This window comes from Catharus ustulatus, chromosome 8 (assembly GCF_009819885.2).
Source record: "Catharus ustulatus isolate bCatUst1 chromosome 8, bCatUst1.pri.v2, whole genome shotgun sequence".
Lineage (NCBI taxonomy): Eukaryota > Metazoa > Chordata > Aves > Passeriformes > Turdidae > Catharus > Catharus ustulatus.
The window spans coordinates 34,821,822-35,975,254 of record NC_046228.1 but is presented as its reverse complement, the minus strand read 5'-3'; the positions used below and the strand labels follow the sequence as shown (position 1 = coordinate 35,975,254).

The 1,153,433-nt window shown below is 42.4% G+C and overlaps 15 protein-coding genes, 2 long non-coding RNA genes and 2 other non-coding genes across 45 annotated transcripts; 10 read left to right on the top strand and 9 right to left on the bottom strand.

The window, feature by feature from the left end:
* Positions 1-39,127: 39,127 nt before the first annotated feature.
* Positions 39,128-43,124, bottom strand: LOC116999776. The gene is made up of 2 exons (XM_033066748.1): positions 42,608-43,124; positions 39,128-40,756 (listed from the first exon to the last, which is right to left on the bottom strand). Exons 1-2 carry the CDS (start codon positions 42,668-42,670, stop codon positions 39,572-39,574), a joined length of 1,248 nt encoding a protein of 415 aa, XP_032922639.1. The 5' UTR covers positions 42,671-43,124; the 3' UTR covers positions 39,128-39,571.
* Positions 43,125-171,026: 127,902 nt separating this feature from the next.
* On the top strand, positions 171,027-202,021 carry LOC116999777. Of its 2 annotated transcripts, XR_004418603.1 has the most exons (3): positions 171,027-171,157; positions 197,013-197,209; positions 201,922-202,021. It is a non-coding gene; the product is annotated as an uncharacterized LOC116999777 (long non-coding RNA). The 2 variants fall into 2 exon arrangements; XR_004418602.1 differs by lacking the exon at positions 201,922-202,021 and having other exon boundaries at positions 197,013-197,308.
* Positions 202,022-357,380: 155,359 nt separating this feature from the next.
* Positions 357,381-770,747, bottom strand: CTNNA3 (catenin alpha 3). Of its 2 annotated transcripts, XM_033066154.1 has the most exons (18): positions 770,620-770,747; positions 767,400-767,506; positions 762,175-762,367; positions 755,358-755,524; positions 745,225-745,344; positions 697,579-697,842; positions 693,378-693,581; positions 536,910-536,990; positions 531,340-531,492; positions 507,053-507,145; positions 488,172-488,328; positions 459,364-459,564; positions 440,010-440,161; positions 417,154-417,246; positions 409,684-409,865; positions 380,273-380,378; positions 374,752-374,886; positions 357,381-362,510 (listed from the first exon to the last, which is right to left on the bottom strand). In XM_033066154.1, exons 1-18 carry the CDS (start codon positions 770,642-770,644, stop codon positions 362,223-362,225), a joined length of 2,721 nt encoding a protein of 906 aa, XP_032922045.1. In that variant the 5' UTR covers positions 770,645-770,747; the 3' UTR covers positions 357,381-362,222. The 2 variants fall into 2 exon arrangements, with proteins under 2 accessions (XP_032922045.1, XP_032922046.1); XM_033066155.2 differs by lacking the exons at positions 357,381-362,510; positions 374,752-374,886; positions 380,273-380,378 and adding an exon at positions 395,373-396,183.
* LOC116999441 lies at positions 362,779-371,431 on the top strand. The gene is made up of 4 exons (XR_004418572.1): positions 362,779-362,873; positions 366,685-366,757; positions 370,463-370,695; positions 371,322-371,431. It is a non-coding gene; the product is annotated as an uncharacterized LOC116999441 (long non-coding RNA).
* Positions 590,142-671,173, top strand: LRRTM3 (leucine rich repeat transmembrane neuronal 3). Of its 3 annotated transcripts, XM_033066158.1 has the most exons (4): positions 590,142-590,734; positions 591,049-592,580; positions 621,817-621,867; positions 669,661-669,742. In XM_033066158.1, the coding sequence occupies exons 1-3, from the start codon at positions 590,731-590,733 to the stop codon at positions 621,820-621,822; spliced, it is 1,542 nt and encodes a 513-aa protein (XP_032922049.1). In that variant the 5' UTR covers positions 590,142-590,730; the 3' UTR covers positions 621,823-621,867; positions 669,661-669,742. The 3 variants fall into 3 exon arrangements, with proteins under 3 accessions (XP_032922049.1, XP_032922048.1, XP_032922047.1); XM_033066157.1 differs by lacking the exon at positions 621,817-621,867 and having other exon boundaries at positions 669,661-671,173; XM_033066156.2 differs by lacking the exons at positions 590,142-590,734; positions 621,817-621,867 and having other exon boundaries at positions 590,785-592,580; positions 669,661-671,173.
* A 15,129-nt stretch (positions 770,748-785,876) lies between the features above and the next one.
* TRNAS-UGA lies at positions 785,877-785,958 on the top strand. The gene has a single exon. It is a non-coding gene; the product is annotated as a tRNA-Ser (tRNA).
* Positions 785,959-789,819: 3,861 nt separating this feature from the next.
* On the bottom strand, positions 789,820-800,620 carry DNAJC12 (DnaJ heat shock protein family (Hsp40) member C12). 2 transcript variants are annotated; one of them, XM_033065623.2, is made up of 5 exons: positions 799,993-800,620; positions 795,805-795,883; positions 794,095-794,183; positions 792,644-792,845; positions 789,820-790,923 (listed from the first exon to the last, which is right to left on the bottom strand). In XM_033065623.2, the coding sequence occupies exons 1-5, from the start codon at positions 800,068-800,070 to the stop codon at positions 790,829-790,831; spliced, it is 543 nt and encodes a 180-aa protein (XP_032921514.1). In that variant the 5' UTR covers positions 800,071-800,620; the 3' UTR covers positions 789,820-790,828. The 2 variants fall into 2 exon arrangements, with proteins under 2 accessions (XP_032921514.1, XP_032921513.1); XM_033065622.2 differs by having other exon boundaries at positions 794,044-794,183; positions 799,993-800,407.
* An 812-nt stretch (positions 800,621-801,432) lies between these two features.
* Positions 801,433-819,672, top strand: SIRT1 (sirtuin 1). Of its 2 annotated transcripts, none has more exons than XM_033065621.2 (9): positions 801,433-803,685; positions 806,782-806,898; positions 807,792-808,033; positions 809,226-809,378; positions 810,430-810,577; positions 812,934-813,013; positions 815,323-815,509; positions 816,241-816,798; positions 817,677-819,672. In XM_033065621.2, the coding sequence occupies exons 2-9, from the start codon at positions 806,808-806,810 to the stop codon at positions 817,997-817,999; spliced, it is 1,782 nt and encodes a 593-aa protein (XP_032921512.1). In that variant the 5' UTR covers positions 801,433-803,685; positions 806,782-806,807; the 3' UTR covers positions 818,000-819,672. The 2 variants fall into 2 exon arrangements, with proteins under 2 accessions (XP_032921512.1, XP_032921511.1); XM_033065620.1 differs by lacking the exon at positions 801,433-803,685 and adding an exon at positions 804,010-804,445.
* A 5,572-nt stretch (positions 819,673-825,244) lies between these two features.
* HERC4 (HECT and RLD domain containing E3 ubiquitin protein ligase 4) lies at positions 825,245-855,354 on the bottom strand. Of its 3 annotated transcripts, none has more exons than XM_033066099.2 (26): positions 855,262-855,354; positions 854,323-854,470; positions 852,850-853,139; positions 850,034-850,193; positions 848,914-848,990; positions 846,662-846,883; positions 845,029-845,120; positions 844,006-844,136; positions 843,192-843,352; positions 842,807-842,883; positions 840,706-840,830; positions 840,127-840,186; positions 839,583-839,694; positions 839,066-839,255; positions 837,893-838,065; positions 836,806-836,922; positions 835,816-835,839; positions 835,199-835,297; positions 833,842-834,009; positions 833,596-833,739; positions 831,797-831,963; positions 830,956-831,022; positions 830,666-830,748; positions 828,093-828,276; positions 827,450-827,552; positions 825,245-826,623 (listed from the first exon to the last, which is right to left on the bottom strand). In XM_033066099.2, the coding sequence occupies exons 3-26, from the start codon at positions 853,073-853,075 to the stop codon at positions 826,415-826,417; spliced, it is 3,171 nt and encodes a 1,056-aa protein (XP_032921990.1). In that variant the 5' UTR covers positions 853,076-853,139; positions 854,323-854,470; positions 855,262-855,354; the 3' UTR covers positions 825,245-826,414. The 3 variants fall into 3 exon arrangements, with proteins under 3 accessions (XP_032921990.1, XP_032921992.1, XP_032921991.1); XM_033066101.2 differs by having other exon boundaries at positions 839,583-839,691; XM_033066100.2 differs by having other exon boundaries at positions 854,373-854,470.
* An 18,609-nt stretch (positions 855,355-873,963) lies between these two features.
* Positions 873,964-925,766, top strand: MYPN (myopalladin). The gene is made up of 20 exons (XM_033066290.2): positions 873,964-874,297; positions 882,237-883,172; positions 890,454-890,629; positions 892,124-892,175; positions 894,151-894,277; positions 895,889-895,960; positions 896,164-896,305; positions 896,876-896,899; positions 899,505-899,621; positions 900,021-900,390; positions 902,439-903,023; positions 905,241-905,385; positions 915,064-915,285; positions 915,625-915,774; positions 917,947-918,026; positions 918,507-918,633; positions 920,080-920,287; positions 921,038-921,203; positions 923,488-923,621; positions 925,572-925,766. The coding sequence occupies exons 2-20, from the start codon at positions 882,238-882,240 to the stop codon at positions 925,739-925,741; spliced, it is 4,002 nt and encodes a 1,333-aa protein (XP_032922181.1). The 5' UTR covers positions 873,964-874,297; position 882,237; the 3' UTR covers positions 925,742-925,766.
* Positions 925,767-935,404: 9,638 nt separating this feature from the next.
* On the bottom strand, positions 935,405-936,119 carry ATOH7 (atonal bHLH transcription factor 7). Its single transcript, XM_033066650.1, has one exon. It carries the CDS (start codon positions 936,018-936,020, stop codon positions 935,565-935,567), a length of 456 nt encoding a protein of 151 aa, XP_032922541.1. The 5' UTR covers positions 936,021-936,119; the 3' UTR covers positions 935,405-935,564.
* A 15,368-nt stretch (positions 936,120-951,487) lies between these two features.
* Positions 951,488-964,025, bottom strand: PBLD (phenazine biosynthesis like protein domain containing). Its single transcript, XM_033066802.1, has 9 exons — positions 963,454-964,025; positions 961,393-961,492; positions 960,125-960,223; positions 959,495-959,604; positions 959,319-959,348; positions 958,728-958,816; positions 957,430-957,602; positions 956,841-956,903; positions 951,488-952,089 (listed from the first exon to the last, which is right to left on the bottom strand). The coding sequence occupies exons 1-9, from the start codon at positions 963,535-963,537 to the stop codon at positions 951,977-951,979; spliced, it is 861 nt and encodes a 286-aa protein (XP_032922693.1). The 5' UTR covers positions 963,538-964,025; the 3' UTR covers positions 951,488-951,976.
* A 280-nt stretch (positions 964,026-964,305) lies between these two features.
* Positions 964,306-971,323, top strand: HNRNPH3 (heterogeneous nuclear ribonucleoprotein H3). Of its 7 annotated transcripts, none has more exons than XM_033066233.2 (10): positions 964,306-964,479; positions 965,470-965,611; positions 966,135-966,273; positions 966,822-966,964; positions 967,418-967,504; positions 967,820-967,947; positions 969,106-969,241; positions 969,463-969,543; positions 969,627-969,713; positions 970,012-971,323. In XM_033066233.2, exons 2-10 carry the CDS (start codon positions 965,494-965,496, stop codon positions 970,086-970,088), a joined length of 996 nt encoding a protein of 331 aa, XP_032922124.1. In that variant the 5' UTR covers positions 964,306-964,479; positions 965,470-965,493; the 3' UTR covers positions 970,089-971,323. The 7 variants fall into 7 exon arrangements, with proteins under 7 accessions (XP_032922124.1, XP_032922121.1, XP_032922120.1 ...); XM_033066230.2 differs by having other exon boundaries at positions 964,308-964,461; positions 966,822-967,009; XM_033066229.2 differs by having other exon boundaries at positions 964,308-964,479; positions 966,822-967,009.
* A 673-nt stretch (positions 971,324-971,996) lies between these two features.
* On the bottom strand, positions 971,997-996,238 carry RUFY2 (RUN and FYVE domain containing 2). 3 transcript variants are annotated; one of them, XM_033065789.2, is made up of 18 exons: positions 996,145-996,238; positions 993,860-994,033; positions 993,289-993,406; positions 992,014-992,115; positions 990,891-991,014; positions 989,332-989,393; positions 988,706-988,771; positions 986,973-987,042; positions 985,691-985,792; positions 985,159-985,275; positions 984,540-984,707; positions 983,313-983,410; positions 979,415-979,534; positions 977,532-977,661; positions 976,888-976,982; positions 975,594-975,642; positions 974,605-974,682; positions 971,997-973,793 (listed from the first exon to the last, which is right to left on the bottom strand). In XM_033065789.2, exons 1-18 carry the CDS (start codon positions 996,146-996,148, stop codon positions 973,650-973,652), a joined length of 1,821 nt encoding a protein of 606 aa, XP_032921680.1. In that variant the 5' UTR covers positions 996,149-996,238; the 3' UTR covers positions 971,997-973,649. The 3 variants fall into 3 exon arrangements, with proteins under 3 accessions (XP_032921680.1, XP_032921681.1, XP_032921682.1); XM_033065790.2 differs by having other exon boundaries at positions 986,973-987,039; XM_033065791.1 differs by lacking the exons at positions 971,997-973,793; positions 974,605-974,682; positions 975,594-975,642; ... (1 more) ...; positions 977,532-977,661; positions 979,415-979,534 and adding an exon at positions 979,743-982,437.
* Positions 996,239-997,787: 1,549 nt separating this feature from the next.
* Positions 997,788-1,016,251, bottom strand: DNA2 (DNA replication helicase/nuclease 2). Its single transcript, XM_033065481.1, has 21 exons — positions 1,016,176-1,016,251; positions 1,015,241-1,015,411; positions 1,014,683-1,014,866; positions 1,013,557-1,013,702; positions 1,012,539-1,012,664; positions 1,011,529-1,011,748; positions 1,010,356-1,010,473; positions 1,009,852-1,010,017; positions 1,008,502-1,008,696; positions 1,008,087-1,008,317; positions 1,007,436-1,007,552; positions 1,007,223-1,007,332; positions 1,006,118-1,006,227; positions 1,004,963-1,005,187; positions 1,003,671-1,003,864; positions 1,003,475-1,003,564; positions 1,003,195-1,003,387; positions 1,000,552-1,000,641; positions 999,767-999,949; positions 999,504-999,650; positions 997,788-999,004 (listed from the first exon to the last, which is right to left on the bottom strand). The coding sequence occupies exons 1-21, from the start codon at positions 1,016,184-1,016,186 to the stop codon at positions 998,948-998,950; spliced, it is 3,084 nt and encodes a 1,027-aa protein (XP_032921372.1). The 5' UTR covers positions 1,016,187-1,016,251; the 3' UTR covers positions 997,788-998,947.
* Positions 1,016,252-1,017,887: 1,636 nt separating this feature from the next.
* Positions 1,017,888-1,035,187, bottom strand: SLC25A16 (solute carrier family 25 member 16). 2 transcript variants are annotated; one of them, XM_033066165.1, is made up of 9 exons: positions 1,035,037-1,035,187; positions 1,034,139-1,034,231; positions 1,031,927-1,032,060; positions 1,030,212-1,030,275; positions 1,024,291-1,024,412; positions 1,023,730-1,023,796; positions 1,022,855-1,023,017; positions 1,021,906-1,021,974; positions 1,017,888-1,019,453 (listed from the first exon to the last, which is right to left on the bottom strand). In XM_033066165.1, exons 1-9 carry the CDS (start codon positions 1,035,128-1,035,130, stop codon positions 1,019,297-1,019,299), a joined length of 963 nt encoding a protein of 320 aa, XP_032922056.1. In that variant the 5' UTR covers positions 1,035,131-1,035,187; the 3' UTR covers positions 1,017,888-1,019,296. The 2 variants fall into 2 exon arrangements, with proteins under 2 accessions (XP_032922056.1, XP_032922057.1); XM_033066166.1 differs by lacking the exons at positions 1,034,139-1,034,231; positions 1,035,037-1,035,187 and adding an exon at positions 1,030,657-1,030,693 and having other exon boundaries at positions 1,031,927-1,032,054.
* A 6,886-nt stretch (positions 1,035,188-1,042,073) lies between these two features.
* Positions 1,042,074-1,117,573, top strand: TET1 (tet methylcytosine dioxygenase 1). Of its 3 annotated transcripts, none has more exons than XM_033065572.2 (12): positions 1,042,074-1,042,290; positions 1,051,268-1,053,319; positions 1,060,283-1,060,333; positions 1,074,165-1,076,694; positions 1,077,452-1,077,542; positions 1,078,158-1,078,251; positions 1,092,095-1,092,303; positions 1,093,106-1,093,256; positions 1,095,108-1,095,197; positions 1,095,584-1,095,721; positions 1,105,125-1,105,464; positions 1,107,504-1,117,573. In XM_033065572.2, the coding sequence occupies exons 2-12, from the start codon at positions 1,051,391-1,051,393 to the stop codon at positions 1,108,643-1,108,645; spliced, it is 6,765 nt and encodes a 2,254-aa protein (XP_032921463.1). In that variant the 5' UTR covers positions 1,042,074-1,042,290; positions 1,051,268-1,051,390; the 3' UTR covers positions 1,108,646-1,117,573. The 3 variants fall into 3 exon arrangements, with proteins under 3 accessions (XP_032921463.1, XP_032921462.1, XP_032921464.1); XM_033065571.2 differs by lacking the exon at positions 1,042,074-1,042,290 and adding an exon at positions 1,042,878-1,042,953; XM_033065573.2 differs by lacking the exons at positions 1,042,074-1,042,290; positions 1,060,283-1,060,333 and adding an exon at positions 1,042,878-1,042,953.
* A 6,090-nt stretch (positions 1,117,574-1,123,663) lies between these two features.
* Positions 1,123,664-1,153,126, top strand: CCAR1 (cell division cycle and apoptosis regulator 1). 8 transcript variants are annotated; one of them, XM_033065875.1, is made up of 25 exons: positions 1,123,664-1,123,703; positions 1,124,501-1,124,619; positions 1,132,160-1,132,332; positions 1,132,872-1,132,916; positions 1,133,586-1,133,612; positions 1,134,585-1,134,778; positions 1,135,324-1,135,438; positions 1,135,518-1,135,707; positions 1,136,814-1,136,946; positions 1,137,248-1,137,409; positions 1,137,860-1,138,085; positions 1,138,977-1,139,090; positions 1,139,885-1,140,051; positions 1,140,795-1,141,005; positions 1,141,812-1,141,895; positions 1,142,544-1,142,729; positions 1,143,945-1,144,136; positions 1,144,467-1,144,700; positions 1,145,007-1,145,118; positions 1,146,777-1,146,859; positions 1,147,327-1,147,473; positions 1,147,872-1,147,992; positions 1,148,454-1,148,639; positions 1,148,895-1,149,100; positions 1,149,668-1,153,126. In XM_033065875.1, the coding sequence occupies exons 2-25, from the start codon at positions 1,124,547-1,124,549 to the stop codon at positions 1,149,725-1,149,727; spliced, it is 3,441 nt and encodes a 1,146-aa protein (XP_032921766.1). In that variant the 5' UTR covers positions 1,123,664-1,123,703; positions 1,124,501-1,124,546; the 3' UTR covers positions 1,149,728-1,153,126. The 8 variants fall into 8 exon arrangements, with proteins under 8 accessions (XP_032921766.1, XP_032921765.1, XP_032921763.1 ...); XM_033065874.1 differs by having other exon boundaries at positions 1,133,580-1,133,612; XM_033065872.1 differs by having other exon boundaries at positions 1,132,160-1,132,410.
* Positions 1,139,669-1,139,733, top strand: LOC116999843. Its single transcript, XR_004418632.1, has one exon. It is a non-coding gene; the product is annotated as a small nucleolar RNA SNORD98 (small nucleolar RNA).
* Positions 1,153,127-1,153,433: the final 307 nt, after the last annotated feature.

Here is a 1,153,433-nt window from a genome sequence, read left to right as displayed (position 1 = left end):
AGTCCCACAGTGGGACTCAACGGCCATTAGCAGAAAATGACTCTCTGGAGAAAGGATGGGTTGTGAAAAGATAAAGAACAATGCCCTGCCTGGTTTCAATGGATGGCCCATTAGCAGAATATCTCACACAGAGATAAGGATCACTGTCCCCACCCTCAACAGATGGTGATAGAACAGATACGTTTTATCACACTCTGTATTGTAACCCAAGACACTTGCTGACACCTGGAAGTGCATGTTATAATCAAGTGCGGCTTATAATCGTGAAATTACTGTACTTATTTTATTTTTTTTTTTATTTTTTTTCCCCATTTTTTGTTTGGTCTTTGTATATAATGTATGGAGGCACTCTCAGGAATGTATAACTGGCAAAAGACCATCTTATTTGCCACTAAACAGTTCTTTACAATTTTGTTGTATCGCAAACTGACTTTTACACAGAAACTGCAGTTCACAAAGAAGTTTTGTTGTATGGAGTCTTGAACTCATTTGTAGTCGGTCTTGGCTTGTGCATTAATGAAGTAACTAGAGCTCCTCCATAACCGAATCTAGGATTTTACTCCTAATTCAACATTTTATTATACTTCTCTGGTCTTTGGAAGAAACAATAGGATCCAGTGAGGTTGTGCCTCAGTTTGTTCACATGGACCTAAAACAAGAATTTCAGTAGATCATACTCTGCCTTTGGCTTTTCTTCTGCTAATAAAATGAGAAGTTGGCTTCTACTAAATTTTACATGAAAATGCCATCTAAGAAGTTGCATCTAAAAAAACTGATTCCTCATCTGTAGATGCTGTTGAAAGTTGAAAAGATTTTTTTTTCCTCAAAGCACTTGGTTCTGTTTTAATACTCTTTTATTGTTTGTTTAAAATGCTGTATATTTCTAAATATGCACAAACATCAGTGTGCAAATGTAAGAAACATTTGGTCTGTTTAAATTGCTGCAAATTTTTGACTGATTTTTATCTATTGTGAAATAGCAAGACAACTGAGATCTGTTGGGCACATCTGTTACTTTTAAAAACACAAGTTCTAGGAGTTGTACCTGACCCCTTGGAATGCTCTGGAAAATGTTGATATGCTTGCACACATTGCCTGTGTTAGTCTTAGAAAAGTAAGCTGGAGTGCAGGGAGATTCAGGTGCCCTTTTCTGTGTCAGAAATCTCTGTGTGCTGCAGGCTATAGCTGAACTTCAGCAGGGGAAAAAGCCAAGTAAGGTTCTCCCATTCCTACCTGATAAAATAATGCACCTGTTCAGATGTGATTCCCTCCACTTCTCCCAGGATGGAGATTTGTGTATTTTTATCTTCCCTTTCTAGAGAAGTTGGGATAATACAATGAATAGGTATCTCATTCTCCCTTTTCACATGGGGGAAAACGCAAGGAGTCCACTGACTTTGCATTGTTTGGCCTTATACAGTTTCTTGCACGGAGCTCTGGGAGTTGGTGTGGAGATAAGGTGGTGCTAGGAATTAACCAAATATCTATTTGTTGAGGGAATATAGTTTGTTTTCCTTTACACTCAAACTCCAAATCCATTTATAATAAATGTGAGTATATATTTAGTTGTGTTTACATGTATTAGCTGCTTTACTCTCAATAGGCATTAAAAAAAATAACATCACAGTTATCATTCTAAAGAGACTTTAGTCTCTCAACAGAGCAAACATCAAACAAAAGGTATATTAACATGAGCTAAAATTTGTGAACCTTCCACAAACATTTAGATTTGAAATATTTATTTGTGGCAAGATGGAGACTTCTGCAGTGACCAGAATGGATGGTTATTTCTTTGACCTCAAATAAGTTATTGTGGTTCTGTATTTCCATTGCCTGCTTTCATGTGAGTATTTTTACTGACTTACTTGTAACTGATGTTTTAGTTTGTGTGCTTTTTAGGGGGCAGGAAATGGTGAGATTTTTGTTTTTTAAAATATCAGTCCTCTGGCATATGCCAATTTATTCCTCATTCATGATGCCAAGGAGAGGAGACTGGAGCAGGAGAGCATTTGTCAGCTGTGCTTTGAAAGGCCATAATATCCTGTGGCATCTCTGGGTAGCAGTGCAATTTCCACAGCTAGAGCCACTGATGGGAGAGCTGCCTGGGGAGCATTGCTACCTTCATGGATCTATGTGTGCAGGGAATGGAGCAGCCAGAAAGCAAAGGTCCCAGCTGGAGCAGCTTTACTGCCAGCCAGTCTGAGCTGCATCTCCTGCATCCGGCCAGAGCAGCACACGCGACAAAGCTGCTGTCACCAGGGCTGTGCTGTCACTGGGGTGTGCGGTCAGTCACCATCAGTGGTGTCCTGTCTCCAGTGGTGTCGCTGCCCAGCAGTGGCTTCTGCCCGTGCCCAGCAGTGTCACCCACCCGGGGTCTGGCTCCAGGCAGCAGTGGCAGCTGCTGGAGCCAAGGAACGGGAGCTGCAGGTCCCTGCCAGGGCAGGAAAGGCCTCTGTGCTTTCCATGGGAAGGGAGTGTGCTGCCCATGCTCTTGGTGCAGTTGGGTTGGATGTGTTTCCCAGCAGCCTTACCCCAGCCAAAGGCTTTGTTGAAGATTTATGCTCAGTTAGTACTGCTCTGCAGATTAGAATTGTTCAGTGCCCAGCTTTGCTGCTTCGTGTTGTTGAAATGGCCAATATGTGTTCAGTGATCAGGCTGACTACTTTTTATGGTAGGAGAAATGCTGGCAGCTCTAGCTTTAGAGGTTGTGGCTCATGCTGGGCATGTGCAGCGTGGCAGTCCAGCCAATTAATGCAGCAACAGTCTGGCCCATGCCCTTCTCCATGTTATTGTCATGCTTTAAGCTGGTTATGATTTGATAGGCTGTCAAAGCAGGATTTGTATTAATCCTGATTGCAAGTACAGTAATTTTACGACTATAAGGCGCACCCTTTTGACTAAAATTTTGATTGAAACCCAGAAGTGCGCCTTATAGTCCGGTGTACCTTATATATATGGACAAAGTTCAGAAATTTGCTACCCCAGAAGTGCGAGTCACGGGCTGAGCTGTGAGAGCTATGTGCTGAACCGCGAGAGCTGGCGCCATTGGTGGGCAGGAGTGCCAGGGCCCGCGGCACGGGGAGGGCGTCTGGGGCTGTGTTTAAAGGCTACGCCAATCTGTGAAAAATGTTTGCAAATTGAGCACCTGCCAGTAAACCCCATGATCGCGCAATTCCGTTACTAATTCGATACTTTGTTGCATGCGTATCCTCGCTGCAAAAAAAAAAAAAAAGTGTGCCTTATAGTCCGGTGCACCTTTTATATGGACAAAGTTCGGAAATTTGCCGACCCCCAGAAGTACGCCTTATAATCCGGTGCACCTTATAGTTGTGAAATTACTGTACTGTTAACAAAGAAACCCCAGATCCCTGGAGAGATTAACGCAGAATTTCACAGCTGCTGTTATTTCTGGATGTTGGTGTGTGTTGTGGGGACTGACCTGGGCTGCTGTAGGTGACACAGCTGGCGTGTACCTTTGCCATGTGTTTGAGAACTCAGCATGGGGTGATTGCAGTACTCTGCTGGCAGCAAGATCTCACACATATCAATAGAGCTGCTTGACTTTTCCATCTTCGTTTGTATCAGTAGGATCACAAACCTGTGATGCTTTGACTTTGGCAAATGATCAACCACTAATTCTGCTCTTTTCTACCCCTTAATACCAATTGTTTTGTTAATCAAACAGGACTGATCTGGAGCAGAATTGTACTAACATGGGTTCCTTCCAGAAACATGACTTAAAATGAAATGCTTTTATAATTAAGAAAATACTTTTGTTCAATCTAAGTGTTGCACATCCCTGGTTTAGAGAAGACAAAGGCAAGGCTGTTTTTGTGCTGGTGGGCTTTTTGTGTTGATTTGCTGGGAGTTGTTTTAGTTTAGAATAGATGGTCAAAGAGGTAGTGGCTTCCTAGGAAAGAGAAAGTGGCAATGCAGCTAAAAGAACTGAATTGAAAAGTGTTTTTGCAGTACAGCTAGAGGCGGAAAAAGGCAGGAGAGCAGCAGCTGTGAAACACTGAGGTCACTGAGAGCTAAATAAGTAAATTCCAGCAGGCTGGGTTTTGAATGCTGACTGAAATTCAGCTGTTTGGGGCAGAGAAGGATCTGTGGGCTCACAGGCAGAGCTGGTGGGGAAGGTTCAGGGGATGGCCTCTGTGTCTACAAAGGGAAGGGCGGGGGCTGAATCCCTTGCAGCTCTGGTACCTTCATTTTAATGGCAATTTCACCACTGGGGCTTGTGAGAGAGAGGATTGCTTGTTCCAATGGGGATGCTACTTTCTTGAGGCTTGGCATAAAATTCTGGGGGTTTATGCTTTGAGGTTTTTTGTGGGTATTTTATTACTCTATTGGTTTTTTACATGGGTTTTTTTGGTATTTGTTAGCTTGTTTTCATCTTTTCCTTGTTATTTTGGGTTCTGCTGGGATGGGATTCTGGTCATGTTTCCTTTTAGCTGCTGTCAAGTGCCTGCTGCAACTCCTTACTCCAGAGCAAGGCCCATATGAGAAGGTCTTCTGCAGTGGTTTTGCCTAAAGAAGCTGAGAAAGCTGAGCTTTTGCTCTCTGCCAGCTGAGACCCTGTGGTGCAGGCAGGACTGCTGGGTGCTGGAGGCCCAGGAGATGAGGGAACAATGGCAACTAACCTGTGGGAAATGGCACCTGAGGAATCCGGGCATCTTCAGTAGCACCTCCTGCTGCAGCAGTGGAATAAGAACTAAAGCATCACTGAAACTTGTTCTGTCTGCAAAGGAAACCTGAAATGGAGAATCTGCAGTTCGGAGTTGACATCAGCGAATGAACAAAACTTTCCAAGGCTTTTGTGTTTAAGGTGGCTGATTGTGAGGTTTGGATTTTTTGAGTGGTGGCTCTTGGGTTTGGTGGTTCTGTTTGTCTTTGTTGTTGTTTTTCTAATTGTCCATCTGAAGTCTGGTGTCTTGCACTAGAGCTGCTAGGAAGGCTGAGGCATGAAGCTCCACATTCTTCATGGTTTCCTGAAGTCCTTGGGCTGCCAGCAGCTCAGACCTTGTCTGTCAGGAGAGATGTACACATTCAGCAAAGAACCCAAAGGGGCTGCAGTCTGGATAAAAGAGTGGACTCGGAATGTATTGTTGAGTGCAATTTTAAATAATGACCAAAAGTGGTCTTGCAGAATCAGTCTTAGATTTTAGAGTATTTGATCCCAATCATCTCAGCAGCACATTGCATGCTGAAAGAATTTCATATTACAGGTGTAAGGAAAATGGAGAGAATCAGTTGCCTGGAGTGGTACTTAGATCCAGAAGGCAGTAAATATATTTTAGAATTGGATTTACACAAATGGAAGCATGGGCTAAATCAGTATGTTAATGTTTGTTATACATGTAAATTAAAAGTCACTCTTCTGCTCAAAAAAAGGTAAAGAAAGTGGATGGATGCTATCTGTTCTGCTAAATGCTGTTCATAGTGTTGAGGTTTCTCTGTTGATGGAAACCCTCATCTGATTTACTGCTTTAAGCAAAATGTGTAGAATAAGCCCTGTATTTTTTAAAGCTTTGTTATCTATTTACCATACCTGTAGTGATTCGTTATACTAATTTGTTGACAGCATAAGTAAGATGAGCAGGAAGAGGCTAGCACCAGAAAAAAAATATTAAAAGTGACTATCTGTAAAGCTAACACTAACTCTGGGTTGCGTGAGCTGTGAGCTCTAAGAGTGGCTGTTAGACACTAACCTGCAGGAACAAAACCAAGGGGAGGATAGGGAAGGAGCAGAAAGGGATAGGAACAAAGAGAGGAACAAGTTAGTAGAACACCCCATAGCCTCCTGTGTCGAGGGATGCCCCGGTGTGCTCCCCTGAGCCCAGGTGATAGAATGGGCTCTGTCCCATAGCTGGGCTGGCAGCCCTGGGGCTTTTCCTGCCCATCCTTTGCACGTCTGTGTTACTAACATCCATGTACAATTCCACATTCTGGAATGGGCTTTGAGCTCATGCCAAAAAAAACATTAAGGGCAGAAGCCCTGTGTGTGTGAAATTCCAGGCCTTGATGCAGCCTTTGACTTGGAGAGCACTGAGCAGAAATGAAGGAAAGCAGCAGAGAACAAGCAGATGGATAACCAGAATTCAGAAAGGCAGACAGTAAAAGCAGGATCGGAAGTTTACAGGAAAGAAAAGACCTTCAAAGATCTCAACACAGACGCGTTAATGTTGCTTTCTGGAAGGCCTGGGGGATGCAGCTGAGTTTCGTGACACAGATTGGAACACGGAAGAAGGATTGTGCTTAACAGGGCTGACTTTCCATAGCACCTGGGAGGATGGAGCTTCCTTTTTAAGTCAGGTCTCACCCCCAAACAAAGCCATGGAGAGTGATTTCTCTGAAGTGGCATGGTCTAAACTGCTTTTGCTGTCCTGCAGTCCCCCAGGGAGGAGAGCTGTCAGGTACTTGGCCAGCTGCCTGTGTCACTGGGTGGTGATCTGCCACTGATGGGAGAGCTCACTGCTGCTCCTGCTCCCTGAGTCTGTCTTTTGCTGTCTCAAGGACATTTTTAGCATTCTTCTGTCTTCTAATTCCTTTAAAATACTTGGCAGTCTCCACATCTAGTCTATGCTCTCAATGCTCTCAATGTTGTCTTCTGACATGACTTTTTTCCCTCTTGTGTATGTTAATGGAAAATTAATTAGGAGCCCAACAATTCCAAATGTTGTACCCAGGGAATTCTTGCAGAGTGGGGTTTTCCCACACCATTTTTATTTTAGGTGCAACTGTTTAATTAAAGATTATGTAACCAATTAGAGTACCAAAGGCTGTACGATTTGTGGCATATTTAGTAAAGTCATTCATTAAAATGTTTCAAATTGAGAAGTTTCCTGGATTTCCTGGATCTTTGTTTCTGCTTTCATTCATGGATTGGTGTTTGGAGAAGTCCTCTAAAGCCTGGAGGGCAGTTAGGACCTAATTAGAACCCCTGTTTTTTTCTTTTTAGTAGGCTGGACCAAGGGAAGTTTTCCTTGCTTTATTTTATATTTTTAATAACTGCAGTGAAGTGATAAGTTAGCATTGAAATGTGATCTATTTTGTGTTTATCTAGATCTAATGTTGTTCAAGGGATTTATTTAAAAGTAAGAACAAACATTCTGCTGTACTGCAAAGAAACTTAGAGAAGTAGTTTTGTTTATATACAGTCTCCAGCTGGAACTGCAAACATAAGCAATAGTTTAATATCTTGCAGGCTATCTGGGAATGGGATTTGTTTAAGGGGAAAGTAAAGCACCATAGATCGCATATTATGTATTTCTCTATGTTTTGGACATCTTTTCCAAATACTCTTCTGGTGTCTTGTCTGTGCCTCCTGCAGGGAGAAACAGCTGCAGTCCTCAAGTGTCCATTTACACACCCTTTTAGAGGCGCCTCTATTCGGTGTTTCTCTTCTTCCTCTCCTGAGAAGCTGGAAGCCTGATGGAGCTTTTGGAAAAGCTGCCAGCCAGCCTCCTGCAGCCCTTCCTGTTGGTGGTTTTGTCATGTCTCCCCTCCACAGCCACAAAGCTGAAAAGTGCCACAGTTCAATTGGGAAGTATCAGCATTGCTGGTGTAGCATTGCATTTATTTCTATCTAGACATGAGAACAGGCATTGCAGTTCATTATTGTATTCCTGAACAGTACCTCAGATGCTCAAATGGCTTCACTTCACTCGCTCCTCTTGGTGTAGTGCAGTGCAGGGAGCTGACATTGGCAGAACTTGTTTGAAAACCTTCCTGGATGTAAATACACTGGGAACTGGGTTAACTACTTCTTCCCTGCATATCTGCTGAGAGGGGAAAGTTCATTTCTGTGGTCTACATCAATTTAGGAATTAAAAATATCAGAGCTTTTGACTTAAAATAGTAAAATGACTTGAACTGAATTGAACAAAGAAGGGCAGCGGGGTGAATGGGGGTGAGAAGGAGAGATCCAGAAAAATACTGATGGACAGCATGCACAGTAATTTCACGACTATAAGGCGCACCCTTTTGACTAAAATTTTTGGCCTGAACCCAGAAGTGTGCCTTATAGCCCGGTGCGCCTTATATAATGTACAAAGTTGTGAAATCTGCCAAACTGGAAGTGTGAGCTGTGAGCCGCGGGGGAAGCCGGCAGGGCCGTGGCTGCCGGGTGGAAGTGGGGCCACGGCTGCCGTGTGCAAGCGAGCCTGGGGGCCCGCGGCGCTGTGGCTGCCACGTGCATGGGAGCCTTGGCCAGCAACCACGTGGGGGGAGCTGGTGGTAGATCCTCGCTGCAAAAAAAAGTGTGCCTTATAGTCCGGTGCGCGTTATATATCGGCAAAAGTTTGGAAATTTGCTGACACCGGGAAGTACGCCTTATAATCCGATGCGCCTTATGGTCATGAAATTACTGTAATTGCCCCCCACCAAGAAACCTTGGGGGAAAAGGGAAAGACAGGCAGGTAAAATCCAAGTCCAGCAGTAAATCTCATAAGAGCATGAGAAATTTGTTATCAAATCCATTTTGTTTTCTCCAATTAAATTAAATCATGCTAACGCCTCTCATATCCTGGTTTAAAATGCAACCGATGGTGGGTGCTCATCAGGTGCTGTATCTGTGAATTTGTGTTTCTTAGTGTTTATGGATTAATGGTGCTTTGTATTTGATAATTTACAGCACAGAGCATTGTGCAATGTTAGTGAAATTCTGTCTTAAGGATACATTTCCTTAGCTTTTCTATTCTACATTTTGAAAGGGAGGCTGTTTGATGCTCATTAGCTTCCAGATAATTAGACAGCTTTCAGCTAAGTCTACTCTAGTTTATTTAAATAAATCCTAAAATCACATTTCAGTGGACTTATTTTCCTCCAGGTAAATATTTTGTGTGTAGCAACAGATGACAATACTTGATATTTATGTTCTAACCCATGGTACTGTTTTGATTCAGTTCAGATTCCTTAAGTTTTGTTTCTAGATAGGATCCTACCACTTAACTGAGTCCACCTGTGATTTATAGCAATTCTTTGTTTATATTGTCAAGTACAAAAATGAAAAGGTAAGATTGCTTTATGTCAGGGAAAGATGTCTTTCCTCCCAGTGGCCTATTTGCGTTTCTGTGACTAGAGAGAGAGAAGAGACAAGGACACTGTTGTGACGAGGCAGGTGGGGATTTGCCCCCATGCAGGGTGTTGTGTAGCAGTCCTCAGGAGAAAATTGCACCCACTCCTTCCCTTGTGTCAAGAGGAGAAACATTGTAAAAAGATTCTACTCATGTACTAATATAGAAAAAAGACAATTTTCTCCTTCTGTATTCCTTCTGTTTTTATTTTTTTAGCTTAAAGGCAATACACTGAATCTCAAAGAGAGACTACTTAACTCAATGGGAAACTTGTTTTCCTTTTGACTAAGAATTTACCTGTGTGACCAGCTGTGGGATGAAAATGAGCCCAGGGTCAGAGTTACTTAAGGGGACATCACTGATGATTGATAACTGTACAGAAATATCAAGAGAATGTGAGTGCACATGGCAAACATCTGGATTTGTTTGTCACTACATTAACTGTTTACAAGGCAATTGTCCCCACAACACGTTCTTGTAGGAGTGGATTCTGTACCTCTGACAGTGGGGTGCACTGAGCCTGCCTGAAGGAATTAATGGTTTTCCTGCCTCACTGAACTTCTTATGTTTGCCAGTGTCTTTTTCATCAGTACACATGATTTACTCATAGGAGCAGATTCATAAATCAGTGTATGTCCTCTGCAATACAGAAGATGAGTATGTTTTGAGATTCTAGTTTGCGAAATAGTTAGTATAGCCTACTATGGAGATCAAGGAGCTATGTGCAAGCTGTTCTTTGCAGTGTAGGCTCATGATCTGTTGTTTTATCTCAAAGATACAAGAATTGGAGACTCCCAAACCATTTAGAAATGGTTATAGACAAAAGAAGCGGAAAAGTAAAATTAACAGGTAGTTTTAATAAAGTAAAAGTAGAATTTAGGGCTGTTATAGCTTTGCATAACAGTAGGATCCAATTCAGTTTCCAAAAATAAAGTGGTCATTACAATTTTTATTGTTTGACATAATTTAAAATAATACCATTATGTATCACTGAGTAAAATTAACGCTTGATTAAAAAGCTCTCCAAGCTGAAATTGTGAACACTTTGTTGTAACTGGAATGATCAAGTCTCTGGATCACTACCGCCTTTTTTCATATTGTGTGGGGAGAATGCTTCTATTTTAAAATGACAGAACTGGGCAAAAGGAAATTTATGATGTGAGCTTGCTGCAAATCATTTGTATTGATCTGTTTTGTTTCCATTCTGCTGAAGCTAATGGAAATAATTTGTCACCTGACTTGTCCCAGTGGATTTGGAAAACCACCATCCCATTTATCAGGCCAGCGGAAGGTGTGAGCCAGTGTGCTGATGTCTGCAATCACAAAGAAGTGTTTCACTTTCGGCAGGGAAAGGCACAGCTGAGAATTATTCTTATTCTAGTGCTGGCTGGAGTGCCCTGGCTGTCATGTGAGCAATTACAAATCTCACACAGGAATGCTCCTGCTGCTGGGTTGCTGCTGTAGAGTCAGCAACAGATCATGGGGTCCTGCCAATCAACAGCTTGCTCCTGCTGTCTGCAGGTTGGTAACCATGAAATGCACCTTGTGCTGGTCTGTACAGAGTGGTGTGAGCTCCTCACCCAGGGTTAGGACAGTCTGTGCGTGTCCCTGTGCATTTCCAGCGTGTGTCCTCACCCTGCTGGCACAGTGTGAGTGTGGGGAAGCTGGGCACTCAGCCTGTGCATTTCTTATTCACATGGATGTGATTGGGATATTCATGTGGGTGTGATTGGCATGGCAGGAGCAGGCCTTCACTCCACTGCAAACTAAACCAAGTCTGCTCTTTACTTCTCGAGATTTTTCTTTCTCAGATGGGAGATCTTTTAGCTCTGGCAACTGCTTGCAATTCCCCTGGACATTTAAAACTGCCTCTATGATTTTCATGTGGAGGAAATGTGAATTTGAAGGACCAAAGGCTTGTCCTCATCAGTACAAATCCCTGTACAACACAGCAGACTTGGAGTTCACAATGTCCCACATGCATATGAGACTTGGGGTGGGTAAGACTGAGGAGCCAGGCCCTAACAGCTGGTTTGTGTGGGGGTTTTTGTATCTGCCAATGCTGCATGGTCTGTGTGACTTGGAAACTGGAAGCCAGGGTTTGTTATTCTCCACCACAGTGCTCCTAAATCCTCCTGCTGTGTTCCCCATTGCAGTCATGAGAAGGGATGTGGCAGCAAGGGGAACATTGTCTGGTTTTTATGGTGTCGGTTAGAACAGTCTGAACATACTGTGATGAAAGAGGATTAATACCTACAAAACAATGATTCACGTTTTGTAATGCAAGTTAAACCAGAGTTCAGTTAATTTTAAAGCTAGGCCTAATCAATTCTGGTTTTAAATCCATCTTTTGCAATTCATAATAAGTAAAAGCCTTAGTTAGCTGTCTGATCTGTGAGGTCAGGAATTGACAGCTTTACACACTGGATGAAGTAAGATTGTAATTAAAAGAGCATCTTAAAACTGTTCTGTAGGTGCCCAGTTGTTTGCCTTGGAAAATGAGAAAAAGACTTCAAATGCCTGATGTTCAGCTTGAAACTTCTATGTATTTCATGTTTTAAAATGTCCTAAACTTCTGTTATTTTAAAACAACAAAACAGTTAAAAGTGTATAAAGTTATTTACTAAAGTGTATAAAGTTATTTACTAAAATCATACAAACTCAGTCTAATGAAGCTTTGTAAAAGTGTTTTTATAAAAAATCCCTGAGTTTTAGGGCTCATCTGCTGTGCAGGCATTCAGCATTGCTGATGTTCAGTGGCAAAGGCAGGAATGGGATGAGAGCTTTAATTCAGCTGTCTGACTACAGGACCTGGCTTAGCAGCCAGGCTCTTCCTCAGGCCTTGCATCTTGTCTTTGCTCATGTTCAGAACTTTTCACAAATCCAGCAACACTGAATCAGTAAAAGGTACCTGCCAAAAAGGAAGGATCTTACAAGACTCAGGAAAAAGTAGAAATCACTTTAAATGTAGGGATTTGTTTTCTCAGTGGAAATAAGTTTGCAACAAGGGGTTCCTTTTAGTAATTTCCATTTACAGTTTCATTGATTGAGATAATTTCTCCTGCAATCCAGTTCTTTCTGGCCCCTGTCCATGCACAGCTTCCATGATTTTCTCCAAATAGATGAAGTTCCTATGTGAGCTTTCAGTATTATTTAATATGCAACTTACAGGTTGATGGATTGTTCCTAATGTTTACTGAGAGCCCAGTTGTTTTTTCCTGACCAACTCTGGCCCTAAAGAGCAGCAAAACCAAGGCATTCTTTTCCATGTGCAAGATGCTCCTTTCTATATCTGAATACTGATCACATCCAGCTACTGAAACCTTTTTCTGTTCTGCTGCTGTAGTACAAGTCAGTCATTCTGCTGTGATTTATCAGCCAGGCTGTCACAGACGGCTTTGTACTGCTTAATTAAGGATGACTTCTCTCCATGGGATTTCATGTGCCTTCTTACTAGTATTTCAAAACCAAACAGTGCAAGCCTTTTATTCTCATGCAGGAGCAGTTCTCCAAAATGCAGTGTTCTGTATTTCCTACCCCATCAGTCCCAAATCTTCCATCCCTTTTAAAATATGTGAGCATGTGTAATTCAAAGCACAGGTGTGAGGTATAGCCACTTTAATGTAAACATGCTCTGCTCCTGAATGATGTCCTTTGCTTCAGTCTCAGCATGTACCCAGACCCTAAATCACAATCCAGAAGCTTCCTCCAGAATCCCTTTCAGGATAAAGATTTTCAAATCAAGTGACTAAATTTAGGCTTGGAAGTCTGTACTTGGGTATTTGAGAAGCTTGGAAGGGACAGATTGCTCTGAAGTCGGTATTGAGCTACAGTTTGTAGAAAACTTGAAATATTCTAGTGAGATGGAAGAGACAAGGCTTAATTAGCATTGTAATGTGTGTAATTTTCACAGCTCTTTGTCTCTCCACCCCCCTTTCTGCAGCCAAATCGTGCAGTCTAGCTCTAGCTATATTTACTTCAGTCTTTTGCATTCTCTGCTTCACTGACTTTAAACAACGTCAGTTTGCAAGCAGTGAAGAGAAAACTCAGATATGGCAAGGCTTATTATGGAATGCTGAAAGCCAGGGAATAACTCTGAGGGATTACAGGGAGCTCTGAGCAGGGAAGTGAAGGCCCAGGGATGTGAACTCTGTGTAACATCAGCAGTGACTGTGCCAGAAGCCAGGGGAGTGTCCCTACCTGGCACTGAGTGCCTCGGGCAGCACAGGGAGCTTTGTTTGGCTTTCCTGGTTGATTGTGGCATGGCGCAGCTGAGCACGTGCTGTGTGCTGGTGCCCAGCTGTGTGCTGGTGTCCAGCTGTGTGCTGGTGTCCTGTGGGGCAGGGACAGGACAGGAGCCTTTCTTTGCTTTGTGCCATCGGGCCCGTGGATGTCCACAAGGACACGGACAGGTTTCCTTGGCTCCTTGTCACCTTCCCATGCCATGTCCTGTGTGTGACAGGGGAAAATCCCTTCCTAGAGCCAAGTCCTGCCCCCTTTCTGCTGGATTGCTGTCAGGAGTCGGCATCGTGCAAGGCTGTGCTTTGAGATGTGCCCTGGCCCTCGCTCCTGCTGCTCTGGGGAGGGCGGGATGTTGGTTCTGATCACTCAGCCCCGCTCTGCCTGCTCAGCTGGCCTGGGCACTACCTGCGCACACTGCAGCAGCTGTGCTGCAGACTATGGAACTGCAAATCCTCAAACTGATTAACACTGCCCAAAGATCTGGCCAGCAGCAAAAACAAAAACACCTGGAAATGCAAATAGCTGCTTCCAAGAGGAAACTGCTGTCAGAAAATGAGCTGAATGTGAATTTCAGTGGTGTTAAGTTAAAATAGAGGATTTTTTTCCACCCCCACTCCCCCATGCCTCCTCTTTTTTAATGGGAATTCATAGAATGAGAACTGGAATTTTGTGTAAGACAGACCCTAAGGTAGAACTGCCTCTTGTTTTCCGTTTTCACAGTGAGTGTGCTGTGCTTTTTCCTGACCTGGTGTGGTATGAAGTGCATGATCCCAATGTGTGATTGGTTTGTCTGCTGCCCTGTAACACCAATTCTGAGAGGAGCAGCCATGTTCCTCGTATTTGATAGACAACCTCTGTTTATGTGCCACTTGGTTCTTCATAGCCATGAAATCCTTGGAATCTCTACAGCCATGGAATGGAACCCACCTCTCCACATCATGCTGGTGTGTGTGTCATGAAGTAATATTCCTGCTTGTCTTTAGGGAGACCAGGCAATTCATGGATCTCTTCTGTGTCAAGCTTTCTAACAGAGAGCTTATCCAAAATTTCACTGCAGTGCGGTGAGTTTTCTCTTGCTGCTGTTTTAGCTGGTAGACTAAACATATTTTGACAGAGTGACATTGCATGAATATTTCAGGTTTAGTACCAGTTTATGTGGTCTGTATATTTTTTTCTACAATGCAGTCTTTTGCTTCTTTGCCTGTGTTGTGCACTGTAAAATAGGAATTAAGGGCACATCAGGACTTTTTCTGTGCCTTGCTAGCTGCAGGCTAGAGTTGTTAGTATTTTATTTAAGGTACCCTGGCTTTCTTTTTACTTCTTGTTGATCCTGTAATTCCTCTTGTCCTTCCTGCCACCTTCTGGGTTTTGTCTCTGTGGCCCTGAGATGCCTTTTAGGATGCTGCTAGGTGTACCTGCCTAATTAGAAGGAAAATAAAAATGAGGATGTGGAGTTGCTTTTCCTTCCCCCAGAGCATTCCCTGGCCTCTTCTGTGGGATTTGCTGGAAATCCTCACACTGCCCAGGCTGGGGCAGAGTGCAAACCAGCAAACCGAGAAACGCAGCAGGGCAGTCCTGCAGAATCCCTGTCATCTGGGAGAGCAAGGGATTTTAAAAGGTGTGCAAACAAATTGTGTGTGCCTATTATATCAGTGTAGGGTGGGCTCCCTTGCACTTAATTCCTGGGTGCTGTATCTCAGGAGGCAGTGGAAGCACATGCAGATCCAAGGAAAAGGCAACTGTCTCCTCTCTCTGCTCCTTGCCACAGGTCCCTGCCACTTCTCTTGTCAGTGCTCATGTTAATCAGTTTATTGAAAAATTAATCCTTTGGAGAAGAAAAGGAAAATAAAAGCCACCTTTGGTACACTTAGTTCCTGAATGATGTAGTCATGTGAAAAAAAAAGAAAAAGAATCTGTAGGTATGTTAAGAAATTTGAATTTCATCATCTGATTCAGGATTTCCCTAGATTTCCCTGTTTGCAGTGCAGCTACAGAAGAGAAGCTTTCTTTCTGCCCTTCCCAAACTTTGTGACCACTATGAGCTATGGGATTCCTGACCAGCAGAAAGAAGGGGGATAATCTGGGTAGTTTTACTCGGACAGCTAATGAGTTATTGTGGGTTTTTTTGTAGTGGTGTTTGTTTGTTTGTTTTCCTCCATGCGTTGTTTTTTGAGTTTATTTTTTTTCAACCCTGAATCACAAATCTTTTCTCACTCAGTAAATATTTGTATTTGTAAGTCTGGTTGGGCTGATCTAGAAGAGTTTGCTGTCCAACTCTACAAGTAAAATTTAATATTCTCCTTACCAGGGGGCTACAGACTAGGGTTGACACTTCTTACTGATGGTGTGAAGTAAGTGTGCAGTGTCCACAGAAATCAGAGTGGCCAGGGAATATTGACAGTGATTGGGCAGTGACTGACCTGCAAGCCAATGTCCCATTTCAGTGTTTTCTGTCCTTCTCTGGAGCAAATTGTCTTCTAAGGCTGAGTCTGAAAAGCAGTGGCTGCTGCAGTCCAGGATGGGACTTGAAATTAAGTGCAGATTAGGATTCAAAACAGAGGGCTATTATTCATTGTGCTTTCATGTTTTGGGCTCAGTGTGGGAGTGTCAAGCATCTATGAATATAAACGTGGAAAAGTAATGTAACATCTGCTACTAATTTGTGCCAGATGAAAGTGGTAATTATGATGAATTTTTTTGTTGATGATGTTGATACATTGGCCTAAATAAATTCACTTGCAGACTCTGAATATCTAATTGAAAATACATGATTTTATCACCAAAATGTTGGCTTAGTTGTCATTTAAATTTTAAATTTGTTTTCATTTGGAGAGTTTATGGCTTACTGTTTCAGCAAAAAATATTGCAATGAAATCAGGCATTTGTAATGCATTAAATGAAAAGAATGGTTAGAGATTCTGTGTTTGTGCAGTCACATTTTAGGATTGGGTAATGTTGTTCAGTGATTTTTAAGTGGTACAATAACCTTGTTAAAATAACCTTGTGTCTTTCAAAGAAACCAGAGTTCAGTGAGGCTTTGACCTTGTCTGCTGTCCCCAGTGCAAACCTCTGCTATTAGTGGTGTTACTCTTCCCTCTGCTCTTCCCTGCACTGTTGTGGATAGCAGGAAAGCTGGAAATCATGGAATGCTTAGTGGTGTTTTCTGTCAGGTAAAGGACTTCTTTGGAGAGAGCACAGCAGAGACACAAAATATAGTAATTTTCTGGATTCTGAGAGTGCACCGCAATTCCAGTTTCATAAGCATGCCTGGAATAAGAGACTAAAGCATTTCAACTATGCATGGAACTATGCTCATCTTTGTGTTACAGACAGATGCTTGTTCTGTCCTTGTTTTCTTGGGTATGGGTAATTTTTTCACAAAGAGCTTCTGCCTTCTCCTGTTTGTGCTCTCGTGGCCCCAGTGGAAATTAGGTTTTGGAAGTTTATAGGGGGATGGACAAGGCTTCGCTGGAGCTGGTATGGTGCTGTATTCACACAAGATTTGTGTTGCTCCTCTTCTGGGTCCTGTGTATGTACTTGTATGAATACTTCAGCAGCACAGGGATTTGGAGCTCCTGAGCACCTGAGATAGTTCCCAAATGCAGAACTCTTAGAGGGGGAACTGACTGAAGTACAGGATCACTGATGGATTGGTCACAAACCTGACATGAAGAGAGGATCAGGTGAGGTTCTCGCTGGGCAGAGCATACTATTGCAAGGCTGGCTGTAAATACCACTGGCTAAGGGATAGTGATATAGGGTCTGTGCTTGTTTTTCATTTTAAAAAAGGAACAAAAGTGCTGAAAATCCAGTAATAAGGGATACAAGGCAATTTAGGTGTCACAGTATGTTCCCTTTTGTTTAAATAGCATGTGAAAGAGGAAATGTAAATATCTTGCAACAGACAGAGTAGTCTCAGAGCCTTTGTGTGACTGCTCATCAAACCTGGATTATTCCAGAGCTGAACATGTAAATTGGCTCCTGTTTTGATGCCATATCTGGGAATCATGCTGTAGATTACTTGGGACATTATCTTGTGCTATTTGTATTGCAGTAGTGTATCTGAATGTGTGAACATTTTGAAGCAGGATGTATGAATTTGCACAGGAACCTGATGAGTCTTGAATCTTTTATGTAACAGAATATATTAAATAACACAGCAATATTGTCTCTTTCTACAAGTACAGCAATTTCATGACTATAAGGCACACCCTTTAGACTAAAATTTTGATCGAAACCCGGAAGTGCGCCTTATAATCTGGCATGCCTTATATATGGACAAAGTTGGGAAATTTGCCAACCTGGAAGAGCGAGCCGCGAGCCGAGCTGCGAGAGGGAGTGGCCCCGCGGGAGCACCGAGCCACAAGACCATGCCTGCGAGAGCCAGTGCCAGGCGGGAGTGCTGGGGCCTGTGGCACAGGGAGGGCGCCTGGGGCTACATTTAAAGGCTACGCCAATCTGTAAAAAATGTTTGCAAATTGAGCACCTACCAGTAAACCCCGCGATTGCGCAATTCCCTTACTGATTCATTACTTTTTTGCATGCAAATCCTTGCTGCGAAAAAGAAAAGTACACCTTGTAGTCCGGCGCACCTTATGGACAAAGTTCAGAAATTTGCCAACACCCACCTTATAATCAAGTGGGCTTATAGTTGTGAAATTACTGCAATTTTAATACTAATAAGAGATACTTCCACATAGTCAGTGTTAATAAAAATGTACATTTTCAGAAGAAAATAAGTTGTACCAGAAGAACAATTGTGTGACATGAAGAAATAGAATTTTTATGTACCAAGTTGTGCACAGCAAAGCTGGTGGGGCAGTTTGTTTCACTTGGAGAATTATGTGCTCAGAGAAGCTAGGTAAGAAAAGAGAGAGGCAAACAGGCCAGGACCTTGGGATAATATTTTGTGTAATGGCTCCCTCATTATATTTTTCAAATGGATGTTAAGCTGGACTCAACATAAAACCTCCCATATGGAGCCTCCTGTCTGTAGAACTGATGAGGTATAAACCAAAGACTGGCCTTTCCCCCACCCCCCTTTAATACCCAAAATAATTGGCAGATTGAGAGGGCTTTCCTTATTTATTTTGATTGAGCTTTGAATAAAATGTCAGTGCATTTTCACTTGCTTGAAATGTCATGCATTTTACTTTCCAATTTTCCCTTGCTATCTAAGGGCTGTTCCTTGGATGATCTCATTTCTTTATTAAAATGTATGAAATAGTTGTTTACATTGAGGACTAAGTGTTTCATACTTCATCTAGTCTAGTTTGCAAATGTAAAATGGGAACGTGGAATCTTTCTTTTTTTTTGTTTTCCTATTTCATTGTTGTTGTAGCATCTCTTGAGTCTCAGGTAAAATACCTTTTTGAAAACACCTGTGAGTTTCTAGCTAGTTATAATTACTTTTAAAAGCAGCTCAGCCAGGTTTGATCTGGATGGGAACAGCAAAAAGCAAAATTATTTAACAAAGGTTCACTGATGTGCTTAGTTTTGAGTGGCATCTAAACCTTCATATTGCAGCCTTTTCACATATTTGTTAATGTTGCTGAGAGATTTCAAAGGAGGATTGCATTTAAAATTAATTATTGCAGTTGAGACCCCCTTAATTCCCAGACTTTTGAGTGCTAAATTCTTATTGCTTAGCAGCATTCTCAGCTGCTCTTTTTCTCATCTATATTTTATCTCATATCTCATCATAGTGTTGAACTAGAGCATGAACTTGTGTTCTCGTTCTTTAGAACTCTAGTTCTAGTTCTTTTACCTGAGGTTTCTTTTGATGAGATCCCAGTGCAGCCCAAACCTTGTAGCTTCCAGGACTGGGAACTGTAGCTGGAAATCTGAAGTTTAAGAGTCAAAAGAATGCTGGACCTCAGTTGATTACATTTCAGGTGCTCAGGTGTTTTGAAATGGTTTATTGTATAATGAATTGCTGTGCCCAGGTGCCATGGAGCACGAGTGGCTCATAATGGTCAGTGTTGTGAGCAAAGCCACTGAACAGTACCCAGTCATGGAAGGAAGAATAAGTGCATCACTGTAAATCCACAAAGCTGAGGTGATTTTGCTGGGGAAAGCTTAGAAGACTTCAGCTCAGCATGTGAAGTATGTTTGGAATTTTTTAAAACTTCTTTCTTAAGAGCCAAATGCTATGTCAGTGCATTTGTAAGGTTGGATTACAATATCCCTAAACAAATCTATTGAGCTTTTCACAGAGTAGTTATAACTTGGTAGCCTTGATGGAGATAAAAACTGAAAAATATCAGATAGAATTTACAGTAATTTCATGATTACAAGTCGCACCTCTGGGTGTCGGCAACGTTTAGGTCTTTGTCCATATATAAGCTGCACCTGATTATAAGCTGCACTTTTGTGTGCAACAAAGTAACAAATTAGTAACAATCGTGCCATTGTGGGTTTTACTGGCAGTTGCTCAATTTGCAAACATTTTTCGCGGATCAGGGTAGCCTTTAAATGCAGCCTAAAAACTAAAAAAAAAAAAACCCAGAGAAAAATCACTCACTTTTATTAAACCTGCTGGCTCTGCTCTCACCCGGGTGAGGAGAGGGTGCAGCCCAGGTGGGGCGAGGGCAGCAGGGCCGGGCGGGCTGGGGACCTGCTGTCCTGGGCTGTCAGAGGCGGTGGGGGCCGTAAGCGGGAAAGTTTCCTGGCAAGTGGTGGAGCTCCCCCAAGTGCCGCGCTGGTCTGCCCCAGGGCTGGGGTGGTCCCAGTGCCGGGCGGGCCCTGCTGCTCGCCGGCTGGGCCAGTGCCCTGCCCTGGGTGCTGCGTGGGAGCGGGGGCAGTGCGGAGCCCAGGCCCGCCAGTGTTGAGGGCTGTGAGCCCAGCGGAGCCACTCAGAAAGGCCCTGCGGGCGGAGGTGCCGCCGCCCAGCTTCTGTCCTGCCGCCGGGGGCCGGGGAAGCAGCCTCGCTGTCCCCCCCTCCCGGGGGCCAGGGAAGCGACCTCGCTGCCCCGCCTCCCCAGGGCCAGGGAATTGACCTTGTTGCCCCCGCCCCTCCAGGGCTGGGGAAGTGCCCCATCATCCATATATTAACTGCTCTGGATTACAAGCCGCACTTGCGGGTTCAGACCAAAATTTTAGTCAAAATGGTGCAGCTTATAATCATGAAATTACTGTAAGTTATCTGAAGCTACTACTGTACGGCTTTCTAGTGGCCATGTGAGAAATAAAGGAGGCATTATCAGCCAGTATAACTCTGAGCCAAAGGCACATAAACTTTCTGAAACTCAGTGTGCCTTCAAGTGTGCACTCTGCTTTTATCAGCTTTATTTTGCATGACAGAAAGCTGCTAATGGTTTGTTTCTCACTTGTAGTTTCTGCCAGCCCACAGAGCAGTGCCTGAGGTATGACATGGAAGCCAAAATGCTCTCAGGTGCTGTGGAGCCATCCCTGGTGCTGCACAGGGCTCTGAAGGGTGCCTGTAAATATGCTCCCTTCAGCAGATGTGGACAGGGAATGATATTGCTGGCACTTGGGGTGACAAACACAGCTCAGGCTGTGTCCTGCCCACACAAGCCATTGCAGTTCAGACTCCATTGCTCTTGCACTGCACGTTTCTTAGAGACTATTTTGGCTGATTTGGTTCCTCTTCTAACTCTTGCCGGCAGGCCCTTTGCTGCCACTAACCCTAAGTTTGTGGAAATAGCACAGCACTGAAAAGAGTTAAAGCTTTATGAGAACAAAAAGGCTTCCCTCTATTTCAGTATGGTGTAAAGGAAAGTCTTCTGTATAATGTCAAAGATTTCAGAACTGGGTATAAAACCAAAAGTTTTTACTAGGAGAAACACTGAAGAAATCTGCAGGATGAGTTTGTGACAGAAGAACATGCAGGTTTTACATTATTTTGACAGTAAAAACTGAAGGCTATGCAACAGGGAACCATTTTTCATCAGTAAGAGTAAGATTAATTTAAAACTGTATTAATAAATGTCATAGTTTCAATCTTAAAGACTGCCTGTCAAAATGCATAGCAAAGTTAATTATAAGGAAATAACTGTGCTACAAATTACAGCTTCTGTTATTAAATTTCTCAATCATTTTGGATTGCATGCAGGTCAGTGAGAACCAACTAGTTTATTATAAAAACTAGTTTATAAAGAAAATACATCAAAGACTGACTTTGAGGACTTTCAAGTGGATGTAAGGTAAAATGCCATAGAAGAACACAGTCAGTGACAATGTGTATATATCATTCTCTAAGGTTGTTGTCATTAGCTTTTTCTGAAGTTTTTTCTTTCTGTCCCATTTTTCCTTCAGTCATGTGCAATAATTTTTTTTTCATTGTCATGACAGTAAGAGTGAGCCTCATTGCATTAATACCATCATCTGAGCTATAAATACACAACAAACCATGGCAGGAATCGGTGTAAAACTGAGCTTTAAGCAAAGTTTATGGGTTTATTGGTAATTTCTGGAGCAATATTAGCGAAGTATCTATAGCAGTTGGTCTTCTGCAGTAAATGTCATAAAATGTTGAGGGAGGGGGAGGCATGTTGTCCTGATCAGTGAGGTGTGATCCACCAGTCTTGTGGTAAAACTCAGGATGTTCGGACCTTCAAGACACTGTGTCATGGGTTAGTATTAAATTGCTTCTGGTAGTAAAAGGTAATGATCTTTCTCAGTGGGTTGATCAGAAGTTTTGAAAATTACAATCTAGGGTTTCCATCTGAAAACTGATAAGCACTTTAGAGTTTAAGTGTGGTTGAAGACAATAGAGTCATGGATTTTCAATGCTTGTTGCTGTTTGGAAAAAGAAACCTTGACCCTGAATTGCTTCTTGTAATTTTTTTTTCTTCTCTCAGCCTTAAATGGCTTTTATTCTTATTTCAGAAACATAATACTTGATGTCTCTAATTGTAAAATTTTTTGTAGGTTATATTCTTTACTGACTTAGAAAAGGAACTTCATGACACCATTCTGAGGCAATTGAGAAGCCTGGGTTTGAGGTGGTACGTGTAGGACGGTGTGTACAGCACCAGTAAGACGTTTGCAGGCACACTTTCAGTCCTTGTGGTGCTACTGTATTGATTACACACAAGTGCAGAGCAGTGAGAAGGGACCAAGGCATGTGAAGTGCTTTGTTCACAGGGCTCTCATACAATGCTCCGAGGCTCCCCAGGCTTGGGAGCCCCTGCTTTCCTGGCATGTGATTTCCAGGTTATGTGAGTTGGCTTCACACCATGCCAACCTGTGCAGGGCAGCTCCCCAGTGCTGGAGGGGGGAAAACAACCCCATGTGACAGCTGGTCTGGTTCTTCTCTGGTTTGGTTGGAGCTGAGTGATGTGGGACAAGGTGGCAGAAATCAGGCCACGGGTCTGGGTGGTTGGCTGTGTTCTGTGTGGGACTTGACCTCCAGAGGCAAATCAGCAGGCTTGAAATAGAGAATTATGAAAAACCTTTGCAAAGGAGAGCTTTCTTCCTGACTCCTGTTAAATTTATGCTGCCTTGCAACCTAGAATGTTAGAAATTCAAATCCTCTACCAATGGAAGAGATTGAATGTTACCTCCTGTTGTAGCTTGGATGTTTCCCTCTTCCCTGTGGAAGATCTGTTTTGTGGAACCTTACAAAAACATGATAGCTTAAGTAACCCAGCTGAATTTTGGAATGGACGTATGAGCACTTTGAGATGGTGTGCTGTGTCTAAACTGAAAGGATAATAAAGGGAAGCAAGGATGGTAAAATATAATTTGTGATGTCTGGTGTTTCCCAATTTGTCCTAGAGAGCTAAAAAAGAAAAAGAATATGTAGTAAAATGTTTGAGAGAAAACATAGTAGTGTTAAACTCTGAGATTGAGAAAGCATTTAAATTAAAATTATAGAGCATAGAAAATGTTCAAGTGTTCATCTTCCAGTAAAGTACTTTTATTACTGAGTTCTCAGCTAGACATAGGATATGCAAAGCTTTGGGAGACAACAGCCTACATGTTGGGCATCCACTGGTTTCAGAACCCTTCAGCATTCCAAAGAAACAGGCCTTGTTGTGGCAGCTTTTCCACAAAATCTTTATTTAATTGGTAGACTCCTGCAAGGGAACAACGTTGGCAGGAAGAAAATGATGGTGTGCCCAAGAGCCATTGAGCAGAAGTGCTTGGTGGTTTCTGGAGACGCTACTGACACAATTCTTCAGTTGCCCTGCTGGCTCCTGGGCTCCAAACAGGACCCGATTAGTGCTGCCAAATGCTTTGTGCTGCTGCTCAGCAGATCTGTCAAAGGCAGCAGAAACTCAAACCATTCTGTTCATCTGTGCTGGATGCTTGCTTTCCTGAGAGATTCTGCACTGCCTTTTGGGGAGGTATTTTAGATCTAAGAACAGCATGAGCTTTGAAAACCTTTGGTATTTGTGCTGCAGGAGTTGGTGTATCACCCTTCCCCTCTGCTGGTGGATTCCCCACGGCCCCTGCTTTAAACAATGAGATCAGGAAAATAACTTCATTTAGTTTAATGTTTTAGGTAACACAGATGCAGGCTGTTTCTGTGATATAATGGGATAACTGAGTCTCCTTCATGCAACTGGAAAGATACTACTTGAATCTAAGATTTAATTTAAGAGTGTTAGAGTTTTGAATAAAGTAGTGCTGGATAGGAGGTATTCTTGAACAAGCAGTCAGATAGGGGATACTGTAGAAATTTATGGAAGACTAAACATTTGTTCCCAGAAAATGGGTCAGAGCTAAACTACAGCAGTGAATATTCGCAAGTTTTAATTCTCCCAGGAGGATTTTTGTCTCGTTCCTAATCTTTGGTTTCTAAAAAGGTCTTTGAAACTTTGTTCGCACTGGTGAGAAATTGCATTGACCCCAAAATAGTTATTCATTTTTGTAGATTTATTCATGTGCTTGAGTCATTGCAGCCAGGGGATCTTAACTAGTTCTGGTTGCATTGAAATTTAATATGAACTTCAAAAGAATTATAGTGACTATTGATTTTTAGCCATTACATTTACAATAAACTGTAACTGTGGGAATCACTGTGCTTGCAAATTGGCTGGCTGAAATGTTTGCTCAAACAAGTAAAAGGCAAATAAAAGAGATGGTGATGACCTGTAGTTTCCTCAGGTAAAACATAAAGGAGTCTCAGGAGGTGTAATTACTAGGCAAGTGCTCAGTTTTGTCTTGTGATCTTCCTGATTTTCACTACTGTTTCATTAAGTGTGATCAGTAGGGGAAGAGGTACAATGGATCTCTCTGTTAGTAGGGGAATTTAAGGCAGGACTTAGTCAGAACATGCTGAAAATCCCTTTGTAATAGTGGTATGAATGTAATAAGTCATGTCTTATGTTACATACTCAGTTTGTTACACACCTTCTTATTAATATCCAGCTTTCATTGCTTCTAAAGATGGAAGATAACAGAGATCTTTAACCCTAAGTCTCAGATAGTATTTGCCAGACAGGGGTGATTTACTGCTCTTTTATTTACTCCCCTCCATCTTCATAGACCAAACAAATATTTTCGCTTGGCTTTTGAAAAATTTCCTATTCAATTCTATATGGCAGCAACATTGGGAGAAGTTCTGTTCCCAATGATATTTACAATTGCCAGTAACAGAGTATAGGCATACTGCCAAATGTGTACTGAGGTTGCTGGCATGGGATTTACCCATTTTAAATAATTAGGGCAAAGAAGTTCACTCAAAAACTTTCTTGTATATTTTTAGGCTGTTATTACTGGTAATATATGCCTTAGAGGGAAAAATCTTATGGGTGAGAAATCTGTTTTCAAAGATGCTGCAATTTTGTTACATACAGTAATTTCACGTCTACAAGGCGCACTGGATTTTAAGGTGCACTTTTTTTTTGCAGCAAGGATCACTACCCGTTCCCCCTGTGTGGCTACCGGCGCAGCCCTGCCTGTCCCTGCCAGCTGTGGCCCCGCCAGCCCTGGCGCCTCGGCCCCGCCGGTCCCTGCCGTCTGCGGCCCTGCTGACTCCCCCTGCAACTCTTGCAGCTCGCACTTCCGTGTGGGCAAATTTCTGAACTTTGTCCATATATAAGGCACACCGGATTATAAGGCGCATTTCCGGGTTTCCATCAAAATTTTAGTCAAAAGGGTGCGCCTTATAGTCATGAAATTGCTGTAATTAAAATTTCTTAAGAGATAAAGCACTTAGTGAGAAACAAAACCTGACAGACAAATACCCTCAAACCCAGGTACAGTGATAGGTAATATACTTCTGGAATACATCAAGTTTGTTGCAACCAGCTTCTTCATGTTCATTAGAGCTGAAGGTATCTCAAAAGGGGTAAAAGCTGCTTTTTGACTCCATCCAGTAGTCCTTACTCCAGTATTAGAAAGCTGACCAGGTAATTTAGACCAGTGTGAAAGGCTTAGTCTTTTGAATGCTGGTGTCTGACCCTGCTGTGTGCGAGGAATGAGGTAAAAATCTCAAGTAGAATGTTTGATTGTGTTTAACTCAAGTGTTGAGTGTCCAGATTGCATTGTTATGCCCCATGTCTTGTTGACAAAAAGGAAACACACTTTATATACAAAATAATTTATTGCTAGTGTAATAGAAGCTTTCACAGTCTAATCAAAGAATCATTATTAGTCCACATCCATTTACTGCAGGAAAGACAGAGGAAATCAATGCTGCATACAGAGCTATATCCCAGTCATGAATAACATAAGTAAAACTGTTACATACACCCAGCACTAAGTAGTTTCAATCCCTTTTTCTGGTGTTATTCTCACCATTCCTTGCTCCTCTGGATACCAAAATAAAGAGCTTCACTCAGGTATTTGAGTGTAGGGATGATGTACCCCTTTGACCTGGAGAATATTAGGTTGATGGTTTGTTGGGTTTTTTTTTTGTTTGTTTGTTTGTTTGTTTGGGTTTTTTTTCTGTTTTTTGCTTTGTTGTCTCTTCATTTACGCTGTGGGAAAACTACACATGGGGTACACAGTAAGAGTGTTTAAAGCAGATCCCTTAATCTGTTACCTTGTCTGCCTGCTGGATTTGCTACCTCCTGTTCAAACAAACATGCTTTATTTTCTGCCCGAGAAATCAGAGACTGTGTAGTGTTGGGATATTTTTCAATTATATTCTTGCTTGGAACAGATTCCCTGTCTGTGTCAGGGGCACAGCTCAGTGACAAGTAGATCAGAAGTCTCCAGGAGCAGAGAGATTTTTGCGCTGTAACTTTCCTGGATACCTAGTCAGGAAAACTTAGGAAGAAAGCTTATGATGAGGCTGTATTTTAATTTTTCTCATGACAATTCCTTTTCTTTGATTGAAAGAGTTATCAGCAGAGCTGTGATCTTTGGGTGCCACCTCTCCATGGTATCTGGAGTTTCTGAAGCACTGGCTGGGCTCAGGTGTCGGGCTGGCTGTTAGAATGGGAATCTCCTGCAACTCTAAGAGAAAAAAAATCATCTCTTAGGGAAGGCAAGAGAGTTTTATTATATGTTTTAATTATTAAAACACATCAGCAGAGGAAAAACCTGAAAAAGAGAATTGCTGTGAAGCTGCAAACCCCTTCCTTTGGTGTACCATGTCTTGTTTGGGAGCTGTATTTCCTAAGGCATGCTGAGCCTTCAGGGCTGAATCAGAACGGAGCTGCTGTTCCTGTGAGGATCGGGGCAGCTGAGCAAGGGATTCCCTGCTCTCCATGTGTCTGAGTGCATGTGTCTGTGTGTGAGGGTGTGTGTCTGTGTGTGAGTGGGTGTGTCTGTGTGTGAGTGTGTCTGTGTGTGAGGGTGTGTCTGTGTGTGAGTGGGTGTGTCTGTGTGTGAATGTGTCTGTGCGTGAGTGTGTCTGTGTGTGAGGGTGCGTGTCTGTGTGTGAGGATGTGTCTGTGTGTCTGGTGCTGTACCCAGCCCACTCCACACATCCGCACCATCGCTGCCTTGTGCCCAGCCCTGTGTGTGTGGTGCTGTACACATCCGCGCCATCGCTGCCCTGTGCCCGGCCCTGAGGCAGGCGCGCAAAGCTTCTGGAAGGCTGTGGGGGCGCCATATCCCGCCTGCAGGGGCAGCGTGAGGAGAGGCTGAGCACGGGCTGGCCGGCAGCAGGCAGCGCTGCTGGGTCCTGCTCGGGGGCCGCAGCGAGGCATTTCTTCGCATGTTTGCTTGTTTGTGGACTTGGGCACTTCCAGCCATAATGTCGGAGTGCCTCAGGTGCTGAAGCGGCCGCTGCCGGCATGGGCAGCAGGCCGCTGTGCAGACAGCTCTGTGGGAAGGCATGGTGGCCTGGCTGAAGTACGGGGCTGAGGGGAAGGGCGGCACCATCGTGTGCCAAGACAGTGAGCGAGGAGAGCAGCACTTTTGGCAGGAGCACCCGGGAGCAGGAAAGGCTGCAACAGGGAAAAGGTGGGTCTGGGCTGTGAGGAGGAGCTGGGAGCCTGCTGCAGGGGTCTGTGTGGAATGGGCCTCTGAGGGGGCATCCCCTTCCTTGAGCTCCCCGTGGGCCAAATTGTACTCTCATGGCAGCAGAAGTGGTTAAAATTTAAATTCTTCGTTTTCTTTGCCCCATCCAAGCAAGATGGATGTCCCGTGGAGATACGTGGGATGGGTAATTTAGGAGTGGCCTCACTTCATGCAACGGAATGGATTTCTTCTCAAGTTGAGCACAGTTTAGCTGTTCTCGGTGTCTGTGTAAAAGCAGATTTTCCCTAAGAATACACATTAACATGTGGTGTAAACTGCCTCTGAATCCAGCAATGTAAAGCATCGAGTTGCATTACAAGAATTAGCAAAAAAGAAACAGATGAACTGGGATAAGCAAGATGTAAAATCGCTTAGGACTCCATGGTGCTGAAATGTTTTACTGTCATTGCTGTAGCAAGATCACTGCTGGCTAATAACCCTGGCATGAGGTATTTTTTTAGCTGCATTTTTATTTACTTAAATAACTTGACGTTAATGAGATTAATTTTTTAACTGCAAGTTGTCTTCTTTCAGATTGAATATATTTTTATATATCTAAAATATGTAATAGCATAACAAACCAGCCCTAATCTGTGTATAAATTAGTTGATGAAGAAAAACTGTATCCAGAATATCTAATTAAGTGTAACAGCATTCATGGTTTTAACTCTGTGCTTTAACTGAAGAAGTAGCTGCCAACTTTTCCTTTAGAAAATCAGATGGTGTAGCAATATTTGGGGGGGGGCAGAAATTGCTGTATCAGAAATAAATTCTATATTTGTGCTTAAATTCCAGCAAATGTAAACCAACAATGATGACTGTAATACAGATGAGGAGCTGCATATGCTTTTACTGCCGTTTAGTTGTGTGGCAATATCAATTGCACTGGCAAATGTCACCAAGTGTCAATTCATTTGTAGTGCACCAGGCTCATTCTAACAGGAATGGAAATTCCCAACAAGGCCAAAATATAGCAGATTTTAGAGGGAATGCAGTTCTGAAGTCAGTCATTCTTGAAATGACCTGATAATCCATCAAGTTAATTTTCTTTGATTCTTGTTATGTATTCTCTTGCCAGTGCATATGACTGTGTCTTGCCTTTAGAGGTGCACAGTATTTTGAATGTCCTGTGTCTTTGCAGAACTTCATTTATTGGTATCAGCAGTGATGGCTGGATATCGTAAACCATTGCCTTAGTTGGAAGAGGTTAAAGTGATTGCACCACTTATTAGAAGTGTACAAGGGATACAGCAGGGTGCCAGAGAGGTTTAGAGCCGTAGGAAGATTCTAAGAGATTGCAATTGTCTCCCAGCTGGCCAGGCTCGGGAGAGTGGGTTTATTGCCCAGAAAAATGGCACTTTTGTTTAGAGTAATTGTGTATGTATCTATTAAATAGCAGCATCATTAAATGTTGCTTTGATTTGGTGATCTTTATGTTGTAAAAATTCTAGAACTGGTACATGGAGCATGATTGACTCCAGCCAACAGATGCAGCGATTCACTTAGGCAGTGTCTGGTTGTTAGGGCTGTTAGTAGCAGCAGCAAGAGGCGTCAAACAGATTGAGGTGTACTAAGTGTGCCTTATGGCATTGAGGGGGTTGTAGCCATAAAGGTCAGATGGTGAGGAACTGTTCTGATTTTTGATGATTTCCACTGCTTTCCATGCATTTGACTATCTGAAGCCTGACTGGAAATAGGCATGTGCACAGGTCCGGGCACTAGAGCTGCTGAGTGGACTGCAGTGCTGCTGTCCTGTGGCCCCTCACTGCTGACTGGCTAAGAGCACTTGTTCTGGTGGCTGGTCCTCTGCTGAGTAATTCTGACTCTTCTTGTTCTCTGCACTCCAGCACATACTCATGCTGTGGCTTCAGCAGTGAGATACTTAGTGCATGTATATTGTGAATGTTCTTCTTCATGTCAGGTGTGGGTGCATTGGAACCATCCCTCAAAACTGTGTAATAGCTACTGGACTAATTTAAAGTTCAACATTTGAAACTAGATAGGCAGTTGTGGGTTATTAAAATAGATACGGGAGACAGTGACTGAGTCTCAACAAAGATACTTTGAAACATCAGCAATTAGAATCTTAATACTGTCTCCTTACAGTGCTAAGGTTGTCTTCTGTCACAGAACTGACATGCCGGTAGCATAAGTTTATAGCCTACAGGAGAGGCAGAAGTCTGCTCAGTGGAGTGGAAGCAAAAACATCTTGTCAACTTACTTTAAAACAATTATTGGAGTTTTTCTCTATTTTTCTCAAACTTTTTGATTCTGGTAACTGAGGATTTTACACTGAACAGTTGTGTGCAATTACACCATGGCACTATCCAATTAACCACCCAAGGTAGCACTGCTCAAAGAGAGATCTAAATGATGTGTCTCAGCAGTGGTCTGTGTTTGTTAACCAGGGGGCTGCAGCAATGTTCCTTTGGAGTGCTGAATCTATTTCTTGGTGCCCGCGTGCTCTTCTAGGAACCACAAATTTCTTTGGTGTCCACGTGTTCATCCTAATGATGTCTAGATCTGTGCCTAATTATTTTAGACTAGGAAGCTTTTCTGTGGTGTCTTTGTTCCTTCTTTCTGCCTGGTGTGTGTACATGGAAGATGTGGATGATGTGATTTCAGTGCCTTTGTCCTGCCCGTTTGAAATTAAGAACTGTGCTTCAGAACTTCTCTTCCAGCAGAACAGCAAATGAGGTAAAGTAAGGCAGAGGGCTTTTGTATGTGTCCACTAGCTCCTGCTTTTGACCTGGGGATGAAATGGAACAGCCCCAGTCTTGCAGCATTTGTTGCCCGGATACTCTACTGCTGTAAAGACGTAGATGACATTTTTTTCTGGGAGGAGCTCTCCTTGTGCTGTTGGAGCTGTTTAGTTAATCCCAATTTTGTTGCCTTCTGAATCACTTGTTTGGGTTTTCTTCTCCTTTTTTTTAACTGAGCTATCTATGCAGAACACAGATGATATGATTAGCTCGGATGAGAATAAAGAAATCAGTAGCAAGTTTCCCATTTACTTTGTCAGCTTTAGGTTGTTACCACCAGCATTTCTAGTATTAGTTTAGAAAAGCAGGCATTCCCTCTTGCTGAATTTTGTCGGCCCCTTTGGAGGTTTGACTGTTACAAGAGTTGTGTAGAAGTCAAATCTGGATATTCTGTTCACATAACTACACTTTAATGAGTTTCAGAAAGTAGTTGTTGACCTTACTGCTTGGTATGCAGTAGAAATATTTTTATTATAAAATAAGGCATCTTATGATGAGAAATAGAGTAAGTAATTTTTTTTGCTTTATTTTGACCTGTGGCAGATGTAGTCAAAAACCCAGTAATTGATGTGATGTATGTCACACGCAATACAGAAAGAAGGCACTGCATAAAATGACATGGTTAATTTATATAAAATCATATATCCACGAGGTACATTTCTTGTGAGTGTCATAATTAGTTTATCTCTAATTAGTTTGGGAAGACTGTAGGAACTGTAATGCTGAGTTAAGTAGTCACATGAATTGAAGTTACAACTGGTAAAAATTCCAGTTTCCTTCTGATGCTGATTATTTTTCCTTGCAAAAACAGAATAAGCTAGATTTGAAGCTCACTTCACTGTGCAAGTAAAACACAGACATATTTAAGTTTCTTAAGATGACAAACTGTCGTAACTGCCTTTGAAAGTGGGTCAGTGTAATGTCAGCTCTACAAAATTATGGTTCTCTTCTTGGTATTCTTGGATACCTGGGCAATCTCTTACAAGAAGGCAAAGCACGAATCACTATGCTATTACTGCTTTTAAATGAGCTCATTAACCAAGCACTTTGTGTAGAAAAATGCTTCTTCCCAAATTGCATCTGTCTGTACTGGCTGTGATCTTGTGCGTGCGTGTGTGTGTGTGTGTGTGCGCGCGCAAACAGTCTTGTTCTTGACTAGTGCTGCAGACTGAAGTGCTGCCTTTTGCTTCAAAAACTAAATCCTTGTCTAGGAAAGGAGATACATCCAGAGTTCCTGCCATGTGTTCAGATCTCTTGCAAAACTGTTGCAGGGATTGAACAGGCCATTTTACAGTGAAGTCTTTCCTGTATCGTGCTGTGTTGTGTTCAGTTATGTACTGACCAGCACTAAATTCTGATTTTGCTCAGCAATTAAGCTTCATGTTGATACCAGTTTTTAATTCCAGTGTTGGTGTAATTCTAAAACTGTTGAGTCCTCCTTTTAGAACCACTTTCCATGTTATTTAATTTTACCTTCTTCATCATATTCACATCAGTAGCATCTTAATTAGTACAATTATTTTAGAGGTGGTTCCTATTGGGTCCTGTGGAAGGTCTTAACAATCAGTCCGGAGAGATGGGTCACAATTCCAGCATCAAAGGGCGTAGTCAAATGCTGATTTTTGAAGTGTGCAGCGTAGTGTGTGTAAAAATGGATCCCTTTTGGTTGTTGGTCAGATTAGACTAAGACCAGACTGCTCAGTTTTCTTTACCTTTTGCTGAGTTTTCTTCTGACATGTGGTTGTAAAATCGTTAGAGGAAAGCACATGTTCATTTGAACAGAAATGTAGCTGCACCTTCTGGTTATAACAGGAGCCTGGCACGGTCTGTGGGGTGAAGGGACAAACTAGATCTCGCCTTTCTTTAAGCATTCTTGAGACACCTTTTTTTATGTGCTTCTTGTCTCTAAGTACACAGATACTTCAGATTCATGCAGCAATAGAATTCCCCTTTTGCTTGGAATGTTTTTACTGTTAGACATTTGCCTGAGTACGTTCTAGGCAGACTTCTGTTGCTTAGCTCATTGTAAACCAAAACACGCTGGTAACAGTCTGAGTGGACTGCCTTGGAGAGACCACTTAAAACAGAGAGAATTGATTTTTCACTTTAACCAAAAAGGTTACTGCAACCTTTCTGACGCAGTGGACTCACTATGTCAACAGACTTCTCTTAGGCTTGCTTTTCTCTGTTAATTTCCAAAACTGAATAACCTTTCTTATGCAGAACTGTGTAAGAAGCAGATGCTAGAGTGATGGAAATTACAGAAATTACTAACTCATCTTTCATTTTAGGATTTTTTAATGCTCTTAGCTCTCCTTCAGTTGCTAGGAGTATGAATGGTTTTCATAAGCAATATTGCTACATTCATAGAATAGGTAAAATGCTGCTTAATCTGAAAGTATTTTCTTAATCTTTCAGGTGAGATTTTTGATGAAGTTGTTGTATCTAAGCCAGTTACCCATAGTTTCAACTGACCTTGTGTCAATTCCAGACTGATTTCTAATTGATTTAAAATTGTATATTAGAAGCATTTGTAGTCTTTGATAGCAGGTTTTTTTTAAAAAAATAGTTAAAATGTACAAAAAGCATAACAAGTCTAAATGAGTTCTCCAGCCAGTCAAGACATCTTTGTAGGACTGCATCAGTATGTACTTCCAGTATTCTGCTGAGATTATTAATTTATTGAAATTCTACTTTAAAATAATTAGATATTTATCTGGAAAGTACTAGGGGCTGGGAACAAGAGCACTTTTGTAAGCTTGGAGTTTTTGTAGCATTCACAGTCTATTAGTTGGAAGATGCATTACTCATTTTTGCAGTGGTGGAAGATTTATATCTTTCATTTAATTGTTCATACTTACAATTTTAAAGCATGTAGAGCATTCACTTGAGAGTATTCCTTTAGATCTATATGAAAAACTCAAATTGCAGAGCCATACAGATACTGCAGTGTGTGTAGTGTGAGGTACAGCTACCATGCTCATGGGGTCTTGGAGCAGGGAGTTCCTCACAAGTCCCTCCACTGTGATGCTGGACTGTCAGGCCTCCCTGTGTGTACTTTGCATCTTGGCCAGCGGGCTGCCAGGTGGAAGGAGCTGATGGGTGACTTTGCTTTTTCCTGCCACAGCAGTTGCTGGGAGCTGCAAGGCACAGAGCCTATGTCTGTGTTGTGCTTGTCAGCATCATAAATCTGCTAATTAAAAAGAAAGTAGGAGTTAAATATGGTCTTAAAACATGCAGGATTTCTTTTCAAAGTATGAAGGAAGAAGAATGGCAGTCTCCTGCAGTGGTGGTAGTTACTACATTGAAGAGACCAAAAGAAGGACTTGCACAAATGCAGGTGATGTTTAGTGACAGTCACTCATGCCTTTTAATGTAGGGCAGCACAGCTGTGTAATGCTTTTAAAGCTTTAAAATGCATGGTAATATGAAATCTGATAAAAACGTATTCTGAGGAGCAATTAGAGCTGGAGTAATTCCTATTTGTGCTTTTGGAAGTTTAAAGACAAAATAAAAAATTCTAAAGAGTTAGTTACTTTGAAAGCAATTATGTAAAATGTGAAGGCATTTCCATTGGTTTGCTTTATTGTCGTTCCCGAGGTAGTTGTAGCTTTTTTTTTCCCCTGGAACTTTGTATTTCTCCTTTATGCAAGTGCAGAATTCGCAAAGCTGTGATGTAGTAACAAGCACTGTGTTTAGAGAGTGGTGACATATGTGGCTCTTGTTAGTCTCCATCAGGGGCTGCCTTGGGCTCTCAAGTCTCTCATCTAGGTTTCACATTTTAGATATTCCAAGAAGGAAATTACCAACTCCTAACTATTGTATGGGAAAAGAAAATTAAAGGGTTTTTCTATAAGCCTAAACCAATAATTTAGAAATAGTTTAGTTCCTCTGTAGCGGTCTAAGTGACACTCTTGTCTGAGTGAAGGCAGTGCTGTGCAGTGGAAATGCAGCTGTGTGTTTCTGTGCAGTGACCCAAGCAGCTGCTCAGTGCTGCACTGAGGGAAAGCTCCTTGGAGCTCATGGCAGTGCTCATTGAGAGGGACCTTCCCACCTCGGCTGTGGCAGAGTTGGTAGCATACGTGTTAAGGAAAGTAGGAAAGTAAAATTCAGTCCTTCTGCAGGGTGATGATAACTTTCCTCATGCCTTCGCCTCTGAAATCATCTGGAAAACATTATTTGGCCAACGTGCCTTTGATAGAATTCATCACCACAAGTGTTCTTGTCTGTCATGAACAAACCTAATAGTTTGTAAATTACAGTCTGGGAGAGGAGATTACTTTTGAAACATCTTTTCAAAGGAAAATTTGTTCCATTAAAAGATCTTTTTCTTATAAAGTAAACCTGCCTACAAAAAACCTAATTTTTTTAATCCCCATATTTGAAATAAAGTCAAAATATTTCAAGATGAGAATCAGCTCACTGCATGACTTCACTGAAAATAGTTTTCATTTCCTCCTATCCTTTTGCTGCATGAGTGAGGGTTTCTCACTTGGTACTGGTAATGTGCTAGAGACAGTCTTGTGTATTACTGTGGGGACTGGGGGGGTTTATTAAAGAAGATCTTGCACAAAGACAAGCCCATTGGCGGGTGTCTCTCCCTTCCAAGGCTTCCCTGCTCACTGGCAATTCTGTAGCAAGGCAAGCCTGGGATGGGTGATGTGAACAGGATAAAAGATACAAAGAGGCTCTTTCTCCCAGGGTTTTCCTTGGTTTATTTCTTCATGGCTTCCAGGGGACAAAGAGGAAGTTCTTCAAAGTCTGGGGTCTTTTCTAGGGTCAGGAAAAGGGGAGGAGAAACTTTGGCTTCTTGCCAATAAGATTGCAGAAGGTCAGTCCATAGGTTTTACAGGGGTTACAGGGACATAGCATTCTTAAAGCCTCTTGGGTACAGGGTTACAACAACTCACTAGTTTTTTGTTTAAAAGATGGAAGAAGTATATTGGATTATTCTGGATTCACATTATGATCTGTCCCACCACTTGGAGTTAGTAGGAGAATTAGATTGTTTCAGGGTTTTCATCTCTATGTGATTAACCACTGAGATAGAAGGAATGAGACCACTAATGGCCTTGAGAACTAAGTGATGAAGGATTCCGAACGCCATTATTACAAGGAAAAGAATAACCAAGAATAACAAAATAGTTTTAACTATAGAAGTCCACCACCCAGTGAATCCCCAGCCTTTGAACAGTTCGTTGAAACAATCTTCAGATTCTTGCTTCACTTGTCCGATCAAGCTGTTCATTTTTCGGAGGGCAGCATGGACGTTAGGAGCTTTTGAGGTCAGGTTCATGCAGCAAAGTCCTTCAAATTCCTGGCACTCATGTCCATGTAGCAGCAGGAGAAAATCTATGGCAGCACGATTTTGGATTGTGGCCTGCCTGGTAATTTGCTCGTCCTCTAGGAGGGAGCTGATGGCAGTGGATGTCAAATTTGCCTGTTTGACTACCCAACACTCTAGGTGGCCCAATTCACCCAGAGCCTTGACAGCTGCTACCCGTGGAAGAAACACGGATACAGCAATTCTTTTTGACTTGGCCCAATGAAAAATTTCAGAGTCACAATCTCTGTCCAAATTGTCTGCACTTCTTTTCTGGATTTTATTCATTGATTTGTTTTTATGAGTCCAATCATTAATTAAGGTTTTGTTGGGTGCCAGCGGGGACAACTGCCCGAAGGTACATGGTCCTCCTAAAAGCTGCGAGGGGACCCCCTGCCCATGCCTGATCTCCACAAATCAAGAACAACCCTTTAGGGAGGCTCTTGGGACTTGTTAGAGAAGCGGTGTCTGCTGCAATATGACTCAGAATATTGCACCACCTTTTGGCCATGAATTCCTGTCCGTATTGTCTTATATTGTGGAATTCTTTGGTGTCAGAAGGTTTTGGAAAGATCGCAAGATGAATGCAGTATTGTGCTGGATAGAAACCTAACAATGCTAATTCCTGGGGTTCCTGAGCTGTTTTTGGCAAACTTGGCAGCAGTTCCTCTATAGGGTTCTTACTCATTACTGTTTGCTGCCTACAAGGTTTGTATAATGAAATGGTGTGTGATTCGGGAAGTTCATTTGGCATCTGTATTTCAAAACTTGCTGAATATTCTCCAGCCTTCAAGGAAACTCCTACCAGGCAGGTGGACATAGGATTTTCTGCTGCTGCCGTGGACAGGCATATGTTTTCCTGTTGGAGTGTCTTTGCCAGGGTCACCCAGACGTTTTGACGCGGCTGAGGGATGATCCATGCAGCTGCCAGACTGTTCAATGTTAACAAGATGACAACTTGGATGGGGTTCAATACAGGGTTGAGTGGAAGGAAGGTATTCTCTAAAAAGAAAGCAAACATTTTTAAAACATGTTAAAAGTCTCTGAATCTGCTGGAAGGTAGTCTTCTAGGTAGGTTCTCTTTCCTCTTTCCAGTGGCGTCTTCTTTTTGAAGCAACTGGGACTTGCTTCTCATCCCCTTCAACTGGAGCTGATTGACTGGGGACAAAAGGCTTCACCCATTTCTGGGTAATCCACCGAGGGCCTGAGGGAGTGGATACGCATGCATAACCACGTCCCCAGGTAACAAGCTCATAGGGACCTTTGGTTTCCCATGTTTCTGGATCCCTAATCAAAACTGGTGGATGCTGAGACAACTTGAACTGTTTACCACTGCTAAAATGACGAACCACAGGAGGATTCATGTTTTCAAATGAACAGTTCAGAAAATTGATGGTGAACAGGGCTTTACAGAGCTTCTGCTGTGGAGACATCCACACAGTTGAATTCCTCTGTCTAGCCAGAACCTGCTTGAGTGTCTGGTGTGCACACTCAATCACAGCTTGGCCTGAGGGGGAATGGGGGATGCCAGTCTTATGTTCTACTCCCCACTGCTGGATAAATTCCAGGAACTCCTTGGACACATACGCTGGGCCATTATATGTTTTGATTTCCTTAGGGATCCCCAATACTGAAAAGGCTTGCACTAAGTGTTGTTTGGCATGCCCAGCTTTTTCTCCTGCATGGGCAGAGGCATAAACCACACCTGAATATGTGTCAATGCTTACATGAACATATTTGAGGTGACCAAAACTGGGCATGTGTGTGATATCTGTCTACCACACCTCACAGCTGCCAAGGCCTCGTGGGTTAACTCCTGTGCCTAGTGATGGCATGACCTGGAGCTGGCAGCTGGGACAGGTGGCCACAATGGCTCAAGCCTGACTCTGTGTTAGTTGGAACTGACGGATCAGACCTGGCACATTCTGATGGTATTGCTGGTGGCTCAGCTTTGCCTGTTGGAAGATGTCTGGGAGGCGTGCTTGTTCAGCTGGGGTGGCAAGGGAGTCTGCCTGATGATTCCCTTCTGCGATCTCACCTGGCAAATCGGTGTGTGACCTCACATGCATCACATAGAACGGATGTTCTCTTTGAGAAATTAGATAGATTAGTTTTGACAGAACCTGAAAAACTTCTCATTGTCGACCTCCTTGAGCACTGCCTGCTCCGCCCTGGACACTACTCCCGCTACGTAAGCTGAGTCTGTTACCAAGTTGATGGGCTCTGAGAACTTCTCAAAGGCTCTTACCATTGCAGCCATTTCAGCTACCTGAGGCGAACCCTCCACAAACTCAACATCAGCTTCCCAATGCTGAGTCTGAGGATTTCTCCAAGTCATCACCGACTTGTGGGAAGCCCCAGAAGCATCTGTGAACACTGTGAGAGCTTTGAGTGGTCTCCGACTCCTCTTCTCACGAGGAATGAGGTGGAATTCCTCATTGAACAGCTTGTGAGACGGGGCATGGACTGATATTTGTCCGCTGTAGCTGTCCAGAGACAACTGGAGACTGGCATTGCTCTGGAGCAAGTGCTCGAACATCTCCTTTGTCAGCCTCCTAGGAGAGTTCCTTCCCTCCTCAGAGAGTTTGACTGGAAGGTGAATACATGTAAAGTCATAACAAGCCAGCTCATACAGTCTCATCCTTGCCTTACGAATCAGCTGAGCTATGAGTTCTTGTGGCTTTGTGATGGTCTTGGATCTTTGGTGGGAGAGGAAGACCCACTCTATGATTAAGAGCGAATCTCTCTGCCCCTTGATCCATTGGAATATCAAACCATGTAAGTGTGGCAGTTTTCCCAGAATTATGAATTTGAAAGGCAGTTCAGGCTTGTAGCGATGAGCCTGCCTCTCTGCTAGAGCTTTCTGTACCTTTTCGATTGCAGCTTTTGCCTCTGGGGTCGGCTTCCTGGGAGAAACCAACTCTCTCTCCCCCTTTAATAAATTGAAAAGGGGCTCTAGGTCCTCATTAGTGAGGCCTATCCAGGGCCTAACCCAATTCAAAGACCCACACAAAGAATGGAGATCTGCTAAGGTCTTTGGATTACAATTAATCTGCAATATCTGAGGAACAATGGTCCTTGCAGTGATTTCCAGGCCCAGGTACTTCCAAGGTGGCATCCTTTGGACTTTATCATCCTGCAATTGAAATCCAGCAGAGGTTAAAACCTTAACCACTAGGTCAAGTGTGTGTTGGAGTATAGAGTCATCGGAGGCACACACAAGCAAATCATCCATATAATGCAAGATGATAGCTTCCTTTCTCTGAGCACACACTGGGGACAGCAATGAAGCCACGTACCACTGGCATATGAAAGGACTACACTTCATCCCTTGCGGGAGCACCTTCCAGTGGTAGCGCTTCATTGGGGCTTCTCTGTTGATAGTAGGAACAGAGAAGGCAAACCGTGGAACATCTTCTGGGTGTAAAGGAATTTGAAAGAAGCAGTCCTTAATATCTAAAACAGCCAATTTCCAATTTTGAGGAAACATCATTGGGGAGGGAATCCCTGGTTGAAGTGATCCCATGTCTGCTATAATTTTATTTCCCAGAGATCATGTAACAACCTCCATTCATCCTTCCCTAGTTTCTTAATTACAAACACTGGGGAATTCCAACGGCTTGTAATTTCTTCTATGTGACCTTTTGCCAATTGCTTTCCTACAAGCTTCTCCAGCACCTTGAGTTTTTCTTTACTCATCGACCACTGAGCTGTCCATCTTGGAGAATCATCTAACCATGTCAATTTGTGGGCAGGGTGCTCCTCAGTGGCCACCTTTAAAAATCCTAGGGAGTTTTGGGGATAACTATTCTCATTCCCCACTGGGAGACGGTATCTCTTCCCCACAGGGGGCACTTATAGTCTGTAACAAACAGACAAACACTAGCCATTTTTCCATCTGGCCCCTCAATTTGCATGATGCTTTTTGATATTTTTGCTGATTTGAATCCTCCTAAACCTTGGATTTTGCCTACCACAGGTTGCAATTCCCAGTGTGACGGCCACATCCTTTCGGGTATGATCGTCACATCTGCCCCTGTGTCCAGCACCCCCTCCACATGGAGATGGTCTGAACCATGGGTCAGGTTGCATGCCAGAGATGGTTTGTTCTCACCCACCACTTCTGCCCAATAGACTTCAGGTGATTTTCCTTCTGCTGTGATTTCCTTTGGAACAGGAATGGCCTGGGCGAGGATTTGCCCCTTGACCAGGTAAAATGGTGGTTGAGAGCAGCATGCTAAGAGAATGAGACAGGAGATGCTTCCCTTCAAGGACATGGGAAGTAACTCTATCTCCAAGGGTGTGTGTGCTGTGTCCTCCATAGCAAAACACTCACAGCGCAGGTCCACTGTAATAACTATCCACTCTGTTGACATAAAATAAAAACCTTTTGTAGTCATAAGGTTGAAACGACCAAGAGGCTTCCAACCCTTGTTAATTGAACATTTAACATTTATGTTATCTTGAATCCCCACACCATTTGTCCCATCCTCCCCCTTTGTTTTGAAGAGAGAGGCTTTTGCCAGTGTGGTACCCGCTATATTTGTGTCTTGGTGCGTTATTGTATTTATGGCGGGTACACCTAGTTTTTTTTGTTTGTTGGTCTTCTTCTGTTTCTGGTTGTGTGGGCAGTCCCTTGCATAGTGTCCTGTCTTCTTGCACTGGAAGCAGGTGATATGCTGCAGCTGTTGTGGTGGTACCAGTTGCTTCCTAGGTCCTGGTGTTACAGCTGCTGCTGACTTTGGTTGTGCTGGTCCTGGATTCCTCTCTGGTGCACTGAACACGTCTGCTTTTCTGGTGCAAGCTTCAATCATCTGTGCTAAACTAGGTGGTGGCTCAAGGGGAAGGCTAAGAATGATGCTGCGGCAGGCTTCATTAGCGTTCCACTGAGCTATCTCCTTTATTAACTCAGCTTGCACGGCTGGATCTGGTACCTGTCTTTCCACCTGAACGCGAAGACGGTCCAGAAACTGCAAGAAATTTTTTGAAGGAAACTGTTTAATATTAACTTAACTACTTTAACTTCAACAGTAGGTAATTGATTGAAGGTTTTTTCTCCTACCAGGCAGATCTTATCCAAAACAAACTTGGTCAATACCCATGTTTGTTTTTCTGGACAATACCAGTCCCCTTCACCACACAAATGTTTGTGTGTAATATCATTATTATTCTCATGTTTTGCACTATTTGGGCTTTGTTGAAGTTCCTGCAAAAGCACTCTTAAAGATCTTTTCCACATGCTTTCCAACAGATCATACTCTGAAGGAGTTAATAGACATCTGAACAAATCCTTAATATCATTGGGTACCATCTCATTTGAACTAAATGTAGTTTTTAAAAACCCTTTAAATATCCCACTGTTTCTGCCAAACTCTCTTTGAACTTTAGAAATTTCCTTTTTATCTTGACAGGATAAAGGTTGGTAGGTTCTCTTGCCATTTCTCCTACTGAGATAAACCACTGGAGCAACTGATAGTATATCATTTCCTTCCAGGTTTAGAGTTTCAGAGCTGGGCAATACCCCCGCTTCGAGCTCTGTGATTTGTTTATCTTTTCCCTCTGCAGAGGCACTGTCCCAAAGGGGCTGTGAGCTCAGCCCTGGCCCTCAGGAAGGTCCTGCAGGGGCCCCTACCTTCCCCTCCCCCCCCCCCCCCCCCAACTCCCGCCACCCTGGTAGCTTGGAGGGCAGGAATGTGTAACCTGAGCCGGGGGGGGGGGGGGGGGGGGGGGGTAGAGGGGTAGCCATGGAAACCAGGGTTGCAGGATGTGGGCAGGAATGGATTTAGAGGTGGACCCAGAGGGAAAAAGGGATTATGGGGTGAAGGAATGAGGGCCATGTGACTGCTATTATCTGTAGACCCCCAGGGACAACCCATGTGGCCGGAGACATTTTGGATCTTCCCCCCAGGCCCCTCAGGATCAGCCATGTGGCCAGTGCCCTGAGGGGAAGGGGAATCTGAACTCTGCTCTGAAGGAAATGCAATAGGGAGAGAAGGATATAGGAAAGAACTGCTGACCATTTTTGAAAAATCATCCCATCCTGGATACTGGGACTAACTCTGGGACCCATGAGTTTCCTCCAGTCCCAGGTTAGTGTATTTTAAAGAAAGGAAAAAGGAATCCGAGGTGCTTTGCTGTTGCTGCCTGTTGTTTTCTATTTGAACTAAAAGTTTCCTAATTTGCAAAAATATTGAGAGGAATGCAAAGACTTTTTAATTTCCGTTTTCCACTTTTAATGTTAATAAATCTCCAATTTCATTCCAAAATAGAACCGAATTAATATCTTCCAAATTAAGATCTGATTTTTCCACAGACAGCCAATTTGCAAAGTGGACTAATCTTTTATTAGAGATTATAACATCTCCAGAATTCAAGATTTCCCTAATCTGGGAAATCACACTCTTTTGAAGATTAGATTGCTGCGTGCCCATTTTTATTTTTTTCCCAAAGCAATCTACTCTAATATCTACCCTTAATCCACAGTTAAAACACAGAAAAATGTGGTGGTTGTTTGTATTTCCCGCACGTTGCAGGGAGGAGGGAGAGAGCTGCCAGCTTCGCTTTTCCCTCCCCCATGGAGACCCCACTGGCTGCAGGGGTGGTGCCACCGTTTCTGAGACCGGTGCTGGCGTGCTGAACTTCCCTACATGGCAGATCGGCCCTGGGCTTCAATACACCCCCGCACGGCATGCCTCACAGCTCTGCACTGCCCCAAGCCCCAGGCAAGCCGATGTGCCATCCGAGCTCCCCCTTCGGCACCCTGCTGTTACACAAACAGCAGTAACCCTCCCCCACAGAGGGACCTGCTTGGAGTTACTTACGGTTCTGTAGCGAGTGCCGGGGCTGTTAAAACTGTGCATTTTCGGTTCCCGTTCAGAAGCCATTCGCCATTTGGGCTAAGGCAAATTCCCAGCTTTGTCCCTGTAAGCTGAAACTGCTGTAAAAGCAGGTTTTTTGCCTTCAGGGTAATTGACTTGTCCGTGGACTTAGTGAATCCTTGTAGGACTCCAGTCACTCCTGTGGGCTCTCTAATGAAAAGCACCACAGTTGGATGCCAACTGTCTCTCCCTGCCAAGGCTTCCCTGCTCACTGGCAATTCTGTAGCAAGGCAAGCCTGGGATGGGTGACGTGAACAGGATAAAAGATACAAAGAGGCTCTTTCTCCCAGGGTTTTCCTTGGTTTATTTCTTCATGGCTTCCAGGGGACAAAGAGGAAGTTCTTCAAAGTCTAGGGTCTTTTCTAGGGTCAGGAAAAGGGGAGGAGAAGCTTTGGCTTCTTGCCAGTAAGATTGCAGAAGGTCAGTCCGTAGGTTTTACAGGGGTTACAGGGACATAGCATTCTTAAAGCATCTTGGGTACAGGGTTACAACAGGCGGGGATGAAGAATCAAGTAGCTACTTGACAGAAGTCTTTATCTGAGCGTTTCAGCTTTTTGAAATGTATTTATTATTTTTTAATAAGAATTTTTTCCTGGATAATTTCCAGTCCAGTTGAAACCTAGCATTTGAAATCCAGGTCTGATACCTTGCTGTTGCTTATCAGCACTTCAGTTCTTTTAGACTTGTTTTGAGGAGTAGAAAGTTGTCTTAGAAATCTGCTGTTTTGTGAAATGTTTTGATTGTCATATAAATCAAAAAAACAATGTATAAAAGCCTGTATGACAAAACACCCACCTTCTTTTTGCAAGTTCCTGAGGATTTCAAAGAGTATAAAGCCCTGAGAGTGCCTTGAGGACTTTCTCTCCTGGAGCTCATTGTTGTTTAAAGTTCATGGATGGTTTGTGCTTGTGAGCTTCCCAGAGAAACTCAGATTTCAATTCTCAATATTTTTCCCATTTTTGTGTGGTACAAGGGCTGGGTAAGTTGTTTAAATTATTGCCTTCTTTAATATTTTACCTTTTAAATGCACAGGCCTGACTGTGTCCTTTGTTGGGAAACTTCCTAATTTGCCTCTTAGTTTTGCAGTACTGGACTGCTAATACCTGTCGTGCATTCTTGGTGATCTGGGGGAGACTTTTCCATTTCAAATTAACTGGCTTCAAAAGCCAGGAATAGAGCCACTAACTGACTGGGCAGCACTAATAATACTCAGTGTCATAAACCTCCGAGATCTTGCCTACTCTGCCAGAATGTTGTCACTCTCTGAGGGGCTGCTGGTGACTCATTGCACTGGTTTTCACAGTTAGCCCAACAGTGATCCCCCAGTCCGACTGCTGGAGCACTTGGGGCTGACCAGAATTTAGAGCATATTGTTTTAAGATGCCATGGGAAAGAACACAAAATCTCTGTGGATTTACAAGGTCTGCAGTCATCATTGCAGTTTGCTGCATTGCTCTTCAGATATTTTAGAGGCTTGCTTTGTATGAAGTACATTTTTACTTTATGTATGGAGCGTATTGATGGATGGCTCAGTGAAACGTCCAGAGTTTGATGGGAGTCTGGTCATGAAAGGTATTGCCAACTGAGCCTGAATTTAGCACAGGAATAAGGAATTGTACTTGACAGAGTGATTAATTACACCTGATAAGATTCAATAATGCATTGTCAGATCTCTCTATGTCGTCTTTGAAATGATGGATCTACAGCATCCACAGTATTTTTCAGTGGTCATTAGATTACGCATAGAAATGGAGAGGGGTACATGTATGTGAATGTTGTGTGAAAAATGTCCTGAAGCAATTGACTGTGTAATTAACAATTGCTTCATCATGCTGGTGAGTGTTAATTGCATCATTTGCCAGAAAAAAAATAGTGTTCCCAAAAGACATTCTTTAAGCTCAGAATTAACTGCAATAATCATCTTTTTGCCTTTTTTTTTGAAGTATGTTATTGATTAAAATTACAATCAATTTCTTTAACTGACTGATAACTGATTAAAACAAGGTATATGTAATGATAACTTGTTTCAAATCTTGGCATCTATAATTCACAATTACTGTTACATCTGTTTCTGTTACATTACAAAATGCAGTTGTTTCTGGGTTTTTTTTTGGAGGGATTTTGGGGGTCAAATGTTTCAGCATTTTATGATTCTAGAAAAATAAGTAAATGAATAATTTTAAATATTGTGCTCTGCATTAAAAAACTCACAAACCACCAAATGGACATTTGCATCATCTGGTCATGCATGCCTTGCTATGTGAATGATGAATGCCCTGAAAGAAATTTTCTCTAGGTGTTTTTAACTAGGTCTCTAATTTGGGTCCTACTGCTGTGACTTTGTGTGTCTTTTTTTCATCCTTGTATTCCCTGAAGTCCAAAATGGAGCATGCTGGAGAGATTAAATGTCTCTGAAATTGGGGTTCAAACTTATTCGTGCACTCATGACCAGAGCACAATATGGCAGGGAGTATATGAAAAGTAAGTTCTTTTTGTAAAAGTCTGTCTCCAGACTGGCAAAAAGATGCCTGATGGATTTCTTTGGCTCTGCCTGATCTCTTCCAGCTCTCTGCCTGGAGCATCATCAGCGTGCTAGAGATTAGCTCTAAAAAGAGAGATTGTTCTGGGAAGTGTGAAATTCCTCTGAAGAGCTCTTAAAGCGTTGGTAGACTGGCAGAATTGTCTTTCTCCTGCACCATTGTAACAAGAAAACATTGTTGGCTTTAAATAGAAAGTTGAATCAAGTCTTCAGTCACGCTTCCTTAGGGTGGAAGCTGCAGGAGATGGTCTGAATTGGTGGAACAGCTTGTGCCAAGTACGAGGTGATACCTCACTCCCTCCTTCCACACTTGTGCCTATGCGTGGCCCTGGGAGCCCTCGGGGAGTGCTGCAGGGAGGTGACACAGTGGAAGGTGTGAGCAGTTTGCTCTGTGTCTCTGGTCGGAGTAGTCGGTGTGGCGGTGGGGCATGGAAAGGGACACCGCTGCAGAGCCAGGCACCGAGCAGGCTGGGGAGAGATGAGCAGGGCAGGAGACGCTCGGTGTGCGGTGATTGCTCAGCATCAGCTTCGGTGTCCTCCCAAGTGTCTTCAGAGCCTGGCTACCAGGATTGCTGTCTCTGCTCTTAGAACTTGTTAGGAGCAAAAGGCAGCTTTTTGTTACAGGAGAGGACATTGCTAAGCAACTGGTAGTGCAGTAGCACTCTGAAACATTTATGTGATGTTAGCTTTATTTTTTGTGTGAGTTTTGTATTTTTTAGCCAGCCTCTCCTAGTCCAAAATCTGTGTCGTTTGTTCTGAATTCCATAGCGGAAGCTGCCTGGCAGTCAGGTCTGTTCGGAAGGTATTCTGCCAAAGCTCTATGTGATGTAAGAGACTTCCGGTTCTTTCCAAGTCCATAGGGCTAATACATACGTTCTGGCATTGGTGGTTCTCATGAGCAGATTGATGCTGTTTTGGGAGATGCAAATGTCCATACTAATATTGTAAGGTAGAGATTGTAACTCTGTCATTGCAAGGGTGCTTTTTCTATTGTTTGTACCATTTTTGTGGTCTAAATGGGTGCTCATGGGCTAAATGAGACAGCTGATTCCCCTCTGTTGAGACCTCATCTCTTCATAAAAGGATCACACAGCTGGCCATAGGTTCTTAGAGTTAATATTCAGAATTTGTGGGGATCCTCACAAGCGTTTTAAATGGGGACATAATGAAAAGAGTGCAGCAGTATGGATTCTGAAATTTACCCTTTGAAATTCATCTATGTGTTTACTGCTGAATGTTGTTCCTGCTTGTCGGAGAATGGATATGTGGCTACTGAATGAAGGACCAGATTTGTTGTCAATTCCGTGTCTTCAGTGGAAGTTGCTTCTGATCTCAACTGGTGTATCTTCAGTGCAAATCAGGTGGTTTTTCTACTCTGGAGTCAGATGTAGCTTACTTCTGACATGGCATTTCAGATTCCTACACAGGCAAGAATTCTGTCTAAATACAGACATATTTGTTTCTCACTGCAGACAATGGTGATTCATATGTGTGTTATGTAACTTTTGGGGTTTTTCTTCTTCCTTTTCATTTAGTAATGCAGTAATTTAAATGCCAGCAATGCCAAAGCATCTAAAATATATGTTATTTTTAACTTTTTTTTACAAAGATTTTTCTCCAGAGTTTTTAATGTTTCATGTGTTTTAGATTTTTTCAGTATTATTTGTTCTTGGTATTAGCTTCCCTTTTTACTACCTAAAGGATATACTTCAACTCTCACACTGCAGAATTTCTAGTGTTACAGACATCTGCTTCTTATAGTACTATGTTTATGTAGCTCCCTAATTTGTGATCATGTTGGCTTGATTCTAGGGGACTGAATAATTCTAACTGTGATCTCCCCCCCGCCCTTTTATGTTTTTAATCCTCTATGGCTTTTAAAGTGTGAATGTCTGTGAGATGCAGGAAAGAACGTGTAGGCAGATGGGTGGTTTAATGACCTCATAGACTTGCAGAACTCAGTATGCAGAGTATGTGAACTGCCTGGTGCTGGCAGGCTGGTGAGCCTCCAGCAGTTGAACTTGAACTGCCAGGCTAGAAAACAAGGAGACCACTTGGATAAAGGTGTCAACAATATTAGATTTTAGGGCTCTCATTTTCAAAAGCTTTCTCACAGAGTTCTCATGGTATTCCATAACAACAGCTTGTGGAAGGTAAGAATTCCACAGCAAATCTATGTAAACAGACATGGATTGAAAGGACTGCTAAAACAAGACAATACCAGACTGGTGTATTTGCACTTCCTTCAGTCTGTTCTTAACTTTCAGGTTCACCAAAATCTCCAGAAAGAATGAGGAAAAAATTGTGCAAAGAGGTGAAACACTCTAAAAAAAAGAGAAAAGAGTGAATTAATTGGACTATTACTTTATCAAAAAGAAAAATACCAGGCAAAGGGAAGCAAAAACTAGTTTGGTTTTGGTGTAAATGTAGTAAGTGTCCAAAGGAAAACTGCAGAACATGAAATATGTTCTGTACATGGAGAGAAATATGATACAGTGGGTGTAAATTAAGCATGGTGAAATAAGGAAGGGAAGTTAAGGTGTTGAAACACTAAGGTGAAGTATGGAGAAAGTAAGAATTTGGAGAATAGGTGGCAGAATAACATTTGGCCAGGTTCTGATACAGCTGCTGAGCTGCAGAGACTGCAGGTACCTTGTGGCTTCTGTGATGTTTCTTCATCACAGGAGGGCAACATTAAACTGAGCTGAAAATTTAATAATGTTATAGGAGTGGCAGGAGGTCAATAATATTTGTAATACGAACATTTGTGACAGATCAATTGTATAATGAAAGCAATTATAACATCATTAGAAGTCTGATAACCCAATAACTTGGTGATAATTACTTCTCAGTTACAGGAAATAATTTACCATAGGAGATGCTGAAATACTAGATATGAACACTAATAGCTGTAGTCACATCTGCCATCTAATAGCAAGTTTGAATCCCATCATTCATTTGAACATTGTAGATTTTTGACAAGTAAGGCCTGTATTTGGAAAGGTAGTTATATGCATATATATGGGTCTTTGGGTCCCTTAATAACTTGAGAAATATTAATTTATTGTGTCCTTGAATAGCAGGATGATGGGAGTTGTTCTGATTTTTGAGTTTGCTTTTTTTGTCAGATCAGCATGTGCACTCGGGCGGGGGGGAGGATTGTGAATAAGTGCTTGAGGGCAGAGGATAAGAGTGAGAGTCTGCTTTTCTGAGAGCAATTAGCAAGGGCACAGGATTAAAGCCAACATGAAAATGTACCACATTTCAGTTCTGAATAGTGATTTACAACTGTAACTAACTAACTTTGGAGATGCACCCTTCCCTTTCATTTGTTGAACCTGTGTAGCTAAACAAACTAATTCCTTGAAGCTGTGCCTGTGAAGCAAATCCTGGGCTATGCTCTGAAACAAATGGAATCGTAGAATGGTTTGGGTTGGAAGGGCTCTGTGAGATCAGACAGTTCCAAGCCCTGCCATGACCAGGGACACCATCTGTTGTTCCAGGCTGTTTCAAGCCCCATCCAGCCGGGCCTGGGACACTTCCACAGCTCCTCTGGATAACCTGTGCTAGTGAGTATGATATGATTTATTATTTTTGAAACTGTCCTGTTTGAATAAAGGACAATCACCACCGTTCAGAACAGTTTTTATTCCAGAGTTTCGATGATCATAAGAAAAATTAATTTTTAGTTCCAAAAATTCATGTTTTTCTTTGCTAGCAAGTGTTTATATTGTATCTATGATGGTATGATGGGGATTTACGTGGATAGGATGCTTGGGAAAAAAGTAAGTGTAGAACAATTTGGCAGCCTTACTTCTGAACCTGATGAGGGCAATCAGTGTAAGTGCAAATGGCTTCTTATCTTATTTACTGCAACTACTCTGCTAGCCCTTGGTCTCAAGATTGCACATAGGTTGTGTTTTTGCAAATGGTTTTTTGGAGATGTTTAAAATGCTGACCACGGCTGCCTTCAAACTAGAGATTTTAAAGAAAAGTTTGATAGTGAAAGAGAAAAGTAATATTGGAGTTACAGTAATAGCTTGAGAAATTGCCAAACTTGGACTCATGGGAGATTTTAGTTATCTTCAGCTGAGTTTCTGTTGTATCTTTTTCTAAATAAATTTCCCAGTCCTTAGGAGCATGTTGGGGAGGAGGAGTTGCTGGTTGCCGCTGATTCTGGCACATTGCTCGGAGTGTAATGACACAGGAAAGTTCAATTTCATCCCTCACCTAAGTGAGGAACTTGTATCCATCAAAAATATATCACAGCTCCATGGCAGCATGTGACTCCTCTTGTGTAAGTAGCATGTGTTGCCCTTCTTTACCCCTGGGAAGAAGGTGCTGTTCTATGCTCCTGCACGTGCATTGAGAGGAGTGCACACACACACACAGAGAGCAGCCCTTTGGAATCAAGGGTGCTAAAGAGCTCAAGTTCCTCTGCAGGGAGAACAAGCCAGACAGAAACACTTTGGAGCTCCTACTGGTATCCTGTAACACAGGGATTCAGAGAGATTCCTTCTCCCACCCTTGAGTGTGCCAAAAGGTTTGCTTGTGTTTATGGTTGGAAGTATTAAAGTGCAAGCTGCTCTGGCTGATATTTGTCCTTGTACATTCATGGCACACCCCATTTCTTGCTTTTTCCTCTCTCATCTCCAGATTTTACTGTTATTTTTTCCCATTGGGTAGCTAATTGTAAAAAATAAATTATTAAAAGTCTGTAGAGCCTGCAGGAACCCATTAAAAACCTTGCTCCTCTGATGAGGATTTTCTGCTACAACTTTCAAGTGAGATTTGCCACTTAATCAGTTTTTAATTTGATTAGCATGTGGTATGTGTTTTTTTTCATTTCAAGTTCTCAGTCAACATTTCAGGAAGTACCAGGTCTAATTTATCTACATAAAATTCTAACTACACCAAGCAATTTTCTTTCTAATATGAACTTTTAATCTCATCAAGTTGGTTGAGATGCTTTTCCCATAAATACATCCTGGTTGGCATTAATTATGTTATCATATTTTAATTCTTTGTTTATGAAGATGTAACTAGATTGTAGTTTATTAGTGTGAACTGTTCCATAGAATGGAAAAGTAATAAAGTTAAGATTTCTGGAAATAATTCCTTTTTCAGTCTGTTTTCAAAATTTTTGAGATAGGGGATATGATAGGCGATATGAGTATTTTGTTGGTTTCTCTTTTTTTTTTTTTGGTTATTTTGGTTGAGGTTTTTTTGTTTGTCTCTTTTGTTTGCTTATTTGATTTCTATTAGGCTTTTTTTTTTCTTTTTTTGCATCTTCTCTCATTGAATCAAATTCCTGTTACTAAAGATGCTTGAACTGTCACACTTGGAATAGAGTAGTTAGTACTATGTGGGATTGGGATTGGCAAAGGGCATGAATGGCACTTCTTTTGTGAGTAGTAAAAATTTTTCTGTTTTTACAGGTAGTGGGAAATTGTTCACAGAAGTTGCAGGCTGCTGCTGGAACTTCAGGCACTTATGAGTGAGGTAAGGGACTTGTCTTGCCCTCTTTTTTGGTACACTAGATGTGATGTGTTTGTTTAGACAAAAATGTATTTGTGGTTTCCTTGTGGTAGTACTAAATGAAGAGATGTTTACTTTTTTCCCCCCAAGTTCTAGGACAGCAGGTTTGAAATAGATAAACTACATTCCCAGATATTTATCCTCACTTAGAGCTCATAGCTTCTGGTTATCCAAAATCTGTGTTGTGTCTGTCCCCATGTCCCCCTGCAACCCCCTCCCCACCGCAGAAATATTTGTTTGAGAGTTTTTGCTTACCTACTGTAAAACTAGTAAGAAATGGTTTTCTGTGTGTCTCTGTGTCCTGGGGTGATGTTATGGTCCTGGATGCAGTACCCTCTTGTCTGCTTGGTGCCCAGACATGAGTCCTGTACCTCTCATCTCGAAGGGGAGAGAAGGCGGTGGAGTTCTTTTGGAGCCCTGAGTTCAAAAACAAGCTGTGATTATAGGCTGTGCAACAAAGAGATATTTTCTTTAGAGAAGACACCCTTTTGGGATCCTTCCTCCTCATTTGTCTCAAAACCAGGACACCCTGATATGACATACTATTTTACATTAATCAGTGCATTAAAACTGTACTGAATTTCTGAGTGTAAAACACTGACTGCTTAGATCAAAAATCAGCTAGAGAACCTTAATGTAAAGCAACGGACAGTGTAAAGCTGTAGCCAGATTTTGAAGGCACTTCAGCCGGTGGAAGATTTGAATCTGCTTGACTGGCATAAATAGTCAGTGGAAAGAAAGCCTGGATGCTCCTTAAAATGCTTTTGGGGATAAACTGTCTTCTGGAGACTCATGAGACAGCTTCACGATTGAACCATTTCACATCGGTTTCCTCCTAACATTCTAAAGGAGCCTAAAGGTGCGGTGCCACTGTGCTTTTGTGTCAACTGAAGGGGAAGGTGAGTCCCGTTTATTTGCCACGTGTGAATAGTACTTTGCAGAAAGTGATGTGAGCACAGAGCTTTCAGTAGGAAATTCAGTGTCAGCTCATGTTCATATAGGCTTTCCTGTGTGTAAAGGCTGCTTCTCATAACTGCTGTGTGTTTCCAACAAGTTAGTTTCCAACAGTGTTGGCTGTAACTGTGGGCACTTAGGCTAATGTCCAGCAGTGGAAGGGAACACTGAGATGTTGGGACGTCTCCTCCTCCCACTCTAGCTGCAGGAGATCTGTTTTGCTTGGGTTGCCTTTGTTAAACTGCACTTACAGCTAAGGATCTGCTCATAACACAGGGTTATGCACATCCTCCTGTGCATCCTGTGGTAACACCGTGCTGGAAACAGTGAGGAACAAGTTAGCATACACTGTGTACCACATGGTTTCTCCCTCTGAGATGATTTTTGCACAGTTTTCTTCCCAGAGATTTAAAGCCACATAGTTCTTTACTATCTAATTTCTGATATTTCTTGGGTTACAGTGCTAATGTGGGCACCTGAGATTCTATAAGCTGAAGCTGGCATTAGCAGTGCAATTACATATGGTATTAGCTCAAATACTTACCACAGAAACATGGTTATGTGTTTTTATTTTATTCCTAGTCCATCTTTCAGCTTGTCTTTTGAATGACTGCAGACTAATTTACTATATGCTCACACTGCTATTGGATTTCAAAAGACACCACAGCAGGAAAAATTAGTGCAAAAAGAAAGCATTGATGTTTTGAATTAAATTAAAATGGCAGAAAATGTGAGGCTTTTAGATTAAGGATGCATAATTAAGGCTGTATGGATTTTTTTTATTCCTTTACATTCTGTGTCCAGTACGTATGTACAGTGTCTAAGTTAACACACGTCCTCTCCCCACTCTCCCCTCACAGGAGCACCCTCTCTCCAGTCCTAATCCTGAGGTCTCAGGCATTTATTTGATTGGAACTGAAGCAGCCACTACTACTTCTGAAATTCTTTTTTGGAAAAAATGACAGGAGGTTTTTGGAAATGGTTCTAAAGCATCAATTCTATTCTATTTCTTTATCCTACTTGAAAATTCACTTCTTTTAAACATGAGTAAGTAGTGAGAGTTTTCTGCCTTCAAAACCCTTTTGCATTCGTTTTCTGTTCAAGAGAAACAGTATGTGGGCCTGAATTAAGGCAGGACAAGCTTTGAAATGAGAGGCCAAATATGCAGCTTAAATAGAACCACAGAATGGTGCGTAGACTCTAAAGCATCTCCAGAAGTCATTGTGTCTAATTCTTCACTCACATGCAAGCCTGTTTACAACATTGCTCAGTGAAGTCACTGTTCAGCTTGAAGATTGATACTTCTTTTGGTTTGTGGCTTCATTGTTTCACTTTTTGACATGGGATCTGTTATAAATAAAATTGTTAGGGGACAAGGATTGTGCTTTAAAAAGGGAAACCTGCCCATTTTTTGGAACCAAATAATTTATCATCCAACTTCTGTCATAATACTCAACCAAAGCCTAAGGGAACTGTGCTATGATATTTGCTGTCATGACCAAGTGTTTGAAGTTCTCCTCCTCTTTCATCACCCATAGAGTATGAAGAGTACTGAGCAATCTTTAGGTTGGTGCATTGTAATCAACCATCAGCATCCAGATTTCTTACCAGGACATCTCATGCATTTTTCTCACTCTCATCTAGTTCACGTGGAGCTATTTCATCCAGTTGCTTTGGCAACCACCTTATGCTCCATTGAATTTTTATTATATAAAGTGTACTATTTAATGCTTGAGATGGTGTATTTCAGGGTCTTAAGTTAGGATGTAATTTATGTAAGTGTTAGAGAATAGTTCTAGATGATTTTTACTCACGCTGTCCTCTGTTCAAACAACACTTTATGACACTTAAGTAAAGGACTCCCAATATCCTGCTGTTTTTACTGGAAGCTGATGGCTGGGTCAGGGGTGACACTGTGAGAGATGTGCACCATCAGTTTGGACAACAGAAAGAAATCTATTAATAGTACTCACCCTCACTGTTTACTGTACACTTCCAGTTTCCATGGTCTCCTTTTTTTTTTCTGGATTTAGAGTTATGTGATAGTTTGTATTGTACTCCTCCCAGGAAATGTAACCAGGAAGGTCCAGAATCTAGGTATGGAGTGCAAGGAGAAAAACAACATCATGTGAGCAGCATTCTGTTCAAAGACACTTTACTTACAGCTGCTTCTGTTGCTGTGCTGTACAGTAATTTCACCATAAGGCGCACCGGACTATAAGGTGCACCGCCCGGGAGTCAACAAAATTCGCAACTTTGCAGATCATATAAGGCGCACTGGACTATAGGGCGCACTATTTTTTTGCCGCGAAGATCCGTGCCACGCTCAACAAAGTAACTAATTAGTAACGGAATCCCACAATCGTGGAGTTTACTGGCATGTGCTCAAATTGGAAACATTTTTCACAGATTGGTGTAGCCTTTAAACACAGTCCCAAACACCCTCCCCGTGTGCGGGCCCCGGCACTCCCGCCCGCCCCTGGTGCCAGCTGGTGAGGCTCGGCTCGGAGCGAGTGCCGCTCGGAGTGGCGGCAGCACAGAGCGGGCAGCGCTCGCCACGCTACGGAACCAGTGCTGCTCTGAGCAGCTGCGTTACGGAGCAGGCGGTGCGCGCCACACTACGGGGTGGGCAGCACTCGCCGCGCTATGGAGTCGGTGGCCCTCGCCGCGCTATGGAGCCGGCACCACTTGGAGTGGCCATACTACGGAGCGGGTGGCACTCGCTGTGCTACAGAGCGGGCACCACTTGGAACAGCCATGGTATGGAGTGGGTGGCGCCCGGCGGCTCTTCACTCCCCCTGCGGCCGGCGGCACTTTGCTCCCCCCACAGCCAGCAGCTCTTCGCTCCCCCCGTGGTTGGTGGCACCCGGCGGCTCTTCATTCTCCCTGCGGCCGGCAGCACCTCGCGGCTCTTCGTTCTCCCCGCGCCCGGGCCGGAGCCAGCAGCAGCTCTCTCCCTCCCCGTGCGGCTCCTGCCAGCTGCAACCGCCCGCTCTCACTCCCTCTTGCGACTTGGCACTCCTGTGGCACCGCCCCCCCTTGCGGCTCACACTTCCGGGATGGCAAATGTTGCAACTTTGTACATCATATAAGGCGCATTGGACTATAAGACACACTTCCGGGTTCAGGGGAAAATTTTCGTCAAAAAGGGTGCACCTTATAGTAGTGAAATTACTGTAATTAATAGAAGATAGCCAGGGGACACTCTCTTAGACAAACTGATTTGGGGTCATTGAACAATGGACAATCTCAGTTTTTAAAATGTCACTTTATTACCACAGTTAGGGTCAGTAGGAGCTGTGTTTAGCACTTCCAAAACCCACATCTGTCAACTTTATTCAGTGTAATAACTTTGTTTGGCTAATGTCAAGACAACAATTTTGTTTATCTAAAGCAGGTTACTAGTTAGAATTTCTTTCTGGCTCCAAGTCATTTGGATGGGTGATCCAGTCATGCATGTTAAAGTGATGAATTTTTATTAGTAGCAGAACTCACAGTTTGCCTTTACGCTACTAAGTTTTGTTACCATATTTGCAGTAAACTCTACAAAACCAAAATACCTATGGGGCAGAAGAAATACTGCAGCTAATCCAAATAAAAATTCGTGGCTAAAATATATGGATCTTGCCAGTGCTTTTAATATGGCAGCATGAGACTTTTTGCTTGGTTAGCATTATCATATGAGAACAGAAATCTTGACCTAAGAGCTGGAGAATGAATTATTCAGAGCTGATGAGAAGCAGCAAAGAAGAAAGTTTAGCTGAAGGTGAGTGAAAACGTGACCTGTTAGGAAGAGAAGTCTAGGCAGGGGTTGTGTTCGTGTCCTGCTCTGTGACCTTGAGGAGGAACTTCATCTCCAGCTTCCTCTATTACTTCTCCTGCCATTTGCTAGTCTTGGCTTTTTAACCTGTGATCTCCGAGGCAAGCATTTGTGTCTTGCCAAGGGAGCCCTAATCTTGGTTGAGGCTTTGGCATATGGCTGCAAAGCAGGGAAGAACTAGCATGGTTCGGAAGCTGAGAGAAATGATTAGAATAGCTGCAGCAGTAGTTTGTCCTTCATCCTGGCAGTAGTAGTATGCATGCCTAACGCTGACATGGGAAAATGAAGTCCAGTTGTACTTGAGACATTAATGTACTTCCTGAAATTGTAATAATTTATAGCTTTTAAAGTCATTTTGGCAGCCTGACAGTTTGATGATGGTTCTGAGCAACAGACTTGCTGATTGCTTCAAGAAGACCGAAGTTGCAGTTGTGTTAGACTAGAATGAATTAGGGAATTGAAGTGCAAAGGGACAGAACAGGGTGCTGAGAGGTCACTTTTTCTGAGCTCCTTGCAGACTTTGGAGATTTGCATCATTCTCTTTCTGCCATGTAGAGCTTTTCTCCCTTCTTTTTCCATGTTGTCTCTGTTGTCCTATTAAAACTCTGAGCTTCTTGTGCACCTTTCTTATTGAATCCTTTGCCCAGCACAACTCTCCCATACTAATTTCTGTCAGTATTCTCCCTATTCCACTGCCTCAGAAGAATGCAGCTGTTAAACACATGTTGAGAATAAACTTTCATATTTACAAATTTAGAGTTTCATTCAGAAAAACAACTAAAAATCTTATGCATGTTACATTCTTACAAAAAGGGGATTGGTTCCATCAAGAGCCTTTCAGAAGCCATTAGCTAAAGCTTATTAAAATCTGTGTCATACGTGAAACCCTGACCAAACAAAGCAGATGCAACTCCTCTGAATATCTGTCTCCTGTGTGGAAGGCTACCTTTTAACTGATGCTTTAACCTTGGCTCTGTATATGTATACTGTGAGCAAGTTAGGGTGTAGATCTCCTGTCCTTTTAGGAGGGTAACAAAGTACACCAACTGTGTTGTGAGCCAAACTCTGTAACTCCTATTATGTTTGTGTTGTAGCTTTAGTTTGTGCAAATGTTTCTACACGTGTGAACTCCTTCAAATGGCTTCTGACCTTCAGTCAAGGGAATAGACAGAAGAATTAGTCATCATTTTAGAATTGATAACACTGTGCATGCAAACACACTTACCAAGAACTGGACTGGGTAACAGAACCACCAAACTGGAAATCTGGTTCGTATGTCTTCCTGGGGAATCCCTGTAATTTTGTGAGAAGGCTAAAATCCTTATTTTCAGTCAAAGCAGTTAGCTTAGCTCTTGATGGAGCAGCTGTGTATGTTTCTGTGGAGATGGGAACACATTGGGGAGAAGGCTGACCACTTTTATCTACAAATCTTATATTTAAATATGTAACATTCAAGTCAGATACAGGAATAAATTCAAGTGTCTACAGTACACTAGTCCAATTCTTTCCATATTCCCCACAGAAACAAGTTCTTCTGCAACAGTTTCCTGCCATTTCTGTAGAACTATTACAGTAATATTTCTCCTGAGTGAAGAAAATTTATGGGTGTAATTTCTTCATCCACACTTAATACCAAAATACCAATTCATATTGCAGAATGAAGTCTTAGTACATTTTTTTTTGTGCATTGCTTCTTGGCAGCTGTGCCAGAAGATAATTTTATCTTAGCTGTCTGTCCATACAGTTAATGTTATTTTCAGTGTTTGGAAAATGCAGCCAGAGAAACAAACAGGTAGAAAAGGGCATTTTATGTCCTTATGAGATACTACTGACTTCAAATTTCATTTGTTTAAGGGTGTTTATTTGAATTAATCTTGGTACTTTAGAAAGATGGGTGTATTGTGTGAGGAAGGAACTAGGACCTGTTAAAAATCTAAAACAGAATATATTTCTGTGTTCAGCCACCTGTTACTATGGAGTGCTGTTTCTAAATTGTTCCTTGTGTCCCTCTCTACTATCTACAGATCTGGTTTTAGATCTTTTTAGTGGAAGGGGAACGTGGTGATTTTCCTTTCAGAAGTTTCTGCTGTGTTGGAGTGCAGGGGATGGGACACTTTGATTTCCATGTTTGGCCATCACTGTAATTGGTATTGTTTGCAAACAGTTGTTTTGGATAGAACTCTGTTTTCATGTCAGGTGGGAGGCAGGCGTGGTGGCCTTACAGAAGCTCTTTAGAATGAAAAAAATGCCCATAGGATACAAGAATTTTGCAAGGTGTGTGCTGTTTCTTCAGGCTTGCCAACCTGCATTGTAGTGCTTGTTTTCAGTTTGTGCCATCTGTCCCAGGATCTATAAACTGAGCTAATGCTGAATAAAACAACAGGAAGTCCTCATGATGCTTACTGCCTTTTAGCTTAAGAAATTAATTTTTCAGTATCAATATTTTTAAATTACAGTAATTTCACGATTATAAGCCGCACCATTTTGACTAAAATTTTGGTCTGAACCCAGAAGTGCGGCTTATAATCAGGTGCAGCTTATATATGGACAAAGAGCAAAAAGTTGCTGTTTTAGTTTGGAGGACAGGTGTTTACTGAGAAAGGCAGGAGCTTCTCTTTGAAATGGAGAATGTAAACCCCCTCCCTCCAAATTTTTATAATTTTGAAATCAAGGGGCTTTCAGGCAAAAATATGGGAATTAGGAATAACAGTTATTTTCTAGGGAAATTAAAATAGAAATACAGTACTACAAAGAAACAAACTCCAAACCCTGACAAAGTCAGAGTACAACCTGACACCCCGTCAGGCAGGGTGTTGGCAGCAGTCCCATTAAATGGTGGCTGCATCCTCCTGCAGTGACAGATGTGGTTCAGTTGAAGCAGTGCTCCTGTAGAAGATGCAGTTTCCCTCCGGAGCTCCAGTGGTGATGTGGAGAAATCCGGTTTTCCTCTGGAGTCCAGTGGAGAAAGGGCTCCCTTAGTGTCCCAAAACCCCTGTTGTATTTTGTAAGAAATGTTGGGCTCTTCCCCCTGGCTGGAGCAACTTCCAATGGGATGCAGTAATTTTATCAGTCACACAGTGGGACTCAATGGGCCATTAGCAGAAAATGACTCTCTGGAGGAAGGATGGGTTGTGAAAAGATAAAGAACAATGGCCTGCCTGCTTTCAATGGATGGCCCATTAGCAGAATATCTCCCATGGAGATAAGGATCACTGCCCCCACCCTCAACAGATGGTGATAGAATAGATACCTTTTATCACATCCTGTATTGTAACGTGTGGCTTATAATCAGGTGCAGCTTATAATCGTGAAATTACTGTACTTTTGGAAACTTTTAATACACTCTAGTTACACTTGCATCATTTAAATTGTCACTGGTTGTTGCCTAGGAAGAACTGTTTCCAGTTATTCTCACAAAGGAATCTGTATTTTGCTTGACTGGAATGTGAAGATTAGGTTTTTGTATCCAAGTGGAAGTAGGAATTTTAAACTAAACTGTCCACTTACATATGAGGAGAATATAGGCAGAGTGGAGATCTGGCTCTGTTCTGCTTAGTGTGTGCTAATGTAGTCTTCTCAGTGTAATCTTTTACCTTGCCTAAATTTTTAAATGCATATTTCTCTCAAGGTGCTCATAGAAGTTTATGTTAGTCTGCAGTGTGCAGCAATTCCCAGAAAAATAATACCAGGAGAAGTCACTGAGAATTGTGTTGTCATAAAAACTGGAATCACTTATTTCCCTTTACAATTTAAAACATTGCACAAGACTCTCCAGGGTAAAAATAACATCTCCAGCTGGCCTGATTTGTGTTACTAAAAGTAACAACACAAAAAAAACCCATTACCTTCTATAATTTAAAATTGAATGTATACCTTATTACCAGAGGAGGAGGAATGCATTTCACTGTAGTTCTCATGGCAGTGTCCATCAGGGAGAAAAGAAAAAGAATAAGAAAACTCTTACCCAGTCAGTATCTTGGGTCATAAATATTTGGTAATGAAAATTAGAAAATTTACTTGAAATGGTTCAATTGAAAGGAGTCATTATGAGGGGCAGCTTTTCAAGTAGTGTTTTAAAATGCTGCCTGTTTTGACATTCTGATCTGAATTTATGGCTTCTTTGTCTCTGTGAACAACTTTATCTCTTGCTAGAAGACATGAAAATATGAATCAGCCAAAGCTTGGATGAATCAAGATTGTGCACCCCACGATGTGTAGGTGGGTGTGTGCTGGTACAGAGGCAGCCGTGCTCCAGGGAAGGGTGTCTGAGGTAGAGTAGGCAGGGTGGGGCTGCGCCCTCGTGCACACCTGAGCAGGAAGGTGAAATGCAGGGAGAAGCAGAGGTGTGAGGGATACACCCTGGAGTGCTCTGGGTACCAGGTCAGGGTGGTACCTCTGACCGCTCACATGAAATCCCAAATGCTCTTACAGGTACAGGGGAACACGTCCATCAGCATTCCAAAGTCACAGTCTCCTTGATGTGAACGGGTTGGCTCGGCTGGGTAAAAGCTGATGGCAGGGAACAGAGAGGAATGGCACTCTGCTGTGTCACAGAGGATGCCAGGCAGGATCCACCTGCCTTGCTTTGTGACCCTCTGCAGCTGTCCAGAGGCAGCCCTGCTGGATCCATGGCTTAAACTGCTACCTGAGCTAAGTGCTGTGCTACTGCACCCTTGTGCACAGCAATGCTGCTCCCCCTGCAGTGCCTGGAGGTGGGAGCTGCCTGAATTCCAGTCTGAATTCCCTCAGGATCTCAGGCCCTACAGCAGTAGCTCAGGCACAAGCACAGGTTTTTCTCAACCAGCACTGCTGTGGGGCTGCAGTTTGGGCACAGAGGTGGAGCAGCAGCAGGTGAAACTTCCACAATAGTTTTATTGTGGTGGTGGTTGTGTTGTGCGAGAGCAACAAACCTTCAATTAATTTACCATCCTAATTGGTCTGAATTAATCCACTGTGCAACTCCATTAGCTTCAGCTGACCCTGTGACATCATTAAAATGATAGAAAGGTATTGATATTTCCCTAATGTAGCTAGGAGTTTGCAAATGGAGTTGTACTAATTCTTATATAATGGAGCTAAAAATCTTCATATACCTTACTTCCTGTTTTGTAGATATATTCTCTTATATAAATCTGAGACTATTTTACCCTGCAGCATTTGGTTTCTATTGTATCAAACTCACTCATTTGCAAAGAGATGTTAAATGCAGTTTATGTAGATCAGGAAAGAAACACAGGCTCTTGAGCAGAGCTCAAGAACCTGTAATGTTTTAATGACAAACTAAAAAATTAGTGCATTGACCTGTTTGGACTAGACAAAAATGTAAATTATGTTTTTCCCAAATTAGAATGAGTTTTCTGTTTACCCATGGCTGCAAAGGTTGTACAAGGGTGAGCTGTTTGTGTAGAATTTGGGAAGAGTTTGGGAAATATTGTTCCTTCCAAAAGGAAAATCTGATGTGCTGCCCACTGAGAACACATTCACTTTTGTCTGTGCTGTTCTGAAAACCAAGATTACCTGATGTGTGCTTGAATCTGAATTCCTTCCTTGTCTGTATTATTTGTCTGTATTATTTTTCTCTTCAAGAAATACTCCTCCAGGAGGGTTGTATTTAAATTCTTAGTAGTGTTAAGTTATATTTGTGCCATGATTTTTTTTTGTTTGTTTTAAATTTTCTTTTCTTAAAAAAGCTGGTTTACTCAATTGATTATGATCTTTGATCAGTGCTGCTCACGTTGTGTACCTTGGAAACCGCTCCATCTTTTCCAGAAATGCTGATTGGGCTAGTGAAAGGTGCTGCTTCTAGGTAAGGCACTTTCCCCATGTTTACTCTATTACAGCTGTTATAAAATACACTGCAGCAAAATATATTGGTGCTGTTGCCACTAGAATTTAGTTTACAAAACAGCCACATTATTTGCCATTTTTTCAATTCATATCTTTTCCAAAAATAATCTGACATATGATAAACCTGTATTCTGTACTAAGATTCTGAATGATGAATCTGCATCTGTTTCAGAGTTTACTGAAGAAATATTGAGTCACCTGGAAGGTGTTTTAAGCCATGTTCATTGCACTGAGCATGCTTTTGGTTTGGTGATCAGGTTCCTGACATCATCCTTCAGGTCTGTCTGTTTTTGTAGGTATCTGCTTGGCACTGTGACTGCTTAGAGACCTGGAGCAAAGTAGACTCTTTTAAAGAGACATAAGAAACAACTTTAGAAATGTGTGCTTCCAGAATAACAGCAGAGTTGGGTATTTATTTTCTTGGCCTTGCAGACCTCAGTGCTAACATAGCTGTGTAGGGTTGAATACAGCAAAAGCAGCAGAAGCAGTAAATGGGATTTTGCCTGAGGCAAGCAGTCTTTTTCCAAGGATCTGAGGGCATGCTCGGTCACTTTAAGTGGTGATATCAGTGGAAACAGAGGTTAGTGGATCTCCACTTACTGCTGTATAGAGGATGTTTCTTTTGAGCTGTCACAGCCTCAGACAGTTCTTGTCCAGAATCTGTGAGTTAGCCATAAAACTCTGCTGGACTAATCCTGTTCTGGGATGGGAATAGTTTTATTTTTCTGCTTTCTCCCTGGATGAGTGGAATACCTGGAACCATAGAATTGAAGGAGAAGTATCAGGGATCAAGGCAGAGTTCCTGCTCTGAGTTTAACTCTGTGCTAACCACCATAGGTGAATCCTGTATGTCCTTATCTGCCAAGAGCAAGAAGGTAAACTCCTGATTTAGGGCTTTGGATGTCAAGGATGTACCATCTCCACTAGCCTGAAATGCAGATTCTTTCTTGCCCCTTCCATCTGGAGGCAGTAGAACCAGCTGTCTTTGCAGTAGCAGAGGGGTGCTTCTAACATAAGACTTACTCCTTACTTATTTTCTTCTTGGCATCTAAAGGAGGGTGTTATGTTGTTTACTGCTCGTCACAGCTCCATGCCTGGCTTTGCTGAAAATGTACTCAGGATGCTTGTGCAGCATAACTTGTCCTGCAGTTTGAGGTTTGTCCGTGCCCTTTCAGGGAATGTGGAGAGCCTTTTATTCTGAGTAAGCAATAGTTTCTTGCTCAATGTGCCCTAAAAATGGCAAGAGCAGCATACCAGTCTGGAGAAAGGCTAGGGTATTGAGGAGGGAAAACAGAAGTCTGCTGGGACGATTGCCCTTCATTAATTCTACTTGCAATTGAGAGGGAGGAAACATTGAGTAAAGACCTGTCTTCCTTTCTTCCCTCTCTTAACTGCTTCTGTCCAAATAATGAAAAAGCAACTATTCCTTTGCTCTCTTTTTCACTTTTACTGTTACTTGCAGAAAAAAATAAAAGACTATGCAGTTCGGTATGAAGCCTACACATGTATTTCTGTGAGATTTATCTGAGATTCTCCTTCTTCCCCCACAACTGGCAATGTAGAAAATACTTTGGTGGAAAATCAAGACTGCTACTCCTTCTGCCAGTCTGTAAATGCTGTGTGACGACTGGGCATAGGTATTTATATTTCAGATATATTTCTCTGAATACACTGCTAGTGCAGGCTGTTTCTTGGTTTCTTCCTGCCTATTGTGACATATTTGTCCCTAAAAGCTATGTTCCAGCCTTCTCTGATTTAATTTTTTTTTTTCTGTGAATGCTTGTTTTATTTCTGGCAACAGAATCAAAGCCTCAGTGGCTATTGCTGAATAAAGTTTTGTTGTACATGTAAAGAGTGGAGAGCAAACTTTTCACAAAGTAAAAAAGAAGGAAATTGTTTTGTTGCATCATAGGGTCATTGGATAAGTAGTTTTGGAAAGGATTTCCAGATGGCTCTAGTCCAACTCCCTGCTGAAAGTGGTATGGAGACCACAGAACCTCCCTGGGTAACATATTGCAGTACCTGAATGGGTGTGTGTGTAACCTCTCTTATCCATCTCCAGTCTACTGTGTGATATAATAAATTACCTCCCTCTTAAACTGGGTGGTTGTTTCTGCAAGTAATCCTGAGGACATAAGCTGGAAGTACGATGCCATGTTTCTTCTGACTATGGGGGCTGGGGATGCTCACAGTACAGGGTGGGCTTGCCTGGTGTTTACAGCTGATTCTCACTGACACAGACTAGGCGGCTGTTAAAACCCATCTGCTGTTGTGAATTGTCTGCTTTGCTTCTGGAAACTTCACATAAATTTATGAGTGTGTCTTAGAAATTATATCAGTGAACTGTTCCGGTTTGGAGGTAGGGGAATGTTTCACTCTCAATCATTTTGTTCTGTGGCTAACAACATGAGGATGCAGGGGAGAAAGAACTCCTCTAAATTGGTTTTGCTAGCAGTATAGGGTTGGAAGGAACTCTTAACTACAGAGTGGAGATGTGTAGACTCCAGAAAAAAACAGTCTTTGAGAGGAGTGTAATGTGCAAGATAAAACTGTGGCTGAGTGCAGAGAATAGCTCAGTCTGGCAGGCCGGCCACTTTTGAGTGATGTCGGTTTTAGGCACAAATGCATCCTTTGAAAGAGGAACTGACTCCAGTGGAGTTTTCATGACTACACTGAGCAGTTTATTTTCTGAGACTGTGGCAGAGACAATACTAACACAAAACTCAGTTTTGTTGGTGGATACCTGTATGCATGGAACAGATTTAATTCCCAGATGAACTTCCATTTATGGATTCTGATGAGAAGGAAGAGCAGGTAAGCTGGAGGTAGTTCTGTGAAGCTGAGTTAGTTATTTCTGTCCCTTCTCAGTATTTCTGTGAGACCCATCAACGTTTAAATCAACGGACTTGTATAAATGAGGCCTAAAGCATGAAAAATTTCAAACCAGGTTCCTTCTGTTAACACTGAGCTGAATTCCTGTAGAAATTCCTGCCTTTGACTAGCAGTGAATTGTTAGTGATAACATCATCTGAGATACAATCTAATCAGTATGTAAAATGAGCAAGACTCTGTTTCTCTCTCTGCTAGGTAGACCTAAGATGGCATGTTACTCCTAGAAATAATTTGCTTTGAAAGTGTGCACAAAGCAATCATTGTCATGGTTGGAATATGTAGCTCATTAAAAAAAGGGATATCTTTCCCCAACAATGAAAGATGCCCTAAGAAACTGGCAAGGTTAGGACAGTGGAGCTGGTGAACACAAAGTCATAGTACAGCCTGGACAGAGGGGCTCTGAATTACTGGGAATACTTAATCTGAGGAAGAAAATTGTCTGCGTGTTGATTCAACACGGGGGACTGCTGCCCTAGGGTCATTCGGGGAGCCTTTGTGCGTTTCTATGGGAGGAACTCTGTGCAGCTGAAAGGGAACAGGAAGAAATCTATGGAGGTAGTTTTACTGGAATAGAATAGCAGATGTATAATTCTAGTATTGTTTTAGCTGGACACTATGGGATAATCTCCCTGTTTCATTTTGCTTTTATTTTGTTTTTCCTTAATTGGTGTCTGACGCCCAAAGTAGTCAAAAACGCTTTCCCATTTTTGACTTTGGAATCAGAATTCTCAGTTATCTACAGCAGCTGTGCTGTTCTCCTGTTAGTTTTGTGAACAAGGAAGCACAGCACGGGAACTGCTTTTCATCACAGTTCTCAAAGACACTGCAGTCTTGTCAAGACTTAAATTAGAATTATCTTCTCAAAAAGCCATGCACTCTGGGCAGGAAATCAGTGCAACATGTGAATTGCTCCATGATGAATTTATAATGACCATTTTTAGTTTATACTTATAATTCCATTAGATAGTGAGAACAATGTACTAGATAGGTATTTAGAAGCCTATCATGTTACTGTTGCTTAATAATGTAAATCTGAAAGATTAAATGTAATGGTCAAAAAGAATAATCTGTTTTTAATGCCTCATGCTGTCAAAATGTGTATTTGTGCTTTAGCTGGCTGTACCATACAAAGGCACTTGCAAACAGAAAGACCAAATGTACCGTGAACCAAAATGTAACTTCTGTAGGGTTATGCTTCTGGTAACATTCATGTAATTCCAAAATGAGTCTGCTGGCCTTGGGAGAGGGTTGAAGACAGAGGCTGCTGTGGCACAAGTAAAGGGACACTGCCTGTGTGCATGGTGAAATGGGGCACTGGTGCACATCCACAGCTCAGCAGCACCCTGAGGAGACAGCACATTTCCCAGCTCCAAGCTGTGCTTCAGCTTCCAGCTGCTGCAGGGCTTCCTGATGGACAGGACTGACAACTGCATCCCCTACACTGTGTTAGGGAATTGTGCAAGTGCTGAGCACACTGGGACATGCAACCTAATGGTGCTCACCCCTGTACCTCCCATGTTCAGTGTGGATCTGCTTTTGGCCTGCTCATATCAGCGGCACTGGCACGATGATTGGACAATTCTGTTTTACAGGTGATGTGCATCTCCCTCAGTGCTTTTCAGCCAGCAGCCTTCTGAGCCCACTGCCAATCCAGAGCAGCTGTGGGACAGCCATCCCTGAGTGTCCCACACATCAGCAGTGTGGCTTCCCAGAGGAGTCTCTGGAGCTGGACATGAAGATGCAGCAAAGGAATAACACTGCAAAGAATGGAATGCAGATGTGTGAATATCTGAATACCATGTGACTGTGTCACACCATGCTGCTAATCATACCACACTAAGTTGGAATGTTCAGATCCTTTACAGAGAACTTCTGTGTTCGGAGGAGCTATAGCCTTACTTCTGACTGCAGGGTAATGTCAATGACACTTATCTGGAGCAATATTTATTGTGATATTTACCAGGTTGTTAGAGATTTGCAACAGGAAATTGAAATGCACTGAAATTCAAGACTCTCTTTTCCTTTTAGCTGGGAACGTGACAGAGCAAAGTCTAAAATTCCATCTTTTGCTGTCCCCTCTACCTTGAACCTGAAGTTAATTTGGTCTCTTCAGAATAGATCTTACAGGAAATGTTAGAGAGGCAGGTTTATAATACAGTTTATGATTCCCTGTGGTTCGGTTCAGGCTGCAGTATCATGATGCTGTATTGCTTGGTTCTCTCCTCAAGTGACTGTAGCATGGAATACACGAGACAGTTTGGTGTCATGAGCATGCTGAGCTGTAACAATCATACTATTGCTAAATAGTGGGAATCAAGGCTCTCATCATTCACAGGGCATTGAAGGATGCAAGGCAACTAAACCTACTGGTCATGTGTTTGTTAGACACAGACGTTATCCTTTTCTGACATCATGACATTGTTGGATATCTGCTTTTATAAATTCTGATGTCAGTGGGGGTGAATTGAACCTAGCATATGTCTTTGTGTAATCATCTGAAGAGAACAAAGATGATTTTTTTCCCTGCTAAATCCCTGGAATGCATTACATTAGAGTATTATCTGCCTCATCAGTAGAGCCTGTAAATTGTGACATACATCATCAAAACATTCTTCCTGTGATGATTCATAATGGCACATGGTGTATTAGAGGTAATACATTTTAAAATGGCCATGAACCACCAGAATAATTTGTACCGCTTTTTTCTGTAGAAAGAAGAGCAAACCTGCATACATTCCCTAGTACAGTAATTTCACGAATACAAGCCACAGCAATTTGACAAAAATTTTGGTGGAAACCCGGAAGTGAGGCTAATAGTCGGGGGCGGCTAATATGTGAATAATTTTCTGACATTTACAACCCCAGACGTGCCAGCCAGGGTGCCGAGCCAAGCACCTGCCAGTAAAAGCCGGCATTTCGCAATTGTTACAGTGTTACCGTGTTGCCCTGGCTCCCTGCAGGCAGCACGGGGGGCGGGGAGAGAGGCGGGAGAGCTCTCTTCTTCCCTCCTCTGCCGCAGCCCAGGGGAGGAGGGGGGGAGGCGCTGCCATTGCCGCTGTTCGGGGAGGACGGGGGGGATGGAGGGCGGGGGGCGCGGCCATTGCCGCGGCCTGGGGAGGGGGGGGGGGGCGCCGCCGTTGCCGCGGCCCGGGGAGCCGATGGGGGGGGGGTGCCGCCGTTGCCGCGGCCCGGGGAGCCGACGGGGGGGGGGCGGAGGCGCCGCCGTTGCCGCGGCTCCGGGAGCCGACGGGAGCCCTGCGCAGCCATTGCCGCGGCCCGGGGGGGGGGGGGCAGTGCGCGCCGCCATTGCCGCAGCCCGGGGAGGAAGGGGGAAGTGCGCGCCGCCATTGCCGCGTCTCGGGGAGCTGACGGGAGCCCCACGCAGCCATTGCTGTGGCCCGGGGAGGCGGGTGGAAGCGCGCGCCGCCATTGCCGCGTCTCAGGGAGCCGACGGGAGCCCCGCGCAGCCATTGCCGCGACCCGGGGAGGAGGCGGGGTGCTTTGTCCGCGCCCGCCGCCGGCGCCATGGGCGCGGGAAAGCTCCGTCCCCGCCCACCGCCGCTGCCGTAGGAGCGGGGGAAGCTCCGTCCCTGCCTGCCACCGCGGGGCAGCGCCGACCCAGGGTGACCGAGCCCAGTGGCAGCGGCGGCCGGCCCCGAGCGGCAGCACCGGGCTGGGCCACCTGGCCCTGTCAGCGACCCCTAGCGGGCCGAGCCTGCACAGCCTTAGCTCAGCCAGTAAACCCCGCCCTCCCGCGGTTCTGTTACTAATTGCACGCAGGTCCTCGCTGCGAACGACAGAGCGGCTTATATTCGGGTGCGGCTTATCTATGGACAAAAACCGAAATATTTGCCAACACCCAGAGATGCGGCTTATACTCAGTGCGGCTTGTATTCGTGAATTTACTGTACATAGAACTTACACCAAAGTTCACAATGATAATGTATATTTTTATATTGTGAAACCTATCCATGTGTTAAGTACACATTTTACCAGAGGTGAGTAGTGTAAAGCTGCCTTTGCTGCAGAATTGTTAAAACCATTTCATCATAGTCATTTAGGCAGATACTGCATGGAAACTAAATCCACTCTGTGTATGATAGAGAGGAAAAGAAACATGCTTTGGTTAACACCATTAGTAATTTGTGCAGCCATGCCATCACAGAACACTTGAAAGAGAAACCAGAGGTTTCCCTCTCCCCTCCTTTATCTTGTGTTTCACTGTGGTGACCCTGTTTGCTGAGAATCCCTGTGCTGTGACCAGTTCACTATCATGCGGGGAAAAAGCTGGGTGAATTCTGCTGACTTGCAGAGAGAGACTTTTCCATGTCTGCCCAGGTGAACAGGCTACTGAGGGAGCTTAGAGCAGAATTGCATCTTCTCTAGCAGTTTCTGTTTAAGCCATGTTCTGGAGAAATAGCACAAAAATGTGGGAAACTTTGCTCAAAACTGTGGGCAAAGGTAGATCTTTCCCACAAACAAAACAAGCTCTTTTGCAAACACCAACTTTGGTGCAGTTACCTTGAAACGTATCTGACCATTAGGCATGTAGGTTTGAGGATTAAGTCTTGGGATATCACAAAAGAATGGCATGGTTGAAAGGAGTTTACTCTGAAGGAATTTGAGGTTTTAGCAAAGAAGATCCACATAGCTACAAAAATGAAAGATAAGAATAAGAATTCTTATAAGTCAAGAAAGATAAGAATTCTGTGTAGAATCACTTGTAAATTGCTAAGTGCATAAGAAAAAAAAGAAACTGAAGATCCTTTTTACTTATTTACCCTGGGTTTTTTACTTACAGCTACTTATAAATGAAAACTAGTTATTTAGTCATGTAGATGCTTCTTTTTGTTCTTCCTTCCAGTTGTGCCAGTTTAATTTCTTGTAGCTACTGTGAAATGTTATGTCAACTGAGTTTATTAACTATGTGGCTACAAGAGAATTCCCACGGGTTGGTGCTGTGTGACAACTGCTACACGATTCATGCTGACCCTTTCCTGATATGTCACAGCCATCTGTGAGCTCACAGATTACTGTTAGAATGGTTTCTGGCATTTCTCCATCTACAGGTGTCACATCTGTTGGTGTGTTCTTGCCTCTCTGTCCTGGAATTGCTTTTCAAAATGGAAACCTTACATGTAACACAAACTTCTTGTATTTGGGCACTTTGAGGCCAGAGGTTTCCCAGCAGAGTTGACAGTGATGTTCTTTCCCCATGGATTTGCCCGAAAGGTCACAGATGACTACCACCTGTGCCAGTGGCTTCTTATTTTCTAGTGTTCAAAGTAAAAGTTCTCATCTCTTATTGCAGTGTCTTTCAGCAGCCCTTGAATTGGAAGGTGGTAAAAAAATGCTATAAAGTGCTTTATGCTGTAAGGGAATCCCTTAAGGATCTACCTGTAAGGATCTACCTCTAAGCAGTGTTATTGTAAAAATTAGTTCAAAATTAACCAAAACCTGTTACTTTTAGATGCAATAACATCGTGTTTCCCAAACACTCCTTTTATACCTTGAATAGTAACTGTTTCTGCAGATTCTTAGGTAGGTATTTTGTTCTTTTTGAAGAAGGATGTGTTACTAGGTTTTATGAGTCTTATAAGCTGATCTTAAAACACTCTGTTCTTTATCTTTGACCACGTTCTGAAATCTAGACTGCCAGTGTGTGTGGTCCTTTTTATTTCCTTTAGACAAACCTTTAGTTTTCCTAGAGATGACTTCTCAATTCTTTAGCCACTGTTTAGACACGTCTATTTTTTGTGTGATGTGTTTAAGGCTGGTTTGGTTTTGAAGGCAAACACGTAGCTTGAGCCTCCAAAGTCTTTATTCATAAAATGATTTGGATTGGAAGGGACTTTAAAGATCATTCAGTGCCACCCCTGCCATGGGCAGGGACACCTCCCACCAGATGAGGTTACTGCAAGCCCCCTCCAGCTTGGCCTTGGACACTGTCAGGGATAGGGAAGCTTCTCTGGGCACTCTGTGCCAGGGCCTTGCCACCCTCACAGGGAGCAATTTCTTGTTAATAGCTAATCTAGATGGTCCCTCCTTCAGTTTAATGCCTGATTCAGTTTAATCCCCCTTGTCCTGTCACTACCAGCCTTTGCCAGCTCTCTTTTACTGGAAAGTACTTTCTGGTTTTGTGTGCATGGTGAGAAATTAATGAAAGTGTGTTAGAATCAAAGCAGAAAGCTTTGATGTTGTGATAAGAGTCTAGTGCATTTTTACAGTATACTAACAGAACAGAGAAGATAAATAAAGAGGATTAAATCCAGACTGGTATTTGCCTCCATAAAGACATTCAAGCCCCACACAATTAATGTACCACTACATTCCATTATAGTTAAAAGAAATGAAGAATGAAACTTCTTGATCCACATCCATTCCTGATTTCCCTAGCTCTCAAGTGAGATAAAATTAATGTTGTGTGGAGCTATTGGTCTTTGGTGTAAAAGCATTAAACATAACAGGACTAGGATACAGTGGCTATGGTGATGGCAAGGTACACCCTTTTTTAAATGTTTTATTAGTCCTGTAATAAGTACTGAAAAAACCCAGAAATTGTGTTTCTGGGATTTTAGTGAAGGATGGGTGGGAAAAATCCCAGATGTAGCCTCTCAGCAGCTCAGCTTGCAGAAGAGTATTGTTGTGTCCAATAAGGTATTGAAGGGTTTAGATCAAAAGCTGTGGTATCTTTGGAGAGAGCATGAAATTTTTTAATGACTTGGGTAGGACAGTGATCTACTACATGTGCTTTACATGAAGGTAATTTTGTAAAGTGCATGTGTGTGTTTAAGTGAAAATTGGATTTTCCTCACACTCTGTAATGGGATGAGTTAAAATTCCAGTGGCTGAAAATTTATGCAGATGCTCTGTTCGTGTAATTTGAATGAATACATGGCAGCATTAATATATGAATTCAGTTCATCATGAATTTCTCTTAATGGTCAGGGCTGGATTTTGGTATGTGAATTACTTCAACTATAAAGAAGCAGTTTTTCCTTGGTTTCCCATGTTCATTAAACTTCTGATTAACTTGGTAGTTGTGTCTTCCTGCTCTGTCTTGGATTCATTCAGGATAATGTTTGTTTGCCTGTCAGCTCTTAAATACATAGTTGAGATTACGGAAAACAAATGTGGTCTTGTCAGTTGGGCACAGATGTCACACCTCAGGATGCTGTTTGCCAGAATGTTTGAGAGGAAAGCCCTCGCTCCAGACCACCTGAAGCTGATGGATGTCAGGAGATTTGTCCTAGAAGAGGCATGTTCATTTGTTTCTTTCTCTGTGCATTAGGATCCTGCTCATTTTGCTTGTCCTGCATAAAAGTTTGGCAAACGAACATTTAAAAGCACAGTACAAAGCTGACCAAGAACACCACAGAATGGTGTTTACTCTTCCACTGTAAATTATCTTTTTTAGGAGCTGTGGCTAATGACAGCACTGTTTTGCATCTTCTTTGGAGCTGTTCAGTATCATGATTTGCAAGTAATCTTATTTTTCATCATTTACAGTAATTTCACGCACCAATTTGACCAAAATTTTGGTGGAAACCCGGAAGTGCGGCTAATATTCGAGGGCGGCTAATACAGGAACAATATTCTAAAAGCTGCCAACACGGAAGTGAGAGCCCGCGGCAGCCCCAAGCCAAGCTGGAGCCCGGCCTGCCCCGGCTGAGGTGGGAAAGCCTGGCAGAGGCGGGGCCAGCAGTGTGGGGGGCGGGCGGCTGAGCCTGAGCCAGCAGGGCAGGGCAGGGGGGGCGGCAGAGCCCGGGCCAGCAGGGCGAGGGAGCCCGGGAGAACTGGGGCTAGCAGTGCAGGGGAGCATGGCAGAAGCAGGAAGCCCGGCGGGTGGGGCTGCCTGGCAGCGGGGGAAGCCCAGCAGAATTCGGGCCAGCAGCGTGGGGAAGCCCGGCGGTGCGGGGGCCTGCAGTGCCGGCCAGGGCGAGCAAACGCGGCGGCAGTGCAGACGGGAGGGGGCGGCCGGCGAGCCTGGCGGCGGCAGCAGCCCTCCGGCCGGGCGAGCAAACGCGGCAGCGGGGCAGCCGGCGTGCCTGGCAGCGGCGGCGGCGGCTGGCCTGCCGGCAGGGCGAGCAAATGCAGCAGCGGGGCAGCCAGCGTGCCTGGCAGCGGCGGCGGCGGCTGGCCTGCCGGCAGGGCGAGCAAACGCGGCAGCGGGGCGGTGCTGACGGGAGAGGGGGGCCAGCGAGCCTGGCGGCGGCGGCAGCCCTCCGGCCAGGCGAGCAAACGCGACAGCGGGGCAGCCGGCGTGCCTGGCAGCGGCGGCAGCGGCTGCCCCGCCGGCAGGGCGAGCAAACGCGGCAGCGAGGCAGTGCTGACGGGAGAGGGGGGCCAGTGAGCGTGGCGGCGGCTGCAGCACCACCCAGCCGGCCCCGTCGGCAACCATGAGCGGGCTGAGCCTTCCTGGCCCCGCCCCGAGCCAGTAAACCCCGCTATGCCGCGATCCTGTTACTAATTGGCCAATTTGTGAAAGCTGCGGACAGATTCTCGCTACGAATGAAAGTGCGGCTAATATTCGGGGTGCGGCCTATCTATTGACAAAGACAGCAACATTGTCGAGGCACCGGAAGTGCGGCTTATACTCCGTGCGGCTTGTATTCGTGAAACTACTGTATTTTTTACTGCTAGAAATAGGTCTAGTTTGGAACACATCCTCAGACTCCCTGGTGCTCTCAAGCAATGTGAAGTGAATGCAGTAGCTTGAGAATTTGTTTTTGAAGTACAAGTACTTCTCCCTCACCTGAATTAGGTGTTCTACCATCATAAAAGATACTTTTAAACCAGTGGTGCTGTTCACCAAATTTGTTATGTCATTTGGCACATACATTTTAAACTTCTATTTAAGCTATTATTGAGTGTGGAAATGGTGTAGAAAATCAGTGTAAAACAAATTTGCAACATTATTTTTTACCTTTATTAGTTTTTATTTTTATGCTTTTTTAATGTTCCTTAGCATTAGATGGCACTGTTTTCTAAGCTTACCTTCCACACAAGCAAGCCTGAGAATTTGAAAGCTGGAATTGAAATGCAATCAAGTAACAGAGGTTTTAGTGTATTTGTTGTAAGATAATTTAATTAAAGTGTGGCATTATGAATTGGAAAGGTATTGACCACGATCAGTTGGAAATACAGAGACTTTTGACAATGATGCTATTAGAGATCTGGATTAATACAGCATGCCCTTGATACACTGGACTTTGTACCACTCTAATACAGCACAGTAATGGGAACTGGGATTTCCCATACTGTACTTAGGGCAGGTGTGACTGATGCTGAGCCAGTGAGTAGTTCATCTGTGCTTTTACCTGACACAACTGGGGGGTCTTTTGTTTGGTTGTGTGTGAGATTATGTATTTTGTTTTTATGGCTTTTGGTGGGGTTTTTTGGTTTGTTTTTGGAGGGTTTTTTTGAGAGGTATTGATTTTCTTCCTTTCGGTCTGTAGGGTTCCTACAGCAGCTGTGCTTCTTTCAAGAGAAGCTCACCTGTGCTGTCTTTAAAATAAGTTGCCTGTCCGCCATTGAGTAGAAGGGAAGTTAGATCAGCATGCTTTTGTTAGTCAGCACAGCAACAAGAGGAAGAAAAATGTCCTGTAGCTCTGCTGAGAAGGAGGTGTTCCTCGACAGCTGCCTGTCCCTGCTTGCCCTTTGTCTCTCCTTCCCTCCTCAGGCAAAGCTGGCATGTTCACCTGAGCTGCAGCAGGAGCTGCAGGTGTGTGCTGCTACCAGGCTGGAGTGCGGCTGCAGGGGGCTGAAAGGGTTGATTCAGGCTGTGCTCAAAGCCAGCCTCATGCTTCAAGGAGCGGACTTGGCAAAATGTTCCTAAGCTTCCCACTGCTGCTCTGGAAGCTGTCTAGATCCAAATTCCGTGTATTGAGTAGAAAGGCAAACCAAACCTGCAGACAGGAGTGTGAGTTGGAGCAGTGCAGCGCTCTGTGGGAGCTGCTAGCATCAGGAATCAGCATTCTGCTGTTCTCAACCAGGACTGGGCCCTCCAGGAATCTCCATCTTGGCTCACCGGTCCTTAGTAAGGTTTGGGTGCATCCTCATGTATGGACCATGCCATCAATATCTTAGAACTCTGGTGAATGTGTGAAATTAACTTTGGGGATAATAATGTCAGTGTGTGGATTAAGTATTTAATACGAATTATTGGATTGCTAATGGAAATTCAAGTATGACTGTTTTAAGACAATTCAGTAAGCATGAAAAAAAATATACATTTTTTCATTTTTTAATCTAAAAGGTTCAAAACCAGAACAGGAAGAATAATTTTTTTTGAACAAAATTCCAGCTTTACCATTCTGATTATTACTTTATATAAATTTTTCTCCTCTTTTGAGATAGCCTTCTGATTTAAGTAATGAGAAAGAGAATACTTGTTTTCTACAGTGGCATGTGTTGCAAATACTAAGAAAAGACTGCAGAATTACTTTGTTGAGACCTGTGTGCTTCAAGAGAAGTGATCTTGCTATGGGAAATGGCTCCTTTACTTCTCAGTTGTCAGCAATGTTTACATGAATCAGTACAGCTCCACAGGAGTGTGGCTGGTCTCTTTTACTGTGAAAGCATTGTGTGCTGGTGTCATGTTCAGGAACTGGCTGGGGATTAGGGGATTTCCTCCTCCTGGGGCTGTAACCTTTATCACTGCTTTCCCACTGCCACTGTCACCTTGGCCCTTTTACAGTCAAGTAATAGCTCTGGAACAGCTGTAGTCAGTGTTTTGGGTTCTGGAGCAATCTGAGGAAAATGCCAAAGTGATGACACTTTTGCCAAGATGTGGTGTTTATTTACAGCAGCCAGCTGTGTGGAACTGATGGTGCTGGGTCAATAAGCAGCTCCCCAGTCCCTGAACAGTCCTGCTGTGTGCACAGCTGTAGGTTGTGCACTACAGACAAACAAGAGCTCATTCCCCACCTGAGCCGAGTGGCAAAAGGATTGTTTCTGTAATGAGCAAGTGTTCCCAGTGCAGGACTGGGTGAGAGACATGGTCCATTGGTCCTGAGGGGGTACTCTCACCCTGCCTTGGGCACACATGGCTTTCTCCTGACCTGGAGCATTGACAAGGTTTGCTCGTAATTGCTTACAAAACACAAAACAAAGACAACCCTGCACACACCAGTCTAGCAGTTTGTCCTTTTTTTTTTGACTCTGTAAGCATCTGCGTCAGGGCTAGTAGCCATTAATTCAGATTGTCTTTTGTGTTTAATTGACTTTCTTTGGTTCAGGATGTCTGTCCCCTTGCAGGGCAAAGAACTCAACAGTCTTGTCACTTGCTTCTGTAATTTATATTAATTAGCTTCTCCTTTCCCCTCAGACTCCAGTTTGCGCAAAGAATTAACTTTGAGCACAAGTACAGATGATTGTAATCCTTGCTGTACTGAATACTTAAAAAATTGATCATTGTCTAGGGTATCAGAGGCCTCTGAGTGTATTTGTCATGTGAATGCTTTTAAGAGTCTGATAGCTCTAATACAACAGCTGTTCAGAGTAACAATGTAGTGTTAAACTTCTCTTTTTTAATAACTGGGTGTTCATTTGCTGGGGTATGTTTCAGGCATATCATATAAACTGGTTTATATCATACACCATTCTTCTTGCAACCTCCTCTGTCTGTGCCTGTGTTCTTTACTCTGTGCCCTGCTCAGGAGAAAATCTCAAAATACACTCAAGTATTAGGAACTGTTCTGTAATTCAAGAAAATCTTGTGCTGCTCTAGTTCACTTCATGAGTTGGTGTTACTAGTTGGCAGTTAGGTGCAAAGTAAGGTGGGAGGAAATAATGTTTAATGTAAGCTGCTGGCTAGTAAGTATCTGCAATAGATAATGCCAATACAAAAAATGCCCAGAGATAGACAACAAACCCAAATGCTTTGGAGAGTTTCTCCTATTTGTAGTAGACTACAGGCATTTTCTGACATACCTGTAATGTCCTGAGGAAATAAAATATCAGCAGTCAATCCTTCACCTCAGAGAAAATAGTCTGTAGTTCTGTCAGAAGGCCTTGCTGGCCCTGAGTTCTGGAAGGTTGCATGGCTGTGCTAGCAGGGACAGGACTGGAGGCCTGAGGTGGCTGCTGCCGAGGAGTCGGGTAAGAGGCTGGCTGGGATTTGCCTTTCAGCCCAAACAGGTGATGCTTTCTCCCACCCATCACAGCTGCTGGGTACAAGAACAGCTGCTGTGGCAGTGGTGCAGGAGGGTACTGGGAGGAGCTGTGTACAACTTGCATGTTTGCTCCTTTTCAAACCTGCTTAAGGTGAGAGTAACTGCAGTTTCTGTTTGTGTCTGTCTGTCTGTCTGTCTTTAAAAAAAATCTGTGGAATTGACTTGAGCTATGGTAGCCAAATGTTGGTCAGTGAGGATGGCCATAGGAAGTCGGAGGGCTTCACTGGGTGTCTTGGTGCACAAATCCTTCATTCATTCAGCTGTGATTAGCATGGAACTTTTAAAATGGCATTGTCTTTGCTGTCCCTGCTGGTTTTTGAAATGGAATTGACTTCACTGTTACATGACACACGACTGCAGGCATTCTGTAATTTGCATATCAAAGTAGAGAATCTTCATTTGGACAGCTTGGAATGCAGCTCATGGAGCAGCAGAAAAACCTGCTAGCATAGAGGAAAACCAAAAGCATGTGAAGATGCTTCTGTTTTTCTCCTATACAGCTGGGTATATTTTATTCATCATGTCAGTGTATGAGAACTAAAGTTGCAGTTTGAAGTTCTGTAACTATATATTTGTACTCCAAATTTTATTAATTTTTTATTAAATTTTTATTAATTTTATTAAATTTCTCTTAAGGCTACATGACTAATCAGAAAACTTGGATATGGATCTCCACTTTCTCAAAATCTGGATGTGTTTGACATTTGGTGGGTGATTCTGTCTCACCTGGGATGTGGAGCCAACTGTAGGGTTTTTGTTAAAAGAGTATTCTGTTCTCATTCATGTTGTGATTTGAGTAACAATGCTGTCATTAATTTTAATAATTAATGCACCCAGAGCTTTATGCTGTTAGTGATACCTTATTTGCATAAGATCACAACATCTCAGTGGAAAAAACCATGTTCTTAATGGTCTTAGGATTTCTCAGCAACATCCAGCTGTACCAAAATTTTCTTTCAGATGAACCAATTAATCTCTCCCCTCAGCCCTTGTTTGTGTTTTATTCTCAGGGCTGTTGCTTGGTTTCTTTCAGGCAAGACCTGTCATTGGGGCAGAGTAAAAATCTTTATAATTTATACATGTATGTGTGCATAATTTGATATATTGGTGCATTCAGGAAGCAGTTTTCATGTGTGCTGGACAAGATTTGATCTTCCCCTCTCTTATGCATGACCCTGAGAATCAGGTTTGTTGGGGTTTTTTTGGTCATGTTTCGGGTGACCAAAACCCAGCATCTGCATTAACAGCCAGTATTATAGTCAACACGGGGTTACAGATTACAAAAAAATAAAGTAAACAGCAGGCTTAGAAAGAAATTGAAGAGATTTCATTCTGTTTGGTTGCTAACAGTCTGAAAATATAAGCATTCTGTGCAGTAAATGAGTGACTCTTACTCAGAAAGTATATGAATGTCATCTGTAAACAGAACTGTTCATGTTTTTCCATGCTTCTGTGATGCTATATTCTCAGACATGGGGTGGAAGGACAACTGGGAGTCTGGTGGGCTTGTTTTGTTATTTTTTTTTTAATTTTTGGTGGAGTTATTTATAGCCTGGGTTGTGCTGCTACAGCAGTATATATGGTAAGGACAACTGCAAGAATATCTGCTCAAATGCTGTGAAATCTCTAATATTCCTATTAGGCATAAATCATCCTTGGGAAAACATAGTAGTACTAGGCATCCTTAGGTCTTGTCCTCTGGATTGTGCATGCCTGTGATAGTGCTGGCTGCATCCTCTCATTTTTGCTAAAAGTAAACTGGAATTGCAGGAATCTGGTGTATCTTGGTTGTCAAAATACTTTAAAAATAGATGATTGAACTAATAAATAGTATAGTTCAGGATAAATATTTGTTATGTAATTGATTATATTATAGTTTTGGTGCTGTTCTGTCTTATGGGGAGCAAATTCAAAGTTTAACTGCTTGACTCACACTTGTTCTTCCCTGTTCCTCCTGTGTGTGAGCTCATCTCTTGAATATCAAGTGCTTAAATTCCCAACTGCTTTTCTGTGCAGAGCATTCCAGCACTGCATTGATGTTTGTGTCCAACAGCTTAATGTGCATCTTGAACACAGCCAGATGGCTCCGTAATGTGCACCAATATTCAGGCGTAAAACTCGGCTCAGTGATGCTCTGGAGCTCAGCACCAGCCCCTCCCAGAGCCAGGTTTTCACAGCAGCCATTATTACTTCAGAGCAAAGCACTCGGATAGAATGTGTTCCATGGAGCTAGTCACACCTCCTTCTTGGATATACGTTACATTGTAAGGCTGTTTTCCTCTGCTTTTTTTGTATGAGAAAACAGTTCAATAACCTCCTTTCTTAACAGAAATGCTGCTCCAAAAGTTCCTTATTTTGCCAGGAGTTGGGCTGTGATGGCTCTGATGCTCTGGCTTCACCGTGTGCTGTAGTGCTAGACCCAGAGGTGTGTTTGGGGGATGACCCTGTGAGCTCAGGACTAAGGTTCCCAGCTGATACTCTTATTGCAGGGACATGGGATGAGGGTACTCTCCATGACTGAGTCAGTGGCTGCTTGGAGGGTTACCTGGTGAGTGTGTACAGTGTTACTCATCATGGGAAATGGGATTTTTCCAGGTGCTCGGCTTCCAGGGCATAGTGGGAACATGGAGTCCTGAAATACTGTTTGTGAGGTGCAGTGTTAAGGCTTTTCTTTATCAAAATTTTCCTTACCATCCTCCTTGCCTTTAAAAAACTGACATTCCTGTGAATCCCTTGTGCCTAAGAAAATTGCAAGATACATCAAAAAAATAAGAAAGGTTATTTAGGAAAATTATCCCATGTATTTTTTGTGAAGTCTGTGGAAAGGTACTTTGTTACTGTATGATCCTTAACTGTAAAGTCTGACAAAAACCTGTCTCTACCTTAGGCTGTGGCCTTGCTGATGTGGTACCAAAGGCTAAGAGATGAAAAGGGTGCGAGTGCTAGGGTTTCCCCTTGCCTGTGGTGTTGCTCATATAATCACTGAACCTCCCCATTATCCTGCTTTCTCTCCCCCACCCCCAAGCATAAATGTGAAAATGTTTCCAAGAATCACTCATCCTTACTGAATGAATGTCTGAAAAGCACTAGTACTTCAGTGATAAAGTGCTCCTGAGAGCTGGTGAATCAATAATGTTAAAATACTTCTTTAAAGGATTATACAACTTTTTAGGGCATTTCAAATATGCTATGCCATTTCTTATCAACAAGGGTAGAATAATGATTCTAAATTAAATAATAAACCACCATGTATTGTTAAACCCTTCTCTGTAGATGTTTTGATCTGATCTTACATTGTCTGGTTTTTTTTGTGCTTGGAACCTTGTGACCATAACTAATGACTTCTGATATGTTACCTGATGGAATAAAGGACCAGAATTCAAGGCATTGTAACTTGAACTTGGAAATGTAAGCCATTTCCAGAGCTTGAATTCTAATCACAAATTGCATCACTTTACATAGTGCATTAGGATTTAGAAGGGAAGAAAATAGGTTTTACAGGGTCAGCTTCTTAGAGTGGGGTTGGGGAAAATTCACCCAAGAAGGGAGTAAAGAGAGTACTTACAGAGCCTGTCCCGTGGTTATATTGTAAAGCAACTAAGGTTGCTTTAGTGAGAAAAAGCACAGAATTTGAAATGCACCTGAAAGGCCCATCCCAAAGAGCCTCTTGAGATACCTCAGACTGGTATTTTGAGAAATAATGAGCACTTGGCAATTGCCACTGACAGCACCCGGTGGCTCTCATTCCAAATTAGTAAATTAGGGAATGTCATGCTCTGAGAGCTGTATGTAGACTTCCCAGCCTAATTTTAGTTGTAACTTAATTTTTAACAGTCTATGTTGAACTAAGAGTTTTACTGTCTGAATTTAGAATTTTAAGGACATCTGTTGACTGTGTGCAAGCTGCCAACTGTGAAATGAATAGGCAATTGAAAGGTTTATTTTTGTGTTTCTGTTGTGGCCCATAACATAGCAGAATAGCAGTGATGTGGAGCAAACAGAACCATAGCATGAGATACTGATACAGTCCCAGGAGCTCTGTTCTTCCCTCAGCCTTGCTCTGCCTGTGCTGTTAGTTCAAGACTTTGCTGATTGCCTTCTTAGCTTGTCTCATATGAGGACTCCCAAAAATTGGTTTCTTAGTGAAATTCAAGTAGTTCTTAGTCTTTGGCAGGTTCTCTTTCCTGAGTCTGAGATACAGACTGTGTTGCCCAGTCTGGTTTCTGTTTTGTCAGCCTTTTAACTTACTGTGACTCCATTGACTGAATACATACCAGGTTCAGCTAATGCTTACAAAGTATGCATTTTTCCTAATATTATTTAGTCCATCCCCATAAAGATAGTACAGTAATTTCACGATTACAAGCCGCACTGACTATAAGCTGCATCTCCAGGTGTTGGCAAACATTTCGTTCTTTGTCCGTACACAAGCCACATCCAATTATAAGCCACTCTGTCGTTCACAGGGAGGACTCGCATACAACAAAGTTGCCAATAGTAACAGAATCGCAGGATGGCGGGGTTTACTGGCTCAGCTCGGACTGTGAGGGCTCGGGGCTGCCAACGGGGCCAGGTGGCCCAGCTCGGCGCTGCCACTTGGCGGGGCCACTCGGGGCCAGCCGCCGCCACCACTGGGCTCGCTCACCCCAGACCGGCACTGCGCCGCGGTGGCAGCGGGACACAGAGCTCTCTGGCACCCACGGCGGTGATGGGAAGCGGGGACAGGAACCCCCCGCCTCTCCCCGGGCCGTGGGGCCAGCAGGAGGGAACTCCCTCGCCTCTCCCCCCACCGTGCTGCCGGCACTGAACCGGCTCCACCCGCCGCAAAATAAAGTAACCAGTTTGTAACAATCGCACAATGCTGGGTTTTACTGTCAGGTGCTCGACTCAGCACCTAGGCTTGCACTACCGGGGTTGGAAATGTCATCAAATTATTCACATATTAGCCGCTCCTGAGTGTAAGCCGCATTTCCGGTGTGGGAGTAAAATTTTAGTCAAAACGGTGCGGCTTGTAATCGTGAAATTACTGTACATGCCTCATTTTTCAGTTTGAGAAATAAGTAGTTAAATTATCCAGATAGTTTTTAAATCAGTTGTTACACGCTTTAGCACACACATCCAGTCTTTTCGTTCTCTGTTCCTTCTTTTTTGTAATGGAAATGTATTGTTAGCTGTATGCAGATGATTTTTATGTGTTGTTTATTAAGTGTGCAATAGAAATTCTGAAAGAAATATAGTGCTAGGCTACATTAACTTGGAGTAATCTAAATTCTCTGTAAGTAGTTTTGGTGAAATAAAATGATGTTTTTATTTAAAGGAAAAGGATTGCTCTGTGGTGTTTAAATGATAGTTATATACTGCTGAAGACTTATTTATGTTAATGTACCTGTGCACCTTTTGTGTTTGTCACAATTTTACTATACTGAAGAATAACTAAAAAGCATAGGTTATGCTGCACTGTAGTATATCTGCAATAGAGTACATGAGTAGGATAGACAATTTTGAAGTATCTTAAGCAGTTATTCTATTCTATCTTGGTATGTTTTAAGAATGGAATAATGGTCCTGGACATCTCATGTAAGCAAAGGGCTGTGATATGGGAAAAAGGACTGCCTCCCTTGGAAGAACCTTCAGATGTGCCCAGATTTCCTTAACTGCTTGGTTTAAAAGAAATTGTTATATTAATTTCCAATCTTAGTCTTTCAAACTTTGCCTAATGAACTTTTCATAGGAGAGTGTTTCTTACTGCTGTTAAATATGTTCTATGAGTTTAAAGTGGAGTGCTAGGCCTGAGATCTACCAGGAGCCATAGGCTGGAATGCAGAGGATGTGGGAAGGTGTTGCCATCTTCTATTGCCAGAGCAGTGCACAGCAGAGTCAGGAAGGAAGGATCTCTTTGCATGTGGCTATGCAGGGTACTGACCTTTTAGAGCTGTATGCTCCAGCTGTGTGCTGAAGGCTGTCTGTGATTTGGGAGAACAGCATGTAAAAGTGGTACAGCAGGGCCAGCACTGTACATTGTTCTGCTGCTCGGCCTCACATGCTGTATAATCAGCAGTGCTTGGGAGGATCAGTTCTTGTTCTCAGAGCAGGCAAGTGTGCTGCACAAACCAAGGCTAAAGCTCCAGCCTTTCCCTTTACAGCATTGTTGCTGCTGATACACTAGTTACCAGCACCTCGTTGCTTAGCCTATTGTCATTTTAGTGATTGTTTAACAAAGGCGACATTTGGTGCATGTCATGAAACTGGAGGGCTTTCATTCCCCTTTCACAGGCCCTGACTTGCAGGAAATGAAGTTGCTACTGCAGCCCTTCAGTTGCCTTGGGGGTGGGAAGCATTTGTACTGCCTTTGATAATGGGAGTTTCTGGACACCTCCGATGATGGCTTCTATCTTGCCATGAGACAGTCAAAGAATATGGCATTTGGTAATACTTTTAATGGCTTATGAATATGGAAATCTGTATGAGCTTCTTGTTAAATGAGGACAAAATTATTTATCGCTTGTGTTCCTAGAACTACCCTTGAGATACCTTTGTATCAGATGCAGATATACGATACTAGCAATATCAGTAATGAAGGATTTAGAGAAAAGCAATTTCCTTGTTACTGTCCTACTGCTGCACAGAAATTTTTGATGACAGCCAGATACAATTTTAGGGATAAAGATGAATGACTTCCTACAAGCAGGCTTGATTTTTCATTAATGCTTAGGTAGGGATAATGATGCTGGGTGAGTGGCAACATAGAATCTTGACATACATTGCAAGAAGCCAAGAGATAAGATTTTGCAGTGTGCAAAAAATATAGCAAAAAATACTCACAGTAACAAAATACAGTAGAGTAACAAAAATATCAATGAAAGGTATAGCAACTGAGGCAAACAGATGTAACTTCGAGGAGGAAGTTGTGTTCATCTTTTGAATTGTTTACAAATACTGAGGAAAAAGTTTGGAAATGGCAAGCCTCTGTTAATTCCTTGGGGGAATTTCTTCAATACTTGAAAGTAGGTAAGGCCTGAATTTGTGGGGAGGGACATATTCATTTTTGCATATTGTTGTAGAACTAAAACTGGTTCTACAGAGTGTTAAGTTGGAAAAATGCCACAGTCAGGCTGTTACTTTAAATATGGATTGTCCAGCTGTTTTGGTGTGCATGTGGGAGGATGTTGTCAGGCTGTCCTGCAGTGCAGGCTGTCCTGCAGTGCGTTTCCTGGCTTTCCTGTATCTCGTGGCCCATTTAGGGCATTGGATCCCTGTGTGGCATACAGGGTTTGAGTAACAAATATATTTAAAGGTGGTGACTTGGGGGAGGGAGCCTGCATTGAGCAGGTGTGGCAGCATGTCAGGCAAAACAGGAGCTGCCTCTGAGCCTGCCATGATCTGCGTAAATGTTACCTTTTCTGTTCAGGGCTATGACCTATCAGCACAGAGACTTGCCCTACTCCCTCTGCTCACTGCTTGGGTTTTCAATGTGGTAACATTCCTTGACTGTTCACAGCTGTGTTTGCATCACTGAAAGGTAATCCACATGTGAAATGGTATATTTTGTCCACTGGTTGAACCCTCAAACCATTTCAGAAGACCATTTATCAGTGACATTTCATAGACTGCTTTATCCAACAGAGGTAAATCCTCCAGTGTTAGACTCTCAGTGAAGCCTCATTTCATGCTCTTTTTCAGCTTTTCCTAAGCATGGAAATAAAAATGTGATTACTGTCTTTATTCTGGTACATCCCGTTTGTTCAAACAAAATATTGTAAAATAGTTCATAAACTGCCTTTTGATATGTAGCTTGTCATGTCTGTGAAGTGCTAATTATTTCTCCTAATGATATGATTTAATGGTTAAATGTTTCAGTATTAATCTTCTGCCATAAAAAGATTCATTGTCTCCACTCAGGGCTCTCAGATGACTTCTACAAATTAAAACAAAGAAATCATTCACATGGGGTATCAACGGAAGCAGCTGTCACTGACTTCTCATTTGCATCTTTTAATAGCAAAGCTGATTTCCTTATCAGACATCATCTTCCACGTATATGAAGTCCTAATATTTCCAGTTCCAAAGTAATTCTGGAGTCACATAACAAGAATTTCAGCAGCTCTGAACTCTTGGAGGGCTGAGACAGTTAATTAAGGTGTCTTGGTTCTGGTGGTCTGAGAACTTCCTCAGGAGCTCAGACTGAGTTGGGCTGAGCAGAGGGGCCAGTGTAGATTTATTTCTTAGTTGTGTAGCATACAGCGGATAAAAATCCACATAAGAGAAGCAATTTCCCCAGCTGTCATTAGTTTCAGCAGGAAAGCTAAAAGCTGAATGAAAATATAGACTATGTTTTTCCTTTGGTTGATTTTTTTAAAATTTATCACTGAGTCACACTGACGAGACAAAGGACAAATAGCAAACATACTGTGGAGCTGCTTGTTTATGAATCTTGCACCTCCCTAAGCACTCAGTATACTGATTGTGTAATGAATAAATGTATGTTTCCAAAGAAATGAAATGAAGTGACCTGGATTAGGTTTTTTTTTCTTTTGGGAGTGTTTCTCTGATAGACCCTGCAAGGAACGCTTGATGCTAAAAGGATTCCTCAGAGTTACTAGGATATGCATATATGTATACATATATATATATATAAAATATTTTTTTTTAGTATACACACACAGTTTCTCTTTCCATTGTGATTTCTCAAGTCTGAATATAGAATTTTGTGAATATGGCAGGAGGTTTATGGAAAATGTTTAAAAAATCAGTGTATGATTGATCATTACGAAAATACTTAGAGCAGCTTGTCTGGTGCTGGAGGTTTTAACATGTTCCTTATTTCAAAATTTTTCATCCTTCAGCATAGAGTCAGTAAACAGGACTATTGTGGGAATACAGCTTGAAAGGATGTTTGAATAAACTCTTAACAATAAGACTGCATGAGGATCCCAATGTACTTAGGTATACAGCTTGAATAGGTTGATTGAAAACACAAGTGTCAATCAGCTTTCAGACTAAAACCTATTTGTGTAAATCCTTATCAAGAAATAAGAAACGATGTCATTATGAAAGGCTGTTGAATTTTGGAGGATTTGGAGAGATTTAGTGCTCTTCCCTTAAGCCTCTCTTATGTGAAACCAAGCTACTAGTTCTGGAGTGCTGCTGCATATCTGATACTTCCTCCCAGGGTAGTTAGGAACATTTCTAATAAGGACAGGTTTGAAACAGGTTTGAAAATGCTGATGAATTTTCTGTGGCCTCATTCAGGTTTTGATCTGAGTATACTTCACACATGACACAGCAGAAGACCAGTGATAAGGACTTTTCTCTGGGAATGTCAGCTGATTTTTGCTCCCTTGGAGGTGTTAGGTTTTCCTCTGCACAGGCAGAACAGAGCACTGTGAAGGGAACAGCCTTAGAGTCTTTTGTTCATTTTAGTAAAAGTACATAGTGGGGATACGTGACAGGGGTGTTTATTTCCAGTGCTCAAACTGGCTTGAGGTGAGAGGATGAGAATAAAGCGTGTTCTCATCTTGTATTTTTTCTGGGCTATGGGCTGGTTTTGGTCAAAGGCTGACTGATGCGTCAGCATGAACTCAGAGAGGCATTTCTCTGGACATTGCTCCCCAGATGACCACATGCTACATTTCCACAGAACTAGTGACACACACACTTGTGTGATTAGCAGGCACAGGTAGGTCTGTCCTGTGGCCTGTAAAGCACAAGCTTGGCACTGTGACCTCTTCACCTGCCCAGATTGTCAGTGCTCCTTTGATACGAGCAGATCAGCTCAAGAGCTCTACAGGCACCAGTCTGGTGTGCCTTTGCTGGCTGTTGGTGCTGCTTCTCAATTCTTGTAAGGAATACCAAACTGTAAAATAAAGACCTGCACTCAGGTTCATAATTGTCAAAACTGTGTACTTTTTGGTATTCCCTAACAGACTGTTAATTCCTAAACCAGACTTGGTGGTGTCTGACAGTTACTTGCTTGTAGTTCTGTTAAACCCTATGGTTAATGGGAATTTCACGTTTGTTTATCATTGATGTGAACATAAGTTTTGATTTTGTTGTTGACTACAATGTTGCTGACTGCAATGAACTCTCCTCAGTAGATCGCATCTGTTCTTCAGATCTTAGTGTTGATAGGCAGTCACCTATATTCTCACAATGCTGGAAGTAAATTTCTGGTTCTTTGATCAGAGGGATTTGAAATTTATTGATAATCATCTTTAAAGAACAGAGAATTAATAGGAATTTTGAATTTTGAAGTCTGTCTTAAAAGAGGTTTTTCTGTAATCTGGGTGACACTGAGAGAAAAAAGCTCTGGGGGCTGGGAATGGGACAACCTTTATGAAGATTTAATAACTTAAAATGATCACCGCGGAAAGCATTTTCTCTTCTGCCACCTTTCACTTTTCATTTGTCTTAATTTTCAGCACTTCTAACTCCTGTTTTTAGTAGCAGCCTGTTGAGTTTGGAAGTTTTTGCTATGCACAGTCAGGGAAGGAATGCTCCATCCAGTCATCCATATTACTGTAAGATACAGAAATCTTCTGTAGTTTCATCACTTCCAGCACCTGCCATTCATAAAAGTCAAGGGGAGATGGATGCCTCACTGGATAGTCTAGTTTGATACCCAAAACTAACCAGGAGAAGTGGGTACTGCCCATCCTTCTCCTTAGAGACATACTCATAGAAGTACTACATTGTCTGCAGTACTTACTCTGTCAAACTACATTGATTTCCAGAATCTGCATTTCATGGCCAGTAAGACTCCATTTTTCTCCATGACTCACATCCTAATGGCATGGAAAAGAAAACTGGTAAGGCAAAGCTTCCAGGAATGCAGTGAGAGCTTTCAGTCAGACTGCAGCAGCAGAAGGGAGGTTAACAAGAGATTGTGTGTTTACAGTTTTGTTGTTCTTGGTGGATCTTGTTTCCAGAGCTGACAAACCCAGAGTTCTGAGCCTTAGAATGGAGCAGCAAGCAGAGCAGATGCTGGATTTCACACTGAAGTAGTTTCAGAAGGAAGTCACTTATCTATAATGCAATTATTTGAAGGTTTCTTACAGTGGCACAGTGGAAGAGAGCTCTGTTAGTAGAAGAGTGGAGGAATCTGTATTCACAGGATCTGCCTCTGACTGTGCTGTGCTGAATTGCAGTGTGGGTGGGCAAAGGAAAGCTTGTAGCTAAATCTGTAACCTTGTGCTTTGAATCCATGCCTTAGTGCCCTCAGAGAGCTGCTGAAACCTGCTGCTGGGTCCGTTAAGAAATTAGGTAGTTACTCAGTGCTTACAGTTTACATATCCAAGATAGAGCAGTTCATTATTATTCAGCTGGTGAAATAACCCATTTTGCTCTCCCATGTGAATTCTGTGTAATTTTCAAATGCAAAGATGATTTGTTGCTGTATATGATTGATTTCTCAGGCTCTTGTGTAAAGAAATATTTCAGTATCTGTTGACTATTAATTAAATACTACCTTTCTGTGTTTCAAAGAGTGTTTAACATGGTATCCTCTGGAGAATGTTTTTATGTGGAAACAACTAGGATTCCTGACCAGAACTGAATTAGAAGATTTAAGGCAAAAGCCGTCAAAATGCTGGGGAGCACTGTGGATCAGGTTTAGTTGGTGGGGCTACAGCTGCTGGTTGTGAAGGGACACAGTGAAAAGGTCACTTGGTTGGGCAGTCCTCACTTCCTTGCATTGCTGGTACACATTATTTTGGGGTTCTTCAGGCTTTCAGTGACACATTTGGCCTCCTGGCTTTCCTTCCAGTCAAAGGCTCCCAAAAAATGTTTGGCATTTGCAGTGGAAACCATATACAGTTTAATTAATTACATTTTTAAAATAATTCCTGTTTCAAAGTGATTTTTGTCTTATTTTGCCGAAGTTTCTGCTGCATCTTCATTTTTGTTTTTTAAAATATTGAAATGAAATTTAATTTCCAAATAACAGTTGGTTGTAAACTTGAGTGGTTGAGCAGGTGTGTGAAAAAAACTCACAGCCCAACAGAAATGTTACTGCTTTCTGTTTCCAGTTAGAAAACCCTATCTGATTACCCAGTTTTGTGGTTGGAAAGTTTCTCAGCTGCCTACATTTCAGTGTTCTGTCCTTGTCTAATGAGTTAGTTCTCTGTTGCAGACAATTTTCTTGTACATTGAAGGTTCCATGTAGTCTTGTCATGCTATTTAAAAACCCCTGAGCAATTAATCCAAAATGCAGCAAAACTTCCTGTACTGTGTATCAGTGCCAGGTAACAGTGCATTAGCTCAGTACTTTAACAGTACTGTGTTTTCACTGCAAAGTGCAAAGCAAGGACTGTGACCTGCTGGAGCCAGTACAGGGGAGGGGTGGAGCAGCTCTCCTGTGAGGGAAAGCTGAGCGAGCTGGGTATGTGCGCCTGGGGAAAAGATGGCTTAGGGGCCTTCCAGTACATGAAGGAAACTGTCCAAAGAGATGGAGAGACCTTTTACAGGGACATGTGGTGACAGGACAAGGGGGAATGGATCTGGTCTGAAACAGAGTAGGTTTAGATTAGGAAGGAATTGTTCCCTGGGAGGGTGGGCAGGCCCATGGTAGTGAGGTGAAACTACATGACCATCTTGAGTCTCTTCGAAGGCCATTCTGTGAATGTCTCTAAGTGCTTGTGCAGTATGGTGGAATGTTAGAAATTGGTTCATGGACTGTTGCTTTTCGGTGATTGTAGCTCTTGGTGTGTCACACAGCCTCCAGATCCCTCATGCACTCCCTGATGTGCTTTACAGCAATGCCTTTGGCTTTACCCTGCACCAGCCACACACAGGTATCATCCTTTGGCACCTTTCTCATTAAACAAAGACTGTGATTGGGCTGAAGGAGTTTGCAAAATCCAAATTATTGGGTTCCATGTCTATTGCTGTTGGAATCAGCAGTATGGAATGTTGGCATAAACTAATATTGAAGTTATCTCTTGATTAAGGCATTGTCAAAGTTTTTACTCATAGCTGGCCCATGGCAACCAGGTAGTATTTATAGACACCAACACCTACCTAAGAATGCCCCTTTCATAAAAGTCTTTTTAAAAGAGGTGTTTAAAAAAATACTTTCATGAACTCTAAGCAGTATTTGTCTTCCATGCAGTAATAATGGTGGTTGACTTTCTGTAAAGTGATAAACCAAGTACCCAAGTAGAGGGAGATAGTTGAGAACAAGAATTTCAGTTTAGTGAAGAGGAAACTGGAAATGCTCTTCTGCTTCTGTCCATCTTCCTCTATAGATAGGTCACTATTCTTTTTCAGCCTGTTGGAATTCAGTTAAAAACCTTCAGTGAAAGTCCATCTTTAGACTTTCAGAGGAGGTGAGCTGATCATCTCCTACTCCTGGGCAATAAATAGAAATAGGTGTTTCCTGAGTGCTGTGTATTTGACCAAAATGAGACAAATCACAGCTCTGAGAGATGTTTTCCTCCTGTCAGATTACTTTGAATAGCTAAAAAGATGACTAAGGGTTGTCATCCTACTTCTGAAATGCTTTAAGTGAGTCTCTGGAAGCCTTATTTCCCTTCAGGACACAGGGGACCTCTGCACATTTTCACATCAAATTTAGCCTGACTTAGTACTGTAGTAGAAATACAGAATCCTAACCTTGTGCTTGGTCTTCCCAGCAATGTGTAGGGACTCAGCAGAGTCAGTGTCAGATCATTTCAGGGGTCAGAGAGCCCAAAAGTTTCTGGCAGTTTATCTGAGTAGCTGGGATTGCCCTGCAGCCCTCAGGTTTGTACTGGATGGCAGCAGGAAGTTGGACAGCCCAGGTGAACATGGTTTTGCTGTGTAGAACTGAGAACAGAGAACTGCTGTGTTGGGCATGCAGATGCAGCTGGATGAACTGATGATGGGAAGAAGCTTCCTTAGGCTCTTGACTTTGGTCCTCAGCATCTCAGCCAAAGTATGTGTACAGCTGATGGCTCAGGCTCGCTGAACTGAATATGAGAGCTGTGTTGTGCATGCTCTGAGTAGGAGATCAACTGGGTGGGCCCCAGAAGGAAAGGCTGCTTTTCACCTTATCTTGGCTCTTGTTTCTGGGCTTTGAAGCATTTGTGTGTGTCTGGGGAGGGGCAGTGTTGAAAAGAAACTTGAAATTTGTCTGGCAGATGCCTGAAAAAAGCCAAGGAGCCTGTGAAAGGTTAATTGGACCAAAATTTAATCCTTGAGAAGTGAAAGGGGTCCTTTCTGGGAGTTGAAGCTGCTGTGACAGGAAGGTGCATCTGGAGAGAGGTGAAGTTTACCTCACCTCATGCTCTGCAGCTTGTGGGTTTTGAAAAGCTGGAAATAGCAACCCTGGATTCAGACGTTGCACTGAATGTGTTTTTGTGCTCAGCTCTGTCTGTCCCCTGAGCCTTGGGGCTTTGTTTACAAATGGGAGCTTTCAGAGGCTTTTGGAGTGCTTAAAACTGAACTTGGGGCTGGTTTGTGGTCACATTCCCAGCTCTGGAAAAGGAAACTTGGATTGTGTTAGTTCTTGGCCTTTAGTGTATTGTACCAAGTGTCCAAAATAACCATGGGTTTTTACCTTTTTGAGAGCAGTAATGAAGAGTAACTGTTTTCCCCTATACATTTCTATAAGCTAACTGCCTTTTTCCTTAAGTGCATGGGGAAAATGAGCTGAAACCCTGTTGTTTGTGATGTACAATTCTCTACTTTCCAGTACTGCAGAATTTACAGATCATTTTATACTTTGTCCTTCTATAGAGTGTTGTTTAAGCTGCGCAAAGTGTGTCATCCATATTAGATAACAATTACTAGCTGCAACAGCTTTGTAAGATTATATTTAAGGATCATTTCAGTAAGTTGAGATCAGTCTGTTGCCATTTCAAATACCGGTCTTAAAGATGAACTTTCCCTGGCAATCTCAAGATGCACTGTTAGAAGTTTTGAAGACAGCAGCCCTCCTGTAAACGCTGAACAGCTGGGAGTCTGTGATCTTGGCACTGAATTTGGGGTTGTATCTATCCAGTTTTTCCAGTTCTTTTGAGGAGAAATGAATCCCTCATTACTGAAAAGAGCAACGTGACACCTGACTCCATTTATATTACAAATCTGGCTACCTGAGTCTTGTAGATGTGATTTCTTGAGGGCACTGAGCAGCGGCATCATTCAAAGTCACCCACAGCTGATGTTTCAGTTCTTCATACAATGGAACTGTCAACTGGAAGTCGTGTAAGTTTGGGAAGAGGGTTAACTGGAATAGTTAAAATAGGCATAGACAGCAATGAACACTTCCATCATCCTAGAAATCCCAGTAGGTTCTTCTCTGGGCAGAAGAATTGCAAATTGTCAGAATCTGTTAACAGCAAAAAAAATCCCTTAAAGGCTTTCACTGACTTCTTAAAATTTTGTTAACAAGTATTTGTTTTAGATACCACGTTTTATACCATTTCTTTTAGGTGCTTGTAAAGGTTGCTGAACCGACCCAAGCGTAAATCAAAGTCTGTTGCATATCTTGCCCCTTGACATCTCTTTGCTATCTTGCCCCTTGACCATCTCTTTGCTTTCTTAGAGAAATCTTATTTTTGATAATGAGAATAATTTGTTTTCTCTTCTCATTCAGAAGTAAGGAATCTGATCAGTAAAGCAGCTTTATTAATAATTGTGTGATGATGCACTTCTTGGTTTGGAGAACTGTAAAAAAATATCAGTATTGGTATTTTTGACCCAGAGTTGAAGAATTTCTGTTGGAGTGGGATTTTTATTTGTTTTTTACCAGTGCTTAAAACCAGAATGTGTCTGAACTTACAGAATCAAAACATGAACTAAATTTGAGGTGTGGGGTGTCTGAGTGTCTGGGGTGTAGGCTGTTCTGAAACTTCTGTAGAATTTAAAAAATAACATTGTTTGAGAGAGTCCTGTGGATGGCATCTGGTGTGGTTCACCACTCAGATTTTCTGCATTTATGAAATGTAAACTATTGTACAGCTGGTACAGATTTACTGATTTCTAGAGTCAGTTTATTTGTATATCCAAGTCATCCCTCCTGTCCTTCATGTGAGCAGCTGCTGTCTCCTTTCTTGGTGGCAGTGGCTGGTAGAAATACCTTGGCTGCTATGCCAGCTATTCCTTGGCTCCCAGCACATCTGGGCTTCAAGCTTGCTCTCTACTGTTCTTTTATTGGAAAACTAGCTATGGGTTTGTTTTGTTGCTTTCTTAATTTGTATTTTTAACCAGATGGGGAGGGGGTGTGAGTGCAATTTTTAAGTTATTTCAAGTATGAAATAGGAAATAATTGAGAAGTTGAAATATTTTTTACTCCTTCTAGTGAAAAGATCCTTTTCATTAGAGAGCTGTCCTTATTTTTAAATTTTTTTTTAAAACAAAAATTATATTGAAAGAAGATACACATACTTGGAAATAAAAAACCCCAGTACATTTTGCCAAAAATCTATTTTTGACACAAATGAAACAGTAGTGTACCATGTCCAGGAAAAAAAAGTTGTTTTTCAGGTTTTATGACCAAACTGAGTTTAACTTCTTATTATTATGTAATAATACAGCAAGAAATGGTTCAGTTAGTAAAAGTATCTTTGATGGGGTGAAGTTCCCACTTGCTGTGGAGGGAATGCAAAAGATTCAAACACTGGTAAGAGGTGGATGAGTAAAGCAAATAAAATGTAGGTCTAAGCCAACATCATTACTGTTTTCTTTCCACTAGGGAAAAAATTCCAGGAAGCATCACAGACTCTTATGGCCAAGGGCACAACATTAACAATTTAAAATAAGTGAAAAAATGGGAAAGACTCACACTAGTCTCCCTGGTACACTTGTAATTTATCACCTGAGATTGTGTTTATTACTTTTAAAACAAACATAATAAGGTACTCTTGAAGTAAATGAAATCAATTAGTTAAAGTACATCCACATTTAGATAGTGATTTATGAAATTCTGTCAGATTTCCAGTATCTGCTATACAGAATCTGGTATGTATTTTTGGACTGTAGTAAAACAAATCTGGTTGGACTCTGGTTTTTAATGAAGATCTCAAACACCTGGAATGATGACGGCAGAGTGTCGTCCATGACTTTGGGTTTAAAGGTACCGCAGTATCCTGGCCTGTTGGGCTGCCATCATTGCTGGCAATGAACACTGGAGATAATCCAGGTCACGTGTCTTCATGGCCAGTAAAGCAAAATTCTGCTGCTCAGTCTCAACCTAAAATGTCTTTACATTAGAGAAATGCCACAGACTATATGCAGAGCTTTTTGAAAACCTGATTAGTTTAACCTTTGTTTGTTCAGCGTTTTTTTCCCGGTTTGGGGGCAATCAGATGCATTTGGACACAAGGGAATTCTGATCTATATACAGAGTGTATGGGAGTGAACTGAGAAAGAAAATAGGGGAGGGGTCAGATTCATGTCTTTAATATATCAGCCTTATCTTTTTGATACAGTAACATGCAATTGAATTCCAAAGCTGTTGGCGTTTCCTTCCAAAGAACAGATGGGGATTGTGACTCTTGTCACCACATTTTATCCTCATGTATGAGGACAAGTCCAGGGAGGTGGAGTAGCTAGCCCGGCCTTATTTGCCAATTCTTGTACATGATATGTTGGAGTTAGAAGCACAGTATGTTCATTCATGTAGTAGTTACTCTGGTTTTGCTCAGTGAAGAAGTCTACTTCTATGTAAGCCTTTTAAAATAGGACTAAGAAACCTCACGGGGAACTTAGATTCTATTTACTTGGATAACTGATAAAATTTTTCTTCTCTAAACTTACAAATGCAAGTCATTAAATTTGAGATCTTAATAGGAAGAAAAAAGTGTTTCTACTTCTGATTACACAAATGCTGTCCCCCACACAAACATTGTAGGCAACGTGGGTTTTCATGAAATTAAGTCCACCCAAACATATGGAGACTGTGAAACAGCAGGCAAAATTTTGACCTCAGAAAGAATGCTAATTAATAATGTTAACTCTACAGAGAAAACTGAAAATCATACATTGGATTACACTTAGTGGTCTGAAGTATTAAAAATTATTACTGGCTGGAAGCATGAGGGTTTTCTCTTTTGTAAACATCTGTTTATTTTTCATGTCTGTAGGCATATTAGAGTTCACTTTAATATGGTTTTATTTTCTGGCCTTTTGAAATGGAAATCTCCCTTCAGTGTCTGTGCTAGCTCAGTATTGATCATAGAATCAATATGATATTCTGATTAAGAGGATCAGAAATCTTAAGAGAAAAATCTGAGGTGTTGGCAATTGTTTAGTTACTGGTAATGCTGAGGTGAGTGATGGTAAAGAATTTAGCATAAATTAGGAGGGAAAACCTTATGTGTGTATGGCTCTTCAGAGAAGTATGTGCTGTTTCTGTAGTTAGACATCATGATATGAAAAGCTCTGTGTTGTGGTAAATTGTAAACAGGATATTGTTCTTCAGTTAATTAAATATTGGTATCTGAACTCTTGATTTAGTGTTTGTTTCTCTGTAGCATCATGTTAGTTATTAAAGGGTGTTAAAATTGGTGGAGGAAATACACTTGTGAAAATTCAGTGTTCCTCCCATGTATGAATGCTACACAGAAGACAAAACCAGAAGTTTCCAGACACAACCTTATCTTTGTCTAACCCTGGTCAGGAACCATTACTGCATGGATACCAGCAGTGGGACCCAGCCCATTGTGCTGGTGCTTTGTTATTTTAAGTGTGCTAAGAACCCCTTTACTGTAGATTCCTGTTTATTCATGAGGTCAGTCTTTAAAGGACAGATCCTGTGGACAGGATCCTATCCTCTGTTGAGAGTTTAGTATCTTCATGTCATTTACGTGTTCACACAAACATCTTGGTTATTTCTTTAGGTTTAGTGTGTTGTTTAATTGATTTACTAAAATATGAGTATTGGTCTAATACCGATACTCAACTGTGATGGACAAAAGACTCTAACAATTTAAAGTTAGAAAGTGTATGTTTATTCAGCGCTGGGCAGCAGCGTGGGGTAGCCCCCTAATACGCACTGTGAAATTACAGGTGGTCAGAGAGTCTATTTATTGACAAAAGGTTCAAACAAATACATATTCATAATACCAGCCCCTCCCATCCCTTGCTTCCTATGGTAATTAGCTTGAAAAGCTATTAAGCATGCGTAGTTGGCTTCTTGAATTAATTCTGGGGTCATTTTTGTGGTGAGGGGTCTTAGAAGGAGGAAGTAAGGCGAGTCTTCCTCGCCCTGACCTTTTCTATTAATGGCAATACAAATGACTTTTGGGGCAACTCTAGTTTTGCAAAGAATGAGTTTCTGGTTGCAATTGTTTGTGTTCTTTGGACCTAACTACTAGTTTCATCCTTTCCCATTGCAAGCACAACTAAGCAAACATAAATCGACAGGCAATAAATTATTTCAGTTTCAGGTAACTATCTCCAGCCCAGTTTCTTCTAACTTTTAACTAAAATCCTAATTTCTTTAAGATTAGTGTTTCAGAATGCTGATCTGAGTAAACTTCCTAACCGGATATTCACGTGTCTTTATAACCCCTTGTGTTTTTTCATATGTTGCATGAATATTTTCAGTGTAGTATACTGACATTTCACAGTCCAAAAGAATTGCTTTGAGAGACAGCTTTCATAAGATTCTTAATCTAATGAAAAGATTGAGCACAAGCAAAGAAATCTATTAAGCTCCTTATTTTAATCCATCCTAAATCATTTAAATGTATGTATATTTGCATGTGAAAGCTGCTGTATTATCATTGCAGTAGAATTGTTGATATTAATAATGCCAGTCACTGTCGCACTTCTATTTTAGTTTTAGCCGGAGAAGCCTCTCTGGAGAAACACCAATTCCTATTTAATTGCCTTAGAATTTTACAGGTGGAAATGAATCCATTAATGAATCATGTGCTGCTGTGAAATGATGGGATTGCTGAGGTGCCATGTAGTCCAAATTTGCCATCTTAGGAAATAAGTTTACTGCTTTCAGAATAGTGGCTGTGTCTATAAATTATAAATAAAGTGGTTCCTTGCTTGTGTTGAGAACATTTATTTGTTGGAGACCAGGATGCCGCTTCCATTCTCCTGTATTTCCACGTGGGGTTATGTGCTGTAGCACAGGTTTTGGCACTGGTCATGGGAAGGCTGGTTCTGTTGTCAGATGTGTTAGGAGGTGGGGGCACAGCTTGGCACTGAGGGGATGAGGATTTGCCCCTCTCCATGGAGAGGGTATCCAGTTGTTCTCAAGGAGAGGCAGTAAAACTGCAGTTTGAACAGAAGAGTGGGAAGCTGCCAATGGTTGGAGGTTTATGAATTGCTCCCAGAGGTGCTGCTGCTGAATGAAGCTTTAGAGGTGGGTCTGAAGGGAGAAAGAAGGGAGGGATGAAGGGCAGCACCTGGCTGGAATGAGAAATTATTATCAAAGAACAATTTAAAGAGGGGAAAAGTGGAAGCTTGAGAGTATTCTAGTTTTAACAGTGCCTTTTCCCAATATGGGAAACCTAGAGAATCCCATGTCACCTTCAGATCTTGCTTTAAATCTGCATTTACAAAATGCAGAGCAGAAAATAAAATCTCCTGCATAATAGTTGTTTAACTGCCTCTTCCTGCTGTAGAGAAGTGCTGTTATTTATTTTGTTCTGTTAGAACTTGCCAAAAATAATTGATGAAGAACTGGTTTAAGTGTCTCATTTTTTGTAATTAATTTCAAGTTCTTGATTTGCCCATGTTAGCAAAGATCTATCTCACCATCTCATGGTTAGATGGAAGCCTGGATTTAGTGGCTTTCCTGTTTTTTCAGGAAAATGTGAGGGAGGGGACAAGGATGTGCCGCTGATGGCACAGTAGAACTCAGGCTTTGGTCAGCATGCTTTCTTCAGATACTAAGGCCTTGTGAGTGCTCTCTGCTGATGCCCTTCAGGACATACAGAGGAGGAAATCAATCAGCCTCTGAGTTTGGAGGAGCTCTTAGAGGGAGATCTTTCCCTAGATTACCAGGTTGCCCCTTGAAAAGCTGGCAGCTCCAGAGCTGAGCAATCCATGAAAGGCCTGACAGTGTGGGGCAGCTGTACAAGTGCTCTACTGAGGACTCCACTCTGACGTAACTTGTTAGAGAGTGAAAAGTCGTGAGGAGGGAGGGAACTCTTTAAAATCATTGTCCCAGAGCAGCTCTCCAAATCATCTTTCTCTTCCTTCCTGAAGATTTTTTTTAATGTAAGCATTGTACTGAACTAAATGAGGAGGTTCTTGGTAAAGCTACTCATCTTTTCCTTTTTCCTTATGTGTATGTGAAAGTCCTAGGAAAAAAGGGTCAAAAATTGCTTTAAAAAGTCTCTGGACTCAAACCAGAACCTAGCATGTAGTAAGGGACAAAAAAAGGGCAGTAAATAAGATGTAAAATGTAAATTCCCTATTTTAATTATATGAAATGATTGTAGGAGAAACTGAGGATGTGGTGGTCAGTGGGCTGCCTGTGGAGAGAAGGCCACCAGCTCCACAGAGACTTCTACCCAGGCACTGCAGTGTGCTCACCCCAGGGATAACACAGCTCTGCAGCTGCTGGGCTGGGGTACTTAGGCTTCATACCTTACTGCCTTTATGGAATATGGTATATAAAACCAGAAAACAAACAGAGAGACAATATTTTATATATATGTAAATATGTGTATGTGTGTGCGTGTGTATGTTTTGGGCTGGACTGCTAAGGCTTCATACCATATGTGGTATGGAATGTGGTATATAAAACCAGAAAACAGAGAGACCGTATTTCATATCTATATATATGTGTGTGTGTTTTGGGCTGGGATGCTAAGGCTTCATACAATATTGCCTTTATCCAATATGGTATAAAAAAACCAGAAAACAAATATAGAGACAAACAGTGCACATTCCTTTCATACTTGATGTATTGTCTTGAAATTTGTCTACTTCACCCAAAATCCATAGTTTCAATGCCGGGGAAGTGCTGATTAAAAAACCTGACCAAAAAAAAAACCTCCAAACAAAACCAGTCCTTAAACTACTGCAAATCAGTTGTAAGAGCAGTTCCCTGTGGAACCTGATTGTGAATTCTGTTCTTCATTCTTTTAGGCTCTCCTGTATTCATCATGAGCAAAGAAATTGAATTAATTACACCCAGGGTTTCTTTTATTTCTGTGGGGGATTGTTTATTTGTTTCTTTTTAACCTTGGTAATACGTTTTTCCTTGGCCACGTCTATCTTTCTAGATTGACTGTTAGAGACCGATCTGCAGAGGGCCTCAGTAGTGTGCTTTATCTGTCTAAATTTCCATCATAAAAATTCATTTTGGTTTGTAGTTGCTGGTATTTATTCCTACTGTGGGAATAAGTATCAGTGCCCACTGCTAAATTGTGCGTATTGGATTTTCCTTTTTTGATGGAGTAAGTGATGCATTTTTGAGAGCAGCCATTCTAGATGGAACTAAATAGCATGGAATTTGAAACATATCTTAACTGTTCATTCTTTAATTAAGCATACCATTTTGCAAATTATGTTTTGTATTTCCAACCTCTGCATGTCCATCATTCCTTTGGTGATGGTTGAATTATTTTAGTAATTACTTCCCTTTCTCTTGAGTAGCTGAGCAATTAGTGAAATAGTCATTCAAGTAGTTACTTCTTTGTTGATTAAGAGCAATCTTGATTGTAAAAATCCTTATTTGTTAACAAATCAAAATGTGAGCGCTTTTCTGGTACAGAACTGGCTCACCACACGAAATGGATTGTATGATGAGATGGATTGGGTCTGTGTCATCAACAGGTGGGTCATTTCTGTATCCCCAAATACATTTTGAAAATAAATTCCAAGTTATATGTTGTATTACTTATTTACATTTAGGCTAGAGGTAAGAAATTAATTATCTGTTTGTTGTTTTTGAAGTAGACACATCAATAAATACAGTAATTTCACAACTATAAGGCGCACCCTTTTGACTAAAATTTTGGCCCGAACCAGGAAGCGCGCCTTATAGTCCGGTGCGCCTTATATATGGACAAAGTTCAGAAATTTGCCAACCCAGAAGTGTGAGCTGCGAGTTGCAGAGGGGCCAGCAGGGCCACAGCTGCCAGGTGGAGGCGGGGCCGCGGGGCTGCAACTGCCAGGTGGAGCCGGGCCCGAGGCCCCGTGGCTGCTGGGCAGGCGGGTCCGGGGGCCCGTGGCTGCTGGGTGCAGGCGAGCCTGGGGGCCCACGGCGCCGCTCCTTCCGGGTACAGGTGCGCCCTGGGCCCTGCGGCTGTCGGGTACAGGCCGGCTCAGGGGCCCGCGACGCTGCTCCTGCTGGGTGCAGGTGGGCCCGGGGCCCCATGGCTGCTGGGTACAGGTGGGCCTGGGGACCCGCGGCGCTGCTCCTGCCGGGTACAGGCGGGCCAGGGGACCTGTGGCTGCTGGGTACAGGCGGGCCTGGGGGCCCACAGCGCTACTCCTGCCGGGTGCAGTGGGGCCCAGGGGCCCACAGCGCCACTCCTGCCGGGTGCAGTGGGGCCCAGGGGCCCATGGCTGCTGGGTTGAGGTGGGGCCTCGGCTAGCAATCATGCAGGGGGAGCTGGGGGCAGATCCTGGCTGCCAAAAAAAAGTGCACCTTATAGTGCAGTGCGCCTTATATATTGGCAAAAGTTTGGAAATTTGCCGACAGCCGGAAGTGCACCTTATAATCCGGTGCGCCTTATGGTCGTGAAATTACTGTACTGCAGTAATTGAACTGCTCTCCACATTTGGTAGCATCTTCCTTACATTTCTTGAGAAGGAAGCACTTGTGAAATTTCAAATTGATAGAAGCACAACAATATTTTGCTATTTGATGTGGGTTTCTATGTGCATCTGTTAAATACCTGGTGTAGTTCATATATGAAGTTTTACATGCTGAAGAAGGCCCCGATTCCTCAGTGCCACAGGCTGCAGGCCAGTATGGAGGCAGAGTACACAGCACCTGGAGTCTGCAGAGCTGTGCCAGCCCTGCTTGTGCACTGAGCGCCACAGAGGTGGATTGTGCTTTCCCTGGGACAGCAGCTGTGGCATGGCTTTTTTTGTGTCTCAGAATGTTGTTACTCAGGTGCGTTCTGAAGAGAAGGCAGATTGCTCCAGCTGGGCAGCCTCGTCATTTCCTGTAATTAGGAACTCTTACACCTCAAGTATTGTGTTATTCTGTAGAGCAGGACTGCTCGAGTGCTGAAGTGCTGAGCTTGTCAGGCTCCTACAGTGCCTCATGCAGACTTAGCCCAAGGGATGTCTGTGAGAGAATTGCTCAGAAATGAGTAGATGAGAATTCCTGGCTTTCAGACCTGTACCCTTGATTGAGTAGAGTCCTTCAGTACCAACTGCACTGATTCAGAGCATGAGGACTTGAGTTCAGAAGGGCAGGGAGTCTGTCACAGTGGTATCTTTCTGTCCATGGGCATGCACTGTGCTTAGAGGAGGATCAAGGCATTATTTCTGCCTTTCAAGTATACTTAAAAAACAGAAAAAAATAACTACTGACATGTGTCACCCTCACGCCCCATGTGCATGATCTGACTGAGGGTATGGACCTCTTTATGATACCATAGACTTAGCTTTGCAAAGCCTTCACTGCCAATGAAGTTTGTCTGCTGTCTCCTAGTCTCCTCATGGCTTCTTTGGAGAAAACTGGTGGTTACTCTGTGATTTTAAGAATCGTCCAACTTCCCTCCTTAGGCATTTTAGGTGTTATGTGTTTAAAAGCTTGCCCATGGGTGGGCTTTGACAACACGGACATGGCTTGTATCACGAATATCACAGGCCATGGTATGAGAATCTCTCAGCACTTACTTCTTGGAAAGAGATTCTGTGACTCTGCCAGTCTTCATGTTGACTGTCTACCTTAGCATATCATCAGCTCTAATGTCCTCCCTATTTACATTTTCTCTTGAAACCTTTAAGGGGTGTGGAATCCCAAATAGCATTCCATTCATGAGCAGAAATGTTCCAGATGTTACACGTGTTTCAAGGGACTCCAGGCTCTGTGATGCCAATTTACGTGGCAAACCTAGGTGCATTACCTCAGTGACTGCCAGCCTGCTGCATGGGATGCAGGAACTCGCCCAGATCATGGTTGCACTGCTGCAGGTGTCAGGATTTGTGTCAAGTATTTGCATTTACAATAAGGCTGATTGATACAATACTGTATTTGTGTGTTGCTGATTAGTTTGGTCTTTATATAAAAACATTTGAACGGGTGCTACAGACAGCATCCAAAACAACTTACTTGGAAATCAGGTTGCTCATTGTTTGCTTTTGACTCGTGTAAACAGAACTTGGCCTTTTCAGTTCTTTCAGATTTCCTGAAACAACTCTGTGTCTTGGGTTTCTTGCAGTATATCCCCTGAGTACTGCACTACACATCCTTCATTTTTACAATTAATTAAGGTGGCTGGAGGTCAGCCAGTCTGGCCCGGCCCTTTTAGAATCCTGAGGTACTTATTGCTGGAGATTCTCTGCAGAGATGATAGTATTGAACTGGAATTGCTCTCCATATATCCAAAGTACATTAAACATTTGTGCTTGAGTGACTGCTAGGGCAGGAAGTGTTTTATCTACATTGAATTAAGATTGTTCCAATTGCCCACCTGGGTTATCAGGCAGAAGCTTGTGAAGCCTGGGGGGATTGAGAGCCAAGTAAAGGAAGTAAAAATCCAGCTGGAGTGTTGCTTTCAAAAGTTCTGGCCCTGCTGCCAGCCTTGAGCTAGGGAGGGGCATGTCTCTGACAGATTTGGGCTGCTGGGAGAAAGCAGTGCCACACTATCACAGCTGTAGTTGGCTGTAGAATTTCACAGTACTGTGGAATATTTGAATAAAAGGCCGACAATTGCACCTTAGCATTCAATTAATAATGAACTTCAGTCATTAACTTGTAGTTCTTTTAGAAAGTGAAGCTGCTAAATACAAGTGTTATTTTTGACTTGGTTTCATTTCTAGAGAATACTTGAAAAAAAATTGAGACTATAGAAAGCATTCTAATCTACAAGGAATCAAAGCATAAAAAACCCATTTCTGGATACAGTGTGTTTTCAGTTCTTTTAAGTTTAAAAATACTCTAGAATTCTGGGTGATATTTGTTCTGTTGTGTATTTTCTCTGGCTTGTTCTACCATCTCTCCACTGATTATTGAAACTTTTAGATCAATGTTTAAAAATACTAGCAACTTAGAAATGGCTTTAAACATGGGTCTCAAGATATCATCTAAATAGGGTAATTAATAGAAACCTATAATCAGGTACTTGGTGATTTTTGTTAGTTTGTGAACAATAGTGATATACAACTGCATCAACTAAGACAGATTTTTTAAGATTATAAAATAATGTTCTATAGAAATTTAACTTTCCATGGCCTGTATGTGTTATTATGATGAAAGGGCCTCACCCAAAATATCAAGTTTCTGCATAAATGAGTACAGTAGTTTTGTCTGAAACCTTGTGTTTTCCCAGCAGAGAACTACAGAATGCCCAGTAATACAAAATGTCCCAGTGAGTTGGGTTGCCTTGTCACAGTGGCAATAAAATGTACTGTAGAAAATCTAATAAATTGGATGATAATGGGAACATAGATCATAAAACGCCCAGTAAAATGTTCTTTTGTTTTAATATGACTTTCAGGGGGCAGGGAAATGGGCTCAAGAAGGGGAGTTTATGACCACGCAGAAGTGTCTTCTCAAGAAACTGTTCTCATCTGGGAAAGGGATTCTGCAGCCCATCAGGCTCTTCTTGCTGCCTTTAAGGTGCTGCTTCTGGTGTTCTTCCAGCTGGGCATTTTTGGAATAAAGCCATATTAGGGCTCTGGAAACCAAACAGAATAATGGAATGGGAACACTTAGGGTGGCAGGGCAAGGGCTTGGCTGAAGTCCTTGGTCCTCGGGGGCACCCTTCTCAGTGTCTGAGCTCGTCATCTTCTCCATGTGCAGCAGGTGGGGCTGGCAGCTGTTTGTTTGTATACCTCAGCTATTTGAGGAGATAATCCACTTTTAAACCATTAATCCAGGAGAATAAGGATGAGTGTGTGTGGGAATCTCCAAGTGAAAAAAGGTATGTTTTTAGAATATTACCAGTGCTTATCATATCTGTATTTCAAATCTGTATTTCCTGCCTCAAATGTATTGAAATTTAAAATATTTGTTATCTTTTGGTTTGCTTGCTTTATGTAAGCTCAGTATTCTGTAGATAAGTTCCTTGTGTTTAATGCACTCTGCCAAATACACGAGACTTGTGGCTGCTGGGGTGGCACTATGGGGTGGTGACTTTCTGACTGAACGTAATGTTTGAAGCCCTTCATTGAACTTGAGATGAATTTTTTTGTGTGGTTTGTTGAAGATGTGTAGACCTGAATTCATTTTTTTCATGGCTTTGTAGAAGCATGACAGTGAGTAGGAGTATGACCTGGCTTGTATCTTCAGCAGCTCACAGAAGTGGCAGGATTGATAGCCTGTGGTTTTCAAGGCACCCATTTTTGTCTGGGGGATTTCTGAAACTTCTCTATCCTTGTCACCTTTGTTAAAAGGAGCAAAATTAGTCTTGTGATGCTGTGTTTGAATTCTGCAGGTGTACATTTCTTCTCCTCACCCTTTCTTGTGTCAGGATGGGCTTTTGCAAGTTCTGATTTGAACCCAGTCTATTTTTCTTGAATACTGGAAAATTAACAGAGTTTTTTAGCATTATTAATCTACTGGAAAGCTTTATAGTGATTTTTTTTTTTTTTGCTAGAGATCATTCAAGTGGGCAATTCAGTCTTCAAATTCAATGAAGCATAAGGCATCAGGCCTCCTAATGTAAATAATGATCTTCATATTCCACTTTTGTCAATATATGCAAAAAAGGAGTAATTTATGCTTCAGTGGGTAGGCAGTGAGAGTCTTCTCTATCAAAACATTTTTGTAGGTTAAATAACTGTCAAAATCAGATTTTTTTGAGGGTTTTATATATTTTTTTATACATCTAATATTTATTACCTAATAAATAGCCTCTGCAATATGTCTATTTACACTTTTCAGTGCCAGTCCTAAATATAGTCTTTTGTCAGAAGTACAGGGAGCTTTCCTGCTCTAAAATCATAGTTAACTCTGAAGGAAGACAACAAGCCTTAGAATAAGAGCACTGCTCTCCTAGGACGTGCTGAAGCTCAGCTGGAGTGGGATAGATGAACCCAGTGTAAAACACTCACTGCTGTTATTGACACTGTGATTGTAGGGTCAGAGAGAGCAAGGGCAGGGGCTGGGCAGAGCACCAAGGACAAAACCACAGAACACAGTAGGTGTACATGTGTGTGTGGTTTGATTTTCCAGTGAGCATTTTCATAGCTGTAACACAGTACTGCACAGTGTGTGCAGAGGGCTTGTGACACCCTCACAGTGTTCAGGAGTTGCACTGTGAGCAGAGCAGATCTCACTTGTGAAATGGTGCCAGTGTTTGTAGGCTGCACTGCAGAGAAGCAGGAACTTGCCTGGCAGGGTTCAGCTGGGATGGCACGGAAATGTCTGTGTGCTCCTGTGCTATTCTTGCGGGCAGTGCAGCAGTCTGTGTGCACTGTGCACATCCCCTGCTGCAGCCGAAGAGTCAGCGCCTGTTGGGGGGTGTGGGCTGGGCCCAGTGACTGCCGAGCAGCAGAGATACTGCTCCCTGCTTGTGGGACAGGGAAAAGATTTAACTCACTTGTGCATACATTGCAGCCTGCTTCCACAGGTGTCACAATTAAACACTTTCAGCAGAGCTAGGCAGTGTCATTAGTATACTCCAGGGGGTGGAAACAGAAAGAACTAAACTCCCTTCACTTAATATATTTCCATATTAGCTGGATTTGTCAGGTGTAGTTTGGCACTGGTTTCATGTTGTACGAGGCATTTGTGCAGAGCTGTGCCTGCCCCAGGACTAGGTCACCTTCTTCTCTGGCTTTTGGAGCTGTGAGCAAGCAGCACCTCTGCCCTCTGAAGGGTCAGGAGTGCAGTGTGCAGGGCAGAGAGCAGCACGTGGAACAGAGCTGAGAGCACTTCTGGAGCTGAGCCACACCTTGGGATGTGCAGTGCTGCTCCCCTGTGCCAGCCTGGGGCCTGCTTCTCCCTCATACTCAGCACACAGATGTTACTCACTGGCTGTCTCCAGAGACATCCTGACCTTTATCTCAAGGCGCTGCCTACTGTCACATGCATAGTCAGTTGTCATTGAGTTAATCTCCAGATGGAGACAGGCTCCCGTTTTAATGACATGCTAACAATTTCAGCATTAAGTCAGGGCCAGCTGTAAATTAACTGACTCCTGTGATGACTTTTGCAAAGATGGCTGTTTCATTAAAGATTGCCGCTTCACCCAAACTTACTTATGTGGGAAAGAGGTGGGATGTGAAATTCTGTCTGATAGGATTTAGGAGCACAAATCTCCTTGAGGGTTTGTCCCAAATGACAAGCCAATTTAGAAAAATCTGTCAGAATAGTCATACAGTGGCATGACACATACGTATGAATTCTTGTGAAAAACAGCTGCTTTGTCATTCTAACCCCGTTACTTGTCACTAGGTAGATTCACAAATTTCTTTATTCTGGGTTGGAAAACTCATAGTAATTGCAGCAACCTACTGCTTCATACATTTTTAAGTGAAACGTGGAGATCTAAATCTAGAGATTTCATGATTTTGGTATCACATGAAGAAATTGATTAATTCATTTAAAAGCAGTGAATTAAAAAAAAGAAAAAAAGGCAACTAGTAAACAACAGAATAAGTTGTTACCTTAATTGAAATAATAAGGGGAAAATAGATTCTTCAGACATATTTCAAGTGTTTCTTCAGTTTATTTGCTCCTTTCCTTGTTCTTTCCTGGCCTTCTTGGCAGGGTTTTAGCTGGTCTGTAAGAGAGAAAAAAATCCCAGCCTCTACACATTCAGACTAAAACGACAAAATATTTTTTAACCTTTCTAATTATTTTTGCCTAAGAGTGCAGAGTCATTTTAATATTTGATGTTATATCCTGTAACTAGGCCTTTGATTTAAGGCACTTTTAATATTTGAAAAGAAGTTTTAAACTTGCTCTGAACTGTTCCCTGTCTGGAACCTGTGTCCTAGGCTGCAGAGTCTGCTCTTGGTAGAGCTTTAGGAAAGGATCAGTCTCCTCACCTTCAGCAGCACTGTGTGGAGGGGCAACTGTGTTTATTATTATTTATTGTATTTTGTTTATATAGTGGACATGTGTGTGCAAAGGATTAAGGAGCAATTGAACAATCAGTGCTGGACAGCACTAAAGTTTATGTGGAGTATCAGACTTTGAGTGCTGGTGAATTGACTGTGAAGGTACAATTAAAATTTCATGCCAGAGGCTGCTTTTTTGTGATTTAGAATGCCCCTAAGAATAATTATTTTGATACTTCTTGTTCATTCAGACATTTCACTGAAAGCTAATAGAGACATTTGATAAAGATAAAATATTCATTTAGCATCTCTTGTACAACAACTTTCTGTATTTGGAAGAGAAGAACTTCAGTTTACTGATACATTTTCAGTTAGCTGCAAACTTTTCTGCTTTTGACAGAGCAGTCGGAAGAACAGGGAGGTTTGGCTGGAGCTTCTGCTGTGAGGCTGCAGTGCAGCTATGCCAGACTTGATGTGTCAGCCAGAGCAAATGTTATTTTGTGAATCACTTTGCTGTTGCTGTGTTCAGGTCTGTCTCCTTTGCCAGCCACTCTTTGAACGGACAAAGCTGAGTGTGCTGTCCATGGCCTCGTTTTTCCTAGAGTCATGGGGGCCAGAAGAGACCTGGATACTTATGTCCCACCACCCTGCTCAAGCAGGGCACTTAGGTTCTGATTATCTCTAAGGGCAGGCCTCCACAGCCATCTCTGGGCACCCTGTTCTAGTGTTCAACCTCCCTTGCAATAAAACAGCTTTGTATGTTTTAAATGAAAATTGAAACAGAAACTGCCTCTTGTCCTAGTCCCTGAGAAGGATCTGCATCCAACTTCTTTCTCCCTCCTCAGGTGTTTGATAAAGTCCCTCTCAAGCTTTTTCTCCCCAGGACTGAACAATGCCAGTTCTCTTTGCATCTTCTGATATGATCAATGTTCCAGATTCTTAAATAATTGTGGCACTTCCATGGACTCTCTCTGTGGTGCCCGTGTTTCTGCACAGCTGCCTTCCAGTCCCTGAGACCCTTGACCTGTGCCTGGCTTGGGTTTATTCCTCCTCAGGTATAGGGAATAGATTGGAACTTCAGCATGTTCCCCTGGGCTCATTTGTGCATCCCTTCAAGGCCTGTCTGGCCATGGGCTGTTCCTCGTCTGCAGGCTCACAGAGGTACTGTGCCATCATCTGCTGCATTGGTGCTGTGCCATCATCTGCTGCATTGGTGCTGTGCCATCATCCCCTGCAGTGGTGCCTATACTCTGGGGTACTCTGCTGCTGTCTGGTGTCCTGCTGCATTTGTACCACTGCTCACAGCCCTTTGAGCCTGGCACTTGAGCCAGAGCAGCACATTCCCTGCTCACCCCTCTGGAGCTTCTCCATTTGTCCATGAGCATGTCAGAGCACTGTGCTGCAAGGCTTGCCCATGTCTCACAACAGCTGCTGGCTCCAGCAGCCACCCTGCTTGTCACAGAAGGCCATCGCACTGTTCCAGTGTAATTCCCCCTCTGTAAACCTGTGCTAACTGCTGCTGATTCCCTTCTTGTCCTTTCTGTTTGGAAGTGATTTTCAGGATCATTTGCTGCAGCAACTTCCCTGTGAGTGAGGTGAGGCAGGTCACTGGAGCTTCTGGCTCTTGCTTCTTGCCCTGGAAAAAAGGAGTGATGTTTATCTTTTCCAGTCCTCACCCAGTGACCATCATCTTTCTCAAAGATAATGCAGACTGGCCTGCAGTGATCTCAGCCAGTTCCCTCGGCACTGTGGAGTAAGGAAGATGGAGGAAACTGGTAAAGTGAATTAACTGGGTTTTCTGACATTGAGATAGCAAATTAATGTTTCATGATTGTTGTTGTTAGTTCTTTCAGTAAAATAAATAGCATTTTATGCATTAAGGTGTTCATAGTAATGCTGGATAAATGACAGGCTAGGTAAGAATTCTTTCTGTCTTCAAACTATATAGGAGAAAGTTTCTATCCATTTCATTATACAAAGAGAAGGGTTGACTATATCCAAGCTGTTGAGAGAGATTATTCTCAAGGTTAATTGAGATGTATCAGTTTGCATGTGCCTTCTCTATCACACTTTTCTGCCTGATTACCGGTTGCAAATGGTCAAATACACTTTTATTCAAAGTAGTTTCTCTAAAGTTAGGCATCCCAAGAAAGATGGATTGAAGAGGCTTGGTTCAAGGCTGACATGATTAATAAAACTGTGGAACACATTATTTATAGGCTCACTGAAACCTAACTGGGAGGGACACTGAGCATGGCTCTCTGGAGTCATGGTGCCACAGCCAGCCTAGGTGTGTAGCTCTTGTGGCATGGGGTTCTCCATCTGCACATACCCAGATTTTCATTGGGAAGGACTCTGGAATTCAGAGGGCAGAGGGATTGGTGTGTGATCTGAATTGTAGATTGCTTCTATCTGTGGCATCATGGTTCGACTTGAGTTAAAGAACTTTCTCTGAGACTCATTCTTGAACTGCTCACTCTGCATACGAGAACTTCTTGTCTGTATTTACTTGGTGCTATTTGCAGGTTATCTAATTTCAAGAATAAGGGCTTGAACTTGATGAACCAAGCATTTTTTTCTATAAAAGTGTGCATTTCCACTTGAAATCAATGGACCTTTCATAGCCACAGCAGCTTCAGACTCAGCTTCTGATGCCCATTGTTGCATATTTGGATAGAAACACTGGAGACCGTTAGAGAAGAGTAATTAAGCACCTTCTGAAAGAAGTGCACAGGAGAAGATATTTAAGAGTATTTAATCAAATACAAACATGTACCAAAAATTAATATTATAGGATCTTTACATGTTTCTCTGGACCAAAGTGGACGTTTTAGATGTGACCATGTGAATGAGTTATGGATTGTTGTTTGTTCAACTAATTCTATCAGTGAAGCAGAATGATGGAAAAACACATGGTAGCCTGGCAAAAGGCAGACTCTACTAGCAAATGAATGCTGAATTGGGCAATTAGGCAGGAAACCAAAACTGAGATTCAGTGTAAGGCAGCACATGACATGTGATCCAGAGCAGGTCAAGAAACAACTGGAGAAACTGGCACAGCATTTTCAGCACCTGGTACTGTTGTCTGCAGCCAGCATCCTGCACTGGGGACTTGAGAATGGTATCAACATTTATCTTGTCTGCTGAAATATTTTGAGAGCACCAGTTTCATCAGAAGTAATTCTTTTAAAAAGAGAAAAAGATATAAGGACCCAGCTGGCTCTGCTGGCTCTGGGGGCTGTAGCTCAGATAGTTCCTGGGCAGGGTGCAGGGCTGAGCCTGGTAAATGTATATGGGGAATTTTCTTAGTGTGAGCTTGAGGGTCTTTGGCCTCAAGTTTCAGTGCTCCTGAGGATTTCTGGTGTTATGTGGAGCCTGAGAGAGGTAAAGCTGGCATTTGGTGAAAAAATAGGACTCCTTGCATAGTATCATCAGCACTACAGAAAAATAAAACTGCTGGAAATCCATAGGAGCTTCATTATAGCCTTTCATATCTCCTTTCATGTACTTTTTCATTCTGGTGCTTCAGTGCTATGAATAGTGATCCGTTCTCTTCAGCAGAGCACTGTCACAGGCTCCTCTAGCTGCGGGGGGTTCAGGATAGGCTGTGAGAGTCACGTGTGTTCTCCCTCTGGGTAGAGATCTATCAGAAAATGAAAAAGTATTTTCATGAAAAGTGAATGGTCAGGTTTTGGATAGTATCTGCCCCCAGAATTGTTGAGTGTGGGATGTTGACCTGGCACAAACTCTCATTTGGCAGTCAGGCACAGATGTGCTGTCTGGTGAGCTGCCATGTGCTGATAAAGGCTGGTTTTGCCCCATGTGCTGCCATAGAATGTGATAACCAGTGCACATGGCTGGAATGTGGGGGGACCTGTGCCACAGGGAACCATTTACATTCAGGAGAAGGAGGCAGTCTTTCCTCCTGCAGCTTCAGCAGAAAGTCCCAGAGAGGATTACAAACCAGTGAGGCTACAACCAGTAAGAAACCCAAATAGAGCTCAGAGCAACATTCAGTGATTCTGCCAACTGGTGCTGTGTGAGCCTCTCTGTTGTGGAATGGAACCTTTTCATGGCATTGAAATCAGTAACTGTACCAAGGCAGGGGCTGCACCTCAACATGTGTTGGAAGCATGTGCTTTGATGATAGAGCACTTCAAGGGCAGGTTAATTGGCATTACCTCACTTTACTCACAAGTGTTAGGGAACTTTTCATGAAAATAATGAAGTCCTAATTATTCAGATCAGCAAGAGCAATTAGGAAATATTACCTGCCTTAATAGAATGTGGGAAAGATCTTACCTAGAGCAAGATTGATTCAGGTTGTCTAAATGGGAAGACTTCCTCATGCATTTTCAGATTGGTCCCTAATTTTTAAGGGAGCTGGTCTCAGCAACACAAAATGGTGCTAAATTTCTTAAAGAACACTCTAGTTTCCTCTTTCAACCCTTTATAATAATACTCTGATATGGTTCCTTCATGCAGCCCCTAAGAAAGGTTCCATGTTTTGGTGTTTCCTAAACATAATTGGGAAGACATTTCTGTAGCCCTCACATGTGCTTTTGGGAGTGCTTCCCCTTCAGGTTCCTTGCTGAGCACCAGGCATGTGCTGCCTTGTGGGGTCTGTGCTGTGGCAAAGAATAAGGCTTTCACAGCTCTGGTCAGGGTCACTTCTGCACAGGCAGCACAGCTCAGTGTCTTTTGGGAGATGCTTTCATACTGGATTGGCTTGGAACTGCATTTTTTTCCTTGATGACAAGTTGCATTTCCTCAGGACACAGCTCGTGTAAGACAATAGTAATGTCACTCTCCCAATGAAAGCAGATGGAACTGCATTATGGATGGGAACTGAGGATACTCAGAGTAGCAGAAGCTAATGGACACTGCATCTGATCAATCATTGCTAAGGGAGGAGCTATACACACTTTGTACAGGAAGAGATCTTCATATGGAAATCTCTTTGGGAGGTTTGGGCTCATTAGGAAGATCAAAGCCCAAGCCAAACAGTTTGTTTGCCCACAAGTGATAGCTCTAAATTGAAAGCTGAAAATCTGACTTTTTGGTGTATTTGATAATGTAATTTCTGACACCTTTGAGACTTACTTCCACAGGTGGTAAGGAAAACTAGAGTGAAATTTTGGTTTTGTTGTTCTCGTGGCCTGTGCCAGACTTTTTATAATATTCTAGGCCCAGTTATTCTGCTGATATTAACAGTATTCACTAGACAACTCTTGACCTTCTCAGTGACATAGGCTTTGCTTTGGTCATTAACCAAAAGAACGTGAAGAGTGTTCAGAGAAAAATGAACTTTATATGCCTGCTCATCTCAGGTAAGGAATAATAAATAAGGATTCACCTGCTCCCAGCAGTTGTAGGCTTTTTTAGGTGTCAGTACAAATTTATTTCAGTGAAAGAGAAGAAATGCCTACAAGGTATTTGTGCAGAGTGCTGAACTTGGTACCTAGATAGAAATTGAGTTGAATGGCATTTTTTCACTGAGTAATGGATACCTGCAGTCACATAACAGATTGGTTTCAAAGGTACAGCTGGGTAAACCTTGTTTAGATTTTCTAGTAAAAATGTCCTGTCCTTCAGCCTTATTTCTGAACACAAAAATACAGTACAGTAATTTCACGACCATAAGGCGCACCGGACTATAAGGCGCACCCCCAGGAGTCAGCGAATTTCGCAACTTTGTAGATCATATAAGGCGCACTGGACTATGAGGCGCACTTTTTTTTTGCAGTGAGGATCCACGCAGCGCGCAGCAAAGTAACGAATTAGTAACAGAATCACGCCATTATAGGTTTACTGGCATGTGCTCAATTTGCAAACATTTTTCACAGATTGGCGTAAACTTTAAATGCAGTCCCAGGTGCCCTCCCCATGCCGTGACCCTCGGCACTCCTGCCTGCCCGCGGCCCCAGCTGGCGAGGCGGGGCTCACGGCGGTCGCAGCTCGCGGCGGTCCGGGATGGCTCGGGGCTGCCCATGGTCTGGGTTGGCTCAGGGTGGCCGCGACTCGCGGCTTCTGTGGCCGCCTACTCCCGCCTTCCTCGCGCTGGGCCAGCAGCGGCGCTTCCCTCTATCCCTGTGCGGTGGTCGGGGCAGGCGCCGCTCCGCTCTCTCCCTGCGTGGCTCGTATGGCACTGGAGCAGCGCTGGTCTCTACCTGCACAGCACGTACAGGGTCGGGAGAGCGCTGCTCTCTCCCCGCGCAACACGCACTGGGCTGGCGGAGCTCTGCTGTCTACCCGCATGGCACACACGAGGCTGGCGCGGCGGCACTCCGATGTCTACCCGCATGGCATGTATGGGACTGGGGTGTGATACAACAACCTGGTCTTGCCCTGCCCCTCAAATACTCTGCAGAGCTGACCTGGGGTGCTATCATGTAGAACAGATGAGATATTAGAGGCTCTTTATCCCAGGAATAATATTCAGTTTAATTCTTGGCTTCCATGAGGGCAGAGCAGAAGAAAAGAGACCGAGATAATGGGGCTCGGGGTTTTTCAAGGGTCAGGAAAGGGGACGGGATATTGACTTCTTGCCAATCCCTTTGCAGAGTGTCAGTCCATAGGTTTTACAGGGGTTACGGGGTTAAAGAGACATACCCTTAAAGCATCAGGGTATAGGGTTACAACAGGGGTTGTGCTGCTCTCTCCCTGCGCGGTACGTACGGGACGGGGTGGCGCCACTCTCTCCCCACTCAGCTCGTGCGGGACCGATGCCCCCTCCCTCTCTCCCCACGCTGCATCCAGGGCCAGTGCCCCCTCCCTCTCTCCCCGCGCGGCAGCCGGGGCTGGTGCTTGCTCCCTCCCTCCCTGCGCAGCTCCTGCTGGCCGTGGCTGCCCGCTCCCGCCCCCCCCTCGCAACTCAGCGCTCCCGCGGCACCGCCCCCCCATTGCAGCTCACACTTCTGGGGTGGCAAATGTCGCAACTTTGTCCATCATATAAGGCGCACCAAACGATAGGGTGCACTTCCGGGTTTGGGGGAAAATTTTAGTCAAAAGGGCGCGCCTTATAGTCATGAAATTACTGTATTTTAATGACCATAAGGCGCACCGGGCTATAAGGCGCAGTGTCAGTTAATGGTAAATTTCCAAACTCTTTCCATATATAAGGCGCACCGGATTATAAGGCACACTTTTTTTTTTGCAATGAGGATCTGCACACAACTTTCGCAAACAAATTACTAACGGAATTGCATGATCGCGGGGTTTACTGGCAGGTGCTCAATTTGCAAACATTTTTCACAGATCGGCATAACCTTTAAACGCAGCCTTAAAAGAATCAAAACACTAAAAAAAAAAAGGAAGGAAAAATCACTTTTATTAAACTTTTAAACAGCTTTATTTTTCAGTTGGCTTTATTCATTATCCATGAAACCTTCGAACTCTTCGTCCTCTGTATCAGAAATCATCAATTGGGTGGTGGCATCATCCAGCAAACTCGAACCCATATCACCCGTATCTTCGTTGTCAGAGTCATCAGTTTCGGTACTCTTGATGCCATCACTGGTCAGTCCAGGAATGATACTGGCCTTTGCAAACCCTCAGATGATGGTTCTGGCAGATACTTTATGCCAGGCATCCACTGGCACACACTGGCATAACTTGCCCGACGTAGCCTCCCGGTCTTTGTGAAGGAGTACTCTCCTTCCACCATCCAGTTTTCCCACGTAATTCACAGTTTCGCCTTGAAGGAATGAATGACACTTATGTCCAGTGGTTGCACTTCTTTGGTCAAACCACCCGGTATTACAGCAAGCTCCAAGTTGGTCTTTTTCACCCGATCTTTCACACTTTATGTTTTGTGGGCACGCATGGAGTCGTAAACCAACAATGCCGGCGACACACAAAAAAATCCATCCGGTCTCCGAATGTAAACTTCTGATAGCCAATTCTTCATTATCTCTTCATCCATCCAGCCTTTCAGATTCACTTCAACAATTATTCCAGCTGGAAATGTTTCTTTAGGCAACGTTTTTCTTTTAAAAATTACCATTGGGAGTAATTTCTGCCCATTTGACAAAACACCCAGTGCTACAGTAAACGATGTCTTTTCGTTTCCTGTGGTGCGAAATGATACTGTGGATGTTCCAGTTCTCTCAACAGTTCAGTTCAGCGGCATATCAAAGGTGAGGGGGACTTCGTCCATGTTGATGATGTGGTCTGGCTGTACATTTTTTTCAGCGATCTTGCTTTTGCAGTAACTCCAGAAGTTGGCCAACTTTTCCTTGTAATCAACCGGCAACTGCTGAGAAACCATCATCCTTGTACCTATAGAGAGCTGCCGTCGTTTCATGGAACAGAAGCACCAAGAAGGCCCTGCTTTAAAGTCATTGATATCCATTTCATTTGCCATCACCTTAGCTTTTATCCAAATGGCGACAGTTGAGAAGTTTCTGCCAGCTACTCTTTGTTCGGAAATCTAACGGTCAAGTCTGTCTTCTAGTTGCAACCATCTCACTTTATTGCCGTGGAAACTTTTCTTCATCGTCTTTGCAAGACATAGGTTATCATCTTGCTTTCTCCACTTGCGCACCATGGACTCATTAATGTTGAATTCTCTAGCTGCAGATCTATTTCCATGTTCATTGGCATGGTTGATTGCTTTAAATTTAAAATCTGCATCGTAAGCAAGTCTCCTTTGTGGAACGATTTCAAAGTCACTCTCCCTGTTAACACACCCCCCTCGGTAATGCCTTCATCCACAGGTAGGCAAGAAGCTTGTCTCTGATTGGTTTATCATGGTCAGAAACACGTGATTCATCTGAATTGCCATGCCCAAACAATCTCCTAGTCTAAACAACGTAGGCGAATTTACTTCAACCCATTTTTGCTTGGGAAAGGTGCGGTGCAGTGTCAGTTAATGGTAAACTTTCAAACTATTTTCATATATAAGGTGCACTGGATTATAAGGCACACTTCCGAGTTTTGATAAAATTTTAGGATTTAAGGTGCACCTTATAGTTGGGAAATTGCTGTATATCTATGGTTTATGAAAAGCATGATTTAGACTGGAATGAAAAGGAAAACATTGCCCAGCCTAAACACTGTTGTTTCATGTGCTGATGGAAGCCCATAAAGGTTAATAAGGCCCTTTCCTTTGAGATGAGTGGAATTAGGTCAGTGTCTTTTTACAGTATATCGGCTTGCAGGCATCAATACCAGCTGTATACAGCTGTATACAGCTCCTCATTTATAGTTAGAAGATAAAAATACAATTGGAAATAGAATGGATCAAAAATCTTTGTATATTCAGTAATTAGAGTTCCTTCTACCCAGCCAAACTGGAAGTTGTACTACCTGGGTAGCTTTGAGGTAGATAAAGAAACTAATTAAAACTAAGCTACAGATCAAAATCTTACAAACCACTCAATCTGCAAACACTGATAAGATGCATTTTGTTCCTGTTCTTCAAACAATATGTGTAATTCTTTCAGGAATTTTATGTTAGCCACCCAGAACAATCAGTAAATCTTTTGTTCCCCATCAAAGCAGCTGAATGCCACGAAAGGCAGTGCAGCTGAGTTCCTTCCCTTGGAAGGGCATGGGCAAGGCAGAGGCAGGTCAGGGACATGGGGCTCATGGCTGAGTAAGGGTGGCAGGTGATTCAGAATCAGTTTGTGTGGTGGCTGTGTGTACCCAAGCACAGCGTGCAGAGGCAGCACAGCTCCATCATGCTCCTGCCAGCCAGGGGCTGCTGGCCCTGCTGCCTCAGCCCTGCTGGAACACAGCATGCTCCTGTTCACGCTACCCACACGAGCAGAGGTTTTACAAGTGCTGCTCACTTGGAAGGAAATAACATAGGAGGGGAAGTAAGATCAGTTCTCATGTCCCAGGCTGTCTTGGCGGGTCACAGAAAGAGAGTTTGTCTTTCTGCCTAAAACTGGAAACAAAAGAAAATTCAGGACTCCAACTCCAAGCTACATCTTAGCAGTGTGAGGCCATTTATAACTATTGAGAGAGTTCCTGAGTAATTTGGTGATTAGAGGCTAGTCTGACCACAGAGCTTTTCATACTTGGCAAGGAGGAGGGCATAGGAAGAAAGGTTGGCACAGAAGGACAAGGTGTACTGAGGAGGAAATAAGGAAGTTAACTTCAAAATGTAAATCTTTGTTTGGATTGTATTTTGTCAAGGTACAAACTAAATCCCATAGTGTTGTGAAGATGATAATCTTTCTCCTACATTTGTATGAGGGTAAATTTGAGAGCTCTTTGTAGCCTGTTAGAAATACTGACATACTAGCAGCTGAGGTGGCACAGGTGACTACAGAAAGAATACTGTTGAGGGGGAGAACTAGAGGACAATATACTGGATAGTTTGAGGAAGGTCTTGTTTTGGATCCCCTGTGATTTTGACAGTCAGACAGCCTAGAGCAGTCAGAGTGCCATTGATGATAGTAATCAATACACTTGTGACCTGTAAAACGCAGGAAGAATCAAGAAACAGATGGTAGAGAGGTTAGTGGGAAAGACTTAAAAGTTCCGTTTTCTGTAACTTGAATAATCTCCTGTATATTTGGAGAAAAGAGCACAAGCAAAGCTGCTTGTGTGGTTTCTATCTCAGTGTTCTGTTTTTTCTTTCCCCAACCTTTTCAATTTTGTGTTTGCGTCAAAGGAGGTTTGCTGTTTCTTCAGTTTGGGTTGTTTCTGCCAGAACCTGAAGGAACCATGCACAAAGATGGTGGCGTTTCTTGGAAGATGTACAGTAATTTCATGACTATAAGGCGCACCCTTTTGACTAGAATTTTGATTGAAACTCGGAAGTGCACCTTATAATCCAGTGTGCCTTATATATGGACAAAGTTCAGAGATTTGCCAACCCGGAAGTGCGAGCTGCAAGCTGAGCCGTGAAGGGGGGCCCCCCGCGGTGGGAGCCCTGAGCCATGAACCGTGGCCGTGCGGTGGGAGCCCCAAGCCATGGCACGGCCGTGGGAGCCCTGAGCCACGCCGGCCCGCACCGAGGGTGGGCGGGAATGCCGGGGCCCATGGCACGGGGAGGGCACCTGGGGCTGCGTTTAAAGGCTACGCCAATCTTTGAAGAATGTTTGCAAATTGAGCACCTGCCAGTAAACCCTGCTATCGTGCGATTCTGTTACTAATTTGTTACTTTGTTGCATGTGGATCCTTGCTGCAAAAAAATATGTTGCACCTTATAGTCTGGTGCACCTTATATATGGACAAAGTTCGGAAATTTGTCGGCACCCAGAAGTGCACCTTATAATCCGGTGTGCCTTATAGTCATAAAATTACTGTACTTAAAACTTGGAGAAAAGAAGTGACAACCTTGGTGCCAAGTGGCAGCAGCTGGGTGATCCATGCTGTTTCTGCAGAGACAGCTGCAGCTTAGGATGGTAAAAACCAGAAAAAGAGATGTGCAAATCAGTGCTGCTTCTGCCATTCTTTTCTCCTGTAGTAGTTTTCTGCATCAATTCCCAGAGCTACTCCACAAGCACTGAGAGTCAGCCAAGGGCTTAGTCTCAGCAGTGAACCGCAACAAGATTCAGTCATTTGGTGTTGTAACTAGGGAACAGAAACACCAAATTTATCTGCAGCTCAGTAGGGTGTGCTGGTTGCCAGTGCCTCCTGTTTGAGCTCTGCTACTCTTCCCAGGAAGGAAATGCTTCTCTTTTCTTGCTGGGCTTTGACAGTCTTATTTTGAAAATGAAGGATTCCAGAAGCACAGAGGGAAGTGCTTAAAGCTTGTCACAGTAAGCTGAGCAGACTGTGCTGTTTCCTAGTGGCTTGTTGGGTCAGTATTGGCTGTGAGAACACAAACACCTCTGATTGTTTTCTCTACTGTTTAACAGAAAGAGCCACAGGGAGAGGAGGAGCTAGTCTTTTCCCTCCATGCTGGTAGAAGCAGTTGCTGTTCTGATAAAGTTGTTGTTTCTCTTATTTTCCTTCAGATAATGAAGGGGACTAGAAATGGATCCAAGTGTGAAATCTGTAGTGAAATTCCTGTTCTACTAGAGAGCTTTACTCTTGGCCTTTACTCTTCCAAGAGTGAGGAGTAACTGTGGAGGAACCTGCCTGTTCCCAGAACTGTAACACATACATAAATGGGATGCAGGGCTTTCCTTTCAGAGTGCCTCTCTAATAAAATCTTCATCATCTTCACAAAGCCTGGTTGCCTTCTCAAGATTCCAGATTTTTCTGAGGATAGGGATTATAAAAATATTACTTTTAACTGGAACATCCCCAGAATATCAATAGCTTATCAAAGCCACAGGATCCGTTGTTCAGCATGTGCACACCCTTAAACCTGTACATTATCAGTCTTCTCTGAGAGCAGCTTTTTCTTATCTGAGCAGGTACTGGCATGTAATCACCGCTGAATTGCTTGAGCAAAGAATCAAAACAGAGCATTTCTCAAAAAGCAGGACTGAAAGACCACGCTGAAACTATTTTAGAATGTGTGGTTAAGGTGGTTCTTGCCAATTCGTTTTTAGCCAAAAGAACAGTGAAACAAAGCAACAGATTTTAGGGATGAATGAGCTTTGGAAAAAAGGCTGTGCCTTGGTATGATTCTGTGTGGGATGAAAAGAACTGGATCAAACAACCCACAGGCTGTCTGCCTATCAGTAAAGACCAAGACTTCCAGTGAGTTTTCTTTTACTTAGCATTTTACTTTTTATTAAATATAGCATGTTCACTGTAGTAGAGAAGCAAGTAATTTGATTATAAGTCACTTTACAATTTAAAAGCTCCTTTTATTTTGTAGAAGCATTGTCATGTTAGGTAAAAGTATAGAGATGTGTATTTATGTAGGACCGTTGCTAAATTTCATTTGCTGTCTCAGACTTATTTCTCATGAACTGCACTTCTAAGAAACTTGGAAGTGACCATGATTCATCTGTTTTGAATGGGATTGGAAAACAGTTTTCTTTCCTTAGTTTTGCAGGTGGAAGAGTTAAGACTTTGCCTGCAGGAGATTTATGAACGTTACTGCAGGCAAAAATTAGCTTAGCAATTTTTGCTAACAACTCCATCCTTTATGTTCTGAACTCCACTTTCATCTAAAGGAACTGCAAATTGTGTCCCAGTAGATTAGGTGAACTGGAGGTTGTAGAGGAGTGTAATGTGCTGAGTCAAATGGCTTCGCTTTCATGGAGGTAGAACAGGTCATAAACTGAAAATTGTGGGGGTCAAAACACTTTAAAAAAATAAATAACTGTTTCCCTGTACCATTTCTATAGTTGGGTATATGGTGGTGTTTTTTTCATTTTTCTTTCATTGTTTTAAAATTTTTGGAAAAGAAGCAAAAGCATACTTTAGTTAACCTTGTGCCTTGCTGCATTTGAATAACTGCTCATGAAAATTGCCAGCATTGTCACCTAGCAAAGGTTTTATCCATGGTATGTAACACTTGTGAAAAACCCCTGTGCCTTTTCTTCTCCTTCAAAGGTGCTCTAAGATCAGGTGCAAGTGCTTTATAATTTCTGTTGTGCTACACAAAGCTCTTTGTTCTTTAACTCTTACATCGAGGCTTAATGGAAGAAAAAATCAGAAAGGAAAAATTAGAATCATAGACTCATAGAAACTCGAATCATAGACTTATTTAGGTTGGAGAAGACCTTTAAGATAGAGTGCAGCCATAAATCTAACACTGCCAAGTGCACCATTGACCCATGTCCCTGGAAGCCAAACCAACATGTCTTACAAAGACCTCCAGGAATGGTGATGCAGCACTTCTCTGGGCAATCCTTTCCACCTAGGAATTTATTTTTTCTAATGTTAAGCTCAACCTCCCCTCATCCAAGATGAGGCTATTTCCTCTTGAGCTCTTGCTTGCTGCTAGGGAGAAGTAAGCAACCTCCCAGCTTACTGCAGCATTGCAGCCTCCTTCAGGAGGCATGCAGGAAACTTCACCATGACTGGCACTGTGTTTCTGCTTCTGCTTTCTGTGATTGTGTTTCTGCTTCTGCAGCCCATGGAGAGGCTGAGAAGGTTGGGGAGTGCAGCACAAGCTGGCCCAGTGCTGAACAGTGGAAATGGGCTCATGTCTTAACTCTTCCCAAGCCCAGAGTTTGAGTACCTCTCTAGAGGGGTCGTTTGTTTTTCAGTGCAGGTGTGGGATGACTGGAGACTTTGGTGACAGATTTGTGTGTCCATCATTGCCATTTGCTCTGTCAGTGGCCAGGAACAGGACAGTCAGTATTTCCCTTGTTTGAAACAGATTGTCTCTGCTTCTAGATTCAGAGCAATTTTTAAAGTTCATTCTTTCTAAGTCTGCTCTTTCCCATATGACATTAAACATAACTTATCTTGTGCCTTCCTTTCCTGTTTGTAGGATTGACCTCCTGTCTTACCCGGTACAGAGGTTATCTCTTCTTCGTGTCTGCTAATCATGACATCTTCTATCCTCCCACTTAGCAGTGCTTTGAAATATCTTTGTACTTCTTCCAGTACAGCTCATACCAGTGGGACCAGGTGGAGTTCCAGAAAGCTTCTCTCCGTGGTTCTGTCCTCTGTGGCAGTACTTCTCTCTCCCATAATGCTGAGGCAACGTTTGAGGGGAGTTACTTACTGGTGTAATGAGTTCAACAGCTTCCACTATGGTCCATAATTTACTCCCTCATCTTTCTCTTCTCAGTAATAGGGCAAAGGCGAATACTTACTTTTTTCTGTTTTTATAGCAGTCACAGAGTCTAGGTAGCCTCTTGGTGTGGATGCTGAATGACTTGTACTCCTGGCAGCAGTGATAAACTTGTGATGTTTTTTCAGATGTTCTGTGCTTTTGCTCTTTGACAAAAGACTCTTAATTTTGTCTGCAGTACAGATATTTGTGTGTTTCTGTTGTCAGTAGTTCTCTGTTCTTGTGCTGGTTTTACTTTATTTTTGCAGCATGAAAAGTTAGGCTGATTTTCACTGGCCTGAATGGAACCTTAGCTTGAGTATGGAAAGTCTAGGTGGCTGATGGTAGCCCTCTCTATGTTCCCTTACTGATGTTTTGCTGTGTTGTCTGAGACTCTAAGTATCAGCACTGCTTTTTGACTAGATTTTTGTTTTTAGTGCCTCAATAAGTTTGATTTTGTGGAAAATGGAGTTTTTAGTTATTATGTCTTTATCTCAGTTGGGCTACTCTGCTGCTAATGCTCAGTGAAATACCATGATTGCTGGCCGATTTGCCCTCTTTTGTCAGGGGGAGTATTTCAGTTGATCTTAGTGAGTTTTGAAAAGGGCACATTATGTACAAATTAAATCCTATTGCTGGCTGCCTGTGAAACAGCTGATTTTTTAAAATATCTTTGTCTTTTAAGGGTCTTAATTCTATTGTCTGTTATTTAAATCCAGTGTTTTCAACCTTGCTTGACTATATCTGAATTTGAATACCAAATTCTGTCAAAAGCCTATCAAAACCAGAGGACTTTTTCTGTCTGTTAAATGCTATTAAAATGCCTTCTATTTGCTCTAGAAAACAAGACTCAGGTTTTGTGTCATACTGTAATACCTCATAGTATTGATAGAAAAACTTGGTATTTCTTGCTCATAGTTTTCTCAACTCAGTCTATGTTTTAAGTAAGACTGTAATGGACTGTATGACTGTTTTTCCTCTTAAAAAATTGTTTATTAATGGAGTTCTTATTGAAATTAAAGATGATTATTTTGCATTTTCCTGCGGGCGTTTTATTTAATTGCCTAAAATTGTAACAACAAAGCTCAGCCTCATTCTGGAGGTTTCAACTAAGTAAACTTATTCTTGGGCATTGCATTCAAGAGAGCTCAAATACTTAGGAGTAATCAATCTAAAATAGAACGAAAGGTTACATGTTTAGATGTCAATTATAAATACTCATGGAAAAAAATTCTTACCCACTTTTGTATCAGTAGTCCCTGAATATGTTCAAAGCAGTCATTAAATATCCATTCACACTCTTTCAAAACAATGCATTGGAATCTCTCCGGGGGCTGCATTTTAGCAGAGGGGTCTGCACACCCGTCAATGTCTCTGGGTGCTGCTCCTCCTGGAGCTATTAGAGGAGCTTTAGAGATCACAGGGGACCCTCAGCTCCTGTAATGATTCACAATTAGGGCAGGTAATGGTGGGTAGCAGCACTGTGCAGCAAATGGACCTTGAAATGGTTTGGACAGGGAAGGTGGCTTCAATTCCTCCATGAGATGCTTTTGCCGAAGTTCGGGAAGGACTAGAGAAACATTACTCAGTCTTGGTTATGTAATCAGCCCCAAACAGGATTTTTGGTAGGGGTGGGGAAGCAGGGGAATGCCCTCTGTTTTGCATTACAAAAATCCAAACACACCACACAACATGACCTCCTCTAATGCTTTGTTTGATCTGTGTTCAAGTTGTGTCATGTGCAGTTGTGTTAATGTATTTTAAAGTATTTGACTGTGTATTTTACTAAGCATTCTGCTGCTTTCTCATAATTTGATGTGTTCCTGAGAGTTAATAATTTCTATACTATTTATGCCCAGTTTAAGGATTATCATAAATATTCCACATGCAATTTTTTTTTCAGTTCAAACACCATTGGATTAAGAAGCTTAGTTATGAGGAATAGTTGTTAGAGTCTAATTTTCACATGGCTGATAATTTTTTGAAATAATAGGATGCTTTGATGGCGAACAAAGGTGCACTCCATTTGCAGGAGCTGCATAATTTGTCAGATTTCTTCAGTGGTGGCTTGCAGGTTTGCCCATAGAAAAGACTAAATTCTAATAGATTACATTGATGTAGTGCATTTCATCTGAAAACCTCATTGCTTTGATAAACATCATTATTATTCTTCATCCATATTCAATAGCATCTAGAATCCCATGCTGAGATCTCTTCGGTGTTAAGTGCTGTCTCCAGCATAACAAATTGTGCGCACACATGCTGCTGTCAGGGAGCACTTCTGTGTGCCCTGTGCCCAGGAGTGACCCTAAGCATGGAACTGCCCTCCTCTGCTGCTGGAGCTCACTGGGCTTCAGAGTCCTGTCCCGGTGGTGTTTTTCCAGGGAGCTGCCACAGGAGAAGGGCATTTCTCAGATACTGTTGCCATAGAGTAGTGTGCTTGGGAAATACATATGGAGAGCTTTTCCCACCTAATTCTGAGTGACCCATTACAGGCAGCCTTACTAAAATGATTTATTCTTATGGGAAATGAAATGGTTAGAAATGGAACATTTAGGATGATTTTTTCCTAACAAGTGAAAGTGTGTAATTGATAGTTCATGGTGTCTCAATGTTGCATCTATACATAAGGCACAACTTAGTAAGTTAAGCTGAGAAAAGGGGAGGATCTGCTTTTTTTCTGCTGGGAATAAGCCTTAATTGTCTTTCAGTGTAACAAAGGGATTAAAATAAGTTAAAATAAACAAAGTAAGTGAATTTCTATGTGCTTTCCTAGAGATGATATTTTAGGTAAAATCATTTAATGTGTGTTGGCTGCTTGAATGAGTACTAAAAATTCAAGGTCCTGCTCTCTTTAGTTTCTGCTGGAGATGGATGGTAGTTTTTAATGTGGATGTGAGTGGATCTATTTTCTACTTTGAAAGTCACGGCAGCCTGTCATTGGAGTGTGCTGCAAACTCTCTGAGTGTGGAGGTGAGAGTAACCCATTCTTCTTTCAAAATGCAGAGAATACAACAGTGAGATAGTGAATATGACACTGAGAACAGGACAAGGTGGAACTGCAGCAGCACAAACTGACTTCCAGCATTGCTCTCCCTGCTTGTGCAGCTCCTTTGGCTATTAGCAGGGAGAAGTGAAAGGATACTGGTTTTTCATTCTTCTGTCAGATGCTTAGGTAATAACTACCTTACTTCATGGTAAACCCCAAAGTCTCTTATGAGCCGTTATGTCCTCAGTTTCTTATTTAGCTTAGATGCTCATAGGATGATTATGGCCAGTTAACCATAGCACACATCTTGACAGAAGAGGTTGGTAAAGAAAACGACTTCTGTATTTCAAGGCCTTTTTTCTTGGGGACTTAATTTTTCTTCACTTACGGTGCTTTGCAGTGTGAGCACTGTTACATAGTGCCTGAGCTTTTCCAGGTATTGTATTCTCAGTTTCTAAAATTCCAGCCTACAAGAAAAAGCAGCTGGCTTGGTTTTAGAGTTTTGCCTCTCTGTGTTGCTGAGGGCATGTGTGTCTGAGACAATTACAGAGGTGGTTAAATAATGAATCTCAGTTGTGTTATCAAAGAGCAGGAGCAGCTGATGTCTGTTAAACAGCTTCCAGGACTGTAGCTCAGTGCTCCTTGTGAAAAGGTCTGAAGTTGAAAAGGGTGGTTTAGAGTGGTTGTCAGACTGTTGGTTACAGATGGGAAGTTTTTCTGGATTTTCTACTGAGGCTCATAATCAAACAGTAATTTCTGGTGGGTTTTTTTTCCTCAGCACTTGTTATTAACCAGTAAACGTTACACGGCACCTAACACTTGACTGACACCATGAGGAGCAATCTGAAGTAGGTACTAAGGGGAATGAAAGGCTCTCCTTTGAGGCATTTACTAATCCAGGCTCTGTGTGATAGCAGTGATTTGGCAACTTGCACACCTGTTGTGAAGTCCTGTGCTTATATCTAGAGAATGTCACAGCAGTGATTTCTCAAACAGCGGTATTTGGGGTATCATTAATGATGTCTAGGTCTGAGATGGGCCAGTACAGTCTGGAGTGGGCTACTGCCAAGAAATGTGGCTTAAGGGATATTCTTGATCTTGCCACATCTTGTGGCCTCTCAGGAAGTGGTTGAAGTATGGCAAAGATGGGCTTTGTGACTCAGTTCCCAGTGTCGTGGCTGGAGCTGTGTGCCCTCCTCCTGCCTGCTGTGGGTGTATTCTGACCTGGCTGTTGGGGCCTGGGGCATCTCTTGTCTTGTCCCACAGGCGCCAGATAGAAAACACTGTCAGCCCTTTGGTTGAGTGCTTCATGGGGATGCTCCTGGAACAATAATCCCGGGATAAATAATCATCAAAGCCTGTCTCATCTGCTGAATCCACTTCTCAGATGTGCTTCTAGAAAACGAAAACCTTAAAAATCATTCACCTCTGAGAACACAATGTTAATCACATCAAAACAATCTGAAATCCAGAGTTGTTTTCATTATCCTAAAGTCAGCAATATGCTCTCCTCATTGTTCCTTTCTATAGTAGAATTTATTGAGGCTATTCATCCTTCACACACACTGCAGAAGTGCACTTTGTAAAGCTGAGAAAGCTGTGCAGTTAATAGTGTAATAATTCAGCAAGAAAAACTGATTTGCAAGTGACCCATGTATCAGGCTGCCAACAGTGCTAGTTCATAAATCCCTGCCAAAGCAAGGTGTGGGCTTAGGGGACCACCCTTTTTTATAACCAAAATGGCCTTGGAAGAGTCGGTCACAGGAGCTTAATGCTGTTACTCTTGCATGTGATTTACATACATACCACCAGAGGAGAGGAGGCAAGGAAAACCATATTTTGTGATCAAGAGCTGACAAAAACCACGACATCTGGAAGGATCAAGCATTTACTTGACCTTAGAGTGTGTCAGAGGTGCTGCAATATTCTTTCCACTCTGTACCAGTTCCTGAGGATCGGTTTTTCAGGGTCACTGTTCTTCAGGTCATACTCAGGCACGTGACTGCCACGTGAATGTGGCATGAGGCTGTATTTTTTTCTGTCTGTGAGGACCATATTAGGTCAGCAGTGCTAAGGACACACCGTCTCTCTACCTGCTAGTAATACCACATTCAATTCAAAATCATCTGGAAGCTAGCATTTGCCAGAATGGAAATTCTCTATAAATGCCTGGGTTGCTGTGCAAGCTCTAGGTACTTAATGTAAAGCAGGTTGTGCTCTGGAAGAGAAATGCAGGAGGAAGGATTTTATTCTTGTCAGCCAACGTTTGAATAGGGAAAGGGTTGTTTTGCTGTCCCTTTCTCTGTCAGGAAGGGTCTGGCAGGTCTCAGGGTGACTCTGCAGTGCCCAGACCAGTGACCATGTCACACAGTGTGCTGGTCACAGCCCACAAACAAATGGACCTTGCTAAAACCTGCTTCTCCTGCAGGGATCAGCAGCAGGGGCTCCCCTAGCTGTGTGTGAGCACCCAGCTCCTAGTGCTTCTGTACAAATTCAGGGTTCAGGTGGGATTCTCACACTGGAGGATTGTGTGACAGAAGCTATTGCCACGAGTTCATAGCCCCCTAGGTACAGAGTGGGTCCAGCAGCTCGGTAACTGCTGAAGGTACTGATTGCTGTAATGAGCCATTAGTCTCCAGTGTCCCATCAAGGCAATCATTATCTCATGTGATTTCAGACAGAAATGCCACTTGAAAGGTTTGCACACATTTTAGCAGTCCTGGAATACAGAGATGGAAGCCTTTCTAATAATTGAAAGGCTGACTTCTATGTAATGAAAACATCTATCAGGGGTTTGCACTCAAACAATATATTCAGATTGCTCACCTGAATTTCTGTGTGGGGCACTGGGTGATTGCAAATACATTTCATAATGCTTCCTACTAGGCTTTTTGTAGAAACATGATGAAGGTACTAAGATATGAATTATACCTCAAAGGCATCTGCAGAAAAAATTATTGAAGGGCCTAGTGGGAGGAATTAGACCATGTGACAGACAGAAAGTCAAATCACATCAGATGTCAGCAGCACCCGTACAGGAGTCTAAGAAATTGATTTTCTTAAAAAGGATTTTTATAATTGCTATTTAGAAAATGGGTATAATGACAGTGTGCATAAAAGATGTGTGTTTAAAAGAAACAGGAGGCAATAGAAGGGCTTTGCTTTATGATGTATTTTTATCGTCTCCTCATCCTCCACAGGGTTGGGAAGTTAAGGTTCAGAAACAACTCCCCAGGACAGTCTTTAGTTGGCAGCACAGAACCAGCTACCAGAACCTCCTTATGGGTGCTTACAAGGATAACAATTAAATATTCTGCCTTATTTAAAAGTTACCGTTTGGGTGCTGGGGCAAGCAGTTACTGCACTCAGTAGCATAACTGGAAGTGGCTGGATGTGACTGATGTGTTTGAGAGGAACCTGAAATTTGTATTACCCCTACTAGAAATGCTGAAATTCTGTTTTACCTTTGTTGTTTACTGGCTGCACTGTTGTCTCTAGGAAGAAAAGCCTGTGTTCTCACTGTTGACATTCAAGATTCACTGAAAGAACTGTTGTGGAACCAGTGAATATTTAAGTTTATTGTATTAAAGAAAAGTCAGAATTGTAGGTCTTGTTCAAGCAAATTGCTGTAAAGCATGGGATTTCTTCTGTCTTCAGCAAAAGCTGAATAAAAATTGAATATAGAGCAAGAAGCTACAGAGCAAGAAGCTACAGAGCAAGGCAGTCATTTGCACTCTGAGTTGAGTGTTACTCTTCAGCTGTCCTCCTTCTATTCATGCCTTCAGTAACTCCAGGAGCCATTTCTTACAGCAGCTAGTGGGGGGAAAACACCATTATCATTCTTGACATTTACACAAGTCAAATTGCAGCACTTCAGGTGGTTGCTCAGGAAAATATTGCTCAGAAACAGAATAAAACAATACTGAAACGCACATAATTTAAAAATTACATCCTGTTTTATCTCCTCCTTTTGGAAACACTGGATCAGACTCTGTACAAAAAAATCATATTCCCTACTCTCATTGAGTTTTTAAAAGCCAGCACCTCTTCCTAACCTCTGAATAAACCCCGTGTCTTTCATGTTCATCTACTAACAATTGTAGGATATATACTAGAAGATGTTTGAGAATCTGTTATTACAGGTGTTGGGGATTTTTAGAAAATATTTGATTATTAGACTAAACGCATTATTGGGAACTTCAAAATAAATTTTTACTCTTTACTTTGTGGGAGAGTTTCTCAAGTCTCCTCCAGTTTGAGAGCTAATTTTGAATATTATGAAAATCTATTAGAAATAATTTAAAAGGCTTAGTACTTTTTAAATAAAGTGAAACAACTTCTTTCAGGGCAAATTATCTATTTTAGATGGTAATATATTCTTAATCCTCATGGTTTGCTGAGAAAATTACAAGGAAATATTTTTTCAGTGAAGATGGAATGCTATTTTGCTGGTGGAGCAGTTTGAATTGGGGAAAAGTAGACATTAAGACAGCCCCAGAAAGGCAGAATGCTGTGGAGAGAGGTTATGCCAGGACTCAGACTGGTGCTGCTGTGTGCTGGAGAGGGGCACAGGCAGGGACAGGCTTCAGTCTGCCCTGACATACTGACCCAATGCCAGATCTCAGGTTTGAGACTGGACTAATCAGACCTACTTGTTAATCTGATGTAAATTCTGTAAGAATTTGGGGGGTTTAAACTCGCTTTTTTTTCTGAGGAAAACAAGGTAGCCCTTCTGAAAGAAATACTTGGGTTTTGAATAAGCAGAATCTGTTCAGTATTTTGTATTTCCCTCCTCCTTTCTGGGGGGATTGAAATATCCACTGAATCAGTGAACAATGTAGGATTTGGAGACTATTTTTTCGAACTGATTCCATTCAGATCTGATTTTGTGCCCATACCAGCCTCATTTTACTACTTAATGTGCTTGGAGCTTCCTGTGGTGGGCCAAGGAGGACTCCCCATACCTTCCTGAGGAAGTCGCTGTGTGTTGGTGCTGTTTCAGAGTAACACTGAAAGGCTTCCCTTAGGGTATGAAGCATACTGAAACACACAGAGGACAATAAGAACAAAGTACATTATGTAATGCTGGGAAATGTTTGCTAAACTGGGACACTGCAGTGAAATGAAAAGTTTGGTTTGCAACCATTATTTAATCTCCAGCTCAAACCATTTAAAAGTGAACATCATTGCTTGCATCAGGGACACCTTTATTATTTAGCTGCCTCTAGAACTACTAAGGGTTTTTCTTTTGATTCCATTGGGAACTGTTAAAAAATGCTTGTAGTGCTGAGTTTACATGAGGAGCAAGTGTACAGATTGTTCATAATGCTCTAGTGTGCAGGAAGCTGTATGACAAAGCCATTTAATACAAGCTGTGAAGTAAACACAGGATGGTACTCTTTCCTTTTGTAGAAAAAGCTTTCTAGAGGGCAGGGTTAACATGGTGTAAGTCCGTGTGCCACCAAGGCAATGACCATGAAACTGAAGTTTTTACACTGCCCTTCATTAAGGGCATTGCCATGGCCCCCCTCACAGGTGTGATACAAACTGACTGAAAAGGCTGCAGCTTCTCATAGAAACTAAACATCAGTATTCTGAACTAGAAGAAGTTTTTCTTGTCCTAGTTTCAAGAATTTAGGTCTCTGTCTGTTGGGGACACCATTGCTTGAAACACAGAAGAAATGCTAAGCTGACCAGAAAATACAGCCATCCTCCAAGAAAAGAGTTAGTTTTTCAGTAACATTGACTTTCGAATTGATTATAAATCCAAAAGCAATTACTTACTTATGAGCTTAAGTTAAAGCAGATTGCAGGGTAGTTTGGATTTAAATAGGTGGCAATACATATCCATTACTCTGTTTAATATGCTAATGGAAAACTACATCAGAATAATGAAGCATACGATGAACAAAAATCTTTGAGAAACAGTACCTGATCTATGTTTACCTTTCTTGATTACAGGATAGCAGTAGTGAAATGCAGCCTTTCATCAGACAGTATTTCATTTAGCAGAAAACTGAGAACCAGCGTGCCTACAGTGCTGGAAACGCAGCCAGGGTTCTGCAGAAGTGAAAAGGCTGTACAAAACAAAGCACTGCATGTGAGACTGGAGGTGGCAGGAATTGTCCATCCTTGTGGTAGCCTGTGGCTCAAAAACTCAGTGCTCAGGTCCCCTGGGATAACCCTGCAGGCTTGCAAGGTTGACTTGCCAAATACACACAGTAATGAAGTACAGTGGTGCTACCACAAGGCAACACCCTGTCCAGGAAAGAGAGATCAGAGGCAGGTGCTGTTCCACCAAGGAAATCCCAGCGATGGCAGCAGTGCCTTGAGGCAGGTGATCTCCTTGGTGTGAGGCTGTCAGAATCTGCTCACACCGTGGCTGTCATGTCTTGTACAGCTCTGGTCCGTGTCTGGGTGCTGTGGCCAGAGCACAGGTCTGCCACCAGTCAAAAAACCCCAGAAAACAATGAAAGTCAGCCTTCCCAAGTGACAGGGTATGTGAGGATGTTAGAGTAACACCAATGTCTGTTGTGGGGAAAAGAGATAGAATCCATAGTAAGAAATAGAATGAATGGACACACAGATGAATATGATGTTTTGGGGAGAAGTCAGGGTAGTTCAGAAGACAAGTCAAACCCCACAAATCCATGGCAGTTCCCTGAAGGAGTAGCTGAGCAGGTAGATAAGATAAAACTTGATGGTATAAAATACATTTAGACTTTAGAAAAGGCATTTGACAAGGTACCTTTCCAGTAATTAAAAAAAAACTTAGCCACACTGTATTTGTTGAAGGACTGAACAGTCAGGCATACAAAGAAACAGTCAGGACATAAAACCAGTGTGATGGCTAAACTTGCATGTGAGAGAAATTTATTTAGGAAGACAGTGAAGTGGACCTGGATGTGAACATGAGATGAAATCTCTCATGATACTGAATGACTGGGTGATAAAATGTCAAATGAAATTGAATCTAAATAAAATGCAAAATAATACACATGAGAAGGAATAATTCCTTATCAATGCTTGGTTCTCATCTGAGCACAAACACTAACAAGGAAGTTTATAAAGGGCAGTTCAGAAAATATCTGGAGAGTTTCTCAGTAATGGTCTCAGTAAAGAGCTGTGTTAAAGATTATTATGGTAGAACAGAAAACAGAAAGATGTCATTGTGTTCCTTATATTTACTTAGGATACATGTCCATAGCCTAAAATGCACAGTTCTGATGAAACTTAGAGTAAAAAAGATGTGATAAAATGAGGCAGTACAGCTGGAAGCAGCAAGTGTGATCAAACATGGAATATACTTCATATGGAAAATTACTAAATTGACTGCTCAGCCTGGAGAAGAGCTTTTGTTTTGTAGCTGATGAGTGGGTTGAGATGTAGTAGGGAAAACCTGTCCCTCAGGTGATTCCTGAACTTGCTGAAGACATTGCACCTACAAATGCAGTCTGAGGGAGTGGGATAGGAGGAAAACTGCCCTGTTCCATGTTGCCTTGGAGTGAGAGCTTTGCCAAGTGCTGGTACAGGCTGAGGGGAGGTAGAGATGGTGTCACAAGTCGAAAGAAGGGAGTAGTGGTCTAAGAGTGACTGAACCAGTGAAAAATGTCTCCAGACTTGCATGAACGACTTTTTTAGTTGTTTGAAATGATCAGCAGGAGGATATATCTATATACCTGGAGCACTTACAAAATGTGCTCATCTTTAGAAAGGAGCAAAAGAGAAAATCAGTGTGCTTTGCGTGCAGTCTTGGGATAAGTCCTTCATCTCCCCAGAAAAGTGCTGTGGGGTGTGAGGTGGCAGTATGGGTTTAAGGAAGTGGCAGCCTGGGGCAGCTGTGCGAGTTCTTTTTAAAAGAAATGGAATTTTATGAATGTTTGAAGGACACTGAAGGTATATTAAATATTATTTGCACAAGCAAAACCTCATCTGCTTCCTGAAGAGTATCCCTGATTACATGCAGTGTTGTTTGGAAGTCCCACAGTGGGAAGTGGCAGGTTTCCCCTCAGAGCACGAGTGTCAGTGTGTCTCTGATTCTGCTGCTTTTCTGTGCAGTGGAAAAAGGGTTCAACCCAGTAACAATAGAGCTTTTATAAAATGGTTTTGTGCTCTGCCTTCCTGTGCTTACTAAAGTTGAAAATGAAGTTTGGGGAGGAAACGTATGAATTTTCCTTTCTTAGCAGGAAGCTTTCGGGTTTTATAACAGAGATGTAAGCCTGACAACAGAGATGCAAACCTGACCTCCCTGTCATTTAAAGCAAGCAGTGACCTTTTGTGCTTGCTTGGGGTGCACAAGTGCCTCTGGTATTGTTTGATTTCTGCTTGAAGAGGGTAGTGAAGAACATGGCTGCAGCTGAGATACTGAATAGGCAAGTTTCTGTTGCCACACTAGGAAGGAAAAGAAGCTGTCACCTGTTGGTGTCATTGTTTGTATGTCCTTGTACCAAAGCATAGTCCTGGTGTGCAGAAATCCCGGCTGTGCAGTGCATACAGACGCAGAGTTTTCACAGATGAATTTCCTGTTAGGCAAAGAATTCTTTGGACTTTCTCTCCAAGGTCTGAACAAATTTGAATGTCTGTCCAGTGCCCATGTAGGATACTACTGCTTAGCTCGTTTTTTCTATCTGCATTGGTGAAACCACTTCACTTGATGGTTTTACTGTGTCAGTTACACTTTTTGCCTCATTAAGTGATGCCATTATCACATACAAAATGATGGTTCTTAGTGGGATAAAGCCTTCCACACCAGGCTCCCACCTAAGTAGTGTGTTTTGAAGATGTGCCTTTGTTCCTTCTGCTCTGCTGCACCTTGCTCTCAGGAGGAGCTGCTCTTCTGTTTTTCTGATTTTCTCCTTGGTGAAAGCCATGAGAACAGCCTGACCATGCTGAGCTGCAGAAGCTCCGGGGGTATTATCTCAGCACTGAGCATCAGTGTCAGAGTGCACTGCCCTGTTGGTCTGTTCCTTCCTGCTGCCCCACACCTGCATCATTCACAGAGCAAAGACTGCCTGTTCCTGGCAGGGTTTAGTCTTGGCACAACTGCTAGGCAGGGTGCTCATCCTAGTAAGGGCCTTAAAAATGATCTCAGCAAACCAGCACAGAGCCAGCAAGTGCAAGGCTGGACTGTGCCTGGTGCAGTCCTGGCCGTGCCTGATGCGGTCCCTGCTGTGCCCAGTGTGGACGGCTCCAGCCAGCAGGTACTGCCCCATGAGGATTCCAGAGTTCAATCCATGACCTGGACTTACAAGTAAGTTTAACAACTGAAACCTGCTTTGCCTAGGTGGCTCTTACATTAATGAATCCGATTTTTACTGTTACTAATCAGCATTTGTATTTCAGAGATATTTAGGATGGGTTTATTTCCCCATTTGTGTATTTCCAACCACTGAATGCTTTTGGCACAGAAGTCTGAATTTATGAGATCTTAATGTCCTCAGTATTCTATAATAACTTGAAGACCAAAGTGTGACTTATATTTTAAATAAACAAGAGGGTTTCTCTGTTGAATATTTCAACACTGTGTGCTGGAGTTTTTTCCACTTCACCAGGTGTTTATGGAGATGTGAATAATACCATCTTTTACAGCAGGTGGTCAGGAGGATTCTCTCCTTTCTTTTGATGATGTCATCTTGCTCTCAGGGTGGTAAAAGTGTTGTTTTAGCGCTCCTGCATTTTTAGAGTTGGAACTACAGTAGTTTCACGAATACAAGCCGCACGGAGTATAAGCCGCACTTCCGGTGCCTCGACAATGTTGCTGTCTTTGTCAATAGATAAGCTGCACCCCGAATATTAGCCGCACTTTCGTTCGTAGCGAGAATCCGTGCGCAGCTTTCACAAATTGGCCAATTAGTAACAGGATCGCGGCATAGCGGGGTTTACTGGCTCGGGGCGGGGCCAGGAAGGCTCGGCCCGCTCATGGTTGCCGACGGGGCTGGCCAGGTGGTGCTGCAGCCGCCGCTACGCTCACTGGCCCCCCTCTCCCGTCAGCACCGCCTCGCTGCCGCGTTTGCTCGTCCTGCCGGCGGGCCAGCCGCCGCCGCCGCTGCGAGGCACGGCGGCCACCCCGCTGCTGCGTTTACTCGCCCTGCCAGCAGGCCGGCCGCTGCCGCCGCTGCGAGGCACGCCGGCCGCCCCGCTGCTGTGTTTACTCGCCCTGCTGGCAGGCCAGCCGCCACCGCCGCTGCGAGGCACGCCGGCCGCCCCGCTGCTGCGTTTACTCGCCCTGCTGGCGGGCCGGCCGCCGCCGCCGCCGCTACCAGGCACACCAGCCGCCCCGCGCCATGTTTGCTCGCCCTGCCGGCAGGGCTGCCGCCGCTGCCAGGCTCTGCCGGCGGGGCAGCCACCGCCAAGCTCGCCGGCCGCCCCCTCCCGTCTGCACCGCCGCCGCGTTTGCTTGCCCTGGCCGGCACTGCAGGCCCCCGCACCACCGGGCTCCCCCACGCTGCTGGCCCCGATTCTGCTGGGCTTCCCCCGCTGCCAGGCAGCCCCACCCGCCGGGCTTCCTGCTTCTGCCATGCTCCCCTGCACTGCTAACCCCAGTTCTCCCGGGCTCCCCCACCCTGCTGGCCCGGGCTCTGCCGCCCCCCCTGCCCCGCCCTGCTGGCTCAGGCTCAGCCGCCCGCCCCCACACTGCAGGCCCCGCCTCTGCCAGGCTTTCCCACCTCAGCCGGGGCCTGCCGGGCTTCAACTTGGCTTGGGGCTGCCGCGGGCTCTCACTTCCATGTTGGCAGCTTTTAGAATATTGTTCATGTATTAGCCGCCCTCGAATATTAGCCGCACTTCCGGGTTTCCACCAAACTTTTGGTCAAATTGGTGCGGCTTGTATTCTTGAAATTACTGTATATCTTGAGGATTTAACAACCGGAATTAATTTTATTGTCCAGAAAGGGCTCTGAATCAGAGCATTTCTCTCAGATTACTCAGATAACTCACTAGTGCAAAGTAAATAGTCATGTCTGAATCAATGAGGTAAGACAAATGCATTCATTCACTGCTGATATTTGGATGAATCCTGAAATGCAAAAGTACAGTAATTTCACGACCATAAGGTGCACCAGATTATAAGGCGCACCTCCAGGAGCCGGCAAATTTCACAACTTTGTACATTATATAAGGCGCACTGGACTATAAGGTGTACTTTTTTTGCAGCGAGGAGCTGCACCACGTGTAACAAAGTAACAAAATAGTAATGGAATCACGCAATCGCAGGGTTTACTGGCAGGTACTCAATTTGCAAATATTCTTCACAGATTGGCGTAGCCTTTAAACGCAGCCCCAGGCGCTCTCGCCGTGCTGCGAGCCTCGGCACTCCCTCCTGACTGCAGCGCTGGCTGGCGAGGCACAGCTCAGGGTGGCTGCGGCTTGCGGCAGTCTAGGGCAACTCAGGGCTGCCCACAGTCCGGGTTGGCTTGGAGTGGCCACGACTCACGGCTTCTTTGGCTGCCCACTCCCTCCCTCCCCGCGTGGCTCGCGTCAGGCCAGCGACGCCTCCTCCCTCTCTCCCTGCGCAGCAGTCGGAGCCGGCACTGCTTCCCTCTCTCTCCGCACGGCGGTAGAGGCCGGCGCCGCTTCCCTGTCTCTCCGCACGGCAGTTGGGGCCGGCACCGCTTCCCTCTCTCTCCACGTGGCAGTCGGGTCCGGCGCCGCTTCCCTCTCTTCCTGCGCGGCAGCCGGGGCTGGCGCTGGCTCCCTCCCTCCCTGCGCGGCTTCTGCCGGCCGTGGCCGCCCGCTTCCAATCCCCCATTGCGACTCGGCGCTCCCACGGCACCACCCCCTCCATTGTGGCTCACACTTCCAGGTTGGCAAATTTCGCAACTTTGTCCATTATATAAGGCACACCGGACTATAAGGTGCACTTCCAGGTTCAGGGGAAAATTTTAGTCAAAAGGGTGCGCCTTATAGTCGTGAAATTACTGTACTGTTGAGCAAGAAAGAAATTTCATTGTGTTAAACAGTTTGATGGTTCCTTAGCCCCAGGTGTTCCTCTGGGTGTGTTACTTTTGCAGTGAGCTGCACCAGGGGGATGTTCCAGTCCGAGATGTAATCAGTATCCTTGCAGACCTTTTTATTGGACACTCCAGTCTTTGGCTGCTGCTGCTAACTTCATGAACTGTGGGATTCAGTCGTCTCTACCCATTCTCTGTCTGTCATTCAGCTGCACTCAGTTTCAGAGAGGCTTCATTTTACCTTCATGTACAGTAATTTCACAATTACAAGCTGCACCATTTTGACTACAGTTTTAGTCCATACCCGGAAGTGCGGCCTGTGGTCCGGAGCGGCTAATATATGAAAAATTTTCTAAAAGTTGCCAACACGGAAGTGAGAGCCCACGGCAGCCCCAAGCCAAGCTGGAGCCCAGCCAGCCCTGGCAGAGGTGGGAAAGCCTGGCAGAGGCAGGGCCAGCGGCACGGGGGGCGGGTGGCAGAACCCAAGTCAGCAGCACAGGGGAACCCAGCAGCGTGGGGAAGCCCAGCAGAACCGGGGCTAGCAGCGCAGGGGAGCCCAGCAGAACCGAGGCTAGCAGTGTGGGGAAGCCCAGCAGCACGGGGGTCGGTAGTGCTGGTCAGGGCGAGCAAATGCGGCAGCGGTGGTGCAAACGGGAGGGGGGGTGAGCGAGCCTGGCAGTGGCAGCGGCAGCACCACCTGGCCGGCCCCGAGTGGCCCCGCCGAGCCGTAGCGCCGAGCTGGGCCAGCTGACCCTGTCGGCAACCATGAGCCAGCCAAGCCTGCCTGGCCCCACCCCGAGCCAGTAAACCCCGCTATGCCGCGATTCTGTTACTAATTGGCAAATTTGTGAAAGTTGCACACGGATCCTCGCTACGAACGAAAGTGTGGCTAATAGTCCGTTGCAGCTTATGTATGGACAAGACCTAAACGTTGCCGACACCCTGGAAATGCATCTTATAATCCGTGCGGCTTGTAGTCGTGAAATTACTGTAATTCTTGTTCTTTATTGAAATTGCTTCAGCAACATAAAGTGTCAAAATGGGAGCTTAACATGGCAAAAATGAATAAGGATTAATTTGTTCTGCTATAAAATAATCAGAATTGTAGAGGGCAAGAGGAATATAATTTTCTTGTTTTTCTTCTAAACCATACAGAGGCAGATTTTTTGGGGAAGGAATAAAGATGATGCTCAGGGTTGATAAAAATCTGTCACTCAGGGTTCAAGAAATTACAGTAAATAGGAATATAATTAAAGCACATTCCATTTCAGATCATACATAAATTATAGACAAATGTTCATAATATAATTAGAAATTTTAAAATGCCTATTTTAAATTTTCTTTATTCAAATATTTATGTTTAAATAAAGGACTGTAAAATACTATAAAGCTCAAAAGTGAATTTTTTGTAAGAAAGCCATATTTCAGTATAAATCTTCTTTCATGTACAGTAATTTCACGAATACAAGCCACACCAATTTGACTAAGATTTTGCTCCTAAACCGGAAATGCGGCTAATACTCAGGAGCAGCTAATATGTGAATAATTTTCTGACATTTACAACCTCAGAAGTGCCAACCAGAGTGCCAAACCGAGCAGCTGCAAAGTTGGCATTTTGCGATTGTTACAAATTGTTACTCTGTTGCACCGCGGGTGGAACCTGGCTGCCTGCAGGCAGCACTGGGGGCGGGAGAGAGGAGGGAGAGCTCTTTCCTTCCCTCCTCTGCCGCAGCCCGGGGGAGAGACGGGGGGGCCCCGCGCCGCCATTGCCGCGACTCGGGGAGGCGGCGGGGGACCCAGGCTGCCACTGCCGCGGCTCTGGGAGGCGGCGGAGGACCCGCACCGCCACTGCCACGGCTCTGGGAGGCAGCGGGGGACCCACACCGCCATTGCTGCGGCTTGGGGAGGGAGGGGGGACCCAGGCCGCCACTGCCGTGGCTCTGGGAGGCGGCGGGGGACCTGGGCCGCCATTGCCGTGGCTCGGGGAGGAGGAGGGGGACCCGGGCCGCCACAACCGTGGCTCTGGGAGGCAGTGGGGGACCCGGGCTGCCACTGCCACGGCTTGGGGAGGTGGCGGGGGGCTCCGTCCCCGCCCGCCGCCGCGGGAGCAGGGGGGGCTCCATCCCTGCCTGCCACCACAGAGCAGCACCGGGCCGTGGTGACCGAGCCCAGTGGCAGCAGTGGCTGGCCCCCAGTGGCCCCGCTGAGTGGCAGTGCCGGGCTGGGCTACCTGGCCCCATCGGCAGCCCCGAGCAGGCCGAGCCTGCACAGCCCGAGCCGAGCCAGTAAACCCCGCCCTGCCGCCGTTCTGTTACTATTTGGCAACTTTGTTGCACGCGGGTCCTCGCTGCGAGCGACAGAGCGGCTTATACTCGGGTACGGCTTATTTATGGACAAAAAACGAAATATTTGCCAACACCCAGAGATGCGGCTTATACTCAGTGCGGCTCGTATTCGTGAATTTACTGTATCCCACTTGGAACTAAATTGTTCCAGTTCTTCCAACTCTGTTCATTTGCCCTTTTCTAGACAGCGTGTGGCACTCAGTTTACTCCCTACTGTGCAGTAATTGCAGTAAGGGAATTGTCAGTGAAGGAGTGCCTGTATGCTTGCACTGGCTGCCCCCTCTGTGCTCCCCAGCTGAGTTTTCCTTGTGAAACAAGTAGGGCATTGCTGTTCAGCACAGTCTTGCCAACCTGCTGAGCACCTGTGCCACACCTGGAGTTTCCTTCTGACACCTGCTGCTTGCTGTTCTCTAGAGGAGCAGAGGTGCTGGTGCTGAGGGTTTCTAACACCGAGCTCAATAGCTGAGCATGTCACTTCAAAACCGACATTCATCTTTTCAGGACAAACTTCCTGGTTTTTATTTAAACTTACTGCATTAGATTCAGTAGTAAATTAAATAGTTGGGGTTTTGAGCTCAAATACGTTCTAAAGTGCTTTGCTGATTTGTGCCATATAAAGGAAGGAGATCCCTGATGAGGTACCACTGGCCACGTTGCTAATGTTAGTTCAAACAAATTTAAAAATCAGTAAAAGTTTACATTTCAGATAGATGAATAGTATTTCAATATTCTAATCCAAAAACCATTCCTGTATTTTAAGGACTTGCTACAATAGTTCCAAGACTTTCTTAAATGTGAGGCATAGAAAATTTCTGTCCTTTTATTCAGCCTCTGAGTAGGCAGGCCTGATTGTAGTACCCAAGAACAAGTGACTGTAATCAGGAAATATTCACTGACCTTCACTGGGGCAGAAGGAAAATTCAGCTTAGGCCTGGATACCACTCGCATACACACAGAGCTCTGGCTGCAGGAGGCTCCATTGCTGTCCTTGGAGTGGAGGGTAGGAGCCCCTGAAGCCATGGTGAGCCTTGAGCAGGAAATGCATTCCCAGCCTGGCAGGGAGGTCTCCAGGTGCAGTGAAGGAGTTCAGTGCAGCGGTGGACTCCAGTCATGGCCAGGCACTGCAAAGGAGCTGCAGTGAGGTGAGTTCAGTCTGTCCCTTCTGCCAGGGTGCTAGTGACAGCATGAGCCAAAATGCACACAGGTTGCACCAGGGAAGCTTTAGAATGGATAGCAGCAAAAAAATCTTTGTGGAAGGGGTTGTCAAGCACTGGAACAGACTGCATAGGGAAGCTGCAGAGTCACCATCCCTGGAAATCCCACCAGAATGTGTCCCTGTGGCACCTGAGGACATGGTTTAGTGGTGAATGTGGTGGGGGTGATGCTGGCTTGGTTCTTGGACTTGATCATCGTACAGGGCTCTTCCAACCTTGGTGTCTCTGTGGTTTTAAATGGGATTTTAGTGAGCTTGGAACTAACCACACAGTTGAGAGCACTGGCTTTATTTCTTCTGAAAAGGGGAACAGGAATCTGCAATACTTGCTTGTCTGCAGTTTGCATTATGTTTTAATGTTGTCCTCATTTTCTCCATTTTAAAATTGCCTAATGTCAATACTCTTCTCAAATGTAAAGGAGCATGATTTTAGGTGGTTTAAAAGCTGTCTAATGACATGTACATGGTTTCAGTTGTTCACTTAATTTATTGTGGATATTTCTATCACAGACCATACATCTGCAGTTGCTTTTCAGCATTTTTCTGATATTATTCAAACTATTATTTAAATTCTAGAACAAGACCCCAAAACGACCAAACAAAACCCAAAAAACTGACTATTTTTCTTTGCTGGCCTGTTTTTACTTGAAATACTGATTTTCCTTTTTGTAACATTTCACCCCAGTCATAAATGCTAGAAAATAGATTTAATTCCTATAAATATTTTGCAAGTTTATATCTCATTTTCATAATTTACCAGAAAATTATTGAAATGCTTCAATTATTTAAAGTTTATTGCTTTATGTCTAAATTTTCAATGACACTTGTTAGATGTGACTGTCAGTTTACTGTCTCCTTTCCCACAAGGATATGTTATGAGCTCTTTTTGCTTGTCAGATGAGAAGGCAAAAGTTTATTCTTCGTAGCACCAAAAAAAAAAAAAAAATTAAAAAGTGAAAAAGTGGGTTTTTTTACCCACCACATATAAGGTATTTGGTTTTTTTCTTATCAGTCTTAGGTAATTCTGATAAATCCAAAGGGACTTGGACCAAACTTTCAAATAACATTTTGCTACACAGGAAATGTCAGTGTGCAGACAGATTTGGCACATTATAGTCACGTGTGTGACATTAAGTGTCTTGGCTCATCATACTCACAGAAAAGGGAAGAAACTTCAGCAGGAATAGGTTTTTTGTATGAATAACAAAAAATTTGAGGAAGAGGAGTGAAATAGGAAATAAAGAGTGGTGAGAGAAGACTGTAAGAGTAGAGGAAGTTTAGGTAAAAGAAAATATTACCATGGAATAAGAGGAGAAAAAAGCATATGCATTTTATATGCTGATTTCTGCTGCGCACTTACATTCTCTGTAAGGAGCCCATTAAATTTAAGCCACAGTGGTAACTGGCAGACAAAGGACATCTGTATGGGGAGAAGAAGGTCATTAGCTGATCTGAGTTTGAAAAGAAGACAGCTTCCTTTTCATACAGCTGTCATTTAATCAGGGGTTTCTAGGGGCTTTCTTTTACCCCCAGAATAAAGCTCTGTTACAATACAAAAAGGGGTACTGGTCTGTACCCCCATGTGCAGGGAAATCAAGTGTTAGTGAATCTGGAATCCTCAGTGTTGTTGCTTGTTCATGGCACACGGTTTCATTTGAGATTTTGTTGCTTTTTTTCTAAAGCAAGACAGAGACTCCAGGGAAGAGTTCTGCTGGGTGCAGACAAATTTGTGGACGTTGGCTAAAGACAAGTGCCTGGTGTGGTTGACTACCAGAGCCATTTATTTCAGTCTTGCCTAAAGCTTTCTCTCCTGTGTATGAAGGCATCTTCTGAAATCCTCTCACCATTTCAGGCTGCAAGAGGCTGCAGGCAGGGATAGGAAGAGACCTTAGGAGGGCTGGAGTGCAAGCCCCTGCTTGAGGCAGCTGGCTCTGGGGTCAGAGCAGGCTGCTCGAGCCCTCATTCAAGTGTCAGCTTGGAAACTGCAGTGAGAGAGGGAGAACCATCTCTCTGGGAAACTTGGTGCACTGCTGGGCTTTCTCCTGGAGAGAAAGGCCTTTTGTCTGCCTGTTCCTCAAGCCTATCCACATTCTGACTGATGGCAGCCCAGCCCTCATGTATTGACAGCTGCTCTCATTTTGGTGTTTGGCAGAGCTGAAAAGTGTGTGTTCTGTCACCTCTCCCGTGGCATCAATGAAGACGTTAAGGAGGAGGAATCTCAGGATTGATCCGTGCGTGCGCAGCTTTGCTTGTCACAGACATCGACACAGAGTGCAGCCTCATTGCCATCACCCTCTGATCCTGATCTTTGCAATCCATCTTTCCAGTCTGTAATGACCTAACGAGAATCCTGAGGGATGGTGTTGAAAGCCTTGTCAAAAGAAGTGATACCTGATGCTCTTTCCTCATCCACAGATGCAGTTGTTTTATCAAAGAAGATCATCAGGTTGCTTGGGTTTGATTTATATCAGTAAATCTATGTTGGCTGTTTCCCAGTCACCTTTTCCAGTATATGCCCAAAAATGTGTTCCAGGAGGGTCGTGCCATTTTCTGGCCACTTGGGTGGTCTGGCCTGTTCCCCACACAGGCCTTTTGACATTTTTGAAGACACTTTCTCTAGTTGTTGTATTTCTTCTGGTCTTCAGTCAAGAGACCAGACTTTATTTTTCTCTACTTTCTAGTTTCATCAGAAACTTAAACCATCTATAATTTGCATGGATATGTGATTTTTCAGAGTTTGATGTTTGGTTTTGAATTTCACTCAATTTCCTGACACTGAATTATTTAGTTTATTAACATCAGCAGTTTTTTGGTGTAGTCTCAGAGATTTAAGAGATTTATGCCAAGGACTGTAAAAGAAAAATTACATTTTCTGTGCTAGATAAATTTTAAGAAGGTTATTTACATGTTTTAAAATTAATTCTGTATGTAATGAAAATAGTGGTTCCTTATAGTTTTCCTCATTTGGAATTACTTTTTTTTAATTCTGTGCAATTATTTCCTAGCATGCTTTAGATAATTGCAGATATTACCTGTATGTAAAAACAGTATTGGGAGCTTTGATTTCATGGCATTACAAAGAAGAGAAAACAGAAGCCCAGCCTTTTGTGTTTGAAGAGGGTCTGAGGCTTGGCACAGGGAGTTGGGGACAATTTCTTATCTTGCATTTCCAATGTCCGTATAAGATCTGTAGGAGAAGCGATGACGGCGATTCCCTGGATAGAAATATTGATTTCCCCCACTGTAAGCATGTTCCAAACTGATGTGGCAAAACACTGGTTTTGAGCTGAGAAAGGAGCAAGGAGAAATGTTTGTGCGTAAAACTTTGAAGTGAATTGTGAGCTGTGTGACTGCAAGTTAAGGTCTTAATTATTAAACAAATCCAGAAAGATAAGCCACTTACACAGGTACTTGCTTCCTGTGTATGTGAACCTGTGTAAAGTCAGTGTGATGCATTATGAACGTCTGAGAGAAGAACCATGAAGTGAAATTGGTATCTCCAGGTACCTGAATGTAGGAAGGACACTGGGAAGCAGCATTGCTTTGTGTAAGGGGACATTTTGCTCTTTGGAATTATTGGTTGTGTATCTGTGATTCTCATTTGAAATTTCCTAAGAGTGAAAAATCTGTTCCCATTCTTTTTAGGGTGTACTGTGAGCAAAGCTTAGCTTTGGGTAACTGGAATTTCAAGAGTGTGTGTAAGAAAGTCACGCATTCTGACTGAAAGTAACTTATCTTATGCATTCACTGTAACAATATGCAATTTTTAATAAAACAGTACAGTATTGAGTGCAGTTGAGGGGAAGTAGAAATTACATTCAGTATATCATGAATTGAGGATAAATGAATAAACAGGGGAAACGATCCGTGTCCTGCTAAATTCTGAACATGCCAACATCATAAAATACAAATTCTGCTCTGTGGTATCATTCCATTACAGCTTTTTTTTCAGCCTCTGGTAACATCAAACATAGAGAAACCAATAATGATGGTGAGTTAGATCTTAGTGAGTCAGTCATGGGTTATTGAGGTTGCCTTTGGAAGGGGAGAAATCCACAAGGAGACAATTATGAGAATTTCTTGTAGCTGAGATAGACAGCACCATGTTGATGAGTATCCTGAAAATCTCCCGGCATCCTTTTCCTGAACCAAGACACAAGTCAGACTAAACTCTGGTTATTGTTTTTGTTCATGATGATCAGATGTCCTGTAATTACAGCAGTTTTCACTCTGAAAGCGTTTCATACAAATACATGTGATAATTTTTGCTTCATAGAATGCCATGAAGCATGCTGGTCCTTTTTTGTAAACTTTCTGTGGCAAAGGAGCCATGCTGTCAATATCTCAGATTCGCAGAGCACATGAAAGAACGTGCCAAAACAATAGGATAAAATCAGTGGGAGAGACATTAGGTGCCTCTCAAGGATTCTAGCCAAATGCTTGGTTTTCCATTTCCTTTTTCAGAAGTGAATTGTTTGGAAAGCAGTGCCAGACAGAGTACAGAGGCATTCTGTAGGGCTGCTGTTCCACTGCCCTGCCAGATGTCCTCTGGGTGCTGAGGATGCTCCAATAGCCCTGCAGTGTGTGCGGTAGGGTGAGAGAGCTCAGAAAGGGAGAGGGGAACACCAGTGCAGCTTGGCCAAGAGCCATTCACATCTACTGGCATTGTACACCTATAAAAACAGACTAGTTAACATTCAAGTGAGAACCACAAATGATAAAATTAAAAAACTGTACACTAAACTTAGAATGTTGCATCTTTCCTCCACACTGAACGTACATTCTTTCCTTTGCCTTTGAAATAAAAATGAGCCCCAGTTCCCAGTCAGTGAAGTATGTGGTTGTAGTTTTATTTCTTAAGTATCTTGCGAGTTAACAAAAACCACTTGGGCCTGTTTAGAGCAGCATATGTGCTTTCTTGACTTTCTGAGACAGACCCAAGCATTTGAAAAATGGATCATGCATTAGCATTTGGTTTAGTGCACGTTAAGTTGAAAACCCTTTGGTTTTCCTAGATATCCTTGTGAGTAAAATCCTTACAAAATACATAACATGAAAGTAGTAAGTGCTGAACAAAAGGTAACCACTTCCTTTTTGTTTTACTTTCAGTACTGTTAGATGGTGTTCCAGTGGTACTTCTGCAGCCTGATTACTGTGGTAACAAATACATGTGATGGCTAATGTAATTAATTAGCTGAATTGTCATCAGTTTACTGGGATAGACATTTTTCAGAGGAGGCCTTAGCAGTATTGTACGTGTGTTTTATATAAGTAGACAATGGATATGTTGTCTTTAGCATGTGTTCTCAGACATGGTTTTTCGTGCTGGGTGAGAAAGGTACTACACCCAGAGCCTTTCTTTCCCTGTACTTTCAGAAAAATGGATTTTCTCCATCATCTTCATGTTTCATTTTTCTTTTCTTTAAAGTATAGCTGTGTCAGACTTCCTGCCCTCCTGCACATTTGTGTAAAGCATTTTTCCTGTGCTTGAGGTAATTGATAGCATACATAAAATTTATGGCATTGAATTCTGAAAAATACTATCCAGTAGGTAAAGGGAAGTTTTCACATTTACCTAGTGAGCTTCAGAACAAGAGTTACGAAGAATATGAACTTCTGTCTTGGTAACACCCTTCTTTTCTTTGAAAACTTGGGAGATCCATGGGGAGTTTTGGAGACCTGCCACTACAGGGTGTAACGGCTCAGAGTTACTTGAGATATCAAGCTGTTTCCTACTGCTGTCCTTTTTTTTCCTGTAAAGGTTCTGCCTTACATACAGGACAGCTCATCATCCTCAGAACACTTGAGTTTAGTGAAAAATAAATGTGAAATCCAGGAGCTCCTTGGCCTGCCTGAGCAGCATGGGCCTGAAGGGTATGTGCACATTTTTAAGGGTTCATTTGCCTCTGTGCTTTATGGCTCTTTGTGGTCACCTGAGAGTGCTGTCTAGGATCACAACAGATGGGATCCAGCAAGGCAAAGGGGTGGGGTTTGTGTTAGGGAAGAGTAAGCCAAGTTCTGGTTAGCGTGAAGTTTCTCTTCAGTAACCTTCTCTGTTCTTCAGTGCATCTGGGAATACTGAGGATTGGAGTCCTGCCTTTGCCTGCCAGTCTCTTTTCCCACCTGACTCCTCTGAGTCATGTTTTGTTCCTGAACTAATACCTTCCTTCTTCCTGAAGTGTCTTCAAGCCACAATGTTTTCCAGAGTATTTATGCCATATTTATGAGTCTCATGTTATAATAAAGTGTGTTTTACTTAGCCATTGAGACATTTGTTCACAGTTTCTCCAGTTAATAGTTCTGATAGATAAGAAATTAGTAATACAGACAGGAGACTTGATATTTATAGTGCTTTTGCAAGGCACTGTCTTTTGAATCTAGCTTCAAATATTTCAGATGCTTGTGCTGTCCTACAAGAAGCTCTCTAGAATACGTGAATGTAACTTGAGGATTGAAATACATCTCCTTTGTGTGTTTTGGTTTCCACATGCCAAATAGCTCAGCACGTATGTTAATAAAGCTGTAGTTCAGTTAAAATCAATGGAATTATGGGTCCCATTAGTTGTACTTTTGGCCCAAAACACAAGGACAGTAAATGCATGTTCCTGTGGTTCAAAAATAGTAAAGCTGTAACTGCAAAAGAACTTTAAGAATTTAATGGATTTTTATTTCCAAAATGGGATTTTTCTCCAGCAATAGGAGAGTTTTGGAAGCCTCATTTAATACTGTCAGTGTAAATACAAGCATTTTTAATAGTATTCCAAGTTCTTACAGCAACCCTTACACATAGCTACAGTCCTAGACTAAGATCATTTTGCAAGGTATTTTGTGTTTGGAAAGACGGGCTTGGCCCCATGGAGCTTCCAAACTGAGGGCTACCCTATAGCTCACTTGAAGCTCAGTGTTACCTGGGACATACAGTAATTTCACGATTATAAGCCGCACCATTTTGACTAAAATTTTGGTCCGAACCCAAAGTGCGGCTTATAATCGGGCGCGGCTTATATATGAACAAAGAATGAAAAGTTGCTGTTTTAGTTTGGAGGACAGGTGTCTGCTAAGAAAGGCAGGAGCTTCTCTTTGAAATGGAGAATGTAAACCTCCTCCCTCCAAATTAATATAATTTTGAAATCAAGGGGCCTTCAGGCAAAGCTATGGGAATTAGGAATAACAGTTCTTTTCTAGGGAAATTAAAATAGAAATACAGTACTACAAAGAAACAAACTCCAAACCCTGACAAAGTCAGAGTACAACCTGACACCCCATCAGGCAGGTGTTGGTAGCAGTCCCATTAAATGGTGGTTGCAGTCCTCTTGTAGTGACAGATATGGTTTAGTTGAAGCAGTGCTCCTGTGGAAGGTGCAGTTTCCCTCTGGAGGTCCAGTGGTGATGTGGAGAAATCCAGCTTCCCTCTGGAGTCCAGTGGAGAAAGGGGCTCCCTTAGTGTCCCAAAACCTATGTTTTTATCTTGGTAAGAAACGTTGGGCTTTTTCCTCTGGCTGGAGCAACTTCCAATGGGATGCACTAATTTTATCAGTCACACAGTGGGACTCAAGGGGCCATTAGCAGAAAATGACTCGCTGGAGGAAGGATGGGTTGTGAAAAGATAAAGAACAATGCTCTGCCTGTTTTCAATGGATGACCCATTAGCAGAGTATCTGCCGTTGAGATAAGGATCACTGCCCCCACCCTCAACAGATGGTGATGGAATAGATACCTTTTATCACACTCTGTATTGTAACATGCGGCTTATAATCAGGTGTGGCTTATATATGGACAAAGAACAAAAAGTTGCCGCCACCCGGAGATGCGGCCTATAGTCAGTGCAGCTTATAATCATGAAATTACTGTAGTTTTAATTGTGGATGTTACACTTTCCAAAGCATGGGAGTTATGTTTCTCTTCCTGCATTCCTCAAACATCTCTTTGCTGCTTGTTCCCCAGGGTGTTTGTGAAAAGCTGCTGTAAGCAGGGTTTTGTGATCCTGGACTGCAGTAGAGCCATAAACATCAGCTGCCCCAGCCAGGTCGCTTTCTCTGAGCCCTTCTCACAGATTGTGCTGAGATGGAACACACTTGGCAAATGGAAACGGCAACTGTGTGTGTAGTGTAGGGGGTTTCAGTGTCTCTGTTTTTCTGTGCTCTAAACAAGTAAACAAGAAGTAAAGGAAGGAAGTAAACAGTAGCATTCATGGAAAGCACAAGTGGTAACCTCGGAGACTGAGAACAAAGGGTGCAGAGCTGTTAATTTGTTCACAAGCTGAAGTGCTCCAACAGTCATATTTCATATTTCCTGTAGAATGCAAACATCCACATTTCAGGAACAATGCAGACAGTAAGTGTACATCTTACCTTGCAGCTTGGAACGTGCCTCCAGGAGAGGAGAGACATGCAACCGTGCAAGCCAGCCAGATTTCTCTACCATTGCCCCCTTCAGGCTGCCATGGAGGCTCTTGGTTCCCCTTTCCTGTTAAAGTGGTGTTAACCTGGGCATGCAGAGCAGTGCCCTGTAGTTGAAGGCATGGTTTGGGTTTGGATATAAAAGAAGCTGTGCTGCTGTGGGGAAGAGAGGTTACCCAGCTGCTTTCTAAGCCCAAGGAGCTACTGCCAGTCGTTCTTGCACGGTGTAACAGATCTATCTCTGGCTGCTAGGATCAGGAAAAGAACAGCTGAGCTGTTCTATGATCATTCCAGAATGAAATGCTAATTGCTTTTAGTTGCTGCTTACAATGCCTGGGATATTTGGAGCTGGAAGTAACATTGCTGATATTTCTGTGATGAAAAAGGATGTTTGGAACTACAGCCAGTTGTGAGTTACTAATGATGGGAGTGCCATAGCTAATCTGTAGTAAGATGAGTTAAAATTCTTGAAATGTGCAACAGAACAAATTCTGTGCAGCTCCATGGCCTCAATGAAATTATTCTCCTCCGTGGTTGTGGTAGGGAAGCACATCCCTGCGGCTTCAGTCCCAAGTTTTTTTCTTGTACATTTAATACATTTGCTCCCACACTTTGAGCTGTGGAGCAGATTTTGGTAAGTGGATGTGAATTGGCAGTGGCAAAGAGAGATTTGATAGCTAGATTGGAAGCTAGGAGATGTCTCATGGTGCCTGCACTCCTCCTGTCAGGGTGGAGAGGCTGTGCTCAAAGAGCTGTGCTCAAGCCTGCAGTCACCATTCAGTCTCAGCAGGGCTAAATTGTCACCAGGGCTAGTGGGAGTTTCACCCAGTTAGCCAGCCTGAGATGCAGCTGGCACTGAGAACATCCCTCAGCTGTCTCATACATCAGATCTCAATGCAGGAGCCTCCTCAGGTGACACCCAGGAAAATCCAGGAGTCATTGGGCTTTTATTTGCCTCCAGATGAGAATCTGAGCCACTTTCTATGGGCCTTCCAGGTGTTGAGAGCTGTCCATATTTCTCCATTTCTTACCACTGTAAGGATCACTATTGTGTTGGCGCACCAAGGCTGGAGCTCAGGGCATTTCCTTGAAGCTGCTGTGGCACCTGGTGCTAATCTGACTTGGCCTATGTAAATGCAGGGTCTTGCAGAGGTAAAGGATCTTCTTCACTTGTTTCTCATAATGATTTCCCATTTAATCCTTCCTTCCAGGAAATCTAGCTTTCTTGCTCGCTTGAATCAGATGTTCTCTTTGTTCTCTTAAAATGTTCAATATATTATTAACAAAAATTACACACACAGAAAAGAGTTCATCTCCCATTCAAAAAAAAGAAAAGAATATGAAAAAACGCAACAAATCTACTGTTTTCCTAATTCTCTCTTTCTGTGATTGTTATGCAAAACTTTCTGGGGTTGACTTGTCCCTTCTTTATCCCACTTCACATTTCCTTTTAGCATTTTTCCTTTGTTGTTCAGTTTTGTCTTACATAAACTAAAAATAAATTGAGTTCTCTTTGACTTATTTAATTCTAGGAATTCAAGTTAATTCTGGAATGGTATCAGTTTTACTGTTTCTCCATCCTTGTAGACAGCAGCATACATTGCTTTTCAGATTTTCAGGCTGTGATCCGATTTGCAAACGCTTCAGTGATTTTCTCTTTATGTACGTGATTAAGAATTACAAGGAACTCTGAGTTAGCTTTAGAAAGAGATTTTTACCATAGATAGAAATTCAGCCTGGCCGTGTAATTTTAATTGATGGTCAAATAGACTGGAAAGAAAACTACCCAAAAGCCTAACAGAGGCAATGCTTTCTTTTCTAAACGCTAACACAGCAATGAAGTTGGCTTGAGTTAAAGAACTAGGCTGCCTCAGTAACAAGTATTTTTTCAATGCATAGAGACGTGTAGTTAAGTAATACTATCACAGAAGATTCTCAGATGTTTTAAGGTAATTCACATCGGGTTTGGATTGGTTGTTGGTTTTTGTTTGGTTTTTTGGGGTTTTTTTGTCTTCTTTTTCTTCATCCTCATTTCCTCCATTATGTGTCAGGCATAGGGTAGAAATATTACAGGCACTGGGATAAATCTTGCTGCATAAGAAGTGGCCCTGAAATAAATGTCATAAGGTTATTTGGTGGCATTGATACATAGAAACAGATGGTTTATCCCAGAAATTGCACTACATGGCAGTTCTTTCAGAAATTAAAGAGTAAGTAATCATCTCCAAAGAGATGATGCAATGGGGAGGATAAATAATGTAATATCTGTGGGAACTTTGCACTGGTCTGTAACCTTCAGGAAGAGACACAGGATAACACTGTAGAATGGTTCAGACACAAGTGATCTGGAATGTGATGGTTCCTGAGAGAGGGAAAGAAGGTGAAATTCAGCTCAGCTGTGTTTTTATCATGGTTGTTCAGAGCTGACACAACATGGCCATTGTGGCTTGTTGGCAAGAGGTGGGCACTGCTGTGGTGAAGCTCTGCTGTTCCTTAGCAATCAGAAACCAGGATCTGCCCTGGCTGTGCAGCAGGAATGTTCCATAGCTGCTCTTCTGGACATGTTTGGGAGGCACACAAGCAAAAACCAGAAAAGGCAGTTCAGATTTTGCTGTGTTTTTAGCGTTCTGTTAGGTTTTCTCTATGGTTATGAGAATTTCTTTTGAGGGACATGGGCAAAAATATCCCAGCCATAGAGAAAGCAGCACACATTTCCAGTCATGATTAACTAGCTGATGTTTTCTAGTTTTTGAGGATGAAAATGTTCACTCCGGTGGCAGTAAAGAGCTTTAAACTGTGAAGCTGGAACTGTTGCTGGAAGTGGGAATTCAGGAGACTTCTGTGCATATTCTAGGAACATACACAGTGGAGACAGTAATTTTAACCATGGCCCTGGGAGTATAATCAGCCTTTCTACTGAAGGGAAAGCACCTCAGAGTGAAACCTGTGCTCTAGGAGCTCATGAGCAGGGATCTTTCTCCCTGGAGCCTCATGTCTCGATGACTGAGGTCACCAGCAATACTGTAGTTAATTACAGAAGTGCAACATCAAATTTATATGGCATTTAACTGAATGTTTAAGTGTTATAAGAATTTATAACAAAAAGGGATAGTTAGAAATCATGAAATACAACCACTCATCATCATGTGTTCCTTCCAAGTAATGACAATGAGTGAGCTGCTAATAAATGTGCATAATAAACTGAAATCTCTTGCCAGTGTGAGACATGCAGTTTCAGTATCAGTAGCACTGATTTTCTTTCTCTGTAGTTGTGCTGGCAGGTAACTAAAAAACAGCAGCACATAGGTTGAGAGTTGCAGTAGGCATAAAGGTACAGGTTAGAAGAACCAACTCTTTCTGCCTGAGAAGGATGCATTGTATGTAAATATCCACTGCATAAAAACACTAAAATTCAGAGGTAGAACAAAATATAATCTATATGATTTGTAAAACTCACAGGTTTTATAGTATTGTAAATTCTTTTCAGAGATAATGGAAATGTTTAAGACATACATATATAAGCACTAATTATCAAATAACTATTGATAGATAGGAGTTTGGTCCTCAAACAAATCTTCTGACACAAAAAGATGAGATAGTAAAACAACAGACAGAGATCATAAAAGGTATAAAACACTTGAACCAGTGATGAAGGTGAAAAACGGTGTAATGTTTGAATTTACAGCATTCGGGGGAGGTAGGGTGAAAAATAGAAGAGGAGCAGAATGTCTGAAGGGGACCCTGAGATAGTGTAGAGCTGAGCAGGTGTCAGTCATTATTACAGTTGAATGCTAAATCTTTGCAAAAAAACCCCACAAAGAATAAAAAACCCACCAAGACCAAACACAACCCCCTCAAAAAAAACCCCAAATGAATGAAACACCCAAAACAACAAACATACAAAAAACCCCAAGCCCCCATATTTGATGGAGGGATGTTTGAGGTCAGAGATAGGCTCAGGAAGAAAACCCCCAGAACTGTAGAAGAATTAATATGCTATTAAAGAGCATTGAAAATTTCAGGGAAATAGTGCTTTGAAAGAGTCTCTATTTCTGCTGTAAGAACATGCTGTGAAAGGTGTTCATAAGCTCAAGTAGCATTTTCAGACAAATGGAAAACCTGCAGCTCTGTCCAGCTTATCAAGTCATATTCAGTTGCCTATGAATCCATGTTTTTTTGAAGACCATTTGGATAGCACTTGGAGGAGAAAAAAAGGAAATTATGAAAGCCCCCAGATTTTTGTAGTAAAGAGGTATTCTAATTTTTTGGATAAAATATGCTTGTTAATTATAAGGCTGTCAGATTGACCTGAGTGTCTCTAGTATTCCAGATAAACTGCACAGAACTTGGCAATGAGCATTCTTGATACAGAGTTTGGAAGAGAGGTTTACTGAAATAACTCTTCCAAATATATGTATTTCTGAATAGCAAAAATGATAGGAAAAAAAGGAACATCTTTCAAGTGACATTCTTGAAGTTATTTGGCATTACAAACTGCAGAGCATCTGGTTTAGTTTAAAGTGCCTTTAGATAGAAGCTCCTTTTATCACCTACCTTTTTTTTTCTATTTTGGAGGTACCAGTCTATGTGGGATTGCACAGAGGTATCAGTGCACTTGTAAGAGTGTCCTGAGCTCTTCCTGTGGCTGGGTGTGAAGCAAAAACCAAAGAGTTAAGAGCTTAGCTGAGGGATAGGAGCTATACATACAATGATCAGAGAAGAAGCTGCCCTGGGGGCACTCCTGCCAGGGATAAAGATGGGTCCCTGCAGCACCACCCAGACTTTAATGGGTACTAAGAGCCTGCTGTAGAAACACCAGTGGGCTGCTTACTTCACTTCATCCTACTATTCTGAAGAGCAAGAATCCTGCTCTCTGGAAAGCTCAGGAACAGCTTCCAGCTGAGCCTTTTAACTGAAATTTTATCACTCACAATGATGAAGAGCAATGTTTATCTGGATTTCCAGCTAGCTCTATTTGTAGAGCATGTTTATCAAAGCACAGGCAAGGGAAGTTTGAGGAATAAAAATCTAGGAAAATCAAAGCAAACTCAAGTTTCATTTTGGTGGTGACCATTAGAAAATCTTCCTGTAATTAGGTCTGAGCTATCTTTTGGTTTTTGCAACGGCTTTTGTTTAAACAAAACTAGGTGATAACAAGCACTGTTACCATGCTCAAGATCTAGCTCCTACTTACAGGTAGCTATTCCAGATAGGGTAGTGATAGCATCCAAGAAATCTTTCTGTAATGTAACGACAAACAAGTAATCAAGCTACAGTAATTTCAAGAATACAAGCCGCACCAATTTGACCAAAAGTTTGGTGGAAACCCGGACGTGCAGCTAATATTCGAGGGTGGCTAATACATGAACAATATTCTAAAAGCTGCCAACACGGAAGTGAGAGCCCGCGGTAGCCCCAAGCCAAGCTGGAGCCCGGCCGTCCCCAGCTGAGGTGGGAAAGCCTGGCAGAGGCAGGGCCAGCAGTGTGGGGTTGGGCGGCAGAGCCTGGGCCAGCAGGGCGGGGCAGGGGGGGCGGCAGAGCCCGGGCCAGCAGGGCGGGGGAGCCTGGGAGAACTGGGGCTAGCAGTGCAGGGGAGCATGGCAGAAGCAGGAAGCCCGGCGGGTGGGGCTGCCTGGCAGCGGGGGAAGCCCAGCAGAATCAGGGCCAGCAGCGTGGGGGAGCCCGGCGGTGTGGGGGCCTGCAGTGCCGGCCAGGGCGAGTAAACGCGGCGGCGGTGCAGACGGGAGGGGGCGGCCGGCGAGCCTGGCAGCGGCGGCGGCGGCTGGCCTGCCGGCAGGGCGAGTAAACGCAGCAGTGGGGCGGCTGGTGTGCCTGGCAGCGGCAGCGGCGGCTGGCCCGCCAGCAGGACGAGCAAACGTGGCAGCGGGGCGGTGCTGACGGGAGAGGGGGGCCAGTGAGCCCGGTGGCGGCGGCAGCCCTCCGGCCAGGCGAGCAAACGCGGCAGCGCGGCAGCCGGCGTGCCTGGCAGCAGCGGCGACAGCTGGCCCGCTGGCAGGGCGAGCAAACGTGGCAGCGAGGCGTTGCTGACGGGAGAGGGGGGGCCAGTGAGCCCAGCGGCGGCTGCAGCACCACCCGGCCAGCCCCGTCGGCAACCATGAGCGGGCCGAGCCTTCCTGGCCCCGCCCCAAGCCAGTAAACCCCGCTATGCCGCGATCCTGTTACTAATTGGCCAATTTGTGAAGACTGCGGACAGATTCTCGCGACAAACGAAAGTGCGGCTAATATTCGGGGTGCGGCTTATCTATTGACAAAGACAGCAACATTGTCGAGGCACCGGAAGTGCGGCTTATACTCCGTGCGGCTTGTATTCGTGAAACTACTGTACTTAAATTGCCAAGGCTACCTGTTCCCTCCAAAGAGAGGCAAAGTAGCCTTTCTTTCCCCGATGGACTACCCCTGAGAAAGTGTCAGGACCCAAGGGAACATCCCTGAAGCAATGTCAGGGAAGCTGAGGCTGGCTAGCAGGAGAAGGTTCTTCCCCCAGAAGGAGGCTGGGCACTGAGCAGGCTACCAAGCCTGGCAGAGCTCAAGGAGCATTGAACAGCGCTCTCAGGCACAGGGTGCCATTTCTGGAGTGTCCTGTGCAGGGCTGCAGGTTGGACTCAAGGATCCTGATGGGTCCCTTCCCATTCAATGTATTCCATGACTGTGGAATGTATATCATATCTCCATCTTCAGTGAATTGCCTTGAAATATGCTTCACTAATTTGGCAATACTGGGATTTTATCTCTTTTTCATTAACTATTTCCCCATCAAATTATTTTGATATGTTTGTTATGATATGGATTATGTCAGAAATCTCTTTGTGGGAGTTTTAGGTTGTTTCAACCCCTGGAGACTCTCTGATCACATAAGGCCATACCAGCAGTTACAGTGCTGATCAAATGCACTTTTTACATCCTCATCTACATCTCAAGTGTGGTATCAGAAGCTGCTCCAAAAAAGCAGGAGGATGAAACTACTTTTAGAAACTTTCTGTTTTAGAAACTCTGCACATCTACCAGACAGAAAAAATCTTTCTAAAACAACATTAGAAATAAAAAACACTAATCTTTGCTATAACTTCTTCATTATTGTCTCCAGTGAAAATTTTCAAGAGATTATTTCACTGATCTCCTTTAGCATCTTATTTCTGCCTAAGAAGCTTATGTATAAGAAAGAAACTTAACTTAATTTTTTACAATTCTTAAGTCAGCACGTTCTGTTCAGTTTCACTGAATGAGAAGGACCTCAAATAAGGTCTCACTCCCCTTTTGGTCATGGTGTTAGACTGGGCCTGAAATCCAGCCAGCTTTCCTCTCTTTAGAGCTACAAGTGAAAATGACGACCCATTGTAGAAACTCACCTTGAAGGCAATGCTCACATCTTTGCTCTCAGAAAATGGAGACTGATACAGTAATTTCATGATTACAAGCTGCATGGATTATAAACCACACTTCCGGAGTGTCGGCAACGTTTCGTTTTTCCTCCATATACAAGCCGCACCGGATTGTAAGCTGCACTTTCGTTCGCAGCGAGGATCCATGTGCAACATTCACAAAGTGGCCAATTAGAAACAGAATCGCGGGAACATGGGGTTTACTGGCTCGGGGTTATGCGGGCTCGGCCTGGCTCCCCCACCGCCACTGCAGAGCTGCCCCAGCCCAGCTCGGTTCCTGCCTCCCCCGCTGGGGAACGGCCCCGGCCCAGCTCGGCTCCTCCTCCCCTGCCGAGGAACGGCCTCGGCCCAGATCGGCTCCCGCCTCCCCCGCCACGGAGCTGCCCCAGCCCGGCTCCTCCTCCCCCACCACAGAACTGCCCTGGCCCAGCATGGCTCCCCCTCCCCCGCCGCGGAGCTCCACCGGCCCAGCTTGGCTTCTGCCTCCCCCGCCGTGGAGCTGCCCCGGCCCGGCTTGGCTTCTGCCTCCCCCGCCGGCCCTGGCCCCACTCCTCTGCGGCCGCCGGAGGTGGCCCTGGCTCTGCTCAGGGCCACGCAGGCTAGGCTCAGCTCGACTTGGGGCTGTTGCGTGCTCGCATTTCTAATTGGCAAATTTCTGAACTTTTTTTCACATATTAACCACTCTGGAATACAAGCAGCACTTCTGGGTACGGAGCAAAACTTTAGTCAAAATGGTGCGGCTTATAATCGTGAAATTATATCACTGTTCAGGCTGCTATTCAGGCTGCTGTTTTAGATGCCATACAGCTTCAGAACTAAAATGAGGCTTCAGCTCCATAGTCTGTGAAGGTTCTCTACAAGTTACAGAGTGTAGTTTGAAACAGAGCGAAGTTCAGGATGTGCAGTGCATTAAGGAAATCCCAAGCCAAACTGCGGCTAGGTAATCCCTGTAGTTTATTAGTACATGTTCTACAGAGACACTGAGTGCCTGTGGAACATATACTGCACAGAGCACAATTTATTCTGGTCCCACCATTGTTCTATAGCAGTAGTACCAGAGGTACAGGAGGGTAGGAGACTCCCAGAAAGCTGGGAACTATTTTAGATCAACGAAGCAGCATTATTTTCCTTCTTCACAAGTGCCATACTAGATGCAAGGCCTCTATTTCTATGTTTTGGTGTTGGATTTGTAGTTTACAAGGACTCCAGTGAACCATCCCATGTGCTTTTGCTTACACTGAGGAATGGCAAAGCTTCTGTAGGAACTTTGAAGCCAGAAGTGTTTGACCATTGCCATCAGCATCCCAGGCCCTTTGCTTTTTCTAGGGGTAGGAAGTGGTGCTAGTTGCTCTCTTCAGCAGACTCACAAAGAATAAAGGAAGAGTGTTTATGGGACTTGTTGAATTGCTGAGCATGTGTCCAGGGAGCAGCTTGTGTCCAAAGCAGAGGGGAATGAATATCCAGCACAAACAGATGACCAATCTTCACTGAGCTCTGTGCTGTAAAGCTCACCCCAGTTCTGTGTCTGTCCTCCTGCCAGTGTCACGTGAGTGACAGGGCAGTGCAGCCTGAGTGCCTGGGCCCTGTGTGCCCATCTTTGCCACAGCTGCCTGGCCTGGTGCTTTACATGCACACATTGCTCCTGCCAGACCACACAAGACACGTTTGTCTCCTGCCAGTGCTGCTCTGGCATTCAGCTTGTGAGGATTCTGCTGAGGAGTAAAGGAAGGAGAACAGACTGTTAGCATACAGCTATTTCCACTTCTGCTGCTGAGGACAGGCTCAGCCTTCCTGATTGCCTTGCAAGACAGCAGGCATGTTTGATCAGGTGCTTTGCACGGGTGTGCGGGGCTCATCTCCAGGTGTGTGTTCAGGAGGAAATGATGGGTGCAGCAGCTTGTGAATGCAGACCTGTGTGCACTGCTGAGCTTTACACACACACACCCACACTGCTCTCCTTTCCTTCCTTCCCCTTCTGGGACCAGCACCGTGGCACAGGTATTCAGGTTTTAGAAGCTGGTTCAGCTGTACCTTGCAGTATTGATGTAGTAGAGTGGACAGAGTCTGTGTGTGTGTACAGTTGAAAGCCCACAGCAGCTGGTTCACCTTACAGCTGGAGGGTTCTCATGGGAAAAGGAGAGGCACAGTCGAGGTTCTGCTGTTCTCTCAGATGTGGTCTTAGTGTCTTGCCAGGACACCCTACGAGCTGTTTCTGATACCAGGTATCTCTTTGTCAAAACAGTTTTCAAATGTTTCTATTCCAAAAAAACCACAAGCAAACCCAAAAACCCAAATTCTTGAAAATGTCGGCCAAGTTACCAAGGAAGGAATATGGTTTAAGCCTAATGTTCCTGTATTTGTTGTAAATAAATCAGATGTTGGCCATGTGAACATCTTCTCTCACTTCTCGTTTACAACCTAAACTGTTTATCTCTTAGAAACTTACAAGTAAAACTCATGTGTAGAAATCTTTCCTTTCAACAGGCTCTGAAAATGTCTCAGTTTCTTGTTTGGTGGTTTTGTTGGTGGGCTTTTTTTCCATAATGTATTATATCCTTCCCTGTGGACTTCAAATTCCTTGGTCATCAAGAAGGAGTTTACATGCCTGTTAAAATAAGTGCACTCAGAGATGCCAACAGAAAAAGATGCATAAGGATATAGTTGATGTACGCAGGTTGCAATCTAATAAAAACTCAATCTGTTCATGTTCCCAGGTTTGTGAATATTTGTCATTATAAGCAAGTAGCAGAGAGAGGCTTGGCTGAGGAAGTCAGTGCCACCAATAGAAAACAAATGTCCCAAGAGAAAGAAGGTTCTTGTGAAGTCCCAGGTAAAAGCTGGTGACAGTTTCCTCAGTGTCTCCTAAGGGCCCTGACCTAAACCAGCCCCATAAATTCAGGTGCTCAAGGACAGTATGTAACAGAACAGACATTGTGCCAGCTCCTGGTGAGCGCCCAGTAAGGATCCCCTCATTTTCTCTGAAAGCAGCTGGGTGAGCTAATTGTGAGGCTGAAGAAGCATCAGCGGGTTGCAAGAAATCATTAGTCACCTCTGCAGTATACCTGCTAAATTCTGAGTGCATTGAAGCAAAGCTGCTGCTCGCAGTCCTGCAGTGCAGAATACAGCTTCAAGGCTCTGTATGTAATCAGCAGATGTGTAACTAAACACACAGCCCTCTCTTCCAGTACCAAACCAACCCAGGAGAGCAGCAGGAGCAGCTGGAAGCAGACTTTGCTTCCATGACTTTCCTAGGCACGTGCAGCTTCACACACAGAGTTGATCTGACACGCAGCACGGGATGCAGTTCTTGGAAACCACCCATGCTGTGCTGGAGCAAGTCTTAAGGGGTTCTGAGTTTTCACATCAAATGTAGAACAGCAACTGATTCTACAGTTTTCAGGCATTGCTTGGGTAAAGTAGTTTGAAAAAGTGCTGCTATTTCAAGTGGAAAGTGTGCTAGATAAATCTTTAACATTATTTACTCTCTTCAGCTCCATAAACAATGGGATGAGTCTGTACAGAGAGAGCAGTAACAGTTTGGTCATATATGGTCACACTGAGCAGTGCTTGAGTCTCCATGGATTTCCCTGGAAATCTCAATCTACTCAAGAGGGTGAGGCAGCGATTTCTGCCAGGCTTGAGCCAGAGGGAAGAAATCTGCTCATTAGTTTTGGTCAGGCAGTAAAGGTATATCTGTACTGTTCTGTTGGTGTTCAGGCTGTGTCTCTGCTGGTTTGGCCTGGGGTGAGATTGGTTTTCTCCACAGTAGGTGGTCTGGGCTGTGCTTTGGATTTGTGCTGGAAGCAGTGCTGGTAACACAGGGGTGTTTTGGTCATGGCTGAGCAGAGCTTACACAGAGCCAAGGCCTCGTCTGGCCCTCAGCCGAGCCCTCAGCGAGAGGCTGGGGGGCATGAGGAGCTGGGAGGGGACACAGCCAGGACAGCTGAGCCCAAGTGACCCAGGGGATGTCCCAGAGCTTGAGGGGCCATGCTCAGCACAGAGCTGGGGAGGAGAAGGTAATGGGGACACTGAGACACCTGCCAGTCCATGGGCAGTAGGGGATGAGCTCCTTGTTCTGTGCTCCTTGCACATGCAGCTGCTGCTTTACCTCCTGAACTGTCTGTGTCTCAGCCCCTGGGCTCCCTCAGGTTGCTCTTATGGTTCTGTCCCCATCCCACCAGGGACAAATGAGTTATTGGCAGTGTGGGACTGAGCTGTTGGCTGGGCTTTAAACCATGACAGTCTCTGAAGGGCAGCCTTGGGATATCTCGCCAGAGTGTTTCAGTCTGGAAAAAAAAATTGGTTGTTTGGCATGTGTAAACAATACTTTTCTCTTGGTTGTGAATTACCAAGACCTGACTGAAGTACAAGTCCCACAATTGCTTAGAGAAGGAAAAGGGGACATGAAATGTATAATGAGAAGGAATGAGGATTATAGTTCTGATTTCCTCCTGATGCACATGATGCAGGAGGAAAGGAGAATTTGCCAGGATGACACACTGGGAGCAGCTGTGCTCAGCAGCACTCCCAGAAAGCATTGTAGCTGTTTTCACAGATACATGCTCTCAAACACTTGGATAGCCAGTCATAGGTCATTTTTTTTACTTGTTTGTATTGTCAGACAAGCATCCAGGAATAGCTGTCTGCTCTCAAAGCACTTTTCAAGGCTTGATGCATCCTATGAAATCTGTCTGGTCCATCAGTCAGACTGTGGACAAGGAAATAGTGTTACAGAAAACAAACAAACATACCTGTTCCTGTCTGCCTCAGTCCAGCTGGTGAAACTCCAATTGTGTAGGAACACTTGGTGCACATAGAGTGTGCTTGGGACAATGTGCTGCTGAAATCGAGAAAATCAGGGTACAGAGTGTGTACTGTTCATTTGACTGCCTGATGAGAACAGAATTTTGCCAGTGACTGGGCTGTGCACATGGCCTCCCTTTGCCAGAGCTCTTTCCATGCTGGAAGTGGGAATGGCACTGTGCCTCTGCAAACCTCCTGTGGCAGCCCCTGCTTGTCAGAGCTCAGCCACAGCCCTCAGGAATTCCAGCAGTCCTCCCTAGAAATGCCATGGCATTCCTGCTGCCGTACAATACTGCTACCAAAGGGGGAAGGTGCAAGCTGAAACCAGCCTGAAACTTGGGGGAATTTTGAAATTGGAATTTTCAAAGCAAAGAAGTTCCCTCAGTACTGAGATGTGTTCTGCCTCTCTTACTAAATGCAAATACTAGAAATGTAGTATTCAAGTCATACAATTTGTTTTTTAATGCTCTTATGAAAATGTTAACAACATTACTAGTTTATTATATAGAGCAGAAATACTGGCTGTATCCTGCACTTGCCACTTAGAATGCAAGTATCATGAGAGAGGTTTTAAAGTATTGCATGTTTTGTTGGCATTTGTGGAAATCAAACATAATTATTGGAATAATATTATTTTTTATTGAACAAAGTTTTCTATAGTTGAATAGTAGTATTATTCAACTATTTCTCTAATTACAGTAATTTCATGACTATAAGGTGCACCCTTTTGACTAAAATTTTCTCCCGAACCCGGAAGTGCGCCTTATAGTCCACTGCACCTTATATATGGGCAAAAGTTCAGAAATTTGCTAACCCGGAAGTGTGAGCTGCGAGCCGTGGGGGAAACTGGCAAGGCCGCGGCTTCCGGGAGGAGGCGGGGCCGTGGGGCCACAGCTGCTAGGTGGAGGCGGGGCCATGGGGCCACGGCTGCTGGGTACAGGCAGGCCCGGGGCCCATGGCTGCCAAGTTGAGGTGCGGCCTCGGCCAGCAACTGCGCGGGGGGAGCTGGGAGCGAATCCTCGCTGCAAAAAAAAAAGTGCGCCTTATAGTCCGGTGCGCCTTATATAAGTTGCGAGATTTGCCAACTCCTGGAGGTGCACCTTATAGTCCGGTGAGCCTTATGTTCATGAAATTACTGTATTCATTATTTCCTCTGCACTCATGCAGCTCTGGTATCACGGCCAGTGAAATAAAATGAATGTTAAAGTTTATATACACATGCACAGTTCAGGTTAGCAAATGAAAAGCATGTGTTGGATATGATGCTACAGAAAGCAGAGTATAATTTTAGTCCCTCAGTTGGTCTCTTAGGCTGAAGCTGGCCCCCCATGTGTTCGTGTTAGTGCTGTGGGTCTCAGCCGCTGCCGGGTGTGCCTCTGCTGGGAGGAGACTCTGGCTCTTGCAGGATGCCAGGTTTTCTCTGGGCAGCATGTTGGAGTTCCATGATAGCCCTCAAGCTGTAGGGTAGCTCCCTGGGGATGGTTCCATGCTCTGAGGAATTGTTTTTGGGAGCAGTCACTCACTGGAGAGCTCAGGGCTGAGCCCTGCCTGTGACTAAGGTCCTGTGTGTAATGGAACTTGAATTTAATTTTACTTCATCAGCTTTGCATACCAAAATGGGCCTATAAAAGAGAGAGCTGGAGAGCATCTTTTACAAGGACATGTAGTGATAGGACAAGGAGTAATGACTTCAAACTGAGAGAGAGAGGTTTAGTTTAGATAACAGAAAGAAATGGTTCCCTGGGAGGGTGGGGAGGGCACCCACAGGGTGCCCAGAGAAGCTGTGGCTGCCCCATCTCTGAAGTGTACAGGGCCAGGCTGGATGGAGCTTGGAGAAACCTGGGATAGTGGAAGGTGTCACTGCCCATGGCAGGGAGTGGAACCAAGTGAGCTTCAAGGTCCTTTGTGAGCAAAGCCAAACCATTCCAGCATTGTGTGATCTTGGGGCTTCAGCAGAAGTACTTTGCCCAGTTTTGCTGAATGCCCTGTTCTATGCAGCCAGCGTGACCTGAAGCATCATCTGCTTGTTTTTGCTGCTTCTGCCTGCAACACCCTGAGTACAACAGTAGTTTGCAATTTACTGTTTTCTGCCTCTGCCATGTCTTTCATTGCAAAGCAGTCAGTGGAGCAGCATCTGTGTGTGTATCCAGTGCAGAAATAGAATTAAGGTTTTTTTCTTCCTTTGCAGAGGCAGTTGTTTATAGAAGGATTAGCATGATTAGCTCACTGGTTGTCATGCACTTGTTTGCTTGTATGAAGGCTTTTTCTGTCAATGGGAGGAATGTTTAGCATCTGCTTTTCTGAACTGAAAAGATTTCCCGTCTGTATAATTAGCCTTATTTATACAATTAGAGCTTAACCACTAATTGCTTGGGTTTTTTTTTTTTAGTTTGCTTCCTTCTATGTAGAATATTTATCAGATAGCTGATATTGAAAAGTCAGAGATTAAACAATATTGTTGTTTTTCATGCTCCTGCAAGGAATGTGTTTGTCACTGAAGCAATGAATTTTTGAATATTATCTAAACACTACTTAATGTCAGCATTTTTTCCTGAGTGACATGATGATGAATTCTAGAGAAAAAAACTGTCTCAGTGAAATTTCAGATAAATAATCCAGTTGTGCCAAGAAATTCCATAATGACCTCAAGGCTTAGCAGCTGCCAAATACACACTTAGCATTAGCTACTCTTCTTGTGATATCTAAGTAATACACAACCAATAATGCCAAATCTTTCTGTAACACTTCATGTATCTTTTTAAAACCTCATTCAGTGTCTGCAAATGGCATTTGCTTTTGTAATAGTAGCATGTGTTCATGCTCTGTGTTGTCCTTCTCTGTCTCTCTAGTGTGGTAGAGGCTTTGGCATATACTGTACATCTTAGAAATTCATAATTCAGTTATCCAGTAAAAATAAAATAGTGTGAATGTGCTGGTGAGTGAGAGCAATCTCACTGAGTTACAGAAAAAGACAGTCCAAACTTGAATGTCATATAATAATAATAATAATAATAATAATAATAATAATTTGCCAGGCTTGAAAGATGTGAGGGTCTGTACAAGCATAGCAGTGGAATTATAAGCAATAGCAGAGTTAGGGTAGTTTGTTCTAAACCCGTAAGCAATCCTGTCAAATAGAAAGCAAGGTATGTGCAGTGGAACCCATTCAGCTGGTGGTTGTTGGTGTTCTCTCAGAGAAAGCATCTGTGCAAGGCTTCAGTTTGTGCTGGCCTGTGCTCCCTGGCGCACAGGAGCTGCCAGGGTAGCAGCAGGGAACAATCAGCTGCCCTCTCAGGGTGTGGCACCTTCTTTGAGTCTGCCTCAGCTGCGTCCCCACCTGCTGCTCGGCTGGGCACTGGCTGCAAGGCTTTTAGGAGCCTGAATTCCGTGTAGCTGATTCCTGGCTTATTAAATAGGAATAGACACATAACTGCTCTGTTCCTCCTGTCTGTGTAATGGAAATCACAGTGTTAAGAACTTTGGATGAGAAAGTTCTACTCTGGGTTGTTATCTGGGATGTTTTAACCCAGCAGTGAAGGCAAGATTAATGGTCAGGCAATTTTAAAAGACTTGCAGAATTTTCCTAACTGAGAGTGATAGAAGTAGTTTAGCTACAGTAACTAAAAACCAGCCATTGATACGTCTGTTATAACTGTCACTACAGAATATATAAATCATGCTGCTCCTGTGTTGTACTTTGGTTTGCATAGCCAGCACCTCCTCCCTTAGTCCTCAGATAACAGCACACCTACTTGTACATGTGCCCCTTTTTTCCTCTGTTAATATCCTGCCTTGTTTTCTGCTTAGGTGAGTATTGTTGCTAGCATCCATTACCAGTTTGTAAACACTTCTAGATTTGGGCTTTCCACTACTTTTTATACCCTCACAAGAAAAAAGGAGTTTCTTCCTATTCAGTGCTTTCATTTGGAAAATCCCAGGTTGCAGTACTATCCCAACTGTCATTATTTCTAGCTAATTCTGTAGAGAAGTTCTTAAGCTTCAGTAAACTCATCCAGTAGGATATGGCTGGCAACAGACAAAAATTCTGGTATTTCAGGCAATCTTGTAAAAACTGTCAGAACTGTCATTAACTCGTAACTCCCTTTGGAGTATCTCTAAAGTCTTTTAGGGCCTCTGAGATCAACCTTTTTGTTTTACCAGGCTGAAACTTTTCTTTCACAGCATACGACTCCCAAATGGTGTATTTAGCTGTAGCTGTGTACTTCCCTTTGTTCATGGCTGTAGTGCTAAAGTATTGGATTAAATTAAACTTTACTAAGGCTGCAGCAGTTAGGATCTTCAAATGCTTTTCTCCAAAGCACTTCTTCCTCATAAGAGAATTGGGAAAAAAAACAAAAGAAGCCTAATGCTTAAGAATTCCCATAAAGAACTTGATTGCTGTCACTGAGTGAACCAGCCACACATACCACACTTATCTGCAAAGTTTAGAGCATTTTTTCCCCCCTCTAAAGTCTTTGAAAGTATGGGTGCCTAAAATGTGTGCTCCGGGTTTGGACAAGGTTGAGACAGAGCGAAAAGTCCTGCATTCAGAACTCAGAGTGAAGTGACATCATGATCAACTTCAATTAATTACCCACTTCAGTCAGACTGGATTGTCATATAAAGCACTTTAAATCAAATGAAGCACAGTATTTTAGTGAGAGGTGGCTGTCCTGACCACTCTGTCCTCCTGGGAGTGCTGTGGATGCATGTTGCAAGGCTTGTTTCCCCGAGGTGGAGCAGCCTGGAGGGGATTGCAGCAGGCAGGCTCCTGGACTGCTGATATGCAGCCTAGAGGCGGGTTGTCTCAGGAGCCTGCTACGGGAATGTGTTGGAGAAAATGCCTTGTGAGGCTGTGTAATTCAGTGCTGCTGGAGCACTTGCTGTCAGTGTAAGCTGCATGTGAATGGAACCTCTGGCCAGTTGTGATTTGTGCTAGCTTCTGCCAGGCTGCAGGAATTCACAGCAGGGCAAACTCTACTCCAGACTCAGGTTTGCAAAGGGGGTGTCACAAAAATAAGGGTTATTTGAAAAGGAAAGCAGTCTGAGTGTGCTGATGTCACAGAAATGAGGGATATTTGAAAAGGAAAGCAGTCTGAAGTGTAGTGAGGAGCCCAAAGGGTGCTGAGGTGAGGCTTTTGAAGAGCACAGTGAGCACAGCTCCTGTGCCGAGCTCCTGGGCACAGCTCCTTTCTGGAACACACTCTCAGCCTCAGGGCTGGAACTGGGGCACCTCTGTTCCAGCTGCTGCACTCAGGTGAGTGAAATCCCACAGGGACCTTGCTTTCATCTCCTTTCCAGCCTGGTGTCTGCTGTCTTTACACTTCTCCATCATTTTCACTCCAAACTGGAGAGCTGGTGTCTTGCTGGCAGCTTCAGGCTGCAGCACTTGTTCCCTCCCTGGCCCGGGATAACGCCCATGGGTGTTACAGGTGCACTGCTCAGGGTGCCCCAATAGCTCATTAAACACAAAGTCCCTGTTCCATCTCCACTGTGTTCAGGATGCCTTGAACCTGCTGCTTTGTGCCTAACAGGCTGCCAGCTTCCTGCTAGGGGCGAGTATTGATTTCCATAGCCAGTAAATATCTGGTAGGCAATTCTCCTTTTTAATCATTGTTCAATGAGCACAGCTGGACACAAATAAATTGACATAATAGTTAAGGCCTCCTAAAAGCTCCACTCCCATCTCCTGAGGCCTTGCTTAGCCTCTAGGGTTTTTATAAACATCTATTTCCCCTAAAAATTATTACATGATAATCTAATTACAGTAATTTCACCAGTATAAGGCACACCGGTGTATAAGGCGCACTTCTGGGTTGCCAGCAAGTTCCTGTACTTTGTCCATATATAAGGTGCACCAGAGTATAAGGCACAATTTTTTTTTTTTTTTGCAGCGAGGATCCGCCGCCGGCTCTCCACGTGCAACTGCTGTGGCTGCTGGCTCCCCCCGCGCAGCGGCTGCCGGCCGGGGCCGCCTACAACCACCCACTCGCGGCCTCTCCGCGCTGCGACTGCCAGCCGAGGCCGTCCGCTTCCCCTGCACCTCTCGCAGCTTGCACTTCCGGGTTGACAAATTTCTGAACTTTATCCATATATAAGGCGCACCAGCTTATAAGGCGCATTTCCAGGTTCGGATCAAAATTTCAACCAAAAAGGTGCACCTTATATGTGTGAAATTGCTGTACTTTGTTACAGATCTTCTCAAAATTAACCTTGCTATGGTTTCAGACTTGAAAAAAGGAGATGACATGCCTATGCTAATGCTAGAATGATAGAACACTATATTAATCTGAAGAGCTTATATTTTTTAAAGTTTCTTCTGGTTTTTTGTATATTTTTTTTCTTGTTCATATGTTCACTAAGCATCTTCCTAGCCACTACCAAATAAAACTAGTATTTATCTGATTTTTACTGTACATCAGTTAAACCATAAGTGGTATGAATAGCAAGAAGGACCAGAAACATGGGTTTAAGCTATTTTAAATGGGAATGTGTTTCATAGAATCTGCTAGTGTGAAAGAAATATTGATATCAGGGCCTGAAGTGTAGAGTGGAAAAAATGCATGCTACAAATTCAGTGTGTTGTCTTAGTGTGTTTGTCAGCTAGGTACTTCCTTATCTATTTCCTTTGCCAATTCAGGAATTCCTGAATTCAGCTGTTTTTTCTTAATTCTGTTGTCATTTCATACAGATACAAAACATCATTAAATCTCCTTGGAATAGGTGTACTTTTATTCATTGTTCATGAGTATCTTCTGCATAGTCCTGGAAAGCAAATTTGCTGGTAGGAGTTGCTGAGCATTTCAGTTTGTGCAGCTTTGTGTTTGACGAGTGGGTTGGAGCCACTGATGGACTTGCAGGAGCAGAGCTTCAGGCAAGCAAATTCCATAAGGTGTGTGAAATGTTGGCTGAGACACATCTGCTTGTAACTCTCAGCATGTTTTCTAAAATTTAGTAACACTTTAAGGATCAAGGAACTTAATAAAAATAGATGCTCTGAGTACCTAGGATACCACTGCAAATAGCGGGAGAGAGACCCCACTCTGCTGGCACTCAGGATGTCAGAAAATATTATCTTTTATTTTGTTTTCACATATAGAGAGTGTTTCAAGCAAAAGTCACAGGGGAATATAGCTCTTTTTTAATGCAAGATCAAAATTCTTTTTGAAAGACAACTGGACTGAGTTAATTTTGCTATCCTATATTTATGGTTTAAAGTCTTTTAGCATTTTTCATATGAACCAGATGTTTTGGGGGCTTTCTCCTATTATATTCATACTAGAAAATATATTGGCCTTTGTGATGAACTCAGCCCGTTATTGTGGGTAATTTTTCAGGAAATTCCAGTGGATAGTAACAGAGCTGTGCCCCAGGTCTGCATTTCTCCAGAGAGGCTCTGTGGGCAGTAGGAGCAGTTAAACCCCAGGTGAGCTGGGGCAGTACCAGCAGTTCCTGCTTGTGCCCAGTGCCACTGGCAAGCGCCACCCTCCTGGTGCTGTCAGGTTTCCCAGCAGGGAGAGCCCCTGGAAGGGCTGCAGCCCTTCTGCGCTGTGTGCCCAGCCTGGTGCAGCCCACAGACAGAAGAAGCCAGAGAGCAGCCAGGGGCTCATCTGTGCCCTCCCTGGCCACTGCTCTGAGCACCTGAGCCACGTCCCTGCAGAAATGCAGCTCTGCTCCATCAGCTCTGCTCCAGCACGTGTTTGAAAAGAAAAATAGGAAAACCTGGTCCAGGCACCACTTCCTGCCAAGCCAAGAGTTGATGCCTCCTCTCTGAGTTTCCTGGCGCTCCATGAAATGCTGGTCCCAGAATTCATGTTCCAGAACATGTCCCAGTATGTTTGCCGCTCTGCACTGACCATAAGTGAAGCTCAGCCATCACTGTGTTGTTGCACAACTGAAACAGGACAGTAATGGTATTTTTCTTCTTCTTGCCCAGAATATCCGTTTCATGGGATCACAGCTTATTAAACTAGATGGCTTGGCCAATTAGTTTTAAACTACTCTTTAACATATGATTCTACTTACTGCTTGGTACAGCTTACTGCACCTTTGATATATTCTTTGATTTTCATGTTCCAGAGGCTCTCATTGTTTTCTTTTCCAATAGGCAATCCTGCATGTTTATTATTTCCATATTTCACATTGTCACCTCAAAGTGTGCAGGGCAGTGAGGCAGGCAGGCGGGTTCCCCATTTTACTGCTTCCATGGCTAAAGAAAAACATGTAGAAGTTATTTTTAGTCTCTGTAGAGCCATTTCTTTTATGTAGAACGGTTGCTTTTCTTTGCTGTTTTTTAGTTGATTATTTCTAGGTTACACTCTATCTTTCATAGAAATTATTTTGACTTCCCAGAGAGCTTTTATGCACCCATCAGCATTCTTCCACTTCTCCGTTTCTGCAGCTTTGCACAGAGCTGGCCCTGTTCCAGGAGGTGAATTACCCAGCACCTCAGGCTGCAATTATAACCAAGGTTCCTGACCCCAGAGTGTGGTTTGCTCTTGAGAGGAGGATTTCTCATGAGCATCATTTCCAGATGGGCTCAGGACCCTCCTTCTACCCAAGGCGGGCTGCTGGCCTGGGACTGCTGGCTGCTGTTCTGGTAGTGCTGGCTACTGGGCACTGTGCTGCTGATGGGCACTGTGCTGCTGCTGGGCACTGTGCTGGCTGCTGCTCTGGGACTGCTGGCTGCTGTTCTGGTAGTGCTGGCTGCTGGGCACTCTGCTGCTGCTGGGCACTCTGCTGACTGCTGCTCTGAGAGTGCTGGCTGCTGTTCTGGAAGTGCTGGCTGCTGGGCACTGGGTTGGTGCTGGGCACTCTGCTGACTGCTGGGCACTGGGGTGGTGCTTTGCACTGTGCTGGCTGCTGAGCACTGGGCTGGTGATGGGCACTGGGCTGGCTGCTGAGCACTGGGTTGGTGATGGGCACTGGGCTGGCTGCTGAGCACTGGGCTGGTGATGGGCACTGGGCTGGCTCCTGGGCACTGGGCTGGTGCTGGCACTGGGCTGGCTGCTGAGCACTTGGCTGGCTACTGGGCACTGGGCTGGTGCTGGCACTGGGCTGGCTGCTGAGCACTGGGCTGGTGCTGGCACTGGGCTGGCTGCTGAGCACTTGGCTGGCTACTGGGCACTGGGCTGGCTGCTGAGCACTTGGCTGGCTACTGGGCACTGGGCTGGTGCTGGCACTGGGCTGGCTGCTGAGCACTTGGCTGGCTACTGGGCACTGGGCTGGTGCTGGCACTGGGCTGGTGCTGGGCACTCTGCTTGCTGCTGGGCACTGGGCTGGTGCTGGACACTCTGCTGGCTGCTGCTCTGAGAGTGCTGGCTGCTGTTCTGGAAGTGCTGGCTGCTGGGCACTGGGTTGGTGCTGGGCACTCTGCTGGCTGCTGGGCACTGGGCTGGCTGCTGAGCAGTGGGCTGGCAGTGTCAACCCCCAGGGAGCTGCTGTTGCTGCAGCTGCTGAGCAGTGCAGGATATTCTTCACACCTCAGAGTGTTTGGTTTCCCTGTTGGATGGGCAGCCTTTCTCAGTTCATCCTGTCAGTTCTGGCTAGTGGGCTGCTGCTCTTTTCCTTACTGGAGCTCGGATTGACCAAGACTGCAAACTTTTCCTCCCTATTTGTAGCAGTTGTTTTGCAGGCTGAAAGCATGTATCTGCTAGATTCACTTTCCACAAAACAACGCTAATTTTTATGGCAGAATCGGGGGTGAAGAGTCCTGGGCAGAACTTCACACACATTGATGTGTTTGGTATGTTCTTGACATTCACAGTGTCTCTGTAATTTGCCTTTTACACAGAAGGGCACCTCAGCAAGTGGTTCTCCTGTGTCTTTCCCTAAGTATGCCATGGTGTTAAAATGGGTTCTTTGTGAAAGCCATCAGATTGCATCAGCCATGTGGTTCTGGGCATGGCTGCCTGATGTGACAGGGCAGTGTTTGGGTGTGCTGAACAGAGGTTACTGCCTGCATTTGGTGTATTTTTACTGAGGGGCACCCTACTGGAAGTAAACCATGGAAGAGGGATTCATTCCAGAGTCCCAAACTCCTTGTCAGTTACAGGTGGTTTGCACTATCAGACAGAAAGCATCAACTTTCTGCTCTCAGAAGAAGTAACTTTGGTCTTGATGAGAACTAATGAAATCCTGCAGAACACAGTTCATTAAAATGCAGTTCAGTCTGGGATCACTGGTGAGGTTTGCCACCTGTGTGCCCTCCTGCTTGCCTGAGTGGCTTGTGGGTCGTACAAGTGCCTCAGCAAACAGCTCCCAGGGACTCGAATTCTCATCTGCAAGGTTGAACATCTGCCTCTCCGAATCAGTCACCGTCCCATTAAAAAAGCATTTCTGGCACTCAGTCAACCAAAAATACCCTGACAGCAGCTCGCTGGTTGGTTCAGTGGGAGTTTGTGAGTGGAAAGAAACTAGTTGGACTCGACACAAAATACCCTTTGGTGGTAAAGCCTCACTTTTGCTGCTGGCTGGAGCAAGTACAGACCTTCTCATGTTCCTCACTCCAGTTTGGCATTAATGAGCTCTTACAAACATGGGATCTGTGTTTATACAGTTGTCTCTTGCTTGTTCCTACCAGTCTGTCTTGGACCACATCTGGAGTTTTGTGTTGGCTTTTTTTTCTTAAGTGTGAAGCAGCTGGCCAGGGCACTACAGTCACATACAACTGTGTATGTATTTCTAAATTAATATCTGCCTGATGAGTGCCAGGAAGGAATCCCTCTGTTCCCCTTGTGTTTCGAGTATTACAGCTTGTTTGGATTTACAAATCAGTCTGATTTCCTACTTCTGTTGTTTTGAATTTAAAATTTTTTTATGCTTTCTTTAGGCATTTCAGAAAAATGTCTGCTCTCACAGAGATTAAAAATTGAAGCTAAGTTATCAATGTAAAATTACTGAGAAATAATGAAAAGTATCAACCATTGTGCACCAAACTGCTGGCACCGAGACCCCATAACATGCCCTGTGAGTATTTCTTGAACTTTAACTTTGCTTTTGACTGTAGTAATTACACATTTGGCAGAGGCAATGCTTGATCTGTTTGAAATGCATGTTAAAAATAGTTGCAGCTTTCAATATTGTAAAAATAGCTTTATAATTTGAGTGGTTGGATTTTTCCTTGTCTGATAGTCACAAATCCTCTAACCTTTTAGAGTCAGATTGCAGGTATTATTTTTGCAAGCTGATGCTGTTGTGTATTGTAAATAAGCAGACTTTGAAGACACAAATAACATTTACAAAGTGTCCTAGTTTGGAGGACAGGTGTGTGCTAAAAAAGGCAGGAGCCTCTCTTTGAAATCAAGAATGTAAACCCCCTCTCTCCAAACTATTGTAGTTTTGAAATCAAGGGGCTCTCAGGCAAAGATATGGGAATTAGGAATAACAGTTCTTTACTAGGGAAATTAAAATAGAAATACGGTAATACAAAGAAACAAACCCCAAACACTGACAAAGTCAGAGTACAACCTGACACCCCATCAGGCAGGGTGTTGGTAGCACTCTGATTAAATGGTGGTTGCAGTCCTCTTGCGGTGACAGATGTGGTTCAGTTGGAGCAGTGCTCCTGTAGAAGGTGCAGTTTCCCTCCGGAGCTCCAGTGGTGATGTGGAGAAATCCAGTTTTCCTCTGGAGTCCAGCGGAAAAAGGGCTCCCTTAGTGTCCCAAAACCTATGTTTTTATCTTGGTAAGAAATGTTGGGCTCTTACTCTTGGCTGGAGCAACTTCCAATGGGATGAAGTAATTTTGTCAGTCACACAGTGGGACTCAGTGGCCATTAGCAGAAAATAACTCCCTGAAGGAAGGATGGGTTGTGAAAAGTTAAAGAACAATGCTTTACTTGGTTTTAATGGATGGTCCATTAGCAGAGTATCTCCCACAGAGATAAGGATCGCTGCCCCCACCCTCAACAGATGGTAATAGAATAGATACCTTTTATCACACTCTGTACTGTAACCCAAGATATTATCCACCCCTAATTCTATTACCATCTGCATAATTACACCTTATACAGAGTTTTTACTTAAGATTAGGTTTCCCTGCAGTACACAATGGGTTTCTTAATCTTTCTGCATTACCTACTAAGTACAACCGGGTTCTTGAGCAAAGACAATCCCACCGATGGATTTATCCTTGCCTGAGATGGGACTAATCCAAACGGTCTTTCTTAAAATACCTTTCATGTGTATTACAGGGACTTTATCTCCATCCACTGTGTGCAAGGGTTCAGACTGGGCAGGACCAGCTCGATTGATGGACCCTTGGGTGTTGACCCTACAGGTGGCTTTTGCTAAGTTTGTTTCTCAGCTCTTGAAGGTTCTCCCACCAAGTGCTTTTAGCATGGTCTTAAGTAGTCCATTGCACCGTTCAACTTTTCCAGCAGCTGGTGGATGGTAAGGGATATGGTATATCCATTCAATGCCATGTTCTCTGACCCAGGTGTTGATAAGGCCGATTTTGAAATGAGTCCTGTTGTCTGACTCAATTCTCTCAGGGGTACCATGCCTCTAAAGAACCTGTTTCTCAAGGCCCAGGAAGGTGTTCCGGGCTGTGGCGTGAGGCACAGGGTAGGTCTCCAACCATCCGGTGGTGGCTTCTACCATGGTCTGCACGTAGCACTTGCTTTGGCGGGTTTGAGGCAGTGTGATGTAGTCAATCTACCAGGTCTCCCTGTATTTATATTTAGACCAACTCCCACCATACAAGAGAGGCTTCACCCGCTTGGCCTGTTTGATGGCAGCACACGTCTCACAGTCATGGATAACTTGAGAGATACTGTCCCTGGTTATATCCACCCCTCGGTCTTGTGCCCACTTATACGTGGCATCTCTGCCCTGATGACCTGAGACATCATGGGCCTATCGAGCCAGGAACAATTCTCCCTTGTGTTGCCAATTCAAGTCTATCTTTGACACCTCTATTTTTAAGTCTTGATTTACCTGCTCATTGTGTCGGTGCTCCTCATTAGCCCGACTCTTGGGGACATGGGCATCCACGTGACGAACTTTCACAGGTAGCTTCTCTACCCGGGTGGCAGTGTCTCTCCACTCATCAGCAGCCCAGATTGGTTTTCCCCTACGTTGCCAGTTTGCCTTTTTCCACCTTTCCAACCAACCCCACAGAGCATTGGCCACCATCCATGAGTCAGTATAAAGGCAGAGCTTTGGCCACTTCTCTCTCTCAGCAATGTCCAGTGCCAGCTGAACAGCTTTGAGTTCAACAAGTTGACTTGATCTACCTTCTTCTTCGGTAGCTTTTGCAACCTATCATGTGGGGCTCCATACGGCTGCTTTCCACTTCCAATTCATCCCCACGATGTGGCAGGAGCCGTCAGTGAAAAGAGCATAGCGTGTTTCATCTGCTGGCAGTTGGTTATACGGTGGGGCTTCCTCAGCCCGGGTCACTTGTTCTTGCTCCTCGTCATCGGCGACACCAAACTTTTCACTTTCTGCCCAGTTTGTAATTACCTCTAAAATTTCAGGGAGATTCAAGTTTCTAATACAGGCACATTGTGTGATGAGGGCAATCCACTTGCTCCATGTGGCGTCGGTGGCGTGGTGGGTAGAGGGAACCTTTCCTTTGAACATCCACCCCAGCACTGGTAGTTGGGGTGCCAGGAGGAGTTGTGCTTCCACGCCAATCACCTCTGAGGCAGCTTGGACTCCCTCACAGGCAGCCAAGATCTCCCTCTCTGTGGGAGTGTAATTGGCTTCAGACCCTCTGTAGCTTTGGCTCCAGAATCCCAGAGGTCGGCGTTGAGTCTTCCCAGGCACCTTCTGCAAAAGGCTCCAGGACAGGCCACGGTTCCCAGCTGCAGAATAAAGCACATTCTTCACCTCTGGCTTCGTCCTGACTGGGCCAAGGGCTACTGCATGAGTGATCTTCTGCTTGATCTGGGCGAAGACTTGCTGCTGCTCAGCACGCCAGTGGAAATTATTTTTCTTGCGGGTATCGGGTAGAGAAGGCTCACAATCTGACTGTATTTAGGAATGTGCATTCTTTAAAAGCTTATGGCACCTAGGAAAACTTGTGTTTCCTTCTTGCTGGTTGGTGGAGACATTGCGGTGATCTTATTGATGACCTCAGTGGGCATCTGGTGCCGTCCGTCTTGCCACTTTTCTCCCAGGAACTGGATCTCTCGGGCAGGTCCTTTGACTTTGCTCTTTTTAATGGCAAAGCCGGCTCCCAGCAGAATCTGGATGATTTTCTTTCCTTTCTCAAATACCTCTACTGCCATGTTCCCCCACACAATGATGTCACTGATGTATTGCAGGTGTGCTGGAGCTTCACTCTTTTCCAGTGCAGCCTCGATCAGTCCATGGCAGATGGTGGGACTGTGTTTCAATCGCTGGGGTAGATGATTTCAGGTGTACTGCATGCCCTTCCAGGTGAAAGCAAACTGAGGTCTGCACTCTGCTGCCAGAGGAATGGAGAAAAATGTGTTAGCAATGTCAACAGTGGCATACCATCTTGCTGCCTTGGACTCCAACTCATACTGGAGCTCCAGCACGTCCGGCACGGCAGCGCTCAGCAGTGGATTCACTTCATTCAATGCACAATAGTCCACAGTCAATCTCCATTCTCCATCAGACTTGCGCACATGCCAGATGGGGCTGTTGAAGGGTGAGTGGGTTTTGCTGACCACCCCTTGGCTCTCCAACTCACGGATCATTTTGTGGATGGGGATCACCGCATCTTGATTTGTCCGGTACTGCCGGCAGTGCACTGTTGAAGTGGCAATTGGACTTGTTGCTCTTCCACTTTCAGGAGTCCCACTGCAGATGGGTTTTCTGACAGCCCAGGCAAGGTGTTCAACTGCTTAATGCCCACTACTGCTACAGCAGCTATTCCGAAAGCCCACCTGAATCCCTTTGGGTCTTTGTAATAGCTGCTCTGGAGGAAGTCTATGCCTAGAATTGATGGAGCCTCTGGGTCAGTTACAATTGGATGTTTCTGCCACTCCTTCCCAGTCAAGCTCACCTCTGCCTCCGGCAAAGTCAATTCCTGTGATCCCCCCATTACCCCAACAATGGAAACAGGTTCTTCCCCCACATGTCCTGATGGTATCAGAGTACACTGTGAACCAGTATCAACTAACGCTCTCTGTTTTTGTGGCTCTGATGTGCCAGGCTATCGGATCCACACCGTTCTATAGACTCTCATATCCCATGCCTCTCCCTGGCTAGAGGCACGGCCCCTCTAGCCCTGGTTATTATTTCTTTTCTGGGCATACATAGTAGAGGTTCCTTTAAGTGGATTTGACAGATTATTCTTCCTTCTGTAATACCCTGTACTTTGATTATGGGAGGTTGAGGCTGCCTTTAATAAAACTCTCTTGGTAAGTGTTTCCCTCCCTGAGCTGACGCACCCATGCTGCCAGAACAGAAGTGGGTTTCTCATTCTGTTTTCCCATGTCTTCTTCATGGTCATGCAAAAAGAACTACAGGTCAGCTCGTACCCTCACTCTCTAGCTGGCGGGTGTTGGGTTCTAATTTTGGGGTCTGTGACTCGCACTGGTACTGCATTGACCTTCCTCACCTCTTCCTTTATCTCTCTCATTTCTTCCTTAAACTCCTCTTTGAGTTCTTTAACTACAGCAGAGACATGAGCCTGCATTGGGCCATTGATCATGCTCTCAAAATTTCTGAGCTTGTTAGCAACAGAACCCACTGTTTCTTGGTTGTTGTCGGCATTAATCATTGCGATGAAGGTGATGTATTGAGATGACACCAGGTTTGCCAGATTCCACAGCATCTGCCCTGTGCACCTGACCTTGTCAGGGTCATTGTCATGCTGTCCACCCCTCCCAAAGGGTACCTTTAGTACTGCCACTTCCTTCAGCTGTTGGATCCCTTCCTCAAGGGTTTTCCAGCACATTTTATGGTGGTGCTCCTGCATTCTTTTTCTGTGGACGAACCTCTCTCTCACACTCATTAAAAGCCGCTCCCAGAGGGAAAGGGGGTCTGTCTCTCTTACAAATACCCGATCTACACCTGAGTCCTGGGTCAAAGGTCCCAAATTCTTTGCCTCAATACCATCCAGTTGCACACCTGTACCCATAAGGTCCCAGACCAAGTTGTAAAAGCCTCACGGCCCCATTGTACAATGTCTTTTCTCAGATTACGGAGACTTTTATACGACAGGGACTCAGTGATGATCTCAACCTCTGGTTCCCCTGCTGGTTGTGAGGGCCCTCCTTTATTATCCTTATTGTCTAGGTGCTTTGTTTTTGTCTTAGACTTTCTAGTTTCCAGAGGGGCAACTGCTGCTGTCTGTGAGTGCCCCGTGGTTTAGATGGAACCTGGACAGATGTAACGTTTGTAGGTTCCACTGCAGTATCATTGGATTCTTCCTTTTTAGGGGAGGGGGAGGGTTTCTTACCAGCTGGGGAAAGGTACTCCTTCAGCATCTGGCCCATCTTCTTCACTAGAACCCCTACCCACTCCGGGTGGTTCCTTTCTGAAGTGAGATGTGGGGCAGGGTCAGGCTCTGGGGCAGCATCCCTAGTTTCTGGGGCAGAGTCAATGTCTGCAGCACCATCTCTATTTCCTGGAGTAGGTATCAGGGTTGTTATCCAGCTCAATCTCCCCTTATCTTTAAATGTTAAATAGGACAAGCCTATCAGTAACACCAGCTACTGTATGATATCGTTAGCATTTAGAGGAGATTTGAACCCTTCAAGAACTGGTGGGGTAGACCCAAAAATCTGGGTGAAGGGTTGGGAGAAAATTTCCCCTGGTGTCATTCCCTTACAGTAGGTGCCATTATTAAAGTACCCCAAAAATATACAGTTAGTGTGTGATAACCCTGAATCCATGTACCTGCCTTCCAGAGGAAGTTAAATATTCATGAATTCCTCACCTTGTTAACCCATAAAGCAAACTGGATAACAGCCACAGTAGCCTTAGTTATAGGGCCCATGTTGAGATAAGAGCCTGCAAATGGGAGAAATACAGCCACAACTATGTGCCACCCAAACCAGGGTAAACTAGACAACATATTGTCACTTAATGAGGTTTCTGTATCAGCAGACAAAAAAAATTAGGTTACCCAAGAACTGTTATTCCTTTTATCTCTCGATGTCCTCATGCCCCATGTTGGGTGCCAAAATCTGTCCTAGTTTGGAGGACAGGTGTGTGCTAAGAAAGGCAGGAGCCTCTCTTTGAAATCAAGAATGTAAACCCCCTCTCTCCAAACTATTGTAGTTTTGAAATCAAGGGGCTCTCAGGCAAAGATATGGGAATTAGGAATAACAGTTCTTTACTAGGGAAATTAAAATAGAAATACGGTAATACAAAGAAACAAACTCCAAACCCTGACAAAGTCAGAGTACAGCCTGACACCCCATCAGGCAGGGTGTTGGTAGCACTCTGATTAAATGGTGGTTGCAGTCCTCTTGCAGTGACAGATGTGGTTCAGTTGGAGCAGTGCTCCTGTAGAAGGTGCAGTTTCCCTCCGGAGCTCCAGTGGTGATGTGGAGAAATCCAGTTTTCTTCTGGAGTCCAGTGGAGAAAGGGGCTCCCTTAGTGTCCCAAAACCTATGTTTTTATCTTGGTAAGAAATGTTGGGCTCTTACTCTTGGCTGGAGCAACTTTCAATGCTATGAAGTAATTTTATCAGTCCCACAGTGGGACTCAATGGGCCATTAGCAGAAAATAACTCCCTGAAGGAAGGATGGATTGTGGAAAGTTAAAGAACAATGCTTTACATGGTTTTAATGGATGGCCCATTAGCAGAATATTTTCCATGGAGATAAGAATCACTGCCCCCACCCTCAACAGATGGTGATAGAATAGATACCTTTTATCACATCCTGTATTGTAACCCAAGACACAAAGTCACGAAGCAAAGCACTCAACAAACTTAAAATACATTTGTTTTCTCCATGTTTGTTTTTCTCTTGCTGCTATTCACAGCCTTACAGGCAACATTCCTCCTGTCAGAGGTTGAGCACAGAAAAAATCCCATCAGAAAATGCTCAGGTCTCAAGATGCATCTAGTGCAAACCCAGCAGGTAACTTAAAACACTGAAGTCCGACTAGATGAGGAGATAGGCAGGGTTCGGGCTTTATTTACCTTCACAGATTTTTGAAGCTAAGTCCTGTGCAGCTGTTGAAAAATGTGTGGAATTAATTTCTAAAGCAAACCACTTGGATGATAGATATAACTGTGATTGCAGTTGTGTCAGTGCCAGGAAAGCCTTTGGTGTTGTACTGTGAACACTCTTTAATCGCAGGTCTTTTGGCTTCTGAAAGCAAATTCCTCCCTCCCTGATGTGCAGCTGATGGTGATGCAACCTCCTGATTGAGCTTTGTGTTTGTAGCCATCCCTGGTGTGCAGGGGTGTCTCTGTGCCTGGCAGTGGCACAGCACAGCTGAAGGGGATGCTCTGATGGCAGCAGTTTCCACAACTGCACCTCTGCTGCCATGCCCAGCACAAGAGCACTTTGGTGTGATTGCCTCTTGTACACAGATGGCCTTTAAAATGTGCTTTAACTCCCGACAGATTTCCAAATATTTCCAATTGACAGCCTCCTTACAAATCCCCATTTTGGAGAATGGGAGCCAGCATTTCCATAATCATGTTTGGTCGTTCACACAGCCATAACATTTGAATATCATGAGGAAAATTGGCTGTGCTAAGGCACGGGCGTTAATTGGAAGGAAATGCCAAAAAGATGTTTTCGTAATGAATGCATCAGTATTTAAGTAGTTTCCCATCACTTTAATATCAAAAATGTGCTGAGATCTGCCAACTCACTTGGTAATCTTGGCTAATAGCAGGGAAGTTGCACATAGTCAGTGGCTTTAAGCAGCACTGTTACTCTGCACACTTATGGATGAGGATCTGGGCATTTAGCAGCAATTGCTTGCTGCCTTTTACAACCCTGGCAGCAAGTGTCAAAATTACTGCAGTTCCCTTGTCTAGGGAAAGCTCTGTCCTGTAATTCCAAGGGACACTCGAGGACACCACTCATTGTAGCTGACTAAGGACCTACACCATTTTACTGGGCCGTGCCTTGGCTCCTCTGCGAGCCCAACTCAGCAAAACCTGCTGCCTGGGGAGTGCGTGGGAAGTGGGATGTGGCATTTACACAGCTAAAGCCAAAGGTGGACTTAATTGCATGGGAATTTCACTGGATGCTTTGCAGTGCCCTGGATACACATTGTGCCGTGGCACAACAGTGTCTGAGGCACAAAGTAAAGCAAAGCAGGGCTGGGAGAGCCACTTCCATCTGCACATTACAGCTCTGAGTGGTTCAGGATGAAACTCAGGCTAGTTACAAAGCAGAACTGCTGAGAAGCTAGCTGTTCAGGATCTGTAATCCCTTCTTATCTCAGGGCAAGTCATGTGCAGTTCCAGCCATCAGTGTTCCCTTTTCCATTACACTGTTGGCATGACAGAGCAGGGACGTGTTGCCAGAGTTCTTATCTGTGTCTGGAAATGGCTCCCCCTGGCCGTGGCAGTGCTTTAGATAGTATTTCCATCCTGTCTTACTGTCCACTCAGGATTCCTTGGCAGACTGCCACATTTTGCTCCTGCAGGTTTTTTGCTTTCTCTGTGCCTATTTCATCTCCCTTGTTTTTAAAATGGAACATACTTTGTTTTTCCAGAGAGTTTGAGGATATTTTTCTCATTTCTGTATTACTGTGTAATTTCCCTTTTTTGTGAAAGAAGGTACTGTCTCAAGACTTCCCAGAAGCTATGGCTACCATTTAATTTCTGTGTTGTCTTTCCTGTTGTGGGAGGTTTTAAAGGGTATTTGTTGTAAAGGAGGGGAAAAAATGAAGGAAAACTGATCCTACTTGAGGGAGGGAGTGTTTTGCTGTGAGCATTCAAGGAAGTAAATTATTTTCTGTTCAAGAATCTCATCAGGTCTTAATTGACATTATAGCTAGATACATGTCACACTAAGGAAGCCTAGTCATGCTCCTCTTTGAAAAAATAAAAGTTGCAACCCCTGACATTATTAAGGTGCACTACAGATTATTTTCCAATAAAAACAGCTGTATTTTCTCTCAAGGTGACCAGGCAAGTAGCTGATTTATTTTCCTGTCTACCTTGCGTAGATCTATTGTATTACAGTGTTGTAATTGATGAAAATTAGGCTTAGTACTTCTTCCTTCCTTAACACTTCCACAGTGTTTTCAACCTGTAGCTTATACATTAGTCTAATGTGCAATTATCTAAGATAAAATCTGGTGCCTAAAGGCACAAAATGTTGGAATATGCCTTAAGGTATGGAGCTGTGTTTGGACTTCCATAAAGTTCAAATGAGGTCTCTTGGCTGAGTGCTTTTACAAGAACAAAAAAGGATACAAAGAGAACCTGCCCTGAAGTCTGATAAAACAACAATAAAGAAGGACTAAATAGTTAATTTTCACTGAGGACAGAGATCACTGACATGTCCCAGGGAGATCTCATCACCTACTTAGAGTCTCAGGCAAGTGTATCAGGAATGAGAAGGTATTTGCTTCATTCATGACATTATTTGTGGTAATAAAGTGGCTGTGAAGAGATGTAGTGGGATCTTGAAATAGCAAGTGACAAGGAATCAAATGGTAAATGAAGCTCAGTGCTAAAACTGAAATGACTGTTGGATGTTGGAGAAGCCAGCCCTGATCTGTACATGTAGCCAAGGGCACTGAAGTGGTGCTGAGCGCTTCCAGGATAATTGTGTGGCTGCATCACTCAGTGTCCACATCTCACACACAGTTCTGCCACCTCTCCCCTCTCAGAAAGACAAATGAGGAGCCCAGCAAGGCTTACTGCATTTTTGAAGCTGTTCCATACAAGGAATGACAAAGTAGACGTAGACAGGTCTTCATCTTGGAGGAGAGAAAACTGAAGTGGTATGAGATAGAGAGCCTGTAAATTATTAAGTAGGAAATAGACAATGAGAAGGGAAGGAGTAGTAAATGTTTTTCCTAGTGGGGATGATACTGGGAATTGGGTTTTAAAACACAAACAGTCTTTTTTTCCCAGACCCATTATTAAATTGTGTGACTTGCTGCTCAGGCAATGCTAGAAAAACTATAGCTGGATTAAGCGCAATATTATAAAGGCAGGTTCATGAAAGGAAATCCTGTAAGAGGCTGTAAAATACGAAGATTCCACATCTGGCTCTGGTAGTTTGAAGAGTTTGCTAAAGGAAAGATGAAATGGTCTTGCAGTGGTTTTATATTCTTCTCCTAAATCATCATTGTCAGAAATGGTGTGCTGAGCTGCAGGACCTTTGGGCTGGCCAAGTCAGCAGAGTTACATTGTCAGTGGTACATGACAGCAGTGGCTGAAGAAAAGCAAACTCTGCTACTGTAAACAGATTGAAATCAGGATGATATTTGTGCTGTAGCCTTTTGCATAACTGGAGAGTTTGCTGTGGAGAGCAGCAGTGCTGTTCTGACTGCCTGACTCGTTTGAGCTGTATCTTTCTCATTTGTAGGTGCAGGACTGTTGCCCTGCCTTCCTTTGGAGCCTGTGAGCTCAGCTACAGGTCAGGCTGCCCTAGAGCCTTGGGTGTGGAAGGCTGGCTGTACAGAGCAGTGTGCTCCCGTCTGGGTGCCATCTGATGAGCTCTGAAAGCAGCAGGACCTGCACTTGGCAGCTACACATGGGGCTGAACAGCTCCTGCCCTCCTTGCAGATCCTGTGCCTCTATAGGAGCTGTGCTGCTCTAGCAGAGACCTTGCTGCTGCAGTGGAAATGAGAACATTCTTCTTCTCCATGGAGCACCTGGAGTTGTGTGGGATGCTGCAGTGAGCTTGTGCCTTTGCTTGTTCCGTTTCCCAAGCACTCAGGCTGGTTGTGGTGCTCTGAGCTCTGAGTGAGGGATGCAAAGGGATGTGTTTCCATGGTCCTGCTAGTGAGCAGATGGATGGGCTGCTGCTTCTCATGCTAATTGCACGACTTCAGTCAACTGTGGCTGCATTCCCAAGTGTTCATCCATCGGCTTGGAGGCTGCAGCTTGCAGAGACGTTTACCATGACCAGTGCTGTAGTAAGTGTGGCTGTTGAGGGGTTGAGTGGATTTTCTGTTTGTGCAGATCTTCCTCTTTGGCCATCCAACAGCCTCCAAGAGTCCAGCTGGAGTCCAGAACTCCAGCTCATCCTAGTCATCTTGCAGTTGTCCTGCCCAGAGGGAGATGGCATGGAAGTGCTTTTGAAGCACCCCTCCCTGTCTGGATACCATAATTTCTGTCTTCTCAATATTGTGCTGCTGGGCTGGGCTCTAGCCAGCACAGCCAACTAGAGGAGTGCTGGAAAAGCCAGGAGAGAGCATACTCTGTAATGAGGAGAGAACCAAGACCTAAGGTTTGAACAAATGTGCCCTGTTTGTCTGGAAGTCTTCTACCTGCCCCTCCCACCCAAAGAGGAAACAAATATCACAGTTTTGTAGCAGAACTTCTAAAGGACAAACATTAATCTGTTGACCATGCATTGCTGCTTCTCAGACCGGAACTACTAGACACTGATCTGTCTTGGAAGGACTGTAAAGAATTCTGTTACACTGTATACAAAATCACCTTCACTCAAATAAAATAAGAGTTTAGTTAGTAGGCAAGGGGCCTAGTTCAGGAATTTTTCCAAATCTATTTTTAGCACAAAAAATACCATTCAGCCTTCTGGAACTTTTTGTTCAAGGTCAAGTATTTCTTCTCAGAGAGTGTGCAGGAGACAAAGCCTCTGACATGGAATTAAAGGGTAATATCAGAGTTGGATGTGGATGATCTTTCCCTGTGCTTCTTAAGGATAGAGAGCTAGCTGGCGTGAGACCATCCTCAGAAAAAAGCCAAGGTCTGAAATCTGTCACCTTAATTAATCAGCAAGATGTCCTTAGTCCTTGTGTCCCATATCCCAGCTGCCCATGGTGCTGTGTATTTGCTCTTTGCTGCCGTGGCTTGTGCTCAGACACTGAAATATGTGATGCAGTTGTGTGTTAATGGAGAGGAGAGAGGGCAATATCCCTGTTCATGCACAAGTGCCAATGCAGTGTAGAACTGCACTAGCAGCTTCTCCTACTCTGGGATAAAATTGCTCAAGAACATCACACAGTTGCAGAATGGAGACCTGGGGATGCTGGGATGGGATCTGCTGCCACGTTCACCCTGTGAACTGCTCAGCCCTCCACAGTTCTGGGGATGCTGCATTTATATGCACCCCTTCATCTTCTTGGCTTCTGGAGGGAGACTCTTTGGCAACCTGTTCACTCTTTACAGGACCGGGCAAATGCTCTAGGAACTATTTTGCTGCACATGTTAAGTTGCAGTTTTACTGAATTCCAGTAGAGAATGCAACCATCAGCCTACGTTTCAAATTCTGGTTCTACCTTATATTGAGCATGGCTATTATAATATCCTTTCTTCCTGCTCTCACACACAGTAGGAGCTCTTTACAGTCCATTTCACTGCAGCATCCTGGAGAAAGCTCACCCCTTGACCTTGTTTCAACTGTGCTCTTCTGTAATCCTCTGCTCATTTCACTGGTAGATGAAATGAGCAGCAAGCTGCACACAGGGCACACATGCTTTAGGGAAGAATTGGGCCATATCTGTGCACTCTCCTGGCAAGCTCAGCTGAGAACTGCACAGTGACAGGACCATTTCAGCAGTGTTTATTTTATACAGCCCCAAAAGGTACTGCAGCCAGAGAAACCTGCTGAGGAATGTGAATAGGACAGGCCCTGGTGTGAATGACTGGGGCACCTCGTGCCTGGTGTCAGATGCAGAGGGAGCTGTGCAAACACCACACTACACTGCTGCAACAACTGCAGTACGGCACTTGGCAGGAAAGGTGTTTGTGACACTCCTCAGTCATTAAATTCCTCTAATGTAAATGTGAGCTCACTCCTAATTACAGATAGATGAATTAAGTGTTTCAGGAAAGTGGGCTCATGGACTTGCAGCTTGCAGGAGCACAGTGACCTTGTTCTGAAAGTTTCTTTCTCTGGGGTCATGAGAAGAAAGGTGGATACTCCAGGGAACAGTCAGATTTTGGTTCACACACACAGATAGTGATGAACACAAACATGGACGCTGCCTTGTGGTTTCAACAGGGTCTGATTTTTCTGTGTTTGATGCTCTAAATGTGTTTAGAAAGATCTTTATCTTTCCCCAGTCTTGGGGAAAAAAGTATATTAGTAAGTGTGCTACTCCTCTCTGGGGTTTTTTTCCTTTTTTTTCTCATTTCTGTTTTGTAATCTTCACTGATATATGATTTGGTTTCCTGCCCAGACAGAAAAATTAGAGTTTCCGTCTAGACAGGAGGTTATTACTCTTTCAGAAGACAGGTTTTAAACCAGAGCGTTAGAATAACATTCATCAATGTTATTTGCACCACACACCCAGTCTAGGTAGAATCAAAACTGCTGTTCCTTACCTGTCACTTAGGAGCAGAGTAAAATACAGTCCCTCCCCATGAGTGTTCACAGTCTGATTTAAACACTGTACAGAGCAATACTGCAGAATGTTGCTGCCACCGTGTAGACCCTTGTCCTGGGTCCTGATTTAAGTTCTCCACAGCATACATGAACTGGGAACTGCTGCCTGGATGTGTGGAAAACCTTGGGAGACAGGGAATGCCATTCTGACTGACCACTCTCTCCTGGTAAACTCCTGCAGTACTTAAAGCACAGCCATTGCAAGGTGATGTTTGGTTTATAGGAGAGGCCTGTCCTTTTGGAACAGCTGCTGTGTATGGATTATTTCATTTGAAGGAAGCCAGGTGAGATGAATGGTAGAGCCAGATGAGGTAGAGCCAGATGAGTCTCTCAGTTGAATTTTTAGTGTTGAATTTTTTGTTTATTTGAAAACGAACAAACTGCTCTTAATTATTGTTTCTTTAATGAGCAAAGTGGCTCAGTGATGACGTACAGTGTATCAAAGTAGCTGTTGTGAAGGCTCTCATGTATAATAGCACAAGCAGGCAGGATGGCAAACAAAGCTGTTAGCTTTCAATGGCATGAAAATTATTGGAAAGATAAGGAGAAAGAAGTTGAGAAGGGCGCTGGGAAACACTGATTTGCAGTATCATTGTTATGAACAAAAGCTTTACTTTCAGAGGAGAATGCTGAGGAGCTAGAGGAACTGAAAGTCTGAAGACTTTTCTCAAAGAAAAAATAAATACTATCAGAAGAGAAGAGGTCAGTTAATGGGGAAAAGCCAGGTTCATTGTTATGTAATGAACATTTGTAGGGTTACACTGTGGGTTGGTTTGCATCCTGTGCACCTCACTGGGATTTCAATGGTGTAAATTGGATAAATGCTGTGTCCTGATGTTCCTGAGACAAGGTGGTTTTGTTGGAGATTTGAAGGCTTTTACTGTCCTTGATGAGAACAGCAGCTGAAAAGGGGTGGTAGCCTGGACCAGGACTAGAGGGATCTGAAGGTGCAGAAAGATGCAGAGTTAATAGGACAGAAACACAGTCCAAAAGCTCTGTGCTGAGAACCTGGTGCAGTGGCTGGATGAAAGCACGTGAGGAATTCCTCAAGTCAGGAGTTCCTAGAGCCAGCAGCAGTAGAGATGGTTGCAGTTTGCTGATGGTTATTTGGAGGGTTCCAGTACCAAGTGATAAACAAGAGAAGACCCCTGCTTTTATTTTTTTTTTATGTCACTGTGTGCTGAAGGCAGGCACAAGGGTTAACTCCTTCGGCACGAATTAGCACCTGCTGCAGATGTAATCCAGATCAGCAGAATGTCACTGCTTCCAAGGATATGGTGCAGGTCTGCAACTGTGGTATTTTTTGTCAAATAAATAGTATATGCTTCTACAACACACTTGGAAAGATAAGTCAGGAAAACAAACCAGGATATTAATGCCCTTGTAAGAATTATTTGTATTTTGCCTCTCAGAGAAATTTGGGAGGAAAATGCAGCAAATGACAAAAATGAAGTTATTACTGTATTATTAAAAAAAAAAAAACAGCAGGCTTCACAAAACCTGGAACTGGATTCCCACCATAAATCAGAGATGTTGTGGAGCTTGATCTGAAGTTCTGAAAATCATTATGCAAACATAAGTGTAAATCTTGAGACTGATGTTGGGTGACAGTTTAGTTAATAAGAGGTGAAAAATCAAAATGAAAGTGCTGCGAACATCTCAGTGAGGCAAAACAATAATAATATACATTTATCTAGCACTAGCATGCAGAGAGTTGCACTGATCTCAGGTGCATGGGAAGAAAGGCCATTCCATGTTTCTAGAGCCTCTGTAACTATTGAGCAAGTTGATGATAGACTGGAGGGCTGTGGCTAAGGAATTAGAGGTAATTTTAAAAAAAGTAAGAGAATGAGTGCTTTCTATCTAGGTTTAATAAAACATAACACAGAAGTTGAGCAGCCCTTGGAAAACAAAGTAATTGGTGTTTGAGACTGCAGTGGCATTGACTGGAATGTTTTAAGAGAATAAACTGGCAAACAAAAGATTATGTCTTTGCGAAGAAAAATGACCTGTGCTATTGAAAATTGTTTTAAAGACATTTAAGGAGCTCCTCTGGTGAAAAGCATCCAACATGCTTAGATGCCCAGTGTGTGTTTTGTGTTTGCCCAGCAGCCCCTTCCTGCCAGGGCCCCCCGTGCCAGTCCAGGGACAGGGCAAGACTTGGCCCCCTCCTCAGCATTGCTGGAAACTGCTCAGAAAGGCCACTGGGTACAGCCTGCACTGGGCCTCATGAACTCAGGTACAGACTTGGTGGGGGGAGAAGAAAAAAAATTCTGAACAAAATGTTGATAATCTGTCCCAGTAGAGGTGTGACCACTCTCCCCGGGGCTAATTTCATGTATAAAGGTAAATACAAGCCTAGAGGGTTTCCTGAATGTGTTCAGAAAGTTCCTTCATCCTCAAGATGGAGATAGAAATCAGGGTAAAATCACAACCATTGACATCTCTTGGCTCTGAGTGACTTTCTGGCCTTGCTGGCTCTTCACTGCAGGAGTGGGGCCTCAGGAAAGGGACCACATGCAGATACTGAGCTCTCTAGGGAATTTGTACTTTTGCAGTCTCAGACAAATTGGGCTGTGTAGTTGCCATATGTGAGGGCTTTTCATAATTGCCATCTGTGGAATGAAAGCCAGTCCAGGCTGAAATGTGCACAGTTGCAAATATTAGAAAATATGGCTATTATAAAAACTTGTAAGAACTTTATGCAAATGTTCCGTCTACAGTGGAAGGGCCAGATTCTAATATCATGCATGATGCACAGTAACAGATTTTTCCTAGGTATGCCGGGATGCCCACACTGTGCCTGAGATAAGAATGTGTTCCAAAAATGGATTATTGGGCTATGAAAGAGCCAGTGATGAGGAAAATCAGATTTTACTGAGCTTTTTTTTTTCTTCACCCTTACTATGTGGGAATTGGCTTTCAGCATAGTTCTTGGTCTTTGTAATTCATTAGGAAAACTGACAATAAAATAATGACAAAATGTGAAAACTAGTTTTCCTCCTTAAGAAATTTACATCATGAAATGAGGACAGAGAAGTGATCTCTGTACACCCAGTTGCTCAGAGCAACAGGCAAATTCTGACTCCAGGAAGCACTACCTGAAGCAAACAGCAGTGACTGCATTCCCAGGAGATTGCCCTAGGTGCTGTCAACAGGCACTGGTGGCAGTGAAGTTTGGGTGGTGTGCAGGTTAATTTACTCTAAAAATCCCAACATCAGCTTATCTTCATTTGTTTAAATCCCCGCCTTTGGGATCTTTATTTCCCCCCCCCATATGCAGATACTGTCTTTTTTCTTGTCTCTTTGGGGAGGAGGTAAATGAGATTTGGATACAAGCCATAATTATTCTGGGAGAATCACCCCGCAGCATTGATTTCTGTGCAAAATCTTGCCCTGCAGCAGCTCGACAGCTACTCAAGACTAGTAAGGCAAAGCTAGCCTTCCTCCGGGGTTTCTCTCCTTCTTAAATTATATCCTGATGGTCCTTGTGTCATGTGCAGCTCTCAGTAAGCCAGCTTCAGGAAGAGAGGTTGGTATGGCTGCTCCGTTCTCATCTCCAGAGAAAGGCAGCAGTGGCCAGGTGAGAAGCTGTTCTTGGGTAGGAATATTGGGTTTTCTGAGACAGGAGAGCAGTGAGCACAGCTTCATGGCCTGAAGCAGCCCTGGCAACACTGCAGTTAGAGAACCCCTTGTGACTTCAGACTTCTTCAGCACTGAGCAGCAGCTGCAGCAGCTTTCCATGGCTTTGGATTCAGGGAGCTTCCTTGGAATGCTGCTCAAAGCGCAGAGGGTGTCTGATGTTCTGAGGTGCAATGTTCCCAATGACTCCCATGGAAATCACAGTATCAGCTGGTTCTGAAAATCAGTTCCCTGGTCTAAAGAGCTGGCTTTGAAGGGAGGCACCAAAGCCCCCCACTAGTTGATCTGTGGATCATTATTATACAGCAGTTTTGCTGTATCCCAGCTGAACAGTGTTTCCTTCAGTACACAGGATTCTTACAAAGCAGGGGCTGCCTGTGCAGACCAATGGCAATGGCAGATCCAGGGGTTTTAGCCAAAAACCAAAACTGGTCTTGGCAAATGTTTTTCTAATCTAAAAAACATCTAAAAATTTCTCAATTGTCCTTGAGAGCAACACCTCTGTGTTAGTGATGCTTCTCAGACCATCCAAGAGATGCTATAAACCTTTATAACTTGCAAGCGAAGCAATCAGATTTTAATGGCAAAATGTTTCTGTCTTTGGGAAAATGTGATAAATATGCCACTGTGAAGGGGCAGAGAACTTTTGCAGGAAATATTCATTAAGGTTGACTATGAATATTTAAGTGTACCCCTGAAAGCTGACATAGTTATTATATTTTAAATCTATTTCAGATGTTCTCAAAACATCCTTCATCATACATCTGTCTAAATGCCAGCCAGATGCTGTTGAACAAGCTGGTTTTTTAGGTATATATATTAAAGTGTTCCTTTTCACAGAAAGTTTTGAGTATAAAAATTATGTATCTGCTCATCTTTACCTAACTGCATAAATTTCAAAATACCTTTTTCTCTAAAACTATAGTAGTTTATATTAGAAATATCATGGAAGTTAGCTGAATAAAAACTACAGTTGTACAATTTTAAGGTGCAGCACCAACAAACAGTTTAAATTATACAGCAGGCTACAGCATCAAATGAAACCTGAATGATCTGCATCAGCAGAATGCTTCACGTCTCAGCACCTCCTCTGCAGTTATGTTCTAGTTGCATACAGACACTAAGATTTGAAAACCCCATGCAGATGTTGTAACAAATACTGAGGACACCAAGGCACCAAGGCATTCTATACTGACACTTGCATTCTCTGCATCTCCAGCTTGCTGAAATGTGACTGCTGACAGGTCTCCAGCTCAGAACCTCCTGCTCTGAGGTTGGAAAGCTGCTGGGGTAGGATTGCAATGAGGGATATTGTTTGTGTGATGTTATGAACAGTTTTGGTGATGGGTATGAGGATCCCCATATATTCTTAGCCTTTTTAATGAATTGTCTCATCCTCATGTTCTCTGCAGTCATGTCATAAAAGAAAATAAGATCACGTCATTGGAAAGTACTGTGTGGTTAATTATGACCCCCTGCTTCATCAGGACAACAGAGTTCAGTTTACACAACTGTAAATAAAAGTAAATTCTATGTTCCACCATCTCTCTTGAAAACATGCCCCAGGAGTGTAATGGTGGAATAGCTGAAGACATGTCTGCTGGTGTAGCCCTAATGTGTGCATGATCAATTCACACCCACTTGTCCTTGGAGTTGTTGTTCTCTGCTCCTGAGGCAGCAGTGCTTTTCCCTCCCTCAGCCCACTGATGTGTGCTTATGGACAGAAATATTCTGTTCTCTTAAGTCTGAGTCTTGCAAAACTGGTGAGAGACAGCAGCTGGACTGATATGAGCTCAGTGGGTCAGAGCATGATGCTGCAAGTGCCACAGTTCAGGTTTCATCTCTCTGTGGACCATCATTTAAGAGCTGGACTGGATCCTTGGGGTCCCTTCCAGCTCAGAGTACAGTAATTTCATGCACCGTTTTGACCAAAATTTTGCTCCCACACCAGAAATGCGGCTTACACTCAGGGCCAGCTAATACGTGAACAATTTTCTGACATTTCCAACCCCGAAAGTGCAAACAGAGGTGCCGAGTCGAGCACCTGACAGTAAAACCCGGCATCTACGTGATTATTACAAATTGGTTACTCTGTTGTGCGGTGGGTGGAGTCTGGCTCCATGCAGGCAGCATGGGGGGGAGGGGGGGGGGGGGGGCGGGAGGTGGGGGAGGCAGGGGAACTCCCTCCTGCTGGCCCTGCGGCCAGGGAGAGGCAGGGGGCTCCCATCCCCACCTGCCACCTCCACGGGAGTGGGGGGGGCTCCATCCCCGCATCCCACCACCGCCGCGGGTGCCGGCGGGCTCCGTGACCCCTGCCACCACGGCACAGCGCCGAGCCAGGTGAGCGAGCCCACTGAGTGGCAGCGCCAAGCTGGGCCACCTGGCCCCGTCGGCAGCCCCAAGCCCTCACGGCCCGAGCCAAGCCACTAAACCCCGCCATCCCGCAATTCTGTTACTATTTGGAAACTTTGTTGCACACAGGTCCTCGCTGCGGACAACAGAGCAGCTTATAATTGGGTGCGGCTTGTGTATGGACAAAGAACGAAATGTTTACCAACACCCGGCGATGCGGCTTATAGTCAGTGTGGCTTGTAATCGTGAAATTACTGTACTCTGATTTCTGGGACAGAATGCCCTGCTGTCAGAGCCTTTCTCTTCCCCAGCTCTCTTCCACTGCACATTCCTGCTTAAATGCACTTACCTCACATGTGAGGATCAAAACTGCATATTCTTATTCATGGAATCATGGAATGCTTTGGGTTGGAAGGGACCTTAGGGACTGAGATCTATGTCATGTCCACTGATGACTGAACTTACTTCTGTGGGCAAGGCCCAGAACTGTCTCTGGATCGAACTCTCTTTTGGAAATCCATGAGGCTTTGTGTGTTCACTGTCCCTGTGTCAGCTAGGAAATTTACCCAGGTGCTTTCTCTGCAACATGTCAAACTGGTGAATGGACACAGAGTTGCCTCTCTAATGTTATAGGTTCACAAGATGTTTTGGACTTGAGAAATTAAAACCAGGCTGATAAAAATGATTCTTTGACTCCCACGCTACTGCTTTTAAGAATAATGCCAATTTATTGAGGAGGTATGTATTAATCTGACCCTAAAATGAAAAAAGTGCTGTTACCAGTAATCACAAAGATGTGTTCAACCATTGTTTAGGAGAAACACAAGACTGGCTAAATTTATACTTGTTCCCTTCCACAGCTCTGTCGGGGATATATTTTCAAAAACTTTCCCATGTGTAGACTGTGGGTTCAGCTGTCGGGTATTGTTGTCTTTCTCTGGCATGCATGGATTTTAGCCTACTTCTCCTAAAAGAAAAAGTTACTCAAAGTGAAATATTCCTTTAGATCCAGTCACATCTATTCTAGTAAGAAAATTTGTACTTAATAGTTCTTGTTATTATCAGTTTTTTCAGCACAATGAGAACCCTTTTTTTACTTTCTTCAGTACTTTTGTTGGTTGAAAATTCTGTTATTCTAAATTACCATTCTGTCAGCTGGGGGAAGGCTTGTCAGTAAAAGAGAGGTGTTCTACGGGTGTTACAAGGTCAGCTGGACAACTCTGAGTGTTTGAACTGATGCTGCTGTGCTTGGTAATAAGGGGAGGTACAAGGCCCTTCTGGGGCCAGGGAAATTTATTGCATTGCTTTTCCAAAAGTTACTGCTTTTGGAAGTGGAGCTTGGGGTATGGTGGAGCCAGCAGCTTGCTTTATTTTTTGATGATAGTATGAAGTTTTTTTAAAAGCCACATCCAAGCATGAAAAAATGCCCCGTGGTCAGTGTATTACATCAGGTCTGGGACAGTGTAACTGGGAGTGGGAGCACAGTGCTGGGACTCCTCCTCTAAAATATCCCCCTGTGACAGGCACAGAAATCCTGTGGCATGAGAAAGTGTCAGACTGCATTTATTTTAATTTTTTTTTCATGCAGTTCATGTGAGTGAGTGGAAGGAGTGAGTGCCCCAGCATCCTCTTCCAGCTGTGGATTTCTGGCTCCCAAAGGCCTCCCTGGAACGTGAGGCAGCAGGAGTTGCTAAAAGCACTAGTTAGAGCTGTAATTAATGGATAAAGACGTGTGAGGAATCCTCTCCTCCCAGGGATTTCAGATCCAGTATTTCAGTTGCAGTTCCTGTCAATGTTAGGTCCCACATTACCCCCTTGGATATGGCCTGCACCGTAACTTTTAACAGTGAAGTGTTTTTCTTGCAGCAGCATGGAAGTGCAGGGGAATGGCTGCTCAGACTCAGCTGTGCCTGTGCAGCTGCCTCTGCCTGTGCCGGGGGAGGGAAGGAAGATTCCAGGATTGCCTGCAGAGCTGTGACATGGTGTTCTAGTTTGGAGGACAGGTGTCTGCTAAAAAAGGCAGGATCCTCTCTTTGAAATCGAGAATGTAAACCCCCTCCCTCCAAATTATTATGATTTTGAAATCAAGGGGCTTCTCAAGGGGCAAAGATATGGGAATTAGGAATAACAGTTCTTTACCAGTGAAATTAAAATAGAAAATACAGTACTACAAAGGAACAAATCCCAAACACTGACAAAGTCAGAGTACAACCTGACACCCCGTCAGGCAGGGAGTTGGTAGCAGTCCCATTAGATGATGGCTGCAGTCCTCTTGCAGTTACAGATGTGATTCAGTTGGAGCAGTGCTCCTGTAGAAGGTGCAGTTTCCCCCCGGAGCTCCAGTGGTGATGTGGAGAAATCCAGTTTTCCTCTAGGATTCAGTGGGAAAAGGGCTCCCTTAGTGTCCCAAAACCTCTGTTTTATCTTGGTAAGAAATGTTGGGCTCTTACTCTTGGCTGGAGCAACTTCCAATGGGATGAAGTAATTTTATCAGTCACACAGTGGGACTCAATGGCCATTAGCAGAAAATGACTGGCTGGAGGAAGGATGGGCTGTGGAAAGTTAAAGAACAATGCTTTACTTGGTTTTAATGGATGACCCATTAGCAGAATATTTTCCATGGAGATAAGAATCACTGCCCCCACCCTCAACAGATGGTGATAGAATAGATACCTTTTATCACATCCTGTATTGTAAACCAAGACACATGGACAGGGCTTTAGAAAGCAACCCCGTTTGCCTTGCAGAGACAGTAATATTTGTAACAGGAGCAGAGCCTGAGTGCACTATCAGGGTTAGAAATTCTGGGTCATTTGACATTACTTAGGGGAGGTAGCTGGTCCTCAGCAGCTCCCATGTCCTTGAACAAATTTTTAAGGGAAGGAAGGTACTTCAGGAGCTGGTAGTAGGAGGTCTGCACACCTTGAGATGTGAGCAATACCTTGCAAGAGGTGCAGCTCCTAGAAAAATGCAATACCTGGATTTGAGTGTAATTCTAGGAGGAGGAGCACATTGAAATTTTTAATTGGATGGTAGACAGTTCACTGACAAATGCAGGTAGGAAAAAATAACAGTCTGGAGGAGTAAAAAATAAAGGAGAATGTATTCTGCATAAGTCCTGGCTAAAGGGAGTCCACTGCTGCAGACTGGGAGTCTGCTGCTTCAGTAACTAAGAAAAGGTATTTCTTAGACTAAAAATACTGTGTTGAACATTAGGAAGTCAAGTTATATCAGCTTAATATTAAATAATTGTTCATTCATATACGTCATTATCTCATACCATAAACTGTGCAGTTGTTCATGAAATCTGCATCCAATGTATAGTTTGTGACATAACTTGACAGCTGCTTTGCCAGAACCCCCACCATGTCTAATCTTGTAGTCATCAATTCAGCCTTTTTCCATGTGCTTGTTAATAAAGGTAAATCTTCCTCTGTGTATGTTCCAGTAGTGCTTGTATGTTCTAACAGTTACCCACGTTTAACACTCCTTTGTGACCTTTGTGAGGAGCACTGAAAATGCACTTGCCACTTGTACATGTCATAGTCAAGTTTAATCTTTCAAGATGGAAAGAAGCTAAGCCTATAAAATAAAAATAGTGCAAATGTTGTTCCTTGCTCTGCAAAACTGTCCATGTTCTGCAGACTGGAAATAATATTTGCTGCTCTAGAGAGGACTGTCTTCAGCCTGTCACTGGGGGGGTTACTGAGGTTCTTCATGACAAGAAGATGACCACAGTCCTAGCGTTGGTAGCAATCCTCCTTGGCTTCCTGTGTGCTTCCGATTTTCCCAACTCATATGCGCACTGTTCCTGTAAAATGAAAATGTTGTCCTTCTGGTAGAGTATTTAATGCAGTAATTGATGGAATTAATTACTCTTGGCTGTAGACTATAGAGAAACCAACCAGTGAAGGTGTGCAAAGTCTTCTAAAAAACCATTAGACATGACTTGAGTCTGCACAGTTGGTTTCGTACTGCAAACAGTCTGATTGCTTAAATGAAGGTTGGATCTATTCAGATATGACATGTGAATATGAGATAACTGCTTTTTTTTAGGGTGCCAAACCCAACAGGTTGAAAATGATACTGCTGTTTGGCTGGAGATTGATTGCTCTAAAAGTTATACTTAATGATATTTGGAATTCTTGCTTGCTGCTGGTGAATCATGGCTGGAAACAACCTCCTGTTGTTAGAGTCCTAGGGGAACAGGAGAGCAACATTCATGTGGAGAAAATGTTTCCCCCCACACCATGAATTAACTTCTGCACTTAGAAATGAGTTTAGAGTTCATGAGTGTCTGGACTCCTCACTTTCCAAAAGCTTTGTTTCTCTGCTCTTTTGGCTTCATTTAGAGTAGAAGAGTGGAATAGAAATGTCACTTTTGGGAATTATACTTCCTTGCTCTCCCTGATCTGTCTTAATTGTGTAGGAATGGAGACAGATTTTCTTCTTTGTATTCTTTGAATGGGATCAGCAGCAATATAACCAATAAAAAATGGCATTCACTCTGGCTCTGGAATAAGAACAATTCTTTCAAGAAGAAATGGTCATTTATTCAGGGATGAGCCAGCACCAGCTGCAATGATGCATTTTTCTACACAGATAAACTGTGAAGGTTTGTTAAGCAAAGAATATTGAGTGTGCAGAAAACTGTAAAAGTTACCAAATCCAGTGTAACAAAAAAAGTTACCAAATCTTTGGATGCAAGAAAAGCATAAAATGGAGCACCTCACATAACCTGCAGTTGAACGCCACGTTTATGCAAAATAACAGAATTTCAGGGTAGGTGGCACTAACTGTCTTCAAATGCATCACATAGTGTCCTAATAAAGGGACTCTTTCCCTAATTCAGATAAATTACAGTAATTTCACAATTATAAGCTGCACCAGATTGTAAGCCGCACTTTCATTCACAGCAAAGTAACCAATTTGTAACAATCACACAATTGCGAGTTTTACTGGCAGGTGCTCAATTCGCGAGCTCCGCTCTGCCCATGGTGCTGGCAGGAGCCCTCGCCTAGCCCCCATGCCATGGGGCTGGTGGGACGGAGCCCCCCACCTTCCCCCTCCGCCGTGGGGCCAGCAGGAGGGAGCCCCTCACCTCCCCCACCCCCCCGTGCTGCTGGCACGGAGCCCGCCTTCCCCTGCCACGCAACAGAGTAACTAATTTGTAACAATAGCACAATCACGGGTTTTACTGGCAGGTGCTCAATTTGCAAGCTCAGCTCAGCCTGCATCTCGCACTTCCAGGTTGGGAAATTTCCAAACTTTGTTCATATATTGGCTGCTCCTGAGTGTAAGCCGCACTTCCGGGTTGGGACCATAATTTTAGTCAAAATGGTGCGGCTTATAATCATGAAATTACTGTAATCTATAATCTTGTTTCTTCTAAGCTAATAAGTGGGACTGCAGTGGATAATTTTTAACTCTGTGGGGTAAAACTTACAGAGAAAACAGCAAATCTGAGAAGAATATTTATAAACTTCCATATGTAAAAAGATCTGTCATATATAAAATCCTCATGTTTTAATAAAATGAAATACCTACTTGGTAAAGTAGTAATTTTTAAAAAGGAGTATAAAACAACCCTCTTAACGTTGTGCCAGGCTTAGGAAATGCTCATGTGTGTCACACAGCTGACGTAGCAGGGCTGTAGTCTGGGTTCTCTGAGCTGCTGAGAGAATGGTACTCATTGAAATGCAGCTTTAAAAAAGCTTAACTCAGTAACACTGAGCTGTCAGCAACTGAGCAACCTTTAAACAAATGTACTGGGCAGGTATGATATGGTCTAAAATCAAATCTGTCCCTGTAATTGTTCTTTCCTGCATCTGTGTGGAAGGGAATTGTTAGATCAGGGGATCCATTTTGCCTCTGCCTGGGTATGTAATTTTATTTCAAATGTGTTCCAGGTCTTTTTTAGTAGCTGTGACCAAAGTCCCACAAGTTACACTAAGCTTCCGAAATGGATGCCAGGGAAGCTTTGGCCCTTGCAGACAGTATATTCTAATGATCATTGAAGAGAAATTCATTTGAATAAGGTAATTAAAATCAAGCTGACTTGATAATGATCAGATTTATATTTTTTTCTGGATAAAACTGAAATTTTTAGCTCTACATGGCTCTAAAAGAATCATGATGTCTTGCATAAAAATGCACCTTATGAAAAGCAGTAGAAAATTATATTAATGGTTTTACTGGAAGATTAAATAACAGGTAGGTACAGCAACACTTTAAAAACTGATGACTTGTGTATAAATAAAAATGGTATTCCCTCCTCCCAGTAGTGCTTTCCATTAAGTTACAAATGAAACCCCAGAATTCCCTTACAGTTCCAGGAAGGCCATTAGAATGGTTGTTCCTTGGTGGTCACTTCTTCTGTTCTTCTCTTTCCTCCAGTGTTTGTGACCTGCTGTGGCACTCCCAGCTGATAGCTCCCTTCAGCAAACCATCCCTCCTCTTCAGCTTTGCCTCTGGAACAAAGAGTCCACTGAAGTTTGTGTGAAATACGAGGTTTGAGCTGGATTGGGCAGCACTCTCCTGGTGTGAAATCCATGACTTTGTGGTGGTCTTTACACTTGCATAACTCGCCACAGGTTCTCATTGCTCTACATTCTGTGTATATGTGTTCTATAAATCACTTCACCTTTTGTAGTCTCTGTACATCCCAAAATAAATTGAAACCTAAACTTGAAGTGCAAAAGTAATTTATTCTTGAAAAATCCAATTAGTATTTGTAATGTTAGCCCTTTTTTTTTCCTAGCACTTACTGTTTACACTGCCATCCTCCTTAGTCTGTTCTTTCAGCTTAACATTTCTGTGCTGTTACTAAAAAGAAGAGTCTGCTTTCAGATGTTTTCTATGGCAGCACCTATGCTCAGAATCCAGAGGAAAACACAATGGAGTATTATGGGTAGTATAACTAACTACTGCTTACTTGGAGTATTTGAAGTATTTTAAGTTGTAGTGACAAATGATTCATTTCTTCACACACAGTCACCACAGGTACTTTGCCATACACATATTGTGGTTGAAGTTTCAGTGGGGTATTTTCACTGTTAAGTATCAGATGGAAAGGTACCCAGTTTAGGCTTTGCAGTACCTGCAGGCCAGGTGAGGACCCTGTCTCCAGCCCTGGTTTTGTGCTCAGCAGCCAAGGGAAGGGGCTGCACTGCCGCTGTACCCACGAATGCTGCTCTGCCTGACTGAGTGGAGCTGCCTGGGGGGAGCTGCTTCTCCTGCTGTGCCTCTGACAGACCTCCCCTGTGCAGAGGAGAGCAGCACAGCTCTGCCAGTGGCTGGCTGGGATTGAGCAGCTGGCTGGGATTGAGCAGCTGGCTCCTCTCCTGGGTCACAGTGTCTTTCACATGGTTCTATTTCTTCACCATCTGCCTCTGACCTGCTTGTGGCAGTTTAGCACAAGCACCTTGTTTCCAAGAGGAGCTGATGGAAGTGATGGCAGACACACAGTGAGGAGCCTGAGTGTTGTGTGTTCTGCAGGAGTTGGCAGCAGGTTCAGATGCTCCAGGCAGTGTGCATGCCAGTGGTGCCCACGGTCCTGGTGGTAGTGCTGTGGTGCCCAGCAGGTGCAGGAGGTGCCTCTGAAGTGCCCCAGCACAGAGCTCTCACTGCAGGACAGGGGCCCTGGGCAGGAGCAGAGTGTTGCGTGACCCTGGCTGGCCCTGATGCTGAGCAGTGCTGCTCTGCAGTTCTCATCAGTTCACTACTGACTGGAATCTCACCTCTTTGCAATCACTGCTTGGAGCTAGCCATGTGCAAAGCCCATCCCTGCCTGATTGTTTCCTGAAATCAGGCCTGTCCTCAGAGACCAGGAGCAGGAGTCATCATAAAACCTTTTTGTCAGCCTTGGAGTTGTCTGTGGTTAGCCTCAGGCACAGGATTTAGTGCAGCATCTCTCTCTTTAAAAAGCAGAATAGAAATGTTCTCCTTCTACCTTCTGAATCTTCCCAAGAAAACAAAATTTTGGCACAGGCAAGGTATTTCTGAAATCCTTGTAGTATCTTTTGGGATATTATCACTAGAATCAACTCCCTTATTTACTGAGGATCTTTACAGATAATCACTGCCTCAGCCATACCTTTATTAATTTGTTCACTATTAGCTGTATTGGGCCCTGCTGATACACCATGAATTTCCATTCTTATTTTCCTTAATATCTATCAAAGGCAGTCTGCCTTTTCCACAAAGACTTCACCATTGTTCATATCCTGTCCAAGCTAGGTTGTAGTTCTCTGGGTTTACATTACTCCTCTGGCTTTTGGTCCAATATCCATCTTTGCCATATTTATTCACTATTCACTATTCCTTCCACAAGAGTCTTCCTCTTTCCTGCAATTATAAAGATGTACTGTTCTTTAAACACAGCCTCTGAGGTAATCTGCTCTCCCCTTGGAATCTAAATGTGTTCCTCAGTTTGGAGATTCCCAGGGATTTGCTGTAGGAGTCTTTTGTCACCTCCTTCATAGCTGCTGGTCCATGTGCATGTGAGTGGCTGAGCGTTCCTCCTTACTCTGACTTCTGCTTGGCACTAATCAGCAGAGTCAGTTTCCTGCTGCCTGTGCTTCCCAGCTGCCTCACTCCCTGAGACCCAGGACAAATGGAACGGCATCTTTTTAAGGCTCATGTCATTTACACTTCAGGAGATCATACTTAACTTTCCCATCATGTTTGTTCTCCTCAGGGTATTCCAGAGCGTGAGTTCTGACTGGACTTCCCAGTGGCTTCAGTGGAATTGCCCAGAGGAAGCCTGACTATTGCAGTACCACACTGGAGGAGGTTGAACCAGAGCTCTGTAGGGGCTCTGACACTGCAATGCCAGAAAGTTTACCTGGACTGTAATCTGTGGTGCGTTTGTGGATATGATCAAGAATTTGAGGGTGTTCCCAGATCTTTTGACTGGGGCTGTAACTTTGTGCTGTGTATATGGAGCATATGGGATCCTGCAAATGCTGCCATTCACGTGTCACAGGGATTTCCAGTGCTGAATTTGTCTAACTTTCAAATCTTTTAGCAACCACTGCACCTCTGAAAATTTTATCAGCTGCTTAGCTCTAGCTGGAGATGAAACACATCTTTTTTTCAGTAATTTCCCCCTATAGCCATGAATGCTAGTCACTAATAGGTGAGGAGAACTGAAACAGATGCCAGAAAATTAAAATTAATTGATTTTATGAATAACATCAACAAGGCATTTTATCTCGGTGACAAACAGTGTGATCTTAAGTAAGTATTCATGTGACCTGGTGGCTTTGATATCAGTTGCTATGAATATCCATGTAGCACCTATTAACAAGTCTGCAGCTTTCAAGGATTTAACAGAATAGTAAAGAAACATAGATGTGAAAATTAACTGATCTGTGATATTTTTGTAGGGAAAAGGGAAAAAAACATAGTATAGTGTGTGGGGGTGGATGTACATATAAAATAGATGCAGTATAGTGTAGTTCAACATAATACAGGGCATTAATAACCATAGGCATTTAATAAATACTGTCTTTTAAACAGAAAATGGATATAAATGGAAACAAGTTACCAAAGAGAAAATTGGTCTCAGGTGAGATCTTTAGATTAAGTTATGGAAGTTATGTTGTGTGGCCATAGGAACAAATCAATGGTTGGCCAGCATAAATGCACAATTAGGGCTGTGTGCCAAAAGGAACTGTACCAAAACAGCTTTCATGTTTCCACAAAACTGAAGGAAACTCTCTAAAAAAACCTTAATTTTTAATAGAGAGCTGATGAAATAATGTTTCTACTATCTTTGAAGGCTGAAAAGATACTTACCAATTTTCCTAAATTACAGGATAGGAATTAAAATAATTTCAATGCCTTCCTTCATTTCACCAGCTGCATTTCTGACCTGACATGAGCCCATAAGGTATCTTTGAACTTCTTCCTCTAAAGGTATTGGAAAACTCACTTGGCAGGTCTCTGTATCAGATTTACAACTGTGTCAGAATTTATTTACACAAGAGGAAGTTCTTTCTTCTTGCAATATCTGTAGGTTAGTGTAGAACTGCATTAAACTGCAATAGCTGGATCAACACCAGTTTATGTCAGGAAAAACTGCAGGTCAACAGGCTTCTCCCTTTTCATTCTGTAGCTTATTATTGTGAGGGTATTAGCTGAGCAAAAGAAGTTTTAATTTCTGATGTTGTGATCTGGTCTGATGCCAGGAAGAGCAAGAGCTGAATTTCTGCCCTTAGTGGTAATCCACAGACAAGTAACTGGGCTGTGAGAGGAAGAGTGTGCCTGAGAGCTCACTGCAGGCAAACACTATCCTTGCTTTCTGTTCCACTTTGTTGGCCGAGTTTGCTTCGGGTTTTTGGGTTTGTTTTGAGGGAACAGCATTAGGGTGGTTGAGATCTAACTATTGATTCACAGCCTAATCCTTTTTGATACATTAACGGCTAATCTGTGGGGATGTGAAATGAAACACAGATGTTTCATTTACCAATACTGCATTAAAGAGAAATGTGGTTGACCTGACACCTATTAATGTTGACAGTGTGATCCCTTCAAAGAAGGTGCCAGACTCCCTTTGGTCTGAACAGGGAAGGATTTTTCCATGGGAGAGAGGAAAATGCTCAGTGCTCTTACAATGAGATTTGATCCAGCTCCATCAAAAGTCAATGTGTTCCAAATTCTGTTGAATCCAGTTTGCATTCTGTAGCCAGAATTACACAGAATGGCCCGTGTTACACAGAACTCCAGTGTTCCTCTAGAGCACAGCATGGTGGACATTGACATCAGCAGCCCCAGATGTCTCCTCTGAGGTTTCTCACCAGGGAGTGGCTCTCTGAAAATACTGTCCTATGAAATATTAAACATCAGGCAGGATTGCTGACAACACTGTAATGTTGAAGACATCTGATTCATAAATACATTATATTTGGCTTCTCAAAAGCAATGGTATGTCAGATCATACAAGAATCAATTTAGATGGGGGACGTTCAGCCCAGGTTTTATTCCAGGGCATCATTCTTTACATCACTCAGTGATACAAACATGTTCTCTTCTCACTGTGCTTTGAAGAAGCTGCATTGGTCTCTTGCTGTTTGCAGAGTAATCTCCAGAGAGATTAACTTAATCCTGAAGAATTTGCTCAAATGATTCATTGTTCTTTATGTTTAGGCTGTAGAAGAGCTCAGGATGTGTGTGGGGTCTGTGCCTCGCAGGTCTCCAGGTATCTGTAGTGGTTGTGTATGTACTTTAGTTAAAGGGGAGGTCTGCCAGTTTCAGACAGTGGAAAAATATCTGTATCTCATTTCATACCTTAATCCGACAGGTGTTCCTGCCTTGCTTCATTTGGAAGGACTAGCACAAGCACAAGACAAATTAGTGTCTGCTGAACTCATTACTGAACTGCTGGGCTTTCTTGCACAAACACCTGGGTAATAAATCCTTCCAGGACCTCATCTTTTGTGAGAGATGCTATTTTCCCCTTCAGTGACTGTCATCATTGAGTTGTACTGCATCTCATCATGCAACTGTCTCAAAGTAACATAAAAATTTCTGTAGTCCTATTGACTGAGGCTAGTTTGGGTACTTGTGAGATAATTTATAGTAGGGTTGTGTACTTTGAAAGCAAATGATTCTGCTGTAAACAGTTCTGGAGCTCATAGACTTCGATGACCAAAGATAGTGAGAGTGCAAACACTTCAAAAACAAAATAAAGGAAATTATAAATTTTTGGGTAATTACAGGTCAGAATATTTCAGAAAGAGACTTTTTGACAATACTGACATCAGATTTGGTCAGGTTTTATCCTCCTTTTCTGTGAACAGTGGTGAAAAGGAAGAAGGCAAAAAGGAAAGCATTCCTATATTCCAGTGCAAATACTTGGGCTCTTAACAGTGTTTTTATGCCAAGCTAACACTTCCACCATAAGAAAAAATACACAGAAGCTACCTTTTAAAAGAGAAATCGAGAAATCGAGGTCTCCTATCTGTGGTTTTGTTATCATTTCAGAGAAAGCTTTTTAAAGCCTCTACTCAGGCTGGAAGAATTTGAAAATTACCATAAAGTGCATCTGTCATCCTTCAATCTGCTTTAGGAGTGATTTTGAGAAAGAGAAGTACTCTGGGACATTTGTTACCTTAAATTTTAACAGATAATTGGAGAAAATCCATCTAATCACTGGAGCTGGGAGAAAGCTTGTACAGCTGATTTGTAGGCTGTTTAAACAGTCCCAGGTGAAACAGTGTCTGGTTTAGAAGGAAGGCTGGTTTTAGTAATCCTTCACTAGGTGTGTAGCCACATTTCTTGCAATTGCTTACTTCCCGCAGCTGAAAGGAGCTTATCTTCCCCAGCAGTTTGTTGTTTAATGAGATATAAATACCCCTCTGAAATGCTTTCATTGTGATAAAATTATTTTAAATTGCATGATTTTTCATGATGTTTTACGTTGGGTTTGTGTGTCCCGCAGAGCACTGGGGATGAATCAATGTCATGTGATAAGAAAGACTGATGTTATCACTCCTCCTGCCTAGACTGCAGCTGAATATGCAGGCTGAAGGTTTCAGGAAGATAAAAAGCACTGTTTCATGTTGAAGGCAGTGGAAAGCTGCCCCAGAGAAATGGAGTCTGGCTATGTATCATTTCAGCCTGTGCCACAGCACTCCTGTACATCCAGGAAAGTCTCAGCTGTCCTCTTGACTGCATGATTTCTCAGGTGGTGCCATTTAAACTTGAGCTACTTCTGGGGAGCAGCACGCAGAGAATGGATCAGACAGACAGTACAGCCCAGACTGTGGGGCCAGCACTGTCATTAATGAAGTGCCTCCATTAATGGCCTGGGCAAGGGCCCACAATGTCCCCATGGCAAGGGTGCAGAAGGTGCAGGGCTGGGAGTGGCTGTGCTGCCACTGGGGGATCACACTGTGATGGACCTCATGAAGCTTCCCAAAAGGAAATACCTTTACAAACAAATGAAGACTTGAGAAGCTGAAGAAATACAGCAATAAAGTACTGAAAACCACTGTCAGCAGTGAGCAGGCTGCTACCATTTCTTTTGGAAGGAAAATTCACTGCAGCACCTTGAGACCTGTGACTCCTTGAGACCTATGTGAAAGTTGCACTGTAGTGTGTATCCTTGGTTTGGATTTCCCAGGGTTTGGATCACTGGTTAGCATCCAATACCTGTGGGCTTTTTGTCCTGTCTTTTCAGGTAAGGCTATGCATAATGATGTTCATTGGATTTCTTTTTACACTTCATTAGTTACTGAACTGGAAATTTTCTCTTTTCAGATTTCCAATACCAATGGCAACAATCCCACATGAAATAGCTGAGAAGTGTATTAGTGTAGGTAGTGATCATAAGAGGCTGTTGTAGCTCCCCTCTCTCATAAGACTCTAGAAATCTCTAATAGGGACATGCAGAAGAAGCAGACTGCAGAGGGTTTGCAAGGACTTCTTTTACTGGATGCTTTCAAAGAACTCAGCAAAAAGACTTCCTGGATGTGGACTCTTTCTAGATGGTTGTCATCTAGAAATGAAGTATTAGTGAGTCAGAGAAAAATCTTCTACATAATCTAAAATCTTTACAGTAATTTTCAAATCTGTTCCTGGGCAAGCAGGCCCACTATACTGGAAGAAAATTAACAGAAAAGGGCCTATTAGTGACTTTGTTTATAGTTCAAGACTGAACAATTCAGTGATTTATATTTTCAATTTAATCACACCAACTGATGTAGGAAATAACTGGAAATGCAGGTTTGACTTTGCTCAAGCAGACTGTGTAAAATTCAATGTAGCAAAGCTTGCTTATTGAATATTTTGCAGTAATAGAATGTTTTTTGCATTGTGCAGATCACCAGCTATGTCAATACAAGATAATGGTCTGGGCAAATTACACAACTAAAGAATTAGAAATGTAACTGGCAAAAGGAAACATCATATTGGGTTTGTGGCAAGAACTCGTTTTACAGGATACAACAAATTTGTAGTTTGATCTTTAAAGCAGGACACAAAAAGAGTACTGAAGTACTCGAAATGCAAGGTCTGTTACAGAATAAAGGAAGTGTGAAGACCAAGAAGTAGTCTGATAGCAGCCTGGACGAGGGCAAAGGAACTCTTGCTGGGCATTGCTAAACATTTTATTCTTGGGGAAATAATTTGGTTATTTAAAATAAGAAGTTGATGGAAATCATGGTAGGGAGAAAATGAAATAGTTTAAGAATACAAAGTTCAGGTTTAAGAATTTGATGTACAGTAATTTCACGATTACAAGCCGCACCATTTTGACCAAAGTTTTGGTGGAAACCCGGAAGTGCGGCTAGTACTCCGGGGCAGTTAATACATTAACAAAAATGTGATATCTGCCGTTACCTGGTACCATGCCAGTCCTGTCCCGAGCAAAAATGGTTTGAAATCCATGGTTTCCCGTTGTTCCGACAATGAACCAATCAGAGAACAGCTTATTGCCTGCCTGTGGATGACGGCTTTACTGAGGGACAGGGGGTGTTATCGGGGGGAGTTCCCTCGGCACGTTCTCTCGGCAGTTTGATAAAAGTGTGTGATATTTCTCTGTACTTTTTAAAGTGTTTTCAGTCTTGTGCGGGTGTGCAGCTGACCATGCTCGCGTGGGTCAGGGGAGGGGATGGACCGGGCTGCGCTCATGTGGATCAGGGGAGAGGAGGGGAGAGGAGGGGCCGGGCCAGGTCAGGCCAGGCTGTGCTTGCGGCTGTTTAAAGGCAATGCGGATCCGTTGGGAATGCTTGCAAAATGACCACACTATTGTTCGTGTCTTTTTCGGCTTGTAAATAAAACTTGCAGGGTATGCTGTCGCAGCTATGGTCTGTGTCTTTTTTCACTTGGAAATAATGTTTCCAAGGTCGGCACCTGCCAGTAAGCCCCAGCAATCCCGCGATTCTGTTACTAAATGATGACTTTGGGAAAGTTTGCTGTGAACGAAAGTGCGGCTAATAATTGGGTGTGGCTTTTTTATTGACAAAGACGTCAATGTTACCGACACACTGGAAATGCGGCTTACACTCCGTGTGGCTTGTAATCATGAAATTACTGTAATTTATTGTAATTTTTATCTTCACTTAGATCTTCCTTAATGCATTCAGGCAAGGGAGGAAAGGCACTGAACTAGTGGAAGGGCAGAAATTCTAAGCTGACTGTTGAGGAGAGGACTTCTGGTGGGACATTAAGCATTTTCCATGAAGTGGTAGAGTAAAACTTGCTCATTCCCTGGAACGTAAGAGGTGTAGAGTCATATTCAAATAACTAACTGGATAGAAATCCTCTGAATAACTGAATGGTTCCACTGATGATGGGTACTCTGTTAGAAAATGACCTTAAGATCAAAGAGAAGTTGATTGCAACCGTTTGTGGTATTTCTTGCTAACAACACTGATTTTTTATGTTAATCTCCTCATTTACACCTCCATGTTGAAAGAAGAGGGTCTAAGCCCTTCAGTGCAAACATCTTTCATACAACGCAGATGTGTTTTTTTCCAAAGGATAATTTCTCTCCTGCTACAGCCGCTCATGAAATTATAAATTCATTAATTTGTTATATTACCCTAGTGGCCTGGCACAAGTGCAAGAGGGTGTGATTATTCCTGAGTTATTAAGGGAAGGATCATTTAGATGCAGAATTTCACACCATTTCATTGAAACACTGTAAAGGAATTGTTGGAATAGGTTTTTAGTCTATTAGACTCCTCAATAATCTTTTGGGGGAGCTCACTAACATGCCTGAATGATAAAAGGCATGAGGATAGCTTTGATCAAGTGAAATTTTTAGTGATGCATATCATGCTTGAGATGCATTATAAGCTGTGTTTATGATGTGAGGAACCTTGTAATACCATCTGATGCACTGCATAAATCATTGCATCCTTGGGACATGATATATGCAGAGAAATTTAATTCTAGGACCATTCTTAAACAAAATAAATGACCAAATTGCATAAAAATTGCTCCTCATACTGCTTTTTGGCCTTTGGCTTATGAAGTATGAATGATGCAGGCCCTCTCTTTTTTCCATCCTGCACAGCTTTAGGTACAGGGAGGAGCATCAAGGCTGGAATGTTTTGGCCTGTGTCCTTAGAGTCAGGTAGAAATAGTTAATCACATGGCAGAAGCAAGCTTTGGGCTATGATTAATCCCACATGTCGAGAATTATCTTTCAAAAAATTGTTTGAGAGAGGGCATGAGCCTTTTTTGAAAGAAAATGAGATCACTTGCTAGAGGAGTATTTTCAACATCCTGTTTGTTTAGTAGATACCTGGTGAGAGAATTCAGCTGAATATGTTTGGAAGAATTATGATTCAACAAATGAAACCCTTTCAGAGGACTGTTATCCCAGTTTGAAATCTGATAATGTATCTTGGAAAGATGAAGAACACTTGGGAGAGTTGAAAGAGGCAGGGAATGAAGGACATCACAGATTCCTGTTCATCATGGATTTTTATGTTTACTGTATTTCAGTTGTGTTTTTATAATGAGCTGCCAGTTTTATCAGCTCTCTGCTTGTCAGTATTTATTTGGAATTTAAATTGCTCAGGAAAAGCTTCTTAATAGCAGAATTGTCAATTTTTTTAATGCAGGAAAATATACCTCCAAACCCAGGCTGTACTCTTACAGCCAGTATGTAGAGTTCCTGTCAAGCTAGCAAGTAATCCATGTGCAGACTCAGCCATGAAATGTCTGTAGAAGATGTGCAGGAAGAGATCTATGCAAACTGCAAAACAAATGTTTTAGTAGATTTAATGAAATACATGAGTTTGATAAAGCAGTATAATGTGCCTGGGCAGAGGTACTGCATGTGTATATTTAGGGACTGCAATTGCTTAAATCTCTTTCATCTCAAAGATAAAAAGGTTAGTGTTTTGTTAGCAGCAGCCCCTGCCATTGGATATTCAACCGATCATTCTCATCTGATCTTCTGTGTTCATTGGTGCGGAGAGGTTGTGTTACATTGTGCATTTACATCGCCAAGCTTCAGAAAGCAAGAGACAACATGGAAATGGAAATGTTGTGCTGCTGCAGTAAGTAGGGAATGCAGGCTTTCTGTGTTAGAGTCTACAGGGAAATTGTGCTTGAATATTGACTTCCCTTATGTTGAGAAGTTACACTTTGTTTTTTTTATAGCGAGAACATATTTGGTGACTCGATAACGCTGTAGTGAAGATTGATGAAGAAAGGCAGGGAGTTACGCTGCATTATCTGTTTGGAGCTGATCTTGTAAACAGGCACAAATGTCTTCATCTCTGCTGGAAAGGCTCTGCTGTGGACAGTCCAGGCAGAAAGAACTGCCAGCAGAGTTTCCAACAGTTTCAGAAGTTCTGAACCTTTTTCTCAGAGGCAGAGCTCACAGAGTAGTTTCTCTGAAAATGTTTGTTATGTCTGTAGATGGTACTATTCTGTCCCACTTCTTCCTCAAGAATGGGATTGTTCTGTTCCTTGTTCCATTCAGTGGAGGGGACAAGGTGTTGCTTAGCTGCTTGTGATGCAGCTAACAGGCATCCTTTGTTCATGTAATGGGTAAAACCGAAGTGAAAGTTCACCATTTTCTCAGTGTGCCAATTGCTCAAATTGTTCTGAGCATGTTTTACAAATGGTGATGGTTTGATTTTTTTTTAATACTTGCAACAATTCTTTTTTTTCTTTGTCCACTCTTCTGGCTCACCAGTGTGTTTGAAAACTGGGGTAAATAAAGTACATGAGTTAGTAATAGAACTTCTGCAGTTTTCAGTACCAATACCATAAAGCTTGCACAGGGGAAACATGAAGCAGATGTTGCTGCCTTTTTAGCAATAGCAAGGTCAAAACTACACTACAGCCTTTGACTCTTGAATCCATCAAACTGTTCATGGCTTTACATCCCCAAAACAGAAAGGAGACAAACAGCAGGAAAATGCGAAGTGACCTGCCATCTTCAAGTCAGCACAAATTTAACTTAGGGTCTCCTTCAACTATTTTAAAAATAGCAAGCCCCATACTTAACTTATGTCAAAACAAAGCCAAGGAGTTGTGGTTCAGAGTTTCACTTTGTAGATGGAAGAAGACAGATACAGAAATACCATATCTGAGAACATGGACTGAAGAGTTTATGCACCTTGTATTGACAGTTATTACCACTTTTAACTTTAGTGCCTGTCTGCTATATAAATTCTTACTTTTTGTTGATTTTCCCCTTATCATGGTACTCTAGAAGCTCTCTATCTTTCAAGAGTTTGAAACAGAAGGAAACATGCTAAATTAAGGGACAATTACAGGTAACTTACTGCACTTCAGAAACAGGAGAGTATTGTCCTTTGGTCTATTTTATTAACATTAGCTCTCAGAAACATCTTAATAGCCAAGGGGACCATGTTTTTTGATTAAAAATTCATAAAGCTCCATTTATTCAAAGAATGGCAAATACAAGGAAGGCTCTAAATGGTCATATGATTGTCACAGAAGGTGAAAAGCAAGTTTAAAACACTATAAAAATAGAGCAAATTGATATGAACATTAAAGGAAATTATAGCTATATTAACACAACACCTGCACTATTAAAATTATTTTCAAAATTGTTAAGGTTGGTCTCTGTTCCATATTGATCACTGGATGTATTCCATTACAACATATAAAACTAGCAAAATCTATATTCATCAGTGTAATAAAGTCTTAACATCTGTATGTAGTGAATAAATGTTTTAATTAAAATGAGTAAGAAGCAAGTCTTTCTTTGCTTTGTTGTACGTTTTATATTGCCAGAGTTTTAGATGTCCTTAAGACACTCAGATATTTGTTCAAAGATTGACAGTCCATACCCAAATAACATATTTGACTAGGTAAGGGAGAAAATAGTGCTTTTGTTGTGTAATGTCACTGGTTTGTCCTAGTTCTGACAGAAGTGCTGCATTTCAGAACCCTGTAGTATTGGATGGGGGTTTTTCATTTAAAATTTACTGTAGCAGCCAGAACAACAAGAAGATTTTGAAACAAAGGACCCAAATGCAAATCAAAGCCAAGTGTGTGTTATTGAAAATGAAGAAGCTGTGGTTGCTGAGGCTGGGTTCAGTTCTGTGGGACAGCTCTTGTATCAATGCCCGAGGAAGGGAGTGGAGCTGAGGGCCGGTGTGCGTTGGTGCACACGGAGAAGCTATGCTTGCTGAGTTTGGGTTCGGTTCAGGTCTGTGGGACAGCTCAGGTATCAGTGCCCGAGGAAGGGAGCGGAGTGGAGCCGGCAGTGGCGGGAAGCCATGGATGGGGCACAGTGCCAGGCACCAGCAAGGCTCCCACATGGCACCCGCTTTTCTGATGGCAGCCTTTTGTATTCTCAGCTAAAAAACTGAAAAACTAAACTAACTAAAAAACTCAGCTAAAAATGCAGAGTACAGTAATTTCATTACTATAAGGCGCACCCTTTTAACTAAAATTTTGATCTGAACCCGAAAGTGCACCTTATAGTCCAGTGCACCTTATATAATGTACTAAGTTGCAAAATTTGCCAACCTGGAGATACGAGCTGTGAGCCGAGCCGCAAGGGGGGGGCGGCGCCACAGGACGGCCGAGCCGCGACATGGGGCAGGAGCGGGCAGCCCCCGGCCAGCAGGAGCCACGTGGGGTGGGCGGGACCGGGAGGCCGCGGGCAGCCCCCAGCCAGCAGGAGCCACACAGGGAGGGAGGGAGAGGGCTGCCCCGCGCCGTGGGCAGCCCCGAGCCGCCCCAAGTCATGGGCAGCCCCACGCCGCCCCGAGCCGTGGGCAGCCCCGAGCCGCCCCGAGCCGCAGACAGCCCCAAGCTGCGGGCAGCCCCAAGCCACCCTGAACTACAGGCAGCCCTGAGCCGCCCCAAACCGCTGCGAGCTGTGGCGGCCCTGAGCCGCCCTGAACCGCAGCAACCCCGAGGTGTGAGCTGTGGCTGCCGCGAGCCACGGCCACCCCGAGCCTCACCTCGCCAGCCGGGGGTGGGCGGGAGTGCTGGGGCCAGCGTATGGGGAGGATGCTTGGGGCTGCATTTAAAGGCTACACCAATCTGTGAAAAATGTTTGCAAATTGAGCACCTGCCAGTAAACTCCACAATCATGGGATTCCGTTACTAATTAGTTACTTTGTTGCACGCGGCACAGATCTTCGCTGCAAAAAAAAGTGTGCCTTATAATCTGGTGCGCCTTATTGTTGTGAAATCACTGTAATCCATAACAATCCTGACTTAAAGAAGGCCAAAAAAGGAGAGGAGAGGAGAGGAGAGGAGAGGAGAGGAGAGGAGAGGAGAGGAGAGGAGAGGAGAGGAGAGGAGAGGAGAGGAGAGGAGAGGAGAGGAGAGGAGAGGAGAGGAGAGGAGAGGAGAGGAGAGGAGAGGAGAGGAGAGGAGAGGAGAGGAGAGGAAAGGAAAGGAAAGAAAAGAAAAGAAAAGAAAAGAAAAGAAAAGAAAAGAAAAGAAAAGAAAAGAAAAGAAAAGAAAAGAAAAGAAAAGAAAAGAAAAGAAAAGAAAAGAAAAGAAAAGAAAAGAAAAGAAAAGAAAAGAAAAGAAGAAAGAAAAGTGTCAGCATTTGCTGGCTGTACCTGAGGGGTTTCTGTCAGGGAGGCTGTATCCTGGTGACCTAATGGCACTTCCAGCAGTGGCGCAAAAAGATTACTGTTTCTGAGGTCATTTTTTTTTTCTTTCTTTAATCTTTTTTCTGTCTGCTCTGTATCTTTTGGGGGAATAAATAGGTTTTTTTCTGATTTTGGACCCCAGTGATCCAGCATTGTGACAGGATCCTGGGGAAAAGCTCTGGTAAAATCAGGTGCCTCAGTGTGAACCCTGACGATGTCCAGAGTCTTTGTTGAAGAGCAGTGTCAGCAAATAGTTCCAGCTAGAGAGAGAAGGAGAGAGAAGGGATAGATCTGTTTACAAAAGGCTGTTTCTAAGAAAAAAGATGTAAACAACACTGGTAGTGGAGCATCAGAAAGCTCAGCTATAGATTTGATAGTCTGCATCATAGCTGGTACCAGCAGTGCCCAGCATTGCCTGGCTGGGCCAGATTGCAAAAAACCCAGAAAGTTTATAGGTTATTACAGGCTAGGAAAATGCAGAATGGTGCAGAATATATCCTCTGTTATAAATTATGCAAGTGAGCTTATGTTTTCTATTGCATATATGATGATGAAATGTGGTATATGTGATTGTTCTGGGAAGGGCCTCTCTCATTAGAGCTGTGCAGTACTGCCGCCATTTTGTTTTCTGCTGCAGCCATTTTGTTTTCTGAGCTTATGAGGTGTTAGTAAGACATCAGTACTTTGTGCTGCATCCCAGTGAACTTGCCTTTATGCTGTTTCCTTTAAATTAAAGAAGCCACTGTAGACTGAAGATGATTTCTCATTGCTTATGACAGTCACAGCTTGAAGGGAAGCTTCTTAATACTCCTGTTAAGATTTCTATTCACAGTCCTGAGTGGGAAAAAGAGCATGTACAAAAAGACCCCCAACTATAATGTTTTCGAAAGGAGGGTTTGATGGGATTTTGAAGGGGTGAGTTCTTTTTGTTTGAGGTCCTTTTTTGTTTGTTTGTTTTTAATTTTACTTTATTTTATCTTTGAACATTCAGGCCACTGTTAGTTGGCTTAGACTTACCTGGCAAGTGTGAGTGGAGTCATGGGAACAATCATCTACCTGTCTGTCTTTCTGTTGGACTGGGTATCAGGCATGAGGCTGGTTGGTAAGAGAGTAAGATTCCTGTATCCTGATGTTAGCTCTTCTTTACCTGTTAGATTGGGAGGATAAAACCAATCAGAAACACTCAGCTGATCTCTGAGAAGCATTTAGAGAAATCCAGGTTTGGTTTAAAAAAGCAGCTTCTAACTTCTGTGTGGAGCTCCATCTGATGAACAGTGGCACTGTACATTTCTTTATTTAAAAAATCCAGTGGGAACAGCATCATTTTGATTGCCTATCTGTCTGACATAGTGTCCTGGGGTGACGTTATGGTGGCCTGTATCCCCAGTCGTGTGTCCTGTTTAAGCAAAAGTTTGTTTAGTCTACTTATCAGTTGGTTCCCCTCCCCCATGTCTGTGCTTGGGAGGCTAACTCTGCTGGCTCGGGCTTGCTGCTTGCTGCTTGCTGCCGCCGCATGCCAGCCACTTCCGCTTGCTTCTGCTAGCTTTAGTTTGTTTTTGCTTATTAGTTAGGCAGTCCAATCTCTTTCTGTGGACTTTTCTTTGTTCTTTTCCCTTTTTCTTTTCTGTATACTCTTTAAACCTGTTTGGACCGGACTTGGATCATCGAAGAACACCGGGACCCTGCAACTGAGATCTGCAGCAGTCATCCAACCCGGAGACTGACACTACCTACAGGAGAGATTTTCCTGAGTTTGTCACCCTCCTCTACACCGGTGAAAAAGTTTTTGTTTGTCATCAGGGGTTGTTAATTTTCCTCTCTTGTGTTGGGAGTGTTTTGTTTAATTAATAAACAGGTTTTTTCCACTTTTATTCCTCTGAGGAAGTTCTTCCCGAACCCAGTGGTGGGGGAGGAGTCTTGGGGGGTTGGTTTGTTTATTTTTTTTTTTTAAATTTGCCCTAAACTAGGACACATAGTTATCTCCCAGGTTTGCCCGGAAGGATATGTATTTCATGACTGACACCACAGTTTCCTCATGTGTTAGCTGCCTGGGGCTGACATGGTGTTATTCTTGGGCAGAGGCCTCCATGCTCAGGTTTGTAGGACTGTTCTCTGGAGTTTGTTGACCTAGTGCCTCACAATTGATTTACCCTGTGGCAGTAGCTGCCTCTCACGGCAGTCAGCTTTGTCTAGAAAAGCAGCAGAGCTGAGGCCCGGGAGCCACAGCGGTAGAAAAGCGCTTTGTTCTGTCACAGGGAGCAATGGGCGGGGCAGGGCCGGGGCCTCAATACTCTCCTACTCGACGGACTGCTGGAAGCAGCTGCATGTAAAGCTCCTGTTACTTTTGCAAATGGAACAAACTAGCCCTGGCCTCCAGAGACTGAGTGTACATCCCTCCTGTCTCTGGGAGCTGGTGAAGACTTGTGAAATAGCAACTATTTGCTGAAACAGCAAACTAAAATGTGTGTGAGGTTTGAGCAGTCACCCAGGAGTGGGATCCAGCAGTTCAAGCTGGCTTTGTGTCAGGATTTGTTCATGTATTCACAGTGGGTACAAGTCAGTCCTTTTCTGACAGCCTGGAGCTGGCAAATCCCTGGCCCATGGCAGCATTCATCTGTCTGAGATCTAACTCATGATCCAGCTGGACAATTTTCCATTTTCACTATTGTACATGCATTTCTCACTATTGTACAGAGCTTATCCTGCAGCCTAAGTAAGTTCTTAACTTGTCGCTGAGCATCATGTTAATGTATGTAAAGAAGTGGGTTTAATTTTTATGTCTGTGCATTTTAGCTGTTTAAAGAAAAATCAATTTTAACTGTTCCCTTTAGTCAGTCTTTAGTGATCTTCTTTGCCCTTCCTCCTGAAAGAGTAATAAGCTAAGCCTAAGTGCTTTGGCAGTGCTGTGTCTAAGAGCAGACACATGGCCGGCTGTTACAGCTCACTTCACGCAGGGTAACTCTTATTTGCAGCCCAGTGTACTGGCCATTTTTTAGAGTTTCCCCTGCCAGTAGGACTATTGCTTACAGGTCAACGAACAGCTCAGAAAAAGAAGGAAAATCCCCATTTGTGTGCAGCAGTGGCTAACTGCTTCCTCAAATATGAGATCACACACTGTGTGAGTGCAGTCACTGAAATGCATTCATTTTCTAATCTCTTTTTTCCTCCAGTGAATTGTCCTGGTTCATTTTATGTTGTGTTAAAACATCCACTTAATCAGTATTAAATGCATTTAAATGCAGCCTTGTGATTTCATTAACTGCCTCTTGTCTGTGTTGTGGGAGAGCACTTGATTTATTCTGCCTATACTCCATTGCTTCTGGCATATCCCAGATTAATTAATGGCTGATGTGAACTGCGTCATTTAATGTTTATTCACATGAGGCTGTGTTTCCCTAACAGTGCTGTCTGTATTCCTCCTAGGCTCCTGCTGCTGTTGCAGTTTGGGAAGAGCACTGGTGGTTCACGGCACCACTGGAATGATGTCTGTATCCTGTAGCACCACCAGCACTGTCTCTGTTCAGGTGGCTTTGCACAGGCCCCATGCCCTGGTACCATTCTGTCATTAGCACAGAGTACAACACCCCTGGCTCCTACATTTAGTCACTTGTCTAGTCCCAAGTTGCCGTAGCCACTTCACCCGTTATTTCATGGACTGGAATGGAAGCTGAACAGAGTCTTTTCATGGAATTATTAGTAAGGATAAACTAGTCCATACAAGCAACCTTGTAAAATTCATATTGTCTTGATTTATGATTAATTGTCTCAGTACAGGCAAAGTGCTGAAAAACAGTTCTCACACTGAAAGAGACTTCTGAAAATAATGCAGCAAGTAATGATTTTTTTGAACTGTTGGGTAAATAATAACAATAGAATCAGTAGAAATTGCAGAAAAGTACCCTGTATTTTGTCTTTGGCCTTTTGCAGGCCAAAATACTACTTTTTAAAAGATAGATTTCAAAAATATCAACCAGATGACATTATAAGTTAATATTATTTGTATTAAAAAATTTCTAAATTCTCAATATATCACAGTTGACGACAGTCCTATGCTAGTATAGTAAAAGACATTAAACAAACACAGTGAAAATTTATCTTATAAGAGGTTCAAGTATGAAGATCTCTCCCACTGTGGTGGGGAGAATTGGGAAAGACAGTATTTTTTTATAATAAGTAAATAAATATGCCGTATGCAAAATTTGTGTGTTTTGTAACCTATTTTTGTCTTTCCCTGACACATACATGCACTATATTTCGGGCAACAATTTTTTTTTTTTTCACGGAAGGGTGCTAACTCTGTTTTTTCTGTTACAGTATTTTTGCACTGTGTTCCGTAGACTCCATCAGCTGAGTCTCTTGGACAGAGAGGGAATATGTTCCTGCAAGCCGTGGGACATGGCCCCGAGCAGCAGAGAGATGCCTGCATCCCATATGGAGCCATGTGGCTTCAGGGGAGAAAGCAGTCACTGGAGCAGAAGAATTTTAGAGGTGAACTGCATTTATGCAGATGTACTAGTGGAAGTTGGTGTTTATATGTCTGGGATCTAAATTACAGAAACAGTGTTTCTTGGTTAAAAATTCATCATAAAGAACCTTACAATACATTAGGAAACAAGAACTGGTAAAATAAATATCACACAACTGTAAAGCAGTTGGAAATATGACACTTTTTTTTCCCCTTTCTATTACTGTTTCTATTTTTAATTATTTATTGATTTCTATTATTAGGGTTTTTATTTTTAGGTGAGTTGTTATTTAGTATCTCCCTCTTTAGTTTTTGCACCAGTTCACCTGAGGTGGTTTTAAAAAAGAGTACCCTAAAACACACGGGATATTGGGTTTTTAATGCAAGGAGTTTCTACTGGATTGGCAGTGGAGGCAGTGACTGACTCTGCTGGCAGAGAGGTTACTTTTCCAGTTCCCTCTTCTGGTCAGACAATTCAGAGTGGAAGTTAAAAGGTAAGATCAATACATCGTTACAGTGATTTATGTGGATTCATAATGAAATAAAGCCTTATTTACACAGTGAATTTAATGATCATGAAACATATCTATCTTTTTTGGAAAAGAAAGAATTTTACATTAATACATCACAGCCAATGTGTTGTGCACATTTTTTAAAAAAGACTTGCCTCTAAAGGAAAGGATGCTTAACTGATAAGTTTCAGTAATGATTCCTGAACTTGCTGGTTTGTTTTGGGATTTTCCATTTTGTTTTTGCTTTATGGCTTTTCTTTTCAGTCATAGAGCTTTATGTTTTGAGTATTGCACTGGTAGTTTCCACAGTGGTTTTGAAAATGTGATTACATTTTCAGCTAATTATATATCAAAATTTCACTTTAGATTTGTTTTTTATCATTGCTGGAGAATTAGAAAAAATATGTAGACAAGTTGAAATATTGTTTTTCTTTATATACTGTAACATTTAGAAATGCTTTTTCACATAGGAAGTGATCAGAATAGTAACAAGAAAATACTAAAAAAAATTCAACAGCTTTTATATTAAAGTTTCGGTCAGCACGTAGTGTACAAATGATGTCATTTCCTTTAAAGTAGTTCCTGTTCTGAGCATCCATGGTGCCCTTCTTCAGAGGTCTCTTCACTGGTTTCTTAGGTTGAGAATCTATCTGCTCCAGTCTCTCCTGGTAGGTGTATGTGTGGGTGTGGGTTCACCACTTCTTTTAAACCTGTACCATTTGGTTTTCACTATCCTCAAATCTGCTTCACAGCCCTGCCCAAAGCCATGACTTCATAGACTCACTGTAGAGTTGTTCCCTGCACATGTGTACAAGACTCCTCAGTACTGAGGAGCTCCCAGCTGATTTGTGGTTAGCAGATATTTTGCAAAATGTGCTTACTTTCTTCAGCTGTTGCCCATGAGTTTTTCTTTGTGATGGCATCATGAAACATGTGAATTTTAGGGCAAAGACAGCACAAGGGAAGTTGTTGACCAACATTCATGTAGGCACTGGAGTGCAGTTCAGTGGTAGGATGTAATTAAATCAAGGAGCATAACATGCACATGTCATCCTTGTAGGTAGCAAACAGGGAGTTGGTTTTGCTCTATTCCACATTCTTATTTAGTTCAAATAGGATGTGGAAGACATGTAGACTGGAACCAAGAAAGCTGGAAATGGATAGAAATAAGAGAGTAAGGACTTGAAAGGATAATAAATTCTTCCTTCAACTCCTCATCTTTTGTCAGTTATAAAGCAGAAAGTACTGAAACTTACCTTGTTACTTTCTACTAAAAGTCCAAGTGGAATAATGAGTTAATTCGTTAAGTATTTACTGCTGACATTCTTTTACAGTAAGTAATGCCCCAAAGTACAGCTTGCTGAAATCAATGAAAATAAGTTCATTAACTGTGAGGTTACACATGTCTCTGGAACAGTTCTAACATGATTTATTACTTCTCAGTTACTCAACAGTTACAAGCTTCTGCATGATTTTTTCCCTCTCAACACAGTAGTGGTTGGTGACAACTGGCACAGTATTTCTAGATCCTCTTTAGAAATTCTTAAAGGAGGTAATGTACTCCCTTAAGAAGCCACCAGTGTTTCAAAACATACTGAAGCCTTTTCTGTACACTTTCCAAGAAAACACAAAATTTAGCAGTAAGTTTATCACTTAGATGTAAGAAAGACTGGTGTGGGCACAATCCCAATAGGTCAAGTAGAAGTATGCAGTAAATGGCATGGAATGGCTTCAGTGGTCACTGAGCTGCTGCCCGGCTCTGCTTCCTGGCCGAATGCATCCTGCTGGTCACAGCCTCATCCTGTGCATTTCAGCTCATTTTAACCCTGCAGCCTGATGACAATTCATGGTTTATCTGCATTATGGGTAATGCAATGAGGACAGCCTCAAAAGGATGTTCTGTGGAGGAACTGGGCATTTTAGAAATGCCAAAATTCAGCGTTGTTATAGGTTAGGATAAAAGCCTTGAAATTCTTCAGTGAAAGAGAGTGAGGCTTCAGTCTTTGCTGCAGCAGTTGAAACTGAAGATAAGGAAAAAGAGGATGAGAGTGCTCAGAACAAATCCCAGCAAGGTGTACTGTAGCTGGAAGATGCTTTGTTACAGAAAATGAGGTTGTTAACTCCATTAAGGTATGGAGCCAGAATACTGAGGGACCTCTAAACAGGGGCAGTTTTTTGTAAAGTCCTGGAGTGCTGTTTTCAGGGGGTACGTTGGTAATTTCGAAACTGTTCCCTAAAGGCAGGGGAAAGGGGTGTGGGGGGTGGCAGAGCTGTTAGAAATCTCTAGAGGCCAAGAAATTGATTTGTTTTTGTTTTGAATGTCAGCTATCAGGGCATTGGGATAATCTTTAAAATTTTGTAAAGCAAAATATCTGAGAGGGAGCAATTTATCAATTTTGACTTTGCTCAGAAAACAACTTTTTAAAAGTTTGTTTACTCCTTGCCTTTACTGAGGACCCTTCCATAGTTTCATTAAGCAGAATCTGATCTCTCTGTAGAAGTAAAACCCACAGAAGGATACTCTGTATTTCCTCCTTGAGCAAATCTTTGTCTATGACTAATGTCTCAATTGCTATAAAAAAATGTAAAGATGGCCATTAACTTTATCACTGAATATCTCATTTAAAACAACAAAATTACCATCCTGAAAGGTGAAGCTCTTCTGTGCTCTTTCATTGATGGCAAATGTGAAAACATAGTGTTCGGTATTTTAAATTAAGTTTTCAGTTACAAAATTCCAGGCAGAAGAGAAAAATATTGAAGCTGGCAGTTGGCATACTAGACTTTGCTGCTCATTATCTACATTATAGTCCACCTACTGCAAAAACTCTTTGTATGGATGTCATTATTCAAAGATTGACAGCAGGTTTAGGACAAAATTTGTATTAAATGTATCTGTGCTCCAGAGCTGAGAGTGGCATTCCAGCGCAGTTTTTCCTGTTGGTGGATGCTGGTGCAGGCTGTGCAGGGAAACAAGCATTGGCAGCGCTGAAGAGGTGCTGGTCAAACACATGAGTTATTTGGTTCTGGAGCAGCTGCACGGAGCACTTTGCACTTTTTCTAGTCTCTCTGTAGCCAAGTTAGTTGCTTCTCATTCCCTGATATATCTGAGTTCTCTGCAATTCATCCTCATTGTTGCAATTTTGAGTTTATCTTGCTGCTGTGTCTTCCTGAATGAGCATTCCTCCTTTGTCACTGCCTTTTAGGGATACCAGCCCAAACCTTGCTCTGCACCAGATGGGTACATTAGACCTGAGCCAACCTCTTCTATTTCCCCTCTTCTCTGTGTTTCACAGAATAATGAAAATGGATGAGTTTTCTACTCTTCACATAAACATCCTGAGTTCTTGTTAAGCATCCTGTGCCTCTTAGTGAAGCTTGCAGATCCACATGGATGTGTGTGCAGTGCATATGCACAGCTCTGGCACAGGGACAAGTGCAGATCCCTCTCTGGAGCCAGCAGTTCTCATTCAGAAGGGATGACCAGCAGTGCTCATGGCTCTTGAAATGGGGCAGAGGATTCTGCTTACTGCATGCAATCTCTGCTCATGCTGTGGGAGTTTGTTTTGCAGGGTTTTGTTTACAGTCTTATTTTCAGGCACAGATTTCAGGTTGGATTTTGTACACATACATAAGTCTCAGCAAAACCTCAACTCTTCTGCTGATCCGTCTGACTCTGGCATAAACAGTGGTGCAAGGGGAGGTCAAATCCTTCAGAGATTTATTGGGGATGTTATGAGCCTCAGAAATAAAATTAAGGAGTTAAATCCCTTAAATTGAGAATTGAGGTTTTATGAAAATACAAAAATTATGGATGTTAGGTTCTTTACACATCTTTTTCTCTGGTTCTGTACACAAGGCTGCATATTAATTTGTTAATAGGATCTAATAGGTAGTTTTGGCAAGTTGATACGTGACGCACAGTTTGCATAAAATCCAGCCAGGCCAACCAGGTGATTACAGGAAGAGCAAGAAATGCTGAGTTTTCCATGTGAATATTCACATAGATATATAAAATACATAGGAGATTAAAATTTTCACTAGATGTAGTCTTGAGCCATTTCACTAAGTCTGCCTTTCTGTATGGTTTGTACAGTGTTTTCCAAGCATTTTATTTCTGCCCTTTTCCTGTATTCCAAGAAATTAGGTTGTCACTCTCAGCAGATGACAGTCCTCAATACCCAGAGGAAAGAAGCATCACACATAACATGAACCTAATAGTATTAAGCTTTGAGATTTTAGAATTGTTGCCTGAAAACAAGCATGCATTACAATCTTTTGAAAGGTCAAGGCCAATGAGAGCATTTACATACTTGCAGATGCCAAAATTGCATATAGATTCAAAACAGTATATGTAAGTTAATGTAAGAAAAATTCACTGAGAGCAGTTATAAAACATAGATTAGCTTATCTCTGAAAGTCTGTACTGAAATTTATTAGTTTTGATTTTCACATTGAACTGGGATTAGCTTTGAACATACTTGAAGGAGAGGTTTCTTCAGTAGTAGTCACTAAAAACATGTCAGCCTCAAAAACATATTGTAATTGCTACCATGAAAATGTATACTAAATTGCTTGTAAATCAAAATTTCATGCAACACTATGATGAAGACCCTATCAATGGATATTAGAAATAAAATGTAATGCAAATGGTAAACAACTGTGTATCTAAAAATCAAAAGTTAATGAAAATTGCCATAGAGGAAGGAGAGTGACTGAGGATGATTACAGAGCTCTGTTTCACATTTTGAAGTAATAACCTTTGGGTAATACATTCCTGCTGTTCATAAGGAAAAGGTACATCATAAATTGTTCACAACCCCCTCCTCACTCAGAAATAAAAAGCCTTATTCAAAATACATTTCAGAAATAGCATGGTCTCTCTCTGGTCAGGTTCCATCAGTGAAGCATGAAATTCTATGCAGTTTGTGCTCATCATCATCCTGCATAAGCAGGATCCTCAGCAATCACCTTCCCTTGGCTAGTGATGGTGGATGCATTTGCTGGGTGTGGGACAGATCCAGCAGCTGTCAGCAACCTTCCAGAGTTCCTCCATGTGTATTAATTTGTACACTTAGTGTTTGAGATGGTGAAGAAAGACAGGGACTGCTTTCCATCCCAAAACAACAAGTGTGAGGTGACAGCAAAGGCAGCAGCATTGTGGGGATGAGTTTAATGAATAAGATGTTGTTATGAATATAAGTACCATGAACAGGTGTCTCATTAAAGGAAGAGTGAATGAGACGGGAAAGGGAAGGAACAATAAACTGAAGTGGTTGTGAAAACTGCATCTCTTCATCCCTTGAAAGGTAAACAAAACTGGGGAAAAATGCTGTGAAAGTCAGGGGGTTTAAATAAGAAGAACTGTGTGTTTTAAAACCATAGTGCCCATAATTTTAGTGATTTTAGTAATTTTTTAGTAATTTTTGTAGCAAAAGAGGCTGGTTTTGCTAATTTCCTGGCAGGGAATCTAGAATTAATGTTCCATTAATATAGTGGATTACAAGAGGCATCAGAACAAAAGGAGTTTTACAGTAAGGCCATATTTCAATAATCTACATTACTATATACTTATTATTAATGTAGCAATATATTGCTGTATGGTGTATCAAAAGGGGACAGCAGGGCTGTTTATTACAGTCCAGTATTTCATATGATGTTCAAGTCATCCAATGCCTGCCATAAAGTTTTGAACACTGTTTTTCCCATCCCCAGTTTCTGGATGAGAGTTGGGGGATAACTGTTGGAAATACTTTATCAATCACCATAGAGAATAGTATCTCTATCCTTGTTTATTTTATTTTTTCAAGGACAGAGGAAATGAGCTGGGAAGCCTGAGCCTGAAAGCGAGCCAAACAAAAAAGCCCAGGTGGAAGGTGTGACTGATGGGGTAGGAGGAGAAAGTTAAGCTGTTAGTTTGATCCTTGAGCTAGGGCTGGGTAATGAACAGGATGGTTAAACATGTTCTAAGCTCTTGAAGAAAGTGAGTGGGAGAAAACCTGTCCCTTGTCCCTTCACTTCTTTCCTCATCTACTTAAAATACCGTGTCTATTAGCCATTACCAAACATTCCATTAGCAAAAGTTTCCTTTAGTAAATCTTAGCAGTGTTTCTGGCTTCTCTTGCAACCGGGCTCAGATCCATTCACCTTTTCCCTGTAATGGTGAGCTGTTCTTCCTTGCCTTGTAAGCAGAGGTCTCCTGAAGGAGCCAGAACATTCAGGTGTTGGATTTCTCCCTTTTACAATTGCACACTTGAGAGCCCAGCTCTCAGCCTGAATGCGTGGCCTGGATTAAAGTAGTTGCTGACAAAAGGAATCAGCTGAGAGTCTCCCTTGGTCTGATCTCTTAGGTTCAGGTTTCTTGCTATTGAGGAGAGGCAAATCCACAGGTGTTCTGAACTAAAAGGAGAGTCCAGCAGCTTCCAGGGATCCTGAGTGAATGCACAGTGAAGCAAATATCAGGGGCTTAATGCAAGTCTGTGAAATTGCCAGCCTTTTACATTGCTAGCAGCAAAACCACTGGCCTTGAAGCCAGCTAGTTGGTAATGTAAAATTCTGGCAGCACTTTCCAGACAATCAGTTGAATCTGTAGATGTTTGCAGCTACAAAAGCCTCAGAAAAATTAATGCTTTGTGTATGGGCACTATTGCATCTCTGTATGCGTATATATATACTGTATGTTTTATTCTGATAGCTCTCAAGTAAAAGACCAATGAAAGTTTTAAGCAGCTGCCCTTTCTGATAGCTGCTACCTTGGGGCTTATTCCAATGCTCGCTGAAAGTCAGTGACAAAGATTCCATTACCTGGGATCCCATACCCATCCCTGATCATGCAGGGTCAGGGCCTTTTATGATGTGGTTAATCCTGCTGAGCATGTTTTCAAAGAATATTCACTTGGATTAGACCATGCACTAGGCTGCACTAACTCATTTCTGCATTACCTCTTACTAAATATTCTGGTTCAGGCCTGTCGGTAACCAGGGATGTCTGTCCATGGAAACACACATAGCTGAGTAAATGTTGGAACAGGGTCTTGGGAACAGGTTTTAAATTTATGACCATTCATACAAAAAATCTGCGGAAATTCTTCTAGCAAATCCTGTGGTTAATGGGATCAGTGGTTGTTGTAACCCAATACCCTACTGCTTTAAGAATGGTACATCCCTTTAACCCTGTAACCCCTACAAGACCAATGGATTGACCCCTGCAAAGGGATTGGCCTGAAGCCAAGGCTGACCCCTCCCCTTTCCTGACCCAGAGAAAAACCCTGAGCCCACGTGTGGACTCTCTCTCTTTATCCCCATCTCTCGCTCTGACCACATGGAAGCCTAAGAATAAAGCAGAATACCAACCCTGGGAGATAGAGCCTCTAATATCCTTCTGTTCTACATGAAACAGCATCCAAGGCCAGCTCTGCAGGTATTTGGGGAGCAGGCCAGGCCCCAATAAGGTGCTGTTTCAAGTGGTAACAGAGAAATATGAGGTTTAAACCCCAGGTGCTTCCTGATAGTGAACCATCATATACAGGCCACAGGCAGGGAATGATTCACCCATCCTGTATGGAGCAAAGTTACTTGTCAGGCAGTTTGCTTACTTGTACTGTCCCACCCTCAACAACAAAAATAATACCTAACCTTCTAAAAGATAACATTTTTACTTCCTAACTGTGAACAAGTGTTTTTGGAGTATAGCATTCCTCCATTCCTCCATGGAGGTGGCAGCTTCTTGCTTTGTCTTAGAGTACTATTTTTAGTGATTTTAATGCTACTCTTCTTAAAACAGCTGAGCTTATTCAGACCAAAACGCCTCTACAAGAATTCTTCGTATGTCATATACATTATGTTATTTCAGGAGGGAATAGAAAAGAAAATCTTCAGCAGAATTTTTTTAGAAACCAATTTTTGTTTTTGGCTTTGTTGTTTTATAGCCTCTGCTTCATTGTGGCAGGAGAACTGAATGCAAATGAGAAAATACAGCCCAATCCCAATCACCAGTTCTGTGGGATTTAATTTAGGAATTGAAACTGCAGCTTGAATTTTTTCTAGGAAATTAGCAAATCATATTATTTGAAAAATCCAGATGGTCTAAATATTTTTTCCTAAGCAGAGGGGAATTTTGGCATTATCTTACCTACGTTTTCTTTTTCAGAGGCTGGTGATTAAAGACCCCTTGCTTTGGGACTCTTTATGGGGACATGACATCATCTCTCTGTGCCACTGTCTCTCTAGGTTCTAGCAAAGTGCTTTAAAAGCCCAGGGATGTCTCCTTCTGAGAACACTGTTTTCTCTTGTTTTCTGACTCTCTTCTCTCCACCTCAGCAGAAGCTGCCATGCAAATAGTGCACAGATGAGTGGTATCTTCTGAAATCTGTGCTGGTATTTTGTGTCTTTTGTAATTAACTTAAGACAATAACGCTCTCTTGTAGGAGTACATTTTTTCCACCCTCCATTGCTAACACTTTACATTTTAATCAGAAACAACAAAACCTTTTGTGTGGAATTACTCTGTAGTAATACAAGTGTTTGATCATTTCTTCAAGGTGATTCTTTATATGAGGATGCATATGCAGCTATTTCAATTGAAGGGCCCATTAAAATCTTTGATCACTTTTTAACTCTGGGACTGGATGGATTTCTATTCAGGTCTGCTGAGCTGGGAAAGGTGGGACAAATGTGTTTGCATTTTAAGCAACTTCCATTGGTAAAGTTGATACAGCACTGAGCTCTGAACGTCTGGAAAGAGATTACAGTAATTTCATGAATACAAGCCGCACCAATTTGACCAAAATTTTGGTGGAAACCCGGAAGTGCGGCCAATATTCCGGGGCGGCTAATACATTAACAAAATTCTAAAAGCTGCCAACACGGAAGTGAGAGCCCGCGGCAGCCCCAAGCCAAGCTGGAGCCCGGCCGGCCCCGGCAGAGGTGGGAAAGCCTGGCAGAGGCGGGGCCAGCAGTGTGGGGGGCAGGCGGCAGAGCCTGAGCCAGCAGAGCGGGGCAGGGGGGCGGCAGAGCCGGGTCAGTAGGGCGGGGGAGCCTGGGGAGAACTGGGGCTAGCAGTGCAGGGGAGCATGGCAGAAGCAGGAAGCCCGGCGGATGGGGCTGCCTGGCAGCGGGGGAAGCCCAGCAGAATCGGGGCCAGCAGCGTGGGGGAGCCCAGCGGTGCGGGGGCCTGCAGTGCCGGCCAGGGCGAGCAAACGCGGCGGCGGTGCAGACGGGAGGGGGCAGCCAGCGAGCCCGGTGGCGGCGGTGGTTGGCCCGCCGGCAGGGCTAGGGAACGCGGCGCGGCTGGTGAGCCGGGCGGCGGCAGCCCGCCGGCAGGGCTAGGGAACGCGGCGCGGCGCGGCCGGCGAGCCGGGCGGCGGCAGCCCGCCGGCAGGGCTAGGGAACGCGGCGCGGCGCGGCCGGCGAGCCGGGCGGCGGCGGCGGCAGGCCGCCGGCAGGGCTAGGGAACACGGCGCGGCGCGGCCGGCGAGCTGGGCGGCGGCGGCGGCAGGCCGCCGGCAGGGCTAGGGAACGCGACGCGGCGCGGCGCGGCCGGCGGCAGGCCGCCGGCAGGGCTAGGGAACGCGACGCGGCGCGGCGCGGCCGGCGGCAGCCCACCGGCAGGGCTAGGGAACACGGCGCGGCGCGGCCGGCGAGCCGGGCGGCGGCGGCGGCAGGCCGCCAGCAGGGCTAGGGAACGCGGCGCGGCCGGCGAGCCGGGCGGCGGCAGCCCGCCGGCAGGGCTAGGGAACGCGGCAGCGGGGCGGTGCTGACGGGAGAGGGGGGCCAGCGAGCCCGGCGGCGGCGGCAGCACCACCCGGCCAACCCCGCCGAGCCGTGGTGCTGAGCTGGGCTACCCGGCCCCGTCGGCAACCATGAGCGGGCCGAGCCTTCCTGGCCCCGCCCCGAGCCAGTAAAGCCCGCTATGCCGCGATCCTGTTACTAATTGGCCAATTTGTGAAAGCTGCGCACGGATTCTCGCGACGAACGAAAGTGCGGCTAATATTCGGGGTGCGGCTTATCTATTGACAAAGACAGCAACATTGTCGAGGCACCGGAAGTGCGGCTTATAATCCGTGCGGCTTGTATTCGTGAAACTACTGTATATGAATTTTGTCTAGGTCATCTCCATCATGCAAGTTGATAGCCACTTTTCCTTGTACTATATCTGTGTATTAGACACCACTTCCTGTGTACTAGACACCAGTTCCTGTCATGTGAAAAGCCAGGTTTTCTCATCTGCTGTTTGAGAGGCCTCTTCCCAATTTCCACAGCCCTGCTCTAAATTCCTCATGCACTCATTTATTTCCCCGTTTTGACCATATCCTTTCCTTCCAGCAACAGTATTGGAACTTCTGCTTGATCCACTGGTTTTGTAATTTTGCTGCAGCATCCTCCAGCCAGTAATTCATGCAAACATGTAATGTGCAAATTGGATTGGTTTTCATGGAGTACCAACCAGTTCTACTCTCCATTATGTGTGAGATGAGGCTGTTGAGCAGGGATAAATGAGCACTGGAGTAATCTGCCTCGAGCTGGCTGGGTCCCGTGGAAGCCTGGAAGAACAGGCGAGTCAAGCCCCTATGAGGAGCAGTTGTTGCTGCCTTTATGCTCAGGGAGGAACTGAATGATCTCTGCAGGTCCCTGGCAGCTCCAGGTTCTGTGTATTTAATGGTGACCATGTTTCAATCATTAAACTTGTGCATTTGTTTCTAGGGAAAAGCAGCAAGCACTGAGGTAGGACAAGCTGAGACTTGAGAACTTCTGCTGTGGAACCAGAGCTAGGAGAGGGGATGAACTTCTTCCCTTTTTACCCTCAAAGGATAACCTTTCTTTTTCCCCATCCATACCTCCTACCTGCACCAGCCTCTTTCCCTGCTTTTTCTGCATTCTTCATGGGCCACTTCCACATGTGAGGGTCTCCAGTTCTTCCCTAAGAGCTAAACAGTTCCCTCTGCACCTGCCCTTCTCCTTTGACCTCCTCAGCTGCTGAGGGTGTTAATCTACCACAGAAGAGGGAGGGATTTATTTCTGGACTGATGTTTCATGTGGTGTGTGCATTCCTCTTAGCTGGCTTACATGTAATTCCCATCTAAGGTTGCTTATTCTAGCCAGAGTGCCCGCAAGAAAACAGTCATCTTAATAAAAAGGTGTCATGAGTAGATTGGCAAGCATCCTAGAAAAGCACAGTGTTATTATTAAAACATTGTCTGCCTTGCTCACTCACCAAATCTTTAAATGTATCTTGGGGATTATTTTATTCTTTCTGAACATGTTTTAGGGTTACACTGTCTGTGATCATCTCTGACTTTGTTTCCCTCTCCAGATGCAGTGTATTAGTATTGGAATGTTGCTACCATAGCAGTGGTATACACAAAGTCTAGAAAATCTCAGCCCAGCTGCTGTAGTGATCCCTTTTGAGGCAAAATACAACTTCAGTCTGCTTATCGAAATTAGACTGTATGTTTAAAATATAAACTTAATTGATAGGCATTGGTATTTATGAATAAGTCTTAAGAAAATGGTCTGAGGAAAGGAAGCCTCCTAAACTGTAAACTCTTTTAGATTCTTCATGACCCTCATTTTTCAAGGCAGTTTAGTGTGCCAGTAGTTTTTGTGTTTAAACTAATCCACTGAGGAAAGCCAGAGCCAAATGGTTAATATAACAAATACTGAAAGCAGATTATTTTACTATTTGAATCTATTCCTACAGTGCTGTGCAAAGACTCCTCTGTTGGTTATTAGGAATTTAGGGCATGGATGAATTTCAGTGGGAGTCTGTGGAAATAATTCCTTTGACTTCAATTGGATTAGTACCAGTTTCTTATGAAATAATTGTAGGAAGTCACTGTGAAGGAACTGTTGCTGAAATTTATAATTAATAGAAATACCAGATCAAAAGGAGTAAATATCAAGACCACTTCCTTGTTCTGAGAGACAGACAAGTGAGATACCTTCCACAGGCTAACTCAGAAAAGCATCTCTTTTCAAACATTCATAAAATGCTTCAGACATGCAGCGTTAATAAAATCAATGTTCATTTGGAGCTTAACTTTACTGAATCAGGGCTTGGTAAATGTCTCTGGATTATGCAGATCTGCTGTCACTCAGAAAACCTGTCTGTTACTGCATTCAAAGTAATAATGTGGAGAAACTTCATAGCATTATGAGGAAAAGAATTTAATGATAGAGTATCAGATAGTTTTTGGATGTATGAGCAAGTATACTTGGTTGAGCCTCTGAGAAAATGGTCTCACATTGATAGCCCATTACTAAGCATCTGTCAAATTACTTAATGCTTAGGTATTCTTTAGGATTTGTCTTCTTTTCAAAGAAAAAGTAATTGATCTAGATTAAAGTAATACTGTCTTTGAAGAGGAAAAAAAAGTTGTATCAGGTGTTGAAGAGCTGGTGTAATGAGCAAATTAAACATGATTGTATTTTTTGTTTTGCAGAGTTCTGTATTTTTAGCAATTGCATTTCTCACTAAAGAATTGAAATACCATTTATTGATCTCAGGTGACACAAACCAGATGCTTATGTCTTATAATTTAATATATACTAGATTGATTTCTTCTAATATTTGATCTTTTCTAGAAATACAACCAGTATTCTGCCACTAAAAGCATTTTTGCATCGTGCTTATTCCGTTCCAGCCCCCACTGAACTTTAAGATAGCCACTAGGCTATTCTCAATTGAGGAAAAAATTTTTCATAGGCAGAAAATATTTTTTATTTACAACTGAAGAATACAGAGATAACTATTTTTGAAGACTTTAACATTTCCATGTAATTGACTTTGAAGACCATTTAAAATATCTCAATTTTGAAACACTATTGGGAGAATAGGAAAACTCATCTAGAAGTTTTTCTAGAAGATTAAATGAAGACTCAGCTGTAGATTTCTTTAGCAGTATATTAACTGTATAAATACATGAAAGCAGAGACTCCTTTTCTACTTGATTCTTGGCAGAAAGGAATCTTCTGTATTGGTGGTAGCATTATGCAAAAGAATATATATCAGAATTCAAACCATATTAGTTTAATGCATATTTTTAAAAATGTTTGTGTTTTTAATGTATTTTCAAAGGTTCTTTGTGCAGTTTCATTTCTGTTTTGCAAGTCATAATGAAGGTGATGATCATTCTTCTTCTATGTGAATGGCAGTAGACAGCTATCAGAAACATTTTGGTATTCTATGTTTAGGGCAAGGCTGGCCACAGAAGGAAAAAAGTGTTTTCAGACAGCTCTTTTCTAATTTTCTCAAGGTAAAATGGAGCTACTCTCATGTTGGCCTAATTCCAGACAGCAGGTCATCAAAATTCCCAGAGGGCAAGTCATCACATTTTTTTCCTGGCATTTGGTGGTGTTTGCAGGGCAGGTTGTTCCATCTCCAGCCTGTTGGAGCAAGCTGTCCAAGCAGAGGCTTTCCTTCCTTCCCCCAGCTTCACAGACCCCATGCCCTCATCCTACAGTGTCTTCCCTGGCTCAGAGCAAATGGTGCCTGTATGCTGGTGCAGCTTTTAGTCAGAATGTTCCTGTCCTTCCACTGTGCTGACCAGTGCAGGCATTGTGCAGAGTTCCTGCGGAGCTGGGGAGTGCTCAGCCTTTTTAGGAGGGTTTGTGTTCTCCAGTGCCTCCAGGCAGCCCTATGTGCACACGGCTTGCTGAACTCCTGGCCCCTCAGACGGCACAGGCAGCCATGGAGGAGCACTGCACAGCTTTTCCTTCCACTGTGGGCTTCAGCAGGGCATGCAGGCACAAGGAGAGGCTGCATTGGTACAGCCTGGGGACTGGTTAAGCAGCGAGGTTGTCTGTGTTCCTCACCTGTGCAGTTCAGCGCTGCTCTATAACAATCAAAATGGAGAGTAAGGGGCATGTTTTGTTACAGGGTGTGCCTAAACTTCGCTGAGAGCTCAGGTTTCTTCAGGCTGAGTTCAATTCTAGAAGCAAGGTTTAATTAGTAATGTAGCTCTGCACAGGTTTGATGGATTGATTGAGCCTTTCATGTACTCCTGAGATGGAGGAATGAAATGCATAATGTTCCCTGGGATAAGGAGTGGATGGTCCTTTCAGGTAAATGGCTGTTCTCTCTCCTTGGGGCAAAGCCCTACAGTGCTTATTCATGTGATTTATTATTCTGCTGCACGCTACATTGTCTCATGATACAGCCTCTCACTTCCCACATAATTCTGGTGATCATTCACTTCATCTGTTCTGGCCTCAGTTCCCCTCTGCTGAATAGGAGACATCTGAATGGCACCTTCTGTTTCTATGGGAGTTTTCCTCTGGGTCATGGGCAGGACCTGTTCTTTACAAACAGAATTTCAGTAAAAAAGACTTTGCAGAGTATCTGCACAGCAAAACTCTGGAAACTCAGGCTGGTGAAGTATCAACCCAGCCCTGGATACTTCCTATACCAGATAGAGTCTTCTGAGATTAACTTGGATTTTTCCACATGGAACTGAGAAGTCTTTTAAGATTAACTTGAATTTTTCCAAGTAAACCTGAATTTAACTATGCTTATGCAACTGATTTATGCTGAAATATATATGTAAACATGGTACAGAGAAAAAGACACTTTTGAATGGCTTCTGAGGATATGTGTAAATTGGTAAGGGCACCCTGAAGATGATACAGACATTATGTAAAGGCAAACTACTAGCCTCCATACATTTGTAAAAAAAAAATTTTGTTAATGGTTCTATGATAATTTATTTATAGTACATTATATAATGCTCTTTGAATTCTGGTGACAAAGACTTCTGTAAGTCCCATATAGGCACTAGGATGCACTTCAGTTTGGTTCATTTACTATTTACTAAGATTTCAGTTCTGCTCTCCTCTGCCAATAGTTAGTTGAAAACTTCTGCATTACTTGGCTACCACTGAAAGAATGCAGCTGGGTGGATGAAAGTTCCATCTCTACAAAAGTTGTGATATTTTTATTCACAATGTTCCCGTGCAGTTTTTCTCCTCCATGTAATATTGCTGCTGATATTTTTATCTCTGTCAGCCTTAAACTCCAGAATTTTGTTTGATAGTTCAAGAATATTGCAAGATTTAAAAAATCCAACTAACCAAGCAAAACCAGCCATGGAAGTGTGACTTATATACAGAATTTAGGATTGGCAAATACAGTTTTATTTTATTCTCATTATTTTTGTTCCTATTACTTTACCTTTCTTTTGGCTATCTTTTTAAAATGTCTTGATATATTAGGTATGTTCAGCAATGCATGCAGCATTTGAGAGGTTTTCTGAGCACTCTGTAAATTTTAATTAGCTGGTTAGCTTTTCTGCCAATGTCAGTATTTTTCTGTGTGCTCTGAGCTAGGTAACCATCTCTGGTGACTAATTCACTAAGAAGATTTTTGTTTATCCTTTAAAATCCAGTTTTTGGAAGTGGCCTTTCAAATAGAAATATGTGTTAGTGAAATTAAATTAATTTTGCATGGTCTACATTAAAAATGTCAACTGCATGAATCTGCTTGATTGGGTTTTATTTCAAATAATAGAGTAATAGTTAAACAAAAAAATCTTAACACCACTGCAGACCATTGGTGGAACACCAGTCCCATTAATGAGAGAGTATTCCCAGAAGCAGGCCAAATCAGAACTAGGTTACCCATGACAAACTGTGTAACTGGGACTAATTTGACTCCTGTTCTCCTGGGTTCCTGCCTTGGATGTACAGAGTTGAGTGTTTTGGGAAGAGGAGGTACAGCTGTCTGCATTTTGTTCAGCTTAACTATAGAAATACCTGATCTTTTTTTCTCCTAAAATGTCCTGATTGTGCTTGTGCCTGGCCTTGCTTGCAGAGCACATAAGTTTTCTGATTTGGCAGCCCTTCTCTGCCAACAGGGAAAATGCAATGCAATTCCCAAGTACCACCAGGCAGTCCTTTATTTCTTTATCTGTCTACACCAAAATAAATCCCAGCTGGTGGCAGCAGGTTGGTGTGGAGCCTTGGGTGGGCCCAGATTCCTCCTAGAAAGGTTATTAATATCCTCAAAGTAAAACATTTATTGAAATGACTTAATGGGGGAGAAAAAACAAGTTTCTCTTGGAAAAGTAAGCTTATCTTCTAAATATTTATTGAGTTAACACTACATAGCAAAGCTGTCTTGCTAATAGACCGAGCTGCATTTGCATGTGTCAGAGGTACCTTGCTACAGCAGAACCTTGAGCAGTGTTCATAATGTCCAAAGGTCTCATCAGGGATGAAAGTCAGCATCTCTGAGTTAAAACATGGCCTTTGTCTCCTTATTCCTGGTTATTCATAGAACATGGTGACTTTTTTTTCATGTGCCGGAGTTAGTCTTTAAAAGATTTCTCCTGTACGAAGCTTCTTTGCTATCTCAAATGTCAGCTACAGATCATCAGATTCATTTCTAAAATGAATTTTAATATATCACAGTTCCTTCTTCTATTTATACTTGACTGTCTCCAGCACAGAGCCTCCAGATACAAGATATTATCAAATCCTACCTTTAATCTGTTTGTGTTTATGTTCATAGTATCAGTTATCATTAAGAAACTTCAGGCTTAAAAATATATTTTACATAATCACTAAATATCACTAAACCTTTTCTTTGTAGAAGCAAATCCCATAACCCTTCCTCCCCCAGAATATACAGAATATTATTTCAAGTTGAAATACAGATGACAGTGTGCATGGTATACATTTATGTATACTTTGACCTGAGGATACGGGATACCAGGGAGGAAGGACAAAACTGGGGGCCAGTGATGTTTAGTGGGAGCACACACGTTGAGCAGCACAGTGAGAGGAAGCTTCACTTGGTGACTAAAGTGTAAACACTAGAGAGGAAAGCTAACAGATCATTGCACACAGGAACCTAGGAGAAAGACTGTGATAAGGACTTGTAAATAAATAATTGTGAGAAGGGGCCAGAGTAGAAGAGATGTGGTTTGCTTTGTGCAGAAGTCAGGAAAGGAGAGTGAGGTCAGGCAGCCTTCCTGATCCTCCACCCTGAGTGCCTCTGGAGCCCACCAGGATAGGAGGACAGCTGCCTGACAGCTCTTCTTTCCCTGGCAGAGCACTTCATTGCCTTTAGCCACTCCTAATGCTGCTGAGAACTCTGGCTTTGGAGGTTGCTTGGTTGGGTTTTTTCCTAAAAATTTTTAAAAATTTTTCTTAACTACAGCTTGAAGTGCTTGAGTTTAATGTTTTTAATATCATATTCTAAAGAACAGTCAAAATCACTCCAAGAAAGAGATTAATCTCTTGAGTAAAAACCAGTGGTAGATATTTAATGTAATAATTTGGATACATCTGGGTAGTAGCAAAAGATGGCCAGTCAGTGCATAATAATTATTTTCCTGTTTGTGTTAGCACACCCTTGTACTGTCACACTTGGAATTAATGTCACCACTGAGGTGGAATTGTGAAAAAGCTATGCCAGCCAATTAAAATGGTAATACAACTTCAGAATCTGTTTGTAATCATATTGATTCCTTCCTATGGAACACTTCTCTGTGACCTTTTCCAAGCACATACTGTACTTTTCACACTTTTGTAGGTTAATCTTGTAGAACATTATTTTAAATTGCCACACAGTAGGCTTGTAGAATTTAAAAAATTGCCAGAAAGATGATAAAAACTACAGTGATTCTGTGATAAAGAGCATTAGAGCACTGCCAGCAGATCATGCAAAATGCCTCCGAATGTCTTCTGGGAATCCGCCATAGCAAAACGAAAATCACAGTAGAGCAATTTAAGAAGAGGAAGGTGTTTTTTATGAAGACATAGGTATTTGTTGTGGTGGGAAACTTGTCCTAAAAATGTGCAACAGTGCTAGCTATCAAAGAAAATTCAGAATAAGAACAATTTATAGTTCATAAAGTTTAGGAATAGGAGTAAAAAGACCTTTTGAGATTTGGAGGAAAGCAGTCACTGCAGTGGAGTCTGTTAAACTATAAAACATTGGACGTGGACTTCATTCCTTAGATACTCAGGTGTGAGAGACAGAACCTAAGGCAAAATTCCACACTGGAGTCCAACTCCTCTGAAGCTTCACAAGTCTGAAGCTTCACAAGTCTGAACCTTCAGACAGAAACCAATGACTTAGGTGTGATGAGAATTGACATTTCTGGAGAGAGAGTAATTTCACGATTATAAGCCGCACTGAGTATAAGCCGCACATCTGGGTTTCAGCAACTTTTTGGTTTTTTGTCCATATATAAGCCGCACCTGATTATAAACCACATGTTACAATACAGAGTGTGATAAAAGGTATCTGTTCTATCACCATCTGTTGAGGGTGGGGACAGTGATCCTTATCTCAATGGCAGATATTCTGATAATGGTCCATCCATTGAAACCAGGCAGGGCATTGTTCTTTATCTTTTCACACCCCATCCTTCCTCCAGGGAGTCATTGTCTGCTAATGGCCCATTGAGTCCCACTGTGTGACTGATAAAATTACTGCATCCCATTGGAAGTTGCTCCAGCCAGGGGAAAGAGCCCAACATTTCTTACCAAGATAAAAACAGAGGTTTTGGGACACTAAGGGAGCCCCTTTCTCCACTGGACTCCAGAGGAAAACCGGATTTCTCCACATCACCACTGGACCTCCAGAGGGAAACTGCACCTTCTGCAGGAGCACTGCTCCAACTGAACCACATCTGTCACTGCAGGAGGATGCAGCCACCATTTAATGGGACTGCTACCAACACCCTGCCTGACAGGGTGTCAGGTTGTACTCTGACTTTGTCAGGGTTTGGAGTTTGTTTCTTTGTAGTACTGTATTTCTATTTTGATTTCCCTAGAAAAGAACTGTTATTCCTAATTCCCATATTTTTGCCTGAGAGGCCCTTGATTTCCAAATTATAATAATTTGGAGAGAGGGGGTTTACATTCTCCATTTCAAAGAGAAGTTCCTGCCTTTCTCAGCAGACACCTGTCCTCCAAACTAAAACAGCAACTTTTTGTTCTTTGTCCATATATAAGCCGCACCTGATTATAAGCCGCACTTTGGGGTCGGACCAAAATTTTAGTCAAAATGGTGCGGCTTATAATCGTGAAATTACTGTACTTGGAGAAAACGTGTTTCCCATGCTGGTGCAGAGAGATGTGTGTGGACATAGAGCAATGTAGGAATTATTTGGATTGTGCTGGGGATTTGTTCAGCATGGCAGGCACAGAGGCTTATCCCTACCAACCTTGCATAAATTCACTGCCCTGTGCATTGTGTCACACAAGGGACCAGAGTCTGGGAGCAAAGAATATGATTGAATTAAGTAATAGAGTAGCACACCCAAGTTTTGAAAGCCTCATAAATATTGTATCAGCCAAATGTAAATATATCCCTTTTACTTGAATATACTCCAGGCTACCTATCTTGCATTTTGTTTAGCTTCAAGTCTGAATTTCTGCTAAGATCAAGATTTCCTTGTTGGATCAGTTTCCCATGACAAATTCTCTGATTTATATAACAGTGCTAGAGCTCTGGTCTTTGCAGCCTTTGTGTGTGTAAATCTTGGATCTGATGACTGTGCCCTATTAAAGGTAGTATGAGTGCTTCCAGATCCACCTCTGAAGACTTTGTGCTTCTGGTGCTTTCCACCCACAGCTGAGTCACAGTCGAACGAACACATAGGTACTGTGCAGTGGCAGCAGGCAGTGCTGCCACACCTTGGCTTTGCAGCCAGAGGAAAGCCTGGGGAAAACTCACGAGTTGCAGCACCTTCTGTAGCAGCTCTCTGCCATCCATTCCCCCTCTCCAGAGTTCTTTTGGCAGCAGTGGGCGTTAGTGATGGACAGTTTGCAGCAGAACAGATTCCCTCTGGGCACCCCGAGTGGACAGCTGGTGCATTTCCCGCAGGAAATGCACTGCAAGGTTTGGCTTGGTGACTCATCATTTCCAGAGGCACCTGCCTGTGCTGGGTTCACCACACCCATTTGAGGTGATCTGGAACCATCTCTCAGCCCACACCACTGTTCTCATGTACATGCAACTCCTTGCTGAAATTTTAGGGTAACTTGGTGTAAAAACTGAAGCATATGCTGGCCAGTCTCCAGTCTAGTGAGCCACTCTGTCAGTCAAGTAGAACTCCATTAAACTATCAGCTTCTGGTTTGAGCATTCCTACATGAAAACAGATTTTCTCTCCAATATTCACAGGTTTGAGAGAGAGCAAAATATTTCCATTTCCCGCAGCAAACAGCTTGTCCTCATGTAATGACAGTTTTCCATCTGCAAGAACTGCCTTTTTGATACCACAAACCACCTGAGGTGAAAATGTAACTGACTTGCTTTGCTGTAAACCTGCCAAAAGTAAAATTATTTTTGCCTGTAGCAAGAACTGTTTCTGTGCCAGTGTATTTTCGAACTTTGCTAAAAGTTACATACTTCTGATTTTATCAGAACAGAAGAATAGCTGTAGTGTATCTCTTGGCAAATTAGCCTATTTTATTGTGAATCAAGGCAGCAGTTTTGTTTGGGACTTCAGGCTTCACATTCACAGAAGAAATCTCTAGTGTGTCAAATTATGCCTTGTAAGTACCTGAATCTGAGATTCTCCTTTTGAAGTCAAAGCATTTTTGTTTTGATTTAGTAATATAGATTTAAGTATGTAATGCATTAATTTTGAAAATATTTGACTTAAAGAATCATATATTAGTTACAAATGCTCCAGTTAGAGAGATTTCCAGAGTACAGAAAAATGAAATGAGATAAAAAGAAAGCAGACTGATTTTTGTCTTTAGAGGCCTGTATTGTAGTGTTTTGTCCAGCATCATGTTCTGACAGACTCTGAGGCCAATCTCAAATATATTTTTTTATTTTAAAATAATACAGTTTCATGATGGACTTAGAATTGACTTCTAACAATGACTTGTTTTTCCTTGCACTGTGGTTTTCCTTATATTAGGAGATACTTAATAAAAAGGCATTACTTGCCCTGACTGTGCCAAGATTCCAAAGGAATTGACAATTCTTAATCCAATGCAGCATTCTAAATTTTGAAGGAGGTATGCCTTGTGTTCCTGTGCAAACTTTGGCCAGCAAGGGGACTCTCAGAACAGAGTGCAAGCTACAGAAGCCAGTGGCACTGCCACACAGTTTTCCTTTCTAAAATCTTGCAGTTTCAGGAATATGTCCATGTTAGGTAAAGCTTCTTCCTTACTATGCTCCCTGTTTTTGCAAAAGTGCTTCTGCCATGGTTCCTTTATCCAAACAAGCTTGCCTTTTCCTTGTGTTAGGCATGGCAGCGTCTCACTATTGCCCAGGAAGGTTCCTGCCCCTCAGAAGGCCGTGAGCAGTGGTTCATCCTTGTGCTGCTGCATGCCCTGTGTGTGCCCTTCTCATGCTCTGGGTCCAACTGTGCTCACAGTGCAGCCCCAGGACACCTCCTGCACTTCTACCTTGGCCTTGCTCACTGGGGCTCTGGCAGGGCAATGGACTCCAGCCAGTATCCTGTCCTAGTGCCTTACTGCTGCAGGGATGGAGAGTTCCTAAATGAGATTTTATGGAGTGTGAAACACAAAGTGAGAAAAATCGCAATATGAGATAGGCAAGTACTCATCACACTTGCTTCCTAGGAGAAAAGTACTGGTCCCACTAACATCAATATCAATATCAACATCTCTGTTGATTTTTGCAGAGCTGAGAAAAATTTCAGCATGGAATAATAAGCCTTGGCTGCCTCTTTTCCTAGCTCTATTTGCATTTCATCAAGTAATGGAGTATCAACTACAGCACATTAGAAAACTCAATCTATATTCTGACTGGGTATGGACTTGGTAATTTGACAGTGCTTTAAGTCAACATTCCTTTAAAGTATTTTTAATCACAACAACATGAAAAATAGCATGGATTACTATTCCACTAGGAAATAAATGTAAAACTGTGCAAAATGGCAGGACAGTTAAAAACCACCAAACCCTCTGCTAGAAGAGACTCTCTTTAACAATATGCAATAAAGCTTAACTCTGTGACAGTGTAAAAATTGACAGTTGAATCATCTTAAAATAATGCAGTGAGAGTTGTCCAAATGTAGTCCATCAACAAGTGCTGGATAGCAAGGGCCTTAGAAAAGGCGTTGCCATCACAAAACAGGCATGCAGAGTTTCAGGGTCTATCAGTGCATGATAAACAAGCAGACCAGTGTTAAATTGTGTTTTGACTTCTATTGAACCAACTAAAATACTCCCCAAATTAAAATATTTAGAACAGAATATCGAGTCACAAGAAATTAATTTAAAGAGACATTCCACGTATTGATGTATATTATTTACATAAATCATCTTGGAAGTATTTGGAGTGTCGCACTGGATAGAAGCGAAGAGACATTGCATTTTCCATGTGAAAGAATTATTAGGCTGCAGCACCACATTGGGGCTGTGGTTGTTTTGATTTTGACAGTAAGTCATTTCAATCGAGATGGAATGCAAAACGTTTCAAGCCAAACCTGTAGGGAAATGTATAGGCACTGTCAGCATATCCTTAAATACTCCAGAAAAGAAAAACAAAATTTTAAAAAATGAGAAGATTCATCATGAGAAGGAGGACAATTTCAATCTAGAATTTTTGCTGCAAATAAAACTACTGTGGCACCAAATTATAAAGATCACAAGGGTTTTTCCTTGGACCTGTAGGTCTAAATGATGGAGTAGTAATGCCACACTTGCCCTGGAAAACAGCAATAATACATAGCAGAAGTTAGACTAAGTAAGTTTAATGTGAGGATCCTTCAGTATTTGATGGTTTTAACCAGGCTGAACTGATGCAGCTCTTGTCTCAATGCACACTAAAATCACTTGGAGCAGTTGCTTTGCTGTTCCTCAGTGTTGCCTCACAAAGCTGTGCTTGTTGTGAATCAGGGTGCAGAGGAAGGTCTGTGGCTCTGGCACAGGGACGGTGTTTCTGGATTTTCATAGTAGCCTGTGAAGACAACACAATAAACGTCTGCTCTTTAAAACAGAATTTTAGTTTGTAGTAAGGGCAATGTCATAGTGGCACCTGTTCAGCAGCACAGTGTCTTACGCTCTCAAGCTGTAGCACATGGTAAAAACAGAGATGTAATGCACTTATCACTGTTCTATTCCAGTCAATTCTTAACAGTAATTTTTTTCACAAATTGTTGCAACACTGTTCCAAATACATGTGGTTGATCTACTGAGTAGCTTTCCAGCAACAGTCAGCTGGTTTGGGGTGTCTTGTAAAGACATCCTGACTTTCAAATCTAACTTGTAAATGTATTTTGTAAACTGCAGTTGTATAGTAAAAGTCTACATGCTCGGTCTGTTTCCATTTCGGGTGAAATCTCCATCCCTCTGGAAGCAGAAGAAACGCCTACCCTTGTGGAGGAGAGTCCCCATATCTACAGGAGATCTGGAGGAAGTTTCTGTGTGGAACCATGGGCATTTTTTGACAATCCTGTTGCTTTCTCCTTTACCATTCTCTATCCATATGTGCTGTGGCAAATTCATAGTTCCTTCAGCCACCGATTACATCAATACCGACTTTGTAATTTTGAGGTCTGCATATAATATCTCAGGATTATATGGCAGTTTTGCTTTGTTATAACTGTTATGGACCAAGAATCACTTTTCTCTTGTTTTTCAGTGGTAGAGGAGAAATGATGAGAACTATGTGTTCCTACATGTAAAGCCAGCCTTTCTTGCAAACAACTTGTGCTCTGCTCTGCAGGCTCCATAGGTGCCATGGCAGTTGTTGCTGTAGCATGCCTAGCAAAAATCAATGTGATCTTCATGATCTGTTGTTCATCGGGGTATCCTGTCAATGTCAGTGACTTGAGAACTGAAGTCTGTTACAGGTACCTAATTTTCTTACAGGCATTTAAAATTAATCTTTCCGTGTTATGTGTAGGGGGTCCTTTTTCCCTTACTCTCATACCCCTGGTAACATCTTGAATGCTGTTTTTTACTGCAGTAAACAAAAAACAAATTGGAACTCAGGGTTTACAATAAAGTGTTGGGAAAATGTCCTAGTTTAGGGCAAATTTAAGGAAAACCTCCAAGAGGCGCCCCCAGAAAAAAAAACAAACCCCCCAAGACTCCTCCCCCACCACCGGGTTCGGGAAGAATTTCCTCAGAGGAAAAAGTGGAAAAAACCTGTTTATTAACCAAACCAAACACTCCCCAACACAAGAGAAGAAAATGAGCAACCCTGGATGACAAAAAAAACTCTTTCACCAGTGTGAGAGGGTGACAAACTCAGAAAAATCTCTCCTGCAGGTGGTATCAGTCTCTGGCTTTGGGAATGATTGCTGCAGATCTCAAATTGCAGGGTCCCAGTGTTCCTCGGTGATCCAGGTCCGGTCCAAACAGGTTCAGAAGGTATACAGAAAGGAAAGGGGGGAAAGAACAAAAAAACAGTCCAGGGAAAGAGATTGGACTGCCTAACTAATAAGCAAAAGTAAAACTAAAGCTAGCAAGTGAAGCAAAGCTAAGCAAAAGCAAAGCTAAGCAAAAGCAAAGCCAGCTAGCAGCCCGAGCCAACCTGAGCCAGCAGAGCTAGCCTCCCAAGCACAGACGATGGGGGAGGGGAGCCAACTGATAGGTAGACAAAACAGACTTTTCACTTAAACAGAACACACAATTGGGGATACAAGCCACCATAACGTCACCCCAGGACAGAAAAAAAGCCCAGAAAATTGCTGTTAGAAATCTCTTCTTCGTGTTTTGCAGACCTCATCCTGCATTATAGTTCTGCCAGTCACAGTTCGTATGTTTGTTCGCAGCTGACGGATTTCAGCATTTGTGTAGAACCATTGCTGTCATAACTAACCATAGCACTAGATGGTTACAAATCCTTGAAAGGATCCTCTCACAGGGAGCATGATCTTGTGCTTCCTTTTCCCAGTACCTGAAACCCAGATCTCTTTGATTCATGTCATCATTTTCTCAGAACATTTCATTCAAATACAATTCTTGTATGTCCTTATATATAAACGTTTTTGGACTTGGTGTTTATAAAGCTGTTCTGGTTCTGTTCTCTGGGGAATAGGTTATTTTTCCCATCGTAAATAACTGTGCTTTGGGGATCCATCTTTATTTTTCATTTTGGACAAAGTCAGGAGAATCTGCCTTCCATCCAGAAGGGAAAGCTGTGATGGCTCGTTCCTGCCATTAGTAGCATTTTATGCTGGTTTCCATTCCTTGTGGTAGCTGCTGCTGACAGTGTCAAGGCAGGACCAGCTGCTTTCTTGACCAGTACCAAGTTGGGGTCTAGTTGTGCTGCTCACCCCTGCAGCAACTGCTGCGGTCACAGATGAGAGCTAATGAGCCTGTCTGCTTGGAAGAGTCTTGGGCTTTGCCTGCTTATTTGTTTTCTGTGGTGCAATTAATGGGGACAGACGTTCATTTGGGCAATATCAATAAGGTCGCTATCATATAATCAGTCTAATAAATTGCCTTGTTAAAAGTTTGGTCTTAGATGCAAATAGAAGATAATTAGCTGCATAGAGCTACAGTGATCACTGCTTAGTGGTAACTGATTGATGAAAAGTGCTAGGAGTCTTCAGAAGCAATTTCCAAGTGTTTAAGTGGTTATTAGTGTGAAAGCCTGTCAGTGGCCTGGGAGGTGCATTAAAGGTTGTCAGATGCCTTTCACTGTCTGGTTCTCGTGTTGATTACAATGGGGGATTTTTGCAGATCGTGGAGAAGTACTTCAATTTTGCTGTTTTTCTTGTAATTAGCAGATTGGTATGGGAAGATGTCAGTGGAACATAAGTGATGTTTCTTGATTCCTCCTGATGCAGGAGGTAATGTTTCTGAGTGTAATCAGCAGCTTCTTAAAATGGGTTTTGCAGCCATGATATGACAAGGTATCAAATTTAAGTACTTCAGTAATTTAATGTAGTTTATTTTGTGTAGCTTTTACTTATTACAGAAGGATTATTCATCCACTGCATAGTCATTTCAAGATTTAAGCCAAAACAAAACTCTGTATGTATTCAACAAATTATGTATTCCTTTTCCTTAGCATTGAAGAGTAGGCAAAGATTTTCCTACATGAGAGTCAGCTTGATAACCTATTAATTAAATAATTTTATCCGTGTGAGTACACACGTCATAGTTTATAAACTGGACAAATTGCAAATGCCTAAGGCTGATTTCTCAACTGCTAAAAAAAGTATGATTTGCAGTGAGTTCACATCTGTGAATTAGTATGGGCCCATTGTCCCAGAAATCTCAGTATCCAGATGGAAATACCATCATTTATATTAATTCATGTATATAGCAAAAGAGTGTCAAAGATGCAAAAGAGCTACCTAAATATTTTAGGGCCAGGTTGAAAAACAATAGTTGAGAATGTGAGTTCTCAGGGACCCTAAATAGGAGAATCTGTTTCCATCCTAATAAAACTTCTGCTCCAGAAAGGGCAATTGGAGAAACATAATTACTAATTTACTATTTAATAAGAACCTGCAGAGATGGAAGACCACCAGCGATGGAGTGGGATTTCACAACTGTATGTCTTCAGGCATTCTGCAAAAAAAGATAAACTGTCTCGTATTGGTGAGGGTCTTTTCACCCTCACTGTAGGCAGTCAGTCAATCCTTGTGTGTCTCTCACTGTGACACTCAGCCATCCCCCAAGCAGTACCCCTTGCATTCGAGGGTAAACGATCTTACCCAACATTCAGAAGTAGATGAAAACAAAGCATACGCTGGAGCACTCGGGCTTTGCTACAAAGAAGAAAAATACATCAGAGAAAAGAAAGGGATGAGGGAAGGACATGCACGGTCAGGGATACCATCATTCCAGAACTTCTCACCTCGCACACTCCAACAAGAAGGTGTCTGGAGGATTTATAAAACATCCAGTGAGCTGCTGAGGAGGACACAGAAGATGCTTTATGATCTGTTATACAAGGAGCTGAACAAGAGGTGAATGAATGTAAAGCCCGAAAAGCTGCTGCTAACAAAAAGACTGGAACAGCAGCCGTCTCAGGAAAGAGAAAGAAGAGGAGGTGTAAGGAGCAGTGCTGATGGGGCAGTGAGCTGGAGGTGTCCTGATCCAGACACTGGTGAGAGCCACGGAGTGTGGACCTGAAGTAAAGCCAGAGTACTGTACCAAAGGAATTCAGTGGAAACGGGACAGAAGTAGTAGCTGTCATCAGGCAGCAAAGGAGAGCTTGATTTGTGGCCTAATTAAATGTTCAGGGAACATGTTCTTTGACTAAAAAACTTCTAAAATGCTGACTGGATCGGAACAGCCTCAGTGGTTCTAAAGGGCATTAAGGGGTATCTATGGGGACAGGAGCCTTCAGTTTTGGGCAGAGACAGCTTGTGTGGAGTTTAACCTTAAACACATGAGTGATGCATCCATGTAGGGCCAGTTCTGCATGTGCTGAAGACACCAAGGCTGTCTGGGTGCTATAGGTAACCTCATCCAGGCTGCCCTTTGCCAGATGGTTGGTCATGGTTCCTTCCAGCTGAGGCTATTATGTGATTCTGAGCTGTGTAGCTGAGGTCCATGTTGGTGGGAAGAGGCAGAGGTGGGATATTCTGTGCTCTCAGAACAGGCAGGGTGCTGCAGGAGGAGCTGCCTGCAAATGGGAGCACCTACCAGAGGAGCCAAACCTGAGTATCCTTGGGGACTGGCAGCAGGAGCGGATGCAGTTATGAAGGCTTGTCTTCACAGAGAAATACGAGAAGCTTTAGGAGAGCTGCCAGACAAGAAGCAGCAGAGGACTGAGAAAAAACTACCTCAAGAACCACAAAGAGAGTCCGTAGGCATGACTAGACATTTAATTTCCTTACTGACCCCTAAGAAAGAGACTGGTTGGTGCTACCCTCAGAGGGGAGATGCTATTAAAAAGCCATCCCCTGTACCATCCCCTGAATACTGTGTATTCAGTAACCAAATCAGACACCATCTAGAAGGCAGATGCTATCTCTTCCTGAATTATGACTGCCTGTATTCATTTTCATATGGTCCAAAGGTGTTTTTCCTTCCATTAACACCTCTGTACCTTTAACGAACAGTAGTACATTAATGGACCTGTGGTTTTGGGCTAGATAACAGACCACAACGCCATAAACTGAGTCAAGCTTGTATCAGTTAAGAATTAAAAGAACAGAGGTTCTTTCTATGTCCTACATCTTACAGGAATTTCTCTTGAATTTTGGCAGTTCACCAAAACAATCAGTATTTTTCAACATTTTAACATGCATCCAGGTATGTGCCCTGCAGAGGAATTGAAGCAGTGGAAAAAAATCACTGTGCTGCAACTCCCACAGGTTTCCAGTGTGCTCTCACCCCCCACCCCCTCTTACTGCAGGAATGAAAGGGACCACAGGAATATTCAGAGCATGATCCCCAGTGCTCTTTTTTGCTTTAAGTGAAAATATTCTTCTACAGTCGTAGGAGTGACATATTTATGATCATAACAGCTCACATTTCATGGTGAACATATTTGGGGTGATGGCAATTCTACTAAATACAGATTTCCTCTGAAAAGGTTTAATGTTGACTCTGTTAAAAAAGAGAAAGCATGTTATGAGAGCAGATGGTGTAGCTTTTTATTCTTGTTGCTCGAGTGGAAGTTCAGAAACTATTACTTTTTTGAAGACCTGTGCCTTCTGTGGGAGCACTTGGTAAGCCTGTGCTCCGTGCTTGGGTTTTAATACTTAACATGGGATTGAAAAGATGGACCTCTTAGGTAAAATACCAAGTCCTTTAGACATCTGCCTTTTTACACTCTTACTACAGCAAGAGTAAGAAACAGCTGCTGAGGATGTTGAGTGACTCCTGAATGTTTCTGTGTAGTACTGTCCCCAGGAGGTGATGACAGCAATGTCCCCAGGTTCAGTGAGCCCACTGGGCTGAGGCACAGGGAGCACACGCAGGGCTCTGGGCAGTGAGCATGTCCCAGGGCTGCTGGGCTGCAGGGCTCACATGGAGCTGCTCCTGGGTCACTTGGCTGCTTACCCAGAACACTGGAGCGTGCTCCAGGCCTTCAGTGTGTGCTTGAATCCAGCCCCCCTTCAGGAGCTCTCAGTTCTGTTCATTTCAGTCACAGTAAAGGGTGCGTTTGGCTGTTCTTAAAGCATACGCTGCAATTACTGGAAATGCTTATTAAGGAGCTTGCATTCCTTATGCTAGCATTATCTTGAGATAAAATATCATTACAGTCATGGAATTACTAGGAGAAATTACTTCAGTAGTACAAGTGAAAGACGTAGTAATGAGGAGGTGGATTAGGTGAAACTATAGGAGGAAAATCATAACTCCAAACAGCAGACTATTTTCATTTTGAAATAAAATTATTTATAACAAAGTGTGTTTGTCTTGTACTTGTTAGCTACCTGCTTCTGGGGAGCAGAATTGTTGCCTTCTCAAGGCGTGGCGACCTGGTTCAGGCCCGGCACGGTGGTCCCAAGCCCAGGGCCACTCGGTCCAAATGCTCCTGACACCAACGTGGTGGACAGCAAATGGCGTTTATTGAGGGGTCACAAGGGTTTTTATAGCTTGGGCAGTTAGTGTCACTTCCTTCTGCTTATGTCCGCCTAGGTGCGACCAGGTACAGGGCAAAGGTCTGACTGCAGGGGGGGGGTGTCCTGACTGACCGTACAGCCTGATATCTTCCGCACGCATATCCCTAACTCTCCACAATTCCCCTCTCCCTCATGATTAGTAAAAATCGTATAAAATTATAAAATGTAGACATTACAAAATTTCATAGGTTAGTAAAATTGTACAGTAATTTCACGACTATAAGGCACACCCTTATCACTAAAATTTTTCCCTAAACCCGGAAGTGCACCTTATAGTCCGGTGCGCCTTATCTGATCTACAAAGTTGCGAAGTTTGCCACCCCGGAAGTGAGAGCCGCGAGGGGGATCGGCGCCGCTGGAGCGCCGAGTAGCCATGGTGGGGCAACCGCGGGCAACCCCAGGCACGGGGAGTAGCGCGGGCTGGAAGGCAGAGGGCGGCCCCGAGCAGCCCCAGGCACAGGGAGCAGTGCGGGCTGGAAGGCGGGGGGCAGCCCCAGGCAGCCCTAGGCACAGGGAGCAGCACGGGCTGGAAGGCGGGGGGCAGCCCCAGGCAACCCTAGGTACAGGGAGCAGCACGGGCTGGAAGGCAGAGGGCGGCCCCGGGCAGCCCCAGGCATGGGGAGCAGCGCGGGCTGGAAGGCGGGGTCGGCCCCGGGCTGCCCCAGGCACGGGGAACAGCGCGGGCTGGAAGGCGGGGGGCGGCCCCAGGCGGCCCTAGGCACAGGGAACAGTGCAGGCTGGAAGGCAGGGGGCGGCCCCAGGCGGCCCTAGGCACGGGAAGCAACGCGGGCTGGAAGGCAGAGGGCGGCCCCGGGCAGCCCCAGGCATGGGGAGCAGGCCGATAGGGGCCGACGGGACCGCAGTGCTGGGGGCAGCGGTGCCACAGCTGATAGGGGCAGGTGCGGCCAGCGGGGCTGCGGTGCTGGAGGCAGCGGGGCCACAACCCGATAGGGGCCGACGGGACCGCAGTGCTGGGGGCAGCGGCGCCACAGCTGATAGGGGCAGGCGCGGCCAGCGGGGCTGCGGTGCTGTAGGCAGCGGGGCCACAGCCCGATAGGGGCCGACGGGACCGCAGTGCTGGGGGCAGCGGTGCCACAGCTGATAGGGGCAGGCGCGACCAGCGGGGCTGCGGTGCTGGAGGCAGCGGGGCCACAGCCCGATAGGGGCCGACGGGGCCGCAGTGCGCCGAGCCGAGCGAGGGATGGGAGGCAGGGCAGTTGGGGCCGGCGAGCCGAGCGAGGGATGGGCGGCAGGGCTGCTCCACAGAGCCGCGAGGGGGAACAGCATGGTGCCACAACGGAACCGCGAGGCGGAACGGCACGGCAGCGGAGCCGATCTGAGCAAGGGACAGGCGGTAGGGCGGCGGTGCCACCGAGCTGAAGCAAGGGATGGGCGGCATGGTGGCCGCGCCGCCGAGACGGGCGGCACGGCAGGAGCGCCAAGCCGAGCGAGGGTCGGGCGGCATGGCGGCGGCGCCGTTGAGCCGAGTGAGGGACAGGCGGCAGGGCGGTCTTGCCACCGAGCCGAGCAAGGGACAGGCGGCACAAGCAGGAGCACCAAGCCAAGCGAGGGACGAGCGGCATGGCAGCAGCGCCGCCGAGCCGAGCGAGGGACGGGCGGCAGGGCGGTCGTGCCACCGAACCGAGCAGGGGACAGGCGGCATGGTGGTGGCGCCGAGCCCAGTGAGGGACAGACGGCATGGCAGGAGTGCCGAGCCAAGCGAGGGAACGGCACGGCAGCTTCGCGGAGCCATGAGGGGGAACAGCACCATGGCAGAACGGAACCGCAAGGGGGAGGCGGCCCCGCCGCTGCGCCGAGCCGTACCAGCCGGCACTGGGGGCGGGCGGGAGCGCCAGGGCCCACTGCATGGGGAGGGCACTTGGGGCTGCCTTTGAAAGCCTACACCGATCTGTGAAAAATGTTTCCAAATTGAGCCCCTGCCAGTAAACTCCACGATCGCGGGTTTTCGTTACTAATTCGTTACTTTGTTGCGCGCGGCACGGACCTTCACGGCAAAAAAAAAGTGCGCCTTATAGTCCGGTGCGCCTTATCTGATCTACAAAGTTGCAAAATATGCCGGCTCCCGGGGGGTGCGCCTTATAGTCCAGTGCGCCTTATAGTCGTGAAATTACTGTATATAAAATTGTAAGTGTGTTAGTAACAGGAACGCCTCAAAGTAGTTGTCAGCGTTCGACAAACATAATGTTAACCGCTTCTAAATGCTTTTTAATGAATAGCACCAATTTGTTTAATATGCAAGGCCTGAAGGTTAGTGTTAGTATGATTATGGTGAGTGGGCCTATTAGGGAAGAAATTAGGGTGGTGAGCCATGGGGACCAGTTGAACCCTGACTCAAACCAGCCTCGTTGAGCTTCTCTGTCCATTTTTCTCCGGTTTAGTCAGTATCTCAGCTTGGCCATGGAGTCTCTAACGACTCCGGTGTGGGCCACATAAAAGCAACATTCCTCTTTCAAGGCAGCACACAGGCCTCCTTGCTGCATAAACAAAAGGCCCGGTCCTCGCCTGTTTTGGAGGACGACCCCTGAGAGTGAGGAAAGGGATTTTTTTAGGGAAGTAATGGATTTCTCGATCCTCTGCAAGTCCGCGTCGACAGTCATCTGCAGTTGGGCCAGTCCTTGATGTTGAGTTGCAAGGGCCGAGATGCCTGTGGCAGCGCCAGTAGCTCCTAAACCGAGGAGCATTGCGATGGTGATGCCCGTTATCACTTCTCGCTTGTGGAGCCGGTCGGGTTCCTCGAAAAAGCGGTACATCTCTTCTTCCTGGCGATACAGGACTCTGGGGACAATTAGAACTTGGACACAAAAGTCAGCAGAATGATTGAATTTATCAAGGAGTACACATGGGCTTACCCCGGATTGTTGACAGACCCACATTCCCGACGCAGCTGGGATCACCCACCGGAACTTCCCCCCTTTAAGTTTGACGAACTCCCGGCAGACATCGCCCATCTGCTTTGCCAAGGTTGCATTGCCAAAGCATTTGCCTTGGCCCGCAACCTGACTTAGGGTGATGCCTCCCCGGGGGGTGTCCCATCTGCATTGGCGTGGATTGTCTGACTTTGAAAAGATGAGTGGGAGATCGAGGGCAACGCCTTCGTAAAAAGGGGGTTGTGCATCATAGCATAACCAGCATGATTCTGTGAGGTTCAGGTTGGATTGGTTCAGCGATAAAAAGGTAGCATTTAACACACTGAAAAATGGATTGGAGAGGGTTGGTTTGGCTAAGAGATCAGATGGGGAAGAGGTGGATTTTAGCATCTGTGTTTTGTGGCTAGAACTACGGTTAACTGCAATCTGCTTCCTGGGTCTACCCATTGCCAGAACCGGGTTGGGTCCGACTGATGGGGATATTGGAGGTGGGAATCTGATAATTTGTATGTTCGCCCAGATGCAGCGAGAGAGATGAATAAACGCTGTCCACGTTTTGCCCGTGGCCCAGCCATCATGGGTCGGCTGCAGGATTGTCATGTAGCCTGTGCAGGTGTGCTGTTTCCTGCCTTGGGGCATGAGCACGTACCCTTCCATATCAAATTTTGGTTCGAGACAGCCGTGGGGAATATACTTAATTTGCAGGAACTTATCAGGCTGTTGTGGTTTCCATCTATTGCCTGTCACAATAGTTTCACACCCCCAATGTCCACAATACCCATACCCTGGGTAGTTACAGTAACTTTTTCCTGGGTTGGAAGCAGGGCACCAATAGGTCTGAAATAATGTCGTCTCCCCACATTTGGGGTGCCCGGTATGCAAGGGGAAAATGTCTTTTGCCTTCAACTCGAAAGATGGGGTGTCGGTTGTAACAATTTCCTTGATGACCCCCTTGTCTGAGAGATGGCATAGAACCCACCTGAAACACTGGTGAGGGTAATGCTTTGTGTCTGCCTGTCCTCCACCTACTAACCCTAGAAACAAGATCACACAGAGATACCGCTGCTGCTTTGATTTTGATGATGCGAGCTTCTCAGGCGATGCCAGGTTGCTTGGTGGTCTCTCTCTCTTTCCTGGTAGTGGGGCGTACGGGTTGCGGGGGCGTCCGATGATCCAGTCCTGCAAACAAAGTCTCACAATTCTCATTATCTCTACTCTGAAGGTCTGGTTTGATAAATTTGAGTGGACACCATTTAATGTCCCCATCTTTTTTAACGGCTGCATACCCCTGCCCCGTGAGCACTAGCCTCCAACCTTGTTCCCAGTCCCCTAGTTCATTTTTGATCACAACGCATGGGCCTTTCTCTAGTGCTCGAGTGGCCCAGTGTCTCTGGGCAGGACTGTCTGTTTCATCCCCCCTAGGGAATTGATTTAACGCTAGCAGCGCGGTTGCTAGTATGCGCGCCTGGTCACTCGGGGGAATGGTATTGGTGAAGCCTTCTGTCTTTGCTAGTACTTCCAGTTTAGTTTTCAGAGTCTAATTTGCTCTTTCAACGATGGCTTGTCCGGTGCTGTTGTATGGGATGCCGTGTACCAAGGCGATGTTCCATTTCGAGACGAATGCTTGGACCGTCTTTGAGATGAAGTTCGTACCATTGTCTGTTTTGATTTGTTTTGGAACTCCAAGCCATGCCATGGCTGTCAGCCAATGTTGGATGGTCGCTTTGGAATCGATCTTGGGATGCTGTGTCGCCATGATTATGCCGCTGTATGTATCCACAGTAACTGCGAACCACGCTCGGGGTTTTAACAGTTGGCATTGTGTAAAGTCTGTCTGCCATATTTCTGAGGCTTTGAGGCCTCTGGGGTTGACGCCGCTTGACCACAGCGGTGATTTCTGACAGTGAGGGCACGTGGCGACGGTGTACTTAGCGTCCGCGGTAGAAATCCCACACTTTTTCGCAAGTGCTTTTGCTCCGATATGAAGGGATTCGTGCAACTGACGGGCTTCTTTCAGTGTCCATACACCTTTTGCAGCGGCGTCTGCCTTGTCGTTGCCAATTTGGTAGAATCCTTTAATCGGGTCATGGCTGTTGACATGGATGACTGATATAGTGCCTTTCCGTGAATAGAGCACTTCTTCCAACATCGTTGCCACTGTGGACACTGACGCACCTGGTCCGGACATGGCTAGGCAGAGCTTGGCAACAAATATGGAGTCAGTCACGATGTTAAGGTGTTCTTCTGGGAACAGTCCGCAAGCTAGCACTACAGCTGCTGCTTCAAGCTGTTGGACTGAAAGCGTGGGGTCGGTTGTCTTGACACATTGCCATTGTTCTCCTGACTGCCATACTGCTGCTGCGGTGGAGGTCAGCGATGACGCGTCCGTGAAGATGGTTGGTCCTGCTTGCGGTAGGGTCGATTACCTTTGGTGGGAGATCGATGTCGATGACTGCGAGCAGCCGAGTCCAAGGGGGTTTTGCCGTGTAGCGAATCTCTCCTCCGAAGCCTGCAAGAGCCATGGCTAGATCTTCGGATATTGTTGTTGACTGTGCGGAGAGCTGTTTGCGGAAGGGCAAGTATATCGTGGTAGGTTCGATGCCCAGGTGTCTTAGGGCGAGTTTCCTGCCTTTCATGATGAGGCTACTGAGGCACTCGACTCCCGGGGAAAAGGCACGTGACGGTTTCCCCAAGACCACCCATTGTATCAGTTGGGCTTTGTCAGGGGGTCCTTGGGCTAAGGCACCCACTCCCCCCTTTTTTGTAAAGTGAACATACAGATCAATCGGTGCACTTGAATCCCATCTGGTAAGCGTGCTCACTGACATCTGGTGTTCGATAAAGTTGAGCAAGCTTATCGCTTCCGGTGTCAGGGTTTTCTGCTCCCATGGGTTCTTTCCTCTCAAGAGGTCGTTTAGAGGGTCCATGACCTCGGGAGGAATCAGGACGATGTTGCAGAGCCACTGTAAGGACCCTACGAGCTGTTGCACATCATGGAGCGTCTTGATGTCTCGGCGGATTTTCGTCTGGGGGGGAGTTATGTAGGAGCTTGTGATTCCCACTCCTAGGAAGGTCACACACGGTCCCTTTTTTATTTTTGCACTCGCTATCTCGAAGCCGTTTATCTTTAAGGTCTCGGAGATGGTTGATACCAGCTGGTTTATTTGTCTTGTTGATGGTGCAGCGATCAGGATGTCATCCATGTACTGCATGATGGTCACAGTCGGATTGCTCTGCCGGACCGGTGCTAGCGCTCGTTCTACTGTGATCTGGCAGATGGTAGGGGAGTTGATCATTCCTTGGGGTAACAGTCTCCACTGGAAGCGTAGGTTGGGCCACTGGCTGTTCGGAAAGACGATGGAAAAGGCGAACCGCTCCTTGTCATCCTCGTGCAGGGGAATAGAAAAGAAACAGTCTTTGATGTCGAGCACTGCACAGGGTTGTCCTTTCGGTATCATCGAGTTCATGGGCAGCAAAGTTTGCACGAGGCCCATAGGCTGGATTCTCTTGTTCAATTCCCGCAGGTCGTGTAAGAGATGAAAGCCTTCACCAGACCGTTTAGGTATTACGAAGATTGGGGCGTTCCATGGGCTTGTGAAGGGTTCTATATGATTCTTGTGCAGCTCACAGCCAACTAGCTCAAGGAGGGCAGTCATTCGAGGCTTGGACAAGGGCCACTGCTCGATCCACACCGGATCGACTGATTTCCAGGTTAGCTTGAGGGGCAATGGTGGGTATGCGACAGTGGCCCTTAGAACAAATTTGTCACCCTAACGTCCAGCAGGGCTAGGGCATCTCTCCCTAACAAGGGTGGGCAATCCGACATAACGTATGTTGTGAGGGTGATAGTTCTTCCTGGTCCTCTCTCGGTGCAGAGTGTTATTGCTATCGGCTGGGTGCTTTTGCGGGCTCGGGACAGTCCTCCAACTCCGCTCACTGTGGGGGCTTCTTCTAGCTTCCATGGTAGAGGTCAGTGTATGTCTGGGATGACAGTGACGTCTGATCCTGTGTCCACCCAAAAGGGAAGGCAGATGGCTGAGTCGTCGGAGCTGTTGTGGAGACGACACACTGCCCACACGATCAGTGGGTGCTTGCCCACCTTCACGGCAAAGGCCACCCATGGGTCTCGTTCCCATGCTTTCATGGCCAAAGCCACCCAGGGGCCTCGCCCCCTAGGAGCTGTTCTTGGTATTCCTGAGGTGCAGATGGGTTTGATTGAGCCATTGGTTGGGCGACGAAGTTGGTCATTTCTTGAGGGGGTGGTGGGCATGGAAGCCCTGTGCCCCATTGAGGGTTGCTGTTGCTGGGCCGCTTCATGTTCCAGGAGGGAGGAGGCTGGGTACGGCCTCCCCTTCCCGTTTCCCTGAGGCTTGGATCTGCATTCCTTAGCTAAATGCCCCTTCTTTCCACATGCCCAGCATGGTCCCCTAAGTTTTCCCTGGCGTGATGGAGCAGCAGCTGGTGGGTGCCCTGACTGGGGGCAATTTACTGCCATGTGGCCCGCCTGGTCACACTTAAAGCATGCCATAACACTGGTTATTGCAGTGCGAACTGCCGCTTGGATGGGAGCTAGGTGTTCTTCCTTTGCGACATGTCTGATCATGGCAGCAACATTGGACCCAGGTGGCAGTGATCTTAAAATGTCCTTGGTGGCTGAATTGCATTGCTGGCGTAGGCAGTCTGCCAGCACAGGACCCTTCGCCTCTGAGGGTAATACTGAGGAATCCAGTGCTGCCTGAAGGCGGTCCACAAACTGAGTGAAGCTCTCACTCTCACTCTGCTTTATAGTGGACCATATCAAAGGGAAGCATATCATTGCCTCCAAAAATGCTATCAATGAGTTTGGAAACCATGGCAGAATTAATCCCCCTGTCCGCAATCGCTTTAACAATTGCCTGCACATCTTTCGGGTTTACCAGCGAGTAGGTTCTTTGGTTTCCATCCGCCCCCCCCACACGGACCGGGAACACCAGCTTGGCAGACGGAGTCCACTCCGCGCAAGCTATTTTTATTTTCCGCCAGTCTGTAAGTGGAGTTCGATCTTTCTCTGATATCGCCTTAACCCATGCAGGAGTGTTGCAGCTAGTGATCTTATATACCGCCGCTCCCTTTTTGTTAGAGCCCAATTCGGTGTCGGACCCGTCCTCCGACCAACTTTCGAGCCCGTCCAAGCTCGAGTCAGAGTCCGAGCCAGAAGTCGACTGGCTGGACATTTCCGGAGAGCTCAGCCATTTTCTCGGGCTCCGACCCCGCCCCTTCTTGCGGGGGTCGGGCCGTTCCCTCCCCCTGGGCTCCCTCCGCCTCCTGCTGGGGGAGGTTCTTGCCCTATAAGGGCCTGATTTAAAATGAGCGCTTTGATTGGTCTTAAGTTCCTTCTCAGGGGCCGTCCCTCTGCCCCGCTCGCCCACACTTGCGTTGTTCAGTGGGCATTCTGCATCTCCGCCCCTCGCGTGATCGGTCAGCCCCCTATCACGCGCTCCAGCGCCATTTTCAAACCCATATGGTGGCGGTTTTTCTTTTAATTCTGCGGCCATTTCGGGCTCCGATACTATGGCCGCAGTCCGCGCCTCCTCCACGAGCCCCTGCCAAAACGTCCGCGCGTGTTCCCCCTGCTCCGATGGTGGTGAGTTCCGCCCTGGGGGTTGCGAAGGGGGTCCCGGAGCCCCGGAGTCCCCGCGCTCGACCGGGTCAAAGTTCTCCGCAGTTTGCGTCGCGACTCCAACCCTCAGCTGCGGCGTGGCTAATAAACAAGTCCGCGCAGCTTTCCAGGTCTCCTGCTCCTGCCGAGTTTTTTGCAGAGCCTGGATAACTCTGCCCCACGATTTCAGGGCTTTCCCTGAACCTGAGGACATGGTTTCCTCAGGGCCCTGGTGCACTTATCCCATATCTCCGGATGGAGAATGTCTACCGGGCTTTCTATAGCTCCCAGCTTAATCAATCTCGGCACTGCAAGAATAAAATCTTTAAGCTGACATTGAATACCGTACTGTGTACGAATTTGACTTACGACCTTCGCGATGGCGTCCATGCTCTTCGCTGGTCCGGGGGTCGTCCCCTCCGCCACACTAGTCCAGCTGCGCGGCCGCCGGTTCCTCGTCCAGGCGAACCCCGAATCCCAAGCATAATTTCTCGCGGGTTTCGGCACCAGATGTTGCCTTCTCAAGGCGTGGCGACCTGGTTCAGGCCCGGCACGGTGGTCCCAAGCCCAGGGCCACTCGGTCCAAATGCTCCTGACACCAACGTGGTGGACAGCAAATGGCGTTTATTGAGGGGTCACAAGGGTTTTTATAGCTTGGGCAGTTAGTGTCACTTCCTTCTGCTTACGTCCGCCTAGGTGCGGCCAGGTACGGGGCAAAGGTCTGACTGCAGGGGGGGTGTCCTGACTGACCGTACAGCCTGATATCTTCCGCACGCATATCCCTAACTCTCCACACTGAATAAAATTTTTAACGGTTTTATAGACACAAGTAGAGTAGGTAATTTTTTCTTACAAGACTAATTAGACAATATTTTAATTAGGAAAACTCAATTTCCATCTCAGTTTTCAAATCTTTCTGTTGAAATGAAAATGCATCAGAATACATTATTATTATTATTATTATTATTATTATAAGCTAAGAAGCAAAAGTTGTTTTTTTTAAACTAGTAACATGTAAAATGGTAAGAAAAAAAATAGGTAATATGTGATAATTTACAAAATGCAACATTCTGTAGTAATTTGGTTTTCTGGAAAAGCATTTGCGCCTGAGAAGTTAGTTTCTGTGGTAGACAGGCAGGAAGAGTATTGTACTGTTTCCTATCACTAACTAAGCAGCAAGGTGTGTTTAAACACACAAAGAATGTCATTTCTTATGTCTAGATAATAAACCCAGTTGAAAATGCTTGCACTGGAAAAGTTTTCTTCTGTATACATGCATCCAGTTGTAGGTTCCACTTCTTTTTTGCTTTTAGTAAGTGCTGTGCCATGAAAGAAATTCCAGGCACATTATTATTGAACTATACATCTTTCTATTCTTAATTATACTCTTTTGATTCCTCTGTGTGAATATCATGCAGAGGTCCAGAATGGTAGTGTTGCTTTATTTTTTCAAACAGTTCCTAGCTTTGTGTGCTAACAGACTGTTAAATTGATGTCCCATAATTACACATACAAAAAGAGGGGAAATTCTTTGTATTTTAATGGTGTTTTGGACATGGAAAGAAAATAAACAGTAGAAGTTTTCACAGCCCATCCATCTTTTGTGCCTATCCTGGTATGCACTGGGGGAAAATCCCTTCTCACATTGCTTCCTATGCAGCAGCCTTTCAGGGCATTTAATGAGGCAGAATTAGGGAGTCATGCAAATGTGTTCACATGCTTGGTTTGGGTCCCTCTGACTTTCCCTGTTGTCGTGAAGTTTCCTCCCATTTGCCCCAGTTCGAGCACAACGCTGAATGAAAGCTTTTCTGCAATGAAGTAGATAGACAAGTCCATTACAGACTAAAAATTTCAAAATGGAAAAAAATAGTTCATTAACATTTTGAGGACCCTTGACCAGTTGTCTTGAAATTTTCCAGGACATTTGTCCATTGTTCCAACACTCTTTAAAGCTGTGCAAGGGCTTTTCAAATACAAAACCAGCCTAAAGTTAATGAAGGGAGGAAAAGCTGGAAATTAAAATGTCAGCTGCACTTAGCAGTATCTCCATAAGAAGTCCATTCTCTGATTAAAGCCTGAGCAGTCAAAGCTTTGTGTGTCCAACATGCTTTTAGGCCAGATTTATGACACTTTGAGAAGTGGACTTGCTTAAAAGCCAAACCTGAGATAGCTTTGTTATCTGTATTTTTATATTTATTTTTTATCTGTTAACTGTATTTTAATTAGTATTTCTTTCTTGAAAGCCCTAAGATACTGCTAAATGCTTGAATATTCTCAACCTACTCTGAGGCACTGAAGAGGGGAACAAAGAGCCTTTAGTGGTCTTCAAAACATGATCAGACTTCCCAGGCTCTTAACTGAGTGTGAAATAATTAGAGAGGTTTGAAGCCTGCTGCTGCTATTTCATGTAACAGAAGTGAGTGGCAGTGGCAGTTTCAGGAGAGCACTGTCTCCAGCCCCTTCACTGCTGTGTGGTGCTGACCTTCCTGCAGGGAAATGGGAAGTTCTCATTTTACCCTCCTTGCTCAGTATTTACAAGCTGCCTTTGGGGTTTCCAGTGATCTTCAGTGGCTGATCCAAGCGCAGGGTGTGGATCAGGATGTGAAATGGCCACAGGTGAATAAAGTCTTCCTTCATAAATAGTGTGGAAATCTTGTTCTGTGTTGGCTCCTCAGGCCCGTTGGAGTGGATACTGGGACACTGGCAGCTCTTGAACATAAGTGTCAGAATATTGTTAAAAATCCTAACAAGGCTTGAATTTGAGGCAATTCAAAAAGAATTTATTTTCCATGTTTGATTTGTAAAAATGGATGGATTGCATTCCTTTGTTTAACATCCATATCATTGTATTGTGATTTCCTTTCGCTAAGTTTTTCTTGTATATGCATTACAGATAAATTCTTTCATTTCTAGTTGCAAGAAGAAAACACAAAACAGGCCTTCTAGTGGGTTTTTTTCCCACCTGTTCAGGAAAAAACTTATTTGTATATATGTATACACCTTTACTGTTTCCTCTCTGCTGTACTTGTAAATAAGTTATGATCTCCAAAAGGGTATTTCTATCACTAATAAGATCAGAAATACCTTTTCTGTGAGATATAAATAATTTATTGTTTTTCATGTTGTCTGTTTGTAGCAGAGAAACTTTTTGTCTTTTTAATTCTTAAAAGAGGTGACAATCCCTATGTATGGACTAACTTCATTTGAAATGTTTTTGTGCACTGTTTAATTTTTCACTTTTTGTATTTAACTGAAGTTATTTTTGAGTTAGATTTTTGGGGGGTTTTTGTGTTTTGTTGTGGAGTTTTTCTGTGGTTACTTTTTTCTTTTAAACATGAGAACTCAATCAATGTTGAGTATTTATGTGATACTTCATAGCATCTGATTTGATACAATCTGTGTATCAAAGAATTAATTTCCCCTATATTTGTCTGCGGCCTGGTGTAGCAAGGCCCAGAGACATCCAGAGGTCACACATAGAGGTCATATGGTATAAAAATATGAATAACTTAGGAAAATAACAGCAGAGCAAACATAAAATTGACATTAAGTCACTAGACTTAAATAATGGTGCCTGTTACTCTAAAATACCACTGAAAGCTTTCTTAAACATCCATTTAATGCAGAAATATGAACAGAAGGCTAGAAAGCAGTTCACCCCTGGAAAGCTGAAAGTGCTGGAATTGCCATAGGCCAGTGGAAGACTGGGTGTCCCAGCTCCAGAGTGGGAGGATCCTGGTGTGCAGAAAGGGAGGGAGGGAAGCTTGGCATGGAGCACACCATGAAACCAATCACAGACACCTCACAGGGATCTACTGCACCTCTGCAGCACTTCCTTTTTACTACTCTTTCCCTATTAAATACCTTGCCTTTTGTTCTCCTTTTTCCACTGAACTGATCTGCAGCATTTTCTACATAATGTAGTTTTTGATTTTCTTAGGGCAGCTTCTCCATACTCCGAAACTTTTCTTAGGCTTGCAAGACTTGAGTTGTATTTAGTTCTGCTTTCTTTTCTTGTGTTTCAGGTAAACACTCCCGTGTTCTGTAAAGGACCTGAGTAGCAGTTTGTCAGTTGCCTCCAGTTTATGGTCATCAGGAAATGAATGGCCACCTACGTAGGTGCAACTGTTGGACAGGTATTTCTTGGAATGGTTTAGATTTAGGCTTTCATTTCTTTAATAAAAACAACAACCAAACAACCACCCATTGATTCCCCTCCCCATCCCCCCCCAAAAAAAATATTTTTGGTGATGTTAAAACCAAAACAGTACAGAGGCTTACTAGCTTGATCCAAGTCTATTAAAATAGAGCATAAATACATTGTATAGCATTCTCCTGTGAATCAGGTGGAACAGACCTTTCGTGGATTGTACAGTAATTTCACGATTATAAGCCGCACCATTTTGACTAAAATTTTGGTCCAAACCCAAAGTGCGGCTTGTAATCAGGTGTGGCTTTTGTACGGACAGAGAACAAAAAGTTGCTGTTTTAGTTTGGAGGACAGGTGTCTGCTGAGAAAGGCAGGAACTTCTCTTTGAAATGGAGAATGTAAACCCCCTCCCTCCAAATTATTAGAATTTTGAAATCAAGAGGCTTTCAGGCAAAAATATGGGAATTAGGAATAACAGTTCTTTTCTAGGGAAATTAAAATAGAAATACGGTACTACAAAGAAACAAACTCCAAACCCTGACAGAGTACAACCTGACACCCTGTCAGGCAGGGTGTTTGGTAGCAGTCCCATTAGATGATGGCTGCATCCTCCTGCAGTGACAGATGTGGTTCAGTTGAAGCAGTGCTCCTGTAGAAGGTGCAGTTTCCCTCTGGAGGTCCAGTGGTGATGTGGAGAAATCTGGTTTTCCTCTGGAGTCCAGTGGAGAAAGGGGCTCCCTTAGTGTCCCAAATCCTCTGTTTTATCTTGGTAAGAAATGTTGGGCTCTTCCCCCTGGCTGGAGCAACTTCCAATGGGATGAAGTAATTTTATCACACAGTGGGACTCAATGGCCATTAGTGGAAAATGACTCTCTGGAGGAAGGATGGGTTGTGAAAAGATAAAGAACAATGGCCTGCCTGGTTTCAATGGATGGCCCATTAGCAGAATATCTGCTGTTGAGATAAGGATCACTGCCCCCATCCTCAACAGATGGTGATAGAATAGATACCTTTTATCACACTCTGTATTTTAACATGCAGCTTATAATCAGGTGCGACTTATGTATGGACAAAGAATGAAAAGTTGCTGTTACCTGGAAGTGCGGCTTATACTCAGTGCGGCTTATAATCATAAGTAAGATTACTCCAAGATTTTGTTCCCTTATCATGGCTGGTGGTCTGAATTATGTCTGCTTCCTTTGTTGAAGCTTATGATTTATTTCTGTTTCAACTTTGTGGAATAATAAAATTTCTCATGGCGCTGTTTGCGTATAAATCTTTCTAACCCAGAAGTGGTAATGGATAGAGTTAGTGTTCACATTCATCCATACTCATTTTTCCAAACAGCAGGACAGTGTCAGGCAGCATGTACTAACCTAGTACAGAGGAGGGGATTAAGGGATTTGCAAAATTGGTCATGTATGGCTTAAAGGATCACTAGTATTTAGAGCAATGTGTTTGACTTCAGAATACTCTTCTTCTGAATCTTCCTGCTGAGCCTCTCATGAAATTTGAACATAGGAGCAATACAGTGAATTGCAATAAAAACACTTCATACTGTACAGTGGATGTGGATCACATTGAGTAGACAATTGTTTGCAGTGGGTAAAAGCTGATCAGGAACGCCCAAGTAAGTGATTCCCAACAGTTGCTCCTTCTGTCTAGTAGTTCCAAACTTGTTTTCAGTCTTACCAGTGTATGCAGCTGCTAATTAATATTCTAAGAATTAAAAGAGAGGAGTTTAGCATGAAGACACCACTGAGAATCCTTGAGGTCAGTTTATTGGAATCTTGAGAGAAGTGAATGTAAAACATGTTGGTGTGAAATACAGCTAAAGCAACACCCTATTGATGGAAACATTGGTCAAATGAGCCCCCTGTGGCTGTGCTTTTGTGACTGGTGCCAGAACTGACAGCCATAGAAAAGATTCTTGGAAGGACTGGGGCTCTGCTGACTTGCAAATTTTTTTTGTCTCCCAGGTACCTTTCCTGTCTCTCCAATAGTCAGAAGCTGGAAACATCCATATTTAGGGTAACAATTTCTGTCCTTCTCAATTTGCAGACTGATCCTGCACTCAGCCCCATCACAGCACATTATTTCTGCAGCGGGCAGGCGCCTTGTCCATTGCTCAGGAAATCAGTGCTGGGGTTGTGTGTGACAGAGCCTGGGACAAGCTGAGATATCCAGCCCTCAATAAATGTGCAGTCTCACACTGGATAGATGAAACACATGTTTTACAGGCAGCCTTGGTCTTAACAGTTCCTACTGCTTTAGCATTCAATGCTCTAGCTGTAATAACTTCTAATAAAATATTTGTGTGGTTTCTTAAAACTTTTTCAGATAAAAGCTGAAAAAACCCACCACACCAGAGGTGAATTTTCCAGACCCCTGTGGAGTCCAGCAGTACCCAAAGACAAAGCTTTGACTCTCCCTTACAGGCCTGTGTTGTCTGCATGCTGAGATGGTGGTGTTGGGGCTCACTCTGTACCTGCTACAGAGCTACTGAGGACACTTGACTCTTAGGTTTCACATATAATTGCTGGTGGGAGTTGGGTCAAATTACAAGCTGAGAAGAAAATTTGTACACTGAATAAAAAATGCTGTGCCTGTATCTTTGAAGCTTTACATTTCTCCTGCACCATCTCCTTCCATCCTGCCTCACAGTGAATCCTTTTTGGCAGACTCCTCACACTATTCCCTGCTTCCTCCTGAGGACTGTGCAAGCCAGCCTCAATGAGGGTTTTTAATGACACTTTTACTCTTCCTGCCCTTTAAACTGCAGCCTGCAGATAGTTTTCTGAGGTTCTTGTCCAGGCTGTATATTTGCTCTTTTTCTGTCCTAACACATTTTGTTGACACTGTCCTATTGAAGAAGATGGGAAAAAGATGTCTGTGACAGAAAGGATAAGCTGCTTTCAGATCTGTCTTCAACAAGGTAAGAATGAGAGAATTTTATATGCAGTCAGCAACTTTTTTAATATTTGAGATGGATGGGTAGAGGCAGCAATTACTTTCCTCAGCTATCTTATAAGACACCTGAGTAATATTGCCTGAGTTTTAAAAAAGACAGTCTGGGACAGATCAATGACTTGGGCTTTATGCAGAATCCTCATAGTTTTGAGAAACATTGATTAGTTCTAAATGGATTCAAAATAAAATGAAATACAGTTTTTTTAATGCTGAGAGGACCACAAGGATACAGTAGTGTCAGTGTGAGGTGTGTTTGTGTGCTGTTTGAAGGTGCTGTGATGTGCAGTTCTGTGTGCAGCATGCCCAGTGCTGCGCATTCCCTGAGGATGGGACACTCATGGTCTGTCCCATGCTGGGGGGGGCAGTGACATGTGTGGAACATGATGGGCACAGCCCCTGCAAGGGATGGCATCCCATTAGAGCATAACTGCTTTTAAAGAATGTATTACAGGCCTCTTCAGACATGTTTCCAGCTCTTACATATAGACTTTAATTTACTATTTACTTTCAGCTTTAGTTTAATGCGCTTTTACTTTAAAACAGCTGTCCTTACACAGAACAAAAAGATTTTTTTTTTCCCTTAGTGCTTAGGAGAATTTTTGAATCTGAAGCTGTACATTGTCATGTTAAAACCAGTGTAAAAACAAGAAGAGTTTAGCTTTGAAGTTACAGGACAAAAAGTTATGACAAAGAGATATGAGCCAAAGAAGAAGGAAGGAACCTGTGGCATAATTTTATATAATTTAGTCTAATTTCTTTGTCCCTGATTAAGTGGTATGTAAAAATAAACTTGAATTTCACTGGGGGTAAACAAAGGGATTTATTATTAACTATTTGTAGCAGAAATCATTAACATAGGTTGCCTGCGAAAGCTGTCCATTGTGTTGGAAATACTTAAGAACATGCTAGACACTGATGTGTCACAATGACTTAAATGGACTGAGATAACTAGTTAGGGAATAGGCTACATAACCCCTGCTCTTTGTTACTGAGAACTGTGAAGACACTGGAAAAGCAAAATAAATAATATGTAATGTTTTTAGTTTCACATACAGAAATACAGGTAGATATTAACACAGCAGATGATTGGGCATTTCTGTGCATTTGCAAGATTTTTACTGATCTGATTCCATTCCTCAGTAATATGACAAGTTTGCAGATTAATTTGGGGTGCTCAGTAATGAATAAGAATAGAGATAAATGGAAAAAAATGGTAATGAAATGTGTGTCTTTTCAAAAATCCAAATCCACTTTTTACTCAACTGCCCTACTCTGTTGAAAATCTCAGTTCCTGGCACTGTTCCATAGTATTCTCGTACAGTTGTGTAAGTTGAAATACACCATGAGCAAGTAGAGCTGGAATTTTCCTTGCTGTACAGGGTCACAGCACAGTTCAGATTCACAGCCTGCCCTCAGTCAAACCTTCTCCTCAGCACCTTCTGATACTTCCTAATGCCTTAAAACCTAAAGATGCTTTCCAGCAGTTCTGAGACACTTAAGTTTATTAAAACACATGTTCATAACTCTACGTGGGAACACAGTTTTCCTTTGGGGGTAGAAAAGAAAGGGAATAAATGTGGATGTGACTTATTAGCCTCATTATAGCAATCCATTTTCTTACCTTGCTGTTTCCCTAGCAACTGTTTGTGGTTGTCCCCAAAATGTGTTCTTCAAATAACTCTAGGAATGTTATTTGTGAAAGACAAAGTGCTGCTGGTGCCAACCTAAAAAAAAAGTAGATTATCTATTGCATATGATTAGAAATAGAAATATACCAGTTATTGACGTGCATGCCTCAGAGCAATTAATATGGAGGCTTTGGCGTGGGTTTCTTGAAAACAAGCTGATATCAACTAGAAGGGATCTGGTGGCTAATTTTTCCCCTCTCAGAACTGGAACATTTTCTATACCAAGCAAAGTGGTAAAGAAAGTGCTGTACAGACTATATGGTGTTTGGAGACTGCTAAATACATTTGCATGGGCTGCAGCAACTTCAGGGGTTGCTATTTTGATGTTCTGCTGAGATTGTCATCAGCGTTTCTGTTCTTTGAATGCAAATTGTTTGATTATACAGCTCAAGTTTGGCAACATGAATGAAAGTGGTGTTATTTCATGCAAATGTACAGGAGGACCGTTGTGCTCATGGGAACTTGAGGGACCTTTGTTACCTGGAAAGGAACTTTCTCTTCCTGTTCTGAGGCTCCCTTTTGCAGCATGTCCTCGAAGGTCCTTGAGAGGCATTGGCACCTAGGTCAGTGTGGTTCTGGGGCAGTTTTGGCCTGTAACTGCATGTTAACTTTGGAACACCATTTTCTTTGTGCAAAGGCTGCAGTAATGACTGCCAAATGAGCCTGCAGTATGCAGTGGCTTTTACTACATGATCGTGGAGCTGGTGGTCACAAAGAGGTGGAATATTTTCATGGAAAGAAAGGGATCGATTCAAAGAAGTCTTTCCCCTGTGTCTGCCCTCCCTCCCATATTTTCATTACACATGAATGAAAGGCAGCTTCTACTTCAATACAAATTAAATTAGTTATTATTGTATTGATTTCAATTGGGTTAGTAGCAAAAAACAATTATAATAAGTAGGAACTTAAAAGGTTTACTACTGACCATTTTAATTCACAAATGGATTTTAATTCACAAATGGCCTGTTTAAGAATGTCTTACATGGGAAAAGCTCCTATTAGGCTTCAGAGGAAAGTGTGCCTGGGTAGCAGCAGTTCAGCATGTAGGCAGAAGTGATGAAGCTTCGCAAATGTATCTGGGTTCTGGAGGTCTGTTACATGGCACACCAATGTAATGTCCATTGAAAACATCATCATCAAACTGATAGAAGAAATTACCAGAAGTGATTTGAGGATTGTAAGTAATAGTAACAGGAAGAAATTAATAAAAATAAAATGTAGTAGACTCCTGAGGCTGGAGAGTAACTCGCAGCCAATAACTGATACACAACGATTGACTTTTCAGCCTGCTGGGTTGTACACTTACCTCATGGTCATAGTGGACATTTCCAGAAGAGGAAAGAGCATGGGCCAAAGGTTCCTGTTGAGTGAATATCGAAACTTCAGTACATCCCATTTCTACCTGTATTCACCTCACTCTTTCCTGGAGACTGAATCTCACACCCTCTGCTGCCAGCTCTCCCAGTTGTTCAGTGCAGCTGCTGTTTCTGCTGCTGCGAGCCTGGATCAAACCAAGAGAGTTGGTTTCAAGAACACTGATGAGGGTTTGGTTTCTGGCTGCAGAGAAGAAGGTGTGAATTGCCAGTCTGGCCACAAGGAAGGCACTGTGCATTTTCACGGCAGGGAGGGATGAGGTGAGAGTTCTACATACATTAATAGCATCTCAGCAGATGTAAATACAGAGGTGGTGTTGGCAAAGGTAAGAGACGTTGGTTTATTCCAGCTAAGGATCAGATCCTGGCTCTGGAGCTGTTTCCTGACCTCAGTGTCTGTGTCATTTTAAGGACTTCATTTCTGGTTTAGACATTAGGACATTCAGAGCTATAAAGCAATAATAAAGGATGAGTAAGAAATGTCTAATACCAATAATTCATAGATATCAAGGGGTTTTTAAGTTGTGTTTGTACAAGTTAGACTTGTGCAATTGCTTCCCTCTGTTGTAGGTTCTGTTTCTGCCTCCTCCCAGAAGAAGACCATATCAGCATACATTCAGATAAAAATACTGCCTTTCTTATTTCTGGTCTCTGGTTTTGGTACTGAAGGACAAGCAAGCTACCTGGCACAGCAGCAAAACAGACTCCCCACATTCAGGGGTTTTGCAGAACTGCTTTGTTTTAAAGGTTTTCTTTTCAGTGTATTGGAAATTTAAATGACAGAAAGTCTGCATAAGTTTTAAATTGTAATGCAGTCTGTTTAGATGTGTCTTGTGATTCATCTCATGTAATCAGAGCTGATGATTCACAATACTTTTAAAATATTCATTCTCACACTCTTTAGGAAGTATCCCAGGAATTTGCAAAGCTGTCATTGTTCAAGTCTACTGTATTGTTTGCACACTGACAGTTTTTGGCACTTCAACACATTATTAATGTGTGGCTTGGTTGTTTACTTAGTATTACAAAATTATTTTTCATTATGTAGACGATACCTGGAAATTATACCCTCTTCCTTCTCCCTGTAATCCATATGAACATCTAAACTTTATGAACAGCAGAGGTTGTTTCTCCAACAAGAGAAAGAGCAGTATATGGTACATGCTTAAGCATTCCAAAGTGATCATCAGCAGTTGGCTATTTCATAATTTTTAAACAATACCTGAAAAAACCTAACAGTTTATATGATATAAAATTTGAAGACAGATCACAGTGGCTCTGAAATATAAACAGCTAGCAAGAAATTACAACTGAAATAAGATTTACAGTAATATCACGATTATTAGCCGCACCATTTTGACTAAAATTTTGGTCCAAACCCAAAGTGCGGCTTAGAACAAAAAGTTGCTGTTTTAATTTGGAGGACAGATGTCTGCTGAGAAAGGCAGGAACTTCTCTTTGAAATGAGAATGTAAACCCCCTCCCTCCAAATTATTATAATTTTGAAATCAAGAGGCTTTCAGGCAAAAATATGGGAATTAGGAATAACAGTTCTTTTCTAGGGAAATTAAAATAGAAATACAGTACTGCAAAGAAACAAAATCCAAACCCTGACAAAGTCAGAGTACAACCTGACACCCCGTCAGGCAGGGTGTTGGTAGCAGTCCCATTAAATGGTGACTGCAGTCCTCCTGCAGTGACAGATGTGATTCATTTGAAGCAGTGCTCCTGCAGAAGGTGCAGTTTCCCTCTGGAGGTCCAGCGGTGATATGGAGAAATCCTGTTTTACTCTGGAGTCCAGTGGACAAAGGGGCTACCTTAGTGTCCCAAAACTTCTGTTTTTATCTTGGTAAATATGTTGGGCTCTTCCCCCTGGCTGGAGCAACTTCCAATGGGATGCAGTAATTTTATCAGTCACACAGTGGGGCTCAATGGGCCATTAGCAGAAAATGGCTCACTGGAGGAAGGATGGGTTGTGAAAAGATAAAGAACAATGGCCTGCCTGGTTTCAATGGATGGCCCATTAGCAGAATATCTGCTGTTGAGATAAGGATCACTGCCCCCATCCTCAACAGATGGTGATAGAATAGATACCTTTTATCACACTCTGTATTTTAACATGCAGCTTATAATCAGGTGCGACTTATGTATGGACAAAGAATGAAAAGTTGCTGTTACCTGGAAGTGCGGCTTATACTCAGTGCGGCTTATAATTGTGAAATTACTGTACTTGTGTTTTGGATTGACTTTTCTTATGGATATAAAATTGTATTATTCTGTTTATGTGGTAGAATTTTTCATAAAGTGCACTGTAAATGTGTGTTCAGAGTTGAAAAAAGATCGTTTGTGCTTGCTTAACCTTTTGTCCTTAAGGAATTGTATCCATGGTTTTGTCCTGTGGTTAGCATGGAAATCCCATGATGTGTGGGGTACATAGCATTTTTTCTTTAAATGAGGAAGCCTCTGAAAAAGTCTGGAGTACTGTGGTGTCCACATTTGGGGCTCCTAGTCCTTGGAGTATAAAGCCCAGGACCTGCAGTGCACATCTCAGTTCCCTGGGCAGGGTACAACCTGCAAGGGCTCAGGAGCTGCACAACAAAATTCCCTTCCTCACACTTCTTAAAGAATAGAACAATGCAGATGATGTAGACTCAGTTGGCATGGAACTCCCTTTTATACAGCTTTGTAAGTCATAGCAGAAAACTGTTATGTATATTTCCTTTCTCTGTGGGAAACTATGTCAAGGTACCTGCTAGGGGAAGCCTGAACCACTGAGGTTTGGAAAACTGGTTTGGAATAGGAAGAAGTCCCTATATACTTTGTGGAAGCCAAAGAAAATATCTGTTTATTTAAAGTTGTGTTTAGCTGGGCTGAAAGCCTGAAACAGTGCAGGATTCCTCCCAGCTTGTTAGAAAAAGAAAACAATGGGATAGTCAGTGCCTTGCTGCAGGATCTGCTAATGCATAAGCCCTCAGACCTCTATCAGTCATCCATAAAATCAGTGCTCAGCACACAGGGTATTGACTCCTGAGCTTGGGAGAGAGCAGAACTGTCCAACGAGCTTTTAATGCACATGCAAAGCCTTTAAAGGGAGTGTCAACATTTTAATTTAGGCATCTTGAAAGCCTAAGGCTACATCTTTGGATTTGAGAGATGGGGGAAGAGACAGTTGATTTCTGCTTTTGATCAGAGAAACTCATAAATTCTTTCTAAATCCTTGAGGGGATCTGGCCCATTATCCTTTAGTTTTATTATGTGCTTGATGGCTGTGAAATATTGGAAGGAAATTGGATGTGATAATGTAATGAAGAGTCCGTATGTAGCATTCCTGTCTTGCTTATGACTCTCTCTGTTGCTGTAATTACCTGTGCTCTGTGTTGGGCATAGCAGGAGTGAGATGGATGAGTTGCTGGCAGAGATGTTCAGGCACAGGGAAAATGCAGTCAGTGCCTACTGAACTGCCATGGAAAGTGAAACAAGTGTATGGGGCATCTGTACGTCATCAGCACAGACACTTAGAGGTGGATTTCCTAAAGCCCATTGTGGAAACGTGCAGGAGTGGTTCTGTAGTAATTATGTCACGATGGACACGACTGGCATCATCACTAGTCCCTTATTAAAAACTTTTCATGCTTTCTCTCAGGCAACTCCACATAGCACTGACTCCTTTCCTCACAGGTAGCTCCCCACAGCACTGACTCCTTCTCTCTGCAAGTTTCCTTCTTCCTTCTGCATGACTGGTTAACCCCAAGCTGTCCCTTACCCAGCCACCTAATCCCGTCTGCCCCTCACACAGCATCTTCTTACCTTGTCTGTCCCTTGCCTGGCCACATGTCCCTTCCTCCTCACAGCACAGCCAGCAGGCTCCATCCCACACTGCAGCACACTCTGGCTCTCAGGCTCCAACTGTGACTTGTGCCCAGCTAGCCCACTCTTTTCTAACCCCCATCCTCACTGGGCAGGCAAGGCTGTCTCCACTTCTGGCAGTCAGTACAACTGTAGTTCATTGGGAAAATTGCCTTCTGCACTGTCCTTACAAACTATTCTCCTGCACGGTTCATTAGTGTTCCACCCTGCAAACAGGGTGAAAATGCTGCTGGAACGTCACAGGAGGAACTGTGTCCTCTGGCAAGTCAGCACATACTGGGCCAGAAAGTTTCAGTGAGGCCAGCATCTCAGCTCTTGGGATTTGTACATCTAGGTTGGCAGGATAGTTTAGGTCTTACATTCTTTGACCATTCTATTCATTCAGTGACTCAAGGATTTATTTTTTCCCAGTGGAAATAATTATAGTAATCTTTTGCAGTCTTTTCCTTTAGCTCTTCTACAGATATTTGTACTTAAAAATTGTAAGTACAGTAATTTCACAAATACAAGCCGCACCAATTTGACTACGATTTTGCTCCTAAACCGGAAATGCGGCTAATACGCAAGAGCGGCTAATATGTGAATAATTTTCTGACATTTACAACCTCAGAAGTGCCAGCCAGAGTGCCGAGCCGAGCTGCTGCAAAGTCGGCATTTTGCGATTGTTACAAATTGCTACTCTGTTGCACCGCGGGTGGAGCCTGGCTGCCTGCAGGCAGCACGGGGGGCGGGGAGAGAGGCGGGAGAGCTCCCTCCTTCCCTTCTCTACCACAGCCCGGGGGAGAGACGGGGGGGGCCCGCGCCGCCATTGCCGCGGCTCTGGGAGGCGGCGGGGGACCCAGGCCACCCCTGCCGTGGCTCGGGGAGGCGGCGGTGGACCCGGGCCGCCCCTGCCGCAGCTCTGGGAGGCGGCGGGGGACCCGGGCCGCCACTGCCGCGGCTCGGGGAGGCGGTGGGGTGCTCTGTCCCCACCCGCCGCTGCTGCCGCAGGAGCGAGGGGGTTTCCGTCCCTGCCTGCCACCACAGGGCAGCGCCGGGCCGTGGTGACCGAGCCCAGTGGCAGCGGCGGCTGGCCCCCAGTGGCCCCGCCAAGCGGCAGCGCCGGGCTGGGCTACCTGGCCCCGTCAGCAGCCCCTAGCGGGCCAAGCCTGCACAACCTTAGTTGAGCCAGTAAACCCCGCCCTGCCACCGTTCTGTTACTATTTGGCAACTTTGTTGCATGCGGGTCCTCGCTGCGAACGACAGAGCGGCTTATATTCAGGTGCGGCTTATTTATGGACAAAAAACGAAATATTTGCCAACACCCAGAGATGTGGCTTATACTCAGTCTGGCTTGTATTCGTGAATTTACTGTAACTAAGAATTCAACATTCCTTTGTGATTATTTAATCTATATTTGGTCAAACATTATCTTAGTTTACCATTTCAGTGTAATTTGATGCTCTACACAGTAAGACAGATGATGGAATTTTTCTGCTTGGTTCTTGTAAGGTCCAGAAGGAGTCCCTGTTGTGAGCTGTGTAGCTCAGCTGGTCATGTGTTCAGTACATTATGTATAATAACATGTAATACCCTATAGCTCTGGCAGGAACCTGAGATTGTGGCAGATGCAGAAAGGGCAAGAGGCACCTGAACAGATCCTAAACTGTTAAAATCCTAAATCCTGTGGGACTTTTTTAGGTTAAAATTTCAAACGGGATAGGTTAGAATTTCAAACAGGAAAGAGTTATATTAGAAAAAGCCTACAGGTAACATTGGAATAGCTGCTCTGTTTTATACCAACACTTAAGAGCATAAATAGGTACAGGTATTTGTGAATTCTCTACAATCGTATTGTAGGTGTTGTAGCTCGACAGGTTTTGAATCTGGAAGGGTAATTAATGTATTTAACCCATACAGTGGTCTTAAAGGAATGATATAACAGCATATTAATGTTAGAGTACTTTTTAATTACATTTCAGCACTAAGTGTGTAGGCAAGGCTCTCTTAGGTACAATGAGAGAAGCAACAGCCAGCAGCTGGAAGTTGTCATTCCTTTCATGTATTAAAACACCTGAACAGGGACTGTGGTTTCTCTCCAGGCCTTGCAGCTCCCAAGGAAATGAAAAACCTGGCTCCTTGCAGTGTTCCCCAGCATTATGTCTGGCTGCCCCAGTCCTGCCTATGCGCCCTCCATTGCAGTATTTAAAATGGCTTGGACTCACATTCTGCTAAATGTATGTGTTGTTATGTGCAAAATGTTGGTTGTGGTTTGCTCAATTTTCTGAAAAAGAAGAAGATCTAAGTAAGTTCTTTGATGAATACAAAACAGTTTAGGAGCTTGATGTTTTCAGCTGAAAATTTTCACGTGTCTGAAGTTCATAGGTAGTGCCTTGTTTTGTTTTGTTTTGAAGCCTATTCATTGTACCATGACACTTTCTTTGTCTCAAAACAGAAATCTGTTGTTTACTGTATACTGTACTTCTTGCTTTTTAGAGGGTCAGTTTGTCAATGATTAAAGCTCTGTACAGCTTTAATACTCCTGCCATTTCCAACAAAAGGAGTAGGCATGCACATGAGGCTTTACAGGATCTGTGTGTAGTGTGCTGGTCTTTACCCTCAGGCAAGTTGGTTGTGAGTGCTGTGCCCTCAGGACTGCTTTGCTGTCCCTACAGGACGTGAAGTGGGCAGAAAGCAGGCCTTCCTTTGGGCCTGCTGGATAAACAAGAAACAGGAGGCAGCCATGACTCCAGATGGCTCCTACACCAGCTGTCTCCTCCAGGACGGTGACACGAGGATTAAAATGGCAGTGTTGGGCCACACTGTGTAAGCTGCCCCACATCACACCTTCTACAGGGAGCCCTGAGCTGATGCCCAGGCAGTTCTGGGAGCACAGGGATGTTCTGCACGTGCCAGGTCCTGTCAGCATTTCTACATCTGCACTGCTGGAAATAGCAAAGAAACCAAAGACGTTGTGACTCCTAAATGCTGCTTCCGAGGGGCTCTTGAAATCATGAGTGTCTTAAGAAGTCTTGAGATGTGAGTCCTTGATAGTCTTAGGAGTGTTGCTAACTCTTTCCTATTCGTTGATGATGTAAAAACTCCCAGCTGCCACAGGCAGTCTAGAAAAGCTGTCACAGACATATGCTGGGTGAGAGCTGCTGTGTAATCTGGATTAGAGTTGTTCCAATGTTCTTATAAACACCAGTAACCTGTTCTCAGCAATCAGTCCTGGCTGGGTAACTACTATGGCTTCCGACACTTCCAGCTTTGTTACACGTGGTCTTTACACTCTTAGAGGGTCCTCTTTCTTGGCAAACAAATCTGTTACTTCTTCAAAACAAAATCTTCCTAATTGTCAAGGCTGCAGATGCTTTATCCCAGAAGCAAAACTGACAACAAACTTCTGTAGACATCATGACACTTTCATTAAAGACCAGGACAAAAGAAGCTCGCTTCACTTTTTTCTCCCATACCTGGCAGTGGCTTGGAGTGCAGTTTGTGCTGAGTGTGCTTTTGGAAAGGGTAAACATGCAAGATTCATCCTCCTCTTCCTAAGAAGGGGTAGCAGTTCTAGGACTTTATCTGGGGGAAGTGGTGTCTGACTCATGGAAAAGATGTGTAAGGGTGTAAAGAACTATTAGGCTCAAAGATGGGGTTTGTGATTATGGTCTGCTCAGCATTTTGTCTCTTGCTGCATGGCTGTATTAAGGGCTTATTAAGTGTTGTAGCCGGATCTCACACACACCATCTTTGTAATATATGTTTGGATTTGGTGTGTTATCTCTGTGGTGAACAGTAAGTACGCATAATCACCTCATCATTTCTATGTTAATGATAAATCACAAGATAAATGGCTTCAACAGTTTAAAGAAAAAGAAAAATACGGAATTTGTAAAGGAAGTTCTTCTACAGGACATTATGGAGAGGCATAATACAAAAAAAACCCTCTTCTTATTTCTGGGTGTGGTGTTTTTAAACAGCCCCTTCTGTGATGACTAGATTTTCATATTGATTCAGGACCCTGTAGCACCTGTGATGGTACCTCACCTGCACTTTAATTTCCCCTCCATATGAGCAAAAGTGAAGGGAGGCATTTTTGAGGAAAGTACGTGGGACCAAAGGATCTTAAAGAGCTGACAGATGTTACCTTTGCCATCACAGACATTTTCTTTAATGCCCAGAATTAGCTGAATGTGAGCTAGCTGCTCAACCTCTGGAGAAACCCAGTGCCTGCAGTAGTACAGTAATTTCACGAATACAAGCCGCACCGTTTTGACCAAAATTTTGTTCCCACACTGGAAATGTGGCTTATACTCAGGAGCGGCCAATATGTGAATAATTTTCTGACATTTTCAACCCCAGGAGTGCAAACCGAGTCAGTGCAAACTGCAAAGTCGAGCACCTGCCAGTAAAACCCGGCATTTATGCGGTTGTTACAAATTGGTTACTCTGTTGCGCGGCGGGTGGAGTGCTCCTTGCAGGCAACACAGGGGTGGGGAAGGCAGGGCAGCTCCCTCCTGCTGGCTCCACAGCTCGAGGGGAGGCAGGGGCTCTCTCCTGCTGGCCCCGCGGCCCGGGGGGAGGCAGGGGCTCTCTCCTGTGTGCCACGCGGCCCGGGAGGAAGGTGGGGGGCTCCATGCTGCTGGCCCCGCGGTTTGGGGGGCTCCCGTCCCTGTGTGCCGCCGCTGCAGGAGCAGAGTGGCTCCATCCCCGCCTCCCACTGCTGCCGTGGGTGCTGGCAGGCTCTGTGCCCCCTTTGCCACCACGGAGCAGCGCCGGGCTGGGGCGAGCGAGCCCAGCAGCAGCGGCGGCCGGCCTCGAGCGGCCCCACCGAGCGGCAGCGCTGAGCAGGGCCACCCAGCCCTGTTGGCAGACCTGAGCCTGGATGGCCGAGACGAGACAGTAAACCCCGCCCTGCCACGATTCTGTTACTATTTGGCAACTTTGTTGCACGCGGGTCCTCCCTGCAAACAACAGAGCGGCTTATACTCAGGTGTGGCTTATTTATGGACAAAGAACGAAAAGTTTGCCAACACCCAGAGATGCGGCTTATACTCAGTGTGGCTTGTATTCGTGAAATTACTGTAATCAGCTTGAGCACAGCAGTATGACCCTATAGCGAATTCTTGAGCACAGTCATGGAAATACCACCAGCCTTACCCCTTTGCTTTGGCTCTACATGCATGATTGTGAGAATGAGAAAAGCCAGATTAAATGAAAGCAATCTGAATAACCACACCAGTAAAATTTTCCTTTATTTAACACACTGTTCTTCCACTGTATTTATAAATTCTGTTTTACTCTTCACCTCTTACTAAACCTAAATTTAAAGATCAGAGATAAAAAAGTGCAAAAGGAGGGAAGGATCAAGTAAGTTTTATCTCACTGAAGGGAATGGCAGAGGTCCCGTTTACTTCAGTGGCTGTATGTGGTTTTGTGCTTTCCTTTGATTCAGAAGTGAGCTTTTGAAGCAGATCATCAGCCCTTACTGTGCCTTGGCTCGCATCCTGAAGTGTTTGTAGAGACAACTGACTTCCTTTTGAATTAGAGTGAGCTAGAGGATGTGGTCCAGAAGTACACCTCAGGCACTCAAAGGAGCAGTCAGACCATGGGTGGAGAGAAGGACTGTCTCAGTGCTCTCAAATGGATGTAACGTTGACATTGAGTTCTGACTGCTGCTGGTTCATTTTGTCAGCCTGCTAGCCACAGGGTTTGCAAATACAACATAAGCAGTGAATCCAGGATTGCTGTGTCTCTGGGGGGTCTTTGTTTTAAAAGGCACTGTACTTCTTGGAGTGGTAATGGCTTCCTTAAAATGTGTGGACTGATGAGATGGCTAACAGAAATGAGGAGTGTTTAGATTGAGATCCAATATGAAATTGAAATTATGAGAGGAAAAGAGATATCTGAAATTAATTCGAGACTGTGATTCATCCCCCGAGTTTAAAAATGGGTTTTCTTATATGGAATTGTGACAAAGGTACTGTCAATGTGCTTGACTGGACTAAAGCATACATATCTTGAAGAAGATGACATTTTTAGGATGTGTATCTGCAGAACCAATTTATCACCATGAATTAAATACTGTGTTTAGAATGAAATAGCTGGGCAAATAGTTTTGCATTCTTTCTAGTATTGTAATAGTACATTGTGAAGCTTCAATGTTTAGTCTTTGATGGGTTTTTTAAAGGAAAATTTGGGAGGAGAAATTGGAAAACTCTTTTGTGGGAGGAAACAGGAGCATATACCCAATATGTGAGTTTGTGCATTATTTTAACTTTGTGTGGTCTCACAGAACATCTTTTTAATTGTGACAACTTAAAAGATATTATTAGTGATCTGAATTAATTAGAGCTAATGTGAAAACCAAGGGCATAAAAAGACATGTCACATAGCATGTGTTTGCTCATTAGATATGACAGTAACTCTGCAGGGGAAATTAATATTGATATGTATATTGAAACAGAAATACACTGGAGAGGAAGAGAGGCTGAGAACTGTTCTTTGCCATCATTAATAGTGGCAAAATAATTAATATTAACTACAACTTCTGATATGCTAAGCGTTTTCTGTCAGTTCCTACCATTTCATTTCCCTGGGACAAAATGGTGATTCCAGTAACACTGCTGCATTTCAGACAAGGACTACTCCATAACTGGGTCAATTTTCCTAGCTACCTTTGTACTAAAATATTTTTGTGAAAACGTGGAGACTGTATTACAGCCTCCACAGGTTCTGGGGTATATGTGAAAGCAGAAGCAGACAGTGTACATATTAAGCTTTACACAAATTTTCCATTTAATTATCTGGCTGTCTGTAGGGTAATTGAATGTGTGTCACTGTTGTAACTGTGTTCTCTCTGGTAGGAAGGCAGCAGCTCTTGTATACTTGGGGTAGGGCAGCAGGTTTTTGTTTGCTTGACTTTTTTTTGGTGGGATTTGGAGCTGTATCAAGATGTATATCTAAGTTGTATTTCAGAAACATTTGCAAATGTTTTGATTAGCAGACATTTGTCTTATGTCACTGCAGTTGGGTAAAGTTCTAGTGTATTTTATTCAGTGAAAAAACGTTCAGTAGTTAAATGGTTCAGAACAGGAAGCACACTGTAAATCAGTGATGTGCTGCTAATCTTGCCTGGTTGCTGCCTATAGGAAGTGCCTCATCTCTGTTGGGATTCACCAGTAGGACAGTACATGGGACACAGTGTGTTGATATGGTTCCCCATCATTCCCATCAGTTTCTTTGCTTTGTTCCTCCTTTGTCTTTTTGAAATATGCATCAGATATAAGGAGCTCCCACTGCCAAAGTTCCCATGGTAACATCCCTGAGGAGCTGGGAACCAGCTGCATGTCAGCAGCAGACGCGTGGTTTCCGTGCAGCTGTGCTGCTGAGTGCCTGTGGTGGCTCAGTGTGTGGCAGCTGGGGATTTCTGTCCCCTGCCAGCTCTCCCAGAACAGCCTTTCCTGTATGGTATCTGGCAGAAGGGCCTATTGCTTCAGCTGTGCTGAAGTCGCTGCTAGGAATTAAAACTTGAGCACTGCATGAAGTGTGCAGGAGCTGAAGTGCCTTGAAGCAAGAATGGCTTTCTTGGTATGTGTGTGCTCATTTTGATAACATCCCTGAGTTCCTCAGGTGACCTGGCTCCTCTGCTCTGCAAAAAGCTACTGATGTAGTAGTGAATTCAGACCTTTCTCCCATGTCAGGTGATGGGCTGGGACCCAAAGGAGCAGGGCAGGTAATCGGAACCACTGCCATTGAAGCACCAGTTTCCTGCGTAGAAATACAAATAGAATAAAATAGAAAGCTAAATAGAAATAGAAAACAGTAGAAACTAAATCAAACAGAATTGTGCACATATCTCTCTGTGTAGGCCAAAATAATGGTTGCCTTTCAGGTTTGTTCCAAAGGGTTTTAGAAAAACTTAAGACTTACTCTGATGTTCAGTCTTGCATTTATCTTGCTTCGGGCTCTTGATTTGTTTTGGTTTTTGGGGGATTTTTGGGGATTTTTTGGGTTTTGTTTTGTTTTGTGATTTTTTTGTTTTTGGTTTTTTTTCTTCTTTATTAAAAGGAAAACCTTGATTGTTTTCCAGTTACTAGCAAGCAGAGAGCCTTATGTATGTTAAGCAAAGAAAATGTATTTTGAATCTTGAAATGAACCCCTGTCTGTGTTAATCTGCTGCTTGAGTCCTGTGACCAGAATGTTTTTTCTTCTGTTGAAGACAAGAAAGTAGGGAATCAGTGGTGGGCTGAAAAGTGCTGTTGTGTATGTGGGATTGCTGAGCAGCATAAGCAGCTCCATTACCTGCCTGCTCTTCTCAGCGGGTTTGCACAGCTGTGCTGACTCTTAATAACTTTGTGTTGTGGCTACACTTCCAACAGGTTTCTTAATTGTCATAACTTATGCCAGGGACATGATAATGGAGTATTTCCTTTGGTATATTCCTTTTTGGTATAGATAGTTGAGCTGCCTCAAAATCCACTTTGTAGAAATAGCAGGAGTGCCAAAAAGGGAGTTCTAATAGAGAAAAACGTGTGCCTATGATCATGCAAGTGAATGTGAACTGTCTGGTTATCTTCCAAAATCTACATGTGGAGTGTCTGAGCTTTGGGAGAGCGGCAAGGATTTCTGTTTCTCATTCTATTGCTTGCAGGTGTAAAGACCTACATAGCGCTGACAAAAGTTACTTCAGAGCAAGTAATGTGCACTCTGCTAAGGTACTAGTGACCACTCCTTTTCTAGTGTTTAAACCTCTCCAAATCAACAGAATAATAGAAAATAATTTTTTGAGACAACTTGAATTTGGAGGCAAGTAGTGGTATGCAGGTACTGACCTGGAAGTCAAGGAAACAGTTTCATTAATGGTGAAAACAGTTGCCATCTTTGTTAATGAATGAATGAATGAAATAAACCTTCCACGCAGAGGATGAGGTATTAATAATTTTGGGTAATGGTCCTCCAATGAACACAGGAGTCTGGAACATTTTATGGAGTTGGTTAAAATCAAGGAGGCATTATGTGATGCATATCAGTCCATCAGCATCTAGCTATGATGTAACTGGGTGCATTTGACATCCACATTTCTGGCTGGATTGAGTGGATCAAGAAAACACAGTGATTAGGAGCCCCACAGCAGAACATATGTCTGTGCTCTGTGAACGTGATACCAGTTATCCAATTTATGCTGGAAATTTAATTGTAGAAAAGACTTCCAGAAAACAATATATATGCAAATATCTTCAGCAAGAGAGAGAAATTTGGTTTGCTTGCTGTGCTGAATTTTTCAGGTGTTGGAAGATGGTAAATGCAAATTGAGCTTTGTTTTTCATTCCAGTGCATGCTTATTAATTAATAGAATTCTCTTTATAGGCATGCAGTATATTTTATTACTGAAATGTGGAGAATATACTTTATTTTGCAGTTCAAGTATCACAGACACTTAATTATAGAATAAGAGTGTAAACCCAGATGTAGATATGGTCATAGTGAGTTTGTTGTACAGCACCTTGACCACTTTCTTAGGCCTGAAAAACAGTTTATGATTTGATAAGTTGGCCTGTGGTAACCAGGGCTGTTAATGTCAAAAGAAATGAGAGCAAATGGAGAGAGAAACTGCCCAGGTGCTGCAGAGCAGTCACCTGTGGTGTGCTCATAGGGGGGGTGCATCAGAGATGCAGAAAAATCAAACTGTGACAAAGCTGATGAGCAGGAGGTGCAAAACAGCCAAAGGATAACATGGAGCAGAAAAAGAATCAGCTGTCCAGGTAAGCAGTGTGTTCTTCAGAACAGCACAGCAGTGAGATAGCAGCTGGGGGCAGGGTTAAGAACATTGATAGGAACTGTAATAATGGGGTTATGAAATTTCCTATTTCAGAGGAACTTTATGTTTAAGCCTTGTGGACCTCATCCAATCATTATGTACAAAGAACCTCTTAGACAGGGAGTGGAGGACCTTACACACAGATCTTAATCTGTTCCTTTGCACCCTGGTGCTCTGGTTCTGCATCCTTGAGGAATGCGGATTTCAAATGGACAAAATCATGGTTGGATCTGGCAGAATTTGGTTAGTTTCAGTAAAATACAAAAGAAAGAGGGTATTATGCATGTGAGCATAAGGACCAGCTATTCTGGTCTAATTTGAAAAATCCTTTTAAAAAAAGAAAGGTAATTAGTGAACTGAGTATTTACAGGGTGTATCCTTCTAGGAAGCAATACTGTCACAGTTCCTAGACTGCTTGGCACAGGTGACCCTTCAGCTGGGAATTATTTATGACATACAAGTAGTTTTGAGTGTGTACAAAGTGTGAATGCCTGCACAGTAGTGTAGTGCTGAAGGACACACTACTTTGGGTGTGCTATATTCTCCCCAAATGTTCTGCTTCCTGGTTACTGCCTGGAGCCCCTTGAATCAGAATGTAGGTCACAGCAACTGAAGGTTGTTTGCAGTTCTCACATGCCCCAAAGAGGCTTTCAGACTGCTCTGTAATGTATGGATCCATGATGGCTTTCAGCTCTGTTTCAGTCAAGCACAGCTCTCAAAAAATAAAGCACCTACAACATAATAACTTGTAATGACATTCTGCTGGGGGATTTACTTGCAGTTACTCAGCTTGAGAAATGAGTACTGGCTGTCTATGTTTATATTACATGCTTTGTAAAAGAAAATCTTTGAAGAGGAATTATCAAAGTGTAAGTAGACTGTTGCTGTGCTGAGAACAGTTCTGGATTCTGCTCTGTACCAGTGGAGGGCCATCATGAGATGTAAACTGGAGCATGTTTTCTCTGAAGGTGTATGGCAAACAGAAGCTGTGCTTTCAGATATGTGCCAAAAGTACCCTGTCAAGCTGGGGTTTTGGAAGTGCCTGACCTCAGCTGTGCTGATGCTCTTCAGATACAGTAATTTCATGACTATAAGGTGCACCCTTTTGACTAAAATTTTGGTCCAAACCCAGAAGTGCGCCCTGTAGTCCGGTGCGCCTTACATAATATACAAAGTTGCGAAATTTGCCAACCCGGAAGTGCGAGCTGTGAGCCGAGCTGTGAGGGGGGGCGGAGCCACGGGAGCGTGGAGCCGTGAGAGGGGGCGGGAGCGGGCAGCCGCGTCCAGCAGGAGCCGCGCGGGGTGGGCGGGAGCGGGCAGCCCCCGGCCAGCAGCAGCTGCACAGGGAGAGAGGGAGCAGGTGGCCCTGCACCGCCCTGAGCCGCAGGCGGTCCCAAACCGCCCCGAGCTGCGGCGGGGGGGCGACGGGACCAATCTGAGCCCACACGGCACCGGTGGGGGGGTGGCGGGGCCGATCCAAGCCCACACAGCCCCAGCGGAGGGGATGGCAGGGCTGATCCGAGCCTGCACGGCCTTGGGAGAGGAAAAGCAGGACCAATCTGAGCCTGCCCGGCCCCGGCAGGGAAAAAGCGGGACCGATCCAAGCCCACCTGGCCCCAGCAGGGGAAAAGCGGGGCCGATCTGAGCCCGCACAGCCCCAGCAGAGGGGGCGGCGGGGCCGATCTGAGCCTGCATGGCCCTGGCAGGGGAAAAGTGGGACCGATCCGAGCTCACCCAGCCCCAGCAGGGGAAAAGCAGGGCCGATCCAAGCCCGCCCGGTCTCGAGCCGCCCTGAGCCAACCACAGTCCAGAGCCACCCCAAGCCGCGGGCGGCCCTGAGCCGCTGCAAGTTGAGGCGGTCCTGAGACACCCTGAACCACAGCAACCCCGAGGTGTGAACCATGGCTGCCCCGAGCCGCGGCAGCGCCAAGCCACCCAAGCCCTGCCTCGCCAGCAGGGGGTGGGTGGGAGTGCCGGGCCCCATGCATGGGGAGGGCGTTTGGGGCTGCCTTTAAAGGCTACACCAATCTGTGAAAAATGTTTGCAAATTGAGCACCTGCCAGTAAACTCCACGATCGCGGGATTCCGTTACTAATTAGTTACTTTGTTGTGCGCAGCACGGATCGTCGCTACAAAAAAGAGTGCGCCTTATAGTCCAGTGCGCCTTATAGTTGTGAAATTACTGCAAATGCTGCTGCTCTTTGAGGTGATGGGACTAGGAGCAGCCCAACGCTGGGCTCTCCTAGAGGTTTCTTGGCCTCCACATCCTCAGATTCCAGCACTGTGCTGTGGGAGTAGACTTCAAGGAGTGTTTGTCAGGTGGGAGTTCTGAGGCAGCCACACCTCTGTGCAGGACTGCAGTCACACACCTGGAGCTCCCCCAGCTCTGTGCAGGACTGCAGTCACACACCTGGAGCTCCCCCAGCTCTGTGCAGGACTGCAGTCACACACACCTGGAACTCCCCCAGCTCTGTGCAGGACTGCAGTCACACACAACTGGAACTCTCCTAGCTGTGTGCAGGACTGCAGTCACACACACCTGGAGCTGTCACAGATCTGGGCAGGACTGCAGTCACACACCTGGAGCTCTCACAGTTCTGTGCAGGACTGCAGCCACACACAACTGGAACTCCCCCAGCTCTGTGCAGGAGTGCAGTCACACACACCTGGAGCTCCTCACAGCTCTGTGCAGGACTGCAGTCACACACACCTGGAGCTCCTCACAGCTCTGTGCAGGACTGCAGTCACACACAACTGGAACTCCCCCAGCTCTGTGCAGGACTGCAGTCACACACACCTGGAGCTCCTCACAGGTCTGTCACACTTTGTTCCTCTGCACTGCTGCACAGCGTCAGTGCTGCAGGAGCTTAGATACCTGAGTGAGAATTTCTTCTCTGTGCCTTTATCTTCAGAGTGAGATTTGCTGGTTTTCTTTTCCCTTTGACCCAGGTGTCATTTAAAAAACATTTTAAAGTTTCCGAGTGAGTTTTATGGAAATTTCCTTCTGTCAGGATTAGTTTATTGCCTTAATCTGTCAGTTGAAATAGATTAGACTTCTCTATTTACAATATTGCCATTTATTTTCAATATGTAAGATACTGTGTTTTGTGAAGGAGAAAACTGCAGCTTTTAGTTTCCAGAATCCCAGAGTATGATGCGTTGGAAGGGATCCACAAGGATCATCTAGTCCAGCTCCTATTGATTAGTATTTGTTTTGGTTCCTGGTAATCACTACAGATAATTCTCATGGATCATGGCATATTTATTCATTTACACTGTTTCCTATGTTTGAGTTAGAAATACATTATTTTGCCTTTTTCACTGCTACTTTGGAGTTCTCAACTGGATTCTCTTGACTAGATTTTTGAGTAGAGAGCATTGTCTCTTAATGAAAATAGATTTGAATTGTGTTCGAAAATGTTACCATCGCTTCCTAGGCAGTAGGTAAAATAATGACATGAACTTAATTTATCTGGCAGTGCCTTATTGCAACACTGATACAAATGTGAACAAATGGGAAATGAGGACCTGCTGTGATCACAGGTTGTGTGAGCTCTGCAAAGGGCAGATCTAGGACCTGGTTGAGAAATTTAGACAGTGAGTGAGTCAGAGTGTGTTTAAAATAATTCCAGTAGGAAGTGTACAACTCTAAAATAAAGCCAACCCACTACCACAACAGCAAACAAACAAACCCCCACACAAACAACAGCAAAAACAAGCAGCCAAACACATGCCAGAAAGTCAGTGAGGGTGTTTCATTATCCACTGCCAGATCTTTCTACAGGAAAGATTTGGAAGCTTTCATGTAGATTGTGTCAGGATAACCTCATTAAAGGTGCTCTGAAGTGTGCTTTTCAGAGGCACCCTCCGATTCCTGTCATCTCACCTGCTTATGGAGTGCGTGGTGTAGTTAGACATTGAGCTCCTGGGAAGCACACTCAAATTGTGACTACTCAAGGTTTTGCAGTCCAGAAAACATCCTAAACATACTCAGCAAGGCTTGCAGGTTCTGTTTCTGCAGTAAATTCAGGAAGAATGCTCTATAATGTTACATACTAGTTGAGAAGCTAACATTCTTCTTGTGAGAAAAAAAAATAATCAAAGAGGTTACTGTGTTCGTAGGGGTAAAAGGTGATAAGGAAGAAAATACTTTAGAAAGCAAAGCAAAATAGGACTGAAGTTTTCAAACTGTGTGATAGTTTGGAAATGATAATCTGACTTTGATGAGGTTTTTTGAATTTACTGGAAGAAGGGAAGTTGTCCTAAGCATGGGGTACTGCCAAAAGAGGTCTTGGGGACCCACAGTCATGTATATTGGGATAAAACAAAAATGTCATAAACCATTAAACATTATTTATTTGGTAATGATGGATTGGAGAAAGTGAATTTTATGTGGAAAGTGGGAAAGCCATTATTGTATCTATTTTATAGTACAATATTATTCTGAAAATTTACAATGCTTGTTTGGTGTCACAGAGTTCATTTTGGGGGTTGGCAAGGCAAAATTGCAGTTTTAAGAATTTCACTTGTAAATAGGGTTTTGAGATACTGCAGCATTGAGGAACAGAGATGCCAAGGTGCCCTTTAATGCTGCTAGGGAAGAAAGGGATGAAGAGCACTTCAGACAGGTGACTTAGGAGGAAATAGCTGTGGCTGATTACTTAGGATTGGAAAGGAATTATGTTAATTTGAAAATACTATTAATGATAATTAAATTACATTCAAGTTTCTGAAATTAAAGATAACTGAGTTGCAGAAATTAAAGTGACTGTAGAAGGAACTTTAGAAGGGCTATATAATTACAGCTTTCCAATGTGTGAAAAAGGAAGGGGACAGCCTTTTTTTTTATTATTATTGTTACACGTTTGCAAAATTATACTTGCAAATTGAGACTGAAACAGGTACCTCCTTTGTTACTACCTAGCCCTAATATTTCTTACTAGGATTAGGTTGGTTTTTAATGAGTGTGACACTCAGATCTTCATAGCTGCCTGTAAAAATTTAACTGAGAAGCAGGAACATGGCCCAAATAACACAATGGTAATTACTGTCCATGCCTGTTCATTTACCAAGAACAATCTACTGCAGATCTGCTTTGTATACCCTGTGTTAACATATCTGTATTTCTGAGGGGGCATGGCATCTTCAAAAAGTGGTTATTTCACTTCATGTTCTAATTTATAAAACTTACTGTAGTCACTTCTGTGGAATGGAAGCTGATTGTGGTGCCAGTGCTGAATGATATAGCAGCTGTTAAAGTAACAAGTGTGGTTAGGGACTGGAGCCACGAATGCTGCCCATTCTGTAGTCCTTGAACTGCAGCTCTGAAGGGATAATGCACAGCAAGTGCCACTGAGTATTTGGGGTGTTGAGACCAGTAGCTATCGTGGTGACAGCTCGGATTTACAGCTTTCAGTTGCCACAGACACTAAGGCTTATCTCAGAAGAGAGAAGGATGATTGAACTGCTGATGTAGTTGTTTCAGTTCCAGATTATTAGATTATTCATGTTAGAATTACTTGTATTAAAAAATGTGGATTGAAATAACTAGTAAATTTTATTATTTACAATAGTGATTAAAAAACTACTTGGATTGAATTTCAGTACACTGAGGTTTACTGGAAGAAAAAGTGAAGTGCTCTGTTGAAGGTTTCTGTGCTGCAAAGTATGAAATCCCTTGGTAGAAGCAGTGCTTTGGCAATCAGCTCTGTGTTCCTTGAGCTAGAGCTGGTTTCAGCTTTGTTTCTCCCTCTTTGAGCTCCCAGGTGTCCCACCCAGCTGCTGTGCCACGGCCCCAACTGTGGGTACTGCAAGTCCCTCCCTCCAGCATTGCTCTGCACTTCGTGCTCACTGGGACACTTGGGGTTGAACCCGAGCCTGGAGTGAGCCATGCAGAACATCGTAGCAGGTTTGAGAAGGAAAAGCTGCAGCCATGGAATTAGTTTACATGGTGACTTAATTATAGTATTGATTATTTATAAGTTACTCCTTTGATCTTTTCTTTCTTAAAAGATATCTTTCTTTCATCTTGTTAGACATGGCTCTGAAATTCATGTGCAATAATACAACTGTCTAATTCTCTGCTGATTTCTTGGAATTAATACCATTTTTTCTTGCATTTTTTGCAAAGAAATAGGCTTCAGGCAACCAACTGCATTGATGGAATGAGCAATTATGCCACACTTAATGAACTCACAAGTTTCATGTCAGTGAGCGGCAGCTCATTTTCAAAGTGCAATTTCATATTAATGTTGAGAGGACGGAGAAAGTGTGGAAGTGTGTTTTTTTCTTTCCTTCTGCTTTCCTAGAGTCCCTCATTTATTCTGTGATTTTAATGCCGTTGTGATACTAGATAGCTAATTACACTGATGATTGATTTTCATAAGGAACACCATCTAAACAGCCAGGTTAAAGGGAGTGTACTATAGAAATTGTGGACAAAGCATTTACAAGATGTATCAATCAGAATAGATATGAAAATCTGGGAATGTCATACAGGATTAAATGGCTTATCTTTATTTAGGAATTGCAGGTTGCTAATTGAGCACAAGGACATGATTATAAATGGTGGGTGCTAACATTAGGAGTATTGAGTCTCCATGTTGATAGCTCAGTCTCCCTGAACTGCTCATGAGAAGAAACCTCCACATGTACTGTCTTGAGTGGCTGGAGAAATAAAGTAGCTTATCCTCTATTAATTAGCCTATTGTTTATTAGAATTAAAAAAATTTCCTATTGTGTAATTCCTCTGAAATTTCAGTGGTTTTGCGGGTTTCTTATGCAAAGACAAAAACAGACCTGCTTGTTATATGCCAGTGCCTTGAGCACTGCCTGTGCAGAGGAGTCTCAGTTCAGAATGTTTGGAGGTATTACATTTATTTGTGGTGTCAAATCCTGCAGTTTTCTGTCACAGTCAGAGGCATGACATTAGTCCAGGGGCTTCAGTCATTAGATAAAAGATTGTAATTAAATGATTGATCATTTATATAATGCATTTAAGCAAGTAGGAATTCGGGATTGGACCACTTACTGACACCAGTAGTTTGAAATGCATCCCAAGCTCTTAGACAGCAACAGTTAAGGTTATCCTTGTCTTCATCCCACTTGGGAGTTCAGCCAGGTTTGATGTTCTGGCCACAGCATGGTTACTGTGTGTGCTTGGGCTGGGCCAGGGTCTGGGACAGTGCTAAGGCGACAGTGCCACATGTGCCAGCAGGGACAGGGGACAGTGCCACGTGTGTCAGCAGGGACAGAGGACAGACCCATGTGTGCCAGCACGGACAGGGACATTGCCACATGTGCCAGCATGGACAGACTGAGGGATAGGACAGTGCCATGTGTGTCAGCAGGGACAGAGGACAGTGCCACGTGTGCCAGCACGGACAGGGGACAGTCCCGTGTGTGTCAGCAGGGACAGAGACAGTGCCACACGTGCCAGCACGGACAGGGGACAGTCCCATGTGTGTCAGCAGGGACAGGACAGTGTCACATGTGCCAGCACGGACAGGGGACAGTCCCATGTGTGTCAGCAGGGACAGGACAGTGCCACATGGGCCAGCATGGACAGGAGACAGTGCTGTGTGTGCCAGCATGGAGAGGGGACAGTCTTACATGTGCCAGCATGGACAGGAGACGGTCCCACGTGTGTCAGCAGGGCCAGGGGACAGTCCCACATGTGTCAGCATGGATAGGGGACAGTCCTACATGTGCCAGCATGGAGAGGGGACAGTCTTACGTGTGCCAGCACGGACAGGGGACAGTCCTATGTGTGTCAGTAGGAACAGACTGAGGGGCAGGACAGTGCCATGTGTGTCAGCAGGGACAGGACAGCCCCACGTGTACCAGCAGGGACAGGCTGAGGGACAGAACAGTGCCACATGTGCCAGAGGAACAGGACATGTCCCCTCGTTTGGTGCAGTGCGCTCAGTCCATATTTGCCCAGTGCGTTCCTCCCTTGCACACCCAGGCTCCTGGATCCCTAGCAATTTCCATCCTCTTTCTCCAGGCACCTGTTACACTCCCTGCCTCCTTGTTCCTCCTAAGTTTTGATCGTTCCGTAAAAATAAAAAAGGAAATATTACAGAACATGAAATCTGGATCCCAGGCAGATTTTTGATGGCATGCTGAGTCTGAATCTTTTTGTATTTAGAGGTTTTTTACCACAGATGTAGGGTTTGCACTTGTTTTTAACTTTGATTTGGTTTCTGAGCTCCTCCCAAACCACAAATCCATGCACATCTCTGGTCTAATGGTTTTTTTTAAACTTTAACTGTGATTTTACCTGAAGTGATCTTTGCTTACTAAAGTGTGATAGTGACTGGGAGGGGTGAGGGGTGAGGGGAGTAAATTACTAGGTACTAGAAACATTCCTGTTCTGTGAAGATTATTACACCATTGCTAATTAAACAAACAAAAGCTTACAGGTTTTTCTCTCACGCTGTCCCTTTAGTCTGTGGCTTTTCTTCATGATACTTACTCTGTAAATATCCAATATGTTTATTGATCACCACTGGCAAACTATTCTAATTAAGAGTGAAACTCATTAAATAAGTACATGGGAAGCAACTCCATCTGGCTGTAGAAAAAGAAATTAATATTTGGTAGTTTGTGAGTTCATGATTGCATTGTAAAATCCACAAGAATAGAAAGTGGGTTTGGAAACCTTAAAAGCTCTTTACCAAAAACTAACACTTCTGTTGAAGTTATTAAAATTTATATTGAGCAAAGTGAGTTTTAAAAGTACTGAGTTTGTAAGGTAGGTTAATTTAGAATTGCACTGTTGTATAATCAGCAAAGAGCAAGTACACTGGATAGTGGGTAGAGGCCTAGAAAAGTGAAGGGACAGGAAGATGGATTAGGATTGAAAAACCTTACAAATACTCTGATCTGTGAAGAATCACATAATGTACAGTGCAGAAATTATACACACGGCAAAGGAGGCTTGTAAAGCACAGAGAAGGGACACATTCTAGGAAGAGGAATATTCAGGGAATGAATGTTGCAGAGAGGAACAAAAATCAGAACAACTACAATGTTAGACAATAAAAAAATACAATGTTAAACAATAAGATTTTGCTTCAAAGTCCTAAAAGTACTTACTTTGAACTCTGGATTTCTGTTTTAAAGTCTTGACACAACCCAAAACCACAAACTTTAAAGGCAATGGTGTATCCATACTTAGTAGAACCTGTGCTAGGTGCACTAATAGGCACAAAAAAGATTTAGATCCAGTGTGGTCAGGGGCTGTTTTTCTGGTGTAAGTTTTTGTGATAGTTCTCATTTTTCTCTGAGTTGAATTTGGTTAGAAAATGGTGTGCCACAATAAGTGAATAAAGCAGAGTGTCAGTGGTTAGTCACTTCAGAATTTCAGTTCTAAGATACCTCATTCTTGCTACAGCACAATCTAATTTTTAGCAGAAGGAAGAGAATTCCTTTGATCTGATACAATGTTCTTCATTCTCACATAAAGAATGCTAACAAAAGATTAAACCAGAAAATAGTGTGATGTTTATAAGAGAAAAGCACTTGCCAAAGAAATCTTTCTACAGTTCTCTAGTGTTTTTCTGTACTGTAAGTGGCTTGGCTATTAGAAAGAGATTGCTAAGGACATCTAGCTGAAATGGAAAATGCTTCTCCTTAAGAACAACAACTAAGAGGTAATTGTAGTTAAAAAGTTCTTGAGGAGTGAGGCAATTCTACATTAGCTTGAGTGTATAGGTTTTGTTCGGGCAGATTTTATATTTCAAAGCTGTGTTAACATTAGTCACTGCGTTAAAGATCTGATTGTAGCATGGCTGAGTCTAATCCAGTGCATTTGATTGTGCCCTTTGATTAGTTCAGTATCCTGGAGGATATTCCTCATTCTGAAACAATGTTTTCACAGACTCACTGTTAATCATTGTTGGGACAGCTTTGTTAATTGACACCAGTGCTACTTTATTCTGTTCTGGAGGTGCTTACAAGGTTTCTCTCATTTAGTATTTCTTTCTTCTTTAAATTGTTAATTCCAATATTAATGTTTTCTTCCTCAGTGTTGACTCATTCCTTTGTTTCAACTTACTGTGTTCTTTCTTCCCTGTGCTCCTCAGAATCATGAGTCATTTTCTTGGAATCCATGAATGGCTCCAAGGGCCAGGCATTTCTAATTGAGGCCGTTTCAGAAGTTCAGTTTAATGATGTATGCATGAGCAGGGGAATGCTGAGTGCAGGTTGCTGCTCCAGCATTTTCTGCTCTGGTGTAATACAGATCTCAAACACACGGGCCCAGTGCTTGCAGCCACATGGTTCATAAGGCCATTCCACTGCTTTAGCCATTTCTGTTTCTGTAAAGTGGCAAAAGCAATATAAGTAATATTATTTTTTTCCATTTATTTTCTTCTTTTTTAACCTTATTATTACTCTATGTCTTAATTGAGATGTCACTGTTTACAAGAGCTCTACTTGCACAGTATCACTAGTAAGTGCCATAAACCTGCAATGAAATACAAGAGCTGCTGGATACAAGGCTTTATTGGAAAAACCAGCACTCAAACTTCAAACAAGTATCTGCTAACTGAGACTGAGAGCAAGGGTGTGTACAGAGATAGTGCAGTTTGTTCTGGGAGCACTGGAGATGTGGTAACGCTGTCACAGCAGTTGTGGATACTTAGAACTAAAGACAAAGGCCTGGGTTTTGGTAATCCTGTGTTAGGGATTCATACTGAAGGCCACACTGAATGACCCTCCCCCTCTCTCCCTTTCTTTATGTTAGGAGAGAAAACAGAGGAACTAACTAAAACATCAGGTGTCCTGTTACATGTGTGTTTTTAAGCAATATTCAGAAGTCACTCTTCTGTGATGCTCACTAGATAAAACAAAGTTCTTACTTTAAAAATTCCTATTTCCTTTTTTTATTTGCCTCTGTCAAAATACAACAGGCAGAGGGCAGTTTCCCATTAGCAGAAACTGAGCTTGTGGCAGGAATACATCAAGGCACAAACCACCATTGCTTTAAATTATCACCGTTTTTAAGGGTAGTTACTCACCTGAAGTTGTAAGCAAGTGCATTAGAAATCCTAGCAAGGCACCTGGATATATTTGAGGCATGTGAAACCTTGAGCTGGTAGAGCTGGCAGACACCTGTCTGTGGAGCGACTGGAAGTGTATGGTAACCAATGCACTGTAACAGTGCCCTGGTGAGACAGAGCCTGCTGCTGCTGGGGCGTGGGTGAGGAGCCAGCACAGAACTGCAAAACTCAGCCAAGTAGTGAAGGGTGTCAATGGAGTACCCTGTGCTTGAATTCTCAGCTTTTTCACTTGGCTTGCTTCTGGGTAAAATTTGATTTAGGGATGTTCTTCTGAGAATTCCCTCTTGAACATCTTCTGTTCTTGCACATCTGTTGTTGTGCCATGGTCAGTGTTCCCAAGAGGTTGGTGACAAAGTCTCGAATCTTAGATTTGGGGAATCTGAAGCTTGGATGTTTTGTCAAGTATAAGAAATTGTGGGTTTAGAAAGGGGGTGAACTGGTCTGGATGCACATATATCTCAAAGAATCTCTTACAACTGAAGTAAGAACCTCTCAATCTCTTTCCTTGTTTTAAATTTCACTTTAAAGGAAAACAATGCTGTATGTTCCTGAAACAGCGTTTCATCTTTTGTAGAGTTCAGAATTGTCCTTGTGATGGTGATGCTTCATGTAACAATGAACTGTTTTGCTACGAAATATACTTCCAATTTTTTGTCGTTGCCTTTTGTTACTCTGTTCTGATGGCAAATATATCCATGTAAAGTAAGGAGGGAGAGAAGAGAGGTCTGCACTGAGTTATGCTTTGGTAAGCTGTTTTTGTAATGACTTGATTCAGGTTCTCACTGTCATCAGTTTTCAAGTCCTTTAGTGGCTGTACCAAATCTAAATCAAAGGTGATGGCCATACTTTCACTTGGTAGGAGTACAAGTCATGGGTCACTGTTGGTTGTGGATGAATGTACACACATATTGAGCCTTGAGCCCTCTAGCAATGGTGAACTGCTTTCCCTTATGGCAGGGAACAGCAGCTTTATTTCCCTCTGCTAGAGACCAGAGAGGTGTCAGCATTAAACTGTTAATCTTTGTTTTGGAATTTTGTGTGCAAAACTACAGCAAGGAAGGGCATTCCGTTTGCACAGGCACACCCCTCCTTCCACATAATAGACAACAAAGATATTTTCAATTACTTTTGTGGCCCTGATTGATCTTTTTCAGAGTTTGCTGATGGTCAGACTTCTCCTTTACTAGTCCCTTCCTACTCCCTCAGTCATTACCCTGAGCCACCTTCTCTTATTTCATTATTTACCTCCTTCCTTATATTGTAACTCCCTCAAGTTACTTTGTCAGCTACTCTAGCTGCTACCCCGCTCCTTAAGTTTTTTACTTACTTTCACACCTTTTGTATCCCTGTCTTCTTTCAGAATCTTTCTCTTTCTTCCCAAATTACTGACTGTAGTCTGTCTTCATTGAGTAGTACTGGCAACATACGCAGTATCATATGTTTACACAGAGGTGTGTGTTTAAATGCTTTGGTGAATTCTGCTGATTACACTTCCAGGAAAAGAGAGATTACAGCACATGGGTCGCTTTGAGCAAATCTCAGAGGAATGCTTTTCAGAAAGCTGCTTGAAGTTTTGACAAAACACAAAAACCCTGACTACCTATCCTCTCCTTCCAAATACAAAATGTTTGAAAGAACAAAGACTGTCCCCAAGTTAACCTGTGTAGAAAAAATTAGGCTGTTTGCTTGTTTTTGGGAAATGTCTTTACAAGAGTTAATGGATTTGTAGGTAGGGTTTATGCAAGGAGAAGACTTTAGATGGCAGTTTCTGATAACATGGATATACAGGATTATGTCAATACTGCACAATTGCTTAGTTTGAAGTTCTTAGGTTGATTTCTGTGCAGTTCAGTAAGCATGTGTTTGCTTTCTTCTGTGGGAGCTCCAAAGTCAGAAGCACAGATGTCCTGTCACCGAGGAAGGGCGTGTGCCCTTTGGAAGCACAAAAAAGGTGTTCAAAGCAAGTTCTGATAGGCAGGGAGAACAAATTGTTACTTTCAAATACTATTCAGAAAAAACTCAAGAAGGACAAAACAGGAAGTTGATTTTGCAAATATTCTGGAAACAGTTTCTTGCAAGCCATTTGCTTCACTGGTTTATCTTTTTATTTTGTTTGCAAACTGTTTTACAGCAGACTTCAAATTTTACAGTTTTGTTCTCCTGAGTTATTTTGCAAATGCTTAATGAGGAAAATCTTCATCTTGTGGGTTGTTTACTAATTGTGTTTTCCAAATGTTTATATGATTAGCTTTTCTGTTGAGGGATTTCATCACTTTCATCACATGCTTAAGGACTGTTTTTCCGGAAATGATTATATGTAGCATAGTGCTGGAAAAGAATATGGAAGCACTAAAATCTTTACTTTCTCTCAGATGGAGTCTGATGCCTTGCATGCTAAAAACTCTACAAAACTTTGTGTCGTACATATTTTCAAGAATACAGTTTTTTGCTGCTCATCACTTTATAACTTACTGATACTGTACCCAGTGTTGTTAGCAGCTTTCACCTGTATTGGGGTTTATTCTGTGTCAGACACAAACACTTCTTTTAAGGAATGAAAGCCACCAGCTGTGGCCACACACCAAGCACTGTCTTAGACATTGAGGGTTTGGAGCAGACTTAAGAGTCTTCAGATTATATATAGATAATCTTTGCCCTTTTACCCCCTGAGTTCAGTTCTTTTCTCTTGCCTTTTTTAATACTCAGCATTTCATACTCATTGCATTTCCACTTCCCAGTGATTTGTATTTCTGATGCCCTCTCAGCTTTTTGTCACCCTTCTTCCAGGTTTCACAGAGCAAGCCTTGGCCTTCCAGGGTTTAAGTGTAGAGTTTTGTCAAGATCTCAGTGTTGAGCTGTTTTTTTAATAAGCTAAATTACCTCACAAACTAGCAAATTTCATCTCCAGTCACTTCCTGGCTTTTGGAAGAGTAATTGGAGTTATTGGAGATGGGTGGACAGTTAGATGATTCAGCATTTCAAGTAGGCAACATGTTGATTAATAAGATTTTTGCTTCTGTTTTGGTTTTGAATATGCCTACAGTATCTTGTAGGAGGCAGGGAAAAGATAGAATTATGCCTGTCATTGAAATTAAATGGGAGATTGAGACTATTAAGGGTTTTGGAAGGATTACAATTTCTGCAGTGATGGAATTCACTATTTCTTTATGAAACCGTCCTAGAGGATCTGCCTAAGCAGTGCGAAGCAGTTCAAAGTGCAGTGCTTGTTGGTTTCAAAGCACAACATGCCATACGTCATCCAACTCCCACTGTGTGTTTATTTCTTTGTAACTGGGGAAAAAGAGGAAGAGAAATAGCAGAACAAGACATGAGTCTGCCAGTCTGTGAATAACATATGAGCTGTTCTTGACCAAGTGAAGTCACAAAAATCCATTTGTTTCCAAGGGAATATAAATCATCTTTTATGGCAAATGGTGTTATGGGGGGATCTGTCTTTAGAGATCTCTTAGAAATAGTACATGTGCATCCCTGAAGGTTGTAGTGTGCTTTGAAATCAGCGTGGCCTGGTTCTCTCTGCCACAGTGAGGCTCAGCCTCTGCCTGGGTTTGATCCATGCAAACTGCAGCGCTCAGCAGAGCTTCCTTAAGGCCCTGCTCGGGCCAGGGACTGACTGGGTGTGTGTTAGTGCCCTCCAGGGGCAAACCTGTGACACAAACACAGCCCCCATCTGACAGGGATGTAGGGACCAGGAATGTAGTTTCCATGCCTATAGCTTGCCTTCACGAGTGCAAGGATTAGCTGTTCATCACTGCTTCTTCATTTCCCTTACACATTGATTTTTTTATTTGTTTGTTTGTTTATTTAACAATCTCCAAACCACACTATTGATGGTATCAGGATTACAGGAACATTACTTTGGCACCAGAGTGCCAAAAGACACAGGCCTACTGTGATTTGGCCACTGGCCTAAGTACAGGAGTTTTTATGAGTTCAACAAAAAAAGCTGTTATCACGTTTTCTGTAAATAGCCTCCTGACTTCAGTGATCGGCATTGTCCTTCAGGTCTCAAGCATTGGTCAAATCAGTTTTCTTCAGCTTGTCAGTGCTTCACACAGCATATACTCAGTGTCTTGTGTTAGTGAGGAATTCAGCCAATGACTCTGGAAACACTGAATCTCTTGGCAATGAGGAAGTAGCAGCATCCTCCTCATTGCCTGTGCACCTTTGCTGGGGTTGATAAACAGTTAAAAAACCCCAGACAAACAAAACCAATAAATATAAAATAGCTTCTTGAAAACTTGACGTGATGGTAATGCATGTCTTGTTCGAAACACTGGGGGTTTTTTGGATCTTGAAGAGACTAAGCCAAACAATAAAAGCAGCCATTTGCTTAGTAAAACATTAATGCAAGTCATAAGATTAGCCTGTTCATCACAGTCATAACCCTTCTAAGAGGAAAGGGCAAAGCCAGTGTTGTGCTCTCTGTACAACTACACCAGACATTAATTTCCCTCTGCCTTCCATTGTGCACTGGACAGGTGATGATGTGCTGATTATAAGCACTTACAGTAAGGGGCTTTTTTTAGGGAAAATATGTCAAGATGGTAAAGCAGCAGATTTACAGCTGGTAAAAACTGAAAACAAGGGCTGTCTAGAGTTTGTTAATAATTTTTCAGGAATTAGATTAAGAGCTATCAAATATGAAGAAATACTGTGAAGAGCTATTAAGACAACGAGCCTTAAAATTGCATCAAATAAAAGCAAACCAAGTAGATAGGACATGTAAACCCATGGAGGATGCACAGACAGCTGCAGGAGAGCATCAGGTGATAAGAGAACCTAAATATGTAAAGATGAGCTTACACTGATAGCAACAGCAGTTTGCTCACTTCATGGGTCACACAATTATACTGCAGCCAAATTACATTAAAAGGGAAGGATAATGAACACAGGAAAGAGGGAAATGTACAGTGAGACCCACTTTGGAGTGTTTTCCCAAACACAGAACCTCAGAATTGTACTTCCATCACTGCTGAGGGATGGCCATGCCAAAGAAGCCAATTTCTGTGGCTGCAGTTTAGATGAGCAAGCAGAGAAAGCAAGGTCTTTGCAATACAGCACAGACTAAGGGATTTTATCTTTAGTGGGAGCTTTATTGTGGCTCAGATGACACAGCTTGATACTGCTAAGGAAAAACAGGCTGTGTCAAGCCATGTGCAGAGGAGCCTTGCAGCTAGCATCCTTTGACTTGTACATGTGAGCAGAACATCTCTGTGAATTATTCTGTACCTACACTTCACAGTCCAATCTAACAATGGCACAAGGTGGGAAGCACAGCAGCTAGCTTAGCTCACAGGCTTCATTTGAGACTGAATGACTAATTGCCAACTTTCACATGAAAGATAATAATGATATTTATCTTCCAAGATGTCATGTAAGAATAAGAAAAGACTTTAATAAATGATCTGCAGAAAGAACAATTTATTAAAATTTGTATAAAATACATGGAGGAAAATACTAGGTGATAACCATGAGGGGAAAAAAACCCCAACATACACACAAGAAAGCAAATCAACAGATGTAGCAGACAGCTGGGGAAATATGGAATAAAGAAAAGCACTACAAAAAGTTGTGTAGACCACTTTTTGCAAAAAAGCAAAAACAAAAAAAAAAAAAAAAACCAAAAAAAACCACCAGAAGATGCTTCCAGTATAATCACCCTGAGATAAAAACATTTACCTTAATATCTATGTTACTTTTGCTGGTGTTACTAATATGTACTAATATGTTTCTTGTCTGTCTGGTGTTAAGTCATAGGTCAGGTTCAGATCTCAAAATCATATGAAGATTAAACCAAGACATTTAATGAAAAATAACTGTGTGTATCATTTAACTTCCCAAAATCTATTATTTTTCCTCATTGTTCCTGGACACAAACACCAAGGTGAAAGAAAGGGGCAACTTCTAGGAGGATCAGTCCAAATATTCAGACTGTGTTCTCAAAACTAAATAACATGATTAGGGTATACTTACAGCTCAGCTTTATTCTTAGTCCATATGGGACAGATAGTTTCATAAAATAAATGTGGTCTTCAAATTCGGTACCTCATTTTTGCTTTGGCAGTGTCATTTTTCTGAAAAATCTACACCACTGGCAACTATCATCAGACAATGTTGTCTTTCATTTGACTGAACTAGAAGGATAATTTCGTGAGCCCATCCAGAAGGAAATGTTCAAATTTATAGAGGTTTTGGGATTAGTTCATTTTTACTGTCTTGGACAAACTGAAGAAAGTGGTCTGAGCACTGAAGTAGATGGAGGAGTTGAAAAGAAGAATTGGATGTGTTCATGGACACATGAACTCATCTCAGGAGTTTTTATATACAGCTTGACAAGAAAGCATTCAGAGATGGAAGATCTGAGAGCTCTCCCAGCAGTGTTGCATAGCATTCTGACATAGCTGCGATCACAGACTCCCAGCTATTCTTCTACATCCAGAAAATAAACTTTAATTACAAGGTAGGGCATATATTCAAATGATGCTTTAATTTCTAAAGGCTTTCTTGCCTTTGAAGAACTTGACCACAGCTGGTAGACTTTATGAAGCCCCACAGCTCTGTTAAGATTAAATAAGCAGAATTGCTCATAAAAACTGTGGTAGATGTGGTAATTATTTTTCTCCGTCAGAGAAAAATGCCAGAGAGCACTTCAAAGAAACAAACGAAAGACAGAGAATGAGCAGGATGAGCAGAGGAAGGGAATTGCACGGAAAGAAGATGTGATACTGAACCCTGTCACAAGTAGTGGCTGACAGGGTTGTACAGCAGGCAGAACCCATGTTCACTGGCTGCAGGTCTGATGGCAGGGTAGCACAGAGGTGTCCCCAGTGTGTGTGACTGAAGCCATCCAGATACTAAAGGGTCAGCAATTAGCAGGGTGGGCTCTGAGTCCCCTCAGTGAGCCCTGGGACTCCTGCGTTGTTCTAGTGCTGCCATCTCCAGAATGCTCAATCCAGAGCTCTTGCAGTGCTGCCCTGTGGCATCTCCCAGGCTGCAGAAGCACCAAGGCACCAAGGTGTGATAGGGTCCAGCTCTTCTGTCACTCAGCAGAGCCAGCCCAGCACGAGCCTGTCCTTCCACAGAGGGCAGTGGTGCTGTTCTGTGCTGGAGACAAGGGAGAGGCAACTGCAGTGCTCCCAAAGCAGTGTGTTCATCTTAATAATTCAGTGATGGCAGGGGTTTCCTAGACAGATGTCTTGGGAGCAGAGACAGAATCACTGCTGGGAGGCTTTTGCAGCCTTGTGTTCTCTCTAGACGCTTTTCTGACTTTGGTTTCATTCTTCTTCCTTTCCATATCTGGGTTTCAGGAAAAGACAGATTGAGCATTTTATCACAACTGCTCTTGCATCAAACAGCAATTGTTTTGGTCTGTGGCTACTTAAGAGCATTGCCCAGTGTATTTAGTTTGCTCTAATTAACAGCTGTAAACATGCAAGGATGTTTAGATTTCATACATTTACATGCAGTATATATAAATTACCAACAGTATATTGTACATTAATAAGGTATTATTATAATATCATGTAATTAGAGTGTTCACATCTGATAAGCATCTCCAAACATCCAGAGAGGTAATAACTGGAAGTTGGAATGTGTGTGCTGAAAGGGAAAAAAAAGTCCATTTGCATTGGCCCTAGCAACAGTGGTTTTCAATCTGTTTGTTCTCTACTTTTATATAGCAATTTCTACTAAAAGTTACTTTTTTTCAGCAGAGAACAGGTTTTCAGTCACTCCTAGCTCCCCCTTACCTGATGATGGGTTCCCTGAGTTGTCTGTCATAGTAAGTTGATTACTTTGCTCAATGATCTACACATTTACCTATTGAAAATAAACTCTCTTACAGTTCCTCCTCAAAACCCTGTATTTTTATAATAATTTATTTAGTGTAAATTAATTAGCTTGTTAAAATAGAATTGGGTAAGGTCTTGCTGAAATGTAGTCTGTAAACATTAAATCATAAACATGTGTCTAGTTTCTGCTTCATTTATTCAAACTCTTGGAAATTGTATTAGGGATCACAAGAAAGGTTGTGCTGGGTGCTTCAGTCCCTAGAGAAATAAAGGCTGTGTGTCAGATCTGGTCATGAATTCTGGTTTAACTGGCTTTATCAGGAATTGTGATTCATTAAACATTAGGCATTGTGTATGAATACAGCTGTTAGAGATTAAATGTTTCTCAGCTGGTAAGGATAGAGGTGGACTCAGAAGTTGTGATTTTGGGGCTCCCCTGATGGCAAACCATTGTTCATATTCTGCTGTAATTACTATTCAAATTACACAGTGGGACAGCTCCAGCAGGAAAAATTGGGATAAGCCTGTCTCAAACTAATTCATAGGCTGGTTGTGTAGCGGCATTTATTAACATTGTGGGAGTTCCAAATTCAAATACCTGTTCTGTCAGTAAATGATTTGACCATGGGATTTTTATGTGTAATTTCATATCAGTTAGCATTTTCCCCCCTGTTCTCAAGAGCCAGGTTTAAGGATTACATTAGAATGTAGTACAAATTGTATGATGTAATTTGCAGAGGCAGAAGAGAAAGAGTCCCAGAGAAGGAGGAGTTAAAAGGCACAGGATGGCCTCTTCTTATCCTCCCTCATGTACTGTCTATAGGAGTTTGCCACTGCTTCAGGCCAAGTCCTGCCTGCTCTGGGAAATTCCTGCTCCACTTGCCTTGTGGTGTCATTGCCATTGTCCTAAAAAACACCTGAGACCTGTACACTTTACATGGCTCAGAGAAGTCAAGGAAATAGTATATTCTATATGTTTTGTTTTCAGTGCTTAGCAATTGGGAGGAATTAGTTTCAAGGTCTGAGAACACTTCATGCCAGCAGTGGGTGGCCTTGGTGTACAGTACAACTGAGGCAATCTTACACTGCAAATAAATGCTCATTTCAGCACTCCATGGCCTCGCCAAATGCATGCTCAGAGGCCAATTAACCACTGTTGTCTTACTTACACAGTGCATTATATAAATAAATAAATAAAATTATATATATGATAGCTGCTTGCTCTCAGCCAAATGCCATCGATGTTCAAATGTTCTTATAGGTGTTCAGAATTGAAAAAGTTGTTTTAAGGAGCTGCAGACAAAGGAATGCTGAGACAACTTTCACACCTTTACTTTCTCATTTAACATAGCTATTCCTTCATTCCACATTTGGAAAAAGATAGCTGTGCTGTCTTTTTGTAATTGAATTGCATAGGAACAGAGAGAAGGAAAGGGCTGTCAAGCAAAGGAGGAAGTGATTCCTGATGGAGCAGTATGGTTTCATAGCATTTAAGGAAGGACATGCATGGGATTAGGCATATCCAGCTTCATTCAGTGTAAACTAAGGATTTGGATACAAATCTGCACAGGGTGTTAGGATAAGTCTAGTAAAGCAGACTGTTGGCATCAGCTTTATTTCAGATTGCCTACTGGTACTACCATGTGTAAGCATTTCTTTTCTGCTGCTTCTGTGCTCTAAACGTGCACACCTGTGTAGGATTGGAATCAATCTGCTATAGTTCCCTCTGAAAGCTTGTGCCAGCGAAAAGTAATTGATGTTGCAGGCTTTCACTGATTTATAAAAGAAAAATTACCCTAAATATTGATTTCAGTCTTCCATTAACTGCTGGAATAAAAGTTTCATTGTAGGGCACTTCAAGTTGTTCTAACAGTTTGAGAAAATCCAAAGACTTGTTTCACTTGATACTATTTTGTGGCTTTTGTGTAAACCTGTGTGAAATTTAATTTATCAGTAAATGGAAAAAAGCTATAGTCAAAGCAATATAAATCAGTCTTGTTTTGTGTTAGAATATATCCCTGGGAAAAATCACAGTGCAAATTAAATAGAAGTTAAGTCAGAGAATCTGTAAAAACAGCATATTCCTAGATACTGCCTTGAAATTGCACTGTACTTTAAATACTTTTCAATTTGGTGAACACCCTAGTCCAGCCACGAAAGTGTGTGCTTTCAAGGGTGTGTTCCTGGCATGCGTCTTAATGTGTAATCCCGTGATCTGCTTGATTCTGGTTATCTTTCTTCATTTTGCATTCTTGTCTGAAAAGAAAAAAAAAAAAAAGGAAAATGCCACAGCTTCTCTGGGCACCCTGTGCCAGGGCCTTCCCTCCCTCCTTTGGTTATGTAAGTAAAAATGAAGAGATAGTTTTCTTCTGATTTAGGTAGACTGATATCAGAAGAACAGTTAGTTCTGACAAGATTATCAATTCTTAAAATGCTGGAAATGCTGTAAAATTACCCAACATTGCATATAATCTAATCTGAACAAAAGAATTTTGGCAATTTTTTTCCTATGAACTCTGTTTGCTTGAGTTTTCACCCAAATTCAACTTTCAAAATTTGTTATGCATTATGTTTTTGAGCCATATGTGAACATCAACACTTGGGCTCCACATGTCTAATGTTAAACCCCTTTGTTAGGGGGAGTAAAGCTGTTTGATATAAAAGGCATTGAGATTTTTAAATTTTAAATTGCTTTTAAAATAGAATTCAGTATCCTAGTCAGATTCATATCTTTGGAAAGCTAACTACTAGACAAACAAAAAGAATCTGAGAAAAGAAAAGCAAAGCTTCTGGAAGTAGGGCATGTAAATTTGCACTTTTAAAGTTTTCTTAACATTTGAAAGAATTGATTTGTGAAAAGAACACTAGTTATGATTTATCGTAAGGAAATAGTGCAAATTGTGTTAAATATAAACTTCCCCAGGCAGTGGAAGGGGGGAAGGTAACGAATCTGCACAGTCTTAGCCCATCTTTTTGGTGTGATTGACTGGGGAGGCTGCTTGCCCTTGCTGAGTACCAGGAATGGATTCTGTGGGGCAGTGAGCAGGAGTAAAGAGCAGCCTGTGCACTTTAGATTGATGTGTTTATTATTTATCATGTTTCTGGATGTCCCAGGCAGCAGGCTATGGCTCCAGGAGTGTTGCAATGCTTCTCACTGCAGGAGTCAAGGTGCTTCCAGCCCAGTGCTTCAAACCATCACCCTCTGCACTTCTGGGGTTCTGCTCAGGCCAGCTGCCCCCTGGGCACTTGCTGTGCTCCACTTACATAGGAGAGGAAGTACAATTCACTGAGGAGATGGAATGTTACTGAGAAGTACAACTTACAGAGGGAAGACCTTGTAAAACCGGGGCTCAGGCCTGTCGCTTGGGTTGTGGGGAAGGGGTAGGAAAACAAGTTCTGTAACCATGGTGTGTGCATAGCATGGTGCATGGTGCTTGGTTGAGTTATGTTTGTTGTGCTTTAAAGCAATGTAACTGATAAAGGCCCAGCTGCCTTCAAAGGCCGGTTTTACAATGAAGCCTCTCTCCTTTGCACCTGCCTGGGGACTCTGTGTCACTAGTAACCCTCACCCACTATAGAAGGCAAGAAACATTTCTGAAGCTAAATTCAGTCTTTAATAGCTTCCTTTGCCTAAACCTTTTGTTTCTCTTGTCCATACATACCAAAGGGTGACGTAGTAAAAGTAAAATGTTACTCTTTTCTTTCCTTCATTCTGATAATTCACTTTCCTCCATAAAGATGCAACTTTTCTTTCCTCCAGGAGCCCACAGGCTGATGTGACAATCTTTGTAGTACCTTTTGCTTTTTAATTTTTTTTAATTGCTTACATGCAGACCATGTTTGCAGAGAGTTTACAGAGATGTCCCTTAGGTAACTACCTTTTCCAAAGCATTGGAAAGCAGGAGTGAGTCTGGCTTTAGGCAGCTATGCCTTTGGTGCTTCACTGCCTTTTGTAGTTTTAATGTGTAAAGGCAGCAGTAGGAGACAGCAAAAGTCATAAAGAGCTATCTAGGAAGGAATTCAGAATTGTTGGCAGTCAACTTGTATATTGAGTAAGAACATCAGGAAGTATAGAAGAATAGAAGAGGCCTAACAGACCAGTGTGATACACTGCAGTCACAACTGTGTACAACTTGCAAAGTAAGTAGTAAATAAGCTTTCCATTTTTCAAGATGGGGAAAAAAACAGACCTCAAATTACTGATAAAATAAATGTAAAATTACATTGCAGGACATGCTGTATAGCATTTGCCTGCCTCAGTGTTGGAGCATACTCTGATTGTGATAGAGCTCACCTAGTGAGATCTGCTTGTGTGCACCCCTGCTTCTCTGAATGTTTTCACATAGAAATTAGTAGAAACAGGACATTCAATAGATTAAAATTCAGTGGGTTACATTACTTTAACTGGGTTTTGAAGAGAAGCATGCATTAAAAAACTCAGCAAGAAAATTGTCTGGAGAAAAGAAAGCAAAAGTAGGAAGGGATGAAGACTGCAGCAATCATTTTTATTTACAAAAATGAATCTAGGAGGGCTTGCTAACATTTGTGAAGTTAGACATAAAGGCTGTAGGAAGTACAGTAGTTAACAGAGAGGCAGATGTTAACAGAGTAAAATGTAATCAAGATGAATACTAAGAGGTTCTCACTCTGTGAAAGCCAACAATGAAAAACATAAAACATGGGAATGCTGACTAAGAAACAGTATTGGAGAAGCAGGATCATGGGAGCTCTAAATTGAACATAAGCAAGCAGTATGGTGTTGCTACAAAAACGCAAATATGGGGATACCACTGAAAGGGGACTTCTCTTTCTTTGGACTAGGAGGAATGAGTTTTCTTGAAGAACATTCTCTGGCTGAGGCAGTACCTGAATTGTTAGAGAAAATGTTCTGCTGGGTCACTTCTTCAAACTGACACTGACCCACTCCAGTAAATCTTTCTGGCTTCAGAACTGACTTTTAAAAGGCTTTGTAGGTGAAATTACGATCATTCCCTCATGGCATTAGAGAAATTGTCCCTTACAGCCTTTCTGTTTTTGTCCTGCCGGCAAAGCACTACTCCTTTTCTGCAGAGAACAATTAGAATTGCTGCTATATTCTGTGTAACCTGTTTATTGTTGCATCTCCCCTCTGAGTTTTCAGCTTCCAGCTGAGGAGCAGCCTAGAACAAGTGCTCCTCCAGCGGCTGCTATTCCAGTACTTCCCTGTGCTTCTGCCTTGTTCAGCTGACCTTTTGTGCATAGTCTTTGCAGCTGGAAACTAATTATGCTACAAGGAATAGAGAACTTCTTTTAAGACAAAGGTTTTTGTGCTCTCCTTAGGTTAATCATCGGCTTTTCCATTACTACTAAATTAAAATAAAGCCAGTTCTGGAGGACTGTGTAAATTGGAAGGCAAAGGAGGAAAAAGCTACATGTTTTCACTTCTATTACAGTTATTTCTACTTCCAACAACTTTCATCTGACTCATGCTTTGTAAATGGTCTCTTGCAGAGATCTTTCAGAGGCTTCTTTGCTTAATTTTCTTTTTAGCATTTTGTTGATTTATTTCCTCTGTAGCCATCAGAATCCTACTTTATATGGCTTTTGACAGCTGCTTCTGGTTTTAACTTGCTGCAAGCTATGGCTGTTAGTTTCACATTGTACATTTGCTCTGCTATTGTGTATTCTGGATTGCACTTTCATATTATTCCCTTTTGGTCTAATAATGCAAAGCCATATGCAATTTTAGCTTCAGAGTTGTGAACTAGACACATAAAATTCTTCACCACACAAACAATTGCTCTGTTTGAAGCAGTTTGAAGCTGTTCTTCCTGTGAAGCTGTCTGATCATGATATGTTGTCCTGAGCACCACATATTTCACTGAACACTCTTATTAGCAGCTCCTAATGCAGGTGCCGCAGGAGTTCTATGGAAGGCTGATGATGTTACTGTTCAAAAGAAACAAAACTATTCTTGTACTTTGAATTACTTTTAAAATTATGTCTGTATGCAATACCTTATTCAATTCTACTTGAACATTATCTAGGCTGTTGGAGGGCGACATTAGTTTAGTTACCTTGCAAAGAACTTGGAAGTTCTTACTTGTTCTGAAGTAATGAAAAATAGGTAGGGTTGTATTTTCTCTGCAAATCCATCAGCCACATGGCAAGCTTCTGGGGTAATAGCTGATGTTAGACAGAACTGCTAAGAAAAAAAGGACAGATAAATCAGAAGTCACTGCCCTTACTGATAATAGCTGTGGTCACGGAAATTAAGAAAGATTTTTCAAAGTTCTGGAATCAGACAAGAGGATGAAGGAGTCTCTCAGAGACAACAGATAGTTCTTGAACAGGTCTTGGCACTCTGCTGCTGCATCCAGAGTTGCCTGTGCTGGTTTGAGCCCTGGTTTTGAGGTGTTCTGTTCACTCTCTGCCCTGTGTTATTGTGTTCTCCAATCTCTGGTTTTTGTGCTGTTCTGCTCTGCAATCTGCCTTAGAAGCTTTCTCCTCTGAAGCCCACCCTTTGATCCATAGAAAGTATCAGATCTCACCAAATCACTGCCTGACTGCTATACCTTTTCTCTTCTAGATCTTTGTGTTTTCTCTCACTAAACTTCATCTCTTCACTTTGATCTCTTCTGGGTTTTTTATTCTTTTCAGTCTAAACAAACTGTCCTAAAGGCAGTTTTTTCTTCTTGGTCTGCACAACACATTTTCTGGCCTCAACACCCCTTTCATTTTTGTTTATTTACAGGTATTGCCCTGTTATCTCTCCTGCCAGTAAATTTTCTTCTCTGCCACAGGTTTAATGTGTTTGAAATCAAATTGTGTATATTATGGTATTCTTGAAAATAGGATGATGCCAGCCCATCTGGAAAGCTTATTTCTCAGCTGTCTCCCCTTGCTCTTATGTTCTGTGTTATTTCTCTGTTCAACTTTCTCTGTTCAACCTTGTGCAGTTGGGGGAAACACAACAACTCCCAGAGCCCTTTTTCTTTTATGGCCTCACTGTGGACTCAGCTGTGACATAATATAACATCAAGCCTGTGAAAGTTACAATGCAAGTTCTGGGCTGTTGATGAGAATTCCCTTCCTGTTAGCAGGGGGAATGGGCATTCCTGTTGGATAATTGAGGACATCTTCAAAAGCACACAGGAGCAGGAGCAGGAGGTTTGAAGGTTTCCCTGCAGGGGTCTGTGACTGCTGACTGGAGAGGGACCCCAGAACTCCATCTCCCCCTGCCATCAACCAGGCACCTCCATCAGCTGCCAGGAGTGGAAAGTCACCTTAGCCCAGGTGTGAGCAGCACAGCTGCCAGCAGCAGCTGGGAGGAAAGGTGCAAGTACAGGCACCAGCGTTTGGAGATGGATTTTCTTTCTTGCCTCCATTACTGGAGGTCTCACGGACTAGTCTGAACTATGAACATGATTGTGATTTGTGCTCTGAAACACTAAACTGGTCTCAGTTGCCCTACAAAAATCCCTCAGAAGTTGCTCCCCTATTTCTTTGCTTGTTTGAAGTTTGAACAAAATATCTCAAGGCATAACACTTGCAAAATAAAGATCTTGGTTATCTTGGAGTCATGATCCAAACACCAAATTTAGGCAGGAATCAGTCTTCATGTGAACAACAGATGTTTCTTAATCCATCTGTTCTTTTTTGAAAGAGGAGTAAAGCAAAACAGTGTTATAGGACATAAATGGCAGTAAATGAAAGACTCTTCTTACTGAAGAAGAACATCTTTTCAAGACAAATGCACAGAAGTAGCCTTTTGGCTGTTTCTATGCTCAAGGTATTGTGCGTGACTAGCAAAATACTGTAACTTTGTAAGGTAAAGCCTCCTGTAATTACCAATACTATGCAATTTGTATTTTTTATAAAAAGGTATTACCATACATCTCATGCATTTATTTCTTAGATTCAGGAAGAATTGGAATTTTTCTTGCCTTGAGGTTACAGAGACCACATCAGGGAGGAGTCTTGTGAAATACATAAGGGCAGTGGAAATTAAATTAATAGGGGTTTTGTTGTTTAATTCATCCAGGTGTTTGCTTATAGAACATGGTTATATCTTCCTAGAAGGAGCTGCTTTTACATAAAGTGCAGAGGTGCTGCAGGAGCTGCCTGCACAATTTGATGGGATAATGGAGATTGCCAGGGGAGAAAGCAGCACTGTGACACTCCTATGGAATTGTGTTTTAAACTTTTCTTTCCTAGATTTAAGTGCATCATTGCAGGGGCCCAAAGCTAGACCTGGGAAGGTGTCAGCTGTGTTCTATGGGAATACTGCATTTATTTCAGAATCTGCAAATGTGATGGATCAGAATCTCTGTTGGGAAGTTACTGACTTTTAAGTTCTCCTTTCAGCCTCCAATTCATGATGCTCACCAGGAGCAGGTTTTGCTTGTTCAGAGCTAAACATGGTGGTGCTTGAGCTGCGTGAGAATGACCTTGGTTTTGAGAAGGAGGAGGGGCTTGAGGTGATATTTTGCCTGTGCAGTGGAGAGATGGTGTTTCAGTGGCTCAGGAGCGGTGTGTGCTGCAGCAGTCCTGGTGCTGATCTCATCTGCTCTCCATGCGGGAGGCAGGTGTGTTCTCACACACACACATTGCTGAAAGCTCCCACCACAGCCCTGCTGCTGCTGCTGGGACTGTGAGGCCGGGGGGATCACTGAGCCCTGGGCTTACAGAGCCAGGGCAGACTCAAAGCAGGACAGCTCGTGTTGGAACATGGTGTGTGCACAGAATCCAGTGGGACCTTGGAAGAGAACCAGGAGCTCTGGCACCAGAGGTCAGGCTTTCTCTCCTCCAGCTGGCAAGGAGCAAATTAAAATTTAGCCAAAAGACTAAAAGAAAATCTTCCAGATTTCCAGGAAAAGCCTCCCTCGTGTATAGTTCATTATTTTTTACTTTATTTTCCTGGCATAACCAGGGCCTCCAGATGAGAGATATGGAAGAGTTTATCCAGCATTAATCTGTTCTTAAAATAAGGGTTGAATCGCATGCAGTAAATACATTGACATATTAGTGTGCATTATAAGGAGCAATAAGAATTAAACAGAATAATACCTGCTGGGTGCTTAATTGACCAGCATTCACTTTGAGCCATTACCGAGGCTGGAGTTCTTTGGGAAAAAGAGTTGTGATTATGTAATTAGAGATGATTATAGCTCAAGCACAAGGGAACAGATTATGTTTGCAGAGATGCCAAATGCCAGAACTAAGATTATTTTTGCACCTGTATCATCTGGTCCTGTGAGAAAGTAAATTAGAATAAATATCCCTCTGTTCTTGTACAATGACTTTCTTACATTCTTACAAAATATTTTTAATCTGCTCTTGTGGAATTCTTCCTCCCACATGAGAGGTAATTTTTACATGGAGCATCTGCCAGTCATTTCTGCATGCAGGCCCACGGAATGCACATGGAAAGAGTGTCTCAGGGAATTGTACTTCTAGGACTGCAGTGAGAGACCTCTGACACATCTCTCAAGACACCATCTCCTCAACATCATGATCATCCAGAAATGTAATGGATCTCTTGCTCAGACAGCAGCAAACATCCCCTGAGTCTCCTACTGTCCAGGCAGAGTTAGCTCAGACTCAGTCAGATCTCCTCTTGTGTGAGGGCCACAGAGATTTGTTTGTCTGCAGTCTGACAGTATGGCACAGGGTGAGGTAGTGTTCTGCAGTTGATTCTCTTGCTCTCAGACCAAAATTCTTTTGGAATGAGAGTTCTTTGGTGTCATCAAGAACTCAGAGTGCTCAGCCCCCTTTGTTCTTGGACTTACTTTCTCATTGCAGGAGAATGTGCAGACCCCTCTTATCCCAGCTCTGCAAGATGATTAGCTGCACTGTAAATAAAGGATTTGTAACCAGGCATTATTTTCTATTCCATTTTAATGGGACTGTGTCCTTAAAGTGCACAATTTAAGTTTTAATTGGTTATTAAGAGTAGTCATTGCAGTTATATAATTCCATAAAGAAAAGGGAAAATTTCACGATTATAAGCCACACCTGATTATAAGCCGCACATCCGGGTGTCGGCAACTGTCTTGGGTTACAATACAGAGTGTGATAAAAGGTATCTATTCTATCACCATCTGTTGAGGGTAAGGGCACTGATCCTTATCTCTGCGGGAGATATTCTGCTAATGGGCCACCCGTTGAAACCAGGCGGGGCATTGTTCTTTATCTTTTCACAACCCTTCCTTCCTCCAGTGAGTTATTTTCTGCTAGTGGCCATTGAGTCCCACTGTGTGACTGATAAAATTACTGCATCCCATTGGAAGTTGCTCCAGCCAGTGGGAAGAGCCCAACATTTCTTACCAAGATAAAAACAGAGGGTTTGGGACACTGGGCTCCAGAGGAAAACTGGATTTCGCCACATCACCACAGGACCTCCAGAGGGAAACTGCACCTTCTACAGGACCACTGCTTCAGCTGAATCACATCTGTCACTGCAGGAGGATGCAACCACCATTTAATGGGACTGCTACCAACACCCTGCCTGACAGGGTGTCAGGTTGTACTCTGACTTTGTCAGGGTTTAGAGTTTGTTTCTTTGCAGTACTGTATTTCTATTTTAATTTCCCTAGTAAAGAACTGTTATTCCCAATTCCCTTATCTTTGCCTGAAGGCCCCTTGATTTCAAAATTATAATAATTTGGAGGGAGGGGGTTTACATTCTCCATTTCAAAGAGAAGTTCCTGCCTTTTTTAGCAGACACCTGTCCTCCAAACTAAAACAGCAACTTTTCGTTCTTTGTCTATATATAAGCCGCATCTGATTATAAGCTGTACTTCCAGGTTCAGACCATAATTTTAGTCAAAATGGTGCGGCTTATTATCGTGAAATTACTGTACTTGCAACTAATCTGTGTTCCAGTTTAGCATCCTGAAAATAGAGTTGCCAGGAGAGTGGGAGGAGGAGGAGGGAGAAACACTGGTTGAACTCACAGCATTCTTTCCCTCCAAATGTCAATAACAACTTTTTCAAGTTTATTTCCTAGATTTTCAGGGCATTAGAAGCTTTTGCACTACATACAGTAGGTTGTTGAATGTGGAAAATTGTAATAGAAAGAGATGGAAGTCTGCAATTATGTAGTGGAAAAACAGTCCAGGACTGTGTTGAAATCTCCTTTTCTCCTAGGAATAATAGCATGGTGAAAGTTCTTTTGTAGCACTGATTTGGCACTGCTGTCTTAGAAAACAGGTTTTAGTAGGTTTTATTCTTAGTACTTTCTTAGAGAAGCCAACTGTGTGGTTCTCCCTATAAAAAGTTAGAGATGTTTTAAAAATTCCTTTTGATAAACAAGGTATGAAAAGTAACCTGAGGAAAACTGGTATTCTAATCATCTGCTAATGATTCCCAGTCAATACCGTCATAAGACTTTGTGATGGAAATTGTCTTTTCACAGTGTTTGCAAAGAAAGGCAGTTAGAAAGTGAACTGGACACCTTTAAGATTTCCAGAGGAAAAGACAGTTGATCTAAAGAGTTGGACTTTGTCAAGGAAGGAGTGCAGAAGGTGTCACTGATCTGATGCTTGGATCTGTTAGGAAATAGTCCTCTGGGTTTGCTATCAGAAGTGTTTTTGCTGCCTCAGGAGCAGCCTACAGAAACAATTGCCTTTGTAAAGCGCTGAGAGCAAAGGGCAGAGGCAGTGGGGCTGTGCTCGTCAGCAGAGCTTGGGACAGGCTGGCAGTGAGATGTGCTGTTCAAAGCATAGTGCAGAGGTGGCACAGGCACAGGGGTGTCCTTTGCACACGGCGAGTCTCTGAGGTTTTGGTAGGCAGGCTCTGCCAGAGCCTGGCCTGGTGGCTGTGCTGGGGTTTACAAGCCATGAGTAAGGTGCAGTAGAAGGAAGGTTTTCTGTAGTTCTCAGTTTGCTGTGTGTGCTGGGGAGCAGGACCTTGCCTCCAGTTCCACCCAGGGAACGATCCCTGAGCTCCAGGCAGTTGGCAGCACTGCTCCCAGCTGAGTAGTTTATTGAGATTTCGTCTTTGAGCATTGTGCTAACACTGTTTGGTGCTGCTCAGCAGGAAGAGCTGCCTGCTGCCTTACTCTGCTTTTCCAGTGCCATGGTTTCATTGTGTTCAATGGAGCTGCATGATTTAAATGAACACTAATAGACATCTGAATTGACTCCTGTGTTTTTCCCTTCACAATGATCCAGGAGACAGGCTTTAAGTGTTAATATTTTAAATCCTTACAGTAGGAGACTTCCTGGAGGACTGGAATGATGATTTGTGTTTCAAGTCTGCTCTGCCAAACAACAGAAGTTCAAAAAGGGAAGCAACTTGTAATATCATGATTTCTTTCAATGCAACTTGCTGGTTTACTTTGAAATTGCTTCTTAAGTTTTAATGTCAGTAATATTTAAGCAGTTTAGGTTATTATTAATAAGTGACCTTAAGTACCTTCAATGAGCTGCTCAATTTCTAATCTGAATTTATGAAATCTTTAGTAATATTGTGCTGGAAAGCAGTGATGAAAAGAAAAAAGCATATGCTTCTGATCTTCTGATACACTTTTTTTTTCTGCAGACAAAAATGGTGGTTTTAGTAAGACTCAGTTCTTACTTAAATGCTAAAATAAAGAAAAGGCATTTTTGGGCATTGCATTTACACAGTTGTCTCACTTTATTGTTTTTACTTAAATTAGCCTTCTATCACCACCCACTTACTAGTTAGAGTGGTATTTTTGAAGGAAGATGTTCTCCGCAGTTTCTTAATTAAAATAAAAGAAAGAAGAATGTGCTTTTTTGGTTTGTTGTTTTGGTTATTTATAATGCATTTAATAAAAGATGTAGCTGCACAAATAGGAAGCACTGGACACAATATTGCATCAATATAGGTGCAGTTTAGATCATGTGAAAATGCAGATGAGGAGTGCATGGTGTGGAGTGATGGTGTGGAGTTATTCACTGGAATGTCTTCAATTATTAATTTCTGATGGCTCATAGTGGTGTTAAAGAAAGAGCCCTGGACTGCACTGCTGATCCATGCCTCAGCTCCCCAGCATTAAAATAAGGGCAGTAACTCCTTCCTTGTGCCCTTTGTTTTCTCTTTGATGTAAAGCCTACCCCTGGGCTCTGAGTGTCTCCCCTGTGTTGGCTTGTTCAACAGTGTGCAATCTTTGGGTGCTGCTGTCACACTGACCATATGAACAAGTTATCTCCCACTTCTGCAGCCCTTGGGTTTGCTGGTCATTGTTAGGAAGGGGATTCTTTTCAGGGTGTTTTATTAAACCCCTTCAGACATTTTTTCATTACTGCTCTGCTCATTGTGAAGAACTCTTTCCCATAGCTACTACACTGGGCTTTTATTTGAGTTGGAGCTTATATTAGCTGACAGGACTTAGGGATTTTGTATGTAAATCAACCTGCCATTGCTCAGCTGAGTTTATTGTCTCCTGAATTATTCCACCTGTTTCCCCTTCCGCAGCCTTTGTGCCCTGGGAAATGGATGGCACATTCTCAGGGGAATATTTAATAGTGTTAATTTTCAGAACCAGAGAAAGGGAAGATGCTTACAGCTCCCCCCATAAAAAGGAAGATGGGTTTGTCTTTAGCATGCAGGCAGTCCTTACACTGTCAGTTATGTATGTTCATAGACAGTGATTTCTGACCTTTCCTCACTCCTCCTTTCTAGCAGGCAGATCATCAGTGAAATATTTAAAGATACGGAAAGAGTACCCTGTGTAAAAAAATAAAATGCATGCTAGTAGCTTGAAATGAAAATGATTTGTTTATGCTCTTTCACAGTAAAATATGTTTTAATTTTTTTCAGTTGCATTGCTGCAGTGATTTGAAAGCCAGATCAGGTTTACCAGGGGCATTATTATAAAACTGGAATTAAAGCTCAGCCTAGTCAATTTATCTGTACCATAAAGAAGTCAAAAATGCTGATGGCAGTTGATCTATTGATAGTTTATCAAGTTTTATGGACTAAAGGAATGTAGATCACTAGTACTTGTGTTAATAATGATTTTACAGCACTGTTTTTAAACAAAGGCAATGATGAAAGAATGTTGGTTAAACAACATGTCCAATAGTTCTCTAGAAAATATTTCTTCTTTCTTTTTCCTTTTTAATTGAATTCAGAATCCCTAAGAGTTGCAGTTTACTTCTTGAAGGAGAGCGTGTCAGTGAGCATGAACTGGAGAGCAGCTAATAAACATGGATACTTTTAATTAATTCTTGATTGCAGTGTCAGAGTAGCGGAATGTGTGTGGTCGCTCGCTTTGCCTCTCGTGGCACTCCTCCGTGTGCCTGCATCTGCCCCAGCTGCAGATTGTACAGTGCAGCATCCACAGTGACTGCTCTACACTGGAAAGCTCTTTGTTTTGCAATTACATGTCATTGGTTTGACAGTTTTTAGAACGTGCAGAGTGTGTCTGAATGTGGCACCCAGATGGATTGATTTGGCTGGTTTCTGTCAGTCATCTGGAAGACGGAAGGTTTCAGTTGTTCAGAAGTGGCTCAGGTGGGAGATGTGTGTTATCCATGTGTCCTGAACAGGAGTGGCCATGTGGTGCTGAGAAGACAGAAGTTCTGCCCTTAGCTGCCCAGGTAAGGTCTCATGTAAGGCAGCTAAACATTCCCAAGTTCTCAGGCAGGCTGTGCAATCCCTTCCCAGGGACACAGGTCCAGCTTCAGGGACTGGATGTGAGCTGGAGCCTGTTCTGCTCATCATGTAACAGCAGCCTCAGGACTGCCAAGCCTTGGGTCCTGGCACAAGGGATCAGAAATACCACATCAAGCACTGGGGTCCACCTGAAACCCACATTCTGTTTATAAAAGCCAGAAACTGGGATTCTCAAAACCCATCAGAATAAAATGAAACATGAGCCTTGTCTTGGTTGCTGTCTTAAACAGGCACAGTAGGCCTGAAGGACTAGAACCCTTTCTTCTTCTGGCTGTCACCTTATATCTGACAGTGCTGAGTACAGCATTGTTTCATTTCTTCTAAGTATGAGCTTGCTAATAGTTGATAAGAGTCAGTTCTTGTCATTTTACTGGCATGAGGGAATTTGTTAGTACCTTCAGACCTCTCAGCTGTGGTTTCTATTATGCCCTTTTTTATTTTTTTTTGCTTGGGAGGAAACACACCTTGGCATTGAGAGAAATTATTTTCATGCAGGAGTAGTTCTTGTAAAATTAATCTGAATTTAATATAAGGATAAGCCTGTACTTCATCAGATAGCATGTTTGTCAGGGGCAAATCTGGCTTGACTTAGGGAATTTTCCCTTATTTATTGGCAACTAACACAAACTTAATTAGTGATCCATATATTGTGAAAAAAAAAAAAGCCAAGCAGTTTATCCCTTAGAGAAATACTGCCCCACCCCTCTCCCCAGGGTCAGGTTGAGCCCACCATGTTTTCAGGCCCCTTCCTCCTGCTGTTTTCCCCTTGCTCTGAGCTGGAAGGGCTACTGGGAGGTGCTGGGAGGCTGAAGGCACCTCTCCTCCCGGGGAACAAACCCAGACAGGACACGTGCTCCAGCCCTGGGGCTGAGATGAGATGAACTCTCTCTCTTTTGAGGTCAGCTGGAATGAGTTGTTGGTAGGGGGAGCTTTGCATTTCATTACTGCTCTAGTTCTTGGTGCTGCAAGGATAGGAGTACAGTGAAAACAGAAAGGTGAGGAAGATGTTTTAAGTGAAATTACCTGCTATAGTACTGACATAGCCTGGTTATGAAACAACCCTGTCTCCTTTGCTCTGCTAGTGTGTGCATCTTTTCTCTGGAACTTCAGCAACTGTGCAGTAGCTTTCTTCCACTATTTTAAATCCGTGAAGAAACTTAATAGAAGGGATTGACTTGTGGCTTTAAATTACTTAAATAACAGGCTGTTAATTTAAAACTACATTAAACAGCAGCATCTAGCAAAGGAAGAGTTCCCTTCTTGTCGTAGCATATGCATTCTGGATGTTTACTTCATTCTGGGTTTGCTTTTTGGTTCCTATCCATCATCTCCTGTATAAATCACAGGTCTGAGAAACTAAACCTGTGAGGCAAGTTTAAAGTTTTTCTTTCTTCTGTGTTGTTCACTGTAGAGGAAAGAGATGAAAAATCAAGTAGAAAACTCAGGCAGCCACAACTAAGCAAAACTCCTGATCCTTCAAAGACAGGGTTTTTTACTGACTTCAAAGCATGCTGTGCCAGAATGATGTTCAGCATGAGACACAAGTCTCACAGTTGTTGATGATCTCCTTAAAGATGACCTTGTGCAAATACCTGAAGATTAAACCTGAGCTAACTTACTGATATTTTGTCATTAGTTTAGCTTTAAATAAGTGAAGGATCAGTCCTGTGTAACTCGTTAAGTACCTAAGCCCATCACTGAGACTTCCAAACACCACATTTAGAAGTCTCCAACTTTTTCATCCCCAGACGGTTTGTTGGCTGCTTCCTGTCAGAAACAGAGGTGCTTAAATCAATGTTCTCAGCTCATCTCAGATACCTGCTGAGATCTCTAAACCTTGACCTTCTTAGATCCAGTGCTAACAATGGGTGTGAGTCCAGGGAGAAGGCTGTAAGGGGGTTGCAGTCAGGCATTTAGAAGACATTTCCCATTTTGTTTCTGTTCTTAATTGGTTTTATTAGGTGAAGAATATGTTCTAAGCCTGTCTGCTGTTGAAACCAGAAAAGATCTCATTTGTTTTGTTATCTGTACAGTCAGAGTGTAAGGATTGGTTGTGGAAAGGGCATTAGAAACCAGGGGATGAATGGATTTTCTCAGGCTGTCCTGGATATCGTTCTTTTGTTAAAGAAAGCTGACTGAAATACTCAGTGAAGTCTTGCAAAACCAGAGTGGTAGATGATTCCTATCCTTTATGAAGTGTCTTCTAGACCTTGCTGGGTTCTTGCAGGCAGGGGGATGCTGCTGTTTGGATTCCAGGTTGCACAGCTCAAGCTGTTAGCCAATAATAACTCTGTAGTGTTCCCTCACCTTTCATTCCCACCTCAAGCCTTCTGTGTTGGTTTATATTATACATCAAACCAGCTGGTTTTTTAGGAGTTTGGGATTTTCGTGCTGTATTGCATTTTTGTGCTTTCCTAAGTTTTTTGCCTTTAATGTGATCTGTGGCCATGAATTGATGAAATATAAACTCAGGATCATATATGACTTCTGAGTTAACAGAAGGTGCTTGTGGTTTATTGATGTTGTTCACGTAAGGTACTGAAGGGCAGTTTCTTGTGGATTTAGTTATGTTGTCTCAGTGTTTGTCCAGCAGTTAATTCCAACAAGTTCAAGTCTCTATTAACACCTGTTTAATGATAGGTACTTGCTAAAAATACTTAGCAATAAATCTCTGCTAAGCTGAGCAATATGGGTTGGGATGTTAAAGGCAGCTTTAAAAAAAGTGAACCAAGGAAATAGGAACAAAGCAGAAAAAGCCCCTAGAAGTGATGGAGGAGTATTTATTGGAATTAATGGCACGAGATTTGTACAATGATGATGGAGTAACCGCTGAATGGATCAGGCACATCTCAGAAGTCGTGTGTCAGTACAGGGGATTTGAGGGATCTTTTTGAAATGCTGAGGAATGAGAGCAGGAAACATTCTGAGAGCAAGGACAAAGTACCTGCAGTTAATGCAAATAGTCTCCTTCTCCTCTTTTTCTTTCTCAGTCTCTTTTTGTCTTGGGTTGTGAAGTTTTATGAAGAACTGAACTACATTTTCTAAAGATTTTGCTAGTGCCATGGGTGCCAAGAGAATTTCTGTGTCATTGCCTCCAACAAGTTGATCAATATAATAGTACAGTAATTTCACGATTATAAGCCACACCATTTTGACTAAAATTTTGGTCCAAACCCAAAGTGTGGCTTGTAATCAGATGCGGCTTATATATAGACAAAGAATGAAAAGTTGCTGTTTTAGTTTGGAGGACAGGTGCCTGCTGAGAAAGGCAGGAACTTCTCTTTGAAATGGAGAATGTAAACCCCCTCCCTCCGAATTATTATAATTTTGAAATCAAAGGGCTTTCAGGCAAAAATATGGGAATTAGGAATAACAATTCTTTTCTAGGGAAATTAAAATAGAAATACAGTACTGCAAAGAAACAAACTCCAAACCCTGACAAAGTCAGAGTACAACCTGACACCCTGTCAGGCAGGGTGTTGGTAGCAGTCCCATTCAATGGTGGCTGCATCCTCCTGCAGTGACAGATGTGGTTTAGTTGGAGCAGTGCTTCTGTAGAAGGTGCAGTTTCCCTCTGGAGGTCCAGTGGTGATGTGGAGAAATCCGGTTTTCCTCTGGAGTTCAGTGGAGAAAGGGGCTCCCTTAGTGTCCCAAAACCTCTGTTTTTATCTTGGTAAGAAATGTTGGGCTCTTCCCCCTGGCTGGAGCAACTTCCAATGGGATGTACTAATTTTATCAGTCACACAGTGGGACTCAATGGCCATTAGCAGAAAATGACTCTCTGGAGGAAGGAAGGGTTGTGAAAAGATAAAGAACAATGCCCCGCCTGGTTTCAGTGGATGGACCATTAGCAGAATATCTACCGTTGAGATAAGGATCACTGCCCCCACCATCAACAGATGGTGATAGAACAGATACCTTTTATCACACTCTGTATTGTAACATGCGGCTTATAATCAGGTGTGGCTTACATATGGACAAAGAACAAAAAGTTGCTGAAACTCAGAAGTGCGGCTTATACTCAAAGCGGCTTATAATCGTGAAATTACTGTACTTTCCAGGGTCTTCCAAATGTATAACTGAAGTGAATTTATTCCACATGCATTTTGATTCATATCGTTCATTCTTGCCTGAGTGATTTGTTTCAAAGGTGAGGATGCAGGTGAAGAAAGGATTGTGGGGTTGCCTTGGTTTTGTATATCCTTAATTTCTACAAAGAAAACATAATTCCATAGCAGAAAAATATTATTGATAATATTTAGAAACTAATTGAAATAAACGTGTTTTCTATTTAGTCACAACTGTTTAAAAATAGGTAGCCAATCAAAAAATGTCTGAATCCTCACAGTTGTCTTCATAAAGTTGTTCAGACTTAGTCTCTGGCAGTAAACCTGTTTGGTGTGATGATTTTATGTGCTTCTCATAGAGCTTCCCTGTGTTCTAAGTGTAATAGCTTCTTATAAATAAATAAAATCACAGCACTGTTTTTACTACTAGATTTTAGAGAGTCTTTTTGCTGGAATGCCTGTGGGGTTTGTGTCTGTGAAGGTGAGAAGGTGCAGAGAGGTGACACAGCCTTTCTCAGTGTCACAGCATGCGTCACCTCCAAGCCTTCAGTCCTGCTGGGTCCTTTTCCCTGACGAGCTGCAACCCAGCAGGGGAGGAAATGTTGCTGTCAGAGCATGGACAGGTCACACTCTGTACTGACACACTGTGCTTTGTCCCAAAGAAAGGAGTTGTGCTTGTAGAGTAGGGGAGTAGGGCTTTGCTCTGTCAAAACAGCACATACCACTTCCTCCACAACCTGGTAAACTCTGGAGCAGTAATTCGGTTGTTAGGTTTGTGCTCACTCGTTCTGTTTTTAGAAAAATGGAAAAACTAGGAAATGGTGAGAGAATTACAGTGGCTGGTTCTGGTCAAAGTCTAATGAAAGCAAGCAGAAAGTCAGACTGTTAAACTTAATTATTCAAGTACTGGCTGAAGGCTTTAAAAATGTATGCCACTCTCAAGGTTTGCCAAATGATTTCAGTACTATGAATCCTTGGAAAACAAGTTCTGTCTCATAAAATCTATGCAGGTCAAGCCAGTTTTGGTTGAGGAAGTGTAATTTATCTCACGGTAGCTGCAGTAGCCCAAACCTCCACGCTAAGAGCACATTCATTCCAGCAGCCACCCAGGATGGTGTCACTGCTGAACCTGGCAGTGTCACCTAAGGAAACAGATGAGGCTGACTTGCTGGGAGCATAATTCTTCCGTATCTTCCCACACTTCCTAAAAGCAAATAAAGCTGGACTTGTGGAAGTGCCTTGCTGGCTGTATAGTATATATGGCCTTTACAGATTGATAGACAGATGGATTCTGTACTGTGTGTTTCCATGGCTGAAATAACAGGGAATTCCCAAACTCAGCATTTTGTTCCATATGCATTCTTTTTTATTCCACACACAGGAAACAGCTCTCCCACTTCTTATTAATTAAGACTTCCAGATTTTAGTTATTATCAGGAATAACTTTATTTTTCCTGTATTTTTTAAATTCAAGCAGTTTGTATGCTGGTGGCCTTCTGCCTCTTCAGAGCATTGTGTTTGCTAAGCGACCGTCAGCAGACATAAAATCAGCGCTGACATTGATAAAATTGCATCAGTAGACAAAATGAAGGATTAATTAGAAAGTTTGGCTTATAGAAAATCATTTTACATACTCTTTCACTGCCTGCATTATCATTCTTAGTGAGAATTGCATAGGGCTGCTAGCAAACACTTCCCATTTGGAGGTGACTTACAGGGAGTGCCATACTCTTTTTCTATGAGTTATCATTTCTGCATGTAAAATTAAATAAATGATATTCCCAAACTGGGGAAGTTGAACCATTTGACCACGGGACAGGAGAGTTGCTGAGCACAGTCCTTGCCTGCTCTGATGTCTCAGTGCCAAGCACAGTTACACTGCTAGAACAAACCAGAAAAGCCAGGAAAGAGGCAAATCACGCTGCAGCTGCAGTGCCCGAGTCCAGCTTGTACCTCCTGGACACATGTGCTGTGCCTTATCTAGCAGCTTGCAGGTGTGGTTTTGAAGCTGTTGTGCAAGGGCTGTGACCTGTGCTGAGTTTAAATAAAGTCGTTGCCCACAAGTTGTTAAAAAAACCCTCAGCTTCAGTCTGAATCTCTCTGAGGAGCACTGAAATTCATGATAATCCAAGGAGGAATGATTGTCTTTAGAAGTGGTGTATGAGGGAAAAGGAAATGAAGGGACTTACTCTTTGTTTATTCTCCTCAAGATCAGAATCTGTAATTTATTAGTCATAATAAAATAAAGGTAGAAAAATTCCATGGAGCTTTCTGACAAGACTTTTACCAGAGAGATTCTCACAACCGTAAAACATAGGAGAGCTATAACTTTAGGGAAAAGAAAGGATTGATCAGAACCAAATCACTGACATTTTGGGGAGGAGTGTCAGTATCAATCAAATTGGGGAAGAGGATGGCAGGTGGTGCCTGCTCCTGCAGCTCACAGTCCTTGGGAAACAGGACTGGCTGTGCTGCAGCTGGGAATTTGTTCATCCACCTCCTGGCTCTGCACGTTCCCTTGGGGTGACATGAGCAGCAGTGGTTTTCATAGTTTAAAAGGTGATGTTTTAGGAGGACAATTCAGATATAGGCTAGTGCTTATTTTATAGTAATTTCATTTTCCTGGGGGTTTGTGAAGTCAGTACAGTACTTTACTGTGCTCCCTACGCAGCACTCATGTTTCAACTTGAAGTGTTCCTGGGGGAATGGAGCTTATTGATGCCAGGCTTGCAGTGGTGCAAACAAATCACACAGAAACATTTGTTCCATGTCCAGGAAATATGGCACAGGCTATTACAGCATCATTTAAAAGCAGATATTAATAACGAAACACTGCCTGTCATAATTTATTCCAGAGCTTAATGTAGGATGAATGCTTTGTATCACAGAAATCTGGCTCCCAGTTTGCTGTCTGTCTGTATATGCAGCAGTTCAGCCTCGGGTGAGAGTGACTGTGGCATGGAGAATGGGACAGTCATTTGAGGTTTTAAAAATACTTTATGTAATTTAAATTCTCTTGTTAGAACAAACTAAGTTCAAATAGATTTACAATCTGAAAATAATGTCTCTCAGTGGGAACCTAATTTCAGTAATATGATAGATAACTTTAATTGTACTCCTTGAGGCAGATTAAACATGTATATGTGTTTAAATATATTTTTAAGTGCATTGGACAGGGTGCTACCACCATTAGTGGCTGTACACAGAGTCTGCCAAGACACATCACAGTCTTTAAACACTTGGGGCAGTGCCAGCACAGGGAGCAGTGGCACAGACTGCCTCTGCCCAGCGTGGCTTCATCCCCAGTGCCAGCTCTGCTACCCAAAGGTGGCCCCTGGGCACGGCTTCCCAGGATTGCTACAGAATAATGTTGTGGATTTTTCTTATCTGGGCAGCAAGGGAAACTTCACTCTGTAACAGGGAGTCCCTCTGCCTCTGGCCCTGCTGCCTGCAGCCAGCTCTCCCCTGCTGCAGCTGACCCTTTTGGCTGCCATGCCAGGCCATTTCTTTGGTCACCCAGACACACTGCTGAGCAGGTTCCATTTCAATTTCCCTCTCAGGTACTTCTGCAGTGGCCTTAGCCTGCACACATATATATACTGTCTCCTGAAGTATCAGAAGTGGAAAAAGAAGTAAAGCGAGTATGTTGAAACCAAAGATAACCATTAGCTCAGCATTTAAGGCTTATACTCATTCTATGCTTTCTGTAATTTATGATGTTGACACCTTTTGTCAATGCTTCATTTGTTACTGTGAGGTTTAAGCTGTATCTGGACACATGCATCCATGGTGTGTCTTGGGGAAGGACAAGATGTATTCAGTTGTACTTTGGATAAGCCTTTCATCAGGCTGCTTTTATTTGAATTGTCTTTGCTCTGTATTTTATGCATATAGCAAGATTACTTAGATACTTGAGAATCTTCATATAAGACCTAGTTTGCTCTGAAACTGTGAATTGTGACCTGGTGTATATGAAAATCCAAAGTCTGTCTGCTGGAGGTCTGTTTGCACAAGTTAGGTGTTACAGAGGTGTCACTCCAAGAATCTATCAGGGATACACAGGGGATCTCCAAAGTCATCGTGGAATACTGATGTCAGTATTCATTTTCATAGAAATTGGGAGAGCAGGGACAGGGGTTAATGAAAAGGAGAGAGAGGGATTGTCACTTGTATGTCTGAAAATATCTCTCTTCCATTTGAATTATCTGCTCAGATCTTGGAAACTAGTTGGGTGTTATTTCCTGCTTTTCTGCTTGTTTACATTATCATGTATTTCGTGCAACTAAGCCATATCATCTTTCTGTGATCAGCTGTGGTAGGTTCAGTCATGGCCTCTGGAGCTGCTCCCAAGTCAGTACAGGGCTGACAGTAACATCTAGAATTTGAGAGGGAAAAATGGCAGCACTAGGGAGACCTCTGCAGCACTAGCCTGTGTCCCCTGTATGTGACACGAGCATTCTCTACCTGTGGTGAGACAATTAGCAATATTCAAAGAGATTGCCAGGGGAGAAGCCTCCCTTCAGTCTTGCTTTCTTGGAAACTTCAGTTTCTCTGCCCTAGCACCTTCATAGCACGTGCTCCAGAGATTGTCACGGAGTAAATAGTGATCTGCTGTCATCAGTCCTCAGCATCAAATACCTCAGCAGTGAGACAGAGCTGCCAGAGAGCTGAAGGCTTTTAATCCTGCACACATATCCACCACCCAGCATTTCAGTCAAATGTCTTTTCAAGGATAGACTGACAGATTTAATTCCTAATGGCAATCTATAAATTCTGCAAGACAGGCTTTTAATATCCTAGTCTATGGCTATACTTTCTAATTCTTGAGAATATTCAATCTATTCCTCCTTCCTCATCCCCTTTCTAAGAAGCTATCACAGGATCTTGAAATCCTAGCATTATTTTATCCAGGTGTTATAAAATGAATCTCTTACACACTTGATGCAAATGAGTTTTTCAGAAACTTCTCCCCATTTAATAGAATGAAGACTAGAAAGTGTTTAGAATGTTTTGATCCAAAACTTGTTATTTGGAATGGTGCCTGTCTGGCAGTACTCTGCTGAGGAAGGTAGCAATTTTCACTTCTCAGGCTGTAGGATACAGACACCCACATGTGCACCAGGCCACTGCATCAGTTCTCAGAAGTAAGAAGCAGTCAGTTCCAGGGCTGCTGCTGATGTTTCCGTAGCCCAGCTGTAAAGGTGGTGCTGCCAGCCAGCAGACACCTGGCTATGGGGTGGGGCAGGACCTTGTTCATTTGCACAAGTGCTGAGAAACACAGCATTGCGTCTGCCTTGGCAGAGAGCTCAGGATAATGTAAGGTAAAGGAAGGCCATTGGCCCTTTGCATGGCACACTAAAATTACACTGTATCTGTAACTTACAGCAGCATGCACTTCCCAGGGTCACTTCCAGGCCTCCCAAGTCCTTCAGGGAATTTTGCCACCAAACACCAGTGAAAGCTGCCTCAAGATCACATATGCAGGCATTGTGTAAGATGGGAACATGACACAGCCTGCCCTCAGCCCAGGCAGGAAGGGACTGACTTTCTGTGCCAGTACACAGATCTTAGTTAGAGTTATGTGTGTGCAGAGTCTTTGGGAACAAAGCATTGAGCAAAGCACTCTGTTTTCTTCTGTGAATATTCATTTGGATTTTTAAACTAATTCATGTGCAGTGCTTTGGAATAATTCTGTATTTACTGTTCATGTGTATCTGGGGAATCATTTTCTCATGTGAATTCTCACAAGTAGCCTGAGCAGGATCTGACTGTGAACTACAAAATATGTGTATCAAAATTCCCACTGCTCTTGTTATCTAAACTATTCAGTGAGGAACAGAAAAACATTTAATTTCACAAGTGATTTTAAGGAATCTCTTTGTGAAGATAATTTCTGAATGTGTTAGGCAAATTAATGTTGATTAGTAAATCTACTCAGTAGTTTTTCACTAGATGTGAATTTTACCACATTTATGAAATTACTGCTTCAATTTCTAACAGTTCCAGTAAGAATTGGGACAATATGAACAAAATTTGCTGCTAAGGTCACAGACTAGAACCTAGAGTTCAGTCTGCCCTGCGTACAGTAAATTCACAAATACAAGCCGCACTGAGTATAAGCCACATCTCTGGGTGTTGGCAAACATTTCGGTTTTTGTCCATAAATAAGCCGCACCTGAATATAAGCCGCTCTGTTATTCGCAGCGAGGACCCGCGTGCAACAAAGTTGCCAAATAGTAACAGAACGGCGGCAGGGCGGGGTTTACTGGCTCAGCTAAGGCTGTGCAGGCTCGGCCCGCTAGGGGCTGCTGACGGGGCCAGGTAGCCCAGCCCGGCGCTGCCGCTCGGCGGGGCCACTGGGGGCCAGCTGCCACTGCCACTGGGCTCGGTCACCACGGCCCGGTGCTGCCCTGTGGTGGCAGGCAGGGACAGAGCCCCCCGCTCCCGCGGCGGTGGCGGCGGGCGGGGACGGAGCCTCCCGCCGCCTCCCCGAGCCGCGGCAGGGGCGGCCCGGGTCCACCGCCGCCTCCCAGAGCCGCGGCAATGGCGGCGCGGGGCCCCCCCCTCTCTCCCCCGGGCTGTGGTAGAGAAGGGAAAGAGGGAACTCTCCCGCCTCTCTCCCCGCCCCCCGTGCTGCCTGCAGGCAGCCAGGCTCCACCCGTGGTGCAACAGAGTAGCAATTTGTAACAATCACAAAATGCCGACTTCGCAGCAGCTTGGCTCGGCACTCTGGCTGGCACTTCTGAGGTTGTAAATGTCAGAAAATTATTCACATATTAGCCGCTCCTGCCTATTAGCCGCATTTCCGGTTTAGGAGCAAAATCTTAGTTAAATTGGTGCGGCTTGTATTCGTGAAATTACTGTAACTTTGACTTCAACACTACAAGCTGTGTTACAGTCTTCAGATCAGGGCCATTCTTTTATTCTGTGGTCATTAAGTGCATAGCACAATACCTCTGTTTCCCAGATCATTCTTGTTATCACATGAGAAAAAAAAAAATTAGACAACATACTAAAGTATGAATAAACTATTTCCCCAGAGCTAATAAAAACAATGTACAGTAATTTCACGAATACAAGCCGCAGCGAGAAGACTAAAATTTTGATGGAAACCCAGAAATGTGGCCAATATTCCGGTGCGGCTAATCTATTTACAAAAATGTGATATCTGCCTTTACCTAGTATCATGCTGGTCCAGTCCCGAGCCAAAACAGTCTGAAATCCATGGTTTCCCGTTGTTCCGACGATTAACCAATCAGAGAACAGCTTATTGTCTGCCTGTGGATGACGGCATTACTGGGGGACGGGGGGGTATTTAGCAGGATGAGTTCCCGCGCCTCGTTCTTTTTCGGCATGCTCTGCCCTCAGCGTGTTCTCTTCTCGGCTCGTTCTCCCCTCGGCGACTTCTTCCCTCGGCATGGCTGCGGAGAAGAGAGTAGCGTACGACGCGGAGTTTAAATTGAAAGCGATTAGCTATGCAAAAGAACATGGGAACAGACCTGCAGCTAGAGCGTTCCACGTTAATGAATGCATGGTACGTAGGTGGAGACAGCAAGAAGACGAACTTCGTCTCGCAAGGAAGACAAAGAAAAGTTTCCGTCGCCGCAGAGCACAATGGCCAGAGCTGGAAGAAAGACTTTATCAGTGGATTTCTGAGCGAAGGGCAGCTGGCCGAAGTGTATCTACTGTTGCCATTCGGATACAAGCCAAAGCAATTGCAAAGCAATTGCATATAGAAGAATTTAAAGCAGGAGCGTCTTGGTGCTTCCGCTTTATGAGGCGACAGAAGCTCTCTGTCCGTACACGGACCATGGTGTGTCAGCGGTTGCCGGCGGACTACAAAGAAAAGGTAGCCAGGTTCCGGAGTTACTGCAAAGACAAGATCTCTGAAAATAGTATACAGCCGCACTGTATTATAAACATGGACGAGGTACCCCTCACATTCGATATGCCGCTGACGAGGACCGTGGAGCACACCGGAACAGCGACGGTGCCGGTAAGAACCACGGGGAATGAAAAGACATCGTTTATGGTTGTCCTCGGCGTTTCGCTAGCTGGGCAGAAATTACACCCCATGGTCATTTTTAAAAGAAAAACCCTCCTTAAAGAGAGATTTCCAAAGGGAATAAAGGTTCATGCTAATTAAAAGGCTGGATGGATGAGGACGCAATGAAGATTTGGCTAAGGGACGTTTACGGTGGCACATTGCATAGGTTCTTTAATCAGTTACCGGGACTGCTAATTTTGGATTCCATGCGTGCCCATACGACGAAAACCGTGACAAAAATCGCGAGAATAAAGAAGACGAAGCTTGCTGTAATACCGGGTGGCTTGACCAAAGAACTGCAGCCGCTGGACATAGGTATTATTCGTTCCTTCAAGTCTAAAGTGCGATCTCTGTGGGAAGAGTGGATGTTGGAAGGCGAACACTCCTATACCAACACCGGGAGGTTGCGCAGGGCAAGTTACGCTACAGTGTGCCAGTGGATACTGGATGCCTGGGGTAAAGTAACTACCCGAACTATCAGCCGAGGGTTCGCCAAAGCCGACATCATTCCTGGACTGACCAGCAATGCCATCGGGAGTACCGAAGGTGATAACTCTGATGGTGAAGGTGCCGGCAAAACCGCCTCATGTTCGCTGGATCCCACCATTGCCCAGCTGCTGGTTTCCGATACGGAGGACGAAGACTTCGACGGTTTCACGGAAGATGAAGCCGCTGATGAAGCGGCTGATGAATGAAAAATGAAACTGTTTAAAAGTTTAATAAAAGTGTGATATTTTTCTGTATTTTTTTAAGTGTTTTCAGTTTTCTGCGGCTGCGCCGTTGGCCGCCCTTGTGCGGCTGCGCGGGTAGCTGGGCTCACGTGGAGGAGGGGGCGGGGTGGCTGAGCGCGCGGGGGCGGGGTGGCTGAGCGTGTGGGGGCGTACGGCTGAGCGCGCGGGGGCGTACGGCTGAGCGCACGGGGGCGGGGTGGCTGAGTGCGTGGGGGCGGGGTGGCTGAGGGGGCAGGGGGGGTGAAGCTGAGCGGGCGGGGGCGGGGCGGCGCTCACTGAGCTCACAGGACAGGCGCATTTGCGCCGATGCGTGTGGCAGGGAAAGAGCTGAGTTCGGGGACCTCAGCCACTCGCCTCAGGGGCTGAGGGGGCGGGTGGCAGGGCGGCACTCGCTGAGCTCACAGGACAGGCGCATTTGCGCCGATGCGTGTGGCAGGGAAAGAGCTGAGTTCGGGGACCTCGGCCGCTCGCCCGCGGGGCTGAGCGGGTGGCCGTGCCAGCGCGGAGATGGGGCTCCACTCGGTGCTTGGCTGCCCGCCCACGCGGCTCAGCGGCTGTTTAAAGGCAACCCAGATCCGTTGGGAATGCTCGCAAAATGACCACACTATTGTTCCTGTCTTTTTCGGCTTGTAAATAAAACTTGCAGGGAACGGTGCCGCAGCTATCGTCTGTGTCTTTTTTCACTTGGAAACAATGTTTCCGAGGTCGGCAGTAAGCCAGTAAACCCCGGCAATACGCGATTGTGTTACTAAATGACGACTTTGTGAAAGTTCGCTGCGAACTAAAGTGCGGCTAATATTCCGGGTGCGGCTTTTCTATTAGCAAAGGCAACAATGTTGCCAACACACCAGCAGTGCGGCTTATATTCCGTGCGGCTTGTATTCGTGAATTTACTGTAGTTTTTAGTAGAGGCTTTCTCAACACATCTTCACATATAAGAATGTTGAACCCTATTAAGAAGTCAGTGGGAATTTAGATTACCAAACCTCTCAAATAATTTTTTAAAGTTGTATGGTTTTCAGTGAAATAATAATTTTATTATTATTATTATGTACTTGAGGAGTGTTAAGCTGTCCCATTAAGTTCATTAGGAAGGACTTTGCTTAGTAACTGATCTGCTCCACTGATATATTCTTTGACTTCTGTCCAAAAGGGAAAACAGTCTGGTACATTACATACAGAATTTCAGTAAGAAATGAGAATTTAATGAGGTGTCATGAGAAATACAGGGGGGGTTATACACCATTACATGAAATAGGATTAATAATTTTAAGGAAATGACCTACCATTATGTAAAAATACAGAAAGTAGGCTCGAGGTGAATTGTTGAAGAAAACAGCCTCAACAAAAGTGGGTTTTTTTATTTTGTTCAGGAAGCTGCTACTTAAAGTAAAACACTTCTAGAATTCCAAATTACATTAATGCTCCCTGCATGTTCACTTAGCAGTAAATTACAAAATTTATTATAATTTGGAGTTAAGAAAACAATTTGCTTTTGAAGTATGGTAGCAAAGAGGCAGTGATAAAGAAAATAATGAGAACATGCAACTATACATACATATAACATAGGGATAAAATTTGAATATGTGTCTGTCAGTGCCGAGCAGGACTTCCAGGTGGTAACAATAGAGTTACCTAGAACTTACAAAGAACTGTTATCTGTGGCACTGGCAGAGTTCTACCCCCAGCAGCAGATCAGCTGCTTCTGCCTTTGAAGCTAAGTTGTGGTTTTTTAATGAACTTTTGACTCTTCTACTGTCTCATGTCACCATAACAGCTCTGGCTGTGCACAGCTTGCTACAGTCACTTACAGAGCAGAGTTTGGTGATGAAGAGAAGTTTCATGGAACTTCTTGGTTTCATCCATAGATGGAGGTTTAGGAACTGTAGCTCAAGCTGTGCTGAAGTCACAGCTGGGCTGCTGGAAATCTTGTGGAATTCAAGAGGAGCAAATGCAGAGACCTGGTGCAAGTTCAGCAGTCCATCAGGACTGACCCAGTGCACCAGCATGTCTGTCAGTCACTGGCTCACAGCTGATACTAAGATAAAAACACTGGGATATTTGCACAGAATATTTACCTAACAGTTCTTCCCTGTTCTTCTTTCTCCTTTTCAATGTCTCATGTTTTATATACAGAAGTATTTATTCCATAGTTCCATAGTATGTGGAGTTTAATCTCTCTTCTACCTCACATCAGCATCTGGAAATACATTTTTTTATTTGCAGAACCTTGGAGGTAGAAAACAAGAACTGCAAAACCTAAATCTGCTCCTTTTGTGACTGGTTAAAAGCACAGCAGTAGGAGTTAGCTGGCTAAGAGCAAACATTAAGGATTGCTTTATAAGGTTTCATGAAGAGCTTTTTTGGATTCATTGTCACTTAGAGAAGTCTGTAATTTCCCTCTTCAACATTCAAAGGGAAATAAATAAACAGTTAAAAATACGCTCTCAGAAACTAATTTTTAGTACTCCTGATTTTGCTGCAGGTACATCTATAAATGGAAAGAAATAGATTCGAAGGAGTGGTGTTTCAATGTAAGTAGTCTTAAGAGGCAGTGTGATAAACAGGCTTGCAGTGTGTGTGTCAGGCTGCCTCATGCTGTGTGCTGGGGGAGCTGCCTCCTCCAGCCTTTCTCTTGGTGCTAGGACAGCTTTGGTTTGTTGTGCTGCTTTGTGGTCTTATTTCTATAGGTGCCAGTGCTTTCCTGTTTATCACAGACTTGCTAGCTGGCTTCAGTTTGATATTGAATATTCCAACAGCTGGTGGGATTTGGGATTATAGATACACTGTTGTACTACTGCTAAGTATTTTTGCTGGAATTCACTGCTTTTACAAAAAGTACAATAATTTCACGACTATGAGGCACACCGGATTATAAGGCGCACCTCCAGGAGTCGGCAAATTTGCCACTTTGTACATTATATAAGGTGCACCGGACTATAAGGAGCACTTTTTTTTTGCAGCAAAGATCCATGCCATGCGCAACAAAGTAACTAATTAGTAATGGAATCCCATGATTGTGGAGTTTACTGGCAGGTGCTCAATTTGCAAACATTTTTCACAGATTGGTGTAGCCTTTAAAGGCAGCCCCAAGCGCCCTCCTTGTGCACGGGCCCTGGCACTCCCGCCCGCCCCTGGCTGGCGAGGCAGGCTCGGCGCTGCCGCGGCTCATGGCTGCTGTGGCTTGGGGTGGCCATGGCTCACACCTCAGGGTTGCTGCGGTTCAGGGCAGCTCAGGGCCGCCACGGCTCGCGGCAGCTTGGAGCCACCCGCGGTTCAGGGAGGCTTGGGGCCGCTGGCGGCTTGGGACTGCTTGGGGCAGCTTGGGGCCACCCGCAGCTCCTGCTGGCCGGGGGCTGCCTGGTCCCGCCCACCCCGCGTGGCTCCTGCTGGCCAGGGGGTGCCCAGTCCCACCTACCACGCGCGGCTCCTGCTGGCCAGGGGCTGCCTGGTCCTGCCCACCCCGCGTGGCTCCTGCTGGCCAGGGGGTGCCCAGTCCCACCTACCACGCGCGGCTCCTGCTGGCCGGGGGCTGCCTGGTCCTGCCCACCGCGCATGGCTCCTGCTGGCTGGGGCTGCCTGTGGCTGCCTGGTCCCACCCATCTCATGCAGCTCCTGCTGGCCGGGGGCTGCCCGGTCCCATCCACTCCATGTGCTCCTGTTGGCCGCGGCCACCCGCTCCCGCCACCCTCGCGGCTCGGCGCTCCCGTGGCACCGCCCCCCCTCGCAGCTCGGCTCACGGCTCACACTTCCGGGTTGGCAAATTTCACAACTTTGTACATTATATAAGGTGCACCGGACTATAAGGCGCACTTCTGGGTTCGGACCAAAATTTTAGTCAAAAGTGTGTGCTTTATAGTCGTGAAATTACTGTATATACCTAATCAACAAACTTTGAAATCTGAGGGTCTCAGCTCAATTTCTTATTAGGAATTGTCACATATCTTACTGCTATTTAACTTATTTCCTGGTGATATTTACTGTTCTCATCCTTTACATTGAGACTGTCCCAGAAAAATTTTAGTAGCCATATGCTCAACATGCTTGTCTACCCAGAAATAGCAATTGCAGCTTGGTTCCATGCAGTTTGAGCTGTTTGTTTGTCCTGTGAGGAAACACTGTATGTGGCATGTTGCACAAACAGGCAGTAGCTCTTGGATGTCTCTGTGGCTCCTGCATATGCATTCTCCAGGCTGGGTGGAACACAGAATGGTTGGAACACAAAGGTATTCTAGGATTCTGCAGTTTTAAAGGGCTGTGGGTTTTGTGGTTTTTTCAAGTCGGTGACTTGGCTCTTAGAATATGCTCTGTAATAGAGTGTTCTACCTGACACTGCTTTTGCTTTTTCCTTTTTAATTCTTTTTTGTCAGACTGACACCAAAAAACACTCTGAGAGAAAACTGTGATGAGAAAATTAACAGGTAAGACATATGCAAAAATGTAGTTTGCATCCAGTGTTAATTACCAATACAGAACTGCACTTTGATTAGGAAGATTTGGTAAATCACTGTGAAGGCTGCATATTGAAGGCTATATTGGTAATTAATTTGATAAGTAGGATGTGTTTCTTGCTCCTTGTTTGCAGTATGTTATCAGTAAGCTTAATAGTCTTTGGTTCTAAACAAACTGAAAATTATTTTCTGGCCATATAACTTCTTAATTTTTGTGATATTAATCTCTCTTCCATGACTTCTGTGGAAGGATGTGTTTCATCATCTAGATGGTAGCCCTAAATAGATTTTCTTTTTTTTTTCTTGAATGAGACTTAGAATTGAAGGGAAGGATTACATAAATAAGGTTTTGACTTCTGGCAAGCTTCCTGTTCTATGTGAACTTACTGCAGCAATACATTTACCCTTCCTTCCTCCAGGATGCAGTAACTCAGTTGTCCAGTTGTAGGGGGTTGACCCAGCCTGGACACCACATGCCCCCAGAACTCCTCTGTCACTGCCCTCACGGCTGGACAGGAGAAGAAAATGCAATCCAAGGCTCCTGCTACCATCCTGTGCAAAAACAGAGTAGGGATAAGAAGTCAAATGAAGTCTTAAAATACCTTTTGTTCACCCCACCCTTCTTCCTAGGCTCAACTTCATTTCTGAATTCTCTACCTGCTTCCCCACAGTGGCACAAGGGGACAGGAATGGTCAGTTCTTCAAATGTTCTGCTGCTCCTTCCTCCTCAGGGGGAGGATTCCTCACATTCTTCCCCTATTCCAGTGTAGGTCCATCCCTTCCATGGGCTGCAGTCCCTCAGGAACACCCTGCTCCAGTGTGGGTCATCCACAGGGTCAGGAGTGCTGCCAGCAGACCTGCTCCATCACGGTTACAATAGCCCCAGCTCCAAGAAATCCTGACTCTGAGGTGAGGTTTTATGGAAGACAGCTGATTGAACATTACTGTTCAGTCTAGTATTGGTGGTGGTCTTGTATCAAGACATGCCATAGAAATATTTCACCTCTAAAATGCTCTGTACAAATATGCAGAACTTGGGGAACTGAAACCAGAGAGGATCATAAGCATTATGAAATTAGTCTAGATAATACTAAAAGTTGTCAATAGTGTGAAAGCCTGGCCTATGTAAGTTTGGCAGAAAAAGTTCTGAGTGTAGCAGTTTGAGAGAAATACCAGCAATATGAGCAGGTAAGATTTCAAAGGTTAGAAATGCATGTGCAGGACATCAGTAAGACACTTCAGGTTTTGGTGATGAAGACAGCTTTCTCAAGCACTCCTTTCAGCCCCCCAGATTACTTGCTCACTAAAGGATATCCAGGGTTTCAGCAGCTAAGGAGAATGGTTATAAACTGTTGTGGAAGCTGGTGTTCTGAAGTGTGGCTGGAAACTGAGAACTCTAGAGCTTGGTCACTGCAATACAACTTCTTACTCATAGTGTGCCATTGTTACTGAGTTACTAGGAACAGCAATGCAAAGCCAGGCTGCTTTACTTGATACACATCATGGAAATGGCTGTAAAATTGAGATGGTTATTACTTATGTGCTGTAGTTGGAGTAGATCACGTTCTGGTGCTTTGCAAACTGCTACACCCAGAATTTTGCAGTGTTCTTCTCACTGAGGACTGTGCCACATGTGACAGTATAGCCTGTAAAAAAACCCAGACAGCTCAGCGTAAGAGCACATCATGTACAGTTCTTTAGATCCCAGCTGATGTATTTCTCTTTTTCCAGGAAAAGTTACTGGATTGAAATTTCTCAGTATTCCATAAGAACACAAGAGCTCATCATATGTAGAAGTGTCTCCCTCAAAGAGCCATCAATAAACAAACTCTGAACAGTGAAAGGCTTCTTCAGAGGATCCAGTGAGTCGTGCCCTCTGCCTGTAGCAATGGACTGGCTTTACTGAAGCTGCTCTGGTTTACCTCAGAATGTGACTGTGCCTCAGCTCTCCCTGGGCTAGAAGAGAAGGGAAGTTGCCGATCCTGGACCTGGTGCTGGCCAGAAGTTCCTCCACTTCATTTACAGATACAAAGTGCTTCTCAGTGGTTTCATATCAAGCTTCTGCTATGAAATGAATAGAAAAATAATACTGAAACAAAACAAAAACATGCCAGCATTATTTAATGTGGCACTGACTTTGAAGGCAAATGGCTGCAAAGTGTTGTTTGAGCTATCAAATATTCAATATCTGCAGACTGCAAAAGCTGCAACTCCTGAAATCCCAGTGTGGAGACCAGCTAATGTGAAACACCTGAGGAGGGGCAGGCACCTCCCTACCCCAAAGCCGGTGTGGCCTTGGCATCCCTGTCAGCTGTGCCTGAGTAGCAAATCAGATGCAGCTGTGGGACAGTACAGCCCACCCAGCCACAGTGGCAGTGTCTCAGAGGAACTGCGCTGAGAACAAAGGAGGAACAAAGCACAAAAGGTACAGAGAGAAGGGGGAAGACAAGGTACAGCTTTGTTTTAGGTGCTGCCTTTGAAAGGCTGCTGTAAAGGAGAAGAGCTGTAAGAACTGTGCTTCAAAGTGCTGTTTGGGCTGCTTGTAGCACTTCCTCACAATGAGGGAGAGGAAGGAGCAATCCCTGTTGTAAATACAGGTGTTCTGGACTGGGATCTGGAAGAGCAGCTGCAGGCCTTGGGAAGACAAGGTAAGATAACCAGAAATAAAATTATGCAAACAGATGGGCACAAGGACATTAAGTAGCACAGCGCTTCCTTGAATTTTGGTGAAGACATGTTGGAAACTTCTAGTGTGTTTTTACAGGTGTAGGTGTAGGATTATCCAGGATTGAAATGAACCTGTAGTAGAAAGAGTTTTGTTACTGTGACTATTCACAGTGGGGATTTTTGCTGCTGCTGCTGCTGTGGCAGGTACATATTGTGCCTCATTGCACATCTGATTGGGCTAGCAAGAATTTTGGAGCTTTAGTAAGTGCTAGTACCTGGCAGAGGGTGACAGAGACCTGCTCCTCCTAGGGTGAGCTCATGGGGAGTCAGGATGTGGGAATGCCTCATTTGTGCTGCACTGAACACATACACGCCACAGGGGAGCTGGGGATGTGATGTGCCTGCTCAGGACACTCGGGCTGTGGACAAAGTGTGTATGGCTGTGGTTAGGTAAGGGTGTTGGTGTTCTGTCCTCTCTAGCTGGGATCGCTCATCCTCTTCGTCTCTGGAAAGACTTTGCCCTGTAAGTGCCTCTAATGTTAGAGCAGCACCAGTGAGCTCTGTGCAGCTCTGCCCTGTGCTCACTCCTGAAATCCATGTTATCTTGGAGAAAGGTGGGAACTCATTGGAAGTTTGGGTAGAGAAGAATGGGTAAAACTATGAAAGCAGATTCCTGGATTGGTGATTAGACTCGGCAAAATGTTTGTGTTGGAATAGTAAGTCAAGGTTGTATTGGAGTAATATGACAGTCAGAAGCATGTCTTTACTTTGAAGAACCCATATTTCTGCTGTAAAAGCTGCTGCTCTGTGTATTTATACGCCCATTTCCCATATATTTTCAAACTTTGAATTTTCTAGTACTTTCTTTGTCTTTTTGATGTTCTAAGTATAGGTGATTTCAAATTTTTATGTGTCTAGAACTGCTAGTTAATGCAGAGCTCAAATGCTAACTGAAACTATCTTAATTATGGGCACAATACAGGAGAAAGCACTTTTCATATAGGTTACCTCAATAAAAGTGCCTCTTGCTCTTTAAAAATAAGGAGCTATTGTGGAATGTGCATTTATTACTGTTAACATTGAGGTGTGTCAGCCAGGTAGGGCAAAGCAAATGCTTTTGGAGACCCAGATTTATCATAGTTTACATGGCCTGGTGGCATATGACAACTGCTCGAATTTCAAGGCTCATAGTTATTAATGAGAAAGAGGAAAGGAAGTTAGCAGGAGAGGTGTTTTCCTGTGTTGAAACCAAGTAAGGTTGGTGAAGAGAGAGGCTACCTCAGGAGGAGTCACTAAAAAACCAGCCAGCATGGAAATGCTTTCATACTTTTCTCAATAAAAATAAAACTTGAAGGTGACAGCTGAGAATTGAAGCATTAGAGTGAAGATAATGCCTTGGCCTGGGAACAACTAGGATTTTGGGGCAGTGGGGGGACGAGGGAGGGGGAATGGGTTTAAAAGTCTTAACAGCTTAGAATCAGTAAGTTAATGTTTCATACAAAGTTGTGTTCATTGCCCCAGTTGCTACTGCAGGACTAAATCAAGACTTCTTTGCAACAGATAAAGTGTTGGGTAATTTAATTTTGGATAAAACCTCAGCCTCTTTTTCATAATCTGTAAGAGATACATTAAAGGATTTACTGGCTTGTGTAAATTTCAGAGACAACAGGACATCATAATTTTATAACTTGTTAATAATGCATGTGGGTGTAGAGTAAAAGATTATTGGTTTATTTTTTTTTTTTTTAAAGAAACCTTTGTTCCGTTAGTAGTGTGTCTTCATAGGCATTGTGTCCACCCAACTCCCTAGAACAGTGTTAGAAAAGTTCTGTTTTAGGCAAGAATTTTAAAATACCAATCATTGCTAGAACATGCTAGATTTCCAGAGAGATTTTGTTCTTCAGTGTAACATACATTGCCTTCAGCTACTTCAGTAGTTAGGGTCAAACACATTAACATTAAATAACAGCAGGAAAGCAGTTTTGCCAGTGTGCCATTTCACAGTTCTTTCTTTGGTACTAGGCAGGACTGCTGCAAAGTATTTAGTTGGAGTGCTGACTCCCCTTCCCTGGCCAGTGTTTGATGAAAGACAGCAAAAGAAACTTTCACCCTAACGGCCAAAAGTATTCAGCCAGTGAATAATAGCACCTGTCACATTTCTACCAATTTTCTAATTAACTCCCCCTCCCCCCCATAATTAATACAAAATTGCAGGCCGGGATCAGAAGGATTCTGTTAGTGCCTTCTAAATTACATCCAACAGAGAAAATACCTGGTGTATTAAAACAGCCTTTACTGTACCTACCACCCTGTCATTTCAGTTTTATTCCCAGTCTTTCCTCTTCTTACCCATTTTCTTGGGTATTCCTAAAATTGGGCAGTCTGAAGCTGAACTTTGAAAGCTTGAAAGTATTCATGGTGTATTTGGTTTAGTTCACAGCTTTAGCCACATGCCAATTCTCATTTCCACTGACAGTGTTGGAGACAAGCAAATGATCATTTGAGTGAACAAGTGCTCTCAGAGTTCTTTCAATTATTTTTGGCCTGTAGGAATCTGGAACTTCCTTGTGGGTCCTGAAACCAAAGAAATTTTTAGATCCTGGCCTGTCAGTATGGTTCCTGCCAAGAAGTCATGAGAAAGTTGAGTTGTAGTAGCTGCAGTGGTGAGCAGACAGTTGAGAAAAGCAGGTAGTGTTGGGGTGAATTGTTCATGGAGTGTTCATTTTTAGTCACCAGAACTTCCCTCTTAATTATAGATAACAATAATTGTATCTGCTGTGGTCATGTTATCATGGAGTTTTATTGCTTAGCAATCAGACAACCAGTGGAACTACAAATGGAAGACAATGAATATCCTCCTCTTGAGAAGTTTAAGGCTGGTTGTTAATCGCGCTATGAACTTAAGGAAGAGACTGTCACTGCAGGGGTAGGTTATTTCTGTGGGTACACAGCCCACTTGGAGATTTTTCTTGCCCTCCATTAACACTAATTGTTAAATTTATACTCCTGTATCATGAAATGTGTTTAACTTGCAAGTGCTGTGGCAGTGGGTGGGCAGGGCTTGTTTTTTCTGAGGAAGCAGTTAAGTGATTTGCAACCATTTGAATGGTATACACGAATAAGAAGAAATAGCTCATGTATTTGCAAGGCAACTAGCAGGCATGTAAAACTTACTTTTGCATCAGCTTCTTCTGAATTTATCAGTTATTTATTGGGGAATTATATAGTAGAACATTTTAAATGGATCTAGAATGCTAATCTTAATTGAATTTTTTTTTAAAATCTGTTTTCGGTTGTGGGATGTGCTTCCCCACAGAACTGGAGAATTTACTATAATCAAAGCAGATATTTTAATGTAGTAATTATGTCGAGACAGACACAACTGGCACCAACACCAGTATTTTATTAAAAACTCCATGCCTTCTTTCAGGCCACTCTATTCCTTTCCTCACAGGCAGCTCCCCACAGCACTGACTCCTTCTCTTCTCTCTGCAAGTTTCCTTTTTCCTTCTGCATGACTGGTTAACCCCAAGCTGTCCCTTACCCAGCCACCTAACCCTGTCAGTCCCTCACACAGCATCTTCTTACCTTGTCTGTCCCTTGCCTGGCCACATGTCCCTTCCTCCTCACAGCACAGCCAGCAGGCTCCATCCCACACTGCAGCACACTCTGGCTCTCAGGCTCCAACTGTGACTTGTGCCCAGCTAGCCCACTCTTTTCTAACCCCCATCCTCACTGGGCAGGCAAGGCTGTCTCCACTTTTGGCAGTCAGTACAGCTGGAACCTATTGGGAAGGCTGCCCTCTGCACTGTCCTTAGAACCTATCTTCCCACATTTTAAACCTGGCTGGGAACAATATCACTGAGTGCTGTGTGTTGGTAAAACACCTCTTAGTGCATAGGCATATCTCTGACACTGGGAATTCCAGGGAGCTGCCCTCGCGGTGAGCCTTTTTCCACATCATCAGCTCAGTCTCTGTGATGCTCTAACAGACAGTGGCTGACACAGGTGAGGGTTTTGCCTTGAGCAGCCTAAAGAGCAGTTTTCTGATCGGTACTTGAGGAACTGGCCAGTATGCTCTTGTCTCGCTTGTGTTGCTGAACTGCACCCAAAGTTCAGTGCAGTTTGGTATTTTGCAGGGAGGGGGTTCCAAGTTTTCCCAGTAAATGATAAAATTCTGAAGGACTTGCATACTTTGTTTAGTGTAAATGCATCCTTAAATCAAAGCTCCCAAGTACACAAAGGAATGCAGATGTGCAGCTTGATCAAATACATGATTAGCAGCTGTCTTGTAATTAGAGAAAGTGCAATTTCTCTTGTAATTAGAGAAATGGTTGATTTCTGTGATTAGCAGCCCAGGTTTATTCATATTTCATTGGTCAGAAAGCATTCTGAAAAGCAAAATCAGAGTAAAGGGTCAGAAGTGGATTGTAAATACATGGAATAATCAGGCCTTCTGGTGAAGGAAGGGTCACTGCCAAGGGCTGTGAAAACAGTTACTGTGCAGGGGTGATGTCCATCCCTGACACAGCAGCTCCTTCCCTCACAGCCCCAGGGGTGATGTCCATCCCTGACACAGCAGCAGCTCCTTCCCTTGGAGCCCCAGGGGTGGTGTCCATCCCTGACACAGCAGCAGGGGTGGTGATGTCCATTCCTGACACAGCAGCAGCTCCTTCCCTAGGAATCCCAGGGCTGAATCAGACATTCCTGTCTTTGGGCTAGGCCATGAACCGAGAGCGCTCCGTGGGGATCTGGTACTGACACATGAAACCAAGAGAAGGAGGAGGCTGGGCTCAGGTGTTGGTGCTCTTAGGGCAGTGAGAGGAGGTGGAGTGAAGGAAGGTGGTGAGGCACTTTCAGCACCTAGGGGTGGTCAGGTCTCCCATCCAGCATCAGTGGTGGAACCCCCATCACAGAAGCTGTGGGTGCTACAGTTTGGATGAATTCAATAAATGAGTTATGGAAGAGATGGCTATGAAGGGATGCTAAATTTGTAGAAATACTATCCAAGTCATGATGTCCCTATGCCAAAAATAATTGGCATAAGAGTTTTACCTTAGAAGTGCTTATTGCCACTCTTAAGGCAGGATGACCTTCAGCTGACAGAGATCTGCTTTTTCTGGTGGTAAAGTTCTATTCTCATTTTGCAGCCTGTACTGTCAGAGGAGTTTGAGCCACTTCTGTAGCCCAGCTTATGTAAGATTTATTACAAAAGCAATTCACTCAGGGGCCCCAGGGCTTGAAATACCAGTCCAAAAAGGAGGGAACTCACTACAATGTTATTTTTAAACAGACGTGTTGTGATTGCTTATTTTCTAACCGTGATTTGTTGGCATCTTGCATCCTTACCCACTCAACTGACCTGTTAAAATACACACTGAGTTTCTGTTGAACTGTAGGAATTTGGAATACCTCGACAGAACTCACCATATTTTTACACAGTTAAGTGGAAATTAGAAATCTGTACTTCTGTACTGAAGAAATTTCTCTGAATTGCAGGACTATATTAAGCCTTTTCTGCAAAGGTCAGGCTGCATCTACGACCCGAACATTCTTCACAGGAATGTACTTCAGAATCTGTAGTTTTTCTTAGGCATTGCTTTAACTACTTTATTTTTGTTCCCTCTGCCCCTTTGTCAAGAAAGTAAAATAATCAATTGATTTTACCAGCAAGTCACCCATAGGTGCTCTGATCTGAGTTTGGTTTGTGTGTAATGAGCAATTCGCTTTAGAAGTTGGGTGGCTTTGGTGGTCTGTGCATGTGTGATTCAGGGGGTGAGCATTCAGCTCAGGGCCCTGTGCATAAACAGATCATGTCCTGCTTTCACCCTGGGGTTGTTCAGGAACATCCTTGGCTCTGTCTCCAGGGTAACAGAGTGCTCCTCTTAAAGCTTTGTGGAAGCCTTCTCACACGACTGAGCTGTATGTTCTGAGCCACAGGACATGCAGGTTAAACAGTCCCACAGCACTTCTGGGGCAGGCCTGGGAGCTTTGGAGCTGGGAGCTGGGAACTGCAGAGTTTTACATTCAGTGCTGAGCATCTTGTACATAAATGTTACAGAATGCAGGTAACTTACCTAAAACTGTTCTGATTAAAAATACTAAATTTCCCAGTTAAATACTCCACATAAGCCAACAGGGACAAGGTTCCTTAATATCCAGAACAAACAAAAAATTGTTGTGTGCCTGTTTCTATTTTAAAATTAATCCTATGAAGGAGAAAGCAGAGATGCTTTCCACCCCTCATATTTACTCTGCCCAAACATTGTAGGTAGGGATGCTGAAGGACATCTTAACAATGCATCATCATTGCCTGTTCTTTTTCTCCTATCCACATATCATTTCTTGAACTCTCACTCAGCAGAAGTAAAAAAAACTCTTCAGTTTACTGTATCCCCAAACCTTGTGCTGTTTGAGTTTCAAAAACTCAGAGAATCCCAGTGTGCTTGGTGGTGCTTTCCATTCCCATCTCTGTAGGACAAAGCCATTTTGGGAAAGGCTCAACTTCTTTGTTTCCAGGGCAGAAAGGCCACCCAGCTGAGCAGGCTCAGAGGCTGCTGCACTGAACTGCACAACCAGATTAAGCATTTCCTGCAAAACAGTATGGAAAATTTCTGCATTCTCAGAAGTAGGGGCTGTTCCAGTAAGCGAGAGGAAGGTGAATTTATTTTAGAAGAATAGGTAAAAAATACAATTCATGCAGTGGGTTACTATCACACATTTATCCCCTCATTCATTCTGAAAATGTAATTAAATCATCCTTCTCTTTGTTCAGTTTTGTTGCTTTTATTTATAAAAGTTTTTCATTCTCTTAATGTTTACTCTTTTGTCTCACACTTGCCTTGTCACACTTGCTCATTTTAATTTTAGGGGTTGAAGATGCTCTTTATCAGATCAGCTTCTCAGATTGTTGCTGCAGGATACTTAAGAAATGAGACTTTATCTGCAATAGCTGGCAGATTGCATCAGTTCATGGTTGAGGGAGAAAGGAAGTGATGCATGTTTATATTACTTGATATTTTGTAGTGCAAAGATGTCTGCTGTACTCTCCCTGTCTTAGATATTTTGTGTTGCAGTTGATACAGCTGTGCTTCCTAGAATGTAGTTGGGATCCACCAGAGCTTCACTCTGCCTCCCTGGCTTGCTCACTTTGCTGAATGGCTTGCATTCAACACATCATCAAAGCATTCTTCAGGTGCTGCAGTTTCATAACCTTCTCTCTGCTGACTTCTTCAGCTCTGCTTGTCACCAGCCCCAAATCAAGAGTAGGTTTCAATGGCCATAAGAGAGGAGGCCCACAGAATGTAATGAGGCTGTGAAGGAACGTGAATCGAGCTAATTGCTTAAATACATTCCTGGATGCATACCTAACAAAATAAAGGACTGTGTTAATAGATCATTAAGAAGCAATTAATTTACTGTTTTTTCTTCTCACCTTGAGGCCTGTGATTGTGACAGCAAGTTATTAATTACTTTATAGCTTCTCTTGGGACTCTTGCTGTACGTGATGTCCTCTTCTGCCTCCATTGTTACACTGGCATGTAAAACAAGGTGTTTAATTTGGCTTCCCTGGAGCTGTGCCAGATCCTGATGGAAATGAGGTTAGAACTTATTTGTCCAGTGTAAGTAAATGGAAAGTCATGCTAAGAATAGCCAAAACTTAGCCAAGTTAGTAGTCTAACAGAAGGTTGTCCATAAACACGAAAAGAAATTCTGTCCATAGCACAGCTGGGACTGTGCTTATTCTAAGCACCTCATATAATTCTGATATGGATGGATGTAATGTATTAAAAACAACCTTGGCCACTAGTAATGAAGGAAATGTGGACTGGTCTGAGGTATCCTTTGGAGTCAGCTGTCCTGCTGTGTCCCCTCCTAACTCCCTGTGTTCCCCGCCCAGGCTCGTCAGAGCTCCTCTGGGAATGTGCACAGGTAGTGCACATTCCATGTTGTGTGTTCATGGGTCCTAGCCCAGCTGGGCACTGGTGTTGATGACTCTGGTTGTGTGAGGTCACAGGCCTCCTCTGGGACCCTCTCCTGCTCTTACCTGTGCTGTCCCCACAGCACAGGGGACAGGGTGTACCAGCTCCCCGTTTCCTGGGTACCTTTCTTGTTGGAGAGCCACTCCGGTTAGTCTCACTTCCAGCATAACAACTTTGATCAAGTTCTAACCACAGCTTGTCTAAGAGTGATAGAAAACCCATTTCAAGCATTGTCAGCCTTAGCCAACCATGAGTCAAAGGCTTTAGTGGAGTCAACAAACAAGAGATGATTACTGAAATACTTGAACATTACTGATGGGACTCTTGAGGGTTGTTCCTTGTGCCTTGTCCAAGTGTATGTCATATCAATCCACGTTGATATTCGGAGTTGTTTTTTTTAATCTTTGCATCCTTTTCAGAATAATGATCTTACTTTCATACAGTATCAATGAGATTGATTTGTAGTTATACGTTTCTTTTAGTACTCTTTCTCAGGCCCTGGAATGTACGTGGATCTTTTCCAGGAACCTGGCTGCCTTCCAGTTTCTCACAACTTCATGACCACAGAACTCAGCTTTGCTCTGTTGCTGTTCAGGAAGCTGTACTGGTGCATCATCCTGTCTTTGAACTCTTCATTCTCACAGCAGCCTGTGCTGTTTTGCAGTGTAACAGTGCTGGTTCTGTGTTACCTGCTCATTTACTTGTTCTTACTCTTCCACAGTCTCTGCCAATGTCCTTCCTGTCTGCCATTGCTTGCCTCTCTTCTCATTCTGTCACTGGGCACCCCTGAAAGAAGCTTTTCAGTGACACTGCAGTGACACTCCAAAATACCTTGAGTCAAAACGTTATGCCAACTTCTCATTATTGGTACATCTTTTGATCTCCTCATTGCAGTTTTTTTCAAAGCTTTACTGAACCAGTATACATTATTCTCTAATTATGTATATTTTGGTATCCTAAATAACACTTAGTAGCCTATCTAAGAGGCAGCCCTGTTTCTTAGCAATGTTCCAGTGTCACATTTTTTAAGAAAATGTAATAATATGTCTTCCTAAAATTGGTTCCAGTACTTTGTTTGGATCTTCCTTTCAGTTTTAACAGTGTTTGAAAACAAGGTTCAGTATTTGCAGTCTGTGTTCTGTTCCATACACAAAGTTGAAACTGAGCTTATCAGGAACTTCTTCTCCCTTCTGCCTTCTGACTGTGGAGTCCAGCTGATGAATCACGACGTGCACCAGGTTTGGCAGTGTCAGGTGTACATGTTTGGCTTGGACAGACTTGCAGTACGGAATTCCACTAGTCACTAACCTTTAGTTTGAGGGTGTTTTTTATTCTTGACTTTTTATCCTTCCCAACTTTGGTATTCATCAAGGTGAAATATTGACAACCTCTCCCTCTGAAAATGCAGGTGTTTGACTTCATTAATTCAGTCATTCCTAATGCAGGAGTAGCCATGTAGGCTATGATTCCCTGCTGTGGTGTGTAAGACCACTGTGTTCTTTGCTAAAGTGTGCAAATTATTTTGATGTGACTCATGGCCAAAATTCCCAGAATATCTGCTGGTTTTAATTGTAATTAATTTACAGGTAATGCAGTTATTGCTGTGCTGGATACATAGAAATTGCACCCACAGAAGTGTTTAAGTGTTGTTGATTTTGATTTTTGCACTCAGTAGCCACTGTATCTGAATTTGGCCAAGTTGCCACATCATAAAAGCGGTTTCTTAGAGTCTAACCCTCATCTTCCATCATAAACCTCCTGATTTCCTACTCTCACGAGAGCAGGAGAGGACTGAGGGGAGTCTCAGTGATTTCTGCACACACTTGAGTTTATCAGATAAAGTAGTTCAGCCTGGCCTAACAGAAAATGAATTGCCCTGACATTGGAAAAGGTGAAGACCTTGCTTGTGTTTCTGTGGAGGAATCAGAAATTATTTTTCCTATTCATAGGTCTGTTTGGTTGACAGGATTTTTCTTCCATTAAGAGTATGTACCCAGCACTGTTGTACTCTAGAATGGATGGAGGTTTTTGGGGTTCTTTTTAAGATTTTAGAAGTAAGGTGTGACTCCATGATGTCATACGTGATGGTGCTGGTGGTCTCACCACAACTTACTGCACGTGTTCAGCATGGTGGGACTTTGATAATCTTCAGGCTCTTTTCACTTTAACACCAGAATACTCTACATGGAGGTTACACAAAGTGAAGTTTTAAGCAGTAGCTTTTCTAGTAGCAACAGTGGAAATAAAATTATGTCCTTAGTGTATGAAAATGGAAAATACATTCTAGAAGTCTCAGATCTCTCTAAACCTGCTGAATTAAATCTCAGGCATTCTGAGAAGAAATATTTTGGTTTGGGGCTGTGTATATGAAAGATTAAGTTTAGGATAAATTATTTTGAGACCAACTTGACACAGAAAAGATGATGGAAAATATTTTAAAGCCATATAGATAGTTTTGCTGGAATTAGTATGTGTATACAAATAGATATATACACATTGACTTCACATTCTTTTCTAGACTTCATTCTGCAGCCTTACAGTCGTGGGTGGTCCTGTGACTCTGAGAGAAAATGTCCTTTAATGAGTATAATTATTTTCTCCTGAAAAATACTCATTTGTCATGTGAGGGATGAAAGGTTTTAAATAGCAGAAATGTGGTTTTATTTCCTGGGCTGTCTTTTTCTGAGCACTGTTGTGCATTCAGATTGAGGCAGTGCTCTGAGCAGCACACCTGTGTGTGCAGCGCAGGGTTTGGCTTTCCTCAGGTGGAAGAACAGAAATGAGAGCTGAAAGAGATGGAAGAGGAGAAGATCCCTCCTCCCTGGTGCTGGCATTCCCAGATTGCAGCAGGTCAGGAGAGAAGGGAGGTGCTGTGTCCTCAGTGAGGAGCTGCCATCTGCCTGCCCTGGCATCCAGATGTCACAGAGTACCACAACTGTTCCAGGCTTCCCTCGAGGGAACACTCGCCTTGCAGGGAGGAGGCAGATGTGAAGTAGACATAAAGATTTTGGCAAGTAATTAGAAAAGATTGGATATTCTGTCTTACACTCTTCAGAGATTTGTTCCACCTGGTTTACTGTTATTACAAATCTTGGGAATATCCTTGAAATGTCAAATACAACAAAAATGTTTACGCCTTATTACTATATGTGCAAAGTGTTTGGGTAAAGGGTTTTGAATGCTTACTTTTTTTAAACATAGCAGTCTTTCCACAGAACTGAAAACTCTGTTGTTACTAAACCACTACTTTGTGTGCTTTAATTTTAGAGAGTATTTGCAACAGAAGTGTTCACTGAATCATTGATGTCAGTATAATAATTATTGTAACCAGAATCTAAGGACCGAAATTGGTATTACTCAGCAAAAAATACTTGTTCTGGCTGAGGAGGAAACTGTGTGCATTATGCAGAATTCATTGTACATCAGAATGTGCTCTGCCTACAACAGAAAAAAAAACAAAGAAACCTCCATATCCAGTTAGAAAGTTGAAAAACTGGCACTTAAATAATTATGTATCACTAACTGGTGCTTTTTATCTACCCCATGATTCTATTTTGTAACAGAAATCAAGCTGGGACAGGATTCACAGCAGCTTTTGAAGTCCAAATGAATTTAATTTCAGCAGTAGAGGGATCATGATGGCAGTTCTGAGGCAGCATTGCAGTCTGGAGGGAGAAGCATGCATTTGCCTTCAGTCAGCCTGGAGCTAAACCTGGAGGCATCCCACCATCACTCTCATTGTCCTCAGAAATCTTCTTTCAAGTTCTTGTTTATATGTGTGTCATGCTTTGAGAGCATCTATGCCAGACCTGTTGATTCCATAATTTTTCACTTCACTGGAATGCCCGACACTGCTGCTGAGCCTCCAGATGTGCAGCATTTGATCCCCAAATGGGCAGCAAACACCCCACACAGCATTGCTGCTGTTTGAGCTGCAACTTGGTGTGTTTGGGACTTTTCTTTCTCGTTGCAGCTGAGTGGAATTGCTGAGTTCTGCATTAGGTTGTACAGGTTTGAGGTTTGCTGGGATTTGTTCTGTGTGAAGGTCCCTGGAGGTGCCCCTGGGCAGCCACAGTGTCTCTGCTGAGGGCAAACATTGCAGCTGGGACACAGATCCCTGCAGCTTCCAGCCCAGCACTAGGATAGAGCCTGGGGAGACTGCAGAGGGCTTTGCAAACATGTGCATTTGTACAAACAGCATGCAAAGTTTTTTTTAATTAGATTTGGCAGCCTGCAGTTTGAAAAAACACATTGGACACTTGCCCCCTGACACTCTAACCTTGTTATTATTAAAAATGCACTGCTCCCAGCCCTTTATTCTGTGGCCTCTGAGTCCTTGCCTGCTCCTGTTTTAGGGAATGCTTTTGTGGGAGTCTCCTATAGGAGGCTCAGCACTAAAATATTCAAGTCCTAAAACTTAAAGGAACTTTTAGAGTTTTTCTGCATTCTAGCAAGAACAGAAAATGGGAAAACATTGGAGACATATTTATGTGGAAAAACTGATGTGTGGGGTAGCAGTTTTCATCCAGAATCCCTGTTTTCAAAAAGGAGATTGGTTTGTCTCTCACAGCCTGTAGGATGTTTACTGCATGGTTTTCATTTCTTGATATCAAAAAAAAAAAGACTGTTACTGACTCAGTCCTGCCTTTTGTCAACTCATTGCTTCAACAAGCTTCAGTTTTTACATGCATAAGATGAGAGGACATGAAGACTCTGCCTGATGTAGCTAAAGCAGCTTTATGAAATAAGAATTCCTGTAACTCCCATGTTAGGGTGGTTACACAGCCAGTCTTATTGGCTCATAAAATAAGTGACATTAGTGAGTTCCAGCTGGGAACTGGTGTGCTGCCTTCTAAGAACTTTGCATGAAAGACAGATTTCTGCTCGGTTTTGGATGCAAAGCCATAAATCTGTTTGTTTGGTGATTCATTCTTGACTTGTTTTATTCTGCAGTTTTCAAAAAACTGATTAGTTTGGCCTGTGACCTTTCCTATCTCAGCAAGTCCTTTGCCTCTGGCTGCATATCTGAAATCTGAAAACCTGGGTTTATTATCCCATGCTGACCAGTGTGAATTTAAAAGTGACTGCAGGATCATTACATGAAATTAGGCACTGCATATGTATTTATAAAGTAACATGTAAAGGAGTCCTTGCAGTGGAGATACATTTAATGATAAATAGAAGCACTGTACTAACTCTGCATTGAGCAGCTTTTGATCTATGGCAGGTGGTGTTACACCAGTGGAGTTGTTTGTTTACCTTCATTTTATGTGAGATGAAGAGACACAAAAAAGTGATTGGGCACACTTGATATACAGAAGGCAGCAGATGTACAAAGGCAGCTTGTTACCATATGGTTCCAGTGTCCTTTGGAGTGTTTCACAAAGTTCAGATCTGGGTCACATTCAAACATCAATCTCAAGTGAATGCTTTCCTACTTCTGAGTACATATCATTGCTTGGATAGAGCAGTCAGTGAAATCCAGATGGATCCAGGGCATCTTTCTGGTCAGAACTGCTAGAAAGGAGGAGACTTGTGTTTAGAATTGCTAATTTTGTGTCCTTATAGCTTTAAGCTGATGTAAACCCTACAGAATTCCAGCCTCCTAGATGTGCTTGACCAGTCACTCCCACTTCACTCTTTACTGCCTTGTATGTACGGTTTTTACTTATCCCTTTGCCATGTGACATTAAAACTGTGGTTTTCAGTTCTGATACTGATGGTGTATTAAGGGCATGGAAATGCATCCCCATGCTTTCACCTTTTCTCTGTAAATGTTTCTCCTCTGGTTTGTGTTCTTTGGAACTTGACAGTCATTGATCTGTAGTGTGGTAATGACACATCTGTCACATCTGTCTGCAGAACATGGGGCTAGGACCACAAATCTCTGCTCTGTCTTGTGAGCTTTGAGGTGCTCTCCTGAACCCCACCAAAATGAGTGAGTTAGAATGTTACACTTCATGTACTCACTTCAGCGAGATACCAGGTGAAACAGAGCTTCTTCCATGGCTTTTATGTAATACTGGGTGTTAGTTCCAAAATTGCCTTTTCTTCTTTTTTTTTTCTCTCCATTCTCACTGATGGTGTATTTTTATAAAAACAGACAAAACCATGGGTTTATACTTTTGACTTGGCTGAGCCTCAGTGATCAGTCTGCTTTTCTGTGAAGCTACTGTGGAAATTGCTGATGTTGAAGCTCCCCCTTTCTCTGGGTAGGCAGGAAGGGAGCTAATTATTCAAATATTAATCCATTATTCATGGTTTTGTTGATATCAAACCTACAAGACGCTGCAAACACTGTCTTAGTGTTACAGAAAGGAGACCAGTGGTGGGTTTTTCTATTCACGCAGCTGCCAACTTCATACCCCTAGTGGAAACTGCTTTAATTAATCGGTATTTCCTTCTTTATTCTATGGGACATAAAGCAGAATACCTCCCATGACATAAATACATGGTTAGAGGATTTTTTAAAATGCTCATTTCGTACCATACCTATTCAGACCTTTCGGGAATCTTGTTGAAAATAGTTTATGGTTTGGAATTTTACTTTAAAATGGCAGTGACAGGAATAGTTTTTATGAATGTCTGTACTAATAGCTAGAGCCATGGAAGGTTGGAAGTTGCTCCTGAGTTTCCATAATTTGACCCACTGGTTGTATTTTCCATGTTATTTTCATTTTAATAGTTTTTTTAACAAATAGTTGAACAGCATGAGCTATCCACTTTGTGCAATGGCCAAAAATGACTGTAAGGAAAAAAGAGACACTGATGAACGTGCTTTAGAGACGCTGAGAAATTCAGTAGCCAGCCTGGCCACTAGTTCAGCTTGGTACCAAGCTCTGTGGTTCCACAGTAGCATTGCACCAGATTTCCCTGAAGCCCTTGGTGTCACTGAGGGTAGGCTGACTTTGGCACCAGACAAATTCCCATTGCCTTCTGTAGCAGTGAAACACCTTAAGGGACAGTAGGAACCTTCATACTCTGAAAACACAGCAGCCTTAGGTGGAAGTAGTGGTGATGTTTGGGTATTTCCTTCTGAGTATTTGACCTGTGTCCCTCATGGGAAGAACACTGATCAGAGAGCTCTCAACCAGGAGGATGTTTTATACCCCTGGTTTGTGCTCCCAGGCAAGCAGCCTAGGAGAGGTCAGTGGCTCAGGAAGAGGTTTTGTGCTGTTCTTATTTCAGTTATTTTGTTTAGCTTTAGAAATCTAAACAGTGAGAGTGAGACCAGCCCTCTTTTGGTTACAGCTTTATGGCAGGAATCCATGGTCATGTGTATGTGAGCATCAGCACTTGAGTGTGGGAGAAACGCAGGAGTCACAAGAGTTTAAAGCTGCCTTCAGACTGATAAGGGAAAACAGGGAAAAGTGTCCATTGGGAATGGATCATGGAAGTTCCCATTAGGGTATGTCCTGCCATTAGAAGTCACAAAGGTTACAACAATTTTCCTTTTTAAGGGTTACTTTTAATACCTTTCAGCTTCTGCTGGGGGAGAAAGACTCTTGGGCCAGAGAGAAAAGTTATGTGAAAGGGACAGCTTTTGATATAATGACTTAGACTTTGCCTTCCATTTTAGGATAAGCTGAGTTATGACCAAGACAAATTAAATTCTTTAGCTGAATATATAACCAGCCAACAGTTGGCATAATGTTACTATTTGTGTTTAAAAGCTTGATTAGTCATGGTATTAATACTTTGATCTAATTAGTTTCATTTAACTCAAACAACATGGGGACAAACTTATTGGTGTACTAATTTGACCATCATTTGATTTGGGTACTGAATTTTCTATTAAGATTTTAAGAACCTCCAGTATAATTAGCATTTCCACATGCATTGCCTAGGAATATTGCAGGTAGTTTGCTGCAGTAAATCCCTCCCTTTCGCCTTCTGTAGGAAAAGCCCCAGCAAGGCATGCTGGGGAGCACAAAGTGTCACTTCCTTGGCTGCTTTGGGAGCAGTGTCCCGGCCTCAGCTCCAGGGACACCTTGGTGCCAGCCAGGGGACAGGGCAGGAGCAGCTGCGCTCCAGTTTGAGGCCAGAGGGTTCTGGGGATGCAGTTCCCAGTGTTTGTGCCCTCTCCCAGCACAGCTCAGCCCGACCATGGCTGTTTCATCCTGAAAACCTCCATGGTTAGCTCTGACTGCAGAGAGGGCTCTCTGGCTCACTGCCTGGGGGTCTGCAGCAGCAGATTCAGAGGCATTTGTGTAGGGGCAGGACTCAGGCAATGGGATTCCTTGCTGGAAAGGTGGGAAGAGAACCCTGACAGATGTTACTTCTGAGTGAGAGATTTGCACACCAATCCTCTAACCTGGGATATTCTCCAGTAGAATTGCTCCTTTTTGACCCACTTACAGTTTCTGTCACCACTACAATTTGAGGCAGTAAACTCCAACATTATATGCTGAAAAAGAATCCTTCACTTTGTTTATTTTGGACCTGTCACTTGGCAAGGTTACAGCAAAATATTTTTCTAAATATTGTATTATGCTATAATAAATGCAAGTAGAACTTTTCAAATAGAGACATCCAAAGTTAGATATCTAATTTAATCTTGAAAATAGCTGAAATTTGTTTCAGAAGTGCCTACATTAATGCTGCAAACTAGTGGGTCAACAGTTTATTTCCGCTTCTAAAATCACATGTAGCAAGATAAATGTAATTTGAGTTTTATTAAGTGGAAAAGTCATTTTCACTCTCTTCCTCACCAACAAGAAATATTATTTCTGACATTTGCTATGCCCATTTCCTATGCATTAATTCTGATGGGAAAAAAAATACAAATCAAGCATTTCATTTAAATGATACTTCAGCTTCCAATGGTATTTCTGCCAATTTTCAATAGTTAATGCCAGTCTTAATGAAACTTGATTTCTGCGCAATTACGCAACGCGTTTTATACTGGCAAAATGATTAATTAGAACCTTTGTTGGGAAGCCAGAGTAACAGCCAGCACAGTGTGTGCATGTGTGGGGGTTGAAAATTCAGGTGAAGTTCTGTATTTGTATGAAATTCTCAGGCTGGACACTAAATGGTAGAACCATAGAAGCATTTAAAGCAAAGGTGGCTGCAGATGAGATGTTTGTTGCCAGCTGAAGGATGAGCGTGGCACAAAGAACATTTCTCCAGAATTGCATCACTTGCTGCCAGTGCTGTTCGGGATGCTGCCTCAGCTGAGCTGCTGTGCTCCGGCCCTGAGATTTCCAGGCTGACATTTAAGATTGGCAGTCTGCTCGGGGTTAGCACTTGAGTAATTGTTCCTTCTCATCCCAGAGAGCAGTGTTTCATTTTACCTTTTCTGTCCCTTCCATCCTTCCTTTGGAAGTGCTGCTTTCCCTGATGGAATGAGAAGAAATGGAATTCTTCTCTTGAGTCAGGTCACTGATGTTCATCATGTGTTACTCACGTTGCTATTTAGGTCTTTGATCAATGGCCCAGAAGTCAATCTGTCTGTCTGCTTTCTGATGCCTGATCTTTTTCCTGCAGCTCCTTTTGACACTCCTCCCTGCAGCTCCGTGACTTTGTGTGTGTTCTGCCTTCCCTGGCAGCTGACCAGCCATTCCCTGCAGAGCCTCCCTCCATTATGATGTGCAGCCCAGCTCCTGAGTTCCTTGTGGTTTGCTGGGGGGAGAAGGGGGTTGTGTTTGGGGCTTTTATTTGTTTTCTTCCTAATGTTTCCTTTGTGAGGATTCACAACACCCAGGCCGCTCTTGGGGATTTATGAGTCATGGTTTTCACCTCGTGCCTTTGATTTCTATTTTTATTTCCTGTGTCTGAGATGCATTGAATGTGCTGTGTTTAGTGGGTGGTGCTTCCACAATCCATTGAACTTCTCAAATGCACATGTAATTATGTGCATTATTTCTGGCTTTCTGCAAATACATCTCTGCTTTGCTCTGTGCTACCAATTATTTAATATACCATTAAATGTTGCAGGAAAACCTGATGCAAGCATTCTGTGACTTCATTGATGATGTATTCATTCTGAGCTATATTAATCTGTTCTACAAGCACTACAAGCTTTCCAAAGTACAGTAATTTCACGAATACAAGCCGCACTGATTATAAGCCGCATCTCCGGGTGTTGGCAAACATTTCGTTCTTTGTCTATAAGCCACTCTGTCGTTCACAGCGAGGACCCACATGCAACAAAGTTGCCAAATAGTAACAGAATCGCGGTATGGCGGGGTTTAGTGACTTGGCTCAGGCTGTGCAGGCTCGGCCCACTCGGGGCTGCTGACAGGGCCAGGTGGCCCAACTCGGTGGGGCCGGCCACTGCTGCCTCTGGGCTCGCTCACCCCGGCTTGGCGCTGCCCCACGGCAGCGGGCGGGGACAGAGCCCGCCGGCACCCACGGAGCGGGCGGGGAAGGAGCCCCCCCCGCTCCCACAGCGGCGAAGGCAGAAGGGGAAGGAGCCTGCCTGCTCCTGCCGTGGCAGGCGGGGCAGGAGCCCCCCGCTTACCCCACGGGCCGCGGGGATGGCAGCACAGAGCCCCCGCCTCCTACCCGAGCTGTGGGAATGTCAGCACAGAGCCCCCTGCCTCTCCCCCACCTGAAGGAGGGAGCTCCCCTGCCTCCGCCCCCCCCCACCCCGCGCTGCCGGCACTGAGCTGGCCCCACCCGCCACACAACACCGTAACCAATTTGTAACAATTGCAAAATCCTGGGTTTTACTGGCAGGTACTCGGCTCGGCACCCTGGCTGGCAGTTCCGGCATTGTAAATGTCAGAAAATTACTCACATATTAGCTACTCCTGAGTGTAAGCCGCGTTTCTGGTGTGGGAGCAAAATTTTAGTCAAAATGGTGTGGCTTGTATTTGTGAAATTGCTTAATTTGGCTTTTAGATTTCTTTAGGTTTAAACATTTAAAAAGGAAGTTTTCCCAGTTGAGCTGATCTGAATAAACAGTAAGAGACTCTTGATTTCTGTGCTGCTTTACTGCCTTGGAAGAAATTTCAGTGACACTTACGGTTATGAAATTCTGTTCTTAACTACAGACTGCAGTAAAAAATTAGCAACACCTTAAATGTCTGTTTTAATTTCTGAAGAACACGAATCTTTCTCAGTTTGATGTAGCTCAGTAGCTGGCCATTCCAGTTTGTAATTCCATAGGGTCACGGTAGAACATCAGTAGTGCTGAAGTATTCCACTGAGTACTGGGGGAAGATGCCTCTGCTAAGACTTGCTTTATGAAGGAAATAAGGAGTGTTTATGTAAGAAGCTGTAGTCATGGATGTATGTAACCAGAGGCAAATTAATTCCATTTCCTTTCTTAAATAAGATCTCAGTAAAAGATTAAACTTGTTATTTGACCTGCTGAGTTTCTTTAAATTGAATTTAAAGGGTAATTGATCAGGAAGATATAAGAAAAATGTTGTTTTCTCTGGAGTGTTTCTGAAGAGATGCTGATGAGTGAGGAGTCACCTCAACAGACAACTCAAACACTCATCCATGGGGACATACAAGGTTAGATTAGGGTTAGGGACACTTAAGTGTTTCATCTTTTCTTTTGCTGTCTGCAGTCACCTGAAATCTGCAGATCACCTCCGATGCTGCCAAATTCTGCTTGTGCCACTATTTCTCTATTCAGTCTTTATTCAATAAATAACATAACAATACTGCCTGTAGGACATGGCTTTTAGTAGAGGGTAGTTACAGACTTGCTGTAGTTAGGTAGTTCTAGAGCTGTACTTCTTTATTCTTATGCAAATCTCCCAAGTATAGTCCATTTACAGGCCTTGCAAGAATCGCTACTTTATAATCCATGCAATAATCTATGCTTTCATTGTCTGAACCTCCCATCTAATATGCTGATCTGTGGAAGCTGCTCCACTTCCCACAGTAAAATATATACATTTACAGGTTCCCAGAGGAAAAGATTGTAAATGGGAGCACACCCCATAGATACCAAGATTAAAAGTCATGCCTCTGCTATGGTGTTTAGTTGTTTTGTTTGTTAGAACTCACTGTGGGACAGCTTTGAGAAAGCAGAGAGTATCAGTGTAAATCAGAGGAGAGCTGTGTCCTGTGTTCTGGAGCAGTCTTTGCACTGGGAAGTCTGGAGGCTGTGAAAGGCCCTGCTATAACAGTGACACCCATGGGCAGGTCCTGGCTGGAAACTGGAAACCAGGTAAAATCAGTCTGCTGTACTTCATACCCATCTTTTCTAGACACATTGAGATAAAGAGAACACTTTGTGATCTTTGCTTTTTTTCGGGCTGGCATGAACAGAATTTGTAGCGTTGGTTCCTATACTTGCTTAGATTATTGGTTTACATTAGATTTCTCATTAAAGTTCTGTGCTTATAAAGACAACTTGGAGTTACTTGTCTTACACTTTCAGTGTGTGAAAGAGCAAGAAAAAAAGGGGTTTTTTTGTTTCATAATAATTTAAAACATTGCAATGGTTTGTTTTTTTAATCATAGCTTTAACATACAAATTGCCTTATTAGATATTTCTTATGGTCAGTCTTAAACTTCTGAGGAAGAGTTCTCAGCTGCAAGTATTGTATCAATGCAGGACAGAATAAATAAATACATAAATATTTCTGCAAAAAGTAAGTCTTTCTGTAGAATTAGAAATCTGCCTTCAGTACTTCCTCCACCTTCTCTTGTATGTAGCACCCAAATTCAGCTTGGTAAGGAGTGCTGCCATGTGAGGGCTTTCCTTTACAAGATTGTGTTTCCCTTCATAGAGAAGATTGGTGTTATCTGGCCTTCTGAACCAGCAATTCTGTTCTCTGAAGCAGAAAATTAAGTCCTATCTTCTTCACTATGAGGAAGCCAGTGTGTGTCTCATATTCACACTAGAGTGTCCTGACATACAGCAGCAGCAAATGTGAAAATAGTGTGTCCAAGCACCTAGGGCAGAACACAATTTTCTAGCAGAATCTCTATCAGATGCAGGTTCTGATTCTCATTCATACCGAGTTACCTTTCAATTGCTCTGGGAGTGCCAGGAGCTGTCTCGATGTGGAAGGGGTCATTTAAACTCTCTCTGAAACCCAGACAACCCAGTCCCTCGCACTGGAATTCCCCCTCCATGGAGGTGCTTCCTCCTCAGAGCCCTGACCACGGGTTTTTCAGGTTCTGCTGCTCTGGATGATCAGCTGAACATCTTGTCTTAGTGCTGCTGTTAGGCTGCTCGGTGTCCTGAATCTCTGTGGGCAGATCAGGACCATTTATTGCAGCAGGGTAAAACACTGGGTCAGTGCACAGTGACGTTTGGGTGGAGCAATTTTTCCTGGGGTACTTCCTAGAGCTGTACTGCCAGCCTGCCCAGGAATGTAATCTGGTTTTCCTGCTGAATGTTATTCAGCTTCCTCTGTAACTTAGGTTGGAATAAGGAGTAGAGAATAGTGCCTTGGACCTGGGATATGGGTTGCCAGGTGTAGTGTGTGTCCCATGAATGACTCAGGTTAGCTGTAAAATTTACTCCAATGCACTGGGTCCTAGCTTGCTTTTTAGGAGGTGGCACAACCCATGGCCTTCCTTGTGTCTTACTTAGCTAAAGGAAATAGAAGTAATTAATTGGAGCGATTGTTTGGAATCTTCAACAAATGCAACATTTGATTGTTAAATACTGAAGAAATTTCAATTTCTTTGTAAACACTAAGTATTTTGTCTTCTGCCATCTCTCTCTACTCTCTCTTCCTCTCTCCAAACCAGGCCAGTTTAATTTTTTTATTGCAGTCTATTCTCCTGTCTTGCTCAGAACTTACTGTTGCCTGTGAGAGCATTTCTCTTTTCTCCAGCCATCAGTGAATCACCAGTGTGCAGCCCTGACACATCACATTAAGCTTGTGTCACCTTATGAGGGATTTTATCCAAGGGTTTGGTTATATGTTGCTGTTCTTCAGCTGAAATAAGTTCTCTGTGGCTTTCTTCCATTGCTTGTGTCCATGTGAAACAGGGTACTAAATAAACTTCATTATGGGGAAAGTCGGAAAAACGAGCATGGTGATGATAGAATTTCCTGGAGCTGGGTTACAGTAGGGAACAGTAAAGTCATCCCAGCAATGGTGGGGTGAATGCAAACTCTCACAAGGAACTATGGAGAGCAAAACAGCTTCCTGTGTAAAGGCAGGAGAAAGGAAACTCACCTTTTAAGGCATATGGAGTAGAATAAAAACTGGTTGCAGTGGCAAAATCAGTTTTGCCTTAGCCTTTACATCAATTTTGAATGGCTTTACAGAAGTGAATTACTACATATTTTAATTACATCACCTGTGTTTCTTTATAAGAAGTCTCAGGCCAAGTGACCTTCCCAAGATCATACATTAAAAAACTGAGAGATGAGTCTTAAATTATACCTCATATCCTGGACAACAAACAAGCTTCAGCACAAAATTTTGGTACAGAATAAAACATTTTTAAAGTATGTACATATTAAGAACCATAAAGTCATACCCTCTTTTAACCATAAAATGTACCATAGATGTGGTTATTCTCTGTACAGTGTAATGAACATGAAGATCAGTGAATGTGGCCAGAACATATGGACACAGCCTCACTTGCTCCATTCATGTCCAGTCCCCCTCCCCCAACAGCAGGAAACACAATAGGGTGAATAAAAGTGGTACTTTTGCTACTGTACTGCAATGTTAGTACCAAAATCAATTTATTTTGTTTTGGAGATGCCAGGTGTCTTGTGAATGTGGTATTTAGTGATCCTGCAGAGATAGTGAAAAAAGTGAAAGGGATGTCAAGAGAAAATCCATCTGTAGAGGAAAAATCAATGTTTTTAATTCATTTCCATTTCTCATTTTACAAACTTCATTACATCCAATTCTATTATAAAAATCCACTCTCTCAATATAGGAAATAATTGGAAGAAAAAAGTTCAGCTGGATTAGATAACTAATTTATCTAAGTCTTAAAATGTTTCTGGGTTTTTTCAGTCAGATATAACAAAATTACAGAAGCTCTTATTATCAATCCAGATACAGTCTTGTGCACAAAAGATTTATCTAAATAAGTAATTCTGGTCTGTACTTGTTATGAATTCATGCTGAAGTGATTCATCACCCCCACAACACAGGGATTTCCATGTGAGCAGGATTTGATAGAGGTGATGTGCTGCCAGGCTGGCAACTCACCTGCTGGAGTAATGCAGGCTGCGCCTGGGCAGCAGGGCACGGCCCAGCCAGACACAAGGGGGGAGTGTTCAGTTGGGATTGAGTGAGTAAACACTGGCTTAGTGCATTTAATACCAGTCCTTGTTAGGTGTTACAAGTGCATGATCTATTTGGCTTTTCACAACTATTGGGATAAATGTAAATGCTGTATGTATAATGTTAAAATTGCTTTTCTGTATGAATATAGTTTTTTTTCTTCTAATAGCAAAAGTTAGAAGTTTTTTACAGATAGTCTGCTTAACTACCCACCTAGTTGAGATAACAGCCCGTGACTGTGTGATGGGGGCCCTGCAGCTGACACGACAATTGTCAACGTTCACCGGCTGCAAAGGGCCGGGACCACCACCCAAATTAAAAGATGGTAAGAAGAGGATTAACACCACAAGCCAAGAAACAGGCATGCTTTTAAAAGGTGGACCCAAGGAGTGGCCATGCTAAATAGTTCCCAGAAATTTTTCACCATGTAAGAAGAACTATGAATACGCAACAGGTTGATGTATTGTAAAGGGTGTTCCCCGAAGCAATGGTGTGCTCTTGGCAGCTTGCCAACCACCCGACCGTTTTAATCCTTTGCTTTATGTGTGTCTCCTATTGTCTTTTTATTAAACCTTTTAAATTTTACCAGGACAGTGAAACGTGTTTTTCACATTAGGGCTGCTCTCCTGCACTGAAATGGCCTCGGCTGTCCCAGGCACATTCAGTGGCTCTGTTGCTGCGAGCAGTACCAGGCTAGGCAGGTGTGTGTGCTGCTGGGAGGGCTGGGGACAGAGCCTGGGCTGCTCCTGCTGCTGGGGAGGCTCGCAGGGGCACCAGCCTGGGCCAGTCCTGGGGCTGCTGTGCACAACAGGCTCCGGGCACAGCCAGATTGGGCTCTCTGACACCTTCCCTGCATGGCAGGTCTCCGGGCATTGCCTGCATCCTGCTGCCATTGTCATGGAGAGCAGTAGACTCTGCTTCCTGCAACTTCCTGCAGGGTTGTGTATCTGTTACCTCCTTACCTACCTGCGAAGAGAGGAATAACATGGCTCCCTCTGAGATTTGGAATTAAAATGCAAGTACAAACCTGATGGTTGTCGTGCTTCGGGGAGAGCCAAGATCAGAGTACTGAAGGTAATGTCTCCAAAACTCAGAGGCAGCAGTATAGAAGTAGCAAGCAGTGACAGAGAGGTGGCTGAGGTCTTTAAAACTCTTCTGATGATCCCATTTATTACTGTAGTTCTCAGGAGAGAGCTGGTTTCCTTGAGGCACCCGTAACAAGAGATTGCACTGCAGTGGCTTCAGGAGTCCAGTGAATGATTCTTGGTTTTAAAGGATAAATCTTGTTTTCTAATCTCTAAAGGTCTCGTTTTCTTTTATGATACATGGTTTGCCATCTGTTCTCAGAGCACACAAGTTTAAGGATGCGAATTTGGAAAAAATAATCATTTTCTAAACAAGGAAATCTATTGCTGTTGCCAAAGCACAGCAATACTCTTCTGTATGTGCAGCTTTAATTCTTTAGTGTTCTGCTACTAACCCCTGTTTTACCCTCCCTTTAGGTATCAGAGTCTTTAGGCATTACAGTGTGCAATTAATCAACACAGCTTGCCAAAACAGCTTGGCACTTGGGTGAAAAGGGTTGGGGTCCTACTGCCAGGGCGGTGGTGTGAGAATGGTAGCAATTAGGCTGAAGTGGTCAGTGGATCTTTTATTCATTGAAGGAGAGCTAACTACAAAGGAAAACCTGTCTACAAGGGAAAAATAGAGGTGTTGAAGAAATATGGGGAGTTAATCTCTCTCTGCATTCTTCAGGTTAGACAAGCAGGAGGGTATGAGCAGGTTGGGATCATACTGATTTCCCAGGACAAAGAAAAATCTTTCACTCCAGAAGCAAGGATGGAATTCAAGTACATGTTGGACCTGTATAAATAATTGCAGCAACATTAAAAGCACTGCAAAGTGATCTGAGTGCTGTTCCAGCTCATCTGCTTCCAGCAGGCTGGCCCATGAGAGTGTTTGTTATCCAGTGGTTGGGGATGTGACAGTCCTAGCACTGCCTTTTTCCTCAGTGACAAGCAAAATGTCCCTGAGTCCGGTGATAATGAAAAGTGGGCTTCATCAGGAAGGGGATGAGTGGGTGTCAAAATCCTTACTGCATGCTGACAATGAATTGGCGGCCTCAAAGTGCTGAGTACAAGGTAGACACGTGTAAGAGGAACTCCACACAAAGAAACACCCCAGAGGCATTTCTGCCCCTTAGTAAATGCTGCCCTAGCAATAGAATTCCAGAGCAAAAGTTTTTCATGTTGTGTAAGTGTCAGCTCCCCTGTGCTCAGAAAGGGGCACACTCGTCCTCTCCTGCAGCAGTGTTCCCACAGCAGGGCAGAACAGGGCCGACATGGGCACTGGCACACCTGCTCTGCCAGCCCAAACTCCACACTCGGGGTGAAGGTCCTAAACAGGGAGTGGGCACAGCTGGGAAGGCCCAGAGCACGGCTGTGAGCAGGACACTGGGAAGGTGCAGCTGTGCCCAGGGGCCCACAGCAGCTGGAATTTTTACAGGTACTGGAACAGGGCAGGAGGAGACTGGCACCTTTGCCTCTGTTCGATACCCAGCTCCAGGGAACTGGAACACAGTTTGGCTTGTGACTGGATTTCCAAAACAGCAAACTTCTGTTTTGGTCACAGACTGAACCCATTATCTGGGAATATCTAGTGCAGGCAGTATCTTGTGTACAAGCTAAAACAGCAAAAGAGAATAGAGAAGGCCTGGGACGAGGGGAGTGAACACAGAATAGTTTGGCAGGTTTGAGTCTTGAATTTAATTCTAGTGACAGGGTTGTCTACACTCAGTTTATTTTTAGCCAAGATTATGGGTTAAATTCACAGTAATTGCTTCAGATGGAATCTCTGAGATGGATACAGTCACCGAAATGTTAGTATATTTGTATATGCTGAATTCATTCCAGAGAACAAGAGGTTCTTCCAGGGAGAGAGATAGGAAAGAGTAGTTGAAGGACAGGATGCTGGGGGAAGTGAAGCATCTTAGTCATTCTACATAGCAACTGCTTCTCTTGAAATTATATTGGCTGGTGTAAAGCTTGCAGCTAGACAAAAATTATTTCAGTGATAATAGAGCTCATCCTAAGCCAAAAAGTTGTCTCATTTCCCTTTCTTTTTCTAGTATAGTAAGTATGAATATCCTATTCAAACTCTTCAAAGGTTTGCAGGTATAATTATTCTGTGCTTACTTTTTTAATTGCTGGAGGCTTAAGTTCCACTTTGCTTTTTGACTGACTAGATGTAGTTGCCGTTCTTTTGCCATAAGATGCAGCCATTCTTTCCCTGTCAGATTAATTCAAAAGCAGAAAATTGAGGTTTAGTATATGAGATGCTGCACCTTTATAAGGTGAAACACTAGTGTAGTTCTGTGTACTTGCTATGAATTCTAACAACTTCAGTTCACTGGTAACTAAATGTTATGGAATTACACAAATATATTTAATTATAAATGTATCTGTATATTTAATTATATTAAAATAACTGCATGATGTTACTCGTATTTTGTGATGCGTTATAATAGTCATTACTAATGTGTGTTGTGATAGATCTAAAAAACAAATAGGTAAATTATATAATTGTATAAACTGCAAAGCCCCAAACCCTCAGTGATGTGAGTGTACTAGACTGGGTGTGCAGAGGAGTGGAAGGCAGAATAGAGCCTGTAGAGCCTTTTGCTGTTTTTTCCTCCTTGGAAAGAGGAAGGGATGGGGTGTTGGTAGCTGCTCCAGTCATGTGCTGCCCTCTATGAAGGTAACAGAACTGCAGCAGAAAAGCCAATGGCTCTGAAATGACCAGCTTGGTAAAAGATTGAGGCTCGAGAGGAAACATCATCCTGCACAGGTCATCTCTGTGCTCTCCAGCCGGCTTTAACATGGTCATTTTCACCATCAGGAAGCAGAATATGAGTATTTCCTATCCTGTAAAAAGCTTCTTAAAATATAAAACTATTAGATCCACTTCGTGCAGGGCAAGCTTTCATCTTAATTATTGCTTTTAGGATGGAGCCAAAAATTAATTCCTCAGCTTCCAGTTCCTTGGACTACAGCAGCATATTGCTCGTGTTGATGAGAGACATCAGGGGCTTTAAAGTATTTTCATGGTTTGTTTGCCATTTCTGCTTTGGATGTATTTTGTTTTTCTTCATGCCAAGAAAGTTTCCAGTGAGTTGTGGTTTGTTATTTGAAAGGTGGCATTTTTCAGTGCAGCACCACTTCCAGTGCACAACACAAAATCTATGGCTTGTTCATTAACACTGCTGATGCATTTTCTTCCCTTGAAGAAGTAGTTGTGCAAAAACCAAACCCACTGATCACCTTGGGGAGAGAGAGAGTGAAGCCAGGTCTAATGATCTCCCAAGGAAAACAAAAGTGTGTAGCATCATCAGCTGGATCTTTAATGATTGAAGTACTCTGCTTATCTGGTAAATTGCCTCTCTGGACAATATCAGGAGTGCTTTGTTCTGTTCTCTCTCTGTTCCCAGCCCCCGGAGCATTAGGGGGTTCTTTACCTGTGGTCTGTTACCAGGCAGAGCCCCCTCAGCGTTCCAGGCTCGGTTCTGTGGGGGAGGACAGGAGGTGGGAGCCTGGCAGAGGGCTGAGCAGGGTCCCTGGGGCCCGGGCCTGGCAAAGGTGCCCTATTCCCATCCTGGCCACACTCCCTCACACCCTACCTGCCTCTTCCAGCACAGGGCATTTGTTCTCTTCTGGCTTTTAATCCAGCCTGAGGCAACAGGGATTTATTTAAGTCCCCAGAGTTCAACCAGGAGCAGCACACAAGGGATTAGTAGTATCTGGAAGCAAAAATAGGTTTTACATAGAATTTTATTACCTACTGCTGATAAAGACTTAATTTTTTTTTTTTCATCAGAAAGTAAAACTTCTAAAGGCTCATGAAAGAACTTGCTATATAAACATACTTTTCTCAAATGCTTCAGTTGTGGACTCACAGAAAATAAAAAACAGAAACCTTTCAAAAAGTGCTGCAGGACTTTGGAAACACCATGCCAGGCCTGACATCAGGCTCTTAGTGGAGATGCAGCTGTAGAGCTTCCCCAGTGATACCAGGCTGTGTTGGGAGAAAAAGTATATTGGTTGTTTATTAAAAGTAAAAATTCAATAGCTGTGGGATTCATGGAAATGACACAGATGTGTCCTTTCAAAACTAATGGGTTTCAGCAGTGGGACTCTCACTTTTTAGTGCTCCAGTGAGAATTTCTAATACCAAATTGCCTCCAATCATCCATCACACTTTGCTCTGTAATGTGGTAATGGGGAGAGGCCAAGGTAGGGTAATGCAATAATGGGAGCTGCTGAGGTGAGAAAGCTGCAGCTTGGCCAGGCTGAAGGCACCATGTGAGGGGCAGACACAAACTGGGGAGAAGTTCTGCTCTGCAAGCTGGGCTGGCAGGGACTGAGGAGATTGCAGGGTGAACAAGGAGCTGCTTGGAATGAAACTTCCTGAGCAGTTTCTCCTCCTTTAGGATTGTCCCTCGTAGCAGGGAGGTGGTGGTTCCCTGCTCCCCGGAGTGGCTGAGGGGTAATGAGCTGGGCTTTTTACAGCTCCAGGACTTGCTACCCTCTGCCTCCTTAGCCAGCAATAAACTTTTTCACTGGGGACTGAATTTGACCCAAGGTAAACTTAGTCTAGGTTTAATTATTGTTCCTTTGGCTCTTCTCGACAATCTGCAGTGGCTTTTAAACTCCTTGTTCATTTAGAGGGTGGTTTTTGTGTAATAAATTGCTGTGTTGAGATCAAAGTGGCTACTGAGCATGGCCAGGGTAAGGGCAGAGACTGGCATTGCAGAAGGAGCACCAAATGAAGCACACAGTGTACTGTAGTGACACTGGTGCTGGAAAGCCTCTCCCGTGGAACAGCTCATGGAGCATACACAGTGTGCTGGAAGGAAGGCTGGTGTCTGGCCTGCAATTTCAGACACACAGGAAAAATCCCACAGCACTGATGGCAGAGTGTCAGGGTGTACATGCTTCTTTATTAACAATGTGGTACCAAGGCACTGGTCACAAGTATCTGACTCCAAGGTGACTGGGATCAAAGGTGTGACCTGGAGACAAGAGAGTTTCAGGGCAGCTCACAAGGTGCTGCCAACTTCCCTCCTGCCTCTGGAGCCCTAGGAGGAGCAGCAAAGCCAGGAGACATGAGTAGCATCTTGATGCAAACATGATGGAGGGAGCTGGAGTTGGAAAAATGGTCTGTAGAATTTTTAGTTAAATTTTAATACATAGCACTTACAGTTTCACAGGATTTCATAACCAACAACCTAGAAATTACCCTGGCCCAGTGTCCTGAGCTTACAGACAGAGCAGCTCCAGAGGAAAAGCAAAGTTCAGGGTTATTCTTGCTCAGTATTCTTGCTGTGCAAACATGGTAATGAATGATCTGGAGCAGCGGCCCAGAGTGTGGAGCCATCCCATAATGGCAGTCAGAAACACACAGCAGCTCTGCTTTTGAGGGAGCCCTTTCACCTTAGCAAATACAGAACTAATGCCAAAGGAGCTACTGAATGGCCAGGCAAAGGCATCTTGAGTAACAAATGGATCCTGGGAAAAATTCATTACATGGCACAAGGCAAGTTAGAACCTTCTAGAAAAATCAGTCCAAGCGGTTTTCAGATTCAGAACTGTTTAGAAAAAACCTGTTTTTCTTAAGTACACTGCAGAGGTCTGGCTAGCAGGATTTACCTTCATTACACAATAGAGTGCAGCCATTCAGCACTCACCAGCACAATCCTGCGTTTAGGACTCATCTGTCAGAAGTAACTTCATTCCCTACAGCTGCTTTGGAAAAGTCTCCACATTCCTAAGAGTCAAGAGAGGTGTATTTCAGACGCTGGGCTCAGGATAATGATTTATTTCAAAGTTCTCCTTTCATATCGCAACTAGGGAAGGTTCTTATTGTTAATGTCTGATTTATCTGAATTGCCAAATGTAAGAGTCAGAAGATTTACTGGGGCTCACAGAAGAGAGCAGGGAGCAGAAGAGAGATTCCTGTTTGTGTTTCCAGAGACCTTCTAAAGAGCTGTCACCCCTGCTGGCTTGCACTCCATGCTTTTTAATTATATTATTACATCCACATTGTTCCAACACTTTGTGTTGTTTCACTGAACATTTTCAAGCTTACATCTCCGAGGCATGGTCCTAGCCAAGGACAGGTATGGATGCTCCGTCTGGACCCAGGTTTAGAGCCCAGACTCTGGGCTCAGCTGAGCTGAGCTGGCCCACCAGCACCAGTGTGAAACCCTGTGTGTCACAGAACAGAGCTACTGCAGTGGGGGCCACTGACCCCTGCTGAGGGAGCTCTAAGGCCTGGGGAATGCAGGATGGCTTTGGGCACTTGGCACATTGCTCCTTCCCAGTGTGCAGACACCTGTTTGTCACTGCAGGAGAAGGAGTATTCTGTTCAACTGTGCACTTCTAATTAATCCAACAGCATTTTCTAATCATTTAGGCAAGTGTTACCTTACAGATTTAGAGCAAAATGTTGACATATAGGATTATTAAATAAGTGTGAGAAAAGATGAAAAATCACTGGAAATTCAAGATAGGAAGACACAGTGGCAAAATATTAGACAACTTCTCTGCCTCTGAATTCACTCATGACTTGCACAGGATGGATTCTCTTCTTTGCAGAACCTTTTCTGACAGCAGCATAGATTTCTTCTGGCTTCTCTCTTTTAACCAGGGGCTTCTTCTCTGGAGCCTTCATTCTCCACATCACAACTGGATGTCGTGGGCCAGTAGGACTCTGAATCTTGATAATCTTTGTGGATGCAATATAGGACATCTTCACTGTCTGCACCACAGAATTCATTAAATTTTTGGCAGCCTGAATTAGTGAAGTGACGCTGTCCAGCTGTAATAGGAAACAGAAACATCAGCCTAAGAAGTCAGCATGCTTTTAATCACAGTAGGCACAGGAGTAAACAAACAACAGTTAAAGATTACCAGTGACTAAACCATAATTTTTACATGTTCTCCCTTTGTGTGTTTGATCACTGTACTCCTAATCTGCTGCTCAAATTTATTATGATGTACAGAAATTTGTGCTGGTGGAATATATATAAATGCTTTGAGAGATAATGCTAATGTTTTGTTTCTTTAACAGAATTCATGATGCTTGTCTGCAGGGTACTACTGCAATTACTACTGATGGGTAATGAAACCAACTTGCAGAAGAGCTGTGAAAATGTGACCCCTTGCTTCCTTTGAGCCCTAGGTAAGGCCTCCAGCTGCTCCTGTCACATTCCAGGTCCCACAGGTGCTCAGGAGCAGTGCGGGGATACTCTGAAGTCTCTGGCTCTGGCAGAGCTGCTGAACCTGTTCTTAGCAGCCAGGATTTGTATGGGATATTAGAACTGGGAAAACCCACAGAAATCCCGGTGACTGTGTGGCCCCTCCAGCTGCCTGGGGAGTGCCACCCAAGGGCAGAATGCAGAACAAAGCCAGTACCTTCCCCAGCAGCGCCACAGCCAGGGATGTCTGCTGTCACACTGCTCATGGACACAAACAGCAACGCTGAGGAAGCTCTCTATGCCTGGGATGGAGAAATAGGAGGATGCCTCTTCCAAACAGGAGAACCTTCACACTTCACCTTCTGAACATCCCCTCTGCTGAAGCATTTGTCTAAAAGCACTGAGGCTGGTTCTCTGAAGGGCTGTCTGTGGGTTTAGTGGCAGAGTGATCCTGTGCTCTGCCATGAAGCCCAACCCCAGAGCCCTGGGCAAGGTACAGATTTACAAATGGGGTTATTAGGAAAGGTTTGAGGACTTCTCCCTTTTCCAGATCAAGCAAATTTATCTCAGGTGAGAGATGTGAGTTATTATTGTCTGTCTTCATTCTGATTGCGTAACACAAATGTAAATAAGGCAGAAACAAACAATGCAGCCAAGAGAGGCTGCATTTAGTTGCCATTTTGAAACACCTCTGAACTGGCAGAAAAATCTTCCAGTTAATACAATACACGCTGCTGCTCTCTAGAAATGCAGAAAGAAAAAATAGTATCTGGTTGAATGCACACATATGTGCAATGGCAAACTGAAATTATCTCCATTCCCCAAGAAAAGGTGTAAAATCTACCAGATGGCCTCTGAAGTTCACTCCCTGCTGCATGATGTGAACTTCCTAGAAAGGGCTGCCAGTCTGTAGCAGCCACGTGGTGTTTGTATTGCACTGCTGCCATTAGTGCGTGAGTTTGGGTCCTGTGGTATGTGACCCCAACCAGCTCTCAGAAGCATTGGCCCTGTAGCACAGCTTGTGTCCCATACTCTGATATGAACTTCAAAGCACGTACTGACCCCCAAATTTCAAACACTTCTTTATACATTCAACACCTTTGAAACAAACCATTTCCCAAAGCTGCAGGATGTGGGGAAGGCTGTGCTCAGAGTTCCTGTCCCACACTCCCAACACCTCTGCTGCACACCCCTTTCCCTTATACCCTGACAGGCTGCAGCACTGTAAATGCTGAAGAGCCAAAGCCCGACTCCAAACCCAGCTGTAGAGCTGTTCCACATGGCAGAATTCCCCTGGCCTTGGCACTCAGAGGAACTGAACCTGTGCCGTAGCATTAGAGCTCCACAAAAGCTGTCCTGAGGCACACACAGCCATGCAGGCAGCTGGCCCCAAGCTGTGAGGAACAGCTCTGTGTGTCCCCTGCTGAAAGGCAGTGACCCAGAGCCCACCATGTGTTTGACCTGGCTGGGCTGAGTCAGGACAGGCACTGAGGGGCAGGGACACTCAGTCAGTGCTGCCTTTTAGGCTGTCTGCCCACAGCACTGGCTGTGTTCCTTCAGCCTTCTGATGCATCTTACATCTGCCTTCTCAAGAGAAAGGCTGTGTTGGGGTGGGATACTAGCTGTCTTCAGAGTTGGGAGAAGCTTTTAGATGTTCTTAGATGTGTACTGCAGATGGCAACAATCAGGCCATACGTTTCATCTCCTTTTTTTGGCTTTAGAGAGCAGTTGTTTTTCTACCTCAGTGCCAGTAACACTGTATGGGTTGGTGGAAATCTGTTGTTCTATAAAACTGATGTACTCAAGAACTTTCTTCACTTGGATGCTTTTATCTCAGATATTCAGCAGGCTCTTCAAGGTCTCATCCAGGAAAACTGAAGAAATGAGACTTGGCATAAATGAAAGACTGATGAAATATTCATTGAGCGTTTAAGTTCATTTCACTTACAGAGATGTAGCTGCAAACTCTTCAATGCACAGCAAGTGGTACATAAAGATTCACTAGCAAAACAAACAAACCAACCAACCCCACAGTAAAAGCTGTTTTATTCTTGCCTAACTTCACTTTTGCTCTTCCAGCATTTTCCATGGATATGCCATGCCCCAGCCTTCAGATTTTACAGGTCTGACTACGTGAGTTAAGACAAGTTAAGTACAGTAAATTCACGAATACAAGCCGCACTGAGTATAAGCCGCATCGCCGGGTGTTGGCAAACATTTTGTTTTTTGTCCATAAATAAGCCGTACCTGAGTATAAGCCGCTCTGTGTTCGCAGCGAGGACCCGCGTGCAATAAAGTTGCCAAATAGTAACAGAATCAAGGCAGGGCAGGGTTTACTGGCTCGGCTCGGGCCGTGAGGGCTCGGGGCTGCCGACAGGGCTAGGAGGCCCAGCTCGGCACTGCCACTCAGCAGGGCTGCTCGGGGCCGGCCGCCACCACCACTGAGCTCGGTCACCCCGGCCCCGCACTGCCCCGCGGCGGCAGGGGGGACACAGAGCCTGCCAGCACCTGCAGCAGCGATAGGACGCGGGGATGTGGCCTGCCTGCTCCTGCGGTGGCGCCACGCAGGGATGGGAGCCCCCCAAGCCACGGGGCCAGCAGGAGAGAGCTGCCCCTGCTTCCCCCGAGCCGCGGGGCCAGCAGGAGAGAGCTGCCCTGCCTCCCCCGAGCTGCGGGGCCAGCAGGAGGGAGCTACCCCGCCTTCCCCACCCTCTGTGCTACCTGCATGGAGCAGCTCCACCCACGGCGCAACAGAGTAACCAATTTGTAACAATCGCGAAATGCCGGCTTTTACTGGCAAGTTGCTCAACTCGGCACCTCGGTTTCCACTTCTGGAGGTGGAAATGTCAGAAAATTATTCACATATTAGCCGCTCCTGAGTATTAGGCGCATTTCCGGTGTGGGAGCCAAATTTTAGTCAAAATGGTGCGGCTTGTATTCGTGAAATAACTGTAATTCATTGAAGGCTTTAGGAAAAACATCCCTTGTCATTTCTTTCCCCACCTGTCCTGTGAGCATTAGTACTTGGCTGCAATTGCAGAAGGAATTCAGAATTATTCTGACCACTGTAGTTTCACATTGGGGTGAAACACAAAAGATACAGAGCAGATGGCAGTACTTTTTAAGGCAAAAAGTACCCCAAATCAGGCTGGCAGCACTCATGCTGAAATCCACTCGCCCATCTCCAGCACTTTTATTCCTCTGTAATAAGTCCTGAGAGCAAGAAAGCAAACTCTCCGTGGAATAACAAAACTGAAGGAAATGTTAAACAAGAAATGAATTTTGAAACCTTTGAAATTTTGAGCCAGGGCCCTGCTCTGTGGTTTGTGTGGCCGTGCAGGTGCTGTCCAGTTCCCTTAGGCAGTGCCAGACCCAGCCTGGAGCTGTGCAGGCCTGAGAACAGCACTCCCAAAGTGTTCTGTGTAACAGGGCAGTGCCTGGAGCCTCAGTTAGAACCCCTGCACTGCTCTGCTGGGAGGCAGTTTGTGCAAGGAACTGGAAGGTTTTGCTGTTGGAGAACAGATGGATTACTTGGCTGTTTACATTATCCCAAGTTGTACTGACAGTTCAGCCAGATTTAGGTTTTCCATACAGGTGGAAGCCGAGAACTGAACATTAAATGCAATTTTTTATCAGTGTTTCAAGTCTGAACTTAAAATTCTTTCGGAAACAAGGTCAGTTATTAAAAATTGATTTTAATTGAAACACAAGGTTCATGAAATACATTCCTAGAATCAGATTTCCTTTGGTACACTATACCAAGAGACTAAGACTGAATTTCTATTTATATGACAGCTACATCTGAAAGTAACATGAGTTCTGCATTTTCATGGAGAGCAGTGAGTGTCTGAGTAGTGCTGTGTTTCAGGTAAGGTGTCCTTACTACATTGTGCTTTTGATTTTAATCTGCTTTTTTACTAGGTCTGGATATTTGTCGTTTTTAATTATTGTATGGTTCTTTCAGTAAGGTTGCCATATAAAACAGCCATTTAATCCCTTAGCATTAACAGTAGCAGAACAATCCAAACACGTTGATTATTAAGTGTAAAGTCTGGACTGTTGAAGGCATTGGAGTTTTTGCTGTGCCTAGGGCAGGATTTTAACACCACTTACTTGCCTGGTTTTCTGAGCCTCCCTTTTTTTCTCCACTCAGAGTAGTGTTAATTTGTTTTTAGTGCAATGGAGATGTTGGTCCAGCAGTGGCAGCAGAAGCTGGGTGTCCAGGAAAGCACAGCAGTTGAAACTGGTTCCCTGGGCTGTGTGCTCATGAGCTGCCAGGTGACACACAGAACCTGAACCCCAGTACAGCCTGGATGGGAACTGAGCCAAAAGGAACCTTTTCCCTGCAACTGTTCCCTCACCTCTGCTTTCCCATGCACAGATTCCATCCCCATGGACACGGCCTCAGGAACTCGCTTCACTGCCTGAGTTTCTTTCCAAGGAACTGAGTTTTCCTGAAACCGTGGCTGTTCCATTGGCTATCAATGTCTGTGTGTCCAGCCAGTGATTGCATTCAACACCTCAGGGGTGTCTGGGGTCTGTTCTATGCGTTAGCCATTTTTCAGGTGGGGAAATTGAATCTAGTGGACTAAAAACTAACCATTGCCCGACTGCTTCAGGCTAAGCAGGATTCAAAGAACTGAAAGCGAGTTCTATAATTAGCTCAGGCCTGTGTCCAAGTTAAATGATAAACAACTTACATTAAGGGCTGTGAAATTGTTCCTGTGCAACATGATAATGGAGCAGATGCATAGGCAGGCAGATAGCTCAGTCCCTCCCTAGTACTGCTACTTTCACTTCCAGGGAGGATTTTAAAAAAAGGAACCTATGCTTTTTACAAACAGGCCCTTTAGAAAAAGAGAACAGTGGCTTAATATAAATCCTTTCCTTGCTATTGAGGAAGAAATAGTTTGTTGCAGTCATCGTTTATATACACTGAGGCTAAGAACTGTAAGATACATCCTGATTTTGCTAATTACCAGAGTAATTATTACTAGGAAAAGTTAGCTATCCTTTAGTGACCAGAAATACTTCCTACTCCTTTAAATTACTTTTTCTCACTAGATGCTGTTTAGAAAGCAATGGTGTGATATATGTTATAAAGTAGTTTGTGTTTGGTGAAAGATAAGTCATGTTTGTATACATAAAGAATTTAATAAAGTAACTTTAGTTACACCGAGCCACAGAGAGGAGAAGGATTGCTTCACCAGATTCCAGCGCTGCAGATGCTGACAAAGCCACAATTAGCAAGTTAATAGAACCAGCCCCAACTGGAGGGAACTCGTTATGGGACAGTCCAGGAAACTCCCCGGCCATGAGGACTTGATGACCACCACTAATCAAGATAACCAGGGTCCTCAGGAAAACCTACATTTCAATACCCAGTTCCAAACCAAAATCTGCACACATCAAAATTCATCCTTGCCCAGAAACTGTTTTTGTCCAGTCCACAGTAGAAAAAGGAAACTACATGAATATGAGAATCCGTGGCAGAAACAAAGGGAGTTTTGCCCCAGACTAGAAAAACTCCATAAAAATGGACTGCCCAGGACAGCATTTGTAAACACAGGGGGATCCGATGAGATAGAGGTCAGATCAGTGTGTGTGTCCACCCAGAACCAAACCCGGGCTCGGTGCTGTCCTTTTTTTGATTGCAGCCATTGAGGATCATATTTTGGTTGCCAAAAAAAAAAAAAAAATTGCTTCTTAAATCTTCTTAATTCGGCTTGATTCATTTATTATCTATAACAATAGTAACTGAGCTCTTTGTAAGGAAAATCTATCCATTGCTTTGCTTCCAAAGGCCAGGATTTCTATATCCACACACCTGCCAGTGTACACTAAGCAAAAGCAAGAAAGGTATAATGTTGCTAGATTTAAAAAACCCAGAGTGAAACATTTCTGTCAACTCTCAGCAGAAGAAAACTTGTGTCAGCTTGAGCAGTTCGGTATTTTCAGAGTCAAATACTGAAATAAATGATTGCATCCATGATGTGAGGCCCTTCAAGTGCTCTCTCCTGTCCATTCAAACAGGATTAAGAGTTCCCAGGAAGTGCCAAGAACAAACACCACCAGGAGCAGCAAATGGCTGAGCACGGAGCAGGAGCTGTGCCCTGATGCTCAGGGGTATGGCTTTGTCAGAGCAGCCCACTGCATGTGAAGCAAGGCAAAAGGGATGCTGAGGCACCAAAGTGCACACAGCAGTGAGAGCAGAGGAACCAAGCAGGTACCTGTAGGGACTCATCTCGGCTGTCAGGGCAGCCCCTGTTCCAGTGTCATTCCCAGCTGGCTGTTCTGCCCATCTCACTCCTCCTGCAGGGGGAAAGTGCAGCCGGACCCTAAAAGGAGCTGAACTGCACTGCTCCCAGCTCCTGCCCTGCCAGAGGGGCAGCTCCTGAAGCCCTTGCAGTGTGGCAAAGGCATGGGGACATTGGCCAGCTGCCACAGCAGCACGCAGTGGCCAAGGCGGCCTTTTCCTGGGGTGTGGGTATTCAGGGATGGGGACTGGGTCAGCCAAAGGCCTGGGAGCAGAGACCCTCCCTTGCATTTTTCTAACTCCTGGCTTGCAGCTTTGCCTCTGTGTTTTCACAAGGGGTTCAGTCTCCAAAGCTGGAACACATTCATTGCAGCATTGTGCTGGAAACTTGTGATTTTAAAGGCCTGAGAACTCAGCAAGTGAAACAGGTATTTCAGTCAAGCCTTGGAGCATGAAGTTAGACACATTAAAGCACCTCCATCTGGCACAAAAGCAGCCTGACGTCAGTGTGTAAGTTACAGTCTGGCTCTTGAGATACTAGGGAAAAGGGCTGAAGATAAATGAGACATCTGCAGAAACAGCAGGGCGAAACAGCCCTCAGTGCACAGGTAAGGCTGGCCAACCTGGGGTGGTGAGGAGGGGAGTGGGGGAGGGCTTCTGTGCTAGTTAGCAAATTCTGGGATACTGGGACTCTTGAAAGTTTGCTTTTCCACACCCTTCCTTTTTAAGGCCAAAAACTTTGTCTTTCTTACCAAGTACAATGTGAAATGAAACACAAGAACACAATGACTGTAAGTAGCACAAAACAGAATTGCCTGACAAAAGTGATGGAGCACAGTATTAATATACGTAAGATGTGTTCACTTTTTGCCCTATGATACAATTCTCTCTAGTTAAAGCCATGATTGCAGAAGGAGCAAACTGGCAAGGCAAGGTGCAAGCCTATGGCTGTGCAGTGGTTGTAAGTGAAAGATCAGCTTATCTGCATAAGTGAATGCAGTTACTGTCAATCTGCATACTGCAAACGTTACCCCATTATTTTGTGCCTGAAGAGGCACCAATTTAATTAATAGAAGGAAATGTCTCATTGCTATTTAATCACTCCTAATGAAGACTTAGCGAATCCTCACCAGTTGGACTTGTGCAGCAGCAGTACTCCAGTATTGCATGGGACTATGAAAGACTAAATAGTGAGCAAGGAATTTTTAATGAATCAAAATATCAAAATATCAAAACTGCAGTGAATGGAGAAGGAGAAGGTGATGATCCACATCTCTTCCACTGCTTTTCTTTTTTTTTTTTTTCCTTTTTTCACAGGACCCCTTCCAAGCTCCATAATATGGGGCTGACTAGAGAGTACTGGAGCTTGGGGACAGACAGTGAGAAGGGCAGACTACAAGAGTGTGGATCCTCAAGTCCAAAAGCCACTTAAACAAGGAGAACAGTGAGAAGAGCTGTCAGCTGAGGGAAGTTCACAATGCATCCCAGCTGCCCCAGGGAACCTGGCCTAATTAAGCTGCACTAATGATACAGCCAGGTGTAAGCACTAGGTAAGACTGCAGCTACAGGTATGAACTGTAGCCCCTTCCAGGGCAGGGGGGCTGAGCACTGCTGCAGGGCAGACAGGGCACACAGATCCACAACAGCTGAAGAGGACTGAGCTGTGTTTATAGATTTCAACATTGTTTTTCATATGCATAATGCTCTTTGTTGACACGGAATAAGTGCCAAACTGAGCTGTGCTGGCAGCCAGCAGCCCCTCCTCCAGTGCAGGTCCCCATGGAGGTGAGAACACACTCTGCTGCTATCAGAGACACAGCTGCTCCTGAGCCATGGCCCTGCCACCCATGCTCCAGACCCTACAGCCTCTGCTCTTCATCCCGCTGTTCCTCTCACTTGGTCTTTAGGCTTCGGGAGAGGCTGATTTGGGTTATTTTTAAATGAACCACTACTCTTGTGAGAAGGAATTTTCCTTGAAGGTGATGGAAATGCAAGATGCTCGTGCACAGTTGTAATGGTTGGAGAAGGAAGGTGTGAGGTGGATGTAAGATGTAAGAGCCTTCTCAAAGCAGAGCTGTAATGTGTGGATTCCACCAGCTGGTACTCAAGAGTGGATTTGTCCCTGTGGAAGTTGGTACTGACCCGTGGGAATGTGGGAATGTCTCATTTTTCACAGGACAGGAGCCTCCCCCTCTCAGCTCCTGAAGGAGGTGGCAGATGAGGGAGGAACTGCAAGGAGCCAATGCCAGCCAGAGGGGATGGGTTGTCCAAGGACCAGGGAGGTCATTCCTGGCACACACCTGCAAGGGTGCAGGAGGGACCTGTGAGTATGATTATTTCCTAATGCTCTCTCTGAAGATTCCTTTTCCCATAGCAGGTCTTCACTAACTTGATGATGGATTGTTTCAGGTATCTGGAGACTGACAAGGTTTTTCTTAATGCACAATAAAACCTTTACTAGCTGTTTTTTGGTTTTTTTTCCTTAATCATCTTGCTGTCTCTTTTTCTGATTCTCATTCAGAATATAACATACAATCCTACTCCAGCTACAGCTCTGACTCTTGTATTTTCTAATGGAGTTCTAATACTTCTGGGGAGGGAGAAGGTGGGAAGGGGGAGAACTCCTCTGCTTTCTCACGCACAACTGTGGTTTGGCACTTTTTCCAAGGCCAGCTAACCTAGGAACGTGATCCATTTTTGAAGCCCCCCACATGCACTTTCAGAGCTGGAACCTGCTCCACCTTTTAAGGACAGCAATTCAGTAATGAGCCATTTGATACCACTAGTGCATTTCTGTCCCTCTCAACTGAGCAATTCTCTGTACAATGTAAATCCTGCTGTTCTTCTTAAACTGAGGCAATTAGAACATAAATAGTTCAATTAATACAGCAGGCCATCACTGGTTGGTTGGGCTGCAGTTTCACATAACCACAGTTTTAACTGCAGTTGAGCACGGTCAGTTATGAATAGCCTCCCCTTCCCAAGGGGGATACCAGGGAGGCTTTTTTCAATTTTCTACAAATTTTTCATAACTGAGACCAACCAACAGTGTGTCCATGTGTGTCTTTAAAAGGCTCGGGGTGACAGCACGAGTCTCTTCTGACACTGGCTGGCAATTTGGCTATTTGCTATGTAGCACCCATATTATTTTAAAAAAACAAAACCACAGAGTCATTGTTGGAGTATTTTCCAGGATTATCTAAGAGAGTAGCAGCCTTGCAGCATCTCACCTTGATTTCATAGATCACTCCCAAAGCCATTCAGGCATCTAAGCATGTTCTTCATTTCCACTGACACCCCAACTAAGCACCTACTTAGCTGTGTTGATTGAACTGGGAGGGAGTTGAGCATTTATCTGAATAAGCAGTTGGCTTTCTCAGGTTTCTGGACAAGTTCTCATCCTCCTCCCTTGAAGCAGGGTTAGGACCTACGGTGATCCCTTCAGGATTATCAATGAATTTACATTTGGGGTTTCATTTTTAGAACTTAACATTTTTGCACTAGGTGGATTAGGCACTGTTGAAAGGAGTGACACAACAAAACAGGTAAAGAAAACAATGAGAATATTCTACAGCAGGAGGCAAAAATAGCAAGAACCAAACTTGGTCCCAACATTTGGTTTTACCATAACCCACACTGGTCACAGAAGTGCTTGTGAAAAAATACAGGTAAGGAAGAGAAACTTTGTAAATGTGCAGCCCAAGTTTGGCTTCAGAAATTATACATTCAATTAAAATTGATTAACTGTATGTTCCAGAGGTTCAAATGTGGTGTCTAAATTACCATTTGATTAGCCAGCACAAGTATCCTGTAGAAAGGAGTATTTCACACCTCACTTCAGCAACAAAGGCTTCATTTCTGGTTAGTTTATAAACCACATGAAATGTAACAGTTTTAGTGAGAGATAAATAGGGAGAGGCCTTGACAGAGGCAGAAATAGATAGGGACAGATATCAAGGGGTAGAGACAGGCCAGACACAGGGAGAGGTGTAGGGATAGGAACAGAGAGGTTGACAGGGAGAGGTTTGGATAGAGACAGATGTACACAGGTGCAGACATGGACAGACAGAGACTGACAGATGTGGACAGAGGTGCTGACAGATTCTGACAAGTAGAGATAGATATTGACAGGTATTGACAGATACAGAGACATTTTTGACAGGGAGAGGTAGTGACAGGTACACACAGACACTGACTGAGACAGCTACAGATAGATCCTAACAGATTCTGTTAGATTTTGACAGATTCTGTAAGATTTTAGCCGATTCTGTTAGATTTTGGCAGATTCTGACAAATACTCCCAGGTTCTGACAGAGATACTGGCAGTGATGGAGACAGAACTTTGACAGATTTTGTCAGATATTGACAGGTACAGAGAGGGACAAATATGGACAAGTGGAGTAAGTGTAGGTGGATAGAGACACATATAGATAACTGGTGATAGCTATAGAGGTAGAGATGTGTGTATATAAAGAGATATGGCTATGTATAGACAGAGATGAGTTTAGACAGGCAGAGCTAAATACTGACAGCTATAGAGAGGTACTGACAGGTATGGACAGGCGCAGGCAGCTGCATACAGGCAGAGGTAGGAATGGTTTGATAGAGACACATAGAGTAAGTATACTAAATACAGATAAATATAGAGAGCTGTAGATAGATCTAGACACGCAGAGCAGGTATATAGCTAGGGAGTGGTAGGTACAGAGAGAACAGACAGGGATAGACAGAGATGGGTAACCCGAGATAGGTACAGGTACACACAGAGACAGGCATAGATTAACACACATAGGTACAGGCAGATGTAGGGACATAAATAGGTACAGATGGAAGCAGACAGGTCCAGATCAGGACACACAAAGACAGATGAACACATAGCCAGTGATGGGTACAGACAGACACAGAGCATTCCAAACATGTGCAAAGGGTAGAATGTGCTCAGTGGGAAGGGTGCCTTTCCTGCTTTTGTGCCATTTAGCAGATTTATACCTTGGAATCATCATCCCACGTGCTCTAGCAATAACACATCACAGAACATGGGGATGTGAAGGCATTTTATGGATGGCTGTGCTGAGGCCAAGTGCATAAAGTCACAAAATGTCTTTTCCCTGGCTAATGATACTTGACTGGAAAAGAGCTAGTAACTCTTAAAGCAAAACCAAGAAATTCACTCAGGAACAACGTCACCTTGCTCTTCCTTTTATTTATTTCTGTAGACCTGTAAGAAAACCCTGCAGCTTTTTTTTCTGGCCTGGAACTCCACCCCTGAAGTGTTTTCATTGTGTTCAGACACACATGAGCATATTCCACATGTAAGCCAATGCACCAGCACTGTCAAATGGGCTACTGTTTTTCAAACCAAAATATTTCACAATAACAGTGGTAACACAATGTGCTGGGAGAATTTAAAAAGAAAAGGTGATTGTTACTCCTTTGAAGCCAGAAGTCTTACACTGCACTGTTGCAGACTCTTGCTGTAAAGTGAGTGTTAGAAAAGAGAACAAGATTTGGAGTGCCAGTGGAACAGGCTGCAAGCACAGAAAGCCCAACTCCAATGTAACACACAGTCTGACTAACAGAGTACTCCATGCCATTTTTCTACTTACTGCAGACATGATGAGCTCTCCACCGAGATTCTGGATTTCTGCTTTCACCTGGCTGCAGATCTTGAGCTGATGGGAGTACAGCTTGATCTGTTCTAGGTAAGCCAGTAAATCCTGTTTGCACGACTGGTCTGGGCACTGAAAAGAACAATAAATAAAGCATTTCAGTAACTACTGATTCCAAAGGATGTCTCAGGAATCACATTAAAACTTCACTGAGGAGCATTCCAGTTGCAGACTGCTGGAGCCTTGCTTTTCACTTAAGTTGTATTGGGCTGCAAAGTTCATTCCTCTTGGGAAGCTTTTTAATGCTTGAGTTGGAAGCTCAGATTAAACCTAAAATTCCCCATCTGCACTCTGTATTTAACATTGCTGTCCTTGCCTAAGCAGTATTTCTGAACACATCCCTCAGTGTATGGAGCAATTACTTCAATTCCTTTCCTAAGATGATCTCTAAGAAAATACCTCCATTAACAGTGATGAGGGCATTCCAAACAGATCTTGTGGGCGATGTAACCATACATGCAGACATGATAACATCTGTATATCATGCTTTATCTTGTAATATGATCTATGGGGTTTTTTTGTGTTCCATCCAGAGTGTATTGAACTCCATCTGCAGATCTTCTCTAACAGGGGCAACAGCAGAATTAGAATGTCTTATGGAAAAACTCACTAATTTCAATATTCTTAACACAGATTTATATTATAGACAAAAAAATATTCTTTTTCTAACCTGATTTGCCCCCCAAATACATGGAGCACTTGGAGCAATGTTGCTCTGTGGGTACCAGGCCAGCCATGAAAGGCTGGGTATGAATTTGTTCTAAGGCTGATTTTTGTTGCTATGGCAGAATAAAGGGATCCTAAGGGGAATGGTGAGCCCGTGTTGTGCAGGTTTGCAGACATGATTTTGGTCCTGGTGTGGTCCTGACTGATAAATACAGCTCCTTCCTTTTGACAGGAAACCCTGCTCAGCACTGCATACTGAAAAAACAAAGATACATCCCCACCAACTGCACACTGGCAACAATCACCTATGGTTTTATTGAACTCTGGTCAGTGCATTTAAACCCAAAACCAGTGCCAGAAAAAGCACCAATTCTACTGAACTCCAAGAAGATTTCAGCTCCTGACTTTGCTGAAGCAACAGTGCCTGTTCAAAAGGCTGGTGTGACAGTGCTGTTCTTCATGGCTGTGCAATGACATTTGCTTATGTGACTTCATGCCTTAGACTTAGCAAAAGGTAACAGCAAACAAGGAAAGTCAGAGTGTACAATTTAAAATTCATTAATATGACTTAACATCAGTCCTTACCTCATGTTCTGCTGCATCCATTATTGTTTCCTGTATCTGGGTACAATTTACAACAAAACCAAACACTTCTTGACATACTCTCTTTCATGGGTGATGTTTTCAAGATGCCAGCACATTATGGAAAACTGCCCTAAAATAAGTCTTTATTTCTTCCTTATTAAGCACTGCTTTAAGGACTGCCCAAATCAGTATTTATGTAATGGACTGTCAGTGTTTAGAAAGCTGGAAAACTCACTGTTTAATTTAATTAATAAAAAGTTATACTTCCAGTAAAATACAATGCAATCCCTTACAGCACTAGAACTCATAATACCAAGGTAGTGTGTATTCCTGGAATGAGATTCTTCCTCCTCCATTTTTTCCTTTCCATATTTACACTGGAATTTTTATCCCTTGGCCTTATCCTTTCATCCTTTTGGCCAGAAAAACTAAAGGGAAAGGTGTACTGGGTATCACTTCAAACAGTGACAACAGCGATTACAGAAGTTCAGAGACAAGAATGGTAATTATATAATACTCTTTTACATAAGAACAGTCTCAGGCTAGTCACAGGTACTGCCTCCCTTACACAGCATTACAGAAACGTGTGTCATTTTAGGAATGATACGCAGCAAAGGTCAGGAGACTGCACTCAAGAACAAGACCTTGAGGTTCACTGGAAACACTTTCAGTGCCAGAAACACTCAAAAAAGCCAGTGCAGGGTATTGATAAGAAACTTCTCCTGCAATGTAATGATGCAACTGTCCAAGCCTGTTCCCAGCTTCACTACCCAAGTGGATGCAGTGCATCTTCCCCTCCATGGGCCACAGCAAGGCCCACACAGAGAGGAAGGCTGGAGTGAGTCCTGCTATTCCTCAATTACAAACACTGGGGCCCCCTAAAAGTGACTCCCAGGAGAGCAAAACAAAGGACAGGCTTTTTAAGACAGGGTTGTTCAATTGCAGAAGTCTTTGTTGCAGAATGGTTACACTGGAATTTTCCATAGATAAAAGAAGTTACTGGACAAAGGAATGGAAAAATATCAAGGCCTGTATCATATGTCAAGTGTATCAGAAATAGGTTTGGTTATGTAAATTCTGGGGTGGCTGCTGGAGGCTGGGAGCACCGTGGCAGTCATAATTCACAATGCACTTGTGATTCCTGTGCACAGGTTGCTGTTGATGCTGTAACTGTGATGATTTTCACCCTTGTAATCTGAGCCATCCTAGAAATGCTTGTGAGTGTGGACTGAAACACTGCTAATTGTACCACACTGTATCCCTTCCCTTCAAACTCAGCAACAGGGAGCTATAAAAATCATTCAAATCCTTTTTTTCCCCTGTAACAGAAATTCCACGTGTCAGTTGTTTATAAAAGGCAACGTGAAATACTCCACTAAAAAGTGTCAGTGCTGCTCAGGAAGGCACTTATTGGCACTCTTGAAGGGCTTATCCAGTTTGGCCCAAATTCAGAGAAAAATTATTTAGTAGCCCAGAGGAATGTAAGTTTATTTTATTTTAAGATCTTGGAGTGCAAGGCTTAGGAAACCTGTCAAAAGTAACAGCTGAGAAAAAAGAATTTGAAAATACCTTTGAGATACAAAAAAAACCCACCACAATGAGAAAAGAGCTTTCTAAGTTAAAGACTAACTTTGCACAGCCAAAAAAGGTTACAGAAGTTAAAAGATCTCTAGCCAAGCAAGGAATGAGAGGATCACACCAAGATGATCTGTAATAGGAGGAATAAAGCAAGATTCTCTTTTTTCTGAGTTTGACACCTATCTAGCAATCCTTGCAGTCATATTCACCAATACTGGAAGGGCTGCCTTAGTTCACCTTTTGATTTGTGTTTGGGTTTTCCTGGTTTTAATGGATATATTGCAATGTAGAAAGTGCATCTAAAAGCCAAGCAGCACCTCTAAGTAAGGAGTGTCCTTCAGATGCACAGAACAAATCCCACGGGTCAGGTGCCTCCTGGGTGTCAGCTGTGTTCAAGCTCTGAGCCAGGACAAAGGCAGAGTTGGTGTGAATTCAGTAAAAGGGTTACAATAACCTGAATGATGTTACATTTCCCAGCAGCTCTGAGGGGACACACGAATTATCACCACTAATGGTTCATTAATACTTGTTCCTTACACTGATTTGTTCATAGTTCTGGGATTGCTGTAGTAATACATCTGAAATCTTTCCTAAAAGCAGTATTTCAATGAGAGTGGATTCCCTGTCCTAACACCAGCAAGTATTTATGGCCCTTACTCATCTTTGGCTTTCTTATCTCATCATTTTCTGCCATGTATCAGTGACAGGTTTGAATTTTAATCTGCAATAGATAAAATCTTGAAAACAGCTGTCCAGTGCTGGAAGAATGTGTGTCAAGATCAGGATTGGGAAATCCAGACATTTCACTGATATTTTTACACAAATCTGATCACAACTGTACAGAGGCAAACCAGAAATTCTTTGTTATCTGGGGTTCAGGGAGACACATGATAACCACTAACAGACTGGTGTCGCTTCCTAGACAGGAGAAAAGCAAGCACTGAGTATGAAAATTAAGAGTGAAGGGAAGAGAGAGAACAGGGGAGGTGTGGAAACAGCGGGTGTCCTGTGCTGCCCTGGACCTGAAAGGCAGGAAGAAGCTTCAGGTGTGACCCTTGCACATTTGTGTTGTAGGGCCCTAGAGTGACCCAGCCAGCCTGGCAGGAAGCTGCAGGTGTGCTCAGGTGTGAGGAGGCTGCAGGTGTGATCAGGTGCCACGCAGCTCCCTCAGGCAGGCTGCTGAGTTACCCTGCTCCTGCTGAGCCATCTGCTGATCTAAAAATCCAACATCAATAAAGCATACCTGATAAATAACTCATAAGAGTTACCTGAAATAACTGTAAATATAAATAAAAATTGAATGCAAAACCGGAAATCACCTTGAAGCTGCACATCTGCAGAGGCCAGAACAGCCAGTGTTAGGGGTGGGGGGCAGAGAAGGACGGTACAGGACAAACATGGATTCAGTAACTCTGCAGAGGGTGGAGAACAAACCATTCTGGACCCAGGCAAGTCTGTCCTTACTAAGCTGGTGCTGACACCAAGCACCTGCCCAGAGCAGCCAAGCTCCGTGCCAGTGGCACTGTGCTGTGTTCCCAGCTCTGCTGGTGCAGCTCCCAGTGCTGCCAGGTAATTTAGCCTGGCCAGGCAGGAGAGGACAAGCCTGCAGCTCTGAGCTGATGCCTGCACATGTGGCCTGCTGTGCTGGCACAGATCTCACAGTGCCCACAGCAGCTGGCCCCGCACTCTGCTGGCTCAGTATGGGAAGGAAGGAGGCACACAAGGACCTCTCAGTGTGCCACCCTCTGCCAGTGAGCAGTGCACAGGCAGCCAGGCCAGCATGCCCAGGGCAGGTGAACCAAACTGGCCAAAGGCTGTTCCATACCAATCCATGGAGTCCTATGAGGGACTCACCTGGAAGGGGCTGATTGCTGCCAGAGACAGGCTGGGCATGGGGCAGCACAGGCTGGGGAGTTGTGCTGGGCATCTTCTTTTTCTCTGCTCTCAGTCCTTTCTTCCCCTCTCTTTCAGTATCGATACTAGTACTACTACTACTATTATATTTTAAATTATTAAACTTTTTATAACAACACATGAGGTTTCCTTCTTTTTTTCCAGTTCCAGGAAATAGGGGACTGAGCAGCTGGACTATACTCAGCTGCCAGCTGGGGTTAAACCAGGACAACAGCTTTATATACAACTATTTATATACCAACATATACCTTAATATGTTGTTGATAATAATTATATGCATGTTCATATTAAACCAAGACAACAGCTTTTTATACAACTATTTATACTAATATATACCTTAATATGTTGTTGCTGATAATTACATAAAGAGCAGCCATGACTGTGTATATATACATGTTCGTATGTACTGTATGTGTAAAATCTTGCGCTCATAGCTTAAGGAGCTCACAAACACACACAAATACACACTGTACAAATGCACGTGCAGATCAGTGTGTGCACCCAGACGTGTGTGATGGATGTACATATCCATTTCAGGATGTACATGAACAGAGCACTGATACAGAGAAGAGAATCTACACAAGGTTCAGACAGGACCTGTGTACCCAGTGGACCAGATGTGCTCTGAGTGTCACAGGCAGGGGTGCAGGCAGCGCCAGGGCTATGTGTGAGTGGCTGAGCAGGGACAGGTCCCTGCAGCACTCTGGTGACTCACCTGGTCAGCGATGAGCCGTGCCAGGACGTCCATGCGCGAGCCCGACTCCGAGATCATCTTGGCAGCATTGATGACATCGCATGTGTGCTTCAGTGGGCCTCTCCCCCTTCACAGAAACACACTCACCATAAACCATAGCCATGCAAACCAGCTGCACAACAACTCCATTAAACAAAGCAAGTGACAGTAATTAAACCCCCAATTGTTCTCATGTCCCACCAATTTGTATTGTTTGGCAGCAGTGGGATGCGGAAGTACCAGAAAGATGTCAGATTCTTCATATTGACAGAACAGCCCACACTAAATCCTGATTTTGAGAAATTTCTTGGGCAGTTTGCTATTCCTAGGGATATATGAAGTTCCTTTCTCTTCCATAAATTTTCCAGTAATATGTCTCAAGGAAGTTCAGCTCAGTGTATTCTGAGAGTCATTATGGCTGTCTGGCTATCAGAAAAATAGTGTGGTTGGTCTGGTTGGGATTTTTAGAATTGAGTTGGTGCACCCAAACACAAACAGAGATGTATGAACAGGGCTGCAAATCAGCTTACACATGCCACTCAGAACACAGATATGCCATATTGGAAAAATACTTCCCAAACAATTACAGAATTTCTTCAGAATTTCAGTCTAGGAAAACAGCCAAATTCTTGTGAACTGTCTTTTTCTGTATGCCCCCCTCCCAAGCCCAACAAGCTGCTTTAATTACAGGAGAATGTTTCTAAGAACTAAGAAGTAAAGTGTGAATACTTAAGACACAAGTAAGACCACCCTTCACATTTGTTTGAGCCTCAGCCTCTTAATACTGAAACACTTCACCTAAACTAAACTCACCTAAACTCACCACCTAATTGTACTTCATGCATGTATGAAGTGAACAATGCTGCTCTACTCAGCTTTGCCTTCCAACATCTTTGACAGGAATACTTCTAGTTTTACTATGTATTTAATTTCCAAAGGACCCAAATCAATTTACAAGTTCTGCACAAGACAGAGGAAGTAGACAACATGAAAAAAATTAATGCAATTCTTTGTTCAAATGAGAAGACCATTTTCCTCAAATGCGGCCAGTGGTGTCTCTGGAACCTGAGCCAACCACCTGTGTATGTTTTAGAGTGTCTGTGTTCCAGCCCGAGCACCGGAGAAAGAGTCAATAGACGTCTTTTGCTGTTTCCAGAGGTGGTTTATTTTATCTAATCTAAAAGGTCTTTCCCTGACTAGCTGAGGTCCTTCCAGCTAGTCAGCCCCAGGCACACTGCCTGCCCCTGGGATGGCATTATCTCTTTATACTAAAAACTACATAAACATTATTTACAATTATCTTCCAATACCTATCACTTATACTGTACAGTCTGGTTCTGCTCTAGACCAATCTAAAAGTGCCAACATCACCTAAAAGATGGATGCTAGGAAGAAGGAGAAAGAAGGACAGAACATGCCCAAGTTCCTCCATCTTGACCCCAGACCCTTATTATAAACAATCTTAAAAACCTACTTTTTCACCTTATAATAATTTAACTTACACTCTACTTATTTTTTGCTACTTGTAATTCTTCATGTAAGGGTGGTACTTTTTCCCAAGGAGAGAAATCCAAGGCACAGGGGTTTTGGGCACTGTACCAAGGCTCCTGAGCCCCCTGCCAGGGTCTCAAGCCACCCAGGGAACCCAAAGGGATGTCCTGGATTCCCACACTTAAAGTTGGTATGGTTTTATGTGTGAAGAGCATTCCAGTAAAAAAAACTCACTTAACCTAAAAATATTTTAGTATGGACCTGCACAAACACTGCAGTCAGGAAATGACAGTGATGGCAACACAACATGGCAGATATGTTTAATCTCTTCTTGATTAATCATACTGTTCAGCAATGAACTATTAGTCCTTGGGGGAAAGCATATTTACTAATTACAGTTCTTATTAACTCTGGAAGCCCACATTTGTAAGAACCTAGAATCCAGTATTTTACACATCACCTGCCCTATAGAAAGGCACCTTCTTGTTACAGCACACCTACTTGGCAGATTGATCAGTTTATAAAAGAATTATAGTATGGGTGGGGAATGAATTTGCAAATGCAATCCCCTGGATCTAGGATTAAGTACTTGAAACCTCACCCATAGCTTTCACTTGCCTTGCCAGGTCTTTCCCTTTGAGTCCTTAGTCCAGCCCAAATATTATGTGTTCCTGCTGACCCTTCCCTCCCTTCTGGGCCATGGGTTCATCGCTATTTGCACTGCAGCAGTTCCAAGGGCCAGCTTTGTCACAGGTCTGTAAGGATCCCATCACATCCTCTAGCTGCCCCCCAAACTACCAGCAGCCCAGCACCCTCCTGGCAAGGTCCAACCCAGGACCAGCCAAACAATACCCAGGATTGAAACAGCCAACAGAGGAGAGATGGCATCAGCAGCTCAAGCCATTTCTGCTTAGGAAATTCTTGTATCTGCAGCAGCTTTGCTGACATTTGAAGCTGGCTGAGTATTTTGAGGATAAAGTTCTCCAGTTAAACCAGAAATTTTCTTGTATCTTCAGAAATCTAGTAAGAATGAAACAGTTCCACCCAAAAGACTTACTTCAGACAAATGAAAATTAAGTATTACTTTTGACACCCTCATGGCCACCCTCAGAGCCACTAGAGGAGCACTCAGCAATGACTGTTCTGGAGACTTCTGCCCCACGTGCATCTACTGTAGTAAGTTCAAGTTCAGTTCAAGTTCTCCACTACAGCCCTTAAGAAACATGGGGTGTGATGCCTCTGAGCTGTCAGCCACAGCTCAGTCCTTAAATAAATGTCAAATATTTAGGAATGCCTCAGCCTTGTGTTAAAAAGTGCCAAAACCCCAGCACATTAATGTACAGGCACAAAGAAAGCTCCTTTGCTACACAGCCAAGAATTGTCTGTGCTCCTTGGTTTTACCTTTATGTAAAATCCAGTGTTGTACACAGGCAGAGATATTTTAAAAGCAAGGCCTTATAAAATGTGGTTTAGGCCCTGTTACACCAGCTGAGCTAGCAGCCAGCTTGTGACTTCCCATGTGAAAATGTCTTAAGAATGAAAGTCAGTGAACACAACAATCTATTCTGATAACAGAACCATTCACACCTGCAAAAACAAGAAATCTGTCCCATGAGAATCAGTGAAGAAATATGCAAAATGCCATTTACCAACCAATGAACTGAGTGGCAGTGCATTGTTATCCAGTTAGATCTAACACAGTGCCTTCTGATATTTCCTATAAATATGAGCTATGGGAATAAAGAATTGGCTTTTTCTGCATGAAGAAACCGAGTCCTGTGTGCTTATTACTGCAACCATCAAGAGCCTCTGACATAAGGCACAGGCTTAGTTGCCTTAGGGGATGGCATAATAAGCCATTAGTGTCAGTTCACGATGTTGGGAAATTTTGAGCACTTTGAAAAGAATACTTGGGAAAGTATACATCAGATCTGCTGAACCACTGGACAGATGGAAGAAACTGAGAGAACAACAAAAGAAACCCAAACAGGATGCTAGTTCAAGTGCAAACACTGAATTTGGACAGAGTCTCTGCAGCATTTCTGTACAGAGCTAGAGGGGCTGTTTGAGCAGACAGTCAGAGCAGCAGTCCCCAAGGCAGAGCTGCTGTGGGAATGGCAGAGCTGCTGTGGGAACAGCAGACAGCACACCAAGGTACACCCACAGGTCATATCCTACACAAAGCCTTCCTGTGCTTCCCCTGTTCTGGTAAGACTGCAGCTGCAGGTCTGTGAGGGGTTCCATGAAGGAAGCTTGGGCACAATGGAAGCTGTGCATGAAGGATGATTTCATGTCATAAACACAAGGAGAGGCAGAAAGGTCTGCAGCCACAACAGTCTGGAAGTCTAGAGCGGGGCACAGGAAGAACTGTGAGCAGGAGATGCTGTGGGACACTCCAGGGCTGTGCTGGCTGGAGAGGAGGTTGGGAGTTCACCTGGAGCAGCAGGCTCAGGGAGGGGTAGAGCAGAGCAGCCCTGCCAATGGACAGACCAGACAAGTGCCTGTGCTGAGCGTGCTCAGGGCTCTTCAGTCCTATTGTCTGAAATTCAGCAAAGGAGTTCCATGGGTTTTGGTGAATAACTACCAGCTTCAATGCATGCTGCCTTCTAATGGAACCAGTGTAGCTGTGCACTTTGTGAATTCCCACTTCTGATTTAGCACAAAACCAGCAGATGCAGAATGCCACTAACTCACATTAACTCCCTGAATCCAGATATTAAAGACACATAAAGTCTATTAAATCACCTAGGCTCTTTTCCCCAACCACTGCACAGCTTCCTACCAGTTTTATATGTACTTGCATTTTTCTCTGGCAAGTTGGAAGTATGAATAAACACTTTGCTTGAAAGGCAATGTTTCCCTGAGCTATCTCACTCTCTGGAATGCTTTTCCGGATATTTAGGTCTTTCTCTGAATCACTGTAAAGGCATCCCTTTCCTCTTACACACCTACTCCCTGATCCTTCTCCAACACATGCTGAAGCATCCCAAATTATGGTGGATAGTGCAGACCTGCATGCTATAGCTCGTGCACCTACCACTCTTCAAGAAACAAAAAAATCCTTTCCACCAAGTACCATATCCTGGTCAACAACATCACAAGACTTCTCCATTGTGGAGCTTCCCACCTTTTCCCCTAAAGAAATTCAGATTTCTCCTATGGAAACTGTGTAATAGTTAATTATTTTTTTTCCATGTCAGCTTTAACATTACTGGTTTTTTCCTGCTTCCAGTCTCCAAGGCCAAACTTCACCTCACACACTCATTTACTGAAGTTCGTCCCCAGTGATTTCACTGAGTTCATAACCTACAACAGTAGACTCTGGATTCATTGCATAGAGGATCTAATACATCTATTTTCCTCATACCTCATTGTTTCCAAGCACAGAACCTTACAGGTTGAACAAGCTGGTATTCAAGGCAATGAAAAACAAAGACAAGACATGAAGTACTTTATTTACAGGCAATTATATCTCCCCAATTGTGTAAGGTACAGCCATTACCTCACTCACAGAAAGATACTCCTACAAATAGTAACTGTCTTTTATAGATGCCTTGTGGTTAGTTAATTCAGGTGTCACCACACTCCAAGGTACCATTTGTACCTCCTGCAGCTCTTCTCCAAACACTCCCTGTGCTTCTCCTTCTTGCTGCCTCCCACTACTGCTCTGCAAAGCACTTTAGTACTGCCACGGTAGAAATCTGGATTCCAGGCTCACATTCTGATCTGAAGTTTGCTTTTTGTCTTATTAACCTGGTGACTGTGTGCAGTCCTGGGAGCAGGGATACATAAGGAAGCAGGATTCACACCTCACTCATTACAAATGCTCTAAACGTACTGAGTGAATCACTTTTTCCTACAGATCACTTTGCCTGTCCCTCCCAGATGAACAAGCAGTTTTAGATTAAATCTGTGAAAAGTTTGGTGTTCAAGGGGGAAGAATAATGTTTTTTAGAATCATAGCTATAAACAAAAATCCCTTTTATTACACCTAGCTACACATTTCTATCAGTTACAGCTACACAGACAGGAGGCAGCAGAGCTTCTCAGGAAATCCACAAGGGAAAAGGTAATTGGAGAATGCACAGGTGGATCCCAGAGCTGACCTCTGCCGGTTTGTTACAGCTGTAGACACAAGAGAAAGAAAGATTTTCATGTCCTGCATTTTCTGTGTACCCATTTGAAAATGACAAGAGAAGAACTCTGAACTGCAAAACTAAGTAACTGAATTAAAGCCAAATCCCTACCTGATATTAACAGGTGCAATGTAACATTATTCCTTAACAAAATTAATGTAAATGAAAAAAGAGAAAAGGCAGAGAAAAATCCATTAAAAGGCATGAAGTAAACAACCATAAACTCATTGTAATAAATAGTATTTTGTAGGCAGACATACCTTTTGTGAGTAAAGGAATTTAAGACTTACAAAAACACCTGGATTCCATGGACCCAAGAATGGGACAGTGGAGTTGTAGGCAATGTGAACAGAGCACATATATGCGTGTGTGTCTATATATATATGTGTGTACATATAGGTATCTGTCTATTGTGTAATTCTGGAAGTGAAAATAGGTTTAATACAGGAGTTTCTCTTCCTTCCCTCCTGCACTGGTACTACATGGGGTCTGCATCTCTCTCCAAGAGGAGTAAGGGAGAGGCAGTCCAAAAGCACCAGTTCTGTACAGCAGGAGTGGGATGACATACACAAACCCAACCTGACGATTTTGTAAAGGAGTGTTTGTAAATCTCTGCTGGGGTGACATCTTTCTTGCAAAAGCCAGCCCCTGACCCTAGTGCCCTTCCAAACCTCTTGGCAGCAAGGTCAGCAAAGCAGCTGCCCCAGCTGTCAGCTCCAAATGGTGTCTGCTGAGGGCAAATCAATCCTATCAATGTGTAATCAAACAAACAAGAAGCAGGCAGAATATAACAGACAGGAGTAACAGCCCACATGATTTTTCAGGCATAAATACTGTCCAACTAATGGAAAACAAGCTTTTTTGACTTCTGGAAAGATGAGAATCTGTAAATCTGATGTCTCTTCAGGCAGGGTTTGAAACCTTCTCCTGTTGTGTTTTCAGGATCTGCCTACACAATACATAGAAAATAGATGAAGTCATTGATAAGGAGATGCCAATCTTGGAAGAGCACACTCCAGGAGGGACTGGACATCAATGGTCACTGCCACAGTGGAGGGCAGAAGAGAAGCAACCTGGTTTCTCTGGGATCTGCCTCAGTGTTGGAGCTGCTAGTTCTTTATTCATGGCTTGAATAAAGAGAATGCTTATGTGGAAGAAGAAGGAACTAGGTTAGGAGGCCAGATTTGGAATTAAGAATTACCCGAGATAAGCAGAAAGAAAAAGTAGAGGCAATGAAAAAAAGGATACGTGCCCTCAGGGAGGAAAATCATACACAGAGATACACCTGGAGTCAGTCCCTACACAACAGGGGAGTGAGAGGCACTGAGTGAGTTTTAGTGGATCACAAATCCATCAGGAGTCAGCACTAGCATGCTGCAGAACAGGAGGCAATGGGAAAGAATACAGGGGAGAAATAAATGCTTCTGGTCTTCGTTACAGTAACAAGGTCGCCAGAAAGGTGCAAGACTTTGTTTGGGAAAGAGAAGACTGAGTGCCAACAGAATGGATTAGGTTTGGGTGTGCTTTTAAGCTTCCGCTTATTCCAGTGGAATAGGCACAGCTGTGGCACTCACACAGAACAAGGCCCAGCACCAGTAATATCCTGCCCGCTGCCAGGTCCTGTCCCACAGGCATCTGTCCTGTCCAAGTAGCCACCCTGCTCCTGGGAGCTGCACTTCCATAGTCTCCCCTTCCCCATGGCACAACTATAATGCCAACTCTGGATACAGAAATAGTTAAAAGTGAAAGCCATGGGATTAGTTAAAGGCTTTACACCTCTGTGGCAGTGAAATGGGAATTGAAAATTACTGCTATTTACAGCAATTCTTTTAGATCAATACAACTTTCCATCAGTCCTATGATTCTTTCTTTTTCTGCTCTACTATCTAGATACTATTTGTTGACCTCATATTGGCAGTTTTCTTATCTGGGTCATCCTTCTCTCTCAAGTCCCCTGTGCTTTCACCAACCCTACAAAATAAAGCCAAGCTCTTATTTAGAAGGCTTTGCTCTAGGAAGGATCCAGTAATTTATTTTTTTTGTTCTTACTTGCTGTATTGTGACCAAAATACAGCTACCTAAAATTTTCTCAGTACTTCACACAGTACAGAAACCGATTTTTCAAAGACTTTCAGTGACTATCAACTTCAATTCTGATGGCCATGTCCAAAATTCCTTGAATCTCATTAAACCCAGGATCACTAGTGGTCTCTGAGGAAAACCCGAGTGCTGTGGTAACTTCACAAAGCACCTGGCAGACCTGTGGTACGTCTGTAGCTCATCTCCAGTGCCACACGCATGTAGCAGGGATCTGTGGGCCCTGCCTCCCCATGCACCCCAGCTGCTTCCAAGAACATGGTCCCTGGTTCTCTGTCTGCTACAGCCCTCCGGTCCATCCTCACCCCTTCTGCTCTGACTTGTCCAAGCTCTTCCCAGAGCCAGCTACCTCTCACCTGGAACAGACAGCAGGACTGCACCATGACAGACAATGCCCTTCACCTGTAGCACGGCTTGGACAATGTATCTGAGGATATAGAAACACAGAAGGGACCTTTTCCTACCAATCCACGAGTTCTCTTCCTCACTGCTCAGATAAATGAAGTCCCAGTCCAGCTACTTGAACATGACAAGGAGAAACTTTGTTAGAGCAATTCAGGCACTGCGGACTTGGCTGCACAGTCAAAAGTGAGCATTGCAAAACAACTATCACTAGGAGTATTTCTGGTCCCCAGTTTTATAGAGCATAAAACCAGAAGGGAATTCCTGCTTCAGAATGTAGCCCCATATAGCAGAGAACTGCTTTACCATCCTGATCCTATCACTTGTGGAACTGAGGAATCCTGATATAGTTCAGAGGGAAAAATGCTGATATTACTTGAGTAGTTGCTGATAATAGCATTACCTATCAGGGATGCTTCACAATTTGGAACTGCCTCTTAAAATAATATGGAGGAGAACACAAAGCAGCAGTCAGGTGGGAACTGAGAAAAGTGTGTCAGGAGAGAAGCTGTACCTGCAGCCCGGCAGGCAGAACAGCAGCTGCAGTTCTGAATGTAAGTTGTTAAATCCCAATTCTGACAAAACTCATTCCAGCAACATCAGAAGGTGGGAAGCAAAGTATCAAAGGGGGATGTTTGTAGAGGTCTGACTCCAATGGACTGAATATTTATGTGTGCAGCAACCACACACAGCAGTGTGATGTTTACATGCGCTATTTATAGACATGGAAATCAAAGAATTGTGGCACCTTCCCACACTTACACTTGTGCATGCACACAGACCATCTTTCCCTTCACTTCTAGACCCGAAAGTCCAAATGTTTACGACATTTGCAGTTCTCTTGCAACCCTGATGAAATGTGTTAATGAAAATGTGCAATTTCTGTTCAATTGAACCCAGCTACAGGAGGTACATATATCAAATAAACAAACAGAACATCATAATTAAATAATTTTACCCATATATAAAGAATAACATTATCAAATTCTCATTGTGATCTAAAGAAGAAAAGCAAAGCTCATTGTTGTTGCTAAACTATTTAATAAGTGAATTTTACACTGAACTACAAAAAAACAATGTCAAAAGCCTGTAGTGATGAAAAAAGTGGAAAAAAAGGAAGCTGCTGTCTTGCAGCAGGTCCCAGCTGGGTATAAACTGGACTTTGATGATGCATCTTACCACAGACTGCAAGAGAATTCCAAACATCCAAGGGTGCCAAGTGTGTGCATAAATCAAAGTGTGGCATGTCTTGGGTTTTCAGCTCTGCAAGCACATATCAACACAGAATTACTTCTATGTTTGGTACTAGTTTGTTAAAAAGAGATTAAATTATAATTAAAGCAGTGGTTTGTACAAGGTAGTGCACCTGGATAAATCTGATTATGCCTTTTGTAGGCAGATGGCATTCATGAAGCTCAAGTTTAGTTCCAGAGGAAATGATTTACAGCTGTAGAAACTGGTTTCCCAAGTTTGCAATTTCCCAGGCACTTTTTCCTGTGCCACCAGAACCATCTCCCCCAGATTTCCTGTGATGTTTCTCACAGCCTTTCACAAACACCATTAGTGCAAAGTCAGGGAACACCACAACATATCAGGTGTTCTGCCATCTCAACTGTGTATGCTTCTCACCTCTTTTTACTCTCATTACCTCTCAGATGCTTCTCCATCTCCTTCTGCTTCCAGATCCAGCCTTTCAAAGGACACTCTCATTTCCAGTCACTGAGGTCAGCAGACCTTACCAGCCATGGACTTTAATTTGGCTGCCTGTCATTTTAATCACTATATTAGATACTCACAGTTAGTGTTTCAGTGACTGCAGGAAAAGTCTCTGCTATTGGCCTCATCAATCGCCTTCTGTTTTTTTCTGTCATGAACAGAAATTATCTGAAGATTTAACCTTTCTTGTACAGGAAACTATCCAGGAGCCTCACAGACTGTGTTTCAGGAATTCCTGGACTCTGTCTGTGAGCAGTAGCACTAAACCTGTATGCATACATTAGGCTGTGAGTGCACTCTGAGCTGGGCTGGCCAGGGAGGGGACAATGCAAGGACACCTCAAGGCTGCTCCTTGCCCAGCAGGCCAGGACTGCCCCGGTAGCCCTCGGTACTGCCAGCCTGGCAGGAGGGGCAGCCCTGGCTGGCACAGCAGGCACCCAGGTGTTTGGCTGTGTGCACGGTGTCTCCACTGACCAAGTGCAGCTGCACACCTGCACCCTCCCCAAGCACACAGGTGAGCTACAGCCAGGCAGCTCTATGGAATCCTTCTGCACAGAGCCCCACCTGCTGCCCACTCCCGTGGGCCACAGGCTGAACTTTCAACAGCAGTTAGAAGCTGCTCTAGAAAAATCATGTCTTAGGGGCCTGGAAGGAGAGGAAGTGTCACAGGAGGGGTACTAATGAAACAAAACAGGGGTGGGAACACTACAGAGCAAAAATAAAGCAATGCCTCTTAAGTAAGTCAATATTGCCTTCTAAAATCCTCTGGCTATGCTGTAACCTTAAAAAACTGAACCATTCTCCTTGCTTTTAAGAAAGTCTGTCTTTTCAGTTCTCCAATAACAACAAGGAATTGATTGTCCTGAAGATCACTATTAATGTCTTTTCTTTAAAAGAATCCAGCCACATCTACACCTAGACTACTTCCTTGTCCTTTCAGAGCATGCTCTGCTCAAAGCAAGGTCTGTTCAGCAACTTAAACTCACTGAATCCCAAAAGGTAGAGATAATGGCTTTATGACTGCTTTTTAGGGTATTTATTCCTCACTTATTTATGTCATTTTAAAAATTACATGAATGGCAGATGTTACCTTTTGAAATTTCCCATCAGAGCACAGACGGAACAGAGAAGCAAAACTGAGTTTCAGGAGTGTGGCCCATGCTGTTGAAGAACTTCTAAAGGATTTTTCTATTGTTCAACAGCTGACAAAGAAGACAGTAAACTGATTATCCAAAAATAAACATTGAAAACCCCAGACTCACAGTTGAGAGAGCTCTTTTTCATGAACTCCAGAGACACAAAAGGAGTGCCATGAACAAGAGCCACAGCAGGAGAGCTCTGGTTAAGTAACACAGGGTCACACTGCCAGCTGTTGGACACACCCAAACAGCTGAAACTGTGCATTTGCATGTGCTCTGTGACCAGGCTGTCTTTGTGCAGTTTACAGTTCTGATCTGTTTTTTCCCCTAATCCAACTAACCACAATCCCACTGATCATCTGACAGGAGAAACTGCAAATGGCGGTAGATGAATTATTTTCATTTTGCTCTCAGATGCCACAGCTCACATCATTAACCACCACATCTGTTTAGTCACAAGAGAATAACAAACCTTGTGGAGCAACTCTTGACACGGAGACCCCCTGCAAGTAAAGATCCTGGATCTACACTTCAGTACCAGCCAAGTAAACCGCAAACTCTGGGAAACCTGGCACAGGCACAGTGCTGGGAATGTGAACACAGCTGCTGACAGGCCTTTTAACACAACTAAGAGCTAAGAGCTGTATCAACAATGCAGTTTTAACTCTGAACCCTTCTTATCTCAAATTTTCTCATTCCCCTCCACCATATCTCTTCAACCATAGTAATTAAAAAAAAAACTCATCCAGATCTCAAAAACCACAAAACTGTCCAAAACGTTGTGCAGGTTGAATTACCTGGGGGGAAGGGGGTATTTCTGAGGCTCAAAGACTGCACACTGGTCATGTCTCCAGGCGTTCAATCACGAAAGCCCAAACCATTTAACCTTCCAATGGAGGTTACTGAACTGCCAGACTGCAGTCACTGGGAACACCTCTGCATGAACTGACAACAAAAAGTGTCTTCCCAAGTGAAGCAGAGGTCTGAGGCTCCTCTACCCGCAGGTGTTCAGAAGCAGCCATTTCAGGGCAAAACAAACTTGTGTTCCTAGATGGGGCAGCAAACTGGGAGAACTGGCCAAAGTGCTGACCAGCAGCAGTGGCACGGGTTGGAGGGAGGCCACGCTATGGCCCCATGTGTCCTGGGCACCTGGAGCTCTGCACTCCTTCCCCACTTCCCTGACATCCCTGGATGCTCAGCACTGACTCCCAGACGCTCCCTTCCCTCTCAGGGCAGCCCCTCCTGGTTGCAATACTGACCTGCAGGGATCCCAGGCCTCTCTTCCCCAGGCTTTTAAGCCATGGACCAGCCCAGGCTGTGGCCACCATGGCCAGCTCCTTCTGCTGTCACCTTGGGCTATTAACAACCCTATTTCCCAACACCGGTGCCCACACACTGCTCATTAACAGCTTCTCAAGGCCACTTGAAAGAACAAGTGCTATCATTATCATTTAACTACCCAGAACAAAGTCACAATAAAGGAAACAGACCTCAGAAAAACCCCCGGAAAAGCACAAGTTAATACTAAAGTGTGATTAAACTGCTACGGTTTTTGCTCAAAAAAGATGTATTTGGCCAAAGGGATATTGCATTATGGCAAAATTGTCTTTCAGAGTGCCCATCACGTATTTGGCAAAGAAAAAAAACCACATTTATAAGAGATCTTGTACCTACGATAAATGCTTTTTAAATTAGATGAAGTTTAGGATGTATAACACAGGAATGGAAGAATTTTTTGGAGTTAGGGAATCAATTTTATGGTAGTTAAACTACTGTACCTTATACTACTGCTTTATCTGCATTTATCTAATTTTCAAGTTTCATCTGCAGGAAACAATGGCAATTTCTGCCAGACTGGGACATTTCCCAAGGGGAGGCATGAAGCTGAGCCCTCTGCACACCTTTCATTATAAAGTCAGCAGCAACTGGAATTAAGGGGACTACTGAACCCAGAGAGGAACCAAACCAGGATCAACAGAACCACAATGCTGTCCCAAACCTGTAATGAATGATAGGCTGAAAGCTGGCAGTGGAAGACAGTAAAATTCACCTTTCAAAATCAGTTCATTCCACTAGCAGAGTCATATTTTGGAATTTCTCAGAAAACTGTCCTCACCTCATTGTTTTTTTTAAAAAACTCACTTTCAGTGTTGCAAACTGAAAATAATGGCATGATATATAATGTAATTAAAACATTTTGTAGTGAAAAAAGAACAAAGTACTCATAAAAAATGTACATTTTATGTTATATATGCACCTAGCACATCTGCTATGCCACTGGGACAGATGTTTATTAATATGGATATTGGATCATATTGCTAGACTGCTAATGGCTCAGTAATCAATCTTCTAAATACCACACAAGTTTCTGATTATATGCAGAACCAATTATCAAAATATTTCCCAAAAAATCCTGCCTTACTGCTCTGCCCATGAAAAGCACCATTTGGTGCAGTTTGGTTTCAGTGACAGGGTACAACAGTTACAGCATGTTGTGTTTATAATAAGTATGTTGTATGAAAGATTCAGAGACACTCCCTCTAATACAGGAACTTCAACAAAACTTCCAACTCTCAGGATTAGAGCTCCCCTCTTCTTGCCACAGTACTACAGATCATGCTCCTTCCTGAATTACTGGCTTGTGGTGAGAGTTTAGTTAGACAGTTAGAGAATTCAGTTAATTAGGGAAATATTGGGCTTCAGCTGAGCATCACTGCTTTAAGGTTTCTCAAACTGTAGAAATAATGATCGTTAATCAAATAATATCCTTTTCATTTATGCCAGCACTTAACTACTGATGCCCACCACACATTTGATCTCACCTTCACTGTGGACATATTCTCCCACCAACTCTTCTCCTAATTTCTAAGCCCCCATGAAGGTACAGATAAAGTTTACTTGATTGCAAGTTCACTAAAGAGGAAAAAGTACCTGCCTGTAAAATGCAAAGAGGCAACTACTTTCAGAATAAAAATTTCTACTTTGCATAATGACAAAGAACAGCCTTAGACTGAAATGCATCTTCTCTGTACTTCATCAATTTGATATGTGCCTTGCACACACTTTGGGAAAAACAGTAAATGCTTGACTTGAGTTAGCAGCAGCCCTGCAGTACCACAGGAAAAGGGTTATGCTGTGCTCATCCTCCCAAATCTCCCCCATTTTTCATGGGGGGCTCTCCTCACTGCTCTGCTTACATAAACAGTGTAACACAGAGAATGTGAATGAAATTTGTATTGTCAGCCCCAAGCATTCAAAAATCATGAGTCAGGCTCCAAAATACCACAGAACTGGAGTAAACACCAGCAGAATTGAAATAATACATCTGCAGTTCTCTGTATTTACGTTCTCTTTTCCAAGCCTTCAGGGCTCCCATTTTCTGCATCTGCTCAGCAGCCATGAAACTTAATTAAAAAATGCTGGGGGTAGGCGAGTTTCTCCTACAATAACGTATCTCCAGCTCCAAGACATGAAATAATACACACAAAGATTTTTAGTAGCATTCTGAGTTAGAAGCACTGACATGTAAGTCTAAAAAAAGTGCAGCTAAAACACGCAATGTCTTAATTTCTGTCTGCTCATCAAATGGCAGTGAGGAAGCTCTCTTGCAGCCACACAGTGGTAAGAGATAAGCAGGAATATGACAGGAGAATATTGGTACAGGCTAGAATCTACCACTGATGCAAAAAAAAAAAAAAAAAAAAAAAAAAAAAACAACCAAAAAAAACCTCAGAGCAAAGACTTAATAAAAATTCTTACCATGGGTACTGTCTGCTAGAATAGCTTTTGGCAGGCAGTCTGCCTGCTATCTCTTAGAGTGCTGCTCAAAGCTTACCTCACTTTGCTCTCCTCTCCACCATTTTAAGAATAAGCAATTTGCTACAGACTGCAAATTAAAGAGCATCCATCATTCCTGCTGCAGAACATGGGGTTGAGGATGGGATTTCCTTCCCCACAGCCATGCAAGAACTCACCTGCTGAAAGGCCTGCTTGAGAGCCTGCAAACTGCAGTCAGGATCTGGGGCTTACAGAGATCATTCCTTACTGGTTTGAACTGCCTGTGCAACTTCCGCAAGACAGGCAAGACAGTCCTGATGAACATTAATTAGGTACTTCCAGGTTTTCTTAATGACAAAGAATGCAGGAAGGGACACACAGTATCTGCAGAAGATTGTATTAACACAACTGACACAATTTAGCCAGGCAAGTTACTTGGCATTAGTATCAGTGTCACCGTCACTTTGTTGTGTTGAGACAAAGCATTTGAAAATATGCTTGGCACAGGCTCTTCAGCGAGTAAAACTTTTTCCTTGTATCATGACAGGTAACATTTCCTAGGATGGAGTATTTAAGCTAAATAAAACATGTCCTAAAAAAAAATGTGATAGTCCTGAACAAAAACACCATTTCATCTTATTTTTCTATCAGTATTAAACCACACTTTTTTCTAAGGCCTAAAATTATGGCAGCAGCTTGTTTCCTTAAGCCTACAGGATTTAAAATTAAAGAGAACTTCTGGACTAAGTTACTGCCTTGGCAAGGAATGCAGTACAACAGCTGCTTGCTCACTGAAATCCTGACAAAATCTTGAGGGTTTCTGCTGCTGAGACAGCAAAAATGTGAAGAATGGCCCTGAGTAACTTAGTGAGGACTTCCCTCTACAATATCACCATCATCATTCCTCTTCCACCCTCCTCCTGTTTGGTTTGCCTACTGTCAGAAGCCAGGGGGAGATGTTAACTGAGTGGTTCTTCCCTCAGGGGATGTGCATTCCCAACACTAACAATGGGCTGTTGCTCAAACACCAGTCAGACAGGACTGGGCAGCTTTGCCATCCTGGCACCTTTGGCATACCATACAGCGGACAGCAACTGCTCCTGCAGAGAGTCTGATGGACAGGCCTGGAAGTGCCCTTTGAAGAAAAAGAAATAAAGTCCCACAGCTAGTTTAAAAGGTATAGGAAATGAAAGAGAACTCGCTGACTCTCCTATTAATCCAGACTGAACTGCTGGTTCCAAAAGCAAAGTTACGGCCTGTGCAGAGGAAGCAGCAACCCTGTGTGGAAAACAGAACACTTTGGACACAGGTAAACTGCAACAATTAATCTGAACAGGAGCTGCCCATGTATAGCCCTGAATGCTTGGAAATGCAAACATGTTTCAGGCATAAACGCAAAATGCAAGGTAACACTGAGTGGATGCTGGCCATGCCCCTTCCAGCAGCAGTAATTCCCTTAGCAGCAACTCGTTCCTGCCATATCCCGTGTTTCCCACACCATGCCAAAGCCTTGGTGTAACACAGCACTGAGCTCTCACACTTCCTGCTGACAGATGTCCAGTATCTGGTGTCTGCAGTTCCTGCCTTCCTGTGCAAGCACTGAGAACCCTTCAAGAAAACCACTTTTAGAATTTTCTTGTTATCTTCATCTGCTACCTCTGACCAGTCCACTTGAAAAGCAGTACCAACAGAGAGCAGGCAGCAATAATGAAGACATTGCAAAGAAAGAAACAGAATCATGCATATTCCAGTACAGAAACCTTGAAACCCTAAATGAATTCATGATCTGTTTATAACCACTTAGTAAAAAAATTTACAGTAATTTCACGATTATAAGCCGCACCATTTTGACTAAAATTTTACTCCCAAACCGGAAGTGCGGCTAACATTCAGGAGCGGCTTATATATGAACAAATTTTGGAAATTTCCCAACCAAGAAGTCCTAGCCAGCAGCAGGCCCGAGCCAAGGCAAAGCCCGCCTGGCCCCAGGCAGCGGGGCAGTGGCGGTGCAGCAGTAGCGCTGCCCGGAGCCGGGGGGCATGGCAGCATCATTGGCCAGGCACACCCCTCTCCCTCCTCCCGGCGGCAGCAGCCAAGGACGCCCCTCTCCTGCTTCCCGGCGGCACTGGCCAGGGATGCCCCTCTCCCTCTTCCCGGCGGTAGTGACCAGGCACGCTGCTCCCCTGCCTCCTGGTGGCAGCAGCGAGCGGGGCCAGGGTCGCTCCCTGGCGGCCGCCCTGAGCAGGGCCGAGCCAGTAAACCCCATGATCCTGTGACTCTGTTACTAATTTGCCACTTTGTGAAAGTTGCACACGGATCCTCGCTGCAAACAAAAGTGCGGCTTACAATCCGGTGCGGCTTATTTATGGAGGAAAAACGAAATGTTGCTGACACCCCAGAAGTGTGGCTTATAATTGTGAAATTACTGTACTTGAGAGAAGAGCATTACCCTATGTCTAGCAATTACCACAGGCCCATATGTACCAAAGAGGCTTCTCGGCCATTACGCACTGAATATGCTGCTTTGTGTAAATGATTTGGCCAACAGGAAAAGGATGTTTAAACCAATGAACAAAATTGAAAATAAACCACTGCTTAATGCTAAAAGTAAGTCAAAGCTCTTAGTGTAAATGGCCAAGTCTTAATTTACACCTAGCTATCACAGTTTGCCTTCAGCTCTAGGGAGAGACAGACTCCCCTCAGGACAGCAATTAGTGATGAAGTCAAGCAGGTGGAAGTGGGAAGCTGATCTGAATGTTGAAAAGCAGGAACTACACTTTTGTTTCCTCCTTCTCTGGCAATGCACTGCTCAGAAGCCCACTTTCTCCACAAGCATACATTCCTGGGGCAGGCCTGCAGGAAGAAGTGTGCTCACAACACCTCTCCTGTCCTCCTTTCCAGCTCTGGTTGCATTTTATTTATTTTCCTTCTTGGTATATTGAGGACCTGTGGCCTTTCCATCAACCTAAAGAAGAACTCAGTAACAGTGTCAGCAACTTATTACAAGGGAACGGTAGAGGTGCCTGTATAGGGGTGATCTCAGTGGTCTATGGTAGAAATATGACTACAGCAGGGATCTTTAAACCAGCTCTTCAATAGGTTTACCATAAGATGAAGTGACCCTACTGAACTCTCAAACTCCTTCCAATAGCTGTCACCCACCCCAGTGTCTTGGGTTACAATATAGGATGTGATCAAAAGTATCTATTCTATCACCATCTGTTTGGACCAGGTGGGGCAGCAATCCTTATCTCCATGGGAGATATTCTGCTAATGGGCCATCCATTGAAACCAAGCAGGGCATTGTTCTGAAGCTTTTCACAACCCATCCTTCCTCCAGAGTGTCATTTTCTGCTAATGGCCATTGAGTCCCACTATATGACTGATAAGATGATTTCATCCCATTGGGAGATGCTTCAGCCAAGGGGAAGAGCCAAGCCTTTTTTACCAAGATAAAAAATGGAGATTTTGGGACACTAAGGTAGCCGTTTTTCCATCTGGACTCCAGAGGAAAACCAGATTTCTCCACATCACCACTGGACCTTCAGAGGGAAACTGCACCTTCTACAGGACCACTGCTTCAACTGAACCACATCTGTCACTGCAGGAGGACTGCAACCACCATTTAATGGGACTGCTACCAACACCCTGACTGACAGGGTGTCAGGTTGTACTCTGACTTTGTCAGGGTTTGGAATTTGTTTCTTTGTAGTACTGTATTTCTATTCTAATTTCCTTAGTAAAGAACTGTTATTCCTAATTCCCATCTCTTTGCCTGAGAGCCCCTTGATTTCAAAATTCTAATAATTTGGAGGGAGGGGGTTTACATTATCCATTCTAAAGAGAGGCTCCTGCCTTTCTTAGCAGACACCTGTCCTCCAAACTAGTACACCCAGGCACACCGAACAGTGTCATTCCTCCCCTCTGATACCACACAGCAACCCAAGAAGTGGGGTTATGTGATCCACTACTTCCAAGCAGTAAGAACATCTCTTGGGGGACCTTAACAGTGCAGGATTGAGACAGCTTTGAGAAAACACTGTGAAACACCACCTTATGTCTGCAATCTGCCATGCATATCCCTGAACACTTCTGCCTGAGCTATCTTATTACTATCTTATTACCAGCTCAGGGCTTGTGCTGAGGGCATCTTCTTTGTGCCCTCCAGTGCTGTTCCCCAGCCTGGAAAGGTGGTAGGAGGATGGAGAGGCAAACCCCTTTGCTAACCTTTGTGAACAGCAGTACTCCAGCTGAGTCTGAGGTGCCACTGCCAGTGCCACCTTTAGGAGAAAGACACAGTTCTGATTCCCAAAAGTACCAAAACAGCAGCTGCCAAGGTACTGAATTCAAAAATGTGTGTTAAAAATTGCCATATTGTTTTGAAAGAAGGAAGTGTGAAAACCACTGGCAGGCTATGCAAACTGTGAAAGGTCCTGGTTTTAATTAAAAAAGGTTGGAACAGACTCCAGCCATAATTTCAGCAGAAAACAGCAGTTCAGCACTGTTTCTTTTGTTCACTGTGCTCCCAAGGTGAGCATTTGTGCATAGTTTTTCTCAGAAGTATGCATACTCCAGGAAGAAAACTAAACTAAAACACTACTAAATAAAATTAATTATACAGGAAATACAAGTAAGAGTGCTTGCAACCCTGCAGCTTCTGGGAACAGTTGCATTTTATTAGATGGCAACTCCATCCTAGCCTGACTCTTGGTCATAAGGAAATCAAAGGTTCATTCCTGTGGAAATTATTTTCCATGGGTTGATCACTCAGAGAGAAGAAAGTCTGACATTTGGTAGGGTGAAGAAAGGATGAGAAATAATACAGGAGAAGTGAGAATGGAAAAACAAGCTTGAAATAACCATGCCTTCATCTGCACAGAAAAGGGTGACTACAGCAAGTGCTGCAGTTCTCAGTCTAGAAGGAAGCAAAAGCAATAATAAACATTTAGGATGACTGAAATAATACACTTCAGTAGAGGAAATTCTAATTACACTTCTTCTCCCCAGCCTAGAATGTAATTCTGGCATCCCCAACAACCAAAGCCAGGCACACCAGCTGGGGAGCCTGGTGTTGATTTGGATACAGCTGGCTGCCACATCACCCTGGTTTTCAGGAGATGCTGTGCCTTCACCTCACCTACACAGCGCCAGCAGGATGCGTCCACAACACAGAGACAAAACCTGGTTTTCTTCAGTGCTCGTGAACTTAATGTAACGTGAATGTAAAAGAAAATAGTTTGTGTTACAAAATCTCTTTGCTTTGGAAAACATGACTTAAATCTCAATTTCCCCCCATTTTATATTCTGACAGAGAAACCTCGATACACAAAGTTGATAGCACTGCTACGGGAGAAGAAGCAGGGGGAAGATGGCAGGGAAGTCCCCGTTCCTCATTCCCTTCTCTGGACTGCCCACATGCCTCCCTGCCGAAATCAGAGAGACAGTCAGACAACACCATCCCTTCAGCGAATTCTCAGCCTGTATCTACAAGAAATCCCCTGAGGATATCAGCAAATGGTTGCCACCAGCTCTGCAAAGCCTATTCAGCCTCAAAAGCTGCTCTGTTTCCTTTCTATTCCACTATCTGCAACTACTACTCATTTTTATGTACCCCTGTTAGGTGCTATCCACGTTATCAAGCTCACTAACTCTGCAGCGTCAACTCCAGACTTCCGTTTCATCAGCCAGGTCAACAGTGCAGTAAGTGCCATCCATCCATCCTTAGACAATAAATTGTCAAGAGAAATGTGGGTGTACATCATACTCTAACATGACGCATCTCTTGTAAGCAAAGCCTCCATTTGAATCAGCATTAAATTCAAAGGGGAAAAAAAAGTAACTAATATTTTATGTCAAATTTCTGGTTGGAATTAATTCACTGCTGTTCCTACCCTTCCAATGAAGGGGCTGATAACTGTAAAAGTTTCCAGTCTTATTTCTTGGAAGCCCTCCAAAGGTTTAAGCTTCTAACTTCTGCTAATTAATTCAGGAGGAACCAGAAACCTGAACATATGGTGTTATAGCCAAAAATATATAGCATATACAAAATATAGCAAATAAATCCCATAAAGTAGGTCTATATTTTAAAGGGTAAAAAACCAGGAGAGGTGCTTTGCCTTTTTAATGACTGCTTCTTTATTTTCCTAGGAGACACTGCTGGGTGCTCTCACCCAAGAACAGCTTGAACAAAATAAACATAAAAACAAGATTTGCGTCAAGACACTGGAGCTCAAAAGGCAGGTTCCACGCCGTGCATTTGGAGAATGCTCCAGAACTGTCATGGTTATGACTTCCCTGAACACTGGCATAACAACAGAATTCCAGCTCCTCCCTGATCACCACCAGTAACCAGTACGGGATCTCAGCTCCCTGTTCTGGGCCTGAGCCACAGGAATGGCCGAGGAACCGGCACTGCTGTGCCCGGTGCCCCAGCCATAGGGCACCAGTGAGCCCAGTGGTGCTGCCCAGGAACCCCAGCCCCAGGGCACCAGTGAGCCCAGTGGTGCTGCCCAGGAACCCCAGCCCCAGGGCACCAGTGAGCCCAGGGGTGCTGCCCAGGAACCCCAGCCCCAGGGCACCAGGGAGCCCAGGGGTGCTGCCCAGGAACCCCAGCCCCAGGGCACCAGGGAGCCCACGGGTGCTGCCCAGGAACCCCAGCTCTGCCCTGCCAATACCTGGCCCTGGCTCACAGGCACAGCTGCCCCAGCCCTGCCCTCTGATGGCTGCAGCCCTGCCTTGCCAGCAGCTTTATCCCTGGCCAGGCTCAGGGATGGGAGAGCCACAGCCTGGCTCTGTGCCCCTCTGGGCCATGGAGCTGCTCCCTGCTGCCCTGGCTGGGACTGCCAGAGGATGTCAGCACCCTGGGCTGCTCCTACATCCCAAAGTGCTCAGTGCAAGCTGTGGCTGCATTGCCATTACCTATATAACACCTGGCTCACCTCCCTCAGGGAGCAGCTCCCAATCCCAGCACCTCACTCCTGCTGCCTCCAGGCCAGGGAGGAAGGTGCTGAGGAATGGCAAAGGTCAAAGGTTGCTGTTCCCCAGCTGGGGGCTGAGCCTACCTCTGCCCAGCCCTGGGAAATACTGAGCATGCCCTGAATGCTGCAGGGCAGCCCCAGCTGTGGGCTGGGCCCAGTGCTGCTCACACAGGCCCTGTTCTGGTTCTGCCTCATTTTGCTGTGCCCTCCCACCTGCCCAGGAAATCTGCCCTGGAAGCTGCCCGGTTACTGCTGAACTCCTTACACTCCTGATGCCTCTGCCCACAGCAGCTGAGGCTCGAGAGCTCTGAACCCCTTTGTCCTGACTGCAGCAGACCCTAGAGATGAAGGGCAGCAGATGGCTCTTTCTGCCACAAGACATACAGCTTGGTCAAAAAATTATAGGGTTGCATTTGCTCTAAAGTATGCTGTGATTTGTAGCTGATTTGCTTCTGGTCCTGGATTAATTTCTGCCAGAGGCTCCACACATCTGTTTGTCTGCCTTATTTGTGATTTTGCTATATTTGAGTATGTCTCCATTTTATTAGTTTGGTTTTGACTACACATATGAAGCATGGACAATAGGTACTCATGATCTTCTTCGCCCAACCAACAAACATCACAATCTCCTAACGCTTTTTCTCAACTTATATGCTAAGGGTTGTAGTACTAGATACTATGAAATAACTGTTACACTAATTGTAATATTGCTAAGAATGCAAGGAAGTCACTGAAATCTTACCCAGGACTACAGGAAAAGTAAAAAACAAGCAACAGCTGTTTCCTCTGATTATTTTGAGGATCCCCTGTCCTCAATAAATACCAGTCCCACTTGGACACAGGAGGTTGTGTCAGCATTGCTCTGCCCTATGCTTACCCACACACGAGGTGTGACTAACACATCAGCACAAACCAGGGATTTCTACACAAACAGCACAATTAAGAGCCTCAGTGCTTAAAATGAAACACATTTTCTTGGACTTCCATTTATAAAATTCTTTTAGGATGTGGAGCATGTAATTGCTCTAATCAGAGGAATTAATCTTCACAGCTTCCATGACTACAAGGCATCCTACAGCAAGCAAGAAATGATTCACAAGTGACTTCGCACAATCCAGCAGTAAGTCAACTAAACACATTACACAAGTAAACCACCACCAGAATTTTTAAGCTGAAAAGTTTTACACAAGACTTTTAACCAGATGGCTGCGAGAGTTCTCTTTGTGAGAACATGTCTGGATTTCTACCTGTACACATGAAATTTAGGAGTAATTTCACATTCTAGCGGCAAATGACTGTTTAAAATAAATTAAAAGATTACCTTAAATTAACTTCCATGCACACATGAAGAAGGCTCCATTCATAAAAAGGGTTCCATTTCTGAGCCCTGCTACTTGTATCAATATGTGGTTTTCTTGCAGGAAAACAAGAATTTTTTAAAAATGGTTTGCAAGGACTGACAATATAAAAAGTTAAACTAGAAAGGTCAAATGTCAAGCTAAAATATTTTTTGTCACCTTTCTATCTAAAGTCTGACTGCAACTGTTAAGCTTAATAAAACAACAGTATTACGCTCACTTTCTTTTCTGTTCCAAGGAAAGGGAAGTTGCACAAGTAAAGTACAGTAATTTCATGATTATAAGCTGCACCCTTTTGACTAAAATTTTGGTCCCAACTCAGAAGTGCAGCTTACGCTCAGGAGTGGCCAATACATGAAAGAAGTTCTGAAATTTCCCAACCCAGAAATGCAAGCTGCAGGCCGAGCCGAGCTCACAAATTGAGCACCTGCTAGTAAAACCCACGATCGCACCATTGTTACAAATTGGTTACTCTGTTGCATGGCGGGGAGAGCGGGCTCCCGCGGGCGCCGCAGGGGGAGCTGAGCTTGCGAATTGAGCACCTGCCAGTAAAACTTGCAATTGCGTGATTGTTACTAATTCATTACTTTGTTGCGCGAGCATCCTCACTGCGAATGAAAGTGTAGCTTATACCCCAGACCACCTTATATATGGACAAAGTTCAGAAATTTGCCGACACCCAGAAGTGTGCCTTACACCCCGATGCGCCTTATACTCGTGAAATCACTGTACCTTTTTAAAAAAGTTTTTAAATGAAAGAACAAACTGTGAATGTCTCACCCTCCCAAGAAAAGAGGCAATAGATAAACTGTGAAATAATTACACATGTTTATCATATAGAAAGATATCCACGATGTAATTATGTCACTGGGAGAAGGAAGAAATAATAACAGAACATCTCTCTGTCCTGACACTTGCTGAAGAGCTTTTATTTTGCCAGACATTCCAAGAAGAATTTCAGGGACTCAGAAGTCTCTCCTGCATATACCAGAGCACTGTGAATGTGATGTGCTGCCTGCAGTAAGCACTCAGAGATAAAAGCAGATGTGTTTTGGCTTTGGCAACCAAAGCACAGAACGGAAATGCCTAAAACGTTGTGGTTAAGGAACAACAAGTGACACAAAGGAACAGAAGCCTGCAAAAACAAAGCTGATGCACACAGGCCTGTATATGTAGCTGTCCTCCTCCTACTGTGATGCTGACAGGAAGCCCCAGTTCATCCTTTCCCTTTAGTATTTTTACTCCAGGTATGAGTAACAGCAAAACCCATTTCCTGGCTGCAGCTGTACATGAGCCAGCTGTACCTTGCCACAGAAATGCTGCAGAGTAAAGACCAAATGTTGTGCTTGTTATTTTGGCCATTAGCTGTTCACTGTACTGGTCTGCAAGTATTTAATGTGCTTTGCTAACATGCAAAGAGCAGCCAGGTCAAGGGGGGATGTGTGCCTCTGATCCCCCATACCCTCTGCAGCTGCACACTGCCACCAGCAGAGCCTGTGGCACTGAGGCAATTCTGACTGCTTAATCCCCAGCAGAAGGAGCTAAACCAGACTGTGCATCCATGAACTACTGTGTTTGTTTAATAATACTACTACTGATGGTAACTGTGTTTCTACAGAAAAACAAATCCACTCAGCTAACAACAAATTGGATATGTAAATACTTGGAGTAACTGTCACAGAGCCAAACTGTTACATTATTTTTGTTTCTTAAATGTTTCTTTTTTCATTCTAAGATTTTCAATCTACCAGGTGATTTTTCCTTTGGAATAAGGGTTGTATAAAATAAGTAATATATTTGGATTTTATAATTTTTTTTTAGAAATTTTACTATCGAATAGTCAGCATTTACTTATTAGAAGTATATTGAGTAGTAACTGCAAAACCACATTAAGTATTTGCTGGTGTATATATTTAAGAATCAGCTGAAATTATTTCTACTGTAAAAGTGGCAGAAGCATCCACCAAAGTATCATATGAAATATCACATTCTATGCAAGTTAAAGACACAGTAGTAGTGTAAAGGAAATTCAGACTCAGTCACAAGCTTTTGGGATGAGCAGGAGGACAGAGATTCTGGACTTCTGCCTTCCAAATCCTGACTTATTTGTGCAAATATTAGAAGCTCTGTGACATTCAGGCAGAAGGAGCAGTATCAGCTGATGGTGCCTCATAGTTTAAGGTGACACCCTTCAAGGATCCATCACAGACCTGAGAGCCTGTGTTTATTTGAGAGGCCAGAGCAGGCAGTGCTGGCAGGACAACAGGACCCTGGAGCCCTGCAATCCCTCCTTTTACCAGCAAAATGTATCACTTAACTTACCCTGCTGGAACAAGGAAACCCTGCTGGCTCTGCTGTACAAGGCAGGGTTGAAAAAACACATCAAGTGTGCACACACAGCTGAGCTGTTCTTGTACAGGAAACTCATTTACCCTAAAGAACGTCTCTACCTAAGTAACAAAAGTAGAAGCTGCTCCTAACACAGAACCCAAAGGACAAATTCACCTGCTTTGCCCAAAGTTATCTCCAAAGTAACTGTCCTTTCTGATAACTCAGCTGGAAAGCACCTCTGATTACAAAACTTGTACAGCCTCCTATGTTTAAGTGATTTTTGATGAAATAATTTAAAGTGGAAGATGTTTGTTCTCATATACAGCTTCTGGCACAAACACTGAGTAGCTGTGGACTCTCAAAAGCATCCCAGACTGCTTAATGGAACAGTGTTGAGCAGTGAGTGCCCTGAGATGAGCAGGGAGGGCAGGGAAAGGGCAAATTCCTCCATGTATCTCAAGCTGAACTGTGCCTGCAGTGACAGTTCAGGGGTTGAGTAATAAAGGTTCCATTACCTTCTGTGGCACTGACAACCAGGCTGGTGACAGGGACAAGCCTGAGGAGAGCTGGGACATGGGATTTCCACATGGGTGAGACGAGCTGGATGGAGCTGACACAATCTGAGGGCTAGAAGGGCCAGAAAAAAGCAAGGAAGGCAGAAGATTCAGGGTGCAGTGAAAAATCTCCACAGAATTTCAAAAGCATCTGGCTGTCGGATGGGAAATAGGAGGAACACAGGTAACTCTGAAATGGGAAGGGGCACTAGGAAAAGTAATTCCAAGAGTGGGTTTTGGTGAGGAGTTTCATGGATGGCCTTGATTAGGAATAGAACCCTCTTCTGTCCTCTTTCTTTGACATCTGTGCTGTCTCAGTCTCTTCAAGTCCTGTACCTATAGAACTGCCATCTCAACTCTGCTTTCCCAAGCAAAGACTGGAGCCCAGATGAATTAGGCTGAGGACTGTGGCTAGTACCAGGTGAGGAGCCCTGCTCCACAAGGTAGCTGCACTTGGTGGTAACCAGGAGTACTACAGACAAGAAAGCTTAGCCAAGCTGCAATCCTTGAAGTACTAGAGAATAGCATTTAGTCTTAACTACAAGGATAAAGGGGACAGTTTTTGGAGGATGACTTTGCTAGATTTTTTTTCTAGTCTTGTTAATTTGTTTTGCTATTTTCACGGTATTTCTCATACTAACTCCAATATTGATGCCATTTTAGAAACAAATGTCAAGTAGCAAGAACAAATACGAGACACTTTCTGAGCAGCTCTCTTTTGTTTGAAGAAAGTGTTCATATGGCCCCATCTGGAATCTAACAACCTACAGAATAGGTATGGGGTAAAAGCCCAGCAATTCTCATTTACTGTTTACACCACAGAGAAGTGAGAGGGATGGTCCCAGAGCCTTCAACAGACACTGTGAATCCTGAACCCATGGCTGCATGCTGTCAGGACAGGCTGTGGAACAGTCCAGCCAGGGCAATTACCAGCAGTGGTCTCTCTGTGGTACATCTACAAAATCACCTCTGACACAGCAGCAAGCTCTGCCTGGTGTCCCAGTCTTACCTGAGCCCTGGTGACACATCTCCTATCATCAAAGTGCTGTGAAAATCCTGCACAGAGACATCCTGCAGTTCTCTGTTTGAAGGAACTTTGCCTGGCGCACAGGGCTCAAACAGCAAGACTATTCTCAAAAACTTCACAGCAGAGCTCCCTTTGCTTAAACCATTGACCCTTCCTTGCTCCTTTCTCAACAGGAATTACAAGTTCCAGTGATACAAAGCAGTGCCTGAATTAGATACACATTCCCTTATATGAGCAAAAGGGATTTGGCATGTTTATTGGATTGTCAACTGTAGGTCTGCTTTAGCAATGGGAAACAAAAATTCTGCTCTGTTTACACTCCATTTAAAGCTTAGGGAAAAGCAGAACAAACCAAATGCAACCCGGGGGTTTTTCTCGTACATTTTTAGCCAATCAGAAGAAAAATTCGAATATTTTCACTAAAATATTATTGAAACTGTTATAGCAGGTCAGGCCATTTCTTACTATTTACTTCTACAGAAGACAAGATGAGAGAAACAAAACCCCAAAACTTTGAAAACCACTCACTGAGATTAAATAACAATGAATGTAAGGTAATACCACATGAAGAACAACAGCAATCAGTTTATGTAATAAGCAACTCAAATACAGAAATTTACTATTTGTCTGAGTAGCTTCTGATGTAACAAATACAAAATGTCAGGATCTTTCATCTCTTCTATGCTCTGGGAGTTACAGAGTGGTGAGCTCAGACCCTACAGTGAGCTGGTGCTTGCTGTGCCTTCTGCAATATTCATGGCCTGGTGTCCAGAGAAAGGCAAAGGAGCTGGACCAGGGTCTGGAGCAGCTCAGGGAGCTGGGAAGGGGCTCAGCCTGGAGAAAAGAGGCTCATAGGGGGGACCTTCTGGCTCTGCACAACCCCCTGACAGGAGGGGGCAGCCAGGGGGTTCAGGCTCTGCTCCCAGGGGACAGGATGAGGGAATGGCTTCAAGCTGCACCAAGGGGAGGTTTGTGTTATATATTAAGGAAAATTTCTCCACTGGAAGGGTGTTGGAACAGGCTCTCTAGGGAAGTGATGGAATCACCATCCCTGGAACTGCTCAGAGAAATGTGGATGTGGCACTTCGGGACACAGTTTAGCAATGAATATGACGGTGCTGGGTTAATGGATGGACTCAATGACCTTAAGGATCTTTTCCCACCTAAACAATTCTATGATCTGTTCCCAGATTTCCAGGAAGTGAAAAGCCAGCTGTTCTCCTCAGCACATACAACTGCCACCTTTGATAAGCAACAATAAGAGGGAGAGCCACGAGAGTCCACCTATTACTGAGACAGACAGAAATCTTCCTTTTACCACACTTCATCAGGCATCACTAAAGAAGAAACACAACTTCTTAATGAAGGAGATATGTAAAACCAGCTTTGTAAGAGATCATAGACTTCTCCATGCAGGTTTTTACCCCCATCTCACCTGCAGGTGGATTTGCAAAGTGTCAGTGTGATAAAATGCAAGAGCTGCCTTCCCCAGAAGGAGCCTGCACCAGAGCCCAGCTGTGTCCCAGCTGGTGTGGCTCGATGCAGCCCTGCTCACTGACACCCACCAGGATACAAAGACACTGCTCTTTGTCTCTTGCATGGAAGGACTGATTTTATGAGGCAGTACGTGTCCTGAAGAGTGGCTGTGCTAAGGCTTCACCTGTCAGCAACTATTTCACTGCTAACTAGACTGGGGGGAGAGAAGGACAGACACCATCACCATCTTTCTTTGTTACAATCAGCTTGATGAGATTTACACAACATTCAATTCAGAACATGAGCAGAAAAAGCTCCTACACTTAAACTTGTTTCTTGTTGTAAAAGAATCACTGAACACATACTGGCAGCAGGAAGAAATACCAGCTTTGAGAGCTATCTGCTGTGGTACTCTTCATTCTTTAAACTACATTTAGCAGCACAAGAGTTCTGATGAAAGCAACAGCAATAAAGGGATATAAAATATGTATGAATCTGAGTGTGTACTGTCATACATGGGCTCTGTGTAGCAAGTTTTATGCCTGACAGCACTCTCTGATACAAGCAGACAGAACAACAGATGAAATGAATCTACAGCTTAAAATCGAGATTATTTTGTAACTCTTTCCCTTTCACTGAGAACAGAAACAGAGTCTAAAACACGTGCAAAAACCCTACCAAAAAATTAGTAAGAGAGAACAAAGGCAAATAAGAAAGGATAAGCATAGTTCAAAACATTAAATCCCTCAACACTTCAGTTCTCCTACCTGATGTGCTGCATGAGCTGAGCCACTCAATTTTGCAGAGACACTGTGAGCAGACATTAAAAACCTCTGTATTTTGCTGCTGTAACAGTCTGACAACAACTTCCAGCATTTCTAAGTATCCAAGAACCCTTTTTTACCTAATTACCTTGTGAAGTCAGTCATCTCCATCATAATCACACACATCCTCTTGGCCAGAACAATTATGTCATTGCTGGTATCATCCCAGATTTCAATCTCTGCATCAAGCTTACTCTTGACTTTTTTGAAGTCAGCCACTTGCTCAGCTATCTTTTCCTTCTCAGCTTCTGGCAGTTGAGTCATCTTGGCCTGAAACAGAATAATTTGATTTGTAAAACATCTATGTCAGAATATTTTCTTTTTTAAACAAAACCACTGCACATTAATAAATACATAGCTTAAACACGCTATGGCATGAGCCAATTGTTTGAGTTTGAGCACGTCCAGCATTTGTTTGCTGTCACTGGGCTGGGTCAAATAAATAATCTCAGTGTAATGGGGATAGTAGTGTTCCTGAAACCATTAATTTCAACATAGTGAGAGAAAGAAGATTAAATTCTTCCAAAGAGCCTTTATGAAAGATGACTGATACATTTTTCTATTTCTTAGGGCTAAGGGAGCCTAAGTAGAGTAGTTTTAAGTATGATGCATGTTAGAGTTACAAAATGCAGTATTGATTCCGGTAAGAAATAATCAATGAAAAAAGTTAATTGTCCTGAAACACTTAGGTATGCTTCTCTCTTCTGAGAAGGTTCTACATTATCACTTCAGGAAGTGAAAAAGATTTAATTGTTCAAACACACGACTTCTGTCTTTACAGAAGATTAATGGATGAACATGTCAGAAATCAGGATGTAAGATTACCAAAAGCTCCTGAGAATGTAGCATGGTGAGAGAAATGTTTCTGCTTTGTGTTCTCCATGAGCAAGATGGCCAGCCTGCTGCAGCCATGGGTCAGCCAGCCCTGCTGTGTCCCAAAGAGGCCAGGAAGCAGCCAGGGGTAGGGTATGACATGGCCACATGGCCACACGGAGCTCTGGCCCTTCAGCACAGCTCCTAGCCCAGAGAGAGAGGCCACGCCGGGCCTGATGGCTCTGCTGCCATGCTGCTTCCAACCTCACACCTTCCCTCCAGGCCACAGGAACCCACAACTACACACAGCAATTATCAACACACTGCCGTCACTCTGGAATTATACAATAAATGGTTTGTGACTTATTCTGGTTTAGAAAACATTATCTACTACCAATAAAATGGAAAGTGAAGGCCATGGTTGAATTGTTTATAATTAATAAAATGGGTAATCAGTTCTATACATAAGGCATATGCTTTTCAAGCGATGCCTTTTCAGATTTTATTTATGCTAGAATCACTTATCACGGGCCTAGCTTTCTCACTTACACAAATTAAATTACTGAAAATTACAGGTTTCCCAGCATGTACCTGTAATTGCAGTCACAAAATCACACAGAATCCCAGAAGGCTAAGGGTGGAAGGAACCATCTTAGTGGTCAGAATTACCCTACAGAGCGGTCAGAATTAGAAAGCACAACTATTGTGAGGCTATGTCTCCCATGTTGTTGAAAAACCCCAAAATGGGTTACAGAGGGAAGAGAACTTCTATGATCTCATATGTGTTTGCTGCTGGGTGGGTGTCTGTGATATTTCCTAACCCCCAGCTTCAACACTAGTTTGTGTCCAAGATCACAGGCCTGCATCTTGAAACCACAGGAAAGATGACATTTTAATGAGGGAACTGTGACATATAGCATCCTGCTCTCTGCCAACAATAATGAGCTTCAGGTGCAATGAGACATCATCCACTGGAACAAAGAGCAAAGGAAATTATAAATCTGACCTTGGCTTTTCTCTCCTTTCCCTCACAATGCTTTAAAACCATGTCCAAGAAAATAAAGCAATTGTACACAGAGCCTTTTAAGCACAGATTTAACTTTGTATTGGAATAGGCAACACAACAGGAATTGTGAAATAATGATCTAAGTTGAATGACTATTACATGAATGCAGAATTATTTAGTCCAGCAGAAGAAAACTATTTTTTCACTACTTCTAAGACAAAATGTTGTTATTGCAGTAGCAGATAACAGAGTTAGGACTAGGTGAGAGAAGTTATATCTGTAATAGCTCCTTCCTTCTATTAAAAAAAAAAAAAAAAGAAAATATGTTTTTCTTAAATTTCCCTGACTTAACTTTTCTGAAGGCTGCTTGTCCCTGGTAGCTGGAGTCAGTGTTATTTGAATTGTCCCATTTGCAACCTGGTTGACCCTGTGAGACTGGTGTTTCCTTCCATTACTTTCCCATGCTTCAGTCAGCTCCCCACCAAAGAAACTGGACTTTTAAGGCCATGAAAGGACACATGGGGGGTAACTAAGTGGTGAAGTGACTTTTCTCACTGGTACATTGCTGGCCAATGACATCCCAACCCTAAGGAGTGAGCTTTTGCCTACCTTTGTCTCCAGCTGCTCTCCAAGAATTTGACTTTCACATAAACTTTGATTATGCTCTTAAAATCTCAGACTGACATACATTTTTTCTGTCCTGATCCTAAAACCAACGACTGGCCAGATCCACCCCAGCACCACTCTTACCCCTTACAGGGACCAGGAAGGAAAGAAAGGAAACAGAAAGCAGTACAATTCATTCAAACAAAATCAAAGATTTTCCCTTGAAAATTATTTAACATTTGCAGCCTTTTAGGCTGAAATATGTCATGTAACTACAAAGAAGAAAAGTGGAAAACACTGTTTTCCTGCAATTTTGTAAGTCACAAGGAAACAAATCCCAGTTTCCCAAAGGAGCACATGAAAAACTTCTCAGAGCTTTTACAAGCAAGAACACAAAATAACCTGCTCCTCACATAGTGTAGTTATAAGATAAGGGCAGAGAACCCAGAAGCACTGATTCATGTCCCTGCTTTGTCTTGAGACCTGAGGTTTTCATTCCACCAGAGCCTCAAGTAGCCACAAGAAGCCCTCTGGTCTGTTCCTGCCCTCCTGCTGCAGTCAGTTGAACATTTGGAGAAAAATAACAGGACCCCTGCAAAGCACTCCAAGTACAAAAATATATTTCAATCATGCTCTTTCACAATAGCTCCAATCACGAGCTTTACCTGTGTTTTTCTTGAACACACTTTGCTGACTACTGTCATAAAATACACGAGAGCTGAGCCCTGAGCAGGTGAGTGGCATCCCTGCCATGGAACTAGATGATCTCTGAGGTCCTTTCCAAGCCAAATCATTCCCTGACTCTGATCCTATTTGAGTGCCAGTGCGTCCATAAGTGAATTCACAGAGACAGAAGAGATTCTGTTGCAATGTATAAGACGTCTCCACTGCCTTTTACTACTACTTTTCCTGCTGAGAGAATAACTCTGTGAGTTTGGATAAAGAGGTGACAGATGATGTTGGATGTTCAGCATCCACAGCTAAGTGAATCCATGACCCCAGAGATGAGCTGTGTGGGTGTATGATGCTGACAGTGGGGAGAAGAAACTGTGTTTCTTTTGATACTTCCCTATCTGCTCTCACCAGCTGCCTTCCCCCACTTCCAAAAATTGCAGCAAGCCTGCTGAAGTGCAGCATTCCTTAAACAACTTCAGAGAGTGCCTCATTTGTTTTGCCACGACAGTTCTGCTGTATTTTTAGATGCAACATAATTGGATAAACTGAATAAAGAGGTAGAACTATTGGGAGATAGCAAAGTAAGTGTTTAATGCCATTTTTGCATCAGCTTTCACTAAGAAGGTTGGCTTAGATGATGCAACTATGGCATATTAAATGTAGTTTCTCTTTGTCCCAGGGCCATAGGCCTATAGATAAAAAAGCATCATGTCCTAAGTCTGGGCTTCTCCAGAGGTTTGCCACTGGCTTTCATGTCATCCTTACAAATAACCTGGAGAAATAAGGTCTAGGTGCAATCCCCAGTGGGTGGATGTAATACTGGTTAGAAAACTGTTGGCAGAGCACTTATCTAGAACACACAGCAAGCCAAGGGATCCATCAGGAAAAGCTGTGAGGGGAGCTGCCCGGATGCTGGCACTAGTCAATGTTTCCACAGAACCAGCAGTACACACTGCACACTCACAGTGGAAGGGGCCTGCTTTACACCCCAAAGTGAACTTGGGAACTCAGTTGGAAACATCACAGGGTGTGCTGCAGCTGAGACAAGGACAGGCTTTACCCCTAAGAAAAACCACCAGCACGCAGAACGGAGACAGACCCGGCCATGGGCAATTATGTGGGTGCACATCTGTGGCTGATAAAAGGTTGTGCTCTTGGCAGAAAGGAAAACCTCCTTCTGAACTCTGCACACAGCTGGAAATAGTGCAAGCCTCACACCTGTGCTGTTGAGATCACAGGTGGTTGCACACTTTTTGCAATATAAATAGCCTGGACACAAAATTCAAGAACTCATTAGCCAGCTGCAGAGGTACCCAGAGGAGAGAGAGACTAAAAGGAAATGCTACGTTAAAGAGTAAATCAAGGTCACTGAAGTTATTCAATCTGGAGGCTCCAAAAGAGACAGGCCTTAGCAAAAGGATGTACAAGCACATAAAAAAATACATACTGAAAGGAACCTCATATTCTGTGTCCACTGCAGATGAGAGCAAATATGTTCATTGTAACACATGAGGTGTGAGGACAAAAACTTTGCAATGCAACTGTTCCCACAGACGTGTGTGTCAAGAAGAAGTGTATTTATTCTGCCCTGGGCCAAATAGTTGGATCAGCCAAGTTCTTGAGGTCCTTCCCAGCTCTACTTTGTAGAAGTACACAATATTCTGCTACAACCGTGAGTATTTCAGTAACTTAATCGCTCCCCTTTACGGAAACTGGGTTAAAAATTTGCAAGAAAATCAAATGCTTTTGATAGATCATGACTCCTGACACAGAACCTTTTGCTATGTATCGAGTGTCAAAATTACTATTTATAGAACCTGTTCAAAATTACAGTAATTATTTCCATTACCCTTGAATTCTTACTGGTATTTCATGCTTGTGTAGGGCTTTGATGAAAATCAAACTAAATAATTTTCTAAAATTGGCTCTTTTATTACCAAATTAGCACATGATTCCTGTTAACATACATCAACTTTTCATTTAATGTAGGAAATTAAATGTACAGTATTTGCTACTTGAATGAAAATTCCTAAGTAATCTGATGGCAAATCTAACTTCCCTTCTAACAATTTTTTATGCAACTATCAACAGTTCTTTTCGGTCTTTGCTATTTTAACCAGGCTTTCTTCTTAAGAGTTCAGTAGATTTTACAGCTATACAACTGATCGCTGTATTTAAAATGCAATACAAATAAAACAATGAAATAACTCAGCCTGGATTTTCTCATTTACAAAACACACTGAATCAACTTCTTATCACCCCAGAATTGTTGCACAAACACAGTGTGCAATAAAACTATATAAAAAATTACCTTAATCTCAGACATTTTTGTCCATGCATTCACAGCACTGTCTGCAGAACCCTGAGGAAAAAAAATGTGGGTGTGTGGCTGCCTGAAAGAGTTCTGCTCTTGTCACCTCTAAATGGATTAACTTGTGAGGTAAAACACTTTGCCTCTTCCTCAAGATGATCCCCTTAACCTGCAGCAGCAACTTTGAAATCAAGCTAAGCTGTTCTCATCACTAATTTAGTAACTTCAAACACTTAAAGTAATTTTTCCTGATCATTAACATGTACATTGTCTTCTAAGTTGAAAATGAACTGGGCAAAATCTTAGCTGCTCTTGTCTCCAACACAAAACGCCACGGTAACAAACCACTACTTCCCTCAGTGGAATTACACTCATCATGATGGCATTAATTAGTCTGTGATACACCTCCAGAGCTGACTAGACAAATTACACACAACCACCAGAGGAAGATCTCCCTTCCAGCTGGGAACAACTGCATTAGTCCTTGGATCCACGAGCAGTACCTGTTTCTACAGCTAAAGGTTTGATCCTAAGGAACCTCTTTCTCAAGGATGTAAAATCACCCTACAAATAACCATCTTTTTTTATCCAGTTTAAATACTGAGAGATCTCACAGCACATTGCCTCAATTGCCCTGAATCCCCCAGCATGGGATGGTGCCACAGCACTATCATATTCATCTCAGAAATAGGAAATATCTGAGGGAAAAGATCAATGCAGTAACATATTCAAGAGGAGTCAGGAAGATAAATACAAGGTCAAATCTCAGTCCTACTATCTCACCACTAACCTCTACTCTCTCTTTATGGAGACAGAGTCTGAAGGTGTTATTAATAATACATGTCTTTTTTCATACATAAGGGAAACAGGATTTGCTAGTTAAGATGTAGCCTTTGTTATAAGTGGCATACACACATCACATCTGTTTTTATACATTGTGATAAAAACAGAAAGAAAAAAGGCACCAGTTCCCCAATGGAGCAGTGAGAGATGTGACATGGAAGAAATTACAACACTCTGGACAAAGCAAGAGGAACCAAGAGTGCTCCTATGCAGAAAGAATATGGAGCCAGAAATGTATAAACAAAACTAAATTATTACAGCTGAAATGCTCAAGAGAAAGAAGTCAAGGAGAAAAAAAGGCTGTTCTGCAATTCTGCCAAAGCACTTCTGGGACAGGCATTCCTGGTGCCAACCCTGCACACAACAGCCTCCCAATAAAGCTGCTGCACCACACAGAACCACACACTGCCTAAACCTTAACACCTATCTTCCCTACACAGATTCCTCATATTGCTAAATAGCTTCTGGGTATAAATCTTCAAATATCAATATCAAATATCATTCCAAACAAAGGGGCTTTAAATCACTGTTCGTGTTTGGTGCTGCTGCAGCAAACAGATTTGTTAAGACATACTTTAAAAAAAAAGTGTGTGCAGGTGTCTGTCAATATGGTACTTAAGGTTAAGTGCATTTGTATATAATTCAGTCAAAGCTATAATATTCTATTGCTTTTGGGGGGTAATGTGCCATTTATGGCCTTGATAGCAGGATCTGAAATCTAGGAAAATTGTTTCTAAACTACAGACTCAGGTTTTAAGTCATGACCTCTCTCTAGATGCCACAAAAAGAACTATTCACAGAACTGTATTATTTTAGGGAAGAAATGGAAGAAAACTAGAAATGTCCATACTACAGTGCTAAAGTACTGGGGGATTTTAGCTGTATTAACCACAGTCTGTGAGTAAAATCCCTTTCATCTTGAAAGGAGAAGCACATCCCAGAGACATCTCCCCACAGCACAAACCTGTGCCTCTGACTGCTGACAGCCAGCTCCCTACCCTCCACTGTCTTCAGCATCTACTTCTTGCTTTGTGCCCTCCCAAGTATGTGTTATTTATGGTTTTCTTTTCAAAGAAAAACATGCCCTTTAAAGAAGTACTCTGCTTTAGCTGAGAAGTGGAAGATCATGCATGAAAATGAGATCTTTGAAAGCTTTAGTGGATCTTTTCTTATTACATTGTGATAGTAAGTATTGCTTGCATTTTGCTAGTAAGAACACTTGAACAGTGAGGTGGTTTGTTAGAAGAGAAGCCAGCAGCACTTCCCCTGCTCCCACTGCTCCTGCATCCCCTGGTCACACCTACCCGATCAGTCTTGCCCTCGGTCTGGACGCTGGTACGGCTGCGCGCATCGTGCTCGTCCTCCAGGTCAGACACATCCTCCAGCTCCTCAGGTGTCTGGGGAAAGGAGCAAAGGGTTACTCTGTGGGGAGCAGAGCGTCACTCTGTGTGGGGAGCAGAGCGTCACTGTGTGGGGAAAGGAGCAAAGGGTCACTCTGTGTGGGGAAAGGAGCAGAGTCTGTGTGCCCTGGGAACCTGGGTGCTCATTCCAACACATGAGGTTGGCTCTAAGACCAGCTCTGACCAACACCAAAGAGCCCCGCTCCAGCCCTCACTCAGCTCTGGGTTTAAATTGTTGCTGCTAGCAAAGGTGTCCAATAAGAAATCTTTACATAACAAGAATGGATTGTGAATGTTTCACTTACCACTTCTATTAAGCAGCACAAGTTCCTGCACTACCAGAAAAAATAAGTGTCCTTAATTTGTTATTTGTTTTTATGCATGGCATTATTTCATATGCCACTGTCCGTTCTAGTCACATCAACTGCCTGTTGATTCTGTGATTCTGCTTCATTTATAACAAGAAATTTTCTGTACAATCCAGGTCTTCAGATTTATTTACTGCCTCTCTTTTACCAAAATATTATCAAAAGAAAAGGGGTTTCATGTAGAAGTTCTGAATTTTAACATAAATAACATAGCAAAAAACCACAATGAACGTGACTTTATAAAGGACACTAAATATAACATTAAAAGCAAGTTTCTTCTATCAGCAAAACTGCACAATGAAGCATACAAGGTTTTTGGGATTACAAACCACTTAAAAAATAGTATTGGTTCTGCCAATGCAATAGAGCACTCAAGAAATTTTCCTTTACTGAGTAAATTCACATTTTTAAGAAGTAAAACTATACAGAACCAAGTTCTACAAAGCTTGTGACAGATCCACCACCACCCTGACACTCAGAGTTCCAATTAGAGGGAAATCCTGATGTTCTGAGTCCCCCAAAGCCTGACATTCCAAGAGAAACATGACAAGACCAGGACTATCAGATTATCTCAAGTAGAAGACAGGCAGAAAGAAACCAAGCCATTACTTTTACCCAGTTTTCAATCAAGATAAGTTTTTAATCCAGCATTGCTGTACATTCTCACCTTCATTTACTCTCAGGCATATACAAAGAGTATCTGTTGAGAGGGACACCACAGGGCTCTCTGGTTTTCTTTCTAGGTCCCTGGCAGAGTAATGGCACTGCAATAACCTGAATTATTCCACCTGCATGCATTTGTGTCCTTTGGGACAGAACGTCTCTGGTCAGAGGGTGGTACATAAACCACCAGCAGCAGCCTTGAGACAAGGCTCCAACAGCACTCTATTGCTTCAGCAGCACACAGACAATTTCACTCACTGAAGAAAATCATCATTTCTATGAGATAACGCTGCACGAAATAACTCAATGGTGGTGCACAAGCTGGTAGAAATAGAATGCTGGGGGTGATAAATACACCTGAACTTCCTCAAGAAAACAGGCAATCAATTTTTGGGACAAAGATAAGCCTAATACTACACTGCTGAAGTGGTGGGAAGGAACATCCTATTTTCAGGCAAAGACTAACACTGTGATGAAGTCAGAGTTTTAATACTGGAATTAGACCTAGTAAGAATTCCACAGTAGCTAAAGGTTGTTACCATACAAAACTTGCTGGAAAAAGCTGAAGTATGAAAGCAAAATGAAATTTTGGTGGTGGTGGGTATCCCTGCAATTAAAAAAAAAATAAAAAATCACAAAATCACTTTAATTGAAACATTTAGGGACACTCTTATTAGAGGACCAATAACATAAAGGATATTAAAACAGAGGAACCTCAGCTTCTCAGGACCACACTGACTCCCTCAGACAGGTAAGAGCCTTGATAAAGTTTACAGGAAAAAGAAATAATTTTCCTTTTAAAGTTAAACCATACTTGGGTTATTAATACAATTTTTAAAACTGCATTGTGATTCTTGGGTTTTGATAAAATTGCAGTAATTTCACGAATACAAGCCGCACCAATTTGACTAAGATTTTGCTCCTAAACCGGAAATGCGGCTAATACGCAGGAGCGGCTAATATGTGAATAATTTTCTGACATTTACAACCTCAGAAGTGCCAGCCAGAGTGCCGAGCCGAGCAGCTGCAAAGTCGGCATTTTGCGATTGTTACAAATTGTTACTCTGTTGCACCACGGGTGGAGCCTGGCTGCCTGCAGGCAGCACGGGGGGCGGGGAGAGAGGAGGGAGAGCTCTTTCTTTCCCTCCTCTGCCGCAGCCCCGGGAAGAGACGGGGGGACCCGGGCCGCCACTGCCATGGCCCAGGGAGGAGGGGGGGGACTCGGGCCGCCACTGCCACGGCCCGGGGAGGAGGGGGGGGACCCGGGCCGCCACTGCCGCGGCTCTGGGAGGCGGCGGGGGACCCGGGCCGCCACTGCCGCAGCCCGGGGAGGCGGCAGGGGGCTCCGTCCCTGCCCGTCGCTGTGGGAGTAGGGGGGGCTCCGTCCCTGCCTGCCACCACAGGGCAGCGCCGGGCCGTGGTGACCGAGCCCAGTGGCAGCGGCGGCTGGCCCCCAGTGGCCCCGCCGAGCGGCAGCGCTGAGCTGGGCTACCTGGCCCCGTCGGCAGCCCCTAGCGGGCCGAGCCTGCACAGCCCAAGCCGAGCCAGTAAACCCCGCCCTGCCACCGTTCTGTTACTTTTTGGCAACTTTGTTGCATGCGGGTCCTCGCTGTGAATGACAGAGCGGCTTATACTCGGGTGCAGCTTATTTATGGACAAAAAATGAAATATTTGCCAATACCCAGAGATGCGGCTTATACTCAGTGTGGCTTGTATTCGTGAATTTACTGTAGTTTGGAATTTTTTTCCCCAGTGATCATAAAGCTGGATTCATGGCAGCAGAGCACCATTTCTTCCTGGGTAAACAGGTACCTGAGAATCTCACACTTCCAATATAGGGTTTCCTTCTTCCACAAAACACGGAATTCAAAATGTTGTGACAGGGCAGAATAGTTAATAGCTTTAAGACAGTCACATTATGCATAGGTGAATTTTAGGTAATGTGTTTAAGAGCGTTACACCATCATTGTCCCACAACAAACTGTATATATTTACAAAATGGTTAATTTTGGGCCATCGAGAGAATTTTGTAGAATTTCACTGATACTATTTTTCTGAGAACTCAGGCTATGTAAATATTACCAGCCTCAACAAGCAAACATTAGCAAAGAGGTCAGCAAAAGGACAGCAGGATAAGACACCTCTCAATGGCAGTCTCAGGTAAGCTTTCCAAAGATGAAATCATCTTTGTATTCATCTGATCTGGCACTTTACAAAGTGCAAGTGTAGAGCAGAGATCTCCTTCCAGCTGCACTGGCACAGGGATTCCCTCTCCAGAACACTGACTCAGGGTATAAGTGCTGCTCACTCAAACCCCTCGTCAGCTAAAAGCTGTCAGAAACCTGCCACATTTTGAATTGTTGGTACCACAGAATTCAGAAAAACCAAACAAACCTATCCACTATTTACTACATCTCCGAGACACACCAGTATCTGCTCACACGAATATTCCATGTGTCAACACACGGCTACTGAAAAGGAATGTTTGATGACTGCCTGGTTAAACGAGTACGAATAAACATGAGGGCCTGCAACACAAAATAGTGTGTTAGCACATTAACAAACAGAAACTGTGCACAGGGAGAACTGCACAGCTTGAGTTCTGGAGTGAGAAGTATGGAGGAAAGCTCAAAGTATTGTTTAGGACTCCTAACAGGTGTCTTATCAACTGCAAGTGAAGGAAGAGGCAGAGATTCGAGTACTGTAGTAATTGACACAATGAACACAAGACATAAATGACAAATTCACTGTGAGACATACAAAGTATGGAATTTCCAGTAAATATAAGGAAGAATGCAGAGGGGTAAAATAAAGCACAAGACTCCAGTCAGCAACAATCTACAGACTCGTGTAACACAGTGGTAAACAGAGTTTAGAAGCAAATTTGAACAGAAAGAAAATCAGGTTTCCAGCAGCCACAGGAGCAGAACTCCTGAACAGTCTTCCACAGAGGTGCTGGAGGAGGGAGAATTCATTGCAAGATGAAGCCTGAGCAGCCTGCACTCCAAACAAGGGGATGGAGCAGCTGGCAGTAAGGGCAGGGCACGAGGGTGTGCAGGACACCTTCCCCAGCTCTGGCTCAGGGCTGCAGGAGATTCCTGTCCTTTGTGAAAAGCCTCTGTTGATCCTGACAAAAATGCATTCAAGTGTATTCCTACACATCCATTCTAGGTTCTAATTCCATTACTGGGGCTGACAAGCTACACAAGTAGCATGTGCTCCTTTTCACATTCCAATGATTGCAATAAATCTGCATTCTCAGTGGGTTTGCTGCTGAAGACTCAGGCTGAGGACTCCAAGTTGTATTTATAGCAAAGTCTAATACTGATGGATTTGACTCCTTGCTGGTAATCAACTCCAAGCCACAACAGCAAGTCATTACTACTGCACCCGAGTGATTTCAGGATATGAATTACCTTTTCATCTATTAAATGAAAACCACCCTCTGACAACAAACCTTTTAATTTGCTTTTCTACAAGGATTTTAAAGAGAATAATTAATAAAACCAAGGTCTGTCCCTAGTCTTTAGATCTCTGCCAGCTTTTCTAAACTGGTTGCAAATGGGCTTTTTGGTTTACCTGGTTTTTAATCCAAGCTTTGTAGAACAATTTATTTGGTTAAGTTTCACAGCATCTTCTCCAACACTAAGTTTTTCATGCAAACTCTACTCAAAATTTATCATCCAAAGACCTTTATCTACCATTTGCTTGTAAAGGTCACATACAACCCATGGAACCATCAATCCTTCCAATAAAGGGTCTCAGCTGCTAGAACATAATGCAGAGCCAGGTCCAAAATCTCAAGATACACAATGTAAATGGACAAACAGGCATCATGGTGTGAAAAAAGCCATCTCCTCTTATCTAACAATCAATTAAATGCTGACCTGCATACTGTCATCATTGCTCTTATGCTTTATCTTGGTTTCCACAGCCCCATCAATTTTTTTTTTGTCCACAGATCAATACTAAAATACAGAGTAGACTAACACCTGAACAGGAGCTAAGTTGATGAGTGATGTCTCTATTTTACTCCTGCAAATGCACTTATTTGTGCTATGTAAATCCTACAGCACAGCAGTAATGGCTGTGAGCACTCCAGGAGGATCAGAGTTTGTCTATTATGTCCTTCAGTGAGCACGCAATAGCTTTACAGAGATTATCAGTGCTACTGTGGACATTTTGAACACTTCATCCTGTCAGGTTGCACGTCACTCAGTGTAACAAACCATGCTACATGTGTCACAAATGCAAAAACATCATGCTCTGCAAATATTTACCTGCTGACTGATATTTCTGTGTATTAGTCACAACATCACCATTATCTCACACTTAATTCTGCCAGGTGATACACTGACAGAGCAAGAGTTGTGATGCACTAGAAAGACAAGAAACTGCAAGCATTGTTTATCTTTTCTGACTAGCTGAGTAAGAGCCTTGCATAATTGTTGCTATCTAGTAATTTAAAGTACTTATCATGTTTTTGTTAAAAGTAGTTGAGTGTTGAGAACAATAAACCCCACATCATGAAAGTCAAATTAAATACTGCCTTCTTAATCTGTCAATATTGTGACATCTCAATACTATGGTAAATACAATCCCCTCTGTTAAAGACAATCACAGCTCTATTCTTGAAATCTATTCTTGGCAATTCCCTTAAATTGGTATCTTTAGCATACCATATTCCACATTCCTGGGGATACTGCTAAAAAAAAAAAAAAATTTAATTACATCAGAGAGCAGAATTCTGTCTGATAGAAGGACTGTCACCAGGCCCTGGCAAGGAATTTGTCATCAAACAATAGTAAAATCATTAACCTGCCATAGTCCATACACATTTTCATTTTCCAATGTAGGTACTAAACATGTCTTGTTACTAGAGAAAATTCTGCAAAATACTTCTTTAGATTATTAAAGTTGTAATTCCCATTAAGATCAGTGAAAATATAAACTTTGGTGCAGAACAAAGAATTTAATAATGAGAATAAGTAGTGACCTTTGACACTGAAAGGTTAAAGTATTTTCAATAATAAAAAATGTTACAGGACAAAGAGTAGAGGTTTTAAAACTAAGAAATGCTGTGAACCCACAGCATGGGGCAAAAGTTGCCTTGTTGTTACTAGATGCTTGGAGGTTTTGTCTGCTCATTTCACAAGTCATCCTATGACATTCTGCTCCAGATTAAGCCCAGAAAAGCTAAAATGAATCGCCATTAGGGACAGCAAGGCAGATCAATATCCTGACTCCATGTGACAGCTCCTGTGCTTCCAGGTATCACTGGGCACAGCCAGGAGATGCTGAGCAGCATAACTGAAAAGCCTCCAGTGAAAAATCTGAGTGCTGCCCTCTGAAAATCCTTTCAAAGAAAAACTGTGAACTTGGCACGGCTAAGTCAATTGGCAGTCAATTTAGCAGCTGTTTTCTATCCCAAGGTACCCTTTTTGTGCTGGGAACACGCATGTTGGCCCTGTTTTCATTGCTGCTTCTTCCCTTTCCACGTCAGTACTTTGTACGTATGCCACTCTCACATAATGCCTACAGCAATTCAAGAGATTTACTCCTGGAAATACTGACCTAGTTATGATGCACAAAAGCTCTGAATGTATCTTTAAAAAGTTGGGGTAAACTTAAGAGCAGCCTGAAAATCCCATACAGTAATGGTATTGCAGCTGAAAGGGTCGAAAGAGAGCAGAGTAGGATTTACAAGCAAGGTTACAGTTTTATAAAACCAACAGCATAACCAGAAAAGAAGCTAAGATTTCAGGGGTGCAAATCCTTCACCAGGTTACCTGAGGACTCAACTTAGGAACCTGGAAGCTTTATTTTTTTCCAGTTATTTTATTTCAAGGAAGCACTTTTTGGAGTATAACTTTTTTAAAAGAATTTCAAATCCCTAAGAACAAAATATGATCAAACACAGGTAATACAATCACAGAACCCTGCTGTAACCCAAGCCCCTGCCTTGATTCCACAAGAACCATGACAACTGATACACAGCTTCATGCAAAGCACAGCCTTTGCTTATGTTTATTCAATTGGAAAAATCACCATATGGCTTAGAAGATCCCATTCTAAACTCAGAAAACTAATAATTAACAAGACTAGAACAGTAGGTTTTAATATAAGTGATTTGTTCTTCAGCAAACTAAAATGTAATCCTTGTTTCCTCTGCTGGGTTGACATACATTTGCTCCATCTAGTGGGAAGCTAATTAAGACATTTCATTTGTAATGGAAATACTTGTTAAGCTGTTTAAAAATGAATGTGAAAAACTAATTAAGCCATTCTTCTTTCACTAGTAATCTTCATAAAGCAAATTATATATGGCCTTATATATGTTTGAAATAGGTTTGTAAACATCACTTCAACATCTGAAAAAGAGGAGATTAGACCTTGTTTTCTCTCTCTCAACTGTCTGTATTAAAGATAAACTGAAACATCTTTGCTGTCAGCCTGGCTAACCTCAAAGGCAGCCAGAAAGGTGCTCTGTGTTTTGCCTCTGAGAAAATTCATAGTGGTTCCCATTTTTAAAAAAGGCCAGAGGAACAAACTGACCAAGCACAGGCAGCTCACCCTCCCACCAGTGCCTGCAGTGTTATGGTCTGAGTGTCCCTGAGAAGCTCTCCACAGCATGTCCCAGGTGCTGTCACCAAGCTGGGCCATGAGCCTTTGGTGCTGGGCTCAGAGGGCAGCGCTGCCCAGGCTGTGCCCACTTGGGACCAGAGGAGCACCCCAGGTGTGTGTGAGGTCAGGGCTGCAGGACCCCCCCGCCAAGGGCTGTGGGAGCACACACCTGGCACATTGCCCTGACACCAGGCAGGAACTCCAGTGGCCTCAGAGCCAGGGCTGCCATCCACACGCACTGATGGACTCTGAGCTGACAGGAGGCTTCTCAAACTCACCCAGGGAAAACGCAAATACTGGCACCTAGAAAGGCAGAGGCTACAAAAAGAACAAGACTGGGCTGCCGGACTTCAGAGCAGACCAGCTCAAAAGGACCTTGGGCTCTTGGCACAAAGAACTAGGCAGGAGCCAGCAGTTTTCCTTGGCTGCAACACACAGCATCCTGGGACGGAGTGGGGTGTGGCAAGTTAAATCCCCTTCTGAGAACCACACAGATGAAACTGTACTTTAAAACCACATGACAGAGACTGACTTCCTGCAGAATCTCCCTTTCCTCTCCAGAAGCCTTCATTTTTTGTGGAGGAGAGTACAGTAATTTCACAACCATAAGGCGCACCGGACTATAAGGCGCACCCCCCGGGAGCTGGCACATTTCGCAACTTTATAGATCAGATAAGGCGCACCGGACTATAGGGTTCACTTTGTTTTTGCAGGGAGGCTCCGCCCCCAGCGCCCCCCACACACTTGCTGGCTGAGGCCCCGCCTCAACCCGGTAGCCATTGGCCCCCGGGCCTGCCTGTACCCGGCGGGGCCGGGCTATGTCTGCCACTGCTCCGTGCAGCGTCCCCAGGGCCCCGCTGCTACAGAAGTTCCCTGGCGCTTCAGGTGTCACACGCCCCCCTGGTGCACCGGGAACCCCGCACTGCCCGTGCGCTCTGGGAGTCCCCTGGCGCTCCGGGTGACCCAATGCCAGCAGGCTCACCCTGCGCCGCCACTGCCCCGATGCCGGCAGGCTCGCCCCGTGCCGCCGCTGCCCCAATTCTGGCAGCTTTTCCTCCCAACGCAGTGGCCGCCCAAGTTCCGGCGGCTTTCCCCCTCCCCACACAGCGGCCACCTCGATTCTGGCGGCTTTCCCCCTCCCCACACGGCGGCCGCCCCAATGCCGGCGGGCCCGCCCTGCGGGGCCATCTCCCCAATGCCGGCGGCTTTGCCCCCCCGCCTGGGCTGCGTCGCCGCTCTCTCACACCCCCGCGCAGCCACCACCCTGATGCCGGTAGCTTTGCCCCCCAGCCCGGGCTGCGTCGCCGCGCTTTCCCCGCCCCTCCCGCCCCACGCAGCCGCCGCCCCAATGCCACTGGGCTCGCCCCGGCCTGGTGCTGGCCTGATGCTGCCGGGCGGGCTCTGCTCGGCTGGGGACTGTTGCAGGCTCACACTTCCGGAGTGGCAAATGTTGCAACTTTGTACATCAGATAAGGCACACCGGACTATAAGGCACACTTCCTGTTTCAGGGGAAAATTTTAGTCAAAAGGGTGCGCCTTATAGTCATGAAATTACTGTGTATTCCAAAGCCAAAACAACACCACTGTTTCCAGGTAGATGAAATGCAGAAATAAACTGCTTTTGGAATACATCCATATATTAAAGGCAAAAACAGTGCAGCAAATATCTCAGTTTGACTGTGTGAAAAACATTTCAGGGCTCAGAAATGACAAGAAACAAGAGACAAAAAGAGACAATTCAGAATTTCACAAGAAATGTGGGTTTATCAGATGAATAAAGCCTGAGCAATGGTAGCCCCCTCAGCAAAGATTTCTAACATGTCAAATCAATCTGTTTCTGTTACATGAATTATGCTAAATGATCACACAAAAAATTCTCTTGGATACATTAATATATTCCTCAGCAAAAGGTTGCCAATGATAAGTGCATTTTTCAAACTGGAGCAGATGAAATTATTAACTACAACCTCAACATCTGCTCAAGCCTCTTCAGCCTCCACTGACTCTCTGTATATCTGAGCTGAAAGTAAAACAGATCTTCTTTAGAAGAGATACGAAGAGTGAGCCTGTCCATCACAAACTCATTCCTCACTGAAAAATGCACACTGTAATGCAGAGCCTGCTTCTCAAATACAGGCACCACTGCTGTCATCCTTCCCACACAGTCCCACCCAGGACATGACAATTGTCAAGCACCAATTTCTGCTTTAGCAGTCATTCCTCCCAGACACCCAGACAATGGAAATAAAACCACCCTAGCCTGTGTCCATCACTTTCATTCCTGCTTTTAATTATCAAGATGCCCAGGACACACATCCACCAACCTCAGTCATTCAGTAACCAATAATGTTCAAGTGAATGCTAAGTGTTAGCTGACGTGGAACTAAGGAACCCATCAAGGCCACCTCTGTGCAAACCAGCCTTCATGTCCCAAATCACTAATTGCATTCTGCTTTGGGAGGCTGAGAGACTTCATTACCACACAGGCTCTCCAAGCAAAGTGGAATTAAATACACACAACCCTCCACAACTGCCCCTCAAAGAACAATAGTTCAGGTCTAGCTTCTGAAAAAATTCCTTATTACATTATTTTCTTAGTGTTTTGTAAATGCTAAAATTCCTGTTTGTACATGAAATTAATTCTTCCATCTGGGAAGGTTTCATGACCAAGTTCTGTGAAAGGCAATGTAGAATATTCCCCTCTAAGACATCAAATGAAAGTTATTCAGATCAGTACTTTGCACATTTTTTCACAATATGCAGCTCTGACAGCCTCTTCTGCCCAGGGAAAGAGGAGAGACTCAACACAACTCTGTCATCTGCTAACAGACCGATACAGATAAAACTGGCACAAAGTCAAGCACGAGATCCTCTAATAGAGATGAAAATTAACCAAAATCATGTATAAAACTTGGTTGTCTTCACATCCAAACTGGATCTTCCCCTTGTAGTCAGAGCTTATTCTCTTTGTATGCATTGTGAATATGTAACACAGTCTTGTGCACCAACATTTTACATCAATGAAAACAGCTATTCCACCTTCCCTTCTTTCCCCTTTGCCTCTCTGTTACCTGGGCTAATTAGGATGAACATATTTGGTGTTTTGTTCATAGGTCACAATTTCTAGTGCTCTGGTTATTGTAGCTGCAATAAACCAGAGCGCACTTGCTTAAACAACTAGGGAATTCTGGAGGTTTTCACTGCTCACTTTGGGACATAAACCCCCTCTTCTGAATAACTGCAACCAACTGTAACTCAGTAAAACCTTGCTTCATTGCATGGTCTGAAATTAGTCTTTCAGACATCTCCAGTATTATCTGGCAGAACAGTAAATGAACAGCAAATGAACAGTAAGGGAACAGCTAAAAATAATAAATCTAAACACAAATTAACCATAAGCAGCCTAAATTTAATCAGTAACTGGCACTGATAGAAATATTTTTATCCCACGGTAACAGATTTTAAAAAGTCTTTCTTACAACAACAGAACAGAATATGGGTCCTTTTTTATTCAAAGAGGAAAACACACACGATAAATACTTGCTAGAAAAGCACCAGGAGTTACAGGGGAGCACAGGCTAAAGAGGATGCAGCAGCCTCACATTCCTGAAAACAAAGGCAAGCAGACTGCTGTAAATACCTGAAGGCACAAAGACATCAAATCATATGACATATGCCCTCCCTTCAACAGAGAGCTGAGCCTCCACTGCAAGTACTGGATCAAGTGCTGAGCACTACACTTCCAAAGGAAAGACACAGCCAGAGAACAGGATCCAACAAGCATCAGCACGGTGTGAAAAAAACCAAAACAGGCTTTAAGTGTGCAGGAAACAAGCAGAAGGAGATCATCCATCCTTGGTGGAAGTGCTTTAAGGTGCCATGAGGAGATGTGTGGAGTGCATTAAAGGAAGAACCTTCTGAAGGGAATGGAGTGGGACTGACGGCTTGAAGGCACCCTCCAGCTGCTAGCTGAGGATGTTTCCAAGAACAGGTCAGACAAATGAACACTGGGAATTATTTCAAGTTAATCCTGATCTGCACAGGAGACAGTAGTGATAGAGTTAGTTCAGTATCTTTAGAACACGTATTTGGTTGCTGCATTTATCTTAGGTCAGATCAAAATCAGAATTTCTCTTAGTTACCCTTTTCCAAAGAGACTGACACCCTGTGGGAAGGCCAGTTTTCAGGCTTTACAGAAGATAATTCCTACACTACTTTAGTATGAGGCATGAGAAGAGAATCTGCATATAAACAACACAAGACAAACTCTAAGGTAAGAGGAGAGAAAACAGAAAATAAATGAAAAAAAGGAGGGGAAGGAAAAGAAATGAAGAGGATACAAAGAAACACCATTGTGAGAGGCAGGACAATGCACAGCTATGCCTGTGATGCAGGACCATGAACACTATGCTCCATCTTTGTGGTAAGCTATTCGTGTGGGTTGCTGAATGGTCCCTGACAGGAATTTCAATTGATCCTCTTACCTTCTCTTTGTATTGGAGGATGGTATTTCTTGGGAATTAATACTGCTCTCAACCTTTTTTTCTTCCCCAGGCATTAGACAAATCTCAGAGCTCATCAACATACGCAAGAATAAACAAAAAGGAGTGGAAATGTATCACAGCCTAAACCCAAACTCTGCCAGGTAGAAGCTGCCAAAGCCCTGAGGTATCTTGGCAGTCCCACAGACTGAGTAGGACTGAACCATTCCATCTCTAAAGAGACAGGCTGCAGGCAATACTTGCTGCTGAGCTTTCTGCAAGAGAAATACCAGGAGAAAAAGCAGCTTTTTACTGATGAACTGAACATAACCTAAAATCTCATCTCAGTTTTACTCTACCAGGTAAGAAACGTGGTAATTTTACAGGCAGGAAACAGTCCTGTTAATTGTAAATTCAGTATGTTCTAAAAATGCATGGTGCAATTTAATATGCCATTTAATAACCCAAACATGCGAACAAGACCAACAATACAGCAGCAACACTATCAGATAGGATGATCTTTTCATTCAGGAAAAAATAACTCCCTTTCTGCAGTTAAAGGACAAGTAGGGTGAGTCACCTGTTTTCTGACCTGTAAATTCCCTATAAACTGCACGAGCAAATCAAGCAGCCCAGTCTGAGATGGAGGAAACTGGAAGGTGTAAGGTTTAAGGCTGCATTAATGGAATGGAACCACCAAGTGGAAAGAAAAGCCTAAGTTTAGGCAGACACAATTTCAGGCTTCATCTCTCTTGGGGTCTGGCTCCATTTCAGCAGTAACTGATTAACTGCAAACCCCAGCATTGGCAAATTAATTCACAATTTCCACTGATGTTGCTGTGCTTAAAATCTGGGTAAGTTCTGCTTCAGGCTCCACTTACCAAGGTGACAAGCATATGTTTTATTGGCTGCCCTCTGAGCAGCCAGACTGAGCTGCACACTCCCCTAGTCCAGGGCACTGGTGTGACTTTGCACCACTTCAAGCACATAACCAGGTACCGTGATAGTTTTACCTTTGTTTGCTGTGTTTAGCATTCCCTCCCTAAAACAGCAACAATTATTCATGCCTGTTCTTCATTTGCTGAACGTTAATTCAGTCTCGTGCTTGTTTCTTTACACACTTGGAATGCAGTTTTCCCAAACCCACAAGAATTTCAGTGTATCTGATATGGTCTCCCTGTGGGGCCAGCCAAGCATCCAGCCATGGTGTGCCCTGCTCAGGTGGGATGTCAGACTGGCTTCTCCCTAGGGCAGGAGGGACCAATCCCCATCCTGAGAACACATCAGCAACAAGCATACAGCTTCCATGTGCTGATGTGATCTCCTCCATGCACAAACCCCACACTGATCATGAGATAGGCAAAAGGCAGCAGAGGTGTGACGGATACAATATCCACAGGCAGAACTATGGATGCCAGCCCCACACAATTAGTGTGGCCAAGCCCATCCATGCCTGCCCTGCAGGACTACAGCCAGCCAGTGAGTTTGTGTCCCTGCAATAATGGAGACACTCTCCTCGTGCCAGTGAGCTTGTGTCCATACAATAATGGGGACACTCCCCTCACTCCAGTGAACTGTGTCCATACAATAATGGGGACACTCCCCTCACTCCAGTGAGCTGTGTCCATACAATAATGGGGACACTCCCCTCACTCCAGTGAGCTGTGCCCATACAATAATGGGGACACTCCCCTGTGTGCTGGCCATGAGCCCAGGAGGAAGCGGTGGAATTGCTGTTCTGGGTGCAGGGGCTGCCTGAGGGCCATTCTCAGGGACACACAGCTATACCTGTGAGCATCCCCAGGCTGCCACAGCCTCACTCCACAGGCTTTCTAGCAGCTCTTTATCCCTCACATGGACATGCTCTGCTGTATCCTCACATGGAATTGTGACCCCTTCTGTGGGTGGATTTAACACTGTAGCACATTCCAGGAGATTTCAAAGCTAATCACACTGGCCCATACGATCATTTCTCATGTGCTATTTCATGCTGGACCATGTTCAACAAAAGGGAAGACTTCTACTTTCCAAAAGAATTACGTTCAACTTGCTAAATAATCAGGTTTTCTTCTATTTTCCATAATTCTATGCAGACTACTTCATGAAGACCAGGATCACAAGGCACTCAGAGTAACAAACTAATTTTAAATTAGTATTATTGCTCCAATTTACTAATAATTGAAGTGCTTGGTATAGCAATTACCTCAGAGGCCCTGTTGCTGTTTGCTAGGCTACACTGGAGGAACTGTGCAGTAAAACAGCAATTTCAACCCAATCCTTGTGCTAGAGGATGCACAGCACTCCCCTGCTGCAACACACTTCCCTTCAGTACTCATATTCACTGATTTTCTTGATAGTATCATGAAAGGACTCCTCTGTCTCTATTTTAAGAATAAACTGTAAGTCCCAGAGTTTCTCAGGAAATTAGGCAGCATCAATTTTTTCAACCTCTACAGAATCTTTTCAGGTAAAAAGGACTCACAAATGCCATCTTCCACTTGTCAGGCTCAGTGGAGAGTTTTGGGGGTTTTTTTCCACAATTCTCCAAATATTTTTTTCCAAGTTTTTTTTATTTTTCTGTGAGTCGGTTTCCCTGTTATCACCATGTCTCCTTATGTCCACCTCCCTTCACCAACTGCATTCCAACCCTGAGCATACTTTCAAGGAAACAACTTGGTGTGATTCAAGTTGGCAAGCAATGTTAATTGAAAAAAACGCAAACCAAAAGGAAGAAGCTGTCATCAAAAGCAGAACCTGAACTCAAATATACCCATGGAATACTAAGGAATTCTAAAAACAGAAACCAAACGAACTCAGGGAAGCAATAAAGAACCAATTAATCCCAAACCTCTTCCACTGTCACACTGCTTTATCAGCAAGGACATGCACGATAAGAGGACAGACATGACACTGTTCCACCAAAGTCAAAGCACAGAATGACAAAGGGCCAGCACTTCTCCCCTACTCTTGTGCCAGCAGAACTCAGATCACAATCTAACACCTATCATTATTATTACTTTCTGAAGTCCAGTGACATTCTGAACACATTTGTGATGCACCTCATTGTTTTTCTGTGCTACACTAAAAAGATCCATCCTAGCAGATAAAAGGTTCCACAGCGATAATGGCAAGTGAGAGATTCCAACAAAGCCATGATCTTACAGATCACTGGGATCAGTGGTGAAGGAAATACAGCCAGATCCAGCCTGAGCAACAAAGATGTGTGAGGCAGAAGGGCACCAGCACTGACAGGGCTGACTGCAGCATCACAACTCCAGCCTGAGCCCTCAGTGCTGCTGAGTGCTGCAGTCTCCACTCCCAGGCTTGCCTTGCTCACACTCCACTGAGCCATGTGGCAGGAGGCATATTTTAATAGAGTATCTATGATTTGTTACATTTTACTGTGCTTCCCAGTTTTGGTTCCAGTAATTCAGTTCTTCCCTTTTAACAGCATAATATTAATTCAATTTCCCTGGGAATGTAATTTATATTAGACAGTAAGCACCAAATTGCAAGGAAGGAATACACATCACTATTTTTTGCTCTAAGAAAAAAAACCCTCAGCAAAGATTTTAATGTTCCAGAAAAAATACTGTTACATGCTTAAGTTTCCAATGAACCACTAAACCAGAGTTATCAAGTAATTCTGGAAGGTTCTGTATTTCTGAAAGAGAAGGATAATTTTGTGAACAATTAAAAGCATAATCATGTGTGACACTTGCAATGTAATTCAATCCCTACACTGGGAAGAACTGACATTTAAAGTAGTATGCAAGTCAAAACTGTTTATGCCATACTTAAGCACGTTGACTCCTGTGTGTGACCCAGTAATCCCAGCACTAGGAGATTTCCATGGAAAGCCATGTAGCAATTTGTTGCTGAGCTCTTATTTCACAGCCCTGCATGATGTCCATGGTTGTGTAGTTCGGGCAGAAGACAACCCAGATTTGCCAGGATGGATAACTACACATGGATCTTACCATTGATGCAGTATGCAGCTGACACCAACACCACTATCTCTGTATCAGCATTTCTGAAATAATTTATTATTTTTGCCTCTATGTACCCATAAAGTTTTTCTTTTTTTTTTCCTTAAAACACAACACAGTATCCTTTCCATTAGGTGACACTTAAACTGGAAACCTAAGGCAGGTTAAAGAAAACTTCATTTCTACCTGGAAAAGATCGGCCATACATTCCTGTGCTGAATGTAAACAATGAGGCATAAACACAGCCAAGAATAACAGAAGTAATACAGACTAGCAGCAGCGTGCAGAAGCAACTTCCTTTTTTAAGTAAGTTTAACCACACTAAAGCTTTGTTTGAACCATCAATTCCCCATTAGTGTTCTAACAGATAACATTAAAAAGCAAACAGTGAAGTCAGAGGTGTCTGGAGAGGGGCCCTGGATAACACTCCACTTTCAGGCTAGACGAGCTGAACTCCTGAGGGCCCTTCCTTCCATGAGCCTCTGTGCACACTTCTCCTTCCCCTCATGGAGAACAGAGTGAGACAAGTGAAGTTTGTGGTAGGGGAAAGTAGGATGGGGTTCCAAAGATACTGCAGTATTTCTGCCTTAAAAAGAAGGCTCCATTAGCCATAATATTTTTATAAAAATGTAAAACAGTCAAGTAGCATACAGAAACTGCAGGTTTGAACATGGCTCTATCCCAGTGGTGAGCTCCTGGGACTGATCTAAATACCCACTTCCAATTGCTCTCTGGAGTCACCAGGGTGTTGCATGGGAGCTGTTGCTTTGCAGAGAAAAACATCTTCCCCATCGGACCTGTACACAAAACTGGCCTGACAACACCGAGTGCTTTCTCACAAGCTTATTACAGCTACAATTAGAGTCTGCTCCTGCAGCACACACATCAAACAACACAGTAGTTCTACATCCTGGTCCTCAGAGGAGGGACAGCTGCTTCTGACATTCCTCTGCCACTGCATGCTTCTCTGTACTGAAATAACAAAACACATGGACATGAAAGGACCATTTCAGAACTGCACATGGGAGGATGAAGGGGGCACTTATTTTTCTAGTCACAGTTCATTTTGTGTGTGAAAAAGAACCCAGAATCTAAAATCAGCCATCTCCCTGTAAAGCCTGAGCAAATGCCTGGAGCATGGGAATGGGGCAGCAGTCAGAAAGATGTACAAAGAACCAAAAAGTTAAAACCTGTTAATCTCAAAGTGCAGAAACGCAGAACACAAAAGCAGGTAATTTCTCTTGTCTGTTATTAAAATAAAAAAAATTCCACCATTTCCCAACTACCCCGTGGATGGACTCTACCTCAATGTTTAAGGAAAGGGGACCTGAAGAAGGGGCAGGAGGGGGGTCCACCATCCTTGAGTGATATAATATTTTATCTGTGCTCTGGCTTCCACTCTGTGTCCCAGGTGGGAAAGGTAAGCATGTGTTTTTTTCCTATTCTGTCTCTCTCCCCTCCACCTGAGATGCGAATACACTGTGTGTTTTTAAAATCAATAAACTATTAGTATTGCTACTAACATTTTTTTTCCCTTGTGTAAACACCTCAGCTTTTAAGAAGCAGTGCTTGCTATGGCAATAGGGGAAACTCCAAACTAAAGCTATTTCTCAGGGTAACATCCTGCCCACATGTAAAGACAAATGGATGCAACTTTCACGGAAAAAAGAAGAGCTGAGTATTATTTACAGATACATTACTGAGCAGCTTTTTGCTCTGTAAAGCAACCAAGTCACCAACACTATCACGGTGAGAATCAGAAGTCATCTGATTTGCTGAAGAGACTAAAGGCCCTAAACTAATGAAACTAAGACCTTTGAGAGTGTTACATAGTGCATAAACATGAAATAGAAGCAAACTGATATGTACAGCTGTTTGCCAGAAAACAGGGATTTGCTTTCTTTATTTGGGAAATTTCCCTGATACTAAACGGAGATAAGCATTTTTTTAAATGTCAGCATGTGACATTGAAAAGTATGCTGAGTGTGTCCCAAAACTGTTCAGTACAGAGCATTTTGATAAGATATCTGCAAGGCAGAGTCATAATAATGACTGACTCTATGACGCTAATACTGATCTAAATTATAACATGTATTTGTACACTACAAAAAGGCTTCCCAGTTATACTGTAAAGAACAGACATTTCTACAAAATATGTGTGTTGGTGAATTAAGACATGAAAGGTAACCCATGTGATTTAAGTTTTCTCACAACGGTAGTTCAAGGTTGATGATGGTGACCTGAGATGCTAAAAGCCAAGAAATATGGCAGGGACAAGCAGCTGTCAGAAGCTTTTACTCGGAGTTATGCAAGTTGATTGTGGCACTAAACACTTTTAACTCACCTCTGATTTGGGCTCTACAGCACAAACTAACATTCTCCTTTTATGTGACTCAGGATAAAAACCTGAAAAAGGAAGAGGTGTCCCATGACCCTTAACAGACACCACTATTTCTTCAGCACTCTTTTTTAAGACATCACATGAACACATTCTTTTGCAGTCACACTGCATCCACAGGTATCAGCCTTTGGGTGACAGGACTGAAGCTGACAGGGAGTGAGGAAGGAAAGGTCCTGACCCACTTAGGTCAGAAACAACCAGAAAGTGCTGAGAGGTGCAGGACCAAGTGGCTGCCTACTGCTGCAAATGTTCTGCCTCTTGTGCAGGTGGTGTAGGATAGAAAAACATGAAGAAAAAGGTTTTTTATCAAATTCTCGATGGGAGTTTGTAATGGATTAGCATCACTCCTGTATTTCAGACCAACAACAATGAAGTTTAGCAAGGCTACATGAACCATTCCTTGTCTGTCTGTTCCATGAGGTCTCGAGGCCCTCTTAGAAAAACAAACAACAGGACTTCAGTAAATGTCTGCCTTTCTCCTGTATTTCCCTGCTCTGCTTTGTTTTCTTTAGCTTTTAAACAGAGGTTCAATTCATGTCTGTTACTGACTGCACTGGACAGGATCTAACTCACTTGAACAACCAAGATAAAAACAGGCAGAAAACCCTGCACGTGTAGGATAATTCTGTCCTCAGTAAAAGCCATGGTAGAATTTAAACTAGATACTCATTAACTGAAAGGTTTTCACCACTTGCTACTTTCCTGTCCTCGAGGTCCATGTTCTAAAAATTCCTGTAACACTGCTGGTTGTAAGATAATGAATTCTGCTGTGATGTCTCTTACTGAGCAAAATCAACTGTACTGAAGAACTCACAAGCTCTATTAAGAATGGATTCTTAAATTTCTTTGAAACAGAATGAAAAACCATGCCAGCTTTGCAACCAACAAAAGTAAAAAGGGAACCCATCCCAAAGGTATTCTGAGAAAGCCAAAACATACAAAAAAGCATTTATGCTATAAACTCCTGAATGTGTAACTGAATTGAGTCTGACTTTCCAAAGGAAATTACAACACACAGTAAAAGACTGGTAGCTAAAGAAACAGGAATATGAAGAAGTGATTGGAGATGCAGAGAGGATCTGTTGAAAAAAGTATCTAGCTAAGACAGAAAAGAAAAACAAATGCCTTGCTTCAGTTTTCAGGAGGGGCTGGGGGATGGTGCAGGGAAATCAAGGAACAATGTGCAAAACCAACTCAAAAAGTCTAACACCATGAACTCTTGAGGGAACCTATGGTCCTCGTGCCAGAATCCTGAGAGAAACAGCACAGAGAATATCCATTCAGCAGAAAGGATTTTTAATAAATGTTTTCGTGTTAGGAACAGCAATTTCAGTATACATTCTCCACTTCTCACAAAATTAGGGAACATGGATTCCTAAACACTGCATCCATGAACTAAGAATAGTAAAAGCATTTCGCATAGAATATCAACCTTTTGCCCTCTTTGTCTCTGTAAAACCTGAACAGCTGCTCACTTGTTTATCCTCCAAAAAGAACAAAAAATTCTGTAAAACTTTTGACTTGTGACTTTGCTTCCATTGTTCTTGGTATAATTGTTAGGATGACTGATAGTGCTTCAGCTACCAGTAGTTATTATTCTTTTGAAGTGATTTCTTTCCACTGAGTTTATACTCTAATGGGATATTGCTAGCTGTTACTTCAATCCAGTTGTCTCATATTTTTCAACTAAAAAACCTTCACGCAGAAGTTTTTTTTTAAAGTTCTACCATTAATCTTAACATTCTGCAGCATTTAATATGTACTGTCTCAAAAACCATCAACCTGTTTCCTTTGACTTTTCTACATATTTTACATGGCAGAATTAGAATTAATTGTACTATCTACTCTAATCTAATCTATTTCTGCAACATCAATATTCTCATTAAAACCTTATCCAGATAACGTACAAATGCTCTGGGCAAGATCAAGCCCACAAAATCTCTCAGACACAGCAAAAATGGGATGGTTAGAGTAAAAAAATGACTGAGAAATGTGGATACTCCCTGAATCAACTATCTGGTTATTTCAAACTGACAGCTACCGCTGCATTAAGCAGTCCTTGCAAGTGAACAATGAAAAGCACCTTAAGGGGAGCAGCCTCCTGATGCTCCAGAGGCACTTCTATTACAGCTCAGCAGGACAGTACACCTGCCACTATGGAGCTGCTCTCCAGTGGCACACTACACCTTGCAGGACTGCAATGAATGCCTTATGCATCTTGGGTTAAGCTTGGACATTGAAATGCACAGCTGATAATTTGCATTAACAACAGTATTGGGCAGCATTTTACAGCTAGGAACTCTATTTTTAAAAACATTCTCTCTGTGTAATTACATGTTTGAAATGCTTCCTGAGAAACTGATCTGGAGAATTTCTGCTTTTACAGCCTCCTGTGAATGAGCAGCCTCAATTATTTTTTGATCAACAAGTTCCTAGCCTGATTCAGCCTTGCAATCAATCCCCTGTAATCAGCGAGGTGCCATTCTCTGGCACTATCAGCAGGTTGGCCACAGAACATTTAATTTCCTCACCTTGGCTGCTACACTAACAGTGCTCATCTGAGTAACCACCAGATTTACTGAAGCTTCCAGGGCACTGGCATTGCCTGGAATGTATCTAACCTGGAGTGCAAATACATCCTGACTCAGAAAATGAATGCCAGGGTTTCCTCAGCACTTTCTGTGCTGGCCATCATCTAAAGGCTGCTGGAGTAGCCGACATTTTACCAAACCTCAAAAACCCTTCCCACGGCTGTGGCTGAACAATAGTATCCATTCAGGAGAAAGCTCATGTCCTTCCTAACAATTGTTTTTGAATCTGCTGAGCTCTCCTCAAGACTTGCAAAGCAGCATTGGAAGATGGCTCTGACAGAACCCATTCTGTTACTACTGTCCACTCAGGTGCTGTGCAGTGACTCGTGGTTCTATGGGTACACAGCACATGTACTGGGCACTGGGCACTTCCTGGCCCTTGGGCCTGTTACAGTCTCTTAACATCTGAGATTTCCCCTCATACTGCCTGAGTGACTGTCCAACAGACACACCCACACCCCTAACCCTCTCCCATCTCCCTGGGCAACCTGTGCCAGTGTTTTACCACTCACATTGTTGTCAGTTTTTTCCTTTGATGGAGCTGAATCTCTCCTCTTTCAGTCTGAAACCATTCCCCTTGCCCTACCACAACAGGCCCTAGGGAAAAGTCTATTCTCATCTGATTTATGAGCCCCCTGTAAGTACCCAAGGGCTGCAGTACGGCCTCCACAGAGATTTCTCCAGCCTGAACTGCCCCCAGCTGTCCCAGCCACTCCTCAGGGAGAGCTGTGCCACCTGGGATCATTTCTGTGCCTCCCCTGAGCCCACTCCAGCAGCTCCCTGTCCTTCCTGTGCTGGGACTCCAGAGCAGGAGGTGGCTCTGCAGGTGGGGTCTCACCGAAATGGAGCAGAGGGGCAGACCTACGTCCCATGCCCTGCTGCTCAGGCTAGGCTGTAATGGCTTTGTATTCACAAGAAAAGGAATCTTTCTTACCATGTTCTCAACTGGAAAGCCAATGCAGAAGACAAACTTCCTTTAAACATTAATAACAACATAGATAGATTTTTCAATCTTATTTTGAAACACAGTTGCTGAACACAGACATTGCAGCAGCTCAGTTGTTTACCATTTTTAAAGATGATATTTGGGGGAAACTTTGCATCTGACAAAATTCTGGTTTGAATTTTAAAAATAAGCTGCTCTGATTCAGTTTTTGGACTTCAGGAAAAACTCAAAGGTAACCACAATGATTGTAATCATCTAAGACTGAAAGAAATCAGGTTAAGTCTTCTGGTTAAAGGCTGAGAGAACTTGATATGAGATTATCAGAATCACCTGGAAATATTCTCTTGCCTACATTCCACAGGTTAAAGCTGAAGAACTACAAGAAGATTTGGTTTTGTACCTGCAAGTTAGTAATTACTGAAATGAATGAAGATCTTTACCACCCAAACACACCCACGTATTTTTAAAGAAGTAAAGACATTTTTCTGCAACATTGTGATGTGGTACCCAATGCAATTCCAGACTTCTGGAGTTACAATCACATGTTTCACTGTAACCCAAATTCCCCAGGTCAGTTCAACCTGGATATGAGCTTAGGGGCATTTATCACACACACAGTCCTCAATGCTCCTGAAAATGCCCTGCCATCCTGACCCATCTCAGATATGAGCATGAAAAGAATAAATGACAAACTTACCCGAATCATCATGACTGAGCACCTGATGTTGTGAATTGTATCATACACCTTCTTGGAAATGTCCACAAATTGGTTGTCATCAAACAGATGCACCGTGCTCTTGCTTAAGCTCTCCAATGCAGTATTTACTTGATTAATAAACTCTGGAATCACTATTAAAAAAAAATTTAAAAAAACCAGTGAGCATAAAAAGGATAGAACATGTAATATTTTTTATTTTTGGAAAAACACCTGGCATTGATAAAAACTTTATTTTCTAAAAAGTATTAAAGTAATAGTACAATTACTTTTAAGTGAGAATACATTTGTAGTTTTTATCACAGTTATAAAAATGCCCACAGTGAGCACGTAAGCTGTGGGTGGTTGTACAGTACTACAAAGAAGAAATAAGTTTTAAAAGGGGAGCTGGGGAAGCAGTTGTGAAAATTTGTTAGGTGATTTCAATAGCAACTTTACCCAAAGAATCAGGATGAATAACCTGGCTTAAAGCCAGAACCACTGCTGAACAGACTTCCACTATTTCAGAATCTTTCAGTCTGAATGGAGATGTAACTAGCTGAAGATTGATGCTTATTCTTCAACTGAGAAATCCCACAACTGTAACCTGAATTTACCAGGGCAATTCATCTTGTTTGAGTCAATAAGCAAACTGTGCATTTTGAGTCAGTCTGATATGAACCTGTGCTTTACCCAGAACAGCCTGGACATTTTCTTGTGATGCTCCTGGGCCTTATCCTGCACAGCGCCCTGGCAGCACTGCATGTCCCTCAACCCTTCCCACCAATCTGAAGCAAAGGAAACCCAGCACAGAATAAGGAGGGTAAAATGGAAAATCCATCACACACAGAAGGACTTCAAACAAGCCCAGACCAAACTCATTTCCTGTCAGCTGGAGTCTGAGGGCACAGAAGAAACAAATGCAGGATAAAACTCAACCTGTGTAATATTCAGTATGAATAACAAACCTTGTGGTACTAAAAGCTCTCTCTTTGGCAATGTGTTGGTTTCAAACACTAATATTGTTGGTGTTCCACCCTTCATTCCACAATTCCACCCAGTTCACAAATTCTTAATACATGAAAGCAACACTACTAATACAATAAATGTGGAACATTTCAGGCAAATTTTGACATCTCTAATGTATCTGTAGGCAGACAAAGCTTCAGCTGAAGACAACCAGATTTCTGAATTAACAAACCTGGCAACAATACTTTAAGTGGTAGGAAAGGAGCTCCAATAAAGTTTCTCCCCTACCTTTAAGGAAGAGACCCACATAACCCTTGGAGACATTTAAATTAATTCTCAAATTATAGTAACTCCACTATCTTTGAGCCAATAAGTAGTTACCACTTAATTTGAAAAACAGGGTATTTACATTCAGTGCTACCCCCTTCAGATTATCACTGGAATTGTCTCACTTTCAAAAAGGTCAGTGGAAAGATTTAAAAGAGTACATAAAAAAAGACAAGGCACATTTTTCATTTGAAGTAAGGAGAACAAATGCCTACGCATTGTTAAAAAAATTCAAAGAACCACCACTGAGTGAGAGCTTCTCATCATTTCCTAACCTTTTTTCCTCCAGCTAAACAAAGATTTTGGCCCCTAGACCATCAAAATAATTCCAAGTAGAGCAGCCCAGGGCTGTACTTGGGTATACAACCATCACCTCATGGCCTTCCTCTGGCACCATTTCAGATGGGGCTTTGCAGCAACAGCACTTTTATACAGACAATTAAAACAAAAACTATACTGTAATTCTATAATATGTACCACCCATCTGCTAATGAAGTGTGAAAACACACTTGGGCTATCAAACAGGCCTTATTTCCTGGTCATTTCCCCTCAAATCCAAGACTACTTGGATTCATTTCAGTTTTGAGTTGCCAGCCAATGACTCAAAAAAAAAAAAAAAAAGCATTGTGGTGCATATATGAGCTCATAACTGCATAACTGACCTCCAAAATACTTCACAGACCTCTAAAGGACAGGCAACCCTCTGAAATACCATGTTAAGTGGACTTGAATTACACCAATAACATGCATCTTTTCTGTACTAGACTTTCTTTTCCTAGGCAGCCTAAATATAGTGGAGTAGTGAATGCAACAAGAAACAGGCAGAAATTATTCATTTTTTCAGTCTTTCAAAAGCAAAATTGAACAAGTAAAATTAAAAATATCAAGTGTTAGACAACTGAGAAGTACCAAATTTTTACAGGGATTTGTTTATTGCATTTCTACATTTCATTTCTGTTTCTTTGTTTCTCCTGCAACAAAAATTAAAAGCAAATTTCAGTATGAGTATCTGTAATTCTGCTTTCCCTGAGGGAGAAGGTGCAGAAGGGAGGATGTTTGGAAAATACCAATATGTTCACAAGTGTAATGTTCAAAGTCCCTAAAGTAATTAAAGATTTCACACTATCAAAAACACATTCTTGAAATTAACCTGATTTATTTTAATTCATCAAGTGTTCCCTAATTGCTCTGGTTTTTTAAATAATGCTACTCATATTTCTTTGTAGGCAAGTCTTCTTGGTCGTCTAACATTTTTGCTTGATTTTGTCATCTTCAATCAAAAGCAACTAATGAACCCAGTCTGTAGTTTAATAGCTGTCAGGGCCAGCTCTTCATGCAGAAAACTCCACTTCACTAACCCCTTTACTCTGTGCCTGGATTTTTTAACAATAAAATGATCAGGAAAACAGATTCTCAGCTTTGCAGGAGCCACTGTCCTTGTACCTTTTAACTGGGCTGTGTTAAGTGATGAACACCACTCAGCCACTATCAAAGCAGTTCAGTAGTGAAAAAGCAACAGGCCGTAAAGCTCAAGTGTCCACGTGTCCAACACTCACCTAAAGAATGTCTTAACAAACACACCTGACCAGACACAAACAGTCACCACCTCCTACAACTGGCCAGAGAAAAAAATTTTTTTTTTAATTGAAAATGTTTATGGTTTTCCACTCAGGGAAAACAGGGAAGAAACTAGCAAAGCCACAATTTCTCTCAAAAAAAAGAACTTGCAGTAAATAAGCAAAGTTTCCCTTCAGTGTTTATGCACATACAAAGACTGTGGTCCCAGCAGCCTGGGAAGAGGCTGCAGAGCTCCCACTAGAACAAAGACTGAAGCACTACTCCTTCAAAGGCAGCTTTGAAATGGAAGTGAGAGCACAGGCAGGGACTGAAGCTTTCTGTGGCACAGCTTCAGAGCCCAGTTACACACACTGCAGCCCTGCCACAGCTTTGGCTTAACTCAGCTCAGTGGCTTTCCACATAGGAGACAACTCTCCTGGGCATTCAGCCACCTGCAGACACCTTCTGTGCCCCAATCAAAGTAATTAAAAAAAATAAATGTGGGCAAGTTGAAGTGAAAACATGGTTTTCCATCTGAAGAGAAGAAAATCGGGGTAAGTTATCAAGTCATGAATTAGGACTCTAAGAGGAGGAAAACTTCCAAAAAACCACCTGAAGACAGAAGTACGGTTGAGTCAGGCCTAAAGAGCTACTGGATGAGTTTCATATGAAACCAGTATGATAGCAGAGCACTGAAATAAAGCAGGCAGGTAAGTTAGGAGGTGTGTGCAACGCAGACCTGCATCAAGGCACAGGTGGTGGCAGCACGAGAAGTGACTTGATGCAAGAGGTGTGTACCTGAAATGTTGTATTATTCCACTATAAACTGATCACCTATCCTGAAACTCGGAGTGATGGGTATACACAGGCTGCTTCCAGAGGATTTCAGCAGTTTTCCAGTTGCAAGAATTCAATGGAAGTGAAGTATGGTTGTAAAGATTAAAAACACAGCCACCTCAAAAATGCAAGGTAATACTAGAGAAAGCAAGAAATCTAGTTAACAGCCACACAGCCTTTATTCAGTACTTTATTCAATTCACTCTTGGAGATGAAATAATAGTTTGCACTTCTTGCGATTAACAAATAAGCATTTGTACACTTCTTCTGGAAAGGTACCTAAGAATTTCAGACAGTAAGAACCTTGCCTATTCCAGTAAGCCAGTTTTACTGCTACATATTATGTCTATTGTTAATGTCACTTCAATCCAGAAGGGTATAGAAAGAATTAAAAAAAAACCCAAAACATCTAAGCCGAGGCAACTGTGCTGGCTAAGGGACACCATGTGAAACAAAAAGGATCTGCTGGCAGCAGCCTGAGTCCCAGCACCCAACATGCAATTCAGAATGGAACAGACTGTTTCAGTGACTGAGATAGCTTCCTTAGAGGTGTTCCAAAATACACTGCAAGACTAATAGAATTACTGCAAAAAAGAGTACCTTGCACTCACTGCAAAAGGTTGAGCTAAGTAACACAAAGGTTTTGAAACTCCAAACACCCTTACAAACCCACATAATGCAATCCTAATACAAAGATCTGGCTGCTTCTGAAGCTGATTTCCTATGGTACAGACCCTCAATTCAAGCCTCTAATTCTGTGATAAAATGGCAAATTGTTAACTTATTATGGCACTGTATCCAATGGCTTTCCAAGAGACACATTTACATATATATACACACACATATAAATGTGTATGAATATGGGAGAAGCAGAAGAGCTTTGTATGCATTTGATACACTCCTCATATCAGCACGCACATTCCATCACCTTATTTGGTAACAAGCTTATAGGTTTTATGCAGGAAAAGATTAACTACTTGTGGAACTTAACACAAATTCAGCTGAAACAACTCCTATTCCTCTGGCAGTCTCAATCCCAGGCCAGTGTATGAGAGGCACGATCTCAGCATCCCCCACTGTGCCCATTCCCCTCCTTGCCTATTTAGAGCAAAAGATCTATCAATTATCCCAGTGGAATTTAGTATTTCATGCTGAAGTTTCTGCATAATGACAGTGTAATACAACATGAAGTAGCCCAGGCAGAGGCCTGATGCACATAGAAAGTTTCCTAATGACAGCAAGCTGTAATCAGTGCCTGCTTCTCTCACTCAGACCTGTGCCAGCTGCAGCTGTGCAGAAGCATCTTGCAAAGCTGGCAGATTGCTGGCAGACCCACAAGCACACAGCTGAGCAGGTGCATATACATCTATAGAAGTACATAGAGAATTACCTAGCTATATCCAAATGGACATCAGGAGTATTTTTTATTTCATGTGTTTACAGACATTTATACATAAACCACACTGAACATGACAGCAGTTTCATGGTACCAAATCTTCACAGCTGACAAGGGTAGGATTTTTAGGAGTTAACAGTCCTGAATGTGAGAAAATATTGACAATGAGACAGACCTAGTTATTGGCAGTGTATGTAATTAATGAATGACAATCCAGTAAATTGCTGCTTTTAATTTATTTTATTTCTCCCCTAAGCACACTCATGCCAGCGATTCAGCTTCCTACCTGAAACACAGAGCTGTTTTGCTTAGCACCAAGACAGTTTAGATGTACACACCAGTCCCTGCTCTCTATAATGTACAGGCACAGGGGGTTGCTTTGGAATCCCTGGACATTCCCCGACACAGGCAGCCTCTCCACAGCCTGGCCAATGCATGGAACACTGCACCTGGGAATTAAAGCAGTGCCTTGCACCTGAACATCACACTTCAAAGCTTCAATGGGATTCCCACAGGATCTTCAAAGGGCTTCTTTCTGGGCATGCTTTTGAGGGAGTAGATGAGTTTCCCTCTATGAGGAGCTCATTAGAGACAGGTCACAGCACCCAGAAGAGCAGAAAGATAATTTAAATCCTTTATATAATCCTCCTTTATTTGAAGCCCTCTACCTAATACATTTTGGTGCCATGCTCAAGGACATACTGACCATAAGATCCCAGATGAGAATGACATTTCCCCCCAGGACAGATGAGAGGAATTTCAGAATTGATTTCTCCTACCATAGCAGGCAGTGGAGGCCATGTGGACCTGTCTTGTCTCATAAGTCCCATGCTACAGCAGGGCATCCATGAGCTGTAAAAAAGGCACTACTCCTCAACTCAGTTCACAGCTCAGAACACACCCTTCCTTCCTTCCTGGATTTTATACAGAGGCATCTGCACTACATGGAATGGCACAGATACACAGATACATGGATACTCAGAAGCTAAGACTAGTAAATGCCCAAAGTCTGCACCTAAAGAAACCCCAAACACAGCCAAAACTCAGCCAGCAAGAGCAAGGAGACAACATATAAGGCTGCTGACCAAATACTCCCAAATTGGGATTTTCCAAATGGACTCAGCAGGACACAGAAAATGCCATAAAAAGGAAATTAAGAGGAAATTGAGGTCCTTGTAGGGAGCGAGTGACTTCATCCTACCTAAGAGAGACTATGTGAACAGAGACCAGCTTATTCATAATTGAAGTGGGAAAGAAAATCCCTGAAAGTTTAATAAAACTGCAACCATCCTGAAGCCCTCTCTGTGGACCTTGTTTGGTTGCACTGTAGAAGCACTGTGCTATAAACCACCTAAGATAGAGAATGCTGTTAATGCACAAAAGTCACCCTGTAAGGGAGAAAGGTGGGAAGAAACAACAGCACAGCAGTGGGGCTGAACTGGAGCTGCTTTTCATGCACTACAGTAGCTTTATTTCAGGAGATACCAGTGGAGTTCCAGAAGCTCAGAACACATAACTGAGCCGTATTTTCCCAAATGTAACTCTGCTGACAATGAGCTGATCTTCAAAACATTAACAGCAGACAACAATTTAAACATTTACTCTTGAAATGCAGCCATCTATTTTGGTAGATTACTAGAAATATTGTTTTTTTAGAAATCTGGTTCCCAGTGGGTATAGCATCATCAACCTAGAAAACCTGAGAGTAATTCAATTAGCCACAAAGAATAAAACTGCACAAGATTCCAAGCTTTTTTTGGCCCAAAACAAAAAAAAATGTATATCCCACTGGGAAACATCAGAAAAAAAATCAATACAGCTTTTTCGGCAGAGTCAGATACCATGTTTTTGACATATGTTAGCAAACAACAAAAACATACTAGACAAAATGTCCTTGGACAAAACATATTTGGGAAAAGGGTCACTACATTTTAGTTCTATGTCTACCACAACAGTAACTTGGAGTAACTGAAATAATTTAATCAAGAAGAATTATTCTTCATGGAAGACTGCTGACATTTAAAAAGTAAGCACAAGAAAAATACATCTTGGAAGCCAAAAATCCTCAAATACTTAACTACAGTGAAATACCAATAAATGCTGTCAAGTGCAGAAAAGCTATTTTTCTGAATGGTGCCAGGAAAATACCGTCTGTAAATGTAATATTCAGAGCTAGCCTCAAAATGATTCAGAAAGCAGTGAGTCGTGACAGACTAGCTCTGTGTACTTCCTGCCTTTGCTGCAGCCCCTCAGAGCAGTGGGATTACAAACACTGGCACCAGGCACAAGGAGCAGGACGCAAGGGCTGCACAACAACCACAGGGGTCAACAGCAAACCCTGCAGTGGATTTGGAATTAGGTTCTAATTGATGGAGCCCACCATGAAAGCTTTCATTATTAGAATACTGTACACTGAAATGGATTAAAATCAACAGTGATAAAGGGATGCTGGTACATGTAATGACAATGTGTCAGTGGCCTCTCAGGAGCTTGAGATGACCACCTGTGTAGTTTAAAAGTCTCTGTAGCTCAGCCCGAGAACCAAAGAAGAAGACAGGAGTCTTCGCCTGCAGTTTCTGAGGTTGTTTATTTTATCTTAAATTATTTCCCTGACTGCTGTGGTCCATTCAGCAGGTCAGCCCCAGGCACAATGCCCACCTTCAGGGCGGTATTATCTTTTATACTACAAACTACGTGAACATTATTTACAGTTATTTTCCAATACCTATCACCTACGCTCTACAGTCCAGTTCTACTCTAAACCATTCCAAATGTGCCATCATCACCCAGAAGATGAATGCCAAGAAGGAGAAAGAAGGACAGAACACGCCCAAATTCCTCCATCTTGACCCTGGACCCCTATTCTAAAAAATCTTAAATATTTAATTTTTCACCTTGTGATAAACTAACTTATACTCTACTTATGTTCTGTGACTTGTAACTCTTCATACAAAGGTGGTAATTTTTCCCATGGGTTGAAATCAAAGGCACAGGGGTCTTGGGCTCTGTGCCAAGGTCTCTGAGCCCCCTGCCAGGGTCTCAAGCCATCCAGGGCAGCCAGAGGGATGTCCTGGGTTCCAACAACAATGTTCAACTCAGCATATAATTGTTTGAGAGCAATAAACCTGTCAGCTGCAGAAGGTGAAATACCAATGGGCAGCTTGTTTATGGCCAAGGTGACAAACTCAAGTGGCTAAGGGTTCAAAGCAGGAACCTGAAGGGGCTGCTGCCACTCAGTATGCCAACCATAACTGCATCCTGCATTACGCATTCTGCCTTACAAAGAAACCTTATCTTGTCCAACTGCCTACCATTAACATTAAAAAGAACCTTCTTCAGTACTTACTGAAATGTCTCCATCAGCTGATGTTTAAATTAATTAGCAATGTTTATGGCTATTAGTGTTAACACTACTGTCCTCATCAGGGAAAAAGTTCTTCAGCTAAAGGAAGTTCTGTCCAGGAACATAAAGGAACAGCTGAACAGCTGAAGGATCACTTGTAACAGGTACTGACTGTTCTGCACAGACACTCAGGGAGAACTCCAACTGCAGTGGACCACTGACACACAAGAGAAGGACTGCAAAATACATTTCCTGCTACATCCAGTTCTGAGGAGAGACTATGGAAAGGCTGAAAAGGCTCCCAAGATATTTTGTTCTTTACTTGTAAACTCTTGAAAAGTTTACAAAGTCTGACTACAAGAAAGCTTCCTCCCAACCTACAATGCAGACATAATTTCCCTCCAAGACACAGAACAGCAGACTATTAAAGATTCAATCAAGTCATTTATCAGCTCACAAACAATGGTTAGAATGGAACAAAACCACTCTGAATAAAACTAGCATTACTAGAAAGTGAGTAAAACAACGCTGAATAAAACTAGCATTGCTTCTAACACTATTAAGATACAAACTCTAAAGGCACTTTTAAGTGCAGGTTCTTACTTGCCTTATTTATTTCACAGAATAAAATATAAGCAATAGAAGTGAACAAATTAAATAAACACAAGAGGACTATGTTGCTATTTGAAAGAAATCTGGAGCACTGCCAAAAATTCTACTATTAGCTCTGAGGAAAAGAAAGTACAGTAATTTCATGACTATAAGGCGCACCCTTTTGACTAAAATTTTGGCCCAAACCCGGAAGTGCACCTTATTGAGCACCTGCCAGTAAACCCCGCATTCAAGCAATTCCGTTACTAATTTGTTACTTTGTTGCACGTGAATCCTCGCTGCAAAAAAAAAAAAAAGTGCACCTTATAGTCTGGTGTGCCTTTTATATGGACAAAGTTCAGAAATTTGCCAACACCCAGAAGTGCGCCTTATAATCTGGTGTGGCTTATAGTCATGAAATTACTGTAATTACCACAGTTTGAAAAGAGCATGCTGAAGAGTAAACAAACACTGAAAAACAGAGCACCTACACGTTTAAAATGCTTCTTTGCCTATTTGGAAACAGATCAGACTAAACCACACAGATGGACTGCACCCATTTGCAACGTTTCTATGCTTGGCCACAATTTAATACACAATACTCCATAGAAGAGGTTTGTACTAGCATTTGGGAGAAATGTGCAGATTTTGAATTAAGTATATGCAAGTGTTTTTACACTCCGAGTCCTTCTCAATAGTAACAGTATCTGTTTTTATTAACAAGCAAGTCACTAAGCAAAGTACTACAGCAGAGTATGAATGCCCACAAAACTTTTCATTACCCAAAAAAGATGGTTCTTACATGAATGCAGATGGTGTCTAACACAGAGAAAATCCGACATACATCACTGAAAAGGACTCTGCATATCACCTCCTCAGACATGAGACCAACACAACATCGGGTCAGTCACAGCTTGGTCCAGCTAAGACTGGAAAACCTTCAGAGACAGAAATGTCCTTGCATCTGTGTTCTAGTGCTGTACTACAGTGAATAAATGCCCTGCTCTGCCCACACTCTCTCTGTTTTGCTCTGCCCTCAGTTGTGGCACCTGTCTCTACCAAGAGTGAGGGGCACCAGAGTCGCTGCAGCTCCCTCGGGAAGCTGCAGGTTTCCATCCCTTGGCTGCCACCTTCCCACATCCTCTCAGTCTCTGCTCCTTCTGACAAGCCACCTGCACCTCAGGATGGCCCAGCCCATCCTCAGTTCTCCAGAAAGCTTCTCCCCAGCAGTCTGAATTTGGCAAGGCATACTTTGGAAAGTGTACAGTGAGGACCATCCTCTTTCCAAGGGTCACAGTCTTAGCTCTTTCTCATCTTATTTTGGCCCTCCTGTTATAATCCATGTATCAACTTGGGTATTTGGCATACTACTACTAAACATTCTTTATTTTACCATGAATGCTTCCTCAGAGATCTGCTTCATAGTATTTCCTGAAATCTAGCCTCCCCTTCCTAAAAATAAGCATATCAAAACCAACAGTATTCTGATATCATCTAGAATTGCTCACTAAACACTTCTGACTTCAGACCAAGGAATCAGTTCTAAGCAATTATTTTAAGCCTCCCTAAACACCAAAAATAAGGTTCCTGGATAATACTAATGTTCTGGTATAAGGAATGCTACTTGAAGCTTCAGGTCAGGAAAGAAATTACAAAAATGAACCATAAAGAAAAAAAACCCCAAAGCCCTCCCAACTGAACAAGCTGTTGAAACATCTATGGGATTTCCCCAAATATTCCTGTTGATTAGGAGGGTCATCAACAGTTTACTGCCCAACCTGGCTGCTAAGGCCCAGTATTCCATGAGCAAAGCATGGCTGCTACTTTATAGTGCCTGGGAAGGGTGAGGAGTTCTGCAACTTTTTTGTAAAATACCCAAGGTACAGACCTTCCCATCTGCTCACTGAAGCTGTCTACCTATGAATTTTTAAAGCCTGACAACAATCAAAAAGGAGTGTGAGTGACAGACAGATGTACATTCCTGCATGAAAACTCCATACCAAATGCTTCAGTTCTGATGGATGCATCCCCTTACACTTTGTCTGCTACCTACTGCATTATTCCAAGCACCTGCAGCTGTTTAACAGCACTGGGGAAACTGAGGAGGTGACTGAGTGTTCTCATCGACTGTGACACAAAACAAAGCCTGCAGCAAACAAAACCTGCTTCAGAGATGACCTTGCCCAGCAGTGGAACTCTGGCAGAAAACAGAATACAGTCCCCAGAAAGCCAGGAGAAGCCCTAAATACAGAAATTTATTTGACATACAATGCATTCAATGCCACTTCTCCAAACAGTGCCATGAATGGTGGTGACAGACTTACTGAGACAAGGTGAACAAAATGAAGACAAACTTATCATTTATGATTTCAGCAAGAATCAATTTTACTACCTTAACAGATTTATAATCCAAACATATATACACAGGCATATATAAATCCTACTGAATTATGCATATGCTCCTCCCCATCAAGAGCGACTGCATCATTTCCAGATCTAAAAGTTCATGGTTTTTAAGGAAGGAAGCACGAAGAGCTGAAGGAATGCTGCCAGAAAGGAATCTTCAACAGCGTGGAGTTAGATGTATGTAGCAGGAAATATGACTGGAGGGAGGCAGAGCAATCACAATTTTATGATTATGATAGCCATGTCACAAAATTATGAATTTTACTATAAAACACAAAAATGTATGACATGCAAAAATGAAAACTGTGAAAGGTGTTTTTAAAAAATTCTGGTTAGGAAAATATCTCTGTGAAGAATTTGAGAGAGCCACAGTTGAAGAACAAAAAGATATTCAAATTTTTCAGGTCTAAGAAAATCCTTCCTGAGACTGGATTTCTATTCACAACTTAAACCAAACAGTCCTCAGAAACTATGAAATAGGCAATGAACTCTTGAGCAGCGATGAATTATGGAATCAAGTTACTTGGTTCACAATCCTGCTTAGGAGGCAAATTATGTTCAGACATGCAAATGTTACAAAAGCAAATGGTCAGAAGAGTGGTAAATTCCAAAGTATTGCAAAGACTTTAGTCCACACTAGGAAAACCCAGCAGGTAGATCTGACCAGCTGGCTCCAGGACATGTTAGATGAAGCCAGAGCTGCTCATCAAGAACTAAAATGCTCCTACTGCAAAAAGCTTGTAAAAATAGACAAAAATTTCAGCTTCTGTAAGAAAGACGCCATCTCCAACAAATGACACTGGTCTAAAAGACAACAGGATGAAAGGACTCTTTGAATGTGGAATGGCAAAGGAAATAAATAATCAACTGGTGCCTGAGACACAGCAAGTTAACCATGGACAAGTGCAACAGACACAGCACGCTGTAACTCTCAAAAAATGCAAAGTAACAATAGCATCAGGGTTTGTAGGTGCAAGACTGCAAGATAACCATTGTGACAACAGTAATGAGATAAAACAGTGTCCCAAAGGCTCTGGAAAACACATTCCAAATAACTGGAAAGGTTACAGAGCTGGAAGTGAATGAAATATCCCTTACATTACAGAGGTCAAGGCACTTAAGAGCTTGTGCAATGAAGGTAATGGTTTTGATATGGGCATAGAGATAACCTTGTGCAAGTTCGAGAGTTTGCTTCAGTTAAAGATTCACAGTAAGAAGAACAGCAGGAGTTCCCTAGTCTTATTCTTAGAAGGACTGGCATTAATGAAGGGACTCTACTGAACCAGACCAGTCTCATGGTCCTCAAGATCTAAAAGGGAGAGATGTACTAAAAGAAATACATTAAAGTTAGACAGACATTGGAAAGTCACAAGTCACTTCCTAATGTAGCTCCAAGTGAGGGAAAACTCATCCCAAAATGTCACATACAATGACTACAGAAGGGCACAATTCAACAAATCAACCAACCAACACCCAGACCACAAAATATTGGAGAGAGAGGAAGAAAAGTCACTACTGCCCACTAGTGTACTGCTGTGGAAGATACAATTTCTCCAAAGTCATCTTCCTCTGGCCCTTCGAATTTGCTGTAATAGATAAGATATCCTAGATACCAAGGCTGAGCCAGATGCCTTAGGAATTTGGTCACTCTCCTAACACTTTGGAAGATAATTGGTTAGAAATTAGGATGTTCAATTGGTCAGTTTCTGTTCTTTGTATAAACTTCTATTGGTTGTAGTTGGATCCTTCCTGAACCTATAAATATAGGTGTCTGCCCTTTGTTCGGAGAGAATCCTGCCTGACCCCCTTTCGCATGAAATAAACTCGTGTGGAAATCGTCAAGCATGGCCTCCGGTCTTTCTCAGCTGATGAAATATGGGTTTCTGAGAGATAGCTACATGTTAGCACTCTCCGGTCCTGGTAAATACCAAGAGGGACCGAAAAAGCGAGAAACCCCTATGTACTGCCATCCTCACTTGCCCTATAAGGCATGTGGAAATTGCAGAAGCAAAGACAACACTAGTGTTGAGTGATATTCTGACTTCAGGGAAGGCTTCCTCAAGTGTCCTCTGCTCCAAAATCAGACTGCAGGTAAACCAGGCTTCACCAAATTGGTAGATTCATTACCATGGGAGCAAGATTTAGAATTCACCCAACATTCTCACTTTTCCAGTTCTTCCACCAGTGTCACTCAAGCCAAGTGTCATCTCCCTCCCTCTCCCCATGTAACTTCGATAGAACAAGACCACATGTGCCAAATTCATGGTAGGTAACAGAAAGCTATTTACAATCCTAATCCAGGAAAATTACCTAACAACCAAAAAAGCATCAAAACTCAACTGAATGCCACAAAAAGAAAGTTACTAACTGCAGAAACACACATTTATTTTATAAGAATGCTACATTTTAAATGCTGCTCCGAGTAGGATTTCTCTTGAGAAGGAGGAAAGTTCTTTGAGACTCTGAGTGTGTTCAAGGACTGCCCTGAAGACCGCTGCGCTGGGCACTTTGCAGCTGTCCCTGAGCATGGCCTGGAGGAGCAGTGCACTGAAGAGCAGCTTCTCCTCAGTGCTTTAAATGATCCCCAAGTGCAACAGCATTTTAAAGAAGCAGATGTGTAGTTAAAGGCACCTTAACACCCACACAGTGCCTATAATCAACATGGGCACTACACTTTTATTAACACTGAAGCAAAGGTATTTTTGAGCTAGAGGAAAGGAAGAAAAGACTGGTAAAAAGAAATTACAATGTTCAGGGTCATTTTAGATTACCTGGAACACAAAAAATCTTGGTATCTCCCCCTCTTTTTCAGAACATCCTTACATTGGAAGCAAAATCCAGTTTTTAAAGCCAACATTTTTAACAGAATTTCACAGAAGAATCAGGAAAGAATCCTATAAAAAAAAAAAGCCTCACTGCAGACTCCACAAAATGGAAGTTTATTGACTCTGTACTGGAGTAACAGCCACAAGAATGAATGAACTTAAGTTATAGTCTTGCAGTCATCATGTAACTCATAAAAAAAGCATATTTAAGGCTAAGTTATGCAAATACCCTCAGTGTTTTTCTTGCCCCATTTTTTTTTTACTTTTAGCTCTTACAATAATTCTGAACAGTTTCTTACAACCTGTTGCTTGTCTGGGTTGCACACCAATTTTACATGTTCACCAATTCCATAAGCTTGTCTGCTCAAGCCTCTCTTCTTCAAGTATGTTGGGGATTTTCTTTTTTTAATGTATTTTGACATGCCAAGAGTCAATCTTCTTCTTCAGCATTCTTTGGGTTTCATAAGCAAGGGTAAAAGTCACTGAACAGACTTGAACAGCAAGTATTCTTTAGATCTCATTCAGACAGGGATGAACAACTGGTGAAAAATACTTTTTCATTAAAAACTTGTCTTTCTAAATTAATAAAAACTTACTATTTTCTGTGTGCCCCACACAATGAGTAAGTTTCATTCACCTCATCTTACCACCCCTAAATAAATAGTCTGGAATAAAGTTGGTCATATTGCTATCTTTTGTTCTACAACAAAAGGTAAGGATCTTCAACAGCCTATTCGCCCCTCTAAGGATCTTATCTGAGGATCCATCTTAGGAAAAGCCAGTGAAGTCCCTGGAGGGGTTCCTCTCTCCCCAAGCTGGCTCACATGAATTTGCTAAAAGATGACAAAGTAAGTTCTGAGGGTCAGTGCAGACAGCAGAAAACAGACAAACCGCTCTTGCATTTCCTCTCTGGAGGGTGCCTTTTGGGGGAAAAGAATCACATTTGTGAAGAACAGACAATCCCTCCTGCAGAAGACTCAAGGCAGGGGACAAAGGGAACTGACAGTCATTTCACATAAGCTGCTGTGACAAACATGTAAACTGGAATTGAAAAAGGCAAGTGAAGCAGCCAGGAAAACACAAGCCATTAGTTTGTGCACATAGGCTTGCAAGAAATGGAAAAGCCCAAGATGGAAGGAGGCTTGTATCATGAAAACATCTCTGTCTTTTTATGGCTAAGATAAATCACCTTTTCCCGGAGGAAAGCAATGCAGTAGATTTAACCCACCCTGGAGAATCAATTAATAGAGTACTGTACAGGAAAGCTCTGTTTCAGGTGTAGTAGATCAGTGTTAATATAGGGCTGTACAAGTGCCCACACTGAAAGGGCTATGAAGAGAAAGGGGAGACTGGAAGATGACCAAAGCAGCAATCTTGGGACTAGGAAATAAATAAATAAATGCATTAGCGTAAATTAATAAATTCATTCATATTGGTACAAAATATCATGTTAAAATATGCTGCCCAAAAAGTAACTGAAGCCTGGGAAAGTTTTGAAGAAAATCACTGAACTCAAACCTAAGCAATCCAGAAGAGGTCTAGAAGATTGAAGTCTTTGGCCCACTGCAGACTTGAGGCAGTTAAAATACTTCCCATCTTTGTCTCCACCCTTTTCCTTGTTTTTTTTACAAGATCTGTAGACATCTGAGTATCTAGAGAATTTATATATGTATTTACACATATATGTATATCATTATACTTTGACATTAAAGCAGAACTGCAGGCCAAATTTACAATACAGACTTTTTCCTCTATCAACAGATATATGCCATAATATAAATTGCTGACTTAAATTTATCTGCTGCAGACTATGGCAGGCAATAAAATAACAGAGGAGACTGGTATTTAAAATACAGAACAAGATCACCCATCCAGTTCTGAAGTAGAAATACCTTAGAGTTTTATAAACAGAGTTCCTAAAGGATTCATTTTGCTTTCATACAACAGTTACACAAACCCTACCAAAATACGACTATCCGCACACTTCAATCTACCAAACAGTGCAAGACATTAGGAACACCAGAGGCACCAGTAGTAAAGTTTTCACAGCCTTACCCATATCACAACAGCCTCAAGCTCAACTTCTTTATCCCTGTACAGTCAAAGAGGTGCTGCTGGGTACACACACTGCCTCCCCAGAGCACCCCCCAGGGTTGAACACTTTTCTCCAGGACCCCCAGGGCTTCACATACACCTTGAGCCAGGATGCTCAAGGCTGACTAGCAGCCATGTGCACTGGGGCATTGGCCAGAATGCTGTGCCACTTGTTCCTACCCACCCCACACAGGCTGTTCCCACAGAAACCAGGGAGCAGGGGGCCAGAGAAGGGCACAGTGCCACTGTGGTGTACAACAGGGGAACGGCAAGCACTGCAATCACTCCCTCACAGCAGGGGCTGGGGAGCATCCCTGCACCCCCAAGGACTGGACAGCAGCAGGAACTCTGCACAGGCCCCGGCAGTGCAACTACAGAGCCACAGAGCCATTCTGGCCCAAAAAGATCAGGATATCAAGTGCCTCTGTGACTACATCCAACATGAGACCATGTATTCTCTCTTCCCACACTCCTGTGCTTCATGATGTCCTAGACAGAGCCTGTGGACAGCAGCCTCCTCTACTGGGTGACCCTGGCATGTACCCAATGCAGTGACCTGCACATAGCAGCGTTTTTGGTAACACATTGGGTATAAGCACATAACCACTATGTCCTAATGCACATCATGCACACACAGACGGCACATCAAGGCTGCAAAGACAACATCAGTTCTGGTATTATTTAACTTCTAGCAGCTCAACTCCACACCACAGACGGGGCTTTTACAGAGCCTCATTGTCAGTCTTCTTGGGGTTTTCCTCCTTGTTCAGGGAAAGGGAAGGGGTAAAACAGAGGAACAGGATAAATAAGCCTGAGAAAGCAGACATTCCATTGTATGGTGCTGTAGAGATGCACTTGGCTGCCAACAGCTCCTACATGCACCAGACTAGATCTGAGCTAAGAAATTAAAACTCCAGCTTTTAATACTCATTTTGTGGCAATATTAAGATACTACTTGTTGAATAGCTGACTTTATCTTAAATGTTTAATGTCTTCCAGCTCAAGAGACAGATTTAGTCATCTTCTGCTCTTTCCTTGCATACTGCAATGCAGAGAATTAAACATCTTTCTTTTCTTAAAAAATACCTCATAATATATTCTACAATTTAACCTTGATCCTTGTTTTGACAAACAATAAATATATCTGCTCCTCTTTATGCACGTTTTCTCCCTTCTCTTACCTCCAATTTGCATTCTTTCTTCTCCCATTCACTCTTCCATTTTTGTTTTTGGTTCTCTGTTATTTCCACGTATGCTCCTTGTCTGTAATTTTGTTTTCACTAATTCTATACTCTGCCTACAATAATTTCTCATCAGTAACACCCTCCCTCTTCCTTAGGAATAAAGGATGCCCTGCAGTGGCAGAGGTTATTTGTGAAAGTTAACTGAGGAGGTTATGGCAGCATACATACAGAGTTCTCTCCTGGTGAAGTGTCCCCTCGCCATCCCCTGGACCTGAAAGACCCAGCTGGGATAGAAAGTCTCAGGTTACACCTGTGGGTTGCAACCCACCTGCATTTCACCTGTATGCTGAAAAAGTTAAATAAAAGCAAGCAGCCCTCTCACAGTTCAGTATCTGTTCATTGCAGATCATATAAATACAGGTGGAAATGAGAAGTACATGTGTCATTTTTCCACTCCTATTGAACAACATAAAGACAGTGAATTCTTTGAAGTACTGCAAAGTCATTTGAGATGTGACCATGCTTGATGTCCCTTGAAACAAGCAAACATTCCAACCACTACCAGTTTTATGCCTCTGCCTTCTGCAGACAGACAGGTTTAGGTATACATTATATACATTACTGTCAAAGCACAGCAAGAGAATAGAAATCCATGTCAACTCCTAATGTCTTTAAACACTATCAGTTTCAAGAAAAACAGGCTCAGCTTTTACATCAGATTCAAAATTATGATTGTCTCTGCTGCTTCCCTCTCAGTATTTGTCACAGTACGTCCAGAAATCATAAAGAAAGGAGTGCAATGGTGAAAATTTTTCAATTTTCTCATCAAACTATCAAACAACAAGATAAAACCAAGCAGGTCTACCAAATCTCTTCCCAGTGTTCTCTTTTGCCACTTCAGTGCAATGTCAATTTACTCCTGTTTACATGAGGACAGTTCTGCCCTGGACATATTTGAACTTTTTAAGAAAGAGCTCAAACAAAATTCCTGTCTTTTCTTGTGGTAAAATAAAGCAAATGTCAGTTAAATGTAAGGTACCAGACATTTGTTTAGACTGACACAGCCAGGAATTAGACTTCTGAGTTCAGGAAGCCAAATCCTACATTCCAGGGATGTACAAACTTGCCAGAAAATCTCTTGGGAGCAGTTCAACTGCCCCAACTATTAGACTTGCAACCATTTAGAACACGGCAGTACCGGGAACTCCACAGACTTTTTTTTTTTTTAATGAAGTATACATTACGAAAAGCCAGAGATTCAGTTATGGCAAACACAGGAACCATTTATAGAATAGTGCAGTTACACCCCCTGTGGCCAGTACAGGCATTTTCCAATATAGGCTGCCCTCTTTTTTAATATTATGAAAATATACAGGAGACTGCTGAACATTTCAGAAAGTTTTACATTTGTTTTGCAAAACTGAAGACTTTTGGGACATCTGATTACTGCTTAACAGTCTTTAAAGTGGAAGTACACACAAGTCATGGACCTGCTTCTGTGAGTTTGCCTTTCATCTGCTCAGAGCAGGCATGGTGAGGCCAGTGCAACTAATGGGAAGCTGCTCCTTCGTTAGTTGCAAGTCTCCAATCAATGCTACATGCATTAAAGACCCCAGTAAGAGTCTCCTCTAACTCAAGTAACCTTACAGAGCTCATGTAACTCAAAGAAAATTACAAAACTTACTTTTGAATGGTCTGGTCTCATCCTAACTCAAGAGTTTGCTAAAAGGAGAGGAGAGCCCTGTGAGGGATTCCTCCATCAGTGAGCCACAGGATTCACCACAAGGGCAGTGTGTGAAGGAGGGGTGGGAGAAGCCCTCAGCCTTACCAGCTCTGGTGAGGTGCTGCACGTGCCCCATGACGCTGTCAGTGTACGCTCCCGGCTCGTAGCTGTCCATCTCCCCCGCCACGATGTGTGCCAGTCTGGCGGCGCGGCCACGCACAGCGCCAGCAGCACGCTCCAGGCCCTCGGAGTCCTGCTCCCGCAGCGCCACAATGCAGCGGTTCACGTCCTCCAGGATGTGGTTCTCTGCAAGCACAAGGGCACTGCTGTGACACCAGCCCTTAGGTACTCACATACCAGCACAGCTGGGCTGCACAACTTACTGGGGCAAACCCACACCCAACTGCCTCCAAGTTCTCCTAACAATTTACTCATTGCTACAATTCAAAGGCACTGCAATGCTCTCCTATAGGCAAGAGCAACAATACAGTGCCCAGTCAGAAAGTGTTATAAAAATGGGAAAACCACAAAACCTTACAAACAATGTAACTATTTGCAAAATAAAGAAAAAATTATCGAAGCTGATACTTACTGTTGACATCTTCTTCAGCCGCTGTGACATTTTCCATAATGAGATCAGTCCCCAATGACAAAGAACTGCCCAATAACCAAACTAACCCCTTTTACATAGATGCCTTAGTATGCTCATGCTAAATTAAACTCTAAAGTAAACTATCATCCCCCCATCTTTTTAGATATGGATTTTTCAACTGGCAATAGTAAAGTTGTATTTGTGCTTACCAAACCATTCCTTGGTACTCAAATATGTAGAAATAGGGAAAAAAAAGCATCATCAAGAAGGACAAAGAAAGAAGAAAATACTGGTACTAAAGACTGGTCCTAAATCAAAGCATAACAAGCACGAAAAAGGATTCAAATCAAGCTAGAAGACAGTAATGTCAAGAACTACAGAGAAAACAGTTATGTGATATGTTACTATTTCCATCTATACAAGCAATACTGAAGGACATACTCTGGTTTTTTTTCAGGCAAACTAACGCAAATACCAAATTAAACAAGGTAATTACAGTAATTTCATGACTACAAGGCACACCCTTTTGACTAAAAATTTGCCCTGAACCTGGAAGTGCGCCTTATAGTCCGGTGCGCCGTATATAATGTACAAAGTTGCAAAATTTGCCAACCAGGAAATGTGAGCCGTGAACTGAGCTGCAAGGCGGGGTGGGACTGGGCGGCCGCGGCCGGCAGGAGCTGCGCAGGGTGGGCGGGACCAGGCAGCCCCGGGCCAGCAGCAGCCCCACATGGAGAGAGGAAGCATGTGGACCTGTGTCGCCGCAAGCAGTCCCGAGCTGCCCCGAGCCCGGCGGGGCCGATCCGAGCCTGCATGGCCCCAGTGGAGGGGGCGGGCGGGGTCGATCCGAGCTCACCCAGCCCTGGCAGGGGAAAAGCGGGGCAGATCTGAGTTCGCCCGGCCCCGGCAAGGGAAAGGCAGGACCGATCCGAGCTCGCCCGGCCTCGGCAGGGGGAAGGTGGGGACGATCCGAGCTCGCCCGGCCCCAGCGGAGGAGGAAAGGCAGGACCGATCTGAGGTCACCCGGTCCCAGCAGGGGAAAAGTGGGGCTGATCCGAGCCTGCATGGTCCCAGCGGAGGGGGCGGGCGGGGCTTGTCCGAGCTCGCCCGGCCCCGGCAGGGGAAAGGCAGGACCGATCCGAGCTCACCCGGTCCCAGCAGGGGAAAAGCGGGGCTGATCTGAGCCTGCACAGCCCCAGCGGAGGGGGCGGCAGGGCCGATCCAAGCCCGCCCAGCCCCGAGGCGCCCCGAGCCGCTCGCAGTCCCAAGCCGCTCCGAGCCGCCCCCGGTCCCAAGCCATGGTGGCCCTGAGCCACCCTGAACTGCAGCAATCCCGAGGTGTGTGCCACGGCTGCCCCGAGCCATGGCCGCCCCGAGCCCCGCCTTGCCAGCCGGGGGAGAGGGGGAGTGCAGGGCCCCGTGCACGTGCAGGGAGGACACCTGGGGCTGCATTTAAAGGCTACACCAATCTGTGAAAAATGTTTGCAAATTGAGCACCTGCCAGTAAACTCCACAATCACGGGATTCCGTTATTAATTAATTACAGTAATTTCACGAATACAAGCCACACTGTTTTGACCAAAATTTTGCTCCCATACCAGGAATGCAGCTAATATTCAGGTGCGGCCAATATGTGAATAATTTTCTGACATTTTCAACCCTGGGAGTGCAAACCAAGTCAGTGCAAACTGCAAAGTCGAGCTCCTGCCAGTAAAACCCTGCATTTACGCGGTTGTTACAAATTGATACTCTGTTGCACAGCAGGTGGAGCTGCTCTGTGCGGGCAGCACAGGGGGTGGGGAAGGCGGGGCAGCTCCCTCCTGCTGGCCCCACAGCTCGGGGGAAGCAGGGGCAGCTCTCTCCTGCTGGCCCCACGGCTCGGGGGAGGCAGGGACAGCTCTCTCCTGCTGGCCCCGCGGCTCGGAGGAAGCAGGGGCAGCTCTCTCCTGCTGGCCCCGCGGCTCGGAGGAAGCAGGGGCAGCTCTCTCCTGCTGGCCCCACGGCTCGGGGGAAGGCGGGCAGCTCTCTCCTGCTTGGCCCCGCGGCTCGGGGGGCTCCCGTCCCTGCGTGCCACCACCGCAGGAGCAGGTAGGCTCCATCCCCGGCTCCCATGGCCGCCGCAGGTGCCGGCAGGCTCTGTGCCCCCCCTGCCATCATGGGGCAGCGCCAGGCCGGGGTGACCGAGCCCAGCGGTGGCGGCGGCCGGCCCCGAGCATCCCCGCCGAGCGGCAGCGCCGAGCTGGGCCACCCAGTCCTGTCGGCAGCACCGAGCCCTCATGGCCTGAGCCGAGCCAGTAAACCCCGCCCTGCCGCGATTCTGTTACTATTTGGCAACTTTGTTTCACGCGGGTCCTCGCTGCGAACACAGAGCGGCTTATACTCGGGTGCGGCTTATTTATGGACAAAAAACGAAATGTTTGCCAACACCCGGCGATGAGGCTTATACTCAGTGCGGCTTGTATTCGTGAATTTACTGTACTTTGTTGCACACAGCACGGATCTTCGCTGCAAAAAAAAAGTGCGCCTTATAGTCCAGTGCGCCTTATGGTCGTGAAATTACTGTACAAATTACAATGGTAATAACATAATATAGGCTTTTAAATTATAATACATTTACTGCTTTACATCTTAAATACTTCCTAAAAACTTCCTTATTAGTGCTGGTATTGAATTTCCTTTCCTACACAGATCTACAATCTGCTCAGTCTCTCAAGAGAATGTACTACAAGAGCATTAGAGGTGCACTTTTTGAAGGCAATAGCTCTGCTCTGTCTGCAGAAGGTACCAGTGAAGCCTCCTTTGCACTAAGCCATGAATTAATTCAGAGCTTACAGGTTTCTTGTTAATTCACATGACTGCCATTCAGTACATGACTATTAAATTATGTTTTATGTTATCCCATAAATTAGACAATCACAGTAACTTGGACAGATAAAACACACCATTAGGTAATCCTAAACTGCTAACTGGGTCTGGCACAACTATCTTGGGAATCTGCCTATGCAAAAACCTACAAATTCATTTACGAAATGGCTGCATCACAGAATGTCTCTGCAAACATAAAATGTCCTTATCCTTTTCAGATCCATGCCACCACCTCCATGGTGTACAGAAGGAATTTAGCAATGCTGACTTCTGCATGTCGGGTAGCTGCACCCATGGACCAACAGCTCCAGGCAAACAGGACACTCAGAGCACTGGCAGCTACCTCAGTTCCTGCAAAGACAACACAACCAGCTGGAAGGAAGGGCCCAAATGAGCACAAAGATGTTCCAGGCTCTAACCTGTGCCATACAGTTTCTCTCTTACCTTTCCTTTTCCAGGCACCTCTTCCTGTGTGCTTCCACAGGGGGAGGCTTCCAAACAAACCAGTCTGTCAAAGTGTACAACCATGGAGAGAGGTCTGACATGCACAGAATGCAGGAGAAACTACTAAAAAACCCACTTCTGCTGCCATGGCTATGCCCAAAATGAAACAGTATGGGCCACTACTGTATTAGTTTTAGTACTGTCCATGTTTTAGAGGCGATGACAGAATGGACAGCAGCACCACCACTTCAAGGGCCTTGCTGTGAAGAATACATTGCTTTCTACTGTCCAGCAAACACAGCCATTAAAGGGATTCATCCTGTGTAAACAGAAAGGCAGGGCTCTTCTGAGACCTACCAAGCAAAATCTCCATAATGGAAAAACACGGTTACCGGTTATTCCACATGATATGAATCTCAGGGGCATTAAAAAAATAAGACTGCACGTGGTCTCAGGGACATACTGTATGAACAGAAGACACAGTGGAAAGCTTCCAGTTTCCCAGTCTTTCTAAGGGATGTCACAAACAACACTCATGGAACAGCACACTTAAGAGCAGATGCTCAACAGAAATGCAACTAGACCTGTATGTTGTAAGCCTGGGATTACCATCAGCAGCTTCCTTCCAAACTGGCAAGAGTACCTCTATGCCATTTTAGAATTGGATATAAATTAGACAAATGTATCCTCTCAGACACTGTGTTTCAAAGACCACAAAGAAGGACACAGATTTTATTAATTTTGTATTGGCCATCCACCTGATACTAGAAAAGCAGTGCAACAGCTTTTCTTGCTCCATCTGTCCATGGACACATGTCAGAAGTCACAGGGAACCTGCCCAATGCCATCCATCTGTGTATCACACACTCTCAAGCCCTTGGCAGCACAGCACCATGTGCAATCTGCACACCCAAAAATCCCAAGTGAGTTTGTCCCCAGCACGGGCACTGCCCAGCACCACATGCTGAATGACCACAGCCAACAGGTAGCCTCTCACAATGCTCTGAACTCTTTCCAGATGACTACTTCACAATCAATAAACTTGCTAAACTTCATTTTCCCAAGGCACAATTTGCCTTAGGAGATCTAATAGAAAAGCAAAGAAACAGCACTGATCACAGTCCAGCTGAGATTGTTTTAACCTCTATCTTTCTTACAGATACTTCCTCCTCTTCTACCAAATGCATTAGGTCAGCTTTTGATTTTTCGCCAAGTGCCTTACTTTCAAAAGCAGCAAGGGAAGATGAGAGTGATGGACCATCTCTTTGTCATGAGACAATGTCTAGCAGAAGTTAATTGTAACAGTGGATTGATAGATGTTTAAGGATGTCAGATTGCCATGGTTGCCACAGCAATTACCATGAGCAGTGCACTGCACCTTCTGATTTCCCTCTGGGATTTTGGGGTTAGTCAAAAATGGCCAAAAATCATATCTCAGCTGAGCTAGTCAATGGCTAATAAAGCTGTCTGACAAAGCCATGACTCAGACTGTCTCTGGGACAAAATCAATAGCTCTTCCTCTGCATGTCATCTAAGAAAAAGACAGGTGATGCCCTTCCACTCCACTTGGCACTGATAAGGCCTCAGTTGAAGCACTTTAATTAAAGTTTCTGTGTTCAGCTGAAAAAAAAAATAAAATTGTGAACTAAATGGAGACATTATGAAAACAGAAAAGAAAAATAATTACTAGAAATTTTAATAATTTAGTACATGAAGAAGCATTATAAAACTCAATTTGGTCTCCTGACGACAAGACAGAATAAAACAGCAAGCCCTAAATCATAAAATTAGGAATGCATGCAGTGATAGTCTAGCCAAAAACTGATTTCTATCTTTTCCCATCTGTTGGTATGCTAAAAAGGGAAACACAGAAACTTTGCACAAAAAGTCAGCTTCCTTTCAGAGAACTCCTATTCCACAGGCATGGTATCTTAGAGTGCTCATCAGGAAAGGATTCCAAGTTTTCCAATAATTGCAAGAGACATGCTCCCACCACATGCTCTTCATGCTTTGATGAACTCCAGAAAGATATCTGACATCAAATAAATGGTAAGAACATCCATACTTAAATTTGGCAAGTTTTAGTGTCAAAGTTAAGAGAATAAAGCAACCAAGGAGACAGTGCAAGTCCCAGTATACAACTCCCTGTTAGCACCTTTTTTGTATTCAGATAGAAAAAGCCCACACAAAACCACAAAAAAACTCAACATCAAACAAAAAAAAAAGCCCAACCCCAAGTTAATCCCCACCTTTTTGCTACATACTGATGTTCAGACAATGCTCAAGGCTGAATCTCCATCAGCAATCTTAGGAAATAAGATTTTCTTGGCACTTGCAGCTCCTTTAATAAAGTATCTATATTCTACAAGCAAGACAGTGCCTTAGTCACTACTAAGAAATAAAATCACTGGTAATCACTTTATGTCCAAAGTTCCTGGCAATTTCATGGGAAGAATTTTTAAATTAATAGAAAAGTACAGAAAAATAATTACTTAGAACAAGGAAAACACATATCCTTTCTTCTCTATTGTATTAACTAAGCATTCTTCATCTGCCAAATCTAAGAAACTAAATGATAATTTCTAATATTGTTTGTTGCTAATCCATCTGCCAACACTGTCACTCTGTCTCAGAACAAGGGTGGTACTGACAGGCAGGGTTTCCAATTACCTGGTATTTGGCCAAATGCATTCACACCTCCAAAATGCTCCAGTTTAGACACACAGAGCCATGACATAAGAAGCGCTGAAAGTGTCTACTGTCCAGCTTAGAAGGCAAGGAGTATCCAGAAAGCTGTGGCCTAAAGCTTCACCTCAGTTCCTGTAAATATTATGGAGCAAGACCTCAACGAAAACATTTCCAAGGCAAGGACAAGAAGATTATTAGGAGCCAGACACAGAACACATCCTGAGCAGCTCTGCAGATGACATAGTCAGGCAGTCTGCCCGGTTCATAGTCCAGAGGCAGGGCTGACACCCACACCAACCCTGACAAGCTGGACAAATGTACCAACAGGTAGCTGCTCTGCAGCAAAACAAAGGAAACTTGGGGCCTGATGTAAGGGAAAAAATAGTTCCTCCATTATGAGCATGGAGAAACATTTGAACACATCACCTGTTGTCTTGGTTTAGGGTAAATTTGGGGGGACACCTCCAAATGGGGTCCCTCCAGGAAGCATTCAGGTGGCTCCTTCCCCAACTGGTTCAGGAAAAGATTTTCTGGGAGACAAGTGGAAAAGAACTGTTTATTTAACAGGCAAAGCACTTCAGAGCACAAAAATGAACAATACTAAAAAGCAAAACCTCTCACCATTCAGAAGAGATGGCAAATTCAGAAGAGTCCCTCCCTTGGGTTACAGCCCAGCTCATTCAATCTGTTCTCAGTCCCTCCAGCCTGGGAAATGTCACAGCCCAGCCCAGGCCTGGTGGGCCACAGGTGTGAGTTCCCAGTGCTCCACTGGGTTTTCAGTCCAGAGCAGGTTCAAACACAGCCCAGGGAGCTTCTCTGCCTCAGCTAGCCAAAAATTAAGAGCAAAGGAGAGCTCTCTCCTGCTTTCACTGCAGACTGCACAGTCTGTGTGAGGGATGCAGGGAAGCAAATGTAGTCTCTGATAACAAACTCTGCACCTCTTCTTTCCCCCTTCACTCCTGGAACTAGTCTTAAAGCTGCAGAACTCAATATCCAACACCAACAGAACAGATAATTGGGGATACAAGATGTCAAGATTGTTGTGGATTAGGTCTTCAAAGAGGCAAGAGCAGTCCTTGGATGCTGTGAAGTTATTTATAGAGGCACGTCAGTCTCAAAGAGGCCCAAGTGTTAAAGTCTGTGCTAAAAAGCCTTCTGATATAGAGTTCTGAATAGAGGCAGAAACTGCAGCCTGGTACAGAGCACTGAGCAGAGGCTCCTGGTCCTTCTTCTATTCTTCTCTTCTTCCTCCTGTGGTGGTAGTGATGATGATGATGGTGGAGAAAGAAAGAGCCAGAGAGCTCTCACTCCAATACACAGATTTTTATTTACAGATTACCCAATGAGCTACAAACACAAACCTGAAGCATTTATTCTAAACCTATCACAATTCTATTCTGGGGTGACGTTATGGTGGCTTGTATCCCCAGTCGTGTCTTCTGTTTAAGCGAAAGTTTGTTTTGTCTACTTATCAGTTGGCTCCCCTCCCCCATCGTCTGTGCTTGGGAGGCTAGCTCTGCTGGCTCGGGCTGCTTGTTGGCTTGCTTGCTCGCTTTGCTTAGCTTGCTTAGCTTCGCTTGCTACCTTAGTTTTGCTAGTTTTTGCTAATTAGTTACTTTAGTTTAGGCAGTCCAATCTTTTTCCCTGGACTGTTTCTTTGTTCTTTCCTTTTTTCCCTTTCTGTATACCTTCTGAACCTGTTTGGACTGGACCTGGAACACCGAGGAATACCGTGAGTCTGCAATTTGAGATCTGCAGTCATTTCCAGTGCCGGAGACTGACTCTACCCACAGGAGAGATTTTTCTGAGTTTGTCACCCTCTCACATCGGTGAAAGAGTTTCTTTTGTCATCCGGGGTTGTTCATTTTCTTCTCTTGTGATGGGGAGTGTTTTGTTTGATTAATAAACAGGTTTTTTCCACTTTTTTTTTTTTCCTCTGAGGAGTGGTGGTGGGGGAGGAGTCTTGAGGGGTTTGTTGTTTTTTCTGGGGGCCCCTCCCAGAGGTTTTCCCTAATTTTGCCCTAAACTAGGACATATAGTACAAAAGTGCTGTTAATTCTTACACATAATTCACGCATACAGCGTATCTATTTACACAGATAGTTCTATCTTGTTCTACCTAAAAAATGTAAGCAATGTTCTTACTCTGTTTTCATTATGTCTAGAACTAAGTTTGTGAACTCTCACCAAAGTTTCCCCCTTACACTATGTTCTAGGCTTTTTACTTTAAGGCACTTAAAGCACAGCCTTACTTAAAACTAAGACTTCTCCTTCATATCTATGCAACTTAACATTTCTACTTACTTAAAACTAAAGCTTACACTCCTACTACATGTCTGTGTGGCTTAATGTACAGTAATTTCATGATTATAAGCCGCATTATTTTGACTAAAATTTTGCTCCCAAACCAGAAGTGTGGCTTACATTCAGGAGTGTCTTATATACGAACAAATTTTGGAAATTTCCCAACCCGGAAGTCCGAGCCAGCAGCAGCCCCCAGCCGAGGTGGAGCCCGCCCGGTCCCAGGCGGCAGCGGGACAGTGGCGGCGCAGCGGCAGCGCTGCCCGGAGCCGGGGGGCGCGGTGGTGGCACCAGCCAGGCATGCCCCCTCCCTCCTCCTGGCGGCACCGGCCGGGCAAGCCACTCTCCCTCCTCCCAGCGGCAATGCCCAGGGACACTCCTGTCCCTCTTCCTGGCAGCAGCAGCCAGGGACACCCCTGTCCCTCTTCCCGGCAGCAGCAGCCAGGGATGCCCCTGACCATCTTCCTGGCAGCAGCAGCCAGGGACGCCCCTGTCCCTCTTCCCAGCGGCACCGGCCGGGCACGCCGCTCCCCTGCCTCCCAGCAGCAGCGGCGAGCAGGGCTGGGGCTGCTCCCTGGCGGCCGCCCCGAGCAGGGCCAAGCCAGTAAACCCCGTGATCCTGGGATTCCGTTACTATTTGGCAACTTCGTGAAAGTTGCATGGGGATCCTTGCTGCGAACAAAAGTGCGGCTAATAATCCGATGCAGCTTATATATGGAGGAAAAGTGAAACGTTGCTGACATCCCGGAAGTGCGGCTTATAATCGGTGCAGCTTGCAATCGTGAAATTACTGTACTTTCATTTCTTTAAAGATTTTAGTTCAAAGCCTGTGTTCTGTTCTCTCTCTGAGGGACTCAGAGAGGCCTCTGTTTTTCACACTCCAACACAAAGTCACTTCGGCACACCTGTGAAGACCAGAAATTAATGGATGCAGACAAGTGGGTGCAAATCCTGCTGTTTCTAGGCGCTAGAGAAAATGAATTTATTATTCCCTTTGCAGCAAACTTTTCCAGCACTGTTTAACTATAACCTCCCTCAGAAAGGGGAATTGTGACACCAAGAAAGCTCAAGCACACACATGAGAAGCTTCCCGAGTTAACATATATGCCTCATTTAGTGGGACAGATCTTCCTGAAGGGACATGGCAACAAAATTTAACAGAGTGGTCCAGGAAACAGTAAGCTAACGTGAAAAAAAGGTAAAATCTGAGTTTCCAGTGTCACGGGACATAAGACAGAAATATGGTGTCTCTCTAACAGTGAGCTAGAGGCTGCAAGCAAAAAGCTGGAAGACAACAGAAGAAAAAGGATGGAAGATGACTGTGAGGAGAGACAAGAGGGAATAGCATAAAGGCACACCCCTAGGCAATATTCTTCAGGATCTGTCATTATCTGTGCAAGTCCCTACAGATTATTTTTCAGGAAAAAGAGACACAATCCTTTGTGTTTTTACAAACTTCAACCTGTAGTCTGAAACACTGACTTCGGTTCTGTTCCAGGAAAATACTAACTGAAGTGAGTATTTCTTCCAAATTTTACCTTAGGGTGAACAAAGCATTTACTGAGTTGGCAGCTTCTCCTTAAGGTTCATTTTAATTCATATATGCATGAATGAATCTAAAATGCCAGTATCTAAACTCATGAAAGCTAAAATAAAAAACATGAACAAGAAAACTCTCAGAAAATACCCAACAACAAAAACAACCAAATACACACAGTAAAACCAAACCCATCCAAAATTCTCTGCCATATCACCCCCAAGACAGAAAAAGTGGAAAAATATGTCTTAAATAAGTACCTACTAATTACAGAGTTGGCAGCCCAAAATTATCAGTTTAACTAGCTGATAAAGGTTTCAGATTACAGAAAATTTCTCTCCCTGCATGAATGAGAATCTTACAGTAATATTAATCCTTTGCAGAATTTAGTTTCTTTCCCTCATTCCTTTTAACATGATTACAATAAGACTTGGTTGAGTCTGAGATGCTAACTGCTTCTACTTCAATCAATGCCCTCTATTTTGTGGGCACAAAATTCACCTACAGACAGGTTTCTGAACTGTCAGCTTCCCCATTCAGCATCCAGATGTATTTCAGGACCCTGGGGAAATGAAGGAAGCACCAGTTTAGACTCTCAGCATCCTAGAGTATCTCTCCTCTCCAAAAGCTTGACACAAGCCAAGCTCAGAGAGCTCTGGAAACAGGGAAGTTCCCTGCAGCAGCACACAGGCCAACCTGGATCTAGGTAAGGACCTGGAGAGAGCACAGGCAGACAAGAAGCAGACCAGAAGCATGAACACTGCAATAGGACAGGGACAAAGGGAAGCCAGAAAAGGCAAACATGCCAACATATTCAGCTGGGCAGGGGTCACTTCTCCATCTCCAGACTTCAGCTGTCCCCTGGGCTGCAAGCCCAAGGAAACACTTCCCTCCAGAGACATGCAGGGCTGACATGTACTCACAAAGCTTCACCCCAGCCCTTTCAATTGGCCCAGTCCTCTCAACCCATTCTTGTGTCAGCTGAACAAATTCCTGATTTTAGGACACATACACATCAAAAGGTCTCCAAGGACCTGGGTCTCAGAGGTGCTCATTTCTGTTCTCTGGCTACAATCACCTAAGAATGCTTAGCTCAGTTTTATTCTAAACTTACAGAGAATGGTTCATACTTCCCCTCAACAATGTACAGAGGCATCATAGGGTTTTTTATGTATTAATACTCTGTAACATGCTGCTTACTCTGTAGGACCACAAGGCATAAACAAGGAATTAGAAATGGTAGCAGGACAGGAAAGAGGAGACAGTGGACAGTAAATAAAATACAGAATCCTTGTTTGATCCTTACAAATCACTGTAACAACAAAATGTGCTGCAATATGCCCTCCTGCTCTTTTTCAACTGCTAATGAATTCCAGAATGAACACCACAGATTTTCCTCAGACTAGCCACATATCAGCTCCAAACCTAGGTAACTGTAATGTTGATAACAATTCTCTCCTAGAAGTGCATTCTCTTCACCAAAGTAGCTAGAACCAAAACCAGAAAGTTTCTTCCAAAAGGGTAATTTACCTTCTTCACAAATTCATCAACTTCTTGAAGTACAATGGAATAAACTCCTTCAACCTTCATTTGACCACATTAACCCCTGATAACAACGACTAGAATGCCATTTGGCCAACATGAGGCAGCAAGCCTTCTTCTAGGAAAACTAGACCAGGAAACCTTTTTCTGTCTCATCTTCAACATGCAGTTCTTTACACTAGAATTCTCATGCTACACGTGCAACCTGGTCTAGCTGACAGCGTCCCTGCCCGAGGCAGGGGTCTGGAACTAGACGGGTTTCAAGGTCCCTTCCAGCCCAGAAGCATTCCATGATTCTATGATCTCCTAAATCTGCTCACAAACATGGGGACTGACAAATAGTTCCCATTTCCTCTTCCACAGCAAGTCCTACTTCAACTGCTTTATACACCCAGCTTGGCTGAATTGCTCCAAAAGGTAGCTGATACTATATTAGGTATAAATACTTTACTTAAAGTGCTTCCAGACAGATCCAAGAAGCCGTGAAGTAATCTGCATACATCCTCCTCCTCTGACAATGCTTTTTAGGTATTTAAATTTTAGTGAATGCAGAATACTAGAAAAACATTGCCACATAACCTTAATTCTGCATTAATGAGTTAATTAACTCTGGTTTTTCACTTTTTAAGTGGGAGGCTGGCAAATGAGCAGTAACAGTCAAAATGAAGCTGCTGAGGACTGGGGCAGGAGAGATGGGGTATCACTGCAAGGATAATGGGATTCACTGGAATAAAGAACTCTAAGAGGTTGCTCTTGGTGTGAATACAATACAGCCACAGCTGTGAACAGCAGGACAGACTAGACCTACATATCCCTTCTAACCAAAATGGTTTGAGGATTCTGTGACACAGAGGGAACTACAGTAAGAACTGCCAGCCAAAAAAGAGCACAGGTGTACCAGGCTCCCCAAATGACTGCAACACACCTCCTCCACAGCAGCAAGGCCTTTTACAGTCTGACATACAATTGTACAACATGTTTGCCACCGACTGGCAACCTTCACTTAGGCTTTTCTTTGGAGCTTGTTATCTTAGACATAATCATTACTTTTCACTCTTCATTTTAGCTACTGGATAATGGAGAATTATTTGCCTTACAAAATCCTGTCATATTTTCCATTAGTATGTGGCAGCCAGCTCAAAAAATACACAGGATAACCATTTTCTTTATACTCAGTCTGGGCTTGTTCACTTCCACCACACTGCACAGCCACAGCATTCATTATTCTCCTCAGAGCACTCCCTCACAAAAAATACAGGAGACAGTTTCCCTTTCTGTCACTTCTATAAACCTCAGGTAAAAATTCTGGGAGGTTTCTTCTTCCAGGAGATGAACTACAGAACGTGGGAGACTTTTCCTGGCAATTTGCTCCTTTATCTCTTCATTGTTAGTTTTGGAGCAGCCTGCTGGAACCATCTGTGGGAGAATTCTGAACTACAGGAGAGCATTCTCCTTCAGCATATAAGCAGAGGACTGTGCCACATAAAATTGCTCGACAAGCCTTTGCTTGGTCTTTTGTGCCTCACCTGCCTGCCCAGTTTCAATGCAGAGTTGCTTAAACACCCAATTAATTAAAGAAAAAAAAAAAAGGAAGTTGTATTCTCAGCGCTATGAAAGTTGAGATTCAATTTTCCATATAATTTGCTCTGCCAAAAGAGAAGAACTGAAGTCTGTACTTTTATTGCCCTAGGTGAAATATAAGCTGGCCCTAAAACAGGGCATAAATAAATTTGTTTTCTGCCCTTCTATGGCTGGGAAATGGAAAATTTACTGTTGCTTTCTAAATTCTGCATTCAGAATCCAAATCTAGCTAAAATACTGCCTAACTTCATGAAAATATCTCTTAAAAACCCAGCAAGGCCTTGATAAATCATGTATCTTTAAGTCTAAAATGGCAAAAGCAATGTTCTCTGAGTAAGGGATTATCAGAAAGAATTAGTTTATGCCAGGAATTACAGTGATACTTATCTCATTGGAAATGAGAAGCACTTGGAACAGGGAAATAAGTAGCCAGATTACAGGGAAATAGTTCATAGCACCTATCTTACAAATCAATGCATGGTTGATAACCTAGTTCATCATTTCAGGGCAGACAAACAACCTGGAACCTGCTCTTTCAAGTAAAGATTTTGTATCTCATCCTTGAAACAGTCACACATTCTGCACCACAGTCGCATTGCCACCTTAAACTCTTAATGTCATTGACCAAAGTCTTCCCTTACTATTTGGTTGTCCTTATTTTCATACCAGGTCTGGGGACCCTTGTGTATATGTCCAGTAGGCTTCATTACAAAAAACAAACAAATCTCAATTCCTGCAAAGCTGCACAAAACCATTCAAAGCTACTACCACAGCTGCAGCTGGAAAGCCATTACCAAGCAGCCTGTTAGGAAATAAACATACAAAAAATTAATCCAAATCTGCATCAAACCCATGCATTTTAGAGCATCCTTCAAAGGCTGCCAAAATCTCAGCTCAGCCAAATCCTATACAAAATAAATTCCAAAAGCATCAGCCTTCAAAACTTTCGAGGAAAACGCCAGTAGTTTGCAAAGCTTGTGATGAGAAATGAATCTTGCAGCTAACAAAGTCTCAGCAGCAACTGATTGAAATTCAGTAAGAACAGAGCAGGAATTCAGTATGAAATTTCAGTTTCTGAATGGAAATCTCAAGTCATCAAAATGCCAAGCCCACTGCTGAACTGCACTATCCAGCTCCTTAGTCCTGCCTACTTGCTCAATGACTTCACACATTCCATTGGCTCTTACTCTCTACAGCTCTCCAAAGCTTCACCGCTAAAATGTTCCCATAAGCTCACTAACAAGTGCAGAAAATCTTGATTTAGAACACATTAATTTCAAAGAGCAGGTTTTCATGGCACAGAATGGTTCCCAAAACGAGCCTGTGACACATGGTCAGATCCCACGGCCAACCAAGCAGTCTCTAAGAGCACAGCCAGTGCCTAACAAGTGTTACACTCTGTGAAAACGTTTGCCCTGAAATCTACACCAGGAGTGCTGCAAAAACAATTTGCATTTAAATCAGTCTATCAGGACTGTAAGCTACTTCTGAGGCAAGGATACAGGGTATGGCTATCCAAGGGAGAGAGGAGACAATGCAAAATTTTCAAACAAAAGAAAATGGATACCATGGCATCAACAAATTTCCAGGAAGAAGACATTCCTCTAAAGAAACTGAAAATGAGTCATTGAGCTATCCATTGTGACATGCAGCCTATCAAGGTCTATTTATCTTAGTAACAGAGTAAGAGAAATGGATTACCATGGGGGTAACTGTGGAGGTGGTTGGGAGGAATCAGGGCAATCAGAAAGGTGTGTGTAGTATTTCTGCTGGCAAACTGGTATAAACTACCATATAAGAGAGAACAGAGATGGGAATACCATATAATTAACAAGAGTCCAAGTAGCTCTGTAGCAGAGTATAAAGCTGTGTATCACAAACTGGAGGCAGCAGTGAAGAGTGAGATAAAAGCACTGCAGCTGGGAACTGTACCTTAGATTTCCAAAAGCCTTTCAACTGCTATTCCCGGAGAGCTCTGAGATGGCACGGGATAAATGACAGATTTACTGGTGCTACTTCTTACAGAAGACAAAACAAGGGGCAGGAACAAGCAGACAGTCTTCCCAACTCTGTAAGCCAGCATTTCCACAGGGATTGGCTTTGAAATAGTGTAATTCAATGCTTTCAAAAGTAATATACAAGGAGAGTATTGAAGCCATAGAGGAAGGAATTTTCTTGTCTTTTCTTATTCCAGGCAGTCAAAGCTGACAACAAAGAACTGAAGACAGTATCTCAGCACCAAGTGATCAGTGAATTAAGCAAACCAGTTCAATGTCAATGAACTCAAATGTGTAGCGATAAAAACCCCTACGCCTATACAAAATACTGACATATAAGTAGGTTACTATGGTGTAGCACAGAAATTTCTGAAGTCAATTAAGAAACCACAAGAAGCACACTAGCTCAACAGTAATTAAAGGCAAATAATGCTGTGATTTCCCAAAGAACACCTGATAACAAAGATATATCTAAGATGCTGCAAAGAGTTCTTGCCCTTTCTTCCATTTAAAAAAAAACCAACATTTTCGTAAGCAGCACAACTAAACCTCCTACTCCTCCACAAGATACATCCCTACATTGCTGAAATGACAACTACTACAATGTTATGGAAGAAAAAGAGTCTAAAAGAAAGAGCGGGGAAAGTAGAGGGTTGTCCCAGTGAGGGCAAAGCAGTATGATGGTTTTGGCAGGACTTCCAGGTGGGTCATTAACAGCTAAGAGTTGCACCAGCAAAAAAAATAAAAAGAACTTTACATGCTCAGTGACACACAGATCCAGCTCTTAGTTACGATAAAAAAGGGGGAAATTCAAGGCCATTTTCTTACAAGCCAGGTGAGAACAATGAAGAAGGAGCTTCACCACTTTAAGTTTAGCAAATCCATATTTATCCTGAAGCATATTACAGTCGGGCTGAACAAACCTGATATAAAAGTTATTGAAACCCACAGTGTAATTTACCTTCCTGTTGGAACTGTAATTAAGTGCACACATCTCTACTTAGATTCTTAAGTTTATTCTCCTACAAAAAGCAAGGCATGCTATTTTGCTACTGCAGGCACCAGAAGGCCAGCATGAAAATATCAAATTCAATCTTAAGTCTCTGAATAGCATCTTGTTGGTTTGGGCTTTCCCCCCCACCATCTCCACAGCCATGCTAAGGGCCAATATGTCATTGGCCATTTTGGTGACGTTTTCATCTGTAAACATGCTACATGGACTGGAAAAGTGGTAATGAACTGAACCAGAACTTTAAACCATTCACGTAAAACAAATTCTATCAAAAGAGATATGCAAGACAGAAGTCTGAGTCATTGCATTACTCCTTGCCCAAGTATTTACGGAGTATTTTTCAGTTTGAGTGACTTCAACTGCCCAGACTGATGTGAAACAGAGTTTGGTCAAAATCCAAAAGTGAATGCTATTAATACTTCCGTGCTGACACCTGGCCTTACCACACACAGAAGTGCTACTCATCAAGTGCTGGTTATTTAACGCAAAAAAGATTTAGCAATGTGACAAAGTTGAAAGAAGGGTGATCTTGGCTCTACAAACAAGTCCTACTAGAGGGGCCCTTAGCTCTGACTCTCAGAGCCCACACTAAGAGCATTTCAGTAGCCACAAAGATGAAAGTTATTGCATTATTACATTATCTAACCTGATTAGCCTGGATTACACCCAAAACTTTGTATCTGACTTGAGCAGAAGGGTGTATTTTGACCAAAAAAAATGTGACCGGTAAAGCTGTGGCACTGCAGAACTTCAGCAACCTCAGATGACCACCCATAATGCAGGCTTAGTGTAGCTGCTCTGCACAATGAACACTAACACACATTCCCAAATTGCTGAATAAAACCACAGCACAATAAGGTGCATCCAAAAAAACTGGGCAGACATGTCATACACTGTTTGCAAGTGGCTCCCCTAAATTAGTAGACAAGCCATTAAAGTTTTACAGCCTTACCCATGTACTGGCATCTTGCAGAGGGCTTTTTCATTTGGTTTTAATGAGAAAAAGAGGAAGGAAGGACACTAGAAGTTTCAGAATATAAATCTCAAAGGAGAGAAATTAAAAGATTTTGGGGAGGGAAAGGAAGGAAACCAGAAACTTTCAATGGAAATGTACACTACTAAAGAACCGAACAAATTTAGGAATAAAATGAGGAGAAATCACTTGTAAAATGGATTCTAAACTTCAAAATGCTACAACATTGGATAGAACCTTTCTGAACTTTTAACCTGAATTTCAGCAGTTGGCATTACAGTAATTTCACTAATACAAGCTGCACCGTTTTGACTAAAATTTTGCTCCCACACCGGAAATGCAGCTTACACTCAGGGGCGGCTAATATGTGAATAATTTTCTGACATTTCCAACCCCGGAAGTGCCAGCCAGGGTGCCAAGCCGAGCATCTGCCAGTAAAACCCGGCTTTACGCGATTGTTACAAATTGATTACTCTGTTTCACGATGGGTGGAGCTGGGCTCTGTGCCGGCAGCGCTGGGGGCGGGGAAGGCAGGGGACTCCCTCCTTCAGGCAGCAAAGCCCGGGCGAGAGGCGGGGGGCTCCCTCCTGCTGGCCCCTTGGCTCAGGGGGAGGCAGGGGCCACTGTGCTGCCATCCCCGCAGCCCTGGGGGAAGGTGGGGGGCTCCCGTCCTCACCTGCCGCCGCCGCTGCAGGAGCAGGCAGGCTCCCGCCCCCGCCTGCCGCGGGAGCGGGGGAGCTCCTTCCCCTCCTGCCGCCATGGATGCCAGCGGGCTCCATGCCCCCCTGCCACCACGGGGCAGCACTGGGCCGAGGCGAGCGAGTCCAGCGGCAGCTGGCCCCGCCGAGTGGCAGCGCTGGGCTGGGCAACCTGGCCCCGTCGGCAGCCCCAAGCGGGCCGAGCCTGCACAGACCGAGTCGAGCCAGTAAACCCCACCATCCTGCAATTCTGTTACTATTTGGCAACTCTGTTGCACGCGGGTCCTCACTGAAAATGACAGAGTGGCTTATAACTGGGTGTGGCTTGTGTATGAACAAAGAACAAAATGTTGCCGACACCCGGAGATGCGGCTTATAGTCAGTGTGGCTTGTAAACGTGAAATTACTGTAAATAAATTTCTAAGCATATCTAAAACTGCCAATAGAACATGAGAAGAATTAGTAGGAATGGACAGGCTTTTCCAGAGTTAACTACCACTGTAGTTTAGACACAGTTTGCTGTGTCCATCAGTGGGAGCCATCACAGACCCTAAAAGAAGCAAGACCACTGGTTAGCAGACAATGAACAAAGGAGAAACCGTCAACCACCTCTGCTGCTCTGCAGCCTCCTCTCTCAAAACATTGGAAATCACAGTAATTTCATGATTATAAGTCGCACCTGATTATAAGCCGCACATCAGGGTGTCAGCAACTGTCTGGGGTTACAATACAGGGTGTGATAAAAGGGATCTATTCTATTACCATCTGTTGAGGGTGGGGGCAGTGATCCTTATCTCCATGGGAGATATTCTGCTAATGGGCCATCCATTGAAACCAAGCAGGGCATTGTTCTTTATCTTTTCACAAGCCATCCTTCCTCCAGCGAGTCATTTTCTGCTAATTGGCCCATTGAGTCCCACTGTGTGACTGATAAAATTACTTCATCCCATTGGAAGTTGCTCCAGCCAGGGGAAAGAGCCCAACATTTCTTACCAAGATAAAAACAGAGGTTTTAGGACACTAAGGTAGCCCCTTTCTCCACTGGACTCCAGAGGAAAACTGGATTTCTCCACATCACCACTGGACCTTCAGAGGGAAACTGCACCTTCTCAGGAGCACTGCTCCAACTGAATCACATCTGTCACTGCAGGAGGATGCAGCCACCATTTAATGGGACTGCTACCAACACCCTGCCTGACAGGGTGTCAGGTTGTACTCTGACTTTGTCAGGGTTTGGGGTTTGTATTTGTAGTACTGTCTTTCTATTTTAATTTCCCTAGTAAAGAACTGTTATTCCTAATTCCCATATCTTTGCCTGAGAGCCCCTTGATTTCAAAACTATAATTTGGAGGGAGGGGGTTTACATTCTCCATTTCAAAAAGAAGTTCCTGCCTTTCTCAGCAGACACCTGTCCTCCAAACTAAAACAGCAACTTTTTGTTCTTTGTCCATATATAAGTCATACCTGATTATAAGCTGCACTTCCGGGTTCGGACCAAAATTTTAGTCAAAATGGTGCGGCTTATAATCGTGAAATTACTGTAAGTTAGATTAAGCTATTTTTAGCTTGAAGTTTGCTGGCTTTGTTGCAAACAAGGAAAAGAGGCTTTATACTAAAACCCCAGAGCTTTCTCCTCCCTTCAGCTGTAACAAAAAGTTATTAACACCCCCTTCATATCTTGGCCTGTTTCCATCCTGCCTGCCTGCCTCCTACGGCAACTATAAATTATTCTTTCAGATTATCTGAGGTTCTGGGGAAAAAAAAAAAGCCCAGCACTAGGCAGACTACGGCACAAGCATGGATAAATTAGTATGATGCCAATAACAGGACAGGCAGCATCAAGAAAGTCATTTCTTAAGAATACCTTTATACATAATGTGACACTGGATAATGAGGAACAGTTCAACAGCACAGTAACTACCACAGGGCAGAGATAAGGAAGGCTGTGGGATATTCTGAGAATATTATAAAACCTGGAAAGTACTTGCGTGCAATTGCACTTAGGGATGTGAAAAGGCAGAGTAACTAAACAGACATAAATTGTTTTTTTTAAATGACTGATGCAAAGTAATTTTGAAGAAATAGAGGAAAGGTCTGCCTCTATTGTACAAAATTAGATAATGCTACAGATCTGCTACATATTTGAAAAAACCTAACTACCAATAGACAAATACATCAGACTGGAAGATCAAGCGGAAAATTAATAACATTTTATATTAGTCTTATCTCGGCAAGCGTTTTCTGTATTTAGGAGAGAATGACTGCATCATCCAGAACAAGCAGTGACACTCTCCAAAAATGAGCCTCTCTGTCCACTGAATCCCAAAGAAAAACAAAGGGAGACTAAGCTTAGGAAATGTATTTAGATGGAGATGTGGGGGAAAAAGCTCATCAGACTCTGTAAAAAAAGTAAAATCACCTATTAAGAACTTCTTCAAGTTTGTAAAAAACACTGGCTTGATACTAATGCAGAGAATTATATGAAAAGCCTGTTACTGTCTAACTTAAGGTTTCTTAAGGACAAGGTGTGCTAAGACAGACAACTGTTCAGTGCAATCAGTGGTACCAGAGTCCAGGGGAACACAAGCAAAGAACTTCACAAACTTTATTCAGCTGTTTTATGCCATCAATCACAAACGGGTATTAACAAAGCCCACAAAGAACACCAATAATATACACAGCAACAGAGCTGTGACACAAAAGTCCATCTCACGTAGTTCTTCCAAAGAATGCAACAAAAACTGATAAGAGCCCTGAAAACCTGCAACAGCTTGAGGAGGAACATTACTGAACAGAAACTGACTTCTGTGCAATCCAGCCAAGAACCAGTACAACAAACCCAGAGGTTTGTCAGGCTCTTTTCTAAAAGAAAAGCTAACAAATAATGAAGCACCAGGTCCCCATTCTCTATCCTCCAACGAAGTATCTTATGGAAACACACTTATATGAATCTACTCTTAATTGGTGTGATTCAGATGTACTTCATTCTTCTCTCAGCAATGCAACCAGAAGGGATTTGCCAAGCAGACATTTTTACATTTTATTGCAGTAGATTAACACTAGTTAAAGTGCTGCATTGCTTGAGCTTTGCTGTTTAATAATAGCTAAGATCAAATTAAAACCAAGATTTGGACCACATATAACTGAAGAAGTTTCAAATTAAGTTACTGTAGGAAGTTGGAAGTTTGACCTGATCTGCACAAGATGCTTTAGTTGAGAATCACCAGAGCTCTCTTCTAATCCCTGCTAGTCTAATTCTGCTCCCCTATTCTGCCATTTCATGCTATCCCACACAGTCACAGTCTACCTGCCCCACTCTTTCTTAATCACCTACTGAAGTCCTCTCCCAGCAGTAGAACCTGCAGCAGCTGGGGCTGTGGACCTGGAGCTAGAGATGTTGGGGGAAGAAGTGAGGCTGAGTATTTGCTCCCTCTGTGCAATCAAGTAAATTCCATCTTTAGAAATAGGCCTGTGGGTAAAATACAGAAGGTAGGTTCTTTTTCTCCCAGTTATTTTTCCTGGTGCAATTTTCACTGCAATCAAACCAACACAGTGAAAATATGGTCTCTTAGCTCTTGTTCTTTTTTACAGCCACAAGACTGTTTGCACCCACAAAACGGATTTTCTCAACAGCTTTACTGTAAAATCCAATCTTTTGCTGCTTTCCTGGAATTATAAGCACAGTAATTTCACTACTATAATGCGCACCCTCCTTTTGACTAAAATTTTAGTCCCAACCCAGAAGTGCGCCTTATCATCCGGTGCGCCTTATATATGGACAAAGTTCAGAAATTTACCAACCCGGAAGTGCGAGCCGCGGCCGCCCTGAGCTGCAGGAGCCCTGAGGGAGAGGCGGCACCATGGCAGTGCAGAGCTGTGGGGGGGAGGCAGCCCTGCACGCAAGGAGGCGGGTGAGTGCCAGGGCCCATGGCATGGGGAAGGCACCTGGGGCTGCATTTAAAGGCTATGCCAATCTGTGAAAAATGTTTCCAAAATGATCACCTGCCAGTAAACCCCACGATCGTGTGATTCTGTTACTAATTCGTTACTTTGTTGCACGTGGATCCTCACTGCAAAAAAAAGTGTACCTTATATATGGACAAAGTTTGGAAATTTTCTGACTCCCGGAGGTGCGCCTTATAATCCAGTGCGCCTTATAGTAATGAAATTACTGTCGTTTCTGATGGCACAGGCTTACATTAAAAGGCAACTTTTGTTCTAACACAGTAGCATCATACTGTTTCCCATCATTGGAAAAAACTTTCAGTAATTTCACAACTATAAGGTGCACCTCCAGGAGTTGGCAAATTTCCAAACTTTGTCCATATATAAGGTGCACTGGACTACAAGGTACACTTCTTTTTTCTTTTTTTTTTTTTTTTTTTTCCCAAGGAGCTGCGCGCAATAAAGTAAAGAGTTAGTAATGGCTCGGTTTGGGGCTCTCGCAGCTGGGGTGGCCATGGTTCGCACTTCCAGGTTGGCAAATTTCTGAATTTGGTCCATATATAAGGCACACCGGATTACAAGGTGCACTTCTGGGTTTCAATCAAAATTTTAGTCAAAAGGGTGCGCCTTATAATCATGAAATTACTGTAATTTTTAGATTTCAAGGGAAAGGTTACAAGACTGGAAACAAATATCTAGCTTGCAAGATTTCAGACTTTTCAGCAATTCCCTGCACACTCCACATTTGGAGTGCAATCCCTACTCCACGTGGAGGGAGCAATGTGCAAGGTTTCCCTGGATGTGCTCTGAAAGTCTGCCCATCACCCCAGAGCTAGAGTACCATAGGAAAGTGAACGATGGCTCTTCTCCTTGTCTGGAGTCATTGACTAGTCCCAATTCTTCACTAAAAATGTTACTCCCTTTTGCCTACTTGAGTTATCTTGAATGGTCCTTAATCCCATCACAGAACATCCTCAGCAGTGTCTGAAGTCTTTGCCTATTTCAGACCCCTCAGGCCCGTTCCTGTAAAGAGCTGAATTTGTGGGGCACCTGTGGATACCTGATAAAACACTGTTCTGTTCACAGTACTAACAGTGGTAGACTCCCCAGATTCTAGGGCAGATTGACTTGCCAGTATCAATTCAGCAGTGCAAACTGCATGGGGGACTTACACAAACCCTTACCTGAGGCAGACATGTAGGTCACTGCACTCACTTTGACTTCATCAGCTAAAGAGCAGCAAAAAACTTCTGGCAGGGAAACAACAAACTGGACATCAGACAAAACCCCCTCAGTGTCTAATGACTAGTTACCCATTACTTGGAATGCAGTTACCTTAAATAAAAATAATTCAATTCAAAGTGCTGATGCAATTACAAGGGACAAAAGGCACTTTAGACAAGCTGTATTTTAAAAAGGTATATAAAAGGGCAGAGAGCACAGCGTTCATTTTACACAACAAAAGGCTTTGTGTCATTTGTGGACTGTACTTGATGACAGATCTACTCATACATGAGGAGGAACAAGAAGAGAGATGGACAAGGAAATATTTTTATGAAAACATGGCACCTCCATTTTGGCAAAAGGAGAATAACTATTAAAGAATTTCAGCACTGTGATGTTATAAATATGACAGAGCAAAACCCAAGACAGCATAGGAGAAGCTGAAGAGAAGGCCCAGTTGATGAAATAATCTTAGTTTGGGCAAGTGTTGGGGAGGATGAATCAGGAAAACCTTATAAATATGATTGTCTAGCAAAGGATTTTGAGAATATGGAAACCATAAGCGAGATAGAAATGATAGCAGTTTTTGACTGTGTGCCTGAGAGCAACAGTGTGGATGCTTGAAGGCCTCCTTCCTTTGTTTAGATAATGCCAGATGCCACAAATACCAAAGAGCCAGCAGAGACCCTCTCCAGGCATAAGGAAGGGTCCGAGTTAAGGTTTAGAGATAAGAAAGCAGTAAAACATGGTAATATAGCAATTTCTATAGGTTGCGTGCAAGTGTTAGAGAATTTCTATCTTGCATTAGATTGGTTAGTGGAAATTGGAATATTCAACACAGAAGACAATTTATTGTATTGTAACGGGAAACTCTCTCTCTTAATTCCTTCTCTTAGCTCTTACTAACTTCTCTTACTTCGCCCTCTTATCTCTTAGAACTCCTACCATGCCTCACTCTCTTTCTGTCCTGCTCTGAGCTGCTCTCTTTACCCATGCCCTATGCAACAAACCGCAAACTTCAAGACCTGCCTAATAAAGATCTCTCCGTTTGTCCCGAACGTCCTGCCTGTCGCCACCCCTCAACAATCCCACAGGCAAAGACATTAAGAGAAGGACACAGAAGAGGCACATGTAGCTTAGCTACATGGTCCTTGAAAAAGTTGAGGCAATTCTGTGATTAAAAGATCCAAGTCTTTTCTTACTGGTTTTCTAACACATGATAAAATCGAAATACTTAATAATTGCAATTAGCCTGTCACTGCAATTACACACCACCATCAGGCACAGAAAACACACATACAAAGGAAGAAGGAAATACTGACATTTCAGATCTTCCACCTACACACACAAGGTTTTCTAAGGCAATTTTAAATAAAAGAGTATTAAAATAACACAAAGGAATCAACATTAGGAAAGGAGCCTCAAACTCTGCTTCAGTCTAACTGTATGAGGGAGAAGACACAAGAATCAATTTAAAAGAACAGAGAGCTGAGGAGAAAACCTCGGATTTACCAACATGAATGCAATTACAAGCACAACAAAACTGCTTTCCTGGAAATTCATGCATCAAATGCAGCAGCATATTTTAATTTATGAGTCTGTAGACTTCATACCATCATGATAAATGGATGATAGTAATTTTTTAACTTAATGTCAGCAGGTTGTAAAGATTAACATTCGCGTTCTTTGCATAAACTATCTAAAACCAATAGGCTGAGACTGATTCTCTGCTCTTACAAGGTGTAACAAATCTATGAATAACAGTATCATCATTTATAATGTTTCATAATTTCAATGACTTTTTTTACACAAGTCATTAACTCTTGCATTCCTTAATAAGGAACAGACCTCCACTTCAGCTATTTGCAATCAGACCTCTTCTTCAGTTGTAGCGACCTAATTTCACATCTTTTTTGTTCTGTAGTGCTGTTTTCCTTTGAATACAGTACTGCATATAAATAGCAAGAACAAAACACAACTAAAACAAAAAAAAAATCAAATTTCATCTGAAAAGCAAAGATCAGTAAACTTGGAAAAAAACAGCATTTTGTTTATTATTACAGGATGCTTACAAGAATGCAAAATAAAAAAAAAAAAAACAAAGCAAAACACCCAAAACAAACAAAAAACCAACCTTCCACAGGCTCACAATTCTCCTACCCTGAGTGCCAGTGGGACAGGAAGGACTGTCAGAAATAACTGACCTCTCAGTCAGAGAAGAAAAGGAAAATTAACTTCAAAGTAGGCCATTCTCCTGCATGATGCAGAGTTCTGAATCACCAGGACCACTAGGGAAGGTGTGTTTACTGTATTTCCTAAGAAGTGTCCTGTAACTCTGCATGTAATTCAGACATTCCAGGATTCATCACTTCCCTCATCACCTGAAAACTTAAACTCCAACTCACATATGAGAAGCTGACATGCCAACACAGCACAGAATCTGTTTTGAAAGAAATCTGTTATTTAAAAAAGTATTTCTCACCCAGAATGCCCAGAAATCTGTTATTTAAAAAGGTTTTTCTCACCCAAAATGTCCATGCTGGCATGAGATGTGCAATACTAATTTCTGCAGAAAAAATAGGGCCATTAAATAGTGGTTCTGGAATTCCTTTCCTTTCAAACACGATGCAAAACTCTCAATGCACGTTATCTTTCCTAATTACCAAGTAATTTCCAAAAAAGGGCAGATACCATCTTCTATTACACTTCTAACCTTTTTATATAGACAGAGCAGTATGTCAATGTTATAATTCCTCAGAACACAGCAATAGTGCTAATACCCTGTGGAGTAAACCAAGAGTGGCTTGCACGGCTCCTTACAATTACTCCTAGTAATTACTTCTTTACATGAACTAGTAAGTAAAAAAAAAGGTGACATTGCCATAGAGAAACATCTCAACAGAGCACTTAAGAATGAGCAAGACACTTGAAGTTGAAACAAATTAAATTAACATGTGCCAAAGGGTTCTACCAAAGCTTACAGAAGATGTTCTGCACATTGCTGAAAGCAAATATCACAATATTTTCCATTCTTGGACCTCCTGGCGTGTAGGTCTACACAACAGTGCTACCTGAATTAGTTCCTGCTTTTACTTACTGTGAAGTATTGTCCATCATCCAACTGTGTTCAACCAAGGAATGTAAATACACTAAAAAGCCAGAAGTCGTCTCTGAAATGAGCAGCTGCCCAATGACAGATCTTTCTTTTACACAATTATTATTGGAATGCTTAATTTTATTCAAGTCCAAGAAATGTTGGGGAAAAAAAAACCAAAATGTGCCATTTCAATGAATCGTAGCTGTATAGATAAAAACACTCATTTACCTCAACGAATTTGACAGTAGATTTTTAAGCTCCTATGAAATCTCCCGAGAATTAAAGAGATTCATGTGGGAACCCAAGACACCCTTCCAGCTTCCCTGGATGACTAGAGACCCTGGCAGGGAGCTCAGGAACCTTGGCAGAGTGCCCAGAAACCCTGTGCCTTGGATTTCTCTCCTTGGGAAAAACTACCACCCTTACATGAAGAATTACAAGTCACAAAAAACAAGTAGAGTGCAAGTTAAATTATTATAAGGTGAAAAAGTTGGTTTTTAAGATTGTTTATAATAAGGGTCTGGGGTCAAGATGGAGGAGCCTGGGTGTATTCTGTCCTTCTTCCTCCTTCCTAGTATCTATCTTTTAGGTGATGTTGGCACTTTTAGATTGGTCTAGAGTAGAACCAGACTGTACAATTTAAGTGATAGGTATTGGAAGATAATTGTAAATAATGTTTACATAGTTTTTAGTATAAAAAGATAATGCCATCCCAGGGGCAGGCAGTGTGCCTGGGGCTGACTAGCTGGAAGGACCTCAGCTAGTCAGGGAAAGACCTTTTAGATTAGATAAAATAAACCACCTCTGGAAACAACAAAAGACGTCTATTGACTCTTTCTCCGGTGCTCGGGCTGGAACACAGACACTCTAAAACATACCCAAGTGGTCAGCTCAGGTTACAGAGACATCCCCGGCCTCAGATTCATGTATTTAATTCATTAGTAATTGACTTATTTCACCTTTTTATTAACAGGAAATTTCAGAAACAGGGAAGATTTGCACTACAAGCAAGAGGCAGGTCCATAAAGCCCTTCCATCAAAGGCTAACTCACACAGGGAGAAATAAATCTCAGGTTATGCTTCTCTGTACTAAGATGCTGAGATACACACAGGAGAGTAACTAAGTCACAGTAAATTTGCAGTAATTCCTCTACTCTCAGACCTAAGTCACTTGCAGGTACACAAGATGACCCTGTAAAGCAAGGAGAATTTCCCCACCTGAGGAAAAGTCTGTACCCCACATCAGTAGACTCAAAAAGGGCCTGCGCAGCCATCTCTGCTGTTTGCACAGTAATACCCACACCCTGCTCTAAGGAACAAACACCACTCAGCTACTGGGACTGCACTCCAGCTGCCAGTCCCCACAGTGCTGACACCAAACTAGCTTTAGAGCAATGAACACTCAAACTCTGCCCCCTTTCAGGCAAGGGTCTGCCCTCATGTTTAATGAGCATAGCGTAACTTGGGAATAGGAACCTGCTTGTGACTCCACTTACAAGGTTTTAGATTACTGACCCCTGCAGAACTACTCATGTTTCCTACTGCGGCATAAACCAAAGAGTCCTAAGTAACGGAACTAAGCCCAAAGGACACGCCCAAGAAATGGGCAAGCACAGGACCCACTGACCACAGGGACACACAGAAATTAAACCACATCTAAGGCACATGAGACAAATTTGTCCTTCCGTTCCATGTTATGCTACTTTAAGATAATTCAAAAAAAGTAGAATTACACAAATTTACATGTGCTTCACAACTTTCTAAACTATGCATATCAAGGCGTATTTTAGCAGGAGCAACATAGAAAGTAGGCACTGTGCAACTGAAATGCTTCTGTTGAATACTTTTCTTCAGTGAGGGCAGATCCTTACTTCAGAACTGAGAACATCTTTAAACTGCAAAAAGTGTTTTCTGTCTGACAGCATCTTCTGTTTTTTTAAATGCTGAAGACACTGCTTCAGTAAACACAGTGTACTACCTAGGCCTCTTCACTGAAGAAATCTGTAAAAGTACATTTTGTGTGACATATCTGTGACACTGAAAATTCCAAAAAATTCTACTGTGCATTCCAAAGTAGCTGGAACACAGGGCATGACAAAAACCTCTTGTTTAAGGTGTATGCAGTTCCTTTTCTTGGAGACTTCTCACAGCTGCACAGAGGATTTGAAAGTGCAGAGGGAAATGAAGCTGCGGGGATGGATAAATGTACCCGTGTCACATCCACCTGGGACTTCTGCCCAGCTCTACACCATGCACAGTAGGAACATCCACTGGGTGGGGACATTTGAAATAGCAGCAATTTCACGATTTTTCACAAATCATTATACAACCTCATCTTTCACTGGTTTCCTACTGAAAAGTGATTAAAAATTTTCAAAGCATATAAGAGAACAACAGGGTTCTGAAAAGTATCATACCTGATACAGCAAGGAAATCATCAATACTTGTTATGTCATCCACAGCTTCAGTAAGAACACGGATGTGATTCTCCCACGTACTCCTATACATCTCCATGTTGCTTTTCACAACTTGACTTTTTGGTCTGGCAGCAAGAGCTAAAGCAGCATTAATAACCTGTACCAAAAAATAGACAAAACCAACTAATTATTTCTTCAGAAATCAAATCTTATGTTTTACTTAACACAGTAAAGCAGCATTCCTGTTCTCCATAGAAAAGCTTTGTTCAGCTTTTGGTTCTGTTCTCAAGCAGAGGTATCAGTTAGATGTTGCTTAGGCCAACTTCCATCTCAGCTTTACAAATTAACAAGCTGATGGAAGAGGACAGCAGAATCCCAATATTTTGCTTTTAGTTGGAAAAAATTACACTCTTCCAGTTTGCAAGATATCAAATAGAAGGAGGTTTTTACTCACACACACTTACCAGAACTGCCAACATCAGTTCCGAGTTGAAGCTCTTTAGCATCCAGAACTTGCTCTGGAGCTCCTCCACAGAAAGTAACAGCCTCTGTCATGTCAGAGTGGGAGGCTTTGCCAGAACAGGTCTGTCAGGATCAGAGGCACGGGACATAACTCATACTACACCTAGATAAAAGCAGCAGGCTGGTTGTGCTAAATCACTTCAGACTAAAAACAGAAACTACATCCACATGAAGAGAGTAGATTTCAGCTCTTTCAGAAAAACTAACTGAAGATGCAAACACTGGGTCCCAAAGTGATTATTTCTATAGATACTTCTATAGAGGTTTTTTTTTTCTCTATAGATACTATAGAGGTTTTTTCCTAACATGGAAGTTTATTGATGTTACATACATAAACACTTAACACACATGCTGGGTAGAAGCAGAACATTAACTTTGCACTTCCCTTTTTTCCCTTCTGAACACTGCTTATTTATCGAAGGGGAAATGATTTTAAGACAACCAAACAAAAAGAAAAACATGAGGAGAAGAAAAACAACTTGTTGCTGAGCATGGAAGAGAATTAAAAAGCACAGGAAGAGCAGCAGGAAAAGAAGAAAAACAACATCACAAATTAAATATATTACAAGTTATCCTTTGCTTTCTGAAAAAGGAAGAAACCATTCAAATTGCACAGTGGCCCTGGAAAGAGTCATAAAAAGACTTTGCAAGATACTTCAATAGACCAGAATATGCTGGTGCAGCAACAACAAGAATTCTGCCTTCCCCATTTTGGTCAGTTGGGTTCCTGACTTGGTAACACACGTTTGTTATAGCAGAGGAAAAGAGCAGAAGCTCTGATACCGCCTGGAGCAAAAGGTAGCAAGGCTGGCATCAAAAAAGCACTACCTATGTACTGGGGGACACTTTTATCAAAGTGGACTGCAAGTTGCAATTAACAATTCCTCCAATTCTACCTCTAAACATTTGAAAATGTTGGGAAGTACGTTTCAAGAAGTCAGCACGTGCATTTCTGTCCAAATCATACATTTTGTCAGGATGCACAGCACACCCAAAAACTCAATTAAGTGCCTGTCCCCGTACGATTGCATAGAAGGTATCGCCTCCAGTTTCTCTATTTCAGTAGCAAGACCCAAGATACAAAACTTCCCACATGCAGTGCAATATATAAAAGCCCACTTCTGTTTAGCTCTACAACACCTTCTCCAACACTTTTAAAAGTAAGAAATATGCAGGAGTTGAGGCTTTAACTGTTTTCATTCCTATCACGTTTGATCCCATTTCACAGGACCAATTTTCTAAGCCAGGGGCTCAAAATTTCACCTCAATAATTCTTAGGTCACATTGGTCCTGTTTTGATTTACCGCACTAACTAGTTTAGGTTTTAAAATGTGTCCATCAAGACTGAAATACTCAACAGGTAATTTCTAACTTTTTTATTTAAGCCCCTAATCAGATACTAACTGGAAGTCAAACTCTATGCTGGTTGAATACAATAAAGTCTTTTCTTTACTGCATTTTCTTCCTTGTTTTGGCAGATTTACCAGGTTGGCTCTGCCAAAAGTAACAATGAGACCATGCAAAAAGCTGTTTCAGTATCAGAACCAGCACCTTTTATCTCGCCAAAGATTAAAAAGAACCAACCTTTGTCTCACCACATGCAATAAAGAGGCGAACTGCTTGGGAAGATCACTAAAACTGTTAGAGAATGTGTAGCCAACTTTATCAGATGGGTGCATTCAGAAAGCCTGATGACTCCAGCTATGCCTGGAAATGAAGTCCCAAAGCCTGCAGTAACTACAGCCCAGGCAGGTGGGCACCCTGCTCTGACAGCACAGATGCACTGGCACATCGGATGGGCTGAGGTTGCACAAGGGCTGCAAACCATCACCGCTAACCACCTCAGCAACAAAAACCAGAGCATTTGCCTAAGGCTTCCCGCAGGAAACTTACAGGCACAAGTGAAATCAGGTCCATCCCACACAAAGGCAGCTAATCCTGAATTAAAGCTTAAAGGTGACACTGTTCCTTATGGTTCCCCTGCTAAATTATCCCCTTAATACCCTGCTACAAAAAGAATTCCACTTTGGACAAGCACGGTTTCCACAAGAGTGGAAACAACTCATAGAAAAACATACCACAGAACAATTCAGACTGCTAGCAATGAAACCAAAATCCTGTCATAGCTAAATTGCAGAGCACACCACAGACTCCATGTTTTTGTCCTGTCTGGGAACCACATCAAGGTATGAGACTTATGAGCCAAGCAAGGCTGCTGAAGTTTGGCTAAGCACAGATCTGATGTGAGCTTTGTTTATGTGGAGCTGTCCCAAAGTCATGATCCATACACATGGTTCAGACCACGTATTCTCAATCCAGCCTAGCAAACTAGAAGACATACATTATCACTTAGGTCAATTGGAGACTTTAAACCCTCTTCTCCTGCAAAAAGAAGGAAAAAAAAAAAATAAAAAGAAAAAGAAAACATCACACTGGGACATGCTCAGACTCACTAACAAGAGACCAAGTAGAAAATGCCACTTCCTTAGGCTTCATGAAGTTTATCAGCTTTTCTACTTCACCCCAACTATCCTTGATGGTGTTGGCCTCAAGAAACAATGACAGCAAAACTAATCAGAAGTCCCTGTTTCATCACTGCTTCCTGATCCAAAATAAAGCTAACATTTGTTACTGGCTAATCAAATATAGCCTTATTCTACCTTAATGCAGCATTATTAGGCTGTTCAAATTCCAGTATTACTTTTTCCCCATTTGTCTTTCTGCACACAAATATCACAGCTCAGCCTACCAGAAAGTTGCTACTACTCCTGCTCACTGCCGGGGCATTTCACTAGGAGCTAAACTACCAGTTTTCAAATACATCCTTGGACTTATGAGCAGAACCTAGGCAAGGAGAGCATCTGCTACTAGTAAATGCACAGCAGTAATATCCTATGTCCTCATCAAGTACAGCACACATGATACTCTATACATGCCATCAAATCAAAGTCAGTCTCTGAAGTTTAACTACAGTGATTACACAAGTTGAGAGAAACTTGAGGACACAACAAAATGATGACAGTAATAAAATTATCCTGCTTTCTACTAACTTCTGAACAGCTGGTTGCTCCATCAAAACACAGGTACGTTCAAATGAAATGCGAGGCGTGCACAGGACACGCAGCTTTCAGCGACGTACTCCTGTGCACAGTGGCTACAACAGGGCACGTGGGGGCAGAAAAACAAAACACCAAGACCACAACAGGCCCACAAGCCCAGACCTGGACACTGCTCACACAGTCAGCTTAGGACTGGCACAGTTACTCCTTTATTGCACAAGTGACAACTTGGGGACAGTAGACATCCATCCTGCCACACCAGGCAGGGAAGCCATGGTCAGGTGCCTTTAGGGAAGGATGAATCATCCAGCCCAAGGTCAGGCAAAAGGAGAGAACCCAAGAGGAAAACGTGCCTATGCAAGGTTGGATTTACACTATAAGTGAATACTTTTACAGTCTTTCAATTAAAAAAAACAAGGAAAGAAAAAATGGCAAATGGCTGTTATGGCAGTGACTACAGAAGAACACTAGAAAATTTCTTAGAAATTAAATATAAGTATATTCTGAATACTCAAAACTGTTAGTCCCTTTAACCAAAACAAGAAAAATACCTTAATAGCTCACGTTTTGTTTGGTGATTATCTTTCTTTTCAAATGAACAGGAGCTGGTCCCCCAGCTTTACATTCACTTGCACACCCGGTAGATTCATTTCCAACTAAACTAGGTAGGCAAATGCATCAACTTGACACAGTAACAGCACAGGCAAGTTCAGTCAAATATTCCACAAATATGCTTGATAAATTTACTTCCAAGAACAGAAGGACCAGTTCTGCCCCAGTGTAAGGTACTGCAGCAAAGCCAGAAGAGCTCACCCCAGGGTAACACCATTTACAACTTGACCACAGTTTTGCTGCAGTAAGGTGAAACTTCATAGCTCTGTATTTTATTGCTAAAGGAAGGATAACAGGATGGTCATAATCAAAGGCAAATAGTACATGAGTGTGCCATTTGAGCCTGGCATTTCTAGAGATCAGAATTCATGTATTTGTTTAAGATCAAAACTATTCTTTGCATCTTACACTGATCCAAATTAATTTATGTAATGGGGCCAGTTTCTAAGCATGCTAAACAAGATTAATCAAAGTATGTACATGGGTAACACAACAAAACAGAAAATGAGTTTCTGAGCTTTCAGAAGGTGGGTATTTTCCAAGCTGTTTAGTAAACTAAGTACCTCATGCTACACCACAAAGAAATTGCACTGCTTGAAACTGTAAGGAAGAAAACTCATATCCAGGTGGTTTTGATGGAAGAGAACCTGAAGTTTTCCTTCCTTCTTTCAAAAATGATGCCCTGACTGTCTAAAATCCGGTCCTGCAGCTGGGGTGCAGTAACAGACTCCTCATGGCACAGGGCAGTGGCTGGCTGGGGCACAGCTCTGCTGGGAAAGGAGCTGGCACCCTGCTCAGTGGCAGCAGCATTCCCAGTGAAAGCTGACAGCACAGCAAGCTCAAAGGGTACGGGCACAGCACGAGGAAGAGGTGACGCTGCATCACACCCAGAAAACCGCGTCCATGTGCCCCCTTTGGGACTCTCTGATACAACAGAGGCAACAATTAATAAGGCATTCAGCAGAAGGCCACCAAGAAGGCTATGGGCTGGAGCTCTTGCCCTGCAAGGAGGGAGAGAGAACTGAGCTTTTTCAGCCTGGGGAAAAGGAAAGGGGTGCTTCCAAGGGCCCCAAGAGCAGCTCTTGGACAGGCAGGACATGACAAAAACAGCACAGACAAACTCTTCACAGCCATGCCTGGTGGAAGGGTATTCTGAGAGCCACCAGACACAGGCAGGCACTGATTAGAGACAGCACATAGGCACACAAGAGTAATCTCACACCAAGGTCAGTCAAGCTGTGCAACAAGTTGCCAAAACAGTTTGTGCAGGCTCTGCCCTTAGACTTTCAACCCCTGACCAGTCAAAGTTTAGAGAACAGTCAGAGCTCAGAAACTAAGGTCCCTTCCTACCTGAAGTGCTGCTGTTCTGAAATGCAGAAATTACACAGTAATTCTATGATAAATACTGCCATCAATTCCTTCTGACGCAAGAGTGACACTTCTCAGGGTAATCCAGGAAAGGTAATAGAAATGTAAACAAAGCAACACCACCATGACAGGATTTCCTAGGTCACTACTAGGACACAAAGGTTCTATTAAAGAAACCACAGAAACATGCTGGCACTCTGCTATTTTTGTTCTTTTAACACGAAATTGTGAGGGACTTATTTCTATCAAGTTGTGCCTTGTACTTCTCTTAACACAGTGGGGGACCTTAAACACACAGATATACCCAAGCTCTGCAAAAAGAGTAACTATTTACTACTAAGTCAAAAAAACAAACCTGGAAACCCCACTATAATGGTAAAAAGGTGCAAGGATATGGGCCACTGCTGCTTTGGCACCTGGCCTGTAAAGTGACTGCAGTGACACAGATATGAAAAACTCGTAACAAATTAAAAGCTTTGAAAGCTGACTATCTTGTATACAAAATACTTAATCATAAAATGCATTTCAGTCAATATAAGTAAATAAAATTGAGGTCATGTTGATAACAGCTCTAGACAATACAGACACATTCTACCCAGGGATAAGTGTATTCCAATAGTAAATAAATTACTGGCTATATTTGTTTATAAAACTGACTTGAATTGTTTTGTAAATTCAAAAGGTAAACTCTAAACCCCAATGAAAACAGCTGAAAGTAGGTGCAGAGTAAAGGGAGATTATTTAATCATTGTATCAAAAGTGACATATCAAGACAAAGCAAGACTGTACTTCCACATGAAACATTGATCCATTTCTGAACATAGGACAATTTCCATCCGCAGCCCACTCCTCTCTTCACAACATCCCTGAAAATGCCACCTCTATAGCATTATCTAGGCCTGATAGTTATGAGGAGGTAAGTGTACAGATGGTACATGACCATAAAGTTTCACATTATGTTCAAAAAATTAAGACACTGCTTCAGAGACTGACTCCAAAATCCAACAAGAAACAATGACACAATAAGAAGTCAGCAATCCCTAAAATGCTAAATGCAGTTGTGAAAACAATTAAGACAAATTATGATCCAAGATAAAATTTCAAAGCCCTATTTGCAATCTCTATTTTGGCAGAAACAGTATTTCAAGAACTTACTAAGATTCTTTCTCCCTTCCCACAATTTAAAAAGCAGGAAGGAGGGATCTCACTCAAGGAACATGGCTTAACAGTGAACATACTTGACTAGGTTTGGTAATAAGTTAGATAAGTTATATATGAGTTTACTTGCTCTGAGAACATGAGGCAACCTTGAAGCTCTGTAGAAAACATCAGTGAACAAACAGTTATATTATTTCACCCTAAAATCTAGCAAAAGCCTTCTTGATCCCAATAATTAAAGGAAGATTAAACTTCTACATGGTTATTAGAAGCCACTGCTCAAGAAACTTGTGACCAAATTAACAGCACACAGGTAAAGCAATCCCTCAAGAACAAACAGAACTGTGGGAAAGGAGTAACCCAGCAATTCTACGAATACTATTGACCTGATACACCAGGCAAGAAATGAGACAAAATTCTGCCTGGCTTTGTCTCCTGGTGTCTGGGCAGTGGCTGCCAGTGATACACAGAAATGTGTCATTATCACACCAGGGTAAGTTTGTTGTATTTTATTAAAAAAACAAGCTGTGCCATTTCACTCAAAAGCAAACCTTCCAACACAGCCTAGCCCTGCTGAGAGTCACGATGCACTCCTCAGGAACAAAACAGAACAAACCCACACACACCAAGCAGTCCTCTAAAGCTCCTCCAACCCCTCTACACATCTGTATTTTGGCTTTACAGAGGGACTAGATGCACACTGCTGAACAAATCTGGAACCCTTCTCCAGAAAAGGCACAGTTATCTTTAACAAAACAAACAATTCCATTATTATCGTTTGAAACATCACAAAAGCACAAAAGAACTGGCAATGCAGTCAGGTATTCAGTAGTTCCACTTGGGTGGATAGTCACTTTATATTTTGGAGACAGACAACAGAATAGGCTGAACACTTACACACTGATTCTTAAACGCATCCAAGAGCACTTTCCTCCCAGAACTCACCCACTTGACCTGACAAGTGAAGCACACAAAATCCTTGGGCTTTCTTTGCAGGTCAGATTTCAGGTGTCTTATTTGCATGGAACTATAATTTAAGTTACTTTTGCTTTATTTTGCACTACTGAAACTCCAGTAAGGAGAATAAACATTTCTGTTTCTGCCTTCTTGAATACACTGCCTGTAAGTGACCCAGGGAATGTTTTGGATTGGATATTCAAAGGTCTGAGGGTGGGTTGCACAAATTCCCTAATTTATTTCAAGAACTGAAAGTGCATTTTTTGACTCAACCAAAAAGACACTCTTCCTCCAACTGCATTTTTTGTATTAGCTGTACACCCATTATCCAGGATCTCACCTGGGATCCAGCAAATCCTAACACTGGACAATTACTTTAAATAATTTTAGCTTTACATTTAGTTTGAATGTTCTAACTAAACAATTACTTTCTTCTAGCCACAGTTTGCATACATGGAGGACATACTTCTACTCAGAAAGCCACAAAACACTCCACCCAAGTTTATCAAGCCTTGAGCAATGCATTCTCCAAATTTTTATTTCAAGATAAGCATATTCTTAAAATGGAAAGTTAAAATAAACCTCAAGACTTACTGATACATAGAAGAGGAAATAAAAAAATATTCTGAGTTCTGCTTATAATGGTTCTGAGTATAAAATAACAAAACAAAACATAGTGAAAGTCTTATCTGCAGCAGTGCTCCATCCAGACCTGGAGCTCAGCTACCTGCAGTTTACCATAAACATATTTATCTTTGTGTTCCAAATGTCTTCATGCAGCAGAGCTTTTTAGAGATGTAAACCTTTTCTACATTTTCTTAGGCTGTGTAAATGCTCTATCACAGCACACCAGCAGTACCAAGTACATTGGGATAAAACTTCTTCCCTCTGGGGACAGCTGGGTTTGCTGATCCAACTGGGACAAGCCATTCAGCCACCAGCACACATCACACACCCACAGCTACAGAACAGCTCCCCAGCACATGCAGGCATAAAGAAAACTCTCCAGGGAATTATATAGTCTAAGGACTAGCTCTCAAAGGGTGTCTAAATACACCAGTAATGATCAATCAAATTAGCTGCATACCAAAGTTACAATATAAAACTGATGCTTATGTCATTAACCTTTGGTTTACTGGAGTTTATGTCCAAGTAAATCTTTAGTCCAATTTATAATGTAATACATACAAAACAGAAAAGTCCTTATGGACTATTCATTCATGTACCAAACTTTAGAGAGATGCAATAAAACTGCAGTGGAACTGAAACAATTGCAGTGTAACTCCACTACAGTTACAGTCCTTGAATATTTGGTAAGATGAACACACTTAGGGATTACATTTATAAACTGGGGGGAAGGACATCAGCAAAGTTCAACATGCATGACACTACTGCATCATGTACATTTTTAAGCATATCCTACAAAATCCCTACCAAGACAGCAACAAGAAAATACAAACACCCTACTAAAATAGCATTAATTCATTCATCATTCCCTCTTGGGACTGCTAACAAAACCATCACCATTAAAACACCAATGCCCTTCATTTTCTGTAACATCTATAAGCTGTGGTGTGGTGAAGAAAGGAATAGCTGAAGCCAACAGCAAGCTTTCAACTTCATACAAAAACAAGCTACTGAATAGACAGAGCACAGAAAGCCTTAGAAGAGTTACAGAGACAGGAACATGGAGTTGAAAATTCCTTCTGTGCCTCTGGAAAGAACAGGCATAAATAGTCTGGTGAAAAAGTGGGACTCACAGGCATCCTCAAGCATATTCCGTATCACTCACACAGACAAACTGCAATTTTTCACCTGTTTCTGCCACAGGCAAAGATCTAAGCAGCAGCACACACTGTGATGCCCTTTCTAGTCCTGGAGATTTCTGCTGCCCTCCTGAGGCCTCACTCCATGCTCCCAGCCCCTACTGCAGGCTTCAAGGGCCTGGCTAAGGTTTTCCTGGCCACAGCCTACAAACACCCCTGTCCTGGTTTAGAGGACAGTATTGCCAGGGGCAAAAAAAAAAAAAAGAAAAGAAAAAGAAAAAAAATAAATGTAAGAGCTTTTTCCAAAATGGAGAGTGAAAATCCCCTCCCTCCCAGTTTACGATAATTTGGAAATTAAGGGGCTCTCAGACAAAAAGTAGGGGTTTAGGAATAACAGTTCTTTACTGATATATCTACAAGACAAACAAGAACAACATCAGTTATGAAAAATTAGTGACAAAACAGAATGAAACTCGGTCTCAGTTGTTTTTTCCTAGTCACAGATGCCCTCCTCCTCTGCACGGTCTTGGTGGAGCGAGGCGGCCTTCTCTCAGTTGCAGCAGCAGCCGAAGCAGGCAGGCGAGGCAGCAGGGCGATCCCAGGTGGGAGAAGGTGAAGGAAAAAACTCCGCTCGCCGTTTGTGTCCCGGTTCTCAGTGCTGTTCTCAGAAGCAGGAAGCTGTAGCAGTGTCGGAGTGCAGGGCCCGGTCCCACCAGGGAGAAAAAGAACCTCTCTCCTCCACATTTGGGCTGGCGAGAGTGAGTGTCCCCTTGGAAGGACAAAGCAACTCACGGCCATCCATCCCCACCCCTTTCTTTTGTCTTGAGCAATTAGAAGCCAAGGGAGTTGCCCGGTCAGGTTTCTTAGCATGATAATGGGAAAAAATTCTCCACCAAGGGAGAGAGTAAAATCTCCCCCAACCCCCAACACCCCCATCCTCCTGGGCTGCCCCTCTCTCCCAGTTCAACACAACACAACTGTGAAGAGATAAATAAGCCAACAGCCCATGCACACCAGATTCTTCCTCTAGCAGGATTAGTGCCAGAACAACACTTGGGTGATGTGTCTGTCTTCACTCACAGCAGGACCAGCAACGGAAAGAGACTACCTGCATTAGGACATTCAATATTTGTGGTTTAACCCCAGCCAGCAATTAACACTTGAAGCTATGCATGCAAGCCAAGGAATACAAAGAATGCCCATCCTCAGGCAGATGTTCAGCCAAACTCAGGAAAACAAGGCTCCATCACCAGGTTTACACTCAATCATGTGTGCCTGTCCTGATGTTCTCACAGCCTTGCGGTCAGAACACTCTCTACGTACGTCCTCCTACTGTCAGAGTCTATAGAGCAAATGCTCCTGTGCAGGACAACAACCATCATCCTGTTAGCCAGGCCTCATTTCAATTCCTGGGGATCAGAAGCTACATGGGATAACAGTTCAACATTCCAGGAAATTACTGAAAGGGACAGTAAAAATCCAGAGTAAGGTTACCCTAGCCAAATATAGTGTCCACATCTTTTCCTGCTAGGATGCCAATACCAGCACGTGTGGGAAATAAAATGTGAAAACCAACACCAAAGGTTTTCATAGAGCTCTTAAATCCAAAATTATCTCCAAGTACATATCAAGTTACCTGTGTAGCCTACAAAATCCTAAGAACAGTTTTGAAAGCACTCCAATCCCATGATACACATAATGGTATCACTTGAGCTGAAAACTGAAATTTAATTCCCATCAATTCATCATGTAAAGGTATACTGGGGGGAAATAAGCTTGGTAAACAACACCTGAAATTACTCTGTTTGCACTAGTAGCAAAAGCTTTATGACTTAAAACAAAGCTTTTCTAACTCAGAATAGCAAATTAAGACTCTGCCTCCATGTCAACAATAATGCACAATCATCTAAGAGATACAGGAAGGAAACAAACTGCTGCTGTACTTGCTACTTTTACTTTCAAAGCTGCTGTGACATTTCCTAATTACTTTTAATTAGGAATTTAGTAAAGCAGGCAGTCAAATTACTAGATACTTTTGCACATATTAATGCAAAATGGAACACAGAAAATCCCCTTGCAGATCATGTTACCATTCTGCCACGTTTAATGACATTACAGCATTGTAGTTCACACTCGGAATCATGAGAACACAGGAAGGGTAGTCATCCATTGCCTTGAATTTGATTCTACTGCTATAAAACCATTTAAAAGCTCTTTTTAAAATCCTGGAAGCTCAGATACATGAATGAACCAACACTTTTAAGATTTGCCCTTTCCCCCTCTCCAGATCAGATACTCCACGGGTTGATGGAATGGCAGGTGCTGGAAGGGACTGCTGGAGGGCAGTCTGGCCCAACTCCCTGGCCAGGCAGGACCACCCAGAGCCAGGGGTTCATCACCACATCCACATGATTCCTTTAATACCCTCCCTCAGAGATGTGCCAGAATTCCCCAAGTCACTGAAGTCCAACCCTGCACAAAGGGCAAGGGAAGAGTGTGCAGGGAATAAAAAGAAATTGTTGTGCCTTTGCTTTCCTAGCTCATGCAGAAGGCAGAAGAGATCTCCAGAAAGCTTGTTCCACAGCTGCAGCTCATGGGACACATAGGCACGCACAGGAACATGGACCATGAGCCCATCCTGCCATCAGTGCAGCTCCACCAGACTCGTGTGGACCTCACCACTTTCCCTAAGTGCTTCCATCTGCTCCTCATCTACATCCCCAGATGACTGCAGCGTGCCAACATCCACAAGAATTTCGGTCACACTGCTGGTATTCCAGCTGGAAAACATCTCCGGGTTACGTGTAAAGCAATTGAGATGCACAACAAAACAAAGCCATGTCAGATGGATCCATGGATCAGTGATTTCTGCTCCTTGCTTCAACAAGAGCAATGAATTCCTTTGTCAGCCTACGCTATTTATACCTCTCTGTTACTGCATGCTACAGTCAGTTACATTTTTGGCTCTTTATTGCTGTCCATCCCTCTCTTCCAAAACCATGTAAAACTCCATCTCTTAACACTGGTATTCTCTTGCTGCCTTGTACTACTCTTAGCTTTCCTACCATCCTCCCCAGGCTCACTGGGGTTTTTAACCCCAAGAAGTCTCTAATAATGATACTTTATTGTCATGCTTTCCCTTCCTAGCATTTTGCTGTAGGAGTGTCACCAACAAAATATACCCTCTCAAACTAACTTATAAATTCAGAAAAAAACGATGAAGTGGAAGATAAAAAATGAAGTACCTTTCCAGGAAAAATATTTTCAAGTTCTGAAGGCAAAGGGAAAACCAAATTGTTTATAAAACATTTATAGCATTTTGGTGCAACAGGAATCTACAGCAAATGCCCTCCAGCAACCGTAAAAAACTCCATCAGCCTCACATCTATGTCCACTGAGCGCAGGTGAGGCAAGAAGAGGATAAAACAGGACAGTTTCTGGGTTGCTACAGAAGCTGAGGCTACTCAGGGTTTGTATTTTTGTTTAATATTGCAAAGTGAGAATTTGCTGAGGATTCTATTCTAACACAACAGATGCTGGAAGATGAAAGTTAAGACTGAAAACCCCAAGGCATTTTGTAGTTAATTATTCTCTCTCCAAGTACCATCAGAAAAGAGCAGAGCAATCACAGTCAGCATGAGACTTTCAGAGGAACCTAAGAGTAACACTGGGGGGAGGTTTCCTCCTTCAAACTGTTTATTAGAGAAGTTCAAGCCAAAGCAAACATCTAAGTTTATTTGTACAGATGCATAAAGCACTGTGCCTTCCAACACATTTTGGTGTTCCACAGTTTTGGGATTCATAGTATCTCAATAAGCTTGCCACCATGTTTTGAAAATGACAAACCTCAATTTCCATAAACTGAGCAAGATAAGGTCCTGCAAATACTAGTGTCAGTACATTATGTTAGGGGATACAGGAAAGATTTTTTCCTTGTCCCACTTGAAGTCCCTGTCACATAGCCAGACAGCTGGTTGTGTACACACCCCTTTAGTGCAGACTGCCCTTCTGAATACTGCACTGCCCTGATGGTACAGAGCACCATCCACCCAGACAGGGTCACACATCCTTGTGCCAACCAAGGACTGCACTAACAACTTCCTCCACACGATGTCTGGTGGTAACCTGTAACAGCAGCTCTTCACCAACCCTGGACACTGCCTTCTGTCACCAAAGCTGTGCCACTGCCAGCCCAAGCTGGCATCAGGCAGTCTGCAGTGCCACCAAAAGCAGCGGCTGCTCCTCCTCTAGAGTGCCCTCCCTCCTTCCCTTGAGCCAGCAGGCCTGTTCAGGCACCCACACAGCAAACTACCCTGGGCAGCTGACCTGAAGGGAAACAACCTTCCTGCTTCCCAGGTGGATTCACAACAGCTTCCTGAACCACACTGCTGAGCTGCCATGTGACTGCTACTCATGAGGGAAGGGGCACAAAGAGGCCTTGGGAGCAGGGAGGGAGGGAAGTCTCCAGCAGCACTGATGCTGTAAGCCAGACCAATTGGTTGTGCAACCAGGATGTACGAGAAAGAACTAAACACCTGAATGCTCAAGCAGTCTACCATGGATACCAAGGTTAATGACAAAACCCACATCTTCAGCAGCACTGTGCATGAACTTTGCAACAGTATGAAAACCTACATGCAAACCATCACTTCAGCAGAGTAACTTCCCTCTCAGAGATGGTATTAATAAGGCACAATACATACTTTTAATTAAACTCTCCACTGAAAGGCTGGAGATGATACATAAGAAGTCCAATACTGTTGGATACTAACATCTGTTTTCTGTCTTTTAAAGCAGATGGCAGAGAACTCACTGATTTGCCATGTTCTCCCCCATTACTTCTGCCCTGTGTTTGAAGGAAATTATATTAACACAGATAAAAGGAGATGCCACACAGATGGTTCAAGCAAGAAGATGAAACTCTTGTTATTAAAGTGATATTGGTGAAGAGTCCTTATGAGGCTAAGAAAAAAAATCTTCTTCAGTGTTCACCACTATTTAATGTGCCAGAGCAAATAACAAAATGGATGATTGCTTTTCTCTCATGAAAGAGTAAATACACAGGAAATGTGAATTGCTAACTTCAAAAATCCACAGTATTATAAAACGCATATTAAACTCCAATACCTGAAAAATACAACACATCAAAAGATCCTGCCTGCTGATGAGCTATCAAGTCATTTTTGTGAACAAGAATTTTCATGTTTGCTATTACCTACTTCCTAGAAAATTACACAGAAAGAAAAAATATCCATTTGCCTGTATCAACAAAAAAGGGTTAGACAATTTAAGTGTAAATCCACACATAGCTCAAAGGAAGTGCTACATGCTTCCATCCATTTTCCTAACAAAGACACAAATACAACATTTAATTTTGAGGAAAAAAATATAGACCATTAACATGAAAACTTGACCAAAACTTATAAAGCATTACAAATGACGATCATTTCCTTAAAAAAGCAAGCAGAGAGCACAAGCACATAAGCCCTGCTAGGGAAGCATTGCTGCTCAAGTTGGATTTTTTTTTAGGTGGGGGGGGGCGCACGGTGCTGTCACTGTTAGGCTGCTGAAGGCTTCCATGACACTTTGCACCAAACTAGAGATCATCACTGCACTTGGAAGAGCAGAAAACACAAGTGGCTACTGGACTGGAATGGAGATGCTTTGCCTGGATCCCTTCTGCAGACACACACACACAGATGCTCTCCAAGAAACCCCTCAATCCCTCAACTGTTGCTTCTCTTGCGTTTCTGAATTTACTGATAAGCACAGACCATTTCACTTGATCCTAAAAGACATGTGATGGGCTTAATACTGTCTGCTAGCAAGACAGAAAAGAAAGCATCACTACAACAGTGCTGAAATTATTAAAATTCAAAAAGAAAGGAAGGCTGCAGGGACTAGTTTCTTGCAAGGCTTGGTGATTTTTGCCCTTCTCCTCATGCATGTACCACATGCAGTTACACATATGTCAACAGAGAAACAGCTCTATAACACCAAAATACAGCAGTCAGTTCCAGACTGTCATGTTGGCATTGAAGAAACAGATGAATTATGCTGGACAAGCCAAACATAAAATGCTGTCAGATCAGTATTTCAATGGTCTGTAAACACCACGGGTATAAATATATTGCTGCTGATCAGCTCAGCATCTTGGTCACCCCAACACCTTCTCTCCATGTTACCTGAACTACCACAGTGATTTATTTACAAAATCACCATAGCCAAAAAATCACCTTCTATATTTACTGGTTTATCACATACTAGGCAGTATTAAAAGCTACTAGCAGCATATTAAGTTCTAAGCAGTAAGAAAAGATAGCATTCAAAATTGCAGCTGAATCCTTCACAACTGTGCCAAGTGTTACACACTTTTCATTAGTTACACAGAATTGCTTCTCACCTCAGTTTATGACCAGATGGTTTCTATCTATCTCTCAATATTTCAGAGAAAAACAGAGCTCACCAAAATACTACGATCCAAGGTTCTGCTTCTATCAGTGCTTACACCTCTTCTTTAAAATATGTGGTAAAATATTCTACAGCATCAAATTATTTTCAAGGTTTTTTTATCATAATCTGAAGATAAATCATGAGTATTTGTGTGTTTTTCTTGCATTTTCCTTCCTGTTATGATGTTCCAGTAATTACTCTGTACTGCTCTGGTAACTAGCAGCAAGCTCTAGTGAGAGCTCCCTTTCCAAGGAAGTGAGCCTAAAATTCATTATTTCAGATACAGTTCTTCTAAAATATCCCAACCCCCCTGCTCCTTACAACTCTCCAGGGATCTTGCTGCTAATAAAAGGCTCTAGGCAGAGCCCTCTGGCACACTGAAGATCATCTTAGTTGCTGCCTTACCACCACCCACCTCTGATCTCCACTTTGACAAAACTGTTCCAGCTTTAGGCTCAAGGTCATCCTTCTCAAAAACAGCAGCTCAGGATTTGAAAGCAGATTAGACCACAAAAATGTAAAAACCTATGAAGAACTTAGATAGAGAAACCATATTCTCATCTGCTCATCTCTGGTTTCCCACAGGACAATTCTCCCTTTGTTGACAGGTTTACCATCTACCAGGTATTCTAGAAGACTGTTAGAGCAACCAGAGTCCTCCCCAAACACACCACTGAACTGAAGCACAAGGGTAACAAACCCTAAATGGGTATTAGCAAAACAGCTCTACAGATTCATAGCCTTGCTTTTAGAAGCACCTTTTTTATTTCTGTTGGTTCCTTCCCTTCTCTCTCTCTCCCATGCACTCATTTGAAGTCAAGATTTTGCTGGCACACATGGACAGTCACATGGATTCCCAATGCAAGTGACACTGGAGATCTTACCTGGCAACACCCAATTCTCCCAACCAAAAGTGAGTGATATGAACAGAAATAATTCTTCATGAAATCCTGTGCAACCAGCTCCTCATTTTTTATTATTACTGATTCAACACTAAATTAAATTTCTCATGAAACATTCATAACATTCCAGGATCATTATGTGTTTTGCATTGGCTCTAATAGAAATGCCCAGCTTATTTCATTTGTAAAAGAGTCAAAATATTTGTTAATAATTTCACCTGGGAAAACAAAAAAAAAAAAATGAGGATTCAGAATCAACCTTCTACATTTTACCTACAGTAGAGTATGATTAATGTAACAAAAGCCAAAAGGCTTTCCTCTAGTGTTTGCCAGTTCTGTAGCTGCCCTTTCCTCTGTGCTCCATAGGAAGTTTTGCTGTTAGATCTGCAAAAATCCCAAGACTCCAAGGTGCTTTCTCTAAGTGCTAGGGGGTTTTTTTGGTCGGTACTTTTTGGGGCATTTTATTTCTACTATATCAGATTTCAATCCATACCATCCTTCCCTTCAAGAAATATTTTGCAAAGCACATAAAATACCTTTCTTTTCACTCTGAAGATTTAGGAGAATTGGGCAGTTCTGCATATGAATTTCCCCATTCTGAACTCTGATATGCCCCATAGGGAACTTAAGAGATAATTATTTTTCATATGGAATGTTTTAAATGACATGGCATAATTTGATGTTCGGAAAAAATGCAGGAGCCTGAATCTGCTATTTCTTAGTTAGGTAAGATGTGAATTGCTTTCATAGGGCATAGTCTTTATCTAAGAAAGCAGCAAATGCTGCACAATGACACACCATTAGTAGTAACATAATCTTACCATGTGCATTCTATATTCTCTTTTTAGTCAGATCTATAATCATCAACTAATTCACTCTTTAAACCAAAAGGAAAGAAATAAACCCAAGAAACTTTCATTTTACTATAGGAAATTAAAAGTCTAGAAACTGAAATGGCTGTGAAGAAAAATCAGTATTTTAGTCAAAATTAGATTTTAGGACTTTCTGGTATCAGATATGGAGGTTTGAATTTCAATTAAAAAGTTGCATCTGGATGCATAATAATCCATTATAAAAGTGCACCTGACCCCTGGAGAAACAAAGAAGCCGGAAGAAGCTTTCTTGCAAATCCAGTAACACATTAAATCACATAGGAGTGTGATGTGAAACACAGAACTCTTCAAGTTTTAAAAAACATTGAAACTGAATTATTCAAGAGGAAACATTGATTTGTGACATTTGCAGAACATCACACTTCCTTGACAAAAAATTCTTTCTCCAAGACTTGCATTTATTCCTCAGGCATAAAATAGACTTCTAAAGTTTGCTACTGAACATATTAATATTTGCTCTTCATCTTTCAGTTCAACTACATTACCACAAAAGGGTGAGAATACTTATGCCACTGTGTAAACTACAGTGTTCTTCAAAGAATTATCTTGAAATTATGCAGCCTCCAGGCTGCAACACAGATCAGAATCACAGGAATCAGTAAAATCTTTGCTCTAAAAGATCTAACTGCACAAGTTTTTGTCTCCCTGTAACTCTGAACGTGACAAAGTGAACACATTGCTAGTACTTAATATCTTAGAAAAAGTCTATCTGTAGCTGTGCTTTTTTTCCATTCATTTCCTTAAGATGAAAGTTCAAGCTTTTAAATTGGTGATAATCAGAAGAATTCATACTTTACTGTTCACTTACACAAAAGCCAAATCAAGTGGTGTCTTCCAAGTTAAAGGCCAAAACAGGTACTGCTTTTTAAGAATAAATTATTCCAAATTTGTCACATTTCAATGGTCATTCAATCAGGTGTGATTTGAGAAAGAGCAGCAGATTTTTGCAATCACAGTTTTTAAGAACTCCCAACCAATACCCACTATTAAGCACTCCTATGTTAACCACAGAATATGAAGAGATTATCTAAGCACTTGCATTTATCATTTGGTCTCCATTTGCTACACTGAGCTGTGTAAATGGAATGTGAACTTCGATCAAAGGAACACAAGTGAACATCTGCACTGTGTGACAAACACAGCAGTGTATGGTGAATGCACTGCAGCAGGAATGAAGTGAACAAGTCCTACCTGTGGGCACAAAGTCTCCATGTGATTAGCTGCCATTTGGACGATTTTTGTTCCATCTTCATTTGTCGACAACGAACAAGCAAGATTGGCAACCTCAAATAAATAAATAAACAAACTTAAATAAGCAAACAGCTACGCAAGCAAGTATTCCTGCTCAGACTTCAAACTTGTCAAAAAACATCTCTGCTAGAAAGCCTTCATTTTAGAGGAGAAATATTTTGTCAAACAATGTTTTTGAACAAGGAAACACTGCAGGAGGAAAAAGGAGCTGTGGAAAGAGGTGACAGTGATGAGAAATCTTATGACCTCACCCCAATTTAGACTCAGCAGGTAACAGCTGCAGACTGGTGTTTAGAAAATAGAGGGAAATTTCAAAGTAAGAACCTAAGGTTTCAGCAGATTGCTTGTGATCTTGCCCCTTAATTTTTCAGGGCCCTTCAAACCATAACCAGCTTTTACACTGTTCTTTTAAACTTCCTTTTAAGACCTTAAAGCTCAAATAACATTTCTCTTGACTTGTAATTAAACACAAAGCAATTCCTGCTTATCCACAGATCATACTTTTAATAAGTAGTATGGTTTCCAACCAAAATGATCATAGCATATAGTATATACAGTGGACCAACTGGGACAATGTATATGGAAACTTGAACTCTTCTATTGTAACATACACCACGGAGATCCAGCCTCCTTTAAAGTAAGGATCTCTTCTCCAATGCTCAAGTTTAAATGGATGAAGGAAAAAGCATCTCACTGCACATGAATATCAACAGGTTGCAAGAGACAAGCTTGACAAAAGTACAAGAGAGGCTGGGACACTGGCATCCAGTAGATCTTTTCATCCTACTGCAGTAATCCAAGTCCTTCCATAAGCTACTTCACACTTGTTACCCAGCACAGCCTCCCCAAAGTAGCTACACAGCCTACAACAACCCCAATGTTAATGCAGATCAGAAACTGCCTGAAAGCCAGACCCCTGCAGTGCTGCAAATGGGAACACACAGCCACAGTTATCCTGGAGCTACCCAAAACTCATACAACAACTTCTACAGTTCAGCTGCCATGAAATAAAAGCCAAACTTCCTTTATCAACATTTCAGGACACCACCACAAGTTCAGTGCTGATCTACTACCAAAGGCTTTTATTATTATTACTTAATTGTAAGAATTGTAATAAGTAATTACAAGGCATTAGTGCATAGACAAATTAATTACTTTTCCTATTGAAAATTCAGAAGGGATTAAGAAACACTTTCTGAAGAGGTTGAGATTTAGACACCTGTGCCTACACAAAAGTACTTCATACAACTTTCCCTGGTATTATACAATTCACTAGTTCCACCCATGTGATATAGTATCTTTTCCACACAAAAAATAATGGTCAAGACTGAAGAAATCCAGTTTTCATCAATGTACTGACACTACATTCTCTTTTATTTAAATTACAATGTCGGTTTTTAATGCAGTATCTGAAAAAACAGGCCTGCTTCTATGCTCTCCTTCCTAACTCTTCAGCTTAAACTACCCACAAATGACTTGATATAAGCACAATACAACCCTAAAATGATGCTATTCCCTCCCATGAAAGGAACAAAAAAATTAAAAAAAAAAAAAAAACAGTAGTTTTTCTTCAAATTGAAGCTCAGGAGTTTTCACTACTGGTCCAAATAATTAACTCACATTGGATTCAGTGGTTTAATTCCTTTGCCCCAGTCACTGAGGTGCTTGTGTATCCAAACATGATTGGTTTTAAAAACTCTTCTATGCCTAAAGCAGTAATGTTTCAAAGGTAAAATAAAAAGGCAGTGCCAGCCATTCCACCTGGACAAAAACTCTCAGCAGCTTTTTTTCCTCTTTACCATAAGGTATTTCAAATTCATTTGGCACTTTCCAGAAAAACTTTCATTTCTTGGAATCCACTACAAACACGTGTGATACAGAGTTCTTGTTTCTCAGTGAGGTACTGCTCTAAGCAGTTTTGTTCCTGTCTTGATAAGCAAGGCAGACACAGACAATTTACAGCAACTTTTTATCCTGTTTCCTAGTTACACTGGCTCCAACATTTCAGTACTTGCATGTAAATTGTGTCACAGTCACAGAATAATAAATTGGGATGAAAGGTTTCCAGAGATCGTGTACTCCAACCCCCCTATTCAAACTATGAGAATGAACACAAAACCACCTGGTGCCAACAGCTCAATATAACAGATCAGCAGATGGGGACAAATCCTGTGTGTTACCAACCATGTGGGAGAGTGGAAGGGAAAAAGTGTGGCTCTTCTCTGACAAAGCATGCTCAGGTTGGGAAGGAGCTCCTAATCCTCAAGTATTCCTTTTTATTTGAAGTCAACAGCAATAAGGGGCTTTCTATATATTAGAGAGGAGCAACTTTCTGACCTTATGCTCCCCCTCCCGATTCAGCTCTAAGCATTCCTTGGTGGTGGCCCAATTCACAATAGTATTCTCAAAGCACAAGCAGCAAACCAAGGGCATAAGCACTAGCAATTTACCTTTGGTCATTTAACAACAGTAAACAGAAGTTTGTTATTTACATTAAGTGTCTTACAAAAATTCAGTTGAGCGAAGTAGTATTGGCTACCTTGGAATAAAATACATGTTATATTTTGGAAGTGTATTTGAAGTTCAAACTGCAGTGCTGTGCCAGCAGCAAATTTAGACCTCTGCACTCCGTTTTGATTAATGTTAGTAAGACTCCTGTTTCCACTAGAAAATGGGCAGAATTTTCTTCTCCTGGCACTGAAAGAGCACTTGCCCACATGTACCTAATGCATAAGTAAAAGGGCTCTCAGTCAGTCTCAGAAGCTGGTGATGAGACCCACAGCTATTCCACCCAAAGACAACCCATATCTCGGGAAGTCATTAGCATGGTCTCAGCCAACAGTACACTCACTGTTGGTACTTCCCTCACCAGCCCCTGAAGAGGTCTCCTTGACACAAATCCAAAAGACAGTAATTCAAGTAAACCACATGGAAAGAGGCAAACACCTGTGTGCAAATTTTCCAGGCAGGAGGAAGGGCATGTGTGAACCTGAAGTCTCTTTTGAGGCTATAATGTTGCTAATAAGGACCACAAGCTGTTTTAATAAGAGTAAATGTCCACAGTCCGTAAGAAAATAAAAATTAAAAAAATCAAGCCCTAGCTCAGATAAGACCTTATTGTCATCAGTACAATACACAATCTGAGAAATCCTCATTACATCACAGTCTCTCCCCTAAGCAGTATAAACTACACAAATACATTACATTTCTTTTGTATTCTCTGTGAGAAACTAGCTTCCCTTAGAGGGACTTCAAATCCAAGCACACTTCTACTTCAAAAACAAAACTGCAAAATGAAAACCCAAGATCCCTCTCAGTCGGAAAATAATTGTCCTTCTGAAGAGCAAAGTTTGTCAGGACAAAGAAAATGCTTTCTTGTAGGCTGGTCTGATTGAAATCAGAACTCTACTGAAAAAAATCATCATCATTTTCTCCAAATATTTTTAAGATACTAAGAAAGCAGTTACACAGCTTTTCTTTGAAAACATAACAAACAGAGAACAAACCATCCTCAATGAGGTTTAGCAACATCAATTAATACACTAATTAAGGTGCAGTGGGAAAGGAAGACTTTGAACTGAGCATGTAAGTGCAGCACTGGCAGTAGATAAAATATTTCATTAGCCAGATGCATTTTTAGATTGTGAAGGCACTGAAGAGCGCATTTTTTGATGCCCGCTCCCTGTGCACACCAGATATGTCAACGCACATTGCTTTTATTCCTGCAGTTATTAAACAAGTTTCTTACAGGCACTTTAACTGGTGTTTTTACTAGTGGGTGAGGGTCTACCTTTCAATATTGGGGAAGGGGTTCCTTTCTTTAGCATACAGTGACCCAACAACTTTGCAGGTTAGAAATTGCTGAAGAGTAAGATTGTGTATAGCAGATTACACATGGTTAAAAAAATCATTCAACAAATCCTATTACTCTCCTTCATTTATACATTACATGGGACTTGTGTATCTGGGAGACAGCACAACTGAAACATGTGTCAAGATTTTTGCAGTTCCTGCTCTTTACCAAACAACTGAAAGGCAAAAAAAGAGGCACTTAAAGGCCACAAGAGATACCTTATACATGAACAGGTTTGCTCAGTTGTCCCAACATCCTTGGGGTGGAAGGCTTTTTCCCTTGCCTATGCTCACACAAGTGCATTCACACTCTGGATCTCCTAATGTTCTCTCCCCAAGCAGAAGGTGAAGGCTTTAAGTTGTCAAGCTTCATTCAACCTCAGATTTCCCAATGCTTTCCACTGGGTATTAATGCAAACAGAAAACACGTTCAGGCAAAACACCCTGGAGAGCCACTAACTACTTCCAGTGGATTTCCAGAAAGGTGTGATAATCTTCAACCAACTCCCTGAAGCACCAGAGAGAACCCAACACCCCTTCTGCACACAAAAAGGATGTGTTCCCAAGCCCTTAAGAGCCCCGGGGCAAGGGGAAGTTCACGAGCAAAGTGAGACTGCCTACTCCCCGTGAGGACTCCTATGCTGATTCTGCTGGAAAGGGAGAGAAATCCTCAGGAGAGACATTCCAGCCATGACTTAAGGATACATACAGTAGTTCGGGAATGAATCCTGATTCAGAGTTAACTCCAGAGTGAAAACAAAATGCAAGATCAAATGCAAAAGTGAGATTTTTAAGCAGTACAGGAGTAAATAATTACTGCACTGCCTCACCACCTGTTTCATTCACAGTTGAGAACAGTTTTGCTGATCTATTGTCCACACTGCACAGCAAGAATTATATGTACCCCCAAGGATTTTTTTTTCAGTCAAATTCACTCCATTAACTCCCAAAAATAAGTATTTGCTCAGGAACAGATTGTCTGCTAACTAGCTACATTCTTCTTGTATAAATTGTACAAAATGAAGTAGCATGTTCTCTAGATGTGATACCTTTTGCTCCACCAACAGAAGCTCAGTTTCTTTGCATTTATTTTACCTAAAGTCCCAACTCTTTTCTACTGTAAATCACTAAGGATAACTCAGTCCTTAATTCCATGAAAGCTTCTGTTTCTTCTTCTTGGTGAAGATTTCCTGTTTTCACATTAAACACCTCCTTCCAAAGCTCTGCCTAGCCTAAAGTCACCCATATCCTTCACTGCACTGTAGGGTACACATGAAGTCTGTCCTTTGGAGATTTTTTTAGCCTAGTGTGAAGAACCCTCTAGCAATCCAACCCTTCCCACTGATAACCCTACAAAAATTCTTAGTACCATACTGGGAAAGTGTTATTAAAATAAAAACTGGTATGCTTCAAATTTCACAAAAAATGAACTTGTGTGTCACCAGATTTCAAACACAGTCTAGGAAGTTTACAGTACTGATCCTTTTACCTTTTTTTAACACATAGTAAATATCAGAACAAAAACTTACTGGTTTTCCACAAAACCAAGCAAAAGTACTTCTTATACACACCTCTAAGGAACACTAACCAGGTACAGTGTGACTTCAACATGTACAGTAATTTCACGAATACAAGCCGCAGCAATTTGACAAAAATTTTGGTGGAAACCCGGAAGTGCGGCTAATAGTCGGGTGCGGCTAATATATTAATAATTTTCTGACATTTACAACCCCAGACGTGCCAGCCAGAGTGCCGAGTCAAGCACCGGCCAGTAAAAGCCGGCATTTTGCAATTGTTACAGTGTTACCGTGTTGCCCTGGCTCCCTGCAGGCAGCACGGGGGGCGGGGAGAGAGGCGGGAGAGCTCTCTTCTTCCCTCCTCTGCTGCAGCCCAGGGGAGGAGGGGGGGGGGGGGCGCCGCCATTGCCGCGGCTCGGGGAGGAGAGGTGGCGGGGGGCGGGGGGCTCCGCCATTGCCGCGGCCCGGGGAGCCGACGGGGGGGGGGCGCCGCCATTGCCGCGGCCCCGGGAGGACGGGGGGGGGGCGCCGCCATTGCCGCGGCTCGGGGAGGACGCGGGGGGGCCGCGCCGCCATTGCCGCGGCCCGGGGAGGATGCGGGGGGGCCGCGCCGCCATTGCCGCGGCCCGGGGAGCCGACGGGGGGGAAGCGCCGCCATTGCCGTGGCCCCGGGAGGACGGGGGGGGGCGCCGCCATTGCCGCGGCCCGGGGAGGACGCGGGGGGGCCGCGCCGCCATTGCCGCGGCCCGGGGAGGACGCGGGGGGGAAGCGCCGCCATTGCCGCGGCTCGGGGAGGACGCGGGGGGGCCGCGCCGCCATTGCTGCGGCCCGGGGAGCCGACGGGGGGGAAGCGCCGCCATTGCCGCGGCTCGGGGAGGACGCGGGGGGGCCGCGCCGCCATTGCTGCGGCCCGGGGAGCCGACGGGGGGGAAGCGCCGCCATTGCCGCGGCTCGGGGAGGACGCGGGGGGGCCGCGCCGCCATTGCCGCGGCCCGGGGAGCCGACGGGGGGGGGCGCCGCCATTGTCGCGGCTCGGGGAGGACGCGGGGGGGGCCGCGCCGCCATTGCCGTGGCCCGGGGAGCCGACGGGGGGTGGGGCGCCGCCATTGCCGCGGCTCCGGGAGCCAACGGGAGCCCTGCACAGCCATTGCCGCGGCCCGGGGGGGGGCGGGAAGTGCGCGCCGCCATTGCCGCGGCTCGGGGAGGAGGCGGGGTGCTTTGTCCGCGCCCGCCGCCGGCGCCACGGGCGCGGGAAAGCTCCGTCCCCGCCCGCCGCCGCTGCCGTAGGAGCGGGGGAAGCTCTGTCCCTGCCTGCCACCGCGGGGCAGCGCCGACCCGGGGTGACCGAGCCCAGTGGCAGCGGCGGCCGGCCCCGAGCGGCAGCACTGGGCTGGGCCACCTGGCCCCGTCAGTGGCCCCTAGCGGGCCGAGCCTGCACAGCCTTAGCTCAGCCAGTAAACCCCGCCCTCCCGCGGTTCTGTTACTAATTGCACACGGGTCCTCGCTGCGAACGACAGAGCGGCTTATCTATGGACAAAAACCGAAATATTTGCCAACACCCAGAGATGCGGCTTATACTCAGTGCGGCTTGTATTCGTGAATTTACTGTATATGAATTCTCCCTGGCAGTGGGAATTAAAAAGGCCTGAAGGAGGATGGTGCACAAATGGATACAAGAACAGCCCAGCAATCCACTGAGGTAGAGGTTAATCCTGAATAATCGCAGTTCGGACAGTATTTGATTTGCAGGAGAGCAACTGAATACCGAGCTGAGGAATAACATTTGAATTCCAGCATTACAGCAGCCAGTATAGCTTTCAATATGAATTATATATTCTGTGTAAACTGATTAGAACTGTTAGCCTGCTCTCTTCAAACCACAAATGGAAAAACGCACTCATGTAGTCTCTGCTTCTAATTTTGTGGAACAGAAATATCTTCTACAGGCTTTTTATGTGCTCTCAGTTTCTACCACTAGCTTTATTCATGAAGCCTTAAGAAGTCTTTTGAGGAAAATGACTGTTCACACAAAAACGAGCCATGAAAAAAATACAAAGGTCAACATTAAATGATGACTCTATACTTTTTCAAGGAAAAACCGATAATGATGTGTGTATGTATGTCTTCCAGTAATGCTGCATTTTATATGCATTTATGATTACTATGTGCATTTTTATGGGCTTAATAAAACTTAGACTACAGTATTTGGTTATAGTGAAAAAACACACTCTTGTGGACTAAAAACTTACCTTCAGTGGGCAATAAAGTAATAACACAATGTTGCTTGTTTTCCAATCCATTTTCTACCATAAAACTTAACTTCTTTCCAGATCAAGTCAAGTGGCTATATCTCAGCTGAAAAGTTACACTCTTACCTTTTATTAGCTTTTACTTTTGTGGAGAAAAAGTTACAAACTCTACTCACACCCGCATTTGACATGTATTATGCTGTTTTCCCTGCCTCTTTTAGTTTTTCATCTTCCACTCTTTCAGAAAGACTCTTGGATCTGCTAATTTAACTACAGAATGGGACTACACACCTGCAAGCCTCTTCACTCACCTTTTGGTTTCTTTTATGCTTCTGTTAATTTTGCCTGTCTCCACCGCCTTCCATTTTCTGCAGAGCTGAGTTACCCAGTACTGCATTACTGCCTAACCCACTGCTGATTTGACAAAATTAGCTCAACCTACTACATCTGAGGCTTATCACTGCCCCCCAGGTGTTACCAAGGACCTGGGCAAGATGGTTCAAACAGCTCAGGGTATTTTGTAACCTCAACTGCCTCCCACCAGGCATGTCCAAGATACTGCTTGTGTAATGTTGAGGGTTATTTTTCCTAACAGCGTAACTGCAACTGGCTTATTTCAAGTTCCATGTGCTCAGACAAGTCTTATCTCATACAAGTTCATCTAGGAGACTGCTTTGATGAATTAGGCCTCAACGAAAATGAAAATAGGTAATACACACACTTTGAGACAAACACAGCACACGTGGAAAAAGAATTCTGCCCAGTAAAATTCCAGAAACCATTTCCTTGTCGATAAAGGTGTCAGGCCTGATGCAGAAGCCCCATTAGGCTTTCTCTCACTGCTTTAGGTCACAGTTAAATTTGAAGAGTTCAGGTAAGGATTCCCTCTCTCGACTCTGAGCTCTGGTTACAATCAACAACAAATATTGTATTTCTATTATATTCATGCTCTGGTAAGCTAGCTGAAGACTCCAGTAAAACAGAAACTGCCTGTAGTTCTGACCTGTCTAATGATCTCTCCAAAAAATGTCCCATCTGCACCAGCACCAACCTTAATCCACTGCAGTAACTGTGAAGTGGCCTCTGATCCCAGAAGACAGCTCCTTCCACAGACTGTACAGCAAGTGAAAGCTCTAACTACTTGATGAAACCTCCCCCTCAGCACCATTTACTGGAGTGTTAGCTGCAGGGGGCTTTCCACAAGTATGCTGTATATTAAACTAGAAGAAAGCAGGCTTCTCAAAAGGATAAAGTGGTTTTTCCAATTCTGTAATCACATAACGTTCTCCTTATCTCAGCTTCAAAACAAGGCAAATAAAACAGCAGTTACCCATGGAGCAAGAGGACACCAGTCACACACAGAATTAGCCAATTCCTTAAAACAACCAAGAGAAGGAGTAATCACAGTTCCCTGCCAAAAACCACAGCTCTTGAAGGCACGAGGCACATACAAGTGCTGATAAACAGATTAATTAACTGCCCCTGTCTGGCAGGAGTAAGATGTATCACCAGTGCAACTCAGTAAGGATCAGGATGGCTCAAACAGTTCTCAAAACTGCATGAAACCCTCCACTTCCTGCACTTCAGTAAAAAAGAGGAAAATACAACACATACAATAAACTATCAATAGAAAATTCAAAAATTCAGGCCTTTTTGATCTATGAAGCACAGGCATGACTCAAACATATGCATGAATATATCCTTATATGTTTTCTTATTGCTCGTTAGTCAAATACTCCAGGAAAAAAAAAAAAAAAAAAGGAAAAAAATAAAGGTCATATAGCTTTCAATATTCTGCCAGTGGCAATATCTGAAACTCAGCATCCTGAAAGCCTTCCCAGAGCAAGTACAAGTCCATCTCCCCATTTAAAAGACAAAACGTACTGAAAAAAGCAAGTCGGAGCCTAAGGCAGTTTATGCCATGTAGAACCACCAAGCCCTCCCACTCCCCACAAGTACACACCACGTGTATTTAAAAGAACTCCTTTAAAGCAGTAGCTTTTCAGGAGAAAACCAACCCCACTTCCAAAGCTTATCACAAGTCAGTTCTCTCTTGCAGTACTCCTGGAATCTCTCTCCAAGCCAAGTGGCTCCCTCCAACCTCTGGAAAATACTTGTCTATCGTTGTCCTGCTACCACTCAATAGGACTCAAAAAAGCCATAAGCAGAGGATTACTGTAACACACCATCCCCAAACAGCTTTAAAGTCAAGGACCAGGTTAAAAACGAAGCCTCAATAGAGACCCAAACACCACCGCACACCGAGCTGCTCATCCCTCACCCCAACGGACGCCATTTTTTGTCCAAGAACTGAGACTGAAAGTTTTGTGACTCAAGGGAAAAAACCTACTACATTGTTTTTTGTACTTTACAACTTATGCTGCACCAAGATAGTCTTTAAAGCAGCAAGGCCACCAAAGCTCCCCGGTTTCAAAAGAGAAAAACATTTTGAAGTATACGAAAAAAGCAGAAAACTCACAGCTGTGGGTGGTTTTAGACGCCCTCCCTGCCTGCGCCGCTTCCCCTCAGCACCGGCAGCCGGCATGGCAGGACTCTGGCAGCTAAAAATGCGGAATTCTGATAGATAAACTGACGGAATTCCAGCAGCAGGGACAACGGCACTGCACCGCCAGGTCACCGAAACAGTGGCGGCATTGCACCTTCAGCACTCCGCTTGAGAGCTCCATGCTGGGACACGCAGCAGAAGCCGGCCGCACCGGCAGACACCCCCTGCTCCAAACCTTCCAGAAGCAGGTGGGGCGGACACAGCGGTGAGCGGCTGCAACTGGGGCCTCATTGCACACAGCTGTGTATGTGAGGGTCCCATCGCTCACAGCTCTGTGTGTGAGTGAGGTCCCTCGCTCACAGCTCTGTGTGTGTTTGTGTGTGTGTCCATCGCTCACAGCTCTGTGTGTGAGTGAGGTCCCTCGCTCACAGCTCTGTGTGTGCTTGTGTGTGTGTCCCATCGCTCACGGCTCTGTGTGTGTGTGGGTCCCATCGCTCACAGCTCTGTGTGTGTTTGTGTGTGTGTCCCGTCACTCACAGCTCTATGTGTGTGTGTGGGTCCCATCGCTCACAGCTCTGTGTGTTTGTGCGTGTGTCCCGTCAGTCACAGCCCTGCAGCCCAAACTCACACAGAAAGTTGTCCAGACTGCAAACTGCAGATCGCGTGCAGTCTGAAGCAGCAGTGTGGGCTCACCCAAAAGTGTGTGCACAGAATTTGAACAGCAGCAATTTGATCATACTGAGTTCACAGAAAAACTCCTAGGAGCGTCTATCTTGGTTACAGTACACCAGCCTTGAAAAGAGGCAAATTAATTGACTGTTCCTGGCTGCACAGCTCTGCCCTGAGGAGAAATGATCCTCACGCACAGCAGACACCTGTCCAAGAGCAACCAAAGACATGCAGGAGTCACATTTCAAAGGAAACAAATCTCTGTGCAAGGAAGTATAGAATTTAAATCTACAAACTATTCCTGGTTAATTAAGCTAAATGTCAGAATCTGCTGATCTAAACTTCCCATCCCACAAGTTCTGGGATACGGCTGCTACTGTCCTCTCCCCTCAGTGCCTCAGCTGGGTAAAGGAGTGTACTAGTGTGACAGAACAGCTCAGATAAAGAAAGCATGTCTGCACAGCTTAGTTCTGTCTTGCTGAGCCCAGCAAGGAGGTTCCTTACACCTAGCACAACCAGCCTGTATTCTTCAAAAGGATTTAGAAATTTGTCATGAACTCAGTATTTTGAATACTAGGCTAACAGTTATTAAAAAGCTATTTAATGCAATGATGTTAAAATGTGAGCCATGTGAATTCCTTGGAAGTAACTAACTGACATTATCACATATTGCTCAAGTTTGATGTTCAGATTCTTTTAATAAACTTCTGCAAAAGATGAATAAAACCAAAGGGCAATACCAAGCAGGATATTCCTTTTGTCTCAGCCAAGCTGTCATAAACAAAAACATATCCAACTTCCCTGATAAACAACAATCGTTTGCCCTCCTTGTAATCAGAAATTCTAGTCCATTCCTTCCCACAGTGTTTTCTGATAATCTCCGAACTTTCTTCCCCCAGCCACTCTTAAAAAAATATATATATTTATGCTGTTATGCCTGTATTATAAAAGAATTTGTCCTACTTTTTGCTTTGTCTCAAATACAAGATACAACATAGCTCCTCTAGGTATTGTGTACAAACTGGATTTCAGAACAAAAATGTTTATCAGCTATTTCAATGTATCTAGAAATTCATGTTATGAAGTACAGTCTTGTAAAAAGCACACAGGCAGTGGCAGAAAAATACTGCTTCAAAAGCCATTTGCCAGCAGTAAAATATGCAGAAAGACTCCTAGAGAGGTGGTTAAATTGAGCAAGCCAAATTGTTGCCCAATCATCAGGAAAATACTCACAAAATCCTGGAGCGCTTTGGGTTGAAAGGGATCATCCAGTGCCACCCCCTGCATGGGCAGGGACACTTCCCACCAGGCCAGGCTGCTCCAAGCCTGCTCCAGCCTGGCCTTGGACACTGCCAGGGATGCAGGGGCAGCCACAGCTGCTCTGGGCACCCTGTGCCAGAGCCTCAGCAATTTCTTCCTCCTACTGAATCTAAACTTACCCTCCTTCAGTTTAAAACTGTGAAGAATAATCTTCCTCCTTTAACAATTATCACAGCATTCATATTCCAAATGAAAAACATAAAAATGAGCTAGCAAACCCTAACAAATGAACAGAGAGACTTGTTTGGTATTTGAGAAGCAGAAGCTTTAGTAAAATGATGTTAATATTTTGATGATGAGTGCCTTTTTTGCCACCTTTGGAATTACTCTGTTACAGCTGACTGGCTCATTACAGATCAATGTATCAAAATGATGAGGCTTCTGGGGATATAATGGAATCACAATTAGCACAATTTCTAATTTTCTGATGAACTCCTAAATCTGGTATCTGCAGTAATAAAAGGCAAAGAGTCAGTACCAATGCACTTCTGTCAGCTCTCTGTACAGTATCACCACAGATGTTAACCACTGTATCCTGCTGGGGACATTTCCCTCTGGAGCTCCCCTAACTCCAGCACTCTGCACGAGGTGCTGGACATTTCCAGCTGCTGAAATATGCCCCTTAGACACAAAGTCTGATAAATCTTTCGGTTGTTTATCTTTTGTTCTCTTGCTTCACACTTATGCAATAAAGGCTGTGATTAAGAGGATTAGTGAAAATGTCAGCATTTATCACTTGAAGTTCAATCAGTAATAGGAAAGTTGGACCTTACTTGATTACACAGAGGTGCAAAAATCCTTGCATTATTAATTCAGGACTTGCTGCCAAATGCTAGAACTCTGTGAGGCCCTAAACAGCAAGGTTCAAAGTCTTAAGACTTATGTACACTTACAAGTACATGCCTGACTTTAACCAAATTTTATTGAATTGATTTTCTTAATTCACTGTTTTGGCCACATTAGCTCTCCACTTATGATCTATCAGCTCCAAAACATCCAGAAACAAGCTAGCTGTCTTTAAAGGCCTCCTTCCCTCTGCCTGCCACCTCTCAATTACTATTGCCAGACTGCTTCCATTAGAACAGTATATATTTTCTTGCATTTAAAGAATTTGTGTATCATTCCTGTGCTGCCTTTAATTTTAGAAGTAATTCCACACAGCCCTTCCCCTCAAACCATTACCATATTTAGGTAAACCACCTTTACCTGTTGCAGGGTCTCTGCAAACACCCACCCAACTCGAACACTACCTGGCAGCAGAGGGTTTTAGCTGCCCCAGGGCCCTCACATCCTCCTGCCAAGCAGGTCAGTTTGCTAAAGGACTCACTGAAATGAGAAAGCTGGGGTTTACATCCAACTCTAGGGCTTACAGCCACTGCATTCCTGTTTCAGACATCAAAAGTTTGATTTTTAAACAGCTGCAGAAAAAAAAAAAAAAGTATCTCTAAGTAAATGAGGTAGCACTTTTTTCCCCTCCTTTTTTTGATTTTGTAGTTAGATTAGTATTGTTAATCACAGGCTTGCTAAAACTAGCAAAGTCGGCAGTGAGGCTACTCAGTGGATCCACGGAAGACTTTGGACTTAAGTGTCTCTCCTGAAAGTGAGGAAGTCAGACAGCAACAAGGGCAGCTCAAGTGGGGAATCCCAATCACACAGACTGAGCATGCACAAAAATTAGCAAACTAAAACTATGTGGTTTTCCTCTCAAAAACAAAGCATTAGCTTACTAACTGAGAGTAAAAAAAGTAATGTGTGACAAGAGAGGAGGGTTAATTAATATAGTAATGTAATGAAAATCCACTTCCCATTCATAAATATTGATCGTGCTCAGAAGAGCTTATTTACAAAAATGACATCCCAATCTGCTGACAGATATTCTATTGCCAAAATGCTGACCACTGTTCTGCATCCACATCTCCCTATGCTAACTGCTCCACAGTCCGATGCTCTCCGAAGCAGAAAGCCGCACTGAAGTTCTGTGCCTGCAGATCCCATTGTGCAGAGGGACCCTGTATCCTCAGCACAGCTGCTGTGCACACTTCTGTACATGACTAACAGACAAACCGTACCACAAAAATACATATGAGGATACGTATATTCTACAGCTTACAGTCTTCAACTGCTATTTTGACATATATGATCATGTGACTGGAAGAATATTGTGGGTGAAAGAAGAAGAGTGAGAGCAAAACAACGGCAAAAAAATTACAAGCCCTGGACTTGGATCTTACATCTGGAGATGAAAACCCTTAGCACTGAAGAAACTGAAACTAAAAACTTCCATATAACAGGATTCATGCTTCTTGTCTTCTGATTATACTCCAAAGGAGAATGATAAAAGATTTTGCTCTCTTCTGATATTGTGAAAGTTAATAAAGATGTTCCAGCAATCCGTCAGTTTGACCTCTACACATGCAGTTTTGAAGTTTCACCATTGTCAGAAGTAGTTTTGTTTTTCAATTCTCAGTAAAATCAATATTAAAAAGAGGCAATAAAGGATTAAAACGTTATTTTTGTGTTTACTAGTCTGGTATTAAAACTGATAGAAGCAGAATAAGTGCTGAGAATACTCAATTCCCAATTGTCTTTGAAGGTGGAAGAAAGAAACCAGAGTCTTCCAACTGACAGGACTTTGTACATGCAGTACTTTGATATATAAGGCAAAATTAAAGGATTGTTAAATCCATTTTAGATTAAGCTGCTATCTGACAGGAAACTATGTAAGTGTATATCAGGGGGGTTGCTGGTTTTCAGAGTTCAAGTAGTTTCATTTCCATGGACCTTAAGTCCAAGTAAAAGCTGAGTTCAGATTGTAAAAGTAACAGCTGTCACAGGCTGCTTCAAAGTTGGTTGTTGCACACTCAGGGAAGAACAAGAGTGAGATGATTTGTTTACGATGTTTTTGTTGCATCTTCCAGACCTATGGAAAGTTGTTCCCAACCCAATTTTCCGGGTCACTATATTTAAAATTTGACATAGAAAGATGTAACAAATTACATACAAAATCAGACAAGGTGGCAAATAAGAGCTATCATCTTTTAGATGCCTGCCAATAAAACAGATTGAAGTGAGAGAGTTTTCTCATTGTACTTACAGAGAAATATTTACTGTTTGTATAGAAAATAATAAGCAGCCTGTTAGATTTTGCAGATTCCATATTAAAATTGACTTTTGGCAGAGCAGGTTTCTGCAAGAGGCAGACATAGAGAGCTTTAGTTCAAGAGCCAGTGGCTGTGTTTTACCTTTTGGGAGAAAGGAAGAGTTCTCTTGAGCATGCTTATTAATTTCTTGTCAATATTACTTTTGGTTACCAGATACTTACTATTATTTCCACTGTCCTCAGTTTTGCAAAGATTTTGCAAATGAACTGCAAATGCTGGAAAAGTTTCGTTTTACCATTTTAAAGTTCTTCCACATTGTTTGCCAAAATGGCATTGTAATTCTAATAGCATTGAATGAAAAACCATTTTTAATCTATGTATATCTAAAACCTTGATTTCCTCATAGAAATAGGAACAATATGCATTTTTATAACTCAAAAACTTTTCTCCTTTACAACTTTTAACTTAATTTTTTTAAAATGCTCTCTTAAGGAGAATTCACCTTCAACAGATGTGCATTTTCTGCACTGGAAATCTCTGTATTAACTTGCAAATGGGCTTTTTGAGCAACACTCAGTGTCCTGCTCAGCTCTGCTGCTCTGTATCTACACATCCCAACACTGATGCACTTGAACATATGTGCTGTTTGTTACTGTCCCTTGTTTGTAGTCCCAGAAGCCAGCATTGTACAGGCAAACAAGAAAAACACACTGGCAAGAATCAGGCCACAGGCTAAGGTGTCAAATGTATGTATCAGCAGATCTGAAGTTAGTACTATTCAATCAAACTACAGGAAAAGGTAAATTGGTGCACCGGGAGAAGGGATGAAGAACACAAAGTTCACTTCATCATCACCCCCACTTCTATTAAATCTCTGCCTCTGCTTGGTATAGCTGACTTTTACACACCGCAATGGGAGATTTGCATCTGTGCCAAGAGAAAAGATAATCAGAGGTTTCTTCCCTGCTCCCATCAAATTCCTTTTTTAATCTCCAGTTCAGGCAGCCTACCACTCCTCCTCTCAGGAAACATTACATCTCAGTGATGGATCAGCTCAGGAGAACAGTCTGTCAGCTTCCCCAAACAAGAAACTGCCACTTGCACAGGCCCTGCTTTTCTCCCCCTGTAGATGTGACATTTCAGTCTTCTTGTTACCTATGTTTTGTTCACTGTTACATACTTGTTATCTCAAGGGCAGAATTTGCTTTGGTCTTTGGTAGAAGTGAGCCAGAGGCCACAACAATCCAGTAACTAAAAACCGGTGTATGTTATAGGGGACTAGAAAGTACACCTGGGTCCCTTAAAGCTTTTCATTATTATTTTGCCTTCATTTTCATAATTTAAAATAGTGTTTATATTCAGAAATAATTTTGAAATGTCTTAGAAAACTCTTTGAAAATGTTTCCATGCAATCAAGTATTTCAACTGGATTTGCAATTTAATTGCAACATTTAAAATGAAAAAGTATTTCAAAACAAAACCTAAATGCATCAAATCTCAAAGTACAGTAATTTCACAATTATAAGCCGGACTTCCAGGTGTTGGCAATTGTCTTGGGTTACAATACAGAGTGTGATAAAAGGTATCTATTATATCACCATCTGTTGGGGGTGGGGTCAATGATCCTTATCTCTGCGGGAGATGTTCTGCTAATGGGCCACCCATTGAAACCAGGTGGGGTATTGTTCTTTATCTTTTCACAACCCATCCTTCCTCCAGGGAGTCATCTTCTGCTAATGGCCCATTGAGTCCCACTGTGTGACTGATAAAATTGCTTCATCCCATCGGAAGTTACTCCAGCCAGGGGGAAGAGCCCAACATTTCTTACCAAGATAAAAACAGAGGTTTTGGGACACTAAGGGAGCCCCTTCTCCACTGGACTCCAGAGGAAAACCAGATTTCTCCACATCACCACTGGACCTCCAGAGGGAAACTGCACCTTCTACAGCAGCACTGCTCCAACTGAACCACATCTGTCACTGCAAGAAGACTGCAACCATCATTTAATGGGACTGCTAGCAACACTCTGCCTGACGGGGTGTCAGGTTGTACTCTGAGTTTGGAGTTTGTTTCTTTGTAGTACTGTATTTCTATTTTAATTTCCCTAGTAAAGAACTGTTATTCCTAATTCCCATATTTTTGCCTGAAAGCCCCTTGATTTCAAAATTATTATAATTTGGAGGGAGTGGGGTTACATTCTCCATTTCAAAGAGAAGCGCTTGCTTTTCTCAGCAGACACCTGTCCTCCAAACTAAAACAGCAACTTTTCATTCTTTGTCCATATATAAGCCGCACCTGATTATAAGCCGCACTTCTGGGTTCGGACCAAAATTTTAGTCAAAATGGTGCGGCTTATAATCGTGAAATTACTGTACTTAATCTTCATATTTTGAAATATTTTTTCAAAATTACTGCATTTTAGTATGGAATTCCCATTAATTACAAGCATTTTCTTCAAAAAACCAAATCATGGAAGTTTTTTTTAATCCAAGGCTGACAAACAGACTTACACTACAGAGAGAATCTTAACCCAAATATTTTTTCATCTTGTAATATATTGTAGACGTTTTTTTCAATGTTACATAATCAATATTCAGACTTAGAAGGATTTGATGCAGTATATGAGGAACATAAGGCACTGCAGCCTAAAATAACCTCCATCAGAAGAATGTTTAACATGACCCCTGGTGCTCATCAAAATCCTTCAGCAGCTGAGTATTCATTTCATATGTGGGAAGTGTCCAATACCATAGCCAAAGTGGGCAGTTAAATGTGGTTTTGGGGCTCTTTTTACTATGTAACTAGGACTATTCTGCTTTCTCCACATAACCGAACACACCATTCACATTTAAATCTGAGAAACTGCTGTGTGCAATTACTGTGCAGCTATGACAGTGCCAAGATTGTAACCACAGGATCTCAAATCCTTTGCCACTGTCTGAGCTTTTCCAAGACTAGTGCTGGCCACAAAGCCCCAGCTGATGCTCCTGGGAAGTGTGGCTGACACCCCAAGCCTGTGCACCTTTTACCAGCTGGTAGAACCTCCCAGCTTAAGAGCACAGAGTAGTTAATGAACTCAGCAGAGAGAAAACCTAAGAACATACGAAAGAAGATATTTAGTTGCTACTGCCTCTGGAAATATTATTGCCCCAAAACTGGGATGGTGTTCAGTCTTTCCATCTCACTGATGTCTTGTACCTCACTGAATTTATCTGCATGCTTCTGAATTGTATTAGTTTGTCATGTCTGAAATCAATTTCTGAAGGAAGGCCTATAACTTCCAAATGCTAATTCAGAAGGGAGATCGCTAAGAGATCTCACTGCTCAAACCAATTTACAGAGGTCACTGCCCTATGAGGATACTGTTTGTTTCTTAAATTCCAGTATGAACAGTGAGTCAGTGACACAGCAATTTAGCTTAGCTCACTTAACATTTCCTATTCAAAGAGGGGGAAAGAAGTATCTTCTTTCTCAAGGCTTGTTGTTTCTATTAGAGATTTCTCCATTTTCAGATGAAAACAGAAACTGCAGAAAATCTCTTGATATTTTAAGCAGTACTTCTAATTTCCATTCCAAATTCACTGTTGGATTAACCTTTGTCAGAAGGTGAACCTCTGTTTTTATAATACTCAACTCAGTCTATTGTGTTTATACACAAAACACTTCATAATCTCCTCTTCAAGCATCCTTGATCTTTTAAAAACAGATTCAAAAACTGCCCTCAAATACAGGATATGCCTCATTAAAACTGCTGTACAAAGCATAAGAAAATGCAACATAATGCATGTCTCAAAATAGACCAGCAGTCAGCTCTCAAGATACAAATCAAATCACTCCTGTCATCTAAAAATTAGGCATCCACACTAATAATTTAGTCAAAGAAGAAACAGGCACTTAATGTAATCAAGAGAAAGCTTCAGAAAATCTTTATCTTAGGTTAAGAGTCAATTGGGTATATAAGGTTTTGAATTGAAAAAAGACCAATACAATAAAAGCTCAGAATACTTGCTTGAATTTAACATTGAAAAATGACAAAACAAGCAAAACTGAGGAGTGATACTGGTGGGTGAGGAGTACAGCCTGTATTATTAGTACAGGTTTTAAACTGAGCACATAAGAAAATGCTTCAACTGGAAATAACACAAATATCACTCTCTTGTTTTACTTAAAAATGGACTTACTGCCTAGTCATGTAACATCAAAAGCATTTTATTATTATCATCACTGGACTTGCTTGCTGCAATAATGAAGTCCTTTCTTATATGACTGGAGATCTGGCTACTCTTTGTGGTCCAGATTCAGAAACTTATTTCATAAATTTCTGCAATCAAATGAAATATTGTGACAGGAAAATTAAACACTGATGGTTTAATCAATATGGCAACAGCATATTTATAGCTGAGCCACAGAACAACATCAACAAAGGATATATGACAGTAGGCAATACCACTGTGCTGATTCAAATTATTGCTCACTCATTACTTTGAGAATGGAATCTCATCCCTTTTCATATGTTGTTCTGCCTTCACTTTCAAATTACTATGATCAAATTCAACTTTGGTGCAACACTAACATCATCAGCCCAGCTCAACCACTGCTCTGAAGCCTGCCAAGTGTGTGGAACATGTTCAGCTGGAACACTGACAGGATAGAGCTGAAACACTGCTTTTTATAGAAGACTCACTGAAGCGGAACTTGTGATTGGAGTCAGGAAAACCTAAAATTTTGCTAAAAGCACTTTTTCCTTAATTTGGAGAGAATTAAACTTCAGCATTCATTACACAGGTGATTTCACAGCACATATCTTCAAGTGCAACAAGTTGCCTTTATAAAATGAAATAGTCATAAGTCTTTTTTATGCCATAAATATCTTGGAATGGCAGGAATGGACACCTCTGTTTTCATACAGGAAAGCAGGGGAAGAATGAAAGATCTGGACTACTGACTGTACTGTGTGTGAGATCCAGGCATGTGATGCCAGACTCCTCCAAGAATTAGGGTGTAATTCACTGAGTAACCAGTGAATTCCCTGGTGATTCAGACAGATGAGCATCACTTGTTTCAGCCTCGGGAACAAATCAGCAGGAAATTGGGAGAAAGCTGTGAGCCAGGAATTTCCTTTTGGTCACAGTGTCTGCGTTAACTTTTTATAAGTTTTATTTACATATGTTTTAACAAGTTATTTGGAGCAGTAAATAAAACTACTAATGAATATTTGCAAAAGGATGTCATGGTACTAGATGACCAAATGGTAACAGATGAAAGTCAGTCTAGAGTGATTAAAAAAGGAGTCATTTTGTGAGGAAATAGCGAATAGTTTCTGTAATTCTATGAAATATCGTTAATGTATTGATTACCATGTACAGTTCTGCCCTCCCACCTCATGGGCTGCAGGTGCTGGAAAAGGTACAGGGAAGGGAGCAAGCTGATTTTTTGGTGGCTTCTAAATAAGGAATTTTTTTAAAGATGAGAAATACTTTGAAAACAATAAAAAAAAATGAAAGAGTAAGTGGCATGGAGAAGGAAAATGGGGACTGGTGTTCATTTTCTCTTCTGATATCAGAATTCAGAGACAGCAGAAGAAAAGATCATGTGGGGGTTTCACAGACACTTCTCTACACAACACAGTCAGGGTGTCAGTCTTTACCACAGGATGTTCAAGACATCAAAGGTGTGCAGTGGGCTCCGACCCACACCTGGACTGCTTCACAGGCAGAAACAAAGCACACTGTGAAAGCAAATGGGTTTTTTCCTGAGCTTTTGTACCCTAGTCAAAACACAGGGATTGCCAGCACCTGAGCTGGTTTTCACCTCTCAAAGCTTACAACAGCTCTGCTGTGTGCATGTCCCACAAAGGCTACCTGCAGCTGACAGAAGAAAACACCCTTTTTTAATCTGCTAAACAAGGTATTGTACATTTAACAATATGGGCTGTCTTGCTTGCATCACTGGCCCTTGCTCTATCATCTGATGCCCACAAGTCACCCAACTCCCTGGGTGTCACAACTACACCTAGAGGGTAAAACACTGATTTCATAGTCACATTTCAAAAGCCTGGTATGTCATTTCCCTTACCACCAGCCTTCTCGGGTGCAATTACTTTTCTATGCCCTTTTTTACAACATTTTTCTAAGTTGTGTGGCTTTTAAAATGTTGAACTACACCTGTTGTCTCTTAGTATTCCATAGCCAGGTACATGGCAGCCATGATGTGGCATTTCAATACATAAATTATTTTCAGTAGCAGAGATGAAGTCCATTTCTGCAATAGTACACATGACTGGCTTTCGGAGTTGTATTTCACAGCTTCAAAGTTGTAAGGGAATTTGTTGGGTCTTGTATCAGTGCAGGAGACAAACAGCAAAGGAAAGAACATGAGGCCTTCCCTGCAAACATGCAGATCATACCTCATGTTTAAGAACCCCCAAATGAAATAAAACAATGCTTGGCAACTTTCTCCTAGGTGACGGGAATTTTATATGGATTGCATCTTGAATTAACCTGTCATCCAACTCCAAATCTCACAGAGAGCAGACAACCACGCCATGGAACACATCCCACAGGGGACAAGTGATACATTAGGATTTTCACTGAGAAACAAATTCTGGGATAAATAAAGGGATAATAGAAATAGCAAGGATTCAAAGGCAGCTCATCTCCTTTTATCTGTCCTGCCCTTCTGGCACAATCAGGCTCCCTGCTTTGCGTAGCACTGTCAGCCAACCTGATTTCTACAGCACAGGCATTATCCATGGCCCCATGCTCAGCTCCAAGCATCTTTGCCACGTCTCAGTTCTGAGGTATGTGTATGTTGAAGTACATATGCTTCTGAAAACCACAACTTATCAGATCCAAGTCTGTCTATACCATTTTCCTTTAGAAATTAAAGCATCAATTTAAAAATACATACATTCTCAGCTTAACATGGTTTAGGCCACTAAAACTCAAATATGCTTTCAGTTGGAACTGCTCTAATGTATTTAAATTTAATTGGTATTAAACATTCCCCAAAACAGCTGCCATATTTCTCTCTTACATTATGTCTTTGGAAATGATTGAATTTTTCTTAAAAATGAGAAATCTGTTTATCTCCACAAAGCCCCTTTGTGGACACTTGCTTAGCTGTTAATGTTCTTTTATTTTTGTTCTCTTTCACCTCAGATGGGCTCACAGTTGATGGATGCAGTACAACTACCACCTATTTAATCTGCTGGAGAGTTTAGCAGTTGATAAATATAGTTTATCAAAAAGCCATCGATCAAGATCTGGCTTAGAGATACTGGTAAGGGCATTAAATCAATGTAAGCAACTTTTAAATGAAATATTTAGGTCTACTAGATATCCAGAAGATAACATGAAGTAAAAGTTTGAAGTTACTGTAGTTAATTTTCAATAGCAGCCCATGATATAACCCCCAGTAAAGAGACATTTGGAACAACTAATTCAACAATAGGAGGTGGCACTGTGTGCACTCTCTCTTTGGAAGTAAGTTTTCTTTACTGTAGGCAGCACATTGAGTCACAACAGAAATATAAATATAAATAAGTACACACATATAAATATAAATATGTATTCACACATGCAGCAAGATCAGTCTGTGGATTTTCTAGGCAGTGAATCTGTGCAGCCATCAGTCTCTCCAGTCACACACCCACACTCATGGCCAGCTAGTCCTTGCATTTGGGATACAAATTCACACCCATGAAAGGAAACAAATACTGGATTTTAAGTTTATATCCTCTAAAATGAATCATGATTTGGGTATTTCAGCTGGACTCAGAAATTCAGTCAAGTTATTTGATCATCAGTGATCACCTGTTCTTTCTAAAAATGAAGTCACTTCAGGATGGCTGAGCTTCAGTATTAAAAATCAGAAGAGTTTGCAGCTTTGAGTCTGTGTTTCAGCTGTCAATTGATTTTGCAGTACTGTCAAAATCAGATACTCTTGTAAATCAAATAACAACTATTCTTATTCTTAATCCCATGACCATGAAGAGAAATGTGATTGCAACACCCTACTTTTACTTTAGCTCTTTACCTATTTTTCTTTCATTATCTCTAGATCACTCAAGGTTAATTAATAATTCTGAGCCAAACAGTTTGCCTAAGTAAATTTTCAGCTGCAGAATGAATTCATTGATTTTTTCCCATTTTTGCATTACTGCACACAAAAGCACCAGAAGCTAAAAAACCCCACAAAAATCACTAATGCAATCCTTCCAAGCACTTGAGATAATATTGCTGTCAATTTTTTACTTTAGTGTTCCAGCAGTGTTGCAAGCTCCACTTCAAATGAGTTTAGGTCAGTGCATATTTAGCTACATTTGCAGGACTGAATGTCTAACACAGGAAAATCTCCCCCCAGTTGTATTTGCAGATCTCTTAGAGCTGAAGAATAATAATTCATAAGCACTAAGGAAGCACATCCTTTAGAAATTAATCCCAGTCTCCAGTGTATGCAGGAGGTTCATTCATCATCCAGGCAGGAGCTGGGCTCCTGATGCTTGTGGGTCCTTTCCAACTGGGAACATTCAATGATTGTGCCAGTGGGCTCCTGGCTCTAGGCTGTGTCAAAGCCCCACTGCCCCTCAGCAGATCACTGCACAGCTCACAGACTTCCCAAGGGACAAAGCCGGCAAACAACTGGCACTACCAAGGTGGCTCCTGGACTTTGGGCAGGAGGATCCTGAACACTGCGAGCTAACACTCCCAGAAACATGTATTTAGTCAAGTTCTCACTGAATACCTCAGTGGATAGGCTTACACTGATTTCTCAAATTACAATTCCACACCATCTCATTTCTATGCAATGAAATGCTAGGCAAGCACAAAGCCCTCTGTCTTACTACATACCACTAGAGGAAAATTGAGTACATTTACCCAAAGCCACTTACTTATTCTTTGCTGAAATGCCAGCCCTAAACATTCTTTGATATCTGCCAGCAAAGTGAGTGTTCAGTGGCAAGTTACTTATACCATAAATTCCAGAAAAAGTGCAATTCCATCAAACATACCTCCACAAGCCTGCTGGTATGTTCTCGAAATATAGCAGCATATTCCTTTATTTCTTTCTCTCTTCCATTTTTAGCAGCTTCAATGAGAACTAGCAGTGGAACAGTGGTGTCTAAGAAGGAGTCTGAGATGTGATCTATAATGGCTTTCCGGAGCTGCAAAACAAAGCAGTACATCAGTACCTGCTAATTGGAGTATTCATTAAAGCCTGCTGTAATTATCGGCCATTCCTATTTATAACATTAACACATACACACTGTATTCCTGCATTATTTGCACCAAAGGTCTGAGACCTATGGCAGCTACAAGCTATGTATTACACAGAAAACTGTATTTAATTGTAAGGACAACTTTAATATGCCACTAGGTAAATATGCCTGTAAGTGCTTCTACAGATACATAAAACATTACAACATGTTCTCTTGAAATCAAGGGAGACAAACTAATATTCCCCTTCCTTGATGAATAGGCTAGTTAAGCGATTCCACATCTGAAAAATTAGCCCAGACCTCATACCTCCTGGGTATTCTCCCTTGTAATTCAGATGCCAAGGGAGTAGGCTTTTTAATTTTACAAAGAAAATATTAATTCAATCATGTTTGTACTCACAAAATAGCTACATCCCATGATTTCATAATTGCAAAATTACCTAAGTACAGTAATTTCACGACTATAAGGTGCACTGGATTATAAGGCGCACCTCCGGGTGTCGGCAAATTTCCGAACTTTGTCCATATATAAGGAGCACTGGACTATAAGGCGCACTTTTTTTTTTGCAGCGAAGATTTGCATGCAAAATAACGAATTAGTAACGGAATCGCGCGATCGCAGGGTTTACTGGCAGGTGCTCAATTTGCAAACATTTCTCACAGATGGGCGTAGCCTTTAAACACAGCCCCAGGTGCCCTCCCCGTGCCACGGGCCACTCCCACCTGCCCCCAGCGCCATCTGGCATGGCTCGGCTTGCACTTCCAGACTGGCAAATTTCTGAACTTTGTCCATATATAAGATACACCGGACTATAAGGCACACTTCCAGGTTTCGACCACAATTTTAGTCAAAAGGGTGCACCTTACAGTCATGAAATTACTGTATTTTCTTCCTGGGAAAGCCACCGACACGGTCTGGCTTGCAGAATGGCACCTTTCATGGTAATTATGTCAATGAGATTACTGATTGTGCCACCTGAAAATGCATTAATAGAGCAAGAAGATCTATAAATGAGGCTGGAGTTCAATTTTCTCTGCCTAAATTAATTGTTCTTGAACTTCTAACTTAAATTATTAAAGAAGTAAAATATTCTACTGTAAATTACCTGTCTTAAATGAGGCCTCACAGAAGCTTGTAACCAATCACTGGGGCATGACTTCACTTCAGAGGTATTTTGCATGTTACCTACACGTGACTGCTGTTCATTCAGAGCATGCAGCACTACAAACATACCAACTGGAACAATACATGAAATGCAACTTAATTATGGAATGCTCTGAATCTGCTACTCCAAATCCAATATTTCTACAATATATAGAAAAGATACTGATTGGAACAGAAATGGACACTAAATGTTTTTAAGCTCATGACAGCGTTGCCAAAGTAGTTTTCGCTTGGCTTTTTGCTCCAATGTATCTGTGTGCAAACTCAGTAGAAGTAAAGACTACTACCACAAGAAAAATAGAAAGAAAGCACATCCTTTTTGATGCTGCTGTGTTTGTAAGCAGGGCAGTGACCATGCACAGCAGAAAGAATAGTGGAGGAATCCACGGGTTATCAGACAAGATCTGGATGTGAATTCCATCATTAGCTTTGGGATAGCCTCAGCACCTGAAGTCAGCTCTCCTTGACTCACCAGAGGGACAGATCAACCTTCCATACAAACCCACACAATTTATGTCTGGAATGGTTTCTTTGTCTCCTAACCTACTATAGCCTGTCACATTAGGATAGGCTGGCTGGATACACTGTAGGTTCTGCAAAGTAATTTACAAAGACAGAGACACTGGGATTCCAATATAAAATTGGATTTCTTACATTCTCAGCTTTATTCAGGCTGGAATTTTTAAAAAAGGCCCTACTGGAAAGTTTCACTACCAGAAATGAAATACACTGAACATCCAGTCCTGCCAAGTCACCTGCTAAGACTTCTGCTGTAAAGGCTCCACTAAAGAAAACAGATATTCTTCCTGTTTAAAATTAGGTACATGAATGTGACCCTGAAGAGTCACAGTTTAAAAATTAAAGATTTCAATTTACAAAAAACAACAAAAAGTTGAGGAACTATCATATCCATGGCCGATGATTTATTATCTCCAACAAACATTTTGGAGTTCTGCACAGCCCAGACTGCAGGACTTTCACAGCCTTAGCTTGGTGTCACTGCAATAACTTCAGTCACATTTGTGCTGAGTTTGAGACACCCAATTGCAAACCAGCAGCCTAATTTTATCACTCATTGCATAATACTTTGCTATAGGTTTTCACTGGTTTTCTTGGCTTAAATAACCTTTCACACAGAAATTATCATTACTATTTTGTTCTAGGAAATGCTCTATTCTGCAGTTATGCAGCAAATTGCATCTTGAAAAAAAAAACACCACCAAAGATAATGCTGTGTCTTTGCTGAATACAAACAAGTTTGAAAATTTGTTCCTGTTGCAGCTCTGCAAAGGAATACATGAAGCTGACAGTTGCACAGGATGGCTTGTATACCATTAAGGAACAAAGAAATACAACATAGAAAAAGAAGGAAAAGACAAAAGAAAAAAGGAATATCTGAGGCAATATCTGTTTCTTTTCATGCTAATCCTAGCAAGCATTTCTTCCATGACTCAGTAAGTCTGTTTCTGACTCTGGCCACCTGTAAGGCAAAATGCCGAAAGCCAAGTAGCCAGAAGGGAGGTGTATGAACAAAGGACAGCACCAGTAGTGCCAGCACGCAATGCTAGAGAAGTTACTATGCTATAATTAAACTTTTTCTCCTGTTTTTAAGTGAAAGAGACACCATCAGAAGAGGGAAAGCAGGGGAATGATGATGTCTGACAAATTGTTTTCTTCTTAGGATGCAAGGTCTTACCCTTTGAGCTCAGAGAATTTTTGTTTTATCAAATGCATTAAAAAACAACACAGGAGTATGTTTACAAAACATGGGGCATAAGGTTGTCAAAAACAGTGAAGGATAGAGAAAAAAATGCCAGCAGCTGTTTGCAACACTATTCAGCATCAGAACAGATGAGCAGAGAAAACTCCCTTTGCCTCTGTTTGCCTCTTGCCTTACCCTGCCAGAAGTCCTGGACAAACCTTAGAGCAGTTATTCCTGAGGGTTCTCCCTTTCCTTTCCCTTCCAAAGGGGAGCCAGGAAGGCCATCTCTTTTGTGTCCAGAAACAGCTACCCATTATGAAAAAGTAACAAAAATATAAGAATATCACCAGGAATAACATTTATTAAAACAACCAACCAGCCAGAACAGCAGAACAAGCACAGGAGAAACCTGTGCAGTCCATTCATGCTGCACTGGGAAAGAACTGGGAGGCAAGAACTGAGTATGGTAATTTCACATAACTACAAATTGGAACAAATGGACAATTCCTTCCTAAATATCAGCCCAGCTCTCCTTGGCAGGGAAGCAGTGACCCAGGTAAAACTGCATACACAGAAATGGCATGCACATCTCCAGCACAATACAAGTCGAAAGCAAAACAAAGCAGAAAGTTTAAAATCCCCAGAAGTACTGGCCAAGCTCCTGAAATGAATGCAAATAACTTCCCTTGAAAAGCCTGAGAGTTTTTACAGCTCTCAGAATACTCTGTTCTGGGGACAGCTACCTCTGCCTTCAGTCTTGCCAGACACAAGCCCTCCTTCACTCCCCTTGCTGCGGTGTGCAAAGGGGTTCCAAAGGGGCCATGGCATAACCCACAGCCAGGCTGATGGCTGGGACAGCACCTCTCTGATGCTTTGGTTTATTGGGTACTACTGAAGAGATTTTAAAAACACAGAGTTATAAAGTTTCATCTTTAACCCCAGTTTTGCATGACTGAAAGCAGAGTGCACTGCACACCACCACACCCTGAATCCACTGAGAGCAGCTGACGCAATACCAGCCGATGTACACAGTTTCATTAAAAAATTAAGTATTATAAAAGCTGTAAGAGTAGAGCAAACAACAATTTTCATGTTTCTTGTGAAATTGCTGGGAGACAGAATAACAAATGTTTGTAAGTGAAAGCAAATAAGACTACAGCAGCGTCTGCAGGCACAAAATTCACAATTTCATGTCTCCCAGATCAGGAATTAGGCCTGCAGTAAACACTCCTAAAACAATTCTTATGCAATTTATATATATGAACATAGAAATGGAAGAAATAGATAAAATATTTCTTAGAAATGCTTTCCAGTGGAAAAAAATGTCAAGAAGCACAGAGCTGTTCTGGTAAGAGAAAATTACTGCTTCTAGATTGACTATAAATTGAGCATGATTACATTCAGGCTGAACATTTTCCAAAGGTTTACAGAAAGACACAAATTCAATTAGTTAACAGCTTTTAACCACTGTAACAGAGTCAATAAAGTGTTTTAAGCTGGAGTTTAATTAACTTGTGGAAGGAAATGAATGGTCCTAGACACACTGAGCTGATGATGCAGGTCTCTGCACTGAAGACATTTTGGACAGAATGTAAGCTGAAACTGGATAGCTACTTAGTTGTAAACGCTGCGTCTATATATGATGTTCTTTTCAGTTTTCAAGGCTTCCCCTGACTGATTACGGGAACAGGAAGGAACATATTCCTCATCTTGAAGCAGAGGCTGACTTGCAAGACTGAACACAAAGTTGGGAGGGATACTCTTCCACCAGGGAGTCAATGAACAGCCCAAGCTGGAGACAGGATGAAAGAGGTGTGCTTATGTTCTGTGTAGCTGTAAATGCACTTGGTTGGGGCAACCTGGCTGAAAGAACTACTGACTTTCTAGGGGTTTTCTTTCTGAAAGGGCATATTATACACTTCCAGCATAATCTGCAGTTTTCTCAGAGATACTTATTGCAGACAAAGGGGGTAAACACAGCTCATGTCTACTGCTAGCCTTGTGCCCTTCACTGAAGTTGTGGGTTCTGGTCCACATCTCACTTTAGATTTAGGACTAGCACTAGGGATGTAAAATGGGGGTAGACTGTGGACTGGGCATTCCAAGGACCCTCTTGTGTGGTAAGAGTTCTCACTCATAGTGACTCAGTAGTTCCTTCAAGGTGTGTTCCAACAGCCAGTAATAATTCAAGCTTACTGAAAATTAAACAAATCTGGATGGCCAGAGTATATTACTGATATATACCTACAGCAAATATATTTAGACATGCATATGTACATATAAATATATATATTCAGACAGTATCACTTGGCAGGGTTTTCTCACAGAGTTTTGAAAACTGTTATGTAAATATTCTGTGGAATGGTGCAATTGGTATCAACACATTTTTACTTTGGAAAAACAAAATGTTATTTTCAAAATGCATGAAGTGAAACCAGCAAAATGGAAAGGAAGCCCTCAAGACCTTTTGTACCTTTCATTTGCCCAGGTGCTCACCTGTCTGCGGAGGTCTCTGGTCTTCTTGCACATACTGTCTATGGCAACATTCAAGGCATTGCTTCTCTCTGCCTTATCAGTCTGCAATCAAAGGGAAAGAAAACAATCAGTGCTTGTCTGGGATCCCTCAGCCAGCACTTTGTGTCCCCAATGCATCAGAGCATTTGGTCACTCATATATGCTGAAGGATTTTTCTAATTTTTCATACATTTCAAGAGCCAGTACCACAACATCCACAGAATGCCAATTTGTGATGTTAAGCATAATTTGTTGAATCAAAACATGCATTAGAAGCAGTATACAGGAACAAAATAAACACTTCTGAATTGCTGTAATACTCCCAGTATAATCAACAACATGAATAGAACTATGACGATAGTGGCAATGGTGATGATGACAGTGATGATGATGATTAATAACAGTAACGATAACAACAACAATATTGATAGCAATCCATTAATACCCTATTCACGTGGAAAATAATGTTCTCTCTACAAACAATGCATAAATTCAGGTGCCCACAATGCAGTTTGGTTATCCTTTTGTCTGCAGTGTTCATTATTTTCCTTCTGTAAAACAGAATGGTGAGTTTTAAAATGCCCAAGATACCACAATGCAAACACTGTCCATTAAATGGCAACCTCTTCATTCCACAGCACATTCATCTTCAGCATCTAGAAGACTGAGTTCTTGAGATATTTGAGAGGTCTGAAGAGAATCAGTCTTACTTTCTAAACAATTGTAATCTTTATTTCCACCTCTAAGCAAAGTGCTTCTGCCATCATTCCCTATTTGAAAAGTGTACTTCACACCTCACTGGACTGCTCAGCCTTGTTTCCCTACAATATTACCATTATACTTCTGTGCCTACTGGCTGGTTTGAATTTCTTTTTTCCTGTTAGTAGAGGAACTACATGAAGATCCAAAATGCCTGATGAACTCTGTTTGCCTAAAGCAAGCAATCATTGCTTACAACCTTGAGCTGCCCTGGTCTAAAGGAAAGAACCACAAACAGTGGTGCTTCACACAAAGTCAGCACACATGACATTTACAGCATAAAGAACCAGACTCTCAGAAATGCTAAGCAATAGCTATGTACACTGACCACAGGATCTGGACTTTGTTTACCAAACACCAGGAAGTCTCTAGTATTAACATGACTGTCTCATTTCATAAATAACATTAAAATTGATATGAAAGTGGTAAAGTCTTGGTAGGCACCCAGGAGTATAACTTGTTATCTATGTATCATACTTCAATCAGGATTATTTCCTTACTGAAGAAACCTGTGAACAGGACAATATGCTTAATATTAAAACAAAGACTAGAGGTGGCAAGAAAAGAACTCTTACATTAAAATTAAATGTGTAATGTCACAAACGCCTTGAAATTATTAGCACGTTCTCTATCAACTGAAAGAAAAAGCTACTTTAAAATTGAGCTTATCTTTTCAGGGAGAGTTAGAAAATCTCCTATGACCTTCTATCTCTGAAGCTGCCTATAGTCTCTGCAGAGAAGAAAAGATCATAACCAGGTCTTGGAGAAAGGTCTGAACTTCACCTTAAAACCTTCAAGGAATCCCTGGAGGTGGACACTCACTTTTGTTCCACAGCAATGCCATCATTTTTTGTACCAAGGCTTGCACAGGAACCAAAGTAAATAATTACTCTCCTAGGATGCTCTGCAAGTCTTGTCAACTTTGACAACAAAATGATCTTTCTGAGCTGCCAGGTAAACAGGGCCAGGAAAAACTCTGAACACAACCCAGCTTATGCGTATTCATTTTCAGACTACAATGCACTGGCATGTATTTTGAAAGCTCTATATTTAGAGCCCATTTTTCTACAAAGACAAAATCGTTGTAAAATATTGGGATATTTTTCAAATTCTCTCATAATCCCTAACTTCAAAGGTGGCCACTAACGATACAACTGGCTCTGAGCTAACCTAAATCTTTGAAGCAGCTAATACGAAATAACCTTGGGCAGCAAGTGGCATAAAATATTGACCAGTGAACAAAAAAAAAAAAATCAGACAGTTGAGCGTTTCAGTTATCCTGCACTCACCTACTGTTTTTTCCTGTAAAAAATATTTGTAATAAGAGCTATATGGCTCCCTTGTGAAGATTCTAAAAGCAATATCCAGTTCCTATTTCAATGCTTCTTTTTACATTTGAAACATTTTACAAGCACTAAGTCACAGTGTTATTAATAGTCCACTGAGTGAACATAAGTATTTTTAACTAACACTGGATACCCTCAAGATAAATGCTGGGTACCACAAATAATATAGGCCCATCTATTTCACACACTGGCAAACAACATTAGTTGAATGTCTCAAAAATCACATGTGCAGCAAATCTGTCCTTATGGATTTCTATTTGAAGCAGGACACACATGGGCAGATTCTCAGTTGCAGCACAGGGCCATGTCCCCACTGGTTCTGATGGAGTTAATTTACAGCAGCAGGGGATTGTGACCTTCCCAGGCACTCCAGAGCCTCCTGCACCCAAGGTACACAGGTGCAAACCATGACAGCTGCACAGCCTTGCAGGACTCAGGAACAAGTCCCCAGCCAAGCCTCTGTGGGAATATGCCAACACAGATCGCCGTAATTCCACAAGCTCCAGACTTTGTCGAAGTGATCTTGAACAAAGGACTATACACATACTCTGAGAAGGGTTTTAGTTTCACTTTCTTGATACTCCTGAAGGCCCACAAATGTTTACCTGACAGTTGCACTGATCAGCAGATTATAAGGAAGATAAGGTCAGAACTGCCTAAGTGATCATCTAATTTCTTCCAGTACTTAGGCTAATAAATATTCCCACATTTAAAGGTCTGTGGCCAGAAATTATTCATGTTTTGTTTCATGGGATGAGTCTGTTCCCAAATAGTCACTGCACAATCTCAGGAGGAATAAATAGAAAAAAAATCCAATCCACTACCATGATTGTCTTTGCTTATCTCACAATGACAGAATGGTTTGGATTGGAAGCAGTTTTAAAGCCCATCTCATTCCAAGCCCCTGTCATGGCCAGGGACACCTTCTACTGCCCCAGGCTGCTCCAAGCCCCATCCAGCCTGGCCTTGGAAACTCCCAGGGATCCAGGGGCAGCCACAGCTGCTCTGAGCACCCTGTGCCAGGGTGCCCACCCTCACAGGGAACAATTTCCTCCCCTATCTGATCTAAACCTGCCCTCCATCAATTGTCTTCATTAGCTGCACCATGAGTCTGTGATAAACAGCTTTTGATACAGTCCTGTGTATCCAAGAACAGTTTCAGTTAAAAACACTAGTACATTTATCAAAATCAGCTCTCTACGGAAATATTAAAAAAAGAAGCCAAGCTAAAAGGTAAACACCAACCAATATTACAGTAACTTAATAAATGTCAGAGCTCTAATTGAATGACTGACTGTTTCAGCCTGTGTTGACTGAAAATAATCCCACACTCAGCAATTAGAGGGTCCTGTACATTGCACCTTAATTTAAAAAAGTCCAAATAAGAAACTCTCACTCAACTTAGGTAGGACATTAAAGCAAAGTCACAACCTCTATAGAGACACCAAGCATTTTATCTGTTGTTACAATTTGGCATGTAACACATAATGACATTTTGCATATGGAATTTATAAATGGTTCTTTTTACTAACAAAGTCACTGTGTATTCTAATCAAAACAATAATATTGTTAGAAAATAGTATAAAAAGCAATTTTACCATTTATTTTGCATGATGAAAAAATTTTGTCATTACTTGGGCCATTTCCACACCTCAAGTTTTTGTGCAATGACAAGATTTTCTTTTTTCATACACAGCTTATAGAAACCCTGATCTTTCAAATCCAGTTGTGGAATCCAACTAAGTAAAGGCATCCACAAGCATCTGTCTCGAAAAGCCCCAAAGATGCCCAGAAGCCTTTAAAAGGGAAGATGCAGTTCAACCCTGTTGGATACTTCATTTATCCCAGCTGGTTCAGGGCTGCCAGAATTAGCTAGCACCATGCTTCAGCCATCAGCAACTAAATAAAATTAATACCACTTCCTACATTCCTTGCTAGGAGGGGACAAAGGATTTGTCACCTTGAAGGTCACACAGAGTAAAAAAATCCAAGATGATGTGAGAAATTCCAAGTGTGGGGCAGAACCTCCTTGTATTCCTTTGTACCAGTCTGGATACCACTAGGCCCTGGGATTTGTCCCTTAAGTGTGGAATTAATTTAAATATTATTTTACCCTTCAAATTTTCAGCTTGTTCCTTCAAGTGCAATGTCCAAATAAAAATCAAGATTATGTGTTGGAGGTGGCATGTCTGGTTAAATACATTAGAGAATGATCTTCTCCAAACCTGCAGAACACAGGACAAGTCTGTGTTGGGCTGGAACTCTGAAATTAACTGGTTGTATACAGTTTTCCTTCCCAAGTATATCTCATGCTTTCAAACAAAATGTTTTGAAGGCCTCTTGGTACCCCCCTCCTGGAAGTGGCCAGAAAGAACTCATTGAGCACAAGCAACCCCATTGAAACATGGAACTATTTAGATGCATGAGCAATTATATGCACATCATTCACTGTCTCAAATCTCTTGCATGAACATTTCAGAAGTTATCCAAGGATTCCTCTGACAAGGCAGTTAAGGCAGAACCTGACATTTCTGACATTTTTCCTTTGAAAAGGTAAAAGCTTCCAGGCCTTTTCATACAGCCTTTCAAAGCCTATTTTTGCAGTACATCAAAAACCTGGAAAGGGAAATTAATGCAGAAGTACATTTACTACCTTTCTTTTTTAATATGGCAAACACAAATGAATAACCCACATGCACTTTAGGTTGAAAATCACTACCTCCACTCAAGTTCCCTACTCTAACACACCCACTCCAGTCTGATTTTTTTAAAGACACCTGGCTCAAGAAAACCTATTTCTGCAACAAACAGACAAGCATATATTTTAAAAAGGGGTATGGAAAATCATATGCAAGCGAGCAAATAAGGACTCTTTCATGTGGAACTGTTTCTCATTACAGACAGGTTTTTTTTCCTCAACAGCTTCAATATGAGACTGTCATTTTCCTCCTCTTCAAGCCCTCATGGAATATCCCCTATGGATCTCATGCTGTGAGATGTGAAGTACCTCATGAGAAATTAATTACCTTAACCTCCACTGCTCCAACTGGAGTACTAAGGGCTCTCCTTCCTGTGTCAATTACCCTTTTCCAATCAATATGCAGGAACAGCCTGGAATTTAAAGCCTCTCAGCATAACCCTTTTTGGCATTCAGTTACATACAGTTTGTAATACTGCAAAACAAATTTCAAATTTCATTCTAGACAAGCACATGTCAAACAGCCTAAAAAACAGAATTTAGAATGCATAACCCTTCGGTTATTAGAAAAACACTCAAACCCTGACACTTGCAAATCCCAATTAATCCTAAAATCTCAGAATTATGTTGCTGGAATATGCATAATATTGCACATTTTAATCCACTCTCCAAAACACTGGTGTCAGTCAGCTGAAGGTGTGCAGGGTAGCCAGGTTGTCTCAAAGCACAGACCTGGGATCTTTATCCCTGGGATAATAAATTCTCTTGAAAGTGACTGGGATCCAGCCATAAGAGAAGACAAGGAACTTACACAATTCTAAATTTTTATTGTTTCTTTCTCATACATAAGACAAGTATCTCCTTATATCAGTTTTTCTCCTACTTTGTCACATTGGGAATATTGGAAAAGTTGAGCTTGACCTCAAGGTGATTGTGGGAAATTAGGGACAGGCGACCGGAAGATATCGTGCTGTACGGGCAGACAGAACCCCTTCCCTCAGCAGTTAAAGTTACTTAACCCCTGTTTTTCAGCCAGCAACACCCAGTTTATGACATAAGCAGAAGGAAGTAACGCAGTGAACCCAGGTTATATAACCCCTTGCAACCGGTTAATAAACGCCATTTGCCATCCACCATACTGGTGTCTGTGAGCTTATGGCCCGAGCGGCCTGGGGTTGGCCACCGTGCTGTTCCTGAACCAGGTCGCCATGCCTCGGTGAAGGTAACAGGTGATCCTGAAAAACCACCCATTCTTTTGTAGTACTCACAGGGGAGAAGTGTCTTGGGAAGTGGATGTGCCATAACCAGTGTGCTGCAGAGAAAACACAACCATCACTTACTAACGACCACCATTACTGCTTCTAATGCAAAAACCAAACACCACAAGCACTTCATATCTGCAATATGACAGTCTTCAAACTTGGCAGAGAAACCTTAAAGGCCACCAGTACTTTATTTTGGTTTGTGTTTCAACTCCAGGCCTATTGGAGGAATCAGCCAGCAGTAAAAATGACATTAAATTTCTTTTAATCAGATGTTACTGACATTCACAGATGATGCAGGAAGGAAAGGCAAACATAAGTAGAAATAGAGCAATGTTATTGAACTGACAGCGAGAAGTATACTTGAGGATAATCTGCCTTTTACTAAGAAGCAATTTTCTAAGTTTCTAGTATGGAAGTTTTTAATTGAATATCCATATACCTTTCACCAAATGTTCTGGCAGTTTTACAATGGGAAAATAGAAAATTAGTTGGAGAAAATCTCCTTCTACTGCAGCAGCATAAGACTTTCCTATGATGAACTATGATATAAATTGCTTGGAGATTATACGCTGCTATGAGAAAGAGGAAGGGGATAAAGGAAAAAGAAAATTCAAAATAAAATATAGTAGAGTTGCTGAGACAGTCCTTCTCATCCAGACTGCTTAAAAGTCCTAGCTGTATTCTAAATTTGAAAGTTATGGTCTTAAACAGCAGCCACAAATAAGGAAAAATGTCCAGCTCACATTCTGCCATACCTAGGGACAGACTGAGTTAGTGCAGGTTCCAAAGTGGCACAGCAAAGGCACTTCCTGCATTTTTCAAGGAATCAAACAAGCAAAATACTGTGGCTTCTGAGCTGGTATTTTAATGCACAATGTGCTACACAAACAGATTCCTGTAGACTTCAAAGGAGGGTAAGAGCACTCAAATCAAACACCATTATAAATATATTTAAAAATATATAGGGTCACTAAAAAATCATATTTCTACCAAAAAAAAAAAAAAGTCTTCCAAGTCCTCATAGCCACTCCATGCCACCCAGTACCCTCACACTTTTTTCTTGTATTTCCACTGTATCAAAGAGTATCATGGAGAGATAAGGAAGGTAGAACAGGAAAATTAAGAAGTTTTCTGTGTTGACACACTCATTAATCTGCGAAAATCTCTGTGATACTGTTCATGATCACTTATAGAACAGACATGCAGCAATACTTCTTTTAACAGAAAACCAAGCACACTTTTGGATCACACTGGATGGGTAATGAAGATTGATCTCCCTGATTTTCACTCCCACATAACTTCAACATTTCTGTGGAGCCTCCCACAAGGAGACGAATATGGGTGGACCCATGACAGAACTTGGCCTACAGACAGAAACCTTAGAAAACAGCTACTTATCCAAGACTTCAGCTCTGACCCAGGCAGAGCTTGGGAATTTCAAATAACACACATGCTATGGATGTGGCTCTATTCAAAACTGTACTTCTAAATAAAAGATAAATGCTGAAACCCCAAATAGACCAAAAAATATACAGTAATTTCACGAATACAAGCCGCACCAATTTGACCAAAATTTTGGTGGAAACCCGGAAGTGCGGCCAATATTCCGGGGCGGCTAATACATTAACAAAATTCTAAAAGCTGCCAACACGGAAGTGAGAGCCCGCGGCAGCCCCAAGCCAAGCTGGAGCCCGGCTGGCCCCGGCAGAGGTAGGAAAGCCTGGCAGAGGCGGGGCCAGCAGTGCGGGGGGCGGGCGGCTGAGCCTGAGCCAGCAGGGCGGGGCAGGGAGGGCGGCAGACCCTGGGCCAGCATGGCGGGGGAGTCGGCAGAAGCGGGGCTGGCAGTGCACAGGAGCCCGACTGCATAGGGGAAGATAGCAGAATCAGGAAGCCCGGTGGCGCGGGGCTGCCCGGCGGCGGAGAAAAGCCCCGTAGAAGCAGGGCTGGCAGTGCACGGGAGCCACATTGCATAGGATAGGATAGTAGAAGCAGGAAGCCCGGTGGCGCGGGGCTGCCCGGCGGCGGAGAAAAGCCCCGTAGAAGCAGGGCTGGCAGTGCACGGGAGCCACACTGCATAGGAGAGGACAGTTGAAGCAGGAAGCCCGGCGGCGCGGGGCTGCCCGGCGGCGGGGAGAAGCCCCGTAGAAGCAGGGCTGGCAGTGCACGGGAGCCCAGGGGAACCGGGGCTAGCAGCGTGGGGGAGCCCGGCGGTGCGGCGGCCAGCAGTGCCGGCCAGGGCGAGCCAACATGGCAGCGGCGGTGCAGACGGGAGCGGGGAGCCAGGGAGTCTGGCAGCGGCGGCGGCAGCAGCACCGCCTGCAGGGCAAGCAAACGCAGCAGTGGCAGTGCAGACGGGAGCAGGGAGCCTGGTGGCGGCGGCGGCAGCAACACCGCCCGGCCGGCCCAGCCAAGCCGTAGCGCCGAGCCGGGCCATCCACCCCTATCGGCAACCATGAGCGGGCCGAGCCTGCCTGGCCCCGCCCCGAGCCAGTAAACCCCGCTATGCCGCGATCCTGTTACTAATTGGCCAATTTGTGAAAGCTGCGCACGGATTCTCACTACAAACGAAAGTGCGGCTAATATTCGGGGTGCGGCTTATCTATTGACAAAGACAGCAACATTGTCGAGGCACCAGGGGTGCGGCTTATAATCTGTGCGGCTTGTATTCGTGAAACTACTGTAATTCCATTTACAGTACTGTAATTTCACAATTATAAGCCGCACCTGATTGTAAGCCACACTTCTGGGGTGTCAGCAACATTTCGTTCTTCATCCCTATATAAGCCACACCAGATTATAAGCCGCACTTTTGTTCGCAGTGAGGATCCATGTGCAACAAAATAACAAATTAGTAATGGAATCGTGCAATCGTGGGGTTTACTGGCTCGGTTCGGGACCAGCCGGTACTGCCAGCGCTGCCCCGTGCCGCTCGGCAGGGGCGGATGCCGGGCTTGCCGCCTGCACCACCACCACCAGGCTCGCCCTGGCCCAGCGCTGCCCTGTGGTGCCAGTGGGAGCCCGCTCTCCCCGCCGCACAACAGAGTAACCAATAAGTAACAATCGCGCGATCACAGCGTTTAGTGGTAGGTGCTCAATTCACGAGCTCGGCTCGGCCTGCGGCCCGCACTTCCAGGTTGGAAAATTTCCGAACTTGGTTCATATATTGGCTGCTCCTGAGTGGCCACACTTGCAGGCTGGGACCAAAATTTTAGTCAAAGTGGTGCGGCTTATAATCATGAAATTACTGTAATTTCATTACTATAATGCCCACCAGGGTATAAGGCACACTTCCGGGTGTCTGCAAATTTCCAAATTTTGTTGCTATATAAGGCGCTCCGGAGTATAAGGCGCGCTTCTGGGTTGGGACCAAAATTTTAGTCAAAAGGGTGCTCCTTATACACGTGAAATTACTGTAATTATGTATTAATTGCATTCGTTAATCCCTTTCTAATCCAGACTAATTAATTTAATTTAACACCACACTGTGATGCAATATGTGAATCAAGGAGGCTGGGAGGCACTTCTGTATATGCAGGGAATACAAGTCCAGTTTTTAGGGGGAGGACAAAGTTCTCAAATTTACACATTTCAGCTGAACATTACCCAGCATCCTGTGTGTACAGTGAGTCCAGGCTGTGTGAATTCCTGGGACACTTGCCCAGTCTGTAGAGGACTATTAAAGTTAGAGGGAGGAACACAAGAGGTTTGGGGGATCAGCATAGCAAGTGGTGGTTGATGCCATCACTTCAATGGGTGAATTCAGTCGCTGCTGAACAAAACATACTCCTGTTTAACAGCAACACAATGAAGCTAGAAACTCATGACTAAATGCTTCAAATATTCAACTGTTATTTAAAAATTCACTATTGTCAGCTAGAGAAGATTACCCTAGTTCAGAAAGTTTCTGTTGTTAGCACTTGTGAGGGAATGAACACAAAAGATTGGTAGAAGAGCACCTGAATGATGCTTTTACACTGAAAAGCCATTTACTCAGCAGATAGGTTTGGAGAGTGAGAAATCAGTGCATTACTTGGGCTGTTGGATTAGACTCTTGAAGATCTGGGGGTTCTGTGCTACAAGAGAAAAAAGCCCCAATTTGTTAAAAGTAGCAACTACCAAATGGAACAAGGGAGGCTGTATTTGATGGCATGCAGGGAAGACAGCTGAAAATTACAGCTTCCTGCAGGGCTGGGATCTGCAGAATCCTGCATGAGACCAGGAGAGTCGGCTATTCAGGGCATAGTCCTCTGCAGTGCTATGCAGAAATTTCCGAGGCGTTTTCCCTATTTCTTTTTACACAGAAAAAAACAAAATATACCTGTGGAAACATTCAAACTCAGTATGCAATGTTTCTGACATTGCGACACAGCAATCATACTTCATGCAGGAAGTTCATTTTCTGCAGGACTTTTACCTTAAATGTTGTAGAGAATTTTTGTCTAAATTAAAAAGGCAATTTCTCGTGTTTATTTTTTTTAACTATTCACATCTCTAATTAGCCAAGGAATTAATTTATTATAAATGAACCTAAATTTTCATGTAATTGTCATCAGCTCTATGGAAGAATATAGCAAAAAACAGAAAGGAAAACTGTAGACTCCTGGACATAACTAGAAGAGAACCAGTAAAAAAGTCATTAGGAATTATGTTGGGTAAAGCAAAAATATTACAGAGCTCAAAGACCTTTTTCCTTTAAGATTTATATTAAATCCTTTAACTTTCAATGAAATAAATTAAATACTTAGCTGAAATCTAATCAGTAACCTGTTCTTGCTGTAAATGTGTGCTACTGAATTTCATGTGAAGTTTAAGAAATGTTAAAAATACAGTCAGAAGATTAAAAGCAAAAGGTTAAGTAGGATCTTCATAAATATGGTTCCCTAGTTGTAATGTACATTCAAACATTTCTAGATTCAAACATTTATAGCTTGCATTTCTATATAAATGCATATAAGATCTACTTACATTAAAGAAATATTCAGGTTGTGTGGACCTGTAATCAAGGCGTTTCATCACACACAGATACATTCTTCAAACACACACTCCTCACACATACAAAATAAATACAGATGAGTATGTCAGACTACATTTAGCTTACATTATAAACCCTCATTGGACTGAAAGAGCTGCCAAAACTGCAGGCTGATCTGATGAGAGGCTCAAAACAGCACGTGCACAAACCTCTCAATTTAGGACATTTGAGAGCCACGTTTAAGCATTCCACATAAAATTAAAGCAAATTTTACATTCATTTGATACATAAATACTGTTATTAATTCCATTAAGAGACTTTAGCATATAGTAAAATTGGGAGCATGATTCTGAGAATGAAGATAATGTGATACTTACTAGATATATTTATTGTACTTCAGACTTCCATGAATAAAATACTTGCTATCATGCTAGGAACAGTATAGCAGAATGGAAGCCCTCTTCTGGAACTCCTCCCCTCCACTCCTGTTCCACCAAGATATCCTGACCTCCCTGTTCTAAAATCACTAGGAGAATTCTATGTCTGTGAGGGAGAAAGAAGTGGAATCACTTCAAATACCAATCATTCACAAAAGTATAAAACACATTAAAAGGCCCAGTGCTGAAAGCGTAACTTCAATTTGACATCATCTTTTGTATGTAAATAAATACACTTTCAAATGCACTTGCTGTATGTAACAGACTTTAGGGTGCCACACTTACAGAGTGCCACACAACAAGCCCTCCCTGAAAACAAGGGCTGGAAACCACCTTTATTAACTCGCTAAACTTCTCACATGGAAAGTGTACATTTAAACACCTGTTTTTCAGGGATATTCAAGGGTGCCATATATTCATTTTTAATTAGAGTATGTCTTCCAAAGTAGGCAAAATACCTCTTCAATCATGTGACGATATTATATTTTAAAAACAAGTAAAAATAATCATTGAACAAAACCACATTAATGGGATCCAAGAAAACACAGGAGCAATTGTACATGGAAAGGCTTTCTATCAGATTGTGCTTATAGCCTAAGAGAAAATGGATGTGGTAGTAAACCATAATACTTAAAGCACAATGCTGATGTGATACTGCGTCTGCAAAGAATGTTAATAAGAGCAAAATCAAAATCAAAACCATAAAAGAATGAGAATGGGAAAGCTAAGCAGAAAAGGCAGAGCAAATATTCCAGGCAAGGTTTCTTCTGCAATTACAAAAAAGAAATTAAATTATGAATTATGGAAGACTTGTTTCCTACTCAGAAGGCATGAGACAGAAGGATATGTGGAACTGAAATGAGTTTGCAGAACCAGGGCTTAGTTTTGCTTGCTTAAGACTATCAAACTGCAGGTTTAAGGTTACTGATACACTTCTACACTCATCCATAACAACAGTAAATTAAATATCATGTTTTTGCTGCACTCAGGAAACCTCAGGTGGGCACTGACGCGTAAGAACCGCTGCAGAAACCAAAGCCAGCACTCAGGACCAACAGCCACACAACTGAAGGCTCATCCATCTTGGTGCATCATTCAGCCAGGCTGAGCATGGCACCTTGGCTGAGAAAGCCTCAGAGCTACCAGATGCTCTTTCTGCCAATCCAGGCTCAGAAGCACCTGGCTCCTCACACCGTCCAGTGGAACTCTGACAGTTAAACAAAGTCAGAAGATGCCATGAACTGGATATGCCATGATCCCTGCCCAGTACTTCTCTTTGCCTGAAGACATCAAGGCTGAGTTAGCAGGGCAGGTGCCAACTAAAAGGTTCTCTGGCTTTGGGGGAATCCCACCCAATCTCTCAGCACAACTGCTTGTGCCCTGAGTGATCAGGAGAGGAGAGCAGCAGACAGAGCTGCAGGGCACTGGAGCTATGTCTGATTTACACTACCCTGAGGAAAAGGAGAAAGGAACTTGGTGTTGTAAATGACGCAAACAGGATCACTTCATGTACCCCATACTGGCCAAGTCCAAACCCAAAACCTGACAGATGTCCAACAGAATATGCTTTCATTAAACCATCATGGTAATCCCATGGCACTTGCAAGCATGTTATAAAAAAAAAAAAAAAACATTGCCTCTCAAATTAGTCAAATTTTAAGTAATCCTGGTAGATAGAGACTATAGGGACCAGGACAAACCAACTTTTAAAACATGTCATTTAAATCCACAACAGCAGTGCTCTCAGAAGTCCTGACAATGTATGAGCAATGTGTACTGGGACCCTCTGGGTAGTCTTATCCCTTTTCAAGAAATTTTGAGAGGGAAGAAGGTTACTGTAGTGCCTGCAAAAACTTAAAGTGCAGGTGTTGTTTAGAACAACTGAGTGCATACATACTTTGAAGAAGCTCAAAAAATGATGCTTCTAGCTCTGTTCACTTTGTGGCTGTTTTTGCAGCAAGCAGCCAACACTACCCCAGTGCCAGCAGAAATTATGTGCACGGGATAGATCAAATAGACTGAAGGAAATACACTATAATATCCACTTAGTCCTCACATGATAGAAAGATAAAGATCCCATGTTATATAAAATATCTAACTACTTATCGCACTATATATATGAAGTATGGCATTTACTGAAAATGCTGCACTTTTAATTTGGCATTCTGAACAGTTTTAAAAGTAGTTTGGTAGCAATCACAAGGTTGGGAAGTGTGCACTATACAACAAAGTGCTATGCTTTTAACAAATTTCATCCACTAAAAAATGATCCTACCTAATGCCATCCAATATCATTTTGAAAGATAAATACACTCAAATTTTACCTGCAATCTGAGCCTAAATAAACCAAGACAACCAAACTAAAAGGTTCAATGCATTAGTTGAAAAAGCTGGTAAACCTCAATACACTGTACACAACTTTGCTGATAAAGCTAAAAAAAAGAAAACAAGAACAAGCTTCTAAGCAACAGAAACAACACTTTGCTTTCATTTTCATACATAATTGAAATATCAAAGAGAAGCATACTCAGGGTCTCTAAATGATATACAATGGAAATCAGTGATAAACCAAAAATCAAGCAACTCAATTCCAGCATCAATGAACATTCAGCATGGGGCACTGCCTGTTCTTGCTAACTTTAAATTTTGGAGGTTGTTTCATCCAACACTGCCATTTCTGAACTTAGAAAGGACTAATGAGAATTAAAACCACATCACCACTGAGAAGCAAGCCCACTATGAAGAGACACTGCCATAAAATGAAGGCACTGACCGACTGAGGCTGGGGCAGAAATGAACAGCTTCCCACCTTGGGAGTAAGTTTAGTAATGGACAAGGGAGAGTTGAGTAGGAACGAGCCAGGTGACAGAATGCCATTTTGGAAAGGAGTTCTGCAGACAATATTTGTAATTGTCAATGGCTTTACTCGTTGACTTATTAGAGAACAATGTGGGCTTGCAAAGCAGGGCTTTATTGAGCAGTTTTTCTCCAATCTTCTGGAAGAAAAACTGAAGTTCAAGAAACAAAGTCTTTGTTAAAAATATGTTTCTGCTATTAGAGAAGCAGTGAGCATCCTCTATAGCTAGCAATAATTAGTCCTCTCTCATTAGCAATTAGTGTCCTGTGACTCCCACCCACTACAACACAGCTTCCACAAAATATGGGTCATGCTCCTTGCTGCATAATTACACATACACTGTTGAAACAGGTAAAGTGTAACAAAAGACCGATCCGATTTCCATATTTAAATGAGACAAATTTCTGATTCACTGCACTGATTAATAAGCCAGAAAATACCCTAAATTATATGTGTGCACAACATGCGTCTATTTAGAGCACAAAAAGCACTGGTACCACTCCTGGAATTTGTATTTGAATTAATAGGAAATGTTGCTAAACAGAAAAATGACTCTAATTTAACTTCCCTCCTTAGCACCATGTACTGTAAAGTGGCAGGAGTCAGCACAGAAGACTCAGACTAAAACCCTAAAAGCTGGCGATTCCTACAAAGGATGCTAAGCACCATCTGTGACCTCATGAAGAATTCACCTCCACAAGTTTTGAGACTATTCACCACATTTCTAACACACTCTAAAAAGCTCTTCAATTTCTGGACACGTCGGAACAAAATCCAAACCTTTTTACTTTGTTTTGCTAACAAGAGTCGCACTCACCTATGGCTCAATGAAGACAACTTGATTCAATTACAAATCAAGATCAGTGAGTTTTGTAAAATACATTTCCTATCTGCAGGCTACAAAACACTGTGTTAAAGAATAACTAAGTCCCACTTTAGTTTTACAATACAAAACCTATAAACACTTGTCGATTCTGCTCAAGACTGTTTAGATTCTGTCCCTTTTATTTACACCTTAAATAGAACCTGGTAAGTCAAACGCTCCTGAAAATGACATCTTGTCATCAATTACTGAGTCTCTCATTAATATATAGCTCACATGACATGGCCCTAGTACAGTGATGTCTGTTTTCTGTGCCATGCCAGCTTTGCCACAATCTCCCAGAGATTAAAGGAGCTCTCGATAATGCAATGCCGAAGAACAGCTACCCCTAGTGATCGGCGAGGCAAGAGATGAACTTCAAAGTCCTTCTTTGCTTACAGCCATTTCTCATTTTCCTCAACAGCTTGTCACCAGCCACAGAACACACTGAGCAAAGACAGTACTCAGTATCCAAATGCAGATTTGCATTGCAAATCATTTTACTGGGAAGAGCTTTGTGAAGAAGTTTGTATCACATGGTTACACCACAGTCACAACTGCAGCTTCAAACACTAATAAACCATCACCTAAAGAGTTAAAGCCCAATTTAAATCACTCTGCTCTACCTCCTGCCACACAGAATTGCAAGCAGATTCTTCTCAGGGTCTCTGCAATACTAGGAATCCTTCAAGCCACACAGTGCAAGAGAGAGGACATCAGTGTGTTCAGACTGCAGTTGGCAGAGTCCCAGATAACATCAAGCAGATCTAGAGCCTGGCATGGAAGAAATATGGAATCACTGGAACACTCAGCTTGAAAAACATCTTTAAGATCATCAAGTCCAAACATTCAATCAGCACTACCTAGCTCCCCACTAACCCATGTCCCTAAGTGCCACATATACGCACATATCTGAACCTTCAGGGACAGTGACTGCCCAGGCGCCCTTGGCCTTTCCTGCCCCCCTGGGCACAACCTGGGCCCACGTTCAGTCTCAGTGACCAGCACCCCAGGGCCTCTCCTGCTGCCTTCCAGCCCCTCTGCCCAGCCTGGAGCTGCAGGGGGTTGTCGTGACCCGAGGGCAGGACCTGACATTTGGCCTGCACACACACACAACACCCAACAGCCTTCCCCTCATGCTCCAGGGTGGTCACCTGGGCATAGAAGGAGTTCAGGCTGCTCAAGCAGGATCTGCCTTTCCTCAGCCCAGGCTGGGACCGATCTTCTGGTTGTCCTCTTTCCACAGAGATGGAAAAAAATTAACATACCTGTTCTGTAGTGCATGAATGTTCTTCACTAAAAAATTAGGGATATCTACAGCAAGCAGCAATCTTCTTGATTTGTCTCCCATGAGTGAACACACAGTATGTGGTCAATCCAGCTAAAAATTGAGACGGCACTCCTGATGGATAATTCAGAACCAGCAACACAGACTATCTGGAGATGTTCTCACCTGGAGCCTTCTGACCTCTATATGGGCTCTTTATTCAAGTCCTACAGTTACTTTCAAATATGTATAATACACTCTTTATACCCATCAAAAGACAGATACAGGACTAGGAGAACAATTTCTGCAAAGAAGCTAGGAAAAAATTAGCATAAAGAATATTCATGTGGCAGGAAATTTAAAGCACACAAGCTGCAACAGCAAAAAGAGATAAGAGTAAGGAAGACAAACACATACTCTTCATTTACCTGAAATAAAGCAGAAAGATGTTTCAGAGCCCCAGCAGAAATAATTGTCTCCCACTGACCTTAGTGTCACATCACTGAAAGAATTATGCAATGTCTGTCCCTTTTAAAGCAAGTATTTTGCAAATTATTTTCTATTAGATTAAAACACTACTTCTCTTTTGAAAGGGAAACGGGACAAAGTGTGCTGGCCACTTCGAAAAAGAGAAGTATATTTTCATCTCTATAGCTGAAAGGAAAATAAATAATTTTAGAGCGTGATTCCCTGTACATTTTTCGCCAGCAGGTATTAATTGGGCATACCTCTACATGAAAAACAATATATGGAGACACTCTTACAAGTTCACCTTGGGTGGAAAACAGTTGATACCAAGGAATATTACTTCTAGGGCCAGGGAAATGTGTCTGCCAGGAAATAAAAGCAAGGTCAAGCCACACGTAGGATCACAAAAACAATGCCATTCAGATATAAGACTGGAAGTAATTTGGAGCTGACAGAGGTAAACAGAGAACAGACAAATGCAATTACCAGCCTACTTTCATCTGCAGGATCACATCCTTTCTGAATCTTCTGTGCTATTATGGCAAGCAAATTTTGCTGCAGAGCATTACCAAGCCTGATGATAAAGCAGTGTCCCATCAATGCAACCAAGAACTGGCACCGTTCTGGTAAGACAGATCAGCTGTCACATGAATCGTGACCCTGTGTCTCTAATGTTCACCTGGGTGCGTTATAAACTCTGAAAACCCTTTTTTGTGTCATCTCCTTACACACAATGCACGAGGATGAGGTCCCTGTTGGAAACAAGTAAATGCACTGAAAACAATACTCATTACAGTGATGGAGTACTGGTATCAACCTTCTCATCAGCCTTTATCACAGTGCTTAAAGCCCTGAGATTCTCACATGTTCATCTTTAGTCTATTGTCAAATAAGAATTATAATACTTACCTGAAAACAGTAAAGACTAGGCAAGAAAATCTACAACTTGCGATACCTTCAAAAAGCAGTTCTTTACTGACATTGTAATAACATGAGTAAGACTGTACCCTAAGTACTAGGCTGACTTTGAAATATTTACATTTCAGCATCACAGACAGGTATTTATTCATAACTGTACACTGAAATGGTTTTACAGGCTACACTACAAGCGGTAGAAAAGAACATTTATATATTCCAACTGCATTTAGCAAGCTTTTTTACTTCCATGAAAACCTGACTGGGTAATACCAGAATGAGTAGACAGGCTGCCAAAATTCAGTGGGCCAGATCGTTGAACACATGAACAAAATGTGACAAGCATAATACCAGCAATAATAATAACAACAACAGCAGCAGCTTCCTGTGATGGCAGATAAGGTTGTGATACAACTACAAATGTGTTCATAGATTTGGTCTCAACTTTGATAGCACAGGAGTCTCTGAGGGCAAAAGAGCAAACAGGATTTGAAGCCACATGTCCTGGTTTTGGGGACAGTATTGCCAGAAAAGAAAAAGGCGAGAGTTTTTTCCAAAAATGGATAGCGAAAAATTCCCTCCCCGTTTACCATAATTTGGAAATTGAGTAACTCTCAGGCAAAAGGTTGAGTTTAGGAATATCAGTTCTTTACTGATATATCTACAAGACAAACAAGAACAACATCAGCTATGAACAGATCAGTGACAAAACAGAATGAAACTCAGTCCTTTTGTCCGGACAGGTCACACGGTCCCGGTGGAGCAGGGGCAGAGTGGCTTTTTTTCTTAGTCACAGGAACTGCAGGAGCAGGCAGGCTGCAGTGGCAGAGGGGTCCCAGATGGGAGAAGGGTGAAGGAAAAGAAACCTCCGCTCCGTTTGCGTTCCAGTTCTCAGCGCTGTTCTCAGAAGCAGGAAGCTGTAGCATTTTCAGAGTGCACGGCCTGGTCACACCACGGAGAAAAAAGAAGTTCTCTCCTCCGCGTTTGGGCCAGCGAGTACGAGTGGCTCATCACAAGGACAAAGCAACTTACAGCTATTCATCCCCATCCCCTCTTCTGTCTTGATTAGAAACCAGAGAGTTGCCTGGCCAGGTTACTTTGACATGCTAATGGGAAAATTCTCTCCACCGAGGGAGAGAGTAAAAAACTCCCCCAACCCCCAACACCACATCACATGAAAACATCTGACTTTCTAATGATACAAAGCACTATGTGGCAGATTGAACTTGCCTGTTTTGTGCCCTGCGAACAAGACTGTCACTAAAACTCCCCAGATAAACATCTCTAATGCATCAATGCTGTTTATCACCTGGCACTGGAAGTTTACCCGACAGCTGCAGCAACAGACAGCAGCAGAGGCACTCTAGTACAGAGGCACATCTTAGCTGGAGTCTGGCAATCACCTCTAGTAGAAGGAAGATTACAGGGGTTTGAACATTTATTGCTTTTCAGTCTTAAGTCAGTTTTGCTGTGATTTCCTTGCCTCTGCTTCATGAGGATGACTTCTGATGTCCATTGTAAGAGTAGGAGCAAGAATCCTACCAATTCCTTTCCTAATGAACACAGATGAACTTGCGCTCAGTGACCACTCTTGAAAATATTTCAGTCATTTCTGGCTCACCTTATATGCAATTATTGCAAGCTCTTTGCATGTCTTAGCTTAAAGTCACTGTGATTTAACTTTTTATTTTGTATTCACATTCACACTACTGTTCAGTGATTTAAACTTTGAGGCTATTTCAAAGTCTTCTTTGACAGGTGCTATGAAGGTGCTCTTGGCCTCAAGGCTTCTCGACATTTTGAAGAGTTCATTTGTGATTGACTTTTTCCATTTCTTTCTCTTGTTACTTTTAATTTCTCTGTTCCAAATCAAGCACTAGTACCCCAGATGTTTTCCCTTTTGTTGTTTCTGAAAAGTTGGTAAATTCACATGTTGCATCTCTACCTGTCCACTTTGGCACTTCATTTTTGCAGTCATTGTGGAAAATGTGTTTGTGTGCTGAAATTAGTTGTTCTCTTCCATTTTGTTCTCCTTTTCTATTTTTTCCAAAATAAGTGTTCCCGGGACTCGTTCATATTGTAGCACTTCTACATTAGTCACCTGTCAAATGCTCACGGTTCATTAAAGAAGTCTAAGTTAAAGGAAGCCAAAGGAAGTTGCACATGAAGGAGTAATTCAACTTCTGCTCATAGCTGTTTATCATGTGGCTTGTTTGTTGAAATTGTCAATCAGTGTCTAATTTAGAAGTTTTCTAACATGAGTATTGCTGATTTCTGATCATTGAACATGTAATGAACAAAAAATATACAGTAATTTCATGACCATAAGGTGCACCGGACTATAAGGTGCACCCCCCGAGAGTCGGCAAAATTCGCAACTTTGTAGATCATATAAGGCGCACTGGACTATAGGATGCACTTTTTTTTTTGGAGTGAGGCTCCGCCCCCAGCTCTCCCTGCACAGTTGCTGGCTGAGGCCCCGCCTCAGCCTGGCAGCCATGGGCCCCCGGGCCCGCCTGTACCCGGCAGGGGTGGAGCATGCCCGCCGCTGCGCCGCGTCGCCTCTCCAGGGCTGGGGCATGCCCACCACCCCTCCGTGCCCCCCTCCACAGGGCCAGGGCGTGCCTCTAGAGGGGTTGTCGCACCTGCATGGGGCCGGGGGGGTGCCTGTGGAGGGGCCGTCCTGCCTGCATGGGGCCGGGCTGTGCCTGTGGAGGGATCGTCCTGCCTGCACGGGGCCGGGCTATGCCTGTGGAGGGACCGTCCCGCCCGCACGGGGCCAGGACGTGCCCGCCGCCACTCTGCCCCGCCTCCAGCTGGCAGCTGCGGCCCTGCCGGCTCCCCCCACGGCTCGCAGCTCTCACTTCTGGGTAGGCAAATTTCTGAACTTTGTCCATCAGATAAGGCGCACCGAACTATAAGGCGCACTTCCGGGTTCGGGGAAAAATTTTAGTCAAAAGGGTGCGCCTTATAGTCATGAAATTACTGTACACAGAAAGGTGTTACAATTAGCAACTGCTGACTGCATTTTAAAGGTATTATTGGTTTTTTCAATGATATTTGTTATAGACAATTTTGAAACATTAAGTTAAAGGAAAAATATTTTAAAAGGCAAAAAGCAAAAATCCTGGGTACTTTGAGATTCAGAGACAATTCTATGAACTTTCTGATTTTGACTAAGCTATTCTTTAAAAGGAGAAAACAAATTAAAGATGTATGTTATTACTCAAAGACAAACCTCTCTTTGAGACAAATAAAAATCACACAACACATGCTTGTTCAGAGATGACAAAACATACAGGTCCCACTTGCTATGTAACTGCTCAGCTGTACCAGCCAGGCAAACTGAAATTTAAAGCAGCTTAGTCTCATATACCAGCAGACCACTGTAGTTAGGAAATCTGTAATCAAAAGGGGAAGTTCAGATGTACAGCACACCATCTCAGAAATACAGCAGGGAGACACACATAAAATTTTAATGTTGCTGTTAAAACCCACTAATTAAAACCTCTGTAAACACAGAAAAAATAAAATCTTATTATCTGCCTTGCTCCTGCTTCTCCAAAGCAAATAATCAGCTTGAGCATAATGACACATAATAGGTATTCAGTAGCATGAGACCCACAGCAGCTTTTCTCCAACCCTATCTTCTGGTCCTTTAAGTACAGAATTGACATAATTTTAAGCACTTGCCTTTTCACAGACTGAATGAGCAGCGCCTTGAATGTCTCAGTGAACCCAGCACAGAGAGCCCACAGCTCAGGATTCACAAAATGCAGAGACACCCCAAGAGACACTCAGAGCTCAGCCACCTGTCCACTGCTTTACTGTTTTATTTACTCTTCCTGCAAAAGAATCATGCCTACAGCCAAAAGTTCTTCTGTGACTTGAGGGACACACACTGACCCATCAGTATGTGCACTTGGCTATTATGTCAATAGGATCAGTCTAATGTCACCTATCATCCACAGTGCAGGGAAACACTGCAGAACTGCAAAGTACAACAGCAAGAGTCAGCTCTTCCACTAAGTTGTTCTCAAAGTGTTGTTCAAGGAAAGCAAGGACTCCTCTCTGATTTCCCCATGAGAAAACTGAGGCACAGAATGGTGATGTTATGTGGTCATCACCACCTTCAGGCCAATAGCAAAGCCAGAGATAGAAAATAAAACTTAAAAAAGCAATTTAACTCAAAGGGGTCACACATGAAACACAACTGAACACATACACGGGGTAAATAACAGTACAACTAATGCAATAAACTAGAGAAAATAATCTGGGTTTCCCGAGACAAGACTGACAGTGCAAGTCAGGATTTCACAGCATAGACTCAGTATCCACTAACACCAGTTGTCACTGTAACTTCCTGCAGTGAGGAAATCACATAAACATCTGCCACTATCCAGCTAACAATCCTACACTGACAAGGCAGGCATAGCAAACTGGATAGACAGCCTCCATTTAGCAACAGTTGAACCGTTTCACCTCAGTCTCCCTGCTTTTCAGTTTACAAAGTCATGTGTTCATCTTCTAAACATTTTTCCCGTTTCTAACAACAGATGGGTCCGTCTTCTACTTTTGCCAGTCTGACTTGTTGAGTAATGGAAACATTAGCCATCAGCCCAAGACAAGGTTAAGAGGAATGGGAATGCCAACTTCCCTGGGTTTTTCCAGGCAAAAATCAATCTAGGACAATAATCAATACAAATCTATCATATTTCCTGGTAGCAATAAAAAGTTCCAAAGAAAAAAGGCAATAGCAGGATAACTGTAATGAGAAGAAAATCATCTGCAGGTCATGCAAACTAGAGCAGTTAGAATCCATTTATTCTGCTTAACCTGGATCTTACTCTGTGCATCACTCACCCAAAGAAGGCACAGAAATTAGACGTATTTGCCTGAATAAATCACTACAATTCCAGAAATGTATTCTGCAAATGTTAGAGTTGCAGCTATAGAAAGAACCTGAGTCGGCCAGACTACTGATGCACATTACAAAAACACAAATTAAGTATTCCAGCAAAAGCTCAAATCAATCACTTCCAAGATAAATGAGTCCCTGCAAGTGGTTTCATTGTATGTCATATCACCTTACAGGCAATGTCATCCCTCTGTTCTGGTCATCATTAAACAAGCAGCAGCAAAAAGCACTTTCTTTTATTGTTTTGTTCCGTGGATTTAGGGATGGATGAATCTTATTTAAGTTCTCTAAAGTGACAGTTTGAGAGTGTTTTGGATGAACAGTTCTTTGTTTAGCTATGAAACTACAGTCAAAAGGCAGGTCAGAGCACAGCAAGCTATTATTCATGAATTCTTCTTCTCTCACATTAGGAAATCAGTCTCAGAATGAAATTCATTGATTTTACACATCCACACAGTGCTTACTTTTGGGGTTAAGGTAATAAACAAAGATGCCAGTAAGCAAAAGTAAGCACTGCCCTTCTGACTGCAGTTGATAGATCCCTTTGCAGAAGAACAAACACAGCTGCATGTTTTGAAGTTTAAGTCTGCCTCCTGTTTTATAAGGACATAGAACACAACCCCAGAAGCCCTTTTCCTCATCTCTCACATCCTCAAGTACTGTTGTTCTGGCGCATCTACAGAGCATTGCTGAATCTCCATTGAGAAAATGCGTGTGTATGCTGAGGTCTGTCTCTCCAAAAGGACAAAGGGCGCCCACGCTTCCCAGAGCACAGCCAAGGACAAATTGTCTCTGTCCTTGTGAGCTCTCCCCACATGGAGTGCTTGTGATGGGCAGTTGCCCACAGGTCTGTCCCCAGAGGCTGCCCCAGCACCAGCCTCCATCCTGCAGGGAACACGCAGGACACACTCACAGCAGTCACAGATAACAAACGTGTGGTTGGAGGGGAGGGGGCAGAGGTCTCCCAGCAGTCTCTTGGGGAAAAGAGAATAATGGAGCTTTAAAACTCTCCACTCTCAGAGGGTTTAGAACTCAACAGTACACCATCAATACAACAGCTGTCTGATACTTTGTACCTCAGAGTGACTGATGAGAAGTTAAGGCAGGACACATTAAGTATAAAATCCTATCAAGTCAAAAGATGAAGGATGGAAGAGCCAGAAACATTCAGCCCAGGCTAAGACAGCAGCCACTTGTGCACATCTTTTACCATCACAACAGCCAATTTGGATAGATTATGAATCAATGTTTTATGAACTCCAAACTACTAGCATTGCTGCACACGGACAAGTGTTAAACCTTCACACAGCAGGAGTTTTTTGGTCACTATCAACATGAGATTCAAGCTACAAGAAAGTGGTTAAAAATCCTTAATAACTGTACTGTCAATCCCTTCCTTAACTGAAAACATTTCATCAGGTGGAATATTCAGCACAATGACACCTCTCCTGCTACAGATCACATGGCACAAAAGAAAGTGCAAATCCGTGACAACAGGACCAAAACCAGGGTTTGCAGCTTGAGTGTAGAGTGGCCTAGGGAGTGTCTGCAGTCACAGGGGGCCATGGGGATGGCATGGATCCCCAGCCTGCCAAGTGTTCATTTTCCAGTGAAGAGGCTGAGTATGCAGGCTGTATAACCTGCTTTCGCCTCAAGGCTCTAGAAGAACCAGCCAGAGCTGCTTTACAGGCCTGACAACAGAGATACCATTCCACCTGTGGCTCTCCAGCTCCACTACTCCACAGAGGGGCTTTGCCACACAGGACTCTAATCAGAGTTAATAAGCCAACTTTTACTGCATTTAGCCATGACATACTCTGCACTAAAAGACTGTTAGTATTACCCAGTTTGCCAAGTGTGCTTTGCAGTTATGAAATGTTTATGACCAGCCAAGCCTTTGTTAATAACTCAGCAGGATGATGCTGTAATGTGCAGCGCCTCATATAATGGGAAAGGCAAAGTCTCAGTGCTGTTCCTATTTTGCTTCAGCCTTCTTTACACAAGACATGCACATGAAATACTGTTTACCACCATTACAGAAACACAATTATTTGCTACATAGAGAGAAATACCTGTGGACAAGATTTTGACTGGCTTCAGCACAGGAAAATAAAAGGCTTCTCAGACACCTAAAATCAATTACTTCAGAAGCAGTAGATATGACAATATAAAAGTACTAGCATACTGTAGAGAGTGACAGGACCAATTCAGTCCTGATATAAGGCTAGTGGAAACCTTTGTGCATGTCAAGTAGATTTGCTTGAAGTAATTATTAAGAATGAGAAATATTTGTATAGTTTACTTGCAATATCATATGGAATAGGGTTTTTTTTAAAAAGCCTTTTTAGGGTATTTTTATTGTTCCTATAAAATGGACTCAACATTACAATTGCATTACACTTCACTATGATACAGTACCTTTATTATGGCCAAATTCCCTTTAATTTTCTCAGCCTTTAAGACACCAATCTTATAGTGCTGCATTGTGGTTATTTATTGCCTTTATTTGTTCTGTTTCTACCCCGGCATTCGTTTTCCTCCGCAGAGTTATTTCCATTTGGAAGAAAGAGAAAACCCCAAGCTTTCCCAATTCAGCACTTGACCACCACAAAACTTTTTTTTTTCTCTTTTGACTTTAAAATTATTTGTGTAGTGTTTGGGATTTACACCCAAATGGGCCTAGCTCACTGTTACAGTCATAGATCCTGGAAATATCAATTCCCTCTGAATGGCTTAAAAGCTGCATTGAATGTAAAACAGAAGGAGAATATATGCTAGCTGGACATCTAGCATCACATTCAGAACTACAAATTCAGCTTTTTAAAACAACCTATATTGTTTAGGGTAGTCTCTAACAACTCCCACCTACTCCCCAGCTAGTTTATGACACCTCAGAATTTCCTGTTTGCATTGTGTTGACATTATGTTGACAAGTGTTTGGCAGCTGGAGGGGAGGAGGGAGGAATGTATAGGAACTTATGCTTCTGATCTTAAAGGTTAGTTATCCTCTGAATTCTGTTCCAGCCTCTTGTATTTTGATGAAGGTCACTCATCTTCCACAGAAGGCAGCAGGAACACTACCACCTGTCCAGACTGAAGCATAACTGGAAATTTTTTCACATGAAAGTCCAAACTACTGGAAATTAAAGCATCTATTTTCAAAAAAAATGTGTGTTTGGTAGAATTATACACTCAAGTTAATTCCATTTTGCTGAGTTTTTCATTTCAAAAATGCCAAAGAATTTATAAAACAAAAACGCCATTGAATTTTCCCTATATAAAAGTCACACCAACATATTCTTTTCCACTAGTCCAAGCCAAACAGGAAGATTTGATTGTACTTCAATGCTCTGGAGAGTTCTGTGTGAAGTTAGCACACAAAAAGCCTAACATTTCCTCTTTCCAGTGCGTTCAGGTTCCTCCCCCTCCCACGCCAGCCCCCTCACAGTCTGAAATGTGCTTTTTTCATTCCCAAAGGGAAAGTCCTTCCATCCCAGCCAGAAATGCGACTACAACAAAAGCAACGTTTGCCCTGCTGAGTCACCACTGTCGTACGTGCAGCTACTTTTCAGAGCAACCACAGGTACAGTCTGCAGCCTAAGGCAAAAAAGTACAGGACAACAGAAAGCAAGTATTGGCTCAGGAAAATCAGAAAATAACATTTACCTGATAAAAAGCCAAAGATAGGTAAACAGGACAGAGGCTAATGCTTCATATAATGCTTAAATTCTGTTCACAAAGCTAATTCTAATTTTATTTTTTATCATAAATGCATTAGCTTTAAATCTCCAATACTGCCTGTCATTAGCTTAGACACACAAGATTTGTTTAGCCAAAGAAAAGCCCATGCTATGCACTGGACCAAATCTAAACTAGAAATTTTAGCAATGTACAAGTATCAATTAGATATGTGCATTTTAAGAACATTTTGCCATTTTAGTGCAAAAAAATTGGGAGACGTTTGAATTTAACTTCATTCAAAGACCTAATTTAGTGTTCATTCTCTTTTATAGTTACAGCTAAATTCTCTACAATGTATCTTATAGTATTTATAATAGACATTACCCTGATTAGTGTAGCTTAATGTAGAGCAGCTGGCCTAGATGATTAGAGCTAACTGGTCCACTGAATGACAGAAACTGAGTCTCTGTCTGCAAATATATCCAAATTTTCATCTCCTGCTTTTCACTGCTCCTAATTTTTGTTTTGCCCCAGCAAAACACACTGAAGAGCTTGGATTTTCAGTACAATTAAAAACATGGAATTAAAATATATCTTAATATTATTATAGATTATTTACCCTACTGTTCAGAATCAGCCTGGTTCTATATTTTGATTTTTAACAATTAAACTTCTTTTTGCCTAGATTTGGCTCTTCAGCTGTTTCAGATACAATGTCTGAGAGACAGAAGAAGGGCCTGACTGCCCAAGTACCCTCCTCACATCACAGAGGAAACTCCATTTGCATCCTCAGCAATAGGAGTGAGGATACAGGGGCGAGAAAGGCATTCCCTCAGAGCTGCAGACAGACAGAGTTCAGCACTCAGGGTGCGGCAGAAATGCCATCACTTGCACACACACAGCTGTTCGTGGCCAACAAGATACAACAGGACATTTCCCTTAAGGCCTGAGCCGGTTCCTTCTAAGCAGCGTAAATAACATGTTTTTCTACACAATTAATTCAATTCTGCTCATTATTCAGAGCAAGAGGCTGGTGTATGCCACAAGTCACTCATGTACAGCCCCTCCACTGAACAATCTGAAGGAGGGTGTACATATTTATGCAGGGACTATAAAATGGAGGAAAGTGTATCATGATAGCATGTGCAGCCTTTGTTTACAATACATTTTACATTGATGGATTTCAAATAAACTAGCTATCACTTCCCCCTCCCAAGAATAAAAAGAAATGGCACATTCCAGAGAAATGCTATCTCCAAACAGCAGCTGCATGGGTACTTTTGCGATGGATGGAACTGGCACAGAGCCCTGGCAGCGCTGCTGCTTCTATCATTCCCCAAAAGGAATCAATGCCTGATTACATTTAGCACAGCCTCTCTTTTGCTACCTTCATTACATCTCCTATGAAATCACAATTCTCTCTTTTCATTTCTTGCCTAAGCTTTCTTTGTCCCTGAATTCCTCTGATTACTAATCCCCTGTTCACAGACTTTGTATCTTTGAAGAGCCAGAGCCCACCCTGGAGGTCTTTCATGTAAGGTTTTCCCCTTCTAAACGTGAATCATCACCCCTTCATCTCAGAAACTGCAATTAATTCCATTAAGTGAGAGAATTAGGTGGGCTATCAGGTTTTACTAGTCCTGTATCCACAAAAGCCACCAAAGTTAGGTAACACTACCAACAGTACCCTGAAAACATTCACCCTCCCTCGCCCCACTTCCGCTCCCTATGAAGACAAAAGCTGTAGCCCTGCAGTGGAAGGAACATGGCCAGGCCTCAAAACAGTCCTGCCACATCACTGAGGTGAGGACAGAGCGTGTCTGCTGCTTACCCACCCACTCCATTGAGGGTAGCAGGAAGTGTTTCAGAGTATGTGAAAGGAAGAGAGCAGCACACTCCTGCAGGGGCAGTGTGCTCTCAAATCCATACCCTCACCTTTGGGACTACAACCTGGCCGACTAGTGTTCTAACACTGACATTGCCGCAGGAAATGGCCAAGGACCCTGTGCTGACTGCAGACAAACCATCACCACGTGTATTCTGTGAAGTTTCTGGAATGTCCTCAAGACTCACCTACTAATCCTGCATGAACACCCATTACCAGATTGAGAATTACAAGAATGTTCCTCACATTGCTTTCAGAAGGTCTTTTCTTACTACAGTATTTTGTAGAGTTATATACTAATAAAGCCCCAGGAGACAACATAACACAATGTGAAATTCAAAACCTATCAAGAGTAAAACCAACTCATATTTAGTACACACAATCTTGCATCTTCTTACAACGATGTGTAAGAGTGTACAGACCTCTGAGAACTGAGCAGAGCCTGCCCACAGTGCGACTTGCTGGGGATGTGTATCACAGGGGGCCCACAGTCAGCAACATCATCATTTAAGCCTCATTTTCCTAAGAACTCAAGCTGAATAGCAATTATTTTGCAAAAGCCTCAAGTCAGGAAAACACATCAAGTAAACTTCCAATCTGAAGTGTGAAGAAGTCCAATGAAATAAGCAGACGCATAGCAGAGGGGGTTTGAGTGCAGTAAAACTTTGCACACCAACAAAAAGATTCCTTGCACTGGTTCCCCTTCTCCCAGCAGCAAGTGAAGCTAGCCCTAGAAACCAGAGGGACAGAAATAATGAGCTCATGTCAGTTCCTGCACTGATTTTGTACTCGTCTTTAAAAGGTTTCTCTTCATTTTGTTTTTAAGTAAGATACTTTATAACCCAAACAGTGTATACTGTGTTGTTGTAGCATTCATTCTACTCTACATATAATTTTCAACTGAAGCTCAAACAAAACTTCAAGATGTGGAAAAAACTGGTTTTGAAAGAGCTTTTTTATTGATGGTATAACCACTAAAATATGGCTTTACATTGCTCAATAACAGTAGCTGGAGTTGTGTTAATGGTATTGCCTACAAGAATACACTATAAAATGCAAATAGTAGCATATAAAAAATATCAATTACTTATAATACACATGAATAGATAAATTCAATGTGCCATTAAAATTATGTTGAATTTTTACTATATTTTTCCCCTCTTTTTCCTCACAGTTTTAAACAATAATAGAAAATCTACTGTCATGCAGAGAAGTTACCATTTGTGTGTACAGGACTGCATTATATATATTTACACATACATCCTGCATTAATAATGGACTGCAGAAATAGACTGGTGTGAGGAAGCCCTTAACAAGGGGAAGGAATGTCTTCAAGAATAAATATGAAAGATTCAAATGAATAAATGCCATATCTTTAGTATGTTGCTGTACCTAAGTTTTCTTCTTTCTACTCAGCTACTCCAAATGATACTGAAAATCACTAAAAATACAAATTATTATCATTCCCTATTTCCCAAACTTCCAAGTCACTGCATTTTCATATGACTTTCTCTCTGCTACCATACAGGTCCAAAAGAACCATTCACTTATAATGGCAAAGTGAACAAAAAATAATCTTCGCCATAACTCAGAGTATTCCACTTGACACAAAAAACAAACCATAAAATGACCCCATGTATGATGTCTGTGCTCGCATGCAATGCTTTTTCAGATCTCCTACAGATCAGTCCCAGTTAATTTAGTACTATGTTACACGCAACCACATCCAAAAAAGATACACAAGTGTCTGGGATTTCCTACAAACACAAGAACAAGTGTAAGAAATCTGGCCACAGGTCCCCCCCATTGCTCAGGATCCTGGTTCTGATAGTAATCAGTCAAATGTCAGGAAAAGTACAGTAAATTCACGAATACAAACCGCACTGAGTATAAGCCGCATGGTCGGGTGTTGGCAAACATTTTGTTTTTTGTCCATAAATAAGCCACACCCGAGTATAAGCCACTCTGTGTTCGCAGCGAGGACCCGCATGCAACAAAGTTGCCAATTAGTAACAGAACGGCGGCAGGGCGGGGTTTACTGGCTCAGCTCGGGCCATGAGGGCTCGGGGCTGCCGACAGGGCTGGGTGGCCCAGCTCGGCGCTGCCGCTCGGCAGGGCTGCTCGGGGCCGGCCGCCGCCACCGCTGGGCTCGGTCACCCCGGCCCGGCGCTGCCCCACGGCGGCAGGGGGGGCACAGAGCCCGCCGGCACCCGCGGCGGCCATGGGAGCCGGGGATGGAGCCTGCCTGCTCCTGCGGCGGCAGCACGCAGGGACGGGAGCCCCCCGAGCCGCGGGGCCAAGTGGAGAGAGCTGCCCCTGCTTTCCCCGAGCCGCGGTGCCAAGCGGAGAGAGCTGCCCCTGCTTTCCCCGAGCCGCGGTGCCAAGCGGAGAGAGCTGCCCCTGCTTTCCCCGAGCCGCGGTGCCAAGCGGAGAGAGCTGCCCCTGCTTTCCCCGAGCCGCGGTGCCAAGCGGAGAGAGCTGCTCCTGCTTTCCCCGAGCCGCGGGGCCAAGCGGAGAGAGCTGTCCCTGCCTCCCCCGAGCTGCAGGGCCAAGCAGGAGGGAGCTGCCCCGCCTTCCCCACCCCCTGTGCTGCCCGCACAGAGCAGCTCCACCTGCCGTGCAACAGAGTATCAATTTGTAACAACCACGTAAATGCAGGGTTTTACTGGCAGGAGCTCGACTTTGCAGTTTGCACTGACTGGGTTTGCACTCCCAGGGTTGAAAATGTCAGAAAATTATTCACATATTGGCCGCACCTGAATATTAGCCGCTTTCACGGTATGAGAGCAAAATTTTGGTCAAAATAGTGCGGTTTGTATTCGTGAAATTACTGTTTGTAGGACAGAAAAAATACACATTGGTAATTTCCAAATTATGTGCTCCCACCTATTGGCAATGTTATTGGCACAACTTGTTGACCTTGGGCCTTGGTGAGCCAGGGCTGGCATCTACCTCTTAGTACAAATCCACAGCTCAGTGAATAAACTGTGTCTCACTGCTATCTACACAGAATTCATTACTCTTCAGTCACCGAACCTCAAAGGAGAAACAATACTCTGTGACCTGGGTGAGCAACTGCACACCATCAACAATAAATTGCAAATAATTCAAGCAAACAGTTTATGCCCAAGGGCTAACATTTGTTCACAAACTATGTCAACATTAATAATATGTAAGTGAAGAGGAATGCTTGCTCACGAACGATTCACAAACAAATGCTGCTTGAGCCAGATAATTTGTTTGTGACAAAATGTTTGGCCAAATTCTGTGCTTGGAGAGCTGCTAATTTTTGGTGTTCTCCCCTTCTCTTCACCCCTCCAGGTCTCATCAGGAATGAAGGGCTGGGGACTGCAAAGTTGCCTGAGCCCCATCTCTTCCAACTCGTTTACTTCCCTAAGCACAAGGCAAACAGAAATCAGCCCCAACCACAGCCCCATGGTTTTCCATGAACTGTAACTATTTCAGACTTCTCTCTTTTCCCTCTTTCCCTTCCCTCCAAGATGCTACCTAACACGAGAAGCAAAACCACATGTGAATGACGTGTGTCTCTTGGAATTGCTGATGACATCTCAATGCTACTATCTGAAAGAAAAGCAGATATCAGAAAGTGTCTGCTGAAAAACACACTACCTATAGCTCACATTGATGCTGATTATGTACCAAACAGTGGAAACCCCTTCTGAAATTCCATGTACATCTTGTTAATCCCCTTCAATTTGCAGCATTTTCAAGCTACATTTCAAAACAGCTGTAGGGTTTAAACTAAGAATTTGTACTGAGTGGAGGCACAACTGAATTAATCTGTAAATGCAGTACCCCCTCCAGTACTGGAAATTTTAGGCTGGATGTAGGCACCCATGTGAATTTCTCCAAGCAACTTCAATGCACAAAACTGGAGGCCATCTAGAGATAGCACTCTAGATTCTATAATCAATCAATAGGGAGACAATAGCCAGTTCCCAGAGGGCAGTTCAGAAAATGACACACAAAAAGAACAGCTACCCAGAGGTCGTCAGTAGAAAGTAACCGTGCATCCAATCCCACTCCTCACTCAGAGATCAGACATATGCCTCAGGATATCACATCACACAGCCTGACATGGGTTCAGCCTGTGCCTCTAGCTTCCAGGTCTCACTTCCATACAGAATAGGTCAGGTAGGGCAGTGTTTCATCCCAAAAGAAAGCTAAGATCCCCCTTTTGTTGGTTTTATTTGTTGGAGGTGTCACATATGCTGTTAGATTATTAAAATTCAAGAGGAGGAGAGACTGATCCAATACTATTCCAGTTAAACCAAATAAACTCTGTGATGGTAACAAGCCTTAGCTACTAGATTTGTCATCACAGTCCATACATTAGGTTTCCATACACTTGCACTGCTTTGAAAAACCTCATCTTGAAACATTGAAGATACCTACAAAAGTCTCCTCTTTTAAACTAAACAATAACATAGCACACTAAAACATATATTGAACTTAAATAACCCATAGTAAATGAAGTCAAAGAAGCAGTGTATTTCCAACAGCTATGCCAATTGCTAAAGAAGTTACACAGATATTTTCATTCTTGTGGATCTTTTCCACCAAAATAAACTTGGTAGGTTATCCTCTCCACAGTTCATTAAATGCATGCTTCTGTAGAAGTATTCACTGTACACACCACGATTTTCAATCTTTGCCATGTCAATTCATGTGTCAGCAGAAAGCATGTGTTTCTAGATGCCACTTAATTACGTCTTAGTTTAATAACAAATTCTCTCGCACATCAAAATTCCTCACTGTTTTGAACAGCAAAGAAGACAAAATATACCAGTGCTAAAGATTTTGCCATCACACCAAATACATTACACCAGGCACTCAAAATGACATTTTCCTTGGCCTTCCAAGTGCCACTACAAAACGTGTGTGAAACAAGCACGTTAAAATGGTATTTTTTTCACTAATAACTGAAATACCTAAGTGTGAATCTAAATGTTTCTGTGACCATAGCAGGGGATGTGCCTATGAATAGAAGCACATGCAGTTTGCTGTGCCTGCTTAATGCATTTCCTGACAAAGAGAAGTCCTCAACACAGCTAATACTGGCCTGTAGATACTGCACTATAATCAAACTGAGATGTGGGAATTGTGAGGCACTGCAGAACAGCCCTATTTCTGAAGCTCAACATCTCAGATCAAACTATTAGTAAAATTCCTGCAACTGAGATTTCAGATTTTAACCCTGGGATGGAAGTGTGCAAGACTTGCAATATTTCTGGGTCTTTTGTTTTGTTTTTTGCCCAAAGTTAATGCTAAACACCAAAGCTAATATCTTCACATATTTCAAATACAGTAATTTCACTACTATAAGGCACACCCTTTTGACTAAAATTTTCCCTCAAACCCAGAAGTGCACCTTATAGTCCGGTGTGCCTTATCTGATGTACAAAGTTGTGAAATTTGCCAAACTGGAAGTGTGAGCTGTGAGCCATGGGGGGAGCCAGAAGTGCCACGGCAGCCGGCTGGAGGTGGGCCTGGAGGTCCATGGCTGCCGGGTTGAGGGGGGCCAGAGGGCCAGCGGCACCCACCTTCCCGGGTCCAGGCAGTCCCAGGGGCCCATGGCTGCTGGGTCCAGGGAGGCCCAGTGGCTCGCGGCACCGCCCCTGCTGGGTACAAGCAGGGCCGGGGGCCAATGGCTGCCGGGTTGAGGCGGGGCCTCGGCTAGCAACCGCACGGGGTGAGCTGGGGGCGGAGCCTCGCTGCAAAAAAAAAAGTGCGCCTCATAGTCCAGTGCGCCTTATATGATCTACAAAGTTGCGAATTTTGCCGGCTCCCGGGGGGTGCGCGCCTTATGGTCGTGAAATTACTGTACTTTACAAAATGCATTTACAAGCTTATTTCTATTAAGTTATTGGGTTTTTCTCTATCCTTTAGCTTCCAGCCCCTATGGTAAGAATCACACATTCAGAAAAGCCCTGGCTACTTTAGAGTACACAATGATAGAGCTGGATACAGTTAGAACACCTATGGAAGTGAGGAATGGAGACTTGAAATCTGGCATCCTAAACCTCATTAAGATCTCTACAGTGTAGAGAACTGCAACTGGTTCTACTGAAACCTGACTTTGGCCCCGAGTGGGGAATTGGCACTGGAGTACTGGGTTGGCCAACCAAAGGATCACAGCCAATGCCCTCCGGCACCAGAGGATTTAAGGAATGCAGCTTACTGAAGTGACACAGATTTCTCACAGCATCTTGGCTTATTTGGAAGATACAAAATACAAAGTTTCATTTCTCTGGCTATTAGAGGAAATCAGATGGGTTAGTTATTCAATCAATGTTAGCTTGTCAAACCAGTAAACAAAAATGCATTTCTATTACAGCAGATAAAAAACAAGTTATTTAATTTCATTTAAATTTTAAAAATTAATTTTTTTCGATTAAAAATTTAAAGCACTGTGGCATTTAAAGCTGCATTTTTTATCATCAGTAAGTTAATATGATTTATATTAATACCATCTTCCTTGAAAGAAAAATAAACCTCTCAGTACAGAACCTCTTCTAAAGCATCCTCCCTCACTTCAGCAACAAACCATTTAGCTGTTATTAACTCAGTCACATTAAGGCAGATGAGGAATTTACCAATAAAATCTAGGAACTATTATCTTGTTCCTCACCTCTGATTTCTGGAATCTAAACAAAACAATAAAATCACTGGTTTCTTTTATTGTTACCAGCATATCTTATTTTGTAGTAATACTGAGCTCCTTGCAATTCAAACATTATACATTTTAAAATTCAGTGTCATCCAAAAGTGCTATTGCAATGGTTGTAATCAATTAAGACATTTATACATGCATTAGTTTTTATTAATTCTGTATTTATTAGGTGTTAGTTAAATCCAGTTTTCCAACTGATTTTAAAATACCTTTCTATAGTCTGAGGAATGAATTGCCTTTTGCCGCAATAGCAAAACCCTGTGACTAAAATTCTGGTTTTAACAGAACTTTTCTAATTATTTCTATTCAAATACCTTCCACTGGGGGAGGCAATTTGGCTGTGGTCTGAGAGTTCTATCACCACAAGTGTCCAAAGATATCACTTTAATACACACTCAGAAAGGAACAAATGTTGTTTATACAAGGTGTCATTCCCACAGAGACCAGACTGGCAGGCAAGTCTATGTTCATATAATTCCATTCTTCCTCAGGGAACAATTTCTGCCATAAAAGTTTTATTTCCATTGAACAATTTTAACTTCCCTTAAAGAGACGAACCTTTTCTCACTGCAGGATAAACAGAATTTTAAAGATTCAGACTGAAGTTTAACTCATTGCATGCAGCCAGGTGATTTGATGTCTCTTGCGGGAGTCTATTCACCATGTCTTCCTGTCTCCCAAGTTGTCTACTGCCATAACCCCAACTAGGGGAGAAGAAAACCACTGTGATGTAGGTTAGGATCCTGGGAGATGTGCAGTCCTAGAGATGAGCTTTTACCAATACAAGAAACAGGCTCACATCCTTAGGTACTGTCATGAAGTAAGACAGTGAAGATGGACAGAGAAATGATCACTTCATTCCATAAATAGTTACAGCTCTGAAAAGACAAGCAGTAATAAAACACTACTAAATATTTAGCAATTCCAAAGAAATCTTTTAAAAATCTATCATCAGAATGTGAGACTGCATTTTGAGTCAACATACCAAGTATTGAGATCTAAAGTACAGTTAGGTTTTCCTCTTCCTCTAATTGTCTGTCTGCTGTCAAATATTCTTCTCCTGTCTGTGCTAAGGCCAATCTTGAGGTGGCACTGGCAGGTTCCCCTGTTTTATCAGGGTATAAAATGCTCTGAAAGTGAAGCATTACAATTCTAGCAGCACTGAGGTTGCTGTATGTACTTTCTGTCTGTTGTAATAGCTTCAAAGTACTAATTAAATAATGGCAGTAACTATTCTGAGCTTCCCAATGGAATCAATATGGATCAATGATGTCAAACCAGCAAGCTGTACAGAAGGTTGAGTCTATGAGCAGTTCTGAGAAGAGCTACCATATCTGTCACTCTTGGGGTGTTATCTTTTGATAACATCTGTCATGTCTTTTCTTAGTGATCCCATTAACTCATAGGGCTGCTATTAACCCTTTCTGCATACTGTCCAGTGACTCTGCTCCAGATAATAATTTCTACACTACAAACCCGAACAGAACTTGTGTTATCATTTGACAGTATGCTTGCAAGTGCTGAAGATTGATAAAATCAGAACCATTTCATCCCTGAACACTCCCCATTCAGTGGTCTTAAATAGAGAGCCAGCTACTCTTGCCTTAAACAGCATATCATTCTCTATTTCATGATCCTGATCCATGGTGAGCAGCCAAGCCTGATACTTAATACCTACCTGAACAGAGTATTAAGCCAGAGACTCCAAGATCGAGCATTATACTTGACCTTTTGAATTTTCTTCCAATCAATACCTCAAAAATTGATTTTCTTATTCAGTATACCCAAATGGTTTCATTAAACTGAAAGATTACATGACCTCCCAACAGGGAAAGGCCACCAGAACCTATTCTCTAGTCTGTGTTATATGAAAGCCTTAATCAACAGTCAGTGAGTATGTGAGAATACCAAACACACCCACTTCAACCATTATACAACAATCATACCAGCAGTGGTGTTCAGCAGAAATTATGACTAGAATATTAAACTATCAAATTTTTAGATTTGGTTCAATGTCTGGCAGAACACAGCTGGATTTGGGCTGCACAGAAGTGCAACATCAGCCACTACCAGTTCATTGTAGCAACTATGGGAGAACATTTCCTGAGCCAAATGCATCCAAGGACCCCCATACACCAACTCCCTGTAAAGTGACAGCTTCCCTCAAGTGCACTTTTAAATGAGGCAAGCACATTACTGTGATTATTCACCCCCCATTAGCCTGTAAATGCTTTACTCCTAAGAGGTGGTGAGTTCTAAAGGATAAACCCCAGGTCCATCCTGTGGATATATGCAAAATAAAAAGAGAACAAGGGATGGCCTTGAGCCTTTCTGCAGAGTGCAAACAGCCTTTTGTTTGTGCCATTACCTGAAAACAAGGTCTCAGTGTAAGCTGACCAGACAATATTTTCTGAGATCTGTCCCTTGTCCCAAATCCATTTATTTTGTACAAACTCCTTGCTTCAATCCAATAACACAACCTTCTCCACAGCTCTCATCCTTCCTGGAGGTACCTATTCCAGACTTACTACAATTCTAAACCATGCAAGAATTTTACCCTCATACTGCAAACCTTGTCTAACTAGAGTTCCCTCCTAATCTTCTTCCCTAAACTGCCTCAGTTTCTCACTTTCAAGAACCAGGCTTTTACATTAAAGCAATCCTGACTTCTTGGTGCTAAAGAAGTGGATTTCTGTTTTTATTATCAGAGATCCTGCTTTAGCTTTCTTCCAAAAACATCCAACAGTCTCCTTTCTCTTTCCTTTCACCTTTATAGTACATGGATTTATATGGTATATGGTCCTTCTACCCTAACTCCACAATGCTTACAATCCAGAACTCCTTTATACCAGCCACCCTCCTTTGATCCTTCTTACTCCAGCTGTTCTTTCCCTGCCCTGGGCCTGTTCTTCACCCCAACTAAGGTAACTAGAGCTGTTAGGGTGAGGTTGCTGGGTGCAGGCATAGAGAAGGAGCAGAATGAAACAACAGCTTTAAAAAAACTCTACTCAAGACAGAAATAAAAATGAGAGGAGCATTGCATGGTAGATATCTTGAGTATTCATGCAAACTCAATAGCAAATACATTCCTTTGTCTGCTGTCTACCAAAAAAAAAAAACAACATTTTTGAAATTTTGCATTTCTTTCAATAAAGTTAATTGTAGAAAATATGAGGATAAGACTGGTAAAAAAAAAAAGTCAGTTTTTTCCAACAGTCCTCAAAATACCAAGCATAGAAAAATAATAAACAGAAACTTTAAAAGTGCGGTTTAACAAATGTTTGATCAATGAATCATCAAGTCAAAGGAGGGGGAAAAAACCCAACAAAACAAATTTATTGCATGGCAACACTGAATTGGTGGGAGTTTATCTGGCACAGAAGAAATAAGAGGAGGAAGGCTAACCATTCAGTGCCTTAAATCAAAGCTGTTGTCTTTTTTTTATCCCTTAGTTCATTCCAAACATGTTTGCCTAATTATTATCTCTGGGAGATCCCAGCTGTGAAAGCAAGGGTTGTTGTAACACAAGGGTAGGACCTGGCACTCAATCTTGTTGAGCCTCACACCTGCCAGGACTGTAGCTCCCTGGATGCTCCTTTCAGCCCTTCTCAGGTGTCCCACTGGCCAAGCTCCAGTCACCTGCAACCTGCCCAGTCATCCAGCACTGCTGGGAAATGATGGAAAGCAGCTTGGGCAGCACCTCAGCACCCTAGGTGGGTCCCATCTGTCCCCATGGACTTGTGGCAGAAGCATCCATTATTGTTTCAGCTAGAACTAAGTGAGAATGACAAGGACCTGGATAACAGGATTATTGCACTTCCCTTGTAATCTTTTTCCAGAGCAATAACATTTTGCAACAGTCTTCCACAAATCAAAACATGTCCCTTGTCTGCTAGAGTAAAACTCCCATATTAAATATATTGTGGATGCTTAATGACTTCTTTGTGGATTAGAAGATGATTCAACTTGGATTGATACAATGATTGACAGACAGCAGGCAGAAAGAAAACACCTCAAGTCCCAGAACACCACTGACACCAGGCTGTGAGGAACATGAGGGCTGGTGCCTGACAACTGGTACCAGTACCACAGGAACTACGCACACCCCAGTGCCGTGAGGGTGAATATGCGCAGCTTCCACTGACCTGGAACTATGGGCCCAAGAAGAGGCTGAGAGGGGTGAAATATGCCATACTATATTCTCATCCATTCTGCAGAAATGGACCTTGCAAACAAGAGATTTTACCCTCTCAGTCTCTTCCCTCACAGAGTACCAATGCAGAATAATGGGATACAAAAGCTCCCCTTTAGAATGTCACGTAAGTTACCTGCTTCAGTTCCAAGTTAATTGAGATGCAAATGGAGACACAATGTTGGAGCCTGTCTCCCTAACCCTACAGGAAGACATTCAACAGCATGAGGGACAGCTACCTACAAGAGAAGAACATCTTTCATGCCAGTATGTTTAGACTGTATACATCCCTTGTGGTACCAGAGCCAAGAACATTTCAGCTGTGTGGTGTTTTCATGGCTCCTGACTTCAGCAGGCAGACTGCATTTAACAGAAGGGTCATACTGCTTTTTCATCACAAAATAATTCCCTTTCGTGGGGAAGTAAAGAGAATGAGAAGCCAGAACAGCTGCCTGAAGGATGTCAAAACCTATTCCATTAAATAAAGGTAATGGCAAAACTCAGGAGAGGCAGCAGCACTTTACAGTGAGTTTCCATTTATTCATTTTGTTGCAAAGCCAACAACAACTTTTATAGTCTCTGACTCAAAACAGAATATTTGCATTTCAGATTTTATCAGTCTTTAGAAGACACTACCTACAGCACACACAAGCATGTCTAATGCATATTCACAAGCTTTTAGGGAATTATTATGTTCAAATTCAAAATGCATGAATGGAATCAGTATAAAATATGATAGATGAATCACCCTGAATATCAGGAGTAAACCTGCCCAAACATGCCTACATGGAAGATTCACCTCTGACCTCTGTTCTGATCATGTAAAGTATAAATTAGAGACAAGCAGAGACAGCGATTAATTCCATAAGGAACAAAAATCAGCAAAACATAGGCCCAGTAACTTATGTTAAACCATTAAACTTGAGCAGTAAGTTCCTACTAATGACCTCTGACAGCCATATCCATAGGTGTGGGAGGACACGCTGCTGCGCCATCTACATCTCTATCCAGCCCACTGCTATTCCTGGTCATCAGCACTCCTGGGAAGTGCTGAAATAGTGCATCACTCCGTATCATGATGGTCAGCTTTCCATAATCGTTAAATTCGTTTGTGTTTGAGAACATGAGAAACTCTCTAATGAGTTCATAAATGCTTTCCTATGTGGTTTCTGCCTTTCCTGCATGATAACAATGGAAAGAATGGGAACTGAAACAGAGCAGATTCCTTTGCTGCTGCTGGCTGCTTCTGCATTAAAGCGTGGCAAGCAAAACAAGGCAGCGTGAACACACACACACAAACACTTGGAGCCAGCCTCTGACAAGGCAGCAGCACGTGGCACCAAGCCAATTGTGCAGAAAGCAAAAGACAAGCAGCAGCAAACTGTGGCAGAGGCTGCAAACTTGTAAACCGCTAAAAAAATTTACTCTTTTTTCAAATACATTCTAGGCACAGTGGGACGTAAGGCATTTCATACATTCCTGCTGCAAGTGGTCTAAAGTAAAAAATACCAGGTAAGTGGCAACCTAAGCAAAGAATACAAATGTCCTGGAGAAGCACTTGAAAACAAACAGAACAAAAAATAGTTGTAAAGTACTTCCAGTAGCTGAGAAAAAAAAAACAGCAAGAGAGGAAGGGTCACCTGCATACCTATCAAATTAGATTGTGAACATTTAAGAGGTTAATTTTGACATACTTAAGATCAGCAACTCTCCAGCCACTGATCTTTGCATGTAACATATTATATTAGTTCATTATATGATCTGAGATTTATTATTCAAAAGGAAAGAAAAATATACCAATGGAGAATCCCCTCCTATTGATAATTAATCACATGATAATTAATTCTGTCAGCAGTTGAGTCATTTGGCAGGAAAAAAAAAAACCTACAAAGAGTAGGAATTCTCTCGTTCTCTGCATCCTTGATGTAATTTACAACAGCCTTTTTCAAGTAGAAGATCCATGTTTGAAGTTTATCAGTACTACAGCAATTCCCAGCATATTACAAATAGGCAGACAGAAGGAGGCTGCTACTGTTCTCACTGAAGGTACAAAAACCATCCCAAGTACATTTGGACTTTGTGAATAACACCAGTAGTGACAGTTATTGGAAACCTTTTCTAAAGCTGGATTTGGGTAAAACTTTGTTTTTAATCAAAACTAATCAAAAATAATCAAAATCAAATTTAATCCAAATTAAGAAGTCAACAGCTCAACCGCTACAGAGGCAGGTGCTCACTGTTCCTCTCATGTTTATGTGTTTATGAAAGGGTAAAATATTAAATCCTGATCTTTTCCATGAATATATGAATCACTGTCTTCTTTAAAATGTTCATCTTTTGATCAGCAAGTACCTGATACAGAATTCCAAATACCATGCTACTTATGTAAGGAGCAAATGTATTCAAGTACATTTACAGTTTTCTTTTTGGAAATGCTCTGAGGCAGTGGTATTGCGATACAACTCCAGGACTTTTATCCGTTTACAAATATCTCAATTCCAACAGCGTGCTTCTACTTGACTTTAAATCACACTGAGAAGAACATTGAAATTGCTATGTCAGATAAGAGCACTGGATTTCTTCCAGCTCTCTGTCTCGGAGCAGCATGCCCTGGGTATTTTAAAGGAAACTGCAAAGATCTTTCTTATTCAGTAACGTGGCCATACAGTACCTAAGTTTTTACTTTTCCTACAACCCGTTAGCTATTTTCTGTTAGTTTTACATTGAAATGTGAGATTTTTATGTCTCTTAGCTTTTGCTAAACATCCCATGTATTTAGAACTCCATATGCACTTCAACAGCACCAGGGCACATCACTTAGAAGTCTCCCAGGAACTGCACCGTGGGTTCAATTATCACAGTGTGAACTAAACTGTACAGCTGAGATGAGACATACTGATGATGCAAAGGGAAAAAAAAAGGTATCTTTGGCTTTCTCTGAGAAGTTCCCCTTTCCTACTTCTCTTATGAATTTCAAACTAAATAACATTGTAGCACCACTCTATTTACAGCTGCTTAGTATAGAGTTATCTTAAGATTTCAGTTCTTTATAGTCCTGCATTGACATAATAAACCACATTCATTTCCTAGAAGTTTATAGACTTACACAGGAAGAAACACTGGAAACTGCTCAACCCAGAGCAGCAGAAATGGCCCCAGGAAGCATTTCTGTTGTGTTAATTATATTGGCACGTCTATTGCTGCTCTGGATTTCAACCTGGTCAATCTGTCTAAACCACAAACAAATGGTGACACAAATACATGCTGGAAGATCAAAGCAAGCAGCCACTCCATGCCCCATGACAGACAGAAGATCTTCCTGTCATGCACCTGTGACAGAAGAGGCTCCCTGTAAGAGCACAGGGATGGAGGTGCTCTGCTTTCTGTCTGCCTGGAGGCAAAATGGTTTTAAAACCGAGTCTGTGCTTGTGAGCGTTTCTGTTTTCTCCCAGTTCCTGTTACCATTCAGGAACATAAAGTGAAGCTCTTGACTCACTCAGGCTCAGCTCTCCTGTGTCTCCACCACATGGACTGGCCCCAGTCTCTACCTGGTTATCAACTGCAGCATTTCTTGCTTTCTAACCACTGCTGTAGGTATCTAAGCTGCAAGAGGAAAAGGTGCTTTTAAGCCTCTTACCTACTTAGGAGATACAGAATGCTGGATAGAAGGATTTACAAAACACAAAAATACAACATGCCTATCCTAAAATTCTTGCAAAAAAGAGAAGAGAGTGAAAACTCCAGTTCTTCTCTTCATGTCAGCTTCCTCTCCTCTACCCTTCAGCACTGTGTCCATCAGCAATTAACAGTTTGCAGATATTTACTATTTTACACCAGTTTTCAGTTGGTTTGTCATTTGCTTGCTGTCCTGTCCATCGGGTGAAGGACACTGAGCTTTAATAAACAGTAGAATACATTGTCATAGAATCCAAAATAAATATGCAGGAAGTCTAATGTTTTATTTATTAATTAATTATATGCGAGTCTGTTGCACTTTTTAAAAATCACCCAGTTATGCTGAGGGTTTGGTCATATGGTTATTATTTTTATTTAATCACATTTAATTTAAGACAATTATCTTAGGTAGACAGGAGAAGATGAACTAACAAGTCATTTAAATCACATGTGGTTTCTTCAGAGCTCTGTCTACCAAACATCCCAATGTGAAAAGGCAAAGAAGGATGGGAAATGGAACAGTTAAAACATAGCTGCATGTCTTATTTTCTTTAAAATCATAAAGTTCTAGTTCACCATTACTGGCATGGATGAGTGACCCCTGCCTAAGCAGCATCTGATGACAGGTTGGTTAACTAAGACTGTCAGCACAACTGAATGTTCTGAGCCTTCTCAGGAACAGCAGGCTACCAAAGCTAGAATACCTACAAGCTGCCACAGCTTGCATCACTGAAAAAGACTAGACTGAATTACTAAAAGCTAAAAAATCTGACACTTCTGATGCAAAAGAGAACAAACTTATTTTTGCAGGAAAATGGCATTAGACTGAAGCCAGGGAAGGAAGTGACTAAGCATGCAACTGCAGCCACTTGGAATAAATCATTGCTATGCTAGTCACAGTGGGAATGAGTACAATTATATGCTTCTTAACTTTGTTCATAGTTTCCTCTGTGAGCTGCAAATCTGCTCAACTGTCATGTTTAGTTTTCTCTTCAAAACGTTACTAATGCTGTCTAGTAACACATCACTCTGTCTCAGGCTGGAAATCACAGCCTCAGAACGCTACCCTGAAGTCTAAGCAGGAGTCCTAACAGAGGAAAGCTGGAATGCTTTTTTCTCCGTGGAGTTTTTAATGCATAGGCAAGTGAAAGGAGAGACTTGGAATTATTTTAGAACATTTCAACATGTCAAAATCATTCTACTCTGACCTCCTGCATGCCTGTTTATGTTAAGAGCAGTAAGACTAGAAAGTACACCAATAAATGCCTTCTACTGATTCAGATCTGATCCTAAGAAATACTGTGACATACACCTTTAGTTTCAAGAAGCTAAAGACGTTGCAATTTTTATATTCAGGAAAATTAAAGGTAATATTCAGCAAATGTTGAAGTCATTTTCAAAATGGTACTTTTCTAACATTAGAAAGGTTCTGTAAGTGAACAGACATTGGCAAATATATTAACCACAGATATAAGTCCGCATTTTAAACGTAAGTCTGTGTTTCTGTATTTGTCAACTACACTATCCTCACATGGAATCCTGCTATTTGGCCACTCGAGCTTGAAAAAAACACATCAAAATAAATTATATCCGTAACAAGCAATAAAAATTACAGTAGATACAGAGTAACCTGGACTAGAATTCCAAAAAGGAACAGACAGCCTAACTGATGGAAAGGGTATACACTTGAATAGAGCTAGTGTCAGAGAAAAAGTCAAGCAAATCACCTATTATACTGATAAGCTTATAGAATAATTACATGCCACTATTCATCTCTCAAAATTGAGACCCCAAAAATTTAGAGTGTCACAGCTAAGTCAAGACAGATAGGGCTGGCAACACCATCAGCCCTTTCATTTGCGTTTCTTACCAGCCTTAACTTCACACATTTGCATCTTCAGTTCTTATTCTCATACAATTCTGAACTCCACTCATTTTCTTCTACAGATCTTACACAACACTGTCTCTTTTTCTCACAAGCCTCTCTGTTAATGCTGACTCCATTCTCTTATTAGCAGCTTACACTGATTCCTTTAGCTATGAAAAGTTTCTAAGGCTCTGGTTCCTTCTATCTTTCTGCATGGCTGGCTACCCCAAGCTCTCCCTGTCCTGGCCACCTAGCCCTGGACTGTCCCTCATATAACATATTCTTACCTTATCTGTCCCTTACAGGGCCATGTGTCCCTTAGCTCCTCTCAGGACAGCTAGCAACTGTCTGCTCTGTGTACAAGTGCAAATACCTCCATATAAGGTGGAAAGCTGGCCTACTCCTTTATATCCTGTAGACTGATTGGCCAGGCATAGATGTTTCAACTTCTTGGTATCAGTACAGCTGCAAGTTATTGGGGCAGATACCCTCCTGCACTACCCTAGCTCTCCACAAATAAAAGCTCAAGTTTGGAACACAAATTACAGTGGCTTCTGATATGATGTGGATGTTGTGGTTTTCCTATAATGAAAGTTCTTGCCAGCTGCCTTCCTTCAGCAGTCAAGGAGCCACTGCTGCCAACAGATATTCCAGGGCTGACCTGACAGAATAATTAATTCAACAGCCTCAGCACATAGCAAGATATCAAGGCAGCTTCATCAGGAGTCCCACAGGAGTTAAATGCATGGCAGGACACAGGTCTGAAACTCCCAAGAAATGTGTGGACATGCATCATCTGTGTGTGCTCCAGCTGTGCAAATGTCAAACACTAATCCCTCAGAGATGTACAAAAAGGGTAGGAGTATAAAAGGTGTGAGGGCAGAGGGAACAGCTGAGGAGGCAAGGCCAGCCCTGAGGGTAAATTTTAACTACAGTAATTTCACGACCATAAGGCGCACCAGACTATAAGGCGTACCTCCAGGAGCCAGCAAATTTCACAACTTTGTACATTATATAAGGTGCACCAGACTATAGGGCGCACTTTTTTTTTGCAGCGAGGATCTGCCCCCAGCTCCCCCTGTGCGGTTGCTGGCCGAGGCCCCGCCTCAACCCGGCAGCCGTGGGGCCTTGGACCCGCCTGTACCCGGCAGGAGGGGCACGGTGGCCCTGCCAGCCTGCCTCCACTCAGCTGCCACACCCCCGCAGCCTCGCCTCCACCCGGCTGCCACGGAACTGCAGCCCCACGGGCCTGCCTGTACCCAGCTGCTGCTGCACCGTGGTGCTGCGGCCCCGCCTTCACCCGGCTGCCACGGCCATGCTGGCTCCCCCCACGGCTCATGGCTCACACTTCCGTGTTGGCCAATTTCCGAACTTTGTACATTATATAAGGCGCACCGGACTATAAGGCGCACTTCCGGCTTTGGGCCAAAATTTTAGTCAAAAGGGTGCGCCTTATAGTCATGAAATTACTGTACATATACTCATGGAACACTGAAAAGGTCTAAAGTTTAGTGAACAACAAAACTGTGCAAATGGCCGCATGGTTGGCACTACCACCACCCTGTCTTTAGTCAAACGTTTCTGTTCCTGTTCTTACCAACACGACAGCACGTGCTCCAAGCTTGCTCCTTTCCCTCTAGCCAGAACCAGACACCGTCAGCATTATTGGTCTTTCCCGGGGACCAGGCCACAGCTCTGCTTGGATTCAGTTACGCCTCTACACGGATGTCCCAGCCCTTGCAGAGCTCTCCATGAACAAAACTGTTCTATGAGACATCCATGTAAAGTTCATTTTCCTTGCCATCCATCACAGTCCACCCCTGATGCACATGCAGAACCGTCCTAGCAAGGCATAAGTAAACACCCCAGGAGACTGTGGTGGCTTTGGGATTTTCAGTGAATCTTCTCCCATTTGCTATGCCATGAGGAGAGGAGGTTGACGCTGGGGGGATGAATAGTGGGCAATTTTGATACAAATGAACTGGCCAATGGTTCTAGCATTCCACTGAAATCTTCCAGGGAGGGGAAAAGGGGCGTTGGGCACTCGCTTAGCTGAGGGGGAACACACTGGCGGTTCAGGCGGTGTCTGCTGCTGGCCTTGTCCTGCTGAGGGCTCAGTGCTGCTGCGGAGCTCTCCTTGCTGCCCGTGTGTCCGCTGCTGTCTGACTGGGGCTTTTTGCACCCGCCAGCGCCGGGAGACCCTCAACCTCTCCTGTATGTGGGTGTTTTGGGGAAAATGGGCCCACACCTCCTCCCTGTCTCTGGAGACAATAACGCCGGCGGCTGCCATCGCCAGGGTATTCACACCGCACACACGAGCGCCTGGGGAAAGGGAACCCCAGGCGTCCTCTCTCTTCCCAGGACCCGCACTGGCTGCCCCCGAGACCATGAGGGAGGCACCGCCACCCCTGTCCCCCCAAGGCCACGAGGGAGGCACCGCTGCTCGTGTCCCCCCAGAGGCCGTAAGGGAAGCACCACCACCTCTGTCCCCCCCGAGGCCGTGAGGGAGGCACTGCTGCCCGTGTCCCCCCACGGCCATGAGGGAGGCACTGCTGTCCCTGTCCCATCCCCTCGAGGCCATGAGGGAAGCACTGCCACCTCTGTCCCCCCAAGGCCGTGAGGGAGGCACTGCTGTCCCATCCCCTCGAGGCCGTGAGGGAGGCACCGCTGCCCGTGTCCCCCCGAGGCCATGAGGGAAGCACTGCGCCAACAGCGCCCCCAGCCAGCTGGGCTGCAGGGCGGGAAAAGGCTGTGACTGGGGTTCTTCTGTTTTATTTTTTTATCGGTTTTATTGTTGTGACATATATGTGTGTGTATATATAGTCTAGTAAAGAACTGTTATTCCTTTTTGCCATACTTTTGCCTGGAAACACTATAATTTTCAAAGAGGGGGTCATCTTTCTGTTCCAGGAAGGTATCCACCTTCCTTTGCCAGATATTTGTCTTTTAAGCCAAGACAGAGACAAATCGTTTTTCCAGACAAGCCTACTTCATGGTGATACCTGAGGATCTCTCAGTACTCAGCCACACAAGCCCTGGTAGTGCTGTCTGGACAATCAGACAGTAGGCATTCTTCCAGCAATGGCATCCTGGCCTATGGAAGAGCAGGTTTTGCAATAAGGCTGGGTTTATTCTGACCTAATCTTTCTGCAACCTTCACAGAGACTGCAGGCCAGTCTCAACAGGGCCTTGCCTATTGCCCCTGCACATCTCCAGGGCACTTAGGCTGGGGATCATTCAGGCTCTGCAGGTTGAAGTGCTATGTGGAAGATGTAATTAATTTTTACTTCCATTCATCCTCAGCACCTTCTGCTGCTTCTGCTAATATTATACTACAACTTTTCAGGAAGATGCTGGAGGATAAGCCTGAATGCATCAACACTAAATCCACTGATACAGAAGTGGTCGTACCAGTTTCAGAGAGTAAGTAAAATGACAGCTTTGCATCTCATGTTGTGTCTCTGGAGAATGAGACTGAAGCACAGGTTGCTTGCCCTTGTCAGGAAAATGAATCCACAAACACCAGAGGTTTATGTCCAAAAAGGACACAGAGGAGTCCTGTAACTCTATTCAAATAAAGAGAGAGGCCATGGGACATTTCCCCTGAGGTCTCTCAAAATTTTGGAGGACACAGCCTCCTTTTATCCTCATTTTCCAGCCACATGTCCCTCTCTCCCCATTTGAGCTGAGGTACTTGAGAAGCACAGACTTCCCAAAAGTCTAATACCTGAGACCCCTTCCTGGTGTCCATCAGTGGAATTCCTATGGGATTTATGGCTCTTCACATTGTTTCTTTCATCTCTCAGTATCCAATTTCATTTATCAGCAGACCTAGAGTTTGTTTGTTAAGACAAATCTCTCTCATTTCATTTATCAAGCAGTGGAATCCTTCCCATTGTTTCTCTTACCTCTCAGTGCTAGTTCTATCTCCTAGCAGGCCCACAGCTTGTTTGTAAAGATAAGTCCCAAGGGCAGTACAGACCAACTCCTGGGATAAGATCCTCTCTATTCTCAATCCTCTTTCCCTGTTTATTCAGAACATTTTCTGTTGCCTCAATTTTCCTTGCCCGCATGTTTCTTGAACCTGGCTTTCTCACAGTTCCCTCTCTTCTGTCTGCCTTCAGCCAACGCTGCATCCTGAGTTTCCCTCTGTGTCCCACACTCTGATATTTACACTGGGAGTTACACGCCCCCAGATCTAATCTGATCCTCATGGAACAGCAGGTTCATTTAATCACTGGCTCAAAAATTGCAGACACATTTTATTAGACTTATCTCTCCTAACGATACAGTGATAGCACACTACAGAACCATTTAGAGCAAGCTACTACTGCTAACCCAGCTGACTCCTGGCCTCTTTATAGGGGAATAAAGTCAGGGGAACAACACACAGTGGCACTTCATAAACCCAAAAAGAACACAGTGCGGCACTTGATAACTACAGGTCCCCAAAGGGATGTGTGATTCACACATAAAGGCACTCCCAGACCCAAGAGCTCTGTCTGTGAGCAAGAAAACGCTGTATGCTGGTCTAGTCTCAATTCCAAAGTTTGTGCACTGTGAACACAATGCCTTGTGTCTAGAAAAGCTCAGACTGCATTCCTGAATGTACTTTTCATGGGAGTAACAGAAACCTGTTAATTTTTTTTTTTTTTCTTCTCTGTAACATCATCATTAATGCCCTTTAAAGAGTAAGCATGGAATATCCTGAGGAAGGCTAAGGTGAGCCATGTGACAGAAGAGGGGAAGGCTTCTGACTGATTTGCATGGAATCCCACTAGCACCCGGTTTCTGACATTCTGGGAAGTTTACACCCCTTCCTTGCCTCCTCACCCCTGTTCTACTGACGCCTGATAATTCTGTCACCTCCGCTTCTCAGCTGTACTTAGCAAACAGATGGACCTGGCTATTACAGGTGCCTTCTCATAATCCTAAAAATGCACGATTTGCTCATTCCCCTTTCCTCTGTGAAAAGTTTCAATTCCAAACCAGCTCTGTAGAGGAAAAGTTTTCACAGTGAATGCCACCTTTTGTTTCACCATTTACTATTTTGGCTGCAGTTCATACTAAGCTTTCCATAGGGAAGTTGCATCTAGGAACAGAGAACTCAGCCAGAATGAATGGAAAAAGAAAACACACTGTAATTTAACCAGGTAAGAAAACTCAAAGCCAAACATTAAATTAATGGAAGAAAATTAGTGCAAAATCAGATAGCAGTGAAATCAATCTAGAACAATATCCAGATAGAAAACCTACTGAAAGTTTAGAACCAGGAGAATAATCTGGACTGTCACTACCTTAGCACAGTGCCCAATTTCCAAACAACTCTGAATTTCTCTGTCATGTAGACAAAGAAAACTATGTCTTCATTACAGGCTCTGCCCGACACATCCCTTTTCATCTAGATGGATGTTAAAGCATATCTAGTAACACATTTGCCACTCTATTTCCTGATCTACACCATTTTCCCCTCAGAAAAATCCCAGGAAAAAAATTAGATTGATCATGGAGTCATAAAACTCAAAACATACAAGCATCTCAGGTTCTGTGGTATCTCACTTTATGTTTAAAGCTGAAACCCCAAAACACAGACTTTAACTTTGTGTTCAAGACTACACAAATAAATAAAATACTTTTCTTAAGAGTTTTTTTGTTTGTTTGTTTGTTTGTTTCAGAATTGGCTAAAAGCCAAGCCTTTGGTCACTTGCACCTTCTAGCTCCTGCTTCTGACTGGGAAGTGCTGTTCCAGGACTGGCTGCAGTGATACAGAGCTGAGCTCACAATGCCCTGTGCCTACAGCAACTGTCCTGCAGGATGAATGCACAGAACTCACACAGAGCACGAGCTAAATTCACACCAAGGCATCAGCAAACTCCTGGGTTTTGAGCACTCAGGTGTTATGGAAACTGCCCTTAGCTTAGCCATAAGAGAAGCACTTGGGCCTCCCAGTTCCATGAGTTGAATGGTGACCCAATGGGGGTGCACCAATAGACAAGGTGTAGCTTATACAAGGCAAAGGTGTCTTCTCATGTAAAACACAGCTTTATCTTAATTCTCTATTTGTCATAGTTCATATGGCCAGATTGGTCTGTAATTTTGTAAGAAATGTTTCATGCTGGGATTTGTTTCATACTGGGATCTTTATTTCCACAACTGGAGAAGAACTTTTTCTGCTATATAGAGATACAGAAATGAAATTCTAAAAACCTGTTTATCAGACTCTGGCACTTTTCCTGCTTGTGTAATTCAAAAAGGATTTCAGTAAAGAAAATTGAATTTGGCAATCCATTAACATAGATTTGATGTTCTCTCTGTTCATGTCTTGATGTCTCACCCCTTTCAGAAAAATGAAAATAACTCTTGGTAAAGAGTGGCTGCTCCCTCTTATTAGTCCAGTATATTGGCAATTATTAAAACCCTAGGAAAGCTGCTGAAGCTCTGCTGACTCATGGTGGCCAAGAAGTTACTTGTTAACTCCATAACCGAGGTAGAGGAGGAAGAGAAACAAAAAAAGGAAAAGCCAGAGAGCAGGCGAAGTTTGGGAAGAAGGCTGAGTGCCAGCTTGTACACTAAATTACACCAGTTCTTCAGGAGAAAGGATCCAGATGTTATTGGAAGTTTAACATGCTGTGTTTGAACCAGGTCAAGAGTCAGAGCTAATTTCAGGCCATTTAAGTTTAGGAACCTAAAAGATTAATTTCAATAAATAGTTTACCTCTCACAGACATTTACTGTCAATAGAGGAGGAGCAGCAGTTTCAAAAGACATATTGACTTGCCCAAGGTCTGAAATGTCTTCTTCCTGTTCCGTCAAGAACAGAGATACCCCAAGGCAGTGATGGGAAGCCTGTACCAGGACACCTGGCTGGCATGTGGCACTGCTGTCAGCAGAACAGCTCAGGGCCCAGTGCACTCTGCTGTTTGTCGTTGGCTCCTCGACCCTACAGACCAGACTGCAGAGCCCCAAACCAGCTGTAGCAGAGCACAGGAGATGGTGATGCTGACAGAGATTAATGGAACAATTAACCCTCTCCCTCTCCACCCATCTATCCCAAAGAGAGGAATTCTCACAGGATGTGCCATGACGCAGGAATACACTTCTGCCATGAAAGCTGTCCCTAGCTGTTAGCCAGGAATGACTGTGCTCCTCATTGGGGGACTCTGGTTTGGTGCATTAATGCTAGTGGGTTACTGTAAACTGAGGTCATTCACAGCCTAAGTACTAGCAAAGGTGGCATTTTAATGCCTGAGGAATTCTAGGTTTCACCTCATGTGATGTTATTCTGCTCTCAGAGAAGTGAACAATCAGAGAAAAGCCAGAGCACTTATTCCAAGGGTAATGATTCTCCCCTAGAAAGGCAAAGCAGTTCTCAGCAATGTCTGGCTGCATGTGAGAACTGCACACCACACTCCTCTTCTAAGGAGCAGTACACTTCTCTTCAGCCTCCTGCCCATTCTTGCACGACAAAGAGCCAGGATTTCCCACTTGCCCACCATCATGTGTGATCACACACATGTGATCACATGTGTGATGAAATCACATATTTCTCGGTGATGGAAGACTGCCAGTGGGGTATGTTTGCTGTAACACCATCTTACCCTTGCTCTGCCCAGATGAGAGGATGTGTTCTTTCCCTACAGCATGCAGTGAAAAGGCAAAACGAAGAAAAGACAAGGGGGCTCTCTGGGTGATATATGAGGACTGTAGAGCATCACACATATAGAAAGCTCAGCATTATTGTACCTTCACATAAAATCCTGTCCATGTCCTTACTGACAGTAAAAACAATTCACCTCATTAAGGTACTACACCAAGCTGCTCGGTCGCTGTGTTGTAAAGGTTCTGGGAGCCTGGGGTTGAAGTGTTGCTGTTGTGAAACAAAGTGACAGCAAGTTGGGAAATAAATGATCACAGTACTCTCTTCTAACCTCCTGGTACGGAGCCTTTTAACAGAGAAGAAGAAAGCAAAAAGGCAATATGTCATCCCCAAAAACATTTTTCATGTTGTAAAAAATAGTGTCCACGCTAAAGCACTTGATAAGAGACATACTGGGGGGGCTGATACTTCACTGAAAAATAGTGAGTGACTGCAAAGAAGTTATGTGAACACGTCTAATGAAGTAAGAAAAAAAAAAATCCTTCGGACCAAAAATTTCCATCTATCTCCTACAAATGTCACGTCAGCCCTTGAGACGAAAGTCTCAGCAGCTGCTGCTGAGCTCTTAAACCCAGGGACGCAGGGTAGCTCTCGCAATCACACAGGGAGGTTCGGGGCAGTCCGACACCCCTCAGCAGCGCACACGGAGCTGCCCCTGCGCAGCGGGCAGCGGCGAGCAGCGCTCGCTCTCCCGGGAGAGCTCGCTCATTAGCAAGGGGAGGCAGGCACTGCACATGCCCGCGGTGCTGCTGCCGCTGGGGGCAGCTTTACATAAGGCTGCGCCCGGCGCCAGCCCGCCACAGCCGGCCGGAGCTCTCGGCATGCGAGCGCGGCAGCGCCGGAGCCGCGTCCCGGGTCGGGCTCCCCGCACCTGCCGCGCTTCCTGCACCTGCACCTGCCGGGCTCCCGGCACCTGCACCTGCTCCTGCCCGGATCCCCTCACCTGCCCGGATCCCCCGCTCCTGGCCGGATCCCCCGCACCTGCCGGCAGCGAGCCGCGGGCCCATAGGGCACGGCGCTGGCAGCCCCTGGGGCTGAGCTGCGGCCAGCATCGACCGACATGCCCTGCTACAAAGCAACGTTTTAAAAGCCAGGTTCCTAACTAGAAAGATGCAAAAGCGTGATATCCATGAAGATCCCATTACCTAGGAAGAATTTGACATTTTGCTGCGAATGCTGTGTTGGAATTGATTTATTCTTGGAGTATTCTGCACGGCTGGCAAAGAATAATGTTCCAAAATCGGTCCATCTCCCAAGGGGTCCAATTTTTCTTCCTGGGTGTCAGCGAGTCCTGACTCACTACAGTGCAGCTGACAGGGGCTGCCATGCTTATGGCACACTAAGCAAAAAACAAAAGACCTAAGGACGACCTTAGAACAACACAAAGGATGGGTATGTTTTTCATGTTATCTTTTTAATTTATAGTTTATAGTTACTGCATAGCCTGTGCCTTAATTAATGTATAACTTGTGTTTGTTATTATAGTTAAATGGCTTAGGGATTACACCTTTTACCCAACTATTTTTCAGTACTTATATCAAGGTATTCTTAAAAGGAGAAAAAAAAAAAAAGCTGAGTTAAAAATGAAAAGTAGTCAAGTGAAGCTAGGGCTTTATAAATGATTGATAAATACAAGCTTTTAGCATGATTGAAAGAAATGACTGATGTGTGGGGGGATAACTTTTCTAAGTTGTTTTTATTTCCAGGTTTCAATGTAATTAGGCTACTGAGCGGATCAGCTGTAGCTCTGGTAATAGCCCCTACTGTATTACTGACAATGCTTTCTTCTGCTGAACGAGGATGCCCTAAGGGCTGTAGGTGTGAAGGCAAAATGGTATATTGTGAATCTCAGAAATTGCAGGAGATTCCCTCAAGTATATCTGCTGGTTGTTTAGGTTTGTCCCTTCGATATAACAGCCTCCAAAAACTAAAATACAATCAATTTAAAGGTCTTAATCAACTCACCTGGCTCTATTTAGACCATAACCACATCAACAATATTGACGAAAATGCTTTCAGTGGAATACGCAGACTAAAAGAGTTGATCTTGAGTTCCAACAGAATCTCCTATTTTCTTAATAATACCTTCAGACCTGTGACAAATCTCCGGAATTTGGATCTGTCATACAATCAGCTGCAGTCTCTGGGATCTGAACAGTTCAGGGGCTTAAGGAAGCTGCTGAGTTTACATTTGCGGTCCAATTCCCTGAGAACCATCCCTGTTCGAATATTTCAAGACTGTAGGAACCTTGAACTGTTGGACCTGGGTTACAATCGCATCCGAAGTTTAGCGAGGAATGTCTTTGCAGGTATGATCAGACTGAAAGAGCTTCATCTGGAGCACAATCAATTTTCTAAGCTCAACCTGGCACTTTTTCCAAGGCTAGTCAGCCTTCAAAACCTTTATTTACAGTGGAATAAAATCAGTGTGATAGGACAAACTATGTCTTGGACCTGGAGCTCATTACAAAGACTTGATTTATCTGGCAATGAAATAGAAGCTTTCAGTGGACCTAGTGTTTTTCAGTGTGTGCCCAATTTACAGCGCCTCAACCTGGATTCAAACAAACTCACATTTATTGGTCAAGAGATTTTGGATTCTTGGATATCTCTCAATGACATCAGCCTTGCTGGGAATATATGGGAATGCAGCAGGAACATTTGTTCTCTGGTAAACTGGCTTAAAAGTTTCAAAGGGCTGAGGGAAAATACAATTATTTGTGCCAGCCCCAAAGAGCTGCAAGGGGTGAATGTTATTGATGCAGTGAAAAATTACAGCATCTGTGGCAAGAGTACCACAGAAAGGTTTGAACTAGCACGAGCTCTCCCAAAGCCAACGTTTAAACCAAAACTCACCAGGCCTAAGCACGACAGCAAACCCCCTCTGCCCCCAACTATGGGAGCCACAGAGTCGAGCTCTGAGCCCGAGCACGACACAGAACACATCTCCTTCCATAAAATCATAGCAGGCAGCGTGGCTCTTTTCCTGTCGGTGCTGGTGATCCTGCTGGTGATCTATGTGTCATGGAAGCGTTACCCTGCCAGCATGAAGCAGCTGCAGCAGCGCTCTCTCATGCGGAGGCAAAGGAAAAAGAAAAGACAGTCGCTGAAGCAAATGACTCCAAGCACACAGGAATTTTATGTAGATTACAAACCTACCAACACCGAGACCAGTGAGATGCTGCTGAATGGAACAGGACCCTGCACGTATAACAAATCAGGCTCCAGGGAATGCGAGGTATGAACCATTGTGATAAAAGAGCTTTTAAAAGCTGGGAAATAGTGGTGCTTTATTGAACTCTAGGGACTATAAAGGGGACGTTTTTCTCACTTTTCTGGCACAGCTCTTCCATGTCCCTTTTTTGTGCATTCATAATACTGGTCATTTTACTCTCATACATAATCAACTCATTGAAATTTAAATACCGCAATCAATGTGAAGCCTGAGCTCTGGTTTAATACAATACCTATTGTACAAACCCTCTCTGGATTTCATTAAAATCTCTCTTGTTTTTAAATAGAAAACTTCTTTCATAAGTAATCCACTGCACCTGCACCAACTGTGCCTCTGGTTAGGGAGAAAAATGACAAAAATGGGGGGAAAAAAATCAAATTCAGTGTGTCCCCCTCTACCTCCCCAACCCCAGTCTTTGCTCTAAAACTTGCTTTTTGAGCCCAGAAGGAAGTTAAGACCCAGGTACTGTAGCATCATATGAATTGTGAGTTTCTGAGGATAGAGATGGTGCAGGAGCAGCTCTGAAAAAATGCCTGGTTGCTGCCCAACACAAGAGAGACTAAAAAGCACCCTTAGGTATCACTCTGGTGGCAAAGCAGAGGGAAACCTAGGCTTAATAAAAAATGAAAAATAAAAAGGTACAGTGGATTTACTGTACTGCATTATAACACTGTTTCTAGGGCTGATAGCTAGCAATTGAAACCTGTTTATGTGACTTCATACAAAAGGTGCCAGTGTTTATCCCTACATCCAGTTGCCTTTCAGAAAGTAGTCAAAAGGCATTCATTAGACGAGGAGCAGAAATTCCTTATTGATGCAATTAGAGGAACTCAAATGTGCAGCAGCAAAAGCAAGACCACTTCCTGCACACATTTGTTTCAGCTCTCATTAGGAATTCTCTTTTCAAGACTGTCAAAGGCATTAATGTAGCTGAGGAAACCATTAAAATCCATCATTTTCTTCTATTTGTGTTTATTTGCTGGGCTAGGCTTGCTAAGGTTGTGGGTTATGTTTTCTACAGTGTCCCTCTAATAACTAAATAAAGCTTCATCACTTAAAATGCCAGACACTGCATTTTAAACATACTACAGCTGCAAAGAGCTTTCAGAGAAAACTGGTTACTCACTGATGTGAGAGGAGTACACCCAAAAATCCTTTTACATAAATCAGTGACAAATCATTTTCCTGTCTTACCAAAGCCCTAATGACATTATTCATAGATGCTCAGTTTTAGTGTCTAGTCATACAAAAAACAGATTTGCAACCCAGCTATTCCCTGCCTTCCTTCTGCCAAAATCCTGTATTTTACTGGCTGCAGAAGAATATAATACTCCCCGCCCCCACCCCCCCACCCCATATTTGCAGATAAATCATACCTCCTCTGTTGATTATCAGGAAGGGAGGGTATGAAACAATACAGCAGCACCTTTATAGAAAGTCAGTAATTTAATTATCTCTATTTTGCAACTTGCTTTGGCTTTGTAAACTGCGCATCTTCAATCACTTGGGAGGGAGTATTTCTACAAGGCAGTTTCACTGCAGCAGATTAGAAAAAGCAAAACCTTAACAGAAGGTTCTCCTGAATTGTTACTGGAAAAAACCCAATCACAGCTAATCACCTTGAAACATGATCACTACAATGAAAACAAAGCTAGAAACATCTCTTAAAAGAACTAATAGACTGGAAGGGGTTTGAGCTGGGGCTTTTTTCATGGCATGAAATCATTCTCGTTTTCAAGGACTGTAGGGAGGAAATAACTGAGGGTGGAAGCCTGAGACTGTACTGAGCCCTGCAAGAGAGACCCCATTTCTCTGAGTACAAGCCACACTATTAACAGTGCAAGTGCTTGAGACACTTCAGCAGCACAGCAGAGCTGTGCCTGAGCTGTAGCTTGGAAGTTGCTATTAAAAAGTCAATACACATTTAATTATCTTAGTTACTATAGGATTCTGTTTTCTACCAGCACTTCTTGGTATCTCTGTACTGAAACATTAGAGTTTGCTATAAACTGCATGCTAAGAACCCTGCCTGTACCTCAGAGGCTTTCATCTCTGCAGTGGTGACTAACATTAGGCACAGCCAAAACACAAGAGATTTGCCCCAAGACGTAAGGATGTTCATATAGACAGACAGACAGAGACACACACACACACATGTGTGTAAAAATATAAATACATATGAAAATAGAATTAAGTTTTTATATTTAGTTTTAGGAGTGCTAACTGCCATCAGAAAATTATTTCATACTATTACTTTAGAATTTTTGTTATTCAAAAATATTCAATACATCCTGTAAACTTTTTAATGGACTGTGATTGTGAGAGTTGTATATAATTGGGTTGGACTTTATATGCTTTCTTTTGTGTTTCTTTAATGCCTGGTTCTAAACATAACTAGTCAGAAAGGACCAATCCACAACCTCCTTCAGAAAGTGATACCTGTAGAATCATCAGTAGCTCCCTTTGAAAAATACTCCATTATGGGCATGAAAAAGAAAATAAGGCCAGTCTGCCATGAATCATGGGTGGATAACAAAAATATAGTAAAAATACAGCATCTGTATTCATGCACAGACATGCTTAGATGATCTAACTCCTTCACTGCCTGAAAACTCCAGCTGCAGGTGTTCCCAAACCCACGGGGGGCAACGTTTAATTGCTGCCATTATCACTGATAGTGCAGCCACTGTCTGCACAAAAAATACCCTGGTGTGACTTTCTGAACCTTCTTGCACAGCCCAAGGACTGTCAGCCAAGGGTTTAAATGCCACTCTAGTGCCTATGGCTTAGCAAATATTTTAAACCAGCTCCAAAGCACCTTAAAACACTGGCAAAACCCACATGAGCTCAGCTACACTGAGCCTCACCACTGTCAAAAGAAACACTGCAGAAGTGACTTGGTTTGGGTGGCAAGGCCCCCAGAGTCACAGCTTCTGATAATGACTTGGTCTTAGCTGAGCCACTTTCAGGCCCTGTGAAAGGCTGCCCCTCTCCTGAATACAAATGAAGTGCTGAAGCCCCAAAGGTTCCACCAAAGAAATTGCTCTTTGCTTCTCTCCAGTATCTAAAATCTTGATCCCACTTTGTCTTGGTTTTTGGATAGTCTGGTGCCGTCTCTCACAAAACTGTTAAAACCTGGCTGAGGTGATTCCAATCAATCCTCAGAGGATGTCAGAGTAAGAGCCACAGTAGCTATGATGCCTCTCTCAAACCTGTGAGCCTTCACACAAGCAGTTTAGGCACAAAGTTGAAGAACGAAATGTGACCGAGTGCCTCCAATGACCTGGCTCCTGCTTAGTGGAGCTGACACCACCTACACATTCCAATTTTAGGAGAGCAGCAATGGGTTTTGAAGATGCTTGTAATTTTTTTTTCTCTGCACATTTTTGGGATTTTTAGTAATTTACCATTCCTTTTCCTGAGACATGTATGGTGTTCTGGGGCTACCACTGAAGACAAGCGCTTTTCAAGGTGCAGACAAAGTGCACGATTCTTCCATGCCCATTGCCATTTTCATTGGGTTTGCTGCTGCATGTATTTAGATAATGTTGAGACAAATGTTAAATGGAATCACCAGACTTATTCATTTTATTGTAGCACCCCAAAAATGTTCAGGGCAGTCTGTGAGACACAGAGAGACCATGGCAAACAGACATGAGAGATTTGGGGTAATCTGCTGCATCGCAGAGCAGTTGAGTACTGGGAGTGCAATCCAGTCTCCTCACCAGTGCATTGCTTGGCCTCAGCCACCCAGCTCTTGGAATATTCAAGAGCTATTTTGGAGTAATGCACCACACAGCATGCACATCTTTGGGAAAAGAAAATAACTGATGTACTAAGCAAATTTGAGGAGACTGGTAATGTTCATTTGCTGTGTTGAGATCACCTCCAGCAACTGCAGAGTAAGAGAATAATAATGAGAACAAGTGGCTTGAGTATAATGACTGCAAGCTTCTCTGCTGGCTGGTTTTCATGACTCACTATCTGCACTTCCACAGTCATCACAGCTGAAGCTTTGGCAATGCTCTCTTTTCTTATTGCTATGAAATGGTGAACCTTGATATAAAATTCAATTGCAAAATGAACATAAATGTACAATATTCCTGCAAATACAATTAGAAATTTTCAGTCTGCTGCAAGCAAATGGTCTTTGCTGTCAGCCCTCAACACTAGATAAATATTCCATGGATGAATTTCTGTGGAACAATAGTGACATCCAGTGGGTAGGGAGCTTAATCACAGGTATCTCCTGCATAAATCAATTCACACAGAGACATGTTTGCTTTTCCCCTTTGCATCCTTCTGCATCACACGGAAGAAGCATCAAACCCTTGCAGCACAGTGAGTGCTCAGCTGGATCTATGTACAAGAGCCATAGCCTGCATGTAGTGAATACATGGAGAAAATAAGAGTAGATGAAAGCTGACAGGAAATGGTCTACCCTGTGTGTAAGTCACTATTGCCAGCACAAAGCAAGGAGTATAAAAGGTAGCAAGGGCAGGAGCTTGAACAGGTTTGTGGCCACTGGTTTAGAACTTACTATTTATAAAACATCACTTTACTGGACTAGGAAATAACCTCAGGCCACAAACAATTCATTCAACTTCCTAACCACAGAAGACTAAAAAAAATAATTTTTACAGTTCAATTTTATAATAGTGAAAGATATTATTAAACATTAAAAGAAGGGCAACTCAATACCTGTGAACAAGTCAAAGTAAGAACTTCCTCTCAAAAACACACACAGTGTCCAAAGAGGCAAGGAGCAAACAATGCAAGATCAAATTCACAAACCATAGCAAAGTCATCCAGTGGCAAACATGACATGAATCTGCAGCATATGTGCTTGGGCAAAACCTCTGGAATGTTTTGCTGTCACTGCACTAGGTCTCAGTAACTCTGTCCCAATGTTACTGCTATGATCCTAAACCACAGTGAAGGAGACAAGACAATGAAGTCAGGATTACAGCTCTGTTGATAAGATTCAGATTTCACTGCCCCTAAGGAGGTGCACAGGAACTCATTTCACTCCACACTGGAGGAAATGCAGTTGTAGTTCTAATTTTCATGTCTTCAGGTGCATTGGGGGGTCATCTATCAGACCCGGTGCTTTGCTTTCCATTCCTAGTGAGGCTTTTGAGAGTGGGCATCATCCCAGTGGGACAGAATGTGCTGTGATTCTCAGGGTTACAGCCAAACCCTCCTCTGGCATCAGCACAACAGAACACAACAGGGCATACAAGCAGTGAAATGGGACTGAGCTCAACAGCTATGAACACATCACCAAGGAGGTGATAACGTAATAAAAAGGATTTTAACTAAGACCCTCTGGGACAATTAGCTGTGAGCTCATGGCCAATGCTTTACCTTGCAGAGAACCTGCAAATCTCATTTGGAACAAGCACAAACATCATAAAAGCAAGAATGAAGAAAGATTTGCAAGTATGCAGCATCTTTTTATTCAACCAATCCATCATAGAAATCACATCTCCCTGTGAGTTCTGTGTTGCTCATGCTGTTACACTATAATGACCACAGCATTAGCATTCCAATATAAGAATAAGCATTGTTTACTGAGTAGAGATAAAAGGCTAGTTAATTCCTATTTATTAACTTCTTCCTAAAGAGCTAAATGACCTACTGATGTTATTACAGGAAATATTAGATATTCATGTGGAAAATCACAAGATTCTTCTTTACTGAAATCAATCAAACTCATTAACAAAGCAAAATATTTAATTCTTTAGTTACTGTTTGTTACTGTTTCCCACAAACTCTTTTGTTTGCCAAAAAAGCAACTGAATGACTGGAGGTGTCATCTTGAAAAAAGTCCTCCAAAAACCCTTCACATGTCATCTTAACCACTAAAGCCATTCCCTTCCTGTGCTCGTGACCAACACATTGCCCATGTGTCACAGTTTACACTCCTGCCTGAAGGATGAATTTCTGCTTTTCCAACACCAGCACTGAGACCATGTATGACTTTATAATTACACTTTTACATTGCTAACTTTCCCAGTGTTTTGTGACAGCCAGAGTCTACCAATACATCGCAAGGACACGTGACAAACTAAATATCTTAATTACTCACCTACTTCCGCGCCAAACCAGGACAGAATGCATTACAAGGTTTAGTGCTTCACTACACCACTGAGAGGAGATCCCCTGTTCAGTTCTGTGTGCAAATCCTTTTCCTCCCCAAACTTCCGAACACACTAACTAGTTAGGGCAGTCTCTCAACGACCCAAATTCCTTCATGCCAAAAGAAAACAAAACTGCAGTGATAGTGGCAGCAGCCTGCAGGAGCTGCCACCATGAACTTAGCCTTTATTATTTATTAGTTATTCTCACCTGAAATCCAGCAGTACCCCCTACACTTGCCAAGGGTTATGCTGGCACTCTACCCCATAGTGTGCTGTACTAACTGCAACAAAACACTGCATTTTCATGGGCACCTCTGCTCATGTCCATAATTACACTGAGAGATGGAAAAAGAAAACTCAAGGAAAGGACTGCATGTGACTTACAGCACTAGTAAAAAGTCAGGAAGGGACACTCAGCTCCTCCAGAGCTTAAAAAACTGGATTTAAAAGATACAAAATAATAGAGAGATAGCTAGCTAGCTAGCTAGCTAGATAGATAGATAGATAGATAAAAATGGAATGTCAAATAAATATTTCTGCATCTCTTGGAAGTATTTTAAACTTTTTTTTTTTTTTTTTAAGTTGCTACTGTCAGGCTCTGGGCATCTTTAGACACCAAACAAAAAACTTCTGTTTTCTTTGATACTTTACTAAATGAAAGGAATAAAATACCTTCCTATAATGTAGGACATTCTTTCCAAAGCTGTGGGACTGAGCTGGCATTGGAAAGAAATCTAAACATATTCCATCTTATTTTTGGTTTTTCTTATGTGATTATTTCTAACACTTGTAGAAATGGCAAGCTAACAGGTAGTATGTACATTATTCTAGCTGAGCACATCCCTCCTGGCATTTATTTTGTGCTTCATGGCAAATCCTAGGTTGTGCCATTGGCTCTTATATGTAACCTTTGTGGTCAGGAAGAACTTACTGAAAACACAACTACTATCATAAATGGATCCCTTGTTCCAAAACTACAGCCTTCATAATGTACATTCTAGCATACACACGGGCTCTCATTTGCTTTTCTCTGTTAAAATGCATTGTTTAACATTGCAGAAGCATCTGTTTGGCCTGTGCAGAGTTGTGCAAAAGCTGCAGGTGATAAAAGCAGAGAAAGAGAGTTTACAAAAGGCAGACTGGAGTCAAACAGAAAAACACTTCAGACTTCATTTTAATTAGTGTGCTGTAACTTTTTTCAGTCTCCTGTAGATTATCCTGTTTATTTTAAAACAGACTGAAGCAAAGGTTTTCAAACCTGCAAATGGGAATTTAAACACCCAAATATCAGCCATTTGTAGCACCAGATGAGCATTTAACCTTTGTTACAAAACATTATCTCCTCTCCATTTCTCCCCAGAAATGGACATTTGAACAAGGGTCTACAAAGTGCTCTGGCCAGCTCCATGAAGGTACTCTAAAAAACGACCTCCCCAGAGATTTTGGCAAATTCTCAGGCAAGGGAAAGGGCACAGTTGTACCTGGTTGCAGATGGGGCAGGCCTACCTCAGTAACACTGCCTGTTGGAAGAAGGGTGTTACCTGGGGAGCTGCAAGGACTGACACTAATTCCTGGCATGCAGTTACAGTGAACTCACCTCAGAAAACAGCTATACTTCACTTTAAAAAACAGCCACAGATTCTCAAGTCTGGGGTTTCTTTTTTTAGCCGGAAGAGTTTATTCCCCACATTTCTCACTAATAACTGTGATAGTAATCTTACACAAAAACACTTAGCCAAAGTATGAAAAAAGGATCCTCTTTTCCTCCTCAAAAAAGAGCAACATCAAATAACCATTGCAGCACATCAGAGTTTTATTAGCAGTGCACTATTACTTGTAATATGGCACTTTCAGATGCCAGAATTAGCCTTGCAGCTCTCTGTGATATGAGTCATATCCTCAGAGCAGTGCAGTTTCATCCTACCCTGCTCTGGAGCACCCAGCTCCTCCTGGAACACCATGACACCAGTCACATCCACGGCATATCACAGCAATTTCCGCTTGGGAAGTCCATCCTGTGTGCTCTCACGGCTGTGACACACACTGTGATCTCCTCACTACCCTCTTTCCAGCACAGGATCCCTCCAGACAGGGATGGAAACCTTCTCCAGGAACTCCTCCTAAGGCTGCATGTACCTAGCACAGACAGGCTCTCTGCTCTGGGGACTGAATGTTCCGTTGTGCTTACTTTAATTAATCTTCAACACCAGTTCCCAAGTTACATCACTGATACGAAATGCAGGCCTGCAGCAAAACCCAGCAATATTCGTACTTGAGTTCAGGAGCTCCAACTAGCAGAGAGAAAGTTGTCCTTCATTAAAGAAGAGATTTACTTCATGCACACCATACTGGACAGTATCTTCCACCCATCCTTGCTGATGCTGGCAGCACAAATAAGGGCTTCATCTTCCCAGGGAGCAAGAAAACATGAAGGAAAGCATTTCACATGAGAACCCTGAACACTGAGTCAGGCTGAGCAGAAAGCAGTGACATTGCAGGGAAAAGGGACTGGGAGTGCAGCTGCCCTCAGTTTGCATGTGCTGAAGCTCAGCAGTTTCCATGAAGGTCTGCTTTGATGAAAGTTTAGTGGAGCACAGAAACTTAGGCAGTTATCCACAATTCCTTGTCACCCAAAGGATAGTTGGTCTGTAGCCATAGCACATAATGGTAAGTTCTGATGTGCAAGAGCAGTATAAAATAATCTGGAATCATAACATAAAGGACTGCACTGCCAAATCTGAAAGCACATTGCATTTGGACTGTATCAGTATCAAAAATTAAAAATATCTATATACCAGTAATATTAATAAAAAGCATTTTTCCAAAGCCACAGAACTACTGATATGTATGCTTTGGCTTCATGTATAAACTGACATGGCAAATTCTAAATTTAACCAAGCCAATTTCTTTTAAAGCCTCATCACACTAATTATATCCATCAAGTATGTAAAATACATTTTGTCAGCTAAGAACAGAAGACTTAAATTAAATGTAAATCCTTACTCAGCACTTTAAGCTGTTAATGGCTCTAAGTCATTAATGAGATGAGGAAAAGAAAATGCTCCTGCAGACTCTGCAGTGAGAATTTATTACAAGTACTTAGTACTTCCACCCAGTGCATATTCTGAAAGTGTCCCCTATTTATGTCAACACCCAGTATCAACAGAGAAAGATACGCAAGTAATCTTGTTTCCTTGCAGAAATGTTCGTGTACATAAGTGGGGCTTGACAGGCATCTCCAACAGGGATGGATGATCCAAGAGGGATGGATGCCCTTGTTCCCCATCCCAGAGGCTCCCAGAAGAGCTGGTGAAAAGGCCTGAAGTAGGGGAAACATTCAGAACGGTATTTTAGCTTAACTTTCTGGCATTTTAATTAATCAGACAGTATGAACACCAATGGCTGACTGCACAGCACACCTGGGCTTATGTATTTTTGTAATGAATTTTGATAGATCCCCTATTAGAATTAGCTCAGAAGAGCACTGGAAAGAGATTTACAGAGCTACAGATGAACTACTGCATGAGAGCTAAAGAAATATATAATCCCTGTTATGCAAAACTTGCAAAATTAATTTCTATTTAGTAACATCAGGATTTATGAATTTTCATCTTTTCACAGGCTACAGGATTTCTGTCTCTGCCTCTGACCTTAGGGAGGGTTATTAAGGGAATTTCCCAATGGCAGAAAACCCCTGGATCAGGCTTAGTTCTCACTGAAAGGAAAAATATCATTATTTGATTTCTCTCTTAGATTTCTCTCTCCCAGCCTAGTCCCTTTCTTTCCTTCAGTCTGAGCTCCCCTCGTCTCTTGATCAGCTATTTCACAGAAAGAAAATCCAAGAGCTGTATTGGAATGAACCAGATGCCTTTGAATTTCCACCGAGTTATGCCCCTGTGAAACCTTGTTTACAGCTTCAGCTCCAGCAGCAAGTGAGCTTCCAGGAACAAAGAAATGTTAGAGACATTTTCACAACAGTTTTAAATTGCTTCCCCCAGTAGAGAAGACTCATGGATCAAGTAAATAAAATGAGGTACAGGGAAGTGATTCATGCTCAAACACGATGAAAAAACAATAAAACAAAGCAGTCTGGAATGTTTGTACCCCCTGCAGGAACCCTATCCCATCAACTTTTAGTGAAAATTAATATACAGTAATTTCACGATTATAAGCCGCACCATTTTGACTAAAATTTTGGTCCAAACCCAAAGTGCGGCTTATAATCAGGTGCGGCTTATATGCGGACAAAGAACAAAAAGTTGCTGTTTTAGTTTGGAGGACAGGTGTCTGCTGAGAAAGGCAGGAACTTCTCTTTGAAATGGAGAATGTGAACCCCCTCCCTCCAAATTATTATAATTTGGAAATCAAGGGGCTTTCAGGCAAAAATATGGAAATTAGGAATAACAGTTCTTTTCTAGGGAAATCAAAATAGAAATACAGTACTACAAAGAAACAAACTCCAAACTCTGACAAAGTCAGAGTACAACCTGACACCCTGTCAGGCAGGGTGTTGGTAGCAGTCCCATTAAATGGTGGCTGCATTCTCCTGCAGTGACAGATGTGACTTAGTTGGAGCAGTGCTCCTGTAGAAGGTGCAGTTTCCCTCTGGAGGGCCAGTGGTGATGTGGAGAAATCCGGTTTTCCTCTGGAGTCCAGTGGAGAAAGGGGCTCCCTTAGTGTCCCAAAACCTCTGTTTTTATCTTGGTAAGAAATGTTGGGCTCTTCCCCCTGGCTGGAGCAACTTTCAATGGGATGCAGTAATCTTATCAGTCACACAGTGGGACTCAATGGGCTATTAGCAGACAATGACTCCCTGGAGGAAGGATGGGTTGTGAAAAGATAAAGAACACTGCCCCACCTGGTTTCAATGGATGGCCCATTAGCAGATTATCTGCCATTGAGATAAGGATCACTGTCCTCACCCTCAACAGATGGTGACAGAACAGATACCTTTTATCACACTCTGTATTGTAACATGCGGCTTATAATCAGGTGTGGCTTATATATGGACAAAAAACCAAAAAGTTACTGAAACCCAGAAGTGCGGCTTATATTCAGTGCGGCTTGTAATCGTGAAATTACTGTAATGTTCAAAAATTATTATGCATGAGAAAACAAAAGCTATAAAATGATGGCCCTGCTGTAATAGGATAGTGATTAGCTACAGAGAATTGAATTTTTGGTATCAGTGCTTTATTAGGTCACTATATGGATAGGACAGACAAGACACTTCTTACAGTGCAAAAAGGAAGCAGATTTGCCTAAGATTAATTCCACACTAGTTAATTATTAATTGATCTCTCCCAAATGGGTTTTTTTAATTGTACTTAACAAGGGCTGTGCAAATAGAAGTGCTCTGTGTGTGGATGGGACAGTTTTGCAGGCAGGCAGGCATGCTGCAGTGCACAGCCAGCACTGCTTGGGCTGATGGCTTCATTAAAATGCATGGTTATACAGGCTCTTAGAACTGCAGCTGGATAACCCATGATCCCTTTTCCTCAGTACCACAGAACACTTCGTGTGTATTTAATAGGGCAGTTTCAGGATTTAATCAAAGATTTACAATCTACACCCTGGAACAAGGAGTCTTCCCCTTTTTAAAAGGTTTCAAATAAAACACTATCTTTTTTTAGAGATTCTTTCTGAATATCTGTAGCCTGTGTCCCTTACCTGCACCTTCTTTCAATTTAATGACTATTTTACACAATTTAATGCTTCCTCTTCCACTGCTCTGCATCCCTGACATAAAGAAAACACAGAGATTGTCACGTTTTTTTGCAGCATAAATCTGTAAGTCCAACTTTACTGAAGGAATTAGCAGCTTTGAAGGGGGAGAGTAAGCAGTGAAGTGCGGGGGCTGATGGAAGCCTGTGCCAGGCAGTAGATGGAGCAGGGCTGAAATTCTGTGGAAATCCAGCTGCTCTGGAGCATTTGCTAACACACTGCAGTGGTGCTGCATGCTAATGCCAGGGAGAGGAAGAGGGGGGTTGAAAATCTGTGAGGCTGTACGGGCATTAAACTGTTTGGAAAACAGCCTGGAGGAAAGGAATGCCTCAGAGTCAAGCAGTCAGAATTACGTGAAAACAAGTACTTAATTACTTGAAAACACAGCCCCTCCCCATTTCTGTTATAACTTATAAAAATCGCTGTGATAATTACAAAGCTCATTTAGCCAATAATGGCAAAACATGTGGACAGACATCTGAAATTTAATCACCTTCAGTTCAGTTTCAGCCCTGACTGTATGAGAGTCAGTTCCTTCCCATTTTGGAGCAGCTGGTCATCCCCCAGATAATTTCTGACAGGAAATGATCCTCTATTTCCAGGCCAGGTTGGACAGGGCTGTGAGCAGCCTGGTTCAGTGGAAGGCACCCCTGCCCTTGGCAGGAGGGTGGAAAGAGATGGTCTGTAGGCCTTTCCAACCCAACCCATCCTATGATTCTCTATTCATACCCCAACTCAAGAGCTCCAGTCAAACACCTTCACTAGGCTGGCCTGTGCATCTTTCCCAAGCAGTACTGGGAATCTCCAGTAAGCTGGTAACTCCTGCCTCTTCTGTACAGGTTACACATTAATCTGCTTTACATACAAGCAGTGAGCCTCCTCCCAAAATGCCTGAGAAGAAGCTGCTGTCTAAAGCTGGATTTTCCTTTCCAATGGGCAAATTCCTTAGAGCTCCTCTTGCAGCTTGCAGAAGGGTACTGGCAGAACCCTACTGAAAGGGTGCTGAGGGCAGTCTGCCAACCTCAACAAACACCTTTACAGTCTTTGTATGCCCTGAAGCAACACAGGTCAGTGAAGAATCACAGCACATGCCCCTTCTGCTGGTTTCACTGTGTTTCAGAATGTGTAATGGACAAAGCAGTGCTTGTCCCAGGCTCTCCAAGAGCAGCTTGCCCAGGATAACTGTCAGTGCAGGTGTGCTATTTTTTGGGAAGTGTTGTTTGGCTTGACAGTACTAACACTGACTGCAAGAACCACAATGTATAACTGCCTTATGCCTTCCTATTCTGTTAGTGTTCCACATATCAAAGCTTGCAGAGCCTGTGGGAAAGAAGCCAGTGACCATTAACCCTCACTTTATTTTATGCTTTTGTAATTTCAGGAGTTTAGTTTCCGGCTTACAGCCTTCAGGGCTGCAGAGCTGAGACTGGAGTAAAATACAGCAAAGCAGCAAATGTTTACCATAAGTTAAAGAGCTTTTCCTGAGTCCCCATGTCATTTCTCCCAGCCCTAATGCAAAATTTACTTCAAGGGATTGAACAGGTTTTTTTCTCAAGTGGATGGAAATGCACCAGAGATGCTTTCTGCTTTTGTAACAAAGAAATACCTCCTGGATTGATAGTGGCCAGTTCAGTAAGTTCCCAAGAAGTCACACTGAGTAGGTAACACCTGACTGTCTTTCAAACCCTGAATTTCTTGTCAGTGGACAAGATGAATCAAGGCTGGAGGGATGCCTAGGACAGCATACTCACATCTTTGTTTCTACCACCCATATGAATCTGGCAAAAAAAACCCTATTGCTATTAAAAAGCAGGAAATCCCTCTTGTACCTTCATACTCCCCTTTGCAACTCAGACTGGTACACTGAAATTCAAGACAAAAGCTGAGTTTTCCAAAGGGTGAGTGTGCCACAAAATCCCAAGACAAAGCTTAGTGAGAACCCACTGGCCCTAGGACTTTGGGGATATGGTTACCATAAAGTCACGAGGGTGTTTCAGAAAGTTTACCCTTCACACATCATTCATGCAGCAGAGCATTCCCAAAGGTGAGCTGAGTTCCACAGACTCCCATACGCTGCAGTTTGTAAATCACTGGCATGAAAGTAGGACAGTGGTGTCATGCTGACAAGAGTCCTTGGCATTTAACAATTTCCTCACTAAAACAGCTTGACTTGTGGTGACTGCAACAAATTTGCTCCCCCCAGCACCAGCTTTCCAGCACAGCCCTGCCCTGGCAGCACAGAGCTGAGTGTGCCCTTCCCACAGTGCCCACCCTGCTCCAAATGGCACCAGGAGCTGGCTGCAGGAGCTGGCACACAGCACTGCTCCCGCTCAGGGTTGGCCAGGAACACAAACAGCTGCACTTCCCTCACACCCTCACAACCATGCATCACACTGAGCACGTGTGCAGCACTGCTCCTGGTAAAACTGCAGTCCCTTACTCTACTTACAGGATCATTTCATTTAAGAGTTATAACATCTAAAGATTGCTGCAAGGTAAGGCAGCACTGCAGAGAAGGATTGTTTCATCATAAACAGCCCTTTTTGCATTGTGTTTTTCAAAGGCTTGACTGATTAAATAATAGCCATGAGTTCCTATTACACAGCAGAACTGCACAGGAGAAGCAGCAGGCCAGTCTGCAGTGGGAAGGAAGTGGCACCATGGATTCTTTACATCTCCTACAGATCAGGGGCAGGGAGTTCAGGCCATCCCGACCTGTGGGTGAAAAACAGATAATAATACATTTTGTGTCTTGTGCCACATTCTCCTCAGGAAAAAGAGCCTTGAGGCAGTGTCTGAAATTGGGTTTTTCTGAGTTGTGCAGCCTGCTGGCTCCCAGTAATGAATTCTGTAAGCCTACAGTGACATTCCTGTGCTGCCTGCTCCAGGTGGGAAGGCCTGGCAGAGGATGCAGGCAGTGTTCCCACATGCTGCAGTGTGCCCACCACCTCCTCCCAAACCAAAGGAGGCCACAACTCACCAAACTAGTTTCACTTTCCTAAGTCAAGTCAGTCACCCAGTGAGCCAAATATCTGCTGTGAATTTTGCTAGCCTTCAACTTGTTTATGTTCTCAGAACTCCGTACATAGGGACATAAAGATTTCTTCCAAACTATACCCTCTATAGGAATTCTACATCTCTTTCATTGCTTTGCTTGGTGAATGCAGAAATCAAAGAAAATATCTTCCTTATCTGAAGTTTTAGTATCAAATATGGGGTGGGGGGGGGGGGGGGGGAAATCAATTTTCCAGTAATTTCAAACTGGAAATAAACAGCTAATCAAGTCAGTTACCTATGAAATAACAAATTAAGCATTATAACATTTCTCCTCAACTGCTTCAACAATAGAATTAATTAGTTCTAATCAGAAATAAATGTCACTACTTAAAGTATCTTAACATCAAAAATGTTGAAGCACCTTTCATTAGAGAGTCTCCAAACTTTGCAAGACATTATCCATGCCATTTCTGCCATTTCTGGTGTGGGGTCCTTTTCAGGCCATGGCAGCACTGGGAGCAGGTGCTCAGCCTCTCACAGCCATCATTTCACTGATTTTCTTACTCACAAGGAAAGTGGAAGCTGGGTGGGAGATGTGAAACAGGTAAAGTGAGAACACAACATTATGCAGCAGCAAGGGAGCAACCCCAGACACTTCACCCAAATTTAGAAAGGTACAGAATTTCCTCAACTAGAATATAACCTTAATCCCATAACAGCACACTTTCACAAATGTTGCTTGAAGCCTCTAGCCTGTCAAGCCATAAAATACAATTACTCAGTGCTTATAATCACCACGTAGTCTGTTGTGGTTTGGCAGGCTCTCCTCTCCAGTGTCAAATGTAAAACAGATGATGGTGGCCTGCAGAACTTTGGGGAAACATCATGTCTGACAGCAGAGCAATGCACTGTATCACCCCCAACAAAATCAACAAGCCAGAACTCTCACAAGATTCATACCAGCAATCATCACCACCATAATAAATAGAGGGTTTCATTTCACTAGTTTGAAAAGACTTATTCCATTTGGTGAATTATGGCTGTTTTTTCTAAAGAGGCTCCTAATCTGATTGCTCAGAGATTTATGTACAGTCACAAGGTTGGGAAATTATTATTGGGAACATCTATTCAGATGAGAACTCTCTGAAAATTGAGATAGGGACTAAAATCAGATTTTATACTACTCATTTAACAATCTATTATTAATAAGCTTTTTAATTGATGCCAGTGGAAATAATAACTTTGTATTCATAGTGCCAGACAAAATTCAGTTTCATTGCTTAACCATATTTGTCCTTCCCAAGATGACTTAGCAAAAGCATATTGGTGCTGTGGTAATCATTCAAATAAACACAGCCCACTTTTTATATCAGTGTTTATATCAGTACCAGCAAGTAGCACTGACCAGGCCTGTCTGACAAACTGATGAAATGGAAATAAGCAGTGATCCACCTGGTAGTGACAGATCACCACTGCACTCCACCACTACTAACGCTTGTGGAAATGAAAGATGTGTCCAAGGCTGGACTAGACCAAAAATGTGGTATCCCCTTCTGTCCCCCACATCCTCCACAGCAGCAGCAGCTCAGGAGAGCTCTCCTGCATTCCCTGCCAAAGGCTGCTTTTCCCCATGATGGCATGAGAGGAGAAAAATCCTGTGTTTTACGGGTTGAAAATTCTGATCCAACTTCTGGTGACCCCATTAGCATCACAAAGGAGTTGGAATACTAATAGGAGGTGGCCCTGGAGAAACTCAGATGCAAACCACAACAGATGCCAACGGGAAAATTGTTTTCATTCCACTGTGCCTATTTAAACAGCTCAGATGATGATGATACATGATACAATAACCTACCTCGACTGAAAGGATGTATTTGCATCAGCACAGACAATTGCAACACCTCACAAAGGAAAGAATTCATACACAGGCCATTGAACTGTTTGTGCTTTCTCCTGAACCAAGGATATCACCATCACAGTAGGAAATGTCATATCAGATATGCCTAGCAGGCTTTCTAACTGGGAGCAACCTGTGTATAACAAGTAGAAACAAATACTTACAAAAAAAAAAAAAAAAACTCAGAAGAAAAAAGACGGCTTACAATAGTAAGAAAATGATGTTTTAGCCCTGAACATACCCATAGCAGGAATGTGGATCACGTATTATACTTCAAATAACATACTTGTAAGTGCTCTCATTATACACTTAGAAATGAAATCTTTTTATACAGAATTTCCACTAAAACCTTACCGTCATTGAGGTCTGGCAGCAAGTTCTACAGATGAATTATGGACTGTGAATAAAAATATTTTATTAAGCCATTTTAAAATCCATTCCCTGTCCCTTGAATCAAATGCTCCTAAACATTTTCCTCAGCAAACTCCAAACCATTTCTGTTTCAACTGATCTTCTTTGATAGCAGGTAATTACAACTGACCACAGACTCAAGAATAAAAGGCAAAATATTTACACAAAGTCATTGTTAATGTACTCTTAACAAGCCTTTTGAACTGTGTCCAGAAGGACACAACACACTCTTTTTTCACTGCTAGCACTTTGTTAAATACTAACAGCAGATGTCTGTAGCTAAAATCATTCCTACCATTGCCAGCAGGCAATACTTCACATTTGTGTGAATTGATTCTGTTTGGTAGACTCATGCTCATTCAGGTAGCTTTGCTGAGTTCTAGAAGGTCCTGCTTGCATTCCTAGAGATTGGACTGACGAAACAATTTGTATTATCTGCACGTTTTGCCATTTTCCCTTTCACAGCAACTTCAACTTGTAGCACTGGAATCTAACCTGAATACCTGAGGGCTCCCTGCTGTTAACCTTTTGCCATGTGGAAAATTGACACCTCACTCCTGCTCTGTTTTCTGTCTCCAGACAGTTCCTACCACAGAAGAGTAGCTCCCTTCTCACTTCAGCAATGTTTAGCTTCCCAAATAGCCTCTTATGATGAATGCTAGCAAAGGCTGTCTGAGCCAAATAAATCCTGTCAATGTGCTCTTCTTTACCCTAGCAGCCAGTACTGATTAGCTGATGTAGTAGAGCTGCCTGGAAAGAAAATATTTTCTGAGCTGCTCCTACTGGAAAGCACCTGAGACAGCAATGGTTACCACCCCCCATTTACCAGAGCCCCCTAAAATCACATTTAGGAGACTGATGAACAGCAGCTTTGTGCAGCAGTACAATTATAATTATCTGCAGTGCCATCTCCCTGGAAACACATCTGGACTTCAGCAGTGGTTTGGAATTTCTCTCTATGGCCAGTTCAGGTAGTTCTCACGGTGTTATCCTTAATTTAGTTGTTTTCTGATTGAACTAGGCTTAGTGCTAGTTTATAACAGGACATGCTTCTGCTAGCCTACACATACTGCAGAGCACTAGGGCTCTGCAGGATGCAGAGATCCAGCTGCTCTCTTGGGTAACTGGATTAAATCTTGTAGGGTTTCTCACAAAGCAGCCAGCAGCTCTTCCACTTCCCCTTCAGAAAGCAGTGAGATGAGCATGAAAATCGAGACTTGTTATGCTAAAAACTATCATTCAGTAATGGGTGTAGAATTAAATTTGATTAGGGTCTCATTGATGTACAATGCAAAAGTGTGTAAATTGCAAAAATTAAAATCTATTTGCAGCTGGCAAATGGAAGTGTGTGTAATACTAGGCACAAACAGCATGCAAGTTTACAAGCACAGCAAATGTTCAGATAAAGGCAGAGTTACTTCAAGTAATTTCTGTTATTCTAACAACCCATGCATGACTGCCTCCAGAGTATACCAAAAAGAGAACAAAAACAACATTATGTAAAATACTTGGTTATAAAACACATATGAAATCTGTCACATTTTTTGTTTATCTTACTAAAACACTGTCTTATGAAAACTAATACAATCTGATCTGAGCTATTTTCCCCTAAAAAGACAAATGGCCTCTTTGTCCCACAAATAAATATACCACAGATTAACATATGCTAAGTAAACATATTCTTATACCCCCTACACATATAAACCCAGGAACCACTGCTTATGAACCACAATAATTAAATAGCATTAAATGGTATCCCCAGATATTTCCCTGGCACTACAATCAGACAGAACTTCTTTGGAATGCTGCCCCCCATAAAAAGACCCAGGCCAGTGTGCTCAACAGCTGGGCTACCAAATCCTGCTCTGAGCACCTCCCTGCTATTCCAGAGGCATGGGGGTGAGGGGGAGAGGGACTGGCAGCCACACTGACCCTCATGGCAACAAACTCTGCCCCAAATCAAGAAGGGTCTGCTGTCATCTACTCTACAAACCCACCAATGGGACACAGTATCATCCCAGGGCATGAACTGTCCTGCTTCGTTCCATCAAGCTGAAAGAGCTCATGAATGTTCTTCAAGTCAAATTTAGATAGGTTTTTTTTTTTTTAAGATTCAGGTTTCCATTGGCAATTTTCCTTCAGGTGGCTAGAATAGGGGTTTGGAAGTTTAGCTCTGGTTTGAACATTGCTCATAGATGTTTTCCCTTCACAGTTCCACAGTGTTCATTCTTAATGCACTTCATTATCTGTAGATGTAGATTTAGAAAAGGCATACCCTTCCAGCATACAAAGCCATTATACCATACCTGTTGAGAGAAGTTTCAGAAAATTGCCTGATGTGCAAAGGCAGAAATACAGCAATTTTCCCAGTAATAAAATACAGGCCTTTATTTACAAAGAAATAGAGCAATATCTATCTTGAAGGTGCTATCAGAGCAGGGGTTATTTTTACTTTCTGTAATAAACTTAAGCAAACAAAATTTAAATGAAAAACCATTTGCAACTAGGTTACAGAAATTTTAATGTAATAGGGAATATTGTGAGTTCATTGCCTGCTATTATCAGACCAGGATTAGGTGTATTTGTGCTAAGGCTGTCCTTAAAGCCCTGTGGAAGCTTTAATATTCTTTCATTTCTGTAATAAATCAGCTGTTCTCTTCTTGCACATAAAATGTTACATACTTGTAAAACAGCATCTGGTGGAGAGAGAAGGGAGGGGATGTGATTGACACAGGAGTCCAAAATCTGCTGTTGCTCAAAATCCCATTTTATTATCCAGCTTTAGGCATCCACTGCTAAAGCAAGACTAAAGATTTGCCTGTGTTATTCTCTCCATGATACATAATTGACAGTAACAGTTACCATTATTTTGGGAAGTGATTTGGACAAGTTTCCAGAGCAAAGCAGCATGGAAAAACATTTTACCCTGATTGTTTGGGGCTTATCCTTCACTAGCCAGGGAAGCATTCTCTTTCCTCACAAAAAAATAATGCAGTTCCCACTTGTCCTTGTATCACTTGCCTTGTTTTTCTGAAGTGAAATCAGAATAGTACCAAAACATTTATTAAATGCTGTCAACAAACAGCATTCCCCACGAGGGCCATGGCCTTTCACGAGTTTCAGGGCAAATCTTCAGCCTCAGCATCTGCAGCAGAGCTCCAAATCCATCACCAAAAAACATTAACTAATAGTGACTCAAGAACATATTGAAGCTGCCGAGTGAAATTCATTCATTCGAGTCACCCCCTCCCATAACATAAACCCATAAAGTAATTTCATGATTATAAGCCGCACCATTTTGACTAAAATTTTGGTCCAAACCCAAAGTGCGGCTTATGATCAGGTGCGGCTTATATATGGACAAAGAACAAAAAGTTGCTGTTTTAGTTTGGAGGACAGGTGTCTGCTGAGAAAGGCAGGAACTTCTCTTTGAAATGGAGAATGTAAACCTCTTCCCTCCATATTATTATAATTTTGAAATCAAGGGGCTTTCAGGCAAAAATATGGGAATTAGGAATAACAGTTCTTTACTAGGAAAATTAAAATAGAAATACAGTACTACAAAGAAACAAACTCCAAACCCTGACAAAGTCAGAGTACAACCCAACACCCTGTCAGGCAGGGTGCTGGTAGCAGTCCCATTAAATGGTGGCTGCATCCTCCTGCAGTGACAGATGTGGTTCAGTTGGAGCAGTGCTCCTGTAGAAGGTGCAGTTTCCCTCCAGAGGTCCAGTGGTGATGTGGAGAAATCCGGTTTTCCTCTGGAGTCCAGTGGAGAAAGGGGCTCCCTTAGTGTCCCAAAACCTCTGTTTTTATCTTGGTAAGAAATGTTGGGCTCTTCCCCTGGGCTAGAGCAACTTCCAATGGGATGAAGTAATCTTATCAGTCCCACAGTGGGACTCAATGGGCCATTAGCAGACAATGACTCCCTGGAGGAAGGATGGGTTGTGAAAAGATAAAGAACACTGCCCCACCTGGTTTCAATGGATGGCCCATTAGCAGAATATCTGCTGTTGAGATAAGGATCACTGCCCCCACCCTCAACAGATGGTGATAGAATAAATACCTTTTATCACACTCTGTATTGTAATGTACGGCTTATAATCAGGTGCGGCTTATGTATGGACAAAGAATGAAAAGTTGCTGGCACCTGGAAGTGTGGCTTATACTCAGTGTGGCTTATAATCGTGAAATTACTGTAAATCCATAATAAAGCACAGACTCTCATCAGTCTGCCTGCCAAATTCATCTGAGTATTAACACTTGAAAAACAGGCTGAGAACCCCAGAGAGAGACACACACTAGTGGGGACACTTGATGTCTCCGTTTCCTCATGTGTCAACAGACCCAAGGGCAGCAAATGCACTGGCCAAAGCCAAAGGTGAAGCTGTGTTTTCCAAAAGAGGCAGAAGACAAAAAACCCCTAACCAATATGTATGTGTTTCTATACAAAAGCTGAGAAGGTTAAAAAAGGTTAAAAAATAGATGGGTAAACTACAACCCCTAGCTCTAAGTATGTTTTGAATAATATCAAACACTTGGAGGAAAGAGATAATTATTGGTACTTTAGTATCTAGACAAAGGATAAAAAAGAAAATGCAATTACTCATGTCAGTACAGGAACCATGTCAAGAAAATGTATCACAAGTATCTTAGAATTGAATCAGAGTTTGGTGAAATGTACCAACAAGTAAAATAGAATCTCTGTGAAACTCTTAAGTCCACGTTCAAATGCAGGAAAAAATACCTTCTTAAGGACAATCTAATCTTTTTCATTTGAGAAGAGCAACCCTGTTGTGCCTAGACAAAGTGGAATGATTGCTAGCACAGGAGAACAGCAGTAATGGTAGGGTTCAGTTATTTCAGACATGCTGTGTGACAAATCTGATCTGTGGATTGTACTTCAGGGAGTGAGTGACCAGATAGGGGACCCACTCAAAAATGCCACCTTGAGACACAGTCACAGCAGTGTCAAGGTCCTCATCAAGAATATTATTACCAAAAAGGCAGTCGGGAAGGGAGACCCTGATACAGTAAGATTCAATATCTCTAAAGCAGACAAAAGTATTTAAAAAATTCCACTTGATTTTAAAAAGGTGATGTAACGAGAAGTGAAAGCTTGTTAAAATAAACAAAATTTCCAATGTTTAGTATTGGCAGGCATGTGAAGGTTGTGTAAGCACAGCAGACTAGAAGGTGAGCATAAGCACTCACCTCAAAGAACCCTGCTGAAAGGCTAAGATCAGAACAGCCCTTGTGCTGGAAATGCAGGCTAGGGGAAGGTGTTAGAAACAACAGCATCAAAAAGATCATGGCATGTGCATGTAACAGAATGGAATATAAACATGGCAGGTTAGCTGTATGACAGGCCACAAAAGACTTTAAGGACAAAACTGCAGCATTATAATAATCTTTAGCACACCTCCATCAGGAGCAGGATGGCTGCCAAAGTCTGTGGGATCAAGCTGGACTATCCACAGAAAACACAGTGACTGTACAAAAACCAGATGGATCTTTTTGCACATTTAGTACAGAAAATCGCTGGGAGGCTTCCACAGATGAAAGGGTGATGTAGCTGAAAATGAACTGACATTTTACTGCAGAATAAATTGAAATAGTGAACTGTAAGAACACACTAAGACCAGCCATAGTTCACCCAGCAATTCAAAAGTAATTCACTGATAAAATAATAACCTAATCATTATAATATACATTCTAACACTTTGAAACCTCACCAGTATCAAAAGAACAAAAGACAGCAGAAATGACAGCTTCTTATTAAGATGCCTTGACCACAAGGACCAGTACTGGTAACATCCGCCTAATGGGACTGCTAGGTGGGAGCAATAATAAAGGACCAAAGACATAGGCAAATGGCCAAGTACTGTGTCAATTATACTGGATAAAGGGTTAGGGAGAGTTTATAAAAGAAAATTCATACCTCACAAAGCTATTGAAACTTTATGTAGGACTCCAATAACAGCTGGGAGAGCTTTACAACTAGTTCTTAATTAAAAGATCTAGAAACCTATTAAAATTGTATCTGTGGGGAGACTGACTTGTAAAATGTAAAATCAAAATTGGCGCACACAGAGAATAAAATCCAGGTTTCTGGACTCTTAATCCAACCTGTCTCATCTGGGATTTTTAAAGTTTAACAGAACTGGGCACCAATGGGTAATTCTTTAAATACTGGAATTGAACATTTTCTGGTGTGGTTTTGTGACAAAGGGAGCTCCAGCCATTCCACTAACAACTTCCTCCAGGTCACTTTGCTATTTCAAGCTAAAATTGATTCCTGGAGTGGTGCTACTTTTGTGCTTGAACACTGAACTATACAAATCCAAGTTGCCATTCAAGTTTAAAAGAGACAGCTGGCTTTTCTTTTGCCATGGCTGTTTCCCAGCCTTCAAACTCCCTCCAGCCCTGATTTATCCCAATCCCACAGATATTTGACAGCTGACACCAGGACAGATACCTCACACAAACACACTTCCAAAGTGTACAACATGAAGGAAAGTCTCCAGGCAGGGAAGGTCTATGGTCTCTCCCTTTTGCCAAGCAAAGGGAACCTGTATGCGAGCTGTAGCTCAAGGAAAGCTGATGCAGGACTCACCACAGGAGGAAGGAGATGTTAAAAAGCCTCTTGGAAGCTCTGCTACTATTCCTCACTGCCCCTCTCCCTCCACAGCCCGTGCCCCATCCAGGGCAGCTCTTTTCCTTCTCCCCTTTAACATCTCCCTATCAATCCCAACAAGGGCCAGGACCTCAAAGCAAGCTCCTGGGTATGTACAGCACAGCCCTGGGAGCTCTGAAAGTACAAGTGAAGGGAAGAATAAAGTTATGAGTGTGGGGAGAGAGCAGGGAGAAGGTGGAAAAGCAGGATAATGAGGAGGGGAATCCAAGCACTCCTGGAGACATGAGGTAGTTCGAAGAGCCAGATGACTGCAGCTGTGCAGCTGAGCACAGCAGTGGGAAATACTGCACTGAAACAAGGCATGGTGGCTGCTTCTGCTGCAGCTCCTGCCTTGCAGCATTTCTCCTTTGGAAAGGCACTGTGTTCATCAAGATCAGGCATAAAAGCCTTAGAGACTCACTAAAGCCCTGCAGTTTTATAAATCTAAACAAAAGTGCATGTGTGTCCTGCATACGCTTCAAAGGAAAAAAGAAATTACAAAAGGAGGAGTGTAGAAAACAAGTCATACACTCACTCTTTCCAATCATTATTTCCTTAAACAGATCCTTAGGGAAAATGAAACAAAGTGATTTAGGCTCATTTTCAAGCTCCCCCCTCAATGCCTACACGCCTCGGAGAAGTAGCCCATGTTTGTGGGTACTTCTGAGCTCTGTGTGTCCCACCACAGCAGGCAGGACAGGGACACCTTAACACTCCTGTCCACGCTGCCAGGGCCCCAGCAGGCAGGACAGGGACACCTGGACACTCCTGCCCATGCTGCCTACTCTTCAGCCTTGAACACAGCCCTGGACCAGACGTGCCTGAAGGCACTGCAGCCATTCCCTGCCCAGGCATGTTGGGTAGCTCATAGGCAAACCTTCTGCAAAGCTTTGGAATATTTTTCTATTAACTTCTACAAGACAGTTTTTGAGCAGCTCTACTTACAGACTACCACTGTGACTTCCAGAAGAAACATTAATTTAATATGCTATGCTAGTACTTCTCTTACAACAGCAAGACCGAAGAAAAGGCTTTATAATGCAGGAGAGATCTGGATTTAGCAATTAAACTTTCATTTGTATTTCATTTAGCAATATGAGAATTCTGCCAACATCTTCAGAAGGCTTTTAATATATCTGCATTAATGCACAGCCCATTAGCCAACAGTGCTTTCATTTACCAAGCACTCCAGTGCAGCTACAGTTGCTGTATCAGCTGCTGCATGGGGAGGACATTCCCTTGGTGTGCCTGGATTCTCCAGTCAACCTCAGGGAAATAAAACAGAAGCAGCTCCAAATTTCAGCTCAGAAGAGCTGGAGTACATGACACTTGTTCCCAATCAGAAGCAGATGATCTTTCAAACACACATTCAGTGACCCAACATTACTGTTCAGAGAAGCAAGAGTAGAACATGAAGCAATTTCTATGTGAAAACAAGAGCCTTTCAAAATACAGGAATGACTGTAACGCATCTAATTTTTATGCTTTAAAAATTACTTGGAATGGAAAAAGGAATGATGCAGTGCTCCCTTTAAAGAAGAAAGGAGCAATGATAATTCTGTTAGTCAGCTACATGAGGGGCCCCATGTCCAGAGTCTCTGAGAAAGCTAAACCATTAAGTTTAAAATAAAAAAAAAATCTGAGGGAGAGTTTTGTTCCAAAAGATGCTTACAGGGTGTGTATTGCCTCATTATACAAATGCAAATTCAAGGATGTATAATATGGAGATTAGCTCAAAGTACATGTTCCCTGTACAGAAATGCATCCTGCTTGCAGAGAGCAGAACAAACCTGCTGTACAGGAGCTCTGCACAGACACATCTGCATTTTCTTGTCACAATTAGCATTGCCCAAACCATGCAGATCTTCCAGAACAGCCTCTTAAAACTGATTCCTTATTACCAACCCCTGTTCTGTCAACTTCCCATACATTTATGAGTGATAATGCTTTCCTGGCCTGAGTCACAAACTTACTCTTTTAAAACACTTTATATCTGTATGTAAGCCAAACTGGCTATCTTCTATAGCAGTCAGGAAACTTGAGTTCTCCCACATGACTCACCCAGATAACACTAATACAATAACATCCTTTTTTTTTTAAATTTGGAACTAAACATCAAGACAGACCAATTTTTTTATTGTTCATCAATACTGAAAACAATAATACAAATGAAAATTTTATTTATTTGGTGTTAGAATCAACCCTCCCAACATTGTAAGATCAACAATTACAGTACGGACAAATTATTTGTTGTGCAGAGTTTTCCCACATCTAGAGTTAGTCAGGGCTCATGTCTCCTTCAAATGTGTTATAAGTTGTTATAAAGAAGAAAAAGCTTCAGTGCCAGACTGTGATCCCCTTAGACTGGCTAATGATAACCAGTGGTGTTTCACTGAAATCCTATGGGTACTTGTGTCCACAGGAGCTAAGGACGCCCTTGTCTGAGTCTGAAAACACAGAACACTGGGAATGGAATGGAATGGAATGGAATGGAATGGAATGGAATGGAATAGAATAGAATAGAATAGAATAGAATAGAATAGAATAGAATAGAATAGAATAGAATAGAATAGAATAGAATAGAATAGAATAGAATAGAATAGAATAGAATAGAATAGAATAGAATAGAATAGAATAGAATAGAATAGAATAGACCTTTCAGGAGAAACCAAGCTCGTGCACATCCAAGTCTCTCCTGCCTGGAGAGCACAGTGTAAGGCAGAGCATTTCAGGGAGGGAAGCAGCAGCACTGTGCTGGGACAGCACAGAGCCCCTGGAGATGTACAAAGACATGGCTCTTTAAAAGGCTTCTCTCAGGGAATGCTCTGAGGTCTGCCATGTACCTGTGAGCACTGCTAATGATGCCCTTCTCCAGAGGGAATCTCTGCTTAGTCTGACAAAGCACCACTGAGGCTTTGCTGCCCTTTTTGTTCCAGGAAAAGATGAAGACAGATCATTTAGCTGTTTTCCCTGTGCCTGGGACACTGTTCTAGAAACATTTTTTAGAAAATCAGCTCTTAAGCCCTGGGCTGTGCCTTAGATAGGCAACTAGAGAGAGACAGACTGTTGGGTGGCTCTGGTGTGGTGTTTTTTATTAAATCTGCTCTTTTCAGAGCAGCTACAGCTATGATTTAAAGTTTATCACCACTGCTCCAACACAGTGTCTTACCTACCCAGTCACTCTCTTTTCCAAATAACTTGGCTCCTTTCATCCAGCTGATGAAATGTTTCATTTTCAGCAGAACAAAAAGTAACCACATTTCTCTGCGGTTTTGGTTTCCTTTTTTGTTTTAATTCGGTTGGCTTTCAAAAGCAACTGTAGTGCAAAGCTCCTCCCTGAGGCTCCTGCTAACACTTTGGCTGCAGACCCCAGCAGCTGGGAGAGCCAGGCACAGACCCCAAGGTGCAGCAGCAGGACAGCTGCAGGGTCAGCAAGGCAGGAGCAAGGTGGGAAGGAGCAATGCCAGGAGCCCCAGAGCACCGGGCAAGTTCCAGGGAAGGAGGGCTGAGCCTTCAGAGAGGCCCTGCTGCTGACACAGGGCCATCTAAAGTTTATGTACTGCCTCCAAGGCCTTCGGGAAAATTAGCAGGGTAGATAATGAGAGAGAAACTCTTCTTAAGGATTTACTGATTGTTTCCACTCCAGGCTGCAGCTTCACAGTTACTTTGAACTGACCTAATTACAGACTGTGGAAGCCACTGTCTGGATTTTCTCTCTCCCTTGCTAGACCTGGTACTGAGCACATGGAGCAAGATTTGGGGTTTCACACAGGACCGTGATTCACTGGAAAAGTAATTTTTCTGCCTTTGGCTCAGTCCAAAGGAACTTCAAAGGAAACATCAGATACAAGGAGGTATGAAACCCATGTGGAGAAGAATTCAGCCCCACCTAGAGAGCCAGAAACAGCCTGGGCAGGCTCCACCTTTACAGCAGCTCCCTGTGGTCCTTACAAGTCCCACCCTCTGCTGCTGTCCAAGCACTTCCATCCTGCTCAGGATTCTCCCCTGAGTCCCCCAGACTGCAAATAAGCAATTCCAACGTAGCCATGTGTAGTGATGACACATCTCAGGCTTCCAGGAACATGGCACAGCTTAGCAGGATGTCAGGAAAGAACATTCAGCTATCAGAATTCCATAAATAGCCAATCCGAAAAAAGCTGCTCGAGTTCTAGAAATCTGTCACTTTTCTATTTCCACTTCTTTATCTCATTGTTTCATGTGAATGTTCAGAACAGACTTCATACTTCTAAGATCTAAAATGGATGTCTTTGTGGTTTTGGGCTAGAAGAGCACATGCTTCACAGATACAAATGGTCAGAAATTAATCTGTATGATAAATAAAAAGAGGAATCAATTGGTAGCAGCTCCAGTTCCGCAAATCAATTCGTAATCATTCAAAAAATTAAGTTTTATAAGCAGAATTGCCATCTTTAATTGTCTGCAAATAAGCAATTTATTTATTATCAGCACCTGCTCAGACAAGCCATCTTCAAAGCTTCTCCTTGGTGTTTCTCAATGACACTAAATAGTTCCAAAAATTGCCTTTTGGCAATTCTCTAGGCCCCCTTCCTTGCTTAGCTGCTCAAAAGCCACTGCTTCCTTGGGCAGGAATTGCTCCCTGGGAGAGTGGGCAGGGCTGGCACAGAGCTGTGGCTGCCCCTGGATCCCTGGCAGTGCCCAAGACCTTGGAACAGCCTGGGGCAGTGGAAGGTGTCCCTGTGGATGTGCCACTGAATACTGAGAGCTCATCCCTGCAGAGAAAAGTTTAGGAACATAAGGCCAATTTTGTAGAGTTTATCTAATCATTTCCTGAGCCATAATTCTGACAGCTTATTACCTTTACTTGGATTTGCCAAGAATACTGAAATAACTGAAAATATTTCAGCCTTTTCTTGGATCATTGTTGCCATGAATATACCACACTATTCAGGTACACTCAAATGTGTCTTGGGCTCCTCACAATTTATTAAAAGCAAGAGAAAGTGCTTTATCCTGTAGGCATAGAACACTTACAGACAAGGCTTGTATAAAAGATCATTCTTCACTTTGTGAATTCCAGTACAGTTTGCTGTAGGATGATGAATAATAGAAATAATTATAGCACATGTCTTAATCCCATCTAAACCAGCTTCTTGGGCTTCACAGAGAGCAAACAAAAAAGTTACAGAAGAACATTTAACAAAATAGTTTTTGAGATTGATGAATACAGTCCCTAACATAGCTGCTTTACTGAAAAGTGGAATCAGATTACTCTCAAGAGAAGAAAAAGTAGTATTTTCCCATATTTTTTAACCACCAGGAAATGACCTCCCCCTTTTCATTTCCTATTAAAATAAAGGTGAAGTTAGTGACTCAAAGAAAACTAATGCTGTAAATTATTGACCTCCATAGGTCTGAAATGATGGCTGGTCCCACTGAATCCTTGAAACATGGTTGGAAGAAGTAAGTGGAAAAGTTTTCTACACTACTGTAGAATTTTCTAGTGGTGTGTGCACCTTGTGAAGTCTTAAATATCTGCCTGACAGTATAGACAAAAGTGATTTACAAGAAGTTCTGTTTAAAAGTAGCTTGCACTGAGCTGACTGATCTTCATTTAACATGATTACTTAGCTATGAATTAAAATTAGAACTCTCTGCCTTTTCAATGTGAAACTCAATTTACCCCAGTGTCTTTTACACTTGATGAAAAATGAAAAGATAATTTCTTTCTGTTTTTTTTTATGTAATGTAACCACAGTTAACACATATTTGCTGCAACATTTCATTACCCAGGTTAACATGCAGCATGGAATACCTTAGCAGTAGGTTTATAGAAAACAGAACTTTTAAATGTCACTGAGTTGAAAGAGACAATTGGAATTAGATGAGTGAAAAATTCATTTGTTCCTTCTCCCTGAGGACAAAGCCATTGTTTCCTTCAGTGGGAAATGAAGAGGAAAGCAGGGAAACAGCTTTGCAAATGAGGATGCCTAGAGGCCTAATTTACAAAAATAAAGCAGAACAGTTAATTCCATTAACCTCTGCCAAAAAGCAGCTTAGATAGGATTCTTACAAATGTGAGGTTCTGAGCAGGCTGGAGGAGAAGCCTGGACTGCTGGTAAACATTGCATTCCCCAGAGCTCTGAGCAGCCTCAACAGCCCTGGGGAGCCTGGCATGGATTGTGCTGCTGCCAGGGGCTCCTGAGCATACAGGAGCACACATAGGCACTCTGCACTGCTGCTGCTGAAGGATTCTGTGGTGCCACACTGCCCAGTCAGTGAGTAAATGAGCACTCAGTGTCACCTCCCCGTGCAGATGGGGGCAGAGCAGCATTATTGGTATGGAAGGCCGGCTCACACTCACTGTGCTGCCCAAACTCACACAATTCTTACTCCACCACAAGGGAAAGCCAGCAAAATGAACCCCAGAAACATGGCTGGAAAAGGGTTTGCATTCATCCTGCAAGCAGGCCTTTGGTTCATACAAAAATAATTAAGACTTCTTAATTTTCCAATATTATTAAGTTTCAGCAGTGCAAGCCAGCCTAACATTAAGAGGTATTTATTGATAATATGCTGATTAATCTTCAAACAGAAAAAAATCCCCATGCTTGTAACACACTACAATAAATACTCCTGACTTCAGCAGGAATGCTGGATAAAATCTAATGCCGCATGGAGTTCAAGCTGCAAGCCTAAGGAAATAGTCTTCCTGCTATTTAATGGAGAAAACTGGTGTCACTCTGAAATAACTTCCATGGAAGTTAAAAAAAACCTGCCAGTGCTTTGCCATGGGAACTGGATGGTGCCTGAGCTTTGTTTCACTGTCTGAGGTAGGCAAAGGAGAGGAAAGGATTCTGATTACCCAAAAAACCCAAACTGTCTGAGAAGCTGGTTCCCATAACAAATATCTCTGAAATTCTATCATTCACCCTGAAGCACCCACTACTCATTCACCCTGAAGAATTTAAAAAATATCTGAGAACAGGTCAGAATAAGGGTTAGAGATATCAAAAACACCTAATCCACGGTGCCTGACCATTAGGTCAATACATTTTTATGCATGAGACATTGTAATCTTTGTTATTTACATTTCAGTAGAACTGTGGGTGAATGGGAGCATCTTTAAAATTCTGCCCCACCATTCAAATTAACCTGGCACACTTACATTTAGGAGGAAAAAAATTGCAAGAAAATCTGAAAATAATGCTGATGGGAATGATTATATAAAAAATGGAATTGGGGGAGGAAAGAACAGAGACCAGTTACCTTCAAGCTGGAGAAGCAATTAATATTGGCTCCAGGATATTTTATATAAAGCACAGGAGGTGCAGCAGAATTATTTCACTTAACTGTTGTGAGCTGATGCACTGCACTCAGTTGCAGATACTGCATTTTATAGAAAAGAAAGAAAAAGGTAAAATAATCTAGAGAAAAGAAAATTAGAAGAAATATTTGTTTAAAATTACCTATGATGCGTTGAATCAGTTGTATTTAGCAAAGATTGACAGAAACCACACAACAATCCCCCACTTGACAAAAATGTACGGCGAAAGGAGTAATACAGTAAATTCACGAATACAAGCCGCACTGAGTATAAGCCACATCTCTGGGTGTTGGCGGATATTTAGTTTTTTGTCCATAAATAAGCCGCACCCGAGTATAAGCCGCACCCGAGTATAAGCCGCTCTGTTGTTCGCAGCGAGGACCCGCATGCAACAAAGTTGCCAATTAGTAACAGAACCGCAGCAGGGCGGGGTTTACTGGCTCAGCTCGGGCTGTGCAGGCTCGGCCCGCTCGGGGCTGCCGACGGAGTCAGGTGGCCCAGCCCGGCGCTGCCGCTCGGCGGGGCCACTGGGGGCCAGCTGCCGCTGCCACTGGGCTCGGTCACCACGGCCCGGCGCTGCCCCGTGGTGGCAGGCAGGGACGGAGCCCCCCTCATTCCCGCGGCGGCGGGTGGGGATGGAGCACCCCACCTCCTCCCCCAGCCGCGGGGATGGCGGCGTGGGGCCCCCGCCGCCTCCCCGAGCCGTGCCGTGGTAATGGCAGCGCGGGGCCCCCTCGTCTCTCCCCGGGCTGCGGCAGAGGAGGGAAGGAGAGAGCTCTCCCGCCTCTCCCCCCACACCCCGTGCTGCCTGCAGGGAGCCAGGCTCCACCCGCGGCACAACAGAATAACAATTTGTAGCAACCGCAAAATGCCGGCTTTGCAGCTGCTCAACTCGGCACTCTGGCTGGCACTTCTGAGGTTGTAAATGTCAGAAAATTATTCACATATTAGCTGCTCCTGAGTATTAGCCGCATTTCCGGTTTGGGAGAAAAATCTTAGTCAAAATGGTGCGGCTTGTATTCGTGAAATTATTGTAATCAACAAATGGGGGGGAAAAAAAAGGAAAAAATGCAGTTGTTTGCAATCAAGATTACGCTGGGTGGCACAAAGTTCTTCTTCACACTCCATCTGCAGTTTTGTCTCCCAGAGCAGCCTTTAGTGCCTCCCTCCCCAGGGCGGGCAGGCTGGGGTGCAGAACAACCCCTGTGTCCAAGCACACTGCTGGGCACTGCAGCAAACACAAAGCACAGGCTGCAGCTCAGAGCAGCTTTCATTCACTGCCACCCAAGCTCCTGAGCTGCCAGATGTTGGCAAAGAATACATAAGCTTCTTACAAGCCACAAATAAACCACAATTTATCCTAGCTTCTACCCAACTTTATTACTTCCTACATTAGGCTATCAAAAATCCCAAGTGCTCTTAGGCTAAGGCAATGCAGTGGATTACAAATTTGTCAGTGTAAGTAGAAAACCAGGCTTTAAAAAAACCCCACACAGATTTGCACATGACACAAATGGTTTGCTGTACAAATGATGCATATAGAGGAAGGTGAGGGATTGCCAAAAGATGAGAAGATGAGGTTCCAACACCAAGGAATGACAGCATGTCCTAGAAGTTTCTCTCCCCTGGATCACACAGTGAAATCAACACCTATTCCAGTAAAGAGAGATTCTAAACCACTAAATATAGGAACTACAAATCACAGATTCAGCACAATGAGTAATAAAGATGCCTCAGAAAGACAGGAAAAACAGAAGTAGCCAGGTATGATGTCATGGAGCTCATTTAAAATCTACCTAAGGCTAATTACAACAGGCCAGGCTAAAGCACCTTTCAGGATAAATCAAGTCTGTGTGCTCATTGCAGGGTAAAGAAACATGGGGAAGGGATAACACAGATTCCTAATTCCTTACATGTCCCTGAAAGTGGGAATAAATTCAGATTTTCCAGGCACATCCTTCTCTACAGAAATGGCAGTGGCGCATTTCAAGGCAGTTCAGTTAGGAGGCTGCAGGTCTGGCATGGACTTGGGCAGCAGTGAGGGAACACAGAATGCAGAACTGTTCAGAGATGACTGTGACCTTTTATCTTATGTAAATTCATACAGTTGGGAGGTATTTATCTTCTGGAGGCCACAAAAGGATAACATTTAGGACAAGTGATGTGTATGGCACTTATTTGTGGAGTCCAGTTTGACAGCTTAAAGAGTTAAAGGGACAAAACCAAACCAAAAAATTGGTTACCTCATCAGGGAGTCCTGAGGTACAGAACAACCTTTGCATGAAGGGACTAAAACTTAAAATAACCTTGCCTTTTTGGCATGTCTGCCCTCAAATCCCAAAAGCAAATGGAATCAAACTTGGCTCTCACATCCCCAATCTACAGCACAGGCTCCAGCCATACTGGGCAGATCCAAAACCTGATCCTTACAATAAAAATGGAGTTAAGGACTGCCATTTAACAAAACCTTTCTGATGTTCTCACCTTCCTTCCACCTGCTGCCAGTCAGCCAAATTCATTCAGCAAGCAGATAGTGTAAAGGCAACAGATTATATGAGTTTAGTTTTCCTCCCTTGTGTTATGTACTCTTTCCACCACCAGCTGGTTGGAAATGCCACTCAGGCAGTGCTGGTGAAATCATGGAACTTGACAGCACTTTGGAATTCCAAAGTTGCAGAACATGAATGTAAAATATGATTAGAAATATCTAAACTGTGAAAGAAAATACAGATGGATTTCCAGAACAGGAGACTTATACAAGTCAGTCTGATGGAAGGAACAGTCAGTATTTGTCTGAACCAAACATAGCCCTGCAGATGGACAGGACAGCCCATCTCATCCATGGGACTTGGACAGTTCTTAGGTCATTCCAGCAGCCTCCCACATTGCTCTTCCACAGCCCAAAGGTGTAAGAAATGCTCTGAGAACAGTCTTTGTTGTAGTGCACGTATGTAGATCCTGTAGATAGCTGCTCTTTGCCTGGACAATTAGGCAAATAGGGCAAGTAATTTGAGGGTTTTCCCATATCAAGACAAAACTCCAGTTGCCCATACCATAAGACACTAAAACTGCTATAAATGTTTTATTTACAATGACTGAATAGTTCTTCTTTTTGGTCCTTACTTAAATTCTCACTTCACAACCCAACAGCCATAGGTCCTGCTACAACCAAACTCTGTCTCATGTACTAGAGGAAATAAAATGGAGTGAGAACTGACCTTCTGCTGTCCTGCAGGTCTCTCTCCTGTACCTAAAGCAGGAGAAAGGATAGGTCTGGCCAATCCCAGCTCAGCTGCTGCTGAGACTGCCCCATCTCCAGGAGAAGCTGCCACTGGAAAGCTCACATCCCACAGAAGGGTGGTGTTTCTGTGCAGAGTACAGGTCAATAGAGCAGTCAGGCTATGCCTGAATAAAACACTGCAGATTAAAACAGCAGCAGCAAACCTAAATGCCAGCCAGAGCAGCTCTTGGATCAAAACCCCAGACCTGACCAGCAGCTCGAACTTTGGAATGTCTCAGTGCTGGACAGCCCTCCTGAGAAATACACTGCAGGCTTTGTGATCTCCCTGTGCTGAGAAGGCTGCTGGGATGAGCTGGGGAAGAACATCCCCAAGGGAGGTGAAGCCACCCCCTTTGTGAGGGATTTGTCAGTGCCAGTGCATGAACAGCTGTGTGCCAGTCACCAAAGGGACTGACAAATGAGGTGTTTGTACAGCACAGGGTACAGAGGTTTTCTGCAAGAGACAGGATCTGCAGCTCTTCACATTTGTTTCCAGATGTTCTCAGGGTCTCATCCCAGCAGGTGAGAGACAGCTATGACAGATATGACAGCTATGACAATGTGTCTTGCACACTGAAACCACAGTGAGCCAGTCTGTGAGCAGATCCACACCAAAGAATGCCGGCACAGATTTTCCAAGCCAGGAAAGCAAGCAGCGTCAATGAGGGTGTCCATGTGCATGGAATGTGTGCAGAAACAGCACGGCAGAAGACACCATGTCCTGACAACCTTTCCCTTGTGTTGGACATGCCCTTGTACCTTCAAACACTGAAAGCCCCAAACAAAACTTTTCTGCAGCCTCCAAAGGTGTTCTCTTCTATCTAAATGCAATTTAAGTGCATATTGAAAGCACCTCATTCTTGTGACAGCTGTATTTATCCTGAGCACCAAGATTGATCTTCCTTGTAATTACACAGTTGCCCTCTTTTTAACTTCAGCTGACATTTATCAGATTTTTAGCTGCAGGTTACTTAGGAAAGGCCTTTTTCTGTTCAATCAAATTTAATGGCATGATGTGTTTAATAGGATACTACCCAACATGAGAAAGAATGGATAAACCCCGCTCCCAGTCAGGTTTCTGTCTCATCCCAGCTGGAATTGTGTTTCTGCTAACCACACAGATGTTACATGCTAATTTTCTCCCATCCTTCCCCTGTGCTAGCTTTTCAAGTGGTTCTTAATTAGCTCTGGTTTATTTATGAAAGCATATTTTGCTAGACTTTCCCCAAGAGCTTTAGTAAACAGCTATATTAAGCTTGTATTTACTTCTCACATCTCCTGTAATGCTTCCAAAAAGGAGGTGGGAAGGGGAGGTAGTTTAGGGGCAGAGCTGGATTTGGGCTCTGAAGGCTATTGCTGCTTTTAGTCCTTCTCTTCAGCCTTATTCCCTTTGGAAATCATGTCTAGGTGCAAATGTCCATTTGTCTCCTTTCTCACTGGGTTTTAGCCAACTAGCCTATTTTGGCCTCATTTAGTGGAAGGCAAAAGTCCTTAAAAAGACACATTTCTTATGAATTCTGTAAATAAAATATGAGAGAGCACCTGTATGAGCATTCCCATAAACACCAAACATCTGGGAATGCTTTTTTTGATCCTTCTGTGTCCATTTGTCTGCTTTCCTGTCACTTTTAACCAGCTGACCTGTTCTGGCCCACTTTGACTTCTATCTTTTAGCTGATTTTTATTTTGGAAAGATAGAAAGTGGCACAATTTGTGTCATTAAAACTGTGAGTTCTAGAGGATAGGTAAATGAACATGAAACTTTAAAACTGAATTTTTACAGTGCTTGCCATTAAAGCACTTAGAAATTAAATGAAACTAAATTGATTTAAAAATTGAGCTGCAAATATAATTTCACTCTTTTTTAGATTCCCTGACTAGAAGTAGGCTAAAAGTTAAAAAAATTAAAATATTATTCAATATTTCCCAATTTTAAAAACATTCTTATAAATTTTTTTTGCATTGAACAATGATGTAAATGAAAACATTTTTTGTAAAGAAAACACGCTGACTAAAATATAATTTTAAATCAACACATTAAGAAAGGGTCATGTAATTAGATGGCACTTCTATTCCACAGTGCCAATATTCTGTTTAACTGAATGGAGTAAATAAGCTTTCTCCTATTTTTCTGACCTTTTATGAGTTGTCTTCCATGAATAAAACATATTTCTGATAGACACCAGGGTTTTCTAAACAAATATCAATGTTTTCCACTTCTGTCTCCCTGGCAGACTCCCCACTGCTTCAAAAGAAACCTCCTGCATCTGTAGCCTTCAGTTGTATTTTTGTTTCAGCACACAGAAAGTTAGAAGCTATGGCAGACACAGAAGGAAATAAAATAAATATGTATTTTTAAATAAAAAACTTCCAAGTGCTACCTCCAAGACTTTCATTTAAGTTCACGGAAGTTAATGGAAAAAACCAACAGCACTGAATCAAGCAGGACTCCACCCACATGGTCACTTTATTGGAGGCTGGTGGCTGAAAGCTTTTTGAAGACTTTGTGTCTCTCATAGAACCACTGGGCATCTCTAAGAACCACTCCAATAGCTCCTGTGTACATTGAGCACCACTTAGGAACATTCTTCATAAGTTTCCAAACTGTGAGCTTACAAATTTCTCAGCAATGTCCCAGAGCAGTATTAGCTTGCTCTGAGTCAGCACCCCATGACAGACACCACATCCTGGCCAGTGGTGGAACACAGAAACAGTGGCACTAACACAGAAGCCTGGAGGGAAAGCAGAGATTCAGAACCCAGGCACAGGCTTGAAATGCACCCCCATGGCTCTTCCCAGAGTCCTGAGAAGGTCAGCTCACTTCTTTCCTTCAACTTTGCCCTCTATGAAAAGGGAATATTAACATTTAATGACTTTGAAGGGTATGATGAACATTAAGGCTCACTTGTAAACTGCTTGAAGGCTAAAAACACTATCTAAAGGCTAAGTATCATCCCCATCATCAGAAATTCATGGTGTATCCTTTCCTCCTCCATATACATGAAGGCAGGAAATTATCTTACCAAGGAGATTGATGGCACCTGGAAATTGTAGGCAGCCACCCTCTAAATTACTGTGCATGAGTCACTTGAAAGTATTACTGCTTTTCCCTCAGTGGGATTGTATTGGCTCGAGCATACACTGTCAGAAAGTGATTCTGGAGATGTTTGTGAGAGAGAAATGGTTCTGAAGATGACCTGTACCAGTACACAAAGCACCTGGGGTGAACTTCCCAGCAGGGGAGGAGCTGCTGGCTGTATTTCAGGATCCCCATCCCAAAACATGCATTTCAGATCACATCAGAGAGAAGCTGTGCTGAGGTATTACACCTCCTGCAGCACCAGCAAGCTGCATCCAGCCCTAAATTCAGATCTGTAACACTGTGCTGCTGCATCTCTCCTTTTCTCCCCATGGACATCATTACCTCTGCACACCCTTGTGGGGAAAAAAAACCAGCCAAGAAACACAACTTATACTGAAGGTATCATAACACATCAGGCAGGGAACTGCCCAGATAAAAGATACTTTAATCAAAACCAACTTTTTGACTCTTATTCACAGCAAGTTTGAGTTCAGATAGTTTCCTTGATGTTAGGGGTGCTGTGCTGCTGAACAGGGAATGAAGATCAGTGATTTAAACTCTAAGAAATAACTAAAGCAATACTTGAGATATCTGTAGATGAAATGACACTGAAATTTCTTTCACAGTTTCATCTTTTGATGGTCTGTATCTGTCAGTCTTTGCAGGAAGCAGCTTCCCTCTCTTAATTCTGTCACAGCCACAGTATAATGCCAGAGCCCTTTGGGTTTGGTCTTGTGGAGGTGAAATAATATTGAGTGACATTCTGTGGAGCAGTGACAGCAGGTTCACTGAATTTTACAAAAGTACATCAGCATCCTTGAGCCATCTGGACACCCACCCTGTGTGCCCAAACTCTCATTCATTATTCTGGAATCCACAATGAGACAACCAAGGGCTTGCCCAGAGACCAAGGACCTTTAGTTTAAAAATATTTGCCATTCACAACCTCAAAATGTGGTCATATGCATCTCAAGAGCAGAATATTAAAAAGAAATCAACAAAATCCAGGAAGTTTTTTCTTACCTCACCTCATCTCGTAAGGCTGCAAAGTGTCTCAGATTTTGGTTTTAGACTTTAATTCTGGCACGTTGACTTCAAGGGTTAAATTTAAGCTGCTAGGATGCATCACCTTCTGAAGGCACTGAGCAAGTTCAACAGGATTTTATGGACTGAAAAACTCTTTTCTTCACTTTTCATGGTATTGCTTCTAGACTTGGCAAGCCAAACTCTTTCAATCCTTCCTCATATGTATTACAATCTAGCACATATGTCTGCAGTGTGTTTACATCCTAACAGTGATGCCCAAACCCAACCTATTTCCTTTCCATAACTAAGGAGTATCCAAACTGACCTTGTCCTAAGCAGGACTATTATAAATTTTTCAGCAATATTTGTTACTGTTGTAAAAATAGATATGAACCTCCCATCTCCTGAGATTTTGCTGTGTGCACAAAATGGTGAGAAAAGTGAATTATATGTCATTACATAAAAAATGATCCAAATCTTGCTCTCTTGGCTGTGAGGAAAAGACTGAAAATCTGAAATGAGCAGACTTCAAAACTGAGGTGAAAAATAAAAATAACTTTTAAATAAATTTCATTACTTTAAAATTCCTCATCTCTGTTTCCAAGCCTTATACTCTGATTGTGGACAGTTCTGTTCATGACTTTTGACCATTTCTGAAAAATTGCCAGAGCTTCATATAAGAATCAAAGCAAAAGACATCCCTGAAAATTCATTTCTCTGCTGCATTTAGAATAACAGGATGTCTACTGAGCTGGTGTTCTCCCAGCACTGGAGTAATGGAAATCATAAGTAACTCAATCCCTTCTATGAATTTTATAACTTGATTCTTAACATCACTTTGCATTTCCTCTTTGCAAAGAAAAATGAATCCTGTCACGCATGGCTCATTAAGAAGTGTGCTAGGCTGCTTTACACATCGTGATTGATGGTGGGAAGAATACTCTGGAAAAACCGAAGCTGAAAATCTCATTTGGATTAAGTTCTTTCACATGATCTCTAAAAATGAAAAATGGTTTAAGGCCAGAGAAAGCAATTTCCACAAGTATTTTCATTGTGCACAAAAGACACATGAAGTTCTGTCTTCAGTAGCTGCAATTCTTCAATTTAACGTTGATTTTGACTTGACAATTTTAGGGGTGACATGAGAAGAGCAATGTAAGAAAGTAGAGACACATGGAATTGTGCCAGTAGAAGTTAAAGGCTCAAAACACTTTTCAAGTGCACAAGGTTAAGAAAACCTTTCTATTCATCTTATTTAACACTGCATAGAAAGAGTTGTCAATTTATTCCTAGCAAGCTTTTTTCTTCAGTTGTGCTTGTTTCCACAGGCAAGAAAAATTAAACATATTTTAAACCAATCAGCAACACAGCATAAAAAGACTACAAAAAAGGTGAGAAACTGCTTAATTCTCAACCTGTCACAGACTAGCATAAGTTTTATTTCTATCAGGAAAAAAAAAAGCAAAATCTTTTTGAAGGAATGGTGAAGTATCCATTCACTTTTTATGTTCACCAGTGTATCCAGTCAAGGCCCCAAAATGCTTTAGAGGGAGTCCTAAGCTGTCAGCACTCCTTCCCATGCAGCTTGTTTTGCCATAAAAAAACAGCTTTGGTGTTTGTCACGTGAGGCTACCACAGCTCATGCTGGAGATCAATGACCTGCCCTGCCAGGGTGTTCTGTGTGCTGCAAAACACAGAGCAGAGCTGAAACACTCCAGGCATTGACCTTAAGCACATCACATTTTAGATACACCTGCACCTGGGATATTTTCCCAACTGTTCTCATTCCAGCTGGCTCTTTATTTTACTGCAGCAGCACAATCACCTCAGCAGGTCCTGCACTTCTGCTGTGCCTCCTTCATGGCAATGTTCACCTTCTGTCCCTGGCTCTGCCCCTTGTGCTGCACACATCAGCTTTGGGGTCTCAGTGCATGAGAACACATCAGCCCAAAATCCCCTGCCAGGACTGAGCTCCAGAGCAGCTTTATAAGGATGTGGCTGGGCATGAATAACTAATGACTGATAACAACCCCCAGATCATCAGGAAATCAGAGCACTGTCCAAAGGTCAGTGTTAACATCTGTAATCCAGAGATGAGCGACTTGAGCTCCAGAAAGGGAAGTCCCAGAGATGACCAAGCCACTGGCAGAGGCAGGGGACAGGAGCTAGGCTTCCTGCATCTCATACCCTCTGCACTGGACAAAACTCAGAAATCCCCTGATTACTGACCCTTTGTAAACCCAGGCAATGGTGTTAAAAAGGAAATGTGTCAATTCAAGGAAACTGCTCACTGTTCAGGATAATCAACTAAAAATAGCCACCTGTACTGCTGCTATCTTTGGTTAGTTGAGATTTTATGTTGCATCAATCATCAAACACAAAACCAGCTGATTGGCAATAGTGCCACCTTTGAAGTGAGAACTTAAAGGACTCAGTACTGGAAGCCTATCTCCAGCAGAAGCACAGCTTTGGTGCAGAGCAGATGTGGATATAAAGCATGTTCTTTATGAAACTCCAGCACTGATATTAATGAACAAGGCCAGGCAGGGCTCGTTCACACATCCCCATAAAGCTCTGGGAACACTCAGGAGTTCCAGCCTCTGATGTTGTGGCATGTGCTTTCCATGAGTGCTTGGATCTTAAATGTTTCACCATTCTTGAATAAATTCTTACTATTCAAGATGTTTCTTAAGACTGCTGCTGACTAGGAAAGTAAACATGGAAGAAAATTACAGGAAATTACTTCAGCCCCAGTAGAGCTGCCAGACTTTTGTTAGCACCTTCCAGGGGCAGTAAATAGCAGGGCCAACAGGAGGATGTGCATGTCAGAAGCATTAACTCAGATTAAACCTTTCTATTCATTTTGTACCACAAACCATGTGGTAACATTGCTTCTCCTCCCTCTCACAGAGCACAGAAACTGAGCACGTTTCAACAGCTGAAGCAACCTTTACACTTGGAGACTCACTAAAGGGAAGAACCAAATCCACTGGTGTCAGCCCCATCTGCCTGCAGTTCAAGCAATCAGTGCCTTGCTGACAACCATAGGTTTCAAAGGTGTTAAATTTATGAATACAGCAAGAGACAGATAAAGAAGTGCTGCTGTCTGTCTCTACCAGATAATTCCATTACCCAGCTCTCTAGTAAATAATCTATGACTAGAGCCAAGCAAGCCCATGCAGCAAACTCTATGATTAAGTGATGATAAAATAAAATACAGTTCACGAAAAACTTTTTTCCTTCTGGAAAAAATTACTTGCATTTGGAATTATTCTTTCCTTGACCACTGCAAAACAAGTGCAGTGTAACCCCACTGAATGCAAAAAAATGTGAGGCAGAAATGCTGGAAGCTCAAAAGTCTTTGCTGCCTAAAGACAATACCAGGTGAAACACTTTACTTGCTACACTTAAGCAGAATTAGCATAATTTTCAGTCATCCATTTTATCCAGCATGCCACAATTTTTAGCACTGCTCTATTTCAGGTGTTTAGGAAGCTATCTGGATTAGGGCAGCATTCCATCAGTACTTTACATCCCCACTGCTCTGTCTTCTTTATGGCCTGAGAAAATCAGAACACTCTGAGAGCATTGCTGAGTACCACTTACTTCAGGTTCCTGACTGGATTTTACCAGTCACCCCTCTGTCTTCTCACATACAGCAATCACTAGTTTTCAGTGATTTTAAAACAATTCTGTGATTGAATAGGTATCCACCAGCATTTTCTTGGGCATCTTAGTCTCTCAAATGAATTATAGTGCCAATACAAGGAATTAATCCTAATGAACTCTCTAATAATGGGCCAAATCTTTGGATGCTCTAAATGCCATCAGTGGAATTTTGACACTGGCAGTAAATTTGGCCCTACAGATTTAATAATGCATCAGCAGACGCTTTTCAGCATTTTTTGGAGGCACAAATTGGAACTCACCAGGTTTCTGCCTAATGGAAGTAGCTGACAGCCAAGAAACTCATCAGGAGTATTTGAAAATTAACTTTACTCATCCCCTCCATGCACTCTTGCCTTCTCCCGCTGCTGAGGTCAGACTTTTTGTGGGGGACACAGAAACCAGGGGAACAAGGGAAGGGCTAAGCCAGGATTCATTTAGCACATGACAATGTGTTAAAGCTCAGCCTTATGACACATTTCTCACTAATGTCTCAATAGTTTGAGAGGAAGGATAGGTTTGATACATCAAAATGTTAAACAGCTTGGATGTGTTCCTCCTGAAGTTCATTTAAAGTGAACTTGTAAAAGGATAACCTACAGTGTTTGCAATTTTCTTTCAGATTCTTACAATCCTGTTCACATCTAAACTGCACTGGCTCTATTTAATAAATGTAATCAGACTCACAGCTTCATCCACTCCTTTTTGTAACACAGGCTATGAAATAAGCTCAGATTTCTAATATGGAAGTTTCTCATCACCTGTGTAAGAACAGGAAGAGCAGAAGACAAAAAGCAGCAGGTTCAGCTGATGGCCACTTGGTGTGACCTGACTGAGGACTGCATGAGGTTCCAGACTGAAGCAGCCTCAGGAATAAAAAGATGCATCACTTCTTGATGCTCTGTTAATAGTTATAATCCAACTACTTCCAATTACTTAAATACTTAGACTTTAGAAGAGTCTGAATACAGCACTTAGACCTGGTTTAACCATACAGCATCAAAGACAAGAGAGCACTGTAAGTCAGCCAGCAGCAACAAATTCATTGCATTTTTCAAGAGAAACAACAGCTCTGATTCCTGAATTCTGCCACTTTAGGACAAATAATGTATTTCCAGTTTGATTTCCTACAGGTATCAGGTAGTGAAGGATTTAGCAAAGTACAATTGCCAAAGCAGTGTTCATCACCAAACTTCATCAGTTAGATGCAGTGCTGGCTCCTGAATCAAAGAAAATGGAAATCAGTTTTGTATAAAAAGTGCATTCCCTGTGTGTCAGCTGATTCCCTTTCCAAGGGACTGCATTAGTCCCTTGCCCCACACTCACAGCATATGCATCTTTAATTTCTTCTAAAAATCTTACCTGAGTCTATCAAACGTGTTATCAGCCCACTCTGGAACACTGCTGCCTTGTCATGTGCCACAATTACCATCCCATTTTCTGACCCTCAACCCTCTGAAGAACTGCTTCTTATCAGTTCTACATCCCAGCTCTGAAACTTCTTCCCCTCAAAGATACACTGCTTTGATAAACCAAGAAACTAAAAAAACTGCTAGCTTTGATGAAGAGCTGGCAACTAGCAATGAGAATTCTATGGTGGATAAGCTTTAAAGATAAAAGTTTAAAAAGAAGTTAAAATTCAGTGTTTGAATAAAAAAATAAAGGACTGGTTGAGAGATTGTAAGACCATTAATGAGCGAAGTAATGTAACAAAAAAAGTAAATTTATACTAATGACATTTGATGATACATGAAGTTATGCAGTATCATTAGCACAGGGGCATGGGACTATTATGCTGAAACAGGGAGATGTCACAGAACAGTCCAGTAGAAAGGAAAATATTCAAATGGATGGGAAATAATACAGTCATGCATTTAGAGACAATTTTTTCCCTGTAAATAATGGGCTTATTCACCGGAGATGACAGCAGGGGAAAAAATATGAATGTACTCATCAGTTCCAACCTTAATATGAAGGAGTTTTCCAATATGGCTTGGAAAAAGGTGAACCTGATTCTAAACACATCAACTGAGTAATTTTCAGTAAAGAAAGAAGTGTTAACATTATTATTAGAGGTACAAGTAATTTCTCCTGGATAATGCATCAGGCTGTTCAGCTGTATTTGAAAAAGGGGTTCAAAATGAATCTCTGATGGAGAGAACAGCAATGACAGTCACTAGGATGAATGAAAGGAAATTAACAGCTTGGATTTTTATTACACAAAAATTAGGGACAAAGGAGAAAATGAGGTATTTGGCAGTAAATAAAACCCCAGAGAAAAGGCAGCTTAGTTTAAACTGGAAGCCAGTGAAATCTCTTTATACTGACCCTATTACAGTGTAATCAGAAACTGAAGAATTTCTAAAGGAGAAGGATGAGGTCCTACAAAATTAGCAAGAGAACAGGGAAGGGAAGAAACATGAGTTTCAAGCTGGATTCAGCAAAGTGACATCCCACAAGTCTTTGTCCTCAGATGAAGCATTTTCCCCTCAGGTTATGTCTGACAGTATCTTGCACTTGGATTAACCACAGAGGATTTTAGGCTGACCTACTTCCCCTGGTTTTCCTAACTCCATGTTCATGCCAAACAGCATCTCTGGTTACATGCTCTGCATTCTGGGAAGCCTCCAAGCTCTGGCAGGTGCTGTGCCAAACTCAGCTTCCATACTCACAAGAAATGCTTCCTGAGCTATTTCTGAGGCGTCTCTCCTAAGATTTCAGGAGCAGAGTTCTTTGGCCATCACAAGATTTAACCAGTAGCTACACTGACCTTTCTCTAGTCCCCAAGAGGTCCCCTTCAAACACAAAGATTACTACCAAAAGGAGCAGAGCTAACTACAGAGCCTAGAAATCTTGTTCCAGTCCTCCAGTGATGCAGGACCTTTTGACACATGTGCAAAAGCACACAGAATGCTTAAGGTCACCACGATGGTTTCTACAGCCAATCCTCAAATATGAGAAGAGTCAGAACAGGTTTTTATGGCACTACTCCATTCATTTAACAAACTCCTTAAAGGTGAAATTTGCTTTCTTGACTGTGTTGTTTCAGAAGTTACACTGGTATAAAATTTGGTTTTATTCTCAGGGATCTGAGATGATGAATGACAAGCCTTAGCCCTTAAATATTCCTGAGGCATCGTGGATGCCAAATATCCCAGTCTGTAATGCTTTAATACCTCTCCAGAGAACTTCAGGATTATAATAAAACCTGAAAGCAGGGGAACTGATGACTTTCCTGAATTCACTGACTTTTAAACACTCTTGTTTACAGAAGGTGTTGTAGCTTTCCGACGATTGTAACAAATGCTCAAGGCACTTAAAGCACTTGCATTTGAAATGCAGGAGCCACAGGAATCATGGAGTTTATTAGTAGGAACATAGCCCCTACCACCTCTCATCTGTGCTGACCTTACACCTACTGAGAGGTATTGTCCTTTAACTGTGGCTCTGGACTACTGGACTGGTTGAGGGAAAATGATTTCAGTACATTTGACAAAACCCATAGTTTCAATGGTTGGGAATTTCCACCTTACTCATCTGAACATATGGGTGTCCCAGAGCACTCAGCCAGGTGCTTCAGGAGCTTTTCACTTTGAGCTGGCTTTGTGTAGGGTCTCAAAGCAAACCGCGTTCCTTCTGCAGTCAACTGAACCAGAGGATGTCCTCCAGGAATGTTCCAACTGCTTGGGAGTGCTCCCTCCAGGGAGCAGACAAGCTCTGGTACAGGCAGAGCAGACTCCTGGTGCTCCTCAGCAGCTGCTTCACTCATCCTGCAGCTGCACTGGCCAATCCAGGTGTGCCCAGAACTCCTCTAACAACACCAATACCGGCCACAAACTTTGCCCAGCAGTTCTGGCAAATCTTCCAGCAGTGGAAGCTGAGGGAAGTCAATAATCAGCCATATCTCTTTGTGCCTAATGAAAGACAGAAGTAACAGTAATTTAATCTAGCGCCATATCACAAGCTCCTGTAAAGCAGAGGAGATCCTAGAAAAAGATTAAAGAGCATACAAAGCAAGAGGTCATTTTCTCTCAGAGGCACCATCCTGAAACTCAGAGCCACTGTCCCCACAAAACAGCTCTAAATATTCAAAATACCCTGTGCACAATAAGCCATCTTATGTAAGCAACATTCCTGTTTTCAATTCTTTAACCTGTTCACAGCAGCTGTGATGACTACAAAGTATGAAAGGCTACAAAAGCAGGTCACATTAATCTTCCAGTAAAATCTGACATTTGAATCAACTACATTAAATGCTTTGAGTCATAGCATCAACAAAGGTGCATAAAAACAGCTAATTGCAATTTCCAAAACTTTCATTTGACAGAGTAAGGAATGCTTTGTCCTTCATGTCACATTGATTTCAGACTTGTTTTATAACAAAAACTAAATATACATCAATATGCAGATGCACAGACTACCTACCACTACTGTAGAAATTTCCAAAAATAATTATTTCATTCTCTTTGTAAAACATTGCCTCTGCTGTAAAAGAAAATTTTTCATATGCTCGTGATAAAGTAATTCCTCTGCAACATTTCTTGTCAAAATAGTGTCAGTGGAAGCCATGGGTGGTACAGCTGCAGCAGGCAGTGGAAATCCAGGGGGAATGCTGTCCTATGGGCACATGACATCACTGCCAACCTGAGGAGGTGACTTCAGAGCAGACACTGCCATCAGAGTCTTTGGGGATGGCGCTGTGACGGCAGCACCACACTGCAGTCACAGTGAGCTCATAATGCTCTGCAAATTTAATTGGATTGCTTGGCATCTCAGTAAATTACTCACACAGGCCCAGCTGGAAACTCATCAAGCATTGACTCAGCAGCACTTACTCACCAGTGCCATACAATGATAAATAGTGACTTTCAAAGAAGATGAGGTGTGCGAAGAAGGGAAAGGTAATGAGCAAATTACTTTGTACACAACTGCTGGGAGAGACCTCCCCAACCAACAGATTCTGCATTCATCACAATTATAAACAGGCACAACCCAAAAATATGTTTATTTTGGTGGCATTTGAATTATAAACTCATATGCAGATCCCAAGCACTACAATACAAATCATTGTCTCCCAGAGCTCTGAGAAATAAGATATTAGAAGCTGGATGAGAGTTTTTCAAATCAAGTCTATTTCTATTAATATTAAATAAATCTTCAAATTTCCTGAAACCACAATATCTAGGTACCCATCTAATGGGGGGCAGGGGAAGTAAAGAAAGAACAAAAGAAAAAGAGAGCCGTATTACCCTTCTGAAAACACGAAACCCTTCAAGTCAGGATTTACCTTGTTCTTACACAATGCACAAATTCTGTTTTCCAACCCTTCTGGTGATAGTAATATGAAGTAAAATTTTATGTATTTGCAAAATTAAGAAAAACACGACACCAACAAGATGTTTTGCAAGTGCAAACAGCATTTGATAACCAGAGGCAGTGGGCAGAGGAGAAATCTCTGGATCTCTGTCGGAGGCTGTTACATATCGGGAGCAGGTATGGACAACCCTTCCTGATTTACCATGTCACCTTTCTCAGTGTGCTGCAAGTCCTTGCTTGAGATTAACTGCCAAAAGCAATAGCCTAGCTAAACAGGATTTTGGTGTGATGTATTATCCAGGGATGTGTGACAACTCCAATTGCTGGAGCCTTTCAAACTCATGTCGTGTTTCACTCCTAACAGCTCACTTGTAACTATTTGAAGATGTTTTTTCTAGATGTTGTCATTGCTTTATTTTTGTGTTAGACTTCACAGGGTTGATTCTTGCCTTCTTTAAAACAGAAATGTAAAATCCTTAATACTGTGCTTATATGTGCACATAGTCAGAACATGAACTCCCAGCCATGAGTTTACAGCTCTAGTTTTGTGTAACATGTAAACATGACACCTGTCACTGCTGTATTCAGATGGTTCCTGTCTCACAGTTTCTTTTAGATGGGTTGATTAGATTTTACCTCAAAATTCTTTGAACAGTTACTGTCTTAGATGGGACATACAATAAAAAAGTTATGCTAAATACTAACTTTATTATAAAAGCAAATATTTTTCATGGGTGTTTAAGCCAATAACTTGGAAAAGCCCCATTCTCCCTTTATGTAAACCTTCCTTTTAACACTGACATAAAAAACCTTAAAATTTTTAAAATGCCATTCAGAAGGTAAACTTATGGAAGTCCATATGAATTTCAAATTAAATTTATGACTATAGTTTTTACTATCTCTTCCCCTTTTTTCCCCCTTTTCAGTCATTTCAGTCCAACCTCGGTATCTGAAAAAAGTGATTTTTCAAATACCTACTGCATATTCTTCAAGTAATACACATTAAATAATGGGAAAAAATGTGGCACAATTTAAAGAAGCACAAACCTTTCTGTATGCCTAAATGATACATATTTCAGAATATGGAAAATATTAAAAAAATAGTGATAAATCCCTTAACTCAAGGCTACTCTTATTAGATTAGCTTTTCTCTGAATAAATGGAGTCTTAATGAAAACTGTCACTGGAAAATGGAATGCAATCATTAGATAAACTATTGAATTACAAATTCCACCCACATGTGAATGGGTACATAAAGTTTTACAGTATTATAAGAGCATATTTCTGCACCAGGATTATTAGGGAGCAGAGCTAAATGATTCTTCCTTCCAGACAGTTTATTCACCACAAAAAAGTAACTAAAATTTCCTAAAATTATTTTACAAATAAAATTTGAATCTACTTTTTTCTTTGCCAAAACACTGAAAAATGGAGGGGGTGGCTATCAACAATATTCACGTAACTCAAACCTTTTTTCCCTTATTTAGGTTTTCCAATTCTTCCCATAGTTAGCTAAAATTGCTGAGAAAAGGTTAAAGGGAGATTTCAGTAGACACAGTAAAAAAAAAGCACTGACAGGTGGCAATTTAATACATTTCCAACTTATTAATACATCAGTTGTTCTAATTATCACCACTGAAAAACTGTACTCCTTCAAGTGGTCAAAAATGTCAAGACCCATGCTGAATAAGTAGCAGCAGCCCTGATGTTGATTTTACCATCACCTCTCCTTATTTCCTTGCAAAATTCCATTGCAAATTCTGGTGAGTGTAGTTTTACTCCAGGACATAATGCCCAGCCTTCTCTGTGCCTCAGACTGAGGAACAGAACAAATGTTAACTATTCAAAATCACACATTTTTCTTTTTTTAGTAAATGCATTGGACTTCAATCTTCTTGTCCTGAATGACTTAAGATTTATCTTATTTCTACTTTAGCTGAAATACAAAACATCTGCTTATGAAGATGTTGGTGTGACTTCTATTCACATTTCATTTACTGTATTGCTGTGACTCCATCATAAACACAGCCATGCATGAGATTAAATGCAGTTTATGAAATAAGAACGTCACTTGTTTAATTTGTTTGAAGCAATTCAGCCCTAGTGCATTTAACAAGACAATTAAGTGAGCACTAGTGCTCTTCTCTACTGCATTGTGTCAAGAAGTGCTGCACTTAAACCTGCATCAAGGTCACCTTCCCCCATAACTCTCATCATCCCAAATCCCCACGCAATAAAAAACCTGCTGTCAGTGACTGAACAGATTGGCATTATTTTTAACAGCCTAGCAGAATTACAGAGTGGTGCCACCTCGAAGAGAGGCCACGTTTGAAGGCACCAGGCACGTACGGCTATTAGACACGTACTTCAAATGAATTACGACACTCCCCACATTCCATACAAGTCAGCTTCCTCCCAGGCTCTTCAGGCCTTTAGAAGTGCACAAAGCCCTGCTGGGAAAGGAGGAGAAATTGCTTATTACTCCCTCACCTGAATGCATTTCCTTCCATTTCTTTGAACAGTCAGAGGGTATTTCCGAGGCGCCGCAATGCTCTGAACAGCAGCACGGAGGAAAGGCAAGCTCCATGTGCACAGAACAGGGCAGGTTCTAACACTGCAATTAGCTTCCCACTGCTCCATCAGCAGCCCTGCAGAGGCCTCTCTCGGGCAATTAAGCTCCAAAATTACTCTGTGGCTAGCAGATCAAATTTCATTAAATAGGACATTTTCTAATCCCCTTGTTTGCGCTTCCAGTATATATATGGCATAGATGGAAATACATACATGGAAAACATTTGTACTTATTTCCCCTAAATTGGTTTCTGTTAGATTTTAAAAGACTGTGAAATTATCAGGATCACAGAACAGGATTTTCTATGTTAAAGGTCACAGTCCCAAAGACTTCGTCTGTCCTCACCAATCTTCATCCAACCCTGCCCCACTTTGGGGCTTAAATAATACTTTCAAGCCTGGATTCCTTGAATTAAGGCTTCCAGAAACAATATATTCTAATAAGGGTACCAGGGCATTTGCCTCTACCCAGATTTTTCAGACTAGCTAATTAAAAGCATCTATTCCTGCCAGCTGTACTGTGTACCTCCCCAAGAACTGCCAGTCTGTGCACTCTTGGCTACTCAGATCTCAGGCCACAAATAAGCAAAGTCTGGGCTGCTCCTGAGCTCTTCCTGCTGCAGAGCCCTGCTGGCAGGATCAGCCAGAGGTTCCACAAATAACAGCCCTCCACTTCACAGAAAAAAATAATAAATCATAATATGAAATAGGGAGACTTTTACAGATCCCACTACATTTCACTGTTTCATTCCCCAAGTTGGTCACAAAGGTAAATATAAGATATTAAGTAATATTTTTACCGACTTGGCACTTCCGTAGCTTACTGTGCAGGACAGCAGCCTCCATGAACTGCTAACTTGAATAGATCATAAAGAGCATCATCTTTTTGCTGTACAAGTTCATTTTTTTCACTGTATGTTTAGTACAGAAAGGCTGGAAGAGAAATCCTTTGATCTGGGAGGATAATATTTTAGAGAAGACCAAATGATATTTTTCTGAATTCCATCACTGGGCAAGAAAGATTGACTTAATCAATCTGGATTTCTGGAACTACTCCATTTCTGCTTTTCTTTTGATCAAGCTATATGTGTAAAGATGCAGTAACTCCAGGCAGGCCAAATTTATGCACCAGCTTCTTTGAACTTCAAACAAGCTTGCTGGACCCTTTAAATTCAATTTTATCTGCAAGTCAATTATGGGGAAGTTGTTCTCTCTCCTCTGCTAAGAAAGTATATTTCCATTTGCAGCATCTCGTAATTTCATATAACCTCCTGTGGAATCCTATTGCCCTTTTCAAGTATGATCAGCTTCCCTAGGAAAGTTATAGACTGGAGTTAACAAAGTATTTATTCACAAAGCTTTGGGCAGTCTTTGCTCCAGTAAAGATGATTTCAACATTTAAAATAACTCCACTCTTGTCATATATAAACACTGAAAATGAATCTCCTAAGTTTTGTACAACAATCAATTTAGCTCTCCCTGAGATCTGGCAGGAAGATCACCTGTTTCAGACATGAAATGCCTTGTTATAACTGTGACATGCCAGAGATACGTGGGCAGGCAGTCGTGGGAGGCAACTCCTTGAAACAAAAGCTGAGTCCATTGTTCAGCTGTGTCCGAGGGCAGGGTAGGCCTAAACCCCTGAGTGGGCACAGCCCTGGCAGAGCCAAGCCCAGCCCATGGACGTGGGACAGCTGAGCACAGAGCACTGCTGCTGGGGGAGGCAGTGCAAGCAAAATACCTAAAATACCTACACGGCTGCCTTTGAACACACCTGCAATCCTGCTGCAAAGCCCAGCTTGTTCCTGGAGGAGGCCAAGATGGCTAAATCCCCACTTTTACTGCAGCACACAACACTGCTGCCAAGCCACCCTCAGCCTCAGGACACTGCTCCTAACCCCTCTGGCATATCTAGAAGGTGCCTCCTGACAGAAAATCCTCACCTGCCCTACACAAACTGCTCCAATACTTTGGTACTGTTAGTACGAAACTAAATGCTGCTGCTGCTTGTCCTAGCAATCTGAGCCCAGAAAAGCACGCCCCTTCCCCCCAATCTCATACCTCGGGTGGGGTACCCCCAGCACTGCTCTCAGATTCCTACAGTTTCTATGAAGTGTTGCTGATGAGAGAAACAGAGATGGGAACTTCCCACATCTTGTGCTTGGAGAGGCAGCTCAAGGTACCTTGCTGCTCGCAGGCTGTACCTCCACTCTGATTCTCTTGCACACCGTGCTCTGCCATTCAGGCACACTGATGAGGCCAAAACTGTGAAGCTGCTCCATTTCATTAGCTGGATTACAAAAAATCAATCAATCTTTCCCAATAAAACTCCACTGTCTTTGCCAATAACTTGGCTCTCTAAAAGCCTGGACAAAACTGTTACAGAGAGATGAAGATAAATCTTGAGGCCAATTAACAGCTCCTGAATTTCAAGCTGAATTTTCACAATTGTATGGACCTGAGCTCTCAGGAGAAAGTACACAGAACAGACAGCAATTACAGGCACTCCCCACTGCTTTATATGCAATTACAGCTATCCCCCAACAACTGAATAATTTTCTTTACAAATAAATCTGGCAGTGAGAACTTTTTAATCCATTCCGAGTTTGTCCTTAAGCAAGTAGCCTGTGCCAGCTCTACACTGCTTCCACACTCATTCTGCCCCAGCACTGCAGCACATTGAGTCCATTGCCATTTGCAGAAGAAAACAGGGCCTGGCTGAGAACACAGAGCAGGAACTGAGGTTTCTGAAAGATGCACCAGCCAAGAGATGCCCAGCTTCCAAGGAACAGCTCAGTGCCCTAGAGGTACACATTTAGTTTTGCAAATAACCCAAAAGTTATTCTGATAGTTGTGAATTTATCAAGCCCCAATGAAATATATCAACAGATTAATCCCCTGATTTCCTTTTACATCTACTGTGCTACTGGCATAAACCCAGTTAGATCAGTTTTGATTTATGATACTGAAAGTCGGAGAATAATGAAATCCATTAACCCACTCTCCCAGAAATAAACTGTGATACATATAACATTCTAAGTGGCTTGAGGAAGAAAAGATTCCATCTAGCCCAAATCCTCTGTAATTCAAACATGAAAGCCCCTGTGCTGTCCATCCTACGTGACTGTTTCTCCCAATTATTGCTACCACTTTCATCCTTTTTCTTCAGGATAGAGGAAGAGAGAAACTCTATTAAAACTTCCCCAGAGAGCACACAGAAAATGGCAGACATCTATTCTGAGCAAAATATTCTTCATATGAACCAGTTCAAGATACAAGAGAAATAATCTCTTCCACTAGGAAGAGGCAATAATCTCCCACTGCTCCAGTGAGCCACCAACAACCAGCACCCAGAAACATTCCTCAGGGCCAGGCACAGGGTGCTGGGGTCAGGTGCAAATGCAGAATTTCCAGCATTACAAGCTTGCTCCAGGTGCCACCTCTCAGTCACTCAGCCTCTGAAGACATTCCCAGGCTCCAGGATACCCAGGGTTTCCTTCTGACAGAGCCGTGCCATGCACTGTAAGCTACATGCTGGCAACAGAGGATTCAGCCCTCAGTTTCCAGGCTCATCTTTTCCCCTAAGTTCTGCTGAGGTGGAACTCTAATTTTTCACAGTTTAACTCAAGGAGGAACACCAGAGGTGTGATTAAAACACAGACTAACAGACAGACTTTGCCAGGAGTCCTGAATACAGTTTCACAGTCAGTTACAAAAACTCTGGGCAGTGGGGTTGTTATCTCTGGCCAGAACAGCACAGTTGTTCCTTTACTTGCTCCCCATTTGCTGAAGATGGTTTCTTGGGCTTTTCTGAACCACATTAATCCTGGTGATTTTACCACCAGTGAAACCTCTCTGTTTCTGAAAGTGAAAACTCAGTTGCTCTTTGTGATCCCTGCATTTGAGAGACAAGCAGCATGACTTCAGCACCTCAGGCAGACAGTAACGTCTCCATTTGGAGTGCAAGCACAACACAGAGGTGAGAAGAAAACAGAGCTGCAGAAAAACTGAACAGATGGAACTTTGGCAAGAATGTCTCAGATCCCACACAAAACACAGCCATCTCCAAATTCTCTTCTAATCTACTTGTTGCTATTCTCTTCTAACCTAACTTGTTGCTCTATTTCTCTTACAAGGACTATCCTCACTCAAAAGTGTATTTCTTTGATCTACACCTTCTAATTCTGGAAACAACCAATATCACTTAGTAAGCTAGGAACTTTTCAAGACTAAAAAGTGGGGTTTTTCTTCTTTTGTGGAGGGTTGGGGAGCAGAGGGCATGGAATGCCAATGCTAAATTCCAACAATAAAAAGCCTTCTATCTAGAAGCTTACTGAGAAAATGTTTAATCCAAATCAGACTTGAGAAACACATAAGAGAAGTTCGATTTCAAAGAAAACTGGCATTTTGGAGTGGGGCTGAGAGGAGTTGGGGAGATCACCTTTTCCATCACTGGCCCCAGCAGCAATGGCCACAAGGCATTCTTGACAGAAGTCTGGCTAATCTGTTTCTGGCTTGCTTCCTGTGAAGTACACTTCTCTATTTCCTCTGGCAGCTATTACAGTACTTAATTATCCCCAACAGTAGAAGTTTAATCCAATTTAATCCTATTTAAGACCTGCTTCTTGTTTTACCCACCTCTATGATGGAGAACAGATCTTCCCTTCTGTGCAGAACTGTACATGTCTGAAGGGCTTTGTAACATGTCACTTCATGCTCTCTTAACTGAAGACTCCACGTCACCATTTCCAGATTCTGATTTCTCCCAATGCTGCCTCTTCAGGAAATCTCTGATTATTGTGTAGCTGTAATGACACAGCTCAATAGTGGACATTATTCCTCTCCAGCCAAGGCTTCACCTGCACTGGCCAGAGTAAAACAATGCCAAGACATGCCCTGGCACTGAGGTACCTCATGTGCCACATCTCCTTTGTATCAGCGTGCTGCATTGCCCCTCACCTAGTTGTTCCCCCCACCATGGGGGCACAGCTGCCTAGTCCCATGTGGGGCAGAACCAGGCTCCCCATCTTTACAAGTCACCTCTCCCAGCTGCCAAACTAAAGTCTAGCTCTGTTCTACACCATGCCTGCAGCCTCCTCCTGTGATTTTCATCCTCAGCTCCACTAAGGTGTTTCCTTGTGACCCACACATGTAGGAGAGCTTTGTGCAGCATTCATTTGCTGTTTCCTGACCTAAGAGTGAAACCACACAGTTCAGTTGTCACAAAGCTTCCCCCGTGCCCTCACCCACATTTCAGCACATACTAAGTTCACCATCCGCTTCCCATTCCCTACCATGCTCTCTTTCACTGCCAGGTTACCCTGCAGCACCTCAGTCAAACTGCCCACGTGAAAAGGGATGTACAGTACCCATTTTATCGCTGGTTTTTCAATGTAGGTCTACACAGTGGCTAAAATGACAGCCATTGTTACAAACACATCAAACCGCTGCTTTCTGAACACATTGTAAAATGTGTATAAGATGTGTATAAATGTGTATAAAATACACAAAAACAGCCATTCAGATTTCTTCCCCAGAGTTTGTAGCATCTCTGGCTCCCAGGCAGAAAACCGTGATGTTGACCCTGTGTCCCACAGGTGCCACAAGCAGCCTGAAACACCAGGATATTTTGGTGTTGTGGTACATCTCCTGGTGACCTGTCCCAGGTCAGGTATGTCCCACACCTGTGCTCAACACCTCGTGGGGTCCCCTGCACACCCTGTGCTCTGCTTTTCTGTGCAACTCAGGACACACCTCACAGGCCCTTTCAAATCCTCTCTCTCCCATTTTACTATACTTAAGTTTGAGAATTCACACAAGAACATGCAGAAATCAAATAGAAAAGGCTTTGTGATTACAATAAAAGCTAATTTACTTAGCATGCATTTGTCTATAGCTGCTGTGAAAATTGCTTTAACCAGTCCTAGCTGTGGGCTGAGAATGAAATACACTCTTTTGAAAGCTCATCAGAACAAATAGGCATTAATGAAACACTTTGATTTTAAAAGTAAATAAGAAAATTGGAAATTAAAGTTCCCAAAGCAACTAGAAGTTTGTCATATTGTGTGTATTGAAGTGAAAAATTAAAACACACACATGCACAATGGAGAGACTTAGAGAAGTGCCATGGAAGAGTGTAACAGCACAGTACTTGTTCAGGGGCAGGATTAAAGAGATTTCTGTTTAGCTCCCCACCTGGAAAGCTGCTTTTCCAACAGCAGACCCCAAAAGAACTGAGACATGGGTCCAGAAACACAAAGGATTTCCCTGACAATCAGCAAAAGCATAAGAACCTTTCACCTAGACAGATTTGAAATCCCCATTAGTACTGCTATCCTACAAAATGGACTTTTCCAGAGGGAAAGTTCTCCACAACAGGACCAGTTCCTCTATTCATGAATGTCTGATTCTGCTTCAAGTGCTGATCTTGATGAAGACTGGCATCAATTCTGACAGGAGCAGATGTTTTTGTACTATCATCACCACCCACTACCAATGACTTTACAGGCAGGCTGTTCTCCACACCAAGCCTCAGAGTAACTCACCATGCTCCTGAAGAGCTGCAACTTGCAGCTGAGAGTCAAATGCAGCTGTGCGGGGATGCCATGGAATGTTGGCAATGTCACAATGGCCATGGCTTTTAAAAATTCGCTGCCAATAACCGGATGTCCAGAGCCATGTATCACACTGAGGTTTTGTACTTGATACCCCACCATCACATACTGAGCCCCCACGTCACAATTAATTGGGACATCTCTGAGAGGACACCAAATTACATAGTTTTCCAATACTCTGAAATCTTGATTTAGTAAATTCTCTCACCCTGATTTATAGTAAGTGAGTGATGATCCAAAGGCTGGATTTGGGATTATCCAAGGACTAGCAGTATCTTTGTCAATGAGAGTGAATATATATCTGTCAGTCTCTCACTGTTAATTCAGGAGTCAGTTGAAAATGTTATTTGATCAAAGTATCCATAATGCTCTAAAGGCCAATAACAGATCAGATACAATAAGAGGTGAGGCATCAACCTTCAATTCTTACCATGTATTTGAACAAATATATAGTAATGTACCACATTTAAGTAGGCACCACAAAAATGGGAAATATATATGAAACTGGTAAGACACTAGAAATGTTTTACAGTGACTAGTTTAAAGATCCCCATCCTATATGTTTAGCAAGATAATTTGGCAATAAGCAGCCAGTAACATTAGGAATAAATATGTATATAGTTCTCTGGTCTAAACAGTCTTTTTGATCCAAAGTCTACTTGTGTATACTACAGACAACACAAGCAACTGCCTAAGCTTCAGCCAAAAACTAAAAAAAAAAGTGTAGCAGGAAAACTGTTATGCGAAAATCTTTCTGCAAAAAGATTTTCACTTAAAAAAAAGAAAAAAGAAAAAAAATAAGAAAAAAAAGTAAATTAAATGGAATTTCTGTTCTGTGCACATTTATCTGTCAACAAGCTGCCAGTTCCTTAGTTGAGGCTACAAAGGCTGAACTCTACTGGAGTTCCCCCAATTCCCCCTTTGGTGGCAATCAACATTAGATTTGCTGTGAACAAAGTCCTTTGGGATCTCTTTTCAGACATCTGCTAACAAACCTCTTTGCATACCCTATTAACTGGAACATGAGAAAAGTACAGTAATTTCACAATTACAAGCCGCACCGTTTTGACTAAAATTTTGCTCCCACACCAGAAATGCGGCTTACACTCAGGAGCGGCCAATATGTGAATAATTTTCTGACATTTTCAACCCCAGAAGCGCAAACCGAGGTGCCGAGTCAAGCAACCTGCCAGTAAAACCCGCCTTTACCCGATTGTTACACATTGGTTACTCTGTTGCGCCGCGGGTGGAGCTGGCTCCATGCAGGCAGCGCAGGGGGTGGGGAAGGCAGGGGAGCTCCCTCCTTCAGGCAGAGTAGCCTGGGGGAGAGACGGGGGCCCCGTCCTGCTGGCCCCGCGACCGGGGGGGAGGCAGGGGGCTCCCGTCCCCGCCTGCCGCCACCTCTGCCGTGGGTGCCAGTGGGCTCCATCCTCGCCTCCCACACCGCTGCGGGTGCCGGTGGGCTCTGTGCCCGCCTGCCACCGTGGCACAGCGCCGGGCCGGGGCGAGCGAGCCCAGTGGCGGCCAGCCCCGAGCGGCCCCACCGAGCGGCAGCGCCGAGCTGGGCCACCTGGCCCCATCAGCAGCCCCAAGCCCTCACGGCCCGAGTCGAGCCAGTAAACCCTGCCATGCCGTGATTCTGTTACTATTTGGCAACTTTGTTGCACGCGGGTCCTCCCTGCGAACGACAGAGCGGCTTATAATTGGGTGCGGCTTGTGTATGGACAAAGAACGAAATGTTTGCCAACACCCAGAGATGCGGCTTATAGTCAGTGCGGTTTGTAATCGTGAAATTACTGTACTTTGCCCAGAAAAACAGAGATGGTATTTTATAATATAAATGTATCAGAGTGCTTTTATATTTGTCACATCTACATCAACAGTATGGTAATAGTAGCAGGGCATTTTTCTAAGTGGGTCACCATAAATACTTGGAATTATATTACATTTCTAAAACCTGAAAACAAGGATCTCACCCTGCCAGTTGTGCCTCTTGGCACATCTACCCTAGACTTGTAGCAAATACTTCTGCAAATACGGAAGAGCCAAAACTAGAGGTTTTAACTTAACCTACAGACCAATTTCCAGAGCATGGAATAGCCTAGAGTTATGAACAGGACAATGACATGGGCACTGGAGCAACGTCTGCTTAGGGGATGGAGGAGTCACCTGTTTCACTGGAAATACTGACTCTTATCAGCCAGTACCCAGGAGCTCAGTAATGGCTTGCAGGTCAAAAATCCTCCTAAAAATTAGCTACTGACATGAGGTAAGGGGGACAGAACACAGAGCCTCTTCTCTCTTTGTGCCCCTCTTCACTTGGTGTTGCAGTAACCTGCAAGCCAAGCAATCCTTCATGCTCTGGCTTTGAAGTCCCTGAGCGACAGTGTTTTGCAATGGAAAGGTGGAACCACATGCTTGAGTTGAGGTTTTTCCCCCTGAAACAAGAAGAGATTGGCATCATCAAAAGAAATGTAGGAAAAGCAGGTCCCATACAGACTTATGGCACTTTAATATCACAATACATCCAAGAGGTGTTTGGGTGATCCAGATGAAACAGGGTTAACATTGGAGATGTGCTTTATTTTACTGTTGCATATTCTGTCCAAAGTGGTGGTGCAGTGCTGAGCAAGGGAAAAGATGGCTGGCAGGGGCTCTGTGACTTGTTTAATTAAAAGAAGCTATGTCCTGGCCAGGGCTTTATGTTAAACAATTTGCTGTTCAAGCAACCACCGGTTCCGTCAAGTTTAAAGTTGGCTCTGATTGAGGAAAAACATTCAGAGATGAAGCTGAGAAGTATTCATAATTCTCCAACACTGAAGAAAAAATAAAAAATTTGAAAGGACATACAGTTCTATCCATCAAAGCAGAAGATTCCATAACATCAGTGTAAAACACATTTGTTGAATGTATTTCAAATGTTAGAAAATCCACTGAGCAAGCACATTGCTGATTACAGAATAAAATGAAAGCAGGCAAAGACTCTGCCAATCGTCATTCTACCACACGCATATAACAGAGCTCTCAGGAATAAGTGCTGGCTGAGCCATGCACACAGAGAGGGATGCCCAGCCAGCCACCAGCTAAAGGAGACAAGGAAATGGAGAAGCAGCTCTCCTGATGCTGTACAGCACTCAGTGGGTGACAATCCCAGCACAACAGGCACATTAAAAAGGAGCCCTGGCCCAGGAGAACAACACTGGAGAGGTATATCAATACATTATACTATGGCAGAGGTTCCCACAACTCTGACACCAAGCATTGAGGCTCCCAAACACTCCTGCTCTCACTGCATTGGTTTTTTTTCCAATCAGACACCTAGACAAGCTTAGCTTTTTTAATCCTTCTCACAACACGTGCACTTGTGCTGCTTTTCAGTGGAGGTCCTGTCCCAGCAGTATCATCATGCTTCTCATCTTTTGGCTGAGCTGCAATTTCCTTACCTTCCCTAAATTACCCAAACAAGCTGCAGGAGCTGAAGATTGCCTTGCCCTTGCTCTGAGATCTCTGTACAGCTCACACAGGCTTTCCTCCTGGGCTGTGGGCATCAGCAGTGCCCTCAGAGCTGGGGCAGTGCAGCAGGCACAGCAGATGCAGCAGCAGTAACAAGCTGGCTGCTCAGAAGCAGTACAGACCCTGATCTGGAGACTCTGATTGCTGCAGGGAGGCCAAGAGGTGATACTCAAACCTCTCCAGCAGCAGAAAGGAACACAAAGGACCGGTAGATTAAGGCTTGAGCCTAGAATGCTTTCAGGATTTGTATGTGAAAACACCACACACTAATTGAATAAAAACCAGACAATAAAGAATCTCAGAAACTGAAAATCCATTAGGCTATATGTATTGCTCTTAAAGAATAACAGGTAATTTGTTAATGAAGAAGAAATGAACATATCAACATTTCAATGCAGATCATCAGACCAAGCAAATGCATTACCTTCTCTGAACAAGCCGGTAAACAGCTTTTACTCTCCTCATTTTTGGTCTTTAAAGCTTTTCTTTTTAAACACAAACACCAAAAAAAAACCAAAAAAAACCCCAAACAAACAGAAAAAAAACCTAAGTGTGTTATTTATTCAAAGCACATAACTACTTTTCAGAAAATGAATTTATTAGAGTGTTTTGAAAGCTCTACTGCAATTTTTACATTTACTCAAGAAAGTGAATGATGACATGTACTGAAAAAGCTGGCTATCTAGGATGCTAAGTGGTTTATTAAGTGGTTTATCTTACACATACAACCCAAGCTTAAAATTAATTATTCCTCCTTTCCTTGCTGCACTCTTCTCAAGTCACCACCTTACCTCTGGAGCAGTTCATATGGTAATTCTTTTCATCCCTTTTCTCAGTAACATCAAGACAAGGTTTACCCCTGAATACAGTGTTCTTCATAATTGTGCTTTCTTTTAAACCATAAGTGATTATTTCTATATGAGTCAACTTCAAAGGATCCCTGTTATGAGATTTGAAATACAATCTGCACTGCAGAAACCGAGAAAGTACAGTAATTTCACGACTATAAGGCACACCCTCCTTTTGACTAAAATTTTGGCCCGAACCCAGAAGTGTGTCTTATAGTCCGGTGCGCCTTATATAATGTACAAAGTTTGGAAATTTGCCAACCCGAAGTGTGAGCTGTGAGCCACAGGGGGAGCCGGCAGGGCCGCGGTTGCTGGGTGGAGGCAGGCCCAGGGACCCGCAGCTGCTGGGTGCAGGGGGGCCCGGGGGCCCGCAGTGCCACCCCTGCCGGGTACAGGCGGGGCCTCGGCCAGTAACCGCACGGGGGGAGCCGGCGGTGGATCCTCGCTACAAAACAAAAGTGCACCTTATAGTCCGGTGCACCTTATATATCGGCAAAAGTTCGGAAATTTGCCGACACCCAGAAGTGCACCTTATATTCTGGTGCGCCTTATAGTCGTGAAATTACTGTAAAGCCAGGCCTGGCTGAGCAAAGGCAATGGCTGCTGGCAGACATGGCACACAGAGCTCATGTGACCATGGATGTGAGGCACAGCCCCATACCAGTGTGCAGTGCAGAACTGGCTCAGAGCCCTGGCAGAGCTCTGCAGGCCAGGACAGTGACCTCCTTGCACAGGGTTCTCAGAGTGACCTCTTTGCACAGTGCTCTCAGAGTGAATTCCTTGCAGTGTTCTCAGTGACCTCCTTGCAGACAGCACTCTGCAGAGTGCTGTCAGAGTGAACTCCTTGCTCAGTGTTCTCAGTGAATTCCTTGCACAGTGTTCTCAGTGAATTCCTTGCACACAGCACTCTGCACAGTTCTCTCAGATATCCAGAGTCAGCCTGGTGCAGGGCATTGTACTGCCAGGAACACTCTCCTCAGTTGTGATCTGTCTGACACACCTGTCTGAAGGGTAAAAACAGTGGCAGAAGAAATGCAAGGTGGGAGCTCAGCTGGCGTGAAAACTACAAAGGACTGCCTTGTGCTGACCGTGAAGCAAGAGCATTTTCTGGGGCAATCACTGCAGCATTAATCAATCTATTTGCCAATTTGCTTTATAACAGCTTCCTTCTCAAGCCAGCCTTCTCTTACTACAGAAATTCATAGAAGTTGAAATAAGTGCTTCAACAATCAGTAATTTGGCTGTCTTTCCTAAATCATGATACTCAAATAATTATTTTATCACCTTTCTCTTCCAACACCCTGCCAAATACCACATTTCCACCAAGTCCTCAAATAATCTTAGGCAAAAGCAATCTTTTCTGGGCAGCACTTGGCCTTCCCCAGACCCATTTCCTATCAATGCCAGATGCAGAGTGCAGACACAATCAAAAACGTTGTGGAAGGCAAATTCCAAGTGAGGCCCATCCTGTGTGGTCGGGACACCAAGCCCCTGCAGAGACACAGTCTTCTCATGAACTCCTGGGGTACCAAAGGCAGCTGCCTGACTCAGGAGCAGTGCCACAGGTTCACTGTGGGAGAAGTCAGCAGCACTGAAATCTTCATAAACTTCCCTTTTATAAACCCTTGTGCTTGTAAAATCAGATAGGAGTTACAGAACATAATGTTGATGAGGTTGGAGAATTTTTTTTCTGTACAACTGTAAAATCCACTGCTAGAAAATAAATCTGACCCATTTCCAGTGAACTTCACCAGCTTTGGGGTAAAAAGTCTTTCACAGGGAATTTTCCTATATAAATTTGAGACTGGCAGATTTCTGCACCAGCCACCTGCATCTTTGGGTAGCTCAGCTGAATAGTTCTCTGTTCATCTATTTTTAATGGGCAAAGCACATTACCAAAAGGAACAAAATGATAAATAGTAAACTATTATTTTAAAAGACAGAAAACATCTCTGTCACATAAAATTCTATTCAGTATCTCTCTTATTCTAAAATCCCCCTGAAGAACTTCTGCCCAAACATTTAAAAAATAGGTTTGTAAATTAGATGTGACCTCTGTTTGACATCTGATTGTGAAATTTGGTGAGATTTTTCAGCCCACCTGCTGTGCATATTAAACCACACAAAACCAGATTTTGAAAAAGCTGTACTAGAAATTAATTTTACTTCAGTCATTCTCACACAAATTTTGTGGTCAAAGTTTTACACAAAGATGCTTTATGGCTATCAGGCATTCAAACAGAGTTGATGATTGCAGTCTCACTCTGCTCACAGCCACTCCTGCCTTGAAACTCCTGACACTCTGCAGGTGCCACCAGAAACCCTGGGCCTATGGGACAAGTCAGAGTCTGCACCTGATTTTTGGTTGCTATATTGCAGAAATGCCTCAGGAAATTGGAAGGTAAAACAAGGGGCCCACACCACATCCTGGTGCATGACACACACCAGACACTGATCTGCCCAAGCAGCCAGATGATAACAAACAACTGACATAGGGATTATCTGCATTCTGTCCTGACAACTTAATTAAGTCATTTAATTACTAACAGCCATCAAGTATTGCACTGGCACTGTTGCTAACCCATCTGTTGTTGCTAGATTACCTTTTTAGTCTGTGTTTAACGTCTGAGAACAGATGTGATGGCACTTTGTGACCACCATCCTGCTAATGGCAAGGTCGGGCCTAAGCAAAGGAAGCAATCCTTGAAATTATTCTCAGGGTACTCAGAATTGGTCAAAACCGCATGGATGGATTTTTTTCAAGAGCAAATTGCAATTAACGAAATTAATTTAGAAAAGAAAAATATATACACAATATCTCACTAAAAAGTCTGGAACATTTGGATTAGACTACAATGTTCTCATTACTATTTTGATACACTATTGCCATATTACAGATTTAATCAACATTTCAAAAATCAATTTTGATAATACATATTGTTGAAGGTCTAATTACTAACACAGTGTGTGTTTCAAAAACCAGTTAGAACAAAATATTCTAATTCAAAATGAAAATACGTCAAAAATTTCAAAAGTACTTAATTGTTTTTTTCATTATAATTTGCGCCAACATCTCTCAGATTCTTGAATTTCCATCTAAGTGGAAGTTCATGTTTTATCATCAGGATCTGCCTAGTGCTGGTGAAAGTGGAGCATGAGACCTCAGAGTCTGAATCTCTCCTCATTTTGCAAAGCAGCACTATTTCATTATCTTTAACATGCACAGACCCATTAACACGGGGGGCTCACACATGATCTGATCCTTCGCCAACACAGAGGGAAATTCTTTATCACAAGCACAGATTTTCCCATCTTGCACCTGCAGGCAGGAAACACCAACCCAGGCCATGCAGGAGGAACATCCAGTGCTCCTGCACCTCCTTTCTCCTTGCACACAGCTGGGCCTGGCTCTTGAGCCCTCCAGGTTTGTCCTGTTTTCCACAGAATTCCCTCACTTGTTCAAAGAGCAGATAAACCCTCTGAACAGAAACACATCCTGTCTTGTAAATTCTGGGGAAGTTTCTCTACAGAATGACATAAACCCAATGTATTTACTACACTGTCTGTACTACTGTAATTCCTTTCAGAAGTATTCAGACTCCATTCTTCTTCTCCAGAGCAGAGGTGCAGGAAGCATTGACAGTGCTGTTCCCCACCCATTTTGGGTACCCCAAAGTCCTGTAGGCTCTTGCTAGACACAGGGGGTTTAATAATGTTTAACATCTCAGGCTGCATGAAGAGAGCCATCCTCTGCCTACTCACAGTACCAGAAATACCCAAGCAGCTTCTTTTATCTCACAGCAATTTTTATTTTATTTTGACCTGAAGGAAACATGCTGACCCAAAGTAGCCATGTAGCAATGGGTTTGGATTGCTCCCTGCACAGCTGAAGTGAGAAAATAAATATATTTGTATGGGTTCTAGCAAAGATCAAAGGGACTGCATGTAGCTGGATGGCTCTAAAGAAATATCCCAGCCAGTGTGCCTTTCCTTCACTGCTCAGGATTTCTTGAAATTATTTCATTACTAAATTGCCCAAGTAATGCTTTCCTACCCTGAAACATTTGTACTCCTAAATTGAAGAGTTGTTTTGTTTTGGACAATTCAATACATAAACAGCCAGCCTGAGTGCACACAAATGTCACAGCAGCAGTGCACTAATATGCATGATAGAAATATTTTAATAGTAATACGTCTTAGAAATAAAAAAGTCTAACATATACTTGGGAAGTTTTCCCCTCAAGAATTACACACTGATAAAATATAATAGGAAGGCCACTCGAAGAGGGAAGAACGTTTTAAAAAGAACTTTTTTTCATTAGCATAAATATCAAACAATGTATGTAGAGGATGTAATGGTTAAGGAAAAGAAACAATCTATTATTACTACTGTCACATCAGAAAATAATTGTTTATCAGTCAGGTATATTCAGTAGTCTTATTAAGAACCTTTACTAAGAACCGAATGATCAATATACCCCATGCTCCCCATCCTTGAAATTTATAAATTATATTAAGCCCTGCTCTTGCTTTTCGAGCTGTATCTGGTATTAGTCTTCTGTTGTAGCATCATTCAATTTTTAACCAACATCTTGCTTTAATTTACTTAAATAATTACACAGAGCCATTCAGTAATGTAATCAGAAATACTTCACTCAGAAGAGTTTTATGAAATTATCCTATTCTGCAGAAATAAATAAATAATATATAAAAATATCATTCTACAGAAATAGACAAAACGAACCCTGCTCATTCCATGGTAAAGTCCAAGAACCAAGTCTGATAAAGCAGTATTTCATTTAAACATTAAATGCAAATTTCACTTTTCTTTTAGATATATTCTTCTCTATTAATTTTAAAAATTTTCAGTTAGAAATTTTTGGTTTAAATTCTTCTGTGTTTTGAGTTGTTTCTCCTAATACCCCTTAGGAAGTCTCTTCCCTCTGTGTGAACATATCATTTCTCCTACCACTAACAAAGAATGAGGGCTTGATTCCAGGAGAACCTCTGCCAAAACTGCAGTAGCATTTTGGTATCATTCAAAGGAGTTTTTTAAGAGATATGAAAATGCTCTTGTTCCAACAATTGGAAAATATCAATGTGCTAGTTATTCAACCAAAGTGCAATGGTAGCAATATGGAAAATTGATCTTTTGCCTATTTTAATTATTCTTTGAAGAGATTATCATCCACTCCTCTTTGAGCAACAGAAACCCATGTCACAGAACAAAGGAAGGAAGGATAAAAAAGTGCTAAGAAAACCTGGAATTCTGTGCAGTATGTGTTACATTTTCAATGAGAACAGCTGCATTACACAGTGCAAAATAGATTTCAAATGGAAAACACTCCTGCAGTAAACAAACCATTTTAGTTTTAGCAAATTATTAAATCCCAAGGGAATCTGTCTGTATCCTTCAGATTTACATGAAAAACTCAGCATGTGGAGCACATCTGGATTTGATTCAGGTACTTCAAGGGACCTTGAGAGCATAAAAATCAGCCAGTGGATTAAAGCAGTCTCAGCATAGGCTTTCCATCTCTGTGGAGGACAAGTAGACCTGGTTTAGTCACTGGAATAATATTACATTAATTTTACAATTACAAGCCACACTTCCGGGGTGTCAGCAATGTTTCATTTTTCCTCCATAAATAAGCTGCACTGGATTGTAAACTGCACTTTCGTTCACAGCGAGGATCCATGTGCAACTTTCACAAAGTTGCCCAATAGTAACAGAATCGCGGGATCACGGGGTTTACTGGCTCGGGCCTGCTCGGGGTGGCCGCCAGGGAGCAGCCCCAGCCCCACTGGCTGCTGCCACCGGGAGGCAGGGGAGCGGCATGTCCAGTCGGTGCCGCTGGGAAGAGGGAGAGGGGCGTCCCTGGCCAGTGACGCCAGGAGGAGGGAGAGGGGTGTGCCCAGCCGGTGCTGCTGCCGCGTCCCCCGGGGCTGGGCAGTGCTGCCGCTGCACCGTCGCTGCCCCGCCACCGCCTGAGGCTGGGCAGGCTCCACCTTGGCTCGGGGCTGCTGCTGGCTCAGACTTCCAGGTTGGGAAATTTCCAAAATTTGTTCATATATAAGCCGCTCCTAAACGTAAGCCGCACTTCCGGTTTGGGAGCAAAATTTTAGTCAAAATGGTGCAGCTTATAATTGCGAAATTACTGTACTCACATTTTAGGCTGATGCAGGTTGTGAATGTTGGATTTTTCAATAATTTGAGTACAGTAATTTCACGACCATAAGGCGCACCGGACTATAAGGCGCATCCCCCGGGAGTCGGCAAAATGCGCAACTTTGTAGATCATATAAGGCGCACCGGACTATAGGGCGCACTTTTTTTTTTGCAGCGAGGCTCCACCCCCAGCTCCCCTGCGTGGTTGCTGGCTGAGGCCCCACCTCAGCCTGGCAGCCATGGGCCCCTGGGCCCACCTGTACCTGGCAGGGGCAGTGCCTTGGGCCCCCAGGCCCACCTGTACCCAGCGGGGCCGGGGCATGCCCGACGTTGCTCCGTGCCGCCTCCCCGGGGCCGGGTTGTGCCCGCCGCCCCTCCGTGCCGCCTCCACGGGGTTGGGCTATGCCTGCCAGGGCACCACCCCACCTCCACCTGGCAGCCATGGCCCTGCCGGCTACCTCCGCAGCTCGCAGCTCTCACTCCCGGGTAGGCAAATTTCCGAACTTTGTACATCATATAAGGCGCACTGGACTATAAGGCGCACTTCCGGGGTCAGGGGAAAATTTTAGTCAAAAGCGTGCGCCTTATAGTCGTGAAATTACTGTACACTGTGCACAACGCGACACCACTCTACAGAAACAAATTGTTTGAAATGGGAAGAGGAGTTTCTACTGCAACACTCCTGGGACAGAAATCAAACCCCCATGATTACATCCTCATTGCTCATGAGCAGTTTCCTGTGCCCTAAGAGGCACTTTGATGGTGTCTTTTACATGATCTGCACACACCAGACAGCTCAAGGTGTGCTTGGCTCAGCACAGGACCATGAAATGCAGCAGGACACAGAGAAAGGGAGCTAAGGGATGGGGGGAATGGTATTATTTGTGCATTTAAACCCTTCTCACACACTTCCTAAGATCCCATGGGTATGTCCCGGATGCTGTATCACTGACCACTGAATGCCTGAAATGCCCTGGCAGGCAGCTGGGAGTGCTGCAATGGCAGCAGAACAATGTGACTGCAGCCCCTGGCTGAAGAACGTCCTGCCTGACACACCAAGCTAATAAAATTAACCATAGCTGCATCTGCAGGAGGGGCTTTGCCAGCACACCTCTGCTGAGCCAGTGCTGTGCCTTCAGCTACCACAACACTGTGGACAGCATTCTGTCAGCTGCAGATGTGACAGGAAGATCTGTCCTCCAGAAAAATCAGAAGAAAAATATCAAAAATACTTTTTTGGTTTGTTTTTGTGGTGTTTTTTTTTTAATCTCAAGATACTAGTAATACAGAATTCAAATTAAATATATAGCTTGTCTTCAACTCAGTTTCTACACACTTAATTTTGGGAAAATCAAGCTAGCAGAGTAAACAAGGCCTCTGCCTTGCTCTCAGACACAAGTCGCTCTTCCCTCCAGATCTATAAATCTTGTGGCCCTGGCTTATGATATCCTAGAGAAATCCAATTTATCCAAACATTCAGGTGTCATCAGCTCATTGCATGAGGCAAGCCAGGGTTCATGCAGCACTTGGCAGGAGCAGCCTTTGGACAGCCCTGAGCCACAACCACAGTCCCTGCAGCAGTAGAACTGTTTCAGTACCCAGGGCTGACAACTAACACTCAAAATTCAGAACCACACAGTGTGGTTTCACTGTTTGTCTCAGCACCACCAGACTCCCCTGTATCTGAAAGCCTATTTTGGGACATAGCACTTAAGGGAAGAGAGTATTAGGGCATCTCAGTGAAAAGCAGCCAAAGAGACATGGACTGCAAAGAACAACAAAGGTGGATGAGATAACAGACTAATGGCAGCCAACATGAAACTGGAAAATGGAGAGCTTACACAAATCATTAATATGGCCAGTAATAAGAAGGATTCTTCCTTCCCAAGACAGAAATAGAGGGAAAACTCTAAAACAAAGCAAGTGAGAAAGGTTAAGATCTGGAAGGTAAGAGAGAGAAAGGGCACAGTGTTAAAAGGAAGATGTCAACATCATCAGTTTATCAGGTTCCTTGATAAATTTGCACTAAATTTAGAACTTAGCCTTCATAGTGCGATACATAAACTGTCCACACACTGAAAAGTGAAGAACCAGCTACAGATTGTATCAGTAAAAACACCTTCCTTTTCTAAGGGTAAACTCATGATCTGTGGAGTTTGAGTTGTGGTTCTGAACACTCAGAGTAGGTAATACTTCAGCTTCTGGTTCGTTCAGTGTTGTTTATTCTGCTGCTGCTTTATTTCTCTGTAAACAAGCCTGATGAAAAGTAATGAGATTGCCTGCTACAGTACTTAGGGGATATGAAAATTGCCTGTTACATTAAAATAATTAGAGAAGAAAATAAGATCATATTAATTGCACTCTACAGAAGTCTACCCAAGGCATGTGAACCCATCCTCTGAGGAATACAAATAATTCTACTTAGAGCCTACCAATGGCCCAAAAAGTTCAACTATCAACCAATTGAACAATTAATAAAAATCTGTGAAGATAACTGCAGTTGATGTTGGAAATGACTGGATATTGCACCTGGCAGTCTTCAGAGGATTTTGCTCATTATTGCTGATTACCCTGCACAGACCTTGCTCTCCAAAACACCAAGTGTGCCCCTGGGTTTGTGGAATGCTGCATGACCAGGCCCCAGGCTCTTTAACTGAACAAGGCACCCTGATGCTCAACTAAGCCTGGCTTGGACAAGTTTAGAAGAAATTTAATTCACTGTTTGTTCTACTTTGTGATACAAGAGGTTTTGACTTAAGGGAGACAGACCTCCCCTAACCATGAAACAAATCTATCATGTAAATCCAATTCATTTCACTGGTTTTCTTGGCATTCTAGAACTTTCAGGGGAGAAGGGAGGGGGGTGCACTGACCCACATGACTTAGCAAGTGTGCAAGTACAATATACACACATTACCTACAATTATAGCTTAAACACACATTCTCTGAGACATCTCTACAAATTCACTCTTCAAAGGTGCCTTTTTTTAATGTGCTTTCATTCATACAATTCCCTCATATTTTAAGATAATCTGTTGATTGCTAAACAGAGAATTATAACTAAGAGACAGTATGATGCTCAGGTTCTCCAAGCTCCAACAAACCTAAACAAAAGATAGCTCCTTTTTTCTGCATGCAACAAAAGCTTGCTAGGCAATACTTTCATTTGAGTCCATCATTTATCCAGCATCTAAAGTAAAAGCTGTTATCTGTGCTGATTCACTTTTAGTCCCACAGAGTTCAGCACTGTTGTTTTTAAATGGTACCTTGGTAATTATGCCTTCTGAGCCTATCTAATAAACACCAAGTTTTGCATACAAATGAAAAACAAATGAGAAGCCTAAAAAGGTTAGTGCTCAGTTAGATACCGATCTAATTAAATAACATTTTAGAGCTACTTTCAGATAATGTACACCTCTATTAAATATTATGAAGCATATTTCAAGAAATTGGATGGATTAATTTTTATTTAGTCACAGACTCTCATACCTACTTCCTTAATTCACTTTACTACATTAGAACTTGAAGGACTGCTATTAAAAAGAAACAAAAATCCAAAACTGCAGACTGTTCAAATTAAAAACAAAACAAAACAAAACCAGACCAACCAATTTAAAAAAAAAAAACACAAAACCAAAGGAATCCACACAGGAAAAAAATAAGAAAAAAATTTTTAAAAGGAAAGGAGATATTTAGTTAGTCAGGCAGAACAGTATTTATAACTTGCTCATTTTTCTAACATTATTAGCAAGCAGAAGTGTCTGACTGGAAAAATGCAACACGTACTCCTTCCAGAGTCAAGCACGCAATTAGAGCTAATCAAGACACAAGTTGTTCTCGCCTTACAAATGTCACATTCTTTGCAGGAAGGAAAGATCTTCAGTAAATATCAGCCTGTTCAAATTTTACAAAATTTACAACATGCAAGACAAAATGTCCAGCAACTAGGAAAACACGGCTCATTATGTCTTAGCCTGAACCACAGTGAACTGAATCAGTGAAATACAAAACCCTCTCCCTTCTGATTTCTCCTCTACCTTATCACCTTCTTAAAATTAAGAAGAAAGGGCTTAGCAGCTGTTAGCACCTGTTCACTCTGGAATTTCAAAACCTGGTAAAGGTGACTGTCAAAATTAGTATGTGCACATTGTTTAATTTTTTTTTCAATCCCTTCTACTTTAAGATATCAAATCTACATTGACATAACAAATCAAAAAAAAGTCCGTTTTTCCCATGGAACCTATCAGTGGTTGAATGCTCACTGGCAGGAAATATTACTATTACAGATGGACTACAATTCTAATCATGCACTTGGTAAAGATATTTTTTAGTATCAACATAAGCCTAGTGCATTCAGCCACTGAAACAACTGAAGTCCAGATACAGCAGCTACTTCAGGAAGGGATTATTTTGTTTATACTGCCATGGAGACAATGGGTCCTCCCCTTGAGAGTGACTCAAAGATGGTTTAAAAGATTTTAAAGTATTTCAGGCTCCTCACCTGCCCTTTGCTTCCTCACTCTGGTCCTTCTCTACCAGGAATGTGCCTTTTAGTCTGACACAGCAGTGAAGGTTGGGCACAAAACACCTGCGTGGATTCAGCTGCATTGTTTCTCACAATGTGGGAGCCTAAGTTAAGCACAGAAGAACATGTTAGAATAGAAAAACTGCCAAAGCCAAGCAGGACACAAGAAACATTCCACAACTCTGTAGCAGAAAAACAAGAGTTCCTCACTGATTCCTACATCTGGACAGGTGTGCCCTTTGAAAAGAAAACACAATTCCCCTTCACCAAGAGGGCATTAACATTTGTGTGAAGAACAATTTTGCTGTTCAGTGAAAGCTATTCTTGCTGCTTACACTTCTAGTAGGTTTTTAATTACAGCCTGAACTGAGTAGAAAATGAGTTTGAGAGAAGCAGGAAAAAGCCTGGAAAAAATCCTTCCCTTTGCACTGAACTCCTCAGTGCCACTGCTAAGGAAAATTGGCTGAGCTGATACCTGTCCTTGGGATCTCTCATGAAATTCTCACCAGCTGATCAACAATGCACTGCCCCTTACCAGGCCTTCAGAATTTGGACTTGGAAAGGTGGAAATGTGTAAACACCAAAGAGCACCTAAGAATTGAGAAGTCTGGAAGAAAATTGAGTTCTTTTAGAATGACTAGAGACTGCTGCAGCATCTTTTTTCAGCACCTTCAAGGGACAACAATCCAACCCCAGGCACTCACTGCCTTACAGTGTGGCCTCCTCATGGTGTAAGCAAATTACCACAAAAAGTAACTTCTGGTAACTTTACCCTCACAGCTGAATTTCTTCTTGGTAGGGAGTCAGAAGGATGTACACTCTAAATCCATGACCAGGACAAATTGGCTGTAAGAGATTTAGCTGCTCCTTTAACAGAAGTTAAGTATCTCCCTTGTTTCACAGCACAACAGTTTTAAGTACAGTAATTTCACGACTATAAGGCGTACCGGACTATAAGGTGCACTTTTTTTTTTGCAGCGAGGATCCGCGCGCAACAAAGTAACAAATTAGTAACGGAATCGTGTGATCACGGGGTTTACTGGCAGGTGCTCACTTTGCAAACCTTTTTCACAGACCGGTGTAGCCTTTAAACGCAGCCCCAGGCGCCCTCCCCGTGCGCGGGCCCTGGCACTCCCGCCTGCCCCCAGCGCCAGCTGGTGCGGCTCTCAGGGCGGGCATGGTTCGGCTCGCAGCTCGCACTTCTGGGCTGGCAAATCTCCGAACTTTGTCCATATATAAGGCACACCGGACTATAAGGCGCACTTCCGGGTTTCGATCAAAATTTTAGTCAAAAGGGTGCGTCTTATAGTTGCATGAGTGCTTGAAGAAGTAGACAATGAAACAAAAGGGACAAGATGATAATCAGATAGGTATTTTCTGTTCATAACTGGCTAACAGGCAGCTCTAGGGCATTCTAGAGAGAAATTAAGGGACTTGTTACATGCAACACCTGCCTAAATCACAGGGAGAACTTAAATGCAAGGTATAGAGGCAGGAGATGTAAATGCAAGTACAAAACATTATACCCCTGTCCTAAGACCCCCTAAAAAAAAAATAAAGTCACAGAGACAAACTGATGGAAGGTGAAGTATCAGGTTTGTTTTGAGGTCCATTTGAAATAACAAAAATCTTCCCATGGCCACAAACAAAGCATTTCATTTTGATTTGTGTCCATAGCAGCTGTAGAGTCCCCTGGTATGTATTACAAGGGTTTGCTCCTTTTGTTAATTGAAGGCAACAGCAAAACTTGTAGATGAAATAGATTAAATTCTGACATATTGACCATATGCTGATATACCACATTCCCATGCCTATTCTGTGTATGACATGGTCATTACACTGGAATTCTGTACATTTTCAGAATGACACATCACAGCTCCATCACTTCCAGTGCTTCCATCCTTTATTCTCCTGTTTCAGTGTGGTTTACTTATTTTCATCCCTCCTCTTCATGATCATTTGCTTTTCAGCTCTATTTCTGTGATCTGCATGGAAAATATTCCATTGCCCTATCATAACTTCCCATCATAACATTCTCAAGCCATTCCAGATCTATAGCTGTCCTCTTATCCTTTTATTTTCCAAGTTTTCATTCTCAGGATTCTGTGGCTTAGTCTTGAAATCATCCCAAAAGGTTTGAACACTCCAAGTCCCTGAAATTTAACAAAATACCAAAATCCTTAGGCTGAAAATATTGCCTCTAATTCTAAATACAATACATTCAGAAAAAAATGCAATTTTATGTCTTATGAAAGCTCAGCCAAGGTCAAGCAATCAGATAAGAACACAGGCACAACAGCAGAAGTTTAATAAATGCTGTAAGGCCTCTGCAAGAACCTTTCCCATCTTTGCTGACTGCCAAGATATTCATCTGGAGCTCTGAGTTGCCCTCCCCAGACACTTCCCAGTTGTTTAGAAGTCAATACACTTCTGCAGGTTGGAGAAAATAACCATTTCCTGCAGATCCCTGGAATTGCTACAGAGATACCAGACCCAAATTAAAAAAGCTTTCTTTTTTGTCTGTGGTAACTTCTCAACTGCCAGTGATGATCAAAAGAGAAACAAAACAGAAGAAAAACAAACAAACAAAAAATTCCAAATACTGGCATACATTCTTTTCAGGACTGAATAGAATTTAGTTTTTTAAATTCTGGTTTGCCAGACACTTTTTTAAGTACAAACTTCTAGCTGCACCTTCTATGTAAAGTAAATCTAGAGCTTTACACTTCTTGACTGAAAAGACAGAGTGTTGCTGAAACTTCCCCCTAAGTGCACAGAAATTTAATACTATGCAGTGAAATTCAGCTTGCAGAACAGATGCTTCCTTGAATAGAAAGTGCAATTTTAAGGCTTCTGAAGTGTAAATCTAAGATAAGCTGGGGTGTTCTGATGCTCATCTGAACCTGAACTCCAAACATTAAGAAGCTCCCATATCACTGGTAATTAAACACTGCACTGGGTTTTACTCTACTGCTGTCAGAGATGAGAACTAACCATTACAATTGCTGTGGTATTATTAGATTATTCATTAATTTCAAAGAAAAGGAGGTTCTTCATAACTAGAAACTTTGAGACACATCCAACAAGGAATGAAAACAGGAAGGAAAGCTGCAAAGGATGAGACAAACAGGATGTTCCCTGTTTAGTTCCAATGCCAGGAGGGCTGAGGTCTCCTTCCCCAAGCACTTCAACAGTAGGAGCCCTCTCACCTGTATTTCCAAGCAGACCAAAGGTGTCACACCCCCTGACAAATTCAAGCCACTCACTTGGAAAAGCATTTACATTTCATTTGCAATATTCCTGGTCAGAATGATTATAGCTGAGGTTAATTACACTCTAAAGATAATTTACAGTAATTTCACGACCATAAGGCGCACCGGACTATAAGGCGCACCCGCCGGGAGTTGGCAAAATTCGCAACTTTGTAGATCAGATAAGGCGCACCGGACTATAGGGCGCACTTTTTTTTTGCAGCGAGGCTCCGCCCCCAGCTCCCTCCGCGCGGTTGCTGGCCGAGGCCCCGCCTCAACCCGGCAGTCATTGGCCCCCGGGCCCGCCTGTACGTGGCAGGGGCGGTGCCGCGGGGCCCCAGGCCCGCCTGCATGCGGTGGGGCCGGGGCATGGCCGCCACCCCTCCGCGCTGCCTCTCCGGGGCCGGGCTATGGCCGCCGCCCCTCCATGCTGCCTGCACGGGGCCGGTGGGTGCCTGTGGAGGGGCGGCTCCGCCTCCACGGGGCCGGTGGGTGCCTGTGGAGGGGCGACTCCGCCTCCACGGGGCCGGTGGGTGCCTGTGGAGGGGCGGCTCTGCCTCCACGAGGCCCGGGCGTGCCTCTGTAGGGGCCGTGCCGCCTCCACGGGGCCAGGGGGTGCCTGTGGAGGGGCGGCTCCGCCTCCACGGGGCCAGGGGGTGCCTGTGGAGGGGTGGCTCCACCTCCACGGGGCTGGGGCGTGCCTGTGGAGGGGCGGCTCTGCCTGCACGGGGCCGGGGGGTGCCTCTGGACGCGCGGCTTCGCCTGCACGGGGCCTGGGCGTGCCTCTGGAGGGACGGCTCCGCCTGCACGGGGCCGGGGCGTGCCTCTGGAGGGACGGCTCCGCCTGCACGGGGCCGGGGCGTGCCTCTGTAGGGGCGGCTCCGCCTGCACGGGGCCGGGGCGTGCCTGTGTAGGGGCGGCTCCGCCTGCACGGGGCCGGGGCGTGCCTGTGGAGGGGCGTCTCTGCCTGCACGGGGCCAGGGCGTGCCTCTGGAGGGGCGGCTCCGCCTCCACGGGGCCGGGGGGTGCCTCTGGACGGGCCGTCCCGCTTGCACGGGGCCGGGGGGTGCCTCTAGAGGGGCCGTCCCGCTTGCATGGGGCCGGGGTGTGCCTCTGGAGGGACGGCTCCGCCTCCACGGGGCCGGGGGTTGCCTCTGGACGGGCGGCTTCGCCTGCATGGGGCCAGGGGGTGCTTCTAGAGGGGCCGTCCCGCCTGCACGGGGCCGGGGCGTGCCTCTGGACGGGCGGCTCCGCCTGCACGGGGCCGGGGGGTGCCTCTGGACGCGCAGTCCCGCTTGCACGGGGCCCGGGCGTGCCTCTGGAGGGACGGCTCCGCCTGCACGGGGCCCGGGGGGTGCCTCTGGACGGGCCGTCCTGCTTGCACGGGCCGGGGTGTGCCTCTGGAGGGACGGCTCCGCCTGCACGGGGCCGGGGCGTGCCTCTGGAGGGACGGCTCCGCCTGCACGGGGCCGGGGCGTGCCTGTGTAGGGGCGGCTCCACCTGCACGGGGCCGGGGTGTGCCTCTGGAGGGACGGCTCCGCCTCCACGGGGCCGGGGGGTGCCTCTAGAGGGGCCGTCCCGCTTGCACGGGGCCCGGGCGTGCCTCTGGAGGGGCGGCTCCGCCTGCACAGGGCCGGGGCGTGCCCGCCGCTGCTCCGCCCCACCTCCACCTGGCAGCCATGGCCCTGCCGGCTCCCCCCTTGGCTCGCAGCTCGCACTTCCGGGTAGGCAATTTTTTTGAACTTTGTCCATCAGATAAGGCGCACCGGACTATAAGGCGCACTTCCGGGTTCCAGGGAAAATTTTAGTCAAAAGGGTGCGCCTTATAGTCGTGAAATTACTGTAACTTGAAGCACATCCTAATCTTCTCAAACTCATAGGTAGAAGATGCAAGGTGTTGGAGGCCAGGGTTACACCAGCCTGGTGTTTTAGCAGAGCAAGGTATGGGTGGAGAGGAGGGGGCAAAGGGATGCAGAGAGCACACAGTGGTCTCTCAAGGTGCAATTCAGAGCAGAAGCCTTGGGTTGTGTCATTTGCTGAGTGCTGCTGTCCCTTTGCTGTGCCCTAGATCCCGCTGTCCATGAACGTGTCAACGTTCCTGGCCTACGAGCAGCCCACGCTGAGCTACTGCGGGGTGCACCACGAGCTGCTGGCCCACAAGCCCTACGAGTCCGGCCAGGAGGAGACAGTGACAGCCCTGGAGCCCGAGTTGGACCTGAGCACAATCACCACGGCAGCACGGAGCCAGCAGCTGCCCTAGGGGCTGCTGCCTCAGGGGGTTCCTGCAGCACAGGCTGCAGCCAGATCCCGGGGAGCGCTTGGGACACCGGTGAGGACACTGCTGGGGAGTCTGGGATCCCTGTGCAAATTAAAAGCGAATCACAAAGATTAATTGTTTCCAGTCTACAATTTGTAATTAGTTCAGTTGTGCAGTATTTTTTTGACTTCAGAGTATGACCCTTGAAGTGAATCTTTTTCAAAACTCATCCTACCTACCTGTATAAACTGTACAGATGTAATGTATTTTTCATATTGTAAAGTTTCAATTACCGAGAACAACTGGTATGTACAGTACCATAATTTAATTACATCTTACTTTACAAGCTTCAGTTTCTAAAGCTTCAAATTAACAAAAGTTATTTCTCGTGTTATTAAGTTACTCTGTTTTGTAGGGATCATTTTGTTACTGCTTTTGTGCCCACACAACTTTAATCTAAAATTCTGTCCTTTGCAGAATATGCACCATTTTTACTGTGTTTAATGTGTAGAATTTTATCTACTGGTTCCAGAGGGAGGGTTTAACTAATCAAACTTCTAAGAAATTATTGAAGTATATAGCCAAGTTTTCCTAGAAATGAAAAATTTAAAAAAAAATATTTAATTCTCCTCAAATTTACTTGTTGCCTTGAAATACAGCCTGATTTTTAAAAACAAAGCTTGGTTATGCAACTGTTAGTCAAGGCTGATGATATTTTATCAAGTCTCACTGTTCTGCAAGGCAATACAGGGCAGGAGACTTCAACAGGCAGCTACAATATCTGCTGTGAGAGTCTGCCAAATCAGGCATTTTTATTCCTGCTTGAAGACAAAGGGGTCCAAAAACAAGTCCTTATACAGCTCCTAGAATGCAAAATGTTACTCAAAAGAAACATCCCCTTGCTAAAATATTGAGTAATTTGGAACAAATGGTAAAAGTTTACAATCCTTTAACATTATGATAAAGCAAACAACGGAAAAGAACCAAGCCTTTAAAGAAAAGAGAAATTAATGTAGTATTAAGTCTTTAACAATTACTACATTGCTTATTTGTCTCTCATTTAATATCTGGATTGAAGCATTCCTATATCCCATTCTTTGGTCTTAAATCTTCGAGATTTCTCAATACTGTATGAGAGTAACTTTTTATACCACTACACACTACCCTGTAATCATAATAGATTACAGAAATTAGGAAGACATTATATCACGTTGACTCTGTGAAAAACAAAATGGGAACACGAGCCTTCCAAAATATAGGAAAAAACAAGTTTCATATGGTGAAGCAACTTTTTTATAATAAAGAGAAATTATATAACCACAAATCTATTTTTCTGGATCTTTATCCCACCATATTTTTATGTAGTTTCAAAGTAAAAAACTGAATTTTAAAATTACAGGGCAACTGTACAAAACAAGGTGAATAGAATGAAAATTAACTTCAAAAATTGGTAATCAATCTGCATTCAGTACCTGTTAAGTGGAAACAAAGTGCCAACAGAGAGTACTTGTACTGCTTATTTATTAGCATTTAGATTTTGTAACACATTTTGCATAAATTATTTCCTCTTCAAAACATTGTCTTTTTAAGACACCTCTTAAACCTGCACACTTCAGTTATGTATTTCTTCACTACACTGGTTCTTGAATTTGTGGTCACCTTCCACAGTGCTGGAATTTTCCTTTGAACACATAGTTTGAAAATACATTTTGCTAATTGTTCACTGCCATCAAACATGCAAAAATCACTCTGGAGCCCAGTGGCTCCAGAGAAAATCCTGTGAATCACTCCACAGCTGGTTTTCAGCTTTAATGTTTTGGCATTCTGGCTATTGGAGCAGGCCTGAGGTGGAAGGAGCAAATGCCACCCTCCCAAAATGTCATTTCAGTTGTTCCTACTCTGTCCTTCTTATTCTGTACTCCCACCCACTGCCCTCAAGTATTTGTGGTATATGAACAAGGTCCTGGCACTACCAGAGCTACTCAAAATGCCCAGGTGTTCCAAGGTCCCTTGTGGTTCCTGTTCCTGGAGAACTGCACACCATGAGCAGTCCCAGTGCTGGACACCAGTGACTTCAGACTGGGGAACATGAGAAGTACTTTCTTATGCTGACACACAACAGGTTTTTTATGTATCTGCTTCAAGAGGCACAACTGGGGAGATACACACACACCAACATTTCCCCTTTTCTCCTCTTCAGTCATGAATCTCCCAGCTCCAGACCCACAGCATGAACAGCAGAAGCAGTGACAGAATTAGTCCCTGACAGATTCCTCATGCTCTCACAATCACTTCCCAGGCTCCCTGTAACCCCAGCAAGCCACTCCAGTGCTCTACAGGATGGATCCAACATCCCAGGGCCCAGAGCAGCAGGGGTGTGTGTTCACCCCAATCCCAGTCTGTTAAAACATGCCTTTCTGTAAATATTCACTGGATACCCATTTTTTTGGACTACATCAGCCTGAAACTTGTAATTCTCAGTAAGATGGATGTCTTCAGGAAGGCTAGATGGCAGGTAGGTACCTCCTCTAAAAGATCCTCATCATGAAAAACCCTAGGCTGGACTAACCCAGAAAAAGACTCACTCCTGAATTCCGACCTTACCCTCTAACAGATTGTTGCCAGCTGTGTTCTGACTGTGGCTGCACAGGAACAGTAAATGCTTTGCTTCCATGGATAAAACAAAACAAAACAAAACAGTATCCCTAACCCAGCCCCAGCCCTCTAGCTCAGTTAGCAAGAAGAAAGGAGTCTGTGGTTCAAATATTTATTAAGGAGTCACGCACCAGGAGCAGAAGCCGCCAAAGGCATCCACCTCTGTCTCAGTTAAGTGACACCCCCAGACCCTGGCAGGTCCTTTCACCAAGAAAAGGCTGGGGGAAGTCATTATGCTTGCAAAATACAGACTGAGAGACAATATAACCTAGAGCAATGAAAAACTCCAGACAATTATAAAAATAAATCTAGCTCCAAGCAACAATTCCCACCATCATCCATCAGTGGATCATGCTTGTACAGCAATGCACACAGCTGAAACACCCATTAGCAAAGCAAGCCCAAGCATCTGACTGCAGGTCCTGTCTCCAGAAAGATTAATGACTAATTGACAAATTCCTGCATGTATCTCAAGACAGTAAATTTAAAAAATAGCAAACACCATCCATACAAGGAAGTTAATGAATGCTTCAATTAAAAAGTTATGAAAATTTGCAGTACAAACTATTCTCAAGGGATCTGAGAGCTACCACTAACATAAAAACCCCCCAAAAATACACAGTTTTGAGACATACATCACAAAAAAACAGACTTCTTTTGGCAGCACACATCAAATGTAAAATGCCAGCCTCAGAAGCTGTGTACTAGGCTTGCTCCACTCAGAGTCCCTCCATTTCTCTCTTTCTCTCTCAAAGCATGTTTTATTATTTCCAATTCTCAGACTGGACATGAGAACAAAAATTGTGCAGAAACTGTAACATGAAGGTTTAAAGAAACCAAAATAAAGGTGCAAGGGCAACACCATGACCTGAGAAATAAGCCAGGATTCCAGTGTCACTGAAGTGTAATAAATTCTGGATATGGCTCCACTAGCAATGAAGGTCCTCAAAGACGGTGAATGTAATGAATGACATGATCATGTGCAGTGTCACACACAAGCAGCTGGATTCAGTGCCCAGCTGGGGTAGCAAGAATGGCTGCTGAGCAGGTGAAAAGTACAGCTTAACTCATGTCTTGCAGTCTGAGCCTCCTCTCTTGAGGGAAAGGTCTTTCTGCTCCAGTTTTGCACAGGTCTCAGGGGCCTGGGCTGCCTAAAGGCAAACGTAGCCAGAAAAGCTGTGTATGATAATGGCTTCACTTGGTCACACCAGAGGTACCCCCAGCCTCCATAATCACCCTCACACAGCAGCTGAGAGCTGGAACCCAAGGAAGAACTGAAGACTGGGGCAAGCACACAGCTGTCTTTCCCTGGACAGCCCCACCAGATCCCAACATCTCTAGGTCAGGGGCTTCCTGAGCAAGTGTGCATCTTATAATCAAGATTCAGCTAACCAAAAAAGGAGAAAAAGGAGAAATGGTTTTTCCCGTGTTTCTCAAGTCCATCACAATACTAAACAAACAATAAACCTGCTAGTCTGAAGTATTGCAAACATTTTTCAACACAGAAAGATACTTAAGAAGTTCTAATATGTACACGTTTGACCATAATAATCCACACTTAAAAGCAGATGTTCCTTCAGTTCCTCAAAAAAACTAACATTTGACTAAATTAATAGCTCTATTAAAAATAACAAGGTCAGGTTCCATTTTATTTTTCTACCTAATTACAGAACCTGATTAATTTCAGTTATAAAGTTCCAGAATAAGGTGAACATAATCAGCGTTCATGATTAATGTTATTCTAATGAGCCCCCCCAAAAAAATCAACATTTTACCGCTAGAACTTTGCCAAGAATTTAAAGTAAGCTGAAGTGAGTGTGACAATGCCACATGGCACGGAGCTTCTATTCCACTTGATCACCATCAATTAGGGATGTAAATAACCCGGTGGGAGAGGAGCAGCAGCACTGCTGGGGCAGCAATGAGCCGGTGGCACACAGCTCAGCACACCCAGCCCTTTGACAGCAAAGCTCCCACATTCCTCACACACTGCTGACAGGGGACACTTTCAAGTCCCACCGCGACAGCCGTAGCGCTGATAATGCACAATGAGCGTTAATTAGTGCTGCATTAACAGTAATGTGTGATGATTACCCTATTAACTGCCCTAGGTCAGCTGACATGAACAGGATGGATGCTCTCTAATAAACATCAGAAGAATTCAGTGTGCAGTTATACAAGAGGATGCTTCTGCCAGCTTTTCTAGAGAGTATTCCCCACTTTGTATTCCCTAAGAAACAGACTTCTGAGGTGGATGTGTATCAGCAATTGTTCTATCCACAATCTAATCATGAAGTGAGTGCTTCAATAAAACATATTTCAAATCCCAATAATTTAAACACTGTTACACACTAATTCTGTGTTTCTTAGAGAACAAAACCTCATCAACTTTTGCTGAGAATACTCATTAAAAGAAAATGATGTGTCTCTGCAGCACTGTGCACTTCAATAATTTCAGCAGTTTTATACAAGAGTCTGCCATAAATGAGGCATGGAAAACCATTCACTGAACAATTCATATTGAATAGTTTTTTGTAATTTATGCTTTCAAAAGAAATAATGAAAGTAATTTATTTTTCTAGTAATAATGATGCACCTCCCTTTTATATCTTGCTGTTGATAACTTTATTTTTAAAGAACCTGTAAACTTACACAATTAGTCCAGCCTCCACTGCCCAAAAGCCTTATTCTCATTGTCAGGGAATGAAAAAATACAGCTATCAGTGGTGAATACAAATATGCAAATAGGATTTGTGAATGAGATTTATTTTTGTCCTCTGCTTCACCATTACCTAGACAGTTCCTACTTGTCTTTGCCTTCTGCAGCCTAGCTCTTTCTCTAAAGTCCAGCTGTCACAACTGAGACTGCCAGCAGCAGAAGAGAACTATTCCAACTGAGATCCTGGAGGGAAATGCCTCTCAGGTATTGTCACCTCCAGAGTTGAGCAGCTTTGCTGCCAACCAAGCACATAAACATCATTGAGAAAATTTGCTTTGTAATCCTGTCTCCTGCCTGGCTTTAATAGTCACTTCAAATGCCACCTTCTTCCTGAAACTTTCTTCCATTTCTTTCCTTCTCTGAGTCCACAAGCAGCCTGACTGAAGGTGCCCAGAGGGGCAGAAAGATCTGCCTGTGCTCTGCACTGCAGAATCCACCTCATGGTTCCAATGGGAGGAGCTGCCAGCCTCACACCTTGGCACACACTCACTCCTTCCTTCCTTACCTGCATATACTGCGCCTCAGGAATTTTGAGGCTCCACCTTTACTTTTGCAAAGAAATTAAAATACCCACAGAAATAAAGCATTAGTTTCAGATCATTTATACCACTAAATTACATTCTAAGATTCCTTCCTGCAATATGCAAGTATCTTACTATAAACCAAAGTTATCCTTTGAAAAAAGCTGGGGTTTTTTGCTTCCCAGAAATAAGCATTAATGATCTGGTTTGAGAGTTTGTATGTAATTTTTTCTTTTACAAAATAAGGAGGGAGGAGGGGAATTATTAATGTCATAGAAATACAATAGTTACCAAAAAAATAGTCACAGTGCTAGCTAAAACTTGAAGATTTAAATGCAGAAATAATTTAGCATTACTCCTGAGAGAGGATATAAAGAAAGGGGCTATGAATACCATAGCTGCAACTAAGTTATGCTGCAGGAACAAAAAAAAAAATGTATTTTCAAAATTTATCTGGACCTTGAACAGAAGATATTTAAGGCTGGTTTTTTAAAAGGAGGTACAGGCAAATAAGGGGCAACATAAAACAGAAGATGAGGCTTAAATTTAAGTCTGGACTGGATATATAAAAGCAAAGCACTTGAGAATGGGATCCACCTTTCCCATAGTGCAAACCATTTTCATTAGTACCAAGTATTTCCTGTACATGGTAGCAATCAGCAGGATAGTATCTGAAGTGGGATAAAAAAGGGATAAAAAAGTTGGCCTTACACACATGAACAAAAAGTAACTGACCTCAGAAAAAAAGATAGACCTGGATCTGCAAAACTGCTCAGGGAGGCAAATAAATATAATGAGGCTCTAATAGATCTATATTAGACCTTCAATCCATGCTTTTATGTTAAAAATAGTTTTGCTAATGACCTCTCACCTAAGAGGACTTCATAGAAACCAAGGGAAGTGGAAAAGTAAATCAAAGGCAGAATTGTTAATAAATAATGATACATGCAAAGACACCAAAGCATTGCTCATAAGAATATTAATTCAATTAGATGGGGCAGTAAAGACATACAAGGCTGCCCATCAAGAGCTAGTCACTGGTCTGCTTCAGTGGTGCGTTTTTCCATTAACATCACAGATTTCTGGACCATCAGCTAATAAAGGTAACAATGGAAAACCATTTTAAAAAAACAAGAAAGCATTATAAATACAAAATCTTCATTACAGAGGTTGCAGCACCAATGGTTAACTCAGCTGAAATAGCAGGAGCTGCTTTATAAGTTCAGTGTCTAACTGAAGGCGTTAAACAGGTCAGCAGTGAAGCTTGAGGGGAAATGGGGGAACTCTCCATAAGAACCCTTGGGAACCTCACAGTTACCTCTCACCCAAAGCCAGCATCTCCATTAGAGCTGTCCAAAAGTAAACCAGCATTTCACTGAAAAACACCCAGAAAGAAAACAAATTCATTCTAGCTAAGCAGAAGGGATAGATGTGTAAAATGGAAAGAAAGGAGGGAAAACCATCGAGATGCTGATGCAAGAGGAAGAGCACAACGATTCAGTGAAGAAAGACTTGACAACGCTGTAACTGTTCATCATGGCAATGGATGAAGGGAAGGAAGGAAACGGGAAGGAATGAAAACGGGAGGACACAAACCCAGTTGGCTCCTTCCCAATGGCTGGTCAACAAATGGAATTCCCTGGGGCAGAGGAGTGAACAAACCACAACCTGCAAGGAGCTGCCCACCTCTCACCTCACTGCCAGGACTCTAAAAGAAGGGGTATGTCACATCCGGACAGCACAGTGACAACAGAGACACACAGCACCATTTAAACTGATGTCGTCACTTCAGCTTGGATTCTTCCTCCTCTCTGGACATCTCAAGGTAGAACCATTCTTTTCTTTCTGTCTAAAAGAGCTTTTAATTTGCAGAAAAAAATTAGGTTGTAAAAAACACATTTTTTTTGCCTCTAGTAAAAGCACACCAAACTCCATAAAATATTCTACTCCCAAAATTTTTATAAAAGTAAGAGCTTTGCAATCAGGTATGTGTGATTTAAGGATAATGAAGCAGGTTTTATGGGCTGCAGAATATTATAAATCTTTTCTGATTTCTTTCAGGGTAGCGGGAAAAGTGGAATTGTTGAAGGAAAAGATGATAGATCACATCTGCCTGTGGGTAATAAGGCATACTCTGAATAATTACATGCAGTCTGAGGCCAAAAGAGACAGAGTCTAGTCCTGGTCAGAAATTTCAGCTGCCACAAAATACTTGTAAAAAATGTGTGAGGAAAATAGGATGAATTCTCACTGCTTATCAACATTTTTTCTTTGACTGATTTGCTCAGCTTCAACACTAGGTCAAACCATAATTTCCCTGCTTTGCAGAAATTCTTCCATTTTGCATCATGAAAGTCAGCAGAAGCATCAAAACCACAACCCAATTCAAAGAAAGAAAAAACCAGGGAGATAAAACCAGGACTGTATCTTAACAAAAACGCTGAGCATATTTTTCAAATCAAGTTTGTGAGACACTACAATAAAGCAGAGTGTCAGGCAATACAGGCAAAACCAAAAAAGAACAGCATAAAATATTCAATACAGACCACACTCTTTAAGAAAAAGTAGTAAGAGCCCCAAGAGCTGAGCTTAACTCCTTGAAGCTAGGTGATGCTCTGCTTCCATTAAAGGCAGCTGCAGTTCCACCACTGCTTTAGAGGATTTGGTATTTTCAAGTGTCAAGATTTTTGCACTTGTACAGGAGATAAGAATGAGAGCTTTATACAGCACAGCTGGACACAGGCAATAGCCACAACACCCTGGCTACTCTCATCATGAAATGCTCACCTGCAGCTTTTCCAGGTATTCCCTATACTCAATGAGTATTTCATTAGAGGGTCTCTCTATCCTTCTCACTCTGAAGAAACCAACTCATGCATGTAGTTATTTAGGGATTTAAATTTTGTGTCACTGAGAAGTGGCTAGGGAGGGAGTGCCCCCGTCTTGACCACAGCCTCCTCTTCCTTGTCCTTGAGAGAATCAAAAAGCCACTGAATCAGAGCTGTGCTTTATTGCAATTTTGAGAGTGACACAGCTGTCCTGATGGACAGGAGAAACTGCAAATCAAAGGGTTGCTCAGCCAACCCCTCTCTTGCTCACCATAGACCTTTTATTTCCTACAAACCTGTTCTCAAGCTAAGAATTCCCAGCAAGGGTTTTGAGATACCACAACTTTATAAAACTCTCTCAGGAAGCACAGAAATATTCCCCTCTTTCTCCACCAAGAGACACCAGTCCCCAGCTTAGGAAGCTCCAGAAGTTTACCTCAGATCAGCATTTTCAGCTGCTCCCATGAAAATTCCTTCTCCCTCCCTCCCAAAAAGCTCCACCTAAGCAAGGGCTGCAGCAGCCAACAAGGAAATTAAGTGACCTTTCTCCCTGCCTCAGAGCCAAAATATAATGCACTGTAACATTCAGTAAAGAGTAAACAATTTAATAACCAAAATTATGCTATCGATCACACCATCCCAGAACATCAAAAGTCACATTTTATATCACAGTTCATAGATCAAAAGCACCAGAATAAGTTATATTTTTCTTTTTACTAGCTTCAGGGGCTTCAGGCTATTTTCTAGGTTGCCATATGTATGACTTCAGCACAAGCTAACGAGATACTGAGTGAGAAATCATTAGCAGCTGGTCAAGTAAAACCACTCCATCAATCATCTTTATTTCCTTAATGTCAACGATTCTAATTTCAACTCTAGGAAAAAAATTGCATTTTAAACTGTGAAATACATCACAGAAAACAGTGACATTTGATAGTATGCTTTTAGATTCTCAAGTTTATTGTGAAAAAGTCAGTTCAACACATAATGAAGTCATTCTTCCTTTACAACCACCAAACCCAATTGTGGGGAGGGAAAAAAGCTGCTTCATCTAGATCAGGCAAACAAACTGCCATCTATTCCAGAACAAATCCATCATTTTATACCTAAAGCAGCAGTAAAAATTCTGGAAGAACTGCAAAGCTGTCTTGTGTCTTCTGTTTACAAAGACACGTTTTAGGTTGTTCTTGTCAGTGAAACCAAGCCATGACTACCAAAGGAGCTCTCAGGAGACAGCTTCAGCACAGTACCCTGCTCTGTTTTCCTGGTGCTGGTTCTGCAGACACTTCTGTGAAAGCTCTCCTACAAGAAGTCTCCCTGCTGTTTGGCAGAGTCTCCTGAGGAGTGGAGCACTGCAATGAGTCCCACAAAATCCCATCACCACCGACACCCTTCTGTGCTGGGGATAAGGTAAAGCGTGACAGGCTCCTGGGGAGGCACGGGACCAGCTTTTCCTTTTGGGTTCTGGAGCAGAGAGAGTGGCACAGCTGTCTTGATGGACATCTCCATCTCTAAAGCTGGGTTTGCTGCAGCTTCCTGAGTATTAGAACAGGTCTATGGAACCCAGCAACTTTCTGAGGAAGAAACCTCAGATGGCCAAGTGACTGCAGTGCCCTTGCCCCCCTTATCTCTATCCTGACATGAGCAGGTGCCTCTTTCCTTTGCCTCCCAGTCCAACACCTTGCGGCAGCACCCAGCTTTGCATTGGTCCTGGAGAGCCTCCTCTAGAACCCTGGTAAAATTTCCTCCCTCCAAGTTTTAGGCAAGGCCCACTCCCTATGGAGTGCCAGCCTGGGGCAGCCTCCTGCCTCCCAGCTGCCCCTGGTCACAAAGCGCTCCAGGCAGCTTCCTCACCTGCTCTCATTATAACACTAGGAATTTACTGGGGATTGCTGCCGTACTGCCAAATCATAGAAAAAGTCATCTGGTTGGGTTTTTTATATAGTCATATCCATTCTCCTCAGAAAAACATGTTAGTATGGGAGAAAGCTCACATATTACACTACACAAATGCAATTTAAGTTGTAATCTTGTAGAGCAAAATTCCTATTTTCTATTTCTTGTATTTAAGTTCCAGTTTATGAACAGATTATAGGATGCAAAATGCTTAGGTAGATCCTGAAATATTAAATTTAGATAAATCTTTCTAATGTAGTTATAAATTTGTCAGGATACAAAAACTCCTACTGATACGATAAGCTGAATCATTGTTAAATGTACAATTTTCATGCAAATAGCTCATGAGAAAATGAACTCCTAGTATGCCTACAACTATTAATAGCTTCTTTCATTAACCAGCCTTCCCCAGATGCTTGAACACAAAATTGCAAAAAGGACAGATTATTATCTGTTGATGGCCTGGAAATGTAAAATCCCCACCAAATTTCACTTTAGTTTTGATCACTGCATAGCAAAAGCATTCACTGTTACAAACCTCAAGTAATCTGTGGGAAAAAAGCAATTTGCATAAGAAAATGCAGTATGAAGGCTGGCAATATTACTTTTATAAAACTGTAAAATGATTATCAGTGTGGCTAAGGGGGAGCTCATGGTCACTTTGTGCACCCTGAAGAAGCCCAGGTGTTCCTAGAGCTCCCAGCAGCCCAGGCAGTCTCACCTTGTGTATAAAACTCCCCAAGCCCCCCAGGGAACTGTTCCAGTGCTTGCTCATCCTCAGGGTTGGGCTTTTGTACCCAATACTGCACCAATTCTGCATTTTGCCAATCACATTTGTCTTTCTCTGAACGGATACAGAGAATAACTTAACAGCATAAACCTTATAAAAACCTCTTCCATATCTGAAAATATCAGCATGTTCCTCTTCTCCTCCACCTCTTCCTAAGTTACACAGACTCAGTTAAGTCAGCTGCTTCCTACTTTTTATAAGTTCTAAAATCTTTGCTTCGTTTTGTTCCTTTTGTCAATCCTTGTTATTCTTAAGCTATGATGCCCAAAATTTCCTACTGAGCTGAGCCCTACTGACAGTTCAGTTAATTTCTGATTTTCATATGGCTTTGGGAGCTGTAGAGCAGTACTACTGTGAAGCCACAAACCCTGCATTTTTTATGTATACAGTGAACTTCTGCCCAAGGGTAATTGTTTCATTTCAATCTGCAGATTTCAGACCATTTCTCCAAACGTAAAAAAAAAAATAAAATAAAATAAAATAAAAGAGGGGTTATCTTTTTATTGACCCATACAATCCTTTGAAGTTTCACTAGGGTAGCATCATTCAAATTCTCAATTATTTCCACTCTTCATTCCCTAAGCCATTTGTCTACTTTTATTTCATTTATTACTAATGAAAGTACACCATACACGTGGGTCCCAGGCCAGTCCTTGCAGAATCACACTTCACTAAGCTATCCCAAATGGATTAAATACCAATTCACTAGGAACACTGTTTTTCAGTGACCTGTATGAGGGAAACATCGTAATACAATAACTGCACTTCTCAAGTTTGCCTATGAAAACATCCTCTCAGTGTGCCACATTATATCAGTTTACAGCTTCCCTTTTAATCCCCAGCCAGCTATTCTGTCAAAGAACTACATGTATTCGTCAAAACCTATTTTGAAAACAGATGGTTGTGTCTCAGCACCACCTTCTTATCCTCAGCAGTTTTAGGAAATGATTATATAAAGATTTCCTGCAGCTTCTCCGTGGTTATCCAAGTTAGGGGGACTGACCTACAAATTCCATAAGATATGGGAATTTATCTGTTAAAATAAATTTGGCTTTTTTGTTACCTGGAAATACTCATTCCTCACAGATTTTTACAGTCAAGGCCAATGGTTCACAAACTCCTTTCATAAATATTCCTGAACTCCTTCTGTCACATATTTACTTTCCCTTATTGACTGCATTAGTTTTTCCCAGTTAACTATTTACAGGAAGCCGGAAGCAGATAGGAAACACAGAGTATTTTTGAGTTCCAGTCCCTCAATCAGAAAGATCTTGACTTTCCCTACTGTTATTTCCTTCTAAATTCCTTCCAGTGCTCACATTCCCACCCTTCTCCTCACTATTAAATTTGCAGGTTCTAATGGAGCAAAGAAGCCTCTGGTGCTGATCAGAATATTGATCAGACCATTGATCAGACTGTGCCTTGCTGCATCGTTCCTGCCTCACGGTGTGTTATTTGGGCAAAGGAGCAAAGAGCCATTCTGGCCTAGAAACCACCCAAAAAAATCTGTGTCTGCAGCAGCCAGGCCCCACAGACCTGAGGGGAAGGCATGGCATTCCCAGCAGTGGTTCCCCAGGAGTCCCACAGAGCAATCCCAGGACACTGCTCATTTTTACTCCACCCCATTTACCTCCTCAGCTGCAGGGAATACGAGGACAGCATCATATTCCAGCTGTTTGCCAGCAGTGGATGATTTCATTTACAGACTGGCCTATAGATCTGCAATCACAGATACACACAGATTCTTCACTACAAGACTAAGCCAGAGGACAAAAAATAAAACTTCCTTCCTTCCTTAGTGGTCAAAACAAAAATCTAAACCCATTCCTTCTGGTGATTTTTCCAGCCTCCCTATTTTATTAAAGTTGTAATAGCTATTTAGATCTCTAACAGTACTTTACCAGATATGCATCTGAATAAATGCCAAGCAAATAATTGTAATATCTGACCTTTGCCAATTACATTTCATCCAGACATGGAATGAGAAAAAAGGGAATGAGAAATACTATTTGCTTATAATTCTATCAGACATTTAAAATGGCATTGACAATGCTACAGACTAACTGGAAAACGTAGCAAGAACTGAAGCACAACATCAGAAATCAGGAATACAGCTGGAGATTCTCCAGAGGAATCTTTCTTCTATTCAATTTTGCCAATTTATCAGAAGCAGAATCTTCCATGGAAACAGAGAAAGCACAACAGATCTTCTGACAAAACACAGGCATATGCCCTGCCAGCTATGTAAGACAGCCTTGGGAGCCAACTGTGCAAGTTTCAGATCTGCTGTTTCCAGTTCTTCCTGGGAAGGATGTGGAGGTACCAGTCCCTGAGCAGCGCTGCTCCACAGAAATTCCACTCTTCCAGCTGAGAGAGGCAGGTTTTCCAAGGATCACAATAAACAAGCAGCCAAACAGCCTCAGGACCTGGCAGCCTTACCCTGATTTTGCATGCTCACTCTCATGCAACAGCACTCTGCTCTCCCCTTGGGATCCAGGGTAATTCTTCATCTCAACAATCTGGTCAGCTGTTCCCCGGCTGCTCAGGAGAGGACAGGTAAGAGCTGCTAACAGCCCTGGCAGTATCTGTCAGCATCACCTACAACATCCCAGTGCATTTCCAAAGTCCTGCTTTCATGTACACAGGTGGCTGACAGAATCCAAAAGATTATTAGGTCTCTTGTATTTCAGATTTTTCTGATGACTTGAGAGCTAAGCAATGAAGCCTCCATCTCCTTGCCAGCTGTAGGACACATTTCAAATGCCACTGTGACCTTACCTCCTTAGCAAATAGCTACGAGCTGTCACACAGCATTCCAGTTTCCTTTACCTATGCACTGTTTGGACTCCTTTAGTTGACACGTTCTACAGGAACTTTGCCAAGTTTTCCCCTATTTCACTTCCCTATTACTGCAAGCAGTAGACTGGAAATAGCATTATAAAACCAAAATGGTTCTGGCTTATGTGCATCTGCTGTGTCCTGTGTGCCCTGTCCATGTGTGCACATGCACACCCAGTAAAAGCACTTCAATAATCCAGTGCTCTTTTGCTGTATTAAGCAAAAAAGAAGTACTGATCAAGTTCCCAGGGAAGAGATTTACCTTGGGCTCCAGTTTTGTTTTCTTTTAACTGCTGCCAGGGTGTATGTAATTATTATATTTCTTATTTTCTCTTATTTACATGGAATAAAAATTGATTATTATTTTTCATTTCTCCTGCAAAGAGCTAAATATATTCAAGAAAATGAAGGGAGGGATTGCTTTACCACTTATCTTCTTTTACAGACTGATAATTCCTCCCGTACAATATTAGGGTTTAGAAAAAATTAGAAACATCGCTACTTGATAGAAAAGATAATCCTAGATTATTCCTGAGTACAGCTCCAAGTCAAGAAGCTGACTTATCATTTCTTTCCATCTTCATATCAATTTCCTTTGTTTTTTCTCCTGATAATGAAACAATGGTTAAAGACAATTAGAATAACCCAAGATAACGGGGATTTTCCAGTAAATACAGTAATTAGAATCATTTATTTAATGTGTTCTACTAAGCACCACAGCTGTGTGATTTAAGACATTTATTTTCTTTGCATACTGAAAGAAAATGTGCCAATTGGCAGGACAGGCTTAGAAAACAACCATGAGCAGCAGTTCTTGAGAAGAGCTGATCTTGAAAGGACTAAAGCACATCTTTTTATTAATATGATGGGGGATGGTTCAATTGTTTACTTTGCCAGCCTTCTGATCATACACATTGATCAGAAATGCAATTATACAAAATTGTATTCTTCTTTTTTCTTTTACTTAATTAAGGAAAGAAGAGTAGCATGTCAGACAGGAACAACAAACAACAACTGGAAATGAATCTGCTCAAAGGAAAATGCCAATAAATGCTGTTTGTGATCAAATATATGGTTTTGGTTTTTAAAACTTGTTTTGGTTTTCTTTTCAGAAAGAAGATGGAAATGTGGAACTGGGATTTAGATCTTCAAGTTCTCAATCTCCTTTAAGTCACTTTTTAAGATCTGGCTGAACAATTAAGACCAAGAATTACAATTTTCCTGCAATAAAAGCACTGATACAGTACTGCTCTCATGAAAAGCGACCATAAGCTTTTTCACATCAAACTCCATTGTTCACTCCTCATAAAAAAAAGATCAAGAGAAGCTAGGCAGAAATTAAGTCCAAAAGTCAGCTGATACCTGTGCAGGTATCCCCATTTCCATCAGAGAAGTCACTTCTGGTACTATAAATGAAGAAGTGCAGCATCTCCTAGGCTGCTGGCACACAATATCCTAAATCCTAGTAACTATGGGAGAAGCATTTGGTTTTAGCCATGCAGCAGACCTCAATAGTCACGTGATGGAATTCTTAGGTAGAGTTTTTAATCAACCACTTCCCAAATGACTCCTACAAGTTATTTTCAACAGACAGGATTCATTACAACAGAATTTGACACAGTAACTACTCTTCTTTCATCATCTGAAAATTACCAGAGAGTATGAAATGAAAGAAACTTTCCTTTTACTGCTTTATATAATTTCTTGTCCTGGCTTCATTACCTGAGTATCTTTCAATCTTCCATTAGTAAATGATGGGATTTAGTGTATATGAAAAGGAGTTGGCAGGGTCATCCAGGACATTGCACAAACATTGGAATTTATTTAAATGTTTAGCATCAGACTGCACAGACTGAAGACAGCAGCAGTGTCCAGACATCCAGTCCAAGCCACAGCTTAAAGCAGGGTCAACTCCAGCCAGGTTAGTCTGGGGTTTGGATGGGCCTATGCCACCAACATTCTATCTGAACCATCCAATTATGATTATCTTTTTAATTAGAGCTGTTATATAAACAAAAAGTAACTTTCAACCTGAAACAGAATGAAATTTAGAAATGTATTTGGACAACAAGAATCAGTTGCATAATACCAGAGGAAAAAAGTTAAGATAAATGCATCTGGAACACCAGACTTCAGTAGTGTTCCTAGAAATGGCACCCTGACATTTCAGAAAATGACCAGTCTAACATCCTCTAAAAGCCAGGAAACTGGCTGAGAGAAATCTTAGGTAGTAACAACGATTTTCAATAAACTCTAAAAACAGGAAAATTCTTATCAACTAAACATGATACACAGATGCTGAGTTGACAAATACTTGATGATTTTTAATGCTTGTTTATTACCATAATCAAGGATTTATTTCATCCTAGGAAGAGCAAATGCTGCTTTACTGAAGGTTTCTTGAAAAAAAAATTAGTCTTCATCAACCCAATACATTTTCAGTGCTGCCAGGTATAGTAAATACAAATTACTGACTCTTGCAGTGAATCATCCTCCACAGAACCATGAGTTGCTCCTCATGCTGTCTTACCCCAGTGCGAGCCTCAAGTTCAGATCTGATTAATCCTGAAATAACTCAGCTCAGACCTGTTCAATGAAAAGCAGGGCTTAAGGAGAGAAAAGCTTTCATTATCCTTCTCCAGCTCACGTGCTGAGATCCCAGATTACTGAAAAGTCTCTAAGAGCATCTACAATCAGGTACATTTAACTGCAGCTTATTTTTCAGCTGCAAATCTATTTGGGGAATTCACTAGACTACTTCTCTCTTAAGTACACATAAGATCCTCCTCCTTAACAATTCATATCTCATTTCCCCATAAAACAAAACGTTCACTGAAAGTTAACATTTAGAAAAATAATTTTCTATTATGCATACTGCATACAAAATGGAAGAAAATCTGTAGAAGTGTTCAAAGTCAACTCAATCAACTACTCAGGCAATGTGAGCAACAGCATCATGAAAACTACATATTTACTTGCATAAATGCCAGCATAATATACCATATAGGCATACCAATTTTACTAGAATAAATCCTTTTTTGAAAAACATAATGCTCAATAAAGTCATAAAAAAACCCTGCCATGAATAAGAAGAAGAACTGAGTGACACTTCCCACCCACACATCGAAATTCTTCTAGTTTACATTTTGACATACCTCAATTTCAAACTTCTCTGGAACACCAGTTTTCTGAAAATGTTTGAGTATAAAGAGGACAGTAAAGTAAGAGCATTCAAATCCACTCTTGTAAAAAAGCACAAATACAAGTGGTTTTTATTTGTTCAGAAATAAAAAAAGGATTTAAAAACAAGATTTCAAGGAATCACTTATTTCACCCTCTTCCATGAATAAACAACAACCATTCTGTTGAAGATTTTAACAAGGAATTTCTTCAAATTCCCTGTTAGTCAAGTCTGTCAAGTTTGGGCTCAGTTCTTCAGAGAGCAGCTACACAGAACTTTAAGAGTTACACATTTCTGAAGGAAAGTGGAAGTGACAACAGAGGACAAGTCAAACAGTCCCCTGGTTTTACCTCCTCAGGTGTCACTGGCAACCCAGGGAAGTGTTAAAAGTCTTCAGGAAACCATGAAGTACAAGGAATGTCAAGGTGAGATATCAGTATGCTTGAGGCATCTGTATGCACACTCTCAAAAAATAAGAATTGCAATAAAATGCCACCAAAAAAAGACATTACCAATCACAGTCTCCACATCCAGACAGTGGGTCAGACCTTGAGTTGTTGCTGAAGAGTACTCAACACAGAGGTAGAGCAGGGCATTAGCTCCACAGCAATCAAATTTAACAGCTGAGACAAAGAGCAAGGCCCAGAACCACACCACCAAGAAATAAAAACTCCTGGATTTCCACTCATTTTCTGGTTTTGAATTTGCAATGCTCGGGGGTTCCAGTGAACAGAGTCCTAGAGACACAACAGCCCAAGTCCCAGCTATCCACAGTGCCCCTTTCCCACAGCTTCCCCATGGACCTTCCCCATGGCCTCTGCACTGCCCACCCGTTCCCTAAGGGCTCATCCAGTCCAGCTCACTACCTGTCCCAGTCACCCCTCTGCCTTCAGGGATCCTGGCTCCTCATCCTCACAGCGCTTCAGCTGATGTGCTCAGATCCAAACAGGTCTCACAGCCAGAAGCTGTGGGCACAATGCAGTGGTGAAGGACAAGGCTTTGGAGCCTTGAGGGAAGTCAGTTCCATAAAGCTCCAGGAGCTGCATTCCCAGCAAGGTTCAGGTATGCCCTACAGGCAATAAAGGGCACACCTGATCATTCCTGAGCTCAGCCTGATCATTCAAGGCATACCTGAGCATTCCTGCTCAGCCTCAGCTAGCCTGCCTCTAGGCTACATGGCCAGGGTTCGATTAGCAGCAATATAAACATGTACAAGGTGGGCAGCTTCACTTCCTGATGTGCCTCAAGGTAAAGTGTATCATTATTCTCCTCACAGTTTTTAATGGATGCACTGCTGGTGTGGCTCTGCTCCCTGCCACACATATGGCACAGCTGTGGGACAGCAGGACACAGCAGCTGTCACCACCTGTGGCTGGTAAAGAGCCACACATGTCCACACTAAATTACCCATGTCTCACCCATGACATAAAAACCCAGTCAAGAAACAAACATTTTTGGAATGCACAAGAAGGAAGTGAAATCAGAACTGATCAGAAAAATACACTGAGCCACATATAATACACACACACATATGTATCTCCAACCTATAGCCATAATAAGCTTCATTAAAACTAATGAAGCTCAAATAGCATGAAACACATTGAAATAGTAAGGGGATTTCAGTTCAAGAAAGCAGCTGTCATATTAGAAGTGTATCTGACCTTTCTTTATTGAAAGCCAGAGGAGGATGCAGAGTAATTGTTCATCTCCCCATTTAATGATGGCAGAGACATCAGCACTTAGTGCTGCTCACAAGAGCCACTTGCACTCACACAATCACAGCTCCACTCTCCCTTCTGAAGGGAAGGGAATGTCCTTCCTGTGACTGAGTAAAAGCACAATCAGCAAACGTGGAGCTTGTATTGTTGCACCCCACGGAGTTCAGGAACTTCCCATTGGAAAGGATGAAGAGACAAGAGTTTGTCATTGGGAAAAAGCAAGTGCTTATTACTAGAACAACGTGATTGCTCATTATTTCACTATTATCCACACTACAGTATGACTCTGCCATTGAGAAGATATCCAAATCCACAGTACTAATTCCTGTTAGGATGTCCTAAAATTCAAATATATCCCCTAACAATGTGTAGCCATGAGTAAAATTCAGAAACACGACAGTAGTACACAAATAATTTTGAAGAATTTTTGAAATCATTAAGAAGGAAAACTGCTGCCTTTCAGAAGAATTATAAATGTATTTCCAATTTACTATCTGTCTGAATTATTCTGTGAGCAGAAAAACTTAAGAGGTTCTTGTGGAGAGCATTTTGCTTCACTTTCCATTATACCATTTACTGTGATAAAACCTCTGTGAAAAACAGACACATAAAAGCAAGTATCTTCTGAGATAATGTTTCTCCCAGCTTGCATTTAAAACTCTTTAAAAAATTTTTTAAAATTTATCACTGACACCACTCTTAATCTTTAATCCCCTTGAGGCTCATTAGACACTTCAAATAATTTAAGAAAATTTTTAAAAAACAAATTTAGGAACCACAAAAGCTATACTCCTCATACTATTTCAAATGTTAGGGATAATAAAGCCTAAGTTCCTGTACAGTTTGTCAGGAAAATGAATCCACAAACACCAGAGGTTTATGTCCAAAAAGGACACAAGAGGAGTCCTGTAACTCTATTCAAATAAAGAGAGAGGCCATGGGACATTTCCCCTGGGGTCTCTCAAATTTTTGGAGGACACAGCCTCCTTTTATCCTCATTTCCCAGCCACATGTCCCTCTCTCCCCATTTGAGCTGAGGTACTTGAGAGGCACAGACTTCCCAAAAGTCTAATACCTGAGACCCCCTCCTTGTGTCCATCAGTGGAATTCCTATAGGATTTATGGTTCTTCCCATTGTTTCTTTCACCTCTCAGTATCCAATTTCATTTATCAGCAGACCTAGAGTTTGCTTGTTAAGACAAGTCTCTCATTCCATTTATCAAGCAGTGGAATCCTTCCCATTGTTTCTCTTACCTGTCAGTGCTAGTTTTATCTCCTAGCAGGCCCACAGCTTGTTTGTAAAGACAAGTCCCTCATTCCTGTCAAGTTTAAGCACTGAGGCCTCATTTCAAACGACCAGACAATGCAGAACCTACAGAGTTCAGGCACCCATACCCTTGGCTATGGCCCTGTTTAAGCTCAACATTTGGGTTGAGGCAGATTGAGGCAGAGCACATCCACCACCAGCACCAGAGCAGAGAGACCCCGGATGTCACCAGGGTGACACCTGGCAAAGCAGCTGCTGGAGGACCTGTGGAGGTGGCACTAGTGGGGGAGGTGTCTCTGAGGCAATGCAGCTCCCACTGGCAACACTCACACAGGAAGAAGCTTTAAGGTAAGTGGCCAAGCCAATGTGCCAGCAAGAAACAGGAGAAAATCTGCAGAAAAACAAACCCTTGGAGCAGCTGGCTGGCACAGCTTGTGAGAGGAAGTGCACAGGGCTGAAATGGCAGCAGGGAGGCCGTGCTTGGGAGCCACACTCCAAGAGCACGAAGCCAGAGCAGAGCATGCCCTGGGTGCATTGTGGGCAAGCAGAAGTTTCCACTCGCACCTACAAGCTGTGCCACAGGGGCTCTGGAGGGCACTCAGCACAGGGCACAGGCCAGGAGGGCATATACACAAACACCATGAAGCATTCCACAGACAGAGCACCTGCCTGTGGAGTACAACAGTGCTCCCAAGGAGAAGAAAATTAAATTGTGCAATGGTAACAAATAGCTGTCATCATCTTTACAGCTCATTCAATTCCCAGGCCTGGCTTATTGAAACTACTAATAGAAAAGCCAAAAAGACACTGATATAAATCAGCACTGTTTCCTGGATCTATCATCTCCTCTTCAGTGAGTTAGAGCTGTGAAATAAAGTAATTGGCATCTGATAATCTTCTCATTGAAAAACTTATTTAACTCAGTGAGTTTTTCCATTCAGTAATAATTGTGTAAGAATAGCTGTAAAAGAAACTAAAAACTTTTCATTCTCTCCTGTTATGTAAACCTCATACATTTAAATCTTTTGTATTTTTTCCATTCTGCTTCCTTGTCTTTGCTGCCTTGTGCAGTCACTGTGTTCTGCAGCAAATTATAGGACACTTTCCTTACTGTCGTACTTCAATAGCAGCTTTCTGACTCTCAAGTCAGTGAGGTGGGTTATGTTTTATTCTTTTCCATCTATTCTACATTATGTACCCTAAACTCATGATTATTTCTGAAGTACAAAAGATCATCACAGTTTTGTTTCAAGAGTCTAAGAATTTAAGACCATTTGACTTAAAATCTTGTCGTTTCACACCAGAGATACACAGGAAAGTGTTCTTGGGACAAACCCACAGAAATCTTTTGGACTAATACAGGATGCTGTTCACCACATCTGCATCCTGCCACATGCCCTGGGTAGGATCATAGAATCATTTATGTTGGGAAAGCCCTTCAAGATCATTAAGTCCAACCATTAAATGTGGATGACTTCCTGTATAAAACTTTCATCCACTTAACAGCAAACCCTGACCCATGCTAGAAGAGACAATTCAAGAGAAATCTGCTACAACATACCAAAGATTTACAAGCTAACCAGGGCTGACGAAATCTCACAATCTAACCCATGTGTAAAGCACTTCCAGAGAAGTTCAAGAATTAAGGCTGCATCCAACAGCATTTTGAGTAAAACTTTTATAGCACCTTGCTCTGGTACAAGGCCTGAAAGCACAACTTGACTTTAATAAAGCATCTGTAAACTCCCAATAAATAAAGAGAAATATCAATAATCAATACAATATCTGTGAGTTGAAAAAACATCTGATATGCATAGATTATTTTAGTCCCTACACTACATTATCCTAAGGACAATAAAATAAGACAAAGCAAACAGTCTCATTAGAACAGCTTTAGACTGTGTTTACTGCTATGACCTAGAGCACAGGAAGGAATCTCAGCTTCCCAAAAAGAGAACAAATATCTGTATCACACAATTGTTCTCTCAATGTGCTTGCTTGATGAATCATCCTGAGGTATCTTTAGAAAAGAACATTATGCCTACAGAAAATGTTTAGAAATGGAAAGCACGAGATTAACATTGTGTACCCATATTAACAGTATTGAGTCTTCACTGTTTCAACATTTACCTGCCAGACATAACAAGTGTCAAATCCAGTCTTCAAAGCTAAAAGAAAAATAACTTTTAAAATGCAAACTGCATTCCTTTTCTAATTCACAGCTACAAGCATGCCAGACAACCAGATTTCTGGGTTTACCAACACTCCTGTCTTCCTAATATAGCAATTTAGTCATTCTAACACTTGTCAACTGGTGCACTACTCCTCTTCTGGTGTCAACACCCTACTGGAAATAACAATAACAGATTGCTTACCTTTTAAGAAATTATTATTTAAATTGTTGCATTCTACAGGAACAGAGATTACATTTTCAAACTCTAGTCTAGGAAGTGGCATTATGAAGAAATTCGTGTTTCTGGCATATGAAGGACTGTCTGTTCTGAACCTGTGACAGTTCACAACAAGTATAAAATGCCTAAACACATACATTTTATCTCTGGTATGGCATTTTCCACAGACTTTATATACACAATATAATACAAGTCATACTGATTCTGGGGATGTGTATTTAGTTTCTGCTTAGATTTCTGGAGAAAAACGTCCCTTTCAACCTTTTAAAGAGCACGTTGTGAAACACAGGTTGGACTGTACTTTAGCTCTGGCTTAAATGCTAAGCTCCCCGAGCAGGAGGTGCTGAGGCAGCCCAAGTGGGGCCCTGCATCACTGAGCGGACCAGCGTTACTCAGCTGCCCTGCGTTGTGTTCTGCAGGTGCCCAGTTGCCCTGTGGTACTCTGTTGCCCTGTGTTACTAAGTGGCCCAGTGTTGTGTTACTCAGTTGCCCACTGGCCCTGCCTTGTGCTACTCAGCTGCCCTGTGTTACTTGGTGGCCCAGTGATGCTTTACTCAATGGCCCAATGTTACTCAGTCACCCTGTGTTACATTACTCAGTGTCCCAGTGTTGCATTACTTGGTGGCCTCACGTTGTGTTACTTAGTGGCCCTGTGTTGCGTTACTCAGTGGCCCTGCATTACTCAGCTGCCCCGTGGTACTTACGGAGCGCAGGTACTCGGCCAGTAGCTCCTGCAGGGCCTGCCGGATGGCGCTGCACTCGGCGATGATGCGCTCGCGGTGCGAGTCGCGCGTGCACGAGGAGTCGGCCAGCAGTGCCGCCCCGTTGATGATGGCCTCCAGACGCTGCTCCAGGGATGGCCTCACCTTCTCCTTGTTCACTGCCAGGGGATCCAGGACTATTAAATTCTGCACAAAACCAAGAGTACACATAAGAACGGTCAGTTCAATGATGCTGCTGTTTTATTTTTCACTTGCAGAGCTGCAGTGACATTTTGCTTCCCAGATGTTCTGCTAGCCCTTTCCACTGGAAGCCTCCACAATACTTTTGACCACGGCAGATTGCTTTTCCCTAATGGGCCTGCACACAGAAGTCATCTGCAGACAAACCCAGGTTCTCTCTGCCATTCAGTGTCTTGAGAGAGGGCTTCAATGCCTATTCAGTCTTTTAGAGATCAGGAGAACCTCTGGATTTAACTCAGAGCCAGCAGTGGTAGCTCATAGCTGATAAAGTTGTCAGATTACACGAGGAGTCTAATTCTGCTGATTTTTAGTCTAAGCAATCCCACACTGTGGCAGAAAGTCACTGCTGCCACTTTTAACAGGTTGAATATGGGCAAAGATAGAAACTGCAGCTTTTGTTTAACAATTATTTTTCCAAAGGACATCGATATAAGTGTCCTTTTGCTTTTCAGTAGGTAGGGTAAACAAAACCAGACAACTCTTTTGGCTTGATAAAATTAATTATGTTTGTGTGGCAAGCAAATATTCTAAAGAGAAAGAAAAGGAAAATATGAGCTTTTCATGAAATGTGAAGGTAAGTATTTGAGCTTCAGCATTTGAAGGAATTCAAACCAGTAACTGGTAACACGACTGAACATCTGAAACCATGTCATTGTGGTCCTGATCTCCATACCTACACTCCACATACACTCATTAATCTCTTACATCACATGCATAGGTGGTTTCAAGCTTTCAGAAGAAATATTAAACAAGAAAACTATGCCAGACACCCTGACATGGAAGTCAGGTAAATTAGAACTTATCTGTGCTTACCCAGTATGTGCCAGACAAACTCTCCAGACTAAACTGGAGGATTTAAATTTTTTTTTTCAATTTAGATTTAATAGGACAATTTCAGGGACTGTCAAGCTTAAGCTAGAAATGAGAATGTTCTATTAGAACACCACAAGATAAAAGCTTTAACAGTGAGGTAAGGAGACTTGAGCCATAAGTCTTGTTAGAGATCTGAAACTCTGCCTCCCTCATTCCCGTTACAGCCCTTAACCCCAAGGTGTTCTGGGGTACCTCACATCTGCTCCAGCTGTGCCACATGGCCACTCTTCACTGCAGCAGTAGCAGCTTCCCCTCAACCTCCTGTATCTGAAGCAGCCCCCTCAATGCCAAACTGTACACAAGGTATCCACTGTAATGCAAAACACACCTGGCAGGTACAATACTGAAGTGCTGCTGCAGATAAAACAGCTTCATTGACTGGGGATCACTAAGACACACCTGGGAGCCACAGCCAACGATCCAATTAGCTGGAAAAATGGCTGCCTCCAAATCTCGTCTGACCCAAAACAGAAATGTCCTCCTTTGGGAGACAGTTTGGAGAAAATTTACACCAAGACGGATAAATAGCACTGGCCAAAAAGCTACTATGGTTCATCTCTGAATAAAAAAATCTAGGTGGTAACAGCCAGAAAAATAAGAGTTCAGACTCTGCCCTACAGATAAAATTCTTCAAATCGTTTCATTACTTATTCACTATCAGTACATCTACACAGGAAAGACTCAATAAGAAGACATCAGACACACAAGAAACAGGGTCTGATTTACCAGGCTAAACAGTGGTCAGCTACTCTTAGATAACTCAAACACTCAAGCATTTAAGAGGAGTGATCAGACCCCTGTTTTCTCCCTCACTGGTGTGATCCAGAACAAAAGAGGGCCCATGGGTATGCAGAAACTTGGCTGCATTTGGTGAAGTTCTGGAGTGGCTCACAGCCTTCTGGCATCTCACATGTCACTGCTCTGCTGCATGGCCACGGTCACTCAAGGAGCACAGAGCAGCTGAACACACCCACAGAGATTCAGGCAGGAGCTGCAGCATTTGGTGAGAAATCCATTTGCATTCACAAGATGAAAGAGCAGGGAAAGGCATTAGATAACCTGCACCCACATGCTCTTTTCACAGATCTTAATATGCAATTAAATTTTAAAGTTACAATTTTGTGTTTATTTACAAATGACACGGTAGTTATAGGGAGCCTCTAAGAGGAATTGTTGAGAATCTACTGATTTAGGAGTTAGTTGCTCTAATTTTACTGGTGGTTTCCTCACCTATAAATCTTTAATAACTTTCATAGTGCCAGCACTGGCAAAGGAAGAATGATATTGCAAACCATCTAGATACTAGATTGTTGGGTAAGCTCCGAGATACATTTCCACACTATAAACATTTAATGAGATTTGTTCCCACCAGACTATTTACTGCATCAATCTATTTCATGACACTGTGTTTGCAACAAGAAGATAGAGCAAAGGTTATTTCAGGTCCTTAGCCAATAGAACTTTCTGTAAAAGGAGAAAAGTGTAACCATCTAACTCATAAAATCATTTCAGAAGTTAAATGCTCTATAAATTGTGCTTTATCTAACTCACACAGCTTCAATTCCCATTTGTGCTACCTAGGTAAAAATGTATTTACAACTTGATAAACAACAGCCTTTTACAACCGTCAGACTTCTATGTTCTTACATTTCCAAATAAAAACAAATTCAATTCAAAATACTATTTTTTTCCATTTTGTGATTATCACAAATTTCAAATTTTAGAACAATAAAAAATGTTACTGCATTTTTAAACAGTACTGCTTACATAGAGTCAAGATGAATTCGTCTGCAGTAAAAAAATGCAACCCTTTTGACATTTCTTTTTTTTTTTTTTTTAAGTAATTCTAGGTAAACAGTGGGTCTCATGTAAGGAATCTCATTTGTCATTTACAGTTACGCTGGAACAAGTTATGTATTAGACTTACATGTTTCCTTTTCCTTCCATTTATTAGGAAAATAGATTAGGAACTGTAATTTTAAAACCTGTTGTGAGAAGCAAGAATGGATAGCACATAAGGTGCAATTGTAGCCTGTTCCTTTGGGGGAAAAACCTGTCTGATTTGACTTTGAGCATGACTGAGAGGTCTGTTTTGATCAATACAATGCCACTGTTTTGATCAATAAACTGCCATATTTCAATGTATTTCTTTAATCTTCCATTGAAAATTTTAGATAAAAATCTACTACCATCAGTCCTAACATCAATTTGCCTGAAAATGTATCACACTCTTAGCACTGGGATTCTGAGATCTGCTAAGTTCAAGAATTCACAATCCAAACCACCCACATTTGCAAATGTGTTTAGAAACATTCATTCCTTTTGATGATCTGGGCCTACATCAGTTACACCCCAAGAGGATCAAGGTCTGTACTCTCACCTGCAGGAGATCTTTTACCATTCCTGGCAGGACAATGGAAAATGACACCGCTGAGAGCCAGAGCAGCCATGAGAAAAAGGAAAATCTCCATGGAAAAGCTTTGGATGAGGTCAGCAATAGAGAAAGTGCTGCCTTCCCCCAGGTATTTGCTTCAATAATGGAAGCAGAAATGCAGAGTGGTGAAAACATATTGGCTGTGTCATTTTACTTAATGATAAGCAGCAAATATAATGAGGTTTCTGAATTATTCAATTATACAAACTACAGAATGATCCCACTGACACATTCTGGACACAAGGATTGAGCTTGCATGGCAGCAGCTCAAATGCAGCCAAGGCAGCAGTGGGCACTGTGAGCTGAGAATCACTTCTAAGCAAACTGAACTCCTGGGCTCTGCCCACTCAGTGCAGGACATGTCTGTCTCCAGCAGCAGTGACACAACTGGAGCTAACTCTGCCCTCTGGTCCAAGGGAGCCAAATAGTGAATACACACGAAGCCTTCCTTCCAAATTCCTCTGAAGAAAATGATCCCTCTCAGTGAAATAATTTTAAGTGGTACTATTTAGACTAGGACCAAGCAGAGCAACAATCTTTAATGCCTTTAGGCTCATAATTTATGATACCAATAGTTATTAAAAAAATAAATAAACCTTTTCTCCAAAAGTATTGTAATCTCACACGTTTACATACCTCAAGCTCATCAAGTGCACTGCCAAGAGTAGCTGTGTGAGATGCAGGTTGCTCCATTTTATTTCCAACTCCTTGGGAAGCATTAGAAATTACATTGAGAGCATTCTGTATTTCATTGCAAATTGAATCCTTGCTGGCTGTAAGGGATGCAACATCTGAATGTTCCAAACAAGCTGAACATATTGAATGTAGGAAAGCAGAATTTTCCTTCAGGGATGCACGTGCTGCAGCAATTTCATCTCGCTGATTGCTAGATTTCAAATCCTGTCAGCAGAAGAACAGGCTGTTTATTTCCAAAAGCACTCCAAAACTGACACGTATAAACATTTTTTCATTTCTATCTCTATTCTGCTTAAGGAAACATCAAGTTAAATTCATCAAAGTTTGTGAAAATGGACTGTAACAATAGTTGCAATTGAATCATCATTACCTCATGAGAAATGAACCAAGTATGTGTAAAAGATACACAATTTTTAGTGTGTCTTACAAGCAGCACCATGAACTCTCTGTGCTTTGGTTGGTTTTTTTCTCTGAGGAAAACTGCCCTGGGAATTAGCTGTCTTTCCTCCTAGCCATGTCTTTCTCCAGAGGCAACAGAGAAAGACAGAGGTGCACACAGAGTTAAGGCACTCTGTAATTGTTGCATCTGAGCAAATTTCCTGTGCTGCTTCCCCTGCCCCAGGAGCCTCTGTCTCGAGCACACTGCAGAAAGGGACATCAGGTCAGGGATAACAATCCTACACTCCCAGGAAAGGGGAAACATGGAAGGTGTGGAAATAAGAAACGTGCTTGAGAGGAGCCACCTTGAGGTACCATTGCCTCCTTCCCCTCCTCCCTACTGTGTACTCACTTCAACATTCAGGGATCTTACCACATCTGTCTTGTCCCTCCCCTCTCCACCCAGACCTCCCCGAAACCCTACAGCCTCCTGCCAGCAGAAAGGGACATCCAGCTTGCCAGAAACCCCCAGTCCAATTTATCTGGTTCCAGGAATCAGTCATGGGCACTGTTATTTGCACAGCTGAACCATAATTATGGACTTTGGAACAACCACACAGACAACATCAGGCTGTACAGAGCCTCCTGCCTCATCCTATTTTATTACAGACATTGCCCCCTGTTTCTTCTGCACCATGTCCCTTTGAAAAGAAAACTAATAGATATTTATGAGATTGCTTGGGTGAAGGAAACAGTTAAATTCAGGGGGAAAATAAAAAAGGGAAAATAGTACATCTGAGCCTGTGGCACCAGATTCAAATGATGAGAAGAGGCACAAATGAAGAACGAACAAGTAAATGCATACAAAACTTCTCACAGCCTGCCCACAGGCAATCTGAAGTCTAATTATTTTCCTTTGCATTGCATCAGGCTCTACATGCATTATTTACAAAAGCATCACAGTATCCACTTCTCACTGTGTGAAGTTTTGAAGTTTATGGCTGAAGAGTATTTGATATTAAATGAACCAGTCCTGTATTTTTAAAATCTCATTTTCTCCAAGATATGCATTGGACATAGGATTGCATCTTACTTCCTCAGGCTAACTTGGAAATCTCGGGGACATAGCAGCAAAAAAACCAAAAGCAAAATGAAAGAGATGTAGTCTCAAGCACGAGTAGACAACAGTTTAACCAACTCATCATCTTAATCACAAAACTGTGTTTTCTTGAGTGTATTAACACATAACGTATTTTTAAATTTTTAATAAATATATAAATGAATCACCACTGTGCAAGAATTATTTTATCACCCAGTGTGTTCAAATCCAAATACTACAGCATCTCCAGCCTCAGTAAAGCAGCTGTATTTTGTCCAGTGCACTGGAGTTCTTCAGAAAAGAAGTGTTATTTAAACACTGACTCTGGTTCTAATTAGTGAATCTATCTTTCCTGCAATTATTACAAGACAGCAGACTGCCCTCTTTTTCTCCTGTGCTACAAGGAAGCCACAGACCTAGAGATACAATGGAAAGAACATGCAACACTTCAGCCTAACTAGCTTCTATTATTTACCATTTCTTACCTTGCCTCATCATATGCAGACTACCAAACCCAAAAAGCCTTTAAAAAATACTTTTTCTCTCTAAAACAGTACTGTCCAACCAGGATTGAGAAGTTCATAAGAAAAGCAAAACTGGTAAGGCAGTAGCACAAAGCCAGTAACAGCAGGCAGTAACAATGTCTGGAAAGGTTCAGTAAATTAATGTTTCTGTTTCACACAATACTGTAGAGATTCAGAGTCACGGCATTGATAAATTCTCCTACAAAGAGCCCCAGTTTTGTTCAGTAACATGTTAAAATTAAGAAGATAAAAAGCTCAGACCCATTAAATTCATCTCTACTTTGTTGTTTAGCTGTGAGCTTGGAGAGCCCCCAAAGAAGAACTTCCTTCCCATACTGAGGAAGAATTTATTCCTTGAGATTTTTCATGTGAAAAGAAGAAACACCTGATAATGTTAGTCTGATCTTTTCCATAAATGGACCAAAAAAGACCCCTGAGATTGAGTGAATTTACTATTAAAGCTCTGCATATGTGGATTAGCAGAATAATGAACTAGTTCTTTGAAGGAGGACACTAGTCTCTACAAATACCTGCAGTTCACCCAGCTACTTTACTGCACTTCAGGCTATTTTATTTTTTCTTCATGGTTTAGCACTTTCTTCTTATTCCAACTTCACTTTAGAAGTCTTCTTTTAGTCTAGCACATGTTTTTCCACATTAAATCAGTTATGCCATGTGAGACCAGCTGAGATTAAAGATAATCCCATCTCCAACCACTGCCAGTCCAAGAGCCCCACTATAGTAACACTTATCTGGGCTGCTGTCCCAGTCCTTCCAAGACATACTTCTGTGTCTTCCTTTTATCTGGTTGTCCATGACAAGAATGGAAAATGCATGGATAATCAGAAATTCCCAGCTGTGGCTTGTTCCAGCTAAACCCAGTGAATGGACAAGAAGACTTTTAAGAACTTGAAAACTACCTTCATTGTTAAGCTTTGATTGCACTACTTCAATAAGGAGAAAAAAAAGGAGGGAAAAAAATTTGTTCTTTATGCCACATAATACATCCAAGGTTTGACAGCTCAATACACCAGGGAGCCAGCTCCTGTTCACTGATCATTCCCATCAGCACAACTCTCAGGGGCTGGGATCACCGTCGGTACAAATCACACTGCTGTATTCTGCATCAACTGTAGCTTCAAAGTGCACTGCAGTACCCAGCCTGCTCTCTGCAGACAAAGATGTTACTGAACCCACTTCTGTATCCAGGAAAAACACAGGCATACAAACCTCCACCATTTCATACTACTATAGAAACAGGGGACAAAAGCATTAATTGTTATCACAGCTTAAACCTGGGCTTTAGCATACAGCTTTCAGCCAGAAGTGACTGACAAATCATGCATAGTTGCTGATTCAAAGACCATAACAAAGCTCAAACTCTTCCAAGATGACAGATTTCATTAAAATTGTGTCTTCCTTTTCAGTGCAAGTAAGTGTCTCAGCGACAAAAGCAAGTGAAAAAGATCTGGGTGCGACACTGAGCAGAGATGTCCCTGAACTGTGTCAGTTCTGCCAAGGGAACGCTGGTGTTAGAGCTCACGTCCCCAGGGCTCTGCACCCCACAGGACCTTTTTCAGATAAGCATTTACCAGCAGCAGGAATCACCTGCTATCAGCTCCACCAGAAACCTGACCCTGCCTGCTCTACAAAATACTCAATTTGCCAAGCTGCAAACAGCATGACCTGGTGGCTGCTTCCCTCCACATAAGGCCATGTAGTTAAAAAACTACATCAGAACCGATGACGTACACAAGTCATTGCAACCACACAAAAAAGAGACAAATAAACATTGGGGGAAACTCCTAGTAGGATAAAGGCTTTGCTGGCACAAATGAAACACTACCAGATGATAGAGCTGTGCTGCACTGACCACTAAAGGTTCCCTTACATGCATTCACAGCGAGCTAGACACCACTCAGGCTATCCTTACCTGGCATGATCATAGTGTGTGCTTGACTGTGAGGAATTCCATTATAACTTTCTAATAAAAACGTCTTATCTGGCCTCTAGACTCATTTTTTCTGACCTGAGAAATCATCACGAGTTCTAGTGTCTCATTGCATCTCTACACTGCAGCATGTATAGAGCACAGAAACACCACATACACAAAACACAGACTCTATGGACAAAAGTGTATGCAGAGTTTGTTTGCATCATATGCATGAATAATATCAAGTGTTACAGTACAAATGCATATCAGTGTTAGCACAAGCCTTCAGTAATACCCTCTGTCTCTCTCAGCAGCCTTTATAAAACTGGATCTTGGAGTCAACTGAGAGCAAGCAGGGAAGGGATTCCCAGGACTGAGGTTCCCAGCAGAAGCTGCTCTCTGTATCAATACCTATCTATATTCATCACACAGGTGTGATTATGATACCACAGAGCAGCAAAGTTCTCTTACACAAAGCCATTACTGGTTAACACCCCTGCTCTTGCAATTTACTCATGTTTTCCAGGAATTCTTTGTTCAGACAGGGGAAGATGCAGTTTCTCTTGATGATTTGGTTGCATCAGATTGCAACTACTGCACAATATTCTGTCTCCCCCATGCTCTGGTAAATTCTAGCCCGGTTATTGATGGAGCAATCCTTGCTGTCACTTCTCTATCTGCTATTGCAGGATCTGGTCCCTGCACTCCAACACTCTGCTGTTAACTTGCAGTCTCCTAGATGAAGGAGTTGATTTGGAAAGGGAGCAAAGTAATTTTTTCCCTATAAGAATTAATACATTAGCTCACAAAGGTCTTCACCTAGTACAGCTACAGTCACATTTGTCTCCAATGAGCTTGCCTAGAACTAGAGCAGGAACCATTCATCAGGGAGAGGCCTCAGAAGGTAGGGACCTCCAGAAGGTCTTATCACATCTGGAAGCTTTAACTAAGCTGTTAAAGCTTTCAGGAAATGTTCTGGCCTGGACTTTTTTCAATGGAAGATAACTCACTGAAAAATGCAGCAGAACAGATGAATGTGTATTCATCCACAACTGTTTTTTCCATTTTATTAAACTCTCATAATACCATATGTGATTACTTTACTTGCTTCTTTTCTGAGGTATTAAAATTACGAGAGATTTGGGGATGTTTATTGGATTGAAAACTTGGGTTTTTTCCTGCCTTAGTGGTATTAAGGCTACTTAGAAACAGCCTAAGTAAAAAATTTCTGCTGGCAGATCCCTTCATACAGGGTCCAGGAGCACTTTCACTGATGGAGTTTAACAGACAACAAACAACTCTTCCACATTTAGCTTGTTCCAGTCATCTTTTCTTTTAAGTGATCATGCCAGACTATAGTACATCTGCCACAAGAGTTCAGGATCTCTTCTCCAACAAATCAGCTCAAGTTTCCCCACGTAGAAGTTCCTCCTCATTTCAAGCAGAACATAGCCCAGTTTTCCTAGATTTATTATCTTATTATGAAAGATGGGAAATCATCAACAATAAACAGGTACAGGACTCATAAAAGGTAGTCTGTTCCACCTGCTCTTTCCTCACAGATTATATACTCAACAAATCTTCATGCCCTTTGTCCCCATTCTTCTGTCAAGCTCCAGGAACTATTTAACTCTTTTTAATATTATAAATACAGTAGTTTCACGAATACAAGCCGCACGGAGTATAAGCTGCACTTCCGGTGCCTCGACAATGTTGCTGTCTTTGTCAATAGATAAGCCGCACCCCGAACATTAGCCGCACTTTCGTTCGTAGCGAGAATCCGTGCGCAGCTTTCACAAATTGGCCAATTAGTAACAGGATCGCGGCATAGCGGGGTTTACTGGCTTGGGGCGGGGCCAGAAAGGCTCGGCCCACTCATGGCTGCCGACGGGGCCAGCCGGGTGGTGCTGCAGCCGCCGCCGGGCTCACTGGCCCCCCCTCTCCCGTCAGCAACGCCCCGCTGCCGCGTTTGCTCATCCTGCCGGCGGGCCAGCCGCCGCTGCTGCTGCCAGGCACGCCGGCCGCCCCGCGCCATGTTAGCTCGCCCAGCCGGCAGGGCTGCCGCCGCCGCCAGGCTCGCCGGCCGCCCCCTCCCGTCTGCACCGCCGCCGCGTTTGCTCGCCCTGGCCGGCACTGCAGGCCCCCGCACCGCCGGGCTCCCCCACGCTGCTGGCCCCGATTCTGCTGGGCTTCCCCCGCTGCCAGGCAGCCCCACCCGCCGGGCTTCCTGCTTCTGCCATGCTCCCCTGCACTGCTAGCCCCAGTTCTCCCGGGCTCCCACGCCCTGCTGGCCCGGGGTCTGCCGCCCCCCTGCCCCGCCCTGCTGGCTCAGGCTCTGCCGCCCACCCCCCATACTGCTGGCCCCGCCTCTGCCAGGATTTCCCACCTCAGCCGGGGCCAGCCGGGCTCCAGCTTGGCTTGGGGCTGCCGCGAGCTCTCACTTCCGTGTTGGCAGCTTTTAGAATATTGTTCATGTATTAGCCGCCCTCGAATATTAGCCGCACTTCCAGGTTTCCACCAAACTTTTGGTCAAATTGGTGCGGCTTGTATTTGTGAAATTACTGTACTTCCAAAATATTTAAAATAATGTGCTTCCATTTTTTTTCAAATTAAAAACCCCCACACCTAAAACAAGGCGAATCAAGTAAATCAATGACAGCCTCCTCCAGTCTAAGATGCACCCATAGCAAAGTGCAGGGAATATTAAGACTCTCTAACTCGCAGACACGTCCGATTGACGTGTGTAAAGAGCATCACTCAAGCAAACAGGACTGAAGAGCTAATCCATCAAAACAAGCTTATTAGCATTACCAATTCCAGCAATGCTAAAACAGGGTTTGTTTTCATTGCTCAGCTGAAACTGCAAAATGAGTTGGGTTCAAGTATTTATCATGGACAATCCCCTTTTTTTTTTCCTGTATATCAATTTAGGTTTTTAAATTTTGTTTTCTGCATGCCTTGCAAACACAGAAACTCAGAGCGAGAAAGAAGCAGCCATAAGCCCTTGAGCTCTGAACTGAATGTTAATGCATTATATGTGATAGATTTAATACAGAACTGAGAATAAATGACTTCCAGCAGCTGCACTCTAGACCTATAAATTGCTGTGAGTACTACAAAATCCATACAGAGGAAGAACAACTGTATAATTTATAGCATCAGTATCTGTCAGGAACATTCTGCAAATACAGAACCCGATTTCTTCCTTTTAACATTCCTATTAAAATTCTAAATTATCCTTACATAGATTCCATTCAGATTAGGAATTTTATTCATCTTCCTCCTGATGGCACATCAATGCAGAACACAAGTTAATTCTTACCACTGTTAAACCAAATTCAAAAAGCATCAACACCAAAAGAGTTTGATAAAACAAACATGTAACAAGCTAAGGATCAGCTTGTGTTTCACACAACAAATGCTTTGAGAAGATGAGAAAATGGCAGTACTCTGATGAGATTATTTATAATACACAGCAGGTATATGCCACAAATGCATAGCAGCAAATCTGAGGGCAAAGGTTTACACGATTGGATTTTTCTCAAGCTGCATCCCTTCCTACCAATGGCAGGAAGTACCAAACGTCTTTTTCCAGACAGCAGACATTGTAACAGTTGTTTTTATTCAAACAAATGAACGACAATCTCTATTCATATCCATAATACAAGTAATTTCAAAATCCATGGAGCCAACAAGGATTCTGTTTTGCTGAAGACATTACAAGCAGCTCCAGGACTGGGATCAGCATGGGACTGCATTGCCTGGTACATTTACTACCTTAAGAGACTACTGTCTGTTAAGAGTGGCTTAAACCTCCAATTTAAATTATAAGTCAGCTTCAAACTTTTATAGTTGAACTGACCCAACTTTTACTGTTTAATTGACTCAGTGACTTCCAGGTCTACCCACAGTGCATTTTTTATGTAGCAGTAAAGTTGGTAAATGATCTCTTGATCTCTAAATAGGTAAGAAATAAGGTGCTCAAGTCCCATGAAAAAATCCAACTGAAGTAAACTGGTCTGAAATAAGGCATTTTATTACAATTTTTGTTACAGAAAGTCTGAATTTTCAATACATCATTTCCATTTTCCTAAGCTGAATGCTCTGTCAGAGGTTCAATCACGTGAAAGTCCTTCAAACTGGTCAGAACTCAGCCTTACCTGTGTCAGACACACAACACTAAAAACAAACCAGGAAGCCTGTTTGTATTATCTCATGTGGCATTATTTCAATAGACCTCTCCTCCATCCCCTGTCCATACGGAACTTCAAATTCCAATTAAAGTTTGGAGAAACTTACTGAAGAAAAAATTGCAGGTGAGAAATTAAGTCGGGGAAAAAAATGGCTTACTTTGCATTGGCTTGTATAACATTTTCCATTACAAAACCTCTGCTTTCACCTGTTCCTAATTTGGAAAAATTAACAGGCTGGGCTAAAACTTCTCCCATCAGATCTTTGAAGAGGGCTGTTGATTTTTCTTTATTTGAAGGGCTATTTTTTTCAGAGAAAATATGGGTTCAAGCACTTTCTGGTAAAAGACTAAGGAAAGCATTCTCCTCATGTTAATAAAGCCTGAGCAGTATTTTCTGGAGAAAATATACATTTGAGGGTTTTTTAGAGCAATTGATTTAAGATTTGCTTCCTTTAATATCACAAAGTTGAAACAGCAGCAATAAATACCAAGCAAAAAAGACTAGAGAGTAATGTGTAGAGAGAAGGAAACTCAGGATCCAGGGTCCTGGGGGACTTCTCTCACAGGGTGCACGAGGTGAGGGAGCACAAACAGCATCCCCAGCTCTTCCATCTTTGCTTTCTCCAACTGAAAATACTTTTTAACTTCAACTCTGTGTCACAAACTCAATATGAAAAAGCAATTTTCTCTAAATTGGTTTTAAAAACTCTTCTTTAAGAAAGTAAGTTATTCCTCCCTACTAATTATAAGCCATGGTATTGAAGCAATCACATACTATTCTTCCAATTAGTCAGTCAGTGCAAAGCTTGGCTATTTCACACAGGATTACAGCAAAATTGTACAGAACCAAAGCAATTCTCTCTAATTGCCCTGTTAAGTCTTCGAAGGCCTGATGGTTTGCTGTCTGTAGGCTCTTTTATTTTTTCTGTCTGCATCCCACCAAAGCCTGCCTATTCACCATGAGCAGGCACATTTCTTACCCCTCACCTGATGCTTTACAGTCCTTACATCCCAATCATATTAGAGGAAGTGAAAATTGAGGGGAAAAGTACAGTAATTTCATGACCATAAGGCGCACCCCCCGGGAGTCGGCAAAATTCGCAACTCTGTAGAACAGATAAGGTGCACTGGACTATGAGGCGCACTTTTTTTTTGCTACAAGGCTCCGCCCCCAGCTCCCTCCATGCAATTGCTGGACAAGGCCCCGCCTCAACCCGGCAGCCATGGGCCCCCAGCACCACCTGGACCCAGGAGGGGCGGTGCCGTGGGCCTCCGGGCCCGCCTTCACCCGACTGCTGCAGCACTTCCGGCTCCCCCCACAGCTCACAGCTCACACTTCCGGGGTGGCGAATGTCGCAACTTTGTACATCAGATAAGGCGCACTGGACTATAAGGCACACTTCCGGGTTCGAGGGAAAATTTTAGTCAAAAAAAGTGCACCTTATAGTCGTGAAATTACTGTACTTGCAGAGAAGAGACTAAGGAGGAAGAGAACACAGATGAAAAGGAAGTTACAGACTGGAAATGTTAAATGAAGGAAAGAGGTAGGGATTCCTTAAAAGCACCCAGCAGAAGGAATAGCAGGTATGGCAGAGCAGTACACATGACCATGGACAGCTGAGCACAGCAGCCCCTCCTGACCTAGAGAAAGGCATTCCAACATCCCCAAGTCACAGAACACACAAAGCTCAGTTTCCTCTGCACCTCCCTCTGCACAAGACTCTTTTTGTCTCTCTTGTGTGTGTCAAAGAAGAAAATAACATTGGGCAGGTGGAAACAGAGGTCAGCAGCCAGCACTGGAACTACTCCCAGAGAATAACCTTGTGCTTTAGATTTCACTAGGAAGGGCCCATTAGCAAAACCAGGCTAAGAAAATCAGTCTGTGCAGTACCAGATTTAATAATTTCTCACACACAGGACTTCAATACTTACTTTTTTTACATTTCATACAGAAACTCAGCTTCACATGCCCAGCAAGGGCTGGATGCTCAAGCATCAGGACTTTGTGCTCCTGTGAGCTCCTCACAAGTAGCCACTCCTCTGAGATGAATCCCAAGTTACCAATTATCCCCTCGTTCTCCAGTGTCACTCACAATGTGATTAAATGCAGATTAGACCAAAAATCTTCTCAAGACAAGTGAAAAGTACTACATGAGCCTTTGCAAAATACGTGAATAAATGACACAACAAAATAACAACAGTCTTCTTTCATGGTTTTGGATCTACTCTTTTAAGAGTTGACTTAAGCATTTCTGTCACTGACTAGCTAACTATTGCCCAATTAGTTGAAATGTAATTACTTTCCTCTCATTACAGCATCAAGTCTTTGGTTTGCAGCACACTTCCAGATTCCAAGGCTTGAAAGTATCTATAGTGCTTTCCACTTACAATTCTGGATGAGTGTTGTAATTTCCTGGGTTGGTGAGACATATCATCTCATAGTTTCAGGACTGTGAATTCCATTTATATAAAAACTGCAGTAGAGTTCTTTTGTCTTGGAAAGTTTATTTAACATGAAAATAACCTTTTTGAAATGTTTCCTTTCTTCTAGAGCGTTCTTGTGACATTTTAATGCAGCATTGAAACTTTTTTCATAAGACAATACCTCACTGTTAAAATGATAAATCACACTCAATGACTATCTAATCAATTTACTTTTTAGATTATTATTAGAACATCGTTTCTGAAAAGTGAACAGAATTTTTAAAAAGTGTAATCCTTCAGATACCTGATCTTCAAAACTAAGAAGCATGACTGCCAACTGAAAGGGAACGAATATTTTGTATTTCATTATAATAGTCAATTTTTGCACAATATTGAAGACATTACTCTTGCTCAGGAAAAAGTTCCAACATTTCTAATATAAATTTCTTTCAGCAGGAATGTGAGATGAGTTGTGTATATCTATATTTTAAAAGTAAGTTTCCTAGATGTCCTCCCTCAGTGGATGGGAAGTTTGTGTGGCCCACTCAGAGCTAAAGCTGCAGAATCAGAGGAAGAGCAGAGGTAAAGGATGGCTGTGGGATTGAGAGCAGCAGCCAGGAGCAGAGCCTCGGCACACAGGCCCTGGGAAGCCAGCAGGAGGGACGCAGGCTGGCAGCACAGCTCATGTCCTTCCCAGGCAAGGGAAACATGGGCAGGAGCACGTGGGAAGCAGCATTCCAGCCACACATTCAGCTTTTTGTTCTCCCCATCAGCCAGGGTGAGAAAGGAATGGAATAGGAGGAAGCAGGAAATGGCTGGGACTGCAACCATCTTTGGAAGGCTTGATAAACACTCCTCTCTCATTCTAAGCAATTTGTATTTCCTGGCTCTGGGGTTTCTTTCTGCACTGTTTTGTCGGTTTGCTTTTTAAGAGAGTTTTTTGTTCTGCTTGAGGCTTTTCTGTCATTTTGCTTAGGTTGCTTGGGTTTTTTGGAACCATTCTCTGAAACCGAAGAAATTTGTTTCAAAATTGCCCAAGTCTTCAACATAATTTTAATGTTCTCCATCACACGTTCTCTACAGAACTATGACCAAACTGGAAACTTGATTACGAAAGAGTAGCATGGAAAACAGTCTCCTGTCAAACTGGTAGTCATATACTTACAAAAACAACAAGAAAAAAAACCACCCCAAAAAGCTATTTAACAAGTGTATACACCTGCATTCTGTATACTTACTCATCTTACAACACCCACACAGCAGCTGTGGCATGTCTGTTATTAACTGCTTTTCCTGCTTTTCAGACACTCTTCTTCCAACTTAGACAAAAATAAATTGTCCTTGTTAAGCAGTCACAGAATGACAATTTCTAGATTTAAAATTAGTCTCATCAATCACTTCAGCACAGAAAAATGTACCAAAATCAAAACATTTGAAATTCTATTGAGCAGTATATTAAACAGCTAGCCCTGAAAACTCAGGTTTTGTGAAAATCACTTAAGTGTGTTTACATCTGCTGCTGATTCAGCCTGTTAATGCCACAGTAATAGAAAACTGCCAAAAAGCCAACCACATAATAACAGTTGCCCTGAAAAACAATTTTGGTAATTACAGTCTTCTCAGATAATCAAGTAAAAAGCAATTTACAACCTCTATATGGTTTTTTTTTTCCTAACATAACAAAATTATTTCCATATAGCACTTGGATGCTGCATTCAATGGGTGCTACATTGCAAGGAAACTTCCTATCATTCATGACCATTTACAGTAACTACATAATAAGCAGCAGAACAAAAATACACATTTTATCTGACCTCACTACACTTGCAGTTTCAGTAAGTTTCAAGAACAGCGGTGTAAGTGGATCTAAGTGCCAGAGAAAAGGCAATCAGCATGAGAAAACCACATAGCAAACTATCCACATATTATATGAGAAGGGGAACAGATGATGTCCCCTTATCATATAATTCACTGTTATAAAATAGGAGAAAATGAGAACTTCAGAGGATAAATCAGTAAAATAAGTTTTAGCTACTTTTGATGTGGAAAAAAAAAAAAACTGCTTCAAAACTGCAATAATCCCATTCTTAAAGAGAACAAAGCCAACAGATGAAGGTGACTACTCTCCTGCTCTTTGCAAGAGCTCCTTATCAATCCACAGACCAATGCCCTGGCCCACTGCTCCCTGTCAAGCTCATACTCAGCTCCCACACACAGGGCACCAGTCCAGGAGAAACTGAAGAGTGTGACTAAGCTTTTAATCATTGAGCTGGAAACAATACCAGCCAGAGCATGACCTTCAAATGAGGATTCATTTCTCTTCAAAGAACTAACCCAAACTTTACCATTAGGTTAAGTAATAATTTATTCCTCTCCAAGGACAGGTACAGAATTTTCCCACAGACTACCTATCTATGCGTTAAGACTGGGGAAAATTCTTCCAAAGCCATTAAAACTCATTCCTTTTCTCTGCAAGGAGCATTTTTTAGAAATAACTGCTCTAAGATATCAGAGGGACTTGATTCATGAGGTACTTTGTGCCTACTCACTACTGAGATCATTCTCTTACTCAGGCTCTGATTCAGCAAAGGCTCACAGAAGTGTTTCTGCAAACACAAGTGACACCACCATGGGACTAGAGACATCCCTGCTGTTTCATTCAAAATAATTATGATGTGGGAGTTGGCAGACTAATAAATGGACAGACTGTCAGTAGGACAGAGAACAGCTGTTGTGTGTCATCTCCAATCATCAGAAAAAAGTAAGATTTGAACCTCTGGACTTCAAACAAAGGCCCCATACACTGGTATCGAATCCTTGGACTGTACATTAAATACCGTATTAATCAAGTCTTCCTAGTCAGTAATGAATTCTAAAATGAAAATTCATTCTATCACTCAGATAGATTTCTCAGAATTTTCCGGATTCTCCTATTTTAGAAAAGGTTAAAGATTTAATTTTTAAAAGGAATGCAAGTCTTCAAATTGATAGTTTGCACAAACCACAAAGCAAACAGCTCATTAGAAATCCAGGTAATGCGTTTATCATCTTTCTGTTGTCCAATCAATAAAGAAAACCAGACATTTAACTGAAATGAATAGAAGGCATTAGTTTTTCATGAGCAGACAATTCATGATACAGTTATGAGAAAGCCAAGAACTAAATGATCACAATATGGTGTGGTTAACATAGCCAACAAATGAAAGCAGCCTGTCTTAAATATAAAAAAAACGCAAAACCAGTCAAAATTCAAATCCCTTGTTTTCCACTCTCCACATGAATGCTCAGCATCTCCAGTTCTTACAGTCAGAGATACCATTTTTGTCAGGATTACAGCTGTGTATACTCACACTAATAGATTAACTTCTGTAGGACTCAATACTCCAACTCTGTAAACCTTTTTGAAACCTCTTGGCTTGCAGTTCCTTGGTGAAACATCCAGTTAAAGGAGGGTAAGAGTGTTAGAATAACAGTTACACATAACTACTTCTCTATTTATGTCACCTGCAGTTCTCTAAATCACATGGATGTGGGCTTTGAAGAACATTATACTTTTGCACTTGCAGTTTACTATCACAGTAAAGGTTAAATGGAGAAGCTACAGTTGACTAAACTACATTATGTTACAGTTTCATTAAGAAGTTCTATGCACAGTCATGCTGTAATGAATTACAATATGAAAATCATTTAAAAAAAAAAGGCTTACTATACTCAGAAATACTCAGAAATATGGGTAACAAGCTAAAAGAACAAGATTCAGCAACTCATTTCATCTTCATTTTAAGTCAGAATTTTTGAACAGTTCCATTTTGTCAGTTGCATTATCAAAAGTATTTGCTTAGGTCAGTCAGCAAAAATATTTAATTAGTTGCAGCAGCTTCAATGCCAAGAAAAACTACATATGAATGAATAAACAGGTCAAGTCCACAGAGGAGCAGTGCCACTGTACAAATAACGAAGCTGCTGCATCCAGGAGACAACAACACTTGGTTATACAAAGATGCCTTTGGACTCACACTTTACCCTGCCATGGTACAGCTTTGGTTTTCTCCTTCAGCCAAATAAAAAGAATGGCCTTGGAGAAAGAGGACTTGGGCAAACACAGTGACCTATGACAAACAGTCACACTGTGGGAAATTGAGAGAAAAAGTCCAAATGGATTAATCATCCAAAACTTCCTTCTCTTCTCAGGAGAATTAAGGTAGCCTATTCAAAACAGAAACTCTATCAGATACTAGAATGAAATATAAAAGAAAAAGTCAAACACATAAAGGACAAAAAATCAAAACTTGCAATAATTTTAAAAAAATTATTTAGCCAGGGACACCAAATACTACAAGAAAAGTTCTAGAAACATTGATAGAGCAGGAGGAGGTTGAAGTAAATGATGGAGCACTAAAGGGAAATCTCTAGTCAAATTCTTCTTCAAAAGACAAGTTCACAGAATTCTTTTTTCCAGATATTACTTCAAAGATCATTTGCAATCATAACTTAAAAACAAAAAGGAATATAACACTTCAGATTAATACTGAAAAGTGCACACTGAAGAATTAAGACAACCTGATATCTTTCAAACTGCCTAAACCTGTTTAGTTTCATCCCATCTTACCCTGAGAATCATAAGTGATTCTGACACCCTGCTGGAGTACTGATCAGATAATTAGCAAACCAGAGAAAAATAATACACCCTTAAAATGAGGATTCCACAAAAAGAGGAAAACAAGGAAGAGCAATGGAACACAAGTCTAACTGTAACTCTTAAAAGAAAAATCCACTGCAATTACAGCAAAAGAAAACTGAAAGTGAGTTATAAATTTGGGCTGCTCAAGCAATCTCCTTTCTTTCTCTAACAGGACCAGGGGGTATAGTAAAAGGAGCTGGCAATAATGTATTCCATTTCTCCAGCATGGCTTTTAACCCCCTGAGGTTAAGGCAGCAGGTCCAAAGAACATGCTCTAAAATGAAATTAGTGTAAGGAATGTACAAGAAGATGATCAGGGAAAACATCCTGGAATAGACAATGAAGGACATGCACAAGAGTCCTCAAAAAAAAGAGCACTTGGATTTAGAGAAATGAGGAAACTGAGGCTGCAAAGAAAAAAATTACAAAAATTGAAGGTCATTTTCAAGTATATAAAACGGAATTGAATCATCTGTTCTCTGTGGACAGGAGAAAAAAAAACACAAATATTTAAATAGAAGAAAGAAAAACAAATAAAAGGGGAAATACTTTAACAAGAAGGGTAGAGAAACACCAGATTGCACTGAAGGGTTGCAGCACACATTGGGACAGAATTCTACAGAAAAAATCCCAACAGTTAGAACTGCTCTCTCATATATAGCTCTGGTTTGGGATGCATGGATTCCAGAAGACCTTCTGTGCTGCTTTCACACCTACTTTTCCGATTCTATGAACACACATTTACAAACATAGCAAATATCACAAGTCTACACCAGACTAAGCAAGGAGAGATTTCACAACCAGTACAGAAGGAACAGTGTCTGACTAACAGAAGAGAGTCACAAAGGCACAGAGAGATTTTTACTATGGGTCAGTAAAATGATCTCAGCTATTTTGCTCATGACAAAAATATCTGTGTTGTACAGAAATATCAGGCACGTTGTCAGAACAAGCCAGCAGCACACAGGGCCTGTGCTTTGTGCTTCTGCTCTGCTGTGCAGACACACAGTTAGTTTTGGGGCTAAACAGATCACAGCATGTGAGTTGTGCTCAATGCAGCATCTTACACAGCTCTAAACTAAATGCTACCAAACACAGCAATTGTAACTGGTCTAATGAGTAAGTTGCAGCTGAAAAACAATAACCTAAAAAGAAGACATTAAAAACAACCACTTAGTAAACACATGTTCCCTTCATTCACTGTGCCTGAGCAAGCTCCTAAACCGCAGTACAAACCAACACAGACTGTCGTGCCTGTGCTTTGGTTCCAGGTTTTAGGTATCCTCATTTCAGCAGTGTTCACATCTCAAATCTGTTTACCAAGTAGATTTGAAATTATGCCACAGAGCTCCTGAAATGATTCTGACAGCACCTGGAGAGAGTTCCTGAAAAGCCTGAGCACTGATCCTGTGCACTGCAACAGTGCAGAGATGTCTGCACTAGCACTGAGCCAGGGAAATGCAGCTCCACAGCACAGACACAGGCAGGCAGAGAACACTGCAAAGTGAACTCCAACAGCACGCTCAGTACAGTGCTGTGCCATGCCAAAGCCTGGCTCAGAGTAAACCCTGCACACACAGAGGAGCACTCAGAGTAACGCCTACACACACAGGGGAGCACTCAGGGTAACCCCTGCACACACAGGGGAGCACTCAGAGTAACCCCTGCACACACAGAGGTGCACTCAGAGTAACCCCTGCAGACACAGAGGGTCTCACTTTGGGCTGTCTCACCAAGATCAGTAGGGCAGGGACAGGAAATTCAATTGTATTAGCCTTGTGCTGATGCAGCTGGACAGCTTTGTGACTCTTGACCATCTCTGTACAGCTGAACACACACATGACAGTTGGAATCATCACTCTCTTGGGGGATGTACCAACCACTTTCCTTTCCTTAATGTAGTTAAATCTCAGATTTCCTCCCTACATGTGAAAACCATTCCATAGACTTTGTATCCCTGAAATATGCCAGACTTTTTACCAACATATATGCAGCAGTGTTGGCTGAGAGGTATATTTATCAACCTCACAGAGTCTGTGAAAAATAATTATTCATTGTCATACTCATTTTATTATTAAGAGTAATAATTTATTTATGTATCTTCCAACCTTTCACATAACCTGTTCAAAAGCTATTACAGTCATTTCACGACTATAAGGCGCACCCTTTTGACTAAAATTTTCTCCCGAACCCGGAAGTGCGCCTTACAGTCCAGTGCACCTTATCTGATAGACAAAGTTCAGAAATTTGCCTACCTGGAAGTGAGAGCTGCGAGCCGCGGGGGGAGCCAGCAGGGCCACAGTTGCCAGGTGGAGGCGGGGCGGAGCAGCAGCGGGCACACCCCGGCCCCATGCAGGCGGGACGGCCCCTCCACAGGCATAGCCCAGCCCCATGCAGGTGGGGCAGCCCCTCTACAGGCACACCCCGGCCCCATGGAGGGGGCACGGAGGCACGGCAGCCATAGCCCGGCCCCAGAGAGGCAGCACAGAGGGGCGGTGGGCATGCCCCGGCCCCGGAGAGGTGGCACGGAGCAGCGGCGGGCATGCCCCACCCCTGCTGGGTACAGGCAGGCCTGGGGGCCCGCAGACTGCCCCTGCCGGGTACAGGCGGGCCCGGGGGCCCATGGCTGCCGGGTTGAGGCGGGGCTTCAGCCAGCAACCGCGTGGGGAGCTGGGGGCGGAGCCTCACTGCAAAAAGAAGTGTGCCCTATAGTCCCGTGCACCTTATATGATCTACAAAGTTGCAAATTTTGCTGACTCCTGGGCGGTGCGCCTTATAGTCCGGTGTGCCTTATGGACGTGAAATTACTGTACTCATATTCTGGAATCTGTAATATCACAATTCTCAAGCTTAGCTCCAAACACTCTATCAGGCTAAGAGCTTCTCAAACAGTCCTGAACACATCTCAAAACGTGTAACTGAAAAACCTCTTGGAAAACACTGCTTTCAGCAGTTCCACGAATCAGGCACATACCCTGGCACAGCTTTGCACACCACTAATCCACAGCATCTTTACACATCACAGGAGTGCTGTAATTAGTGCTATACAAACTGAAAAGCAGCAGAGAGACCTGGTTAAACATCAGCAGGGAAATGATTTTGCTAAATGTTAAAGGTGCATAGAATTCAACAGGCATCCCTCCCCATCAAGTGGTGCCTTTTCTCCCTCACTGATTAAAATGATGTGCCTCTGATGAGCCTCTGCCATCATCATCTGCCATCATCCCTCCTCCCCAATTTCCTCATCTAGAGCCCTTTCTTTGCTCGCTTTATTGGTCTTGTGAGTGAGCAGGCAAATTACAGACACTGCATTAATCTGTTCTAAGGGCAATGCAGGTCTCACAGTCCTCTCCCTGCAAGCCTCTAACACACAATGTTTACAAACATCTGTTATTATCTGTTTTGACCACCCTGTGTCTTTTTTAACAACACCGAACCAGTAATCACCCTGAAACACCTCCTCTCCCAGCATGTTCAGGTCATACCCAGGGCAGCTTTGCATTCACTGATTGTGAGACCTCTCACAATTAGTTTCCTGCAAACAGAACCATTCACTATGGGTTCAGACTCAGGAAGTGCTTTAGTGACACTGATGAGCCTCCCAAACACTTGCTGGTAGCCAGCAGTGAGGAGCAGGAGCTGCCTGGGAAAACAGTGAGTGATCCCAGCAGGGCACCCAGAGACATGGACAGCACACCACAGACAAGGTCAGCAGTCAGTGCTCATGGCTGAGGAGAGAGAGCATCCCTGCACTAAAGCACTGCCCTGATCAACTCCTTCCACCCACACCCCAGCACACAAAGGAACTAAGAATCATGCTTTGTTTTACAGAACTACTCACCAAACTCAAGTTTCTGCACACCACTAGTCATAATTCATAACACCTTCTAATACTCAAATACAACATTTTTCAAGAATCTTTCTGCTCCCCAATTTCACACCCATCTATAAAGCCATATCAATCCATATGTCTCCCATTTTCCATCACCACAGCAGTTTGAAAGAAGACAAAGGGAGGACAGTTAAATCACTTAACATGCAATTCTTCACAATGTGTCTGAATAAATCAGCATGAGAATATAAAAATTACTGCTTTTTCAAAACTACATGTGGAAGGATAGAGGGCTAAAACTCAGAACATTTAATATATTTTGTTTTCAATTTCATGTTTACAGTGAATGAGTCACCTTCCATTTTAATTTCTTAGAAACTCTGGGTATATTACTGAAGTGATAAAAATACAGACATACTTTTTGCAGTAAGATCTGAAGAGTTTTTGTACTCTTTTTCTCCTTATTTGGTTGTATAGCGATTTGGTAAATCCTGTGCCAAATGTGAAAACCTGTGCTCTTAATTTGAACATCTCAGATTCCTGAACTGAACTTTCAGACAGCTTTTCCCAGTCTGGGAGTCAGCTGCCCATCTCAGATTTCCATGGCACAGCCCCTCTCTATCCACCTGAACTCTGCCTTCTCAGTTTCCCCTCTGCAGTGCAGCAGAGCAGATGTCTGCTGAGCTCACATGAAATGCTCAGTGGCTGACCATGGGGGGACAGTCATGTTTCACTGCAGGTGTCCAGCTGCTTCACTGCAGCACTCACAAAATGTGGTCAGGCAGAAGGCAGAAACATCAAAGCCAGCCTTGATGAACACCCAACTCTTCCATACCCAGCCCTGCCTACCACTTCCTGAGAAGAAAAGAACTTTTCAGAAAAGGAAGGACTGGCTGCAATACCAAAACCATTTTCACCAACATTTATTGTTTAGAGTCCCTAAGCTTAGTGACCCTCAAGATTGAGAGCCGAAAATCCTAAAATTAAAGATTCAAAGAAGTTATTGTTGTAATTGTGAAAATTTTGGTACAAATTTCGAGCTGAAAGAACAAGCCTTCATGCACCTCTACACACAAACAACAGTCACTGCTCAGCAGTCTGTCACTTGAAGTCTTACTTTTTTAAAATTATTACTATTTTAAAAATTATTTCATTAATTTCCTTAACACCTCCCTACAGAGAGAGGGAGCAGTTTTAAAGGAACACATTAATATACTTGTGCTGGTATCCTGGCCCCCATCAGAGCTTCATCACTGACTTGAATAAAACATGCACTTCAAATGTCATTTATGAAGGAAAATACTTGTTGGTCACAAGGACATTTTGCAGAAGAGAAGAAAAAGGCCAAGATCACTTTATTCTGCCTCACCATAAGAAAGAAATGTTGTGAGCCCTGCATTTGTGAACCCTGCCCAATTAAACAAAAAGCAGGAATATCTGCAGCATTATTGAGCCAGCATTTCAATTTAAAAAATTACTCCTACAAATATAATAAAATCAAAAGACTCTCTAGAAAACAGTGATTCCAGTTAAGCCATGCACAGTTTCAGTCCAACCCCTACAGTTATAACACAACACAATTTCAAATCCCTCCAACAGCCTTACTTGGATAATACACCGCAAGCCGAAATCTCTATGTTACTGCAGCAGAATAAACACCACATTCCATCTAGGATCAACAATTAGAAAAAGAAACAGAATTTTTTTAACATTGTTTTAGAAATCTTTCAGCAAATAATGGAAAATACAGTAATTTCACGACCATAAGGCGCACCGGACTATAAGGCGCACCCCCCGGGAGTTGGCAAATTTCGCAGCTTTGTAGATCATATAACGCGCACTGGACTATAAGGCGCACTTATTTTTGCTGCAAGGATCTGTGCCACGTGCAAATAAGTAACTAGTTAGTAACAGAATCCCGCGATCGTGGAGTTTACTGGCATGCGCTCAATTTGCAAACATTTTTCACAGATTGGTGTAGCCTTTAAACGCAGCTCCAAGTGCCCTCCCCGTACGCGGGGCCCGGCACTCCTGTCCGCCCCCGGCTGGCGAGGCGGGGCTCGGGGCGGCCACAGCTCACGCCTCAGGGTTGCTGCGGTTCAGGGTGGCTCGGGGCCGCCACGGCTTGGGAACATTCGCGGCTCAGAATGGCACAGCGCTGCCTGCTTCCTCTCTCCCTGTGTGGCTCCTGCTGGCCGGGGGCTGGCCAGTGCCTGGTCGGCGCCACCCAGCCCGCGCGGAGGGGGCTGGGTGGCGCCAGGCTGGTGCTGCCAAGCCCGCACTGCGGGGGTTGGCTGGGGGCTGGCCACTCCCTCTCTCCCTGTGCGGTTGCTGCTGGCCTAAGGCTGGCTGGGGTCGCCCAGCCCATGCGGTGGCTGCTGGCCAGGGGCTGGCTGGTGCCACCCAGCCCGTGCTGCGGGGGCTGGCTGGGGGATGGCCACTCCCTCTCTCCTGTGCTGCTGCCACTGGCCTAAGGCTGGTTGGCGCTGCCCAGGCTGTGTGGAGTGGGCTAGCAGGGGGCTGGCTGGTGACGCCCAGCCCACGCGGAGGGGGCTGGCTGGTGACAACCCCCTTGCGACTCGGTGCTCCCGCAGCACCGCCCCCCCATTGCAGCTTGCACTTCCAGGGTGGCAAATGTTGCAACTTTGTACATCATATAAGGCGCACCAGACTACAAGGCATACTTCCGGATTTGGGGGAAAATTTCAGTCAAAAGGGTGCGCCTTATAGTTGCAAAATTACTGTACACCTACTAATTAGTTTCCTGAATGTTAGATTCCTTGAAAACTTGGTAAATATTCAAATATTTATGTACTTACATAAATAAATTTGGAATTTATTTATGTAAAAGTAACTCTAGGAAAGGCTCAGTTGTGCCACTTTTTCTGAATAAATCATGCATACAAAAAGGATTGTTGAAAAAGAAAATAAAATATTTATTCAGTGTGTATTAGCTTATATGGTCATACTAATTTAACAAAAGGAATAGAAATTTATATAACAAGACACTAAAAAGAGCTTGTGTTATTTCACAATGCCAAGGATAACCTGAGAGGTCATTCACCAGAACTTAAATCCATGTTTCCATTTGATTCATAAAATCATCCATGGTATTGATGAAAATGCTTCAATGAAAATGCTTCTCAAAATATGTGACTTCACAAGAGATCTATAAATACACCTAAAACTACAAAGAGTAAAATACATAATAAATTTGGAACAAAAATTTTAAGCATGCTCTATTCTTCCAGTGTTTAGACTTCACATGAATCTGCAGGTCAAAGATGTTAACACTCAGAACATCAATGCTCATCATCCTTTTTATTTTCAGTTTGTCATTGAAAACAACCTGCTATAATGTTGTCTCACCAGCTTTTTGTTCCCACATACTGTAACCTTACCTCCCTAATGGCTGCTGTGATCGACCATGTGAAAACTATTGCAGTTGAAAACTATTCAAATGTTGAAATTGGAAAAAAAAAGATTAATTGTGGTTGTACCAGAAGGGATATATAAAGCACATCACATTTCTCAGTTTTAAATAGGTCATGAGCTAGAATGGAAATGAACACCTCTCATGCACCAGGGAGCTGGGTAATGTTAAAAATCTTACATTTTCTTTGACACCCTAGAATGAACAGAAATCTACTGACTTCTGTGTTACTGCAACAACACTGAAGCAGATTCATTAAACAAAATTTATTCATTTAAAAATTAAACAGTGCAAAAGCAAAAATAATTTCTCCTTCACAAAATGGATGGGAGCCACATCCCATGTCACCCAGAAACAGACAGACTTCTATTCACACAGAATCAGACACTGTGTGGCTCAACTCTGATTTTTCCTCCCTGGATTTCACCTGAAGCCCTGCAAGATTTATATCCACTGCACATCAGGTATTGACTGAATGGCTCTCATTTACTTTTTGAGAATGCTTTGGAAAGAACTGCTTCAAACTCTTCTTTTCACAAGCTTCTGACACGCTGTCCATAAGGATTTAGGCCAGTAAAAACAGGCATGCTGGCAATTCTGTGTTAAACCCAGTTTGATCCAAACTCCAACAGAGCATCAAATTCTGTATTAGTCCCATAGCTGCCCCTATGTTTGCATTTTCCAAGTACATGATTTAACATGCAGTCATTTAACAGTAAATAGGATTTTTAGAGAAGGTCAGAGGCCCTAATGTTTATAAATCTCCCCAATTCTTCTCTTTGTAGAGGATGATCATGTAACTACATCATTTGGCATCTGCCCTAGGATCTTTGTATCCCCAGTTGTCTGTTCTGGTTAAATTGAACAAGTAAAGAAAATATTTATTCATATATTTCAAACATACCTGGAGATAAAATCTCTGGATTACTTCTTACATTCCATGTGCTGTTCCAAAAGCTTTGGGTTACAACACCTGAAGGAATCTTTTGTTCTGATTTGTTGATGCAAAAGGTAGGTACTGACAGAGTAGAGCTGCATTATTTTTGTTATTCTTTAATTGGGAGTGATGAAGTAAAATCAGCAGCAGTTTGCTGTTACCTATTTTCAGACATTAAGTGACTCTAGATAGGCACCACACAATCTTCTGCAGGAAGATTATTCAGCAATTCCCTTTCATTTATATGTGAGCACTCATTTTGTTTCCACACCACTCTTGGGAGAGAGTGGCAGATGGAAAATGTCACAACTACTCAGTGCTGTCTTATCTCCCTGATCATAGTGAAAAGTGACTCTGGTGTAAGAAGCATTAACAGATATCTTAGCAGGTCAGGATCAGGTAGCAGTGATGAGTGTAGTGTGTAATGGAGTATTAAAGAGAACTGCTACAATATCTGCAGTCTTGGATGGCCAGAAATACTCAAGTAACAGAAGTAGGATGTAAGGGGAAAAAAATTCTGTCTCAAATTCTGTCTCCACACTGCTAGTCGCAAGCTGGCACAGCTACAGGGCAATGGACTTGCAGAATAATATCTTCTCAGTAACACACAGTGCTAAAGCTGAAACTTGAATGGTGTTCTTTTGTCTAAATCAGAAATGGTTAGTCAACACTTGGATTTTATTCTACAGAAGGAAATAACCCCTTATATCCAAAATATAAATTCAGTTCACAAGTCTCACCATCAGTCAAAACGCATTGCATTTTGCTGCAGCTTTAACATTGCTAATAAAGTTTCTGCTGATTTCACTAACAAGCCAGAAACTAAAGAACCATGTAAAATCAAATCTTTTGATTTTACAGCCTGCAGGCTGTTTTAAATTTACATCTATTTGAAACATCCAGATTTCTTGTTGCAATTTTTCAGTAATTGCAAGTAGGGCAGCACATCAAAAGTAGGCGGGCCAGCACGACGTGTGGATGTCAGTGCCCAGCGCCGCTGCCCTGCACAAGAAAGGGTTGCACAACAGGTCCCCAGGGATGAAAAATCATCTCACTGCAAACCTGCACAGCAAAGCATAACAATCAGCACCATGGATAATTCCTTATAACAATTATCTCCATGCACACGTCACTCAGCACTGCTTTTTAAAAGCCACTTCAAAAAAAAAAAATTCTCACCTTCCACAGCACAGCTGAACTTCTGTAAGTATTTTTTTTACCAAATGTTCTTCTTCTACCACTAATTTTTTGCTCATTACTTCATCACCCTTTCCCACCCTTTCAGTTCTATAGAAAGGGGGGAAGAAAGTTTTTTGTTCCTTCTGCACCTCCTGCCCTCTGCTCCTTAGCTTTGCACAGACATGGTCTACAAAAGCAAAGCTGTGAAGGAATGATTTAGGAATCAGCTGGAATACCTGTCTATTTGTGGTTTAAAAGGTACCCAGATGACAGGTTCATTCAGGACTCCAGCACTTTCAACTAACAAACAAACATTAACAAGAGTCTCCACACTTCTGGGCTGTAAAGATAAATAATGAGCCCTTTTTTAGCTTTGAGGAAGTTTACTTAAAAGAGAAACTGTATGGGCCTGTCTGCAGCAGGTGCTGTGAGAAAAACACCAGCATTACCTGAATCAGTCAAGAGGAAAAACTGGAACAGGCAATTCTTTAAACATTACCTTAAAATTATGCCTGAATGTGGTTGTTATGATTCCCTGAGAATTCAGGGATTGGTTAAAATCATATCAGGAAGAGTAATACAGACTTGCAAGTTATGTACTGTCTGCCATTTTATAAAGAAACTTCAATCCTAAAAGCACTGAAGCACTTATCAAGACTCTATACTGAGTGCTGGACATACCCAAAGCTAACTTCTAACAATCTCACAGAGTGGATTAAATTTCTGTCTTCCCCATAACTCTATGAATAAAGGGACTAGACAGTGGTTTCTTCTGCATTCAAAAATAAGTTCACCTTTTAGAAAAGGTCATCCATGAAAAATTTCAGCCTTAAGGAGGAATATTTTGAAAGCACTGAGCATGTAAAATAGAATGCCAAAAGAAAAATAGTGTTTCAACTCAAACCACAGACTGGTGTTTTGAGCCAGCAATCCTAGAAGGAGAAATAACTTCTACTGCTACTGCAATTTTCTCTTTCCTTGCTAAAAGTAGTGACTGAAAATAAATTCTCTTGAAAAGCCACTCATTTTGGAAAATACAGTATTTTTGTTTAAATAATTGTATCAAAGGCATATTAATTTCCCTCTTATAGATAACTGCATGCAATAAGGAAAAAAATATGTACAGTTACTACTGAATTTATTTATAGAACTAATATTAATAGCCTGTAGGTAGCTTTTCCCCCACAGAGAATTATAATGAGTTACATCCTTGTCTGTTTTGTGCTTTCTTTTAACAACCCCCAGCAAAGACCAGGAAATCTCTCTCACACTTTCCATTCTAAAGACTATAGCCTGAAAATCCATTTTATATGAGGAAATAAACTGAAAAAACAGAGTATCATTTTATTTATCCATTTAGTTAGACCCTTTTTATATAATTTCAGGATTACTACCTCCCATTCCAATGTTGAAATTAAATGAACCAAAATCTTCCAACCAAGACTAACTAAAGCTGTAGTTTCTCAACTACAAAGTCAGTATACACAGTAACCTATGTACATTTTCCTTCTATAGGTTTTCAGTGTCACAAGCACAATATATACATCAAAAGCAAAAACTCTTTCTGCCAGGCCCTGTCAGGAATGATCTGCAGGAAGAGAAGATCAAAAAAAGAAGGTGAAATACATTTCATTTCAATGTGCATTTTAAATAAACCATTTGCTCATTGTTTGCACTGACAAGTGCTAACCCACTTGGTCCTTATAAAAATGTATACATAATTAAATGCATAGATAGGTTTTATCAAACACAGGTCTTTACTGTATCTTGTATCTTCAAGAACAGTTTCAGAACAAGGCAGACTGCAGCTGAGCTCAGTCCCTGCTGCAGCCACCATGCCCAAGCTGGAGGCAACACCCCTATTTCTGAAAATCACCTTTCCATGATGACTCTTCTTGCAAGAAGGGTTCTGACACAGTCAGCCCTCCATTCCAGAGCTGGATTCACTGCCAGTCACCAGAACCACACCTTCTGGAATTCCTCTGAACCCAATGAATGCTGTCCCCAAAAGCTTTTCAGAACACTTTGCAGGAGAGGAGGAAGGAAAAGAGAAAGAACCAACAGCTCTGTGTGAGTTTTCTCCTCAGCATAGTCATGGTCCAGGTACAGGTACCAAAACAAAACCAATCTGATTCTTGAGATACAAGTTTAGAGGGTTTTAGTTTTTCTGCTCACTGACTCATTATTCATTGGCTTTATAATGACATGTACAGTAATTTCACGAATACAAGCCGCACCAATTTGACCAAAATTTTGGTGGAAACCTGGAAGTGCGGCTAATATTCCGGGGCGGCTAATACATTAACAAAATTCTAAAAGCTGCCAACACGGAAGTGAGAGCCCGCAGCAGCCCCAAGCCAAGCTGGAGCCCGGCTGGCCCCGGCAGAGGTGGGAAAGCCTGGCAGAGGCGGGGCCAGCAGTGTGGGGGGCGGGCGGCAGAGCCTGAGCCAGCAGGGCGGGGCAGGGGGGCGGCAGACCCCGGGCCAGCAGGGCGTGGGAGCCCGGGAGAACTGGGGCTAGCAGTGCAGGGGAGCATGGCAGAAGCAGGAAGGCCGACGGGTGGGGCTGCCTGGCAGCGGGGGAAGCCCAGCAGAATCGGGGCCAGCAGCGTGGGGGAGCCCGGCGGTGCGGGGGCCTGCAGTGCCGGCCAGGGCGAGGAAACGCGGCGGCAGTGCAGACGGGAGGGGGCAGCCGGCGAGCCTGGCGGCGGCGGCAGCCCTGCCGGCGGGGCGAGCGAACGCGGCGCGGGGCGAGCGAACGCGGCGCGAGCGAACGCGGCGCGGGGCGAGCGAACGCGGCGCGGGGCGAGCGAACGCGGCGCGGGGCGAGCGAACGCGGCGCGGGGCGAGCGAACGCGGCGCGGGGCGAGCGAACGCGGCGCGGGGTGGGCGGCGAGCCCGGCGGCGGCAGCGGCGGCAGCCATGCCGGCAGGGCTAGCGAACGCGGCGCAGGGTGGCCGGCGAGCCCGGCGGCGGCAGACATGCCGGCAGGGTGAGCGAACGCGGCGCGGGGCGGGCGGCGAGCCTGGCGGCGGCGGCGGCAGCCCGCCGGCCGGGCGAGCGAACACGGCAGCGGGGCGGTGCTGACGGGAGAGGGCCGGCGAGCCCGGCGGCGGCGGCAGCACCACCCGGCCAGCTCCGCCGAGCCGTGGCGCTGAGCTGGGCCACCCGGCCCCGTCGGCAACCATGAGCGGGCCGAGCCTGCCTGGCCCCGCCCCGAGCCAGTAAACCCCGCTATGCCGCGATCCTGTTACTAATTGGCCAATTTGTGAAAGCTGCGCACGGATTCTCGCAACGAACGAAAGTGCGGCTAATACTCGGGGTGCGGCTTATCTATTGACAAAGACAGCAACATTGTCGAGGCACCGGAAGTGCGGCTTATAATCCGTGCGGCTTGTATTCATGAAACTACTGTAATTCCTACAGATTAAAACTGGTCTGTTGCACTGCGGTGCAATTTATTATAGGGTGAACATCTAAAGGACCAAGTTCCAACCAAATACCAATTTTAAAACAGGAGATTATTTTGGTGAATTCTGTACTTCTGCAGTAAGAATATCCAATGCAGAAGCCAGGGACAAATGTACACCTGTACTGTTCCATTGTTATGAAACCACTTTTCAGAGAACCACACTGTATGATTTAGCTCCTTTCCAGACTAGCTTGACAGCTCAGATCAAAATGGCATCCTGTGACAAAATCCCACAAATGCACTAAAGAACAACATAAGGTACTTGTCACCATTTATGAACTTTAAAAAGAAAACACCAAACAAAAACCACACACAAAACCTACAAGCACTTCACACTCTGAAGTAGTGCTACAATAATTTGCTCTAACAATAAAAAATGCTACAAATATCACTGCATTTCTATCACTTGCAACCTTACATCCTTTCGTTTGCTATTAGCAAGTCTAACAGCTGTTGTAACCTCTATTCACTCTATCTAACCAAGTGTCAACCCAGGTCTTTATCTAAGTACACAAGTGCACTGTAGTTCCCTGTTTCCTATAATGGAAGATTATGATAGTTTAAAAGAATTTTCTCAGTTGTCACTCTGTCCATGCATGTCTACTGACAGTAGTAATTTCCTCCTAAACCTCCTAATCTTACAGGAGCTCTTTAGGACCCTATAATGGAGATACTTGGATGGGTCTTTGGAGGCAGGGTCACTGGAAGGACTTTGCAGCAGGGTTCAACAGTCAAGTGACAGGTACGTGGAGATAAGAGGCAGACTATTTTGTTCCTTTGTCACTTGGTGGACATTAATAGAGGAGGAAACTGCTTTGAGCACAGCACATACAAGGCAAGAGAAGCAAGAATATTGTCTCTCTCACTAATCCTTGTTGCCAGAAGTATCATGGAAGAAGAAATATTATTTTGCAATGCATTTCAAAAATCTCTTTCTTGTCCTGTCTCCTAAAAATAATTCTGATTTTTTTTTCTGTTTTCTTCTATTGTGAATCTTTACGTAAAGAATTAGGGTGCTTTAAACAAAAGCACTGTTGAAAATGAAGCTCCAAAATGTTTTGACTTGTGTTCTAATAAAACAGAATCTCAAGCTGTGTTGTGAACCTGACTTCCACAACTGTTGATACCATTGGAAGTTAGTTAGACTTGTTTTCCTCTTACAGACTAATTATCCTTTTTGATTAGTCAACATGGCTGTTAGCATTTACTTTTCATTACTGTGATTTTATTATTTATCATGTATTTAAGTACCACAATCTCCACTCTTTCTGTTCCCCTTTGTTTCAAAGCAGGCGTATCAAGACAGATCATGAAGTGACCCAGAGAATCCGTAAGTCCATGTGAGTCCATATCTGCTTCCATAGCATAAAATAAAAAATATCAAGAGCATTTCAGATCACAGCACCCCTGGGAATATCAGCAAGGACTTAGGAAGGAATCTTGTTTTGAACAGCTGACAGTGGTCTTGTTCAGTAAGTGACTGAGCTGTACTAAACAGAACTTTCAAACTTGCTGCAGTTGATTAACATGACCTTGACAACAAGATCAAAATACAGCAATTCTACCTGCTCAAAACTCTTCCCTTCTCCTCCCCTGCTGGTTTGGTTTATTGGGTTTTTTTCCCTTTTCTAAAAGTTTCTCAGAAGCAAACTGTTAACAAAATTAAATAATGTTGTGCAAGCTACTTCCAATGGAAACACACTTCAAACCAAAATAATTTTCCAGGTTTTTTTCAAGTTAAAAACCAGTCACAAGCTTCTAGAGAGTTCCTGCACCACTCCATGCATGTGAACCTACTTACACATTTACACAGATTTACTGGATTATGGCCATGAAGACTGATGCTTTCATCTCTGTACACAGAAGTCTCATTTGACTCACCAGGATATTTATCCACTAATAAACTGCAGAACCAAAGCCATATGGCCTTTTGGCTTGGATTATAGAATCATGAGAATATTGTCTTCTCAGTCTCCTAAGGGTGAATTAACAGAGTCATGGAATATGACCCTAAGGAAATACTTGTGCCCAAAAGCACAAGCCTACTCTTTAAAAGCACAAAGCCTTTTCTTTCACAAGCGCTCCTGAAGTAAAGCACTGGATTTCAGTCCAATAGAAAAACTGTTAAGAATGGTTACATAATTGACAATATCAATAGATAGTGCACTAATATGGGTTTGGTTTGTGTTTGTTACTACAGAATCATAAGGACCATCCAGCTCCAACTCAACACCAACAAATCTGGACAGGGACACAAAAAGAACCTCTTGCTTCAAGTAACCAGTTTGGAGGTCAGCTGTTCCACAATGCTGAGGTACCTTAACACAGGACCCCAGCAAGACTGCTTTTGTGACTAATGCTTTGATTAACAAACCATTAACAGCCCACAGGCTTCACAGACAGAGAGGAATGGAACTAACAGTTCATATTCCTAAGCTGGTGATCTTACATCTGTCATAAACAACTCCAAATCATTTCTATCCCCACTAATACTCAACTCTACAAAAGCCCCACAATTCACTGCTACACCAGCCTTCCCCAGTGCACTGTATCTCAGTGCTAATGTGACTGCCCTGTTACCACAGTGCAGTTCTTCCAGTTTTCATCACTGAATTTCTTAGAATGAAGATGAATGTTGAATTGTGCAAACCTCCTGCCGCTCAGTACACCTGCAGACTGCCTTGTGCAGCTCCCCTATTGCCCAGAGCATCTGCTCATATTTTACCTTCAAAATGTACTGCTTCTTCATATTTTGATTTCTCCTACAACTCCTTAATAAAATCTTTGTAGAGTCAAATGATGAAAAATTGTAAGCCCAGCAAATTGCCTTTTTTATCAATGACAAATTTTGTAGTACCTGAAAAACTGCTCCACTTCATCCCCTTGGAACACTGGGGTTTTGTTTATTAATACTGTCTAATGCAATTAGGGGCCACTGAAACAACTTATTTCCCAGATGGAGAAGACATAATCTGAAAATAAAGAACACTTACCATCTAAGATTTATTCTCCACTATCTTCTAATTCCTTCCTGAATTTCTTACAACAGCACCATCCATATAATTAAATTCCCAAGAACATATAAACCATTAAAATATAATTACAAGAATTTGTAACCTGCTAAATAGTCACAGTAAATTCTGTTGAGTTTTACCAGTACTGCAAAAAAAAAAAAAAAAAACAAGTCGTGAAAAGGTCACTTGAACCAAGTTTATCCTATTGAAATTATTCCATACAAAAAAATTAGTCTCTTCCAGATAAAAATGCATCAATAACAGTACTCCATGTTCAATAAAGCTGACATCTGGCTTACGGGTTTGCTATGAAAATTAAGTATTTTCTAACCATTCACAGTGAAGAAAGACTCTAATCTTAAGGAAGAAGTCCTACAGGCAAACAGTTAAAATATTGTGTGCCACTAGGCAAATAGATGAAAAATTAAAGGAACAGTACATACTTAGCATTTATGCAATATCATTAAATCTAATAATGACTATGCACTGTATTTGACAAGTTAACACCACAGAATGTTTTTTAGGGTTGGGGAGGGGATGTGCATGCTGGTTTTCAACAGTGATACCAAATATATCCAAAGAGCTTTCAAAGACCAAGCCCTGCAGGAAATTTTACCAGGTTTAGTGTTCCCAGTTATACTTCCAGCCCTTACACTTTAGCAACATTACAACAGCAAACTGAGCCTGCTGCAATGAAACAGCCAGGACAGTTTGCTGATGATGGCAAAAGGGGAGCGCCCCAGCTTGCTCCAGCAGCCTCCTCAGGCCCTCTGGAAACAGCTAGTGGTGTTTGCACACCAGGTACCAGCAAAGCAGGCTCAGGACTCACTCACACAGCCCCACCTCGGCATTACAAATATTCAGCTCAACAGAATCAGGCATGAGAAGCAAACAAGAGTGACAATTTTACCACAATGAGGACTGACAAAGATGGGGGATTACTTCCCTAGGCTGCCTGATCCAAACTATGAGCATTCTGCTCATAGAGGTAAACCAGTGCTAGACCAGAATCCTTAGGTTAGAAGTCTTAACCTGGCCCAGTCACCAAGTTACACATCCTTTTTTAATAGTTTGCATTTGAAGACACCTGTCTATGGGATCAGAATTATTCAATACCACAAAAATAAACCTAATAGGTAATATATAGGCAGTGTAAGACAAAACACAAGAGGTACACATTTCTTCGTATTGTCTCTAAGTTCAGAATTAACAGCATGTGTATATCCCACAGCATCTCTCACAAAAAGAAGTAATTGTAAAAATTACTACTACATCATTTCATATGCCACTAACCAGTTCATGAAGTACAAAGCTTACAGAAAACAGGTGCTATGAACTACTAGAACTGTCCCAAAATCCTATTCATAAATCACATCTAAAACTTCTGATTTCTTCTTTAGAAACTGCACTAAAATAAGAACAGTGAGATTTCTAAGATTCTCTGTAGCAGGGAGATTACTGCCATTCATTCTTCTGTTACAGTGCAGCAGCCACATTTGTCTGTTCCTGTCATGACAGCATTGCACTGAATGGACCTGATGGAAAATACAATTTTGCATTCTCTATTACAAAAATAACTTTTCCACTGTGCCACACAGAAATTCACATCAATGTCTAAATGAATTACAGCATACAGATAAAACCTGTCAATTAAAAAACTTCTCCAAGTCTGTGCCCACCATCTACAGGAAGATTTCATAGTAAAGGTGGCAGAAATGCTGTCTTATGACAACTCCGTTACTTCCACAAAGTATTTATTAGTGCAGTGTGAATAGATCTGCAACTACATAGCTGTGAGTTCTACAGTTCTTCCAAACTATACTATTCTACTCTATATTCAAAAAACCTATGGATTAGACACACTGGAAAATAATTCCTCTTCCAAGAGACTTGCAAGACAATTGTGAAATACAATTAAAGCCTTTTCCACTGAAAACAGCCACATGCTGGACTGACAACTGATTCTACCAAACTACTGAATTTTAAGTCACTTGGGCTGCCACTGCTGCACATTACAAAAAGAAAGCAGTGTACATGCAGGAGAAAGTTTCCTCAGGTGTAAAAAAGGTACAAAAAGCAGCTTTATGCCTTTAACAAGCCCTGCACCATAAACACATACAGAGAACAGAATTCACGAAATCTACACACTGTACTTTATTTAAAAGCATCTGGCACAGGAGAGATGGGCAATAAGACAGAGTCAAGGCCTGCATAGCACTGCATGGCAGCAAACGACACACAACAGCCATAAAATGAAAAGCAAAGCTACAGGGTAGATAAAAGCAAAATCTTTTTTCCTGGAAGACACCCCAACAGTGGAGCAGGTTGGCCAGAGAGGTTGAACAGTCTGATCCTCAGAAAATTTCAAGGCATGCCTGGATAAAGCCCTGAGTAACCTCATCTAACCCCTGAGCTGATCCAAGCTGAGCAGGAGGTTGTACCAGGACCATCATGAGATCTCTTCCAAACAAAATATTCTCTAATTCTCTAATTTCAAAGAGAAAGTAAAGGAACTGATAGCCATAAATAAATCATTGTGACATTTTTGTGACATATAAATAATACTGCAGCAAAATTATTATGTGAGGGTATAAAGTCTTTATATGAAGGTCCATAAACCATTCTTACAGTATGCATAAACACAGTAAAATTTATGTGCATGGTAAAATGTCCAATTTAAAACTTTTATAACATTTAACTAGTTAAGTTTTATTTGCATTACTTTTTTTCCAAAAAAGAGGACTAAATATTACAATTAAACACATCTTGCAAGAGGCAACTATGCATTTTATTATTTAAGTGATGGACATGCTTCAGCTTTTAACTTTGATTTCTAGTTAAATAAATTTTGTATATGCCAGAGCATTTTACAGAACAATTCCCACCAGTGTTAGCACTGCCTCTACAGAACTCTCAATCTCAAAGGAAGCTCTAAGTCAAACTACATTCTTTGACTAGGAGCATTTTTCATTTTGCTCCCTATGTCGATCATTCTAATTGAACCACCAGAACAGCAAATGTGCTGCAATGATCTGAAACCTTGTTTAATTTAAGGCTAACCTCAATTCATCCAGACCCACCAGAGGAGGGGTGTTTTATTGTGTGATTTTTGTGGTTTGGATTTTTTGTTTGGATTCTGGTTGTTTTATTAAATGCTGTGAGATGTGCCTTACGTGTTTTTATACCTGACTATGCAGAACATGGGGCAGTTCCATCCCCAAGGCAGCTTTTTGAGAGCACACAGTCATGTTCACACATATTTCCTACATCTGTCTCATCTGCATCAGAAAAGACGAGGAACAACAAGATCTTGGCAGAGCACTCCAGTTTCACAGGGCACATGCACAATGCAACATCCATAAAGAAAAATACAGAATAATCTATGTGTATCAAAATAAATGGATATTTAGTAAAGCATCCTTGAGGGATGGAACACCTCCTATAGGCCCAACAAGAAAGACCAACATTTCAGCGGGGCCTGTTGAAGTAAGACAATGGGTAGTGGTTTTAAACTAAAAGGGGGCAAATTTCAGAGTAGACAGAGGATGAAATTTTGTACAAAGAGGGTGAAACACCAGCACAGGTTGCCCAGAGAGGCAGCAGATGGCAACCCCTGGAAACATTCATGGTAAAGGTGTCCAGGGCCCTGAGCAACCTGATGTAGCTGAAGCTGTCCCTGCTCACTGCAGGGGAGCTGGACTAGATGGCCCTTACAGGTCCCTTCCAACACAAAGCCCTCTGTGATTCCATGACCACACCTCTTACACGTGAACAGGAGCAGGTCAATCACGGCTGCCTCCAAGAGCAGGGAGGAATGCACCAGGGTCAGGCTTTTCAGCTTGGGTTTTGAGTATCTGCTACCTTAGAACTTGGGCAATCAGTGATGCAGGCTGGAGGAGCAGTGTGTGAGCAGTAACCCTGCAGGACACTCCACAATGGCACCCAGGGCACACTGGCTCACCAGGAGCACACACTGCAAGGTCTGTGGGTGATTGGTGACCTCAGCTCTGCTGCCCCTGTGGGCCCTGCTTTTCCCCCTGGGAGGGAGGGGTTCCAGTGCTCAGTGCAGAGGTGACAGCTCCCTGCAGAAATGCTTCAAGTGCCATCTCTAACAACATGTGTTAGAATTTCATTCCTAGTTACCCCTTGCAAGACTCCTGTAAGATGGGCTAAGGCTTATCTCTACTTACAAAGACTTTAAGAACTGTTTCACTGACATATTAAACGCAGTGAAGAAGTACTAAGTTACTAAAGGCAGTGAATGAAGGATATAGAGAGAATTTAGTCAAGTTACTTGGAATTATCTTAAAATACTTCTCTTCTGCCTCTTCTTTGGAGGACTCCAGTATTGTTCACAGCCTTTTTTACATTATCACTGTCTACATTTTATTTTCAGAATTGTTTTCTCTTCTGCCTCCCTTGATAACTGCTTTAATTTTTTATGTCAGAAGCATCTGCCATTTCTCCCCTAAACTATTAAAGAGTCTTAGGATGGGAGCACATTGCCTTTCTAGACTGTCCTTACTACTGACAATAAGTGATGGAAAAAGATTAGGCAAGATTCATGCAGCATGCAGACACAGGTACACACACTTCTTTAAATTCATCTTCATTTGTTCTAACCTTTTCAAGATTCTTAACAGTTTCTCAGCTAGCTCTTTGCAATTCTAATGAACCATTTTCCAAAGCAAATAAAAACCTTCCCATTTCATTTTCACTAAGTCAAGAAGGTGGCCAAGGCCAGGATGAAGAGCTCTTTAGCATGCCTTCAATCATTGTTCTCACTAACTCCCTTCCCTGAGCGCCCAGGTTCAGCTCTCTTCACAGCACAGCAGGGAATACACCCACCCACCCTTCCATGGAGAAATGCACTTCACTCCTCCCACAGACACTCCCACTGAGTTCACAGGAAAGGCTCAAGTGGAGAAGGACACTTGGCTATCATTTTACTTGTGTTTAAAACATATAACCTGCCTGTAAAATTGGGGGGGGAGGCAAGAAATAGAGAAGTAATATTACTCCTTATATTATTGTCTCTGTACCTAGCCTCTCTAATCTTCTCTAATTATTTAGCAATAAAATATCATCAGCATCTCTAAGAACTTGGTTTGCAATCAGATTTTGTTTACAGGGAATTTAGCTCTCCATTTAGGTTCAGATCCTTGACATACAAAGTAATACTCTAAGAATGCTGGCTTTTAGTGAAAATGTCATTTTTGCAATTACAGTATTTTCACAATTACAAGCTGCACCGTTTTGACTAAAATTTTGCTCCCACACCAGAAATGCAACTTACACTCAGGAGCAGCCAATATGTGAATAATTTTCTGACATTTCCAACCCCGGAAGTGCAAACCGAGGTGCCGAGTCGAGCAACCTGCCAGTAAAACCCAGCTTTACGCGATTGTTACAAATTGGTTACTGTGTTGCACGGTGGGTGAGCCCGCTCCGTGCAGGCAGCACAGGCCGGGAGGAGGCGGGGGAGCTCCCTCCTTCAGGCAGTGCAGCCCGGGGAAGGCAGGGGCTCCCTCCTGCTGGCCCCGCAGCTCGGGGGGAGGCAGGGGGCTCCCGTCCCTGCCTGCCGTCGCCGTGGGTGTCAGCGGGCTCCATCCCCGCCTCCCACCACTGCCGCGGATGCCAGCGGGCTCCGTGCCCCACCTGCCACTGCAGCGCAGTGCCGGGCTGGGGCGAGCGAGCCCAGTGGCAGTGGCAGCCAGCCCCGAGCAGCCCCGCTGAGCGGCAGCGCCAAGCTGGGCCACCTGGCCCCGTCGGCAGCCCAGAGCCCTCATGGCCCGAGCCGAGCCAGTAAACCCCGCCCTGCCATGATTCTGTTACTATTTAGCAACTTTGTTGCATGCAGGTCCTCCCTGTGAACGACAGAGCGGCTTATAATTGGGTGCGGCTTGTGTATGGACAACGAACAAAATGTTTGCCAACACCCGGAGATGCGGCTTATAGTCAGTGTGGCTTGTATTCGTGAAATTACTGTAATAATCAGTAAGAAACTTTAGCATAAGGCTGCATAATCTTTTCAGATCCTGAAATAATTTATTGACCTCTACTAACTTAGCAGAAGAGGAAAAATTCTGCAATGTTTTCTCAAGATAATCAAAAAGACTCTGCATTTTGGACACATCTTCTGCAGGAACCGCTTAGACACCTCCTTGCCAGCTCCCAGAAACAAAAGAGGGAATCATCACTAGGACATCATAGCCTCCAGCCTTCTTTACCCCCAAAGATACATAACTGTACTCTTGGACTATGTGTCTCAACCTTTTCCACCTTAGTGCATCTAGTGCTGAAATTTCATAACTGCAGATGAGATAAATTTGCACTTTTTTTTTTTTTTTTTTGGCAACTGTTTGTGGTCTAGCTAAAATAAACTACATAAGATTGTCCTGTGGTACAGTTTGTACTTCTCTCTGCCACAAATCAAAAAGGATCATCTTTCCTCCAGTACTAACCAAGTAACGGCTAAAATTAATGTAATTGTTGTTTCATACATAAATCTTGACTGAAGTAAGATTTTATTACTTACTATCTCTTGTTCTTACAAAGTTAAATCCATGGTTAAATTAACGCAGAAAAAAACCAAATGTTCTTATTCAAGGGAAAAAATGAATTTAAATTGGATATAGGAAAGCTGTCACTGCCCCACCATCAGCAGAATTTATTCTTGTGAGCTATAAAAGCACTGTTAAAATGTCAAAATCCTACCTACAAAATAAGTTTTGTTCCATAATCATCTCTAAAGGCCCAACTTCATTAAATCACATGAAGGCAAACTTCAAGATAGATCAGCTGAGTAATAGCCACTGATAGATTAAGAGTAACCAGCTGTAGCACTCTGAAACCATGAAGAACCTACAATACAGACTCATGTTCTACAAAACCTAGACAGCAAATAAAGGAAAATATTAGAGGCTGATGAGCTCCACCAAGCAAGACCAAGGTGCGACTGCTCTCTCAAGTCCCTGATGAGAAAAAGAGCCAGTGCTGACAGGCCCATGTATCACAGACAATCAGATGTATTTTGGCTGGGCTGTGACAATGACCTGGAGTTCTAGAGGGATGGAAAGGAGGAAGTCAAGGCCAGGAAGGCCAAAATGAGGTTGGGGCAGTGCTCTCTGTCATACCCATCCTCTGCCCTCCCTCCTGCAAGCACGATGTCCCTGTGACCTGTCTGCCCACACATGCACACGCCCCAGTTCTTCCTAGTGGTCCTTTGGGCCCTCTGTGAACACCCCCCTGAGAGCACGATGCTGTTTGTGCATGGACAGGCAGGAAAACAGGAGACAGCATCTGTGGGGGTGGGATTGCTATATTTGTTTGAATCTAATGTGATAAGCACCTTTCTGTGAGCAAAATGGATGAGTCAATACCTTCAGAATGCACCAACAGAAATGAGGTGTGGATGACAGATGGCAAAGGCTTGGAGGAAGGAGGAGACAAAGTGAGCAAAATGTGATGCAGAAGACTGGGTAAGAAATGTTAGTGTTAAATGACTAGAGTGAGTTTTAGAGGGAAACTGCAGATGGGATTATGCAAATACAAAATACAGAATGCAATCTGATGCAGAACGTGCAGGACAAGGGGCAGGGATGTGTCCAGGAGAAACAATACAAAAAGAAGGACTAAGTGGCCATCTTGGCAAGGTCACACAGACTACAGAGTAGGAATATTGTCTTGGACTCGAGGCAAGACTAATAAATAATTGGTCAGAGTGTGTAACAGTGATTTCTCTCTTTAGGGTTTTTTTTTTTTTCAGCCCTGTGTAGCATTGTTCCAGCTTACCCAGAACAGCTGGAATCCAAAGGTTGAATGGTTACCAAGGGTCAGAGCCCTCATAAACAGAGCTAACAAGTTCTTCCCTCAAAACAAAGTTGTGAGCCAGGGAAAAGCTAAGAAGCTCCCCTGGTACAAAATCCTAACTGGTTACAGAACTTGAGTTTCACAGGAGACACAAAGATGCCCACCTCTATCTCCTAACCTGTTACCACATGAGAAAAAAAACCCTACATCCTGCACAAAATGCAAGTTTTTTTAATTTCCTGTGTTAATGTTGTACCTACTAAAACACTGAAGAATGGCCAAGGACTATGGCCACAGCAGCTGCTCCACCATCTCAGCCTTCAGATAGGCAGCAAGACACAATTGCTCCTGGCAGAAGCTGCTTTGGCTGCTTCCTGCTACGAGTTCCTGGAGCAAACAAGTCAGGAACAGTGCTCCTGCAGGATTTGTCCATCATTCCCAAGCATTATGTTCTCAAACCATTTCCCATTCACAGCCCAGTCATTTTGCAAGGCTTTGCATTTTATCTGACTTTTTATAAAGCACCAAAGCAGAGAAACATTTTATATGAGAATTTATTTTTCTGTGAGAAGCTGGTGTATGTCTGTCAGGCTGGGATCAATAAAATATAACATTCCCCTCAGATAACTCTCTCACCAACTACCGTTACTGTCATTTTCACCAGGACATAACATCATTCATTAGCCACTCTTTAGTAATCAGAGCTCTGCATTCCAAACTGTTATTGCACTTCTAACTTGTATCCTTTCAGCATCTAAATAGCAGGTTTTTCTCATGCTAAAGAAAAAAAAACCTAAAAAAACTCCCAATCCCCAAGCCCAAAAACCTCCCACCACCATCAAAAGCAGTAGCTCAGATTATATGCAACGTACTGCCTCTGAGCCTGTAAAAATGTCAGTTGTCCCCAGACTGAACTTTTTACCTAGTCTGACATAAATCTGTCATAGCCTGACAAAAGGAACTTCAAATATCCACAGAATCTAGTGGCAAGTCGTTATACACCTATAAATCTTTAACTCGTGGATTGAAGCATTTAGTGATGTCCTCCAGCAGATCTGGTACCAAGAGATTTGCTCAAGGTCACACAAGATAGCTGGGAGAAAGCAAATTTGAAAATGTTTACAAGATGTTTATATATGTATCTCCCCGTTCTCTTTTTGTCCTTTATGATTCAGTAAAGAATTTTTTTATAGTCACCACTCCCTACTGCTCCAAGCCATTTAATTTTGAAAAAAAGGAAAGAAAAGAATGTCAAAATCATTTTTACAGTGTTCAACAAAGGAAGCATCCTCTCTAAATCTTGCTTTTTCTGTAGAATATGCAGATATGTTACTTCCCAGAAAATTAGGGAATGTATTTTCTCCTTCAGTTATGGCTAAGAATCATATATCACTTTACTAGGTGATGATTTCAACCCATAAAAACATACAAAGCTGAAGATCTAGGAGAGGGACAAAGAACTCAGCACAGTCTTTGAAAATAACATCCCTTAATTATTTCCAGAGATAGGAAGTCAGCACTCAGACCTCATCTAAACATAAATATTGGTTCTCAGGCACAGCTATGAAAGTGTTACATTTTATAAACTGATAAGATTTGATTGTAACGAAGGAGGAGGAGTTGTGTGAAATTCTGAAAGCCACTGCAGTTGAAGGCTGGCTCTCTTGGAGAGGCATGACAAAAACCTGCCAAATAAACAGCGAAGTGTTTCATGTGGAGTGGGCTGGATGAAGCCATCCGGTGATGACAGAGAACCCAGGGGCCGATGACAAAGGTACTGAACACTCCTTGTACCAGTGATCCAGTGTGAGAGAATGGACATCTGCATGACAGCAGCAGACTGAAAGGAAGCAAACCTGACTGGCCCTTTCTCAAAGGCAGAAACCAAGCAATTAGTTCAGTCAGCTACACTTAGATTCCTGAGGAAAAACAATTACAGCAGATAATGGAAAGCACGGTTTTATTCATCTAGAAAGAAATCCAGGAATGGGTAACAGCCACCAGAGGTTTGTCCAGATCAAGTCTTGCCAAATTAGTCTGGGTTTGCAGTCATAGCATTAGTAGACTAGATTCTGACAGTGTCACTGAACTTCTGCATTAATAAATGGGAAAAAATTGATTAAATTTATCTGGAGTCAATGGTGATTTCTTCAGAACAGTTACCAACGATTCTCTGCAACTACAGAAATGCATTAAATAATTTTCTGCAGGGTCTGTTTTGGTTGCCTCACTATGGAGCATAACTTGGATAAGAAAAGAGAAGAGAAAAGGATTTCCTGAGGGGGAGGGAGGACAAGGAACCATTAGTGCACTGTAGGGCAGGATTTGAAATCACAGTGATGTTCACAAATAGGATACCTTAAGGATGAGCACAAGTCATCACATGTAGGCAGGAACAGTCAGCTGCACAATGTATGATTTGAAACAACCTAATAGGCAAGGAAATTTCACAGGAAAAGGCTCCCCTCAGTCCTGCTGTATAAAACTGCAGTTTTGTTTTTCCCCTTGAGACACTGCTGTCTAACAGAATACTGCAATTGCCATAAAATCAATTATCACTGCTCCATTAAGAACCATTCTCCTTGGACTCTGACCCCACTTACAATCCCCAGATTCTGGTTTTATCCCACGTTACCATAACACGTCACCTGAAGTATCATTCTATTTCATTAGGAAGAAAAAAATCAATTCATTTCTAGTCTGCTGAAAGAATACAGTTCTAATCTTAACTACTACTTACCACTGAGATAAAGCACCCAACACATCAAATTTCATACAGGAGACATACATGGTACCATAGCAAATGTTCATGTACAAAAATCAGTGGTGTTTCCAAGTCCCCCATGGAATGCACTCAAAATTCTCTACAGCTTTTAAAGTCATGCCCTTTCAACATTACTTAGTTGACTCTGTAATTTAATTTCTAGCTGAAGATCTCATTTCCTTCCCACTGTAGCACTCAATTTTGTATTGTCTGTTTGTTGTTAAATTACCTGGGGACATCTTGGTTGAACGCAAAGCATCATCCATCCTTGGCTCCAAAGACATTTCAGTTACATTTATCAGAGACAAGACTAGACTGGAATCTTTTATCCAAACTGAAGACATCTTGGGCACAGCCAAAACAGTTTCATAATTCAGTTTCATAGAAACAGCAACATTCTGAGCTTTGGAAAGATGAGGGGAGGCATGACTTTTCCTCAGAGGTTTAGCATCCATACAAAAACAGAAAAATTGAACACTTGGAGATATAAATTAAAAACATTCAAGCCTGGAACTGACAGACACAAGTCCAACTGAACAAGGGAGTTGGTAAAACTATGGCACAGGCTGGGGCAATGTTGATGGGGGAAAGTCTTCCCCCTACCACTCTGAATATATACAAAAAATTATAAGCACAAGGAATATGAGCACTTTCAGGTAAGCAGAGAAAAGGAAAATCTCTTCAGCCATTAAGCAAGCCACAGAGATACACAGGACAGACAGAAGCAAGGACCAAATAACAGAGCTATAATCATGGAATTACTAAAACAAGTCAGGTGGTTGAGAACAGAATTGTCACAATTTTTCACTCTCTTAGCTACCGAGACTAATTTGTTGTTTGCTTTTTTAAAAAATAAATGCATTAATCAACTATTTTAATTACACAACAACATGATAGATGTTGTTCCTATGTCAAGGGGAGATAAGCAGCTAGAATACTGGAAATATAACCTATAGCTTCATTTCATAATCAATACTGTGTGACTACATATTAAAGGAGAAAACAAAAGAAAGCATTTTCAGAAATCTAATGGGAATCAAATGTCTTTATGTCCTTCAAATTACTTTGGAGTAAAATAAAAGGCTTCTTTGAAAATTCCTAAACAAGATCTCAACAGATCCAGCCCTAAAAACTAAAAGATTAGAGTGGTAGAATGGGAAACACAGAAGTGAACAAATTCACCCATTTATTAATCCAGGATGGCAATTCAAAAGACATAAATCTGCCTTTACCCTACAACAAACAACCAAGTGTACTGTCATTCTTAAGTGTGGAGAAAAGAAAGTGAATTCTCATTCAAATTCATTCAATAGCAAAAGCCATAAAAAGATCCATAATTCCTGCCCTTTAATCTGCATCTCAGTTATTTCATAACTTTTCAAAAGGCAGAGATAATGGACAGAAAGGCTAGAAGCAGTGATTAATGTACTATACCTCTTAACTAAGCCCTCTCAGTAGTTAATCATCAAAAATTTTCATTTGTTTTCAGGTTTGAACTTGTCTGACTTCCATCCATTGGCTCTTCTCATATTTCTGTGCACTAGAATATAGATTTAGTTAAGTACCTCTATTCCTGACATTTCTAAGCCATAACCTTCTCCAGGTAACTTAAGGAGCTCACTCATGCAGCTTTCTATCATCATGCTTGTTTTCTTGACAACAAATAATTCACCCTGAACTCCCTTCAATTTTCAGCATACTTTTAAAGGGTTTGCCACAAAAGAAACCTGCCAGTTGAGAAGTGATAATCTCTTTCATAAACTTGTCTCCAGTTGCTGGAGTGGAGCACTTCAGAGAACAAATCTCATACTGTGCTGGTTTGGCCTGGGGTGAGGTTGGTTTTCTCCACAGTAGGTGGTCTGGGCTGTGCTTTGGATTTGTGCTGGAAGCAGTGCTGGTAACACAGGGGTGTTTTGGTCATGGCTGAGCAGAGCTTACACAGAGCCAAGGCCTCCTCTGGCCCTCAGCCAAGCCCTCAGCGAGAGGCTGGGGGGCACGAGGAGCTGGGAGGGGACACAGCCAGGACAGCTGAGCCCAAGTGACCCAGGGGATGTCCCAGAGCTTGAGGGGCCATGCTCAGCACAGAGCTGCAGAGGAGAATGAAGAACATTCAGGGTGATGGAGTTTGTCTTCCCAAGTCACTGTCACAAGTGATGAGACCCTGCTCTCCTGGGGCTGGATGAACACATGCCCATCCATGGGAAGTGGGGAATCAATTCCTTGTTCTGCTCTCCTTGTGTGCACTGCTTTTGCTTTATCTGTTAAGATGACTTTATCAACCCACAGGTTCTCACTTTCTCTTGATTCTCTCCCACCAAAGTGAACAATCAAAAGTGAAGAATAAAAGTGTACAGTAATTTCACGAATACAAGCCGCAGCAATTAGACAAAAGTTTTGGTGGAAACCCGGAAGTGCGGCTAATATTTGGGTGTGGCTAATTTATGAACAAAAATGTGATATCTGCCCTTACCTAGTATCATACCAGTCCAGTCCCGAGCCGAAACAGTTTGAAATCCATGGTTTCCCGTTGTTCCGACGATGAACCAATCAGAGAACAGCTTATTGCCTGCCTGTGGATGGCGGCGTTACTGAGGGGCGGGGGTTGTTATCGGGGTGAGTTACCTTGGCGAGTTATCTCGGCAGTTTGATAAAAGTGTGTGATATTTCTCTGTACTTTTTAAAGTGTTTTCAGTCTTGTGTGGCTGCGGGGCTGGCTGGGCTCGCAGGGAGAGGGCTGGGGGAGCCGCTCAGCCCGCAGGGAGAGGGCTAGAGCAGCCGCTCGGCCCGCGGGGCTGCGAGGGCCAGAGCGGCCGCTCCTGTGCCAGCACAGAGATGTGGCTCCGCTCGGAGCTCAGCTGCCTGCCTGCACGGCTGAGCGGCTGTTTAAAGGCAACGCAGATCCATTGGGAATGCTCGCAAAATGACCACACTATTGTTCCTGTCTTTTTCGGCTTGTAAATAAAGGGTGTGTCTTTTCTCACTTGGAAACAATGTTTCTGAGGTCAGCAGTAAGCCCCAGCGATCCCGCGATTGTGTTACTAAATGACGACTTTGTGAAAGTTCGCGGCGAACTAAAGTGCTGCTAATATTCCGGGTGCGGCTTATTTATTGACAAAGACATCAATGTTGCCAACACACCGGATATACGGCTTATACTCCGTGCAGCTTGTATTCGTGAATTTACTGTAATTAATCCATTTTAACAAAAGTAAGTGCCATTTGACTGAAGCAGCAAGTCTTCATTGAGAATTAGAACTTTCAAAATGCAAGTTTGACCTGTAGGATCATGAAGCCAGCTGCAGTACTGATAATGAGGGACTGTGTGGTACAGAATGAAATAGGGAGTGGCTCTGCTCCATCTTCTGGAAGCACTGCTTCCCATGAGCACAGTAAATTACTATGTGCTCCATAAATATCTTTGGTACAGCCCTTAACTCCTTCAGTTTCCAACATAACTTTTAAAAACACTTCTAAACATAACAAACATCAGAAAGAAATCCTAAAAAGATTTTTTAAATGGATTAACCAAAATTATTTCCCATAGATTCAGTCCTTTAACACACAATTTCCTTGAGGGCATGCAATCAACATCAAAAAAGCAAACCTTAAATCAGAATACTGCTTTTGTGTGTGTGTGTGTGCACATACTGAAGTCCTGCTGTCAGCTATGAGATGACCACGTTGCTGGAGGCTTCTAGTCAAAAACTGAGTGTCTTTGGATTACAGCCAGCACTGCTACAGGCATCCTAAAGGCACTGATTGCACTAAGAACAGCAGCAACAGTGGCAATTTTTCAGCTTGACAGGTGCTAAATACCACTGAACTTCATTTTAAGTCCATTTTTATTGCAGCTATTGCCCAACACTCCTCAAATGACCTTACAGGAAGATAATTCTAATAAACAGCCTTAAACCAGTGCCATTCCAGGTGAATGATATATGGACAACTTTCCCTTCAATAGCAACAAAGACCCACGTAAGAGAAAAGGAAGCATGCATCCACTACAGCATCCCAAGAGCAGAGCTGGGATCTAGCATTGAGTCCCATCTTATCCCCAAGTGCTTTACCATTTTGTCTTCTCATTTCCCCTGAAAACAATCATATTGCAAAGGTACTAGTAGTTAGGTTGATACAAACCAATGTAAGCTTTACTTAGCTCCTATGGAAAACATGCCACGAAGTCACAGAGCAAGAGAACAAGTTTTAGTACTCATTATGGCATGTAACTATTCTTCTTTGTCAAATTTCAGAGATATGATAGTATCAAGGAAATTAAAAACTTGTTTTAATTCAAAGGAATTGCCAGACTATCTTCTGGACAAGAAAGAAAATCTACATTTCTCAGACACAGGTATCTCCTGGCACATTTCAAAATGCCAGCCTGGCTACAAACAGATAATCTCAACCCAAAGGACTTTCAAGTGGATGCAGTCCAGCCATCACCCCAAACAAGCTTGCCACCTGTATACTGCTACCACTCATAGAAGTTTAATCTATAATTATTAATCAGAGTCAATGTGGGACATTTTGAACATCCTTTAAAAAGCACAGCTTTGATTTCCCATGTGTCCTGTAAACTCTCACTGAAGAAGTACATTGCTATATTGGACTTCATGGCTCATGTCTGAAGAAAAGGTGCAGAAGCAGACAACTGTATTTCTATCAAAAGCAACATTCACTGCTTTCAGCATATAAACCACTTATTTTACCACCAGTGGATTCACACTCAAATCATATACAAACATTTGTCTCCAAACAGATGCAGTAACTCAGTGTTTTGCCAGAGGGACTATGAATATACCTTTAATCTATCACAAGTCCACATAAATTGTCATCAATTGAACATGCACACTTCACAGCCATGTCCCAAACTCACAACAGCTTCAATCCCAAACCAGGTCAGTGATTTTTTGCACAGTAATCCAACCAATTCCCAATCTTTTCACAAAAAGATTACTTTAATTTTAAAGTGGGACAAAATTCAAAGCATCTTCTACTCTAAATACATACACACATGCAATTTCAAATCCCTCACTGCAGCTTCTCCAGTGTTCTACTGAAATTAAAGTCTCGGTATCAACAAGCAGGTAAAACACTCCTCATCATAACCATGTAACTACTGCTCAGATAAACAATGCAAATTAACTAAGACACAGGGAATCTAATCAATTATCTGACATAAATAGTTGCAAGTGATCTGCCCCAAGCACCTGAACTGTTTGACAACACTGACACCAAGTGACAGAATTCAGGAAAACAGAAACCTCAACGACTCCCACAGAGAAACATTATAGACTTTACCTTCATGTTCTGGAAGAGGCAAAGTCTTATTTTATCATCAAGAGAAAAAATTAGTGCATACCCATACGGAGAGCTGATATTTTCACATAAGCTCTGTATAAGTGACAGAATATCCAGCATTAAACAGGTGTTAACAATTCAATTTAACCTTGATCTAGCAAATACAACTCAAAGACCATGTGTACTTCAAAGTTTGATGCATACTAACCTCATAAATTGATTTCTAAAGAAGAAAAAAATTAGTGCTTTGCATGCACAGGAAGTATTGGATTCCATTACTTTATGTGAATTTGGTTAATTTTTCAAGTAAAAGATGGCAAATAGTACTTCTATACACTTCCATTTAGAAAATTACATGTTAATACAACTTTTAACGTCTGCTAAGTCTCACTCACTTGTTTTGCCCATGCTCCTCTCTGCTGAGAAACCACAACCCAGGCAGCCCAGCATCACGTGCACTAAGTAGACCTGGCCCCTGCTGCTGCCTTACCTGGCACTGCACAGAGCACAAAACCCAAGTGACAGAACAGTACTTGCATCAAACACAGCAGTTCCACCACCCACCTGGTGATGCCCAGCATTCTGTCTTCTTACAAGCTTCCATGGCCTTACCTGCTGACGTTTGTATGCCAAGTAATCAAGATTTTCCAGATCCTTTTGAAACTTCTGATAGGTTTTCTGTAGATCAGATTTACTGGATACATTTCTTAGAGATTCAAATGTTCTTTGAAACTGTGAGGGGGGAAAACAACCAACACAAATTATCATTCATACAGCTGCTGTGTCTCACTCTGTGTTACTATTATTTTCTACTAAATGCTAAGACTATTGAGCTTTGTCACCTCTAACCTTCCACATATTCCTACTGTTTTGTTTTGAAACCAACCACAGCATTCAAAGCATTGTACATATTCCCTTCTCAATTAAATGAAGTCCTCTAATTTCATGGGTCAGACAAAACACAAGCAATCAATCTCTAAAGGTGAGTTCTTTTTCTGTGCCAAGTTCCAGGAAGTAATATATTCACATTGATTTATATCCTTTCTTTTCAACTAAGAAAAGTGTATGCAACTTTATACAGGCCATGAACTCATTCTATCAAGCATAACAGTAGAACTTAGAAATCACAGGGTGCTTCTTATCAAGTTAATTTACTTAAGAGTAATTTAAGACTGGATAATCACCTTGGGCAACGTGCTCACATTCTGCATGAAAACTGTGACAACTCCAATTATACTTCATTATAGACCTTACTTTTCAATTTAAAACTTCTTTCATGCACACACTATTATTAAAAGTAGGACTGGTATTTTTAGAGATGCACAACGCCAGCCCAGCTGCAGAAACTGTAACAGAAAGGTTAAGATTTGTGTCAGAGGAGAATTGGAGGCCCAGCTTCCAATTGCTACCTTCAGGAAATCATGAGCCTTCTCCTCTGACTTGCTGTTTGCCCAGCTGTAAATACTCTTCTTCACCTCATGTAGATGCTGCAAAGCTGCAGGTAGCTCAGTCATACTTTGTTATCCCTGTGATTACCAACAGAAGCAAGCCTATAAACATGTATTTACACTGATATAATCAGGAAGAACCACATGCTTGTAAATCCTTCCAAAATACTGATTTAGCCTCTTGCAGTTCCAGGGCTGGTAGGTGAAGCTCACCTGTGGAACCAGTGCCCAGGGAAGGAGGCAATGGACTGCTTTCCAATCACTCCTGGAAAACCAAGCACTTCTGTAGCACCTGTAGCCTTTTTACCTTTGCTTAAACTACAGCCACTGAATTGGAATCATGAACCACAGAAGTAGAAGGAAAAAATGAAAAAAAAAAAACCCAAAGCCAAACCTTCACTCATCTTGTGACCTCTTGAAGAAGCTGCCAACACAACTGACAGCCAATGCTGATCCAGGAGCTAGAGTACTCCAAAACCCTCGTTCCTGAGCAGCTAACTGAGCTCCAGCCCTGATGCTGAACAGTAACCAGGAACTTCTCCTTGGGGATAAGAAGCAGCTGCAGTGAATTTCCACTGAGAGTTTACTACAATTTAAGAACCTTCAGGCAAGTTAACATGTGCTGTTTGCCACTCTGCAGCCTTTATTTCAGTCTCACTACTCTCATAACCAAAAAGCAAGTAAAGGCAGTATTTTTATCTATCTGTTATTTATCTTCCTCTACCTCATTCAGCACTACTAGAGGTTAACTGGAGATTTTCTAGTTGCATTTAAAGTGTTTGTAACCAAAAAATAAAATAAAACTTTCTCACCCAAAGCATATGTTCCTGAATTCTGTACTGACATGGCTGACAGAAAACACATGCTAAGGCAAAACTGCAATATTCTCTATTCTTTTCTGTTTGACTTCATTATCTTCCAGTTTTTGTATGATTTGTTGTTTTCAGATTATATCTCTGCTCCAGAGCTAATCTGAAAGCCTTGCATTTGCAGTATTTGCTTTCATCAATTCCCACTCGTGGCTAATAACCCCTTAGCTGGAAGCAACTTAGTTACAACGTTTGCAAACAAGACCTGAGTTCAGTTCAAGATGACCAAAAGCACTTCATAGTCCTTGCTTTTTTTCAAGTGTGTAAGAAACTGCTCATAATGTCTCTGGCAAGTTCATCATGCACCTTCTGCTGCAAACCATGACATATTTCTCTAGAACTTAGTCCAAAGCAGTTGCACCCTGCTGTGGGATTGAATAATACAGGGGGGTAAGGTCTCCAACGATTCCCAAACTCACTAAATAAACATAAGGTACAGTCTTTTCTTGAGGCATTTTTTTAATTTGCTTTTGTTTTTGTTGTTTTAGATAATCACCAACATGTTGGACTACAATATGTTAGACTACAATAGAGTTGTAGAATCATCATCATCATCCTTTTTAAGGATGTACCCAATCCCACAGCTTCAGCTCTTCATTAGCAGAAGCTCTGCTAGCAATTTCAGTCAGTTCCTTATGTCCTGCAGCAACCCAAACATCAATAATGGATTTGGCTCTCTGGGAAGAGATATAAGAAGCAGCATGACAGCATGAGCAAATACAAACCAAATGTATAACTATAAGGGCAACATGCTTCAATAAAATTGATGGGTAACTGCCAGAACATCCACTTATGTCTTTAGATGCAAGGAAGAAACACTTTTTAAAAATTCAACTCAAAAGTAAATAAAAAACAAACCAAGCAATTTTAAGAAAACATAGATATGCTCTTTCCACTGCCATCAGCAGGAAATCAGAAAACTCTACCTTGGACATACAAAGGTTATCAGCACATGTGTTAAACTTAAAATTACGTCTGGATCTTTCTGCATCATACTTCTACCAGTGTGAACCAGAATTTTGGGGTGAGTGGTAAAAAAATCTCATCTCTCCGGTCTAGAAGTGAAAAATATTAGAATTCCTGACTTTTTTTTCTCTTAAAAATAGCCAAATATAAATAATCATAAGAGATTCACAGAAGCTTTCTGCCTGTCATATTTTCAAGGTGCTTTGAACAGTTTCTGGAAGCTGAGACATAGCATTCCTTTACTGTTTCTGTTCTCAGTGGCACTACTAGGTAGCTGCCTGGACTGATTTTTCCTCCATGACAAAATCATAGCTCTATGACTTTATCAAAGATGCGTCTGTTTGTCAAGTTACCACAGATAACTTCATAGTACAGATAGTGCATGGACAATTTGTACCTCAGAGAGAAGAGCATGACTTTATTGCACTAATATCACAGCATTCCTTTCACAGGAAACTCCCACCAAATGTAGAACCAGAGCCCAGCACCCTGGCTCTAAAATACAGGGTGGATAACACAGCAGCCCCAATGAGCAGGAACCATCAAGACACAGCTGAATGAAGGCTCTGTGCTCATCCCACTGGAAACCAACACACAGTGAATGCTCCAACTAAGTGAAGCAACTCCCTGTCCCATTTCAGGTATCACAAAGCAACAAATACCATCAGAACTCTGAAAGTGATGAGGATCACAAACGTAGACAGGCCAGAAGAGTGTTACAACACAGCCTCCTTGGAAGTGTGATATTCCTGATCAGTGCAAGGTGAAGTGCTGCAGCCTCCTCTCAGATACTGACCATGGTTTATCTAATTAGTAAGCATGACTGTAAGCATCAGGGCTGGAAGTCCTATGGTCTCACTGCAATGTCAAAGATGAGAGGGGAGCTCTGACTCAAGTTCCTCCTGCAGTAAAGCAGATTAACAGCTGAGAATTCTCTGCTGTCTTTATGAGCTCCTGACATAGCATTTTTGAGGGTTTACTCCACTATCCTTCTACCAACTTTCAAGAGCGTTGGAACTTCTGCTCTGCTGTCAGACCTAACAAAAAGAGGCAATGAGATCAAAGAAAAGAGGCTGAGGTGGAGTGGCTGCACATTTCAAAAGGAAATAGTATTAAACTAACTAATCATACTAAAATTTTGATACTGCTTAAGCCAATATTTAACACTTTTCATCTTCAACACAAGCCATGAAAATTAATGGCTTACCAGCTAAACAGGAGGCCAGGACACAAAATTATGAGATTATAAACATGCAGTGCAAAGTGCTTCATTGCTCATAATTCAGAAATGTGGGCAGCAACACAATTAAACACGGAGTACAAAGCCATGTTCCTGGTAACCACCTTCTAATCGCCACATAAACAGGAGCAGGGATGGGGACAGCAGATCCTGCTCCTCCAGTTTGTGCATCATGCTACTGCACAGACCACACACCTTTAATGGCACTTGCCTGGGAGTCCATCTCTATAAAGGTGATGTCATCAAAGGGCCTGCTGCACTTCCTTTATGTAGTTTCCTTCTACACAGCTGGTTCAGATTTAGGACCAGTGCTGCAAAAGCCACTCTGTTATTCATGAATGAGGAGAAATGGCTCTTTTTTGTTCATCTAGAGTTGCACAAGTCAAAGAGTATTTGTATTTCAGAGTATCAGTATTATCATGTGCCCTGCATAGAGAATACAGTAGCACTGAACTATTTTTTCTATTGGTAAAATATTTTCTTTTTTTTCATATGGATTAATACAAGGGCAGGAAGCAAATCTTACTTCTATTTTAACATAAGGAAGCTGTCCATTGAAAAAAATACCTTCTTGTTTTTATAAGGAACTGGGTCTTTAAAAGACTAAATTATACTAAATGTACTACCTAAATTACCCAAACATATGGTTGGAAAAAAAACATTCACAACCTCTCTTAAATTCCAATTACTGAACACACATACTTATGAGGGAAAAGCTGCCCTTCTCATATTTTGCTGTAATGGAATGGGCAATGTGCCTTCTTTGGAGAGGTTTATAGAGAGCAGCTCAACAGCTTTTTCCATTCAGGAAATATCAGGTGATTTTGCTGTCATTTTAAGAAGGTCTGAAGACATACACTTTGATGATAAAGCAGATACTGTTTGTTTTGCATGCATTTCCTCATTTCTGCCTCTCAAAGTACAAACAAGTTATAAAATAAATTTCTCTAGATCAGAATGATCTCTGCATGCTTGAATTGTGCATCAGACATTCTACACTACACCAACCTTGTTGCTATACTACCAATAAATATTGTGCCAGGACAAGATAATTTCCCAAGATGATTTTCACAGCCTAGAATTTGCCTTCCCATATTAGCAGTGTAGAGAAGGAAATTTCAGAACATCACTTCCATATTATTCTCCTATAAGCACAGCACTTCAGAGGTGTGTGTGTGCTGCTGTAGAGGCCAAACACAGTACCAGACACCAGAAGGAAAGCCTTTAGCAATGCTCTTTCCCTGACAGGTTCAAAGAGAATCGACTGCAATGGAGCCCTGGCTACTGACTGGAGCAGGTAGGCATCTGCACAGTCCAAACAATTATTTCAAACAGGCCTCTGCTTTTCTAGTACCCACCTTCCAACTTCATCACCAGACACAACATAGATTTATCACACACAGCTGTACTCAGCTGTACTTCTGATGACTTCAAGCATTGTATTAACCTCTGCTACAAGCCACTTTTATGTTACAGATCTCCCCAAGCTTTGGGTTTACAACTTAACATTGCAATAGGAGTTTATCATCCCATAGCTTGACAATTATTTATTTTTATCAGTTACAAAGAAACAGTCAAGAGGATCCAGATTCCTGCTGCACTCAAAAGGATGCTCTCTTTGAAAAAGCCAACTCCTAAAAGCAATTCTTTGGAAGCTGCTTGTCCTCTGTTATTTACTGCACATCACAGAGTGCCATGGAATTTGCAGTGTGATGATAAACACTGTAGCCATGATTCCAAACAAGTACAACCCACGTACCACAGACAAACCTCTGACTGGTAGCAGGAATCTCTGTTTGATGCGAAAATAAACAGGAGTATGAACCATCTTCTCTCAAAGACTCCTGTAACCTTGTTAATACTTCTTATGCTCCAGAAGCTCCTCTGCATTGGGAATGACCCATGCCCAACAAGGAAGGTGGCAAGAAGTTAAAATTTATTCTGGATACTGCTATAAAAAACAAGGTTTCTGTAAACATATTAGGAATAAGTGGAGGGCTAAGGATAATCTCCACCCTTTAGTGGAGCCACGGGGAAACACAGTGACAAACAAAGAGGAAAAGTCCAAGGTACTTCTCTGTCTCAGTCTTCAGGAGCAGGACCAGTTGTTTTCCAGGTACCCAAGCACCTGAAGTTGACCACAGGGATGGGGAGCAGAATGCATTCCCCCCAGTCCAAAATGAAATGTTTAGTGACCAGCTACACTACCTAAGACTCACACAAGTCCAAAGTGATCTGCTGGAGGGTAGGAAGGCTCCACACAGGATCCATTAAGCACAGTTCTGGGAGTTGAACCAAGCCCCTAAACCTGAAGCACAGCTTTCCTCCTTCCAAGATGGCCTTCCTCTTTCACTCCATGTAACCCTACCGAGTTCCTGCTCAGAACATTCTTAATGCTGATGAATACTCTGCAGGAAAGTGAGGAACAGACAGCACTACATTCACAGGGCCCAACTTCACAAGTTGCTTCTTATCTCTAGCCATTCTCTTTTTTTTTTCCTGGCAGGAGTTTTAAATAACTCTAAGCAAGCATTTCGTAAAGACCATGCTGTCTGAGGCATTCATGAAAAATAAGAAGACTTACACAGTAAATCTACAAGCATGACATGAAGGGGAAAAAGGCAGATAAAACACATTGGTTCAGCATGATCTGAAACCGATTAGAGAAAGACAGACTGCCAATGCTCTTTGAATGAAATTCTCCAAACTTGTTACTTTCCTGCTGTTCTCTTCTGATCAATGAATTTAAGCAATTCCATTAGTCTGTTAATTCACTTAATTAAATACTATTGAGCATTACCAACCATAATGGATGAGCTGCTAACACAGCTCTGAATCAGAGAGCAATACACAAGACATCCCTTTGTCTGACCACATTTCTCACAACTCAGTTGTTTCTTTAGAGACTTCATTTAACCATGGAAACCCAGAAAGAGATAGTTCTTTATTTAAACTTTTACCTGTTAAAAAAAAAACAAAACTGTTTAAAGAAGGAAAACCTTTCTTTTTGGTGTGATGTACTTTTACCTTTTCAGTCAACTCTAAAAGGAGCTCCCTGTTTGCACTGCACCCTCACAGTCTTATAGGATTGTGAATTCCACAAGTGGCCAGAAGTGTTCTGTGCCAGAATGTGATCAGTCACTGAGAGTTTGTACAGGCATCTAGTATGCATTATTTACACACACATTTATTCACTCTTTGCTTGCTGAAGATCTGATAGAATTCATTAAACAACCAAAATTCTCTCCACTTTATTAGTAAAACTTCTAAAAAAACTAATATCCTGTTCACAAAGCTAGGGTTTTGAACATTTGGTTTGAAATCCATGCCATGATTATGAAATCCTTTCAAACTCACTTACCTGATACTTCTAGTTTTGAAATGTCTCATTTCAGTATTTTTGTGACAAAAAATATCCAATATTTTCAGCATTACACAGTGTTTAATATGAAAACTTTATTACACAGAATTCAAAAACACTCCTAAGTCTAAGCAAAATGTACAGGAAACAATATTTTTAGAGACTACCTAAACTGGAAGGAGATAGCTGAGGTTCATCCTTTTTTCTAGATCTACATCATCAGGCAGATATGATGGGTAACAGCAGATGAGGCTTTCTATGACAGCCAGTCACATTGTCTTTGTTTTCTTTCTATTTTTATTCCCAGGTTACTGAGGAATTAAAGTTTAATGATCCAGAGATTATTCTGTCAGTAGAAAAAGGTATGGTTTTAAATGTCAGTGTGGGAATTAACTAATTTTACTGAATGACCAAGACTAAAAACTTTCAGCACTCTTTGAAAAATGGGTTTGAAAAATATTAGATACTTGAATAGGTAATTCCCCATTAAATACTTCCATATTGAGCAAGATGTCACTAATACTGCACAGAGTTCTTTGATGAAGCTGAACTGAAATCTTTCATTTATACATGCAAATAAAGAAAGAATCCTTTATTAGAATTTTTATGTCTTTTATTCTACTACTACCTTTTTTTTTTAATTTCAAATTAATTTTGGCTCAGTCCTTTTTAATGTCTTCATTCTACCCCATGAAAATGATAGCACTCAGAGATATGGAAATAAAGAGCAATGACATTTCCCATCTCTTAAATGGTAACAGCTGTAACACCCATGTCTGAAGAAGAGGATAATATGGTAGAAGTATTAAGGTTTTAGAACAAATGCAAAGAAAAGCAGCTAATGACTTTCAAGGAGTTGATTTTCAAGGCATACGAACTTGCAAAACCCAAAATTATTACAGCTGATACTGCAGACAAGGTCCACCTTGACACTGTGTGAATACAATGTCTTTTTGTGGGAGCAAGTCCATGCTGAAGAAAAATTGAATTCCTAAGAGAGTTTTAAAGTATAATGATTTCAGTTAAACGCTTAGAATAGAGCCAAGTTGCAATTCATTAAAATATTTAACCATATTTAAATCTGGCTCAGCTAGCTGTGACCAAAAGTTGTTAGAAATGGAGGGATGTTCAATAGCATATGTTGAAATTACATTAAGTCAATTCCCTAATTAGATGTCAACATAAAAAGACATTACAGCTAATACCACTGTTGACAAGTTCAACAGCCAGAGCAGAGACTAAATAAATATGCAAAATGTAACCCTCTCCTCTAAGAACTAGGGTGAGTCTTTTTGCACAGGCATTACTGAGAGTGTTATACCACGCTCATTTATATTCTAAGGGTTCATTTACAAATTCAGTTCTCCTTCTATTAAGAGAAGTATGGAACAAGATGACAAGTTAATGGCACTCTTTGCAGTGCTGGAATTTCTCCTGAATGATACTCTGCATTCTTTCACAATTTTCAGTTATATTTTGTTTTCATTTTCAGATGGAAAACATGAAGTGAATTAGGTAACTGTTTATAAACACTGAAACTCTAGTAAGGATAACCACCTAATTTTAGTTCTCTCATGTAAAACATGCTCAATACATCTCAGAAGAGAACATCTAGGATTATAAAAATAAATATTGTAATGTAATAGTAGTGTAATAATGTAAAAATGTAATAGATTACCATGAACAATACCATCATTTAAGAAATTTTTCCATAAACAGTACAAAAGACATGCCATTCCTATTACAGCTGACAAATTTAAACATACAGAACAATACAGAAGCTTGTGCAAGTCAGTGTTAATGTAGCCTGTGGTGCATCTCTCGCAGTAGTCAGTGGCAGACCTTTCAAGCCCAGTACTGAAACCCACATAACATTGTTTTATTATTATATACTTTTCCTACTCTGATTTGGAGCCAAATTTTCATTCTCTCATCCTGACCAAACTGAACGTGCTTCAAACATGGTGCTCTAAGTCCCTGTGCTCCCTTGTGGCATGAGGCATTATGAGAGGTGGCACTGATTGCTCACCTCTGCCCTGAAATATGAGGAAGTAAACAGAAATTTGTGCTTTCATCAGTCTCTCATAAATTACTGAAAGTATTAGTGGAAAAAAATGAACCAAAATTAGATCAAGTATGCTGAGCTGCAAGTAGACGAGTTTCTTTGGTCCTTTTACAAAATCTCATCCAGAATCTACACCTGCCCAGGTCTAATGTGCATGAGACCTACAAGGCTCAAGTGCAGAAAGAGTTTTCTATGTGAAGGAGCCCTGAGCAGACACAGCTGTGGCTAAGAGAAGCCTAAGGGTGATAGCATAAGGTTAAAAGTGTTTCTAAAATCATGGGAATTGCATACAATAGATTCAGGGGGTGGAAAGAAAGGTTGGGTCTGGTAGGGCTGGGAAAGGGAATCAGGCCCTGGGAAGGAATGTTCAGCTTTGTCTTTATTAGATCATATGAAACTGCACCTACATAATCATCATATGATGAATAACATGATTATTAAATGTAATATTTTTTTGGTAAATTTAATATATTATTGCTTAATCATAATAAGAATCATGAGAAGCGATGTAATCAGAACAAGAATCATGAGAAATAGTATTTTGGGCACCTGATGAAAATCCCAAGAATCCATGCTTGGATAAGATCAATGCATACAATAGAACAATATGGGTTTAGTAATTATTATATAGTTACATAAGCAAAAGGGCATAAAAACATGTCCCTCTCGAATCCATGTCAGAGTCAAATTTGGGTTTGTACCCCAACTCCCAGAGCTCTTCAATAAAAGCACCTGCATATAATCACCCTGTGATTATGTATTTCTACACTAACAAGGGGAGCAGAGCCTTACTCACCACAGTCAGGTGCTGCAGCAGGAAGGCCACATCCTCCATGTCAGCCAGGATGAGGAGCCTGGTGACAGCAGCCAACAGGGATCGAGCTGCTGGGACAACAGCCTGCCTCCTGGGCAGGGAGCAGGGATCACTGGTGAATGCCTCCGCTGACACCTGCAAGGCCTGACCTGCAAAAGGAACACAAATTCCCTCAGGCTGGATCACTACACCCAGAGGAAAGGAAGTCACTGAACTTCTGTCAGTTATAGGGCAAGTCACAAGTATTGCCAATAAATTTGGTATTTCTCTCTTGCCCTAATGCCTTGAAATGAAGGTCAGTTATTACAGATCATGCAGGTTAATGTTCCGCATCTTCCTGATGTTCCCTTTCTGTTCTACAGCATCATTTAATTCTGAAATAATTCCCTTGGCCTTCACACTATTACTCTTAACTGTACACAACGAAGCCAGGGGCTTTGTTAAATCTTTCTAGTCACTACTTGTTATATTACTATGCACTTGGGTGTCCTTGCTATTAAATAATTCCTGATCACAGGAGGGAATCAAATATTGCTCTTCCTATTACAAATATAAGTTAACGGAATGAAAACCTCATACATTCAAACATCTGACTGTCATAAAGCGAAATCTGTGCCACAGAGCTAGCGACTGCCAGCAGACAACAATATCCTGCTCTCCAATGTGAAGTCTGGTAAATGAAATTCAAAAATACAGCAGTGCCAAACACCATAAATACCTGACGGGAGGCGAAAAGGAAATGGAGCCAGACTGTTCTCAGTGGTGCCCAGCAACAGGGGGAGAAGCAGTGGGCACAAAGTGACACACAGGAGATTCCATGTAAGCACCAGATGTTTTTTCACTGCCAGAGTGACTCAGCAGTGGCATAGGCCAACCAGGAAGGCAGGCTGTGGAGTCTTCCATCCTGGGAGATGTTAAAAACCAGACTGGACATGGTCCTGGGCAGACTGCTGACCCTGCCTGACCTGGGGCATTGGCCCAGATGACCCTCAGAGGTCCCTTCCACCCCTCAACGTTCTGCAATGCTGTGAGAAAACACAAGTCAGAAGGGTCTGAACACAACCAAGCCCTTAGAAATGAGCGTGACAAGCTGGGATGGCCAGATGAACACATAAAATCATAACCCTAAAATAGAGCCATGAGATGCAGGCTAGACAGATAGGAGCTACAAGTACAAAGAGCAGAAAATGACAGCTCCAACAACAACATGATGTTAAAACTTTCTTAAATTGCAGTAGACAGCCTGACAGTCTGATGCAATTTAATCTATTTTTATTTTAATTCCCATCAAGTGGATATTCTTCCATAATTACATTTGTCACAAACAATGAAACAGAAAAAGTGTCCTTTTAGTGGCACAAATAGGAATTCAGACAGACAGCAGTATTCATAGTATTTCAATTATTTTAGACAATCAAACAAAAAGCAATTCGAAGAACCAAAGCCAGGATCTATCATAACTACACAATTACTGTCAGGCAGATATTCCCAAGACTCTGTTCAACACATACAGATAGATGATTCCCAAAGTAAATGTTGTTATACCATCAGCTGACAGCTACTGCTGTGTCAAATGACTGTTACTTATATGTGCCTACAAAAATCTGCTCAGGCAAATCTAAAAACACTCTTTAGCCATAGATAATTTTTTTAAAAAGTTAGAGGATTCACACACTTTATCCAGCACCAAAAATATCCAAAAACTTACATGAAAATTCCTTTACAAACAAGTGAGCTGTGAGCCTGTTGGCAATCAGCTGACAGCTCGTGCTAGGCTGTGTTTGTACAGAGGCTGCAACAACACCAGTGCAGGCAGTGAGCACCCCTCAGAGACAGAGCTCGGCATCACACTGACAACAGCCAAGCGCTCTGTATTGGTTTAGGAAAGATAAACAAAATTATGGTTGCTTCTTTTATTTCTTTTATTTTCTTCCTCCTTTTGAAATCCCATCCAAGCATCACACTTTTCTCTCTTCTATTTGTATTTACAGCCTTTCTCTTCTCGTTTTTTAACTGCAGCAGTGTGAAATGCACACGGAATGCAGTGAATTTTCTGCCATTCTTGTGTCCTCCCACAAGGAGGTACTGTTGCCAAGAAAGTCCTGTCACCCACTCCCGAACTGCACTATTAGAGACTGACAGCCTTACAGCTCCAGAGAAACACAGTTGACAATAGGAGCTCATTTACTAAGAGGGGGACAAACATACAAAAGTAAGTAAAAAGAATTTCCAACATTTCACTCTCAAACTTGAGAGAACAAAAGTACAAACAAACAAGAAAAAACCCACAATGGTTTAAAATACAGAATCCTAGAATGCTTTGGGTTGGAAGGAACCTCAAAGATCATCTAGTTCCAACCCCCTGTCATGGGCAAGGACACTCTCCATTATCTTGGTTGCTCCAAGCCCCATCCAACCTGGCCTTGGACATTTCCACGGATGGGGCAGTCACAGCTCCTCTAGTACCCTGTGCCAACGCCTCAGCATTTTCATAGTGAAGAATTCCTTCCTAATATCTAATCTAAAACACACTCAGTCAGTTTAAAGCCTTTCCCACTTGTATAAAGTCCCTCTCCATATCTCTTGTAGGTCCCCCTTGGGTCCTGAGAGGTTCTGGTGGTGTCTCCCCAAAGCTTTCTCCACAGGCTGAACAAGCTCAGCCTCCCAACCTGTCTTTAACAGGAGAGGTGCTCAATTCCATTGATCATGGCCTCCTCTGGACTGGCTCTAATATCCATGTCCTCCTTATGTTGAGGATCTCAGGTGTGAATACAGTATTAATGCAGTATTTCACAAATGGGTCTCACCCATAAGAGCACTTATCAGCTCTTACACTAGCACGTGCAGCCTCAAATTCTGCAGGCATGAACTAAACGTTAAGCAGATTAAGTACCAGAGAAGGTTGGGAGTCAAGGTCACATCACAGCACAGAACAACATACCCTTTCTAAAAACACAAGATTAAACTGCACAAGTCACCAGTGCAATCACCTGCTCTGTTCCTACAAATATCAGCTCCATCTGCTTCAGCAAATAAAAGGACTCTGCTTCAGACAGCCAGCTGAAGTGACACTATCAGTGTCAGGGCACAGCAGATCAATACCTCCTGAATGTTCCTAATATTCAACACTGTGATAACTCAGATTCTCACAATAGCTTTCTGGAGCTGTTACAGGACATTTCTGTCCTGCCACACAGTCTCTTATTCCACTCAGATACCACTGGATTCTGTTGCATTGCAACTATTTCACCACTGCATATCAGGAAGTTCCACTTCCAGATCTCATCCAGTTCTTCCTAACGTGCAATCAGAGCCACCACACATCCCCATCATGCCTTACACCCACCTCTTCATTCTCCCTTTCCCACTCAGGGGCACCTGATCCAGTGATGCTGATGTCAAAAGCTATTCTGCAGAGGATCTGTTCTTGGTTTGATGAAAGGAGTCTACAGCACAGATTATTTTAATCCATTTAAGTTTGCCTCCCAGAACAAAAGTCCCTCAGATGAAGAATACACACATGTACCTCTTCATGTTGGCTGAGAAAGTTAAGTTTACTTTTAAGACGAGGGGAGGGACAAATAAGAGCACAGTATAATACAAAAGACCCCTACACCCTTCCTTTAGTAAATGCCCTTTAAAGTAAGCTCCATTTCTTGCTAGCAAATGGTAGTGTTTTCCCTGCCATCAAACTCTTGCTTTCCCTGATGAACATCAAAAGACATTAAATATGGCTATTCAAAACATCAAAGTATTTGTTAGAATTTCCTTTTAAAGAGTAACTTAAAGCTCAACATGTAACTCCAGCAAGTACCTTGCTTTCAGTGCACTGCTCTGTGTGATGACAGGCTTATCTGGGAACACACTTGAGCATGATAACAGCTAAACACCAGAAACACTGACACTGCAATAGATAGAAACAAGGCAGACAACAACTGTTGTGTTTTTGACTATATATAGTCAGTCAGCAATGGCAGTAAATACCAAACATTTCAGTTATGCCCATGCAAGTGTTTGAGAACTGTAAGACATCACATCTTGACAGAAATGCAAAAACTCATCATCCTAAGGATAACGCTAAACTTCAATTCAGATTTCTACAGCAACACTTCACCACACGAACAGCATCACTGTTTTGCCCTAAAATTGATTAAATCTCAGAATCAAGACATGAATTTGAGGCAGATATTTAGTGTCAGAAGCATTCAGGGTAGAACAATGCTCGTTACACCCTTTGCATAGGAGTCAGCTATTGCCCAGAGTATTGAATTAGAAGACAATCTTTTGAAATGCTGCATGCACATGAAATCTCTCAGTGAAAGTTGTCCAAGACACTTACTTTGGGGGTTATTATACTATTTTAGAATAAAACTGTGGACATAAGTAGCCTCTAAGAAAGCTTCACTGAAGTAGATCAACAGGAAATCATGGCAGTTCTTCAGTAACTGGGCCAGTGGATTTCTGGATGATGAATACAGCCCACCACCCACACATCTTCCTGCTGACCCATTTAGCAGAGTTCCAGAAGATGTATCAAGATGTGGACAGGCCTTACAAAGTACTTTAAGTACTTTCTTGAGAAGAAACAATGAAAATGCAGAGAATCTCTATTAAAATAATTGGCTCCAAGCCTATAAATCTTTGGAAAAACTTAGCAGAAGTCAAAGGAAGCAGACACTGTATTTATCCAGGTTAATATGTCTGTCATCCATTATAGCAATACCTTCTTTCAGAGGTCACTAACAGAATTCAGCTGAGTTTGAGACTCCAAAATCTCATCTACTGACAGTGCCAAGAGCAAGCTGTAGTCACTGAAGCCATACCCATGTCGTGACTCCTGCAGACCATGAGTCACACACAGATAATTAAACGTACCAAACATTACCCCCACTCTTCATTTTTATCCCATTCATTTGCTCCTTTATTCTCCAAAGCATTATTATGAATAGGGTTATCAGAAGCAGACTGAAAAAAATCCATCACTCCTTTAAAAGGAGTCCCAAATTAATGAGCTGCAAAAGTAAAAAATGAGCATTTTCATATTGGCAACTGACATTCAAAAGGAACAAGTGTTTAATGCTCATGTTGTACCCCCAGCTGAACAAGTTCAACACATGACACAAGGTAAAACACAACAGGAGGTGAGACAGTATTTATTCTTTCCAGATCTCGGTGTGCAAATCTCAGTTTGGTTGATGTGAGTGAAATTATCTGAAGCATTTCTTCAAAATTCCATTAGCTAGGAAATACAAGTTGTAGCCACGTGCAAAGCTTCCTAATTAATTTAATATTGTATTACTAAAAGTACCTGCCAGTCACCATGGGAAATAATGCCCAAAGAAAATTAAATACTGTATGCAGGTGACTGCATGCAACCACAGCTGCTGACCCATATCCTTTCAAAGAGCTTGAAGTAAATAACAGGAGCCATTCAACAGCAGCAGAATGTGGCCTGAATAACAGGAAATAAAGTTACATGTGATGTAGCACACCACAATTACAAATAGCACACAGCTTCAAAGGTTAAAAATATCTGCAAAATTAAGAAACTGCTGCTTTTTTTACTATTGTTTCAAAAATTTCTTGAAACTAACCTGTGCAGTTTGGCAAATCTGTGAAAGGAGAAGGGCTGCAACCACTCACTTTATCATTGCATAATGATAGGTGATAACATGGACTTAACTTTCTTTTAGAATGTATGAGGAATATATAATCTACTTTATGTATTATTTATTTTTGTAGTTACCTCTGGTCTTGGCTGACAATCAATAAGTCATATAAAAATATTTCACATTTTCAATTTTTCCATGTATAAAAATCAATATAAAACTATATATTTTATTCTTACCTTGTGTTATCAGCCTGTAATGGATGGGCTAACATTTTAAAGAGTACTCCAAAATGAATGATTTTGCAAGAGCCTCAGCTGCTCAGTGTGACAGATAACAGTGATACTTGCTGGTCACAACACTTTTAATCACAAAGGACCTTAACGTATCTCAGACACCATATGCATAGATCAAACTCCAAACCACAGCCATCTCTGGATTCAGAGGAAGCCAAAAGCAAGTAATCACTGTCCTGAACAACTGCAGAGACTCAGAAACCACCCCACCTGCATGTGCAAGATGATCAAATAAAACAAATGTACATTTAAAGAAAAACCTGATTAAGTTCCATCTTTAGTAAGGGCAGGATTATATCATTAAAACATACATGAACCTTAACTTGTGATTTCTACAGGAACCCATTTTGGGTGTTGGTCATGTGGCTCATGACCTTTATGCTCACCCAAATATTCCCAGTTTCCATGGGGACAAGTAAAACTCAAGAAAACAACAGAGAGCCTGAAAGAAAATGGCTACAACATTCTCTGTAGGTCACAAAAACTAGCCCAGTACTGGGAATCAGGTTCAAAATTGAGAGATAAAGCCAGGAAGACACATAATATAACACAACTCACCTGACAGGAGCTGCTCTACCAGGAGGGGATGATTCTTATGATAGGTCAAAGGATCCATCTTCCCCCTACTCTCAAAACATACCTCCACATTGGACTATTATACCTTCCCAAATGAAATCCTTACTAACTCACAAAAAGAGGTAAGATTTTAGGTTTTAAATTTTTAACTAAAAGGCCTTAATGTGAGATTTAGGTATCCCAGAACAGAGAATTAGACAGCTCCAAGTTCAGACACTTGCACATCACGACGCATTTCCCAAGGGCAGCTTCACCTGGACACCAGACACAGTTACCCCAACTCCTCGTGGTGCCTGAGCTGTCTGCCATCGTACTTACTCTCTTTCCGCACATCAGCGAGAGCTGCATGAAGTTCCTCTTTAAACACAACTGCCTCCTTGGCAATTTTTTCTCCCTTGTCCAACAGATTCCAAGTGGCTTCTTCCACAGAAGCAAGCAAGACACGAGCTCTTTTGGAACGGCCCTTTTTCTTACTAGAAGGATTCTGTGGACAGTTCACTAATGTTGTAACCTACATTTAAAAGAAACAAAAGAGACAATAATGGTTTAAGCTCTACAAGTGAATTTATATTGTTCTTAAAAATAAAATATAATTAATAATAAGCAAAGAGATTCCCTCTGTTTTAGAGACAGACAGGCAAGCACAGCACAAACACCAAGAATGGGCAAAAGTATTGAATTCAATATGTTGCAATTTTACTCAATATGTGTCATCTTTGTTTTCTTCCTTCTGTAGGATCAAAGAAAAGTTAACAGAAATGTCACTGTTCTATTAACCCTGATGCCAACTCCTGCCACTGCTTGTTTTAAAACCTGCTCATAATAAATAAGAAAATACCAGTGCTATCTGAGGAGGCTTCAGCAAGGCAGGAATCATGGAACCATTAAGGTAGGAAACGACCACCATAATCATCAAGTCCAGCTGTCAAGCTATCAATGCCAAGTGCACCACTAAACCATGTCCCTAGAAACACCACATCCACGTGCTTTTTGAATACCTCCAGGGAAGGCGACTCCACCATGTCCCTTGGCAGCCTGTTCCAATGCCTGACACTCCTTCCAGGGAAAGAACTTCTCTTAATACCCAATCTAAACTTCCCTTGGTACAATTTGCAGCCATTTCCTCTTCTCCTGGCACTAGTTACTTGGGAGAGGAAACCAACCCACCACAGCCTCCTGGCAGGGAGTTGTACAGAGTGAGAAGTTACCCCTGAGCCCCCTTTTCTCCAGGCTGAGCCCCCTCAGCTGCTCCTCCTAATTCCTGTGCTCCAGCCCCTTCCCCAGCTCCTTTGCCCTTCTCTGCACAGGCTCCAGCACCTCCACGTCTTTCCTGTCATGAGTGACCCAAAACTGAACACAGGACTCGAGGTGTGGCCCCAGCAGTGCACAATCACTGTCCTGGTCCTGCTGGCCACATCAGTTCTGATGCAAGCCAGGCTCCCACCGGCCTCCTTGACCACCTGGGCACACATAGGCTTGTGTTCAGCTGCTGTCAGCCAGCACCCACAGCTTCTTTCTCCCCACAAGTGGGGTATTCCCATACTTCCAGCAAGGTATCCCAGAAAAAATACCCAAAATGACTATAGACACCTTTCAAAATGCTTTCTCTTCTTACCAAAGGGATATCCCACTGGCCAGAGCTCAGCACCTCCAAATTCTTCAGAGTGCTCTCAACATTAAAATTGTACAACAATTTGCCCAGAATTTAGATTTACCGCAGCTTAATCCAAACTATATTTTTACCAATGCACTTCAACATCCATAAAGAACTTATTTTTACAGACCATCCCACTCCACATTCCTCGTCATCTGAGTACAGCCTCCACACTCCAAGAGAATGTTTCTGAAAGACTATTCTCTAAAGCATTGCTTGAGCTGTAACACTAAAAACTACTCCCAAAACATTTTTCTAAAGTGTTATACAGATATTTTAAAGCACATCTTATTTTCATGAAGTTCAGTGACACTTTTTCATCATCCTGTCCTGTTCTCTCTGCCAGCTCATCTTCAGATCTTGTCCATGAATTCACACACTTGAGTGCTTTCCATGAATCATTACTTCTGAACGGAACTGACGAATATCCTCAGGGTTACATTTCTATAAACACATCTGTGAAACTTAAAAGCCCTGACCCCTGCACCATTCATGTGCAATCTGAGTGGGAAAGGACCATCCACTTGACATCAACTGCTTTGGCACGTCACAAGGGAGAGAGCAACAGAAATAACTCAGATTGTTAAAGATAAAGAAGGCTTGGGTATTTTTCTGACTGTGGCTCAAAGGAAGAAAATGGAATTATTTATTGCACATAAATCAGCCACCTGGCAGAGAATGCACTGGGAATAAAAATCATTATCTTTTATTTTTATAAACTCTCCAATGTCAGTTTTAGCACATTTAAGACAGTTTCAATGACCATATCTTTAAGAATGAGTTAGAGATCACAGGCCAGTACTTCCCATAAGAAAGGCATAAAACACCACCAAAAATTAGAAGCAGTCCAAAAAACGCTATCAAATAAAAGAGGTTTTTATAAATTTTAAGCATTTAATCACTATTTCACTAGAAAATAATATATTCTACTTTGCAGGTTTTTACTGAAGTAAAAATTTTACTTTTTTTAATGTAACATATCATTCTATATACTGTTCATTGATATGTTGAGGAAGAAAGGAAATAAAACAAATGAAAAAATATTCAAAAATAATCATTCTTGCAGATGAAAATCCTTGACTGTAAGGCCCTACATCTTCAGCATCACTGTCAGGAAATATTGGAGGAAGCAGCTGATTTCAAATACAAGTCAAAATTTGTTAGACAGCTCCTTGCTCATGGAGATTATGGAAAACAGAAAAACTCTGAATTTCTGTAACACAGACCCCCAGTAAGGAATGTGAAACCTTTATACAATTCTAGCCAGAAAGAACTGAACCACAGACTAACACAGTGTGCCACTGTTAACAGAGCTTGTACTGTAGTGGCAGAATACACAGTCACTGGTAACATTGTAAGAGAAAAGAAAAGCATTTCCCCATTAATCCTGCTCATGGATTCCCAGCTGTGAACACCTTGTGGCTGCCATGCACAGCAGGTCCCCAGCCCAGCTCTGGTAGGGGCAACATCGTTGTGCTAAAGGCACAAGGGGTTTCTAAGCCATTTTCTAGGCCATGTGCCACCACCCTGACAAAGCTGCATCATGCTGCTGTTGCCTGCTATTGCCATTACTTATTGGTTGAAGGGGTGGGGCTTCTTGTGGGGCCATGCTTATGCAAAATACTAAATTTCTAGGAAACTGAAGCAGTTCTTCCACTGCTATGTTCAGTTATGGGCAGCACTTAGAAACAATCTCTTAATATTGCAATACTTCAGGAAGCAGTGTCTTGATGCCTTGAACATCATAATACTTGTTTCACCTTTACCTTACTATAAAAAGTACTTTTAAGCATCAATCATAAGGCATTCTTTTTTGTTAACAATGTAGTGCAGTGTAACTAGATGTCAATCCCTAGACATTTAAGAAAAACAAGACATGAACTCAGAGACCTAATGAACACAGTAGAACCCCTGCCCACTGTTTCAAATCCAAAGTATTGGCCATACAAACACACACTGGCTTATCACACCCAGTGAGTAGAAGGTAAACTCACCATATGTAGAACTAAAACCAACAGTGTGTTTTCCCTGTGAGCAAATGTCTGTGGTGTGGATGACAGGTGGGAATACCAGCCTTTCAACTTGCCTGTTTGTCATCCGTGATCCAAGGGACTCCAAAATGCAGGGGTTTTTCTACACATTGTGTCATCTGAGCCCTGCTGACTTTGGCAACTACCTTTTTTAATATGCCAGATGTGTTGATTGAGAACTAGACTGAGAAGCCTTCCTCTCAAAACTAACATCCTCAAAACACCTGGAATCAAATAAAGGCCACAGACATAGGGAAGCCCCCAGGGCAATTCAGGGACGTTGTTTTATTCCAAGGATAGAGAAGCTGCCAGCTCTCAGAGGGTGTTACACAAAACAGTTGCTACACTGTTTTCAGAGTTTCATAGTAATCACCACTGCCAATTGCACTGTGCAGGGAAGAGAGGCAATTCAGGAAGTGACTTGCAGCTATTTCCACAACTACTTCCTACTTACTTCCCAGGCTGGTTTTGCCTCAGTTTTTTCCTATATTGATGCTGTAATTCTAATGACTGCCCTAACACTCAGCATAAGTGGTTAGGACAGACTTCAGAGAATCTCAAGCACTTCCATTGTTTCTTTCCTAAAACAGCATTACAAGATAATTAAATAAATAAATTACAACAGAAATTGCAAAATAAAGTTAAACTGTGTTCTAAGCAGCAGCTGATAAAGCGAATCTGGCAAGAACATAATTTTTATCTGTGACTGATCTGATTCTGTTTTTAATTACACATTAATTTTCATTTATTACCTTTCTAGCCTCTGAATCACCCCTCATTGAGTATGAGCTTTAAATCCTATTTCTATATTTTCAACATTTTCTTTCAAAGGGTCCACTCAAAACATAAGTTTTCCTTCCACAGGTCTGAAACAAGCAAAGTATTAAGCCTAAGATGGGGAAATTACAATCAAAATATTCTATGAGAACCAAAGTATCTCCAACTGGAACAGCCTCAAGGTTTTCAATGGTTGAGAAGAGCTGGGAGGAAAAAAAACCCCAAAACTTAGATGGTTTCTTTATTTTATTCTGGAACTGCACTTTGTTTTGTCATGTTTCTTTGATCCTGCAAAACTCAAACCAAAATTTACTTTACCTCCCCTAAAAACACCCACGGTGTTGCAGCTGCCTGAGCACAGTCTGACCTACTGATCTACAAGAGGTTTTTAAATTCAGTCTATCAAGACGTCTATTCTTACTACTTTGAAACTAATTTTATAACCCATCCACGTATCCTTGACAACTTCCACAAACCACTGACCTGGCAACTGAGGGATTTTATACCATCAATCATATCCAGGCAAAAATAAATAAACAAAGGCAGACAAAATGAGAGAGAGGCAGCTCAGTTAATAGCAGCTGGAAATGAAGTCATGATAGAAAAGGTTACTTTCTGAGGAAAGTAACCTTCAAGAAGGGAAAAATGAGTAAGGGAGGAAAAGACAAAAATTTAAAAATTCAAATATGACAATGAATAATTAATAAAAGAAAAGAAACTGGATGAGTTAGGGAGAGGCAAAGCTTCAAATGGGGAAAATACAACTTTATTTTTAAAGAATTACTTATTTCATGCAATGGAAATCCATTTGCAGTGTATTCACATTTAAGCATCTCCCAGATACCCCTGTGCAAGAGACCAGCCAGAACATGCAGCATTTACTATGACAGAGGGGTGGCAAAGCTGGAAGTGCCCAAATGGATGACCCAGTCTGGAAGGCAGAGCCCTGGAGAGCTCCTGAGTCAAAGTGAAGTGCAAGTGCAGAAGAGTTGTGCGTTGAATAATATCCTTAGTCCAGGATCTTCAGCCTTACTCCCTTCTCTCTGTGGCTATCCAGCTTACTTTCTGCAAATCTAAAATACCTGAATTATCAGTGGTTCCAGTAATTTCTCCACTGTAAATGTCTGGATCTGCAGATTCCGAGGATCAATTTTCAGTTTAATGTTTGGCACTTTGGTTGACATTTCACCTGGGTACAAAACAAGAGAAGTGCAATAAGCCAATTAACCATGACTACAAGCCTCACTGCCTTCTGTCAGAGCCCAGAGACTGCTCCTGTGAGTATGAACTTGCTTCATATCAGGCTTAAGATTTCAAGACATACAATTACCTTTTCCAATTCCCCATTTCTAAATTGTAAAAAAAAATGCCGGTACTTACACAAACCGTAAAATCATAAAGTACATATAACTCCTTATATTCACTGACAGATTTCTACATTGACTACAAAAAAATACAAAAAGGATAATTGAATTAGAATACCACTGAATAAAAGTCCTGTGCTAGTCTAAAAAGGAGCTTTAAAGCAAAAATATTAAATTCCATTACTGAATTTGTCACAAAACAACAACATTAATGCTATGTGCACAACATCTGTATCTTACTCCGTGTGCCAAATTACAGGGGTTAGAATAAGCACCTTAAGAATAATAAGCATATACAGAAGCCCTTAAGATTTCTGGGAATAAACAGCAGGAAAAAGTGAAACATTTTGTTATTTTATACCCTGCAATAACAAATATTTTTAAACTGTCAAGACAGATTAAGTTGAGAAAGCCTATTACTGAAATCAATAAGATGGAAGTAAAGCTAAGTAAGGTCTTTAAAGCGAATAAACCATCAATTAGGAACTTGATGTAGAATCTACTAATGTGAATTAATAGTTTTCACCAAGTTCACTGGGCCATGGCTCAGGCCATTAGACTGAAATAAGTGTGTGTCAACAAAGAGTTATAGCTGCTTTAGTTGGATTGCAACCCATAATCGTCCCAAAATAAAAGACATTTTAAATTTTGCAGTAATGTAGCTTCCCATAAAACACAGCTTGGCAAAGTCTTGTTAGCCAAGAAAGACTTCAAATACACAAATAATAGATATCTGTCCTTTTTAAGCAAGACTTATTGCAACCATTGGTGCTGTGTAATAAAGTCATAAAGTACTGCAGTTGTGCATGTTGAAGAGATTTACTGTCACCTTCCAGTGAACCTAGCACTGATTTAATACAGCACAGTAGCTCTGGGGTTTCTATAGCAAGTGGGGTAGAAATGGATCTGGAGAGCTACCCACATTTCACTTATAAGCAAAGATAATACAAGCAATAATTGAAGAATTGCAAAATAAAGCAATTTAGGGTTCTGCCATTCTTATTAAAGGTTCCACAAGTGCCAAGTTTTTCTTTTATTACAAACTATACTAGTGGCAGACCTAAGTTCCCACAAATTCAGCTGCATCCAGCCAGGTGACAGCACATGGAATTAACTGATTTTTCAGCTTTAATTCTGAGCCAAAAGACAGAGAAAAAAGAAACTGAGATCAAACTGACCAGAAAAAAAAAACACTTTTCCTTCCACAGATATGAATGGAAAGAGAACTCTAGATAAATGCCCATCACAACAGTTGCAAGCAGATGGTGTTGACTGTGCTGTGAATTCTTTTCTGGTCAAACAGACATCAGTGACAAGGGGACAGGTAAACAGCATGGAGACAGTACTTGGTGCTTCTAATGGGACCTAAAGAAACCACTGGCTGATTCAGATAATTTTTTTGCAGATGCACTCATGGTTTAACTTTGCAGTGGCTTCCCCACAACTCCTTGATAGAAGGATGTCAGCACCTGCTTTACTCAAAATGCAGAAATTAAACCTTTCTGCTGCTTGCTCTCCACTCTCACAGCACAACCTCGTCTGCTACACAGTATCTGCGATAATCAGGTCCTTTCTACACTTTGGCAGACAAACATGGAGTTGTAATTAAAGTCAATTCCTCTTACTAGAGGATCAGTGTGCTCCAGAATCCCACCACAGGCCACTCTCAAACTTGGGAAGTATTACAACTCCAACCCCATTCTTGCAGGTCAGAAAAAAAGTAATCCATGTGTCATGACTTCGCCTCTTCTGGGTTGTTCTGTGTTTTTTGCTTGTTTGTTTGTTTGTTTCTTACTTTTAGCATGTTGTCCAACATCAGCATTTTTGTTCTTTGCTTGAGCCCTGAGTTCAAAGGCCAGTTAAGCCAATAATAGCTTTTAGCCTTGAGTCAGGCCCATAATGAAACATCAACTGAAAGTCAATTGCAAAAACTATTGTCTCTGAAAATTTCAATTATATTCTAAGATATAAATAGCTCACTTAAAGGCTCACCTGCTGATTCTTAAGTAAAATTCTAATGCTTCCTGAAACTTCCTTAAAGCAGAAACATAGAAACAGTTTTGCAAGCCAACGCAGTGAAAACTACAAGATCTTAAATTATTCTGATAATCTGACTACATTTTTTTAGTTTACCAGGCTCTCCTTACTGTTATATACCATATTGGCTAATCAGTATTTAAATTGGATTATTTAATTTTTTTTTTTAATTAAGGCAAGGATGAGAGGTGATAGAAACAAAAATCACAGCCAGTAAAGATCATCATGGGATTTTCTCTGGCATTTCCACTTACTAAGTGAACCTCTGTCCTTCCAGATCATATTCATTAAAATAACAAAATCTGATGTTTGCCTCAGGAAAAATTGAAAATCAACATCCCACCTTCCATTTTTTTTGTTTTTAATGCATTTGTCTGCTCCAATATAACACCCCCCTAACTACAGCAGGGGCCTTAACTGTGAGATATTTTGGTAAAAGGCTGTATAACCTCGTACTCAGTTAGATTAACCTTTCAGGAGGCAATCTCAGCCCTGTACACCAGCAGCTCTTACAACACTTAGGATGTTAAGCATGTGTTACAAGATACAGTTGTGTCCCAGAACAGCCAGAAAAGCAACCACCTGGACTCTCCTACCAAGTGCTACCAACCTCAAGATAACAAAATTTTTTTGTCTTTTAATCAGATGTCAAAACTTTTGAGTCTTTTGGTGTCAGAAGAAAAAGACACTGGAAAAGCAGCCAAAGTCTATACCCCTCTGCAATGCAACATGAACACAGCACCTGCAGCTTTTTTTTAGAATCTGTAAGTACACTGTATACAGACATTAACTAATAAGGGTCAGAAAGCAGAGCCAAAGACATTCTGCACAAATTAGAAAACCTTTACTTTAGAATCCATTTCCTGCTAGATTGTTAGAAAGCCAACAGTGCATCACTCACCTATCCTAGAAAATATATGGTCCATATTCAGCACTAAAGCAACTGTCTATGTAATTTCCTTGTGTTAGGAACTTCAGTGCAAGTGCCTTGGCTCACCACTGGGCTTCTGAGGCATCTGCAAGGCACTGCCTGACAAGCTCCCCAGTGTATTTCAGGATGAGTGACAGCACACAGCGGCTGCTGGAGGGGTGGCAGGGGGATGGGCATCCTTAAAGCTGTATAGCAGAGCGTAAGCGTGGCAAAAAGTTTAGAGTTGAAAAAGTTTTGAACAATTAGATGACACGAAGCATGAAATTACTTGTACTTCCAGGGATTATTCTTGGAATCTTCAGCACAGCAACTGCTTTGCCATGCATTCTGACTGTGTGCCTACTACAGTCTGGAGGCAGTGACTCACTCCTGAACTGGACAGCAAAGGGATTGATAAAGCTCCGACCCAGGAACTTGGCACCAAATTTGTTTTTCTCTGTTGTTTGTTTTCTATTGTATGGCACTCTACAATGACACAAAATATGTTATCCTAGCAATTTCAGAACATGCAAAGGCCTATTGCCTTCTAAAAAATGAAGAAAAGGTAAAACAAAGTGATCAGGATTTGCATTTTTTACCACGATGCATTTGGACAGGGTGCCTGAGGATTCCCAAGATATGAAACAGAATTTTTTTACTATCCATTCTCAATTTCAGTATTTCCTATACTGCTTCATTTATTGTTACCATCAGCACTCTGGGAATAAAATTTGTTAGCCTTTTTGCTACAGTCAGTACAGCAAGTGCAAATCAGACTTCATAGAAGCCACAAAAACAATTACAGTAAATTCACGAATACAAGCCGCACTGAGTATAAGCCACATCTCTGGGTGTTGGCAAATATTTCGGTTTTTGTCCATAAATAAGCCGCACCTGAATATAAGCCGCTCTGTCGTTCGCAGCGAGGACCTGCATGCAACAAAGTTGCCAAATACTAACAGAACCGCGGCATGGCAGGGGGTTTACTGGCTCAACTAAGGCTGTGCAGGCTCGGCCCACTAGGGGCTGCTGACGGGGCCAGGTGGCCCAGCCCGGCGCTGACACTCGGGGCTGGCCACCGCCTCTGGGTTCGCTCGCCCCGGCCCCGCTCCCGCTGCGGTGCCGGCCGGGCACGGAGAGAGCGCCCCGCTCACGCCGCGGCGCTGGCCGGGCACAGAGCAACCCCTACTCCCGCCACGGCGGTGGAGGGCGGGGGCAGAGCACCCCCCGTCCTCCCCGGGCCGCGGCAATGGAGGCGCAGGGCCCCCGTCGGCTCCCCGGGCCGCGGCAATGACGGCGCGGGCTCCCCCCCTCCTCTCGAACCCGCGGCAATGGCGGCGCAGGGCCCCTGCCAGCTCCCCGGGCCGCGGCAATGGCGGCGCAGGGCCCCCGTCAGCTCCCTGGGCCACAGCAATGGTGGCGCGACCCCCCCTCTCCTCCCCGGGCCGCGGCAATGGCAGCGCAGGGCCCCCCGCTCCTCCCCGAGCCGCAGCAATGGCGGTGCGCCCCTCCCCCCTCTCCTCCCCGAGCCACGGCAATGGTGGCGCAGGCCCCCCCCGTCCTCCCCGAACCGCAGCAATGGCGGCATGGGGGCCCCCCGCTCCTCCCCGGGCCGCGGCAATGGCAGCGCGGGGCCCCCCCGTCTCTCCCCTGGGCTGCAGCAGAGGAGGAAAGAGAGCTCTCCCGCCTCTCTCCCCACCCCCTGTGCTGCCTGCAGGGAGCCAGGGCAACACGGTAACACCGTAACAATCGCGAAATACCGGCTTTTACTGGCAGGTGCTTGGCTCGGTGCCCTGGCTGGCACGTCTGGGGTTGTAAATGTTAGAAAATTATTCACAGATTAGCCGCCCCCGACTATTAGCCGCACTTCCGGGTTTCCACCAAAATTTTTGTCAAATTGCTGCGGCTTGTATTTGTGAAATTACTGTACTGCATTTTCCTTTAATCCTCTAGCTGACACACAAAGTAAGATATTCAGGATGCCAAAATCTTCTAGTTCAGGCACAGAAAAGTCCATGCTGTTGTACTGCAAAGAGAAAACCTCCTTCACTCTGTAGGCCAGACCATGCTCCAGAATGGAGCAGTATCTCTGACACCTGGGAAGGATCTGGCCCATTTAACACCAGGTAAAATCTATAAAGCACTTGCTAAATTATTTAAATTGCCAGACAAAGCTGACAGGTTACTCTCCCACCATCTCAGATTTCATCATTTCTTACCACTAGCAACAAGAAACATGGCTATTAATGCACAGAGACCACAAAGGAGACCTGGAGAAGCTGGTAAGATTCAGACCCATTAATAACATTTATTCACTGAAAGCTTCTTTATTTAAATAGGCTTTGCATTTAGGTGTAGGCTGGTAATGAAGTAACTGGAAGATTTTTTTGATCTAAGCCCCAAAAATTAAAACCAAAAACTACACCACTTCCTTTTGCATTTCCTCTCAATTCTGCCTGTGTTTACTTTCTTCCTAGAGCACTTTTTCAAACCACATCTGAAAAGCAGTTAAAATTCACAAGAACACAAGATTTCCACCAAGTTCTTCAACATAGTTCTCAGCATACACAATGTGATACATCACATCTTACAATCAATCTACCAAGGAAAACAGCCTAAGCCTAGTTCTTTATGGATATTGGAGAACCTCCATGGCAAGCAATGGTTCATGATTGACCTAATGGCATTAAAAGGTTTAATTAAGGTTTATGGGGGGAAAAAAAAAAACAAAAAAACCACACAAACCACTTTTGAGGTGGGATAAAGCATCACACCTCAATTAACTTGTCTCATGAAAGCTTTCTTATATCTAGCAAGTTAAAAATATGAGATTTTCCCCAGGTTTGTAGCTCAGAACAAGCTCTCTTCCTTGTTTAGTAATCACATTTACTTTTCCTACAGTGCTTTCCATCAAAGCACTGTTTCAAGCAGAGGTTGTGTTCCAGTATCACATAAGGAAAGAGAATCACGGAGGAAAAATTATTAACTCAAGATCAGAGAGAATGCCAGTGGCAGACTGCTGGAATAAAACCATAATAACATTGAAGCACTTTACCACACATTCTTTAATGGAGGCCAAAAAGCAGGCTGAGGAGAGTAAAACATTTTCAGACACTATAAATCTATAGAACACAATCCCTCTTCCATACTCCTGTGTTAGGATTACCCTGATACTGGTGTTGCTTACTCCCAGGAAGGTCAGAAATCACCTCCCTTAAACATCCTACCAGAATCCTTCCTTTGGTGAATGCACACACTCCAGCAAATCCCAGGAGATGTTCCAGCAGAAATGGGAACCCTGCAGCCTGAGCAGCTCCACAGCCTTTGGCTCTGGACGGTTTCTCAACCAACAGCTATCCAAAAAATGTGTTACTGCTGAGCCTACAGCCAGTGCAAGAAAAACCTCCCCACTGCAGTACAGCATGGAAACTTGGGAACCTGACAGTATCTCACTATCAGTAAACTAATTTCACTCATCAGTGGAGTTCCACGGATATGCACCACTGTGGGTGACTACAGAATTAAAATAATACAGCTAAGGCTGGAAACACTTTAGAAATCTAATGTTTGTAGCATTCCTTCCATGTACATTTTTGCAGGTACTGGAGATTTTGGTCTGAAAACTAGAGTTCTAATATTTAAGGAACTGAAAAAGCATTTACTTAAAAAAAACAAAAACAACGACAGCAACAACAACAAAAAAGCCACACACACACACAAAAGAAGGTGGTGTCACATCAGATGGCAGCATTTCATTAAAAAAAAACCTTAATATTTCTTTGAGTTATTTAAAATTCTTAAATAAAACCCCCAATCCTTCCACATGAGCCTCAGTGCTATTTTCACTGTGTGCAGTTTGAGCCCAGAACAAGGACTCCTCTCTATTTAAGTGGCACAGTTCTTCCATGGATGGTTATCTGAGCTCCTGACGATAGGTTAAGGAGGTCTGGCTCCAAGCCCTCTCTTTTGTTATCACATTTAAAGTGTTCCTATCTGTGCCCAGAACCAGAGACCCTGCTCAAATAAAGTTCAAGTTGACCTTCCACTAAAAATAGGATATTGTTCAACTCATTAAAACAATAAAAATTCCATGAGGTGCTACTAAAAGGTTTAAAATTTTATTTACTGTAAACACAATTCCCCATTACCCCTTAGTGCTATTTGCTGATAGTTATCTATTACATTACATTCTGCTGTTTTGCTTAAAAATTGTGTCTCAACTGCAAAGAGGTAAAAAACCAGGGTTTCTTCTCTTTGTAGAGCTGCTGTCCATTTTGCCAATAGATTTGGTTGTTTCCTACCCATGCCCCACCCCAGGATGGTTCACCATCATGCACTATTTCCTCTAACTGTTTTCTAACTGATACAAAGGTTTGCAGTATTTGTTTTGTCCAGTGACCTAAATAGTGTTTTAGTATTCTAGAATAGCATTCTTCTTCCCTGCTGCTTACAGACATGCCCAAAACAGCCCCAAAATTAAGAGCAGCAAATGTGATTGATACTTTTTATATATAAAGAGAGAAAAAAAATCCAACCAAACTTTGTTCCAAGGTGAATTAATTTCCCAACATTTCCTAGTTCAACAGATTTGCACTAGGAGAAATCAGTTCATTATGGTTTCTTTAACAATTCGTTATGGTTTCTTCCTAAATGCCTGTCACAAGGCCTAATTTTTGCTGTTGGGGCTTCACTAGGTCTGAACACAGCTCTTGTCTTCAATTTTACCTAACAGAAAAGTGTGCCCATAAGGGTTTTGAAATATGCACCATGTTACACTAAACATAACAGCCCTCTATTACAATAAATACTTTTTTATATTTTGAAATTCAAAAGAAATGGTATAAAATTGTACAGTGACTCATTACTTTCACACTGAGGTGCAATCAACATACATTTACACAAACCTTCCTTCAATTAGGTGCAAGATCCAGCAAAGTACCAGGAGGCAATCTAAGCTTTTTTTTAAAATAGCATCCATACAACATTTTATTCTTCCTTTTCCAATATTCCAAAACGGCTTCTCATATTTGGAAAATACACACTGCACAACTTCAGCTACTGGCTTGAAGTGACAATGATTAAAATATTTAGAATATTTAGATTTCTTAAAAAATCATGCTTAAAAGTTCATTTTTTAGAAAGTTGGCTAAGAAAATCAGCCTTTTAACTTCTATAAACTTTTGGAGTGATTATTTCATTAAGCAACTGTGGTTCCATCTGTAGCTTCATGTACTTGCACTAAGAGGAAAATTGCCTACATTTTTCTCCCATCTTACCTTTTGAATCAAGACTGCAAGGAAAGGAGCTCCTAGAAACAGCTTTATGAAGAATTCCACCTGATGCAGTTGGACTCCAGGGGCACCCACAGCGAGCTGCAAATGTTGCCCGTCAGCCCCAGTAGGTAAGGAACAAAACGGGAGGGCAGCACTCCACTGGAACTCCTCCCAAAATGGCAGTGCCCGACCTCAGCCACAAATAGCTACTGAGAACTACTTAGAGACACCAAAGCTCAGTCCTAGCCTCGCAAACCAGGCCTGACACAGGGCTTATAGAGCCTAAATCAGACTCCAGGGAAGGCAGTGGCAAAGCCCCCTCAAAAATCCATGAGGTTCAGGCTGGACATGAGAAGGGAAAGGGGAAGAAGGAAGGCGAAAGCCACTACAGTAAATCCACACTCAAATACAGATGCAATGTATATCTCCTTCATTCACCTTCACAAAACACTCAAAACACACTTCCAGATTCATAATCCTCCATTTCTAAGATTTTCCACCAAGGCAGCCATTTAAAAATTTGACATGAGTGAGGTTCTGCTAATCTGCTAACATAGCAAATTGGAGTGCCCTGAAGGGCAGTTTACAATACACATGGAACAAGAAAACCCTCCTAAACCCCCCAAAAGGCAGAGGCTGCTCAATATTTCCACCTACTTTGCTGGAGACTGGAGGTCCTAAATCATTCAGTCTGAAAATCCGTATGAAGTCCACGACTCGGGCTGAATTTTCATTTTGGAAAATTTCAGTGGAAGCAGTTTGGCTATTTTTAGTTGATTTAGAGGTAAAAATGGCACAGATAGCCTCAGAGTTGAGTAACCTGACACTACCTAACAGCACTGGGGAGACTCAACAAGGAATGAGGGGGAAAAACACCCAAACCTAAGGAAGGAGCACATACTGTGACTACACAGGAGAAGGAAAAGAGAAAAAAAAAACCAGCTTGGACATAAATAAGAGACAGAACTGAAACAGTTGCAAGGAACAGGGAAAAAAACCAGTCCCATTAAAGCCCTGTCATGCAAAGGCCAACTGATTTCAAAAGTGTCTTTCTGCACTTAGAGATTAATAGGAGGAAGACAGCAAAAAGGATTATTGATGAAAAAGCTTCAAATATTATTAACATAAAATAGGCAGACTTTCCTAGATTATATAATCATTTATTACAGGGAAATGCACTTGGTATTGCCATATTAAGCTTACAATTTTATTCATAATTCATTCCTCTCAGGTTCATATTTCAAGCTTAAACCCTGAAAAAAATCATTCCTTTCTCACCTCCAACTCATGAATTTAAAAGATGTGAACAACAACAGACAGATAAGAAAGCTGCTGGAGTTAGATTTAATTTTATGAGTACTGTATTAAAACTATATCATGCAATGCAAGTATAATCTCACCACCTGCAGATTTTATTTCTCAGCATTTTTAGCTCTCTCATTTACTTTATTAATGTTACTTAAAAGTTAAAACAGAAACACAATTCACTTCACTGCAAAGGTCAATATAGACAAGTGGATTTACGTAAATGATCCCTATTAAACTTTTTAAATCACTAGATCTTTGTAACTGCATCAGTGTTTTATTTATGAAGCAAATTACTCTAGAGGTGAACAGCAACCCTCTTTGTTTTAACAGACTCACTAATGAGAGGTGTGAAAAATGCTCATTTAATTTGAAGTTTTTTGACCCATCATTTTGAAACGAGGAATGGAATTCAGGTGCTTAAGGTAAGCACCTAGAACCATTTTAGATACTGTAGGATCCATCAGAAAAGCCTCTCAGACACCCCAGGTCTCCCACAGACTTCAACCACATATGCAAGGGCTATATGTGGGGATGCTTTAAAAGGCCAAAAGTGTCTAAAATGGTGCTAATCACCAACCTTCAGACACTTCTCCAATTGGAGAGGCAACTCTGTTGAATTCCTGGTGCTTCTCAAAAACTGTGATAACTTCAGGGCAGCAGTCAGAACTGGCAGGGTTTGGACAAGGTTCTTGCCATCCCAAAGCAATAAAAATAAGCACCTTCTTACAAAAGACCCTGAAAGCATTTTCAAATGTTGCTGAAGCAAGAGGCTGGCAAGGCTGAGAGGAGTGTTTGTACTAATATACCAAAAATGAAGCAGCACAGGCAACTGTATTCATTTCCCTGGAAAGATGAACAAAAGTAAAAGCCACTATACTAAAAGAGACCCCCCAAAACCCCTATATAAAATATGTTTTTGCCTATTTACATACCATTCGTGAAAGCTCTGAGCAAAAGGCAGCCAGGTCCAGGACACACCAGATATCCAGAAACACCTCTCTGAGCCACACCCTCTCCTCGGTAAGGGGGGATTTCATGTGTCCCTTCGACCCAAAACCCTCCCCAGTTTCTACACTGAAGGGGCCGTCTGCCTCACCAGCCTCCTGAAGACATGTGCACCTGCTTTCAACATGCCCAGCTCCCTGTTTCCACTTTCCTTCGCTCCTTCTCCTCGCACAGGACAGAGTGCTCTCCCCATGTTAACGGAGGCGGGCACTGCAACACTGCCAGGCCTGGGGCTGACCTGAGGGGAAAAGGATGCAATCCTGAGGGGACAGGGGGGAACTGACCTGAAGGGAATAGGGCGTGAGCCTGAGGGGACGGAAGGGATCAGACCTGACAGAAAAAGGGCATGATCCTGAGGAGACGAGGTTTTGACCTGAGGGGAAATGAGCGTGATCCTGAGGGGACGAGGGGGACCTGACCTGAGGGTTAAAAGGGCTGGAACCTGAGGAGAGGGTTCCTCACCTGAAGGGAAAAGGGCTCGAACCTGAGGGGAGGGCTCCTGGTCTGAGGCTGAGAGGGCGGAACGGAGGGGCAGTCTGGCCTGGGGGGGTCTGGCCTATGGGGGCCGAGGGGGATCCGACTCGACAGGAGGTTCGGATCTGAGGAGGGGGCCAGCCCCGCTCCTGCCCCGCACCGCAGGGACGACACCACCACTCTTCCTTGGCTCTGTGACGGGTAGATAGCTCACAGAGGGAACCTGTGCACTAAGCCCATTTCTGGGGGTTGATTTAAAAGCATTTTATGTCAGTGTTCTCGTATTCTCCCTTCTGGCGCACACTGTTTTTTCAGGTTATTCCAGTCCCCCATGATTCCTCCTCCACTTTGATTCATCAGATGAGATTCTGCTTTTTTATCTTCTGCTATAAGACTCTGGGTAGGATTTCATAGCTGTGAATGAGAGCTACACCTATGGAGACACTGCACTTCGGGCAAACACGTTGAACGCTTAATCAAACAAATAAGGTACCCTTGAAAACAAAGCAGTAATTTCACGATTATAAGCCGCACTTCCAGGTGTCAGCAACTTTTTGTTCTTTGTCTATATATAAGCCACAGCTGATTATAAGCTGCATGTCCGGGTGTCAGCAACCGTCTTGGGTTACAATACAGAGTGTGATAAAAGGTGTCTGTTCTATCACCATCTGTTGAGGGTGGGGGCAGTGATCCTTATCTCCATGGGAGATATTATGCTAATGGGCCATCCATTGAAACCAGGTGGGGCATTGTTCTTTATCTTTTCACAACCCATCCTTCCTCCAGCGAGTCATTTTCTGCTGATGGCCCATTGAGTCCCACTGTGTGACTGATAAAATAACTTCATCCCATTGGAAGTTGCTCCAGCCAGGCGGAAGAGCCCAACATTTCTTACCAAGATAAAAACAGAGGTTTTGGGACACTAAGGGAGCCCCTTTCTCCACTGGACTCCAGAGGAAAACCGGATTTCTCCACATCACCACTGGACCTCCAGAGGGAAACTGCACCTTCTACAGGAGCACTGCTTCAACTGAATCACATCTGTCACTGCAAGAGGACTGCAACCATCATCTAATGGGACTGCTACCAACACCCCACCTGACGGGGTGTACTCTGACTTTGTCAGGGTTTAGAGTTTGTTTCTTTGTAGTACTGTATTTCTATTTTAATTTCCCTAGTAAAGAACTGTCATTCCTAATTCCCATATCTTTGCCCGAAAGCCCCTTGATTTCAAAATTATAATAATTTGGAGGGAGGGGGTTTACATTCTCCATTTCAAAGAGAAGTTCCTGCCTTTCTGAGCAGACACCTGTCCTCCAAACTAAAACAGCAACTTTTCATTCTTTATCCATATATAAGCTGCACCTGATTATAAGCCGCACTTTGGGTTCGGACCAAAATTTTAGTCAAAATGGTGCGGCTTATAATCGTGAAATTACTGTAACTTTGAAATCAATACGTTATTCCTATTTGCATTGGATGAAGACAATCCCAGTCTTGGGCAGTGATCATCCAGATAAGGAACCTGGCCTATTCACACTTCTACATCTCATGTACCTGGATTTCATTTCCACAGAAGGCAAATGGAAAATTCCTAACTGGTGAGTGACTAAATGTACCTCCAGAACTGTCTGACCACGCACACGGCCTGAGACACAACCCTGTGCCCACCAGTATAGATGTCATCATATTTTCCAAAATTATTTAGATTCAGCTAGGCCAAGGAAAATTTTATAATCGGATTCTTTAACAAAATTCCACGCTCCTGCAATAACTTTCGATGTTAGCTGTCACTTGAAACAATTCAGAAATAAATCTATTCTTTTAGAGAGCACATTCCAATATTCTGACTCTACATTTGCCTTTAATTATTATCTGTAAATAAATTCAGTAATTAGTACAGTAATTTCATGACTATAAGGCCACCCTTTTGACTAAAATTTTGGTCCGAACCCGGAAGTGCGCCTTATAGTCCGGTGCGCCTTATATAATGGACAAAGTTCAGAAATTTGCCAACCCGGAAGTGCGAGCTGCGAGCTGAGCTGGGACCCGGGGGAGCTGTGGCTGCGTGGGGGAAACCGGGAACCGCCGCGGCCGCTGGGCGAGGGGACACCGGGACATGGCGCGGCTCTCAGGCGGGGGTATGCTGTGCAGCCGCCAGCCGGGGAGAAGTAGGGAGAAACTGTGCAGCCACTGGCCAGAGGGACGCGGCGCGGCTGTCGGTCAGGGGGACGCGGGGAGAAGTGGCGCGGCAGCTGCCAGCCAGGGAGAAGTGGAGAAGGAGGAAGCCGCCACTGCTGGCCTGGCGCTAACCGCGTGGGGAGGCAGGGAGGGAGCCGCCACGGCCGGTTCCAGACCGGCACTAAGCGCGCAGGGACGCAGGAAGCCTCCGGCTCCAGCCCGGCATGAATTGCACGGGAACGGAGGAAGCCACCACCACTGGCCTGGCGCAAGCTGCACGAGGAGGGAGGGAGCTGCTGGCCCGGTGCAAGCTGTGGCCACCCTGAGGCAACCTGGACCACCACGAGCCGCAGCCACCCTGAGCTGCGCCTCGCCAGCCGGCACCACGGGCAGGTGAGAGTGACGAGGCCCCTGGCACAGGGAGGGCGCCTGGGGCTAAATTTAAAGGCTACGCCAATCTGTGAAAAATGTTTGCAATTTGAGCACCTGCCAGTAAACCCTGCGATTGCGCGATTCCGTTACTATTTCATTACTTTGTTGCATGCAGCACAGTTTCTCGCTTAAAAAAAAAAAAAAGTGTGCCTTATAATCTGGTGTGCCTTATATAGTGTACAAAGTTGCAAAATGTGCCGGCTCCCGGAGGTGCACCTTGCACTCCGGTGCGCCTTATGGTCGTGAAATTACTGTGATTTCTTTCTGTTTTCAGTTGTTTACACTTCTATTTACTTCTAATGGAAGCACTGAGTAAATGTATTTCATATTTGTACATTATTATTTAATCAACCTTGTCAGAATGATATTGAATCCTTAAGACATAATTTTATACAAACAATAAATAATATTATCTAAAGAGAGGACTCTTGAAAACAGCCTGCTTACAAGGCACTGATTCCCATTCCTACTGAGAAACAGTGGAGTATGAAATTAGTAGTCTGGGAGTTTAAATTGCAAAATCAGTCATAGCACCATAAGCGTCAGAAATGAAATAGCAATGACTGAAATTCCTAAACTTAGTTCTTGAGATTTACACAAATCTCAAGACCTCCATTGTTCAAGTTTTATTTCTTCACACTCTCTTTTGGAATTTTCACCAGGAATATTTTTCTTGCATAGGAAATGTAGGTTATTCAGGTGAGGATAACCAAAGACTAAAAAGGATTTTCATGAAAATGCCAAGGTTCTCAGACAATTCAACAAAAGCACATTATTACTGTTTCTCCACATGCAGCCCATCAGTGACAGAAAACAGCATCAATATTGACCTATAAAAACCAAACTTTCAGCCATGAGTGCTAATACTGCACGCTACAGATTTCTGCACAAGTACAATGCTAACAGGAGGGGTGTAATTAGTACATCTTTAATAATGTAAAATAACCTATCTGTAGTAGCCTCATTTGAAAAAATGGGACATTGAGCTGAAGGACCCATGGTGAATTGCCTCTAAAGTATAATTAACGATGGTTTTATTCTATTTGTTACTGAGTTTTAGCTTCCCTTCATTCAAGGTCCTGCAATTCAAAATGTACAAAGCATTTGATTTTGAAGGATTGGGAAGGTTTGTTGCTGTCATCTGTCTCTGAGGCATCACAGGAATTAAAGTGGTCATTCACCCAGGAGAGTTGCAACCAGCCAACACTACCAACAGATTTAAAGTTTAGGCACAAATGTGAGTAAGCCAACCACTAACCAAGAAGGAGATTTTCTGATGAAGGTTTTTTTCCATAAGTTTTCATTTCTAAAGCTTCTGCTAATCTGGAGGTACTAACACAAGGTGCACCTGCTGGTGCTACCTAATGTCATAATTCCTCTCTGTAGTGACAATGTGAAAAACAGCCTGTAAAACTCAGCAAAATAACAGATTTTAATCACAACTATTTTTAAAACAGACTGCAGATATTGTTTTTATGGGGAAAAAAAAAACCTCCAACAAATTGGAAAATAATGATGAAATGAAAGATAAACCAAACAAAAAGTTGTGTATTTTAAGATGTGAAGCATACAAAAGGTAAATCAAGGTCTCCATGCCAACATTGTGCTCAGAATGGGGACAAAAGTCAAGCAATACAGAATGGGAGCCAGAAGCCTATTTTACTTTCACACAGGTGGAAGAACATTACTCTTTATGGTGTTGCAGATGCATTATGAAAGCCAAGTCTCATTAATGAACCTACCACGAGGGTGGTTTTGGCCCAGAGTAGCATTTTCCTATGATGTTCAGTACAGTCACATTTGAAAGCATATCCATTTACTTTCTGTTTTCATAAAAAGGTAGGAAATGTGTGGATAAAGCAGCTGCAAATAGGAACATGCTTCCGGTTTAAAACCCAATGGATCTGGTAAAGATGTATTAAGGAAAAAGGTTCCAATCCAGTAGCATACATATCCCCAAATTTGCTAAGATTATTTATTAAAAATGCAACAGAACGTTTGGCTGCATTGACATCTACAACAACATTCAGTGATATAATTTGATAATCTTGTGACACTGAGCCTGTAATTTCATTAAAATTTAAGTGGAATTAATAGCATTTTCCCAAAAATGATCTATTACTGAATATATGAGAGGATTGTAGGCAAAAGTAGATTCTACAGTCTGCCAACTTCAAGAGCCACATTTCCAATAGTAAAATGAAAGCTTTAGGATAAAATTGTCTCTTTTTGCACGTGCATGGGTGTTTAGACACCTTAATTAATATTTAGCAGCATAAGCAGGATTAGCAAACTGTCCATGTTTATCCACACACTAGTGGTGACAGATGTCATGCTGCCTTCATTTAAAATGTTGCTGTAAGGAAGGTGATTAAGTATCTTAATGTCAAAATGTTTAAAATGTTGCTTAAGTGAGGTGAGCAGAGGCAGACAGATGCACGGGGAGCTGCAGCTCAGTTTGCCTTCACTGAACACACCAGTCAGAAGCACCAGCACTTCCTCAACACTACCCTGGCAGCAGCCTCAAATCCTTGAGCAGAAAGGACCAGCACTTTTGCCTAACTAGCAAAATTTTTATTGTTCTCTAAGATAATGTTTATTAAAAATACCATGGGATAGCAATTAATTCCAGGGAAGCTGCCCAGCAGCCATTACATCACAACAAATTTTGTCATTGTTGGCAAAAACAAGGAAGGAAAACAAGGAAAAGTTTAACATGCTCGAACTAAAGGAATGGAGCCACTTTTGATTCTCTACCTGAAACTTGTCCCCAGATCCATCCTTAGGCATTCACAGAACATGAAATTTTAGCCATACAGAATTTTCCATAGTAAATTGTTATTTTCATTGTCTGTGTGGTTTCAGCTTTGCTAAATGACCCACAAAGCTAGCAGACAGAATAGGAGGAATACCAAGAACTGTTCTTCAGTATGCAGCTTTCGTTTCTCTACTGTTACTACTTTCTTCAGGGAGAAAACATAAAATTCTGTAGTGTTGTGGTGCCGGCATTATCTGTTGTAAAACATAATTTATGTTGGAGTCGTTACTTCGTTCCCATTCTCCAGGAGAAATGTAAAATTTACTCTTGAATATTCAAAGTTACATATAAGCACAAAGTTGCTGTTCTGCCAACACTGCTGTAAATATTTGTTAACTTAGGCAGAATCTAACCGAATTTTCTGTTGGAAGCATCAGAGATTTTTAACAAGAAGAAATGTTCAAACTATTGAATTTTTAAAGCTGGTAGAGATGGAAGGGATGGAACAAGCACTGCAAAACTGACATTGCACTTAAGGTCAACAAAGACAAGAAAGCTGAAGGATTGAGGTGCTTGGGGCTCAGTCCCTGTACTTCTAAAGAAATCATTTGTGCATTTCTGATACTGGTTGATTAATCTGTCCATGTGCTACTGAAGTCTTTTCAGTATCCATCCTCTTTAACTGAAGAAGTTAAAACCATTAAAAAATATAGGCAATTCTATCCAAACACCATTATTTTATACAACAATCCTAAAACAGACTTTTATGTTACTTGTTCCAATGTCAAGATCTTGCTGCTTTCAAGTGACTAAGAAATAAAACTTCTGAGATTGCTTTGGGAGGTAAATTCATTTTCAGAACACGCTTATTCCAGCAGCACTCTGCATGTGTCCCTAATCCCTTCAGGCACTGCTGCAGGGAAGGGCTGGCACTGGAGGGAGCTGAAAGCTGCTCTGTCTGTGCGCCTGCAGCCTGCGCTGAGAACACTGGAGTCACTGCAGCACTGCTCAACTCCCTCCAGGGACAGAGCCCGGCATTCTCCACCTTCGGCCGGCTGGAATTGTTAAATACAACTCGCCGTGTGCCTGAACAGCTCCCAGCCATTTCGGCATTTATGTTTTACTGAAATTGCACGTTTTGTCTTGAGTCCTGTACGTGAACACAAAGCAGCTGCTGTTAAAAACAAAACAAAATAAAAACAAACAAACAAACCCTAAGTTTTTTCTTAGTTCTGCTATTAAATAAAGGCTCCTAAATTCAGAACACCGACATTGCAAATGGTGAGACAGAAGGAGCACCGAGCCTGTTTCCAGGCTTCAGAGGCTCAGGATGTTGCGTGTGGAATGAAAAATCAGGTACAATTATTCTTTTCAACCATCAAAACACAGGTAGAAAGTCAAATGACATTTAGTTTCCATTGTACTAATGCTGACACAACTGCTGCTAGCGCAAAAAAAATTATCTATAGAGAATTAAATTATATATAAAGGTCGCATATAGAGACCTTTCGGGATTCTGTAATAATTGAAAGAAATTGTAAAGCCAGGAAAAATATTAAGGCCACTGAAAGCTGACGGCTGCTGCCTGTCAGACTCGGGTGCGCACGGCTCATTCCCAGGAGCGGCACGGCCCGCGCGTTCCAGGCTGGAAGTCCCGGCCCTGGGAATCCCGGCGCGCTCCCCTGCGCCGCTCCGGCCGCCATTGCTGCGGGGGCGGGGCCGGGCCCACGGCGCTCATTGGCTGCGCGGGCTGGGGGCGGGGCCTGCGCGGGAGGAACACCCTATAAGGGTGTAGCCGGGGCGCTAGGATACCATCAGCAGCGATGGCCGAGTGGTTAAGGCGTTGGACTTGAAATCCAATGGGGTCTCCCCGCGCAGGTTCGAACCCTGCTCGCTGCGGCCCGGACGGGCTCGTGTTTTTTGTTCTCTCTGGGCTTTCGTTTTACTGCTCGTGTCTCCTGTCTCGGCTGAAGGCCTCTGCAGCAACCGCAGCGATAATCCGGACGAACAGAGCGGGCCAGTTTGGAGGGGACACAGCAGCTCATCGGCCTGTGCAGGCGATCCCAGAGCACACAGCAGGATCGTGTCCTTACGGCTCTGGAGTTCCCCCCGAGGGAGGCCCCAGAGCCTCGGGGCAGTGTGTTCCAGCGCTCGGTCACTGCACAGGGAAGCAGCTCTTGCTCGTGTTCGGCCGGCAGCTCCTGTGCAGCAGCTGCTGGTCCCATTGTTGGGCCCCACCGAGCAGAGCCTGGCTCCACCTTCTCCACACCCCCTTGGATATTTGTACATTCCAGAGGTCCCATCCCAGCCACCTCTGTGACACTGAATAGGCCCACCTCCCTCAGCCCTTTCCGGTCCCCTCATTCTCTCGGCTGCCCTGTGACATTTATCCTACTGCAGCTCATCAGGCCGTGCCTACCTGCTCCTCCCCCAGCCCTGGCAGAAGGAGCAGTAGCACCGAAGCTGCACAGGTGCCGGGGCGCTTTTCTGCCATTGCATCTACCAGCAGTGACGAGAGCCCTGAGGGAGGTGAGAGAAGGGCACCTGGGGCTCGGAGCTCTTCCAGCAGCTCACCCTGCAGACAGGGCAGGCGGTGCCCAGCTGCAAAGCTCGGGATTCATCCACACAAACAGTGCCCAAAGCTATATTGTTCTGTCTCCATGTCCTACAGCTGATATAAAATAAATTAAATCTTGTCAGCAGAAGGCTTCTCTCTAAGGAATGGACTTGCTCCATCAAACCTTTCCTGAAGGAAGCGGCCTGATTCCCCCTGGCCTCCAGAGAAGGGGGTCCTCAATCCTCTTTTCCTGACTCTTATGACCTTCTGCACATGCACGATGCACACACACACGATATGGAGATGGAGGTGGGGGGGAACCCACAGAAGTTATTTTGCCATTAATAACCTAGAAAAACAAAACAAGGCAGCATTCTGCAATCGTCTCTGATTGGCCTAAACGGAGCTCTCCCCACTCAGCTGTGTCAGTCTCCTCCCCAGCACGAGCGAAGGACTGACAAACTGGAGACTGCCAACAGCAGGGGGAGTGTGAGCCCTGGGCTGCAATCAAAACACCCGGCATACACTAACTGATAATCATCTGCCCGTCTGACAGTGACACAGCCCAACAACACACCAAGAGCCTTTATCTTCTGCTGTGTAATTTCATCAACTTTACAGCAGCCTCACTGCTTACACTTTCATATCCTGAAATGGGAGATGAGCCTGCTGGGAAGGTAAGATAGCAATGTGCATGCTCAGGAAATTAAAGATACTCACTATCTCTTAATAATCAGGATCCTTGCTTCTATTATAGAACATATGAACTGCCTTTTTTCAAAATCTCTTTTAAAGAGGAAAACAAACAATCAAGAAAGGACCTTACCTATCATTCAGCATTACTCAGCCTGAGATTTAAAGTCACAAACTGTCTGCATTCATCATCAAAATTAACTCTTACACTGTCACTTAGGAAATGTTGGCAAAGCAACTTGGCAAATACTGGCAAAACGAAAAGGTTGAGAATGTTTTAGCTCTTGACAATCTTATAGATTCTGCACTTGCACAAGTATAACAGTAGCAAATGAAGATATGGCCATTTTAAATAATCCCAGAATCACCACATGCTATGCAGCTTCAGTGTAAATAACTGGCTGAAGAGTTGCTTAATTTCTGTTTGAAATCTTTTCAAAGACCTAGAAACACAGCACTGAACAACGTGCCCTATTCTCTGTATTTTATCATTATTATCACATACACCTGCACTCCATCTGCTGTCTCCCAAACTCCTCAGTTTTCCTGTTCACAAGTCCAGTAATGGCCAGGTTTTATCAACACTTTTGCCTGGACTCCAGAGGATCTGGGCTCACCTCACAGCTCTGTTTATTTTCATACCACTTCACTCTGAGCTATAACACAGCACAGTGAATCAGAGCCCTCACGTACTCAAAACATGCAGAATCCTTTTCTGCCCACCTAAGCAACTCACAGGGGGAGCTAAAGAAAATAGGAGCTTACCATGTCTTGCAGAGAGCTGCCCTCCTGCAACCTGAAGCTCACAGCCTCTAATCTCATAAAGTGTCTGGCTTTATTGCTGTTGTTCCCCACCCCCACAGACAACCCCTTACAAAGAGAGTTAAAAATCCCAGTGGGCCCTGAGAACCACGAACACCCGACTCTGTTTGCCTTAATGACACCCTCACAGAGCCTGAGATCCAGCTCACACCCCCTGCCCCAGTTCAAGTTCCAGCATGTGAATTCTGTTTGGTGCTCACCAGTGCAGGGGCCAAAGCACCACATAATTGCTGATGAAATGTCAGGTGGGACATTCACTGGATCTTTTCATGCTACTAGCAAAAAAAAAAAAAACAACTTCTGAAAATACCATATACTTAAAGAAACAGAAAAGCAATTTATGCTTGGGGTGTGGACCCTGAATGATCTAACACTGACTAATTTGTCAAGTGCTTGTTTCTTTACTTTGTAATGTGAGGGAGAACTGGGCTGCCCACTCATTCCAGTCAACTTGTTACTGGCCAACAGGTCAGATCTCACCTGGTTTTGGGGAATAAAAAGCAAAACAGACTGCACAGGCTCCTCTTGTTTTCCAAAACTCTGATTTTGCTCTGCTAGGAATAGATTAATTCATCTCAAGAAATGCAGGAAAATTTAAGTTCGTTTCAAGTTTAACACGTGCAGAGAAAAAAAAATAAGAGTCTGTTTTGGTGGTATTGGTGTACTGGAGCACCAGTTAGAACCTGACCTCCTCATGAGGGCAAAATTACAGGACACAAATTACAGGACTGATCTTGAGCAGGTTGTTGCAAAACACAACTTTTACCATGAGCTAAGAGCCTTCCAAATATCTGCAATTATTCATCCAGAACAAATATGCAAAGGTTCTTTGCCAAAACCAACCACGCAATAATTGGCTGATAATGACATCAGTTTTAATGACACAAACTATTAGTTTGCTGTTCAAAGGTCTATTGTATGTTCACTTCTCAAGGGAAACCAGCTCATTAGGTGCTAAATCACCCATCCAACCAGTCCTTTTACCCTTACCAGCAAGTGAAATGGGTACAGGAGAATCTGGGCTGCCTCTGATTCAAAGTGCTCCAGCTGGCTGCATTCCCATCTCTTTCTTAGAGGGAAAATTGTTCCCTATTACTTAGTATCCTTCACATACACTAAGAGTTTTTTCTGCTACCATTGTCTGATATTCTTTACATAAATCTACCGAAATCAAAGTCTTTCTTGTACAAATGTCTTTGTATGAAGTAAAGCAGTAAATGCACTAGAAAAAACCAAACCAGTTACATTTAACACATGTTATAGAGAATTATTAATCTCATTTCTATCATGTTTTCAGCTGCAAAACATGCAAGAGAAAAGCATGTAAAATTAAAGATGATGTGCTGTAAAACTGACTACTCTTGGTACCAATGCCATCCACTCTAGGGTGAGCATGGCTGTATCAGCGCAACACCAGCACTCGGCTTCTCCAAACTGGGACCAACAAAGCAGCATTAACAGTGGTAGCAGCCCCTGTGAGCTTTTCCAAACTGGGACCAAAGCAGCAGCAGGACCGACATGGGTAGCAGCCCAGTGCAGGACTTTCCAGGTTACACTTTCCATTGCACTGCCAGGATTCCTAACTGGACTCCTTAAACTTTTACCTACTGAGATGACAAATAACAAGAAATTCCAAAGGAATCTCTGTGGTGGGTGGAGGATTTAATTAAAAAGATGAAAGCAACCCCTTTGCTGTATGCATGAAGTTTTATTTGCTGCTGATGGAATTATCTGCCTGCACAAAACCACAATGTCAATACCTGACATATTAGCCAAGTTTGCAAAGAGGAAAACAAACACAAAATAAATAAACAACAATGTAGAATTTGAAAAGTTGCCCAAAGTATCAAAAATTTTTCATGTGAGATTTTGTACACGTGAGTCTGATTTTTCATTCCTCACTGTACAAAACCCTGATAAAACCATGTCTATGGCACACCTGAGCAGGGAGGGGAATGGCTGTGAAGCCACAGGATGATGCTGGCACACATACACATGGGATCAGTTTTCCACTAATACATCTTAAGACAAAAATTGCTATTTGGAGAAGTAAAGTTCTGGAATTGCCTTCCAAAACAAGTATCTGGTGCAAAAGGTGTTCCTGTTAAGGTAGAAGATGAGTGATTTTTAGGAGTGCTTGATCTGTCACAAAGACCTTGGAGAAAAAGAACCTTCTTATTTCTTCTGTAAGATCACAACTCTCCTACAAGTTCAGTTTGTAATGAGTACATTATAAATCACTGCAGCAAGTACAATGCAATGGAGAAGTGAAGCAGAGCACAGAGGTGAGAGATAAGCACAGTTCTCTTTAAAGTTCATTGTCATCAAGGTTTTGGAAGATCCTCACTGAGTAGGATAGATACCCTGGAGCCCAGGGTTCTACTAGGAGTATGTTTTTTATAACACCACACTATGGAAAGGAATATTAATCACTACACAATATTTGAGAATACAATAAACAATATATAAGATGTTAGGTAACTTCACAAAATCACTGTATATTAATACTGAAAAGGGTTTTGCTTACTGAACAGAAAAACCTCCATGTAACACTCACAGCACGTGATAAATCAGTATTCAGACACTGACTGGAACAACAGATCAAAGAATACAAAATACAAATAACTTATAACTGCTGGCAAAAGCAAAAATACTGAACTGCTGAACAGATGATCTCATGCTCCTGTGTTTCTCATTTTAGATCTCATAGTTTCTGAATTTCCTCAGAAGGTCAGATGGAGCGTCGCCTGACCAGCGGAAACGCAAGTGCCAGTAATTCCCCTCTGAAAATCCTGAGGGGGGAAAAGAGAAAGACAACTAAATTATTATAAACATACACGAAATTAAATTTTCTGAAATAATACTTGATAGCCTTCCCTAAAAAAGTAAGCAGAGAAGTGGTGACTTCCAGTGCTCTTGACTAGCAGTGACAAATACAGCAGTGAGTTCTTGGCACGTTGGAACAAGAACACAAACACCATCCTTCAGGACAGAGATCAGCTGGGAAGGGTCCAAAGGAGAGCAGCAAGGACCCAGGCAGTGCCTAGGGAGGACTCACAAAGGACAGCTGAACACATTGCAAGGAAGATGATGTAGATGGTGATGTGGTAAATCTGCAACTACCCGATCTGGAGCCTTTCAATACTAAAATGTGACCTTCCTTTTAGAGCAAACTGAATCCTATGAGCAGAATTAGTGTTCAAATCTCTTGTTTGAGCTGAAATAGTCATGCAGGTGGCAGTTCAGAATTTATCCAGGCCAGCAGACAGGAACAGACAATGCCACAGTTTCAAAGTGGAACCCAACATAAAAATTTTGGTTTGGACCAAAACAAAAACATTATCACAACATCCTAACATCAGGTATAAACACAAAAGTGCATATACACCCTGTCAAATATATTATAATATTAACATTTATTAATATATGCCATTGGATAAATGTAGTAGGCACTTGATGAGTTTGATCTTTTCCCCACTTGAATATCTGGAAATTAAATTAAAACTTAAAAAAAAAAAAAAATTAGAAAGACAATGCCTGCAAAGAAAATTCACCATTACAAGGAACAAGATTTTCCTTCAAAATTTGACTGTTCTACAAAGGATACGGTGATGATTTAATTACCAACTAGTATGAAGTTATAGAGTATGAAGTATATAGAGTTACCAAATTTCAAAATCAAGTTTTCAGTGGCATACACTTCTTTGCAGAATTTTCTTATCTATTTTCTGTATTCCACATATGTTTGGGATTACATTAGGTTTTGCTACCCTCACCCTAGCTTCCTGTTTGATCAAACTGGGGAGAAATTACAGACTCTCTTTAACAACAGTTCCCTGCTAACATGGGCCTGGGGTTATGAAACTCCTGAAGGACCAGGCAGCACAGAGGGTGCTAAGGAAGCTTTGACCAGGCACAGTGACCAAACCACAGCCAGGAAGTGCTCACTGGTAGGTGACACTTTTGAAACACACATTTATTCTGGTGCATACACTGCTTAGAAAAAACAAAACTCTTTGAACACAAAAGAAGCCTTCAAGTCTCAAATTTTAGACCTCATTAACTCATCAGATGCAAACTGTGCAAAAGTGCTGAAAAGTGGATTAAAAATACCCCAAACTTAAATATTTTACTTAACAGTTCTAAAATTTATTTTTAAAAAAGTCACTGAAAGTAAGTGCCTTCACTTTTACTTTGCATTTTTATATATCAGAAAAGCTAAACTTTCCATTTTGGTCAAAGCATTTTTTTTCGTTTTCTTCTCCAGTTGCTGCTTTTACTAGCAAACAAACAAGGAAACTTGGGATAGGGAGGAAGGAGTGTCTGAAAACTTCAAAATTAAAGAAGTAATCAAAAGCATAAAACCCAACCCAAAATCCCAAGCCAAAACCACATTTAAAAAGCTGCAAGTCAAACACACTGCTCTGGAGAAGACTTTCTCATGGCTGAAAGCCCCCATTTCAGGCCAATCCCTGGATACTGCAATTTTCTGTAACTGCTGTTTTCACTTACTTGGGGAGTCTGGATTCTTTGAAGACTGTGGTTTCACATCAGGAATTGCAACATCTTCTTGCTCCCTGCTCCCTTCCAACAATCCATCTCCACTGTCTTCCCTCTGTTGGGTCCACATCTCAGTAGTTGTGTTGTTGGTGTCACCAAAGTCAGGAGCTTCCAGCATTTGGTCCTTCTTACTTTGGACAGCCCAGTGCATTGACTACAGGAATGCAAACATACAGAAACTAAGCTCTGTGCTTTAATGGGCTTTTAATTACCTTTTTCTTTCTTCTGTTGCTGTAATAAGTGGTTGAACAAAGCACAGTGAGAAGCCTGCAGGTCAGCAGGGCAGGGGAAAGAATGGTTACATGGCACAAACAGCACTGCAGAGGACACTAAGTCGGGTGGGGGTGAAGAACAAAATGTACAACTAGATCCAAATTTTAAGGGCCTCTTGTCCAGACTTTTCTGTCATTAATTCAGACATTTTTTAAGAGGGCTTGAGTGACTTCAGAAATGTTCATTTTCAAAGCTGCCTCTGACTTCAAAGTACCCTTTGAAGGCAAGGCAATTTGAAAAGATTTAATATTAAAAGTCTGTGGAATAACGTCTGTTTGGAAATGAACTAAGCTTAGTTGGATACTTCCAGCAAACATTTAAGCTCAGGCTTAATGTTCTAGTTGAAGGGTCTCAAACTTCTCTCCTCAGCAGAACTGAGATAGGCAGAATTGACATAGAAAACTTTTATTCACCTACTTTAAAATATGACCATGTAGCCCTGTAACTATAATTCACTCTAAAAGGGCAGGAAAAAAATAATCGAATATTATGGAATTGGGCTCTACTAGGGACATGCCACCATATCTCAATAGCAAGATCAGGAGGGAAATCACCCGGAAAACTCCTGCCTCTGTCCCAGGTCACCCCACCAGCCCAGCAGGGCTCCTCCAAAGCTCTGTGGGAAGCCCAGGGTTCCAAGGAACTACCTTATGGATTTTTTCAATGAGATCTTTATTTAATCAGACAGTGTGAAAACCTATCTGATAAGCAACATACCCAAAGGAGAATATATTGTAAAACGGTCCCAGCTTTAACTCTGAAAAGAAATAAAAGTTTCCTACAAAAGCAAAGTGTGCTGAAGCATCTGAAAGCAGCCCTTAAGTTATTTAAACTTCCTATAAACGCAGCAGCAACTCAATAAATTCACTCTAAACTACGCGAATGGGCTTCTGAAGGCCTCCAATTTTTCCTGCATTTCCTTAACACCCTTAGTGCAGGAATCTCCCTGCACATTCCCCAGATCCCAGCACTGCAGCAGAACCCGTAATTATAACTCGTGCCCTCACTCCGCAGTTTTGCAGGTCCAGCCCCAGCTCTCCCCGCTGCCAAGAGCCCAAAGCCCGGCAGCACTGACTGACCGTCCTCACGGAGCTGCTCAGCGCCTCCCACTGCTGGAACGGGATGCTCACTTTGCTGCGGCGCCAGAAATCGTAACGCGCCCGGCTCTCCTCGTTGGTCAGAATCTCCTTGGCTTGCTGCAGCTTCTGGAAATTCTCCACTGCCACACAGACCAAAAGGACACTAAAGACAATGTTTGTTTGGCACACGAATGAATTCAGGTGCAAAAGGGGACCTGCCAGCAACGCGCAGAGCAAAGCGGAGGAGGAGGCAGGAGGAGGAGCAAGTGGCCAAGGGATGTGGTTCTGGTTCCAGCTTGAACAGCTCTGGCTGGCTTTAGGATCACTGCACCTTTGGTGGACTGATCCCTTGCAAATCAGGACTGAAATGTTCCTTTGTCTACCAGCTTCAGAAGCTCCTAAATTTAAGTTCAGAGAAGCTTACAGGGCACACAGGTGAGAGGCACAAGTCAGCCCCTGCAGACCACCTTAAAAAGGGAAATTAGAGCAACACTGAGATCTACAGTGCACAGCAACAAGAACCACGAGCAGGGAAATAAAATGATGAACAGGACTGACAGACAAGAAAAATAATCTAAATACAGTTCAGATGAATTAACTTGTGCATGTTATTAGGTGTGTTTTCTACATATGCTAAAATGTTATCCAGTGCATGAGTGAGAGCTCTCACTTTTCCCTCCAGGGTAATTTTTCATGGAATGGTTACTAAGGATGCAGCTGCATGTTACTATTTGTGGAAGGGTTATAAAGATTTTATCTATGACTCACCTATGTTACAGTGATCTATTATTATCACTATTATTCGTTTACAAATCAGAGAGATTTCTTTTGAAATACACTACACCCAAACACTAATCAAAATTGATATCTATAAATTAAACAAGAGACAACAGGCTGAGGGAACAACTGTACTAGGTTTCCTTATTCTAGTGTTACTAATTTTCAACAAATAAAAGGTCTACTTTAATTACTCTTTATTAAGCTTTAAGCTGATGAAATAAAATAAAAAACCATAAACTCTCACTAGTACTGTAAAAAAAAGGTATTTAAAACAAGTAAGGCATGTTCAGGTAAAGAGAGAATATAACATTTCCTCATGACAAGCAAAGCTGCTCTGCTATTTGGCAGCTTGGCTGTTCTTTTTTGTAGCCCAGCCTTGGTGAGCTCTGCCCAGGGCTCTCTGTGGTTATGAATGGGTAAAGACTCAAATAAATAACTCAGGTGCTGCTCAGCCCTCCCAGCTCTGAGGAGCTGCCCCCTCTCACCAGGACAAACATCAGCTGCTGTTCTGCAAACATAGGCTCCTCATGGGGCAGCTTCTCTTCACTTCCCATCATTAAATTACATTAAAAGTAAATAAAGCACATTTTATGTGTTCCTCACAGGTTTGTTCCTGGCAGTAAATTAACTGATGGACACCAGTGTGGCACTTGAATGCCACTGACCAACTCCATAGGTCTAGGAAGGGACCCACTCCAGAAATAAATTCTGTATTAAAAGATGATCTACTGTAGAAACAAAATTAATTCAAGGTCCTAGAAATCAAAAAAAATCCAAAAAGTGTCTTCCTGCTCTATCACAGAGGAGTGTGCAAGTCTTAGAAGGACTATCACAAGCTTGCTATTTAAATAGAATGTGCTCAATGCACACAATGATTGAAACATATTGAGGGGAAATAAAGTTTTTAGGCTGAATTTAGTATCTTGGCCATACTAGTAGAAGAAAAAAAGAGATTGTTTTTACACAGGAAAGAATACATACCTGCTTTAGGGTTTCCAGGATGCTTATCAGGATGACATTCCAGGGCTTTAATCTTGTATTCAGCAAGAATCTGTTCAGCCTAAACAAAATATTGAGAGAAAGTGAGTAAACAAAGAAAAGATTTGCAAAGTTTCTTTTTGAAAGAGGCTGGGAGGAACAACAAAGAAGGCTGAAATATTTTGTCCTATTCAATTTTACAAGCTTTAGCACAAGCAAAGTAGGTAACAACAACCATCTGCCAGTGGCACTGCTTATTTACAGTAATTTCACAACCATAAGGTGCACCGGACTATAAGGCGCACCCGCCGGGAGTTGGCAAAATTCGCAACTTTGTAGATCAGATAAGGCGCACCGGACTATAGGGCGCACTTTTTTTTTGCAGCGAGGCTCCGCCCCCAGCTCCCTCCGCGCGGTTGCTGGTCGAGGCCCCGCCTCAACCCGGCAGTCATTGGCCCCCGGGCCCGCCTGTACCTGGCAGGGGCGGTGCCGCGGGGCCCCAGGCCCGCCTGCATCCGGCGGGGCCGGGGCATGGCCGCCACCCCTCTGTGCTGCCTCTCCGGGGCCGGGGCATGGCCGCCGCCCCTCCGTGCTGCCTCTCCGGGGCCGGGCTATGGCCGCCGCCCCTCCGCGCTGCCTGCACGGGGCCGATGGGTGCCTGTGGAGGGACGGCTCCGCCTCCACGGGGCTGGAGGGTGCCTGTGGAGGGGCGGCTCCGCCTCCACGGGGCCGGGGGGTGCCTGTGGAGGGGCGGCTCCGCCTCCACGAGGCTGGTGGGTGCCTGTGGAGGGGCGGCTCCGCCTCCACGGGGCTGGAGGGTGCCTGTGGAGGGGCGGCTCCACCTCCACGGGGCCGGGGGGTGCCTGTGGAGGGGCGGCTCCACCTCCACGGGGCCAGGGGGTGCTTGTGGAGGGGCCGTCCCGCTTGCACGGGGCCGGGGGGTCCCTCTAGAGGGGCCGTCCCGCTTGTATGGGGCCAGGGGGTGCCTCTGGACGGGCCGTCCCGCTTGCACGGGGCTGGGGCGTGCCTCTGGAGGGACGGCTCCGCCTCCACGGGGCCGGTGGTTGCCTGTGGAGGGGCGGCTCCGCCTCCACGGGGCTAGGGGGTGCCTGTGGAGGGGCGGCTCCGCCTCCACGGGGCCGGGGGGTGCCTGTGGAGGGGCGGCTCTGCCTCCACGAGGCCGGTGGGTGCTTCTAGAGGGGCCATCCCGCCTGCACGGGGCCGGGGTGTGCCTCTGGAGGGACGGCTCCGCCTGCACGGGGCTGGGGCGTGCCTGTGTAGGGGCGGCTCCGCCTCCACAGGGCCGGGGCATGCCCGCCCCTGCTCCGCCCCACCTCCACCTGGCAGCCATGGCCCTGCCGGCTCCCCCCGTGGCTCGCAGCTCGCACTTCCGGGTAGGCAATTTTTTTGAACTTTGTAGATCAGATAAGGCGCACCGGACTATAAGGCGCACTTCCGGGTTCCAGGGAAAATTTTAGTCAAAAGGGTGCGCCTTATAGTCGTGAAATTACTGTAATCTCATTTCCATGCACTCATCCTGGGTCTTGATTTTGTGAGGCTCATCCAACATGGCTCTAGAAAAATGTGCAAAGACATTTGACCACAGAGGCAGAAATGCATCTCTTCAGCTGCTCTTTACTTTGTTTAATCAACTCTAACAGAGTCTCATAGCAGGAAGCAAAGTCTCTCTGTATGGCTGAAGATCAATTAGTGAGTTTAGGTGGTTTCCTCCATATCCTCTTCATAGGAAATTCAGCCTGCACCCCATGAGGTTTCCATCTTGGATACCCCAAGATAATTTGCTCAATAACTAGTAGTCCACATCCTTTCTTCAAGTTAATTTTCCATGCAAAAAGGTTGGCTTGGAGTAGAATAGATTTATAATCAACATTAGAATATTGGCATGTATTAGTTTACCACTTAATTGCAAATTCCCACATAGTTTGTTGTATCATAAAGTATTACAACCACTGGAAAAACTAAAAAAGGTTAACAGTTAAAATACAGGAAGCCACTGGAGTGGGCATTAGCTTAGGTTTTTAAATATTTAGTGCTTTTCTAAGTATCTTTCTGGTTCTTATAATTCAGAAGCCAAAACTTCTTTATGTCGTTCCAGTTCAGCTTGAGCTTTCACAATTCACCCTAAGGTATCAAATAATTACCATTCTTCCCCATACTACACAGGCTGTTTATACAAATTCCTCATTTGTCAAGCCATGACAGCCACATACAATTTAATTAATTAATTAAGTCTCACAGCATTTTTTATTTAGAATAAAATTACAGTTCACTCAACTAGCTGGAAAAACCTTGTTGGCATATTCTGGGAAAAAATGTGGTCTGTGGTAGTATCTTAGGAATTCTACACTTCTCACTCTGCTCAGTAGCTCCTTCCAGAGGGACAGATGTGATGTGGTGTATCTGCAGTCAGTAGGACACTTTCAAACACATACAGTGTACAGAGAACTCAGTGAGACTGGTTACTGTATAGCCAGCTACTATCCCAAAACCTTAGTTACTGAAAGGGAAACTTGAAAGTTAACATGTGTACAGAGGGTTAAAAGGTATCAGAAGGGTAGCATGGAAGTCTTCAACTTAGAAAAAAATCAGCAGAAAGAAAAGTTTGTAGGAGGTTTATACAACATATCTGAAATTATTATAAGATATACAGTGAGTTTTTTACCCAGAAGGATATCCAATACCCTCTATACACAAACAGCATTGTTCTTGAAGAAGGATGGAGATTAAATCTCCCCGCTTCCTGTCACAGCTGAAGATGAAATAGGTGTCTGTGAGCTCCATTCTACCAGAAGCCAAGAATGAACTTGGTTTGTGTTTACTTGAATACAGCAAAAAATCTGTAGAAACTGAGAGTATTACTGCTTCAATTTAACCAGGTCCAACCAAGAGTAGGTTATTCAGCAGCTGGGAGTGTGCTATGCATGCCCAAAGCAGCCTATGCCAAATGTTTGACTCCTGTATAAAGCCCTGAGATTGAAAAATCCCTGTAATGCTCCCAGTTCCTGTGAGACCCCAGAAGAGCTGTGCAGGGAGGGGAGGTGATCCTGGGGCTCAGCCAGCCTGGATCTCCTGTGTCAAAAACAGTGCCCAACATCTGCTCCTTCTCCCAACAAACAGTACTTGACAGCTTGTTTTTCAGGGGCCATTAGCATTTATTCCAGCTTTTTAATTTCATTTTCAAGCAATCAGAAAAACAATTATCACATGTACTTGAACTGTTCATTAATTGCTAAGCCCTTAAGGAATTAGTGGGAGGTAGAAAATGAGACTTGAGCACTGCCCTCTGCTGGGATCACTGCTAGGAGTTCCTCAGGAAAAGCTTTACATTTCCCTCTGGGACACACTGAAGATTTTTACTCCTGAGCTTTATACGTCACTTCACCACTAGGACAGGTGAGAGTGTCTGACTAAACTTATTGAGCAAAAGACAGCTTTTACATTAATGAATACATCCCTCACTACAGCAGAGTAATGAAAACTCCTTTTCCAAATCAGAAATACAATTCCAGTTAATATAACAACTAAATTTAAAAAAAAAGCAACTAACAGCATGCTAGACTAGCCAACAAAAAGTTGTACAGACACCTCTAGCTGCATATTACTCAAAAATAGCTTAGCTAAATCTCACTATAAAGCATGTATCTGTTATCAGAACAAATTAGTAAAACTAGTATTTGAATTTAATTAAAAACAGCATTTAAAAACATTAATATGGTAAAATATAGAGATATTGGTTTTTTTTTCATCTGAACCAGTGAACATTTAAAAAAATATTATAATATGTATAAAGCTTGAGAAACTGAGCAGTGTTATCAGTGCCCTAAGGCTATGAACTTTCATTGTATTACTTGTACATAAATAACTCCTTTTCGGTTTTCAAAACCACTAATGTATATTCCAAACTACTGTTTGGATGCTGTCAAACACGTGCAGTTGGCTCTCTCCATAATCCAGTCCTGTTTTACAAGGCATTTTCAACCTAAGCCTTACTCAAGCTCTTAACGTCAGAGAAAACACAGGAGAGAAAACTGAGCTTTCCAAGGGAGATCCTACAAGTGGCAAGAAAGAAGGTGCACAAGGCATTTAAAATATTCCCAGCTGCAAATTCCCTGCAGGCACACGAGCACGTTCCAACTGTGAAGAAGCTGGCGAGGAGGGAGAGGCTCTTACCGTCGATAGCTCATCGCATCCCAGCAAGTTGTAGTAATCCTCCAGGTCCTCCGGGTTGCAGCTCAGGATGGCATCCATCGGCACTGCTCCAGCGGGCTTTTCCCAGCCGCCAGGGAGGCTGCGGGATACAGAACACGTCAAGTCGGAGCTCACACAGAGTCTGAGTAGCCCAGGGCAACTGCGAACTCCGTGCGGCGCTTTTGAACGCTGGCAGCTGACACGCACGGAGCTGGGAGGTCCCCGCTGCCATTGGCCCCGCACGGAGCTGCTCTCGGCAATGCTCCCTGGGATCTGTAGTTGCCAGAGCCACCCCAGGCTGAAACTGTGGCTCCCGTCCTGACCGCAGAGCTCTGGACACCGAAACGTGGCAGAGATTTGTCCCTCGCCATCACCTGTGCAGCCACTGCAAGCCAGCACACACCGAGAGGCTGCCCCGCGCCTCAGCCATTTTCTGTTCCATTTCTATTTGCAACTTTTGCCACCGCCTTTGGCCAGATGATCAGATGGGTAATACAGAAAAGAGTGAGGATTACTTCCAAAGTAACAATTACAGGGTGCAAACTTTGGAGAACCAAGCACTGACCTTGCCAAAGTCTCAAGTCAGAGGTTTGCCAGTCAGCTCAACAAAAAGGGGGCAACCCTCACTCTCTGAAGGCTTCCTTGGGTACAGACACTGCTCCTCAAAACCAAACTGCAACTGTACAGCAGTCACATCCCACAGATTAAAACTACCCGAGGACACGGAACACTCAGTGTCTACTACCAAATTAAATACTTTCTTATGCTAAATTACCTTCAGACTGTGGATTGAAGCTCTGTACTGTGTGCAAAACATGTTCCTTGTGAAGCTCATTTTACAATGAGGTGAAATACCTTAATTTTAAACTATGATTAATGACCAAGGCCTCAGCCCAACAGAGACTCTGGACACGTTTGGTGTCACCCATGATCTGTTGATTTCTAAAGGTCATTTCCTAAGCATAATACAGCCACAGGCTGAAGTCTTTTCCCTGGAGCCTCAGGAGTTCTGGTTTTGCATTTCCCACACCTGCAAGAGCTCTGCAGCCCAAGACGTTCAGTGTCATTAAATCCTGATGTTTCCTTAGCCCTTACAAACAGATGCTGTGAGCAGTTATACTGTTCTAGATGCAGTGACCTGGTAGGAGAACAGATGCCCAGGATGTGACCAAGGCTGGAACAGGCCATGTGTGAACCAACAAAGGACCGAGTGGCCATTCAGAGCTATTTATGAATAACAAATATATAAATATACACTTTTTCCATCCACAAGTGCTTTAATAGCTGTGTTAATAATGTTCTGCAATGACATTTAATATTAATCTTCCAGCATTTTCTATTCAAGGTTACATTGTCTGAAATTTTCTGCTTTTACTGCATGTTCAGACAACCTACTAAGATTATAAAACACACAAAGTAACTAAAAGCCATAATATTAAAAGAAAAAGCACAATCCCTGGTGAAACCATTTGAATCTGAGAAAAAAACTCTACCAACATATTTCTCTGAGTAAACAGACAAACAGAATTTTTTTTTCAAAATCACTACAAGTGTAAGACTTATCAATTACAAGTCCCTCCATCTCCACCATTCATAACTTAACAACCAGCAAAGTAAGAAAAAGCAAGTCTTTTAACAAGAGAACATGTCAATATTTAAATAGGTTGTACTCTGTCGGAGGACAAAAAACAAACAGCTGTCCCTGCTCCCAACAACATTCCTGACATCCCTTTCTTTTCCAAGTATTCCTTGCGCATTTGCGCAAGGTGAAAGGAAAGCTCTTTAACCCTTTTCCCCTCCAGCTGCCAGCGGCTATTCCTGTGCTGCCGGGTGACAAACTGGGACGTGGCAGCTGTGTGTCCCCAGGGAATGTGTTCCCAGCCCCGCCTGTTCCCCACACACAGCGGGGCTCTGCCCAAACGCAGCAGTGCCCACACTCCTGCCCCTGCCCCTCGAGATCCTGGGCGCAAAGGCTCCCGCACAGCTGCGGGTTTGTGTCTGGAGAGCACGAAATACACCGAACAACTCAGCTTTTTCCTGCTCCGACTGACTTCTGAGACGCAACTTCCAAAGCATCAGCAAAAAGGAGAGCAAGAGCAGCCACGTGTATTACACAAAAAACCCCACAAAGATTAGCCCCAGGACATCCAGTTCATTTAAAAGGGAATTGCAGCGCAGGAGATGGCACAGACATCATACCATGGTTAGCGTTGCTCAGGATGTACAAACAGTTCTGGAAGTGAGGAAATCTCATATTTGTTCTCTGTACCCAGCCACCAACAAAAGGTGTCTCTCAGTCCTAACACATATTGACAATTCTGTTTGTTTAGAGCCTAGAGCGAATCTCAATTCTGCTTCAATGTAACAGGACATTTGCCAACAACTTGTAAAAGTCATAAACAGCCCTTTAAATAAAGCAGTAAGATCTGGAAATCTCTATTTGAATCTCAGATCCTACATCTGCATCACTGTGATTATTTCTTCCTTAGAACTGTCTTCACACAAATAACCACCAAACCAGACTCAAAGCCCCACCTCCCCTTTATATGCTGACAAAAGCAGCTTGCATGTGCTTTTTAAGAAAGACGAATCTTGCCTCAGCTTCCAGAGGCAAGAAGGAAAAAGAACGCTTGCATACAAAGTAGTACAGAATAATAAAAACTTCCTGATCTGGTTACTTTGCAGCTTGTTTGGAGAAGCAGGTAGTGTGAAAAAAATTTCTAGATCTTTTTCAGGTTTGTTAATACCTGAAAAAACCGCTGGAAAAAACCCACCAAACTTCCTCCTCCTATAAAGATCACGTATAAAGTTAATTATCCATAAAGTAATCCCTTTCAAAGCCATATGTATCAAAAATTTTAAAGCCAAGTATTTTAAAAGCTGTTGGTTATCAAGGCCTGTAAGGGGGAAATTCTACCTGTCTAACCTGGGTCTTGCCATGAAATTTAGGAATTCCATTGTATTAAATCCACTCATAGTATTCTGCAAATAGCTCGTGATGTTGAACAGTAACAACAAAGCGATATTTAAATTTATATCCATAAAGTTTAGACTATGTTGGTGGCAGTCCCGGGAAAAAGGCTGGGTTCTATCCACTCCAAACTCCGAGGGGGAAAGAAACACAAGGACTTCGGGGCCCTTATGCGAACAAATCCCAACTCTCGCTGCTTACCATCAGGTCTCCTACGCCACGCAGGCTCCATTCCTAAAGCAGCAGTGGTTCAGGGTGGTACCGACCCCCGCAAAAAAGCTCCTGCATCCGCGATGCAGAATCCCAGGTGGGGCTAACGTGTTATTCCGGAGGATATGGGCAATACCTCAGAGCATCCCTGCCAAGAGCCCGCGGTGCCGGTCGCTCCCTTGCAGGCAGCGGGCAGCGGCGGTGCCCTGTGAACCCCCTCACCCCTCAGCTCGCGGTGCTCAGAGGCCGCCCCGACCCCCAGCCCCGCTCTGCGCCTGGGAACGGGCTCGGGGCCAGGCCTGCCCGGCGGGTACCGCACGGCCCAGCAAAGGGCTCTGCTGCGGGGAGCTCGCTCCCGGGAAGGGGCACTGTGTGACCGATACCATGAAGGAGAGCGAGCCCTGAGGGCTTCTCACGCGGCCGGCGAGGAGCGAACGGCAGAGCCGCCATTTGCCGGGAGCCGCGGACCGGGGAGCGCGGAGGAGCCGCGTGCGGTAAGTGCTCGCCAGCGGGCGGACTGTGAGCGGCACACGGCCGGGACAGGACGGGAGGGAAGGGCACGGGAGCGGCCGGGCCGGGCAGATCGCACCCCTCAGTGCCCCCTCAGGCTCTCGGCGCCGCCATTGCGGGACCGGCTGAGGGGAGTGGGGCGGGCGGGCGCGAGGCGGCACGAGCGCCACGTGACGCCAGCGGCACCCCCGGTCACGTGCCCTGGTTTGTTGTTGCCCGGTCACGTGCCGCGGTCACGTGCGGCGGCGCTGCCCGCGGCGGGCGGGGGCGCCGGGCGCGAGGGGGGCGGCGGCTGCGGCGGCGCCAAGATGGCGGACGGGGACGCTGCGCCGCTCCGCCCGCGCGGCCCCGCCGGCCCCGGCAGCGACAGCGCCGAGCCCGCGGCCAAGCGGCACTGCCGCGGATCGGGGAGCGCCGCGCCCGCACCGCGCCCCGAACGCGCCGCGGCGCCGCCGCCCGCGCCCGCCGCCGCCGTGCCCGCGGAGCCGCCGGGGGAGGTGACGGCGGGAGCGGCCGATGGCGGCCGGGCGGAGCGGGAGGACGGCGGCGAGGCGGCGGCGCCGCTGAGCGGCGCGGACAGCGGGGCCGGGCTGCGGGGCCTGCCTCGGGCGGAGCCGCCTCCGCGGCGGCACCAGGGGGAGGGCACGGAGGCGGCGCCCGGCGAAGACGCGGCGGAGGCGGCCCCGGGCTGCGGGCGGGCGCAGTGTTCGAACGGGGCGGCCGCGGCGCCGGCCCCGCATCCCGGTGAGGACCGACCCCTCCCTTGTCCCCTCCCCCCCCTCCCTCCTCCCCCCCCTCCTCCCCTCCTCCTCTCCCCCTACTCCCCACGCAGCGCTGGCCCCGGCTGTCGCTCGGGCGCGGTGCGGGTGAGCGCGGGCGCTGCGCCCCCGCGCACCGAGCCAGCTCCGGGCCGGCCCCGCCAAGGCTCCTGCGCACAGGGACAGCGCCCGGCTCTCTGCCCGGATAGCGTTTATTCTGCTCTGTTGCTGGCAACAACTTATTAAAAATGGAAAGTCATAAGTCCGGTTTCCTTTTCATAATCACTGCCGTGTTAATTGTTTTATTTCTGATGCTTAGAAACTTGTACATAAGCTCAGGAGCAGCAGTCTTGACCAGTTCTTTAAAGAACTGCAAATGACAGTCTTGGCTAAAGCGTCAGTGACTGCAGCACAAAACTAAACTGTAATCTTCTAAAAAGTTTCTTTCAGATCATATTTGAAGTGTGCTGGTGGGCAGCATCCCTGCGAAAGTACCTCACAGTACAAACAGATCCGGTTTGAGCTGTTTCTTGTTGGAGTTGTTAATTTTGGCTTTTGTTTTTAAAGCAGTGCTTTGGAAAGATTTATTAAAATGGATCAGTCACTGCATTCTGCTAGTACATTATTTACATTTTACCTTGGAATGCAGTTAAAGATATTTTATCTTTTTAGTAAAACTCTACAGAAAATTTCTATAAAAGCAATCCAGAAGGACAGGTATAGAAACAGTCTCAGTATTTAAAACCACTGGAACAGCTCAGAGCAAAGCTAATGATCTCTTACCAGTGCCTTAGACGAAGCCTTTTGCTCAGGTCCCTGCGAGCCTGTGTGTGTTTCACCTTAGTTCTGGGCAGCATTACCCGCTCTGGTTCTTTGAGGAACACACAGGGAGTGTTACAATTTAAACTGTTACTTTATCCTGCTTGTATCTGTCACTGTTTCCTAAATCCCGGATCCTGGCAGCTGTGTGTGAGGAGCCTTTCACAATGTAAGCATCGGTTCTTGATACAGGAGCTGTAAAGGTCGCTTATGTTCAATTTGCACTTCACAGTTACCGATGTGTGCTAGCGCACTTTCTCCTTCTCCAAAATTCTCAGCATGTTCACTGACCTCATGCATAACGAGGTGGAGCTGAAATACTGTAAATATGTAGATTAATAGGAGATAGTAATGTCCATAAGCACCTGTGGCCTCAGAAGAACAACACAGTGAGAACCAACAACAATTTTCTGTCATTGGACTCTTTCTATTCTAATCAAAACCAAATATTTATGCCAACAATGGAAAGGACAACACAACCTCTGAATAATAAAATGATGTTTTGTGGTGTTCTTTATTTGAGAATCAAGTGCAATAACAGCTAAAGTAATGCAGGGGGCTCTTCAGATAGAGACTGAAGTGTAGTGATTCCTTGCTCTACAGAGCACAACTGAAATTTCTTCTTTGTGTGTATCTTAGATTTTCAACAAATGAAGTTACAGCTGTTCCTCATAAAACCAATAAAAAAGGTTGAGTGGTATAAGTTCTAATAAGCTGCTCAGGCTGGAATTTAGATTTCTTCTTGAGTGTGTGCTCAGTAACACAAGTGCCTTGTTGTGCCCTGGGCTGGTTTCATGGAGGTCTGAGATGAAGTGAGATTGAGTTACTCTGGCTTAAGGCCACAGGCCGAGCTGAGGTGACTCTGGCACTCTGAGCCAAACCCAGCTGCAGGGGCAACTGGACGAGAGAAACTTAGGGTGGTTCAAGGGAGCGTGTTCTGTGTCACAGCTGAAATATCACAAATGGTGAATGTGGTCAGCAGTACAGCTCAGCTGCAAGGTAACACCCTCACAAAATCCTGTGAGTTTGGAGCAAACATGCACTTGTGGGTTTCTTTCAAAATGCTGCTAAAATGCTCTTAAAACCTAGTTAAAGATCTGTCTGCAATGGTGGCATGTTTTCATTTTACCCAGTGTTTTTTTAATGAGCTGAATGCAGTGGGAATTGTAAGAGAAAGACATTTTAAATTATATTTTTAAAACATTTGGATTTTTCCTATGGTGAAATATCCATAATGCACAACGCTTCAGAGAATGAGATTTCACCAAGGTCATCATCCAGCAACCTGAAGCCCAGCATTAAGGTAGCAAACCCTGCAGTAAATCTACCAACAAGTAGATAAGTTTGAAAACTTATCTAGAAATGTGAAGAAAAATGGACATTTTCTGTGCCTAAGCGACAAAGCTGCCATTTTGAGTATGTGATTTTCATTTTTGTGATCTATTTGAAGATACACTGTGCCCTTGGGCTGGAATGTAATCCCCTGGTCGTGCTGTCTTGCAGATAACTTCCTCCTCAGTGATGAAATCATGGCCAATGGCTTTCACTCCTGTGACAGTGATGAAGAAGACAGAGCCTCACATGCAAGTTCCAGTGACTGGACCCCAAGACCACGTATAGGTGAAGCGTGGAGCATGTTCTTAAATGCTCTTTGCCTTCGAGCAGTCACTTATCCTCCCCAGTATTCAAAGTATTTTTCCTGTTGCAAAAGTATTGGCAGTTAGTGCTTCTGAACAGCTTAGAGGTGTTGGCTATATTCTGTATGGTATTTAAGGAGTTTAAAAATGAGCCCCTTGAAACTTGCTATATTTTGATTAAAATTGTCAATGTCTTCTTTTTTTCTTGAATAGAAATCCTGCCACAATCCCTATTAAAAGCATACACACAGACTCACTAAATTAAACTAATTTATGGCATATTTCTGTAGCCTGCCTACTTAGTAGTAATTCTTTAAGGTAGAAGATGATCCCTGTATCATTTTAGGACTGTGAGCCCTCATCTTAAGTGTTTCTGGAAAGATTGATTTAGTGGCTTGAGGAGGTCATGTCTGAAATAATTTATGTTAGATGACAAAAAAACCAAAAAAAATCCATGGATTGCTGGGCTCTATGTGTCTGCTTAGAGTGATGGTTTATAATGCCACTGGAAAGTATATGTATGTTGTCTCTTCTGCTTATTCCTGTAAATACCAAATGCTGGGAAAATACAGATGGAGACATGCTGGGAAACTCCTGTTGCACCTCTAAAAGAGGTTAAGTTTGCTGTGAACTGGCATTTCTACTTGACTGACTTTCTATGAAATCCTTCATGGATTAACATAAAACAATGATAAATAAATAAAATGCCCAGCTGTCACTTCAGGGTTAAGACCAAAATACAGGGAGGTTGATGAATGAAGCATTAAATTGGATTCATGAAACTGTACTAGCAAGCATTAATAAGTGGAACAATGACCATGATCATCTGCAGCACTCTACTCTGTTTTAAATATCTGTATTTTTTGATTTTCCTAGGTCCCTACACTTTTGTTCAGCAGCATCTCATGTTAGGTACAGACCCACGGACGATTCTGAAGGACCTGCTGCCAGAAACGATCCCCCCACCTGAACTGGATGACATGACTCTGTGGCAGATCGTGATAAACATCCTTTCAGAGCCACCAAAAAGGAAGAAGAGGAAAGATATTAACACCATTGATGATGCTGTGAAACTTCTGCAGGAGTGCAAGAAGATCATGGTCTTGACTGGAGCTGGGGTAGGTATTGCTGCAGTGATAGTGTGACCACATGGGGACAGGTTGGTTCAATACTTCAGCTTGCAAGGATGGCAGCAAGTCACTGTGCTGGGGGGAAGAGTCCAGTCCACTGCAAGGAAATTACACCAGCTCTCCTCTTAGAACAAAATCATCTTAGTCACAGAAACTCATAAATAGCTGCTTCCATGCAGAATAGTTATGGCATAAGAACACATGAATAAGAGTGCGTTACCTGGCCTGAACATTTTCTGTCCTGTCTTCAGACAAAGGGGATGACTTTTTTAAACAAAATCTCAGTGCATCTCTTAAAATCCGAGATGGAGCCTGAGGGAGTAGAGGAGTAGGATTTGAAAAGAAAACAGTTGGGGAGGATGATCATAGGACAGTTTGATCAGATTTCAGCACACCGAATGTTCCTTTGAAGCTACTCGCTGTTTGACTAAAGAACATTTCTGAAGTGCTGCTCATCTGCAGCTCTGTACCTGTGCACCAGATCATTTCTTGCTTCTGTTCACTCACAGATGGTGTGACACGATTCAGAGCACATGAGTAATTCAGCTTTTAGAGGGGCACTGCCACTCCCAATCTTGCTCTTTCCATACTTCCATACCTGTTTCTCCTCCTCTTCCCATGTTATTTTGGGGTAGTGTGAGACAATTATTTCAGTCCTTATTGACTACTGCAATGCTTTGATAAGCAATATTTATCAATAAACAACTTCTATCAAAAGGGGTTTATTCTTCAAAAGTAAGAATATATTTTTCAAAAGCAAGACTATTCTGTTACTGTGTTAACATGTAAAAAAATTTTAAATATCAACCACCATATCTAAGCCTGAGTTGGAAGATCAGTGAACAATTATTAATTAAATTTAATGCAATAATGCTCTAAATTTTTGTTCACATTTTAAAAAACTTGCAATGTTAAAAACAAGTTCTGGTATCCTGTTATTACCTGTGCAGACTGTACTAAAGGGTTTTTTTTGTCCACTTGTCAAATTTTGTTTCTATGCTGTTTCTCCTGACTGTGATTAAAAAATAGAGAGAACCGAGGAACCCAGACTGGTTTTGTTCTTAATGTTTCTGAGCATTGAGCATATTTTTCTGAGCATTGAGAAATGTGGTTTCCCAGAGCAACACTTTATAGTCAATATGTACTTTCACTTATTTCAGAACTCAAAAATGTATTTCAGGTGTCAGTGTCCTGTGGAATACCTGACTTTAGATCCAGAGATGGCATCTATGCACGCCTTGCTGTAGACTTCCCAGACCTTCCAGATCCTCAAGCAATGTTTGATATAGAATACTTCAGAAAGGATCCCAGGCCGTTTTTTAAGTTTGCAAAGGTACGGTTTTCCAGCAGTTCTTGTCTTGGTCAGTGAAGACAGATGACTGTATTAAAATCCATAACTCAGATAAAAACTAGAAATGTTCAGCAACATTCTCTCTCTTTTATAAGCTTATTACTGTTTCTGTTGTAATTTCGTGATACATCATGGTTGAGATACACACAACCATTTCAGATGGCTGAAAAGGTCTCAGTGATGTTAAGCAGTTTCAAAAGCAGCCATTTCATCTCTTAGATAACAAGGAATTGTAGAAGCTGTAGACATGTGGAGAAACAAAAAGAAAACCCAATTGTATTTAGTCTTCAATTTCCTTGGGACCAAAAAGAAAACCAAACCCAAGATATAAGAATTTCTACAGGACCAGTAAGGACTTGTGAAAATAAATCACCACTGGTTGTGCTCATTCTTTCTTCCATTTGCTCACAATTCCTACTAGTGGTCTGTCATGTTACAAAGCATGAAAAAGGAAACCCAATGCATTCTTTTTCTGCCTGGCTTTCTCTGAGAGCCTCCTACCCAGATACTAACAAATTTTGATGCTCATCAGTGTACTCGGTTCCTTTGGGTTTTAATATTAAAAACAAAAAACAAACAAAAAACCCAGCTCAAATTAAAAAAAAAACAACACAGCAAGCAAAAAAAAATCAACTTACTGGAAACATGTCTATACACAGGTTTTACCAGAAAAGTCCAAATCCAATTTAGCTGATACTTTTTAATTTTTACTTTTTCACTCCTTCTCCTTTTCTGTCTATCAGAATGCATGTTTCTAGTAACAAATACTGAGGTCACTTCCAAAGGAGAGAAAGCTTTCCTATTTCATAATGCTCAAAACCAGAAAAAGATCTGAACATTGCTTTTGTGCTGTGTAAAGAACAAAACCCCAGCTTGCATGGAGCAGTTCATCCTGAGTGCTGGGAAGATGAGCTGGGTGCCAGAGCAGTGGCAGAGGGCACAGAGACAGAGAGGGACCTCTGGGGACAGTGTCCAGCTCAGCTAAAGACTCTGCATCCATTTCCACTGTCTAACATGCTTCTGAATTCCCCAGGAAATCTACCCAGGACAGTTCCAGCCGTCTCTCTGCCACAAGTTCATCGCTTTGATGGATAAAGAAGGAAAACTCCTTCGCAACTATACTCAGAACATAGACACACTGGAACAGGTGGCAGGGATCCAGAGGATAATACAGTGTCATGGTTAGTGCCTTTAGTTTCAATTCCTTTCCCTCTGGGAGTTCTTACTGGTGCATGTGACAAGGTAATCGCTGTTGGAATTAAACCTTCTTTCCTTGAATTCCTGTCTCTTGCCAGCAAATACTGTGATTTTTAAATGTTGAAATTTTGTTTTAGACAGTTTACATATTTAAAACAGAAGTGTTTCAAGTAGAAATAACTCCTTTCAGGAATTGAGCTTGATGAAGTGTCTGTGTATCAGTGAAGATCCACACCCTGCTGGCACAAGCTTAGACTGTAACTTCTAAAATGCTTTTGGTGCTTCTTGATCTGTGTGAGAACGTAACATCTTGCCATAGGTCCTTCTCCCTGCCAATCAATGCAACGGGAGTCTGGATGTTATCTGACTATTTAGGTTATATTCCACTGAAATCTTAAACATATCCTGACACTACACTGACTCTACCTCATGTATAAAACACTGAGGATTAATCACCAATTCAGTTGAACTGAATGAAGATCATCTTGTTGCACCTTCAGTGTAATTATGAGGCCTAATTTAGTGGAATTGCTTTAATTGCCTGATACACTTTCATTTCCAGGGACTTGCATATGTCAAGCTGAAAGCCCAAGGATTAACTTTTAAGAAAAGCATGCAGAAAATTATTTCTTAACTGCATGTTTGAATCATTTAGTAAACTTCAGACAATTAAGTCATCTAAAAGCAGCACTGGCATGTTTGTAAGGCACATCCATCTAACTGCACCTCAAACACATGGTTTCCATACCTACAGAGCTTATCTCAGTGCCATAGCTGGGTTTTGATTCTGCAGGCAGAGCAAGCACAGTGCTCTGAATGATGCCCAGGCAGCACACAGCAGCATCTGGCTGTCAGCTCCCCAGCCCCACTGCTGGTTTCCATCTGTGCTTCGTGTGTCCCACGTTTTCTTTTGGTTGGCATTACATCTGAGGCATTTATCACAGACCTCTTACATTGGTGGGTTTTTACACATCACTGCTGTGCTCAAGCTCCCCATTTTTCCAGTTGCACACTCCAGGGGTGGGATCATCTTTAGTGTATGTCCTGTTTAAGGTGATTCTGAACAAAACAGATTCTTTAAAAAGATGCTGTGCACTTGGAGATTTTGAGGCCTTTGGAAGTTAGCAAAGGTGGTTTTTGAGCACATCAAGCTTCATCTGACCTACAGCTGCTGCTTTTTACCAATGGTTGTTGCCTAATGGTGGTGGCTGAAGAGAAACCAAAACTCTTCTGTGGGGGTTCACTCTGCTGTATTTATTCTACTTTTTCCTCTGGCTGGGGCAATGGCAAGTTAATCATGAGCAGTTAACAAAGAACCTTGCAGAGATTTGTGGAGTTCTTATGTGAACCTTCAGACCCACCTGTCACTGCAGACCTACAGTACAGCTCCTCCTATGAAAACTGTGGTGTCTGAGATGCATTCTGCTGTATCTAAAATGGCTCTTGCATTCAGCCAGTGCATCTGGAATTAGATTGTGTTCCTTGCCATTGCTGGAGCTGAGAGAGCAGAGGCTGTGGCCTGCTGGCTGGGAATGGCTCATGCATGGCCACCAGACTTCTGATGGTGAAAAATAATTCACATGATACAGTTGCAGGGAGGTGGCAGCAGATGCCTCTGAGTTGGGTCTGAGAGCCTGACAGATGTATCCCTACCGAGCTGTATGAAGCTCTGAATTATTGCTATCAGCTAATTAGAATGAGCAAATAACTGTCATACCTCCCATAGTCCTTGGAATCCCTCATGCTGGAGGAGCTGCAGTGCTGAGCAAGGTTTCAGCAGCTGTGCAGTTTGGAGGCCTGCAGTGATCAGCAGACCTGAGCTGCCAGTTGTTCATAAATGATCTGCTCCAGGTGTTTCTGTGCTTTCACTGTCTTTTGTCTTACACAGATACAATGCCCTGAAAGCATATTGTCTTTACTAATGCATTTTCTTAGTTATTCTGTGCTAGCATTTGTGGAATTGCTGTGGGTTCCTGTGGGTTCCTGTGCTGCTGCTGCTGTTTGCAGCACCACTGTTGTGTGATGAGAGGGGCAGCTTCTGTTCCCTGCTCCTTGTGTGTGCTTGCACAGGTCAGGGGAATGAGAGGACACAGAATCATTTGTGTTGACATGCATGTGGTGTATGGCTACTCCTAAAACAAGATTTCTGCTGACTAACACCTTGAAAAAGAACAATTTCTAGTATTACAAGGATCTCCTCTTAATTTTACATTACCTTTTTAAATGCCTGATTTCTGTAGCACTGCAACATAACAGCCTTTTTGTCAAAACAGCTTGGGCATAAGACCAAATCTGAATGACTGAAAATCCTGATGCTACCATACGGGTTTTTCCCCTCAGGTTCCTTTGCAACAGCTTCCTGCCTGATCTGTAAATACAAAGTTGATTGTGAAGTTGTTCGAGGAGATATTTTCAATCAGGTAAAAAATCTACTTTAACTCACTGCAGCTTTCTAATAAGTAATTCTCTCAAAAGAACCCCAAATCAAACCCTGAACCACCACACTGGGATTGCCTACAAGATCTGCTTTTAAAAGCCTCTGTCTCTGCATGTATTTCATAAAAGTGCCTCTCTGTATTTTAGCATTTCCTCTGGTATTTAAAAGTATACTCAAATACTGTACTTCAAGAATTAAGTAATGGCAAAAACCTTAAGAGTCCATTTTTAATGGCTCCTCTGATAAAAAGTAGAGGTTAAATGGTAAGCAGAAAGTTGGATTTATACCTGGTTTTGTGTTGATCTGAATTCAGAGTCACACTGAGAAAACATTCTTAGCATTTTATAACATTGGCTGCTCTTTGAGCATTTACCTGTATTAAAAATGTGCTTAAACAGCAGCTGATACACGGAGAAATTGGTAAGCACAGAGCAGGCTCTCAGCAAGGCTCAGATGAGATGTTGGTGTTGCTTTCTAGGACTCCTGAAGCATTCAATGTTCCAAACTCCATGTCTGGGTGTCAGGTGACCAAGGCAGGAGTTGGTTCTGTTGTCAGAGCAGATGAACCTTTGACTTGGAGAGACCCTCTCTGACTTTGCCCTTCTTCCTCTTGTTTTGAAGGAACAGAGGTGATGATTCTGTGATCAAAAAGATCTTGTTTATGCAGACGAAAAGGGGACTCTGCAGGCTCTTTTTTTTAAAATAAATGCCTCAGAATCCATAGTTGCAACTTTAGATGAGAAACATGGAATGCATGTAAATCCTTCAGGCATTACATTTCAAATGGAATTCAGTGAAAGCCTTCCAGAAGAGATGTTTGAGTTAAAACTTTAAGATATTTGAATCTCATAAGCCTGAAGTACTGAATGTGAAATTTGGTTTACTTTGCTATTAAGAATATTATTTTTAAGAACATCCTACAGATATTTTTTTCTTCTTTACCTCCAGAGCCAGCTGGCTGAAGTTAGATTTTCTCTTTCTAATATATAAAGATCTGAGGAAAAATTTTGTTCAAGACTCATTCTAGCCATCTGTTCCTTTTTGGGGAATCCTTTAGCTGGTTTCCCTTGACTGTGGGGTTACTGGGTGCTGTCTTGCTCAGGTGCAGGGTGAAGGTTTCCACCATACCAGTTCCCAGCTCTTGTGCCAAATTGCTTCTTATCCCACAAGGTATCCATCCCACAAGGTTTTTCTTTGTTCAAAGACTTTAATTTTTGGGAAAGATCATGTGATACTAGAGGAAGCCTTCAACTTGTGACATTTTCTAATTTGCAGAGCATTGTCTTCTGCAGGCATCCATGAACTAATTCTTTCATTTAAACTTTCAACATTCTATATTATTTTTTTCTGCAGGTGTTCTCTGTATAGTAGGGAGTTGTTATGCATTTAAATGTCAGTTTTCAGGTATTTTTCTGTTGCAATAGGTAATATACATATCTTTACACCTTTATAGCTCTAATTTGTAGCTTGTGATGGTTTCTATGTGATTGCAGCTCATTGGATTTATTGTGAAGTGTTTTATTTTAACCTACAGCCAAAAAGACTTGAACTATTAGAAGGAAATTGCTCAGTATTGTCTGTAAATCTATCACTCACCTTCTTGCTTTTCTTCTCTCTTAAGAAGTCTTTAGCTAGGAAAGAGTTGAAAGAGGTCCCAAAGATCAGAAAACTTCCTGGCTCAGGAGAAAAGGCAATCTACTTCTCCACAAACCTAGCTAGTGTCCACTTTTTTTAGTGAAGCAGGATTCTCCTCTATTTAAGGAGGAATTAGAAAAGTTTAAAATGGAAATCAAGTTCTTGTCCTATATGCTCTTAGCCAGCCACAGTGCCCTGTGGCTTTGTGTGTGTAACACATGTAACCTTTAGGAGGAGAAGAGAAACTCCAGGTAAAGCTCTACAAAGGACACTTGATTAGGACAGGGTTTGTTATCAGATCCTCAGCTGGAACCTGACACCAAAATCGAAGTTTTTGCTCTGATTAAACTAAGAAAAATCCATTCCTATCAAATGGGAGGAGTGCTCAGTGGGTGTTGAGCACAACTGCTGGACTTTGGCTTTTGGAACAGACCTGCCTGGTTTCTCCCTCTCCATTCCTGCTGTAGCTTTATTTCCCTGAACAGTTGCTGCAGGCAGGAGTAAGAAGTGTAGCTGCCTGTACCTCCACAGAACAAGGAAATGAGGAAATAGCTCTGAAAGTTGCCCTTGTCTGGCAGAATGAGTGCCTGTGAGACAGGAGCTGGGAGTGTTTCTCAGTCCAGCCCTGCAGAGCAGTAACAGGGCTGTTGTGTGCAGGTGGTGCCCCGCTGTCCCCGCTGTCCCCCCGAGGAGCTGCTGGCTATCATGAAACCGGACATTGTGTTCTTTGGGGAGAACCTGCCCGAGCAGTTCCACCGTGCCATGAAGTATGACAAAAATGAAGTGGATCTCCTCATTGTCATTGGGTCTTCACTCAAAGTAAGACCAGTAGCATTGATCCCAAGTAAGTGGCTGTCTCTGGTAATATTTTATTTTAAAAATTCCAATCAGAAGTGGAATTCTCAGTTGAGAAACTCCAAGCTCTTAAAAACACCTTTGGCTCAATTCAGTGAGCACCACGTTTTGCAAGATGAAAGTTGCTTGCCTATGTAAAGCTGAAATGCAAAATGGAGAAAGTAACAAATTTTAAGTGCTTTTCTATACTCTACAGGTAGATCTCAAGGTAATTAAATGATTATCTGAAAAACTACTCTCTTAAACCTGAATGACTTTGTTCCAAGATTCATTTCTCTCCCTGCTTGTGACATGCTTTAGAAAGGTCTGAAGGCTTTAGAAAGGAAGCATCTCAAAAGCAGTATATTTCTCGTGTTTACTTAATACATAAAACAAATGCACAAAGTCAATATAATTTGAAGAGATTATAGTACTAATTTTAATCTTTTTAATAATATGTATTAAATGTATTTTAATATGACTGTAGCCAGTATTTCTGTGCATATGTTTCTCAGTGATTGAGGAATGCTTTTAACTGGAAAAAAAGTGGGGAGAAAAAGCCCATCTAACCAGGCTACAACCTCAACCACCATTGCTAAATTTGGGACTGGCTTGCCTTCTTGCTGATCTGGCTGGTTTTGTCTTGTTGCAAGTGAAGGCATGAAGAGAAGCTTGAGCTTTTTCAGTAGGGCTCTGCTGGAAGTAAAACCCAAGCCTCTGAATTCTCTTTTCCATCTCTAGGTTCCATCCCCCATGAAGTGCCTCAGATCTTAATTAATAGGGAACCTTTGCCTCATCTACACTTTGATGTGGAGCTTCTTGGAGACTGTGATGTTATAATTAATGAATTGTGTCAGAGGTTAGGTAGTGAATACACAAAACTTTGCTACAACTCGGTAAAACTTTCAGAAATCACAGAAAAGCCTCCGCGGCCGCACAAGGAGCTCGAAGCCCTCTCGGCTGAGCTCCCTCCAACCCCTCTGAACATTTCAGAAGGCTCCGGTTCACCAGAAAGGATGAGCCCACCTGATCCTGCGCTGGTGTCACAACACCCACCTGAATGTAAGGTAGAAAACTGTGAGCCTGCCTCAGAAACTAAAGGGACCTGCTCTGAGGAGACCCTTCAGGACACACAGGTGTCATCAGAAAACCCTGAAAATCCTGCTAGTGAGCTAATGAACTCTGAAACAGTGAAGGAAAATGGGTCTAATGATGGAGAAAATAAAGAAAGGAGTGAAATATTGAAGAAGTGTTGGGTAAACAGATCTGCAAAAGAACAGATTAGCAAAAGGCTGGATGGTAAGTGCTAATGCTTTTTAGTATTTTGCTTCCTTTTGGCTGACACGTTTCTGCTAGACTTACTTTAAAGTTATAAATAAGTTACTCTCGAGACAGTAGGTTTTGGTGGCTATTTTTGTTCAGACAAGTGTCTACATAACTTCAGTTGAACCATTTATTTCCTTTGGAGAAGCCAGTAGGAAATATTTTTTGTATTTCATAATAGGTTTTAAAATCAGTGATTACATCCTCACCTAAAAGATCAATGTTTAGGAGGCTGAAGGTAGGTATCAACAAATAAATCCCTTTGTAACATTTTCAAATGCATTTTCAGAAAAGTTAGTAGAAGCTGGTTAGAGTACAGCATGATTTGGTATCAGTACATAATACCAAATTCTTGCAGTAGAGCTGGAAGACAAAGTCATGGCAGGAATTAAAAATCTCACAGCTGGAGTGAGGCACATTTTTAAGGAAAGTTTAGACTTTCCAAGGAAGTCCTCCAGTGTGCAGTCTGGTAACTGATGTAAGGAGTCAGGAATTCAGGTGCAATGTTCCAGAGGAAAGGTTGGGTTTAGACTTTGCCGATACTCCATGCAGGGGCTCCTGTTCTGTCACAGGTGGAGGAAGTCTAGCAGGGAATGTGTTCCCATGAAAAAAGCTGCTGAACAATCAGCATAAATTCTCTTTGGTGTCAGAGAGAGGTGGGGAGGAATGCTGAGCTTTCCAGTGAAGCATTTCTTTTAATTATTTCTTCGTAATAAATATACACATGGGCATAAATAAGAGATGTGAAAATGCAGTTGTCAGATCTATGCACGTACCTTCTACCCACAAATCTGCCAGCTGGTGCATGGATCATTTACTGCAGCCTGTACCTGACTGTTCCCATTGTGTTGCAGGTACTCAGTATCTGTTTCTGCCACCCAATCGCTATATCTTCCATGGTGCTGAGGTGTACTCGGATTCTGAAGACGACATCATATCTTCCAGCTCTTGTGGCAGCAGCAGTGAGAGCGGCTCTTGCCACAGCCAGAGCTTAGATGTGGAGGATGAGAGTGAGATGGAGGAGTTCTACAATGGCATAGAGGATGAGGATGCTCCTGAGCAGGAGGAGGAGCCTGCGTTCGGGGAGGATGGAGTCGAGCAGGAGGAGGTGGCAGCTGAGGAATCAGCTGAGACAAAGGAAGCTGCAGGGACGGAACATCGGAGCAACGTGCTGTGAAGTGATCGCTGACTGGTTACAGGAACTTCCCACCAGCATTAGGAGCTTTGGCATGTCAGAATGAATGTTTACGTCTGGATTTAGAGCAACAAAACCATACGGATGTAGTGTTTATAAATAACTAAAACAGATTTTCATGCTTAGTTTTCTACCTTTTTCAATAAAAATCTATTACTGCACACTCAACACTAACTCATCTTTTTTTTAAAGGTACTAGGATTATCTAAACAACTGTCACTATGTTCACTTTTAAGTTCATCTGTCTGATCAGGCATCTATGTATATAATACATATTTTTGCTTAATAAATTTCAGCTTATATTATTTTTAAACAGTTTTGAAAAAGCCATTGGAATGTTAAAACTAATATAAAGGGAACAGCTAATTTAGACCAAAGAATGGTATTTTCACACCTCTTGCTTTGTAACACTTTGGTTTCTTTAAAATCTTCTTAGGCTTCTGCTAAACCTTTCATTCACGCCTAGTCTGTCATTAAACACTGGCATTTTCTAAGACCTACTGTGGCAGCTAATTTTTTTTGCTTTAACAGTTACTTTGTATGTTTGAGACACAATTGCGAGCAGATAGCGAGATGGAAACAAGACAGCAGCACTTGAGGAATGCAATGGTTTTTAGATGGCTCAAGAAGTGCTGTGAACATGCTTAGGTTGCTGAGTGCATGACTTCCTGTGGACACGTTGTTGACATTGGCTCCTTAGCAATTAGAACCCGGCATTTTAAACAGCAAGGATCCCCCCAGTCAGAGTCTGTCAAATCTAGAGCAGCTTGCTTTATAAATAGCATTTGAGGAACTGCCAAGGCTCCATGTGGAAGCAGAGCTCAGGAGAGCGTTCCTCCCAGCGTGAGAAGGCGCAGAAGCAAAGCTCTTCCTTTGTGCCCAGGAGAGACTGACTCCAGTGCTGGGAGCCTCCAAGGAGCTCTACATGGATGAAGGAGCTGCTGGCCTGAGCTCCTGGTTCGGCTGGGAACCTCCTCCCAGCTGCCAGCTCCACCTTGAAAAGCAAAGCGGCTTCTGCCACTCTGCCGTCTCAAGTGCTAGGCTGCCTTAAAGTGGATGTTGCAAATGTTCAAGTGCAGATTGTTTCCAAGCCTTTAGAACTATTTTGTACAATTGCACAGTGCAGCAGTCAGTAAAACAGCATTTTTCTATCCACCACTTTTTCAACATTGGCCCAAATGAACTCTACGATGTATATTATTCATATACTTTGCTTTAATATTTATTACATTTTGGAAGATGTATAGTAGCTGTTCTTTGAACATAATACAACAGTTAATAAATATTTAAGAACAGCCTCCTGTATTCATTGGGAAATGTTGGCATGTTGTCTCATTGTCCAAATTTAATACAGCTCTTATTTGGCTACATTAAAGAATGCAATATGTTTAGTTTTCACTTGCATGTCACAATGTATTAGTTTGTGCTATAGGAGATATTTTAAATTGAAATACTTTGTTTTAAATTATTTTTACAGTGAGGATTGTTTTCTGCTCTTTTATATTGTATATAGTGTCTTTTATGTAATCTACTGGCATATGTTTTGTAGAAGACTGTTTAAAATTACTGGCTATCTTCCTGCAACTTTTGAAATACAAAACCAGTGTTTTATACTCGTACACTCTGTTCTAAAGTCTATTAAAATTGTCATTTGATTTCTGGTTTCCATTAATTTCTAGCTATACCTTACAAACTTACCAAAGATGAAATGCATGAAATTTGACTGGAAGCATGGCAGAGCATGTCCAGGTCCAACTGTAATTTGTACAATCTCAAAAAAGGAGATGACTTATTTTTTCTGATAATTTACATAACTACCTTATGAAAGCATCTTAGCCCTTAGTATTTATACTGAATAGATGCACTGGAAAAAACCAAAGTGCAAGCATTTATTTGCCATTCCCCAGCCATCTTCCAGCCTATTCTGGTACATTAGACACAATGATGACCTTGCAAAAGTATTTAAAGCAGCACATATTTAAACATCTTGTCGTAATTTCTTCTCAATGGCCATGTATTTTCTATGGATGTGGCTTGAATTCAGTACATTTCAAATTAGTGTTTCTGATTATGGAAAATACATAATTTTAAATGCATGACAACAAAGGGACAGTCAACATCCAATTAGGAGGGGCTACAGGAGCATAAAATTCTAATGAAATCATCATTCAGAATCAAACTGAATAAAGAGAAAAGGAAGACCCAGGGAGTCTGGGTCTTATATTGAGCTCAAGCTCAGTAATCTATGCTTAAATACTGAATCAGAAGTCAAACTGAAAAGCAGCTGCATTGATTTGCATGATACTTATCTGCAAAGTGACTGGACAATAAAACCCAGTGGAAAATGCTGAATTTCAGGCTAAAGCAACTGGCCATGTCTAAGTAACAATGAGCTCTAAGCTAGCTGTGAATCCTGGAGAAGTCACAGAGTTGTAGCCTGAGTTAACTCTCTGCTAGGCAGTTTCAAGAAGACAGACTGTTAGGACTCAGTAGGAAAATAATAGTAGTAATAATCCTAATAATGGTGCACTGATGGAAAAGAGTTGCTGGTTTCTCTCCCAGCATGAGGTCCAAGGCTCAGAAAAGTAGAGGCACTGAAGCAAAGCAGCATTCACTGACTATGCAGCTCTCTGCCATGGCACCTTGGAAGAGAGCTGGGCAAATTCAGGTGGGACAGGGCTCCCAGAGCTCCTGAAGGTTTATTTCCCTCTCCTTATACCCTTCTGGAAGCACCTGGGCTGGCTACAGCCGGAGAGGGTTTGTGCCTCAGATGGACCCAGCACAGCAGTTCTCAGGTGCAGCACACCCAGAGCAGTTCCAGGAGCTGAGTTCTAACTGTTCACAGCAACCCTGGAAACAACAGCCCAAAAAACCCAGACAGGCACACCCAGAGCCTTCATCCATCCTGCCCTGGGGATGCTGGAAGCAGCTACACCACCACAGATCCTTAAGGGACTGTTTCTTAAGGGACACAACCCCAAGTGCTCCCTGACCATGGGACTGTTATTTTTACTCACACAGAACAAGAGAAACTCTGTTTCCCTGCAAATCCCACTCCCATGTGCCCTGGAGTGACAGCCCAGGCTCTTGCACCAGGATCACCTGGAACAGAGCCCTGGACAAAGCAACCATGCACTAACTACAAACTGAGTTACAAAGAAACACAAACTGAAAGTCCTTAGAAACAAAAAACAAACACCTCTTGGAGGGATTTAGCTGTTTGGCCGTGGGTTTTTTTGACTCAGTAATTATTACTCACCACCCTTTCCAATGGCAGAGTCCTGCTCCCACATCCAAGCCTCAGCTGAGGGGGGTCCTCCTTCCCCCAGCAGGTGGGTGCCTCACAGGGAGCCTGGGATCCTACAGAAATTCCCAACACGGAGCTCCAGAGACCACCCCAGTAACGCTGAATGAAGCACCACAACCCTCCTGCTCCAGACTTTAAAACTCAGAGGATGCCCTGCTGCACACTGCTACGAATCCCTGCAGGGCCTGACCTCTGCATTAACACCTCAGCCTATAGGGCTGCTCCAGCTACTTCCTACCTAAAGACACTGCAAATCTTCCTTATCTCAAACACCCTCCCCCTTTGCTTATTCCTAATGGAATCTTGTTAGGATCCCTTGCCAGTGGACAGACTCTGACTCCTTGAGATGCTACACCCCGAAGTACCCAAACACTGCTGCTAGAGGTGCACCCACAGAGCCTTTGTGCAGGATTAGACCACAAAGAATTACTTCGTTTTACCTTAGAAATTCTTCAAAGACATGGCAGATAAAATTTCCACTGGAAGCTGGTGTTTAGCTACAGCCTGCCAACTCTGCTCCTTCTGGATCTTGACTTTTGCACTCTACTCAAACTGGAGCCTTCATGTAACATTAATCTTTTGTTTCCTCATGTAAGCAGGCCCATGGAGGGAAGCAGTGAACACCTGTAGACATTCACTGCACAGGTGAGGATTCATGACCTGCTGTAAGACCAGCCTGGAGCTGGAGTAAGACCCCCACAGCACTGTACACACCAACCATGCTGAAATTACTAACCTGGTAGTTTTTATGTGGAACAAGATTCTCAAACCACATTTTCCTAATCTTAAACTGTTGTGCCTTTGGTTGGAGAAAAATAATGATCCTCAGTGCTGTCCTAGCTGATGTCAGGGGGCTCTGATGATACTCGTGGCACACGTTATTTTGTTGTTTTGTAAAGTCAGTATTTATGTTCAGACCAGCAGGGCTGCAGATAAGGTATTTCAGCACAGCTCTAGAGGCCCTGTCAGTTTTGGTTTAGGTGCTTCCCCCCACCCAGCTGCCTTGTGGTTAGAAGATAACACATCTTTCACCACTTCTGCAGAAATGGGCAGGCAAAGGCTTGGAGTTCCAACGTTTTAGCACACTCACAGAAAGGGAGTCAGTATAAGAGGCAGTAGCACAGAGAAAAACAGGCTCCTTTCCCCAAGAAAATAAAAAAGCCCTGAGGACTCAGTCACATGGTCGTGGAACTCAAGTGAACAGAAATGATGGCTGGGGGAGCTAGTTCATTGATGAATTGTGCACACTGAGCAGGGAAACAGCCAAGGGGATTTCCTGGGGCTCTCAGGTGCTGTATTAATCTGGTGATGGCAGGTGACAGAAGATGCTTTACACCTTTCAAGCTCTGGCTAAGGGTTTTGAAGTCATTGCTCCAGACTTGACCAATACAAACACAAACAGCAGATTGAAGGACCAGAACAGCAGGCTGATAATCACTGCACTCAGACCTGACCTGGCAAGTTAAAAGTATCCACTCAGCAAGCAATGGGACCCTGACACTTGTCAGGGGAAACAAATATTTTGTTTTTCCTCTTCTTTTCTCTCCTCTTCAAAAACTGAGTAAGGCAATTCCTCATAGTATATACAAGTAAACAGTTCTGGTTGCACACAGAAAATCAACACAGCCACCCTTGAAGGGTTTAACTCTCTACCAGTGCTGAAAACTGTACTATTAAGTGAAAGCTTTATCTGCCTTTATCTTAACTGCAAAACCTTGTGTGCCTTTAAGAAGCTCTCTTTTATAGTGATTTACATTTGATTACATTAAGCTTCATTTTATTACTGATAAATCAAGTTTATTGCAGCAGAGAGCAGTGCAATGAATTAAAACCCTCTTCAGAGTAGTTTATAAACACTCTTAAAAGAGAATACCACAGCTTGAGGCTCTATGATCAGTAACAACCTCATTAATAGCAACTCCCACGAAGTGCCAAAGGAGACAAATCATTATGCTTCAACAGCTCTACACTGTGTTTAGCTTTACCCTGGAAAATGAGGGACAAACATCTGCTGTACCTGTAGTTCAAGAAGCCTGAGTAGCTCAATCTTCATGCCTGTACTAATGTGACAGGTGCAATAAATCCAGCCCATGACTGCACTGCTCTGGCTACAGCAAGTCTCCCTCAGTGGTCATGATGAGACGGACACAAGTCTGACTGGAACTGCTTTCCTCCGGTGAGAATTCTGAATCTTTATCAAATGCTAATCTGATTATCAAATAAAAATACTTCAAAAAAATTTAATTATTGTAAAATGCTCCCACTGAAGCCCGAACTACTGTCATTCCCCATTGTTTGCATTACCCTTTTAAACAGTGGTACCCAAGGTTTCCTGAACAACTGAAGCTTTGAGGAAAAGGAAGGCTATAGGCTCACTTCACTAACACCATGGCTATTTTAGCTACACATAAAATGTTTTTTTCCCTTTCTTACAGGCTGCACAGCATCAAATATTGTGTGCAAAATGACACTTGATCAGAGCAAGAGAAAGCCCTTCTTGCTGCCCACTCCTCCAGGCACTACTTCAGCAGAGCTGCTTCCCAGGGCTGCTGTGACTATCACATGAACTGAGGGCAACACAAGCACTGCAGAAAGTCTTCAAGTGCTTGACACAAATAATGCCACGACTGTTAATTGTTCTGGTACTGCACAGAAGTCCTTACCTTGGTACACAGACAACTGTTACAGCTGGGCACTGCTCCCCTGCACAGAATGAACTAACCCTGTAAAACAATCATCATTTAGCACTGTAGGACCTACTTCCATTTCCTACAGAAGTGAGCAAAACCAAGGCCAGAGCTGCAGAGAGAATTCTCAGGTGAGCGCTGTCCTGAGGAAAGTGGCTCTAGCCCTGCTCTGCCAGTGGGTTCCTGAGGTGATGCTAAACCAACCATTTCAGCACCACCACTCTTCCGAAGGCTTACTCATTGTTCCAAGAGAGTAAGAAATGTGTCTGCCTCATGCTGGCAGCAACATGTAGCACTAGCCACAGCAGTTTAGTCAGCAAGAACTGCACACCAAAACTGAAGGACATCTATGATGCCCAGTGCATTTAAAAATTGGGCACCAAAATGGGCAAGTGAATTATGGCTCAGATTCTGCCTCTGAGCCCTCCTCTACAGAATGAGTCATTCTCTTTGACTCTTTAGTCATCCTTCAGGTGAATATTGACATTGACTTAAAATCCAGTACAGCAAAACCCAGGGAATGCCTCACAGGGCAATGAAGGACATACATGTATTTACACCACTGGATTTAGATGATATGCTCTAAATCACACTTGGACCTGCACAGCCCCGCTGATTTAGTGAGCACCAACTGTGCATCAAATTAAACAGGACTCCCACAGGACATGCAATAATACACAAGGGAAAAGGGAAGAAGATAGGTTTACATTAGCTAGCCACTTCCTAATTTTTGAATATCTACCTTTGCAATCTTGGTGATTCATAATTAAAAATGGTGGTTTAGTATTACCTGGAAAAATGACTGCAATAATACCTCTTTTTTGCCTTTTTTCCTTTCTCCTTTTCCTTCTTCCACGTGCAATAAGATTAAGCTGCTTTAGCATTTGCTGGTTCCTTGTTTCTCGCAAGAGGGAGAATTTCCAAGCCAGGTAAGAAATGTTGGAAAAGATGGAATATGGGCTGCACACAAAAAATCACTAAGAGGTTACACTGTGTGAGAAAGCTGCAAAAACAGTGGTAAGGAAAAAGACTGGTTTTAACCGTACTGACCTTTTTTTTGTATTATATCAACATGTACTGCCAGCACAGAAACTAGATGTTATACGGTTTATTACAATGACTGCATTTCCCTGCTTTTCCTAGCTGTGCTCTCCAATTTAATGCACTGGAAGTTGCTCTCCACTTGAAGAACTCTGCATGCTGCAAGCATCCGTACACATCAACCAACAAAGGTTTTCATTCAAGTCTTTTATTATAGCTTGAATTTTTTCACTGCATTTAAAAATCTAAAAAAAATAAATATTTGTTTCACAGCTGCAAGTCACATATGCATTAACACCACAAAATCTGGCATTTAACCAGAGAAGGAAAAGTCAAATCCAAAAGTGTCCAGCTAAGCACAATCGTTTCAGGGCAATTATACTAAAAATAAAATCTTAAGAAAAAGGGAGAAGGGTGTTAAAGGTTATTTCAAATGCATTTATCTGGAAAAAAGTGAAAATTCTATTAGAAACCATAAACTACGCTTTCAGCATTTAAAAATAAACGTTTAACCTCTTGACAGCAACAATTGGCTGGTGCATCTTTTCCTTTTAAGCTGTATTCTTGACACATGACACTGCAGAGGTTTCAAACGATAAATTAACCTCTCTTATAACTGTGTCCACTTAATTAAAGAATTAGTCCTTAAAAATAAAACAGTGTTTAAGTCAGCTTGTCCATCCACATATCAAAAATGCCATTGGATGCGGTTTTGTATCGGCACTAAGTGACTGCTTCATGGATTGTACATTGTGAAGATGAATGTCTCTTAAACAATCACTTCCATTATTAAGGTTCTTAAAACAAACCAGAAAAATAGATATCTTCAGAAATCAGAGTAGTCACTTTTTTTGTTAAAAGCCATAAAATAAGCTCATATTCAATTACAAGCAATAGAAACCATACTGCTATTGGAACAGAACTATTTTATCACAAAAATTTATTATTTACAAAATGAAAAGTTACCAAGTGAATTCATCAGGGAGAAAGTTAAATGTTCTTATTAAGTGATTCGAAAAACTGAAGCAAGTCTCTCATGCACTCACACGCCAAATTGTTTGCATAAGGTGAAATGTTAATTCTTGTTAGTGAAACTTGACTCCCATTCACAATGCTCTTGTTTTTATTGTAAGATGGCAAAATCCACATGGCTCTGTACAAGAAGGTATGTATTAAGACAGTTCTTCAGTTTTGGAAATGTTTTTTTTTTTTGGCTCCCATGAATATCCATACCACTGAACATTTTTTTGCAAATAATCAGTTATATTATCAACTGCATCACTTAATCCACTGAATTTACCACCACAAGAAAGACACAAAAACTTAATGATCCCACGTTACACAGAACTTTCATTTCTCAAGTTATACTAAACTGAAACCTTCATAGTGGTCTATAGCTTGGATCAACTTAGATTTCAGGGTTTCTTTATCTGTGTATTTTGGAAGATCAAGCAGATTAAAGCAAGTGTGAGCTACCGGCAGGTAATCCTCTCCTCCTCCTGTTGGCTGGATGACCAGCTTCAGACACTTCATGCCAAGGATTGGAATCCGATCACTGCCTGTCAGAAACACTGCCAAGGAAAAAAAGAAACAAAGGCTTGTAACTAGCTGAAGGCTAACACTGTCTATGTGTCACATATGCATTTTTAATCACTGCCGGCCTTTTTAATCATTCCAGTTTTTCACACAGAAGTTCTGAGAAGTCTGGAAAACAGGAAATAATGGCTTAACCCTGTCTCTATCTTCCACATGTGAGCTCATAACTGTAATACAACAAGTGTTTCATTTTAGCATATGAAACCAAACAGTCCTTTAAAATATATTATAAAGTTTTTCATGCAACAGAGCCTTCTAACTTAAAATCCATCGGTTGTATGTTCACTGATTATTTCCAAGAATCTTGTAAACACAGAATTAGTTTGTTCAATAAGTAATTCATCTGAATTGGAAGCTACTCTGATCTAAGCAAATCCTTACTCGCAGCAAGCTTGGATTACTTCATCATCTGTACATTCCCTCTTATATCAGTACCTTGACAGATTTACAATCAGTGACAACTCCAAGTGAAAAACCTGGAGAATGTGAACTATATGTCAACATATCCTAGCTACCAAATAAATGTCACCAGCAGATTAGGTTGTTGGTGTTTTGCAGGGTTGGCTTTTCCGTTTTTTTTAATGTTGCTCTGAGCTACTGTGATCTGTAAGTACCCATCATCCAGAATGACTCAGGACACCCTCAAGAAAATCAGAGACAATCAATTTCTTCTACTAGAATTTTTTTTTCTAAATAATTAATCACATCATTACAGACAAATACATCTGCCCTCTTATAGCAAGAGTCTGAAATCCCAGTAATCCTGTTCAGTTAGAAACTTCTGTGATTTCAAATACTTACACAAAAACTGTTTTTTCTTCTCCAAAGACAACTCGTGAAAAACCTCCCAGAATATTTTAATTGTAGGATGGTCTGCCCAGTACTCTCCTTTGTATTCTGTATTCTAAAATGAGCAGGAAATGGGTTATGGCTTGCCCACAGAACAACACAGAACACTTGAATAAGCTGACACTGCAGCAGAATGAATGCAGTTTGTGTAAAGGGACACAGCAAGTGACACACTACTGCTACCACTTTCCTCACTCCATTTTCTTCAGCTGTTCAGTCTGAATTCAATATAGGGACAGATGCCTGTACTGCAAAGCATTTTCAATCTCAACAGAGACCAAGCCTGGCAATTGAGAATATTTACATTTAGTAACTGTGTGCAATCACTTTCTCATGTCTAATATGAAAGATCGTATAGCTGCCTCTGGGCTCTGTGGATTTTTCTGCCTCTCTTCTGATTTCCTCCAGAAATTAGATGGAAGAAGTTAAAGCAGGAAGGTAAATAATATTTCAGGATCATCATTCACTGATGTTTTAAGATGCCAATAAATAACAGGAATCACTCTAATTAAAACAGAGCTCAAGAGGACACCTAGTTGCTTTGGCACCCTGAAATTAGAATTCTATGAAAGCAACAGCTAACTCTGGTTCTTACCTTCTCCAGCTCTTTCCAGTCATAATTTGTGTTCCCAATCACCATTGCCTGCAACTCGCTGGGCTGGAAGAGCTGAAGAACTTTACCTCCACACACTTTGTGGAAGCCTTCATGGAATGCACTGTATAAGGAAGCCACAGATCTATTGAAGATGTAATCCACATATGCATCTACAAAATCTTGCCTGCACAAAGAGAAAGAAAGAATTATGCTGAGGAAATAAAGAGGAAGCAGTACATGTCATCCTTCTACCAATAAACCAGCAGCCATTTCTGCATAGAACAGAGCACAGAAAAAGAAGCAACAAGGAGCCTAATATATTGTATTGTCTGCTCTAATTTACAAGCACAGGGAAGATAAAATGGCACATGAATGTATTCCCCCACCACACCCCCAAAGGCAGAGTCTGCAACAGAAAAGCAGGAACATTTAATGTTACACACTTCAGCATCTCCCTTATTTGTGTGCATTGCAGTGAACTGGACTCACTGGCAACAAGCTGAAAGGCCTGAATTCCAGGGAGTGTCCTGAAAGCCACCAATCAAACTCACTGTTCTGTTTTTGGGGTTTTTTTTTAATTAAAAAGATTGCCATATTTGCACTAAAACTGCAAATCAACTTCAAAAGGACATTTGAGTGCTACACAGTAAAAAGACCAGTGCCAAGGAGCTGCGATAGAGAGGAACAGATGGTCTGCTATCTGTGCTTAGGTACAAGGAGTTCTCAGATCCCGCTGGAAACATCTTCTGCAGCACTTAAGGGAGATCTAAAATTTCTCAATGTGATTCAGTATTTATGGTATTTTTTAAAAAATCAATGCCAGTGAGCACTGTGTAGTTTCTGCACTGGCAGTGACCTCATCTGTACATTACAGCTATCCTACCAACACATGTTCGCTGTGGTAAGAGAGAATGCATTTCAACACCACCACCTCCAGTCTTTGAGTAATGCCACCAGTAATTTACAGCATCATATAAACACATTTACTTGACATGTTTACTAAAGCAGTTGCACTGAAAGTGCTGGAGATGACCCAAGTGGTGATGCACACTCGTCCCTTTCAGCACTCCACGAGATCTCCCTCATCAATGCTGTGTAATTACAGAGGGGCAGGTAACTTGTGTAACACTAACAGTGCAAGGCTGCTCCAGGGAAAAGTCACACTGATAAACTAACTCCTATTATAAAATTAACTGAAGCATCATGGAATATTTAGAGCTTGAGAGAGAGGAATTCTTCATTGCTGCAAGACAACGTGTAGTACAATGCAGCAGGCATTCCACAGACACCTTGGAACTTTTCCCATAATTCAACTCCAATTTTAGTCACTTAGTGACAGAACATCAAACCTACACAGAGAACTGCAAAGCTATGGTGTTTTCCATGTGCATTCAGTTCTCATGGAGTGTGCTCTTTCCATTCAGTTCTCCCTTTACCCTGGGAGAAGTACAAGCACAGAGAATTCATAAAGATTAAAGAACATACTGGAAAATTCTGAAAAAGGGGACAAAAGCACCACCAGGTCTGCCCATCCTCCAGGAGCAGAAAAGGAACAGAGGGCAGGAAAGGCTGTTTTTATAAATGAAAGTTGCAGAATCCTTGACTGAGGAAAAAACCCCTCCTGTCACACACTCTTCTGACAGTAACACTGGATTAACTTATGCAATGTTATCTTACTCTACAAAGGGAAGACTTCACTGAAATACTATTCATGTAGGAATGAGTAGTTGTAATATTGGTCCTTAAATTAAAGTTCTCATCATTACTCACTGAATTCTAATGATATGTAGCTTCCTGCAGTAATGCCTTAAGACTTGAACTTTTGTGTTTTCAAATCCTATACTGCATTAGTGCATAGCTCTAAATTCTATACAAAGTGTTGGTTAACTCTCTTCACATTTTGGACAAAATAATCTCTCTGGGCCTGTGATCCAAGGACACCTTACATCCTCAGGCCCCCAAAAGTATAAACTACAGTGAATTGTGGGGGAGAAAACTGGGGGAATATGACTTCATTACCTGAAGCTGTATTTAACCCCTGGAGGATTAATCTCTGACATGCAATCAGACCAAACTTGTTATCTGTCTGAAAAACTGGTGACCATTGTTCATCTTGGGTGTAGCCTGTGCAAGGCTTTTGGCTGCCCAGGGTGTATCTGCTGAAGGCCTTTCATAAATACCCACTTTATTCTCTTAACTTTGTCTAGCATCTCTCCTAGGCTGCCACTCCAAGGCATCAGCAGAACCAGAAGCATTTTTAATCTTATAAAATGTTTATGACTGGGGTTGGAAGGGACCTCTGACGACCTAGTCTGACCTCCCCCTACGGGCAGGAACACCTTCAACCACACCAGGCTGCTCCAAGCCTGCACTGAGCACTGCCAGGGATGGGGCAGCCACAGCTTGTTTGTGTCAGTACAAGACAACAGCTATTTTAACAACACACTGAGAAGAGCTTGGGAAAACAGCCAAAGTAATTTTGCCTCCAACAGCAAAGGGTATTTACAGCAGCCCACTAACACTCCCAAGGCAGAGAGCAACACCAAATACACCCTGTAACCCACACAACTCACCTATTTTGTTTGACTACAGGAATGTCAGCACCTTTAGGAACAAGCTCCTTAATTTCTGTTGTACCAAAATTTTCCACAGTGATCTATTTGAAACAAACAAAACCAGTATAAATCTTGTTTATTAAAGTACTTCTTCCCACCACTTAGTTAACAGCAACACAAATGGCAGACAGGAGCTAAACTCATGGCAATCAGCTGCTGATGCTTTTGTTCAAACACTCCATCAGAGGCAATTAAAATAGATGGTGTGAGCTTGGCAAGACATACTTCAAACACTACACAAAACTTACAGTAAAATTAAGACAAAATGCTTCTTCTATGTCATCCTCTGGATAGTCCAGGAGCTGTTGCATTCCCCTGCAAAATAAGTTACAAAATACTTGCACCAGGGGAAAGATGAATTGATTTTCCTGAAGTGTTCTTTATGCTTTGATAATTCAAATTTAAGAAGTATCTTTCTACTGTTATTTATTATCTTACTGCACCTTGTGTAATGCTGAGAAATTCCAGGCAATCATTTTCTTTTGATTATGCCAGGGGGTGAAGAGAGAACATTCCTATCTTAAGACTTCAGCTAAGGGGTTCCCAAAGTAGAGGCAGCTGGTACTTAAAAATCACTGACTGGTTCTTCCATTAAAATCTTTGATTTCTCCTTGAATCTATGGAAACTTTGGCATCCACAACACTGAGGCAATCAAGCATCCTTTTCTGCTCATTTGAGCCTCCTACCTGTGGGCCCTATTCAAATCCCTAGTCCCTAAAGTAAGTATTTAGAATGCATTCATTATTGAAATAAGCATAAATATTTTCTTGATGGATTTAATTCAGAGTTGAAACTAAGTTCACACTTAGGCTTATAAAACTGATGACTAAAACTCAAGGGGTTTGAATTTCAAGGTTTTTTCCCTTAAAATTCTTGTAGGGCCATAAAAAAAGAAGGGACAATCACTAACACCAAGCACAAACACAGGTGTTGAACACTGAGTGCCAAATGCATCAAATGACACGAGGGCTGCAATTTACTCTGAGCTGTTTACCCAGTTACTGTGGAAAAGAAATGTTATGTTCTTAGAGAAAATTGCTGATTTCAAAACTAATTTCCAACAACACTCATTTTTCTTTCTTGCTTACCTGCCAACATCTGGCATCAGTTCTTTTAAGTCATCCAGGGATGGTTTCTTATTCAATAGCTTTTTGTACAAAGCCAGAGGAAAATGAAGGTCTACAATAGTAAAATTATATATTGCTAGCCCACAGACAACACCAATCAAATGAAACAAGTCACTGTCTTCAAAGGTCTAAGAACAGAAAACAGACAAGATGGTTTAAAATAAAGAAGTTATTTTAACCTTGCAGAGTCCAGGAAGAAGTGTACAGTACAGTATAATGTGAGTGAATTTAATTAATATTTTCTTTAAATGTGTATGAATCTGTAAGTACCAAGGATAACAGGATAAAGTTTAACCAGCTGAGACTGCAATCCAAGGGAACAGAATCCTTTCTACTTAAAATTAAAAAGGCTGAACTACAACATATTCTATGTTACAGGGGAGCCATGCGGCATTAGGATTCTGGTTTTGTCACTTCCTATTGCACTGTTCAGTGATTAAAGATATCAATTTTCAAAAAAAAACAATTTGGGGGAGGAAGAGGGAAGAGTTCAGTATTGAAACCCTCAGAATTACAGTAATTTCATGAATACAAGCCGCACGGACTATAAGCCGCATCTCTGGCTGTTGGCAAACATTTCGTTCTTTGCCCACAAACAAGCCGCACCCGAGTATAAGCCGCTCTGTCGTTTGCAGCGAGGACCTGCATCCAACAAAGTTGCCAATTAGTAACAGAACCGCGGCAAGGCGGGGTTTACTGGCTCAGCTCGGGCTGTGCAGGTTCGGCTCACTTGGGGCTGCCAACGGGGCCAGGTGGCCCAGCCCGGCGCTGCCGCTCGGGGCTGGCTGCCGCCTCTGGGCTCGCTCGCCCTGGCCCGGCACTGCCCTGTGGTGGCAGGCAGGGACGGAGCACACCCCCCCGGCTCCCGCGGAGGCGGGCAGGGACAGAGCCCCCAGCCTCCTCCCCGAGCCACGGGGATGGCAGCACAGGGCCCCCACCGCCTCCCTGGGCCGCGGCGATGGCGGCGCGGGGTCCCCCAGTCTCTCCCCCGGGCTGTGGCAGAGGAGGGAAGGAGGGAGCTCTCCCGCCTCTCTCCCCACCCCCTGTGCTGCCTGCAAGGAGCCAGACTCCACCCGTGGCGCAACAGAGTAACAATTTGTAACAATCACGAAATGCCAGCTTTTACTGGCAGCTGCTCGGCTCAGCACCCTGGCTGGCACTTCTGAGGTTGTAAATGTCAGAAAATTATTCACGTATTAGCCGCTCCTGAGTATAAGCTGCATTTCCGGTGTGGGAGCAAAATTTTAGTCAAAATGGTGCGGCTTGTATTCATGAAATTACTGTAATTACCAAGGCTTTAAACACACCTGTGGAAATGTAAATATTCAGGATTCTGGGATCCAGCCACCCCAGTCAGTGCTGTCTGAAGGAGGACTGAAAAGTCCTGAAAAATCCATGATCACCTATCACCCATAACTGCACACAGGAAGACCTGTTCAGCAGGACACTTCAACAATTTGTCTCTGGCCCCTTGATTTCCTGACTCTGCCTCTGGAATCAGTTTGTTCTGGCTACTTCTTTTTTAAAAACCTGGCTGGCTTGGGGACAACCAGTACAGAGTAAACAAGGAATGGGGAAAGCAAAAGGGGAACAGCAAGGAATAGGGGAAGTTTGACCTAACAACAACAAAAATAAATTTCTCCTGAGAAGACCTGCTTCAACTCCTACTCTTGAAATAGAACAAACACAAACTACAATGTTCATATAATATTAATATAAATAGTGGAAGTTAAAATGACTGAATACAGATCAGAGCCTACCTTATCAGAGAACCAGATCAGCCTGGACTCCTCATAATACCTGAACATTCCATACTTGGGATCTAGCAACTCCCTCATGATGAGCAAAAAAAATTCTTTGCGAACGCCTCCAGCATCAACAGCCTCCTCCCCTACAAAAATCACCTGAAACACACAACTCAGTGAGCACTGGACTGCAAAGAGATGGTAAAGCAAGGTTTGGCCAAAACCAGCCTTAATCACTGACAGCAGTATGTGCTGCAATACCTTGAGTGGCTTCTTGTAGTCCACATTCTTTGTTTTCCTGAGGACCTCCACAGCATCCCCTACTATGTTGTCCCTCCGGACCATCAGGATCAGGCAGGGATTGACAGATTCAAATACTGGCAGGAAGAGAGAAGACAAATTCTGCCTGTGGGCCTGATCCACAGCCATCTGCAGAAAAACAAAGTGACAGTGTCAGCAGGTAGGAAAAACTCCTCTCAGTATTAATTGTCCAGCAGTCTTGTCTGCAAAAGTGCAGATGGGAATAACTAATTTGCCTGAGTTTTCTTTGTATTCCTTTTATCTCAGGTAACATTTGATTTCAGAAAGCATTTTTCCTTTACCCATTGCTCTCACTCATGCTAATGTCAGGCAAGTGTAAACCCAGGTTTTGACATTCCAGTCAAAATACCTTGGGTAATAGAAGGAAGCAAAAAGATCCTGCATTTCATCTAATGAAGAGTAAGCTGTTTTAATGTAAATCTGGCATGAAAACAAACATACATTAAAAACTAATTCACAGCATGAAAAGCAATTTAACTTGCATGATAATTTCTGTATTAAAACTGTTTGAAAAAGAAAATGCTGTTGCAAATGTTTTGGATAGGGCAGAGAACTCTTTAGCGTTTGTGTGTATTAATACTATTTGTTATTGTTACTGGAAACATTTAATATGGACAGTTACCTGAATCTATTAGAGGTTGGTATAGACTGTGCATATACATTTTAAATACATGAAATAACATTTATTATTAATTACAAGAGCAAGGTAGTATTTCTAATTAGTCCATCACTTGAGTAGGACTTACATCATCTGGTTATTTTCAGACTCAGATCAATGACCTAGGTAATATTCCAAAGGAATACTCCAATACTCCTTCTCATATGGGAGGTGGGGTTGTTTGTTCTGAGTGGTGCTTGGGGTTTTAGGTTTGTTTGGGTTGTGGGTTTGGGATTTTTTACTTCTTGTTTGGGGGTTTTGTACCTGTACAATGGGTTGTTAACACATAAAAGAGTCATCTCACTACTGAAAAGAAAGTAAGTTCCTTGGAAATGTATGGCAACTACAAAACAGTTTAATTTCAATGTGATGCCACTGCCCTCTATCATTACATACCCTGAGAATAAAACTAGATCTTTGATTTTTATGGGGGAGAGATTACACAGAGTTCAAAACACCAAAAAACAAATACACAAAATCCAAAAGGAACAAACCCAAAACAAAAAAAATAAAATAATAATAAACGAACCAGGCAAACAAACAAACAAACAAACCAACCAACCAACAGGAACCCCCAAGGTCTCCAACTCAGGGAAAAAAAAAAATTAATTTGTAACACAAAAAAAATGAGCCTCCTACCTGCATCTGTATGATTGCATCTGTTTGCAAGAGAGTTGTCTTTGCCTGGGCATCAAATACAAATGGGTATGTGCAAATTATAACAGGAATATCTGTTAACTGGAATAGAAAGAACCATGTCATAGCTCAGCTTGTACAAAAGCCACAATTGTGGTTACAAAAGCCTTTGTAGTAGCACTCATTTAATGCATCTGTTTTACTGAAAAGAGAACTCAGCCTTGACTTATTATCAATGCAGAACCAAAGCATCTTAGGAACATAAAGTACATTTTTAATATTTAGTACTTCAGCCAAAAACAAACAAAAAAAAGTCCAACAAAACTCAATCAAGCCAAACCAAATCAAGCCAGCCACAAACGACACTCTCACTTAGCACATTTGAATTTCACAACTGTTATTGCAGCTATAAAAAAGGTATAAAATAGCCCTTTTTTCCTAATGCTCTTCCCAATTTGCAATACAATTACATCTTTTTGCACCACTAAGATTTTTTTCAGATTACAGCCACGGCTAATTTGAAGCTTTACTCCCAACAGAACACAGCAGACAACCCTTGACATTCACATTTCTGATTTCCTTACATTCTTCAAAAGAAATCAGATTGCAACCAATCTTACCTCAGTTAATCCATGGTTGACATCCTATGACAGCATTTGCACAAAGGTAGCAACAATTAAGATGAAAAAGCAGCATTAGTGTCTGCATTAATTACTCATCTCTGATGTAGAATTTTAAAAATATTTATTTACTGCTTCCCCCCAAGAGAAGGTTTACTGTGAAATAAACATTAACCATAAACATTCTAATAATGAATTAAATACAAAATTGTCTTTCAACACCCTGATTATCAGTCTTTAAAAATAGGGCTGTTAAAGTATTATGTTTGCTTGGAAGCAAAAAATTACACACTTAAAATATTTACTTCCACATATTAATTAATGACATCTGCTGAAACTGTTGCAAAAGAATAAAATATGGGTGGCTAGAGAAAACTTATTAAATTATTTACAATATTCTTTCAAAGCTAAAGCCAAGAAACTGTGGCAAAAACCTATCCAGCTCACTAATTCTCTGCACAGTCATTAATTTGCTCTCCCTTATCACTTTTCTGTTTACAGATGCAGCAATTAATTATCTCACTTGTGGCTGCTAAACTCCAAGTAGCAAATTCCATCAGTTATCGGCCCCTGTAGCTCCCTGCTGCACTTCCTGACTCATTACCCCAGACAGCTGCAGCTTTCTCATTGACTGGCCCTGTCTTATACAGCAATTCAGATTATTCTGGGTGGATTATTGTGGATTATTATTCCTAACTTTTTTTTGACATAACAAGTCTCCAGTGACAGCATTCTACATCACTCTTTAACTGACAGATTCAATGAGCAGAGTCCTAGGAAAGACACCCTAGAAAAAACACACCCTCTTAACAATTCTTCCTTAGCCAGTACCTGACACAAGTCTGTTCAGCACTGTTCATCTGTGAAGGTGTTTTTATGAAAAAGAAGTGCCCACACTTAAGAGAATCTATGGATTTCTTTAAAGGGATAAACACAAAATATGGTAGGAAAACAGCCACAAAAACCCAAATAAAAATCAACAGAACTTACCATTCCCAGTACCTGCTGCTGGAACCAGTTGGCATAGTCATTTCTGATATCTATCAAATCTTGTATCTCATGAATGTAAAATCTGTCATACTGTATAACTTGTCCTCTTTCATTCACCTAAGGAAGTGCAATTTATTTTTTTTATTAGCTTTCAAAGGGATATTTTCCATGTTTTTCAAGCATTTGATACGTCAGCCACAGATACCCAGCTACCAAAAAAATTCTAGAAAAACAACAGTGCCTACAAGAAAGCAAAAAACAATGTTAAAGACATGGATACATGGGCTATTCAAAATCCCATTAAAGAGCGAAGGAGAATGCAATTAACTGCACACACAGTATTGCATAACAAGGCTGCCACTTTGAAACATCATGTGACCTCACAGAACAGTGATAATACACATTTCATGTTCACAATAGGATAAATACTTGTTCCTGTATTCACGCAGGTTTAAGAGCTAGGATTCAATAACTAGCCTTAGTTACAGTATGAGCACTATTACCTGTGAGCAGAGGAACAGTTTCCATTTAAAAACATTAAGCTTAAAAAAACAGATGTGGGAAAATTAACTTTGTATACAGAGGCTTGTCTCCACAGGATAATATTAATCCAGAAAAATCCACATTTTCCTAATATACACTTCTTTTCCCAAGGACTGTTAAGCACTGCTACCTGGCAAAGCAGCAAGACAGTTATAAAGATCCTGCCTTTACAACCAGATAATCTAAGCCTGCTTTTCACAAATACCTCCCACATGCCCCTCCAAACCAGCAGATACTCAATCTCCAAAATATCCCAGAGCTGTCACCCCGTTTTTCCCCTCACTCTAATCCATACCCTCACAGATGCAAATGACTGGGTGACTCTGCGTTCCCAAAAAATAGCTAATTCCATCATCATCATGTCAGACTGGAATCCAGAATCCCAAGGACTCATAGGTCCAGATGGAACAACCACAGATCATTCTGTAGCTGCATTTCTGATCTTCCAAACCCATCAGTAACTCAGCTTCTACCAACCACCCAGCACAGAGATGCTGACAAAGCCAAGCAGCCAAGGAACTGTTTAGAAATGCCACAAACGTACTCTGTGCAGTATTTCCAGAACTCTGAAGGCTGTGTGTAGGAAATTGGTGAGTATTCTCCTGTCAGAAGGTGGAAGGCCCATCTTGCACAGCTTCAAAAGGTGCACTACCACATCCTTGTAGAGTTCCACTATCTTGAGGAACAAAGGAGGTTCAAGTACAGACCACCAGTTTTCTGTCAACACACGGTGAACACGTAAATTTAGTACCTGGCACTGCCACATTGTGTTATCCTTTCAACTAAAAAACATGTTTGGCCAGAAAGCACAAGCATCAGTTACTACAGACTCTGAAAAAAAAGTTGTTACACAACAAATGCTCTATTGTTGCACATCAAATCTAAGTCCTTCCAAGTCTCTTCATCCAGACTAAGCAACAGTATCACAAAGTAACATTTATAAAAATAGATGGTTCAAAACCTGCAATCTTAAGCAAACAGCAGTGAGAGCAACAGAAAATTATGGAAAAGGATCTAGAGTTCAAAAAACTATCAGTCTGCTTTGCTTTACTCTCACCAAAAACTACTGAAACAATGTAAGAGATTACAAGGCAAAGCGCGGCTGAGGAAAACGCAAGTATCTCTTAAAAAGAAACTAATTAAAAGCAAAATATTCTGAAAACTATTCCTCAAGCTCAATTTCAGCTGATAGGAGTCACAACAACAAAGTGCAAAGAAGCAGAGTTAAAAAACCAGAGCTACTCTCAGCTGCATATTTGAAGACCACATCTTGGCACCAGTGAGAACAGATCAACTGCCTCAGAAGCTCAGAACAGGTGCTGTAGTCACAACCAAGACAATTTAACATCTGCTCTGCAACACTTCTGTAAATTGCTCAGAGCTTGTTAGCTGTCTGACCACATAATTTTCACTTTAAAGAGCAAAGACACATATCAATTACACTGAACTACATGGTTTAATTCCTCCCAAATGGCATCAGTCCAAAAACTACAGTAGCAGATGAATTCACAGGGATGGCCTGTTAACTCACCCTGAAGCAACAGAATAAGTGTTTTCTTACACCAAGCAATGTTAAGCTTTAACTTTCTCACTGGGGAATTGTACAGAACTGTAAATACACAGCAGGTGCTGCCCATGCCAGGTCTTCACTGATGGAATGTCTGTACATTTTCATCTGTAGATCCTTAGTTTTAACAGTAAAAATTCAGTTTCTTACCAAGAACTTTCAGAGGAGCTTTTTCTAGGTTCAGAATAGCTGCTCCAAAAGGAATAGCTAACGTTGTGAAATTGTTTTCATCACTCATCAGTGGGCACTCTGGTAGAGTGAGATACAGCCTCAAAGCTTCAACATCTGGCAAGGAGCTGGTCAGTTTGGGAATAAGGTTCTTTTCCAAACTAGCTGCCACCTAGAGCACATCAGAAAATTCTGTTTATTTTAATACAATTGAGATTTTAAACAAATGCCCATGTATATGAAAACTAATCTAGAAAACAATAATTAGGAGCTTCAGTGAAAACTATTACACATTTAGAAAATGAAAGTAAACACTAAAATACAATATGCTGATATGTCACCTAATTGTCACAACAAAATACAGCTTCACACATTTTATTTATTCAATAATATATTAACTGCAATCTATTTAGAGAATTGGACCAAGCATAACAGTATTTCTGAAGAGGTGTAACCCAGAAAGATAATCCCAAATGTAAGGAAAATACCCAGAACAAACCTGCTGTGATATGTGAGCATGCTCAGGCTGTATGAGTTTGTGAAAGAGTAGTCTAGCAGCATTCATATCAACCCCTGAGAATCTAGTGCTGGTTTTGTAATGATCATCACTGCTGCAGGAAGAAAAAAAAACAGAAAGACTGAATCCTATGTTCTCAGCAACTCAAGATTTTTACCCTTGAATTTTAGGCCTACTGACTATGCATATAAAACATATCACATTTCCATTTTTAATGTGACCTTAGAAACAACTGGAAAAAATCCTCTCTAACTGCAAGAAAATCATGCAAAAAGACTAGGATGTAAAACAGGCCTTGAATTACAACCAGCCTGTGGCTGACAAATGTGATTGAGCTTTGCTGGCTCACATGGCAGCAGCCAAGACAGGCTGGAGCCATCTTCACTGGGGCAGCTGAGAGGGCAGGAAAGGAGTAGGAGTTTCAAGGGATGCTATCAGAGTGGCAAGGTATCCCAGCTGCCACAAGGGACAGCAGGAGGGCAGCCACCACTAATGCTGTGCACAGGAAGGCTTATTAAAAACTTACCTCAATGCCAAAAAGCTCCCATTCAGGCACCCAGCTGAGGAGAATGTTCCATCGATTTCACTGCAATTGGTCACACCAAATGTTATATTTGGCTTTCTTTTTAAAAATTAGCTTTTGCAATTACAAAAGCCTGTATTTAATCCCTAATAAATTACACTGTGCAAAGGATGGGTCTCTGATTCAAACAATACTAGATAAAACCTCCATTCAAGACTCAACACCTAAAACAGCTCAAATCACAGCCAGTCTTGCAATTTAATTGCTTTGCATACTCTTTTATTAAAACGGAGGCAATAATCTTTGAATTGTTCTCATATTCCTTTACATGCATTGCTATTTCTCAATGTGCAATTAGATACTTAATTTCATCTTGCATAGTCATCTAAACTGGAGCAGAGATGACACAGTCTCAGGGATCTAAACTACTCAACAAGCATGACAATGAAAGCACAGCAAGAGCTCTGCACCTCATAAATTCAGTAATTAAAAATAGCTCTGCTATGCATGCCCAAAGCCCCACAAATGCTCAATTCAGAAGCAGAATCACCAAAGGCCACTTCTTTCCCTTACATCACTTACTTAGCTATCTCCACAGGAAGTCTTCCAGATGGGAAACTCAGCAATCTTTGAATAAACGTTTCATTCACAGTCCAGATCTGCTTCAAAAGGTCGGGATACCTAAAATCATCTGGTGGCACCATGTTCTAAAGAAATTGTAAAGAAAGCATAAAGCATCAGGCACACAAAATTGATTTCCAGAAAAATCAGCCTTCTGGTTGAGCTGAGTTGTCAATTTGCATACCCAGACCATTGTTGTGAAAGGCTGTGTTTAACAGTTCTGCATTCCCTGTGGAAGCAGAGCATACACTAAAGCCACCTCGATTAGGTGTTAATTCCCACACCTTGCCTAAAGGCCAGCTCCTTAAACATCACTGGTCTGTGATGAACACTAAGCCAGCTTTAGATGAGAGCAGCAAGCATCTCCTGTCCAGCCACCAGGAGCCACTCAGCTCCCTGCCACGCTATGAGCACACAGCAAAGGAGCCATTAAATTATCAGACAGATGTTCTTCCACCCCACTTCCATCAGGCTCCTCTGAGAGTGAATCATGCTTCTCTGAACATGTCCTGCATCATCAGAGGAGCTGATTTGGAAGGGCTGCTCATATAAAATGAATTCCATTATGAGTTGTAATAGGAGAAGCAAGATAATCGTTTTCAGTAGGAGCACTGGTTCAAAAAGAGATGGCAAACAGCACCAAAAAGAAGATGAAACATTCCTCCTGAGGGTGCCATCTGACAACACTGAGCTGACTCAGTATGACAATGACTGCCAAAACTCAGCACTTCTGATCCCATCCAGCAGCATCAGGACCAGAAGTTCTTCTGCCACATCCCTTCTGTCCAGCCAAAGAAAACAACTCAGGGAACTGAGCTGCCCAAAAACTGACTTGAGAAAACTGATTCTGGATGGGCCCCCTGACAGGGACACACAGCCCCCATGGGCACAGTACCCACAGAACTTTGGAAGAATTCAACACAAATTACCAAACTCAAGAGTACTAAAAGGGATACTTCTGCAGCATGAAAGTTCATCTCTTGCTAATACTTTTTGTACAGAACAGGCCACAATAACTGCATTCATACAGTCTCCAGTTCACCTCAATTAGTCTGTCAGAAACTGCTCCAGCAATTATGAAAATTGCACATAAAGTTTTTAAGGAAGTTTTAACAGACAAGTTTTGAGCCTCTCTTACAAGTATTTCACCAGTTTACACCTGATAAGCAAGTTTCTCTCAAATACAGCAATGGTTAAAACCCTATCAGAATTTAGGAAAAGAACCCAAGTCAATCCTAGAGAAACTGCTGATTCTGTACAACCAGAATAGGCTCTGAGCACAAAGCACTGCTGCAAGTCTAACCTGTACCCACTTTTTCTTCATAAACATGCTTTCCCACTAAAATCCATTTTCCCTTGTGTCCAAATTAGTTTTCACCCTACAGACTCAACTCCTGATGCTTCATTAATCCCCATGCTGTAATATCTGCTGAGTTGTACTGGAAATAGACCCATGAATCTTCATCTTGTTTTTATTTTATCTCCCAACTCACTCTCCAATAGCATTTTCTTTCCATCACACTTCCACATCGCCATTTTTACTGTAGAGCCCTACTAGACTCTTTTACATACTAGAATTTAAACATATCAATTCTTGTTATTTTAAAACACAAGCTTTAAGACTATGATAAAAAACTGCGACACAAAATATGTCACCACCAGTAATTTTAGTAAAAAGTTCCATTTGTTTCCTTACCACTTTAAAATTGCCACACAGCAGAAGACACCAAAGCTGCTGCTGCCAGGAGCTATGAGGAGGACTGGACAAGGAGCTCAAATATTCAATCAGTCCTTCCCTTACAACATGAAAAGAAGTGCATTCATCCATCAAGAAAAAAGCTGATGCCAGAAAGTCTCAAGAGCTTCCTGACAGCTAACACACACGACCTGGACCCAACTCCAGTTGCTACCATGACATAGTACCTTTTGCTTCCACACTGCTCTAACAAGCTTTGCAATATAGTCACATGCACCTTCAACATCAAAATCCTCTAAAATGCATCCAAAAAACTAAAATCCAACTTTCACAAGATTTGGAACCAAATGACACTTAATTTGTTACCTGTGGATAAAAGTAGTGTGCAAAACTTTGGTCCCCACCAGAGAAAATTCTCTTTACACAGTAGCACTCCTCAGCATCTGAAACAGGAATAAAAAACAGGCCACTGTGAAAATGCGAAATTGAAAATTATTACAAGACTTGGTTACAAAAAGGTTCCCTTGTGGCAAAACCTCACTGAGGCAACAATTAAGACCATCTTTCCCTGAGTTAAGTCTAGCACTACCTCACCAGCACAGGCATGTACAGCAGGAACACAGAGCACAGTAGAATCAAACTGTTTGGAAAAAATGATTACAGTCCATGTTTAGTTAAAACTTTGAGAATTTTAAGTAATGCACTATAAAGGAACAGCAACCAAGAAGTAAATCCACCAGCTGGTGCTTACCTGTGCTCATTGGGCTCTGAGTGCTGTAGGGAATCCAGCTTCCTTTCACTGTGAAGGGACTTTTCCTGTTACTGGTGGTCCCTGTCCCTAACTGCCCGTTGCCTCCGAGCCCAAAAGAGTAAATTCTTCCAGAGGAAGGGACAAATGCAGTGGTGTGCTGCCTAGGGCAAAGAGAATTCAGTAACACAAACCTAAGCACTGGAACATGCTTTGTGCAGGCCTGGCCAGGAATTGTGCTGAACAGTGTGTTAAAGGTCCTGTCATACCCAACACTCCACTGCTCCCCTGCAATGCCCTCCCACTGGCAATATTCCATTTATACTCCAACAGGCAATCCTCTTTTTTTATGGAAAGGTTTCTGGAATGGAGCTGCCAGTGCCCTGTGTGACCTTTAGAGCATATCAGAAATGAATGCCTGCATCTCCTCTCCTTCCCATCCTGCTCAACTCTAGATGTCCCCTCTCTATCACAGGCCTGTGAGGAACCACTTGGGAATTTGGGTAAACTATTTTGTACTTTCCCAAACACACTTCTTCAACGGGAAATGAAGTGACAGCAACAAATACTTTCACACCTCACACTATTGCTCACACTGCCAGTTTAGAAAATCACTGCCTCTCGAATATACAACTTCCTTCAGCTCTTCTACGAATGCTTTTAGAATCCCAGAACACCACTAAATATCTTTTGTTAGGAGTCATTTTGTCTCCCGTGACCACAAAGGGTAAGGAAACCCCCACTTCAACAGATACAAAGTCTTATACAAAACAAATTATCTGTAAGATTCACAGGATTAGCACAGAATAGACCTTACCTGCCACAGGTGATCTGTGTGACAACGCTTCCCATAAGCTCAAAAACTTTCCTTGGATTTATCTCATGGCTGGTAGAGTTATGACCCAACTGACCATAGCCTCCAGCGCCAAATGTAAAAACCCCACCTTCCTGAACAAATAAATGTTTTACATTAAGATGACTGCATATCTCAGAACAAGAAACTTCACAGAAATAGAGGCTTAATAAATATTTTCTGATGAACTTGGCATTGCAGAAAATATACAGGGCACAACAGGCTCCTGAGACACACAAGTTAATTTGATTTATGAAAACGTGGCACAGCTATGAAATATTACCTTACTTGTGTTCATAAAGAAATTAAACAAGTGGATTTATCATCAACTTAGGTCATTTATAGATTCTAACTCACATTTTTCCTCTTTTCCAGTTTTCTTGAACTTCCCCCATATATAAACTCCCACTATTAAAAAGTATACTTGGGTTTGAAACTCTGAATACAAATTTTGAAGTGATTAGCAAGCAGGAAGTTGCCCTGCTCAGCAGATGACACACAGCCTGACTAAAGCAGCCTCATTATTTGAAAGCACAAGAAACCAGAAATTTCAACATTGTTGTAAGGCAAGTACTTTTCAAAGTGTTTTTAATAAATCAAGAAATTAACCAACACCTTCAATGTTTAAACCAGAAACATTTTCAGAACTTATACACCTTACCTCACAAGAACTCTGAAACTTGCCATTTTCTAATGCTTTGAAATAGTGAATCTGTTTCTTTTTACTCTACTCTGCATCAGCCAGGCCCTCAGCTGGAAACCACCTCCAAAACTGCAGCATCCACTGAGGAAACCCAACAGCCTCAGTCACTGACTGAGGATAGCAAACAGTGCCAGATTTTTTTCCCCCTAGTCTTTTCTCAACTTAATTCCATAACTTGGAAGAAATTTTATTCAGAATTTAGTTTATTATTTCTTGTTCAGGTGGCATCTTATCCTGGAAACTTCAAAAAAATCGAAGCATAAACGTATCTTTAAATTCTGTACCTTGGTAAGGGCAGCAGTATGATCTTCTCCACAACATATATGAACAACTTTCTGACTTCTCAGGGACTTCAGCAGTGTAGGAACATACCTGTCTGAAAGGTTCAATAAAGAAAGGTCACTTATTTTGACAATAAAAACCAAAACCCAAACAGTTTTGCTTGTTTATTCTCATCTGGTTCTAGTCAAGCAAGCACTTTAATTTTTTTAGCATAATGCAATCACTCTGACTGAATTTATGGATCTTGGAGATGGAATTGTTACTACAGAAAAAACCAGGGACAACTACACTGAACAAGTTTGTAGCCCATGCTCTCATTTTCACTAGCACAGATCATATGTCAACACACAGAGCACTAAACATGGAATATTACATTAGACCTGGCTCTGGCCATGAGAAAAGAAAATAAGTGATCATTGCTTTGAATTGTTGATGTGTTCCATGTTTTTAAAATGTTCCTTTGAGTTGGTATTGATGCCTTTTCCTTGGTCCTAACAATGAAGAGACAGGTAGGGTTAAGGGGTTTTTACCTTGGTATTGAGAGTACTGAGGATACATAAAAGGGATATAAAAGAAAAAGAAAAAAATCCTCTTGGCTTCAGTATCAGTTTGGCTTCTTTGGAAAGTGTATTTAATGTAACTAACTGCATAACAGCATGGAGTACTGGACAAACAGGAAACAAACCTAACATCCCTCCAGCACCAGGACAAGCCAACTTTGCACAAAGGCAATTTTTAAAATACTAGTGTTAATGTCTTAAAACCAGCCAGCCATGCTAACATGTCGGCAAGAAATCCTACAAAGACATTTAAAAGGGATTTTATTGAGAAGTGATGCTACATAAAAACCTGGGGCTACACACATTCCAAAGAATATGCAGAAGCAACTGAAGTCTCCCATGATTTCTGAAAAATAATTGTGATTTTCTTATTACATGAATGTGACAATTTTTAAGGCCTTCAGATGGGCATTTGATTTACAACTATTTTTTCTATTTTAAATGGTGTTGACACCAATGAACCAGGGAGAAAATCTGAACTCATGAAACTATCTATAGATTATCCCTCACTAAACTGGGTATTACAGGACCCTGACAGCAAATAATGCCATCCTGGAGCCCTGTGAGCAGATACAGTGCATGTAACACAATACAACCAACAAATAAATTATTTTTTGTCTAGTCTAACCACTTGCTAAAAATCATTGAGTGTCATCCACCCAGTAGAGGAAATTTTGGAAATGGTTAGCCAAAAATTGTGAATTATTATCAAAAATGGCCTAAGAAAGGAATGTAAAAGTAAATGGCAGTAAAAAATGAAGATGGCTAAATGTGACTACTAGGGACAACCAATTAGTTTTGAGAGATTACTGCTTTTGCCAAGCAATGCCATCCACATAAAATTCAGTTAAAACTGTAACTACTGCACAGTCTTTTAACTCAATCCCTTTAAGTCACAGGAAGATGTAGAACAGGGAAAGAATAAAGTGAAGCAGGCAAGAAATTCAACATAACACTATCAGCATTCTCACTACAGAAGAGCTAAGGAAAACACTGTCTTTTTCATGCAATTCTTCTTTGGATTCACAGCCCCAAGCCTTCAGCATGAAACTCCCCTGAAGCAACTCTTACTTACCATTATCATCATTTAGGCCCAGCTGCCCAAATTTGTTGCGTCCCCATCCGAAGATGGCTCCAGAAAGAGTGAGTACAAAACTATGAGCTCCTCCTGCTGCAATCTGTGCAAAAGGGATTCCCAGCAGAGATTTAATCATTTGTGGGGAGGTCTGTTTTTTATACTCATAACCTAAGCCCAGCTGGCCATATTTGTTTTGTCCCCAGGAAAACACTTCACTTCCTGTTTGAAGGAAAAAATAAACAACCAAGAAATATCATCAATATAGTTTAATAATACAATGTTTATCCAAAAGTTAGACTGTCACACTTCAAACATTTTTGAGTTTGAAAATGCATACAAATTACTGACTTCAGAAGCTAAGCATCCTTGTGCAATTTGCAGGCATTCAACTCGAGCATTTAATCAGACTAGAAGTATTTAAATTGCATTCAAACCCCTCAAAACTGCTCTTAACACTCCTCTTTTAACAGGGCCAGATCAACTGAGTCTGGTTATTACAAAGCAAGACACTGCTCCATGGGAAGTTCCTCTGCTGCACAGATCTGCTGAAATTGCACCCTGCACATGGAAAATTTTCTTACTTCCACTCAAAAGACTTATTTAAGGTTTTCTAAAGTGAGACACAAATTTTCACACACAATTTAAGAGACATATATTTTTAAATACTGTCTTCATCATACGATCAATGAAGCACAACGTTTATAATGTCATCTGATAACTTACAAAGAAGGTAAGTTTTTTTACATTTTGAAGAATGACAATCAAAGACCTGTTTATGTTAAGACTGCTTCTAAAATAAAATATCCTCTTGAACAACCAATGTTTTGCCAATGTTAATCCTAAAGATTAACACCCAAACACAAGATCATTTACTTTTGCTGATGTGATAGGTTTTCAAGAGCAATGTTACCTTTCAAATGCTTCCTATGTCTCTCCCATCTCCACTTTCCAATAACAGTTTTATAAGATGAGGAAACAATGAAACCCAGAACCTGGAGTACTGGTCTCTCAGATTTTATTTTATTCACGTTAACATCTAAACCCAGAAAATCCTACAGCACACGTCAAGAACAGAAACAGAGCTGTAAATCCATGAACTGGCAAAAAAATAGTGATGCTGTACTTGAAGCCTGTAGCTATTTAAAACACTGAGTGAATTTTAAATCACAAATTCCTGTGACATTCCTGCACCTCTGACCAACAGAACACTTAACAACACACCTCTGCTACTCCCTGCTTTCTACTGCAGATCTTAACTCAGGCAAAGGGGTCACTCCTAAAGCTCTGCCTGCCTGCCCTGAAAACAAAGGCATTTGTTTGGGTTATAATGATAATTACACCTGGGAATACATAATGGCACAGGAAATGCTCAACATGAGGCCATGAGGAGGCACATACAGAATCCAGGCACATATAATCAGTATAAACTACTGTATTTAAAGAAAAAAAAATCCTTCAGCATACAATGAACACCTGCCTTCCCACAGTTATTTGGTTCATATTTTAAACACACATTGCTAAGAAACACTGACAAACTACAATCTTCCTGGAATTTTGTTTTGAGTTGCTGAGTCTCCATTAACCCTTTTCAGCAGCCACTTCTGAGTGGAAGTTCTGGCCACAGCTTTCCTATCTCGTGATGAGACAAGCAATAAACAAATTTAAATTCACTTTCATTTCTGGAGAACTGCACTAACCAGACATGCAGTACAAGTGAGGCCAACCAAGTGTGCTCCCAGCCCCAGCAGAAATTTGAAGACAGATATTTAAACTTTCAAAAGGTGGCTTGTATGTGACGTGGCATTTTAACGATGGAAGCACCAAAAACCAGAGGCTTTGCCATAAAAAAAGCACACAAGGAAGTCACTCCTGCAAGCCTCAGTAACTTGAGGTTACAGATTAAAACAGAACAGGGACAGAGTAGTGTCAGCAGGATGAGAAAGATTTGGGACCAAGGGAAAAAACCAAATTAACAGGAGTTACATGAAAGCCAGATGATAAAATTAAAAGCAATAACACACACACCCTGAAGAAATAAAAACTCCACATCTGTTTGTACATTTGTTTTTCAAATTTAAGCTTCCATTGTAAAATTACACAGTCCCTACCAACCTGAAATCCCATCTGTGCTAAGAGACTAGCATGTCTAATAAACATATTTCCTTTTTTAAAAAAAGATGAAAAAAAAGTTGAAAACTTCTGAATTCCCTGTAAAAAATTACACAAAAATTCAGGAGAATTTGGCTTACCTTTTGAGAGTGCTAGCGAGTGATAATAACCACAAGCAACTTGAACAATCTGGATCTCTGATAAGCTTTTAATATTTCTATTGGGGTAAGAAAACAGAGAAAGAATTAAGCTACTAGATCATGGTATGAAATAAAGGGTAATATACAAAATGTGAATCCTCTTCACTGAAGTATATTTAACATGCCAACTTAAATTAGACACTATTTAGTAAAATCTGAAATCAAAACTGCTTCTTTTCTAAACCTTTTAAAGTCAGGTTCTGTCTTATTTTCAAATAAATAAAGTCTGTAAAAGTCCATAATGAAGAATTAGGGAGGTACATGTGCTGGGAAGGCAATTTCACACAGCTGAATGGAGGAATGAATACAGAATACAAGAAACTCATTCTTACTTTCTAGTTTCCAAAACTTCAGTTTACAGAGCTAATACATACTGCACAATATTATAAAGAAGTTACAAATACAGCCCCATGTGCACTAAAACTAATAATGCTTTCAACTTTGGATGAGAGAAAAGTTCCTAAAAGGCCTGTGGGTTTTAAATTTGATGCAGATAGAACATTTTTAATTTTACAGTCATGAATTACTAAGGTTCCAATGAATTGTTATTTTTGTATGTGGACTCCTGGTAGCTGGAATGCTTATGGCATTCAGAGGACAAGCCAACATGAATTTTTTTAACTAGAAGGTGTATGATTCAATGACAGCTGAAAAGCCTTGGGGTGAAAACTGAAGTACAAAGATTGGACAGCAAATGCACCCTCTTCAAATTGAAAGTTCAACACTCCTCTTTAACTTCTCTTAAATGGCATTCATGCTCTTAAAATACCCACCTCCTTTTCCAATGGAAGTCTCATTGTTAGAGGAGGACTATTAAAAAAAAAACAGCAAACAAAAACACCCCAAAAAGCCACAAACCAAACCAAGCACACCTGTGACACATCTCCACATAAGATGACTTTTTGAGAAAGGAAACTGTCTACACACAGCAGTCAAGTATCACAGCTGATAAACATTTTCTATATTTACATGGCTTTACCTGTAACAGCAGAATAGATAACCAAAGTGATTTAAGCACGTTAATTTAAAAAAAGGCAATTTCTTATGTACTATTTTTAACCTGGGCACTCTGACGCATTCCTCTGTTCCTGGCAAGCCAAGCTGTCCATCAGTAGCCAGACCCCAGGCATATACCTGACCTTTGTCATTTAATGCAAGAGTGTGGGCTTCTCCACATGACACAGCTACAATATTTTGGGCATCCAGTGCACCAACATGCTCTAAAAGAAGAAATAAATAAAATCAGTTGGTTAAAAAAAAAAAACACAAAAAAAACCTACTAACAAGCCAAACTTGCTCCTAACAGTTTACACAGTACTAAGACAGCAACTGGTGTGACATTCAACTAAGCTCCTAAGTTCTGCTGAAACCCTTTATTTAAAATTATAAACATTTGATTCTAGGAGAAATAAGTTAAATTTGACACCCCAAAGTAACCATATAATGACTGCTTCTAGAGCAACAAAAACTGCACAAAACCTGCAGCTTGGTTGTAATGGCTCCTTCAAACTTTGCCATCTGAAAATGAGTGCAGAAACTCAATTAACAGTAATGTCAAATAGATTATTGTCAAATGACTACACGTGTAGACATTATGTAAGAGGAAAACATTCCACCACAGTAAATTAAATTCACCTATTCACTATTAAGAAAGAGCCTGCAAAACAAGGCAGGGCAAATTACAGGCTAAAGCTACTGATTTTGCAACGAGCTACACAATGTCTTCTTTATAATGCAAAATACTGTAGAAACAGATCCTAAAGAGTAATTTTTTCTAGACATGCAGTGCATGCCTCTGAAAAGCACACACTATCTGTGACTTTTTTTCCAGTAGCACTTGGAAACACTCAAAGCTTGGTTTTAGGCTTATGTTTTGTGACCAGAAGTCTAAAATTTCCATTTCAGCAATAAGTAAAGCAGAGAAATATCATCAGGGCCTGTCATTAAGACTGGAATTTTTAACAGTTCCCTTAAATAAGGGACTGCTTGGACATTTTACTCCCAGTTTTCAAACACAAATTCTATTCCGGCCTAAGAATGGCACAGCACTGAAAAAGCCTGCATATCATCAGTGCTTCAAGCACTCTGAACACAGCCTAAGTCAACTTCAAAACAGTAGCTCACATTATCTGCAGCATGACAGGCACTCAGATTCCAAAATAAACTACCACAGGCAGCAGATATAAGTTCTTTTTATTACATCCAGCTGCTCTGACTAAAGAGGTTACCACCCCAATTCACCCATCAGAGCCTCCCACAGCCCTGCCAGTGGGAGAGGTCATGGAAGCACTCTCCAGCTCGGCCACCAGCACACAGATCAGCTCAGGCAATCTCCCCCAGGTGTGAACCAGCCAGCCTGACCCTGCCTAAAATGGACTAAGGAACAGTCATGCAGTCCCTATGGCAAGTAGAGCTCTAGAAGGAGGAAAGAGAAAAGGCAGTGGGACAAGGAGCTAGCAAAGACACACAGTCAGCAACAAAATTATCTCCAGTTAGCAGAAACACATTCAAAAGAGAGCATCCACCCATCTGTAAAGATACCAAGTCTCTCTGGACTGTGCAACTGAAGCTATGAATGCTCTGACTTCATACAACACTCAGCAGTATTATCTGTAACCTCTGGGTGAAAGGAAAATTAGGGAGGACATAACAATCCTCATGTGTCTGAGCATGTAAAAAAAAAAAATAGCAGGTCCATTATGTATGAAAGGCCATGCAAATTAAAAGTCAGATATTTTCACTGTAGCTTTTAGATTTAAAAGACAATTCACCATAATTTTCAAAGCAGGCAACAAGCCTAAGTTTGACACGCTGAGTTTCTCTTTGTGTTCATGAAGCAGGGGTTTGCATAGGATTAAAACTTATCAGCTTTAATATCCACATACTGTTTCCCAACAGAAGTCCACATTAGTTAAAAAAAGTTACATCTTAAAAAAAGAATAAAAAAATCTTTTATTGGCACCAAAACTGAAATTCTGTGTAAAGCAGAACTACAAAAATACCTCATGACACCTCATTTCCATTTGAAAAATTTGTGGGAAATATTGAGCCAAGCAAGTTGTAGAAGTGCTCCAGGAGTGATTAGAACGAAGTGCCAGGAAGCCCTTCCAGCTTGTTACGCTGTACTGGAAGCAGAGTGAGCAGCCCTGTTCTCTGGCTCTCAGCACCAGCTATGACTCACATGCAAGCTCTGAAGGGAGCCCATGTGCACACTCCTCTGCAGTCCCTGCAAGATGTTTACCCACTTCTGCTACAGAACTGCACTGGGAAGGAGCAGAAACACACACAGAACACAGGTGGGAAGGAAAAAAGCCCCAAGAAGTGTTACACAGCATCCTTCAAGCTTTTCCTAATCATCTCCCCATAGCACTGCATGTGTTGATGAGTCTTTTATCAAAAGTTTTATTTTTAGTTCTTAAAAAAAAGAGAACATTGCTTTAATCAGACCTGCTGTACATCACCAATTAGACACTGCACGTTTCTCTGCTGTGATATGCCAAATACTCATTTCCATCATACTCCAACAGCCAAACCCAGACATGAAGTACAATACCAACCCACGTACTGCAGCAGGTCAGCTCCCCTTGAGATTAAAAACAGGCACTGAGTTTGAAATAAAAACCAGTGGCAGTGTCCAGCTGCACAGCATACAAAAATATGGGGGGACTGCCATGTTTCACAGCTGCTTGTTTCCAACTGTCGCAAAGACTGTCACTTCCCAGCAAAGCAATGCTTTTCCAGTTAAGAACAAGTCCATTCTTGGAAGAACTGCTGGGCATGAATTTGCCACGTGCACAGACACTGGCAATCTTGGCTATGATGAAGCACAATAAAATGAAAGCCACAATCTCCACAATTCATCACTTCTATACTTACCAGGTCTTTTTCTGGCTTTTTCATGCCCTAGTTGCCCTAGATCGTTGCATCCACATGTATAAACAGTCCCATCATCCAGGACAAAAACAGTATGTCTCAGTCCACATCCTACATCTCTGACCCTTTTATTTAGGAAAAAGTCACTTTTTCTGGGTTCTAAAACAATCTCTTCATCAATTCCACCCAATCCAAGCTGTCCAAAAGATGCATTGCCCCAGCACAACATGTTTACACTTCCTTTTATCAGAGATCTTCCAGCTTCACTTTTCTAGAATATTTCTTCTGCGTAGCTGTTAAGAAAAAGGGAAAATGTACATTTTTCAGTATTGCCCCCAATATTTACATTACTTTCTATACAGCATGTAATCCATGAGCTCACTTTCTATATATCATATTAAAAGCCTGAACCATTTTTAAGAGTGTGTTTTGCTTTCTTGGACAGGATTTGCATTAACTCTGCAGCAAAATGCTTTCTTTCCTACCAGATACAACTTTTAAGATGTGCAGGTCACGTAACTGTTTCAAAAACTTGAAATATCATTCTTGATAAAACTTCCTTAATCCCCAATCCAAATGTATACAAACTTGCAGTTGCAACAGATTCCAGCCAGTGGAAATGACTTCAAGTATCTTCCAAGGAGACAGTACAGGCTACTTTCTTTACTTGAGGAGTAGCATGACTTCAGCAAGCACTGTGCATGGCCTCAAGATCATCACCAAAAACAACCCTTGACTCATAGCTTGGAAAAAATTGGTCAGCTCTGATCAATCCAGTTATGCAATACAAAGTACGATACACTGTGTCAGTCATTGCATCTAAACAACTAGGGAGTCGACTGAACTTACAGTTTAAAAGAAAATAAACAGCTGAAACTCAAGTCCCCAGTCTTGTATTGCAATCAACATCAGCTCCAGCTACTCTGCAGTCACAGGAGGCCATGCACACCAACACCCCCAAGCAAGCCCACATCCCTAATCCCTAAATTACAATTATCAGTGTTTGTGCTGACAGACTCTGTACCTTTTTTAGAAAGGATTCAAAACTGCCCTTCTCTTTCACTTGCAACAGTGAATACAACAAAGAACTGGTGACAATGTTTTCACTACCACTTATACCGCATTTCCATGACAGTAAGTTCCCCTGTATTTTTAGAGCAATTTAAAAGTCAATGTAATTTATTGTGAAATTACTACAAATTTTCATCTGTGACCATTACTCAGAAGACAATCTACAGGGTCATAACGTGTATGAACTACCTAAACTCCAAACTGCTTGAAGAAGTAAGCCTTAACATCTAAGCATTACATACACCAAGGGGCAGAACTCTTGCCAGCACAACAGGATAAACTATTTTTCTCTGCAAAAGTCAAAACGCAGTAAACAAGACACTTGTTTACACATATAAAAAAAAACCAAAAGCAACACTGAACCAAAAGAGTCAAACAGCTTATGACATATTGCATTCTGTTTACCTAGCTCAGGAGGTGAGGCATGATCAAATATTTCCCTAGCTATATCCTACCACATTCAGAAGGGGATATCGAAATGAGGACGTCTTCAGTTAAGACACAGCTACGCAACTGCACATGTCACACATCTGGAGCAGTGACTCGCTTCAACCTGCAATACAAGAAATTAGAAAAGATGTATGACTACAGTCAAGATTTATCTCCACCTCCAGCAAGGAAAAAAAAAACAACAAGGAAAGCTCTCCTTTCTATTGAACTATATACGTATTTCCACGGAAGGCGGGGTTGTTTTGCTTTGTATCACTGAAGAGTCAGTAGCCAAAGTTCTGTACTTTGATCTCAAATCCCGGCACTCTTTCACCCCTGTGCGGGCTCATGAGAGCCAACTCGAGCCGTCAACTGCTGGATACTCCCGAGCGTGACGTCGGGAGCGGCCCGGCCCCGCAGGGCCAGCGCGGAGCGGGGGGAAGCAGCCCCGCGCTCTGCCGGTGCTGCCGGGGCGGGAGGCGGCGGCGGGGAAGCTCCTGGACGCTTCGCGCAGGCTGCGGCCGCTGCCGGAGCGCTGGCGCACGCTCAGGCCGTGCCCCGTAAGGGGAGCCCGCCCGCCCCAGCGCTCGCCGCGGCCCCGTGCGTTCGTTCCCTCGGCGGGGCTCGGCTCCCCGGGCCCGCCGCGCTGGGCTGCGGAGGGAGCGGCGGGCGCGGCCCGGCGGCGGAGAGGGGCGGCGGCCGGAGCTCTCCGTGCCCCGCGGCTGCTGGGCGGCGCCGCCCGGCCTGGTCCCAACCGCCCCGGCCCGCACCTGCCCCGCGGCACCGCCGCCCGGCCCGCCCCGCTCCGCTCCGCTCCGCTCCCGTGTCCCGCCGCGGGGCCCCGCGGCCTGAGCGCGGCCCCGGCCACTTTCCCGTCCGCCCCGCCCCGCTCCGCTGAGGTCCGGCGGGACTCACCGGTGGTAGCGATGCGCTCCGCTCCCTCCGCAGCCCGGCCACGGCCGGGGCGTGAGCAGCGTGAGCAGCCCCGGGCGCGGTGACAGGGCCCGGCCGCCGCTGCCGCGCAGGCGCCGGCTCGGCGGGCGGGACCCGGCGCCCGCTGCACCGCCCGCCTCCCGCCGGCCCGGCCGCGCGGGCAGGGACAGGGACAGGGGCGGGGACGTGGCGCGGAGCCGGCAGCCGGGGCTCGGCGGGGCCGAGGGGGACGTTGCGCTCGGAGGCACCGCGCGGCTCGGTTCCCGCCGTTGGGCTGTGTGCCCGCAGCAGAAATGAGGCTCAGGAGAGGCCCAAGGAGCGACGCTCTCGTTCCCCTGCTGTGCTCGGGGAAGCGCTGGACCGGGCGCGGAGCTCGGCTCTTCCCCCCGGTGCTGGCTGGAGCTGTACGCGTTCTTGGCATGGGAACGCACGTGAGCGCGCGGAAATACAGAGCCGTCCTCGTGTTACATCACAGGTTTTAAACTGAGAATTAAAAAACCTGAGTGGGTTCTGGGGCAGACAGCTCCATGAGAAGAGGTCTTCGCATAGCGTGTTCTTGCAGAGTTCTTCAGACGCTTGGGCGCGTGTTGCTGCTCCTTATCCGACATCTACGGAGATCCGCAGAAGCCTCTGCTCGATCTCTGAGGGCACGAAAAGAACGAGATCAGTGTGTGGGAAGGAACTGGATCTGCCAGGGGGATGCAGGAACAAGCTGTTCTCCATATTCCAATGAGGCAGCGCTCCCAACGCCGCCCTCCGTGCCCTCCCTGCTCCACGTGCCTTCGCGGCTTTGCTCTGCCCCCGCCGCAGTTTTCCCAATTCTCCAGTTTGCTTCCAAGCTCTTCTCAGTGCCCATACCCATGATGGGCATGGTAAAACGTTGGGGTTTTTGGTTTTTGGGGTTTTTTTCCACTGAGCACGTATGTCTAGTGGAACTACTGAAAGAGAAAGATAAATTTCTTAACTTTTTTCTCCCCTGGTGTTATGCTTGGTACTGGGAGGAAAATCCATTGCAATTCATGTAATTGGACCGGTTTGGTAATCCAAATGAGATTTCCTTATTTAGCAGCCTCTTTACAGAAGGATCCACCTTTATGTAGGTCGGGAAGTGAAAAAAGGCCAGGTCCAGGCATACTTTACAGCAAGTGATTTTGCAAACTGTGGGTGAGGAAAGTTCTGTTTGGTGTCCTTTTGCCCTTTTGTAAAATGGAAATCATTGAACACAATCCCAATAAATGGGATGTCTTGGTCCAGCCATTAAACACTCCTTTGTATATGTAAATAGGTAAGATTCTACAGGACTTCTCAGGATTTGTGGTTGTAGATTTATCAGTAAAGATCCAAACCAGCAATGCAAAATTCATACCTAGAGAAAATGAGATTGCTGCAGAGCTGACACAAGCTAAATGATGCAGCACTTTTCAGGGCAGCAAATACCCGGTTTTGCTATTTAAAGGAGAAATGTGAATGCTTTGCCTTTTGCCATTCTGCATCTAAGACTGGAAGGTTAGCAGGAGCTGTGACACACAGCAAACAGAGAAAAACATTTTGATTGTCATCTTCTAAACTTCCTTTCCCCTTTATTTGTGAGCCCAGTGGAGTAGTAACTGTGAATAACTACACTGGGAAATGGATTTTAAATATTGGCATTCATTGTGCAATTGTGTCCTCTGACCAGCATGTGGGGATATGCCCAAGTACTTGAGGAGAACATTGTATGCCCACTACAATTTCATACAAGGAAAAGTCACTTGGTATAACTGGCTTAACAGATGAAATAAAAAATATATAAAGCATGAAACAATATACAGTGTTGCACAAATCTCAGCTTCCTTCTGTAATAGTTATAGCTATTTTATTTTAAAGAATTATTGTAATCCTGAAATCAGATTGCTGTAAATTGAACAAATAAAGCACAAACCATGTATTTATTCCACTTACCATTTATCTTAGCAAATTTGCTTTTTTTGTGCCAGAGAAGCCATATCCTACCTACCATGCCTTATGGGATCCCCTTTTTGGGGATGGAGACACACATAGGCAGTGGAGGGAAGAGAATATGTGCTGTGGTACCACAGATGCAAAATCCAGTGAAAACAATAAACGTAAATCTGCTTAACTTCAGGGAAGGAATTTATTTCCTTGTCAGTGCCTTAGCACTGAGGGTTTCCTATTACCATTGCACAGCCTTCTTATTGATGGTCACAACAAGCAGGAAACTATTTTCAGTTCCCCTGCCATTATTAAAATAGCAATGCTTGGCTACTGCCTGGTGATAGCTGTCAGCACAATTGTGGCTTTTAAATTGTACTCCAGTTAATCCCCCACTGAGATAATCAAAAAATGAGGAAATAATCATATATAGGGTTAGCTTAATTACTAGGAAACATCTTTCAATTAATATACATTTTTGAAGGCTACAGTGTTATGGTATAAAACTTTCTGTATAGTTAATAACAGAGATGGACTCTGCTCTCTGCCTCCATTTTCTCCTGGCAACAGCCAGGACATCCTTTATAAACTTTAATTCCACATTTCAAACCCCTTTGCTTTATACTTTGATGTGTCACAGACTACAGAAAATAGAAATGGGTGCCCAGAACAGCTGATAACATGAAATTAGAGACGTCAGCATTTTGCTGTGAGAAATTACCAACCTTTGTGTGAAGCTCTTTGTGTAGAATATTCTTGATTAAGACAAAGAAAAAGCTTTAGAATGCAAATAGCCTTACAAACAAGAGATGGTCAGGCCCTTTTATGCCATTTCAGTTTTACATGTCATCCTTAGGTTCTTCACAGTATCCATGTAGAGAACTCGCACATACACAGAGTACGTGTTTTATATTCTCTGCCACTTTATAGCTGATCATGTTGTAGTTCTCTCTTTGCTCACAAAGTTCTGCTTAGCTCAAATGCAAATGTGGCTACCAATAAGACCAATTATTTATTATTTATTTATTAACTGATGGCAATGTGCTGAAACAACCTGAACAGTTCATGTGACCTGTTTGTGAACATAAATCCCTATAGAAATACTAAATTGACAACACTGCAAGTTCTGTGGTTAAGACAAGGCATCTGATAAAGGGAGCTGATTAAGGGAAAACTGAGGAGACACCTTCAGATTAAGATAAGCAAAACCAAGAACCTGCAACCCCCCCACTCCCCTCATCCTCTCAGGCCACCAACTATAGCTGAAATAGCCAAAGGGAAGCTACTCATCATAGGATGACAAATGCAAAGGGAATGAAAAAGCAGTGAAGGGCAAAGATGAGCCCTGGACATGAAGTCTATAATGAAGGAAATGAGCTGACCTGTGTGTTAGGGATGAAGCTCTTGCATTCACAAATCCTTGGGTGGATCCAGTGTCCCCAGGCCCATACCAGCTGGCTCTGAGTGACTCCCCTGTGCCCTGGCAGAAGCCCCACAAGCTCTGAGGCACCTGCAAGTTGGGGCTGAAGATGCTGAACATTTTTGAGCATCCTACACAGAGGGTTGGGAGCACAGCCCCTTCCCACATATGGCATATTTTCTTCCTACTGAAGTGATGTTTCTCACTATTACATGTATTTTCTGTTATAAATGGATCAGCAGGCCAAGTGCTAACTGAGCACCAGGAAATTCCCATGGAATCTTTAGGGTTTTTTGGTTTAGGAGCTGGATGCTGAGACACCAGTTCCCATGTCATTAATCTGGGCTTTTGGTCAGGCCAAAACTGATGTTTGATTTTTAAGGCGCAGTCCTACAGGAACACAACATCAATAACTGAGCGGGCTGCGCCCTGCAGAGACTGATTTGGTAACAAGCTGAACCTCAGCTTATAAAATAGCTGCAAGTGGTGCCACATGCTGCTGATTCTGACATGACACTGTGTCTTTGCACGGCAGCATGATGAAGCACCCTAAAATTAGCCTTCTTACTATTTGGTAAAGAGCAGGCAGAAAGGTAGCAGCCTGCACTGAGGAGAACAAAGAGGCACAGCGGAGGACCGACTGAGGCTCACACACAGCCTGGTCACAACAGCTCATGGTGAGCGTTCTTGGCTTCTTTACACATTTCCATGTTGGATTGTTTAGTGTAATTTCTTATGCCAAGCACAGGCTGACCTGATTATGAAGAAAGAAAGGTGCTTGGGTAAACAGAGGTGGGAAGGAGAGACCTCTCAGGGGGATTGGGATTCAGCAGAAGGGAAAATTGTGAAAATTACATGGTCTCTTTTCTTAGGGGTGTGGTGGGAGCTGGCATTTAATTCACAGAGCTAAGTTTGTTGTTACTGGAATATAACTGGGAATGGAAGAAAAAAATGGGCAGATATGAAAATCAGAAACAATGTGATGAAATCCCTTTCTGTTGAGCCAAACTGATTTTTTCTTGATACTCCTGATCTCTACCCGATTTACTGCATGACAAAGTCCTTCACTTTACATTGAGAGAAAAAAAAAAAAAAATCAAACTTCCAGGCGGTAGGAAGACAGGGGCGTGGATGTGTTTGTGTAGGGGAACAGAAATAATGGAGGAAAAGATCCTAGACCAGAGTAAGGCTCGCAGATGAGGAGAGAGAAGAAACTGTGGGAACACATTTGAATATCAGAGGGCACAAGGGACAAGCCGTGAAAGGGATGTGAGCACTGATTGCTAGGAGGGAAGGAGGCTCAGCACAGGTCTCCAGGAAGCAGGGGACCCCAAAGCAGCTGGATGTGACAGCCTGTGGCCCCGTGCCTAAACAATTGTCAGTACATTTGTCAATACATGCTGTTTTCTCTATTCCTGTGGTGGCACTCTGCAAAGAATAGCTAGGAAGAAAATAACACTGGGGCATAAACTCTGACTGGTACATTCAAACTACATACAGCTGTTTCTGCTATTAGTTATCACTCAGAAATATGGGACTGTTTTGCAACACAGATATTTTTGTTCAGTAAAGATGATTGGACAGCACTCTGCAGCTTTTGTAATTGAATTTGGGACAATATTCATCATTTCACGTGTATTACCAAAACCCACAGAGATGTGATTCTATAAGATCTCTTTTGTGCTGTTAGCAACCAACAGATATTTGGTGAAGCATGGACTAAACATGTCAAAGTGGGACTGAATCTATGACATTTGTATCAGTTACACTACAGGACATTTCTGTTCATAAAGGAGATTAAATATCACAGTGGTCAAAGAGTCTTGGACAGATGGAAAATAAAATTTCTCTTGCAGATGTTGATAAGGAGTTCCACAGAAATCATATGTGAGCAGTCAGAGCTTGGAGTCTTTGAAGGACTGTAACTCTTAATTTTCTATAATCTAAGTCTCAACCTTGGCATTACAATAAAAAAATTAATTTAAAAAAAATTTGGAGACAGAAGGTGAGCAGTATGAGGTGAGCAATCAAATCCTCATAACTGTGTGAGAAATGGAATCACTGCTGCTCCCTACACACAAGTCCTGTGTAGAGAAACCCAGTGACTCCTCATGTTCCCAGAGATCTCCTAAGTCAATATTTATTTAGGAAAGAAAAATTTGCCACACATTTGTAATCTTTTGTTTCTGTTTACTGACACTGGAGTGATGCAAAGTGCTGCCAATTTTGTTGTTGATTTTTTAGTGTGAGTGATTAGGATGCTCCTATTTCACTGCAGAAGACTTTGGGTTAATGTTTTTGGGATAATGTTTCTTTGTTTATTTGGTCTACCAGCACAGAACAAGCTGCTTCCATTTAAAACTTCAAGCTTGAAAGGGGAAGCCAAAGCAACTGTATATCCTTTGGAAGGAGAAACAGTAGAGCAGCCACTTGTGCCAAACCTCCATTGCATTTAGCTGTGCTTTTTTCTTGGATAGGGAAGGAGGTAGCAGTGATTCATCACCTCTATCTGTCTGATGAAGGCCTCCTTGTCATTAATGTCAGCAAGTCACCAGGACAGCACTAAATACTGCTCCCAGTCAGAAATGATCATTTCAGGGGCACTGAATACTCCCCACCTTACACACATATACTTACTTTCACAGAACAATAATACAGAACTGTTTTCAGCTCCTGGTCAAAGCTCTAGAGCAGCAAAATTACTCCTAAACATACAGAGACAGGAATTTGAGAGTAGTCCTGGAGCTTGGGACCCTGGAGATTTAATGAGATTGTTCCTGAACATCTCAGGAAAAGACAGAGCATCTCAAGAGTGTCCAACTGACACAGCAGCTTCTGCTCACCCCATGACCCAAGGGAGACATCCAAAACCAGACAAATTACAGGACAGTCAGCTTGGAACACCAATTTCCTCAGAAAACAGTTACACATAATACTGCAGCCAGTGGACTTGGCAAAAAATATTGTGCCCAAATGTGATATTACTCCTGCAATTACAAACAGTTCAATACAAACACTATTAGCAAACTCAGGCAGGCAAACTGGCTTTTTAGCAGATAGTGTCAATATTACAAATTAAATTCCTTTGATTATGAGTTCTTTTCTTTTTTCTTTTTTTTTTTTTAATAAAATGAAAGAAATGAATGCTTATTTGTCTCATGAACAAGTGGTTGCTTTGTAGCAAGCGGCATTAGGATTAGAAATCCCTTTTCTGAGAGGCAAATGATGTGGTCTTTCTCATTTTCCCTGACCTGTTGTTCAAGTTTGAGCTTCTAAATAGCTCATCACCATTCTGAAGCTGTTTGTGTTGTCTTCTGTGTTTATAATAACCATAAGCATTAAAATAGTCTGTTCATAACAACAATAGCCCTGCAGAATTCTAATAGGCAAGAACCTAGAAATGTTCCATTTATAGCCATTACAAACAGTTGTAATTTCCAGGGTGTTGGATCAGCAATGACCCCTCAAGAATCCAGAATTTGGGATTAAAGTGTTTGGACATTTTCAAGTCAAACTTATGAACATTGTTATCTTTTGGCAAAGTTTGAGTTTAGGATAGTTAATAAAAACACACAGAGTTTTAAAATCTTCATTTTTGAAACTTCCCACACCAGTATTTTTACAGTTAATTTTGAGTGGATATAGAACTATTTGCCTAAGTAATAACAAAACAGATACTGTTATTATAATGATTTCTGATGTTTTCTAAAAAACCCACAGCAAGTTAGAAAAAATACCATTTGACATGTGGAATTAAATGGATTTTAAAATGTAATTTAGGTGTACATATTTTGAAGTGAAATTTAAAAGTTCAAGGATTACCAAATAAATTTTATTTATAGCTGTATTTCAAGAAACCTTTAAGTTTTTAAAATTAATTTTTGATAAATTAAAGGTTCAAATAGCATGCTTGACTCTGCTATAATCCCTTTAGACATATATTGATCACCATAAAGAGAATAAAATCAGAAACTAGTAATATATTCCTCATCAAATCTTTTCTGATGTAAACCTCTGGCCTTCTCAAATCCTGCATCTTGGGATCTAGACCAGAGACATCTTCACATCTCTGCAAAAGATCCAGTTATAAACATTGTGATTGAGACTTTCTGAAGTATGTGTATGTCTTCAAAATGTGTACTGTCATTTTCAATAAATGGTGAGTAAAGATTTAGGTGACTGCCTCTAGTTATTTTAACATCGAACTCTTGGCCAATATGAAGGTAAACACCTCAAATGGGAATATACAAGTGGATCTACACAGGCAAGTCCTTAGATTTTCAACAAAAATGTAATAAAATATAAAGCTTATCTTTTTAACTATTAAATAAAAATACAGTTGTGGTCTTTATATCCTGTCTTTGACCTCCCAAGCTAGCAAATATTTCTTCATAAAATAGATGTTTTCTTAATTTACCACGTTGTCCTGATTTAACATTAAGAGCATTATGTCTAAAATTTAGTTCAAATGTTGAATTTCCACAGCCCGACATCACCAATGAAGCATGCCAGAAAAGTTTTGTTGTGCTTTAAAAGGCATTTGCTAATCAGATTAAATGAAAAACACTTACCATATTTGCATTTTCTTTCTAAGTATCACAATTTGAAGTCTTCCAATATTCTTCCTTTTCTAAAGCAAAATTACAAGTGAGACATTTAAAAAAGGACTTCCAAAGGCACTATAGCCAGAAAGAGAATTCCTTTCTCTAACTGCTGGCATAGCACAAGGCATTAATATATATCACTGATGTACCAGTTGGTCTAAACTTGGCTTGTAATACGCATGGTTTATCAGATCACAATGTATTTTAAATCCTGTGATAAATCTTTTGACTCCTGTTGAGTAAATAATGTCTGGACTGGTATGAAATGAGATGGTTCTGGAGACTGATGACTGAGTACCACTGACCTGGGAAAGAATTCATCAATATTTCTGATTACAAGGTGATTTTTTTGAAATAAATTAGAGGTCTTATTTAAGATCCTAAAAGAAAAGGCATGTCCTCCTTTCTTTTTCTTATCCTCACTTTTTCTCTGTCTTACATACTTGTGAAAAAGTCACCTTTGGCACAGCTAACCACCTGCTTGGCCAGTCAGAATGGCCAGTACTTCATACTATTATTGCTGTGAGGGAATTTTCTGGGTCATGATCATGTAAGTGAGCTTACATTACCTGAATGCCATTTGCTCTTCAGCTGGACAGAATGATTCTGATACTGACGGTGTTTCCTAAACTGGTACTAACAATTTCTTTTAATTCTCATCTCTGTCGCTTCTGAAAGTTCACTTGAGTTTTGATACGTAAGACTTTTTATTTAAAGTTAAATCTATTAAATTAAATATTAATATATAATAATAGATATTAATTATATATATAAATATATATATTTTATATATATATATAAAAGAGCTGTATCCCTAAAAACCCATGGTGTTCTGAAGCTTCATCAGTATGTACAGATAAAATTTTGCAGTGCATCGTCATACACATTTTTACAATTTCTGTTGTAATGCAGTCAATTTAGTGTTCCAGTGCAACATTTAAATTGGAAGGTGACTCAGTGGCCTGAGGGAAGGCGTTCCAGACAGATGAGGCAGCACTAGGGACAGAGAGCCAGAATCACCGGGAGGGGTCAGTAAACTGAGCTCAAGTGTGCACAGTGAGGTGACGCACTGAAGTGCTGGGAAAACAGCAACTCCAGCTATCTAATGGCAGTCACAGGTTGGGGATAATATCCTACCTATGTTTTCAGATCACAATGATTCAAAGAAGGAAGATTTTCAAAGCCCAGGACTCTTGCCAAGGCTTTCCCTTGTCAGTGCAGTCAGAGCCCGCAGTGGCTGTACACAGAGCACTCAGCAGCACTCGGGGTCAAGCCGGGCAGTGCGGTCCCCGAGCACCACGGGCCATTCCTGACTTCTATGTGTTGGCACAAAGACTGCCACGCTTTTCTGCTGCCCCCGTGTGTCGAGAGGAGAGGTTCCCTGGAGGTGTGGATATAACCTGGCTTGCCCAGCTGTAATACACTCTACACAGGCTCTCCTTTCCACAGTTGGCTCCTGTCACATTTTAGCAAACTGGTATCAGACCATGCTCTCCTGCCACCAAAGCCACGCATTTCTATGCCATCCACCCAACCAAGCTCTTATCTCCAGCCAGTTCTTCTGGTGACCTCAGTGAACATTGACGCTGCTGTTCTCCAGACTTTATCTGGTGTCTGCCTAGCTGAGGTGACCCCATGAGCACAGGTTCAGAGATGAGCTGGCAGTCATGGCACTACTGATAAACACTGAAACTCCCATCTGAACATGCCTGGGAAGCAAGAGAGGTCTCAAGGAATTATTTTTAAAATGTAGACTACCCATGAATGCTCTCTCCTTATTTCCATTTACCAACAATTTAAGACATTCTAATTAGGGGTGTATCTTGTGAAGTACGATTTTGACAACCGAGTTATTGAATGTTTTGTCCTATTAAACATCTGATCTGGTATTTTGTACAGTTTTGCTTGTATAGAATAGGTTCAAAAGCCTCTGATGCTCAAAACACCAGCCATTCATTCTGGGCTTGGGTTCTCTAAAATCCTAAAATCCTGATCTGAGCTGCCTCAGCCTCCTGCCTCCTGCCCAGCCCTCTGGGGTTAATTTGCTGTGGGCCTCAGGGCCCTTAAGAGAGACCAAATGACACTGGACTATTCCCCTAAGCAGAAGATAGATACTGAAGTACCTATATTTTATATATAGGGTATATAAGCTCTTAGTTCAGACAGAGGATTCTTTGAGCTTATTTTCCTCATTACCATGCAACTCACATTAAGTGGATTTCCACAAATAATAGCCACACTTTGTTTTGTTATTTTGTGTTAAAACCACTTACAAAAAGACTTGCAGTGAAATCTTCCTGTTCTTTCAGGGTTTGGGAATTTCTTTGCAAGGAGCCTGGGTTGAATTCTGCTCTCTGTTCTACATGTATGAAGCCATTTAAGTGATAAGAATAAGAAGTGAACTGTAAATCTCTGTTTGACAAATGTGTAATTGGAAGTAGAGACTGTGGTTACAAAATATGCCTCCCTGGACTGACCCTTAATCCACTTTTAAAAATACAATTCACAACATGTTGTTGTGTTAATCTCAACCCAAGTCAAACGCATTTGTCTCTGGACAACAGTAAGTGGTTAACAAAGGCAGACACTGTAAATGTCATATCTACTCAGTATCAACTTAATATCAACCAGAGATAGCTACTAGGAGAAAAAAAATCAAACTTTTCTACAAGTAACACAAGAAGAATAATAAAAGTATCAAGTATATAACATGGCTTTCACTGTAAATTTCCTTTAGATTTAGTTAAGCAGATACTGCCACACTTTGTACCAGCCCCTCTGACAACATTTTTAGCTGGTATTAATTATGGCTATGCATATCCTTATTCTATGTTTTAAAGATGTATGTTCTAAAGAAGGGGAGAACAAATCGAAATTGGTGGGCCTGTGTTAGTGCCCTCTCTTACACTGAAAACAAGTGCAGTGGTGTGTCAACTCCAGCCAGATGTTGCACACCTGCACCAGCATCAGGCTGGGGCTGGCTCTGTTGGAGACCTGAAACAACACAGCAAAATTAGCCTGGTCTGCTACACCAGGTTCCTACAAAAAACAAAAGAAGGAAAGACAGGAAAGACAAGAAATAAAGTGATGAAGTAAAAGAAGACAGGGAAGGAGAGGGGTCATAGTAGGAAGGCAAATCTCACATCTCACAAAGTGTCCCAAATTAGGGGAAGACACTAGAACTGGCATTATCAGCCCCCTTCTGTGGCCTGTTTGGTCTAACCATGCCTTGCAATCAGGACAATCCCATAGTGTCCAAATGGATCCTATAGTCTCTGGTGATGCTGGGAGCAGTACCCTGACTGCAAATCTCACACTTCCCCATCAAGTTGGTTGTCTGGCATCAGTGTCAAATCAAGCTTCCTCCTGCTTCACTTGCCCAAAGAAAGTCATGAAAGGAAGAGCACATACCCAGTAATCAAACCCAGCTTCTGGATTATTAGTTTTAATCACTGTTGCTATCAATTACCAGACATAGTCTCCAAGACATTGAATTGTACAGACGAGTCCTCATTAATTTTATCTCAATTTCTAAATTATTTTTAAAACCAATCTGATATAAGAGGTTGCATCAAACTTTTGCTTTCTGGGCCACTGCCATTCTCTGTGTGTTGGTATTTGCTGTGTGCTCTATGAATCATTGAGGTCTGAGGGTGCTGGTGTGAGCCAAACTCTGCACCCAGACATGGTGGTTACTGCCAGCAGAGCCTACTCAGCCACAGGAGCCTTTCCAGGGAGAGCTCATGCATGTTCTATTTGAACCAGAATGGGAAAGTATCCACTTCAAAATCAGAATGCTAGCAGCCTGTAAAATGTTGGTTAGATATCCCAACATTAAAAAAAAAAAAATTAATTTCCCTTAGAAAAGAAAGAATGTAGGAGAAGCTAATGAAATATTAACTGTACAGGAACAGTGAAATGCCTGTGAACACTTTGCTACCTCTTTAGTATCACAGGCAGTTTTGAAAGGCTGATATTCATAAGATAATATTGTATAATGGCTAATAACAGACAAGAAAAAAACCCATAATTTGAAAAAAGGACATGGTGTTCTCCATGTTTTTTAGGCAGGGAATCTGCCTTAAAGAACCTGATGCTTTTACAATTGAGTAGAAGCTTTTTACAAGAAAAGGGATTTTGCAAATCAGCTTTTACAATTGCCACCCATAACATCAATTACTTCATGTTCTTGGGATTATCTATCTTGGTGAAATTTTTCAGCTGAACCTTGTGTACTGCAATGAAGCAAACTACTGGTATATTTTGACCTATTGAATAAATATGAATAGAGATGGAACATTGTGATTCTGCATGGATGACTAGAAGATTGCTTTCATTACTGCAGTTAAAACTTTCTGGAAAAGTCTGACTCCTCTCTCATTGACAATAGTAACAGAAGAACAGAAGAAACTCTGATTTCATTGGAAACAGGATTTCATCTAAATAATGACTGAGACTGAAAAATTCTCTGGTAGCACTTGGGCAATCCTCAGATGCAGTGAGGATTGAAGCTGCCCTGTGCAATGAAAAAGTCTGGTTTGGGTTGAGTGCAAAGGAAATAGCACTCCAGGAGTGTTTTAGAATGACTATTTGAACTTTCTATAGCAAAGAGGTACCATTTCTATCATCCTTCTAATATGTCTCCACTTCTAAAATTAGAATCCAAATTAGGATTACACAATACCTGGCAGACTCATGGTAAGAGATGTGCTGCATAGTGATATGAATAGAAAATACCCAACTCATCTTACACAAGGTTTGTAAATCACTTGAAATAGCTTTTCCAGGAACATCCACAAATTTGCCGTTAACACTTTTTTTACCAAAGGAATAACAGCCTTAAGATAACTTATTGATGTCTATAAAAGGGAAATAGGGCTTCCCACTGCTGTTCAAATTAGCCAGCCTTTAACTGTAGTTATTAAAGCAGCAGCAGTCACTGATGCTTTGAGAAAAGAGGTTGCTGCTCTTGCCCAAAGCTGCACAGGTAGGGAGCAGTTCACTGCCCTTGGAACAACCCAGTCTAACAAAAGGCAAAGTGGGTATTTAATGAGTCAACATTCATACTTGTTCAGCAGAATAGTCACAGTCTGAGCCTCTCTTCTGCAACTACTCCTTCAGCCCATTGGAACAAACTTGGCTAACACACTGTTACATTAGAAAGAAATCACATCAGCCTTGGGAAGAGCAGGATTAGTGCTTGGTGGGATGCAAACCAGGAGTGGGCAGTAAATATTGGCTCCATAGTGCTCTGGAGAGATCTCTGCAAAACCACTGGAACTTGACTGCAAAGGGCCTTAAGGAAGCTTTCAAAGGATTGGCATGCTCATTTCTCATTTAATGGTTCAGCACAAGCCATTAATAGAATTAATAGTATTAATTTCATCCTAATATCTAGAAAATCAAGAATTTTCCATTTATGATAAATCTGTGGGTTGACAAATACAGTCAGATAATCCTACTGAGGGATAACAGCCAACACCAGCCACGTACAAAGTTCCATTTTAAACTCACCTCTTGTGAGTCTTGTTTGAGCTTGTGAAGGTAGTTTGGACTCTGACAGCCAGGATCTGGAGAGAAATAGTGCTCATGTGATTTATTCTAGGACACTATGCTTCATTCTTCTGCCAGCCAGCAAAGACAAAAGGACATAAAGCCGGAGGTCATCATACTTTGAAGTGCTTTTTTTAGTGCTCAGCAGGCAAAACCTGATTTCAATTTTTTTCTATAAATGCAGACTGAGGAGCCACAGTATTTTCATGGGCTTTAGACTGTTACTTACAAACTAGTGAGTTTGACATTCTCTGGGGTTGCTCTATCAAAATGCCAGCTCTGCAAGACCTGGCACATTCACTGTGTATGCTCCAACTTTTTGTGGTTCCTGAAATTTTTGGCCTTGTTCTATCTGCTATTACAATGGTCTGTCTGCCACAGTAAAGGCTCATAACTTTTTGTGGTTTCTCAATGCTGTACTTTCTACATAATCCCAAGCTTATTTGTCACTTAGATTATTCAATGATTTTGCAATTCCAGCATATTAAATTCTGTCTGAAAATGGAAATTCTTCGTATTTTTTAATCAGCTTGAATAATTTTGCTTATCATGCACAAAGAGCACAAGCAGCACACAAACAGCAAGACTCCATGGTAATAATTGCATCTCAGCAGAACTCCCCATAGGTTCACAATTATTACCAGACACATTAGAACTTCATTTTCAGGCTGCAGACTTTGTAGCCTAAACATCTACAGACACTGTCCAAACCACAGCAGCACAGAGTACAGTAAGAACAGGAGCTCCTGCCAGCACTGTATGGCTCACATTTACTCTTACAGATCCTATAAAGAATATCTTAGATCTCTATTCCAGGTATAAAGTTACACCAGACATCACCCAACCCATACAATGCCTCACCTGTGCCCAAAAGAAGGGCTAACTTCACTACACAACCTTTCCTTATCTTCACCACAAATTCAGGCTCATAAGGTACTCTGACAATGGGTTTTGTGCTGGTTTTTGCTGAGGCAGAGTTAAGTTTTCCTCCACAGTACTTTGGATTTGTGCTGGAAGCAGTGCTGGTAACACAGGGGTGTTTTGGTCATGGCTGAGCAGAGCTTACACAGAGCCAAGGCCTCCTCTGGCCCTCAGCCGAGCCCTCAGCAAGGGGCTGGGGGGCACGAGGAGCTGGGAGGGGACACAGCCAGGACAGCTGAGCCCAAGTGATCCAGGGGATGTCCCAGAGCTTGAGGGGCCATGCTCAGCACAGAGCTGCAGAGGGGAAGGACATTCCAGGGACATTAAAAATCATGGAGTTTTGTCTTCCCTTGTCACCATGGGATGAGCCCCTGCTCTCCTGGGGATGTATGAACACCTGCCCAAGCATGGCAAGTGGGGAATGAAATAGGAACAGGCAGATCCATCAGGCCAATGCTCCCAGGCTGGTCTCAGTGGAAGAATTTGGGGGTTGTTGACTGAGAGAAGATCTACTCACAGCTGGTCTACTCTGACACCTGAGTGAGTGCACCAATCTCAGAGTGGAAAAGGAGCTCTAGCACAGGAGCTAGCAGGCTCATTGACAGAGCTTTAAACCAGCTTGGAAGATGGAAAGGGACAGAACCAGGCTCACGAGTGTTGAGGGATGGGATGTTGTGCCAAACTTGAGGAAAGGACTACTTACAGACCCCTCAATCTCCTTCATGACCTGTTGGCTACAAAGTACCACACCTAAAATGTTTCTCCACTAATGCACAAAGTACAAAACACAGGAACAAAGGAGAGCAGCTCCAGGCTTTGGCCCAGTCACAGAGTTTGACATCATTGTATGAGTGAAACCTGGTGTGATGAGTCTTGTGCCTGGAATTCCCTGTGGGATGATTACAGGCTCTTCAGGTGGGAGAGGCAGGGCAGAAGACAAAGAAAGGCGGTCCTGTACAGAATAGAAGGGTTAGAACGTATGGAGCTGGTAAGGGCACAGTTCAGAGCCTCTGGATAAAATCCAGGGGCAAACAAGTAACATGGATGTCATCCTGGGAATCTATTGTCGACCTCCTGTGCAGGACAATGACACTGACAAATGTTTCTTTCAGCATCTAAGGGACCCTCCCAAGTTAACTGCCTGTGTCCTTATACGGGACTTCTACTTGCCAGAAATTAACTGGTACAATTCAGGCATGAAAATTCCTAAAAATCTGGGATGACAACTTTATGGAACAGGTCCTAAAGAAGCTGACTCGGAAAGATGCCCTCACTGACCTGCTGCTTGTCAACAGAGAGGATCTGTCTGAGCAAACTGGGGATTTGGGCTGTCTTGGCCACAGTGACCATGAAGTGATTGAGTTTAAAATCTCTGTTGACAGGAGGAAAAGTGCCAGCAGAACTTCAACCCTAGGCATGAGGAGAGCAGACTTCAGGCTGTTCAGGGAATTAGTAAGCAAGGTCCCCTGGGAATATATCTTTGCAGGTGCTGGGGTCCATCAGTGCAGTCACTTTTTAAACATGACCTCCTAAGTACACAGGAGCAGCAACTCCCAAATGCTGGAAGTCAGGCTGGTGAGGCAGAAGGCCAGCTTGGCTGAACAGGAATCATCTCTTGGAAATAAGGCAAAAAAGGAAGGTGTATGCCCAGTGGAAGCAAGGCCAGGAGACATGGGAAGAATACAGCCATGTTGTTTGCCACTGTAGGGATAAAATTCATGAGGCCAAAGCTGGAGTTGAAGCTGACAATAAAAGCTGTAGGGGACAATAAAAAGAATTTTTTTCAAATATAATAATGGCAAGAGGCAGTGTAGAAATAATACCAGCCCATTCCAGGATGAGGATGGTAAGCTCACAAACAGGGACATGGACAAGGCAGAGCTGTTTAAGGCATTCTTTGTCTTCAACGTGAATGATGGACCAAGGGAGTCTCAGTGCCTTGAGCTGCACTTCGAGAATGATCAATTCCCAGCTGACCCTGAAACTCTGCAGGATCTGCTGCTCCAGCTGCATCCCTACAAATCCATGGGGTGTGATCGGATTCATCCAAGAATCCACAAAGAACTGATGATGTCATCACAAAGCCTCTCTCCATGATTTTTGAGCTGTGTTGGGAATCCCAGCTAACTGCAAGCTGGCAAATGTTGTCCCAGTTTTCAAGAAGCGCAAGAAAGAGGACCCTGGAAACTAAACCTGTCAGTGTCACTTCAGTGCCTTGGCAGTGTGATGGAGAAGCTTATTCTGGGAGGCACTGAAAAACACCTGAAAGAATGCAGTCATTGCTCACAGCCAGCACAGCTTCATGAGAGAGAAGTCCTGCTTATCAAACCCGATTTCCTTTTATGACAAGGTAGCCCACCAAGGTGATCAAGGGAAGCCCGTTGATGGAATCTTTCTGGATTTCAGTAAATCTGAATCTGAAATTTTGATACTGTCTCTCCCAGGATCCTTCTGGACAAAATGTCCATCCCACAAACACGTTATGGGATGGGTCAACAACCAGCCCACGGGTCAGGTGCAAAGGGTGATGGTGAATGAGGTGACATCAGACTGGTGGCCTGTCACTTGTGGGGCTCCACAGGGCTCCATCCTTGGCCCTGTGCTCCTCAACATCTTCATCAATGACTCAAACTCAGGACTGAAAGGGATACTGAGCAAGTTGACAGATGATACAAAGCTGGGAGATGCTGACTCTGTTGAAGGCAGGGAGGCCTTGCAGAGGGACTGGGCAGAGGACTGGGCAATCATCAACCCCATGAAGTTCAGCAGGGGAAAGTGCTGGATTCTGAACCAGAGCAACCATCTTTCCTCTGTGGTGACCACCAGTGATATGACCTGGGTGAATGGCCTGAAGCTGTGCCAAGGGAGGTTTAGGTTGGATTTTAGAAAAAGGTTCTTGACCCAGAGGGTCGCTGGGAACTGGAACAGGACCCTCAGGGAAGAGCCCCAAGGCTGATAGACCTCAGGAAGTGTTTGGACAATGCTCTCAGGAACATGACTCTTGGGGACAGTCCTGTGCAGCACCAAGAGTTGGACTTGATCTTTTTGGGTCCCTTCCAACCCAGCTTACTTTGTGATTCTATGTGAAAGCCTTGCTTTTATTTGCTTGTGTGCACAACTTTTGTTTCATTTATTAAACTGCCTTTATCTGAGTCTATAAAGTTTCCCCACTTTCACTCTTCTGATTCTCTCCCCCATCCTGCCAGGGGTTGGTAGTGAGCAGCTGTGTGAGGCTTTATTACCAGCTGGGCTAAAACCACAACAACATTTTACAAAAAGAGCGAAATAATAGAAAAGTATCTGCAATGCATCAGGAAATTTTTCATGAAAGAACTGTGTTTCCCTCTGACTTTTCGTATTGTTGCAACTCATAAAACAACTTTCTGAAGAACTACATTCCACAGATGAACTCCCTTTCTAGCACAGGTGCTCACTTGATCATGTTTTGAGAGATCTGGGAGAAGGTCAAGAAGCCAGCTCTTACATCATTAGCTATGAAAAGGCTGATATATCAATTCCCCATCATAAATGCATAATACTTTAGTAATCTTTTAAAATCAGAACTGTGACAAGCATTTTTAATAAAATATCAACAATCAAGCAGCAGGATGGGCTGTTTAAAATTTCAGACCACTTTTTTTGCAGTGTGTAGGAAGAGTAGAAATGAAAATCTTGTCTCTGTGTTTACCAAGTGATGTGGGTAGGTCTTAGCCAGTCAAGGTTTTAAGCAATGAAACTCCATAGAGTAACAGGGTTTCTCTGTGTACTGGTTCAAGTGTGTTGAAGTTATGCCACCTGTGTTTCTTTCTCAGTTTTATTTATAGCTTAGTTTCAATTGCCTCTTTTAATTGCTTTTCCTCCAACAGTTCAATAACAAATTTGGAAGTTCTAACTTTTTGAGCATCAGTAGTTACAGGTCATCCTGGAGGATTTCTGCACTGTTTCACTGTGTTTATTAAACTGAACACTCCAAAGAAGTCAGGAATATTTTACTATTTAAATCACACGTTTGCTGAGTTTGCCTTTGGAGTAGCAAAACTTTTCTGTTGTTCCCAGCTGATGGGTTTGTTTCCCTGTGACGGTAACCTTGGAGTTCTGATGGGAACTTAAGGAAAGAGCGCTAACTTGTAATTTGAAAAGGCTGAAGTGCAAAGCAGCTGCCGAGAACAACACAATGGCACTACAGAGCCCCTTGGATGAATCAGCAAAACCCACATATGCATCTATAGGGGCTGTGCATGAGCGAGCAGGAGGCATTCAGTGCCCATAGGTGCCGTGGGAGCAGTGGTTCCCTGTCCAATGAGGTGGAATGCTCCGCGGGCACATGGTTCACGCTGCTCAAAATAACTTGGGACCTGCAAACTGACAAATGCTATTGCTCCGGTGGTGACAGGTTGTCCAGCTCCTTACAGCCATCCTCACAATAACCAAGGTTAACTTCCTTCACTCCATGGACTCCTAGCTGCTTCTCTTCCTGAGGACTCGAAGAATCCCCTCGCTTCCCTAACTTTAATCTCACGCTTCTGGATAACTGTCAGCGCTACTCACTGCCAGGTTGGGCAGCAACATCTGGAGGAATTAAAGAAAGGTAATCCCTCAATTTCAGATTGGTCTACGTTTTGATTTTGCAGAGTGTAGCAGAAGGGTTTAATAAGCATGTATATTTGAACGCTAATTTTAGCTGGTAAGGCACATACAGGAACAAATAGTTTTTAAAGTGACTTAGATTATGCTGACGTATGTGCATTGCAGTGAAACAGTGTTCTGTGGCATTATGAAGGACCTGAATACCATTGGGGGTTCTCAAAATCCCTCGGAGCCAGCCTGACTCCTCTAAAGAGTCAACAAGATTCTAATGACCTGAAAAGTTCCTTGCTGGGACTCTTTCCTCTTCCTGTTCATCTTCCCTTCAGGAAATAACAGAGGAGTGAAATATTTACATTCTTGTACTCAGCCTTAAACCGAGATACCATAATTTGGGATTCCTTCTTAAGCAAAATCAAACCTAATTTAATGTGACCCCCATAGTTAAATGCTTTCTATTTATTTAATTATTTATTCTGTCATGTAAAATGATCCCAGTGGCTATATTTAGTGCAGGGAGATCTGCTCTCTGGATTAATGTACACAACAGCTGCAGAAACAGTCCTGCTAGAAGGGCATAGCTCTCACCCTTGAGCTCTCACTATCTGCTTTGCTCTCTTTCTCTCTCTCAGAAAACTATTTGACTGTCAGTAGCAAATGTTTGGCCCAATATATTGCAACATTAAGCAGTAATCAGAAGCCCATGTTAAGTTTTACCAAATAATACATCAACAATTGACAAGAGAACAGAGCAGCTCCTGCAGCTCCTGAACATATGTTAATAGAACATTATACAAATCATGCTAAAGACACTGATTACTTTATCAGCAGTTTTGTTTTGGTCATGAGGTTTACATTTGTGAACATGCTCTGGGGTTTAAGAGTGAAAACAAATTCAGCAAGTGTTAATGGAACAATTTCATAAACTTCATCTCTGCTCTTCTCCCCCTCCTACATCTCCTGAAAGCTCCTAAGGTCAGGATATTTGTTTTTGTCTGTCCCTTTTTTTTTTTTTTTTAACTTTCAGAAACAGTTAACAAAATTAAACAGCAATAGTAAGTGTGATAGCTCCTGTAGCTGAGCAGAATAATATTTACATATGAAAAAATATTTATAGTAAATTCAGGAGTTAGGTCTTGTACATGGCAGAGGACCAAACACAAAGGGGAACTGCCTGTTTTGTGCTGGTTTTTATTCCTGTGCATTCTTTAGAGACTTTACAGCAGGTCTTGCTGTGCTACTGAAGGAATCTTTTTTAATCAACAGCTGATAACAATTAGTAGTCTAGGCATATGTGCACATAAATACAACATCAAGATAATTTGTTAAAAATTTGTTAAATACCATAAAGGCAATTGGGCAATGCAACCTCAATTGTAATCTAAACCGTAGGGTGGGGGGGAAAGAAAAAAGATCAGTTTTTACTTTTCTGTTCAAAAATTAACTGGTTAGTGCTTGTTTTGATACACAGGAATACTGTACAGGAATGGACAAATTGTTCTTGTAGAATATAAGTCTCATTTAAACACTGCAGTTTAAAAATATGATTAAAATATGAGGGCTTTTATGTTACAATGTTCTTAGGGAAGACTCCTTAAAAAAAAAAAAAAAAAAAAAAGACAGAACAGTGGACAAACAGAAATGTAGTGAGACCATGAAAAAAGGAAGGCAAAGCTGGAAAACCTGAGGAGAAAAATGCAATCCAGACTTCTTTTGTGTCTAATTTATCACTTTGTTGGAGTGTGTAAATCAGAGGCCTCTCTGAATTTTTCAGAGAGAGATCAGAGTTCAGGAATTGAATTAAAACCTTTGGATGGGTTGAAGTGTATTAAGCTACTCATACATGAAATAGAGGTGTAGGTTTAAGTTTTAGACAAGTAACTAAATAAGTAAGTAAGTTTAAGTAAGTAAGAATATGTTTTAAGTGCCTTAAAGAGTAAAAGTCTTAGATATTAGTGTAGAAAACAAGTCTTATGATAACTAAAATGTATAAAAAACTGTAGTTTCAGTCCCAAACTGAAACTTTGCAGTAGTTCTCAACCACATGCATGTGTGGATTTCTGCACTGCTCACAGACGGTGCCAGCAGAAATAACTGAATTTAAATAATTTGGCTCACAATCCATGAAAATGGATTTGCAGTTTTAGCCATGCAAAAAGGTGTGCAGAGTGGTCTGTGTTTGAACCAGGATAGATGAATAAATAAATGTTAGTAATAAGTGAAATAAATAATGTTAGTTATATTTTCATTGAGGACTTCCATATTGTGCATCTCTGCTGCAACTGCTTTGGCCTTTCATATAAACTTTTTCTCATATGGGCAATGCTTGAAGGAAAGAGGACTAGAAATATTACTTGAATCAATAACAACTTGTCCTACATTGTGAGCACTTGAAGTACAGTGAGAACTTGTCCTGATATTTGAGGCCTGGCTGCACAGGTCATTGAGGCAGGAGGAAGGAGAAGCATCCTCAAAGACAGCCATTACCTATCTTCCTTTCTGAATTTCTAATTTAAAAATCAGCTGAAAGTATATTTGTTTCAATGAGGTGTTGTTTTTTCCAGATACTGTTTGCCTTGCAGTTCAAGCAGATTCACTGAGGAGGAAAAGGGAAGTTGAGACATGGGAAAAAAGTCTCAGTTCTCATTTTGAGAACTACTAAAGGACAATATTAATTATGAAATAAGGAAGACTTTTTGTGATCAGAGTGAAAAATAACAGGTCTTTTCATTATATGAGAGTATAAAGGAGATGTTGAAAAAGAGAGCTCTTAATGTGCTTTTTCCTTTGAAACAGAGTTGAGTATTTCCTCCTGCTTAGGGTGTCTAATACTGTAACAGTGAGGTCATGGGCCAGGGCATGACTCCAAGTGCATGCAGGGCTCTTGCAGAGTCTGCGGCAGAATAGCTTGGAGAGAGGATTTATCCCATCCCATTTCTGAGGGATTTTGTTTCCATGAGAAGTTGTTACACTCCTAAGCCTGGAGATTCTCCATTTTCCATATTTAATTAAATTACTTGGAACTGGGAGTTTAGTTATCTGATTCATTACAGGGAATGGAAATCAAAGCCACTGAAGTGCCTAAATCAGAAAAGTAAACCACCCTCTTGTACACAGTTTTTTAAACACTATTTTAAAAATATCTCAGACTCACACCCCAAACACACAGAACTGCTAACCCTAGTCCTCTACTCCAGCCTAACCTTTAATGTGTCTGGAGTCTCAAGGCCTGTCTTGCAGCAGCCACAGCTTGTCAACAGGCAGCAGCAGAAACTGTGACAACGGCAAGGGCTAAGTGAGAATTCCTGCAAGCACACCAGAATGCGGCTGTGATCATCCAACGTCTGCAAGACACATCTTACCTTGTTTGCAGCTGGAACACCCCCATAAATGTCAAACCCTCTAAGGGTAAATGCAATTTATGTGCATTATATTAATAATGAAGTAGATATAGCCTCTGCTAAATTTTCCAGTTTCCACACTGAGGTGCTGGGCATGCAGGGTGTTGCTGTGTAAAAGCCACAAAGGTGCCTCTCTGCAGTTTGCTTGCTGCTCTTGTGCTGGGGTTTCACACAAGAGCACTCCCAAAAGAAGCAATGGGAGCTTGAAAAGCTAAGACAGGAACAACGACTGAAATGTCTCCTGTTAACTTGTGAAAGCCAAAGAAGATGTTCCAATGCTTTCTGCATTAAATCTGCCAATTGCATATAACCTGATTATTCTGACACAGAGAAGGAGAGTTCCAAAACTTATCTTTAGGGCATCAAGCATTAGAAGCTGTTCTCACCAAATAAAACAGAGATATATCAGGTATATCTGGGATTCCCTTAAGTTTGCTGAGATTTCACTATAGGAAAAGCTGTTTCTATAGGAAAAGCTCAGATTCTTCCAGCGGTGACTCACTGAGTGAGTCTTAGACTCACTGAAGAATGAGTCTAAGAAAACTCAAACAAGAAGAAATGAAAGTGTTTGGTGTTAACACTATGCAAGATCCTTGTGGTACATATTTCCTCCCTTCCATGTAAGGATTTTCAGGTCAAGCCAGTGCCAAAACAAACTGAGGAAACTAATTCTACCTTTGTGAATATTTAATCCTAAAGATCACTTGGCTAATAAGAGAACATTGCCATAACCACAGGCTCTTGGAAACTCGAGGCTTACTCAGTTAGTTGCCTAATGGAAACTGAATTAGCAGAGTGAAGAAATTCACGGAGTCACTTTTGTTGGTGGCATCCTCTGGTGCCTTTCAAGACAGCAGGTGCCCAAGGTCACTTTTCCTGGTGTCCCAGGAAAGCCAAAGATGCTGCCCTTGTGCTGTGTTTGGTGCTGTAGGTAATGAGCCAGTCAAGAGGAGAGAACCTGGCTGCTGGTGCCAGTCACCCTATTTCCCCCTAAATAACACCAATTTAGGACATTACTTGTAACCAGCAATGCAATTCCTGCCCTTGATACAGGTGCATTGGGACACTTTTCCAGTTGGCAAAATTATTGGTGCTTTCATTGCCACCACAGATTTCTGCCTTCTGTGTTTGCACTCGTTTGTCCTTCTTACTGCCTGCTCAACTCAGTTATCTCCATTTATCTGCTCAGCAGAGACATCTGCAATTAAAATACAATTAGCACAGCTCTTTGAAAAAAAACCAAAACACAACAAACTGGACAGAATTAATAACTGTAATGGGATTGCCCAATAGCCTCACAGCAACACTGGCTGAAACTTAACATTTTCCATTCAATTAAAAATATCAAATAATTCAAAATACTTTCAAACTTCAGTAGACAAGCACTGCCTCAAAGTGCTACATTTGACTAGAACCCAACTACTTCATCACTAAAAATAGAATAAAAAGTCATCTTCTACACAAGCTGAAAATAGAAAAGAGTTAGATATAAAATTCTGACCCTGGGTGAGCTCTAAAGAAAAGTGATGGCCCACTAAGTACTAAGAATTGGCATCAGATTCATTCTCATTAATATCTTGCTTCCTAACTCTAGAAGGAGAACTCTGCTCCCTTCTACTTCTTCTGCTCCAATGAGCAGAAGGAAGGAAGTTGTTCCAGGTCCTTTGCTGGAGAACAGTTTGTTTTCCTCCCTTTGCTATCAAACAGTGGCTTCCTCACTAAGGTTTTTCAAGCTAGAATTATAAAACTATTTTGCCTAAACACATCTAAACACATCTTAGAGAGCAGCTCCTTATGTTGCAGTAATACTCCTTAAACAAATTTGCAGAAATTATTTCTTTAATGTTTCAATGCTTTCAATTCATCAAAAGAAGACATGCAAGAACAAAGTCTCAAATAACCATACTGAACACACAGTTGCTTTCCTATGGTTTCCTGCAGAAAAACTACACTGTGACTATCAGTCTCTTAGAACTTATGTCTGTGCAACAGAGGAAAATGGAATTACCTCAGTCAGATAATTTTCATACACTCTTTAGACAAAACCATTATAGGAGTTCTTCAAGTTAATTTCACTTCAGGTTTTGATCACACAACATTGCTTCCCTATTACAGCGTCCAACGTTCTCCAAAGATCTGTATCATCTTTTTTCAGCTCTGATGACCTTTACAGACACTGAGATGAAGATGTGCCATTCTGAAATGCTGCAGAAAGAGTGGCCAAGAAATGCAGCAAGCTAAATTTTGCCACCTTGTAAAATACATATTTCTCCAACCACATCAAATATAAAATACAGCCTTCCACTGTGTCCTGTAAAGCTACAAAGAGCTGGATGTTCCAATGCAGCCAGAACCACACTGAGAGGTTCTAAGTGCTAGGGCTGCAGTTCATTCATGGGACAAGGTCTGTCCCCTAGGCTGTGAACTCCCCACGTCAGAGTGTATTGAAACTCCTGGGAGCTGAAACTGTAGCTTTAGCTGTGACCTTTACAGCACATAGTCTGCCATCAGCACATAAACAAGCTAAGGGAGGCCCTGAAACACGTTCAGCTTCACTAAGGTGGCACAGCTGCCCAAGAAGTTAAAGCTGAACAAGCAAAAGCAGTTTCCACTGAGCAGCAACTTAAAGCCTCACGGAAACCTCTTTGTACTCTTAAGAGGTTAAATTATAAACTCTGTCCAGTCATGAAACAGCTCATGGTATTATCTCATGTGGGCTTCCCAAATCAATGTTCTCTGTGTGCCACAGCTTCACTGAAACACTATGCCAGATAATTTAATGCCAAGTGTTCAGTTAGTATCACAGACCCTGGCTCAGCTGCAGGGACTGGATAGGGTGCTCAAAAGCCTACAGTTTATATGGCATTTCATTCTCATTCTTTGTACAGGTACAAACTTATCAATATTTTGATTGGGTGCCTCTGTAGTCTTAGTGATTTTCTTTGTTTCATATTATGAAAATCAAGCAAAATCAACAAATCTAAAATGTCCAATATTTACATAAGGAAAAGGATTTCAATATAAAAATGTGCCTCAAACAGAGGGATTAAGGTCTCAAAATGCACATCAGATTATGACAGCTGTAAGTTCATTAATTGAAGATTAAATTGAAACCTTCCTTTTTGTAAATAAGGAATAAGGGCTGGCACTCACATTCCAGGAAGAAATACTGCAGCAGTATGAGACATTACCATTTCATTTATTCACAACCAGACCTTTTCCAGGGACAATTATCCCACCAGAAAAGTCCAAAGCCTTCCACAGCAGAAACACCTTTCTAACTTTTCTTTCCCTGGTGACCTCAGCTGTTACACAAGGCTGATAATGGAGATGACCAATGCTAGGGCATGGGTGCTCTCTTCTCTTGATGCCCCCACAGGAACAGAACTTTCTGCAGTGTGACCAACCAGACAGCTCGGGGTAGGAACATCGGAAACCACTGCAGCAAGATTGGCCACACCATAAACCAAGTAGAAGTGGGATAATGAGCACTGCATAGTCTGGGAGACAGATCCAATAAACAGTCATGCACTCGTTTCAGGATCTGGGAGGAATCAGCTCTCTGAATGGGTAAAGAGCAGATATTTGCCTTCATATTCATCAGACCAGGGTGTTACCAGGGTGTGTAAATCCCTCTGCACTCACCATGGCTCTGGTGTTAATGAAAGGGAGAATATCACACAGTTATACTTGCTGATGTACCAAAAGGGATGCTTTAGCTTTGCTTAGCAGGCATGCAGGTTAAGCATGGGCTTCCTGATGCTCTCATCTCATGTGGTACATTTTTTCAGAATCAGGATGACCTAAGAACATGGTTCTGAAAGTCCTGTAGTATAAATTATGTTTGCATCAAATAATGACACAGTTCTCTACTTATTTTAAATTAGTAATGACATAGTTCTCTACTTACTTTAAATAGCTTATTAGAATTAATGCTGGATTTAAGAAGCTATGGAACATTTAGCACCATTATAGCTTCCTATAATGCATGAAAAATTGTCCTTATAGGATATTTTAGTTCTTTCTCCTTCCTCCTCACATCCCTCTTATGATTTTGAGGGTTCATTTACTTACTACTTCTGTGCTTTTCAAGCTAAATTTACTTCACTTTAAAGTAGTGTTACTCTCAACAACTTTCAGTCCCTGAAATACCCAACACTTAATCTATCTGATGAGATTGTTTCTTAGCTAAGAAACACACATCAGCAATGATGGAGATTTGACATTGAAACCCAGTTAACAGCTCTGTAGTTGAAGTTTTGCCTTGAACAGAGTAGAACACACCACACTTTATATGAGGCTGCTGACAGTAGAAAGTGATGAAAGATTAATTTTGCTGGGTTAAGTCAAGTGTCTGGCAGGATGTGCAGTCTTTAACACAAGGCCATCCTTATGTTTCAAGTATTACAAGGACTTCCAAGTATTCAGCACACAGATGCAGATTGAAAATGTTGTGTTCTGCTTTTCAGAAGCCTGTCATTGTGTTCAATCAAAATATTGCTGTTGATAAGGCGTGGTCCTATTTGTCCTTTTTGTTGGCAGCATGCAAGACGACAGTTTAGAAACCTCAACTTCAATATCTCAGCTTCTGAGAGAGAGTTATTTAGCAGAAACTAAGCGCCAAGGGAAGAGTGAAAGAAGCAGATCAGAGCCAGTTTCTCATAATTTCCACTATGGCAATGCTTCTGGTGATGCAGATGAGGTAGTTGCCCAAGATGACCTCCCAGATCTCTCTGCCTTTTTGAGCCAAGAAGAGCTTGATGAAAGTGTAAACCTGGCAAGACAAGCTATTGATCAGAATCCACTGGAAACGAAACAGGATGAGCTTCAGGCACATTCACAGCACCCCCCAGACCAGATGAACAACACAGGAAAACACAAACAAATGGCCCAGTCTACAACTCTGAAAACATCAGACAATGGCCTGCACTCCAACTTTTGTCAGGAACACATCAGAAATACAAAGGGGTCCAAAGGGAGCTCTCAAGATCTAAAGAAACACCACCTCCCTTCTGAATCAGAATCCAAAAAGGAATTCCTGAACAAGGCAGCAGATTTCATCGAGGAGCTCTCCTCGCTTTTCAAAGCTCACAATTCTGAAAGAATACGACCCCGAACATGCAAAAACTACAAGAGCAAAATTGATTCCAAGAACAAGTCTGCTCAGAAAGGTAGCTCTAGCCTGTCTCTCACGTCAGAAAACAGAGAAAGGCTTTCCACTCCAACACCTCAAGACCTGGAAAACAAAGCAGAGAAAACTTTTGAACAAACAGATGATCAACAGGCAGCAAACCTGGAATCTATCAGTCAATTAAGTGCAGAGCTGAAAACAGAGTCAGAATCTGCATCTGTATATTCTGATGAGCCCATGGGACAGCCACCACGCTTCACTCAAAAACTGAGGAGCAGGGAAGTTCCTGAAGGATCTAAAGTGCAATTGGACTGCATTGTGGTAGGAATCCCAGCACCTGAAGTCAGGTAAACAAATTCTGCACTTGTCATTTTGTATTTCTGTAATGGTAGGTGTGTGCAGGAGGGAAATACCTTGTTTGGGAAGAGTGTTATTTCTACTATGCTTCAGTCTAAACTTACTGCTTTAATTAACAGTTTTGAGGCATTCCCTTGGTGGAGCTTATGCCATTACACATGTTGTATTGTGTTCAGCCCTTAAACTCATAGAGGAGTCAGGCTAAAAGAGAAAACAGTGCCAGAAATTCAAGATTTTTTTAACAGAAAACAAACAGGAAATATCATTTCCTAGGTATTAGCAACACTCTCTGAACACTTCTCTTGCTTATAAAGCAAGATTCTGAACACTTCTCTTGCTTATTTCTCCAGGCATTTGCCTTGATAAATCCTCTGGATAACAAAAATGGCAGTAGGATTCCTGGAAGTGAGAAATTATTTCCCCCACTTTTATCCTTCATAGCTTATAATGAAAAGACAACAAGTGAAACCATCTTCTATTATGTATCTGGATCTGTACCCAAACTCACTCTGGCTTTATTCATATTCAGAACAGGTGAACACTGAATTGCTTGTTCACAGACTGTACTCCAGCATACAATGCTCAATTCAGGTGTTTCTCCAGTAGGCCACAGCACTGTCCATGCACCAGCAGTCATGTTCGTGCTGTTGACATACACAAAAGTGACAAGGTGTTCATGTCACCCAACTTTAGTGTGCAGCAATCACCAGAATTAGAAGCTGACACTGTAAAGTCACAGAAGCCTCGTGAGGGCAGATTGGAGAACCCAGGAACATCCTACAGATATCCAGGGATGAGCAAAATGCCTGTACACCCAATTCAGGAACCACTTGATTCCACAGAAATGGATGACTTTGGATATCTTTGTAACTTGGGTCCATTTTGTTAATTTTGATTAGTTAAATAAGTTACTTAATTGAATGCCATTCAATACAGGAACTACTACACTTCTGTAGAATAAGCACCCATCCGATACAGGAAATTAGGGAGAGGGAGAAAGAAGTGCTCTGGGGGAAGTTAGTCCCAAGCAGCTAAAGCTCAAGAAAAAGATCAGGCTCAGCTCTCAGTTTCACAATTTAAAATGAAAAACAAAAGACAAGTCACAAGGGGGGGAACTCTGAACTCTCTTGTGTTTGTACATGTATGTACATGCTGTATTGAGGAGAAAGCTGTGAATGTTAGCTCCTTGAACAGTTTCCTGACCATAATTATTAACAAAATTTTGTCATGTTCATCCAAGATTCTTTCAACTCCACCCATGTGCAGAAGTAACACTAACAGAGGGTGTAAAAATTGTCACTTGACTGAGTGATAAATACTCACATGCTTCCAGTGATCACGGCCTTGTTAATCACTGCTACAGCTCAAGGAAATCAGAAAATAGAAAAATGTACTTTGGGGTTTGTGTGAGGACCAGAAGAATGCAGCATTTTTCCCCTAAAAATAGTGCTTATGCTTGATCTGCTGTGCAAAGCTTCCAAAAGAGTGAAGGGGCACCTTGTTGGCCATAGCTGTGGAACTGTGAGCAGAACTGTGCTCAGACTTGCCAAATGTCTTGCTTGGAGGATAAGAGTTCTCCATGGTTTATGGTGAGTGTCTGTGGAGCTGGGCAAGGGCAGAAGGATTCTAATAGATAGGTAAAAGAAATTTAAAAATCAGCAGTCCCAGGAAAGGACTGACTGGCAATGTAGCAACTGATGAAAGCAAGCTTAACTTTGACTTAAAATGGACTTCTTAAGCACAGAAAGGGATCCCAAGTGATTTACAGTGCATGTATTAGATATAATTACAAAGTGGAAGTGGTACTGTGGGAACCCAGAGCATTGTGAAACATGAACAGGACTCAGCAAGCTCTGTAATGTAGTTAATCAGTCAACACTTGGAGCAGTCTGATGGTTCAACTGATGTAATGGGGATTATAAGAGAGAAATTAGAGACAGGATATTTAGAAAGAAGCTGATCACAGGGGTAGAAAGGACTGGAAAATATGAAGGGCAGATACCACATCTGAAAGCAAGATAGTACTAAACCAAATTGATGTAAAAGATGGTGTAAGTGACATTGGTGATGGACCAGGGTCAAAATACCATTTTGATTATTTATGGAACTACCAACCATGGCAATGAGAAAGCACTACAGGTGTGGTACATAATAAGGACTCACTGAGGGAAAAAAAACTGGATGGTGGAGCAAGAGAAGAAATGGGGAACTGATCTGAAACACCAGTGTACGGAAAGATAAGTCCTCTTGGCTGAATACAGAAAGACCTGCCTGATTTCTATTTAAGGTAATTCAGCCTTAAAGTAACAAGCCCACGATTCAGAGGAAGTTTGTTTGGCCAGCCTATCTAAGATTAGTGTAAGAAGTTACCTATTTTTCAGTACCAGCAGCCGAATGTAGTGGACAGAAAAGACAACTGATAGTAAAGGATGTGAGTTTCAGCTAGCTCAAACCTTAGCTCCTAGTTAAAGAGCACTACACAATTACTGCTGATTGCTGTACTCTGACTGTGGGTTACAAACAAGCCTTTGAGAGAAATGTGCTGTGTATTCCTTCTCATGCTCCCTTCTACAGCTCTGCTTCTCTGTGACTAATGGTAGGTGTGACATTTACTCCCCTCTGTGAGGAGAGCACTCCTTTTTCCCTCAAGTTCAGAGGTGTCTACATTTTTCCAAACTGTTTGGCACATCACTCCTAGGTTAATTTTACTGATGAATCACATTGCATGGTTTGGCATACACAGCTATCCTGGAAGTGTCATGAGGATTTAATGTTCTAAAAACAGGCTGTATGTCATAAGGTTTCCATGAAAACATTCTTTAACATAGGCACAGAAAGCTTAAAAGCTGCATTTTATGCTGCTTTGTTTGAGGAGACCATACCTGCAACTAATCACAGATTTCTAGAAATTCTGAAACTCAGCAAGATAAATTAAGATTTTTCTTCCTGGCTGCCAAATGAAAGCACTTCTCTGTTTTAGTGCTCAAAGTCTAGAGCCAAACTTCTCTTACATTCAACTCCAGTCAAATCAATGGATTAAGATCTAGGCTGAATTTGGCACAGGGAGGACACTGCCTGTGCTCAATGTGAATCTCCCTTGCATGAGGAAGCTATCGTTGCAATCCATGGCAGGAATGAAATGTCACTGACAGAGCAGTGCTACTCCAGCCATGCCACGTATTCCAAAGTCAGAACTGCCCCTGGAACTGACATTTCATTGCTGCCACGTCTTCAGGGTAAGTATAAAATCAAATGTTAAGAAGGAAGGAGTAGATATGGCCATACCAAAGTTTTCCATGAAGCTTCACAGGAGAACATTGGTTTTGATGTATAAGCATTACAAAGAGACAACAGTCACACAGCATGCTCTTTTTTCCAACTTAATCTCAAAATACTTGAACATTATGCTGAAAAGAGTGGTACAGAACACACTGCATAGAGAACTAAACACGGGTTTGAAACAGGAGTTTTAAGTCACTGATGCTGCAAATTTGGGACTAACCAAAGGAAAAAATAACTGCAAAGAAAACAATTAACTCAATCCTCCTTCATGGTTTGAGTTTACCAAAGGAATATAATGCTTATATGCTAATGAAAGAAATGTAAAAATTAACTTATACGGTGTTTTAAAATTTGCTTATAGGAAAATTAGATTGTGCCTCACAAAAGCATGTGATACAGACTTAACTCTGCACAAACACAAGGGGTTAATTGCAAAAGCTAATCCGTAGCACAATGAGTTCTACCTTAATGGCAATTATATCACAGCATTTTGTGCAATGTGTTTTGCTCCATGTGCCACTTCAGAAAGGAAACACACTTAAGTGGACATAAAAATATAATATCACTGTGCTATGCAAGTTACTTTAATGTTCTAAAAGGATGCTGCTGAAAAGGAAATCAAATTCTAGAGTACGGGAATTCTCTTTAATGCTTATTCATATCTGCTAAGGCTAACATGCTAAAACCAGACTACAATATAAGGAAGAGGCATGGGGTAGGTATATAAAAAGACATGAGTAAGTGCCATGACTCATGTCCCAAAGTACACAGTTGCCTACATGAATTACACACCTAAAAGGCAACTTGTACATTCATATACCAAATTTGTGCCTGTAGTCACACAACTGCATGAACCTTCTCTCCTGATAATGTGATCGTTTGCAGTGATCACCAACTGCAGTTCTTGAGAACAACAGTAGAATAAACCTATTCTATTCTATTCTATTCTATTCTATTCTATTCTATAATTTTAAAAATTCTCCCTTCAGTATCACAGGAATCCTGTATAATTCCCAAGTCTAGAACTTGAAAAGGCACTAATAATTGTCAAAGGATATTTTCAGTTGATTTTGTAATGCACATTACAATATTTCTCCCTTAGGACTGCTAAGCATTTCCTCTTTTCGCTCCTGGTAGAGTTGCTCATCTATCCCAGGCACTGGAGATTTGTATTCTGGATGCCAACTACAAGCCATGGTGTCTGTACCTACATGTGTGTAAGGACAGCACTGAACAGAAAAGAAAATGTGACACTCACTTCTGAGGAACCAGTTAAAAAAACCCCCTTTGTATCCAAGTATTAGTGAAATTCCAGATTTGAGCAAGCCATTAGAGGCAAAGTTTAAAATACATGTAGCTGCTCCTTGTGTTTGAAGAGGTTTTGTTTTAGAGGATCTGACAGGACTATGAGATAATATGACCACTAAAAGTTGATCAGAAGAAGGTAGAAAGATAATTATTTTTAAAAGAAATATATTTTAAATGGAAACACAAACCAAGAGTTTCCAAATAAAGATAACATAAATAAAGATTAGTATTTTCAAAATAAATGTTAGCAAGGAACCATACAGTCTAATCTACTGGAAAATAATAGTAATGGTACTGTGATCATGAAATCCTTAAAGGAAGATGTAGGTCATCAATAATGATTTTAACACCAGTGATTTTGCATTTTTAGAGCTATTTTTAAGTGCTGCTTCACAACTTGGAATACAAGTTAGAGAGAATAGAGCAGTAAGTGAATACACACACGTGTGTTCTCTCTGAGCAGTGAATACACACACACGTGTGTTCTCTCTGAGCAGCAAGTGAATACGCACACGTGTGTTCTCTCTGAGCAGTGAATACACACATGTGTGTTCTCTCTGAGCAGTAAGTGAATACACACACGTGTGTTCTCTCTGAGCAGTAAGTGAATACACACACGTGTGTTCTCTCTGAGCAGTGAACACACACACGTGTGTTCTCTCTGAGCAGCAAGTGAATACGCACACGTGTGTTCTCTCTGAGCAGTGAATACACACATGTGTGTTCTCTCTGAGCAGTAAGTGAATACACACACGTGTGTTCTCTCTGAGCAGTAAGTGAATACACACACGTGTGTTCTCTCTGAGCAATAAGTGAATACACACACGTGTGTTCTCTCTGAGCAGTGAATACACACACGTGTGTTCTCTCTGAGCAGTAAGTGAATACACACACGTGTGTTCTCTCTGAGCAGTAAGTGAATACACACACGTGTGTTCTCTCTGTTTTACACCTCCCCTCAGTGTGTGCTTTTGGCCCCTGTCAGGAGAGCCTGCTGCCTGAGGTGGATCTGCAATCTGAGCCACAACACCCAGGGGGTTCTTCCTCATCCTTCCTCATGTGCCAGCTCACCTGGCATCCTTGGCTTTGTGCTGCTGGTACTGTTCACTTTGGGCTTGGACTGATGGGCACAAACTGGGCCTGGTCTTCTGCTTAGCTGCAGAATCAGCATGTAAGTGCTAGATCTGTGTGCCTTCATACCTCAGAGACTCCTTCCTCAATTCTTTATTACACTGCAAGTATATTCTGGCCTTCTGCTGGTATGGACTGTTTAGAGAATTTTTTTTCCAATATATTAATTCAGGGTTTTCTTCATGCTTAATTTGTAGCACAAACTTGTTTAAAAGTTCTGCAATTGAGTGGTCAAACAAATTTATTTATTCATGTTTTTCTAAAATATATGAAATGGATATGTATTGAAGCACCTTATAGTGTAAGACAGGAGATACTAATTATTACAATTTCTTACTTAAAAACCTATCCTTATGCTTTCCACAACAATCTTATTTTCTGTAGTACCAGTCAAAGGTTCATTTACTAACTTATCATAAAAGATGGATGAAATGATTACTAATTTTTTAGAAGTCAATTGACAGTCCCCATCCTCACATGCAGAAGATGCATTAGCTAATTGCATGTGATTAAGAAAGTCACAGTAAGAAACTACAAATATTTTTGTGGTATTTTATATCTATCTATCCATCTATCTATCTTTATTAGAAAAGTTAAAGTGAACATGAATATACTTAAGTTTGGCTTTTCAAATTTAATTAGTTATCTATAATTACAGGTATTTCTGAGTATTATCTCAAACATTTAACTCTGGATCTTGACACATAGTACTGCATCTTCTTTATAAAGCCTAGATTTACTCTGAATCTGTTTCTGCAGACCCAGCAGCTTTTTGTGCTTCTGTTCTGCCTTGTAACCACCATCCATCAGTCCTGCTGTCCCCTCCCAGCAGCTCAGAGTGAGTTGGTGGCTCCTGACAGTACAGAGCTCTCTGTGAAGGTGCTGCTTTTCCTTTTGTGTGGATTCCTGCATTTTCCACTGAAACAACTCTTCTGAACGCTGAGGGACTTAGGAATGCCTGAGATGAGAGTGTGAAAGCTCTACAGGGCCCAACAGATTCTTGGATACGTAGCAGTTGCTTTAAAGAGGAACACAGTAATATCATGCAGAAAAGCATTCCAGCTGCAGCTGTTTCTGCATGGAAGTACATCTGTACTGTAACAGATCAACTCTCTTACCTTGTGATACACTCCTGTCATCTTTTATAAAAAGCAGATTGTGGTAAATATATGACCAAACAAGGACAAATTTCAGTCGCATTCTGAATTAACATGAACTTAAGAAAGACAAGTTTGAGGGATATTTGTTAACTTAGGGCTGGGGGTTTTATGCTGCACTTTAAGTCACTACACAGATCTAATTGTGAGATTTCAAGAGAAATTCAGAGCTGGATTGACACTGCTCCAAATTCAGAGCTCTTTTACTCTTCATTGAATATTATGAAAATCATCAATATTTCATTCCCATGACTGTTAATCCAATACTTGCCTGCAGAACTCTTAGAATCGTCAAGCTAAACCTACCAATTTTATCACCAGAAAGACTTCAAACATTATCATCCTAGTTAAAAACTTGTTTGCATTGAAAAACAATTTCCTTTTGCCTTGCAGGTGGTACTGTGAAGGGAAGGAGCTTGAAAACTCTCCAGACATTCAGATTATCCAGACAGGAGATCACCACTCACTGATCATTGTGGAAGCTTTTGAGGAGGACACAGGGCGCTACTCGTGCTTTGCCTCCAACATCTATGGGACAGACTCCACTTCTGCAGAGATTTACATAGAAGGTAATGCCACAAGTGTTGCCCAAACTGACGCTTGAAACTGGTCATACAGGATTAATTTACAATTATGTATCTTGTTTGCTAACTGTGATAGTTTTGTCACAAAAAAAAAAAATCATAGCATGAGTCAATGCTTTCCATCATTAGTAATATCATTATTATTTTCCTGCAAAACACTCTTCAGACAAGGGACTAGCCCTTACATTTTATTATGTTACTTCACAGAGATTCTACATATCTCACGGCAAGATCCAAGTCTAAACATATTCAGATTCTGAAACCACCTTGTATTTTTTGTCTGTGAAACTCTACAGAAGTATAAGAAACTAAATTCTGTGTTTAATTCTTATTAATCCCTTTTCTCTACAGTCATTATTACAAATTGAATGTAGGACAGCTTCCTCTTAACTCTTTCTTGGGACCTTGTAACCAAAATAAATATGCCATCAATTTGATATTCTATTTGCCCAGTAGATGCTGTAAATCAAACCGAACATACATTTGCAGATTTAGGTGTCTTTTCTTTCTCCTTATGCTTTTTATTATACCTAGTAGCCCGAAGAGTGGTCTATTTATTAAATTTCTTTTTTACACTTTCTTGGGTAAGATTTGCGATTGAATCCATCATTGTGCTAGAAGGACTATAAACTTAAAATAAACACATAGCATTTTTTTTCTTTTTCTCTCAGAGAAACATATCATGAGCACAGTGGGACCATCCATAAATTAAAGCACTGCCCTAAAGGTGAATTTCCTTCTGCTGTTATTCTTCTTCCACATCTCTAATTTAACAGTGAAAGGACAAATCCTTTTTTAGTATCTGCACTGCCCCTGACATTGATGGGAGATGTCTTGGAAGGGATTTATTTACAAGTTCTTGAGACAGGAGCCAAGGTCTGCTTTTACCCAACTCAGTGATGCTGGGTGGGAGCCATGGCTGATGGAGATGCTCACTGGCAGGAACTGCAGAGAAAATGCAAATTCCAAGCACAGTGAAGGCAGAATCAGAAGTGTAAAATGTCTCAGTAACTGACAGCAGTTAGTAAAGAGCTAGTACTAGTAAGGAGCTAGTATGAAGAGCTAGTTCCTCATACCACGGTAGAAGGCACTAGCTGGAGAATAACAGCCATGATTCCAGGTCTGTCTCTTTTTCCTTTTAATCTGATAGTACCAGGTGTCTGAGAGAAGAGAGCTCTTACCTGATTCACACCAAATAAAGACTAAATCAGTGGGATTTGAAAGAGAACCTGAGGAACACCCAGGTATTCATTCCCTCTGAGATGTTCTCCTTACTTCAGTTGCACCTCCTCCCAAATCTGCCTTGTCTCAACAGCAGTTCTGGTTCACTTCCCCTGCAATAGGACCTTTTGTCTGGCCACAGCTTTATAATACATATCCACACAGTGCTCTACAGGAAATCTGAATAAAGGTTTGCATCACTCACAGAAAAATTCAAAAACCCCTCTGCTAAATGATTTTTTAAAATTTTTTTCATAGGCATCTCTTCTTCTGACTCTGAAGGTGAAATCATCAAAGACGAAATGGATCAGTAAGTTTGAAATCAATTACATTTTCCATATTTCTCACAGTTAAAAAACCCACAAGTGCAAACATTTCAGTCTCCAGCTTCCAACACATTATCATTCTGTTCAGGATTAGTTTGGATTGGTTGGGTTGAATTTTGTTCATGTGCTTGTTTGTTTGCTTTACAAATAGTATGGAACAAATACTTGCTTTTGCATACTAAACTTTAGATTAAGACCTGAAACTCTAATATTAAATATTAATATAAGAAGAAGATGTTAAAATTAATCTACTAAAACAAAAGCCATTTGACTAGATCCAACTTAAATGCTGATTTAAGTGTCTGACTTGGATAAAGAATGTAGTACCATTTCTTGCATGAAAATACACAAGGTTTTTAGCAAAATATAGGTAGAGATTGATTATTTAGATTTAAGATAAATTAATAGACATGCACTAGAGTGAGCTGAAATGATGGTATAAAAAAGATTACTTAATTATAAAAAGAAAATAAGTCAGATGTAATCTAAAATCTGGGAAATATTTCTTTTTCCTAAATTAAATCCATTCCCTGATGATTTAGAACCTGATCCAATGCTGTTAAAATTCTTTCAGAATAAAAGTCCTTGTATTAATTAGAAAGGGAGTCAGACTGGTTGAAAACTAAAATAATTAGTCTTTTGTTTTGAACTCCTTTGTATGCACAGATTCAACATCAAAAGCAACTAGTGCTTGATAAAAGAGGCCTTAATCAGACAGACTTGTGCACTCTGTTGGTTTTTCCTATCACTAAGGAGAACTATACTCATTACAAATGCCAGTGTTTAAAATCCAAAGAGAACACATTTGCAGTGTGTTTGACTGAAGACCTCAGGCTGACAGCAAATCCTGTTGTATGCAATTTAAACTTCAAAGTCATAAAGTACTCCAGTTGGAATTGGTCTATGGACTTGGATACATGTTAGGAGTTTTATAAAACTTAAAAGTTAAGAAACTGTCAAATTTGGGATGTACTGCTAATTGGTTTGGGATTAATTGTGAAGTTTTGTCCAAATATCACAGGCTTTTTGGTTGTTTTTTTTCAAATTTATCTCATGAGGTGTCAATGCAGGGTTGACCATGATCCTGATCACTTGATGGCATCTCTAAATCACTTACCTCATCAAGCTGTGAGGTGTTTTTTTCCTCAGTGCTGCTCAGACATCATAGTAGGATGTCCTCAAATGACCCCATTGAACATCAGGTTTGGGAACAATAAGAGTATCTTGCTCAGCTTCCAGCTGTCATCACACAAATCTGAGCACCTGAAACTAAAGGGAGTTAATGTGAGAACAGGAGCTAAAAAAGTTCACAAGAGAAATCAGTGATCACAACAGTTATATCTGAATAAAGCTTCCTCTGTTTTGAAGGCTAGCTTTCCTGGACGGACCTCAAACTGAATAAAAAAATCAGCTCTTCACTGTCTGCATTATTTCACCTGGCAATAAAAGTAAAAAAGGTCAACTCTCATATTTCCATATATAAACAACCACAAAGTGAAGAGGTGTCAATCTGTACACCAGCAAAATTGATGATATGTTGGTCAAAAAGCATGTCTCTTTTTTATTTTACAGCTTTTAATTATTGAATCAGTATAACTAAATTGTATCCAAGCAAACTGTGATATTTTCATTACCTTAGAGGCCCAGCTCTTCACAAAATAGAAACTAGCAGTGTCCTCTGTGAAAACAGCATTGCTTTCTCATGCTGCTCTGAGCTGCTACCAGCCACAGTTGGGTTAATCCAGGCCTTTTATTGCACTTGGTGTGGCTGAACCAAGTGAGATCTTAGAGTGGCCAGATAAACAGGCTGACCTACAAAATGCAGTTTTACCTGGAGTACAGATCAGCTTAGATCAAGAGGAATTCAGTCCCAGCAGTGAGGCTTGACATATAACTTAGGGACACACACGCAGCTCTAGCTTCGAGTTAGACAACTTGTTCTTGGTTAATATTTCACAGCAAACCCAAGCCAGCCAACACCTCTGTGAATGCAGCATCTCCTGCTGTCAGAACTGCAACCAAGCATCAAGAGACCTCCAAGGCCCCATCAGCTGTGCTCCAGCCTGTGTCAACACCAGCTAACCAGGTAGGGGGACACCATGGGGAATTTCAAGGACTAAAAGCAAGCTCTTAATAAAGTGTTTCTCCTACAGTTTGTGACTGAGAGTCCCAAATTTTCTACCATTTGCTTTGCTGTTGAACTTCAGCTTTGAGCCTGGCAGCCATACAGTCCACAGAGGAAAGGTCCTGCCTCCAAAATAACCTGAAGCACTTGGCCAAGGGCAGGGCACCGTCCTTGGAGGAACAGGTGGCTGGGCCAGCACTGGGAATCTGTGTTTGTGGAATCTGAAATGTGGAGCATTCCAGCAGCTCTGAGGCTGCACAGGATCCAGGTGCATTCCAGCAGCTCAGGGACTGCGCAGGATCCAGGTGCATTCCAGCAGCTGCACAGGACCCAGGTGCATTCCAGGAGCTCAGAGACTACACAGGATCCAGGTGCATCCCAGTAGCTCTGAGGCTGCACAGGATCCAGGTGCATTCCAGCAGTTCTGAGGCTGGAAGAGCACCTGGATGTGCAAGGCTCACTGTACCAGACTCTCCTCATCGCAGACTGCCTCATCCATGTTCTCACTTTAAATCTTTGCCTTTCATTCAATTTTATTTTCCGCTGAATCCTTTCACTACTGTGTTTACTTTGTATGTATTGTTTGCCATGTAACATTTTACTTTCCACATCGAAGGGTTTCTAATTAGCATCACCATGCATTTGGAGTAGCTTTTGTTGCAAATTGACAGCACACTGACAGCTGTGAATTCTGTCCTGATAGGAAAGAGGAGCCATTCTTACTAAAACTGAAAAGTTCATGAGCTTCTGAGTTTTTGGCTTTGCAGTCCCTTTTCAGATTTAACAGCCCAGAATCAGGTGGTAGTCAATAAACACATCCTGAACAGGTCAATTAATGCATGTTTATTTTTGATTACAATGACAGTAGAACTAAGCCTCTGCAACACTTTGGTATTTTGAGAGAAGATGTAATAATTAAGGGTAATAGTTAACTCAAAAATCACTACTTTTAAATTTTGTTGGCTTATAAGGCACCATCTATGTAATTTGGCTATTTCCTGAGATACTGACTCATTAATTCTGCTGTTCTGGGGCAACTTCTATTGCACTAAAATAAAAAACTACATTAAAACCTCAGCCTATATAACAAAGTTTTCCATAAGGAAAACAATTTCATTCTGTTTTCACTGAGTAGGTTGACATCCCACCTCTGTAAAAGGTTTGATTTTGGCAAAGGAGGAGAATTATAACATGTGACTTAACATTCCCCTATTAACATCAATAACTATTTTGTAAGAATTTTTAAAAGAAGACTATGACCAAGCAGACAAAATATATTAGCCTTATTGAAGTGTGAAGAAAAGATAAGTGTGATAAAGATTTTCTTGCCATGATTAACTGAGTAAGGCAATAAAGTAACAAAAGCATTTTTGCTGTTATCCCATCCAGGAATATCACCTGCAGTTGTCCACAGTAGAATTTCTGTTCATTGCATTAGGTTTTGCATTAGGTTTTGCTTTGGACTTCATCCACCAAAATCTCTTTTATGTCATCCCAAAAGCAAATTTCTCTTGTATATGAAAAAAAGTCTGTACACCTAAGCATCATCTTGTGATATTTTGCAATCTACAGGCTCAAAGCCCCACTAATTATTTGCAAGGACTGGATGGAAGACCTATAATTGCTGCTCCTGTATTTACAAAGGTAATTTCTTCTGTGACATATTTGAAAAGTAGAGGGAAGATAACTGTAAAGAGAGATAATTCAAAATTAGCTCTCAAAAAAAAAAAAGCTAAAAAAAAGCTTCTCCTGAGCCATTCAAGTGGCTTTATAAAATCTTACTGAAATCAGTATTACCTCCAGACCATTAAGACATTTACTGACTGTCTATTCATTTTCTCTATTAGATGTTACAGGATATTTCAGCTTCTGAGGGGCAGCTTGTTGTTTTTGAATGTCGGGTGAAAGGAGCTCCTTCCCCAAAGGTTGAATGGTATAGAGAAGGAACACTGATAGAAGACTCTCCAGATTTTAGGATATTACAGAAAAGTATGTTTCTCGTGTGAAAATATTGTCTCTAATAAAATATAGGCAAGCAATAAAATTGCTAACATAGCAACACTGTGAGTTTCTCATTACAAATGTAATTTTAATTTTCAAATGCAGTCAGAACAGCTGCAATTTTCTTTAAGTTGCTGAAATGCAAAAACTGTGAAAATTCAACAGAAATTCCTTAAATACCACACTAAACTAACCCCAAGTGAAACAATGGTTCATCATATCTTGATTTCATGCGGATCAGAGTTTCAGAAGTTGTCTTCAAGACAATTGTCTTCAATGCCAATACTGGAAAAAACCCAAAACAAGTATTTGGAGAATTTATTTCCTATTCCCAAGTTCCCAACAGTGTTCATAAGTGTTTGCATTGTTCAGTGGCTTTGACATACCATTGGGTAAAAAGCCTGGCTGTATTCACCACCCCTTAAACAGAAAACTGGATCAAAAAGAGTATTCCATCATATTTAGAAGGTCAAACTTTATATTTAGTGCTTAAGGAAAAAGAAATGTTGGTAAAAATAACTATATTCAATCTAATCATTCTGCTCTTCTTCCCTTTAGAACCACGGTCTATGGCTGAACCAGGTGAGGATCACCAAAAGGCTCATCATTTTTTAATTACATAAATGTGGTGATTTTACCTCACAAAATATTAATTATTAAAACTCCATTATTTAATTAACATAATTTCTTCTTTTCTCCATGTTCTATAGTACTAAAGACATACATTTCACTGTAGACTGTTCCACAAACATGTAATTTGAATTAATCCAGTCTCTTTTGAACAAAATGCTTCCACTCTGCTTTGACCCACTTTTAACTCAGGACCTAAATGAGCTAAAGATGAATAAAATGAATGTCTGAGGGTCCCCTGTACATCTGAGGTCCTGAAGTTTATGAGATGAGGTAGACCTGAGCTATTTTTATCCAGTTTACCAGTTAGGGAACATTGCATCAGATGTTTAGCCATGTCAGCCATGCCCTGTGCTCCCTACCAGCGTAATGTGAGAGCAGCACATCAGGTGTTTCACCCCTGATATCAGCAAATCCTAAAAATGTGGCTGGACCTGCTGCTATCAAGGATCAGGGTACAATGTGGACTGCTTCACAGGGTTGGAGCAGAGAAGCCTTATAGCTTTGATTATTTCTCCACGAGAGATTCACTCTCATCATCATGCTTTTTGCCATAAAAAATACAAAGCTGCCTCTCTCAAGATGGAAAATTACTAAAGGAGGATTAATTCTTATGAATACAGACCTCTGTTTATAATTCTCCTTGCCCTATTTGAATAATTTTTACCACAAAAAGAGTCTTGAAAGAAACTGCCTCTGTCTGAGATTTAGGAATGAAAAATGGAGCTTCCAGCAGAAGCCACCAACACTGTTCTGTTACTGTGCAGTGGCATCACTGCTGAGTAATGTGAAGCAGTTTTTAGGGGATAATCAGTTGGGTGCAGTTGTCACAGCCTCATCACCTGCTTCACATTCAGAAGGAATTTGGATTTCCATGCATGCAGTGGTTGGCAGATCCCAGCAGGATAAACTAGATACTATAATGCCCTAAACCAGTTACTAAACTGTTATCATACTACTATAACAAACTATTATTCTCCTGTAGTTGATAATCTCTTTGTTGCTTTTAGGTTTTCCTTGGTGATGACATGAAACAATCAAGTTTAAGTGTGTTATGGCCTTCTGCAAAAGTACCCATAGAATATTTATCCTGTAGGGTTTCAGCAAAGTCTCTTGCAAAACTGTAGAAAAATAGTCACTGAGTAGGTGAAGAAATATTATCAGCCCACATTTCAATTCACTTTAGATGTTACTGTCCCTCCTACTCCCAGCTACACAGCCAAACCAAAAGATTTCCAATCCTATCACAATAGGTATTTATTAGCTGGCTCTGCTGCCCAGACGTGTCAGATAGTGGTCAGACAAGAATTTCAGAAACCCAGACTGACTTTTCTAGATGGAATATAATTTCTCCTAGTATAACTTTGCTAGCATATTTTTTGGTGCCCATAAGTCATCTTCACAAAAAAGTAAAAAACCAACTTTCTGTAAGCACAGCGCAATCCCCTCTATCTGCAAATCTGCTCTGGTATTTTTGAAAACAACAGTCTATGTGTACATGTTTGTTCCCAATTATAATTACGGTAATTTCACAACCATAAGGCGCACCAGACTATAAGGCGCACCCCCCGGGAGTCGGCAAAATTCGCAGCTTTGTAGATCAGATAAGGCGCACCGGACTATGAGGCGCGCTTTTTTTTTGCAGCGAGGCCCCGCCCCCAGCTCACCCCGTGCGGTTGCTGGCCGAGGCCCCGCCTCAACCCGGCAGCCATTGGCCCCCGGGCCTGCCTCCACCCGGCAGGGGCGGTGCCGCGAGCCACCGGGCCCCTCTGGACCGGGCAGCCATGGGCCCCTGGGACTGCCTGGACCCGGGATGGGCGGTGCTGTGGGCCCCCTGGGCGGCATTCACCTGGCAGCCATGGGCCCCCGGGACTGCCTGGACCCAGGATGGGCGGTGCCGTGGGCCCCCTAGCCCGCCTTCACCCGGCAGCCATGGGCCCCCCAGGCCCGCCTCCACCCAGCAGGGGCAGTGCCATGGGCCTCCGGGCCCGCCTCCAGCCAGCTGCTGTGGCACTTCCGGCTCCCCCCACGGCTCACAGCTCACACTTCCAGTTTGGCAAATTTTGCAACTTTGTACATCAGATAAGGCACACCGGGCTATAAGGTGCACTTTGGGGTTCGAGGGAAAATTTTAGTCAAAAGGGTGCGCCTTATAGTCATGAAATTACCATAATCTTTCAATCTGCAGAGATAAAAATACCTATACTTTAGTGAGCTGAGAGTGTGGAGTACACTATATATTTTTCCAAATTGAGGTTTTTTAACTCTGTACTTCATGTGTTAGGAAAACATTTTCTAATGTTTTCCACACACTGCTGATACCTGTTCTTTGCTTTCATTGGGCATGCTGAAGCACAGAGGGTACCAGTTGCTGCAGACAATGCTGATAACAGCTGCTGCACACAAAGGTTGTCCAAATTGATAATACTGATGGAACTAGAAACAAACTGAGCAAGGTAGAAGACCTTAAGGAAATCTCCCCAAAGGTAGTCAGGGTTCTGTGGGTTTGTTCACTGCATGTTCACTTCAAGCACTAATCCTGCTCTGTGCTTTGCAGAGGAGATTTGTACCCTGGTTATTGCTGAAGTATTTTCAGAAGATTCTGGCAGTTTCACCTGTACTGCAAGCAATAAATATGGCACAGTGTCCAGTATAGCTCGTCTGACTGTCAGAGGTAAGAGTCACTTTGGTCCTTTGCTCCCTAGTAAATACAAGCAGAGCAGGCTGTGATTTATGGTGCAGCTCAAGTTCTGGAAATGCTCTTCATAACTAAAAAGTGTGAGAATTCTCTGGGGAAAAAAAATGTATTTCAAAGATGTAGTTAGTGGAGTAATTCACTGGGGACACAGCTGACGACCACTGATTGATTTTCCAAACTGGAACAGCCTCCCTTTTCCCTCTACCTTTACTACATCCCTTTTTCAAGGGAATTTGTTGTTAATCAAACAAGGACAAACAACTCAGGGCAACAGTTGAGATCAGAATGAGTTTTTTGAAGTGTAACTTTTGTGATTTCATTTCACTATGATTTCTGGCATGGTCATATCCCAAGGTTTGACCTTTCCTCTTTCAGCACCTGAAGATAGCAGCAATGCTGCTGCCCTTCACACGACGAGCTCCATCGACTTTGTGGCTACTGAGCACCAACCTGCCCCCCAAACTCCTGCCAGCCATGGGGCAAATCAAACACCCAAACCCAAACTTGAAGGTGTTCTTGTGAACCACAACGAACCCAGGTCCAGCTCCAAGGCAGGGCTCCGCGTCCACTTCAAGCTGCCTGAAGATGAAAAAGGAAGTGAATCATCCTCAGAGGATGGACCTGGAGCCACAAACCAAAACAGACCCAACCATTTCCCTGAGAAGATAAATGGACAGCCAATGAAAATCCCAGAGCCAACATCACCATCCAAGGAACCTCCCCCAGTACTGGCTAAACCAAAGCTGTAAGTAAACAGAAATCTAATTCTAAGGAGCGTCACTGATATTCTTTAGTATTTATTGATCTTGACACTATTGCACTAGAGCAAAAACTCAAATGCAGAATAAAAAGAGTTCATGGCAATGGCCTAACTAACCATAATCCTAGAAAACAAATTCTCCAGCACTAGATTATTTTTTCTCTATATCCCCTCTCAGGAAAAGTGATCTCCAGTTTTAAAAGGAAAATGTGTTCCCTTTGAAATATTGTTAATTCCACAATGTTTTCAGCTGCAATCAGAAGGTGAAGAACACTGATCTTACTCAGGCAAAAATAAAAGCAAGTTTTTCAAATGTATCTCACTCAGTTCTGGGTAAGAAATATTGCCCAAAGCAGACATTTGCAGTCTTACACATAGTGCAGACTGGCAACTAGCAAGCAACTGTCATCCTAAAGGCCATGTCTCATGACTTGTGTGTCCCACAAACGTCATCTCCTCCCAAAACAGATAAAATACTTGGAAATGCTTGATGATGTGAAACCACTTGAACTAAAAAGCACCTGTGTTATTGGTGCACTCGGAGCTTAAGGGAAATCTGAAGAAGTAATGTAGTTTTCTTAGAGGACAAGTTATGGAATTCACACTGCAGTTTATTAGGAAAAGCATTTTCAGCATTTTTTCAACCTCCCGTACACAGTTTAACAAAAAGCACACAAACATCTTCATTTCATTTCTTAAATAGGCAGAAGTTTTACCTAAGGGCTCAGGAAGGAAACTTTATTACTTTATAAAGTAATTCACTGCTACTCTGAAGCCAGGATGTAATTTCATAGCATAAACACTACAAGGAGAAGACAGAACTTACATTCCTTGTAGCACAGGAAGAACTTGGAGCACAGGGTTTTAATTTGTGAAGCCCACACTCACAGCCCTACATACTTTCTGAGCTATAGGGAGTTTAGGAGGGAGGCAGAAGCAGTATTTAAATATCCAATACTTGCATAAAGCAGAATTTGTCTCAGCTCCCCCTTCCCAAAGAAGGACTGTTTTATTACCCAGAAGTATATATGAAGGGCACAAAACCAGGCCCACACAACTACTAATTCTCCAACATTCTACTCTATGAAAGCTTGAAACGTCTGTCTTTATCTGCCTTTAATGTGATTTTTATTTAGTACATAGTAGAAACTAAGTCTTTTAACTAAAACCAAATCATAGTGACTACGCATTTGCTGTGTCAGGAGCAGTTGTGGTTGGTCTCTACATTTCCCACATTTTATCAGTAGCTATTTAGTACTCCACAGTTTATTACACAATCATTTTCCATATCCTCTATGTCTTTTCTGGTTTTGGAAGGGAAAAAGTTCTGTCTTTCATGTGCTGCAGTTCCATATACATAATAAATAAATAAACCACTTGACAAGGCAAAATTATTTTCCTTAATTGCAAAGTAAAAAAGCCCTGAAAAACTATCTAGCAGATAGCATCTAGGAAAAAACCAACCACAGGGAATGCAAGTCCTCTCAGAATTATCCATTCCTGCCTGTCACTCAATGTCAACACCACCTAAACTATGTTGGTAATATCTCCTATGGCAGATTATTACAAAGCTTTATCAGTCACAGTGCTGGTTTCACAACCCACTTCAGCAGGAGGTAAATAATGCAACCTGCCTTACAAACACTCATTGAAACGATGATACACCAAATCTCAGTTACACAAGCCAAGAGGTACTAAGGCAACTTTAACAATGCTATCCCTGAAATATCTTGAAGTAAGATTTGTACTTATATTTCACATGCTAAAATGTAAGAATTATCTTCAGTTAAGTAATTTGCAGACAAAAAGCTTTGGTGCCTCTGACCAAGAAGGAGAGATGAAGGAAAAGATAATTGTAGTGGCAAACTAATATGACGCTCTTCTGACAATTTTAGAGAATATGCCAGGTGCAGTTTCCTGTGTTTGTATCACAGGACATTGAATTTTTCTCTCTGAATTCACATACAGAAATGCAGCCAAGTGGCTCATTTGAGGCTCATAACCGATTTTGTCCATCTTTATTTTCTGTGCAGTGATCAGAGCCAGTTAAAACAGCTCCACAACCAGGTCTTGCTTGAACAGCAGCAGGTGCATCAGGCATCTCTGAGAGAGCTGTCATTCAACAGCACCTCGGTGAATTCTGCTACTTCCCTGTACCAGCAGTGCACCTCGACCCTGTACAAGCAAAGCTCAGCCTGTGCCTCGCAAGCCTTCGGCTACAGCCGCCCCAAGCAGTTCCTGGCCCCGCAGACGCCCCCGCCGGGCAGCCCCTCTGCCAGCTCCTCAGCCACGTTCAGCAGTGGCCCCCAGGCAACTCCGAGAACCAACAACATGGAAAACCTTCTAGCAAATCCTCCAGCTGCGGCCTCCAGGTCCTCAGGAGGGTTTACAAGCAGAAGTGACCAGTGTCTAGCAAGCCCTAAAGAATGCGTGGTGCCGCCATTGCCACTTTCCACGTGCAGTGTGAAACAGTTCCAGGCACAGACTGTGACTCCCGCTCCCCTGTCCCCAACCAGCCGCATCCAGAATCCAGTAGCTTTCCTCAGTGCTGTTCTTCCTTCCCTTCCCAGTGCACCATCCACCAACGCCATGGGACTGCCCAGAAGTACCCCAGCCACGTAAGTAGCACAAACCATGTGCACAGAAGCACAGCAAATACTCCAAGAGAATTAGGATGTATTTCTGTTCACCTGTTCAGTGGGGGAGTCACTGAGATGCAAGTCTTTTGTTAAATAGAAAAGTGAGTTATTAATAGATTCTGGAACCTTTACATTCAGTAAAGAAGGGATAATATCTTCTGTAATAAGACAGAATTCAAGACAGAGAAATGTGAGTGTACAAACAGATACACAAGAATGTGGGGGCTCAGAGATTCATAAGACTTACTAGTGTGAGAAAAGACTTTCATGAGATTGCAGGATAAGTCACTCCAAGACTCTTTGCTGATACCAGGGATAAAAACATTCATACCTATTGTAAGCAACAAGTAAAGTTTTAAAGGCACATTATACTGCAAGATTTTTTTATGTAAAGGTGTTTTTAAGGTTGCAGTACTTTCTACATTTGAAGTCTCCCAGAAAATCTCAGGAGAGTTAATGGTTTGCACATAAATAATTTAATTAACAGCCAGCATGATTTCTGTGACAAAATAGTTACCATAGTACAAGCAGATAAGGACGATGATGTACTGGCAAGGTGGTGGCCTTAAGAGTCTCTTCTTTACTGGTGGAGTTGAAGCAAATTTCCCTTTTGTGAACTCAGTGTTAGCATGGCTAGCACCTGTACATTGGTACAACTATGTATCCTCAGAACTCCAAAACCTGCACAAAATAAGGAGTATTTTCCCCTTTTATCAATGGTACATTCAAGGTAGTGATAGCCATCAGCAAGTCCTGACTATCCTGCTGATACTATATCGACCAGTCCGTTATTATAACAGAAAAATGTGTCCCTGTGTTTGTAGCATTCACCACCCTGTGTGTCTGCCAAGAATCCTGCCTTCAAACCAGTACTGCACTGCTACTCACAGCCCTCCCAGTTGTCCAGCACAGCCACATAATTGCCATCACTCCATGGCATGTGCCTGGAAGTCTTCCCAGCCCCAGCATCCTGATCAGGCACACAGCTAAAGTTATAAGGTCACAGTGAAGGTTTTCACTTGAGCCAGCTCAAGCCTTTGGTCTGCTTCCACAACACTGCAGGAGCAAGCAAAAATCAGCTGCAGCTGTCACCAGTCCCCTTCCACCCTGTCAGAGCTGGGGCACAAGTACTCAAGGGCTGTTCTCTTTGCATTAGTGACACTTAACCTCCACAGTGTGCTTTCCTTTTCTCACTGCTGCACAGGCATGGCCACACAAGTCATCACAATATGTTTGCCAGGCAGACAATTAGTTAAATATGTTTTCTTCATTTCAGCTTTCTTGGATCCCAGCCCAGAGCTGAATTCCCCCATAGCTAGTGCTCCTTTTGCTGAGATTCAAATCTTGAATCTCAGCAAAAGAGAGTCTTAGGAGGGCACCAAAGGTCAGGAAGGAACCTGAACAGTATCTGTGACAATCTGTAAATACCTGTACTCTTTTTGCCATTATCAGTGAACTAATTCTGGCTGCAAAAGAGTGAGAGCTCAGTGTCTGCAGAACAACACAGGGATGATACCTTGCAAAGCAATCACCAGTTATGCCTTTACCTAGAACCTGTTATTAAGATCCCAACACCTGTTCTAGTAAACTACCAGAATATTGCACATTCCCTGGTAGTGTCCTGCTACTGTGCTCCAGCACTGCACTCTCACTCTCTCACTCCCACTCTCCTGACAGTCTCATTTAAGAATTGAGCTATTTTCCATAAAATAAAACCAAAAAATAACTCTCAATGTTAGGTGTCATAAAAGGGTGAGAGACATTAAAGAAGTAAAATCATGGAAAGAGTAAGTGATCAATGAAGAGTTGAGATAAAGATCAATGAGAAATTACATTAACTTGTAAATTATTGTCTGATACCAGTCAAATGTACACATTGTACACCTAAGGGAACACCTACATTAATTTCTTTAGCATTTCCTGTGACATCATTTTTGTAGGATAAATATAAATGAAACTCATGCTTATTCTAGCATTAGAACCCTTATTTTCTTTAAGATGTGTGTTTTTAAGTTCTACTGCATGGGAATGGGATGCCCCATTGAGATAGTACCAAAACCAAATCATATCCTGTATTGTGCTTTGGCTTCTATGTAAATAAGTAACAGGTTCCACCACAACATATTCTATCATACAAGTCACAAAATATATGTATACTGGTTGCTGCATGTTGGTATCAGAATTTTTTTTTAATAGCCCAACCCAGGGATTAACAAAGAAAAACCTGAAACCTCTACCATTAGCAACAGAAGATTCTATTCGAGAAAACAAAGTTGCACTAGTAAAGGACCTGGAAAGAAAACTGCATTTCAGAGAGGATGCTAATCCACAAAGTCAGCAGGTAAGAAAATTGAGTGTTATTAAAATGAATTTCACTCATGAACAAGAAATATATGATGATGATGTGGAAAAAAAGGCGTTTGTGTGGGTGAGGTGCTACACTACTTTCATGAGAGTACTGGTTTGGAATAGCAAACTGGAGCTTTAAACAGAGTGTGAGGGATGCAGCTGTAGAAAATTTACTTTGTGATTGGGCAGCATTTTTCATTTCTGTTCATCTCAAAGGCTGGTATGAATGTAAAACTATTTTCATGGAAGCTTCTGCCTTTTACTTTTTTGCTTTACAAGTTGCTCAGTTCATTGCACACATACACTCTATCTTTTAAAACAAAGAGTAAAGTAACAAAACAGTTTAGGATAAGGTTTTTGGTTTTCCTTTCAACTTTTTAGCATTAAACCCATTTTTCCAAATTTCCAAACTTATATGAATTGACAAGGACTTCTTGGAGACCTTTATTATAAGAATTTAGAAAAACAAAAAAGCTTCTTACAAGGAACAAAATATCAGTTCACTCTTAACTGAGATCAATACATGCACTGGATCTGCGCACTGTCTATGAAACTAAAGAAGAAATAAAAAGTGAGGCAGTGTTTAGAGGTTGAAATGATTGTAAACCAGATTCAAGCACCCCCAAAAAACAGTAGGATATGCTAAGGACTGTTAGATAGCTGCTCTGCCTGCAGGTGTTTATTCTTCTCTCACCTTGGCCATGGAGCCCTCCAAAGCTGTCCCACCAGCTCAGATTTAACACAAATCAGCAAATCAGGGTTTGCCCTCATCTTTTCCCAACATCCATCAGCCCTTCTGACATGGAACTTGCAGGGAGAAGCAAAACACCACCAAGGCTCTGGAGCAAAGTCCCCTCTGTGGACAACTGCAGTGTAATCCCTGGGGATTTTTAATTTTGCTGCTGACCTTTCTTTCTGGCAGACCACACTGCCAAAGCACTTTGAGTAAAACAACTGGCAAGCAGAACGTTTTGCAGATGAATCACAAGTGTTACAATTTGTACTCGCTCTGCTAGCAAGACAAATTATTTAGAGAGCTACTGTGAAATACCAGTCAGTCTTTGGAGTTAACTGCATGATGACCCCTTTAGAAACAATGATCACTACTAGTGTCAAAGTTATCTGCTGACAGTAAAAGTTATTTTTACACTTACTTGCTATTCTGTATGAGACCAAACCCAAATCTTGATTCTCAAATTCCTCAAACACTGAAAAATTTCAAAGCTGGCCCTTCTCTAATTGTTACAGTAATTAGAATGCCAATGGCAATGCACCAAAATCAATAAAGGTTCCAACTTTAATCCCTTCTGATTTTACTCTTCTCATCTGAGAAAAGCCTACTCCAGCATATTCAAGCCTGAGTCTTCTCCTCAATGAAGGCAGTGACTATTTCAACAGATGACAGGATGAAGAGTATTTTCCAAAATTCCTATTGCTTTACACTATATAGAACAATCAACATCAGGAGAATAATATGCTGGAATGCTGGATTCACACCCATATATTTTGTCCTGTTTTTTCCTCTCACAGTTCACACAGAATTAAAAAAGAGACATTTTCATTCCACACATAGAATATCTGTATTAAATCAATTACTATAATGGTAGGGAAGGGCTTACTCTCTCATAAATACAAATGCAAGTCTCCTGTGCGTGAGAGATCACTGAATAATGGAGTACAGCATCCAGTAAGAATCTCAAATGTTGGTTTCTTTGTATTGTCTATGTGCTATTTTAAAAATTCCTTCTCATAGAATTTATCCTTTGGTGTATTTTTATTTAGAGCATTGTACTGGGACTCCAAATTTCAATAGCAGAGCTCATTCTCATTTCCAGTACCTGCAGAACATGCAGGGATCATCCAGAACAAACGCTGCAGATGACAAACCTGTGCTTTAAAGTCCTGGTATTGTCTTGTATTACTACATAAAGGGCAGTAATGAACAAGAGGAATTTGCATTCTGGTGCTCTATTACCTAAAATTGACTTCCATATGAAAATGCTTAGCTCACAAGATGAGATTTTCTTAAGTGTCAGCATTATGCTCTCAGCATGATATCTGATAATCCAGATGTACTCCTTCTGTTTCATCCAGTACATCATTCATCACCAACAATAAAGAAATCCAGGATCAGAACATAGTTGGGAATTTTGCTGATGCTGCATGAAACAGAAGAGATTAGTCTCTGGGCTTCTGCAGCTATGATGACCAGGAGGTGCTGACAGAAATACAAATATGACTTTGCCAAGACTCTAACTGCAACTTTGATCAAGTACATGCAATAACAAGCTGTCATTTTTACCAGCAAAAATCATACCCATCATTCCTGCAGATGGTGGCAAGCTCTAGTGCCAGGCAAAATTTCATCACAATTAGGAGTGCTGGAAAAAGAAAGTGATTCAGTTACACCCAAACATCTTCAGCCAGGTTTGCTCAGTTCTTTCAAACAAAAGGCACACCAAGGGCTTTATGCAATCTCAGGAAGAAGTTAGGACAAATCCCAGGACAGAGTAGACTTGACTCAGTGTCTTCCTTGGCTTGAGGACAATCAAATCTATAACTCTCAACTCCCATAAGGACAGGCTTCACTCCTTGCCAGTGGGTACAAGCTGTGTTGGTGCTGTCCCAAGCTTCTCAAATAATTATGCATTCGCTAACAGCAGGAGAAAAATGTGGAAATTCCAGCTTTCAGAACAGCTTGTGTAATAGGTGACCTGAGCTAGAAGAGCTACAAAGCTAGCTAGGTGGTAGAAAACCACCTTCTCCAGCTCCAAGGATAAAACTTAAGACTTTCCGGCACCAAGAACAGGCCCTCAATTAGCAGGACATTTCAAAGAGCATTCCAGCTCAACGATTATGGTCCTCTGGGGAAGCTGTCAGAATTTTTTCTTCCAGGTTGTGATGGAGAAAAGGAATAGAGAAATAAAAACAGAATCACTCTAGTGCCCAGAAACGAGGACAAAGAACACCTGCATTCTTGTCCTTGCTGTAGGGGATGTTTCAGTATTTCTGCCAAGTGAAAGAGGACAGGAAGGACAAAGAAGATCCCCATCCACTCCTCTCCACCCCCAGAATGTTTTATTGGCACAATCTTGGAGCTTTCTCTTGGAGACTGAGATTGAAATGCTGTGAGACCAAGCACCCAAGTCTCCTAACCCCAGTGAGGGTCAGGTAACTGCATCACTTGAGGGAAGGAGAGCACAGCCAGCATTACCTCCACTTCCCAAAATCCTCAGCCCAGTCCACTGGGCATTTCATCTGCCCTACAAGTAAAATATCTCAGTAATGTTCAGTTAGAATGAGTCATGAGGAAACAAAAAGATGTGTGGGGAGAAAAGGAAAGAAGGAGACTTTGGGGAGACTTTGGCAAATGGAAAAATAGAAGAAGTGTAATGGAAACTAATTCTTTTCCCCTGATATTTGAAAGCATTCACAGGTTTCACCAATATAAATAAATTTATAAATTTTTCCTCTGATAACAGAGGAAATTCTGCTTTACAGGCAAAACTTAGAAATTAATTCTATTATCTCCTCAACATTTTGTTACAGAGCAATATAAAATAGAAAAATTGAGGTAATTAAACCTCAAATCCTGTACGGTAATAAAACTAAATTAATTACCTGTGCAATAATAAAAGAAAGCAGAGTTAAATATTGGGGCCTGGTTTATACATTTTGGTTACAAGAACTACAAACCATGCCCACATATCTGTCACTCACTACGATGAATATCATGTGGCAATGCTGATTGGTTGTGACTTATGTAAGACTCAGATAGCAGCCTTATTTTTAGGACAAATAAAAAAACCTACAGCTGTTTAGAGAATTATGCACAGCCCTCACATGAGTATTCTTTACCTTTGCTAGAGAATACTTGGTAAGAAATTTCAGAGCAGAAGAGATGCATGGTATGTCCAAAAGCTTTTAGATCACTAAAAGCCAAAGCCATGTGCAGATCCCAACCCATCACATGGCCCTGACACCGGTAACACCTCAACACTGATTCTACAGAATCATCTCCTTGCAGTTGCTACAGTGAGCCCTCAGTCTCAGAAAGGCCCAGAGATCACCCAGAACTCTGTTCCCAGGCCACAAAAATTACACTTCATTCAGTCACTCCAAAAATCTGGCTCAAAATCAAGCTTCAGATCCTCTCACAAAGGTCAGCAAATGCAGGCAACTTCAGACTAAGGATGGGAATTTGACTACAAAGACTCTTCACGGAAGCTTGTCTGCTCTGTACTAGAAATGAAAAATTATTTGAGGATCTGACCAAGACAAATTGATACTAGCATGTATAACCTCCCTGTAATTGTGGCAATGAACTTGTGGCTGTCTTCTCAAGACCTAGATATAACGAAAAAGAAAGTAGAGCCAGGTTTTCATGGTAGGGATCCTGAACTGCACAGTTCATCATATCAGAGAGGGAAGCTGAGCTCTTCAGGCTTGCACACACTCACTCCAGCTGCTAAGTCTGTGGGAATTGGAGATGGCAACTCCATTTCTCCCATTTTCTTCTTGCTGAATCACTCCAAACTGTATTTTGAATATTGTCTAGATAGACAATGACTTGCTAGGCTCTTCATGGGTTTGTGTTTGGGTAAGCATGAGATTCATGCTTCATGCTATGTAAGATAACCCATACAATTCATCTGCAGGAAATAAATTGCCCCAGTGGTAGCTCTTCATAGGACATGGACAAATGGAGAAAAGGCTGTACGTTGGATCTACTGAGAGGGGAACAGGGACAGGAGAGAGACTCCAAACTAATCAGATTAGAGATTTCAGTCAGAGTAGCCCAGATTAGGCTGTGAAGTTAAGGAGTGTTACAGCTTGGAAACAGATGCTGAGATGCAATATATGCCATTTTCTTAGATAAACTGTTAAATGGATTTAGAATAATTCTGCCAAAAAGGCAGTCTAGTAAAAGTTACAAAACTGGGATTAAATTGGGAAATTTTTCTAGTGCTGGCAACAGAATTGTTTTTATATAGAATGTGAGAGTCAACATTCCAGCAGAGCTACCCTACTTTCTATTTGTGGTAATTTCCATGAGTTACTATGCTAACATCAGATTATTTTGATTCTACAAGCTTCTACTGTTAGTATGTATATTCCCTAAGATCTGAATCCTGCTAAAGATAACTGAATCCTGCTAAAGATAAATTTGAAGTACAACAGATACAGAATTTCAGAACTGCTATTCCTACACAAAAGGTGCTTAGAATCTAGCAGGAATTACTACACTCTATGCAATTCCCCTCTCCTGCCAAAAATGTTCACAGGTAGCAGAAAGGCCCAGGAGTTAAATTCCTTGACAGGATCTAGGAGACCATGGTGCAGCTCTCTGCTCTGTCACAGATTTTTTGTGTTACCTTCAGCTTCTTTAGGCCTCAAATTCAGGTAAAATGCAGGTAACAGCCCTGTCCTGAAGGGTGCTGTGCTCTCAGATTGTTAAAAATGATGGTGATGGGGCCAAACATCCATCAGAGAGACAAAATTATGTGAATCTGTACCTTTGGCAAGACTGGCATTGAGAGGAGATTTTGTTTTTTGTGCAGGACAAAGTACAGCCACCCACCAGCAGCCTACAACAATATTGCAAAGGCAGAGCAAAGGCAAGCAGGAGGAAAGCTGCATTTCACTTCTCTGTCTGCTGCAGAGTTCCACCAGAACAAAAACCACTCCAGATACATATTTAGCACATTTCCTGGCTCTGCTTTGGCCAGTTTTAAGTTTTCACCCTTCAAAATATACTGTGACAAAATGAGCATTAGATGTAGGAGAAATAGCCAGGTTTCCAAAGCTGCAATCTTCTCAGTCTATACAGATGAATATACAATTATAGATGCATTATGTACATTATACTTTGTTACACCACTGAACAGGAGCTTGAATCTTTAGCTGGTAGATAAATAATTTTAATATCCAGCTACAGTATTGAAAAAGTGTGTCAATTAGTGCCTGTAAAAGTTTAATGTTCTAGGAAAGCTGCCAAAAAAGGAGCTGCAATGCTACATTCTGGACTCCAAACCAGGACTTGAACCTTTGTACTCTTTCCCTCAGTCTCCTCAGAATGCTGAACTGCAGCCTAGTTTTAACACGGTACCCCATGGCTACATGGGCTTGTTCTTTGTGTGACACTTTACGAAACATTTGTCTGAACCACAACAACAACACTTTGCCCCACACTGCTTTTGTAATCACATTCAGAAATAGGCTTATAGTTCTTCAGTAAGCCATATTAACAACTCCTTTCTGTTCTTGCTAATCCTGAAAGAAAACCTACCAAACAAGCGAAAACCTCCAAGATTATACTCTGCATACAGAAGGGTTTTCTGACTTATTTCAGATATTTCTTTATAAGAAGTTTGGTGTAGCACCTTCAGCCTCTGAATGCTGGCATTCAGATTTTCACAGCAAAGTTAACTTGGTCTTGTTGGTTTGGTTGTAAATTTATACAAGCATATATATGCACACAGAACAGGTTTAGAAAAGCAAAGACCGAAGTATGAGGGCAACACACAGGAAGCAGGGGCTGTGGGAACCCTGGCTTCAATGTTTGCTAATCTAAAATGTATTTTTGAATATAACTCCTTCAAAAGAGCAAATTCCTGCAGTCAGTATGCACGGTTCCCTGCCAGAGACTTACATTTGTACAAGGACACTTGGGGCTTCCATGGGCAGGGAAGCAGCTGCCAGTAATGGTAACCTGGTGCTGATGGTGCAGCAAAATGCTTTTGTTTTCACAGTGCTACTTTTGCACCTCTGTCTGTGCACGCACACACATACAGGGTCACATGCAAAGAAACGTGGGAGAAAACCTGTCCATTATTAACTTCAAAGGGTCCTATGAAACACATTCCTTCCTTGATTATATTTTCTGCTGCAAGCAGACATTTGAAAAGGAAGAAGTGCCCATATTTCTTTATGAAGTAGTTTGTAAGAAGTTAATATCCTCAGCACATCAGCCAGGAAAAAAATGATACACTGCATTCACAGAAAACTGTTTAGGATCTAAAAAAGACACAAGGTTAATTTGGTTATGTACAAATTGAAAATAATTGCTCTAAGTTTTATTTATGTTACTTGGTTAGATCACTTAAGACAGATCTGCACTTCTGGAGTAGAGGAAAAAAAAGATGTTAATTGTCTCTATCAGCATTATTTGATTTCATCTGTAGGCCATCATTGCTACAGCAACCCTACGCTATTAATTTCTTATCATATACCATGACTTCTTTTGGACAGCAACGAGTCCAGGAAAAAAAAATCATGTGAAAAACTGCTGACTAAATTCAGCTGTCCATAAACAACACTGGACTGTGCCATCAGCCTTCAATATTTCAAAATTTAACTGTGTTCTGCAGCATTTCAGCATTTTGTTCTGCAGTCAACACCTTCCAAATGCCTTGAAAATGTAATGGCAATGCCCTTCCAGCCCCATTAATTCCCTCTGCTACAGCATTCCCTGATTTTTACATGGTCCTGCCTTCCTAGAAGGCACAGGCTGTTCTCAGTACCAAGGGTAAAACACTGATTGCTTAACCTTCCCTTGGAACACAGGAACCAGCTCTTGCCACCTACATGGCTCCATTTGGCAGGGGAGAAATCAGAGCAACTCCAGTTTTACACTGCCTTTAACGAGATGAGAATTTGATCCATAAAGCAATTTGCTGAGAGCTGTAGCATGAGAGAAGCTGAAGGAGATGAAACTCTAGCGGGCTGTTTGGTGCTCCCCAGCCCCCTGAGGAGGTGGCTGGTACCACGGCATGCCTGGCTCCCAGCCCCTGGCACGGCTCACCCTGGCAAAGAGCGGCCAGTTCAGAGTTCTGCTTAGCACAGCTGGGCTCCCAGCACAGTGTCAGAGAGCACAGTGGCCCTGCCACAGTGGGGGGAGGTGGTAAAGGGAAGGAAGGGATCTTGGAGAGGAATGTACAGCTCTGCAGCATCAAAGGGACCAGTGCAAGGAGGAGCAACTTCCAACACCAAATTCCTTTCCTACCTGCTCCTACCATTGCTAACCTTCAAGCGCCCTCCCCAACACAGACATTTGACATGGAAACACTCATCGACCACTACAGTTCCAAAATCAGAGACTACCAGGGTGTTCATTCCACCATAGCAATTTCCAACTTTTTCTGCTTTGTGGTTGCCATATTTTCCTCCTCTCACCCCCAAGTCTTACAAATCCCTGTTTTCCCCAAAACTCTGCTGTAATGTCTAAACTTTTGGCCACTTCTGTCTCCTTGGTCTCCTGAAGAAAGCAGAAGAGTTTGTCAGCTAAAATTTTTTGCTGCTTCTCCATCTTTTCTCACTGTTATCTGGAAACTGTTGGAGCATGATCAGCAGTAGGATGGAATGACTAAATGAACAGGGATGTATTACATTCAGAAATAGGCTTATGGCTTCTGTTATAAAAACAGTTCTTCAGAAAGCCGTATTAACAACTCCCTTCTGTTCTTGCTAATCCTAAAAGAAAACCTACCAAACAAGCAAAAACCCTCAAGATTATACTCTGCATACAGAAGGGTATTCTCACTTATTCTCATATATACTATATGCCAGCATTTTGGTATATCTGCTGGTTCTTCAATTAACTTCCTATAGGATTTCAGACAAGATGCATTTTCTGAACCTTGTTTTTTCAGCAAATTGATTATATCTAATGATTGGTTACACCCTTATTTACTACTTGTTGGTTTCTAAAATTCCATTTTCAATAGAAGCAGGAATACAAACTGGGCTTAAAACCAGCACAAATCCAGGTCTGAGCAAACTGACTTTTATTCTACAGGTAATACAAGATTTCCTCCCCAGAAAGGCAATTTGTAATGACTCAAAAGCAAGGAGCTCTTGCAGGTGTTCACAGTGAGCAGTGTGCTACCTGACAAGTCCATCCAGGTGTAGCTGTAGTGCTCCACCATGCCCAGGACAAACACTGCTTTGGAAGCACAAACTGAAGCTGGCTCTTGGTCTGAGGCTTCACAAGTCACAGCAAGAGACATTTGGTCAAATGCCTCCTGGTTTAGACAGGAGATTTCCTCATGGAAAACAGCTAAGTGATGAGAGGTTTCTAATTGAATTCAGGGGATCAGGAGAAAGTTCATATTCACATTGAACGATCTGGAAATGTTCATTTATGTAGGAATATGCTGGGTTTATTGCATGATCTGTTTAATCTTCTAAGAATTTCAATGTAATATATTTTGCATTCTCAGCTACAGCAGCTAGAAATCTGTCCAAGTTTAACCTGAAGTTAATTACTGAAAAAAATTCCCTTTCTTCCTAATTTTCTCTTTTAGTAGGTATAGTTTTCTTTATTTAATTACAAACTAAAATATACAACATTCATTTCTACAATTAGCAGGCGACTAATATTTGAACACAAAATCCTCGAAAATTTGGTACATTTTAATGATTTCTTTTGATCAACAGTGTGCAAGAGTATAATCATTTTTTACATGGATTTAGAGGAGTTACATGTCTGATTTCTTTGGCTGACTGTGAAAAACCTCAGTGTCATTACACTGCAAACCAAATTCAGACTGTTTCAGGACATTCTAGGTTTATTTAGGTTTTTTTATTTTTGCTTGTTGTAAATTAGTCTAGAAGTGCCAATGGTTGCAAATAGCCAGGACATGAGTGGTTTTGCTCTCTCACCCTGCAGGAATACAGGATTTCAAGCTTTGAGCAGAGGCTGATGAATGAAATCGAATTTCGCCTTGAGCGGACACCGGTGGATGAATCAGACGATGAAGTCCAACACGAGGAAATCCCTACAGGCAAATACATAGCTCCCATCTTTGATAAGAGACTCAAGCATTTTCGGGTCATGGAAGGATCCCCTATCACATTCACCTGCAAAATAGTTGGAATACCTGTTCCCAAGGTATGCCATTCTCACTGGTGAAGGAACAAAACCCAACTCCCCACTAGTTTCTGTACATCCCTCCTAAGCTCATGGCTCTGTGGAGAGAGCTCCCAAGTGAATCACTTCCCTCACCTTTCTAAAATAACAATACCTAACCAGTAACATGCCTAGAGCCAAGAAAAGAGAACCTGACAGGTCCAGCTATGATATTCAGCTTCCTGAGTTCAACCTGGAATCATTTTGTCTCACTTTATAACTGATCTGCTAAGTTTATAATATTCTAAAATTTCATTAGTTATCACTCGTGTTGTTTTTCTAGTCACTGTTAAGTCATGGGGGTGTGTCTGATCACTACAGGTCTACTGGTTCAAGGATGGCAAGCAGATTTCAAAGAAAAACACACACTTCAAGATGAACAGAGAAGAAGATGGAACATGCTCTTTACATATTGAAGCTGCTACTAATGATGATGATGGCAACTATACGATTATGGCTGCAAACCCACAAGTAAGGAGTTTTATTTCCTTTTACAAAAATGCTTGTTTCATCTTTTTCTAATGTACATTAATAGGAACGCAAATTAGGCCACATGCTTCAACATCAAGTGGTGACTGTATCACAAATCAGGTCCTTCAGAGCATAGGAGAGCAAACCATGGCTGATGAAACTACAGTAATTTCAGGACCATAAGGCGCACCGGACTATAAGGCGCACCCCATGGGAGCCGGCACATTTCGCAACTTTGTAGATCAGATAAGGCGCACCGGACTATAAGGCGCACCTTTTCTTTTGCCGCAAAGATCCATGCCGCGCGCAACAAAGTAACAAATTAGTAACGGAAACCCGTGATCGTGGAGTTTACTGGCAGGAGCTCAATTTAGAAACATTTTTCACAGATCGGCGTAGGCTTTCAAAGGCAGCCCCAGGCGCCCTCCCTGTGCAGTGGGCCCTGGCACTCCCGCCTGCCCCCAGTGCCGGCTGGTGCGGCTCAGCGCAGCCGCGGGGCCACCTCCCCCTTGTGGCTCCGTGCTGCCGCGGTGCTGTTCCACCTCGCAACTCTGCGGAGGCGCTGTGCCATTCCCTCGCTTGGCTCGGTGCTCCTGCCATGCCACCCGTCCCTCACTGGGCTCGGTGCCGCCACCATGCCGCCCGTCTCTCGCTCGGCTGGGCGCTCCTGCCATGCCGCCTGTCGCTCACTCAGCTCTACGGTGCAGCTGCCCTGTTGCCTGTCCCTCGCTCAGCTCGGCGGCACCACCGCCATGCCGCCTGTCCCTCGCTCGGATCGGCGCTCCTGCTGTGCCGTTCCGCCTCGCGGCTCCGTTGTGGCACCATGCTGTTCCCCCTCGCGGCTCTGCGGAGCAGCCCTGCTGCCCGCCCCTCACTCGGCTTGGCGGTGCGCCCGCCCTGCCGCCCATCCCTCGCTCGGCGGTGCCACTGCCCTGCCTCCCGTCCCTCGCTCGGCAGCCCAGCCACCCTGCCGCCCATCCCTCGTTTGGCTCAGTGCACCGCGGCCCCGCCTCCCCTATCAGGTGTGGCCCCGCTGGCCACGGCACTGCGACCCCGCTGGCCCCTATTGGCTGCAGCCCTGCCAGCCCCTATTGGCTGTGGCCCCGCTGCCCCCAGCACTGCGCCCCGCTGGCCACAGTACCGCTGGCCCCTATTGGCTGTGGCCCCTCGGCTCAGGCCACCGCGCACAACAAAGTAACGAAGTAGTAACGCCTCCCTGCCCGTGCTGCTCCTGGTGCCTGGGGCCGCCCGGGGCCGCCCCCTGCCTTCCTGCCCGCGCTGCTCCCTGTGCCTGGGGCTGCCTGTGGCTGCCCCCCCATTGCTACTCGGCGCTCCCGCGGTGCCACCCCCTCCTCGCGGTTCTCACTTCCAGGGTGCCAAATGTCGCAACTTTGTAGATCATATAAGGTACACCGGACTATAAGGCACACTTCCGGGTTTGGGGAAAAATTTTAGTCAAAAGGGTGCGCCTTATAGTCGTGAAATTACCGTACTCCCCTATTACACAGACAGTCAAAAGCACTAAGGACACTAAGGACATTTTTTCATGTTACTAACTCCTGTCCCATCTCCATCCCACTCTCAGTTGCTGACAGGTACCTTTTGAGATGTGCTGATAAGACAGACATGATGTTTCAGGCAGAAAGAATAGGGCAGGAACAAACAAACAGTTACATCAAATTTGGAACTGTTACTAAACACAATTATGTTGTTTATCCAGGATGCAAAGATGTGAATCTGAAAAGTCTCACTCCCTTACATCATGCTTGACCCCATGTGCTAGCTGAGCTGTTTATTCAGAAGTACATTCATCAGGCAACTTTTTCCACTTGAAATGTTTCCTTTTTTTAAGATTATTTTTCTTTTCAGTGTCTGTATGGCTGCATTTTAGTAGGCCAGTACAAAGGTAGTAGCAGACAGTACCTGTGGCATGAATAAATAAGCAGGGACAGGCACCACTGCTAAATGCATTTCCACAGTCTGGAAGAGCTTGAGAAAGCCCTGCCTCAACTGCAGCCTAACACCATTTGCTTTGGGGAAATGGTATTCTCACTATAGTTCAGCAGCTTTATAAAAATAAATCCTAATGCACTGTAAGTGTTCAATATTTATACTTTAAAATTAAATAAGCCATTAATCAACTATTAATTCTGTTTCCATTGTGAATTGCAGGGGAGGATCAGTTGTTCAGGACACCTGATGGTTCAGAGTGTCCCTTTTCGGGGACGAATATCAACAACTCAGCCTCACAGGTGAAAGAAAAAAGTCCTGCAGATCTTCTTTATGCTTTTTACTGAAGGCATCCAAAATAACTACTGCATTGAACTTCAGTTCTCAATCATAAAATGGAAATAACAGCAGCAGTTCCCTCCCAACAGGTCACTTCTATGTTTTTGAGGGTCATCCTCAAATACAGGGAAGTTTAAGCACGATTTCATTTATTTGTTGTAGTGGAGCTAAAGGCAAGGGATGGATTAGCAAAATGAAATTCAGCCCCAAAAGAAGCAAAGGTCAGCTTGGGAATCTAAGGATACTACATGGTACAGTTAACTTGATAATCTTTTTAAATGGAAAATATGCAAGAATTAAATTACAATCAGTCCCTTTCTTTCTGCCCTTCTATGCAACTCAAGCTATCTCTCCATCTTTTTCCTCAATTTCTTTGGGTTTTTTTAAGCATTAGGGGAAAACAGTTGACTTCCAAACACACACATGTGATTTTTATGTTGCAGAACACGACCCCGGGTGCCAGAAGGAGACAAAGAGGCAGTTCAAGAACGCTTCTTCAGGCCATACTTCCTACAGGCTCCAGGTGACATGGTGGCACATGAAGGGAGACTCTGCAGGCTGGATTGCAAGGTATGAATTGCTTCCTCTGCTCACTTTCACTTTCCCTCCTCTGTACATGTAATGCTGTGTGTTTTCATGTTCTTTCTTGCATGCATGAACATATTCCATTCATGTTTTAATGCTTCATTTCTAAAACAATTTCTTAATGCCATTGACATTGAGCTGATTTCCAGGGATTTCTTTTGAACAAATATTCTATAGGATGAAGAACACAGAAAACACAACCCAGAAAGAGAAGGCTCACTTACAAAGTTGTTCAAATTACTAAACATGTTCACTGTGTCCTTTACCAGTATGAACTCCAGAAGTTCTGCTCTGTTATCAGATTCTTGAACATTTATCCAGAGTAGCACAAAGCCATGAGAAAGAGAGGATGCAGCACGTTGCTTTGTGTTCAAACAACTGTTCCCACTGTATCGGGCTGAACTACTGAAGATTAATACTCCCTCAAAAGAGGGAACTGAGCCCAGTTCATTTTATGCTTCTCCAGCATGCCCAGAGGCAGAAACGTCCCCATCTACTGATTGAAATCCTGGCATGAAAGAGTAGTCAGAGGTTAGAGTGAACACCTTAAGGAGAATCATCTGCTCCAATATATTTTGGTATAGCCCCTCTGTGTCCCTGGCAGTACTGACACTGACCTCCACCCTGAAGAGGGCAGGAGCTCTGAGGCACAAGGTAATGCCCTGAAGATGAGCAAGACTCATTGCTACTTAATTTACGACGTAAAGTTTACGAGGAGCATGCCAAAGAATTTGGTTATTCCTAGCTCTGCTGCCCTGGCAGGGCTTGGGAAGCCTCAAAGCATGTCTGGGATTGCACAGACCTGGGAGAGAGCACTCCTCACTCAGGCAAGTGCCACTTCCCTCTTGCTTTGCTTTGTAAAATGTTGTTTGGAAAGCAGTATTTTAGACACAAGTAAGTACTGCTCCCTATTGAAAAGGTTTTTGATTCTACAACAGTCTAATCTTTCAAAAAATACTTAATTTGTAGTGTTCTAAAGCATGCAAGTTTAAGAGCTGTGAAGTACTATGTAATTCTTCATCAAATTTTACAAAATACAAAGTAACGTGTATAGAACTTTTTTCATCTCTGTTAAATTCTAGCATTTTATATTGAGGAATTTGATTTATATTCAGCACAAAACCAGGGAAAACTAGCAGATTATTAAGAATCTTTTGTGAATCTCATATTCTAATTTCATATTTCAAACTAAATTTCTTTATTACTGACTAAGAAAAATTTAGATATTTCATGTACGTTTTTATCTTTTAGCTTGGTTGCTTGCTGGTTTTCTCTTTTGGAAGTAGTCAGTAGAGAAATAGTTAAAAAAAAATCCTTCTGGTCTAGATTTTGGCCTGATTCAGCTGGCACTTGTAGAAAGGCCTAGCTCTGAATTTCCTAACCTCTCTCTGCCAGCTGGATGTTGTCTCGAGCTGTTTCCCTGTCCCTTAGGTGAGTGGGTTACCAACTCCAGACCTGACGTGGCTCCTGAATGGCAAACCTGTGCTCCCAGATGCCAGACACAAGATGCTGGTCAGAGAGACTGGAGTGCACTCTCTGCTCATTGACCCTCTCTCCCAAAGTGATGCTGGGACTTATACCTGCCTTGCCACCAACAAAACAGGACAAAATTCCTTCAGTCTGGAGCTCACTGTTGTAGGTAAGAAGCACTGAAAAACTAATCTCAATGATGAAGTTATCTGTATGCATTTCTTCAACCTTCCTCACACACCTTCCCTACAGACAAGTACAAATTAATGTACTGAGAGAAGGAGAACCTACAGCTGAAGATAAAGATATGTAATTATGTATGTAATTATATATATATATACACACAATTTTTTTTTTCTCCTCAACTGATGGAGGGAAATGCACCTGGCACTCAGATGAGTGGACTCCTGTTACTAAGAGACTGCCATAAGAATTCTGCCCTGAATAATTATCACCCTCCCTCTCTTGTCTGGGCAAAATGACATTCTTAACTTTCTCCCCAGAAAATGCTTAGGATTTGAATCCATCATATATATATATAGAGGTATCCCAGATTTCAGCTCAAATTTTATTGGTTTAAAAATGTTTTAAATAGAATAATTTAATCTGAATAGTGCTCTTTAATAAAGCTTTAAAAGATGTGAGAGATTGAAATTTATAGATTTGGCATCAATTTCCTGCAATGGTAGTAGACTCATTAGACATGCATTTATTGTTTTATTAACTTCTGTTCTGCCTATTATTTACTTTATGTTCCTTTACAGAGGCTATGTCATTGCATTTCACTTCCCTTCCAACATCCCACTAAAATTTCACAACCTATTTTGGTATCACAAGAACAATTTTTATCGTGTTCTCCCATACTATTCAAAGAGAAACAATTAATAAAATATCTGTTGTTGAATAATTCTTTTTCCAGCAAAGGAAGTAAAAAGAGCTCCCATGTTTCTGGAGAAGCTTCAGAACTGTGGTGTTCCAGAAGGCTACCCTGTCAGATTAGAGTGCAGAGTTGTGGGAATGCCACCTCCTGTATTTTACTGGAAGAAAGACAATGAGACCATCCCATCAAACAGAGAGAGGATGAGGTACTGTACCATAACAACCATGCCTGAAATTTCTTGTAGCTGGACCAACTGCTTCCATGAAAAGCTCTGTGATAAGTACAGGTGGTGCTTTATAACAACTCCTTTCACCCACATAAAACTGTATAAATCTTGCTTCCCTGCGGGGTGAACAGTGGCTGTTTCCTTGGTTCAGAACAAAGGCACAACTGCCTCAGAGAGTGGGGACAGAGGCTGCAGGCCACAGGCCTGGCAGAGTGCATGAATCTCCTATCAAGCATACTCTGCCATGGTATTTTAATGAATAGATCTCTATCAAACATACTCTGCAATGGTATTTTAATGAATGGATCTCTATCAAACATACTCTGCCATGGTATTTTAATGCATTTCAGCACCTTACTCTCTAAGTTAAAACTAAACTGGGAAAAAATAGCTAAGTGTGAATTCAAACTCAGAACAGTTTCAGTGTCCCAGAGCATGGGATAATAGAGTTCATCATGTCAGACAGAGAAACTTAACAAAGTTAGTCACAAACAAAAGCAAAGACTTTGATTCATGCTTACAAAACACAACAACGTTCAGATTCAGCTCTTGGAGTCAAATGCATCATAATTTTTTAATTTTTGCAAAAGAAAAGCTGATTAAATAATGTGCCTGGCTGTAATTAATAATAAATAGCTGGGTTTTTAAAAAATATTTCTACTTTTGCATATATCTGATTTTAAGTATTTTATTTCACTTGGTTCCAACTAACAACTTGATGCAGTCCCTGGATCTTTGAGATCAGCTTCAGGAAGCAGCAGCCCTTCACACACCTACCTGCAGGCTGTCAGTAGAGAAAGATGGCTCTGCAGCAGCACCTGTTGGGGATGGACACCAATCACAAGGGAAAGAAAGCATCCTTAGAAAACTCTTCCAGTGGTCACCCTGTCCCTCTACAAAAACCCCACCAAACCCTGACCTTCTACAGCCTGTAGTCTATATGGGCTGAGCCCAGTCCTCTTTAATATCTTTATAGATAACCTGGAGGAAGGGATTGAGTCTGCCATTAGCAAATTCATGGATTATACCATATGGATGTTCCCATTTCATAGGGAGGGTGGTTATACACATGCACACACTCTAGTAACTGGAAAATTAACAACTGTCCTAAAATGCCACATTTCCAGATGTTTCACAAAAGGTTAGAAAAGAAATTTTTGCTTCAGCTCAGCAGAGGAATGGCTAAGGGAAACCTCCCACACCTCACAGTGCCAGTGAGTAAGCTCTAGGGTTGTGACAGCTCTGCCTATTTCAGCTGAGAGTAGGAAGCCCAAAGGCTTCCAGTGGCTCTGCACAGACCTACAGGCAGCAACCCCCCTGTTTGTTCCTATCCTGCCTCTGCCCTCCTGCCCGAAGCCCAGAGAGGTTTTTGTATCACAAGGAACGCACCCAGCTCCTACACCCCAGCACAAGGCAAATCATGGAGAGCAGGGAGCAAAGAGTGAATGTTCCCTTTTTTATTAGAGCTGTTGGAAGCACAAAATGTCCTCTTGTCCTGTAAGTCTGTAGTTTCATTCCAGTTCATATGGAAACAAAATCTCAAATTTCAGAACATCCTGGAACTTCAAGTGTTCATCTCACACCTCTTCCTTTATAATGAGAGAAACACTTGGGTTGATAAGAAGGACCAGTCCCAGCCTAGAGAGAGGAGTCTCAGTTCTGTTATACCCTACTGAAAAGTTTTTCCTGGAAATTGGAGCCACAAAGTCTGAGATCACTGAAGAACAAAGGAAGTGGAGGGAACAATGGAAGCAGGTTTCTTTCAGTGTTGGCTAAACAAATCTTTCTGATTTTCCCTCTTGGTCATTTTCTCATGGAAAAGGTTACCCCAAAAAACTTTCTGACTGGCTCTGGTTGCTGTCATGAAAAATACCACAGTTTTGTACAAGTGCTCTCGCCATTTTGTTATGTTCCTGTTCCAGCTTCTGAACTAGGAAAAAATGCACTCTGATTGTGCAGCTGCTTTGCACAGGTTTAGCTCGTAAGTATTCAACAAATAATGCTAATATTAACATATACAGAGTAACAGTTCAGCTCCCACAGTCACACCATGGCTGCGCACAACTGAGAGGAGCCAGAACACATCTGAGATTTCCTGATCATTGTTTGAGGCCATACTGAGAGCAAATCTATTGACTACAGACTGCTACCTCTGTGAATAGAGATGACAACATATCTGTTCCATATTTAATATACATATTTTAAAATCTGAAAGCTGATGTGCTCTTGAGGAAATACTGATTCCCAAACACTTCTTTTCCAGCATGCATCAAGATACAACAGGGTATGTCTGCCTCCTGATCCAGCCTGCCAAGAAGGCAGATGCTGGCTGGTACACCTTGTCTGCAAAGAACGAAGCTGGCATCGTCTCCTGCACTGCTCGACTTGACATATACGGTAGGTACTGGCTGGGAAAGGAAACAACCCATGACTAGTTCTTAGTCTGGTTTGGCATGGATTAGAAATCAGTGTCACAGCTTAATAAGGCCCCAGAAGATATATAATGATACAGCTGAAAAGTCAAACCAGCTCTGCTGCTTGGCATAAAGGAGGAGAAGGACAAAAAGTCAAAGCAGGAGTTTTGCACAATATTCTCCACTCCCATTTTCCACCTCCCAGAATCCCTGCACATGTAACATACATGTTTCAAGTTGAACCTTAACTCCATAGCCTCTGACTTGTCTCTGCTACAGCCCTGACCTGACAGAGCAATAAACTGCACACAAGGAAGCAGACTCCTTCTCCTGCAGAGCAGGGCGGTGCAAACCAAGCCTAACTGATGGGGGCTGCTCTACATCCAATAGTCTGGGACTCAGAAGGCCCCAGCCCACTCCAACAACTACAGCACATAATTTTTAACTGTTACCTCTCCAAGATGGAAAAGAAAAAGGAGAGTATCTTGATCACTTAAGCAGCAAAATAAAACAGAAAGCATATTCTACAAAATGGATTTTATATATAAATATATATATATTCCACAAACTGGTTGGATTAGGACCAGACCCTTAAAAGAAAAGAACAAAGAGCCCACGTTTTCAAATTCATATTTCTATTTTGTTTTTTAAACCCCATCTAATTACCAGAAGTAAGTTACCAGTGCATCTCTGTCAGCCTCCTGCCACCTTGTGGTGATACAGGCAATAAAAACAGAAGGCTCAAAAGAGGGCTAGGGGGAGGCTGATTTAAGAAAGGTGGGATTAAATTTAAAAATTCCTTAGGTATCTAAATGTCAGAAGACATAAATTTTCCAATGAAGGATTCAAGGCACAAACAGGAAAAATACAAAAATCAAGAAATGCTTTCCTATTCCAACAACATTTTCTAAGACATGCAACTCACACCCCAAAGGGAGTGACAGAAGTCATTTTTCTTTGTGCTATTTTGAATGGGTGGGCTCGAGAGATTAGAGATGTGGTCTGATATTTGTAATTCTACCTGCAAAAAAAAAAAAAAAAAAAAAAAGGATTTCAAGTAGAAACAATTTGGGCACTGCAAGAAAAAATATATTTCCAACAGGGTCAAAATTCAGCATGGAAAGACATTTCCTGTCAATGCTCAACATGTAGATTGGTGTCTCCTACACCAAATTACCTCAGAGCATTGGAGTCTGATATTCACTTTCATTTTCACATCTCTTTATTTTAACTGCTGACAGATAAGTCTATGTAATTTGGGTGCAGACCCATATGGATAAACACTGGCAAAGATAATGTAATTTTTTCTTGTTTGAAGTGTTTTAGGGATAACAACTACTAGGTATTATGTAATAAAATAATTTTACAAAATTGCAGCAGAATTTGTTCATATGGGAACATGTAGAATGCTACTTTTAAATTGCTGAATACATGTCTTTGGATTACATTTCTTTAAGTATTTTTTACAAAGTCTAGAAAACGCGTTAGTAGCCGTAACTACTACATGGCAATAAAAATTATAATCACTTCCTGAAGAAAAGCCATCCAGAGGATGAAGGAGTACAGAATCAGAGCCCTGGCCACTTTGTTCATCTCTGTTCATGCTATGTATGTTTTTAGATTGGATTGCAAGGGCTTTGGAGAAGGCTCCAAAGAGTCAATCATTACATTTTGGACTTTGTGAAATCCGTGCAAACATTGCCATTGAATTGAACAGGGATGAAATTTTATCTGTAGACTTCAACAGAATCACTGAACACACAAACAATGCCAATGATAAATCTGAAAGAGCAGACCTAACCCAGACAGACCAGTGCTGTGCTGTGTTCAGGGATGCTGGAAGCAACTCTCCAGGTGTGTGTACTGACTCCCATTGTTTCTCTGTGACCTGAACCAGAGGCTGATACAGCCCATTGTGTTTCTGTTGCTCCAGCTCAGTGGCACCGTCAAATTCCACAAGCGCTCAAGCTCCGCCCGGGTGGCAGCCGCTACACGAACCTCAGCAGCCAAGGACTCGACATCTTCCCTGCCTTTCCAGCTCCTGAGAGCCCTATGCTGTTTTCATCCCCAACCCAAAAGTTGGTGGAGAGTGAAGAACTTTGAAAAACAAACACTCGTTCCAGTTGCACCTGCGGAGATACTTAGAACTGTGAAAAACTAAATAATAATAATAATTTTTAAAAAAGGAGGTACAACTCACGATGCTCAAGGTTTACAAGCAACTTGTTTGTAATGAAGTGCTCTGCTGCTGCAAATGCTGCAAGTAATATATCCTACAAGACTTTTGCATATGGTTTTAATGCAAGATAATTGTGGTATGGAGTGTTGTGCAATAAATTCAGTACTGTGTAGTTTGCTAAGAATTACATAGTAAACATAGTTTTCAGCACCTAAAAGCCAATACCACTTTTACTTCTTGAATTAGAGCTACTGCACTGTAGCTGTCATGGTAAGGATTGAGGATGATTAGCTGGAATACTGCCAGTGAAAACACTGACATTACAGTAACACCAATCCTGAATGAGGGTAAACAACAAGACTTTGAATGTAATCTTAAAAACATGCCAAATGATCACAAAGCACAAGTTAAATGGAAAAGATGTAACTCATTTTTATATATGATTGTTATGCCAGCCTATTCTAGAATTTTTGAACTCCAGACTAGATAAATATAGCATTTCATGTAGGTACAGCTATATACCTTAAATATTTATATCTGTGTGTGTGTGTACTCCATGAACTGTGTACTCTTGGTGTAAGGGTTCATAAAATAAGGTACAGGGCACATGCATAAGGCACATAGGAAATAGAAATTCCTCTTGTCTGAAGCATGTTCTCTTGAGCCCATAGCTGAAACTATTTTCCAGATGTGCTTTCTACTCTTTTCTTTACCATGTTAGTGATGCTCTGACTTTAACACAGAAGATACCAAACTTTTCACTTCATGGCTTTTAAATATCAGTCTCTTCTTCCTAATTTTCAATGTGCACCTACCATCTAGCTCGTTTTATAGCTAAGTGGAAAGGAATTGTCACCTGCTAAATTTTCACCACCATTTAGGAAACAATCACAAGTATGGTGTCTAATAAGACAGAAAATTCTGTTAATATACAAAAGTTAAGAAGTTAAGCAACATTTATCTGCAAAAAGCTAAAACCCCCCAACTGTAGTAATAAATGAGGCAAATTAATGGAAGCTCAAAAGAAAGTGTTTAGTGAAAACACTTAATGATTGATTTAAGTATATTTGGCATCTATACAGTTACACTAATGCCCCCAGCTGTTAGAACCTGTGAAGGTTTAAGATGTTTTCCTGTATCTTTAAATTACTGATAACCCTCTCCTCTGGACATTGGTTTCAAACACTTCTTACTTACTGCTTTCAACATGGTTGCAGAATGCAACAGAGTCATATCAAAGTCACAGAGACGAAAAAAGAAAAAATTAAGAGATGCTTTCATTTTAGACTATGTTCGGGGTTTGTTCAAATTTAAAAAATTTAACTTTGAAAAATTTCATATACAAAGAAAACAATAAAGAGTTATGTTAAGAGCAAAAGAATATTGGATATAGCCAGAGACTGAGAAAGAGAATACCTTTCACTGAGCTTCCCACAAATGCAGTTTCTATTGTTCCTAACTGTTGATTCCCTCAGGATTTAGAAGAATTGAATTTCTTGTGTCATTTTACTTCCCATCTGAGTGAACACCATAAAACAAAACCATCATTCTAACTCTCATACTTTTTTTAGAAATCTCAGTCAGCTCAACCCAGACTGGACAGACCAGAAAGCTAAAACACAGTCTTATCCTAACAGTTGAAAGAAGGTGCAGGTATTTCCATGGGAAAGCAGGTATTTCCATGGGAAAGCAGATATTGCCCACGTTGTACCTCTTCCCTGGCAAACAAAATAAAACTCATGGCTATTAAAAGTGAGGCATTGAGTTAAGTGACTTCAGTAATGAGGAGCACAACTTAAGACATACTGTGGGTCTGATCTTCTAGGATAGAGCAGCTACTGCCCCTGTTACCTTCACCTGCTTTTTAGGAGGGTTTAAGGACTCCAAACCTACATCCAAAATTTTAAGTTTCCCATATTAGTTACTACTCTTGGAAAAAATCCAAGAAAAGTGACTGAATTTTGCTTGCTTATTTCAGTGCTGTTGGGAAATGGAAAGGTAGGAAATTAAAACGCAAAATACCAAACTCACACCTACAGCCCTGGTTTTCCCATTATTTCACAAACCAGAGAGTAGGTTTTGATCTCAAGTATTCCAGGCTGTAGAGTGGCCTTAAGGCATTATCCTTAAGCCCAAGAGATTGCCAGCTTGGAAGTCCCCTGGCTAAGAGGGAGGGGTTGGACCAGATGACCCCCTGAGCTTCCTTCAGACCTAAATCACTCTGTGCTTCCTAAATTATTTTACTTTTTACTGCCTGTCTAAATATCCTACCTGGATTAAGTTACCTGTCAGCTGAGTAGAAACTAAGAATTCAAACAAGCACAAACTTTTCCTCTTTGCTGGAATGTAACCTATTAGGCAAGTCCAGCTACAAGAGTTCTTCACACATGTAGAAGAAAGGAATGCTAGTACTCAGCACCAGCAGGTGGCTGGTTATCAATGCTGGAATCATACTGATCACTCTTACTGACAGCAGCAGTGGTTTTCACATTTTACATCATCAGACATTGCACCCAAAAACTCAATGCAAATTAAAAGTGCAGAGTTCCAACATGCAAACCACATCTCACTTTTTCTCTGCAATAACAGTGGAGGGTCTCCAAACCCACATCATTATAACCCGAGCTGACATGCTGACAATTAAATGGTACAGTTTCTTAAAACCTACATTCAGTTCTTTGGAACTGGGAGGACAAGAAGCTGAAAGACTTTTCCCAAAGATGTGTAAGAAGGATTAGTTATTCAAGAAGGGTCCCAGAAATCTCAGTGAGAGTCAGAACGTAGATCACCAAAAAAGTGTTAGCTGAATTATAATATTCTCTCCTGAACAATATCTCCTAGCAAAAAGATTGCTGGAAACCTTCAAAACCCTTCACATTTCCCTACAAAATGCAGAATTTCAATTCTTTCCAGCAGCTCTGATCAAAACAAACTCACACTCTGATCCCCAATGGCGTGCAGTTGTTACATTTTGGTCCTTAACTGCTACAGGACATTTCTCCTCTGCTGTACCGAGCCCATGAAGCGAGCCTGCAAAGGCAGCCTGTGTGAATGGATGTCAATGCTGTCTAACAAGTGCTATTGATGTGCCCATCACTGTGAAGAACTTGCAAGAAAACAACACCAGAATTATGTTTGTGTGGTTAAGTGGTGGAAAAGACAAGAGAAAAAGGCCTGTGGAAGAGAAGGACAGTAGGACAGTCCAGTGTTGCCACACCGTATGAGGATATGCTAAAGCCACTCTGCTCCCTCCTGAACAACCTGGCTGCTCTTTACTGAATAACCAGTTCCACTTCACACTAACATTCTCTTATTCAGGGCAGGCTACTGCAGCAACAAAACACGTTAGACTCCACCAAAGTCACTGTTAGTCATTAACTTCCAAAAGTCCACGGAACCACCACAGTGTGGAGCATAATGCTGGATGTGTGATACAGAAACACTCAGGTTTGTAACCTCTCAAGTGTTTACTGATCCACTCTTGTAGGTTTATCTAGTTTCCCATTTCCTCCTAGTCCTGGCTTTGTATACAACCAGAGGCACAGTACATTGCAAACTAGAGCAGAAATGACATCTTCTGTGTTGCAATTCTAGATTTCACAAAGTATTATTTCTGCTTTAAACTTTTGGTCCAGATTGATGCAAGCCCAGTCTGCAGCAGCATTACATGTAGGTCTGCACTGATATCATTGGACCTCTTGCCTTAAAACCACTGGACTGAGCTCCTTGCTCCCACATGGGAGGTGGAGCAACCCTTCTGAATGCCTTACATCTCCTAACACGAGTAGAGGAGAGCACACACTGCAAAAAGGAAGACCCAAGTCTGCAGTTTTTATCTCAATATGTAAACGACTGCCAGTCCCAATTGTTTACAGTAATTGCAGGCACTTCAGCCAATAAATCTGGAATACAGATTCATTTAAGGACTGTGCTCTTACTGCTACCAGGTTTAAAAGCACTGGTTTCTGAAAAATGTCTTTACGAAACCTAATGAAATATTTATACTGTTAATAATGGAAAAGTGATTAACTGATAATTGCCTTATTATTTTCAATACAAAAATGTTCACTTTGAGCCTTAAAATTCTAGTTAGTATTTCTTCTTGATTAAAGTTGATCTTTCATATTTTTTCCAAAGTCATTCTCACTGGGAAGAAAAATGCTCGTGTCAGTTTTATAGTATATTTTAAGTGCACATGAAAGGAAAAAAAACCAAAAAACACCTGTCTGTTCAGTAATGTATTTCCCTTCATCTCACCTGAACTTAAATAAATGCTTCAGAGTTGCATACAAGACTGTGTCCTTCAAATGTCCAAATAATTGTGAAAATGTGCAACAATGCCAGAAGTTTTCTCAGAACTTTGCTGTGACAGCTGATTAATTAAATCAGACTTTACATTATTTAGAAGAAAACCATAAATATTGTCAAGTTATATACTAGCTATGCTTCTAGCAGGTAGTTGTTAAATAAAGTTGCTTTTTTAAACAATTCTTGGTATCAGCTCCTATTGGTTTTAAAATATACTCCTACCTACACTCTGCCATAGCTGAACTCTGTTGTGTCTCAAAAATTCATTGAGAGTCTGCCTGTTCCATGGGTCACGTGGCCCCCACCCTGCCCTGGAATAGCTGTTTGCTGCATCCAGAGCAGCACTGCTGCACAGGGGCTGGCACAGAGCACTGACCTTCTCAACCCTGCCTATGCATCCAGCACCTGAACAGGAAAAATCTGGATGAGGGCACACACAACAAATCACAAATCAAACACATAAACCACACTGAAGTTCACTCTTCCCTACACATCCCTTCAACACGAATAATTGAGCATCTTCTTTGTGTGAGGGCTCATTAGTACATTTTGGAATGGGTTGTAAATAAGCTGTAAGGTGCAAACCAAACACTTGAGGTAAGTTGGATCTCACAGCTCAGGTAGAGAGGAGAACAGGACCAAAAAAAGGATGGGTCCTGTCACTTTTGCTCTCCCCTGTAACCATGTTTCTCCATTCCCACCTGATTTATGCGTACTTCTATATTTGCCAGGTCAAAGGAAAAGTTCTTAAAACCATTTTAGCTCATCTACAGCTCCACAAGCTAGAGCAGCTCCTTCACATTTTATCATTTCCTCTGAGCAACAAAATTTAGTTTTATTAAAGCCTTTACACATCAAGTCCACTATAAGAACCATTTATTGCATAATAATTCTGAACAAATGAAAACTGAACTACGAACCAGAAAAAAAAAAAAAGTAGACTATATTTAAATGAACTCTTTAGTAGAAGAGACATTTAAATATTATGTATGGTGTTGGTCAGGGGTTTTGAAGCCAGGTTTGCTTGAAATGCAATTAAAGTTTAAAATATAGAGCATTTTTAAAGAAGTCCACAAGTACCAGGTGAATTCAATGTATGTTGTAAGATATCTGTGTAGAGGAAACACTGGACTGTTTTTTCCATGAATAAACATGCGTTCATCCTCAGTGCACATGGTTTTTTCCCCTGGGTATTTTGTAGAAACAGAAGAGTTGAACACATTTAGAGCAAAAAGCAGCTCTTCTGTGACTTATTTTTAAAATCTGGATAAATTTCACTCCTAAACTACAGAGAACTGCATCTATATTGCTTAGTTCAAATAGCTGGAATCCCAAGAGTAAAGGTACCTATGTTAAAGCAAAAGCTTCCTTTGGCAAACCAATTCCTTTGTCCTGGAAACAGTACTTTTTAAAAATTTGTGCCCAGTGAATCCCAAGGCAGGCAGGACTCCCACAAAGATTTCATAGGGAAAGTTTTACTTAACAAGGTAGAGGGAATGAGCTAAATATTGAAATATCTCACAGGAGGAAGCTGCAGTGTCACTGACTTCACACACGTATAGCTGAAATCAGTCACATTTTTACTTTGAAGAATGGTTACTGTAGCACCATTTCACAATTCCAGTCCAGAACTGAGACTTGCCCTGTGTGTATGTATAGTACAAGATGGGTTGTGCACTAAATACTTTAGAAATGGTGAGATGGAAGACAAAAGCCTGCAAATTTGGAATGAATGGAAGTTGAAAGACATGCTGATGATGAGGAAGAACGTACTGACTTTTTAGTACTAACACACATTTTGGGAATGTGCTACCCTCATTCTGCAAAGTCACTGCAATTAAAAATGCCACTCTAGTTAGAAGCTCAAAAATAACTCTAGGCATGTCAAAACAGGGTGACACCATTAAAAGAATCATAGAAGCAGAGTATCTGTAGCTTCAAAGAGAAAACTCTGCAGAAAGTCCTTTCAGAAAAACAGAGGTCAATCTGCCACAAAGAGCTCATTAGAATTTCACACTGAGTTTCAGTAGTGAAGCACGTATCTGTATAGTATGCAAGTCTATTTAATGAAGCAAGCATTTGCCATCCCCAATGTTCTCCCAATAATGTGGTTCTAGAATTACAGTGAGAACTGGACAGATGGATCAGATGAAGTACTGACACTACAAACTAAAGTATTTCAGGTTTGCACTGCTGTTTGGTGGGATTAATGAGCAGACAAAACTCAGCCTCTAAGAACACACCAAGCTCTGAGTATCTAAGCTTTTGCTTATTTGGAGACCTAATACAAGGCATAATTATTTAAGGAGAGGGGGTATGAAATGCCCACACCAGCAAAGTCCAGAACAGAAGGCGGTTCAGAGTCATAACTTGACCACCATCAAACAGTCAGTGGGGAACAAATATTTGGAAGCAATAATCAAACCCAAGTCAAACTGCCAAGTTTACGTTTCACAAATGTCACTGAAGTATTTGTAAAGGAAAGCCATGAAAAGAAATCAATGATTTACTGAATAGTTGTTGTGTTTGAGAAGTCCCAACCAGCATGGATATTATCTGCTTTTCAAACTGCATTCAGCAATAATTTTTAATGATCAAACTTTCCCATCACCTCAGATGACTCCCCAAAAAGCTTTGACAGATAATCAACAGACAGACAGCTGTCTGTGCACCACGCAGAATTTACTCTGCTGCCTTCACTACTACAGTAAACTGAAAATCCCAGCTTCAGCACTGCACCCTCCCAAGAAACAAAACCAGTACAGCTTTAGATAAAATCACCATTTTCCCAGCAGCAATATTACTAATTATAAATAAAGCTATCAATTAACACTCATTAGCACAACGAAATCTAAGAGAATGGGGATTACAGGGGATTATAACCTTAACCATAATGACCAGCAGCAGAGATTGATACCATGACCTGATTTATAAGTGTTCAATACCTACATACCACACTGAAGTGCTTTGCAGGGCTTCAGTTTCAATTCTTAATAACTTGTGGTAACATAAGCATAGATACTTTATGGTTTGTGTTGCTTTGTTTCTCTTTATGAGAGTTTACTACCATTTAATCATTCCCTGCCTACTAATCCATTATTTTTTAACTATATCATCATATGCAGTAGAAAATAAAGCACAATGCTGCATGGAAGAAACAAAATTGGAAGAGAGATGGCTTTTTAGTGCTTTCATCTGAATTACTGCAATGTCATATCCCACAAAAACAAATCATATGCCAGTAGCACAGAAGCATCAGTTGTGTTCTTGCACCCTATTCTGGTATTTATACTTTTGTACTGTATTCCCCTGTGCACCTCAGCTTTAGGCAATGTTCCACTAACCCAGGTTTTCTACGTCATACAATCACATGATTTATTTGCATCCTATCTTTGTTTCAGTACGGAAAACCCACTGCTGTGTTAGCAGTGCAGGTGAGACAGTGTCTACCTGAAGTTTAAAGCTAATACACCAGGGTAAGATAGAACATCACTTAATTAAGAACTGTATTCACTGTTATTACATATATAAACTTGCCACTTAGTGGAAGGTAATAGTCACACAGCATTAACTTGACTATTTGATAGATAACAATTAATTCTACCATCTGAGTAACATGACTTCCTATCTGAGGTTGAATCCACTTTCTGCTTGTTGATAAAGATCTAATGTAATTCCCACACAGCAAAGCCTCATCTTTTAACAATTAATGCTATTCATTACCTCTAAAGAGGCTAAACATACACTTAAAACCCCATTCCTGAATGCCAGTGTTTAAAGGAGAGAGTTGCCCAGAACATACAGTGTGTTTAAGGTAGCCTGGATCCCAGCCTCCACGCCAGGCACCAAGTGCCAGGCCAGCAAATGTGAGAGCCTCAGCAGTGACCAAGGCCACAATGCCAGCGAGGGACAGACACACAGGGAGCCCCTCTCCCCCACAACACACCTTAGTTCCTATTAGTGCCTTTGTTCTTCTCTGAAAGCTGCTTAATTGTCAAAAATAACTCCTATCAAAGCTGTTCATTTGTCATTTGAAAGAATCCTAAAATATAAGGCGTAGCAGTAGCCAGCAGGGAACCCGCAAGCCTTCCCTGCTGGAAATCCACCACCAGCTGTTGTGGGACAGCAGCTCCCTTTCTCCTTCCCTCTCTGGGCTAACACCAGGGAGGGCTTTTCTCTGGAATCTCCCCTCAGCAGCACCAGCAGAAGCACCCTTCAGTTCCAGTCTGCTGCCACCACGCCAGGCACTGACAGCTGAGCCTCTGCAGATTCTGCACCCTGCTACAAACTCATCTGCTTCCCCAGCCATCCTCTCCTAGTTTTTTCATCTTCCTTTTCCCAACCTTCTTTTCTCCCCAGATCCCTCTATCTCCCACAAGTGAAAGTAGCAAGTAAACAAAAGTCCATTCAGTACATCACCAGGGCTGAAATGGATTTGCAAGAATGCTCCATTCATTTTTTCCCAAATTTGTACATAAAATATACTCCTTACTGTAGCTGGGAAGAAAATACCATTTGCTGGTTGGTTCTTCAGCACATTAAGCTGCCAGGATTGTGACAGAAGTAGTGTAACATATGGGGTAGAAAATCCACTAATAATTCCTGGGATAGAAATTCCAGATATTTGGTGAGGACATAGCATAGAAAACACTTTATTTATGACTTACAAAATCTGTTATTGTTTCCAAGTAACATAAGATTAAAAAATAAAATCCCATCATTTAAAGCCTACAAAAATCTAGAAGCTTCAATCATTTTCACACAAGCATTCTCATTTATGGTATATAATCACACATGCTTTTACAACCACTGAAAATAAAACATTCCTTCCAGGACTTGAAATCAGCTCTTTTTCGAGCATACAAGAGACACCATAAATTGGATTAAAGCAAACCTACACAACTTTGGAACCCATATGTCAAACTTACAAAGTTTAAGAAAGTTAGTTCTCTGAGGACTAGAACTCCAATACATTATAATCTTTTTTTTTCCCATGTGAACCATTTATGTGAAAAGAACAACTTTAAAGCTGACATAAAAAGAAAAACATGGAATGAAGTTCATTTCTGGTGCTATTCCATTCAGTTACGCCACAGGTCAACTTGTCCCATGATCTGTAGAAATACTGTCATGATTCATCACAGTAAAAAAAAAAAAACATCAAAAGCTTATTTAAGCATCAAATACACTAGATAAACTAGGAAACAGAAATATTTCAAATTAAAAGTATAATTTCCACCAGCATTAAATAAATTCAATCATACTAAATGCCTTTTGATTTTATGTTCTCAGAGCAAATTTATTTTGTCAAATTCCTATAAGACGCAAACAAGAATGAGCTATTATCATGCCAATATTACCTTAGCCAAGCAGATTAACTCTTGCTAATTATTAAATTACACATCTGGCCTGCTGCATTTTCCCAGTTGGCAACAAGTTCTAGTTAGCTATTTGGAAGTGCTCGGGGTGGTAGCTGAACACCCTCTGTGAGTAAGGATCGCTGTCGGCGCTGGGTTTCTGTGCCGGGTAGTGCTGGTAGCTGTCGGCATGGAAGTGCTCACAGTGCAGGCTAATCCACTCTCGCTCACTACTGTACCTTTCAGCTTCGGCCAGGATCCTGGTCAGAGCCATGATGTAGCTCAGAGCCATCTGCAGGGTCTCATACTTGGACAGTTTCTTGTCCTGCCCCCACTGCGGCACCACCTTTCTCAGGCGGTCGAAGGCTGTGTTCAGCCCCTGCATGCGCCTCCTCTCACGGGCGTTGGCAGCCAGTCTCCTCTTGGCAGCGTTCTCCATCCTCTCCGAGCTGCACTTCACCACACAGCCTGTTCCACTTCTGCACTGCGCCTCTGCCTCCACACCCGAGTCCAGGTGACTGGATTTACACGTTTTCATAGCGGATGCAGCTTCACTGTCACACACACAAAGGTCACCTGGCAACAATTCCGTATCTAAAAAGTGGTAAGGAGAGCACTCATGGAGAAGCCTTCGTGCCTCTGGAATCTGTTTCCCAATATCAATTATGGAGTATTTGTCTTGGCTTCTAAAAAAATAAACATAATAAAATAAAAGTTCTTCTGGAAACGTCTGAAAATTGTTTCTTATCGTTGAAGGAAAGAATGAAGCATTTTTTATATCTTATGCTTCCATTCTTGTAATTCCTTTCATCTCAGAGAGAGAAAACAACGAAATCTCCATTCTCAAAATGTACGCTGCTGAAGAAAACGGTCCGTTTAATCCAATAAGGATCTTACTGGATTAAAGGTACAACAACTCCAAGTGGCTGTTGCAAATGAGAGAAGTCCTGCTTCAGTTTAGGAGAGCATTTTGTGATGGTGAAGGGTGGGATCTGAAGACATAACTTCCTAGGAGAGATTTCCTTCCTTGGCTCTGGCCAGCCAGCAGTGATTGTGTGGAGTGGACAAGACGAGGCTTTATAGAAACTGCAAAAGCTGAACAGGTGGCAGCAGGTGGGCGGGCGGCACGCTGCTGCCATCCCAGCACCTTCCCACCCTGGGAACCAGGGGGGAAAAAAAGCCAAACAGTGAAATCCCAACATTAAAGCCTTCATCTGCTGAGAAGTCTTCCAAAGCCATTCTGTCCAGCCCTAACAACTTGCCATCTGGAGTAGTGTCTGGCTGGCCCCACAAGACTCTGGGCAGTTAAGCAAAAGATCCTTTCAATGGATAATCTGTTGCAACTCAAGGGGAAAAAAAAAATCTCTGTGCATTGTACTATTTGTACATTAAAACACACGAAAATTCTGGCTAAGTATTGAGGATGGAAGAAAAAACTGCATTAATGAAGCAGGAGAAAGAGCTAAAAGATACATGGCCCAGAATACCACTGTTTTGCACATATGGTACCAAAATAAGTAAACTCAAATTATTAGAGACCCTCCAGCATTCACAATTTTAATGTTGTATAAAGTACACAACATTGCAACCAGAATAGTGTCTTCAGAAAAAAGGGGATTTTATAGTTGCCTGTCAGCAAACTCAGTCATCAAAAGAATTTAAATGTATTTAAACATTTAAAATGTAGCCGTAGATTTATCTAATATTTGCAAAAATATTTAGAGGGGTTATACACAAAAACATGCAAGTATACAGATCACCTGAAAACTGCCCTTTTTAATACACCCTATTAAAGTACATATGTGTATTTGATGTGAATAAAAGGTGTCTTTTTAATAATATCTCTGAGTAAGTGGTAAGAATAAAAGAGTATGTGAAAAACAAATCTGCCTGCTGGCAGCAAGGGATCAATTCTGCTACCAACTGCAATGACAGAGGAGCCACAATATACACACATCCATGCCCCATAATTAAAACATCTTTCTTTTACTGTACTTGTATGACTAAAATCATAACTACAAATACTTAGAAGGAAATACCATATGATCTTTTTATGATGTACACAAAAGGGAAAAAAAAAACCTGCCGCACAATGATTTATTATCCCTATTGATTTCAAACTTAATTAAATTGTTACCAGCATTCATAAATTAGCAACTTTTTTCATTAGAGACTGAATACTGTTATATTTATTTAGAACTATAGCTCAATTGTTTTCATTATGACTCCAAAACTTGGTGTAGTTGTAAACAGTTGATTAATCCCTAGCAAAAGCAATGACAATGAAATGAGGTTGAATAATCCAAAAACAATAGGATGCAATTGAACACTAATGGACTCCAGCATGACAGATGTTGGATGTCGGCTGTTACGCCCAGTTGCTCTGCTCTTAATATTCTGCATCCTAATGATCATGAACAGAGATGATAGTTGGGGTAGGGAGTCTCCATTATTCCATTATCAAAATGTATGCCACTTCTTCAATTTTTAAAGAAGTGCTACTTCATCACGTTTCATTAGAAATGTTCGACTTGGCTATCTGTGTGCGCTGACCTATTCTCCCCAACATAAAGAGCTCCTATCACACACTAAAACACCACTTGGAGAGACTACTTCTGATTATCTGTGTGAGAACAGCTCCCTTCAAAAACCCACAGAAACATATGTCTTTCCCAAAAGGATCAGCAATTAGAACTTGTGAGATTTCTGTTTCTGAAGATGCTCCATGGGAAGTACCGCATGTGCAGAAGAAAAGAAGATCCACTTCTGATCTTCATGCTAAAGCACATTTTAGTGCTACTGCAGCCTTCTCTCCCAAATGAGTTTATTTTGTCTCTTACAGTGAATGTCAAATGATTTTTCATGTCAAAGAACACCAGAGGATTAAGGTGTTCTCTAAGTTAATAAATACTGTGTGTTCTCGTGAAATAGCTGTTACTCAATTCAGGTAATTAATCACTCTTCATCTTAAGAGTGCTGCTAATGTCATGCCATAAATATGAAAAGCTCTCCTTTAAAAGATTTTTCACTTGGTAGCAGTTGTCTTTTTTTTAACTTCATATGTCCTGCCAGTATAAATTACAACGAAGACTTCTAATAAATTGAAAACCACGGTGCTTCAGAAACTTTGTATTTTACTTCCCCGATGCACAGTAACACAGCACACAGCAGTGCTGTTAATTTTCTCTTCCTAATTGATTCACCACCATTATCATGCTTTGACTAACATACTGCTATAATCTCCAGAGAGAAGCTGTGATTTATCTCTCCTACTGAACACACTCTAACTTCAGCTTAAATGATTTACTATCAAATCACAGGACAAGAGCCCAGATCCATTTAGACTAATAACAAACTAAAACCAGATTTTAGAGCTAAAAAATGCTGCCTGATCAAAATACTTGCTTTTCATCACTTAAAATTTTGTAAAGTTTCTGATTTATAAAACTTACCAAGGTGTTATCCACACCAATCTAGTTCATTTGCACAGCCCTCTTGCATAGCCTTATGATGATGCTACCTCAAACTAAAAAATAATCTGCTTTATTGCTCAGTGAATAAAAGAAAGGATATCATTAGAATTTTCACAGGTTTCCCTCACTTGGTTTGATTTCCTCTATGTTTCAGCTTGTCTCAATTAGTACTTCTGTATCTTACTCCCTTCTCCCTTTACTTTTAACAATTTCTCACCTATTTTACTATTTGAAATATTTTTTAAAACTATTACCAATATTTGTATTATATATATTTTAAAAGCTATTACTATATCCTCATGTGATAAACTGCTGTGGTGATAAAAGCTCTTCTTAAATCCTAACTTATAAATTAGTTTCATGGGTTTTGTACATCAACCATTTCTCAAAAAATTCCCTTCCACTCTTTTTTTTTTCCTAATAAAATAATCTCAAGCCAGAAAAAAAAAACAGAAAGAAGCTGTGTCTACCCTGCTGCTCAAATTTCAATCTTTGATTCTCTAACTATACAGATACCAATTTAGTGCCATTCCATGATCCTTGCAGCATTATTCCTGAGCCATATTTTAATTGTAAAACAGTATAATTAACTAAAATATTATGTTTCCCTCAGAGAAAAACAAGAGACAAATAATAATGCTATTTCAGTCATAAACCAGATTATTTTAGCAACTTCAAGTCACCACCAATATTAGGAAAACAAAGTGGATTTTCAAGCCATTAAAAAATTAGCTAGTTTCAGGATTTGTCAACTACATAAATAAACCCTTTCAAAATTGCCTGTTAGGTATCCAAGTTAAAAACTCAAATGCCATTATTGCAGCACCCACTAAGAGGACTGTATTCCACCTGTACTACTATGGAAAACACAATCTAATTACTTTTACTAGGGATTGACTGGGGCCAGATACAAAATTTAAATTGAAAATGAAAGCAGTCTTTCTGGTTAACAACTAATTCCTCCCTACTTTCTCTACCTGTATTTATAAAAACACACATAAGCAATGTATCAAAACAAGACTCTTACCTCTCCCTTCTAGCCAGAACTATTTCCTCTCAGGTAGATCCTTTCTAAAAGCCTGAAGACTCCCCAGCACTGTCGTTTACAGAGAGCAAAGCAGGAAGACAGGCATGCTGTATGCTGCCTAATTAAGAGCAGGTGGGTAACTACCAAAATATCACCATCCTTAAGGGCCCAATTTCTTGTAACATTTGACTCAGCTCATGAGACAGCCTAGAAAGAAACCCATGGTGTGCAGAATCACTTCTTTTCCTGCCTTGGTTATTTTATTTTCCTGTCACAGCTATAGGATTACCCAAAACCAACCATTCACTAGAGGATGTTGGATCCTGACGGGACAATTAGTAACTAATACTGGAAATGGAATAACAATCTACAGCTGCAGAAGGAGTTTGCAGTCATTTCACCGGGGGCTTCCCACCCTGGTACTGGACACCTTTTCCTGTAAAATGCTTAGAACAGCTCACTCTTCTCTTCAGTCTCTCTGGGCTGAGCTCTTCTTCCTAGCAGCTCAAGTAACTGTCCCAACCACACTTAAGGCTGTTCCTGCCATACTGCCCTCCAGTCAGCACTTCTCAATTCACCCATTTCTCTTGTTCCACGTTATCCTTCTCACCTCCCTCAGGTGAGGCTCAAAAAGCAGAGCTTTCCCCAGTGATCCTTTCAATGTTTGAAAGCATGCTTTTATAACAGGAGGTCAGAAACCTCTTAAAAAAGAAAAAGGAGAAAGGATTCCTTTTACCACGTGACTAGAGGAACAGATCTTGAACACTTAAGTGTTTCTCAGCTACATTATGTACCTTTGTATACACACACGACAGATCATGAAAGAAATTCCTACCTAGAATGATATTGCAACCCACTGCTCCACTAGAGTAAAAAAGCTCCGCAGTATTACAAAGCCAGTGAATTTTCCAAGTATATGAATATACATCTCATGCTTAAAAATAGTTATCTATCAAGGTGAACTGCACCTGCACATGCTCAGCAGTTTGCAAAAGCTGTCCTGATGTTTTCCACAAGGGACACAACACACCAGGGCACACACTGGCACAATGCTCACTGCTCCAGCAGAACTGTGCAAGGAGGCTTCGCTGCTGCAGTACTACAGCTGTGGGAGCTTTGTTCCACAGCTGAACCAAGCAGCTTGGCTGAAATACTGACTCTCTGCTCATCTTTCAGCTGCAAATTAACTTGATCAGCACTATCGCCAGTACCACCAGGCAACACAAATTTTTAAAAATTTAAAAATATTTGTTAAGCATTACATAGGCGTTCTGACACAGGCAAGAGCAGAACCCATTTATTTAAGATGTAATTTTGTTTCTTTAAGCACCTTTTATCTTCCTAAATACTCAGTTTCAATGAGACAAGAGTCCTCCAGAGAAGACCTTCCATTACTATAAAGCTTGAGACTTATTAAAAGCACTCTGCATGCTCTGCACCATGAGACAGATGAAGGAAGGAATCTATCCTCCTGATTCCAGACAGGAATTATTATTTTTATAATCTCTGATGGGTATCTTCCTAACCTGTCCCATAAAACCTCTAACAGAGTAATTAGCAGCACAAGTGATAAACTATTATCTTTTCATAGATCAGATACCTCAGGATTAGAAAGCTGAAGTAGATGGTCAGGCCATGCATCATCAGCTAATTTGATCACATTTCCTCACAGCAGGAGGAATTATAAATTCAAGACTCCTGTGTTCAGCACCACATTCCAGAGGGAGCAATTCTCCAGAAGTTGTTTACCTCTTAGTGCTAAGGATCTTACTTTAGTCCTTCTCTCTTATACTCCTCCCCTTTTTCTAACTTTTTCAGGTGTCTCTCATCCAATTGTCACCCTGCCCATTCCTCACACCTGTGCATCACAGTTACCTCTGTAAAATACAAGGGGATCTTTGAGGTTACAGGAACAGGAACTCTCGTGTTTATCTCTTGTACCCACTGCTCTCTAAATACAACTGGTTGGTCCTTTTAGCCTCAAACCAGAGGTGTTTGTTCTAAATGGATTCTGCAGAGACGGCACCAGCCAAAGCCCAACCATTTAAGAACCTGCCTGTACGAAGTAGGACGTGTGTGCTTGATTTTACAACTTTGTAAGTGTAGCTAAATTTAATGAGACTCGACATGGAAGCAACACCACTGCTACAAATGAAACAAAACCAAAAATCCCAATCTTGCTGCAAAGAATGGATGAACCACAATATTTTAAGAGGAAATCAGCTATGTTCTTCCTTAGCAAACAGACATGGTAAGCCAGCCTCAAGCAGAGGGTTATTATATTTGTTCTTACATTTTTTATTACATTTCACCTGCTGATAGGTCAGCCTTTTACTGGATCAGGTGATGTTTTGGCTTTCCTGTCCCTAGGAGCTGCTTCCTCCCAAACACCAGCATGGGCAGCAATACAGCAGTCATAAACTGAGTCAGGAATACAATCCCCAGCTGTTGAAGATCATCAAATATCAAGGTGGGAAAACACAACCCCTTTTTATTTTCTGATAAATCTTTTCCTCTCAATATCTGGGGATTGTATTCCTGATACACAGGAGAACCAAACCTGTTCATACAGTATCTAAAGACTTTAGTATTGGCAATGAACAGACTTAATCACAGCCTGTGGAAGAGAGAACTGATACAGGAGTGGAGCTTTCTGTTTACTCCTGAGGGGACAAAGAGGAGCAGAGAAAGATATAAAAGGTGTGTCATGGTATCAAACGAGAGGAGTGTAAGAATGTGCTCCCACTGAGTTTCCCAAGTAATTCATAAGAAAAAGTCTTATTTACAACCAAGCAAATGAAAGAACTGCTTGCACACACAGATTTTGGTCAAACAGGGAGTTTGGTCAACTTCAAAAGTAGGGGGAAAAATTGCATATAACTGAATTACATCCTATTTTATTAAAACTTTTCTGCATAATTTGTAACTATGACAAAATATGGACGCCCTGAGTAAAATGTTTCTCTCCCCAGACATGAACAGCTAGTCCATCTCACTTCTAGTGAAGTTTTTTCCTCATGTGCCAACTGTCCATGGGACAGGACCACTGTCAGCCACTCTGAACATTCAGCTTTTTATTCCTTCTACCAGGAACATTGATTTACTCAATTCTTTTGTACAGTGAAAAGTCACTGTCTATTGTTTATGCTCTGACAAGAGGCATAAAGGTCTCAGACTGAAGCTGACATCTTCCCTACACCTGTTGCCACAAAACCCAGGGAGACATGGAAATGCTCCAATCCACTCATGGGACACTGGGACTTGTGTAGTTTCTATACCATGAAGACTTTGCAACCTGCTTCCCTCCAAGTACAGAAATAATGAATATGCAGACCAATACAAGGTAGTTTAAGGATGAAAATGAGTGTTGAAATTGTTGAAAACAGAAATACTTCTTGGTAAATAGACAAAAAAAAGCCGAGAGAGAATGGTTCCCTTTCTGAGAAGCAGAAAAGTACACAAGAAAGAAGCTCTCTGTGAGGTGAGATATAGTATAGAATGCCATGAACCTGTGTATATTTAATATTCAGCATAAGAAATCTCACTGGCAGTCTCAATATTAGATACCAGCACCTGGAATTTCAGGGAAAAAGAAAAGTGATGGAAGGCATTGGAGAAAAAAAAAAAAAAAGGGCCACAAGATGAGATATAAGCAGAGATACAGGCAGGAATGCAAAGTGACAATAATAAAACATGGGAAGGTTTCAAGTGGACTGAGCTGGAACAGTTTACAGTGGCAGGAACACACAGTCCCTAAGATTAGGAACTGTCTTTATTTTATTTCTTCTCCTGATCTCTGACTGATTGTTTTAACACAGAGAAGAGAATGTAATGCACCTTGGAAATGAATTACAGTTATACAGCTGGTTCCAAGCCAATTAGAAGACTCCTCATCTCCCAAAAACATAATTAATGCTACAGTTAATGTTGCTTGCTCAAAAAAAATCGTGTATAGACTGTGCCATAGTTTATTGACTAATAAATTTACAAGAAGGAACAATGGAGAGAGTGATGCCAAAGGATGCTGTAAGCTTTTTATAAAATCACTTTTCACTTCAGAAGGAGTTATTTTCTTGTGTAAATAGGCATAAAATTACTACCCATTGCCCTGCTTCTCATTGATTTCTGCTTGGCACAGTTTGCCAGATGCTGTTTGGTCTGAGTGCTGCCTTGACCTCCACTGGTGACGCTGGCCCCTTTCTGCTTTGTGGTGCAGTATTTTCCCAGCAGGGAGGTCCCACCCCTCTGATAGTTCAGTTGCAACTTTGGCTAAAGGCTCAGAGGTTACCCATATGTTGTAGTGGAGGGGCCAGGCTGGCTGGAATTAACTCAGGCGTGGCGTCCAGCTTTGTGGCTGGAGCTGGCCCAGAGGAGATTATAAATGCCCCAAAACTAATTAAATATTTTGTCTCCTGCTGGTAAACAAAAGCGAATGAGGGCAAAAATACAAAATGCCTGATTTAACCAGGATCTGTAAGTAGCTTGACAAGAGCAACCCTGAAGTCAGTGATGCATGATTTACAAGCCCCTAATGGGTCAAAGCTGTTACACAAATGAGACTTTTGTCGATTATCCTTCACTTCATATATTTGCAAAACTGTTACATAAATGTACTTCCTATCAGCTTTCAGAGCACTTCACATGAGCACTTCTGGGGTAAGAGCCATGCAGTCCCAATATTTATTTGGAAGCTTCCTTAACTTTCAGTTTTGCACTGACAGAAACTAATATAACCACCAAAGAAATAGTTACAAATAAGAAGTGACAGCATTTTCAGTAACATTTTCAAGGATCTGAACTGTCAAGTGCTGCTTCATAATATCGAGAGAAAAGAATCCTCTCAGTTCACAACAGATCTAGTAAAATTTTTTCAATTCCATTTTCTCAGCTAAGTGCCTTCTTCTATTTAAATTATATATATATATATAAAATACATATAGAATATATATAATCAGTTAAATTATTTAAATGCAGAATAATATATATTTTATCAGTTAAATTATTTAAATAGTGGATCAAATGCTTTTGCTATATATAATTCAGATTTCATGTATTCAGCTGTGTAAATCAAAAATCCATCCTCATAGCATTTTAAATATTGTATGTCCATAAGGGTATACTATATATTATAATACACTGCTGCAGACTCAGTCTTTTCTTTTTTGAGAAATATGTTAGAATTGTCACATAAATACTCCATGACAATGTTTTAGAAGGTTAAGTGATGAAAAGTCTCACAAAAATCCCATTATGAAAGAAAATGAGAGTTCTAATTTGATGTTCTGTATGCTGATTTCCCATTCATGCTTGACTTCATGTGTTTCCGTAATTCTTCTGCAGCTGAGGGGACTAATCCAGTATCCAAAGGTAAAAATAGCCATAAGGTTTGGCTGTCCAGGACTGCAGTGAACAAGGCTGTGAACTACAAAGTGACTTGTAATGAAAGCAGAGCACTCACCTCATCTGGGAGGGCATGTGTTCAATCTTTATATTTTCCATAAGCCCAGTTTTACTTGCTTTTTTAAGAAAACCTTTACAGTAAGGTTATCTTTATCTGCTGAAATTTGAAACTTACTCAAAAATGGCAAGGATCAAGTATATGAGTAAAAGAAAAGAAACCTTAAAATGAATTGGTATATTTATATAAATATATGCACATACACACATATGAAATATACAAAATATATAGACCCCACTTCATTTTTATTGTACTTTACCATCAGATTTTTACTTTGGAATTTAACTGTTATGCAAATTAGGTAATCCTCAGTCAGTTTAAGTAAAAGTTTCTGCTAAGGGCTGATGTTGCAATTAACTGCTTTCTAAATTAAGGAGGAACTCTTGCAGCTCTCTTGGCCTGCACCCTGCCCAGACAGCTGAGTGCCCAGGCACACACTCATATTCCACATCTGCTCTTTTGTCCGCACGGACAGCAGGACGCCACAGAGGTTTCCCCACCAAAAGAAAGGCAATTCTAAAAGATTAAGACGTTCTAGTTAGGCACATGGTAGCACTTGATGTTTCAGATTTCCAGCTCTCCCAAGTGTCACATTTGCGAGCTCTAATGGATTGGATGTGACGGGTGTGTTCTAAAAGCTACCAGCAAAGGCAGTGGTGAAGAAAGAAACACTTGATGTCGTGCCTGCTAAGAGATAATGCTGCCTCAGAACGAACAAAGGACAACGATTCCCATCCAGAACAATAGAATAAAGTGATAAGCCATGGCTAGGAGAGCAAAAATCTCACTTGCACTCCAGGTACACAGCAAAAGGACTGAGCATTTGATATCAAAAAGCTTGGTGTTTGTTGTTTTCTCCCACAAAGCTAATTGTTTCTTTTAATTCCTTATTATTTCAGGATTTCAAGGGTCTTGAAAGTCAGCATTCTGTAATATTTCAGTGGAATTTCTTCTGAATTCTACAAACTTGAGGATGGGAAAGTCAATTATTATCTTAGCAGAACTTAATTATTATCACAGTGTAAATTTCAAGTTAAGAGTTCTAATAATTTTTTACAAAAATATTGTCAGTCACTGCTGTTACACAAGTTTCCTTACTTCCATACAAAATAAACCACACAATTGTTCTTATTTAATTGCATGCATCATGGTTTATGTCAGCAACTACTTATGGACTAATTCCTGCAAATAATGCAGAAGGCAGCTCTATTTCTGTTGCAGCTGGCCTTATTCACGTACAACTGAGAAACAAAAAGATATGTATTACTTTTCTTTCCTCCAATTTAGAAAAAAAGTCTGAGCACAGTAATAATTACACTTGTGTAATTCAGACTCACTGAAAAATGTGCCTCCAATAGAAGTGCTATTGGTTTGAAGAATTAGGGATGCTTTTAGAGTCAAACACCAGGAACACTGTTGAGGAATATGGGTAACAAAACAGGGAACTGTATGTATGACTGGACAGGAGACACGAGCTTGTCTCTGCTTTTTTCAGCAAGGGGGCTAATGTTTTCTCCCCCAAAGCAAAAAGGTCTCAATACATTGCACAAGGCCTTTGCACAGGCTCAGTTGGAAGAGGCATGTAAGAAAACTTCTCCTAGTTAAGAAAAGACTGGCATAGTCAGAGTCACTAAAAGAACAAGATGCCTAAAAACAGCTGAGAGGAAACAAACACACAGAACTTTTGATATCTCCTGCTTTTCTTTGGCTGGCAGGAAAGGCTAACAGAAGCAATGAATTCATATTGTAATGTTCTAAGGATCAAGATCCCACTTTCTTTATGTCCATCTCAAAATTCCTAGGGCACAGTACAATTTAATCCACACTCCCAATCAGCTGGGAATGTAGCAAAGACTTCACCTCCTAAAGTACAATTCCCTTTGGAGCTCTTCCTGGAACTGGCTCTACTATTCTTCAGTCAGTGCTAATGCTTGATAAAACAATCAAATCCTTTGTTAAGAACTTCCAGCATGAAACAGAAATACCAATTAACTGGTATTCTGTCTGCAACTAATTTAATTCAAAGGTGTCTTCTGGTACCTTGGGATCTGATGTGCTCTGCTCTGGAGAGAATCAATCGGTGAGAGATTGATGAAGGGGTGGAGAGGTCAGGTTTGCAAATACAGAACCATCTGCAGAGTCTCCTGGGTTGGTACCTGCAGCACAGTAATTTACAGGAGCAGGTGTTTCCTTTTAATCTACATTTTTTTTCTGCTGAAATTGTAACTTTATTGAAAAATGCCTGCAGTTTGTTGTTAAGAGGGTCCTTTGTTCATTTTTGCTATTAACTAACTGCTGAAAGGTTTTTGAAAGTTTTAATGCCCATAATCCTTAAAAATACAGTTAAGAAAAGAGGCTGTGATGGAAATCAACCAGACACATCTTCAGAAAGCTGCTACACTGAACATAACAAAGCCCAAAAGTCTGTTCATAAAACAGAATTATATTGTTCAAGAATGAGCCATTTCTTCCCAAATAAGGGTGGCTGAAATTATTCTAGTTGTTAAGATTGTAATTTACTTTTGTTTACAGCTATGGAGAAAGGAAGCTTTCTGAAACAGAAAAAAATTCAAGAATTCCAGCTGGAATTTCCCACCTGAGTTGAGCTTGGTGGGATGGGCAGGGGTCAGTCCCCTTTGGTTTGGCTCCAAAGCACAGCAAAAGATCAGTGAAGAATATATTTGAGTTCAAACTCAGGTTCCTGGCTTTGCTGCACCTCACACCCTGCTCCAGCTCTACTATAATCTACATTAACCCTCTTGTCTGGCCTAGCATCTCCCAAGCTGACTCCCACATCATCCCAACTGTCTTTGCAAGGGTTTGAATGCTCACATTCCAGTCTTCACACGGACACCTCCTGCTTCTCACACACCTCCTTTAGTTCCTTAAACCTCTGCCTCTTCACGATCCTACAAATGTTTTGCAGAATTCTCCTTGGGTTTGCCTAATGTGTTTTACCCACCTGTAATTCTGATCAGTACAAAAATGACATACAGGAAAGTAGTGTCCTGGTTTGAGTATATCACAAAAAAAAAGTCACAGAACACTGCAATGTGAATAAAAGACCCCAAGGAATGTCCTTCTCTGCCAATCAGTGAGGCAAAACCCAGAGCAAAGTGCACCTCTCACTGAAGGAACCAACAGTTAGAAATGTCTATTTTTTTCATATTCTGTTTTAGACATTAAATTTAAATGTCTTGGTCTAAAACTGATTTCCTAGGGGAAAAAAACCCATACACACTATCAACTATCTGGTCATATCCTGGGTTTTGATCTTTCACTTCCCTATGCTTTGGAAATTTTTATTTATGGTTTGCAATAAACTTCAGGAAATAAAAGGACAGTGACTCAGCATTTGAGAAAAATCCCTTGCTCTGTGCTTTTGTTCTAAGGCTCTTAATTAATTTCAAGACAGAATTACTCCTTGGGGGAAAAAAATAGATGTGAGAATAAAATGTGCTTAATTGGCAGATTTTTCAGTTTTTAATTGAAGTAATTTAATTTTTACCTGACCAAGCGTCACCCTTTATTTTAATTTAGGGTTGTTTTTTTGGTTTTTTTGTTGGTTTTTTTTTTCACTTCTGGGAAGGTTCCCTGTGTTCCCAGCGTGTTTCCCTGTCACTCTGATGAATACTGAGACAAAGAAATCTTTCCTTTCCCAGAAATTACTGCCTCATCTGTTGCTAATTTCCCTTCCCATCCCTTATGGAACACATGGCTCCTTTCTACGACCTCTTGCTGCGTGCACATTCATGAAGTCTTTAATTTCCTCTCCTTGCAAAACTTTTCAAATTTATTAACAACTTCTAATGTATGTTTTCTGTCAATTCTCATCTAAATAACACAAAAGAAATGCAAAGTATTTTCATGACTCCTTTAAGCAAAGCTGTTAAATGGCTTGCTGAATAAAAGAATGGCTTCCCATTTTCTTTACATCCCTTTTAGCTCTACATTCATTTGCATAGCAATAAACCTGTATGGTTTCTGTTGCTCACTAACGTTTCTTGTTTTGCCTCCTTCCTCATGGCTATGTGCTTTCCTTCCTGGCCCCTACACAAGCTGTGCCTCTGCAGAAAGAAGCAAATGGGCATTTAAATGTTCATGTTTGGGCTGCTGGATCCAGGCGTGGATTTACTCCAGCCTTACAGTGGCCTGAAGCTGTGTTGGACACTCTCACAATAAATAACACTCAAGTGCACAGGAATTTTTGGAATTGTATTTCCCTTCATGTAATTTGCTCTTGGTTCAACACATCTCTATGCCTGACACCAGTCTTAATTAAGAGAGCAGCACAAAACAGTTCTGCAAATTCTCTGCACCAGAAACACTAAACAAATCCTTTGGAAAAAGATGTGCAACAAGGCCACACAGATTCTAAAGAATCTTACTTTAAGTTTGCACAACCTAATTTTTGTATTGTAAGACAGAATTTGTCTCAACAACTAATTTCCTTTACTGTTAACTGAAAATGTGCAATACATTAAAGTAAGTGTTAGTGAATAATCAGGATCACCAGGTCAGCTGCACAATATTTCATGAGAATAAAGCTGCTCCTCAGAAAATAAGTGCTCTTTTTCTTGCCACTCTCAGCAGCCTTACTTGTTTTGCATATGGTTGCATGTTTAATTAGCAATCTTTCTGTAAGTGTCTGCAATTAGACAATGATGATTAATAAAATAACTCCTTTAAAGCTCCATTTAGGCAGCAGAACTGCACAATCAGGTATAATTAACTCATCATTAATAAATCATGGCTGATTAACTAATATGTTGATTACAAACACATTACTGCATAGCTGCCCACCTGAGCTCTGGTGATTTTTCTATCCTGAAAAGAAATAGAGACAAACTAGTAACAAACTATTTTTTAAAAAATGCTTAAAGCAGCAAAGATATTAGTTTGGTCAGGAAATGTAGATAACAAGTCTCTTTAAAATGTATGGGCCTTGCTCATTATTAGTCCTCTTGAGTAAGAGAAAAAATTGCACTGTCTATTTGTTAAATGTGGATGGGTGAACAATACCTGGTTCTTTAGCTCATTTGTACTCCTAAGGAAGGTGTTTTTTCCACAAGCATCTCTGATCCTGGGCCAGACTCAGCCTTTGCCTAAGCCAGCAGGAAGAATGAAATGCAGCACCACAAGTGTGCAGCACTGCTGCTCCAGAAGGTCCAAGTCCCCTGCCAGACAGGGAACAATCCGAGCTGGGAGAGGAGGCCAGGACTAAAGCTGCCTCCACAGCTGTGATTTGCACCTGAGTCCATGTTTAGAAATCATATTGCAGCTCCACCAACTTCAGCAACACAGAACAGAGGAGAAGAACGTGCATTTCCATTTGGAGACTCCTTCTGCTTGCCACCTGGCCCCTGAGCTGAGTAGTGCATTTAAATCACATTTTTGGTATGCTCTTTGTAGCTGCAGGAGATAGAACTTTCTATTTAAATCAAGATTCTCACACTCTTACTTGTCCAGCTACTTGGAATTAAGTAAGATGTAAGTTACAAATACTGATAAAATTCAAAATAAATGGAGAAAAGGGAACTTGGTACAACTAAGTTCCTCATGATTTATAATGGGATGACATCCAACTGTTCCCATAGCATTAGAATTTTTTGAAATTTGAATCTTTTGAATTCAAAACACATCACCCCAAAATATTGCAAAGAACTAAAGCAAAGCGTAGGACAGAGGTGACTTGAAAGGGAAAACAGTTTCAGTTAGAGTACCTGAAAGTTCCATATTCCTAATAAATCCAGTGAAAGACCACATCATGGTGACAAAATCTGAAGCATTATACTTCACAAAGATTATAGAAGAAACTTTCAGTCTAGGAGAAAATCTTCAGGTTTTGAAAAATAATTGACATTGCTGTAACCAATAAAGTTTCCTTTCAGATCTTAATCAGCTTTATGTGTATCACAAGGTCAAGCTGTTAAATCTTTCTTCTAAACCCTTAATTAAAAAAATTGACTAAGCAGCAGTGCTATAATCAAAGGCAATACCATTTGATTTTGCAAAACACTGTTCATAAAAGAGAACCACAAGGCACATTTCTAAACCATTTCTATTTTTTCATATTTTAATTCAAGTAAGTTAATGGCTGTCATTTCAATATATAGCTCAGATAGTATCAATTTTTAAAAAAATAATTCAGATTTCATGAAAAGTTATCTATATGAGAAAAGCTTGATTACCAAACAGATGCTTACAGTTCAATCCAGGAAGCAGTAAGGGCTTTTAACATGGAATTTGGAAATAAGGAGAATAATTTAAAAGCAGAAAAATAAGATGGCTGTACTTGAACATTTTCATAGGTCAGTGCACACTGAAAGTGGCAAGATGGAAGTGAAGGATATGGAAGGATCTTGAAGATCAGAAGTGAGTACTTTCAACCAATTTTTAAAAATGGACAATTAGCAATCAAAGACTTTTGAGAACAGCAGGAATTCACTGCCTAGAGCTGAGATAAAATCAGCATAATCAGAGGAACATAAAGATTAGTGATTAGAGAGAAGAGAGGGAGATTAGTGGCAGTTCTTTCAGAAAGTCAGGTTTCCTTTTAACACAACGGCAGATTGCCCCGCAATGTCAACTCTTCCGTCACTGCGCACGGAAATCTTCAACTCTCCTCCACGGCGGGAACATTGAAAAGCTAAACAGAAACAAGAACCCAGAGTTAAAACACCAGTGGGCATCACAATCCATTTAGAAATCCATGGAAACTCGGGGAAAGGAGGATTCTGGCTCCAGAAAGCAAGCAGCACCAGGGCAAGCAGTGCAGGGACACCCTGGATGAATTGTCGCTATAGATGAAGGTCAGCTGAGGGTGTATTTCCAACTAGGCTTTGCCTATTGAGCCTGACAAAACTGCTACTTCATACAAGCAGGGAGGGGTAGTTGGCTTTGTTGTTGCCAATTGAGTTTCTTTCTATGTATTTAAGAAGTCTTGAGGTCTCCATTCAGGGGATACAGTTTTTGGAGGGAAGAAGGAAGAACACCAAGTGTTACCTGCATGAGAATGAATAACCATTTTCCGGGCACTGAACACCCAAAGTTGATACTGCATTCAAAGAATGTGCCTGGTTAAAGGGTGAATAAGCTCACAAAGGCAGTTGGAAAAGTCTACAAAGAATCATAGTCACAAACTGACACCAAATTCTTACACAGGCAGCAGTAGATACTGATTTCTAGAATCTTGAAGCTGTAATTTAATACAGCTGGATAAACTGGAAGTAGAAGAAGCCTTCTGCTTGTAACTGCTTAGAGAATGAAGCTTTTGCCTGAACTGTTGTGCTGCACACAGGTGGGATGATGTGCACTCAGCATGTGGAGTCTCTAACTTGTTTCAGCAATCTCATTTGAGTTGCATGACTTGACCAGAAAATGGTCTGGCTCAGATGGCACTCAGAAAAGGTTTGAGTTTTGAGCAGTGTTTTGTGAATGGCTCTAAATGGATGAAGAGGCAACCATGTTCAGTCTCTACTCAATGAACTTCCAACTGCTCCAGAAGTTGTCCAGAGTTAAAGGGCACGTTTTTCCTCTCAAACCCACCATTTATGAATTGGGTAGAAGTTGTATTCAGATCCCAACAGAGCACAGGCTCTCTGATGGCATATATGCTGTATGCTTTACACTAAAAAAAAAAGTTTATTTTTAAAAAAAACTGTTTCTCAGCCACTGCTGCTAAGAAAGATCAGGAGACTGGAGTCTCAGACAAAGCAAGCACTCTGAAAGAGTGGAAACAGGAGCTATTTAGAGATAGAGATTGATACTTTCAGTTCTTTTCCATTTATAGAACCATGGGTTGTTTTCAACTTGTCAGCATCATCTGTGAATGGAGTAATGCTTCAGCTGAATATTTTAGACTCTTAGACCCAGGTCAGCTAAAATTGATCAATTATTATTGCCAGGTGTGGAGACACACCTAAGCTCCTCCACATTAGAGCAGATTTAAATAAAAGAGATTAATTATTTCATCGCTTCAAAGGTTGGTTGGGTTTCTTTTTTACTTTTTTGAATGTTCAAACTCTAGCTCCTTCATGTCAGGATTACTGAGATTGTTTCGATATTGGTCCACTTTATTTTACTTTTAAAGACGCTTCCAAGGCAGAAGGAAAACAAAAAATAACCCACAAAAGAAACTTTTAACCAAGCTTACGTGAAAATAATACTTGATCTGTTCCTTCTCTCACACAAAAGCACTGGTATTTCATGCCATGTCCAAGAGTAGACAGTCCTGCACAGAACATTTCAACACCTAGAGGATTTCATTTAGCAGCACTGCCTCTGGAGGCATTCAGGCAGCTCTGAAGTGCACTCACCTTTTAGATCACAAAGCTGTTGCATGCCTACTCCACGCCTATATTTATCAGGAATATCTCATACTATATGTAGATTTTATACAGATTTTCTATGAAAACAAGTATGTTCAAAGTGCACAACATCTAACAGCAGAACTCAAGTACCCTGGGCCCCTCTGTGGTTAACCTGACACACAGGAAAGTTTAGGAGCAGCCACAAGGCCTGTGAGGTTGAGTACGCTGATATCAGGGCATGACAACCCCTGCACTCACACATCACCTTGGTGGCCATCTATGAACATTATCCTGTTGTTTCAGAGCTTCTTACCAGAGCTCAATGATCCCTGCTTAATGAATTTAAGGACTAATGATTTTTCTTCAGAATGTCATCAGAATGACATCAACTCAGGAAAAAGTGACATTCTTGTAATATTTATTTTAAGAAACTAATATTCTGTTTAAATTTCTAAATCCTATAGAGGAATGCTGAAAGAAGCACTTGTTCCTTAACCTAAATCAAGATCTCCAAGATTTTTTTTATCCAATGAAAGAAGGTGGACAAATCTGGTGACTGAGGGAAACACCTCTCCTTTGAAGAAATGTTACACTTGTGCATAAACCTGATGTTGTCCGTCTATGTGTTGAGGTTACTTGGAAAAGATGAAAGCTGCAATGAAAACTCTTGACTTAATGAGAATTCAATTAGCAAAAACTTAAATACAGGTAGATTTATTGTACCTTAACAAAGCAACTTCTTCTGTCTTTTTGTGTGTTTGGTTGCTGTTGGTAATGCTGGTGGCAATTTTTGTTTCGTTTCTGCCCCCCAAAAACAACCCTTAAATGCTATAAAACTGCTCTGTACTGGAAGGAATCAGAGAAGTTTAAAGGCAGTAACAAGAAACAAATCTCCCCACAAATTAATACAGTTGTCCCAAGTAAACCGGTACATCAAGATTCCCCTCTCTAAACCTGAGATAAAAACTGCCATGGATAAGCCCTTTCTCATCACAATAATTTGGGAAGTCCTCTCTAATTCGTCTGGTTGTATGGAATTCCTTGTGCATGTCTATAAATGTTACCTTAGAAAAATGACAGCAGTGTGAAGGGTTGGATACACAGACAGTTATTACACACTGCATTCACTAGCAACTGTGGAAGTCTATATATTTGAGAGATTATAATTTTTATACATTGCAGAGACTCCTCCAATGAAAGAAAGGCAAGGACTGATATAAAACCCTGATTGAACAGCAGCTTAAATTCAAGGACATGTACCCAGCTTCTAGAAAAGATAATAAAGTATTTCACCTTATAAAAGCATTGGAAAATTCTCTTAGTACTTGGTGGGGGTGGTTGTTGTTTGACAGTTTAGTCTTAAAAAAGTAGGAAGAGAACTCAAACACAGGAAATTAAGTCTGATGCTTCAGCAGAGCTGTGGCTGACCTCCTCCTAAAGGCCTCAATAGCCAGAGAGATCTGACAATAGATTCCATGCCCCTCATTTTTATTTTATATGCCATCTATTTGGGAACTGACAGATCCTTCATTTTATGGAAGAAATTCTTCCTTTATTCTCGCAGTAAAAAGTATCGGATATTTCAGAAGCCACCACAGAGGTTTCCAGGAAGTCCAAAGATGCTCTTATTAATTGGTATTTGGTGATATGGAATGTCCTTGAATGCCAGCTATCTTCTCCAAATAATCTCATTAGTAGTAGAATTTGCCCAGTACTACCTGATACCTCTCAGACATGTAAGGAAAAGTTATTTTCTCTTAAACATACATCAAATTAACCTGTCCTATTTTAAATAGTTTTGTGTGATTTCTACCACAGAAATTAGAGGACATATGCATGGAATATGAATTTTAAAAAAAACAAAAACAGCACAAACCTGTCTTGTAGACAGATAGGATTTTTTTGTGCTGAACACATTAGAGAAGCTGATTACAGTATCAGTTGCCCTGGCTGCTCGAGCTAGTTTCCCTAAAAGCAGAATAGGGACAGTACATACAAAATACATGAAAATGTAAAACAGGTAGAAAGTGTCAATTGTAAGTAGAGATAGAATCCCATTGTATTTGAGTACTTAAAGAAGCAGCGTCTATAGATGGTATGGAGAGTTAAAATTCCACATTAACACCCAAAAATGTCAAAATCTTCTGAGAAACAGAAAATTACCAAAGATGGTTTTTCATCTTCAGAAAATATGTTTGATTTTCACCCCCCCAACATTTTTTAAGCTATCACAGATACGGTGTGGTGTAAATGCAAATACAAGATCTTTGGGACAGAATGTTAAGTCTTTCTTTCAATCCACAATGGAGAAGGTCCTGCTCATGGTGCATCTTTTAAAGACTTACCATCCTCAAGAAAATCCATTCTGAGATTCATTTGACCAAATACAGCAAGGCTTATATTCAGGGTAGCTGTTTGTTTGGAAAAGTGTTTACTTTCATGGACAAAGAACCTTATTAGATCAAGTATCCAACCTCTGTTCTAAACTAAATGTGACCAAAGGCTTGTGAGCAGAATTGCCCCTGTCCCCTCTTGCGGAACCAGGTAGGGGATGTGGGTATTTTGTATTGCTTCTTTTGTTCTGTTCTCTGGCAAAGCACTAGAAACAGGAGAAGCAAGGAGTCACCCAACACCTCATATAGCACTGTCATATGTTAACAATTCCTCTTGGCTTTTTTCCACCAGGTTCTCAAGTTTCTTGCTTAACAACAAAGATGTGATCTAATAAGCATATCTCATTGGTTGAATCAAAACACATAAACAACATCCCCTGAGGTTCACTAAGCTTCAGTTATGATGAAAGGACATGAGAACCAAAATCCAAAAACCAAGATCAAAAACTGACTGCAAAGAGTTATGATCCAGAAACCAACACTTCCAACTCCCTGGGGTATGATGTGTCATGGTGGTGGACAGGAAAGAAAGTAATTTCTCAAAGATTACCTCACACACAAAATATTACATAATATTCCATTCACCTGTAGGAAATGGATAGGGATTGCAGTTTGGATTGCAGTAGTAATACAATCTTTTCTAGTGAGTAGATTCACATAAATGGACGGCTTTGTAATAAAACAGTTTATCTTACCAAGCATTTCTTTCTTCCCCAGCTGCTCTGACCAGTAGTTGGCTAAAACAGCATGAGCAGATCCTTAAAAGAAATTGGAAAATGAAATACAGAATTAAATTGCAATCATTACTTTACAGAGTAAGCATAGTCAAAATGTAAATATCATAAATCAAGTGCCACATGTATTTAGGGTAAAAAAACCAGACAGAACTTAAGACTTTATGATTTAAATTTATGGTAAAGCAGTACTACTTCAACAAGAAGTAATAAAAAAGAACACAAGGAAGAGGATATAAATTTCCACTGCAATACTCATCCAGTACTGAACTAGTCTCTCAGTTTTCTCTAATTGTAACACTTGAGGGAAAAGATCTGAAAACGACACAAGAATATCTGGCTTAATGACAGCAAGAAGCTGATTTGAATTTTTTCTGAATGAGTTGGCCTCAGTCACAAAAGTTTTTAGTTTAATGAGCACTCCTGCTATCCATATAAACCAGTAACTTATAAAAGACTCCAAACTACAAAAACAGATTAACAAATTTTAATAAGAACCTTTAATTGAACTGAAACAGAAATAGGAGTTGCTTGTCATACAAACACATACCACATACAGGGTCTTCCAGAACTCCATACCAAGGTGCAAAATATCTGGAGTAAAAATCATAGCCTTTTCCACTGGAATTTCCCTTAACAGTGAGTATGAGTCCTTTCACTTTTCCTGTCTTTTCGACTGACAAAAAGTGTTGTGCACTCACTTTCAATTCTTCCAACACAGACCTTGAATATAATAATGAAATTTTAATAGCCCATATTCTTCATTTTACATGAATGTAAGTATTGAAAAGAAAAATAAAGCTATAGAATCCTGTTGTCTACAATACAAAACCAGCCCTAAAATATTAGAGGAGACAAGATTCCTAGCATTGTCCTCCCAAAGGTATTTGACAGAAAATCACCTTGAACCTAATTAACTCTGCATGAACAGAGAAAAAAACCTCAAGCCACGCATTTCCTATTTATTTCTGAAAACAGAGCATCCTGAAATATTAACCACAATTAAAAATAAAAAAGAAAAAAAAAATCACGCTGTGTTTCAACATTTTAATAGCTGAAAGAATTAGTGCCCCACTACAGAATGTACCAAGTGCTCCACCTCCTTTCAGAGCAGGCAAATAATTAACATCATTCAGGTTTTCATGGCATCTAAAGCACTCTACAACTGGCTGATTCCTCCCTACAAAACAGTCTGAAAAAGTGAAATAATAAGTACATACTCAGCTGAGAATATTTCTTTTTTCCCCACTACCCCAGACTTTAACCATTAGTTAGGCCAAACTCCAAGTTTATAATAACAGTAATTTAGTAATAATAGCCTGATTCAAGAAGTTATGTTTCAGCAGCATATACCTAAATCATACTTGAATTAACAATGAAATCCAGATGAGATTAACAAATGCTTTGGAATAATTTGAATGGGAATTTCCTCTCTAAAGCTACTTATGGTGCTGTTAAGCATGTGTAAGCAGATTACAGTCCAATGGAAGTAAGAATCCCTGGCATTCCGTCAAATGTGCCCCGAACTGAAGCAGGACTCCCAACTTTCTGCCAGGTTAGTGGATCATCTTTAGACTCAGATGGATGGGAAAAATACCCCATCATTGAAACTGTTTCCTACAGCTCCCTCTCTTGAAGACAGATTTCAGAATGATCTTACTCAGCTTTGCAGCTTCAATAAGCTCATATTAAAAGATAACCACTTTACATAGAAATTTAAATCAGAAGTTTTTAATCTCCACCTGACTGAAAACTAGATAAAAGAGCCTAGTATGTAAAGAATAGGGATTAAACAGGCCACCTCAATTTCTGCATTCTTGAGGACAAAAATAAAAGAGAGTAAGATACCTTTCATAAGTATCACTGAGGCGGACTAAGAGGCTCTTTATGTCGGGAGAGTAACGGACATCTTGAACACTCATGTCACCAACAGCTGCCTGGTGGGAAATGCAAAGGAGACAGAAAAAAACCTGCCATCACTTGAATACAAAATAATATTCCCTGAGCATTTCTGTAGAGCCCATTCCCTGCTAGAAGAGGGCTATGCAAGGTCTTCCATGCAAACTCTCAAGTAAGAAAAGTAAATGCACCAAGTGCATGAATGGGCATGGGTGAGTTACAAGCCCCACATATGGCAATTTGGGAAGAAATTCAGCACCTAGAGGAGGGCAAGGACACAGACTGCCCTCTTATGCACACAGAAGGCTGAAAATACCATTGAAATAAATATTGATGATTCAGTCAGTGGTTATGGGAGACAAGGGTTCAGCTGCAGCATTCTGCAGAATTACATTCCCTGAGTTACTGACTTATCACTGAGAGCTTTGAAGTTTGGTGTTTCACATGCAGGAGTACATCCAGCAATCACCATTTTAATATATAAAAATAAGCAAAGCAATTATAAATGTTTTTCTAAGACAACTGATAGATTTTTTTTACCTTTATTAATTCTTCTACTTCCTTAAGATCCTGAAAAAAAAAAAACAAACCACACTATAAAAAAATTGAATATATATGTATGTACCTATGCAACAACAGACAGACACATGCACTGACACACACATACAAACACGTACTTTCCTTAAAGGCCTATCATGAACAAAATTTTTACTAACCTGGGGATAGGCTGTGCAAAGCGGCAAGTCCAGGACAATATGATCTTTCTCTTTTCTGGCCTTTAATTCCCCACTCAGTGTCACAAACGTGAGAACTGAATTTGTGTTTTCTAGAGACAGAATGTTGCAACGTTATCAAACATAAGAATTTTAACCTAAATTATTATAGCCCTGGGAGTTGTTCAGTATATTCAGAAAAAGTTAATTATGAAGCTCAAATGTATCTAGAGTAACACTGTATTCTGGGCAAAATTCCCAACTAACTCAACAAATCTGCTGAGGCTAATAAACACAACAATTGTCAGGGAATCACTCCTGCATATGCCTAGAATGAATGGGAATGCCCTTTTAACAGAAAGAGTAATATTCCCTATTCATCAAATCCTACTGTACCTCTCAGATGACATTACATATTTAGCACTTTTCTTAAACAGGAATAATAGCAGGGCATTGGAATCAGTCAACAGCCTTGTAACTACAGAGCAGTAGCAAAAGGCAATACTCAGGGTATCTCCATTTGTGTTCTACAGATGATCTAAATGTTTAATTGCCTTTGTCTTAAAAACTAGAGATGTTAATTAGAAGTGAATGCTCCAAAAAGTTATAGTAATGCATAGGTTGTAGACCTACTTTGGACGTGAAATAACACAGCAGCTGATGCAAGAGTAGCATGACCACAGAGAGGAATTTCACTGACTGGGGTAAACCATCTGAGCCCAAAGCAGGAACCTTGAAAAAATAAAGTTTATTTAGTGCCATTAAGTGGAAGAAGTCTATTTCTTAATTTTATCTCAATATATACAGTGATGATGTTTCAGTTAATCAAAATGCATGTTACAATCAGTTTTGGTCCTAAACACGCTTCTAGATACCCATTTCACACTGATTTTTCAGAATAGCTATCCCTTTTGAATCAGGTCAACCACCTTTAAATGCTGCACAGATTTTGCTTTGTCCTAACAGATCTTATTTAGAAGATAAAGCCTCCATGCCCTTGTGCATGATGAAATCCTACAAAGACATAGTTGTGATCTGTATACTCCTGCAGGCCATTTAGAGGTCATAGATGGATTTGTTGGTACAACAGGACCTGTACTGGTCTTAGCTCAGTTGTGAATTATTTTGCTTAAACCACCAGTCAAGTCTGGTAAAAGTCTCTAATGTCTACTGACCCCTCATTTCACTAGAAATCATATTTCTATTTGCTGTTTATAAAATTTGGAACACTCATGTATGATACCTGGTTTCCTGTAACTTTTGCACGCACATTTCAAGTGAATAATTACCACACAAACACAACTAAAAGTGGAAAAGCAACATTTTTTTTTTTAATCTAAACAAGTTGTCATTGCAGCTATGGAGAATTAGTGCATTAAAGGCAGTCCCCTCTAATGAAATAACATCTTGTGGTGGAACCTAATGGCCCCAGCCCACTAGTATCAAAAGCACTAAAATGATAAAGAAGCTGGCATTTGGTATGCTGTCAGATAAGGATGACTTGAAAATAAGTGTGTTAAACATACTGACAAAGTGCTAACATGAAAAATTAAAAGTATTACCACTTCTTCTCCAAGCAATTAGTCTAACCCTAAAATAAATTCCCATTTATTAACAACATGAGCAAGTAATTATAGCTATTACTATCCTTAATATTTTTAATTACAGAGACAGTACAAAATCCTGCTCCCTGAACAATCCATCAAACAGCAAAGACGACAAACACCTTAACCTGGAGTCTAAGTCCAGACTAGTGAAGCCCCAGCCCCTTGGCTCATGCCACCACACAACTGCCAAGTGAGCAGAATCAGCAAACTGATTCAGCTGAAAATTAATCCACAGAGTGAGTATGAACGAACTCTGCATTTGTCTGATGTTCTATTGTAAACAGAACCACTAACTTTTGGTAAAGTCATCTCCAGGTTTCAGTTTTCTGATGAAAGCTGTTTCTGAAAGGTTCATTTCTGTTGCAATTTTTTGGTGCAAATCTTCGCCCAAGTCCTAGGGATGAAACAACAAATCTAATCAAGAGAAGGTCAAAAAATGCAGAATCAAACTTTCTGTCAAATACAGTCATTTAATTCTCTACTATAATAAAACATAGATTCAGCTTTAATTCTAAATACTCTCTGAGAGCAAAAAAAAAAAACTTTCAGTGGGACTACATGCTCCCTCTGCAGGAGCTGAGAAGAGACAAACGGGGAGAAAATAAACCAACTGCTGGAGCTCACTGAGTTGCTGGTGACTTTAAGGCAGTGGACATTGATCCTAGGATACTCAGGCCCCAGGGATTGTATAACATCCTCCTTGGCCCAAGTCCCACTGCTCTTACCCCAGTTACGCTGACTGGCCAGGTTTGAGAATCTGATCTTTAAAATACTGAAACTCAAGAGAAACCAAAGTACATAAGGGGCCTGGTCAGGTTCAGCCTCTGAGAGATAAAAATGTGCTCTTTTAACTCGAATGACTTCCTTTAATAACTAATCCTTTCCAGCCAATAATCCCACACTACAGCCACAAACCAGTAAGTGATTAGTACACCAGAGCAGACTGAATTCTGTACAGTTAAACAACATTCTAACACTTTACATTCCCTTTCTCCCAGGAGGAGTTCTGTCAGTTACTGTAAAGATCCTAGACCACAACAAAGACCAGCAAAATGTTATTAAAAATAACTTTTTTTTTTTAATAACATAGAACTTTATTGAAATACTGCCATCCTGTGGTCCCCTCTGAAACACAAAAAGGACTGGCATTGCCATTCTTGCATTTCTCCTGATTTTTTCTGTAAAGCATCTGCTGAGACTCTGGAGGGAGCAGAGGGACTTGTTTTGCATGGCTACATCACACTTTCTTCAATCTTAGGATAAAATGTTGAATTAGGATCTCAGCTTTAGCTGTCACACTAAAGCCTTTACTTCCAGGAACTGTAGAAAAAACTTTTCAAATGTCTGCATTCCAAAGTCAGCATGCAAGTAAGGTGGCCTCATGATATCTTAATGTTAATAAAGTAAAATTAATATAAAAATGCAATTAGAAGCTCATAATTTTAAAGCAGATTTTATGGGGCCAAAAATATTTCTGAAGAGATATGTTCCCAGTCATACCTTTAGCTGAGTTGGTAAGTAGGCAAAGTTATACGAGATTCAAAAAGACTTAGGAACATCTAGAAAGGATTCATATTGTCATTGCAGGCTGCTGCCATTGGCTACTCTACAGATATTTTCAAATTTACAATTTTTATCGGGAATTATTATACAAACAAAACAAGGTCTGTAAATTTCCAATCCATCTTAATAATTACTTCTGTTAAAAATCAGTACCAATTAGTACCAATTGCTCACAACACCCTGATGAGGAGGACAACTGCACCAACACTACCATGCAACACTGAAGTAATAAAAACTGGTTGTTTAAACTTGGCTAAAGCTGAACCCAACACACTCAGGGTAAAATCCAGGTCTATATCTGCTCTTTTTCTTTTCAGAGAAAGGAACAATGTAAGATAAAAAGGGAGAAAAGCCACACCAAAATCCAAAAATCAAACCCCACAGTTTAATCCTTCTACTGAGTACCGATTCTGTTTTACAGCATTACTTTTCAGATTTCACTCTGAATCCTTCTCAATCCTTCAAAAACTTCATTCTGAATCATTCTTGAAAAAATTAAGGCCATTTTTCTTGACTTAATTCAAAATAAATCCAGTCTACTCCTTAACAAAACACTTTTAACAGCCCACAAAAAATTCAAAGGTTGTCTTGCATAACATCTTTTTGATGAAAACAAAAAAAAAAAGAGCACCCCTGTGCTAATTTGTCTGTATTTGCCACAGCAAACAAGTCTGGAAAAGAAAAGCAGCAAAGTCTGATGCAGTGCAGAGTGCGCAGGCCAAGGACAGAATGGCAAATGTCACTACAGTACCTTAAAGAACAGCCGGGGTTTGGATTTTTTTTTTAACTTACATTTTCAAGCAGACAAACTGCCGCAGGATTTCCAGAAAATGGCCGGTTTGTAAATGCATCGACCGTCAAAATTGGGATTTGCATTGTCGTGTGCACCTGTCCAGCCGCAGGCTGTGCTCTGCAAGGCACTCTCTAACCTGTTTTACCCACACCGTCACACAACTCCAAGTTAATTTTTCCGGAGGGCAGGCGGAGCCAGCGGCCCCATCCCGTCACTTCCTAGCGCGGCACGGATTGAGACTCCTTCCTACGCCCCGAGCGCTCCGCACTGATTTGTTTTGGTTTTTTTTAATTAAAACAAACATTTTAGCCTCCCTGTCCATCAGCCCCCTGAACGCCTCACAGGCCCTTTCACCACAGCGCCCGGCCCGGTCTGCCCCGCTCTGAGGGAGGCGGGATCCTGCCCGGCTCTGCGGGTTCGCTGAGGAGACGTGCGCAGCCATTGTGTACGCCCACACCGGGCAACCTTCCTCATCCTCACTCCCTGCCATAGCTGCGCCGAGGGACAGGGACGCGCTGAGCGGGACACAAGCTCCGGAGGACGGCCGTGCCGCCGCGGGCCGTGAGGGCAACGGCGGCGTGAGGCGATGCCCGGGCACGCGCGCGCCGCACCCCAGCCCCGGGGGCCGCGTGCGCGCTCCCGCTTGGCGCCAAAACGAGCGGCGGCGGCCGCGTGACGGAGGGAGGAGCGCGCACGCGCCCGGGCAGCCCCCTCAGCGGAGGAGGAGGCGGAGAGAGGAAAAGGCGGGAACGCCCCCTCCCCTACCCCGCACGCGCCGTCGCTCCCATCCACCGCCCCCCCCCGCCCTCCCCCCGCGAGTCGCGCGTGCGCGGGAGCCGCCCAGGCGGGTGTGAGGCGGCGCGCGGCGCGGGTATCGCGATAGTCGTGCGGCCCGGACGCTCCGCTGCCCGTGGGCGCTGCGCAGGTGTGGGCCCGCCGGACGACTCGGCTGTGAGGGAGGAGGCGCGTCCTGCCCGGCGCGAGCGGCTGCCGGGGCACTGCCAGGGGTGCGCGAGAGGCTCGCGGTGAGCGGAGAGGGCGAGCGGGCCGAGCGAGCCGAACGGCGGCGGGGCCCGCCCGGGGGCTCGGCGGCCGAACCGTGCCGCCGGCGGGGGCTCGGGGCCCGCCCGGTGCCGGGTCGGGCCCGGCGCGCGCCCGTGGGCGGGGGAGGGGGGGGGGAGGCGGTGCGGAGCCTCGTTCCCGATCGCGGGCCGCCATTTTGAGCGGCGGAGCCGAGGGCGGCGGCGGCAGCGGCCCCTGGAGAGCGGCGGGCGGGGGGTCCTGGGGCGGTGAGGGGGCACGGCCGGGCGGCGCAGCGCAACACCTCCGAGGGCACAGGTGGGCAGCGGGGCGCGGCGGGGGGCGCGGCGGGGGGCGCGGCGGGAGCGGCGCAGGCGAGTGGCGGGCGCCCTGGGGAGGCGCGGTAAATGGCGGCGGAGAGGGGAGCGAGCAGGTCAGGGCCGCGCTCTCGGGAGGACGGCGGGAGGCGGGATCGCGGTGGCTCCGCGCCTGCCGAGGCGGCGATGGCGGCTGTCTTTGTGGGACGGCGAGGGTGCCCCCCTTCACACGCCCCCGTCACACGGGCACCCCCCCGCCACCCCCGGCTGAGGGCAGACAAAGGAAGGCCTTGTGGTTCCTGCCCCTTCCTCGAGTGTCACGCTCCGAGGAAAGAAACAACGGAGAAAAGCAAACGCATGGAGCGGATGTGAAATGTACTCGGAGTAAAAGCCGAGCTTTATGTGCCGTGCCTGCCCACGTGCTGCCCGCTGTCCACGCGGTGCTCCCGGCAGCAGCCCCGGTGGCGGGGTTCCATTGCATCCCCTTGGTGGGGGTTTAGATCCCATCAGGCAGCTCTTTAGATGCACACTTTCAAATCCCGATCACAAATAAAGCTCACGATCTATCACGCTAGTTATCTAAATAAACAAAACCTTACTTTTTTTTTGATGGTAGCGACTTTGGCGTGGACGGAAACTCAGGGGAGTTATTATTTCTGCTTTGTTGGGTTTTTTTAGGATTTAAATAAAATAAAATAAAAGATGGACTGGACTGGAAAACACAATGGGCCCAATGATACAACCAATGACGGAACAGTGGTACGACTCCGAGGCCTGCCATTTGGTTGCAGCAAAGAAGAGATTGTTCAGTTCTTCCAAGGTACCTCCAGTATAGTCGAAGTGTAGTGGGTTTCTTAGATGCTTTTTGTATCTTTAATGTTTTGTACATGTTTAATAGCTGTTAATGGGTGGATGGGGAGGGATTGTGTTAAATTAGTTTGTCTTAAGATTTATGCCCTGTAAATGAAGTACAGATAACCGTAGATGCAGTAGAACACAAAATGTATCTGATTTTGTCGAGGCGGGAAACAATACCGTGCATATTGGGGTAACCTGAATGTTAGAATTTGGATCAGTTAAATTCCTTGATCGGTAGCTGTATTTTTTCATGTAACTTAGGTGGTTGCATTTTTGTATAGTCTAAAGAGAAAAGAAGTACGGCTAAATCCATAAATGTTTAATGCAAGATCATGGGCTTGTATTGTTGGGTGATGGGGGAAAACGAGGTGGTTTTCTTTTTCGTTGTTGTTGTTTAGATATGCTTTAAGTATTTGCTACAGATGGGAATGTTTCAGCCTTTAACACTGTTCCCCTTGACGGGGTTATTTGTCCTTGGGTTAAAGGGTTGGAAATCGTGCCAAATGGGATAACATTGACGCTGGACTACCAGGGGAGAAGCACAGGGGAGGCCTTCGTGCAGTTTGCTTCAAAGGAGATAGCAGAAAATGCTCTGGGGAAACACAAGGAAAGAATAGGGCACAGGTGGGGATGGAGAGTTTGGGATGGTGTTAAATCTTTATTTTTTTGGGGGTTGTGGGTCAGTAATGCTTTTGGGGGGTTGGGGACCATTGGGGAATTGGCTGTTTTTAAGAATTTTTGTAACTGATCCTAAGTTAACTTGGGAAATACAGTAGATTTGGGGGGGTGGGGGAGACAGTATTGCACTGGGTAGTTTGCTAAACTCAGAAAATTGTTTCAATCATGCTTGTGCAGGGTAATTTATGATAAATGCTGCTATAGCCAGACATTGTTTTTCAACAGTATGTTTCTCATACTGGAAAGACATGTTTTAAGCTTAATTTGTACAGCTAGAATTTTCGTATAGTAATTTGTGCCACTGTAAAGTGGGGTTTTTTTTAATACACTTAAGATTTTTACAGTTTTGAGGAGAAACTTAAGTTGTATGGTATTTCTAGTCACTGCTATTGGCTTGTACGTTTAGCTCTAGAAAATGTAGTACGGCCTTTTGTAAAATTCAGACTGCTTCTGCCTGTGTTCTTACTAGTACCTTGAAAATGCTCTTTCATCAGATACATTGAAATCTTCAAAAGTAGTAAGAGCGAAATCAGAGGATTCTCTGACATGCCAAGAAGAATGATGGGACAACAGCGACCTGGACCCTATGATAGACCATTAGGAGGAAGAGGGGGTTATTATGGAGCTGGGCGTGGAAGTATGTATGACAGAATGCGTCGAGGAGGTGGTGGATATGACGGTGGTATGTTCATCTAATGAACACAGGTTCTCTTGGCAGTCTCATGTTTCTGACATACTTGTCAAGAAATAAGAAGTGGCAGTAGCTGTAATGCCCATTAGGTTGGATGTGTTTATCTAAAAAAAACCTGTAATGTATCAAAATACGTGGCTTGGTGTTTAAGATGAACATTAATAATAAGGGAACTATTTTCATTAGAATCAGATCTTTCCATTTGCATGTTTCAGTGTGTGTTACATAAAAAGAAAAGTGCTTTTGCACCATGATCAAAAGTCCAGGTTTGGCAGCCTGCAGAGGCTGTTTGCAAAGTGCTGGGTGCCCAAAGACCACAAAGTTGAGTGTTGTGTGTGCATTGCTCTGTGAATCCTGGGCAGTAGTGTAATCGCTCCTCTCCTTCTCTCCATTGCACAGGATATGGTGGCTTTGATGATTATGGTGGCTATAATAACTATGGCTACGGAAACGACGGCTATGACGACAGAATGAGGGATGGGAGAGGTAATAGAAATTAATAGTTTTGTCTGCAAAGGTTTCCTGTTCTGTGAGTTGCAAGACACAATATTTCCAGGGCGGAGATAATAGCTTCATTGTACCGTTTGGTAAAGAAGGCCCTTTAAAAACGGGAGGGGATTGGGGAATTGTAAGCAAAGGTAAATAGATTGCTTAGGAGGGCTTCTGGTTATGGTCTGGGTTGATACATGGGAAGTGTAAACACCGTGCATTCACTGGTATAATTGAGTGCTTTCAGAAAAAGAGTAGTGATGACTTTTGGCTTTTCATGATCTTAGAGGTGTGTGGGTTTTTTTGGTTTGGGTTTTCCAATAGGCATGGGAGGACATGGCTATGGAGCTGGAGATGCAGGGTCGGGGTTCCATGGTGGCGGTCATTTTGTTCACATGAGAGGGCTGCCTTTCCGAGCCACGGAAAACGATATTGCTAACGTAAGTACCACGGGGGAAAGGGCTTCCTCTGCCAGCAGCGTGCATGTCCTGTCTGTCCCGGCCCAAACTCGGGGAGCCTTCTCCAACAACTCACTGCTACATCTGCACAAAGTTAACGAGCTTTTGTAAAGCTGCTGTCTGAGGTGGGATTACCAGAGAAGTCAGCAAAGCTATATTTATCATTAATCCTTGCACTCTCTGCTCTTTCCTTTCCATGAGAGGTGCATTGCAGAGACAACAGTGGCTGCAATCAGTATCCTCATTTTAAGGCCTTCAGGATTTGTTTAAGCTTATCTGATTTTGTGAAAACGACAAGATTCGGAACTTAAATTGCTCAGTTTGCATATTTGTTGACCTGAGATTTATTTCAAGAACGGAAGGGTGGCTGTAGAGAGCTCTGTTGGCTTGGGAGGACTTTCCCTCGTAAGAGATCAGGGTGGCAGATAGAAGCGCATCCTCAGGATTTTGGGAATGCATTCTTGTGTTGCCTGTGGGAAGAAGATTTCTTAGGATACGAGGCCTGGTTTAAACAGCACATCTAGGAGAGCGCCTCTCCTGCCAGTTGCACCTGTGCTCCATTCTTCAGCTTGTGCTTGTTTGCTTTTGTGGGTGGGTTGGTTTAGTTAAGTGGAGGTGTATTTTCTTGTGCTGGTTTGATTGTTTCATTTAGGGTAGAGACTCTGTAACAATACAAGGGGCTAAAAGTCAGGCTTTGATCTGGAGCTGAGGGAGGAAGAGCAGTGTGACTGACAGGCAGCTTTTCTTGAATTCCTTGCTTTGAGAAATCTGAAAAAGCAGAGCTGGATGAAAACCAAGTGATTATTTTCTTGTCCAGGATACCATCACATTTGCCTGTGTTGCTCAAAGCAGTGTGTGTGGGCAGGAGTCTTTTGCATCTTTGCTTTCAGAGAAAGCTCCTCAGGCTCCGTAGCTGTAGTTCTCCAAGCTGTGTAGTAACAATGGGTTGTAAACGTAGGCTGACCTGATGCTGAGTGTCCCACAACCACTAAGTACTACTTGAGAAACGAGTAATTAAATTTCTGTGGTAGGATGACATTGAATTAAAGCAATGCACCACTAACCATGAGAATAGAAAAAAAGTACCTGGCTTGAATTCTGCTTTAACGTGATTTGTTTTTTAATTTGTTTTTTCTTTAGTTTTTCTCACCATTGAACCCTATAAGAGTTCACATTGACATTGGAGCAGATGGCAGAGCTACAGGAGAGGCAGATGTGGAATTTGTAACACATGAGGATGCAGTAGCTGCCATGTCCAAGGATAAGAATCACATGCGTGAGTGTCCTGTTCCCTGACGCTGCCTCTGGGCCAGGCTCTGGCAGGGCTGTGAGCAGCAGATCCATCCATCCTAAGGTTTTCCCGATTTACCACATTGCAGACTCGCTCCTTTGTGGCCTTCTGTCTGCTACCTGTGAGGGGGTGGGGGGGATTGCTTTGTATCTCTGCTTCTGGTCTGGGAAACAAAGTACAAACTGAGGCTTCTTTGCTTCTTACAGAGCATCGATATATTGAACTATTCCTGAATTCCACTGCTGGAGGTGGCTCTGGAATGGGAGGCTATGGCAGAGATGGAATGGGTATGCATCCATTGCACATTTAGCTGGTGCTTTGCCAAGCCTGGCAAGTCCAAGGTTTTAACGTGGCACTTATGGCTTTGCAGATCAAGGTTACGGCTCTGTTGGCAGGATGGGAATGGGTAGCAATTACAGCGGCGGATATGGAACTCCTGATGGCTTGGGTGGATACAGTAAGTACAGGCTCCCTTTTAAATGGTCAGGGGAAAGTGTCAGTGCCTGTCTTCTGCCACAGAGGGGGCAAGGGTGCAGGGCCTTGGGCTGGAGAGGGGAAAAGAGGGGCAGTGGTTCTTTGAAACGGAATCTGTGGGGGCTTTACACACTGCTACTGCAGCAAACGCTGGCTAAGAGCAGTAGTGCTGGACTGTTGTTAGTGTAAGTTGTCATCTTCAACCAGTTGTTCTGTGTTACCCATCCCAGTTTTTCTTTCTTTAAGGTATGTATGTGTGACTTTGTGTCAATTGTTTGCAGGTCGTGGCAGTGGAAATAGTGGAGGATACTATGGGCAAGGCAGCATGGGTGGAGGAGGATGGCGTGGGATGTATTGAAGGATAGCCTTGTTTCTGCAAAACACCTGGAAGAAACAGTCTCTGGTCTACTAGACTTTCTTACAAAATTCAATTTCTTTTGTATTTTAAGAACTTTATAATGACTGAAGGAATGTGTTTTCACAATATTATTTGGTAAGCAACAGATTGTGATGGGAAAATCTGTTTTCTGTAGGTTTTATTTGTTGCATACTCTGACTTTAAATAAATTTTTATATTCAAACCACTGATGTTGATACTTTTTATACTAGTTACTCCTAAGGATGTATTACATATTCAAGACTACAGTCGGTTTAAAATGTTGTACTATGGTTCCATAAAGGTGGTTGTACTGTAACTCCTATGAACACTGATTCAGTTCTATGTAATCTTGGTCTAGTGAACAAATTTAAAACATTCACTTGTTTAAGGGGAGATGGGTAGATGAGTAGGTTAGTTTATTTGGTAATGGCTTTCCTAAACCCTTTTGATAAGTTGTATGTAATAACTGCAGCACAGCATCAAGCTGTGGAGGCTCAGTCGTTGTCCTGGCTTCTTCCTGCTGCTGCCAGCACCCCCAGCAAATGCACAGCTCTGCAGAGGAGCAGCACCACACCGAGCAGCCACGTTTATTTCCATGCTTTCTGTAGTACTCTAGAGCCTGCATTTCACACATGTAACCTGCAAATCTAACTGAAACACTAGCCCAGCTTTTAGCTAACACAACATAGGTCAAATACTGTTCATTTGATGCTTTTTACTTAGGATTTTTTTCACAGACATGATTTTAGAAGAGTGGAGGATGTGGAAGCAAGTTACTTCTTTTCTTTCTTGAATTTACTGTATTGAAACATGGTTCAGCTTTTTTTTTTTCACTGCACAGAGCTGATTTGTCTGTATTTGTTTCAGTTTGCCAAGCCACTCTACATAGGAGCTCATTAGAAGCCAAGATCTCTAAACTATCTGTAGGCCCAATACTTTTTCAGTAACACACAACCCAAACACGTTGATAAGACTTTTTGTGCATTTGTGACATGTAAGATATGTAAGAAACTTATTGTTTGAAGACACTTAACATACCTGATGTGTAATGGAAAAAGGTATTTATTCTTCTGAGCCAGTGTGATCTCCCAAATTAACTGCTTTGTCCTCAATGCCTCCCTTAAAATGTCAAATGTGATCTTGGGTATTGCAAGTCTGTCACCTGTTTTGCTAGTACTGTGTTATATCTGTAATAAATGTCTTCTTGTGGGAGAGAGGAGAATGGAGTTTATTTCACTAGAGAATACGTTTGGGTGTCAAAGGGACTGGAAGAGCTGAAAGTGTAACTGGCGCAGGAAGCTTTCCGAGCACGGGCTAGGAAGGGGAGGGAAAATGAGTTCCTAACCATGTGATCTGTGTTGCTCTGCAGAACTAGGGGAGTAGTGTGATGGCTGTGTGCTGCAGCCCCGGCTGCTGCGCTGAGCGCTGCCTCGGCTCCCGGGCGGGCGGAGCCAAGGCGGGCAGCGAGCCCCTGCTGGGGCGGGCTCAGCACGAACCCAGCGGCGCTGCGGGCTCGCTGTGCCCCCAGAGCACGAACGCAGTGCTGCTTCAGCTCCCAGGAGGAATAAAATGCTGCTCTGATCCTGTCTGAACGGTTCCAGGTTCTCTTGGGTGCCCACAGCTCTTGCTGCGCTCTGTGAGAAGGATTTGGAATGAGAGCAGGGTTTCAGAGACAGATAAAGATGCAGCAGCAGTCACAGTGGTGTCCAAAAACCTTAAAAGCAGGCCAGGTATGTGGTTTGATGCCAAGGGAAATGAAACCATGTGGAACAGCCAGCATTCATTTTGTTCAAGGCAGAAGTCTAACCTGCAGTCATTAAGAGCAATCTGAATAATTATACACCTTTTCCTGTGCAAATAGTGACAGCACAGAGGGGAGGAAGAGACGGTAGTTAAATAAATTAAATTTATTGCACGTTATGGAAATGCACTATATTCTTGTTTTAAATGATTTCTGTTCAGTTGCATCCCTTTTGACAAGCTACTTATTAAAGCAGTGAAGATTAGCTTTATCCTACCATCTCTATCTCTGCCATCAAACCCTGCTGCCTCCATGCCTGCTCCACACAAAGCCCACCCGGAAACACTCTCAGGAAGCACATGAGCAGCACCTGATTGTGTCTTCAACAGGGTCTCCCACTCCCCAGCACAGGCAAAGGCTTTCTAAGCAACTCAAGTCAAAATAAAATACTGAGTTATAAATTTAAATTAAGTGACATTATTCCCAGATAACTTAAATTTATTTTTTTCCAAAAGTTATTTACAGATTTACAAGTATTTGTGTGGTATTTTACAAAAAGTTACATCAGGTCATTTTTAGAACATTTTCCTTTACAAAAGCTACATTAGCAACTACATTGAGGTGTTAAAAAGAAGAGCTAGGTTAGCTTTTAGAATATTGACAAAATCCCTATCCTCAGAGACAAAGCCAAGCTGAACAAGGTGCAAGCAGTGCACTGAAGTGGAAGTGAGGGTAATTTATCAAAGGATATTATTTCTATTTGCCTATGAAAAGAACAAGGATTTTACCTTCCAGCAAAAGTTACCATCAAGTGACAAGAGTGGTTAGACTCAGAAGGGCTCAAAAGTGCTCTGCAAAAAAATGAAGTTTAGGAAAGTTGGAGAAAGATAGTGACAAAATAGGGAAGAACCTCCCTGTCCAACACAGAAAGGATGTGATCCCCAGTATTTAATGCCAGTCTTTCCAGGTGGTTGCTAGAGCTATGCAGTGACTACACGAACCAGCTTGAGAGCATGACTTGCATGAAAATGATGCAGAGACTTGTTCAAGGTTACAGACAATGTCAGACAAGAGGTCTGTGGTGAACAGCTCTTCCAGTGGAAACACAGATATATCAAATTAATAGTTCATGTGAAAAAATCATTCAGCAAAACACACCTTCCTTCAGCAAGTGCCCCAAGGCACTGCTTGTTCCCTCGCTGACCAAAGCTCCCCCTACACCTGAGACTGCACAGAACAGCTGCCAGTGCAATATTCTGGGGTGGATCAAACCCTGCCCATCAACAGGAAGTAAAGGAATGCATGGTATTTGGCAATAACTTCTCACACCACTGCATTCATTGCCACACTTCTTTCTAGTACAATTTAAAACCAGCTACTGCATGGTTTTGCTTCACAACAGCCTATCACAGGCACATTCTGGCAGAATTAGGTGGGACTTGTAGCACATCATCCTGTAAGAGTATGGCCTTTCTCCTGATCATCTTACGACTAAAGCATTCATCCAATATATTAACACTGAGTCTCCTGTATAAACAGCCCTGCTTCCTCCCAAAAAAAGCTGCTGAGCCATTTGGTAGATCAGCATACCCATGTGGGTTTTTTTTGTTTTTCCATTTGGGTCCCATCGTCTCCACTTGTTTCAAGAGGAAGCAGAGAAGTAATGCATCCACAGAACCTTGAAACTGCAGCTCTACACTGCTTACCTGCAATTAACCTGGAATGAACTGCTGTACATTCTTTAGTTGGTGTTGTGGTTTGTACAAGAAGTGAGCTAAACACCAGAATTAATAAATATCTTATGGCACATTAGAAGAGCACCTCTGTATAAGAATTGCATGGCAGGAGTCACAGACCCGGACAGGCTTTGGTGAAGAGGGCAGAGGCAGCTCATTGTCAGAGCAGGCATTGCAGAAGATCTCCCCACAGTTCCTACAGTGATGCTAAACCATGGGCAGAAGATGAAAAATTTAAACTTACAATGGAGATGTACCTGGTGATTGCATATCAACAAACAATACACACAGAGCAATCTAAAAGAGAATTCCTTTCACTTCCTGCGTCTGAGCTTGGAGTCAGTTTGCAAGAAGAGAATTCATCTACATCCCAAATCATGATGCAATCCTACACAAGTGATGTTGTCTAGGATTGCACCACAGACAGATACATGTTCTCTCCAGACATTTATGTATATATATACTCTGGAGATTCCATTCAAACCCTGGATTAAAAATGCAGTCTGCTATTAAAAATGCAGCATGAGCAACGATATCCAAAACAGTGGATGCTTCTGTCAGGTAGCTGAGATTTAACATAAAAAGGTAAAGAAAACTTCCTGCAAACATTAATAAAGCATGGAAATTAATGTCACATGTTACTTTAAAATGACAATAAACTCTTATTTTCTTACTCTAGTATATAAAATGCCATAAAAAGACTTCTATACACATGTCAAATTCTAGCAGTGCCAGAGCTGATAGAGTTTGAGATAAAAATTCCACAAAGAAGTTAAATAATTTTTAACTAGGTTGCTTTGTGGGAATTTCACCACGACACTGTTTCTTTTGAAATTAGGGCCCAGCTGCATTGCATGTATCAAAGAACCAGAAAAATATCTCAAAAACAACTCTGCATTCACCTGATCATTGACATTTCATGCCACACCTCAAAGATAATTGATAATTACCTCACACTTGTAGTAATAATTACATAATACTTGTAAACAAGTTGGGAGAAATCTTGTTAAAGTTTTACCTTCCTTTTGGAAAGCGAAAATTCCTTTTCACATAGCTTGCAATGAGTGGCCTCTTTGTCCTTCAACCAAACCTGGCCCTGGAGAAAAAATTACATAATTTATATGTATGTGATGAAGTGAAACTTTGGGCCCCTGGGACAAGACAAATCAAGAGCAGAGCGTTCACTGCCTGAATGCACAGTGCCCTGGGACCTGTGTAATGTCACAAAGACACTCTAAAGCAGCACAGGACTGCTCCAAATCACTGCAAAACCTCAGGGGACAACACAGAGTACAGGTGCAGAGAGAACATGCTTGAAATGGTAAAGATGGGCAGTGGCTCAGCTGCAAGAGCAGAAAGGCATCCAAGACTCAGAGTGAAGCTGATGACCCTGCTCATCACATGGGAACAGTCTTCAAGATGCAGGAAAGCCAAAAAAAAATAGGAGAGTGTCAGGAATTGCCAGTTCCCACTTGGTTTAAACCACTTAATAAAGCCAGAAGTCTGCTCAGCCATTTCAGACACTTTTACCTGGACTGCAGCACTATGCCAGGTGACACCAGATGATCAAACATGTGCAGACAAAATCTCTGCTCTCAAGTGCTCCCTGCTGTCTTTAAGAAAGTCCCAAACCTGCTGACATCACACATCTTATTTTATCAGCTTTGGTGCTACAAGTTTACTTATTTCCTAGGATGATCAAATATTTGTTGATCACTGAGAAGTACTACGCAGTTTAAACTCAATTAGCTTCACATTCTGTCCCAGCTACCCTCTGTAAATTATAGAAGGGCTGTGTGGCCATTGCAAGAAAAGGGCCAAAATTCACAGCTGTCCATCAAACAAGGAAAATCAAAAGCAAATTGATTTTTTCCAGGGGGTTACAGGGAGTTCTCTCCCACTGGAGGAAATCATACAGTGAGTCTCTCTGGAGTAGCTGCTGTTGGAGAGAAGTCTTCTCATGGTTAGGAAAGATTTCAAAAAGTATTTTCTCAAAATGCTACTTACTTGCAGTGCCTTGTTTGCTTCTTTTATATCTTCTATTTTCAGCTTTGATCTAAAGAATAAGATAATAATGCTACTTCAAACTTCTACATGGTCAGTTACGCTCTAACAACTTAAAAAGCTGGCTTAGGTACTTAAAAATTTTTAAGCTAAATCCTATGAGCAAGAGTACAAGACCACATTATGTCATTTTAGAGGAAGCAGACTCCAATGCCAACCCACAAGAACTGAGTCACAGGAGACACACACAGAGATATTCTACAGGGCAGCAAAGGCCACATAAATCACAGCAAAACTACTGAGGAGACAGAGATCACTAAATGAAGCTTCAGCACAATAAGGAGGGTGCTGATGAACCCCTTTCATCCTCTGCAGCCTGGGAAGCTGTGTTGGGGTGGAGCTCCTCTCCTTCCCAGGGTTGTGTTTTGGAATTGTGCTGAGCACAGGTTGATAACACAGAGATGTTGCTGTTATTGCTCAGCAGGGATCACACAGAGCCAGGGCCTTTCCTGCTACCTGCAGGGGAGGAGACTGGGGGTGCTGGGAAGTGAGGGGACACAGCCAGGACAGGGGACCAAAGGGAGATTCCAAACCAATGGCATCATGTTCAGTGGGGGAAAAAAGGAAGGAGGACATTTGGAGTGATGGAGTTTTGCCTTCCCAAGGCACCATTCCACATGATGGGGCCCTGATGTCCTGGGAATGGTTGAACACCTGCCCAGCCATGGGTAGCCATGAATTAATCCCTTGTTTTGCTTTGCTTGCATGTGTGGCTTTTATCTTCTCTAGTAAACTGTATTTATCTCAACCTTTAATGAGTTTTCCAGCTTCCACCTTTCCAATTCTCTCCCTGATCCCAGTGGTGGGGGAGTGAGCAGCTGTGTGGGGCTCAAGAGGAGCAGCACTGCCCTGCTGGAGCCAGAGCTCTTCCCTTCTCCTTGAGGCTCCTCTGGGAATGCCACAACTGGCAAACAAGGCAACTGTTCTCATTGCAGAACAAAGCTTAATGCCCTTCAAACCAGGATTTTCTGTTCACAGCATTGTCATTACCCAGGAGTTCACAGCCAGACCACCAGCCAAAAATCAAAATTAACATGCCTGACCTAACTAGATACATTGACTTCTGGTAACTGGTTAGTTATAAAAATAATTAATAATAATAATAATAATAATAATAATAATAATAATAATGACATATACTGTCTAATATGCATTACCACTGTCCCACTATTTTTCTTAATTCAAGTGTATATGACAAAAAGCAATATGTATAAGTCATCATGAATAACGAAATTACTCGCTCAGCTTGGATGCCAGTTCTTGGAGAGCAGCTTCTTGGTCCTCACAAATGCTTTTCAGTTGCTTGTTCTTCTCCTGAACTTTAAAGAACTCCTTAAAACAAAACAAAACAAACAAAATAATAAGAAACCAGATTATTCTCAAATTGTGTTTGCCCTACTCCTAGAAAGCTGCTCCTACTGAAGCTGATCTTGCTGAGAAAGCCAAGTGCATAAGTGATCCTTCACACTCCTTTCAAATCCAACCTGAACAGCAACTGTTCACGATTAAACTCTCCTGGACCCTAAGAGACAAAGGAACATTTCTGCTTCTGTAGCCCACTCCAGAGAGAAAATAAATTTTGATTGACTGGAGAGTCCAAATGCACACAGAGCCATGGGCCCAGCCCAAAGGGAGAAGAGAGAGCCTTCAACACAGCTGAGGGGAAAACAAGAATTTCATTATTCCTTATCCACAGTACTGAGTTCTGCTCTGAGGACTGAATGGGGAATAAAGAGCCCATTTTTTCCTCAATTATATTTGTGAGAATACATTCATGTAATTTTTCCTATCTGTTTGCAGAAATTCTTTAAAATACCATGTCTAAGTCCATAACTAACTTTGCAGACAATTTCTAAATCACAGAATTGCTGCAGAATTTACTTTCTTAAGGTTAACTATTTCCTGGGTCTCTGTTCTCAGGTGAGATACAGTTTCCTTTTCCTTTTGAAGATCATCCTCTAGGGTTTGCCTCCACTCTTTTTCTATCTTCAGATCTGTTTCCAGCTGAAGCCTAGAAGAGGGAAAACAAAAATCACTGTGCACAACAGTATCACTTTTAAAAACAAAACTGAGTTTACTTCTGGGTGCAATACATTATTACCATAATAAACTATTAATTTACATGTTTTCTAAACCAGAAATAATGTGTCAATATAATGATATTTTAGGTATCAGTGTCATAAACAAAGCACTGTCACTTAGAAAATGCTATTCAAAGTAAGTTTATTTAAAGGACCAGGACTATGGCATAATTTTGAAGAGCTGACCTTTGAAACAAATGAGTAAGAGAAGACTAACCACAAAATTCTGAAGTATTTTTAAAACATGCATAAGGCAAAGCCCCTTAACTTTATCCAGCTTGTTTCTAAAACAAACCAAAACAACCAGCCACAGTGTCATTGGTGATGCATACAGTCATTGCAGGTGTCTCTGACACCATAAAAGTTAGTTCATTTTACACCTTCAGATGTGAATCTTCTATTTTAGACTAAGGTTTATGGCATTTTGAACAGAACTGAAAATAAAAGAGGAAGGACTTTAAATTACTGTTTTTATTGAGCTTTCTCCACAGCATAAGGAGGGATGTAGATTCTATTGGCTTAACTGAACTTCAGTAAAGGAATTAGGGCTACTCTGATAGAAGACCCATTCTAGCTGGAATTTTACTCCTGCTTTCATGGAAGAGTTGGTGTTTAGAAAGTTATGGAGAAACCAAAGGGTAGAAGCACACTGTTCACCCTTCTAGATCTAAACTGTGCCAACACAGGAAAAGAGGAAAAAAAAATCTGAGAGTATTCATGCAAGGCCTTTTGATGGGAAACCTACATCCACATTAAATTCTCCTGCTGTTAAACCAAACCCACTTTTAAAGGAAAGACTTACATTTTGGGACACTACCTCAGCATCTGGTTGGAAAAGAAGTGAACATGACCTGGAGGTCTCAGAATTGCAGAATTCTAAGGCTGGGGTCTGAACTGTTCTTTTGCCCAAATCTGCAGAGGTGACTGTGGTAGTAAAGTGAACATTTGTCATGACAGTTGAACAAGTGGATTGACATTCAGAGTTTTGAGAGAGGCAGGGGAGGGCTCACAACTGGATTGGAAATCACTGGTTTTTAAGCCCCAATCTTTGTGCCAAAGATTTACTTTAATAACTGATGTTTTATCTTGCCCAAGATGGAAAACACCTGTTCTTACAGGGAGCTTCTAACATTACTTAGTGATTTAAATTAGTACTGAAGGATGTAACAGGAGAAACACTAGAAGGTTGGCTTGTATATTAGCTTTTAACTTTCATGATTCCACTGGATTTTCACTTTTTATTTCCTGTGCAGTTCAACCACTTCTACCTCATCCTTAAGCTGGATCAATCAAACTATTGTTGTGCAATTTCTGTTTAAGTTTACGCTATTCCATGCTCGCGGGCTTTGTTAAAAGTGTGTTTTACCACTGATCCACTACATTTTTTCCCCCACTTAGGATAATTTCCTCCTAAATTAAGCTGGCACTTTTAGCCAAGAAATAATGCTGTTCTTCCCCTTCCTTTCAAGCTGTATGTGTTTTTAGAGGCATCCAAAGGCAGCTTGGCTTCCTTGGAATGACATCTTTTCTTCTGCCTTGCCAGTACCTGACACAAAGATCTTCAGTATTTACATTCTGTTCAAAACCACTCAACAACAAGCAGCCTGTATTAGGACAGAGGACATATTGCAATGTAGAATGTTTAGTGCCATGCATTTTTCCAAACAGGAAAGAAATACTCACAACTGTTTCTCCTTCTGGGAGAATTCGTTCTGCAGGTTTTCAGATTTATTCACATACTCCTGTTTAAGTTTCTCATCCTCAGCCTCAGCCTCCATTTGAGCCTTCTCTGCTTGCTGCAATCTGGTGTAATTCAAATCAACTTTGGGTAAAACTGAAGCTAGAACTAGGGTGTAGAGGGTGAAGAAGACAAATAAAAGAAAAATGGGGAAATAGAAACATTTCTAAATAAAAACAAAGTTTGGGGGAAACTCACAAACTCAAACGAGAAATCCATACAATGCCTAGAGAACTTAGCTCCTGGGTTTGCATACAGTAAGAGAATAATCACTGTAAGTAATAATTGGTTTATTTTATGCTCATGAATAACAGGTGCCAAAGCATGATACATATTTTAGAATCAAAGCATTTAACATGATGCTTTTCTTGTTCCTTTAGAAATGTTCATGTGTTATTTCTGAAGCTTTTTCTTGCCCCAAGTGATTTCTGTAAAAGTACTTGGCTTGCACTAATCACCCATTAAGACAGGGCAGAGCATGTGTTGTGCAAAAGCAGCTCAAAACAATTGAGGCATAAGGTTGCATACAGAGCACTGCAATCAGACAGCAAAAAGACTAGCCTAATACAACAAATACACCCTGACAGGTCCCACTACATTTATAGAACTACCTCAACTACATCATAATTCATTTAAATAGTCTGTATTAAAAATAATGCATTCTTACACTGCTTAAAATAGCTCCATACTATAGACAAATCAAAACGATTAACCAAGAAATGAGGGATTGTTATTTGATTTCAACTTTTCTTTCTGAGTTCCAGGTTTGTTCAGCTGACACTGTCCTTGGAATGCATTAGTTCACTGTGGCTCCTCTCTGGTGGATGTATTGCAACAAAAGTAAATGTGCTAGAAGGGCACTTGTGCTATGTCAGGGTTACACCTGTCTGGGGAATACAAGAGCCTGTAAAATCCCAGGCAATGTCCCCACCTGATGCTCTGTGTTCTGCAAAACTGTCTCAAGGGCCTGTCAGGGAAGTGGTGGGAGAGATCAGTGAGATTGTGGATTTGTCACCTCCCAGCAGCTCACTGAGCACAGAGCTGCTCCCAGCCCCCAGAGCCAGCTAAAAAGATGTGTCAGCAGTATGTCTGCATTTGTGCTTCTGCTGGTGGAGTTGCACCAGAGGGAGTTTCCAAAAGCTGCTGCCAAACCAGTGAACAAGGCTGGAATTAAATTACCTTATCAAGGGTGCACTATCTCACTCAGCTATCCCAGGGGCCTGAAGAATGCACCCAGACACATCTGGAATGGTAGTGCACACAGGGCCAAGCCATGGGAGGGAGAATATTGGGAAAAAGCAGGGCCCTCCTTTGTGCAGAAGCTGACTGAAGTTACACAAGACATCAACACCAAAAGCACATTAAACCCTTCCCTAAACCATAAAATCAACTGCAGAGTTGTTTCCACGAGCAAGGCAGAAAGGGAGCTTGCTGCCCAAAAGCTGCAGCATCATCCCCAGCCCGGCAGCAGGGCTGGCTGCACTGCTGAAATCCAGGCAGATGCTGAGCTGGCTGCACTTTGCAGCTGGATTTGGCGTTCAGGTGATGCTGTGGTAGACACTTGTTTGCATAGATGACGGTGAGGTGGATAAGGCTCCAATTCCTGCTGTTCTATTCCATGTTTCTGGTTTGGGTTTTCTTTGAAGATGGAAGAGAAGTTACTTTTCAGTGGCCAGCTCATGTAAGGCTCTTTCTGCCTCCAAACCAAGGAATAAGCTAATACATAACCATGCATTAGAAACCCTTTCTGTATTATTGCATCCTGTCCCCACTTTTTCCAACACATCCCCATCTGCTGCAAAACTCTTAAGATCATTTTCCCAGTCAACTTCCACTCCAAATTCAGAGCAAACATCAGGGAGTGTATTAAGGGCAGTCAGCAGCCTAAACTCTTTCTGCAGTGCAGGCAAGCAGCTGCTCACAGCAGAAACTGGAGCTGTAAAAGCTGCCTAATGGTGGGTGGAGGGAGGGAAAAGGGTTTGGGCACAACCACAGGTGTTGATCTCAGTGCAGACACAGCCAGGCAAGATCCTCAGCTGACAAACAGGTTAGGCAGGTTCAGCATCTGGGCCCCAGTTGTAAATCCTGCTCACTGCTCCCCCTCCCAGGGCAGCTGTGCTAAGCAGGAGGCACAGCTACAGAATTTGCTGCAGCACTGTCTCTGCCTGGACTCCCTCACCCATCAGGCTCCAATCACACTTCTGCTCCATGAGAGTGTCCTCCTCCATCAGGGAGGTGGAACTGTGCTTTAGCTGTCCAAAGGCTGCCATTCCTTCACTGCACACACAGAACACGATGTTGGCACCACCCTCTTTTCCTACATCCATCCTTCTGCCAGAGCTCAGCCCCCTCCCTCCAGCTCCTGCCACTCTGTTCAAGAAAACAGTGCTAGTTACAACCACAAAGCCCAACAGAGAGCGTGCTTTTGGGATAAACACAGCCTAAAAGTGAAAGGAGTAAGCAGAGCAGAAGAGAAGTGGGGCTACTTTTTAAACCCCTTAGTACCAAAGAACTGGAAAAATCGCTAATTAGAAACAAGTGTCATAAAAATGTACAGCCAAAGTAAAGACTTCTAACCTCTTAAAATAAAATTTGACCAAGAAGTGATTCAATAGCATTAGAAAACTAGCTTACATCTGCTTAATAATAGTGCAGTAATTTAATTTTTTTTTCTTTTTTTTTTTTTTTTAGGAGGGGTAAAGTGAGATCGGAGATGACGTTCTTTCAGAAAACAAAACCAGAACCCAGCTACGATCAGTTACAGTGCAGGATTTCTAATACCACTTTCAAGTTTTAACTGGACAACTCAAGTCCTATTTTATCAGCAATTATTTCAACACAAGAGATCTGGAGGAGCTTTCAGAATGATATATCCTTGACAAGTTTATACTGGTGCTGAGCCTCATTGCTGGCACATTTGATGAATGACATTGCAATAGTCCTAGTTTGAGTTAACAGATCTTTGTCACTTCATGAATGCAGTGGACAAAAATCAAAGACAGATGAAGGTAGCAAAACAGTAAAAAACAAAAATTGGGATAAAAGGATAAAAAGAAAAAGAAAAAAGAGGAAAAAAGGATGTCAATAAAAGAATATTCATGTCACTAATTTTTTTAATACATAAGCATGTTTTTCATAATCAGATTTAAATGAAAAAAAAGACATGTCAAACACCAACATGACAGGGCTTATGGATATGTTATATTTTACAATTAGAAAGATCAATGTTGCATATAAGGCCACTAGATTAAAACATGTGAATCACATCTTAACATTATGCAGTACATGCAGTCTAACCATCATGTAAATTTATATTCTGGAATTTTAGTCTTTCACTTTTCAACCTTTTAGTGTGAAAACTCAGTAAGTCATTGAAAATAATGGCACTTCCAAAGCAATGGACAACAATTACAACAGCTTCAGCAAACAACCAGTGATCCTTGAAGGCATTAATGTTTATATTAAGCATATGCTTAAGTATAAGCAAGATTAATGCTTCAGTTTCTATTGCATTTCATTCAGGTAGAGAAAAGAAAAAGTAGGCAACAAGGAATCAGAGCTCTGAAGCAATGGAACAACTTTTGATATCAGCATAAAAACCTAGGAGCAGAAGAAAGATGGTAGAGGAAGAAAACTGAAATATTAAGTTTGTATTTAAAGTGAGTGTGTTTGTCAAACATAAAAAAACCCCAGTCCAACAGCAAAGCACTAATTAGAAGCTTCAGGAAGGTTTGGTTTAAATGTTCTAGTTGAAAATTGCATTTCAATGGCAACTGTAGGAATGCAGAGTAAGATGTAAGGGGATGAAGTTGTGAATGAAGAGAAACAAAGATGGGGCTGTACCTTTGTTCTAGTTGTTTCATAGTTGCATTAATTTGATTGGTCTTATCCTCTAATCGACTAATTATTTCATTCTTTTCTTTCATAGCATCTTCAGAAACCTGTGTTACAAAAGAGGTTCAAACTGAAATTGGTAGCACTGCACCATTACCTGGTGGGGGTTCTTTCTTCAGGATCTAAAGGGGCAAATGGTAAAAGTGGCTTCAAGTTTTGATTCTCTTTAAGGATTACCTTCTAAAAACCCTTGAGGACAGTATGTAAAATCTTATGCCTAGAAAATCTGTAGTTTTAAACTTTGCAAGTGCAGATGCTGTTTAATATTTAAGAAGTATAAATATTCCCCCTTGGTGTCCTTCCTTGGTTAATCACTTTTAGAACTCAACTGAAATTCACTGACCAAGTAGCCCATTAGAGCCTTACCAGTGAAGAGCTTAGTCCAGAAAATCACCAAAGTCCTCCCACAAACCAACCTCTCCCAGATCCTAACACTGGAGAACATTTTCTTATTTTTCTCTCTGGCTCTATTTATATTTCTCATCCTCTGGTCCATTTGCAGATGGGAAAGTAGAATCCTTTGTCCATCTCTTCAATTCTCTCTCTGCAGCATCTTAATTTTTTTCCCCTCATTCTGCCACAGATTTGCCTGGTTTCATGTGCTGGTTTTCACAAATTATTCCCTAAATCAAATTTGTGTTTTGCATAAATAATTTGCTGGTATTTTGGGGTTCCTGAGATCCATAGTCTCCCAAAAAAGGCATTTCATTGTTAAGAGATTTTCTTAATTTGTTAACAGATTTAAAAATAAATCCAAAACTGTAATTAGCTTTTTCCATTTAACATATTCTTGTCTTCCTTTCCCTACTTTGGAAAAATCAGGGCTTCTCTTCAACTCCTCACTATGTGCCTACATTCTTCTGGCTTTTTTCTATAATGCAAGCCAAACAAATGTCCTTGTTACTGTACACTATTAGTCTCTCTATTTCACACAGGTTATTATTAGGTCATGATCTTATCCTCGTGCTCTTTTCTTCCCTAAACCCAGTAAGCGATTGCCTTAAGAACTTCTTTGTAAGAAACCATGTTTACCTAGGTAATGCTCCAAAATGTCAAGCTGACCTAAGAAGCACAAGGAAACAAAACTCCAGGGAAGAGCAGCATTCAAGCTGACCAGAATGGTGAGAATGCATTTGTGTCTCTGTGATCCTTTCAGCAGTTTAACTGTCCCTTTACCTGCAGCTTTTGGTACATTTCCACATTAATTGCCTTCACTTCATCAAGCTGCTGCCGCAGGCCGATGAGGGTGTCCTGCTTCTCATGGATATCCTTCTCCAGCAGCTTCATGGCAAGCTCTATCTCATGTTTCATGCTAACCTGAACCACCAGTTCATTCTCCATATCCTATGAAGCACAAGCACAATGCAACACAAAGGATTTAAACAATTATGGAATGTTTTTTTTCTGGTTTGAAACTCTAACAGAGCTGCAGCACCACTTGAGAAATTTTGCCCCTCTTTACCTTTGCAAATTTTCCATAAATGTTACACTCACATACTAACTGACCAATAGGTTTTTTTAACTTTGGGAGAAGACAACTCACATGATAAGAAATTATCCTGCCAATGTTTTACAGAGTTGCCAAATTATTAATTACAAAAATAGAACGGGAGTATTTGTATTTTCACAGGAAAGATATAGCATAGAGAATATTGCTAAAAGTTTACCTGAAAATTTATCCCAAAAAAAGTGGTTGTTTTCTTAGGGTTATTCAGCAATATTACTATAGAAACATTGATGCTGGGTTAAAAATAAATCCCCCAGTGAGTGTTGAGCAGTGGCAGGGAAGCCTCACCTGGCGCAGCTGTGCCTCCTCGCGGAGCTGCCTACGAGCCTCGTTGTACATCTCATCCAAGCCCTGCCTCGAGTGCTTGTACGTCTGCAGCTCTGCTTCCACATCCACCTTAGTGGCCTACAAACACACAGAGGTTCTGCAGTTGAATGGCATGGATTTAACACTCCTGGGGAATCTGAAGAAAAACCTACAAACACATCCTCCAAGCACAGGACAAACACGAGGTGAGCTGTCTCTGCTCATTAGGTAATGAGAGCTGAGTGAAAGCAGCAAAATGAACATCTGTACTGCAGCGCTCCCCTCCTTTGGTGTCACTGCAACACACTGCACATGCATATGGCTGTAGAACAATCCAGTGTCCTAGAATTTTAATTTACTTATGCCATTTAGAAAGCTCTACAGATCTAATAAATCCTTTAATAAGTCCCTCATAAAAGCTGTTTTCAGATTTTGACAAGCTGAGATGTACAAACTTTTGAACCAAAATTAACCACGTTATGTTACAAGATTAAAAGTGGGAAAACTAACATACCTCTAGATGATGCTGTGTTTTCATTAAAATCAGAGTATTTTCACTCCTCAATTGATGGTTTTCTTCCTGAAGTTTAATTATATTGTTTTTTGCTATTGCTAACTGAAAAGCAACAAAAGAAAGGCACTTTGGTGAGCAGAAATAAAGCAAAAAACGTTCTGATTAATGCAAGACCAAGACATTCTCTGCTCTGTTCTTCCTGTCTGCTGAACAGAGGATTAGTTGTTTTTAAGGAAAGCATGAAGCTCCTGGTTTTAATAATGAGTCACTTTCATTACAGAGCAGCAGCACGCTCAGAATACTTCACTGTTTCATGTCTGGTTTACAAGGTGCTTTCTTTTCATTGCTCCATTATGAACTGAAGATACATCATGACTTAAAGACCCTCAGTTCTCTTTCTCATCCTCAGCCTTTTCTTTCCACTTGGCTTCAAGTTCATCCCATTTCCATTTTCTTTTTTGGGCATTTTAACATATCATATGGAGCAGCTTACATAAGAAAGCCTCCCCCACATGAAAAACAAAAATATTTACAAAAGATGACACTTTATAACTGGGGCTTACAGTATACAGCTTAATGTCAGAATTACAAGCCAAAGGATCAAAATAGGTGGAGAGTTGGGCTGAAGGCTTATAAAGGAACCAGAATACTCTGAGAATTAACACTCAGAAAATATGTTTTCCCTCTGTCTGGATACATTATCCCTAGAGTGAGATAGCTGTCCCTTCAGTAGCTGAATTTAGAGTTTTCAATTTTCCACTTCATTAACTAAAAAAGGTGTTCCTCTCTTACAAAGCTAAAAATATTAGAAACTAGTCAAGCACCAAAGATAACCAGAAACACAGGCTATGAACACAAACCCAGAACCAGACAAGCCTAAAAGCTGTATATAAGCATTCAGTAAACAATCCTTTGGCTAAAGCCGAGAAATGGAACAGGAACAGCTTGGTGAACTACTTTCTGTCTCTTTGTAGCAACTGGTGCCATCCATTCTAGACTAGTCATCTGCACAAATCAGACTGACAGCTGGCATTAAGAAAGCATTCTCTTCTCATTTTGTCCAAAGTTGGAAATTGCAGTGTTCTAGGGAATTAATGTACTGATGCTAGAGGCTACCTGGCAAGCTGACTTCAAATCCCTGCAGCTGCTGCCCCTCTTCTTCAGGCCAAAATAAAGGTCTCTGAACATATTATACAGAACTTCCATAGCTTAAAATAATGCGAGTATATTTAAAAAAAACAGGGAAAATTATGTGCTACACATTACTAAAACAAAAAAGTACCTCTTCAATCAGTTTAGTGTTTGATTTCTCCAGTGAATCCACTCTTGCATGTAGACTGCTAACTGTGCTACTGAAAGGGAAAAAGAAACAATGACATTCAAGATTACATCACAACTCATTCAACCAAGCTCAAAAGCTTTAATGCAAGGTACAGGGATTAATGGTTAAGAGCTGTGAGGTCTGTTCCCATTATTGGAGATTTTCCTAAATATAAGAAAATTACTCTCCTTTGTTGAACATTTATATGCTTCTTTCCAGTTCTCAATGTCACCCCTGTCACTTAAACTCCTGGTTTGCTATAAATTCCCTTTCCTTTATCCTCACAACTATACTGCATCCAAAAGACAAAGGAGATCCTTCCTATAGAACAAAACCATTCTCCAGATTCTCTTCCTAAAATACATTTATTTTCTAAAATCATTTGTTTATCTGCATTTTTTGAGATTTGTCCTCAGGCTCTCTTTCTTGATGCTTCTTGACTTCATTTAGGAGTCTCACCAGTTTTACTGTCTTTTATTACTCTGTTGCTTTTTTATAGTATCAAACTGCATCCAGGACTTTTCCATAACCTGACTGCCTATTTCTGCAGGAAGCACCTTTTCCAGGCTGCACTTCACACACAGGGAAACACAAAATCTATTCTGTAACACTATTTACTTTTTCATATCTTTCTCTGTGGTGTCCCAGGAAGTTGCCAGTCCATTAGGAACAGCAGGGCAGAGAGATTAATGCATTTTAGGATGTCTAAACACAAAAGGTTGAAGTGAAATAAAAGAGGAGAGCTGCTGAATCACTGATCTGGCAGGAAATTCTATGCATAAACCAGTGTACAAGAACACACAGAGGCTCACCTGGGTAATGACATCACACAAACACCATTGCTCTCAATTGTGATAGCTCCTTTCTCCTCCTTTACTCCCATTTTGCTCCTATTTGATGTACTCAGCTTTTCTGTGCTGTTGAAGGTTTCTGCTCAGTGACACCATTTCAAAGCAGAATATCCTTACTCCAACAGGAGCCTTATGATCCAGATATCAGCATTAAAAATGTTAAAAGATTATTAAATTTCAAAAATTATCTAGATTAGCTGTGCTACAGATTCTACAGAAGTTCTCTCTGGCTTTGTTGCTTGGTTTTGATTTGGTGGAGTTTTTTTACGGTTTTAGTTCCTCAGTCTGTTTAATTTTGTACAATACTCTTCAGAGAATTTAAATCACTGTTCCTCTATTTGCACAGTAACAAACTCAGGGGTGGACTAGGTTTGTTCCATCCTGAGAGCTGTTTCAACGGGAACCTCAACCTAGCAAGCAGTGAGCTTATTCAGTTTAAACCCTAAGCATTAAAGCCACAAATTAAAATATCCTGAAAGGCAAAGAAATTAAAACATATGGATTCACCAGAACACTCAAAACCATTTTTGGCAAACTGTTAAATAGAATGCAGTTAGAATCCAGACCAAGTTTTTCATTCCTGTGAAGTTCTGAACCATGAGGACCTTCACATCTTTGGCCTGTTGGTTTTGTGTTTCTTTGAAGAATAAAGGTTTTGACTGTCCAAAGATTTTGACTTCCAAAAGCATGAAAAGTGACACTGAGCTCTCCAGGAGAGTCTCTTTTCCTACTTCCCTGAATCTTCACTCCAAACACATTGAATTTGCAGCTCTTTCTCTGAAGTTCTCTCACAAAGCTATGGTTAAGCCTGGCCTGACACCCATACTTCAAAGTAATACTTACTTCAGTTGCCTGTTGAGTTCCTCAACGTAATTCTTTTGGTCCAATATTGCAGCAATCTGTACATTTCTAAAGCAAGCACAAAATAAAATTAACAAAATTATGTACTAAACTATGGACTGAAAGTATACATATTTACCATATGCAGATGTCCATCACAATTGTGTTTTTACAAAGAAAGGAAGCAACTTCATTTCACACTCATGAAGGCAACAACACACGTGTTGTTCTATCACTAAAACACAAAAAAATCTAATCCTTTAACTGCAAACAATTTCTCTACATGAAATATAACATACACAGCCTGAGAAGGATAAGGATGTTTATTTACTCTGCCATAACTCTGGTTCTTTGAAAGTCTGACTAAATGCCAAGCTGAGGGCTTAAAGGTCTGCAGGTCCCTTTTTCACAGCCACCACTGGCAAGCCTCCACTACTTGAGGTGATGGTTTGCCTCAGACTAAAACTAAAGAAGTTAGCTAACTAATAACACAGAACAACACACTAGGGCATTTTGGTCAGGATCAGAAAATTTCATCTTTAGGGAACCTGATATTTCTAAAAGAACAGGCCCCAGCCAAGAAATTGTTTGTTAACATGTAAAATGGGAGGTATTTTGTGAGGACATACCTTTCTTTACCCCCAATGTCATCATCACTCTTCAAATACACAGAAAAATCGATCACCCCCACCTAGGGGAAAGTAAAAAAGCAAAAGTACAGTTTCATATCATACAAATAAGTGCTGTTGATATTTACAGCCTTGTATTCATGCAATTGATAAAACCTCAGTTACAACATTTTTAAAATTCATCCAATTTCAGCCAGAAGCTGGAAAACCTGCACTGTAACACTTTAAACAAGATTTTACAAAGTTTAATATTTACTTGGTTTATGCAATGTTTTCCTGTCAGGATCCTGTTTGTTCCTTCCATGTCCTTCCAGAAAAGTCTCTTCTCCAACAACGTTTTAAAAACATATTTTTCCCATTAAAGCAAAATCCCATCTCTAACAAACAAGGTAAAATGTTCTATCTATAAAAGTTACTTTATTTCAATTCTCTAGGGCTGCATAAACACATTTCACCACTGAGTAGCATTTTTTTAACATACCAAAACTGTGCTCCTGGTTGTGACTTCCATCACGGTTCAGAAGTTTGCCTTTCTTTGCTCAATAAAACCTGCTGCTTCTGGCTTCTCTCAGAAGGTGCCTCCTTTATACTACTCTTCACAACCAGAACTATTCTGGACATTTCACAGATGTCATATTTGGACACGCTGCAATCAAAATCTTGTCTGCACAGCCACCACTGAGTTTTGTCTTTTGTGCAGCAAGGTCACCCAGTGAGAACAGAGGTGCAGCTATATTTTGTGGTCTATATTACACATACTTAATTCTCAACACTAAGAGCAAGTTGATAAGTTTTCTGGAATTACAGGCCTTCTTTTACACAAGATCAGTGCCTCAAACTAACACTACACAGCAACTAGCACAAACAACTGAGCACAAGTTAAACCCATTAGTTGTAACTTCTCTTTCCCAGAGGAACTGTTTTTTCTTCAAATATATGAATACAGTAATAACCACTTAAACTACTATGATTTTTTTCCACAAAGAAGCTGGAAAAAACCAGTCAGGGCTGAACACAGTCTACACTTATTTACAAATACCTGTGCATCTGCCTTGGAACAGAATCTGTTAATATTTTCTTGGAAAAGATCAGGGTTAAAAGTCAAAGCCCATTCAAAGCAGGAAGAATTCCAAGTCTTGTTTTGCAGAATCAAAGTAATCACCCTCTTATGAGAGTGTGCTTGTTTCAGGTCCCCAGTATCATTCCTGGGGTGTTCCAGAATAATAAATGGACCAAGCAGGGAAAACTGATCTTGTCCCACAGAGCAAAAGGATGGGTCACACAAGTCAGATGGAAAGAACTCTGCTGCTCCCAGCTGAGGACAAAGCACACAACTTCACCCTTGCACTCTGACCATTATCTCCATTTCAAGGTCTGACCCTGCTGATAATGAGGTTAAGGTAACATCCCCACAGATCCAGGAGCTGGATCATCCCACCCTGAACAGTCCCTAGCAGGATTTCTAACAAGTCACCACTCCAAAGTGACAAAACTCACAAACAAAAGTACAGAGAACTCTCAGGGATTGCACATACATTCCTTTACCTGGATGGACTTACTTGTGAATCCAGGTCTTCTCCCTTCACACACAGGTTGGCATCGATGACATTTAGCCCAACTAACAGCCCAACAATAACTGCTCCTTCTTCCTCCATCATCAGTGCATGATACTCATAAAACTCACTGTGTCCAAGGAGAAAATTGCATCTTACTGGTATATTCATTACATATGTATCCCATAATCATAAGTGGTATACACATCTTAATTTTCTCTTATTGTACCCTTACTACAGCATCCTTAAAGATGAAGTGGGCCTGCCCATGCTTTCACCTCTTAAATATTTAAAAATTCAAAGTGCATGGTTTGTCTCAGAGGCTATTAAAAACAAGAATTCTGCCTTAGGCTCCAGATGGCTGGGACATTGTAAGGAGGGTGACAAGATTTACTTTGACTTTAAAAGAAAACAAAACAAAACCAGAGACGGCTCTTCCCTACTCCTGCTGTTAGCCAGTTTTGAAGAGGATACTGCAACAAATGGATGTTTGGCCACACTGAGTCAGACAACTCTTAAGTTGTTAAGAAGCACTGCAGGCAGTGCAGAAGAAGAATGGTAAAATAATTACCTTTTGTGAAAAAATGCCTGGAATTTAGTGCATACATGCTTGAAATTCAAGGACCCAAGGAAGAGATTAAATGGATATAAGAGAAACATAAAGGGTTGAAATGCTAAAAAGGTTTCTTAAATATAATTATTTCATTAAATAAGAGAATATCAGCACTTTCTTCTCCTAAAAATAAATAAATAAGAATAAATAAATAAAATTTTAGATTCTATATAGAAACCGTCTTCTCACTGGAAAAGTTCATAGCTGCTGAGCACCAACAACACCCTGACAAACCAGTGTTATCTAGGCACAAAGTCAGTCCTAAAAACATGTATAGCTTATCAGACAGGAGAAGTTATATTAGAAGAGAGTAATGCCAGTGTTAGAAATGTGAAAGCAAAGTCCAAAGCAAGAGCCCTCCTTTCAGGGGCAGGTCAGCGGAAACCACGCACATGGGTAGGGATGAAATCACCTCCTCTCCATGCTTGTTCTTCACAGTGGGGGAAGGCAGGATTATTTTTTAGGAGACTAAACCTCTAAAAACAACTTTCAAACAGAATGTAATGAATAGTTTACCTGAGGAGGTCCCTCTGGATGATTAAGCAGCGAAGATAATCAGCCATTTTCTTCTGCATCAGCGCTAACCTCAGCCAGGCCCGGGCACGGCCCAGGGGGGTCCTGCAACAAAGGGAGACAAACAGTCCCAAATTACGTAATTACATCATGGTCTTCAACACCGTATCAGTCTAATGGTGGGGCAACTCGTGTTTCTGAAGGGGTATTTTCAACTATTACTTGAGCATCACTATCTGGAAAGCCGTAACATTTAGGCTTTGATTCCAAGCTTTGCGGTAACAGAAAGATTTTCAACTACTCAGCTGAGCTGGGGAGCAGACCCTGGAAAAAACAGGAGTGTAGAATGCACAAGAGCCTGATAACCATAAAAGTCCTGTTTTCTGCTGAAGTAAAATTCTTGCAAACAGAGAGATTCCTTTTTATTAACAGTTGAGGGGAATTGCAAGAAAATGAACCAAATGCCCTTCACAAGCCACCATGGCAGCTTCCCTTCCCAATCCTACTCTCTAGCTCTATCCAGCACTTACTCAATCCTACCTTGAACTGTGTACAAATTCAGTGCTATCTTAGGAAGGTAATGCAAAAAAAAAAAAAAAAAGGAGAAGACATATGTAACTAGCAAACATTCATATCCAGCAAATTACACCTGAACCTTTAGAACTTCCTCTTCTAGTGTTTGCATATTTACAAGTGGTAAGCACGTAAAGGAAAAAGAAAAACCTCTCACAAGCTGTGTTAGGATAGGAAGGGAGTATCACACTTGGCAAGGGTTATTATTTCCTCTGGCTTGCCACAAGAGTAAATAATAATTTGCATGTCTATGTGCTTTAGGTAAGGTCTGAAGCTAGAGATTAGAACCCTTATGCTGCCATACATCAAGCAGTGTAACCAAGCTCTTTTGGAATTTCATGAACGGCCAATTATAAAGCTAAACACAAAAGCACAATGCAGTGGAATGGGAAGAGTTAAAAATCACATCTGAGTAGGACTGTGCAGGCAAGACTGGCAAAAGCTGCCTAACTCTTTCCTCTTTGGTGTGTCACCTTTGGGTCTGATACATGCTGGCTACACTCATTAATGTTTGCTGCAGTCCCAGACTGCAGAGTGGCTGACCCACAACCTGCTTCTTTTCCACCTCCCATTCACCTGTGCTCTGCCCAAAATCATGTGTTAGCTCTTCAGAGGCTTGATTAACGCCAAATGAAATCATGAGACACCTGCAGATTCTCAGTCAGGTCCTTTATTTTCCTGCTGCATTTTACCAATACTACTTACTTAAGGCCAGGCAAATCTCTGACACTTGCTGCTATTTCCTCAGCTTCTGGATATAATTTCTCCACAAGTTCCAGAGGACCCCAGATGGTTTTATTGTAACTTAGAAAGGATTTTCTTACTATGAAAAGAAAAAACAAGTAACTGAATTAATTTACATTACTGCAGTAGCTTCCTTCATAATATCTGGACTTCTGAGTAACTCTTAAATGGGACTCTGGTCAGCTCACCATTATCCAAAGCCAGCTTCCAAATTACTTTGCTATGAATATAAAATTGATATGCTAGAAAAATCTAATATAAAAAGGATGTCTAGCTAAAAATACACACTGCATACATACATTCAGTTGGTAAACCCTGGACCACTTACAACAAATGCTGTACAAAAGGACAGGTTGGTAAAAGTGGAAATACCTGCGGTGAAGAATTAATAATTACACTATTCATTATAAAAAGTGCCCATTTACATTTTTTTTTTCAATTATGCAACATGACACATTTTTTATCTACTTCCAGAAGGAAAGGAAGTGGTACATTTGGGATGAGAAATAGGCAGCTAGACACATTCCCACACCTTTCAGGCCGTGCTTCAGGCAGTGCTCCATGACAACAAAGAACTGCTGCAAAGGTGGGTAGTCAGAATCCAGAGTGCGCCCAAAGCTCAGGGCTGATTCAATGAGTCCTTTGATGCTTAGTTTAGCCATGTTCAATAAATTTGCTCTTTCTACAGCTGTAGGGTCCTTTACAGCTAAGACAGAGAAAATAAAATGTTAGGGTGTGTTCAAGTTTTCAGAGTGACATAAAGAAATAAAGTGCTTCATGTACACCTCGTTCAAAGAAAAGCTTCATCTAATAAACTCAACAGAACAAATTCCTCAGGTGCTGTAAACACCATGCCATAGAAAAGCATCCAACCCACCACACACTCTTAGTGTTCTAACAGGTGAATTGAAACCCAAGGCTGGGAAATATATATTATATGTTTATATATAATCACTTTCCACAATTGCACAGTGACACAAACACAGGCTTTAGAGAGTCTCTGCCACTAAACCAGGAGCATTTTCTGGAAAATACCACATACTGAAAATTCAGTTTCTCATCTAGCCACCAAGTATTTTCTACACAGAAAATCTTAAGAATTAAAGGTTTTGCTTTAACTTGAAGTTTATGGTGAACATTACAAAGTGTACACTGCAAAAATACACATTTGAGGGTTAAATCTAGTCAGTAAAAAATCCATAGCTTTTTGCAATCATCTTAGCCTGACAGAATGGACAAGTTTCCTCTTCTCAGAATCCTGCTACCTAGAACAGAGTGCTCAGGAAATTCTCAAGCTTATTTTCATTTATAATGAAGCAATTCAAACATTCAGGCCAGACCCTATTTTCTCAGAGACAAAACAAGCCTCTGTTTATTCGCTATCATCAAAGTAACCTGGAAAGAAACAAAAGAGTTGATGATTTACTGTTTAATTAAATCCAACAAGTGAAATTAAAAAACTAATTTTTTTTTAAGACATTGAGACACAGATGTCAAAATATCTAGAAAGACTCCCATCTGAGAGAAATAAAGTGAGCCTGTTTCTTTTCAAATTTGAGTATTGGTATAAAACTGTATCTGTTTGCACATCAGAAAGCACAAAGAGCCCAAATCATCATAACAGATGAGTATTTTCTCAGTTCCTCAACAGCAAGGAAATGACTTGTCTCATTTCCTGCAGACTTTAGCGATTGGATATTAGAAACCCTGAAAATTACTTTCTAATATTCTGTTTCCCTAGTTACCTGCCAAATGCCCAACTAGCCTAGTGCCATGAAACCTAACCTACCTCTGCTTTCTAGGGAAAACAGTCACTGAGATTATGCACCTGCAACAGCCTTAAAAACTGCTTTTATACCCAGAACTTCAACAGAAAACCCAAGAAAACAATCAGATGATGAGAGACAGGGTTCTGGCCAAACTGTACCATTAGCAGCCACAGCTCACTGCTTTGTGTCTTCCTTCCTTCCTGCCCAGCTGCCGGGGACTGAGCAGCCCTCCAGGAGCACAGTATCCCTGCCTGGGCCAGGTGGGGCTTGCAACAACAGCAGCCTTTCTGCTGGCAAAGCAGACATCCTGCTTTTTATTTATTTTATTTTATTTTACTATTGCTTTGCTACTGACAGCATTAAATGCAAGTGTTAGCAGAGGAAACGCCTTGCTCAATGCAGGCTCCAGGTGGGTAGCTCTGCCTTGCTACACATCCTATTTCCCCAAAGGCATCATGAAAATTCCTTTGCCAGGTGACCTCATTTTGACTTCTGGAGCTGATCCTCCTCAGACAGACTTCCATGTCTGCCGTCCTTTTAATTATCAGCCCTCTCGTCTGTACCTTCTGAGGCCAAATGCATTTTAGGTCTGCTTTAGAGTGGGGCCTACCTGCTTGTTTTTCTTCACCTGCTTCTTAAAAATAAACAAATAAATAAATAAACAATTATTATTAATACTAATAACATCAAGATTTAGGATATAATAATAATAATAATAATGATATTGTTATTAAGATTTAGGATCTAAGATCGCGTGTGAAATCCTAAATCCAAGCTGCTGCTCGGGCAGTGCACGGGCTATCAGAGCCCAGGCTCTGCAGGGTTCTCCTCCCCGCAGCAGCAGCCCCACAAAGCGCTGCTCGCGGCTCGCCAGCACTCCCGGAGCATCACCGCCTCCGAGCGCCGAGGCTCGGCCCGGGAGGCGACATCGCCGCCGGGCTGGACGAGCAGCCGAGCCCCAGTTGTGCCATCCTGCGGCAGCCGGGGCCCGTCCCCGCCCGCAGCCCGCACATCCAGCCCCGGCCCCGCGCTCCCCGGCCCCGCTCACCCATGGCTGGAGAGGAGCAGCGCGGAGGGGCTCGCAGGGCGCGCAGCAGCGCAGAGCGCAGCGCACCGGCCGCTCCCTGCGGCTCCTCCCGCCCCGCTCCGCTCCGCTCCGCTCCGTGCGGCGCCCCCGCCGGCGGGAGGACCCGCCCCCGAGCCTGCCGCCCTGTCGCGATAGCACCCCCGCCCCTATCGCCACAGCGCCACGCTGCCCGCGAACGCCGGGAACGGGAAGCTAAGCACAGTCAGGCAGCACAGAGTTGAGACATGTCTACCCTTCTCTTGTGACATAAAGCTTCAATCCTTAGCATTTATTCCGAATAATGATTCTGTAGCACTGGATAATATGTATCAGAATAATTAATATTCTAGAAAAATCTGTGAGTTTAGAGTTTAGTACCTTCCAAGGTAACGTGATGGGACTTGTGAAAAACACGTTAGAATCAAAACCGATTGTATACTGGTATGTAAAAAACCTTGTATTAAAAAAAGAAACGAGTAAGTTTTTGGCATTTAATTTTAAAAGCCCTAGAATGTGAATCTGGCTCAAAAAGCAGCAAAACACACTGAGCTGTTTATCACACCAAGCATTTTTTGTCATATCCAGATGGGATCTCGGTTGATGCTCACTCTACCCTAATCACTACAATATGCTTTGCTTAATAATTATTCTTTCCCCTTACATTTTTGGGCAAGGTTAACCAGCAACCTGTAAAAGAAAAAGGTCTTCTTTACCTTGCTCAGCCTTCAGATACTGCAGAAAACAGCACAAAGGGTGTCACTGCCTGGGCCTGCAAGGAAGGACCAAAGGACAAGGGCAACACAGGGATGGACAGGACACAGCCATGGTGACAGGGACACTTCTTATATCCACCTCTCCCACAAGGAGAAAGGAACCTATACATTCAGACATTAAACAATTCTAAAACAGCCACACTGATCCTGCCAGTCTGGCAAAAAACAACTTCCTTTTAAAATTCATTTTTGGGAATCCCAGCAACACAAAACACAGCAGGCATGCATCTGCACAAGGAACCTGTTCTAAAGGCAGCACATAGAAAAAGTGATCCTTTACTGCTAGAAGATACTCACTTGCTCTGTATATTCATTGAAACACAGTGTTTTAGAGAATTGCATCTCAATTTTGTTTGAGACTACCATAGCAAAACATGGTTTCATCTCTAGACTGCTACTCAGCCTAATTTTTACCACAGGACAAGAAGGAAGGATGCATTTTGCAAGTGGATAAGGAAATGTTCTTGTGTTTGTTTCTCATGCAACTTCATGATGGGATGGCAGTACTCTTAATTTATTAAGTTTTTAATAGCATGCAAACAATTTCCTGGATAAGCAGCACTTGGTGTAAGAAAACAGATTAGTGAAATCTTAAGACCTTTCTACACATAGATTCTAAACACAGAAAGAAAATCTCTTCTAAAGAAGCATTCTGATGTCACTACTATAGTAAAGAGCATATGTTACCCTATTTTTTTTCATCTTTTGAAAGACCCAGAGCACAGGCACAGTTGATGAAGCATGTATTTTCATCTGAAATAGGAGGATATCCTGTCAACTTTTCAAATTATTATTGTACTGGTCTAAATATTTGCTTTGTATAAAGCGAAGTATTAACAAAGTAGAAACAACTTTAACGAAACCAACAGCAAAATTTTATTATTTCAAACATTACAAAAATCAGGGAGCAGTTAAAAAGAGTGAAAATACTCACATTTAACAAGTTTCCCTGCAACTGTATGCACACAACTACTTGACATTGATCTGAGAGAAAACAAATGCTAATGATTCTGAAGAATAAAAAAAAAAATTGATGTTTCCACCAGCAACCTTGGAAAGAAACTTCTCAGTCTCTTTGGTCTAGAATATGAGGTAGCATAAAGAAACTAACACAGATCTCTCAAGTAAAAGGTGTTTTCTCTTGTTTATACGCCATCATCTTCTAAAAAACAGAACCTGAGCATGTAAACTTCTTAGTCAGCAAGCTGCATGTCTGGCTTTGTTTCCTGGGAAATTTTTGTTTCGAAGACTACAGATCAAATAAACTGAAAACAAGAGTTCTACTATGAAGCATTTCACTTCAGATTGATCTGCTGAACACATTAGTTAATAATAGGGAATTAAGTGAATTAGCAACACATCTCTCCCTGATGTATGCAAAATCAAGAGATTAGAAATGTCATCAAGAGATCCTCACATGAGAGATTAATTACATTATGGATACAAATATAAAAGACTTCAGCATTTTTAAAAGCAGGAGAAGACTTCAAAGGACAATGTGAGCCTTTGAAGAAGTGGAAGAAGTTTTTCCTATTTTTTCCCAAGCAGCACAACACAGCACCTTAATTAGGAATTCTAACAAATGAAATTATTGTATGTAAACTGCATTTTCAAGTTTTTAAAACCAAACTGAGCCCAGAAAACTGTGACTCAATACAGCATTGGTTCACACTCCCTTTCTCTTCAAGTGTTTCCCCACTCACTTCTGCAGGTAACTGTTCATCAAGGTAAAAGAGAATATAACAATATCCAGTAGTGCAAGGAACAGAGTGTTTCATACTTCTGGTTTGTCACAAGTAAGATGGCTGCCTTAGTACTGCAACCTCAGCTTTTCCAAGAAATGCCTGTTATTCTCATGAAAGGAAACTTCCAAATAATCGAATGTTTCCTGTTTTGGCTGCCTCCAGACCACACAGTACACATCAGCACTGACACCCCAATTACCAGTTATTTAGATTAAACAACAGCAGAAGAAAAGACACAAAAGCCTGTAAAACTTTCCATCTTCACACTCACAGGATGCTACACTTGTGGATACTTTCATGAGCCCCGACTGGAAGATTCAAGATGTAGCAAGTTAAGGAAGCATTTTGACAACATTTTGCTTTCACAAAACCTGTTTGAATATGCATTCAAAGAAAGAAAAAATCATCTGCAAGTGACACTATTTTCCCCTCCACCAAGATTATTCATGAAGCAGATGTGGAAGAAAGCAATCACACTGATGTTAAGATGCCAAGAAACTAGAAATGATCACAGGAGAAAATGCAAAAGCTTAAAAATTAAAAATTCAGGCCTTGAAATCAACAAATTATGTCAAAGTTGACTTGCAAGTCAGCACTGATTTTTTTCTACTTTTCAAGACAGAGAAGGTTCTAAACCCATCTTCTGGCTTGATCTCAAGTACACTTCTGGTAAATTTCATCAGCACATTTTGTGTTGTGTTGCACAAAATCACTATTAAAAGTATAACCTAAATAATCCAAGATCTTCCCATCCTTACGTCAAATCTCAGCAAGTCAATCTTACCTCTCCCCTTTCCCAAACTAGAGTGCAGAAAAAGGATATCATTGCCTGGGACTGCAAATGACAGAGGAGCTTCTCCAAGGGAGGATAGCAGCACAGGGAGGGAACACAGCCCACCATGACCAGCTTGTGCTTGGCTCTTGTGATAGCAACATTCAGGCGGCGCCAGTCCTTCAGCAGGGTGCCAAGCTGGTAAATAAATGCCACTTGCTTTTATTTTTCCTACTTCATGGACACAAACTCGTTTTCAAAGTGCATCTAAACTACTAAAATTGACTGGAACAAAGTCAACATGACCAACTTACATTTTCATCCATACTGTTCCTAACAAAAGACACAATTATGATGCTTTTGTCTCTTCCTTGGTATTTGTCAACCGTGTTAACTTCCACTCTGTTCTCCTTCCATTTTGCCATCAAATCAGTGATTGTTTTTAACTGATGTCTGTAGGGTGATATAATGCCAATGTCTGAGGGCTTACAGCCAGCCTGAATGAAGAACAAACAGGAGAAAAAAATTGTCACTGCAGTTGGCTTGGGAAACTCAATATGGTAAGAAAGATGCTTCTAATTAATTTTTTTTTAAAAAAAACAGTGCTTCAAGATATTATATCTACACTAATGGAACTGCAGGGGTAACTAGTATTAACTGAAGAAAATAGAAAACATCAGTAGCAGGGAGCTCCCAAGCTTTCTCTTAACTTAGCACCAAGACAGATATCCTGGAAATCCTCATTTTTCTTTCTCTAAACTGCAAGGTGAACGCTCAGCGCTCCTGGTCTGCACTAGTCCTGAAGCTGACTGGATGAAATAAGGAACAAAGGCAAATCCTCTCCCCTCCCTCCCAAGAAAGCCCTGATCTCTTAAAAGCATTTGGCATCCAGCTTTTGATCTTTGCACCTCAGATCCAAGCAGGCAAGGGACAGGGAAGGGAATGCAGACCTCAGGCTCCCAGTACACTGACATGAAACCAATCTCCAATTTATATCCTTTAGATTATCCCCAAAACATGCAGTCACTGCTACCAAAGAAATGTAAAAATATTAGTTATAAAGCTCTCCCTCCAAACCATGTAATAAAGTAAAAGATACCTTAATAAATAAGGATGTGAGGAAAAGCACTATTTTAGCTTCTGTCACATTGCTTATGCCACCTTTTTCTGCATGCTCTGGTGCTGGGACCTTTAAAAATACAAATAGAAAATAATTACTTTTGCTGTCTGCAACATTCTATTACAGTCCTAACTCACTGAATCGTATGTGGATTGATACTGATGGTATTAATTAAAGAAACAAAGTTAAATGCTAAATCTTACTAAACAGAAGAGCCTGTATTGTGACTGCAGAATACTGCATTTGCAAAACAAATTAGAACAAACCCCAAAATGAGTTTCTAGCACTAGGTTTGTCACCTTAAGAAACTGCCAAAGCTTAATCCTCTGACTTTTACAGTTCAGCATTATACATCATGAATCAAAAAACCCAAAAATGGATATTTTCCTGCTGATAAGAGGGCAAATTATACTTTTTACATAAAATATAATTTTACTTCTGCTTTAGTGCTTTCCACACAACATTATTTACAGTGAATTTTTTCATTCCATGGCATAAAGGATAACTTTTTAAATGCCTGAAAGCCTACATTTAAAGCTAAAGCAAGAACTATCCAAAATGGCAGTATTAAATTGAACTCCCAACGTTTAAATAAAGCATTCTCTGAATTTACCATTTCTTAACTATTACCTCCCATTCTTCACATCATGTATGAATGAGGCCAATAAGCTCAGGATGTAAACTCACACTTTTGTAATTTTTTTTCCTCTGCTTGACTCTTGCCTTCTCTAAAGTTGAAGCAGCACCAATAGCAATGAATGTGTGTTTGGAAGCCTCCAAACTCCATGTGTTCAAGTTCTCTTCAAGTAGAAGAGCACAGTTTTATTGCACAGTTAATTTGTGACCACAATGGCATTAGTGTAGCTAAAAACTATACAAAAAATCATTTTAGGACAGAAGTTCTAAAAGCTGTGTCATGCTTAGGGTAACACACACATTTATATTTCTCCTGTTCCCATGGAACACCAGTAGAACCACCAAAAACAACTTGGGCCTAGAAATTCTCAGGAGACTTGCCCTAAATCAAAGATGTCATTTTTCAAACAGCCAGCCCCAAGCTGTCAGAGAAGTGCAGACTGACACAGGAGTTGGCAGAAAAGAAACAAAGAGATTCCAATTGCTGTCACAAACATCTTGCATTGTTAAGCAGGAAACAATAGAAGCCTTTTTTTTTTTTTTTTAAAGCCAACATAATAAATGTAAGCTTCCTGGTGGTGTCACGGTGTTTTTTCCTCTTCCTTCTCTCTTTGTATCCTTCTCCCCTCAAGTCTACTTCTTCATAAGCATTTCTTGGTTACACTATAAACAATACAGAGGGGGGAAAACCTACTATGAAGTCAAAAGAAATAAGTGGTTTTGTTTGTTGTCATGTTCAGTGGTTTTTTCCCATTTCCCCCTCCATGACCACCACAATACATGGAGTTCTGACATGAAGTCCAAAAGGAGAAACTACATTACAGCCTCATGTCTCAACAAATCTAGAATATTTTGGAAATAAAAATTTTCCTCCTGGCTCTATCAAGAGGACAGCTGTCTTACACTTGAGATGGGCTTTTTAGGGAAAAAAAAATAAAATAGAACAGAAACTCTACTTTTGTCATTAGCAATTTTGCTATGATTACTAGATAAACAGTGTTCCAGCCAGATTCCTATTAACAGGCCTCTTCCCTGGGACCAACTGTCTGCTTTCCTGGGAAAGGGACTGTAGCTGTCCAGGCATTCCTGGAAAATGTCTCTCTTTAGTTTAGACATTTTTAGAAATTTCTCTAAGTCATCAAAGTAAACAGTGCTTCTTTTTAGGCCATTGAAGAGATTTTATCAGAACTGTTTTTAAAAAAATATTAATCCCGTACAATGTCATAGAGAGCACAGAAACACTGGTGACTTCTAACCAGGGTCAGCATAAAAGATCAACAGTTGATATAATTATTGACAAAACACAGTGTTAATAGGAATCAACACAAAGCCTGTTAAGGAGGAAGAAAAACCATAATCCAATCACAGTGACAAGTACTAGAGACCACAAACAGGTACTAATTCATGAGTCTTTTTCCTCATGTATTTAAACTCTTCTTCATTGTTTCTGCAAGTCAGTTTCTTTTAGAATTTTTACTCACACTAGAATTTTACTTCCCCAGCAAAATTTTGAGTCTTCATGAGAGGACACACCTAAACCAATTTTTTCACCCCTTACACTTCAATGTATAGAATGCCTGCAGAATTCCATGGAGAACTGCAGTTATTGCTGCCACTGGCACACAGCTTTGACACCAGTGACCCTCAGCCAATGCAAATCAGGCCATTCCATTCCCTGGTTATAAGGACATCCAGTACATCCACACATTTTGAGCTACACTTTACAGGAAACACAAAGTTTATTTCTGAAATAGTATCTAAATTCAAGTTTTCAGCTGTTCTCAGATGCAATGTTTCCAGTAGCAGTTGTTCCATCCCAATAATACCAACAAGGTGTTTGTGTGCTGCACACTTCACATGATCCTAGAAAAACACTTCCAGAAGTTCCCTGTTTTACCCTACCAAGCTGAATGAAGTTTTATATGTAGGCTGTATTGAGAATTTGCCTCAAAATACAATGTTTGAAAAGAGCATAATGAACTTTACCTTCTCTGTGTTCAGAAAACACACAGGTGTGTCTGGATCAAGGACTTCTTTCAGCCATGTCTTTGAGGGATCCCCAAGGTCCAGTTTCAATTTCTTTAGGTTGGGCAAGTTAACAGTGGCATTTGACACCTTCTCTGAGCCACATTCCAGTTTGCCTTCATATACCAGCATGTTACTCAATGACATAATCTTACTAAAGATTTAAAAGACAAGAAAAGGCATAAAAATCTCACAATTTTAACCCAACATTAAGAACACGATAAATAAACATTGAAAGTACCTATTCATTCTGTATTGCACAGTTAGTTGGACAACAGCATTTTGGTTCTGTTCCAGCCTTTTAAATAAGCTTTCACTCATGCCAAGATCTCTGTTACAACACAAAAAAAACCAAAAATCAAAACGTGTTAATCAGAACACGACAAGAGCCTCCCAGAATTTGTGACTAGTAATTGTCCAGCAGCATTTTATCTTACCTTGCTTCAGCATTCAGCACAAGTGGAGGCAGCTGCTGATGATCCCCCACCAGCACAAATCTTTTGGAGCAGAACAGTGGGCCCAGGCAGATGAGCTGGCTTATTTGGGAAGCTTCATCAACAATACAGAAGTCAAATTGCTTCCGAACAAGGATAGGGTGATTTACTCCCATGCAAGACGTTGCTACCACTGGCTGAAAAGTGAGACACACTTCAAGGATAAGGTACATTTTATATCCTTTAGAACTATGCTCTCCATATTAAAAGAAAAAGTATTTCCCATTAAACTGAGTTAAACTGTAGAATCACAGAAATCAAATTATTAATCCTCAAAATCAGATCAGCATCACTTAAGACAAATACTGGTCTGACATATTCTTGCATCAATTGGAAGTGACAAACAAAACCAGCTTTAGAGTAGACTGTAGCAAACAGCTTGTTCCTGTCATGTGCTCAGAGTAATGGCAGGTTCTATTCACGGACAATTCGTGGAGTGTGCTGAAATTATTACTGTGAAAAATCAGGTGGTTTGGGGTTTTTTTCCAATACTGAGGAGAAGATAAAACAACAGCAGCACAGTTCCTCCCACTGCTGTGCTTCCACTATGCAATCCAAAATGACTAAAATAAGAAATGCTAACTCATTCCCCTTATGACTTCAGTCATCCCCCTGCAATACTTATCAATAAAAAGTAAATGGCAGCTTTTGTGAGGTTGGCATTTACTCCAGCTACCATCAAACTTTATTCTTCCAGTGAAATTAATTTAAAGCTGCCACTGACGCATATGACCCAGTTCCCATTATGGTTTGCATTAACATTCACACAGACAGCACTAATATTTCTGTCAAAAATACGGGTTTGGCCAGATCAGCTCCACAGCATTCCACTTCCTCTTCCCCATCTGCTGATTGTACTTATGTCACAAGGAGCACAAGTGGGAGGGAGAAGGGACAAACAGCAGCAGCATGTAAATAATGCTAAAGGAGGCTGTAGCAGCCCATTCACAAGATCTCAGAAAAAAGCACTGGAGTCTTTGGGGCTTATTACTTACAATGATGTGTTACTTTGTGTGGACATAAACAAAGCTTCTCAGCTTGCAGGCTTAATGTAGGTCATTACTGGCTATAAAGAAATTGAAACAATGCAGAGGTTGAGTATCTCTTTCAGCTCAGATTTCTTACAGCAGTACACACCCTTGGGATGGGTTCCTTCTCTGCAGCATCCAAACAAAATACTAATGTAATTATCTTTAATCATTTGTAGGGTTAGCAAAAAAACCCATTTTTCTCACCTGACTATTATAGAGCTCTTCCAAATCTGTTACAGACTTAATTGATCTGGACCTGCAGATTTCTTCTTCTGTATATTTCTGAATATCTGGATGAACCTTTTGAGCTCGGCCCAAGCGCAAGAAACCAACTTTGAATTTGGCCAGCTTCAGCAGGACATTGTCTACAGCCGTGTGTGTAAAACTGGTCAGGAGGACACTGAAGCCACAAGCAGAAAGAATTCTCACCTAAAGAGTGGCAAAGGGAAAGAAAAGGAGTTAGCTCACCTGCAGGAATCAGCAATGCCAGGTTTGATAAGGTGGAACACACAAGGGGTTCTGGAGGGAGCCAGTAATAAGCATGACTTGGTCTGGATCAGTCTTCTGACCAGACGTTGGCCACTGACAATGTGGGCAATGGTCCTGAGGGTTCCCATGGCCACAAGGCTGCTGCAAACAGCAAGAGCCAAGAGCCTGGACGTGCCCTCACAAGGAACTGCACTCCTAAGGTCCCCACTGTAAGATCAAGCCATGCAGCCCACTCCCACAGCACTGCTCTCTGTGGCAATTTAGCCACTACACATTCAGGGGAATGGGCTGATCTGCAGACAGAAGCAGTTCTCTGTCTCCAGCCTCCTCTTTCTCCACGAGCTGATGACAACTGGAAGCAGGATAATACTGCTCTTCCATGAAAAACACACTCAGCCCACAACCCGAATCCAGCATGGTCCTACAGTCCTTTCCTGGGGAAAGGAGAACCACCAGCTAGAGAAGATGGCAGCAGACTGCACATAGATTCAGCCCCACAGGTTCATTCAATTTACAGTGGACAAGTTACTGGCTTCTCAAGGAGTCCCTCTTTTGAGCTATAACTCAAGATTTAAAGACTTGCTGATATTTGGAGCCAAAGAATTTTAACACTAAAGCAACACAGAAATGATTAAATATCACACTTCAATTTCCTCCCTCCCACATATATTCCTACACAAGCAGTAGACAATCCTGCTCCATAAAATCCAATTTGAGTTCTGCCAAATATAGGTTAAACAAAAAGAAGTGTGGTTTTTTTCCCTTGACATTATACAGATGCTGTTAGATTGTCATAACACTACACAGTTGGTTTAACTCTATAATCTAAATTTCACCCCAAAAATTAAACACCAATGTACATGATCTTACTAGAGCACATATTGTAGTCGTTTTTCCTGTTCCAGGCATACCCACAATAAGTGTGTAGTCTTTTGAAAGTAGCACTTGTTTCATTGCCTGTTTCTGAGGCTTATTTAGACCTTTCAGAAAAAAAAGCAAAATTAAATTACTATACTTCATCATTATAACTGTGATAATTACTAAAGTCAGAGCAAAATTTTAATTTCCTCCTTCTCTAAAGCCCTTAATAGAGACAAGAACTGACCAAAGTCTGTAGTTCCAATGAAGATATGACATTAAACATATTACACAAGATAAGTCATTGAAGACATTTTTATTATTAGACCTTTTGTGGTTTTTTTTCCCTCTAATATCTTAACTGACCACCTCCATATATTGTGTCTGAGCATTTGTGTGTGATCATACCCCTTTCACACAGCTCAGAGCAAGGGGTGATGTTGTTCAGAACACATTACAGCAGAGCTGGTTTGCTCCAGTCTAATGCAAACAAGCAGCACGTTTCAGCTATCTAAGCAAAGCTCAAGCAAAATTAGACTTCAAGCTCAGTTTTTATATAAAATTCAATTTGCTCTATGACAACTCAGTTAAATTTACGTTTTCATAGGCAGCTCTGTCAGAGAACAAGGAAATATTTCCACCAAACACAAGATGCTGCCTCATACCTAAACAAGTTTTGTTTTTAAATAGATGCCACAAAGCATGACACCACAGAGCTGCCAACAAGTCAGCAAGAGTGAGTATACAAATGAATGTTTCTACCAAAGCCCACCTCCCTCTTCTCCTTCAAGGTCAGTTCCCTCCATCCCAAGAGCTGTCTCAGTTCATTCCTTCTGTAGAGATTACAGAGGTAAGGCACTCTGCTTGCAACTGCAGGCTGCAGCTGCTAGGAGAAGTAAAATAAAGTTATGAACAAGTATCTAATCAGATCTTCCTGTGATTAAACAAGGCTTCAGCTAGCTGGAAAACATGCAAGGCAAGAACTTGGTTTTAATTTTTAAGTTGAAAACTATCACTAGACCCTGAAGTAGGAAAATCTCCTTATATTTAGCCTAATAAATACTTTGGCTACAGAGGAGTACTACTACGCAGAGTATTTGGGGAAGTCACTCTGTACCCTTTAAAATATTTGCAACAGTTTCCTTTGCTTGAGGAGGAAGGACAGTGCTCAAGTGCTGGATAAAATGTGGTTTCTGGAAGTCAATGATCAAGTTGCGGAGCCTTTCACTGTGGATAAAAATGAGAAAAAACTGAGTTACAATAAGAGTTACCAATTGAGAAGCTTCATCTGAAAATACTGAAAGCATGAAATGAATTTGATTTTTCATACCTGACTGGGGAATCTCTCATCAATTTAGAAAGATTTTCAAAAGGGACTCCTGTACCCACATCTCCTTCATCATGATCCAACCTAAATACAGTGTTCTCAGGGAGGTGTGACAAATTCCTGAAGGATGACAACAACATGGATAAAATATTTTTGTTTACCAGCTGTATGTAGATTAAAGACTAATTACTACATGTTAAATGATATCTTCCAGAGATCCCAGACTGAAGCAATAGCTAAGTGAAACACATTATTAACTGATCTAAAGAAAGCATGATCCCAATGAGGGATAATAAAATGTAAGCCAAATTTAAAGACCATATAGACCGAACAATGAAAGTTACTATTAACACAGTAATCACCATACCCATATATATCCATATATTTCCATACAGATTCATGCTAGAGATGTAAGCAGAGTTTAAATGTGCTTTTATTCAAACAACCTGGTTAAATTGATAGACATATATACTGACCAAGTACTGACAGTTTCAACCAAGACAAGAGAATTTCTGAAATTCTGATCATTTTGAATTTGAATACTCCAAAGCCAGAAGGAAGTCAGGACATGTCACAGCTTTTTGAACATCTAGCAGCACCCTTCCTCAAGCCAGTGCCAGAGTGTTTGCAAACAGATATTTTTCATCCTATTACCTGCCCAACAAACAGGAGACTTTCGTTGCACTGACTTCTCTGACATAGCCAGTGGCCAAACCAAGTAAACCCTTTTCCTCTCCACTCACAACCACTCGATCACCAACCAACAGGTTTGTTCCAGGTACGGCACCATTTCTACGCTGGAAAAAATGTAGATACTGTCCCTCAGAAATTTCATCGACTTCATCAACTCTGATCATGTTTCCAACACAATCTCCAGCCTTCTCTCTGAAGACATTAAAAAAAGAAATATTTCAATATTATTATTCTCTCTGTAAGAGAACTATTTTAAACCCCCCCCCCCAAGTTAAAAAGCCATATCACCCACAATAAACCATCAAAACTAAAATATAAAACAAACAAAAGGAATTAAGGAAGCATCATTGGCATGAGTTTAGAAATGATACCTTACCTTTCCAAAGAAGGTATCATCCATATGTTTTTATATCCCTTTTTATGCTCCCCACTTTGCAGCTCCAAGGTTAACATCAGATACCAGAGGCTGAAATACTCTAAGTGGGAGGGTTTCAGGTGCTGGGTCTCTCTGTCAATGACAGGCACCATAGCAGGAGGAAAGGCCACACTGGCCATGTTCTGTTCCACAGCTCTGGGAATGGAACCAACCACAGGAAAGGTTCAGCCTGGACTCTTTTTCACCTGCAAGTCCATATCTACATAACAATAATCCAAATATCAATGTATATTAATTTATAGATTAATTTAACATTGCTTGAATAAAGTTGAATCTGTATCCTTTGTTCAGATGCATAATCATGAGTAACTTCACATCATCTCCATGATTTTGAATAAGTTCAAAGACCAAAAAAAGACATTTCAAATTTATGCATACATTTTACAGAGAGAATCTTTTAGCCCTTTTATTGTAACATACAAATTTTGATATTTAGCTAAGCAATGGGGATTAGTAATTAATACACAAACTTCAAAACAAATTTCAATAGACATTATACCAAATCATGTATACAAAACAAAACCAGAGAGAGAAAAGCTTATTCAGAAGTAGATAGCTACCCAGCTATAATCCTGCTGCTGCAACAACTGAGTATTAGAAGTAGGATTTCACAAAAACTTACCATGTATCCCCACAAAGCTCCCTGAACATACACTTTTACCCCTAGAATTCTAAAAATAATCAGGCATTCTATTTCCACAAGACCACCCCAAAGGCTCTCCTGTTCTAACACACCTCATTTGATCCCTTCCATATACATTTTTGGTTGGGTTTCGTGCAGCATAGTGACTAAAACTTGTAACAGTTGTTAAAACAATTCCACAACTTTGTGTGACATTTTATCAGATGTTGTCTTGAAGAGAAGATGTAATAACACTTCAGCGAGTAGTATCAATGTATAATTTCTGTCATACCCTACATGGAAACAACCTTCTAAAGGGTGAACCATAAAAAGTGGATCTCCAGCCAGAACTCAGGCCCAAAGATTGCCTCTTTCAGAGAGCTACAAGAATATAGCTTTTTAAACACATCTGTTATAGTCAGCAAGTGCTTTGTTGCGCCTTAGCTCAGATTTTGTCTTGCAGAAAGTGTAACTGAGCAAGTATATTAAGCTTCTGAGATAAGGGGCTGAATTACAATAGTTGTAGAGAAATCTGTGGAATATTCTTTTGGGGTGGAAAAGCCCTCAATATATCCAAAACTGTCAACCACAAAAATGAAATTATTATCTCAAAAGATACAATTATTCAATCTTATTTGAAAACATTAGTCAGACTTTTTCTTTTTTACCTGCTATATAGAAAGCAGTTGTTCATTTGGGAGCAATATTTACATGCTTGGCTGTCATCAATCACAGGCGGCAAAGCAGAAAGTTGTGAATTCTGCTTTCCCACATCAGATTTACAGGTACTGTGTGTAAGGTAGAAGGCCAAGTGATTCCTTAACTTCATTAATTCTGTCAAGAAAAGAATAAACCAAGCTGATGTTTTTGTTTGTTAACAATTTCTACCTCAAAAGTAATTAGTTACCAACTTTTTAGTCAGCTAAGAACTGATTATTCTCAAATAATAATATTAATAAAAATAATAATCCGTTACAAATAATCAGAATAACCAAGTCCTTGCACTGTATTACTACAACAACTGAATTTTTAACATAAGCTTAGTAACTTTATAACAAGTGAAGCAGCCCCAAGTACAGTTATTTTCAAAAGAGTAAACTTCACAGCAATAAAGAAAGATTTTAGTAATATTTAAGAGAATGATGGTTTCCAGAGAAGGGGAACAACTTTACCTCTGCGGTCCATGCGAGCTCCAGAAACAGGGTACATTGTACCAGTTTTTAGGTAAAGAAGAAATCCAGCCTCAGGATCTACTCTGCGCTCTAAATTCAACAGTGTGTACAGAATAACCTGCAAACATCAGACATAAACTGAGAGTTGTCAAGGTTTAACCCCAAGCAGCGACAAGTACCACACTGCTGCTCACTCACTTCCCCACCCTCGTAGAGGGCTGAGATAAAGACAGTTGAAGAGGGAAAAGAAAAGCCACACATGCAAGCAAAGCAAAACAAGGAATTAATTGATGGCTGCCCATGGTTGGGCAGGTGTTCAACCACTCCCAGGACAGCACAGCCCCATCATGTGGAATGGTGCCTTGGGAAGGCAAAACTCCATCACTCCAGACCCTGGAGTGCCCCCCACCCTTCTTCCTTCTTTCCCCACCTTAGATACGGGGTATGATGATCAGCTACATGGTCTGGAATATTCCTCTGATCCCCTGTCCTGGCTGTGTCCCCTCACTTCCCACCACCCCCAATCTCCTCCTCTGCAGGGAGCAGGAAAGGCCCGGGCTCTGTGTGATCCCTGCTCAGCAATAACAACAACATCTCTGTGTTATCAACCTGTGCTCAGCACAATTCCAAAACCCAGCCCACACTTATCTCCCAGTCAGTACCAGCACAGTATTAAAACCAAAATACATTCTAAACTGCATTTAGTTATTCCACAATTTATACGGTTCAACAGCCATTATTAACACAAGTCTTCCAGAAGCTGTAAGCAGTAAGAACTTGACCAAGGATTTAAATTAAAAGGCATTTTTAAACGCTTATAACAAGGCTACTACCTCTCCAAAACAGTCCAGCTATAAGGAAATATGTATAACACTAGTCACTGAAACAGTTTGCTTCAACCTAATATTTGAATATAGTAAGAAGACACTAAAGAACAGATATTTCAGGACAAAACCCAGAAGTGTGCTTTAAAGTGGTAAATGTATATATACTTCTTGCTACTCCGTTCACTTTCATCTTATACCAGCAGCTTTGGACACACCAGGATGAGCCATCCATGAATTTAGATTATACCACATACGAAGTGTTTCTCATTCATAAGACAAAATAGGTCTCCTAACAGAAAAGTATACAGAGCCATTGACAGTGAAATGAGACATTTGGTGTTTGTACCTGACTTCTGTGCTCTATGGAGTTTGATTCCTTGCCAGACTTGAGCTCCAAAGGCATTATCCGAGACTGCACTCCAGACTGGCAATGGATTTTCACCCTGGCTGTGACATCAATCTTTCCCTTCAACCCAAACCTGGGAGACCAGATATTCTCTTCAATGTCCAAGATGTCTACAATCTCTATATTGGAGGATACATCTTCTGTTTTTCCACCATTTGACCTAGGAAGAAAATAAAGCCAGAAGTTAACAATTTCCCTTAATTATCAATAATAAAAATTAAAATGTGTTGCAACTAAGTATATAATATTTCTGCATTAAAAGTGCACTAACTTTAGGCACTAACCTTAGAAATAAAATGCATTGAGTCTCACTCAAACTAATCCCATTAACAGAGGAAGCAACATACCAGAAACTAACTTCAGTTAGTTTTGCTTTTCACCTAAATTTCAAGGTTAAGATGAGACTTTAAACTGTTTTAACAGTTTTTGGTCTTTCCTCAATAATCACACTCTATCGTACACTTGACAGTAGCATAGAGGTTTTTCTCAGACCCGCCATTTCACTGAAACTTTAACACCCTATGGTTATTACAAGTAACAGCAAGAAGTCACAGACAAGAAGAGCAGCAGTTGAGGAAAATCACCATTTCACCAAAAATTTTTTTATTAGTCAAAAATTCCATTTGATAAATAGTTTCACACTCTGATTTGCAGTCTTGCTCATAACTACAGTAACTCCTAGTTTAGTCAGCAGCTCTTCTACTCACTAAAAGCTCTGGCTGCTTACAAGGATTTTAAGATTTGTGAGTCAGCTCACCCTCAGGCTTCATGTCTTGCCCAGAACTCACAAGGGCAGCTAAACATGCAGCGCAGGCTCAGCTCTGTGGTCAGTGAGGCCATGAATTAGCTCCAAATCACCCAACAGATGTGCACAAAAAGTTCTAAAAATTTCAGGTGAACTAAACAAGCCATACATAGAATAGTTTAAACTTTTAATTTTGGCTTCTTACAGTTTTAGTTGCATTTTGTTTTGGTTTGCTGGATTGTGCATGAAGTCTTCTGCCCACTTAAAAAATGATGGCAAATATTCCTCTACTTCTTGCATTATCTGTGCTTGTTTCAGATTTAATTGGTACCTAAAGAAAGACATGTGCATTAAGGAAACAAAGTATTAAATCTGCTGCTGGCAGTAAAAAGGAATTGCAAATTAACAGTTTCATGGAGGCCCAGAGGGACATAAAGGTCTCTAGGTAATCTTAGCAGCCACAATTCAAAATATTATCTTCATAACAGAAACTAAGAGTAATAAATCTTGCTACTACAACTTTAGCTTCTGACTCACCTGGGACTAATAGATACAGATACTGCCCAACATACAATTTAAAACAGTCCAGATATAATGATTTCAATGATTTTTAATTTACAAGAGTAGAATTGTATTTTAATCAAGTCTGCAGTAAAAAGTTAAAATTGACAGCCATTCATCTTCCCGTTTTCTGATGAACATATTAAGACTATTTTTCTTTGGCTAGCATTTCTATCAGTTTTGCTGAGAAAATAAGTTGAAGGTTTTCTAACAACTGAGCCTTTAAGTAACCTGATGAAGATATGAAATTATCAGACATTCAGTTCTTGGTCAGTCACAAGGTTCTAGGTTCATTGCTGAGGATCATAATTAACCATTTGTCCCATTCAAATCAGCTTTGGGAGATGCCCGGAAATCTAATGTTACAGATACAAACACTGCAGCCTGAAAATAAAAAAAAACCCTGACACATACAGTTACTCCAAAAGACTGCTTCAGCTCTAGAGAAGTAGCTCAGCAGGGAAGGCAAATAAAATAAAGTTCCCAAATGGGGAATTATCTTACTAAAAGATCCCCAATTTCCATTAAGCCAAAGCCATTTGGCAGAATGATAATCTCTCCTGATACCAGTGCCACATTTTTTAAAGTATAACTTCATCTGCTAGTTCAAAGTGCTCCTGCCCTGTCTTCCAAACATAAAAGGCAGCTGTAATGCTACTTACATTTCTTTGAGATACTTTTGTCCATACACAATTTTGTTTGCTAGCTCTTGTACCTTTTCTTGAGTCAAGATATTGGTCACAGATTGCTGGAAAATGTCATGAAGAATTGTACCGACGAGCATTTGGCGCGAACCCGACTCGGAGCCCTGCAACAGAAGGTATCGTTTATGAAGATTGATGCCCATTTCATGCCAACTTTCCTGTAAAGTTTCTGGATTTTATTTGCTGCACATCACAGCTTGCACTAACTGAAGTACAAGATCATGACAGCTTTCACCTCACTAATGTTTATCTAGTCAAACCTGCCTGTGAAAGCACCTGGATTGAAATGGGTCTCTCCTACTGCTTTATCTCTCACGTTTATCCCAGCCATGACAATGTTAGGATATACAGGGATCTATGTGATTGGCAGGTGAGAAACAAAGGCACAGATAAAAATGAATTTTTAGAAAGTTTTGCCTGTGGGCATTTCCTAATGCAAATAAATACCTTTATAGTCAATGTTTACCACTCCATTGAAATCTCCTTATTCATTTGGATTTATACTTCTATCATGCCTGGAAGTTTTCATCAGCTGAAACTGGCAGCTGTTGCTTCTCTATCAGCATACTTCTTATATATCACCAAAGATACCACCACAAGAAACTTGTCCTCTTTCCAAGATCCAGCAGCTGGATTCAGACTCCAGAGTTAGCCCACACCAATTGTTAACTGAATTTACTAAATTTTTCAGAAGCCCTTAACTTGCCCAAGTGTACCTATGTTTTCGTATGGATGGCAAGAGGCACATCCCTCACAAAGGATTCATACCCAAGAAAAATGTGGCAAGAGATTATCCAAAAAATGATCAGAATTTTAAGTGGAAAGACCAGTTCTTTAGCCCAGTATTTGTATTAAGAGTACTGCATTCTTTCAGGTGCAATTCTCAAAAAAACAAACAAACAAACAAACAAAAAAAGATAAGCTTAACCAGATAGAGTTTCCACCCCAGATTATTCTGTGCTGTGAACATCATTAATTGCTCATAGTGACATTTTGCAATAGAGATTTAATACTGAGCTAAGCCACCAGTCTCAGTGGAACAGTATCTGTCACAGTAACAGGAACAGCCTGGATTCCCACTTACCCTGAAGCGTTCACTCAGCACTGCTCTTCTCATACAGCGAATACTGTTTGAGATCGTAGTGCCCGAGAGCAGCAGGTCTGGGTACAGCACCAGGTATCCACACTGGGCATTTATCACCCAGGTGCCAGAGCTGCACTCCCCTTCCAAATGAACAATGTCCCCTGGAACAACCGGGACAGACTCCCTGCAAGGGAATACACCCACACAGGCATTTGAAAACAACAGACACAATGTATAAGAAATAACACATTAACAGAGCAGATTGCACATTCTTTGAAAAGGTTGGTATGGGTTTTTTTAAGAAGCTGACCTAAAGAAATCCTGACAAATGACAAAGTAAAACTGCAAGGTAGCAATACCCACTCAACACACGTTACCTGACATCATCCTAAGATGATATCCATTATGCTAGCATGCTGATAATATTGCACTAAACAAAGATTATTTCAGGATCCCGTATCACTTTTAAGGCCATAAAACTCAACTCAGAGAGAAAATTGAGTTAATAATCCAGCAGTTCACTCTCTTTTCAAACATCTATGTGTCTGTATGGATTACCAGCCATTCCTGAGAATGCACAGCTCTGTCTCTTCCAGTGAGGGAGATGCTGTAATTGTCAAGTGTTTCTCAGGGTCACTTCCATTTCTCTGTATTACACTGACTTCCAGCACTCGGTATCTGTTGTTCAGCCCATTCCTGAGGATCGTATCAGCCACTTTCTTCTGAAAACTGAAGTCACAGCTAATTACAAAGACAGAATTATTAATTACACTGCTAATTACAAAGACAGAACACTGCACGATTTGAAAACAGGCAACCTACATACAAAAAGAGGGAAAGCTTCAAACATAAACCAAATCTTACACCCTTTTAATTTTTATAAATATTTTGCTTGGGTTTTTTTTTTTAGTTCTGTACAGGTAGAGTGTAGGAAATCTCTATAAATATTAAGCAGTTTGCTATTTATTACAGTTAGCGCTTCATTTTTGCTTCCACATATCCATAAGCACTTTTAAACCAATTACAACTGTGCTTGTGATGAAGTTTGTATCTCCCGGCACACATGAACTCCCACAGCCACACAACACCTCCAACACGGAGCACGGAATTTTTACCCATTGCCTGAAGCTGATTAGAGAACAGACACTCAAGGTTCACTTCCCTATAGCCAAAACATGAGATTAGAGCGGCCAGCGCTGCCTGCTCTCCCGTCACCGAGCGCTGCCCGGGGGAGCTGCAGGGCGGGCGGGGCAGGGCCCACACCGGGGCCCCTCAGGCTGTCTGCGGAGCGGCCCTCGGCAGCGACGGTTCCCCTCACCGCTGACCCCCGGCAGTGTCTCGCCCATGCCCGAGGCAGGTCGGTGCCGCCGGGTCAGCCCTCGGAACCGCATCGCGCCTTCCCGCGCCCACAGCGGTGTAGAAATTCAAATCTCCCGCCCCGCGCTCCCGGCCGTCTCCGCACAGCTGCGGTTCCCCGCGCTCGGCCCCGCTACCTCTCGGCCATGGGCAGGCCCCGTGCGGCGCTCGGCTGGGCTGGGCTCGGCTCGGCTCAGCTAGACTAGGCTGGACCCAGCCCGCCTCAGCGCCTCACCGAGCCCCGCGCCCCACGCGCCGCCGCGCGCGCCCCGCCAGCCCCGCGCAGTGCACCCAATGGGAGGCGGCGGGAGGGGCGGGGCGGGGCGGGGCGGGGCGGCTCCCGCGCGCGCGAGATGAAGGCGCGAAGCGGCGCGCGGCTGCTCGCGCCGCCGGCTCGGTGAGGGGCGGGGCCTGAGCCGTGAGGGGCCGTGAGGGGGCGGGGCCTGTGCCGTGAGGGGCCGCGAGGGGCCGTGAAGCGAAACCCCCTCGCTGTCAGCCGTGCCCGCTGCTAATTTCCACTTTATCAAGCGCTGTCTCACCCCCGACCTCACTTAGGCTAGTGACGCGGTGGTACAAAGTAATATTAGACGTGCCTTCCGCTCCCAATTCGCTCACGGGCCAATCTGAGGCCGACAGTCCAACCTTTCCCGTCATAAAGGTGTGGTCGCTGGATTTCTGACGCGATGCTGAAGTTTCAGATACACAGGTTTCACTCTGCTGCAAGAAAGACAATTTTGGCCCATGGTTAGACATCACAACAGAAGGATCAAATTCAAGCTGATGAATTTTAAAAGGTGAGAACATTCTTAAGTTAGCCTTGCCAGTTATATTTGGCATAGTCCTGAAATATATGCATTAAACTACATTAATGTTGCTTCCCATAGCAACATTATGCTCTAAGATAAGCTTAATTATCATTTAATAGTTGCTTCCCATTGCAACGTTATTCTCTAAGAGAAGCCTAATTATCATTTAATAGTTGCTTGTTGATATTTTTAAATATCAGTCGATGTGGTTCAATATTAAGAGATTACATAAATACACTTGCTTTAGTCTCATGTTGCCTACACATCTCCTGTACACCAAAAAATCTCAACAGAATACGTTTATGAAGTCTAAAATATGCTTTAAGTAGCTTTTTGAAGTTATCTAAAAGGCAGCCAGCGCGGGGAATCTCTAGGGAGAAAGTTGGACACAAGTGTTCTGACATCAGAGGCTGTGAAAAATGTTTGCAATTTTAAGACATATCAGCATTCTCCAAGTGCAACTGTGTAATTTCAAGAATTGACATTAAAACACTTTCATACACTGGTAAATTTTATTTTGAAAAACTAATTCTGAAAATACAGCACAGTTCTATCAAGTAGGTATGTTTTTCACAGTCAATACCCGACTCAAGTATTTAGGAGACACATTTTAAGGCATGAAAATAGTGGTTCTGCTTTATTCTGTGTAACAACTGCTTAACTAATCATGATGCTCCTCAAATATAGCCCTAGTATTAGAATTAAGATGTAAAACTCTTAACTTAATAATCCCTAACAGTATTCACATGAAAAAAAAAAAAGTTATTTGCTCACACAGCAAAACATGATAGAAAAAAGAAAGGCACTTTAGTTTTCCTAAGACAGTGGATTTATCTCTACTGCAAGAGCTTTAAAATGTAAAAATTCACTGTGATACTGGCTAGCTTTCTTCTATGTGAAACTAAAGACCAGATGAAAAAGTGTCTTTTGTCTCTTGATTAAGAATGACAATGTTGTGCATATTTACCTATTAGGACAAGCATAGATCATTCCAGAACCATGTATTCTTCCTGACTGCAACACACACAAATCACACAAAGCCATTAGTTCAAAAATTTTAATAAAATATATCCAGATACATTTCATTCTCTGTCCATATCTACACTGTAAATTTTAAAGAAATACATGTTTTTAAGAAACTGGGGGGAAGAATTGAGCCACAGACATTGGTATTGAATATATAACTGAAAATCCAGTTTGTTAAATTTGTCAAAATTCAGCAAATCAGTCTTACCATCCACCACTTAACACAACCATTGCCAATTCTTAGAAGATGCTAAAATATTTACAATAAATAAATAACTTACATGAAGTAAATGCTTTACATTTTCCTGAACCAAATGAGTAAAATCAAGAGTACCAACGCAAATCACGTATAAAATAATTCCTTCCAGAAAAGGAATTACAGGAGGAGGCAAACATGCAATAGTCTATTGCATCCCACAACTTCAGGAACAGTTACATATACACACCAATACAATCTTAATTTTCTTTTCTGCATGAGGTTGGATGTGGTCCAAAAACAAGTAAATGCAGGAGCATGCATTCTTCTTTGTCACCATGGTTTAAGGTAGGGAAAATCCTCTTTACACCAGCTAGTACTGGGAATAACATACTGGTACATAACATACTCAGCCTTGAATAAACCAAATCAAGAGCATTGAGCTCCACAGAAAAGCTTTCTAAGGTTAGGCTCTGACTACCTGCCACAAGGACATCTTTTCTAGCACTCACCCCTGTAAAATTCCCCCCTGCTTTTATTTGTGAACTACAGCATTTCTTAGAATAGAATATACACCAGGAGATTGGTTTCCAAATGGCAAGATTTCTAATGCTGTTAAATACATCTTGCTGGTTCTAACTGTGATGGCTGAAGAACTTTCCTGTGTAGCAGTCTAAAGACATGTGCATTGTTCTTGCATACAGGGAACTTGTACAGAACAAGAATGAAAGGCTGCTTAAAAGTGTGGTCTGCCAAGCTCAGCTTCTGCAGACCTGGCAAGGATCTGAATGCCAAAATCATTGCATTATGTTTAAATCAGTTCCATTTAATTTTTAAATAACAACAGATACCTAATCACTAGCTTAAAAAGCAGCATAATCAGCAGCAGGTAACTCCTGGAATGGTGATAAGGCTAGATAACTGACAGCTTGGAACCCGTATAAAACAAGGGTGTGTCATCTCCAAAACAGTGTCCTTCCCAAAATTCATCTAATGAAGCCTAGAAGAGCAAGAGCAATAAAAGTGTTTAGAGCTAGCTGATGTTTATTTGGATGTGTCACACCCGGTTTTGACTCCAGGAAATTGAAATTTTGGCAAATAAAGATGTCAGCCAACAGCAGGTCCACAGTAACAGAAAGCTTTTTTTTAAAACTTCAAGTAATTTATTCAGCAATAGCATTTGAGGATTGATAGTGTTGTTTTACAAAAAAGTCTTCTAAAAGAAACAAATCAGTTGAGGTGCAGGAATTGTTTCATAAGTTCATATGTGGTAAAAGCCACGGCCTGGGAAGGGATACAACGGATGTAATTCAAGGATAAACCCCGGTACAGTCCTCTTCGTACTCCATGTTGTTGATACACATATTTCAGTGTCTGCACCATTGTACTGGAAAAATAAAAACTCAGATCAGTAGTGGATACACATATTCACTATCAGAATCATTTTCTTTAAAACACAAGACACTTTTGCGTTTTAAAGGAGCCATGGAGAAAAACCCCAGACATTCCATACAGTAAAACCACATGTGACTAAAAGGACAACCTGAGCTTCCACAAGAAATGTGCGCCCAAGGGCTGGGAATTGGAAAGAGGACAGTGCAGTCCCAGCTAAACAACTGTCAGTCTGAAAACACCTGCCCTACAAGACATGTTAAGGTATTTTACACCAGAATGGCTCCACACATTCTCTTGCCTAACTGGCAGGAAGGAGCTGAGAAGCATCAATTACTTTTACAAATAATAATCTGAGTACAGTAAATTCACGAATACAAGCCGCACTGAGTATAAGCCGCATCTCTGGGTGTTGGTAAATATTTCGGTTTTTGTCCATAAATAAGCCGCACCCAAATATAAGCCGCTCTGTCGTTCGCAGCGAGGACCCGCGTGCAATTAGCAACAGAACCGCGGGAGGGCGGGGTTTACTGGCTGAGCTAAGGCTGTGCAGGCTCAGCCCGCTAGGGGCCGCTGACGGGGCCAGGTGGCCCAGCCCAGTGCTGCCGCTCGGGGCCGGCCACCGCTGCCACTGGGCTTGGTCACCCTGGGTCGGCGCTGCCCCACGGTGGCAGGCAGGGACGGAGCTTCCCCCGCTCCTACGGCAGTGGCGGCGGGTGGGGACGGAGCCTTCCCGCGCCCGTGGCGGGCAGGGACGGAGCTTTCCCGCGCCCGTGGCGCTGGCGGCGGGTGCGGACAAAGCACCCCGCCTCCTCCCCGAGCCGCGGCAATGGCTGCACGGGGCTCCCGTCGGCTCCCCGAGACGCGGCAATGGCGGCGCGCGCTTCCACCCGCCTCCCCGGGCCACAGCAATGGCTGCGCGGGGCTCCCGTCGGCTCCCGGAGCCGCGGCAATGGCGGCGCCCCCGCCCGTCGGCTCCCCGAGCCGCGGCAATGACGGCGCGGCCCCCCACCTCCTCCCCGGGCCGCGGCAATGGCGGCGCGCCCCCCCCCCCCATTCTCCCTGAACCGCCGCAATGGCGGCGCGCCCCTCCCCCGTCCTCCCCCGGGCTGCGGCAGAGGAGGGAAGAAGAGAGCTCTCCCACCTCTGTCCCCGCCCCCCATGCTGCCTGCAGGGAGCCAGGGCAACACAGTAACACTGTAACAATCGCGAAATGCCGGCTTTTACTGGCAGGTGCTTGGCTCGGCACCCTGGCTGGCACGTCTGGGGTTGTAAATGTCAGAAAATTATTCACAGATTAGCCGCCCCCGACTATTAGCCGCACTTCCAGGTTTCCACCAAAATTTTTGTCAAATTGCTGCGGCTTGTATTCGTGAAATTACTGTATATAACATTTGGCCTTATTAAAAGCAGAAATTGCACTGCATATGCAAAGAGAACTTTCCTCTCACAGTTGTACTGAAACTAAGCAAACAGATGTGAGATGGTTGGTATTTCCAGGCTAGTGAAGACAGTGCTCTTGGAGAGCATCTTCCGTATGTTCCAAAGCTTTGAGACTTGGTGCTTGCTTTTCTCTCTCATTCTCTAGAGAGAGACCTGTGTCTGTCCTTCAAGGCACAGCTCTATACAGTCACAATATAATTGTTCAATTGGGACTGTAAAAGTAGTCCTCACGACTGCAAAAAGTAAAACCCTGGGAACAATAGACAAGAAAAAAAAAAGGAGGGGGGGGGAACCTGGTAAGAACCTTCACAGTTAAGTACCATTGAGGTTGCTTGTTAAAGGTCACTCAGGCTGCCCTTGGTAGGATCCAGCTTTACACAGGAGGTTCACAGTGAATTGCACTGGATTCAGACACACACAATTCCACAAGATTGAAACTAACCAAGAGAAATCTGTCCCAGAATTGAATTTCATTGAGACAATTGGAAATTCAGAAGATGAGAGGTGATTTAACACTATTATGATTTTTAAGTTATTATGGTGCTTCCACTTCTGCTGGAGGAACCTCAACAGAGTGTGGGCTGTAAGAGACTACAGTAAGTGCAAAAAAGCTCAAATAAAATTGCATTATGCAAAATCATCTTATGGAACAGATTCTTCACCATTAAAGTACATTCTGAAACGATTTCATTTCAGTAGAAGCATTTCTTTTCTCTCTAGAGATCTTGCTGATATTAAAGGTAGCACAAGTTGCATTAAAACACAAAAAAACTACTACTACAAGTACAGGGTTGCTAACAAGGGTGCCATTGTTATTTCAGGTACTTTTTTAATCCCAGATTGATAATGGCAGCTTTTGTCTGTGGGGAAACTCCTTTATTAAAAGAAGGAAGAAATCAACTTATTAGTTCAGAGAGTGGTTGTTATTTTTAAAGTTTAAAATTAAGAACTGAACTTAGCTCAGACATCCAAGAACTCAATACAGATGCAAAGGAAATACTTACAGGCACTTTTCAGAGTCTGGGAGAACTGCTCCTAGCTGCATTCGCCTACGAGTTACATCCAGGGGATACCTGCAGAGCAAACATTGGAACAGCAGCTCAAGCAGATGTGTGTTGGAATATTGTTTAAACAAACAAAGAAGTCCACGTGCAACCTCCAAGCTCCCTTTTCAGTGAGTCAGGAATCCAGCTTAGATTCTCAACACAGCTGAAAGTTCTCCAAAAAGGGAGACTCCCCTTACACAACCAAAGCCAGCAAACCAGAGCTCTTAATACATTCTATTTGGCACTAGTAAGGAAGACACATGGAGATCAGATGAGAGTATAAGACAGTCTTTAAAATGCTGGAGGGAGAAGATACCTGCATTGAAAATAAAATTAACAGTTGAAGGATTAATAAGCAGTGATATTTGCAATGCAGTGATTTAGTGGAAAATCCATGCCACGTAAATCCATTAAATTAACTTATTTTATGGACAAAATAAAACAGAATAAGAACAGGGTGAGAAAGGAAAAAGCAAGCAAAGTAATATAAATGGTAAATACAATATCTAAGACTTGTTTGTTTTGTTGGTTTTTTAATCCTATGGCTTCACAGGTGACATTGATTTGAAAGTAAATTTGAATAATAAAATTATGCAAATTATATTCAGGGTCAAAATTTTTAAGCTTTCCAAGCAAGTTAAAAAACAAAATTGTTACTTTAAAATATTCCAGTGGATTTTAGGAGATTTGCCTGAATTTGTTTAATTGCCTCACTGGATAACTCTTAAAAGACCCTGAAGATTAAATAGATATTTAGTAAGTGAAAATACAGGAAGTACCTGAATGATTGTATTTGATTAATTTCAAAACTTTACTAATAATTACACTTAGATAAAATTATGTCAGATAAAAGCTTGTTTAGCATGAACAGCTAGAGAGATGAAACCAGCCCCACACCCAAACTTACGATATCGTCTGAGCTATTGCTCCAGCTATGCCACCACACAGCAGATTTACATGTGTTTTCAAAACTAACACATCAGGGTTATCTAAGGAAGGCCGTCCAAGCAAGTTAGGTGCTTGAGCAAGTCCAATGCTCTTTAAGGTACCAAAGGTAAAAAATGAAAAACCTAAAAGGAAATTTAATTTTATGTACTTTCATAAAAAAGCAAACTATTTGTTGATGTATCATCATAAACAGAAAGTTGCATTTACAAAATTAAACTATTTTCCACTTCTCTGGGAAGTTGTTTCTTAAGCAGAAAAACAGAGAAACAATATTTTGAACTTCTACAGTAACTTCTGTGCAAATGAATTTGTGTTTATACCTAAAGCTATAAGAACACATTCAATAAGCTAGACCGTGAGTTTTAAATTACTGGAATGCTGCCAAGAATCTTTCCTTGCTCCTAAGATCTTTCTAACTGAGGGACATCTCAGCCTTTAAAAAAGAGTAGTTTAGCCGGGCTGTTCTGCTCCTCTATGCCACATCACCGCTGCTTTACATGCAGGAGTATTTACAGAAAAGTCACCAGGAGATGGAGCCTCTGAGGCTCCATTTACCGAGCACCCGCTCCCAAGGATCTGCCTGTGGGAGGGAAACAGCCTCCATGTTTCCTTGGGCGAAAACTGGGAAGTAAACACAACCAACGAGTTTACCTTTCTCACTCCCGACTCCAAATTGCACAAAAGCTAAGCTTTGACTATTGAAGACATTTTTTAAGGAGCATCATTCAAGATGATTTGGACAGAAGCTAATTAACTGGCTGTGCAAATATATTTAACCAAATTTAGTAGTGCATAGAACTGCTGAAGGACTGCCACATTCTGGCTTTAACTCACCTGCATACGGTGCCATTCCCACCACAGTTGGCATCAGCCCTCGGTAGAATCCACTAAAACCACCTTCCTTTGAAAGAAAAACACAGCAGCATTTGTGGCAAGAAATACACACAGACCGCCGTGACAGCGATCTGACTAGCACCATCTACCACCAAGGAGCTCATGTCATGTTCTGCTTCCCGTGCCTGAAAAACTGGAGGGATAACTGCCTGGCTCCATAGGAGATAAATAAGTGAAAATAAAGGAGAAAAATCTCCAGCCAGCATCCTAACTGGAAACATTATACATAGCCCTCCTCCCCACATCTTTTTGGTATGTTACTACTTTTCTTGAAAAGCAGATTCTCTGCTGTTTCTGACCTCCCACTTACATGAGCCTTAGCTACAGCTCACCAGCCTAAGTCAAAAGTAGCATCCAAATAACTTTTTACATTAAAAAATTCAAAGTGCACCCAATGAAGTCATGTTATTTTGCACCAAGCCATTATGTTCAATGCAGCGAAACATTACTTTAAAGAGCATACTTTGCTTTGACAGAACTGAAGATTAAGAGAAAAAATACCTTTGTGTAAATCATCTTGAATGCATGGATAATTCCCATGTACTTGTGTTCCCCTTTTACTTGGAACGCCAGGCGAACTCTAACCATATCAAGAGGGTAAGTACAAATCACTGCTGTAATACCTTTATTAAAAACAAAAACAAAACAAGCAAACAAAACTCACCTACACCTTATCTGATTCTAGGATTATTTTGAAAAGTAAAAGTTCCTTTTTCTGGCAGTGAATACAATAGCATATACAAACTACTTTGTTAAAGAAACACTTAAAGTCACTCATAATCAGTAAACAGGAACACTAACTCCAGCAACACACAAAGGATTCAGGTTTGTACTGGTGTTCACTGAAGTAGCACACTTAGGCCTAGATTTTCCAAGATTTATGGGCCTGACTATATTCACCTGAGCAATCTTATTGAAATTCATCGCTCCTAAGAGTCAGGCTAGTCAAGTACATCAGCTTTACTGGATTGCAACCATGAAACCTAATCCTACCATACTAAAAAAAAAAATTCAAACCACCAAATGTACATGTTTTATTCCTAAAAGTTTCTATCAGAATTTGGTATGATTACTGGGTATAGATACATGTATCTATCTAGCGTGTCTGCAAATACTAAACATATTCTAATGACACACTAAATATATTCTAATTACATCTAAAATAGAGCCAGGTTCATACTGATAAGTACTTAACTGTGTTGCATTACTGCATTTTAATAGTTAATGTTACATCAATACTGGGCAGAAAAGCTTTCTGGACTTAAGATGCAAAATAAAAGAAAAAAATAAAAACCAAATCTTAGAACTCATCCAGTTAGGATCTGCTCCATAACAGCTTAAATGCTGACCAACTTGCAATTTTGGAAATAACTCCAGTACAGAAAACAACAATTCTAACAGTTGCCTGAGCAACAAATTCTTTCCAACTGCCAGGTATTAAGGTAAACCATTCAATAGCTGACAAATTCTTTGGAGGGAATAGTTAAAACTGTTAACTAACAACAGTAGTCATTTTCTGATGGTATACCAGAGTCACTAAAAAAAAAACCAAAACAAAAGCCATCAAAAACCAAAACTCAAAAAAAAAAAAAAAAATCTTTGTAATTGGCACTGTTTTCTAGCAACTGCTCTGAGTTAGTTGAATGTAACTTTTAAAATTTGATTCTACAGAAGATAAGCACACTTTTTATGCTGGCAGGAAATTGTCACTTCCTCTTAAGTTTTACTAGTCTCTTAATGACATCTTTTTTGTAGCTGTATTATCTCCCTTCCTTTCCTCAAGGCCAAGAGAAATCCATAACCCAGGGAAGAAAAACGCAAATACAAACCAACAACAAAATCCAAACACAACACAACTCCTGCAAACAAGCTCTTCATAACTTTTATGCCTGGAGTAAAAACAAAACAAAACAAAACCTACTGCTCTGATAAGTTGAATGATCGGAAAAGTATCAGGATTAGATGGTGAGGGAAAAAAAAAAAAAACACTCTAAGTGAGCTGTCCAAAAATCTGACACTGGTCAACTGTCAGTTGAGAGCCAAGGTTGTGGGATTCTGGATTATCCCACCAATAATTCATTTTAGAAGACAAAAACACCTCTTTCAGAGATTTTGGACATGTCCTCTGAACAAAAAGCAGACATCTGCAGTTTATTTCTGAAGTTGTCTCATCCACGGGATTCAAAAGTTGGAGCTACAAAACACTAAAGCAACTTCAAGACTGTTTCCACTGACTTAGATGAAATGCAATCCCTCAGTCTAGAGCCTTTTCCCAGTGGATTCTGAGATGTCCAGAAATATAATAAAAAAAGATTAATTTAAGTAGTTTAAAAAAAATTAAGGGGAGGCGGGGCGAAAGCACTTTTACAGGGTTTAAGAGTGCACAGGAAAGTCATCCCACTTCAGAAAACAACACTACCCTGTCTTCTCTTTCCAGTCATGCACTGCTATCTATCCAGGAACTTCCTCTGAACAAAGGCTAACAACAGACCAACCAAGAGCTTGGTGAATGCACTATTTAGTGAATACAGTCTGAAAATAGTACAAATAAAAAATAAAAGAAAACAAAACCACAGATGAAATGGAAAGAAGGAAAGGATTTAAATAGAAACTTTTAATTTTTTTTTTCTTAAAATCCTGTAGCCATTAATTTCTGGGAAAAAAATGAAAGGAGTAAAAAGGGGATTTGGGACATCAGCCACAATATATGCTGTCTTGTAGCAACTAGGAGGGGCATTTTACTGCTTTACTGTTCATGTACACACAAGGGATCAAAATTTCTTTTGGGGCTCAAGACAGACACTGTCCTTTCCAAGAGGAATGGCAGCCAGCTGTGGGACACAGTCATTGTGGTGAAGTCTACAAAATTATTCATCTCACCTCTGCTCCTTAAATATGTTATGAGAGATCAGACCACAGTATCTTAAGGCTCAGTCCCAGGCATGAAAAAGCTGTCTATCCCCACTAATGACAGCTAAACCAAAAATCTCCTCTGGGGTAGGACAGGACAGATTCAAAAGTGTACCAACAGTTCAGAGATACAGCAATTCCTACTGTCTGATCTGAAATAACCATAATAGGGGCAGGTAGCTACTCCCTTCAAAGAGCCACTTCCTCAAAACCAGCAGACTTTGTCACTGCCAATGCTGGCTCAGAAGCCAGGCAAAGACCATTCTTCACTTCCCATATTGTCCTCAAGCACCTTCTGACCACTCCAGGGGACAACATATTGGGTTACACAGGGAAAAGACAAGTGACAGTGAAGCACATTAGACTGTCCTTGATTTGCTTCCCAGGCTTTGGGAGTTCACAATGAGATCAGCTCTACAGGGATTCATCTGTCTCCCAATTTCCCTACTATCTCTCTGTTCTTAGCAATTTAGTTTCTTTGGAAATAAAAATAAAAAACTATCTGGAGCAAGAAAAGAACACAAGTGACATACATTTACATTGCAAACATGGCTGGTATGCAAGTTTTTAGGATCTCTCTATCATGTTCTTTGTACTATAGCAGTAGCTCCAGAGATCAAATTAAGCATGCCAGGAGATTCCTAGGAATAAAGCTGAAAAGGTGATAAGCACAAGACACAGTCTTGAACTGCAGAAGATCTGCTCCTTAGCTGACAAAAAGATTAATTTATCCAAGCAGTATCTTCTAAACAAAACAAAGCTTCAGAAACTACATAAAGAGAAATTGTTGATGACAAAAAGTATTCATCAGATGGGTAAAAGAACGCTTAATTTATCAGTCCTGCTATTTCTTTATGTCCAGTATGCAATTCTGTTTCCCTCCACAGCACATCTGAGGAACTAGATCAGATTTTTTTAAATGCTGACTGAAGTAGGTAACTGTTAATTACATACTATTTAAAATTGAGACAGCCAATATCCTCCTAGATAGTACCAAGTCAGTATTATTTTCCATCACTTTTAGTAAAAGTAAAAAGCTAAAAACAAAACCATACTTCCTGTATTGGTTTAGTGGGACTTGAGTTTATTCTAGATAGTATCTAGTCTTTTTTGGCTTTATTATTTTGAAGTTAATCAAATGCAGAACAGGAAATACACATTTCTGTGGTTTAATTTGGATTTTTCTATTAGAAAACTTGAAAAAAATTTAATTTGTAAAATCATCCTGTGCTGATTTAATGTTACTTGTTCATTTTTGTTATTTGATAATTTTCTTTCCTAAACCCCACCAACCTCTATGATTTCTCTTCTGCCCAACTCTGCCTTTCCTTAAAAAAAGTATACACTGCTTATCTGTTAATGAAGTGTTACAGCTGAAATTTGAATCACACAGGACTCAGGAAATTCAGAGTTAGAGTTTCCACAGTAACTTTAACTTGGTCTCCTTAAATATATGCATTACAATAGGCTTTTCTTCTCTCTCCCTCCACTACCCCCATCCTCACTGCCTTGTTTTCCCCTTTTGATCCTGTTTCTCACTTACAGAAGACACTTGCATGTTTCCCACCACTTAGAAGCTGATTCAGGTCTGTTGAGCAGTAGTCAGGTTGGAAACACTGACATAAACAAGATGTAAGTACAGTGGGTACAGAGAAGTGAAAGCAGGCAGCTGCCTGACTAGATGGTGTAGAGGGGGCAAAACGTTCAAGGAAATACAGGTTATCTGTGATTATCTATTCTCAACTCCTTCATACTGCATCCCATGAAACTGTGAAGGCCCCTCTGCACCAAACTGGGGTTTGTACAGCACATCATCTCCTTTAGTATTTATGTGGAAGTATCAGAAAAATATCCTTTATTGGAGCCAGCACAGGAGGGAAAGCAAGAAATATTACCAATTGCTTTCAAGTCTTTTCTTTTTTGTTTGCAAACCTAGGAAACTTCTGTACCAGATTTCAAACTCTCTGCACTTCTTAATGCCTCCTTCCTCCTCTGTATCTCCTTGATATACTTAAGATAAACCCTCTGCCTCTATTATCTAAATAAAATCCCAAGAAGCAGGTAATGCCACCTAGTAAACAACTAGTGAGACACACGTCACACTATATATATATACACACATACTTGACTGCTGGGTTCATTTCACCCTCAAGTCAAGCTCAGTTCCTCACTTTTGGAGTTCTAAAAATGAAACTATGGAGTACAATGTACTTAAACACACCACACAAAGCAGATGGTGGCTGCCAGCTAGCTCTGTATATTAATTTATTTCTGCTATTCTAACCACACAAACCAGATTTAACCAGTAAGGTGCTTACAACAATGCCAGATGCTATTAATTTATTTACAGGAAGAATTCCACCCCATCCAACACTGACTGGTTAAGCTGATTATTCAGTGTTTTCACAGCACCTCCCAAGTCAGATTCCCAGTCTCTGACAAAGCTCCTGGAAAAGCTAATAATAATAATCTTTTTGGGAGAAAAGTGAATTGCAAAATGCTCCTTAGAATAGTTAAAGCCAAGGGAAAGGAAAAAATGAAGGAAAAAAAATGCATCGATCTAGGGGGTTTTTTGACTTTTCAGATAGAAAGCCAGCCAAGATCTGGAACATATCTTAGCAAACAGGTTTTGTCAGTTTTTAGGACTCTTCTCATTCTTTAAATTCATTCTCTTTCTTTTCCCTCTGACATCACACAAAGCCAGAATATTTTAATGAGATCTTCCTAGTTTAACTGAAGGTAGTATTAAAAAATCCCAGTATTTTTTTTCCATTAGAAATTAAATATGAATACCCAATGCTATTTAAGGACTGTCACTAGACTGTTTTAGAATTAAAAGCACATTAAGAATCACTTCAATTAAAACTCAGTCCACTATTATTTACCTTCCCCTGTTTTTTTCTTAGCTACTTTTGACTCAATGACTATTAAGAGGAAAACAAATATATAACCATATGATACACTGGCAGTTTACTGAGCTTTCCTGCTATTGCATTAATTAATAAATGAGAGATTTTAACATTCACAAATATGATCTAAAGAGCATCATGACAACCTTGCACTGAACATGGAAAAGTACAGACATTTCTGGCAAATCCAAAGAAATTTCTCATTCAAGAAGCTGCAGTTCTCTCTGTTTCTGTGGGCTTATATTCAACCTAGCAGCAGTGGCAGAGGGGCTGATGAGCTAATTCTACCAGAACATGCACCTTTATACTTTCATATTGATGACACTGGCTTTTACACTTTTTAAATGCCATAACAAAAGACTATAAAAAAAACTCTGCTTCACAACATAGCACAGAATTCACCACTTGCACAAATATTTTTCAAAGGATACTCTTAGACAAACAGATTTCAATTAGGCAACCAGATTAAATTAACCATTCGCTAGTATATTTGCTTAATACAAATTTGCAGGAGTTTGACCCAACACCACATCAAATCATCCCCTGAATGAATATTAACTTCTCAGCACAAGGCATGTCTGAAATCCAAGTACAAAACTCTACCTGCCATGGATCCAGCCATTAATCGATGCACGTGCCCGGAAATCCCAAGTTGTTTCTTTATTACCTACACAATATGGAACATTTGCAGTAGTCAGGTATCAGAAAAGACAGGGAAACACAACACAAAGTTTATTAGCACATTAGTGCAAGCTCTGCAGCAGTTTCCAAGAAATGTACAATGCTACAGATTCAATCCAGAAGAATTAATTACTGTTAGAATTTTTTAATACTGTTGCTGTTTCCAATTTCTTATTAAAAACATGGAAGTACTAAATTTCTACTAACAAAGCAAAACAATGAGTTGAAAGTATTTGTACTGTTCACTTCAGAAACTAGATTAATTATTTAGTTATCATTAATGTGTGTTAAACAAGGCAAACTGACTATGTAGAGAGCAAAGGACACTGAACAAAGTTGAAAAGTAAGAAGAGTCAATTTTTCTTACATGCACATCATGTGAAACATTCCCATAAAGTTTTTTACTGGATTAAAAGGAAAAAAAAGAGACAAGAAAAAAGGAGAAATAAAAAGGAAGAGAAAAAGGACAACATTTCAGAGCAAGAACTTGCCAAGTTAATTACGGCCTGGAAGGAAGTTAGAAATTGGTCTCCAGGTTTCTATCAAATAACTGAGACTTTCACTTTCTGCTATAAAGATCATTTCATATCTTCCTCCTTTAACAGCTTTTTTTCCCCCTTTTATATATCCATGCAAAATATTGTGAAGGTTTCTGGTCAATTAATAGGTAAAAGCAAGTGCTATGATGCTAACTGGGTTCTTGAAATTGCAGATTCATAAATCATTCCAGTTATAAAGCATGGCATGCAGTCTTTTATTCCACACAACATAAAACATGCAGAGATCAACAGTGTTCATGATTACAGCACAAAAAAATGAACCTACAAAACCCATTACAGTAAATTCTTTGTATCAGTCTTCTGGAATTGACTCTTGAGGAAGGGAATCACAATTTCCATCCCATTGTCCTCAGTAAATACTGTACCATTTACTTGGCTGGGTACTAAATCTGTCCTTTCAAACATGAAATTTCTCCTTTCTAATAGGAAAATGGTATTTTGTACCACAAACAGCAACGTTTAAAAACACATTCATGCTAACAACTGACCTCCATGAGATGTTGCAAAGATTTATTATGAAAGGGTAAATGCAGGAAAACAGAAAAGAATCCACAAATCTTGCAGAACCCTGAAATGAGCATTTTTATCTTCAAGGTAATTTTTATCTACAGCCTGACAATGATTTGTCAGGTCAAATATAACAGTGATCTCAAAACAGACTTTTAGGTTTAATTAGTTCTATCCATTAAGTACTAAGAATCCTAACATAAATACAATAAAGTTGTTTCATTCTACATTGTTTCCTACATTATTCACAAAGGGTTAGCTCATAGCAATACAAATAGCAGTAGACATTAAACTACCTTTTGTTTTCCTTAAAACAAATAGTATTATTCTCAACAATACAAACATTTAGAAGTCAGTGTGCAATTTCTTTTTTCTTAAGCAACATGGCAAAAGCTTCCCCGTTGCCCTGGTATTTTAATGAGTAAATTCTGATAAAACTAAGCAACCTTAGAAAAGATGTGCAGCTAATGAATAAGGCACAGAAGTTTCAGTGTTAGTTTCACTCACTCAACCAGTATGTATTCATTGCAGGCAGAAAAAGAAAAAAGGAAAAAAAACAAATTCAGCTACCTTTTTATATTGGTCAAATGCCATAAACTGAATAGCGCCATACGGAAAGATTCTAATCATCATGGCCCCATTTCCTTTATACAGCCCAAGGTAACCTTCCTTTTTGGGGACAGCACACAACGTAGAAAATACTCCTGCAGCAACACAAAAAGCAAGTATTTAACACTGTGGGGAAGGAAAAAAAAATGAAGGAAATGCTACTGTAAAGAAAGTCAGCTAAGGCTGCATCAGGTTGCTCATGCAACTGTGGCAAATCCACTTTCACTGCCCAAACACTGTCAGAAGGGGAGAGCCTTAAGTTTTATCAGTTTTCTCATCTCCCAGACTCAGTGAACCTCTGCACTCAGGGCCCAGGACTTGCCTGGGCTGTGATACCACTACCCACCCACAGCAGCCTAATGCCAGCAACACAAGGGAGAAAACGGGCTAATTTACAATTCAGTCAGTTCTAAATAAATAATACTTTAAAATCTAAAACCATGGCAGAACAATCTGATATTGTTGCATGCTAAATTACAGATTAAATGCCATCACTGAGGAAATCAAGTAAACACGTTGAAGACTCATTACTCACAACTTAAACATCTCACACTCTTTTATCTCAGAGTTGTTGCAACAAGAAGCAATCCTACTTCCTATTAATCAGTGGGAAATAATGCAAGATCAGATGAAGTTTGGGCAAAACCTACAGTTTTACTATAAACATCAGCTATGCACAGTTGCTATCAATTTCACTTTTTAGTTTGAGTCTGTAAAAGAATTAACTGTGATAGTCCAACAGTTTTAATTCATATACAACTACTACCTAAAAGCAGAAAATGAAACAGACATCTTGCTTTCAGGTAGAAAAGAGTGGCTGACCAACTTTCATTTGAAGTTTAAGCAAAACAAGTATCTATTAGTTTCTGGGATTCTAAGAATACAAAGATTAGTGCACCTTGTTGCTATAGCATTGTATATGACTATATTATTACATATTTAATAGTAAATTTACCTTTAAGATGTCATGCTTATTATATGTCTCTGAACTTACTTATGCCAAGACAAGAATTTCTCTCTACCCTGCAATGATGAGTTGTTACTGTTTCTATTTCCTAGAACACAGGCAAGATCCACATGGCACAAGCTCCACAACCCAAGGGCATAAAAACACATGGTGAGGTCTTGGATGAACTGACCTGTGGTGTCTCTGCACTTACAGGTACCTCATCCACATAATTCTCCTTTTTTTGCCTACATGTAACACAGACATGCATTCAAGTCAGACACAGTTCAAATAATCAGACTACCAAAATAGGGAAGGGAATAATGTTTTACTTGCCAGCTATGGCACAGTACAAAGCAAATTGAAGATTTAAAACCTCAGTCAAACCAATTATTTTACCCTTCAATTCTTAGACTTGAATGCATACTTGTGTCTGTGTTACTAAAACACATTGCTTTTGTTTCCCTTTTTGCCACAGTGAACATCTATATCTACTGAATTTTATGATCTAGTTATTATTTACTTTTCCAACTTTTATAAAACATTATCTTTAATGTCTAAGTTAATAACAAGTTTCACTACGTGCAAAATTAGCCAACTCAAAATGTTTTGTTTTTTTCCCCTAACAATTGCAACACTTAAATTTTGGAGCAAAAGTTACGACACGTTTCAGTACCATCTGACATAAATGGCTCAAATCCTCTGCACAAGAGGGCACTGTTACAGCCCGCAGAGAACAGCTCTGGGCACGTGAGCTGGCTCTCTCACCATGATGCAACACAGACCACCTGCACCTCACAGCAGGCACAAAGCCTCTGCTCCCTCCAGTTCCCAGCGGCCATGCCTCTGGCTGAAAAGCAGGGATCCTCACGGCCCCTGGGAACTGGCGGTTCAGCTTTCACTGAAATCATCCAAGCTTTGAAGTTATGATTACCAATCTCCTGCTGGCTTCTGTAAGCAGAAGATCAAGCCTAGCTCTTACATGCCTTATTGAGGATTATTCTGACATCTCAATCTCTAACACATCGACTGACAACACAACTTACACAGGGCTTTGTTTTTCTTCTCAAACAGTAACAAAACACGGCACACAGCCTGACCAGACAGATATCACCCTCTGTCTGATAAGCACCTTTTTTATCAGCCTCATCACTGAGTAAATTAATACACCCAAACCACACACACTGCATTTAAAACCAAAAATCAGACACATTGCAGCTATCTTACCTAGATGTTTGTAATGGTGGTTATGAGCTTGCAGCAAAATCTTTACTCGATCCAGTGGTGCAGTAGTTGTTTTGGCACAACATCCTGCAACACCTTTCCAAGAGAGAAACAGAAAAGTGACAGGACTCAAAAAGGTCTTTAGGTTAGCAGTTAAATAAGGGATTCTTCTAATGTAGTTAACTCGGTCAGGAACTGGAAAAAGCCCCAATGACAAGTAAACAGTTTCTATTAGATGTTACAAAGCCCTTGAAGCCTTAGTGAAACATTTAGGCTACTTTTCCTGTTTACAAAAACCCAGGCCACCGTCTGTCTCGGCTGCTAAGGTCATTGCAGAAGGAACTTCCCTGAAGTTACTCTAGAGTTTTCCATCCTGTTTCCTCCTTCCCTTTTGTGGGAAATAGCCCTTGCTGATCTTCCCAAGGAGGTGGGCTAGGCGTCTGCCGTGTACCCTGTGCTATTTCAGGGAGCGAGACCCAACAGCGTGTGCGGCACGATGTAAAAACTTGAAGCAAACACAACCTTCTCCCACCCCCGGCAATCAGAGAGCTGAGACAACACCTTACAGGAAGAATAAATAGGCTTTTCCTCTAAGAGGTTACTAATGCGGCGTTGTGTCTCGCCCCTTCACACCACCTTCATCTTCTCAAGAGCAGCCCCAGCAGTCTGGGGACAGGGATAGCAGAGGGTTAGAGGGTTTGGGAGCAATCAATTGGCGGCTGACCGGGGCTCCTCGCTGCTTCTGACACATGTGCGAGTCACGGGCGTGCACCGCGCCACCCGCGTTAGCCCAGCAGGGGAAGAAAGGAAAAGCGAGCTCCCCGCTTGCCCAGGTGACAAGACCCGGCGGCAGTTTCACCGGGAACAGCGACAGCAAAGTCCGCCCGCCCGGGGCACCCACCTCCGGCGATGAAGGAGCGCAGCCAGTAGAAGTCTCGGCGCGCCGCGGCCGGGGGCAGCGCAGCGCCGGGCCCCGCCGCCGCCGGGGAAGCCATGGGGCAGGGCCGGGCCGGCTCCCTCAGGCGGCGAGCGGCGGCCTCGGGGCAGCGCGGTGCCCCCGCCGCGCCGCAGGGGCGGAGCTGGGGGCGGCCCCGCCGAGCCGCGGCCGGGCACGCTGCGGCGCCTGCGGATCGCGTCAGCGAGCCAGTGGGAACGGCCGGGCCCGCCCCGCCGGAGCTGCTGCGGGGGCCGCTCCGCACCCTCTGCGTGCTTCGGGGTACCGTGCAAGCCCTTGGTAGTTCTCCCGGGGATCCCTTGCTGCTCCTTAAAAACAATCATCCGCGCACTCGGCCAACAAAACGTGTGTTCAGACCTATGGGCGCACACAACGCAAACCTAGAGAGCCCTAATTATACTGTACTGTAAAATACATCCTTTTTTTTTAGCCATTTAAATAGCTACTTTGTGCTAGAACATCTTTTTTTTGTCTACAATTACGTTTTCATACCCAGGAAAAAAAAATACTCAGTATTATTATTTATATGTAAGTTTCATAATGCATCAGAAGGGGAAACATTGAAAAAAAAAAGGAGAAAAATCAGCGATTTTACAATCAGAAAGGTCAAACAGTGTAATTTTGTAGCTGTCAACATTTTGGAGAGTTTTTTAGATTTTCTGCAATGTCTCTGTTGAATAGGGTTGTTTGTTTAGGAGGTTATATTGTTATAGGAGGCTATATATTTTATTCTATTATATTGTTATATATTAAGAGGCTATATTGTTAAGGAGGTATTTGACCTTTTGTCCTCAGCTCTTGAACAAAAAATCTCTCAAGTGCACCCTCTAAATGCTTGAAAGCTGGTGCATGGAGCAAGGAGACAGTACACAGCTGATGCCCGGTGACACCTGGTGAGAAAGCTCATGCTGTCAGCTTTTCTATGATTTTTCTGCAGTACTCACCTATTCCTCAAATACTTTTTGCCCCATACATCTTGACCTGGATTTCAAGTGTTTCACAAAACAATAATGCCTTTTTAAGTTAGTCTTCTAACACAAAGAAACCAGTCAAACAGATCTCAATGCTTGCACAAGTAAAAGGAATCACGTTCCAAAAAAACTGCCAGAATATTTTTGCTTCCTGCTTGTGTCAGGTTGCCTTCAAGAGAAACTACTCATTTTCCTACATTAGATTATATCCCTTAAAATTAAGTATGTGTCAGAATCAAGAAAACTTCATTTTGCTGTGTGCATCATTTATGTATTTGAGAAATAAGTGTTACAATACTCATTCTGTCTAATAACTAAAAACAGATTTCTTACACAAACATGAAATAAGTCCTTATAGCAGAAAACCCTTGAGCCTTTTTACCTTTTGTAATATACCTGCAGGATTAATTTTTTTTTTTGTTGAAGTCACTCTTTGTAAGTCTCAAATGGAAAGGCAACTGTTCTGTGAGTTATTGAAGCAGGTTTTTAAGCCACTGTTGATGCCATTTTCTCCACCCAATTTGTATTCTTCTGTGTTTCTGCTCAGGAAAAGCCTCCTCCCACCACAGCAACCATACTGCGTTCACAGCTCCAGCTGTAGGAACCTAACTTACTTATTTCACACAGAAAAGCATTGCAACTACACTAACAGCTGAAAGTCATTAAATTTCTACAGTTTCACCACAGACCAGAAAAATCAATAATCATATAGACTAACTGTTACTTCTCCTAGTTACAGATGGGGTATTTCAAGAAGATACCTTTGCCCACCCTCATAATTTAGGGCAGGGTGACCATGTGTGCATACTGTTTGGGAAAGCAGCAAAAAACTTGCATTGCAAAACTAAACAGAACATCTTGCATAGATATACTAACACAAAGGAATTCAGCAAGGAGCTTTATGTACCTAGCTTTATTGGGTTTTTAAAAACACTCACTGGTATAAAGTGCTCTCAAGGTCTGTTTTCTTCATTAGCCCCCATAGTAGTTCATTTGCACCTTTAAATCTTAATATTCTCCCAGTTGTCACTTCATCTTTTTCCCTTGAAATGTTTACACCTTTTACAGAATTTCTCTGGTGACATCTCTTTTATGACCCATTCTTAAAAGTCACCAGCAATTTTAATGTAATTCAGGTTACACTCATGTATGATACTATGGGATCCTCCCCCAGTAAATCAATAATCATCAGGGGAGGACATTAAAATTACAACACTCAGGAGCAGAGCTATAAATTTGAAGAAAAAAACCAAGCAGGAAGGTAGTTTTATCGATTGTAACTTCCTCCTGAATTTTTTGTTACTGAAGATGCTTAGTTTTCTAAACATATTTTAAATATATAACAATTAAAATAGCCTGTCAAGGCTCTTATTAGGTAAGCTCACCTCATAGCAGTGGTTGCTGAAAAGAGTATTTTCATTGCTCTTAAAATGCTTGTGTACACCAAGCCCTGTTTTGGGATAGCTGTACAAATTACCATCATAGTAACCATCAACATGTCATGCCTCTGGGCTGTAAGCTTTCTAAGCCTTTAGACTTGCTTCTGGTCTTTACTAATTAGTGATCTGATGTAATGCCTATCTAGTTATCTGTTAATTTGCCCCAGACCATATCTGTAGACATCAGAAGTACATAATTTTCCCCACATGAGAATCATTTTTCTTCTACCACAAAAGTCACAGCTTGCAGGTTACAGCTACTCTAGCAAACCTCAGTTCCTTGGCAGTGTGCTGTCTTGAACTCTCTTTACCCCCAAGCAGGCAGAAGTGCTTCTCCCTAAGGTGAGGTGAGCAAGGAGCCAAATACAGCCACAGCACAGGAAGCACCTTCATCTACAGGGCACAGGCCTGCAGCAGGACAGGCAGAGCCAGCTGTTGGGAACAGGCTCCAGCCTCAGTCACAAGAAAGGCACAAAGCAACTCTAGGGTGCTAGAGAGAAGCCTAAAGGTCATCTAGAAACCAAAGCCAGACAACAAAGAGGCCTAGAGCCAACACCCAAAACAAACATACCTATATGAGAGCTTAGACAAGAAGCAGCAGCCTGCCTAGGCCTGAGCTTAAATGGAGTTCCTGGGCCCACGAATCAGGTGTGTGGGTGGATGCCCCAGGTGAGGCTGGTCAGGGCCATCCATTAAGCCTTGTTGACACCCTCAGGACCCTGACAGACCCTGACAGTGAGATCTTTAATGACCAGAAATATTTGACTCATCAGAGTTACTGAGTCTGCAAATACAGTGGGTGCTGAATTTCTCTGGCTAAGCAGGTCCCTTCCTTTCTTTCAGGTGCCCTCTGTGACCCCTGGTATCACATGGCTTACTACAAGAGTGCAGTAGACTTGAAGCATCCAAAACTCTTGGGTCTGTACATGCTCGATTAACCATGTCTCACCAGATGTAGTGTTTACCTGCAAGGCACTACACAATCATTCTGCTGTCATGCTTTTTATTACAATCATCCAGTGAAGTAAGGGCCAAGATTTCCATTGAAAATAGAAACTGTCAGCAAACTGCTGTCCACTGCAGGTCAGTAACATCTGTTAGGAAATATTTAGAATAAATGCAGTGGGCTCATGTAATGGGTACCAGAAGATGAAATCATAGTCCCTTATTTCAGAATGGTGTTTATGCTTAAAATACCTGTGTTCAGTGTGCCTACAAATGTTAATCTGTTTTCAGTGCCAGTCAGGCAGGTAGATACCATCTAGAGAACCAGGGCCAAGAAAGACTAAATGAGGAAGTGATTGTCAAAACCACAATTAGAATTCAAGAGTTTCTGCATTAAACTCAAGACTTTGTTCAAGACTTTACTCTTTCAGACAGTGCCAACTAACAATGCTGTGGGTGCTTTATCTGATCATCAGTATTACAAATCCAAAGGCACTAACAATGTTTGGTCTATGTTCAGCTGGATTCACAGGCACAGCTCCACACACCAGTGTGGCACACAGGTCCCTAGGTCACATCTGGGCTGTGAGCAGGCTGGTCACTTTGTCATGCTGGAATCTGAGCTAATAAATGTGAGGCAGGCGTTAATAGAAAGTGGAAGCTGTAATCCATATTTTGTAGTCACACAGGCAAACAGCCCTTTTTTTCAGTATCATCTTTCCACTGCAAGGGAAGCAGGGCTAGCTAAGATACGCCTGGTTAGATCAAATCTGTCCCTTAGAAAGCAGCTTAGGTATCTTTGCAGTGCAATTCTCAGAGCTTTTGGTTTGTGAAGGGCTAAAGTTCAGCATCAATCTAGCCTTTTTTAGTTTGGACTGATGCTGTCTGTGCCTGTTGCAGCGGTCTGATGCAGATGACTCTGCAGGACTGATTTAGGGACACCATACCCGAATAGTTCTGTATGTAGGGTCAAGGCCCTGAGGACACTAATAGGTCTTAATGGACCTGACCAGCTGCATCTGGAGTCTCCACCCACATCTTTTGCCATGGGCCCAGCAGCTCTATTTAAGCTCAGCCCTGGCTAAGAAATTGGTCTTGTTTGTTTACTTCCTTAGTTTGGGCTTGGCCCTTTTTAATCTGTATGGACTCTCTTTAGTATTCACTTGGGCTGTGTGTGTTTTTCCTTATTCTGTGGTTCTCCTGACTTGCTTACATCCTCCAGATGGAGTTCTTAGTCGAACTTCAGACCTGTTTCTTCTGGAAGCTGGTTTATTACCTGGCCTTGTGCCTGCATGCAGATGGTGCTCCTGAGCCTGCTCTGTTTACCCTATGTGTGTACAGTGGGGCTGGGCTCTGGCTGGTGAGGTCCTTGTCCTGCTGGCTGTTGTGTGGGGCTCCCTGTTCCTCAGGGAGTAGCTGCCTCCTCACAGCTCCCTCACGTTTACCACAGACTCCATTTTTGCTAGAGCTGCTTACAGGTTTGTCCACTTTATTGCTTTGTATGACATTGTGCTGCTTTATTCATTCTGTAGGGGGGTGTTAACTTACATTTTATTCTGGAGAATAGCATAGGGATAGGAGTAATGTGTCAGACCAAAGGTCCACCAGCTTGATGTCTTACCCAGAAAAATAGCCTGTAGCATGTACACAGGGAAGGAGGCTTGGGTAGCATATAGGGCACTCTGTGTACTCTTTCAGCTTCAAGTAATGTATAGTTAAAATAGTACTTCTGTATTGTGTGGTTTTGGTTAAATTCTGTTCCGTTATTTTTGCTTTAAAAAAAACCTCTCTGAAGTTTTTTACCTCTTCAGTTGTGCTGTAGTAATGAGTTCTGTGGTTTGAAAACATGTTGTATAAAGTTGCTATCTGTGTTCTGATTACATGTTTAATATGTTGCTTTGATATTCTCTACTCCAGAGAAAAGGTCATTGTTTCTCTAAGCACACACTGAGTGAATGAGTATCTCTCTCTGGTATTACTTTCCAGGCTGTTTTATTTTTTAGTGTATTGGTTGGGATTTCATCCAGATTGCTGCCTTTCTAGGGTGGAAATATTGGTGCATTTAGCTGCTCCATGTGCTTTTAGGTACACTTGTTATGTTCTTACGTGTCTTTCAAGTTTCCTTTTGTTTCTTTTAAGCAAACCAGAACCGCACATTATATTTGCAATATAAGCAGACAAGAGATCTGGGCTAAATAATGATGGTGCAGGGGTGTTTCCTGTTCACTCCTCTGACTTTTTTGTAATTGCTGATGCTCCACTTGACCACACAGGCCAGCTTTACTGCAGCACCCGTCACAGTACTAGGATCTGTGTTTTGAATGCTAGGAGTTAAGTCAGAGGCTGTGATTTCCACGTTTCACTCCATGTGCCTCACTTTGCATTTTAGTGAAAGGATTTCATCCACCGTTTTACTGCCCCGCAGTCATTGCTGTGGGATCCTTTTTCAAACTTTTATACTCAGTTTGTCTTGGTAGGCTGAGTATCTTACTGCTGCTACAAAAGATTGATCTGGTGCTATTTGCTTCCCAGGATGGAAGACCTGAGACCATGAGCACAAAAGTCTGTAGCTGTGAAAATGAACAATTGTTAGTTCTTGTTTCCTAGCCTTTAGCATGATTTTAATGGAGCTGTGATTGTGCATGTTGATGCTTGGGTGCCCCTGTTAACCTGCTTGTTCTAAATAAACCTTAGCCCTCATTGCTTGTTGCTTTCCCCCAAGTTACTAATTTCTTGCTCTGCATTTTATTCAAGCCTACAACTCTAAGTTACTGCTATTTCCCCAAGAAACATTCTGATTATGGGGTTTTATCAAATTCCAGTTTCTTCAACTTTGGCTGTGTGCAGCACTTTGAGAGCAATAGTTCTTTTACCTCTCAAACACCTCTTGTTTTATCTTACAATAATAGCTTGTGCTACCTGATATTTTAGTAGGACAATTACTTTGGAATGATGTAAGTCTTGATATCCAGCCCTGAGGAGGAGATTGACTGGCTGCACCCAGCAAAGAAAACTTGTGCATTGCTAAAATTCCACTGAGAGCAGCTGTTCGAAATTCAGCTGTCTGTGGTGCAGGTTTCACCTTGTTTCAACTGAAGTGTCTGTGGGCTAAGATTCCCATACTCAATTCCTCTTTCACTGCCAGGATGTGTAGGGCAGGTAGGAAGAGGATGGAGGTGGAAATTGGTACCCAGTGTCACTGAGGAGCAGCAGTGACAAGGAGTTGTGCAGATCTGTGCCACTGCTTCTCCTTTATCACATCACTTAAACCAGCAAAACGTTGGCACTTTAAAGCACCTCTAGGAATGGATGTGGACAGTACTGCTCACCTGTGTGCAGCAGAAAAGCCTCTCTGCAGGCTCACGTGTGACTGGGCTGGTTCATACCTGAAGTGCTTTATATTGCAACAGCTACAGACTTAATAATAATGAAGCCTTTCTAAAAAAAGTACTACTCTGGTATATTGTTTCACAGATCCCGTTTCCAACATCTGTTTTTCAGTCTGAAGAGATGTTAGATTTGGTGACCTGCTTTTCACAAAAGGCTGTGGTGATAATGAGGGGTGGAAGAAGTCAGTCGGCGGACTGACTCTTTCTCTTATCATAACATTTTACTCACCCGTTTCCCTCTGGGAAGGAGCAGCCAATGTCATCAGTGGCTCTTAATGAATGAGGTGGGGGATGGGGAAAGAGCAAGTCTCATTATAGGAAGGAGAGGGCAGCTCAGCAGATCTTCCCTCTCAGCCAGCATCTTCCCCATGCTACTGGGAGTGTTTGCCCCACGCGTGGGATGGCCGGGCCCTGCTGGAACACGCTGGTGTTCGAGGGTCCTCCTGGACGGCACAGGTAAGGGAAGGGGGTTTGTCTCCCGGCGAGACCGCGCCTGTCACAGCTGACCAGGCTTTCCCTCTTCCACGCTGAAAAGAAAAGGGATGATTTTATGCAGTGCCCCCACCGTGGCTGACCGAGGGGTACGCGGCGTCAAACCACAGCCTCCGCAAGTAACGGGATAATTTGCCTTTTCTCTTATTACCGTCATTTAATTTTGTTGTTGCTGCTAAATGACCCCCGGCGTTACCAGGCTGGCACGCCGGCGGCGGCTCTTGTGGGCAGCGCTGGGGGCACCGCCGGCTCTGTCGCTGTCCCCGGGGCCGTGCCGGGTCACCCCGGAGCGCGGGGGCGTGGGTGGGGTGCAGGGGGCGGCGAATCCCGCTCCGGCCGCGGGGATCCAGGGCGCGTTTTGCCGCCTGCCGGGAGGGCTCGGTGCGGCGAGCACCCCGCCGAGCCGCCCCCTCCCCGCTCCCTCTCGGAGGGTCCGGCCAGGGGCGACGCCGCCGGAGCACCGAGCACGTTTCGCGGCCCGGGGCTGCTCTCCGCGCCTGGGCTCGTCGCGCCATGGGAGCCGCCCGCCCGCGGGGGCCCGGGCCGTGACCCGCGCCTCGCCCCGCTCCGAGCCATGCCAGCATCGCCCCTTTCTGAGAGCTGCGGGCTGGCCGCGCCGCAGCCCTGGTACGTGTGCGGGACGGGTCCCGGGGCTGCTGCGGGCGGGAGCGGGGGGACGGCGGGGCTGCTGCTCTCGGAACCCCACCTTTTGTTTTTTTTTTTTTTTTTTTTAAATCCTTCTGTTTTTCCACTTCTTCCCCTCTCGCTTATCCCCTCGGCTAGTTGCAAAGTTAAGCTCCGGTAGAGTGGGGAGGGGGAGGTAGAAGCAGTGCCGTGGCCAGGCTCGGAGCCCCGCGGCTCGGGCCGTTCCGAGGCGGGGAGGAAGGCAGGCTGGGGGTTATTCAAATGCAAAACGGAGTTTGTTGGCCGAAAACGCGAAGAAGTCCGGTCTCCCTGGCTGTGCTGGAGCGTGTTTGAGTTGCAGCAGCCAGAGCCTGCCTGGAAAAACCCGCCAGGCAGGAGAAGGTGCCTGCAGCCTGCTTGGAGGACAGGGAACAATTAAAAGGGACCTTGTCCGGCTGTAGGGGCCCCCGGCCAGCCGGAAAATCCCCGCAGCCCACTCCCGCCGCCCCCCAGGGCTGTGCAGCATCACCCCGTGGCGGTGCCGCTGGTGTGCGGGGCTGGGGCAGCATCCCCGCGCGGGTGCCTCCCCGCCTTGGCCGCGGGAGAAGCCGGGCGCGTCCGGATGGGCGCTGCGGGTCCCCAGCGCCGCCGCTGGGGTCGGCCCCATTGTCTGCAGCCCTGGGGAGGGCTCCCGGGGCTGGGGGGGGCAGGGCCATGAGGAGCCGCTGCCTCCCCCCCCCAGGAGGGCCCTGCCTGCCCCTTCCTCCCTTGGGGTCCGCCTGCCTGCGCTGAAGGAGCCAGAGCCCTGCAGGGCTGTAGCCCCAGGGCGCTCCTGAGTGCTTGTCCAGCTGCTCTTGGAGCTGGCGGAGAAGAGCTGAGGGTCTTATGGCAGCTGGAGGTTTGGTGCTCCCTGCCGTGCTCGTGAAAGGAGCAGGGGAGAGGATGTGGTTCGCCGAATGGGTGAGGAGAAAGGACGAGGCGGCCTGCTGGGAGGCAGGAGAGCTAACCTTACAAAGGTACAGATGGCTGCTGGCGCCCGAGCAGCGAGCAGGGGAACGGGCCGGGTTTGCGAAGGGAGCGGGCAGTAGTCAAAGGAGACGCGCCAACTGTGTGCCCGGCCTGCCCTGCTCTCAGCCAGCCTATCCTGCTGCACCCCAAAGATATTTAAAGAGCAACGCAGTCCGCATCACTCGGATCTCGGCCTACGGAGCAGCTGCCCAGCGCGGTGAGATTGCTACTCCTTTAAGGAGGAGAGGGGCTTGTGGAGCAGGGCGTGAGCGCCGCAGTGTCAGTGGAGGGGGAGCCGTCCTGTAAACAAGCTGGCCAGGGTGGCTGCGCCAGCCTGCATCTGCCTAAAGAGCTTTACTCTAGAAATTGTAATACCTTAATGGCAAAATGGGCAAAGGTCGCAGTATTAGGTATTTAAACATGACTGCGTGGATTTCTAAGGGAGACGTGTTTAAATTTTCAAGACAATGGAAAAACCCGTAAAAGCAGTAATAATAATAATAGTCATCTTCCAAATAATGATAGTTCTCCCCAGCTATGCTCAGCGATTTTTGAGGTGCTCTTGTGGAAAGGCAGAAAGCTGTTCTGTGGTATAATTGCCCTGTTTTCATTATGTCAATCAACGTGAATTAGGAAAACTGATTGAATTGGGAAAGTTTAGCATTTAGTCTTGGTCTGGGCAGGTAGTCTGATCGACCCTAACTTAAAGGAGGAAAAAGCTGATTTATGCTTTTCTGAGGTGGTTGCTTTGCCAGCATAAGGGGTGGTGGTGGTTGCTCTTGGAATGAGGGTCAATCCCTCAAGATAAGAGGAGGTTGTTGTGCTTGGAGGAGACGAGGGCTGACTGGGTTGTGCAAAGCAGGTAACTGGGGAAGAACTCAAGGTGAGATGTACCAAGGAACTTTGATGTTCATAATTTCTGTAAGATCTAATTCTTCACTGTGTAATAATTAAAAATCTTCACTGTGTTTTATTATGACTGGCATGATACCTGTAGTTGTTGAAGCTGGCCTAAGCACTTCCATCCTGCTTTCTGTTTTCAGATGCTTAAAATTTCAAAACACCTTTCAGGCTGAAATTTTCCAGGCTTAATCTTTGCCTGAAGGTTCTTCCTTCCACCTCCCCCTTCTTTTAGCTGAGTTTGAGATAAGGTGATTCAGTTAATGGTGGTGGGGGTTTTTTGTCGTTGTTTTTAAGAAAAGACAAACCTCCTGAAGAATGGAGTCATTATCAAAAATACAGTGCTTTAAACAGCATAAATGCAGAATTAGAGAGGCATATGATGAGCTAGGGTGTTCTGTTTGGTTTGCTTGCCTTTTTTTTTTTTTAATGTATCTGGTTTTTCTTCAATGAGCCTTTAGAAATTACTTGGTATATTTTTACTTTTTAGCATTTGCCCTGTGAAGCTCAGTGCTTAGCTGCAGTACACATAGGTTAAAGGAAGCTCATGCTCCTGCCTGGCTGAAGGGAGGATACTTGAACATGTGGTGTGAGTCTTCACAGTGGATGTTTGGTTCAAGTTGTTTGTCGCAGGCTTAATCTGGTTTGTGGTTTAGGCATGTGCGGTTCCTTGCCACGGTTCTGGGTTTTTTTGTTTTTTCTCCTCATCATTCTAATAAAACTTTCTCTAGACTGGGAGGTTTTTTTGTGGTATCTTTTTATCAGTGTGACTCATTATGTAGGCTCCAAGGTGCATGAAGTCATGACACTGCCAGATGCTAACCATGGACATGTCCTGCTGAATTCCTGGAGTTTGCCTATTTCACAGCAACTTCCAACTCCCCACGCAGCGGGGTGGGATCCCTGCCTTATACTCCAAACACAGGACTGGCCTTCCAGGGCCTGCAAGGACAAAAATTGGGATGAAGGCCTTTGTGCTTGGTCTGCTCAGCATCATTCTGTGTTGCTGATGAGTGAGTAAAGGATTGTGCATTGTGTCTTAGTCTGTGAGAAACTGAGGTGGCATCCTGTGCCTGTCCCATACTTATACACTGCTGGAAAGTGTTGCCTTAATCCAAAGTTTATTGTATGTGGATGAAATCTGTCTGGTTGCTTATGAGTGGCATGGTCCTGTAACGTAAAGCAGAAAACCTCTATGGAGGAAAATGGAGTGGGGAGGCCTCTGTGTGTGAAAGAACTTTGTGGTACTGAGATGGCAGAGAAGATGTTCCATTTTTATTTCTTACCGAAAGCCAAATGCATGTTCAAGGATTAAAGAAGGGGGAAAAGGAAAATTAAACTTCATTCTCCCCTCCTAACCTATTTCCCTTCTTTTCATGTACAAAGTGTTCTACAGAGCAATGAGTAGATGCAGGGATCTAGGCCAAATTGGAAAGCAGGTTGGCTTTGGTGCAGCTGGGGAGAAGATGCAGATGCTATGCCATGTTTTGCACCGGAGGGTCAGATTTTTTTTAGTCTGTCTGCTCTGGTGTCTCTTGCATCTTCCTCTAGAGCATTTGTTGCCAGAAGATGAGGTGTTTTTCAGTTCTAAATTGTGCATTTGAGCTTGTGTGACAGCTTACTCACACATTGTGGCCCTTATTACTTGGGACCTTCATATTATTGAGTGGCTTTTATGAAAGCTTCCAGATCTGTTTCTCTTAAGGGCAGATCTCAAGGGACTTCTTTTAAAGGAATACCTAAACACTGAAACAAAATGTGTTTAAGTACATCTGACTGTAGTGAAACCAGGTGACTAGAAGCTAGTGACTGCTAGCTGTGTAATTTTTTTCCCCTGTACTGCTCTGTTTGTTCAGGGGTCACTTGCCGTCTTTTACAACACCACAAAAAATTGCCACCGTTTTTTATGAGGACACATTTTCTAATATCTTTCTTTTTCCCTTGCCATCTTCCAACAAGAATCAAGTTATGTAACACAATCTTGATTGACAGTGTCTCTAGAATGAAAGTTTGCTTTATCTTTTTTTTACCCATTTGTATGAAGTGAAACATTGTGGGTGGGTTTGTTTGGGGTTTTTTGTTTGGTTGGTGGGTTTTGGTCTGGAGCCATTCTGATAGCATGGGGTTAGATTTCTTAATTACTTTGTAGATAGAATTCTCATTATAATTGTTTGGAATTTTGACCAAGACAGGGCTAAAAGATTTAGCCTTTGACTAGCTTTTTTAGCAGTATTTGTTGAGGATTATTGCAGTCAGTGGAATTGTTCCAGATTTATTACCAAAATTAAGCAAAACTTAAGCAACTTGCTTTAAAACCAGCTTTCAGCTTTGCGCATGGATTAGGAGAGATAAGTTGGGTGAAGTAACAGGCAGCTTCAGGATGCACTGGTATTATCTAGGGCAGTTCCCTGCAAAACCTCCTGTCACCTGTTGTCACCTTTTACATCCTAGAGACGCCTGTGTCTGTGCTCCCCTTCGAGGGCAGGCATGGCAAGTCTTGCCTGGGTTGGCTTGCGAAGGAAAGCATTGAAGGAGGTTTGTTTCTCTCCAGGATGATAGAAAAGTGACAAGTTGTTATATTGCCCCATGAGGTTTGTTTTATAATCCTGTTGAGTCCACATAGATGTTTTGGAAATACAATTACTTGCTTGTTGTGAAATATGACCAATGTGATAAAGCCATTTGTTGCCCTTAAGAAGGGGCATGAGATGATTTGCAACTGCTGCAGATATCAACAGTCCTTGCCAGTGCTTTAAATGGAAAAAGGAAGGTAAAATATTTCCTAGTGTTACAGGAAACAAAACTTGAATACCAACCTTGCAGCTACCTAATATTCTGGTCTTAACTGTGGAGGAGCAAAGAGAGAAATAGCAATGTAACTTATAGGACAGGTTATTTAAAATGTCAGACTGTTTTTAGCTAGCAGTTAAGGTGGTTTTGGCAGACTAGTATTCAAGACTAGGGTTTTTTTAAGGGAAGCAGAGATCTCTTGCTGACAACCATTTTGCCCAAGAGTGTAAGATCATCTTGCAGGTCAGGTACTCAAAGTCCCATAGAAATATAACTAAAGTGAAGCATTAACCCCCTACCCTCCAAAAAGTTTCCTTTGGGGGTCTATTCAGATCTCTTCTGAAAAACCTGAAGCCACTCCAGTGACAAAATTGAAAGGAAACAGAAGTGTTTCAGTTTTTGTGACCCTGTATTGTCATCTCTGAGTCAGAAAAAAACCTTTGCCATCTTTTATAACGCAGCATTTAAAGCCAGGCAATTTCCTACCAGTATCAGTGTTTTTTCTGTAGCAAGAAAAAGGAAAGTCTTGAACCACTCTGTTCACAGCCTCTCTTAATTTTGGCCCTAGAAGCATGCTTTGGCATTGATAGTTTTCTACATTCTTGCCAGAAAGGTCTGTTTCTCTGTATTAAAAGATTAAAAAAAAAAGGACAAAACTAACCGAATAATCCCAGGATGATCTTGTCTGTTCAGTCCTGAAGCAACTATTTTGCAGTTTTTGAATCATGCAATCACAGAATGGTTTGAGTGGGAAGGGACCTTAAAGATTGACTTATTCCACCCCCCTGCCATGGGCAGGGACACCTTCCACTAAACCAGTTTACTTCAAGTCCTATCCAACCTGGCCTTGGATACGTCAGGCATGGGACAGCCACAGCTTCTCTGGACACCTGTGCCAGGGCCTCACCACCCTCACAGAGAAAAATTCCTTTGTAGTATCTGTTGTGAACTTGCCCTCCTTCACCTTGAAGCTGTCCCCCTGTGTCCTATTGCTGTCCAAATGCAAGTAAAGACATATTATCATGTAATTGTAGTAATAATGTTAAAAGTTAACAAATTGTTATAAATTATTTGCGTAAGCAAACAATATGAGCAAAGCATCCTTCACATTCAGTATTCTCAAAAATCCAGACACTGTTTCCACTACAGACCTCCTGTATTCTCTGGTCATTCTGATTGTTTTAGGGCTGATAAAGAGAAGAGACTTTATCACTTCAGTCCCCCTCCTGATTCACACATTGCCATGGTCCCTGGCCTTTGTTGCTGGCTTGCTTTCTCCCTTGCTCTCCTGGCTATAGGCTGTGAAAGTAACTTGCATTTCTTCTCCTGCCACTGTTCTGTAGCTCCTCTGCTAATGGCTGCAGATATGCCTACTGCTTGCTTCCAGCTGGTTTTGCAGCCCTCCAGGCCATCCTTTGGAATAAGGATCCCGGTCTGTCACAGCCCCAAGAAAATGGGGAGGCTTTTTGCAGGCTGCCAACAACTATTTCATGGACCTGCTGATGTGATGCCCTCTTTGATTCATGGAGTGACTCCTAATGGCCATGTCCCCCTTCCCCCATGTGCCTCCAGAGAAGGGTAGGGGGAGGAGAGTACTCGGATTACTTTCAGTTTCAGTGTTGTATTTGTTTTACTATTTCACTGTCTGACCCAACTTTTATAGAGAGCTTCTGTGGGAGCTGTTCAGGTCTCTTCTGTGACGTTTGAAGCTTCACCCACGACTATAAACAGCTGCATGTGGCTAGTTAGTCTGTCCAGGTTGGATGTGTTGCTGTGGAGGAGGGATGCTATTTATTTTATTCAGCTTGTTTATTGTGTGTTTGGTGGGCACTGTTTTCTGAGCTGACCCAAGAAGTGTGTTTAGCCTTGTCTTGTGCAGCACTGCTGGCTCTAAATGGTGTTTGTGTGTGTGAAAAAACCTGCCGTGTCAGTAATTGTGTTCATCTGATATGCAATATGAAGATGTGATACAAGATAATCACATCATGTTTAGATAAGATGGCTTGTATATCGTAGTACAGAGGATCAGTTGGCTTGCTACAGCTGAATAAATAAGAGCCAGGCTTCAAAATGCTTTAAATAAGCTACTCCAAAAGAGTTGGGAGAGTTACTGTTATCCTTGGTGGGTGCTGTGGCCACTGGGCAGCCTGCCCAGGGCTGTGACAAAACAACTGGCCAGAAACAGGCTGGCTGCCAGCCTGCTGCTTTGGGGAGCAGCAAAACTGGTAGCCCCACACAGAGACCATGTGAGCTTCTCCTGGGGCAGTGCTGTTTGGGCTGCATTAGCAAAACTCTTCCCCACCCTCAGCAGAGCTCAGACCAGGCTGTGGGGAAGTGCAGCCTCCATGAGATTGTCCTGTCGGCTTCAAGGTGGGGATTGAGGTCATAGGAGGGAGTGGTGATGTCAGGAACCTGTTACACTCTTCTTTATTTTCTATTTCCTTTAGAAGCCAAGATTTCCTTTCTTTTACTTCTCTTTGAAGTCAGGATTTTAGATATCATCCCCATATTTCCTTTTCATGGCCTCTTCCCATCAGTGAGAGGTGCAGAAGGCCTGGGATTCCTCTTAAGGAATTCAGAGGAATGATGGTGAAGGGAAGGTACCTTGCTGCTGGAGACTATAGACCCACTGGCTCTACCTGTTCCCGTTTTGAGGTTGCCCTTGTCTACCCATGGGGTTTATTTAAAAGCCTTCTACAGATACTTAGTAAATAGCACTATGTGCTTAAAAATATGTCCTTGTGAGAATTACTTTACTTAAACAAACCCATCCCACCTTGAAGGAAATTGGTTTGGAGCATGAGAAATTTGTTGTATATTTTGATACGATTCAGTTACGTTTGGGGAGTTGGTGGACCTGTGCATTGCAGTTGTGTTGGGACAGAAGCTTGGGACAGAGCTATGGTGCTTTTTTGAAGGTAAATTTATTAAGCTATAGTGATGAAGCAGACATCTGCCTGGCATAAAACATCTGATATAGGCAGGCAGTATGGAATCAAGGGTTGTAATGTAGTCCAGTGGGCTGTGAAGGTATTCTGGAAGGTAACACTGGGAAAGACCAGTTCTTCCCTGTTCCAGTTCCCCTGTAACACCACAGATTGATCTCTTTGGGGAGCTAGTTACTCCCATTTTATCTGGAATTGTACCATGGTGGTCTACCAGTGGATGGTGAAAGAATGACAGATGCCCTGGTGATGATATATTGAGTACCCACCAAAAATAAACTTAGCTTTGTTCTTTTGTTCCCAAATGTCTTTGCACTGAGAAATACGAACTTCTCCTTACTCAAGGGGAGTTTATTGGTTAATGAACTGTTAATGAAGTTGACAAACCTCAAACTTTTTAGTACTGACATAATAAATATGTGCTGTTGCCTGGTCATTTGAGTTCAGTTTGCTTCTTTGTGTTGCAGGCCTTTAGGCAAGCTTTTTATTTTGTAGTATACTAATATTTTCCAAGCTTTTGTACTAGTTGAACATAACACCCAATACTGCTGTTTTTGATTCTACCTCTGTGTTTTTAAATCTTAAAAATGGTCAGCTGAATATGTGTGCACATTTTATTACATTTTATTAATTAGAAGTATATTAATGCTGTTTTATAACTTTTTCTGTTTCAGAGTTGACATTGTATGAGCACAGAAAGTAGCAATGGGAATATGCAGTTTTCTACTAAAGAGGTCTCTCAAGAGCTCATGATTTTTTTCCATCTCTCCTCTTAACGTTCCTCCTGCTCCGCAGACATGGCTCACCATGCGAGGCCTTCCAGATCAACCAAAAAAGAAGAGTTAGGCAAAAGGAAAACTAACCAGAGCAAAAAGAAATCTAACCAAGTGAGAAAGAAACCCACAAAGACTTCCACAAAAGCTGTTAGTTCTGGAAAAGGTAAAAAGCCAGTGCAAGAAAAAGATGTTAAGAAAAAACAGCAAGAAAAGAAACCAATCATGAGCTCTTCAGGTAGACTTCTCAGGAGCAGTGTAAGCAGAACCTTGTCTGGAGCATCTTGGGTGAGTTTGGAGAAAGCTGACAATATCCTCTTTCACAACCGGGATTCTTTCAGCTTCAATGGCTTTACAATGTCTCTCCGTAACCGAGCCTTCTCCCAAAGATTGTCCCAAACTCCAATACTTGCAAAACCCAGGAAAGCTGCAGCACAAAAAAGGCTAGAAACAAAGGAAAAACATGAACAAGAAGCCCTGGCAGCAGTAGAAGATAAAAATGGTGAAACAAGTGAAATAACTTTGGAACAAGATTTAGCTCAGAATGAGTTAGCAGCTCTGTGTGTAGAAGGCTGTCTGTGTAGTGCAGGTGAAGAGCCTCTTATCCTGTGTGCCAGTCAGGATGAAGAGGTAGAAATACCTGGAACAGATTACTCCGTTCCAAACAGTCAGGGAACTGATGATGGTACAGAAGCCTCAGAGGTGAAAGCTAAGCATGCAGACCTGCCCTGTGAGCAGATACCCAGTGATCTTGATATGGGTAGTTTGGCTGGAGCATTTGTTGAAGATGCTGCGCTGGTGCTTCCATCTTTTCTTTCTGACTCTGTAATTGCCTCTGAATCAAACTCAAAGGTGCATGCAGAGACCCCCTTCAATGTGGTGCCTAACAGTACAGAACCTGACTCCAGCTCTGTTGATACCTCAGACCTCAACTCAGCAGTTCTGATAGAGTCAGTCACACTTGCCAAATTCCACATTGGAGCAGGGTTGGATATGGTGCTACCTAGGGAACAACAAAACCTGCATTCTGCAGCTCTAGTTACCTCTGAGTTTAACTCACAAGATCATTTATTAGAAGATGCAAGGTCACTTGCAAATTCCTGCTTGAAGGCAGGCTGGGGTTTGGAATCTGAGAATAAAGACGTTGGTTCAAATTCCACTTCTGTAGCTGCCTCTGAATCAAATTTGCTTTTACATTTTGGAGGTGCAAGCTCGCTTGCAGAATACCCCATGAAACTGCTTGTGGATTTTGTACCCATTCACAGAGAACTTGATTCAAATTCAGATTTGAGCTTTACAAAAGAGAATTCAGAATTTGACACAAAAAACATATTTACAGTATGTGAACCTGTCTCCAACACCTCTTTAAACAATATTGAAGTAGAAGACATTGAACAACTTGTTAAATGTATCGATGCTGAGACATTAATTTTGAATTCAGGATATGTCCCCACTTTAGCTTCAGATTTAGAAAAATGCACAATTGATAACATCTCTGCTGAAAGCTCTGGACAATTCTCTGCAGGTTTTGTTTCAGAGTTGCCTTCTAGCATGGAAATCTCTGCTCTTGCCTCAGCAAAAGCCATAAATGCAGATTTGCCAGCTGACTCAAGACTGCAGCATAATGATTATTCATCACAGCTGGGAAGTATCGGAGTAAGCTTGAATTTGGTTCAGGACAACGTGAGCAACAGCACTGAAGCAGTTCAGGCCTCGGGGCCATCCTCTCTGAAACATCCAGCTGGTGATTACCCTGTTCCATATTCATCTCTGCTCCCTATGCTGGAGAAAAAGAAACGAAGGCGTTGTGGAGTCTGTGAGCCCTGTCTGCGGAAAACAAATTGTGAGGAATGCAGCTGTTGCAGGAAGCGCAAAACCAGTCACCGGATATGTAAAAAGAGAAAATGTGAAGAACTGAAAAAGCCTCCACCACCAATCAAACTACCTTTTGAGGTAAGACCAAGAAGTTGCAGATTAAGTCACTCTTTTGAGGCTTGAGGTGTATCTTAAAATTCTGCAAAGGGAAATGCTGGCCACATTACAGCTTGAGAGAGTTCAGGGTTACTGTTGGTGCTAACAGGTTGTACGGTAACTTCCTCTTGTCATCTGCAGAAGTGTAGGTTAGAGTGAGCTGGAGTTAGTCTTGTTCCTGTTATGTAAATCCATAAAATCAAAGGTAAATATGGCTTTAACTCTGTGTCCCAGATATTGGTGTGTTGGCCAAAACAATGCATTAATTGGAGTGCATGAAGAAATGAGAAAGATTTAAGCACAAAATGTGGGGAGGAGGGAGGTTGAGGGTAGTCTTAGGAGACAGTGAATTACTAGGGAAAGTGTTGGTATTTTAAAATGCTGGAGGCTAAAAGCAAAGGGAAGGCAGGTTGTCTGCTCTTTGGTTCAGTTAAAGTAATTTGCTTGTGATAACAGATTTGGTGGAAATCAATTTATAAACTTCAGGACCAAGCTGTAGCTGCATTTTCCCCTTTCGCATCTCTCTGCCTTTCTAATTGTCTGTTCTTCTGTTTCTCTTTTCACTTCTTTCCTCTCTCCCTTTGTCTTTTACCACATTCCCCGTACATAATTTCTTTTTCTGTGTTTCTTACTCATTTGACCCATCAGCCTTTTATAACCCAGGTCATAACTTTTGGAACAAAGAGGAGGGGAAAAGACAGTCTGTATGCCCATGTGATAACAGCACTGATCTTCTGAGGGATTTCAGTTTCAAGATCAGGCTTTAAATCAGGTAAGTAGGGAGTTGAACATAGATTTCCCACATCCCAACTGAATTCCCTGACCTCTGAGCTGCAGTGAGACTCTGCACTGCCAGGTCCTGCTGGGAGTGTTGTTCTCTTCATATGCTCCAATAGTTCCTGAACCACAAAGGGGGAGAGGCTGTCTTGGTAGTTAAATCACCAGGACATTTCCCTTGGGATGTGGGAAACTGAGGTTCAAATCTCTGCACCGGTGTGTACTCTGAGTGGAGCAGTTCACACTGTGGAAAATGCACCTGCAAAATCTGAAGAGCAATTTCATTGAAATCCTGTTCTTATAGCAGGCAGAAATTCCTGTCAGCTGCGGAGATCTCGGGAGAGCTCCCTGCTCTATCCTGTGCTTAACAGGGGTGGCAGAGAAGTCCATTCTGGTTTTAAGGTAGGCAAGCAGAGAGAAGAGTCCTGTAGCAGTAAGGGGATGTGATCTATTCCCCTTTGTGGGGGAAGTATATTTTAAGGTATGATGTTTAGAGAAGTAGGCTTAAACAGTTTGGCTCAGAATTCCTTTAACAACCTCTTTCTGTCTCAGCTACTACCTAAATGCTCTTAAAAAAATAAGTGAGGAGAGCTGAAATGTGACTTAAGATAGATATTAAATCAATAAAGGTGGTAGGGACTTATCGTGACTTTTTGCAGTACAAGACATTGTCCTTTTGCATATTTAGTCAGTGGGATTGAAGAAAAGTTCATGGAAGCAGATACATGGAGTTTTGAGGTAGGAAGTGATTGAAAAGCCATGTTTTAAAAAGAGTTTTGGCTGCGTCAGTGAGAGGAAGCACTCCAGCTTTTCTGTCAACCTTTGTTTTCCAGACTAAACATAGTTCTTTACTTGTTGCTCAGCCTGACCTTCTCCTTGCAGATTAGCTTTGCCGCTTCACCTTTGTCCTCTCTGGGCACTCTTTTTACTTTCTTCACCAGAGATGATTCCTTGTTTTTATTCTCTTCTTTGGTAGCTTTTATTTTGGTGTGCTTTTATTTCATTAGACTGGTCACATTCTGTATGATGCATTCAGAGCTGCACCAGAGGCCTCCTTCATTTCTTGTTAAATTTTGTATGAAATTTCAGGGTGCTGCATGGAGGAAATGAAGTATTCCTGACATTTAAGAACATGTCAGATATTTTCTTATAAAATTGTACATGAATGAAACCTGGTGCCTTTGCAGATATTCCTAGAAAGGGACCTTGCTTTGTTTTCAATCTCTAGAAACTGCTCTGAGGAAATGAGAAAGTATTTCTAGAATGTTACATCAGCTCTTTCAAGGTATTGAGATACAGGGGAGTGCTATCATTCAGTTTAGCAGTTATCCCTTAGGTAAGATTGCAGGGAATTCCATTGTTTTCCCAGACTGGTAGTACTGGGACTTCTGTGACAGTACAATAATTTCACGACTACAAGGCGCACCCTTTTGACTAAAATTTTCCCCTGGACCCGGAAGTGCGCCTTATAGTCCGGTGCGCCTTATATAATGGACGAAGTTCAGAAATTTGCCAACCTGGAAGTGCGAGCCACGAACTCCCCGAGCCGCTGCAGCCCCGGCGCTGCGGGAGCCCCGTGCCCCCCTGAGCCACAGGAGCCCCGTGCTGCGAGGGGGAGGCGGCACCGCAGAGCCATGAGGGACAGGCAGCACTGCGGAGCCGCAAGGGGGAACGGCACGGAGGCAGCACCGAGCCGAGCAAGGGACGGGCGGCAGCGGTGCCGAGCTGAGCGAGGGACGGGTGGCAGCGGCGCCGAGCCAAGCAAGGGGTGGGCGGCAGGGCGGGCAGCGGTGCCGCGCCGAGTGAGGGGCAGGTGGCGGGCAGGCAGCAGTGCCGTGGCGAGCAAGGGGCAGGCAGCGGTGCCGCACCAAGCGAGGGGCGGACGGCGGGGCAGCGGCAGCAGAGCTGCGAGGGGGAATGGCACAGCAGGAGCGCTGAGCCGAGCAAGGGACAGGCGGTACAAGAGGAGCGCCAAGCGAGGGACAGGCGGCACGGTGGTGGCGCTGAGCCGAGTGAGGGAATGGCACGGTGGCTCCGCGGAGCCGCGAGGGGGAACGGCACCACAGCAGAACGAAGCGGCAAGGGGGAGGCGGCTCCGCGACTGCGCCAAGCCATGCCATCTGGTACTGGGGCTGGGCGGGAGTGCCAGGGCCCGCTGCACGGGCATGGCACCTGGGGCTGTCTGTCTTTGAAAGCCTATGCTGACTTGTGTAAAATGTTTCCAACTTGTGCACCTGCCAGTGAACTCCACTGCGGGATTCCGGGATTCCGTTACTAATTCGTTACTTTGTTGCACGTGACGCGGATCTTTGTGGGGGAAAAAAAAAGTGCACCTTATAGTCTGGTGCGCCTTATGGTCGTGAAATTACTGTAATGTCTTTCAAATAGAAAGCAGATGAGGAAAATACAAAACTGTAGGTCTCTGTCCATGGTATGGAAAGTGAACATAAATAATTAAAAGAAATGAGGTTGGCTTCAGTGTATTCCTTGTTCAGAAGAGTCATACTACTTTATCTCATGTGGGTGGAATGTAAGCATTTTTTGGAGTGCTTCACTGGGAAGAAGGGTGTAGGGGCATAGAGCAGGAGCACGGTTTAAATGTTGATGTTCTGCCTTAAATGGATTATCTCTCCCCATTCTAACTAAAAAATGAAAAAGTCAGTAAGAGCTGTGTGCATTAAATGTCTTTATAGCCACTGTGGGGGCTGACACTCCATACCTGCTGCTTATGAAAGAAAAAGTGGTGGTTTTCTTATAGACCTTCTGTGGATTTCCAGTTACAGGGAGCAAGGTCTAGCTGGTAGGAGCCATGGATGCAAACTGAAGTGCATATTCCAACTCCCATGCCCACCTGTGCACAAGCACTCAGCCCTATATATCAGTTGCATGTTTGGAACTGGTATTGGTTAGGTTACTGCTATTTCCATTAATTCACACATAATCCAGATAAAGATTTGGAAACTATGTTGGACTTGAAAAATACCATTTAAAAATAACAGCCACATAAACCTTCAATGATACTGTACCTTCCTGAGTGTAACGGGTTTTGCAGGGGTGTGACATCATGAAAGTCTGCATAAGGCATTGTGGGCTCTAGTTCCCAGCCCCTGTGTGAAGCAATATTGTTGCATATAATGCCCCTCTTCCTGAGAAATTCACACTGTGCCTGTTTGGTTTGGAGCTGGTAAAGAAGAATCCTAAGGGATTTTTCCCTATAAGGGAAAACATTTTTTTTGCTTATTGAATTTTTTGAAGGAGCAGTCCAATAAATAAAATGTGAGGAAACTTTCATAAGAAGAGGAAAAAGGCTTTATCTTGGGTTGCTGTCCCTCTCAGAATGAATAATGCAGGAATACTTCACAGTGAAGGGTTGGAGAAGCTTACCCACACAGGATTAAGGCTGCCACATTTTTGTCTTGTCTTTAAAGAGCTGTAGTCAACAAACTGACCCAAAAATGAGGTCACTGAGTCATAGTTCACTTGGGTTGCCCAAGGTGTCTCAAGACATTTTATTTAATAGCTGTAATCTCAGTAACATGAAATACTAAATAACAATAAGGGCCTGCTTGTTTGTGGTCTTTAACACACTGCTGGAAAACCTGGACATACTGAAAAAGGATGCTGTAATTCAAGTTCGTTGAGAACTTTCCAGTAAGCCATTCCTTGAATGGAAAATGCTGAATGAACAGGACCCTTGCACAGCTACTGTCTGTCTTAATGCAGCTATTTTGGGGGGGAAGTTTCCTGATGCTTGAGAAATGAAATTTCTGTTTAAAACTTAAAAAGGGGATGAGAATCACTAGAATGTGTTGGTGGTAAAGGCTTTTTGCCTGATGCAGGCCGGGGGCTTGAACTTTGGTCTCCCACATTCATCCCATCTGTCTCCTCTTGAATTTTTGAAAGTTTTGCTCTGCTTTGGAACAAAACCAAGTGTTGAAATTTAAAAAAAAGGGAATTCTTGTTTTCCAGCCAGGTCCAGCTATAATCAAGAAATTTAGACTTTGTGGTATTTATTTTACAATGGACTCCAGAAATATTTCAGCCAGTTGAATTTTAAAAGGAGTGCACATAAAAACACTCCTGAGCATGATACTTGAGAGTTTTGTAAGGGGACAGCACACAGCTAGAGGAGTTTGGTAATGTGTGTGATGAGCAGAGCTGCATACAACCTTCTCTATCCCACAGATGCAGCGCAGGAGCTGCAGTTGTGCATTTTACTCTTACTTTACACAGACACTCATACTCCGTGGGAGTGTAAAATAATTACAACTCTCAGTATTTTGCCATTTCTCTGTGTTCCTGGGCGTGGACTATAATGCAGCCTAAATTACAGTGAGACTGATTAGTTTGTGCTGTGGTTATTTTCAGATTTTCAGAGGCTGTATTTAACAAGCTGCCTCTTCACTGCTCCTTATTTTCTGTGTTGGGTTTTTAAAGCTTTTTTTGGGGAAATTATTTGAAGGGGTTTCTTTCATCTTTTGAGTCTGAGGACCCCTAACATGAGGTTACAGGGAAACCTGAAAATACTGCCCAGTGCATGCACCAATCTGGGGACTAAATCAGAATATGGGGTCTTAGGTTTCTAAGCAAGCAAAATACTGTTCCTGTTTTTTTTCCCCTTGTATTGTAAAGCATCTTAAATAGCCAAAACTATGAAGAAGAATCAGGTCACTGAATGTAGGTGATTTCCACTCTCTCATTTTTATTCTGCAAAAAGACCCTTGCAGACTTGGGTATTTGGGGGAAAAACATAAATCAGTATTTTAATTTTACCTTATGCTAAATCCTATTTAATACATCATTCTGGTGCAACAAATGAAGAGCTTAGATACAAGATAGCATCAGACAACAAAAAATGGGGAACAGCTCTCTTGGATTTAATTGCTACACTGGCGAATGAGTTGTTGTGTCCAGGTCTGAGCAGTTCTGCTATTTCACTGATTTGGACAGTTAATGACATTACAGCGTAGCACTAGATAAGAAAACAGATTGCAGTTTGTAGCTGATGAAAAGCTGTTCTTACTGGTTTTTATCTTTAGTGCATAAATCCACGGCCAGCATTCTGGTTTAGATGTCAGCTGCGAGTTGTTTCAGTGGAAGCTCTGGTGACCGCAATGTTAGAGACGCCGTGGTTTGTTTGTTTGTTTGTTGTCCCTCCTTAGCCAATGTCTGTGTGATCCAGGAGGACTCGCTGGGACCCCTGCTAGAGCTGCGGCCCCTCCGTCCTCCTCCCAGCCGGATGGACGCTTTGAGCGGTGGAGTTACGGAAAAAGGATTGCCCTTGATGTTGATGTGGTGGCCATTGCCATCGCAGCCCGTCGGCAGTGCATTTGTTTGTTGGGTGCTGTAGGAGTCGATGAAGGCAGGGGAATCTTTGGCCGGGGCTGCGGTGGGAGAGCAGGGGCCACCGGCTCTTGGGTCCGGTGGCCGCTGGGCTCCAGGCCCCAGGCTGACATTTTGGAGGGGCCTGGTCCAGCGTCGCGTCCCCTCGGCTCGGGAGAGCAAGTGAAGGCAGGCAGGCCCTGTAGCTGCGGCGATTCCCACTCTTTCTAGGATGATGCGGCCGCCGCTGCCCGGTGCTGCATCCCCAGCGCTGCTCACGGAGAGGCTCAGGGCTGTGCCGCCCGGTGTAGGGCGCTGTGCGCACGCGTGCGGGTGCACGGGGCTGTGTCCTCGCCTGACCCCGCTCTCATCGCGGCCCGAGCCGAGCCCGGCGACCCCGGCGCCGGTGCCCGGAGCGGGTGTCCCGCAGCGCCCGGGCCGTGCCCGGCTCCGCGGGCGCGGAGGGTCCGTGCTGGCTCTTGCGGGCGGCCGCGCGGGAGCGCCTTTGTTCGGGCGGGAGGCCGCGGGGTGGCGCTGCGGGGCGCTCTGCGCGCTCCCGCGGGGCCGCACGCGGCGCGCGCGGCCGCGCGGCCGCCGCTGCGGCAGGAAGCAAAGATGGCGGGGCAGGGGCGCCGCCGCCGTGAGGGGCAACGCGGGGCTCCCGCGATGTGAGGGGCGCCGCGGGGGCGGCGGACGGGCCGCCGGGAGCCGCCGCCGGCCCGAGCGGGGGCCGCGTGTAAAGCACTCGGGGTACTGCAGATATAGCGCTGTTCCATAATAAAAATCGGAGGTGTCCGCCTGCCTTTGTGACCACAACTTATATTCTGCAATTTGATGTTTTTTTAGGTTCTAACAGAAAACAAAAGGCCTCAGAGGAGGAAGCAAAGAGTTTTAAAGGTAACCGATGATTGCTTTGATATTTATCCCCTCCCGTTTTGAGCAGCATTTTCTTATACAGCCCAGGAAGGCAAAGGGTTAAACGCTGGGTAGCGGCGCTTTCCAGCTATTAAGCAGATTAGCTAATTTTAAAAGCACAGAACATGTCCTTTCTTTCCTCTTTCTCTCCAGCATGTTGTAGGCATATTTGAACCTCCCTGCACAAGTCTGCAGACCAAAAGTTTGCTTTCCCCTGCACTGAACGTTCCCTTTAATTTCTTCTGTTCCTAGTTTTGTACTTCCAAAGGTAACAGTTAAATGTTTTTAGCGCACAGGTTTTATGGCATCTGAAATCTCATGTGAGAGAGGAGTCAACGATAAACTGCAAGCCAAGTTAACAAAAGTGGAATTTTTATACTTACTTTACTGAAGTTTTGATTTCCTCTCTTTTTTTAACCTTTAGAATACCTCAGCTGAAACTGAAAATCCTGTAAACTTTCAACAACCTTCAGTTTCAGTGGTAACATGTTCCTCCCACACTTTTAAGATGGCTATCTTTCACGGTAACAAAAGATTGATCTTTTAAATGCAAATGTCTTAGTTTTTATACCGAAATTCATACTTGCTACGCTTATGGCTAATATTTTGGGGGTTTTGTTTAGTTTTTTAAGTAACAGGTAATATATTGATATTGCTTTATTGCTTGTCTCAGTTAATCTTTAGAATGTTGTGAATAGAAATAAATCAATAATTCTGTTGTTGCAAACTATCATGTTGGAGGATGGATGGGGCAAGTGAAATGCGTGGTATGGGTAAGATGAAGCTGGTGAAAATGCAAACAAAAAGTATGTTGTTAAACTAACTTTGCAGAACTGTTCTTAGACCAGCTTAATGTAATAAGATAGTTTAGTATTGTTTCAGTACACTAAAATTTCAGAAGTTGGCATATGGATTTGATAAATGTTGACTGGTCTGTAATATCATTTTACTTGAAAACTTCGCAATTTCTTAGCGTTTGTGTCATCACTGTTACACATTACAGAAACTTGATAGGATAAAGTAAAGTTAAGATAAAGTAAGGAACAAATAACCTCAGGAGTGTCTGTCTTTTCACGTGGAGTAGTTGTGCAAAGCATCTACCTGTGTGCCTTTTTGCATTAAAATAAGCCATTAAAATATTCCTAGGTCTGTTGTTCTGGGTATGATTGTAATTACTCATTTTAGTACTGCTGCTCTTTGTAATATACTACATGGCTGTAGCTAAAACTTGAAGTATTTGCTCATTCTGTCTTTTTTGCTGTTGACAGTAGCATGCAAAATAAGGAGTGTTTGTGAAGGAGTCAGTTTATAATGTATAATTGGTGGTGTGGAAAATGTGTTTTTTTGGCCACAGATACCTTGTGTTTGGTGTCTGTCTGCAGCTGTGGCTCATGGTTGGTCTTGAGATTTTCCTCTTGTGTTCATTTTGCCACTGTTTGTGATTTGATGGCCCAGCAGGTTGCTATGTAATATGAGTCTGTCATTCCTCTCCTTTCCAAAAAGCCTTCCTAAGAGTTTTTTTTTCCACCCTTGGCTCTTGAATGGAAAGGCTTGTCTGGTTCTGTGTGTGTGTATCCATGTCAATCACTGGACCTGGGTTGATCTCTAATATGACTTTTCCTTTGTTGAACTGGTTCTGTGGTGTTTCCTCTTTGGTTTTAAGCACTGTTCTTTGTGTTTTCTAGTATTTGCAATTGTTTTGTGGTGCTGAAGTGTATTTCCTAAGAGTTTGTCCAATTACATCCACCAAAGAAGGTGCAGTACCTCTGTGGACGTCTCATGGAATGCTGGGTTGGGGTTGGCCTTTGGTTTTGGATGGGAGCAGGGAGGCTGGGCATCTTAAGTTACACTGCAGCTCTGTCAGCTGCAGGAAACTGTAAAAAAGCTGCATAATTTGCAGACTTTACTAGAGCATTTTTTTAGAAATGTGGCATTGTTATATGACTCTAACCTGGTTTCTGCTGTTGGCGGGATAGCTGTGTAAAGTGGCGTTGTCTTATCTGTTGAATTATTACTTCAGTGTTGGATTTTATGATTCATAGTGGCTGAGGGCATCTGACCAGTGACATTTTCAAAATGTCAACAGGATGTCCTTTTTTATTTTATTTTCTTCAAGTAGTAGCCTTAAGTTTCTTAAAGGAGGATTTGTAATAATCCATAGAGTTTTGGGTTTTTTCCTAATTCTAAGTTTTGATAGATGCACATTTATTTACTTAGAGGACTTGTATTCTAACTGTGCTGCTGAAGACCAAGCCATTCACAGGGGAAAATAAGCTGTGCTTTCCAGTTGCAAATGGTTTGGACAGATACAAACAAGACTAAAAGTGATGCAGGTTATTTTACTGTACCTTTTGTGTACTATTTATAGTTTTCTATACTCATGTCTTAATGCTCCTTACTGGTTATTGGGCGACTCATTTAGGAAATTCATCTGTGCTATAAATACTGTATTAGTTTCTCCATGTTTATTTTGAAAGAACATCTGAAATATTCATCACTTCTAGCAAGCAAGTGGTCATTAAAGAAAGAGTCTTTGTAAGCTCACAGTAATGGGTACAAGGGAAGGAATATACTTAGCTTTTCTTAGAGTTTGTGTTATGTTATTTTCCCAGTTAAGCAGACACTTCTTTAATTTTATTCCTGGTAATGGAATAATCTATATAGAAGGGATTCATACTTAAAAATTCATTTGCCTGCATTTCAAAAGTCACATTATACACCCTGCTTCACTGAACATCATCCTTTTTAGCCACTTACTGGTGTTCTGCCTCAGCTTGGGCAGTGCACCTCTTCCTAAGGACAGGGAAATGCTTGGAGTCACTTCCAAGTTCATTACCACAGAGATTAGAAGAAAGCTGTTGTCAGGGAAGTCTACCCTTAGCAGGTGTAGGCAGCAGTGGCCCCAGGGAGGAGCCCTCCCCACAGGTCAGGATCCAGCTGCTGAAGCCCAGTCCCTGCTTTCCTGGGGTTCTGGGGAGCCAGGGCTGCCTTTTGGATGGCTGTGGGTGTTTGTTGCCCTGATGGAGATCAAAGAAACCCAAAACAACAACGAAACAAAAGAAGAAAAAAAGGGAGGGGAAAACTAGGCAAGGGGCTGTGGGAGGAATCCAGGATGACACAGGCAGTGCTGAGTGAGTTTTGTGGCTGCCTGCACAGCCTGTGTTCTCTGTTGTGTTTGCGTGTTTCTGCATAAACACTGCAACGGTGACGGTGCCTGCTCACACTGAAATTCCCTCAGCTGAAGGCAAGCCAAGAGCCAGAGATGACTCAGTATCTGGGACTTTGGGATTGTTTATAAACATCATATTAGGAACATGAGAGTTTCATTTCCATCAAGGCTGCAAATAGCTGATTGAGCACCCTCTTAACTTTTCTTCTCTGTGTATACAAAGCATAGTCTTGTAAGAAAACCATCTTTAAAACATCAAGTTGGCTTGGCAGACCTGCTGTTGCCCTTTTTATGTTTAGTTTTAGTTTTGCAGCTCAAAGAAACTAAAAATACATTTTTTTGATCAACACGTGTTAACAAGGTTTAGGAAAGCAAGTGCTAATGTTCATGATAATGCTTAGAGTGAGCAAGGATTGAACTGATTTGGAACATTTATTCTAAATTATGATGTATATTTTTAGTGCAGAATATCTGCCAAAATATTTAGCTGGATGAAATTAAGTTTTATTAGTTTTTTCCCCTTTAAACTGATATATGAGCAAGTCAATGGATGGAATTGCACTGCTGTGGAATTTTACAGGGAAAGAAGGAAGAATAGTACAATACAAGTTGGAAAGGATGTTGTTCAGAAAGGACTTGCATGTTTGTTGTGGTTTTTTTAAAATAGGTATCATCACCTTGGAGCATATTCCTTCACTAAATACTAATTAAAATTACTCTGAGTACTGGTTGAAAGTTTCTGCCTGTTTTTTGCTCCCTTTATTTGATAGGTAGACCCTACTTTTGGTATCAGTGTGTCCTACACAAACCAGTGAACTTGTGTTTTTAAAAGTAAGGTAATTAACTTAGCGGTTACCTGGGTTTTTTTCCAACATTTTTTGAAAGTAATGTTCTCATTTCCACCTTTTCCAAGCTGAATGTGCATCTAAATGGGATTAAATCTTTAAATTTTTTTGCTATTGGTTGTTGTGAGCAGACATGATTATGGTTGTGATTTAGCACAGGGCGTTTGGCCCTGCGGCTTTCCCAGCACTTCCACATGAATGTGCTCATGAACATGTGAAGCACTTGCATGTTGTTTGTACAGTTCTGCCAGGACTGCTCATGTATGTAGATGTTTTTGAATAGGGCTCTAATAAAGAAAACCTATGTAAGTGATCTGTAAATTATTAATCTTGCACCAGTTACTTTCTAATCCTCAATTTTTCCAGTTTCTGGTGGAGTTGAAGCCTGTCCCTTGTGGATTCTTTCATGGGATGTGCAGAGATGCTGTGCTGCCCTTGCCCCCTGTTCTGTTAGGGCTCCTTTATTCTGTGCTGCTCCCTCTCGTGTCCCTGTGCTGCACTTTGCCCCACAACTCCCCAAAACGTTGAGGGAAGAAAGGCACACTGTCCTGAGCGGAGACAGGGTGCAGCAGGGTTTTCTGCTGATGTTTTAACTCCTTTGTTGCTGTAGCAGAGCAGTTGAGAGGGATTCTAAGGGATTGGTGGGGACAGAGGCACACGGAGGCTGGGAAGTGTTGGGTAAGGCCAGGCTGAACCTCAGGATCACAGTGATTTTAAGGGGTTTGCATGTTTTGAATCACTGTTTATTTGTAGATCCTGGCTCTCATGTTTTAGTGTAGACCCTTCACGTGGAGCTTTGAAAGAGCTGGAAAATGTGGTTTTGATCAAAAATGTCATAAAATATCCATGAAATGCAGCATAGCTTGTGGAAAGGGAGGAAAACGTAATGTGGAGATGGTCAGTTGTGTAGGTATATTGATTGATGTGTTGTTTAGATGTTCTTTATCAAGTATTACAAAATAAACACTGGGTTTTTCTTGCAGGTGTGTTGCTTTGTTGATATTGTTTGCATTCACTACTGCATTATGAGCTTTATTCAATACTTGTACTTGCTGTATGTAATGCAGGAATTGAAATAACTGAGATGGCTCTGCCAACCCCAGTAATCTTCTCTCACTGTGCTGCTGGCCATACATTTATTTGCAGTAATATCTAAAAATTGATCTGGAAATGGGTGCTACCTGTGTATAATCTGATATCATATTGCTAAGCAAGTTCATTTATTGCTTTTAGCAATTGATGTGGGAGAAAACCATTGAGAAACCGTAAACTTACCTGAGTGGCATCAGATTTTTCACATTTGTGATTTTTTTTTTTTGCCATGTTATACAAAGATTTTTATTTAGTGTTACTGATTATGGGAAATTAATTTAGCCTATGCTACGACAGCAAACTTTCCCACTGACATTAGTAGGAGCTTTACTTTTGTAGAGATCAAGAGATCTGATTAATACTAAAATAAATTCCTAATTATAGGATTTCATTGGGGAGGTAAGAAGAATTCATGCTTTCTTTTTAAATGTTGAGTACCTGAAACTTAAACAATGTAAAGAAAAAGGAAAACAGCGTTTACATATAAGCAATCAACAATAATGCCTTTTTATCTATTTATGTAAAATTACTGTATAGACTATATACAACAAGGCTGTCCTTGTTGTCCTGACAACTTTAATATTAAGCTTTCTAGAATATTAGGATTTTTTGAAGCTGACTTACAATTGAGTGGTTTGTCTTGGCTGAATTCCTTTCTCAGTGTTTTGTTGCTGCTTTCTGTATTGCATTATAATTTAATCAGTGCCCTATAGTAAAATGGGGCTCTACATTTAATTTTCCTAAAATAAGGGGTTTGCCTGACTAAGAGGAAAAACTGCTCTGTGTTTATAAATGCAAAGCATTCATTTTTGTGACAGATGATCGCTGTCTGAACTGTGCAGTGCAAACACCACTGTTGCGGTGCTGCTCCATAACAGCATTGCTGTTATTCCAGGATGGGAGTGAAAGCTACTGCCCCTGTAGAGAGCAGGTGGGAGTTACAGTGCAAATTCTGCCTTGAGCTTTCCTTAAACCATAGGTGTGCAAGCTCTCAGCCAGAAAAAGGAACATAATTTGCAATTTTTTTAGGATTTTTTTTTTTTTTCCTCATGAGAGTAAGCAAATCATAGATGAAAAATCCTGAATAACGCTACCTTGTAGCCTGGTGCCTTAAGAGATCAGCATGACTATTCTTTTTTCTTTTTTTTTTTTTCTTTTTTTTCTTTAGTCTGAATTATGTGTTCCTCTGACACACCTGTCACTAAGCTTTCTATTTCTAAAGAGTATTAATTACTCCCTTCTATCTTGTGGCCCCTCATCAACTTTAGAAGCTGGCTAGACTGGTGTTGTGTGTTCTTAGCAGGTCAGGTCTGAGAGCTGCTACCAACATGTAGTAAATTTTGTGAATAACATGATTGGTTATACAACAGGTGGTGGGACACAGAACTATGCTCCTACATTAAGGAGCTGAATATCTTCTTGGTTAGATTACAGGAACTGTGGAAAGTTATGTTGTTAGCTTAACAGTTTGGATCTTTACTGCACTGGGCCTGAAGAGAAGTTAACTTGTCTCAGTTTGGTTCACATGTGGTAAACACAACAAAGATCATTATGAGCACTTGCTCTTGTTCTGGGAGCTTGTGAGACTGTATCCTTTTATTTTGCTTAAACATATATTTTTTTTGAATAGTGGAAAGAACTTGAATTTGAGCATTCCCATGGATGAAAAGTGCATCCAAACACCTAACAAGATGCTTTTAAAAAATTCTTTGTTCTCTGTCTCGTTGCAAAAATGTGTACCATAGCTCAAGGCCAGACTTCTCCAGCCTTAAAGTCATTGAGTCTTGTTATACTTTTGTCTACTAGAACAAGGAGCCCTCTGTTATCAGCATTCTTCTCCACATAGACTGAGCAGGAGTTTGTGGCTTTTCAATTTTCTTTCTCTTTGGTAAATTGGAGAGAGTGAGTAGAGAGTGAACTTGAGGCTTTCACTTCAAGATGTTTCAGTCCTTTGTCATTGTTGTGGTCCTCGGAGCCCTCTCCAGCATATCAATGTCTGACTTGAATTGGAGATGCCAGAACAGGATGCTTTATTCTGCTAGCAGGTGCAAAAGTGCCAAGTGCAGGATTGAAAGTAACCAGTCTTTTCCTAATTATATTGTTATTTATGCACCCAGGAATCTAACTAACCCTTTCAGCCATGAAGTTGTACCAGGGGTTTCTATAGTTACTGTGCAGCTGATAATTGACCATGTTAATGTCCTCCTGGAAGGCTCTGCTTTCCAAGGTAGAAACCTGCCTTTTGGGAATGCAGTCCCATGCCTCTTGCTAAATGCAGAATCTCTCTTTGGCTGGAATGAAGTGGCTGGCTTGCCAACTTAATTTGCAAAGCATCCTGCCTGCTCTTTGAATTATTTGCTGTTTTTATAAATATTAATTTACTACTCTTCAGGTTGTTGCTAAGAAGGTTGCACATGGCTGTGATTTGCTCCCTGAAGCCCCTGTTATGAACACTGATGATTCTGCATTTGCAGGAAAGGGCCAGGCAGCACTTCCTTAACACTGTGAAGATGATTTCATAAATGAACAGACCACAAGAGACGTTTGCTAGGGTGGGGAAATTCAGAGACTGAATTTCTTTCATCTCTGCTTTTGAGCTAAAGCACATTAGGGGAAGGTTCTTAGGGAATACATATTGCTGCTGATTGTATCATTTTTCTTTTCTGGCTTAATTGAGTGCTATATTTTCCAGAGCTGCCAGGGTCTGTTTGAGTACTTGGTTTCAGTGTTGGAGACAAATGATTGAGTGATTCAAAACACCAATAAAAAATAAACCAAACTAAACCCAAAGCCTGAGGAAAATAAAAATAACCAGGCAGGATGCTTGTTGGTATTTGCTTCTGTGGCAGAAAAAGTACTAAAATATTAGGGGTTTTTTTCTTTCTTGACAAATCCACTTCTTGGATGCCTGTGTATGAGAATGAGGTGTCCTTCCCCCTCTGTTTTTTCTTGCTCCTGTTTATGGCTTTTACAAAATAGAGATAGGAGTTGATGGAAACAATAATTTGAGTTTGTGACTGAGAGCCTATTTCCAAGTAGTAATCCAATAAATGCATTTCTATGGGAGCCACCATTTGAAACCTTTACAGTCAGAATTTATTTTCTTAGTAAGACTATCCTTGAGGGTCTGATACTGTAGATATTCTTTATAAGTGGTCTCACTGAAGCTGTTGCACAAAGTGGGTAGGAGGGCTCTGCTCTGGTAGTGGTGTAGCAGAGAAAAGGAAGAGAGCAAGGGTGTAAAGACTTTGAGTCTATAATGTACTAATTCTTCCTGGAAAGAGGCTATAGAGAGCTTTTCTGGTGGGAAGGTTGACTGATGTTTGAAGCACATGGCAAAGAGGATATGGAGAGGAAACTGAGAGCTAAGCTGTAACTTGGAGAATGTTTTTTGCTGTTGTGGCTACAAATATGGAAAAAAATTGCAACCAGCAGCTAGAGCAGACTTTTCAGCTGTAGTGTGAAATGCTACCTGCTGTGACGCTCACCTAGGTGACTGAGTGGTTTGATACCCAGGGAAGTTGGAAGTGAGGAGGATGCCTCCAGGAAAACCTAAATGTCATGCTCCAGGTCAGGTTCCTTTCTCCAGATTTGCAGAACCTCTTGTTCCTCTGAGTTTCTGTATAAACCAGCTTCTGTTGTAAAACTTGTCAACATCATTTTGCCAAGTCCTGTCCTGTTCCTCAATGCCATCTGTGAATGCTGCTCTCTTGAGGAACAAAACACCTTGTACACTCAGACTGTGTTAACAAAGGTCCCCAATCTCTTTCTGTGCATTAAAACCTACAGAAAATGTGCCTTAGCCGAGCAGCTGTGGGAGTGTATCCTGAGAAACTCCATGTCCACAATTATGCACTGTGCTGGTACCTGCTTTCTGCCCGTGGTGAGGTTGATGGGCAATATGCCTTAGCTTGCAGCTTGGCTCCTACTGCTGTTCTCTTTTGGGAGCCTGCTTGCACACCCTGCTCAGGCTGCAGCCTTGTGCAGCAACCTATAGCATGTATGCATTATTGCAGTAGTCAGACATATTATGTGGTCTGAAATAGAAGTTTGTTCTTAGTTGTATTACTGTATCTATCTTTAATGAAAAAAAAAATCCAAGGAGAAAATTTAGCTGTGTTCAGGAGGTGACCTATAGCATCCCACCTTTTATGTGTCTCTCTCTTCTAACATGTAGCATGGTTTCCTACATAGCACTCACCATAAGCAGCTGTTTCTCTACCCCTGTGCTCTGTCTCCCTGATCCCCATCCTATCCATGTCTTATCTCCTTATCCCTCTGTGTTGGTCCTGTCCTGTGCAAAGCCTTGATTCTACTGAATTTCTGCATGTCCTGGGGAACAGACAGTAAAGAGCAGGAATAAATGACAGAAGAGTAAATTGCTGCTGGTCAGCTGGTTGGTGCTTTCTTGCCTCTTGGTGAGGCAATGATACCTGACAGACCATGGACCAAACACTGTTTGACGAAGAACATTTGGGGTCTTTCCCAAACAGTTTTTCTGAAACAACACCTACATCATGGTTTTGGATCTCTGAGGAGCTGCCAGCTGTGTCTCAGCTTGGAGGGACATGTGAGGCTGGCTGTGTGGCTGCAGACACTGCAGCAGGACCAGGCTTACCCATGGCACTGCAGCTTGCAGGTGCTTCTCACCCACTCATCCTTTAGTGCTGATGAATGTTGTGACCCTGGAAGAGCTGTGTTTTGGGTCATCCCGGTTTTGGCACAAGCAGGGGGTACAAGTATTGCTTGATCTGTTGGGCACTGTATTCATATGGGACCTGGGCAGACCCTTACAGGGAGGGCTGCTTAGGGGATTTGGCATTAGTTGTTGTGTTACTCATCAAGACTTACTTGTAGAGCCTTTTTATCAGCAGTTAGACAGGGCATCATCTGTTATTTCTTGTTTATTAGAGTAATTGATCCTGGAGGTGTCCTTTAGTACAAGGTGTGTTGTTGCTACCTGTAAAGGTTTGAAATGAGGGACACAAATTGATGGCCTACTCACTGCTCATGTGGATGTAGAAGTATCCTTGGGGTAGCTTAAGCATTGCATTGTGATTGGGAGTTGGTGAATTCTGTGTTACCTCATGTGTTAAAGGAGGTTAATAGTAAGTCAGACTCTTCAGAATGTCAAATGATTGATTTTCTGTAACTGACTGTTTGTATGCACTGGAAGCATTAACTCACAGAGCGAATTCTTGTGTGTGTATGTATGAGATAGCATTTGGTTGAAGTTTAAGTAGTACAGCAATGGCCACAGCAGGCTTTGTGGTTCCTGTCCTAATAGCACAAACTGCTACAGAGCCGAAGCTTGAGCATGGTTTGTTAGTGGCTCGTGTCTCCTGGCAGAGTAGAGCTCTCTTTAATGAGAGACAGAGGAAATTACTGCTATTGATCTGCTTTATTCTTCAGCTTTTCATTGCATTTGTGTAAAAGCCTTGGGTACGGATCAGAGCAGACTTATGTGCTTGACTCCAGTCAGTGTTAACAGGGTTGTGAGATTCTTGTCTGTGGTTTTCTCTGGGATTTTTACATGCAGATTCAGGACTTGGAGATAGATTGCTCCTAGATTCATGGGAAGAATCAAATGAGCTCTGTCCCTGGTAGTATGTCTGTATTTCTCTTTGTAGTGGGAAATATTAACTTCACTTGCTAAACAGATGATGCAGTGGCCTTTTCTGTTTGTGAGGGAAAATAAAAGGTGTCTCTTAGGATCCACTGCAGTTCAGTAATAGGAGATAAAGCAACACAGTGCTCAAAAGACAGAGTTTTATTAAAACAATAACATCTGATTCTATGACAATATTTTTTCTTCATGTGGAAAAACAGAATATGAACTAACTCATGCCAGTGATATGATTCATCTGGGTTTTTTTTCTTTCTCATTGCATGTGGGCAGCTTTTAGTAATGTTAGTGGAAAATATGAATTATGAGGAATATTTTTTTAAGCAATTCCACCTATGTTGCTGGGGTCACTGGAGTTGTGTAGGGACACAGCACTGTACCTGTGCAGTCCTAGCAGACTGGGGAGTATCCTTAGTATTTTTGAGCATAGCAATGCTTTTTGAGCAGATAAAGTGTTTTATTGAGGAGCAGTCTAGTTCGGAGGAACTGTGATGACTCTTTTGTACTGAGTACTGTCAGTGAATTCTGTGTCAGATCTTCTCATCTCTAATTGTGGATGAAGCTTCTTCCTTCCCTCTGCCTCTTATTGCTCCCAAATTACCAGGTTTAAGTTACTAGTTTTCTTAATGTAGTGAACAATCTCTATAATGATCAATGGAGTACAGAATGTGGTGCTGTGCTAAAAATGTGCGATTGATGGGGAATCAGTTTTCATCTCTTTGATTTTTTTTTTTTGTCTTCAGCCTCCTAACTGTCTGATTAAATAATTTTTAATAAAAATTTTACATGGTTTGGAATATTTTGATTTGGTAGAGATATTAGAACTATTTTTGCCTAAGAAAAAAACCAACAATTCTACTTTCTGAAGTTAAGGTAATGGAAATTCAGCTGTTGTGCAGTTATACAGAATTGTGGGATTTTACTCTTTTGTGGTGGACCCTTACAATATTTTCTGGTACAGTTACAGATATCTGTGTGATGCATTTATGCATTTACTCCTGCTAGGAGTAGAATGGTGGAGCCTGCTGAGCTTTGGTGGATCATTTAGAAAGTTCTCAGTGACCACCTGGGTCTGGGAATCATTCCCTGAAAATCACCAGGATCCAGAGGAGCTCCAGCTCACTGACCGTTAGTCAGGATCTGTGTGTAGTGAGAAGACATTAGCTAAGAAATCTTTGTGTATAATATCTGGAGGCTTGACTTAGCTGCACAGGTGCTGGACATGTTTACATGACATTTCCATGAGAGGTTATGGTGCCTCTCAGAACATTTAGGATATGCTGTGGATTGCTGGGTTTGTGTTTTGTGGCAAGGTGACCGCTGAGCTCCAGATGGAGCTGCCTTGTTTTGCCTGGGGGTTTGTGGCAATTCCATCTCAGTGGTTATAATTAATCATTAATCTATTTTGCATTTACTTTCCTGAGCTTTGTCAGAGGTCCATGTCCTTTATTGGTATGAGCACAGAACCATCTCTGAGTTAACTGAATGGTTCATTCTGGGTGGGATTTTTCTGAGGTACTGGGCCCACGTAGGGTTAATTAGCCCCTCGTGGTGATGATCCCTGATTGGAAAAATACTCCTGGTTTTCTTTTAAATACAGCTTAAGGTTACAGGGGATTGAAGAACTCTTAAATGTTGCAATCAGATAAAAGAACAGCACTATCTACTGTGATTTAAAAATATTTTTTCAAAGGAAATTTAATATAGATCAAATTTGAATAGCGTAAGAAAAGTTTGAATCCTGCCTTAATTATTGTTGCTGCATAAGTTTCTGCCTTAATTAGTTTTATTTTTGGTTTGCATAACTCCTTACTTCATTTCCATAATACTATCTTAAGGCCCATATATATATTCTTTCCAGAACACAATATTCTGACTGTCTAGATTTTGACATTGCTTCAACCATATGAACTATATAAGATCAATGAAGATGAAGAACATATTTAAAAAAACACTAAAATGTAGCATTTACTAAAACAGAGTTTTGAATAGTTTACATGAGAGACTGTTGAAAAACCTGGAAATTTCCATCTAAATACAGAAGCTAAACTGTTTAAAGAGTAACTTGCAAGTGAGCTGATGTAAATTGGCTGTCTATTAATTTCTGCTTAGGGTGTGTAATTATTTAAGGACTTGAAGAAAGAATGGCTGGTTTTCAAGATCAGCTAGTGTCCAACCAAGTGGTGTGTTGGTTAAGCTAGTTCATTGGTCTAACCAAATGAATGTACAGTAATTTCATGACTATAAGGCGCACCCTTTTGACTAAAATTTTGGCCTGAACCTGGAAGTGCACCTTATAGTCTGGTGCGCCTTATATATGGACAAAGTTCGGAAATTTGCCAACCCGGAAGTGTGAGCCGCGAGCTGTGAAGGGAGCCAGCAGGGCCGGGGCTGCCAGGTGGAGGCGGGGCCATGGTGCCGCTCCTCCCAGGTACAGGCGGGCCCGGGGCCCATGGCTGCCGGGTACAGGCGGGGCCTCGGCCAGCAACTGCGCAGGGGGAGCTGGGGGCAGATCCTCACTGGGAAAAAAAAAAAAGTGCACCTTACCAGTCCGGTGCGCCTTATATATTGGCAAAAGTTCAGAAATTTACTGACACCTGGAAGTGCGCCTTATAATCCAGTGTGCCTTATGGTCGTGAAATTACTGTAATTATGCCAATTTGCTGCTGAACTTTGTGGTACAATCCTTTGGATTTCAGTCTTGTTTTTAGCATAAGTTTTTTACCTTTTTTTTAATCTGCTTATGCAAATTAATTCAAAATTGAATCCTTCCATATAATTCTAAATGTTAATATGCTTTATCTGACTATTAATTTCATTAGTCTCCTACCATCACATTTACCCAATTTCTTCCTCTGTCCCTCAACAGTGGGGGAAAATAGCTCTAAATATGGATAGGGTCTTTAGCCTTCAGATTATTTTGTAACTTCCTGTTTTGTTTCTTTTCCATTGTCTGTGCCTAATTAGGATATTCCTCATATCTTTCAAAGTAAGGATTAATTGCTGTAAATATGAAACTTCTTACTTTTGTTGTGCTTTGAACAGCTGTTACAACAAGGGTTTTTTATTATTGTTTTATAGGCAAATTTAGAAAACAAAGCAGTAAATGGCTGCAGACCAGAACTCATGGAATGCAGTATATGTGGTCATGGTGAAAAATACAGGGTGAAGACAAACCAAGCAGTAGCCATTGAAAATGTGCAGTCTAAGGAGAAAGAGAGAATGACTGGCTTAGAAGCAGAGAAGTGGGCACACAACGAGAAGCCATCCTTTGGTGTCCACGTCAACGGTGACATCCACGGAGCTGTGACGGGCACCGGACACTTGAAACATACTGATCACAGTGAAAGAGCAGCCTCTCCCAGTCCCTTCACTGAGCCAAAAAAATCCTTGGTGCATGCCATCAAAAATGGCATCAAAACCCTGCATTATTCACCACCAGAAGCAGTTCCTTCACTGAAAGATGTGTCTGCAGAGGAAAGGACAGATTTGACAAACAACTCCCATGTGCAATGGCCAAAGGGTAGCAATCTAAATAATGTAATAAGCACTCAGACGAGTGGCACTGGCTGTGTTCACCCAGAAAACCAAGGGAATGTTTTAATGAAAGAGGAAAACTGCACCTGCAGCATCTCTGAGTATTCTGATAAGTCAGTTTTGCAGACAGGTTCCAGCTTGGATGAGCAGGAAAGCTTGTGTTGTCCTCTGCTGCCTGAGGAGGAGCTGCAGGCAGGGAAGGATGGCTTCAGAGTACCAAATGTGGAGACACAGCCTGAGAATTCTGCACTCCAGCCTGCTTTCTTGTCCCTTATTAAAACTAGAAATTTAACTCTGGAGCAGGTTGTAGCTATTGAAGCTTTGACACAGTTGTCTGAAGTTCCTTTAGAGACAACTTCACCAGCTGAAACTGAAAGTACTGAATTTACAGGAGAGACAACTTACAACTCACTCCATGGTTTTCAGAGGGATATCTCATCATCCTTTACATCCTCTGCATTACAAGAAGTCAAAGACACTTACTTACAGAATGAGCAGCAGCTCTTGGCTCACTGCACTCACTCCCAGAAGCAGCTCCCTAATAAGGCAGTGTTATACAATGGCCAAAGTTCAGTGTCTGAATTGTGTGATAAACTTGCCAGTCCAGCTGGGGAGATGCAGCAATTGCAGTTCTCCTCAACAGATACCAAAACTTCATCTGACTTAACATCTAATGCAGCATTGTGTTCAGGATGTGATCCCAGCAAAAGTTGTGCTCGTGAGCCAGTCACCCTCTCAGGGTATTGCAATGCTTCATGTGATGTCCAGCAAATAAGGAACAACTTGGAAGCTCCTGGCCAGTTAGAGCAAAAGCCAGTGTGCAATGATTTGAAATTCGGAGGCAGTTCTTTGATTAAAGAAGGAGGAATTCACAGCCAGGACGAAGAGGATGTAGCTGCACAACTAACTCAACTAGCAGCACTGATTGAATCAAACCAGACAAATGCAGAGCACAAGAATGATATAGAGGCATCACTGCTTAATCTAATATCACACGAGAGGCAGCCAAAATATAACCAAGATGTGTTGCAGAAAAAAGAATCTGTATTATTTAGGCGTAATTATAATTCCTTACTGTTAAAGCAAAAGCAGGCAACAAATAAGAAAGGAAATGGTGTGCCATGGAAACGAAGACACAAAAAGAAGACTCAAGAAGCACGCTATCAACAAAATAATCAAAACCAGCTAGAGCTGTTGTCATGCCAGCATGGTGAATTGCAGGACATTTGGATATCATCAAAACTGCACAAGCTTGGTCAAACCATGCCACGGGACTCCAGGGCAGCTCAGTCTGAAAAGAAATCTCCCAGAACCAAAGTACAGAGAGTGCTCAGTCAAAATACTTTAGCATCACAAGAAAAAACCAGATTATTTCTCCCACAAGCACAGATAAAATTCCACAGGTGTTTACCTGAGGCACCACAGGAGAAAAAAAAAGACAGGTTGTTTGACTGTGAAGTGGTGAATGAGCAAATGAAAACTGCAGGCTCCAGTGACCCACTAGGCACTGATCCACTGAAAAATGAAATTACTGCACATAACCAACACAGCGACCTGTCCTCCCGTAATCCTCTGGCTGGTTCGCAGCTGAAAACAGCATCCTTGTTGAAAAGGCCAACTGAAAACCTACAGATGTTTACAGAAAAATGTAATTCTCAGGTACAGCAAACAGCAAATGTCAGTCAGGCACATCCTTTGCCGCCAACTTTTAACCAGTCTAACCTGAGAGCTAACGAAACGTGTAGTGAAAACAGAGCCTTTGTGCAGCAGCCCAAACAACAGGTAGACCCGAAGTCCCAGGTGCTGCCTGGTCCCTGTGCTGGGGCCCGGGTACCAGGTTCTGCTGAAGCTCTCAGGAATGTGGAGTGTGTGGGTGAGGTGACCGCTCTGACATCAACCAGTTTGGGTACTGACAACGCCCAGAGCACAGGCGACTCAGGGTGTTCCCCAGCAAAAAACACACTCAGCAGTTTCCTTGAATCACCTATGAAGTTTCTTGATACCCCTACAAAAAATTTAATAGACACACCTACCAAAAAAGGACAGTCTGAATTGCCAACTTGTGACTGTGTTGGTAAGTGCTTTTGCTAACTTTTGCCTGTACATTTCAAATGGAGGTGTGCTCATGTTACTTCCTTTAACGTGAGGAAGTGTATGTGACAACTGTTGCACAAGAATCAGTGTTTCACCGTTAGAAGACAGGAGGAGATTTTCTCCTCTTTGTAACTTTTGCTTGGTGTTCTTTGGGCCTGCAAAGCACAGAATTGAGAATTTCTTGTACTGTAGCTGGCAGGATTAAATGCTCCACTTCAATTTAAACCTGGAGGAAAGGGAGGTCAGAGCCTCACAACAAATCATCTGCAGGCAGATGGTTTCACCTTGGCTTTCATGTTCTGAACCAACAGAGTGCTTGTTAAGAGGCCTGGGTTATGTTTTCTGTTTTGTAGAATAGAAATTAACTCTCAGTAAATTTGTCTCAAATGAATTAATAATGTTCCTACCAAAAAGGATATTGGGAATTTTACTTAGTCAATACATGCCAGCTCCTCTTAGGAAAGTTTTAAAGAATGCAAAATATTGCTATAATTAAGGTTTTACTTTATAACATCAAAAAATGCTAGGAGAATCATCAGAGGAAATAAGCATAAAGTAATTTGAAAGTGTCTGAAGAAAAAAGCCTGTCATATTCTTTATTCATGATATTTCAGGGTCAAACTTCGTGTTCTAATTGAATTTGGAAGGCATTTCTGTAATGTAAGTTATGTAATGTAAGTTATAATAACTATATAAGTTTTGGATGTGCCAACATAGTTTCCTTTACCTGCTTACAGAGCAAATTATAGAAAAAGATGAAGGCCCCTATTACACACACCTCGGGACAGGACCAAGTGTTGCTGCTGTGAGAGAAATTATGGAGAACAGGTGAGGAAAATTCAGCTTTTAATGTTCATTGTACTTTTTACTGTCTGAAAAGGGAAGAGATAGAGCTCTGAGAAATAGAGTGCTGTGTTTAGCTTTGTTTTGCTGAACTTTTGTCAGAATTCATTTGTAAAGAGTTTTTTTGTTCAGATGTGCATGAGGTGAGCAGAGCACTTCAGGTCCAAACTCGTTTGTCTTTTCTGAGCCCTTATAACCTCAGGCTGAAGTGCAGTGTGTTCTGAGGTGCCCTTGAAGTCAATAGGAATGGCAGAGATCAGCAGCTGGCAAAATGAGGGTTTCTGGTGTCCTACCTGTGAAGAAGCTGTGGCAAACTGGAAAGAAAAAGGTGATACTAGTGTCTAATTGCACTAGGATTTATATGCAGATAAGATTTCCTTACCCAGATAACGTTTTGTTAGTGACAGTTTATCCGAAGAGACATGTCAAAAACCACTCTTGCAAGTGGGATTTAAATTAAATGGGGTTTTTTTTTGCTTTATAAATACTTTTTCTTATGTGCTCAGTAAAAATAAATTCATTAATCTTCTATTGAAAATGTTTCCTCTTTCAAAATGGTCTACAGTAATTTGTTTTACTCATGAACTTTTCTCAATGCAGGTATGGAGCAAAAGGAAGTGCTGTAAGAATAGAGGTAGTGGTTTATACAGGAAAGGAAGGAAAAAGCTCTCAGGGGTGTCCAATTGCCAAGTGGGTAAGTTTTTGTATTAAATCAGTAAAGTTGTTTTGTGTGGCTTCAAATGATGTGCAGTCCTTGACCTTGAATCAGATCTGATCTTTAATGAATATCTGATTTTTAATTGATTGGAAAGTCTGCCTGAATGATGAAGCTAAGGAAAACAATTTTTTGTTATCATTTTCGCTTAAATTTAAGGTGTGGTGCTGTATGTTACGTAGTGTGGTTTTGAGTGAGTGTGAAAGGGAGAGGCTTAACAGAGCCAGCAGAGAAATATCCTGACAGTGTCTGCAAGTTTGGAGTATGTTGTGAAACATGTCATTGGGAATTGTGAAAGAGAGAAAAGAAGAGATGGTTTCTTGGGGGAGTTGGAAAGCTATCTGGGAACGTTATTAAAAACCCTTCTCAATTGCATGACCACTTGAAGAAAAGAGAGTGATGGAGGATTTTCAGTCTCATATGCCAAGGAGTTCAGTACTATTTTTGAGGAAGTGAAGTCAGTATCTGAAAATGTAAATGTTATGATGATACTTTTCACCAAAGTCTTGTCTCACTTCATAAGAGCCAGGAAATGAGGTAACAGATACAAGCTCCAGGAGAGAGCTTGGAAAGAATTTGATTGTCCTTAATCTTTGCTTGAAACCACTGAGGGAGGTAAAAAGTAGACTGGAAGTCTTGTAAACTGAGTTTTGGAAAATAATAAAAGAACTTGGTTGTTAAAACAAACAAAAAATGTATTGCTGTATTTAAGAATTTCAGACTTGATTGAAAAAACTGTTAAGGGTAATTGTACAGTTGGTGGGTAGTATTTGTAACCACCTGCCAAAAATAAGGTTATTGCATATTGTATGTGAGTGAATTTGCATGTTAAACATTTACTGCTTGTGCTTGAACAGTCAAAATGTGGTTTTTATGGTCAATACATAAACTGTTTTTCAGAAGGGAATCACATATGTGCTTGTGCTTTAGATAATACTTAATAACAAATCCAGTATTCAAGAAAAAACATTCAAAACTAATTTCATAAACAACTGACCCAAAAAGAATGGAAATGGAATTTTTCTCAGTGTTTCAGCTAAGTAAAACAATTTTAACAGAGGACAGGAGCTCAAAATTTTACTGCAGAAACAGTTGCAAGCGGGTAAAAGGAAGAAGGTATTTCAAACTAACGGTGAACCTTGATTTTTCTGTTTCCAGTATCAGCATACTGTGTTTTGAGTAAGGCAGAAATGGCAGGACTTATGGTCTGGCATGGCTGGAGGTGTCCCACAGGAGTGTGCAGTGGGACTGTCAGAAAGCCCTGGGGTGCCTATGGAGAGGCTGCGTTAAGGACCTGCTCTCCACTTAGATTCTTACCTTTCTGTATGTAAAATGCAGTTTTAACGTTCTTCCAACTGAAGTTCTAGGGAGCAGTGACTTTCTTTGGTGTGACTTCATACCTAAAGAGGAAGAATGTTTTTCCAAGTCTGCTGTTGCTGTGTGCCTGTTCAGTGCAAAAGAGGGAAGGGAATCCCTGACATCTCATCCTGTGTAAAATCCACGTTTTGCATTGATGTTGTTAATGTGTTGCATTAATTTTTCATGGGCAGTGCTACTTTTAATCCTTTTATGGGGCATATTTGGGTTTTGACTATAACCAAAGAAACTGGGTGGTGAGATTTGTTTGAAAGTGTCTGGAAAAGGTTTGCTGTGCCCTTTGATACTTGCAGCCATGAGCTCTGTGGCTGCACAGGGACTTGCACTCACTCATTTCCAGTGTCCTTTGGACCAGACTCATTTCTGCTTTGCAGATGGACATGCTCTTGCCCTTAGGGTTCCTCAGGGACTTGCTACTGACAGCACTGGGATGGAGCTTTGCTGAAGCAAACAGGATAGAAGAACAGAACTTATCTGTTGATCACATTGAACTATTTTTTCCCAATTAATTCTCTCCCTATTTCCACTAGATTTTCTCTTTTTGGTCTGTTAGAAACATTTTTAAATTAAAGGAGGCTTTCTGAAATACCTGTGTCCATACATTCTTCCGTTAGTGACTGCATTCCATAATACTGGTGGTCTCCTAAGGTATTTTCTCTTAAGTGACTCCCAAGGTACACCAGCTGTGTTAAACATCTTCTGGGACAGACCCCTTTCTTAGATTTCAGGTTGCCATAAACTTACAGAATTATTTCTTTCACTCTTTCAACAATAAGCTTTTTTTTTTTTAAATTTATTATATTTTAGGGTGATACTTTGCCTCTCTGGATATAAACAAGAATGTAACTATTAGTTAAATATTTTCAGTAAATACTGCCCAGGGTTGGAAACTTTGTGCCTGTTCTATTTGTAGGTATCAGACTGACACCCACATAAAGTGGGGAGATGAACTTGTGATTTTCACAGTATGAGGCAGCAACAACATTGCTTGATCTCTGGGGTTTTTTTCTTATCCCCGTCAAATTGTGTTGTCTTACTCATTTGTCAAAACACAATTAAGAGTTTTGCCACAGATTCCCAGTGTGTGGATATCTGTGTAGGTGACAGGTATGCTGACAGAAAATAGCTTACCATTCTGGGACACTTGCTGGGATAAATGTACAGTAATTTCATGAATACAAACCGCAGCAATTTGACAAAAATTTTGGTGGAAACCCAGAAGTGCAGCTAATAGTCGGGGGCGGCTAATATGTGAATAATTTTCTGACATTTACAACCCCACACGGGCCAACCAGGGCGCAGAGCCAAGCACCTGCCAGTAAAAGCTGGCATTTCGGGATTGTTACAAAGTGTTACTCTGTTGCCCTGGCTCCCTGCAGGCAGCATGGGGGGCGGGGAGAGAGGCAGGAGAGCTCTCTTCTTCCCTCGGCTGGAGCCCGGGAGAGACAGGGGACCCCGCACCGCCTTTGCCGCGGCTCGAGGAGTGGGGGGGGGGGCCCGCGCCGCCATTGCTGCAGCTCGGGGAGGAGGGGAGGGGCTCTGCCCCCGCCCTCCGCCGCCGTGGCAGGAGCAGGGGGTGTTCCGTGCCCGGCCAGCGCCGCGGCGGGAGCGGGGCCGGGGCGAGCGAACCCAGAGGCGGCGGCCAGCCCTGAGCGGCACCACCGAGCTGGGCCACCTGGCCCCGTCAGCAGCTCCTAGCGGGCCGAACCTGCACAGCCTTAGTTGAGCCAGTAAACTCCGCCATGCCGTGGTTCTGTTAGTATTTGGCAACTTTGTTGCATGCGGGTCCTCACTGCGAACTACAGAGCTGCTTATACTCAGGTGCGGCTTATTTATGGACAAAGAACGAAATATTTGCCAACACCCAGAGATGCGGCTTATACTCAGTGCGGCTTGTATTCGTGAATTTACTGTATTCTTTTCTGCTTGGGTTTCTTTTGCTTTGTCCAAGTCACCATACTGTTTTGTAGTATGTTAAAGAGAAGAAAGCTGTGAAATATGAAATGCCTGGCTTGTCACTGTCAGAAGCTCGTTGGTGTAATGAAAGGTTTCACTTTACTGTGCATCCCTAGAACCAGGCAGTGGTGATGGGACTCACTGGTCCCACTGTTTGCTTTGAGCTTCAGCTGCTAACAGATGTTTTGTGGTTTGGTTTTCTCCTGCTCTGGGTGGTGGTAAATTACAATTACCTCAATTTGTGTGAAAGGGTTGATGAATTTGTCAGTGGTTCATGAGTAGCTCACTGTAGGCATCATCCTGCAGCACTGAAGCCAAAGGCACATCAGTGCTGACCTCAGAGTGGGCTGAGATTTTGGTCTTGCTGGTTTTGGTTTAAATCCATTTCCTGTGGGTTCCTTTTCCTGGTTTCAGTGGATGTTGACTTGGATCACCTAAAATATCATTGCTATCTTTCACCTCCATATGGAGTTGCAGTACAATTTTTAAGGCTCCAGCTCTGGGAAACAAAGAAGATGAGGGAATAGAAATGACAGAACCTCCAGGTCAGGCCCAAGGTTCTTCTTGCCAATGTTGTGTCTCTGTGGCTGATCAATAGCACAAAGGTGGAAGAGCAGGGCAGTTGCCTCCCAGAAGACTCACTTGGTTTGCAGTAATTCACAGCTTTGTGCTTCCCTGAGCTGGAGTGTTTTTGTGTTCACTTGCCTTTCATAAATGTCATCTTCTCCCTTTCCTTCCTGTTCCCTTATGCTGGAAGTTAAAATGTTGGCAGTAATGATCTCAGCCCGGTGCTCCATTCCCAGTAATTCCTTGCAGTTGTTCTTGTTTTTTCACTGTTGCAGAGCAGTGATTTAGCATTTCCACAGTGCTTTCAATCATCATGCCAGATTCTCATTCCTGCATGGTAATGCCCAACTCAGAGTCCGTCTCCATCCAAAACCAGACCCACAGAAACACTGAGCCATGATTTGAGAAGTTTGAGCTCTCCCTGTGGATCAGCTTTCCTGGGTGACCCCTGCCTTGCCTACACAGACACCAGGCTGAGGAGACCATGGCATCAGCTGATTTCTTCAGGGACTTTTTACAGAGCAGGCTCCTCTTGGGAATCTTCGGGCCCTCTGGTAATAATGTATTAAAAATCAAGACATGCACATCACATTTAATACTGCAGTTGTTTCATCTTTCAGTGTCTTTTGTGGGTATCGTCTGAACTTGGCAAAGCCCTGCTTTTTGGGGGACAGGGAGTGGGGATTTGGGTTTTGTGTGTTTGTTTTTTACAATAGTCCTCTAACCACTTCTGTCAGGGTTTTAACTTCAGAAAAAAATTCTTGGGTGTCCCCTGTGAAGCTTTTCTGACATGGGAATTGTTCCAAACTTCTTGTTTGTGGACATCTGAGCCTTATCTTCTCTGAATGCTTTTTTTCCTGGTTTTTTTTTGTTTTGGTTTGGTGGGGTTTTTTTGTTTGTTTGTTGGGGGTTTTTTATTGTTTGTTTGATTGGTTTTGGATTTTGGGACTTTATTAACAGTTGGATGATCTGCTGTCCTTTTAGATTCTTTTATCCTGGTACTAGCCCTAATTTCTTTGAAAATACAGTATTGTGGTGCTTTTATGCCTTTTGGAAGTTGTTTCATAGACTCTTTTACTTGTTTGGTTTTTGTGAGTTTATTTATAGCTTGACAGGTCTTTATTTTCTTTGTTGGCTGTTTATTAATAGGCTGTATAAATAATAAAAAATAGGGGTGGAATAAAATCGGATAAAAATCCTCATTACAGTCCTGTACAAACACAAACCTGATATTAGCCACTAAAAATAATGTTTTTAGAGCAATGCCTAGCTCACTGTTATAATCAAGATTTTTTTAGATCACTGAACTGGTAGGAATTTGCAACTAAATGCCAGAAACTACATTTTGTCAAGTGCTAAGAGAGCCTTAATAGCAATAAACTGTTCTATAGATGCAGAGACTTTTTTTTTTTTTCAATCTGCTAGTTTGGTTTGAGTTGAGAAAGTCGTTGAAAGTGGGAATTGACAAAGTGAGAAAATGGAGAAGTTACTCCTGCTTTGACTCTGTTACTGTTAGTATTAGAAGAGATGTGTAATCCATTAAAGGAAAATGGCTCTGTGATAGTTGTTTTCTGTTCTGCTTGGCAATTCAGGTGCCAGGAGTTCTGCTGCAGCCCTGTTTGGTAGAGATAGTGAAGCTGTCAAGTAATTTGGAACATGAGTGGGGAATTTTTAAAATAGATTTCAAAAAGACTTTAAATTCTGCTGGACTGACTGTCTCCTAGACACAGGTGTAAGTAGGATGTGCAGCTCCATTCTGCTTTCAGCAGCCTACTGTACTTTGTGCTTTTATTTCATTTATTGAACTGTCTTTATGGTTAAGTGATGTTCTCCATAGAAGTCTTCAAGGAAATTATTTTGAGCAGATAGAGGGAGCGGTTGGTGAGGGTTTTGTTTACTTTTTTCCATAGTATTTTACTAGAGCATCGCTTGCCATAGTGTTGTACCACATCATGATAGTGTGTGTAGCTGTGCAGGCACTATTATCACTGTTGCCTAAATACAGAATTTTAGGAGTTTATTTTGGACAGAAATGTTGGTAACATCATCCAAAGTAAAGCTGTTCTAGTAAAAGTAATAAAGTAAAAATGAAGGAGAAAAGCTATGTTAAGGTAAACAAAGGTTAAGTGTTATTAATGAGCAAGAATTTTGGTATTATCACTAATTTATTTTAAACAATGTGGCCTCTGAACAAACATCCTTCCCAAACCAAGTGCAGATTTCCATGGCTGCAGTCTGGCAGAAGGGGAAGCTTGAGGAAGTGGGGAGGGGAAGGGCACAGGGAGCTGATTTTGTCCTCACTTCTGCAGTGCTGGTGGTGTGATTGCAGAATAATCACTTGCCCTGGATATGCTGCCATTTGCTCATCTGTAACCACTGCAGCACCAGTGCCAGGAGCAGCTGCAAAACAAGTGTTTGCAGATAATTGCAGATGTTGCACTTCAGTGATGCTCCTGCAGAAATGGCTAAGGAGCTTTACAGCACTGGAGTGACAGCAGCTGTTCAGAGCTAACTCCTTTGATGTAGTTTGCTAGCACTGAGAAGAGAATTTAGCAAAGTGGAACTTATTTCCATTTTAACATCTCTTAGACATGCTGAGAATAAAAGGATGTAACATTTTCCAGTAAGAAAAGTTTTAATGTGATTCAGTGTGTATTTAAGAGACTGTTAGGAAAAAGGAGGGCAGGCTCACTTTTGTAACAAGCTAGTCCATTTGTCCTGCTGTCAGTCACAGCACCACCTGCCAGGACAGCAGCAGGTTTGGACAGCACCTTGCACTGTGGATTATTCAGGAATTGTAACTTAGCAGAGTCTTGTCCTGTGTTGAGGGATCTCCATGCACAGACTCTGTACACAGGCAAAATCTACAGATAAGAAAAGTTGGAGCCACAGTGTTGTAAATGAGTTTCCTATTTCAGGAAATTATAGGGAACAGTTAAGCATGTTCTCACTTTCAAATCAATTACTGGTACCCTGTGAAGAAGACATAGTTTATTTTACTGAAGAAATTCAGAATGGGCTGAGGGAATACTGCAGTGGAGCCACATGAAGGTGAAAAAAACCTAAAAAAGACCTTTTTGTTGGCTCTGTTGTTTGAGGGAGGTTTATCCAGTAATTTACAGGAGTATATTTAACGCAGTTAAAATTTTGTGTTCTTTGCTAACAGTGTCTGGTTTCTATCATGTTGAAGTTAACACAGCTCTTCTGGTGATGGTAATTGGAAAGTAATTTCTCATCCATGTGGTAATTCAGCATCTGGTGCGCTGAGCCTCTGCAGGCTGACTCTTAGCTACTTTCCTAAGTCGTGTACGTGCTAATTTAGATAGGCTGGCTTATGTCTCGGGACATTTTTATTCACAGTGTACTTATTCCTTGTTCAAGAGCTCCTGCCAAGGAAGTAGAACTCGAGCATTTGGACAGCTGAAGCAGGTTTTATTGATAGTGTAACTTTACTGATACTGTTCATTGCAAATCATTCAGAAATTGTTTGGAAAAAAGTGGGAGACAGGAGCCAATGTGCTGATGATAAAAAGTTGTTAAGGATAATGAAGAGGAGGGACAGGCATCATGAGGAGTGGGAAGGACTTGCAATCAGAACAAATGGCCATTAAAAATAATAGCTAAAACTTACTTGATAAAGTCCCACAAAAAGCAGGATTGTGGTTTCATATGCAGTGATGGACACTGGGTTCAAGATAAGGGTTAGACATCAGACATCAGCCTGTTCAGCTGTGATGGAAACAGCATACAAACTGGTGAGAATTACTGGGGAGGAACAAAGAAATCATGGAACATAATTCTGCCTCTGTGAGACAGTGTGCTGCCCCTCAGGCTCGCTGGGTCTGGTCCCCCATCTCCAGAAAGCACAGCAGAACTGTAAAAGGCAGGTGCAGACTGGCCAGGCTGGCAGGGAGGGAAGTGGGGGAGAAAGCAGGGCTCTCTCAGGTCTCCAGTGGCATGGAGAGCTGAACAGCAGTGCCTTACCCAGTCTCATCCTGGATCAAAACTAGAGGGCACTGCCAGGGAGTGAGCTCTGCAGGAAGAAAAGGCAAGGGCTATTTCTTTTACCTAATCTGTAATTAAACTTTCCTGGTCATGTAGTGGGTGGTAGATTGCTGCATAGATTTAAAAATGAATGAGAAAAGGCAACTCCTTTAAAAGCTGGGAGAGAGCACATCCCCTGAGCTGCTGCTGGGTGGCTGGAAGGTGCTTCAGGAGGCTTCCCTGAGATCCATCTCCACATCCCAGTGCCTTTTTTGCTGCTCATCCATGGGCAACTGCTCTTGGTCATGCTCAGGGTCAGGATAAGGCTGGACAGGACAGTGCTCCTCTGATCTTGTTCTTGTACTCTTCAAATCTTAGAATCCCTGTCTCTTCACTATCCTTTTATGCAAAGATGTGAAAAGTCTTAATTTCTCTTGTTTATCCCATAACTTGTTCCTAAATTGCTTGGGCAAATTCTCTTCAATAAATATGCTGTAGTTTTTGGGTCATGCTTTATGTTAAGAAAATTGGGTAAGCCTAGACCTTTGTGGCTGTGGAAACAGGTGTAGCTGTGGTGTGTTGCCATAATAGCTGTTGATTGTGTTTGTGGCAGAATTGGCCGTGGCTCACCTTGAAGGCTTGCTCATATTTTCAGTTTCTGCTGTTGGAGACTATCTGGGCTAGCTGATAAAATTACTGAAATTGCTGCCTTTCTTTGGATGCACACATCAACAAGAACACCTGGAGAGCTGTAGGAATGCAGAATGTGGTAGTGGTGGATGCACAACTACAGCACCACAGGGGTGGAGAAAACTGGGATTAAAAATGGTCAAAATACTGAGCATCCTGCACAAATTAGCAAGCTACAAGGATGATACTACTGCTACTGTGTATCCAGTATGTGAGTCCTCCAAGGAAGCTCTGTGGAAGTGCTGTGTCCCATGTCAGTGCTTCCTTTTGTCCCAGCCATGGTCGTGTTTGCACATAGGTGAGGCAGTCTGTCTCTTGGTGCCCTGTTACTGAGTGCAGAGTGGAGCCAATGGGTATCAGCTGAGTTTTGTGGAGAAGTTTGTTAGGTTTTGGTTTTTCCTGAAGTTCTGTGTTGCAGCTTAAACAGATTATTCATTGTTAATGTGGGAGCTTTGATGGATACTTAACACTGATGACATTGAGTGCTTGCTGAAATGAGCTCAGGGGTGATCTGGCCCTACATACTTCCAAACTTTCCATAGCATCACAGAATTTAGGCTGGAAAAACCCTCTAGGATCATTGAGTCCCATCATTAACCCAGCACTGCGAAGTCCACCACTAAACCACATCCCTAAACACCACATCTGTGTGTCTTTTCGGTTCCTCCAGGGATGGGGACTCACCCACTGCTCTGGGCAGCCTGTGCCAAGGCTTGACAGTCCCTTCTGTGAAGAAATTGTTCCCAAAATCCAATCTAAACCTTCCTTGGGGCAATTTGAGGCTTGTACTAATTACTTGTTGCATTTAAATGTTACGTAATACTTCACGAACTTGTTAGAAGTCTGTTTTGTTGATTATGTTATTTTTTTCAGTGTGAGTCAGTCAGTCATGGTTAGCTTGTGTGGAAAAGCAATTGCAGGAGAACGGTTTTTATTTTCTCATTCTAAAAACCTAGCTTTTAAGTTCCCCCCACTTAACAAATGATTACTTTCTCATGCCTTTTAAATGCGTTAGGGACCAAAATTAACTAAACTGAAGTATTAAATTATTTACTTTATCGCTGTTGTTAACAGCATCACAGAAATCATGAGTATTACCAAAAACCTTTGGACACAAGGTTTACCAGCTGATTTCTGTAGTGTTCCCAGTCTGAGGAAACACTCCAGAGTTTGGTTGTGCTTCTCAAAACTACTTTTCTGTACATTGAGTGTGGCATTGCTGCGGGTTTATTATTTTTACACGAGAGACTCAGTTTATGACAGTAATTTCACGATTACAAGCCGCACCTGATTATAAGCCGCATGTCCCGATGTTGGCAATGTTTAGGTCTTTGTCCATGTATAAGCCGCACCGGATTATAAGGCGCATTTTCATTTGCAGGGAGAACCCATGTGCAACAAATTAACAAATTAGTAACAGAATGGTGGGCTCACTCACCCTGGCCCAGACCTGCCCCGTGGTGCAGGTGGGAGGGAGGCACGGAGCCCGCTTGTACCCGTGGTGGCAGTGGGAGGGAGGCACAGAGCCCCCCACCTCCCCCCTGAGCCGCGGGCCAGCAGGAGCCACCTCCACCCGCCACGCAACAGAGTAACCAGTTTGTAACAATCATGCAATCCCGGGTTTTACTGACAGGTGCTCGGCTCGGCACCCTGGCTGACACTTCTGGGTTGGGAAATTTCAGAACTTTTTTCATATATTGGCTACTCCTGAGTGTAAGCCGCATTTCCAGGTTGGGAGCAAAATTTTAGTCGAAATGGTGCGGCTTGTAATTGTGAAATTACTGTGTCAGGGGCAGCACGTGGAGGGAATCCTGAGCTCCTATGGGAAAGCAGCTCTGCTCCAGCTCTAGCTGCTCTGTCCCTGGCTGTGGGTCCGCTCTGGTGCCGAGTGGGCTCTTCTGAGCCTGTAACAGGTGGGAGAAGTGCCTGATCTCTGGGAACAGAGGACTGCAGCACTCTGGCTGTGGAGCTGGGTGAGCACATGGTGTAACCTGACCCGCAGAAATGAAATTCACACAACTCATAAATCCCTGCACTGCCTTTGTGGCCTCAAGGGTGATGGACTCTAAAATGTTTTGGGGTCCAATAAGAGTATTGGATTCTCTGCTATGTACATAATGAAGCAAATTCCAGCTACATTGAACTCCAGGAAAGTGTGGCCTTGTTTAAAGGAAACAGTACATTTTCTTTGTGTTCCCTTGTCATTTTTCTTGGACTCTGTTTCTAGTTTAGAGCTATAAGAGAATTTAAAAAGGGCAGCCTGATGATGTATAGTTCCAGACTGTGCTATTGAAGTTACAGCCTAGAGATAAATTTTTTAAAAAATTAGAAAAATAAAAGCATCATTTTGCTCTGAGTAACAAAATTGAGTTGTTCTGGTTTGAAGGAACTGTGCTACCTCCGAAATGTAAAATCACATTAATGTGAGTAACCTGTATTGTATATCAGCCATAACAGATTTCTGTAAATCTTGCCTAAATGTAAAAGAGTTGGATTATTTGTCTCTATAAAACACACTTAACTAATGGGGGGTCACAGCCAAGATTCCTTTTGAGGAATGGTCTGTCAGAGGCATTTACTTGTATTCTCATTAAGCTTAAGGCTGATTGTAAGAGTATATGATTAACTTTAGAAAGGCCTTACTTTATCTCCTGACACAGATAAACTTTAAGCTGGCTTTTTCCTGCTCAGCCTGCACAGATGCTCTCTGTTTGTCTGTTGCAGACCTTTTCATTTGCAGATGAATTGCAAGCTTTGCTCCCTAATTTAATGACTCCAAATTACTTAGATATTCAGAGGTGATCAGACTAGGGGGTCACATATGAATGACAGCTGCACATCTGGCAGCAAAGCAAATTTGACATCAATCCTATAGGGAATCTTCCTGAGTGCTTAGATATTTGGAGGTATTGAAAGAACAAGCGAACTGTTGCCTTGCTGCTTTTCTAGTCCATGCCCAGTGCTGCTGTGTGTTACCTGTGGGAGCTGGGCTGAGTGGCCACATGCCTGGAGCAGGCAGAGAGGTCTGCAGTGCAGGGCTTGGGCACGCACATGGGTCCCTGTGTATGACAGGGCTGATGGAGCCTCTCTTGCCTCAGAGAGGGCCAGGCCTGTGGTGTTTGAAGCTTCTCACTGGAAAGTTGACACCTTTGCTGGAGGCTTTGTGCAGGCTGTGCTGGCTAAAACACATTGGATTAATAAACCTGTTTTCAAAAACCGTGTTCTAGTATTACCTAATTTAATGCATTTTTGGTGGTCTTAACTGCAACTCTGTTTCAGATTGTGGCAAAACCCTAAATATATGGCAGCAGGACTATAATTTTTTTCCCATTTTTATTTAGTGCTGTTCGGTACTGTTCCATGATGGTTAGTCTGTGTGTGAGGAATAAGGTTGCTTTCTGTATCGTACAGGTTAGTAAAAGTTCCAGCACTTTTAAGAACTTTAATACAGGTAGTCTAGGGATATGTTCTGAAAAATCCCATTGCTTCCTTTACTAAGAGCAGAGTCTGTTTTATCCTTTTCTTCTAATTTTTCTTTGCAAGGTGGGAACCATCTTAGATACTGATCTATAATGCTGGTGGCTGCCCTAGCACATGGCCTGTGTGTGCTTTGGGAGTGTATTTTCACATACCTGGCTTTTGGACTGTTTGGCACTGTTTTCTGTCGTATTTTCAAGGTAATGTTAGGTTCTCAGGGGATCTGTTGTCCTTCTAGAGGTTATTTTCCTTGTAATGCATCTTCTCTATTTGTGTACAACACCTATGTACTGCTTTGAAAGCAAAACCAGTGAGAGACTCCAAGTCAGACATACAATTTAATAGGAAAAAGACAAAAAATACGTGCAATAGTACAAAAGAAAGCCACTGACAGAGTCACAATACAACCCGACACCCAGCTAGTTAGCGTGGTGGTAGCAGTCCAGATGAAGTGGTCTTGTTGAAGTGGTGATGCTGTCGAAAGGTCTGGTAGCTCTTGTCCTCTGGAAACCAGTGGGTAAGGGTTGCCTTGGTGTTCCCAATCTCAGTTTTTACCTAGGTAGGAAGTGATTGTCTCCTCCCTCTGGCTGGAGCATCTCCCAATGGGATGATGTAATTTTATCAGTCATGCTGTGGGACTTAATGGCCCATTAACAGACAATATCTCCCTGGAGGAAGGATGGGTGTAGAAAAGATAAAGATGACTGCCCCACCTGGTTTTAACAGATGTTGATAGAATACACACATTTGGGCACATCTCTGCATTGTAACCTAGGACAACCTAAAACATCACTCCTGTAAAATGTACTGCTATTTCTACTGCAGGGGAAAAAAACAATACAAAAACATGTTCTACACCAGAGATAAGTACAGTAATTTCACGAATACAAGCCGCACCAATTTGACTAAGATTTTGCTCCTAAACCGGAAATGCGGCTAATACTCAGGAGCGGCTAATATGTGAATAATTTTCTGACATTTACAACCTCAGAAGTGCCAGCCAGAGTGCTGAGCCGAGCAGCTGCAAAGTCGGCATTTTGCGATTGTTACAAATTGTTACTCTGTTGCACCGCGGGTGGAGCCTGGCTGCCTGCAGGCAGCACGGGGGCGGGGAGAGAGGCGGGAGAGCTCTTTCCTTCCCTCCTCTGCCGCAGCCCGGGGGATAGACGGGGGGGCCCCGCGCCGCCATTGCCGCGGCTCGGGGAGCTGGCGGGGGACCCGGGCCGCCACTGCCGCGGCTCTGGGAGGCAGCAGGGGGCTCCGTCCCTGCCTGCCACCACAGGGCAGCGCCGGGCCGTGGTGACCGAGCCCAGTGACAGCAGTGGCTGGCTCCCAGTGGCCCCGCCGAGCAGCAGCGCCGGGCTGGGCTACCTGGCCCCGTCAGCAGCCCCGAGCAGGCCGAGCCTGCACAGCCTGAGCCGAGCCAGTAAACCCCGCCCTGCTGCCATTCTGTTACTATTTGGCAACTTTGTTGCATGCGGGTCCTCGCTGCGAACGACAGAGCGGCTTATACTCGGCTGCGGCTTATTTATGGACAAAAAACGAAATATTTGCCAACACCCAGAGATGTGGCTTATACTCAGTGCGGCTTGTATTCGTGAATTTACTGTATGTGATGCTGATCCTGCTTACAATGGCACTGAGTCCTGCTTATAGTGGTCAGTCTCTGGGCAGCATTTCTTGCCTTTCCAGGCCCTCCTTGTCTCTGAGAAGAGCAGCTCGTTAAGTGACCCCTGTGCTTAGCTAAGAGTGACCCAAATGATTGTTGCAGGTGATCCGAAGGAGCAGCGATGAGGAAAAGTTGCTGTGCTTGGTCCGACAGCGCGCGGGGCACCACTGCCAGACGGCTGTGATTGTCATCCTGATCCTGGCCTGGGAGGGGATCCCGCTGCTCCTGGCCGACACCCTGTACAAGGAGCTGACCCAGAGCCTGCGCAAGTACGGCTGTCCCACGGGCCGGCGCTGCGCCCTCAACGAAGAGTGAGTCCCTGCCCTGGCAGCCCTGGGCTGTTCCTGAGAGTTCAACTCTAAAATTCCAGACACCAGCTGTCATTTCAGTGTCACACCTCCTGCCTGGCTTTTCTTGGAGAAGAGGCTCTCAGTGGGAGCTGTGTGCTGTGCCCAAAGTGAGGGGTGGCGATGAGCCTCCACAGCAGTGCTGGCAGAGCTGCCAAGAGTACTTGTGACTTTGTAAAGTAGACCTGAGGTTGAACATTTAGAACTAGGATCTCCCTCTCTCTGCCTATGAGAGGAATTTAGTTTAATTGATTAGAGAATATGTTGCAACTGCAGTGCTGCCTGTGTGCTGATTTCATGTGACAGACTAAGAGCTGTATGGAGACCTGGATCTAATGCTTGGCTTCTTAAAGGGTCTACTGAGAAAGTCAGATCAACTTGGGGTTAATGGTTTTTCTGCACATAGCCCAAATCCAATAGTTCTTGTGTTAACCTTTAGTAGCAGGGCTGTTTTCTTGGTTGAAGGTGTTATCCAGCTGGAGAAGTTGCAATGAATGCATGGGGTATTTATATAGCTGTACCTGAGTGCTTATATTTCTGTCCCAAAATTGGGTATTGGGGAAGTTGAGGCTGTGGAGAAAAGTCAGTCCTCTACACATGAGTATTTTCCTAATAGCAAGTACCTGCTTAAGCCATGAATTTCACAAATTCCTTTGTTATGCTCTGTATTATAAAAGAAATGGCAAAATAGCACTGACCTAAAAAAACCCCAGACCCAAAAGCTGTGTTGCCAGCTGACCTGATGTATCTTTATTTCCTTTTGTAGTCGTACTTGTGCATGTCAAGGACTTGACCCAGAAACTTGCGGAGCATCATTTTCATTTGGCTGTTCATGGAGTATGTATTTCAATGGCTGTAAGTTTGCCAGGAGCAAAAACCCCAGGAAATTCAGACTTCTCACTGATGACCCTAAGCAAGTAAGATTTATTTATCTTTTTTTCTCAAAATGCCTTTTCTGGTGATTTTCAGATCTAGACATTCTCCACCCCTTCTCTCTCCCACATGTGTGCATAACTTACCACTGACTCACACCCAACAAAGTTTTTGTAACTGTAGTATTTAGAATAAATGACACTGAGATTTCATTCAGTGGAATGATTACTATGTGTTTATGCACCATAAAATTACTCTTAATGCTTTTCTGCATACATATTTAGCTCACTGTGTAACTGTCTGTGAAATTTTAATTCTGTGTAAGTAAAGGGCCTAGCCTGTAGCTCAGGGTTTCAGGCTTTTTGCCTTGGCACAGAAAATGTTGTACCTTGGGGCTTGCACTGCTTTCCCACTGCCGTAGGACCAGCTGACAGCCTGGGGTCCCCTCTGTCACCAAGAATAAACTGTTTTTTTTCTGTGGACAGCATGTTTTTGGAATAGTTTTGAAGGAATGAATACACTAAATGCAGTGCAGTGAAATGATACCATAATTACTGCTTATGAGTGTTAGTCATGGCATAAAGGTGAGGCAACACAGAAAACAGGGATGAATTATGTGAAGTAACAAACCTCTAAGAAAAAGGGGAACTTGTTTTATAAACTTCCAGTTTATAGGAAAATGTATTTATTGGCATTCTTTCATTTTAGGGAATCCCTTTGCTTCTCTGTCCTTTGCTACTCCCTGTGTGTTGAGGTTCTCCCCCAGTAATGTTGTGCATGGAGCATTCTGTGCCTGCATTTTCTCTGGAGTTTTCTGATGCTGAGTGAGATGAGGTCAAGGGTGTCATATACTGAGGAAAGAATGGTTCCTAGGATAGATATCCTCCTGGTAGGGTGGATAATTAAGGATACAGTACCTTCAGTGTGGTTCAGAAAACCTTGTGGTAGCCATTTTCAGCTGATAAAACTGAGTTAGGAATGCAGTATGGTCTTGTAATGTAACATTCTTCTGAAAATAGTGAAGTCTCCTGGTGTTTATGTATATTGGTGTTTACAGTGTGTGGTTTTTTAAAACAAAATGAAGCAAACTGTTCTTTTTTGCCACTAGACACTGTGAGAAACTGAAGCTGCAGTTGCCTCTTGAAGCCTGGTCCTTGGAGGAAAACAAATTAGGGAGCCTGTCACTGCCCTCTGCTTTTCCCAGTTGGTTGGCGATTTTCCTGGGAAAGCAAAAACTTAGGATAAGAATTAAGAGATTTTGTTACAACAAATAAGAGTTTAAATATGACACTGCCATAGAAGCCCACCTAGCTAATTCTGTGTTTATATGGCTTAGCCTACGAAAGGGAATATTATTTCTGAATCTAGTAGTTACTCCCATGAAGTCCTGATTTTTGCCCCTCCTAAAAGCAAAATAGTTAACAAATGTTCCTGCTAGAAGTTCTGCTGCAATATGAGAAAAAGAAGACCTAAGAGCTGAAGCTAAATGCTAATAGGGGTTTCTCACATGGTGTGTTAGCTTAGGCTAAGGCCCCATAAGCAAAACCCTAACAGAAGATCTGGGCTTCCATCCCCACTCAGCTTGGGGTGCTTTTCTCCTCCAGATGTTACTTCTGTGTTTTTGTTGTGCAACATACCTCACTCATTGACTGTGTGTGGAAAATTATGCAGGAATTAGTGTGCTGGGCTCCTTTGACTAGCAGGTATCCTCTGTTGTTACCTGGCTGATTTCTGTTCAACAGCAAAAGTAGACAGTTATGGTTAGGGACAAAGGGCAGCAGGACAGAAGTCAGTTTAATAAAATATGAGGTAGAAGCTGATCTATGGGGCATCTCTAAACTGTCTGATGTTCTTTTAAAGCAAACTGCAACCCTGAATATTGCCTTTCCCTGCAGGAGGAACTTCTTGAAAACAATTTGCAAACGTTAGCTACTGATGTGGCTCCGGTTTATAAGAAGCTTGCTCCAGAAGCTTTCCAGAACCAGGTGGGTGTGTGACATCCAGCTCTGAGCAGTGGTGCAGTTTCAGTCCAAGAAGCAGCCCCAGAGTGTGTTCCTGGGTGGGGCTGCAGCAGGTTTCCATACACTGCACCTCCTTACTTGAGCTGGTGCCTAAGTAGCACCAGTGAAAAATGTGAAATGTGAATTTATACGTGAAAAATGCTTAAAGGTAACACTGTAAATAAAATGTTGTTACTATCCAAGACATTTTGATTATGGCTGACCTGTATGTCTGTGGCATGCAGCCACAAATGTTACACATTTCATAGGAGATCGTGAACCTCTGAGTCTGTCACAAAGCTGCTGGTGGCTCGTGGGGTTGCAGACCCAGGCTTTCAGTGGCGAGTGTGTGGAGTTTGTTCTCCTTTCAGGTGGAAAACGAGCACATGGGCCCCGACTGCCGGCTGGGCTCCAAGGATGGCCGGCCCTTCTCCGGTGTCACGGCCTGCATCGACTTCTGTGCCCACGCCCACAAGGACACACACAACATGCACAATGGCAGCACTGTGGTAGGTACAGAGCCCCTTCACTTGTGCCCTTCACTGGGATCCCTGCCAGCTCCTGAGGGCTGCTTTGGGTTCATTGGCATCAAGGTTTTAATGTTATTTCAAACATTTATCAATGCCCATGTTATTTGTGTACATGGTATTTGCCTTATTGTCCACAGAGGACATGAGTTCATCTTATTGAAGAACAGATCAAAATGGGGATGGGAGTGAGCCTTCCTACAAAATGCCTCCATTCTGTAGAGATACTTGGTCCTTTGCAGAGGCCTGATGAGTTATTCCTGTTAAAGGCAAAAAATTGTCTAACCAAGGAGCTGTACAGACCCCTATAGAGGAAGAGCTAAAGCAAACTAAATCATTACTAACTTAGCTCCCCCAGGTTCATCAAATTCACTCTTCCTTGCACTGGGCACTTACCAGGCTTCATGTCAGTGTAGTTACAGGTCAGGAAGTAGACAGTATGGATCATGGTGGAGCAGGTGACTTCTACAATCTCTATGAAAGGAAAACACACAGATTGGTGTGGCGGCTGGATGAAATACAATGATGGATTGCCAGTGAGAAAATTGTTTGGGAATTCCTCTATTAAGTGATCTTCTAGAAATTAAGACTACAGTAATTTCACGGCTATAAGGCGCACCCTTTTGACTAAAATTTTCCCTCGAACCCGGAAGTGCGCCTTATAGTCCGGAGCGCCTTATCTGATGTACAAAGCGGCGAAATTTGCCAAACCGGAAGTGTGAGCTGAGAGCCGTGGGGGGAACCGGAAGTGCCACAGCAGCCGGCTGGGGGCGGGCCCCGAGGCCCACGGCACTGCCCCTGCCGGGTAGAGGCGGGCCAGGGGGCCCGAGGCACCGCCCCTCTCCGGTCCAGGCAGTCCCGGGGCCCCATGGCTGCTGGGTGAATGTGGGCTAGGGGGGCCACGGCACCCGCCTTCCCGGGTCCAGGCAGTCCCGGGAGCCCACGGCTGCCGCATGAATGCGGGCTAGGGGGGCCGCGGCACCCCTGCTCCTGGGGCCAGGCAGAACCGGGAGCCCATGGCTGCCGCGTGAATGTGGGCTGGGGGGCCGCGGCACCCCCCTTCCCGGGTGGAAGCAGTCCCGGGGAGCCATGGCTGCCGCATGAATGTGGGCTAGGGGGGCCGCGGCACCCCCGTTCCCGGGTGGAAGCAGTGCCGGGAGCCCACGGCTACCGGATGAAGGTGGGCTAGGGGGCCGGCAGCACGCCCGCTCCTGGGTCCAGGCAGTCCCGGGGAGCCATGGCTACCGCATGAATGTGGGCTAGGGGGGCCGTGGCACTCCTGCTCCTGGGGCCAGGCAGCCCCAGGAGCCCACGGCTACCGGATGAAGGCGGGCTAGGGAGCCGGCGGCACCCCCGCTCCGGGGTCCAGGCAGTCCCGGGGAGCCATGGGTGCCGCGTGAATGTAGGCTAGGGAGGCCGCGGCACCCCTGCTCCTGGGGCCAGGCAGAACCGGGAGCCCACAGCTGCCAGATGAAGGCGGGCTAGGGGGCCGGCAGCACCCCGGCTCCTGGGTCCAGGCATTCCCAGGGGGCCATGGCTGCCGCATGAATGCGGGCTAGGGAGCCCGCGGCACCCCTGCTCCTGGGTCCAGGCAGTCCCGGGGACCCACGGCTGCCGCGTGAATGCGGGCTAGGGGGCTGGCAGCACCCCCACTCCTGGATCCAGGCAGTCCCAGGGGCCCATGGCCGCCGGGTCCAGGGTGGCTCGGTGGCTCGTGGCACCGCCCCTACTGGGTGGAGGCGGGCCCGGGGGCCAATGGCTGCCGGGTTGAGGTGGGGCCTCGACCAGCAACCGCACGGGGTGAGCTGGGGGCGGGGCCTCGCTGCAAAAAAAAAAGTGCGCCTTATAGTCCGGTGCGCCTTATATGATCTACAAAGTTGCGAATTTTGCCGAATTCCGGGGGGTACACCTTACAGTCCGGTGCGCCTTATGGTCGTGAAATTACTGTACAGTGTTGAAGAAAGACAGGCTCAAAGCAGAAAAGATAAAACTGACTCTGATCTTTGAGCAGTTGGAGCATCACAGTGCTCTGAAAAGTGAGGGTGACTACTTGTACAGCAATGCAGGGAACAGGAGTAACTTTTATATCAAAGGATCTATATCAGGAAAAAATCTGTCTGAAATCTCTACAATTTTTGAGGTTTTTTTTTTGAACTGCAAAATGAATTATTATGTTGCTGTGATTCAATAAAGTGTTTCATTTACACCTGTAGTTAACATTGAGCATTTGTGTGTGACAGCAATGAATAACTGTACAGTTTAATGTTAATTTTGTGCTTGTAAGGTGAGCAAACATCTGTTCCTATAAAGTATGAAAGCAACTCTGGCAACTCACCAGGAATGCCAGTCCTCAGTAGACTTAATTTTTACTTAGTGTTGGAAGTATGCATCACAAATTGCTTCTGAAGCATAGGAATTTGATGCACTTAAATATTCTAAACTTATCCTTGTCAGACAAACTGCATGATATGCTTTTTGATGAAATTCAGTTTAGTTGGTCTGAAAATAATAGTTTTAAGTGCTCCATTACCTCTTAAATTAAAGACAAAGTGACAGCTGAGTCTGCTATTCATTTTGCCATACTGGATCCTAAAAAAGTCATAAGTTATGGCCAGAAGCACCTGGAGGGACAATTAAACCTTTTTTGAGGAAGGTATTGGAATAGGTCTACAGCTGCATTTATCTGTAATCACATGATGTCATTTCAGCTTCACATTATCCTTGCTGGTGTTGATACTTCATGGATTGCATGTGGTGTGTCTGCAAGTAGCTCCAGGTCTCAGAAGCATGCACCATTACAGCTTGTGGAAGGTCACTTTGTGTACCAGAACTTATCACTATCACTTCCTACCAAGTTCTACCAAATTCTGTCAGTTTTGCAGAACATGACCAAATTTTATAACTGCTGCAAACTCTGCCTTGCAATCTGGTTTTCACAGGTAGCTCACTCACAAATAAATACTGCATACCTGTGTTCTCTTTATTTAGATAGGATTTCTCTTTATTTTAGTACACTTGCAGCAAGGGGCTGTTTGTAAATAGAGAGCAGCTGTAAGTATCAACACTGAATTTACCTACTTGAATTGGGATGTTATGAAGGTAAATTGGAGTTGGGAGTTACTTTGTGGTCTCTGTGCACAGTTATAGTCATATGAATTAAAAGTCTAAAGCAAAATGTTGGTTTTTGCAAACAGGATGGGACATGCTGGGCTTGCTTCAGTCCAGATTTTCATGACAATCAAAATTAGGATTGTTAATTTTGGCTTGTAACCAAGTCTGGTAATACCATAGGAAATCTCGTGGTAAGGGCACAAAAAGAAATTGCAACATGTGATACCAGCACCTCCTGCGTCCCTGTCTAGTTCCAGAAGGTGCAGTGTGGCTGCCTACTTAGCTTAAAATGCATGATGATTTCTTATAAATCACTGATCATAATGATGGGGACGTTATTTACATAACTGTTGGTGTATTTTGTCTCTTGAGTGCAAGTACAGTTCTGAGGTGACAGCTCTCACAGAGATTGCTTTCTCATAATGTGATAATGAACAGAATGGGAACAATTTGCACTGCACTAAAAACCTCTAGCATCCGTGACTTTACTGTTTCTCACTTGTTTTTTTTAACTGCTTGTTACGCCTTACATTTTAAAATCTGTACAGGGTGTGCTTGTCATTTTGGCCCTTGTTAGTGTTGTTAAGATTTCTTCCCTTTCTCCTTATGTGAACACAAAATCTTTATAAAATCTAAAATTCTTTTTAAAATATTCAAGTACCTTATAAATCGATAATTGCAAATGCTGCTGGCTCTGTTAGTGTGACACTTTTTTGTTTTCTCCATTCACTGTCAGTAAATCACTTCTACTGCAAGTATGACAGGAATTCTGAATAGGACACCCAAAGTAAAGGAAAATCAGGGTCTATTCAAATTATTTAAACCAGGCACAGATATAAGTTCAGCAAAGGACTTAAATGAGGTTAATAATAAGGAATAAGTTTACTGTACACTTAGAAGAATATATTTTAAAATATTCTTGCATTTTTCTCAGTATGTGTATTTGATCAGCTGCACTATTTGACTCGGAAAATAAATCATCCTGAAAAGTTGTGTTAGCGGGGGGAGTGTCTTGGAAATGCCCTCTGGAGATACAAGAGAGAGCAGTACATCTACACAAATTGGGATTACCATTGCATGGTAATCATCACTGGAGATCTGAGCTGCTGAACATTGTTCCTGGCTTGCAGAGTCAAGCTCTGAATTTCCACTGCTTCTGGTAGAAAGCTAAAAACAAACACTCCCTGCTTGCTCTGAAGCAGAATGAAAACTCTACAGAGATGTAGTTTACATCAATTTGACAAAAATTTTGGTGGAAACCCGGAAGTGCGGCTAATACTCGGGGGCGGCTAATATGTGAATAATTTTCTGACATTTACAACCCCAGACGTGCCAGCCAGGGCGCCGAACCAAGCACCTGCCAGTAAAAGCTGGCATTTTGCGATTGTTACAAAGTGTTACTCTGTTGCCCTGCCTCCCTGCAGGCAGCACGGGGGGCGGGGAGAGAGGCGGGAGAGCTCTCTTCTTCCCTCCTCTGCCGCAGCCCGGGGGAGAGACGGGGGACCCCGCGTCACCATTGCCGCGGCTCGGGGAGGAGGGGGGGGGGGCTCTGCCCCCACCCTCCACCGCCGTGGCGGGAGCAGGGAGTGCTCCATGCCCGGCCGGCGCCGCGGCAGGAGCGATGCCAGGGCGAGCGAACCCAGAGGCGGCGGCCAGCCCCAAGCGGCACCACCGAGCTGGGCCACCTGGCCCCGTCAGCAGCCCCTAGCGGGCCGAGCCTGCACAGCCTTAGTTGAGCCAGTAAACCCCGCCCTGCTGCGGTTCTGTTACTATTCGGTAACTTTGTTGCATGCAGGTCCTCGCTGCGAATGACAGAGCGGCTTATATTCAGGTGTGGCTTATTTATGGACAAAGAACGAAATATTTGCCAACACCCAGAGATGCGGCTTATACTCAGTGCAGCTTGTATTAGTGAATTTACTGTAATGTGTTTGTCTGAAAGAAGCAAAAATAATTTCTGCCTATGAATTGAGTTTTTAAAGAACCTCTAAGGCAATAAATAGACCATTCATTTTTACTTAGACTCTTTTGTCATCTCTTAACATTCTCCTAAGGGCCACTGATGTACGTTACAGCTGCAGTGTTAGGGTGCATGTTCCTTATGGATATGAAGCTAAATGAGCAACACAGATAAAAGCTTTATAGTTATTGATGGAGTCTGTGAAATGTAAGTACTTTTGTTTCTTTATTGGATTAGCTGTGAAGGGTCACATCCTTCATACCTGTGGGAATCCGTTGAAGGCACTGGCAGTGTTCTTTTTGGGGTTTAAAAGTGAGTGGGGCATAAAGGCTGTCACTGGTTCTGCAGCTTGTATGTGGGTGTTGCTCATCCAAGGGGACACAGGGCCCTTGTTGCTGGGGCTGAGGAAGCACAGAGACCAGGTGCAGTTGTGTATAGTCCCTGGTGCCACACAGTCTGCAGGGGGCACTGGGAAGAAGGGCAAGAAGAGAAATCTATGCTTTGAGAGCAGCTACAATATGTAATCTATTACTGGCAGTAGAACCAAGTAGTGACAATCACCAGTCTATCAGCAAACTCTTCCTAGTTCAGATCAAACCCCCAAACCCTCTGCTTTTGCCATCCTTTCTGTATTTCTGCAGGCACAGCCCATCACTCCATTGGCTCCAGACCTTTGCGGTGGCTGACAGGATGTCTGTGCCTGGTTACACCATGTTCTGCACCCCGTGCTTGCTCTGGGAGCTACAGCACTACCGAGTGCTTCAATTATGGCAGATAGAAGATGAACCAGGCCCAAGTGAACCCCTGGGCCTTAAAGAAGGGTTTCTGATTAGTTTTTATATTGTGCAAATGGAGAAACATAAGATATTTACTCTGCCAACCTGTGAGCTCTCAGAGAGCAGTTCCTGTGTCACCTGTCTGATGGCACAGCCTGGGGGCATGAAGTGGGCAAAAGGGAAATGTGTTTGGGGTTCCTTTCTCTGGTTCTGACCTACACACACTTGATCAGGCCAGCAGAGCAATGTGGTTTGTCTTGGCTGCAAAGGAAAAGCAAAGATGTTGTATGTGTAATGGTGGGCAGGGCTGCAGCAGCCCCTGAGTGCACCCACTGTGTCCCCAGCTGCACAGGGAGGGGTCTGTAGGAAACCTTATTCCATCTCCCAGGTTTGCAAAGGCTGCTGGAGTGCTCTGCTGAAACCTGAATGTGAAACATTTGTTATTGCAGCACAGTGGAAAAGGCACAGTCATTTCTACATGTGAGGTTCAGGAGGACACAGGCAGATCAAAGAACCCAGAATAACTCACTGGGACTTACATGGCTACAGATGGATGTCTGGAGGGAATTGCATTGAGTTCCTGGTGCATTTTAAGTTTAAAAGAAAGGAATAATAATAAAGTTTCATAAACACGCCACTTTTACCATGACATCACTTAACCCAGAATAGGTAATGGGTTTGATCACCAAGCACATTGGAAATCTAAACAAACCATTTGGCCAGCATTTCTTTGGCCTTTGAGCATCCTGGATCATTTAGCTGCCTGTTCTGGAAAAAGTAGAGTAGCAGGATCTGCAGCTTCATGCTGTAAATGGCCTTTAACAGACCTGATGGTTTTCTCATGTTTGTGTTTAATTTTGGTCAGTTTGCAGCAGTGTCAGTACCAATGGAAAATAATGCTTTTCACTTCTCAGCACCTGCTTTTAAGTTCCTAATGGAATATTTTGCACAGATTTGAATATTGGAATATTTTTTAAAGCAGATTATTTCTCATTTGGTGAATTACCACCTTTAGCTGTAAGTTTTTAGCTTGTCTGTACAGCCTGAATTTATGGCCAGTTTTCCCATATCATTGTTTTCAGTTTTCTGTTGGCCATAGCGCCCTCACTTTTATGTTAAAATATATTAAGGGGGCACTGACTGTGAAAGTATAAGTGTATTAAAATTGATGTTGTAGTATTTAGGCTGCAGATGTGCTAGTCGTCAGATCTGGATACAATTTTGGATATATATTAATTTCCTAATACGTATTCAAACCTAGGATTTCATATACAGGATGTGCTGGAGTTGGCAGTGCTTTCACCATAGTTCTGTCAATATACTACAGCCCTCATCTTGTTCAGTTCCTCAAAACAGTTCTCCATCTTTCTTGTTCCAGAGCGTGTTGGCTTTTGCATGGAAGTTTATAATTGTAAATGGGATGAGGGTCTCAATTTTCGAAATAATAAGTATTGTGGATTGAATCTTCAAGCCGTTTTTCAGACTGGTGCATAGGCAGACACAGGCTGGACATGGTATTCTAAAAGACCAGTGCCCATTTTGTGATGAAAACAAGTGGGAGCCAGGCCCCTCCATGCTGACTTTATTACTGCTTTTGTTTATAATTTAGAAGGGGAGAGTGCACTGGGCTTTCTGAGACTGTCTCTCATATATAATTGTGCTCTCTATATGTCCAGCCCTTTCTCACCCTTCCCCAGTAACTGGCCAGCAGATGCCAAATTTCAACCAGGTGTCACTGAACTTGGCAGAGACTGAATTGTCTTTGGGGATCTTTTACTCTCTTGTTGTGAGTTGTGAAGTGTCACTGTTGGCTGAGGGGAGCTGGCCCCAAGGCTGAGGCAGGCCCTGCTTGGCTGCTGGTGCCCAGCAGGGCTGGGAGCAGGGTTCACTGCTGGGCTGGGCTGGGCTGGCTGTGTGGGAGCATGGGATGGAGAAGGCACAGGAAGCAAGGTGCCAATCCTGCTCACAGAACAATTTGTTGTTTTTTCTAAATCTGCCTCCTAGTGCAGAGGCTTCCCGGAGGAGGTGAGTACCTGGAGCTGGCACCTCAGTGAGCGCTACAAAGCAGCTGCTAACTGCCCTAGAGCCCCTCTCCATCCCTTCCAATGCCTCCTGAAAAGCTCTTCCTTGTCTCTGCCCCTCACATTTCTTCCTTTTGCTGCTCTGCAACTGCCAAGCTTTGCATAGAGCTATTGGTAAAGCCCAAAGCACCACTTCTTTTGTACAGGATTTTTTAGTTTGTGGTTCTGTAATTTTGTTTTTCTAGAAATAGTTGTGTGATGCCTTTATGCAAAAGCTGTGCTATAAAGTAAAAAATGTTTGGCTTTTTTCACCCCCTAAATAATAAAATTCTTCTCCCCTGAAATGTTAGGCATGGTGACAATTCTTCTCCCCTGAAATGTTAGGCATGGTGACAAGATTCTGGGAAGATGGATTGACTGATTATGATAAGCATCAGATTCAGCCTACAGAATAATGGACTGATACACTTCCATTTAGGGACTATCATCTCATCCTTGGATGGTGCTGCTGTTCCTTTATGAGTGTAGTTAGTAACTCCTGTGAAACAGCAGCTTCCCTAAGCCATGAGATCAGTGTATGGCTTGGTAGCCATGCAGCAGTCCCTTGGGAATGGAAGTGACAAAACTGCAGAAAGGTGAAGGTTTGTACAAGTGCTGAGGCACAGGGGAATGTCCCTTGGGAATGGCACCAGGGATCATAGTCCCAGTGTCAGTGCTGCTTTCAAGGGGAAGGGTTGGTGTCACAGCTGGAACTCAAGGAGTGCTGGAAGTGTTCAGCATTATAATGACAATAAGAAAAGGATTGCAGTAGGTTGAAATATTTACTCACGTTTGTGATGGGTGCTTATCAATCTGGATATAACCAGCACTTTTCTCTGGGCTCTAAGATCTCAACACAGCATAACAGCAAGTAGAGCAGTGGCCTGAGAGAACATTTCCTGGGTCCTGGGAGTTAATTACAGTGGGGTCTTAATTTAAGAAAGAGTGCTGAGACAGGGAAGGAGTTAGAGCTGAGATTTGCAAAACATACAGAGCAGTATGAGTGACTGTTTGTGCTGGTTTGGGCTTTTTTCCATTTACCAGCCAAAACCAATTCCAAATCCTAGAATGAATTCCAGATCAAAAAGCTTTCTCGTTTAATGCAAAGATAATTTTTTAATATTTTGTAATCCTTAGAAATTAATCTGAACATCAAAGATGTATTTATGTATTAAAAAAAAAATCTGAATGCTTAGGACTTTACAGTATATTTACAGCTGAGATTTACCAAGGTTGGCATATATTTGTGAACACTGTAAGCTGAGAGAAAATTTCACTTTCCCATCCAAGACATGTGCCTTGATCTTAAAGTATTAATAACTTTTCTGTGTCATCATAGATGAAACAATTATTGATTTGCACTTGAAAGCCCCACAGTGTTGAGGCCATAGAGTAGGAGCAAGCAGTGAAGCCTAGGATAGCTGCCTGAGCCTTTGTGTGACTCGTGGTTTATTTGTAACTGCTTCTGCTCCTGCCAGGTCTGTACCTTAACGAAGGAAGATAACCGGAGAGTGGGGGTGATTCCAAGTGATGAACAGCTCCATGTGCTGCCTCTTTACAAGATCTCACAAACGGATGAGTTTGGCACTGAAGAGGGCCTGGAAGCCAAGATAAAAGCCGGAGCCATCCAGGTGCTCACAGCGTTCCCCAGAGAAGTGCGAATGTTGGCTGAGCCTCTCAGAGCTACCAAGAAAAAGAAACCAGACACAAGGAGGACCCCAAGTGAAAAGCAGCCATTAATAGATAAAAAATATTCAACACCAGTAAAACTGAAAACTGAAGCCCCAGAAAGTCTTGGCAACACTTTGCATTGCTTAGGTGAGTGATACTTCTGAAATTCTGCCAGCCTGTTGTGATTCTGTATTCTCTTACACTTCTAATGGGAGGGAAAGCTCCTTTAAAATAAACCACTTGTATATTCTGCATTTTAGGGGTTAATGAACAAGTCACTGTAGCCAGTGTTGTCTCATGGGGCAGAAAAAAACCCAGGTGATCACCCAAAAATAGTTTGTTGGTGGTCTGTGAACAGTTTTGAAGTGTTTACCTAAATAAGCAACTTGAATTTCTGTCACTTTAATGTACAAGAACTGTGTTCTCCACTTCCTATGGCAGATGATGGCTTTCTAAAATCCAAGCTGTGATTCTTTCCTGTCAATGGCATGAACATTGCTGCACAGCAAGAGATTTGTAAAATCCCCTGGGTTTTATCAAATGACAGCGCAAGTTGCACTTTGCAGGGCAGTGGAGTCTGTCAGCAGCAGGTGCCAGGGAGGCCGCGCTCATTGCTCTGCGGTGTGGGCAGCACGGAGTGGTGCCCGGACACTGCTGCTCTGTGCTGTGCTGCCTGCTGCCAGGCCTTGGGCCAGGCTCCACAGGGTAGCACTCTTGGGTGGCACTGGGCAGAAATAAGAACTAGTAAAGAAGGAAGAGGTGGAAGAAGCCATGGACTTGCAATTCTCTGATTAGTGGGTGAAAAATAAATAAAACTAAATCACAGCCTGCTAGGAGGAAGAGAGGAAAATTAGTCCATCTCCTGTAATTTCAAATTTTATTTTGTGAGAGATGTCCAGACCTATGTAGCAGATTTAAGGGAAGAAATAACAGGTAAATGTGTTCTAAAGAATATTTGCATTTTGGAGCGATAACATTTAAAAAACAAATAAAAATCCATTTGCTACACTGTGTAATTGAGTGCTGAGGGTTGTTCAAACTTATTTTCAGAGAACACGTGTCTCTTGAGGTGATGGAGAATGCAATTCTCAAATGCTGTGTTTAAAATCTTCAGGGTGAAGGCCTTGCTCTGGCATGGGGGCTGTTAAAGTCATTAAACACTGTGTTCTGTTTCACAGAACAGGTCTTTAAAGAGTTGATGTGGTCTCCTCATGTCCCTGTACAGCTTTTGGTTTTTCCATACTGACTATTACGCCTGTTACTCTCTCACTTTGACTTTTTTGCATTCCTATTAGAGGAATGTTTTTAATTCATCACTAATTTATAAATTACTAGGAGACAGAATAGAAGAAAGAATAATGCTTCTACACTGTATCAGACAATAATTCTGGGCTGAACCTGTCCATGGTGAGAATCAGTCACGTGAGGAGCCTGTTCCCCAATCCAGCCCTGCAGCAGGCAGCCGTGGCTAAGGAACTGACAGAAACTGAGCAAGGATGTCTGCACAGAGATCTGAAATAATGAGGCAATTACATGGAAAGGTGCAAGACAGCCAAATCACATGACACAAAATCCATTTTGGAAGGGTGGATTTACCTGGAGCATGTTGCCAGATAATTTTTTTTTTTAAAGGCAATTTCTGAGTTAGTATTGGAATGCAATCATTATAATTCAGTAACATTTTGTTTTGTGATGGACAAGATCCATAAACATGCTTTTTCCTTTGATTATAATATGGGGTTAAGGCAGGTCAGAATTTTGACTGATTCCCAAGCTGAATTTCATCAATTATGTGAAAACTGAAGACCTGCAGTCAGCTGTTGGGAAGCATTTCCTTAGGACTGGGCTGTGTGAATTGGGATTCAGTGGTTATTTCATTTTACCTGTTTATTTTCTTCATCCCTCTAGAAATACCTGTCTGTTTTATGTACCTGCCGCCTGACTGGAAGAGGTTAAAGCATTAATTAAGCAAAGTTATTTTCTATGTGTGTATATATATATTTATATATATATATAGATATATATACATGTTCAGTCATAGAGATAGTCCTAGAAAGCTAAAAATAATAATTTTGAAAAATCTGTAGTCAATGTGCATTTTTCATGTTAGAAAGCAAGTATGAAAATATAGGAGAGGTGTTTTATTGCTTGATTAGTACTTACACTTTGGTATGCATTTCTTTTAGGGAACAAAACAGATGCTTTAAAACCTGGAATAAAAATGGAGCCTTCCAGCCACGTTTATGCCATGAAACATACTCCAAACACTACTAAAAATTGCTCTTTGCTAAAACAGTACACGCCTTCCTCCCCCTTTAAGGTGGATAGTTTACATCCTTATCCATCTCTCGCACATAAGTCTGGCCTAACTGCAGTGACTAACATTCAGCAAGATTTTTCAGTTCCCTACGGGTATTTTGAATGCAGTACCAAGCAACCTCACATGCCACCTTATGTTAATTGCAAGAGCTTTGACGTGTCAGTCAAAGATTATACTGGAATTCTGCTGAACGAGAAGGTGAACGGCGTGCCACCCATTCTTCCTGAGGTCACTGCTCCAGGCCCCGCAGCCCAGCAAGAGCCCCTGCCCACTCTACTTGAACAGCAGCCAGACAAACAGAAGTGCCAGCTTCAGCAGGACAGTTCTCCTTCCTCAGAGATGATCAGCCCTTGTGACTCATCGGTACCGCTCCGCTCCTCAGCAAAGGATGCCGTCGGAACTGAAGGTGACTGTTCCCAGGGATGCCCGGTGGAAAAGGGCAGCTCCCATCGAGGACAGACCTGTGACTTTGACTGTGTTGAGGAAAAGCAAAGCAGTGCACTGGGACAACCGGCTGATTCTGAAGAAAAGGCTGAGGAATTGTGGTCAGACAGCGAGCACAATTTTTTAGATGATGACATTGGTGGGGTTGCTGTGGCACCTTCTCATGGTTCTATCTTAATTGAATGTGCAAGGCGTGAACTCCACGCTACCACACCAATTAAAAAACCCAACCGCAATCATCCCACAAGAATTTCTTTAGTTTTTTACCAGCACAAAAATCTAAATGAGCCAAAACATGGTTTAGCCATGTGGGAAGCGAAGATGGCCGAGAGGGCGAGAGAAAAAGAAAAAGAAGCGGAACGATTAGGAACGGAGAATCCTGAACTGAACTCGAGCAACAGGAAAGCAAAGCAACCAAGTGAAAACAGAGATATTTTTTATGAAAACAACGAGTTCAACCAAATTCCGTCGCGCCGAGCATTAACAGTGACCAAGGATAACGTAATCACAGTATCTTCGTATGCCCTGACACGAGTGGCAGGGCCCTACAACCATTGGGCGTAGGCGTGGTGAGCTGTGCCCCTCCCGGTGCAGTTACAGCTGTTTCTTCAAGGTGCTGTTAGAGAACAAGTCTCGTGTCGTTTACTGTTTGCTCATCTCAACCATTTTAAGGCTGAGGTAAAAACAAAAAAAACCAGGGGGGGGATTTCTTCTTAAACTGTGACTTTAACATTTGGTGGTGCTCAAGCACATTTTAAGCAAAAAAAAAAAAAAAGTTGTATAGTTTTAATACATTCTAAGAAAAAGATGTTGTTTAGGTTATTAACCTTGATCCAATCATTCAGTTTATTACCTTTAGGAATTTATATTTTGGTGCTTTAAATCGTCTGTTTACTACGAAAATCATTTATAGGTATTTTAACAGGTTCACATTTTATGGTGTTAAATCAAGTTATACAGTTATAGCTCTACACAGCTCTTGGTGCTTAACCACATCAAACAGTTAAAAATAAATAAGCTGAATTATTACTTCATGGTGCCATTGCTTTAACAACTTCCAACCATTGCTATATAGTCCAAATTGCAGACAAATCTTTTAGAAAATCAATTAATTTTGTTCTTTAGATTCGTCAGTAGAATGAAGTTATTCGTAATGATGGCTGGAAGTTGTTTCTAAGCTGTAAATATATATTTTAAAAGCACTTTCTATTTTTAAAATTAACTTGAAATAGTATAGTATAAGGATCATATTGTCTAAGGTTTGTGCATACTCTACAGAGGAAATGATTTTGTTCTTGCTGTGCAGAGTTCCATGGTGTTACAGCTGCAGGATGTATGCTGATAGCATATGTGGTTGTTTTTAACTTGCCCTTTTTCATTGAAGATTTTATGTTGCATATAAACGAACAGTTATGAATCATAGAACCTTTTTATTCTTTTTCAAGAGAGTGTACAAACATGAAAGAGGAGATGTCTGGTCAATTGCTATTGGGAGTTACGAAAATTATCTGGGTTTTTTAAAGGCAGCATTTGCTATGGTTTCTTTGAGCAATAAGTGCATCAGTCTCATTTGTTTGCAGCGTTCTAAGTTAACCTGGCAACCAAATGTTCCTAATGCCTCAGGGGTAGGATTGTTTTGGGATAAAAAATACCCCCTAGAGTTGCCTTATTCTGTTCTGATAAAAAAAATAATTTGGGAAAAATTCGAAGTGTTGGAAAACTATCAAATTTCTAATATTTAGGAGCCAAGTTTTTGTTAACAATATCCTATCTCTAATACTCACCAACTTCGAGTTCAGTTTTTTTACAAAAATGCTTTGTAAATTTTGGAAGCAATTTATACATTTCACATGGAAAGGGTTGTATCCTTCCTTGAAATTTATGTTCCTTTCTGTTGAGAAATTACAAAACGAGTATTTGCTAAATCAGAGGAAAAACAGACACTCCATTGCTTTTAAATACTGTAGCATCCCACTCTTCTTTCTGATTCTCCTCTCCTATGCATTTCTTGTTTAAACTTATTTATTTAAACCAATTACCAAATGGCAACGTTAGCTAAGGACTGACCTCATCCTGCACCTTCTTCCACGCAAGCCGGCCAGAGCAGGAGCGGAGCTGACGCCAGGGCTTGCTGGGGTCCGAGCGCTGCAGGATCAGGCCCACACACAAAGCTCCTCCTGTCCCCTCCTCCAGTCCCCTGCCTGGGGAACCTGGAGGTGGAATCAAGTCACTTTTGCAAGTGAAAACATGCTAATAATATACTTGATAATATTATCCTGTAGTGGTGCTGTATAGAGGAATATGAACTCTAGATCTGCTTTATTTAAAGACAAGGTGCTTTTTCCTTGAGAAAAAAGGAAAGGTGCTTTTTCCTTCTCTTGACAGTTTCGGTACGAAAAGTACATCAGTGGTGTTTGGAACACTTAGTGCCAGTCAGGACCTTGGTGCTACAAATCCTTGGGTGCGGCTGTCGATCCATGGGACTGCTCTCCTGTGGCCATGTGCAGTGTTTGCAGGAGCCAGCTCTGAAGTAGCAGTCGCTAGTTAATGATCCTGGGTTCAGTTCTGCAGATTCCTGTTCAAATTAACAAAGCTATTCATGGCAGAGGATGGAGGAATTGAACCAGTTCTTTGTATCTTACCTATTTTAAGTAAAACCTGTAAAAACCGGGTATGCTGCAAATTTTAGTTCAAAACTTAATATTAGTTCAAATAGAGGATATGAAGGGATTGTAAATAATGATGAAACAGAACCAATATGATGCCATTGTTTTGTACCAGCAGTTTTATGCTTATTGACTATGTAATATACAGTATACATCAAATCATTATGGTATTTTGTGTGCCTTAGATCTCCATGTTAAAACTTGTATATTTTTGGTGAGCCGAAGATTAGTAGGAATTGCAGCTGTCCATACAGTCAGTAGTGCTGTACATTCCATAGCTGTTCCAGTCATGTATTTGTCCTACCATGTAGAGATTTGTTTGTTTCACTGATAGCCCTGACAGCTTCAGTTTCTGTGATGCTGTAGTTCAGCACTCTCATGTGATAAATTTTCTACACAAAATTGGTAAGCTACAGAGCCATCTCTTTACCTATCAAAATGTTCACACCATTAAAGTGGTTCATTTTTACTTGAATCTTCTCCTAGAAATGCCCACATTTAAATTACTGGAAACTTCAGATTAAAATGTTTCATTGAAAAACCAGCAGCTTCCCTCTAAGAAGTGAGGCACTGAAAGGTGGATTTAAGTGGATCCCTTCAAACAGGTAGCCCAGGTCTACCTTTTTTTGAAATCGCAATTCTAATGAAGAAATGTGTATCTTAACATAATTAATACTATTAACTGATAGGTGCTAAACTCACAGTTACTACTTCATTAATATTACTTACATGAGAGAAATACATCATCTATACAATAACATATCACCCACGGTGCTCTTTCCTTGGCTTTCACCTAAACTGCTTTTTCAACATCCTACCAGGCAGGTTGGCCACTTCCACTTCCTGCTGGACACTCAGTGGGTTGTGATTTGAGAGGCTGATCCTTTCTATTTGCTGTACTGCAGTATAGAAGATACAACTATTTACTGGTTTTACAACTCTGTGCTATTTCTTGTAACACTTCAGGATATTTATCAGTCTTGTACACAAATTGCATTGTTTTCAGTAAGGTTCTCATTTTATAACAGTGTTTATCTCATAGGATCTTCAACTCTGTGGGTCTGTTCTTTCCTTTGCAGCCCACACAACCACTTGTAATTTGCTCTTAGGTTTTAACCTAAGTCCTTCTTGGATAGGCAAGACCAGGAGCTGGATCAAAAATAAAGGTAGCTGGCTAGGTCAGACCCGCATGTTTTATTTGGTTTCCATCAGCTGGCACAATGTTCTGGGTGAAAAACCAGCACATGGACTCAGGTGTGGGCTGGCAGTGGGGTGTGCTTGTCTTTGGATCATTTTTTACAGCATGCCAGGAAAAGCTGAGAAATCCAACATAGGACGCCTCTGACTTCCCAGAAGAAACGTCTCATCCCGTTATCTGCTGGGTCCAGTACCATGACTCCACCTCTGCTGTGGAGGGGAGGAGCAGGGCTTGCTGCAGCACTGGATCTGTTTGACTCCCTAGGGGAGTCACTGCAGTTGTGTCCAGTTAAACAGTGAATTGACTGATTTTTCACATGCTAGTGTATTGCAGAAAATAGAAAGAAATATTTCTGTAAATACTTAAGTCACAAGATCCAAGAAGCTTTGTAAGTATTTACAAATACTTGCAGCTTCCAACCTGTAACAGTTGTATTCAGATTTTTTTAAGGACTTTCTAAGAATCTTAACTGCTGGTGAAAGTCCTTGTGTTACCTATGGCAGTGCTCCTCTAGATGTAGAACAGGAAATAACTGTAGTATCTTGAGCAACATTTTATGTTAAGCATGGGTAAATGACAACTTGTCTAGTACTTAACATTTTTTCTAGCATACAACTGTATGGGGTTTTTAAAGACATGTTTAATTTCATTGCAGTATTAACTATATATGGTTGGTTAAATTTGGGTCCTGTTCAAACTGCTGCAGCCCTGCTGACTCCAGAGTGCTCATTCATCAGTTTTCCTGCAATTTCCATATTTATTTGGATGGGTATGGACAACAATTGACCAACATCTGTGCCAGCTCAGAGGTCAATCTTGCTCTTTCACTTCCCATGCGGTTGACTCCACTTATCAAGCAGTCATCAGCTTTGTAATCCATTTATATATATGGTTGTTTCTTTTCCATAGAAATCCTGTCATTTGTAGGCTATCAGAAGGAAATAGCTGTGTTCTCAGATACATGAAAAACCCAATTGCATGGCCACTTCCATGCTTTGTGTATGTTAACAGCAGTTACATTCAAGCAGTGTGGGGCAAACTCTTTCAGGCCTATTGTGGTTACTGAAATTTGGATTAGGGTCTTTGTGACCTCTGCTCCATAAAATTGTGTTTTGTTTCTTGTGTGAAAGCTGTCTGCCAAGCTGTGACCTGTGACGATCTGCTTTTCAATAGCAGTTACGGATGAGGAGCAGTCCAGTCACATTTGGGGATTCCTGCTTTATTAGGTCTTGCTCTGACTTGCAGGAAGAAGTGTGGAGGGAATATCTTTCCATTGATTATTGTGACACCAGGGTACTGCACTGCAATGTCTGTCACAGCACTATTCTAACCAGTGAGATATTTCATTACAACCTTCTATGTACATGTAGTTGGCATGGTACTTCTTTTCTGTCCATCTGACTTTAAATTCAGTAGCTTATTTTTAGTCTGTGACACTTACATTCTCCTTGAATATGAAACAGAGTGACTGGTGTCAGAAGTCTAGAGGATGTGGCTACTTAATCTTAACAGTTCAGGAAGTGGTTTCAGTCTCTTCGGGGATTACCTGATGTTTAGTCAGTCTTCACAAGTTGTCTACGTGCTGCTTTAGGATGTTGCTGCAAAATTAGAATAACTGAGTTTTACATTCAAGGTTTCCTGAAAGACCAAGGATTTCTAATAGTAGAACCTGCTCAGGCACCAGGAGTGGTTGAATATATGCTGTGTTTATTACTTCCCTGTCAAAACTTTTTGGGTTCTTTTCGAACAGAATAGGCAAACCTTTTAGATACTGTCACACACTTGACTAAGTTATGAAGATTTAGTTCTACGTGATGCTGTGTTGTCTCCCTGAAAAACACTTAATATGGCTGGTTTTGATCAGTAGGTGTCACTCTGTACAGGTGACACTGGCTACTCCAGCCAGCTTTCTCACTCCATGCTCTTTTTGGATCATCAGTTAGTGCTGGCTCACTTTGTCACCTGCTGCTGGATGCTTTCAATGCTTCTAACACCTCCAAAAGTTTTGCCCTTTGCAGATGTGCTTCAGCAGCACGGCTGCCAGCCTGCCTGTGAGTCCCCCTGCACGCTGTCCTGCTCTGCATGGAAATCAGCCATCTTCATCTCAGGAATGTCATGTGAAGCTATTCTCCCCCTAAAATCCATTTCTTTCAGCCACCTGCAAAAGGCTGCCCAGAGAGGTTGTGGATGTTCCCTGTCCCTGGAAGTGTCCCAGGCCAGGTTGGATGGGGCTTGAAGTAACCTGGTGTAGTGAAAGAGGAAAGGGGATTGGAAAGAGGTGAGCTGTAAGGTCCCTTCCAACCCAAACCAGTCTGATTCCTTGTGTTCTATATGTGAAAGTTCTAGGGCTTTTACTTCACATTTTCTCATACAGAGCCTAGAATATTACAGCTGGGATTATTTAAAAGTCCAGTAGAGAGGGACAATTCATAATCTGTCACAAACACTGTTTTCTTACTTTTTTAATCAAATAATCAGTTTTCCAGTTAATTTCCAGATTTTTTGATGTAGTTGTTATGATCTGTTCTTGTATCTGCAAGTAGCCATACAAAGGGGACTTTGCAAGACTAGAAAACCATCATCCCCCTGAGAAGGAAAAGTCATTCCTTCTCAGAGTACAGGATTTTTTCATGTTGGTAGCATCTTGGTGTCTTGTCTTTTGAGTCACATTTAACAGCTCTGCTCAATTCCTGACATCAGACAGCTGCTGCAGCCCCTGCATGATTACAAGAGCAGGAGTGTTTCTTTACATCTTTTAATCTTGGACCAGTCTTTGTGAGATATCAAAGTATTGTGTAAGTATTATTAAATGCCTGAACTAACACAGGACTGCTTGGAAAAATACATTCTTCATCTGTGGCAAAAAATGGAATCGAAGGAGTTTGAGCAGAAAATAATTAAGGTGGTTACTGCCTTTTATTAAAGGGTATTGAGGTGTCAGCATTGCTGTTTCTTTGTCTTGCTGAGAATAAAGACTTCAGGATTCTTTTTCCAGTACAGTTCCCAGTTTACCATCCCAACAGTTGTTCATGGTGTTCACCATGTACTGCTAAGCTTTAGTTTTAAAAGATACAAGATGCTTCTTGATGCTGTATCCTTAATTCTTCCAGGTGTATTTTCCTTTCTTCTTCTGCTGGGCCATTATATTGGCATTTTTCCACACACAGTTCTATTCAAATGCCAGACTCTTCCATCAGCACACTTGCAGTGAATGCAAGGCTGGGGTGCTAAATAACGTGACAGTGACTTGCTTTGGTGTGACTGATCAACGGTGCTTTTTCCAACTCTGGGCACACCTTGCAGACATTGCTCACAGAGCACAGGTGCACACCTCAAAAACTACATATGTAGGGAGGACAGCTTTGGCACTAAAACTACAGTTACCAGTTACAGTAGGTGAACTGAGTTCCAAAGAAGTGCTGTTGCAGTGCAGCGAGGGAACTGCTCTTTTTGATGTTCAGTAGTGCAGTTGTTGCCACAGAACGTTCTAATGCTGTTGTGGAAAGTTTTGTGACCTGATCAATATTTTACATGTATATCTGTATTTTTATTATATTGTAATGGAAAAAGGGTCCTGGGTTTGGGAGTTGTCTTAAAGTAAGAATGGAGGCCCTGATTCTCGTTTATACTACTGTCCATTGCATTGGAAGGATAAAGGGGCCTCCAATGGATGTCACTTCAGCTTTCATCCTTTGGAGTATCCCATCACACTGAACAGAGTGTAAAAGATCAGTAGTATAAATAAAAACAGTTACCAAATTACTGATTGGTACAATCATGTGAAATCAGTTTCGTGGTATCCTTACTGTGCACATACTGGCCAGTAACATCCAGATTGTTCTTAGTTTAGAAATACAGGTTGAAAAAAGACCTGCTTGGGTTTTACCAGGTTTAAACATTTGCTTATATTGGCTGTCCTTTGCCCAGTGCTGTCTACAAAGACAGTGTGGTAAAAGATTTGTACCTCTGGGTAATGGCCAGCCCAGAAATCTCCCAAAATTGTCAAAAATGCTGTTTTTATGGTAGTTTTTCTTAAAATACTTATGATACTTTATCATAACTTGGATCCCTTTTACTTGATGATATAAACTGGGGTTGTGACAATCTACTGAACTCCCTTCTGTCCTGACTTCACACCCAGCAGAGTGTGCAGTGTTGTGTGCTGTTGTCACGCTCTGGTGAGTTTGGGGACACAAAACCAACACCTTCTGCCTTCCCTGACTGTGGTGCTACGTGCCAGGGAAACCCTGGCATTGCTCTGCATGCCTGAGTCCTGCAGAGCTCCCCTTGCTGCCCGTGGAAGTTTTATGTAAACAACAGCCCTGTACATTGCTGTTATGCAATGCAAACTTCTCATTCAAAAAAGTTTGAGGAAAAGGAAATATACTTCCCTTCTTAAATTTTCACACTGCAGTGATACTGCAGAGCCTAATGAGAACAGATTTTGTATCGCCTCTGTCTAATCCATGCAACTCAACAGGCAGCAGCTGAACTTCGTGAAGCTCTTGTCCTCTAAATGAAAATACATTTGTAGTCAAGAAGAACAAATGGGGTGTCCCAGTACTGCTAAAAGAAAGCCAGTTCTAACCCATGCAAACATTCATACATTTCAGTCTTTACCAGTGAATTATTCTACGATTATTTGTTCAGTTTGGGAGAGACAGCTCTTCATAATGTGACAATATCACTCCAGGTCACAAGTACTGATCAGAATTTGCTGTCATTAAGAACATAAAAATGTAAGGATATGCTGAACTGAAATGCTATGGTTAATTAATTCCTTCCTGATTTGGGAAGATAAAAGATTAATAATATGCCAAAGCAAAAGAAAAAGAAGTCATGGGGTTTTTTTCCTTCTCTCTCTCTTATTTTCAATCTTTCTTTCTTTCTTTCCTTGGGATGCATTAGATATTTATTTTTCAATGTTGAATTTGAGATTTTAATCCCAGTTACCAATGTACAGTATTGAAATCTGGAACATAAAACTAACATTTTTAAGCAAAAGATGATGTACAGGGAGAAAAAAAATCGGGAAGAAAAAGCACTTCATTATGTCACAGTATTTACAGGAGAAAGTGTAAAAATTACTTCTTTTTTCAGAAAAACATTTGGGGCCTGATTCTTTACTGGTATAACTGAGCATAGCTCCCTGAGGCTGGTGGAGCTTGGCAGAGTTATGCTAGCTGAGAAACTGAACCTTAAAATCTTCTCTGCAGACAAGGGAACCCTTACCAGCAGTACTTGAAGACTTGTGAGTTGTGACTGCATGTTACTTGAAAGATCTAATTAAGCTATGTTTTTTGGTGCAAGCAGTTGTTGTACATGATTTCATGTTTATGTAGCAAGATGCATTGAAATGTTGATACTAGTATTGAAACATACATGTAAAAATTGTCGTTGTGGAAATTGTCTGTTCTGTTCTATTTTTCTTGTGTGTCTCATCTGTTTAGAACGTAAACTTTCTTTTTTTTTATTGTCCTAACTGAATAAGGCTAAATGAATACTGTAATTGAAAATATATTTTAAATCTTGTCATGAGTTTTTAAAAAGACTATTACAAATTGTATCATTCCTGATTACACAGAACTTTGTGGGTGGTTTTAAATAAATTTTATACTTCTATTTTGCACTTAGTCGTCTAATTTTTCTTTCCTGCTCTTAGCAATAACAACCACTGTCATGTGTAGAAGTATATTTGTTAATTACCAATAGGACCTACAGGGGCTTCATCCAAAAAGTCAGCAGGTTTCAGCACTGGAAAGGGACAGGCATAAATCCAGTCCCTGTTCTCAGTCTGCCTCTGCTTCAGGCTGGACTCACCTGTGCCCAGGTCAAGAGAAGCAGACGGAAAATCTGATCTTCATTTTCTGACTGAAAAAGACAAAACAGTTGCTGAACATGTCTGTCTCTTTTTGCTACCTGTCTGGCAGAGCAAGCTTATGGGAATCATTTACTGTGGCATTTAATTACCAGCCACTGGAAATATTTGCTGCAAATCAGAGGGTAGGGTTGGGTTTTTTCTCAAAACAGACCTCAGCACTAGCCTGCTTTACTGACATGGTAGTGCACAACAACACTGAACAGAATCCCTGTTGTTGAGATCTGAAGAAGAGGAGGCACACAACTCTGCTCATACTTGCTGCTTTTCCTTCTCCAGTATGTGCAGCAGCAAAATAATAAGCAAAAATCATCTTCCAGGTAACTGGAATCTCCCAGAGAGCAGAGAAATGCTGGTATCCTCTGGCTTCACTAATGCCCTGAAAAGAAACTACATGGTGTGCTATGGTATATCTAACTGGGGGATGGATGTGATCATGCAACAGCGAGGCCTTGAGCCTCCTGTGTAAGCTGCTTTTTGAGGATAATCACTGCTGGGGTTTTACAGCACCAGCTCCCAAGCTGCCCAGGCCCTCTGAGCTGCGCTGCTGCCTCTTTGTGCTGAACGCTCAGGGTTCAGTACTGGAGTTGGGAACCCCCAGTGTCTTAATGGATTTTGAAAAGCACTTTGAAGTGCCCTGGAGCAGACCCAAGAACATCGTTCCTGAAGAAGAGCTGGCAATGAGAAACCTTTCCCAGGTCCTTCCAAGGGACTGCCAGCAGCTGCCCATTGCCTCACCCTGGCATTCCCGCCGGGCAGCGGGATCCCAGTCAGAGCTGCATTTCCTCACAGATTATGGAGTATGTTACACAGAGAGGTATAAAAATATAGCTCCACCTCCTCCTTATGGGAACAAAACCAAACCAGGTTTACCTGCCCCAGCATCCCTGTTGCCTGGAGATGGCTTTAGTGCTTTTTTTATAGCCTGGATTTCTGATACACGTTATACAAGGCAATAGAACACTGATGTGGTACAGTTGGTTGCTTTTAAGTTCTTGAGCCTTAGATTGTAATGCCTGCTAAAATGGTGTTAATGGTTAACAATCAAGCTGCAAAATAAGCTTTTCCTGCTGGTGCTACAGTTAAGAGTTTTCTGTGGTACTCCTACACTCCTACATATTATAGAAGGCCAGGATTTGCTGTTCAACAATGCTGATGTTGGTTACTGCTGTTGATAGTTAATATTTAACACAGAGTGTCAGTTTACATTCAAATGGGTATTTATCAAAATATTGGGGTTTCTGTGCATTCTGTATCAGAACAAGCAACATATTCAAATGTTATTTAAACACAAGCAAGGTAATGGTTTAATTAGTGGTAGTGGTTCAGGACGTGGCCTACATAGTCTAAAATATCAGCAATCCCCATCTGTGCTTTTAATCTTAGACAAACTGAAAAAGTATTTAAAATGTGGACATTTAAACCCAGCTATTTCAATAACCATGGAACACAATTCCTGAGATGGGCCTCCAATTCCATGTCCAGTCTGTTTTACTTCTGGATACTTTTGTGATGTATACCACTAACAAAAAATCCTTAGTGCTTGAATTCTTGAAAATGTCAGTGTCTTTTTACACCAGGCCAAAAATTACTTACAATCCTGCTGTACCATGTGTACATCTCCATTTGTAACATATCTGGGTAATCCTTCCATGCTGTTTGATCCTAAAGGATCCTAAATTGCTGCTAGAGGCATGACATAGCCTTTTCTTCAGCTCAGAACAGCAAAACCTTTGTTCCCTGTGGTGTAAAAAGTCAGCGGTTCAGTTTCTTGTGACCACTTTGTTTTATACACAGATTCTGTTTTTGCATGAGGATGACTGACTCTCTTCACTTGGAAGATCCCTTCAGGGAAATGAAGCACTAAGCCTGGAGCAGCCATCAAGAAAACACTGCAGTGCTAGACCCTGACTCAGCCACAGCAGAAAACCTTGTAAGGACTCACCTGGATTATGGCTCCTACAGATTTGAAGGGTGGGGTTTGTTGATTTATCTAGTTCTAAGAGGGTAAGAGGCTGTGATGGTTCAGGTGTGTCACTGCAGAACAATCCTCCTTAGGCCATAGTTCTGCCTGGGGTAGCTACTCAAAAATTTAAAAAAACAAAGAAACCTCAAGGGTGTTGTGTGTGGAGTGCTCCACCCCCAAAGAACACAGGCAAGTATTCCCTTAATATGCAGCTACTCTTGCATCTGAGCAAGCAGAGTAGAAGTTGCCGTTTCAGTCATGCTGCTTTGCTGTCTCCCACTGCAGGAGCCTTCCCTGGGCCCCTGCTGCACACACAGCTCTCAGGGTGCTCCCTGCTCCTCCTGCACGTGGCAGCCTGTGAGTTAAACCCTTGAGCCTGTGCACAGGGCTGTCCTGCACCAGGAACTGTGTCTGTCTGTCTGTCCTGCAGATGGGAAGAGCTGAGCACTGCAGGCAGTGGTGGAAGGGAAATGAGTTCTCAGCTCTCCATCTCCTGCTTCTCCAGCAATGGAACTGAGATGTTGAAGGTGGTCAGGATTTCTCTTACTGCCTGTAGATGAACCTTTGGCTGTCATCTGGCTGGTTTACCCCAAGACTGTAAGGAGAGAGCTGAGAAATCTTGTGTGTGTGTGTGCAGTCAAACCCAAAACACCTAGAAAAACAAAACCAGGCCCTTCCTGAAGGTACCAAGGCCTTGAATACAAGTCAGACTGGGTAAGAAAAAAAGAATCCTTAAAAATCATGACTTTATGAAAGGCCACTGTTCCTGTGTTTCCTGGGCAAGGGGAATTACATCTCTTTTTTCATGTGATGCTCACAGAGCACAGAGCACCCCAGGTTGGTGGGGATCTCAAACCATCACCTGGTCCCACCCTTTGTGAAAAACAAAACCTAGGTGGATTTCCTAGCACCCTGCCCAGCTATGTCTGGAGAACTTCCAGTGATGGGGACTCTCTCAATTGCTCTAAGTGAAAAAAATTTCTCCCTTTTATCAAGATGAAAAATTTTCCCTGTGGTTCTGGTGTCTATTGCCTACAAAATAATTCAGAATTACTTTATTTATGCTACAACATTTTTACTCATTTAAACCTTTATCAGAAGTCTGTTCTCAATGCATTTATTTTTATTGCAATATAGCAGACCACAAAAGCTTTTCTTACCCTGTCCTTACCCTGGGACTCCTAAAAACAAACAAACAAACAAACAAACAAACAAACAAACAAACAAACAAACAAACAAACAAACAAACGTTACTTGCACTGTTAAACCTGAGCAGGCTGGTTTAATTCTGTGATGTCCATCCTGCGTTCTTGAGGGATCTGGCCAGTTCAAAAATACTTTTATCAAGTATTTTGTCCAGCTGTATATAATAAAGTTCAGGTTGTTATAGTTATTATTAAATTTCAGTACCGTCTGTGTCACACGCTTGGCAAAGTGTGAAGTACATGTGGCTATAGTGAAAAAGACTACAAGAGAAATTTTTGTGCACCAAAAAATCCATGATAATTTGCTTAGATGCTTAGATGCTGCACTTTATTACAATTTAAGCACCAAAAAAGCCATTAACTGGACTGTTGTTACCATTCCTTGATATCTAGAAAGGTACAAATGTGTTTGATTCTCTCTGGATGATCTCTTCTGGCCTTCTGAAGAGAATAAATAAACAACCCCATCAAGAGTGTTCCAGTAGTGGCAGGTTTAGATCTGCTAATTAATTCAGAAATGGAACAGGATGCATGGAAATGTATTTCCAAAAAGAATATGGAAAAAAATAATACAATGATTTTTCATCACCAAAATTGAGTGAAATAACCATCTCCCTGTAACTGGCATTTAGTTGGATATCTTTATTCACTTTTTGTCCAGAAGCTTCATGTTGGGTGTGAAACACTGATTTCTGTGTCTTATCAAGTGGTACAGATTATCAAAAGCATGTTCATTAGAAGATAATTTCTCTTCCAGGTCTGTCCCCAAAATGCATAATACATAATACAATGTTTGGGGTGCTTGGAGTTTTTTTCCAACCAAAAATAAGCCTTTTCCACATTTCCTTCTACATTTTTTCTTTCATAGCAGACATCTAAGATACCTGAAACTAGTGTCATTCTACCTGATGCAGGAAAATACAATAGCTTTGTTGCTGCTATTCTTTGATTATAAACACTAAAAATTATAATTTCTTCCCACAATATAACCAGCAGATTCTTAACTCCTGTAGCCACCCAGAAAGCTGGAAGCAACAATTTTCATTATGGGATTTGCCTTCTAATTTCTATCTTTTTTCAACCTGGCGCATTATTTTAAGGTAATTGGTAGAAATCTCATGTATGTCAGACCTCTCATCTATTTTGTATTAAATTCTCCAGTGCACTTAAAGATAGTCTGGGGGCCTAGAATTATTTTAAGACACAAGGCTAGAAGTGCACGTATTTTTTCACTGCCACCTCCATTTACAACTGCTTTTCATCACAACAGCCTGGTTTGTCTTGAGTAGAGCATCCAGAGACTGAAACAATTAGAAAGGAATCATTAGTGCACTACAAATGGCAAAATCTGCTGGGTAATGGTAGCAGTATGTATCTGGGAAGGAGAAAGTACAGAGTGTTCTATTTGGGGTACAGGACATCGGGATTGTGGTTCCTGTGAGCTTCTGAGGCTTTCTTTGAGAGCTTTTATCGGTTGATAAAAAGACCCTGGGCCAGAAGAGTGCAGAATAGAGCTACTCCGATATTCACTGACAATTACTTTCTACTTTAATACAACTTAGTCATTGTCCTTTTCACATACAGTACGGGAGAAAGTCTGCAACATTTTTAGCATTTAATCTTACCTCCAAGTTAAAGGGTACAGATTCTGCTTTAGTCAACTGACTGAGCTGGATGGAGTTATGCCAGGAAGAGACAAGGTTTAAAATGTGTAAACTTAAATAGTAAGAATTATGCTTGTGAGTGTGAAACATCTAAACCCTCATCTGATTTGAAATATATTTTAAACAGCAAAGGCAGATCTGTCTTTATATATTATTAACTTGCCCTTGATGATCTGCTGCTTTATCTAGATGCCCTCCTACAACATAATCCACCTCACTGACACTGAGATTGACGTTGCTTCTCAGGATTTTATTCCATCACCAACTTCTGTTTTTAATGACAATGTAACACTTCAAAGTCTTATTTTCATTTCGCTGACTTACTCTCAAATGTTGGCAGAAATTCAAGCGTCTATTTCACTTTAAAACAAACTCGTGTACAAAACTGTTTATGGGACGGAAAGCTTTTTGTAACAACGCCAAGGTCATGGCTTCGATCAATAGCTACATCAATCGGCCACTCGCTTAGAGAGATGGACTCGACGATCCTTTTAAGTCCTTTCCAACTCAGACTGAGAAAGAAGTGAAATTACTTGTCTTGCCCAGAAGTCCTGAACTACTCATTGCTCTGATCCTGGCTGCAATTTCCGTTTCAAAGCATCTTAAGAGCTTTGACGCGTCTCCGATGCGTCTGCTCTGCCTTCACCTCAGATGACCCCTTTCTCCCCACAGAACCGCCCGAACGTTTGTGCGTGTGGGCTGAGGGCAGCCTGTCCTACAGCGACATGGCAGTGTGAGGGGATTATGAGCACTGACGAGCTGTTCCCGAGAAGGGAGGGGATCCGGAGGAGACCCTGAGAGAACCCGGCCCGCGGCTCCCTCAGGACGGTCCGGCCGCAACATGTCGGCTCCGCGGCCCCGCCCATGCCCGCCTCGCCCAAGATGGCGGCGCGGCCCCTCCCCCGAGCCGCGCGGGCCCTGCACGCGGCAGGGCCGGGCGCGCGCCGCCTCGCGCGGTCGCAGCCGTGACGTAGGCGGGCCATCGGCGCATGCGCGGTGCGGCGGTCGGGGCGGGCGGCGATGGCGGCGGCGCGGTCCCGCGCAGGTACCGCGGGCGCAGCGCGATGGGCCGGGGGCGCGCGGGCTCCGGCGGCTGCCCCGGGGCCGGGCCGGGCGGGGGGCGCGCGCTGCAGAGCGGGGGCAGAGGGAAGAGGAGGAGGAAGAGGAGGGAGGAGGAAGGGGCGGGAAGGCCTCACTTCCCGCCCGGCCGGCCCGGCTCCGCCGCCGCCTCCCTTAGCCTTTCTCCCGTGCGGCGCTTTCCGGCCGGCGGCGGGGCCCGGGCGGGCACGCGGGCGGGGGCGGAGGCTGCCCAGGGGGTAAAGGAGCTCTCACTGGTCCCGGGCCCAGCGCCGGAGGAGGCCCGGCCGTGCTCGCGTGGTGCCCGAGTTCCCGTGGCTGCCGTGCCCTTGTGCGCGCAGACGAAAGGGCCGGGGGAAGGCGAGCGGCGTTCTGCCGCCTGCGCTTCCCCGGGCGGCCGCCCACAGCCACGGAAAACTAATGGTAAATATAAATACAGATTCCTGATTCCGCAGAGTCACCTTTCCCTTAATCTTCCTGGACATGGGGCTACGTTTTTGCGTTTTGAATCGCCCATGTCCCATTGTTAAGAAGTGGGAGATGGAGATTGTGCCTTAGGGAAATAAAATAACTTGCCTTACAACTTTCTGTGTTTCCCATGCGCGACGCATGTTGCCCATCAGGCTTTAGGGCTGTAAAACTAATATTTCAAGACTTTTTTTGTTTGTTTGTTTTCGTTTGGTGATTTTGAGTTTTTTTTTTTTTTGTTGGGTCCTTTTTTTTTTTTCCCAGAACTAAAATAGCCTGACGGTATTTCTTTCAAAGATTGCAGTTACGGAAGATAGACATCCAGCACATACTACCTTCTGCCATGGCTCAGTTTGGAGGACAGAAAAATCCCCCTTGGGCTACTCAGTTTACAGCCACTGCGGTGTCTCAGCCAGGTCAGTTTACACTCAGTGTTTGAACTCTGACATCGGGTGGATTTGGAGAGTCCATACTTGGATATGCACTTCAGAGTGGCACGATGCTAACTAACTTATCTGAAGTCTGTTTAACTGCTTTTAAATCGGGAGTTTTTTCCTACAATAGAGACTTTAAAAGTCGTTGCCTAACACTGTCTGTTAGTTTTGTTTGTTATTTGGTTTTCTTAAGGGATGTGAGTAAAATCCCAGGTGAGTTTGTATTGATTGTTTCAGTCAATAAACAACATATCAAGTTATTCATATCCAAAGTTGTGTAAATCAAATTAGCTCTTATTAAATTACATGGTTCTAGATTAAATAATATCAGCTCTAGTACGGCATTACAGATTTTTTAAGTGCTGAGTTTTATTTCCTGGGCAGCCTGAATCAATGTTTACAAATTATTTTATTAATTAATTTTTTTAATAGATTAGACGTAATCCAAATAGTGGAAAGTCCTCTGAAATCTGTTACTTGGGTGAGGAGTGTTTATTTTTTAACGCTAAATTAGAATTTAAAGGTCCCTATAATCAGAGATATTGCCCTAATAATGAGAGAGAGTTTCCTTTGATTTAGCTAAGAGGTCTTACTAATCGCAAGCCACTGTTTTAAAAACCTAGCTGGCTCTATTTTCATATTGGTTTACAGCACAAAAGGTGAAGCTTAATGCATGATGAGTTTTGGCGCTTCCATTTCCAGTTCTGGAGTGCCTTTTGCTTCTCCTGAGTAGAGGTAGTTTGTTAATTAAATGTTGTAGTTAGGTTGGGCAGTGTGAAGAGACTTCAGCAAAGCTGTGGCACGTGGAGGGTTCAGGATGTGTGGTTTGTGCAGTTGCTCTGATTTGAAATGAAGTGCAATGGCTTTGTGTCTGGCAGCCTGGCAAATGTTGGGAATGCGTGACATTCTTTGGAGGTGCATGTCTGGGCTGGGAATCTTTCTCCTGTCCTGACCCAGTTTTGTTTCCCAAAGTGAATCCTCTATCTCCGGTTTTTCCCATGGGCACTGATCCAATCACTCTGTGTATCCTCAGGAAGTGACCACCTACCATGTGCTTCTCAGCACTTTGTCCCAGGTGCCTTTTCCTTTTCCTGTGCACCCATTCTGCTCCATTCCCTACCTAAACTCTTGCTGTCCCTAAGCAGCTGCCCACAGGCAGTTTTTCACTGTTCCTCTGAATAGCTCACACTTCCCTTATCCAAATGACATTATCTCCTTCTGTAAGAAAATCCCTAACAGCTGGAAAGGGTTAGGAATGTGGGAGAGACAAACTTTGCTTTTGGGTCTCATGTCAGACTAGGGGAGATGTTGGAGCAGTCAAAGAATGGGAGCACCTGGGCTGGACTGCTGTTGATAAGTTGGCTGATGTGACAGCTAATGCATCAGAAATAGTGGTGGAAGGTGGAGGACCAGCTCCATGTCCTGTCTCAGAGGGAAAGCTGCACTAAACCTGCCAAGGGGAGGAGCTGGCAGTCATCTTAGAGCTGTCTGAAGTAGGACCAGGAGAGGGCCCTGGAGGAGGGGTGGATGGAGCATACATCAGCCTCTTACCCATTTTCTTATGCTCGTGACTCTGCCTGGGCCAGCCTACTTCTGAGCCTCCTTAGATGAAATGAAGTGCAAATGTCACTTGGGATAGGATGGTCAGCATCGGTTGCTGTGAGAGATTTTTCACCTGCTCGGTGAGGACTGAGGGATTTAATAATCTGCAGGGATTTACAGCTGTTTGTCTGACCCAGCAGCACCTGGCTCAAATGTGAGAGCCATTAAAGATGTAACATTTGTTTGCATTTTTACCTTCTTCCCCTGCTAGCTCCACATTCGTGTTCCTAGTGTCCTTTCCTATTCCTGCTGCAATACACAGTTCACCATGTCTGCATCTTCCTTCTTCCCTGTGTGCTCTGTGGAATCCAGTCTCTGAGATTCTTCTGCTCAGCTGCTGTTTTAGTACATACTTGTTCCCTTGCTTTTTTAATTGGCTATTTTGATTTCTAATACAGAGCACAGGAAGCATCTTTTGAAAGGTAAGCAGTATGCTCTGGAACTGCTGGGAGCTGTAGAACAGTGTTTGTGGTTGAACTTGCCCCTTCCAGAGAGGCTGTTCTCCTAAAGGAGGACGTGTGCTGACCAGCCTGAGCTGCTTCTCACCTGTGTGGCACCCAAGAAGTTGTGCATATTGGCTTACCCTTGTGAATCTCAGTGCTTGTAAATTCATTTTAAATAAACACTTCAAAGGTTTGGCCAAAGCTGTTACGTATATTTATGCATGTCAGCTGTTTTTATCCAAGTGTCAGGTTCCTTTTCCAAAGCTTTGAGGTACTTAGGTATGAGGGAAAAAGGTCTTGATTTTTGTAATAGAAGCAGCATGATATATCGGTTTTTTTCAAGCTGTCAGAAGCAGTGAGTGATGGTGTTAGAAACCCATTTTGATAATTGCAAAAAAGGTAATATGAGGCTTAGGATTTTGTATTTTTCGTTGTTTTATTTTGGGGGTTTTGTTGGTGGATTTTTTTTGTGGATTTCTGATGTGGATGCTGTCTTGGCCATTCCTGGTGAAGAAGCAACTAAATAAATGAGTTAAAGCTCTTAATTATTAAGGTGTGACACACTAGTTGTATACTGACATGCTGTGTAATGAAGGGTTTTGTGATCCCTTTGGAGGGAGGGCTTACTAATTACTCTCAGTGCTTGTGATGTTAGAAGAGAGATGGGCCAGCAAAGGCAGCAGAGACCAATGTGTGAAGAGAAACTCCTACATGTAGCACAGTGAATTTTTGTCTGTTCTTCATCTCATGCATCACAAGGCTAAAACCAAAATAAAGCCCCCGCCATGCTGGTTAAGCATTAAAGCACAATTTAAATCATGCCTACTACAGAAAATTACTTGTAACTTGCATAATGATGTGCAAACTCCTGAAACACCTGCGAAGGAGAATTCCCTCCTCCTCTCTAGCTCTTCTTTTTTGGCACCTCTTTGGTTTGTGTCACAGTGTGTGTCCCTGTGCTGTTTTCAGGGTTATGATGAAAAGCCTGGTTTTATAGAACTGTAGTGCTGGCTCTGCTGTGTTCTGCCTGATTGGTGGTGTTGTCTTTGCTGTATCAAGACTTAATTGCATTGGAGTGAAGAACAGTGCAGCTGATGAGAGCTGAAGTGCCTGGAGCTCCATGTCTTGTTATTGCTGGTGGCCCCTGTGAGGTGACTAAAGCAATGTGCAAGAGCAGGGTGAGCATGTGGGGAATCTCAAGCCACTGAGGAATAGTAGCTGGTGCACAGTTTGCTGGCTTGCTGTAAACAGATGTCCCATGACAAATACCCTGAGCCTGGTCTCTAGTCCATGCCTGTTCAAAGGAGTATTTTTAGAGTAGGTTGTGTGATGTTTGTGTTGCAAGTGTGTGACGCTTCAAGAAACTTGGAAGCCCAAGAACCCAATTGTGAGTTCTGACAGCTGTGAGAAGTGTCCCAAGCCCTGCACAGGGCTAATAAACCTGTACACTGACCAAGGAGACATGTAGCTATGTATTTTGAAGATCTTTCTCTAACTTTTAGAGATGTTTAGGAGTAGGAAGAGGGACTACTAAATACTGTCTTTGTGTTTGTTGCAACACAAATGTTTATTACCTAAGCCAGAGCTGCAGCTTAGGACCCCAGTGTCTGTCTGAGTCCTTTCAGCTGGCAGTGCCATGCAGTGTTTGGTGCCAGTGGGAGTTGTTTGCACTGCATTTGAAGGAAGGCATCTCCATCACTGTACTTACTGAGATCATTACAAAGCCTAAGAAGCTATTGTTTGCCACTGCAGATGCTTGTTGCCAATAATAATAATATGGCAGTCAGATGTCAATTCCAGACTCAGTCTGATTCATTCTCTGTCTCCTCTTATTCTTCTCTGTGATTTTTCCTTTTTGATCTTTCTTTTTTTTCTCGTTTTTTTTTTCTTTTTAACTAGTAATGCAAATTCAGTTGCCTAATTAATTGGAGCCTGTTTTACCAAGATGAGTACACAGATGAAGGGTAGATTAAAGTCCTGGAAATACTTCAGGGCAAATCTGTAGGAACAAGATACAGCTTTGAAAAACTTGTTACTACAGATATTATCCCTTGAGAGGATCTTGGCTGCCTTTTTGTCTTTCCCCTTTCTTAGTAAGTTGGTCTACAGCGTTATAGATGATAGATACTCGGTTAATATTAAATACTGAAAAAGTGACAGTAGAGATGGCAAAAAAAAAAATTACCATTTTTCCTTAGTTGAGAAAATGGGAGAAGAGTCTTAGGATGGGCTGGGAATTGCTTGAGGTAATTCTGGGTTATGCTGAAATGGAAATTACCATAGTGAAACTGAAGAGCTGAATAATCCCAAGATGTGGTGTGGGAGTAAGCATTTTTGTGGGTACCATTGGTACAAAAAGTAGGAAAAAACTTGTGAAATTTCCTTTTGGTAATGCTTCCCGACTTCATCCCCCTGTGTTGGGGCAGCATTAGGATAGAACTTCAGACTGAATGAGAATAGCTGGCATAGTCACACATGTTCAAAGGCAGCAGTGTGAAGTGAATTTCTGCACTAATGGGAATTTCTGCTCGGCATGTGGAAGTAAGAGGAGAAAGATGTTTGCGTTGGTTTTTTGCCTTGACTGGGCCAGCAAAGTATTGCAGCCAAGAATAGTGAAAGTTGTCCCGGGATGCAGCAGCAAAGCTTTTGAATTATATTTAAAGGTCTGTTTAAGGCATGTTACATGAGACATTGGTGAGGATCTAGTTGAGGGTGTCCTTCTGGATGATCCAAACTGCACATTCAAATTGAAACTGGTGATCAAGCAGGAGGCAAGACGATCAAGATAATGGAGAGTCTGTCATGAGAGAAGCCTCAAATTTTGTTTGCTGGCTTCTAAAGAAATGCAAATTTTGGAATTTTCCAAGGGGGCAAAGTTAATTAAATGCTTTACACTGCAGAATGTTTGATTTCACTTTTAAAATACTGTTACTTCCTGGAATGCTTATGTGACAATATTTGATACAGAGCATAGGGATAGCAATTCTTTTCAGTGCTGTTGCTCTACTTCTTTACAGTTTCATTCCAAAATTATAAAATGATCAGTGCCATCAACAAAGACTTGCTCTGCTGGAAAGGGCAGTGTACTGGGAAGGATTACAGTAATTTCACGAATACAAGCCGCACCAATTTGACCAAAATTTTGGTGGAAACCCGGACGTGCGGCCAATATTCCGGGGCGGCTAATACATTAACAAAATTCTAAAAGCTGCCAACACGGAAGTGAGAGCCCGCGGCAGCCCCAAGCCAAGCTGGAGCCCGGCCGGCCCCGGCTGAGGTGGGAAAGCCGGGCAGAGGCGGGGCCAGCAGTGTTGGGGGCGGGCGGCAGAGCCTGAGCCAGCAGGGAGGGGCAGGGAGGGCGGCAGAGCCCGGGCCAGCAGGGCGGGGAAGCCCGGGAGAACTGGGGCTAGCAGTGCAGGGGAGCCCGACTGCATAGGGGAAGATAGCAGAAGCAGGAAGCCCGGCGGCGGGGAAAAGCCCCCTAGAAGCAGGGCTGGCAGTGCACGGGAGCCACATTGCATAGGATAGGATAGTAGAAGCAGGAAGCCCGGCGGCGCGGGGCTGCCCGGCGGCAGGGAAAAGCCCCCTAGAAGCAGGGCTGGCAGTGCACGGGAGCCACATTGCATAGGATAGGATAGTAGAAGCAGGAAGCCCGGCGGCGCGGGGCTGCCCGGCGGCGGGGAAAAGCCCCCTAGAAGCAGGGCTGGCAGTGCACGGGAGCCACATTGCATAGGAGAGGACAGTTGAAGCAGGAAGCCCGGCGAGCAGGGCTGCCCGGCGGCGGGGAAAAGCCCCCTAGAAGCAGGGCTGGCAGTGCACGGGAGCCCAGGGGAACCAGGGCTAGCAGCGTGGGGGAGCCCGGCGGTGCGGCGGCCAACAGTGCCGGCCAGGGCGAGCCAACATGGCAGCGGCGGTGCAGACGGGAGCGGGGAGCCAGGGAGTCTGGCAGCGGCGGCGGCAGCAGCACCGCCCGCAGGGCAAGCAAACGCAGCAGTGGCAGTGCAGACGGGAGCAGGGAGCCTGGTGGCGGTGGCAGCAGCAACACCGCCCGGCCGGCCCAGCCAAGCCGTAGCGCCGAGCCGGGCCATCCACCCCTATCGGCAACCATGAGCGGGCCGAGCCTGCCTGGCCCCGCCCCGAGCCAGTAAAGCCCGCTATGCCGCGATCCTGTTGCTAATTGGCCAATTTGTGAAAGCTGCGCACGGATTCTCGCTACGAACGAAAGTGCGGCTAATATTCGGGGTGCGGCTTATCTATTGACAAAGACAGCAACATTGTCGAGGCACCGGGGGTGCGGCTTATAATCCGTGCGGCTTGTATTCGTGAAACTACTGTACATTATTTAGGATCAGTTGAGTGGGGTACAGCATTATGGTAACAATCACCAGCTACAAGCAGTGTTTTACTGCATGCCTGGATCAGGAATGAAAGCTTCATTTTGCATCAGTAAGAATAGTGTGGAGCACAAACTCTGTAAATCTGTTCCTCATTCCATTGTGTATCTTTGCTTTGGAAGAGAGAAGAACTGTGTTAATCTTGAATGTTACTCAGTTCTGAAGATGGCTGGGCTGGCCTGTTTTTGCTGGCAGTATATTTCTATGCCTAGTGTCTCTCTGGTTTTATTTAAACATGTGGACTAGGCTGATAGTTTAATGAGTGATATTTGATCATGCAGCTGCCGATAACTTTTTTACAAAGTCCTGCCAAAGAGGGAGCAGGCTTCCAGATAAGTTTTCAGGTTTTTGCTGAGATTTGCATTTTGCAGGGCTCTGTCACCCAAAAGATCCATCTGTAAGTCTTGAGCATACCTTGTGCAGAGGCATAGCCTGTGCATAAGTGCCCTTCATGATTTGTTTATGTTCTGTGGTGAATTAAAAGCTGGCATGACAATAAAATAAACTAATCTTTCCTTCTAGGCAGTTTGAGTCTGGGCAGCACAAACCCCTCCTGTTAAGAGCTGGAGAGAGCTTGAGTCCCCTTATATGACTGATTAAACTCTCTGTTGTTCCAAGGCTGTTCCTTCTCCATCAGCCCCCACATGACAGGGGACAAAGACAGCACTGAGTAAAGCAAAACCTTGTGTGATTTCAGAGGACACGTTCCATAAGCCTCTGTTTCATAGCTGCTGTTACAGTAAAGCTTTCTCTTGCCCTCAGATAGAATGAAATGTATTAATTTACAGGGCAGAGCAGCAATCTTCATTTGGCTCATCCAGAACCCCGAATCCCTTTGAGAAAGTACACGGGGGGGTGGATGCCAGTGGGGATGGCAACTACAGAGCTGTGAAATCATGAGAAAAAGAAACACAATGGTCTCTGTTTCTCTGCTGTGAGTTATTATTGGTAGATGAATTTAGAAGAGAAGCTAGTGGGATGTGAACCTTTATGTTGAATTTTGGAGCTTGACTGAGGCATAAAGCATGGCACAGTGCATCCTGTGCGAGCTGGAGTGTCTCACCGGCCGTGTTCCCTCCGCAGCTGCCCTGGGCGTGCAGCAGCCCTCGCTGCTGGGAGCCTCCCCGACCATCTACACGCAGCAGACGGCGCTGGCAGCCGCGGGGCTGACCACCCAGACCCCCACCAACTACCAGCTGACGCAGAGCGCTGCGCTCCAGCAGCAGGCGGCAGCCGCGGCCGCGGCCCTGCAGCAGGTAAAGCACACACAGCGGCCGGCGCTCCCCGAACTTCGTAAAGCTAAAGGACCCAGGAGGAAAGGAGAATGGAAAATGGTGAACATTGCAGTGTGAACCTGTCTTATCAATGGTGGGGGGTTGGGGTTATAGCTAGCTGTAGTGGAATTGGTCTGCCAAGGTGGGGATTTTGGCTGCGGAAAGCGCTTTGGGAGAATGAGTTTTGCTACATCTAATCTGGGGATCTCAAGTATCTCCCATCACTATATATATCTTTTATGGAATTTTGCATGATTTCATAATGTGCCCTAAATACTGTCTAAGTGTCAGGCTTAACAAAAATTGCTGACTTGAGCTAGAAAGAGAATATCAGGGCCTGCTCTAAAGGCTCAGAATATTTGTTACAAAAATAATATATATTGAAATCGTTAGTTATTTTTTAATTAAATTGTTAAACATTAAATGTTTTTATCTAGAACTTGCTAAGCAGATAACTTACGTTTGGTATGATTGTGGTAGTAATTCTCCTGTTCATGATATTTTGCTTTTATCTGTTTCAGCAATATTCACAACCTCAGCAGACTCTCTATAGTGTACAGCAACAGGTTTGTCTGATTCTTACTGTGTACATCACAAATAACTTAAAAAACAATATTGACTGTGTGTCTTGTAGGATCTGTATCCAAAATCATCCTCATATGGGAAGTTGTTAAAGAAACTTAAGTAATAATTTGTGTGGCAAAAGAGAGCTTGATTTCATAAAGACATATGCAGAATGGAAACCTGCCTACCTTCGTGCAAAATCAGATTTTAAAAATACATACTGTTCCATGTGTCAGTGATTCTTGCTGAACTTTGCTCCAAACAGGGCCGTGTATTTTAACTGCTGGAAAGACACTTTCCCTTTTGGAAAAACGTTCTCTTTTGGATTTTTATGATGCTCTTCAAACTTAACAGGATTTTTTAAAAAGAATAAAAGTACAAGGGAATTACATGCCTAAGCTGTTCCTGCTGCCAAAATTTTTTTGGTATTGCTATTAACTTTCAGTTAAAAAAAATTTAACATTTCTCCTTTCTGAATAAACCTGGTTATGCAGTCTTAAAATTAACCCCACAAGCACAGGATGTGCAAACTGCTGAAATGACCAAACCTTGAAGGACTTTTAACTGACTCAGATAAAGCAAAAACTCTTACTTGTAAAGAGGAGGTAGAATTGTACAATTTCCTTAAGCGCATAAAATTAATTTATAACTTTATTTATTTTAAGTTGCAGCAACCTCAGCAGACCCTTTTAACTCAGGTTAGTTTGGTTTTATTGTTTGGTCTTCATCCCCAAACACAGAGTGCAAATTTGTGACATCTTGGTATTTTAATCTGTAAAATGAACTAATATGAATGGACTTTTCATTGGTACAGGTTTATATTATCCAGATGTTAAAATATGCATAGCCTTGGTTTCAAAAATTAATAGCAACCACTTTTCCTTAATCTTCAAGGGAACACGTGTGTTGATTATATTTTAATTTATTTTTTTGTTTGAACTTCATGTGTCCAGTTGTTGCAGTTAATAACAAATGAGGAAAATCTTTCTCTTCTTGGTGAAGAAATTTTAACTTCCTGTATTAACAGTATGTCTCTAAAGAGGTTTAAAAGGAATCTTGCTGAGCTGAGGTTTAAAACATGCAGTCATTTAACACACTGCAAATTGCTCTAGTTCCATTTTCACTTGAACTTTTAAACAGGCTGTAAAAAAGTAAAAATGTTTGACTTGATTTCATTTTCTGTCTTACTGTGTTCTTCTGTAAGAAGGCAAGTACATGAACTGTTGAGTTAGGGAAGGGTTCATGTTGGCCTCAGCCTTTACTAACTTCTAACCCTACAGGTGGGATATAGATGCAGAATCACCTCTTAAGTGTTTATTCCTAGCAAAGTTGGGAATTTATCTCTACTTCAGGCCCACTGTATGGGTTATCTGTAGACAGTAATGCAGTCTTCATGCTTTTTTGCCTGGAGAAGGTGTGTTTTTGGGGGAAGCTGACTCTTGTAAAAAAGAAGGATAAACAAAGCCAGTCTTCATTCAAAGTAAGAAACATATCATCTTCAAAAAAACCCAACAACCCGACAAAAAATACAAAAAACTTCCACTGTCTGAAAATGTCTATTCTAGGTGCTATAACCTTTTAAAAGTGCTGTCTCCATGGCTAAAGGAGCTGTTCCCTGGTAGCCTGGCAGCTGCTTGCAGGATTGAGAGCTGGCTTTGTTTTGCTTGCAGCCAGCCGTCGCGCTCCCCACCAGCCTCAGCCTGTCCACGCCGCAACCGGCAGCGCAGATCACCGTCTCCTACCCAGCTCCCCGCTCTAGCCAGCAGCAAACCCAGCCACAGAAGCAGCGTGTCTTCACTGGGGTGGTCACTAAGCTACATGATACCTTTGGCTTTGTGGATGAAGATGTCTTCTTTCAGCTTAGGTAAGCTGAGAATACTCAGAGCCTGCAGATGTGCTCTGTGGTAACTCTCAGTAATCAAAGGTTTAGAGGATTCCACGCTAATTCTGTGACTGCTGATGGTGCCTGCAGTGGTGTGTTGTTTTCATTCAACAGTGCAAGTCAGAGAGGTTAATAGATGCTAAGTCTGAGGTACTCTACATGAATTCTTGATTTCTTTTTTTATTTTTAATACAAAACCCAATGCTGGGAGACCCAGAGGTTATTAGCTCCTTCTAATAGGAAGTGCAGAATTTATAGGTGATTGAAAGCATAAAACCTGCTGTCTACATGTCTTAACTTGGTACTGTTTGGGGAACTTTTGCCTTGGGGCCAAAGAATGGGAATTACTAAGTTCTTGTGCATACCCTGAACTGAGGCAGGTAGTACTAATGCTGAACTTGGGGGTAGATGCGCTTCCTGTAAGCTTTGTTTAATGAACTTTACCTGCTTTCTCCCATCCTTAAATGTAATGTGCAAAAAACTCAGCTAAAAAAAGCTCTCACGTACATTTTCTGTAACATTTGCAGTGCTGTCAAAGGAAAGACACCTCAGGTGGGTGACAGAGTTTTGGTAGAAGCTACTTACAACCCGAACATGCCATTCAAATGGAATGCCCAAAGGATCCAGACGCTGCCAAACCAGGTATGTGTGGTTCCCCAGCGTCACTGGCTGTGGCTCCTGTGGCTGGAGCTCGCTCCTGACTCGCTGTGTTTGCTGTCAGAACCAGAGCCAGGCGCAGCCGCTGCTGAAGACGCCGCCGGCCGTCCTGCAGCCCATTGCCCAGCAGACCTTTGGGGTCCAGGCACAGCCACAGCCACAGTCCCTGCTGCAGGCACAGATCTCAGCAGCTTCCATCACACCTCTGCTCCAGACACAGCCTCAGCCACTGCTGCAGCAGCCACAGCAGAAAGGTGCTCCTTCAGCGCACGCCTTTTTGGGGGGTCGCTCCGGTGCTTACCGGGTGGTGGTTGTTTTTTTGTTAGTCAGAAGGTTGAAGTGATAGCTGAAAAAATATGGAGTGGACTCAGATTGCGTATGTCTTCCTGCAGCTATGTGCAACGGACATTGCCTGCAGTAGCTCAGAAATCACCTGTTTAGTGAAAATCACCATGGACTCACTCCTCTTCATGTTAAGATTTTGTAGTCCAAAAGCAAATTCAATGTGATTTTTGTTCTTTCACAGACAGGTGAAAGTATTAATAGCAATGCAGTCCTTCAGCATATTCTGCAGTGTTCCACAAAATCAGGTTTTGCAGTTGTTAAAGCTGTTATTTCTTTGCTTATTCATTTCAGTTAGCCAGGTTGGCATCTGAGAGAAGAAACACTGCCAAATATGGCAAATGTAAAACAAAGGTTGTGAAGTCTCTTGGAGTGCCTGAGGAATCAGTGATAGAAGTGATAATATTAAGACTGGCCTTACCACAGTAAAAGCAAGAGTAGAAGAACCAAAGCAGAATTCTTTTCCATAAATGCTTGCTACAGTCTAATTAGTCCTTGTAGTGCATTGGAGTTTAATAATTTTTACTCCACTTAAATAGCAGTTGGCTAAATGTCTCGAGACAAAGGAAGTATGTGCTGAGGGATTGATGTAGCAGTGTAATGTATTAATTTAGGAATAATTTTTCAGGATGCCAGTTGGTTTTTTGTATGAATAACCTTAAAATGAGGATTTGCGTATTCCTTCAGTTCAATGAGTTGATAGTATATCTGTCTTAATTTAAGTTTTCGAAAAGGCTTAGCTGTTTATTAAGATGGATTGTCTGTGCTTAGGTTATATTAGTTTCCATCTCAAGAAGATGCTTTTAAATCAATTTCACTTAACCAGAGTTTCAGTTTGCCTCAGTGGAGAAAAGCTTAGGTCTCTTGAGTTTCTTTGGGTGGGTGTTAATAGTGGATAAATTTGACTGTAGAGTTAGGTTAGAAAATGTACACAGGTGAAAGAGCTGTAAGCAGCAGTGGCTGCCAAGTGTGGCTAGTTGCCCCCTATTCTGTATTGATGCTGTACATTTTGTTTCAGGTGGTTTGTTGCAGCCCCCAGTCCGTCTGGTTTCACAGCCACAGCCAGCTCGAAGACTAGACCCACCATCCAGATTTTCTGGGAGGAATGACCGAGGTGGAGACCCGATGCCAAACCGAAAAGATGACAGGAGGTGCGTAGACCAGACTGTGATCCAGGCATTCCATAGAGACCTGTCCTCACCCAGAGCTGAGCTGCTCACTCCAGAGTGAGTCACCAAGACTCACGAGTGGTGTTACCCTTAGGAATTAGGGAAGAGTTCTTGTCTACCTGAAAGTAAGGAGCTGTGTAATCAGTTTCTCTTGTAAAGAGTCTGTACTAAAACTTTGTCCCTTTTTTGAGTTGTCTCTGACAGGTCTGGCTTCTGTTGTGCTAGAAATCATTTTGTGTTACCAGCCTGCAAAACTACTTGTGTTTTCTGTATGTTCTTCAAGTCGTGAAAGAGAACGAGAGAGACGGAGGTCCCGGGAAAGATCCCCGCAGAGGAAACGCTCCCGAGAGAGATCACCCAGGCGGGAGAGGGAGCGGTCACCGCGCAGACCCCGGCGCGTCGTGCCTCGTTACACCGTTCAGTTCTCCAAGTTCTCACTGGACTGGTACGTGTTCCCAGTGCCAGATGTTCACCTGTAGTTCATCTGACCGTGGGCACAGCTTACCATGAGCTGAGTCAGCCCATGCTGACACGTGTGTAAGTGGGTGTTGAATGATGATCCCCACTTCAAACAAGAGTCAGATATGTAATGGTTAAGCACCTTGTATGATGAACTTGTTGGAGGTTCTGTGTTACTTTAGAATGCTATTGCAAAATAGCTTTATTATGTTGTTTAATGAATATTCTCAACATGCAGAAACCTGAGTTGGAAGAGTGTTTAAAAGTTGCTTGTTTTTAAACTTCATCCATGACATTCAAATATAGTGTTGTTGAGATTTTATATATGCAACATCAGATACACAATGGTTATGTTGCCAATTAATAGATCTCTGATGATGTACTTTGTTAGTAGTTCATTATTGATGTATCTTTCAAATAATGCTGTGTCTTTCAGCCGTAGCTGTGATATGATGGAGCTGAGGAGGCGTTACCAGAACTTGTATATCCCGAGCGATTTCTTTGATGCGCAGTTTACATGGGTGGATGCTTTTCCTATGTCTAGACCATTTCAGCTGGGAAACTACTGTAATTTCTATGTAATGCATAGAGAAGTAGATCCTATAGATAAGAATGCCGCTGTCCTTGATCCACCTGATGCTGATCATCTCTACAGTGCTAAGGTTTGTATGCTTTTCCACTGATACCACTATTCATTAGAAACTTTTTTTATCAATAGAGTGCAAAAGTGGGTATAACTGAACTGAAAGTACCCTGTAGCCATTTGAGCAAAATGCAGCATTTTAAACTTTTCATTAAAAAGTTAGTATGTAGCGCTTAAAGAATCGTGAGTGAAAATCAGTTTGTTTTTCTGTGACTAGAGCTGTGCTAAATCTTGTGTTTACAGAGGGGTCTTCCATTCTCTGCACCCAGTTGCAGTGATGTGATTATAGGAGAGGAAGTCAGCTCCTGCAAGGTCTCTGAATTTCTTAGGCAATTCATTTTGAGTAGTTAATGGAATCCTTTTTTTTCTTTCAAGGATACTTTTTGTGCAATTTGCGTTACTCTGTTTAGTTGTATTTTCTTTCCTTTTTTCCTATTAATGTTTGTTATTTTGTTTGAAGTAGATTGAGACCTATCTTTAACATATAATACTATTAACACAGATTGCCCTAAAAATCTTAGACCTACTTTAATGACAGACTTCAAATGGAACAGGTTTTAGGAAAATGGTTTGATAAAGGGGTGTTTTTTACATTATTACAGCCCTTGATGCAGCATATTTTGACATTCAGATCAAGTCAGACTTAACTTGTTCACCTTCTGTGTACAAAAACTGTAAAGCCTTTGGTCAAGTATCAGACATCCTGGTTTTTCAGTCTGTTTATGCAAAGCAAGAGCTGCCTTTCAGAAGGTTGAGCTTCAAAACGTAGTGACTGAGAAGGAGCACCATGCACCTGTTTAGGGTACAGAGCAACCTTATGAAGTTTTGGGGTTTGTGTTTGCAAGTTGTGGTCATTGTTGATCAGTTAGAATGAGACCTTCACCAGACTGCTCTGACTTTTACACCACAGGTGATGCTGATGGCCAGTCCTAGCATGGAAGATCTCTACCACAAGTCATGTGCTCTGGCTGAGGATCCCCAAGAACTCCGTGATGGATTTCAGCATCCTGCTAGGCTTGTAAAGGTAAATATGCTTCAATGCCAGACACTTTTGGCAATAAAGGTTGGTTATAGAGCTTTACCATTTCTGATAATAAGAGAGGAGCTTGTAGACAGCTGAAAGATGTCATTTTTCCTCTGAAGAGATCTAGTTGATATGTCAATTCTTTTCCTGCTTTATAGGAGCTTCACATTTACTACTTTGTTCAACTTAAAGAATTAACTTTGTTAGCTGCTTTTTACAAGCACTTGTTTTGTAAGAGCTCAGATGTGAAGAGAATACACATGAAGCAGCTGTTTTGTTAAGTGAAATTTAGCCGTTAAACTGAACAAGCTGTAAGTGCTGTGGTGCTTCAGGACAACAGACGTTTTTTCCAGTTTAACTTAATGCACACGGGAATACTTTCATTTATAGGTACGATGCTCTTGTGGTCTCACCTTTTGTAGCTTTTCTTCATCGCTTTTAAGCAGGCACAGCTATAAATGTGTATCAGAGTTAAGGCACCATTTAAATTCTGTCTTTTGGGTTAGAAAGCTTTTAATTGCAAAGGAGCAAGCCTATACCAATAAACAAACTTGATGGAAAATCTTGAAAGCAAGAATGAGTGATGATGTTTTAAACCTATTCCATTGCTGAAATAATATGTGGAAAAAAAGCAACTGAACTCTTTCTTGACTGATTTTCATTTTCAGATTTCAAAATAATTTGACGGTTTACTCGTGGATTTCAGTGTGTGGGCTATGAAATATTCTTTGCACTTTGGGAAAATGACTTTTTACCCTTAGCAGGGGAACATTCAGAAGATTCTTTTTGTCTAGTTTTTAGTGGGTATGAAAGGCAAAGATGAAGCAATGGCTATTGGAGGACACTGGTCCCCATCACTGGATGGACCTGATCCAGAAAAGGACCCCTCGGTGCTGATAAAGACGGCAATTCGTTGCTGCAAGGCTCTTACAGGGATTGACTTAAGTGTCTGCACGCAATGGTAAGTACTGCACTGCAAAGCCAAGTACACTGTAGAAATAAATACTTATTGTCTGTTACCAGGACTTAAAAAAAAAAAAAAAAAAAAAAAAAAAAAAAAGCTGGAAACCCCTTTTTTCTTTGTCAGCTACTCTTGGTAGTTCAGGTAAACTACTCAAAGGATGTTCTGTTTGGTAATAAGCTTGATTGGTGCCAACTGTGCTGAATACTGCATTAAGAACTAATTAAAAATTCTGGGTTTATTTTGACATGTTACACTGTAATTTTTTTAATGAACGTGTGTTGAAAATATTTTTCATTTTGTGCATAGCTGGAGAGGATCGTCAAGAGAACTTCATTTCATTGTTCTTTTGTTATAAATAAATAGTCGTTTGTTATACAGCCATATTTTCTCTTGATGAGTTTCTGTCCTGTGTTAACACTCACTTTAGTTCTACTAATACCAGAAAAGCCTATTGTACTCTAAATTTGAAGTTCTTCAACCACTTCTATTTGCACATAAAACCTACGTGGGCTAAACAACAAGTTGTATAAGCAGCATTTTGTTGGTTTTCCTCCTTTTCAGTTGCGATACCTTTTTACAAGCGTGCCAAAAGAGAAAATATGGCTTCCATAATTTTTTTCTTTAGATAAACCTCAAGGTCTTGCAGCAAAATTTCTTTACTTGATGTGCTACAAGTGATCTAGGCTCTTTAAAATGTATTGTAGAATTTTTTTTCCAACATGCTTCTTCCCTTGCAACAGGTACCGTTTTGCAGAGATTCGCTACCATCGCCCTGAGGAGACCCACAAGGGGCGTACAGTTCCAGCTCATGTGGAGACAGTGGTTTTATTTTTCCCGGATGTTTGGCATTGCCTTCCCACCCGCTCAGAGTGGGAAACCCTCTCCCGAGGATACAAGCAGCAGCTGGTCGAGAAGCTTCAGGGTGAACGCAAGGAGGCTGATGGAGAACAGGCACTGAACGCTAATCCCTTTTTCTATTTCTGCTTCTCACAGGCACAGGAACACAGGCACAAAATGCACACCACATACTACACAACATACATACACAGGAGGAACATAACTGGTAACAATGACTGGTAAACCAGCTTTCAGCAGTGTAGTGGATGTTGCTTTTTATTTTTATTTCAGCTAGTTCACTAACTTTAAATGTGTATGCTGATATCACAAACGGAATTAAATTGTGCTTACGATGCGCAGAAAATTTTTTATCGTAGACGTAGTTGCTGGAATCTGGGACCAGTTGTTGAGTGAGATTCAGTTTATGAATAGCTGTCTTCAAACATTTTGCCATTTTCTGAAATTTCTAAATTCTCTCGTGTGGCCAGTTCTAATTGTGATATTTGAAATTGAACAAACACTAGTCTGAAACATCTGAATTTCAGGCCACGTGGCTGATCAACATCTTGGAATAAGGAAAGGTCTGGCTGAACAAAGAGTAATTTGGGGCATTTAAAATGTGGGGGAAGATCACCCACTGTGTGGTTACTGGAGACCAGCAGTGTCTGTGTAACCCCAATATCCTTTGTGGTGTTGCTTATCACCCTTTTGTGTTCCACAGATCTGGCTTGTATTGGCTGAGTGGCACTGTGATCATTTATAAAGTGGTAGAATGTGTGTGTGAACTTGTCTAAATAATAACTTTAGGAGAAGACTATCTGAAACAGTTGTGACCTTGCACAGATCAGCAACAGAATTTAAAAAATAACTGAAATGCTTTCAAGCTTTCTGAATGATAATTTCTAAATTTTGTTTGTCAGGATGAAGAGGAAAAGGATGATGGGGAAGCTAAAGAGATCTCTACGCCTACACACTGGTCTAAACTGGATCCAAAAACAATGAAGGTAACAAACACTTTTTAAAATTTGATTCCATTGTACTTTTTCACTTTTAAGACATGACCTGAAATGCAGCTGTATGTTTCCTTAACTGAGCAAAAAAACTTCCGTAGTGTTTTGCTGAATTTGTATGTACTAGAAGTGATATCACTGTGTGCAGGGATGAGTAAGAGAAGACAGCTAATTGAATCTATTCTGAACTTTATACAGTTAAAGGATATCATATATGATACACTAACTGAAAAATTGTTGTGTTGTATTTCGCTATAATCGACCAGATTACTACTTACATGAATAAATGTGGTGTCTAAAATACTTAAATGATACATTTTTGTACAATTACTGCCTTTTTAAATCATATCAGGAGACATAATAAAAAGTGTCCCCAAAAGCAATAGTAATAATAAACTATTTTACCCTAACAAAATCCTTTCCCTGCCTCTGTGAAAAGTTCCTCAGAAAAAAGTTTTTTGCAGAAAACATCACTTTAAATGTTACATGTTTTTTGTATCAGTAGCTATTAGTGTTTTTCAGCACATATTAAAAAATACAGTTGGCTTTTCAGTGCTGCTGATTTTTAGCTCCCTTTCTCTACTAATCAAATGTTTTGTGATGTCACTGCTTGATACCACTCACAAAGCTTTTATTTACCAGGTAAATGACCTTCGCAAAGAATTGGAAAGTCGTACCCTTAGCTCTAAGGGACTGAAATCTCAGCTGATAGCTCGACTGACAAAGCAGCTGAAAGTGGAGGAACAAAAAGAAGAGCAAAAGGAGCTAGAGAAGTCTGAGAAAGAAGAGGAAGAGGAGGAGGATAGGAAATCTGAAGATGATAAAGAGGTTAGGATTTGGACATACTTGGTTTAAGTCCTAAGACTAGATTAAATATATGAAAGATTTGTTTAAATATGTGTAAGTATAAAAAGTAGAGGCATGTGCCTGCTTGTGCTGGGATTTTGTTGTTCTCATGTGACTGCACTGGGAACTCTTGCTGCACCTTGGGCTGCTGAACTGGGGAGAAGTCTTGGCCAGTTTGAATTAGTTTGTGTCAGCCAAATCAGCTCAAATGTGCAACTGCACTAAGGGTGTCTGAATTAATGTTTGACCTTAAATGTAAGGAAAAACAAATCCGAGCCTCCTGAGAAAAGCCATGCTCAAGATGAGTAAACACACTTAACAAGACCTTAACTCCTTGAACCTACATGAAAGGCAGTTGCTTAGTTCTGTTGGCCTCTATGTCTCACAGCCCAGCTTCTTCATGTGGCAGATGGTTTGCTTGGGTTTGTTTTCCCTTATTATGAAGCTTTAATTTTTGCTTTTGGATACTTGCTCTGTATTGGAGTTTCTCAGTTTTGCAGTTCATAGTTGCAGTGCTTAGTGTAGTTTGCTATTTCAAAAAGATAAACAAAATCTGTGTGGTAATGCCAAAGCTCAACCACAGAAAAGGGGCAGAAACCTCTGGAGAGTGGCTTGTGCTTAGTTGCTTTTAAACCTTTTCTGGGTTCCCTGCTAACCTGTATGGGGTGATTGCAAGTTTTATATTTTTACATATGTCTGTAAACCTTGTTACAGGAGGACAGGCCATGTGCTTGCTAATTCTGTCAGCTGCTGCTCCCTTCTCCCACAGCTTGGATGGGGTTCAACTAGCTTGGCTTTCAACTTGCCACAGCTTTCTTTAGGATTAGAGGGCAGCTGTGATCATGCTGGCTTTTTTTAAAGCACAAGCTCTGCCATGACTTTTTTTGTAGTCAGAAGACTTCAATATTTGTCTCTTGGCAATCAGTAAGATGTAACCCTTCATTTCATTTGCATCAGGTACATCTATAGAGATTTTGTTTCCCATAATCAAGAGTTAATTGTTGAAGGTAATTGTTGAAGTTGTGTTGGGTATCTTTGAAGAGATGAGGTATGGAAGACTTTCTCTGTAAGGAGTAAAACAGCTCGCTGTACTGCTTTTGTCAGCTTTGTTTTCCTCAGAACAGCAAGTGCTAAAAACTAGAGGCTGAAACTTCAGCTTTGGGATATTCTCCATGTTGGCTTTTTGTCCCTTTTTAGGAGGAGGAGAGGAAACGGCAGGAGGAGCTGGAGCGTCAGCGGCGAGAGCGACGCTACATCCTGCCGGATGAGCCGGCCATCATCGTGCACCCCAACTGGGCAGCCAAGAGCGGCAAGTTTGACTGCAGCATCATGTCCCTGAGCGTGCTTCTGGACTACAGATTGGAAGACAATAAAGAACATTCCTTTGAGGTAACTCAGCAGTGCTACTTACAGTTAGATCTTCTTGTTTCTTTTGTTTCTTTTTCATTTTCATGTGAAAGTTTAAATTGCCAAGTCTTTGGTACAAGGTACAATAGTATGGTGTCCAGAGGAATACACAAGTTTTCAGATATGGAATGGGATTTGTAAAGATGTTTAAGGATTCCATATTCAATGCAGATGGTCAGAAATCTGACACTCCAGAAAATTCTGATATGATAAAAGTTTCTAAGATGGCACCTCATAGTGATTTTATCATAATTATATACATTTTTAATACATGCTTTAAAACTTCTTGTCATTTTTCTTCTTTATGTGCAGGTATCATTATTTGCAGAACTCTTCAATGAAATGCTTCAGAGAGATTTTGGTGTCAGAATTTACAAAGCACTGATTTCTCTCCCAGAGAGAGAGGACAAAAAGGACAAAAAAAGCAAAAAAGATGAGAGAAAAGAAAAAAAAGAAGAGAAAGATGATGAAACAGATGATCCAAAACCTAAGAGAAGAAAGTCTGGAGATGACAAAGATAAAAAAGAAGAGAAAGATGAAAAGAAGGTCTGCAGTTAACAATATTCAAGTGTTTCTATTTCAATTTTACATTATTTCATTCAAAACCTCAACTCTTGTAATGTCAGTAATTGATTTGATGTTTTGATCTATTCAAATATGCTTCAATTCAGTAAAAATTTTGCAGGTGTATTGGGAGTGTTTTAACATTCAGCTATTATCACATAGATTTGTATCTGTGTTCTTAGGTGACTAACCATAAATGTAGGCACATTTTGACTGACTGGTAGTAAGATTTTTACTTTGCTGGGTTTTAATTCTGACTAGATAAATATTGAGGAACTTTTGTTACAGAGGGAAGATAAAAGGAAAGATGATGCTAAAGATGAAGAAGAAACAGAAGATGACAATAATCAAGAAGAATACGATCCAATGGAGGCAGAAGATGCTGAAGATGAAGATGAAGGTACCTTGAACTATTAATTTTGTGACCTTTCACAATTTTTTTTTTTTAATTATCACTGATTATGTTCTTTCAAGCTGAGAATGCCCTGGAGCTAGACAATTTAAAATTGCATTATTAAACTAATTTTATTTTAGCAGTACTGCCCAGGTCCATGTAAAATGTAAGTACCTTTATGCCAGGCATTGTGTGAATGTAGTGAATAAAAACTAGCTGTGGTGCTCTAAGTAAGGCATACATATAGAAGTGGTTTTATTTTTTTCAGAATGCAGACCACTCGCAACTCCCATTGAAGTCAGTAGGAGATGTGAGTATTCAGCACCTCTGAAAAACCAGGCCACTTTTATGTGCCTAGCTTCCTACTCCTCAGTTCTGGAAGGTCATCCTGGTTTTAGCTAGGACAGAATGTAGTGTGGGTACTCTTTAGCTCACATTACAAGAAGTTGGTTTTTGTTTGGATGGAGTTGTGTTGGCATGAAGAAATAGTGAAAGGCTCTGGAGGACTTTGCAGGCAATGGCAACAGCTTTTCCCTGCTCAGAGATTCAGGAAGGTGTAAAACATTGTGAGTGCTCTTTGGTTTGTACTTTGGGGTACAAAGCTGCCTTTCTGTGGAGAGGTTTTGGTAGAGATGGGGGTTTGAACTGGATACTGCAGTCCCAGTATTTTCAGTTGTATTTTTGGCAGAGTACTGCACCGGCCTTACAAAACTGATGCTAATCTGTGGTTTGCAGAATAACTCCCATTTTCTTATAATTTGTCTGTAAGGGGTGGCCTGGGCTTGTCTGTTCTGTACAAGAGCTGCTGCTTCCCATAATCTGTCCTTGTGCCATTCCCAGTCAAGAGTTGCTGAAAAAACCCAACAAGCCATGGAGGTGCAGGGGAAAGCAACTGGTTGTCAGAAAAGAGTTGGTAAAATTAGCCAAGTGTTGTAATACATAGTTTTTTTCCGAAGTTTTCCTCACAAGACAGGTGAGCTTAAAGCTGAATTTGGCACATGATTCTCTGACCCAAGACTTGCACATAAGGTACAGAGCTGCATTCCAGAATCCATCCCAGCAGTTTTCTCATCCCTTTCTTTCAGTCTGGTTTTACTGTACTGCCTACCTTTAGACAGAAAACCTGCCATTTGTAATTCACATCTAAGAAGTGAGAACTTGGAGACTCTAAGTCATAGGAAGAGTAATCTCTCACTCAACATATGAGTATAAACACATGGTTTTAATTGCATAGCTTATGGGGTTTTATTATATGAAATATTTGAGAGTAAATAAAACTGAATTTGAATCGGAATAACCATAGCTGAGTGCAGACTCTGCCAGGCCTCATTAGGGAGAATTGTGGTAATTTCCTGCAGACCACTTAAATAGATGGAGATGTTGGCAGAACTCATTTTGGCCTAGTTAGCATGTGTTTTCAGCTCTTCTGTCCTATGAGTGAAACAAACACAGGGAAAAACTGTAAATGGCTTATATTAAAATATGACTAGAGAAAAAATCAGAATTTAACAGGGCTCACTTCAATGCATTTTTTATTATTTTTCAGGAAAGTATGTTGCAGATGTTTGGGGTTTATGTGGACTTTTCTAGTGGCCACATGTGTTCTGGTAATGGTTATATAATGGTTTGCTGTGGGTATGTTGAATTTTCTTTCTGTTTTGCAGACCGGGATGAAGAGGAAATGAACAAACGAGAGGACAGAAGAGAGGGAAATAAGCATTGTAAAGAGAGGGCATCTAAAGATAAAGTAATTAACACCTTTCTTAACAACTGCATAGAGACCTTGTTAAAGGTGTCCTCATTACAGCTTAGCTGTATTTTTATTTTAAGACCCATTTTTCCCTTTGAAAACACCTGTTAAGTAAATGATTGAGGGCAGAAGGGATCTTCCTCTTTTATAGTTGGTTAATTCTGGTCACAGGTTAATTCTGTGACCATTTTTTACATACTAGAATGAACAAAAGGAAATTGTGTCTACCAGCTGTTACCATCCATTATGGTATATTTTTTTTTAAATATTGAAAGATTACATGTCTTACATATCTTAAATTAGTATTAAATAATGTGATTTAAGTGGTAGATGGTAGTAATATTAATTAACTGAAAGTAAAAATAAAATGAACAGAGAAAAATATTTTGTTAAGTGAGAAAAGTTGGTGTATTTTCTGAATGCTATTTTAACTCCCTAATGATCCCATAATCAATTTTCTGTAGGAGAAAGACAAGACCCAGATGGTAACTGTTAACAGGGATCTCCTGATGGCTTTTGTTTATTTTGATCAAAGTCATTGTGGATACCTTCTGGAGAAGGACATGGAGGAGATCCTGTACACTCTTGGACTACACCTGTCACGTGCTCAGGTTTTGTATACTACCAAAAAACTTTCAAAATGTTACAGGAATGTTTTAAGTGGGAGAAATGTAATTTAGCTTCTCAAGGCTTTGCTTACATACCTGATCTCTTACTTTAATGCAGCCACTTCATATTTACAATGAAATAAGAGTTTAATCTTTTGTAAATTGTCTTGGAATGAAAAGGTGAAGTTGGCAGTTTGTAATATGCCCATACTGTATATGTAGCTTTTGTCTCTAAATTGTATTTAGTCTTTTCCTAGTTTGTTTGCATTTTAAGTCCCAATATGTTAAAGTTCAAAAAGCTATGTAATTTCTTCTAAATTTTCCAAGCTAAACCATTCTTGTTTAGGTACCAGGATGTCTGGGTATTAAATAACACCATTGTTTCTTCCCGTGTGTTGTAGGTCAAGAAGCTGCTGAATAAAGTAGTGCTTCGAGAATCTTGCTTTTACAGAAGACTGACAGATACTTCTAAAGATGAAGAAAACCAAGAAGAGTCTGAAGAGCTACAGGAAGATATGTTAGGTGGTTATTTTTTCCTTTTTTTGCCACAAACTTCCAGAGAGTTATTTATTTATGATAATCAGAGTTCTGAGGTACTTGAGTTCTTGCAGAAACTAATTGAGCCAGTTTGGAAAAGTAAATCTTCAGCAGTTCCAAAGTTACAGGGTTTTTTGTGCTTCCAACACATAATGTTGCAACTCTAGGATAAATCTCAATCTTGGACAGGAAAGAGGACAGAGGTTAATGTTCAATATTGATGACCATGACTTCTTATTAGTTTAGCGCTGTTGAACAGAGCCTGAGTTTTGAAGACCAGAAAGAAGCATAGAATAATGTCTTGAAAGAGAATGCTGCTTTTTGGCAGGGGGAAGGAGGCAAGTGTGAGGGATAGACCAGCAAAGCTGAGTGTGTATTTGTTCTCTGAAGAAGTTTCTGGGGTTGGTGGCTAGAGAATGACGTTGTGATTATTTCCTCCAATGCAGGAAACCGGCTGCTGCTGCCATCACCTGCTGTGAAGCAGGAATCCAAAGCTGTGGAGGAGAACGTAGGGCTCATTGTGTACAACGGAGCCATGGTGGATGTGGGCAGCCTTCTGCAGAAGCTGGAGAAGAGTGAGAGGGTGCGGGCAGAGATAGAGCAAAAGCTGCAGCTGCTAGAAGAAAAAACAGGTGGGATGCTACTCTGAAGGCAGTGCTTTACAGGGGTGCAAGACACTGAGACTTTTTAAGTAGATAAATCAATTTGGGTAATATTTGTGACCTAAATTTTATTCACGTTGAATGCAAGGCTTTAAATGTAGTTAGAATTAAGTAATTCAATGCAGTTTTTACTTTAAGAATCAGTATTATGGTGTTGCACACAAATAGAATATTATAAAATAGAATTGGAAGTGACTTGACCTTTTTATTCCTTCCCTTCTTAAGATGAGGATGAAAAAACTATACTACAACTGGAGAATTCTAACAAAAGTCTGTCTGCGGAGCTAAAAGATGTCAAAAAGGACCTTGGCCAACTGCAAGAAAATTTGAAGACTTCAGATGATAAAAAGTTGCAATTTGAGGGTCAGCTGAATAAGACAATCAAAAATTTAGCTACTGTTATGGATGAAATACAGAGTGTTCTCAAACAGGTTAGAATTCTTTAATTCCATTTTTTTATTATTGTAGGTAAACTTCTGTAGGCTAATTATTGGAACAAACACTTCAATATAAAAATTTTGACAGCAGTATCTTAACATATATAGAGAAGATACTTAATATTTGATTATTTAATGGTAGCAAATTAAATGTGGTTTTTTTTCTTAACCTGCAACGTATATTCCTGACTTCAGTGTTTTTCAAAAGGTATAAATATTAATGTAGATCTCAAACTATCTGAATGTTTTCCTGTCCTGATCTTGTCCATCCCCAGCAGTCCAAATCTCCTACTCTGTTTGACAAGGCAGAATTCAACTATTTCAGCATGTGGGAGTAGCTCAGTAAAATGAGTTTTAAGCAAAACATATAAGCTCCAGAGCATTTCTACCCCTCAGTTTTTCAGGAAGATACTGGAATTGGTTATAACTAAACTGAGCAGGATACCAGCTCACATAGTATTTTAGAGATACATGCATAATCTGTCTCTCATGCTGCTTTACAGTTCACATGAGAACTCAGCTTCTACAATTCCTTTCATCCTCTCCCTTTTCCTTTCAAAGGACATTGTGAAGAACGAAGATAAAGATCAGAAATCCAAAGAAAATGGAGCAAACGTATGATAAACTGCTGCTGTTTAGAAGAATGGTGTTACATAATGTAATATAAATCATGATACCAGAATGTATGGGAAGTGATGCATGTTTGATTTTAGTAGTATAAATATCTTAGTTCCAAAAGATGTATAAAGTTTTATGAATGTGAGTGTCTGCTCCAGAAGATTGCTTGTAATTCTTAGCATTCAATTTGAGACACTCCTCGAGTGAAAATAATTTTGCATTGCGAAAAGTTTTAGGATGAACTTTGTTATAGTTTTAACCCTAATAAAGTTCATCAACATAATGAACAGTAGCAAGTATTTAATTACCAAATGTTTTTCGTTGAAGTCTAGTGAAATCAAAATTTTCATTATTTATAGACTTGCCATTTTTAGGTTTTTGTCTTTATTTTGGTCTAATTAGTCTTTTTAAATTCAAATATAAATCACAAAATAGCATGCTGCTTAATTTTACAAGTAAAGTTTTTTTTAAAAAAAAGCTTCTTGGATTTTTTTTTGTTTGTTTTCACTTGTTACAACTTTTTTTTCCCTTTCAATATAACTTTCTTCCCCAAAGCTGCTTGTATTAAAGCCTTGTAATATACAGTAGTTTGGATGAGTTAAGAAAGCAATAGAAACCTACCAAAATACTGGTACGGTTGTGAGATTTATATGAAAATACATGGGCCTGTTTTAAATGTGTGTCATTTGTGTTCATTAAATTGTTCTTCTCATTGGATTAATATATATACTCCTTTTTAATAACAAATGCAGTGTATCAAGATGTATAGTTGGATGCCAGGGCAGTAGATGTCAGAATAATGCCTTACATGAAGAAAAAGCTGCCAGTGTGTAAAGTGTGTAATTACTGCTGAGGCTTCAGTCCAACAAAAAAATGGATCCACAGGTATCTATACTGCATATTGTAATTACAGAGGAGCAGGACACAACTTGTTTTGTTGAGAATGGGTAAGATGGCCTTTCTTTGTGTTCACAAATCACTAGAGATCTCATGAGTTAATGTGACTTCTTTGTAAAAGGCAACTCAAAGAATGTGAAATATCAACAGTTGTATTTTTGGTGCAACTTCAGGAAAATTAAGGGTTTGAAAGTTGGGACGGAAGTGTTTTCTTACAGAAATGGTTAATTTTAGCAGATATTTTCTTTTTTAGCCTAGATGTCCTAGGTAACTAAATACCTGTTAGGGAAGTCCAGGTGCCATAATATGTATGAATAACCTACATGGAAACTCATGTAGCTTTAATGAGATACACATTAAAATGCCTGAATTTAAGTTCAAAAGAGTCTAAGCTGGTGCTTTTATCACTTACCTTTCTTGGCTCTTTTGGAGCTAGACAAGTGAAATATATCTTTCATTAAAGTAACATGCATAAGCTTCCCTCTTTTTCATCTCATTTGAGTCATTGTATAATACCTGAACTGTTCAGAGTCAAGTAGGAAATACTATAAAAACACTAATTGTATATAAGTACACAGAAAATACATGTTTTAGAAATTGGGAGATAACATCTCAGAATGATTGAATGAGGATGGTGATAAATTTATCTTATGAAAAGCATTATCTGTGGTGTACAGATGGTGTTAAATTCTTTTGTAATCAAATTATATTTTTCACCTTTACCTTTGTACAGATTGTTGACAGCATGTTTAATTTTTGATGCTGAGCACCATTTATGTAAATGGACTTGAAAGAATTGCATCTGAAATACTTTGTTCCTGAATTTCAGCAGTACATGTGAACACACAAGAAAACTAGTCTAGAATTTAGGATAACGACATTTTAGGCACACTGAAACGTCTGAAATATTTTGCTTGGGTATTTTTACCTTAAACTGCTGAGCTGAAAGCAGTTGTTAAAACAAGCAGGCCTCCTCATCTTCTCAGTGAGGGGCCCTGTGAGACAGTTGCTAGGTGATACAAGTTTTTACAATGTTTAAGAAAAAAATATTTGTTAGAATGACTGTCTTTCTCTACATTGATTTGATATAATAGTGTTTCAGATGCTATGTACAGTGTGCGTTTATGTTGGAAAGGAAATTAAATGGGTAAAGAATAAAGGAAAAAAACCAAGAAGTTTTACAACCTCCACAGAACTTGACCAGTCTCCTGATGCACAAATAATCTGAGGAAGAACAGGCACCTCTTCCAGACTGTTTGATTTGCTGGACCAAACAGCACAAGGTTCTGTATATGACCACATTATGCTGTGTATCAGCTAAAGCTTCTTAGTATTATTCCCGGAAATGTAACTAATTCTAAGGAAAATTGAATGGAGTATCAGTAATGGAGGTTTGGAGAAGCATTCTCTTGTCTGTTTTGATTTATGAACAAAGTTTTTGTATTTCATGTCTGCATTTCCTACCTTACTGTCTTTGCACTTCTGAGTCATTCATGTCCCAGTTACTGGCAAAAGGCTGCTAAAAGTGAGCCTTGGCATCCCACTTGTTTGGACTCCTTAAATCATCACAGATAATCTATAGAAATTCATAAATCTTGGACTGCTTTGTTCTGTAGAGAAAGCCCTGCTACAGCAGACCCATAAATGGAATCTGATCTCTGTTTATATATTTATTTCCTTCCTCTTTGCTATTTTGTCTCATGAGGGCAAATTAATGAGTTTAACCCTTACAAAATTATATTCAGCCCCATGGATGTCTGAATGAAGTGGGAGGAAAGATCCAAGTGCTATATGCATGCAAACTGACCTAGAGTAACACAGGCTCTCCTGAGGCCCCCTTGCTTTTGCTAGGGCTGTGGAAAGGCACAAGTGTGTATTTTCATTGCTAAGTAGAAACAGTGGCAATGGTGAGGTTTTGCCAGTTTTCTGTAGCGCTGAGGACTGCATGCAGGAAATGGGGCTGCTGCCAGCACTGCTGCATTTTGTGCCACAGTGAAGACACCCAGGGTTTTCTTGACTCAGCCAGTGCTTGATGCCCAGGCTCTGCTGCAGAAGGGCTTCTGGACTGCAGAGTGTCTTCCCAGGTGTTGGTTTGTCTCCTGTCCTCTGCCTCTGCCAGTCTGGAATGCCCTGAGTGTACAATGGAGAAGTTGGAATTCTCTCTTTGGTGTCTGAGGGTTTCCACAGATCCAGCTTTTACAGTTGAGTTCTTTCAGTATCTAGCATTATAAAGCCTGGTCCTTTAACATAACTTCTTTTTTAATGTTTAACTGCTTTGAGAGAGAGGAATGGCTTCCACTCCATCTTTCTGCTGAGTAATGTGCTGTGTGAATATGTTTGGACTTATGTAACCGTTAACTTTCACTGATAACTTTGTCAGGAATGTGCACAAAATGTGTTTTTTCTCTTGTTTTTCTGTACTGTTTGTGTACCCAGGTCAGGTTCTTACCTTGAATGCATTTGTTCAGTGCAGTTTATATTTTAAAATATAAAAGATAAAATAATTCCTTTTGAGTGACTGAGTCTTACAGCCAGCAATAGATTGCAAAATGTGTAGGCAGCATAGTCACTACACTTACACTGGTATCTTCCAGAAAGCAGAAATGGGTCAAGCAGAAATTCTGGGACTTGCATATTGCATGGAGCGTGACAATAAAGCTGCCATAAATAGTGGATACTTTTAGTCAGCTATCAAAACTGCCAGTGATTTCCCATTAAGCTTTTATGTTTCTGCATACTCGGTTTCGTTGATGTATTGCACAAAAATTGTTGTAGTAAAAAGCTCAAATAACAAAATGCATTGCTTTCAAGT

Coding starts and splice junctions, on each gene's coding strand:
- LOC116999776 (XM_033066748.1), bottom strand. CDS start 42,670: ATGGCTTCTGAACGGGAACCGAAAATGCACAGTTTTAACAGCCCCGGC. Junction 40,757..42,607: donor CCGGCACTCGCTACAGAACC/GTAAGTAACTCC, acceptor AATTTCTTGCAG/TTTCTGGACCGTCTTCGCGT.
- LRRTM3 (XM_033066156.2), top strand. CDS start 591,000: ATGACTGATGTGTGGGGGGATAACTTTTCTAAGTTGTTTTTATTTCCA. Junction 592,581..669,660: donor CAGGCTCCAGGGAATGCGAG/GTATGAACCATT, acceptor GCTGTGCCCTAG/ATCCCGCTGTCCATGAACGT.
- CTNNA3 (XM_033066154.1), bottom strand. CDS start 770,644: ATGGACCATATATTTTCTAGGATAG. Junction 755,525..762,174: donor CGCTGATGTGCGGAAAGAGA/GTAAGTACGATG, acceptor TTCCTTTTGCAG/GTCAGGCCTTGCAGGTGTCA. Junction 440,162..459,363: donor GCAGCACCTCACCAGAGCTG/GTAAGGCTGAGG, acceptor TTTTTTTAATAG/TGATTCCAGAGTTTATTAAT.
- DNAJC12 (XM_033065622.2), bottom strand. CDS start 800,070: ATGGATGCCATCCTGAGCTGCAACCCGGAGGACCTGGAGGATTACTAC. Junction 795,884..799,992: donor GATGCGATGAGCTATCGACG/GTAAGAGCCTCT, acceptor TATTTTGTTTAG/GCTGAACAGATTCTTGCTGA. Junction 790,924..792,643: donor AAAGAATCCAGACTCCCCAA/GTAAGTGAAAAC, acceptor TTCCCCCCTCAG/GATTTTCAGAGGGGAATTAC.
- SIRT1 (XM_033065620.1), top strand. CDS start 804,010: ATGGCGGACGGGGACGCTGCGCCGCTCCGCCCGCGCGGCCCCGCCGGC. Junction 813,014..815,322: donor GAGGAGATATTTTCAATCAG/GTAAAAAATCTA, acceptor TGTTGTGTGCAG/GTGGTGCCCCGCTGTCCCCG. Junction 816,799..817,676: donor GATTAGCAAAAGGCTGGATG/GTAAGTGCTAAT, acceptor ATTGTGTTGCAG/GTACTCAGTATCTGTTTCTG.
- HERC4 (XM_033066099.2), bottom strand. CDS start 853,075: ATGTTGTGCTGGGGCAATGCATCTTTTGGACAGCTTGGATTGGGTGGA. Junction 842,884..843,191: donor TCAGAGCCCAATGAGCACAG/GTAAGCACCAGC, acceptor TTCCTGTTTCAG/ATGCTGAGGAGTGCTACTGT. Junction 839,695..840,126: donor GGGAGCTTTTTGGCATTGAG/GTAAGTTTTTAA, acceptor TTCTTCCTGCAG/CAGTGATGATCATTACAAAA.
- MYPN (XM_033066290.2), top strand. CDS start 882,238: ATGCAAGACGACAGTTTAGAAACCTCAACTTCAATATCTCAGCTTCTG. Junction 920,288..921,037: donor TCTGGAGCTCACTGTTGTAG/GTAAGAAGCACT, acceptor TTCTTTTTCCAG/CAAAGGAAGTAAAAAGAGCT. Junction 923,622..925,571: donor TGCTCGACTTGACATATACG/GTAGGTACTGGC, acceptor CTGTTGCTCCAG/CTCAGTGGCACCGTCAAATT.
- ATOH7 (XM_033066650.1), bottom strand. CDS start 936,020: ATGAAAACGTGTAAATCCAGTCACCTGGACTCGGGTGTGGAGGCAGAG.
- PBLD (XM_033066802.1), bottom strand. CDS start 963,537: ATGCAAATCCCAATTTTGACGGTCGATGCATTTACAAACCGGCCATTT. Junction 961,493..963,453: donor CAGTTTGTCTGCTTGAAAAT/GTAAGTTAAAAA, acceptor TTTCATCCCTAG/GACTTGGGCGAAGATTTGCA. Junction 960,224..961,392: donor TGGAGATGACTTTACCAAAA/GTTAGTGGTTCT, acceptor TATTTTTTCAAG/GTTCCTGCTTTGGGCTCAGA.
- HNRNPH3 (XM_033066230.2), top strand. CDS start 965,494: ATGGACTGGACTGGAAAACACAATGGGCCCAATGATACAACCAATGAC. Junction 966,274..966,821: donor AAGGAAAGAATAGGGCACAG/GTGGGGATGGAG, acceptor CTCTTTCATCAG/ATACATTGAAATCTTCAAAA. Junction 967,010..967,417: donor AGGTGGTGGATATGACGGTG/GTATGTTCATCT, acceptor TCCATTGCACAG/GATATGGTGGCTTTGATGAT.
- RUFY2 (XM_033065789.2), bottom strand. Junction 983,411..984,539: donor AAATGTACCAAAAGCTGCAG/GTAAAGGGACAG, acceptor TTTGTAACACAG/GTTTCTGAAGATGCTATGAA. Junction 979,535..983,312: donor ATGAAACAACTAGAACAAAG/GTACAGCCCCAT, acceptor GAATTACACCAG/ATTGCAGCAAGCAGAGAAGG.
- DNA2 (XM_033065481.1), bottom strand. Junction 1,007,333..1,007,435: donor ATGAGAGATTCCCCAGTCAG/GTATGAAAAATC, acceptor TTTTATCCACAG/TGAAAGGCTCCGCAACTTGA. Junction 1,003,865..1,004,962: donor AAGAGCTCTATAATAGTCAG/GTGAGAAAAATG, acceptor CTCACTTTTCAG/CCAGTGGTAGCAACGTCTTG.
- SLC25A16 (XM_033066165.1), bottom strand. CDS start 1,035,130: ATGGCTTCCCCGGCGGCGGCGGGGCCCGGCGCTGCGCTGCCCCCGGCC. Junction 1,034,232..1,035,036: donor GCGCTCCTTCATCGCCGGAG/GTGGGTGCCCCG, acceptor TCTCTTGGAAAG/GTGTTGCAGGATGTTGTGCC. Junction 1,030,276..1,031,926: donor CATTTGACCAATATAAAAAG/GTAGCTGAATTT, acceptor CATATTGTGTAG/GTAATAAAGAAACAACTTGG.
- TET1 (XM_033065572.2), top strand. CDS start 1,051,391: ATGGCTCACCATGCGAGGCCTTCCAGATCAACCAAAAAAGAAGAGTTA. Junction 1,095,722..1,105,124: donor TGCACAATGGCAGCACTGTG/GTAGGTACAGAG, acceptor TGCTCCTGCCAG/GTCTGTACCTTAACGAAGGA. Junction 1,105,465..1,107,503: donor CAACACTTTGCATTGCTTAG/GTGAGTGATACT, acceptor CATTTCTTTTAG/GGAACAAAACAGATGCTTTA.
- CCAR1 (XM_033065871.1), top strand. CDS start 1,124,547: ATGGCTCAGTTTGGAGGACAGAAAAATCCCCCTTGGGCTACTCAGTTT. Junction 1,138,086..1,138,976: donor ATCATCTCTACAGTGCTAAG/GTTTGTATGCTT, acceptor TTTACACCACAG/GTGATGCTGATGGCCAGTCC. Junction 1,140,052..1,140,794: donor TTAAGTGTCTGCACGCAATG/GTAAGTACTGCA, acceptor CCCTTGCAACAG/GTACCGTTTTGCAGAGATTC.